At 39.3% G+C, this 1,153,433-nt stretch overlaps 4 protein-coding genes and 1 non-coding gene across 56 annotated transcripts; 1 reads left to right on the top strand and 4 right to left on the bottom strand.

The window, feature by feature from the left end:
- Positions 1-280,742: 280,742 nt before the first annotated feature.
- ARHGEF9 (Cdc42 guanine nucleotide exchange factor 9) lies at positions 280,743-850,894 on the bottom strand. Of its 29 annotated transcripts, XM_070605601.1 has the most exons (14): positions 638,602-638,765; positions 578,692-578,851; positions 559,063-560,676; positions 551,827-551,971; positions 540,763-540,857; positions 394,697-394,876; positions 356,032-356,223; positions 346,525-346,704; positions 339,966-340,198; positions 334,637-334,766; positions 327,770-327,901; positions 317,007-317,250; positions 303,349-303,417; positions 280,743-284,057 (listed from the first exon to the last, which is right to left on the bottom strand). In XM_070605601.1, exons 3-14 carry the CDS (start codon positions 560,614-560,616, stop codon positions 283,876-283,878), a joined length of 3,336 nt encoding a protein of 1,111 aa, XP_070461702.1. In that variant the 5' UTR covers positions 560,617-560,676; positions 578,692-578,851; positions 638,602-638,765; the 3' UTR covers positions 280,743-283,875. The 29 variants fall into 29 exon arrangements, with proteins under 29 accessions (XP_070461702.1, XP_070461703.1, XP_070461701.1 ...); XM_070605602.1 differs by lacking the exons at positions 578,692-578,851; positions 638,602-638,765 and adding an exon at positions 850,710-850,868; XM_070605600.1 differs by lacking the exon at positions 578,692-578,851 and having other exon boundaries at positions 638,602-638,772.
- Positions 423,452-423,810, bottom strand: LOC139081129 (uncharacterized). The gene has a single exon (XM_070605656.1). The coding sequence runs from the start codon at positions 423,808-423,810 to the stop codon at positions 423,631-423,633; it is 180 nt and encodes a 59-aa protein (XP_070461757.1). The 3' UTR covers positions 423,452-423,630.
- Positions 830,368-850,877, bottom strand: AMER1 (APC membrane recruitment protein 1). Its single transcript, XM_070605599.1, has 2 exons — positions 850,710-850,877; positions 830,368-838,540 (listed from the first exon to the last, which is right to left on the bottom strand). Exon 2 carries the CDS (start codon positions 838,439-838,441, stop codon positions 835,061-835,063), a length of 3,381 nt encoding a protein of 1,126 aa, XP_070461700.1. The 5' UTR covers positions 838,442-838,540; positions 850,710-850,877; the 3' UTR covers positions 830,368-835,060.
- Positions 850,895-859,188: 8,294 nt separating the features above from the next.
- Positions 859,189-1,042,766, bottom strand: LOC103543242 (ankyrin repeat and SOCS box protein 12). Of its 24 annotated transcripts, none has more exons than XM_070605632.1 (15): positions 1,042,582-1,042,766; positions 980,741-980,863; positions 977,870-978,032; positions 976,439-976,596; positions 973,296-973,424; positions 971,614-971,748; positions 968,514-968,646; positions 967,079-967,188; positions 960,847-960,972; positions 959,629-959,678; positions 956,645-956,845; positions 953,863-953,991; positions 908,629-908,755; positions 859,892-860,741; positions 859,189-859,464 (listed from the first exon to the last, which is right to left on the bottom strand). In XM_070605632.1, exons 1-15 carry the CDS (start codon positions 1,042,603-1,042,605, stop codon positions 859,331-859,333), a joined length of 2,592 nt encoding a protein of 863 aa, XP_070461733.1. In that variant the 5' UTR covers positions 1,042,606-1,042,766; the 3' UTR covers positions 859,189-859,330. The 24 variants fall into 24 exon arrangements, 18 of the variants coding, with proteins under 18 accessions (XP_070461733.1, XP_070461735.1, XP_070461734.1 ...); XR_011536118.1 differs by lacking the exon at positions 859,189-859,464 and adding an exon at positions 897,686-897,765 and having other exon boundaries at positions 860,603-860,741; XR_011536120.1 differs by lacking the exons at positions 859,189-859,464; positions 859,892-860,741 and adding exons at positions 899,675-905,995; positions 924,300-924,399.
- On the top strand, positions 951,965-952,071 carry LOC139081224 (U6 spliceosomal RNA). The gene has a single exon (XR_011536347.1). It is a non-coding gene; the product is annotated as a U6 spliceosomal RNA (small nuclear RNA).
- Positions 1,042,767-1,153,433: the final 110,667 nt, after the last annotated feature.

A 1,153,433-nucleotide genomic window follows, 5' to 3' on the forward strand; every position in this document is an offset into this window, starting at 1 on the left:
TCATTCAAATACGGAAAGAGCAATCTTTTCAACAAATGATGCTTGGACAACTAGATATCCACATGCAAAAGAATGAAGTTGGATATTTAACTCATACCATATACGAAAATTAATTCAAAATGAATCAATGACCTAAATGTAAGTTCTAAAGCCATAAAATTCTTAGAAGAAAACATAGAGGTAAATCTATAATACCTTGATTTTGGCAATGGATTCTTACATTTGAAACCAACAGCACAAGCAACAAAAGAATAAGTTGATAAATTGGACTTCATCGATATTAAAAATTTCTGTGCATCAAATGACATTATCAAGAAAATTATGACAACGTTGAATGGAGGAAAATAACTTCAAATCGTATATCTGATAAAGGTTTTATATCCAGAAAATATAAAGAATTCCTACCATTTAATCGCAAGCTGATAGTTAACCCAATTAAAAAACAGGCAAAGAACTTGAAAAGACATTTCTCCAAAGAAGGTATAAAAATGGCCAATAAGGACATGAAAAGATCAATATCAGTAGTCATTAGAGAAATTCAAATCAAAATGAAAATGAGATACTAGTGACTCCAACTAGGATGGCTATAATCAAAAAGAGGTTAAAGAAGTAGCATTGGAGAGAATGTGGAGAAATTGGAACCCTCACATATTGCTGGTGGGAATATAAAATGGTGGAAAACAGGTTGATGGTGTCTCCAAAAACTAGCATAGAATTACCACCTGACTCAGGAATTACAATCCTAGGTATTTAAGTAAAATAAAAATAAAATAGAGACTCAAATAGATAGTTATACCAGTGTTCATTGCAGGAGTATTTACAATAGACAAAAGCTGAAAACAACAAGTGCCCACCAACAAATGAACATATAAACAACATATGAAATATACAGACAATGGAATATTCTGCCATAAGAAGGAATGAAGTCCTGATACATGATACCACATAGATAAACCTTGAAAACAGGTACAAGTGAAATAAGCCAGACAGAAAAGGACAAATATTGTATGATTCCACTTATATGAAATATATAGATAAGCAAGTCCAAGAGACAGAAAGTAGATTAGAGATTACCAAGGGATGTAATGGGGAAAATTGGGGGTTATTTTTTAATGATTGCGGAATCTGCTTGGGGTGATGAAAAGTCTTTGATAGATAGTGGTGATGATGGCTGCACAGTGTTCTGAATTTATGCCACTGAATTGTACACTTAAAATGGTTAAAAAGGCTAATTTTGTTAAATGTTTTAACACATTAAAACATTTTTAAAAAAAACTACTTTAAATCTATTGTAGATGTAGGTTACAGTAAGTAATATGGACACTCCCATAAAATCAAACAAGTTCTTAATACATTCTTGGTTGTTTGTAATATTTGGTATTCCTTCTATCATATTTGTTGTAACCTCAAAAGTAACAGAAAAAAGGTATCTTTATGTTTCAAGAAGGTAAATGTAATGGACTAAATCAGAGTTGTAATAATTGTGCATTTTTATTAATTTATGCAATTTTAGGAAAAAATCATACAAATTTAAATCTTTATTCTCTTTATTATATATCAAACAGTACAATTTTCATGGAGAATATTCCTTAAAAACAGGAACTTTGCAGATTTTTTAAACACTTAGGTCACAGTTCATGAGAGTTAACCATCTTAGATACTAAAAAGAAATAAAACTCCATAACACATAGAGTATGCCAATTTTATAAAAACAAATTAACGCACATATGTATATATGCACATAAAAAATACACCAATAAATCAATAAAAAGAGACAAATTCTCCAGTAGAAAAATGTGAAAAAGTAAAGAGAGGACGACTAAAGGCAAATGTCCAACAACCAGAGTAAAACATGCTCAACCTCCCTGATAATCAGGGAAATGCAAACTACAGCCATGAGACTCCATTTTCACCCCTCAAATATGTACTGACATCTAAAAGTGTCTGAAACGTATTAAGTGAAACAACATGATTTCACTTACACATATGTTTTCCCTTAAACACATTAAGTGTAAAAAGCAATTAATAAATTGCTGATTTCAGAATATTCCAATACTGTAATACAGTGCTGTGTTAATCACTAACCCTAGTATAAAGATTTAAAGAGAAAAGCATTAAAAGTAACTACAGGTATAATAACTTAATGGATACACAGTATAAAAACAGATAAATTGTGATATCAAAAGCAGAAACTAGGGAGGCATATTAAAAGGGCAGAGTTTCTGTATGTGATTGAAGTTAAGTTCTTATCAGCATAAAACAGATTTTTACATCTATAAGATGTTTTATGTAAGGCCCATGGTACCCACAAGGCAAAAATCTACAGTAGACACAAAAGGATAAGGAAAATATCATCAAAGCATACCAATATGGAAAAACATCAACCCCCCCAAAAAGACAGCAAAAGAAAAGAAAAATGAAACTGCAAAACAGCCAGAAAACAATTAACAAAATGGCATTAGATTGTTTTTACCTATCAATTACTTGAAATATGAGTGGATTAAATTCTCCAATCAAAAGGCATATAGTGCTGGTGCCAGCCCAGTGGTGTAGCAGTTAAGTTCATGCACTTCTCTTCAGTGGCCTGGGATTCACTGGTTCAGATCCCAGGCACAGACCTGTGCACTACTTATCAAGCCATGCTGTGGTGGGACCCATATATAAAATAGAGGAAGATGGGCACAGATGTTAGCTCTTTCTACTGAGGAGGATTAGCAGTGGATGCTAGTTCCTGGCTAACCTCTCTCTCAAAAAAAAAATATATAGTACTGAGCAAGTTAAAAAAATTATGTCTACTATATGTAGTCTACAAGAGACTCACTTCAGCTAGAAGGACACACATAGGCTCAAAGTGAAAGAATGGAAAAAGATATTCCACACAAATGGAAAACAAAAGAGAGCAGGGGTAGCTATACCTATATCAGACAAAATAGACTCTAAGTCAAAAACTGTAACAAGATACAAAGAAGGTCATTATGTAGCATTAAAGGGGTGCATTCAAAAGAAGGTTAAACAATTGTAAATATATATGCACCCATCACTGGAGAACCTAAATATATTAAGCAAATACTAACAGATCTGAAGGGAAAAGTAGACAATTCAATAATATTAGAGGACTTCAATATCTTACTTTCAACAATAGATAGATCATCCAGACAGAAAATCAATAAGAAAATGCTAGACTTGAACTATTCCTCAGACCAAATGGTACTAACAGATATATACAGAACATTCCCCTCAACAGGAGCAGAATACACATTTTTTTTTCAGATGCACATGGAACATTCTCCAGGATAGATCATGTGTTGTCACTAAACAAATCTTAGCAAATGTAAGAAGTTTGGAATCATGTCTATTATCTTTTCTGATCACAATGGTATGAAATTAGAATTCAATAACAGGAATAAAACTGGAAAATTTAAAAATGTGTGGAAATCAACCACACTCCTGAACAGCTGATGGAGCAAAGAATAATTCAAAAGGGAAATTAAAAAAATCTCAAAGCAAACAAAAATGGAAACACAACATAACAAAATTTATGGGATGCAGCAAAATCAGTTCTGAAGGGGAAGTTTATAGTGATAAACATCTTCTTTAAGAAAGCAGAAAAATCACAAATAAACAACCTAACTTTATACTTGAGGAAATTAGAAAAAGAGCAACAAACTAAGCCCAAATTTAGCAAAAGAAAGGAAATAATGAAGATTAGATTGGAAATAAATGAAATAGAGAACAAGAAAACAATAAAGGAAAGACTAACAAAACTAAGAGTTGGTTCTTTGAAAATGTAAACAAAATAACAAAACTTTAGCTAGACTAACCAAGAAAAAATGAGGACACAGAACAACCAAAATTATAAAAGAAAGAGGAGACAGTACAACTGATACGACAGAAATACAAAGGATCATGAGACTACTATGCACAATGGTGAAGAGCTGGAAGTTTTTCCTCTAAGATCTGTAACATGGTAAGGATGCCCACTCACATCACTTCTTTTTGACACAGTACTGGAAGTCCTACCCAGAGAAATTAGGCAAGAAAGACAAATAAAAGGCATCAAAGTTGGAAAGAAAGAAGAAAATTCTCTCCGTTTGTAGAAGGCATGATTTTATACACAGAAAACTGTAAAGATTCCACTAAAAACCTGTTAGAACTAATAAGCGAATTTAGTATAGCTCAGGATACAAAACCAACATAAGAAAATAATTTACATTTCTATACACTAGCAACACACTATGTAGAAAAGAAATAAAGAAAACAATTCCATTTACAATAGCATCAAAAATTAAAAAATACTTAGGATTAAACATGACCAAGGAGGTGAAAGACATATACACTGAAAACTATGAAATATTGGTGAAAGAAATTAAAGAAGGTACAAATAAATGCAAAGATATACTGTGTTCACAGATTGGAAGAATTAACATCGTTTAAATGCCCATACTACTCAATGTGATCTGCATATTAATTTCAATCCTTTTGAAAATCCCAGTGACATTTTCTGCTGAAAAAGAAAAATCCACTTGAAAATTCATATGGAATCACAAAGGACCCTGAGTAGCCAAAATAATGTTGAGCAAGGTGGAGGCATCATACTTCCCTACATCAAAATATATTACAAAGTTACAGTAATCAAGAGTATGGCACTAGCATAAAGACAGACATGTTGACCAATGGAATAGAATAAAGAGGCAAGAAATAAACTCATGCATATATGGTCAAATGATCAACTGGGTGCGAAGACCCATTCAAAATGAGGAAAGGATAATTATTTCAACAAATGATGTGGGGAACACTGGATATCCACATGCAAAAGAATAAAATTGTACCCTTATTTACACCATACACAAAAATCAAATCAAAATGGATTAAAGACTTAAATCTAAGACCTGAAACTAGAAAACTCCTAGAAGAAAAGGGGAAATTTTTCAAAACATGTGTCTTGGCAATTATTTCATGGATATGACACCAAAGTACAGGAAATAAAAGAAAAATAGACAATTGGATCTACATTAAATTAAAAAGCTTCTACACAGCAAAGAAAATAAGAGTGAAAAGGCAACTGAGAAAATGAGAGAAAATATTTGCTAATCATGTATCTAAGCAGTTGACATCCAAAATATTTAAGAATACCTGTATGTTAATAGTAAGGAAAGAAATAACCTGATGAAAATATAAGCAAAGGGATTAAACAGACATTTCTCAAAAGGAGATATACAAATGGCCAACAGGTATATGAAAATAATGCTCAATGTCACTTATCATCAAGGAAATGCAAATCAAAATAGCAATGAGACATCACCTTGCACCTGTTAGGATTGCCATTATCAAAAACAAAACAGAAAATAGTAAATGTTGATAATAATGTGAAAAAATTGGAATCCTTGTGCACTGTTGGTGGGAATATGAAATGGCATAGTCACTGTGAAAAATAGTGTGGAGACTTCTCAAAAATTTAAAAATAGAGCTTCCATACATCCAACGAACTAATTTATCGGTATTTATCAAAAAAATTAAAAATATATCTCAAAAAAGATGTTTGGACTCCCATGTTCATTGCAACATTATTCACAATAGCCAAGATAGGGAAACAAAATAAACGTCCATTGATAGATGAATGGATAAAGAGAATGTAGTATGTACATACAATGGAATATTATTCAGTCTTTTTTTCTGCAAACACACTCATACACTTTTTAATTTAGCAATAACATACATATAATAAAATTCACAGATAGTAAGTGTTCCATTCAATTAGATCTGAAAATTGTACACATCCAAAATAAAGTATAAAAGATTTCCATCAACCAAGAAAGTTCACTCATCCCCTTTCCCAATCAATCTTTCCCATGATCTGAATGAGGCAAGTATTTTCTTATTTCTGTGACCATAGATTCGTTTTTACATTGTCTTGTCTATCAATGGCATAATTTAGATTGTAGTCTTTTGTTTCGAACTTCTTTAGTGCTTTATACAACTTCTTTTTGAGATTCTTTCATATTTTTATATGTATTGTTTGTTCCTTTGTGTTTCAAAGTAGTTTTCCATTTTATGACTCTATCATACCTTGTTTAACAATTCTCCTACTGAAGAGCATTTGGATTCCTTATAGTTTTGGGGTTTTATGACTAAGATTGCCATAAACATTTTTAAGCAAATCTTTATGTTGGTCATTTTTCATGAGTAAGTACCTAAGAGTGGAATTACTAGTTCATAGAGTAGCTGTATATTTAAGTTTATAAGATACTCCCAAATAATTTTCCAAAGTAGTGTTATCATTTTAAACTTCACAAAAAATATGTGAGTCCCAACATTTCCACATCTTGGCTAACATTTGTATTGTCATTCTTTTAAATTTTAGCCACTCTTTTAGCCATTTTAGTGAATGTGAAATGACATCACATTGGTATTTTAATTTGCATTTCCCTAATAATTGACATTGAGCACCTTCTCATGTGCTTATTGATCATTTTTATATTTTCGTTTGTGAAGTTCTGTTCATACCTTTTGCCCAGTTGTTTTGGATTACTGGTTTTTTGACTACTGATTTGTAGGTGTTCTTTCTGTATTCTGGGGGAAAAATTGTTTGTCAGATATACATATTGCAACTAGTTTGTCCCAGCGTGTGTCTTTCTTATTCATTTACTTTTCTTCTTTCCCACATAGTTATCACAGTTAATTAATTAATTTTTATTTTTTAAATTTTATTTAGGTAATGTTGGTTTATAATATTATATAAATTTCAGGTGTGCATCATTATATTTTGATTAGACTACCATCCATCACTATACACATGTGCCCTGTCACCACTTTCACTCTCCTCCCTCCCTCTTCCCCTCTGGTAACCACCAATCTAATCTCTGTATCCATGTGTTTGTTTGTTGTTGTTGTTTTTATCTTCTACTTATGAGTGAAATCATACGGTATTTGACTTTCTCCCTCTGACTTATTTCACTTAGCATAGTATGATCAAGGTCCATCCATGTTGTCAAAAGTGGCCGATTTCCTCATTTCTTATGGCTGAGTAATATTCTATTGTGTATATGTACTACATGTTATTTATCCATTCATCCATCAATTGGCACTTAGGTTGTTCCCATGTATTGGCTATTGTAAATAATGGCACAATGAACCTAAGGGTTCATACAGCTTTACACTTTCGTGTTTTTGTAGTCTTTGGATAAATACCCAGAAGTGGAATAGCTGGATCATATGGTAGTTCTATTATTAATTTTTTGAAGAATCTGCATACTGTTTTCCATAGTGGCTGCATGAATTTACATTCTCATAACAGTATAGGAGAATTCCCTTCTCTCCACATCCTCTCCAACACATTTTTATTTATCAATTTCTGTGTAGACTGCATCATGCTCACCACCAGCAATCTAATTTTTGTCTGTCACCATACATATGTGCCTGTTGACCATCTGTATATCTTCTTTGGAAAACTGTGTTCATATCCTCTGCTTATTTTTTGATCAGGCTGTTTGTTTTTGTTGTTGTTGAGTTGTATGAGTTCTTTATATATTTTGGAGACTAACTCTTGTCAGATAAATGATTTTCAAATATTTTCTCTCAGTTGGTGGACTGTATTTTCATTTCGATTATGGTTTCCTTTGGTTTGCAGAAGCTTTTTAGTCTGATGTAGTCCCATTTATTAATTTTTTCTTTTGTTTACTTTGCCTGAGGAGACGTGGTATTCAAAAAGCTGCTAAGACTGATGTCAAAGGGCACACTGCCTATGTATTCTTCTAAGTGTTTTATAGTTTCAGGTCTTGAATTAAAGTCTTTAATCCATTTTGAGTTAATTTTTGTGTATGGTACAAAACAGTGGTCTACTTTCACTCATCTGCATGTGGCTGTCCAGGTTTCCCAACACCATTCTTTCCTTTATTGTGTGTTCTTGTCTCCTTTGTTGAAGATTCACTCACCACAGATGCGTGGTTTTATTTCTGGGCTTTCACTTCTGCTCCATTGATCTATGTGTCTGTTTCTGTTCCAGTACCATACTGTTTTCATTACTATGGCATTGTAGTATATTTTGAAGTCAGGGATTGTGATACTTTCAGCTTTGATCTTTTTTCTCAGGATTACTTTGGCTATTCGAGGTTTTTTGTTGTTCCATATAAATTCTAGGATTCTTTATTCTATTTCCATGAAGAATGTCGTTGGGAATATGAACGGGATTGCATTGAATCTATAGATTGCTTCATGTATTATGGACATTTTCACTATGTTTATTCTTCCAATCAATGAGCATGGAATGTCTTTCCATTTCTTTATATCTTCTTTGATTTCTTTCAATAATGTCTTACAGTTTTCAGTTTATACATCTTTCACCTCTTTGGCTAAATTTATTCCTAGATATTTTATTATTTTTGTTGTTATTGTAATTGTGATTGTATTCTTGACTTCTCTTTCTGCCAGTTCATTATTAGCAACGCTTGGTATGTCTTGTTAATTATGGTCGTTCTGATTGGCATGAGGTGATATCTCATTGTAGTTTTGATCTGCATTTCCCAAATCATTAGTCATGTTGAGCATCTTTTAATGTGCCTGTTGGCAATCTGCATACCCTCTTCGGAAAAAATGTCTCTCCAGATCTTTTGTCCATTTTTTAATTGGGTTGTTTGTTTTCTTCTTGAGGTGTATGAATTCTTTATATATTTTGGATATTAATCCCTTATCAGGTATGTAGCATGCAAATATCTTCTCTCAATTGTTAGGTTGTCTTTTCTTTCATTGATGTTTTCCTTTGCAGTGCAGAAGATTTCTAGTTTGATGGAGCCCCATTTGTTCACTTTTTCTTTTGTTTCCCTTGCCTGATGAGACATGATATTTGAAAAGATGCTGCCAGAACTGATGTTAAAGAGCACGCTGCCTATGTTTTCTCCTAAATGTTTTATAGTTTCAGGTCTTACATTCAAGTCTTAAACCATTTTGTGTTAAGTTTTGTGTATGGTGTAGGATAATGGCCTATTTTCATTCTTTTGCATATGGCTGTCCAGTTTTCCCAACACCATTTATTGAAGAGATTCCCCTTTCTCCATTGTATGTTCTTAGCTCGCTTGTCAAAAATTAGCTGTTCATAGATGTGTGGGTTTATTTCTGGCCTCTGAATTCTGTTCCATTGATCTGTGTGTCTCTTTTTTCTGCTAGTGTCATGCTGTTTTGATTACTTCAGCTTTCTAGTATATTTTGAAATCAGACAGTGTGATACCTCCAACTTTGGTCTTTATTCTTAGGATTCTGTAGTCTCTTTGGGATCTTTTGTTGTTGCATATAAATTTTAAGATTCTTTCTTCTGTTTCTATGAAAAACGTTGTTGGAACTTTGATTGCATTGAATCTGTAGATTACTTTAGGCAGTATGGATATTTTACCATGATATTTCTTCCAATCCAAGAGTATGGGATATCTTTCCATTTCTAGGTGCCTTCTTTGATTTCTTTAAACAATGTTTTACAGTTTTCATTGTATGGGTCTTTCATCTCTTTTGTTGAATTTACTCCTAGGTATTTTATTATTTTCATTGTGGTTGTAATTTGCTGGTATTTTGTTCAGAATTTTTCCATCTATGTTCATCAGTGATATCAGCTTATAATTTTCCTTTTTTGTGTTGTCCTTTTCTGGTTTTGGTAACAGAGGAATATAGGCCTCATAAAATGTGTTAGGAAGCATCATATCTCGTTCAATTTTTTGGAATATTTTGAGAAGGATAGCTATTAAGTCTTCTTTGAATTTTTGGTAGAATTCACCAGGTGAGACATGTTGTCCTGGACTCTTGTTTTTGGGAGGTTTTTGATTACTGTTTTGATGTCCTTAATAGTGATCAGTCTATTCAGAGTCTCTATTTCTTCTTGATTTACTTTTGAAAGCTTGTACGATCCTAAGAATTAATTTCTTCTTGTCTTATAGCTTTTTAGTATGCTCTTAGAATCTTTTGTATTTCTGTCGTGTCTATTGTAATTTCTCCTCTTTAATTTCTGGTTTTACTTATTTGAACCTTCACTCTTTTTTTTTTGGTGAGGCTAGCTAAAGGTTTTTCAATTTTGTTTATCTTTTCAAAGAAGTAGCTCTTCATTTTGACTTTTTTCTATTTTATTTTAGTCTCTATTTCATTTATTTCCACTCTGATTTTTATTTCCTTCCTTCTATTGATTTTGGGCTTTGATTGTTCTTTTCCTAGTTCCTTTAGGTGTACTGTTAGATTATTTATTTGAGATTTTTCTTGTTTCTTGAGGTATGCCTGTATTTCTATAAACTTCCCTCTTAGTCCCGTTTTTGTTGTGTCCCATAAATTTTGGCATGTCGTATTTTCATTTTCATTTGTCTCCAGATATTTTTTATTTGTCTTTTGATTTCTTCATTGACACAGTTGTTGTTCAGTAGCTTTTTGTTTAATCCCCATGTACTTGTTTCTTTTCCAGTTTTCTTCTTGTAATTGATTTCTAGTTTCATACCCTTGTGGTCAGAAAAGATGCTTGGTATTATTTCAATCTTCTTGCATTTATTGAGACTTGTTTTGTGGCCTATTATGTGATCAATCCTGGAGAATTTTCCATGTGCATTTGGAAAGAATGTGTATTCTACAGTTTTGGGATGGAATGTTCTGTATATATCTACTAAGTATATACGTTCTAATGTGTCATTTAAGGCCAAAATTTCCTTATTGATCTTTTGTTTGGATGATATATCTTTTGATGTAACTGGAGTGTTAAAGACCTCTATTATTATTGTGTTACTCTCTACTTCTCCTTTTATGTCTGTTAATAATTGCTTTATATATTTCTCTGCCCCTATATTTGGTACATAGATGTTTACAAGTGTTATAGTCTCTTGTTGTGTTGGTCTCTTTATCATTATGCAGTGCCCTTCTTTGTATCTTGTTACAGTTTTTGCTTAAAATCTATTTTGTCTGATATAAGTATTGCTACCCTCATCTTCTTTTCTTTGCCTTTGCATGGAGTGTCTTTTTCCATCTCTTTGAGTTTAAGAGTGTCTTTAGATCTGAGTTTATGATTTTCTTCAGGTCAGATGTGTCTCTTGTTTGCCACATATATATGGGTCTTGTTTTTTAATCCATTCTACTACCTCATGTGTTTTGGTTGTAGCATTTATTCATTGACTCTTAAACTAGTTACTGATAAGTATTTACTTATTGTCATTTTGTTGCTATTTTTCTTGGGGTTTTAGTAGTTCTTCCCTGTTCTTTTCTTCTTCTCTTGCTTTTTTCCATTATGATTTCATGACTTTCTTTAGTGTTATGTTTGAGTTCCTTTCTTGTAATTTTTATATTTATTATATGTTCCTGGTTGTGATTACCATCAGGTTCATATATAATAACCTATTTAAATAGCCATCTATATTGTTGATGGTCTTTTAAGTTTGTTCTCCTACTAAAAGCCCTACACTTTTACTGTCTTCACCCCCTCCATATTTTATGTTTTTGATATAGTATTTGATCTGTGTGTGTGTGTGTGTGTGTATCCTTTAACGTTTTATAATGGAAATAGATAATTATAGTACTTTTGTCTTTTCATCTTCTTATTTGCATTATAGGTGGTTGATCTGCTACCTCTACTGTATATTTGCCTTTACCAGCGATTTATTCTTTGATAATTTTCTTATCGGTATTTGTGTTCTTTTCTTTTCCACTTAAAGAAATTCCTTTAACATTTTGTAAGGTTGGTTTATTTGTGATAAACTTCTTTAGTTTTTATTTGTCTGGAAAACTCTTATCTTTCCTTCTATTCTGAACGGTATCCATACCAGGTAGAGTATTATTGGCTGTAGGTTTTTTCCTTTCAGCAGTTTTAATATATTGTATCACTTCCTTCTATCCTATAAGGTTTCTGCTGAGAAGTCAGTTGATAGACTTATGAGGTTTCTTTTGTATATAAGTTGCCTTTCTCTTACAGCTTTTAGGATTCTCTCTTTCTCTTTAATCCTTGCCACTCTAATTATAATGTATCTTACTCTGGGTCTCTTTGGGTTCTTCTTATTTGGTGCTTTCTGTGCTTCCTTTACCTGGATGTCTGTTTCCTTCCTTAGGTTATGAAAATTTTCAGCTATTATTTCTTCAAATATTTTCTATGCCCGTTTGTCTCCCTCTTCTCCTTCTCAGACACTTATGATATGGATGTTAGTATTATCAATGTTGTTCCAAAGCTCTCTTAGACTACCCTCATCCTTTTTAATTCTTCTTCATTTTTTTCTGTTCAGCTTGATTGATTTCATTTACTCTTTCATTCAGCTCACTTATCCATTCTTCTGTGTCAGCTACTCTGCTATTGATTCCCTCTAGTGAAATTTTCATTTTCAGTATTGTATTCTTCAGTTCGGATTGGTTCTTTTTTGTATTTTTCCAATTGGGGCCAGCTGATTGTAGGGCTCAACTGCTTGTGGCTGCTACAGTCACTTTAGTCACTTTATCATTGTGCACAACCCCATCATAGCTGGCTGCAAGGTCTAGTAACACAAACCTGCTGCTCTTTTGCTTTTAAGTGAGTTGGGTCCCCAATATGACTTGTTACTAGGCTCAGGGGTTCACAATTGCTGTAGACCTCTGGCCTGCAAGGCTGTTTTCAGCTTTCTAGGGAGTGCAGCTGGGTGTGGCTGGCCCCCGGCCTGGCAGCACACAATCATTTTGCGTGTTAAAAGGTGCGGCAGATACATTACATGGTTTTCTTGAGAAGGCCAATAGCATAAGTCTGCTGCAGCTGACAAGCCACACCACCCCTGGACCCACACACCCTGCTGATGCAGTCCTGCCTCACATGCATGTCTTGCCCTACTAAAGTGGGCCCTCTCGCCCCACTTTACAGGTCTCACATACCTTGCCTATGTGGGCCCACAAGTTCTCTGTGGGCTTGCTGGTGCATGGGGCCAATTTCTAGGGTGGGCTGCCTTCCCTGGCTAAGCTGGATTAAATAGGTGTTCTACTGGGCAGGAAAAACTCCTGTGGTAACAGGCCAGAGGAATAAATCAAATGGCTTCTGCCAGTGTCTGTGCCAGCACTCTTGTACTAGGTCACAGTAATTGCCGGTGCCCATGTCTCAGTCCAAAGCAAAGGAAACCATCAACAAAATGGAAAGAGAATCCACCAACTGGGAGAAAATATTTGCAAATCATTTATCAGAAAAGACATTGATATCCAAAGTATATAAAGAACTCACACAACTCCACAACAAAACCCAAACAACCAAATCGAAAACTTGGCAGCAGATATGAACGGACATTTTTTAAGGGAAGATATACAGATGGTCAACAGGGACCTGAAAAGATACTCAACATCACTAATAATTAGGGAAATGCAAATCAAAACTACAATGAGATATCACCTTACACCAGTCAGAATGGCTGTAATTACAAAGACCAAAAACAACAAATGTTGGAGAGGATGTGGAGAAAAGGGAACGCTCATACACTGCTGGTGGGAATGCAAACTGGTGCAGCCACTATGGGAAACAGTATGGAGATTCCTCAAAAAACTAAAAATAGAAATACCATATGACCCAGCTATCTGACTACTGGATATCTACCCAGACAACTTGAAACCAACAATACAAAGTAATATATGCACCCCTATGTTCATTGCAGCACTATTCACAATAGCTAAGACATGGAAACAATCCAAGTGCCCATGGACTGATGATTGGATAAAGATGATGTGGTATATATGTACAATGGAATACCACTCAGCCATAAAAAAGACAAAATCATCCCATTTGCAACAACATGTATGGACCTGGAAGGTATTATGCTAAGCGAAATAAGCCAGATTGAGAAAGACAAACACGGTATGATTTCACTTATGTGCAGAATATAAAAACACACGTGGACAAAGAAAATAGTCCAGTAGTTACCAGGGGAAGCAGGGTGGAGGGTGGGCACAAGGGGTGAAGGAAAGCACTTATGTAGTGACAGACAAGAAATAATGTACAACTGAAATGTCACAATTATGTAAACTATTATGAATCTCAATTAAAAAATATTAAAAATAAAAAATAAAAGAAAGGGGGAAAATGCTAGGTTATTGGGGGAGGCTTTGCTAAGGAGGTGGCATATAATCTGCATGACAAAGATGAGAAAGAATCCACCATATTCCAAAAAGGGTGAAGGACATTACCTAGAAAATGACCAGCATGTGTAAAAGCATGGAGGCAAGAAGAAACCGAATGTGTGCATAGTAGGCACCAAATAAAACCTGAGTGAACAACAACAACAAAAGAGCAGGATTTTCTCTCTCTTATGCTGGATAGCTTTTCCTGGGGTACTCCCAATAGATTTTAATAGCCAGCAAGTCCATGTATTATGACACTCATCTCAGTTGTTCTGAACTCAAGGGCTGCTTCTTGTGGCATAGTTCTCCTGCTCAGATCCCCCTCTCCTCTAGGAAAATCTTCATACCTTAAGATTGCTTCTGGCTGTGAAGCACCATGGCTTTAATGTGATTTTTTCCTTAGCAGAGAGGTATTTCTGCCTCTTCTATCTCTGTCAGTGTTGTATCTTGTTCTAGTGGTTCTTTTTATCCAGTTTCCAATTCTCTCTCAGGTAATTGTTCCACAGGTAGTTGTAAATTTGTTGCGTCCATGGGAGGAGGTGGGTTCAGAGTCCTCTTATGCCACAATCTTCCCATAAATCTGTATTCAGTTTAAAAAAAAAAAGAAATTCTGTCATATTCTTCAATATAATGAAACTTGAGGACATTATGCTTAGTGAAATAAGCCAGTCATGGAAGGACAAATACTGCATTATTTCACTCATATGAGATATCTAAAGTATTGAAACTCAGAACCAGAGAGTAGAATGGTGGTTGCCAAAAGCGGGAGAGACAGAGAAATGGGGATTTGCTGTTCATCAAGCATAATATTTCAATCAAACAAGATGAATAAGCTCTAGAGATCTGCTATGCAACAATGTGCATATTGTTAACACTACTGTACTGAACACTTAAATTGTTGAAGGTAGATTTCATGTTTTGTCTCTAACACAATTTCAAAAATCAACCAAGAAAATGAATTAAAAAAGAGCATAGGCAACTTGTAATTTAGGATTTTTGAGATTTGGCATTGGTTACCAAAGAGCCTGGTCAATGCCTTATTATAAGATATATAATAGAATAGAATTAGGAAATGGATCTGAGAACAGAAAAGCCCATGACTTTTGCAAATAGTGGCAGGAAAAGTAACCCAATTTCATCAGGTCCACTAAGTTCTGGATAACAATAATCTCATAATAGAATAACTCAAATTTTACTAGCTCACTTTGTCCATTCACAGAAGGCAACAGCTCAAACAAATAACCGTGCCCCAAATAGGCACTATGTATACGCAGCATGGACTGCCTCACTCTTTCAAAATATCCTGGCAGAGCTTAATCTATGGTGAACAAGATTTAGACTTAAAAGATATAACTTCTAAGGACATAGGGCCTAGCTAGCCCTTGATTCATCTCTTTCACTCCAAGACAAGTGCCTTTTTGATATCCCCAACCTTAGACACATACAGCAGGGGTGGTTTCAAAGTACTTACCTACATCAGAGATACCCACAAAAGTATAATCACTGCTGGATGCCAGACAATATCTGGTGAAGCTGAATGTTTAAGGCAGTAACATATTCCGAGAAGGGCAGGTCTCACAGGGCTGCAGAGAACATTAGAACACAGACATCACTGAGTAACAGATAATATTTTTGTAGGAAAACTTCCTGCATAACCACTGTCCTTGAACTCACATATTTTGATCTTTTTTTTTCTCTCTTGCAGTTGTATTACCTGACCTTCCTCTCATCTGGTCTGTATGTCAGGCAAATGACCCTTACAGTCTACTTCCAAAGGGGATCAACCAATGGGAGAAAAAAGGAGATAGGAAAGTGAGAGAAAATGTGGATTCCGGGTAGATTAACCCCTCCTTCTCTAACCTTGTTTGACTTTCTGGTAGTGGCTATGTGTCTTTGGTAGCTCCAGCTGTCAACAAACAATTTTAATATGGGCTTATGTAAAGAGTTATCTCCTCCTTTGGCTCTCCTGATGAAGGTTGGAAGTAATTTCCTGTTGTTACTGATATATGGGTTACATACCTCTCCCCTGGTAGATTTCTGAGCATATTCATCACCTGTGTATTAATCCCTGCGTTAATTTACCTCTGTTGTAAATTTTAGTTGAGCCCTAATATGATCTTATCAAGCCCATATTTCATCATTTTCTATACATTTACCATGACCTTTTGCATCAAGCCTTTCCTTTTTTTTAAATTGCTTTATTGAGGTATGATTGTTATTCATTAAGACTTTTCTTATACAAATATTCTACCTGGATTGTCAGGCTTCACCCTCTGATAATCCAAAATCTACCAATTCTTAGGATTCGGTTACAATAGCCATTTGACTCTGAACCCTTTTCTGATTAGTCTTTCTCATATCTCCTATATTAGTTTCCTATTGCTGCTCTAACAAATTGCCACAAAATTTGTGGGTTAAAATCACACTAGTTTATTATCTTATAGTTCTGGAGGTCAGAAGTCAAAAACAGATCTTACAGGGTTAAAATTAAGGTGCTTGGAAGAGCGGCGTTTCTTCTAGAGGCTTTAGAAGAGAATCTGTTTCTTTGTATTTTCCAGATTCTAGAGGCAGCCCACACTCTGTGGATCATGGACTCCATCTTCAAAGTCAACAACATCAGCCAAGTCATGTTCATACTACCATCTTTCTGGTTCTTCCACTTCTGCCATTCTTCTCCAATTTTAAGTAAATTTGTGATTACATTGGGTGAACCTGTATAATACAGAGTAGTCTTTGTGTCTTAAGGTCAGTTTATTAGCAACCCTAATTACATTTGCATCCTTTATTTCAGTTTGCTCTGTGTTATACATTGATATGTTTCCCCACAAAATTTATATGTTGAAGACCTAATATCCAATATGACTGTATTTGGAGATAGGGCCTTTAAGGAGACAATTAAGGTTAAGTGAAGCCATACAGGTAGTATTCTTATAAGATGAGTAAAGAACACAGTGATGCCCATGTACAGAAAAAAGGCAGTGTGAGGACACAGCAAGAAAGTGGCCGTCTTCAAGCCAAGGAGAGAAGCCTCAAGAGACACCAACCCTGCCAGCACATGTATATTGGACTTCCAGCCTCCAAAAGTGTAAGGAAATAAATTTCTGCCATTTAATCCACCCACTCTGTGGAATTATGTTACAGCAACCCTAGTATATTAAAACACCAAGTAACATAATATATTTGCATTCTGAGGATTAAGACATGGACATCTTGGAGGGGGCATTATTCTGTCTACCACAACTATGTGAACCCACTTCTCTGAAGTAATTTCTTCTTTCTTTGACATTCTTTTTCTATCTATACCTGACACCTCACTTTTAATCCCACCCAAGTGGATGGGAAATTTGTAATACTTCCTATGGAGAATCATGGTTTTTTTGTTTATTCTTTTAAATCTTGAAGGCATTGAGCAAGATGTATCAACGTTGAGACCTGGAAAATTCTCCAAGCTCTGAACTTTATTTTTCAATAATTTATTTTTAATATATTCTATATTTTTCCCAGTTCAATTTTTCTGCACCCTTTTCAGAGGGTAGTCAATTATCTTTTATACAATTCCATTTTCTCCCACACTATTTTCCTTGGTTTGCCTATTCCCCCATGCTACAGGCTGAATGTTTGTATTCCTCCAAAATTCGTATATTGAAACCGAATCCCTAATGTGATTGTATTTTGAGGTGGGGTCTTTGGGAGGTGATTCTTTGGTGGAGCCCTCATTAATGAGATTAGTACCTATATAAGCAACCACAGAGAGCTCTGTCATCCTTCTACTATGTGAGGACATGGGGAGAAGACAGCTGTCTATGAACCAGGAAGTGGGACCTCACTAGACAATTTGCTGTCACCTTGATCTTGGCTTCCTAGCCTCTAGAATTTTGAGAAATGTATTTTTTGTTTAAGCTACTCAGTCTATGTTTTTTTTAATAGCATCCCAAATTGAGTGACATCTAGTTTTTATGTTGACATGAATTGTGATATTTTAACATTTCAAATTACTTAATTGTAACTTACAGAAATGTTTTCTTTAGCATTCTCTATGTTTCATAGTATTCTCTGTCATTTTAAATAAATCTTCTATGGTAAAGTTTAACATTAATTGCAATCATTTGTTTATATTTAATGTGTCTGGAGCATTTTTTTCTTCTTTTTTAGCAGTCTTTACCATCTTTATTCATGTGTTTTTAAACACTTCTTGAAAAATAGCTATCACATTTATTCCCTAAAATAACACTCTTCTTGGGGCTGGCTCCGTGGTGTAGCAGTTAAGTCCACGTGGTCTGTTTTGGTGGCCTGGGATTCACCAATTAAGATCTTGGGTGCAGACCTATGCACTGCATATCAGGCCATGTCGTAGCAGGTGTATCACATAAAAAATAAAGGAAGATGGGCGCAGATGTTATCTCAGGACCACTATTCCTCAGCAAAAAGAGGAAGATTGGTGGCAGATGTTAGCTCAGGGACAATCTTCCTCAAAAAAATAAATAACACTCTTCTCAAAGTAGTATGCACATAGAACTCATAACAGTCTTTATTCCATGAGTTTTTTTAACGTTTATTTTTTTTTTTTTTAATTTTAAAATTGTTGACATTTTATTTTTTCAAATAAATTTTATCTAATTTTATCTTCTTCAAATATTTAAGTACATCAAATAATTTTGTTATGCTAGCTTAATTTTACCTTGTTTTCCATTTCATTTTTATTTTATTTTTATTTTTTTATTAATGTTATGATAGATTACAACCTTGTGAGATTTCAGTTGTACATTTTTGTTAGTCATGTTGTGGGTACACCACTTCCCCCTCCGTACCCTCCCCCCACCCCCCCTTTTCCCTGGTAACCACCGATCAGATCTCCTTATCAATATGCTAATTTCCACCTATGAGTGGAGTCATATAGAGTTCGTCTTTCTCTGACTGACTTATTTCGCTTAACATAATGCCCTCGAGGTCCATCCACATTGTTGTGAATGGGCCAATTTCGTCTTTTTTTATGGCTGAGTAGTATTCCATTGTGTATATATACCACATCTTCTTTATCCAATCATCAGTTTCTGGGCATGTAGGCTGGTTCCACGTCTTGGCTATTTTAAATAATGCTGCGATGAACATAGGGGTGCAACGGACTCTTGAGATATCTGATATCAGGTTCTTAGGATAGATACCCAGTAATGGGATGGCTGGGTCATAGGGTATTTCTATTTTTAACTTTTTGAGAAATCTCCATACTGTTTTCCATAGTGGCTGTACCAGTTTGCATTCCCACCAACAGTGTATGAGGGTTCCTCTTTCTCCACAACCTCTCCAACATTTGTCGTTCTTGGTTTTGGATGTTTTTGCCAATCTAACGGGGGTAAGGTGATATCTTAGTGTAGTTTTGATTTGCATTTCCCTGATGATTAGCGATGATGAACATCTTTTCATGTGTCTATTGGCCATATTCATATCTTCTTTTGAGAAATGTCTGTTCATGTCCTCTGCCCATTTTTTGATCGGGTTGTTTGTTTTTTTGTTGTTAAGCAGTGTGAGTTCTTTGTATATTATGGAGATTAACCCTTTGTCGGATAAGTGGCTTGTAAATATTTTTTCCCAATTAGTGAGCTGTTTTTTTGTTTCAATCCTGTTTTCCCTTGCCTTGAAGAAGCTCTTTAGTCTGATGAAGTCCCATTTGTTTATTCTTTCTATTGTTTCCCTCAACTGAGGAGTTACAGTGTCCGAAAAGATTCTTTTGAAACTGATGTCAAAGAGTGTACTGCCTATATTCTCTTCCAAAAGACTTATTGTCTCAGGCCTAATCTTTAGGTCTTTGATCCATTTTGAGTTTATTTTGGTGTGTGGTGAAAAAGAATGGTCAATTTTCAATCTTTTGCATGTGGCTGTCCAGTTTTCCCAGCACCATTTGTTGAAGAGACTTTCTTTTCTCCATTGTAGGCCCTCTGCTCCTTTGTCGAAGATTAGCTGTCCATAGATGTGTGGTTTTATCTCTGGGCTTTCAATTCTGTTCCATTGATCTGTGGACCTGTTTTTGTACCAGTACCATGCTGTTTTGATCACTGTAGCTTTGTAGTATGTTTTGAAATCGGGGATTGTGATTCCGCCGGCTTTGTTTTTCTTGCTCAGGATTGCTTTAGCAATTCGCGGTCTTTTGTTGCCCCATATGAATTTTAGGATTGTTTGTTCAATTTCTGTGAAGAATGTTCTTGGGATTCTGATTGGGATAGCATTGAACCTGTATATTGCTTTAGGTAGTATGGACATTTTAACTATGTTTATTCTTCCAATCCATGTGCAAGGAATGTTTTTCCATCTCTTTATGTCATCGCCTATTTCTTTCAAGAAAGTCTTGTAGTTTTCATTGTATAGATCCTTCACTTCCTTGGTTAAGTTTATCCCAAGGTATTTTATTCTTTTCGTTGCGATTGTGAATGGGATAGAGTTCTTGAGTTCTTTTTCTGTTAGTTTATTGTTAGTGTATAGAAATGCTACTGATTTATGCACGTTAATTTTATACCCTGCTACTTTGCTGTAGTTGTTGATTATTTCTAATAGTTTTTCTGTGGATTCTTTGGGGTGTTCTATGTATAAGATCATGTCGTCTGCAAACAATGAGAGTTTTACTTCTTCGTTACCTATTTGGATTCCTTTTATTTCTTTTTCCTGCCGAATTGCTCTGGCCAGCACCTCCAGAACTATGTTGAATAGGAGTGGTGAAAGTGGGCAACCTTGTCTTGTTCCTGTCCTCAGAGGGATGGCTTTCAGCTTTTGTCCATTGAGTATGATGTTGGCTGTGGGTCTATCATATATGGCCTTTATTATGTTGAGGTACTTTCCTTCTATACCCATTTTACTGAGGGTTTTTATCATAAATGGGTGTTGGATCTTGTCGAATGCTTTCTCTGCATCTATTGAGATGATCATGTGGTTTTTGGTTTTCATTTTGTTGATGTAGTGTATCACGTTGATTGACTTGCGGATGTTGAACCATCCCTGTGTCCCTGGTATAAATCCCACTTGATCATGGTGTATAATCTTTTTGATGTATTGCTGTAATCGGTTAGCCAAAATTTTGTTGAGGATTTTTGCATCTATGTTCATCAGTGATATCGGCCTGTAGTTCTCCTTCTTTGTGTTGTCCTTGTCAGGTTTGGGGATCAGAGTGATGTTGGCTTCATAGAATGTGTTAGGGAGTTCTCCATCTTTCTCAATTTTCTGGAACAGTTTGAGGAGAATAGGTATTAAGTCTTCTTTGAATGTTTGGTAGAATTCTCCAGAGAAGCCGTCTGGTCCTGGACTCTTATTTTTGGGGAGGTTTTTGATTACCGTTTCTATTTCCTTACTTGTGATTGGTCTATTCAGATTCTCCATTTCTTCCTGATTCAGTTTGGGGAGATTGTAGGAGTCTAGGAATTTGTCCATTTCTTCCAGGTTGTTCAATTTGTTGGCATATAGTTTTTCATAGTATTCTCTTATGATCTCTTGTATTTCATTGGTATCTGTTGTGATTTCTCCTCTGTCATTCCTGATTTTATTAATTTGCGATTTCTCTCTTCTTTTCTTGGTGAGTCTGGCTAGGGGTTTGTCAATTTTGTTAATTCTTTCGAAGAACCAACTCTTTGTTTCATTGATCCTTTCTATTGTCTTTTTTGTTTCAATATCGTTTATTTCTGCTCTTATTTTTATTATTTCCCTCCTTCTACTGACTCTGGGCCTTGTTTGTTCTTCTTTTTCTAGTTCTGTTAGGTGTCGTTTGAGGTTGCTTACGTGAGCTTTTTCTTGTTTAGTGAGGTGAGCCTGTATTGCGATGAATTTCCCTCTTAGGACTGCTTTTGCTGCATCCCAAATGATTTGGTATGTCGTGTTCTCATTTTCATTTGTCTCCAGATAATATTTGATTTCTTCTTTAATTTCTTCAATGATCCATTGTTTGTTGAGAAGCGTGTTGTTTAGTCTCCACATTTTTGCACCTTTCTCTGCTTTTTTCTTGTAGTTGATTTCTAGTTTAATAGCGTTATGATCAGAAAAGATGCTTGATATTATTTCAACTCTCTTGTATTTATTGATGTTTGCTTTGGTTCCCAAAATATGGTCAATCCTTGAGAATGTTCCATGTGCACTTGAGAAGAATGTGTAACCTGCTGTTTTGGGATGAAGTGTTCTATATATATCTATTAAGTCCATCTGGTCTAATTTTTCATTTAATTCTATTATTTCCTTGTTGATTTTCTGTCTGGATGTTCTGTCCATTGGTGTTAATGGTGTGTTGAGGTCCCCTACTATTATTGTATTTTTGTTGATGTCTTCTTTTAGTTCTATTAAGAGTTGCTTTACAAATTTTGGTGCTCCTGTGTTGGGTGCGTATATATTTATAAGTGTTATGTCTTCTTGGTGGAGAGTCCCTTTTATCATTATATACTGTCCCTCTTTGTCTTTCTTTATCTGTTTTGCTTTGAAATCTACCTTGTCTGATATTAGTATAGCGACACCTGCTTTCTTTTGTTCATTATTAGCTTGGAGTATTGTTCTCCATCCCTTCACTCTGAGTCTGTGTTTGTCTTTGGGGCTGAGGTGTGTTTCCTGGAGGCAGCATATTGTTGGATCTTGTTCTTTGATCCATCCTGCCACTCTGTGTCTTTTGATTGGGGAGTTCAATCCATTTACATTTAGAGTGATTATTGAGACGTGGGGGCCTACCACTACCATTTTGTGTCTTGTTTTCTGGTTTTCTTCAGTTTCCTTTGTTTCTCGTCCCATGGTTTAATCTGTTCTGATGTAGAGCTGCTACTCTCTGTTGTTGTCCTTCTACTTATCTCCTCTGCTCTTGGTTTTGTAGCCCCTTTCCTTTTTTGGATTTTTCAGGAATGAGGGTTTTCCTGAGGATTTCCTGAAGAGGAGGTTTTGTGGCAATGAACTCCCTAAATTTTTGTTTATCTGGGAAAGTTTTTATTTCTCCATCGTATTTGAAGGATATTTTCGCTGGGTAGAGAATTCTCGGCTGTAGGTTTTTGTCCTTCAGATTTTTGAATATATCATTCCACTCTCTTCTAGCCTGTAAAGTTTCTGCTGAGAAATCTGCTGATAGCCTGATGGGGGTTCCTTTGTAGGTTAGTTTCTTTTGCCTGGCTGTCCTTAATATTTTCTCCTTGTCGTTGACTTTTGCTAGCTTCACTACTATATGCCGTGGAGTTGGTCTTCTTGCATTGATAAAGTTTGGAGATCTATTGGCTTCTGTCACCTGAAGATCCATCTCCCTCACCAGATTTGGGAAGTTCTCAGCCATTATTTCTTTGAATAGGTTTTCTGCCCCTTTCTCCTTCTCTTCTCCCTCTGGTATACCTATAATCCTTACGTTGCATCTCCTAATTGTGTCTGATAATTCTCGGAGAGTTTCTTCATTTCTTTTAAGTCTTGCTTCTCTCTCCTCCTCTGCCTGCAACAATTCTATATTGCCATCTTCCAAATTGCTAATTCTTTCCTCCATATTATCGGCCCTACTGTTCAGAGCATCTAGATTTTTCTTAATCTCCTCTATTGTGTTCTTCATTTCCAATATTTCTGTTTGGTTCTTCTTTATCGTATCAAACTCTTTTGTGACATAGCTCCTGAACTCGTTGAGTTGTCGGTCAGAATTCTCTCTTAACTCAGTGAGTATTTTAATGATGGCTGTTTTGAAGTCATCATCATTTAGGTTATATATCTCATTTTCTTTGGGATTGTTTTCTGTGTATTTGTTACTTTCTTTCTGTTCTGGAGATGTAATGTATTTTTTCATATTGCTTGATGATGTTGATTTGTGCCTCCGCATGGAGATAGAGTTTAGTTGCTCCTTTCACTTGTTTCAGCTGCTGCGGTGGGGGGAGCAGCTGTTTATACTTCACCAACCAGGAACCCTGTCCGTAGTTGCTAACTGGGCCTGGGCCCCTCTTCGTAGCCACAGTGGCCCTTTGGATTCCCTCCTCTGCCGTCGGGGCCGTCACGGGGGGCTTCAGGCTGCAGGGGCCTACTGTTGTTGCCCACCTAGATGCGCTCTCTCCTTGGGGTCTGCAATGGTGTTATGGGCTTTTCCAGCGGCCAGGGGTGGGATCACTTATATTTGTCGCTCCGTTGCTGTCGGCACCCACCAAATCTCACTTGTCCTCTATGGGTCGCAGGAGAGCTATTGGCATCTTCTACAGTCTGTGGTTAGTACACCTAGCTATGCTGCTTTTGCCCTGGGGTCTTCCAGCCTTGTGGCTGGCGGCTGGGTGCCTTCTACTGGTGCTGTGCAGAGGCTTTCCCTAAGGCTTCTGTGAGCCTGTAGGGTTTCCCCCTAGGCTACTAAGCTGGGTCTCTGGAACTCTCTCCAGCCTCAGTCCTCTCCGAGATCTCCGGCAATCCCTAGCCTCACCGGGTGGGCAACGGCAGCTGGGGGTCGCCCCGTCCTCTGGGCTTCTCTCCGGGCCTCTGCCGGGAGCTCTGAATGCTCAGCGTGGCCCCTCTGCTACCGGCAGACAGAGAGTTTTGTCTGCTGCCTGGCGGAGCTCCGGCGCTTCCCCTCCGGGTCGCCGGACCCACCTTTGAAAGTTCCCCTGCCCCGGTCCTCTCCGAGATCTCTGGCAATCCCTAGTCCCACGGGGCAGGCAACAGCAGCTGGGGGACGCCCCACCCTCTGGGCTTCTGTCCGAGCCTCTGCCGGGAGCCCTGAATGCTGGGCGTGGCCCCTCTGCTAATGGCAGACAGAGAGTTTTGTCTGCTGCCTGGGGGAGCTCCGGCGCCTCCCCTCCGGGTCGCCGGACCCGCCTTTGAAAGTTCCCCCGCCCCGGTCCTCTCCGAGATCTCCGGCAATCCCTAGTCCCACGGGGCGGGCAACGGCAGCTGGGGGTCGCCCCGCCCTCTGGGCTTCTCTCCGGGCCTCTGACGGGAGCCCTGAGTGCTCAGCGTGGCCCCTCTGCTACCGGCAGACAGAGAGTTTTGTCTGCTGCCTGGCGGAGCTCCGGCGCTTCCCCTCCGGGTCGCCGGACCCGCCTTTGAAAGTTCCCCCGCCCCGGTCCTCTCCGAGATCTCCGGCAATCCCTAGTCCCACGGGGCAGGCAACAGCAGCTGGGGGACGCCCCGCCCTCTGGGCTTCTGTCCGAGCCTCTGCCGGGAGCCCTGAATGCTGGGCGTGGCCCCTCTGGTAATGGCAGACAGAGAGTTTTGTCTGCTGCCTGGGGGAGCTCCGGCGCTTTCCCTCCGGGTCGCCGGACCCGCCTTTGAAAGTTCCCCCGCCCCGGTCCTCTCCGAGATCTCCGGCAATCCCTAGTCCCACGGGGCGGGCAACGGCAGCTGGGGGTCGCCCCGCCCTCTGGGCTTCTCTCCGGGCCTCTGCCGGGAGCCCTGAGTGCTCAGCGTGGCCCCTCTGCTACTGGCAGACAGAGAGTTTTGTCTGCTGCCTGGCGGAGCTCCGGCGCTTCCCCACCGGGTCGCCGGATCCGCCTTTGAAAGTTCCCCCGCCCCGGTCCTCTCCGAGATCTCCGGCAATCCCTAGTCCCCCGGGGCGGGCGTCTCTCTGGGACCCTCCGGGCGCCCCGAGCACCAGGCTGGGTCTCCCCGCCAATGGCGGGGAGAGACTCTCCCCGCGGGCTCAGGTGTGCAACTCCAAAGTTTCCCTCTGCGTTTAGGAGTAATTGCAGGGGGTTTAAGTAGGGTTCTGGTCACCTGTTTCCACCGTCGCTCCTCTGTTGTGTTCTCGCTCCTGCCCTAGATGTGTGTGGATCCTCTGGGGGCGTCCGTTGGAAGAAAGCCGCTTGCGGGTACTAGGCTGCCCGTCGGGGTCGGAGAGTTTTCACCTATTTCCACATCCTCCCGGAGGAAAGTCCGTCCGCCTTCCGATGTATAGTCGCGTGGGTGTCTCAGACGTCCTGAGATGCTGTCTGGATATCCTTTGTCAAGCGATAAGTGTCCAAATAATTGTAGACTCGAAGGGCGAGAGACAAAGAGGACTACTCACGGCGCCATCTTGGAATCCACTGCATTTTATTTTTTGAGTTATTTGACTTAAGAATTTCTGCTTGGTTATTTTCTGTGATTTCTATCACTTTGGCAAATATCTTATTTTGAACCTGCATTTTTTCATGATTTAATTACATTGTCTTCCTGAGTTTTTTTGTAGCTCATTGAGTTTCTTTAAAAGAGCTATTTTGAATTCTTTATCAGCTACATCATAAAATTCTGAGCTCAGTTATTGGAGAATAATGTTTTCTTTTGCTAATAAAACATTTCCTTAATTTTTCATGTTCATTGTAGTTTTGTGTTGCTGCTTTCACATTTGAAGTAATAGATACCTCCTTCAGTTTTTGCTAGTTGCTTTCAGATGGGTTATTCTGTTTGGTAGTGCCATTATTATCTGGGGTTTTCTCCATCTTTGTTTGGAGACACCCGTCCCACTCTTCTTGCTCTCTCTTGTGGCAGAATTCTTAAACTTTTAAATCTTCTCTGATTCTTGGAAATCAATCAGCTGCCTACTGGAAATCTCACTTTTGTTTTTGGGAAAGTGGCACTATTCCTCAAGTTTTTGGTTTCTCCCTTGCCCACAGATTCTGGTCTGTTTTCAGAGTGTAGTCTCTGTCTACTGGAGCTCACACTTGGTGCTGCACTCAGGAGGGCACAACTAAACCTGGCCACAGAGTGGAGGAAGGTGTGTGTTTGTTACTAAAGGTGTTGAGGTGCTTGCAGTCCCAGTAGGGAGATCTCCATGTGTGGTACTCACAGAGAGTCATGAGTGGACTTCCTGCTGAGATCAGTCAGCAGGGAACATGGTCCTTTAATGCCTTTTGATGTTTTTATCTGATTCTTTCCCTGATCTACTACTTCCTCCCAGTCACAAAGGTCCCACCTCAGTAATCTGGTGTTTCTGGAAAGAAATAGTTTTCACCAACTGAATCCTGCACCACTGGTGTAGCCAGGCAGTCACTGACTGCTCTACATTTTCCCTGTGACAGAGGTTGCCATAGCCTGGTAGATAAGCCCCATGCAGTGTTGCCTTTGAGGGGTGGCAGCTCTGGGAAAGTTATTAGTGTGCCCATTGCATCCAAACTCATTTTTTTGTTTTGATCCAATCATGAGATAGAATCTCCACTTGGGAAGTTTGGACTTTTGCAATTTCTTTCTTATCTGTAGGTATCTGCCCTTGTGAGCACTCTCCAGATTTTTTCTCAACTGCAGTGAGAGGGTTTGGGGCATAATTAGTGCTGGACTGGTTCCACAGCCTGTACTGAGGTCTGTCTGTCTATTATCAAGTGCACATGTGGGAAAGCCTCCTCCTGGATCCCCTGGAATATGGTGCTGGATCCCACAGTTGCATAAAGGTTCTTTTGTTTACAGATGGATGTCTAATTCTTTGTTGGAAAAGGGAGACAAAGAGGAAAAATGTCTTGTGCCACTGTGAGGCTGACACCACTCTCTGGAACCTTTCTAATTATTGTAATTGTATTAACTCATTTAGTTCACAACAGTGTGGTGAGATATGTACCTTTCTTGTCTCCATTGTACAGATGTGCAAATTGACGTAAATAGTAGTTAGGTAAATTATTAAGGCTCATCCATACATTGCCCATTGTCTAATGAAAATTGGTGCAAATCTTTGAATCTCCAGATACTAAGTATTAATACCCTCTTGCTCTCTCTCAGTTACCTAATTGTAAATAGGGAATTCTAAAACCTCCTTTATAAGGGAGGAATAAAATTTTCCATAATATGACTTACCATCTCCTTCTTTGTTTGATGATTTGAACTATGTATTTTTTCAATATCTTCTCTTTATCTTATTACCTCATAATATCTTAATAACTCTATTTCATCTATGTTAAAAGTAAAACATGCTCCAGCCCAAGCAAAACATGAAACTGTGAGCTTTATTTGGAATGAGGGATGAATAACAGTAAGAAAATATGAGAATAGAGCTACTCTGGGAACAAATGTTTATATCATTAATGCAATCTGGACAGTAATTCCTGAGCATGCCAAAATTTAGATAGATAAATTAGAGAGTTCTTCATAGCTAGTGACCCTAGGAAGAAATTAAATTGTCCACTGTATGGTAATGTCTTTGAATTCAGCAAAAATGTGTCACAAATCCTTACTGGTTGAATCACCTCATATTTAGGTCACTAAAATCCTCACAAAATAAGATTAAGAACTGAGCTCACAATCAAAGATTCATCTTAACTCATAAAGAAAAATACTTAGAAAAAAATAGATGTATACACTCAGGTATTTAAGTATTGAATGCAAAATATAAAATGCATCTTATGGAGCATTTAAAGAAATACAAGAGGCAAAATAAAAATTGAAAGCAAGGACAGCCAATACAGTTGTGTGCTATGCACTGCAAATGACTGGATTTTGCTTCTCTATGGGAACTAGAGTACCTGGAAAATCAGGTGGTGTTGGCAATATAATATAAGCAAGTTTCAGAAGTTGTTCTATGTGTGGGCTTATACTTTGCCTCTCTATACAGGAAACAATTGACCAAAGCTCAGTTTTACTTCTAAAACAGATTATAAGAAATACAGACTCCACAGAATTGAATGTTACCTTTCTATGTGAGATATAACTCTTGGCAACTCAGCCTAGCTTCCAATGTTGGAGTTCCCTCAATAAAACAGTAAAGGGAGTTGTGCTGCTTTTAGAAAATGAAACATACTAGATGTCCATTAACTTTTGTTCACAAATCACATTTAATGGCTGCACACTCACAGAAAGGTAAGTTGCTTCTCTAAGGAGGGTACAATTGTGTGTTATGTTTATTTGTGAGATAAAATTGCTTGTGCCCCACACCTTTCATCATCAAGCACATTACCTTAGGTTCAAATTCCATCAAGTGTTCTCTATGTTCATTCTCAATGCAAAACATAACTGTGGGTTACTGAGTCTGACTGTTAAAGTTGATTACACAATATACATTTTCTAAAGACTTGTGTGTTCCATCTCTACATGATATAAACCTATAGTGTGACAAATATTTACTCTTCAAGCAGATTTTCTGAAACAATACTCTTAAGGAATGTGTGCTAATACCTAATGCTTTCTTTAAGAAGTGAATGACATGAAGTACACACCCCACAGAGCCACGCACAGTATGAAATTTCAGGTAAAGCACTCTCTATTGTAAAGTAGATCATTTGAAGTATATGTTACCTGTTAATTCAGTTGTTCATTCGCTTACTTAAATATGCATTGTCTTGCATTGCTTAAGGATGGGGATATGTTCTGCAAAATGCATCATTAGTTGATTTTGTCATTGTGTGAACATCATAAAGTGTACTTACACAAACCTAGATGATATAGCCTACTACACACTTAGGCTACATTGTACTAATCTTAGGGAACCACTGTCATATGTGTGGTCTGTCATTGATTGAAATGTTATGTGCTGCATGACTCTATTAATTCACTACTATTTTTCAGGCAAGGTTCCACCTTCTGGAAATACATAAGTATGAATAAGAAAGAAAAAGTCAACCCCTTTAATTTGCACTGTAATAAGGAAGAGACAAAAAATATGTAAATAAGTTAAAATATGCAAATTAACAAATAATTTTCATATATTAACAAGCACTGAAAAGGCAAAATAACAGGACATTGTGATGGAGAATGGTGGTAGGCTGGGACTCCTGGCTTCTTTAGAGATGGTCCTCATGGAAGAACTCTCTGAGTAGGTGAACTTTGAGTGGATTCCTGAATGACAGATAGGAATCCATGCAAAGACTAGAAGAAAAGCATTCCAAGCAAAGGACACAGACTCTAAGGCAAGAATAAGTTCAGCTTATTTAAGAAATCAGTGTAGCTGAAGCGGATTGAATGAGACATCGTGTGAAAGAATCAGTCAGAGAGGGTAGCAGGGGCCAGATCAGTTAGGATCTTCTAGCCTCGGTTAATGAGTTCAGATTTTTATCTGTGTGCATTGGGAAGTTATTGGAGAGTTTTAAACTGGGAGCAACAAGGTCCAATTTATGTTTTCTTAAAAAAAAATTGCCCCTCTGGCTATGGTTAAAGCAGGGATTATAGTGGGCAGTCATGGAAACAGGGAGTCCAGTAAGGAGGTTCTTGCAGCAGACCAGATTAGAAATTATCATTGCTGTCTAGAACTGCTTGCAATTCCACTTGATACTTAAGCAGATTAAGCCAAGAAGTACACGCTACACATACCTCTGTGTTGTGCTTCTTATTTATTGTGCAACAAAAACTACTTGGTATTTCAATAGAATTCCTGGAGCTGATAATATAAAGTAGACACCGTATAGAGTTACTCAAGTTAATAATCCAAAGATTATAAATCACAGACACAAATGTTAACATATAGTTGTTACTTCACTTTAGTCTCAAAATGAGTCATTATAGTGAGTGCTCTTCAGAGCACAGAACATCTTCCCTTTGTGAGATACAACTACTATTAAACAATAGTGTGATAGGTGGTGCAAGTTAAAAATATGTGTGAGGTCCATACTAAAAGAAACTGTGTGCTCTTTCTATTTGAGAGACAAATATGTTGGTTACTCACTGTTACTCTTCAAGCCAATTCCACATCATAAACATATTGTTTTGGATTCATTCCCTCATTGAAACAAAACTCAAAATTCAACTAAATTCCTCAAGCAAGCTACATGAAATACACATCCCATGGTGTAGTGTGTACTTTTTCTCTGAAAAATACTACTGCAGGTTCATTGAATTTGTTCCTTGGCAGACACTCAACAAAGGTATATCTTACCTCTCTGTGGAAAATGAAAATGCCCCAAACAAAATATTCCTTAAGAATCTTACATGAACTACATACTCAATACATTTTTATGGTGGTTCTTCTGTTTATTTTTTATTTAACAAACACTTCCACAGCACTTAGGATGCTTAAAGCATTCTTTTAAGTTCATAACAAATATTAATTCGTTTATTCTTTGTAACAACTTTAAGAGAGGATGATACATTTAATAGAGGAAAAAATTTGAGACAAGTAAAGATTAAGGAACTTCCTCAATAGCACACAACTACTGAGTTGTGGAGCTAGGGTTCCAACTGGCGGCTGCGCACTGAACCATAACACAATATAACTCTCATGCAAAGAACAACACATTACTCACTTTTAATTTTGAAGCAAATTATACAAAGCACCCATTACCTTGGGCTGAATTCCTTTTCTATTTGCAAGAAACAACTATCAATATCTCACCTTTACTCCTTAAGCAGATTATACTCAATGGAGAAGTATGTTACATCTCAATGAGAGGTACAGTTGATAGTGAATTGGCTTTGCTCCTCAAGCATATTTCTTGAAGTAGGAAATCTGAAGGGCTTTACTTTGATTCAATATGTGAGACAGACTTACTGATACTGAAGTTTTACTTGTTGAGCACAATACACCATGTACACTTTTCAATGTGTTATATCACACATCTACCAGATAAAATTACCAGCAACTCAGCCTCAGAAATATATTCTACAAAAACCATGTTCCATAAGACCGATTGTATCTTCTTTCAGGGAGATAAACTGTTGGATACTTCTCAAGTTATTACATGGCATGTGCATGCCACATGTGTACACCATATCCCTATGGAAAATACACTGAGGTTCTTCAACTTTAAATTTCAAGCAAATTGTAGGACACAAAGATTCCACAGAACTTTAAAGTTCAACTTGCAACCAGTTAGAAATACCAGTTGGAAAATAATTTGAGCTAAATTAAACCAAAAACACAATATAGAAAACTTATAGGATGAAGCTAAAGAAATGTTCAGAGGGAAATTTATAGCTGTAAATGCCTACATTAAAACAATGATGTAATGTTCCAGTTTAAGAATCTATCAGGGGCCAGCCCTGTGGCACAGCGGTTAAGTGTGCACATTCTGCTTTGGCGGCCTGGGGTTCACCCATTTGGATCTAGGGTGCCCACATGGCACTGCTTGTCAAGGCTATGCTGTGGTAGGTGTCCCACATAGAAAGTAGAGGAAGATGGGCACGGATGTTAGCTCAGGGCCAGTCTTCCTCAGAAAAAAGAGGAGGATTGGCAGCAGATGTTAGCTCATGGCTAATCTTCCTCAAAAATAAAAAGAAATTATCAAAAAGCAAACTGAATGCAAAGCAAGCAGAAATAAGAAAAGAACAAAGACCAGAACAAAAATAAAACAGAAAATATAAATCAGAGAAATCAATGAATCAAATTTTGGTTCTTTGACAAGATAAATTGATAAATATTTAGCTTGATGGACCAAGAAAAAATGAGAGAAGATTCAAATTACTAAAACATAGGATGAAAGATGGGACATCACTATCAATTTTACAGAAATAATAGGAAGTATGAAAACTATGAAAAACTCTGTGACAAATTAGATAACCTAGATAAGATCCTAAATTTCTCTAGATAATCTAGACAAATTCCTATAAAGAAACAAACTGCTGAAAGTGACCCAAGAAATTTGAATACCCTTATAACAAGTAAAGGGGTCAAATTAGTATTGTTAAAACTTTTCAAAAAAACCTGGGCCCAGATTGCTTCACTGGTGAATTTTATCACACATTTAAAGAAAAGTTAACACCAATTCTTCAAAACTCTTCTAAAAATGAAAAGACAAAAAAGCACTTCCCAATTCATTCTAAAAGTTCAGTATTATCCTTATATCAAAACCAAAGGCACTATAAGAAAATTAAGGAATAATGTCATATGAACAGTGACAAAAGGTCTTCAGGAAAATCTTAGTAAACTAAGTTAAGCAATACATTAAAAATATTATATAGAAAGACCAAGTAAAATTTATCAAGGGGATGCAAGATTGGTTCAGCATATGAAAAACAATCAATGTGTTATACAATATTAATAGAAAAAGGACAAAAAATACATAATCCCAACAGATATACAAATGAAATTTGACAAAAATCTAATATTCTTCCATGACACAAACACTCAATGAACCATGGAAAGAAAGGAACCACTTTAATATTTTTTTTTAAGATTTTATTTTTTCCTTTTTCTCCCCAAAGTCCCCCGGTACATAGTTGTGTATTCTTCGTTGTGGGTTCTTCTAGTTGTGGCATGTGGGACGCTGCCTCAGCGTCGTCTGATGAGCAGTGCCATGTCCGCGCCCAGGATTCGAACCAACGAAACACTGGGCTGCCTGCAGCGGAGTGCGCGAACTTAACCACTCGGCCACGGGGCCAACCCCACCACTTTAATATTTTAAAGAGTATATATATAAAAAGCAGCTAATATACTACTTAATTGTGAGAGTCTGAAAGCTTTCCCCTTAAGATCAGGAAGAAGACAAAGATGTTCATTCCTGCCGTGTGTGTTCAACATTTTGCTGGAGGTTCCTCCAGGGTGTTTAGGCATAAAAAAGAAAGGGCATCCAGATTAGAAAGAAAGAAGTAAAACTGTTGCTGTTCACAGATGACATGCTCTTGTATACAGAAAATCCTAAGATACGCACACAAACACACAAATAAAACTACTAGAGATAATAAATGAGTTCAGCAATGCTGCAGAATACAAGATGATCTTAGAAAAATCATTTTTTTTCTGTACACTAGCAATGAGCAATTCAAAAATAAATTTAAGAAAGCAATTCCACTTGAAATTTCAAGGAGGAGGTGACATCACTATCGTGGCAGTATGAGTTGCTCCCTTTGTGTCTGTCTTCTAAATTACAGCCAATAGGACATCCATAGACCAACAAAGGATTCTCTTCACAGCACACCAGAGTGCCCAAAAGATCAATACATGTATACATCCAGAACTGGGTGGACTGGACCTTGTGGAGGCAGCAGAACCAGGGGAGCAGGGTTGGTGGGTCCCAAGACTGAAGTCTACAAGAACTGTGCCAACAACTGCAAATGGAAGCTCCAGGAATTGAAGCAGCACACATGACTTGATTTTCCAGGATCTGTGTTGGTGCCCACAAGCCAGCTGCCTTCCCCTCCTCTGACAGCACTCATGGCATCCGTGACTCTGAATCTCCTTGCATTGAAGGCTGCATCCAAGACCCCTAGTATCCTAGCAGTGGTGGTGGTGCCCATGACCTCAGGTTCCAAGAACCACAGTGGCAACCCAGACCAGAGGCTTCAGTAACTGCATCGATCCCCACAACCGGATGTCTAGCATCCCCAGCAGTGATAATGACTCAGTCCCTTGCCGTCCACCAGCAGTGGTGGTAGCAACCTTGAGCTCAGGCTCCAGGAACTGTGGCAATGCTCAAGACTAGAGACTCATGGTACCACAGTGGTGCCTGAAACCAGAGGCTCCAGGAATCACAGTAGTGCCTGTGACCCAGGAATCTCCCTTATGGCAGCGAACGTGGCACTCTTGTCCCTGGCCCACCAGCAGCAGTGTCAATGCCTGGGAACCCAGTGCTCCTAGCAGTGGCAGTGCTGGTACCCCCAGAAAATCTGACAGCAGCATTAGAGGTGTCATGTGTGACTCCAGCACCCAAGCTGTAGTGGTGTCTGAGGTTTCAGAGACCCAGGTTGCAGTGGCAGCAGAGCCCATGACCCAGTCCCCCCAGTTGCTCTGGCATCTGAAACCCTGTCCCTCACATTTGCAGCAGCAGTTCCTGTGGACCCAACAACCCCAGATGTAGCATAGGCACTTGTGACCTTGGCTTCCACCCCATTCTCTTCCTCAGCCCACTGCAGTGGGAGAACTCATGCCCCAGACCACCCCAGAAACAGCAGAAGCACTCACCACCTCAATGACCCCAGTGAGAACAACCATGATCACAGAAACACTGGCAGCAGCAAGGCACCAGCAACCTCAGAGGCACAAGTAGCATAATGAGGAAACTGGTGACATCTCTGGGACAGGCAGTGGGGAGGGGGAAGTGCTGGGTCTTAAATACAATCAGAAGAAGCTCAATGCCAAAGTAAAGAAAGCCTTACCTAAACAAGAAAGATGTTGACTACAAAAAATGCACCAGCAGAGGAACAACACATCAAGCATCATTAAAAATTACATTAACATGATATCACAAAAGGAAGTGAGAAATCTCCAGAAACCAAACTTGAAGTCATGGAAGATTACAATCTAACTGATAGAGAATTGAAAATAGCTGTTGTGAAAAAAAATTAACAAACCACAAAAAAACTCAGAAAGACAGTTCAGTGATCTCAGGAATAAAATTAATCAACAAAAAGAGGACTTCACCATAAAGATTGAAACTCTACAAAAGAACCAAAGAGAAATTCTTGAGTTCAAGAACTCAATAAATGAGATAAAGAATACAGTAAAATGCATTGGAAATAGAGCAGAATGTATGAAAGAGAGCATTAGTGAGCTCAAAGATGGAAATACAGAAATGATTCAGGTGGAAGAGGAGAGAGAACAAAGGTTTTTAAAAAAATAAAGAAATTCTATGAGAAATATCTGACTTCAGTAGAAAAAGCAACATAAGGATAATGGGTATCCCAGAAATAGAAGAGAGAGAGAAGGGAACAGAGAACTTAAAGAAATAATCAATGAAAACTTTCCAACTCTTGGGAAGGAACTGGATACACAAGTTTGTGAAGCTAATAGAACACCTAAGTATCTCAATGAAAAAAGACTCTCCAACACACATTCTATTAAAACTGTCAAAAGTGAACAACAAATAAAGAATTTTAAAACCAGCCAGACATAAAACGAACCCCCATTAGGTGCTCAGCAGATTTTTCAGCAGAAACTCTATAGGCCAGAAGATAGTGGAATGATATATTCAAAATATTGAAAGATAAAAACTGCCAGCCAAGAATACCCTGTCCAGCAAAGTTATACTTCAAATATGAAGGAATAATAAAGGCTTCCCTATACAAACAAAATCTGAAGGAGTTCACCACAACTAGACTTGCCTCACAAGAAATTTTGAAAGGTGCCCTTCTACCAAAAAGAAAAAGGAAAAAGTACACAAAACTTTGAGTAAGATGATAAAGAGACAGAGCCAGAAAATGACAAAACTATTATAGAATAGAGTATAAAGCACTTAATTATAGCATAAAGGTTAAAAGCAGAAAAAAAAATTAAAAATAACTAAAGCTGGGGGCTGCCCCCATGGCATAGGGGCTATGTTTGGAATGCTCCACTTCAGCAGCCTGGGCTCATGGGTTCAGATCCCAGGTGCAGACCTACACCACTCATCAGCCGTTCTTTGGTGGTGACCCACATATAAAATAGAGGAAGATTTGCACAGATGTCAGCTCAGCACTAATATTCCTCAAGCAAAAAAAAAAAGATTGGCAGCAGATGTTAGTTCAGGGTGAATCTTCCTCTGCAATAAATAAATAAATAATTAATTAATTAAAATAAATAAAGCTACTCCGGTATAGTAATTAATTCACAGCATGAAAAGGAATAGTTTGTGACAACAAAAACATAAAAGAGGAGGAAGAAAAGGATAGAACCTGTATAGGCAAATGAACATAAGATGCTATCAGAAGAAAAACGGTTATTTTATCTATGAGGCATCATATACAAACCTCATGGTAACCAAAAAGCAAAAAGCTAGAACTGAGACATGAAACATAAAAAAAGAGATAACAGAGAAAATCATCATAGAAAATCACCAAACTGAAGTGGCAGGCAGAACCACAAGGGAAAAGAAACAATGGAAATATAGAGCAACCAGAAAACAAAACGTAAAATGGCAATATCAAGTCCTCGTATATCAATAGTTATCCTAAATATAAATGACTTTAATTTACCAATAAAAACACACAGAGTGACTAAATGGGTTAAAAAACCAGACCCAACTATATGCTGCTTTCAGGAGACTCATTTAAGTTCCAAAGAGAAACATAATCTCAAAGTGAAGGGGTGGAAGGTGACACTCAAAGCAAATGGCAACCAAATAAAAGGAGGTGTAGCCATACATATATTAGCCAAATTTGACTTCAAGCTATAAAAGATAACAAGAGACAAAGCTGAAAATTATATAATGATAATGAGGATACTCTATCAAGAAGACATACTATTTACTAATGTATATGTACCAAACATAAGAGGACTAAAATATATAAAGCAACTATTAAGAGAGCTAAAAGGAGAAATTGAGAGCAATACAATAATAATAGGTGACTTTAAAGCCCCAGATACCTAAATGGATAGGTCATCCATATAGAAAATCAACAAGGAAATATTCCCCTAAACAACACATTAGATGAGATGGACTTAATAGATATATGTGGAACATTCCATATAAAATCAGCAGAATACACAGTCTTCTCAAGTACATATAGAACATTGTCAAGGAAAGACCATATTTTGGGACACAAAACAAGTCCCAGAAAATTTAGGAAGATTGAAATCATATCAAACATCTTTTCTGACCACAATGATATGAAACCAGAAATCAACTACAAGAACACTGGAAAAATCACAAATATGTGGAGATTAAACAACATGCTACTGAACAATAGTTGAGTCAATGAATAAGTCAAAGAATAAATCCAAAAGTAATGGAGACTAATGGAAATTAAAATATGACATACCAAAATCTACGAGATGCAGCAAAAGTGATACTAAGATGAAAGTCTAAAGCAATACCAGCCTACCTCAAGAAACAAGAAAAATCTCAAACAAACAATTTAACCTTCCACCAAAAGGAAATAGAGAAAAAGAACAAATAAAGCCCAAAGTCAGCAGAAGGAAGGAAACAATAAAAATCAGAGCAGAAGTAAATGAAATAGAGACTAAAATGACAATAGAAAAGAACAATGAAACAGCTGGTTCTTTGAAAAAATAAATAAAATTGATGAACAAAGGAGAAAAATAGAGTGAAGTCTCAAAGAATCAAATCGGAAGTGAAAGAGAAGTTGCAAAATATCATGATACTACTAAAAATAGCTATAGAAATTATTGAAAATCTAAACGGAAGGGATGCATTTTTAGAATCATACAACTTTACAACACTGAACCATGAAGACATAGAAAATCTGAATAGAGCAATCACTAGTATGAAGATTGATACAGTAATAAAAAAACTCCCCCCAAACAAAAGTCTAGGATTAGACGGATTCACTGGTGGACTTTACCAAACACTAAAAAAAATTTAATACTTATTTTTCTCAACATATTCCCAAAAATGAGAGAGGAGGGAATATTTCCTAACTTATATTACAAGGCCAACATTACCCTGATACCAAAATCAGACAAGGACAACATACAAAAGCATTACAGTCCAATATCTCTCATGAACATAGACGCAAAAATCCTCAACAAAATATCAGCAAATTGAATACAACAATACATTAAAAAGATCATACACTATGATCAAGTGGGATGTATTCCAGGGATGCAAGGATGGTTTACCATTCATAAGTGATCAATGTGCCATACCACAATAACAAAATTAAACAATAAAAATCACACGGTCATTTCAATAGATGCAGAGAAAGCATTTGACAAGATTCAACATCCATTTATGGTAAACACTCTCAATAAAATGGATAGAAGGAAAGTACTTCAACATAGTAAAAGTCGCATATGACAAACCCACAGCTAACATCATACTCAGTAGTGAAAAACTGAAAGCTTTTTCTCTATGATCAGGAAAAAGACAAGAACACTCACTCTTGCCATTTTTATTCAATACATTACTGGCAATCCTAGCCACTGCAATTAGATAAGAAAAATAGATAAAAGGCATCCAAATTAGAAAGGAAGAAGTAAAGCTGTCACTATTTGCAAATGACATGATTGTATATATAGAAAACCCTACAGATTACACCAAGACACTATTAGAAATAACAAACAAATACAGGAAAGTTTCAGGGTACAACATCAATAGACAAAAATTGACTGTGTTTCCATATACTAACAAAAAACTATCAGAAAGAGAAATTAAGAAAATCCCATTTATAACCGCAACAAGAAGAATAAAATACCTAGGAATAAATTTACCCAAGTAAGCAAAAGACCTCTACACCAAAAACTATAAGGCATTATTGAAAGAAATTGAAGAAGACACACAAAAAAAATAGGATATTCTGAGCTCATGGATTGGAAGAATTAACATTGCTAAAATGTCCACATGACCTAAAGCAATCTACAGCTCAAATGAAATCCCTATCAAAATCCCAACAGCATTTTTCACAGAAATAGAGCAAACAATCCTTATGTGGAGAAATTTGAATCCTTATGCACTTGTATATTAATTGTCCATATATGTGTGGATTTAATTCTGGGCCCTCAATTCTGTTCCATTGATCTGTGTGTCTGTTTTTCTGCCAATACCATACTGTTTGGTTACTATAGCCTTGTAGTATAGTTTGAAATCAGGGAGTGTGATTCCTCAGGCTTTGTCTTGGTTTTTTCCTTAGTATTGCTTTGGCCATTCGGGGTCTTTTGTGGTTCCAAATAAACTTTGGGATGGATATTTCTTTTTCTGCAAAAAAATCCATCAGAAGTTTGATAGAGATTGTATTAAATCTACAGATTGCTTTGGGTATTATGAATATTTGCACAATATTATGTTTTCCAATCCATGAAGATAGAATGTCTTCCCATTTATTTGTAATTTGTTTAATTTTTTCAGCATTGTTTTGTAGTTGTCAGTGTACCTGTCATTGTGTCCTTGATTAAGTTTATTAACAAGTGTTTTATTCTTTTTGATACTGTTGTAAATGAAACTTTTCTTAATATCATTTTCAGATTGTTTATTGTTAGAGTATACAACCTAATTTTTGTATGTTGACTTTGTATCTGTAACATTGCTGAATTAATGTACTAGTTCTAACAGTTTTTTGTGAAATCTTTAGAATTTTCTACATATAAGGCTGTATCAACTGAAAAACAGATAATTTTACCTCTTCCATTCTAATTTGGATGCTTTTCATTAATTTTTCTTTCCAATTTGCTATAGCAAGTACTTCCAGTACTATGATGAATAGGAGTAGCAAAAGTGTGCATCTTGCCTTGTTCCTGATCTTAGAGGAAAAGTTTTCAGTCTTTCAACATTGAGTATGGCGTTAGCTGTGAGTTACTACTACTTGATCTTTAAGATACTGAAGTAGTCTCCTATGACTACCTTGTCATGGTTTTTTCATGAGAGTGTTGAATTCCTTCAAATACTTTTTCTGCATCAATTGATATGTTGTGTGTTTTTGAATTATTTTGTTAATATGGTGTGTTATGTTGATAAATTTTCATCTATTGAACTTCCCTTGTATTCAAGGAATAAATCCCAATTGGTCGTAGTGTGTAATCCTTTTAATATGCTGTTGAATTAGTTTTGCTGGTATTTTGTTGAGAGTTTTTTCGTCAATATCATCAGGGATATTGCTTTGTGGTTTTATTTTCTTGTATCTTTATCTGGCCTTGATATCAGGGTAATGTTGGCCTCATAAAATATGTTTGGGAGTGTTCCCCCTATTCAATTTTTTGGAAGAGTTTGAAGAGGATTGGTGTTAATTCTTCTTTTAAATGTATGATAGTATACTTCTGTGAAAACATCTGGTCCTGGCCTTTTTGTCAGTGGGAGGTTTTGACTATGGATTCGACTTCCTCCTGATTATCGGTCTCAATGGAATTTTTATTTCTTCATGATTTAGTCTGGTAGATTGCATGTTTCTAAGAGTTTATCCTTTTATTCTAGTTTATCCAACTTGTTGGTGCACAATTGTTCATTGTAGCCGTTTTATTTCTGTGCCATCAGTTGTAATGTCTCCTCTTCCATTTCTGATTTTATTTATTTGAATCTTCTCTCTTTGTTAGTCTAGCTGAAGATTTCTTAATATTGTTGATTTTTTCCAAAACTCGACTCAGATTTGTTAACTTATTCTATACTCTATTTTATTTATTTCAGATATAATTTTTATTATTTTCTTCCTTCTTTAAACTTTGAGTTTAGTTTGTTCTTCACCTAGTTTCTTTTTTCCAGTTTATTGAGATTTAATTGACACATAACATTGTGTACGTTTACAATGTAAAACATGTTGATTTGATGCATCCATATATTGCAAAATAATTACCACAATAAGAATAGGTAATATAGGGCAGGCCCGGTGGCACGGCAGTTAAGTGGGCATGTTCCACTTCAGCAGCCCAGGGCTCGTCGGTGCAGATCCCAGGTGCGGACAAGTCACCACTTGTCATGCAATGCTGTGGTAGGCGTCCCATATATAATGTAGAGGAAGATGGGAATGGATGTTAGCTCAGGGCCAGTCTTCCTGAGAAAAAAGAGGAGGATTGGCAGCAGTTAGCTCAGGGCTAATCTTCCTCAAAAAAAAAAAACAACAGAATAGTTAGTATATAAGTCATCTCATATAATTACCTACTATTTTTTCTGGTGAGATCATTTAAGATTTACTCTCTTAGCAATCTTCAAATATATAATACAGCATTGCTAACTATAGTCACCATGCTGTACATTAGATCCCCAGAACTTATTTATCTTATAACTTGAAGTAAGTACCCCTTGTCCAATATATCCTATTTCCCCTGCCACCAGCCCCCAGCAACCACCATTTTACTCTCTGTTTCTATGAGATTGGCTCTTTTAGATTCCACATATAAGTGAGCTCATACAAGATTTGTCTCTCTCTTTCTGACTTATTTCATTTAGTATAATTTCCTCAAGGTCTATCCATGTTGTCACAAATGTCAGGATTTCCTTTAATCTTGTGGCTGAATAATGTTCCATTGTAAATAGATATCACATCTTAATTAATTCTTCAATGGACACAGGCTTTTTCCATTTCTTGGCTCTTATGAATAGTGCTACAATGAACATGAGGGTGCAGATATCTCTTTAACATAAAGATTTCATTTCTCTTAGATATATACCCAGAAGTGGGAGTGTTGGATAATATAGCACTTCCATTTTTAAATTTTTGAGGAAACTCCATACTGTTTTCCTTAGAGACTGCACCAATTTACATTCCCAAAGTACACAAAGATTCCTTTTTCTCTACATCCTCATCAGCACTTTTTATTTCTTGTCTTTTTAGCAAAAGCATTTCTTTTTTTCCAAGTAATTTTATCAGGATTATAATGGTTTATAACATTGTGTAATTTCGAGTGTACATTACTGTTAGTCAATTTCTGAATGAATTTCACCATGCTCACCCCCAACAGTGTAAATTTTATCCTTGACCATACATGTGTACCCCTTTGTCCTTTTTGCTCACCCTCAAATCCCCTTCCCCTCTGGTAACGACTAATCTGTTCTCTGTATCCATGTATTCGTTATCTTCCTCATATGAGTGAAATCATGCAGTATTTGTCTTTCTCTGTCTGGCTTGTTTCGCTTAACATAATACCATCAAGGTCCATCCACGTTGTTGAAAATAGGACTATTTTGTCTTTTTTTGGCTGAGTAGTATTCCATTGTATATATATATATATATAACACATATTCTTTATTCATTAATTTGTAGAAGGGCACCTGGGTTGCTTCCACATTCTAACTATTGTGAATAATGCTGCAATGAACATAGGCGTGCATAAATCTCAATGGATCAAATATTTCAGGTTCTTTGGATAAATACCCAGTAGTGGGATAACTGGAGTGTATGACATTTCTATTTTTAATTTTTTGAGAAATTTCCATACTGTTTTCCATAGTGGCTGCACCAGTTTGCATTCTGATCAGCAATGTATGAGCTTTCCCTTTTCTCCACAACTTCTCCAACATATGTTGTTTTTTGTCTTGGTAATTATAGCCAATCTGACCAGAGTAAGGCGATATCTCATCATAGTTTTGGTTGGCATTTCCCTAATAATTAGTGATATTGAACATTGTTTCATGTGTCTGTTGGCCATCTGTATATCCTCCTTGGAAAAATATCTATTCTTATCCTCTGCCCATTTTTCAATCGGGTTGTTCCTTTTTTTGTTGACTTGTATGGATTCTTTACGTATTTTGGAGATCAACCTCTTGTCTGATAGATGATTTTCAAATATTTTCTCCCAGTTGGTGGATTGACTTTTCATTTTATTCATGGTTTCCTTTGCTTTGTAGAAGCTTTTTAGTCTGATGTAGTCCCATTTGTTAACTTTTTCTTTTGTTTCTCATGCTTGAGTAGACATTGTATTTGAAAAGATGTTGCTAAGACTAATGTCAATGACTGTACTACCTATATTTTTTTCTAGGAGTTTTATGGTTTCAGGTCTTACATTCAAAACTTTAATCCATTTTGAGTTAATTTTTGTATATGGTAAAAGATAGTGTTCTACTTTCATTCTCTTGCATGTGGCTGTCCAGTTTGCCAAGCAAATTTATCGAAGAGAGTTTCCCTTCTCCATTGTTCTTGGCTCTATGTTGAAGATTGAATCTCCATAGATGTGTGGTTTTATGTCTGGACTTTCAATCCTGGTCCATTGATCTGTTTTTCTGTTTTTGTGTCAGTATGATGCTGTTTTGATTAGTATAGCTTTGTAGAATGTTTTGAAGTCAGGGATTGTGATACCTCCAGCTTTGTTCATTTTTCTCAGGATTTCTTTGGCTATTTAGGGTCTTTTTTTGTTCCATATAAATTTTTGGATTCTTTGTTCTATTTCTGTGAAGAATGTCATTGGGATTCTGATTGGGATTGCACTGAATCTGTAGGTTGCTTTAGGTAGTATGGACATTTTAACAATGTTTAGTCTTCTGACCCATGAACATGGAATATCTTTCCATTTCTTCACATCTTCAATTTCTTTCAATAGTGTCTTATAGTTTCCAGTGTACATGTCTTTCTCTTCTTTGGTTAACTTTATTCCTAGGTATTTTAATCTTTTTGTTGTGATTGTAAATGGGATTGTATTCTTCACTTCTCTTTCTGCTAGTCCACTGTTAGTGTAAAGAAATGCAACTGATTTTTGTAATTTGATTTTGTACCCTGCAACTTTCCTGTAGTTGTTGATTATTTCTAACACTTTTCTGGTGGATTCTATAGAGTTTTCTATATAGAGAGTTTTATAGAGAGAGAATATTCTATATATAGATACATGGCATCTGCAAATAGTGAAAGTTTCACTTAATTCTTTCCAATTTGTATTTCTTTTATTTATTCTGCTTGCCTAATTGCTCTGGCCAATATCTGCAGTACTATGTTGAATAGGAGTGGTGAGAGTGGGCACCTTTGTCTTTTTCCTGTTCTCAGAGGGATGGCTTTCAGTTTTTCACCATTAAGTATGATGTTGGCTATGAGTTTGTCGTCTATGGCCTTTATTATGTTGAATACTTTTCCTCTACCCATTTTATTGAGAGCTTTTATGATAAATGGGTGTTGGATCTTGTGAAATGCTTTCTCTGCATCTAGTGAGATGATTATGTGATTCTTATTCCTCATTTTGTTAATGCAGTGTATCACATTGATTGATTTGTGCATGTTGAACCAAACCTGCATCCCTGGAATAAATCCCACTTTATTGTGGTGTAAGATGCTGTGGTGTAAGATGTATTGCTGTATTAGGTTTGCCAACATTTGTTGAGGATTTTTGCAGCTAAGTTCATCACCAACACTGGCCTGTAGTTTTCCTCCTTTGTGTGGTCCTTGTCTCGTTTTGGTATCAGGGTAATGGCCTCAGAATTTGTTGAGAAACGTTCCACCTTATTCAATTTTTTGTAATAGTTTGAGAAGGATACGTATTAAATCTTCTTTGACTGCTTGGTAGAATTCCCCAGAGAAGCTACCTGGTGCCAGACTTTTGTTTTTTGGGAGGTTTTCAATTACTATTTCAATCTCTGTACTTGTGATTGGTCTGTTCGGATTCTCTATTTCTTCTTGACTTAGTTTTGGGAGGTTGTTTGAGTCTAGGAATTCATCCATTTTTTCTAGGTTGTGAAATTTGTGGGCATACAGTTTTTCATAATATCCTCTTATAATCCTTCATATTTCTGCAGTATCTGTTGTAATTTCTTCTCTTTCATTTCTTATTTTATTTATTTGAGCCTTCTTTCTTTTTTTTTTTGGTGAGTCTGGCTAAGAGTTTGTCAATTTCGATTATCTTCTCAAAGAACCATCTCTTAGTTTCATTAGTCCTTTCTACTGTTTCTTAGTCTCTATTTAGTTTATTTCTGCTCTGATTTTTATAACTTTCCTCCTTCTGCTAATTTGGGGCGTTGTTTTTCCTCTTTTTCTAGCTCTGTAAGGTGCATTTTAAGATTAATTATTTGATATTTTTCTTGATTGTTGAGGTGAGCCTGTTTTGCTACGAATTTTCCACTTATGATCACCTTTGCTGCATCCCAGAGGAGTTGATACTTTTTATTTTCATTTTCATTTGTCTCTAGGTTTTTTTAAATTTTCCCTTTGATTTCTGCAATGATCCAATGGTTATTCAATAACCTGTTGTTTATTCTCCACATATTTTTGACTTTCCAAGTTTTTTGTTTTTGTTTCATTTCTAGCTTCACATCATTGTGGTTGGAAAAGGTGGTTCGGATGATTTCAATCTTCTTAAATTTATTGAGGCTTGCCTTGTTTCCCAAAGTGTGGTCTATCTTTGAGAATGTCATGTGCACTTGAGAAAAATGTATACTTTGTTGTTTTGGGATGGAATGCTATCTACATATCTTTTAAGTCCATTTGATCAAGTGTTTAATTTAAATCTACCATTTCCTTGTTGAGTTTTGGTCTGGATGATCTGTCCATTGATGTTAGTGGGATGTTGAGGTACCCTACTATTATAGTGTTGCTGTTAATTTCTCCCTTGAGGTCTGTTAATAACTGCTTTTTGTATTTTGGTGCCCCTCTGTTAGGTGCATATATATTAATAAGTGTTATGTCCTCTTGGAGGAATATCCCTTTCATCATTATATACTGTCCCTCTTTGCCTCTTATTGTCTTTTTTTTTTAAAGATTTTATTTTTTTTCCTTTTTCTCCCTAAAGCCCCCCGGTACATAGTTGCATATTCTTAGTTGTGGGTCCTTCTAGTTGTGGCATGTGGGACGCTGCCTCAGCGTGGTTTGATGAGCAGTGCCATGTCCGCGCCCAGGATTCGAACTGATGAAACACTGGGCCGCCTGCAGCAGAGCGCGTGAACTTAACCACTCGGCCACGGGGCCAGCCCCTCTTATTGTCTTTTTTAACTTGAATTCTGCTTTGTCTGATAAAAGTATGGCAACATCTGCTTTCTTTTAATTGAGATTAGCTTGGAGTACTGTCTTCCATCCCTTCACTCTAAGCCTATGTTTGTCCTTGGAGCTGAGGTGCATTTCCTGGAGGTAGCTTATTCTTGGGTCTGGTTTTTATAATCCATTCAGCTACTCTGTGTTTTTTGATTGGAGAATTCAATCCATTTACATTTAAAGTGATTATTAGTATATGAGCGTTTCATATTGCCATTGTATCTCTTGTTTTCAGGTTGTCTACGTTTTCATTGTTTCTCTTCCTTTGCTTTTCTGACTGTCATTTCATTTTGGTGGCTTTCTGTGGAGGATTTCTCAGTTTTTACTCTTTTTGCGGATTGTGGCTGCGCTCTGTTTTTTTCTTTACTGGTTAACATGAGAATTGTATGAAAGATATTGGAGATGAGATAGTCTATTTCCTCATATCCTCTTATCTCCATTAACCTAAGCAAGTTCTTTCCCTTTCCTCTCCTACTGAGTAATTGCTATTACAACTGTTCTGTTTTTAATGTTGAGTTTGTGACTAAGTTGAAGAATTTATCATTACTTTTGATGCTTTCTTTCCTTTTCTCTTTTAAGTTGTAATTAAGTCTTTGTTTCTTTATTCTGAGGAGAGCTTCAGATTTCTGAGTATGTCTGTCTATTTATCTCCTTGCTCAGAACTTTGTAGACCTTTGCATTTTTGTTGCCAGTGATAAAGCATCTTTAATTATTTCTTGTAGGGGCAGTTTAGTGGTGATTAACTCCCTCAGATTTTGTTTATCTGGGAAAGCTTTTATTTCTCCATCATATCTGAAGGAAAGTTTCACTGGGTAGACTATTCTTGGCTGAAACTTTCTGTCTTTCAGTATCTGGAAAATGTCTTTCAATTATCTCCTAGTCTGCAGAGTTTCTGCCAGGAAAACTGCTGAATGCTGATAGGAGCTCCTTTGTAGATTATTTTCTTCCGCCTTACTGCCACTAATATTTTTTATTTATCATTGACTTTTGCCCATTTTACTATTATATGCTTGGAGAAGGTCTTTTGGCATTGGTCAAATTAGGCATTCTATTAGGTGCATTTATTTGTAACTCCAGAACCATCCCCAGGTTTGGGAAGTTCTCAGCAATTATTTCTTTGACAATCTCTCTGCTCTCGTCTCCCTCTCTTCTCCTTCTGTAATACCAGGATGTAGATTTGCTGCATTCTCTGCTTGAGCTCTGTGAGACTGTTGTGATTTGAAGGCAGGGCTTCCTCCCTGGGACCAGAGCTAGGGCCACTCCTTGGTGCCATAGGGGCACTATGGGCTACCCCTTTTCCCCAGGAAGCTGATCCTCAGCAGGCTCAAAGCTGCTACCACCTCTTTCCACAACTACCTGGGACATGTTCCCTCTTTCAGGCCTCAGAAGCAGTATGAGCACTCAAGTGGGCCTGGTGTGTGTTTGTCCAAATGCGTGGATCTTCTGTCATCTCTGCCTGAGGTCCATGGGACCATGGTGTTTGGTGGGTGGGGCTTCCTCACAGGGACCCAAGTTAGGGACATTCCTTGGCACCACAGGGGCACTATGGGCTCCCTCTCTCTGCCAGGAAGGTGATCCCAAGCGGACTGAAAACTGCCACTGCCTCTTCCCACAGCCTCCAGGGACATGTTCCCTCTTTGGGGGCTCATCAGCACTATGAGTGCTTGTGTGGGCTTGGGGTGTGTTTTTCCCAGCATGTGTATTTGATGCAGTCTGTGCTTGAGGTCTGCAGGATTGCTGTGCTTAGTGGGCAGGGCTTTCTCTCTAGGACCTGAGCTAAGGCCACTCCTTGTTGCCACAGGGTTCTATGGGCTCCCCCTCACCACTAGGAAGGTGGACCTGAGTGGGATAAAATCTGCTGCCACCTCTTCCGACAGCCACCTGGGACACATTCCCTCTTTCAGGGCTCAGCAGCACTATGAGTGTTTGTGTGGACCTTGAGTGTGCTTCCCTTCATGTGTAGATCTGCTGTGGTTTATGTTTATGGTCCATGGGGGCACTGTGCTTGGTGGGCAAGGCTTCCTTGTCAGACAGAGCTAGGGCCACTCCTTGGCAGCACAGGAACATGGTGGGCTCACCCTCCTCACCAGGATAGTGATCATGAGCATGGGCTAAGGGTTACCACTACGTTCTCCTACCATCGCTGTGGTGTATGTTCCTACTTTGAGGGTGCTTGTGCTAGTCGGGAAAGCATTCGTGTGTGTGCACAGGTCTACCTGGGGAAAGTAGGGCATGCTCACCCATCTCCACCACTTCCTAGGGGCCCATTCCATCCACCCTCAGATGTATAGCTGTATTTGTCTCTCAGGCATCCTGTTGTCCTATGTGGGCTTCCTCTATTGGTCAGTGAATGCCCATTTAGTTGTAGTTCAAAAGGGGGAGAGACAAATGGAACAGCTCACTCTGCCATGTTGCTAACATCACACTGATAATAGCAATTCTAATATGTGTGATATCTCATTGTGATTGTGATTTGCATTTCTCTGATATTTAGTTATGTTGACTTCATTTACATGTACCATTTGGCCTATTGTATGCTGTCTTTCAAAAAATGTCTATTAAGATCCTTTACACATTTTTAATTGGATTTTTTGTATTTTTGCTATTGAGTTATATAAGGTTACTGTATATCTTGGATAGTAACCACTTATAAGACAAACAGTTTGCAAATATGTTTTTGCACTCCATAGTTTGTCTTTTCATTTTGTTAATTATTTATTTTCCTGTACAGATGCTTTATAGTTGATGTAGTGTCACTTGTTGATTAGTGCTTTTCTAGTTTGTGCTTTTGGTGTCATATCCAAAAAAATCGTTGCTAAGAATAAAGTCAAGGAACATTTTTCTGATGTTTTCTTCTAGGGAATTTACAGTTTTAGATCTTAAATTTAGGTATTTAATTTTGAATTAATTTTTGGGAGTCATATTAAATAAAGGTCCAATTTCATTATTTTGCTTATAAATATCCAATTTTCCCAAAACTATTTATTGAAGAGATTATACTTTCCCCATTGAGTATTCTTGGATCCCTTATTAAATATAAGTTGACTGTATATGACTGGGTTTATTTCTGGGAACTTTACGCTGTTCCATTGTTCTGTGTGTCTGTTTTTGTGCTAGTACCATTCTATTTTGAATACCACACTTTGTAATACAGTTTGAGATCAAGAATTATGATGCCTCCAGCTTTATTCTTATTTCTCAGGATTACACTGGCTAATCATAGTCTTTTGTGGTTCCATATGAATTTTAACATTGTTTTTCCCATTTCTGCGAAAATTGTCAATGGAATTTTGATAGGGATTGCACTGAATCTATAAATGGCTGTGGGTAGTGCAAATATTTACCAATGTTAATTCTTCTGATTCATGTACTTATGATATATTTCCATACATTTCCACACTTCCATCTGTGTCATCTTCAATTTCTTTCATCAATTTTATGTTTTTCAGTGTACAGATCTTTCATTTCTTTCCCTAAATTTTTCTAATTATTTTATTGTCTCTGATAATATTGTAAATGTGATTGTTTTATTTCTTATACTGATAGTTTTTATTGGTGTATAGATATACAACTGATTTTCTATGTTGATTATTTATCTTGCAACTTTACTGAATTTGTTGATTAGTACTAACAGTTTTTTGATAAATTGTTTAGATTTTCTATATATAAAATTTTACCATCTCCAAACAGAGATGATTTTACTCTGTTTTTGGATGCCATTTATTTATTTTTCTTGCCTAGGGCTTTCAGATCCCTGTTGAATGGAAGAGGTGACAATGGTTACCCTTGTTTTGTTCCTGATCTTAGAAGGAAAGCTTTCAACATTTCACCTTTGAGTATGAAGTTATCTATGAGCTTTTTATATATGCCCTTTATTATATTGAGGTATGTTCTTTCTCTATCCAATTTATTTAAGGTTTTTTATCATGGAAGGATGCTGTATTTTGAGAAATGCTCTTTTGGCATCCATGGAGATAATCATATGATCTTTACCTTTCATTCTGTTAATGTTGTGTATCACATTTATGTTGATTTTCATATGTTAAACATTACCTGAAACAAAGGAATAAATCCCACTTCATCATGGTGTATACTTTAATGTGCTGTTGAATTCAATGCTAGTACTTTTTTGAGAATTTTTGTATCTATATTCATCAGGGACATTGGCCTGTAGGTTCCTTTGCTTGTAGTGTCCTAGTCATGCTTTTGAATCAGGGTAATTGTTGGCTTCTAAAATAAGTTTTTCAGTGTCCCCTCCTCAAATTTTTGGAAGAGTTTGAGGAGGATTTGCATTATTCCTTCTTTAAATGTTTTGTAGAATTTACCAGTGAAACCATCTGACCCTGGGCTTTTCTTTGTTGGGAAGTTTTTGATTATAGATTCAATTCCCTTACTAGTTATTGTTTTGTTCATATTTTCTATTTCTTCACTACTAGCCTTGGTAGGTTGTACGTTCCTAAGAATTTATCCATGTATTCTGGGTTATCCAATTTGCGGGTGTATAATTGTACATACTAGACTCCAATGATCCTTGCTATTTCTATGGCATTAGTTGTAATACCTCCTTTTTCATTTCTCATTACATTTATCTGATTCTTCTTTTTTTGTAATCTAGTTAAAGTTTTGTCAATTTTCTTTATCCTTTCCAAAAACCAGATCTATTTTTCTTGATTTTTTCTGTCATTTTTCTGCTCTCTATTTCATTTCTTTTTGCTCTGATCTTTGTTATTTCTTCCTTCTGTTAATTTTGGACCAATTTGTTCTTTTTCTAGTTCCTTAAATTACAAAGTAAAATATTTTGAATCCTCTCTCTTGTCTTGATATTGGAATTTATCACTGTCAATGTCCCTCTTAGAACTGTTTTTGCTTCACCCATAAGTTTTGGTGTGTTGTTGTACATTTTAACTTGTTTCAAGATTTTTTTTCATTTTTCTTTTGATTTCTTGTTTGATCCATTGATTGTTTAGGAGAGTGTTGTTTCATTTCAACTTATTTCCAGTTTTCCTCATGTTGTTGAGCACCAATTTAATACCATTGTGATCAAAATAAATACTTGATATGATTTAAAACCTCTTAAATTTGCTAAGTCTTGTTTTGTGATGCAACATATGATCTATCTTGGAGAATACCCCTTGTACACTTGAGAAGAATGTATATTCTGCAGCTGTTGTATGGAATGCTTTGTATATACTTCTGGTCTAAAATACAGTAAAAACCTAATATTTCCTATTGCTTTTCTCTTGGGAAGACCAATGCATTGTTGAAAGTGGAGTATTGATGTTTCCTAGTATTATTGTCTATTTCTTTCTTCAGATCTGTTAATATTTACTTAATACAATTAAGTGCCCTGATATTGAGTCCATATATTTACAATTGTTGTATCCTCTTGATGAATTGACACTTTATCATTATATAATGACCTTCTTTGCCTCTTGTTACAGTTTTTGACTTAATATTTATACTCTCTGATAGAAATGTAGCTACCTCTTCTATCTTTTATTTTCCATTTTCATGGAACATCTTTTTCCATCCATGCTTTGAAACAGTGTGCCTTAAAGCTGAGGCGACTCTGTTGTAGGCAGCATATATAGTTGAGTCTTGTTCTTTTATTCATGCAGCCACTCTATGTCTTTTGACTGGAGAGTTTATCCATTTATATGTAGTGTAATTACAAATGCCAATGTATTCATTTTTTTTCTCGCTGTTTCATAGATCTCTTGTTCCTTTGCTTCTCTCTTACTGTCCTCCTTTTTGAATTGATGATTTTCTGTATAGTATGCTTTAACACTCTTTCCTTTACATTTTGTGTATCTAATGTAGCTTTTTGCTTTTTAGTTACTATGAGGTTTACATAAATCATCTTACAGATATAACAATCTATTTTGAGCTGATAACAACTTAACTTCAATGGCATACAAAAACCATACCAGTTTACTCCCGTATTTTATGTCTTTCATATTACAGTTTACATCTTTTTACTCATGTATCCCTCAAGAAATTATTTTAACCATAGGTATTTTAGTACTTTTCTCTCTTCACTTGTATAGTAATTACTCACCATCATATAACAGTATTAGAATATTCTGTATTGAAATGTATATTTACCTTTACCAGCGTGTTGTATATCTTCATATATTTTTATATTATGAAATAATTTTCTTTTATTTCAGCTTAAAGAGCCTTTTAACTTTTCCTACAATGCAGTTCTTGTGATATACTTCTTTGGCTTTTGTTTGTCTGGAAAAGTCTTTATTTTTCCATTTCTGAAGGACAACTTTGCGAGTTAAAGTATTCTTGGTTGGTAGGGTTATTTCCCCTTTCATCACATTGAATATATCAGCACACTATCTCCTGGCCTGCAAGATTTCTTTGATCAATCTCTTGAAAGCTTTATGGAGGTTCTCCTGTATCTGAGGATGTCTTTTTCTTTTGCTCCCTTTAAAATTCTCTCTCTGTCTTTTTTAATGTGTCTTGGATAAGATTTTGGGGAGTTAAAATTGCTTGGAGATTTGTGAGCTTCACATACTTGAATGTCCAAATCTCTTCTCAGATTTGCAAAGTTCTCAGAAAATATTTCTTTAAATAAGCTTTCTACCTCCTTCTCCCTCTTTTCTCCTTCTAGGATTTTAATAGTGCCTGGATATTTTTCTCAGTGATATCCTGTGGTTCACATAAGCTCTCTTTTTTTTATCCTTTTTGCTTTGTTCTCCTCTGAATGGATAATTTCATTCAAAAATGACCTGTTTTATACCTTACAATTGTTTCTTCTCCTTGACCCATTCTTCTGTTGATGCTCTCTATTGCATTTTTTAAATTACACTCATTGTGTTCTTCAGCTCCAGAATGATTTTTTTATGATCAATATTTCTTTTTTAAACTTCTCATGTTGTTCATATGTTGTTTTACTGACTTCTTTGAATTGTCTTTCTGTGTTTTCTTGTGGCTCACTGAGCTTTCTTTGAACAACTGTTTTGAATTATTTATTGGGCAAATCTCAGATCTTCATTTCTTTGGAATTGGTTACTGGAAAATTATTGTGTTTCTTTAGTTTTGTCATGATTTTCAGATTTTTCTTGAAGTCTTGAGTTTCTATCTTCACATTTGAAAAAGCAGTCACCTCATTTAGTCTCCACTGACTGACTTCAGACAGGAAATAACTTCCATCTTCCCTGTGGGGGATTCTGAGAGTTTCTCAGAATTTTTCTATACATAGTCCTGCTCCATACATTTTTCATGTGCTGACTAACTGTCTTCAAAGTCTTTCTCTTGCTGAGATTGGAGGCTGATGGAGAACCAACTGGTCTTGAGGTGGGGGTTTGTGTTGGTGAGGCATGTGGAGCATGTCTGTAGGCCACTGAAGAGTTCCTCCAGTGAGGAATTCCAAGTAGTTTCTGGGTAGTCTTCCTTATGGAGTCCACAAAGCAGTTAGTAGGATCCATGGTCCTTTGATTCCTTCTAAGAGTTATAGCTTATTTTTCCCAGCCCCTCTCTACCACTCACTCACACAGATCACCTCAATATTATGGATGGAGTGAGAAAGAAGTGGGCCTCTTTGGCAGTGTCCTTCACAGTTAAGAAAGACAGACTCTCACGCATATGCTTTCCCATTCTCCCATGTGAGAAATCATGGTCTGTGAAGGTGCCTCTCGCCTCTCTGATGTGCTGCCTTGGGAAAGGGATGTCATGAGTAAAGGCAAATTGTTCCTCTTACCTTTTCAATGTGTGCAATCTTGGATTTTTTTCTCCAATGGCATGCTGTAACTTCATTGGACTCTGGTCTTTCATAATGGCACTCTCATCCATGGGTGATTATTGCAATCAGTGTTCCTAGGGCAAAGAATGGTTAAAAACTCTTCTTTTTACTCCATGTTGATGTCATCACTCTTTTTCTAGTTTTTGAGATATAAAGCTAAGTTGTTCACTTAAGCTCTTTCTTCTTTTTTAAGTATTTACCACTATAAAATCACCCCCAGTGGTGCAGTGGTTAGTTCACATGTTCCACTTCAGCAGCCCAGGGTTTGCTGGTTCAGATCCTGGGTGCAGACCTACACACCACTTGTCAAGCCATGCTGTGGCATGTGTCCCATACATAAAGTAGAGGAAGATGGGCACAGATGTTAGGTCAGGGCCAGTATTCCTCAGCAAAAAGGAGGATTGGTGGCAGATGTTAGCTCAGCGCTAATCTTCCCCCAAAAATAAATAAATAAATAAAATTACCCCTCAGTTCTGCTTTAACTTCATCTCATTAGTTTTGGTATGATTGTTTTCATTTTCATTTGTCTCCAATATTTTAAAATTTCCTTTGTGATTTCTTCTTTGGATCTTTCATTCTCTCAGTGTTTTTTTAAAATTTCTATATATTTCTGAGTTTTCCACTTTTTCTTCTGCTAGTGATTTCTAGTTTCAGTCCATCTTGTCAGAAAAGATACTTTTATGAATTCATTTCCTTAAATTTGTTGACATATTTTGCGACCTAAATTGTCTATTCTGTAGAAAGTTCCTTTATTCTTGAATAGAATTTGTATTCCTCTGTTTCAGGTGGGATGTTCTTTATATGTCTGTAAGATTAATTTTGAATATAGTGCTGTTCATTATTGATCCTCTGTCCAGTTATTCTATCCATTATTGGAAGTGGATCATTAACTTCTCCAACGACATTTGGGTTCTGTTCCTTCCTTCAATTTTGTCAATTCTTTCTTCATTTATTTGGGAGCACAGATGTTAGGTGCGTGTATATTTATAATTATTAAATTTTCCTGGTAAGTTGCAATTTTTATTATAAAATCCCATTCTTTTTCTCTTGTGACGGTTGTTTTAAAAGTCTCATTTGTATGACATAAGTGTGGATCCTCTGGCTCTTTTTGGTTACCTTTTGAAAGGAATATATCTTTTTATCCTCTCACCTTCAATCTATATTTTTCTTAGATCCAAAGTAAATCTATTGTAGACAGTATATTATTATGTGTTTTTTAAATCCATACAACAAATTATTGTCTTTAATTGGGGAGTTTAATTAATTTACATTTAAAGTAATTACTGACAGGAGCTTTCACAATTTTGTTGTTTTCTTTATGTCTGGTAGCAATTTCCTCCCTCTTCCTCACTTACTGCTTTCCATTTCATTTCATTGATTTTTTTGTGATGGATATGCTTTGATTCCTTTGTCACTTTAGTTTATGTTATATAGGTTTTTCCCTTTGTGGTTATCATGGGGTATACATAAAATATATTTAGGGTATAGCCATATATTTTAAACTGATAACAAATTCAATTGTATACAAAACATCAACTCCTTGACATCTCTGCCCCTCAATTTTGTTACTGATATCATGAATTACATCTGTTTAACTGTGTATACATTATCATAGATTTATAGTTATTTTTTATACTTTTGTGTTTTAAAAATCTATATCAGAATTAAAAGAGATTTATACAACTTTATACTACTACAGGATTCTGTGTTACTCTCTGTATTTAAATTTATATTTTACTATAGTTTTGTGTTGCTGTCTAGCATCTTTTCATTTCAAATTGAAAGACTCCAATTTTCATTTATCGTAGGAAAGTTCTGATGATGATGAACTCTCTCAGCTTCTGTTTAGATGGGAAATTCTTACTTTTTTTTAAATTTTGAAGGACACTTTTGCTGGATATAATATTAATTGTTGGCAGGTTTTTTCAGCACTTTGAGTACATCATCCCATTCCCATCCAGCCTGTGAGATTTATGCTGAGAAATATGCTTATAATATTTATAGAATTTACGTTGCAAGGGCTGAGTCACTTTTCTTCTTTTCTCAAAATTCTCTTTTTGAAGACTATGACTTTTGATTGTTTATAATGTGTTTCAGTTTGGCTCTCCTTTCATTTATCTTAGAGTATTTTTAGCTTATTTAATTTGTATATTTATTATCTTCCACAAATTTGGGAAGATTCCAGCCATTATTTTGTCAAATAGGTTTTCTTCCCTTTTCTCTCAGTTTCTTTAATCAAGCACTACCATATTGCATTTATTGATTTATTTTCTGGTGTCCCCTAAGTGCTTTACACTCTCTTCACTTTACTTCATTCTCATTTTTTCTCCTCTGACTTGGTCATTTCAAATGACGTCATAGTTACTATTTCCAGTTATCAAATGCCTTGATAATGTCAAATTCACTGATCCTTCTGTTTGTTTGAGTCTGCTACTGAAACCCTCTAGTGAATTCTTTCTTCAGTTATTGTATTCTTCGCTATAGAATAACTGTATTTTGTAGTTTATTCTTAGATGATATTCTCGTTTTATTCATGCATCACTTTCCTGATTTAATTTAGTTGGCTATCTGTGTTATCTTTTAGATGACTGAGCCCCTTTAAGATAGTTATTTTGAATTATTCATCAGGTAATTCATACAATTCCATTTTGGGGGATTCAGTTTCTAAAGATTCATTTTTTTTCCATATATTGAGCTATATTTCTCTGTTTCTTTGTATGCTTTGTGATTCTTTTGCTAAGATCTGGGTATTTTAATAAAGAGTCATCTGTCAAAGTCTTTACAGATTGGCTTTGCATAGGCAAAGACCTTTATCAATCAGCAAAGTTAAAGATTCTGGGAGACTCTCAAACCCCTTCTTGGCTTGTATATGTAATTTACCAATTAAGGCAGTTTGCTTCTGTTTATTCTCGACAGCCTGAATTCTCTTGTTCCCCTTGATGTCAGTACGCATTACTGCCATAATCTGCTGCTGTAAAAAGGCAAGGCACTCTCTCATTCTCAGTGGCTCTCAATCTCACTTTCAAAGTATATCACCATTTTCTTCAGTGCTCTGAGTCAAATGAAACAGAAATCTGTCCATCAGGCAGCTACCCAAAAGCCAGAATTGGATGCACATTACATTCTTATCTTTCCCTCCCAAGAGAGAAGTCAGGACTTTTCTCCTGATCACACAACCCAGTGCTGGGTGGCGGGAGGGTCTATTGTGAGCAAATGCAACAAACTTCTTTCCAGCTTTGATGTGGCCCTTGTTTGCTTTGTGCTTGCCTGGGTGCTGCAACTTAATTGGTTTCTAGAGTTCTTATAAAGCCAATTTGGTCTATATATTCCTATTAAGTAGAGTCTATGTGGGGAATGAGGGCCTGGGGCTTCCTATTCCACCATCTTGGTGGCATTACTCTGCCCTTCATCAATTTTAAACAGATTTTTTTAGGGAGAGGTAGTAGTTCTTTTACATTCTGGATATTTACCCCTTATCATATACATGATTTGCAAATATTTTCCTGCATCCTGTGGGTTGCCTTTTCACTCTGTTTAGATAGCGCCATTTGATCTGTAATTTTTTAAAAAAATTTGAAGTCCAATTTATCTACTTTTTGTCTTTGGTGTTGATGTCATATCCACAAAATCATTACCAAATCCAATGTTTTAAACACTTTATTTTGCTTTTTTTGTTAAATGGATATATAAAATTTTAGTTCAATAAAATGTATTGATGTTTGTTATTATTTTTGACATCTATATCCTGATATCTTAGATATTTTTCAATTTTTTCTAAAAAATTTATACAGAAGCATTTATTATTTTCGTAATTTTAAAAAAATTTTGATGGGTTGGCCTTGCATCATAGCGGTTAAGTTCAAGCACTTTGTGTCAGTGGCCCAGGATTTGCAGGTTCACAAACTGTGTACAGATCTACACAATGATCGTGAAGCCATGCTATGGCAGTGTCCCACATACAAAATAGAGGGAGATTGGCACAGATGTTAGCTAAGTGACCACCTTCCTCAAGCAAAAAGAGAAAGATTAGCAATGGATGTTAGCTCAGGGTGAATCTTCTTCAGCAAAAAAAAATTGAAATTACATATTGTATATGATGTGATATAAGGACTTAATTTCATATTTTTCCACATTGGTTTCACATTGTCCCATCTATATCTATTGAACAGCCTATTGTTTCCTACTAATTTATTTTATGATTATCTTATTGATATATAACTTATCTACACTAAATTTCACCCTTTCAAACTGTACAATTCAGTGGTTTTTAGTATTTTCACAGAGTTGTGCAGACTTCACCACTTTCAATTTTAGAACATTTTCATTCCCCCCAAAAGAATTGCTGCTCCATTAACCATCACCCACCAATTCTCTCATTTCCCTGAGCCCTGAAAATCTACTAATTTATTTTCTGTCTCTATAGATTTCTGTATTTTGGAAAAAACATGTAAATGGAATCACACAATATATGGTTCTATGTGATTGGCTTCTTTCATTTAGCATAAATTTTCCATGGTTGATCTATGTTGGAACATGGATTAGTATTTCACTGCATTGTATATGTATATGTATTAATGAAATATCACATTTTATTTACCCATTCATAAATTGATGGATATTTGTATTTAAATTTGGGCTATGAATAATGCTGCTGTGAACATCTGTGTACATATTTACTTTTTGATGTACATTTTCATTTTTTGGGGAAAGATATCTAAGAGTAAAATTGCTGAGTAATAGGGTTACTCCTTATTTTAACTTTTGTAGAAAGTGTCTAACCATTTTTACACAGCAATTGCACTCTTTTTACATTCCTACCAGCTTTGTGTGAGGGTACTAACTACTCCACATCCTTGACAATGCTTGTTAATACTTCTTTTTCATTATAGCCATCTTAGTGGATGTGAAGTGGTATCTCACTGTGGTTTTGGTTTGCATTTCCCTAATGACTAATGATGCTGAACATTTCTGTGCTCACTGGCCATTTGTATTTCTTCTTTGGGGAATTTTCTACAAAAATCCTTTGATAATTTTTTTGCTGTGATAAATATACATAACAAAATTTACCACTTTAACCATTTTTTAAGCATACAAGTCTGTGATATTAAGCACATTCAGATTGTTGTAGATATGTCATCACTGTCCATCTCCAGAACTTTTACATCATCCTAAAATGAAACTCTGTATACATTAATAATAACTCCCCATTTCCTCCTGCCCAGACTCCAAACATTTTTGAGTTATCTGTTATTGAATTATAAGACATTTTATATATTATAAATACAAATCCTTCAGATTCATGACCTGAGAAATGTTTCTATTATTCTGTGGGGTACCTTTCCACTTTATTTATTATGTGCTTTGAAGTACAAGAGTTTTTAATTTAAATGACATCCAGCTTATCTGATTTTTCTTTTCTTGCTTGTGCTTTTCCTGTAATATCTAAGAAAGCATTGCTTAATCCAAGGTTACTAAGATTTATGCCCATGTTGTCTTATGTGTTTACAGTTTTAGCTCTTACAATTAGATCTTTGACTCATTTTGAGTTAATTTTTGTATATGGTGTGAAGTAAGGATCCAATTACCTTCACTTGTAAGTGGATATCCTGTTTTCACTGTACCATTTGTATAAAAGACTATTCTTTCCACATTGCTTGCCTTGGCACTCTTGTCTAAAATTGTATGCATTTCCTAATCACCTTCACACTTTACTCATAGACATCTTAGATTTAGATAGGTACTAAGTTGAATCAGTAAACCAAGTTCATGGGTACTGCCATATTAATAAAATTAAGTCTGCTGATTTATGAACATGAGGCACATTTCTGTTTAAGTTTTCCTATAATCTTTGATAACATTTTGTACCTCTTTGAATAAACATTCCATACTTATTTTGTTAGATTTAATTCCAAGTATTTTTTTGACTTTGATACTGTTGAAAATGGAGTTGTTCTCTTCACTTGATTTTCATTTTACACAAATAGAAATACAATTCATTTTTAATATTGGTCTTATATCCTGCAAACTTGTTGAATTCAATTATTAGTTCTCGTACCTTTCTAATCAATTTCATATGATTTTCTATATACAAAGTCATGCTATTTGCAATAGAGGTAGTTAATCCCTCTCTTGTAATCTAGATAATTTTATTTCATATTGTTGGCTGGTTGCCCTGGCTGAGACTTCTATTACAAGATGAAATAGAAGTGGAGATAGATATCATCCTTGTTTCTGACATTAGGAGGAAAGTTTTCAACTTTTTACTAGTAAGTATAATGAGTTTGTTGTAGATGATCTTTATCAGGTTGAGGAAGTTTCCTTCTATTCTTAGTTTGTTGATTTTGTTATCAGAAGATGTTTATTGAAATGATCATGTTGTTCTAGATCTTTATTCTGTTGATGTGTTGGGCTACATTACTTGATTAATGGATGTTAAAACAACTTTGCAATCCTGGAATAGGTCCTTCTTTTGCAAAGGTTGTTCATTTTATATATTGCTGTACTGATTTCCTAGTATATTGTTCAGGATTTTTGTATCTATAGCAATAAAAAATTGTAGTTTTGATATTTTGTGGTGTCTATCTGATTTTGGTAGGAGATTAATACTGGTCACATAGAGTGAGGAAGTGTTCCCTCCTCTTCTATTTTTTGGAAGAATTTGTGAGAAATTGTTCTTAATTCTTCTTCAAATATTTGGTAGAATTCACCAGTGAAGCCATCTAGTCCTTGACCTTTTTTGTGGGACATGTTTTGATTACTAATTCAACTTCTTGTTACAGGTATACTAAGATTTTATATTTCTCTTTGGACAAGTTTTAGTAGTTTGTGCCCATTATGAATCTGTCTCTTTCATCTAAGTTATATAATTAGCTTACATGCAGTTCTTCACACTATTCCTTTATAATCCTTATTTTTGTAAAGTCTGTAGTAATGTCCCTATTTACATTTCTGATTTTTAAAATTTGAGTTTCTTTTTTGTTCAGTGGACTTAAAATTTTGTCAACATTCTTGATTTTTTTCAAAAAACTAACTTTGGGTTTACTTGATTTTATCTATTATTTTTATATTCTCTAACTCATTATTTTTGTTCGAATCATTATTATTTCTTTCCATCTACTTCCTTTATGTTTACTTTACACTTCTTTTTCAATTTTCGTAAAGTAGGAGTTTGGTTGTTGATTCAAGATATTATTTTTTAAAGTAGTTTTTTACAGCTATATATATATCCCTGTAAGTGCTTTATTAGCTACATCTTATATTTTTTAATTTAAAAATAAATTTTATTTTTAGAGCTATTTTAGATTCATAGCAAAATTGAGTAGAAAGCACAGAGAGTTCCAAAATACTCTCTGCTTCAACATGTGCGCAACCTCCCCCATTATAAACATCCCCCACCAGAGTGGTACATTTGTTACAATTGATGAACCTACATTGATACATCATTAACACCCAAAGTCTATAGCTTACATTACAGTTCACTAATGGTGTCCTACATTCTATGGCTTTTGATAAATGTATAACATGTATCCACCATTATAGTATCACACAGAACAGTTTCACTGCCCTGAAAATCCTCTGATCTGCCTATTCATCCCTGTTTCCCACTAACCCCCAGCAACTGCTGATCTTTTTACTGTCTCCATATTTTTGCCTTTTCCAGGATATCATATGGTTGAAATCATATGGTATGTAGCCTTTTTAGATTGGCTTCTTTTACTTAGTGATATGCATTTAAGTTTACTCCATGTCTTCTCATTATTTGAGAACGTTTTTTACTGCTGAATAATATTTTATTGTCTGGATAAAATTGTATTTGTTTTGGATGACTGAATTTCTTTCCTGAATATCATATCTCAGTCTTCTTTTAATCTTAGAATTTAGTCAGTATATTTATTGACTACCAATTTTTTATTGAAAATAAGCAAATATTTATTGAAAGTCTACAAAGTGCTTTGTCACTCTCCTAGGCTCTGGTGATACAACAGTGATCAAAACAGACATGAGCTATGTCTGTCCTCATGCAACCTGGCATAATTCCTGGAAACCATCAGGTACCTGGTGAATATTTGGGGATGAAATATGTTTGATCATGACCCATCAACCCATTGGGAGATACTTTGTCTTCTTTGAGGAGTCTCTAAATGTGTTTAATATGGATTTATTTTTTCCAGTTTTATTGAGGAATAATTGGCATACATCACTGTATAAGTTTAAGGTGGACAGCACAATGGCTTGATTTACATATATTGTGAAGTGATTACCACAATATGTTTAGTTAACATCCATCATCTCATATAGATACAATAAAAAGAAAACAAAAATCTTTCTCCCTGTGATGAGAACTCTTAGGACCTATTCTCTTATAAGCTTTTCTGTATTTCATACAGCTGTGTTAACTATAGTCATCGTGTTGTACATTACATGCTTAGTACTTATTTTATAACTGGAAATTTGTAATCTTTTGACCATACTCCTCCAATTCCCTCTTCCCCCATCCCTGCCACTGGTAACCACATATCTGATCTCTTTTTCTACAAATTTTTTTTTTTTAGATTCAACATATAAATGAGACCATATAGTATTTGTCTTTCTCTGATTGATTTCACTTAGCATGATGCCTTCAAGGTCCATCCATGTTGTTGCAAATGATAAAATTTCCTCATTTTTATGGCTGAATAAAATTCAATTGTATTTATATATGACAACTTTTTTATCCACTCATCTGTTGATGGACACGTAGGTTGTTTCCATGTCTGGCTATTGTAAATAATGCTGCTATGAACATGGGGGTGTAGTTAGCGCTTTTGTTTCCTTTGGATACTTTCCTGGAAGTGAAATTGCTGGATCATATGGTAGTTATAATTTTAACTTTATGAGGAACCTCCATACTGTTTTCCATAGTGGCTGTATTAATTTAAAATCCCACCAACAGTGAACAAGGGTTCCCTTATCCACATCCACATCAGCATTTATACCTCTTATCTTATTGATAATGGCCATTCTAACAGGTGTGAGGTGGTATCTCATTGTGGTTTTGATTTGCATTTCCTTAATGATTAATGATGTTGAGCATCTTTTAATGTATCTGTTGGCCATTTGTACATCTTCTTTGGAAAAATGTATACTCAGGTCCTTTATCCGTGTTTTAATTGGATTTTTTGTATTTTTGATTTGAGTTGTGCGAGTTTTTTATATTTTAGATATTAACTCATCAGATATATGGTTTGCAAATAATTTTTCCCATTCCATAGGTTGTCTTTTCATTTCGTTGATGCTTCCTTTTCCTGTGATGAAACTATTGAGGTTGATGTAGTCCCACTCGTTTATTTTTTATTTTGTTGCTTGTGCTTCAGGTGTGATTTCCAAAGAACTGTTACAAAGAACCATGTGGACATTTTTCCCTGTTTTCTTCTAGGTGTTTATGGTTTCATGGGTCTTACATTTAAGTCTTTAATCCATTTCAAGTTAATTTTTGTGATTAGTGTAAGATAGGGGTCAAGTTTCATTCTTTTACATGTGAATATTTAATTTTCCCAGACTATTTATTGAAAAGATTGCCTTTCCTCCCTTGATTGTTCTTGGCTCCCTTGTCAAATCTTAGCTGTTCTTATATTCTTGGGTTTGTTTCTGGGATCTTGATTCTGTTCCATTGGGTTTTTTTTTTTATCTGTTTTTATGCCAGTACCATACAATTTCATTATATAGGTTTATAGTATAGCTGGAAATCAGGAAGTCTGATGCCTCCAGCTTTGTTACTCTTTCTCAGGGTTTTTTTTTTTTTTTTGGCTATTATGGATCATTTGTGGATCCATGTAAATTTTGAGTACTTTTTTCTATTTCTGTGAACAATGCCATGGAATCTTGATAAGGATTGCATTAAATCTATAGATGTCCTTTGCAAGTATTGACATTTTAACGGTATTAATTCTTCCAATGCATGGACATGGAATACCTTTGCATTTATTTTTGTCTCTTTTGATTACTTTCATCAATGTCTTATTGTTTTCAGAGTACAGCACTTTGACGTCCTGGTTAAATTTATTCCTAAGTATCTTATCATTTTTTATACTGTTGTAAATTGAATCAATTTATTTTTTCTCAAAAAATTTATTGTTAGTGTATAGAAACACTATGGATTTGGGAATGTTTATTATGTATCCTGCAACTTTATCGAATTTGTTGACTAGTTCTAATAGTTTTTTGGTTGAATCTTTAGAATTTCCTCGTAAAAATCATGTAATCTACAAATAGAGACAATTCTAATTTTGATGCATTTTCTAGAGACAATTCTAATTTTGATGCATTTTCTTTCTTTCTCTTGTCTGATTGCTCTAGCTAGGACTTCCAGTACTATGTTGAATAGGAGTGGTGAGAGTGATCACCCTTGTTATGTTCCTGATTTTAGAGGAAAATATTTCAATCTTTCACCATTGAGTATGATGTTAGCATTTGGCTTCTCATAAATGGCCTTTATTATGTGGAGATGTGTTCCTTTTAAGACTAATTTATTAAGTGTTTTTATCATGAATGAATGTTGAATGTTGTCAAAAACTTCTTCTGAGTCTATTGAGATAATTAGCTTCCCTGCCCTACCAGGGCTGTTGGACAGCACCCAGGGCCTCTACACCTCATTGTTTGGGGACTCAAATCTTGACATATGTATGCACTGAATTCCTTGGTCAGTTGAGGCCACTGGTTTTGCTCTGCAGATGGGGAAAACTGTGAGCTGTGCTCTTTGTTCAAATGTTACTGTAAGCAGGACTGTTGTATGGGCTACACACCTTCTCATTTACTCTGGCTAGTTTCCTCAGTTGAACAGACTGAAGCCTATATTCAGCAAGGCCGAATGAGTAGGGCTATGAATTCGTTTCCCTGCCTTGGCATAGTGGAAGAAGCAGCTCTAAAGCTGATAAAACTCTTTTTTTGTTGTTTTAACTCACACACAAAGTTCCCTGGTTGATCAAGGCCATGGGCTGTGCTTTGCAGACTATTAGCTCTGCCCACCTGTCTCTGGGCTTGAGCATTGCTGGATTACACAGCTTCCAGGTGTTCTTGCCAGCCCACCTGATCAGATGTGGCTAAGAGACACTCTTCACAGTGGGCAGGGCAGTCTTAGTTGCCTTGCCTTGGCAGGATGGAGAAGGGCCATTCCAGGTCTCTCCCAATTTTCCAAAACAGTCTTTCCAATTGGGAGGGGCTAGGAGCTAACCTCACTCTGAGCAATGAATTTATCCTCCCACCTGGGCATAGCAGGGTAACCTTCCATACCTGATGCTGACTTTCTCTGGGGGCAATCTGGTCTTCCTGCCTGCCTCTTGGCTTGAGCATTGTTAATTACACACAGCTTCAGGTGTTCTCACTAGCCCTCTGGGAAGATGGGGCCCAAGAACCACTGTGGGTAGGACTATATTTCAGCTCACTTGCCTGGGTCAGGTGGAGAGGGGCTACTACAGGCAATTCCAAATTTTTTCAAGCAGGTTTTCCAGGTAGGGGCATCAGGAGCTACCCCAAAGAGTGGCTATAAATTAATTCCTCTGCCTGGTCATAGAAAGTTAACCCTCCATGCCCTATACTGGTTTTGCTCTGGGGGCAGGTCTGTCTACCTGACTCTTGGGTCATTCACTGACGTTACACACAGCTTCCAGGTGTTTTTGCCAGCTCTTCTGGTCAGATGGGGCTGGGAGATACTCTCCACAGCAGGTGGGGTTATGTGTCTTTGCCCTTGTCTGGGTGGGACAGGAAGGGGCCATTCCTGGCCTCTCCAAATTTTTCCCAAACAGTCTTTCCAGTCGGGAGTGGCCAGGAACTACCCTCATTGCCAGCAATAAATTAATCCTCTGCCTGGGCATAGCAGGGGAACACTCCATGCCCAGTACTGGCTTTTCTCTGGGGGCAATCAGCTCTGCCAACCTGCCTCTTGACTTGAGTGTTGTTAAGTGCACACAGATTCTAGGTGTTCTGCCAGCACTTTTAAGCAGATGAGGCGCTGGAGCCACAGTGGTTGGGGCTATGTTTAAGCTCACTTGCATGGGCAGTATGGAGAGGGGCCACTCTAGGTAACTCCCAATATGTTTCCTTTTTTTTAAAATCGAGGTAACATTGGTTTATAACATCATATAAATTTCATGTGTACATTGTTATATTCAAATTTCTGTGTAGACTACATCGTGATCACCACCCAAAGACTAATTTCTATCCATCGCCATACATACATACCCAGTCATACTTTTCACCCTCCTCCCTACCCTCTTCCCCTCTGGTAATCACAAATCTAATATCTGTATCTCTGTGTCTCTTTGTTGTTGTTACTGTTGTTTTTATCTTTTATTTATAAGTGAGATCATATAGTAGTTGACTTTCTCCATCTGACTTATTTCACTTATCAGAGTACCATCAAGGCCCATCCATGTTATCACAAATGGCAAGATTTCACTTTTTTATGACTGAGTAGTATCCACTGAGTATATATACCACATATTCTTTACCCATTCATCCCATGAGGGGCACTTAGGTTGTTTCCAAGTCTTGTCTATTGTGAATAATGCTGCAATGAGCATAGGGGGGCCATATATCTTTACACAATCATGTTTTCATGTTCCTTGGATAAATGCTCAGCAGTGGAATAAGATATGGTAGTTCCATTCTTAATTTTTTGAGGCATCTCCATATTGTTATCCATAGTGGCTGCATCACTTTGCATTCCTGACAGCAATTAATGTGGGTTTCCTTTTCCCCACATCCTCTTCAACATTTGGTATTTCTTGTCTTGTTTCTTACAGCCATTCCAATTGGCAAGAGGTGATATCTCATTGTAGTTTTGATTTGCATTTCCCTGATAATTAATGATGTTGAGCATCTTTTCATGTGCCTGGTGGCCACCTATGTATCTTCTTTGGAAAAATGCCTGCTCAGATCTTTCACCCTTTTTAAAATTGCGTTGTTAGTTCTTTTGATGTTTACATCTATATGTTCTTTATATATTTTGGATATTAACTCCTTATTAGATGTATGATTTGAAAATAGCTTCCCCCAATTCTTAGGTTGTTTGTCCATTTAGTTGATGGTTTCCCTTGCTGTGCAGAATCATTTTAGTTTGATGTAGTCCCATTTGTTCATTTTTTAATTTTGTTTCCCTTTTCTTGTAAGACATGGTATTTGAAAATATGCTGTTAAGACCAATGTTGAAGAGTGTACTGTCTATGTTTTGTTTTAGAAGTTATATAGTTTCAGGTCTTACATTCAAGTCTCTAATCCAGTTTGAGTTAATTTTTGTGTAGAGTGTAAGATAACGGTCTACTATCATTCTTGTGCATGTGGCTGTGCAATTTTGCCAACACCATTTATTGACGAGACTCTCCTTTCTCCGTTGTATGTTCTTGACTCCCTTGTCAAAAATTAGCTGCCTACAGATGTGTGGGTTTATTTCTGGGTTCTTGCTTCTGTTCCATTGATCTGTGTGTCTGTTTTTGTGACAGTACCATGCTGTTTTGATTACTACAGATTTGCAGTATATTTTGAAATCAGGGAGTGTGATACCTCCAGCTTTGCTCTTTTTTCTCAGGATTCCTTTGTCTCTTCGGTATCTTTGTTGCTCCATATAAATTTTAGGATTCTTTGCTCTGTTTCAGTGAAAAATATCATTGGAACTTTGGTAGGGATTGAATTGAATCTGTAGATTGCTTTAGGAAGTATGGGGATTTTTACTATGTTAATTCTTGCAATGCAAGAGCATGGAATATCTTTCCATTTCTTTGTGTCTTTGATTTCTTTCAGGAATGTTTTATAGTTTTCAGTGTACAAGTCTTTAACCTCTTTTGTTAAATTTGTCTCTAGGTATTTTATTCTTTTTCTAGCAATAGCAATTGAGATTGTATTGTTAATTTCTCTTTCTGCTATTTGGTTCTTAGTGTACAGAAATTCAACTGATTATTATATGTTAGTTTTCTATCCTGCACCTTCAGTGTATTCATTTGCTATTTCTAATAGTTTTTGGGTGGATTCCTTAGAGTTTGGTTGTATAAAATCATGTCATCAGAAAATAGTGACAGTTTTACTTCTTCCTTTCCAATTTGTATCATTTTAATTTTTTTCTTTCCTGATTTCTCTAGCTAGGACTTCCAATAGTATGTTAAATAAAAGTGGTGAACTTGAGCATCTTGGATTCCTGTTCTTAAAGGGATACTCTTCAGTTTTTCACCATTGAGTACTATATTAGCTGTGAGTCTGTCATATATGTTCTTTATTATGTTGAGCTACTTTCTTTCTATACCCATTTTATTGAGAGTTTATATCATAAATGGATCTTGTACCTTGTCAAATGTTCTCTCTGCATCTATTTGAGATTATCATGTGATTTTATTCCTTATTTTCATAATGTGGTGTATCGCATTCCTTGATTTGCAGATGTTGAACCATCCATGCATCCCTGGAATAAATCCTACTTGATCATAGTGTATGACCTTTTTAATGTATTGCCATATTCGATTTGCTAGTATTTTCTTGAGGATTTTTCCATCTATGCTCATCAGCGATATTAGCCTGTAATTTTCCTTTTTTGTGTGATCCTTGTCTGTTTTTGGTATTAGGGTTATTTTGGCCTCATAAGATGAGTTAGGAATCATCAGATGTCGTTTAATTTTTTGGAAGAGTTTGAGAAAAATAGACATTAATTCTTGTTTGAATGTTTGGTAGAATTCACCAGGGAAGTCATCTGGTCCTGAACTGTTATTTTTGGGAGATTTTTGATGACTGATTTGATCTCCTTACAAGTCATCAGTATTTTCAGATTCTCCATTTCTTCTTGATTCAGTTTGGAAGGTTTTATGATTCTAAGAATTTGTCTATTTCTACTAAGATGTACAATTTGTTGTATAGCTTTCTGTAGTATTCTGTTATAGGCCTTTGTGTTTCTGTTGAGTCTATTGTAATTTCTCCTCTTTCATTGCTGATTTTATTTGAGAAGTCTCTCTTTTTTTCTCGGTGAGGCTAGCTAAAGTTTTGTCAATTTTGGTTTTCTTTTCAAAGCAACAGCTCTTGGTTTCATTGATTTTTTTCTATTGTTCTTTAGTCTCTAGTACATTTATTTCTGCTCTGATTTTTATATTTCCTTCCTTCTATTGATTTGAGGCTATGTTTGTTATTTTTCTAATTCCTTGAGGTGCAGTGTAACATTGAGCTTTTTCTTGTTTCTTGAGGCAAGCATGTATTGCCACAAACTTCCATCTTAGTATCGCTTTTGCAGTATCTCATAAATTTTGGCATGCTGTATATTAATTTTCATTTGTCTCCAGGTATTTTTTTAATTTCTCCTTTGATTTCTTGATTGATCCAATCATTGTTCAGTAGCTGTTTGTTTATTCCCCATATATTTGTGGCTTTACCAGTTTTCTTCATGTAGTTGACTTCTAGTTTCATACTGTTGTGGTCAGAAAAGATGTGTGGTATTATTTCACTCTTCTTAAATTTATTGAGCATTGTTGTATGGCTTATTATCTGATCTATCTTAGGAAATGTTCCATGTGCATTTGAAAAGAATGTGTATACTGATCAACGATTGGGTCAATGAAGAAATCAAAGGAGAAATCAAAAAATTCCTGGAGACAAATGAAAATGAAAATACAACACACCAAAATCTATGGGATACAGCAAAAACAGTTCTAAGAGGAAAGTTTATAGCAATTCAGGCCTACCTCAACAGAGGAAAAATCCCAAATAAGCAATCTTAAAGTGTGTCTAAAGGTACTGGAAAAAGAAGAAAAAACAAAGCCCCAAACCAGCAGAAGGAAAGAAATAATAAAAATTAGAGTGGAAATAAATGAAACAGAGACTAAGAAAACAAGAGAAAAAATTAATGAAACCAAGAGCTGGTTCTTTGAAAAGATAAACAAAATTAACAAACCCTTAGCTAGACTCACTAGGAAAAAAAGAGAGAAGGTTCAAATAAATAAAATCAGAAATGAAAGAGGAGAAATTACAACAGACAGCTCAGAAATACAAAAGATAATAAGAATACTATGAAAAGCTATACACCAACAAATTGGATAATCTAGAAGAAATTGATAAACTCTTAGAAACATACAACCTTCCAAAACTGGACCAAAGAACTAGAGAATATGAATAGACCAATCACCAGTAAGGAGATTGAAACAAATCAATAACTTCCCAAAAAATAAAAGTCCAGGACCAGATGGCTTCCCTGCTGATTTCTTCTGAATATTCAAAGAAGACAATATCTATCCTTCTCAAACTCTTCCAAAAAACTTAAGAGGAGGGGAGGCTTCCTAACTCATTCTATGAAGCCAATACTAACCTGATACCAAAACCAGATAAGGCCAAGACAAAAAAGAAAATTACAGGCCAATATCACTGATGAACATCAATGCAAAAATCCTAAACAAAATATGAGCAAATCGGATACAACAATACATTAAAAAGATCATACATCTTGATCAATTGGGTTTCATTCTAGCGAGGCAGGGATGGTTCAACATCCCCAAATATATCAACATGATACACCACATTAACAAATGAAGAATAAAAATCACATGATAGTCTCAATAGATGCAGAGAAAACATTTGACAAGATACAGGATCCATTTATGATAAAAACTCTAAATAAAATAGGTATGGAAGGAGAATACCTCAACATAATAAAGGCCATATGTGACAAACCCACAGCAAATATCATTCTCAAAGGAGAAAAGCTGAAATCTATCCTTCCAAGAACAGGAACGAGACAAGGATGCCCACTTTCAGCACTCTTATTTAAGATAGTATTGGAAGTCCTAGCCAGAGCAATCAGGCAAGGAAAAGAAATAAAATGGATCCATATTGGAAAATAAGTAGTGAAACTGTCCCTCTTTGCAGATGACATGATTTTATATATAGAAAACCCTGAAGAACTGACTAAAAAAACTCTTAGAAATAATAAATGAGTACAATCAAGTCACAGGATAAAAAATCAACATACAAAAATCGTTTTCATTTCTATACACTAACAACGAAGTAGCAGAAAGAGAAATTAAGAATACAATGCCAGGGCAGTCCTGGTGGCACAGTGGTTAAGTTTACACATTCTGTTTCGGTGACCCCAGTTTCACCATTTCAGATCCCAGGCACAGACATGGCACCGCTTGGCATGCCATGCTGTGGTAGGCATCCCACATATAAAGTAGAGGAAGATGGGCATGGCTGTTAGCTCAGGGCAAGTCTTCCTCAGCAAAAGGAGCAGCATTGGCAGCAGTTATCTCAGGGCTAATCTTCCTCAAAAAAAGAAAAAGAATACAACCCTATTTACAATTGCAACAAAAAGAATAAAATACCTAGGAATAAACTTAACCAAAGAGGTGAAAGATCTCTACACCAAAAACTATAAAACATTATTGAAAGAAATTGAAGAAGACACAAGAAATGGAAAGATATTCTGTGATTTGAATTGGAAGAGTTAGTGTAGTTATAATGTCCATACTTCCTAAAGCAATCTATAGATTCAATGCAATCCTTATCAAAGTTCCAACAACACTCTTCACAGAAATAGAACAAAGAATCCTAAAAATTATATGGAACCACAAAAGATTCCAAATAGCCAAAAGATTTCTGAGAACAAAGAACAAAGCTGGAGGTATCACACTCCCTGATTTCAAAATATACTGCAAAGCCATAGTAACCAAAACAGCATAGTACTAGCATGAAGACAGACACACAGATCAATGGAACAGAATCAAGAGCCCAGAAGTAGACCCACGCATTTATGGACAGCTAATATTCGACAAGCGAGCCAAGAGCATACAGGGGAGGAAGGAGAGTCTCTTCAATAAATGGTGTTGGGAAAACTTGTGAGCCACATGTAAAAGAATGAAAGTAGACCATTATCTTACACCCTGCACAAAAATCAACTCAAAATGGATTAAAGACTTGAATGTAAGACCCGAAACCATGAAACTTCTAGAAGAAAACATAGGCAGCATGCTCTTTGACATCGGTCTTAGCAGCATATTTTCAAGTACCATGTCTGACTGGGCAAGGGAAACAAAAGAAAAAATAAACAAATGGGAATGCATCAAAGGAAAAAGCTTCTGCACAGTAAAGGAAACCATCAACAAAACGAAAAGATGACCTAACAATTGGGAGAGGATATTTTCAAACCATATATCAGATAAGGGTTTAATATCCAAATTATACAAAGAACTCACACATCTTAACAACAACAAAAAAACAATCCAATTAAAAGATGGGCAAAAGATCTGAACAGAGATTTCTCCAAAGAAGATATTCGAATGGTCAACAGTCACATGAAAAGATGTTCAACATCATTAGCTCTCAGGGAAATACAAATCAAAACTACAATGAGATATCACCTCACTCCGGTCAGAATGGCTATAATTAATAAGACAGGAAGCAATAAGTGTTGGAGAAGATGTGGGAGAAGGGAACACTCGTACACTGTTGGTGGGAGTGCAAACTGGTGCAGCCACTATGGAAAGCTGTATGGAGTATCCTCAGAAAATTAAGAATATATCTACCATATTATCCAGCTATTCCACTGGTGGATATTTATCCAGAGAACTTGAACACACAAATGTGTAAAGAGACATGCACCCATATTTTCACTGCAGCATTATTCACAATGGCCAAGACTTGCAAGCAACCTAGGTGCCCATCAAGTGAAGAATAGATAAAGAAGATGTCGTATATATACGCAGTGGAATACTACTCAGCCATAAGAAATGATGAAATCTGGCCATTTGTGACAACATGGACAGAACTTGAGGGTATTATGCTAAGTGAAATAAGTCAGAGGGAGAAAGTTAAATACTGTATGATCTCACTCATATGTAGAAGATAAAAACAACGAGAAACATCACAGCAACAGAGATTGGATTGGTGGTTACCATAGGGGAAGGGGGGAGGGGGGAGGGCAAAAGGGGAGATTAGGCTGACACGAGTGGTGATGGACTCTAATTAGTTTTGTGTGATGAACATGATGTAATCTACACAGAATTCAAAGTATGTTACGATGTACATCTGAAAGCTATATAATGTTATAATCCAATGTTACTGCAATAAAAACGCAAAAGAAAATAAAGTACCCTACTATTATTGTGTTTCTATATATTTCTCCTTTTATGTCTGTTAATAATAGCTTTATATATTTAGGTGCTCCTATGTTGGGTGCATAGATATTTACAAGTGTTATATCCTCTTGTTGGATTGTTCTCTATCATTGTGTAGTTCCCTTCTTTGTCTCTTGTGAGAGTTTTTGTTTCAATGTCTATTTTGTCTGATATAAGTATCACTACCCCAGCTTTTTTTTCACTGCCATTTGCATGGAGTATCTATTTCAATCCTTGCACTTTCACCTTGTAGTGTATTTAGGGCTCAAATGTGTCTCTTATATGTAGCATGTAGATGGATCTTGATTTTTAACCATTGTGCTGCCTAGTGTCTTTTGATTGGAGCTTTCAGTTCATTGACACTTAGACTAGCTATTGATAAATATGTACTTATTGCCATTTTGTTACTTTTTCTGGGTGTTTTTGTAGTTTCTCTCTGTTCTTTTCTTTTCCTCTTCCTCTCTTTCCTTGTGATTGATGGCTTTCTTTAATATTATGTTTTGGTTCCTTTCTCTTATTTTTTTTTTGTGAATTTATTATAGGTTTCTGTTTTGTGATTACCATGAGGTTCCTATACAATAACATATTTATGAAGCAATCTATATTAAGTTGATGGTCTCTTAAGTTTGACCTCTTGCTAAAAGCTTTACTCTTTTACTGACCTCCCTCCACATCTTATGTTTTTGATATCATAATTAATCTCTTTAGTGTGTATGTGTATCCATTAATCTCTTACGGAAATAATTTTGGTACTTTTGTCTTTTGACCTTCATATTAGCTTCATATGTAGTTGATCTGCTATCTTTACTGTATATTTGCCTTTACCAATTATTTTATTTATTTTTTGATAATTTTCATATTCCCATTTATGATCTTTTATTTTCCACTTGAAGAAGTCCTTTTATTATTTCTTGTAAGGCTGGTCGTTTGGTGATAAACTCCTTTAATTTTTGCCTGTCTGGGAAACTTTATCTCTCCTTCCATTCTGAATGATAACCTTGCTTGGTAGAGTATTCTTAGCTGTACGCTTTTTCTTTCAGCACTCTAAATATATGATGCCACTCCCTTCTAACCTGTAAGGTTTTTGCTGAAAAGTCAGTTGTTAGCCTTGGGAGCTTTCCTTTGTTGTAACTTGTTGCTTTTCTCTTTCATCTTTTAAGATTCTCTCTCTTTAATTCTTGACATCTTAATTATAGTGTCTTGGTTTGGGCCTCCTTGGGTTCATCTTGTTTGGTGCTCTCTGTGTTTCCTGTACCTGGATGTCTGTTTCCTTCCTTATGTTAGGAAAGTTTGAGGCTATTATTTATTCACATAGATTCTCTGTCATCTTTCTCCCTCTTCTCTTCTGGGACACTGATAATATGGATGTTAGTATGCTTGATGTCCCAGAGGTCCCTTAGAGTGTTCTCCTCCTTTTTATTTCACTTTTCTTTTTTCTATTCAGCTTGGGCTATTTCCTCTAGTCTATCATCCACCTCTCATCTATTCTTCTGTATCATCTACTCTGCTATTGATTCCCTCTAGTGAATTTTTCATTTCCATCATTTTATTATTCAGTTCTGTTTGATTCTTTTTTATATTTTACAATTCTTCTTGAAATTCTCACTGCCTTCATCTATTCTTTTCCCAAGCATACTTGTGACTATTAGTTTGTACTCATTATCAGGTAGATTGTTTATCTGTTTTGTTCATTCTTTTTCTGAGAATTTGTCCTGTTCCCTTATTTGGAACATAGTCCTTTGTCTCCTCATTTTGCCTCTTTTTCTGTGTGTGGATCCATGTATTAAGTGGATCAGTTATGTCTCCTGATCTCAGAGAAGTGGCCTTATGTAAGAGATGCCTTATGAGGCCCAGCAATGTGCTTCCTTCTCATTACCAGTTCTAAATGCTCTAGCAGTGTCCCCTGTGTGTGCTACGCTTGTCTTTCTGTTGTGGCAGGGTTGTTCTTACTGCAGGTGCATGGGAGGCCAAGCTGCCCTGCTGGCCATCAGGTTGTAAGGTTCAGCTGCCTGTGGCTGCTCTGGTCACTTTATTTGATGGGGATGTCCCAGCATAGTTGGATTCAAGGTCTAATATCACATAGCTGCTGCTGTATGGCTGTTCAGTAGGCCTCCAATGTGGCTGGTTTCTAGGCACAAGGACTCATAATTACTGTAGGCTTCTCATCTGCTTGGCTGTTGTCAGCTCTCTCAAGAGTGCAGCTGTGTGGGACTGGCCTTAGGCATGGCAGCACACAATTGTTTGAGGCATTGGGACATGGGGCAGATCCCCTATGTGGCTATTTGAGAAGCACATGCCTGCTGCAGCTGACAAGTCCCACCACCTGCAGGCCCACAGATCCTGTCATGTCAGTACTGTCCTGTGTGCATGCCCCACCCCACTGAAGGAGACTCACTTGCCCTGCTGCAGAGGTCCCAAGCAGTCTGACAATGGAGGCCTTCCCCTTGCACAGCCCTGCCTCACAGAGGTGTACCCACTCTCCCCACTGCAGAGGTCCACACACCCCACCTAAGCAGGCCCACAAGTTACTGAGGGCATGCTGGTGTGTGGGGCCTGTCCCTAGAGCAGGCTGCCTGCCCTGGCTTAACTGGATTAAATCAGTGCTCTAGTGGGCAGGGCAAACCCCTGTGATAACAGGCCAGAGGAAGAACTCCAATGGTATCTAACAGTGTCTGTGTTAGCACACCTGTGCTATGTCACAGTAATGGGTGATGCCCATGTCTCAGTCCCTGGGGAGGCGGACCCATCCACATCCTGCCTCCCAGAGATGTACCCAGAGTGTATCAATTGAGCCTCTTTCACCAAAGGACTGCACATATTTCTTTCTGGTGATTTTGTGTAGCTTTCCAAAATTGGTGTGTTTGTGTGTGGGCCCTTTAAGAGCAGGCTTTTCTTTCTCTTGTGTTTGATAGCTTCTCTGGGGGTATTCCCTATTGTTTTTAGTAGCCAGCAAAGCCAGCTATTATGACACTCCTCTCTGTTGTGCTGAGTTCAAAAGCTGCTTATTGTGGCAATGCTCTCCCATTCATATCCCCTGTTCCTCCAGGAAAAGCTTCATACCTTAAATTGTTCCTGGCTGTAAAACACCATGGATAGAATGTGGCTTTTTTCTCCCCAGAAAGGTATTTCTGCCTCATCCACCTCAGTCAGCTTTGTTCCTTATTGTGGGGGGACCTTTTATCCAGCTTCCTGTTCTCTCTCAGTGGTGCTTGCACCAGGGGTAGTTGCAAATTTGTTATGTTCATGGGGGGGAGATGAGTTCAGAGTCCTGCTATGCTGCCATAGTCCAAGGAATATCCTCTCAATGTTTTTCAAGCAAGCTTTCTGGTCAGGAGGGTCCAGAAGCTACCCAGCCTTTGGTATGAATTAATTCCCTCCATGGGCATCACAGGATGCTGGCTTTGCTCTGGGGACAATCAGCTCCACCCACTTGCCTCTCAGCTTGTTCACTTGCTACACAGTTTCCAGGTGTTCTTGCAATCCCCTCTGGCCAGATAGGTCCAGGATATACTCTCCTCAGCAGGTGGGGCTATAATTTTGCTCCTTGTCATGACATGGGCAATCCAGGCTCTAGGGCCAGTAAAACTCCTTGTCTGAGGACCTGAATCAGGCACACCTGCACTCCCATGAGTTCCCTGGTCAGAATGCACCACTGAATTTGTTGTGAAAATGAGCAAGGCCTCTGGTTAGAATTACTACTTGGGCACTGCAGGTATAAACTTGGTCTGCCAAGATGGGTGTGATTGTTGCAAGATCCTTTGCCCTTCTCCATCATAGTCAGATTCCCAGTGGTTGAGTCCTGCAGATTCCAGCAAGACCAGATTAGCGGTTCCCATGAAGCAACTCACAATGCTGGGGGGGATGGCTGTCTCCCCAGGCTCTTTTTTCCCACTAGAGGAACTAGAGGCCCAGGGGAGACTTCTGCATGGTGTTTCGCTGGCCTAGGGGTGAGACAATGCCATCAATGTGTACCTGCTTCTCTTACCTTCTATTGCAGTCTATCTTAGACTCTGGGGTGCCGGGGGTGCTTCAGCCTCATCCTCATGTTCTAGGATTCTCTCAGTGGTATCTTGTTGACTAATACTTGTTAGCTATTTTTCTTGTGATGGGGGAAATGTCAGAAACAACCTATGTCATCTTCTTGGTGATGTCATCCTCATACATTTTGGTATAATGTGCCCTCATTTTCATTCATCTCAAAGTATTTTCTAATTCTCTTTAGTATTTCTTCTTTGACTTATTGGTTATTTAGAGAGTGTTTGTTAATTTCCAAATTTTGTTGTTATAAATTTCCAATTTCACCACTTACTAATAGGAGAACATACATTGCACAATTTCAGTGCTTTTTAGTATGTTGAGAATTGTTTTATGGTCTAGCATTTTATCTATCCCAGACAATATTTCAAGTGAGATGAGAAGAATATGAATTCTTCTGTTGTTGGGTAGAGTGTTGTATAGGCGTCTATTAGGTCTACTTTTTGTATGTTTTTGAAGTCTTCTATTTAGTTGTTAATCTTCTGCCTAGTTGTTCCATTTATTGAAAGTGGGACATTGAAGTCTCTTACTATTATTGTTAAATGTGTATTTCTCCCCTCTATTGTGTCATCTTTGCTTCAGATTTTTGGGCCTATTGTTTAGGTGCATGTACATTTACAATTATTACAACTTCTTGATAAGTAATTAATTTATCATTATAAAATGTCTTTCTTTATCCTTAGTAAGATATTTTTGTGTTAATTATGATTTATGTGAATTATGTTAATTTTGATTTTATTTTCTGATATTGATACAGCCACTCCAATTTTCTTCATGTTGGTTTTTCATAGTTATTTCTTTTCCATCATTTTTCATTTATCCTATTGGTATCTCTGAATCTATATTGTGTTTCCTATAGAGCATATAGTTTGATTTATTAATCTCATCTGACAATCTCTGCCTTTTGATCAGATTGTTTAATTCATTCACATATAATGTTATAATTGGACATTTGTATTTACATCTGCCATTTCACTATTTTCTGTATGTCTCATGATATTTTTGGTCCTTTACTCTTGCTTATTTGTTAATTTATATTAAGTAAATATATTTTCATGTAGCATTTTAATTCCTTGATTTTTTTCACTATATTTTTTGAGTAATTTTCTTAGTGGGTACCTTAGGGCTTATAATATACGTTTTAATTTATCAGTGTCTACTTTATATAAACATTTCTATCAACATAGAAGTGTTACTCCCAAAATCATTAGTCTTACTTTCCTTTTTGAACTATTATTGTTATACATACTACATCTACCTATATTACAAACACAACAATACATTATCACAACTAAAATTTTCCATAATTCTATGCTTATCAAAGAAACTGAAAAAAGAAATGAGACCAAAAAGTCATTTACAGAGTTTGTAACACCTATTTTTTTAATTTACTAAATCTCCATCCTGTTCATTTCTTCCTTTTGGTTCAAGGTAGCATCTGGTGTCATTTTCATACTCCAGTACAACTTTGCCCTTACCTACTTTGTCCCATTATTGTCACAAGTTTTATTGCAATTCTATATGTTACAAGTCACAAAATACAATCAAACACATATTCCTTTAACCAATAGCTTTTTAGATAAATTGAGAAAAAATATGCATTTGCACTCTTTTTTCCATAAGTATATAATTCCCTTTAGTAATGCTTTTTGTTTTTCATGTGATTCAGATTTCTATCTGGGTCTGTTGCTTTTTGCCTGAAGAACTTTCTAGTATTTCTCATAAAGCAGGTCTTCTAGCAATGAATTATCTCAGTTTTTGACAGGAAACATTTCTCCTTCATTTCGAAACTTAGTTTTGCTCTATATAAGATGCTTGGTTGATATTTTATTACTTTCAAAACTTTAAATATGTTAACCCACTACCTTCTGGCCTCCCTTGCTTCTGATGAGAAGTCGCCCATTAACACTTCATACTTGATGCTTGCTGCTTTAAGATGTTTTCACTTGCTTCTTTAAGGTTTTTTCATCATTTTTTATTCCACATTTTTACTAAGATGTGTCTGGGTGTGGATCTCTGTATTTACCTTGAAGTTCATTGAGCTTCTTGGGGGTGTAGATTAAGGTTTTGATCAAATCTGGGATGTTTTCAGCCATTATTTTTTGAATATTTTCTGCTGTTTTCTCTTTTTTCTCTCCTTTTTGGTTTTCCCATTACACATATGTTGATTTGCTTAAAGGTGTCCCACATTTCTCTAAGGTTCATTTGTTTTTCTTCATTCTATAATCTGTAGACTTCAGATTGTATATCTGCTGGTGTATCTTCAAGGTCACTATTTTTTTCTGCCATTTCTAAACAATTTTGAGTTCCTCTAATTAATATTTCACTATTTATTATACTTTACAACTATAGAATTTTTGTTTGTTTTTTAAAATAATTTCTCTTTATTGATATGCCCAATTTATGAGACATCTTTTTCCTTTCTTTACGTCTTTGAGAATAATTTCTTTTAATTTTGTGAACATATTTATAATGGATGCATGCTTAGAAGCCTTTGTCCGTTAAAGCTGACATCTAAATCCTCCCTTAGGGAGTTTCTGTTGCCTGCTTTTTCTCCTGCATGGATCACACGTTCATGTTTGTTTGTATGTCTCAATTTTTCCTGGATAATTGGGCATTTTAAGTAATACTATGTAGCAATTCTAAATACACTCCACCCACCTCTCTGCAGATTGTTTGTTGTTTGCTTAATTTTACTTGATTTGTGACTTGCTTAGGCTATTTTAGTTGTCTACTACTGCTTTATTCTATGGCATGGAGTATTTTATCATATGCCTGTATATCTTCTTTGGTGACGTGTCTGTTAAAGTATTTGGCCCATTTTTTAAATCAGGTGTTTTCTTTTACACACTGTTGATTTTTGAGAGTTCTTTGTATGCTTTGAATACCAAGCCCTTATAAGATGTGTCTTTTGCCAATATTTTCTCCAAATTTTTGCTTGTCTTCTAATTCTCTTGATTCCCCCACACAGGGCATAAGTTTTTAATTTTAATTACCTCCAGTATATTATTTCTTTTATGGATTGTTCTTTTATATATCTTTCCCATTGTATCTAAAAGGGCATCACCATACCCAAAGTCACTTAAGTTTTTGCTTATGTCATCTTCTAGGAGTTTTATAGTTTTTCATTTTACATTTAGTTTTATGATCCATTTTGAGTTTATTTTTTGAAGGGTGTGAGGTCTGCATCTAGATTTATTTCTTTGTATGTGGATGTCTAGTTGTTCCAGCATCATTTGTTGAAGAGACTATCTTTGCTCCATTGTATTGCCTTTGGTCTTTTTTCAAAGATCAGTTGACTATACTTAGGTAGGCCTATTTCTGGGCTTACTTTTCTGTTCCATTTATCTATTTGTCTGTCCTTTTGCCAATACCCAACATTCTTGATTACTGTAATTTTATAGTACATAAAGTCAAGTACCATCAGTCATCCAACTTTGTTCTTCCCCTTCAATATTGTGCTGGCTGTTCTGGGTCTTTTGACATTCCATATAAACTTTAGAATCAGTTTTACAATATCGATAAAATAACTTGCTGGAATTTTGATTTGGGTTTAATTGAATCTGTAAATCAAGCTGGAAAGAACTATCTTGAAAATATTGGACCTTCTAATCCATGAACATGGAATAACTCTCCATTTATTTAATTCTTCTCGGATTTAATTCATGATTTTTATAGTTTCCCTTGTATAGATCTTGTACATATTATGTTAGTTTTATACTTAAATATTTCATTTTTTAGATGCAAATATAAATGTTATTGTGGTCTTAATTTCAAATTTCACTTGTTTATTGTTGGAATATAGGAAATCAATGACTTTTGTATATTAACCTTGCACCCTGCAATATTGCTATAATCGCTTATTAGTTCCAGTAGTTTTTTGTTTTTCTTTCAGATTTTCTACATATGCAATCATGTCATCTGTAAACAAAGTTAATTTTACATCTTCCTTCACAATCTGTATAACTATTGCTCTTTCTTGCCTTATTGCATTAGCAAGGGATTTCAGTATAATGTTCAAATGAGTAGTGAAAGGCAAGTACATCTTTGCCTTGTACTTGATAATAGTGGGAAAGCTTCCAGTTTCTCACCATTAAGTATGATGCTAGCTGTATGGCTTTTTGGTAGATAGTCTATATCATGTTGAGAAAGTTACTTCCATTCCTAGTTTACTGAGAGCTTTTATAATCAGTGTTGGATTTTGTCAAATGCTTTTTCTGTATCAATGAAAATAATGAGGTAATTTTTTCTTCTTTAGTTTTTTGATGTGATGGATTACATTAATTTATTTTTGAATGTTGAGCCCGCCTTGCACATCTGGGATAAACACCACTTGGTTGTGGTGTATATTTTACATTGTTGGATTCAATTTGCTGATATTTTTGTTGAAGATTTTTACATTTATATTCATAAGAAATATTGGCCTGTAGGTTTCTTTCTTTGTAACGTATTTGTCTGATTTGATATCATGGTAATTCTGGTCTCATAGAATAAATTAGGAAGCATTCTCTCTGCTTCTAGAGAATTTTTAAAAATTGGTATAATTTCTTCTTTAAGTACTTGGCAGAATCCATCAGTGAACCCATCTGGGCCTGAGAATTTCTGTTTTGGAAGGTCATTTATTATTAATTTAATTTATTTAATACACATAGGTATACTCAATTATTTATTTCATCTTGTGTGAATTTTGAAAGACTGTGTCTTTCAAGGAATTGCTCCATTTCAGCTTGGTTTTAAAACTTCTGGGCATAAAGTTGTTCATAGTATTCTTTTAGTATCCTTTTAATGTCCATGGCAATCTGTAGTGATGTCCCCTCTATCATTTCTGATATTTTTAATTTGTGTGCTTTTCTTTTTTTATTTAGCTAGCATGGCTAGAGCCTTATCAATTTTATTGAACTTTTCAAAGAACTAACTTTTGGTTTCTTTGATTTTCTCTATTGATTTTCTGTTTCCAATTTCATTAATTTCTGCACTAATTCTTATTATTTATTTTCTTTGGTTTACTTTGGATTTAATTTGCTCTTCATTTTCTAGTTTCCTATGTGGAAACTTAGATGATCAATTTTAGATATTTTTCTAACATATACATTCAATGCTATAAATTTCCCTCTAGACACTACTTTCACTGCATCGTACAAAATTTGATGACGTGTTTTTATTTTCATTTTAGTTCAAAATATTTTTAATTTCTTAATTTCAAAATATTCTTTAATTTCTTTTTAGATTTCATTTTTGAATCAAGTGCAATTTAGAACTGTGTTATTTAATCTCCACATATGTTGCGATTTTCCATTTCTTTCTAATATTGACTTCTAGTTTAATTTTGTTATGGTCTGAGAGCACATTTTTATATGAGTTTTATTCTTTTACATTTAAGTGTGTTTCATGGCTCAGAATGTGATCTGTCTTGATGAACGTTCCATGTGAGCTTGATAAGAATGTGTATTCTGATGTTAGATAAAGTAGTCTGATGTCCATTATATCCATTTGTCAATTGTATCCAGTTAAAACGCCCTTGTTGAGTTCAACTATGTCCTTATTGAATTTCTACCTGCTGGATATGTCCATTTATGACAGAGGGCTGTTGAAGTCTCCAATTATGATAATAGATTCATCTATTTCTCCTTTCAGTTCTATAAGATTTTGTCTCATGTAGTTTGACACCCTGTTGTTAGGCACATGCACATTAAGAATTGTTATGTCTTTTGGGAAAATAGAACTCTTTATCATTATTTAATGCCCTCTCTTATCTGAGATCAGTTTCTTTGCTTTGAAGCCTGTTGCATCTAAAATTAATATAGCTATTCCTGCTTTCTTTGGTTAGAGTTAACATGGCATATTTTTCTCCATCCAATTATAGTTAGTCTATATGTCTTTACATATAAAGTGGATTTACTGTAGACAATATATATTTGAGCATTTTTGGATCTACTCTGGCAGTCTTTGTCTTTTAATTGTTGTATTTAGACCATTAATGTTGAAAGTGATTATTGATATATTTGGATTAATATCTATCATATTTATCACTATTCTATTTTTTGCCCTTTTCAACAAATTCTTGGAATTGTTGCTCTTCTAATTTATGGACATTTTTTATTTGTTGACCTTGTTCTTTGCTCCTATATTTCTCTTCTGCTAATTTTATGCCTTTTGGGGTTTTATTTGAGCATTTTATGTGATTTTATTTTTTCTCCTTTCTTTAGGGTATTGGTTATACTCCTTTTTCAAAGCTTAAATTAACAGTTTCTCTAAAATTTGCAATAAACTTTTACAACTAATGCAAGTCCACTTTCAAAAAAACTATACCATTCATGGTAGTGTGAGTATCTTATAATAACCAAATAATCCTAATTTCCCCCATATTTTCCTTGTATCAATATTGTCATGAATTTCACTTATATATAAGCATATATACATAAATATATGATATATAGATATAAACATATATAATGGAATACATTATTATTTTTTACAAATCATTATCTGTTAGATAAATTAAGAATAAGAAAAATAAATATTTTTATTTTACCTTCATTTATTCCTTCTTCAATGCTTTTTATTTTCTTATGTAGATCAGAGTTTCTGAAGGATATTTTGCATAATTCTAGTTTGGTGCTTTGTTTTCTCTCAAAACTTTAAATATTTCACTCCATTCTTTTCATGCTTACATGGTGTCTGAAGGGGAATTGGATGTAATTATTATTATATTTGATCCTCTTTAGACAAGGTAATTTTTCTTCTGGTATCTTTCAAGATGTTTTATCTTTGATGTTTTCATAATTTGAAAATGGTATGCATAAGTGAAGTTTTCCTTTGTCTTTTTGCATTTATCCTGCTTGATATTCTCTGAGCTTCCTGGATTTGTGGTTTAGTGTCTGAACATTAATTTAGAAAAGTTCTCAGGAGTTATTGTTTCCAGTATTCCTTCTGTTACTTTCTTTTCCTTGTGTTATTTTCATTATGTGTATGCTACACCTTTGGAGTTGTCTCACATTCCTTGGATAGTCTGTTACGCTTTTTTCAGCCTTTGTTCTCTTTGCTTTTTTGTTTTCAAGAATTCTACTGATCTGTAGCTCAGAGATTCTTTCCTCAGGCATGCCTAGTCTACTAAAAAGATCTCCAAAGGCATTCTTAATTTCTGCTACACTGTTTTTTATCTCTAACATTTCTTTTTGGTTCTTTCTTAGGATATCCGTCTCTTTGCTTACATTGCCTATCGGTTCTTGCATGCATTCTATCCTTTAGATCCTTTAGCCTATTCATCATAGTTGTTTTAAATTCTTAATCTGATAATTTCAACACCCCTGCCTGTCTCATTCTGATTCTTGCTCTGTCTCTTCAAGTTGTGTTTTTTGCCATTTGGTATGCCTGGTAATTTTTTCTTGATATCTGAACATGATCTATCAGCTCAATGGAACTGTTGTAAATAGGCCATCCATAATGTGGAGGTTTGGTGCAGGAACAGGGGAAGTGTTCTATAGTCCTATGATTCAGTCAGTATTTTAGTGAGCCTATGCCCCTCTATTATGAACTTCACAAGTGTTTCTTAGTTTTTTTCTCTCTTTAGGTGGTACAGGATGGCTAGAGTGGGCTATTGTTGGATATGTGTTTTTATCCCATGTGGAAAGCTAGAGCCAGATGGAGTTGGATATTTCCCTTCTTCAGGTCAATTAGGCTCTGATAAAACTCCAGCAGCTTAAGCTCTGGTTAACTACATCCCTTGAAGTCAGACCTTATTAAGAATAGAATACTCTGGCATATTTCACAAGGGCTCATTTTCCCCTCCTGCTGCTGGAAGCACAAGGAGATTTTACCCCCAATATTTACCATGGGAGTCTGGTTGAACTCCTGGATATAAATTTCACAATATTGTGGGGCCCTCCTATGACTGGGCCCATCCTGAAGTTTTTAATTCTCAGAGTTGTCCACATTGAGACTTTAGCAATTTATCAGTTATGGTTCAGGTTTTCCTACCCATGCACTGATTCCTGTGGTAGTTTAAGCTCATGAATCTCTGCTCTTTTAAGCTGTAACTTCCTGTATTTGTCTGGTTTTACTATTATTTAAGTATATTAAGGCCAACCAATCAGGAGACAACTGCCTTAAAAAGTTAGTTTGTCATACAAAGTGATCCCTAGAGGAGGGGGCTTGCTACACAATGGGAAGGCCACATAGGGAAGCACCAGGATCAATTAGGAGACAGACAGAGAGAGAGAGGGAAATTAAGCAAGAAACTTTATCATGGCTTCCTTGTGAAGGAATGGTGAGGCAGAATAGAGATGCCAAACATTGTGTAATGTACGAAAAAGAGACAATTATTTTCTCAAAATTTAGGTAATGACGCTCTTGAGGTTACCCATGTTTATCATTTTCTATGGTTGTCACTACTTCTTCATATTAGACCTTCCTTTTGAGTTCAATCATCATTTCCTGATTGTTTACCCAATATTCATTCATCCCCCCTGACTTCCTAACAAGATCTCGGTTTACTTTTATTTTTCTTTACATCCACCAATCACCCTATGGGCTTTGAGGGTAATGGAATGCAGCCTTACCCTCCAAGCTCCAGAAGTAAGCCTTTATTCACTTAAGCCAATTGACTCATTCCATTTATCTGGTCAGAGTCATTATTTTAGGGAAGCATGTAAACTAAGTTGGTTCTTTCAGGATACATTTCAGGACTCTTGTTAGGATTTCTTGGACAGAAATATTCTCTCTTCCTAATTGTGGATGAGGAATCATGTTGCTTGAGAGCTCTTGGCAGCCATTTTGGGACCCTGAGGGGGAGCCACTCTAAAGATTGAGCTCACACCTCAAGAAATCAGAAAACTAAACAGAAGAAACTATATCGTCAGCGACATCATTCAAATAAAGATGCACACAAACGCAGACGACCATTCCACCTTTGGACATGTTCTGGAACTATCATGCAATAACTGCACATTATTGCTTTAAGACAGTCTGAGTGTAGATTTGCATTGTTTGCATTACAAGTATTAAAGTTTGGCATCTGGAAGAAGAATCTAGCCACGCCGTGGGATGCATGGATACTGTGCCTGCCAAAGAACTGACTAAAGCACCGCAAGTGTAACTGATGAGATAATCACATATCTAGTGAGAAGCATGTGTTAACAGAAATAGGCTTCTGGGAAAATAGTATATCAGAACTAGAATAAACCTTAGAGTGGCTTGTTGAAATAAAACTCCCATGCCAGGGGATTTAGATAGTATAAATTGTGAAACCAGAATGAAGAAAGGATGTAAGGGAAGATGTGGTACGTGTCACTGGGAGGGGCAAGACAAAATTTCAATCTTTGCCTCCAATTGGCCCCATGTGTCAAGACTTGGAATACTTTCTTCCTTTGGTTGCCAAAATCTGAGTGACATGCTGAGAAACTTTACATTGTCAGTTTTTCCACTATCCCAGCTTCTTTCAAGATGAGATTTTTATTACTTTGAAAATAGTTAGACCAAATATTGAGGCAGCATGATGAGGTATAAAAAGTCCTAGATTATGATCCATAGCTATCTGCTAAGAGTTTTCTTTTGTTGAATCTTTATGGTTTACTACATATAAGATCATGTAATCTAGGAACAGAGATAATTTTACATCTTCCTTTCCAATTTTGATGCCTTTCATTCCTTTTTCTTGCCTAACTTCTCTGGCTAGAACTTCCAGTACTATGTTAAATAGAAATGGCAAAAGTAGGAATCTTTGTCTTCTTCCTTATTCTAGAGCAAAATCTTTTATCTTTCATTGCTGAACATGATGTGAGCTGTGGGCTTTTCATAGATGATCTTTATTATGTTGGGATACTTTCCTTATATTTCTACATTTTGAATGTTTTTATCTTGAAGAGGTGTTGAATTTTGTCACGTGTTTTTCTGCATGAACTGAGATGATCATGTTGTTTTTTTTCTTCATTCTGTGAATGGGGTATATTACATTGATTGATTTCTTGTATGTTGAGGCATCCTTGCATTACAGAAATCAATCCGATTTGGCCGTGGTAAGTAATCCTGCTGCATAGGCTATAGAATTTGTTTTCCTACTATTTTCTTGAGAATTTTTGTATCAATATTTATACGGGATATTTGTTGGTACTTCCCTTTTCTTGTGGTGCCTTTGGTAAAATGGTAATGCTGGCCTCATAGGATAAGTTAGGAAAGGTTCTCCTCTTCAATTTTTCAGAAGAATTCCTTAAATATTTGTAGACTTCTAGGTCATTTTTTATTACTGATTCAATGCTTTTACTAGATATAGGTCTATTAATATTTTCTATTTCTTCTTCATTTAGTTTTGGTAGTTTGTGTGCTCCTAGAAACTTTCATTTCATGTAGCTTATCCAATTTGTCGGCATACAATTTATCATAGTATTCTCCTATAGCCCTTTGTTTTTTTCTATAAAATCAACAGTAATATATGCACTTTGACTTTTGACTTGAGTAATTTGAGTTGACTCTTTTTCTCTTAGTGAATCTAGCTAAATTTTGGCAATTTTATTGATCTTTTTGAAGAACAAGCTTGTTTTTTATTGATTTCTATATTGTTTTCCTATATTGTATTTTATCTATCTCTGAGCTATTTTCTTTGTCTAGCTTTAGGTTTATCTTTCTCTTTTTTTTTCAGTTTCTAAAGCATAAAGTTAGATTGTTTGAGACTTTTAATCTTTTAAAATATAAATGGTTGCAGCTATAAATTTTCCTCTTACGATTATTGCTGCATCATAAGTTTTTGTGTGATGTATTTTCCTTTTTATTTGTCTCATGATGTTTCCTAACAACGCTATTTCTTTTTGACCTATAAGTTATTTTAAAATGTGTTAATTTCCACATCTATGTGAAATTTCCGGTTTTTATTCTATTATTCTGTTATTAATTTCTTATTTCATTCCACTGTGATTGAAAAAGATTTCTTTTATGATTTTCATCTTTTTAAATTCACTAAGAATCATTTTTTGGCTAATAAACAATCAATCCTGAAGCACTTGACAAAAGTATGTATTCTGCTCTTGTTGGGTGGAGTGTTCTGTATATATCTGTCAGTTCCAATTGGTCTGTAGCATTGTTCAAGTCCTCTATTTCCTCATTGATCTTATGACAGGTTGTTTTATTTATTGAAAGTTAGATATTAAATCCCCTTACTATTACTGTAGGGCTGTCCTTCTTCCCTTTAAATCCATCAATATTTGTTTCATATATTTAGAAGCTCTGAAATTTGGTGCATATATGGTTAAATTTGTTATATCTTCTTGGAGATTTGACGGTCCTGTCATTATATAAATGTCTTTCATTGTCTTTTTTAACAGTTTTTAACCTAAAGTCTATTTTGATACTAGTATAGCCTCCCTTAATCTCTTGTCATTACCACTTACATCAGATATCTTTTCCATTCTTTCATTTGTAACCTATGCATAGCCTTAGATCTGTATTGAGTCTCTTGTAGATGCCATATATTTGAACCCTGTTTTTATTTATTTTGTTAATCTATGACTTTTGACTGGGGAATTTAATCTTTAAACTTAAGTAAATACTCATAGCTAGATAAAGTTACTACTGATAGTGAGGACTTACTTTTTTATTTTGTTTTTTCGTATATCTTATAGTTTTTTAGTCTTTAATTTCCTTCATTACTCCCTGGTCTTGTTTTATTTTTTCCTGATGTATTTTGATTTCCTTTTCCTTTTTATTTTGTGAATAGTCTATAAATATTTTCCTCGTAGTTGCCACATAAATTGCATGTAATATCTGAAAGTTATAACTATATTATAAATTGATACCAGCAGCTTCAGTTGCGTACAAAAACTCATATAGATCTGATGCTCTCACTTTGTTATTGGTGACACAAATTACATCTTTATACATTGTGTATAACAACTGAGATTTATAAAATTTTGTATGCATTTGTCTTTTAAATATGGTAGAAAATAAAAAGTGGCATTACAAACCCAAATTGCAAAAATACAATGTTCCTATTTACCTTTGTCTTAATCTTTATTGGATATCTTTATAACTTTATATTGTATAAGACAATGTGTAGCATACTTTAATTGCAATTCTAAAGACTCCCTTTAGAGTGTTTTGTTGTTGTTTTGTTATTAATGGTGTATGACATGTTGATTTGATATACATAATATACATAAAGAAATGGTTACTATTGTCAAGTCAATTAACATATCATCTCTTCACATAGTTACCATATTTTTTTTTGTAATGAGAGTAGTTGAAATCTACTCAGGCAATTTCTAGTATTCAATATGGTATTATTAACTACAGTCATCAGGCTGTATATTAGATGTCTAGACTTATTCTTCCTAGCTAAATGAAACTTTGTATCCTTTGATTAACATCTCCTCATTTCCCCCAGCACCCTGCCCCTGGTAACCACTGTTCTAACTCTGCTTCTATGGTTTCAACATTTTTTCCATTCCACATATAAGTGAGATCATAGTTATTTATTTTCTTTTTATGTCTGGTTTATTTCACTTAGCATAATGTCCTCCAGATTTATCCACGTTATGAAAATATCAGGATTTCCCTTTAAAGGATAATATTCCATTGTATATATGTCCTACAATTTCTTCACACATTCTATTTATGGACATGTAGATTGTTTCCACCTCTTGGCTATTGTGAATAATGCTGCAATAAAAATGGGAATATAGAACTATTGTAGGTACCAATTTCAATTCCTTTGGGTATATACCCAGAAGATGAATTGATGGATTATGACATAGTTATATTTTTAGTTTTTTGAGGAACTTCCATACTTTTGTCCATAATGTCTGTGCCAATTTACATTCCCACCAACATTGAACAAGGATTTCCTTTTCTCCACATCCATGCCAACACATTTTTTTTATAATACTCATTTTAACGGTGTGAAGTGCTATCTCACTGTGGTTTTGATTTGTATTTCACTCAGTGTTAGTGACTTTGAGCACCTTCTCATGTACCTGTTGGCTGTTTGGATGTCTTCTTTGGAAAAATGTCTATTTAGTTTCTCTACCCATTTTTAATTGGATTGACTGTTGTTTTTTTTATTGAGTTGTATGAGTTCTTTATATATTTTGGATATTAACCCCTTATTCAATATATGGTTTGCAAATATTTTCTCCCATTCTGTAGATTGCCTTTTCACTTTTCTTTGATTGCTTATTTTGCTGCACAGAAGCTTTTGAGTTTGATATGGTTCACTTTATTTTTTATTTTATTACTTGTGTTTTAGGTGTCCTATCCAAAAAAACATTGCCCAATTCAATGTGAAGCAATTTCTTTCCTACATTTTCTTCTAGGAGTTTTATGGTATTAGCTCCTACGTTTAAGTCCTTAATTCATTTTGAGTTAAGTTTTGTGAGTGATGTGAGATAGATGTGAATCATGAGATGGGTGTCCAATTTCATTTTTCTGCACACAGTTATCCAGTTTTCCCAATACTATCTGAAGAGATTATCCTTTCCTAACTGAGTATTCTTTGCTCCCTTGTCACATATTAGTTGACTTCGTATGTGGGGGTTTACTTCTGAGCTCTCTATTCAGTTCTACTGACCTCTGTGTTTTTATGCCAGTACCATACCGTTTTAATTACTATAGCTTTGTAGCATAATTTTAAATCAGGAAATGTGATGCCTCCAACTTTGGTCTTCTTTCTTAGGATTTCTTTAGCTATTCAGTGTCTTTTATAGTTTCATACAAATTTTAGGATTTTCTATTTCTATTAAAAATTACATTAGAATTATGATAGGAATTACACTGACTCTATAGATATCTTTGGGTATTATGGACATTATAGCCATAATAATTATTCCAATTCATGAACATAAGATACATTTATCTTTCCTTCATTCCTGAAAGACAACTTCGATGGGTAAAGTATTCTTGGTTAGCAGGGTTTTTTTCTGTTAACACTTTGAATATATCATCCATCCTACTATCTTCTGGCCTGCAAGGTTTCTGCTGAAAAACCCAGTGGTAGTTTTATGGCATTCCCTTGTACATAACAAATCACTTTTCTCTTGCTGCTTTCAAAATTCTCTACTTGTCTTTAACTTTTGACAGTTTCATTATAACGTGTCTTCATATGAATCTCTTTGGATTCATTTCAGATTGGAGTGTTTGGACTTTCTGGACCTGGATGTCTTTTTCTTTTCCCAGTTTTGCAAAGTTTTCAGCCTGCATTTTTTAAAATAAATTTTCTGCCCATTTCTGTCTTCTCCTTTTGAGATTGCCATAAAGTATATGTTGTTCCACTTGCTGGTCCCCTAAGTTCCTGAAGTTATCTTCACTCTTTTTCATTTTTGCTACTCTGATTTGATGACTTCCACTGTCCTGTGTTCAATTTTACTGATGCTTTCTTCACTTGGTCTTATGCACTGTTGAACCCCCCCATTGAATTTTTCAGTTCAATGATTGTATTCTTCAGATGTTTAAATTATGTTTGGTATATTTTTAGGTTACTATCTCTTTATTAAAAGTTTTAATTTGTCCATACATTACTCTTTTAACCTCGATGAGGATCCTATGACAGTTATTTTGATTTCTCTGTTGAGTAATTCACATATCTTCTTTTTATTAGGACTGCTTTTTTAAAACTTATTTTTTAGTTTTTTAATAGAGATTCATAATAGTTTACAGCATTGTGAAATTTCAGTTGTATGTTATTTCTTGTCTGTCACTCCACAAGTGCTCCCCTTCACCCTCTGTTCCCGCCCCTCACCCACCTTCTCCTGGTAACCACTGAACTGTTTGTGTTGTCCATATGTTGTTTTATATTCTGCATATGAGTGAAAGCATATGGTGTTTGTCTTTCTTAGTCTGGTTTATTTCACTTAGCAAAATACCCTCCAGCTCCATCCTTGTTGTTTCAAGTGGGATGATTTTGTTATTTTTATGGCTGAGTAGTATTCCATTCTATATATATACCACATCTTCTTTACCCAATCATTGGTAAATGGGCACTTGGATTGTTTCCATGTCTTGGCTATTGTGAATAGTGCTGCAATGAACATAGAGGTACATATGGTACTTTGGATTGTTGATTTCAAGTTATATGCATAGATACCCAGTAATGTGATGGATGGGTCATATGATATTTCCTTTTTAGTTTTTTGAGCAATCTCCATAGTGTTTTCTATAGTGGCTGCACCAGCTTGCATTCCCACCAGCAGTGTATGAGTGTTCCCTTTTCTCCACATACTTTCCAACATTTGTTGTTTTTCTCTTGGTAATTATAACCATTCTGACTGGTGTAAGGTGATATATACTGATGTTTTGTTTTGCATTTCCCTAATTATTAGTGATGTTGAACGTCTTTTCATGTGTCTGATGGCCATCTGTATATCTTCCTTTGAAAAATGTCTGTTCATATCCTCTGCTTAGTTTTTGATTGGGTTGTTTGTTTTGTTGAGTTGTGTGAGTTCTTCATATACTTTGGATATTAACCCTTTGTCTGATAAATGATTTGCAAATACTTTCTCCCAATTGGTGGGTTGTCCTATTTTTCTGATGGTTTTCTTTGCTTTGCAGAAGCTTTTTAGTCTTATGTAGTTCCATTTGTTAACTTTTTCTTTTGTTTCCCTTACCCAAGTAGACATGGTATTCGAAAAGATGTGGCTAAGAGCAATATCAAAGAGTGTACTGCCTATATTTTCTTCTAGGATATTTATGGTTTCAGTTCTTACATTCAAATATTTAATCCATTTAGAGTCACTTTTTGTGTATGGTGCAAGATAATGATCTACTTTCATTCTTTTGCATGTAGCTGTCCAGTTTTCCCAACATCATTTATTGAAGTGACTTTCCCTTCTCCATTGTATGTACTCGGCTCCCTTGTCAAAGGTTAACTGTCCATAGATGTGTGGTTCTATTTCTCGGCTTTCAATTCTGATCCATTGATCTGATTGTTTTTGTGCCACTATCATGCTGTTTTGATTACTATAGCTTTGTAGTATGTCTTTAAGTCAGGGATTGCGATACTTCCAGCTTTGTTCCTTTCTCAGGATTGCTGTGGCTATTCGGGGAATTTTGTTGTTCCATATAAATTTTTGGATTCTTTGTTCTATTTCTGTGAAGAATATCATTGGGATTTTGACTGTGATTGCATTGAATCTGTATATTGCTTTATGTAGTATGGACATTTTGTGTATTTTTATCCTTCTGATACATGAACATGGAATACCTTTCCATTTCTTTATGTCTTCTTCAATTTCTTTCTATAATTTCTTATAGCTCTCAGTGCACAGGTCTTTCACCTCTTTGGTTAAGTTTATTCATAGCTATTTTATTCTTTTCGTTGTGATTGTAAATGGGATTGTATTCTTGATTTCCTTTTCTGCTAGCTCATTGTTAGTGTATAGGAATGCAACTGATTTTTGCAGGTTGATTTTGTACCCTGCAACTTTGCTTTAGTTGTTGATTATTTCTAATATTTTTCTGGTGGATTCTTAAGGGTCTCTCTATATAAAATCATATCACCTGCAAATAGCAAAAGCTTCAATTCTTCATTGTCTATTTGGATTCATTTTATTTCTTTTTCTTGTGTAATTGCTCTGGCCAATACCTCCAGCATTATGTTGTATAGGAGTGGTGAGTGGGCACCCTTGTCTTGTTCCTGTTCTTAGAGGGATGCTTTTCAGTTTTTCACCGTTAAGTGTGATGTTGGCTGTTGGCCTTTATTATGTTGAGGTACTTTCCTTCAATACCTGTTTTATTGAGAGTTTTTATCATAAATTGATGTTGGATCTTGTCAAATTCTTTCTCTCTATCTGTTGAAATGATCATGTGATTCTTATTCCTCATTTTACTAATGTGGTGTATCACATTGATTCATTTGCACATGTTGAACGATGCCTACATCCCTGGAATAAATCCCACTTGATTGTGGTGAAAGATTCTTTTAATATATTGCTGTATTCTGTTTGCCAATATTTTGGTGAGGAATTTTGCATCTAAGTTCATCAGTGATAGCAGCCTGTGGTTTTACTTTTTCATGTTGTCCTTGTATGGTTTTGGTATCAGGGTAATGTTGGGCTCATAGAATGTGTTAGGAAGTGTTCTATCTTCTTCAATTTTTTCACAATAATTTGAGAAGGATAGGTAATAAATCTTCCTTGAATATTTGGTAGAATTCTTCAGAGAAGCCATCTGGTCCTGGACTTTTGGGTTTTGGGAGGTTTTTGATTACTGTTTCAATTTCTGTACTTGTGATTTGTCTATTCAGATTCTCTGTTTCTTCTTGATTCAGTTATGAGAGGTTGTATGAGTCTAGGAATTCATCCATTTCTTCTAGGTTATTGAATTTGTGGGCCTATAGTTTTTCATAGTATTCTCTTATAATCCTTTGTATTTCTTCAGTATCTGTTGTAATTTGTCATGTTTCATTTCTAATTTTATTTATTTGACCCTTCTCTTTTTCATTGTTTCTTATTTATCTTCTCAAAGGATCATCTCTTAGTTTCACTAATCCTTTCTATTGTTTTTTTAGTCTCTGTTTCATTTATTTCTAGTTTGATTTTTATTATTTCCCTCCTTCTGCTGACTTTGGGCTTTCTCTGTTCTTCTTTTTCTAGCTCTGTTAGGTGCATTGTAAGACTACTTATTTGAGATTTGTCTTGCTTGTTGAGGTGGGCCTGTATTGCTATTAATTTCCCTCTTTTGACCACTTTTGCTGCATCCCACAAGAGTTGGTATGTTGTATTTTCATTTTCGTTTGTCTGCAGGTATTTTTCAATTTCCCCTTTGATTTCTTCAGTGATCCAATGGCTGTTCAATACCATGTTGTTTAGTCTCCACATATTTATGAATTTCCCAATTTTGCTTTCTTGGTTGATTTCTAGCTTCATAGCATTTTGGTCAGAAAAGATGGTGGGATGATTTCAATCTTCTTGAATTTATTGAGGCTTGCTTGTTATCCAACATATAGTCTATCTTTGAGAATGTTCCATGGGCACTTGAGAAGAACGTATATTTTCATTTGTGGATGGAATGCTCTATATATGTCTGTTAACTCCATCTGGTCAAGTGGTTCATTTAAAGCTACTGTTTCCTTGATGACTTTTGGTCTGGATGATCAGACTGTTGAAGTGAGGTGTTGAGGTCCTCTACTATTATTGTGTTTCTGTTAATTTCTCCCTTTCAGTCTGTTAATAATTTCTCTATATACTTTGATGTCCCTAACTTAAGTGCATATATATTAATGTTTTATGTGTTCTTGGTGGAATGTCCCTTTTATCATTATATACTGCCCCTCTTTGACTCTCATTGTCTTTTTTAACTTGAAGTGTGATTTATCTGATAAAAGTATGGCAAATCTGCTTTCTTTTGTTGGCCATTAGCTTGGGATATTCTCTTCCATCCCTTCACTCTAAGCCTATGTTTGTCTTTGGAGCTGAGGTGCATTTCCTGGAGGCAGCATATTGTTGGACCTTGTTTTTAATCCATTCAGCCACTCTGTGTCTTTTTTTGGAGAGTTCAATCCATTTACAGTTAGAGTGATTGTTATAGGAGGGCTTAATGCTGTCAATTTATCTCTTGTTTTCTGCTTGTTCTGTTTTCATTGTTTCTTTTCCCTGGTATTCCTGACTGCATTTTCGTTTTGTTGGTTTTCTGAGGGAGATTTCTCAGTTTTCTCTATTTTTGTGAATTGTGGCTCTGCTTTGATTTTTTGTTGAGTGGTTACTGTGAGGATTGCATGGAAGATATTGGAGATGAGACAGATCATTTACTTATAGCCCCTTATCGGCATTAACCTAAGCAGCTCCCTTCCCTTTCCTCTCCCTTTCTGAGTAATTGCTGTTACAAATTGTTTTGTTTTTAATTTTGTGAGTTTGTGGCTAAGTTGAAGTGTTTATCATTACTTTTGATGCTTTCTTTCCCTTTCTATTTTAAGTTGTAATTAAGCCTTTGCCTCCCTCTTCTTGTAGAGAGCTACAGGTTTCTGATCATGTCTGTCTATTTATCTCCTTCCTCAGAGCTTTGTAGAACTTTGCCTTTTTGTGGTTGGTGTGCAGGCATCTTTAATTATGTCTTATAGGGGAGGTCTATTGGCAATGAACTTCTTCAGCTTTTGTTTATCTAGGAAAGTTTTTATTTCTCCATTGTATCTGAAGGAAAGTTTTGCTGGATAGAGTATTCTTGGATGAAAGTTTTTGTCTTTCAGTATTTGGAATATATCATTCCATTATCTCCTACCCTGTAGGGTTGCTGCCAAGAAATCTGCTGAAAGCCTGAAAGGGTTTCCTTTGTAAGTTATTCTGCATTGCTGTTACTAATATTTTTTCCTTATCACAAACTTTTGCCACTTTTACTATTATATGCCTTGGGGGTGTGTCTTTTATCATTGATGAAGTTGGGCATTCGATTAGATTCATTTGTCTGTAAATTTGAAACCATATGTTTGGGAAGTTCTCAGCAAGCTCTCTGCTCCTTTATCTCTCTCTTCTCCCTTTGGAATACCTATAACCCTTATGTTGCTTTTCCTAATTGAGTCAGATATTTCTCAAAGAACTTCATTTTTAAAAAAATCTTCATTCTGTCTCTTCCTCCAGCTGTAGAATTTCTACACTTTTATTCTCAAGAAGACTAATTCTTTCTACCATAAGATCAGTTCTATTTCTTAATGATTCTAGATTATATTTTGTTTCATTAATTGTGATTTTCAGATCCAGAATGTCTGCTTGATTGTTTTTTATAGTTTCAATCTCTTTGGTGAAGAAATTCATTTTATTGCTGAGCTCTTTGAATTGTCTTTCCATGTTTTCTTGTAAGTTGCACAGTTTCATTATGACAGCTATTTTGAATTTTTTGTCATCTAGAGTGTATATTTCTGTGTCTTCTCTGTTGGTTTCTGGAGAATTGTCATTTTCCTTCTGGTCTGAATTGTTGCTGCAGTTTTTCATGGTGTTTGATGAACTAATCTTTTGTTGGGGCATTTGTGGTATTCTTAGTTCACAGATTTCCCCTGTTACTGCTAGGTGGGAGCAGGAGCTCCTTTTTTGGGCCCACTCCATCTTCAGGAAGCTATGGGCATATTATGGCTGCTTACCCCAGCCTGGGGTTTATTCAAGCACTTGCATGGACTGCCCTTTTCAGCTGTGGCTTCCTCTTTTGGGTACGGCACTCTTTTGCACCTCTGAGGCCCTCTGAGCTCCCCTTTCCAGCCAGAAAATGATCACCAGTGGGCTCAAAGCTACCACACTTATTCCTACAGCTGTGCAGAACTCATTCCCTCTTTGGTGGCTCAGCTGCACTCTGAGCTCTCACACGTGTGCCTGGGAAGCATTTGCCCCAGCACAGAGATATGCTGAGATCTCTGTTTATGTTCTGTAGTCTTCAAGGCTGCTGTGCTTGGTGGACAAGGCTTTCTCGTTGTGACTCAAGCTATTGTTTCTCCTTTGCAGCACAGAGGTGCAGTGGGTTCCCCTCCCTGCCAGGAAAGTGAACCTGAGTGGGATCACAGCTGCTGTGCCTATTCCTGCTGCTGTCCAGGGAAACCTTCCCTCTCTGAGGGCTCAACAGCACTATGAGCACTCGTACAGATGCCTGAAGAGCATTTAACCCAGCACAGAGATCTGCTGAGTTCTCTTTATGGTTTGTGGTCAGTGGGGCCTCTGTGTTTGGAGGGTGGGGCTTCCTCACTGGGAACTGATCTATGGCTGTTCCTTTGTGGCACAGGGGCACAGTGGGCTCACTCTTCCTGCTGGGAGAGCCACCACAGGTCTGGGCTAAGTGTTACTGCCTCCTCTTCTGATGGTCACCCTGGTGCATGCTCCCACTTTCTGAGCACTTGCACCAGATTGGAAAGCTGTCATGTGCATGCACAGGTCTACTGTGGAGAGCAGGGCATGCTCACCTATCTCTACCACTTCCTAGAGGGCCAGTCCATCTACCCTCAGATGTAAACCTGTGTGTATCTCTCAGATGTCCTGTTGTGCTGTGTGGGCTTCCTCCTCCTGTGTGGCTGTGTGGGGTCAGTCAATGTCCATTTAGTTTCAATTCAAAAGGAGAGAAGAAGGGAACAACTCACTCCACCATGCTGCTGATGTCACCTCTCATCTAGGCCTGCTTTTTAAAGATTTAATATTTTTGTTGTTGGAACATATTTTTGTTTCTTCAATTCCCTTGACTCTCTATGTTTGTTTCTCTATATTAGATAAAACGTCACTTTTCCTAGTTTTGACAGACTGCCCTCATGTAGCAGATGAACCTCGCTCATCAGTTTGACCATCAATTCTGGGTGCCTCTCAAACCATTTTACTTGTCCAAATTGCTGTTTTTGTTCTTAGTGGCCTGCAAGAGATTATATATAGTGTGCCATGTCCTATCAGTGCTCTGAAGTTGGGGGGAATGTCTACACATCTGTTCAGGCCCCCAGAGGACTACTAATTACTGCCACATTAGCTCCCAGATGAAAGCTAATTGGAAGCCAATTTTCAAGCAGTAGCTCAAAAATTTGGGACATTACATATGCAGTGTAGCCCCTTTCAGTAATAAATTGGAAGATGGATGTTTTTGCCAATTTGCTCTACACTGAGCCATGGGAATTCACTCTAAGAGTGCTTATGCACCCATTTAAAACTGCCCCATTGTTCTGTGGTCTTAGGGGACTTGAAAATTCTGAGCTCCCAGAGATAGTTGATTTAGGACCCAGTCCTTTGAGGGGCAGCCATAAAAGTTGGAGTTCTAGGGACCAGCCCAGTTGTGCAGCAGTTAAGTTCACGTGTTCCACTTCAGCAGCCCAAGATTCATGGGTTTGGATCCCAGGTATGGCCCTATGCACCGCTTGTCAAGCCATTCTGTGTATAAAGTAGAGGAAGATGGGCATGGATGTTATCTCAGGGCCAGTCTTCCACAGCAAAAAGAGGAGGATTGGAGGTAGATGTTAAGATGTTAGCTCAGGACTAATCTTCCTCAAAAAAAGTTGGGGTGCTAGATGTGTGGACAAGCTCTATCCAGAGAGAAGCTGGAGACCCGGTTTTATCACTGGGGTGAACTGGGAAGAGATGATTCAGGATATGCCCAAATGCCTGTTTAGGATCCCAGAGGACTAATTACCTGCCTTGTCACTTCCCATATGCAAGCTAATTGGAAGCCAGACCCTTGGGCAGCAGCTGGGAAAGCATAAAGTTAAACCTCTTGCATACCTACTTAAAACTCTCTTTGTTTTCTGTGGTCCTGGGGGGCTCATGAATACCAAGCCCTGTTGGTTATCAGAGCTCGGGCCTTTGGGAGCCATTCCCTCAAGTGCCAACCATAAAAGTTGAGGCACTAGATGTGTGGTCTAATCCCTTTGCTCTGCAGGAAGAAGCTGAGAGTTGTGGTTACCTCCTAATTGTAAGGCACTATGCTAGGAGTGGGGTACATGGCACAAGTGTGTTTCAGCTTTTTTTACTTGTTTTGATGTGTGTATTTCCTCAGTCACCCAATGTGTCAGCTAGTTTCCGAATTTCTCTCAAAGGGAAATGACCTGTGCATAGCCGGTTATTGAGTGTGTCCATGGGAGAAGGGAAAATCAAGAGCCTCTTATTCTTACATCTATTGATATCCCAGCAATGGTCAAATGATTTTCATTATGCTAAAACCGTTCAAAGGGGAAAGGACAGTCTCTTCCATAAATGGTGTTTGGGAAACTGGATATCTACATGCAAATTAAAGAAGTCACAACTTTACACTGTATTTAAAACATTAACTCAAAATGGATCAAGACATATAAATAAGGGCTAAAACTATAAAACTTTTGGAAAAAATATTAAAAAATAAAAGAAAAATCTTCATGACATTGAATTTAGCAAAGAACTTTTGCAAATAGCATCAAAAGCACAGGGATCAAAAATAAAAATAGACAAATTAGGATACATAAAAATTTAAGCCATCTGTAAACCTAAGAACATAATCAACAAAGTGAAAAGGCAACCTATGGAATGAGACAGAATATTCACAAATCAAATAACTGATAAGGGGATAATATCCAGAAGATTATAAAAACTTCATTCAACTTATCAATGAAAAAACAAACCTCCTCATTAAAAAATGGGCAAAGGACTTGAACAAACATTTCTCCAAAGATAATATAAAAATGGCCAACAGGATATGAAAAAATGCTCAATTTCACTAATCATTAGGGAAATACAGATCAAAATCACAATGATGTATCACTTCACACTTATTAGCATGGTTACAATTTTTAAAAACCCATAAAAGAGCAAATGTTTTTCAGGATGTATCAAAATTGAAACTCTTGTGTACTATTGGTGGGAACTTAAACTGGTGCAGCCATTGTAAGCTACAGAAGACTGCTATACAGAAGAAGAATGGTGATTCTTCAAAAATTTCACACAGAATTACATTATGATTCAGCATTTCCACTTCTGAGTGTATATCTAAAAGAATTGAAATCAGGACATTGAAGAGATATTTGCACACCAATGTTATTAGTAGCATTATTCACGAAAGCCAAGAAGCAGGAAAACCCAAGTGTCCATTGATGGATAAATGAATAGACAAAATGTGGTATTTACATACAATGAAATATTATTCTGATTTAAATGGGAAATAAATTCTGATTCATGCTACAACATGAATGAACCTTGAGGACATTATACCAAGTAAAATAAGACAGTCAGAAAAAGATTAATACTATATACGATTCCACTTACATGAGTTATCTATAGTAGTCAAACCAGTAGAAGCCACGCCAATAGAAGTCAAATCAATAGAAGCAAAAAGTAGAATAGTGGTTACCAGGGGCTGGGGGAGGAGGGAATAAGTAGTGAGTTGTTGTTTAATGGGTACAGATTTTTAGTTTCGTAAGATGCAAATGTTCTGGAAATTGCTTGCACAATACTGTAAGTATACTTTACTTCAATGTACACTTAGAATTGGTGAAGATGGTAAAGTTTATGTTTTTTCTCACAATAAAATTTTTGAAAAATACACCCCAAAATCAGTTGCCCTTCTATATGCTAACAATGAACAATGCAAAAGGGAAATTAATACTATCTACAATATCATCAAAGGAATAAAATAGCTACAAAGTAACTTACCCAAGGAGGTATAAGTCATACACTGAAAAGTATAAAACTTTGCTGACAGAAATTAAAGAAGCTGTAAAGAAATAGAAAATATCTCATGTTCGTGGGTTGAAAGAGTTAATATCGTTAAGATATCAATACTGCAGAATGAAATCTACAAATTTAATGCAATTCCTATAAAATTTCAAACATGTTTTCAGCAGTAATAAAAACAAAATTTCACTCTAAAATTCATATGAAATCTCAAGAAAAACTGAATTACCAAGAGAATTTTGAAAAAGAACAGAGTTGGAGAACTTCAGCTTCCTGACTTGAAAAACTATTACAAAGCTAGAGCAATCAAAACAGTGTGATACTGGCATAAAAACACACATGAAACAATGGGAGAGAAAACAGAGCCCAGAAACAAGACCCCACATATAAGGCATATAATTTTTGGATATGACACCAAAGGCAATGGTAACAAAAGAGAAAATAGATAAATTTGACTTTAAAATTCAAAACTATCAAGAAAGTGAAAAGGCAACTCACAGAATGAGATAAAATATTGGCAAATCTTATATCTGATAAGGAGCTAATATCCAGAATATAAAAATTCCTAATATTCAAAGGCCAAAATAAACAAACAACACATGTCAAAAATGGGCAAAGCCCTCAAATAGACATTTCTCCAGAATAGATACACCAATGGCCAATAAGCAAAAGAAAGATGCTCAACACTAACATTAGGAAGATGTAAATCAAAACCATAATGAGATAACATTTCACACTCATTAGGATAGCTATCATAATAATTTTAAAAAATAGAAAATAACAAGTGTTAATGAGGATATGGAGGAATTTGAAACCATGTGCATTGCTGCTGGAAATGTGAACTGGTGCAGCCACCGTGAAGTGTGGCAATCCTCAAAATTTAAACATAGAATTACAATATGATCCAGTAATTCCAATTCTGACTATATGCTCAAAATAATTGAAGGCAGAGTCTAGAGCAAATATTTGTATACCCATGTTCACAGAAATATTATAGACAAGAGTCAAAATGTGGAAACAACCCAAGAGTCTATCAGAAGACGAAGGGATAAACAAAATGTGGTATAAACTTACAATGGAATATTATTCAATTTTTAAAAAGAATCTAATTCTGTTATATGTTATGACATAGATGAACCCTGAAGACATTATGCCCAGTGAAATAAGCTTGTTACAAACAGGCAAATTTTGTGTGATTCCACATATTTGAGGTACCTAGAACAGTCAGATTCATAGAGACAGAAAGTAGAATAGTTGTACTTGGGATTGTGGGGTAGTTAATGGGGAGTTACTGTATAATGGGTACAGAGTTTTAGTTTGAGATGATGAAAACAAGTTCTGGAGATACAGATAGTGGCAATGGTTGCACCACAATGTGAATGTACTTAATGACACAGATGTGTACACTTAAAAATGGTGAAATGAGTATTAAATATATTATACCACAATAAAAAGTAAAGGAATACTAACAACTTTACTGTCACAAACTTGAAAATTTAGAAGAAATTGAAAACCCCAAACTCATCCGAAATAAAATACATAACCTGAATAACCCTTTATTAAAGACATTAAATTTCCAATTAAAAATTTCCCTGAAAAGAAGTATTCAGATTCAGATGGTTTTACAGGAGAATGCTACCAAATATTCAAAGTAGAATTAACACTAAGTTTACATAGTATCTTCCAAAAAATAGAAGAGGAGGGAGTAATTCCCAACTATTTTGTGAAGCCAGTATCACTCTAGTATTGAAACTCAAGGACAGTACTAATACATCTCATGAACGTGGACACAAAAGTCTTCAACAATATTTTAACAAATCAAATCCAACAATGTATAAAAGAAATAAACACCATGACTAAGTGGGATGTATTCCAGGTGTGCAAGCCTTGTTCAGTATTTGAAAATCAATCGCTGTCATACACTGTATCAACAGACTAAAGAAGAAAAATCATATAATCATATTAATTGACACAGAAAAAACATTCAGTAAAATTTAGCACCATGATAAAAATTCTCTGAAAACTGGGAATAGAAGCAAGCTTCTACATTCTCATAAAGAGCATCTATTAAAAGAACTACAGCTAACACTACACTTAATCATGAAAAACGGAATGCCATCTCTGTAAGATCAGACACAACACTAAGATGTCAGCTGTCGTCACTCCAACTCAACATAGTACTACAAATTCTAGTCACTGCAACATGGCAAGAAAGAAAAAGGTATAAGGATTGGAAAGAAAAAAATAAAACTGTTTCTATTAGCAGATGACAATAGTTTTACATAGGAAGATATTTTGTAGATACATGGTATCTACAAAATAATTTCTAGAATTAATAAGTGGCTTCTATAAGGTTTGAGGACACAAGATCAAAGCCAAAAGTTCCACAACAAATAAGTGGAAACCATAATTTTAAATGCAATACAATTCACAATTGATCCAAAGCATATGATATAATTAGGCATAACTCTAAAAAAATCAAGTAAAGGGTCAGTATGATAAAAAGCATAAAAATCTGATGACAAATCAAAGAATACCTTAATAAATGGAGAGACAAACCGTGTTTATTGGTTCGAAGACTCAACACACTAAAGATGTCAACTCTATCTAACTTGGTCTATAGGTTTAATGCCATTCCCATAAACACTTTAGCAAGGGTTTTGTATATGTAGACAATCTACCCTAAACTTGATGTGGAGAAAGAAATGCCACAGAATAGCCAAAATAATTTTGAAAAATGAGAATAAAGTGCGAGGAATTACTCTCCCCAATATGAAGGCTTACTCTATAGCTGTGGTAATCAAGAGAAGGTGGTATCTTGATGGTAAATTCAGATCAATGGTACAGAATAAAAGCCCAGGAATAGATCCACACAAATATGCACAAAATTTTCCCAAACTGAGTGCCTTTTATATCTTTTTATTGCTTTATTGCACTATCTGAAACTTCAGCGCAGATTTTCTTAATTTTTTTCAAATTTTCAGAGCTTTTATTTCTTTTCAAGTGGGAAAATTTTATTCAAAACTTTTATGAGTATATACACTTCTAACATTAAAACACTGCAAAAACAATTGAGAAAATAAAATTGAAATAAAAATTAACACCGTCCTTGCCAAATCTAAAAAGGGTATTTTGTGTATATTTTCAAAGTGGATCAAGTTGTTAAGGATAGTTTTTATGTAGATAAATATTCTTAGATAAACCTTACATATGTTCTTAAGATAAACCATTCTTAAATCAATGATTTTTAAAAGTTATTTTATTGAGGTCACATGGCTTATAGCATTGTGTAAATTTCAGGTGTACATAACTATTTTTCAGTGTCTGTATAGACTGCATCATGTGCATCACCAACAGTCCATATGTGTGTGTCCTACCCCCTTCTCCTCTGGTAACCACTAATCTGTTCTTATCTATGTGTTTGTTTATCCTCCACATATGAGTGAAATCATATGGTATTTCACTTTATATGTCTGACCTATTTCACTTATTGTAATATCCTCAAGGTCCATCCATGTTGTTGCAAATGGCACAATTTTGTCTGTTTATGGCTGAGTAATATTCCATTATACATATGGCACATCTTCTTTATCCACTCATCCGTTGACAGGCACTTGGGTTATTTTCACATCTTCGCTAATGTGAATACTGCTGTGATGAACATAGGGGTGCATACATCTTTTTGAATAATTGATTTCACTTTCTTTGGATAAATACCTAGCAGTAAAATAGCTGTACCCTATGGTATTTCTATTTTTAATTTTTTTGAGAAATCTCCATATTGTTTTCCATAGTGACTGCACTAGTTTGCATTCCCACCAGCAGTTTATGAGGGTTGCTTTTTCTCCACGTCCTCTCCAACATTTATTCTTTGTCTTGCTAATTATAGCCATTATGACAGCCGTGATGTGATATGTCATTGTAGTTTTGATTTTGATTTCCCTAATAATTAGTGATGTTGAATACCTTTCTACGTGTCTGTTTGCCATCTGTATATTTTCTTTTGAAAAATGTCTGTTCATATCCCCTGCCTATTTTTTCATTGAGTTGTTCATTTTGTTGCTGTTGAGTTATATGAGTTCTTTATATATTTTGGAAATTAACCCCTTGTCAGATTTATGATTTGCACATGTTGTCTCCCATTTGATGGATTGTCTTTTTGTTTTGTTGATGTTTTCTTTTGCCATGCAGAAGATTTCTAGTCTGATGCAGTGTCATTTGTTTATTTCTTCCTTTGTTTCCCATGCCTCAGTAGACATGGTATTCAAAAAGATACTGTTAAAATCGATGTCAAAGTGTGTACTGTTTATATTTTCTTCTAGGAGTTTTATGTTTTAACGTCTTACGTTCAAGTCTTTAACCCATTTTAAGTTAATTTTTATGTGTGGTGTAAGATAATGGTCTACTTTCATTCTTTTGCATGTGGCTGTTCAGTTTTCCCAACACTATTTATTGAAGAGACTTGCCTTTCTCCATTGTATGTTCTTGGCTCCTCTGTCAAAAATTAGCTGTCCATAAATGTGTTGGTTTACCCTTAGGCTCTCAGTTCTGTTCCATGGATCTGTGTGTCTGTTTCTTGGCGACTACCATGCTGTTTTGTTACTATAGATTTGCAGTATATTTTGAATTCAAGAAGTGTGATAGTTCAAGGTTTATTCTTTCTTCTCAGGATTCTTTTGGCTATTCAGTGTCTTTTCGTTTTTCCATATAAATCTTAGAGTTCCTTGGTCTATTTCTGTGAAGAATATCATTGGGATTCTGATTGGGATTGCATTGAATCTGTAGATTGCTTTAGATAATATGGACATTTTAACTATGTTTATTCTTCCAATCCATAAACATGATAGTCATCTTTCCATTTCTTTATTTGTTGATTCCTTTCAATAATACCTTAAAGTTTTCCGGCTGTAAATCTTTCACATCCTTGTTTAAAATTATTTGTAGGTATTTATTCTTTTTGTTGCGATTATAAATTGGATTGTATTCTTGAGTTCCCTTTCTGTTTAGCTCATTCTTAGTGTATAGAAATGCAACTAATTTTTGCATGTTGAGTTTTTATACTGAAACTTTACTGTATTTGCTGATTATTGCTAATCCTATGTTGGTGGATTCTTTAGTTTTATGTATATAAAATCATGTCATCCATAAATAGTGACAGTTTTAGTCCTTCCTTTCCAATTTGGATCCCTTTTATTTCTTTTTCTTTCCTGAGTGCTTTGGTTAAAATTTCATGTACTATGTTGAAGAAGAGTGGAGAGAATGGGAATTCTTGTATTTTTCCTCTTCTCAGACGAATAGCTTTCAGTTTTTCACCGTTGAGTATGATGCCAGCTGTGGGGTTTTCATATACGCCTTTTATCATGTTGAGGCACTTTCCTTCTATACCCATTTTATTGAGACTTTTTATCATAAATAGATGCTTGATGTTGTCAAGTATTTTCCCTGCTTCTATTGAGATCATCATGTGACTTTTATTATTCGTTTTGTTGATGTGGTGTATCACATTGTTTTGTGGATGTTGAGCCATCTCTGCATCCCTGGATGAAATCTCACTTGATCATGGTGTACAATCCTTTTAATGCATTGTTGTATTCAATTTGCTAATATTTTGTTGAGTAATTTTGCATCTATGTTCATCAGTGATATTGGCCTGTAATTTTCCTTTTTTGTGTTGTCCTTGGCTGGTTCTGATATCAGGGTAATGTTGACCTCATAAAATGTGTTAGGAAGCACCCTATCCTCATCAATGTTTTGGAAGAGTTTGAGAAGAATAGGTATTAAATCTTCTTTGAATGTTTTGTAGAATTCACCAGAGAATCACTCTGGTCAAAGACTTTTGTTTTTCAGGAGGTTTCGATTACTGTTCTAATATCTTTACTTGTGATCAGTCTATTCAGATTCTCTATTTTTTCTTGATTCAGTTTTGGGAGGTTGTATGATTCCAGGAATTTATTCATTTCTTCTAGGTAGTCCACTTTGTTGGCATATGGCTTTTCATAGTATTCTCTTATAAAATTTTGTATTTCTGTGTTGTCTGTTTTAATTTCTCTTCTTCTTTTCTGATTTTATTTCAGTCTGCTCTTTTTTATCCTAGTGAGTTTGGTTAAGGGTTTGTCAATTTTGTTTATCATCTAAAACAATTAGTTTTAGTTTCATTGATCCTTTTGGGGGGGTTTGAGTCTCTATTTCATTTATTTCTGCTCTGAATTTCATTATTATCTTCCTTCTACTGACTTTGGGCTTTTTTCCCTTCTTTTTCTACTTCTTTTAGGTAGAGTGTAAGATTGCTTATCTGAGATTTTTCTTGTTTGTTGAGGTAGGAATGTATTCCTATATATTTCCCTCTTTGCACCACTTTTGCTGCATCTCATAAGAGTTGATATGTTGTATTTTCAATTTCGTTTGTCCACAGGTACTTTTTTGCTCTACTTTGATTTCTTCATTGATCCAATTGTTGTCAGTAGCATGCTGTTTATTCTCCACGTATTTGTGACATTCTCAGCTTTTTTTCATGTAGTTGATTTGTACTTTCATACCATTGTGGATGGGAAAGATTCTTGAAATGATTTTGTTCTTCTTAAATTTATTGAGACTTGCTTTGTTTCCCAACATATGGTCTGTCTTTGAGATTGTTCCATGTGCACTTGAGAAGAATTTGTATTCTGCTTTACTGGAAGGACTTTTCTATATTTATCTATTAAGTCCATCTGGTCTACTGTTTCTTTTAAGACCACTGTTTCCCTGTGGACTTTATGGATAATCTACCCATTGACATAAGTGGGGTGTTAAGATCCCTACTATTACTATGTTGCTGTCAGTTTCTCCCTTAGGGCTGTTAATAGATGCTTTATATCCTTTGTGCTTCTGTTAGGTGTATACATATTAATATGTGTTATATCTTCTTGGTGGAATGTCCCTTTTATCATTATATAATGGCCATCTTTGTCTTTTCTTTTTCTTTTGGCTTGAAGTCTATTTTTTCTGATATAAGAATAGCTATATCTGCTTTATTTTTTGCCATTTGCTTAGAGTATCATCTTCCATCCCTTCACACTGAGCCTATGTTTGTCTTTAGAGCTGAGATGTGTTTCCTGGAGGTAGCATATTGTTGGGTCTTATTTTACAATCCATCCAGACTCTCTGTATCTTTTGATCACTGAATTCAATCCACTTATATTTACAGTGATTATTGACATATGAGGGCTTAATACTGCCATTTTAACTTTTTGTCCCATTCTCCTATATTTCCAGTGTTTATTTTTCCTTGTGATTCTGTCTGCCATTTCAGGTTGGTGGTTTTCTGTGATGTGTTCCCAGTTTCCTCTTTTTTAATATTTTGTAACTCTCTTCTGAATTTCTGTTTTGTGGTTATCATGTGGTTTGCATAAAAGGTCTCATAGACAAGATAGTTGTTTTATGCTGCTACCTCCTATATTCATATGTCTCTGCAGGTTTCATCCTTTTCCTCTTCTCCTTCTACGTTTTTGTTGTCAGAAATTACCCCTTTATGTACTGTGAGTTTGTTGCCAAATTGAAGACGTTATAGTTATTTTTAATACTTCCTTACTCTTTAAACTTTATGTTATAATTAATTGTATACCATCTTATTTTCATATAGATTTGCGATTTTCTGGTTCTACCTATTTATTACCTCGCTCAACACTTTAGCTTTGTATACTTTTGCTTTTTAATTTCATGTTTTGGGGGGCTTCTTTCAACATTTCTTGTCAGGCAGGTCTGGTGGTGGTGAAGTCTCTATGCTTTTGTTTGTCCAGGAAAGCCTCTATTTCCCCTTCATATCTGAAAGTTAACTTTTCTGGATAGAGTATTGGTGGCTGACAATTTTTACCTTTCTGTATTTTGAATAAAACTTTCCACTCTTTCCTGGCCTGTAGGTTTTCTGCTGAGAAATCTGATAGCCTAATGGGGATTCTTTTTTTCTTCTGGCTAATTTTAATATTCTTTCTTTGTTATTGAGTTTTGATAGTTTTATTATCCTGTTTCTTGGAGAAGTTCTTTTTGCACTGAGATAATTTAATGTTCTTTTACCTTCATGGATTTGTATATCCAGTTGCTTCCCCAGGTTTGGGAAGTTCTCAGCTACTATTTCTTTAAATAAGCTCTCTGCTCCCCTATTCTCTCTTTTCCATCTGGGATACTCTTATCTTATCATTCCCCTTTCTAATAGAATTGGATAATTCATGTAGAACTTCATTTTCTTAAGTCTTAGTTCTCTCTCCTCTTCTACCTACATCATCTCTAGGTTTTCATCTTTCTGCTCACTAATTCTGTCTCTGACATAATCTGTTTTATTTCCAGTGCTTCCTAATGTATTCTTCATCTCATTTATTGAGATCTTCAGCTCCAAAATATTTGTTTAGTCCTTTTTTAGAGTTCCAATCTCTTTAGTAAAGTATTTCTTCTGTTTATTGATTTTATTTCTGAGCTCATTGAACTGCCTTTCTGAGTTTTCTTGTAGCCCATTTTCTTTGTAACACCTATTTTGAATTCTTTATCTGTTAGACCACAATCTTCCATGACTTTATGTTTGTTTTCTGGAGAATTATTTTCTTTTTTGTACTGCTATGGTACCATGACTTTTTGTGGTGCTTGCTGAGTTATTCCTCTGCCAGTGCATTTGTTATAGCAAACATGTTATTTGTTTAGGTATAGCTTTATTTTGATTCAAATTTATGAAATGCTTGGAGATTAGAAGTCTTTCTTTTGGTTTTCAGTAGGTCATGGTATAGTGCTAGTTTTTGGTTTCTTTTACTTGAGCTGCCTCTGCTTGTATTTGAGAATCTGCTCATCTCACCCTTCACTGCCTCTATTTGGGGTGTCACTGGTAACGTCATCATTACCCCCTATGCTTCTAGGGGTCACTGATGTCTTGCTGTTTCTGATGTTTCTGCACTTGCTGGCTTTGAAACTGGGGACATAGGGATCTCTGACATCTCAGCTATGTCTAGGACCACTTGGGTCAGAAACACTACCTCACTGATTGGAGTATGGAGAGTGTGGGGAGGGGAGGATTCTTGGAAAACAGGGCACCATTTCAACTGTTTACCATTACTTTGTGGTCACGGCTACCACTGTGGTTTGGATATAGGCATCCAGTGCACACTTCCACCACTCCTACCAGGCTCCAACCCAAGGCCAGGTGTCAGGGATTGTGAAGCTCCACCTTCCCTGCTACTCCACTTCCTGTGGCCACTGGTACATCTCTTGCTGCCTGACTGGACTTGCACACCCTCCTCTACTTCTGCCCACCAAGTTCTTTGGGGCTTAGGGTAGCTGACTCAGCTGCCACAGCCAGGAATCCAGGATACTGGGGTTTGACTCAGCTTTTCCTTCATTTAGCCTCCTCTGTGTGCTCCAACTCCCCACTTTTGCATGTACCAATGTGCTGATCTTTCTAGTTTCCTGTTGCATTGTGCAATATAGTCTTTGTTGAGTTATGGATGTTCTATTTGTCTGAGCATATATTAAACCAACCTTGCAATCCAGGGAAAAATCCCACTGGCTCATTGTGTATAGTCCTTTTTAATGTGACGTTAAATTTGGTTTGTCTAATATTTCTTGAGGATTTTTGCATCCATCTTCATCAGAGATATTGGCTTATGGTTTCCTTTTCTTCTAGAATCTTTCTCTTGGTTTGGTCCTGAAGAAATGCTGGCCTCAAAATGAATTTGGATGTATTCCTTCCTCTTCAAATTTTTGGAAAAATTTGAGAAGAGTTTGTATTATTTGTTCACTAAATGTTTGGTAAAATTCAGTAGTGAAGCCATCTGGACCTGGGCTTTTATTTTTGGGAAGTTGTTGATTGCTAGTTCAATCTACTTTCTCATTATAGGTCTGTTCAGATTTTCTATTTCTTCATTATTGAGTCTTGGTAGGTTGTATGTTGATTCAGCATACAAAAATCAATCAATGTGATACATCATGTTAAAAGAATGAAAGATAAAAATTACATAATCATCTCAACAGATAGAGAAAAATCACTTAACAAACTTCAACACCCTTTCATGATAGAATATTCAACAAACCAGGGATAGAGGAAATGACCTCAATATGATGAATGACATATATGAAAAGCATACAATTAATGTCATAGTCAACAGTGAAAAAGAGAAAGCTTTTTCTCTAAGATCAGATACAATTAAGGCTGGCCCAGTGGTGCAGCAGTTAAGTTCACATGTTCTACTTCTCAGCGGCCTGGGGTTTGCTGGCTCAGATCCTGGGTGTGGACATGGAACCACTTGGCACACCATGCTGTGTTAGGTGTCCCACATATAAAGTAGAGGAAGATGGACACAGATGTTAGCTCATGGCCAGGCTTCCTCAGCAAAAAAGAGGAGGACTGACAGTAGTTAGCTCAGGACTAATCTTCCTCAGAAAAAGAAAGAAAGAAAGAAACTACAAGAATTCCCACTTTAATGACTTGTCTTCAAGATAGTAGTGGACATCATAGGCAGAGAAATTAGGCAAAAAATATAAAAAGGCATTCAAATTAGAAAGGAAGAAAACTATCTCTGTTTATAGATGGCATGATTGTGTACATAGAAAATCCTATAGACTCCACAAAAAATTGTTATAACTAATAAATGAATTAAGTAAAGTTTCAGAATACTACATTAACATACAAAAGCCAGTTATGTTTTATACATTAACAACAAACAATCCAAAAAGGAAATTAATAATACAGTTCCATTTACAATAAAGTAAAAAAGAATAAAATACATGGGAATAAACTTAACCAAAGAGGTAAAAGACTTTTATACTGAAAACTACAAAGCACTGATGAAAGAAAGTATAGAATACATAAATAAATGGAAAGACATCTTGTTTTCATGAATTGGAAGACATAATATTGTTAAAATGTAAATATTACCAAAAGTGTTCAACAGATTCAATGCAATCCCTATCAAAATCCCAAAGGTATTTTCTTGAAAAATTGAAAAAATAATTATAAAATTCATATAGCACCAAAAAGAACCCCTAATAGCCAAAAGAATATTAAGACACAAGAATAAAGCAAGAGTACTGTCACCAAGATAATGACACAGGTTTTTCCTGACTTCATTCCCTCTCACAAGAAGATCAACTAAAAACTATTCATGAAGAAGAAACCATCGTGAAAATCCTAGAACATGGGGGTGGGCCTAAAGCATCCCCATGCACCACAGAGACCAAGATAGACTCCATTAGAAGGATAAAAAGGGTGGCTACAGACATTTATAGAAAAGAAAATCTTGTGAGGAGGCAGAGAAAAATGGCAGGGTGAGCTGACTCGGGACACTCCTCCAAACTACAACAAAGGATTGGAAAAAACTGAATTTCAGCTAATAAACCCAATGCCAGACTGTCAGAGACCTACAGCACCAAAAAGATGGAGGACAGAGAGGCTACAGCTGGCCTTAGAGGAGCTGGAACTGGGTAAGAGAAAACTTCGCTCCCTCCTCTAGAAACTAGGATCCCTGCCCCAGGTGAGGGAAGGAGCAGGGGAGGGGCCATGCGACTGGGGGATCGTCCAGGACTCCTGCCACCAGTACAGTGGAAACCCACTGACAGGGGAAAGCTTCCGTGCACGGGACCCCGTAAAGCCAGGTCCCTGGAAGACCAGAGAACAGAACTCAACTGAATCTAGATCGGGGCATGAGAAAAACAGCCCCTTGGTCCGTGGCAAAACACAATGGGTGCCACCATCTTGCCCGAAGGCAGAGAGCTCAGAACACGCCACTCATGACCCCCATCTAGTGGCGACGGGCTGTAACTGCAAACAAATTCTACCATCATGCAAAAAAACCACTCCTCTACCATCCAGCAATTTATAAAAGCTCCAGACTAGAAGGAAAACAATAAAAACAGAGAATTAAGTCCTGAGGACGTGGAAATAGTGAAAATCTGTTCAGAGTAGCTATAATCAAAAAACTCAATGAGGTAGAGAGAAAGATAGAGAAACAAGCCAATGAGTTCTGGAGTTACTTCACAAAAGAGATTGAAATTGTAAAGAAGAATCAAACAGAATTACTACAGATGAAAAACACAATGGACCAGATAAAACAGAATATGGATTCCCTGAATGTCCATGTAGACACCATAGAGGAGAAAATTAGCATAATCGACGATAGACAGGCTGAATGGCTCCAGACAGAGGAAGAAAGAGAACCAAGATTTTTAAAAAATGAGGAAAATCTCCAAGAGATAGTGGATCCAATGAGGAGAAAGAATTTAAGGATCATAGGAATTCCTGAGAATGTGGAAAAGGAAAATGGAGCAGAAAGTGTGCTTAATGAAATTATACAAGAGAACTTCCCAAATCCAGGGATTGAGGGAGAAATGTGTGTGGAGGAAGCTTTCAGATCTCCTAGATTTGTCAATGTAAAAAGACCTACTGCAAGGCATATAGTAGTAAAAATAGCAAAAATGAATGACAAAGAAAGAATACTCAGGGCAGCAAGACGGAAGAAAATAACCTACAAAGGAACTCCTATCAGACTTTCAGCGGATTTCTCTACAGAAACCTTACAAGCTAGGAGAGAATAGAGTGACATATGCAAAACTTTAAAAGATAAAAATCTTCAGCCAAGAATACTCTATCCAGCAAAAATGATTTTCAGATATGAGGGAGAAATTAAATCTTTTCCAGACAAACAAAAGTTAAGGGAATTTGTAACCAAAAGTCCTCCACTACAAGAAATTCTCAAGAAGGCTCTCATACCTGAAAAAAGAAAAAGAGGGAGAAGGGGTCATAAACCACAGAGTAGGGAGACAGAGAGATAGAACCAGAATAGGATAGCAAATATTCAACTATAGCATTAGGATAAAGGTAAGGAAACTACCAAAGCAAAGACAATCTTATCACTCTAACTACAAACTCATAACACAAGTTGGAATAAGAAATGAAAATAATAATTTAGGAGGGGAAGAGGAAAGAGACTAAATCAGTCTAGGCCAAGTAAGTAAGAGACCACCAGAGACTAGACTATATTATACATGAGATTCTAAATACAAACTTCAGGGTAGCCACTAAACTAAAAAACAGAACAGAGACACAAAACATAAATAAGGAAAAATCTAAGAAACCCAGCATCAGAAATTTCAGAAGTCAATGGGTAGGCTAAAACACACAGGACGAGAAACAAAGTTAATGAGGGAAATCCAGATAATGAGTGACAGATTGTCAGCATTAAGTCCACATGCATCAATAATCACCCTCAATGTAAACGGATTGAACTGTCCAATAAAAAGACACAGAGTGGCAAAATTGATTAAAGAACAATAGACAACAATTTGTGGCCTCCAGGAAACACACCTCAGCCCCAAGGACAAACACAGACTCAGAGAGTGAAGGGGTGCAGGACAATACTTCAAGCTAATAGCAAGCAAAAGAAAGCAGGTGTTGCAATACTTAGACAAAACGGATTTCAAAAAAGGCAGGTAAAGAGAGACACAGAGGGACAATATATAATGGTCAAAGGGACACTTAATCAAGAAGAAATAATGCTTATAAATATATATGCACCCATCATAGGAGCACCAAGGTTCATAAAGCAACTATTAACAGACCTAAGGGAAGATGTTAAAAACAACACAATAATAGTAGGGGAAATCAACACCCCACTCACATCAATGGACTGATCATTCAGACAGAAAATCAACAAGGAAATAGTAGAGCTAAATGAAAAACCAAAGCAATTGGACTTAATAGACATATATAGATCACTTCATCCTTAAAAAGCAGAATACTCATTCTTCTCAAGTGCACATGGAACATTCTCAAGGATAGACCATATGTTTGGAAACAAGGCAAGCCCCTACAGATTTAAAAAAAAAATGAAATAGTAACAAGCATCTTCTCCGATCATAATGCTATAAGGCTACAAATTAATTACAAGAAAAAAGCTGAGAAAGGCACAAGGATGTGGAGACTAAACAACACACTACTGAACAAGCAATGGATCATTGAAGAAATTAAAGAAGAAATAAAAAAATACCTGGAGACAAATGAAAATGATAACATGCCATACCAACTCATATGGGATACAGCAAAAGCTGTATTAAGAGGAAAATTCATCTCAGTACAGACACATCTTAACAAACAAGAAAAATCCCAAATAAGCAATCTTAAACAACACCTAACCGAACTAGAGAAAGAAGAACAAATAAAGCCCAAATTCAGCAGAAGGAGAGAAATAATAAAAATCAGAGCAGAAATAAATACTATTGAAATGAAAAAGTTGGTAGAAAGGATCAACGAAAGAAAGAGCTGGTTCTTTGAGAAGATAAATAAAATCGACAAACCCCTAGCCAGATTTACAAAGAAAAAAAGGGAGAAAGCTCAAATAAACAAAATCAGAAATGAAAGAGAAGAAATAACAACAGACTCTGTAGAAGTACAACGGATTATAAGAGAATACTACAAAAAACTATATGCCAACAAAATGGATAACCTAGAGGAAATGGATAAATTCTTGGACTCCCACAATCTCCCATAGCTATCTCAAGAAGAAGCAGACAATTTGAACAGACCAATCACAAGGAAAGAGATTGAAACAGCAATCAAAAACATCCGAAAGAATAAAACCCCAGGACCAGATGGCTTTCCTGGGGAATTTTACCAAACCTTCAGAGAGTATTTAATACCTATCCTTTTCAAGCTATTCCAAAAAATTAGGGAGGAAGGAACACTTCTTAACATATTCTACAAGGTCAACATCACGCTGATACCAAAGCCTGACAAGGACACCACGATAAAAGAGAACTACAGGCCAATATCACTGATGAACATAGATGCAAAAGTTCTAAACAAAATTTTGGCAACCAGAATTCAGCAATTCATCAAAAGGATCAAACATCATGATCGGGTGGGATTCATACCAGGAACACAGGGATGGTTCAACATCCGCAAATCAATCCACGTGATACACCACATCAACAAACTGAGGAACAAAAACCACATGATCATCTCAATAGATGCAGAGAAAGCATTTGACAAGATCCAACAGCCATTTATGATAAAAACTGTGAACAAAATGGGCATAGAAGGGACTACTTCAATATAATAAAGGCCATATATGACAAACCCACAGCCAACATCATACACAATGGGTGAAAGCTGAGCGCCATCCTCCTGAAAACAAGAACGAGACAAGGATGCCCTCTATCACCACTCTTATTTAACATAGTACTGGAGGTCCTGGCCAGAGCAATCAGGCAAGAAAAAGGAATAAAAGGAATCCAAATTGGGAGGGAAGAAGTGAAACTCTCACTGTTTGCAGATGACACGCTCTTATATATAGAAAACCCCAAAGAATCCATTGGAAAACTCTTACAAGTAATCAACAACTACAGCAAAGTTGCAGGGTATAAAATAAATTTGCATAAATCAGTAGCATTTCTATATTCTAATAACGAATTAACAGAAAAAGAACTCAAGAACACAATACCATTCACAATCGCAACAAAAAGAATAAAATACCTAGGGGTAAATTTAACTAAGGAAGTGAAGGACCTATATAATGAAAATTACAAGGCCTTTCTGAGAGAATTGGATGACGACATAAGGAGATGGAAAGACATTCCATGTACATGGATTGGAAGAATAAACATAGTTAAAATGTCCCTAATACCTAAAGCCATCTACAGATTCAATGCTATCCCAATCAGAATCACAATGACATTCTTTACAGAATTAGAACAAAGAATCCTAAAATACATATGGGGCAACAAAAGACCCCGAATTGCTAAAGCAATCCTGAGAAAAAAGAACAAAACGGGAGGCATCATAATCCCTGACTTCAAAAAAATACTACAAAGCTACAGTAATCAAAACAGCATGGTACTGGCACAAAAACAGGTGCACAGATCAATGGCACAGAATTGAAAGCCCAGAAATAAAACCACACATCTATGGACAGCTTATCTTCGACAAAGGTGCTGAGGGCATATAATGGAGAAAAGAAAGTCTCTTCAACAAATGGTGCTGGGATAACTGGAAAGCCGTATGTAAAACAATGAAAATTGACCATTCTTTTTCACCATTCACCAAAATAAACTCAAAATGTTTCAAATACCTAAAGGTGAGACCTGAAACCATAAGGCTTCTAGAAGAAAACGTAGGCAGTACACTCTTTGACATCAGTGTTAAAAGGATATTTTTGTACACCATGTCTTCTCAGAGAAGGGAAACAATAGAAAGAATAAACAAATGGGACTTCATCAGACTAAAGAACTTCTTCAAGGCAAATGAAAACAGGATTGAAACAAAAAAACAACCCACTAACTGGGAAAAAATATTTGCAAGTGATATATCTGATAAAGGCTTAATATACATAATATACAAAGAATTCTCACAACTCAACAACAAAAAGTCAAACAACCCGATCCAAAATTGGGCAGGAGACATGAACAGACATTTCTCCAAAGAAGATATACAGATGGCCAATAGTCACATGAAAAGATGTTCATCCTCGCTGATCATCAGGGAAATGCAAATCAAAACTACACTAAGATATCACCTTACACACATTAGAATGACAAAAATAACTAAAAGTAATAGTAACAAATTTTGGAGACATTGTGGAGAAAAAGGAACCCTCATACACTGCTGGTGGGAATGCAAACTGATGCTGCCACTATGGAAAACAGTATGGAGATTCCTCAAAAAATTAAAAATAGAGCTACCATACGACCCAGTTACCCCACTACTGGGTATCTATCCAAAGAGCTTGAAGTCAGCAATTCCAAAAGTCCTATGCACCCCAATGTTCATTGCAGCATTATTTACAATAGCCAATACATGGAAGCAACCTAAGTGCCCATCAACAGATGATTGGATAAAGAAGATGTGGTGTATATATATACAATGGAATACTGCTCAGCTGTAAAACAGAACAAAATCGTCCCATTTGCAACAACATGGATGGACCTTGAGGGAATTATTTAAGTGAAATAATCCAGTTAGAGAAGGATAATATCTGTATGACTCCACTCATATGAGGAACTTAAAAATGTAGACAAAGAGAACAGATTAGTGGCTACCAGGGGAAAGGTGGGGTGGGGGTGGGAACAGAGGGTGAAGTGGTGCACCTACAATACGAATGACAAACATTAATGTACACCTGAAATTTCACAAGATTGTAACATACCATTAACTCAATAGAAAAAAATGAAGGGTTCCACTCTGATTACATTGCTGCTCCCCCAGACCAGGGCAGCACCACAATTAGAGGGTCTCCCTAAGCCTACAGTTACTTCAGTGGTAAACAGAGAGCCCAAGGTGGACATCCAGCTTCCCTAGCATTGTGTATTGCTTCTTGGGAGGCCCACTCCAGTCTCACCTCATGGGGATAATAAGGGAATCTGCAGGGCTTACAGCTTGAAATCAAATCATGATGCAGAAGGCGGGTGGCGCTTATAGCAACCAGTGCTTGGATCTTGGCAGACTGAAATCCTGCTCAGGAGCTCCCAGGTAAAAATCCCAAACAGTGGTTTTGCTCATCTAAAGAGCCAAGACACTGGTACAGCCTGACTAGGGAACTCTTGGGGGCACAGGTATGCTTGATTTGGGATCCCAAACAAAAAGCCCTGCTGGGATTTGAGCCTGGTTGCCACTTTTCACAGATAGGGGAGCTAATTCACAACTCTTCCTACTGCTGAGTGTATCTTTTGGCCTCATCAGACCAGGAAGCCTTGTTGGATAACCTGGAAAGCCACTTAACCAAGCAACACTCAAGCATAGAGCCCATGCAGCAGTGCTGCCCATCTGTCCAGGAAACTTGGGGCACATTTCTGCCTAGTCAACCCAAACAAAGAGCTTTCTCATCATCAGAACAAGTTTCCCTTCTCTTCCCAGGTAGGGGAGCTAATTCATAGCCCTATCCACTACTTAGTGTAGCTCCTGGCCCCTCCCAACCAGGAAACCTGGATTGAGACGTGGGAAACTTTTTCACCAAACAGACCTCAAGCAGAGGGTCCAGCTGAATAGAACTACACATCTTCAGATCCAGGACATGGTCCCAGAGAACTTGGGGTGCAATTCTACCTGAGTGAGGACCCCAAACCAAGAGCTTTGTGAGGCTTGTGAGCCTTGGAGCTGGTTCTCCTGCTCTACCCAGGCAGGGAACCTAATTCACAGCCCTGCTCATTACTGAATGTAACTGCTGGACCCTCCTAACAAGGAAGCCTGGCCGGAGCACTTGGGAAGATGTTTGGCTCAACAACACTCTAGTGGAAAGCCTGGCCAGTGGGTTTGCCCATCTGCACATCCAAGCCAGTAACTTCATCTGCCTAAAGAGCTTGGTTTACAGTTATACCTGATTTTCTCCTAAAACAATAGTTTTTCCGGCCTTGGGGCCTATTGTATGGCCTCACTCAGGCATGGAAGCTAATCAATAGGTTTGCCCACTGCTGAATTCAGCCTCCAAATATGCCAACCAAGAAACCTAACCAGAGTTCCCTGGAATCTGGGTAGCACACTTTGCAGCCCCAAATACAATGGCACTTGAGAAGAGACTGACCAATGCCTCTGCATTTGCAGAGATGAGACAGTGTTCCCAACTGGCTAGGGAGATTAGTGTGCCATTCTGACTGATTTAGTCCCCAAACAAAGAGCCTTTCCAGCTGTGGGTCTTGTTCTCCAGTGCCAACTTGGAAGGAAAGCTAACGTATAGCCCCATCCAAAGCTGCATACAGCCTCCAGTCCAGCCTGACTAAGAAACGTAACTAGAGATCCCAGGAATTGGTGTATCCCATCTTGTAATCCTGATTATGGTGGCACTTGAGCAGAGAACCCAGCTGGCTGCATTGACCATCTGAAAATCTAAGATAGTAGCCCATCAATCCAGGTAATTGGTGCATAACTCTGATTAATTTTAACCCCCAAAAAGAGTCTTGCTGGCCTGGGGGCCTGTATGGTGGCCACACTCCAGCAGAGAAATGTATTCATAGCCCTGTTCACTGCTGAATACAAACTTCAGCCCTCCTGACAAAGGAACCTAACCAGAGCACACAGGCAACTGACTTGTCCATCCTACAGTCCCACATATAGTGGCATTTAAGTGGAGAGAACAGACTGTGGCTCTTCCCATCTGCGGAACAAAACTGGTGGCCCCATCTAACCAGGGAATGTAATGCTCAGTCCTGGCTGATTCAGGTCACCAAACAACTGGCTATGCTAGTATTGGATCTGTTTTGCTGCCTTTCCTAGGCAGAGAAGATAACTCATAGCTCCACCTACTGCTGAGTATAGTACCCAGTCTCAACCTTCTAGGGAGCCTGAGCAGAGAAGCCAGGCAATCGTGGAGACCATTATACAGCCTCACTTGGGAATGTAACGAAGCCACAGGCCTATCCAACTGTTTTCAACAAGCAGCACCCAATAACCTCAGATCTCAGGCAGTTGTCTCACCTAAAAATAGACCCTGATAGCAATTCACACCTGGCCAAGGACACTACCACTTGACAGGTCCAGAATTTCAAGTTGAACTGACTGGTGAAGTATTGTTTCTGCCAAAGTGAACCTCTAAAGCCTGAAAGATGAGAGCACTTACTCAAATGCACAGATGTCAATGTAAAGAAACAATGATAATGAACAATTAGGTAAGCATAATGCCACCAAAGGAAACTAATAAAGATTCAATAACTGACTCTAAAGAAATGAAGGTCTTTGAACTCTCAGATAAAAATTCAGAATAATCCTCTTAGAGAAATTAATGAACTGCAAGAACATACAGTCACACAACTACACAAAATTAGGAAAACAATCCATGATAAATGAGACGTTAAAGAAATAGGAACCATCAAAAGAATCAAACGGAAATCCTAAAGGTAAAGAATACAATGACTGAACTGAAGAATTCAACAGAGAGCTTCAACAACAGACCATGAGAAAGAAAGAACCCAGAAGACAGGGCATTTAAAATTATCCAGTCAGAGGAGCAAAGAAAAAAGAAATTTAAAGAGTGTAGAAAGCCTATTGACTTATGTGACACAACCAAAAGAAACAATATTGCACTATGGAAACCCCAGAAGGGGAAGAGAAAGTGCAAGGAACAGAAGTACATTTAAAGCAGTAATGGCTGGAAGCTTCCAAAACCTTGGGGGAGAAATGAACATCTAGATCCATGAGACTGAAGGGACCAAAAATAGATTGAAACCAAGTAGGGCTACAAAAATCACATCATAATTAAGTTGGCAAAGTCAAAAACAGAATTTTGAAAGCAGCAAGCAAAAAGCACCATGTCACATACAACAGAATCCATAAGACTAAGCAGATTTCTCAACAAAAACTTTTCAGACCAGGAAATAATGGGATGGTATATTCAAAGTGTTGAAAGAAAAAAAATCTTTCAACTGAGAGTACTATACCCTGAAAAGCTGTCCTTCAGAAGTGAAAGAGTGAGAGGCAGTTCAAAACGGTGGCATAGAAAGATCCTGTGCTCACCTCCTCCCATGGACATACCAAAAGTACAACTACATAAAGAACAACTCTTTCTAAAAGTGACCTGGAGACTAGCAGAACAGCTTTTCCCCAACTAAGGATAAAAAGAAAAAGCCACATCAAGATAGGTAGCAGGGTGAAAGACGTGGCCTCATAAGGACCCACACCCATGTGTGGCAAGCCACAAACACTGGGGATATCACAAACACAGAACTTTTCCCTTAGCAATGAAGAGTTTGCACACATTAGGCATCCAAGCCTTTGGTGCCTGCACAAGGAAGAGAGGGGGACATAATGTGTGGCTTTGAAAATTATCAAGGGTTATATCTGGGAGAACCAAAGGGCTGTAGGAAACTGAGACTCTGCTATTAAAAGAGTCATGCACAGTGTCACTTGTTCCAAGTCCCAGTGCAAAGGCAGCAGTTTTAAAAGTTCCTGGGTTAGATGTGAAGGAGATTTATTGACTAATCTTGGGGTATGCACCAGAGGGTCAAGGATCTGTAGGAACTTTCTCCAGGAATGGAAGAACTGATGGGTGCCATGTTTTTTACTCTCCTAATACCTTGTTATACAGGTGCTAATGGGGGCCATTTTTGGCATTCCCCATCTATCTTGCCAGCACCTTTCGCACTACCTCAGCATTTTCCTGTGGCCCTACCTCACCCATTATGCCCACCCCAGCCCTATGCTCAACCACTATGACAACTGGACTGGTGCTCCTCCAAAGTGGCCCCTGCCCTGCCAGACTCAGCAATCAGGGTCTGATCAGCCTGGCACCTCTCCACTGTGGCCCTTGCTGGACCACAACAAGCAGGCAGACTCTTATCAGACTGGTACCCCTCCAGTTTGGCTCTTGCCACACCACACATGGCAGGTGGGCCCTGCCTGGACCAGAGCCCCTTCACCAGAGCCCCCACCCTGCCACTCCCAGCAGGCAGGCTGTTCTAAGTGCAGAACTTCTCCACTGTGACCCTTGCCCTGCCAGAACCAGGTATGTGCCCTCCACAGTAGGGTACTCCTTGAATTCTTGGCACAAATGGACAGGAGCTTGTGATTCTGGCTTGCACAGGACTGAAAGAATTGGAGAGACAGTTTATGGTAGGTTACCACCCCCCAGGGCACTGCACAGACAACAGAACAAAATATATCCCCAGTATTCCAGTGACCTCTCCTTCAAGACTAAAAGAGACAGTTGTTTCACCTAGTACATAGAAACAAAGACAGAAAGTCAAGCAAAATGAGGACAAAGAAACATGTCCCAAATGAAAAAAAAGAATAAAACTCTAATGAAATGGAGATAAGTAATCTACCTGACAAAAAGATCAAAGAAATGGTCATAAAAATGCTCAGTGACATCAGGATAAGAGTGTATGAAAACATAGAGAACTTCAACAAATAGATGAAAAGTATAGGAGTACCAAACAGAAATCACAGGGCTGGAGAATATAAGGACTGAACTGAAAAATACACTAGAAGAGTTCAAGAACAGATTAGATGAAGCAGAAGAAAGGATCAGTGACCTGGAAGACAAGGTGGTGGAACTCACCCAAATAGAGCAACAAACTAGAAAATAATTTTATAAAGTGAAGACAGCTTAAGACATTTATGAGACATCAACAAGCAGAACAATATTCACATTATAGGGTCTCAGAAGGAGAATAGAGAGAGAAAGGAACAGAAAACTTATTTGAAGAAACAATGGCTGAAAACTCCCCAACCTGGGAAAGGAAACAGACATCCAGATCCAGGAAGCCCAAAGAACTCCAAATAAGGTGAACCAAAGAGATCAAACGAAGACACATTATAATCATAATGTCAAAATTTAAAGATAAATAGAGAATCTTAAAAGCAGTAAGAGAAAAAAATTTGTTATACACAAGGCAACTGTTTTAAGACTAGCAGCGGATTTTTCAGCAGAGATTCTGAAGGATGAAAAGGAGTTCACCACCACTAAACTAGCCTTACAGAAATCTTAAAAGGACTTATTTTAACTGAAAAGAAGTTACTAATAATTAACAAGCAAGCATAAGAGAGTAAAAATCTCACTGGTGAAGGAGACTATACAGTAAAAGTAGTGGACTTATACATTATAAATCTAATATGGAAGTTAGAATACGAAAGTAGTAAAATATAATCACAACAATTAATAAAGGGAAACAAAAAATATAAAATGTGACATTAAAAACATAAAATGTGGGAGGGGGAAGTAAAGATGTAGAGTTCTAGAATGTGTTCAAACTTAGCTGGTTATCAACTTAAAATAGACTGGAATATATATAGGCTCATATATGTGAGCCTCATGATAACCACAAAGCCAAAACCTACAGTAGATACACGAAAGATGATGAGAAAGGAATATAAACATCTAAGTAAATAAAGTCATTAAACCACAAAGAAAGAGAACAAGAGAAGTGAAAAGAATCAGAGGAATTAGAAAACAATTAACAAAATGGAAATAAGTACATGCCTATCTATGATTACTTTAAATATAAATGAACAAATTCTACAATCAAAAGACATAGAGTGGCTGAATGGATGAAAAACAAGCCCCGTCTACATTCTGCCTAAAAAAGACTTGCTTTACATGTGGTTACAATCAATGGAACAGAATTGAGTGCCAAGAATTAAACTCACACATTTATGGACAGCTAATATTCTACAAGGGAGCCAAGAGCATACGATGGACAAAGGAGAGTCTCTTCAATAAATGGTGTTGGGAAAACTGGGCAGCCACATGCAAAAGAATGAAAGTAGACCATTCCTTTACACCATATGTAAAAATCAACTCAAAATGGATTAAAGACTTGAATGTAGGACTTGAAACCATGAAACTTCTAGAAGAAAACATAGGCAGTATGCTCTTTGACATCGGTCTTAGCAGCATAGTTTCAAGTCCCATGTCTGACTGGGCAAGGGAAACAAAAGAAAAAATCAACAAATGGGACTACATCAAACTAAAAAGCTTCTGTACAGCAAAGGAAACCATCTACATGTAATTACAAACACAGACTCAAAGTGAAGGGATGGAAAAAGATTTTTCATGGAAATAGAAACCAAAAGAAAGCTGGAGTAGCTATACTTATATCAGGCAAAATAGACTTTAAAACAATGAATGTGATAAAAGACAAAGATGGACCTTAGATAAAGACAAAGGGTCAATCCAACCAGAAGATATAACATTTGTAAATAAATATATTTGCACCCGCGATAGGAGCATCTAAATACATAAAGCAAATATTAACAGACCTAAAGGGAAAAATTGACAGCAATACAGTAATAATAGTGAATTTTAATACTTCACTTACATCAATGGATACATCATCCAGACATCAAATCAGCAAGAAAACTTTGGCCTTAAATGACACATTAGACCACGTGGACTTAGTAGATATATATGGAACATTCCATCCAAAATCAGAAGAATACACATTCTTCTCAAGTGCACATGGAAACTTCTCCAGGATAGATAATAAATTAGTTCACAAAAAAAGTCTCTATAAATTTAAGAAGATTGAAATCATGTCAAGTACCTTCTCAGATTACAATGGGTTGAAACTGGAAATCAATCACAGAAAGAAAACAGAAAAAAATCACAAATATGTGGAAATTAAAAAACATTCTACTACATAATCAATGGGTCACTGAAGAAATCAAAAGGGAAATCAAAAAATATCTCAAGAAAAATTAAAATAGTAATACAACATTTCAAAATTTACGGGATGTAGCAAAAGAAATTATAAGAGAGAAGTTCATGGCAATATAGGCCTGCCTCAAGAAACAAGAAGAATCTCAAATAAACAATCTAACATTATGCCTAAAGGAACCAGAAAAAGAAGAATAAATAAAGGCCAAAGTTAGAAGAAGGAAGGAAATAATAAAGATCAGAGTGAAAATGAATGAAGTAGACAATAAAACTCAATAGAAAAGATCAATGAAACTAAGAGCTGCTTTTTTAAAAAGATGAAAAAATTGACAAACCTTTAGCTAGACTTACCATGAATAAAGAGAGAGGACTTAAATAAAATCCAAAATGAAAGAGAAGTTACAACTGATACCACAGAAATACAAAAGATCATGAGAGACTACTATGAACAAATATATGCTAACAAATTGGGCGACCTAGGAGAATTCCTAGAAACATACAGTCTTCCAAGACTGAATCATCAAGAAACAGAAAATCAGAATAGACCTATTACTAGTAAGAAAATTGAATCAGTAATAAAAAACCTCCAAATCCACAAAAGTCCAGGACTAGGTGGCTTCACTGGTGAATTCTGCCAAACAGTCAAAGAAGATTTAACAACCATTCTTCTCAAACTCTTCCAAAATATTGAAGAGAAGGGTGTGCTTCCAAACTCATTTTACAAAGCTAGCACTACCCTGATACCAAAAGAAGGCAAAGAAACTACCAAAAAAAGAAAATATGCCAACATTCCTGATGAACATAGATGCAAAAATATTAAAGAAAATATTAGCAAACTGAATTTAACAATACATTAAAAGGATCATATACCATGACAAGTAGGATTTATTCCAAGGACTCAAGGGTGGCTCAAAATCAACAAATAAATCAGCATGATAAACCACATTAACAAAATGAAGGATAAAAATTATATGATTATCTCAATAGATGCAGAAAAAACGTTTCACAGAATCCAACATCCATTTATGACAAATATTCTTAACAAAGCAGGTACCGAGGGAAAGTATCTCAAAATAACAAAAGCAATATATGACAAACCAACAACTAACATCATATGCAATGGTGAAAACTGAAAACTTTTCCTCTAAGATCAGGAACAAGACAAGGATGCCCACTCTTATTCAACATAGTATTGGAAATCCTAGTCACATTAATTAGGCAAGCAAAGAATTAAAAGGCATCCATATTAAAAAGAAAGAAGTAAAACTGTCACTGTTTGCAGATACATGATACTGTATAGGGAAAAGCTTAAAGACTACACCAAAAAACTTAGAACTAATAAATGAATTCAGTAAAGCTGCAGAATGCAAAATCAACATACAGAATTCTATGGCATTTCCATACAGCAATAACAAACTATCAGAAAGAGAAATTAAGAAAACAATCCCATTTACAATTGCATCAAAAAGAATAAAATACCTAGGAATAAATTGAACCAAGGAAGTAAAAGACCTCTACACTGAAAATTATAAGATATTGAAGAAAGAAATTGAAAGAGACACAAATAAATGGGAAGATAGTCCATATTCATAGATTGGTAAAACTAATATTGTTAAAATGTCCATATTATCCAAAGCAATCTACATATTTAATGCAATCCCTATCAAAGTTCCAATGGCTTTTTTTCACAAAACTAGAAGAATTCTAAAATTTGTATGGAGCCACAAAAGATCTCGAATAGCCAAATCAATTTTGAGACAGAAGAACAAAGCTAAAGGTATCGTCCTCCCTGGTTCAGACTATACTACAAAACTATAGTAATCAAAATAGTATGGTATTGCATAAATACAAACACAGATCAATGGAACAGAATATAGCCCAGAAATAAATCCACACATGTATGTACAATTTACTTATGACAAAGGAGCCAAGAACATACAATAGAAAAAGGAGAATTTCTTCAATAAATGATACTGGGGAAGCTGGACATCACATGCAAAAGACTGAAACTAGACCACTATCTTACACAAACACAAAAATTAACTCAGAATGGATTAAAGGCTTGAATACAAAACCTGAAACCATAACACTCCTAGAAGAAAAGATAAGAAGTGAACTCCTTGACATTGATCTTAGGAATGTGTGTGTTTTTTTAAGATGTGACTCCAAAGGCAATGGAAACAAATGCAAAAATAAATAAGTAGGACTACATCAAACTAAAAAGTTTGTTGACAGTGGAGAAAACCATCAACAAAACAAAAAGGCAACCTACCATATGGAAGAAGATATTTGCACATCATATATCTTATAGGGGATTAGTATGCAAAATATATAAAGTGCTCACACATCTGAAAAAAACAAAAAAACTTGATTAAAAATGGGCAGACGATCTGAATGGACATTTTTCCAAAGAAGACATACACATGGCCAAAAAACACATGAAAAAATTTTGAACATCACTAATCATCAGGGAAATGCAAATCAAAACCACAGTGAAATATCACCTCACACCTGTTGGGATGGCTATTATCAAAAAGACAAGAAATGGCAATTGTTGGAAAAAATGTGGAGAAAAGGGAACACGTGTACACTGTTCATGGGAATGTAAACTGGTGCTGCTATTATGGAGAAAAGTATGGAGATTTCTCAACAAACCAAGAACAGAACTACCATATGATCCTGATACTCCACTTCTGAGCATTTATCTAAAAAATACAAAAACACTAATTTGAAAAGATATATGCACCCCTGTGTTCATGGTAGCATTATTTACAACAACCAAAATATGGAAACAACCTAAGTATGTATCAATAGATAAATGGATAAAGAAGACGTGTGTGTGTGTGTGTGTGTGTGTGTGTGATGAAATATTAGCCATGAAAAGAAGGAAATCTTGCCATTTGTGATAACACGGATGGACTTAGAGGATACTATGCTAAGTGAAATGTCAGGAAAGGAAAGGCAAATACTATATGATTTCACTTATATGTGGAGTCTAAAACAACAAACAAATGAGCAATCAAAACAAAGCAAAAATAAACTCATAGACACAGAGAACAGATTGGTGGTTTCCAGAGGGGAATGGGCTTGGGGAAGGGCAAAGTGGGTAAACAGTAAAGGGGATCAATTGCATCATGATAAATGGTAACCATACTTACAGTGGTGATCACTATGTAGTGTATACAAACATTGAATTACAATGTTGTACACCTGAAATATATATAATGTTGTATACCACTTTTGCCACAATAAAATAAAAAAAAAAAAACAGAAATGACAGAGAGGTTAGACTTTCTTGGACAAACCAAAACTGAGGTAATTCTTCACCACTAGATCTACTTTACAAGAAATGCTAAAAGGAGTTCTTCAGGTGGAAGTGAAAGGATGCTAATTAACATCGTAAAAACATATAAAGGAAATGTAAAACTCACAGGTAATGGTATGTATACAGTCAAAGTCAGATTCTCTAATATGGTAATGGTGGTGCATTATTCATTTCCAATAGCAATCTAAAATTTTCAAAAATGTATTAAAAACAACAATGAGTACAATAATCTGCTTCTGGATACACAATATAAAAATATGTGAATTGTAACATCACTAATCTAAGAAGTGTGGGGGAAGAGAAGAAAAAATATTAAGTCTAGAAAAGCTATTGAAGTTGTTGCTATCAGTTTAAAACCAGTGTTATCATTTTAAGATATTCTAGGTAAGCCTCATGGTAACCACAAAGAAAAAATGTAGTAGTTATACAAAGGAACCTGATAAAAAAAACTCAAAGCATACTGATACAAAAGGTCATAAAATCACAAAAGAGGACAGCAGGATAAAAAGCAAGGAAGAATGGATCTACAGAGGAGTCAGAAAACAAATATAATAATGGCAATATTTAGTCCTTACCTATCAAAAATTACTGTAAATGTAAATCGATTAAATTCTCCAATTGAAAGGCATAAAGTGGTGAATGGATAAGAAAATGAAAAATAAGATCCAATGATATACTGCTTACAAAAGACTAACTGTAATTTTACAGGCACATGTAGACTGAGAGTGAAGGGGTAGAAAAAGATATTTCAAGCAAACGGTAACCAAAAAGAAGTACAGGTAGCTATACTTATATTAGACAAAATAGACTTTGAACTAAAATTGGTGAAAAGAGGCAAAAATGTCATATTACAAGGGTCAATCCATCAAGAAGATCTAACAATTGGAAATATTTATGCATCCAACATGAGAGCACCTAAATAAATAAAGCAAAAAATGACAGTTCTACAAGGAGAAATTAACAGCAATACAATAATAGTTGGGGATTTTATCACCCCACTCTTAACAATGGGCAGATAGATAGATCATCCCTTCAGAGAATCAATAAGGAAGTAGCAGATATACTGTACAACACTATAGACCAAATGGACCTAGCAGACATATACAGAGCATTCTATCTGACAACAGCAACATACACATTCTTCTTAAGTACACGCAGAACATGTTCTAGAACAGATCATATGTGAGGCTAGAAAACAAGATGAAGCACATTAAGAAGACTGAAATCATACCAGGCGTCTTCTCTGACCACAATAGTGTGAAACCAGAAATAAATAACAGGAGGAAAAATGGAAAACTCACAAGTGCACAGAAATTAAACAACACTTTTCTGAACAACCAATGGATCAAAAAAGAAATTAAATGGGGAATGAAGTATCTTGAGACAAATGAAAGTAGAAATCAAACATACAAAAATTTATGAGATACAGCAAAAGCTATTCTAATAGGGAATTTTATAGCTGTAAATAAGCACAAAGAAAATAGAAAGATTTCAAATAAAAAAACTTTACACATCAATGAGAAAGAACAAACTAAGCCCAAATGTAGCATAGGAAGTAAATAATAAAGGTGATATAAAAAATAAATGAAAAGAGAACAAGGAAACAAAATAAAAGTGTAACCAAGCTAAGAGTTGGTTCTTTGAAAAGGTAAGTAAAATTAATAAACCTTAACTAGACTAAACACTGAAAAAAGAGAGAGGACCCAAAACAACAAAATTATAAATGAAAGAAGAGACATTAAATCTGATATTACAAAAATAAAAAGTATCATAATAAATGACTATTATGAACTATACACCACCAAACCAGACAACCTAGAAGAAATGGGGAAACTCTTAGTAACATACAAACTACCAAAACTGAATCAGGAAGAAATAGAAAATCTGAAGAGATCAATTACTAGTAAGGATATTGAATCATAAATCGAAAACCTCCTAACAAAGAAACCCTAGTACCAGATGCTTTCCCTGGTGAATTCTACCAAACATTTAAAGAATTAATGCCAACCCTTCTGAAACACTTCAAAAAGATTTAGGAGGAGAGACCAACCCCAAACTCATTTTACAAGGCCCACATTACCCTGATTCCAAAGCGTGATAAGGACACTACAAGAAAAGTACAGGCCAACATCCCTAATGAATATAGATGCAAAAATTCTCAATAAAATGCTAGCAAATCTAATTCAGCAGCACATTAAAAAAATCATGCACCATGATAAAGTGAGATTCATCCTTGGGGTGCAAGGATGGTTCAACATACACAAATCAATAAATGTGATACATCACATTAATAGAATGAAAGATAAAAATTATATGGTCATCTCAATAGATGCAGAAAAAACATTTGCCAAACTTCAACATCTGTTGATGATAAAAAGCTCTCCGAAATGAGTTATAGAAGGAAGATTCCTCAACATAATAATGGCCATATATGACAAGCCCACAGGTAACATATTCAATGGTGAAAAGTTGAAAGGTTTTTCCCCTAAAGTCAGGCACAAGACAATGGTTCCCCCTTCACCACTCCTATTCAACATAGTACTGGAAGTCCTATCCAGAGCAATCAGGAAGAAAAAGAAATAAAAAGCATCAGATTTGGAAAGAAAGAAGTAAAATTGTTTATATTTGCAGATGTCATGATTTTATAAGGAGAAAATCCTGAAGACTGAACCAAAAAGAATTTAGATCTAATCAACGAATTCAGTAAAGTTTCAGGACACAGAATCAACATACAAAAATCAGTAGCATTTTGATATACTAACAAATTATCTGCAAAAGACATAAAGTGAATGATTCCGTTTACAATAACATCAAAAATAATAAAATACTTAGGAATAGATTTAAACAAAGGTGAAAATCTATACTTCGAAATATACAAGACATTGATGAAAGTAATTAAAGAAGACATACATAAATGGAAAGATATCCCAGGTTCGTGGAATAGATGAAATAATACTGCTAAAATGTCTGTACTACGCAAAACCATGTACAGATTCAATGCAATCACTATCAAGATATCAATGCATTTTTTATAGAAGCAGAAAAAACTATCATACAATTTGTATGGAACCACAAAAGGTCCAAAACAGCCAAAGAAATTCTGAGAAATTAGAGCAAAGCTTGAGTCATTACACTTCTTGATTTCAAACCATATTACATAAAGCTATAGTAATCAAAACAGTATGGTACAGGCATAAAAAAGACACAGAGACCAATGGAACAGAATCGAGAGCCTAAAATAAACCCATGCATATATAATCAACTAATATTTGACAAGGGAGCCAAGAATACCTAATGGAGAAAAGACAGTCACTTCAATAAACGGTGCTGGGAAAATTGGATATTCACATGTAAAAGAATAAAACTAGACTCCTATCCAACTCACAAAAATTTACTAAAAATGGTAAAGATTTAAAGGTAAGACCTGAAGCCACAAAATTCATAGAAGAAAGCATAGGGAAAACTCTCCTTTACGTGGTTCTTGGCAATGAAATTTTTAAAAACTTTTTATTGAGATTATGATAGTTTATACAACCTTGTGAAGTTTCAGTTATACATTATTGCTTGTCAGTCGTGTTGTAGGTGCACCACTTCACCATTTGTGCCCACCTCCACTCCCTCTTTTCCCTGGTAGCCACTAATACGTTCTCTTTCTCTACGTGTTTAACTTCCATATATGAGTGGAGTCATACAGAGATTGTCTTTCTCTATCTGGCTTATTTCACGTAACATAATACTCTCAAGGTCTATCCATGTTGTTGTGAATGAGACGATTTTATCCTTTTTTATGGCTGAGTAGTATTCCATTGTGTGTGCATGTGTATGTGTGTGTATATATATATATATATATATATATATATATATAGCATGTCTTCTTTATCCAATCATCGGTTCATGGGAACTTACATTGCCTCCACATCTTCGTTATTGTAAATAAGGCTGCAATGAACATAGGGTTTCATGGGACTTTGGAATTGCTGATTTCAAGTTCTTTGGATAGATACCCAGTAGTGGGATGGCTGGGTCATATCATATTTCTATTTTTAATCTTTTAAGAAATCTCCATACTGTTTTCCATAGTGGCAGCACCAATTTACATTCCCACCAGCAGTTTATGAGGGGTCCTTTTTCTCCACAACCTCTCCAACAATTGCTACTTTTTGTTTTGGTTATTTTTGCCATTCTAATGGGTGTAAGCTGATATCTTAATGTAGTTTTGATTTTCATTTCCCTGATGATCAGTGATGATGAGCATCTTTTCATGTGCCTATTGGCAATCCATATATCTTCTTTGGAGAAACGTCTGTTCATGTCCCCTGCCCATTTTTTGATCAGCTTGTTTATTTTTTTTGTTGTTGAGTTGTGTGAGTTCTTTATATATTGTGGAGATTAACCCTTTGTAGAATGTATGACTTGCAAATATTTTTTCCCAATTGGTGGGCTGTTTTTATGTTTCAATTTTCTTTTCCCTTGCCTTGAATAACCTCTTTAGTCTGATGAAGTCCCATTTGTTTATTCATTCTATTGTTTCCCTTGTCTGAGAAGACATGGTTTCTGAAAAGATCCTTTGAATACTGATATCAAAGAGTGTACTGCCTATATTTTCTTTTAGAAGTCTTATGGTGTCAGGTCTTACCTTTAGGTCTTTGATCCATTTTGAGTTTATTTTTGTGAATGGTGAAGAAAATGGTCAATTTTCATTGAAAAAGCATGTGGCTTTTTTCATGTAAAAGCATGTCGCTGCCCAGTTGTCCCAGCAACATTTGTTGAAGAGACTTTCTTTTCTCCATTGTATGCCCTCAGCTCCTTTGTCAAAGATTATCTGTCCATAGATGTGTGGTTTTCTTTCTGGGCTTTCGATTCTGTTCCGTTGATCTATGCACCTGTTTTTGTACCAGTACCATGCTGTTTTCATTACTGTAGCTTTGTAGTGTGCTTTGAAGTCAGGGAATGTGATGCCTCCAGCTTTGTTCTTTTTTCTCAGGATTGCTAACAATTCTGGGTCTTTTGTTGCCCCATACGAATTTTAGGATTCTTTGCTCTATTTCTGTAAAGAACATCATTGGGATTCTGGTTGGGATAACGTTGAATCTGTAGATGGCTTTAGGTATTAGGGACATTTTAACTATGTTTATTCTTCCAATCCATGTGCATAGAATGTCTTTCCATCTCTTTATGTCATCATCAATTTCTTTCAGGAAAGTCTTGTAGTTTTCATTGTATAGGTGTTTCACTTCCTTGGTTAAATTTACTCTATGGTATTTTATTCTTTTTGTTGCAATTGTGAATGGGATTTTGTTCTTGAGTTCTTTTTCTCTAAGTTCATTATTAGAGTATAGACATGCTACTGATTTATGTAAGTTGATTTTATACTCTGCAATTTTGCTGTAGTTGTTGATTATTTCTAAAATGTTTCCAATGGATTCTTTGGGGTTTTCTATATATAAGATCATGTAGTCTGCAAACAGCAAGAGTTTCACTTCTTCATTGCCTATTTGGATTCCTTTTATTTCTTTTTCCTGCCGAATTGCTCTGGCCAAAACCTCCAGTATTATGTTGAATAAGAGTGGTTAGAGTGGGCACACCTGTCTTGTTCCTGTTCCCAGAGGGATGGCTTTCAGTTTTTGTCGGTTGAGTATGATGTTGGCTGTAGGTTTGTCATTTATGGCCTTTATTATGTTGAGGTACTTTCCCCATACCCATTTTATTGAGTATTTTTTATCCTAAACGGATATTGGATCTTGTCCAATGCTTTCTCTGTGTCTACTGAGATGATCATGTGGTTTTGTTTCTCATTTTGTTAATGTTGTATACCATGTTGATTGACTTGCAGATGTTGAACCATCCCTGTATCCCTGGTATAAATCCCACTTGATCATGGTGTATGATTTATTAATGTATTGCTGTATTTGGTGTGCCAAAATTTTGATGAGGATTTTTGCATCTATGTTCATCAGTGATATTGGCCTGTAGTTTTCCTTTTTTCTGTTGCGCTTGTTGGGTTTTGGGATCAGGGTGATGTTGGCTTCATAGAATGTGTTAGGAAGTGCTCCATCTTCCTCAATTTTCTGGAATAGTTTGAGAATGATAGGTATTAAATCTTCTTTGAATGTTTGGTAGAATTCTACAGAGAAGCATTCTGGTCCTGGACTTTTATTCTGGGGGAGGTTTTTGATTACTTTTTCAATTTCTTTACTTGTGATTGATCTATTTAGATTCTCTATTTCTTCCTGATTCAGTTTTGGGAGGTTGTAAGAGTCTAAGATTTCTCCATTTCTCTTAGGTTGTCCAATTTGTTGGCATATACTTTTTCATAGTATTCTCTTATAATCTTTTGTATTTTGGTGGTATCTGTTGTGATTTCTCCTCTTTCATTTCTAACTTTATTTATTTGAGTCTTCTCTCTTGTTTCCTCAATGAGCCTGGCTAAGGGTCTTGCAATTTTGTTTATTTTCTCAAGGAACCAACTCTTTGTTTCATTGATCCTTTCTACTGGATTTTTTGTTTCAATCATCTATTTCTGCTCTAATTTTTATTATTTACCTCCTACTACTGACTTTGGGCTTTGTTTATTCTTCTTTTTCTAATTTCATTAGGTGTACTTTGAGATGGCTTATCTGACAATTTTCTTGTTTATTGAGGTAAGCCTGTATTGCAATCAATTTCCCTCTTAGAACTGCTTTTGCTGTATCCCAAATGAGTTGGTACGGCGTGTTTTCCTTTTCCTTTGTATCCAGATAATATTTGATTTCTCCTTTAATTTCTTCAATGATCCACTGGTTGTTCAGTAGCATGTTGTTTAATCTACACATTTTTGCCACTTTCCCAGTTTTATTCTTGTAGTTGATTTCTGGTTTCATAGCATTATGGTCAGAAAAGATGCTTGGTATTATTTCAATCCACTTGAATTTGTTGAGGCTTGCTTTGTTTCCCAGCATATGGTCTATCCTTGAGAATGTTCCATGTACACTAGAGAAGAATGTGTAACATGCTGTTTTGGGATAGAGAGTTCTATATATATCTATTAAGTCCATCTGGTCTAGTTTTTCATTTAATTCTACAATTTCCTTGTTGACTTTCTGTCTGGATGACCTATCCATTGGTGTTAGTGGGTTGTTGAGGTCCCCTACTATTATTGTATTGTTGTTGATATCTCCTTTTAGTTTTCTTAACAGTTGCTTTATGTACTTTGGTGCTCCTGTGTTGGGTGCATATATATTTATCTGTTAGGTCTTCTTGGTGCAGTGCCCCTTTTATCATTATAAACTGCCCCTCTTTGTCTCTCTTTACCTGTTTTGCTTTGAAGTCTACTTTGTCTGATATAAGTATGGCAACACCTGCTTTCTTATGTTCCTTATTAGCTTGGAGTATTGTCTCCCATCCCTTCACTCTGAGTCTGTGTTTGTCTCTGTGGCTGAGGTGTGTTTTCTGGAGGCAACATATTGTTGGATCTTGTTCTTTAACCCATACTGCCACTCTGTGTCTTTTGATTGGAGAGTTCAATCCATTTGAATTAGAGTGATCATTGAAATGTGGGGACATAATACTGCCATTTTATCACTTGTTTTCTGGTTCTCCTGCATTTCCTTTGTTTCTCATCCCATGATTTTTGGAATATCAATTCAGGTAGATAGTTTTCCATATTGGCTTTCTTCTTATTTGTAATTTGTGTCTCTATTCTTGTTATTTGTTTAGTGGTTACCCTGTCGTTTGTATAAAACATCTCATAGATGACAAAGTCCATTTTCTGATGGCCTCTTATTTCCTTAGATTAAGCCACTCCATGCCTTTCCTCTTCCCCTTCTAGGTTGTTATTGTCAGATCTTGTTTCTTCTTCCTTCTTGTGTTGTGAGTTTGTGGTTAAAATGACAAGATTATATTTATTCTTGGTGTTCCCCTTCCTTTTATCTTTAATGTTATACTTAGCATTTGGTAACCTGCTCTGATGGAGAGCTGAAATTTTCTGATTTGGTCGTTCTATTTATCTCCTTTTCTATGGATTTTGTCAGCCCTTTCCTTTTTTTTCAGGTATGAGGATCTTCCTGAGCATTTCTTGTGGGGGGGGGGGCTTCTTGTGGCAATCAACTCCCGTAACTTTTGTTTATCTAGGAAAGTTTTTATTTCTCCATCTTATCTGAAGGATATTTTCACTGGCTAGAGTATTCTTGCCTGCAAGTTTTTGTCCTTCAGAGTTTTGAATATATCATTCCATTCTCTCCCAGCCTGTACGATTACTGCTGAGTAATCTGCTGACAGTCTGATGGGGCTTTCTTTGTAGGTTATTTTCTTCTGCCTTGCTGCCCTCAATATTTTCTCTTTGTTGTTTACTTTTGCAAGGTTAACTACTATAAACCTTGGAGTTTGTCTTTTTACATTGATAAAGTTTGGAGCTCTATTAGCTTCTGTTATGTGGAGTTCCGTCTCTATCCCTAGATTTTGGATGTTCTCAGCCATTACTTCTTTGAACAGGCTTTCCGCCCCCTTCTCCTTCTCTTCTCCTTTTGGATACCTATAACCCTTATGTTGCATTTCCTAATTGAGTTGGATATTTCTCAGAGAATTTCTTCTTTTATTTTTAGTCTTAGTTCTCTCTCCTCCTCTATCTGAAGCATTTCTATATTCCTATCCTCCAAATCGCTAATTCTGTCTTCCATATTATCGACCCTACTGTTCAGAGAGTCCAGATTGTGTTCTTCATCTCCAACACATCTGATTGGTTCTTCTTTATAGTATCAAGCTCTTTTGTGACATAGGTCCTGAACTCGTTGAGTTGTCTATCTGTATTCTCTTTTAACTCATTAAGTTTTTTAATGATAGCTATTTTGAATTCATTGTCATTTAGGTTATAGATTTCAGTATCTTCAGGATTGTTTTCTGGGTACTTGTGATTTTCTTTCTGTTCTGGAGATTTGATATATTTTTTCATACTGCTTGATGGTGTAGATTTGTGCCTCTGCATAGCGACAGAGTTTGGTTACTGCTTCCACTTGCTTCTCCTGTTGGGGAGGGGGCAGCACCTGTGTAATCTGCACTGACCAGGATCCCTGTCAGCTGTTCCTGACAAAGCCTGGGCCCCTCCTCGTGATCACAGTGGCCCTGTGGGGTTTCCCATCAGCTGTGGGGATAATTGCAATTGGGCCTCACACTGCTGGTGCCTACTCTCGAAGACTGCCTAGACACACTCCCTCCTTAGGGTCTGCAGCAGTGTTATGGGCTTTCACAGCAGCCAGGAGGAGGTTCACCTAGACTCACAACTCTGCCACCATCATGTCCCAAAGGATCTCACTTGTTCACTCTGGGCTGTGGCAGAGCTATGGGTATTTAATGCAGCCTGTGGTTAGCTCACCCAGCCAACACACTTCTGCCCCTGGGTCTCCCAGCCTTTGTGTTTGACAAGCAGGGCCTCTGTGCTAAGGCCAAGAAGAGGCTTTTCCTGCAGCTTCTGTGGGCCTGTTGCTTTTCCCCCTGGATGGAGGAGCAGTCATGCTGGGGCTCCGGATTGTCACTGCCTGCTCAAGCAGTCCTGTTGGGTCTCCCTTGGCCACTTGGAGCTGCAGCAGTGCTGTGTGTGTTAAATGTGGCTGGCGGGTTGCTCAGCCAGCTGAGCCCCTTTTGCCCCAGGGCCTCCCAGCCTTGTGATTGCTGGCTGGGGCCTCTCCACCAAGGCCGAGTAGAGGCTTTCCCTGCAGCTGCTGTGGGACTGTGAATTTTACCCCTGGACCTAGAAGCAGTCATGCTGGGGCTCCAAATTGTCACTTCCCACTCATGTGGTCCCACTGGGTCTCCCTTGCCCCCTTCGGGCTGCAGCAGGGCTGTGTGGGCTAAATGCAGCCAGCGAGTTGCTCAGCTGGCTGAGCCTCTTTTGCCCCAGGCCCTCCCAGCCCTGTGATTGCTGGGCAGGGCCTCTCTGCTAAGGCTGAGTACAGGCTTACCCTGCAGCTGCCGCGGGACCGTGGATTTTCCCACTGGGCTAAAGAGCAATCACGGGGGGCTTAGGGCTGTAGTCACTTGTTTCCACAGTTGCACCACTGATGCGTGGACATACCTGCTCTCAGTGCTGTGGAAATGCTATGAGTGTGTCAGCTGGTAGAATGTCACTTGCAGGTACCAGGCTGTCCCAGGGTAGGAGAGTTTTCACCTATCTCCACCTCCTCCTGGGGGAAAGTCCGTCCACCTTCTGATTTATAGCAGCATGGGTCTCTCAGGCATCCTGAGGGGCTGTGTGCATATGCTTTGTTGAACACTGAATGTCCAATTAGTCGTAGTTGAAAGTTGGAGAGACAAAGAAAATTGCTCACTCTACCATGTTGCTGACATCACTCCAGAAGGACAGTTTTTTGAACAAATGATGTCCTAACTACTGAATACTCATAGAGAAAAATATGAAACTCAACCTCTACTTCACATCATACACAAAATGAATTCAAGATGAATCATGAACAAAAGCTATAAGTATAAAACTTGTAGAAGAAAACATAGAATGCCATTGTAACTTGGGCATACATAAAAGTTTCTTAGAACATAGAAGCAATGACCATAAAAGAAGAAAATTGATACATTGGATTTCACCAAACTAAAAACTTCTGCTCATCAAAAGACAAAATAGAAAAATCTCAAAACATTATACTAAGTGAAGGAAATTTAATATACTGTTTGATTCTATTATTATGAATTTCTATAATGGGCAAAACAAATCTTGTGAAAAAATTCAAAGTGTGAACGAAGTTAGAGGTGGAGACTGGCAGCAAATATGCATGAAGGAGCTTTCTGGGGTGATGGTAATGTTCTGTACCTTGATGTGGATTTGGGTTACTCAAGGTGTATGCATGTGTTAAAACTCATCAAATGGTATACTTAAGTTTTATGCATTTAACTATGTAATTTTACTGAAAGAGAGAATCTTAAGTAAATGGAACTCTAGTTAATAACATGATGCTTAAATATTTAAAGATGAAAGATACAGATGTCTGAAACTTACTTTGTAATGCATCAAAAAAAAACAAGATGAATTTATGGATGGCTAGGCATGCGATAAAGCAAATATAGCAAAATGTTAATTGCAGAATCTAAGTAGTAGGTTTGTGGGTGTCGACTTAAAATTCTTTTAATTTTCCTTTAGTTTTAATTTTTTCATAATAAAATATCAAGAAAAAAAGCTTTATGTTCAAAGATGTTCATCACAGTTGTCTATATTAGTAAGAAATTGGGAATGATTTATATGCTCAATTGACTTTGGATCTATTCTGCAGCTATTAACATGATGTTTTCAGTGAGTAAAATAATAAAAGACTGTTATATTGGGGTAATACTGGATAAAAAAATGCAATGATCTCAGTCATTTTCAAAATCCAAAGGAACAAAAAAGGATGGAAATCCAACAAAATTCACTACTGGTTTTCTGTGAATACTGAGATTTGGCTATTTTTATTCATATATTGGAATTTCCAAACTTTTCAAACATTATCATGCATTATTATTACCCATTTATTTAATTGTATAAAACAACAAACAATAACTAGATATATGTTCTCATTCTGGATCTGCTATCAAAAAGTTGATGACGACAGGCAAATCACTTCCCCATTTTGGGCTCTCCAATCCACAAAGTGAGGGAACCAAAGATCACTATTCTTTCAACCAACTCTTGGCCCTCCTTTCCTCCATCTCTCATTATCTTCTCTGGAACTATTATTTCTACTCTGCTCAGCTCCTTCTTCCTACTTCCTCACTCCTGGCATCAATGTCACAGAATTTAGACATTTTACTGTATACTTTCTATTGGGTTTATAAAATACTACTCTAGTAGATTTCCAACATCCTTTCCTGCTTCCCCATTCTCTAGTTTCAAGAACAGCTTGTGCTATTATTCATTCTTCTCTAACTCCTTTGGAAAGTGTGACAGCTGGCTGAGGCTTGAAGCTGATTTCCTTAAGCTCTAGCTGGTGTAAGTTACTGATGTTATTACTAATCTGACAGCCATAGAGAGGAAGTCAACCAAGTGGATCATTTCTCTCTCTCCAAGATGAGTCTAGCTGAACATCACAAAATCTCCAAGTCCCAACCCTACATTCCACAGAGTAAATTGTTCTCTCAATACAGTGAAAATTCAATTTTAGTTAAAGAGTTAGAAAAATGGAATGATAGGACTTTATAATTAGTTGGAAGGGCTTTTAGAAATATTTTAGTCCAGTGCTTTCAAAGTATGGATTATGGTTTATCAGTTGGTTGAAAAATATAGAAATTCACAGTCAGCATTTTAAAAAATTGAATAGAAAATATGAGAGTATCACATGTAGTAGGAGTAAGTAATTTTTAATAAGACTGTTGATTCAGTTATATACTGGATCATGAAATAAAATGTATTTTTCACTGATGGTATCTATAAAAAAAAAGTTTGAAAACACTGCTCCAGTCCAATACTCTCACTTTACAGATGGAGAAACAGAGGTTCAGAGAGGTAAAAGAACTTGCTGGAAAGTCATACACTAAGAAGGAGAGAAGAAATCTGTGCATGCTGGTTATGCATGATTAATAAGGGAGTTGGGGAAGAGTAGGTGACTCCACCTGAAACTTCAGTGTATATACCAGATGGGAGATAACGGCCCTGAGCCACCTTTCTTGTGACCTGGGTGAACATCACCCATCTGGAGTACCCCTGAGATGAAAATGACCAACTTGAGAATAGGATGCAGGCTTCTACTCCCAACCTCTATCTCCAATCTAGGTGCAACTTTATGCCAGGATGTTGACAAAAAAGAAATAGAAGGATATTCTTGGGTGGGGAGATTTATTAAGTTTTACCTTTATTAATAAAGAAGGAAATCAGAAAGACATGCGAAATAAGGGATCCCAGACCAGGGCTAGTATCTAGGAGAACTTTAATAAGATCCAGGAAGTTTTCTCAACCTCCTCTCCCATCTCTGCATTAATTTTTGTCTCTCCTATTTCTTTTTTGTGATAACCTTAAAATCCTTTAAATCAAAAGTTCTGGTTCTTGTGTTCAATTCTAACAAGGAAAGCTAAACCAATAAGGCTCGCCTATTCTGTAGCCAGCCTGGAGGGGAGTCTTTGAAATAGAGTAAGTTAGGTGGAATTATCTGATAAAAGAAATCTGAGTCCCTAGATTCTAAAGGAAGAAAGAAAAGGACCAGTGACAGCTGGTTTGGCCTGGAGCTATTTCCCTAGTGCCTTAACTACGGGGAAACCCTGGAACTCCATGACATCCCTGGAATATCTACCACAACTGTCCATCAGCTTTGCCTAGAAGCCTTCTTGACACATTTCAACAGGGATATCAGGCCTAACCTTCTCTTCCTGCCAATTATTTGCATCAGTGCTCAACAAATAAGGAGACTGTGCCTAAGCTGACACTTTTATTTTTCTCCTAGTAATTTAACTTTCACAAAATGGACTTCTTAACACATCAAAAATGTTTTTAAAAATGAATAGCTTTGAGACCAAAAGTAAATAAAAGCCAATTTATCATTTAATAGGGCTTTAGCTGTGGCAACTATATGTTAATCCATATTCTATGGAAATATATCACATTAGTATATATGACTTTAATTTGTTATAGGTATGAATATTAAACCCCAAGGCAGCTGGTACATTACAAGCCCCTACAAATGATTCTTGACAGCTTTAGATGTACTAACTTAATATTAGATATGGAATCTGAGTAGGTAGATGTGTTTTTCTATCAGTTCCCAGTGTTTTCGGAGGTGTAAAAGTGAAAACTCCATTACATTTTAGTCCCAACACACATATCTCTCTCTCTCTCTCTCTCTCTCACACACACACACACACACACACACTGTTTTCACACTCTTTTGCCTAGATAAGCTCTAACATCTCCCAAGAGATTGATCTGAGACAAAACATATACCAGCTCCAGTCTTAAAATCATTTAAACTGCCCATGAGCCAGCCCAGGCCCCAAAATATCTTTTCTCCCTTATCTTTCAGATTTTGTGAGTGACCAGTGTTAGAAAAAGCCAGAAAAGGGTATTTGCAAGGCCAGCATAAACAAGAATGGTGACTTCAATACTGGATTTCTCTCCAGAGCCTGTAAAGAAGCTGAAGATAGAATTTATTTGAAGAAAAATGTGTTAGTTCACTGCAGAGACTGAAAGGAAGCAAGAGAAATTCACTGCCTTTTAAAAAGTACATTTCATTTTTAAAGGACTAATATCACCAAGTGCCAAATTGTGTGTGTGTGTGTGTGTGAAATTTTAGTGGAGTGTGGTCATTGTCTTCTGAGACTTAGGTAAAAGCATCACTAGACAATTGTACTAGATGACTCAAAAGAATGAGCTGAAAACATTTTGCATATGGATACGTATATACATATATTTACAAGATCTGGAACAGAAAGCCAAAATGACACATTTAAAGTTGTGTTCTGCCCCATTAGCTGGCTCTCAAAGATAAAGCCAAGATAGGTATGCGCTATGGAGTCAGATTGCTTGAGTTCAAATCCTGGCTCTACCGCTTACCAACTGCACGACCTTCGGCAAGTTACTAATGTCTCTGTGTCTCAGTTTCCCTATCTAAAAGTGGGAATAATGAAATACCTACTACATAGAGTTATCAAGAGGATTAAATGAGATAATAAGAAATGATTATCACAGTATCTGGCAGATAATATATTTTAGCTTCTTGTTATTATCAGTTTCTTGTTTCTTATAATGCAGACTCTATGGACTATCTCAGACCACTAGGAATCCATATTGTCAAATTGGCTTATATGGCTTGCCTGATATGTCCTAGAAGAGTATAGTTGAATGAGAAAAATGGCTTTGGGGATGCCAAGATAGTTACTCCAACCAGTAACATTTCTTTGAATACATACAGCTTTGCCCTTAACAGTTAATTCTCTTCATAATAGCATAGGACATTGGAGTCAAAAGATCTTGCCATAATCTTCAGCAAGTATCTTACTCTCTTTGGGCTTCATATTTACAATGAAAGGTGCTCAAAGGTCTAATATTTTATATTTATATTTCCAAACACTACCTAGTATTTTCCAATCAACCAAAGAGGAGTACCCTCATTTGATACTTTATATTTCATAAAGCATTCCCACATCTTTGCCTTCATTTGTATCACCTCTGAAAGATAGACAGGACAGCTGGTGTTATTCTCAATTAAGAAATGAGAAATCTGAGACTCAGAAAGGCTGAACTACTTGTCCAAGATCCCATCAAGTTCAGAACAAGTAGGGGTTCTGAACTCAGGTTTTCCAAATCATACAATTCCACACACCTTCGCATTGAAAGTGGATATATTAAGGACAGTACTTTTGTGTATATTCATGCATGCCTTGCCTTATTTGTCCTTCCACACTGTGTACCACCACCAAATTCTTCTTTTTCCTTTTTTGCGTTCTATTACTGATTATCAATCTAGCTAGAAATTTCCAACTTACATTCCACAGTGGTAAGAGCTGCTGTGCTGACTTCTCCCAACTCATTGGTTGCTTTGCACAGATATAAGCCCTCATCTTCTTTTTTGGCCTGCTCAGTAGGAAGGGGGTTGTTCTCAAAGAAAATTCCTGCATTTACAATGCCTCCTTATTAATATGTGAGGTGATTACCCTGAAACTCAGCCTTAGAATACGTGAAGCCCCCATCTCATTAAGTCAATCTTGGAACAGTTTCAAAGTCAAATAATCTCTAAGAAAGGAGGTGTTGGCCAGTTTTGCTGGCTGCATTTGAGCCTCTATTCTCCCCCCCCCTTCCTTTTTTCTCTTTCTTCCATATGGCTATATGAAGTTCTTGGTTTTAAGCTTTACATTTCAGAGGATGTGCCACTGCTTTCTTTCCTTCACTCCAGCCTAATATAGATGTCTCCAATGACTCATGCAGTAAAATACTTGGTTTCTCATATGGTATGCACCCTAGAATCCATGACTTATTGGGATCAGATGAAAGGATTGAGACTGAAAAATTTGAAGATCTTTGTCTTTGGATCTTTGAAGGTCTGTCACTAGGAAGAGTGAGTAGACATGCTTTGCTGTAATTCCAGTGGGATTAAGAGTGTGGGTGGAAACAAATTTAGTATAAGGAGTAACTTTCTAATTGAGATGCCCCAAGATGGAACATGCTGCCTCAGGAAGTAGAGAACAAGTTCTCTACCATCAGAGACACTCAAGCTGCAGTTGGATGAATCCTTGGTGGAAATGTTGTGGATGTAACTGAAGCAATAGGAGAAAGGAGAGGAAAGTCAGACTAGGTGATCCCTAAGGAGCTTCCGAATCCTGGCAATGTGTGCCTCTAAGACATTGAGTAGAGCCAATTAACAAAAGATTTTCTAAACTCTATACCTTTTGGCCTTTAATTCTCCAGGAATCCCCTCCTATGTATTTTGCTTCTGGAAAAGGCTAAAGCTGTCCAGAAAAAAACCATCAGAGGCATATAGGAAGCACAGAACATCTTGTGAAATCAAAATCTATCTGGAAACCACAATGCCATTGACTTTTGTGACAAATGATAAAGAAATGCAGTCATACACAGCAAAGCCTTTGGAAAATTACCAGAGACAGCGAAGGGGCTTTGGGTGTGAAAATATCAATCCCAGGTTCCCTGAACTTGTTCTAGCATTGCTGCAACTCAGATTTAAACCATGGCAGGGGCCAAAGGGCAATTAAGCCCAAGTTATCAGTTGCAACAGCTCAATCTCTTTAAACTAGCTATTTCTTCCTTAAGAGCATAGGTATCAACCTTGTCTATAATCATTGGCCATAGCAAAATTGCAGACAAACTCAGTGGATGAAAATGCAATATTAGACATGTGCTTTTGATTATAATTACCAAAAACAACAACTATGAAATGTTCAGTGTATGTGCGTCCCTTAGTTGAGTCAGAGGTGTAGACATTCAAAAAGCACTATTTTGCTTGAAAATCAGAAACTTCCTGAGACTTGAGCTATAATTGTGAAAAGTCCCAGTCATGACATTAGGGCTTAGTTTTAGAGAAAAGGAGAGTTTGTAGACTCCACTTTTAGTTCGTATTACACTCTTCTGCTTTTTGGGTGCCCATTTTTGAATACTCAGTTTAATTATATCTGGAAAGATGAGTGGCTCATATGCCACCTCAACTGATAGACTCAGGCAGAGAATCCTTGTGGATTCTCCTTTTTGTATTCTAAACAACACAGACTAGAAGGAGTTCAATTCTACTTCATTCCACTGCTTCTTTTGGACATATGCCCTGACAGAGAGGCTTTGAATGTGACCCCTTACTTTTTTCATGCTATCTGCTCAAGAAGGTCCTATTCTGCTGAGTAGTCCTCCATGCTGAGAAGCAACTTGGCAATAGTAAAGCCCCTTTTCTATTTTGGGGCTCAAGCGCATGAGTTTGGAAGAGTCATTCCTTCTAGAGAAAAAAGAAACTCAGTTTGCAACAAAGTTGTGGTGGTACCAGGCTATACCCACCAATCAGGGAAGAGGGAATAACTGGCAAAAATTCTCTGCCAGGGAGGATCCAAGATGGCGCCATGAGTAGTCCTCTTTGTCTTTCCCCCTTCGAGTCTACAATTATTTGGACACTTATCGCTTAACAAAGGATATCCAGACAGCATCTCAGAACGTCTGAGAGACCCACACAACTATACATCGGAAGGCAGACGGACTTTCCTCCGTGAGGATGTGGAAATAGGTGAAAACTCTCCGACCCTGACCGAACAGCCTAGTACCCGCAAGCGGCTTTCTTCCAACGGATGCCCCCAGAAGATCAACACACATCTAGGGCAGGAGTGAGCACACAACAGAGGAGCGACGGTGGAAACAGGTGACCAGAACCCTACCTAAACCCCCCGCAATTACTCCTAAATGCAGCAGGAAACTCTAGAGTTGCACACCTGAGCCTGCGGGGAGAGTCTCTCCCCACCATTGGTGGGGAGATCCCGCCTGGTGTTCTCGGTGCCCGGAGGGTCCCAGAGAGAGTCGCTGAGGGTACAGAGGTCCCCCGGCTGCCACTGCCTGCACGGCAGGGCTAGGGATTGCCGGAGATCTCCGAGTGGACTGGGGCTGGGGGAAGCTCCAGAGGCCGGCTCTGCGCCCTGGAGGGGAAGCTCCAGAGTTCAGCCCAGGCAGCAGACAAAACTATCTGTCTGCCATTAGTGGAGGGGCCACACCCAGCATTCACAGCTCCAGGAAAGTCCCGGAGAGAATCCCAGAGGGCGAGGTGACCTCCAGCTGCCGTTGCCCGCCCTGTGGGACTGAGGATTGCCGGAGATCTCCGAGCGGACTGGGGCTGGGTGGAGCTCCCGGGGCTGGTGCTGCGCCCCAGAGGGGAAGCTCTGGAGTTCCACCCGGGCAGCAGACAGGGCTCTCTGTCTGCCATTAGCAGAGGGGCCACACCCAGCATTCACAGCTCCGGGAAAGTCCCAGAGAGAATCCCAGAGGGCAGGGCGACATCCAGCTGCTGTTGCCCACCCCGTGGGGCTTGGGATTGCCAGAGATCTTGGAGAGGACTGGGGCTGGGGGAAGCTCCAGAGGCCGGCTCTGCACCCCGGAGGGGAAGCTCCAGAGTTCTGCCTGGGCAGCAGACAAAACTCTCTGTCTGCTATTAGCGGAGGGGCCACGCCCAGCATCCACAATACCGGGAGGGTCCCGGAGAGGAGAATATCAGGCAGGGCAGCAGCTGACCAGCTACCACTGAAATCAGGATCTCCAGCTATCCCCCAAGACAGGGCAAAGGGCTCCCCGAGTTCCTGGGGAACAGGACTGGGGCTGGGGGGAGTTCCAGCTACCCAGCTCCGTAGCCTAGGGGGAAACCCTACAGGCTCACAGCAGCCTCAGGGAAAGCCTCTGCACAGCACTAGTAGAAAGCACCCATCCGGCAGCCACAAGGCTGGAAGACCCCAGGACAAAAGTAGCATAGCTAGGGGAACTAACCACAGACTGTAGAAGATGCCAATAGCTCTCCTGTGACCCACAGTGGACAAGTGAGATTTTGTAGGTGCCGACAGCGACGGAACAACAAATATAAGTGATCCCACCCCTGGCCGCTGGAAAAGCCCATAACACTGTTGCAGACCCCAAGGAGGGAGCACGTCTAGGTGGGCTGCAACAGTAGGCACCAGCAGCCTGAAGCCCCCCTGTGACGGCCCCCATAGCAGAGGAGGGAATCCAAAGGACCACTGTGACTACGAGGAGGGGCCCAGGTCCAGCTAGCAACTGCGGACAGGGTTCCTGGTTGGTGCAGTACAAACAGCGGCTCCCCCACCGCAGCAGCTGAAACAAGTGAAAGGAGCAACTAAACTCTATCTCTATGCGGAGGCACAAATCAACATCAAGCAATATGAAAAAATACATTAAATCTCCAGAACAGAAAGAAAATAACAAATACACAGAAAACAATCCCAAAGAAAATGAGATATATAACCTAAATGATGATGACTTCAAAACAGCCATCGTTAAAATACTCAATGAGTTAAGAGAGAATTCTGACCAACAACTCAACGAGTTCAGGAGCTATGTCACAAAAGAGTTTGATACGATAAAGAAGAACCAAACAGAAATATTGGAAATGAAGAACACAATAGAGGAGATTAAGAAAAATCTAGATGCTCTGAACAGTAGGGCCGATAATATGGAGGAAAGAATTAGCAATTTGGAAGATGGCAATATAGAATTGCTGCAGGCAGAGAAGGAGAGAGAAGTAAGACTAAAAAGAAATGAAGAAACTCTCCGAGAATTATCAGACACAATTAGGAGATGCAACGTAAGGATTATAGGTATACCAGAGGGAGAAGAGAAGGAGAAAGGGGCAGAAAGCCTATTCAAAGAAATAATGGCTGAGAACTTCCCAAATCTGGTGAGAGAGATGGATCTTCAGGTGACAGAAGCCAATAGATCTCCAAACTTTATCAATGCAAGAAGACCAACTCCACGGCATATAGTAGTGAAGCTAGCAAAAGTCAACGACAAGGAGAAAATACTAAGGACAGCCAGGCAAAAGAAACTAACCTACAAAGGAACCCCCATCAGACTATCAGCAGATTTCTCAGCAGAAACTTTACAGGTTAGAAGAGAGTGGAATGATATATTCAAAAATCTGAAGGACAAAAATCTACAGCTGAGAATTCTCTACTCAGCGAAAATATCCTTCAAATACGATGGAGAAATAAAAACCTTCCCAGATAAACAAAAATTAAGGGAGTTCATTGCCACAAAACCTCCTCTTCAGGAAATCCTCAGGAAAACCCTCATTCCTGAAAAATCCAAAAAAGGAAAGGGGCTAGAAAACCAAGAGCAGAGGAGATAAGCAGAAGGACAACAACAGAGAGTAGCAGCTCTTCATCAGAACAGATTAAACCATGGGACAAGAAACAAAGGAAATTGAAGAAAACTGGAAAACAAGACACAAAATGGTAGTGGTAGGCCCCCACATCTCAATAATCACTCTAAATGTAAATGGATTGAACTCCCCAATCAAAAGACACAGAGTGGCAGGATGGATCAAAGAACAAGATCCAACAATATGCTGCCTCCAGGAAACACACCTCAGCCCCAAAGACAAACAGAGACTCAGAGTGAAGGGATGGAGAACAATACTCCAAGCTAATAATGAACAAAAGAAAGCAGGTGTCGCTATACTAATATCAGACAAGGTAGATTTCAAAGCAAAACAGATAAAGAAAGACAAAGAGGGACAGTATATAATGATAAAAGGGACTCTCCACCAAGAAGACATAACACTTATAAATATATACGCACCCAACACAGGAGCACCAAAATTTGTAAAGCAACTCTTAATAGAACTAAAAGAAGACATCAACAACAATATAATAATAGTAGGGGAACTCAACACACCATTAACACCAATGGACAGAACATCCAGACAGAAACTCAACAAGGAAATAATACAATTAAATGAAAAATTAGACCAGATGGACTTAATAGATATATATAGAACACTTCATCCCAAAACAGCAGGGTACACATTCTTCTCAAGTGCACATGGAACATTCTCAAGGATTGACCATATTTTGGGAAACAAAGCAAACATCAATAAATACAAGAGAGTTGAAATAATATCAAGCATCTTTTCTGATCATAATGCTATGAAACTAGAAATCAACTACAAGAAAAAAGCAGAGAAAGGTGCAAAAATGTGGAGACTAAACAACACGCTTCTGAACAAACAATGGATCATTGAAGAAATTAAAGAAGAAATCAAATTTTATCTGGAGCCAAATGAAAATGAGAACACGACATACCAAACCATTTGGGATGCAGTAAAAGCAGTCCTAAGAGGGAAATTCATCGCAATACAGGCCCACCTCACTAAACAAGAAAAAGCTCACAAAAGCAACCTCAAATGACACCTAACAGAACTAGAAAAAGAAGAACAAACAAAGCCCAGAGTCAGTAGAAGGAGGGAAATAATAAAAATAAGAGCAGAAATAAACGATATTGAAACAAAAAAGACAATAGAAAGGATCAATGAAACAAAGAGTTGGTTCTTAGAAAGAATTAACAAAATTGACAAACCCTTAGCCAGACTCACCAAGAAAAGAAGAGAGAAATCGCAAATAAATAAAATTAGGAATGAGAGAGGAGCAATCACAACAGATACCAATGAAATACAAGAGATCATAAGAGAATACTACGAAAAACTATATGCCAACAAATTGAACAACCTGGAAGAAATGGACAAATTCCTAGACTCCTACAATCTCCCCAAACTGAATCAGGAAGAAATGGAGAATCTGAATAGGCCAATCACAAGTAAGGAAATAGAAACGGTAATCAAAAACCTCCCCAAAAATAAGAGTCCAGGACCAGACGGCTTCTCTGGAGAATTCTACCAAACATTCAAAGAAGACTTAACACCTATTCTCCTCAAACTGTTCCAGAAAATTGAGAAAGATGGAGTACTCCCTAACACATTCTATGAAGCCAACATCACTCTGATCCCCAAACCTGACAAGGACAACACAAAGAAGGAGAACTACAGGCTGATATCACTGATGAACATAGATGCAAAAATCCTCAACAAAATTTTGGCAAACCGAATACAGCAATACATCAAAAAGATTATACACCATGATCAAGTGGGATTTATACCAGGGACACAGGGATGGTTCAACATCCACAAGTCAATCAACGTGATACACTACATCAACAAAATGAAAAACAAAAACCACATGATCATCTCAATGGATGCAGAGAAAGCATTCGACAAGATCCAACACCCATTTATGATAAAAACCCTCAATAAAATGGGTATAGAAGGAAAGTACCTCAACATAATAAAGGCCATATATGACAGACCCACAGCCAACATCATACTCAATGGAGAAAAACTGAAAGCCATCCCGCTGAGGACAGGAACAAGACAAGGGTGCCCACTATCACCACTCCTATTCAACATAGTACTGGAGGTGCTGGCCAGAGCAATTCGGCAGGAAAAAGAAATAAAAGGAATCCAAATAGGTAACAAAGAAGTAAAACTCTCGCTGTTTGCAGATGACATGATCTTATATATAGAAAACCCCAAAGAATCCATAGAAAAACTATTAGAAATAATCAACAGCTACAGCAAAGTAGCAGGGTATAAAATTAACGTTCATAAATCAGTAGCATTTCTATACACTAACAATAAACTAACAGAAAAAGAACTCAAGAACTCAATCCCATTCACAATCACAACGAAAAGAATAAAATACCTTGGGATAAACTTAACCAAGGAAGTGAAGGATCTATACAATGAAAACTACAAGACTTTCTTGAAAGAAATTGACGATGACATACAGAGATGGAAAGACATTCCATGCACATGGATTGGAAGAATAAACATAGTTAAAATGTCCATACTACCTAAAGCAATCTACAGATTCAATGCTATCCCAACCAGAATCCCAAGAACATTCTTTACAGAAATTGAACAAACATTCCTAAAATTCATATGGGGCAACAAAAGACCGCGAATTGCTAAAGCAATCCTGAGCAAGAAAAACAAAGCCGGCGGAATCACAATCCCCAATTTCAAAACATACTACGAAGCTACAGTGATCAAAACAGCATGGTACTAGTACAAAAACAGGTCCACAGATCAATGGAACAGAATTGAAAGCCCAGAGATGAAACCACACATCTATGGACAGCTAATCTTCGACAAAGGAGCAGAGGGCCTACAATGGAGAAAAGAAAGTCTCTTCAACAAATGGTGCTGGGAAAACTGGACAGCCACATGCAAAAGATTGAAAATGGACCATTCTTTTTCACCACACACCAAAATAAACTCAAAATGGATCAAAGACCTAAAGATTAGCCCTGAGACAATAAGTCTTTTGGAAGACAATCTAGGCAGTACACTCTCCGACATCAGTTTCAAAAGAATCTTTTCGGACACTATAACTCCTCAGTTGAGGGAAACAATAGAAAGAATAAACAAATGGGACTTCATCAGACTAAAGAGCTTCTTCAAGGCAAGGGAAAACAGGATTGAAACAAAAAAACAGCTCACTAATTGGGAAAAAATATTTACAAGCCACTTATCCGACAAAGGGTTAATCTCCATAATATACAAAGAACTCACACTGCTTAACAACAAAAAAACAAACAACCCGATCAAAAAATGGGCAGAGGACATGAACAGACATTTCTCAAAAGAAGATATGAATATGGCCAATAGACACATGAAAAGATGTTCATCATCGCTAATCATCAGGGAAATGCAAATCAAAACTACACTAAGATATCACCTTACACCTGTTAGATTGGCAAAAACATCCAAAACCAAGAGCGACAAATGTTGGCGAGGTTGTGGAGAAAAATGCACTGTTGGTGGGAATGCAAACTGGTACAGCCACTATGGAAAACAGTATGGAGATTTCTCAAAAAGTTAAAAATAGAAATACCCTATGACCCAGCCATCCCATTACTGGGTATCTATCCTAAGAACCTGATATCAGAAATCTCAAGAGTCCGTTGCACCCCTATGTTCATCGCAGCATTATTTACAATAGCTAAGACGTGGAACCAGCCTACATGCCCAGAAACTGATGATTGGATAAAGAAGATGTGGTATATATACACAATGGAATACTACTCAGCCATAAAAAAAGACAAAATTGGCCCATTCACAACAACGTGGATGGACCTCGAGGGTATTATGTTAAGCGAAATAAGCCAGTCAGAGAAAGACGAAATCTATATGACTCCACTCATAGGTGGAATTTAGTATATTGATAAGGAGATCAGATCGGTGGTTACCAGGGAAAAGGGGGGGTGGGGGGAGGGCACAAAGGGGGCAGTGGTGTACCCACAACATGACTAACAAAAATGGACAACTGAAATCTCACAAGGTTGTAATCTATCATAACATTAATAAAAAAAAAAAAAATTCTCTGCCATTATGTTTGCAAAGCCACATCTTCACAGGTTTTCCCTGCTGAGACTACGTACAGCATCTCCTGTGAGTGGATGTGCTGTTACCACTAGGAAATTATGTTAAGCTGCCCTGTCAACCCTATTTATTTTTTGCACAGGTCTTGAAATAAGAGAAGGAGAGAGAAGCCACGATAGTTTGGACTTAAACTACTGTTTACTCTCCCCACCCATTCTCTAGCTTGGCTGCTGTCCCTGGTTTCTAGGCCCATTGCCTCCTGAAATCATCCTGAATTTTCTCCCTGTTGGCTCAGCTTTGCACTATCTGAAAATGCTTAGTATCATCTGCAGTCATGGAAATTATCACTGTGAGCCTTCTTTTCAGATCCAGAAGATTGGTCACATAACCAATCCCAGGGAACATGCTGCTATTTATATGTCCTCAACCAGATAAGGGATTCTTTTGTTGTATTCCAAGAAATCATTCCTCCAATACCACTGTGACTCCATTTGTTTTATATTGCCTCTAGGATGGAACTTTTGCAAAATTTCCACACAGAGGGGTTTCTGAAAATCCAAATAAATTATGTTCAATGTTTCCATCTTGGCTATATGTATTCTCTCAAATAATTCCCACAGGTTATGCAGGTCTGAGTTCCCACAGCAGAAACTTTCAGGAAATGACTCTCTTTCCATGTGTGTACATTTTCTGTGTGAATATTGTACTGTGGTTTGCTGTAACAAACAATTTTAAGAGGTTCATCTTGATGAGGCCTATATGGCTGAGTTCTTCCCTGAAGGACAGATATAATGTCATTTTCAGGAGTAAATTTTTAATATCCAAAAATTCAACAAAAACAAGAAAACAGAAATAACTACTAGAATAAGCTAGAAAGATGGAGAGTGGGCTCTGCCTCTGGTTTTTGGCATAGGCTTCAATGAGTCTAAGGATCTAGAAGGGTCCTCATGTGGGATAGAAGTATAAAGTGTTATCTGCTGCATGGAAACTGTCTCTGAGTAAGCTAAGAAGGGGCCTCTGTGCTGAATCATGAGTTGAAATTAGCCATATTGTTCAGATTCATGATACCCTTCTTGGAGGTTATATTTTTGAGTTTTTCATAACTTTTAATAAATGTGTTTTGAATATTTCATCTTTTATCTAACCAAGCTACAGAGGATCGAGGACATGATCACTTTTCACCTTTGACCCTAAGTATTAGCAGAGGAACAGAACCCCTCTGAAGCCAGAGTTGTGTCAGCAGTGGTTACCAGGGAGCAAATATCTCAAAGAGATAAGTGGCCCTTTTGTGAAGAAGCTAGCCCAATGGCTCTTTTTCCCTGACCCATCAAGGTACTTTTCTACAGTACCAGTCTGGGAGAAGCTTTTGATAGAAGCCATATGAAATTTATTTACATGATGTGGTTTTGCCTCAGTGTTTTGCTGAGTTCAAAGATTAAGCAAGTCATTAAGAGAATAGACTCTACAGCCATGCCACCTAGTTCCACCTCATTCTAGTTATATTTCATCTGTACTTCAGTTATTTCATCTGTAAAACGATGATAACAGTGTCTGATTAATAGGATTGTGATAAGGATTGGTTGTATTAAACCATTTAAATCATATAGCACAGTGCCTGGCACATATTAAGTCCTCAATGAATGTTAGCTGCTGCTGCTGTTGTTGTTATTATTATTATTATTTATTTTAGACTCCATCAGTCTCCAGAGTATGAAAGGCAAACTCATTTATCTGAAGTTTCAAGAATGCCTTCAGAAGCCCTTGTTTTGGGGGAGCCATGAGCCTCTGGGAACATCTGCAGCAGCAGCTGTTTTTGCCAATAAATTCTTCAGTTCTCCAACTTCCATGCAAAAGCTTTTCAAGTTTTCAGTTGAACAAAACTGCTCAGTTGTGGTAATTCTTCACACCTGACTTATCAATGTTAGTTATCCATGGCACACCCTACTATCTTCTCTGGAGTTTCAATCTTATTTGCCAGGAAAGACAATTTAGGAGTGAGATTGCCTTAAAAATGAAAATTTTTCAATAAAGTTCCAGCCAAAGAAGTTAGTTCTTCTGCACACAATTCCTCATTCCCGAAGTTTCACTTGCTTTTTCTTTTGTTGCTTGAATGATAAACTTAACTGTGATCATCATTATACATTGCTAACTAATGAACAAGAAGTACTAAACCCTCTAAAGTTCATTTCAGAACTCACTCTCCTATTCAACAACCTTACCTCTACCTTGGCTTGATGAAGCATTCTGAACATAAAGGTACCTCATCTACTCCTATTACTTCTTCTTGCCCTCACTCTGTCATCTTTCCCTCTAGTGTCCTTAGTGCTATTAGTCCATAGGAGTAAAATAAGATAGGAAGATGAAACAGACAGGCAAATATGTACTGATTGCCTACTATGACTCTGGGCAAGGTTTCACTGCACAGGCTATATACATTCTCTCATTATTGCTCATGGATGGATAATGTGTGCATAATATTTACCATTTATTGAGGATTTACTATGTATCAGCTACTTCATAGATGTTGTCTCACTTAATCCTCCCACACTAACCCTCTGGGGTAGATATCATTATTCCCAAGGTATAGATGAGGAAACTGAAAGTCAAAGAGTTGAAGTGACTTGCTCAAGGTCATACAATCAATTGGAAAGTAACAGAGGCAAGGTATGAACCCAGGCAGACCTATCTGATTCTAAAGCCTATCCTCACCCCTCCAAAAGAATAGCTAAGTAATTGGCTTAAGCAATTGCTTAACTATGTGCCAAACATTTAAAATGTTTACAGTAAATTATAATGCTTTCAGTTTTAAGAAAACGATTGAAACATCACTGTTTAAGGCATATGGGAATAATCTGACTTAAAAAAATGAGAATAAATTGTTTAAGTTCTACAGCATTTTAGAAATTAACTCCTGAGATTTGATTCTCATCCCCTATCATCTAGATTAATGATTACAACTTAATTTTAACAGCACTGGAAGAAGAAAATTAGATGATGGTATGAGGGAGCTGGGCATACTATAAATTACACTAACATCCAAAGGAAAGTTGTAACAATCAGATTCAGGCTAAGGTACTAATGACTAATAGTGACTTAATGTGTTGCCCCTTCCGGGATATTTGCATTTCAGCAGGATTCTGCCATAACCTCAAATAAAGAACTTTCAATTATAGCTTCTCAGGCAACTTTGCAGGCCTGGAGTTGAGCTGGCTGAGAAAAGGTATGTTTTTTGTGTATCTCTAATCACATCATAGAAGACTTGCCCTCCCCGCTTTATCCTCTCAAGTTCAGAGTTTACCTGAGACATAGAACTAGATGCTTCTCTCATCAATGCCAACCTTCTTTACAGCTATGCAGTAGTATACACCAGAAATGTTGCTGGTCGTTATCATCAGTGTGCTCAGAGTCCAAAGAGAGAGAAGAGATGCATTAATCACAGATACAAGGTATAGTAGTCATTAAAGCTATTCACCAGATATTTCTGATGCTTGTCCCTTTTAGGCACGTGGTAGATTTCCCTCCCTGGCTCCCTTGTGGTTGAGTGAGGCAATGTGATATTTCTGGCCAAGGATTTGAGACTGGAAATGATGTGGGTCACTTCTAAGCTGGAGCACTTAATTGCTATGGTGAAACCCTCCTGAGATCTTTTTTTTCTGGCATAATGATCAGCAATGTTTGAGATGATGGATAATCTACCAGCCTGCATCCTTAAGTGGCTACAATAGAAAGAAGCCCTCCTCCTGATATGCAATGGATATATAGCATGGATAAGATATAAACCTTTATGTTTGGAAGCAATCAGATTTTGAACTTATTTGTTACCATAGCATAACTTACACGATCCTGACTGATACATGAGGCTACCTGGGAAGTGGGACTATATTTATTCATTCATTCATTTAACAAACATTCTTTTGAAGATCCTCTTTGAATGTAGATCTCTTGGAAAAGGACTGAAAATAAGGAATTATCCAACTTTGTGAGGAAACTGAAATAACTATAGAATCATTCGGAAGCCTGCAATATAGGAGTTAACAATTTCCAAAGTCAGCTTAAGTTTCTATGTGCCAGGCACAATGATAAGTATTTTACATATGCTATCTCACTTTATCTCATTAAATCTTCCCCCAAACTCTATAAGGTAAAAACTATTAAAAAACATCCCATTTTATTGATGAGGAAGCTGAGGCTCAAAGAGCTGAAATAACTCACTGAATATCACAGAGCTAAGAACTAATAGACGTGAAATTCAAACCTAGAACTCTAGTCTGACTTGAGTATTTTTCACCTATTTTTCACCGTTGCATTTTACTGCCTTGAAAATTTGGTGTAAATGAAGTCTGTAATAAAGGAATTCAGAAAAGATAATGACCATTCTGGCTGGTGTAATTAAAAAACTATGTGAAGAAAGTGGAAAATTCAAACTTCATTTTTTAACCATTAGAGTTAGCCTTTTTCCCACAAGTTTTTTGCATAGAACACCTCAAAGTCAACTATTTGTCCTTCTCTTCTCCCATCTATTGACAGTCATGAGGATAACCAATAGAAAAATGTTTTGCTTTGTTTTTTAAAAGGTAGATGGAGGAGATGAAAGAGTCCTAGATAAAAACCAAACTGAATCAGTAGACTCTGAAGTACAAAAACTACTTTATTATCTAAAAATGGAGCACAGGTGAAAACTCTAAAGGCAAGAATGAGCTTTTTCTTACTCACCTTCTCTCATCAACCATATTTCCTCCATAACCAGTTTACCAAGAGGCTTATGGGGAAAATTTATGCTCATTGGTATTAACTAGAACAAATTATTCTTTTTCCTAAGTGTCTTGTCTCAAGTTATGGAGTTACAAGATGCACCAAACTAAATAGTTGAGATGCATCAACTTAGGTTCAGGTCAAGCTCATTACCATAGACTCTGACTGCTTAAAAATAATATTTTCCCTTGAGGGTTGTGGCATCTGCAGGATCTCCCATACAGATCATGGAGAAGGTTCAGTGACTACTTCTTCAGCTGAGAAAGCCCTGTTACCCATTATTTCCTTTTCTGGGTATGTATACCTGCACTCCTTTACAGTGCTGGTGTATAGTTTGTGTGCGAACAAGTATTTATTCCCATTATGACTTTTTTGTCATTCATGAGAGAGAGAGAAAGGAATACAGAGAGGGAGGGAGGAAGGAAGGAAGAAAGAAATGAAGGAAGCATTAGAACAAATTCTATCTTTAAAATATACAACTATATTTACCACTTTGAGACATGATCAATTTGATATGACACACTGGACTAGGAGTGAAGAGACCTGGATTCTAGTCCCAGCTCTACCACCAATTGGCTGGAGAATGCTTCCTCTCTCCGGATTTGTTTCTTCATCTGCAATGTGTGAAGAATAAACAAGATAAGCCCTCAGGTCCCTCACAGCTCTTACCTTCTGTGCCATTCCCTCTAAACTAACCAGACCACTCACTGAGGCCTTACACAATTAATACACAACTGGACTGAGCCAGAACAAAAATCACTTTGGGGGAGGGGGTAAATAAAGTCTCCCAAAAAGAATTTGATTTTAATTTTAAATAAAGTAACTCACTCAAAATCTTCTTCTACTTGTTTCTCTTTCTTTCCAAGTTTTGTCTTCAAGCTCACAAATTTTGACGTCACTCAAAAGTGTCCCTTGAGTACTCCATTGGGTTATGTCTTGTGGTAGGATGGATTCTGACCCTCATGACCTGTGCCTCCTGATGTTACATCCTGTCCCATGAATATGTAAACTTACATGGCCAAAGGGATTTTGCAGATGGAATTAAGGATGCTAAGCAGCTGACTTTAAGATAGGGAACTTATCCTGGATATTCAGGTGGGCCCACTGTAATCATGTGGGCTCTTAAAAGTGGGAATGGGATGCAGAACAGTTAGAGTGATGCAGCACAAGAGGGAGGAAGAGAAAGATTCAAGGCATGAGAAGGACTCACCGTGATGTTGCTGGCTTTAAAGTTACAGGAAGGTGGCCATGACTAAGAAATGTCGGCAGTCTCTTGAAGCTAAGAACAATTCATAGCCACCAGCCAGGGAGGAAATAGGGACATCAGTCATACACCTGAAAGAGCTTGGAAGCAGATTTTCCCCTAGTGTCCCCAGAAAGAAACTCAGCCTTGTAAATACCTTGATTTCAGCCTTGTGAGACTGTAAGCAGGCAATCCAGCAGAGCCACACATTACTCAGATTTATGACCTACAGAGCTATATGATAATACATTTGTGTTGTGTTAATTTGCCAAGTTTGTTGTAATTTGTTACAGCAGCAATAGAAAACTAATACATGCCTCATTGCTGTTGATATACTGTAGAAGAATGATCAGAATTGCTATATCCTGGGTACCTGAACTTCACCTTTCTCCCCAACACAAGCAAGTCCTAGGCCTTTCTTTATAGCCTTCCTCCTGTAGTCAAAGCTAGAATTTCCAAGATTTCTCTCATTCAAATAGGACCTCTGAAGAAATAGAATGTCCATTAGGAGTAAAGACTAATTCACACTATTCCAGAGGAAAAATAATTTTATAAAGGATGCTGATGTTTCCATAGATGTTTGGCATCTGTTATTCTAAATGCTTGGTGTCATTGTGTGTGCATATGTGTATATACGTACAAATGTGTGTATTTGCGTTTGTCTCTGTTTTAATCTGAAGATGATGGTATCCAGATTTTGTTCAGTATTTTCAGTCTAGGACACTGAATTAGGTCATTAGGTCAGTTATCAAATTCCATCTGCTCAAGTAAAATTCATTTATCTAACAGCTAAGCATAATGGCCCTCAGGCCTAGTCAATAAAAATTAGCTTTGAACAGAGCTTCTCATTTTCCAAGACTTCAGTAGAGCCCTGGAGGGAATTTACCAACACAAGTCATTGTCTCCATCACCGCATTTGAACTTTTTCTTTACCTTCCTTTCATCTAATAGTTACTAACCCATAAAAGAATTCCAAGAAACCATGTTAAATATGTCCAAATATTTGGAATTTTCTTAGATATCATATTACTATTGATTTCTAATTAAATTATGTTGTAATCAGAGAACATATCCTGTATGATTACATTTATATCAAATTTCTTGGGACTTGTTTTATGGCTTAGCATCTGGGTTATTTTGGTGAATATAGCATGTACATTTGCAAAGAATGTGTATTCTGCTGTTTTGATATAGTGTTCTATAAATGTCAATAAGCTAAGGTGACTGGTTCTGTTGTTCAAATTCTATTCTTTACTGATTTTTGTCTAGTTGTTATACCAATTCTAAGAGAGGAATATTAAAACCTTTTTTATTTGTGGAACTATTTCTTCCTATAATTTTGTCAATTTTTACTACGTCTCTTTTGAGGTTCTGTTATTAGGCACACGTACATTTGTGATCATTATATATTCCTCATGAATTGACCCTTTATAATTATGAGATGACCCTCTTTTCTGCAGTAATACTTTTGGCATGAAGTCAAATTTATCTGATATTAGTATAACGATTCCAACCTTCTTATGATTGCATGATATATATTTTTCATCCATCCTTATTTTCAATCTATCAGTGTCATATTTAAAATGTGTCTCTTGTACACAGCATATAGTTAAGTCTTGCATTTTTACCCATATATCTCTGCTTTTTAATTTCAGTTTGGTCTGTTAACATTTAATGTGATTATCAGTGTGGTCATATTCAGATTTAACATTTTATCAATTGTTTCCTATTTGTCTCCTCTGATTTTGTTCCATTGTTCAACCTTTCCTGCCTTCTTTTGAATTACTTAAACGTTTTTACTATCCCATTTTAATTAATCTATTAGCTTTTTATCTATACCTCTTCAAATTGTATTTTTATTGTTTTACTCTATGGATTACACTGTTCAACCTTAAATTTTCACATTCTACTTAGAGATAATATTTTACCATGTTGTGTAAAATGTAGAAACTTTCCACAAAATAGGTCCATTTATCACCCTTGGATTCCCATCTTTTATGCCATAGTTGACATGTGTTAATTACTATAAGGCAATATAGACTAATTCTAGTCTTCACCTTCTAGGAGTTTTTAATCTACTGGAGGGGGAAGACAGAAATGTGGATTCTATCACTCTTTTATGGGTTTGTCTTAGATGCAAACTATAAAACTCTTCTATAAAACCCTTCCTAACTCCCAATCCCAGTGACAGCTTTCTCCTCTGAGTCTACTAGTATCAGTAATAATAAGCAATAATATTTACCCTTTAATATGCATCTCCTATGTATTAGGCACTGTGCTAAACTACTTGAAATACAACATCTCACACTTAACAAGATCATTCCAAGAAGGTAGTCCTACTTCCATTTTGCAGATGAAGAAGCCTACTTAAGAAAAGGATGACTTGCCAAATTCACAGGACTGGTAAGTGGCAGAATGCAGAGATAAACTTATGTCCAGCTGGCTCTTCCCATTGTTCTTCAATTTGTTTTGGTGATGAGTGCACACTGCCTGCTTTTGTTATTTATCAATGAATGTGTGTCTTATTTTCCCAATTATATTTCAAGATCCTGTTAATATGTTCTTGTTTGTCCATATCAGTCTTAATTCCTTGCTCAGAAAAGAACCCACTGTTTCAACTCTAGACTGGAGACACAGCTGCAAGGTAATATAGCCAGCTATAGTCTGGAAGTGATACTGACCCTGATATCAGTTTCCCTACATTAAATCCAGCATATCTGGGGTTAAAACCAAAACACTCATTCCCTGCTTACTCCCTGGCTTCCTGGCTCCAGAATCTACTATCATACATGGAGACAGACACCAGCCAGGACAAGCACCTGGATTCACTATCTCCTCCCCACAAAGAGATACAGGCTGGTGGGAAAGCTGCTGATCTGCAAGGTCACGGGCTCCCTCCTCTCTGTAAGTGGTCTAAAGGCCAAAGACAGGCTGGTGGGAAAGCTCCAATCATCAAGGCCATATGCTCCCCTTCCCCTACCTAAAACCCCAAATAAAAACCTTTCCTTTTGCCTTTCTGAGGAGTTGGGATTTTAGCGTTAGCTGCCCTCTCTCCTTGCTCAGCACTGTGCAATAATAAAATTTCTATTTTCTTCCACTATACCTGGTGTCAGAGATTGGCTTGCTGCACAAAAGGGTGAGTGAACTCACTTCAGGTTTGGTATCAGAAGTAGGGGAAGTTCTGTTAGTTTCTAGTCAAATTACTGTAGGGAACTTGTTTACTTCAATTTATAGAGATTTGGAAGATTGGAATTCAGAGAAGTAAGCAGTATATCTTCTACATAGCTCAAAGGGGTGTTACAAGGAGCAAATTAGAACAAAAATATAAAAAGTACCTTGAGAATATAAAGTACTTTTGAACAGCAATAAGGTGTTCTTTAAATTATTTCAAAAATATCAATGAGAAAAATATGACTGCAACATGCCTTATCCCTTCTCCTAGTAAAGTTACTGGTGCTACACACATAAGCCTATCTTTATTTCTAAAGAGATGGTTTCTCCAGAGATATCCAATACAGGAGGAACTTATTCTTGGCAGCTAAAGACAGAACTGGGACCAATAAATTGAAGCCATAGAGGTAAATCTGATTCAATATAAAGAAAAACTTTCCAGTAGAAAAAGCTATCCAAGATAGCATAGGGTAATACCCAAAGCTATAAAGAGAATGTGATGCAGCAATACTTTCACATGCTACTGGTAGAAAGAGCCCAGCCAAAGGCAATTTGGTGATGTACATCAAAACCTTGCCTTCTCTTTCCATTATTGCATACTAGATAATTTGAAACCTCCCTATACAAACCATGACAGAAAATGGGAAAAGAGTAAGTGCTTCCCAACTTATTTTACAGGTGCTTTATACAAAATCCAGATAAAGGACAGTACTAGAAAAGAAAATTAAAGGCCAATCACACAAACATGCAGCAAAAATTATAAATAAATGTAAATAAAACAAATTCAGCTACAAATATATATTTAAAACATAACTAAGTAGATTTTACTCTGGAAATTCAAGGATGGTTTAGCTATAGAAAAATCAATTAATGCAATTCACTGCATTCACAGATAAAAGGAAGAAAAACTTATGATATTTCAACAAATGCAGAAAAATAATGGTAAAAAAATCAACACCTGTTCATCATTTACAAAAAGACGAAGTCCTAACAAACTAAATCTGCTATCCTTTAGACCTCCTCATGCCTCTACCCTCTGATCTCTCAGTGGGGGCTCTACGTTAAGCTGAGGCCCAGGGAAGTTGAGCTCTTGCCTTCTAGCCTGCATGAAATCACAAGTGTCATCTTTTCTGCCTGCAGGAGCCCAGGTGGCTACACTGAAAGACTCCACTGGGGCCCCCTGACATATTCACAGTATCTTAGAGCTTCCAGCTCCCCCTTCCATGGGCTCCCCACACTCCACTCCGACTTGAGGCTGAACCATGCTTTATTATACCTTATCTCATTTGACATTGCTGAACACATCAAAGTCAAGTAATATTTATATAATTTAATCCTCATTATACAGAGGAGCAACTAGGCTCAAAGGGGTTAACTTGTTCAAGTTAACTGTAAATTTATGAAGAATGGAACAAGAACCATTGCTTTCTAACTTTAAATTCCCAGTTCATTCCATTTCACCACAACAAAAAGAATGTCCACAGAGCATCTATCCTTTGTGCTTCCATTTTCTCATTTGAAAAATGGCTGAGTGTGCCCAACGCTCAGAAGGACCACTATTCCTCAAAAATCTGATTAGCCCTTTTTATACAGACGTGTCTTTCTTTTTTTTAATTGAAGTATAATTGACATACAATATTATATTAATTTTAAGTGTACAACAAGGTGATTCAGTATTTTTGTACATCAAGAAACACTGTGCAAAGTTATTACAATATTATTGATTATAATCCCTGTGCTGTACATTCAATTCTTTTGACTTATTTATTTTATGATTGGAAGTTTATACCTCTTAATTCCCTTTACCTATTTCAACCATCCACCACCTCCCTCCCCTTGGGCAACAACCAGTTTGTTCTCTGTAGCTATGAGTCTGTTTATGTTGTGTGTGTTTGTTTTGTTTTTTAGATTCCACATAGAAGTGAAATCATATGATATTTAAATGTCATTCGCTGTCTGACTTAATTCACTTAGCATAGTATCCTCTAGGTCCAGCCATGTTGTTGCAAAAGCCAAGATTTCTTTATCTTTTTATGGCTGAGTAATAGTCCACTGTGTGTATATATATATACTGCATCATCCTTATTCATTCATCTATTGATGAACATTTGGGTTGCCTCCATATCTTGACTATTGTAAATAATGCTACAGTGAACATAGGGGTGCATATATCTTTTTGGATTAGTGTTTTCGTTTTCTTCAAATATATACCCAGAAGTGGAATTGCTGGATTGTATGGTACTTCTATTTTTAATTTTTTGAGGAACATACATGCTGTCTTCCATAGTGGTAGCACCAGTTTACATTCCCACCAACAGTGCATGAGGGTTCCCTTTTCTCCATATCCTCACCAAAACTTTCATTTCTTGTCTTTCTGATAATAGCCATCCTGACAGATGTGAGGTGATATCTCATTGTGGTTTTTATTTGCATTTCCCTGATGAGTGATGATGTTGAACATCTATTCATGTACCTGGTGTCTATCTATATATCTTCTTTGGAAAAATGATTATTAATATTCAGATATTCTTCCCATTTTTTAATCAGACTGGATTTTTTTATGTTGAATTGTATGAGGTTTTTATATATTTTGGATATTAGCCCCTTCTTAGATATATCATTTGCAAATATCTTCTCCCCTTCAGTAGGTTGTCTTTTCATTTTATTTATGGATTCCTTCGGTGTGCAATAGTTTTTTTAGTTTGATGTAATCCCATTGGTTTATTTTTGCTTTTGTTGCTCTTACCTGAGGAGGCATATTTAACATATTTTTGGTGGAGTCTTTAGGGTTTCTATGTATAAAATAATGTTACCTGCAAATAGTGACAGTTTTACTTCTTCCTTTCTAATTTGGATGCATTTTATTTCTTTTTCTTGCCTAATGCCCTGGCTAGGAATTCTGATACTATGTTAAACAAGAATGGCAAGAGTGGGCATTCTTGTCTTGTTCATGGTCTTAGTGGGATAGCTTTCAGTTTTTGACTGTTGAGTATGATATCAGCTATGGTTTTGTCATATATGGCCTGTATTATGTTGAAATACGTTCCTCTCATTTTATGGATAGGCTTTTATTTCTTTGAGAAAGATTAGCCCTGAGCTAACATCTGCCGCCAATGTTCCTCTTTTTGCTGAGGAAGACTGGCCCTGAGATAACATCTGTGCCCATCTTCCTCTACTTTATTTGTGGGATGCCTGCCACAGCATGGCTTGATAAGCAGTGCATAGGGCCACGCCCAGGATCCAAACCAGTGAACTCTGGGCTACCAAAGTGGAGAGCACACTATGCCACTGAGCCGTCCCCTATTGAGAGTTTTTATTACAAATGGCTGTTGAATCTTGTCAAATGCTTTTTCTGCATCTATTGACATGACCATATGATTTTTATCCTTTATTTTGTTAAATTGATGTATCACGCTGACTGATTTGTGAATGTTGAACCATCCTTGCATCACTGGAATAAATCCCACTTGATCATGGTGTATGATCCTTTTAATGTAGTGCTGGATTTGTTTGCTAATATTTTGTTGAGGATTTTTCATCTATGTTCTTCAGAGATATTGGCTTGTAATTTTCTTTGTCTGGTAGTATCTTTGGTTTTGGTATCAGGGTAATGCTGGCTTGTAAAGTGAGTTTAGAAGTATTCCTTCCTCTTCAATCTTTTGGAATCATTTGAGAAGGATGGGTATTAACTCTTCTTTAACTGTTCAGTAGAATTCACCTGTGAAGTTGTCTGGTTCTTGACTTTTGTTTCTTGGGAGTTTCTCGATTACTGATTCAATTTAATTGCTAGTAATCAGTCTATGTTGATTTTCTATTTCTTCATGATTCAGTCTTGGAAGATTGTATATTTCTGGGAAGTTATCTATTCCTTCTAGGTTGTCCAATTTGTTTTCATGTAACTGTTCATAGCAGTCTCTTATGATCCTTTGTGTTTATGTGGGATTGGTCGTAATTTTGCCTCTTTCATTTCTGGTTTTATTTAGTTGGGTCCTCTCTACTTTTCTTGATGAATCTGGCTTAAGGTTTATCAATTTTGTTTATCTCGTCAAGGAACCAGCTCTTAGGTTCATTGATCTTTTCTATTGTGTTTTTTTAGTCTCCATTTCATTTATTTTTGCTCTGATCTTCATTTATTCCTTCCCTTTAATAACTTTGGATTTTGTTTGCTTTTTCCCCCCTAGGTCTTTTAGGTGGAAGGTTAGATTATTTATTTGGTATTTTTCTTGTTTCTTCAGGTAGGCCTGTGTTGCTATGAACTTCTCTCTTAGAACTGCTTTTGCTGTGTCCCATAGATTTTAAAACATTGTGTTTTTATTTTCATTTGTATCAAGGTAATTTTTGATTTCTTCTTTGATTTCTTTGCTGACCCATTGATTATTTAATAGTATGTTGTTTAATCGCCACATGTTTGTGTTTTTTATAGTTTTCTTCTTGGAATTGATTTCTAGTTTCATACCATTGTGGTTGGAAAAGATGCTTGATATAATTTCAATCTTAAATTTATTGAGATTTTTTTTTTTGGTCTAACATGTGGTTTATCCTAGAGAATGTCCCATGTGTACTTGAAAAGAATATGTATTCTGCTGTTTTGGGAAGGTGTATTCTGTGTGTATCTATTAAGTCCATCTGGCTTAATATTTCCGTATTGATTTCCTGTCTGGATGATCTATCTATTGCTATAAGTATGGTGTTAAAGTCCCCTACTATTATTGTATTGCTTTCAAATTCTCTCTTTAGGTCTGTTAATATTTTTAATATATATTTTGGTGCTCCTATGATTTTTGTTTGTTTGTTTGTGCTGTCGAGTCCATTCCTGCTCTTAGCAACCCTTGATCTTTTTGCATCCTCCTCCTACCTTCTGACACTATATCAGACAATGTTCTACTGTTATTCATAGGTTTTCATGGCCAATAATTTTAGAATTGGCTGGCCAGGTCCTTCTCCCTAGTCTGCCTTAGTATGGAAGTTCTGCTGAAATCTCTCCAACATAGGAGCCCTTCTGGTATTTGAAATACTGGTGGCATAGCTTTCAGCATCACAGGAATTGCAGGTGCTACAGTATGACAACTGACAGACAGGTGATGTGGTTCCTTGACTGGGAAATGAACCTAAACTTTGGCAGTTAGAGCACTGAATCTTAACCACTAGACCACCAGGGCTGGTTGCTTTCATGTTGGGTGTATATATATTTATAAATGTTATATCTTCTTGCTGGATTAACCTCTTTATCATTATGTAATTTCCTTATCTTTTATTACAGTCTTTGATGTAAAGTCTATTTTGTCTGAGATGAGTATAACTCCAATGGCACTTTTTGTTTTCATTTGCATGGAATATCTTTTTCCGTCCCTTCACATTCAGTCTGTGTATATCCTTAATTCTGAAGTGAGTCTCTTGTAGACAGCATATAGATGGGTCTTATTATTTTTATCCATTCAGCCACTCTGTGTCTTTTGATTGGTGAATTTAGTTCATTTAAATTTAAAGTAACAATTGATAGGTATGTACTTATTGCCACTTTGGTGATTATTTTCAGGCTGTTTTTGAAGCTCCTTTCTGTTCCTTTCTTTTTCTCTTTCTCTCTTCCCTTGTGATTTGATTGCTTTCTTCAGTGTTATGATTAGATCCCTTTCTCACTTTCTTTTGCACATTTACTATAAGCTTTCTCTTTGTGGTTACCATGAGGTTCACATATAACATCCTATGTGTATAACAGTCTTTTTCAAATTGATAGCAACTTGAATTTGAACACATTCCAAAGCTTAACGTTTTTACTACCTCCCCCAACATATTTTTTGTGTGTGAGGAAGATGGGCCCTGAGCTAACATCCGTGCCAATCTTCCTCTATTTTATGTGGTATGCTGCCACAGTGTGGCTTGATGAGTAGTGCCAGGTCCACACCTGGGATCCGAACCTAAGAACTCCAGGCCGCCAAAGTGGAGCACATGAAGCTAACCACTACACCACTGGGCCAGTCCCAGAATTTTGTATTTTGATGACAGATTTTACATCTTTTTATTTTATGCATCCCTTAACTAATTATTGCAATTTTAGTTAATTTTACTACTTTTACCTTTTGACCTTCATACTTGGTTTATAAATGATTGATCCTAATACTATAAATTTACCTTTTCCAATGAGGTTATGACTTTCGTATGTTTTCTTATTATTAATTAGTGTCTCTTCTTTTCAGCTTAGACAAATCCATTTAGCATTTCTTGTAAGGCTGATTTAGTGTTGATGAAATCCTTTAACTTTTGCTTATCTGGGAAAGTCCATTTCTCCTCCAATTCTGAATGATAACCTTGCTGGGTAGAGAATTCTAGGTTTGAATTTTTTTTTTTTTACTGTCAACACTTTGAATGCGTCATGAATACTCACTTATGGACTGTAAAGATTCTGCTGAAAAATCTGCTGATGGCCTTATAGAGTTTCCCTTGTATGTAATAAATTATTTTTCTCTAGCTACTGTTAAGATTCTGTCTTTATCCTCAATTTTTACCATTTTACTTATAATGTGTCTTGATGTGGTTCTCTTTTGATTCATCTCATTTGGAAATCTCTGGTCTTCCTGATCCTGTTTGTCTCTTTCCTTTCCCAGATAAGAAAAGTTTTCAGCCATTATTTCTTCAAATGCTTTTTTCTGGCGCTTTCTCTGTCTCTTCTCTTTCTGGGACCCCTAAAATGCAAATGTTATTCCACTTGATATTGTCCCAGAGGTCCCATAAGGAATATTTTCTTTTTTAAATTCTATTTTTGCTGCTTTATCTGGGTGAGATCCATTGCTTTTTCTTCCAGTTCATGTTTCTTTTTCTTCCAGTTCATGTTTCCAGATTCATGTTTCTACTTCATCCATTCTTCTGTTGAACCTTCTAGCATGTTTTTCAGTTCAGTTATAACTTCTAATATTTTCTATCACTGTGTTGAGGTTCTCACTGTGTTCATCCATTCTTCTTCCCAGGTTAGCGAGCATCTTTATGACCATTACTTTGAAGTCTTTATCAAATAAGTTGCTTATCTCCTTTTCAACAAGGTGTTTTTCTTGGGATTTGTCTTGTTCTTTATTTTGGAACATATTTCTTTGTCTCCTCATTTTGCCTGACTCTTTCTTGTTTGTCTGTATGTATTAGGCAAAATAACTACCTCCCTCATTCTTAAGTAGTGGTCTTGTGGTAGAGATGATCCATGGAACCCAGAAGTGCAATCTTCCCTGGCCTCCACAGCCAGGTGTTCAAGGGATGTCCCTCTGCAAACTTTGTGCCCTTGCAGGCTATGATGGGGCAGCAGCTACTGTGCAGTGAGGGTAGGGCACAATGCATTCACAAGGTGCAGTTGTGGCATGGCTGTGGTTTGGTTTGGGCAAGGCTTAGGTGTTCACCCAACCCAGTTGTGGTACTGCTGCTGCATGGGATATGATGTACATTGGACATTTGCCTGGCCCAGTTGTAGAGCAGCTACAGTGTGAGGTGTGCAGGGCACAGCATTCTCCCTCACCCATGGCATGGCTCCTGTGTAGGAAGGGTGGGGCATGGCTAATGCACAGAGTGGGCAGGGCATAAAGTATTCTACTCAGCTGGCCTGGTTGCAGCGTGGCTGCTGTGTGGGGAGGGAGGAGTGCAGTGTGTCCACCCATCCATGTTGTGGTGGCTGCTGTGAGGGTGGGTGGAGTGCTAGCAGAGTAGAGTGAGGGCACCAAAAATGGTGCCCACCAGCTCCATCACTAGCAGATTAGGATGATATTGTAAGAATGGTGCCTGCCAGTGTTTCTGTCCCTGGAGAAAGTCATTGTAGGCTCCTTCCTGTCTTGTAACTGCTTTAGGGTTAGTAAGTGGGTCACCCTCACTTATGATCTAGGTGTCTTTGGAATTGTTGTTTTTGCACTGGATCTCAGAGTGAGTGGATCTTCTCATGAACCCTTTCAGAGCAGGTTCTTGGCTGCTGTGCAGGGTGTGCAGGGCTCACAGCACACCTACCAGTGCTAGTAGGGTAGAAGGAGGACACCAAAAAATAGTGTCCACCAGCTTCGTCACTAGCAATTTAGAATGAGATTGTGAAAACGGAACCCACCAGTGTTTTCTTCCTTGGATAGATTCACTGCAGGTTCCTACTTTTAGAGCAACCACTTTAGAATTAATAAGTGGGTCTCCCTCACTTATGGTCTAAGTGCTTTTCAAACTGCTGCTTCTGTGCTGGATCTCAAGGCAAGTGGGTCAGTGCATGAGCCTGTTAAGAGTAGATTCTCCATTCCCTAAAGTTGTGTGTTTCTCCTAGACTTAATCCTTGTTGATTTTCAAAACCAGACATTTTGGGGGCTCATCCTTCTGGTGTTCAGACCTAAGGGGCAGAGTGCCTGACGTGTGGCACAGATTCTTTACTCCTTGAGGGAAAGTTCTGTATTTTGGGGATCTCTTCCCAATTGTAGGACACTGTCCCTGTAGTAGAGTCCTGGGTGAGACTGAGTCTTTGCCTCTCTTACCCTTCTGAATGGGTCTCTTTTATCTTTTCTTGTGGAGGCACTGTTCATTCATTTCTCAGGTACATTTAAAAGGCAAATTATTCCATATGTAGCTGTAAATTTGTTGTGTCTATGGGAGAAGGTGAGTTAACGGTCTTCCCATGCCGCCATTATGAATCTCTCTCCAGACATACTTTTCTATAATGGATGTTTCATTCCTAATATACAGTCTCAGATACTATTTGAGCAAAAAGTAGGCAAATTCAGCAATAATCAAATCTTATAAATGAGTGTATTTATTAATATCGTCTCCTTTTTCTGATTTACTGCCACATAAAATGATTATAATTAGTGCTACTTTTCTGGAGATTAATCTCTTCTATTTATCACTTAAGTTAAATATCAAGGGACCCCAAGTGCCTCATAACTCACTCACTGAAAATGCCTAGAACTCCTTTCATAGCCTTGGAATTTGGTCTTCAGAGAAATTAATATTACCATAGTAATTGTCAGAACAAAGAAATTCAGCTCACATAGCAGGTAAAAAATTAGATATTATTGTTGGCTTTTCATATATTTTTTCCTGTGCCTAGAATTCATTCATTCATTCAACAAATGCAGCAGTGTCAGTCACTGCACAGGATTGTCATGGAAAAGGTGCAGATGTAAGACCTTAACAAGTTCCAAATACAGGGTGGGCACATTCAAAGATGTTTCTTCTTGGCAGAAACTAGATCTGATTTACCATTGTATCCTTATAGTACTTAGCACACTATCCATCCAACCGAAGGCTGTTGCCATGTGTGTGAGAGGCAGCATCGTGGAGAGAATATTCAGAATTTTGTATCAGAAGACCTAGAGCCTCAGCTGCACCATCTGTAAGATGAAAACAATAATAGTTTTTGCCCTATCTACATGCCAAGATGATTGTGAGACTCATATAAGGAACACAGATGTGTAGCGTAGCACAGTGGTTTAAAGGAGTAGGCTCTGAGTCTAATTTCCTGAATTTAAACTCTGTCTTTACCACTTGGTCGTTCTTTGATCTTAGGCAAGTTACTTTGCTTTGCTGTTAGTTTCTTTATCTGTCAACATATATACAAGGTTGTTGTCAGAGCTGAAATAAGACCCAAATACTTAGAACAATGCCAGAAGGACTCCAGAATTTGGAAGGTCACTAGATTTCATAAGTGTTAAGATCAATTAATACTACCAAATGATTGAGCTCTCACTGGTTATTGTGAGGATTCCAGAAAGAGGCATATATCTTTCCTTGGAATGAGTCAAGCCACTGGCTGAGATCTGATATGTACCAGGTATGCTTTTATTAATAAGAATAAATTTTAATGACGATACAGGTTTTATGGAAAGTTCTCAGATCTAGGTCTGGCTTGAGTGATCCCAACTTCATAAGAATGAATGACTCTCTGGTTACCAAGTTGGGGCAGAGTGGGGAGAATTTGTAGCAAAGAAAAAGTGGCAATGAAAAAGTCTGTCTTCTGGGCATGCTGGGTGCTGAGTTGAGGTTGAAGTCAAACAAGTTGAAGCTTCATTAGCCCAGCCTAATGGTGCTATTCTTATTGTGTTTCCAAGTCCTTTTTCTAGCATGATTTCCATCTGCCTCTGTCTTTCAACTCTCTCCCACCACCTAAGCCTGTATTCCTATCAGAATTTGCCTCTATCTTTCTACACCTCAGTTTTCTTATTTGTCAAAGGAGGTTAATCTACCCAACCATACAGCTACTGTGAGGCTAGTAAACATTTTTCTGTCTTCATCTTACCTGGACTCTTAATAGCATTCAACAGAGTCGTCCATTCTTTCCTTAAGACATTTCCCCATCTTGGCTTCCTGGACACCACTTTCCTAATTTACCTTCTGACTCATTGACTGTTCCTTCTTTCTGCTTTGCTGGCTTTTCACTCTCAGTTTACTTCTAAGTGATGGAGAGCCCCAGGGAACACACCTGGTATGTCTCTCCATCTTCTCTTTCTAGAAGATCTCATCCAGCCCCATAAGTTTTAAATACCAACAATATGTTATAAACCCAACTTTGTAATTCCAGCCAAACCAACCCTCAGAGCTCCAGATTTGCATATACAATAGCCTTCTTTTTTAAAATTTTTATTGAGTTGACAGGTTACAATCTTGTGAAATTTCAGTTGTACATTATTTTTTGTCAGTCGTGTTGTAGGTGCACCTTTCACCATTTGTGCCCACTCCGCACCCCACCTTTCCCCTGGTAGCCACTAATCTGTTCTCTTTGTCCACATTTTTAAGTTCCTCATATGAGTGGAGTCATACAGAGATTGTCCTTCTCTATCTGGCTTATTTCACTTAAAATAATTCCCTCAAGGTCCATCCATGTTGTTGCAAATGGAACGATTTTGTTCTGTTTTACAGCTGAGTAGTATTCCATTGTATATATATATATATACACCACATCTTCTTTATCCAATCATCTGTTGATGGGCACTTACATTGCTTCCACGTCTTGGCTATTGTAAATAATGCTCCAGTAAACATTGGGGTGCATAGGACTTTTGGAATTGCTGACTTCAAGCTCTTTGGATAGATACCCAGTAGTGGGGTAACCGAGTCATATGGTAGTTCTATTTTTAATTTTTTGAGGAATCTCCATACTGTTTTCCATAGTGGTGGCACCAGTTTGCATTCCCACCAGCAGTGTATGAGGGTTCATTTTTCTCCACAACCTCTCCAACATTTGTTACTATTAGTTTTAGATATTTTTGTCATTCTAATGGGTGTAAGGTGATATCTTAGTGTAGTTTTGATTTGCACTTCCCTGATGATCAACGATGATGAACATCTTTTCATGTGCCTATTGGCCATCTGTGTATCTTCTTTGGACAAATGTTTGTTCATGTCCTCTGCCCATTTTTTGATCAGGTTGTTTGATTTTTTTTTGGTTGAGTTGTGTGAGTTCTTTATATATTATGGATATTAAGCCTTTCTCAGTTATATGACTTGCAAATATTTTTTCCCAGTTAGTGGGTTGTTTTTTTTTTTGTTTCAATCCTGTTTTCATTTGCCTTGAAGAAGCTCTTTAGTCTGATGAAGTCCCATTTGTTTATTGTTTCTATTGTTTCCCTTCTCTGAGAAGACATGGTGTCCAAAAAGATCCTTTTAATACTGATGTCAAAGAGTGTACTGCCTACATTTTCTTCTAGAAGCAATATGGTTTCAGGTCTCACCTTTAGGTCTTTGATCCATTTTGAGTTTATTTTGGTGAATGGTGAAAAAGAATGGTCAATTTTCCTTCTTTTACATGTGGCTTTCCAGTTTTCCCAGCACCATTTGTTGAAGAGACTTTCTTTTCTCCATTGTAAGCCCTCAGCTACTTTGGCGAAGATAAGCTGTCCATAGATGTGTGGTTTTATTTCTGGGCTTTCAATTCTGTTCCGTTGATCTGTGCACTTGTTTTTCCACCAGTACCATGTTGTTTTGATTACTGTAGCTTTGTACTATGCTTTGAAGTCAGGGATTGTGATGCCTCCGGCTTTGATCTTCTTTCTCACGATTGCTTTAGCAATTTGGGGTCCTTTGTTGCCCCATATGAATTTTAGGATTCTTTGCTCTAATTCTGTAAATAATGTCATTGGGATTCTGATTGGGATGGCATTGAATCTGTAGATTGCTTTAGGTAGAATGGACATTTTAACTTTGTTTATTCTTCCAATACCTGTACAGGGAATGTCTTTCCATCTTTTTATGTCATCATGCATTTCTTTCAGGAAGGCCTTGTAATTTTCATTGTATTGGTCTTTCACTTCTTTGGTTAAATTTATCCCAAGGTATTTTATTCTTTTTGCAGCGATTGTGAATGGTATTGTGTTCTTGAGTTCTTATTCTGTTAGTTCATTATTAGAATATAGAAATGCTACTGACTTATGCAAATTTATTTTATACCCTGCAACATTGCTGTAGTTGTTGATTGCTTCTAAAAGTTTTCCAATGGATTCTTTGCAGTTTTCTATATGTAAGATCATGTTGTCTGCAAACAGCGAGAGTTTCATTTCTTCCCTCAATCTTTGGATCCCTTTTATTCCTTTTTCTTGCCTGATTTCTCTGGCCAGGACCTCCAGTACTATGTTAAATAAGAGTGGTGATAGAGGACATCCTCGTCTCATTCCTGTTTGCAGTGGGATGGTGCTCAGCTTTTGCCCATTGAGTATGATGTTGGCTGTAGGTTTGTTATATATGGCCTTTATTATGTTGAGGTTGTTTCCTTCTATGCCCATTTTGTTCAGAGTTTTTATCGTAAATGGCTGTTGGATCTTGTCAAATGCTTTCTCTGCATCTATTGATATGATCATGTGTTTTTTATTCCTCAGTTTGTTGAGGTGGTGTATCACGTTGATTGATTTGTGGATGTTGAACTATCCCTGTGTCCCTGGTATGAAGCCCACTTGATCATGATGTGTGATCCTTTTGATGAATTGCTGAATTCTGGTTGCCAAAATTTTGTTTAGAATTTTTGCATGTATGTTCATCAGTGATATTGGACTGTAGTTCTCTTTTTTCGTGGTGTCCTTGTCAGGCTTTGGTATCAGTGTGATGTTGGCCTCGTAGAATGTGTTAGGAAGTGTTCCATCCTCCCCAATTTTTTGGAATAGCTTGAAAAGGATAGACATTAAATCCTCTCTGAAAGTTTGGTAAAATTCCCCAGGAAAGCCATCTGGTCCTGGGATTTTATTCTTTGGGATGTTTTTGATTGCTGTTTCAATCTCTTTCCTTGTGATTGGTCTGTTCAAATTGTCTGCTTCTTCTTGAGTGAGCTTTGGGAGATTGTAGGAGTCCAAGAATTTAGCCATTTCCTCTAGGTTATCCATTTTGTTGGCATATAGTTTTTCATGGTATTCTCTTATAATCCGTTGTACTTCTGCAGAGTCTGTTGTTATTTCTCCTCTTTCATTTCTGATTTTGTTTATTTGAGCTTTCTCCTTTTTTGTCTTTGTAAGTTTGGCTAGGAGTTTGTCAATTTTATTTATCTTCTCAAAGAACCAGCTCTTTGTTTCATTGATCCTTTCTACTGCCTTTTTCATTTCAATAGCATCTATTTTTGCTCTGAATTTTATTATTTCTCTCCTTCTGCTGAATTTGGGCTTTGTTTGTTCTTCTTTCTCTAATTCAGTTAGGTGTAGTTTAAGATTGCTTATTTGGGATTTTTCTTGTTTGTTAAGGTGTGTCTGTATTGAGATGAATTTTCCTCTTAATACAGCTTTTGCTGTATCCCATATGAGTTGGTATGGCATGTTATCATTTTCATTTGTCTCCAGGTATTTTTTGATTTCTTCTTTAATTTCTTCAATGATCCATTGCTTGTTCAATAGAGTATTGTTTAGTCTCCACATCCTTGTGCCTTTCTCAGCTTTTTTCTTGTAATTAATTTGTAGCCTTATAGCATTATGATCAGAGAAGATGCTTGTTATTATTTCAATTTTTTTAAATCTGTAGGGGCTTGCCTTGTTTCCCAACATATGCTCTATCCTTGAGAATGTTCCATGCGCACTTGAGAAGAACGTGTATTCTGCTGTTTTTGGATGAAGTGTTCTATATATGTCTATTAAGTCCAATTGTTTTAGCTTTTTGTTTAGCTCCCCTATTTCCTTGTTTTTCTGTCTGGATGATCCGTCCATTGATGCGAGTGGGATGATCAGGTCCCCTACTATTATTGTGTTGTTTTTATCATCTTCCTTTGAGTCTGTTAATAGTTGCTTTATGAACTTTGGTGTTCCTGTGTTGCATGCATAGATATTTATAAGCATTATTTCTTCTTGATGAAGTGTCCCTCTGATCATTGTATAGTGTCCCTCTGTGTGTCTCTTTACCTGCCTTATTTTGAAATTCGTTTGTCTGCTATAAGCATTGGGACACCTGCTTTATTTTGTTTGCTATTAGCTTGCAGTGTTGTCTTCCACCCCTTCACTCTGAGCCTGTGTTTGTCCTTGGGGCTGAGGTGTGTTTTCTGGAGGGAACAGATTGTTGGATCTTGTTCTTTAATCCATTTTGCCACTCTGTGTCTTTTTATTGAAGAGTTCAATCCGTTTACATTGAGGGTGAGTATTGATGAATGAGGGCTTAATGCTGTCATTCTGTCACTCATTATCTGGTTTTCCTGTGTTACCTTTGTTTGTCGTCCTGTGTGTTTTAGCCTACCCATTGACTTCGGCAATTTCTTATACTGGGTTTCTTAGATTTTTCCTTATTTATGTTTTGTGTCTCTGTTCTGTTTTTTAGTTTAGTGGCTACCCTGAAGTTTGTATTTAGAATCTCATGTATAATATAGTCCATTTTCTGGTGGTCTCTTACTTACTTGGCCTAGACTGATTTAGTCCCTTTCCTCTTCCCCTCCTAAATTATTATTTTCATTTCTTATTCCAACTTGTGTTATGAGTTTGTGGTTAGAGAGATAAGATCATCTTTGCTTTAGTGGTTTCCTTCCCTTTATCCTAATGCTATAGTTGAATATTTGCTATCCTAGTCTGGTTCTATCTATTTCTCTCCCTACTCTGTGGTTTGTGACCCCTTTCTCCCTTTTTTTCTTTTTTCAGGTATGAGAGCCTTCTTGAGAGTTTCTTGTAGTGGAGGACTTTTGGTTACAAGTTCCATTAACTTTTGTTTGTCTGGAAAAGATTTAATTTCTCCCTCATATCTGAAAATCATTTTTGCTGGATAGAGTATTCTTGGCTGAAGATTTTTATCTTTTAAAGTTTTGCATATGTCACTCTATTCTCTCCTAGCTTGTAAGGTTTCTGTAGAGAAATCCGCTGAAAGTCTGATAGGAGTTCCTTTGTAGGTTATTTTCTTCTGTCTTGCTGCCCTGAGTATTCTTTCTTTGTCATTCATTTTTGCTATTTTTACTACTATATGCCTTGCAGTAGGTCTTTTTACATTGACAAATCTAGGAGATCTGAAAGTTTCCTCCACACACATTTCTCCCTCAATCCCTGGATTTGGGAAGTTCTCTTGTATAATTTCATTAAGCACACTTTCTGCTCCATTTTGCTTTTCCACGCCTTCAGGGATTCCAATAATTCTTAAATTGGTTCTCCTCATTGAATCTGATATTTCTCTGAGATTTTCCTCCTTCTTTTTCATTCTTAGTTCCCTTTCTTCCTCTGTCTGGAGCCATTCAGCCTGTCTATCTTCGATTATGCTAATTTTCTCCATTATGGTGTCTACAAGTGCATTCAGGGAATATGTATTCTGTTTTATCTGATCCATTGTATTTTTCATCTCTAGTATTTCTGATTGATTCGTCTTTATAGTTTCAATCTCTTTTGTGAAGTAACTCCAGAATTCATTGATTTGTTTCTCTATATTTCCCTTTACCTCATTGAGTTTTTTGATGATAGCTACTCTGAACTCATTTTCACTTAGTTTCCCTATTTCCAAGTCCTCAGGACTTAATTCTGTGTTTTTATTGTTTTCATTCTGGTCTGGAGCTTTTATAAATTGCTGAATGGTAGAGGAACGGTTTTTGTGCACAATGGTATTATTCGGTTGCAGTTACAGCCTGTTGCCACTAGAGGGGGGGTCAAGATCCATGTGTTCTGAGCCCTCTGCCTTCAGCTTTGATGGTGGGCACTCAGCGCGGGTTGGGGGAGCAGGGGTACTTTCTCTCGCACGCTGACCTGGACTTGGATCAGCTGTTGCTCTCTGGTTTCCCAGAGCCCTGGCTTGATGGGGTCCCCACACGTGAAAGCTTTCCCCCATTAGCGGGTTTCTGCTGCCTGGGTGGTGAGAGTCCTGGATGATCCTGCAGCTGCTCGGCCCCTCCCCTGCTCCTTCCCTCGCCCAGGGCAGTGATCCCAGTCTCTAGGGGAGGAAGCAAAGTTCTCTATTACCCCTTTCCAGCTCCTCTGACTGTGGCAAAAATATGATTGGACATCTTTCCAAGAAGATTTACAGATGGCCAACAGGCACATGAAAAGATGTTCAGCATCACTAACTATTAGGGAAATGCAAATCAAAACCACAATAAGATATCACCCCATGCCTGTAAGAATGGCTAGTATTAAAAAGACAAGAATTGGGGTTAGCCAGGTGGCTCAGATGTTAATTTTGCACGTTCCACTTTGGCAGCCCAGAGTTTGCAGGTTCCAATCTTGTGTGCTGACCTACATACTGCTTGTCAAACCATGCTGTGGCAGGCGTCCCACAGATAAAATAGTGGAAGATGGGCACAGATGTTAGCTCAGGGCCAGTCATCTTCAGCAAAAAGAGGAGGATTGGTGGCAGATGTTAGCTCAGGGTTAATCTTCCTCAAAAATAAATTTAAGAAAAAGAAAAAGATACGAATTAACAAGTGTTGGAGAGGATGTGGAGAAAAGGAAACCCTCGTATACTGCTGGTGGGAATGCAAACTGATGCAGCCACTATGGAAAACAGTATGGAGATTTCTCAAAAAATTAAAAATAGAACTACCATATGATCCAGTTATTCTACTTCTGGGTATTTATCCAAAGAACATGAAAACACTAATTCAAAAACATATATGTAACCCTATGTTCACTGCAGCATTATTCACAATAGCCAAGACTTGGAAGCAACCTAAGTGCCCATGAATAGATAAAAAAGATGTGGTATTTTATATATATATATATATAATGGGATACTACTCAGCCAAAGAAAAGACAGAATCATGCCATTTGTGACAACATGAATGCACCTTGAGGATATGATGCTAAGTGAAATGTCAGACAGAGAAAGACAAATACCTTGTGATTTCAGTCATATGTGGAAGATAAGTAAACAGGCACATATCAATAAAATAATAAAAAATGAAAATGTGGCATATACGTATAATGGAATATTACCCAGTTAAGCTACAACATGGATGAACCTTGAGGACATTATGCTAAGTGAAATGAACCAGTTGCAGTAAGACAAATATTGCATGATTCTACTTTTATATCTACTATAGTCAAATCCATAGAAACACAAAGTATAATGTGATTACTAGAGGTGAGTGGGAGAGGGATATATGGAGTTATTTCAATTTTGCAAATGAAAAAGTTCTAGAGATCTGTTGCACAAAAATGTGCATATAGTTAAAGCTAACGTACTGTACACTTAAAAGTCACTAAAATGGTAAATTTTGTCATGTGTTTTTTTATCATATTCAAAAAGAACATGTTAGAAAAAAAGAAAGAAAAAGAAAGCCTCCTGAGCAAAAAAAGCCAGCCAAAAAAGAGCACAAACTCTATGATTCCATTTATGTGAAACTCTAGAACAGGGAAAACAAAACTCTAGAGACAGAACACAGAACAGTGCACTAGAGATGAAAGAGGGAACTTACTATAAAAGGCCACAATGGAAATGGGATGATGAAAATCATTTATATCTTGATGGTAGTGGTGGTGGTGGTAGCTATATGGGTGTATACACTTGTTAAAACTTACCAAACTGCATATTTTAAATAGATGTGTTTTATCATATATACATTTTACCTCAGGTAAAATTGAATTTAAGAAGTCAAAAGAGTGAAGCTTTTATTGCCAACTGTTCCATGCTGTGGCCTAGGGAATCAAATAGCTAAACTTCTCTAATCCCCTATGGTGAACTTGCATTTCTGGAGAATAAAGTTGAGCCAGACAGGCCCATCACATTATTATCCTCCATTTCCATCCATTTCAACACCATATTTCTATTCTTTAGGAAAATTAGAATAAATATAACCCCTGCCTCAACTTTAATATGATATTTAGAAAGAATTCCACATACTGTTAGATCCCTTTCTGATAAATGTCTCCACCATTTTTGTACCTGAAAACACTTTTCATTTTCTATGCCTGCTTAAAAATCTTATATCTACTTATATGATACTAAGACTTTTAATTTCTATTATTTTGCATTCTCATAATCTAGCATCATTGATGCCAGTGAGTGATTGTATCTCCTAATAAAATCACAATTCTTTCTGCCTCTAACACATACCAAGTTTGAATACAAAATATAGGCTTTATTACAATTCCTAAATATTTTCTAGTGATTGCATGTAGCCATTCTAAACTCTGCCCAGTAAATGTTTACTATGCTAGATTTAAGACACTGTGGGTAACACACACCTTTTATTGAAATATTGTGTATAAATTATCCCACTTATTTATATGACATCTATGTAATTACACACATGCACACCCAGGGAATAGTCAGAAAACTGCACCTAACAATGCTCATGAAATGTATCTGATTTGCTTTCACTGAATCTGGTTATGGGGATAGATTTCTAAGGAAATACTTAAAATGATGTTGTATAAAATACAACTGTTTGAAATTGCCTCCACCCATGAAGACTGGATAAGTCCTCCATTCTGATTCTAAAGAAGATGGTGCTATCTTATTATAACATTGGAAATTGAGGACAAGGAAAGAGAAGGAGAAAGGGGAATACTAAAACATAAAGATGAGGGAGAATGAGATAGAAGAGAACTCAGTGGTTCAAAGCACCAGGACTTTTCAAAGATGTCCTCTAGTGCAATGCTTCCACTTTTTACAGATGAAGAGACAGAGGCTTAGAGAGGGCAACAGACACTTCCACAGCACACAGTGAGTCCAGAGCAAAGATGGGCCTGGAATCAGGTTATTTGGATCCCAAAACAGTACTCTTTGCACCATCAATGCAGCCTGAATGAAGGGGGCCTGGGAGTTTTCACAGGAAAAGAGAGGAAGAATGGCAGCAGAAGGAAACTATGAAGCACTGGGGATGAGACTAGAAAAGAGAAGAAGAGAAAATTGGCCAGATAGTGCAAGGGTTATACCACCTTGATCCATTTCCCTAAAGGATCTCTGATCGTGGGCAAACATCCTTGTTTACCTCCTTGACAGTGTCTTTCCCATAGTTATGAAAGAACACAGGAAGATCTAAGGAAACCCATCTGAAGAAGCAAAGCTAAAGTGGGTAGGATCTGAAAACAGACTTCACGTCCATAGTTTTCCTTCTTATCCAGAGGTGGCAGCCAGGCTGGGGCCAAATTTTGATCTGTCTGTGGCCAGTGGTTGCCCCAAGTTTGGAAAGAGCCAAGGGAACAACAAAGGGCAACAAATTCACCTCCCAGAGATAAGAATCTTCTCCATCCTGTTCACCCCTCCCTCTGATCACTGCTATGGTGGTCCAGCCACAGCTTTGAAAGTCCTTTTCCTTTGCAAAAGGCATTATTGTTGGGGCCATCCTGGTGGCATAGTGCTTAAGTTTGCGTGCTCTGCTTTGGTGGCCTGGGCTTCACGGGTTTGGATCCCAGGCATGGACCTAAACATCCCTCATCAAACCATGCTGTGGTGTCATCTCACATACAAAATAGAGCAGGATTGGCTCAGTTGTAAGCTCAGGGACAGTCTTCCTCAAGCAAAATGAGTAAGACTGACAACAAATGTTAGCTCAGGGTCAATCTTCCTCACAAAAAATAAAAATGGGGCTTTATTGTTAATTATTGGTGGAGGGGGAAATGGGATCCAATAGAGTTTCACATCTAAGCTCACTTTATTAGGAGAAAGAAAAGAAAGGTGGGGAAGAGTTGTAAGGTGTCCAGGAGGACCAGAAGATATGATCCCAACAATGCAGCCTGATGGTTAGGAGCATGAGTTAGACCAGGGTTAAGAATATGAGCTAGGCTGCTCAGTTCAAATTATGTCTACTACTTACAAGTTGTGTGTCTTTGGCAAGTCACTCGGCTCCTTTGTGTCTAAGTTTCCTAACACGTAATAAGGAAAATAATAATACTTCCCTGAGAATTGTTGTGAGGATTAAATGAGTTAGTAAGGTAAAGTTAGGTTTAAAACAGTATCTGGTATATAGTAGACACAATAAATGTTAACTTCCTTTCACATTCAGGTTTCTGCAGGGATATTGTGAGAAAGTGAAGCCAATTACGTTCTGCACCGCCCAAAGTGTGGGTTTAGATTTAGGACTAGTGGGTGGTAGTCACAAGAAAACCCGATTAAAGTTGAATATAAGGAAGAACCTTTAATAGAGTTTTCCTAAGATAGAACAAGCTATCTCCTAAGCTAGTGATACACAAACAGAAACTGGACAACTACTTGGCAAGAAGGTAATATAGGAGTGAGATAAAGGAAGGACCAAGTTTTAAATGTTTTTCACGTTCTCTTCCCTCTGGTCAGGAGAGTCTATTGTTCCATGAAGCTGATTCAGAGTAGCTCATCTCACAGAAAAGGAGCTGGGATCCACACAGAAGGGAGGAAACGCAGTCTCCATTGGAGAGAGACCTGTATGGTAGCCAGACTCACCAGTGTTGTCAGCATCAATAAATTCTGCCCCTATTTAATCATTTGAGAAATCCTGAAAGTAGAAGACAGAGAGCTCTTTGTCTATGTCTTTGTTCCAGTAATCTTTGGAAAAGTACAGCTAGGGACCAACATATGTTCAGACTGGGCCTGAGGAACATGCAGAGTAGTACTGGAAACTAATCTGGTGAGTGCCTGCTGGGAAATTCTTTAAAACTAATTAACAGAAAATACTTGTTTTACCAAATTTATGTCAAGATACTAAGTATCAGGTGAATGATTCTAGCTAGATTTCCAGAGATGCAATTAAGTTGCTGTGTGACTTTAAGCAAATCTCTTCCCCTCTCTAGCCCTCCAATTTCCTGACTGTAACCCAAGGAGGTGGAACCAGTGGGCTTCAAAGTGGGATGACCATATAATTTAGCATCCAAACTGAGAAATTACTAACGACTCTGTAACAACAGATAACACTGGACTGTCCTGGGCACCTGGAATTATGGTCACTGTAAGGGTGACCATGCAGCTCTGACTGTCTGTGGCCATATGATTCTATCGGTGGAACAAAGAATCCAAGTATTTGGTCCCAGGATTCCAGATCAAATGTTTGACTCTTAGATGGCTGCAAGAACATTGGTGGCACTCTAAATACCAAGTCAGTAAGTTGGAATCTTACTATTTGAAGAGGCTGGGTCCAAGTCCCCCAGATATAATACATTATCCACTTGGGAAAGGGAAAGGTAGGATTAACTTCATAAGATTCCCTGCTCCTTGGAAATTTCAACTTCCCTGGAAGTGATATCTGAGACTCATAGAATCTCAGAAATTGGAAAGCCCTTGAGATCATCTAGTCCAGTGGGTTACTGTTTATTTTCTTTTTAATTTCAGCAGTTGGATCATCATTTCAAATGAACTTCTACTCTAAATTCAATATATAAAATAAATGAGTATAGCTACTCTGGTTGAAGGGGGTGCTGGTAAAGAAATCAAAAGCCGACTCACTTGGCCTCCCCCTCATCACCCTCCTTGAAACCCTAGAGGTCAACAATGCACCGTTCAACATTCTGACCTGATGACAAGAACACCAGGCACAATCCAAGGAGATGAGTTTGCATCCAAGATGTGTTGAAGGCTGATAACTGAGTGCCTCAGGCCAGCTGTATATCTCCATTTTACAGACAAGCAAAGAGGTAGGACAGCAGGAAAGCTGGTAGAAATTGAGGGAACCTCTACAAAGTTGTGGAAAGACTTCAAAACAGAGAGCCTGGGGGGCTGGCCTGGTGGCGCAGCAGTTAGGTTCACACATGGTCCATTTTAGCTGCCTGGAGTTCGCTGATTCGGATCTTGGGTACGGACATGGCACTGCTTGGCAAGCCATGCTGTGGTAGGCATCCCACATATAAAGTAGAGGAAGATGGGCACGGATGTGAGCTCTGGGCCGGTCTTCCTCACCAAAAAGAGGAGGATTGGCAGCAGATGTTAGCTCAGGACTAATCTTCTTCTTCAAAAAAGAAAAAGACAGTGGGGCTGGCCCCGTGGCCGAGTGGTTAAGTTCGCGCGCTCTGCAGCAGGCGGCCCAGTGTTTCGTTGGTTCGAGTCCTGGGCGCCGACATGGCACTTCTCATCAGACCACGCTGGGGCAGCGTCCCACATGCCACAACTAGAAGAACCCACAACGAAGAATACACAACTATGTACCGGGGGGCTTTGGGGAGAAAAAAGGAAAAAATAAAATCTTTAAAAAAAAAAAAAAGACAGAATGCCTGGGACTACCAAACACAAAGATGTAATGGACACTGAACACCTCACCATTCCAATTACCAAGCCTCTGCCCCCACCCCACCTACCCTTCAGAGACTCAGTGTACCGTCCTTTGACAGAAAGGCAGGAAGTCCAAGAACTCAATTTCAGCTGAATGTTGAAGATTCCACCTTCCCCCCACCGCCCCCCGCCACACTGCCTTTTGGTATGAGGCCCATTAGGTTCACTAGAGTAAACCACTTGATTTTTCAAAAGATTCCCAATTAGAGAAAGATGTCTACCACCACAATTAAATGGTTCAGCCTACACCATAAGGATAACACTTACCTTTGAGAACCAGCTAACTTTCATGTTAGCTTTCTGAAGTAGCAGAAAGTCAAGTACACGATGGTATCCTTCCTTGCAGGTGCTACAATGTTTTGCTCTTCAAATCGCTATGATCAGGTTTCAGCTAGTTTTACTTAGCAACTTATATTCTGCCTTAGAGTCTTAGTAAACTCCAACTCTATATATATATGTTGCAAATAATATTTCCTTGGAACACAGAATCCTCGACTAACATATAGGAAATCTACCTGAGACCCCACAGACCTTCTCTCAGATCTCTTTTCCTCCAATTGTTTCCACCATTACTTTTCCACATCAGTGCCAGTGAGCTTAGCATGGACTGAAAATTTCACCAGGTAATAAGGATATGTTTTGCGTTTTTTCTTGGCTGGAGTTTCTTGCTCACTAATTAAGTGAGATATGAATGTATTATGTCCAGAGAAGGATGATTGAGACAGAGAAGGGATCCAGAACTATGTTATGTGAACTAGTTTAGCCCAGAGTAGTGAGATGTCTTCAAATATTCACAGAACTATTACAGGGAAGAGGAGGGAAACTTTATTCTAATTATAACTCTTGTCTGAATATTCCCAGTGACAGAGAACTCTTTTGCCCCCAAGTTAGCCCATTTCATTTGCAGCAGCTGAAATGGTTTGAATGTTCTTGGGGGTGAATATTTCCTTCAGACACTTGTAGACAGCTTTCATACCCACTTCCTACCCCATCTTCAAGAGCCTTTTCTTCTCCCAGCTAAATGTTCCTGCATCCTTTGTTCCTTACCTGACAAAATTTCAAGGACCCTCTCTATCTTATTTAATCTCTTCTGAAAACATTGCAGTTTGGCAAAGTCCCTGCAAAAACGTGAGGCCCAAAGTCAGGCTGCAGTACACCAGGTGTAGTCTAACCAGTGAAGAAGAAAGTAGACTCTTTCTGGGTCTTTATGAGCCTTTCTGGGTCTGGATACTATCTCTAAGAATATCATCTAAAATCATAACATGTGTTTTATTTGCCTACAAGCTCAAAATAAGTCAATAATATAATATAGGTGAAAAACACATATCTCTTGTCTTTTCACAAATATGTGTCTATAAGCCATGTCTACTTCCTTCTCTTCTTAAAGTTTTTAATTACCCTTTCTCTTATTTTGGGGGGAGGGGCACCCAAAGTCAAGAGCTTGCATTTAAAGTATTGCTTATTAAAATTCTTATTGCCCTTTTGGATCCCAGTTCTCTAACTGACTAGATCTCCCTTCCTTTTACTTGAATATTTGCTCATTATGCCATTAGTATCATCCTCCTCCTCAAACACAAAAATATCAAAGAGAATGAAGCCAAAGCCAAGCTTTTTTATCCTCCTTTAGAAATTGTCCTCATGACTCGCATCCATTCTAAAAGTATATTTTCTATGTACCCTCTAACCAGCAGTTCTGAGGTCATTCTAAACATTTACAAATCCTGCTGAGTCTAGTCTTCATATTTATTCATCAGGAAAAGAGACTTTACTCAACACCTTGTGAGGTCTCTATATTCTATGTTTCCAGCATCCCTTTTGTTTCCATTCTTGAAATCCAATTACAAAAAGAAACTGAGTTATTCTGGCAAGTCCTATCTTCAGTGAACCTATACCAGGTCTAATGATTATGGACTCTCCTTCTAAAAGCATCCAAAATCAACTTTTAAATAATTATAGATTCTTGCCAAAATGCAACATCAAGAGTATAGGTTTTGTATCACTTTTCCTTCTTTTTGAAATAAAGACTATAGCTGGCCATCTCTAGATATGTGACATTTGTGTGACTCCTTGGTGACTGTTTGCAGTCTTTTGGCAGTTACATTCACATGTTTTCTCAGTGCCCAGGAAAACCATTCTTCTAGCTGGGAGACTTACACCCAATTCCAGCAGTAAATTGTTCTCTTTCCATCTCTAATCCATTGCAAATGTCATCTCTTTCCTATCAATATTTAATTTACTCTTTCTATCTGGTGCTCTCTTTCTTCTTGACAAAGAAGATGAAAGTCAAATAAGAGTGTACCCCTTTCTTTTACAAGTAAAGAACTGAGGCTCAGAGAGAAGAAGACCACACAATAGATTTGTGATAAAGCCGGGACCAAAGACCAGTTGTTTAGATACCTCTCTTTGCACTCTACCACAGACGTCTTAAGTCGAGTTGTTGAATGACTAACACATGATGTGTTGTCATTCCCATCATGTTGGAATGAATGATCTCAAGGGACCTTTAGACGTCCAAAGAGTTGAAGCAATTTTATCAAAAGATGCACAGTGACAATCCTAGATTCTGACTTGCGATGTAAAGGTTATGTTCAACACAGAGCCTGGAAAGGATGAGTGTTGAAACTCCAAGAACAGAAAACTGGGTGATGAGCGAAAATGCAGGGAGCAACTAAAAGATAAGCTACTCAAATTTTCCAATTGTGTCTAGTGCTCATTGCTTAGTCCACACCATCCTGGGAACTGGCTCGGGAACTTGGGTGGAATGTTTAGCTCTGAGATTTTCTGAATACTCTACAGTCTCAAAATCCCAAGAGTAAGCCACCTCCAGACTCCAGGAAAAGCAGGGACAAGTGCTCCATTACAGTTCTCCTAGTGACTTCAAGCATTTGGCCTTCTGGCAAAAGGTTGAGGACCCTCTAGGGTTTCCAGGGTTGGAAGTCATTCACTAACCAAAGCAACAAGTGTCATCTACCAGAGGGTCACTTCACCTGCCTCTCCTTTACTGGAAAGAATACTAAGGCTGACCTAAAGGGTGACTCCTACATTTAGTTGAGGCTTTTTTTTGGTTTTCATTTTGTTGTTTTTCTTGATTTTTTAAAAGTATAATTTAAAACATGCTGGGGACAGAAAAATCTTCAAAGGTTGTAAAGGGCAGCACATTTGAAATAACTGCATCCCAGAGAAAAAAAAAGCCAAATTGAATCTGCAGCAACTAACTCTCCCTCTTTGCTTTTCTTTTCTCATCGTACCCTCCAAAGGTCAGAGAAAGATTACAAATGTGTCTTTTTCTTCTAATTGCTCAGTTCCTCAAATTTTATGGATTTAATCTTGTGGGTATAGTTTGCATTCTGCCTAGAGGCTCTATAGAAAGGTCAATGCCCGCCTGTGGGTTATGGTGGGACCACAAAGGGGAAAGGCAGTGCTCTGTAGCTTGGAATAAATGAAGATATCACTCTTAGAGGGGAATTTTCTAGATCTTTTGCAGCAAGTGTGTATTCCCTGTAGAGAAAGTCAGTCAACAACGACCAAACATTGTGTAAAGATTCTTTGTCACAAGCTTCGCCACCCTCGCCCTGGAGGCTCCCAGTCCCATGCACTTGCCACTGTTTCTCTTTGCTCACCCACTGCTGACCCCAGTAGGTTATAGCCATTGTTGACTGCGGGGCTGGACTCACAAGTCTGCCAGGCAAGCCATAGGCCTATGAAGAGCCTTCATTCTTACTCTTGCACCCCTGACTTGACCTCTCCCTTGTGAGCTGCAGGGTTGGAACACCAGGACGGTACGCAGTGTTCTGTCAGCTGTGAGATGTCTCATCGATTACCTGGAGACTGGATCAGGGTGAGCAGCAAGCTGGAGGCCAAGGCAGCCAGGGCACCATTGCCATGGTGCAGCAGTGCAGCACGAGCATTGTGGGAAACAGAGGGCAGTGAGACGCTTTCGCTCTCTGGTGTGTTCTCTCACTCTTTGGTCCAATGAAAAAGGCAGGGCACGGAGGTCAAGGGTTCCAGGTAAGGAAACTATACTGTGTCCTCTGACTTCCTAACTCTGAATTCTGCCCCTACCGCCCCTTTCCATCCCCCTCCCTTGGTACTTTCAGCCCAAGGCTGCCTCTTCCTCTGAGACCTCTCCTAAAACTTCAAAGATACCCAGCAATTTTGTGGAACAAGCATGGCATAGGCAGTCTCATAAGGACTCTTGCTTTCTGCCTAACACCTTATCTCCTCCCATGCCCCCAATTCCTTGACAACCTTTGGCAAGGGGTGAGCTGTCTCAGTTCTGGAGAACCCCTACACTGAACCTGTGGCTGGGAGAATCTGTGATGGCACAGGTGCCACTCAACTCCTCTGAGGGGCTCCCAACTTTCTGATACTCTGTTGAGAGGAGGCAGCAAAGTTTGTACCTGGAGAAAGGAAGTTCTGGACATGCCGGCTAAAGGATGGGAAAGAGGAAGGAACCTGAGAAGGCAGACTGGAAGACTGCAGGTGTCTGCGCAGAGTCCAGACAAACCTAGTGCGGCTAGCCAGGAGGACATCCCTAACACTGATGGCCCTAGGACTAAGAGCTGCAGTGTGCTAGAGAGGTAGTGCCTGATGGGGGCACATTTCCTTTTCCTCCTTTCCGGAGCCCAAGGGTCCTCTCTGCCAGACAGGTGTCCCCTAGGTGTGGATATGGGAAGGGATCTGGGGGTTCTTTGAGGAAAGAGGAAACACAGACATCAGTGCCAGGGATCTTTAATGAGGACAGTTTTGGAGCTGGCTTCAGCCTTATGAGGCAGGAGGCTGCATCTTCCCAGAAGGACAAGGTCTGTGGTGGCCAGGCTGGGTAGAAACAGAGAGAACAGCTTTCTGGAGCTGGCAGGGTTATGGAGATACAGATTTCTAGGGAATTAATTGGTAAGCAGAAAGAAGAGTGCATTGGGGGGTGTTGGGGACTACAGTGAGTGGAGAATCCTGGACTTCAGACTGTGAGAGTCAGATGGAGCCCTTACAGATCTCTAGTCCTAACTCTTCATGATCAAAGGAGGAAATTGAAGCATAAAGAGGTCATTTGCCTTTCCCTAGGTAACTCAGCAGGACAGAGAAGGTGCCTGGGCTGGAATGCCTGTCTTTTTAATCTCTACTGCTCTCTCTTCCCCATGAAGGGAGGGGCTTTGGTTATGAAAAGACAAGAGTGAGATACTCCCTGTCCTGAGGACTTGTGGGGGAAGTAGAGAGCCCTGGGCTGACACTTTGTTTCTACTTCCCTCTTCCTATCCTCTATGAAACAGTGGAAATAAAATCCAGGTGGCTACCTGATTCTCTCAATGACACTGGACTTGAAGGGCCAGAGCTTTGCTCCCCACACCATTTTCCTCTCCTGCAGGCTGTTGGCTAAGAGAAATTGAAGCAGAGAAAGAATAAATAACTGACCCCAGATCACACAGCTAGGAAGCGGTAAGACCTAGATTCATACTCAGATTTGCTTGGTTCCAGAGCTCACATTCAAAACTACTGAGACTGTACTTGGGAAAACACTGTACTGATGTAAAGAACTAATAAAACTGGAAGCATTTCCAGGGATTTTCTAATCTAATCCTTTCAATTTATACAAATAACAGAGAAGGGAATGGACATGTCCAAGATCATTCAGGGACTTATTGACCAAGGCAAGACCAGAACCTAGAAACTTTGAACCTCAGTCCAGGGTCCTTCCCATTTTAACATGCTTCAGTTCTCATCTTTGGCTCTCATGGAAGAAATAGTCTCACAGTAATCAGTTCATTGGAAACCATTTTATGAGTTTCCACTTTGGTACTCACACTAGGAAGTGGTGGCCAGAAAGAGTTTATGTCAAAGTGGCTAGATAACCCAGAGGGAAAATTGAAGGGACTCAGTGAGATAGGAGCTGGGTTGAGAAGCAAGAGGTAAAGCCAGGGGAGAGCATGAGAGGGATAATTCACTTTGTCATGGACTCAACTTGGAGAGAGCCTGCTTGGGGGTGGAACCAAAAGACAGTCCTTTCTTTTAGCTCTGAAGGGATGTGTGTGGTGGTACAGGGCCAGCTCAGGCTAAATTAGATGACCCAGCTGTTTCTTCTGCTCCCTAGCTTCCAAGAGGTTTGTCATACTTGTGAAATTATAAGCAATTAAATAAGCAATAATGAAAAATAAATAAAACCGTCTTGGAATAATTTCTAATAGACCATGTTCTGCTTGAGATAAAATAAATGGAAGTGGCCTGAGGAGAAATGGAAGACTGTGACAGTGCCCAAGTTACATTTTAAAGGAAATCTAAATAGCTCTCCCAGGAGCAACAAATAGAATTTCAGCATAACCCTAAGAGATGCTGTGGGCTGTAATTGTATTACTCTTTGGTCAGAGGTAGCAGCACCAAAAATAAAGCATTTCAAACTGGCACTCAAAGCTGGAGACATTTGGGAGATGGATGTCAGAGAGTCATGATGAATCTCACACAATTGACTTATTAGGCTCCTGATAATCAAGAAGGCAAGTGATTAGGTAGTTCTGTAACCATGACAATTTTTGAAATGAAATTGAGGGTCAGTCTTCATATGGCCAATGACCCTTCTAAGGCTAGGTAACAGCCCTTCATTCAACAAATTTTTCCTGAGCAACTACTCGGTCCCAGGTTCTAGACCTAGTCATTACTCTGGGTAGCTAGAGATGAATAAGATAGAGTACTTATCCTGGAGATATTCACCATCTAGTAAAAGGGACAGATATTGTGACAGAAAGTACTAGCTACCTTCCCTTCTTACACAATGATAAAGTTTTTGGAAGGGCACATAGCAACACAGAATAAAGACTACATTTCCCAGCACCTTCTGTAGCTGTGTGATCGTGTTTGTGGCAATAGGATGTGGGCATTCATGTGTGAAATTTTCAGATCATGCCTTAAAAGGAAAAGGTATGTCTTCCTCCTTGTCCCTCTTCCCTCTTTTCTCTGGCTGGCGAGCCATTCAGATGACAGAAAACCCCTAGAGATGGTAGAGCAAAAAGATGGAAGAATGAGCTTGTGAAACAGAGCCATCCTACCAGGCCTGGACTGCTCATGATTAGACAGTTTCTCTATCGACATTTTGGCCAGATAATTCTTTGTTGTGCATTGCAAGGTTTTTTTCAGCATCTTTGGCCTCTTCTCACTAGATGCCAGTATAAGCCCCTGCCCTGAGAACCATCTCCATACAAATATCTCTTAGGAGCCAAAATTTCCCCTGGTGGAGAACCACTGGCCTAAACTATTAAGTAAGAGACAAATCAACTTCTATTTTATTTAAGCCAGTGTTAAATCGGATTCCTGTAACAATAACTGAACTTATGCCTTAACAACTACAGGCTTGTAAACTGATCATGACAAGACAATGTGGTGAGTCTCAAATTCTTCTTGGAAAGAAATAGAGAATAAATTAAATACTACAATGTGATCACCGTTAAAACAGAGGAATCAACAAAGTGCTGCCTGAAGGAGTCAGGGAAAGTTTCAAAGAGGATATAACTTTTTGCTAGGGCTTGAAGACCAAGTAGTAAGAGAAAGTTCATTAATCAGATCAAATAGTAAGTGCAAAACCATAGAGACCTGAAATGTCAAGGCACTTCAGAGAAATAGAAGTTGGGAGATAGAGGAGTGGTTCTCAACTCTGGGTGTACATTAGGACCACACAGGGAGCTTTTAAAATACACTGATTTCCTGGCCCCACCCTAGACTAATTACATGAGCATCTCTGATAGTGGGGCCAGGGTATTGTTTTTTCTTAAAAGTACTCTCCCACCCCCTCCTGATCAACATGAAGCCAGGACTAGAGGACAGGAAGTGTAAATGAGGGGTCAGGTGGGAAAAGAGTGGAGACAAGGCTGACAGACTAGGATGGAGCCAAACTGAGCAAAACAATGGAAATTTTAAAGCAAAGGAATAAAAAATGACTTGTTTTTAAGGCTATCCACTCTGAGGGCAGTGTGGGTGAGGGACTGAGGGTGAGATGAGCCACCTAGAAGGCTGAAGTATCAGTCCAGGTGAAAAGAAGAAGGCAAATCAGAGAACCATTGATGAACAATTTTAAGCATCTAGTGAGGGGTTGAGAGTGGATCAATGGAGAGAAATAGTGAAGAAAGACTCTGAGATCTCTGGCTTGGAAATGACTGAGAGTGATACCATTCACTGAGTACAGTTTCAGGCAAGTTGGATTTGGCTGAGGCAAAGTACAGCCAGCATCACCTAGATAAGGTTCCTGGATTTTGCTACAGTCTTTAATAAGGAACATTAAATAAGGAAAGTCAGGGGGCTTGGTTGTAGTAGTATCTCCATTACCTTTGACTAGTCACATCCTTTTACTAGCTTTCACTTTCCTCATTCAACAATAACATCAACTTTCAAAAAGCACCTACTATGTCAGGCCCCCTGCTAGGCTTTATTGTAGGGGGATACAATGGTGAATGTGACAATTCAGCCTCTGAAGATGTTCACAAGTTGTTATAGGACACATTGTATTAAAAAGATAGAATTTCATTTAGTAATCCACATTTGTCAAACTATTGTTAACACAACCCATAGTAAAAAGAAAAAATTTACATTGTGGCTCAATGCACACACACACTTTATATAGTTGAAAGAGAAGTTTTACAAAATTATACTTACCCGTAACACATGCTATGGATCCTGGTATTTTCCATTCTCTTCTTCCTATTTTTAAAGCTGGGTACAAATCTACTAAGTTGATTCATAACACATTAAATGGAGTCACAAACTACACTTTGAAAAAGACTTTATTAAATAGTATCAGTAAAATAATACAAAAGGCATAATGGAATCTTTCACTGAGGAGGGAAGGCTTAATTCTGCTAAATGGAGGCTCCAGAGGAGAAGTCTCATTTTATTGGAATTTGAAATATGAGTAGATGTTGAGCAGCAGAAGAGTATTCTTGGCAAAGACAAACAAAGGCACAAAAGCACATAGATTTCAAAGCATTATGGGAAAGGGTAAGAAGCATTGCGTTGCTGGAGAGAGGGCAGTGGCAAGAGGTGAACCAGAAATCCCAGCCTTGTGCCAGATTGTAAAACTCCTTGAATGCCAAGCTGGGAAGTTTAGATTTGAACCAGTAGGTCAGGTTTGAGTCATCAGGTAAAAGAATTGATTCTCAGATTTGTTTTCTGTTGTTGCTTGGGGTTTAAATATGTTTGTTATAACTATACAGTGTTCTTTTAAAAGTATGCATTTGAATGACTTTCTAGGGGGCACACATTCTCCAGTTCTTTCCAGTTCCCACAACTTTCTTTTAGCTCATTTCTATCACTTTCATGGTCCCTGTGAACATATAAGTTTCAATCCCCAGTAGGCAATCAGATCCACTGAGGAATTTAATTTAATAAATAATCAGATAGCATCCTAGGAAGGTAAATCCTGGCTGCTATGTGAAGATGAACTAATAAAGGAAGAACTGGGCTCAGAAAAAACAATGGCCAAGTTGTTGTAGATTTTCAACAACAGATAAGGAAGACAGATAAGCAGTGATTCTGATAACTGGAATTAGCAACACCGATGACCAGGACTTTTTGTTTGTTTGCTGTTTTGTTGGAGGTAATTAGTTAATTAGTTCATTTTGGGTCCTTCATTTTCAGTTTGACTTTCAGAAGTCAGTGAGTATAACCACTTTGCAGTTTTGACATTATCTTGCAAATTTGAACAATCACACACACATTCAGCAATACTACCTTAGTTGTACACTCCAAATAAATATACAGTGTTCTTAGCAGTACTGTTTGTAAAATAGCAATAAATAAACAAACAAAAATCTAGAATCAAAAACTAGAAACAATCCAAATTTACATCCTCAGAGGAATGTGAAAATGAAATTATATATTCATATAACAGAATACTAGAGAGCAATGATGAGTAAGCAACAGCTATATGCCACAGCATATTTTCCTATCATTATTATTACTTATGTCTATTAGCCTATCTACAGCTCAAATCTCTCTCTTTAGCTCAAGATCTCTATGTCCACCACCTTCCTTGACATCTCTAAATGGATTCAATCTTACGTTTGTCATTTACTGGGTGTGTGACCATGGGAAAATTATTTATCCTCCTTATGCCTCAGTTTTCTTATCTATGACATTAAGACAAGAAAAACACTTACCTTATAAAGTTGCTGTGAAGACAGGATAAATCAATATATATAAGGTTCTTAGAACAGCACCTAACACGTAACTCAGTAAGTGTAAGTTATCATTGTTACATGGTTTCCTTCTTAGTAAATGGTACCACCATCCACCCAATCTCTCGTCAGAAACCTCAAGTTCATCTTACACCAAAGACTCTTTCTTACCATTCTCATTCAATCCATCAACAAGTCCAAAATATATCTCAAGCTATCTATTTCTCAGGAGTAGCCACAAGATAAGCAAAGGAAAAGCCCGTCAGGTAATGGTCATCCACCAGTTTCTACCAGAGTAACTTCCCTTTGATATGTCTTATATATTGAAGTTCCACATAAGTTTCCACTTGAAGAAAAGGTTCAGCAGGTTAAAAGAAATTTGAAAACAAGTGACATTCAAAATAAACCACAAGCTCCTTTAGCAAAGCATACAAAGCTCTTTATGACTTGGACTTTGCCCAGCCTCATATCTAGGCATGCCCTACCCTCAACCTGCTGCCATGGACCCTGTACTCCCACTTTTATAGAACTTTATGCAAATTTATGGAGGTGTTATGACCTTCCAAGCTTCAGTACATGCTAGTTCCCTTTCTTTGATATCCTCTCACCTCTTCTCGACTTGAACCACTCCTGTAAGTCCTTTTATGCCTTAGCTGAAAAGCACTTCATCTGTGAGAACTTCTCTGTCTCTCTCCTTTCCCAAAGCAGAAATACTCAAGTCTTTCTCATGCTCCCAGAGCATCCTGTCCATATTCTCTCTACCGTTAGAGACACTTTTAAGGGCAGGGATGTGTTTTATTTCTTTATTGCCTAGTACAGGGCCTGGAAAAGAGGGACTTTAGTAAATTATGGATAAAAGAAGAAATAAATGAAGAGAAGGGGGAAAGAAGGAGAAGAAGACCAGGAATAGTCATGTATACAACTTTGGAGTTATCCTGGCACACATAGGCAGCAAAAAAAAAAAAGGTTTGGAAACATCTCGTAGGTCTGGAGATAACTCAGTGACCATAGATGGACTTTTTCCAAGTTATTTCAAGTATCTAAAATCTAAGTAGCCCAAAGTGATTTCTGAAAAGAAAGCCAGGCAAGTAAGTGGCAAAGCTGACATTTTATTATTCACAGAGATTGACTTGTGTTCTTGCTTAGGTGGTAGATGAATTAGTCCCACTACACTTTGTCTAAAGGCCTTAGTAGTGTTGAAAGATAGTTGGAGGAGTTGCCTCCCACACACACTCACATATTGAATCAGTCCCTTTCCCCAGCCAGTGTGCCCCTTTACTGTTCTTATTCTTTTGACAATGAATGCTTACTCAATTTGGTATAAAGTGTGAACATAAGCATCTTTTTAAAATCTTGCTATTTTGATTCTTCTGTAACATGAAATCTAAGGAAAAACAGTGTTCTTGCTATGCAAACAAATCTCCAGGAAAACCTATAGCTCATTCTCCCCCTAACCCTATTGCTGCCCAGGGATCATTTCTCTATAGAAATTCTAGAACTACCAGTAGTTGGAAGAGAGTTGTAAGAGGACCTGTAGATGGGACTAAGCCATACACAGATATTTGAATAACTGAATAAGTCAGGTGTTTAGAGACATTTCCACAAAAAGCTGATATATCAAGCCCTTGATCAAAAAAATTATCACCTATTTCAAAATTTTACTTAAGGAAAACTGAGGGTTTTTTTTTAAGATTATAGTTTTCATTACAAAAGTGATAATAGTTTACACATTTAATGACAGACCATCAAAATAAATGAAGAAAAATTTGACAGACTTGGAGGAAGAAATAGTTCTAAAATGATAGTTGGTTACTTCAATATCCCACTCTCAATAATGGACAGAACAAGCAGATAGAAGATAAGCAAGGAAATATAAGTCTGAAACAACGTAATAAACCAGCTAGATCTAACAGACTATCTGGAACATTCTACTCAACAATAATAGCGTACACATTTTTCTCAAGTGCACATGGAAGATTTTCTAGGATAGATCATCTGTTAGGTGACAAATTAAGTCTTAATAAATTTTAAGAAGTAGATATACAAAATATCTTCTCTGATGACAACAAGATGGAATTAAAAATCAATAACGGAGGTAAAACTGGAAAATGCACAAAAATGTGGAAATTAAAAAACACACTTAAACTACCAATGGATCAAAGAGTAAATCAGAAATCAAATTAAGAAATACTTATAAATGAGTGAAAATGAAAACAAAACATATCAAAACTTATTGGAAAAAGTGAAAGCAGGGCTAAGGGTAAAACTGATGATAGCTATAAACACTTACATTAAAGAAAACAAGGAAGATCTCAAACAAACAACCTAACTTTGCAACTCAAGGAACCAGAAAAAGAACAAACTAACCCCACAGATAGCAGAAGGTAGGAAATAATAAAGGCTAGACCAGAGATAAATGAAATGGAAAATAGAAAAACAATAGGGAAAATCAATGTAACCAAAAGTTGATTCCTTGAAAAGATCAACAAAATTCATAAATCTTTAGCTGGATGGACTAAGAAAAAATTGAGAGAAGACTCAAATTGCTGTAATCAGAAATAAAAGTGGGGACACTACTAAATATTCTATAAGGGGATAAAGGATAATATGAGAGAACTGTGAAAAATCAGATAACCTAGATGAAAAGGACAAATCATGAATAAATAGAAAATATGAATTGACCTATAACTAGTAAGGAGATTAAATCAGTAATTAAAAATCTTCCAACAAAGAAAAGCCCTGGACTTGGTGGCTTCACTGGTGAATTCTACCAAACACTTAAAAAATAAATGATACCAATCCTTCTTAAATCTCTCCAAAAGAAATTGAAGAGTAAGGAATGCTTTCTAACCTATTTTATGAAGTCAGCATTATTCTGATATCAGAGCCAGGCAAAGACATTATAGTAAAAGAAAACTACAGAGAAATATCTCCTACAAACATTGATGCAAAAATGCTCAAGAAAATACTTGCAAATCAATTTCAGTAGCATATTAAAAGAATTAGACACCATGACCAAGTGGTATTTATTCCTGGAATGCAAGGATGGTTCAACATACAAAAATTGATCAATGTAATATATTAACAGAAAGAAGGAGAGAAAAGACACATGATCATTTCAATTGATGAAGAAAAGGCATTTGACAAAATTCAACATGCTTTCATGACAAAAACACTCAACAAACTAGGAATAATAAGAAACTACTTCAACATAATAAACACCATATATGAAACACCCACAGTAAACATCAAACTCAATGGTGAAAGACTGGAAATTTTTCCTCTAAGATCAAGAAGAAGGTAAGGATGCTTGATTTTGCCATTTTCATGCAACATAGTACTGAAAGTTCTAGCGAGAGTAATTAGGCAAGAAAAATAAATAAAAGACATCCAAATCAGAAAGGAAGAAGTAAAATTATCTCTGTTTGCAGATGATATGAGTTCATATGTAGAAAACCTTAAAAATGCCACAAATAAACTGTTAGAACTAATAAATGAATGAGCAAAGTAGCAGAATACAAGATCGACACACAAAATTTTGCTGCATTTCTATACACTAACAATGGGCAATCATAAAAGGAAATTACTAAAAAAATTCCATTTACAATAGCATCTCAAGAAAAAAATACATAAAATTGCTGAAAGAAATTAAAGATGGCATAAATAAATTGAAACATATCTCATGTTCATGGATCAGGAAACTTAATATTGTTAAAATGTCAATGCTACCCAAAGCAATCTACAGATTCAATATAATCACTATAAAAACATCAATGATGTTTTCTTCAGAAATAGAAAAACATCTGAAAATTCACATGGAATCTCAAGAGACCCCAAACAGCCAAAACAATCTTGAAAAAAAAGAACAAGTTAGGAGGACTCACATTTCCTGAATTCAAAACTTATGGCAAACTATACTAATCAAAACAGTATGGTACTGGCATAAGACAGTTATATAGATCAATTAAATAGAGTAAAAAGTCTAGAAATAAAGCCTTGCATACATGGTCAACTGATTTTTGACAAGGATGCCAATTGGAAAATGGGATCTGTTACAAAGGACAATCTTTTCAATGAATGGTGCTGGGAAAACTGGATATCCACATAAAAAAAAATGGACCTTTACACCTAAAACCACATACAAAAATCAACTCAAAATGAATCAAAACTCTAAAGGTAAGGCCAAAAATAATAAACTCATAGAAGAAATAATGGGGCAAATCTTCACAACATTTGGTTTACCAATTATTTCTTTGATATGACAAAAGCACAGGCAATAAAAGAAAAAATAGGAAAATTGGGCTCCATGAAAATTTTAAAAGTTTGTGCATCAAAAGACACTATCTAAAGACTAAAAAAGAAACTCACAGAATGTGAGAAAATATTAGCAAATCATATATCTGATAAGGGATTAATATCTAGAATATATACAGTACTCCTAACACTCAACAACAAAAAAACTTGATTCAAAAATACACAAAGGACTTGAATAGATACTTCTCCAAAGAAGATATACAAATGACGAATAAACACATGAAAGATGCTCAACGTCACTAATCATTTGGAAAATGCAGAGCAAAACTTAGTATGATATCCTCTCACACCCATCAGGATGGCTACTATCAAAGAAATAGAAAAAGGACATTAGAAAAATGAAAGACTGGGAGGTCCCAATGCTCATCTCTTCCACAAAAACATAATAACAATAAATAAACAAATACAAATGAAAGAAAATAGCTCAGTGAAAGCCCTGAACTACAAAAAAGAAGCAACAAAAATAATACAGAGCTCAAGGATTGAAGATGGTTGCATTAAAAAGTACAGGAAGTGTATTACCTACACCACCCAATCACCCAGTCAAGAGTAGCTCAGCACCAGGTGGGATTTTGTCAGAGGAATTTCACCCCATTGTGAGAAGCAGAGCAGGAGAACCAAAGCAAGACTCGCCACTATGGGTGTTTATAGCCTTTGCTACAGAGTTCTCCCAGTCTTCACCAATGCTGATCACAGGTGGAAGAGCTGCCCCAAAGCCCCCCTCACTGCATCTGCTACCTGAGGCTGGAGCTGTCCCTATAGTGACACCTGCATTCAGGGGCCCCAGCTACTGCTGTGCTTCAATCTCCAGGATCTGGACACCACAGTGCCTCACCATATACAACGCCAGAGCTACCACTCTCCTGCACCTCACTCCTGGCCCCTGGAAATGGCTTTGTCCCACCATTGCTGGAACCACTTCCAATGCCCTGAGACCCTGGGGCCCAGGTCCTACTTTGACCACCATTACAGGGACCATGCTGCCATTGCCCTGAGTTACACTCCCTGGGTCCCAAGTCACAACTATGACCCATTACTTCCAGAGCTGGGCTGCCACTTCCCTGAGCCCCACCCACCCATCCCAAGTCATTGTTCTGAACCATCATTGCCTGGGAGCACTGCTGCTGCCCTGAGCCTTGCACACCAGAGTCTATGTCATGACTCTGAACAATCATTACCCAAGAGTGCTGGTACTGCTCTGATCCCAGATTCCTGGGTCCAAATTCATGGCTTTAGTGGACCACCACTGGCATAGTATTGTTGCTGTCTTTTGACTGCCTCTTGAGGCTAGAGTTGAGAACTCGACCCATCATTCCCAAGCTGTGCTGATACTATGCCCTACCCCTTTGGTCCAAGACAGTGATGCACTTCATCATCTCAGGACCCAAGCCACTGCTGCATCCCCCCTGGACAGAGTCACTTCAGCAAGCTTCTGAGACCTAGGTCTCAGTTCCATGGGAGATCTGCACATGGTCACACCTTAGACACCAGTACCACATCTGCAGCAACTGCACCTATGCCCCAGGCCCCAGGTGCTTTGGTAGTTCTGTATGTGCCTGGTCCCAAGACTCCAGCTCCACTACTGCTGTTACTGCCAGCATGCCAGACTAGGCACATACAGGGATCCCCTTAGCTAGAAGTTATTCCTATGGGGAAAAAAGAAGACCCCAGCAGCTTTTGCCTCAGAGAATTCTAAAAGCCCTGCCAACACTGCTGCCTGCAGGACTTCTTCAGTCTTGGACACAGAAGACTTCCACAGTCTGTCTGATGTCAAACTCAATTGAGAGAGCTACACAGGAACTATGCCACTGTGCCTTTTCAGGGAGCAGAGGAGCTGCACCCCAAATAGCTACTGCCCTCGCAACCACCTCCAGGTAAAACCTTTCCCCACCAAAGCCAGTTGAAAAAGTCTGGAAGAGGTGACTTCATCTTCAAATGCACAGACATCACACAAAGCAATCAGAAACATGAAAAAGCAAGGAAACATGACACCACCAAAGGAATACAATAGTTTTACAGTAACTGGTCCCAAAGAAATGGAGATTTGTGAGTTATCTGAAAAATCATTCAAAATAATTATCTTAAGGAAGCTCAATGAGATACAAGAAAATGCAGATAAACAATTCAATGAACCCAGGAAAATAATATATGAACAAAACAAGAAGTTCAACAAAGAGATAGAAATCATAAAAAAGAACCAAACAAAAATTCTGGAGCTGAAGAATACAATAAATAAAATGAAAAATGAAATAGGGAACTTCAACAGCAGACCAATCGATTAGGCAGAAGAAAGAATCTGTGATCTTGAAGTCAATCTCTTGATATTGTCCAGTCATAGGAGAATAAAGAAATTGGAGTGAAAAAGACTGAAGAAAGCTTACTTGAATTATGGAACACAATCAAGTGAAACCATATCCACATTATGGGAGTCCTAGAAGGAAGAGAGAGGAAGAAAGGGATGGAAATCTTTAAAGAAATAATGGTTGGAAGCTCCCCAAATCTGAGGAGAGATATGGCCACATGAAGCTCAAAGATCCCCAAAAAGATTCAATGAAAATAGTTCTTCACGAAGACACATTGTAATCAAGCTCTAAAAAATCAAAGACAAGGAAAGAATTCTGGAAACAGCAAGAGAAAAAAGTCATCACATACAAGGAAATCCTGGTAAGGCTATCAGCAGATTTCTTAACAGAAATCTTGCAGCCTGGAAGAGAGTAGCATTCAAAGTGTATGAAGAAAAAAAGTCAACCAAGAACACTTTATCCAGCAAAGTTGTCATTCAGAAATGAAGTAGAAATAAAGACTTTACCAGCCAAACAAAAGATAGGGGAATTTATCACCACTAGGCCTACCCCCCAGGAAATGGTAAAGAGAGTTCTTCAAGCTGAAACAAAAGGGCACTAATTAGTAACATGAAAGCATATGAAAATATAAAATGTACGGGTAAAGGTAAATATATAGTCAAAGTCAAAATGCTATAATACTCCAATGATGGTGTGTAAATCACTTTGAAATATAACATGTAGGTTAAGAGACAAAAGTGGTAAAAATAACTATAGTTACAATATTATGTTAATAAATACACAATATAAAAATACATATACAACTAGGAGGACCCACAACTAAAATATACAACTGAATACTGGTGGGATTTGGGGAGAAAAAGCAAAAAGAAAAAAAGGAATATTGGGAACAGTTGTTAGCTCAGGTACCAATCTTTAAAAAAAAATAAATGGGAACATCAACATAAATTTGGGGAGGCATTAGATGCATAGAATTTTCTTATGCAAGTGAAATTAAGTTGTTATCAGATTAAAATAGGTATACCTATATGATGTATTATGAAAGCATCATGGTAACAACACAGCAAAAAACTATGGTAAAGACACAAATGATAAAGAGAAAAGAATCAAATCACAAAACTACAAAAATCAATTCACAAAGAAAGGCATTGAGAGACAAAAAAAGAAAACAGAAACCACAAAATAATCAGGAACCAATTAACAAAATGACCATAGTAAATCCTTACTTATCAACAATTACTTTAAATGAAAATTGTTTAAATTCTCCAATTAAAAGACATAGGCCCCGCCCATCTGTGCTCAGTGGACTCGAGGTTCTGGCAAGTCTGGTCTCCCAGCAGCTTCTGCCTCTTCTCTTCTTCAAGTTGAAGATGACTCTTTCTTTTCCTAGCAAGTCTCAAGTACTTGTATTTACATGTGTTTCCTTGTGTGGCAGAAACTTGGCCTAAGTTTGCCTTAAAAAATAGAGGTGAAGAGTGAAGTCAGCATCATGGTGGGGTGAGCTTTCCTGGTAATCTCTCCCCTCCAACAAAAAACAACAAAAAAGGCAGTCATACTCCAGCAGAGGACATCCAAACACAACACATATGATGTCTGAGAGACCAAAGCAGCCATATAATGGAGGGCAGAGAGGCTGGAGCCCCCTTCAGAGAAGTTGGAAGGGTGTAAGAGAAAACTCTGCTCCCTCCCCAAAAGACTATGATCCGAGACTGTGGGTGGCCTCCAAGAGGGAAAGAAGGGGGGAAGGGACATTCATTAGTGGGAACATCAAAGATCTCCAAGGGCAGTCACAGCCTAGAGGGAAGCCCTCTACTGGGGTGAAAGATGTCATGGGGGGTGAACTCATCAAGCCAACATCCCAAAAAGCAGATAGTGATAGCAGAGTGAGAAAACCCAAAAGGCAAGCAGAAGAAAGTGCCCCTCCTCCTCACCTGCTCAGTGCCAGCTCCAGTGCCTGGGATCTCAGTGGATTACAGAGGGCTCATAACATGTGGCTCTTGACCCCCACCCAGCGGAGATAGGTGGTAACTGCGACCAAACAATACCATGATGTGCAAAAACAGAGCCACACCCTTTGGCAGTATCAAAAATTATATTAAATCCCCAGACCAGAGAGAAAATGACTAGTACCCAGAAATCAGTCCTGAGGATGCAGAACTGTGTATTCTAAATGACAGAAAATTCAAAATAGCTATAATCAAAAAGCTAAATGAGTTAAAAGAGAATGTAGAGAAACAATTCAATGAGTGCAGGAGCTACTTCACAAAGGAGATTGAATCTATAAAGAAGAATCAATCAGAAATATTGGAAATGAAAGACACAGCAGAAGAGATAAAACTAAATATGGATTCCCTGAATGCTCAAGAGGACACCATAGAGGAGTGAAAAAGCTTGAGGATAAATATCTTGAAATGCTCCAGATAGAGGAGGAGAGAGAACTAAGACTAAAAAGAAATTAAGAAAGTCTCCCAGAAATATCCAACTCAATTAGGAAATGCAACATAAGAATTATAGTTATTCAAGAGCAAGAAGAGAAAGAGAATGGTGAAGAAAGCTTGTTCAAAGAAATAATACCAGAGAACTTCCCAAACCTAGATAAGGAGATGGAAATCCACGTGGAAGAGGCTATCAGATCTCTTAAATATGTCAATGTAAAAAGACCCACTGCAAGGCATATAGTGTAACTGGCAAAAGTGAATGACAAAGAAAAAATACTAAGGGCAGCAAGGCAGAAGAAAATAACCTACAAAGGAACCCCTATCAGGCTTTCAGTGGATGTCTCTGCAGAAACCTTACAGGTTAGGAGATACTGGAATGACATATTCAAATCTTTGAAGGAAAAAACCTTTCAGCCAAGAATACTCTATCTAGTGAAAATATCCTTCAGATATGATGGAGAAGTCAAAACTTTCCCAGATAAACAAAAGCTGAGGGAGTTTGTATCCACAAGACCTCCCTATAAGAAAGACTCAAGAAGGCCCTCATACATGAAAACAAAAAGGGAGAAAATGGTTACAAAGCAAGGAGTAAGGAGATAAATAGGTAGACAAAAGCATAAAATTGTAGCTAAACATCAGAACAGTTCAGCAAATACAAAGTATAGCATTGAAGATAAATGGAAGGAGATGACATCACCAAGATGGTGGAGTGAGTAGTCTTCTTTGTCTCTCCCCCTTTGAATCTACAACTAATTGGACATTCATCAGTTAACAAAGGATATCCATATAGCATCTCAGGCTGCCTGAGAGACCCATGTTGCTATACATCAGAAGGCAGATGGACTTCCCCCAAGGAGGAGGTGGAGATAGGTGAAAACTCTCGGACCCCCAACCCCCGGACAACCTAGTACCTGCAAGTGCCTTTCTTCCAGCAGACTCCCCCAAAGCATCGCCATGCACCAAGGGTGGGAGTGTGCATGCACTGGTGGAGCAATGGTGGAAACAGGTAACTACAGCCCTACCTAAGCCCCCTACGATTAAATCTAAGCCCAGTGGGAAACTCACAGTCCCACACCGGTGGCAGGGAAAGCCTCTACTCGGCATTAGTGGAGAGGCTCTGCCCAGCATTCAGAACACTGGGAAGCTCCCAAAGTGGAGGACCCTGGGCAGGGCAGCAGCCTGCCAGCCGCCACGGGACTCACGGATTCTGGCTGTGTCCCAGTGGGGGAAAGGGGCACCCAGAGATCCTGTAGGAGTGGTCAGGGGCTGGGTGGAGCTCCAGTGGCCCGGCTCCATGGCCAAGGGGGAAATTCCAAGGTTCTGCACTGGCAGCAGGGAAAACCTCCACTCTGCATTAGCGGAGAGGCACCACCCAGCATTCAGAACACTGGGAGGCTCCAAGAAAGGAAGATCCTGGGCAGGGCAGCAGCTCACCAGCTGCCTCTGACTCACGGACTCCAGCTGTGTCCCAGAGGGGGCAAGGGACACCCGGAGATCCCATGGGAGTGGCCAGGGACTGGGTGGAGCTCCAGCAGCCTGGCTCCATGGCCAAAGGGGAAAATCATGGTCCCACAGCAGCCACAGTGAAAGCCTCCGCACAGCACTAGTGGAGATGCCTTGACTGGCATTCACAAGGCTGGAAGGCCCTGGGGCAAAAGGAGCACAACTAGGTGAGCTAACCACAGACTGCAGACGATACCAATAGCTCTGCTGTGACCTATACTAGACAAGTGAGACCTTGTGGGCTCTGACAGTGACAGAGCTCTGAATATAGGTGATCCTGCCACTGGCCACTGGGAAAGCCCATAACACCACTGCAGACCCTAAGGTGGGGGTGCATCTAGGTGGTCTGCAACAGTAGGCACCAGCAGCCTGAGGCCCCCTTGTGATTGCCCCCACAGTGGATGAGGGACCCCACAAGACCACTGTGCGTACAGGGAGGGGCCCAGGTCCAGTCAGCAATAGCTGAAAGGGTTCCTGGTCGGTGTAGTCTAAACAGATGCTTGCCCCCACACACCAGTTGAAACAAGTGGAAGCAGTAACTAAACTCTATCTCTATGCGGAGGCACAAATCCACGCCATCAAGCAGTATGAAAAAATATATTAAATCTCCAGAAGAGAAGGAAAATGACAAGTTCCCAGAAAACAATTTCAAAGACAATGAAATCTATAACCTAAATGACAATGAATTCAAAACAGCCATCATTAAAAAACTCAACGAGTTAAAAGAGAATACAGATAGACAACTCAGCGAGTTCAGGAGCTATGTCACAAAAGAGCTTGATACTATAAAGAAGAGCCAATCAGAAATACTGGAGATGAAGAACACAATGGAGGAGATTAAGAAAAATCTGGACTCTCTGAACAGTAGGGTCGATAATATGGAGGACAGAATTAGCAATTTGGAGGATAGGAATATAGAAATGCTGCAGACAGAGGAAGAGAGAGAACTAAGACTAAAAAGAAATGAAGAAACTCTCTGAGAATTATGCGACTCAATTAGGAGATGCAACATAAGGATTATAGGTATACCAGAGGGAGAAGAGAAGGAGAAGGGGGCAGAAGGCCTATTCAAAGAAATAATGGCTGAGAACTTTCCAAACTTGGGGAGAGAGATGGAACTTCATGTGACAGAAGCCAATAGATCTCCAAACTTTTTATCAATGTAAGAAGACCAACCACAAGGCATATAGTAGTGAAGCTAGCAAAGGTCAATGACAGAGAAAATACTAAGGGCAGCCAGGCAGAAGAAAATAACCTACAAAGGAACTCCCATAAGGCTATCAGAAGATTTACCAGGAGATACCTTACAGGATAGAAGAGTGTGGAATGAAATATTCAAAACTCTGAAGGACGAAAACATGCAGCCAAGAATTCTCTACCCAGTGAAAATATCCTTCAAATATGAAGAAATAAAATCTTTCCTAGACAAACAAAAGCTGAGGGAGTTCATTGCAACAAGACCTCCTCTTCAAGAAATGTGCAGGAAGACCCTCATACCTGAAAAATCAAAAAAAGGCAGGGGTTACAACACCAAGAGCAAAGGAGATAAGTAGAAGGACAATAACAGAAAGTAGCAGCTCTCCATCAGAACAGGTTAGCAAAAGTTAAATAAAACATTAAAGGTAAAAGCAAGGGAAACACCAAGAATAAATATAATCCTGTCATTTTTAACCACAAACTCACAACACAAGAAGGAAGATGAAAAAAACTCTGACAATAACAACCTAGAAGGGGAAGAGAAAAGAGATGGAACGTTTTAATTCAAGGAAATAAGAGGCTATCATAAATGGACTATGTCATCTATGAGATGTTTTATACAAACCACCTGGTAACAACTAAACAAATAACAAGAATAAAGACACAAATTACAAATAAGAAGAAAGCCACTACAGAAATTTACCTACCTGAATTAGTAGTCCAGAAATAATGGGACGAGAAACAAAGGAAATACAAGAGAACCAGAAAACAAGTGATAAAATGGCAGTGGTAGGCCCCAACGTTTCAATAATCACCCTAAATGTAAATGGATTGAATTCTTCAATCAAAAGACACAGAGTGGCAGGATGGATCAAAGAACAAGACCCAACATTATGCTGCCTCCAGGAAACACACCTCAGCCCAAAAGACAAACAGAGACTCAGAGTGAAGGGTTGGAAGACAATACTCCAAGCTAATAATGAACAAAAGAAAGCAGGTGTCCCCATACTTATATCAGACAAAGTAGACTTCAAAGCAAAACAGATAAAGAAAGACAAAGAGGGGTAGTTTATAATGATAAAAGGGACACTCCACCAAGATTACATAAAACTTATAAATATATACACACCCAACACAGGATGACCAAAATTTGTAAAGCAACTCTTAGCAAAACTAAACAGAGATATAAACAACAATACAATAATAGTAGGGGACCTCAAAACCCCATTAACACCAATGGAGAGATCATCCAGACAGAAAGTCAACAAGGAAATTATAGAATTAAATGAAAAATTAGACAAGATGGACTTAATAGATATATATAGAACACTTCATCCAAAAATGGCAGGTTACACATTCTTCTCAAGTGCATGTGGAGCATTCTCAAGGATAGACCATATCTTGGGAAACAAAGCAAGCATCAATAAATTCAAGAGGGTTAAAATAATATCAAGCATCTTTTCTGATCATAATGCAATGAAACTAGAAATCAACTACAAGAATACAGGTGGGAAAGGGGCAAAAATGTGGAGACTAAACAACATGCTACTGAACAAACAATGGATTATTGAAGAAATTAAAGAAGAAATCAAACATTATCTGGAGACAAATGAAAATGAAAACACGCCTTACCAACTCATTTGGGACACAGCAAAAGCAGTCCTAAGAGGGAAATTCATTGCAATACAGGCTCACCTCAATAAACAAGAAAAATCTCAGATAAGCAATCTCAAACGACACCTAATGGAATTAGAAAAAGAAGAACAAACAAAGCCCAAAGTCAGTAGAAGGAGGGAAATAATAAAAATTAGAACAGAAATAAACAATACTGAAAAAAAAAGACAGTAGAAAGGATCAATGAAACAAAGAGTTGGTTCTTCAAAAAAATTAACAAAATTGACAAACCCTTTGCTAGACTCACTAAGAAAAAAGAGAGAAGGCTCATATAAATAAAATTAGAAATGAGAGAAGAGAAATCACAATGGATAGCAAAGAAATACAAGGGATCATAAGAGAATACTATTAAAAACTATATGCCAACAAATTGCACAACCTAGAAGAAATGGATAAATTCCTGGACTCTTACAACCTCCCAAAACTGAAGCAGGAAGAAATAGAGAATCTGAACAGACAAATCACAAGTAAAGAAATTGAAACAGCAATCAAAAACCTCCCCAAAAATAAAAGTCCAGGACCAGATGGCTTCTCTGGAGAATTCTACCAAACATTCAAAGAAGATTTAATACCTATCCTTCTCAAAGTGTTCCAGAAAATTGAGGGAGATGGAGCACTCCCTAACACATTCTATGACTCCAACATCACCCTGCTCCCCAAACCTGACAAGGACAACACAATGAAGGAAAACTACAGGCCAATATCACTGATGAACATAGATGCAAAAATCCTCAACAAAATTTTGGCAAACCGAATATAGCAATACATCAAAAAGATTATACACCATGATCAAGTGGGATTTATACCAGGGACACAGGGATGGTTCAACATCTGCAAGTCAATCAACGTGATACACTACATTAACAAAATGAGAAACAAAAACCACATGATCATCTCCATAGATGCAGAGAAAGCATTCAACAAGATCCAACATCCATTTATGATAAAAATCCTCAATAAAATGGGTATAGAAGGAAAGTATGTCAACATAATAACGGCTATATATGACAAACCCACAGTCAACATCATACTCATTGGAGAAAAACTGCAAGCCATGCCTCTGAGAACAGGCACAAGACAAGTGTGCCCACTCTCACCACTCTTATTCAACATAGTACTGGCGGTGTTGGCCAGAGCAATTTGGCAGGAGAAAGAAATAAAAGGAATGCAAGTAGGCAATGAAGAAGTTAAACTCTTGCTGTTTGCAGACGACAGGATCTTATATACAGAAAACCCCAAAGAATCCATAGGAAAACTATTAGAAATAATCAACAGCTACAGCAAAGTTGCAGGGTATAAAATCAACATACATAAATCAGTGGCATTTCTATACGCTAACAATGAGCTAAAAGAAAAAGAACTGAAGAACTCAAGCCCATGCATAATCGCAGCAAAAAGAATAAAATAACTTTTGATAAATTTAACCAAGGAAATGAAAGACCTATACAATAAAAATTACAAGGCTTTTCTGAAAGAAATGGATGACGACATAAAGAGATAGAAAGGCATTCCATATACATGGATTGGAAGAATAAGCATAATTAAAATGTCCATTCTACCTAAAGCAAGCTACAGATTCAACGCTATCCCCATCAGAACCCCAGTGACATTCTTTACAGAAATTGAACAAAGAATCCTAAAATTCATATGGGGCAACAAAAGACCCCGAATTGCTAAAGCAATCCTGAGTAAGAAGAACAAAGCCGGAGGCATCACAATCCCTGACTTCAAAGCATACTACAGAGCTATAGTAATCAAAACAGCATGGTACTGGTACAAAAACAGGTGCACAAACCAATGGAGCAGAATTGAAAGCCCAGAAATAAAACCACACATCTATGGACAGCTTATCTTCGACAAAGGAGCTGAGGGCATACAATTGAGAAAAGAAAGTCTCTTCAACAAATGTTGCTGGGAAAAGTGGAAAGCCATATGTAAAAGAATGAAAATTGACCATTCTTTTACACCATTCACTAAAATAAACTCACAATGGATGAAAGACCTAAAGATTAGACCTGAAACAGTAAGTCTTCTAGAAGAGAATATAGGCAGTACACTCTTTGACATCAGTTTCAAAAGAATCTTTTCAGACACCATAACTCCTCAGACGAGGGAAACAAAACCAATAGAAAGAATAAACAAATGGGACTTCATCAGACCAAAAAGCTCCTTGAAGGCAAGGGAAAACAGGATTGAAACAAAAAAACAACCAACTACTTGGGAAAAATATTTACAAGTTATTTATCCAACAAAGGGTTAATCTCCCTAATATATAAAGAACTCACACAGCTCAACAACAAAAAATCAAACAACATGATCAAAAAATGGGCAGGGGACATGAACAGACATTTCTCCAAAGAAGATATAAGGATGGCCAATAGACACATGAAAAGATGCTCATCATCACTGATCATCAGGGAAATGAAAATCAAAACTACACTAAGATATCACCTTACACCTGTTAGAATGGCAAAAATAACCAAAAGAAAAAGTGACAAATGTTGGAGAGGTTGTGGAGAAAAAGGAACCCTCATACACTGCTGGTGGGAATGCAAACTTGTGCAGCCACTATGGAAAACAGTATGGAGGTTTCTCAAAAGTTAAAAATAGAAATACCTTATGACCCAGCTATCCCACTACTATCTATCCAAAGAACTTGAAATCAGCAATTCCAAAAGTCCCATGAACCCCTATGTTCATTGCAGCATTATTTACAATAACCAAGACGTGGAGGCAACCTAAATGCCCATTGACTGATGATTGGATAAAGAAGATATGGTATATATATATACAATGGAATACTTCGCAGACATAAAAAAGGATAGAATCATCCCACTCACAACATGGATGGACCTTGAGTGTATTATGTTAAATGAAATACGCCAAATGGAGAAAGACAATCACTGTATGACTCCATTCATATGTGGAAGTTAACATATAGACAAAGAGAACTGAGTGGTGGTTGCCAGGGGAAAGGGGGTTGGGAGGAGGGCACAAAGGGTGAAGTGGTGTACCTACAACATGACTAACAATAATCTACAACTGAAATTTCACAGGGCTGTAAACTATCATAATCTTAATAAAAAATAAAGATAAAACGAAGGAAAACAGCAAAAACAAAGATAATCTTGTCATTTTAACCAAAAACTCAAAACACAAGATGGAATAAGCTGTGAGCAAAACAACATAGAAGGGGAAGAGGAGAGGGACTGAATCAATTTACTCTAAGGAAATAAGAGGCCATCAGAAAATGGACTATCTTGTCTATGAGATTGTAAATAAAAAACTCATGGTGACCACTAAACAAAAAACCAGAAGAGAAACACAAAGAACAAATAGGGAGAAAAGAAAAAACCCACCATTAAAGCCTACATGACTCAACTATATAACCAAAATACACAGGGAGAAAAAAAGGAAATGCAGGAGAAGCAGAAAACAAGTAATAAAATGGCAGCATTAACCCCTCATGTATCGATACTCACCCTAAATGTAAATGGATTGAATTTTCCAATAAAAAGACACAGAGTGGAGAGATGAATTAAAGAACAAGACCCAACAATAAGCTTCCTTTAGGAAACACATCTCAGCTCCAACAACAAACACAGGTTCAGAGTGAAGGGGTAGAAGACAATACTCCAATCTAATAGCAAACAAAAGAAAGCAGGTATCACAATACTTATATCAGACAAAGTAGACTTCAAGATAAGACAGGTAAAGAGAGACAAAGAGGGTCAGTATGTAATGATCAAAGGGACACTCCACCAAGAAAACATAACACTTATAAATATCTATGCACCCAACACAGGAGCACCTATGTACATAAAGCAACCATTAACAAACCTAAAATGAGATACTAAAAATAACACAATAGTAGGTGAACTCAACACTCCAATCATATCAATGGATAGATCATCCAGACAGAAAGTCAACAAAGAAACAGTGGAATTAAATGAAAAACAAGACCCATTGGACTTAATAGACATATATAGAGCACTCCATCCAAAAACAGCAGAATACACATTCTTCTCAAGTGCACACGGCACATTCTCAAGGATAGATCATCTATTGGGATACAAGGCAAGCCTCAATAAATTTGAGAAGATTTTTCTGATAACAATGCTATGAAGCTAGAAATTAGTTACAAGAAAAAAGCTGAGAAAGGGATAAAGATGTGGAGACCAAACATGCTATTGAACAACCAATGGATCATTGATGAAATTAAAGGAGAACTCAAAAGATGTCTGGAGACAAATGAAAATTAAAACATACCATACCAACTCATATGGAATGCAGCAAAAGGCGTTTTAAAAGAGGGAAATTCATCACCATACAGGCTCACCTTAACAAACAGGAAAAATACCAAATAAGAAATTTCAAACTCCACCTAACTAAATTAGAAAAAGAATAACAAACAAAACCAAAAGCCAGCAGGAGAGAAAAAATAAAAATCAGAGCAGAAATAAATGCTATTGAAACAAAAAAGTCAGCAGAAAGGACCAATGAAATAAAGAGCTGGTTCTTTGAGAAGATAAACAAAATTGAAAAACCCCTAGCCAGACTTAGAAAGAAAAAGAGAAAACTCAGATAAATAAAATTAGATGAAAGAGGAGAAATAACAATGGATACCACAGAAACAACGGATTATCAGAAAATACTATGAAAAGCTATATGCCAACATAATGGACAATCTAGAGGAAATGGATAAATTCTTAGACTCTTATAACCTTTCAAAGCTGAATCAAGAAGAAACAGGTAATTTAAATAGACAAATCACAAGTAAAGAGATTGAAACAGTAATGAAAAGCATCCCCCAAAATAAAAGACCAGGACCGGAAGGCTTCCCTGGGGAATTCTACCAAAGTTTCAGAAAGGACTTAATATCTATCCTTCTCAATCTATTCCAAAAAATTAGGGAGGATGGAAGGCTTCCTAACACATTCTATGAGGCCAACATCACTCTGATACCAAAGTCTGACAAGGACAGCACAAAAAGAGAAAACTACAGGCCAATATCACTGATGCACATAGACGCAAAAATCCTCAACAAAATATTAGCAACTCAAATACAGCAATACAGCAAAAATATCATACATCACGATGAACTGGGATTTATACCAGGGACACAGTAATGGTTCAACATCTGCAAATCAATGTGATCCATCACATTAATAAAATGAGGAATAAAAACCACATGATCAACTCAATAGATGCAGAGAAAGCATTTGACAAAATCCAACAGCCATTTATGATAAAAAACAAACTCTTAAACTTGGGATAGAAGGAAATTACCTCAACATAATAAAGGCTATATATGACAAACCCATAGTCAACATCATATTCAATGTGATAAAACTGAACGCCATCCTTCTGAGAACAAGAACAAGAGAAGGATGCCCGCTAATACCTCTCTTATTCCACATGTTACTGGAGGTTTGGTCCAGAGCAATTAGGCAAGAGAAATGAATAAAAGGAATCCAAATAGGAAATGAAGAAGTGAAACTTCCGCTGTTTGCAGATGACATGATCTTATATATAGAAAACCCTAAAGAATACATCAAAAAACTATTAGAAATAATCAACAACTACAGTAAAGTTGTGGGGTACAAAATCAACTTACAAAAGTCAGTTCCATTTCTGTACTCTAATAATGAACTTACAGAAAGAGAACTCAAGAATACAATTCAATTTACAATTGCAACAAAGAGAATAAAGTAACTAGGAATAAATTTAACCAAGGAAGTGAAGGACTTAAACAATTAAACCTACAAGACATTATTGAAAGAAATGGATGATGACATAAAGAGATGGAAAGACATTCTACGCACCTGGATTGGAAGAGTAAACATAGTTAAAATGTCCCTACAACCCAAAGCAATCTATGGATTCAGTGCAATCCCAATAAGAATCCCAATCACATTCTTCGTGGAAATAGAACAGAGAACCCTAAAATTCATATGGGGCAACCAAAGACCCCGAATAGCCAAAGGATTCCAGAGAAAAAACAACAAAGCTGGAGGCATCACAATCTCTGACTTCAAAATGTACGACAAGGCCACAATAATCAAAACAGCATGGTACTGGTACAAAAACATGTGCACAGATCAGTGGAACAGAATTGAAAGCCCAGAAATAAAACCACACATCTACAGACAAGTAATCTTTCACAAAGGTGCCAAGAACATACAGTGGAGAAAAGATAGTCTCTTCAATAAATTGTGTTGGGAAATACAGGACAGCCACATGCAAAAGAATGAAAGTAGACCATTATCTCAAGCCATACACAAAAATAAACTCAAAATGGATCAAAGACTTGATGATACGTCCTGAAAAGATAAAACTCCTGGAAGTTAATATAGGTAGTACATTCTTTGACATCGAACCTAAAAGGATCTTTTTGAATACCATGTATTTTCAGACAAGGGACACAAAATGAAAAATAAACAAGTGGGACTTCACCAGACTAAAGAACTTCTCCTGGGCAAAAGAAACTAGGACAAAAACAAAAAGACAACCCACCAATTGGGAGAAAATATTTGCAAATCATATATCCAACAAGGCGTTAGTCTTCATAATATATAAGGAACTCACACAACTGAACAACAAGAAAACAAACAGCCTGATCAAAAAATGGGCAGAGGATATGAACAGACATTTTTCTAAAGAAGATACGTAAATGGCTAAGTGACACATGAAAAGTTGCTCAACATCGCCAATAATCAGGGAAATGCAAATCAAAACTGCACTAAGACGTCACCTTACATGTGTTAAAATGGTTATAATCACTAAGACTAAAAATAACAAATGTTGAAGAGGGTGTGGAGAAAAAGGAGCCCTCATACACTGCTGGTGAGAGTGCAAACTGGTGCAGCCACTATGGAAAATAGTATGGAGATTCCTCAAAAAACTAAAAATAGAAATACCATGTGATCCAGCCATCCCACTACTGGGTATCTACCCAAACAGCTTGAAATCAACAATCCAAAGTAACGTATGTACCCCTATGTTCATTGTAGCACTATTCACAATAGCCAAGATATGGAAACAATCCAACTGCCCATCATCCAATGATTGAATAAAGAAGATGTGGTATACATATAAAATTGAATACTATTCAGCCATAAAAAAGACAAAATCATCCAATTTGCAACAACACGGATGGACCTGAAGGGAATTATGCTAAGTGAAGTAAGCCAGACTGAGAAAGACAAACACCATTTGACTTTACCCATATGTGGAATATAAACAAACACATGGACAAAGAAAATAGTTCAGTGTTTATGAGGGGAAGAGGGTGCGGGGTGGGCACTTGGGGTGAAGGGGAACACTTATGTGGTGACCAACAAGAAATAATGTACAACTGAAATTTCACAATGATGTAAACTTTTATGAACTCAATAAAAAAAGCCGTAGAATGATCAAATGGTAAAAAAAAAAAAACCCCAAAACTCAACTATATGCTGCCTACAAGAGACTCAAGCTTTAAGGATGCTCATAGGCTGAAAATAAAGGAATGGAAAAAGATATTCCATGCAAATGGAAGCCAAAAGAGGGCAAGGGTAGCTACACCATATAACATTTAACAACTTATATAGACAAAATAGACTTGAAGTAAAAACTATGACAAGAGACAAAGAAGGTCATCATATAATGATAAAGGAGTCAATTCATCAGGAGGATATAAACAATTGTAAACATATGTGCATTCAATATTTGGGCATCTAAATATATTTAACAATTTTTAAGAGATTTGAATGGAGAAATAGAAAGCAATGCAGTAATTGGAGAATGCAACCTCCACTTTTAACAATGGATAAATCATGAAGACAAAAAATCAATAAGGAAATATTTGATATGAACTATACCCTAGACCAAATGAACATAACAGACTTATACAGAACATTCCATTCAACAACAGCAGAATACGCATTCTTCTCAAGTACACAAGAAACATTCTCCAGAATAGATCACATGATATGTCACAAAAAATTCATAGAAAATTTAAGAAGATTGAAATCATACCAAGTATCTATTTGGACCACAATGATATGAAACTAGAAATCAATAAGAGGAAAGTTGGAAAATTTACAAATATGTGAAGACTTAACAAAACACTTCTGAACAATCAATGAGTCAAAAAAGAAATTAAAAAAATGAGTGGAGAGATGAATTAAAGAACAAGACTCAACAATAAGCTTACATTCAAGTCTTTAATCCATTTTGGGTTGTTTTTTGTGCAAGGTGTAAGGTAATTGTCTACTTTCATTCTGTTACTTGTGGCTGTCGAGTTTTCCCAACATCATTTATTGAAGAGATTCTCCATTCTCCGTTGTATGCTCTTGGCTCCCTTGTCAAATATTAGCTGTCCATAATGAGTGGGTTTATTTCTGGGCTCTCGATTCGGTTCCATTGATCTGTGTGTCTGTTTTTGTGCCAGTACCATGCTGTTTTGGTTATAATGGCTTTTTAGTATATTTTGAAATCAGGGAGTGTGATACCTCCAGCTTTTTTTCTTTTTTCTCAGGAACCCTTTGGCTATTCGATGTGTCTTGTTGTTCCATATAAATTTTAGGACTCTTTGTTCTATTTCTGTGAAAAATATTTCTGTAACTTGATAGGGATTGCGTTGAATGTGTAGATTATCCTAGGAAGTATGGACATTTTAACGATGTTAATTCTTCCAATCCAAGAGCACGGAAGGTCTTTCCATTTCTTTGTGTCTTCTTAAATTTCTTTCAACAATGCTTAATAGTTTTCAGTGTACAGAGCTTTCACCTCTTTGGTTAACTTTATTCCTAGGTATTTTATTCCTTCTGTTGCAATTATGTATGGAATTGTATTCTTAATTTCTCTTTCTGCTACTTCATTGTTAGTGTATAGAAACGCAATCAATTTTTCTATGTTGATTTTGTATCGCACGACTTGACTGTATATATTTATTATTTCTAAAATATTTTTAGTGGATCCTTTAGGGTTTTCTGTATATAAAATCATGTCGTCTGCAAAAAGTGACAGTTTCACTTCTTCTTTTCCAATATATATGACCTTTATTTCTTTTTCTTGCCTTATTGCTCTGGCTAGGACTTCCAATACAACGTTAAATAAGAATGGTGACAGTGGGCATCCTTGTCTGCTTCCTGTTCTCGGAGGGATGCATTTCAGCTTTTCTCCATTGAGAATGATACATGCTGTGGGTTTGTCATATATGGCCTTTATTATGTTGAGGTATTTTCCTTATATACCCATTTTATTTAGAGTTTTTATCATCAATGGATGCTATATCTTGTCAAATGCTTTCTCTGCATCTCTTGAGATGATAATGTGATTCTTATTTTTCATTTTGTTAATGTGGTGTATCACATTGATAGATTTTCAGATGTGAACCATCCCTGTATCCCTCGAATTAAAACCACTTGATCATGCTGTCTGATCTTTTAATGTATTGTTGTATTTGATTCACTAGTATTTTGTTGAGGATTTTTGCATGGATGTTCATCAGTGATATTGGCCTGTAATTTCCTTTTTTTGTTTTGTCCTTGTTTGGGTTTGGTATCAGGATAAAGTTGGCTTTGTAGAAATAGTTAGGAAGCTTGCACTCCTCTTCAATCTTTTGGAAGAGTTTGAGAAGGATAGGTATTAAGTCTTTGAATGTTTGGTAGAATTCACCAGAGAAGTCATCTGGTCCTGAACTTTTATTTTTTGGGAGGCTTTTGATTGCTGTTTCAATCTCTTAACTGGTGATTAGTCTATTCAAATTCTCTACTTCTTCTTTGTCCAGTTTTGGAAGGTTGTATGTTTCTAAGAATTTATCCATTTCTTCTAGATTATCCAATTTGTTGACGCATAGCTTTTCATAGTATTCTCTTATAGTCTTTTGTATTTCTGAGGTTTCCATTGTAATTACTCCTCTTTCGCTTCTGATTTTATTTGAGCCTTCTCTCTTTTTTTCTGGGTGAGTCTAGCTAAGAGTTTGTCAATTTTGCTTATGTTTTCAAAGAACCAGCTCTTGGTTTCATTAATTTTTTCTATTTTTTCATCTCTATTTCATTTACTTCCGCTCTGATTTTTATTATTTCCTTCCTTCTGCTGATTCTGTGCTTTGTTTGTTCTTCTTTTTCCAGTGTCTTTAGATGTGCTGTTAGATTGTTTATTTAGGAGTTTTCTTCTTTGTTGAGGTAGGTCTGAATTGCTATAAACTTCCCTCTTAGAACTGCTTTTGCTGTATCACATAGAATTTGGCATGACTTATTTTCATTCTCATTTGTCTCCAGGAATTTTTTGATTTCTCCTTTGATTTCTTCATTGTTCAGCAACATTTTATTAATCTCCATATTTTTGTGGCTTTTCTGGTTTTCTTCCTGTAATTGATTTCTAGTTTCAGACCTTTGTGGTCAGAAAAGATACATGGTATTATTTTGATCTTCTTAAATTTACTGACACTCGTTTTGTGGCATAATATGTGATCAGTCCTTGAAAATTTTCCATGTGCATTTGAAAAGAATGTGTATTCTGTGGTTTTTGGATGGAATGTTCTATATATATCCACTAAGTCCATCTGGTCAAATGTGTCTTTAAGGCCAGTGTTTCCTTATTCATCTTCCGATTGGATGATCTTTCTATTGGTGTAAGTGGAGTGTTAAAGTCCCCTCCTATTATTGTGCTACTGTCTATTCTCCTTTTACATCTGTTAGTAATGGCTTTATATATCTCGGTGCTCCCATGTGGGTGCATAGATATTTACAAGTGTTAATTCTTCTTGTTGGGTTGGTCCCTTTATCATCATGTAGTGTCCTTCTTTGTCTCTTGTTTCAGATTTGTTTTAAAGTCTATGTTGTCTGACTCAAGTATTGTTACCCCTACTTACTTTTCTTTGCCATTTGCGTGAGATATCGTTTTCCATCCTTTCACTTTCAGTCTGTGAGTGTCTTTAGGTCTGAAGTGTGTCTCTTTTATGCAGCAGGGTCTTGTTTCTTTATCCAATTGGACACCCAAAGCCTTTTGATTGAGCATTTAATCCATTGACATTTCAAGTAGCTATTAATAAAGATGTGTTTATTGCCATTTTGTTACTTTCCTTCTGAGTATTTTAGTAGTTCTTCTCTGTTCCTTTCTTTTTCTCTTGCTGTTGTAGGGGAGGAATACATTTCCTCTTCCCAAATGGGGGTTCATCTGGCTGGAGAACGAATTAAATTCACATGAGACAGAATAGCAAGAGAAAATTAAACAAAGCTTTATGAGGAAACATGGCCCGGGACCTTTCTTCCCAAAGGAAGAAAGGGCACTGAAGAAGTGGGGTGTGATGAGGATTTTTAGGCTGCTTAATTTTAAAACGGTTTATGATGAGGATTTTAGGCTGGTTAATTTTTAAAAACTGCAGATGAGAAGCAAGCTCCGAGGACTGGAATTTGCTTGCTCTTTGAGAGATATTTGCATTTGTGAAGGAAGGGGGGATGACCTTGTAGGGACCTGAAATTGGCCACCCCAAGATATGTCTCTTTGGCATCGGGATTGTTTGGGGCTGATTGATTTCGCTAAACTGGGACAGGGAAGGAGGCTCTGGGGAATGGAACTTGCCCTTGTTGGGACACATTTACATTTGTAAGGTAAATCTCTATCTGTAAAATTTGCCTCCCTCTCTGTACCAGGAAGAAGAGGAGAGATGACCTTGTCCCTAGAAACTCTTAATGGGGAAGGCGAGAACTTAAGTTGGTTGCTGTCTGGCAATCTCATGTAACTGGTTTAGGGTGGTGGCGTCTAACCTTTCTAACCTTTACTTAATCCGATTTGATTCTTGTCTAAAAGTCACGGGATCACCCAATGACCAGACCCCACCTGCACTGATACCATTTTAACTTTTTTTCATGTTCTTTCCTTTGTCTTGTAAAGAGATGAATCATATACCTATGCCTTAAATTTAGCTCTAACCCTCAACTTGGGGCAGCAGAAGCTCTGACTGCCCATGGGTCCTGTCCCCATGCTACACTATTCTCTAAATAAAAGAGCACTACTGCCAGATCTTAAGAGTCTAAGAAATCTTTCTTTCGACTCCTCGGCTCACTGACCCCGCATCAGGGTGCACATAGTGGTTATATACCCCCAAACAGGGTGTTTCACATGTGATTGAAATGTCCCTTTTACAGTAGTCACGAGGCTGCCCTGTCGGCACAGTGCTTGATGGACACAGCAGGTAATGGTCTGCTATCTCGGTGGGCATAGCAGGAGGCAAGTCTATTGTCTGGAGCTGGGCAGTCACAGGTGAGCACAGCAATCAGTTCCTTCCCTAAGGAAAGATGCTCAATCCTTAAAAAATGCTGAAGTTGGGAGGGGGAGGGAAGTCAGTTACAGGAGCTTACCAGACTAGCACAATAAAATGCAGATTTAAGTCCTTGACTTTGGTATTGATTAAGAGTTTCTAGAGAGAAGGTCATCGCCTTTCTTCTTCCTGGTACAGAGAGGGAGGCAAATTTTACAGATAGAGATTTACCTTACAAATGTAAATGTGTCCTAACAAAGGGCAAGTTCCATTCCTCAGAGACTCCTTCCCTGTCCCAGTTTATCAAAAGCAATCAGCCTCAAATAATCCTGATGCCAAAGAGACATATCTTGGGGTGGCCAATTTCAGGTCCCCACATTGTCTTCCCTTGTAGTTTGATGGCTTTCTTTAGTAATATGTTTGATTTCTTTTATCTTATTTACTGACTTATTATAGGTTTCTGATTTGCGATTACCATGAGGATCCTATATAATATTTTATATATGTAACAGTCTCTACCAAGTTGATAGACTCTTTAGCTTGACCTTTTTCTAGAAACTCTTCTTTTTCACTTCTCTCCTCCCACATTTCATGTTTTTGAAATGATTTACAATCTCTTGCTAAGTGTATGTCTATCCATTACCATCTTATCATTGAAATAGGTAATTTTAGTACTTTTGTGTTTTAACCTTCATATTATCTTCACAGGTGGTTGATCTGCTACCGTTACTATATTTTTACCTTTACTAGTGATTTTATTGTCTGTTTACTGGGGAGGGCTGATAATATTTTTATCCCTATTTGTGGTCCTCACTATCCCACTTAAATAAGTCCCTTCAGCATTTCTTGTAGAACTGGTTTCTTGGTGATAAACTCCTTTAATTTTTGCTTGTCTGAGAAGCTCTTTATCTCTCCTCCCATTCTGAATGACAACCTTGATGGATAGAGTATTCTTAGTCGTAGGTTTTGTCCTTTTAGCAGTGTAAATACGTCATGGCAGTCTCTTCTCGCCTGTAGGGTTTCAGCTGAGAAGTCTGCTGATAACCTTATGGGCTTTTCTTTGTATGTCAGTGTTGCCTTTCTCTTGCTACTTTTAGAATTCTCTCTTTATCTTTAATTTTGGACATTTTAATTATAATGTGTCTTGGTGTGGACCTTTTTGGGCTTATCTTGTTTGGAGCTCTCTGTGCATCCTCTACTTGGATATCTGTTTCCTTCCTTATGTTAGGAAAATTTTGTTCGTTTGTTTGTTTTTGTTTTTGTTTTGTTTGTTTTTGTTTTTTGAGGAAGATTAGCCCTGAGCTAACTACTGCCAGTCCTCCTCTTTTTTGCTGAGGAAGCCTGGCCCTGAGCTAACATCATGCCCATCTTCCTCTACTTTATATGTGGGACGCCTACCACAGCATGGTGTGCCAAGTGGTGCCATGTCCACACCCGGGATCTGAACTGGTGAACCCCAGGCTGTCGAGAAGTGGAATGTGCGAACTTAACTGCTGTGCCACTGGGCCGGCCCCAGGAAAATTTTTAGCTATTATTTCTTCAAATGAATTTCCTGCCTCCTTTTCTCTCGCTTCTCCTTCTGAGACACTTATAATACAAATGTTAGTGTGCTTGATATTGTCCTGGAGTTCCCTTAGACTGTTCTCATGCTGCCTAATTTTTTTTCTGGTCAGCTTGGGTGATTCCTCTAGTCTTTCTTCTAGCTCGTTGATCCATTCTTCTGTATCCTCTACTCTGCTACTAAGTCCCTCTAGTGAAGTTTTCATTTCCAGTATTCTATTCTTCATTTCTGATTGGTTCTGTTTTATATTTTCCAGATCTTTGTTGATGAGCTCACTGTGTTCATCCAGTCTTCTCCCAATATCTGTGAGCATCCTTATGAGTTTTTGTCTGAACTCTGTCAGGTAGGTTGCTTATTTCTCTTTCATTTATTCATTTTTCTGGGGTTTTGTCCTGTTCCCTTGCTTGGAATGTATTCCTTTGTCTCCTCATTTTTCCTCTTTCTTTGTGCTTATTTCTATGTGCTAGGTGAGTCAGCTATGTCTCCTGATCTTGGAGAAGCGGCCTTATGGAAGAGATACCATTTGAGGCCCAGCAGTGTGCTTTCCTCTCATCACCAGTCCAAATGATCCAGGAGTGACCCCTTTGTGGGCTTCTTGTGTCCTTCTGGTTTGGCAGGGTTGCTCTTAATGCAGGTACCCAGGTAATCTAGTCTTTCCTTCCCTGGCCAGCTGCTTGTAAATCCTGTTTGGGGAGCCTCAGCACCATTGGCTACAAGGTCTAACAGCACACTCCTGTTGCAGTTTTCCTGGTAATTGGTTAGGTACCCAGTGTAGCTGGTTGCTAGGCTCACGGGCTTACACTTGCTGTAGGCCTCAGTCCTACAAGGCTCTTGTCAGTACTCTTAGGAATGCAGATGAGTGGGGCTGGCCCTAGGCATGGGATCATTCAATTGTTTCAGGTTTTGGAAGATGGGGCTGACCCTTTCATGGCTATTTGTGAAGCACAGGTCCTTGCTGCTGTTAAGCCTCACACACACTGTCAAGACAGTCCTGGTCTGTGCACACTTCCCAACCCCTTGCAGCATATCCTGATGCCTCACTACAGAGGCCTCCACCTCTCCACCAATGTCCTTCACAGTTCACCTGGTCCTCACACAGGCCCTGCCCCACAGAGGCAGACACACTCACCTGCCTGTAAGAGGACCAAGGTACCCAGTCAATGCATGCCAACTAGTAACCTGAGGGATTTCTTATGGATGGGGCCAGTCCCTAGGGCCAGCTGCCTGCCCTGACTGAATTGGATTAAATCTGTGCTCTACCAGATGTGGCAGACCCCTGAGCTAACAGGACAGGGGAAGAATCTCAATGGCATCTGCCAGGGTCTGTGTCAGGACGCCTGAACTTTGTCACAACAGTGCCCCCACCAATGTCTCAGTCTCCATAGAGGTCTCTCCTCTCACCAAGATGCACCCAGATCCCACCGGGTGAGTCTCTTTTCACCAAAGGTCTGTCAGCCTTCAATCTGTTGATTTCAGGTTGCTGAGATGTGTGAGTTTGTGCATGGGCACTTTAAGACCAGTTCTTTTCAGCTACCATCCAATAGCTTTTTTGGTAGTATCCCCACTGCAGTTAATAGCCAGCAAAGCCAAAGAGTAAGATCCTTGTCTCAGTTGTGCTGAGTCTGAAGTATGCTTATAGCAGTATCAGCCCCCACTCTGGACCTCATTCCTCCAGGTAGGGCTGCATACCTTAGGGTCACTCCTGCCTGGCTGACTGAGAAACTCGGCTGCTCCTGAAGGTGGCTTTTTTTCTCTCCAGAAGGAATTTCTGCCTCTTCCACCTTAGTCAGGACTGTCCTCGTTGTGGGGATTCTTTCTATCCAGTTTACAGTTTTCTGTCCAGGGTAATTATTCCAAAAATTGTTGTAACCTGATTTTGCTCGTGGGGGGAGATGAGTTCAGAGCCTGCTTATGCCACCATGTGGACAAGATCCTGAACATTTTAATAATGTTAATTCTTCCTGTGTAAGAGCATGGAATATCTTTCCATTTCTTTGTGTCTTCAATTTCTTTCAACAATGTTTTATAGTTTTCAGTGTACAGATCTTTCACCTCTTTGGTTAAGTTTATTCCTAGGTATTTTATTCTTTTTCTTGCATTTGTAAATGGGATTGTATTCTTAAATTTTATTTCTGCTACTGGTAGTGTGTAGAAATGAAACCATTTTTTGTATGTTGATTTCATATCCTGTGACGTGACTGTATTCATTTATTATTTCTAAAAGTGTTTTAGTGGATTCTTTAGGGTTTTCATGTGGTCTGCAGAGTGAGAGTTTCACTTCTTCTTTTCTGATTTGGATCCCTTTTATTTCTTTCTCTTGCCTGATTTCTCTGGCTAAGACTCCCCATACTATATTAAATAAGAGTGGCGACAGTGGGCATCCTTGTCTGCTTCCTGTTCTTAGAGGGATAACTTTCAGTTTTTCTCCATTGAGAATGATATTTGCTGTGGGGCTGTCATATATGGTCGTTATTATGTTGAGATATTTTCCTTCTATACCCATTTTATTTACGGTTATCATAAATGGATATTGTATCTTGTCAAGTGCTTTCTCTGCACCTATTTTGGTAATCTGGTGATTTTTATTCTGCGTTTTGTTAATGTGGTGTATCCCATTGATTGATTTGAGCATGCTGAACCATCCCTGCTTCCCTGGAATAAAACCCACTTGATCATGAGTTATGATCTTTTTAATGTGTTGTTTTATTCGATTTGCTTGTATTTTGTTGAGGATGTTTGTATTGATGTTCATCAGTGATATTGGCCTCTAATTTTCTTTTTCTGTGTTGTTCTTGTCTGGTTTTGCTATCAGGATAAAGTTGGCTTCATAGGATGAGTTAGGAATCCTCCCTTCCTGTTCAATTTTATGGAAAACTTTGAGAAGAATAGGTGTTAATTCTTCTTTGAATGTGTGGTAGAATTAACCAGGGAAGCGATCTGGTCCTGGACTTTTATATTTTGGGAGGTTTTAGATTACTCTTTTGATCTCTTTATTGATGATTGGTCTAGTCAAATTGTTTACTTCTTCTTGATCCAATTTTGTAAGGTTGTATGATTCTAAAGAATTCATCCATTTCTTCTAGATTATCCAATTTGTTGGCGTATAGCTTTTCATAGTATTCTCTTGTAAACTTTTGTATTTCTGAGGTGTCACTTGTAATTTCTCCTCTTTCATTTCTGATTTTATTTATTTGAGACTTCTCTCTTTTTCTTGGTTAGTCTAGCTAAAAGTTTGTCAATTTTGTTTATCTTTTCAAAGAAGCAGCTCTTGGTTTCATTAATTTTTTCTATTCTTTTTTTTATTCTCTATTTCTGCTCTGATTTTTATTATTTCCTTCCTTCTGCTGATTCTGGGGTTTGGCTGTTCTTCTCTTTCCAGTTCCTTTAGATGCACTGTTACATTGTTTATTTGGGATTCTTCTTGTTTGTTGAGATAGGCCTGAATTGCTATAAACTTCCCTCTTAGAACTGCTTTTGCTGTATCCCATAGATTTTGGCATGTCATATTTTCATTTTCATTTGTCTCCAGGTATTTTTTTATTTCTTCTTTGACCCAATCGTTGTTCAGTAGCATTTTGTTTAATCTCCAAATTTTTGTGCCTCTTCTGACTTTCTTCCTGTAGTTGATTTGTAGTTTCATACCTTTGTGGTCAGAAAAGAAGCTTGGTATTATTTCTATCTTCTTAAATTCATTGAGGCTTGTTTTGTGGGCCAATATGCGATCAATCTTGGAGAATGTTCCATGTGCATTTGAAAAGAATGTGTATTCTGCGGTTTTTGGATGGAATGTTCTACATATATCTACTAAGACCATCTGATCTAATATGTTGCTTAAGGCCAATGTTTCCTTATTGATCTTCTGTTTGGATGTTCTGTCCATTGGTGTAAGTGCAGTATTAAAGTCCCCTGCTATTATTGTGCTACTGTCTATTTCTCCTTTTATTCCTGTGAATAGTAGCTTTATATATTTAGGTTCTCCTATGTGGAGTGCACAGATATTTACAAGTGTTATATCTTCTTGTTGGATTGTTCCCTTTATCTTTATGTAGTGTCCTTCTTTGTCTCTTGTTACAGTTTTTGTTTTAAAGTCTATTCTGTCTGATATAAGTATTGCTACCCCCACTTTCTTTCCTTTGCCATTTGCACAGGATATCTTTTCTCATTCCTTCACTTTCTGTTTGTGAGTGTCTTTAGTTCTGAAGTGTGTCTCTTGTATGTAGCATATATATGGGTCTTGTTTTTTTATCCAATCGGCCACCCTATGTCTTTTGATTGGAGCATATAGTCCATTTACAATTCAAGTAGCTATTGATAAAAATGTACTTATTGCCATTTGGTTACTTTTTTCTGGGTGTTTTAGTAGTTCTTCTCTGTTCCTTTCTTCTTCTCTTGCTCTCTTCCTTTGTGGTTTGATGGCTTCCTTTAGTAACATGCTCGATTTTTTTCCTCTTACTTATCTGTTTACTTATTATAGGTTTCTGGTTTGTGATTAACATGAGGATTCTAAATAACGTTCTATGTATATAGCAATCTATATTGAGTTCAAAGTATCTTTAGCTTGACCTTTTTCTAAAAGCTCTACTCTTTTACTCCCATCCTCCCACATTTTATGTTTTTGAAATCATATCTAATCTCATTTTGTGTGTGTCTATCCATTACCCTCTTATCATTGAAATAGGTAATTTTAGTACTTTTGTCTTTTAACGTATATATTATCTTCATAGGTCATTGCTCTGCTACCTTTACTGTATTTTTGCCTTTACCAGTGATTTTATTGCCTGCTTTTTTTTAATATAACTTTCTTATCCCTGTTTGTGGTCATCGCTTTCCCACTTAAATAAGTCCTGTCAGCATTTCTTGTAGAACTGGTTTCTTCCTGATAAACTCCTTTAATTTTTGCTTGTCTGGGAAGCTCTTTATCTCTCCTTCCATTCTGAATGACAATCTTGGTGGATAGAGTATTCTCGGCTGTAGGTTTTTTCTTCTTTTCAGCACTTTAAATATGTCATGCCACTCTCTTCTAGCCTGCAAGATTTTGGCTAAGAAGTCCACTGATAGCCTTATGGGCTTTCCTTTGTATGTCATTTGTTGCTTTTCTCTTGTCACTTTTAGGGTTCTCTCTTTCTCTTTAATTTTGGACATTTTAATTCTAATGTGTCTTGGTGTGGGCCTCTTGATGTTCATCTTGTATGGTGCTCTCTGTGCTTCCTGTGCTTGGATGTCTGTTTCCTTCATTAGGTTAGGAAAGTTTTCAGCTATTATTTCTTCAAATAGATTCTCTGCCCCGATGTATTTCTCTTTTCCTTCTGGGACACCTATAATACGAATGTTAGTTCACTTGATATTGGCCCAGAGTCCCCTTACACTGTTCTCATTCTGCTTAATTCTTTTTTCTTTTTCTGTTCAGCTTGGGTGATTCCTCTAGTCTTCCATCCAGCTCGCTGATCCATTCTTCTGTATCATCTATTCTGCTATTGAGTCCCTCTAGTGAATTTTTCACTTCCAGTATTGTATTCTTCATTTCTGATTGGTTCTTTTTTATATTTTCACATTCTTTGTTTACATTCTCACTGTGTTCATTCAGTCTTCTCCCAATATCAGTGAGCATCCTTATGAGTTTTTGTTTGAACTCTTTCTCAGGTAAATTGCTTATTTCTGCTTCATTTAGTCCTTTTTCTTGGGTTTTGTCCTGTTCTCTTGCTTGGAATGTATTCCTTTGTCTCCTCATTATGCCTCTTTCTCTGTGCTTACACCTATGTATTAGGTGAGTCACCTATGTCTCCTGAGCTTGGAGAAGTGGCCTTATGTAAGAGATGTCTTTTGAGGTCTAACAGTGTCCTTCCCTCTTGTCACCAGTCCAAATGATCTGGCAGTGATCCCTGTTTGGGCTATTTTTGTCCTTTTGCTGTGCCAGGGTTGTTCCTACTGCACGTACCCAGGGAGTCTAGTCTTTTCCTCCCTGGCAGGCTGTTTGTAAATTTGGTTTGGGGAACCCCAGCACTGTTGGCTACAAGGTCTTATAGCACTTTCCTGTTGCAATTTTCCTGTTAATTGAGTATGTACCCAATGTAGCTGTGTGCTAGGCTCAGGGGCTTACGGTTGCTGTAGGCCTCAGGCCTGCAAGGTTGTTGTCAGCTCTCTTTGGAAGGCAGCTGAGTGGGGCTGGCCCTAGGCATAGGAGCACCCAATTATTTCAGGATTTGGAAGGTTGCATCCATCCTCCTTGTGGCTGATTGTGAAGCACAGGTCTTCTGCTACTGATAAGCCCCACCTCCCACAGGTCCACACACACTGTCAACACAGCCATGGTCTATCTACACTTCCCAACCCCCTGGAGCATACCCAGGTGGCCCACTTCAGACGCCCCCACCTCTCCACCAGTGTCCCCCACAGTTCATCTTGTCGTCACACAGGCCCTGCCCCACAGATGAGGACACACTCACCTGCCTGTAGAGGATCCAGGCTCCAAGTCTATGCAGGCTGACAAGTAGCCTGAGAGCTTGCTCTTGGGTAGGCCCAGTCTCTAGGGTGGGCTGCCTGCCCTGGCCGAACTAGATTAAATCTGGTCTCTAGTGGATGTGGCAGACCCCTGTGCTTTCAGGACAGAGGAAGAACTTCAATGGCGTCTGCCAGTGTCTGTGTCAGCATGCCTGGACTAGATCACAACAACGTCCACCACCAAAGTCTCAGTCTCTGGAGAGGTCTCACCTCTCACTGAGATGCACCCAGAGACTACCTAGGTGAGTCTCTTTTCACCAAAGAAATGTGCAGCTGTCTTTTTGGTGATTTTAGGTTGCTCTCTGAGAGTGGTGAATTTGCATGTGGGCCCTTTAAGAGCCAGGCTATTTGGGCTTTTCTCTGATAGCTTTTCTGGGGGTATCCCTCTGTTGCAGTTAATAGCCAGTGAAGCCAAATAGTAGGACACTCATTTCAGTTATGCTGAGTCTGAATGATGCTTATAGCAGTAATGTGCCCCCACTAAGCTCCCCACTTCTCCTGGGAGGGCTGTGTACCTTATGATGGCTCCCGCCCAGCTGGCTGTGAAGCTCTGCTGGTTGAGTAGGTGGGTTTGTTCCTCTCCAGAGGGAATTTCTGCCTCTTCCACCTTAGTCAGGACTGTCCCTTGTTGTGGGGGCTCTTTTTATCCAGTTTTCAGCTTTCTCTCCAGGGTAATTTTTCCAAGAATAGTTGTAACCTGGTTGTGTTTGCAGGAGGAGGTGAGTTCAGGGTCTGCCTATGCTGCCATCTTGATGAGATCCTCTCTACCACCTATTTTTATAAATCTAATTCAGAGTATTTTTAAATTTCTCTTGATAATTATTTTTGGCTCATCTGTTAGAAGTGTGTGGTTTAACCTTAATTTATTCTGTGAGTTTCCAGTTACCCTTCTGTTACTGACTTCTAGTTTAATTCTATCGTAGTCTGAGAGCAGACATTGTATGATTTCTATTCTTTTAAAATTTAAAGTGTTTTTTCAGCTTCATTGAAATATAATTGCCATGTAACATGTAAGTTTAAGGTGTACAACTTGTTGACTATATACACATATATTGCAAAATGGTTATCACCAGAGAGTTAGCTAACACTTCCATTATGTCACATAATCGCCAATTCATTTTTGTGATGAGAGCACTTAAGATTACTCTCTTAGCAACTTTCAAGTACATAATACAGTATTATTAGCTTTAATCACCATGCTGTACATTAGATCTCCAAACTTACTTGTCCTACAACTGGAATTTTGCACCCTGTGACCAATTGCTCCCCATTTCCCTAACCCCTAGTCTCTGGAAACCACCATTCCACTTTCTGTATCTTTGAGTTTGGCTTTTTTTAGATTCCATATAAGTATTATCATGAAGTATTTGTCCTTCTCTGTCTATTTCACCTAACATAATGCCTTCGGGTTCACCCATTTGCTGCAAATGACAGGATTTTCTTATTTTTTGTTGTTTCATAATATCCCCTTGTAATATATAACACATCTTTATCCATTCATCCACTGAAGGACATTTAGGTTGTTTCCATTTTTTGGCTACTGTAAATACTACTGCAATGAACATGAGTGTGCACATATCTCCTTCAGACACTAATTTCAATTCCTTCATATATATACTCAGAAATGGGAATGCAGGATCATATGATAGTTCTACTTTTAATTTTTTGAGGAACCCACATAATGATTTCCATAATGACTGTACCATTTTACATTCCCACCAAGAATATATAAGAATTTCCTTTTCTCCAGATTCTTGCCAACATTAGTTTTCTCTTGTCTTTTTGATAACATACCTCCTAATGTGTGTGAAGGGATATCTCATTGTGGTTTTGATTTGCATTTTCCTGGTGATTAGTGATTTGAGATTATTTGCTTGTACCTGTTGGCCATTTGAATATCTTCTTTGGAAAATTGTCTACTCAGGTCCTTTGCCCATTTTGTTTTTTTGGTGAGGAAGATTTGCTCTGAGCTAACATCTGTTGCCAATCTCCCTTATTTTTTGTTTTTACTTGAGGAAGATTAGCACTGAGCTAACAACTGTGCCAATCTTCCTCTATTTTGTATGTGGGTCACCACCACAACATGGCTTGATCAGTGGTGTAGGTCTGCACAAGAGATCTGAACCTGCGAACCCAGGCCCCTGAAACAGAGAGCACCAGACTTAACCACTATGCAATAGGACCAGCCTTCTGTTTGCCCATTTTTAAATTGGGTTATTTGATTTTTTTGCTACTGAGTTATATGAGTTTCTCACATATTTTGGATTTTAATCCCTTATCAGATATGAGATTTGCAAATATTTTCTTGCATTCTTTAGGTTTCTTTTTTCAATTTATTGATTGTTTCCTTTGTTGTGCAGAAGATCTGTAGTTTGATGTAGTCTCAACTTCTTTTGTTGCCTGGGTTTTTGGTGTTTTACCCAAGAAATCATCACCAAGACCAACACCAAGAATTTTTTTCCCTGTGTTTTCTTCTAGGAGTTTTATGGTTTCAGATATTGCCTTTAAGTCTTTGATCCATTTTGAGTTCATTTTTGTAAATGTTGTAAGATAGAGGTCTAATATCATCCTTTTGCTTGTGGATATCCAGTATTCCCAATACCGTTTACTGAACAAATTGACTTTTCTCCATTGTGTGTTTTTGGCAGCCTTCTCAAAAATTAGTTGCTTGTATATGGATGAGTTTATGTCTGGGATTTCTGTCCCATTCCATTGGTCTATGGGCCTATTTTTATGCTAGTACCATACTGTTTTGATTACTATAGCTTTGTAATATAGCTTGAAATCAGGAAGTATGCTGCTTTCAGTTTTGCTTTTCTTCCCTCAAGATTGCTTTGACTACTCAGGGTCTTTTGTGGGTCCATGTAAATTTCAAGTTTTATTTTTTTCTATTTCTGTGGCAAATGTCATTGGAATTTTGATAGAGTTTGCATTGAATCTATAGATGGCTTTGGGTCGTATGGACATTTTAATAGTATTAACCCTTCCAATCCATGAATATGGGATATATTTCCTTTTATTTTTATCTTCTTCAATTTCTTTCATCAATATCTTGTTTTCAGACTACAGATTTTTCACCTCTGTAATTAAATGTATTATTAAGTATTTTGTTTTTTGGTTTGATGGTCTTGTGGATCGGATTGTTTTCTTTATTTCTTCATAGGTACTTTGTTGTTAATGCATAGAAATGCAACTGATTTCTGTATCTTGTTTTGTATCCTGCAACTTTACTGAATTTGTTGAATAGTTCTAAAGGGTTTTTTAGTGGAATCTTGTGTTTGGGGGCCTGTTGTTGATGTGTTTTTAAGAATATGCAGAGTATGACCTGCTGACTGAGGAGGCACAAGCCACCTATATAGAGTCTGCAGGTAGCTCTCTCAGCATTTGAGCTCCCACTTTGGGAAAGTGAAAAGCTTGACGCTGTTTTGATTGAAGGCAAAGTTTCAACACACACACAAGAGAAGTAAAATCACACGATTTATTACTTATAGATTCCAGAAAAAGGGAGTGCAATGAGCTGGGGGAGGGCAGTCCTCCCTTCCAGGTCATGAGTAAGGAACAGATAGAGCACCTATTACTTATAAGGCAGTTGGAGTAGCAGTCACTAACTTTTCACAGCCCAATTCTAAGTGGTCACTTTAAAATATGCCCTGGAAAAAGCAAAGTGGGAGCTTGTGGAGGGAATCCTAAGCTCAGGTCCTTATCTAAATTTCCAGACTCTGGGTGTGTGCAGGGTTGTCATTATGTAAAATACTTAGGCAGCAAATAAAAATAGCTGTTTTCTCATCACAATTGACCCCATGATGCCTAGGAATTACACTTTAGGGAAAATCGCAGACACTGTATGGAAGGTGGAGATATTAAAAGTCACTGGCAGGGTTATGGTCACTAAGGGCATGAAGCATTTAAGCAAACAAAAATTTCAATCAACAATATCAATTGACAACCATAGTTTGAAATCCTATTCACAACCATCATCCTATTTGTTGGTGTCCAGCCAAGAAAATAAATCAAAGCCCTTGGAAAAGGTTAAGGTAGGTATTTGATTAAAAGCTTGGGTGATATTATGGAATACTTGCACCTGTTGGAACATCTTTTGTAAGTCTGTCTGACTTTGTCTAAAATTATTAATATACATCCACCAGGTAGTGCCCTTTACAGCACATACACGTTCTTCCTTGGCTAATGAGTAATCAAAGCTAAATGGTTATCCAAAACCATCTGTGCTCAAGAATCATTCTGTTGTTGCATTAAGGCTAGCTTTGGTGTTAACAGCCCAATGTGTTTAGCCAGGGTGGCTGACAGGTTGGTATTTGCCTTAATAATTTGTTGTTGTGTGCCTACTGTGGTGGCACCTAACCTGATTCCTGTGAGGGATTATAGGAGAGCTACTCCCAACATAATAGTGATGACATTGGAGGTCCTATTCAGTGATTTGTAAGGGTAGTCCCAGGGACACTAAATTACATCAGTATGAACAGAGAGGACTCTCCAGGGGCCAGCAAGGAGACAAATGCATTGGAGGTTGTGGGAAGAATAAGTGCACTCAAGAAGAACCGTGAATGTGTGACAGCCCCAGGGCACTGGACCCACAATGGACACTGTTTGATTGGGTAAGCCAAAGTAAACTGGGATTTCCCCAGATAGGCAGGCTGAGAGGCCCAAGACCATGGAGATTGTGCTCCTTGGGACAAGGTGAAGGTTATACTCATCCATGTGGTGCTGGTGCCTGGGTAGATGTGGAAGATTATGAAGGGCATGTGGGGGCTCCTGCCAGGTGCCACATATTGTATTGCAAAGTGTCCTGCATGGGAGCAGTTGAGCGCCATAGAGAGTGGCTGGGTAGGCTGCAGGGATGCGTGGGGTACCTTCTGTTGGGCAAGTGGGGCACAGCCAATAAATCAGCCAGGTAGGCAATTAACTCAGGAAAAAGGCTTTGTTGAGCCCCGCAACATGCCCAGCAATTACAGTGGCCCAAAATACGAGCTCTGGTTTCCGATTATTGTATAAAAATATTGACTATTAGAGGGTTTGAACGAGAAGATTGTGGAGCCGTGAGTGGTGACAGTGGGAAATTGTCCCCTCAGGGTGGTGTAGGGAGGTGACCCTGTGGCTGCCACGGTTCTGGAGGCTGTGGGGGGATGCTGTGGTGGTGGTAACATCTGCAGCTGGAGAGTGGTCCTCCCAACAGAAATTAAATTCACTAACCCCCAATAAGATATGTAATGTGGACCAATCTATTGGATGTGAAAGCAAGCAGTTAACTGAAATGTTTGAAGGGACCCCTATAAGATTATGAGACTAGAAACGTAACTTGGCCTTCCAAAGCTCAAATGTGCAGAAGAGAATAGTTTGGCAGTCATAGTACCACCACACACTCGAGCAACAAGCACTGTAGTAAGCAAGGGGGCCCTGGGTAAACACATAGTTAATTCTGCAAAATGCCACTCAAGGGAGTCATCAACAGGCAATTTAGATAAACAAGTGTTCAGTCTTGGGGAGTACGCACCATCATTAGCCGCCATGTCATTCTGGGTATCATCACTGCTATAGTGGAAGGTTGTGGAGGCAACATTTGGGATGAAGTTGTGTCCCGCAGCATTGTTGGCTGGGATGTTGTCATCTCTCTGATTGTCATTTCATGCACTGTCATGGGCTGGGGTGCTGTAATCTCCAGTGTTGTTACAGGTTGAGGAAGCCAACCTGGAGTTAAGTGGCTCTCCTAGGTAGCCACCCATGAGGGTAACTAAGGGGCTAAGAGATCTAACGGGGTTAAATAGATTTGGGGCTCCCTGATTAAAGTTTTCTTGCACCATCAGGAGCATCTACTGGTATCACAAATTATCAGTAAATTTTAGGGGTCCTCAGGAATACACCTCAAAAATGATTGGGTGCTGCTCTCCTCTGAGGCATAAGACAACTCCATCCATAAATAGTAAAAGTTGGAGGCACATGTGTAGCCTTGGTCTAGAGAAAATTTGGTTATATGCTCCCAACAATTTAATGTTTGCCTCTTTATTACCAGAGATGGGTCTGAACTACATAAACTTATCAGCTAATTGTGATTGAAATTAGGTCGATGTAATGGCCAGTGCCTGCAGGTCAGAATGTCAGTGACAATTTGGGCAGGGCTGGCAGCCTTTAAGCATTTGTGCCATTGGTCCTATTTAAGATAGAAAGCTTGAATCACCCAGCTAGTATCCACATCTGGTGGCATTTTGGTCATATCTTTTCTAGGGCTGACTTCCAACACATGCCATCCCCTGATCCTGGGGCGCAATTGCAGCAAGTGCTGTGTGGTTCAAGAAACTTTCTAGTGTTGCCTCTCTGGGGTCAAGGGCCCCATGAACCAGATGGCACAAAAGGCACAGAGTAAGGCTAATATAGAGAGCGTCTGTGTTTCATAGTTCTGAGCCTGCTCACTGACTGCCCCATGTGAACGCTTATTACAGGGCTTTGTGGATCATCAGCTCATTGGGTCAAGGGTTGTAATTGTATTGGCATGAAGTAATCTTCTAATATTGCTAGTGTCAACCAACCTGAGTGTCTCTTCATCCCTATTAGAGATCCATACCATTTTTTCAGTGGGTCTGAGTGCAATCATTTCTACTTCCTCTGGGGAGGTGTTGTTAAGAGAAATAAGCCATCCACGGAAGCCACTATACATTTTAATTTCAGCTGGAATTTGCATAGCAAGTGGGTAAGTTGTGGTCCAGCAGCAGTATTGTTGTTTTGTGTTCTTCTAATGCGCCAGGACAATCTATGACCAGGGAGTCAGAGCTAACCAGCTGTCCCCAATTGTGCCACTAATGAATATTGGAAGGGAAGATGATTGATATTTTAAATTTGTAAGGGGACTCAAAATTGTTGGGAAAAAATCTAAATAATATTGTCCTGTAAGATGAAGGCATTAAATTCCATAATATTAGTCATAGGCAGCATGGCCTAGAGTTTAAAGTGGTAAGTGCCCCTGGTAGCAAGGAAGCCCATTTACAGCCCTGCAACTTAAGGAGCAAAGATTTTAGAAGAGCATTGTGATGTTCAGTAATGCCTGAGGCCTGTAGCTAGTATGGGAAATGAAAGTTCCATTGGATGTCCTGTTGGAGAGCTCAATGCTGTGTTATGTGGACAGTAAAATGAGATCCTTGATCTGAGTCAATGATGTCAGGAGGGCCAAATGGGGTCAGGATACACTTAGAAAAGCAGGAGATTTCCTGCTCTGAAGAGGTGTTGCTGGTGGGTATAGCAAGCAGTAGGCTGGTAAAAGTATCCACACATGTAATGGCGAAGTGGCTAGTGCCTGCAGATGGAGGAAGCATTCCTGTGAAATAAACCTGCCAGCAGCTAAAAAGGCAGTTTCCCTGCAAAACCAAAGCATAGCAGGGCAATGTGCAGTGTTGAATTTGGGAGAATAATTTGTGATTCAAAACAACGCATTTTGCAAGGGCTGACGTAAACAGAAACCCCCTGCCACAGGCCCAGGCCAGTGTGGCAGCAGCTTCCTCATGGCCCAAAGAGATGTGAGACAATTCAGCCAGGGAATAAGGAGCATGGAAGTTGTAACTAAGAAAGGCTGAAATGGTGGAGTCGAGGATTGTTTGACGGGCAAGGGGGGCAGCTGTGGTTTTGTGGTAGTGGGTGGAGCTAATAGAATTTTTGGTAAAGAGTCCACGGTTGAGAGCCCTGAATGGGTGGTGACCTGGATTCAGGCAAGGGCATCTGCCTTGCAGTTGAAGACAGCCTCTGGTGTGGTAGCATTTGTATGTGCTAAAACATGGATAACCTTAGTTGTGACTGGTGCCTGGGCAATGTCCCTCCAAACTGGAGTACCCTACATGGGACAGGCCTGAATGTGAAAATTGTCCCTCTGCCATTGGCCTGACCAAATTAGCAACCACCCATGAGTTAACAAAAATATGCAAAAGTTGTCAGGGGCAATGGTGCTCTGCACAGCCATTTGTACTGCCACTAGGTCAGCAAGATGAGTGGACCCTGACTTGCCATTTTGATAAGAGTGACACCACTGGCAGTATGGTATACCGCCTCTCTCCCCAACAGGCTTCACCATACACGGTGGTGGTGCTGCCATCTGTGAAGTACTAAGACTCCCTTTCTTATTCTGTCAGCTCTCCCCAGGGGCTACCTCAGTTCACCAGAGGCTTAAGCAATGGAGACGCCATCACCAGTTCCTCAACGTCTGTGGGCTGAGGAGAGGGGAAGCCACATCCTTGTGTAATTTGGAAAAGCTTGCCACATTCCTGAAGGTTCAGCCCATTCCTGAAGGTACCATTTCCATTTTAACAAGGAGGTGGTCATGTCTGTGCCAAGCTGTTGTTGGGAGGCATATCTTCTCCATGACATAATATAAATGTGGGTACGCAGGAGAACAGACTTTGGTCCGTGAGGGCCTCTCTTTCTAACAAAGCCCAATAAGCAGCCAGAATTTCACATTCTAAGCTGGTGTAATGGGCAGCTTTGTGGGGCAGCCATCTGGTCCAGAAGCCCATAGGCAGCCAAGAGAAATTGTTTTTACTCCATAGGCCAGGATGCATAATCCATGGTAGCCAGTGCTTTCATCCCAGAAGAAGGAGCCAGGGGAACCATGTGGAGGGCTTGATTAATTGACCTTTAGCCAACCATAAAGCTTGTTGTTGAGCTTCTCCCCAATAGAGTGTGGAGGATTTGCATGTGACTGAGTAAATGGGTCTAAGGATGTTGGATAAGTGTTGTATGTGTTGCCACCAAAATGTAGAGACCTAAAATGTGTTGGGCTTGCAATAGAGTGGTAGGAGTTTGAGTAGTTCGCAATTGTTATTTAACCACAAGCAGAATTTCCTGGCCTTTAGAGGACGAATTAATACCAAGAAATTTAACAGTAGTGGCTAGCCTTTGAATTTTATGTGGGGTGATAGCCCAAACTTTATGTTGTAGATGAGTCACCATTTTAGGGCATTACACACTGCCTCCTCCAAGGAGTCTCAGTTTAGAATGTCATTAATATAGTGCCAGAGAGTGCAAGGGGACATGGTAGGGTGTTCAAGTCCTGGCAGCAAAGATTGTAGGCAATAGTTATCTGTTAAGATATCTGTTATGATCTGTTATCTGTTAAGATAGCCCATAAGCAGCTTGGTAAATGTACATTGGCTGCCTTTGAATGTGAAAGCAAACTGTGGCTGAGACTCCTCAGTGATCAATACTGAAAAGAATGTTAGCTAGATTGATCACAGCAAATTATTCCACTGAGCCTTTTGGATATCCTCAATTAACTGGACAATTTTTGGATTGTGCACCTTAATAAGGAGCACCTGAGCATTTAAATTTTGGTAGTCAACTGTAAGTGATGCTGGCCCTGATATCAGTTCCCCTACATTAAACCCAACATATATGAGGTTAAAACCAAAAGCACTTATCCCCTTTCCCTACTTCTCTAAGTTACAGTCATATGTAAATATCGTTTTTTAAAAATCTTTGTATCCCTGAACTTCACAAGGTGAATAGAAGTTACAAATTGTTAAAAGCCCAGGTGGCCTCACGCTGGGTTCACCCTGAAGTTTTGGCTAATTATGGGTTCTTAAGCTTTGTTAAAGGGTAAGTGATATCCAGAGTATATCAAGAAACTGAAGATTCCCAGACCCCAACTGTTCACCTTCCTGGTATCAGAATCTACCATCCATCACAAGGGGCAGACAACCAAGGCTATAAGCCTGCAGATTCCCTTATTTCACCATCCCCTTCTCTGCAAGCAGCCTTACAAGGCCAAATACAAGCTGAAGATGAAAACTAACCAGAAAAGTCCAGACACTCAAGGGAAGAGAAATTCAATCTTTAAGGCCAAACGCAGGCTGGTAGAAAGGCTCCAACCAGGAAGGCCGCATGCTCCTCCTCCCCTACCTAAAACCCCAGCACATGCACACTCTCCCTCCCCAACCTAAAACCTCAGATAAAAAACCCTACCTTTTTCCATTCGAGGAGGTGGATTTGAGTTCTAACTCCAATCTCCTCATCTGGCTGCCTTTCAATAAAACTCTTTCCTTGCCATAAGCCTGGCATTCCAGTCTTTATTTTGGTCTCTCTTTTGTGCAGCAGGTAAAAGAACCTATGATTGTATCTGGTAACATAAGGTGAAAGTCATTAGTAGTGGGTTTAATACCAGCCAAATGGGAGAACTGACAGGAGAAATGATCTGTTTAATGATTTCTTCATTTAATATATCTTTAATTATGGGGCTTAGTCCCTCAGCCCCCTGTTGGAAACCATATTGGGGGTTATGCACTCTCTTAATGAAGGGTGGCAGTCTTTCAGGTTCCCAATGTGCAACCCCCACCAGGAAGGCCAGCAACTAGGTTTGCTCCAAATGGTGTGGCAGTGCATCAAGGCATACATACCTATAATTGGAAAGGGTAGGGCCAAAGGGGCCACCACTACTAAAAGATTTTTATTTTTTAAATTTTTTTTAATTTTTTAAAATTTTTATTGAGTTAGATAGGTTACAATCTTGTGAAATTTCAGTCGTACATTATTGCTTTTCAGTCGTGTTGTAGGTGCACCACTTCACCCTTTGTATCCACCCCCACCCCATCTTTCCCCTGGTAGCCACTAATCTGTTCTCTTTGTCTACATTTTTAAATCCCTCATATGAGTGGAATCATACAGAGATTGTCCTTCTCTATCTGGCTTATTTCACTTAACATAATTCCCTCAAGGTCCATCCATGTTGTTGTAAATGGGACGATTTTGTTCTGTTTTACAGCTGTGTAGTATTTCATTGTATATATATACCACATCTTCTTTATCCAATCATCTGTTGATGGGCACTTAGGTTGCTTCCATGTCTTGGCTATTGTAAATAATGCTGCAATAAACATTGGGGTGCATAGGACTTTTGGAATTGCTGACTTCAAGCTCTTTGGATAGATACCCAGTAGTGGGATAGCTGGGTTGTATGGTAGTTCTATTTTTAATTTTTTGAGGAATCTCCATACTGTTTTATATATTATGGATATTAACCCTTCTTCAGAAATATGACTTGCATTATGATCATAGAAGATGCTTGTTATTATTTCCATTTTTTTAAATTTGTAGAAGCTTGCCTTGTTTCCCAACATATGGTCAATCCTTGAGAATGTTCCATGTGCACTTGAGAAGAATGTGTATTCTGCTGTTTTGGGATGAAGTGTTCTATATATGTCTATTAAGTCCAATTGTTTTAGCTTTTCATTTAGCTCCCCTATTTCCTTGTTATTCTGTCTGGATGATCCGTCCATTGATGTGAGTGGGATGATCAGGTCCCCTACTATTATTGTGTTGTTTTTAACATCTTCCTTTGAGTCTGTTAATAGTTGCTTTATGAACTTTGGTGCTCCTGTGTTGGGTGTATAGATATGTATAAGCATTATTTCTTCTTGATGAAGTGTCCCTTTGATCATTATATATTGTCCCTCTGTGTGTCTCTTTACCTGACTTATTTTGAATTCTGTTTTGTATGATATAAGCATTGCAACACCTGCTTTCTTTTGCTTGCTATTAGCTTGAAGTATTGTCTTCCACCCCTTCACTCTGAGCCTGTGTTTGTCCTTGGGGCTGAGGTGTGTTTCCTGGAGGCAACAGATTGCTGGATCTTGTTCTTTAATCCACTTTGCCACTCTGTGTCTTTTTATTGGAGAGTTCAATCCATTTACATTGAGGGTGATTATTGATGCATGAGGGCATAATGCTGTCATTCTGTCACTCGTTATCTGGTTTTCCTGCATTACCTTTGTTTCTCATCCTGTGTGTTTTAGCCTACCCATTGACTTCGGCAATTTCTTATGCTGGGTTTCTTAGATTTTTCTTTATGTTTTGTGTCTCTGTTCTGTTTTTTAGTTTAGTGGCTACCCTGAAGTTTGTATTTAGAATCTCATGTATAATATAGGCCATTTTCTGGTGGTCTCTTACTTACTTGGCCTAGACTGATTTAGTCCCTTTCCTCTTCCCCTCCAAAATTATTATTTTCAACTCTTCTTCCAACTCGAGTTATGTTTGTGATAAGATGGTTTTTGCTTTTATGGTTTCCTTCCCTTTATCCTAATGCTATAGTTGAATATTTGCTATCCTAGTCTGGTTCTATCTATTTCTCTCCCTACTCTGTGGTTTGTGACCCCTTTCTCCCTTTTTTTCTTTTTTCAGGTATGAGAGCCTTCTTGAGGATTTCTTGTAGTGGAGGGCTTTTGGTTACAAATTCCCTTAACTTTTGTTTGTCTGGAAAAGATTTAATTTCTCCCTCATATCTGAAGGATATTTTTGCTGGATATAGTATTCTTGGCTGAAGATTTTTATCTTTTAAAGTTTTGCATATGTCATTCCATTCTCTCCTAGCTTGTAAGGTTTCTGTAGAGAAATCTGCTGAAAGTCTGATAGGAGTTCCTTTGTAGGTTATTTTCTTCTGTCTTGCTGCCCTGAGTATTCTTTCTTTGTCATTCATTTTTGCTATTTTTACTACTATATGCCTTGCAGTAGGACTTTTTACATTGACAAATCTAGGAGATCTGAAAGCTTCCTCCACACACATTTCTCCCTCAATCCCTGGATTTGGGAAGTTCTCTTGTATAATTTCATTAAGCGCACTTTCTGCTCCATTTTCCTTTTCCACTCCCTCAGGGATTCTGATGATTCTTAAATTGGTTCTCCTCATTGAATCTGATATTTCTCTGAGATTTTCCTCCTTCTTTTTCATTCTTAGTTCCCTTTCTTCCTCTGTCTGGAGCCATTCAGCCTGTCTATCTTCGATTATGCTGATTTGCTCCTCTATGGTGTCTACACAGGCATTCAGGGAATCCGTATTCTGTTTTATCTGAACCATTGTATTTTTCACCTCTAGTATTTCTGATTGATTCTTCTTTATAGTTTCAATCTCTTTTGTGAAGTAACTCCAGAACTCATTGACTTATTTCTCTATATTTCCCTTTACCTCATTGAGTTTTTTTTTACCTTTTCATACTTCAAAATTTTATTTTTTTCATTTCTCTATGGTTTATTTCTTTTTTGATTTTTTTAATTTAATTTTTTTGTTAAGGTTATAAAAGTTAACATCCTTGTGAAATTACAATTGTACATTATTATTAGTCATGTTGTAGTTACACCACTTCACCCCTAGTGCCCTCCCCCACCCTTTCCCCTGGCAACCACCGATCAGTTCTCTTTGTCCATACGTTAACTACCACCTATAACTGGAGTCATACCAAGTTCGTCTTTGTCTGGCTTATTTCACTCAACATAATACTCTCAAGGTCTATCCATGTTGTTGTGAATGGGACAACTTTGTCCTTTTTTATGGTTGAGTAGTATTCCATTATATATATACCACAACTTCTTTATCCAATCATCAGTTGCTGGGCACTTAGGTTGGTTCCATGACTTGGCTATTGTGAATAATGCTGCAATGAAGATAGGGGTGCATGGAGCTTCTGAAATTGCTGATTTCAGGTTCTTAGGATATATACCCAGTAGTGGGATGGCTGGGTCATAAGGTATTTCTATTCTTAACTTTTTGAGGAATCTCCATACTGTTTTCCATAGTGGCTGCACCAGTTTGCCTTCCCACCAACAGTGTATGAGGGTTCCCTTTTCTCCACAGCCTCTCCAACATTTGTCACTCTTGGTTTTGGATATTTTTGCCATTCTAACAGGTGTAAGGTGATATCTTAGTGTAGTTTTGATTTGCATTTCCCTGATGATTAGTGATGATGAGCACCTTTTCATGTGTCTATTGGCCATCCGTATATCTTCTTTGGAGAAATGTCTGTCCATGTCCCCTGCCCATTTTGTAATTGGGTTATTTGATTTTTTTTTTTGTTGAGCTGTGTGAGTTCTTTATATATTATGGAGATTAACCCTTTGTCGGATAAATAACTTGTGAATATTTTTTCCCAATTAGTGGGCTGTTTTTTTGTTTCAATCCTGTTTTCCCTTGCCTTGAAGAAGCTCTTTAGCCTGATGAAGTCCTATTTGTTTATTCTTTCTATTGTTTGCCTCATGTGAGGGGTTATGGTGTCCGAAAAAATTCTTTTGAAGCTGATGTCAAAGAGTGTGCTGCCGATATTCTCTTCTAGAAGACTTACTGTTTCAGGGCTAACCTTTAGGTCTTTGATCCATTTTGAGTTTATTTTAGTAAATGGTGAAAAAGAATGGTTGATTTTCATTCTTTTACATGTGGCTGTCCACTTTTCCCAGCACCATTTGTTGAAGAGACTTTCTTTCCTCCATTGTAGGCCCTCAGCTCCTTTGTCAAAGATTAGCTGTCCATAGATGTGTGGTTTTATTTCTGGGCTTTCAATTCTGTTCCATTGATCTGTGCATCTGTTTTTGTACCAGTACCATGCTGTTTTGATTACTGTGGCTTTGTAGTATGTTTTGAAGTCAGGGATTGTGATGCCTCCAGCTTTGTTCTTCTTTCTCAGGATTGCTTTAGCAATTCGAGGTCTTTTGTTGCCCCATATGAATTTTTGCATTCTTTGTTCGATTTCTGTAAAGAATGACATTGGAATCCTGATTGGAATAGCGTTGAATCTGTAGCTTGCTTTAGGTAGTATGGACATTTTAACTATGTTTATTCTTCCAATCCATGTGCATGGAATGTCTTGCCATCTCTTTATGTCGTCATCGATTTATTTCAAGAAGGTCTTGTAGTTTTCCTTGTATAGATCTTTCACTTCCTTGGTTAAATTTATCCCAAGGTATTTTATTCTTTTTGTTGCAATCGTGAATGGGATTGAGCTCTTGAGATCTTTTTCTGTTAGTTCATTGTTAGCATATAGAAATGCTACTGATCTATGTATGTTGATTTTATACCCTGCGACTTTGCTGTAGTTGTTGATTGTTTCTAATACTTTTTGTATGGATTCTTTGGGGTTTTCTATATATAAGTTCATGTCGTCTGCAAACAGCAAGAGTTTTACTTCTTCGTTGCCTATTTGGATTCCTTTTATTTCTTTTTCCTGCCGAATTGCTCTGGCCAACACCTCCAGTACTATGTTGAATAGGAGTGGTGAAAGTGGGCACCCTTGTCTTGTTCCTGTTCTGAGAGGGATGGGTTTCAGTTTTTCTCCATTGAGTATGATGTTGGCTGTGGGTTTGTCATATATGGCCTTTATTATGTTGAGGTACTTTCCTTCTATACCCATTTTATTGAGGGTTTTTATCATAAATGGATGTTGGATCTTGTCGAATGCTTTCTCTGCATCTATTGAGATGATCATGTGGTTTTTCTTTCTCATATTGTTAATGTAGTGAATCATGTTGATTGACTTGCTGATGTTGAACCATCCCTGTGTCCCTGGTATAAATCCCACTTGATCATGGTGTATAATCTTTTTGATATATTGCTATATTCGGTTTGCCAAAATTTTGTTGAGGATTTTTGCGTCTATATTCATCAGTGATATTGGCCTGTAGTTTTCCTTCATTGTGTTGTCATTGTCAGGTTTGGGGATCAGGGTGATGTTGGCTTCATAGAATGTATTAGGGAGTGCTCCATCTTCCTCTATTTTCTGGAACAGTTTGTGAAGCATAGGTCTTAAATCTTCTTTGAATGTTTGGTAGAATTCTCCAGAGAAGCTGTCTGGTCCAGGACTCTTATTTTGGGGGAGGTTTTTGATTATTGTTTCTATTTCTTTACTTGTGATTGGTCTATTCAGATTCTCTATTTCTTCCTGATTCAGTTTGTGTAGGTTGTATGAGTCTATGAATTTATCCATTTCTTCTAGGTTGTTCAATTTGTTGGCATATAGTTTTTCATAGTATTCTCTTATGATCCTTTGTATTTCTTCGGTATCTGTTGTGATTTCTCCTCTCTTGTTTCTAATTTTATTTATTTGAGACTTCTCTCTTTTTTTTTTAGTGAGTCTGGCTAAGGGTTTGTCGATTTTGTTAATTTTTTCGAAGAACCAACTCTTTGTTTCATTGATCCTTTCTACTGTCTTTTTTGTTTCAATATCATTTATTTCTGCTCTAATTCTTATTATTTCCCTCCTTCTACTGACTTTGGGCTTTGTTTGTTCTTCTTTTTCTAATTCCGTTAGGTGTCGTTTGAGGTTGTTTATGTAATATTTTTCTTGCTTATTGAGGTGAGCCTGTATTGCAATGAATTTTCCTCTTGGGACTGCTTTTGCTGCGTCCCAAATAATTTGGTATGGCGTGTTTTCATTTTCATTTGTCTCCCAATAATATTTGATTTCTTCTTTAATTTCTTCAATAATCCATTGTTTGTTCAGTACCATGTTGTTTAGTCTCCGCATTTTTGGCCCTTTCTCAGCTTTATTCTTGTAGTTGATTTCTAGTTTCATAGCATTGTGATCAGAAAAGATGCTTGATATTATTTCAGCCCTCTTGAACTTATTGATGCTTGCTTTGTTTCCCAAGATATGGTCTATCCTTGCGAATGTTCCATGCGTGCTTGAGAAGAATGTGTAACCTGCTGTTTTTGGATGAAGTGTCCTATATATATCTATTAGGTCCATCTGATCTAATTTTTCATTTAATTCTATAATTTCCTTTTTGATTTTCTGGCTGGATGATCTGTCCATTGGTGTTAATGGGGTGTTGAGGTCCCCTACTATTATTGTATTACTGTTGATGTCTCCTTTTAGTTTTGTTAAGACTTTCTTCACGAATTTTGGTGCTCCTGTGTTAGGTGCATATATATTTATGACTGTTATGTCATCTTGGTGGAGTGTCCCTTTTATCATTATATACTGCCCCTCTTTGTCTTTCATTACCTGTTTTGCTTTGAAGTCTACTTTGTCTGATATAAGTATGGCAACACCTGCTTTCTTTTGTTCATTATTGGCTTGGAGTATTGTCTTCCACCCCTTCACTCTGAGTCTGTGTTTGTCTTTGGGGCTGAGGTGTGTTTCCTGGAGGCAGCATATTGTCGGATCTTGTTGTTTGATCCATCATGCCACTCTGTGCCTTTTGATTGGAGAGTTCAATCCATTCACATTTAGTGTGATTTTGAAATGTGGGGGCCTACTGTTGCAATTTTATCACTTGCTTTCCAGTTCTTTTGCATTTTGTCCTGATGGAGAGCCGTTACTTTGTAATATTCCTTCTGCTTCTCTCCTTTGTTCTGGATTTTGTAGCCCCTTTCCTTTTTTTGATTTTTCAGAAATGAGTTTCTTCCTGAGCAATTCTTGAAGAGGAGGTTTTGTGGTGATGAACTCCCTTAACTTTTGTTTATCTGGGAAAGTTTTTATTTCTCCATCGTATTTGAAGGATATTTTTGCTGGGTAGAGTATTCTTGGCTGCAAGTTTTTATCCTTCAGAGTTTTGAATATTTCATTCCAATCTCTTCTAGCCTGTAAGGTCTCTCCTGAGAAATCTGCTGATAGCCTTATGGGGTTTCCTTTGTAAGTTATTTTCTTCTGCCTGGCTGCCCTTAGTATTTTCTCTTTGTCATTGACTTTTGCTAGTTTCACTACTATATGTCTTGGGGTTGGTCTTCTTGTGTTAGTAAAGCTTGGAGATCTATTGTCTTCTGTGACATGAAGTTCCATCTCTCTTCCTAAGTTTGGAAAGTTCTCAGCTATTATGTCTTTGAACAGGCCTTCTGCCCACTTCTCCTCTTCTCCCTCTGGTATACCTATAATCCTTATGTTGCATCTCCTAATTGAGTCAGATAATTCTCGGAGAGTTTCTTCATTTCTTTTTAGTCTTAATTCTCTCTCCTCCTCTGCCTGCAGCATTTCTATGTTCCTATCCTCCAAATTGCTAATTCTGTCCTCCATATTATCGACCCTACTGTTCAGAGAGTCCAGATTTTTCTTAATCTCCTCCATTGTGTTCTTCATCTCCAGTATTTCTAATTGGTTCTTCTTTATGGTGTCAAGCTCTTTTGTGACATAGCTCCTGAACTCGTTGAGTTGTCTATCTGAATTCTCTTTTATGTCGTTGAGTGTTTTCATAATGGCAGTTTTGAAATCATCATCATTTAGGTTGTAGATTTCATTGTCTTTGGGATTGTTTTCTGGATGCTTATCATTTTCCTTCTGTTCTGGAGATTTAATATATTTTTTCATACTGCTTGATGGTGTGGGTTTGTGCCTCCACATAGAGATAGAGTTTAGTTGCTGCTTCCACTTGTTGCGACTGGTGTGTGTGGGGGGGCAGCTGTTTAGACTGCCCCAACCAGGAACCCTGTCAGCTGTTACTGACTGGGTGTGGACCCCTCCTCGTAGTCACAGTGGTCCTGTGGGGTCCCTTGTTGGTTGTGGGGGCAATTGCAAGGGGGCCTCAGGCTGCTGGTGCCTACTGCTTCAGCCCACCTAGATGTGCTCCCTCCTTGTGGTCTGCAGCAGTGTTGTGGGCTTTCCCATCAGCAAGGAGCAGGATCACCTATAATCTCCCATTTGTCCCTAACAGAGCCCACCAGATAGCACTTGTCCACTATAAGTCCCAGGAGAGCTATGGGTATCTTCTGCAGTCTGTCATTAGCTCACTTAGCTGTGCTGCTTTCGCCCCAGGGCCTTCCCGCCTTGTGATTGCCAGTCAGGACCTTTCCACTAGTGCTGTGCAGAGGCTTTCACTGAGGCTGCTGTAAGAACCTGGAGTTCCCCCGTGGGCTACATAGTCGTTTCACCGGAGCTCTACTCTGCCCCACTTTACTCTCATGGGATCTCTGGGAGTCCCTTGCCTCATCTGGGACACGGCCAGAGTCCGTAGGCCTGGCAGTGGCTTGTAAGCTGCTGCCTTGTGGGGAATTCTGCTCTAGGGAGCTTCCTGGTGTTCTGAATGCTGTGCAGGGCCTCCCTGCCAATGGCGAGCAGAGGCCCTCCCTTCTGGGGGGGGGTGTGGGATCCTGGAGCAACCCCCCGGGCCACAGAGCCAGGTGTTGGAGCTCCACCCAGTCCCCAGGCGCATCCACGGGAAGTCTGGGCACCCCCTGTACTGACCCGTGTGCAGGAGACTGTGAGCCCAGCAGCAGCTTGCAGCCTGGAGCCACCCCGGGGTATCCGCCCACCGGGAGCTTTCCTTTTTCCTGGATTCTGGGCGTGGCCTCCCTGTTAATGGCGAGCAGAGGCTTTCCCTGCCAGGGAGATGCAGGACTCTGGAGCCTTCCCCACGCCACAGAGCCAGGCACTGGAGCTCCAACCGTGTCCCCAAGCACATCTACGGGAAGTCCAGGCACCCCCTGCACCGAGCCCTGCACCGAGCCCTGCACCGGAGACTGTGTTACCTCATTGAGTTTTTTGATGATAGCTACTCTGAACTCATTTTCACTGTTTCCCTATTTCCAATTCCTCAGGACTTAATTCTGTGTTTTTATTGTTTTCCTTCTGGTCTGGAGCTTTTATAAATTGCTGAATGGTAGAGGAGCAGTTTTTGCACATGATGGTAGTATTCGGTTGCAGTTACAGCCTGTTGCCAGTAGATGGGGGTTGAGAGCCCCCGTTCTGAGCCCTCTGCCTTCAGCTGTGATGGCGGGCATGCAGCATTGGTTGGGGGACAAGGGGCACTTTCTCTCGCGTGCCAACCTGGATTCCAATCAGCTCTTGCTCTCTGGTCTCCTGGGGCCCTGGCTTGATGGGGTCCCCACAAGCAGAAGCCTTCCCCCATTAGTGGGTTTCCACTGCATCAGCGGTGGGAGTCCTGGACGATACCCTGGTCACGCAGCCCCTCCCCCGCTCCTTCCCTGACCCGCGGCAGTGATCCCAGTCTCTAGGGGAGGGAGTGAAGTTCTCTCTTACCCCATTCCAGCTCCTCCGAGGCTGGCTGCAACCTCTCCATCCTCCATCGTCTTGCTGCTGTGGGTCTCTGACGATCTCTGTATTAGAGTTATTGGTTGAAATTCAGTTGTTCTGTTTTTTTTTTGGTTGTAGTTTGGAGGGGAGAGAGTCCCAGGTCAGCTCACCCCACCATTTTGCTAACGTCACCCTCCCTAAAAGATTTTTAATAAAGTTTGTTGCAATAGTGACATCCAATGGAAGTTTAACACCTTCTACTACCCTATACATTATGCTTGGTAATTTAAAGAGTGCCTCTCATTTATGTTTGGAGACTGTCTTGGGAAGTAATTTTGGCTCTGGGGTAAATGAGAGACATACAATGTTGTTTATTATGTGTGTCTTAATGGATAATTAAAGAAGGGTATGGGCAATTGTTCCCTGGAGGAAAGACAAGCTCGGGGGAACTTCCAAGTCCCTAGTGCAGGAGCCTTGGTGGCTGCCACTCACATAATTCAGGGTACAAGATCTTTGATCCCACTGTTGGGGCTTGGGTGTTCTGAGAGGTGACAGGATTCACCCACAGAGTGGGGCCAGCCATCTGTTGAAGAGCCTACAGCACTTTAGCAAAGTGTTCAGACTGTCCTGAGATTAGGGACCTCAGATCTCCAGAGCTGCCAATACAGGGAAGCCTGCTGGTTATCTCTTGGGGGAATGAGCTGTGATGAGGTGCCACCCCTCAGTGGGGACCAATAAGGGACCTGAGAGCCCCCATATCTTGATGGCTCCTCCATTGTGTTCCTGGCTGTGGGGGCAGTGGGTCCCATTCAATTTTACTGGAAAATAAGATTTGGTCTTCAGGAAAATTTTCTTTTTCACTTCTAACTACAGCATCAATGCAGTCTAACACCTATTCTACTGTATCTGACCTTTCTATGAATTGTAACAACATGGCCTTACAATTAGGGGGAGCACCCTTTAAGAAGAACTCCTTAGGTTCTGGCTCTAAGGTCACCTCCCCTGGGCTGTAAGTGGTCAGGGCATCTGTGGAAGCATGATGCTCAGCAAAATGATATACCCATTGATCCATCCCAATTTTGTGTAAGAGGAGGCACACTTCATCTTGGGATTTCCACTCACATTGAGCTTTAGCTATAATAACATCAATGGACAGATGGGCCCAGTGCCAAGCCATAAAAATCCAAGTCAGGAGAGGCAGAGCTTTTTCCTCCTTAGCCTTGTGGACTCCAGAGGTTTAGGGGGTGTCTTCCTCAGAGTCCATCCCTTTTTTGATTTTGTCTGCGTCTCTTGCCCTTGTGGGTCAATGCGTTTTAGAATGCCCTCACTATGGCAACAAATCCTGGGGCTCCTCTATGATGTCTCTAGTAAAATGGGCCCTCAATACCTCAGGCTTTTTTTTTTTTTAACAAATTATGAATTTTGGAGTCTTTGGCCAATCCAGCCAGCTGGCACATCTTAGCTGCTGTACGCACCATCTCAGAGCTAGTTCCAAAAACCTGTAAAAGCCAATCAGTGCCCTTCTCTCTCCCTTTGGACAAATTTTTCCAAAAAATTTTGCATTTCCATTATGGTATAGTTGTGTGTCTCTGTTTCCCGTTCACGTTGGCTGTCATTGGACGTTTCGGTACTATGGCTAGTGAGGGGGAACACCTAGGAAACAGGTTTCCTCTTCCCCAAATCGTATTCTGCCACCTCGCATTCTAGGGTGTCCCAATCAACCTCTGAGGGGTCAGGGTCCACCTCCATAAGTATAATGTTAGCTGATGTATTTGAAAAACCCCTAAGCCCCAAGAATGTATCACCAGCAGTTTGGCATGTTGATATGCACCATGCTCAGCAGAGCCCAAGACATTTGAGCAGGGGTCTTACAAATGTCTTTCAGTTTCTCAACCTCCTCTGGGGACTTAGGAGAAGCTGGTACCATCTTCTCAGGAGCCCCACGTTTAGTGAGAATTCACATTGCTGTACCACATCAGGAGTGGTACTCCTGATATCACATGGGATCAGGGGATGATTTGCAAGAGTAAGAAGGAATGGAATACAGCAACACAGGAGGTGTTTGCCTTGGCAGTGTTTGTGTGTCTGGGGTGCTATGATACCCTGTCATGGTTGTGACAGAGTTGCCTCTGTCACAGGTTAGAGCCAGCTCTCCAAGCTCAAGACCCCAGTCTTGAACACCAACAGAGGGAGCCAAGCAGCCAGTCTCCCCTTCTGGCACTCATCTAGGGTAATTGTCCTTGGTTCCCAAATAGCCCCTGCCTTGGGAAAAGAGGCAGAGCCCTATCATCTCAGCTAGCTCATCTTGGCTCAATGCTGAGACTCTCACATACAATTACAGCCAACCACCTCCAGACTCAACAACCAGTGAGGTCTTCTTTAGAGACTAATGGGAAATATGCTCACCTCAGACTGGAGCCTTCTGGTTGGTCTCTGCAGGAAAGTCTGACCTTTTACAGCACTGACAACTTAGGGTGAAGATCCAAGGCAACACCCAGCAGCAGCAATACAGAGCAGAACAAAGCAATACTAAAGACCACCAGCAAGCAGGGGTTCCTTCCCAGAGAGACTGAGTGGTCTGGCAGAGAAAGTTGTGAGCCAGTCACAGCAAAAAGGCATTGCATGAAGTTGCAAACTGCACCCACAAACCATCCTTATCACCACAGGGTGGCCTGTAGCTGGTGTGTTAAGTCAGAATATAAATATTATGACCCGCTGAATGACGAGGCACAAGCCACCCACATAGGGTCAGCAGGGAGCTCCCTGAGCATGCAAACTCCTACTTTGAGGGAGTGAAAACCCCAGGGATGTTTTTATTGAAGGCACAGTTTCAATACACACACAAAGGAAGTAAAATCCCAAGATTTATTACTTAATAGATCTTAGAAATGGGGGGTGCAATGAGCTGGGAGAAGGGCAGTCCTCTGTCCCAAGTCTTGATCAAGCAGTAGATAGAGAGCATGGTAGCAAGCACCTATTACTTAAAAGGTGGTAGGGGTAGCAGTCACTAACTTTCTGCAGGCTCAACTCTAAGTGGTCATTATTAAGTCAGAGGGTGAAAGTCAAATACCATATGATCTCACTCATATGTAGAAGATAAAAACAATGACAAACAAACACATAGCAACAGAGATTGGATTGGTGGTTACCATGGGGGAAGAGGGGAGGGTGGAGAGGGCAAAATGGGGGATTAGACTCACATGTGAGGTGATGGACTATAATTAGTCTTTGGGTGGTGAACATGATGTCATCTACACAGAATTCGAAATATATTACGATGTACATCTTAAAGCTATATAATGTTATAATCTAATGTTACTGCAATAAAAAAATAAAAATAAAATAATAAGTGGTTATTATTAAAGCTCCCTGGGGAAAAGCAAAGTGGGAACTTGTGGTGGGAATCCTCAGCTCAAGTCTTTATCCACCTCTGCATGTGAGCACGGTTGTCATATTGTGAAATGCCTAGGCAGCAACTCAAAATAGCTTTTTTCTCATCACAAGTCTTTAGGATTTTATATGTATATATATGATCATATCATCTGGAAACAAAAACAGTTTTACTTTTTACTTTCAGATTTGAATGACTTTTATTTCTTTTTCTTGCCTGATTTCTCTGGTTAGGAATACCAGTACTATGTTTAATGATAGTAGGCACCCTTATTTTGTTCCTGATATTAAAGGAAAGCTTTCAACCTTTCACCATTGAGCATGGTGTTAATTGTGGGCCTCTCATATATGGTCTTTACTATGTTGAGGTATGTTCCATGTATACCGAATTTGTTGAGAGCTTTTGAAATGAATGCATGGTGTATGTTGTGAAATGATTTTTCTGCATTTATTGAGATGATCATACAAATTTTATCTTGTTTTATTAATGTGGTGTATCACAACTATTGATTTTCCTTTGTTGAACCATCCTGGCATCCCAGAAATAAATTCCATTTGATCATGGTGTATGATCCTTTTAATATGTCGTGGAATTTGATTTGATGAGATTTTCCTGAGAATATTAAATTTATCCTCATCTGGTACATTGGCCTGTAGGCTTTTTTCTTATATTGTCCTTATCTGGCTTTGGTATCAGGGTAATGTTGGCCTTGTAAAATCAATTTTGGAGTGTTCCCTCCTCTTCAGTTTTTTGGAAGAGTTTGAGAAGGACTGGCATTAATTCTTTAAACATTTGGTATAATTCACCAGTGAAACCATCTGGTCCTAGGCTCTTTTCTATTGGGAGTTTTTTCATTGCTGATTCAATCTTCTTTGTCATTATTGGCCTATTCAAATTTTCTATTTCTTTGCAATTCAGTCATGGTAAGTTGCATGTTTCTAGGAATTTATTCATTTCTTCTAGGATATCCAATTCATTGGCATATGATTGTTCATATTAGTCTCATGTTCTTTTGTATTTCTGTGTTATTGGTTCTACTGACTCTGTTTTCATTTCAGATTTTATTTGTTTGAGTTTTCTGGGTTTTTTTCTTAGTTTGTCCAGCTAAAAGTTTGTCAATTTTGTTCATCTCTTCATAAAAACAGCTATTTTCCTTGATCATTTATATAGTTTTCCTGGTCTCTATTTCATTTATTTCTGCTCTGATGTTTGTTATGTCCTTTCTTTTACTAAATTTGGGCTCAGTTTTTTCTTCTTTTTCTAGGTCCTTAAGATGTAAAATTAGGTTTCTTTTTTTTTTTGTTTTTTGAGGAAGATTAGCCCTGAGCTAACATCTGCCACCAATCCTCCACTTTTTGCTGAGGAAGACTGCCCCAGAGCTAACATCCATGCCCATCTTCCTCTAGTTCATATGTGGGATGCCTGCCACAGCAGGGCTTGCCAAGCGGTGCGTAGGTCTGCACCTGGGATCCAAACCAGTGAACCCCAGGCCGCCAAAGCAGAATGTGTGAACTTAACTGCTGTGCCACCAGGCCAGCTCCATAAAATTAAGTTTCTTATTTGAGATTTTTCTTTTTTCTTAATGTAGCCATTTGTCACTATAAACTTCCTGCTTAGAACTACAATTACAGCACATCATAGATTTTCGCATGTTGTGTTTTCATTTTTGTTTGTTTCAAGATATTTTTTCATTTCCCTTTTGATTTCTTCTTTGACCCATTGGTTGTTCAAGAGTGTGTTGTTTAATGTCCACATATTTGTGAATTTTCCAGCTTCCCTCCTCTTATTGACGTCTACTTTTTACCATTGTGGTCAGAGAAAACACTTGGTATGATTTCAGGCTTAAGTTTTCTAGGACTTGTTTTGTCACTTATAATATTATCTATCTTGGAGAATGTTCTGTATGTGTTTGAGAAGAATGTGTATTCTACTTCAGTTGAATGGAATGTCCTGTATATATCAGTTAGGTCCATTTGGTCTAAAGAGGTAGTTCATGTACATTTCTTTGTTGATTTTCTGGATGGATGATCTATCTCATTGCTGAGAGTGGGGTATTGAAGTCCCCTACTATTATTGAATTGTTGTTTATTTCTTCTTTCAGATTTGTTAGTATTTGCTTAAGATATTCAGGTGCTCCATTTTTGGGTGCATATATATATTACCATTGTTATATCTTCTTGATGAATCCCCCATGCCATTATACAATGCCTTCTGTTATCTCTTACCTTTTTTGGCTTAATGTCTCTTTTGTCTGATGTAAGTATGCCTACCCCTGCTCTCTTTTGCTTTTCACTTACATGGAACATCTTTTTCGACCCTTTCACTTTGAAGATATGTGTGTCCTTAAAGCTGAAGTGAGTCTCTGATAGGGAGCGTATAGTTGGGTCTTGTTTGTTTGTTTGTTTTTCAAATCCATCCAGCCACTCTATGTATTTTCATTGGAGAATTCAAACCATTTATAATTAATTATTAATATGTAAGGACTTACTATTGCCATCTTATTAATTGTTTTCTGTCTGTTGTGTAGATCCTTTGTTGCTTTCTTACTCTGCTGTCGCCTTTCTTTGTGAATCGATTATTTTCTGTAGTGGTATTCTTTGATTCTCTTCTCTTTATCTTTGTGAATCTACTGTAGGATTTTGTTCTGTGGTTGTCATGAGGCTAATCAAAATATCTTATAGAAGAGTCTATTTTACGCTAATAACAACTTAAATTGCATACAAAACTCTACTCTTTTGCTCCCCCTTTTTATGTTTTTTATGTCAAAATTTACCTCTTTTTATACCATGTATTCATTACGAAATTATTGTGGCTATAGTTATTTTTAATGCTCTTTTATACTGAAATGATGTTTTATACTTTTATACTGAAGTTAAGTGGTTAACATTCCACAATATTACAGTAATATTATGGATTTCAGTACATACTTAACTTTATCAGTGTGATTTATATTTTCACGTGCTTTTTGTTTGTTTCAGGTAGGAGGACTCCTTTCAACATTTCTTGTAAGACAGGTCTAGTAGTCATAAACTCCCTCAGCTTTTGTCTGTGAAAGCCTTTATTTCTCCTTTATATCTGAAGGGTAACTTTGCTGGATAGAGTATTCTCAGCTGATAGTTTTTGTCTTTCAAAATTTGAATATATCATTCCACTCTCTCCTAGCCTGTAGAGTTTCTGCTGATAAATCCAATGATAGTCTGACGGGGGTTCCTTTGAAAGTTATATTATTCTCTCTGGCCACTCTTAATATTCTTTCTTTGTCATTGACTTTTGACAGTTTTATTATAATGTGCCTTAGAAAAGGTCTTTTTGTGTTGAAATAATTAGGAGTTCTATTAGCTTTGTTTACTTGTATATCCATTTCCTTCCCCAGGTTTGGCACGTTCTTAGCTATTATCTCTTTAAATAAATTCTCTGCTCCTTTCTCCCTCTCTTCTCCTTCTGGGATACCATTATTTTTATGTTGCTTTTCTTAATTGAATTGGATATTTCTCATAAATGTATTCATTTTTTTAAAATCTTAATTCTCTCTCCTCTTCCACCTAAATCATTTCTTGATTTCTATCTTGAGCTTGCTAATTCTCTTTTCCATATGGTGTGCTCTATTTCCAATGCTCTCTGCTTTACTTTTCATCTCGCTAATTGTGTTCTTCATCACCAGAATTTCTTTTTTTTTTTTTAGAGTTTCAATCTCTTTGGTGAATACTCCTTCTGTTCATTAGTTTTATTCCTGGGCTCATTGAACTGTCTTTCTGAGTTTTCCTGTAACTTTTGAGTTTCTTAATGACAGCTATTTTGAATTCTCTGTTAGTTAGATCACAATCTTCTGTGATTTCAATTTTAGTTTCTGGATAGTTGTCATTTTCTTTCTGTTCTACTGTATTACTGCAGTCCTTCGTGTTGCTTGATGAGCTGATCCTCTGCCAGTGCATTTGTAGTAGCAAAAATCTTTTATTTGGGTAAGGTTTTTGTTACTTTGATTCTGAGCTGCTTCTGGTTGTATTTGAGAGTCTGCACTTTCCTGCCTTTGCCACTGCCTTTGCCAGAGGTATCATCAGTGCTCTCCTTGTGCTGCTTGTGCCTTTGAGCTTGATGGTGCCTTGCTGCTTATGATGTCACTGCTGTTGTGGGTGTCACTGCCAGGGTCACCAGGCTGTGAGCACCTCACAGGGTCACCTGGGTCTTTTGTTCCCCCATTGGCTCTGTATGGGCTCTCAACAGGCTCGAGTGCTGCTGCCACATGTACCACCTGCACTGCTGTTCCAAGGTTATCTGGGGGTGCTAGCAGTAGTGCTGCTTGGGGTGCTGGGTTCACAAGTGCTGCTGCTGTGAGGAGCATGGGGTTGGGGATGCTGCCACTGGGAGCTGGGTTATGGGTACTGCTGTGGCTCCTGAAGCCTCAGGTCACAGGTGCCACCTGATACTGGTGGGGGAGAGGTATGGGCTGAGTTTTGTGAGTGCCACTGCTGCCTCTGCAGCCTCTAGTCTCTGGCACTGGTGTGCTTTTAGAAACCTCAGGTCATGGCACCACCACACCTGCTAGGGGTATTCACATTTTGGATGCTGCCCTTCCTACTGGAAAGACTGGCTTCAGAGTAGCCACTGCTGGGGGAGGTGGAGGGGAATGACACTGCTGTGTTTCCTGAAGCCTCAGATCATGGGTGCCACCCAACACCACTGGGGGAGAGGCAGGGGCTAAACTGGGAGTGGTGTTTCTGCTCTTGAAGCCCCTGGTCTCTGGCGTTAGTGGGAAATCTCAGGTCAGTGCACCACTGCCACTGCTGGAGGTATCCATATTTTGGATCCCTGCTGCCACAGGAGGGGGAGTGAGCTGCTCTCCCCACTTCCACTGCCTTCAGAACTCCAGTCCACCCACCTTCAGATGTATAGATGTATGGATTTCTCAGGTGTTCTGGTGTGCTGTGCAGGGAGTTCTTTGTTGGTCAGTGGATGGCCTACTGGTTGTAACTTAGAGGGAAGAGACAAATGGGACAAATCACTCTGCTGTGATGTTGACATCACTCTCTTTTTTCGTTTCTAATTAGTGTCCTTCATTTCAGCTTGAAGCACTCCTTTTAGCGTTTCTTCTAAGGCAGGTCTAGTGACGATGAACTCCCTCAGCTCTTTTTTTCCCTATGGAAAAGTCTTTATCTGTCTTTCATTTCTACAGGACAGCTTTGTCAGGTAAGTGTCCTTTGTTGGCAGTTTTTTCTCTTTCAGTACTTTGAATATGTCATCGAACTCTCTCCTGGTGTTCAGGTTTCTGCTGAGAAATCCACTGATAGCCTTATGGCATTCCCCCCGTCCCTTTAAGATTCTCTCTTTTCTTTGATCTTTGATAGCTTTATTATAAATTTTCTTGGAGAGGATATCCTTAAGTTGATTTTGTCTGGAGACCTATGAGTCTCATGATAATATGCCTAGTGTAGTCACTTGGCATTTATCCTGGTTGGTATTCTCTTATCTTCCTGGATCTGTGCTTTGGTGTCTGACATTAATTTGAGGAATTTTTCAGTCATTATTGTTTCAAATATTTCTTGTTTCTTTCTCTCTCTCTGGTATTCCCATTACACAAACGTGACTCCTTTTTTAGTTGCCCCACAGTCATTAAACATTCTATTCTTTTTTACTTTCAGTCTTTGCTGTCTTTGCTTTACAGTTCTTGAGGATTCTGTTGAATTATCCTCTAGCGCAGAGATTCTTTCCTCAGCTGTGTCCAGTCTACTAATGAGCCCGTTCAAAGCCATTCTTCATTTCTGTTACAGTGTGTTTTTTTATCTATAGCATGTCGTTTTTGTTCTGTCTTAGGATTTTTGTCTCTCTGCTTACATTTACCGTCTGTTCTTGCATGTGGTTTACTTTACCCACTAGAGCACTTAGCATATTCATTATAGTTGTTTTAATCCTGGACTGATAATTCCAACATGTCTGTGATGTCTGGTCCTGACATTTGTTCTAATTCTTAAAATTGTGTTTTTTCTTCTTTTTGCCTTTGCTATGCCTTGTAATTTTTTCTTAACAGCTTGAGATGATGTACTGGGTGAAAGGAACCTGGTAAAATGTAAATAGGCCTTTAGTAAAGTGGTGGTAAGGAGTAGGAGTTGAGGAAATGTTCACTAGTCCTAAAGTTAGGTGTCAGTCTTTTAGTGAGCCTGTGCCTCTAGACTATGAAATTCACAAATGTTTCCATGATTTTTTACTCTCCCTTTAGTTGGGACAGGAAGGCTAAAGTGGGCTGGAATTGGGCATTTTCCTTCTCTCATGTGGAAGGCTACAGCCAGCTGTAGTTGGGTCAGTTAGGCTCTGATAATACCCCAGCAGGTTAGGCTCTGGTTAACTAGTTTCCTCTGGGGGCAGGTCTTTTATATAAGAACAGATTGCTCTGGAATATTTCAAACTGGTTCCTTTTCTCCATTCCCTGCCAGAAGCAAGATTAGATTTTTCTCCAATATTTACTGTTGGAACCTTGTTGAGCTCCTGGAGTTAAACCTTACAGTATTGTGGAGGCCCTTATATGACTAGGTCCCAACTGAGTTTTTAACTCTCAAAGTTCTCCACACTGAGCCAGAAATTCCTCAATTATAATTCAGATTTTCTTACCCTGGCACTGGTTTCCATGGTGGATTCTGCTTGTGAGTCTCTTCTTGGGTAAGCCATGACTTCCTTTATTCGCCTGTCTGTCTCTCCAATCTTGGATGCAGCAGTTTGCTCTGTTTCCTCCCTACTCCTATGGATTGAAGAAGGGCTGTTGATTTTTCAGTCTGCTTAGCTTTTTACTTGTTAGGATGGAGTAGTGACCTCCAAGCTACTTACATGAGGAACTGGAAACCAGAAGTTTGATATCGTTTTTCCCCCCAGCTTTCTTGAAGTATAATTGACAAATAAAATGTGCATAGATCAAGATGGTGACATAGTCGCCCTCACAAGAAGACCAATTAACAAGTTCCCATAGAAAAGACACAAGAGTGAAAATTCTAGAACTTGAGGGTGAAGCAGAAGCAACCTCTGGACCACAGATACTGAGAAAGACTGAATTAGAAGAGGAAGAGGAATGGATACACACTGACCACATCACCTTCTTCCAGACTGGCACAGAGTCACACCGAGAAGGCTCCTATCCCCAGCCTATGGTTTCTCCAGTGGGAAAAAAGAGAACCCAAAGTGGATATCCAGCTCTCCCAGCATTGTGGATTGCTTCCTTGAAGGTCCACTCAAGCCTTGCCTCATGGAGGTGGTGGGGGAATCTTCAGGGCTTGATCACAGATCAGACTGTGACAGAGAGTGGGGGTGGGGCTTACAACAATGAGTACTTGGATCTTGGCAGACTGAGTTCCTCTTTGGAGAAGTACCCAAGTAGAAATCTCAACTAGCAACTTCATCCATCTGCAGAGCCAAAACAGTGGCCTCATCTGGCCATAGAACTTGGTTAAACGGTTCTGCCTGACTTGGGACCTCAATCAATGAGCCCTGCCAGCCTTGGAGCCTGTTTTGCTTCCCTATCTGAACAGGGAAGAAAATTCATAGCCATGCCATCCAACCAGGAAATCTGGCCAGAGCACATGTGCATGGCCCAGCAGCACTCCAGTGGAGAGCCCAGCCAGAAGCTCCGCCCATCTCCAGAGCCAGGACAGTGGCCCTGTCAGGCCAGGGAACTCAGTGCAGTAGCATTTCTATACACTAACAATGAATTATCTGCAAAAAAAAGAAAGAAAGATAATGATCCCACTTACAATAGCATCAAAAACAGTAGAATACTTAGGAATAAATTTAACCAAAGAGATGAAAGATCTCTACACTAGAAGCAACAAAACATTGATGAAAGAAATTGAAGAAGACACAAATAAATGGAAAGATATCCCACGTTATGGATTTGAAGAATTAATATTGTTAAAATGTCCATACTACCCAAAGCCATCTATACATTCAATGCAATCCCTATCAAGGTTCCAATGGCATTTTTACAGAAGCAGAAAAAAGAATCCTAAAATTCACATGGAACCACAAAAGACCCCAAATAGTCAAAGCAATCCTGAGAAAGAAGAACAAAGTCATTACACTTCTTGATTTCAAACTATATTATAATGGTATAGTAATATAAGCAGTATGGTACAGGCATAAAAACAGACACATAGACAAATAAACAGACTTGAGAGCCCAGAAATAAACCCACACATATATGGTCAACTAATAATGGACGAGGGAAGCAAGAATAGTCAATGGAGAAAAGATAGTCTCTTCAATAAACAGTGCTGGAAAAATTGGATAGTCACATGTAAAAGAACAAAATCGCTCTATCTTAGGCCACCCACAAAAATTAACCAGAAGTTGATTGAAGACTTAAACATAAGACCTGAAACCATAAAACTGCTAGAAGAGAACATAGGGACAAAGCTTCTTGACATGAGTCTTGGCAATGAATTTTTAGATATGACACCTAAACCACAAGGAACAAAAGCAAAAATTTGAAGTGGGACTATATCAAACAAAAAGGCTTCTGTATAGCCACAGACATAATCAACGAAATTAGAAGGCAACATATTTATTCGGAGAAAATATTTTCGAACCACACATCTGATAAGCGATTAATACCCAAAATATGTGAGGACCTCATACAACTCAATAGCTGAAAAACAAATAACACAATTTAAAAATGGGCAAAGGACTTGAATAGACATTTCCAAAGAAGATATTCAAATCGCCAACAAGTACATGAAAAGGTGCTCAACATCACTAATCATCATAAAAATGCAAATCGAAACCACAAGATATTACCTCACACCTGTTAGAATGGCTGTTATCAAAAAGACAAGAGAGAATGAGTGTAGGTGACGATGTGGAGAAAAGAGAACCCTTGTACACTGTTAGTGGGAATGGAAATTGGTATAGCCACTATGGAAAACAGTATGGAGGTTCCTCAAAAAATTAAAAATAGAACTACCATATGACCCATCAACTTCACTTCTGGATATGTATCGGAAGGAAGTGAAATTAGGATTTTGAAGAGAGATCTGCACCCACACGTTCATTGCAGCATTATTCATAATAGCCAAGGCATGGAAACAACTTAAGTGTCCATCAATGGATAAGTAAATAAAGAAATGTAATACACATACACACACACACATATGTATTTACTCTTAGTAAATTTCATTGTATATATACAGTGAAATACTGTTTAGCCATAAGAAGAAGGAAATCCTGCCATTTACAACAACATAGTTGGACCTTGAGGGCATTATGCTAAGTGAAATAAGTAAGAGGAAGTCAACTACAGTATGACCCCACTTATATGATGAATCTAAAATAATCAAACTCATATAGACAGAGATTAGATTTGTGGTTGCCAGATTCAGGGTGAAGGTGGTTAAAAAAATACAAACTTCCAGTTATAAGATAAATAAGTTTAGTGATGTAATGTACAATGTGATGACTATAGTTAACCTTACTTTATTCTATATTTAAAAGTTACAAAGAGAGTAGATCTTAAAGTTATCACAGGAAACAAAATTTTCAACTGAGATGATAGATGTCAACTAAACATATTGTGGTAATCAGTTTGCAGTATATACATATATCAAAGAATTATGCTTTACAACTTAAAGTTGCAAAATGTTATGTCAATTATATCTCAATGAAACAAAAAGTTGTATTTCAAGTGTAAAATGTGATGTTTTCAATTCGTATACATTATGAAGTGATTACCTCAATAAAGCTAATTAACATATCCATCATCTCGCATAGTTATCTTTGTTTGTAGTGAGGACACAAGACAAACTCTTAGCAAATTTCAAGCATGAAATACGGTATAATTAACTATAGTCACCATGCTGTGCATTAGATCTCCAGAACTTATTCATCTTATATAACTGAATTTTTGTACCCTTTGACTAACATTTCCTCCACCCACCCCCAGGCAACCACCATTCTACTCTCTTGAGTTTGACATTTTTAGATTCCACAATTAACTAAGATCATGCAGTATTTGTATTTTCGAGTCTGGCTTATTTCATTTAGCATAATGTCCTCAAAATTCATTCGTGTTGGTCATATGGCAGGATTTGGCCATATAATGATGGCATGGACATGGAAGTGCAGATATCTCTTCGAGATAATGATTTCTTTCCCTTTGGATATATACCCAGAAGTGGGATTGCTGGATTGTATGGTAGTTATATTTTCAATTTTTTGAGGAACGTTTATACTGTTTTCCATACCAGCTGCACCATTTTTCATTTCCACCAACAGCGTACTAAGGTTCCAATTTCTCCACATCCTCTCCAAAACTTATCTTTTGTTTCCTTGATAATAGCTATCCAAACAGGAGTAATGTGATATCTCATTGTGCTTTTGCTTTGTATTTCCCTGATGACTAGTGATGTTGAGCATCTTTCCATAAACCAGTTGGTCATTTGCGTGTATTCTTTTGAGAATTGTCTATTCAGGTCCTTTGCCCAATTTTTAATCAAGTTATTTGGTATCTCTGCTTTTGACTTATTTACATATTTTCAATGGTAACCCTCTATCAAATATATGGTTTGCAAATATTCCCCCCCTTCTGTAAGTTGTCTCCTTACTCTGTTGATTATTTCCTTTTTTCTGCAGAAGGTTTTAGTTTGATGCAATCTCACTGTCTATTTTTGCTTTTGTTGCCTTGCTCTTGGTGTCATATCCAAGAAATCACTGCCAAGACCCAAGTCTTGAAGATTTTTCCTTATGTTTTCTTCTAGAAATTTTATAGATTCAGGTCTTATGTTCAAGTCTTTAATCCATTTTTGAATTGCTGTTTGTGTATGGTGTAAGATAAGGGTTCATTTTCATTCTGCAGGTGGGTATCCGGTTTTCCCAATACAATTTATTGAAGAGATTATCCTTTCCCCATTCTGTTTTATTTGCACAATTTTTGAAGATCATTTGAACTAAATTGGTGAATTTATTTCTGAGATCTCTATTTTATTCCTTTGGTCTATGTGTCTGTTTTCATGACATTATCACTCTGTTTGATTACTCTAACTTTGTAATATATTTTGAAATCAGGATATGTAATCCCTCAAATCAGTATGTGATCTCAAGATTGCTTTGGCTATTCAGGGTCTTTTGTTGTTCCTTATGAATTTTAGGATTTTTTTCTATTTCTGTGGAAAATGTCATTAAATTTTTATTACGATTGAACTGAATTTGTTAAATGTGGACAATTGCACAATATTTAATCTTCCAATCCAAAAATATAGGATATCTTTCCATTTATTTGTGCCTTGTTCAATTGCTTTCATCAATGTTTTGTAGATTTCAGTGTACAAGTCTCTCACCTCCTTGGTTAAATTTATTCATAAGTATTTTATTCTTTTTGATGTAATTATACATAGAATTGTTTTCTTAATTTCCTTTTCAGATAGTTCTTTGGCAGTTTGTAAAAACACAAGTGATTTTTGTGTATTGAATTTGTATCCTACAACTTTACTGAATTCATTTTTTAGCTCTAATCCTTTTTGGTGGTGTCTTTAGAGTTTTCTGTATATAAGATTACATCACCTACAGACTGAGAAAGGTGTATTTCTCAATAGGGATGTCATTGTTATTTCTTATCTAAATCGTCCGGTTATTATTTCCAGTATAATGTTTAATAAAAGTGGCAAAAGTGGAAATCCTTGTATTGTTTCTGATGTTAGAGAAAAAGTCTTTCAGCTTTTCGCTGCTGAGTATATTAGCTGTTGGTTTGTCATGTATGGCCTTTATTATGTCGAAATACATTCTTTCTATGGCTAATTTGTTGAGAATTTCTATCATGAAAGGGTGTTGAATTTTATCAGGTGCTTTTGATGCATCTATTGAGATGATCATATGATTTTTATGTTTCATTTTAATGTGGTATAGCATATTTATGGATTTTTGTTATGTTGAACCATCCTTGCATCCTAGGGATAAATCTCACGTGATCATGATGTAGATGCTTTTAATATAATGTTGAATTCGGTTTGCTAGTATTTTGTTGAGAATGTCTGCATCTACATTCATCAGGGATATTAGCCTGTAATCTTCTTTTCCCGTAGTTTCCATTTCTGGCTTTCTTATCAGGGGGATGCTAGCCTTGTAAAATTAGTTTGGAAGGGTCCTTCCTCTTCAGTTTTTTTGAAGAGTTTGAAAAGGATCAGCATTAATTCTTCTTTAAATGTGAGGTATAATTAACCAGTAAAACATTCTGTTAGTGGGCTTTTCTTTGTTGGTATGTTTTCAATGACTGATTCAATCTCCTTACTCATAATTGGTATATTCAGATTTTCTATTTCTTCAGGATTCTGTCTTGGTAGGGTGTATGTTTCTAGGAATCGACTTCTTCTTTGTTGTCCAACTTTTTGGTGTATAATTGTTCATAGTATTCTCCCATGATCCCTTGTATTTCTTAAGTATATTGTATTTTTGTGGGATCACATATGTTTACAATTGTTCTACCTTCTTGATGAATTGACCTCTTTGTCATTATATAATTACCTCTTTGTGAAAAATTTTTACTTAAAGGCTATTTTGTCTGATATAAACATATTGTCCTTGCTCTCTTTTTGGTTATTATTTTTGTGGAAAATCTTTTTCCATCCCTTGATTTTCAACCTATGTGTTTCCTTAAAGATAAAATGAGCCCCTTGTAGACAGCACATAGTTAGATTTTATTTTTTGTTTGTTTTTGTTTTTCGTGGGTTTTTTGAAGAAGATTAGGCCTGAGCTAACACATCTGCTGCCAATCCTCCTCTTTTTGCTGAGGAAGACTGGCCCTGAGCTAACACCCGTGCCCATCTTCTTCTACTTTATAAGTGGGACACCTGCCACAGTATGGCTTGCCAACTGGTGCCATGTCTGCACCCGGGATCTGAACCAGCAATCCCCAGGCCACCAAAGCAGAATGTGCACAATTAACCACTGTGCCACCAGGCTGGCCTCTAGATTTTGCTTTTTTATCCATTCAGCCTCTCTCTATATTTTGATGGGAAATAATACATTTAAAGTAGTTATTGATAAGTAAGGACTTACTATTGCCATATTATTTTTTTTTCTGTTTTGTAATTCCTTTATTCTTTTCTTCTTCTCTAGCTGTCTTCTTTGTGATCTGTTGATTTTCTGTAGTGGTATGCTTTGATTCCTTTCTCTTTATTTGTGTATCTACTATAGGTTTTTGCTTTGTGGTTACCATGAGGCTTACATAAAAGATATTATAGTTATAATAGTCTATTGAAGCTGATAGCAATTTAACTTTAATCACATAGAAAAATTCTACACTTTACTCCCCCCCAATACTTTATGTAATTAACGTCACAATTTACATCTTTTTATGTAATGTATCCATTAACAAGTTATGGAGCTATAGTTATTTTTAATAATTTTAACTTTTATACTTTAGTTGAAAGTGATTTATGTACTTACCTTTCCTAGCGAGTTTTATTCTTTCATATATTTCACATTTCTAATTAGTGTCTGTTTCATTTTAACTTGGAAAACTGCCTTTAGCATTTCTTATAAGCCAGGTCTAGTGGTGATGAACTCCCTTAGCTTTTCTTTGTTTGGGAAAGTTTTTATCTCTCCTTCATTTCTGAAAAGCAGCTTTGCTGGGTATAGTATTCTTGATTGGCAATTTTTTCCTTTCAAGCACTTTTAATATATCTTCCCACTCCCCCTGGCCTGTAAGGTTTCTGCTGAGAATTCCCCTTATAGTTTCATGACTGTTCCTTTTATGGGACAAGTCACTTTTCTCTTGCTGCTTTACAAATTTCTCTCTTTGTTTTGACATTTAACAATTTTAATATAATGTTTCTTGGTGAAGACATCTTAATATTCAATCTATTTGGGGTTCTTTGGGCAACATGGATCTGTTTTCCATTATTTCTTTAAATAAGCTTTCTGCCCATTTCTTTTTCTCTGCTCTTTCTGGGACTCTCATAATGCCTATATTGATTCCCTTGCTGGTGTCTCATAAATCAAGTAGGCTTTCTTCACTGTTTCTCATTCTTCTTTCTATTTGTTCTTATTTCTATTTCTTCTGAGTGTATAATATCAAATAATCTGTCTTAGAGTTCAGTGATTCTTTCTTCAGCATGATCATGTCTACTGTTTAAGCTCTCTGATGCATTTGTCACTTCAGTCACTGTATTCTTCAGCTCCAGGATTTCTGTTTGATTCTATTTTATGGTTTCTATTTATTTATTGAACTTCTCATTTTGCTCAAGTATTTCCCTGATTTTGCTTAGTCATCAATCCATGTTGTCTTGTAGCTCACTGAACTTCTTTAAGATAATTATTTTGAACTCTTCGTCAAGAAGATCATGGATCTCCATTTCCTTATGGTCAGTTACTGGAGCTTTCTTAGTGTCCTTTGGTGGTGTCATGATTACCTTATTCTTTATGATTCATGTAGCCTTGCATTGATGTCTGTTCATTTAAAGGAGCAGACACCTCTTCCACCAGGTTTTGGCAGGTAAAGACCTTCTCCTGGCTAGTGGGACTGCTTCCAGGATCATGGTCATATGGGGCTGTAGCCACATCCTGTGGATGCTGCTGGCTCAACAGTTGGGACTGCAGTTGGTAGGCCCATGAGTGTTTATGGTGTGGCTTCTGCTGTCTCTAGGTGAGCAGGAGTGCCTCAGGACTACAGTAGAACAGGGCTAGGGTTGGGTCACAAGACCACTTTAGGAACTATAGTCAGTCCAAGGTCAATAGGTCGTGTTACCAGGGGCACAGAAGGGCATGACTCTTCATGGGTCCCATGGCAGAAGGAGCCAGTGGCAGACCCATGGACAAATAGGCTGAAGCTAAGTTTAAAGGAAGACAAGGCTGCTTCTGGTCTGCAGTTGGAGCCATGCTCAGCAGGCCAGTCAGTGGTGCTTGGGCCTGCCCTCTCAAAGCAGGTTTCTTCAGTCTTGGGCTTCACTGGTCTTTCTCAGTCTCCTACTTGGATCCCAAAGCACCCAAAAAGGCATTTTTGTCTGTAGATGGCTGCCAAATATTTGCTTTTGTGGGGGTACATGGGCTAGGAAACTCCTATTCACTATATTGCTGAAATTTCTATATGTCAATATGTTTTTGCACCCATTGCAGTTCAGTAGTTATTGGGTAGTTACATTTTTAATCTTTTTATGAGTCAATTCTAGCAATTTATATTTTCTTAGAAAATTATCCATTTCATCCAGATTTCCAAATCTAAAGGTATAATGTTATAGTTTGTTATGGTTTGTATTAGGGTTTTCTAGAAAAACAAAAAGTGAGAGAGAGAGAGAGAGAGAAAGTAATTATGAGGAATGTTCTAATGTGATTATTGAGGCTGAGAAGTTCCACAGTCTGCAGTCTGCAAGCTGGAGACCAAGGAAAGCCAGTGGTGTAGCTGTAAGAATTGAAGAGCCAATGGTGTAAGTGTCAGTCTGAGATCAAGAGAAGACTGATGTTCTAGCTCAAGTAGTCAGGCAGAGAGCAAATTCCCCCATCTTCCACCTTTTTGTTCTATTCAAGCCCTTAATGGATTGGATGATGCCCATCTACACTGTGGAGGGCAATTTACTTTACTCATTCCACAATTCAAATGCCAATCTCATCCAGAAACACCCTCACAGACACAGTCAGATATAGTGTTTGATCTGGGTACCCTGTTTCCCCAGCAATTTTGACACATAAAATTAATATTCTGTTGTTGGGGCTGGCCCCGTGGCCGAGTGGTTAAGTCCGCGTGCTCCGCTGCAGGCGGCCCAGTGTTTCGTTAGTTCGAATCCTGGGCGCGGACATGGCACTGCTCATCAGACCACGCTGAGGCAGCGTCCCACATGCCACAACTAGAAGAACCCACAACGAAGAATACACAACTATGTACCGGGGGTCTTTGGGGAGAAAAAGGAAAAAATAAAATCTTTAAAAAAAATTAATATTCTGTTGTATTTTTAAGGGTCTCTGGCATATCTCTCGTATAGCCCCTTTTTTATTGCTAGGATTGTGTATTTGTCCCTTTTTTGTCTCTGTTTTTTGTGTGTGTGCTCAGACTTACCACATGTATTATTATTTCACTGATATTTTCAAAAAACAATTTCTTGGCTTTCTCTCTCAATTTTACTGTTTTGTTTTTGTTTTTTTTTGTGTATGTGTGTGAGGAAGATTGTCACTGAGCTAAGATCTGTGCCAATCTTCCTCTATTTTATGTGGGATGCTGCCATGGCATGGCTTGACAAGTGGTGCTAGGTCTGTGCCCAGGATTCGAATCTATGAACCCCAGTCCACTGAAGTGGAGCATGTGAACTTAACTACATCACCAGGCTGGCCCCTAATGTTTTGTTTTTAATTTATTAATTCATGCTATTTCTTTAGAATTGTTTTCTTCTTACTTTTCCTAGATTTATTCTAATATTCTCACTTTAGCTTCTAGAATTGACTGCTTATTTCACTTTTCAATCTTTCTCACTTTTAAGTAAAAGTACATGAGATTATGATTTTGATTATGTTGATATTACTTATGCTTTGACATGTAGTGTTGGTATTAATGATTAAATAATCTGTAATTTCAGTTTTGAGTATGATTTTAATGCAACAGTTATATGGAAGTTTTACTTTTTCATTTGTAAGTGCTTTTGTCCCCTTCCCTCCCTTTCTTTTGTTGACCTTTTATAGTTTTACTGCATTGTGATTAAAGAATGTGATGTGTGAGATTTCTCTTTTTTAGAATCTATTGAAAATTTACTTTGTGGCTTAGTATAGGATCTACTTTTGTAAATGTTACATGCACATTTAAAAAGTATATGCATGGTTTTAAAATATCTATATTTATATTTAACCAAGCTTTACAGGTATGTCATTGAAATCATGTATGTCCTTACTCATTTTTTCTGATTACTCTGCCAAATTATGAAAGGAACATGTCAACATTTCTACTATAATTTTGGCTTTGTCAGCTTGCTTTTGGAAAAACATTTTTGCTTTATATACTATAGTACTGTGATGTTTAGTACATAAATTTCATGACTATTATTTCTTTTCAATGGGCTTTATCTTTTGTCAACATAAGATAGCCCTTTATAGCCCATGTATTTATTACTTTGTGACTTGAATTCTTCTTTGCTGAACCAAAATTGCCATTCCTGCTTTCTCTTTGTTGTTTGTGATGGCTATGGTGGATTGGTGCTAAACATCCATACCACGCTCCTTCAACCATTCCTTCCTCTACCACAGACCCCATTGCAAACAGTGGTCTGGGTGTGACTTGGGTTCTACCAATCAGATAGACTCACATGAAATCGGATGGTGAAAGTGAGGTAGAGCCACAGTGAGTGTAGATGCTGGACACTGGCATTTTTCAAAAGTATACCAAATGATTCTAATAGATAGGGTTGAGAAACACTGGAATAAACGGTAGCTGTGAGGCTTTATGAATGGGTGTGACGGGTGGATAGGAACAAGCCCATAAGATAGGCTTATCTTCACAGGAGGCAGGAGGAAAAATAGAGAATTTTATATTTGTAATGAGCCATTGTTTTTCCACCTCTGCCCTTTTGAGGGGACCAAAGTTACCTAGAGCAGTGCTCAAGTTTAACATGGACATTAATCACCTGAGTATCTTGTTAATATGCAAGTTTTGGTTCAGTAGGTGTGAGATGAGACTTGAGATTCTATGTTTCTAGCAAGCTCCCAGATAATATTGATGCTACTGGCCCACAGACCACTCTTTCATTAGCAAGACTCTAGGACACTGGTCTTCTTTACTTTGGGGCCCTGACTCTGATATTTGGAGACTTCTTCATTAAATGTCTTAAAGAGGTCCTCACTAGCTACAACGTGGAGGTGGCTGCAGAAGCTATGCATTATTCACCCAACAGGGCATTGGCATGGTTCATGAAGCCCTGACATTCCTCCAACAGCCTCACAGCCCCCTATTGTGCCTACCTACTGCTGGAATTTGAGGGAGAGGTAAGCTCTGTAGGGCAGACCAGGGTAACCACTTTCCAAGAAGGTCCCACTTCTACTGAACTGCATTTCCCATATCTCAGCTTTGTTTGGTGTTTCCATCAGTCCAATCCCATGGGCCTATTATCTTCCTAAAATTCCCCAAACTTTCTGGTTTGTTCTCTGTATCCTTCCTGGTTGTCTAGCATTGCTATAGACTTTTTTTTCTTTCCTTTCATACTGCTTTTGTCATTTCACTGAGCTTTGCAAAGTGTAGGAGAGAAAAATGTTTGAGCTCAGTTTGTCATCTTGGAACAGAAGTCTTACTTTTGACTTCATAGTAATTGAAATCTCTCCCCCCAACTGTTGTTTGAGGCCTGAAGTTATATCATTAGAATTTCATTTGTTTTCTAAAATGTGGGCAAGTTCTTGTTTTGAGCTATTTTAAGAAAAAAAATAAACTGAAAGCAGACACAAATGAGGAAGGTTATAAGGGAAAGCCACCTCCCTTCATAAAAATCTAACCAGAATCTATAATTACAGGCCTTGGCAGGGAAGCAGTTGCTGTACCAAGGGGCCCAAATCTATCCCCTCTATTTCACTTTCCTTCCAGGGCATGTTTACTTCAATTCCCACTGTCATCACCACACCTGACCCCAGGGGGGCATTCATTCTCCTTGGACACTGTGGTCCAAGTGTGCACAAAATCCCATCCCCTGGTTTCCTCAATAAGTAGTAGTATCAATAGCAGTAACAGTAATGATAACAACAGTTGCCCTTCTTTACTCTTCCCATGTGCCAGGCACTGTGCTATGGACTTGGCAAGAATTATCTAATTAATTCTTCGTAGTTATCCTGGAAGATGGCTAAGATTTTTATTCCGATTTTGATGAAACTAGGTAGCAAGTGATTAAATGACTTACCCAGGTAGCAGTTGGCAGAACCAGAGTTAGAACACAGATCTCACTGACCCCAGAGGTACAAACTTAACCATTTTACTAAACTAAATATTAATATATCTCAGTTCAACTGTCTATGAATGCCCTATCATTCACTCCTGGATTCCCATCTGAGCGACTGACATCCTTCCCAGTGACTGAGGCAAGCCAAGGTCTCTACCTGCAGGAATAGAGGATCTGTGGTTCTGAGGCAAAGAAACAGTAGCAGGATCCAATTTGCCAAATGATTTCAACACAAATACTAGATATACCTGATAAAAATGTTATCAGCCTAAAAAGTATAGACATAATATGAGAGTTTATGGATGGTAATCCTCTATTTTACATTTAAATCAGCAGTTTTATACTCTTTTTTATTCTTAAAAGCCCATCTTTTGCTTCCAGACAAGAAAACAGCATATTAAAGAAACAGTTCTGAGTTAGTTCAAGGTTTACTAACTCAGCACTCAATCTGTTGTGTTCACTGGTTTCAACCATGACACTAAAATCTCTTTATGCCCTGGCACTGAAACTGAATATTGAATCATTTTTAACTAAAATGAAAGTAGCAGGTTCTTTTCAGAAAAAAATATTTCCACTTATCAAAATGTGGTGTTTTTTCAAAGGAAGTAAACATCATGTTCAAAGTGTCCATTTTCCTATAAAAAGCATGTGGAGGGAGCTCTTTTTCCCATAGTGACAACATGAAGATTTGAATAACTTCATCAAAGCAGGACTTCTGATCAGCTAACCTCAAACCACTCAGAGAAGGCCCGAATGAGTTTTTCAAAAGGGACCCATTTTTTCAGATATTTGAGTTTGTATGACCAACCAGTGCTTCTGAGGTAAATATATTGATCATATGACCAGTAAACAGACTTTGCAAAGTGAATATAATTCCCACACCGAAAAACATCAATTTGGTTTTTTATTGAGGAATTTTGGAAGTCAATGAAATGCAGTAAATGAAACAGAAAAAAATTCATGATATATAGCTGCCATATATATATATATATTTTTTTTTTTTTTTGAGGAAGATTAGCCCTGAGCTAATATATGCCACCAATCCTCCACTTTTTTGCCGAGGAAGACTGGCCCTGAGCTAACATCCATGCCCATCTTCCTCTACTTTGTATGTGGGATGCCTGCCACAGCATGGCTTGACAAGTGGTGCGTAGGTCCGCATCCAGGATCCAAACCAGCGAACCCCCGAGCTGCCAAAGTGGAATGTGTGTACTCAACTGCTGCACCACCAGGTTAGTCCCTGCCATATTTTTTGACAGAAAGCTGCCAAATATTCTTTACCTTAAAAGAAGACTATAAGATGCCATAATCTTTTTTTTAATTGACTTAATTAGAAAGGTCCAAATGTATATCTGAAGGATAATGCGTGAGTGTATATATAGATCAATCAATTTGTTTTCTGAACAGAAAGCTGGGCTTGTGCAGCCCCTCTTCTACCCTCACATCTCTCCAAGGGACAAACCTAGTGGGGTGGGGCCATAGGTTCCTGCTGGCAGGGAGGACAACAGAGAATTGATGGGGAGAAGGTTGGGAGCCAAGCAGAAGGAAAGGGGAAGTCATTCTTATGTAGTTGAGAATTTTTTTTTCATCTAAGCATGGGGGTCGGGCAGTGGCACAGGGGTTTCTCCTTGAGGCAAATTTGGAGAGCTATGTTGGGGAATTCTTCAAGAGCATGGGAGCAGGAAAGTGTTGCATTAAGGCCCTCTTCCTTTTATTTGTAACAGCTTTATTGTGATATAATTCACATAACATAAAAGTCAACCTTTAAAAAATATACAATTCAGTGCTTTTTAGTATATTTACAGAACTGTGCAACCACTAGCAATCAATTTTAGATCATTTTCACCACCCTAAAAAGAAACCCTGGATCTATTAGCAGTCACTCTCTGTCTACTCCCCAGCCCCTGGCAACCAGTAATTTACTTTTTGTCTCTGTGGATTTGCCTATTCTGAACATTTAATATAACTGCAATCATACAAAAGCCTTTTGAGTCTGGCTTCTTTCAATAGCATAATATTTTCAAGGTTCATCTGTGCTATAGCATATATCAGTATTTTCATTTCTTTTTATGGTTGAATAATATTCCATTGTAGGAAGATACTACATTTTGTTTATCCATTTATCAGCTGATGGATATTTCAGTTGTTTCCACCTTTGGCAATTATCAGTAAACCCGCTATGAACATTTATGTACAAGTTTTTGTGTAGACATATTTTCATTTCTTTTGGGTATATATCTAGGGGTGGAATTGCTACTGGGTCATATGGTAACTCTATGTCAAACTTTTTGAGGAACTGTGAGGGTCCACTTTTAACAATTTGAGTGTTACTACGTCCTAGACATTGTAGTGTTTTCTGTGTTAGCAGTAAACTGACTTACTCCTTACAACTATTCTGTGAGGTAATTACTATCTACTCTTATTCTCATTTGACAGATGAAGAAACTGAGGCTCAGGGAGGGAATGCCATCTGCCTATGGTCCCATGATTAGGAAATGGGTGATGGAGCTGGGATTTGAACCCAGGCAGTCTGGCTCCAGAGTTCTTGGAGGAAGAGATGGCCAGGCAGAAATAAAACAATTCTTTCTCAAAAAATGATAACTTCAGATTAGCACATCCATTTTATAGCAGAAATTTGGATTTTGGCTTTCATTGACTAATCTTTCTAGTTTAACCAAGTGGTTAAAAGTGCAAACCCTATAGCCAGATGGCTTGGGCTTGAGTCCAAGCTCTGTTATTCACTACTTGTATGACCTTGGACAATTTGCTTAATCTATATGTGCCTTAGTTACCACATACACAAAAAAGGTTAAATAATGGAATTTTTCTCATAGGGCTTTTGTGAGGATTAAATTGAGTTAATACATGTAATGTGATTAGAATAGGGCTTGTATATATGGTAAGTGCTCAATAAATCTTAAAGAAATATGGACTAGTGCTCTGCCAACTTTTTGGATCACACACTCCATCAGTAAAACATTTCTGAGCACACCTTCCCAATATAGGTGTATTTATTATAAATTACAATCATGTACCACTGACAATCCATATTTAATATTGAGACAGCTTAAATAAGTTACTTCTTATTTTTTAGATAATAGAGAAGTTCTAATACTTTCTTCTGTACTCCCCATGGATGATCTTGTGTGCTTCACTCTGATCACTGGCCTAGTCCCAGATGGGGCACCCAGGCCTGGAGTGGGAGCAGAAGTGTCTTATCCCAGGTTGTCCAGTACTTCTATGAAATAGAGGGCCTGGACCTGTGTCTCTCATGTGGGTAGGGAAAAGGATAGGAGCAGGCAAGATGAAGAAGGGACTTCTAGGGTTTATGAGCATGAGCTCTTTCTATTAGGGTTTTCCTCAGGGGAAGGGAAGTGCCTGGTTACGTATAAAATAATGAGTGGTTTCCATTTTATAGACATATCCATCCTAACAGGTAAAGGGAATGGTATCAGTCTCTCTGGGCAGGTATAAAGACCAGGTGAGAGACAGATGTGATGGGCGTCTTTTATTCCACAGAACTGAGAACAGCAGAAGAGGCCAGGAAAGACCCCATGTCTCAGCTGTGTTGGGCTTCTGGCCTCAGTGAGCACAGAGGACATGCTGAGCCCAAAAAAGACAAAGCAAAACTTTCAAGATTCCTCTGGACCATTCTGCCTTTGCTTTCAGGGCACAGGGAACTGGACAGGGCTTTAGAAGCCTTTAAGTCACCTCCCTACAGTTTATAGAAGAGGGAACTGTGATCTGGGATAATCTCCTTCCCTCTTTCCCTTCTCTGAACCTTACAGTGATTTAGTGTAATGACAATAATAGCCTTCATTTTATTGAGTTATCACTGCTGTAGGTACTCGACATGCATTAATTTATTTTATCATCATAACACATCCCTATGAGGGTCAAAAATTCTTTTGGCCTCAAGTAAAACTCATCTGACTGTGACTACTTAAATTGGAATTTCTTTTCTTCACACAACAATCCAGAGATAGGTAGTTGCTGATTATTTCTGTAGTTTACTGATGTCATCAGGGACCCAGTCTCTTCCCATCTTTCCTTGCTACCATCCTTAGTATGTAGACCTTTAGCTTCATGCTTGTTACTTCATGGTTACAGATGGCTGCCCTAGCTCCAGGCATCACATCTGCACTCAAAATAGGAAGAAGATAAAACATGTTGGTGCCAGCGATATTTCTTCCCTTTATCAAGAGAGCAAAAGATTTATTCAAAATCAGCCCCCTCCCAGCAGACTTTCTCTTGCTGCAGAACAGGCTGGAAAAACGAGCACATTGTTGGCTCAAACAAAATTGAGGCTCAAGTTGCAAGTAAGAAGGGAGAAACGGATACTAGAAAGGCAATCAACAGTTTTTCAGTCACAGATAACTACTATTATAATCCTTATTTTACAGACAGGGAAACTGAGGCATGGAGTAGTTGAGTAACTTACCCAAGGTCACATAGGTGAAAAACAATAAAGCTAGGATTTGAACCCAGGAAGTCTGGCTCTATACCAGTGTTTCTGGAACATTCTTTGTGACAACCTACAGTAAGAAATACCTTTAATATTGCACCCCAGTACATATACCTTTCAAACTCAAAACACTAAATATGTTTTCTACCTGCAATACTCTATTCTTTTCTATTCCATTCCATTGCATTCTATTATTTTTTAAAATGCTGGTCATGCTCAACTAAATTGATATTGTGACCCTACAATTTGAAAATAATTTTACTGCACTGCTCTGCCTCAAAACAACCACTTCCCTAATGAGATTTCTGGGGCACCAAGAAAGACCTCCTGGTGCTATGTCACTCTCTCAGCTGCTGCTCGAAATACCATTATTTGTTTCTTCCCTTTTGTCTAAATATTTGTCTCTTATTGAGTCTGATCCAGGAAGGGGGATGCCTTATTTGTGGCTTCCTGTTTTATACAGCCAGACAGAATCCCTAACTGACAAAAGTACCAATGTTACAGTGAGAATGTATAAAACTTCACATAACACATAGTGAGCACTAATTCTTGTGTCTCACCTGAATCTCCCCAAGAAGCACAGCCTCTGATATGAGGGGTGTAGGGAAGTGATACAGGGAAGTGAAAGTAGCCAATAAGGGGTGTGTTATTAAACCAGCTACTACAGTGGGTAACTGAAGCTTAATCTCTGGGGAAGCTCTGGGGAAACTTTCAATTTTCAAGTCAAACACTTTCAATTCAAACTTTCAATTTTCAAGTCAAACACTTTCGAATTTATCACACCTGAGGGGCAAGGGAAGCAGGATATTTATGCCACTCTCCCATCAGTCATTGGTTAAGGGTTACTCCCAGGGAAGGCCATAATTCCTAGGCACTTCTGGCCTGCTATATTCTGGACAAAGTGGGTTCTGGCAGCCCGAAGGCAACCTTCCAACAAAGTTGCAGGTGCTGGATATTGAAAGTCAGGTTGTTGTGCACAGAAATGGTAAGAGGAGATGGATGAAACAAAAACAGTCTCTGCTACAACATGTTAGCTTTCATCCTCCTCAATATTATCATTAGCTCTAATATATTCAACGGTTCCTGGGTGTCTGATCTAGTGCCATATTGCTACAGGAATGGATGGCAGTCCCGTAAGAACCTCAGATGGGGCAGATCTGAGTTTTAAGCCCAGCTCATGCATTAACTCTGTGACCCTGATCCTCTCCTTTCTCATCAGTAAAACGGGGAAAATACACATACCTATCCCTTAGGGTTATGGTGAGAACCTATCACAGAGCTTGGCACATTAGCAAGTGCTCCATAGATGCTAGCTAGTATTTATTAATAATCAAAAGGATTTTGAGTTGGTCCTGTGGTTTAATCTATGAAATGGGGAAAGTATATACATCTACAAGTATGGGGCTGGAAATGAGTGTGGGCTGGCTTAGCTAAGGCTGAACAGGAGACAGAGGGCATGGAATCCATTGACCAGGAGACATTTATGAGGGGTCTGGCGGAAGCTCTACTTGTGGTTGGTTTGCTACCAGAGCTTGGAAGCTCCCATCTCTTATCCCAAGAACACACACTTGCAGAGGAATTTGTACTTGAAGGTGATTTACCACTCCATAAGCACCATGTAGGTAGAAGGGGTATCTAATTTGTTCACCTCTATATCCTAGAGCCTGGAAGTGTTAGGTATGAAAGTATTTGTTGGATTAATAAATAAATGACTATGAAGTGGTATACAGAGCCTTTTACTCAATTTGACCTAATCTACCAGGATTTTAGTCACGTTATTCTCTCCATTTGGAATACTCTTTATTCATCTTCCCACCCTCTGCCTCATGCCTTTTCCACATGTGTGTAGAAAGAATTTATCCTTGCCCAAAGAGAGGTATGGCCTTTTCCCACAGCTTCTGGGAGGCAATCTCTAAACCCGTGGAATATCACATATGATAGGAGTGTTTTTGTTTGTCTGGGAGTCTTGGGTCACCTGATAGTCTAACAATGTGATTTAGGGTGAGGGCTCTTGGTTACCTAGCATCAGCTCACCTCCTGAGGTGACTGGAGACTGAGATTAGTCACAGGGGCAGAGATGGAGCCCCAATAAAATCTCTAGAAGCTTGGGTGAGCTTCCCTGATTGGCAATACTCCACGCATATTGTCGCATATTGATGCAGAAAAAGTAACACTGTCCTGACTCCACAGGGAGAGGACAACTGAAGCTCCCCATTTGGTACTTTCTTGGACTCTGCCCTGTGCTTCTTTCCTTGGCTGATTTTAGCCTATATCCTTTAGGTTTCATAAACTGTAATTGTGAGTATAACAGTAAATTCTGCGAGTCTTTCCAGTGAATTATCAAACCTAAGGGTGGCCTTGGGGAGCCCTGGACTTGAAATTGGTTTCAGAAGAGAGGGTGGTCTTGTGTGGACTACTCCTTCTAACTTCTCAGTTACTCTAACCTGCACAACATGGTAGAATTTTCTCTGCCTTCTAAGTTCAAACCTTTCCTTTTTTGGTAGAGATTTCTAATGTTCACTCATATCTACTTCTCCCGCCCTTCTGAGCTTATAGAACTTTTACAGTTTTCTATTCCCTTGAAGTTGGTGAAACTATGTGCCTCAAAGCAGGGTTAGAGAATTTAACTGTAAGAAAGAAACACTTCAGGGCTCTCTCTCCAGTTGTGATGATTATAGAAGTATATGTTGAGACAGAGATGTAGTAATGCAGAAACAGCCCAGATTGTGCATTATCACATGGAGGATAACTGTCCTGGAGAGTCACCTGACCCCACAGCAGAATTTGCATGAGCAAGAAATAAACTCTTGTATGTTAAACCATTCAGATTTTGGGAATATCTGTTGCTGCAGCATAAGCAAACTTATCCTGATTACAGAGATCTCCCTCAATCAGATTTAATTACGCCATTCTCTGAGTGCCTCTAGGCCCCTATCCATTCCTGTTATGGCCCATGCTTATATGTTCTCACTAAAATCTGAGTGACTATGGATAGAGATTTTATTTTTGTCATCTTGGTATTCCTAGTGTACCTACCACAAGGCCTGGCCCAGATTACATACTCAGGATATCTGGGCTAAATCTAATTCAGCTAGTTGGCAGCAGGACTGTGGAGAGGCATGGCTACTGTGGAGATGGCCATAGCCTCACCTAGGAAGCTGCGTTAAATGACTTATTGGTGAACTAAGTAAAATAGAGGCTTCTGAAGAACACTGTATGCCCATGTACCATCCCTCTTTTACTCTTCCCCAACTATATGAGAAAACAGTGTCTATGTGATACTCATAGCCTACTACAGAAGGATGTCATAGCCCAAGACAGAAATGGGAGAGATGGAACCAAAAGAGTGTGCTTCCAGGGGACATGTATCTTACCTCCAAACATCCCTCTTCAACTGTGTTGCAAACCTAGCTGGTCTAATCTACCTATGGCCAGGCTGACCTGTTGTCCTGCAGGTGGTGGGACTTGGGGGAATGCTGGGAAGTCTCATTTTGTTATCTTGGGCCTGGCAGGTAAAGGCCTGGGCAAGCAAGATCTACCTCATTGGGCCCATATCCTGGTCAGGACAGAAGTTTCTGGGACCCAGGGGTGAGCAGGTCGACATGAATAAGGATATTCCAAAGGGTCCAAAAGCTAAGTGGGCCAAGCAGCACAGTGCTGGGCTCAGTGACTGAAACACTGAAGTAAGCCAAAGTCCACAGCAGAGACCTTGGTCCTCCTCCCACTTGCTTTTGGTACTAGAGACAAAAGGACCTATAGCTGTAGTCACCTGTTGGATGCCTAGATTAGAGAATTTAAGAGATAGGGCTCTCAAGGAGAGTACAGGGAGTGATACTCATTCACATGTTAGTATCAGCTTATTCCACATTCTTGCTTCCAACCCCCCCAACCCACACCACCCCACATTCTGAGAGTGAGCGGCTCTGCGATCAGTTCGAATGGGGTTGGGGGATAGGTGAAGAATACTCACAAGCTGGATAACCTTGGCTAATCACTTTAAATGAGCCGCTGGCTTCTCCTGTGTGAAATGGGGTTAATAATCCCATTGCCAAATGGTTGTCATAAGGATTAAATGACACCCTATATATGATAAGGCAATTGAAAACAAGAGAAATTATTGTATTTAGACAAGCCATAAGTCTCTTCCATTAGGCCTGGTGGAAGCCTTCCCAGGATAGAGATAGGTCAGAGATGACTTGTTCTACCAAGAGGCCATTTTGGCCATCCTGGAAACCGGGATGATTTTTCTCTCCCCATTCTAGTTCTGGCCATTGGGGCACACCACAAAGACATCTCTCCCCACCCGAGTCCCCCAAAAGATCCTGAGGAAAGTAGAGCAAGAAGCCATCATCCTTGACACAATGATCTTGGGATGGGCTAAGGCTCTGTGGCAAACATCTTTGAAGGCCTCCTGAAAATGATAATTAACATCCACTGCCTCTTCTGCCTCTAGTCAAGGGGAGAAACTTAGTAATTAGAGAAGACAAATTGAAAACTTAGTAATTAGAGAGGCAAGTGGCACTTTCATTAATGAATATAGTGGCCCTTATCAGTGAATATAAGGTGCTTTGTAATAAAACTGAGGGCAGGAAGTGTGTAAATTCTCTTAGCAAATAAGTTTATAAGTAGTAGAGCCATTCTCTATGGTAATAAAGAATATGGATTTATCATATGGACCATATGGGGCTTTTAGAAACAATTCTTTTGGTGATGAGACACGTTTGATTTTAGGTTCCTTAGGAGAGAACCAGCTACATCCCAGAGTATAAGACACCCACCATTTGTTTTCTCTCTCCACTCAAGGATCTTCAGAATGTAATTATGGAGCACTGACACCAGATGCAGCCCTCTTGCTCTGCAGGAGGTAATTGAGATTCACCTCTGGAAGTTGAAGAGGCTGAGAATTGGCAAGATGCAGAAGGGACTGCTGAGAAGTGAGCCTTCTAAGTTTGGTGGAGAGAGATGGTAGACCCCATAGAAAAAGGAAAAGGTGGGGACAGTAGAAAACAGAGGTTAAATGAGGAGAGAGCCAAGAAATCGAGAAATGGTAAAGGTTATTGAAGGGGAGGGTTAGATCATCACTTTCTCCAAATCTTGGTGGAAGGCATCCTCAAGACCTAGAACAAAAAGAGCTCATACCCTAACCCAGAGGCACAACACCTGCTCTTCCTCTCAACTCTATAGCTTGGAACAATTATTTAGACCCTTTTAGTAAATAATCACTTTATTAGAGTCAGCGCTTAGTTTCTCTGGAGAAAAGCAGATGAAACAGTAGCAGAACAGATCCACTATTGTATCTCTGATGTGCAGCATAAGACATCACATGGGGGCCTTGTGAGCAGCAAGGAGCATCTATTTGCAGGCTATATCATGATGAAAAAACCAGTAAGGTCATTCTAGCCACTTTGGGAGATGGATAAAGAATGTGTCTATCTCTGAGGAGATAAGACTGGAAGTATTAGGAAAGAACTAGAGGTGTGGGATTCCTAAGTGACATGGCCTCTGGCTGGGTCCAAAAGCAGCTTTTAAGCTCCCATGAGTGCCAAGGGCAGGTACTGAACTTGCAGCTGCAAGGAAAAGGAGCAAAGTCAGGAAAGGGCGTTCAAGTCTTCTCAAAGGGCCTGGTGACAGGAAGGACAGCCTCATTCATAAAGACACTTGAAGTGCCCCTGGTTATAGGATCAAACTTGCTTCTTGCCGTCCAGTATTCCAGAAAGGGCATGGAAGGACAGTCCATGGGATACTTGGCAATGGAACAACAGGGCTGGCAGGTCAAGACTAGGTTGGGGTAAGCTGCTTCCCACCAGGAAAATCCCCTTTATTTTGCAATTGATAAAACAGACACACATACACATACACACACACATACACAAAATGGCACAAGAGTTATGCCTGGACGTGTCTTTTTACTTCTTTTATTGAACTCCATAAATATTTTCATAAGGCTTTCTGTCATTACAACATCATATTTTTGTTGTTAAACATTTTTTTAAACACACAACTTTGACACTTGTTTGACAGGGTCAAACAGTCAGATAAAAGAAACGAAATAATAAACTGGCAAATGCAGAGCAGCAGGGGTAATCAAAATCACTGTTGCCCTTCCATCTACCCCAGCCCACCCCATCCCCAAAGCACTAAAAGATCACTATTTGGCTTCACACTAGAATTGTTACAACTGTCTTGTTGCTGTCCTTATAAATCCAGTAGAGATATACATATATAGAGAGAAGGGGAGAGAGGGAGAGAGAAAGAGGAGTTGGATTTCTGTGTTAGGACCATCCCACAGCAGGGTCCATAGAACACACTAGCAAAGCCTTTTGGAGAGCAAATCCAGGCCTCATTGAGTTGAGGAAAGGGGAGCTCTGGCCATGCAGAAACAGAGAAGATTTACAAAGTTCTTGGGGATATTACTGCTGTGGGGACACAGAAGAGGCTTGGATCTTGAGCCCAGGCAATGGGGTTCCCCTCGGTGCTGCTGGCCACTGGTCTTCTTTGCTGCCATAGGCTGGGGGAACACTCCAACTAATGGCAAACTGCTTTATTGTTGTTTTTACAAGTTGTTGGTATTGATGAGGCCAGTGGGTTGGGTGGATGAGAAGTGGGTGGTGAGAGGTGATATCCCTGATCCTGGAGCTCTGGGCAAAGGCCTAGAGGAGCAGGTAGGACGAGGGAACTTGGCCAAGAGATGTTGTAGGTCCAGGGACTTGTCCAAGCATCCCCTCTTGCTGTGTCCCCATCCCCTGGAGAAACATGTTAAAGCCAAGCCTAGTGGGGAGGAATGGAAAGTAGGAAAATAATGTATACCCAAGGGAGGCCTACATAGCCACTGAAGCACATTCTGTTTGCCAAGGAGGACATTTTAGTGTAGGCACTGGGTACCAGGTTCCTTGTGAAGGGGGCTTAAGCAGCTGAGTCATGTGCTGAGCAGTGGTGGCCAGTCCCAAGCTCCAGCCCTCTGTTCAGTTCAGGGTTATCCTTGGCTTACTTCACAAGTCTGATTTTGGTGTAGTGGAATGGAAGGTTAAACAGCTTGTATTTTGATTGCTACCGAGGAAAAATTCCAAGGTTGGGCAGGACATGATTTACGTAAGGAGGTATAGAGCAGCAATCAAGCCAGCTATGCTGAGAGCCCCATGCAGCCATGGCTGCTGCTCAGTAAGCTGAGGTCTTTCCATGATGAAGTCTTCTCCTGTGGGGTCCAGGACAGACTCAATCTCCAGATTCTTTGCTAGAGTGGCTCTCCATAGCAGGGCCCATCCTTACTCCTTTGTATTCCATTTTCCTTGCTATTCAAGGTCTATCCACCCCAGGGACCACGTAGGGAGGAGGAACAGGTACTCCTACACCCATAGGGAGCCTGCCTCTTTGTGGGACAGGTTAGTTTTGCCTAAGTGTAAAGCCTGCTAAAAATGAGTCTGACGGTAGCATCTTTGCCTCAGACCCTTTCTCCACAGGAAAAAGTCCCCCCTGGGTTTCTCACTTACTTGCTTCAAATGTCCTGGGATGGGAGAATGTTGGAAACAGGGCCTTATTTGAGTGCCAGAAGTACTTTAACTATGCTGATATCAGCAATTCTCCTGTGCCAGGAGAGCAGGAAAAAGAAGGAAGAGAGGGAGGGGGGAAGGAAGAAGCCATAGAAGATTGTCCATTCAAACTGCTAACAATGGGGGATGTCTCATGTAACTTGAGTGGTAGGAACTCCAGGTACATATCTTGGGCCAAGGCTGTCTCTTTCCATGCCCATCCCTGTTCTTTGCCATAAAAGGTTACTATCAGCCTTGAATCCTGCCCAGGTCAATAATTTCAAGGCAGCTGATGATCTTGGTCAGGTGGGCTCTGTCTTGACCCCTCCACTGACTCCTATAAATGCTGCCTAAACAATCTGCAGATTGAAGCTGGGACGACCAGGCTCCTGAACCGATTGTGGTGTGGAGCCCTGCGTTAACCCTACTTGGTGCTAGAGGCAGTTGAATCCCCCCCCCAGGAGGCAGAATCTCAGCTTCTTTGCTTCCAGTTGAGATCTTTTAGGTTAGGGGAGGGACAGGCCTAGAAGGAACACCATAACCAAAGAGGCCTGAAGAAGAGAATAATTGGCCCAAACTAAACCTGAGATACAAAACTGTCATGACCCAACAGTGCTGCAACATGGGACCTCCCAGTGCTAGGGGAGAAAAAAAAGCCCAAATGCAGAACTTTCCCTGAAGGTCCTCTCCAGCATCATTATACTCTGACACTCCCTTGCTTCTGTTTGGTTTTGACCCCTCTACAACACCTGAAATACAGTGAAAGCAATAGAAATATCGAGCAGTTATGTCACAGGGCACAACAGATCATGTCCAGACTGGCACGACTGAGGACAGAAGATGCAGGAAAAAGGCTGGTTTGGGCAACTGCAGGGCTGCAAAAATACTCACAGATGTTCAGCTAAGGTAGAGGAGAAAGGGGATTCTCCCTTTACCCAGTGAAAAGGAAAAGGAAGAAAAGAAATTCCAAACTCCCAAACTCCAAAACTCCACTACATCAAATTAAATTCAAAAGTCACCAGGATCAGTATCATCAGGAAAGAAAAAAACAATACAAACACATCTATGGTAATAATAAGTCAATGAATCACTCACAGGGGAGCAAAGAGATTATCTCAACAAGAAAAGGAACAAATAGAAATGTCAATTTCTGAAAGTAAAGGGGAGGGGGACAAGGTAAGAACGGAAAGCTTTTAAGAAGGGGTCCACCTTTTTGGAAGTCATTGGTACCTCCTCCTACCAACTACAGATTTTACTTCCCCAAAACAACAGAAAACATTTTTGGTCCGTGTGTGTGTGTGTGTGTGTGTGTGTGTGTGTGTGTACACTCAAGGGTATGTGTGTGTATGTCCACATATATATACACACACACACACATATATGTATATGTGTGTGTGTGTGTGTGTGTGTATATATAAATTTCAACAGTGCTTCTCCGAAAAAAGGTCCATCTATAAATATAATTTTATTTGCTTTATTTTAAAATTATCTGCCTCCCTATAGGTATTATTTTTTGAAGGGGGTTAACCTGCTGAAGTTTTGCCAGAATGGTGACTGGCTGCGCTTGGGTTCGGTGAACTCAAAGACTTGCGACTGAGCGATGCCATCGGGGACCAGGTACTGGCCCTGGTTTAACGGGTCCTGCGGTGGTGGGTAGGAAGGAGGAACTGAGCGGGCAGAGTTGACACCTAGAGTAGATGGGAGATCAAAGGGAAAGGGTATAAGTTAAGTAGCAAGGGGCTTCTCAAATCACCCAGTGACCACTTTGGGCAGACAATTCAATGAAGCCTATTTTAGAGAGTGTGAACTGGAACTGAAAATCATTCAAAAGAATTCCATTCCTTAACAGATTTTGGAATGGTGCAATAACACACGCTTTCCCATCTACTCAGGTATCACTGAGAAACTTGGGGTGTTGCCATCAGCCATTTTACATATGAAGACACCGAAACCTGAAGGGAAATGTCATACCCAAGGTTACAAGGCAAGGGCTATAACCCACATTCTTTGACTTCTCAGTTCAGAGCTCTTTCCAAGAGACCATACTCCATTATGCAGGGCTTGGTCCTGCAAATAACCAAACAATCTCCATTTAACTTCAAACAACTTTGGTTTTCTTCCTCCTCAACTCCCCATGGAAGTGTGAAAAGAGCCTGGTCAAGAACTACCAAATTCAGGGCAGGTCTCTGGGGGGAAATGGTTTTCTTAAAGCTAACATACAAGTGATCCAGTGTTCTACGCCAGGTTGAGAGTGATGAAACCGTATTTAATAGGGAAGCGACATTGGTAGTTGAGGGAGAAAGCAAATTCACCACTGGAAGATATGATCCGTGGAACACAAGGAAGACTTGGAATATATTTATGATCTTTCAAAAAGAATGCTTCAATGTCTTCTCAACTTTCATAGGAGGGTTTGCACCTATTAAAGCAAAATTTGCATGAATAGAGGATTCCAGGACCCAGGGGCCCTAAACTTAAAGTTTAATCCTAATCTATTTTCAGAACAAAATAGGCTGAGGCATATAGCATATGATTCAGAATTCAAGGAAGACCTCTCTCTTGCTCCCAAATACCTTCCTCATCTTTCGGCCAGTGCCTGAAATTTCAACATTACAGCTTCTTTGTTTGCCTTTGTTTGATGACTTGATTCCATTACCCTGGAAGTAGTATCATATTAAGTCATCATCAGCCGTCAGCACTTCAGTGGAAAAGAACTGGTTCTCTTCTAAAAGCCAGTACTTTGTTTTGCTTTTGTTCTTATTTTTGTTTTCCTGCTTTATTGAGATATAGCTGACATATAACATTGTGTAAGTTTAAGGTGTGCAATATGATGATTTGATACACGCATATACTGCAAAATGATTACCACAATAAGGTTAGTTAGAATATCCATCACCTCACATAATTACCTTTTTTTGTGGTAAGAGCATTTAAGAACTACTCTCTTAGCAACTCTCAAGTATACAATAAAGTATAATTAACTATTATCACCACACTGTACATTATATACCCAGAACTTCTTCATCTTATAGCTGGAAGTTTGTGCCCTTTGACCAACATCTCCCTACTTCCCCCAACCTCAGCCCCTGGCAACCACCAACATAGTTTCTGTTTCTGTAAGTTTGCCTTTTTTAGATTCTACATAAAAGTAAAATCACATAGTATTTGTATTTTTCTGTCTGACATTTCACATAGCATAATGCCCTCAAAGTGCATCCATGTTTCCATTAACGGCAAGATTTCCTTCTTTTTATGGTTGAATGACATTCCACTGTATATGTATACACCATGTTTATTTTATCCATTCATCCACCAAAGGACATGTAGGTTGTTTCCATGTCTCTCCTACTGTGAATAATGCTGCAATGAACATGGAGGTGCAGGTATCTCTTTGAGATGCTGATTTCATTTCCTTCTCATGCATACTCAGCAGTGGGATTGCTGGATCAGATGGCAATTCTATTTTTAATTTTTTGAGGACTCTCCATACTGTTTTCATAGTGGCTTATCCATTTACATTCACACCATCAGTGCACAAGGGTTCCCTCTTCTCTCCACATCCTTGCCAGCACTTATCTCTTGTCTTTTGGAGAAAGCTACTCTAACAGATATGAAATGGTATCTCATTGTGGTTTTGATTTGCATTTCTCTGATGATTAGTGATGTTGAACACCTTTTCTTGTACTTATACATCATTTATATATCCATTTGTATGTCTTATTTGGAAAAATGTCTGTTCAGATCCTTTGTCCATTTTTTAAATGGACTATTTGTTTATTTGCTACTGAGTTGTAAGAGTTGCTTATATATTTTGAATATTAACCCTTTATCAGATACATGGTTTGCAAATATTTTCACCCATTCGATATGTTGCCTTTTCATTCTGTTGACTCTTTCTTTTGCTATGCTGAAGCTTTTTAGTTTGATGTGGTCCTACTTGTTTATTTTTGTTTCTGTTGTTTGTGCTTTTGGTGTCAGATTCAAAAACTCATTGCCAAGACCAATTTCAAGAAGTATCTTCCCTATGTTTTCTTCTAGGAGTTTTATGTCTTACACTTAAGTCTTCAATCCATTTCAAGTTAATTTTTGTGAGTGATGTAAGACAGGGATCCAATACATTCTTTTGCATCTGAATATCCAATTTTCCCAATACCAGTTATAGAAGAGACTATCCTTTCCTCACTGAATATTCTTGGCCTCCTGACAAATACTAGTTGACTGTAAAGGCAGGTTTATAATTTGGCTCTCAATTTTGTTCCATTGGTCTGTAAGTTGTTTTTTGTGCCCATATCATACTGTTTGATTACTATAGGTTTGTAATAAAGTTTGAAATCAGGAAGTGTGATACAGCTTTGCTCTTCTTTCTCAGGATTCCTTTGGCTATTTGGGGTCTTCTGTGGTTCCATATGACTTTTAAGATTGTTTTATCTACTTTCATGAAAAATGCTATGGAATTTGAGATAGGGACTGCACTGAATCTAGAGATGGCTTTGGGTGTTACGGACATTTTCACCATGTTAATTCCTTCAATTCATAAACACAAAATACATTTCCATTTATTTGTATCTACTTTCATTTCTTTCATAAACGTCTAATAGGTTTCAGTGTACAGATCTTTAATTTCCTTGGTTAAATTTATTCCTAAGTATTTAATTCTACTTTGTGCTATTACAAACGGGATTGTTTCCTTAATTTCTCTTTTGGATGTTCATCATTAGTGAAACACAACTGATTTTTGTATATTGATTTTATATCCTGAAACACTACTGAATTCCTCTATTATTTTAATATTTCTTGGGAGAGTCTTTAAGGTTTTCTATATATAAAATCATGTCATCTGCAAACAGAAACAATTGTACTGCTTCCTTTTTGACTTTTATTTCTTTTTCTTTCCTGATTGCTCTGGCTAGAACTTCCAGCACTATGTTGAATAGGAGTGATGGGGGTTGGCACCCTTGTCTTGTTCCTGAACTTAGAGGAAAAGCTTTCAATCTTTCACCATTGAGTATAACGTTATTAGTGATGGGCCTGTCATACAACATTATGATTATATTGAAGTACATTCCTTGTATACCCAATTTATTGAGAGTTTTTATCATGAAAGAATGATGAATTTTGTCAAACGCTTTTTCTGCATTTCTTGAGATGATCACTGATTTTTATCTTTCATTCTCTTAATGTGGTGTATCACATTTATTGATTTGCATACATTGAATGATCCTTGTGTTCCAGAGATGAATCCCACTTGATGATAGTGTACGATTCTTTTAATGTGCTGCTGAATTCTGTTTGCTAGTATTTTGTTGAGGAGGTTTGCATCTATATTCATCAGGGATACTGGCCTGTATTGTCTTATAGTCTTTATCTGGCTTTGGTGTCAGGGCATACTGGCCTCTTAAAATGAGTTTGGGAGTGTTCCTTTCTCTTCAATTTTTTGGAAGAGTTTGAGAAGGATTATTGTTAATTCTTCTGTAAATGTTTCATAGAATTCACCAATGAAACCATCTGTTCTTGGGCTTTCCTTTGTTGGGAGGTTTTTGATTACTGTTTCAATCTTCTTACTTTTATCAGTCTGTTCAGATTTTGTATTTCTTTTTTTCCCCCAGTTTTATTGAGATATAATAGACATATTACATTATATAAGTTTTAAGGTGTACCACATGAGTTAATATATGTATATACTGTGAAATGATAACCACAATAAGGTTACTTAACATCTATCACCTCACATAGTTACACATATTTTTCTTTTGATGAGAACTTTTAAGATCTACTCTCTTAGCAACTTTCAAATGTACAATACAGTATTGTTAACTTGAGTCACCATGCTGTACATTACCTCCTCAAAACATTTATTTTATAAGTGGAATTTTTCACTTTTTGACAACTTTCACCAATTTCCTCCACCACACACTCCCTGCATCTGGCAACCACCAATCTGTTCTCTGTTTCTATGAGTTCAGTTTTATTATCCCACATATAAGGGAGAACATACATTATTTGTCTTTCTATGTTTGAATTATTTCACTTAGTGTAATAGCTTCCAGGTTTATCCATGATATGGCAAAAGGCAGGATTTCCTTTTTTATGGCTCAATAATATTCCTCTGTGTGTGTGTGTGTGTGTGTGTGTGTGTGTGTGTGTATCACTTTTATTTTATCCATTCATCTGTCAAAGGACACTTAGGTTGTTTCCATATTCTGGCTATTATGAATACTGCTGCAATGGAACATGGGACTGAAGATACGTCTTCAAGATCCTAATTTCATTTCCTTTGGATATATACCCAGAAGTGAAGTTGCTGGATCATATAGTAGTTCTTTTTTCTATTTTCTGAGGAACCTTCATACTGTTTTTCATAGCATGTGTATCAACTTACATTCCCACTAACAGTGTACAACTTATCACTTATCTTTTGATAAGAGCCATTCTAACAGGTGTGAGCTGATATCTTACTGTGGTTTTGATTTGCATTTCCTGGTGATTAGTAATATTGAGCACCTTTCCATGTACTTCTTGGCCATTTGAATATTCTCTTTGGAAAAATGTCCATTTAGGGCCTTTGTCCATTTTTAAATTGGATTATTTGTGGGGTTTATTTTTAGCTGTTGAGTAGTATGAATTCCTTATATATTAACCCCTTAACATATATGTGGTTTGTAAATATTTTCTCCCATTCCATAGGCTGCCTTTTCATTTTTTTGACTTTTGCCTTTTAGTTTGATGTAGTTCCATTTGTCTATTTTTTGCTTTTGTTGCATTACTTTATGCATCGTATCACAAAATTCACTGCCAAGATCAATGTCAAGAAGCTTTTTCCCCATGTTTTCTTACAGTGATTTGATTGTTTCCAGTCTTATATTTAAGACTTTAACCCATTTCAAGTTAATTTTTGTGTGTAAGTAAGATAGAGGTCTAGTTTCATTCTTTTGCATGTGAATATCCAGTTTTCCCAGAACCATTTATTAAAGAGATTGTCCTTCTCCATGGAGTATTTTTGGCTCCCTTGTCATATATTAGTTGACCATATACGCATGGGTTTATTTCTGAGCTCTAGATTCTCTTCCTCTGGTCTATGTATCTGCATTTTTTCCCAGTACTATACTGCTTGGACTATTATAGTATTGTAGTATATTTTGAAGTCAGAAAGTGTGCGGCTTCCAGCTTTGTTCTTTCTTGGGATCGCTTTGGCTATTCAGGGTCTTTTATGGTTCCATACAAATCTCAGGATTGTTTTTCCTATTTCTGTAAAAAATGCCATTGGAATCTTGGTAGAGAATGCATTGAATCTATAGATGGCTTTGGGTAGTACAGACACATAAACAACATTAATTCTTCCAATCCAGGAACACAGGATATCTTCCATTATTTTGTCTTCTTCAATTTCTTTTATAAATGTCTTAAAGTTTTCAGCATACACATCTTTCACCTCCTAGTTAAATTTATTCCTAAGTATTTTATTGTTTTTGATAATACTATAAATGGATTGTGTTCTCTGTTTTTCAAATAATTTATTTTTGGTTTATAGAAATATTACTGAGTCTTGTACATTGATTTTGCATCCTGCCACCTTACTGAACTCACTGATTAGATATAACAGTTTTTTGGTGGAGTCTTTAGGATTTTCTATATTTAAAAATCTGTCAAAGGCCAACAGAGTCAATTTTACTTCCTCCTTTCTGATTTGGACACTTTTGCCTTTTTCCTGCCTTGATAGCTTTGGCTAGGATTTCCAGTACTGTATTGAATAGGAGTGGTGAGAGTGAGCACCATTGTGTTGTTCCTGATATAAGACGAATAGCTTTCAACCTTTCATCATTGAGTACAAAGTTAGCTGTGGGCTTGTCATATATGGCTTTTATTATGCTGTGGTACTTTCCTTCTATACTTAATTGGTTGAGAGTTTTTATCGTGAAAAGATGTTGAATTTTGTGAAAAGCTTTTTCAGCATCTATTGAGAGTATCATATGATTTTTATCTTTCTACTAATGTAGTGTATCACATTTGTTGATCTGCATATGTTGAACCATCCTTGCAAGCCAGGGATGAATCCCACTTGATGATGGTGTATGATCTTTTCATGTACTGTTGAACCTGGTTTGCTAGCATTTTGTTGAGGAATTCTGAATCTACATTCATCAAGGATATTGGCCTGTAGTTTTCTTTTCTTGTAGTGTCCTTATCTGGCTTTGGTATCAGTGTAATGCTGACCTCATAAAATAAGTTTGGGAGTGTTGCCCCTTCTTCAATTTTTTGCAAGAGTTTGGGAAAAATTGGTGTTAATTCTTCTTTAAATATTTAGTAAAATTCACCTGTGGAGCCATCTGCTCTTGGACTTTTCTTTGTTGGGAGGTTTTTGATTACTGATTCAATCTTCTTACTATTAGTAAGTTGAGATTTTCTATATCTACATAATTCAGTCTTTGTACATTGTATGTTTCTTGGAATTTATCCATTTCTTCTAGGTTATCCAATTTCTGGGTGGATAACTGTTTACAGTATTCTGATTCTATTTCTGTGGTATCATTTGTAATATCTCCTTTTAATTTCTGATTTTATATATTTGAGTTTTCTCTTTCTTAGTCTAGCTAAAGATTTGTCAATTTTATCTTTTCAAAAACAGTTCTTAATTTCATTGATCTTTTCTACTGTTTTTCTGGTCTCTATTTCATTTATTTTTGCTCCAATCTTTGTTATTTCCTTTTGGTCTGTTAACTTTCGGCTTAATTTTTTCTTCTTGTTCTTCTTCCTCGAAGTGTAAAATTAGATCATTTATTTAAAATCTTTCTTTTTACTTAGTGTAGGCATTTATCACTATAAACTTCCTTCCTAGAACTGCTTTTGCTGCATCCCATAACTTTTGGTATGTTGTGTTTCCACTTTCATTTATCTCAAGATAGTTTTTGTTTTCCATTTTGTTTTTTCTTGACCCATTGGTTGTTCAGGAGTGTCTTGTTTAATTTCCATATATTGTGAATCTTCCATTTTTCCTTTTATTGATTTCTAGTTTCATACCATTGTGGTTGAAAAAGATATTTGATATGATTTCAGTCTTAAGTTTGTTAAGTCTTGTTTTGTGACCTAATACATGATATTCTGGAGAATGTTCCACGTGTGACTGAGAAAAATGTGAATACTGCTGCTGTTGTATGGAATGTTCCTCATATGTGTTTTAGGTTCATTTGGTTTAAATATATTTCCAGTCTAATGCTTTCTTAATCATTTTTCTTTGCCTAGGTGATCTATTCATTCTTGAAAGTGAGGTATTAAAATCTCTCACTATTATTATAGTGTTGTCTGTTCCTTCCTTCAGATTTGTTAGTTTTGCTTAATATATTTAGGTGCTCTGATCTTGGGTGCATATATATTTACAGTTGTTATATTCTCTTAATGGATTACCTTTTTATTATTATATAATGACCTTTGTCTCTTGTGACAGTTTTTGACATATAGTTTATTTCTCTGATATTAGTATAGCTACCCTTGCTCTCTTTTGGTTTCCACTTGCATGGAATATATTTTTCCATTTCTTCACTTTGAGGTTATTAGAGTTCTTAAAAGTGAATTGAGTCTTTTGTAGGCAGTATATAGTTGTGCCTTTTTAAATCCATTCAGTCACTCGGATCCATGTTGATAGGAGAATTTAAAGTAATTATTGATAGGCAAAAATTTACTACTGCTATCTTACTAGTTAAATTTCTAGCTGTTCTGCAGTTCCTTTATTCCTTTCTTACTCTCGTGCTATTTTGCTTTTTGAATTGATGATTTTCCATAGCGGTATGCTTTGATTCACCTCTCTTTTTCTTTTGTGTATCTACTGTAGGTTTTTGCTTTGTGGTTACAATGAAGCTTACATAAAACATCTTATAGTCACAGCAATTTTATGCTGATAACAAATTAACTTTGACCACATACAAAAACTTTACCCTTTTACTCCCCCTCATCACATTTTATGTTTTTGGTGTCACAATTTATATCTTTTTATTATCTATTAACAAATCACTCTACTGAGTTATTTTTAATCTTTCTGTACTTCATCCTGTATAGTAATTGAAGTGATTAACACAACAACATATTAGAGTATTCTGAACTAGACTATATACTTATTTTTACAGTGTTTATATTTTAATACATTTTCATGTTACTAATTAGCTTCCTTTTATTTTATCTTGAAGAATTCCATTTAGTATTTCTTCTAAGACAAGTTTATTGGTAATGAACTCTCTCAGCAGCTTTTTTTTTTTTTTTGGTCTGGGAAAGTCTTTCTCCTTCATTTCTGAAGGAAAATTTTCCTGGGTACAGTATTCTTGGCTGGCCGTTTTTTTCTTTCAGCACATTGAACATATCATCCAACTCTCTACTGCCTTGCTAAGTTTCCACTGAGAAATCTGCTGTTTGCCATATGGGGGTTCCCTTGTACATGAGGATTTTTTTTCTCTTAATGTTTTTACTCTTCTTTGTCTTTGATTTTAGACAGTTTCATTATAATAGTCATTACATTATAATGTGAAGATCATTTTGGGTTCATATTGTTTGGAAACCAATGAGCCTCATGAATTTGGAGGTCCAAATATCTTCCCAGAATTGGGAAGTTCTTAGATATTATATTTTTATGGTGAACATTAAAGCTAACTTTATTTTATTTATTATTTTATTGAGGTCACATTGGTTTATAACATTGTCTAAATTTCAGGTGCACACCATTATATTTTGCCTTCTGTATGGCCTTGATTGTGTTCACGACTAAAAGTCTAGTTTCCATCCATCACCATACATATATGTCCCTTTACCCATTTCTCCCTCCCTCCATTCCCTTCCACTCTGGTAACCACCAGTTTGTTCTCCTTATCTATATGCGTGTTTGTTTGTTTGTTTATCTTTCACATATGAGTGAAATCATATGGTAATTTTCTTTCTCTGTCTGACTTACTTCACCTAGCATAATACCCTCAAGGTCTGCCCATGTTGTCACAAATGGCATGATTTCTTCTTTTTCATGGCTGAGTAGTATTCCATTGTATACAAATATACCACATAGTCTTTATCCATTCACCCATTGATGGGCACTTGGGTTGCTTTCAAGTCTTGGCTACTGTGAATAATGTTGCAATTAACATAGGGGTGCATATATCTTTTAAAGTTAATGTTTTCATGTTCTTTGGATAAATACTCATAAGTGGAATAGCTGGATCACACAGTATTTCTATTTTCAAATTTTTGAGAAATCTCTTTTCTGTTTTCCATAGTGGCTGTAGCAGTTTGCATTTCCACCAGCAGTATAGAGGGCTCCCTTTTCTCCACATCCTCTCCAACACTTGTTATTTCTTGTCTTATTAATAATAGCCATTTTGATGGGTATAAGGTGATATCTCGTAGTTTTGATTTGCATTTCTCTAATAATTAGTGATAATGAACATCTTTTCATGTGCCTGTTGGTCATCTGTATATCTTCTTTGGAAAAATGTCTGTTCATATCCTCTGCCCATTTTTTCATTGGGTTGTTTGCTTTTTTGTCTGTTGACTTGCCTGAGATTTTTATATATGTTGGAAATTAACCACTTATAGGATATATGATTTGCAAATGTTTTCTCCCAGGTGATGGGTTGACTTTTCTTTTTTTCTTTTTGAGGAAGATTAGCCCTGAGATAACATCTGTTGCCAATCCTGCTTTTTTGCTGAGGAAGAGTGGCCCTGAACTAACATCTGTGCCCATCTTCTTCCACTTTATATGTGGGATGCCTGTCACAGCACAGCTTGATAAGCAGTGTATATGTCCAAGCCTGGGAGCTGAACTGGCAAATCCTGGGCTGCTGAAGCAGAGCACACAAACTTAACCTCTATACCACTGGGCCAGACCTGGTTGACTTTTCTTTTTGCCGATGGTTTCTGTTGTCATGTAGAAGCTTTTTGGTATGACGTAGCCCCATTTGTTTCTTTTTGTTTTGTTGCCCTTGCCGGAGGAGACGTGGGATTCAAAAAGACAGTGCTAAGACTGATGTCAAAGAGCATACTGCCTATTTTTCTTTTAGGAGTTTTACGGTTTCAGGTCTTCAAGTCATTAATCCATTTTGAGTTAATTTTTGTGTATGGTGTACTTTCATTCTTTTGCATGTAGCTGTCCAGTTTTCTCAACACCACTTACTGAAGAGACTTTCCTTTCTCCATTGTATGTTCGTGGCTCATTTGTTGAAGATTAGCCATCCATAAATGTGTAGTTTTATTTCTGGGCTCTCAATTCTGTTCCATTAATCTTTGTGTCTTTTTTCCTGTCAGAACCACGTTGTTTGGAATACTATATCTTTGTAATATGTTTTGAAATTAGGGAGTGTGATGCCTCCAGCTTTCTTCTTTTTTTTCAGGATTCCTTTGGCTATTTGAGGTCTTTTGTTGCTCCATATAAATTTTAGGATTCTGTGTTCTATTTCTGTGAACAGTGTCATTGGGATTCTTACAGAGACTGCATTGAATCTGTAGATTGCTTTAGGTAATATGGACAATTCTGTTCTTCCAATCCATCAGCATAGAATAGCTTTCTATTTCTTTTTTCTTTCTTTTTTTTTTTTTTGCTGAGGAAGATTCATCCTGGGCTAACATCTATTGACACTATTCCTCTTTTTGCTGAGGAATATTCACCTTGAGCTAACATTGGTTGCCAATCTTCCTCTTTTTGTAGGTGAGCCACCATGACAGGCAAGTGGTGTAGGTTTGTGCCTGGGAACCAAACCCGGGCCACCAAAGTGGAGCATGCCAAAGTTAACCACTATGCCACTCAGGCTGGGTCTCTTTCTATTTATTTATGTTCTTCAATTTCTTTCAATAATGTCTTACAGTTTTCAGTGTATAGGTCTTTCAATTACTTGGTTAAATTTATTCCTAGGTATTTTATTCTTTTTGTTGTGACTGTAAATGGGATTGTATTCTTGGTTTCTCTTTCTGCTAGTTTGGTGTTAGTGTATACAAATGCAATTAATTTTTGTATGTTGATTTTGTATCCTGCAGCTTTACTGTATTTGTTAATTATTTCTAAGTTTTTTGGTGGGTTCTTTAGGGTTGTCTATGTATGGAATCATGTTACCTGCAAATAGTGACAGTTTTACTTCTTACTTTCCAATTTCTAATGCTTTTATTTCTTTTTCTTGCCTAATTGCTCTGGTTAGAAATTCCAATACTATGTTGAATAAGAGTGGTGAGAATGAGCATCTTTGTCTTGTTCCTGTTCTAAAAGAGGATAGGTTTCAGTTTTTCATCATTGAGTATGATGCCGGCTCTGGGTTTGTGATACATGGCCTTTATTATGTTGAGGTATTGTCCTTCTATGCCCATTTTATTGAGTTTCTATCACAAATGGATGTTTAATCTCATCAAATACTTTCTCTGCATCTATTGAGATGACTATGTGATTTTTACTCTTCATTTTGTTAATGTGGTGTATCACATTGATTTGTGGATTTTGAATCATCACTGCATCCCTGGAATAAATCTCACATGATTGTGGTGTATGATCCTTTTAACATATCATTGTAGTCAATTTGCTAATATCTTGTTGACTTTTGCATCTATGTTCATCAGGGGTACTGGCCTCTAATTTTCCTTTTTTGGGTTGTCCTTCTCTGGTTTTGGTATCAGGGTAATGTTGGCCTCTTAAAATGAGCTAGGAAGTGTCTCCTCCTCTTCAACATTTCTGGAAGAGTTTGAGAAAGATAGGTATTAAATCTTCTTTGAATGTTTGGTAGAATTCACCAGAGAAGCCGTCTGGTCCTGGACTTTTGTTTTTTGGGAGGTTTTTGATTACTGTTTCAATCTCTTTAATTGTGACTGGTCTATTCAGATTCTCTACTTCTTCTTGATTCAGTTGTGGGAGATTGTATGATTCTAAGAATTTATCCATTTCTTCTAGGTTATCCAATTTGTTGGTGCATAGATTTTCATAGTATTTTCTTATAATCTACTATATTTCTGTCATATCCATTGTAATTTATCCTCTTAAATGTCTGATTGTATATAATTTGAGCCTTCTGTCTTTTTTTCCTTAGTGAGTCTGGCTAAAGATTTGTCGATTTTTTTTTTTTTATCTTTTCAAAGAACCAACTCTTAGTTTGATCCTTTCTGTTGTTGTTTTAGTCTGTTTTATTTATTACTGACCTGATTTTAATTATTTCCTTCCTTCTACTGACTTTGGGCTTTGTTCTCCTTTTTCTAGTTCTTTTAGATAAAGTAATTAGATTCCCTATTTGAGACCTTATTCTTTTCTTGAGGTAGACCTGTATTGCTATAAACTTCCCTCTTACTATAACTTTGGCTGTATCCAATAAGTTTTGACATGTTGTCCTTTCATTTTCACTTCTTTCCAGGTATTTCTTTGAGTTTTTCATTGATTTATTCATTGATTCAATAGTTGTTCAGTAGTATGTTGTCTATTCTCCACATATTTTTTACTTTCCCAGCTTTCTTCTTGTAGTTAATTTCTAGTTTTATACCATTGTGTTGGGAAAAGACACTGATATTATTTCAACCTTCCTAAATTTATTGATGCTTGCCTTGTTTCCCAACACATGGTCTAGCTTTGAGAATGTTCCATGTACGCTTGTGAAAAATGTGTATTCTACTGATTTTAGATGGAATGTTCTATATATACCTATTAAGTCCACCTGGTCTAGTGTTTCATTTAAGGTTGCTGTTTCCTTGTTGACTTTCTATCTGGATGATCTATCCATTGATGTAAGTGGGGTGTTAAAGTACCCTACTATTATTGTGCTGCTCTCAATTTCTCCCTTTAGGTCTGTAAGTGGTTGCTTTATATACTTCCATGCTCTTGTTAAGTGCATATATATTAATAAGTGTTATGCTCTCTTGGTGGATTGGAATGTTCCTTTTATCATTACATAATGTCTTTGTTTCTTTTGTTTTTAGCTTGAAGTCAATTTTGTCTGATATAAATATGGCTACATTCACTTTCTTTTGGTTGCCATTTTCTTGTAGTATAACCTTTTATCCATTCATTCTGACCTATGTTTGTCTTTAGAGCTGAGATGGGTCTCCTGGGGGCAGCATATTTTTGGGTCTTTTTTTTTTCAATCCATCCAGCCATTCTGTCTCTTTTGATTAGTGAACTCAACCCATTTACATTTAGAGTGATTATTTTTACATGAGGGCTTAATACTGCCATTTTATCTTTTGTTTTCTTGTTGTTCTATATTTCCATTGTTTCTTTTTCCTTGTATTTCTGCCTGCCATTTTAGTTTGGTGGTTTTCTGTGATGTTTTTCTCTGTTTCCTGCTTATTTATGATTTGTGACTCTGCTCTGATATTTTTTATTTTGTTTTGTGGTTACCATGAGGTTTGTATAAAGATCTCATAGATGAGATAGTCCTATTTCTGCTGACAGCATTATATCTCCATCAGCTTATAAAGGTTCCACTCCCCGCCTCTTCCCCTTTCATATTTTTATTGTCTCAAATTATCCTTTTTTGTGTTGTGAGTTTGTTACCAAATTGAAGTTGTTATAGTTATTTTGATGCTTTCTTTCTCTTTAGCCTTTATGTTATAATGAAATGTTTACAAACCTATTCTGATGTAGAGTTGTGATTTTCTCATTCTGTCTATCACCTTGCTGAAATGTTTGTAAACTTTTGCCTTTTTATTTCAGGTAGGGATGTCTCCTTTCATCACTTCTTGTAAGGCAGGTCTAGTGGCAATGAACTGTGAGCCCTACTGCTGCCTGCAGTTCTGCTGCCTCATCTGGGTTTCGTGTTCCCCCAGTAGCTCTCCATGGGCTGGGGTGCTGCTGCTCCCAGGTTATCTGGAGGTGCTGGCAGCACTGCCACCAGGAGCGCTGGGTTCATGGCTGTTACTGTCACTGCTGGGGGCCAAGGTCTTATATACAGCCCCCATGGGTGGAAGAGATGGTGTTGGGGGTGCCACCACTGGGGACTGCGTCATGGGTTCCGTTGTGGCTCCTGAAGCCTCAGGACATGTGAACCACCCACCACCACTTGGGCAGTAGGGGCTAAGCCATGAGTAAATGCCATTGCTGCTTGTGCAGCCTCTGGTTGCTGGTGTGCTTTTTGAGACCTCAGGTCAGGGCACCCTGACCCTGCCAGGGAAATCTAGATTTTGGCTGCTATCCCCACTGCTGGAAAGACCAGTGCCACTGCTGGGGGAAAGGGAGTGGGGCTGGTTCACCAGTTCTGCTTTGAGACATCATTTCTTTAAATAAGCTTTATGCTCCTTTCCCCTCTATTCCCCTTCTGAGATTCCAATATTTTGTAGATTGATTCTCTTAATTTCACCCCATAACTCACATCATCTTTCTTCACTCTTTTCCATTCTTTCTTTTTTCTGCTCTGACTTCACAATTTCAAATGTCCTGTCTTTAACTTCCCAGTTTCTTTCTCCTGATTGATCAAGTCTGTTGATGCTCTCTATAGCATTTTTTCATTTCATTCATCATATTCCTCAGTTGGTTCTTTTTTATGATTTCTACTCTGTTTTCTTCCTGTATTGTTTTTCTGATTCTGTTGACCTGTCCTTCTGTTTACTTGTAGCTCACTGAGCTTCCGTAAAACAACTATTTTGAATTTTTTATTGTTTATCAGGCAAGTTGTAGATCTCCATGTCTTTTGGGGTCATTTTCTGGAAAATTATTGTGTTCCTTTGGTGATGTCATGTTTCCTTGACTTTTCACATTTTTTGTAGTCTTCCACTGCTGTCTTCACATCTGAAGAAGCAGTCACCTCCTCTAACCTTTAGTAACTGGCCTCTTCTATGTGTGAAATCATGGATTATATTTTTATCCAGGGGTGGTCTGGAACTTCTCTACTAGACTCCTGGACTTTCACAAAAGCACACTCATCTGTGGGTGATTTTTAAAACCAGTGTTCTTTAGGGGGAGAACAGTAGAAAACTATTCTGCCATTTTGATGGCATCCTGTAACAACCGGTTTTCAAAGGTGGCAAGTGTTAGAAGTATGAGGTTACTGGATGGCAACAAACAATATGGAGATATCAGGGAGGGAGTTTTGGGGAATGCTAATTTTAATTTTTTAATTAAGCTTTTTATTTTGAGATCATTGTAGATTCACAGGCAGTTGTAAGAGAAAATACAGAGATATGCTTTGTACCCTTTATTCAGTTTCTCAAGTAATAAGATTTTGCAAAACCATAGTACAATATTATGGCTAGGATATTAACATTGCTACAGGACAGTCAAGAGTCAGAACATTTCTATTATCACAAAGATCACTCTATTACACTTTTATAACCATACTCACTTATCTCCTGTCCCTACCCCCTCCTTAACTCCTTGCAACCACTAATCTGTTCCCCATTTCTGAGTTACATCATTTTAATAAAGTTTATAAATGAGTCATACCATTTGTAGCCTTTGGGGTTGGATTTTCTCAAGCAACATAATTCCTTGTAGATTCACCCAAATGTTTGCATGTACCAATAGTTGGCTCCTTTTTATTTATGAGTCATATTCTATGGCATAGATGTATAAAAGTCTGCTTAATTACTCACCCATTGAAAAACATCAGTTGTTTCCAGTTTAGGATATTATGATCAAAGCTGCTATGAACATTTGTTTAGAGGTTTTTATGTAAAAATACATTTTCATCTCTCTGGGATAAACGCCCAAGAGTGTAACTGCTGGGTCATATGGTAGTTGTATGCTTCATTTCTTAAGAAACTGTCAAACTATTTTCCAGAGTGGCTGTACTGTTTTACATTTTCACCACAAAGTATGAATGAGTCAGTTTCTCTGCATCCTTGCCTGCATTTGTTGTCACTGTTTTTTATTTTAGCCTTTCTAATAGGTATGTAATGATATCTCATTGTGTTTTTAATTTGCATTCTCCAATGATTAACGATGTTAAACATCTTTTCATGTATTTAACTGCCATCCATATATCCTCTTCAGTGAAATATCTGTTTGTCTTTTGCACATTTTCTAATTAGAGTTTTTACTGTTGAGTTTTGAGAGTTCCTTATATATTCTAGGTTCTAGCATTTTGTCAGCTATGTGGTTTTCAAATATGTTTTCCTAGTCTGTAGCTTGTCTTTTCATCTTCTTCACATGGTCTTTCACAGAGAAAAATTTTCTATTTTGATGAGATCAATTTTATCATTTTTTTCATTCTGTGGTTCAGGCTTTTGGTGTCAAATCTTATCTACTTCTTTGCCTAGCCCTACATCCTGAAGATTTTATCCTATTTTTTTGCCTAAAAGTTTTATAGCTTTACATTCAAGTCCATTATTCATTTTGAGTTGATTTTTATAGGATGTGAGTTTAGGTTGAGGTCCTTTATTTTTGGCCTATGGAGTCCAATTGCTTCAGTGCCATTTGCTGAAAAGGCTATACTTCCTCCACTGAATTGCTTTTGCACCTTTGTCAAAAATCAGTTGGGCATACTTGTGCAGTCTATTTCTGGGTTCTCTATTCTGTTCCACTGATTTAATATGTCTGTCCTTCTGCCAACACCACACTGTAGCTATATAATTAGTGTTGAAATCAGACTAGACTGATTACTCCAACTTTCTTCTTCTTCTTCAAGATTATTTTAGTTATTCTAGGGTACTCATTTGATTTTGAGTTGGCCCTAAAGCCTCTAGATATGGGGGCTGTTCTCATGGCCCTAGGCATCTCCATGATGACAGCCTGAAATGGGTTGATGGACCAGGAATTAGCATCCAACTCCCAAGAAGTTATATATCAATTTTTAAAACGAAGGCAAATGTAAAGTGAAAAGGCCTTCCTTGGAGCTAGGTTCTATCCTCTTTGCTTTTCTTCCAGTCAGGCTTCCCCTTCTCCAGAGCAGTAGACCAAGTTGATAAGGTCCCATGGTATTACAGATGGAGTTGGAGGGGGACACTAGAATAATTACCTATCCAATTATATCTGTATTGGAGAAATGTTAACAATAATGTTTCCCATCATTTCCAGGAAGTGGTCATTGGAAGTGTCAAGGAAGCTGGCTTTCATGGATATTTGAAAGAATGCCCTTCCTGTTCTTTGCATGTACATGATATAACTATTGAATTTCTAAGTTTGACAACCACTTCCAATTGTATAGTGCCCTTGTATCTCAAAATATATCAGTCACCACAGCCCTGGACTAGGAGAGTCTTGCAGATAAGAAATAAAGGAGGACATTTGTAGGAATTCTGGGAGGTTTGAAATTAGATGAGTTTCTTTGAAGACTAGGATTACTGTTAAGGGTGGAAAGCTCTTCAGGCGAACCAGTGTTTAGATACTGGGAGACAAGAAAGGACCTGAAAAAGATAGCCTTGAGACTATACAGAGTAAGGAAGGAATCTGACACAAAGGCTGGTATAAGTGAGCAGGTGGATTGTTTTAAGGGTTCTAAGTAAAAAGACCAGCCAGTTTCATATAAGCTTGAGGAAACCTGGGCTGAGGTAAAGGGGCACCATCCCATCATGAAGGTCAGCATGGTAGGGACAGTGGAGGAAATCAGAGTGAGAGAAGCTCAGGAGGTGAGTGCCTCCAGGAGACAAAGGCAGGTGGCTAGGACAGTAGCCCCTTTGTAGCTTGAAGACTCTCCAGCTGGCCAAGGCACTTCTCTGCTCATATCTCTAAGTAAGGGACACATTCTCTTACAGGGTTCTCCTATTCATACAGATCATATCCTTACTGATCTTAACTCCAGATTGCTTTATAACACTGTCTTTAATGTTTTCACCCCCCAAGAGGTTAGGGGTGCTTGCCTTTAATTCCCTATCTAAAGAGAATCACATTTCCATGATGAGGGAAAGAGCCAATGAGAGACTCTCAGGAGCAAGAAGCAATAGGTAGCTAATAGGAAGGCCATGTCTAGCCAGAGAGGCCCCAGCTAGGTGCAGTGTTTAAACGGAAATCAGGTATTCACGGTCACTAGGTCTCCTCAATAAAAAGGAGATTCATTGTGTCTGCTGGAGTTTCAGGCAACTTGAATCTGATCATTCTGTATGGTGACTCATTCTGAACCAGAGAGCCACTGAGAAAGCAGAAGGAAGGGCCTGGGGAAAGTGAGGTCTTATTATGATCATCCACCCCTGGGGACAATGACAGTAGCTGTCAGTAATAGAAGCAGCTGTCAGTAATGAGAGGCAAGACAAAAAAATTAGCTCTTCATTCCTAGCATAGAGAATTAGCAGAACTCTAAGATGGAGAGGAGAGAGGAGTGGACGTGGAGTCAAGCTGACTAAGGTTCAGAGTCACTCCACTTTGAAGATCCTCAGTTTCTTCATCTGAAAAATGGGGCTAACAATGCTTCCTTTTCAGGGGCACCATAAAGATGAAATGAAAGAACTTATATAAAATGACTGGTACTGAATAGGCTCTCGAATAAACAGAGGGTAGTTCTTTCCCTTCATTCAACTAAGCATTTTAATTTTGTCTAGTTCATGAAACAAGAAAATAAAGCTTATTTCATATTCAAATTGATTCTCAAGATATTTTCCTTTTTTCAGTACTTTAGTTTATGGTTCAGAGAAAGATAGAGATTGGCTATCTGAATCTTCTGTCTTGGTTCAATTTGAAGTTCTCCATTCTGATTTGGGACTCCTGATTTAGCAAATGTCCCCGAACCAATGAAAGAAAGTTCAGCAGATATCCCTAATATGTTTATACTTATTAATAAATTCTAGATGTTTACTACTGTCTATCTGTCTCTATATTATTAGTAAAGTTTAGGTTTCTTTTATTTAAGCATTAATAAAAAGAAACAAAGGTTCTAGTATTTTCCTGTACCCACTGAGCTATGTTTAGATATGACTACCTTATACTATTCACTCCTAAGCCTTTAAGACCATTTGCCACCTGAAATCAAGACACCTGGGAAGCTGGACACTTTCAACCACACCACGTGAACTTCAGCATGGAAACAAGCCTAGGAATATGCAAGCACATAGACTATGGCTTTCCAGTCTCACAAAGAGAGTGAGTGGAGCCAGGGAAACAGTGATTAAAGGCATTTTTACCTTTTTGTTTAGGGACTTTTCTCACAGTCATTGCAGCTTGCCTCTTCTGGTTTTCAGAAATTTCAAAACCTGTAATATAAAAATACATGATTTTTTAAAATAAGAAACATAGACCTTTCTTAAATGTATAAATTAGTACAACTTTTCTGGAAGAGTCATTTTGGCAAGATGTATTAAAAGTCTTGAAAAGTCAAAAAGGAAAGTAGTCAGAAACTTGGACAAAGATTTAGCTACAAAGATGCATTTCACAATATAGAGGGGCAAAAAAAAGTGAGAACATGAGTTAAAAGGCTGTTAAATGCGACATGGTGAAATACAGTATGGTGTAAATTAGATAAATATTTCAAAACCAAAAGCAAAAATACAAAGAAAAGGAAATAATGAGTCAAAAAATAAGATATTACAACAGAAAATGTACAGAGCTAACAAAAGTTTCAGAAGGAGGAAAAAAATCAAATGGCAAAAAAACAATGAAATAACAGAAATGTCTGTGTAAGTCATTTGCCCATTTTCTAACTGAGTTATTTTTTTTGCTAGTGAGTTGTATGAGTTCCTTATATATTTTGGAAATTAACCTCTTATCAGATATATGGTTTGCAAATATTTTCTCCCACTCCATAGGTTGCCTTTCATACTGTTGATTGTTTCCTTTGCTGTGCAGAATCATTTTAGTTTGATGTAGTCCCACTTGTCTATTTTTGCTTTGTTGCCTATGCTTTCAGTGTCACATCCAAGAAATCACTGCCAAGACCAATGTCATGACTTATTCTTTCCTTCTAGGAGTTTTATAATTTCAGGTCATATGTTTAAGTCCTCAACCCATTTTGAGTTGATTTTCATGCATGCTGTAAGGTAGGAGTCCAATTTCACTCTTTTGCATGTGAATATCCAGTTTTCCCAGCACCATCTGTTGAAGAAACTATCCTTTCCTCATTGCGTATTCTTGGCAACCTCATCAAAGATATGTTGACTGTATATGTGTGGGTTTATTTCTGGGCTCTCTATCTTATTTCATTGGTCTTTATGCCCATACCATACTTTTAAATTACTGTAGCTTTGTAATATATTTTGAATCAGGAAATGTGATGCCTCCAGTTTTGTTCTTTTCTCTCAAGATTGCTTTGGCTATTGTGGGTTTCTTGTGGTTCCACATGAATTTTAGGATTGTTTCTTTTTATTTCTGTAAAAATTGCCATTGCAATTTTGATAGGATCACACTGAACCTGTAGATGGCTTTGGGTAGAAAGGACATTTTAACAATATTAAGTCTTCTAATCTATGAACACAGGATGTCTATTTATTTGTGTCTTCTTTAATGTCTTTCAGTAATGTTTTGTAGTTTTCAGTGTACAAGTATTACACCTGCTTGGTTAAGTTTATTCCTAAGTATTGTATTATTTTGATGAAATTGTGAATGGGATTATTTGCTCAATTTCCTTTTCAGACAGTTTGTTGATAGCAAAACACAATTGACTTTTATATACTGACTTTGTATCCTGCAACTTTACTAAATTCATTCATTAGTTGTAAGAGATTTTTTGTGGAATCTTTATGATTTTCTATGTATAAGACAATGTCATTTGTCAAAAGAAGTAATTCTACTTCTTCCTTTCTGAATTGGACGCCTTTTATTTATTTTTCTTGCTTAATCACTCTGGCTATGACTTCCACTACTGTGTTGAATAAAAATGGTGAAAGTGGACATCCTTATCTTGCTCCTGATCTTAGATACAAAGCTTTCAGTATTTCCCCCTTGAGTATGTTAGCTGTAGGCCTTTCATATACGGCTTTATTATGTTGAGGTAAATTCCTTCTAAATCTAGTTTGTTGAAAGTCTTTACCATAAAAGGGTATTTAATTTTGTCAAATGCTTTCTCTGCATCTATAGAGATTATCATGTGATTTTTATCCCTCATTTTGTTAGTGTGGTGTATCACATAAATGGATTTGCATATATTGAACCATTCTTGCATACCAAGATAAATCCCACGTGGCTATGGTGTATGATCGCCTTATTGTGCTGTGAATTCTGCTGGCTAGTGTTTTATGGAAGATTTTTCCAGGTATGCTCATCAGGGATATTGGCCTGTAATTTTCTTTTCTTGTAGTAGAAGACTTAATATTGTTAAAATGTCCATTCTATGCAAATCCATCTGTAGATTCACTGCAATCCTATCAAAAGTCTAATGACTTTCTTTACAAAAATAGAGAAAATACTCCTAAAATTCATGTGGAACTACAAAAGGCCCATAATAGCCACAGCAATCTTGAGAGAGAAGAACAAACCTGGAGGTATCACACTTCCTGATTCAAAATATACTACAAAGCTACAGTAATTAAAACAGTATGGTACTGGCTTAAAGACAAACATATAGACCAATAGAACAGGACAGACAGTCTAGAAATAAACCCATACATATACAATCAACATATCTTTGACAAGCATGCCAAGAATACACAATGGGGGTGCCGGCTCAGTGGTATAGCAGTTAAGCGTGCACGTTCCGCTTTGGCGGCCCAGGGTTCACCGGTTTGGATCCCAGGTGCAGACATGGCACTGGTTGGCAAGCCATGCTATGGTAGGTGCCCCACATATAAAATAGAGGAAGATGGGCACAGATGTTAGCTCAGGGCCAGTCTTCCTCAGCAAAATGAGGATTGGCAGCAGATGTTAGCTCAGGGCTAATCTTTTTCAAAAAAAAAAAACGAAAAAAGAATACACAACAGGGAAAGGATAGCTTCCTCAACAAATGGTGCTAGGAAAACTGGATATTCACATGCAAAAGAATGAAAATGGACTCCTACCTTATACCATATTTGAAAATCAATTCAAAGTGGACTGAAGACTTAAAACTTATGACCTGACACTGTAAAACTCCTAGAAGAAAGTACAGGGAAAAAGTTTCTTGACATTGGTCTTGGAAATTATTTCTTAGACATGACACCAAATGCATAGGCAACAAAACAAAAATAGACAAGTGAGACTACATCACACTAAAATACTTCTTTTCAGCAAAAGAAAGAAACAACAGAGTGAATAGGTAACCTACAAAATGGGAGAAAATATATTTGCAAACCATGTATGCGATAAGGGGTTAATTTCCAAAATATGTACAAAACTTCAACAATCAATAGTGAAAAACAAAATAACTCAATTAAAAACAATGCACAAAGAGAGTGACATCAGTATCATGGCAGAGCGAGCTGTTCTCTTAGTCTCTTCCCCCTAAGCTACAGCCAAATGAACATTCATTAACCAAGAGGATGCCCTACAAAGCACAAAAGTATGTCTGAGAGATCCATGCAGCCATACATCTGAAGGTGGGGGAACTGGATCCCTGGGAAGCAGTGGAAGGAGGTGAGCGGATCCCCTCCTGCTCTCCAGCAGCAGTGATCTAGGACCCAGGCCCTCATGTAGCAGCTGGCACACAACTGTAAGAGAAGGCGGGGGAGCAGGTAGGCCTCTGTGTGAATGTTTTCACTTTTGGAGTTACAGTTCAGCCCATGGGAACCCTCCACACTGAGTGGCATGGCTCAGCCACCGTGTGGGCACCCCCACAAAGTGCAGCAGCCCAGGAGAACCACCTGTGAACACAGCACAGGCCCATGCATGTGAAAGAAAGCACCCCTCTCTACCCACTTAGCTCATGAATTCAGCCTTTTCCAGGCCAAGGCAGTGGATCTGCACAAGAGCACATACATGTGTCATTTCAAGTGGCTGTGGCCAGCGGGAAAATGCAGAGGAGCTCTATCAGCACAACTTCCAGCAGATGCAGTGGGTTCATAAAACAGCTCCTGCCAACCCCCTACAGTGGTGGCAGGCGGAATTTGTAACCTGGTACTACCACTATGCACTGGCAAAGGGTCACTTCATGGAACACCATGAAGAACTATATTAATGCTCCAGAGCAGAAGGAAAATGACAAGTCTCCAGAAATCAATCCTAAAGTCACAGAAATTTACAATCTAAATGGCAGAGAATTCAAAATAGTTGTCATAAAGAAACTCAATGAGTTATAAGAAAACTCAGACAGTTCAGTGAATTCAGGAATAAAATTAATGAACAGAAGGAATTCTTCACAAAAGAGATTGAAACTAAAAAAAAGCCACAGAGAAGTTCTGGAGAGACAGCCCTGATGGCCTAGAGGTTAAAGTTCTGTGCACTCTGCTTTGGTGGCCCAGGTTCAGCTCCCTGGGCACAGAAGCACACCATTCATCTGTCATAGCCATGCAGTGGCAGTGGCTCTCAGAGAAGAACTAGAAGGACTGACAACTAGAATATACAACTATGTACTGGGGCTTTGGGGATGGGAAAAAAATAAATTCTGGAGATGAAGAACATAATGAATGTGAAAATAAAACAATCTAGAAACCTTAAAAACAGAGCTGATGTTGTGGAGGACAGAATTAGCAATTTAGAGAACAAAAATGTAAAAACACTTCAGGTAGAGAAGGAGAGAGAACTGAGACTTAAAAAAAAATTCTTTGAGAAATATCTGACAATTAGGAAATACAACATATGGATTATTCCAGAGGGAGGCAAGAGGGAGAAAGGAGCAGAGAGCTTGTTCAAAGAAATAATAGTTGAGAACTTTCAAAACCTGGGGAAGTAACTGGACTTAAAAGTAGCTGAAGTCAATAGACCTCCTAATTACAACAATGCAAAAAGATCTACTCCAAGGCATATAACAATAAAAGTGGAAAAAGTCAATGACAAAGAAAAAATATTAAGGGCAGCAAGGTAGAAGAGAATAATCTACAAAGGTTCCCCTATCAGGATTTCAGCAGATTTTTCAGCAGAAACCTTACAGGCTAGGAGAGAGAATGTAAGGATATATTCCAAATACTGAAAGACAAAACTTTCAACCAAGCAGTTACTCTATGCAGCAAAACTACCCTTTAGAGATGATGGAGAGATAAAAACTTTCCCAGACAAACAAAAGCTGAGGGAGTTCACTGCCACTAGACCTCACCTGTAAGAAATGATCAAGGATGCCCTCATATCTGAAACAAAAAGGCAAAGGACTACAAAGCCTTGAGCAAGGAGATAAACAGACAGACAAAATCAGAAAATGGCAGCTCTCTATAACAGGATAGCAAATAATTATAACATAAAAGGCAAAGGGAAGGAAAGCATCAAAAGTAACTATGGACACTTCATTTTAATCACAAACTCACAACACAAAACAGAATAATTTGTGACAACAATAACTTAGGGAAGAGGAAAGAGATGGAACATGCTTAGGCTAATGGAGACAAGAGGCTATCAGAAAGCGGACTATCTCATCTACAAGATCTTTTATACAAACCTCATGGTAACCACTAAACAAAAAATCAGAGCAGAGACACAAATCATAAATAAAGACAAAACTGAGAAAACCATCACAGAAAACCACCAAACTGAAATAGCAGTCAGAAATACAATGGAAGAGAAACAAGGGAAATATAGAACAACTGGAAAACAAGAGATAAAATGTCAGTATTAAGCCCTCATATATCAATAATCACTCAAAATGTAAATGTATGGAATTCTCCAATCAAAAGACACAGAGTGGCTGGATGAATTAAAAAACAAGACTCAACAATATCCTGCCTTGAGGAAACACATCTCAGCTCTGAAGACAAACACAGGCTCAGAGTGAAGAGATGGAAGACAATACTGCAAGCTAAAGGCAAGCAAAAGAAAGCAGGTGTTGCCATACTTATATCAGACAAAGCAGAATTCAAGATAAAAAAGGCAGTGAGAGACAAAGAGGGACACTATATAATTATAAAAGGGACATTCAACCAAGAGACATAACACAGTATCATTTACACACCTAACACAGGAGCACAAAAGTATATAAAGCAACTATTAACAGACCTAAAGGGAGAAAGTGACAGCAACACAGTAATAGTAGGGGACCTCAACACCCCACTTACATCAATGGATATATCATCCAGACAGAAAGTCAACAAGGAAATAGACTTAAATGAAAAATAATGACTTAACAGACAATATAGAACATTCCATCCAAAAACAGGAGAATACACATTCTTCTCAAGTGCTAATGGATCATTCTCAAAGATAGACCATAAGTTGGGAAACAAGGCAAGCCTCAATAAATTTGACAAGACTGAAGTCATAGCAAGCATCATTTCCAACCGAAATGTTATGAATCTAGAAATCAATGACAAGAAAAAAGCTGGGAAAGTCACAAATATGTGGAGACTAAACAACATGCTATTGAACAACCATTGGATCCAAGGAGAAATCAAAAAGTATATGGAGACAAAGGAAAATGAAAATACATCATACCAACTCTTATGGGATGGAGCAAAAGTGGTTCTAAGAGAGAAATTCATAGCGATACAGGCCAATCTCAACAAACAAGAAAAATCTTAAATAAGTAATCTCAAATGACACTCAATAGAACTAGAAAAAGAAGAACAAAGCCCAAAGTCAGCAAAAGGGGTGAAATAATAAAAATTGGAGCAGAAATAAATGAAATAGAGTCTAAAAAAAAGAATAAAGGATCAATGAAACTAAGAGCTGGTTCTTTGAGAAGACAAACAAAATTGACAAACTCTTAGCCAGACTAACTAAGAAAAAAAGACAGAAGGCTCAAATAAAATTAGAAATGAAAGAGGAGAAATTACAATGAATATCACAGAAATACGAAGAATTATAAGAGAATACTATGAATAACTATGTGCCAACAAATTGGAAAACCTAGAAGAAATGGATAAATTCTTAGACTCATATAGCCTCCCAAAACTGAATCAAGAAAAACAGGGAATTTGATAGACAAATCACAAGTAAAGAGCTTGAAACAGTAAACAAAAACCTCCCAAAAAACAAAAAGTCCAGGACCACATAGCCCCTCTGGAGAATTCTACCAAACATTCAAATAAGTTTTAATATCTATCTTTCTCAAACTATCTCGAAAAAGTGAAGACAACAGAACACTTCCCAACTCATTGTATGAGGCCAACATCACTCTGATACCAAAACCAGACAAGGACAACACAAAGAAGGAAAATTACATGGCAATATCACTGATGAACATAGATGCAAAAATCATCAACAAAATATTGGCAAATCGAATACAGCAATACATTAAAAGGATCATACACCATGATCAAGTGGGATTTATACCAGGGATGCATGGATGGTTCAACATCCACAAATCAATCAATATGATACACCACATTAACAAAATGAGGAACAAAATCACATGATCATTGCAACAGGTGCAGAGAAAGCATCTGACAAGATACAACGTCCAATTATGAAAAAAAAACCTCTCAATAAAATGGGTATAGAAGGAAAGTACCTCCACAGTAATAAAGGCCAAATATGACAAATCCACAGCAAAATCATACTCAATGGTGAAAAACTGAAAGCCATCCCTCTAAGAACAGGAGCAAGACAAGTGTGCTCACTTTCATCACTCTTATTCAACATAGTACTGGAGGTTTTGGCCAGAGCAATTAGGCAAGACAAAGAAATAAAAGGTCTCCAAATTGGAAAGAAAGAAGTGAAACTTTGCTGTATGCAGATGACATGATCCTATATACGGAAAACCCTAAAGAATTCACCAGAACTATTAGAAATAATCAACGACAGGAAAGTTGCAGGGTACAAACTCAACTTTCAAAAATCAGTTGCATTCTTATACGCTAATAACAAACTAGCAGAAGAGAGAGGAATACAATCCCATTTACAATTGCAACAAAAAGAATAAAATATCTGGGAATAAATTTAGCCAAGGAGGTGAAAAACCTATACTTTGAAAACTAAAAGATATTATTGAAAGAATTCGAAGATGACATAAAGAAATGGAAAAATATTCCATGCATTTGGATTGGAAGAATGAACATAGTTAAAATGTCCATATTGCCTAAAGCAATCTACATATTTAATGTAATTCCAATCAGATCCCCAATGACGTTCTTCGCGGAATTAGAACAAAGAATCCTAAAATTTATATGGAACAACCAAAGACCCAAAATAACTAAAGCAATCCTGAGAAAAAAGAACAAATCTGGAGACATTACAACCCCTGACTTCAAAATATACTCCAGAGATACAGTGATCAAAACAACATGGTACTGGCAGAAAAACAGATACACAGATCAATGGAACAGAAGTGAAAGCCCAGAAATAAAACCACACATCTATGGACAGCTAATCTTTGACAAAGGAGCCAAGAAGAACAGTGGAGAAAGGAAAGTCTCTTTAATAAACAATGTTGGGAAAACTGGACAGCCACATGCAAAAGAATGAAAGTAGACCATTATCTTACATCATATACAAAAATTAACTCAAAATGGATTAAAGACTTGAATCTAAGACCTGAAACCATAAAACTTCTAGAAGAAAATATAGGCAGTACACTCTTTGACATCGCTCTTAGCAGCATCTTTTTAAATACCATGGCTACTCAGGCATGGGAAACAAAAGAATAAACAAACAAATGAGACTACATCAGACTAAAGAGCTTCTGCAAGGCAAAGAAAATCATAAACAAAATGAAAAGACAACCCACCAAGTGGGAGAAAATATTTGCAAATCATATATACAACAAGAGGTTAGTTCCCAAAATATTTCAAGAACTCATAAAACTCAACAACAAAAAAAGGAACAACTCGATCAAAAAATGGGCAGAGGATAGGAAGAGACATTTTTCCAAGGAAGATACAGAGATGACCAACAGGCACATGAAAAGATGTTCAACATCCTTAATTATTAGGAAAATGCAAATCAAAACTACAATTAGACATCACCTTACACCTGTCAGAATGGCTATAATTACCAAGATAAAAAATAACAAATGCTGGAGAGGATGTAGAGAAAAGGGAACCCTCATACACTGCTGGTGCAAACTGGTGTAGCCACTAGAGAAAACAGTATGGAGATTTCCCAAAAAATCTAAAAATAGAAATTTTGAGACATCTCCACCTATAAAATGCAGCTATCCCACTACTGGGTCTTTATCCAAAGAACTTGAAATCAACAATTCAAAGAGCCTTATGCACTCCTATGCCCTATGTTCATTGCAGCATTATTCACAATAGCCAAGATGTGGAAGCAACACAAGTGCCCATCGACTGATGATTAGATAAAGAGATGTATACATATACAATGGAATACTACTCAGCCATAAAAAAAGACAAAATAGTCCCATTTGCAACAACATGGATGGATCTTGAGCATACTATGCTAAGCAAAATAAGCCAGACAGAGAAATACAAATGCCACATGATTTCACTCATATGTGGAAGATAAACAAACATATGAATAGGGAAAACAGATTAGTGGTTGTCAGAGGGTAAGGGGGTCAGTGGGTGGGCAAAAGGGGTAACAGGGTACATATATATGGTGATGCATAAAATTTAGAATATTAGTGGTGAACACGATGTAGTCTATACAGAAACTGAGTAATAATGTACACCTGAAATTACACAATGTTATAAATCATTATGACCTCAATAAAATAATTGAAAGAAAACGTTATATTTATATTAACATTATGATTTATTAGTTTTAAATTAATAAATATTTTAAAGCTCAAAAAAAGAGAAGGGGCAAAGGACTTGCATAGACGTGTCTTGAAAGACATAGAAATGGCCAACAAGTATATAAAAATATGCTCAACATCACTACCATCAGGGAAATGCAATTCTAACCACAATAATATATCACCTCACTCCTGTTTGGATAGCTATTATCAAAGAAACAAAAGATAATAAGTATTGACAAGGATGTGGAGAAACTAGAACCATAGTACTCTGTTGGGAATTAAAATGGTGCAGCCACTATAAAAAACAGTACGGAGGTTACTCATAAACTTAAAAGTAGAACTGCTGTATGATCCAGCAATCACACTTCTGGGTATATATACAAAATAACTGAAATCAGGATCTTGAAGAGATATTTTTACTCTCATGTTTATTGCAGCATTATTCCCAACAGTCAAGATATGGAAACAACTTAAATGTGTCTGTCAATGAATGAATGGATAAAGAAAACGTGGTATAGATATATAATGGAATACTATTCAGTCCTAAAAAGGAAGGAAATTCTGCCATATGAGACAACATAGATGAATCTGGAGAACGTTATGCTGAGTGAAATAAGTCAGTCACAGAAGGATAATATTGCATGATTCTGCTTATGTGAAGTATCTAAACTAGTCAAACTCAGATATAGAGAGTAGAATGGTGATTCCCAGAGGCTGGAGGGAGGGAGAAATGGGGAGTTGCTGTTCAATAGGCATAAAGTTCCATTTATACAAGACATGAATAAATTCTAGAGATCTGCTGTACAACATTGAGCCTACAGTCAACATTACTATATTGTGCACTTAATTTGTCAAGAGCATAGCTCATGGTGAGTGGTTTTATCACTTACAAAAAAAACAGGGCTGACGCCTTCCCCTGAGAGTGAAGCAATTCCACCTCAGTTTCCACCCATGTATGTGAGGTTCCATCCTTCTCCTTATCTTCCTGCCTATATATGACAACTTTGGTTTATGCCCGTGTGTTCAAGCCTACCTGTGATCTTCCATTCCTGATTGCCTGCCCTACGAATTTTGGAGTTGCTTTGCCAGGCTTCATAATCACAGAAGCCAATTCCTTGTAATAAATCTCTTAATAATAATACATCTCCTATTGGTTATGCTTCTCTGGTTGAACTCTGACTGATATAAGAAGTTATAGTTAGATTTTTTTTTTCCTTTTTCTCCCCAAAGCCCCCCGGTACATAGTTGTGTATTCTTCGTTGTGGGTTCTTCTAGTTGTGGCATGTGGGACGCTGCCTCAACGTGGTCTGATGAGCAGTGCCATGTCCGCGCCCAGGATTCGAACCAACGAAACACTGGGCCGCCTGCAGCGGAGTGCGCGAACTTAACCACTCGGCCACGGGGCCAGCCCCAAGAAGTTATAGTTAGATTTTATATTATTCACCTGGAGAGTTACTTACAATAAATTAAGTTTTAAAAAAGCAAGTTACGGAGTAATATGTATAGCATAATAAAATTTTTGTAAATAAAAATAAAAAAGTCTAGAGGCCAGTCCTGTGGCCAAGTGGTTAAGTTCACATGCCCTGCTTTGGCGGCCCAGGGTTTCACCAGTTCGGATCCTGGGCACAGACAAGGCACCGCTCATCAAGCCGTGCTGAGGCGGCGTCCCACACAGCACATCTAGAAGGACCTACAACTAGAATATACAACTAGGTACTGGGGGGCTTTTGGGAGAAGAAGAAAAAAAAAAGACTGGCAACAGATGTTACCTCAGGGCCAATCTTTAAAAAAATTAAAAAGTCTTATGTGTATATATGTTTATATGAGCATAAGATAAGTACAAAAAGAGGCACACCAAATTAATACTGATTATCTCACACAGCATAGGAGTGACAGAGAAGGGAAAAGAATGCTAAACTTCCTTTATTACATCTCCATATGTGTTTAAACAGCTATTATGGCCAGGTACTTACTTTACTTTAAAAGTACTTACTTTTAAAGTACTTTAAAAGGTTCTTACTTTACTTAAAACGTAAAGATAAAAACCATAAAAATTATGGTAAGTCCATGACAGCATAAAAAATAATTAAAAATATTAAATGTTTTAGGGAAATGCTAATGATATAATTTTAAGTGAAAAATGAGGATATAAAATTATGTCTATCCATCATGGGGAGGCATGAGTAGAGGGGGAGACAGAAAGAAAGATTCAGCCACCCTAGGTTTTTTTACTTAGATAGGAAAAAAAGATGGGAAGGAAATATTCCAAAATGTTTAGAAAACTTATCTCTGGATAGTGTGTTCATACGTGATTTTTATTTTTTTCTTGTATTTTTCTGGGGTTTTTTCCTCCAAAATTGCCTACAATGAAAGTGACTTACTGTTATAATCAGGCCAAAAAAATCTTAATATTTTTAAAAAGATGAACACAGGCCTATCAGGAAGCAATTTATGGCAGCTTTTCTATTAGAAGCAGATTCTTAACACTTACAGGTTATTAGGGCATTGTATACGAGACATCATGTTGGAACCAGAGGAAATGGTGGGATTTTTTAGTTGATCTAGGGTCTGCAGAAAGCACACTAAGATAATTCCTGTAATACTTCTAACAACCTAGGCAGTGTCAGAGGCTGCTGCTGCCTATCACTGGAAGAAGCAGCCAGCAGCATTTCTGTACCACTCCACATCATGTCCCAATGCAGTGTTCATATGTTAGAAGCAGTCTGACTCCAATGGGACTCAAAGCGAATTATCAATGTGCACTCTACCCAAAACCTGAGGAGAAGACTAGGATTAGACTAAGCAGTGTCTTTCTGATTATCCTTCCTTGCCTCTGGACCATTAATCAATCCTCAACACTGAACAATAGGAGAATTCATTTGCACCAGGACTCAATGGGTAGACCCATTTTTCTAGAGGTAGTTTCTACCAACTTGAACATACAGGTGTTTTAAGGTACAATTCCACTCCCATTCAGTGTGGGGCAAAAAACAGGAACTGTGTGCCTTCTCAGGGAATTACAAAACCTGGCTGTTTTGGTATTTTTATGCCAGAAAGGCAGAACGATGAGCAAGAGACTAGAGAGTACTTTGTAAACCACTAACCTACAGCCAATGGCCCCTAAATCCCACAGTTGGGAAGTAGCATGAAAAATATCTCTATGAGCCAACTCTTCTGGAAAAGATGAACAATCTGTTTCAAGCCAAAGAGTAGAGTTTAGTGTGATTCTAAATCATGGAAGTGGTCATGGTTTTACACCCTGTTGTATTTTCTATAATTTACTTTAAAATACTTTCATACAGAGTGTGAGATATATACATGCACATTAATTTTAATCTATACTCTGTAGGCATTTAGTTAACATCTGAAGTGCCCTAATCAGGAATACACATTCAAGAGGAAATTTGTTAACATATTAGATACTCAGCAGTCTTTGCTGGAAAGACCATTACTACCAGCAGTTCAGTCACCTTAATGTAGGAGGACTAATTAACTTAACACTTGTTAAAAATGAATTTTCATTCGTAAAATGGATGTTATTCAAGATGTACACTGGCTACAAATGTCTTACAGGCACTTTAGCCCTCACAAAATCTAAGTATAAGAATCCAGTGAGCCCTTTGGCCTATACCCTTCAGAAGGAAGCTTGAAGCTTAAGATTGAAAATAGGTGCTACATCTTGGCCCTCATCAGAGGATTCTGTCACCAGACTCTGACTAGAAAGTTAGCTGAATCCTGTTGCTATAATACTACCAAATCTGTCTTGACTAACATTTTCACAGAAGATGCTGTCACGTATCTAAGAACAGAGCTGGAATTTCGTAGAGATTACAAAACAGGTTGTATGACTGCTTTTGTATTTGTTTGCTAATAAATGTTTGCATGTTTGGGAGAATCGAGCCTGAGGTTTGCTTTCAGTGTAATAATCTTATCCAGTAATGAGACTGTAGTGGAGGTTAAATAGTCATTTAACCCTGACTATTGGAAACTGCTGGTATCTACCAAAAAGAATCTAATAATATGGAACCATCAATGTGGATTAGGTCAGTTTGCAACAGAAATCTTCCCTCTGCCTCCAGAAAAATGAAAACTAATTCAAATCCTTTATGTTCTTCATAGCCATATTCTTCTTTCTCCTCTCAGGTCACTTACCGATTTTTTCATCTTCCTGTACCATTTTCCTCTCTTCTCTGAAAGCCCTGAGCCAGCGTATCTTTTCCTCCAGCTTCTTGGCAAAGAATAGATGTATCTCCTCAGTCTCCTTGTTGTGAAGCTTGAAGGCATTCTTCATGCTGACATTAAAGTCATCATCTCTGCCATCTTCAATGTCAACTACCTCATATTTATCCATGTCAATGCGGCCTTTGTAGTACAGGATGTCTCTCCGGATCAGGTCCTAGGTGGGAAGGAAGAGAAGCCTTTTTGTTGGAGTTATGTGGAGAGTGGGTACCAGGAGAGTTGGCAAATGGGAATGGAGCAGGACTATAACACTGCCATTGTTTTGGAGTACTAAAGGGGGTTGGTTTGTTCTAAATTTGGGCAGGTTAGCTTAGCAGTATGACATTGACAGGTTGGTTAACTAGATGCTCTTAGAGAAAGCTTCTGTCCTACATCCAAAGACTCTGTCTCAGACCTCAGCATCAATCAATGTGTTTACAAGACTGTCGATGGGAAGTAGGAAGCAGTAAGCCACACAAGCACTGCTAGCAAGGGCTTTTCCTCTTCCAAAATACTTACAAGCCTTCCAGAAGTATGAAATTAGCTGGCTGGTTGCCTGGAGTGTACTCAGGAATCCAAGCAGGCCAGTGAGACCTGCATATCAGAGGGGGAATAAGTGGTAAGAGTAGCTAGGTAGCCACAGGATGCTGGCCAGGAAGGATTACCTGGGGAGGGTTGAACACAGCACTCTGGGGATTTTTGGAGAAGGCCTAGTCTGGAAGGATAAATGGGGGTAAAAGTGGATAAAGAGCTTCATTATTGGCCCGGATTAATTTCACAAATCTTATTGTGCGAGAAAAATAAAAGTTGTAGATGGATATAAAGAGTCTATTGCCTATCTGTTGTTATCATTGTTTTGCTCTCAGGTACACAGAATTGAATTAATCCTAACCCTCCGTCCATGAGACACTCATGATGAGTCCATTCATGGTGCTCTTATTTCTCTATTTACTTACTTACTTTTAATAATGTATTGTTTTGGTGAACCTGCCACCCAATCCAAAAGCTACAACACCAAGGCAACCTCCATCTTAAACTCATGCTCATCATTCCCCTAGTTTCCGTTCTATATAGTTTTATCTCATCCATATCTATTCCACTCATATAAGGTTTAAAAACATACAAAACAATGCCACATACGTTTAGGGATACATACATACTTAAAAAATTTATTAAAAAAATATACGAACATGATACATGCCAAATTCAAGAGAGTAGAGAGAGGAGAATAGGGAGAGGTGAGGAAGGAAGGGAAAGGAAGGGAAGGAGCTGAGACAGAGAGAAGGAAGACGTATGTGTAATGAATTATTTCTTAAGTTGGATACTAAGTGCATGAGTGCTCATTATATTATTTTTGTATCTGTTTTGAATATCAAATATTTTGTAAGTTATACAAAGAAGAACAGAGAGGTGGATGAAATGACCTGTGCGATGTAAGGTCTGATATGTAACTGTCTCTTGGAGTAGTCTTTTAGCATCTCCTCCTCTCAGCATTGCCCTCAGCTTCCCCAGAGAGCACACCTACTTCTGGGACATGTAGTATGGCTGAGTCTGGCAAAGAAGGGCCCCAGCGAGCCCTGTCCTGACAGATGTCCACTACCAGTAGCAGGGGTCCTTTCTGGCCAACTCTCCTTCCTCTCTGCTTGTATTTGGACTTTCAGACAATCTGACAGAGTCAGAAATGCTCATTAACTTTTATTAACATTATATGGTTTAAACTATTCCCATTCTACTGAATTGCCTCACATGCCTCACTTCTTAGCTGCAGGCTACCTGCCAAGGATTTGCCTTTGGCCATCCACATTCCCAATCCTAACTCCACACTGCATGGTAAACTGGGCTTTTCAGTAGGTCTAGGAAAGGCTATCTTTAAGAATTCCCAATATCGCTCTGTCAATTTCAAAGCCCCAGGCAAGGAAATACAGGTGTTGTTGAATTACTTTGCAAAAAATATCCATCACTGTGTTCTTTTTCCTCCCACAATGATTGTGCATACAAATAAGCTGTGAGTACAGATGGGTTCTGATCTGTTGGGTGCTCCTGGAATCAAGTTCACAAGAGAGGAAGAGGTCAGCTGTACAGAGTGGGCCCATGACGCTCCAAGCCTATTTCAGAGCCTGGGTTCCTTTCACCATGCTCAAAGTGGACAAGCTCAGTCCTGGCCAAAAGGATGGGGTGGCTCCAATGCACTGACTTCCATAAGCCTCAGGAACACTTTGAGAGACACATGCATAGAAAGTGGGCCCTGTCCTTGTCAGCCTAATCTCACTACAAAAGCAGGACAAGCTGAGGAGAATGGATCAATGTAATCTAATTTGATCTCATAAAGGCTGGAAATCTGCCTAACAATACATAGTACAAATACACATAGACCTGGGAAGCCAGGTCTGGACCACACAGCTAATAGGTGGTTGCCCACTTAGCTAGAACAAAGTCAACCTCAATCTCCTATTCCTAACTTCAGCCTACAGCATCTTTTCCCTCTAAGTTGGTGTGTCACAATCACTGCCAGCTTTCAAAACCTAGTAAACTAGTGAGTTTCCAAAAATGGGAAGGATGTGTGAGATCTTGGAGCAAAACTAAAAGCATCAACTGAATCTCCTATTGTTTCTTTAGGTATTTAAGGATAACAAGGAACTAGAGAGAATTCTGCCTCTGTGGCAGGGGAACAGGGCTAGAAAGATGTGGCATTAAAATTCTCCCTTTGCCTGTTCTTTCTGGCTCCCCAGAGGGTTGAATGTGAGTTTTCAAGCATCAGATTAGTCATAAAGCCAAGTGTAGGGATGTGATAGGAATGATTAAGAATGACCTGCCATTTAGAAAATCCAATTGGAAAGGGTAGCTAAGGCCACGAAGCAGCATAGAACGGTGGAAAGAGTATGAGTTAGAGTCCAAAGCCCTGAGTTTGAGTGATAGCTGCTTAACCTACTAGCTGTGTGGTCTTAGGCAAGTCACCTAGGCAAGTGAGCCTCAATTTCCTCAACTATGAAACTAGGGAAAGTCATCATTACCTTGTAAAATGGTTGTAAAATTCAAATCTAAACACATGGTTTCCAGGTCATGAGGCCAGCCTTGTCTGATAAATATTGTCCTGAGCTTTCTTGCTCCTAGACCAGTGTTTCGTAGCCCTTTAAAAGTCCTTTTGAAAAACATAAAAATCTCACCGCCTCCTTTAGTTGATTTAAACTTTCAAAATAAGTTAAATATTGTAACTAAAAATAAATCAAAGCAAAGGTCACTCTGAATATTTTAAAATTTATATAGCTACCCCACTGTCCCTGGAAATTCCACACACACTTTCAGTGGTGCCACCCACTCTCCAAAATCACAGATTTGTACTTGGGCTCACACTAGTATCTCCTCCCTGCCCCAATGACACCTCCTATTCCAATCCTTCCAGCCTTCAAGGTCAAATTCACACATTCTTCCTCCCCAAAGAAGCCTTCTCTTGCTGCAGCCTCCGGCTTAAGTCACGGTGGTTTCCCTTTTCTGAATGCTAGCACCGACCACGAAGACCCTTACACAATTGGCACTCAGCTACCACACTGCTGAGTTGTTTAGTTTTGTTTCACAGCTTTTAGTTTCGTTTGCCCATTTAGGCTGTGCCCAGCACTGCACCTTCCTTGGTCTTGCCTTACTCGGGGATTGTCCAGGGAAGGACAGCTGACAAAGCCTCAGAGGTTTCTCTGCTCAGCTTCTGCACATGGCAAGGGGACTCAGCCCTCCTGAACCATTGTTGCCTACATGCTACTTGTTAATGGTGGTCTGAGTACTTTCACAGGGACATCATGAATCAGTGTTCACCACAGATGCTATTTGGGTCATCACAAGTTCCCTGCCTAAGTGGCGTTGTTTCTAACAGGATGTTAGCCTTCCTCTTTTTCCCTTCCACTCATCCGAGTTGAATGATATTAAGGGAGCTAGTGCTTCTCCAGGAGGGCCCTGGAAGTCTGCAGACAAGCACCCAGGCCCTAGTCCTAGCCATGGCTCCAGCAAGGAGCCTACTGCCGTCCCTAACATTACATAACTGAAACAGCTGAGAGCTGTTTGGGATTTGGCTTCCCTGGGTATTCATGGGGTTTAGTAAGACACTGCAGTACATTTTGTACAAATAACAGATGCTGCAATCTGGGGAATGCAGCCTGCCTCACTTGCTTGTCAGTAAGGTCCTCCCTACTTCTTTAGAATGGGTCCTGGTTGCTCCCCGCTAACCTGGACCGCCCTAGTTTTCTCTTCAGATCCTCAGGAAGGCACATGGGGCTGGGCTGGATTTATCTTTTTCATTATTGTATTCCAGAATTAGAGTATATACTTAATAACAAAATAATAACAACAACAATTGCAACAGTGAACACTTAAACAGCACATATTAGGCACCAGACACTATTCTAGATGCTTTGCCTTTTTCCCCAGCTTTACTGAGGTAAAATTGACAAAAAAAGATTGTATATATATTTAAGATATACAATGTGATGTTTTGGTATATGTATACCTTGTAAAATGATCACCACAATAAGCTAATTAACATATCCATCACCTCACATAGTTACCTTTTTTTGGGGTTTAGTACACTTAAGATCTACTTTCTTAGAAAATTCCAAGTATACAATATAGTGTTGCTAACTATAGTCACCATGCTGTGCATTAGCTCTCCAGAACTTATTCATCCTGCATAACTGAAAGTTTTTACCCTTCGATTAACACCTCCTCATTTACCCAACTCCCACCAGCCCCTGGCAACCACCATTCTGCTCTGTATCTTTAGGAGTTCAACTGTTTTAGATTCCACATATAAGTGAGATCATATGGTATTTGTCTTTCTTTGTCTATTTTATTTTACTTAGCAAATGTCCTCCAGGTTCATCCATGTTGTTGCAAATGGTGGGATTTCCTTCTTTTTTAAGGCTGAATAATAGTCCTGTGTGTGTGTGTGTGTGTGTGTGTGTGTGTATACATATATCACGTTTTTTAATGCATTCATCCCTTGACAGCTAAATACTTGGTATTTACTAACTTAAATAATCCTCACAACAATACTACAAGGTAGGTACTGTTATAACCCAATTTTATGAGGAACTGTAGACATAAAGCAGTTAAGAAACTTGCCCAGAAATAAAAGCTACTAACTGACAGAGCTGGGCTTTGAGTCCAGGCTATCTGGCTCTAAAATCTGTGCTTATTTAAACACTGTGTATACTGACTCCCAATAAAAATTTGCTGAATGAATAATTAGTAACATTGCATGTACAGTAAGAATATCAATAGCTAACATTTACTAAGTACTCACTACCTGCCAGGCACTGCAACTGTATTGTCTCATTTAACCCTTGCAACCTCCCTTCCATGTGGATACCATTATGATTCTCATTTTGCAAATGAGGGTATAATAACAGGCACAGAGAATTTGCCCAAGGTCACACAGCTCATGGCAAAAAGGAAATCTGTGCCTTCTTGTGTGGCCCTAGAATATAACCCAGGGTGTTAACACTATATTTTATTGCTTCCCAATACCTCTGGTGGTTCTTCTCAAAGCCTCGTGAGATAAAGTCTATCATCAGCCTGATTTGACACTGAGGAGAATAAGGACTTAAAGAACTTGCCCAAGGTTAAACAAATTAGTAAGAGAGAGTAGAGTCTAAGATCCATGTGTTCTGGTTTCAAATCCCCATTTTCTTTCTGCACTATCCCCATCTCTGTTGCTATTGTTGCATTTCCAAGTTGTCCCAAATGGCTCATCCTCCAAGTCTGGCCCTTCAGTGCAAGAAGAAATGGCCCAAATGCAGAACATTCCTTGAACAGAAGAAGTCCTCTCTCCAGCATCATCATCCCAGAATATGGTGAAAGCAACCTACATATCGAGTACTTATGACACAGGGGACAACAGATCATGTAAAGACTGGCACAATTGAGGACAGAGGATAGAGGGAAAAGGCTGCTTAGGGCAACTACAGGGCTGTAGGAACATTAGTGGATGATTGACTGAGGAGAGGGGAAAGGGGCTCTCCTCCTTTCACCAGTAAAAAGTGAAAGGGAAAAAATGAAAAAAAAAGGGAAAAATCCCCCAAACAGCCAAATTATTCCCAATATAATCATCTCAGGAAGAAAATAACAAAACATATGCATAACTAAAATTAACAGAGCAATGAGATGTAGAGGAGCAGAGACAGCCAGTGTAGAAGACAAGAAAGAGAACAAAAAGTCTTATCTAGATTTTTCAAAAGAGACAAGGGCAGCGAAAGAGGGAGGATAGCAAAAGATAAAGAAGGGATCACATAATTAGAGCTAGTGGTATCTTTTCCCACCTACTCTAATGGCCATTTAAAAAGTACCTTCATAGATATATTCACATACACATATATGCACACTCTGAAACTACAAGTTGTTCAAACTATTCTAAGTAGCTCATGCAATACCAACTTCCAATGTACGAAATGGGGAAGTTTTTGTACAACTGACTAGGAACTAAGAGTTATCTTAAGAGCTGGATGGGAACTTAGTAACTGGGCCAAATGATCTTAGAAATCAGATAGTTGTTTCAGTCTCTCCTATACTATCTAGCAGGTAATCATCTAGCTCATTTTTGGATACATCTAATGATGGGGACCTGACTACCTTACAGGGATGCCTACCTCTGAGTCTTGGGTGAGGGAGGCCAAGATTAATGAGCACCTACTAAGTGCCAGGACCTCTATTGGGCATTTTACATGCATTGATTTCATTTAATCTTTATAACGACCCTTTAGAGTAGTTATTATATCCATTTTACAGATGATAAAGTGGAGGTACAGGAAGTGAAAAGTCAATTGCTTGAAATTATATAGTTAAAGTGTGCTGGAACTAATGAGCCCAGAACTGTCTGACCACAAAGTTTATGCTTTATCTACCACTCCACACTGTTTCTGTCTGCAAGGAAACTGTGGGGAAATCTGAAGTGCCAGGCTGAAGTCCAGATATTCTCTATCCAGTACAATCCTCCCATCAAATAGTCTAGTTACTGGCAGAATAAAAACTGAGTTTTATGTGACATGACTTACTCTTAGGAAACCAATGCTGAGCCCCTGTGGTCATTGCATCTCTTTCTAAATGTTTACAGACCATTTAATAATCTATTATAGAATTCTGAGAAGCTCAATGGCAATAATGACGTAAAGGTTACCAGTGTAGAATGTGGAGCCAGTTTGCCTAGATTCAACTCCTGGCTCCATTGCTCACTAGCTATATATCACCTTGGGCAAATTATACAACTTCTCTTTATCTCACTTTATGTATCTTTAAAATGGGAATAATAATAGTACCCACCTCATAGGTTTGTCATGAGGATTAAATTGGGTTAACGAATGTGAACAGAATCATAGAGGCACTCAGTAAATGTTAGTTCATTATTATTTTATTGTTAATCTATAACTTCTAGAATCTTTTACGCTTTGAAAACTGGCACATTTTCTCATCTATAGTGTTCTTATAGGATCTCCTGGGACTCAGGATTCTGCTGAGTTTATCTACAGCAATTCCACTGGGGACATCTGAGAATTATTTCAGTGTCCAGTCATGTGTAGATTTTTAAATTATATTGCACCTAAATTCCATTAGACTATAAGCCCTGTGAAGGTGGAGCTGACTGGCACAGAGCAGGGGCTCAATAAATATGGCATGAAAGAAAAAATTCGGAGCAGTGAGGTGCTTTCTTACAACCTCAAATACTTTGGACTTAAAATCTCCCTCAAGAGGTTTATGCTCTTTTTCCCTTGACAGAGAAGTTCTGCGTTCCTCTGTTAACACTAAACTATCTGCCTCAAGCAGGGGGTTGTCAGACTATCACTCCTTTTCTTTCTTTGAATATATCTTTAAAAATTATTGATATTATCTTAGCATTTTTTGAAACTAACATTGACTCATTCTAGAATTCATGAAACTACTCTGTCACTCTTATTAAATATCCTATCACCTGCAAAATGTTACATATTATCTAGCCACTTGCTAGGGTCCCATGTTTCCTCCTTTTTAAATATGAGCTCATCATAAAGCTTAATGTAGCCACATTTGATTATTTAGCTTGCTTGCTCCCTTTCTTCCCTGTCAAAAGGATTACTGAACTTTGGGGTGCCCTTTTAAATTGTGTCCCTGAGCTGAGTGCCTTACTCGTCCAGCCCTCATCCTGGCCCTTCCCCTTACTTTCCTTTGTAGATTTCCTTTCTTCCAAGGAATCTTCACCTCAGAAAGCCTTGTCCATTCTTTCCAGCTGTATCTCAAGAGGGGAGTCTTTCATAGTAACAGCAAGAAGTCCCTCAACAACCCAGCAGGCAAAAGCCCTTGTCTCTTTCTATACCTTCTTTGGGTCCCATGGTCATTTCTCAAAAGTTTACGCCCTATTTGCTGAATAGAAAGCCCTATTGTAGTTAGCAAATAGAAATCCTCAACCATGGCCTCAACACAAACATAAGACACACTTTTAATAGCTTTTGAAAAATCAGGCTGTAACTGCTCATGCTCTGGGAAACCAGAGTCAAGAATGTCCAGGTATGTGGAGTTGGGTGGCCTTTATGCCCCAGACTCTGGGCCAGCTTTGCTCTGGAATAAAAGCCCATGGTTCTTGCTAGAACAAGGTGGCTCCTATCTGAAGGAAGCTATGCCTGCTTCAAGGTTTCTCTTATTTATTTATTTATTAAGGAAGATTAGCCCTGAGCTAACATCTGTCACCAATCCTCCTCTTTTTGCTGAGGAAGACTGGCCCTGAGCTAACTTCCATGCCCATCTTCCTCTACTTTATATGTAGGATGCCTGCCACAGGATAGCTTTCACAAGTGGTGTGTATGTCTGCACCCGGGATCCGAACTGGAGAACCCTGGGCCGCCGAAGTGGAATGTGCAAACCCAACCGCTGCGTCCTCAGGCTGGCCCCAAGGTTTCTCTTATTTTTATCATCCCTGTTGCCTGCTTCCCCCATCATGCCACCTTGGCTGGCTTAAACCCCTAGCCCTGCCTTGACTTCCAGTTTCACCTTAATCATTAGCTCCTACTAGCTGGCCTAGAGTTGACACATCATCTGATTTCAGTCTTCTGCTGCCCCTTGGCTCTTAAACTAAGCCCACTGTTCATCTTGTTTCTTTATTCCTAGCCTTTGTCTCACTATTTTGTGCCCTGGCTCCTATAGCCACTGCTTTCCAGAGCTGAGTTACACATTTTAAAGTAATCCCAGCCTAGGCTGATAGATGCCAAAATTAATAGGATCTGAGTGGTGGGGTGACTCCAAAATAAACCAGCTTCCTAATTGTTTTGCTGTGTCTATTTATAACTGGTTGTTCTGAGTGTAAACATGCCTCAGTGGGAAGAATTGGCACATGCCTATTGGTGACATGGCTGATATATTAAGAATTTCCTTGGCTGCTTAAATTAACCCTCAAAATTCCTGCCTCCTGATTTGATAGAAGTCCTAGGAAGAGTTAGGGAGAGCTAAGAAGAGACTTGGGTGTTTGGCCAAATTCCAGATTCATAAAAGTTCTCTCTTCCAGGGTCAGCTCCAGATCAAAGAAGTTATTACACCCATTAACTAGCCAGTTATTGGTTCCAGAGCTGGCATCCAAAGCTTATCCCCAAACACTGAGGCAGTTAGACTCAAAGCTCAACATGTTCCTTCAATCCACTGTCAAAGGCAAATGGACAAAGATTTAATGGAAGGTGTGGCACACACAGGGCTTAAAAACAAATGTGTGGTTCGTGTTCCAGGCTTGAAAAAATGACAGTGTTTAACCTGGTGTTTCATGACTCAGCATTCTTCTTCAGAGGCATTTGCTACTAGGTGAAGAAGAGAACAAAGGGACTGGATGATGGAGAAAGAGCCAAAGGTAGGACGGTGAATTTGGAAAGTCACTCTAAGCATTCTTTGGTTTTTCCCTTCTCTTTTACTCTCCCTGGCCCCAAATTCTTCTCAGCCAGTCCCTGAAGCCAAAAGCAGTCTGAACTTCCTATCCTGAGTGAGGAGATGGGGAGAATAGTATCCTATCAGGAGGGATCAGGCTGACAACATATACCAACCTCCTATCTGCTAAGGGGAAGAGACCAAGAAACCAACACTCATACTGATTCAGCCAGGGGTCAATGGCAAGAGCAAAACCTCCCCTCGAATGGATTACAGAGAAGGGAGCGTGGAGAAGAGCACAGTTGGGAAGTGACACACCTTGTGTAGAAAATGGGTAGGTGCACAGGAGAAATTCCTGTACCACAAAGGTACCTACCTATCAGGGCAAAAGTAAGAAGCCCCTTGTTGATTCCTAGGCTAGTGAGGTGCCAGGTGGCCAGAGCCATTAGAGTAAAAATAGGGGGAGGTGCTTAGGGAAGCCAATGTTCACCAACTGGGATAGAAATATTTCAATATTTTTAACAACTGGTGCAAACTAGCAGGCCATCAGCTGTGGATAGAAGGGACTGAGAAGGATCACTATGAAGGTCAGGAGAATAAAGAGTAAAAAAGACACCAAGACAAAATGTACTAACTTTACAGTTTCACTGCCCATAAGCCAGCCCTGTCTGTGATATTCATGCTGTACCAGTGATCCTGATATGGAACTGCTTCCAATCTCCTGTCTGTTTTTCACCCAGCAGTTCTAGCCTACTTCACTGGGATCTGGGGATGATGCAGAGGGTAGGGCCGGTGCCCCCTGAGGTGCCCATCTCCCTCAGGGAAGAAGGGGGTAGGGTTACCTTCTTGCAGAGGACCATCTGGTGGTCAAACAGGAAGAAGACCCGCTGCTGGTTGCGGCCATAGGGCTGGTAGATCCAGGCCATCTCCCCAGTGTAGATTAGCTCCGAGCTCCTGTCTAAGATGTCTTCACCCTGGGGAGGACATGTGACAGTGAGAGGCAGCCAGGCGGGAGAGATGGCCTTGTCATCTGCCTGGAGGCACCTAGGACTGGGCATACACTGGGGTAGGAGGAGGACAGAAAGGGCCTGATAGAGGGAGGGAATTTTGGGAATCTTTAAAAGGCTCCAGGAGCTGTAGAAACCCATACTCTTGTCTACCCTGAGGCCAAAGGGGCCCCACCACCCAGGACTGTTATAGTCCCTCTATGCAAGTTGCCCTCTGGCCCCAGAGGCACCAGCTGCCATGAGGTTCATTGGTTCTCTCTGTCTTTCATTTTCCTTTTCTCTTTTTCTCTATGAGTCTCTCTTTCTGACTCAGTCTTTCATCCCAGCTCTAGTCTCTTAGTCTTATACCTAAAGAGTAATCTGAGCAGGTGGTAGAAGTCTCTCGGCTTCCCAGACAAGTAAAAGGGGACAGGGGAGGCAAGAAGCAGATGATAATAAAGAGAGAGAAAGAGAATCCACTCATCCTCTTAAAAATGTTTTTTTTTTCTCCTCTCAGTTAGTTAAAATCTGTTGATTAAATAGGAAACTTTATGACCGCATGCTTCCTTGGACTGTTACCTAGAGAGCCTGAAGCCACTTCTCCTCCTTGCTATATAGAGTAAGACACAAAAAAGGCTCCAAGACACCACCCGACTTTCAGCTAATTCAATTATACAGTTTCCAAGGACCCTTTATTTATGGTAACTCTGCCAGGTCAGAGGTATGGTGGGGTATATGTCAGATGCTGAACCCAACTTGGCCTCTGTTCTCAAGTGGATTACAACTCAGTGGAAGAAATGAATACATGTGTGCTCAGAATTCATGGAACACAAGGCAAACCACACCAAAGGCCATGGGCACAGGAGTGTGCCATAGGCCCAATCCAGGACCTATGTGAAGATGGAGATGAAGAACAGTGCCCCAGGACTCAGGAGGGTTAATATTTACTACGCACCTATATTGGTCAGACATTGTGCTACATACTTTCACTCTATCTCTCTATCTCTTCTGAGCCTCACCATAGCCCTGGGAAGTGGATATTCTTGCTCTCATTTTATAGTCTGAGGTATATAGAGGTAAAGTGATCAGACAAGGTCACCTAGCTAGTTAGCTAGACATTCATGACCCAAACCCAATTCTGCAGCTCCAGAGGGTATACTCACTCTTGCTACTACATTATGCTGTCTCTAGGCCAGAAAGTCACTGGAGAATCAGCCCCTTCCTCTCTCTGGGTCTCAGTTTTTCCAGATGTTAAATGAGGTATACGAGGATGATCTCTAAGGTCCTAGCCCTAATACTCTGATGCTAAGATCTCAGCCTTGCAACTAAAAGCTTCAAGTCAAAGTTAGAGATGGGGGCCACTGCATACCCCTAGAAATAATCACAGGCAAAAAGCCTAGGTAGGGCAGTGGGTCAAAAAGAGGGGTGGCTAGAAATGGTATTCTTGAGCATACCACGTTTTTCCAGTCTAAATGATGAGAAGGAAAATGGGAGCTCAGTGTAAATATATTCTAGTAATACAACCTCAGAAAGAAAGCTCAGAGATACTACTGTGATTCCAGACTGCACCTCAGGGATACCTTAGAACTCAGGTAAACACTCCTCCTTGAGGGGCCTACATACTAGCACAGAACCTCCAGAGGTCCAGGGCTGGGAGAGGAAGGCCTCAGAGTGAGGTAGGCATGCAGGGCTTCCCTGTTAGAGGGATGGGAAGCTGAGAGTTGTACCAGTCTGCTATGCTCCACCCTGAGGCAGGCCAGGAAGATGACTCACAGTCCATTTTGAATATGTATGAAGTGAAAGAAAGCTATAAAAAGGGGCCAATGCCCTACAAAGATGGCCAGGTTGACTTTTAAAGGCACCTCTTGCTAAACTGAGGATGATCAGATCAGAAGGACTACTCGGTGTCATGTGGTCCACCCACTGTACCAGCCAGGAGATGCTAATTCTATATTAAGTACTTGCCACATGTAACTCCACCAAGAGAAAAAAAAAAACACTTGAAAAAATACACCCCCTGTGCCCTCCAAGCTGACTGATGTTGGGCAACTCATATATCCTCTCTCTGCCTCAGTTTTCTCATCTTTAAAATAAGGATAATAACAGTACCAATCTCATCTGGCTATTGTGAGGATTATATAAGTTAACATATATAAAGTGTTTAGGAAAGTACACATCACACTGTAAGCTCTACATAAGTGATAGTCATTATCTTGACTATTACTGTGTGCCATATATCTTGTGCCACATATTCGTATTAATACTCACAACAAGCCAATAAGGAATGCACTGTTATTATCTCTAAAACTAAGGTCAGAGATATTGGAAGTAATTTGCCCAAAGTGAAAGAATCTAGGCCAGACTCCCTCTAAAGTTCACGCTCTAAACCACCAAACCACAGCAGAATGATGATCCCTTAGTGGAGCAACCAGCTGCCTTGGAAGATTTCTGAGTCAAGAATCTCAGAAGACTTGGGTTCTAGGCCCAGTGCCGCCATCAATTCACTATGTGCTCTTGAGAAGTAGCTTAACCACTCTCAATATGTTTCCTCATTTGGACAATGGTGATAATACAAAGGTTCCTGTTTGTCTCACATCACATGGCTGCTTGAGAGCATCAAATCAGTTCATGTAAGGGAAACAGCCCTCTCAGAGTTCAGGGCTCTCACCCTTTTCTTCCTCTGCCCAAACTGCACCACACATTTCTTTGTCTTGCCCCAAAAAGTACAATTCCTTACCACTTCCCCCTTCCCCACAGGTCTTCTATTCTCTTCCATTCCTCCAGGATTTTGCTCACACTGTTCCCTCTGCCTGGAACTTATCTGCCCCGACTGGATAGCCAAGGCCACATCTCATTCATCTCAATATCCCAATGCCCAGCACTCCATTCTAATTACAGGTTGATTGTCTGATGTAGGTTTGTGGCCTGAGCAGATCCAGGAACAGAAAGACAAGGGAAGCGTCATCCTTTTCATACAATTCATTTTCAATGCTGCCTACTGACAGGAGGGCAGGGAAAGAACAAATCCATCCAGCTCCACGTTTGATGTCCTCGTCCCAGAAGTATGCCTCATCAAACCACGTTACCTTTTAAATAGATGCTTTTTCTGCCTCCATCACGTTGGGTTTTTGCGTTTTCTCCAATTTCTTTGAATTCAATCATGCAATGGTAAACTGTAACAGGTTCTTGGGTATTACATAACCAGCAGTGAGGGGCAGAGTGTCATGAGGAGGAAATCACAACCATATACAATTAAGTTCCCAAACATGAGTTACAAACTTGGGGTCCTGGTAAAAGTCTCCAGAAGAAAAATCTATTAAAAAGAAGTTGTCAGACATATGTTCCTTCTCCCCTCGTCTCAAGTGGATCTAATGAGTGTGAAGGGTGGCAAAGTGACAGCTCAACGAAACCTCAGGTCAGAGAAATTAGAAATGGAAATTACCCAGAAACTGCAGTCCTTGGGAATAGCTTCTTCTCCCTGCTGCTCCATTAAGCTGCTCTAAGGCACTGATTATTACTTAGAGGTATGGGTGACACTTCCACTCATCCATTTATTTTTCAGGAGTTCTGGGGGGTGGGACAGAGCAGGAGTTGCTTCATGAACTCTAGTCCCCATAGGCTGGCAGGGGCCAGGGGTGGTAAACGAAGTTGGGCAAAAAGACCCAGAATGTTCACGGAATAAATTGGGGGTGGGTCAGACCTGGCTATAATGCAAGACCTTCTGCTTTCTCACCAGATGCTCTGATTTATTGAGCAGGCATCAACTGCCTATATGCCACCAACCCTCCACCCTCTTTCCCAATCCCTCTTCAAGGCAGATTAATCTCTGAAGGTTTCCCCTATAACTCCTCTTTCTCATTTGACAAATTAAGCTAAAATTATCATGCGCTGCTTCTGACAGCCACCCTGTTTGCTCAAACATCTGGGGGAGGCAAGAGAGTGGCAGAAACAGTAAAGCACTGCTTCATTTTCTTCATTTGCAAGGCTTGCCCAAAGCAGCCCTCAGCAAGCTGGCATGATCTTTCTCTGCAAGTTTAACTGCTTGGGCAGGTGGAACTTACAAAGAACCTATACCAAGACACCGGTGAGGTTGCCAAGAGTCAGCAAGTCATGGAATGGAAACGTCCTATGGTTTTCTGAGGGAGATCCCTCAGCACTCATCCACCTTTAACCTTACTGGGATTTGGATTTTCCCCCAAAGGCAGTCTTATTGTCTTGTTAAGATATGGACCCTTTACTGCAAAAACAAGTCCCTGTAGTATCACAAAGGGAAGCAATTTGGCTGTGGGAAGTAGAAGGTTAGAAGAGTATGCTGTGCAGTAGTGAAAAGAACACTACACAGGGAATCTCCAGATTAGATTCAAGTTTTAGCTTTGTGTGGCCTTGGTCAGAAATAAGCATCTCAGACTTCCACCATCATTACAAGGTGTGTGTGTGTGTGTGTGTGTGTGTGTGTGTGTGCACGTCTATCTGCAGGTGTGCATGTGCACAAGCATAGCCAGAGTTGTTCTAGGGGAGTCCCCAAAGAGCCCTGGCTACTCTGACATTCTAGAAGTCTTTAAGACCAGATATGGCAAACGTGACAGATACTTTAGACCTGGCTTCTGAAATATACCCATCAGGACTTGCTGGAGAAAAGGCTTCCTAGAAGGCAACCCCTCTGGAGCTGGTAAGTTCCACAGTGACCCCAGAGTCTGAAAAGGGAACCATAAGGAATTTTTCTTCTTACCAATTTAGATGAAGAAGAGCTTTGTCAAGAAGGAGGGTGCCGGGGTTGTGCAGGCTGGGATGAGATCAGAGGACCAATCAATCATGTTAACAAAGGAGGCAGAAGAGCAATTTTTCTCCTATCAATCCTCGTTCAGAACTGCCTTTTTGTTTCCCACCCTCACTCCCAGACAAAAACACATGAAATTCCTTCTGAGATGCCAAGTCTTTAAATGATAGTTCAGTGCTTTCAAGTTTGGTATTAATGAAGCTCCATGGACAGGCCAAGGAATTTCAAGCTATTCTTGGTTCCCCATGGCCCCAGCTGCAGGGACTGGAGGCCCAGAGCACATGGAGGAATTAGATCTTCCAGGTATTGGGAGGAGGGAAGATGTTCCAGAGAACAGGAAGACAACCGCTGCTGGGAACATCCTCTTACAGAGAACACTGCCAAGTGTAGGAAAAAAGAGGCCTGCTAACTAGCCACAATTTCAGAGTGCCTTAGAGTTGATGGGCTTGCTAGACGTCATTTGATCCAGCCCCCTGCCTCTGATCAGGCAACTAGCCAAAGCAAACCAAACACAAGGGAAGGAGAACTTATGATTTCCTAATAAGTCTGGGCCAGTGCTGGCTTCCTCTTATGAGCAAGAGGGTCTGTTTATACAGAATCATCATTTTCTCTGCATCTCAAAGAATCACTGTTGTTTTCTACACTGTATGGGGACATTATCCTTCAAATAAGACTCAAAAATATGCCAGCTGCTCAGAATTGTAGTCTTTTCTAGCCAGCTACATTAAGGAGGAACAGAGGTAGCAGGATAAAGGAAAGATGATTTTTCCTGGACCTTGGTTAAGTAGCTGTCTGTAAGGCCAATGCCTAATCCCCTTGAAATGTGCTAAACTGCTTGAAATGTTAGAGAGATATTTCCTCTCAATCACAGCAAATGATACCTGAGTTGAGGCCAGTGGAATGGGGAGCTGGCTCAACATCTATGTTGTAACCATGAGGCTTAAGTTTGCCACTTCCTCCCTGGTAGCATGTCCAGCCTCTCCCATCTTGGTTATATTAGCCTGTGGACTGTCAGATTTCACAACTTGGGCCTGAGAGATAAATGCGAAATGTCATTACTCCGGGTTCGCTTGGCGGGGATAAGAGACAAACACTACATAGCATACTCAACACACAGGTACCTGCAAGGCCTTATAATTCACAGCTCTGTTTCTGCTGAATAGAAACCTCAGGAACCTCAACAGAGCAGTGGCATTACAGAGGCAAAATTTCAATCTATTCGTTAGGCTGTGTACATCCTCTGCAAGGGAGCATCTAGGAAGGGAAGTCTTTAGTGACTTCAGCCACTGAAGGCTTTCTGAGTTCAGAGAAGTTGTGGCTGTTTTCAATGGAATGAAAGGCTGTCAGGGATTATTTTTATAAGCAGATGACAAAAAACAGAATTTGGTCTGTCAGTTGGCAGGGATGATGGTTGTGGCCTCAAGTGTGCAGGCTTCAGTAGACCCAGTAGATGTGTCAGAGTGAGGTGAACCCACCAACAGGAAAAGAAGTATGTTGGACGGCCCGCATCAGAGAACCAACCTTGTATTCCATGTCTGGGAGTGAATTAGTACATACACCTCCTTATCTAGGTATTCACCTGGTGATGATAAAATGCAAGGACTTCAAAAAGCTTTGAAAGGCTACTGAGTCAACCCAACTGTTTTCTGGCAACACCCAAAGAGATGAACATTTCCTTTCTTAATGAAGTATTGCTACAAAGATTTCTCTTTCTTAGAAATCCTACTAGAATTAGAAATCCTCCTCTTAGAAATCCTTCTCAACTTTCTTAGAAAGCTATTCAAGTACATAACACCTCTCATTAACAGGATGTTTTGCCTTGGCTCTAATCTAAGTCCTTCCTGCTGCTCTTCAAATCTAATATCTCTTTGTTCATCCGTGGCTATGATGGGAAGTTCTGGCTAAGCGATTCAGACTCCCCATTACCCCTATGGTAAGGATCCTACCTCCCAGTCTAGGACAGAGGCCTGCCACTGGGCAATCTTGTCGATATTCTCCAAACGCCGCTTGCGCTCATTGATTTGCTGAGTCACATTTCTCATGACAGCCAGAGCAGCTGCCACATACCTGTAGTCACTGTGAAGACACAAAAGTACAAGTTGGATGAATCAATGTACCAGAGAACCATTGTGCTCAGTGGCAACCCTGACATCCATTCTCCTCTTCTTATTTAGTAACACAGCCCTGATTTTCAAATGGAACCTATGCTACATGGAGTAAAAGGCTACATTTTATATACTTTACAGTAAGGGGTGAATATGTAACTAAGTTCTGTCCCATGATATGTAAATAGAAGTGTTGGGCAGAACTCTTCAGAAACCTCCTTTAATGAAGATAACATGCCCTTCTTTGGTCCTTACCTAAACCTGATACTGCAATGTAGATGTGATGGATGAAGTTCTAGGAACCATCTTGGACCATAAGAACAAAGTCCATACTCCTAAAGATAAGATAACAGAAAGTTGGAAGGAGCCCAAGTCTGTGATGACCATGGAGCCACACAGCAGCCACAGACTACCTACCTGCAGACTTCTTTTATAGAAAAGAGAAATAGACTCCTATCTTTTTTTAGCCCATTATTTTTGTGTCCTATCAGATATAACCAGCCAAGGATCAAGAAAGAAGCTTCACACATGGAATGGTCCGGACCACTTTATCATCTCTTCTATCACCTATTTGTAAGAAACTCTGCCCAAAGTCAGTGTGAAATACCATCCACACCTTTCCTCCTGTACAATATAGAGATAGGATGTAGCATAGTGGTTAAGAACAGAATCTGGAGCCAGACTCCTTGGGCTCTAACCCTAGTTTTGTCACTGACTAGTGGTATGACCTTTGGAAAATCTCATTCATCTTTTCAATGACTCAGCTTCATCATCTGTAAAATGGGAAAAATTACAGTAGGATTTCTTCAGGGTTTAATCATCCATGTAAACTCTTTTACTCTTGGCTCATAGTAAATGTTAGCAGTATTATTAATAGAGACCAAACATTTTTCTAGTATAGACATCACATGGGTTGTCTCTCAAAACCTCCAGTCCCAGAAGTGCAACCCTAGGCCCAGCTTCCCAGGACTTTGGATGGCCCACTTGTTGAAGGTTATATCACCCTGCCCAGTTTTCTCTACTTATCTGACCTGATTTCCAATCAAATGGCTCCTGTGGGAAGCAGATTGAAAGTGAGATCCCAGACATTTGGTAAAGCTACAATAAACTGAGAAGACAGGAGGATGAATTATGGTACAGTCTTAACTATCTTTTCCTTAGAGAAGCTGAACATGCCTTGTGGTCACTAACCTGCTCACTGTCCCAGCACCAGTCAGAAAGAAGAGAGGAGGAAAAAAAAAAGATGCAGCAACTGTCTTTTTCTTTCCTACTACATTGAAATGTGGGGTAGTGGACCAAATAGGTACAGAGAAGGCAGTTCTAAATCTCAGGGCAGATACCATATAGCACCTCCTCTTAGCTGGCCTCCCTGGTTCTAGTCTGCTCTCTGCACACCTGCAAGACTATAGTCTTCAAATGCTACTGCATTTTATCACCTCCAGTGACAGGATGCTCACTATATCTCCTAACCAGTCTATTCTGTCTCAAGACAAGTCGTAAAAAAAAAAAACCCTCTTCTTTATTCTGAGCCTTAATGAATGTTAGCTATTATCAGTTTTTCTTCTGGATCCCACTGCTGACTCATATTGAGGTTAATACTAATACTAATTAGTCGACTAATACTTCCTAAGTCTCTTTAAAACATGCTGTTTATAAGCCGCATCTCTCTCAGTCTGTCCGTGAACTGTTGATTTCTTAGACCCAACTGCAAAAGTTTACACTTGTTCCTGTTCCATTTCACCCTTTCACAGTTTCTTGCTCTAGCCTATGGGGGATTTGTTGGTCTTTGTAACATTGTCAAAGCGTCCCCCTGGAAAGACTATCTGAATCTGCCACTTAGAAGCAGGGTAATAGGGTGATGATAGAACAGGTAGCTGCAGTGTAAAAGCTGCTGACATAAATAAGTATCTCTGTTCTTTGGGCCCATTTTCTCTCTCCCACGCCATTCCTCTCTCTGATTTGAGGGCATCAGGAAAATGCCTTAAGACATTTTCTGGGAGGTAAAGCATACAGCTATACTGTCCAATACGGCAGCCACTAGCCACATTTAAATAAAATTAAATAAAATTAAAAATTTAGTTTCTCAGTTACTCCAGCTACATTTCTCAGTACTCAATAGCCATATGTGGCCAGTGGCTACTATATTAGATAGCACAGACATAGAACATTTACATCATTGTAGAAAGTTCTATTGGACAGTGCTGGCATGAGAATTCTTATTACTTCTGCCTGACCCCATGTACTACTCAGCCATGGAGTCATCACTGCCACTGTGCCATACTGCGAGTCAACCTTAGTCATTTTTAGCTGGCTGCTTTCCTCACAATGGTTAGAGGTGGAATGTCCCCATCTCTAACAAACCCCACTCGCTTTAGGACAAGTCACCCTTCTGTAAGTAAAGGTAGTATTATTCTACATTTATCACTCTCCATCCATCTAATCTTCTCCTTAAGAGGCCACTCTGACTGCCTGCATTTCAGACCTACCTATCTGAACACCTATCTGACTAAGCCTTCAGGCTGGCAGCATCCCCTAATTCCCTTCTGATCCAAGCTACCCTGACATGTATCACAGGAGCTGCTATCTTGATACAGCTTTCTAAGGCCTGTCAAAAGGGGTGGCCCATGGCCTGGGGGTAGTGCTGGGCCCAACAGGTCACCCGAAGGAGGACAGGAATTGATGTAGTCATGCACTGCTTGAACTACTCTCTCAGTACTCTGGAGCCCAGGGAGTAGAAGGAGAGGGGACCAGGGACCCAGAGGGCAAGAAGGCCTTGAAGTAGGGTTCCAGTCACAAGGTGAAAGAGCACAATAATGGCAAATCTCAGGCAGATGTTTTATCTTACTGGCTACCACTAATCCCAATAAAGCCCTGGAGTTGCTTTGGCCTAAGAAACTAACATAACTTTTGGCTGTGCTTGGAAAATGGTCTTTCTGGGGCTCTTAAAAGCAGTTATGCAATATATAATTTACCTAATTAATATCATCAGTCCACAAGTATGATTTTTAGAGCCTCTTGTTAGGTTCCATGGAATGGATACTCAGGAGTAGGTGGAAGATGAGCTGTGATATAAAAACATTTGAGGGGCCGGCCCAGTGGCATAGTGGTTAAGTTTGTGTGCTCTGCTTTGGTAACCCCAGCTTTGGAGGTTTAGATCCCAGGTACAGACCTATCACTGCTTGTCAAGCCATGCTGTGGCAGCATCCCACATAAAATAGAGGAAGATTGGCACAGATGTTAGCTCAGTGACAATCTTCCTCAAGCAAAAAGAGGAAGATTGGCAACAGATGTTAGTCTAGGGCCAATCTTCTTCACACACAAAAAAAAACCCCAAACATTTGAGAACTACTCTTTGAATATCCCAGCTTTAAAACCATTAGTCTGAAGCCTGTTCCATTGAGATTTACATATAATAGCAGCAAGAGTGGCTGCTTCTGGTCACTTAGCACCATGAAGTATAACTGTGGAGGGCATTTAGGCTCATGACATCATGGGCTGGCAGAACCAAAAGAGGCCCTCCAGACTGGCTAGTACAATGGCTCACAAACCTTCCTTGGCATGAAAACCACCTGGAGGGCTTTTTAGAAAGCTAGGTTCCAAGACCACAGTCCACACTTTGTGTCCCTGCTTTGCTCTTTGTTGTTTTTTCTTTCTGGGCCTCTCAGTCTTTCCAACCACAGAATGAGGAAATCTGACTAAAAGATTTTCCTTTAAGGGTTTTTCCATTTTAGGTACCATAAATATTTTTCACGTTTATTTTTAAAATATCTTAATTTTAGTAGAAGTTCTTCAGTGTCCTATTAGCTTTCACAAGAAAATGCATCCTTAGAAAACTTGGGACTCAGTTCTGGAAATGAGCTATATTAAATTTTTTCAAGTGAGATTTAGTCACCTCCAAATTTCATGTCTAATGAGTACCTCCACCATCCCCAAGCTAGTAAACAGACTCAGGGAGGAGGAAGCAGAGTCTTCATTTGCAGGGTCCTTCTCTACCTGCCTCCCTCACAATAAACAGAGCATGGAAGGCAGAGTTACCTTCTCTGTTGTTGTTCACACAAAGGGAGAGTCCAGTGCCACCACATTTGGATTCAAATCTGATATCTGTCCAGGGCTCCAGACAACTGAAGCACATGACCCATGATTTGCTAAAGGAACAATATCAAGTTAAAAATGAACCCAGAGATTAGCCTAGAAGCTTGACATAAACAAAACCAACTGGCCCATACCCAGAGCCTTATGTAACTAGGTCTGGAAGTCAGCTCCAAGGAAAGCAGGCAATGGAGCCAAATGAAAGTAGAAAACAGGCCTAATGACAATCAGGCAGAAAGCTAAGGGAAATTGAGCAAAGGCCTTCTTTCTTCTTGGAGTGCTTAATCAGGAAGAGAGTTAAAATCTAGGCCAACAAGTCTAAGGTTAGTGATTTAACACCAATTAAAGACAGGGTGGAAATAGGCTGGGGCTTTAGGTCACGAAGTAAAGCATGTGAAAGAGTGGGAGATGGTTCACTGTAGACCATTCCCATTGCTGGAGATGACTCCCATCATATAACTTACTGGTTAGTGGTATCATTTCCATTCAGAGAGAGATAAGCACCTTGGTCCATGCTGGGTTGGTTTTCTTCAAAATACTAAAAAACTTCAGGGGAAGTCTCAAGTGTATTCTCCCTCAGTCATGCTCTGGGCCTAAGTGAAATGTACAGTTGGGACGAGGCGGAGGGGGGTGGAAAAGACTGAAAAAGACCAGGGAAGCAGCCTTGCGAAAGAAATCTAAGGTCAGTACAAATTGGGAAGGCTGTTACCAGGATATCTGAATCTGGAATTTGAAGTAGAGCAAAATAAATAGTTAAACAATTACTCCATCTGGGTGATTCACTTGGCTGAACTCAGGACTAAAAACCAGGCCTATAAGATCCCTCAAGGCAAGGTCTAAGTTGTACAATAATGATGATGCATACTGATTTTGTGTGCATACTGATTTACAACTTTATAAGCAACTCTCGCAAGCATTCTCTCAGTTTATACACACACCAGCCTTGTGAGCTAAGCAAGAATATATCATCATCCCATTGTGCAGATAAGCTACCAGAAACTCAGAAAAGGCAAAAGGACATATATTCTCCAACGTGTAGAGGAGGCCCTCTCCCTCACTCCTGTCTCCTTCAATCCCTTACCTGTGGTCCTGGGCAGTATACTTAAGGAGCTCAGCCAACTGTAAGGGATACTTGCAGATCTTCTGCACTGGAGTCAAAAGGAAACCATCAATAGCAATGTCGATCATCTGCTGCAAGAGGCGACAGGCTTCAAAGAAGTGCTGGTAGCGGCTATCCTTCATCAGTTTGGAGAGCTCCATGCAGGCGTCCAGGTGGTTGTTACAGTACTCAGAGTATATCCAGAATCCATCTTGCTATGAGCAGAGGAAAAAACAGAGAGAAATGGAAATGCTACTGAAGACTCCAAAAGAAGTTTTGGAGAAAGGGAAAAACAGACCCTGTTCTTATGTAGGAATATTAAAATGGTAACAATGTCAATTTTTCCTAAACTAATTCATAATTTAATAATAAAAATAAAGGAATTATTTGGGAACTAACAAACTAATTATACAAAATTCAAATAGAAAAAATAAATAAGTTGGAATAGTAAGGAAATTCTATAACAGAAGGGTAATGAGGAGAGACTGGCCCTGACAATAGTAAAGCAGATTATGGCAACAAAACTCTGGCACTGGATCATAAAAAGATATAGGTCAGAGGTTCTATTTCCAGCAATGGCAGACTAAATTGTTTTTGATAAATCCTACCACTGAGAAAAGCTATTAAAGGCTGGAAAAATATAATAAATTTGTTCGAAGGAATCATATCGTCTAGAGCCTCAAATTATCTCCATAGAATATCCCTTAGGAAATATGCCTTGGAGTATTTAGGGGTAAACAGGCCATGATGTATGCAAGTTAAACACAAAGGACTGAGGAAAAAAATACATGAGTGTATGTAATGTGTATGTACATATATATAAATATACATATAGAGAGAGGGGAGGAGAAGAGAGTAAGGAGAGAGGGAGAGAACCTTCAAATGATAAAGCAAAAGCAGTGAAATGATAACAATAGGTGAATCTGGGTAAATGATGCTTTGGTATCCTTGTATTGCTCTTATTTTTCAACTTTTCTGTAAGTCTGAAATTATTTTCAAGTTTTAAAAAAGCTCTACAATTTTTCTTCTACATTGTTCAGTACTCTTTCAAAAATAGCCTGATGTATGAGAATATAAGACATGAACAAAACCTCAGAGAAATAAAAGGCAATAGAAACTGATAGACAAAAAAATCAAGAGGAAGTTATTACACACGTACTTAAAAAACTATTATTTAAAGAAAACTAAACAGGCAAGCTATACAGATCAAAAGAAATTAGAAAAAACATATAACAAAGGACTTATATCCAATATATAAAAAGAAATCTTAGAGCTTAATAATAAAAAGACAAGCAACCTAATTAAAAAAAAATACACAGGCAAAATAGTACATTAGAAGGATGATACATCATGATTAGGAGGGATTTATCCCAATTCAATTCACCACCTTAACATATTAAAAGATAAAAATCACATGATTGTTTCATTAGACACATAATAAGCACTTGAGAAAACACATTTATGATAAACGTCACCAGCAAGCAAAGAATAAAAAGAAACTTCTCCAAATGTGATAAAGGGTAAACATGAAAAACCTAAAGCTAATATCATTCTCAATGGTGAAATACTGAAAGCATGCCCCTAAGATCAGGTACAAAACAAAATATGCCTGTTCTCACCATTTCTAGTTAACACTGTACTGGAGGTCCTGGTCAGTGCAATACGACAAGGAAAGGAAACAGAAAGCATATAGATTGAAAAATAAGAAATAAAACTGTCTTTATTCAGAAATGACATGATTGTGTAAAATCCCAAGGAATCTATAAAAAAAACAACTAGAACCAATTAGTGAATTCAGTAACGTGTGAGAATTCAAAGTCAATATACAAAAATTAATTGCATTTCTATATCATAGCAACAAACTATAGGAAATTGAAATAAAATATCATTTATAATAGTAGAAAAAATTAAATACTTATAAATCAATTTTTAAAAATAAAGCCAAGATCTATACAATGAAAACTAGAAACAATGCGAGGAGAAATTACAGAAAACCTAAATAGATAAACAGGTAGATGTTCATGGAACACAAAATGTGTCAATTTTCCCAAAATTGATTTACAGATTTAATGCAATACTAATCAAAATGCTGGCAGAGATTTTTTTGTTTGTTTTCGCTTCTTGATAAAACTTGGCAAGCTGATTCTTTTTTTCCCCAGTTTTATTAAGAAATAATTGACATCACTGTATAAGTTAAAGGTGTACAGCATGATGGTTTGATTTACCTATATTGTGAAACGATGACTACAATAGGTTTAGTTAACATCCTTCATCTCACACAGATACAATTCAAAGAAGAGAAAAAAAATTTCTCCTTGTGATGAGATAAATTTATATAGAAGTACAAATCATAGCCAAAATTGTTTTGAAAAAGAAGGAATTTGGAGGACTTACGCTACCTGCTTTCAAGAATTGTTATGAAGCTACATTAATCAAGACAGCACGAGGGAAAAAATATTTGTAACTATGCATGGTGATAGATGTTAAGTAGACTTCTTGTGGTGATCATTTCACAATACATACATAAATCAAATCATTATGTTGTACACCTGAAACTAATATTATACTTCAATTATATCAATAAAAAACAGCAACAATAACAACAAAAAAAGACAGTGTAGTATTAGTATATGAATAGTTACATTAATCACTGGAACAGAATAGTATCCCTAAAAATGGACCCATATATATACTTGATCAATTGATTTTTGACAAACGTCTCCAGGCAATTCAGTGGGGGAGTCAGTTTTGTCAACAAATGGTGTTGGAACAACTGGATATCCATATGGAAACAAATTAACCTTGACCCTTGTTTTGCACTATATATAAAAATTACCTCAAAAAAGGATCACAGACCTAAATATAAGGAATAAAACTACACAATTTTTATAAGAAAACAGGAAAAAAATCTTTGTGACCTTGGGTTAGGCAAAGATTTCTTACAGAAGACTCCAAAAAACATGAGCCATAAAAGAATAAAAAATGATACACTGAATTTCAACAAAATCTTTGAATTTAAAAATAAACTTTTACTTATGCTTTTCAAAGACACAAGAAAATGAAAGGCTAAGCCACAGACTGGGAGAAAATCTTTGCAAATCACATTTCTGAGTAAGGATATGTAAACAGAATACAAAAAGAACTCTTGAAACTAAACAATAAGAAACCACCCACTTAAAAATGAGCAAAAGACATGAACAGACACTTCACCAAAGATTTGTATATAGATTGCAAATAAGTACATGAAAAAATGTTCAACATTGGGGGTCAGCCCAGTGGCGCAGTGGTTAAGTTTGCACCTTCCGCTTTGGTGGCCCGGGGTTTGCCAGTTCAGATCGTGGGTGTGGACCTAAGCACCACTTGGCAAGCCATGCTGTGGCAGGCATCCCACATATAAAGTAGAGGAAGATGGGTATGGATGTTAGCTCAGGGCCAGTCTTCCCCAGCAAAAAGAGGAGGATTGGCAGCAGATGTTAGCTTGGGGCTAATCTTCCACAAAAAATATAAATAAATAATGTTCAACATCATTAGCCATTATGGAAATACAAACTAAAACCACAATAAAACACCCAATACACACCTATTAGAATGGCTAAAATAAAAAATACTGATAATACCAAGTGCTGACAACCATGTGGAGTGACTAGAACTCTCATAATATATTACAAGTGAGGAAGCAAAATGGTACAGCAACTTTGGAAAACACTTTGGCAGTATCTTACTGTTAAACAAACATCTACCATGCAACCTAGTAATTCCACAGATATAAACAACCTAGTATACAACTCAGATGTCCTGGAATGAACTGGTGAATGGGTGGTATATCCAGACAATGGATTACTAAGAAATAAAAAAGAACTAACTACTGATATGTGCACCAGCATGGATGGATATCAAAGGCACTATGTTAAGAATCTAAACTCAAAAGATTACTACTGTATGATTCCATTTATTCTAGAAAAAGTAAAATTACAATAACAGAAAGCAGATTAGTGTTAGCCAAGGGCCTGGGGTTGGAGTAGAGACTGACTACAAAGGGAGAAAGAGAGAACATGATGAAGTGATATAAATGTTCTATATCTTGGTTATGATGACAGTTACACAACTATATACATTTGTTAAAACTCATGAAATTACACACTTAAAATTGGTGAATCTTATTATATGTAAATTATACCTAAACAAAGCTGATAAAAAACGAAATCATAGAGGGGCCAGCTCCATGGCATAGTGGTTAAGTTCAGCATACTCTGCTTCAGCAGCCCAGGCTTCCGTGGTCTGACCCTGGGTTCAGACCTACACTGCTTGTCAGCCATGCTGTGGTGGCGACACACATATAAAGTAGTGGAAGACTGGCACAGATGTTAGCTCTAGGATAATCTTCCTCAAGCAAAAAAAGAGGAAGATTGGCAACAGATGTTAGCTAGGGGCTAACCTTCCTCAGCAAAAACAAACAAACAAACAAGAAATCATAGAACTGCCTAATAAAAGGGTAAACAATCCAATTTTTTTAAAAGGGCAAACTAATACATAAAAAAGGATAATACACTATGATTAGGTAGGGTTTATCCTAGGAATACAACGTTCATTTAACATATGAAAATTGCTCAATCCAAATTCACCACATTAACAGATTAAAGGGTAAAAGCATATGATTATTTCAACAGATCAATGGTTCTTTTTGTCCCCCAGGGGACATGTGACAATGTCTGGAGAGATTTCTGGTTGTCACAACTGGGTGGTGGGTACTACTGGCATCCAGTCGATAGAGAACAGGAATGGGAATGCTGTTAAACACCCTACAATGCACAGGGCAGGCTCCAATTAAGAACCACCATTCTATATTCTACTTTCCCCACTCAACACTATGTTTACGATTTCTACACGCATTGCTATAAGGTACATACATCTAGTCTGTTGTTTCTTACTATATAATACCCCACAGTAAGCATCCCCCATGTTTCTCATCCATCCCTCAGTGATAAATCCCTAAGTTGCTTCTAACTGCATTCTACCACACACAACTCTGCCAGGCAATCAACAGCCTTGTAAGTGCTGCCTCATGGATCTCTGTGAGAATTTCCCTGGGATATTCAGGAATGGAACCACTAGGTCATATACATACTTAACTTTGATAAATAGTGTCCAAGTGCTTTCCAGAATGGCTGAACCAGTTTAAACAGTGTGCAGAAAAGAGTTAACATATTAGGCCTGATACTGTTATCCTTAGGAAGGCCTGCGTGAAAGGTTGGCCCTTGGCTGGCATCTTGGAAATTGACTCTTAAGAGGGTTCTCACCATTCCCTGACAAGAGTGGCTCATCATGCCTAAACTGTATATATAAACAATGTGGCTTATAACTGAATACCTGATTTCCTTCTGGGAGTCTGGAATTTTGATACAGGCGAGGCAGAAGATGCCTACATGACCAGCCCCTCATAAAAATCTTAGGCACTGAGTTCCTAATGAGTTTCCCTGGTAGACAACATTTCATATGTGTTGTCACAACTCATTGCAAGGGGAATTAAGTCCATCCTGTGTGACTCCACTAGGAGAAGACTCTTGGAAGCTTGCAACTGGTTTCCTTTAGATTCTGCCCCATGTGCCTTTTCTTTTGGCTCATTTTGCTTTGTATCCTTTAGCTGTAATAAATCATAGCCATGAGTATGACTATATGCTGAGGTCTGTGAGTCCTTCTAGCAAATCACCACACATAGGGGTGGTCTTAGGGATATTCCCCCAACACACATTCCAATAAGCAAAGCAAGAGAATCTACAAGAAGACCTACTTTTAGCTGCACACATTTATGTGCCATTTGGATTTTTGTATCATGTGCACATATTACCTCTTTAGAAATAAACACTTTATAAAAAGGGTAAGAAGAGTTGTCAAAACAATTAGATCACTTGTGAATGAGACCCAAAAGATGTTAGAGAACCACAGAAGTTTACAGTGAAATCATATACTCCAGATGAGGAAGCCCAAAGAAAGTAAGAGACTTAACCAAAGTTATCCAGAAGTGATTACAGACACAGGACTCAAATCCTCACTCTCCTGTTTCCTAGTACTCCTTCCTCTAAGTCACATGACCCCTTTTCCCACACTTGTCACTTCCCCTACCCTAGTGCTCCCCGTAAATGCCTTGCTACTTTGTCTAATTTCATGCTGACCATGGTCTTTCCTATTTCTTAGATTCCTGGGTTCTTCATTCAGTGAATAGGTACAGAGTCTCTCCCAAAACACTGGGTCCCATGGAAACTGAATCCAACAGGAACAGAAAAGAGAAGCTGAAGAAAAATCCTACTGGTAACTGTCTGGAAGAAGAAAGAAAAGGGAGGGGAAAGGTAAAGAGAGTCCTAGGGCAAATCACAGTACCTTCCTAAGTTCCTCATACACTGGCAAGGGGGTCAACATCAGGGTCAGAGAGGAATCCAACCCCCATCACAGGACAAAGCAGCTGAGCAGGACCTGACAGCTCAGACACTCCTTCTATCACTTCCTAACCCCTCTCAAAACCCTCCCCAAAGCGGAAGATGCTTACGTGCTCCAGAAAGCAGGGTCCTATCTCGCTGAGGTGGGGGTCATCATTGTTGTACTGTTTCTCCAGGTCTCTCACGAAGCCCATCTGAAACCTGTAGATGTCTTCAATGTTCCCAAAGATCACCTTCAGTTGCTCATCGCTGAACATGTCCCTTCTCTTCCGACATTGCTTCAGGTAGCCCTGCAGACAAAGAAAAAGCCCAGGCTGAGAATGTCTCCAAGTTCTCAAGGGCTTTACCACTTCCTAAGTACTTGGGAGCCTCATTTCAGTTCCATTAAATAGATAGGGAATAATCATTTCTATTTTTCATATGAGGAAATTGAGGTTTAGAGAAGGAAGTCACTCCACTAGTGAATAATTAAGAAAGCTGGATCTCAAGCAAAGGTCTTCAGAGTGCAAAGACTCCAGAGGATAGAGCTTTGCCCACCATGCTCTATGACAAGGACCCTAAAAGTCATAGGGCCCTTTCTCAGAAGCAGATTAAGCACAAACATTTTCACTCGTTTTAATACTTATTGGTTTAGCTGGATCCATTCACATCTCTCAAGTTCTATTTCTTATAGGATCAATCCAAAAGTTCTTAATAACATTGCTAATACTTTGGCAACAGAGGCCCAGGCAGGAAATCTTCTCAAAAGGGAACAGGATTTGACAAAACCAAACCATTCCTTAAAGAGAATGCCTTAGCCATTTAAGGTAGCTGGCCAGGAGAGACTGTTTAAATGAGCTTAGCCAACATGCTTACAAGTGCCCAGGCATGGTGTTTTTAACAGGGTAAGTGTTTACGATACATTTGTGAATAAATGGATGAATTACTACAGCTAGCCATCGAAGAAAAGGAAGAATCAATGAAAGAGATTTTTAGTCTGATAAGAGAGCACTGAGATAACAACCAGTCTCAAGGCACATTATAAGTCAGGGCGAAAAAAAACAGTCATCGTCTTCCATTCTGAACCTACTTGTATAAATAATTAACTAATGGCCACTGTCCTCATTAAAAATCATTAGCACGTGAAAATGTTCTTGGTGAGAATGAATTATGGTCATCTGCTTTCGTCTAAAAGCTAAATGCAATTTTCATAATACCTTTCTTAAGTGTTGAGCCCCTAATGCGGTGCATTGCAGTGACTGACTTACCACTTCTGGCCCTGTCTCTACCTCCATTTTCTCTCCCATAACATAGCTTCCAATGAGGTCATCTAGGCATACTCCAGAAAGATACTCATACCTGGCTTCAATGCCCTTTACCACCTCCTACCAAAATCAGTTCATTTCCCTTATCTCTCCTTACCCTCCAATTCAGCCATTAATTAGTAAGTGTCTTTCAACAGTTTGCAAATTAATAGTCTGTGCCTGTGTTGATATTTACTTAACTAATGGCTGCTGCCTTCATTGACTGACATGCTCAAGATGTCCCGCATTCATTCATATCCAATTCCTGACCAGGAAGACACCCTCTATTCCCAGAATACCCTTGTAGTTCTGCTCCTTTTACTGAAGTAGCTCCCAAAATTGTGCCTTCCTAGAAAGATTTCCTTGACTAATCGGGAGAGAGGCAATCAACTGCTGTAGGTCCCTCCATGCCTAATATATTCCAGGATTTGCTTTTCTGTCTCTCTCCCTTCACTTCCTCCTTCTTGCTTTCTCTTTCTCACCCTATCACCTTTGGAAGTGTCTTAGCTACAGTGGAGCAGGGAAAGCAGTGAGCATATCATCTGGCAGGAACTTTTCATCTTGACATTAGACAAGGGGGTAGAGACTTCCTCACTCCTGCTCCCACTTTTTATCCCCTAAGGTAGGCCTGTGAGCACAGCTGGAAAAAATTGGCAACAATGTCACATTAGCATGTCATTTCAGGGTAAGTAATAGGTATTGGTGAATGACCACACTGGGAGACAGAAGAAGCCAGCCTGGACAGCTCATTCATGCCCTGAGAAGCCAGTTCAGGAAACACTTAATAGTTTCGTTCACTGCTCCCATTTGAAAGGTCTCAGGGAAGGAACAAATTACCATCAAATCCCCAAAGTGCAGCAAGGATGCTAGATCTCAACATCAGTACGGAATATGATAAAATGAAAAAGAAGAAAAAAGTGGGCTCGGGAAAAGAAAGAACAGATAGAGATGTCAGTGCAGCTTCCTAACTTCTCAAAAATGCTATTCATTGCTATTGTCAAGGACATCATTTTCTTTTTATTGCATTATGTGTGTTGTAGCAAGGGAACATTAAGCTATATATTATGAGAAATGTAACTGCCCACAGGATGGTGGAACCCTAGAGTGTTTTGTCAACTATTTTTCTTTAAAGCTAATGCCAGATTATAAACATATTCTGGCACATTTAGCTTGATGTAATATTACATAGCCATTAAAAATAATGATTAAGAAGACGTTCTAGAAACATAGACAAGTATTCATTATACAACATTAAAAAGCAGAACACAAAATGGTATGTCACTATGATTATGACTCTATAAATAAACATACATATGGACAGAGTTGATGGAATTATGCAAAAGTGAAAACAGTTCTGTTATATTTGGTGGATTCTGGCTGATTTTTTTTCTATTTTCAAACTTCCTCTAATGCTGTTTTATAATTGTCTTTATGATAAAAAATGTGAAAAAGGTCTTTGCCAGACAGTGTAAAGAAAATATAGCCTCAAGAAGGCTGCCTTGAGCACAATATTATCAAGAAAAGGGGGAGAATCCAATGTCTTCTCAAAATCTTCAGTCCTAGTGTTTAAGACACATGACTTGCTGAAGGGATTACAAATAATAGATAGAAACTGCCCTTATCAAGGAAATAAGAGATAGGACATAAGAATATGGGAGTAGTCAGAGAACCCCAAGATATCACCATTAGCCCCCACACCACACAACAGCCTAGGCTTCTGAGGGAAGAAAGGCCAGGTGAGATGACTAGTTCCCTGGAGACTTGCTTTTATTTTTCATCCCCTTCCTTTGGCTGACCTGGTAATTATACCAAATTTTCCACAGTAACGATTAAAAGAGTCTTGGCTTAGGGGTCAATCAATATTTGTTTCTTCTCATTCACTCATTTTTGAGGGTACATAAGTTTAAGATGAGGTGGCAGTGGAATGAATGCTAAAAAACCTAATGCCATTTTAAGTTAGGGAAGAAGAAGGAACAGATTGAGAGGGTGCAATGAAAGAAGTAATACGAAGGTAGTCACATCACTGCAGGAGAGCAGCACTCAATTCTGAACCCTGTTTTCAGAGGAACATGGAAGAAAAAATACAAAGCCAGAGGAGAGAATGCAGGATAGAGAGGGGCCTGAAAAGCAACACAATGAAGAATGGTGGAAGGAGCCAGCACTGTTTGTCCTGGAGAAGAGAAGATTCAGGGGGCCTCTGAAGGCCTGTCACCGAGCAGAGGGAGCAGAAGGTGTCTGTGGTTCTTACTGTCAAGCATGCTTCAAACACCTTCTAACCCAATCTGAATGGTAAGAGAGAATGGGGTGATAAGGCAGTAGGTGTAAACTGATTTAAAAGAGGCAGTTTCTGAGAGCCTCACCTCCGCCTCCTAGGAGTTAAGTGGGCACGGGTGGAAAGGGAGGCAACAATTCTTAACAGTAGTAAGAAGTAACAGTAGTAAGTAGTAAGAAGTAGTTAAAAATACTGTGGGACTTATCAAATCAATCACCATTGCCACCAATTAGCCTTGGAATTGCCATGGTAACAGTCAAGAAAGGTTGTCTATCTATTTCACTGTGTTCTTAAATCCACATGGTTGATCTAGAAGTCTAGATATAGTTCATTAGGCTAGAATTGGTGCCTTGATATGGGATACAAACCATAAGCCATGTTCTCCAGGGAAGATCTCCAAAGAGCACAGGGAAATAAGATGGATCAAAGCACCTCTGGATCACTGAGGTTTTGAGTAACCCTTTAGGGAAAGGCCCTCATATGGGCCTCAGTGTCTCCACCTCTAAAATTCATATATCGTAAAAGATTTCCAGGGCCCCTTTCAGCTCTGACTTTCTAGAGATTTCATATATTGTTTTTCCTGGAAGCCTGAGGCCTGATAGGAGACCTGATAAACATCTTGAAAATAATTTTAAGAAAATCAGGTAATGATGACCATAGTTGTCCTGTGCACAGCTGTACCTCCAGAGTTTAATACAGTACCTGGCATATAGTTGCTGTTCAATAAATATATGTTGAAGAAATGCAAAATGACTAGCTCTTTTCATGATAATGATGAAAAAAGGTAAGTTAGAAGCAGAATGTTTAACTTGGTGGTTTTCTTTTCTTTTCTTCTTTCCCTTTTTGGGCCAGGAAATTCTTTTTTCAAATGAAATAAAATCATTAAAAAAACAAGAGAATGACAGAAAGAAGATATTTGCAAAATAGAAAACTGACAAGGGATTAATATTTGGAATATATAAGGAACTCCTGTAAACCAGCCAAAATAATATGAGAAACTCCAGGAAAATGGACAAACGATAGGAACAGAGCCTGGAGTGTCCACGTGGTATGGATGGGTAGGGCCTAGGGCAGCCAGAAACCCCTGGGCTTGTCACTTCAGGCTGATGAGCTGTCTCATCCCTTTAGCTTAGTATGCTATACAAAATTACTGTTTTATAAAATGTGTTATTTTCTATGTATATGCCAAGATTTAAAGACAATTGGGAAACATCAGTATAGTCAATTTACAGAAAGGAAAACCCAAATGGCTAATAAGTTTGAAGACCCCAGGCTTAAACATATCAAATGGAAATGACTTGAAGCTATAGCATAATAGACTCAATTAGGCCCTAGCAAGAATTTCTTGGTGGTGAAGGGTATGAGACACTAATACAAATGACTGAGGAAAGCTAGTCCATCTTCTCTGGAGGCAGTGGAAGACAGAATTTATTTCAAAGGTATGGGATGACAGATTATCTTCCTCAAGAGAGTCTGACAAAGCAACTTTATAAGACATCTTTAGCTTTGCTTGTCCTGTGTTTCAGTTTCCCTGAGTATAATATGAGTTCTAAGGTTACAAGAGGTAATACCACCAACCATTTGTCAAGGTGACCTAGAACTGAGCTAAGGCTCTTTTATTCTACTGTCTGGATTTGGAAAGAAGAATGTCATCTTTTGCAGAAAACTCATTTAAAAAGATCTTTTATCAGGGCCGGCCCCATGGCCGAGTGGTTAAGTTTTCATGCTCCACTTCAGTGGCCCAGGGTTTCACCAGTTCGAATCCTGCACGTGGACATGGCACTGCTCATCAGGCCACGCTGAGGTGGTGTCTCACATGCCACAACTAGAAGGACCTACAACTAGAATATACAACTATGTACTGGGGGGCTTTGGGGAGAAGAAGAAGAAGAAACAAAGAAGATTGGCAACAGATGTTAGTTCAGGTGCCAATCTTTAAAAAAAAATGATCTTTTCTCTTACTGGCCTCAATGATTTTGATAATAATCACTTTATTTCTATTTCTTCGTTTTTAAAATGAGGGTATAGTAACTTAAATGTTTGTAAAGCACTTTCTGCTCCTAGGAGTAAAAAATTATATATATTCTCTAACAGACAGTGACTTTTTTCTATACTGAATGCAGTGTCCCCCATTTATCCTTCAACAGCACAAGAGTGGGAAGTATTCAGAGATCTTCCTTAACCTATAGAAAGAGTAGATTATGCCATGTTAACACATTCATGCCTAAGATGTGCCTCCATGAGTACCAAGGACGAAACGGCAGAAAATGCAGATGTATCCTGGATCTCTACCACAGTTTTCTCTAGTGAGAGCATATCTAGATAGTACAGAATCAGAAAAAGTAAGATCCAGACAGCCCTTCAAGATCAACTCTTTAGAGTTGAGGAACAAGGCCCAAAATGGAAAAGACTCACCTGGGGTTTCTCAGTCAGTCAGTAACCAAGGTGGGACCTGAACCTGGGACTCACGATTTTGAGTCTGGTGTTCTTTCTAATAAACCATATTGCTCCTTACAGCTTTTGGTTTAGAAGTGATACAACCCTGGGCTAAAATACTGTCTTCTGGCTCAGCTTCCTCCACTTCTCTTTTGCTCTAGCTAAACCTTCCTTTGACACCTGTGGTTTCAGGGTGGGACAAAGAGACATTTCCCATTTAAACCCTTAACTTCAACACCAAGAATAATTGAGACATACAGAACCAGCAGATTGCCAGCAAGAGCTTTGCTTGGGTTGGCTGGATTGGATAAGTCCTCAAAGCAGGGACATAGCACTTCCTCTTCTGGAAAGATAAATACTTCCATTGCTGTCTTGAGCCTGTGCCCTGCAGGAAGAGGCCAACATATTTGGGAGCTGGGAACAGAAGAGTCCTTCTAAGACTAAAGAACTCCCACTGGGCCAGTGCCTGAGAACAACAGGAAAGTAATTTTGCCTCTTAGAGACTCAGTCTATTGATCTAGAAAATAGGAATAACAATCATAACTTTTGAACTGTCTGAAAATCAAATGGCATAAGATGTGAATGTATTTTGCTGAAGTAGTACCTGCATGTGAGAACTTATATTTAATTCTGTCAACAATATTTATTGAGCATCAACCATGTGCCAGGCACTGTGCTAGGTGTTTTGGATGTATCAGTAAATCAACAGGTGAAAACACATATCCCTCGTGGAATTTACTTTCTAGTAGGGGAGATGGACAATAAACAAAAGATATGAGGGAAATATATAATACGTCAGATAGCAATAAGTGCAATAGAGGAAAATAAAGCAGGAAAGGGGGAGAGATAGCACAAAGTTACAATTTTAAATAGAATGGTCAGGAAAGGTCTCAAGTCAAAGGTGATATTTGGGTAAAGACTTGAAGGAGGTGATGAAGGGAGCCATGTAGACATCTGGGGGAGGAGAGTTCTAGGCAGAGGGAAAAGTCAATGCAAAGGCTGGGAGCGGGGAGCATGCCAAGCATTTTTAAGGAATAGAAATAGGCCAGTGTGGCTGGAGTAGTGACAGCATGTGGGAAAGGAGCAAGAGATGAAGTCACTGGGGTAAGGAAGGGTTGATCACACAAGGCTTTGTAAGTAATAATGACAACTTTGGCTTTTACTCAAGGAGAAATGGTGAGCCATTGGAGGGTTTCAAGCAGAGGAGTGATATGACCTGACTTAGGTCTTGACAGCATCCCTCAGCTGTCAGGTAAAGAACAGACTGTACTTACTAGCATTACAGATCCTATGACATTGTAAGACAGCTATCATTTTATTTATTTATTTATTTACTTATTTTTTGAGGAAGATTAGCCCTGAGCTAACTACTGCCAGTCCTCCTCTTTTTGCTGAGGAAGCCTGGCCCTGAGCTAACATCCGTGCCCATCTTCCTCTACTTTTTTATATGTGGGACGCCTACCACAGCATGGCTTGCGAAGCAGTGCCATGTCTGCACCCGGGATCCTAACTGGTGAACCCTGGGCCACCGAGCAGCGGAATGTGTGAACTTAACCACTGTGCCACCGGGCCGGCCCTGACAGCTATCATTTTACAGCAGTGCTCCTCAAACTTTAATATGTATTGTAAGTCAAATGGCAACATTGTTAAAATGCAGATTTGAAGTCAGTAGGTCTGGAGTGAAGCTAAAGATTCTTCATGTCTAACAAGCTCCCTGGTGATTCAGATGTTGCTGATCCAGGACAGAATACTTTGAGGGTAGGAACTATGTCCAGGGACTGGCATGGAACAGAACTCCACTAAATGTTTGCTGAATGAATGACATAGCAGTGGTTTGATACCCAATGCCACATAGCACATTCCAGAAGGTAATTTTTTTTAAGTATCAGCCATTTGTGTGAAGATAGAGGGAAGAGAAAAAAAGAGAGACATAGATGGATGGGTGAACAGAAGAAAGGGGAGGGGAAAGAAAGGAAAACTACCTTTTTCAAAATACTTGCAATATTATGTTTAATTTCCTCAATAAACTTAAGAGGTTAGTACAATGAAGCCGACTAGACAAATCAAAAAAATCGAAGGTCAGAGAAGTTAAGGGGCAACTTCAAGGCCACAGGGTTAATTAGTGACTAAGTTAGGATGTGAAAGTGAGCACCCCATGTCCCCAGAGCCCTTGTTCTTTCCACTCTACCTTACTGCCTCACACAAAGGGGAGACAACCTTCAATCTTCCTGGGAGGGGTGAGAAAATGAGTTGAGGTGAAGAAAGTTAAGGCCCACAGTCTTTGGCTATGACATTTCCATAGCTGCGCTATCCAGTGTGGTTGCCATTAGTCACATGTGGCTATTTAAACTAAAAGTAAATAAAATTTAAAATTCCATTTCTCAGTCACACTAGCCATGTCTCAAGTGCTCAATAGCCACATATGGCTGGCTAGTGGCTACTGTATTGTGGAGAGCAGATACAGAACATTTTTATTACTGCAGGAAGTTCCATTGGGCAGCACTGTTCTAAAGAAACAAGAAGTTTAAAAAATATTAGAGCTCTACTATTAACTCCAGAGTAGGCCCTGGCCCCACAGAAAAGGGCTGGGGGACAGAAAGTAGGACCTCATCCCTCAGCTGGAAGGAAAGGGATAAAATATTCAAAGTTGAGTTTTCCCTGGGTCAAGGAGAATGCTATAGTGTGTGTGTGTGTGTGTGTGTGTGTGTGTGTGTGTAGAGAGAGAGAGAGAGAGAGAGAGAAACAGAGAGAGAGAGAGAGACAGAGAGAGAAATCCTTTAAAAGCATTCTTTTCTCCATTTCCCATTGGTTCTCCCAAACCGTTTAGTAAAATGTCCTTTGAAAATGCCAACTTGTCTCTGCTGAGCTCAAGGGAGTATGAGGAAAAGAGTTCTCATCCTCACTCAGGTCAAAAAGATGGAAAGGATGGAGTTAATGAATGTGGAATCACAGCCTCTGGATGCCAAAGTCACATAGTGAAGGAGCTGAGACTTGTCCACCCAGCCTTTATCTCCTACAGATACCTCTCCCTAAACTATTTTCTGCTCAAAGCCAAAACCAGTATTCTTCAAGTGAGGGAGAAAGACCAGCAGCATCAGTATCACCAGGGATGCTTGTTATACATAGCGATGCTTGTGCTTTACCCCAGACTGAGAATTCACAACTTTGGGGATGGTAGAAGGGGGCTGGAATCTGCATGTTTAGCAAGCTCCCCCAGGGACTCTGGTGCATATTCAAGTTTGTGAACCACTAGCTTGGAGGGAGATGTGTTTTTGCTTTAATGAATGAGGTCAGGTCCTTACACTGGGTGGCAACAACTGGGTCAGAAGCCAAGAGGATAGGCGTAGATATTCAGGGGAGGGAGAGATGCAGAGAGAGAGAGAGACAGACAGAATATAAAAGTTATACAGGCCAGTAGACAGAGAAAAGGAGAGAGACAGAGAGACTGAGAAGCCCCAAGGGAGCAGTTTCAACCACTGAAAAGCATAAAGGAGACCAGTCCAGCTGCTCTTTCCAACATCTTGGGACTATTACAATTAGGGCCCAGGGGAGTTGTCAGGTCTTCATGGAAGTGCCCTCTACTCCACCCTGAGTATCCCCACATGCATTATCATAGCTGGGCCTACCTCACAAATGTCCTTGAGGTGCTTGATGTAATGACGTTCGGTGCTCATGATCTCATTGATGACATTGGCCCGCATCTGGTCCCGGTTCTGTAGTGGCCGGCCCAGACAAAGGCAGTCTGAGTTGGGGTCCAGGTGCCCATTCTGCACATCACTGGGCCCTTCCTCCACTCCATCCTCCTGGTTCACCCAGAGCTGTGGAAGTAGACAGAAGAATAATAATGAATTATCTTTCTTCTCTGAAAAGTTTCCAGCCAAGTAGAAAAAGAATAAGCTAAACTCTTCAGGTATTCAGAGAGCCTTCAACCAGAGGCCCCTGGAAACTGAATCTCAGGCCTAGCTTTAGCGACTTGCTGGTCCTATGCATGAGTATAATCCTCTCTAGGCCTCTGGTGACCTATCTGTAAAATGGAGGATGGGGAAAGGTAGGACTAAATCATCTCTAAGAGACTTAGCTAAAAAGGTTTCAGATGAGAGAAGAGTTACAGCAAGCAGAAGTCATTCATGCTGGTGCCTATCTAGGCAGCACAGCTGGATCAAAAAAAATGATTAAGCTATATATCTTGGGTGCCACAGCTGGATTATGGGATTACCAATACCTACGAGCATGGAGACCAAAGTTGGATACTGGAGTGAGCATCTCAAAACCAGGGCCTTCAGTGTTGATTTCCATCAAAGGATATACAATTAATCATTAAAATTTGACTGCAAAATTCCTTAGATATGCAAAGATCTCTAATTCCTCAAATTTGGAGTGAAGATGGCAGAATGTTCCCATACCACATAATAGCAACAGCTGTTGATTGGGCACTTACTATACACTAGCCACTATGATAAGAGCTGTCAATGAACTGTATTATTCAGTCTTGCTAGACAGGTGCCATTTTTACCACAATTTCATAGAAGAGGAGACTGAGGCTCAGAAAAGTTAAGAAACTTGTCCAAGTCACACAGTTAGGAAGCAGAGGAACTGGGATAGGAGCCAGTCTGATTCCAGAGCCTGTGATTTTAACCACTGTGCTAGCACATTTGTGCCTCTGGTTCTAAGGGAAACAGGAAAACAGTATGGAAGCGCTTGGGCTTATGTAAGCTGAGAATTATCAGAATCATCAAAAATGGGCACAGTTAGTAGAGGTTGAAACTATCCATTCCAAACCATGAAGGCAAAGGGATGTAGAAAAAAATCTCCTTTAGGGAGGCTGGGTGAGATGTTTCTGGATCTGGGATGACATAGCTTAAATCAGGGAGACGGCTCATTTCACCCCAGTCCTAGGAGGGAGGAAAACCAGAGGGAGGGGAGAAAAAGAAGCGTGGGACCTTAAGAAGAGTGGTAAAATCTGCCAGGAGAATTAGCTAAAGAGCTTGCCAGTTGTCTCAACAGCTTTAAGCAACAATCCATCTTTTTCCTTCCATAACACCTAGTTTTTTCCATATTCCTGCCTCAAGAAGCTGAGATCAAGCAATTTAAGTACATCCTGATTTCTGCCACCAGATAAGTCTGATGGTGGGTGGCCTTAGGGGGACAGAGGCTTCAGGATGGAGCTAGAAGGAACAATAGTTACTTCACAACTCTGTGTGTTCTACTCTCTACCTTTGCCTCAGAGAAGGTGGGGAGCATGGTTACCACCCAGTGAACCTAGAGATGTAACCAGTATATATTCTACTTATTTGCCACAGGCCAAAGCAAGTAGGGCTCACTCTATTTTAATGCATTTTGCATACAAGCCAAATGTGAAAACCTCTGCAAATGCTCTATTGAAAATTTCTTTCCAGCTTCCAAAGGTCAGTGTTGTGTTTTCAATATGCTAATAGCTGCCCTTTACTACAATCAACAGGCAATGATGAGGGATGATTATTCAAGGAACAGATATTTTCAAAAAGGTGATTCTAGGAGGTGAGGTCAGCATCATGGCAGAGTAAGTTGTCCCCTTTGTCTCTCCCCTCTAAGTTACAACTAAATGGACAATCATTAATCAACAGAGAATTTCCTACATAGCATGATAGGACACCTGAGAGATCCATGCAGCCATACATTTGAAGGTGGATGGACTGCATCCCTGGGAAACAGTGGAACTAGGTGAGCGGATCCATCTCCTTCCCTGGTGGCAATGACCCAGGACACCTGACCTCACATAGTGGCCTACATGACTGTAAGAGGAGGCAGAGGCAGCCCAGCCTACACACAAATGCTTTCAGAGTGGTACCTGGCTTGCAGGAGAGCCCACCATGCTGCAGCAGCACTACTCATGGGAATGCTCCCCACCAAGTGGTGGCAGGTCAGCCCCCACAAAGGAGCCCTGCCCACAAAGTGCAGCAGCTCAGCCAAACAGCCTGTAAGAACATAACTGGCCTGTATGTGAAAGAAAGCATCCCTCCCACCTAATGTGGAGAAAAGGGAACCCTCACATACTGCTGGTGGGAATGCAAACTGGTGCAGCCACTATGGAAAACAGTATGGAGATTTCTCAAAAGTTTAAAAATAGAAATACCATATGATCCAGCTATCCCACTACTGGGTCTTTAGCCAAAGAACTTGAAATCAACAATTCAAAGAGACTTATGCACCCCTATGTTCATGCAGCATTATCCACAATAGCCAAGATGTGGAAGCAACCCAAGTCTCCATCGACTGATGAATGGATAAAGATGTGGTATGTAAATAAAATGGAATACTACTCACCCATAAAAAAGACAAAATTGTCTCATATGAAACAACATGGATGGACCTTGTGGGTATTGTATTAAGCAAAATAAGCTAGACAAAGAGAAACACCACATGATTTCACTCATACGTGTAAGATAAACAGACACATGGATAAAGAGAACAGATTAATAATTACCAGAGGGGAAGGAGTTGGGGGTGGGTAAAAGGGGTAAAGAAGCACATATCTATGGTGATGGATAAAATTATACTATTGGTGGTGAGCATGATGCAGTCTATACAGAAACTGATAAATAATAATGTACACCTGAAATTAGACAATGTTATAAACCATTATGACCTCAATAAAATAACTGAAAAAAATAAAGAAGATAATATGATATTTAATCCAGTGCTTGAGCACACAAACAAAAGAAAAACAACAAAAAAGAAAGTGTCCTTCCTGCCTAGTGCACAGCTCAGCTGGTCCCATGCTGAGTGCAGTGGCCCTGCCTGCACAAGAGCAACCTACTGGCAGAGCACAGAGGCCCCACATGTGTGTGTGTGTGTGTGTGTGTGCGTGCACGCACGCACGCGTGACCTTCCGAGCAGCTGTGGCCAGCCCATGCAAACACAGAGCAGCCCTACGGGCACAACTTCCAGCAGATGGGGCGGGATTAGAAAACATGATTCCTGTAACCCACTAGCAGTGGCAGGTGGAAACTGACCTGACACTACCACAAATGTGCCTGCAAAGGACCAATTCATCAAACACCATGAAGAACTACAGTAAAACTTCAGAGCAGATGGAAAATGACAAGGGTCTGGAAACCAATCCTGAAGTCACAGAAATTTACAATCCAAATGACAGAGAATTCAAAATAGTTGCCATAAAGAAACTCAACAAGTTACAAGCAAACTCAGAAAGATAGTTCAATGAGCTCAGGAATAACATTAATGAGCAGAAGGACTACTTTACCAAAGAGATTGAAGCTCAAAAAGAAAAACCAAACAGAAATTCTGGATATGAAGAACACAATTAATGAGTTAAAAATAATCTAGGGGCTGGCCCCATAGCCGAGTTGTTCAAGTTCCACATGCTCCATTTTGCTGGCCCAGGCTTCATGGGTTTCGATTGCAGGTGCAAACCTACTCCATTCATCAGCCATGCCATACAAGCATCCACATACAAAGTACAGGGACATTGGCACAGATGTTAGCTCAGGGCTAGTCCTCTTCAAGCATAAAAAGAAGAGGATTAGCAATGGATGTTAGCGCAGGGCAAATCTTCCTCACACACACAAATAATAATAATAATAATAATAATAATGTAGAAACCATAAAAAATAGAGCTGACGTTATGATGGATAGAGTTGGTGATTTAGAGGATAAAATTACAGAAATGCTTCAGGTGGTGAAGAGAGAATTAAAACTTAAAAAAAGAAGAAGAGGTTCCTTGAGAAATATCAGACTCAATGAGGAAAAGCAACACAAGGATTATAGGTATTCCAGAGGGAGAAGGGGGGCAGAAAGGAGCAGAGAGTTTGTTCAAAGAAATAATAGCTGAGAACTTCCCAAACCTTGGGAAGGAACTGGGCATACAAGTACATGAAGCTAAAAGAACTCTTAATTACATCAATGCAAAAAGCCATTTTCTAAGGCATATAATGTTAAAACTGGCCAAAGTCAATGACAAAGAAAAAATATTAAGGGCAGCAAGGTGGAAGAAAATAACCTACAAAGGAACTCCTATCAGGCTTTTAGCAGATTTCTCAGCAGCAACCTTACAGGCGAGGAGAGAATGGAATGATATATTCAAAATACTGAAATACAAAAACTTTTAGCCAAGCATACTCTATCCAGTGAAACTATCCTTCAGATACGATGGAGAAATAAAAACTTTCCCAGATGAACAAAAGTTGAGGGAGTTCAACACCACCAAGCCTGTCTTACAAGAAATGTTGAAAGCTGACCTCCCATATGAAAATAAAAAGCAAAGATTTAAAAAATACTGAGGGGCCAGCTCAGTGGTATAGTAGTTAAGTTTGGCATGCTCCATTTCAGTGGCCTGGGTTCATGGATTTGGATCCCAAGCATAGACATACACCACTCATCAGCCATGCTGTGGTGGTGACCCACATATAAAGTGGAGGAAGATTGGTACAGATGATAGCTCAGGGCTAATCTTCCTCAAGCAAAAGAAAAAAAAAAAGGAAGATTGGCAACAGATGTTAGTTCAGGGCTAATCTTCCTCAGTAAAACAACAACAACAATAAAAACATTGAGCAAGGAGATAGACAGACAGATACAATCAGAAAATTGGAGCTCTACATAAAAATAGGTTAGTAAACACTTAATTATAATATAAAAGATAAAGGGAAAGAAAGCATCAGAAATAACCATAAACACCTCAATTTATTCACAAACTCACAACACAACAAAGAACAATTTGTGATAACAATAACATAGAAGGGGAAGAGGAAATAGATGGAACCTGCTTAAGCTAATGGAGATAAGAGGCTATCAGAAAATGGACTATCTCACCTAAAAGATCTTTTATACAAACCTCATGGTAACCACTAGACAAAAAATCAGAGCAGAGATACAAATCATAAATAAAGAGAAGACCATCACAGAAAATCACCAAACTGAAATAGCAGTCAGAAATACAAGGGAAAAGAAATAATGGAAATATAGGACAACCAGAAAACAAGAGATAAAACGGCAGTATTAAGCCCTCAAATATCTATAATCACTCAAAATGTAAGTGGATTGAATTCTCCAATCAAAACACACAAAGTGGCTGGATGGATTAAAAAACAAGACCCAACAATCTGCTGCCTCCAAGAAAGACACCTCAGCTCTAAAGATAAACAAGGCTCAGAGTGAAGGGATGGAATATGATACTCTAAGCTAATGGAAAGCAAAAAAAAGCAAGAGTTGCCATATTTATCTCAGACAAAGTAGACTTCAGGAAAAGAAGACAATGAGAGACAAAGAGGGGCAGTATATAATGATAAATGGGACATTCCACCAAGAGGACATAACAGATGTGAATATATATGTGCCTAACACAGGAGCACCAAAGTATATAAAGCAACTATTAACAGACCTAAAGGGAGAAATTGACAGCAACACACTAATAGGGGATCTCAACATCCCACTTTCATCAACAGATAGATCATCTAGACAGAAGTTCAACAAGGAAACATTGCCCCTAAATGAAATACTAACCAGATGGACTTAACGTATATAGAGAGAACTTTCCATCCAAAAACAGCAGAATAAACATTCTTCTCAAATGGACATGGAACATTGTCAAAGATAGATATGTTGGGAAACAAGGCAAGCCTCAATAAAATTAAGAAGATTGAAATCATATCAAGCATCTTTTTTTTTTTTTGCTTTTTCTCCCTAAATACCCCCAGTACTTAGCTGCACTGCACATTTTAGTTGTGGGTCTTTCTAGTTGTGTCATGTGGGATGCCACCTCAACAAGGCCTGATGAGCGGTGCCATGTCCACACCCAGGATCTGAACTGGTGAAACCCTGGGCTGCTGAAGGGTAGCGCATGAACTTAACCACTCGGCCATGGGGCTGGCCCCTCAAGCATCTTTTCTGACTGCAATGCTATGAAACTGGAAGTTGACAACAAGCAAAAACCTGGGACAATCACAAATATATGGAGACTAAACAACATGCTACTTAACACTCATTGGATCAATGAAGAAATCAAAGGAGAAATCAAAAAATATCTGGAGACAAATGTAAATGAAAACATAACATACCAACTCTTACTCGATGCAGCAAAAGCAGTACTAAGAGGGAAATTTATAGCAATATAGGCCCATCTCAACAAATAAGAAAAGCCTCAAATAAGTAAACTTAAACTCCATCTAACACAACTAGAAAAAGAAGAGCAATAAAAGCCCAAAGTCAGAAAAAGGAGGGAAATAATAAAAATTAGAGCAGAAATTAATAAAATAGAGACTAAAAAAAACAGTAGAAAGGATCAATGACACTAAAGCCTGGTTCTTTGAGAAGATAAACAAAACTGACAAACTCCTAGCCAAATTCGCTAAGAAATAAAGAGAGAAGGCTCAAATAAATAAAACCAGAAATGAAAGAGAAGAAATTACAATGGATACCACAGAAATACAAAGGATTATAAGAGAATACTATGAAAAACGATATGCCAACAAATTGGATAACCTCGAAGAAATGGATAAATTCTTAGACTCATACAACCTCCAAAAAGTGAACTGGGAAGATTTAGAGAATCTGAAGAGAGCAATCAAAAGTAAAGAGACTGTTATGGTAATCTCATCGTCCCAGAAAACAAAACTTCAGGACCAGATGACTTCTCTGGAGAATTCTACCAAACATTCAAAGAAGATTTAATACCTATCTTTCTCAAACAATTCCAAAAATTTAAAAAGACAGAACACTTCTTAACTCATTCTATGAGGCCAACATTACCCTGGTACACAAACCAGACAAGGACAACACAAAGAAGGAAAATTACATGCCAATATCACTGATGAACATAGATGTAAAACTCTTCAACAAAATATTGGCAAATCGAATACAGCAATACATTGAAAGGATCATACATCACAATCAAGTGGCATTTATACTAGGGATGCAGGGATAGTTCAACATCCGCAAATCAATCAATGTGATACACCACATTAACAAAATGAGGAATAAAATTGACATGATCATCTAAATAGATACAGAGAAAGCATTTGACAAGATCCAACATACATTTATAATAAAATGTCTCAATAAAATTGGTATAGAAGGAAAGTACCTCAAAATAATAAAGACCATATATGACAAACCCACAACCAACATCATACACAATAGTGAAAAACTGAGGGCCATCCCTTTGAGAACAGGAACAACACAAGGTTGCCTAGTCTCACCACTCCTATTTGACACAGTACTGGAGGTTTTGGCCAGAAGAACTAGGCAAGAAAAAGAAATAAATGGTATCCAAATTGGAAAAGAAGAAGTAAAACTCTCACTGTTTGTGGATGACATGATTCTACGTACAGAAAATCCTAAAGAACTAACCAGAAAACTATTAGAAATAATCAACAACTTCAGCAAAGTTTCAGGGTACAAAATCAACTTACAAAAGTCAGTTGCATTTCTATAGACTAATAACAAACAAGGAGAAATTAAGTCAAGAATGTAATCTCATTTAGAATTGCAAGAAAAAGAATAAAATGTCAAGGAATAAATTTAACCAAGGAGGTTAAAGACTTATATACTGAAAACTACAAGACATTATTGAAAGAAATTGAGGAAGACATAAAGAATGGAAAGATATCCCATGCTCATGGATTGGAAGAATAAACAAAGGTAAGATGTCTATATCACCTAAAGCTATTTACAGATTCAGTGCTATGCCAATCAGAATCCCAATGACATTCTTCACAGAAGTAGAACAAAGAGTCCTAAAATTTTTATGGAACAACAAAATGTTCTGAATAGCTAAAGCAATCCCGAGAAAAATGAACAAAGCTGGAGACATCATAATCCCTGATGTCAAAATATATTACAAAGCTATGGTAACCAAAACAGCATGGTACTGGCACAAAAGCAGACAAACAGATCAATGCAACAGAACTGAAAGCCTAGAAATAAAACTACACATCTATGGACAGCTAATCTTTGACAAAGGAGAAAAGAACATACATGTAGAAAGGAAAGTTTCATCAGCAAATGGTGTTGGAAAAATTGATAGCCAGATGCAAAAGAATGAAAGCAGACCATTATCTTACATCATACACAAAAGCTAACTCAAAATAGACTAAACACTTGAATCTAACACCTGAAACCATAAAACTCCTAGAATATAGGCAGTACACTCTTGACATTGGTCTTAGCAGCATCTTTTCAAATACCATGTCTACTCAGGCAAGGGAAACAAAAGAAAAAATAAACAAGTGGGACTACATCAGACTAAAAAGTTTCTATATGGCAAAGGAAACCATCAACAAAACGAAAAGACAACACACCACTTGGGAGAAAATATTTGCAAATCACATATCCAACAAATGGTTAATTTCCAAAATATATATAAAGAACTCATACAACTCAACAATAAAAAAACAAACAACCCAATCAAAAAATGGGCAGAGGATATGAATAGACATTTTTCCAAAGAAGATACATAGATGACCAACAGGCACATGAAAAGATGTTCAACATCACTAATTAATAGGGAAATCCAAATCAAAACTACAATGAGATATCACCTTATACCTATCAGAAGGCTATAATTAACAGGAAATAAAATAACAAAAGTTGGAGAGGATGTGGAGAAAAGGGAACTCTCACACACTGCTGGTAGGAAAAAAAAAAAACTGGTGTAGCCACTATGGAAAACAGTATGGAGATTTCTCAAAAAATAGAAATACCATACCATCCTGCTGTCCCACTCCTGGGTATCTATCCAAAGCACATGAAATGAACAAAGAGATTTATCCACCTTTATGTTCATCGCAGCATTATTCACTACAGGCAAGATATGGAAACAACCCAAGTGCTCATCAACTGATGAATGCATAAAGAAGATGCAGTGTGTGTGTGTATATATATATATATATATACACACATACACACACACAATGGAATACTACTCAGCCATAAAAAAGACAAAATAGTTTCATTTGCAGCAACATGGATGGACTTTGAAGGTATTATGTTAAGGAAAATAAGTCAGACACAGAAAGATAAACACCATGTGATTTCACTCATATCTGGAAGATAAACAGATGGATAAAGACAACAGATTAGTGGTTACCAGAGGGGAAGTGGGTGGAGGGGTGGGCAAAAGGCATAAAGGGGCACATATGTATGCTGACGGATAAAAACTAGCCTGTTGTGGCCAGACCCATGGCCAAATAGTTAAGTTCACATGCTCTGCTTCAGTGGCCCAGGGTTTTGCAGGTTTGGATCCTGGGCGTGGACATGGCACTGCTCATCAAGCCATGCTCAGGTGGCATCCCACATAGCACAACTAGAAGGATGTACAACTAGAATATACAACTATGTACCTGTGGGCTTCAGGGAGAGGAAGAAAAAAAGATGGGCAACAGACGTTAGCTCAGGAGCCAATCTTTAAAAAAAAAAATTAGACTATTGGTGGTGAGCATGATGCAGTCTATACAGAAACTGAATAATAATAATGTACACCTGAAATTTCACAATGTTATAAACCAATATGACCTCAATAAAATAGTTTGAAAAAAAAAGAATTTCTATTCCTATATGACAAAAAAAATCCCCAAAAATAAAAAAAATACTTCAAAGAAGAAAAATAAAAAGGTGAGTCTAAGGCATTCAAGCAAACACATCATATGCACACATCTGTTTGTAAAAATAAAAACCTCATTCCCTAATAATCCCTTAGCTTTACCCAGCTTCCCACAAAACAAGCTAAGCTCTACTGCATAAAGGGTACCATAGGCAGGCCTTTAAAGAGGTAAGAATCAATTCTTTTCTTCTCAGGAATTTAAGACAAGTCAAATCAAAATGTTGGTTTTTTGATGGCTGATACGATGACTCTTGGAATAGTTCCAAAGGGAAGGAGCACAGTATATTGGCAGGGGGCATGGGAGAAGGAAAAGCCAGGGCATACAGAACCAGATTTAAGTTCAAGCCATACTCCAAATAACAATGAGAAGGAAGGAAGGCAACTCCAACCAAGTGGATACAAATTCCTTACACAGAATTTGGTGGAGGAGCCCCTTCTGGCTAGAACTAAAGGATTGGGTGGTAGGACCCTTCATAAGGAGGTTCTGAGAAGACACCTTTATCTACTACACTGCAACAACCCAGAACCCCACTACTTGGTATAAAAAAGATGTTTCCTTAATCCAAAAGAATGACTGGCAGATTCATTCATTCAGTAAATCTAACGTTAAGTGCTTACTATATACCAGATACTGGAGGCACAGCAGCAACAAAACAGACAAAAATCTCTGCCCTTTGTGGAGCTGATATTCGAGGGAAGATGTTTCTTAGCCTGGCAAAAGGTGCCATTTAATGCCCAGTTATTGCACCCCGCCTAGGTCGATGGTCCCACAAAAGAACCCCTGGGCCCAAGACTATGACTTTCTGGTCTAACCTTGAAGTCCTCTACTCTTGAGAGCTTCCCTCTTCTGTGCAGATGAAGGCCTTTGTCTAGGTGCATGTCACAGTGCATTGACACAGGTCAGCCCATTACCTCATCATCTTCCCTGGGTGTAACGTCAGCCCAGAGTACCATATCAACCCCCTGCCCAGCAACCTCCGCAGGCTAATGTACACCTGTTCACAAGTGTTTTTCATTGACACTGCAGTAAACATGCATGGGCTCCTGGGTGACAAGTAAGAAGACAGACAATGTCCAGAGTCTGGCAAGTTGGAAGGCTTTCCTGGAAGCCCTCTCAGAGTACTTGAAGACTGATTTCTTCAGCCTTGATTGAACTCTAAGCAAAGCTGGGTCAAGGCAATTCAATCTAACAAATACCTGTTTTGGACCTATCCTGTGCCTAACCAGTAAGTATGACAGAAACACAGGTGAGCAAGACAACTGACTCCTCCCTCCTCCCTCAGTTCCAGGGAGTATTTTCAAAATCAGGGATCTCTGGTTCTCAACTCTTCCTTTTCCATTCTCACTGTCATAACCTCCAATCCCTGGGTAATTTTCCTGCATGATCTTCCAGCTTCAATCCATTACACACATCACTATCAGACCAATTTCCTTGACTATCACTTTGATTGGCTACTCCACATGCCAAAATCCACAATAGTTCCCCATTACCAAGCCTAAATCTCTCACACTAGAGTTCAAACATTACCATAATCTGCCTTCAATCTGCATTTCCATCCTTATCTCCTACTATGCCCTTTAGGAATACTGGGCTTCTCCCAAACTATTTTCTGTTCACAAATATTCCCAACTATGGTCTTTAATCTCATGTTTGAAAAGGGAAATAATATAGTCCAAAGGTTTTCAATCACCTTAGCAACAATGAACCAACATCTCAACTTCCTGATGAAAAAACTGAGGCCCATAGAAGAGAAATGACTGCCAGGGAATTAGCAACATACCCAGATCCCCATTTTCATAGGCCTTTTTATTTTATATGCTTCTTCCCTTGTTTTTCTGTTTTTCAAACTACACAACTGATTCAGGAATATATTTGTTTTATAAAAAGTTAAAATTTTAAAAAGGGAGAAGACAAATTACTAAAATCAGGAATAAAAGAGGCAATATTACTGCCAATCTAACATAAATTTAAAAAAATAAATGAAATACTATAAACAATTGTATGCCAACAAATTAAGTAATCCAATGAAATGCACAAATCTGTAGAAAGACAGAAACTACAGAAATAACTTAAGAAATAGAAAATCTCAATAGAACTATGATAAGTGAAGAGATTGGATTAGTAATCAAAAGCCTCCCACATGAGAAAAAACCCAGAACCAAACAGCATCACTAGTGAATCCTAAAAAACATTTAAAGAAGAATTAACATCAATCTTTCACAAACTCTTCCAAAAAATAGAAAGGCAGAAATTCTCAGAAAAATATTTGTAAACCAAATCCAGGAACTTATTTAAAAAACTCACCTTACCAAATGCAATTAATCTCAGGAATGCAAGACTGGTTCAAGATACGAAAATCAATCAATGTGATACACCATATTAATGGAATAAAGGTTCAAAAAATGACATGATCATCTCAACAGACACAGAAAAAGCATTTGATAAAATCCAACACCCTTTCATAATTTAAAAAAAAAAAACACTCAACAAGTATAAAAAGGAATTTTCTCAAATTGATGATGGAAATTTATGAAAAACCCATAGTTAGTATCATACTTAATGGTAAAAGACTAAATGCTTTCATTCTATGACCAAGAACAAACATCATTTCCATGTAACATTTGTACTGAAGGTTCTGGCCAGAGCAATTGGGAAAAGAAAGAAAGAAAGAAAAGGCATTCAGATTAGAAAGACAGAGTAAAACTATTCACATATGACAGGATCATATATACAAAATTCTAAGGAATCCACACAAAAAAAACCCTGTTATAACGAAAAATAAGTTTAGCAATGTTGCAGGATATAAGATTAATATAAAAAATCAATTATATTTCTATACACTAGTAATGAACAATCTGAAAATGAAACTAACAAAACAATCCCATTTAAGTAGCATCAAAAAGAATAGGGGCCGGCTCCATGGCCGAGTGGTTAAGTTTGAGCACTCCGCTGCAGCAGCCCAGGGTTCGGATCCTGGGCGCGGACATGGCACCACTCGTCAGGCCACGTTGAGGTGATGTCCCACATCCCACAACTAAAAGGACCTGCAGCTAAGATATACAACTGTGTACAGGGCGGGTTTGGGGAGATAAAGCAGAAAAAAAAAAAAAGATCCGCAACAGTTGTTAGCCCAGGTGCCAATCTTTAAAAGAAAAAAAAAAGAATAAAATACTTAGGATACATTTAACTAAAGAAGTGCAAAACTTGTACACTGAAAACTGCAAAACACTGTTGAAAAAAAGTAAAGAAGATCTGACAAATTAATAAAAGGAAACTTCATTAAATGGCAGTTGGGAGGGCAAAAGGGGGAGCTCTCATACCCTATGTCGATAGCAGAGCCTAAGAGGACGAAGAAAGACTTCCTCTAGGGAGACTTCCTGTTCTTGACCAGCAGGAAGCTCAGCCAATGAGAGACTGTCATGACTCAGTCCATTAAAAGCCACCACACTTCGAACTCTTTGTTTACAATGGCCCTCCCAAGTTCCTCCTCCTCTTTACAAAAGAGTTTCTCCTCCCTTACTGCTGGGGGACTTTGCACGTGGCTCACAATGGTTGCAGACCTCAAATTGTAATTCTTTGCTGATCCCCAATTAACCCATTTTTGCTGGAGAAATACCCGGCTGTCTATTTGTTTAAGGTCAACAGACTTAAGTAAATAGAATGATATCTCATGTTCATGGATTGGAAGATTTAATATTATTAAGATGGTAATTTCTACAAGTCAATTCAGATTCAACACAATCCTTATCAAAACTCTCAGCTTGCTTCTTTGCAGAAATTGACAAGCTCATTCTAAATTTCATATGGAAATTCAAGACTCAGAATAACCAAAACAATTTTGAAAAGCAAGAACAATGTTGGAGGACTCACACTTCCTGATTTCAAAATTTATTACAAACCTTTAGTAACCAAGAATGTAGTACTAATCCAAGAATAAAGATCAATGGAATAGATGAGAGTCCAGAAATATATCCTACGCTTATGCTGAATTGATATTTTTCAAAGGTGTCAAGACAATTCAAGGAGGAGAGTATAGTCTTTTCAACAAATCGTGTTGGGACAACTGGATATCCACATGCAAAAGAATGGACTTGGATCCATACCTCACACTATATATAAAAATTAACTCAAAATGGATTAAAGACCTGAATGTAAGCATTAAAATTATAAAACACTTCAAAGAAAACACCTTGGTTTAGGAAACAGTTTCTTAAATATGACACCTAAAGCACAAGCAACCAAAGGAAAAAAGTAAATAGACTTCATCAAAATTAAAAACTTTTGCATTGCAAATGATACTATCAAGAAAGTGAAAAGACCCAGAGAATGGGAGAAAATATTTGCATATTATGTATCTGATAAGTATCTAGTATCCAGATACAGAACTCAACAATAAAAAGGCAAATAATACACTTAAAAATGGGAAAAGCATGTGAATAGACATTTCTCCAAGGAAGATACATAAATAGCCAACAAACATATGAAAAGATGCTCAACATCATTAGCCATCAGGCTAATACAATCAAATACAAATCAAAATCACAATGAGATACCACTTCACACCCACTATGATGGCTATAATAAAAAGAAAGGACAATAATATGTGTTCATGAGGATGTTGAGAAATTGGAACTCTCATACACTGCTGGTAGGAATGCAAAATAGTGCAGCCACTGTGGAAAGTATTTTGGCAGTTCCTCAAAAAGTTAAACATATAGTTACCATATAACCCAGCAATTCCACTCCTAGGTATATACTCAAGAGAACTGAAGACGTGTTCACACAAAAACTTGCTTAGAAATGTTCACAGTAGCGTTATTCATAATAGCGAAAAGATGAAAAGAATCCAAATGTTCATCAACTGATAAATGGATAAACCAAAATGTGGTATATATACATACAATAGAATGCTATTTAGCAACACAAAGGAATAAAATACTAATACGTGTTACAACATGAACCTCAAAAACAATATGCTAAGTAAAAGAAGACAGACACACAAAAGACCACACATACTGTATACCATTTATATGAAATGTCCAAAACATACAAATCCTTAAACACAGAAAGCAGATTAGTGGTTTCCAGGGTCTGGGGGAAAGGGGGAATGGGGAATGACTGCTAATGGCTGCAGGGTTATCTTTGGGGAGTGATAAAAATGTCCCGAAATTAGATAGTGGTGATGGTTGCACAATGAATATACTAAAAACCACTAAATGGTACACTTTAAAATAGTGAATTTTTGGCATATGCATTATTATATCTCTATAAAAAATAAAGAGTTAAAACAGTCTAGACAAGGTGAAATTTCCCCTTTGACTACTCACTATCCTAGTTATTTTCCACCTTTCATGAGGAAACCATGGTTATGGATTTTGTGTATAATCCTTGCTGATCTTTTTCCATACATTTATATATGTATATACATACTCCAATGGACTTAACATTATTCCATATGTTAAACTGACATCCTTGCATGATGCCTTAGCACCTGTGAAGAGTTCAATAAAGGCTCGAGCAGTGTCATAGAAATCCAGCCTACCAGTGGGTCCAGCAGTGTGATGTTTCTGAGAAGAGAATGGATAAGCAATATTGTCTAAATGTCACCTCAATATTTTCAAAGGCCAAATCTAGCCAGCCAGAAGGAATGAAAAGTGAGCCATCCTCTGACTGAGAAAGTGATGGGCTACTGCCAGTCACATTAATAGAATCTCAGAGCTGTCAAATCAGAATTAGAAAGGAAATGGAAGATCAGCCAGTCCATACCACCCTCTGCCTCCTAATCAATATATAAACTCCCTTGACAACATCCGCTGCCAGCAATTGCCCAGCCCACCTGCTTGAACACAACCAGTGATGAGATCACTATCTCCCAAGGTAGCCCTTTCCTTTTTCAGATAACTCTAATCATGAGCAGAGCCCTCTAATCTGCCTCTGTTTTATGAAGGCACCAGCTAAAACCCTCAGCAAATACTGCAAAAGGGCAAAACACAGACAAGGGAGTGGCATTGTAGGAAATGAACTCTCCTATAACAAAGGTCACCAAAACGCCCTTCTCTGCCACTACACTTAAGCAATGGCAAAATGTGGCTCCAAAGGTGGATATGGGGAACTGAAATGAACCTGATATGCTGCAGGCACAGCTCCTACTTCTTGCACACACAACTCACCTCTGTTTTGGAGCCTCAGTTCCACCTTCCAGGAGAATCGTGTATACTTAGAGATTCCTGAGCATGCATGCCAGGAAGCATTTAGTATTCTTATCTGGCACAAAGCCAATGAAAATGGCACGTAAGTCAGGCACAGAAACTATTTCTTTGACCTTCAAGGGAAAGGGATTTAATAACTGTCACTAATTACATGAAAGATTAGTATAAAAATGCTACTAACAAATTGTTTTCCTTTTCCAGCATAGACACAATGAGTAATAGTGAGCTTCAACCAGAGCAAAGAAAATTTGTTTACATATCAGACAAAAAAAAATAGGAAGGAAAGTAAAGGACAGGACAGAAAGGAAAAGATAAAAGAAAAGAGAAGAGAAGACCTGTATAAATACTGTCTTGGCATTCATGTCTGTCTATCAACATGTTAGAATGTCCTGGCCCATTGAGTTCCATTCCTCCCCAACAAAGACCCCTGATATCAGCCAGGTCACTCTTTCCAGTCATCCCAACACATTCTACTTATTCTTATCTCTACCACTATACCCTTCCAATGGCTTCCCTCCACCCTCTGTCCAAGAAGGCCTTCCATATTCTTTTCTATCATTCTTCTGTTGTCCATGGCCTCCCCGAAAGTCTAGTTCGAGAACAGTGCCTTTCCACAAACTCTCTTGCTTAGGCTTCAAAACAACACTGCAAGGCAGACAAAATAACCTATTTTCTCCTAGATGAGAAATCCAAAGTCATAGAAGGGGATGCCTCACAGTGAACAAGTGGCAGTCAGGATTGAAGCAAGGTCTCAAGACTCTTAGGCCACATTTAGGACAGACAATCAACAGTGTTGAAGGGTAAAGACTTAAGAAACTAGGTTCAAATCCCAGCTCTACAACTGCCTTGCTGAGTAATGTACAATAAGTTACTTAATCTCTCTGATACTCATTTCCTCATCTATAAAATACAGAGAATAATATCAATCTAGCTCATGGGGCTGTTGTGAATATTAAATAAGGTAATGTATGTAAAACTCTTAGAACAAGTCCTGATGCAGAGTCAAGCATTAGCTATTATTATTGTTATCGTCTAAGTTGGCACCACCTGCCCCTAGAACCATGAAGCAACATGGCATCTAAGAAAACCTGCTCTCTCTAGCTGGAAAATGGATTTTGGAGGTAATTTTGTAATTTCCCTCATAATTTGCACAAATCTCTCACATTCCAAATGCCACTTCCTTGACAGGCAAATTCTAAAAAGCCCCCACAAAAGGAAGACTCAGTCTGGGTTGAAGATGTTGATGTCCTTTGCCTATGACTTCCTAAGGTGAGAGCTGAAGCCACAATGGGGGTGGGATGTGGTACAGGGAAATCCTTCATAGATGACGTAGTTTCTTTCCCAGTCAAAAAAACTAGATGCCTTTGGCAAAGTTGACTGATGCCAAATCAACAAAAAGAAAAAGTCAACTGCATCTCTGTAAATTAGGAAATATCATCTAGGAAAAACAGATGATTTTGCAAAGATATTATTTATAATAAAACAATATATAAATTTTGAAAGTAAATCTGAAAAAATGCATAAGCCCTTTATGAAGAAAATAAGTTTTTTTGAAAGATATTATGAATGAAATAAATAGAGAGTGAAACCACATCTTTGGATAGTCTCAATATTGTAAAAATGTCAATTCCCCTTAACTTGATCTAGTGACTAAATCTAGTGACTAACCAAAATCTCAAGAGAAATTCTGGAACACTTGATAAACTCACTATAAAATGTATATAAATAAAGGGACAAGAATAGACATGACATGCTTGAAGAAAAAAATCAAGATGAGGTGACTTACAAAGATATAATAAAACTATAGTAATGAAGGTAAGCTAATGGAACCAACTAGAAAGTACTAGACTAAAAAAAATATATATATGTATATATATACCTTCATGAAAGATATAGCATTGAAAATTATTGAGAAAGTAAGGGGTGTTTAATAAATGGAAGAAAATAAAACCAGATCCCTTCCTCACACCATATATAATAAATTCCCAAGGGATTAAATACTTATAATTAAAAGTAGAACTATAAAAACTTTCAGAAAATAATTCATAAGAATGACTTTATGGTCTCAAAGTAGAGAAGATTTCTTAAACAATAAACAAAAAACGCATAAACCAGAAAGAAAATAAATTTGACCACTTTAAGAGCTTCTCTCAAAAGAAAGATATCATAAATAAAGTAAAAAGACAAGCCATAAACTGAGAGATGCTTGCACAAATGATTAGTCTTCAAAATGTGTGAATAAGGTCTTTAAAAATAAGGAAAGACCAACAACCCATTAGAAAAAAAAGGGAAAAACTTGAGACACATTTCACTGATGAGGAATTATGAATGGCTAATAAACATATATAATATGCTTAATCTGTTTAGAAATATGAAAAGTGTAAAGTAATACCACAATGAGATAATATTTAATAGCCACCAGATTGGCATATGTTAAAAATTTGACAATAAAATGTCCAAGCTGTAGGGAAAAAAAGGGAAAACTAGATGCCTCTGACAGAAAGCTTATTTAAAGAATAATGGCTGACAACTTCCCAAATTTGGACAAAGATATGGACATCCAGGTACATGAAGCTCAGAAGTCCCAAATCAGGTTCAACCCAAAGAAGACTTCACTGAGACACATCATAATAAAAATGTCCAAAAAATCAAGTACAAAGAGAGAATCTTGAAAGTAGCAAAAGAAAAGAAGCTCATCACATACAAGGGAACCCCCATAAGGGCATCAGTGGATTTCTCGGCAGAAATCTTGCAGACCAGGAGAGTGGGATGATATATTCAAATTACTGACAGAAAAATACCACCAACCAAGAATACTTCACCTGGCAAAACTATCCAAAACAATTGAAGGGAGAGATAAAAACATTCCCAGACAAACAAAACTTGAAGGAGTCCATCACCACTAGACCTATCTTACAAAACTGCCAAAGGGAGTTCTTTTAGCTGAAAAGAAAGCACGTTGACTAGCAACATGAAATCATACGAAAGTATAAAATTTGCAGGTAGAGGTAAATACATAGCCAAATTAAGAATACTCTAATACTGTAATATGGTGGTATGTAAATGACTTAACTCTAGTGTAAAGGCTAAATGACAAAAGAATTGTAAATAACTATGGATACAATATGTTGTTAATGGATATACAATATAAAAATACCTAAAGCATGACATCAAAAACACAAAATGAGGGGGTTAAGAGTGTTGGCCTTCCATATGTGGACAAACTTAAGTTGTTATCAGCCTAAAATAGATATTTTATGTAACCACATTTTTTATGGTAACCACAAAGCAAAAACCTATAGTAGATACACAAAAGATAAAGAGAAAGGATTAAAAGCACACCATTACAGAAAATCAAATTATGAATGAAGAGAGGAAGAAAGGAACAAGGGATCTATAAAACACCCAGAAAACAATTAACAAAATGGCAATAATAAGTACTTACCTATCAATAATTACTTTAGGTGGAAATGGACTAAAATCTCCAATCAAAAGACACAGAGAGGCTGAATAATAAAATACAAGACGTGACTATGCTGCCTACAAGAGAGTCACTTCAGCTTTAAGGATACACATAGGCTAAAAGTGAAAATATGGAAAAGATATTCCATGCAAATAGAAACCAAAAGAAAGAAGGGGTATCTATACCTATATCAGACAAAATTGATTTTAAGTCAAAAACTAATAAGAGGCAAAGAAGGTCATTATGTAATCATAAAGGGGTCAATTTCATCAAGAGGAATAACAATAGAAAATATATATGCACCCAACATCAGAGCACTTAAATATATGAAGCAAGTACTAACAATTCTGAAGGGAGAAACAGCAATAGAATAATAGTAGAGGACTTGAATATCCCACTTTCAACAATTTATAGATCATCCAGACAGAAAATCAAAAACGTAATATTGGACCTGAACTACACTTTAGACCAATGTATATAGTAGACATTCCATCCAACAGCAGCAGAATACACATTCCTCTCAAGTGCTCATGGAATATTCTTTAGGATACATCATATGTTAAGCCACAAAACAAGTCTTAAACAATTTAAGAAGACTGAGATCATAACAAGTTTCTTTTCCAACCACAATTGTATGAAACAAAATCAATAACAGGAGGAAACCTGGAAAATTCACAAATATGTGGAGATTGAACATCATACTTCTGAATAACTGATGGGGCAAGAAGAAATCAAAAGAGAAATCAAAATATATCTTAAAATAAAAATTGATAAACAAGATACCAAAACTTATGAGATGCAGCCAAAATCAGTTCTAAGAGGGAAGTTTATAGACAGAAATGCCTACGTTAAGAAAGATCTTAAATAAACAATCTAACTTTACACCAAAAGGAACTAGAAAAAGAAGAACGATCTTAGCCCAAAGTTAGTAAAATGAAGGAAACAGCAAATATCAGAGCAGAAACAAATGAAATAAGAGACTAGAAAGAAAATAAAAAAGATCAATGAAAGTAAAAGTTGGTTTTCAGAAAAGATAAACAAAATTGACAAACCTTTAGGTAGGCTAAGAAAAAAAAGAGAAGGCACAGATAAAATCAGAAATGAAACAGGAGGCATTACAACAGATACCACAGAAATACAAAAGATCATTAAGAGTACTGTGAACAATTATAAATCAACAACTTTGACAACCTAGAGAAAATGCATAAATTCCTAGAAACATAAAACCTACCAAGATTGAATCATGAAGAAAGAATATTTGAACAAACCAATAATGACTAAGAAAACTGAATCAGTAACAGAAAAATCTCCCAACAAAGGAAAGTCAAGGACCAGATGGCTTCACTGGTGAATTCTACCAAACATTTAAAGAAGAATTACTACCAATCCTTCTGAAAATCTTCCAAAAAAGTTAAGAGGAGGGAAAACTTCCAAACACATTTTACAAAGCCAGAATTATTCTGATACCAAAACCAGACAAGGACACTATAACAAATGAAAATTACAGGCCAATATCCCTAATGAAAAGAGATGCAAAAATCTCAACAAAATACTAAAAAGTCGAATTCAACAGCACATTAAATGGATTATACATTATGAACAAGTCATATTTATCTCCGGGATGTAAGAATGGTTCAACATACCCAAATCAATAAATGTGATACATCACATTAACAAAATGAAGGATAAAAATCATATGATTATTTTAATAGATGCAGCAAAAGGATTTGATAAATAAAAGTCATATTCGACAAGTCCACAGCTAACATCACACTCAATGGTGAAAAGCTGAAAGCTTTTATTCTGAGATCAGGAACAAGAGAAGGGTGCCCACTCTAACCTCTTTTATTCAATATTGTACCGGAAGCCCTGGCCAGAGCAACTGGGCAAGAAAAAGAAATAAAAGAATCAGAAAGGAAGAAGTAAGACTGTAACTGTTTGCAGATAACATGATCTTATATATAAAAAACCCTAAAGACATTATCAAAAAAACTGTTAAAACTAATAAATGAATTCAGTAAAGTTGCAGGATACAAAACCAACAGACAAAAATCAGTTGCATTTCTATACACTAACAGCAAACTAGCTGAGAAAGACATTTATAGAACAATCCCATTTACAATAGCAAAAAAAAGATAAAACACTCAGGAATAAATTTAACCAAAGAAGTGAAAGATTTATACACTGAAAACTATAAAACATTGATTACAGAAATCAAAGACGACACAAATAAATGGAAAGGTATTTCATGCTCATGGATTGCAAGAATTAACATTGTTAAAATGTTCTTTCTACTCAAAGATATCTGCAGGTTCAATGCAACCCCTACAAAAATTCCAACGGCATTTTTTACAAAAATAGAAAAAACAACGCTAAAATTTGTATGTAACCACAAAAGACCCCAAATAGCTAAAGTAATCTTGAGTAGGAAGAACAAAGCTGGAGGCATCACATTCCCTGACTTCAAACTATATTACAAAGCTATAGTAATCAAAACAATATGGTACTGGCATAAAGAGATACACAGACCAATAGAACAGAATATACAGTCCCAAAATAAATCCACGTATATACAGTTAACTAATTTCAACAAAGGCAGCAAGAATATACAATGGTGAAAAGACAGTCTCTTCAATAAATAGTCCTGGGAAAACTGGGTATCCAATGTAAAAAACTGAAATCTTACACCATACACAAAAATCAACTCAAAATAGATTATGGACTTAAACATGAGACCTAAACTGTAAAACTCCTAGATGAAAACATAGGGGAAAATCTCCTTGACATTGGTCTTGGCAATGATATTTGGAATTGACACCAAAACCACAGGCAACAAAAGCAAACATAAACAAGTGAGACTATATCAAACTAAAACGTTTCTGTACAGCAAAGGGAACAACCAATAAAATCAAAAGAATGGGAGAAAATATGTTCAAATTGCATATCTGAGAAGGGGTCAGTACCCAAAATATATAAGGAATTCATACAACGCAAAAGAACAAATAATCTGATTAAAAAATGGGCACAGGACCTGAATAAACATTTTTCCAAAGAAGACATATAAATGGCTAACAGTTAGAAGAAAAGATGCTCAACATCACTAATCATTAGGAAAATGAAAACAAATCATAATGAGATATCACCTCACATATATTAGGATGGATATTACAAAAAAGTCAAAAGAGAACAAGTGTTGGCAAGGATGTGGAGAAAAGGAAGCCCTTATGCACTGCTGGTGGGAATGTAAATTGGTACTGTTATGGAAGATAGTTGGAAGTAGCTCAAAAAATTAAAAACAGAATTACTCTACGATCCAGCAATCCTACTTCTGGGTATATATCCAAAGAATACAAAATCACTATCTCAAAGAGAAATCTGCACTCCCATGTTCATTATAGCTTTATTCACAGTAACCAAGATATAGAAACAATATAAATGTCAGTTGATAGATGAATGGATAAATAAAATGTGATTATAATCACATTTTATCTCACACACACATACACACACACACACACACACACACACACACACACACAGACAATGGAATATTATTCAGCCTTAACAGAAAGGAAATACTACCTTTTGGAACAACATGGATGAACCTGGAGGAGATTAAGCTAAGTGAAAAAGGCAGACACAGAAGATAATTATCACATGATCTCATTTACACTCATAGTAACACAAAGTAGAATGATGACTACCAGGGAAAAGGAGAGATAAGATATTGATCAAAGGGTATAAAATTCCAGTTATAAGATGAATAAATTTTGGAGATATAGTGTACAACATGGTGACTATAGGTAATAATGTATACTTGAAATTTGCTGAGAGTAGATTTCAAGTATTCTCATCAAAAAAAAATGTTTACTATAAGAGGTGATGGATATATTAATTAGTTTGATTGTGATAATCATTTTACAATGTATACATATATCAAAACATCATGTCGTACACCTTAAATATATACAATTTTTATTTGTCAAAAAATAAATAATTTTTAAAAAATGTTGAAAAGTATTTCAAGTCAAATTAAGTAGATACTCTTAAATGTTTCAAATACTTTAAATAGTATACATATTCAATATGTATAAAATCTATATTTAATAGTATAAATATTACAAAAAAACATTAGATGCCTCTGAGACCAACTATAGCTTACTCTACCCCTAAGTCTCCTCCTTTTATTAGTTTTCATGGGCCTATCACCTGCTTGGAACCTTGAGAGAGTTTAGGTTTATATTAGTCAAATAGCCACAATAGGAATATTTGGATCAAATTAAAACACATTACCCAGGATTCGCTTCATAAGTATTGTGTGCAGGGCACTGTGCTCTTGGGTGGGTGTGGGGGGGTGACATACAAATAACATGTGTACAGATATTGACTCTGCTATGACCTTTCAAAGTTCATTTTTTCTGCATTTCCTTTGATTTGCTTTCTGTTTGGGCTAAAAGAAAAGAGAAGGCTTCTGTTAAGCTATCCAGATATGGATGTAAAAAGCTCTGCCCTCTCTGATTTCATGATAAAAGCCACACTAACGGAGGATGCTGAAATCAGGCTGACCTGAGTTACTTATCTCCCAGAAAGCTCTCAATACTTGATAGACATTCAGAAAAACAACTTCAGGGTGGTGACCTGTTATCTTGCCTAGGCTGTGCCATTTATTAATATACTGGCAGGGTCTCACTACCTGACCCTGCAGAACTCTACCAGTGCCCCAAATCTGGCCTGTTCCTTGTTTGGGGTTCTCCTGCAACATCTGACTTGCAGTTCTAACCCCTTCTAGTCCCTATCCAGGCTGAGGTATTCTCCTGTGGATACTCAAGACATATGCCTCTTCTTAACCTCAGCTCCTACTGAACCACATCCCTTCCCTAATTATCCTCTGACTTCCACCTGCTGACCTGTGTACAAAATGTTATGGAGTCCGGGGACGGAGGTGAGGGAGAAGTGGGGAATGACTACTAATGGGTATATATTTCTTTTGGGGTGATGAAAAAGTTCTGGACCTAGATAGTGGTGATGGTTGTACAACATCGTAAATGCACTGAGTTGTACACTTTAAAATAGCTGAAATGGTAAGATGTATCTTATGTGAATTTTACCTCAATTAAAAAAAAATATAGAGTATGGGCTAGAAAGGTGCTTGTCATTTATCTGGTCCAACCTCTCCATCTTCTAGGGAAGAAAACTGAGACATGGCAAAGAGAAAGGTTCTGACTATGGTCACAGAGCTTAGGCAAGTCATTTCCCTTCTGTATAAGTTTTCATATCTACTACCAGACTCTTGTAGAATGGGCTACAGGTCTAAAATACTTCTGTACCTCCTCAGTAGCCCGTTGATGATCATCTCTTAGATGAATGAATTTATAACTACGCCCTTCAATTCTACAGATGAGGAAACCATTATTGGCTCACTGCACACTGCCTGCCTCTGTATTCCTGATCATCTGCTTACTGGAGCACAGCCAATAACTTTATGCTGGACCCACTATTAACAACTACTTGCCATGGCATCAAAGCCACCCTCTGTCTGCTGCCTACTGACACTGCACTCTCCCTACTATTCTGGACTTTCCCCCAACATGTACAGTTGGAAGGTTCCTCACTTGTCTCACACCCCCAGCCTATCCCAACCCACATGGGAAAGTAAACTTCTAGGACCTGGCCTCAATTCAAGTTTATCTGACCATACTGTAATTTCAGAGCTACTGCTGGCCCTGTGTTATATGTAACACCATTAATAAATGTGCCCTTAATAGCATGCTATGCTTACCTAATATGTAACTGAATGTGGGCATGAGTCCACCCTACATGTGGCCCTCAGGCCCAAACCCCACTGAGTGGCAATGTCAAAAACCTCACTACCTTAATAAACTTATCAAAACAACTAAAGAGCTGGACCAATGGGCAGAATTTACAGGCCTATTATTATGGCTTTTTCCCCCAATATATCTTACAGAAGATGTTTTTCAATTCATTCTTGGGCTCCTATGTGTAACACAGTGTCCCACCATTTTTTCGCTTATAAATGAGGGCTAACTGCTGATGTACAGCTCCAATAATGTTAGTACGTCAGTTGGTAGAAGACAGTGCAGCCAAGAAAGTATATTGTCCCATTACATATCCAGCAGGCTCATTAGTTGCAACACCATTCCTATTAATTGAGACCCTGGCAGTAGCAATATATCCAGGCTTCCATGTAGCCCATGTCCTCATAGAAGTGGGTGAATGGGATGGAACAGAAGCTTTTAGTCCCCATATGACCTCAGTCTAGCCATATACATGTAGAAGCATCAGAAAGCTGATACAGAGGGACAAGATAAAGGCCCAGAGGTCTGAAGAATGGGAGAGGCTTAGCAGACCTTGTATCAGGCTTTAGACCACTGAAGGGATACAGATGGAGTAGAGGGTCAGTGCATTCCTGGGGGGGAAAGGGAGGATAAGGATACTACTTCTACTATTGACATTGAAAGTTTGCTGCTAGTATCATCATTATTACTGAGTGCTTCCTATGTGTCAGAACCTACTATCAGTACTTTTCTTGCATAATTCTGTTTAGTTCTCACAACAACTTAATGAGGTAGACACTATTATATCATCAAATTACAGATGAGGTCACTGAAGCACAGAAAGTACAAGTGACCTGCCTATGTCTACATTGCTAATAAATGGGAAGGCTGTAATTCTAATCCAGAAAGATTACCTGCAGAAATAGTGCTCTTAGCCACTTACAGCATTCTCATGAGTAGAAGCTTCAGAAAGACAGATTTCAGTTCAACATAAAGACAAACTCTCTCAGAGCTGTTCTTAGGTACAACTAGTGGTCCTATGAAGTAGGGAGCCACCTGTTAGTGGAGGTGTAAAATACTACTTGGGAGGCAGGAATATTTTAGAGGGGTTCAAACATGAGCAAGGAAGCTGAACTAAATGACTTGTAAAATCTCCCCAAGCCCTAAAATTCTCTGGCTGTGTGAGTCAACAACCATTGCTCACAGACCATTTTAGAAGGATCAACAAATCCAGGCCTTCTGGCTGGGTCCAATTCAACCAACTCCAATCAAACATAAACTTAGGCCAGAATGTCCTTCCTTAAGCAGGGCCCATGGGCACACAGAGAATGACTCTTAAAACATTAATACAAACAACATACTAACAACATACCAGTGCTGAAGGATTCTCTTTGATGATCTGTGTGGGCTAGTAAAAGGTTCACAAGACATATTATTAGTACCAGTGAGATTACAGGGAGGACATTTATGCTATTTTAAAAGAAAATCCTGTTTCCAAGGATCTTCAAACAGAGCAAAAACTCTTAGTAGGCAATGTGGTGTCTCAGAAATAACACTGAGCTAACAACCAGAAGGGCTAATTAGAGATTTGGTTCTGCTCTGCAATTCTAACTTGCTACAGAACCCACCACAGGTCATGTCCCATCTTGGGGCCTCGTTCCCTCATCCTCTATCTGCAATGGGGATGAGAAGGGCTAATGATGAGAGGCTTTTGTGAGAAAGGACATGTCAAGTGATCCATAAAAGTTTAAAGACAGTCTCTGAGTAATGAGAGGAATTATCATAACAAAACAGGTTTCTCCATTATGACATCTGTTTAGCTAGTAAAAGTAATGAGAAGATAGGATTCCAGGCTGGGGAAATACTCCTTTTAATTGAGCTTGCTAGAACCATGGAGGGTCTGGTGGTAAAAAAAAAAAAAGGGGGGCTCGATAAACACTTGGTAGTGATGGTAGTAATGGTGAGAGTGATGAAAATCTTTCCAGGCTTTCTCTCCCCTTCCCTTCCCAACCTGTCTCATCCCTTTCCTCCCCTTCCTTCTCTTGGGCTCACTGTGCTCCCTTATCTCCCACCCTCTGCCCCGTCATCTGTTTAGTTTCTATCCTGTATTTAGCAAGGCCAAGAAAGCCGATGAAATTATTGTACTCTGTTTAGGGGCAATTTCACCTTCTAGGTCTTCTGCTGCTGGACGGGGGGCAGTGGGTGAGTGGTGGGGTGGGTGGTTGAGAAGTGGGGGGGTCAAGGAGAAGCAGGAAAGTTAGATCCCCCAAATGGATTCTTCAACTACTTTTTAACAAAGAACTCCAGGTCCCAACCACCTCAAATGGATTTCTCCTTGTATAGCTGCCTATTCTCCCAGTAGAGAGGGGAAAAAGCAAAGTGAAATAGAGAAATGGCCATTTATGACGTAGGAAAGGCCTTCCTTCCCCCTTTAAGGAAACTACCTGCACTTTCGGTAGCCTTTTGTTTTGCCTTTTACAGCACCATCCCTATAGAAGGATGAAGGGGAAAGCTCCTGGGCCTGGTGCCACTTCAGATGTTCAGTTATATAAAACCCTATCCCCAACTTCCCTCTCACTGCCTTGATACATCATCCAAAGAAAGCCATGTCAATCTAATGTCTTAGATAAGAAATCAGAAATTAAGCTGAGTAAATCTACCTGTCAGCTGTATTTGTTTCTGTTCCACAGCTGAAGAGTCGTATTTTGTGATGGAGGGTGGGGGCAGGTAAGAAATAGTCCCCAATCTGCCCAAATCAAGAAAGAGAAATGAAGCAAGCATAGACTAGAAGTAAAGCTCTTGGAAAAGTAATAAAGGCTAAAGGGAAGAGGATGGTTTGCTCAGGTGTCCCTTTATTATATACCTCCTTTGGATGGCATCTCATGACTATTGAGTGTTCTGGGGTCAGTCAGGCAATGCAAGGACGTCAGGGAGGCACCCCACGTTGAATCAGTAAGTGCTGTCCAGGAATAAGAATTCTAGCTCTTCGAGAGTCACAGAGACTCAGTGCTTACCCTTAGTTCTGGCATATTGTGGTCCAAACTCAGCCCACACCAGAGTTTGGTACCCACTTGAGACAGTAGCTCACTTGACCAGATCCACTGCTCTGGGGACCAAGTTATCTTAATGTCTAGGGAGTGGTAAGACCAAGGATGGGAAGGGAGGATAAGAGAAAAGTAGGTACACTCTAAAGCCAAACTTGGTAGACCTGGAGATTTCACAGCCTGAATCTACTCTAAGGTGTGACTAGATCCCTCTGAGGGAATCAAGAAAGGGAGAGGCCAGCCCTTGCCGTCATGAAGAGGCCTGGGGATTAGTAGCCTAGGCAATGTTACTGACAAGCCTGGCTCTTGTATAGCTTTGCCAGGGCTACCTCTGGCCTCAGGCCAGGCCCAAAACATGCTATCAGTAAGCGAGAGCTAAGAATCCTGTCATCTTGGAACTGGAACTGGAGGACAAGGAGGAGCCAAAAGAGAACTGCCAGGGGCAAGCTATCATGAGCTGGTGGCCCTGACGGTACCAAGGGCACTCCTTTGCTGGGTGGCTGCCTTCTGCACTGACCTGATACCCTGCTTTACCTGAGTTCTCTCCCCTTCAAGAAAGCCAATCCAATCTTCAAGCTTCCCTCTCAGAGGAAGAGGAAGTCTAATATCATGGGGGCATAGACTTCAGAGTTGCTAACCTCCTTTCACACCATGAGCTCTTTTGAGCCCCACAATGGTCACGGAATGGGGAAGGCACTGGATTATAAGCCCCAAGAAGCTCAGGCTTCAGGTACTATTCTAAGTGACCTGGGTCTCTGGAGAAGCTAATCTTTCTATGCTCTGGTTTTCAGCTTTAAACAGAAAATCTCTGCCTTGCTCTGCTAGCCTTAGAATTCTCTATATGAGAGGGCAAATTGTGACCATGTCTTGGAAGGCCATATCAAACGGTAGCATTCTAGTCAAATGTCAAGGTCCAATATTCGAGAAAAAAACAGGGCTCGTTGCCCCCATTTTACAGACAAGAAATATAAAAGGTTGAAAGATGTGAAGAAATATGTTAAAGATCACACCACTCACAAGCACTGGATATAAGATATTAAGTCAGTTCTATTGGACTCTCAGGCCAGTCCCCTATAATTCAAAGTAATTCCTAAGGGGCATGGACCTTAGGAGACAGTCCCTGTGGAGAGCCAGCTGGCCCCAAGGAAATGGGACTGCTATAAAAGTGTGCTTGCAGCCCTTCCTTCCCATGGTGTTTCTAGCCACCTTTGTTTCTATCCACCTTTTTTTCTTTTTTCTTTCCTTACTTCCTTTACTTTCTTCCCTCATGGTCCCTTCTGCCCTCCAAATCACTCTCAGGCAAAGGTTTGATATCAATAACTTACACTTCAGTATGAATACACTAAAGTTAATATTCCCTTCTTTTCTCTCAAAGGGTCTGGATCCTAAAGCAAAGTTGTAAATGCAAAATGAAAGGCTCTGACTCCTAATATAGAGCACCCTGGCTTCAGAGAGACAGTGAGAGAGGCACATATAAGAACGTGAGCCTGGGGCCTAGATACTTATGCTTCTGGAAGCTTCCTACTCAATGGATATGAGTAGCTTTGGCAGAAATCAAGAGCGAAATATCTCTTAACGTAGAGTCTGGCTGCTCAAAGGACAGGAGGGAACAGCTTCTGAGCTGAACTGCTTCTTCACACCACCTTGTGTCATCTTCCCTGATAGTACTCACTGGCTGGTGCCTCACAGAACGAGCCTCACCACCTGGGGATGAGGTGTTACCTGTTAGTGTGTCAATGGTCCTGCCACCCCCTATCAACACCTGTAGTGCCAAGCTAAATCCTTCCCACTCCACTGGGCAGCTCCATCAACCCAATTTGATGTACTATGGTGAGTGGATGCAGGCTGGCAAACACAGGTGATCCTGGTTCTAGAATGATGGAAGAACCTCAGACTGGTACAGATAGGGCCTTTAGAAACCACCTGGTCTAACCCCCTTGAATTGTCAGTCAAGACACTGAGGCCCAGAAAAGGGAAGGTCCCTGCCTGACGGCCCCCCAGAGAATCAGCAGCACAGCTGGCCCTTCAACTCAGGTCTCTGACTTCTAAGCCCAATGCTCCTGCTACTTTCATGATGCTCTTCCTGAGTGATAATCTGTGAGATATTTCATCTCTCCATCTCCAGGAGCCCCACCATTCCCTATTCCTCCACAGAGAATGCCCCCTGCTCAACACACACAAACCTGATCTTTGATATGCCTACATGCAACGTTTCCAGTAGAGAAGGCTAGAAAAATTTCAATTCAACCTCAAAAGGCTGGAAAAATTTCTGCCAAAAGCACCCTATTCAAATGTATCTTCTGCCCTCTTAGCATCATCAACCTGCCCCTCGGTTCCTTTAAGGCAAAAGACTCAGCAAAATCCAGCTTGTAACTCAGATCTCACTAGATATGAGTTCCCATCCTAGTCAAGGAAAGGGGAGGATAGTTAGGTCCTCTAAGTACTCGCATGCTCAACTGATCAGTTCAGCCCATCATGCTCAGGGAGTACCACCCTCAGTGGTTAGGTCTGGTTTCTTGCTTAAGGCCCTGGCCTACTTTGCTTTATTCGTATCTTTTGGTAGGCCTCTACCCTCAGCCCTTGTCTACCTAGCTTAAGGAGGTAGCTGTTGCCAAGTGCTCGACACTTTTGTTCAGGGCTTAGCAAACACTGGCAAGGATATATAAATAGCACTAGTAATAAGAATCACTGAGGAAAAAAGAGGTTTACCCTGACTATATCTAAACTGACGGTAAAAGAAAAAATATATATACAATTATTATGATTTTCCAAAATTTCATACTTCTAAGAGCCTCAGAAACAGACCTCATCTCCAAGCACTCAATCAGTCATGGTCTTCCTCTCCTTAAGTCATCAAGATTACCAAGGCATTGTAGACATGATACTAGGGAGGCCCAAGCTGATCCCCAAATGAATCCAGGGGTTGGCTACACAAAGAAAACAGGCCCCCAGCGCCAGATCATAGCCTTCAACCCAGGCAGCAAATCAAATCACCAATTCACACTACGGATAAACAACAGGGCCTTGGAAGGAAAGTTCCACCATCAAGAGAACAATTCAGTGTGTCTTCTACTGATGCCAGCTCTTAAATATCATCTGCCTAGTGCAAAAAGCAACATTTCAATAAATTGGCTTAGACTACAGCATAAGGGCTAGCAGCTTTAAACAAGGAAGTAGTCCAGGCTTTGCTAACAGATGCTGGCCAGATTCTCAGAAGTCCAGGGTGATTTAGTTACAGTCTTGCTTGGAGGCTGGGAAAAAACTATATGACGCTCAAGATTGCTTTCACTTTGGGGATTCTAAGAAACACCTATAGGGTGACCTACTTGAATTTGGAGGAAACTGCCTGGGTCAGGCAACAGCCAGACTTAGGGTTCTCTCTGAGCTGGAGATGGCTCCATATTAAAAAAAAAATCCAATTAGCCAAAGGATGAACTCAATAATGTCATCCAAAGCATGTTCACAGGGAGAAGCCATTAAGATGGCTCATGTGAATGCAAATGAGTGCTAATAATGCCATTTGAAATTCTAGTATGGAGGAGAGAAATCTCTGTAGTCCAGGGAGAAGGCCCTCCCTGTTAATGTCAGCCTCAACACATCAACACACAGATCCTGTAATGAGTCACCTCTAGGGCCACAAACAAGACCTTCTACATAGATAGTTAAGGCTGGAAGCCTATGTCCACTCAAAGCTTGAGCGGATAAACAAGGGCTGGCATACCTGAACTCATCCCAAGAAAGCAAAACAATTCAATCTTGCCTAGAATGAAAGGAAGGTCCTCAAGTGTTAACAGTTTTGTTCACAGTCCAAGCATACCCTTTCCTGATTGTTCTATAGCCCACAAAGCACAGGATTAAGATTCAGGAGAGGGTAACATCACTAAAAGTGGCAGATTAGGATGTACAAAGCATCAGTCTCTCCACTGAAACAACCCTTATCTGGCAAAGACTGACAGAACCAACTTTTTCACAATTCTGGAATCAAATCCAAAACTTAGAGCAACCAGGGGACTGCTTGATGCAGAAAAGGGTGGCTAAAATTTGGCAAGAGAACACTGAGGTATTGTCGTTCATTTGCCTACCCTTCCCTATACCCCAGTAGCTGAGAAGAGGGTGGCCCACATTCCTCATGTAGCTTGCTGGTGCCAGGGGGCTAATGACCTCATTCTTAAAATACTGTGGCTGTGTGTTTTGACCTGTTTGGCCCTGAGGGACAGGCACAGAGGCTGACCTTTGTTTTGAACTCACCCCTTGGGCTGAAGTGATTTTCCAGGCTGTGACTGATTCTGTTGAAAGATTTAAAGACATACACTGCCCATGCCCACACAGGGCAAGGGATGACACAAGAGGAAAGCAGCAAACAGATCCAATAGCACAGGAAGGAAGAGACTGAGGAAGAAATTTCTTGGGAGAATAAGAACTTGGAAGGGCCACCATGAATAGAGAGGAAGTTGGAATGCCACACACATATCCTGGACCAGATGCACACTCAGAAAAAGCCTGAGAGGATTCTAGGCTTGCACTTCTGGATGATCTGTGGGTTCCATGCAAGCCAGGAGAGTAGGAAAATAAGACTAAGACAGAGTTCTGGGCAGCAGGGAATAGTGTCGATGGAGTGCCCCTGCTCAGAGCCAAGCTGCAAAGACGGGGGAGTAGGTTTTTTTTTTTTTTGGCTCCAGGTATCTAAAGAAATCTCTGTCAGGTCACTGGCTGATCAATGAGATAACAGAAAATTCAGTGACCACACATGACAAGGAATACAGACTTTGCAAAACTAGTTTAGAAAAGTCACTAAAGAAATGGACAACTGCAATCAACAACAACAAACCCTCCAGAAGGGGGAGAATTTGATTTCCAGGGTAACCACACTATAATATTCAAAATGCCCGGTTTTCAACAAAAAATTACAAGGCATACAAAAACAAAGGAAATTATGGCTCATTCACAGGAAAAAAAAGAAATTGACAGAAACCATACCTCAGGACAAAGACTTACTAGACAAAGACTTTAAATCAACTGTCTTAAGTAAGATTCAGGAGGTCTGGGTTCAAGTCCTGGCTTTGTCACTAATTCCCTACATGAGTAAGCAAGTTGCTTCCATTCTCTGGACCTATGTTTCCTCAGGATATATACAAAGAGGAGGTCAGGCTAATCAGTGGTTACAAGCTGGGACCTGGAGGGACAATTTAGTCCACAGATGTGTTCTATTTGTCCCTTACAGTGTTTCTTTTAAAAATGTGAATTACTGGTCAATATTTATGGAGATGTAACATAAAATCCAAATCCTGGCTTTTCTTGAAAAAACTGGAAGATCTTAGCTCACTGGACTTCCCTCCTTCCTACACCCTACTCCACCAATGAGAACCATCCAAGTCACTTTTGCTCCCTTTAGATAGGGCATAGATTTCCCAACTGGACACAGGCCCCCACTTACCCCAGTCTCAGGCTGCTTTACTCATCTAAGTTACCTGCCTGGCCCCTGTAAACATCTAAGTTGGCCACTCCTAGCCAAGATGGGTCTTTCCACCTCTAAATCTACTGTGAGTTTAGGGTTTCATACAGGTGAAAAGTTTTCCCCAAGTTCAGTCAAAAAGAGATCCTATATAATCAAAAGCCAAGCAAAACTATGGAATAGTTGGCTACCCTATGAACAGAAGAGGTTTAGCTTCTGTGACATCTGATATACACAACTGCAGGGAATGACAGCAATGACCTGATTAGCTCATCCTTTCATACCCTGCCTCCAGGCAGGTGAGAAATCAGAGAAATCTAGAATTGGAAGAAACAAGGAAAATATATACGATGACACTTGAGCAGGCTCTCTGTTTTCTGACCAATCCCATGGCTTGTCATGCAGGCCTCACCTACCACCAACAATAACAGGTTGTTATGTGTCCAGTACACAGCCTGCCCTCAAGTGGGCAGCAACCTCTTCCCAGGCCGTGGCCCAAAGTCAGAAAAAGACCCCTTTTTACAAAGGAAAAGAGTCTGAATGATTTGGAGTTAGGGCCCAGCATGCAAAAGGAGGCCCTACCACAGGAGTGGGATTTGCCACTAAGAGACACAAACATATCCCAGCAGTCTGCTGTCAGCAACCTGGGGGAAATCAGCGCAGGAAAGCAGCTAAAGATGTCAACAGCTAGATATGGGGAATGATGTTCAGTAAGCTGTAATACACTTAACCTGACCAATTGCTGGGAAGGTACATCAACTCCTGCATTTCTCTTGTAAAGCCATGTCCCCAGTACAGAGGGAGAGAACCTGAGAACACACACACATACATGTACACACATACAGAATGAAATTCTGAATAACAGAGGACGCAGATATTTGACTGGGTAGAAGATACATACACCCAGCAATTTTTTGTACAGCAGCCAAAATGGAATCACACTTTCTAATTACAGGTATCCAACATACCACAGGTTACAAAATATTTTCATGAGACTAAATCATCCCCATTTAACAAGGAGGAAAACTAAGCTTCAAAGATGCACAGGAAGCTGCTCAAGATGCACATCTAATAGCAGAACTGAGGCAAGAATCTGAGTTTCTCAGACCCTATGTTGGGTTTTAATTTGATTAACAACAGGTAGGGCTAGCTTGGATAGAACCACACTAAGAACCCTTGATTATCCATCCTAGGGCTGGGACATTCACACATCAATGAGACTTCCAGGTAGGGAATGAAGATACCCCACTATGTCAGTGACCAGTTTGGTCCAATGATCTACAAAGGTGTCCGGTTAGTATGGAGTTAGGGAGAAAGTCTTTTGTTTGCTATTATACGTTCATGTTATATGCCAAACAACCTACAGATGATGTTTCAAGGAACTACTCAATCTCAGCTCAGGGTGAGTCTGAATAAACCAGGCAACTCTCATACAACGTGGAGATACAGCATCCGAAGAAATCGTCCATCCACCTACTGACTACATCAGCACTAATGAAGATTCAATAGTTCACGTAACCCATCTCTATGTCCTACCTAGACATGTCAGAGCTTGAATACATCCTAGCGCGTGCTTCAGAGATGTAGGAGAAAATAACAGCCTATGATCCTATACCAAATGGCTGGGAGAGCTATGACTAGAATTCAGGTCTCTCATTTCCTGATAGAGTCAGCACTGTTTCCAAAATACCATTCTACCCTCAACCAAAATCAATGTAGAAGAATGGAGACAGCAGTTTTACTTTTAAATGTCTACTAGAAAAGAGCCTCCATAACCTCCATCATTCAGTCTTACCAGAAATGTAAACCTACACATAAATACACATTCATGAGAATTGAAAGGTCTACTTGGAGCCAATATTCACGTCATTCAGGCAACAACCTAACGCCATTTCCTTTTACTGGTGATACCACAATAGCTGGCCCCTAAGATTCCATGGTACTCCCCTTTAGAGATCTGAAGACCATCTGGCCATTATTAAAACAAATAAACAAAAAGGTTCACAATGATCAAATGCTCATTCTGAATGCAATCTGAGACAACATGAAATGCTATCTCAGTTTCTCAAAGAATAAACATTGGTAGACAGAATACTGGAGCTCTAAGTTATGATTTAGGCTCTGCCATTAATGCTCCTGGTCTATTATCATGGTCCCTAGTCCAGACTTGTGTTACCTGATATAGTAGCAACTAGCCACATGTGGCTAGTAAACACTTGAAATGTGACTAGCGTGAACAGAAATATGCTGTGAGTATACAATACACACCAGATTTCAAAGACTCAACAAAACACATCATTAATAATTTTTATAGTGATAATATATATGATAATATTTTAGATATGTCAGGTTACGTAAAATATATTAAAATTAATTCACCTGTATCTTTTTAATGTTTTTTAGTGTGGTTACTAGAAAAATTTAAATTATTTTTGTGGCTTGCATTTATGGCTCACATTATCCTTCTATTGGACTGTGTTGGTCTAGGCCAATGGTTCTCAACATCAAAGATTCTGATTTAACTAGCCTGGAGCCTGGGTTTTAGGTTTGGGTTTTTTTTTAAGCTACCTTAGTGATTTATTTCATTGTGCAGCCAGTGCAGTCCAGTGCAGCTAGGACTGAGAACCACTAGATTAGACTCTATATCACGCATGCCTGGGTCAGCCAGTAGTCTTCTCAAAGGTCAGCTTCAGCCCACCCAAGTGGCTGCTGGGGCAGTATGCTTGAAGGAACACTCATACTGGCCTTGGACATAGGAGCATCAATGCCAGTTCACTGATATTCTAAAGCCTGGCTCTGCCATCTGCCTCCCCAAGCCATTCCCCCTTGCTAAATCATTTTGCCCCATCCCTTGATTTACCGTTTATTATAAAAATGACATTTCACTGAAAGAGAAATATATTGGGTTTAGGTGACATTGTCACTGGGTGCAGTTTAATCTTTCTTTTAAAGAGGGGGTCTGTCGGCACAAGAGGCACAAGCTGTCTGTGTACAGGGCCTCACGCTAGTCCCAAAGGCCCATGGTTATTGATGTGCTCTTTCTGACTACCCCTGGGACCCATTCATCAACCTGCAAAGCTGAGCTGAGACACAGATGGCATTTGGAGACTCTGAAAGATGATGCCACATACGTAGAGGAAAAAAGATTGGAAATTTCATTAGGAGATTCTCAGGATAGAAGCGGGTGAGAGGTCATTTTGTCCACCTGCTTGCTTCTGAGAAGTGCCATCACCCAAATCACTACAACCAGGTAATAGTGCTTCCTGGGTTGGTAGCCCTCCAAGGAAGGAGACCTCTTTCAACCACTATGGCCAGCCTTGATAAACAGACCTTCTTGGAGCTAATGAGTTGGTGGTGATAATGAGGATAATGGTGATGATAAAGCAAGTTATCATTTGCCAAATACCCACTAAGTGCCAAGCACTGTGATAGATACTTTACTTGCATACGTGATCTCATTTAATCCTCATAAAAAGTCTGCTATCCTTACTTTTCATATGAGGAAATCGAGGCTCAGGGAAGTGAAAAATCTTGACAAAATTCATAAAGCTGGGAAGTAGTAAAGCTGAGACTGCATCTCAGGTTGTCTGATTCCAAATGCCCTGTTCCTTCTCTCATGTCACACTGCCATCATTCTAATCCTGAGGCTCTTCATCCTCTAAGGGCTCAAGGCACTCTGATCTTTTGTTTGGGGTCAGGACTTCAGCCTTATCTTACAGAAGAAACTAACAAAAGGTGATAGGCTGTGGTGAGGATGATCATAAGACACCTTGATGTGGCTCTGGTACTTGTATTGCCACAAAACTGTTTTCACATATATCATCTCATTCACTGTGACATCCCCTGGCATGAAAGAATTGCCAATACCATTTTGAAGATGGGGAAAATCAGAGCTCACAATTGCCAAAGAGCTAATTCCTGCTTATAACTCTAAGGAAGGCCAAGAGCTGGGACACCAGGCCAATGCTCTTTCCCCATAGCATCCTGCTAGTTCGTGACCCAGAGGAAGCAGAAACTGCCAAGGAGCCCCCTCTGAAGCGCCTCTTCTGTTAAGGGCCAGGTTCTTCATAGTACAATGGCAAAAGCGCCAAGGCCTTGCAAGCCCTATCAAGCTGCCTGCTTCTCACCCTCAGAACATCTTAGATCCCAGCCACCTGACACTCTGACAAAAAGTAAGATTTTCAATTAGTAAACTCTAGCCCCTGAGAGGGTAGGGAGCCCACACTCTTACGTTAATAGCTGAAGACAATCCTGAGACAACACACAGGAGTGTTCAAAGCTCCGTAAATGAGAGGAAAGTGACAAAGGAAGCAAAAAGGATAAGGGAGGGGAGGGATTTATAAAAAACGAAAGGATAAAAAAGAGGAGACGCGAGGAAAACAAAGGCGGCAGAAAAGAAAGAAGGTAAGAAAGGTAAAAGTTCACAGCAATATAGAGTTAAAAGAGTCTTCAAAAACCACCAAAGCCAAAAGGGAAGTCATTTGTACAAAGTCACAGCAGGTAGGAGAGCGAGGAATTTTTAAAATAAACAAGAGAAAAAGAAAATAATGTCTCAAAATTAGAAGGGCAAAGATTAAAAGGAGCCTGTGTCCTGGGTAGGAGACCAAAAAAACGGGAAAAAGGTGAGAGGAGTCTCCAGGAGAGGAATGAGCAGGAGAACAGTGGCTGGTGAGAGAGAAGCCAGGGACAGGCAGCCAAGGAGACAGGAGAGGAGAGTGAAGGCTGACACTCACCCTCACAAAGCTGGCAGGAAACCATCCCTCCTCATCGTCGATCTGGCCCCACCACCAATCCTTGTTGGAAGCATCCAAGACTTTGATGACGTCGCCAGCCTTAAATGCCAACTCCCGGTTGGCCATGGTGACGTGATCCCATACTGCCTCAGCACTAACGATGGAATCTCCAGTGATCAGCTTAGGAGACAAAATGAGAATGTGTTCAGTCCACATAGCTAGCTATCTTGCCCCATCGCGCCCACCCACAGAGCTCTACTCCTTATGGAAAAACTCACACACTAGTGGTGAATGGTGAGGGTGAGGGAGATGGCACTGGGAGCGCATGCTCCACCAGACCACAAAACAAACAATATTGTCAACTCTCCATTAGCCAGTGGGTGGAATGATCCAGAATGTGAATATGGACTACGTAGGCCTCATGCTTTTATCCCTACTCATGAGCCCCTCCTCGAGAGAAGAAAGCTCCAGTCCATCTCTCATTGGTGCTTCAAGGCAGCCCTCCATCTGAAATGGGTGGAGAGGCTGAAATCAATGGTTAAAATGAGACTCGAGCATATTTGCTTTAAATTCTCTGTGCTCCTCTCCCTTTCCTCATCCTCCTTGGAACTGACCAATTGAGAGTTGGTGGTACATTATTTAATCCCACCTCCAGGGGTCACAGACCATGGCATTCCTCACACACAATGGACCCCAGTCCTGCAGCCTCCTGTTCTCACCCACACATGATGCCAATCCAGAGAGGTCATGAGTATGAAAGAATATAGCTTTCTGTGATGGCTTGCTCCCAAGAAAATCAACCTTGGCACAGATTCACTCAGTGATTTGTACAACCACTCTGTGAGATACACAGTGGGTCTAAGTTGAATTCTGCATTTGACAGATGGTAAAACTGAGCCACAAGGAAGCTAAAGGGTGAGCTCAGGATTACCTAGCAAGGCAGGGGCTATGTATAGACCCTGTCCCTGGTTATTAGATATCATAGAGAGCAGGACTGGGCTCCACACAGCAGCAGAAAGACATGTATCTCACTGCCACATGAACACATACACACATGTTCACAACACTCATTTAAGCACAGTGATGAGGATGGTGGTGGGGGAATAGTCTGCCTCTCTCTGGCTACCATCCTGACCACTGTCTTATTTCTTATTTTTCTTCTTTTTTCCCTAACTGGTACCAGCCTGTATGAGCCATGAATCTTCCTGATATTTGGAGAAAGATTCCATAATAGAGAACATATAGCCTGTCAGGCAAAGGACTTAACCACTCTCTCTCTAGCACTGAATTGCTGAATATGTCCTCTAGAAATTAGTTTTTCACTCAGCCTGCTTTAAGGAAGGATTGATTCCCCAAGGCAATTAAGGATCAACAAGACCAAAGACAACAGAGACAGAATATGGAACATGCATTGTCTCACACAGGTCTGTCTTCCAACATATCAGCTGCAGAATAACCCTATGATCATGAAATTAATGCATAAGACATCACATACATATGAAAACACACACATACACACTGATCTTTTGACTTAGTTAAGGCATTCTGTTGGTCAGTCCCCTGCCTGAGGCATCCTCCGTTACTCAGTGTTCTCGCCATCGTGCCTTTCACAGAAGGTAAGGTATAGGTGGAACTCCTCAGCATAGATGCAAAAGAGATTTCCAAAAGGATCTTTTATAATACCACCTTTCAAGTACCTCATGGTATACTGTTTACAAAGTGTTTTCACATCTACTGTATCATTTCCTCCTTACTGAATGAGCTGGGTCTATTACCCATATATTTTTTCTTTTTATTTGCTGAGGAAGATTAGCCCTGTGCTAACATCTGTTGCCAATCTTCCTCTTATTTTGCTTGAGGAAGATTAGCCCTGAGCTAACATCTGTGCCAATTTTCCTCTATTTTATACGTTAGTCGGCACCACAGTATGGTTGAAGAGTGGTCCACGCCCAGGAGCCAGACCCACAAACCCAGGCCACCAAAGCAGAGCGTGCTAACTTCACCACTAGTCCACAGGGACAGCCCTTTACCCATATTTTAAAAATGAGGAAACTGAGGCTCATAGAGGTGACCTGGTCCTTTGGCCAATCACAGAAGTAATAAATTATGGAGCCTGGTCTTCTGACTATATATGCTCTAATACCCATGATATGATACTACCAATGTCTACTCATTAGCTATACTGAACTCATAGATTCCCATCCATAATATGATAAACCAGGTGGCTCTTATTCTTAAAGAACCCAAAAGAAGGAGATTTGGACAGCCACTTTAGTCACTGGTGCCCCTGCCTAGGAGATTCATTTTCATGTTTAACTTGCTTTCTTCCAATTGCACTAAAAGTCCATTTCTTCTTGTTCTGGCTTCAGTGGAGAAGAATTGCTGGTCACTGGCCTCAATATAATAAATCTTTTTAGAGAGGTCTCCTTTCTCCTGCTAAAGATGGGTCCCAACTGGGTTTTGCTAGAGCTCAATAAGCACATCACAGCCCCAACTCAGAGCACTATGAGTGCTTGTGGTTTAAAGCTATACCCTTGGCGCTTTTTTTTTTATTGGTGAGGAAGATTCGCCCTGAGCTAACATCCATTGCCAATCTTCCTCTTTTTTTTCTTTTTTTTATGTGAGCTGCTGCCACAGCATGGCCATTGACAGATGAGTGGTATGGTTCCATGCCAGGGAACTAAATCTGGGCCACCAAAGCAAAGCATGCTGAACTTTAACCACTAGGCCATTGGGGCTGTCCAGTCTTGGTTTTTAACAAGGGTCAAAATAGTATCTTGGCATCAATTACCAACCCTCTGCTGAGGATGCTATCTTTGATGCTGTTTTAGGACCCCTAGGCCCAGATCTGGCTGATTCCACTGCCTGCACTCTTTCTACAGTGCAGTCTTCTTTTTATGGCCTCCATGCTTGGCTTCTCCCAGCAGCAACTGGCTCACTCTTGTCCCCATTTAGTCCATTTGATGTGCCTGGACCCTCAGGTTACAGAGCCCAGCTATAACCTGGACAAGCCAATCCAAGATCCAGTGGCCACAAACCAACTGGCAAGCCTGTTGTCAGGGCCTACTTGGAATCAATGACAGTCAGAACTGGACAGCACTTCAAAAGATCATCACAATTAAGCCCCACTTTATAGATCAGGTATAATATAGCAGGAGTGACTTGCCTACGGTCACCAGACGGCCAACCTGGACCATTTTCCCCCCCGACATAACACCATAGATATAGAAGGTAGCAGAAAGAGAATACCTGGATTTAAGACTTTGCTCTACTACTTGCTAACGGTGTCATGATAACGATGATGACATTAGCTAATATAAAGTACTTCCTATATGGCAGGCACTATTCTAAGCACTTTACACACATTAACTCATTTAAGCTTCACAACATCCTTTTGAGGAGACACTATTATTCCTATATTACAGATGAGGAAACTGAAGCTCAGAGAGGTTAAATAATTAGCCCAAATTCACACAGCCAATAAGTATTGAAGTCATAATTCAAATGCAGGCACAGTCCAGCTCTAGACTCTGCTCTTATAAACTATGCTGCCTCTGGGTCCAAGTTTCTTCACCTGCTAAATGGGGATAATTCTACACTCCAACCTGCTTCATGAGCTATAATACATTGAAGCAAGAGCTGACAGATGTGTGTGTAAATATGAGAGGAAGGGTATTCAAGAAGGGGCTGGCAGCTGTAAGGGGCTCCTGTGTTCTCTAGTCACAAATACAAGCAGGAATAAGAGGACGTTCCTCACCTATCTTCTGAGTTGTTTTAAAAGTAAACCAACTTTGGGCTGGAAATTGGTTTCAAATCTCCCCTTTGTGTACAGAATTGACTTTTAAATTGCCACAGTTTTTTAATAAATATGAGCTTTTCTCTGCTCATCTATTTTCCATCTAACACTAAGTGAGTTGCCACTGTGTGCAAAGATCTGTTCACTGTCATTCAGCCATAGTCCTTACCTGAAGATCAAAGCCCCTTTGGGTACCAACAGTGAATGCCCTCCAAGCAGTATGCAAAGGTGGTTAAGGGCAGGCAAACTTAGCTTCAATTCTTGGCTTTGCTACTTTAGAAAGTAGCAGTGACAATGGGAGGTGAGGAATAGAAGAGGAGTCAGAGAAAAGAAACAAAATGGAACTGCCAGCTTACATGCTGGATACCAAGGAGTGCAGTATCACAAAAGCCAAGGGCAAGAGTTGTAAGCTATACAATCTTGGGCCTCAATTTCTTCATATGCAAAATGGAGATAATAACACCTGCCTCAGAGGCAGGGTTGTAGAGTGGGTGAACTGAGCACTGGATCTACACTGCCTAGTACAGTGCCTGGTATATGCTGGCCTAGTACAAGACTTCAGAGGAAGGAAGGATCATATGTGGCTATTTGGCTCTAGAACAGTTTTGTGGGGCACTTAAAGATAGACCTTAAAGAATGGGTAGGATTGGTAACAGATAGAGAAGGGAATGGGAAAGGCATTTGAAGCAGAAGAATGAGATTAAATAAAGTCTCAGAGGTGAAGACTATGGGGAATTTGATGGCAAACTGGTAGTGGAATTTGGAAAAGGCTGTGGAAGGGGAGTAGTGGGGAGGACAGCTGGAAAGGTGGGCTGGTGTCCTGTTTAAAGGTTCTCAAAACTAGTTTGAGGAAAAGGAGGAGATCAAAGTTAATTTGGTGGAGAGGGGAGTTCAAGCCTAAGTGTGATCCTTAAAGCATGGGGATAAGTTACAAGGAAATGCTAGTTTTGGAGAAGAAGAGATGACAAATTTTCTCTTTAATATGTTGAATGTGGAGGGCCAGAGGAACATGTAGGTAGATGTGAAGCTCAAGAGAGGTCAGGGGAGATAGTTAGACAGGTTTGGGAGTCAATGGCCCAGAAGAAATTGTGGAAACCAAGGAAGAGTGCCCTGGAAGAAAGCGCTAAGAACAGAAGGTCAGAAACCTATGGAAACAGCAACAATGGGAGGTGAGGAAGAGGAGTCAGAGAAACAAACCAAAATGGAGCTGTCAGCACATAATTAGGATACCAAGAAGTATAATCTCGCAAAAGTCAAGAACAAGAGTTTCAAGCAGCAGGAACTGATCAAATTATCAAATGGTACAGAGTTAGAAGAGGAAGGAAGCCAAGAAAAGGCCATTTGGGAATGGCTATATCAGAGTTAAATTCTTTATTTCTTAAACTGCTTTATACCCCTCCCCCCCAAAAATCCCTAATTTCCCAGCTGTTCCCACCTCTTCATCCTGAAAGCCCAACATAAAACCAGGAGGTGGTACTGGGTTACTCCAGCAAGGTACCCAAATAGCTCTTGGTCTTGGAACAGCACTAATGGGACTTCTAACAAAATAATTCCCAATCCCCAGGACATTTCAGGTACAGTACCAAGTACAGTATAGGTTGGCTCTTGCTCAGACTTGCCAGTGAGTGGAACACAAAGGGTTCTGCACTCCCACATCAAAGACACTTTTGGATATGAATAAGAGGATAGGGAAGGGGAAGAGTCACAATATCATTCTTAAAGAAGGAACGAGATCCCATTCCTTTTTATCTAGATTTCCCAAGACAATCATAATTTCAAATATTCTATCCCATTGATCCTACAAATAGATTCATCTGTTATCAGACCTATGTGCCCTGACTTTTAACCTGGAAATATAATCACCATAGTCTGGAGGCATTGAGAGTTTGACCTCTAAGTCTGGTCTCTGACCAACAATGAAAAGTGTCTACAGCTGACTCGGAGTGGCCAGTGGGCCCTTTCAGGGTGAAGGAAAGAAGAGAGGGAAGAAGGTAGGAATAAAGTAAAACAGGGAGGAAGAAAAAGGAGGGAGGAAGAGAAACTTGTATTTGTTGAAAACATATGCCAGGCATTGGGTAAGGGGCTTTCTTTTGTGATCTCAATCTCTCTAACTCTCCAAGGTTAAGCATTAACATCTCCATTTTCACTGAAGATAACCTGTGAGGTTAACCAAGTAGCCCACAGTCACCCAGTGGTAGAGCAGATTTGAATCTCTAGTAGGCCTTACTCGATGGCTTTGCTTGTGCCAATCCCCTACACTACCTGTCACGAAGGCAGAAGAGGCTCCCAGCTGGTTCTCTCTCCAGGGAGACCAGCCCACCCTGTGAATGACCTTAAAGCAGTAGTTCTCAATGCCCTGGAGGGCTTGTTAAAAGGCAGATTGCTAGGCCCCTGGAGTCTCTGATTTAGTAGGTCTGAAGTGGGGCTTGAGAACTTACATTTCAAAAAAGTTCTCAGATGATGCCTACATTGCGGGTTCGCACTGGGTGAACCACTACCCTAGAGGAGGTCCTTCCTAGTCTAGGCTTTACCCTTACCTCTCCTGATGCCTCATTCTTCCCAGGACTCTCCATGCCACCCCATAGGTTGGGCTCTCTGCCTGTCTACGAGGCCTTCCTCTATGGTTAGTACGTCTGAGAAAGGGTATTTTGGGTCATGTAAGGAGCAGTCTCAATTCCAGGCCTTGCCAACACAGGAAAAAACTCTGGCATCACAACCTTCCCCCAGTTTTCCAGAGTCACACCATTTGTCTTCCTCTTCTTGCTCTTGACTTCTAGCTGAACAGTACCACTCCCCAAATTAGCTTGGGTGGCTGCCAGAAATATTAGAGTTTTAATGGCAAGAAGCAGAAGGGGAAAAGGTTAAAAAAAAAAAAGAGAGAGACAGCAAATTTGCCAATTGCCATGAAGGTAGCTGAGCTGGGCCTGCCTTCTGAGAAGTTTCACAGGAGGACAAGGAGGGACATGAAGGGGTTTTTGCCTCTCTATAAGGTTTTCTCAGTTGGTGCCTGCCCCATCCTCTCAGAAGTTCTCCTTCTTCAATAGCTAGGCATGGGCAAGAGCAAAATCCCTTCCTTTGTTCCCTTTAAGCACATCTAAATTATGCTTTCTCCAGATAAACCATATGTCTTTTTAACAAAGCCTTGTAAACAGACTCTGGCTATCTTGCCCAAAGTGTTCAAGGACAACAATCCTCCACATTTCTGGAAAGTTGTGACTTAGGCTGTTTCAATGACACCTAGGAGGCACTATGGTGTACAACAAAGACTAGCTATTGGCAGAAGCTCTGCCAGTAACTCACTGAATAATCTTAGACAGGTCCCTTTAGCTGTCTTAGTTTCTTTAACAGTCAAGTTATAGACTTGAACCAGACAGATGATCTTTCAAGTCCCTTCTAGCTCTAGCTTTCTATTGAGGCTAACACTACAGCTTCGCAAAGGACAGGAATTTCATTATTGCAGCTTATTTCTTCTCACCCTCCTTTGGGCTTAATAGGATGGTTTTACTGCTCTCTGCTCAGAAAAATGAGAACTTGGAGCTGACTAGCCCCTTCCTGAATATAACTCACTCAGGCATTGCTGGTGACACATTAAAGTACAGGCCAGTCAGACTGGCTGGGAAAACTGAGGAACAAGTTTTCCACTTTAGACCCTAACTGCCCCATTCAAAAGTCAATGGGGACCTCTGCTCTTTGTTCTTTCCATGTAGCTCCTCAAAGAAATTACCTTTCTCGTGACATCAGCTCTCACTCACCTCCAGTCCCAAATTTTCAACTGCCTGGTCCACATTTCATTGAATAACCTACTATCACCGCCAATAAAACATATGTAAAACTCATCATATGCCCCATTCCCCTCCTTCCTAATTTTTCCCATTTCTGCCTCTCTCCTCCTCAAGCTACTCCTTAATGATATATTTCTCAAAACTTTTTTGCTGGTGTCACTATCCATGCTCAAGAAATTTCAATAGCTCCCTACTGTCAACCTCTCAAAGCTCTCCTTAATCTAGCCCCACCTATGGACCCAACCCTTGTCTCAAATCTGGCAGGGACCTTCCACTCTGACCAAACTGAGTTTCTTGCAGGCAGATGCACTTCTACCTCTGTGACTCTGATTCAGCCATACCTTTAGCCTTGGTTAAGTGTAGGGACACTGGAGCTCAGCTGCCTCTTTCTAGCTGCGTGATCTTGGCCTGCCTGCTCCTTAATCCCTTCCCTGATGACTGTAGCCTGTATCCTCTATACTTTTACCTCTTTCACTAATTTCTACCTAGGATAAAAAGAAAACAAGACAACTCAGAGTTATTCAAGTTGTCAATCAGAGTGTTATTCTCTAAACAACCAGAGTGTACACTTGTGAACAGTAGATTTAACATATATGCTTAATCCATAATAAACAGCATTGTTTTTATCCTCCATCTAAAGTTCTAGGACCCAAAGCCCTAAAAACAGGCAAGCTCTGAGGCAGATCACAGCAACAGAGGTAGCACCTCTGTCAGGCTGCAGAACATCCTATGGGGCCAAGGAAATTATTTACATGATCTATACCAGGTGGCCTACAGGCCAATCCATTGTTGGTAGGATTTATGGCAAGGTGGCTTCTGGGGTGAGCTTGTTTTTGCTGAAGATCTGCACAAGTGCTCGATGGTCATCATGGAAAGGAGAAGAGATGCCAGGTAAGAAAAACCCCACTATGAATATTAAAAACAAAATCACAAGAATTGCCTTTTCTTTTCTCTATGACTTAATAGTTCACATCCAGATGGTTTCAGCTTTAATCTGAGTTTTCTATCACCCATAACTAAATAATTTCATTTCTGAGCAGAATAATTGATGCATTCAAGTGATGATGGCTCTAAATGTACTGAAAGGAAGTATGCAAACATCATCTCTTTTCATGACATGATCATCTTTTTCCTAGTTTGGGTGTGTGATTTGTGAGTCATTAGGCATTGGCTTCCTTCAATGTCCCATCATATCATCCATTTTTCACTTTAATAAAATGAAAAGATCTACTGTTGGCTTCAGCCAGACCTGGCAGTCACGAAACCCAGCTGGGCTGGGCTTGATCTGGAAAGGTGAGCCTAAACGTGGGTAGGCTCAGCAAGAGCAAGCCAGATCACCTGATCCAGAGGCCAATATGTACTTTGGTCACAAGCCAACTCACACCTGCTAAGACCTAAAAGCATGGAAAAACAAGACAAACCTCTTAAGGTATGAAGCCATCCAGGACATTTTCTCATTTGTTACAGACTAATAATCAAGCATGGCACCTCTTTCTGTGCCTCTTCCGAAGGAAGTCACAAGGTGATCTCAGCTATAACAGTGACCAAACACACGAAGGAAGGGGAGTTGCTTGCTTAGCCTGGACCTTAGCAGTGGACTCTTCCGGTATGAAACTTCAGCTACTAGCTCAACTTAATAAGCCCAGGAGTTTCTGAAGTGAGACTCAGCTGCTGCCCAAAAGTTCACGAGTTAAGTTTGGTCTTGTTGAAGCAATAAGTCCTTTAGAGAAAATGCAGCCAAATGAGCCAAGGATTGCAAAGATAAGAGAGAAGACATGTTTCTGGACCACCAACCATGATGCTGTTGGCCGAAGTCTCCCACATGAGAGCAGCTACCAATATGATAAACATCAGCTTGCATCTCCAATATATCTTGGAAATAGGAGTTACTGTCAACTTCTTCTGGAATGTTTTGGCACCACCCAGGTGCTTCTGATCCATTATGCCAGCTTCTCAATGTGTGGTCCACAAACTCTGCTCAGAATCACCCCAGCATTTTTAACAAGCAGCCCAAGTGATTATGAATCATAAATCATACTGAGACCAAGTGTCTTAAACTTTATAAAGCCAGAGTTTGAAGTATAAGAATTTGCTCTTACTGCACTGGACCATTCGGAAGAAATCAGAATCTCTAAAACTCTGTCTCCTGGCTTCTCGTTCTTGTGTCATGTTCCTGGAAGGCTGAGGAATTACAGTAGCTTGTCCAGGAGGATGTTCCCAGTCTGCCTTGAGAGGCTGTCTGCACCTGCTCTGTTGCTCCCCCACTCCTGCCCCTGCCCTGACCTTCAGCACTGAGGACCCCAATGACCCTAAGGAAAAATCCTTGCAGCATCTTTCTATGCCACAATCTAGAAACAATTTCCTAGAGCTGTGTTCACTCTACGCACGTCAGCCTCCAATACTCTAAGAGACAAATTATTAGTAAAACAATAACAACAAAAATTCACTCAGCAATGCTCTCTCCATGAGTTGAGTGAGAAGCATGCCATCCCAAGCTGGAGGTAACCTGTCTCTTGAGCCAGCTTGGGCCCTATCTCCAAAATATTCCTGCCTTCTACATTGTGCCCTTCTTCTTGGACTTGCTGTGGGTACTAAGTTCCAGCCACCCATTGGCATCTCTTGTTGCCTTCATACCTTGAGAGATGGCCAGGCCAAGGCTAGGGGAGAGGCAGAGGGCTCAAAGAGTCCCAAATCCTAAGGTGGCCTAGACCGATCTTGGGCCTTGAACCTGAGTTCTTGAATTTCTTCTTGTAGTTCCACTGGGACCAGCCCTGAGAGCTTAACTTTTCCTGGACTAAGACTTAAAGGCCTGCCTTGGAGTTTCCTGGGAAGGGGTGGGAGTGGGGCTCCTCTAGGTTTACAGAAGGGTAGGAGGAATGGGCTAGAACTACATGAAGAATCTGTCCTCTGTGCCTCCCACATGCATAGTTCTATACTCATCAACACCACAGCCAGAGGGTGGGTGGGCAAAGCAGAGAGAAGGGAAAGTCATTTTATCCACTTGACAGATGTCGTGTTAAAATCTTGGGGAAGGAGGGCTGTAGGTGGGGGGAGGAGCAGAAGAGGAGATAGTTTGGAACTAATGGTTCTAACTTCGTCTTTAAATGTGACCATCTGGTCTAAGGTGGTGAGAATAGGAACAGCATTTAGTCAGGAGCACTGTGACCTGCTCCTATATCTGGAGAAGATACTGGAGAAAAAAATAAATATATTTCAATCAACTTAAACCACCTTGAAGTCTACTGAGCTTGCCCACCCAGGGAACAGGCTTACAAAGGCTGGGAGCCTTAGCATGCATTTCCAAAGAGAATGTAATTGTCTCTTGGGGAGTTCTTACAGCTCAAAGAGGAAATCTGCATTTAAACAGCCCATCAAAAAGTAGAAGATGGTTTCTAGTGGCTTACTGATTTCCCTCTGCCTGTTGCCTCACTGTGAGAGACAAGATGGTTGGCCAAGGCATTTAGCAGTGCCTCTGGTCCCTGTCAGCAGCATTTCCTGTTTAGGGGTGGGCCACGTTTCTCCTGACAAAGTCTAGCACAATCCAGGGTTCCTGGAAGACACGGTAAATGGTGAATGAGCAGATGGCAAGGGTGTTCAGTGAGCAGCCACTGGATCATGTCCTAGGGGACTCAAACTGGCTGAGCTGGCTTCCCTTCAGATTGTGTCATTAAAGACTTCAGACAGAGGGATGCAATACCTAGACCTAGGCTGCCAGAGGGGACACAAGAGAAGCCAAATTAGACCCACCCTCAGGGCCAGGAGGGACAGCATCAAGTCTGTGACTGCAGGAAAAGTGGCTGTGCTTGTAACAAAAGAACTTCAAGTAGGTCAGCCAGCCTTACATAAAAGCATGTTCTGCCTATCTGGGCTAGGTAGAGGAGGTGGGGGCACAGAGAAGGGAAGAGACCCAGGGCAGCTGACTGAGGGACAAAGCATCCAGTAAAGTGCTAGGGATTGAACCTACTCTTCTTGACACTGTCTCAGGTTCTAGAGCCTGAAAGACAGTGGGTTCTTACACTCAGAGAAGGTCGGGATTAGAAACTCCCAAGAGCTAGCACACCTAGTCCAGTCCAACATTTTAAAGATTAGAAAACAGTCCGGTGAGGAGAAGTTGCCTAATGTGTCAAGCTAGTTAGCAGCAGAGCAAAGTTTAGAAACCAAGCCTACAGTCTTTTAGACAGAGAGTTCTCAACTGTTTCTGGTTAAAAATTGTCAATTGGTTAAAAAATATGAACACCTACCCCAGTATCTAAAGACTACTAATAATTATGTCTTAGAAAAATCTCCACAAAAATAGCAACTAAACAATGATGAGATTAACAATTTAATATATAAAGAACTTCTAACATTTTCTCCCTGAGCTTCATTCCAGAGATCATTGTTTTAGACATTTTCTTGTGCTCTTTCCTCCCTCTGCCGTACAGACATCATCCCTTTAGCGCTACAACCAGCACCTGCTTCTCTCCTTCCCTTCAGGATCCCAAACAAGCGTGACCTTGGAAATGAAGAGGTAAGAACACCTCCATATGAGAGCTAATTAGAGACACTTCCAGAATCTCCCTCACTACCAAATCTCTCTAAGGAATCTCAAATACTAGTTCACACTAAAATGCAAATACTAGTGAAAAAAAACAATGGGATGGGAAGAATGGACTCCAGGCCTGGCTTGGTTGCTGACTTGCAGTATGAACTTGAGCTGATCTAGCCTCCTCTCTGAGCTAGTTGGACTAGGTTATCTCAAATGGAAAGCTGGGGTCACCTTTGACAGATGCTTCTAAAAGCAGGTTTTGATAAGAGATAGAGGGTAGGCAAAGGCAACAAAAGGGAGTCAAAGAAGACATGGAAACAAGGAAGTCAGGAGAGGGATGTGGTGGGATAAGAAAGGTCAGAAGACAAAACTTGACTATTTCAAATTTTTGCGATGGGCTACCTCCACCCAGAAAAGAACTCTAGTACAGGGATGGCCTTTGGGTTCCACTGCCAGAAGAAAAGGCACTGCCTTCACCCTGGTCACGCCATTGGGTTCAAGCCATCCAAAGTAGCTTCTATGAAAAGATTAAGCAGTACCAATTCCATGTGCTTCGCACATTATAGTTTCTAAGTTGCTTTCACATTCATGAGCTCACCGGATCCTCCCAGTAACTCTGGGAGATAAGCAGAGTAGGAATAAGACATTACATTTTAAAGATAAGGAAACAGGCTTGGAAAAAGAAAGTCACTAAGCTATCTAGGAGTGGAGGCCGGAATACAACTCTGACCTTCTGACTCAAAGTCCAACGTTTTTCTCCTAAGAAAAGATGGCTAACATTTGCTGAATGCTTATTATGTGTCAGAGACAAATCTAACTTTTTACACATACTATCTTATTAGATCCTCATTTTAAAAATGGGAAAACCAAGGTTCAGAGAGATGAAGTGATTGCTGAAGGCCACACAAGGCCAGAACCAAAACCCAGGTAGTTTGCTCTAAAACCAGTGCTCTTAACCTCTACTGTCCACAGCACATCCTCACGCCCCTATGTGGTCAAAGAACCTCCAAGGAATACAAGGTATACAACAGCGTGATAGTGTATTACCATAAAAAAGAGAAAAAGAAATATATTAATATATATGCTTATATAGCCATAGAAGATTTCTCTGGAAGGACTCACTGGTGGGCTCTGCAGAGGAAGCCAAGTGGCTGAAGAGCAGGGGCGAGAGGAAGACTTTTCACTGTGCACCCTACTGTACCTTTTGAATTTTTAACAATGTGAATGTATTTCCTATTCAAAAATAAAATAATAAAAAAATGAGGTGTCTAGGATCAACAGAACTGAGGAAACTGGCTGCTTCTTGGCAGGGCTTTGTCAGCTAACCCTTCCCTATCCACCTCTCTGGGCTCTCAAACGTGAAGAACGGAAGGCGTCTCTCTCCTTTTTACCTCCAGTCTCCCTACCCCCCCCCCCAATATTGCTGGTCCAATGCCCCAGAAAGGCCAGTACTACAGTCATTCTACAGATTTTAGCAGCACAAATGAAAATAGCCACATATTGGGTTAGACTTCCACAGCCAATCAGTGGGTTATAGGAAAATAATGTATTAGAGGCAGGACAAATGAAACAAGACACAAAAACCCTTCCCCAATGCTTAGCACCCAAGGCCTGAGCTCCACAGATTCTTCCATCTCTTCACTCCGTCTCAATGTGCCTAGTCACCCTCTTCTGGGTTCAAAAAGGTAAAAGCTAGAAAGGTTCTAGGAAACCTGCCCTAGCTCGAGAGTCTGTGGTCCACAAGGAACAGCACACTAAGGGAGAAAAAGTCATGGAGGTTAGGTGAGAATCAGCCCAGATGGTTTCAAAGGACTCTCTCAGTTTTGGTTCTTGGTTTTCCACTATCTTGTCCCTCAAGAGTTGGCAAAATACTCCACAGATCAAAGCCCTCAAACATTATCTTCTTAGATACCTTTTAGCCTAACCCCTTAGACAGGTCAGCTACACAGACCTTCTGTACCCAGGAAACTGTGAGGAGATGGGGGGGCAAGTTGAATCAAGTGCCTTTAGGGATCTTCTTGAAGTGGCTTCAACAGGCAGCACAATTCCCCTCACAACAGCTTAGCATCTTCTCCAATGCTTCACTGCTTCCAACATGCAGGAGACGAGTGGGACGTGAGTTGCCGTGGAAGGGATGAAGGGTCAGCCAGTGTGCCTCTCATGGGCAAGCAGGGCACTGCTGGGGAAGGCAGGGCCCCTGAGAGCCCTCTTTCCTTGCTATGTGTCAGAGACACACACAAATTTTTAACATATATTAACTTAAGCTGTCACCAGCAGCTTCCTTTAGCGCTGGAATTCATTAGTTGATAGCTTGGGGCCATGGAAAGAACACTTAACAGTCTGAAGGCATAGCTTCTAGCCTTGAATCCCCTACTACCTAATCCTGTATCCTCAGGCTGGTCCCTCCCTTCGCTGAGCCTCAGTATCTCATCTGTAAAACAGAGACAATATTGGCTCAAAAGAAGGTACAGGGAAGGAGTGGAGTAATAAAGTGAGGACAAGCTCCTGGATTACCTCCAAACAACCTGTAATCATGACCTGGATGGACTCAACAATCCAAACAGCAACAAAACATGTTCAACATTTTACAAGGCACTTTTTCACATTCTTTGTCACAATAAATTCTTATACCCAACAATCCTGAGACTTTACAGTTAAGCTAATTTCACAGACCAGAAAACTGAGGCTCAGAAGAACTTTGCTCACAATTATGGGGTGAAGAAAAATCTGAACTTAGGTTCCATAGTCGAGTTCCTCACCTACCCCTCAACAAAGCAGATGAAATGGCCCTGAGCACAAAACTTAGAAAAAGGCACTCTCTCAGAGTCAGAACTGGTACTCTAGGCTGCTTCCTCTGGCAGTTGGCAGGTACAGATAGCCCGACCTTGCTTTTCTTAGTTTAAGAAGTCTTTGCTCCTGATGCCCCCTACTTTCCCTCACTACATAGGATTCCTGAGGAGTTGAAGCTATATGATTACCGAAATGTTGCAAACCTGTTTTCTGGGAAGGGATTGACCTCGTATTGAGAAGCATCTGTATGAGTGTGGGTGACCCCAGCGTGACTCTGATCAACCTGACCCCATGAGGTTACCTTCCCTTGGCCCCCTCTTTGGTCTTTTCTTTCTATGGCTACTCTGATACGAGTCAGGCCCAGTTCTTGGCAGGCATTGAGATCAGCTTAGGGATAGGAGAGGTACAGCTTTGTGAGTGAAGAATAAGACAACTGCAAAGTATTTTCTCAACTCTTAGCCTATCTGAGCCTTGCCAGCTTCTGAGGGCAATACTGGATATTTTACCTATAGACCAAATAAGACCCAGACAGAGGAGGGCAACCTGACTGAGGCACACCCTAAGTGTCTGAGTAGTGACTGGAATTCATGTTTCTTGATCTCAAGTCCAAAGATGAGAAATGGGCATGAGGCTGTCACAGTCAACAGTAACTCACTGGGACTCGGAGGCTGCTGCTCCAGGACAAACCTGACACACTCTAGCTACCTGTCTCACTGCTTCCCACCCTTCATCCAGACCCAGTCTACAGAGCCCTCCTTCCACCTCCAGCCTTTGGTACCAAGGGCCTGAAAGGCCTCCCCACGACACCCCGACCTGGTTTCCAGCTTGAGAAAATCTAAAAATAGCAGGCCCTCATTAGTGAGGCCAGATGGCCCAAGCTGCTGTGCCCAGGGGCAGGGTTGTGGTCATCAAGGATGTGGCAACTCCTTCCAACCACCACTGACCCATGAGAGGCTAGGCCTCTGCCCCTCTTTACGCATTCTACTACTTCCCCTCACATCCTCCCACCCACAATTTAGATATACCTGCTCTGGTCCCAGTTGTTACTTTATTCCCAAGAAAAACAAACTTTAATATTCAGTTACTTTAGGTTGTATAGAACATGACTTCACAATCATATCATTCCATTATGGTTCTTAAGTGGACTGGAGGATGGAGAAAGAGGCTTAAGTTTTCTGCATTGATCAATGTCAATTTATCTTCTCCATCTGCTTCTTAACTCAACATTTGTGGCTCAGTTTTTTTTTTTTTTTTTTGCCTTGTGGAGCCTGCTATAACTAACAGGCAACCTTGAGTATCCATTTTATTCCTGAGCTCACTGCCCTCTGAAGCCCACTTTCAGGGATAAAGAAGGGGGAGCCAGAGGAAACTGATAGAGGCCCACCATTTGGGGTCAGTGCCCTGTCATGCCCACTTGGAAGACAGAAAGAACTGACTGGTCTTAGGGGTAGGACGTGCTCTGCATTAGAGTGTATCCCACAGGGGTATGTGAGGCATGTGAGTGTGTCAAATAGGTGTGTTCAAATGTGTATCATGGGTGAAAGGTTGTTTGTCCAAGTAAGTCCTTAGGAGTATGTACCTCAGGGATAGGCATGTGTGTCCTGGGGATAGGAGCATATCTGAGCGTGCATCTCAGGGTGCCCTATGTGGGTGTGCAAGTGTATTTTATATGCTTCCATGTGTCCACACACATAAATCTGCATAACCATGCCTCATGTACGTCTGTGTGTGTGTACCCTACCTGTGCTGAGTATGTGCAAGCGTGAGTGTGCCCCATGGTTAACCAAAAGTGTGTGCTCCAAGTGTGTCAATTTGAAAGTGTACCCCACACGTTTGTCCTGTGTGTATCCCAAATATACCAATGTGTCTGAGTGTAAGCGTGCATCACATGTGACCTATAGTGTGTGTGTATGTGTGGGTATGGGCAGAGACAGCAAGGCTTAACCAATTTTCCCCTCCCACAATTTGTTTCTAATAGCTTTCCTCTAAGACACCTGGGTCAATCTGCTCCTAAGCAAGTCAAAGGACCTAGGTTCAAATTTCATCTCTGTCACTTCTTGAATGTGGTGGCCATAGGTGGTTTTCCCAAGAGGCTTAGCCACCACTCCATTTATCCAAGGGGCCTCACATCTATGAGGTCTAGCAGCCAAGAGCCGAACAGAGAAACAGGACAAGGGTCAAGGACCAATCTCAGACTTTGGGCAAGTCCTTGCCTCTCCCCAGGCCTCAGTTTCCCCAGTAGTACTCTGAGGGTGTGGGCTCAATGCTTATTGGTTCTCATTTTCATCCACTGACTTTCTCAGTTTAAGCACCATGAACTAACTCTGGTCCTTCCCACCACCACCATCACAACAAAAAGACAGTGCGCATACATGTGCATGTGGATTAGCACCTACAGATTTCTCATCCTAGCTAGTCCCTCTCTAGCCTTGGGCAAGCTACTGGTTGTCTCCCTATATCTGTTATTCCACACTCTTTTTCCCAGTAGTCTGAGCCACTTGGAGTAAAAGGGATAAAGTTCCAGAGGCATACAATCTTTACCACAGTTCAGGCAAAATGAGAAGAGGTTTATCCAAAGCATTCTTCTTCATCCTTTGGGATGACTGTGAGAACTAGGCTCAAGGCCTAGTCTTAAATATGACCAGATAAATCTACAAAAAGAAAACCTCCAAATATGGCATGAAGGGCCATAGAATCTAGGGCCACTCTTCTGCATTTGGCAAGACCTCTCACACATCCCTGGATGATATGCTATCCGGGTGGACTTACTGTAGGTCAAATAGATGTATCTGAATTGCCAATTAGTGGTTCAGTGCCAATCTAGCCAGAGTTATCTAGTGACATCTGCCTAGTTGTCTCTGCTATCTTGACTAATTTTTATAACCAGACCTAGATAGAAGCAAAGAGCAGAAGGCATCTTTAGAACGAACTGCTTGCCCAAGGCCACTTGGTAAGGGTGAGCTTAAAACAGCTAACTCTATATGTTATGCACTTCCTAGCACATCACTTTTAAGAGGTAGCACTGATCTAAGTCAATCAAAGCAATCCTCTGAGTTTCAATTTCCTTAGCCATAAAATGAGGAGACTAATCCTAGCCTTGCTCACCTCATAGAATTGTGGGGAAAAGACCAATGTGGCAGGAACAGAAGACTATACAATAGTCCTTATTTTCTTGCCTTGCCCCTGGAGCAATGAGAATTTTCCAAACAAAATGATGCAGATAAAGATGAAGAGTGTAGATTTGTTCTAAGTAGGTCATTTGTCAAGAAGCTGTAATTTCTAATGCAACATAGTCATATCATAAAAACCCAGTAATGCTCCTCATAAACCCTAGCCATGGACCTGGGGGCCAAGAATTGGTTTTCAATTGCCAAGGACCTAGGGGGTTCTGGCTTGATGGACTTGAGAAGACACTAAACAAAAACACAATTAAGTCTGGCTTTCTTCCAAGCTCTTCTTTTAGCTTTGCAGGAGATAGGGAGAATGCTAATCTGCTATTCATAGTAACATGTATGTGGCTGGGTGGGAAGGATGGAGCTGGGGGCAAATAAAAGAAAGCTTCTTATAAACAAGTCTCAGCTTCCCACCAAGGACCCAAGAAACAGGCCAGTTCACGGGGCCTCCCTTCTTCCAAAGGAGGAAAGTAAAAGAGAGTCCTCCATGCTGAGAGAAATGAGGCACAAAGACAATAGGATTTGTTTAAGGTACTCAGCAACTGAGTTCATATTTTCAGCCCCTCTTTATTCATGTGTATGTTTTTCACTAACAAAACCTTTAGAGGGCCTACAGAATGCCAGGCCTCTCCATTGTAGCAGTCACCTAGAGATTTCTGCCTCAGAGAGTTCTCAGGGATTATACACCCCAAATAACAGAAAAGAAAACCGACTCAGAAAGGCTAAGTGACTTGCCCAAGGTCACAGAGCTAAAAAATGACAAACTACTAGTTCAGTGACCATTCGCTTTCCATCACACCATACAGGTTTCCCTCACCACCCCTGAAAGACAAGCATAGCTTGCAAGTCTCACAGGTCCAGGAACTTACATCCTTACAAGACAATGTTCTATCTCTAGTACTACTACAAACATACTGTCTCTCCTTGGGGGAGTCTTTCTGGGCCTAGTTCCCTAGCTCCCACAATGAGGAAATTAGACTGAGGACAGCTTGTAACAGTCCTTTTCTAGAAGATATAGCTGTCGTGAATAACTTTAAATGGCACTATAAGTTCCACAGCTTGAGCCCAGATCAGGCGTTGTATGACAATAAGTCTTTGAGTCTCATTTTTCTCATCTGTAAAATAAAGGTAATCTCTGCCCTACCTACTTCATAGGGCTACAGAGAAGATCAAGTGAGACAATGTGCAAAACCCACTGAAAAGTGTAAGACAAGGTTGAAGAGGGAGAGTCAAGAATCAAGCAAGCATCCACTAGCCCCAGTTGCTTTTCTCTAAATCCAAGTAGAGAAAGTATCTATGCATGTTCTGTCCAATAAATCTTCCTGAACTCTCCTGTGCAGTTTAATCTGGATTCTCAAGACAAGCACGTCAGCTGACTGCAAACTCCAAAGGAAATTAATAAATCCCTCCACTCTTTTGGGCCTAGCACAAAGCAGTCTCATCATTTTGCCTTTGTTATGAGCCCTCCCACCATTCCAGGCCTACCAGAGCCTCTCCCAGGGATGCCTGGCTCCCCCATGCCTCTTTCCCAATGCCAAAGCACCCACTGCCCGGCCCTCCTGCCAACCAGCAGGGTTCAGAGAGAGAGGAAGAGAGTGGGTGGAGGAGAGGCTGTGGGAGGTAGAGCTAAAAGTAGCTACTGCCTTTAGGCACCACACTCTGAGGGGGTGGGGGATGGGCTCTTAGTACATCCTTCCTGCAGCTAGCTGGACACGGAGGTGCATGGATTCCCCTCCTCTAATGAAAGCAAGCAGGCAGCGAGATCAGATCTGCTGGAACCATTCCCAGAGCTGGCTATGGAATGAGGTGCTGGCCTCCACTGGACTCTGAGGGTGGATGGCCAGGCAGGAAAGGGCTGCATCCAGGGCTCCCTTGCCTCAGGAGAACTAATGTAGTTTGCGGAAGATTCTAAGCTCCCCCTATCCCCATCTCACTGCCTGACACCCCAAGGGCTGCTGACAGGACTGCTCCCCTCCAGGAGGTTACATAATACTCTTATTATCCCAGCCTGTCAGCTCACTTTCTCCAACCAAATCTCAGAGAGCATTCAGGTCTCTGATCCAGCCAAAGGAGCACAGGGCCAGAACTCTATAGCAGACGCAGCATGTTACAGGGGGCAAGGGCCTGATTTGAGGAGTCAGGATCCCAAGCCCATCACTGCAACCTTGGACAAGTCCCTTTCCCCTTCAGTGCCTTAGTTTTCTCACTTGTAAAGGGATGGGGAGAGGCCTGCTGAAGATCTCCAAGGTACTCAATCTCTGCCCCTATGTGATTCTCAGTGAATCCTGGCCACTTAAATGAAAGACCGACCCCTCCTCCATCCAAGGCTGTCCTATCTTTGAAGCAGCCTGGCTGAGCTGGGAAGAGCCATCCCCACTCTTACTTACTTACTTAACTTACTTACTTCTTTCTTTATTTAGAGGAAGATTAGCCCTGAGCTAACTGCTGACAATCCTCCACTTTTTGCTGAGGAAGACTGGCCCTGAGCTAACATCCGTCCCATCTTCCTCTATTTTATACATGGGACACCTACCACAGCATGGCTTGCCAAGCGGTGTCATGTCCGCACCGGGAATCCGAACCAGCGAACCCCAGACCACCGAAGCAGAACGTGCACGCTTAACTGCTGCATCGAGCCACCCTCACTCTTAATTCCAATTCCTCCAATGACTACGGTCTGCATTGACAAGATGGTTGCCTAGATATCTAGACACTGTCCTCCACCTCTGTCCCAGGCCCATTTCAACCAGACTAGTTCTACTTTTTCCTGTTTTATATAGAAGGTTCTGGCTCAAATTTCATTTGAGAACATGGTTCTTCTATTGAATCCACTCCTCACTTCAGTGACGTGGAAACTTAAGACCTAGTGGGGAAGAGCCTTGATCAAGTTCTGACAGCAAGGTAGGTACAGAGCCACGGCTTGCTCCCAAGGATCCCAAGGCCATTTCCAGTGTTTTTTTTCTCCTGAAGGTCTGCTTTCCCTATGCTGTCCCTCTGCCATGCATACACAGCTTTCCCTCTTCTCTGCTACCAACTCACAACCTTGATGTTCAAAGACTAAATACCCAATTACTGTCAGGGGCCTGAAACTAGTCCAGAAGGGTGATAAGGACAACACAGAAGTGATCTCAGATACATCCCTCCCTTAACCTTTCATTTTCCTCCAGGTTGCCCTTTTGTTCCTCTCTCCAGTTTCCTCCTGAGTTTTGCTCTATGTCAAAGGAACCCCTTCTCAAAGAATCCTGACAGCATTCTGACCACAGAGTCCACTATGCAGGCTACACTGGAAGAAGTGCAGGATGTGGTGTCAAGAGGACTGAGTTCTAGGCCAGGAACTACCACTTCCTGACTGTGTGATCTTGAGTAAGTCACTGAATCTCTCTGTTCCTCAGTTTCCTCAACTACTTCCATGTTTGGGGGAGGAGGCAATGAAAGAATTAGGGAACTTTATTTGCTGAAATTCTTATTAGCAGTAGTAGTAATAGTAGTAGTAGTAACTAAATGAATGGCTACTTAAAATTCTACAGGAAGGGGCACTGGGCTGTGTAAAAGCAGCCAGCCCCCTTGCCTCCTAGGCCTTCCTAGACCTAAGAGGCTGGTATTTTATCTATAAGAGGCAGTTCTCAACTATCCATGCAACATTTCTCTTTAACAAATGCTAAATTCCAAACTGGCATCCGCCTGCCACTCAGCTCACTGCAGGGCTCCCTTCTCTGCTGGCAGCCAGTGTGCGCTCAATGGATACAACTTGTAGTTCAATTGTTCTAGAAGAAGCTAAATATAATTAGGAAGGCAAGTCTATTATCCCTAAAATCACCCTATGTATTCCAAACCTGCTAAAAGCGGTCTTTGTATTACCTGCTGGTTTTGAATAATAATACTCAATCATTTTGATTATTAGTATTAATCACAAAGTAAACACAGACCATTAGAGCTGAAAGAAATCTTTGAAGATATCTAATCCATCTAACCTTATTTTGCAGATGAGGAAACTGGATTTCAGAGGAGAAAAGTAATTTATCCAAGGTCACCCAGTAAATGAACAGACTTTCCCCCACTATTATAGCAAATGTGTAGCAAGTGACTTTTTTCCTGAAGGATTCAAATCATCTCACAGCTGATAATTTTAAATCCGAATAGGTCCCCACACTACTCACTCACTAGAGTTGAGTCCTCCTTTTTAGAGTGTGCCCAAGCCCCTAAAATTCATCAAGGCCCCCACAATCCTAGAATAAAATCTCACCATCTGCAAAGCCTGCCTATTCACATATGCAATAAGCTGGATTCAGGCTGAGCTGGCATTCCCTTTGAACACAGCAGTCATTATCATCCCTGGCTAAACATTCCTGTCACCTCAGGGAGCTTTTAAAAAATATTGATGCCAGGGCCTCACCATGACCAACTCAATCAGATCTCTCCCAGAGATTCTAGGAATTGTTGTTAGTCTTGTTAACTCTCCAGGTGATTCCAATGTGCAGCCAGGGCTGAGAATCACCAGGTTAACGGAAACAATTCTGCCAACCAAGGGAAACAGCACAGTTTCGTGAACTCATTGAAAGCCAAACATGTTCTGTTTGAAGGCTACATCTATGATGCCCTGCTTTTCCAAGAGGGGAAAAGAAAGTGGTACACAGAATTTACAGTTGTGGCACTGACCCTCAGGCAAATTCTGGACCCAGTTAGGAAAATACGGTTTGTAGGTATTGAAAGAAAACAGGGAACCCTGGAGTCTGCAACAATATTTACCAGGAGTAAGATACCATGTGACTCGTACTCCTCTTTCTGATGGGGTCATTGACTTAGTAGATGATTGTTCTGAGCCTAGTGTACATCTTGACGTCTACATTGCATACAACAAATCTATCATGCTGTGTTATCCTCATTAAACCGTTGGTGGGAGAGATGATGGTAGAGCCTAATAGATTCTGCACTGGTTGACCAGACACATACAAAAATTAATGGGTTCCAATTCCAAGAGAGGGTTCAAGTGAAATGCCAGAGGAACTAGCATTAACCCCATTATATTGAACATTTCTTTGAATCAACAACTTGAATGATACTTATTCAGTTTTCAAATGATGCAATACTAGAAGAGACCACTAATCCGTTTCATGACATGAAAGAAAAAACCCTAAAAACCCAAAAAGGCTAGAACAGATTAACCAAAGAAAATAAAGATTAACTGATGCAGTGCTGGAAGGGACCGCTAATTTGTTTCATGGTATGAAGAAAAATTTTAAAAACCCATAAAAAGCTAGAATAATAGACTAACCAAACAAAACAAAATTATTGAGTTTGCTTCAAAAAGGCTTCAAGTTTGGTTCGAAAAGTCAATTTTACAAAAGAGTAGAGGACTGGACTAGACAGTAGAGCATTTGAGCCTATAGCCCAAAAGGCTAATACAGTGGCTCTTAACCCTTGCTGCACATTTGAATCACTTTGGGGAGCCTTAAATGTTTTTTAAAAAGCTGGTGGGCGCTATCCCATGCCAATTAAATCAGAATCTCTCAGAGTGGGGACCTGGCAGGTGTATGTTCAGTGAGAGTTGAGAACCAGTAGAAGACTGCATTATTAGATATTTCACAGACAAATCAAAGTCCCTTTGTACTGGATCCTGATCAGATGACACCTGGAGTAACATGATCAGCTCTGGGCAGCACATTTTTAAAGAAATATAAAAAAAATTAAGAGTGCTTCAAAAGGAAGGACAATTGTACGAAAACTGCAGTTCCTTCAAAACATTCTATATTTTAGGCTTCAGCAATTCACACTGCCTTTCTCCTTGAAGGCCCCAAATAGTGACTTTTCATAAGACTAAAGGTAATTTTTTTATGCATATTCAAGATAAAAGGCAGCATTTTATTGAATAAACAATTCTGTGCAAAATTGCTATACAAATGAAAGGTATGAAAAAGCACTAAAAATGCAAATGAGTAGCTGAGGAAGCTAGTATGACTTCAGGGGTGACTCACACACCTGCCTCTCTACCTGACTCCTTTAAGCTTCACACTAGCTGGGAATGATCAACTCTGACTCTCCTCACTCTCTGTTTGAAAGGCAGAACCATTCCCATCCCACCAATTTCTCTGACCTTTACTTTCCTCATCTGTAAAACCAGGAATAACAATCACCCCCACCCACTGATGTGATGCTCAAAATTAGAAAGGATGTGAAATTGCTTTATAAACTTTATAGGCCCATGCACATGATTATTAGTATTGTCATTACTGGATGTTTCCTGAGTCTTCTCTCCTCTCTAAGTTGTCTCTCCTTCAAGTTTTTCCACTTTGTGCTTTAGCGCCAAGGCAAAGCACACTGAACTAAATACTTTTGAGAGCTAGACTCACCTAATGATAGGAGACGCTCTGAGCAGCTATCAGAAGAGCTAAGCTTTGATCAAGGATTCTTGGAAAGCTAAAGACTCAGCTGGTCTAGAACAAGTTGCAGAGCTAGAAATAAGAGCTAGAGAGTCTAAGATTCCCCACCTGCATCTCACTTCTTGGGGCAAAGTCACTGGGGCTGGATCCAGATGCTTTGTGGGAGGTCGTCTGAGGAAGGAGTTATTTTGAGAAAATAGGCTCAATTCCCACTCATGTCCCTGTCCAGAGCAAGCAATCCACAGGCCAAGCCAAAGAGAGCAGAGGCCAAGATGGTAAACAAGGGTTAGAAGGAAGAGATACTTTGGCACCATCCCTGCAATTGGCAGAGCCTGCTCTCTGGTCATAGTCAAGCTCTCTGAATCTGAGCCTCATCACAAGGCAGAAGAGCACCTCACCCACAGGCTCACTGGGATCTCTTAGTTCCTTAGCAACTTAATCACACACACAAGTGGATGAGAGAATCTGAGCCAGGGCCCAAGCCCTGTTCACCAGCCCCGCAATCAAACTGGCCTTCCCAATTTGCCCAGCCTTCCCAGCCAGAAACTACTCAAGAGAACAAGGATCTATAAACAAAAAACCCAAAATTCCACACTGCAGCTGGGCTGGACAGGGTTCCCTAAGCCACAAACAAAATCAGGGCACACCATACAAGCAGATGTTACAGGTTCTGAGAGAGAGGCTGTCTCAATGGGAGAAAAGCACTGCTCAGTTTGTTCCCACCACAACATCCCTACACCTCCTCCCTGCCTCAGCGACAAGTCAGGATGAAAAAAATATATAGCTTACAGGGCCTGCAGACCTCCTTGCACTAAAGCTGGACTATGAAATGGATTAATTAACCTTAAGGAGATGGCAGTGACTGAAGAGGGATTTGAACCCAGGAGCCTTTCAATAAACAGTCTCCATGGCTGGGATGAAGCTAGGCTCTCTCTGTCCTCTGTGGATGTGTTTTCTAGGCATTTGCAGGCAATCAGGACCTTGCTCTTTGTCCTCTCCCCAAAAGCATCTCTCCAAGTACAGCTTGGCTGTAGACTCCTTTCTCCAGAGGCCTTGGTGTCTGGACCTTTAAAGGCTGGGCTCTGGAGCTCAGGAGCTGAGTGATTCATAAGTTGCTAGGATACCTGTTGAGGGCATTTTCTTGAATACCCTGGTGAGAAGCTGGGAGCCAAAATTCCTAAGCTGGAATTTTGCCTTCCCAGTAGCAAAACCTTATCCTTTACCCAAAAGGGTCAAAGAAGAAGAAAGGGAATGAGGAACTCTGTTGGGAAAAGTTGGGATAAATCAGAGAGGAAAATCCCTCTTCTCTTCCTTCTTACCCACTTACAGCAAGGGGCAGGGAGGAGGAAAGGGAGAAGAAGATGAAGAGGAGAGGCAGGAGAGGGAAGAAAAAAAGAAAAACAAAATAAAAATACAGAGAGTTCCACTCCTCTGGGCTGCATTTTTCATTTTCTCCCACTCTTCCCACTTTCCTTTTTGCCTACCCTCACAAGTCTGAAGGAGAAATGCCAAACCTTTAGGATTCACACAAGTAAAAAGTCACATTGCCAACTTTGGTTCTCTACTTCCAAACTCCCTTTTAGCTGCTCTAGGGTGGCCTGCCATCTGGCTAGCAACATCTCTTTATTTGCCTAGAGATAAGTTAATGTGGAAAATGCTTACCCATTCTGCCAGCTAAATTACTGATGGAAGGTCTCATTCAAGCTACCCCTTCAGCCTGATGGGTTGTGGGGGTTGGGGGGGGTGCGGTCTGGTAGGGGGAACACCCACCCATCCTGGCACCAGTTAAATCCTTACAGTCACAAGGAGGCTATTCAGAACTGTGGAACTCAATGCATGCCCTGCTGTTTTTCCTCATTCCTAGCACAACCAACTCCCATCCACATTCAGAAGTGTGCACCCACAGACACACACACACAGAAGGGCATGCACACACACCCACGAACATACTGTCACACACGCTACACACATACATTTCCAAAGGCTTTCTGCCAAGGGTCTTAGACACCAAGAGGTGAAGGCTGTGGCAAAAGCTGTGGCATTCTGTGACACTACTTTGTCATAAACCTGGCTCAAAGACTAGGCTAAGAGAACCCTTCATCCCTTAGAGAAAAAAAAAAATTACAAAGCATTCCACTATTGTAGTCCAGTTTCCTTCCCACATAGCTTGGTAAAAAATCTCTTAAGTAACATTTAAGTTTCTCCAGATAACCAGAAACCAGATATTTCCCACTCCCATCACCTCTTGATTAACATTTGATTTTCATTTTCACTTGTCTTTCCAGTTCGCCCCCCTCTGATTTTAAGTGTCTGTGGGCACCCAAAATCACAGAATGCAAGAACTTGGAGGTCACCTAGTCCAACCATCCCCAAATGCCAATGTTAGAGGGAATCCCAAACACACTCGGGAGGAAAAAAAATGCCCAAGGTCAAACAGCCACTGAACAGAGAGAATCCAGGGCTGTAGTTGCCCAGTCTGGAGCCTTTCCTCACTCTCCAACACAGTATAAAAACAAAGTTCCCAGCCAAAATATAAGCTTACTTTAGACAATACTCTTGGAGCTAAGGGAGGGGGAGGAACTCACTAGATTCTCTTTGCAAATAAACAAGCTCTCAGTTTAACCCAGGTGGCCCCCACAAAGGGACCAAAGAGTAAATAAGAAGAAGGAATGCCAGCAAAATTCCCAGATCATGCTTACACCACAGTATCAACCAAATAAAAAATCAGCTTCTCACCCACACTCAACCAAGGAGAGCACACCTCGAGGCTCAAAACTCCTTCTGACGCCATTAAATAATACTCACTGGGTCCTGAGGTCAGGAAAATTTGAAAAGCCCTCTTCACAGCCCCTCTCCTTTCATAATCATTTCCAAAGTGAACGAACAGGACATGGAACTCGACAGCACAATGTCAGCAGATTTGCACATCACACATGAACAGCTGCCCACATGGGTGTAGGGGAAACGTGTGTATGCGCCCTAATTCCTGGCTACATGAGCCAGAAATGGCAGTATTTCAAGTCAGGTAAGCAGTGGAATGAGGAAGACCTGCCTACATCAGCTGGTGGGGGAAGGGGGCAAGTATTAGGCACAGTGGCATCAGAGACAATGTTTTTCCTGGCTTTGCCAAGAGCTTTCTCAGAGGAAACAGAAACGTTAAAATAATAATAGCAGCAATAATAACAGCAACCACCACCACCACCATCTGATACAGACATGCAAATATATGTCAAATTGGAATGCTGCTTCTAGCTCTTGCTTTCCCTAGCTCTCATCCCATCCAGACTTTTATTTTTTGGGGGGAGGTGTTCAAAACTCTCAACTTAGCACGATACATAATTTCGTTTTGCCATGGAAACCTTTCAATTAGAGACCTCTGGTCTTAAAGAACAAACAAGGAAGCAAACAAAAACCACTTTCTCATTAGCACTAGCAAGTTCTATTTAAAATGTAGTTCAAGAACATTACTGCAAATGAGATTACCCCAAAGAGGTACATCCAAATACTATTATTCCCAAGGCGGGTAAAGAGCTGCCTTTTGTTTTTTTGGAGGACACAAAGAGAAAATCCCCAATCTCAAATCCAGGGGTACAATCTTTGGGAAAAGAAACCCTAACAGCTCTTGTCAATGTCTTTTCTTGCCAATTTATAAAGATCAGAGAACGCTTTTATGTCTCATTCCATGATTTCAAAGAAATTGACATTTAATGCTTTAAGAAATGTTTTAAAGGTGGCTTCTTTCCAAATTGGAAACTGAACCCTGGATAGCAAATTGAGATTCAAAGAACACAGTCATCAACTGCCAGCTCAACACACCTCATCACAGCACTTCTCAAATTCTCGCTTCTCATTAGATACCAAAGAAACGTTTGCTCGAAATTCATGCCTTGTATCAATTTTTTCCTTCTAAACATCCAGTCCAAGACAGTCTTTCCTAAGATGCCAAAAATTAATCATGCTCTTCCCACAAGCCCCCCTGCGCCCAAACAAACACAAATGCACTCCTGATAGCAAGAGAGAAATTTTGACTAAAATTCCCTTATGAAATTTAAAAGTAGTTTTCAAAAAAATGAGTTGACAAAACACCACAAACAGCAAAGCCACTGTTTAAGGACGCAGAGCTTGTCCGTGAACGTCACATAAATGGAGAATGTGCGCACACACACACACAGACACACACACGCTTACGTAAATAGAAAGCATTTCTTTATCAACAATTTTACTCAAGCAATAAGCAACTACACTCACAGGCATTCTTAAAAGACAAGACATGACAAAAGATTTAGGGAGAGATAATATACCAACGTCATACATATCACAGCGAGGCCATGTTGAAGCTCAAAACGTTTTCCCCCCTGAGTAAGAAAGCTTGCTCTTTCTCTCCCTCTCTTTCCCTGTCTCTGTCTCTCTTGATTGTTTTTTTTCTCGGTGGTTCTCGGGATGAAATCAAAGCGAGAGTTCGCAACAGCTCAGATGGCTGAACTCCATTCAGCGCGTTCCCAGGAAAAACATGAGTATGACATTGACAAGCAGGAGGACTACAATCACGGCAAAAACGACTACAGTTTGCACATCCAGGGTCATGGTGCAATGCAGAACACTGTAGTGTTCCAGGTGGGGGGCCGGCAGATTGGGAGATGTCAGTCTCTGCTCTGTCAGACTGTCCATACAGCCACCATGCTAGAAAGAAGAGGAGGAAGTCGGGTGGTTAGGGAAGGGCTGGGTTTGGCGCCCGAGTTTGGTATGGGGGGAGGGGATGGGGACAGAGGAGCTTGCTTCCCCCCTTCTCAGGATTGAGCTGATCTTTCTTCCCTAGCTGAGAAATCTTAGCTTGCGCTGCAGTCTGCAGAGTCCAGCATTCTCTCTCGGGCGCCACGGAAAAGGCAAAATCCTGGCTTTCAAAGGGAAAGGCGGGAGGAACCAGTGCGAGGTTCTCCGGCGCCTGCTCAGTCTGTCTGTCCCGGAGTGCGTCCGTCCGCTTGCCTGGCTACCGGTCAGTCTCGGTCTCCCCTACTCCCGCTAGTTCGCTCGCTTTCCTCCGCTGGCTCTCTCGCTCTTTCCACGGGGGGCTCCCGGCTGGCAACCACTCGTTAGAGCCCTACTCGCTGGCTCTCAGCCTCTCCTCTCCCCACCCCCAAGCCCGGAGGCTGCGTTTTTAATCAACCAGCCACTGCAGACGCCTGCGTGAGGCGCAGCCCGAGCTGCTGACAGGCCCGCCAGCCAATAGCAGGTGCCGCAGCGGCGCGTTAACTCGCAGAGGGGCGGGACTTGAGCTGGCGTCTAGCCGCGGCAGCCAATCGGAGACCCCGAGACTCCCTGAGCAGGCTAGCTCTATCCTGTCTAGTGGGAGTCACAGGCCTCCAAATCTGGCGTGGGGGTGGGGAACTAGTTGGGGGCGGATTAAGGGTCTGTGAGGAGGGGGGGAGGAGAGGTGGGAAATGACTGGGAAAGAAGGAGGAAGCAGACAGAAGGCGGCGGAGAGGCGTGGCAGGAAGGCAGGGAGGGAGGACGGAACAAGGGGAAGACCACGGGAAGCAGGGGAAAAAGAGAAGGGATGATAGGAGGGAGAAAGGATAGGGAATAAGATAAAGAAAGAGAAGAGTGGGGGAAAGGAAGGAAAAAAAGATGGGGAGGAGGGAAAAGGAATGGAAAAAAAGGGATAGGTAGGTGGGGAGGAAGCATGCCCTTGGCAGCCACTTTGTTTGGAGCCTGGGCCAAGGAGGAAGCAAAGGTGCCTTTGGTCACTGCCTAAGTATTTATAGGCAACTTACAATTAGCTGTACAAAATCAACAAACCAGTGCTGTGGACAGAACCACAAGGACACACTACAAATTATCCAAAATCCAATTCTATGTCCCTCCAATGGCAAATCAGGTTTTCTTTCATACTGGTTTCTCTATAACAGCTTGCACTCTTCCAGCATGCTGAGCACTACGAAGAGAAGCCAGCTTTGCAGTGGAAATGCCTCTACAAAAATTGTAATCACTGCCCCTGTGTTTGTGATGCTGTATCTAGAATTAGGAAAAAAGCCCTGGACTAGAGACCAGAAGGTTTCAGATTTACTCCCAGCCCCACCTCAAGCTTGCTGTATTACTTTTGGACAATTTATTTCCCCTCTCTGGGCCTCCATCTCCCTTCTGTCACATGAGGACTTAGACCTGAGAATTCAGTGAAACCTCTGAACGCTTATCTCAGAAAAATACATACAATTTCAGCAAGCTCCTGGGCCATCAAAAACCCAGGACTCCCTTAAACAGAAGATCTCCAAGGGCCATTCTTACTCTTACATTCTAGGACTGGAAAAGTGAACAGAGAGATATTGATGGAGAGGAGCAAGAAACTAGCTTAGCTTGGTATAGAACAAATTAAGTTCTGGGACTCCTAGCATACTAGAGACTTTAAGAGGAATGAGAATTGCTTTCTATTGTCTAGAAATCTTTGAGGCTAGGACAGTCACCCATCTTAACTAGACTGGAAATTCTGAATGAATGCAGGTCATAAACAAAATGGCCCCTGGCCCTACAAGATAGAATAAAACCCCAAAGAAGTCCCCATTTCAAAAGTTTAGGCTCAAAACACCACCTATGAATGATCATGCCAAAACAAACAACACAAAACCCTGAATCAGATCAAGCTTCTAGATCCAACTCTCAATGTATAGAACACACAGAGGACAGACAAACATGTTAAACTGGCAATAGAGACTGTGAAAAACTACAAGATCAACAACCCAGTTCTTTAATAAATAAATAGGAAAAAAAAGAAAGATTGATTCAGGCAGAACTTGTGCAGGCGCACGCACACACACACATTTGTGACATTTATGAAACAACTGGGAATTTGAACAGACAATATTTGATGATGTTAAGCAATCACTATTAGTTGTTTAGATGTGATAATCATATTGTGGCTAAGTTTAACAAAATGGGGGAAAAGGGGTAAATTGTTGTGACCTTGGATTTGGCAATGGTTTCTTAGATATGACATAAAAAGCACAAGCACCAAAAGAAAAAAAAATAGATAAAGTGGACTTTATCAACATTAAAAAACCTTTGTGCTTCAAAGGACACTATCAAGAGTATAAAAAGAGAACCCACAATGGAACAAAATAGTTGCAAATACATATCTGACAAGGGACTTGTATTTAAAATATTATAAAGAGTTCTTACACCTCAATTATAAAAAGAAAAATTACCCAATTAAAAATTGGCAAAGGATCTGAATAACTTTTCTTCAAAGAAATGGTCAATAAGCACATGAAAAGATGCTCAACATATTAGCCATCAGGAAAATGCAAATCAAATGCAAGAAATGCAAATGAAAGATATTTACTGCAGCATTATTTGTTATGAGATACCACTTTACACCCACTAGCATGGCTATAATAAAAAAGCTAGATAATAACAAGTGTTGGGGAGGATGTGGAAAAATTGGAACCTTCATTAACACTGCTGGTGGAAATGTAAAATGATGACAACAGCCTGGCAGTTCCTGAAAAAGTTAAACATAGGGTTACCACTTGACCCAACACTTCCACTCCTAGGTATATACCTAAGAGAAATGAAAACATGTCCACACAAAAACTTGTATACAAACATTCATAACAACATTGTTCACAATAGCCAAAAAATGGAAACATCTCAAAAGTCTATCAACTGGTGAATGCATAAACACAATGTGCTATATCCATACAATAGAATATTATTCAGCCATAAAAAGGAATGAAGTACTGTTACATGCTACAACATAAATGAACTTTGAAAATATTATGCTAAATGAAAGAAGGCAGACACAAAAGGCTTTTGTATAATTCCATTTATATGAGCTGTCCATATAGTTAGAGAAAATGCTCTTTAATGAATTTTTTGTTTGAGTTATACATAAATATAATGTAAAATGTGTTTCTTATAACAGATAGTGATTCAAAATAGTTTTAAAGCCCCTCTTCTAGATTATATTGAGACAGATACTGGTGATCAGGACAGTATCATAATGTAAGCAACTAGAATCTTTCTCCTTGCAATTGAAAGTACAATCTTATCCTGTCTCTACTTCACTGTCTATTGACCCTTCAACCTACTGCAGCCTGGCTTTCACCTCATTATCCCATAGAAAACTGAAACTTCTTGTAAATATAAACAAATGACCGACTTGTTGCTAAATGTCATGGCCAATTTTCCATTTTTATTTTCCCTGACTTCTCTCCCACTTGACTCCATTGATGCCTTCTTCCTTCCTAAAATGCTTCCTTTGCCTTGAGGACAGCATCCACATGACCTGTCTAGTTATACTGTCTTTACTTCCTGCCTGGGTTCTTCTTCACCCAATTATTAAGGCCATGATTTCTCAGGGTTCTTCTAATTTCAGTCCCCTTTTCTACTCATTCCACAGCTGCAATGAATGGTGGATCCATTCATTCCCAAGGTTTGAACTACCACCTACATTACACACTGATGCACCTCCTTTCAACAAAGTTACTGGACACCAGTGTGGAACAAAACAGACATAGGCCCTTGCCTGCATGGAGCTTACAACTCTCTGCTGATGACCCCCGAGTAGTTTTCCTGAACTCTAGAGGTGTATCTCCAAATGCCTTCTGGATATCTCTTCCTGACTATCACACAAGAACCTCAAACTTAGTAAGTCCCAAACTGAAGTCATCTTCTCCCTCCCCTGCCAGCTTCCTGCTTCCCTTGAGTTCTCTGTCACTTAGGAGTGTCACACACAGAACTAGCCAAAAACTACGGAGGTATCCATAAGTCTTGCCTCTCCCTCATCTTGCTGCTAGCCAACGAGTCTCCAAGTGCTGGTGATTCTCTTCTTCCTTAATTTCTCTCTCATATGTCCCTGCTCTCTCTCCCTGCTGTCAGTACCTTTAATCAGTTCCTCTTCATCTCTGATCTATTACCATTCATTACTAGGTCTCTTCTGCTGCTCTCTCTCCCCAATTCAGCCTCTACTCTCCTGCCCAAATTCTCTCTCTCAAAAGCGGTTCTGCTCTTATCAGTCCTATGGTGGATACTATAGATTGGTTCCTCAGGAACCATGCCACCCTCCTTCTAGCCTGCCTTCCTATATTGCTGAAAACCTAAAAACCAAAACAACTACAACAACCACCTGTCATTTCTCAGACTCCTTTGCATCCAGTGTTCTAGGCATGATTTATTTCTGCCAATCATATGCACATGCAAAAATATTTGGAAGGAAGTGATAATGCAGAAGCCGTATTCCTGCAGCTTCTGCTGGCAAGCACAATGGTGGAGGTTTTAGGGTTTTCTGCAGCCATGTTACTTTTCCCTAGGCCCCAGTGTGTGGTCACTGGCTTTGTGCACTTGGGGAAGCAGAGAATGGGACTTTTTTTTTGCCACTGAGGATCTGGAAGGCATGATGATACTCTAGTCAATAGTTAAGGCAGTGGTAGATTACTGATTTCTAGATCACAGATAAGGTGGACTGTTCCCAAAGCCCCGATGCCTCACCTTCCTGCTTATAGCAGAGAAAATAGCTCCCTTGTTATTGTTCTGGGAGTCATTCCTGGAGGCTCAGCCTAAGGCTTACCTCTCCAGCCCTTCTACCAATTTTGGAAGCACCTGATATTCTGTATTAAAACTCTTTCTGCTGAAAATGACTAGAGTGATTTAATTTCTGCAGCTGAACTCTGACTTACATAACTCCTCTGCTCAAAGGCCTTCCATGGCTCTTCACTGCTTTTAAATCACATTCTGTGGCATGGCATACAATGCCTTGCCAATCTGGTATCCTTTGGCCTTTCTAACCTCAGCTCTCACCAATGCCCTCTCATTCTCTACCTAAACAGAACCTACTGTAGTTCTCATAACCCACTAGATTCTCTTGCCTCAGGCCCTATGTACTATTGTTATCCTTCCCCAGCCCCCACCTCAAAGCTCAGCTCAGGTGCCACCTCCTCCAGAAGGCTTTCCCTGATGCTCTCCCCTCAAAAACATGCTGGACCATAAACATAGGACCCTGTGTTTACCCCCTTGGAGCACTTATTAAACTGTATTACAATACAGTTTACAATACTTTTCTTTTCTTGTTTGTATCCTGCACTAGACTATAGAGCTAAGAGGGTAGAAATCATGCCTGTCTTGTTCACTGCTTTATCCCCCATGCCCAGAACAGTGCCTGACACTTAGCAGGTGCTTCATAAACATCTGTTGAATACATGAGTGTCTGCTTCATCTACTTGTTTCCACTCAGAGAATCATATCTTCCAGCCACAGAAGGCAAGACTTGATAAGACCTCAAAGAAAATCTAGTCTAAACCCTCATGTTCCAAGTTAGGAAACTGAGACCCAGGTAATGTAAGCAATCTGCCCAAGATTACACAGCTAATTGCTGGCAGAGCGGAAATCAAAATTCTTGTCTCTTGTCTAAAAAGTACTTCTGAGAAATTTCAGACTTTGGAACATGACATTTGATCCCAGCCCCGTCCATATGTGGTCAGCCTTCTGACTGAGATGACCATTCAACTCTGCTCACAATTAAATTCAAAAATATTAGATGAGTCCCCCACATTTAACAGCAGTATCCCCACCCCAGACCCAGCCCTTCTGCTGACAAATATCAAGGAATCAGAGAATCTCTTGGTATAGCCCAATTCCATCCTTCAATCTCTTCTGCAACATCCCCACCAAGTAGTTATGGAGTCTCAGCTCCAACACCCACAATGATCGGGAGGTTCCTCTCTCTTGAGACAGCCTATTCATCTTTGGGACAATCTCAGCTGGTAGAAAGTTATTCCATCTATTTGAGCCAGATGTTATCACCACTTCTATCACAGCCACTGCTGAGGAGCTAATCACTCCATGAGATGGTCTGGGATATAACTGCTCCTAAATTCACACTGAAATTACTATAAGCACCCAGTATATTTCTCAGGACCCAAAGGACACTCATTAGATAATAATAATAGTAGTTAACACTTACAAAATGCTTACTCTTTGCCAGGTATTGTTTTAAGCCCTTTACATGCATTAACTCTTTTACTCCTCACAAGAACCCTGTGAGGTAGATACTATTACCCTTATTTTACAGATGAGGAAACTGAGGCACAGTGGTTAAATAACTTTCCCAAGGTCATATGGCTAGTCAGTGGTAGAGTCCAGATGCACACTCAAACAGTCTGGCTCCAGAGCATACGCTCTTAAACACTGTGCTATATAAATGCCACTAGGTGACACATGTCCCATCTTCCAATAGCATCTGACATGATGTCTCCTGGGTCGCAGGAATAAACTATTTCAATGTCCTGACCTGAGTCCCAGTGGCCTACCTCCAAGGTGCAAGATGCCTAAGTCTTAAATCTTTGCCTTCTCTCAGGGAAAAGCCAATGCCTCGTTGTCCTTTGCCTTTGATGGTTCAAACAACTCCCAAAGTCCTACTTCTGCCAGGAAACACACCCATGGGAAGTTCCGCATTTTTTCCTGACCCTCACTGCTACTCACTTATTTGTCATCCAATCCCCACCCCAGTCACCTGATAATCCCTGTTGCTTGCCACAGGCAGTCTAAAGATATTGAAACCTGTCTGTTCATTGTCTTGGCTACCGATGTGACTAGATGCTCTTGCACATGCATGCATATCAGCTCTATTTAAGAGAGTCAGTTCCCTGAGGACAAGACCTCCTGGTTAGTTCAATTATTCAGCACAGAGATCATTACTCCTCCAAAATCAGTTAAATTCAGTAAGCACTTACTCTGACAGCTAAGGGGCACAGAGAGGCTCTCAGGAAGCTTACAGTCTAGTGGAGGAGATAGTAACAAAAACACATAATTTCAATGTCATGCAGTAAAGTGTCCCGAGTACAATCAGATAATGAATAAAGTTGTTGATGATTATAGAACAAATCATAGAATTTCATATTCAAAATGGGGAAAAAAATGTCATTTCCTCCCCACCTTCCTACGAAGAAATCCTTTCTACATTATATGTGATGGGTAGGGGGAGTAGGAGGGGGAGGAGGAAACACCTACTTTGGGTATGCATGATGCTAGGCCTTTCAACATATCATTTTATTTAATCCTCCCCACAAGGCTGAAAATAAGGAATTGCTATTGCTATTTTAAAGAGTAAGAAATTAAGGTTCAGAATGTATACATCATTTGCCCATAGCCATACAGGTAGGATGTAGCAGTAGCAGGATTTAAACCGAGATCTGTTTCCAAAGCTTACCATTTTTCTCTACTATCCTTGATGAGTTTTGTCCAGCAGCTGCTGGAATATTTTCAGTAACAGGAAGCTCACTCTGAAGCTTCCAAAGCCATTATTCATTTTGAGCTGAAATTCACTACTCTATGGTTTCTGCCCATCTGTTAAGAGTGCTATTCTCTGGGAAATGCAAAAAAAGCCAAGTCCTTCTAAGCAATTTGTATTCTTAAGTATTTGAAGACATTTATCATGGGTTCAAACTCTGTTTCCTTCTGAACACTCTCTCTCTTTCTCTACACACACTTATACAAACACACACACACACACTTGTTTTCCAAGATAAATATGACCAAGTTCTTCCATTTGTGACGTGGTTTGCAGTCCCCTCCCCAGGCTGGTTACTCGTCAGTTTGTCCATATCCCTCAGAACACATACCCAGGTAGGAGTGACAATAGGGAGTAGAGTGGGATTGTCCCCTCCCTTATTCTGAACAGTGAACCTTATGCTGAACTACCTCTGAGCTCACATTCACCTAAAATGGCTGATGCTCCCATGTGCTCCTCTTTCCCCACAATGCCTTGAGAAGCTCATGGCAAAGTGAAAGAGCAGTGGATGAGAAGTTAAAACTTTCAGATATAAGCCCAGCCTCTGTTTCTTGGTAGCTGTGTGACCTCAAGCAAGTCTCTTAACTTCCTTAAAACTCAAAAAGCTATGACTTGTTTTTAGCTGTAGCTTAAAATAAAGCATGGATTGTTTTAAATCTTCAACAGCCTTGCCAAAGGTGTTGACAAGGCATAGAGTTGGTCTCAAGTGGGGTACCCTTAGGAAAGGGTGATGGATGATTAACTTAAGTTAAAGAATAAAGTTGCATATAATTGTGTGGTTGCAGGGGATGGAATTTTATGAGGAAAATCAGACATAAGGTTAAAAATTTGGTTCTGCCTGAAGACTTTTCTCCTAGTTATCTACAAGTTTAGCTCTTTCATCTCTTCAAAAAGAGTCCTTCCTTGACCACTTTCTCTAAAACTGCACCACCCCATCACTATCTATCCCATTATTCTGCTTTTCCTTCTAGCCCTTATCACTACCTGAAATATTATATGATTATTTGTTTGTTGGTTTATTGTCTCCTTTTATAAACTATAAACGCCATGAAGGCAGAGACTGTTTTGTTTGCTGCTGTATCTCCAGCACCTAGAACAGTGCGTGGCATTCAATAAACATTATTTTGCCAGGCCTTTTTTCTTTCTTTCTTTTTTTTTTTTTTGAGGAAGATTAGCCCTGAGCTAACTACTGCCAATCCTCCTTTTGCTGAGGAAGTCTGGCCCTGAGCTAACATCCATGCCCACCCTCCTCTACTCTATATGTGGGACGCCTGCCACAGCATGGCTTGCCAAGCAGTGCATAGGTCCACACCCGGGATCCGAACTCGTGAACCCTGGGCTGCCGAAGTGGAACATGTGAACTTAACCATTGCAACACTGGACCAGTCCCCAATAAATATTTTTTAATGACTGAATAACTAAATGAATAAATGAATGAATGAATGAATGATGAGTGAATGTAGACCAAGGCCTAGCCCTGCTGACTCACAATATAGGATGTAGAGGAAATGTGTCATGGAAAATATTCTCTGATGCAGCCTATGAATACCAACCTTTGCCCCCGCCCCCCCCCCCCCATTAGTCAGAACTCTTCCAAAAGGAACTAAAAGTTCCAGATAACAGGTTGAGAATTTCGGGCCCTTTTTGGTTTTTTTTGTTTCCCATTGGCACAGACACCACTCTTAAACCACCACCCAGCACTTTCCTCAAGAAACACTGCCTACACCGCCCTCCTGTGGCCAAAGACTGAATACATATCTGAATAAATATCTAGGAACAGCAGTTTCCTTCTGTTCCTTTGCATGGATCAATTTCAGGCCTATTTCTTTTTTGGGGGGGGAGGGGGAAGCAGCTTATTTCAGTTCTATTTCAAGCAATCTGGTGGGCCAGACAACCTGCCTCTCCTCAGGGTAGAAAGGATTGGTTGTAAAAGAACAGCAGGGGTCTAAAAGCCCCTTCAGAGGAAATACAATGATTTCCTATCAGGCTCAGAATCAAATTTCTGGGGCAGTCAAACTCAATCGTGCATAAATTCAAGTCTAGGATGGGCAGTGAACACTTCCTTCAGTATCAGGCCCAGTGTTCAGTTTTGGAGCCTAATCTCCTGAATAATTCCATTCTTGGGCCTCATGAATCATTCAACCAGCTACCCCCTCTAACTCCTGGGTCCAGGTTTATTGATTTGCAGGCTTCATTTAAACTGTACACAACTGGGAAGTCAGGATATTAAGCACTCATCATCAAATTAAGCACGGAGTTTTGCTCATAATAGGTGCTTGCCAAGAATTACATAGATAAGCTGGTAGATTGGTAGGTAGGTAGGCAGATGATAGGAATAAGTTGAGATGGCTATAGGAGAGAAGAAGGTTGGTTCAGCTGGGAGTTTGTAAGATGCTGGATTACGTGTAAGAGGGAGACTAAGGAATTGACTTAGGAATTGTATTTTCTAGAGAAGTCCAAGGTAGTCTAGCAACTAGCAATGAGGCTCTGAGTGAAGATGTAAAGAGAGGGTTGAATACCACCAAAGACTGGTAAAGAACAGATGTGTACAGGACAGAGGCTTGTACAGATTTGTGAGGGCCCAGCTGAAGCTCTCTGTGGACTGATAGGGAGATATCTCAAAGATACATTATGTACAAAAAATAAAGATGAAGATTAGTATGTAAAGTGTGTGGTAAAAAAGAAGGGAAATAAGAAAATATTTTTGTATCTCCTAATATCTGCATAAGGAAAGTCTGGAAGGATACACTAAAAGCTAATAAAGCTGGTGACCTCTAATGGGAGAACCTGGGTAGATAGAGAACACTAACTATATACATTTTTATACTTTGATTTTTTTTAAGCATGTGAATATATTATCCATTGAAAAATTAAATTTAAAAAAGTTAAATATGTTGCATGATCTTAGTAAGTCAGTCTTCCTCTCCCTCCTTCTCTCTCTCTCTCTATCCTTCAATTAACTAATGTAGGAAAAGCCCTAGACTTAGAAGCAGTATACCTTGGGAGTTGAGAACTGAGACACTACAACCAGCTTGCTGAGGTTCAACCTTGGTTCTGCCAATTGCTGCTTGTGTGACCTTGAGCAAGTTACTTAATGTCTTTGAGCCTCACGTTTCTCATCTTTAAAATGGGAGAATGGTATAATGCCCTCTTTCTCATTCTGCCCTTCACTTTGAGCAAGCCCCAGACTCTCAGTACCCTAGTTTCCTCATCTACAAAACAGGGAGATTCATATGGTTGCTGGTGAGAGTTTGATGAGTGAATACACATAAAGCACTTAGAAAAACACCTGGCACATTGTAATGCTCAGTAAATGCTAACAATTACTATTATTTGAGGGTTTGAATACTATCTCTGTATTTTAGGGAAATCATATACTCAGCCTCAGTTTCCTCATCTATAAATAGAAAAAACAAACAATAACTACCCAAGAGATGATGAGATAATGTATTCAAAGGTGCTCTATAGAGTGAAAAATTTGATTAGGATGTGAAGAATTGTTAAAATATGAAAAGGTGGAGGGATACTAAATGAAAATTCCATCTGTTCAAGGCTCCGCACTTTCATCTCCAGCATTCCAAATGAGGCCATATATAAGGGGCAAGTGGAAATGTTTAAAGGTCATGAGTCATTTGAGTATTAAATGTCAGGAGATGAGTCCTGCTTCCCACCTCTCTAAAATAGAGTGTCCAAAAGGGGCTGCACACCACTGGTTGCCACTCCATCCTGAGGTGCCAAGCGTTTCCATGTAACTGTTCCTATTTCTAGAAGGTGCTGAGGCTTAGTGATGCCCCTACTATCCTTAGCAGCTTCTCAGAAAGGAAAGCAAGTGGCGTCCAGCATCGAAGTCTCACTCCCCTGGCTCCACGCAACCAGTTTATAAAGTACAAAACAATTCACTTAAGCAGAAGTACCAATTCTCCAAATCCCAGCAACTAGCCCTTACAGGTTCATTTTATGACATATAAAGCCCTTTCATCCCCATTACCTGGCTTGCATCTCCAACAGCCCAAAAAGGCTGGCAATGGGTGAGGAGTAATCATTCCCATTTTACAGAAAAGGAACACTTTGCTTCTCAGAAGGAAAGTGATGTACCCAAGCTCTCACCACTTCATTGGAGAACGGAAAGAAGAAAGGATTAAGAGCCAGAAGACCCAGTTCTGGGAAATGTACTTGAGAATCTATAAAGTCCTATACATTCGGGATTTTAACAAACTGTCATGCCAGGGCCAGGCCTAGAACCTGAGTCTCTTGTCCTTAAGACAAGAACTCTTGCTGCACTGATGATGGAGAAGAGAACAGCAAATAAGGGCCAAGAGAAAATTAGCCCCCCAAGAATAACTGCAGCTTATATTTAAATAGAACTTCACAGATTCCTAAATACTGTGACCTTTTATTTCATTTCAACCTCATGGCAACCTTGTGAGGAAAGTGCTGCAGGAAATAGGAATCTAAAACTTGAACCACCCACACACATACTTCTTATTCCTCTTCCCTGCTGTATTTTTTCTCCTTAGAACTCAGAACTAACATACTATATGTTTTATTTAATCATTTGCTTAGCATGCATGTTCTCTACTAGAAAATTTGTTCCACGAGGACAGGATTTTTGTCTGTTTTGTTCACTGTCCAGTGCCTAGAACAGTGCCTGGTACATAGCAGATACTTAATAAATATTATTGAATAAGCGAACGAATGAATGAGTGTGTGTGTGTGTGGAGAGAGAGAGAGAGAATGAGCTTCCCATTTCAGCATATCCCCCACACCTCACTGCCTGGATAGTTCAGGGGCATCTTACCTGGGGCAAAGGGAACATTTACTGCAAATGTTTCTGCCCTTTCTGGGGCCAGCTCCAGGCATGGTGGCTATAGCTAGCCTGGGGTTCACCTCCTTCATCAGCTCACTCATCCACTCCACAAATATTCACAGAGTGCCTGCTGTGTGCACAAATGGCACTCTGCCAGGCCTCATTGCCCTTTACATACCCAAATACATGTGTCTCGCACCCAAAGAGCTTCCCTGAGTTTTCACCTCTGGAATGTATAGTGGTGAAGGAAGAAGAAGCAAAGTCATTTGAGTTCTCAGCACGTGACCTGAGTGTCCCTCCCTCTTCCACAACTTACCTGGCAGTTTCCTCCACTGAAGAACTGTGCCTACCTCATAGGATTATTGGGATGATTAAATTAGACACACACGCAAAACACTTTTAACAGTTCCTGGCACAAAATAAATGCTGGCTTTGTAAATGTTAGCTGTTATTCTTAAGCCTTACTGCATTCGTGATCTTATTACTGGTGCCCCTCACCTCTGGAATGAAGGAGGCCAGGCAAACATCCACTCCTGGCAAGCGGAGAGATTAATGCTCCAGGAGCTACTATGAAGTTACAGACCTATTTCTCATCCTGGCTCTGTTTGGAGATAGGTGTGTGGAGAAGATATTTCATCTCTCCTAGCCTTAGTTTCCCCAACCTTAAAGTACAAAAGTGTTGTGAGGCTTACATGAATTCATGTTTGTGAAGGTGCATTGAAAATGCAAAATAACAAATGTGAGGGATTATTATTATACTAAGATAATAAAGGCTATAATTAATTGAGCCCTTGCTATGTGAAAGACACTGTACCAAGTGCTTTACATAGATTAAATTATTTCATCTTCACAATAGTACTAATTATTCTAGTTACTCCAGACCTGGTACTACTATTATTCCAGTTTCATAGATAAGGTGCGATGGTTAATTTTATGTATCAACCTGTCTGGGGCCACAGTGCCCAGATATTTGCCCAAACATTATTCTGTATATTTCTGTGAAGGTATTTTTTTGAATGAGATTAACATTTAAATCAGTGGACTTTGAGTATAGCACATGATACTCCATAATGTCAGTGAGCCTCATCTAATTGGCTGAACGTCTTAATAGAACAAAGGCTGATCTCCCCTGAGCAAGAAGGAATTCTGCCAGCAGACTGCCTTTGGACTCGGACTGAAACTTGTCCAAGCTTGTTGGCCTACCCTGCAGATTTTGGACTTGCACTTCCACAATCATGTGAGCCAATTCCTTAAAATCTCTCTCTCTCTCCCACACACACACACACACACACACAGACATACCCTGTTGATACTGTTTCTCTGGAGAACCCTGACTAATACATAAGGAAACTGAAGCATAGAATGGCTAAATCCCTTGCCCCAAATCACACAGCTAGTCAGTGGCAGAGCCAGAAACCTAGGAGTCATCTTCTTTGTTTACTACCTGATGTACACCTCTCTCAATCAATCCAGCAGCAATTCCCATTGATCCTATCTTCAAAATCAATGTTAAATCTGCCCTCCTCTTCCCAAGTCCACTGACTTTATTTTTGTAGCAGCATCTCAACTGGGCTTGCCATCTCCACTTTCACCCTCCTCAATTTATTCTTTATAGAGTCTGCAAAAGCCAACTTCTCAGCTCAAAAAGCAGACCCCATCATTCCACTGCTTCAAATGCTTCCTATTATACTTAAAATAAATAGCACTTGCCAATGCTCAGCACTGTAATGCACACTGTGAGCATGTTAACTCACTTCATCCTCACAATAATACTAGGGATAGTGCCATTATTATCCCTGTTTTTCAGAGGGCATAACTGAGGCACAGAAAAGTTAGGTAACATGCTCAAGGTCACAAAACTAAGAAGTGGCGGAGTCAGAATTTGAATGTAGGCAGTCTTGTTCCAGAGTCTGTGCCATTAACCACTAAACCATACTGCCTTTGAGCTGATACACAACCTCCCTGGGCCTACAAGCTCCCTAGGCCTTTAAGGTCTTGTGTGAGCTGGTTCCTGCCTGACTCTGCCTTCCTATCATGCCACTTGCTTCTTCTCTCCCTGTGCTCCAATCATACTGGCCTTCTTTCTATCCCTCAAGCATACCAAACTATTTCAACCTCAAGGCCTTTGCACATGCTATTACTGCTGCCTCCTCCAAACTCCCCACAAACCTCACTGTCTCTTCATTTTTTGTTGTAATCCAAATGAGTTAGGATCTTTCCCCAAATTTCTACACAGCACTCAAATGTCACTTCCCTGGTATGCCAGGCAGGCCCTTTGACAAAATTTCTTCTCATGGCAATAGGACTTCTTAGAGCTAGTTGAATGCATTTATTTTCCCCTACTGCCTGGTTTCCATTACTGAACAGCTTAATCACTTGCAGAACTAGTCATGTTCTAACACACACATGCCAAAAACAGCACCACAAGAAAACCTCTCAAAGCAATGGGATCCTAAGAGGAAGCTCCTCTCATAATGTCGTGGGGCTCTTTGGGGGCCTTTCTCAGTCTCTTCTCAAGAAGAGAATTCAGGAAGCCTTAGGCTAGGGTGGGAGGGATTGTTCTTTGTGAATGAAATTCCTATTGGATCTCATAGCACTCACAGAAGAGGAAAGTTAGGTCTGGTCTTCTGAGGTCTAAATTAAGGGGAGTAGAATAGAGCATATTCTGCTGCCCAAGTGTGTATCCTGTCTGTCCTGATGTACACCTGAAATTTATATAATGTTATAAACCAATGTTACTGCAATAAAAAAATTATTTTTTTTAATTTTTAAAAAAGAATCCTATGTAGCCATACAAAAGGAGGCATTTCTGCATATACTGATATAGAATAATCTTCAAAGGATATCGTTAGTTGAAAAAAAAGCAAGTGCAGAACTGTGGAATATGCTACTATCTGTATGAAGAAAAGAAAATATGTGTGTAAGTGCGTGTGCATACATAAGTAAATGCTTGTAAAGGCATAGAATATCTCCATACAAACACCTAAGAAACTGATTACAGTGGGTGCCTCTGGACCACGTGACTGAAGACCAAGGGAAGGAGGGAGATGTATGAAGACAATTTTTAACACATTCCCTTTCCTACTTTTTCAATTTTGTTCCATGTGCACGTATTATCTATTCAGGATAAGTAAACAGTTTTCTTATGCATCTATTACATGGGGAATGGAAATGTCGAGTTGCTATTAAATATTGACAGAAATTTATTTTTCAGATTAGCTAGAAAGGACTCTGAGAAATATAACATGATTAGTCAGTGATCATACACAAAGGAAGCTGTGGTTCTGAGCCAAGTGGGATGGGCTCTGGCTCTGAAGGAAATATAAATATAAGAACAATAAATTTTTATATAGCTTTTACTCTGTGCCAGGCACTGTTCAAGGTACTTTACACATATTCACTCATTTAATCCTCACAACAACACTATGAAATTGCTATGTACTACTATCTTCCCAACTTTAAAAATGAGGCTCCTGAAGGGTTAAGAGGGCTGCACAAGACCACACAGTTAATAAGTGGCCAGAGCAAGTATCTGAACACAGGGTATCTGGGCCCAGGGTCTGTGCTCCCAACCATTATACTGTGTTGCTGATACCAAGGCAGAGTGAAAAAAAGCTAGGGGATTCTGCCTGCTGTATCACTAGCACTTAGCAGTTTATAAGTAATCAATAAATACATTGGATAAATGGTAAAATGGATGAATGGATAAATGAATGTATGGATGGCTGACTAGATCGGTGAGTAGATGGGGGCGTGGATAGAGAGATTGAGAATGAATGGATGGATCATAGGTGGGTGGGTAGGTTGTGGAAAGAGTAAGGCTTTTGTAATCAGATAGATCTGAATTTGAAGTCTGATGCTGCCATTTATTTAACCCTGTGCAAGACCCTTAAACTCTCTATCCCTGTTTCCAAGCTGGACTATGAACTCTGGGAAGGAAGAGATATTTTTCTGTTTCATTCCCTGCTGTATCCCCAGTGGCTAGAAGAGTACATGGCACATAGTAGGTACTCAGCGAATATTTGTTGCATGAACTTATAAACTAACAAATCTTGATATTAAAACCTATTTTGTAGGGGCTAATGTGAGGACCGATTGAGATAACATTTAGCATAACTGGCACATAACAGGCAAGCTTCCCTTCCCTTGGCCCCTACTAAATTTACTTCATGAAGGTTGCAGAAGGCACATGTAACTGGGAATTGGGATGTGTGGATTCTTTTCTCAGTTACTGAGTAGCTGTGTGGTCTTGGGTCAAGCACTCACTCTCTCTGAGACTCAGTTTTCACAACCTATAAAGTGAGTGGTATTCAAACATTTTGTGTGGGAGGTAGGGGAAATGCAGGGCAAATAAAACCCTTTTCCAAAATCTTAAGCAACAACCCAACAGATAAAGCAAAACTCCAGGTGCTCTGGATGAATCAAAGGTGGGAGAACTCAAACTCTTGCCTGACCTTGCCCATACCCTCCCCTTGAGGCACTGCCAGAGTAACCCTAGGGCTCTGAGGCAGGGGTCTGCAAACCTTTTCTGTGAAGGGCCAAATAGTAAATATTTTAGGCTTTGCAGGCCATATGTTCTCCATCACAACTACTCAACTCTGCCTTCGTATCAGCAAGGCAGAATGGGCATGGCTATGTTCCAATAGAACTCTATTTATGGGCACTGAAATTTGAATTTCATATAAATTTTCATTTAATTTCATATATGTATCACAAAATATTATTCTTTCAATTTTTTTCCAACCACTTAAAAGCGTAAAAACTATTCTTAGCTAGTGGGTTGGATTTTCAGGCTGTAGTTTTGTGATCCCTGATCTAAGGAGTTGGGCTAAATTATCCCCAAGGTCATCCAGCTTGGACATTACAGCTGAGGCAGCCTGGAAGCAACATGAGCATTGTAGAGAGTAAAGCCTGAAGCTATACTGTTGCCATGGAAATTCTAGGAAGTAGATAGAGTGGCCTGGGTCTGCTCTAGGTTAGGAGACTACCTCAAAAAGGAGAGCTCTACTCCCACCCCTCACTTCCCCAGGCTGAACTACATTTTAAAATACTTGGTAGTTCATCTACTGTCAGAACTTTAACTGTCACCAATACTTCTCAATCCTCCTCTGAGCTCTGTAGGTCACCAACTGCCTATTGGATATCTCCCATATGAGGATGTCTAAGCATCTCAAACTCAACACTTATGCTGTACTTGTAGCTGTCCTCTTCACCCCGTCCCTAAATGCTGCTCCTCATTTTGCATTCCCTATCTCTGTGAAGGATATCACCATCCACACGATCTCACAAGAAGACTCTGTCACTGGGAGGAAGCAAAGGAGGACTAGGGTATGTCAATTCTTGACTGATCCTTCACCAGATTGATGGCAACATTTTAATCACTGGCCACATCCATCAGGCTGTGGCTCACAGTCCAAAGCTGAGTTTAAGCCCTTAGATTCTGTGTTTCTACACTGGCAGACATACATGGGGATTAACTGTGACAATGACTGCAAGTTGTCTCCCAACAGCCCATTCTCACCTTCTTCCTTTGTATCAGAAACCTTGCCCCTGATTACTAGCTGTGCACATTGCCACTAAGTTTCCAAGTTTCCCTTGCAGCTGGGAACATCCATGTGACTCAGTTCTGACCAATATAAGTAGAAGTATTAAATAGGACTTCTAGGAAGGCTTCCTTAAAAAGAAAGGTCAAGTCCTTTTCTTCCTCTTTTGCCCTTCCTGCTGCCTAGAATGTGGATGTTAATAGATGTTCTAGAGCTTCAACATCCAACGTGGACCATGAAGCAACCTCAAGAATGAAAGCCAAATGTTAGAGATGGTAGGACAGAGAAGTCTCTAAAGACTTCCTGAAGCTGCAATACTGGCCCAGGTATGCCTATCTCCTGACTTCTTTTATGTGAAAGAATAAAACCTATGTGTTTTAAGCCAGTGTAAATAGATCTCTGTTATTCATAGGAGAATCAAATCAACTGTTAAACTAACCAGTTGGCCATTCCACCTTGCCTATGCAGAGATTTCCACCAACTCAAATGTGGTTTTTATAAAGGTCACACGAAATTTGGCATAGGATTTAGTCCATGGTTCCATATTCTTCTCCAAAGCAGTAGCACACCAAGAGTGGGGTAATAGGAATGGACAACCCATAGTGCAGGCAATGAAAGAGTATGCTATCTACAGAGAATTTTTTTAAAAGACTAATAGTATTGTTTATTATCACCATGCACCAGCAATTTTAAATAATGTTAGTAATAAAATACTCCCTGAAAAAATCTTTTGTTGGTCAAAGTTCTAAACAATTGTTGTTACTACTGAGTTTTAGTAATATATATAAAGTCTCAAATTAGCATATTTTATTATTTATCCTCTAATAACATTGTATTATACATGAAAGTTGTTTAAATCACTAATCATCAGGGAAATGCAAATCAAAACTACACTTAGATGTTATCTTACACCTGTTAGAATGGCTATAATCACCAAGACAAAACCCAACAAATGTTAGAAAGGTTGTGGAGGAAAGGGAACCCTCATCCACTGCTGGTGGGAATGGAAACTGGTACAGCCACTGTGGAAAATAGTATGGAGATTTCTCAAAAAACTAAAAATATAAATACCATATGACCCAGCTATCCCACTACTGGGTATTTACCCAAAGAACTTGAAATCAACAATTCAAAGAGACTTATGCACCCCTTTGTTCATTGCAGCATTATTCACAATAGCCAAGATGTGTAAGTGACCCAAGTGCCCTTCTACGGATGAATGCCTAAAGAAGACATGGTATACATATATGTACATAATGGAATATTACTCAGCCATAAAAAAGACAAAATCGTCCCATTCACAACCACATAGATGGAACTTGAGGGCATTATATTAAGCGAAATAAGCCAGACATGGAAAGACAAACACCATATGATTTCGCTCATATGTGGAATATAAACAAACTTATGGACAAAGAGAACAAATTAGTGGCTACTGGGGGAAGGGGAGTAGAGGGTGGACACAAGGGCTGAAGGGGAATACTTATATGGTATATGACAAATAATGTACAATTGAAATTTCACTACATTATAAGCTATTACGACCACAATAAAAAAAAAAAGTTGTTTCAGAGAACTTCCAGTTATACAGTTGCCCCCCCCGACACACACATACAGACTTTACATGTTTCTTAGGTTCATTTCACTTTAAATGTTTAGAATCATTCAAGGTAGCTTTGGATGCATTTCATGTCTGCAGTCCCTCTTGTACTATATGTTCCAGCATTTAAGTAGTAGGTTCAAAGTAAACAGTGATAGCACAATGATTGTGAAGTCAAAGAAACAGAATATAAGTTACTTCAATTCTATAATTCTGTGTGACCAATTGGAGTTTCTATTTGTGCTTCAAATCTAAACCAGTGAAAACAATACAAACTGCAAGGTGTACTATTTTTGTTGAGTAAATGCACATTTTAGATCCTATATGAGATGTCACTGAATTAGAATATTTTTAAAATTGAAGTTTATTCTTTTTCATTGTTAATTATTTGGAAATTAAAAAACAAATCAAGAAAACAATTATCAGTAATTATTACTGAAAATAATTTTTTCATATAAAGGAGAGAGTATTAAATATGATACATTCCAGATATCACATAGTCTAAGTATACAACATGTCCAAAGTTCTAATAATACACTTAATCATCTCCAGAATCCCAGAAAGCAAGGGACTGGTTCACTGGTAATCCACATAGAACCAACCCTCAATTAGCCACACTAGAGGGTAGGAGCCCAAAGCAGATGATTTGATCATTGACTTAGATGTGAAATGCCCTTGCATGCATCCACCCACTGGGTGTTCATTCTAGCCTCACACTCAGCCATCTGAGAATCAGACGGGTGGTCAGAAAGGAGAAAGACAGACCATCCTCAAATGATGCTAAGTACAGCCCTTTCATACAGATTATTGTCACCCTGGTTCAAGCCACCATCACCTCTTACCTGGACTATTACAAGAGCCTCCTCACAGCTCTTTCCTTTGCCCCAATACAATCTATTCTCCTGTTAAAATTTAAGTCAGATTATATCCCTTATCTGTTCAAAACATTCCGAAAGCTACCCATCTCACTCAGATTAAATGTCCCCAGGACACTGGCCTCCTTGCTGTTCCTTAAACAAACCAATTGTGTTCTCTCTCTCTGGCTGTTTCTGCCTAGAACCCTCTTCTAAACAGCCACATAGAGCTTGTTCCTTCATTTCCTTCACATCTCTGCTCAAATGTCTTTTAATAAGGGAAGGACTGACTGATCTGTCTAATATATCATCCAACCTCCTATCTCTCTATATTCTCTTACCAGGTTTTATTTTTCTCCTTAGCTCTTAGCACTTCCTGACATATGCTATATTCATTTGTGTAACTGTTCAGTAACTCCCAGAAGGTAAGATCCATGAAAGTAGGGAATTTGTTTTTGTCCACTGCTATCTCCCCAGCACCTAGATCAGTGCCAACTCACAGTAATACTCTATATTTTTGTTGAATGAATTAAGGACCTCAATAGCGCCTAAGAGACAAGGTATTTTATCCCCATTTTATGGAGGAGAATACTGAGGATGAAAGGGGTTTGACAATTGGCAAGTGTTTTGGAGCTGAGAAGTGTAAAAGCCAGGCGGTTGAGGTCAGAATTGTGACTCTGAGGCCAGCGTTCTTCCCACTCTAGATACACTGCCTAACCCTAGCACAAATAGGCATTGCAGGCAGAAGCTATGAATAAATATACTGAACAATTTACCATTGAAAGTGAAGTCACAATTTTTCAACACTCTCTATCTACTGTGATTTTTTTTTCTTTTGAGAAAGATCTGAGCTAACATCTGCCGCCAACCCTCCTCTTTTTGCTGAGGAAGACTGGTCCTGAGCTAACATCCGTGCCTGTCTTCCTCTACTTTATATGTGGGACGCCTGCCACAGCATGGCTTGACAAGCAGTGCTAGGTCTGCACCCAGGATCCGAACTGGCGAACCCCAGGCCCCCAAAGCAGAACGTGCGAACTTAACCACTGCGCCACTGGGCCAGCACCTGACAGGCTCTATCTACTGAGATTTTATTCTGTAAAATCCTGACTGATGTTTTATGTTCAAGGACCTTCACTTACATGTGACATTTGCAGTCAGTTACAATAGTCAAATTCTCTGCAAAGAAAGCTCACTGTTATAAAAAGCTCAATCTGAATTTCAAGTGTTTGGCAAATGAAAGAACAAGGAGCAAAGACCTTTTGACTAGGGGCAATATAAAATGGTGGCTAGATATACACTCCCTATTTTTTCATAATGAGCCACTAATTAAATTTTATCCAACATTTACTTCTAGCAATCTGAGAATCTCAGACCTGGAAGGAATTTTGGTCATCATTAAAAGCCCCATTTAACAGGTGAGAAAACTAAGCCCCACAGCACTCCTATCAAACAGTAGCGGGGCCAAGACTAGAAGTTTTCTGCCTCCCAGGCTAGAATAAAGTTTACTATTCCTATCTCTTGAATTCTGGCAAATGGTTAAAGAAATGCTTTCATTTCATCCCATAATATTCACCATTTCGGCCCCCTAAAAAATTATGAGGTTGCCCCATCAATCAATCTTTAATTACACAGTCTCCACAAAGTGTCTGTTACTCTCTTTTCTCTCTCACATGCAATTGGCAAACTTCAAATTTCTCCATTAATTAAATCTATTGTCAACGCATGGCTCTGGACCCCTAACTACAATATATTTAGAAGGGAGGGAGGTCTTACCCAGACCCAGCTGCCAGAAATACCAGGACTGCATGGATTTTTTTCAGGCAAGTTTTATGGCATTAGTTCATCCTGAAGGAAGTCCTTTCCCAAAATCATAACTCTATGTTCCTTTCTGCCTCTCTCAGCACCACTTGAACTGAAGATTACGTGGAGCAGGGGAGAGGGACAGTGAGAGAGAGTCGGGAGACTCCCATGCTAAACTCAGCTTTGCCTTCACGGAACTATATGGCCCTGGGCAAGTCTACCTCACTCTCTGGGTCTCAGCTTTAGGATGGACAACAAGAACTTGAAGGTCTTTTCCTGCTCTAACCTTTTTCCTGGTTCTACAAACGTTTGAAATAGTGTTGATGGGACCCCAGGGAAAGAGGGAGGTTTGGGAAGAAGAGTGTCTTGAAACCTTGGCATATAGGAATATAAACTGGATACCTTCAAGAACCACTAAAACAGACGTCTAAGGAAACCCTGAGGACGGAAAGAGGAAGCTTCTCTGAATATAGTCCTAGCCCATGCCAGATTCCCTCCTCTCTTACAGAATAGGAGCAAAAAAGGAGGTAAATATCAATTTTTGCCCAATCGCTTCAGCCACCTTTCCTTCAGCTATGAGTTGTGGGTGGCAGTGAAGCAGCGTGGGCTGGCACTACCATCAGTGCCTGCTGACACAACCTAACTGCCCTCCAAGACCCTCCTGCCCATTCTTCCCAGCTGAGGACAATGGCATGGTGGCCTCCCACCCCACAGAGTCCCTGACCAGACTTGAGCTACCTCTGGCTGAGTCAGAGAGGAATCAGGATGCAACCACCACTTCCTCCCAGCAAAGGAAGTCATTCCAAGGTCTCCAGGTGGAGAAGGGAGCACTATGGCATAAAATGAACTGTTGGAGGATAATACTAAACACACACACCAGCACACACTCCTTGGGTGGGGGCTGGGGTTAAGGAAGAGCTCTCCTAACTGAATGGGGCCCAGACCCATTTCCAGGATGGGGGTTTCTGGAGTGCTCTCTCCTTGACAAGGCTCCAAATGCAGGCAGGATGACCCCAGACCAGGCAAGGAAGGGCTCCAGGGCTCCCCCAGGCAGCTTCCCTGAGAATGGCTCTCTGGTCCCCAAGTCCTAAGACTGGCCAGGGTGAGGGGCTACATCTAGCCTGTCTGGGGGACCATGCAGCTGTCCTAAACTGCTGCCTCCACAATCCCAGGCTTTGTGACTGCTCCCTCCCCGCAACCCTGTGCCGGCTTTGCCCCCCTCCTGTGAGCCTTACCCGCTCCCAGGGAGCCCCTCTGGCAGCCTCCTTGCCTCTCTGGCCTTCCAAGCGACCCCCACTTCCATCCCACGCCAATCTAGGGGTGGGGGTAGGAATGCAGAGGGGGATGGGAGGGGGCTTTCTTCCGCAGGCGGCAAGCAAGAGCTCCTAAAATGGCCACAGCAAGCTCGCTGGTGTCTCAAGGACGGCGGGGAGGGCGGTGGGCAGAGGCTAGGGGCTCACTGCATGGCGGCTGGTGGAGGAGCTGGGGGTGGGGCTAGGGGACTGAGGATCAAGCAGGGGAAGCCAGGGTTATGTGCACTCACCATTCCAGCGCCGCCCCTTATCCACTGCATGGTGCTCGCGAAGTCCTGTTTCTCCGAGGCCCGGTGGCTAGTGAGGATTGTCTCTCGGGCTGGCTGAGCTAGCTAGGCTGGCAGGGCTGGAGCTAGCTAAAGCCCCAGCGCCCCCTCCGCCTCCCCTCCTCCACAGCCCTACAGCCCAATCCCCTCCGCCCAGGACCTCGCCTTCAGTCAGGTTTTTTCATCCCAGCCTGCAGCCTTTGCCTTTCCACCCTGCAGCTCCAGGGGTGCTTGGCCCAGAGAGAGGCGTGGGAGGGGTGTCCCAACTGACTGCCTTTGTCCCCCGCCAAGGCTTGAGAACTGGGAGGTGGGGTGCCGGGAGAAGATGGGGGTGAATAACCTCCGCCCAGGAGAAGGCAGCTGCCACCTCTGCCTGCCTCCCTCTGCACTGGAGTTAGATGCTGTTTACTGTGGGGCTCCCGAATTGTGGCGAGTCAGCGAAAAGTCCTCTCCAAAGTTGCTGGAGGTGTTGGGCCAACCTCCGGAATAATAAGATCCTGCCCCATTGGAGCCATGCCAGCACTCTCAGGCCTCCCTCCCCCCAGCCCCCTCTCTACATACTTTCCTGGGGTCTTCTCTCCTAGTGTGTACTCTCTTGGGGCTTTCATCCTCATTATTACTTTCACTTTTCAGAACAACCCTGCGGAGGCAGGCATTAGTATTTCCATTTTACAGATAAATGGAGGTTTAGAAGACAGAAAGGAATTATCTAAGGTCACATAGAAAAGATAAAACCTCCACTTTACCCTCTGCAGCTTTCCAACCTTCTTTTTGCCATCACTCTCACACACACACACCCTCATTTCAGGATTCTCCCGCACACTCTTAAGTTTATTAAAGGTAGCTTGTTGATGGATGAATTTTCCATTTGCTTATTTTGCTGAGAATGAATCAAAAGAACATCAGCAAAACAGGCAAACGGAGAAACCACCCACCTTTTCATGATGCCCCTAGTTCTGGGTAATGCAACCCAGGCTAGCACATTTGCATCTGCTGAGAGTTGAGGTTGTTGGTGACATTCACACCCATTATTATTCTATATAATCCTTGCAATAACCCTGTGAGGTAGACATGACAGAGTGTTAATTAGCCCCATTACAGACATGAACACTGAAGCCCAGAGATTGAAAGACAACTGCCCAAGGTAGCACGGGTAAACAAGACAAGAATCCAATGTTCCTGACCCACAGGGCAGATCAGGCAAGAATGAGATTACAAAAACAGAGGCTGCAGCTTCAGCAAGAAGGAATTAAAATATGACCTCAGAAAGAAGTGCCTCAAGGTGACTGGTATGAAGACATCACTGGCATGCTACACACACAACTTTATTTTCCTCTACTTCCTAGCAAACTCTCCCTACTTCATCCAAGCCATTGTTTTGGCCAGACAGAGCTAGCCAAAGATCTAAGCAGCTGCCTTGATGAGCACCCAGTTCTGGGAGGTGTACAAACAGAAACTGAATGATCCTTTCGTAAGATATTCCTGAATCAAATGTGAGCTAAGCTGGGTGACTTTTCAACTCCCTCAAGTCTGAGAGTCCAATAATCAGAGATTCTACCATGGTTTCCTCACTTTCTCACCTCTGAGCCATCATTTACACTGAGGCTTTTGGATGCACCTCCCCTCTGCCAACCAGCCCATTCAGGCTGTCATGACTCTTTAATATCTCTTTAAGATCTGGCATTAGGCACACCGCCTCTAGGAAGCTTTCCCAGAATACTCCAGGCCCTGGTTTTATCATCTTTCACCTAATTCCTTTAGCACTACTATTTAGCCTTCTCAACTGAAAAGGAACTTTTACTTACTGGTTGTTACAAGCTGAATTGTGTGCCCCAAATATTCGTATGTTGAAATCCAAACCCCCAATGCCTTAGAATGTCACTGTATTTGGAGATAGGGTATTTAAAGAGGTAATTAAGTTAAATTAAGGTCATTAAGGTAGACTCTAATCCAATATGTCTGGTGTCCCTACAAGAAGAGGAAATTTGGACACAGATGGGTATAGAGGGAAGACCATGTGAAAACAAAGGGAGAAAGCAGTCATCTACAAGCCAAAGAAACAGGCTTCAGAACAAATCATTTTGGTCTTGGACTTCTAGCCTTCAGAAATGTGAGAAAATAAATTTCTGTTGTTTAAGCCATTCGGTCTGTGGTACTTTGTTATGGCAGCCCTGGCAAACTTATACACTAGTCACATGTACATTTTTCTATTTCTTGTTACTCAAATGGAATTATAAGTTCTTTTTTAAAGCAGGGACAATGGTATCTCCTACAACAGTGACTGGTACATAGAAGAGATTCAAGAAAAACTTGGATTTTTAAAAAATGATTTTATTGAGGTCATGTTGGCTTATAACATTGTGTAAATTTCAGGTGTACATTATTATATATCAGTTTCTGTATAGACTGGACTGTGTATACCACCTATAGTCTAATTTTTATCTGTCACCATACATGTGATCCCCTTTACACCTTTCAACTTCCCCTTACCCCCTTGCCTTCTGGGAACCACTAATCTGTTCTCCTTATCTGTGTGTGTGTTGGCTTATCTTCCACATATGAGTGAAATCATATGGTATTTGTGTTTCTCTGTCTGACTTATTTCAATTAGCATAATAACCTCAAGCTCCGTCCATGTTGTTGCAAATGGCACAATTCTGCCTGTTTTGTGGCTGAGTAGTATTCCATTGTATATATATACCACATCTTCTTTATCCATTCATCCATCGATGGGCATTTGGGTTGCTTCCACGTCTTGGCTATTGTGAATAATGCTGCAATGAACATAGGGGTGCATAAATCTTTTTGAATTATTGATTTTATGTTCTTCAGATAAATACCCAGTAGTGGAAAAGCTGGATCATGTGGTATTTCTATTTTTAATTTTTTGAGAAATCTCCATACTGTTTCCCATGGTGGCTGCACCAGTTTTCATTCCCACCAGCAGTGGATGAGTGTTCCCTTCTCTCCACATCCTCTCAACACTTGTTATTTCTTGTCTCATTAATTGTAGCCATTCTGATGGGTGGGAGGTCATATCTCATTGTAGTTTTGATTAGCATTTCCCTAATAATTAGTGATGTTGAACATATTTTCATGTGCCTGTTGGCCACCTGTAGATCTTCTTTGGAAAAGTGTCTGTTCATATCCTCTGCCCATTTTTTATTGGGTTGTTCATTTTTGTTTCTATTGAGTTGTATGAGTTCTTTATATATGTTGGAAATTAACCCCTTGTCAGATATGTGATTTGAAAATATTTTCTCCTAGTTGGTGGGTTGTCTTGTCTTGTTTTTTCATGGTTTCCTTTGCCATATAGAAGCTTTTTAGTCTGATGTAGTCCCATTTGTTTACTTTTTCTTTTGTTTCCCTTACCTGAGTAGGCATGGTGTTCAAAAACATATTGCTAAGATGGATGTCAAAGAGCATACAGCCTATGTTTTCTTCTAGGAGTTTTATGGTTTCAGGTCTTACATTCAAGTCTTTAATCCATTTTGAGTTAATTTTTGTGTATGGTGTGAGATGTGAGGTTTTTTTTTTTTTGATGGATGCAGTAATTCAACAATATTATTGAGCCCCTATGTACTAGGCATCGTGATAGATGCTCAGGATGCAGGACAAAGTTCTTCATGAACCTTACAATCTACTTGGAGTTGAGGAGAGATAGATAATAAATAATAAGCAAACAAGATAATTAAGGTTGTGATATATGCTCTGAAGAATATAAACCACTTTATGTGATAGTGAGTAGCCCTGGGATTACAAAAGTCGTCTATAGCAATCATGATCCAGTCAGGAAAATACAAACCACCCTCGACCTTTTACAGGGAGAGCATTTAATACAGGGAAAACATTACACTGACAAAACTAAGAAGCCAAACAGAGGATGGTGAGGCAAGTCAGCATTTAGCAACCAAATAAAACTGCTAACTACTCCTAAGGCAAATGAGTAATGGGAAAAAGTAATGTTACCAGAACCCAGAAACTGTTGCTAAACTGAAGCTAAAAGCATGGGATAGGTGGCTTGATGGTGCAGTTGCCATGAATGAAGGAGTTGTCAACAGAAGCTGAAGTCATAGAGAAGATACAGTCACTTCCAGAATACATCTCTGTGAAGCAGGGGCTGAAGGAAATACCCTGGCTTCTTCCTTGCTCCTGCCAACCAATCTCCCACAGGTGTCTCTCACTGGACAAAAGAAGTGAGACAGCAAGAGAGCCTAAAAAATTTAGTTTGCAGGAAAAGAGTGGAGAACGGATCTGAGACAAAACAGTGCAGTGTTAATGTATGTGCCTAGAGATTATTTCAAAAGAACAAATGTTGAACCCAGAGGCATACAGCCTAATGAATCTAGTATGTCGTGAGTGCCCATTTGCCTAGAACCATGTGAGCAGTTAGAGGCACTATATCGTAGAAGGCAAGAGTACAAGCTCTGGGGCCAGAACTGCTTAGATTCAATTACTGGCTTTGCTACTTATTCAGGCAGGTTATTTAATGTTCTACATCTGGATAGTTTCCTTATCTGTGAATTAGGGCTAATCATAGTGCCTACTTCATAAAGTTATTATGAAGATTTGATGAATTCGTCCATGGAAAGAAAGCACTTAGCACAGGGCCTGGCCACCAGTAAGTATTCAGGACAGGATAATAAAAATCTGGAAAAGGGGTTTCCACAATCTCTGTGCCCCAGACCTCTCCTTTGAAGCCCTGTGATCTCCCAGAAGTCTATTTGGTACTTACTTCAGCACCAGCTCTCAGTGGATAAGTACCAAATGCTGCCCTCTTTCAGCCATGAGCAACATGAGGAGAAAGATGGTCTTAGGTATGTCTCCAATCTAGCATATTCTCTATTTGAGTCCATAGTGATTCAAGGAGCCCAGAGGCTGGCTCGTGGAGGCAGAGACACCAGCCCAAGCTTGTCCCTACTGCTGTGGCTGTAGCTTTGTGCAGCGCTGATAAAGAGGTGAATTCACTACTGGTGGGTAACCTGGGGTAAGTACTCAGCTTCTTTGTGTCTCAGGTTCCCCAATCATACAATGAACACACTAATTGTTATTTACCTAATAGTGTTAAGCAATCAATTATCCATAGATATCAGAGTTGGCAAAGATCTTTAAGACTATCTCCTCCAACATTCTCATTTTACAGCTGAGAAAACATAGGCCCCAGGAATGAAAATGACTCCAAAAGTCACAAAGTGAGTAAGTTAGTAGCTGAGCTGGAACGAGAACTCAGACCCTTGATTCTCAACAGTGAGTGGAATGCAGTAGTGAAAAAGGATAAAAATTAAAAGTACATAACTACTATAATGCTAATATTGAGAGACTAAGGCTAACATCTACATTATAACCTGTGTTGTCTTGACAAAATGACATCTGGTACATATATCACTACCTATTCTTATTCATTCATTTATAAATTGAATAAACATGTGTGCCTACTGTGTGCCAGGCACAGTGTGTTAAGCACTGATTATATAGCAATGAACAAGACAGACACCATTCACATCCTCATTTCTATCCAATAAACAAGTAAATAAGGCAAATAAATATGCTAATACAGATGGCAATAAGTGTTATGAAAAAAAGAGTGAAAGGACAGAGAGTAAGTGTAGGGGAGGGAAGAGGGAATTTCATTAAAGAAGTCTTCTCCAAGGAGATAACGTTTAAGTTGAGGACTACATGCTTAAGATGAGCCAGACATGTATAGTGTTGGGGGAAAGTATTCTAGGCATAGAAAGTTAAAAAGTCTAAAGGATTGAACAGCCTTTGTTCCAGGAATTGGAACTACAATGAGACTGAAACCTAGAGAGAAGGAGGAAGAGTTGGAGGAGACAAATTTGGCAGACACCAGGTCATGTAAAGCCTTGAAAGTCATAGCAGAGAATATGTGTTTTATTCTGAGAACAACAGGGAGAAAGGGGAGGGAATTGAAGAGTTTTAAGCAGGAGAATGAGTTGATCTGATTTACATTTGTAAAAGATCACTCAGGTTGCTATGTGGTAAATAGACTGAAAGAAGAACAAAAGGTTGAAGCTGTTGCAGTCATCCAGGAAAGAGATGATGTAACTTGGACTGGAAAAGTAATGAAGATGATAGACAGAGGTAAAACTATTCAAGATATATTTTAGAGGTAGAAATGCAGAACTTGGTGATGGATTGGATGTGGAGCATGAAGGAAAGGAAGAAGGAATTATGAATGACTCTAGGTTTTTGGCTTGAACAACCGGGTAGGTGGTGGCACCATTTACTAATGTGGGAAGACTAGAATAAGCACAGATTTGATGGGGGGAGGAAATCAAGACTGCCATTTTGGATGTATTAAGTGTGAGCTGTCCATTAGTCATATTATTAGAGGAGATATCAGAAAGACGATTGGACACACAAGCCTGGAGCTCAGGAGAGAAGATCTGCCTGAAGATATACATTTTAGAGTCATCCTCATATAGATAGTATTGAAAATCACAAGACAGGATGAGATCATCTAAGGAGTGTAGATAGAAAAGGGCCTTGGACTGAGGCTTGAGGCTTTCCAATGATTAGACTAAAGTTGAGTAGAGAAGGAGGGGTCAAAAAATGGAGACTGAGAAGTAGTGGTTAGTAAGGTAGACAGAAAAATGAGAAATTGCATTCAGGTGAAAAAAGTTTTGAAGAATGACGTTGCCAAGTTGAATGGATGATGACAGAGACATGTCAATTTCATTGGCAACATGGTCATCATCGTTGGTATTAATAAGAATAGCTTCATTGGCATGAGGGTAACAGAAGTCATACTGGGGTGAGTTGAGGAGTGAAAGAGGGGGAAAAAGAGTGAATGAAGGTAAGGAAGTGGAGACGAGTATAGATGACTCTTTGAGAAGTTTTGCTGTGAAGGGAATAAGAGATATAGGGTAATATTTGGACAGGTCAAGAATATGAGGGCAAGAAAGTCTTTTTTTTCTTTTAACATGAGGTTAAGAGCATGCTTATATGATGATGGGAATGAGAAGGAAAGGCTGATGATATAGGACCTTGCTACTTGAAGCACGGTCCATTGGACCAACAACATCATCATCACCTGGGCACTTGTTATAAATGCAGAAACTCAGGCTCCATCTCAGACCTACAGAATCATAATCTGCATTTTAATTATCTTCAGATGATTTGCATGTATATTAAAGTCTGAGAAGTACTAGTGTAGCAAAGGGGATATTTGCAGGAGCAAAGTCTTTGAGAAGGTGAGAGAGGATGGGGTGCAGAGCACAAGAGCAGATATTAACTCTTGATAGGAAAAGGTCCACTTCCTGGACTCTAGCAGGAAAGAAGACAGAGAAAATGGGTGAGGGTACAAGTTCTGGTGGGCCTGTAGATTTGGTGAACGAAAGAGAAAGGAACGCCCGTAAAATGTTTTCTATTTTCTCAATAAAATGGTGAAGCTGAAAGAGGAGTATGGAAGGAGGAGTCTTTGAAAGTTATAGGAGGGAGGAGCAAGTATGAAATAGTTTTCTCAGAGCGGTAGTTCCCGACCTTGGCTGCACATTGGAATCACTAGTGGAGCTTTAAAAAACACTACTATCTAAATCTCACCTTCAGGGATTATGATTTAACTGGAATGAGGTATAGCCTGGACATCAGGGTTTTTATAAGATCCCTAGATGAGTCCAATGTGCAACTCATGTTGAGAGCCACTGTCTTAGAGACAGTGGAAAAGCAAACACATTAGGGACATGTAGTAGGGTTTGCAGGAAGTGTTGCATGCCCAATTGAGGCTTGTGGTAAAGCAAAATCAATCAGCCCAGCTGTGGGACTTTTATCCAGTCTGTTTTGCTTCTCAAGCACAGGTATAGAGAAGATACATGGTTGAGTGGAATCTGGGGGAGATTTGCCAGGAAAATACAACAGGAAAAGAAATGGGCAATAGAGTTGCAAGCATTTTCAAGAGGGTGATTATAATAATGGACCAGGGAATCTAAACTGGACAGAAGGGAAAAGAGGACATGAGAAGGGGTGATGAGTAGTGGGGTAAGATTAATGGAATGGTAGGTCAATGAATTGGAGATCTTGATGATGTGGAAGAATTGTTGGAGTAGAGGTACCAGAGTAAGTTAACTGGAAGAACAGTCAGTGATCAGAGAGGAGATGCCTGAAATCGAGATTCTGGAGGCAATTTGGTTAGTTACTTGCTATAATAAGATCCAGGGTCTTGCCACAGGAGTTTTCTGGCTGAGGTAGGGTGAAGAAACCAGGAGTTAAAGTCTTCAATGAGTGAGAAGAATGTCCAGAAAGACAATCTGTCAGCCCAGAAATATGTATAAAGCACCTACTACATGCCAAGTTCTGTTCTAGGTACTGGGGATACAGCAGGGAATAAGACAGACTAGGTTTCTATCCTCAAGGAACTTATATTATAATGGAGGGATTTAGACATTGAACTCAAAAACCAATAAATAAAGTAAACTTAGCTACTGAATAGTTATTATGAAAATAATAAATAGGATGATATAACAGAAGGTAATTGAGGGAGGAGGACACTGTTTTACCTAGATGGCCAAGGAAGGCCTCTCTGAGGAGGTGACATCTGATTTGATACCAGAATAATGAGAAGAAACCAGCCACAATTTGGGGGAAGAGCATTCCAAATAGGAAGGAATAACAAAAGCAAAGGTCCAAAGATGGAAACAAGACTACTATGTGCAAGGGGAAGAAGAAGGCCAACATGGCAGAATGTAGTAAATACAAGAGAGTGGTGGGAGATGTCAGAGAAGCAGGCAGGGCTAGAACATAAGGTGATGAAAGCAAAAAGAAGGGACAGTGGGTGGCAGAGGCAGATGGCATGTACTTCCAAGGAGCTGGGAGTTGTGAAGGCAGGAGAAGAAGAAATAGGCAATATGATAGATGTCATTCCAAATAAGCAACCATAGGAAAGAATTTAAAGCAATATGTTAGTGCAATAGGAAAAGTATGCATAGCTACATATCTAAATATAATCTAGCTTAGACTTTGAGAAGGAAAATCCAGCTGGATGAATTCTCAAGGTCATCTAACCTCTTGCTACTACTCAAAGTATGGGCCTCAGATCAGCAGCATCAGCATCACCTGGGAGCTTATTAGAAATGCAGAATCTCAGGCTCACCCTAGGCCTACTGACTATCAGCATTTTCACAAAATCCCCAGTGATTCACATGCACATTAAAGCGTGAGATGCCCAGCTCCAGCCCAAACTCCTATCACTATGTTGGAGTTGTTGAGATAACTTTCTTTGACCAAAAATGAATAGGAACCATCTTCATTTGTATTTGGAAGCATAATAGTCAGAGATGTTGAAGACAGCCAGGGTTCCTCATTTGGGGAGGAAGGTTTGCTTGGCACATGGGCTCCCATTTCCTCTGTGAGAACATCAGCTAGGATGGTCATTTACCTAGGAATGCAATTCTTCATCCCTAAGTTTACCAAGCACCTTGCAGACTCGGGCCGGAAAAGAGACCCAGTAGACCCTAGAGGGTCTTGAAGCAAGCTCTTGAAGCAGCTTCAAGCAGCTCAGGAAAGAGCAAGGAGGAAGTGGCCATACTTGTCCTTCTTCAGGCCTCAGCAGGCAGAGCCTGGATTCAGGGTAAGATGCTGCTCAATGGGCTGCTTACAAAAGGCACCATCCTGGAATGTAGGGGCACTTGGCCCAACAGCCTCCCCCTAAGGCCACTTCAGCTTGACCATAGAAATGAGCCAGATGAAAAGTCTGTTTCTTCCTCTGTGGTAGGGAACCATTAGTTACTCTCTTGTTCTAAGCTCTCCATGGGCTCTTTACTCTAAAGTTTATATAAATGAAGTGACTTCAAGCTCACCTCATCCACCTCCTTTTCCTAGCACTTACCCCTTTCCTCTTTACCTCTCTCTTCTCTTTCTCTCATGCCACGCATTCAGCCTGATCCATCATTTAAAAAGCACAACATTGCACAGGAAAATCTGGATTTTCAAATTCCATTGAACAAAATCAGAAGATCTGGCAAAATAGGTCCACTTTCCCAAATGGCCAGGATCCAGCAGAGCTGAGTAGTGGTTGGCTGCATGCTTTGGAAAGGGTACGTGCTCTCCAGTTTGCCATGCTCCCCACCACTCTCAAATGCAGTCAAACTGCAATATCTCTCACATATCTTACCAACCAAGCCCCTATAGGCATTTGCAGTTGACCTCCCCCACCCTAAACCTTACTGCCTTCTCCCAAACAAGAGAGAGGAGCTTCCTTCCCAGGGTTCCCAGGAGGAACATGGGCTGAGAAAGCAGAGCCATGAACTATGGTTAGAGGCTTGTTTCTTACACTTAACAGTTGTGGTAGAGAGACTACTAGATACCTACCAAAAGCCCATTTTCCCTTCTTCTTGAGTATGAATGTGCTTAGTCTCCGTTGCTGCTAAGACTGGCAAATAGACGTCAGTGGAAGCTCTTAAGTGGAGCATCCAGGAAAGCTCCTTAAAATGGTGGTAGTCAGGTAGCATGTGCTATTTTTGCTCTTCCCACTGTTTGTAATACGGATGTGACAGAATTCCAGTAGCCAGCTTGTGACCTTGAGGATGAAAACCATGTGCTAAGGATGATGGAGTCATCATATCAGCCCTGAATTTAACAGCCTAACTCTAGATCTGTTTTACATGACAGAGAAATAAATGTCTGCCTTATTTAAGTGACTGTTATATCTTGTTTCTGTTTCTAGCAGCCAAATGTAATTCCTAACAAATAAAAAAAGCATAAAAGTTCTTGATCCTGAGGTGATAAAGATAAATGCTGGAGGGAACCATATAATTAGGTCTAACCCTAATAACTACCCTGTACGTGTAATATACCTTAAAAAGATAAATGTCTTTCTCTTGGTCCCTCTTCCTGCCCCAGTCATTTTATTTCTTTTTCATAAAGAATACTCTTTACCTTTCTGCCTCTAATCAAGTATACATACCTGCTCTCCCTTAAGTAAACCCCTACTTACTCAATTCAGTTCAATAGACATGTGAGCCTGGCACTGTGCTAGGCACTGGGTATATACCATTGAATGAGACTCCATTCCAATCTGGTTGGGACATGTACAGCATAGTTGGGTGGGTAAGAGTGTAAATTCTGGAGTTAGATCACCTGGGTTCAAATTCTAATTCCACCACTTCTTAGCTGTGGTACCTTGTGCAACCTATTTAGCTTCTGCATGCTTTAGTCTCCTTGTCTGTAAAATGGAAATATAATACTCTCTACCTCAGAAGGGTCATTGTGAGAATTAAGTGAGGTTAATACATGTAAAGCACTTAGAATGGTGCCTGGCACATGAAGTAGTATGCAGAATAAAGGTCCTCAAAATATGTCTATGTCTTAATCCCTAGAACCTGTGAATATGTTAGGTTACATGATAAAGGAGAATGAAGGCAGGAGGTGGAATTAAAATTGCTAATCAGTGACTTTACAATAGGGAGATTACCTTGGATTATCTAGAGGACTCAATGTCATCACAAAGGTGCTTAAACGAGGAAGAGGGAGGCAGATGAGTTGGTGTCAGAGTGATGTCATGTGAGAAAGACTTGACCAGCCATAGCTGGCTTTGAAGATGGAAGGGAGCCATGAGCTAAGGAATGCTGGCAGCCTCCGGAAGCTGGAAAAAAACAGGAGACTGACTCTTCCCCAAAGCCTTCATAAAGGAATGCAGTGTTGCTGGTACCTTAATTTTAGCCAATGAGACCTAATTCAGACTTTTGACTTCCATAACTTTTAAGATAATAGTTTGTTGTGTTAAGCCATCAAGTTTGTTGTAATTTGTTCAGCAGCAATAGGAAACAAACACACATGGTATGTGCTCTATAAGTGATAAATACAAAACTAAATAACTATTTTTTGAGGTAACATTGGTTTATAACATTATATAAATTTCAGGTGTACATTATTATAATTCAATTTCTGTGTAGATTACATCATGTTTACCATCCAAAGACTACCATCCATCATCGTACACATGTGCCTAATCAACCCTTTCACCCTCCTCCCTCCCCCCTTCCCCGTCCGGTAACCACCAGTCCAATCTCTGTCTCTATGTGTTTAGTTGTTGTTGTTTTTATCTTCTACTTATGAGTGAAATCATACGGTATTTGACTTTCTCCCTCTAATTTATTTCACTTAGCATAATACTCTCAAGGTCCATCCTTGTTGTCGCAAATGGCAAGATTTCATCTTTTTTATAGCTGAATGGTATTCCATTGTGTATATATACCACAATTTCTTTATACCTTCGTCCCTTGGTAGGCACCTAGGTTGCTTCCAAGTCTTGGCCATTGTGACTAATACTGCAATGAACATAGGGGTGCATATATCTTTACACATTCATGTTTTCATGGTCTTTGGATAAATACCCAGCAGTGGAATAGCTAGATCATATGGTAGTTCTATTCTTAATTTTTGAAGACTCTCCATACTGTCTTCCATAGTGGCTGAACCAGTTTGCACTCTCACCAGCAGTGTATGAGGGTTCCCTCTTCTCCACATCCTCTCCAACACTTATTTCTTGTCTTGTCAATCATAGCCATTTGAAGGGGCATGAGGTGATATCTCATTGTAGTTTTGATTTACATTTCCCTAATAATTACTGATGTTGAACATCTTTTCATGTGCCTGTTGACTATCTGCGTCTCTTCGCAAAATTGTTTGTTTAGATCTTTTTCCCATTTTTAAATTGGGTTTTTAGCTTTTTGTTGTTGAGATGTATGAGTTCTTCATATATTTTGGATATTAACCCCTTATCAGATATTTGGTTTGCAAGTATGTTCTCCCTATTGTTAAGTTGTCTTTTTGTTTTGTTAATGGTTTCCTTTGCTGTGCAGAAGCTTTATTAGTTTGATGTAGTCCCATTTGTTTATTTTTTCTATCGTTTCCCTTGCCTGGTCAGACATGTTATTTGAAAATACATTGCTGAGAGCTATGTCGAAGAGTGTACTGCCTGTGTTTTCTTCTAGAAGTTCTATTAAAGTTCCAATGACATTTTCCACAGAAACAGAAATTTTAGGGTTCTTTGTTCTAAGGAAAAACAAAATACCTTGAATAGCCAAAGCAATCCTGAGAAAAAAGAACAAAGCTGGAGGCATCACACTCCCTAATTTCAAAATATACTACAAAGCTATAGTAATCAAAATAGCATGGTACTGGCACAAAAGCAGACACACAGATCAATGGAACAGAATCAAGAGCCCAGAAATAAACCCACACATCTATGGACAGCTAATTTTTGACAAGGAAGCCAAGAACATACAATGGAGAAAGGAGAGTCTCTTCAAGAAATAGTTTTGGGAAACCAAGATGGCCATATGCAAAAGAATGAAAGGAGACCATTATCTTATGCTATACACAAAAATTAACTCAAAATGGATTAAAGATTTGAATGTAAGACCTCAAACCATAAAACTTCTAAGCAACTCTTAATCCAAGTTTGTATTTGCTGAAAAAATGAAGACACTTTTCATTTGATCCATGTAAACTATCCGTATTTTACAGTTGGGGAAACTGAGGTCCAGAAACAAGTAAGTGACTTGCCTAAGCTCATTCAGTGAGCTAGTGGCAGAGTGCTTTCCCTTACTTGCTACTTGCAGCTGGCTGAGTGGCTAGTTTATGACTTGTTTTCCCAGCCCCAACAGTGTCAGTTTTGCAGACTCCCACATCTGCTGTAGCTAAAGTTGTGGAAATTGGTTGCTAAGCCATGCAATCAGTTGCTAGGCTTCCTGCCCCCATTCAGGCCCCAACACATTTTAGCAACTGGAATTTAATAATCTGCCAGCAAATTAAATTTGGTGAAAAGATCAGACAGCATGTTAATCAGGAACCAGGTGATCCAAGCTCATCTCGAAGGACTGAGTGACCTTCTACAGAGTACACCCCCAGTGGGTTGCTGCTTCCTCACCAGATGTATGAACTCCTGGACCTCTGTGTATCTAAAGGGGGCTACAGGCATTTCTTTGAGCATCTTCATGCCTTTGCCTGAGTGCTTCCCTCTGCCTCAAATGCCCTGAGCTCGTGTTTCCCAGATGTTGTGGTTAAGGGGTGATTATAGGCCATGGAGGCCTTATTGCACAGGGTAGATGTTCTCCCTGCTGATATATATGAGAATTGCCCAGGAGCTTTTCAAAGGCACAGATGATGAAGCCTCACTCCACAGATTCTAATTTAATTGTCCTGGGTGGGGAACAGACATGAGTATTAAAAAAAAAAAAAAACCTACCCAGGTGATTCTCATATGCAACCAAGGGCGAGCACAGATGGAGTAGTGTTCAGAATATGGACCTGGAGTTCAAAGCCCAGGTCTGCTACTCACTATTTGTGCAACTCTGGGGAAGTTGCCTAAACCCTCTGGGCTATGGCTTCCTCCTCTTTAAGACAGGGAAGATAATACCCCTATACCATAACATTGTCACAAGGATTAAATGAGTTAGTACATGTAAAGCGCTTAGGATTTTTAAGCAATTAGTGTCAGAGTAACATGAAATTATCAACTTGAAGCACTTAGAACTGCTCCTAGAATGTACTTAACAAATGCTAAATATTATTACAGAAACAAAATCTTTAAGAGATGTTTATTTTAAATTTGTATTTAGGAAGAGATAACTAAAATTGATTTATAACACCAGTATAAAAACTCTTTTCTTTAAAATTGCCAAACTTTTCAAAAGCAAGTCACTTTAAGGGAAAATAGTAAGTAAAATGGTGCCTGTAAAAGGTAAAAATTCCAAAGTTTGAGAAACACTGCCCTAACTTCTTTCCATGCCCTCTGCCTCCACTAACTCCATATGCCCAATTCTACCTCTTCTTCCAAACCCAGCATAGTGTAGATGCCACTTGGAAAATCTCCTCTGATAGCCTCATCTGAAACTGTTTTCCTTCTCCTCTGAATTCTCACAGTTTATTTCTCTTATAGGCATCTCACAAGTGGCCAGCACAAAACTCTCAATTTTCACTGATTCCCCTCCCCCACCCCATTTTCTCTATTTCTTTAACCAGCAGTTCTACCATTCACTGAATTGATGGGGCCAAAACCCAGCTGTAATCCTTGGTTTCTCACTTTCCCTCACACCCCTATCCAGTCAGTCAGCATAAGCCTGTTAGTTCTACCTTCTAAATATGTCCAGACTCTGACCACTTGTTCTAAACCAACACCCTCTCCTACCTGGAGACTATTCTCCTCCCAGACACCAGAGAGCCATTTAAATCATGTTGCTATGCAGCTCAAACCCCTTCAGTGGCTTCTCATCACAGAACAAAATCCAAACTCCCTACCATGGCCTCCAAGGCCCTGCATGATCTGCCGCCTGCCAACCTCTCTGAAGTCATTTACTTGCCGCTCCTCCCTCACCACAGCTGTAGTCACTTGGGCCTCCTTGAGGGGCTTTATCCAAAAACCAAAAGGGAGCCATTAAAGAAGTTTGTTTAGATTTATATTTCAAAAAGATCACTCTGGCTGAAGTATGGAAAGCAGATCTAGAGAGACTATGAAGGTAAAAACATTAAGAAAGTGGTGTTGCTACAGGCGTGGGTGGGAAAAAACATGAGTTCAAATGCCAATTCCAACACTTACTAGCTTTATGACTTTGGGTCTTGACACTTGTTATGTGCCAGGCACAGTTCTAGGTGTTTTGTTGTAGTAGTAACTCATATAACCCTTTCTAGTTCTGTTTCCTTTTGTTAAATGGGGATTTTAAAAAATAGTCCCTAATTCTCAGGATTATTATGAAGATGAAACACATTACTTTTAGTGAGTCTTGTAATAGTGGTTAACACACAATCAGCACTCAATAATCTTAATTATTATACTTATCAACACAGGCTTTAGCCTCAGAAAAGAATATAAGCGAATGTGCTTAGGTAGTATTGGATGAGGGATGAGCACAGTGTACTCTGAAGCCACACTACCTGGGGTGTAAATCCTCACCCTACCATTTACTAGCCTGAGGACCTTGGACATAATATGTAACTTCCTTATGCCTCATTTACCTCATGTATAAAATGAGGATGATAATAATTGTATCTACCTCAAAGAGTAATTGTGAGGATTAAATGAGCTAATACGTGTAAATTATTTAGAGCAGTGCTTGGCCCATAGTAAATGGGCTAATAAACTCAATAAGCATTTAACTCAATAAATGTGAGCTATTATCACTATTGTTGCTGTCTGAGGCATATCTGCCTAATTCTACTGCGTCAGTGATTTTATTTGCTCTTTCTTAGTATGCTCATAGATTCAAAACTCTTGTGTACTCAACTCATTTCTCTTAGCTGTCATCCTTTGTTTTTGTTTTGCTTTTTTTTTCACTTGTCACTACTTGGCCAGTGGGAAGGCTTTTCAGGCTGGATTAACTGTCATTTAACAACAACATTACCCCACACAATTCTGAAAAGACTCTTTCTGAAAGCATGTAGTAAAGTGGTTACAAGCATGCATTCCACAATCAAACTACCTGGGTTCAAGTCCCAGATCTGCCACTTACTGACTCTGTGGACTAGGGTAAGAGATTTCATCTCTTTGTACATCAGTGTCATCTCTATACTTACACCCTACAGCCGTTTAAAAAATTAATTCACGTAAAGTTTGTAGAATAGCATCTGGCATGAGTAACACACTACAATTAGTGTTGGCTATCATTTTTAAAAGCACTTAGCCCAAAGTAGATACTCAATACATGATCATTATAGTTAGTATTACTGTTATTGTAACTCACATGTGTATATTACTTTACAGTTTCTTACTCACTTTAACATTCACTATCACATCAAACTTATACCACGGTCCTGCCAAACAACCAGGGAAGGGATAATCAGTTCCAGTTTACAGGTGGGAAATTGAGACCAGAATGCACTTTCTTTTTCTTTTAAAGATTGGCACCTGAGCTAACATCAGGTGCCAATCTTCTTCTGTTTTCTTCTTCTTCTTCTCCCCAAAGCCCCCCAGTACACAGTTGTATATTCTAGTTGTAGGTCCTTCTGGTTCTGCTATATGGGATGCTGCCTCAGCATGGCCTGATGAGCAGTGCCATGTCCGCGTCCAGGATCTGAACCGGCGAAACCCTGGGCCACTGAAGCAGAGCACGTGAACTTAACCAGTCAGCCACGGGACCAGGCCCCAGAATGCACACTTTACTCACATTTCTGAAGTTGTTTTTATTTTCCTGAGGAAGATTAGCCCTGAGCTAACATCTGCCAATCCTCCTCTTTTTGCTGAGGAAGACTGGCCCTGAGCTAACATCTGTGCTCATCTTCCTCTACTTTATACGTGGGACACCTACCACAGCATGGCTTGCCAAGCAGTGCCATGTCTGCACCCAGGATCCGAACCTGCGAACCCAGGGCTGCCGAAGCAGAACGTGCACACTTAACTGCTGTGCTACTGGGCTGGCCCCTGAAGTTTTATATGGCAATTTTAAAACTTTGCATGGAGATTCTGAAACTTCGACATAAGATTAAAGGTTATTTACCACAATGTTATCATTTTTTAGAAGGTTTTTAAATCAATAAATTATCTATAATTCTTTTATGAAGACTGACTGAATAAAATTAGCTCTGACTTTATTAAGTATCAGTCATAACCTAACTACATGTAAGTGTTAAGCTGTAATAGGCAAAAATAACATGGAACTGTGAAATACTTCACTGTGTGGGAAGTTAAAGGTGTGTGTGAGAGAGAGGCTCCCAAATGTCAACCAGATTACAGGTTGGTGCCACACTCCACAGATAATCTCAGCTATCTAAGTCACTATGTGAAGGTCACCAATCATATCAAACCTTAATTTCCACAATTTGCATTACAGCTACAGCCAAAACCCCATTAAAACATGCCGCAGATATTATACCACCCCATGACTACACTGCATCTTGTATGATTTCTCTTAGTAAAATGCTTTCTCATCCTTTTGGTGACTTCAGGAGCTACACAGGGTATGCATTATTGTATTGCACACATGACAAAACAGGGACCCCCAAAAGGGGCAGTGACTAGGCCAAGATCTTAACTTATAACATAAAGCACTTCCTATGAGTCAGGCACAATTCTAGTAGCTTTATCTGGAGGAAGTTACTGAATCTTCACAACAATCCAGTAAGCTAGGTATTACTGTCATCTCCAATTTAAAGACAAGAATGCTGAGGCCTAGAGAGATTAACTATGTTGCCCAGAATCACATTGTTTGGAAGTAACAGAGGCAGGTTTCAAATACAAGCAGTTTGTTTCCAGAACCCACACACTCTTTACTGCTGTTTCACAGCAAGCAAGAGATAGGGAGAAAACCAGCGATCTTGCCATAGGAAGGAAAAAAGGCAGTCTTGTATGGGGGCCCTATTCGTAGTACAGCAATAGATGATAAGTCCAGGCTGGAGGTCCCAAGGGAACTTTCCTTTAACTACCCTCCATAGAGGGAGAAAAAGTCTGGAAACCATGCCTGACACACTGTCCCACTGGAACAAGGGCTAGGATACTTGGTGCAGTCAGGGCTCTTGCTGGCTTTCAGTGGGGAAACAGGTGCTGTGGAGCCAAAGGGAAAGGAATTGGGGGATAATGGACTTGAACTCAAGCTACTAAATCATCTTGCTCAGCATTTGTTGCTCTTCCAGTTGCCTGGACCTACCCTTTCTCTGTATTTTGTTGGCTTGACGGCAGCCTCCGCAGGTCTGTTTGAAAAATCCAGCTCAGAAAAAGACTTTCATATAATTTTCCAAGGATTAACACTGAATTTCTCCCCTCAGAGGGACTTGCTGAAATTCTGGTTAATTTGTACACACACACACAATCACATCAAATCACAGAACTGAAGCTGTCACCCACCTTGTCTCAAAGAACTGAAGATAAAGACCTTCTCTTACCCTTCACACAGTCAAATCTTCCCCAGTCTGTGGTCCTTTTCACTCCCAAACTGTCAGTGTCTCCACACTTTGTACCAAAGTCCAAAGACCCTGGCCTGGCCTGTTATGGCCTTTCCAGCTCTTTTTTCTCCCACTCAATTTTAAGATCAAGCTTAAATGCCACATCTTCTACCTTCCTCTGATCTTGGATGTTTGTCAGGACAATATCTATCCCATTCTGAATAGGGCTGAAGCTAAATGGAAGAGCAGGCACCATTTTCACTGCTCTGACACACCTAATCTCCCCCTTTTGCCAAGCCGTAGTGGAACCCGAAACATTCATCAGGTACTAGCTCTGTGACAAGCCCTTTTCATGCATTCTCTCATTTAGCCCTCTCCACAACTGTAGGAGGTGAGGACTACTGTTTGTAACTATTCCCCTTACTAGAATGTCAACTCCACAAGGTCAGGGATTTCTGTCTCTTGTGTTCATTCTTGTATCTCAAGCACCTAGAACAGTGCCTGGCTAGTACATGTTCATTAATGGATGCCAATTTCTGGGTGAGGAAACTAAGGAAACTAAAGCTTAAGTTTTCTGGCTTGGAGAACTTCAATGATTTGTCCAAGGTCACAGGGTTAATATGGGGTAGAATCAAGATTTGAACCCAGGCAGATTGGTCTGGGGCCCATACCTTTAGCCACTACCAGAAGTGAAGAACCACTGCAGCCCTTATAATCACATTATCCATTCAGTTGACAAACTACTTCCCTCTCTGTGGCCCTAAGACTACTTAGCAACATGCATTTGGTCATTTGTTTACCTGCCTGTCAGACTCTGGGGCCCATGCTCTTAAGCTGCAGATAATTCCTTTCCCTTGGCATTTGCTGCAGTGGTGTTCTTAGGTTTTCTAGGCCTCAGCTTCTGCCTGAGAGCATTGCACTACCTGCCCCCTCTAGTCCTTTGGAGACCCCATTCCCAGAGGTGTATCGCCCCATTGTTGGACTCCTGCAAGGAGAAAAGATGGCAAAGGCAGCTTCTGATTTCCAGTCTGGGTCCCTCTTTGACATGTGACCTTGCATAAGTCAGTTCTCCTTTCTGATGTCTTTAGCTCTACTGCTGGGAAGCAGGCAGAAGAAATGGCTTTGTGTCTAGATTTAGCAATATAGGATATAAAAATGATTACTTTTGTATACTAAGTGACGGCTTAAGAGCAAAGAAAAAAATAGACTTAATTTCAAAGGAAAATCAAAGGAAGATTCAAATGAAATTTAGAATGGGGGTAGGCTTGAACAGTGTCCCCCACTGAATGCCTCTGGGCTGTCTGCTACTGTAGGTTTCAGATGATAAGCCTTCTTCCCATTAAGGTCACCACACATTTTTTTCCCTGATAAATCGGGGTTTAACCTGTATATTTGGCCTTGTTGCTCTCTGAGCCTCCCCCATCCTACTGCTGAGCAGCAGCTGCTGGGTGGGAGGAGCTCATTCAATCCCTCTTTGCCCTGGCTTCCCTATCAGCTCACTGGAAGGTGCTTGCTGAGGAGGTTAGTGAGCACTAAGCAGCTGATATGCCTAGTCTATAAACTGACCCAATTTAGAAGATTTCTTTAAAACCCAAGGGGGCTGCTTTTTATGCTGCAATATACAGCAGTGCACAAAGAGACCAGGACAGCAAGCTTTAAGGTTTTTCAAACCACTCCACCAATATTTATTGGGCACCTGCTGTGAGCTAAACATGTAGAATACCATGAAGAAGAAGATTCAGATCTTGCCTTAACACAGTTACATTGTATTGTGTAACTGGGAAGGTGATAATGAAGATAACACGTAACTACACAGCTCTGAGACAGGAGTCCTTTTCCATGCATTATGTACAGATGGACTTTGTTATTGCCGGTATGCTCACTTTACTTCTGGGAAGACTAGATACAGGAAATTGGTACTTAATATTCCATGCTTTCAGAACATCTCATGGGTGGACACACTCACCTACACATACTCATGGCACACAACCTAAAATTGCTTTTCAAGTAGAGAACCATCACCTCCCCTCTCTCCTCATTACATGAAGGCCTGATGGAGCTGACTCAAAGAATCACCATCTAAAAAACAGGCTAATTGTTGAAAAATTCACATACGAAAAATGAAAGGATGGCCACGCATGCATGCATGTGTATATGAGCGCATGCGTGTGTGTGTGATTCCGGTGTTCAAATCAGTCGGGCCTTGGGAACTCAATGGAATTAGGCTAGAACCAGAAATAGACAAATTGATAACCACCATCCTGTATTCAATCAGAGTTGACCATGTGCAAAGTTGGAGCCAAGGGCCCTCTATAAGAAGTGATATATGGGACCCATTCCTCTAAATTTCAACCATACCACCACCAGCAGCTGTTAGGGTGCCCCAAATTCCACTATTAGAATTAGAGTTACTGTCTGTAAATGACCCCAGGGAATGAAAGTATATGTCTGGGTGTAGAAAACCCTGATGCCTGGATATGGCTCCTTAGAAAAATTGTGAAAAATGTTTGTCACTGGCATTCTCCCCATTCTGCTGATACACTTAAGTGGTGATCCCTCTGAGGGAGCATTTACATTTTCTTAGGGTAGTAAAGACCTAAAAAGTACCTTTAAGGCTGTCCAAAGGAAGCTCTAATGGTTTATTTTAAGACCAAATGAAACGCAGGGAGTTGGAAGGCTCTTTGAGCCCAGTAGTTTAGCAAAAGACAAACAGGACTGAGCAGCAGGAAATGGAAGTTCTAGTTCTGGCTGAGCAACAAACTTAGCTTGTGACTTCAGAGAGGTCACTTACCTCCACAGTACTTGTAAAGAGGCTAATACCCATCCTGCCCATCTCACTGAGGCTTCTTGGTGAACTTGGAAAAAATGAATTTGGATGGTGGTAAAAACTATCTTCATCAAGCTTTGGCAGGTTTGATAAGTTTCTATTCATAATGTGAGAAGAATTAAGCATTCCAAAATGGCTGTTATCAACCCCTCTCCCAGGGCTGTTTTTGCCTTTTGCCCCTATCTCCCTCCCCTCCTCGCTTCTCCCCTCCTCTCCTCACTTCTCTCTTTCTTATATGCATTTGCCCTGCTAACCTGGGATGGTACCATAAATACTCTTTGCTCTTCACTGAGAGTATATGCTCCTCGTATGCCCTGACTACCACTTTCTCCCCAGTTCCAGCATCCCTTGACAATTTTCCTCTTTCCCCATCTATAGTTTCAGTCTTTTGTGGATATAGGCAAGTTATTGTAACTTGCAATGACTTCCTAGATCATACCCACAATATTCTCCAGGTACCCCAGGCTGGCCCACAGGCCCTCCAGTCTAGATCTCCTTCAGTGAAGATTCTGCAGAAGCAAGGCCTGGCTGGCTTGCTAACAGCAATCTCCACTGTTAGGGATGTTGCCAAATATCCTTGTTTTCTTTAGCAATCTATTATGGTGCTTTCATTTAAGCATTTAGCTCAAACTTCCTTCTTTCCTTTCTTTCTTTCTTTCGACCTTCCTTCCTCCTTCCCTCCCTTCACTGTTTCTTTCCCTCCTTCCTCTTCTTTCTTAGACAGGTGGAGAGATGTAGTAGAAAGAGCGCTGGATTAGGAGTCAGAAGACTATGCTAATCCATACCTCTCTGCCTTTCTTCAAAATGTCTGCCCCAGCATCCCTTACCTATGACAACCTACCCCACCTCCTCTCTTCTTCCTTGTCTCATGAGTGATTGGTAACTTCATTCTTCTCCTCTCCCCACTCAGAGTAAGGCTCCATACCACATGCTTAGAGTACTGAGGAGAATACAACACAAACTCTAACCTGAGGATATGTTTCGGTCCTTGAAGAAACATTCCTGACCTTGAAGAGCAACGAATGTAGTAAAAGAGGCTAGCGATCTGTGTTCTGAAGGACACAGCACTGGACTTGGAGTTAGAAACCCCATCTGCACTTCTCCACTCTGTCATTTGAGGTATGTATCACCTTGGACTAGCCATTTAAAGCTCTTTGAGCCTCAGTTTATTTATTTATAAAACATTATTAGCAAACGTCTACAGTACAAACTACCAATGTTATTGTGAGGCTTACATAAGATCAATTATGTTACTAAATCTTTTAAACTAGGGATTCTCAAGCCTAGGCTATGCATCCGAATCACCTGGAAAGATTTTAAAAATACAAAGGCCCAGGTCCCACCCCAGACCTATGAGATCAGAATTTCTAGGTGTGGGACACAGGCATCAGTAGTTTTTAAAGATCCTTAGGCGATTCCAGTGTTCAGCCAGGATTGAGCAGCAAAGCATATAGGAATAATACCACCCTCACTGGTTGAGCACCAGACTAAGTGGCAGGTGCGTGGCAGGCAATTTCTCTTAAGGGAGTACCATTAAGATGTCACATGTTAACAATGACAGCACATGACAATATGTGGAGATGTCATAAGAGCTGTACAAACAAAAGTCCTCTGGAAACATAAAGAAGAAAGAGGTTGCTTCCAACTGAGGAGATCAGGAAAGACTCTAGGGAGAAGGTAGATTTGAGCTGAGTTTAAAAGCGTGGTAGGATTTCAAGAAACAGAAATGCGGGCCAATAGGGAATGGTTAGTTCAGGCAGAAGAAATGTTATGAACCAAAGCCTAAACTCTGTGTCAGACATTGTTCTAAGTGCCTGATATGTACCAACTCATTAATCCTCACAACAATATATCATCTTACATATGAAGAAACTGAAGCCCAGAGAAGTTAAGGTCACACAGTTAGAAAATAGATGAACCAGAATGGTTGCTTAAGCAGGGAGTAACGCTTTCAGAGCCCACACTCTGACCATAATGTTCTACAGCTTCTCTAACATGAGCAGTACTGTGCCTTGTGAAGATTAATCTGTTCAAGGACTTGATGATGATGGGAGGGGTGAGAGATGAGGCAGGGAGATAATGCCTCATCAGCCTGGGACATAATGAAAGTCTAAACTAGGGGACTAAGCCCTTGAATTATTTGTTATAGCTAGAAGCTGTTCTTCCTCTCCACAAAGGAAAGAAAAAGAGGAAATGAATTTATACTTTATCAGGAAGGTTACGTGTTAACACTGAGAAAAGACTGCCCAGTCGTGAAGGTTATTAAAAAGGGAAACAACTGGAGGGGAAGGAAATTGGGGTATCTCTTAGGAAGGCTGAGGGATGGAGATGACCTCCTAGGATCTGTCCAAGGCTTACAACTTTCCAGGTCACCTGCGCTCAATTAGCAGCCCACTTTGGTCCATGAAACATGATGGAAATCCAAAACAGACAAAAATAAGTAGATGGACCTATTTTTGCATTAAGAGTTTGAACTTGCCCATTAGTCATCAGACAATCTCTAGGCAGAAAGGGTCTTTGTTTGCAAGGCTGGGAACGCCCTGCTTTCCTTCCACAAAGAGCAACAGCACCAGAGGCCAACCTCTTCCTTCATGGTGACTTCCCAGAATTCTCTGCTCCATACTTTCTACTGTCTCCTCCCTTCTCCTCCCCAAATCCATTGGCAGCAAGCCAAGGATGCTTCTCCCAGAAGGTTGGATACTCCCCTTGCCCTTACAGTTCCACCAGTTTGTACTCACACCCCACCCTGCTGTTCTGAACCAAATAATCTCTTGCCCTCTCCCATCTTGAAGGGACCACCTTGCCCCACCGTATTTGGGATTTGCCAAAACAAGTGAGGAAACCCAATTCTGACTTTTTCCCCCAAGATGAAGCCTTTCTAAACTCTGTTGTAGGAATAGTGGGCTGTAGCTGAAGCCAGAGACCCCTAGGGAACTAAGGAGAAGTTCTGCTTGAAACAGAAAATGTAGGCAATTCTTCCCAGTGGTCTTCCTGACCTGTTCATTAAACACCTCCTCTAAGGGCCTAGTGGGATATGGTATAGGGCAAAGAGTACTGGATAGGGAGTCAGAAGATCTGAGCTTGATAGACTTCCCAGCTCTGGTTAGCTTCACCGTTGATTGAATCTGTTTCCCTCATCTGTAAAGAAAAGAAATTATAACATCGAAAAAGAGAGCCACTGACCATTATGTGCCTCTGGATGGGGTGACACAGCATTGCCTGTGAAGCAGTCTTGCCAAAAAAATGAATCTGAATCTGATCAAGCCTCTAGATCTTTCCAATGTACAGGAAATAGAACAGAGGGGGACATTAAAGTCTACCACAGGGGAGTAGCCACTAAAATGCAGATCAGACTGTGGGAAGCACTACAGGACAAATCAACCAGTTCAGTTTCTTCAACAAATACATTGAGAGAGAATGATAGAGAACCTGAACTTAACAGAAACTTAATACACATGTCAGTCAATTTTAGTGTATGGACTTTATTAGGATACTTATAGGAATACAACTGTCCAAAAATAACATTTGTAAGACAATCAGTGAAATCCAAACACTGACTGAATACTGATGATATTAAGGAATTATTCCTAGTATATTTTTAGGTTTGATAGTGGTATTGTAGTTATAACATTTAGAATCCTTGTAATTTAGAGATACATACTATTTCTGGACAAAATGATATGATGTCAGGGATTTGCTTCAAAATAATCCAAAGAAGTGTGGTGATGAAGTGGATGGAAGAATAGATAAATTTCTTTTAATTGTTGAAGCCAGATAATGGGTATGTGGGGGTTCATTATATTGTTTTCTCTACTTTTGTATATGTTTCAAAGTCCTCATAATAAACAAAATGTTTAAAAAGGGGATATGTAGACTGGTCCAGTGATTTTAGGGAGCCCCAGAATTCTGAGGGCACACCTTGGAGACTACTATGAGGTGTAAGAGTACATGTATGGGGGTGGCATTTAAAGACCATTTGTGCTTCCATCTCAGCAATACCATTTTAATGTTTTCTGCATATCTTGAACATTCTATCTTTGGCAAGCCTGGACTACTTGAGTTTGGCTTGAGGATAGACCAAGCCACTTACACTTTAGACTGAGGAAGATCTACTTTCAAACTTTTGAACACTTACAAAAGCAGAGAAAACAGTATAAACAATGGATTTCCCAGCCCCCATTCCTGGTCTGCTCCATGGCTTGGGGGCCCTCTGAAGTTATTGTCTTCTGAATCACTGGCCTCTAGAACCTCTGCCCTGATTCTAGGCACAGGCTACGAGTGTGAGAAATATCATTTCCATTTTGCTTTAGAGAGCCCTCCCTCCTTGCTAGGCCTCCCTCTATCCCATTAAATAAGGCACACCATACCTCCAACCCAGATGACTCATCCCTCAGAAGCCTACCTGCCCCCACACCCCACTCCTAGTAGTTTTCCAGACTCATCATCACAGTAGTGTTGAAAAGATCTTTCACATACAGTGAAATAAAAGGTCATAATTTCCAGGAATAGGAGAGCTGGAAAGACTTTGGGGGAAGGTCAGGGGTCACAATTTTATATGAGGCATGCCTGACTGCGGATAAAGGACTGGGAGACTTGGAGTATGCTCTGATGTGAACCTCATCAAATGAACATGCCACAAGCAGGCATACTGTTGAGTATGGGCCTGTTGAGCTAAAGGGTGCAGCTATGGATGCTAACCTGGGAGAACAAGGTTGCTCTAGGAGATTGGGTAGGGCAGAAAGTGGTCCTCAGTTGGAGATAGAGACCCCGTTAGACTGCCCCTCTCATTCTCCAACTCCATAGTCCTTTCTCATCCTATGACAGCCCTAAAACAGAAATGGAAACAGCTCTGAGAGACAATTCTAGAACCCCTAAAGGGGAAGCTTCAGCGATTTTCCAGTTTCTGAGAGTCAGACAGTCAGAAGGGAGACAGGATGCTGGGTGAGGCCTGTCCACCAGCCGCTGTCTCTGAACTACACTCCAACCTTCTGAGAGACAAATCCTTGCCTGTTCAGTGAGATATGTGACCCTCATCCCTACTCCCAGCCCTAGCCCTTGGCTTAAAGCCATCAGCCCTCTGCAAAATCCAGTAAGCACAGTATCATCTTTAGAACTAATATGAAAGAACAGCTTTCACCTTCTCTCCAAATTTACTTTGGCTGAATGTCGAGTTGGAGGGTATATTTGTCTACCCATCCCCTTCCCAGCATCTCTTTACTCCCAGGAATAGACACTTTCCGAACAGCTTGGGTTGGGAGAGCCTGACAGGGCAATCTCTCAGTGTGTCAGGATCTAATGAGATGAGAGGCTCTGCTTTTCAGGGCTTGCAGCTCCTCTTCAAGCCTTCTCCTATCACATCCAGTGGAGGCAAAGGAGTGCTATTATGCAAATCCAGCCCTGCTCCAAGTGCCAGATACTCAGGCTCCTAGAGAGAGGGAACTTCTTTTGCTAGGGTTGGAACTCAAGCTTTCCTCCTGCCTGGGCTCCATGCAGCTGCTGGGCCTTTCCGCATACAGGGCCCACTTCATGGGTAAGTGAAATCCTCAAGTAATCCAAAAACTTCACCTCAACTACTACCATATTATCAGAACCTCCTCCCCAACTATACTTTTTTTTTTACTGTTGATTATGGAAATTTTCAAACAGACACACAAATAGAGAGAATCATATAGTGAATCCCCATGTACCCATCACCCAGCTTCAACAGTTAGCAAATCATGGCCATTCTTACTTTATTCAAATTCCTTTCCACAGACAAACTTTCTTTCCAGAATATTGTAAAGCCAATCCCAAACATACCATCATATCATTTCACCCGTAAATACTTCGGACTATAGCTTTTATACTCTTTTTGTAACCAGAGATGAATGAAAGATACAAAAGGCCCCTTTAGAGGTTCAGCAGTTCTGCTCTCAGCCCCACCACTAAGACATGCTCTAATTTTGGAAAAGTCCCTTTCCCTTTCTAGACCTCAATTTTCTCATCTACTAATAGCGTAGGAGAGATACGAGAGGTGGAGCTGTGTGTGTGTTTGGGTGGTGGTGCACTAAACTGGTACTTCTCAAGCTTGAAGGCACGCAGGAGTTCCCTGTTAAAACAGAGATTCTAATTCAGTAGATATTAAGTGAGGTCTGGGGTTCTGCATTTCTAACAGGTTCCCAAGTCTGCACACCATGCACTGAGTAACAAGGTTAAATTATCTCAGGGGCCTTTTCAATTCTGTGATTCCACAAGTCCAAAATTCCCGATAATTTTGTCCATCTCTCTATCTCCAAGTGGGAGGCACACTTTAAATCATCCCAGACAAAGTGTCCCAGTTTTAAAATCCTCAAGCGAAGGTTTGCGTTCACTCTCAATCATTGATTCCAGTCAGTGGTATGCTGAAGTCAGCTGATATCAGCTTTTAAGAGCTGATTATCAAATTTTCAGGAACTTGGCGAGCTGATAAACACATCCAGCATTAAAAATTAAATTAACACCTATGTTCATATCAGCATTATTCACAGTAGTGGAGAGGTGAAAGTAACTCAAATGTCCACTGACGGATAAATGGATAAACAAAATGTGGTATAGACATATAATGGAATATTATTCAGCCTTTACAAAAGGAAGGAAATTCTGACACATGCTACAACATGTCCTTGAGGACATTATGCTAAGTGAAATAAACCAATCACAAAAAGATAAATACTGCATGATTTCACTTATGTGAGGTATCTGAAGTAGCCAAATTCATAGAAACAAGAAATTGAATGGTGATTACCAGGAACTAGGGGAGGGGGAAATAGGGAGTTGTTTAATTGGTATAAAGTTTCAGTTTTGCAAGATGAAAAAGTTCTTGAGATGTTTCACAACAATGTGAATATACTTAGCACTAATGTGTTTTTTATCATGATTAAACATGAAAAATAAATGTTTAAATTATATAAACTTACAATTAAATAAATGATATTAAAAACAAAGGTAATAAATACACAAAACTACCTGTAATATTATTACTATATTATGCATACATATTATATATATAATATATAATTAATATCTGTACTATAGTGCCTGCACGGTGGAAATACCATGTAATAGTATGCTACTGTGCATCTCTTCCCAACTCTTCATTTAGTAACACGGAGTTGGTAATTTGAAATTGGCAAATACTGCAAATTAGGTCTCTTTCCCCAACCCCCTATCCCACGGGAGGGCTGGTTATTAAACATCTACCAGCACACCACTGGTTTCAGGGCTGAGCAAACTTTCACTGCCAGTAAGTGTTTCCACTAGAACTACCCTAAATTCTTCCTGTTGCATTTCAACATTTCTTTTCCAGTATAGAGGTGGAAATCAAGTCTTAGTTAAAGCATGGCATTAAATTGGCCTCCCAGCTACTGTATAGTAAGGAAATAGGGAAGAAGCTTAGAACATCTCATTATTCAATGGATATTAATTGAGTGCCTCTATGTGCTAAACTCTGAAATACTTGATAAGAATTGAGATAATACACACATGACATAATTCACCTCTGACCAATAATCTAGAATTGGCCAAAACTGGTTGTGAGATTTCTGTGAAATCATTTTCTGCATGGGTAGTTTCATCTTGGATTAGAAGAAAGGGCACTGGGTCAAGAGACCTGGGCTCAAATCTTGGGTTTAATACTAGCTGTGGGACCTTAAGCAAATGATTTCACCTCTCTGTGCCTCAGTTTCCTCATTTGTAACATGGAGGTGGCAGGATAATCATCATCATCATCATGATAGCTGACACTTACATAGGCTCACTGTGTGCCAGGCACTGTTCTAAGTGCTTTACATAGTATTCACTCATTTAATCCTCACAACAACCTTAGGAAGTAGCTTATATTCATTTTATCTCCACTGTACTGATGAGGAAACTGAGGCACAGAGAGATGAAGTAGCTTGCCCAAGGTTACAACAGCTAGTAAGTGAGAGGGGGTTTACTAGATGACCTCCTAGCTCAAAGAGTCATTCAATTCAATTCTGGAGAAACTATTTCCAACCTGGAGCTGGGAACTCTGATTAAGCCTCATGACCATATACTGTTGATTAAAGCTGAGTCAGAGGACAGGGCTTCAGAGATCTGAGAAGCAGTGGGGATAGATTTGATTCTCCAAAGACCTGGGAAATGGAGCCAGGACTCCTCTGTCCAAGTTAGAGCAGGAAATCCAGAGGGCACAACAGTTGGTAGTAAGTCCCTTCTCTAGCTCCAGTCTAGGGACAGAACAAACACATTTTATAGGCAACCTAGGTTCTAGCAGCCTCTACCAAATGTTTTATGTGAGATGTTCCCAAGGCCCATGTTTGGAACTGGGCGGTTGGTAGGACTGGTTCTATATTGTTTCTTGATGGAATTTATTTGTTCTCTGGGTTTGAGTTATTTGTGTGTATTTCTTTTGGCCTTTAGAGGCCCTGAGGGAGAAAGTGATAGGTTTGCCTAATTAGAATCTGCAGTAGATTCACTCTTTTACTGAAGGACAAAAAAAGATACAAAGTTACATACCAGGAACTTGGGTATCATTTGGCTAAAGCCTCTCATGAGCCATTCCTTAGACTTGTCTCTTTTTTAAAGAATTTTATTTTTTCTTTTTCTCCCCAAAGCCCCCCGGTACACAGTTGTGTATTTTAGTTGTGGGTCTTTCTAGTTGTGGCATGTGGGATGCCGCCTCAGCATAGCTTGACGAGCAGTGCCATGTCCGTGCCCAGGATCTGAACCAGCAAAACCCTGGGCTGTTGAAGCGGAGTGTGCAAACTTAATCACTTGGCCCCAGGGCCGGCCCCTAGACTTCTCTCTTGAGGACAGCATCTTCACCTGATCTCTTCCTTTTTGCCTCTGATCTGAAAGCTATTTCCAAGTACTACAATAACCTAGAGACCCTTTGTAACGCTCATAAAAAGCCTTTTCTCATTAGTTCTGCCAATATAATCCAGGGAAAGGTATTAGGCCCATACGTAATAGCAACAAAAATATCAAAATGCAAAAGGTTAAAAATAGGCTTGTTCCTACAGGCAACAGTGCCATTTCACCTAAGTGAAACTATGTCAGAGGCCAAAATACTAGCCACCAATAGTAACCCCAATATCTTACAGTCCAAAAGACAGGAAGCTAGCAAGGACCTTGAAGGGTCATCTTGTTAAGTCCCCTATTTCTAGGTTAGTGAATATACTAGCTGTCAGCTCACTTAGAGGGGTGGCTTCTGGTAGTATTGAAGACCAATCTGTTTTGACTACAAATTGACATCTGCCATCTTCCTAAAGCATGCCATGGGTTAGGCTCGTTCTACTTACTAGCAAGACTCTTTCATGTTTCAGATCTCCCTTGGTTCCCTGGTCTATTGTGATTATCATTTCAGCTCTCAGATCACTACTGTTGTTTGGAAAATGACTACCTTGTGGAGAGCATCAAGGAGAGGCTGGTCCATATGGTATCAGAGAGCACTGAGATCTATTATTCTCCTGCATTTTAATTTTTCATTGACACCAAAGACAAAACTGGAAACCTGATACTTGCCCTTGGAAGCTCATAATTCTTCCTTTTATTATTTTGAACTCAAATCTAATTAAGAACCCTCACAAGCCATGCAGAAACACATGCCTGAACTCAGTGAGAGGCAGTGTGATGGACTTGAATAAGCACAGGCTTTGGAATTAGGCTTTTGGAGCCTCATTTTCCTCATCAATAAAATGAAAGTAGTATATATAAAGGGCCTGGCATGGAATAGGCATTTGACAAACGTACCCGTTCTTCTCAACAAATGATGATGCAGTACAGAAGTGATAATTTCCCTCTTTCCTTTACAGAGCTCCCCAACCTAATCCCACCCCACAGGCTAGGAGGATATTGGAACCATTCTAGCCTGATCTCCCCATCTCTTGTTCTTTCTCTTTTTTCTTTTTCTATTCCTCCCCAACCCTTCCTTCTTCTTTCATTTCCCACCATCCCCTTCTTACTTTTCTTTCCTCCTCTAACTAGCACAGTGAGTTCTGTTTACACACAGCAGGTGAGAAAATGCAATTCAGCTGGATGGCAAATGACTTGCCAAGTGGATCTAATGGGTTGCAGGCCTCCTTCTTGCTGTGGTGTGTGATTATTATTTTGATTAAGCCTCTGGAGAAAACAGTGAGAGCTAAGACAGAGCTACCATCATATGCCCATCCCAACAGCCTTCACTGTAGGCCTAGCAGTTGGCCTGACCTTCTCTAGCACTCAGGCTACTCCCCAGCCCCCAACTCAGACAGCCACAAAAATTAGCTCCTGATCTTATAGCACTCCGTCTTTGAGGGGAAGAAGAGGGAGGAGGGCAGAATAGAGTCCAGCTAAAAGGGTTATGGAAATTGCCTAGCTAGGGGTCATCTCTAGGGAGAAAATGATGATAAAAATAGTCACTTGTAACTGAAATGAGGCTACACCCTGGTGGCTTCAAGTCATCTGGTTCCTTCTTTCTGTTTCTGACACAGACAAGTTTCTGCTACAGTTAGCACCACGCAGGCAATTAGACAAAGATAGGGCAATGCCAAGCCAGATCCTAGTACATCTGCAAAAGGACTATCAGCAGAATGCCAGCAGCAGCAGCTGCTACTGTATTTCTGGGACTGATGGCAGAAACCGAGGAAGCAGCTGAATTCCCAGGAGACAGTGAGGATACGTGGGCTCAGGTGGAATTTGTTGGACTGCGTATTAGTTTGCTAGGGCTCTCATAAACTGAGTCGCTTAAAGAACAGAAACTTATTGTCTCACAGTTATGGAGGCTAGGTATCTGAAATCAAGTTGTCAGCAGAGTTGGTTCCTTCTGAGAGCTACAAGAGAGAATCTGTTCCATGCCTCTCTCCTAACTTCTGGTGGTCTGCTGGCAATCTGATGTCCCTTGGTTTGTAGTTTGCTGTCTTCATCTTTACACGGTGTTCTTCCTATGTGCATATCTGTGTCCAAATTTCTCCTTCTTATGAGGACTTCAGTCATATTGGATTAGGGGCCCACTCTACTACAGTATGACTTCATCTTAACTAATTATATCTGCAATGGCCTTATTTCAAAAAAAGGTCACATTCTGAGGTACTGTTGGTTGGAACTTTAACATATGAATTTAAGGGGGACATAACTTAGGCTAGAAAGTTCAAGGGGCAGGAGTCATAATGCCTGGCCTAGGAGGCATAAAAAGAACCCCTTGTTGTTACTATTACTAAGAATAGACACTATCATCTATTGAGTTATGTGCTAGGTACTGGGCTGGGTTATTTATATGCACTGCATTATTTCATTAATTCCAACCACAAATCTATGAGGTAGGTACTTAACTCTTATTATCCCCATGTTTCAGTGGACAAAACTGAGTCCTCAGAAAGGGAAATGACTTACTCCAGAGGAAAATTGACTTGAGGCAGGTCACGTGTCCAGTAAGTAGCAGAGTGAGATTTGAACTCAGGTCCATATGACACCAAAGAATCTCCCAATTGCTCTTCCCATCATACACTCTTGCTAATTGGGAGGCCCTCACTTTCCCCATTTCAGGACATGAAACACTAGAGCCTGCAGAGAAGTTCTGCTTTCAGGACTGTTAAGAACAGTTTAGGGCTCCCAGAGTAGCTGCTGCATTTTCCCTGGAGACGTTTAAGACTAAGGGAGCTCTCTGCCAGAGGTGTATATGATGGGAGCTTGTCTAAAGGTGGGGGTATGGGTGAGACGATCTCTAGAGTGTCCTGTCAGGAGTGATGGGGGTGGGCTTGGGAGGAGGAGAGGTTAGAAGGAAAGGAAGTAGAGAGGAGAGAGTTCTAAGAAACCAGTCCAATCAGTGAAACATATAGCTCACACTCACACTTACCACATGCCAGGCACTGTTCTAAGCACTTAATATACATTTACTCATTTAATCATCAAAACAAATCTATGAGGTAGGGTCCATCTTTATCCTCGGTTTACAAAAAACAAAGGAAATTGAGGCACAGAAAGCTTAATTTGTCTAAGGTTTCACAACTAAAACATTTTAAGACTATGATTTGAACATAAGCAGTTTGGCTCCAGCCAGCCCCAAGAAATTTGCTTTTCTCTGATTGAAAAATCAAACCAATGCACTGCCATACTGTGACCTGCATGTTACCCAGTGCAACCCAGATGTATTAAATTGTCCTCTTTAATCTTCACAACAGCCACATGTGTTATCACATCTGCTGCCACATCAGTGCGATGTAATAGCAGAGGAAATCAAGGCTCAGAGAGGAGGGGAGAAATGTCTCAAGTTACATGGTCACATGGCAAAGCTGAGACTCAAACCCAGGTCTGGCTTACCCCAACACTAAGCAGCTCTGTGTCTCACTGCCTCAAGGTTTGCTGGCTGATTGATAAACCAACTCCTGCTAAGATGAGAAAGTTGATAGGCGTGATTGTCCACAAGCTGTGTGTGTATTTTAACAGGGATTCCTGGAAACACAAACCCTTTCCCAGAGTAAAGATTCTTTTAGTTAGAAATTTTATCTCTTGGGGCAAGTCATATTGCTTAATGGCACACACATTTTATGTGCAAACACTAAGAACCCTCTGGATTCAGTATGCACTGGTGTGCGGGGTGGAGATTTCTATATATATTGACATTAGTTCAAGAGATATTATAAGTGAATTAAATGAATGTGCAAATTATATGCAAACACATTTAACGCATTCTCTCAGGAGAGGGATGCCAGCAAGCCAAAAAAGTGGATGCTGGTAGTACAGCAAAGACAGTATTTTTGTCCCATGGATGAGCTAGGAGGCTGTGGAGGCCAGAGCTGGCCAAAACACACTATATGAACAAATGGAGATGGGTTTGTCATCTTGGCTCCCAGGAATCTGTACAAATCACCCTAGAATTCTAATGCCTAATGTTTTCCCTGCATGGTCACCTGCCCCATGGATCACTGATTCTCTCCCACACTCAAGGACACCATAGGTTAGTGTAAAGAACTTTCTATATGGGGAGTCAGAAGACCTATGTTCTAGTTGAGCTCCTGATTTGGACTACACGTGTGTCCTTTAGCAAGTCACTTGACTTCTGTGAGTATCACTTACTCCTGTCTATAAGAAGGGATCAGATGTGATTATCTCTGAGTTCCCTTCCATTTAGAGATTCTGTGGTTCAATGATTAAAATACTTCCACATTTTTAGCCTTTGATTCACTAATAGGTTGGGCCAGAGAGGCATAATCTCCTAAAGGCCTGTTAAAATGCACTTGTAGGAAACAACTACTGGAGAGCATTTGTAAACAGACAATCAGCAGTGGTGTACTTTGAACTGACCTCTGGCTTATGGGTACAAGTACCAATGCCTGCCTTGTAGATTCATATCAAACTTTCACAGCCAGGACCCTATCTCCCAAAATGGATTTTGCTCCTCAGTTCTCTAGGTTTTCCAACACTTCTCTGGGTAACTCAGGTTCAGGGCCTAAGAAGGCCTAGGAGGATTTCTATGAGGAAGGCTTTGAGTGGTGCATTTGGACATATGGTTGGAGGCATTAATTTCAAAGTCAGTTCTGTATCCCGGGACCTTGGGCTAGGACTACTCTGACATCTGGCAATGTATCCATCTATTCGTCCATCCATCCAAACTGTTTATCAAGCAGCTATTACGTACCAGACACTGTTTTAGGGGCTAGGGATTCAGCAAGGTCTATGAATAAAGGTAGCTTGGTACAGTGAAAGACAGCTGAACTAGGAGCTAGTGTACCTGAGCTCAAGGTCTGGCGCTACAATTTACTATCTGTGCAACACTGGACAATTCACCGAATCTGAACCTCAGGTTTATCAACTGTAAAATGAGCTAGAAGAATTTTTTTCATTGAAGTGTAGTTGACATACAATATGTTAGTTTCAGGTATACAACATAGTGATTTGACATTTATGTACATTACAAAATGATCACCACGAAAAGTCTGGTAACCATCTGTCACCATACAATTATAGTTTTATTGCCTATATTCTCTATGCTGTATATTACATTCCCATGACTTATTTTTATTTTATAAATGTACCTCTTAATCTCCTTCACCTATTTCACCCAATCCCCCATTCCCTCCCCTCTGGTAACCACCAGTTTGTTTTCTGTATCTATGAGTCTGTTTATGTTTTGTTTTATTTGTTCATTTGTTTTGTTTTTTAGATTCCACATATAAGTGAAATCATATGGTATTTTATTTTTCTCTGTCTGACTTATTTCACTTAGCATAATACCCTCTAGGTCCATCCATTTTGTCACAAATGGCAAGATTTCATTCGTTTTTATGGCTGAGTAATATTCCATTACATATATACCACATCTTCTTTGTTCATTCATCTATTGATGGACACTTAGGTTGCTCCCATATCTTGGCTATTGTAAATAATGCTGCAATCAACATAAGAGTGCACATATCTTTTTGAATCAGTGTTTTTGTTTTCTTTGGGTAAATACCCACAAGTGTATGATAGTCCTATTTTTAATTTTTTGAGGAACATCAATACTGTTTTCCATAGTGTCTACAACAATTTACATTCCCATCAACAGTATATGAGAGTTCCCTTTTCTCCACATCTTCTCCAACACTTATTTCTTGTCTTTTTGATAATAGCTATTCTGACATGTGCGAGGTGATATCTCAATGTGGTTTTCATTTGCATTTCACTGATGATTAGTGATATTGAGCATCTTTTCATGTGTCTGTTGGCCATCTGTGTGTCTTTTTTGGAAAAATGTCTATTCAGGTCCTCTGCCCATTTTTTAATCAGACTGTTTGTTTTTGACATTGAGTTGTATGAGTTCTTCATATATTTTGGATATTAACCTTTTATCAGATATATAATTTGAAAATATATTTTCCCATTTAGTAAGTTGCCTTTTCATTTTGTTAATGGTTTCCTCCACTGTGCAAAAGCTTTTTAGGCTGATGTAGTCCCATTTGTTTATTTTTGCATTTGTTGCCATTGCCTAAGGAGACCAATCCAAAAAAATATATTGCTAAGACTGATATCAAACAGTTTACTGCCTACGGTTTATTCTAGGAGTTTTATGGTTTCAGGTATTTATAAAGTAAGTAAGTAAGTAAGTCTTTAATCCATTTTGAGCTTATTTTTGTATATGGTATAAGATAGTAGTCAAGTTTCATTCTTTTGCACGTAGCTTCCCCAAAACCATTTTCTGAAAAGATTGTCTTTTCCTTATTATATATGATTGCCTCCTTTATCATAGATTTATTGACCATATAAGGATGGGTTTATTTCTGGGCTCTCTATTATGTTCTATTGATTGTTCTATATTGATCTATGTGTCTGTTTTTGTGTCAGTACCATATTGTTTTGAGTACTATAGCTTTGTACTATAGTATGAAATCAAGGAGTGTGATACTTCCAGCTTTGTTCTTTCTCAAGATTGCTTCGGCTATTCAGAGTCTTTTGTGGTTCCATATAAATTTTAGGATTATTTGTTGTAGTTTTGTGAAAAATGCCATTGGTATTTTGATAGGGATTGCATTGAATCTGTAGATTGCTATGGGTAATATGACATTTTAACAATATTAATTCTTCCAATTCATGAGCATGGTACATCCTTCTGTTTATTTGTAACATCTCCAATCTCTTTCACCAGTGTCTTATAGTTTTCAGAGTATAGGTCTTTCAACTCCTTGGTTAAATTTATTCCTAGGTATTTTATTCTTTTTGATGTAATTGTAAATGGCATTATTATATTAATTTCTTTTCTGATAGATCATTATTAGTGTATAGAAATGCAACAGATTTCTGTATATTAATTTTGTATCCTGCAACTTTACTGAATTCATTTATTAGTTCTAATAGTTTTTTGGTGGAGTCTTTAAGTTTTCTATATATAGTATCGTGTCATTTGTAAACAGTGACAGTTTTACTTCTTCCTTACCGATTTTGATGTCTTTTACTTATTTTGCTTGTCTGATTACTGTGACTAAGACTTTCAATACTATGTTGAATGAAAGTGGCAGGAATGGGCATCCTTGTCTTGTTCCTGATCTTAGAGGAAAAGCTTTCATCCTTTCACTGTTGAGTAATGATGTTGGCTGTGGGCTTGTCATATATGGCCTTTATTATGTTGAAGTACTTTCCCTCTATACCCACTTTGTTGAGAGTTTAGAAGGGATTTAATATACAGTCATGCACCACAAAACATTTTTGTCAATGACGGACCACATATATGATGGTGGTCCCATAAGATTAGTACCATATAGCCTAGGCATATAGTAGGCTATACCACCTAGGTTTGTGTAAATATACTCTATGATGTTCACACAATGACAAAATTGCCTAATGATGCATTTCTCAGAAGGTATCCAGTCTTTAAGTGATGCATAACTGTAGATGATCACTAAGGAAGATTCCTTCCAGCTCTAACTCCCTATTAACAATATAAATAGAGAGATAGTAGGGTGACATGACAAAAAACATGGATTCTGGAGTCAGACTGCTGGGCCCAAATTCTTGCTGTGTAACTTATTAGCTACATGACCCAGGGCAAATTGCTTAACCTCTGTATGCCTGTTCTATGTATGGGATATTGATAATATTACCTACCTCAAAAGGACATCGACAGATTAATGATTTTATATATGTGAAGTGCTTGCAACAGTATCTGGAGTGTAGTAAGTGCTCTGTTAGCTATTTTTAAGAGCCTGACAGTGCTTTTGGCTACCTGAGCTTGAAACACTAGCCTTATGTGCTTGGGGGAAAATAGACAAAATCTCTAAGACTTAGCAATGCAGGAGAAGCTTACCTTTCCAAATGGTTAATGCTGCTTGATAATGAAGAGGCCTGAAGCTTCCACCTCAAAGAGACCCCTCCTTACCTCCCCAAGTCCTACAATATGCCAATTGACTTTAGGTAATTATCACCCTGCCAGTAAGGGTCAAAGCCAATTTTGGAGGTGTATGTGGGTAGTAACTGAGCCTTAGTCTTCTTCCAGAAGGCTCTTGGGAAGCTGGGCTTAAAATCTAGGACCTTTGATTTTCCTCACAGCTGGAAGCACTTCTCAGGGTCTCCACCTTAGCTTCTGTGACTACTTACTCCTTCCACCTCTCCATACAAACATACTTCTCAGAATTAACAGAGAGAAGGGAACTACACTTATTGAGGGCTTCCTCTATGCTTTGTGCTTTGCGTTCATTAATTCTTTTAATCTTCACAACAACGCAGCAAGGTAATTACCTCCATTTTGATAGCTGAAGAAACTTGAGGATCAAAGAGTTTAAGTAAATTTCCCAGGCTACACAGCTCATAAGTAGCAGAGCTGGAAGTTGAACACACGTCTGTCACGCAACTAAATCCCTGGTCTTTAGACTACACTACACTGCTTTCCATGGACTTTGATGAATCACTAAAGAAGAGACGTCCAGTTTCCACTAAGTATATGAGCAAATTGGGAGTTAATGTCTAGGATAAGAGTGTAGAGTGCCATTTTATCAGAATTGGTCTGATAAAAGACAAGCCTTAAGATTCCAATGTGTTTGGGAGCCCAGGTTCAAGAAAGGCACAACATTCTCCAGCACATCAGAGAACTCCTGCCTGTTCCCTACTCCAAGGAGGCCACCAGTGCAGGGTCTACTGGTATTTCTCAATGGAGCATAGGGGAGAATGTTTAGAAATGGGGGAAGGATATTTTTCATCATCACAAAGTCTGGTGAGCCCTATTGGAATTTAGTGGGAGGGGCCAGGGATGCAAAATTTCCTGAGATGTAGAGGACCAACCAAAAAGTAAAAAATTATCCCAGTCTTGATGTCAGCATCATGGCAGAGTGAGCTATTCCCTTTGTCTCTCCCCTCTAAGATACAACCAATTGGACCTCCATTGACCAACAAAGGATTCCCTACACAGCACAACAGGATGCCTAGAAAATTCATGCATCTATACATCTGAAGGTTGGTGGACTGGACACCCTGGAAGCAGTGGAACTAGGGAAAGTAGCCCCCCCTCAGCAACAGCAATCCTGGGCATGGATCCTCACACCGGCATGTGCCCCTGCAAGCAGTTGTTGTGGTAGCAGAAACAGCAGGTGCCACAGTTTGCACAATTATGAGTAGACACTGTGGTAGTAAAAACAATAGTTGTCCCTGCCCATCCCTCAGCAGATCCCACCCACATGCCTGCAAGCAGACAGTGCGGGGGCAGGAAAAACAGGTGCAGCTTTCTCCTTGCCAGTCCCCAAGTGGATCCAGCATGTGAACCCCCTCCCACTCCCCTGGTAGTGACCAGGTCTTCCCAACAGTGAGGACAGTATACAAAACTCTATCTTCCCAGCTGGAGTGGGAGCCTGGACCTGAGTTTCCAAAACACACCAGCTAGCACCAGAGATCAGAGGCTGCACAAGCAAGTAGCAACAACAATCTCTCTCTGCCTAGTCCCTACTCCACCCCACTGGTGGCAGGTGGAACCTGTGACCAGAGGCTTCAAGAACCACAGCAGAAGCAGTGACCCAACCTCCAGTGGCCGCATCCACGACACCAGCTCTACCAGCAGTGGGGGCTATATACAAGTCCCTGGGCCACAAGCAGCAACAGCAACACCTGTGAACCCAGCACCCCTGGCAGCAGTAAAACCAGCACCCGAAAACAACCCAGGAGCAGCAGCACGGGTGGTACATGGGGCAGCAGCATCTGATCCTGTGGAGAGCCAGTGGAGGAACAAGAGACCCAGGCAACCCCAGAAGCAGCAGAAGTACTCACAGCCTGGTGACCCCAGTGGCAACACCTGAGAGTGTAGCAACATCATAAGCAGCAAGGAGCTGGCAACCTCAAAGGCACAAGAAGTACAAAGAGGGCACTGACGATGCTTTAAGCAGAGGCAATGGAAGGTGGAAAATGCAGGCTCTCAAATACAACCAGAAGAGGCTTGGAACCAAAGTAACCAAAGCCATACTCAAATAAGAAAGGTGGTTACTGCCACAAATGCACCAGCAGAGGATCAATTCATCAAATACCATGAAGAACTATAGTAATACAGCAGAACAGAAAGGGAATGACAACTCTCCACAAACCAAACTTGAAGTCACAGAAGATTGCAATCCAACTGACAAAGAATTTAAAAATGTCATAAATAAACTCAATGAGTTATAAGAAAACTCAGAAAGACTATTCAATGAGCTCAGGAATAAAACTAATGAACAGAAGGAGTACTTCACCAAAAATATTGAAACTCTATTAAAAAGCCCAAACAGAAATTCTGGAGATAAATAAAATAATTAAGGGGATGAAAAATAATCTAGGAAGCATAAAAAATAGAGCAGACCACATAAAGGGGATAAGTAGTGACCTCAAAGATAGAAATCTAAAAATTATTCAGGCAGAGGAGGAGAGAAGTAAGATTAAAAAGAAGAAGAAGAAGAAGAAATTCTTTGAGAAATATCCAACTCAGTTAGGAAAAGTAACATAAGGATAATAGGTATCTCAAAAGGAGAAGAGAAAGGAGAAAGGAGCAGACAGCTTTTCCAAAGAAATAATAGCTGAGAACTTCCCAAATCTGGGAAAGAAAGTGGACATGCAAGTATATGAAGCTAATAGAACTGCTAATTACCTCAATGCAAAAAGACCTTCTCCAAGCCATATATTAAAACTGTCAAAAGTCAACGACAAAGAAAAAATACTAAGGGCAGCAAGAGAGAAGAAATTAACCTACAAAGGAACCCCATCAGGTTTTCAGTGGATTTCTCAGCAGAAACCTTACAGGCTATGAAAAAGTGGAACAATATATTCAAAATATTGAAAGACAAAAACTATCAGCCAAGAACACTGTATCCAGGAAAATTAACCTCACATATGACACAGAAATAAAAGCTTTCCCAAACAAACAAAAGCAGAGGGAGTTCATCTCTACTAGAGCTGCCTTAGAAGAAATGTTGAAAGAAGCCCTACTACCTGAAAAAAAAGGGAAAGGCTTACAAAGCTTTCAGCAAAGAGATAAATAGGCAGACAGAATCAGAAAATTGCAGCTCTATATCAGAATAGGTTAGTAAACAATTAAAACATAAATGATAAAGGGAAAGTATCAAAAATAATTATAACCACTTCAGTTGGTCACAAACTCACAACACACACACAAAATAATTTGTGACAACAAAAACATGGAAGGGGAATAGGAAAAGGATGGAACCTGCATAGTCTACTGGAAATAAGAGGTTATCAGAAAAAAGAACTATCTCATCTCTCAGATCTTTTGTACAAACCTCATGGTAACCACAAACCAAAAAATCAGAGCATAGTAACATCATAAATAAAGACAAAACTGAGCAAAACATCACAGAAAACCACAAAACTGAAATGGCAGTCAGAAATACAAGGAAAAAGAAACAATGGAAATATAGAACAACCAGAAAACAAAAGATAAAATGGCAGTACTAAACTCACATATATCAATAATCACTCTAAATGTAAATGGAAGGAATTCACCAATCAAAAGACACAGAATGGCTGGATGGATTAAAAAACAAGATCCAGGGGATTGCCCCATGGCCAAGTGGTTAAATTCAAGCTTCCTTTAGGGGGCCCAGGGTTTCGCCAGTTCGTATCCTGGGCACGGACCTAGTACTGCTCATCAGGCCATGCTGAGGTGGCATCCCACATAGCAGAGCCAGAAGGACCTAGAACCAGAATATACAACTATGTACTGGGGGGCTTTGGGGAGAAGAAAAAAAATAATTTTAAAAAATTATAAAAAAAGATCCAACAACATGCTGTCTCCAGAAAACACATGTCAACTCTAAAACAAATGTAGGTTCAGAAAGAAGGGATGGAAGATGATACTCCAAGCAAGTGGAAAGCAAAAGAAAGTGGGCGTAGCTACACTTATATCACACAAAATATACTTCAAGACAAAAAAGATGACAACAGGAAAAGATTGGCATTATATAATGACAAAAGGGACATTCCAGGGGCCGGCCCTGTATCCAACTGGCTGGGTTCACACACTTCGCTTTGGTGGCCCAGGGATTCACTGGTTCAGATTCTGGGCGCAGACATGGTGCTGCTCATGAAGCCATGCTGAGGAGGCATCCCACATAGCACAACCAGAGACACTCATATCTAGAGTATACAATTATGTACTGGGGGGCTTTGGGGAGAAAAAGAAGAAGAAGGAAAAGGAAATTGGCAAGAGATGTTATCTCAAGTGTCAATCTACTTTCTAAAAAGGGGACATTTCATCAAGAAGACATAACACTTATGAATATATATGCACCTAACATAGGAGCACCAAACTGTATAAAGCAACTGTTAACAGACCTAAAGGGAAAAATTGACAGCAACACAACAATGCTAGGGGACATTAACACCCCTCTTACATTAAGGGATATATCATCCATATAGAAAGACAAGAAGGAAACAGTGGTCTTAAATGAAACACTAGAACAGATGGACTAATATATATATAGAACATTACAACCAAAAACAGCAGAACACACATTCTTCTCAAGTGCACACGGAATATTCTCAAAGATAGACCATATGTTGGGGAACAAAGCAAGCCTCAATAAATTTAACAAGATTGAAATCATATCAAGCATCTTTTCTGACCACAATGCTATGAATTCAACTACAAGAAAAAAGCTGCAAAAGTCACAAATATGTGGAGACTGAACAACTAGTGGATCAATGAAGAAATTGAAAGAGAAATCAAAAAGTACCGGGAGACAAAAGAAAATGAAAACACAACATACCAATACTAGTGGGATGCAGCAAAAGTGGTACTAAGAGGGAAGATCATAGCAACACAGATGTACCTCAAGAAACAAGAAAATCTCAATTAAACAACATGGATGGGCATTGAGGGTAATATGCTAATGGAAATAAGTCACACAGAGAAAGGCAAATACCGTATGATTTCACTCATATGTGGAAGATAAACAAACACGTAGATGAGGAGAACCAATTTGTGGTTACCAGAGGGGAAGGGGGTAGGGGTTGGATGACAGCAGTAAAGGGGCATATGTATATGGTGGCAGATAAAAACTAGACTATTTGTGGTGAACACAATGCAGTCTATACAGAAACTAAAATATAACAATGTACACCTGAAATTTACACAATGTTATAAGCCAATATGACCTCAATAAAATAATTTTAAAAAATTGTCCCACCCAGCATACTAATGGTGCCTCCATTGAAAAACTATTAATGACTGCTAGAGATGAATCTTAAAAGGTGAAAGAAGACTTTTAAGTGTGACCAACCACTAAATTCCCCCAAAGTTCCACTTCCTACAATAGTACGAAGAATGACCTGAGAGTGATGCTGGCTGGTACTAAATTGATGCCGGAGTTTTGGGTAGCTGGGGAGATACTGGAGGAGGGGCACGATAGAGAGGCTGCTGCAAGAGTGAACCTAAGGCTCAATGGGAACATGAACTATGGAGAAATTTTCAATCCACTTGGATGCTAGGATTAGCAATAATGTCAAGCACAAAGTCAGAAAACATGAATTCCATTCCCAGGCCCCAGCCTGAGTTGCTGTATAATCTTGAGAGTTATTTCCCTTCTTTGCATCTTTGATTGTCCAGCTGTCCAAAGAAGAAAGTAAGCCCTGTTTCCCTCCCTCCCTGGACTAGAGAGGATTTATGACATAGCGGAAGCATACATGTAAACCTAAGTGCTGTGAAAATGAAGGCTTATTGATGTTCCTTGGGAAGAAAGAAACAGCCAGTACCTCTTGCTATCCAAAACCTGTGGTAACGTTCTGAGATGCAGGAAGATCCACCCAGCCTGGGCCAGCTAGTCTGAGGTCAATATCCTATACAGTACCTCACCAAAACCCTCCATTTCACAAATTCCAATATGAAATCACCAGTATGACCTCCATATACTCTCAAATTAGATGAGAGTACTTCAATTTTCTCTAATGGATACTCTTTCCTTTTTTCTGTGGGCAATTAGCAGGTAGCAGGAAACTGAAGAGTAGAGGACAACATTTTTCATTAACCAGAAAGTTATTTTGTAAAAGTCGGAGCTGCAGAAATTATTCCTCTCCCAACAGTATTCCAGAAAGATGTTCTTTGGTCATGTCTACTTGAATATTTCCCTACTTGTGGATGATTAAATGGCACTATTTCTATTCTTTCCTGAAGTTAAACTTTCAATTCAATGCATTGCACACAGTAGGCTCTCAGCAAATGTTTGCTTATGGATTAACTCATGCTACTAGAACCAGAACTTCTAGCAGCAAAGTAAAAGTGTGGCCAGGGAGCTACCAAGAGAATGAACTCCAAGAACTTGGCTTCATACACAAAGTAACTTGACACGACATGGATAATATACTTTTTAATTTTAAGACATTGTATATTAGATCATGTCTTCTTATTGAGGAAGGGGGCTTTCATCTCTTGCTGCAAGAGGAACCACTGTCAGAGAAACCATCTTTCAGATCCCAATACTAGCTCAAGGATGGGACTAAAATTATTCTGATAATTTTTAGCTGAGACCCAAGTAACCTTTAAGCTTGGCCAAACGCTACTAGCCCATGGTGACTCTCATGCTGTGCGAAGAGAAGAATTTCCCATTGGGGAAAAACCCAATGATGCTATTCACAGTGTAATCCGTGAAGTGATTAAAAGCTATAGACGTTAGAGCTGGCTGGTAGTTTGGGGGAAATTTAGTGACAAAATCCACCTTCTTCTCAAAAGTGTAAATGAAATATTCACTTCTGAAAACAGGTCCACCTTCCTAGTAGGCTGTCAGGCCAACTGCTGTCAATTTGACTCTTTGAGCTGGCACTGGGCATCTTGGGGCTTGTGTCCTTGCCACTTGCAGTCATTCTCTACTGGGAAGATGCTGGAGCAGGCTGTTGGGCCTTTGAATTGGCCAATCTATCTTTTTGGCTGGCTTCTTACTGAGAACAGAGCTTGGCCAGCCTTCTCTGCCTAAACTTGACCAGTTGGGGCATGTACCTCATTCTGTTCACTGCCCACTGCTATCCTGAAGTAAGACTTGCCTACTGGTCAATCAAAGGAGAAAAATTAAAGGAGTTGTGATTAGCTGGCTGGAGAAGACTAGGGGAAGGAAGAGAACACTTAATACTTTACTTAATTGAAAGCCATTTTTATTTATTACAGAAAACTGTTCTCTGTGAGAACCAAAAAGGGTAAACTAAACTAGGATTACAACTTCAAATATTTATGTTATATTTAAAGAATCATCTCAGAAACTAAACAGGACGATGAGCAAGAGAGGAACATTTCCCATGGACTTGGTAGGGAGAGAAGGGACCTTAAAGAGTCACCTCAGCAACTGTGTAATCTCAGGTGCATTCTTACATTGTCTCAGATAGGCAGAAATCTAGCCCATGTAAAAGAGTTCCAGAGAAGAAATTCGAAGTCCTCTCTCTCATTTGTCTTAAAGTTTAACAGCTCTCTTTAATGTCAAGAAATGTTGCTTTATATTTATCCCAAATCCTTCATATGAAAGATAATCCATTTTCTATTCTTCCAGCCTTTGGAGACAAAGGACAATTGGTCACACATTTGAAGAGCATTTTTCAATCTCCCCATAGTCTCCTCTTCTCCAAGTTAAACAATCTCAGCTTCTTTAACCTTTCTTTGAAGATCTTATTTTCCAATGCTCTTCAAGGTTATTTATCCAAAGGCTCTTCTCAGGCACTCCGAGCCAGTGGAGGACTTAGGCAGTGTTTGAGTCATCTCTGTTGCACCAGCACTAGGTGTGGGTGCTGGCCAAGAGTAAGTACTCAGAAGTGTTTGTTAAATGAATGGATAAAATTGGAGCCATATAAAAATATCTAAGCATGGGAGCAACAGCTTAGACATAATAGAGGAAATAAAAATGATTGTGCTATAATGGTGAAATTACAGGGGTTTTATACTTCTCAAATTTTCTTTCACCTATCGTTCTTACCTTGAAAAAAACGGGAGGGGGTGAAAATCAGGATTAAAGTATTTACTCCTGGTCAGCTTATAAGTGACAGGTCCCTCAATATCTTATTTTCTATCCACATAGCTTGTTTTGTTGTTACTGGGCTGTTCTGTCTTAGTTCTTGAGCAGGTCCTTTGGCTTATCTTTACCAAGAATCCTCTGTAATTCCTAGCTTACTTCCAGAGGCACTGCTACTCAACATCCACCTTCCCTCCAACCTGGTCTTCCCATCTCTAAAACCACACCTGGATGTAACCATAATAAGCATGTTCCAGGGACATCCCCTCATCCGAACTTCCTAACAATCCTGGAAGGTAATGAAGGTAGGGACAAATCTTTGTTTGAAAAATGAGGAAACAAAGGTTTAACGAGGCCAGTGATGACAGAGATAGCAAAAGGCAGATTAGGTCTAGAACACAGGCCGATTTCAAACCCCATGAATATTCCAGCACATCACCCATTGCTGGGCTGAATGACCTCAGATATAATGACCTCAAGATTCCCTATGCCCTCAAGCATGTCCCTACTTTCAGTTGCTAGGTGAAAAGGCAGGTTGGAGTGGAAATGAAAAGTTAACATTTACTGCATGCCTACTATGTGTCAACCAACCTACCTATGATGAATACAATTATTATCCATACTTTTTAGAGAGGAGGTAACAGGTTCAGAAAGGTAAGGTGATTTCACAAGGTTACACAGCCGGTAAAGTGGCAGGGCTGATATTCAAACCCGGTCTGTCTGACCCCAAAATCTGGGCCCTTGGCACTATATTAGAAAGGGTAGGAGCTTTCCGTTAAGTTAGAAATCTGGCCCAGGCTCTAAGATCAACTACTGACCAGCTCTTCCTTGAGCCTCACTTAGACATATCTCCTCAAAGGGAGGAGGCAGGCTCAGAATAGAAAGCCAAGATGGGCAGGTGGCAGCTGTGTCTTGACTTGCTGTTGGATGACAATGACTACAGTCAACTATACGTTGCTCTCTAGCCTATAGGAAACACTTTGAAAGTGTCTGACCTCTATTCCAGGCCCAGAATTTGTGCTATTTCAACTCTAACTCTATATCAAATGACATCTTTCCTCTGATCATCTTCTTTATTAACTTATGTTAATCTGGGTAGAACAGTGAACGGAATATAAACCACTGCATTCTTAAAATACTGCTTTGGATATTAACAACTAACACTTATATAGCCCCTACACTGTGCCAAGCATGTTCTAAGTGCCTAACACATTTAATCTTCACCACAACCTTATGAAGTAGACACTGTTATATTATAGATTTAACTAATGGGCAAATTGAGGTACAGAAAGGTTAAATACTTGCCTAAGTTCACACAGCTAGTGAGTGGCAGAGCTGAGCTTTTAAGTTAGGCAAATCCACAAGAGTTCATGTTCTTAACCACAACACTACTGCCACTCCAGGTGTGATGTGAAAACTCAATAACAAAGAAGGATGGAAAGGCCTGAATTGATGCTAAGGCTGACAGTTACAACAATATATTTTCCATCTAGACAATACTTTACAGTTTACATAGCAATTTCCACATCTGTGGACTCAGTCGCTCCTCACAAGAATGATGTGAGGGAAGCAGCACTGATATTATTATCCTCAGTTTTCAAGAAAGCAGTATAGAATACAGGTGTTCTGGAATTTGACTTGGGTTCAAATACTGACTCTGTTCTTTCTCAGCTATGTAACATTGAATATAACTTCACTGGGCCTCAAGATCTTCATATGTAAAAATACCTTCACAGTGTTATGGGGAGGAATGAATGCAGTGACGTACATAACAGTGTTTCACACAGTTCCAGACCCAAAGGAAACCATCAGTAAATGTTGGCTATTATTATAAGATGAGGGAACTAAGGCCTTGTGAAGAGAAGGGTACATATATAGTACTCAAGGAGGCACAAGCAGAGAGAGGCTTAGATTCCAGGCCCCTGGCCCCAGTCCAGTGTTCTTCTAGGGCCCCTCACCCTGAGGCTGTATTTTGTATTTTGACAGGTAGGCCTGCTGCAAGACCACTGAGGATATGCATGGTATCAGAATGTTCATTTTGTCTGTCATCCCTACCCCCGACCACTGACAATGGAAATTAAGCACCAAGCACAAGGTTGGCAGATAGCAGGCCCTCAGTAAGTATCTGCTTAATAAATGTAATACCTAAGCCATCAAAGTGATCACAATGCACCCTGGGAGAGTGAGACTAATAAGACCACAGTCTTTGCCTTCAAGAAACTCATAGTTCTAAAAGAGATATTGATTTTCAAATAAATGACTGACCATCAGTGTGATAAGTAATGTCCTAGAAGGTTAAACAAAGAGTTATACCTTGGAGAGGAAAAAGCCCCTTCCCACCCATTTGTTATTAATCCCACCATGCCTTGGAAGCAAAGAGAAGATGATGACAAAATTCTTTTAAAGAAAATGGAAACTCAGTGGTGAAATGACTTGCCTGGGGTCACACACAGGCAGAACTCAAATCCTAACTTCAAATACCAAGGGTTTTCAGCAATACACTCTGCATTTCTAGATGGGAACCAGCTTTCTTTTCCCTCAAAAGAAGACAAGCATGATATCAGCAACATGGTGGAGCAAGCAGCTTTCTTTGTCTCTCCCCATTTGAACTACAACTAAATGGACATTCATTGATCAACGGAGGATACTCACATAGCACCTCAGGACACCTGAGAGACCTGTGCTGCTATACATCAGAAGGTGGATGGACTACCCCCAAGGAGGACGCAGAGATAGGGGAGAACTTTCAAGCCCCCGATACCCCTAGTACCTGCAAGCAACTCTCTCCCAGTTGATGTGCTCATAGCACCACTGCAGCACATTAGTGGGCATGCACATTGGTGTCACTGTGGAAACAGGTGACTACAGCCCTCAGCCTCCCATGATTGCTCTGTGGACCAGTGAGAAAATCCACAGTCTGACTGTGGCTCTAGGGAGTGACTTGAGCTCAGAGTTGGTAGGGAGGCACAACCCACCATGCACAAAAGCTGGATGACCTTGGAGCAGACGTGGTGCAGCTGGGCAAGCTACCCATTGGCTGCATTAAACACCCATAGCTCTGCTGTGGCCCCGAGGGGACAAGTGAGATCCAGTGGGACCACATGAGTGGGTGGTGACATTCTGGAGCCCCAGTGTGATTGCTCCTTGGTCCAGTGGGAAAATCCATGGTCCCACAGTGGCCCCAGGGAGTTTCTGCTCAGCCCTAGTGGAGAGGCCCTGCCAACCAAGCACAAAGGCTAGGCGACCTAGGAGCAGAAATGGTGTGCCTGGGCGAGCGACCTGCCAACTGCAGTAAACACCCATAGCTCAGCTGCAGCCCTGAGGGGACTATTGAGATCCAGTGGGACCATGTAAGTAGGCAATGACAATCCAGAGCCCTGGCGTTATCGCTCCTTGGTCCAGTGGGAAAATCCATGGTCCCACAGAAGCCCCAGGGAGAGTCAAGGCTCAGCCCTAGTGGAGAGGCCCCTGCCCACCTAACACAAAGGCTGGGTGACCTAGGAACAGATGCAGCATGGCTGGGTGAACTAACCACTGGCTGCATTAGATGCCCATATTTCTGATGCAGCCCTGAGGGGAGAAGTGAGATCCAGCGGGACGACATAGTGGCAGAGCTTGAGTCTGGGTGAACAACCTCTTGGCTGAGGCAAAGGCCCATAACACTGCTGCAGTCCCTAAGGAGGGAGCGTGTCTAGGCAAATCTGTGGGAACAGGCAGCAGCAACATGAAGCACACATGTGACTGTTCCCACAGTTGACAGGAGACCCCACAGGGCCACTGTGATCCCAAGGAGTGGCCCAGGCTCGGTCAGGAACAGCTGATAGGGATCCTGATGGGTGCAGATTACACAGCTCCTGTCTTCTCCCCACAGTGGCGGCAAGTGGAAGCAGTAACCAAACTCTATTTCTATGCAGAGGCACAAATCCATGCCATAAGGCAGTATGAAAAAAACCTATCAAACTCCAGAACAGAAGGAAAATGACAAGAACGCAGAAAGCAATCCATAAGACACAGAAATCTATAATGTAAATAACAAAAAATTCAAAATAGCTATCATTAAAAAACTCAATGAGTTAAAAGAGAATACAGATAGACAACTCAACGAGTTCAGGACTTATGTCACAAAAGAGCTTGATGCTATAAAGAAGAATCAATCAGAAATGTTGGAGATGAAAAACACAATGGAGGAGATTGAGAAAAATCTGGACTCCCTAAACAGGGCTGAGAATATGGAGGACAGAACTAGCAGTCCAGAGGATAGGAATATAAAAACGCTTTAGATAGAGGAGGAGAGAGAAATAAGACTAAAAAGAAATGAAGAAACTCTCTGAGAAATATCCAACTCAATTAGGAAATGCAACATAAGGATTATAGGTATCCAAGAGGGAGAAGAGGAGAATGGAGCAGAAAGCTTGTTCAAATAAATAATAGCTGAGAACTTCCCAAACCTGGGGAGGAGGCTGGAAATCCATGTGACAGAAGCCAATAGATCTTCGAACTTTATCAATGTCTAAAGACCAATCCCAAGACGTATAGTAGTGAAGCAGGCAAATGTTAACAACAAAGGGAAAATATTAAGGGCAGCAAGGCAGAAGAAAATAACATACAAAGGAACCCTTATCAGGCTGCCAGCAGATTTTTCAGTAGAAACCTTAAAGGCTAGGAGAGAGTGGAATGATACATTCAAAATTCTGAAAGACAACATCTTTCAGCCAAGAATACTCTATCCAGCAAAAATATCCTTCAAATATGATGGAGAAATAAAAACTTTCCCAGATAAACAAAAGTTAAGGGAGTTCACTGCCACAAGACCAACCCCCTACAAAAAATCCTCAGGAAGGCCCTAATACCTGAAAAAAAAAAAAAAGGGGGAAAGGGGTTACAAAACCCTGAGCAAGGAGATAAGTAGAAACACAAAATCAGAAAATTGCAGCTGTGCATCAGAACAGGTGAGCAAATGCTTAAGTATAACATTAAAGATAAAGGGAAGGGGAATACCAAGAATAAATATAATCTTGTCATTTTAACCACAAATTCACAGCAAAAAAAGAAAACAAAATGTGGCAATAACAACTTAGAAGTAGAAGAGGTAAGGGATGGAACTGGCTTAGTCTAAGAAAACAAGAAGCTATCAGAAAATGGACTATCTCATCCATGAGATGTTTTATAAAACATGTTGTATACAAAACACATGCTAACCACTAAACAAATAATTAGAACTGAGTCCCAACTTACAAATAAGGACAGAACTAAGAAAACCAACATAGAAAACTACCTAACTGAATTGGTAGTCTGCAACACATGGGACAAGAAACAAAGGAAATGCAGGAGAACAGGAAAACGAGTGATAAAATGGCAGCATTAGCCTCTCACATTTCAATAATCACTCTAAGTGTAAATGGATTGAATTCTACAATCAAAGGACACAGAGTGGCAGGATGGATTAAAAAACAAGACACAACGATATGCTGCTTCCAAGAAATACGCCTCAGTCCCAAAGACAAACACAGATTCAGAAAGAAGGGATGGAAGACGATACTCCAAGTGAATAGCAAACATAAGAAAGCAGGTGTTACCATACTTATATAAGACAAAGTAGACTTCAAGGCCAAAAAGGTAAAAAGAGACAAAGAGGGGCAGTATATAATGATAAAAGGGACACTACACCAAGATGACATAACACTTATAAATATATATGCACCTGACACAGGAGCACCAAAGTACATAAAGCAAGTAGTAACAAAACTAAAAGGAGATAACAACAACAATACAATAATAGTAGGGGACCTAGACACCCCACAAACACCAATGGATAGATCATCCAGACAGAAAGTCAACAAGGAAATTATAGAAATAAATAAAAAACTAGACCAGAGGGACTTAATAGATATATAGAGAACACTTTATCCAAAAACAGCAGGTTACACATTCTTCTCAAGTACACATGGAACTTTCTCAAGGATAGACCATATACTGGGAAACAAAGCAAGCGTGAATAAATTTAAGAGGATTGAAATAATATCAAGCATCTTTTCCAACTATAATGCTATGAAACTAGAAATCAATTACAAGAATAAATCTGGGAAAGGGGCAAATATGTGGAGATTAAACAACATGGTACTGAATGACCAACGGATCACTGAAGAAATCAAAGGAGAAATCAAATATCTGGAGACAGATGAAAATGAAAACACACCATACCAACTCATTTTGGATGCAGCAAAAGCGGTCCTAAGAGGGAAATTCAGTGCAATCCAGGCTCACCTCAATAAAAAAAAAAAACCTCAAACAAGCAATCACAAACTACACCTAACAGAATTAGAAAAAGAATAGCAAACAAAGCCCAAAGTCAATAGAAGGAGGGAAACAATAAAAATTAGAGCAGAAACAAATGAAATAGAAAGAAAAACAGACAGCAGAAAGGATCAATAAAACAAAGGGGTGTTTCTTCAAGAAAATTAAAAAAATGGACAAACTCTTTGCCAGGCTCACTAGGAACAAAACAGAGAAGACTCAAATAAATAGAATCACAAATGAAAGAGGAGAAATTGCAATGGATACCACAGAAACACAAAAGATTATAAGAGAATACTATGAAAAACTATATGCCAACAAATTGGACAACATAAAAGAAATAGATAAATTCTTAGACTCTTACAACCTCCAAAAACTGAATCAAGAAGAAATAGAGAATCTGAATAGACCAATCACAAGTAAAGAGATTGAACCAGTAATCAAAATCATCCCCAAAAGTAAAAGTCCAGGACCAGATAGCTTCTTGGGAGAATTCTAGCAAACATTCAAAGAGGATGTAATAACTATCCTTCTTAAACTATTCCAGAAAGTTGAGGAAGATGGAACACTTCCTACCACATTCTATGAGGCCAACATCACCCTGATGCCAAAACTAGACAAGGACAACACAAGGAAGGAGAACTACAGGCCAATATCACTGATGAATACAGATGCAAAAATCTTCAACAAAATGTTGGCAAACTGAATACGGCAATACAGTAAAAAGACCATACACCATAATAAAGTGGGATTTATGCCAGGGACATAGGGATAGTTCAACATCTGCAAGTCAATCAATGTGATATACCACATTAACAAAATGAAGAATAAAAACCACATGATCATCTCAATAGATGCAGAGAAAGCATTTGACTAGATTCAACATCCATTTCTGATAAAAACTCTCAATAAAATGGGTATAGAAGGAAAGCACCTCAACATAATAAAGGCCATATATGACAAACCCACAGCCAACATCATACTCAATGGGGAAAAAAATGGATGCCATCCCTCTGAGAACAGGAACAAGACAAGGGTGCCCAATCTCACCAATCTTATTCAACATAGTACTGGAGGTTTGGGCCAGAGCAATTAGACAAGAAAAAGAAATAAAAGGAATCCAAATAAGCACTGCAGAAGTAAAAATCGGGCTGCTGCAGACCACATGATCTTACATATAGAAACCTCTAAAAAACCCATTGGAAAGCTACCAGAACAGCAAAGTTGCAGGGTATAAAATCAATTTATATAAATCAATGTCATTTCTATACTCTAATAATGAACTAAGAGAAAATGAACTCAAGAACACAATCCAATTCACAATTGCAACAAAAAGAATAAAATATCTTGCAATAAATTTAAACAAAGAAGTGAAAGACCTATACAATGAAAACTACAAGGCTTTCGTGAAAGAAATTGATGACGACATAAAGGGATGGAAAGACATTCCATGCACATGGATTGAAAGAATAAACATAGTTAAAATGTCCATAATACCTAAAGCAATCTACAGATTCAATGCAATCCCAATCAGAATCCCAATGACATTCTTCATAGAAATAGAAGAAAGAATCCTAAAATTCATATGGGTAACTAAAGATCCCAAATTGCTAAAGGAATCCTGAGAAAAAAGAACAAAGCTGGAGGCATCACAATCCCTGACTTCAACACATACTACAAAGCTATCATAATCGAAACAGCATGGTACGGGTACAAAAAGGTGCACAGATCAATGGAACAGAATTGAAAGCCCAGAAATAAAACCACACATCTATGGACGGCTAATCTTTGACAAAAGAGCTGAGAACACATAATGAAGAAAGAAAGGTCTTTTCAACAAATTGAGTTGGGAAAACTGGACACCCACATGTAAAAGAATAAAAATAGACCATTCTTTTATGCTATCCACAAAAACAAGGTCAAAATGGATCAAAGACTTAAAGGTAAGACCTGAAACCATAAGACTTCTAGAAGAAAATATAGGCAGTACACTCTTTGACATCAGCCTTAAAGGGATCTTTTCAGACACCATGTCTTCTCAGACAAGGGAAACAATAGAAAGAATAAACAAGTGGGACTTCATCAGACTAAAGAGGTTCTAAAAGGCAAGGGGAAACAAGATTGAAACAAAAACACAACCCAACAACTAGGAAAACATATTTGCAAATCATATATCTGACAAAGGGTTAATCTCCATAATATATAAAGAACACACACAACTCAACAACAGAAAATCAAATAACCCGATCTAAAAATGGGCAGGGGATATGAACAGACATTTCTCCAAAGAAGATATACTGATGACCAATAGGCACATGGAAAGATGCTCATCATTGCTGATCAGCAGGGAAATGCAAATCAAAACCACACTAAGATATCACCTTAAGGGAGATTTCATCAAGATGGCAGCATAAGCAGACCTTGAACTCATCTCTTCCCAGGAACACAATCAGGTTACAAGTATTTTTGGAAAAATTACCCCGGATTGAAAACTGAAAACTGGATAAAAAGAACCCCCACAACAAGGGACAGTCCTGACTAAGGTAGAAGAGGCAGAAATTCCCGCTAGAGAGGAAAAAAGCCACCTTTGGGAGCAGCAGAGCTACTCAGCTGGCCAGGCGGGAGCCACCTTAAGGTACGCAGCCCTTCCTGGAGGAGTGAGGTCTGAAGCAGGGGCCGATACTGCTATAAGCATCCTTCAGACTCAGCCCAACTGAGATGGGGGTTCTACTGTCTGGCTTTGCTGGCTATTAACTGCAGCGAAGATACCACCAGAAAAGCTATCAGATGAAAGCCGAAAAGACCCATGTCTTAAAGGGCCCACACACAAACTCACTCATTGCAGCAACCTAAAATCACCAGAGAGAAGGCTGACAGTCCTTTGGTGAAACGAGAGCTCTGGGGGCATCTGGTGAGAGAAGGGACCTCTCTGGAGACTGAGACATTGGTAGGGGCCATTGTTCTGAGCTGGTCCAGGCAAGCTGACATGGAGCCCAGTGGGTGCCATTGAGGTTCATCCCTTGGCCTGTTAGCCCAGGGGTCTGCTACACCCACTAGAGCACAGATCTAGTCCAGTTCAGCCAGGGCAGGCAACACACCCTAGGGACTGGCCCCACCTAACAGCAAGCCCTCAGGCTACTTTTCAGCCTGCATTGACTTGGTGCCTTGATCCTCTACAGGCAGGCAAGAATATCTGCCTCTGTGGGGCAGGGCCTGTGTGAGGACCAGGTGGACTGTGGGGGGCATTGGTGGAGAGGTGGGAGCCTCTGCAGTGCCGCATTGGGGTATGCTCCAGGCAGCTGGGAAGTGTGCATGGACCAGGACTGTGTTGATGGTGTGTGTGGTCCTGTGGGGGGTGAGGCTTAGCAGCAGCAGAAGACCTGTGCTTCACAAATAGCCATAAAAAGGATCAGCCACACCTTCCAAAGCCTGAAACAATTGAGTGCTCCCTGCCTAGGGCCAGCCCCACTCAGCTGTACTCCTAAGAGAACTGACAACCTCCTTGTAGGCCTGCGGCCTATCACAACTGTAAACCCCTGAGCCTAGCAACCAGCTACAGTGGGTAACAACCTGACTAAGAGGAAAACTGCAATAGGAGTGTGCTGATAGACTTTGTAGCCAACAGGGGTGAAACTCCCCAAACCGGATTTACAAACAGCTGGCCAGAGAAGGAAAGACTAGACTCACTGGGAACCTGCAGTGGGAGCAACCCTGCCACAGCAGAAGGGCACAAATAGCCCACAAAAGGGTCACTCCTGGTTCATATGGACTGGTGATGAGAGGGAAATAGGCTGCTGGACCTCATAAGGCATCTCATACATAAGGCCACTTCTCCAAGATCAGGAGACATAGCCGACTCACCTAATACATAGAAATAAGCACAGAGAAAGAGGCATAATAAGGAGGCAAAGGAATACTTTCCAAGCAAGGGAACAGGAAAAAAAACCCAGAAAAAGGACTAAATAGAACAGAAACAAGTGACCTACTCAACATAGAGTTCAAACAAAATATCATGAGGATGCTCACAGATATTGGGAGAAGACTGGATGAACACAGTGAGCTCATCAACAAAGAACTGGAAGATATAAAAAAAACAATCAGAAATGAAGAATACAATACTGGAAATGAAAAATTCACTAGAGGGACTCAATAGCAGAGTAGAGGATGCAGAATGGATCAGTGAGCTAGATGAAAGACTAGAGGAAATCACCCAGGCAGAACAGTAAAAAGAAAAAAGAATTAGATAGAATGAGAACAGACTAAGGGAACTATGGGACAATATCAAGTGTGGTAACATTTGGATATAGGTGGCCCAGAAGGAGAAGAGAGAGACAAAGGGGCAGAAAATTTATTTGAAGAAATAATAGAGGAAAATTTTCTTAATCTGAGGAAGGAAACAGACATCCAAGTTCAGGAAGCACAGAGAGCTGCAAACAAGATAAGCTCAAAGAGGCCCACACCAAGACATATTATAATTAAAATGTCCAAAATTAAAGACAAAGAGAGAATGCTAAAAGCAGCAAGAGAAAGGCCACAAGTGACATACAAAGGGAAGCCCATCAGGTTATTAGTGGACTTCTCAGCCAAGACCCTACAGACAAGAAGAGAATGGCACAGTGTATTTAAAGTGGTAAAAGGAAAAAACCTACAGCCAAGATACTCTACCCATCAAGGTTGTCATTCAGAATGGAAGGAGAGATAAAGAGCTTCCCAGACAAGCAAAAAATAAGGAGTTTATCACCAAGAAACCAGATCTACAAGAAATGCTGAAGGGACTTATTTAAGTGGGAAAGCAATGACCACAAATACAGATAAAAAAAATTATCAAAAGCACAAAACAAAAATAAAAACAAAAGGCAATAAAATCACTTGTAAAGGTAAAAGTATAGTAAAGGCAGCAGATCAACTACCTGTGAAGATAATATGAAGGTTAAAAGACAAATGTACTAATATCACCTATTTCAAATGATAAGAGGGTAACGGATAGACACACACTAAACACGAGACTATATATGATTTGAAAAATATAAAATGTGGGAGAAGGGGAGTGAAAAAGTAGAGCTTTTAGAAAGAGGTCAAGCTAAAGAGTCTATCAACTCAATATAGACTGTTCTATGCATAGAATATTAAATAGGATCCTCATGGTAACCACAAATCAGAAACCTATAATAAGCAAGAAAAAAAGTAAGACAAAATAAATCAAACATATTACTAAAGATAGCCATCAAACCACAAGGGAAGAGAGCAAGAGAAAAAGAAAGGAACAGAGAAGAGCTTCTAAAACACCCAGAAAAAAAAGTAACAAAATGGCAACAAATACATATTTATCAATAGCTACTTTAAACGTCAATGGACTGAATGCTCCAATCAAATGCCACAGGGTGGCCAATTAACAAGACCCATGTATATGCTGCATACAAGAGACACACTTCAGACCTAAAGACATTCACAAACTGAAAGTGAAAGGATGGAAAAATATATTGCATGGAAATGGCAAAAAAAAGAAAGCAGGGGTAGCAATACGTATATCAGACAAAATAGACTTTAAAACGAAAACTGTAACAGGAGACAAAGATGAGCACTACATAATGATAAAGGGAACAATCCAACAAGAAAAGATAACACTTGTAAATATCTATGCACCCAACATAGGAGCATGTAAATATATAAAGCAATTACTAACAGACATAAAAGAAGAAATAGACAGTAACACAATAATAGTAGGGGACTTTAACACTCCACTTACACCAATGGGTAGATCATCCAAAGAGGAGATCAATAAGGAAACACTAGCCTTAAAAGACACATTAGAACAGATGGGCTTAATAGGTATATACACAACATTCCATCCAAAAACCAGGGAATACACATTCATTTCAAATGCACATGGAACATTCTCCAGGATTGATCACATATTAGGACACAAAACAAGTCTCAATAAATGTAAGAAGATCAAAATAATACCATGCATCTTTTCTGATTACAAAAGTATGAAACTAGAAATCAACTACAGGAGAAAAACAGAAAAGCCACAAAAATGTGGAGATTAAACAAAATGCTACTGAACAACGATTGGGTCAATGAAGAAATCAAAGAAGAAATAAAAAAAGTTCCTGGAGACAAATGAAAATGAAAATATGACATGCCCAAATCTGTGAGATACAGCAAAAGCAGTTCTGAGAGGGAAGTTTATAGCAATTCAGGCCTACCTCAACAAACAAGAAAAATCCCAAATAGACAATCTAAAAGTGCATCTAAAGGTATGGGAAAAAGAACAACAAACAAAGCCGAAAATCAGCAGAAGGAAGGAAATAATAAAAATCAGAGCAGAAATAAACGATATAGAGACTAAAAAAACAATAGAAAAAATTAATGAAACCAAGAGCTTGTTCTTTGAAAAGATAAACAAAATTGACAAGCCCTTATCTAGACTCACCAAGAAAAAAAGAGAAAAGGCTCAAATAAATAAAATCAGAAATGAAAGAGGAGTGATTACAGCAGACACCTCAGAAATACAAAAGATAATAAGAGAATACTATGAAAAGCTATAGACCAAGAAATTGGACAATCTAGAAGAAATGGATAAATTCTTAGAAACATGCAACCTTCCAAAACTGGACCAAGAAGAAGTCAAAAATTTGAATAGACTGATCACCAGTAAGGACATTGAAACAGCAATCAAAAACCTCCCAAAAGATAAAAGTCCAGGACCAGATGGCTTCCCTGGTGACTTCTACCAAACATTCAAAGGAGACTTAATAGCTATCCTCAAACTCTTCCAAAAAATTGAAGAGGCGGGGAGGTTTCCTAACTCATTCTATGAAGTTAACATTATCCTGATACTGAAACCAGACGAAGACAACACAAAAAGAGAAAATTACAGGCCAATATCACTGATGAACATCGATGCAAAAATCCTCCACAAAATACTAGCACATTGAATAAAACAATACATTAAAAAGATCATACATTATGGTCAAGTGGGTTTCATTCCAGGGATGCAGGGATAGTTCAACATCCACAAATCTATCAATGTGATACAAACTGTTAACAAAATGAAGAATAAGAATCACATGATCATCTCAATAGATGCAGAGAAAGCATTCGACTAGATTCAACGTCCATTTCTGATAAAAACTCTCAATAAAATGGGTATAGAAGGAAAATACCTCAACATAATAAAAGCCATATATGACAAACCCACAGCAAATATCATCCTCAACAGAGAAAAACTGAAAGCTATCCCTGTAAGAACAGGAACCAGACAAGGATGCCCACTGTCACCACTCTTATTTAATATAGTATTGGAAGTCCTAGCCAGAGCAATAAGGCAAGAAAAAGAAATAAAAGGGATCCACATTGGAAAAGAAGAAGTGAAACTGTCACTCTTTGCAGATGACATGATTTTATATCTAGAAAACCCTAAAGAATCCACTAAAAACCTTTTAGAAGCAATAAAGGAATACAGTCAATTCCCAGGATACAAAATCAATGTACAAAAATCAGTTGCGTTTCTATACACTAATAATGAAGTAGCAGAAAGAGAAGTTAAGAATACAATCCCATTTATAATTGCAACAAAAAGAATAAAATACCTAGGAATAAACTTAACCAAAGAGGTGAAAGATCTGTATACCAAAAACTATAAAACATTGTTGAAAGAAATCGAAGAAGACACAAAGAAATGGAAAGATATTCTGTGCTCTTGGATTGGAAGAATTAACATCATCAAAATGTCCATAATTCCCAAAGCAATCTATAGATTCAATGCAATCCCTATGAAAGTTCCAAGAACATTTTTCACAGAAATAGAACAAAGAATCCTAAAATTTATGTGGAACAACTAAAGACCCCGAATAGCCAAAGGATTCCTGAGAGAAAAGAACAAAGCTGGAGGTATCACACTCCCTGATTTCAAAATATACTACAAACCCATAGTAACCAAAACAGCATGGTACTGGCACAAAAACAGACACCCAGATCAATGGAACAGAATCAAGAGTCCAGAAGTGAACCCACACGTTTATAGACAGCTAATATTCCACAAGAGAGCCAAGAGCATACGATGGAGAAAGGAGAGTCTCTTCAATAAATGGTGTTGGGAAAACTTGTGAGCCACATGCAAAAGAATGAAAGTAGACCATTCCCTTACACCATGCACAAAAATCAACCCAAAATGGATTACACCCCAGAATGTAAGACCAGAAACCATGAAACTTCTAGAAGAAAACATAGGCAGTACGCTCTTTGACATTTGTCTTAGCAGTATATTTTCAAGTACCGTGTCTGACCAGGCAAGGGAAACAAAAGAAAAAAATGAACAAATGGGACTACATCAAACTAAAAAGCTTCTGCACAGCAAAGGAAACCATCAACAAAACGAAAAGACAACCTAACAATTGGGAGAAGATATTTGCAAACCATATATCAGACAAGGGGTTAATATCCAAAATATACAAAGAACTCATACAGTTCAACAACAAAAAAACCCAACAATCCAATTAAAAAATGGTCACAGGATCTGAACAGAGATTTCTCCAAAGAAGATATACGGATGGCCAACAGGCATATGAAAAGATGCTCAACAGCATTAGCTATCAAGGAAATGCAAATCAAAACTACAATGAGGTATCACCTCACTCCAGTCAGAATGGCTATAATTAACAAGACAGGAAATGACAAATGTTGGAGAGGATGTGGAGAGAAGGGAACCCTTGTACACTGCTTGTGGGAGTGCAAACTGGTGCAGCCACTATGGAAAGCAGTATGGAGTATCCTCAGAAAATTAAGAATAGATCTACCATATGATCCAGCTATTCCACTGCTGGTATCTATCCAAAGAACTTGAAAACACAAAGGCATAAAGATACTTGCACCCCTCTGTTCATTGCAGCATTATACACAATAGCCAAGACTTGGAAGCAACCTAGGTGCCCATCAAGGGACGAATGGATAAAGAAGATGTGCTATATATACATAATAGAATGCTACTCAGCTTTAAGAAATGATGAAATTCGGCCATTTTTGCTAACATGGATGGACCTTGAAGGTATTATGCTGAGTGAAATAAATCAGAGGGAGAAAGTCAAATACCATATGATCTCACTCAAAAGTAGAAGATAAAAACAACGACAAACACCTAGCATTGGAGTCTGGATTGGTGGTTACCATAGGGGAAGCGGGGAGGGCAAAGGGGGTGATTAGGCTCACATGTCAGGGGATGGACTATAATTAGTTTTTGGGTGGTGAACATGACATAATCTACACAGCATTCAAAATATATTATGATGTACATCCAAAAGCTATATAATGTATATTGAATGTTACTGCAATTAAATAAATAAATAAAATTAATTTAAGAAAAGATATCTTCTTACACCCATTAGAATGGTTAAAATAACCAAGACAAAAAATAACAAATGTTGGAGAGGTTGTGGAGAAAAAGGAACCCTCATACACTGCTAGTGGGAATGCAGACTGGTACAACCACTATTGAAAAAGAGTATGGAGATTTCTCAAAAAACTAAAAATATAAATACCATATGACCCAGCCATCCCACTACTGGGTATCTATCCAAAGAACTTGAAATCAGCAATTCAAAGAGACCCATGCACCCCTATGTTCATTGCAGCATTATTCACAATAGCTAAGACGTGGAAGCAACCTAAGTGCCCATCAACTGTTGACTGGATAAAGAAGATATGGTATATATTTACAGTGGAATACTACTCAGCCATAAAAAAGGATAAAATCATCCCATTCACAACAACATAGATGGACCTTGAGGGTATTATGTTAAGCAAAATAAGCCAGATAGAGAAAGATAAACTCTGTATGATTCCACTCACATGTGGAAGACAAACACACACATGGACAAAGAGCATAGATTAGTGGTTACCAGGGGGAAGAGGGGTGGGGGTGGGCACAAAGGGTGAAGTCATGCACCTATAATATGACTGACAAATAACAATGTACAACTGAAATTTCACAAGGTTGTAAACTATCATAACCTCAATTTAAAAAAAAATGAAAGGAAAAAGACAAGCAAGAAGGGACTTGTACTGATTCATGCAAATAGACTAAGTTTAGCTTTCTTATTAAGAAATTCTTCAGCTAAGGAGTTAGGAGACACTGGATGGCAGCAATCCCAGGCAGGTTTTGAAACTTCCTGATCTCAAGATGGCTGTGTCAAAGGCTAGAAGATGGTCTGTCCAAGATGACTGGGGTGTGATCTGGAGGCAAGGAGAAATCTTTCATGCCTTTGATAGGGGCCCTGCTCCAATAATGACTTGGAGTGTCAAAATGGATTTTAGCTCTGCCAACTAAATTGACTTATCAAATGAAGGGTATATATAAGGGTGCCTAAGCCCACTGAGCACTGAGCATGGTGAGCTACTGCTCACTGGGAGTTTATGGTCAGGGGTGACAAGGAATTTGGCAACTCTACTTCATGGTTATTTGGCATCACTGCACAGCTTTATGAACCCGTCAACCTGCTTCAGGAAGGAAATATGAAAATGATTATTGTGATGATTAATTAGTAGCAGTATCTCATTCAGTTCTTCTACAGAAATCACCACACAGTATCAAACCCTAAGCAAGAGAACTGCATTTTGTGCCCCTTCTAGTGACGCAAAGGGGGTTTTGGCATCTCTGTCTCCACCCTCAGATTGAGCACAGTCTCTCTCTGTTTCTTGTCTCTCTGTCTGTTGGTATCTCTCTCTCTCTCTCTCTCTGTATCTCTGCCTCTTTTTCTGTCTGTCTGTCTCTCTCTCTCACACACACACACACTCACAGCTATTTCCTTCATCTCAGGTTATCTATGCCAATTCAAGGAATATTAGCTCAACCATTTACTAGCTGTGTGACCTTGAGCAAGTTACTAAAGCCCTCGGAGTTTTGTTTTTTTTCATCTGTAAAATGCAGATGCCAATAACTACCTCCTAGAGAGTGCCTGGCATATAGCAGGTACTCATTAACTGGAAGCTGAGTAAGAGGTGGTGGTACCTGCCAGATGGTGGGGAAGGAGTGACCCAGGATGGATGAATGTGTGTTGGAAAGTGGTGATTTTTCTAGGAGTCTGGGAGACTGAGATGAGCTGGCTCCTTAGGCATTCTTCTTGCATCAGGCAGCACCAGCAATCTTGATGCAGACTATTATATAAGTTACAAGACAAAGCAACTCTCCTCTGGTATTAGAACTTACTCGGGGACACCAAGAATGCTGCAAAAGCATGATTTCCAATCCTCATCTCCTTTCTGCCTACCACCAACCCTCATCAATTCCAAAGCCTTTTGCTGACTGTCCCACGGCCACTACCCCCTGTAAAACCCTGGACCCATTTTGTCACTTGCTTCCCATTCTCTCTCTCCCAATTAAAACAACACATGTTTTTCCTCAATTCTCCTCCTCCTGTCAACAGATGACAAGTGTGGGGTGTTGTAATAATGGATTCCCCAGGCAGTACTTCAAAAGAAACCAGGGGAATGAAGATGACATATACAGACTATTAGAATATTTTAATTAAATAGAAATGAACTGTTGTGCTCCAGACACAGCAGTGCTACTAATGTATCTTGTCATTTATCTTCTGGCCATTTGATGAGAAGACTTGTGCTACCCTCTGACAGGTCAATAAGTCTCTGCTGCACTTGCTTTCCCCTGGGGCCAGTGTGTGGGCAGAATTTTCACCAGGGTCAGCCCTTTGAGCAGACTGCAGTAAGAACAGCCTGGCAGAGCATGAGAAGCAGCAATGCAAAGGCCCCTCAGAAAGCTACTGCTCCACAACCTCAACTGGCCACTGCAGACAGAAGAGAGACAGAGACAGAACAGACTCCAGGGGTGGAAGCAGAGACTCAGAGAAAGACTCAGAAGATCTTTGAGCTAGAGAAGGAGTGGAAGAAAAAAAAATAAAGCAAGGAGGGAAAAGTCAAGTAGGAGACAGAGACAGATAGACAGACACAGTAAACAAGTGAGCATGATGAAGAAGGACAAAAGAAAGACTAGGTATGAGAATGAGAGAACAAGAAAAAGAATAGAACAAGATAAAGGAAAAGGAGAAAAAGATAAAAGCAGCAAAAAGGGCTTTGAAGAGAGAGAAAATAAGAACCAAAGAAAGGAGAGAGAAAAATGAGGCAGTTAAACAGGCTAGGGGCAGGGGCAGAAATTACCAGGGCCCTAAATAACATGTTTCTTGCTTCACATTAGACAATCCTTTCCACCTTCATAATAGGATTGCACTTAACACCTGTCAAGGCTATCAACTTGACAAGCAAATGTGGAAGATATTTGTTTCGATATTCACCACATACCTGTTGACACTTAACAGCTGCAGTAACTAGGAAAAATTGGGGGGGGGGGGATAAAAAAAGAAAAGCCAAGAAGAGGCTTAGAAAGCCCAGAACATTTTGTCAAAGTAGGGAGGGATCCAGAAGGAGGAGGAGGTGCTGGAGGAAGGGAGGAAAGGATGGAAAGAAGGAGGGAGAGAGATTGACATAGAAAAATACAAATATGTATACTTTGAAACTAATTTTTGTTTGGGGATTAATAGCCCTACCATACACTCTTCCAGCAAATAAGGTGGTTACTTTTTCTGTACCTCCATCTCCCAAGCCTGAATCCTTCTCCTCATCCCTAAAACCCCAGCCTCTCTCCAGGCCCTCCTAAATCACCACTTGGGAGGTTAGAATTCCATCTTTCCTAGACTATCTGCCTCCCACTGTGCCTGACCCTCTAAACTCTTACTCCCAATCTCTTCCTGGGCCATACCTGCACTCTGGGATATTTATCCTAGTATGCTGGAGTTGGGGTTGCCAGACTAGAGACTGGAGGCTGTCTTTCTGTCCAGCTACCATAGCAACAGGGTGGGATTCTGCCCTGAGTTGGACAATGGTGCCTGGGCTATGGTCTGAAGAGGCTGATTTCCTCTAGGTGAAGTTTCCTGTAAAAAAAAGAGTGGCGGAGGGACTGTGAGGGAGAGGGAGGGAGAGTGAGAGAGAGAGGGAGAGAAAATTTTGCCCATTTCCTACCCAATTAATGTTCTATCAAGCTAATTTATCATTATTGTTCTATTAAGAATATAACTCATTATTAAATTAGTTCAGCCCAAATAGTTTCCAGTTACATATTTCTTTTTAAAAATCAGACAATTAGCATGTTCAATAGTTATCTAAGTACAGCTATTATCTAACTAAAAAAAAGCAAAACTTAGGATCAGGCAGACTCCAAAATCTTCTCTCTCCTTGTGCTCCGAAATGTCCTGTTCCTATCTTGCCTGTGGCATGCATAACACCCATAATTAGAAGTTGACTTTCCTGCCTCCTTAGCTAGACTCTGAGTTTCTTTTTTTTCCTGCTTTTTCTCCCCAAATCCCCCTAGTACATAGTTGAATATTTCTTTTTAGTTGTGGGTCCTTCTAGTTGTAGCATGTGGGACGCCACTTCAGTGTGGCGTGATGAGCAGAGGTCTGTGCCCAGGATCTGAACCAGTGAAACCCTGGACCGCTGAAGCGGAGTGCGCGAACTTAACCACTCAGCCATGGGGCTGGCCCCTGGACTCTGAGTTTCTTAAAGGTAACCATGCCTTCTTCATCTCTGGGTTGCACAAGAGTTGGTCTTATATATATTTGTCTCAGAATTAGAGCTCTTTCCTCCTAGTTTAAATCTTGTGGGTCCAATGACTATTTAAATGAGCAGTAAAACTCATCTCTTGGTTGGGGGGTAGGGAAAGGAGACAAACAGAGAAGTTAATATTTATTGAGCACCTATATATCAGGCACTGTGCTAATCCTTTTCACATGCACTGTTTCCTCCAATTCTCAAAATAATCCTAGGCGCTAGATATTATTATCTTTATTTGGCTTATAGAAGAGTGAGGTCCTGAGGTTGAGTGACTTGCCCATTGGCACACAGCTCATCACTACCAGGTCTAGATTTGGATGCAGGTCTGTTCAATTGCACAGCTCATGCTCTAATCTCTAGACTACCTTAGTTCCTAAGGTTAGTAAAGACTCTTAATGTCCAAAACTAACTGTCTGGTTTTTTTTTTTGGACTCAACCTATTCAACTCCTTTAAACACTGATGTCAGGAAGCACGCTCTACTTCTTGAAACTTTCTCTTCCTTTGGCTTCTGTGGCACTATTCTGCCCTAGTTTTGTTCCTATGCTTCTGAATATTTCTCAGTCTCCTCTGCCTGTTGGTCTTAGACTCTTTGTTCTAGATCTTCACACTCTCCTTGGGTAATATTGAGTCTCAAAGTTTTCCCAAGTATCTGAATGTGGTAGGCTCCGAAGATTGTATTTTTAACTCTATCCTCTTTCCCAAAGCTTAGACCCAAATCACTGCTGCCTCCTGAGCCTCTCCACATGGACACGGCCATCTCAAACCCAACAGGTCCAAAATTCAACTCATCGGCCTCACTTCCACACCCTCAACTTCTCCCAACCTTGCTGCTACTCCCATCTCCATCATGACAAGATTTCAGTTTCACTAGTAATCAGTGCAAATTTAAACAACCATAAAATACCATTTTAGCTCCATAGAGTGGCAGAAATGAAAACGTCTGATGATATCAAATGTTGGTGAGAGTACAGGAATACTTTGTACACTGCTGCAGAGTGGGAGCAGGGAGGATCAGAATAGCATTTTCCAAGGTTATTTGGCAGTGTCTATTCAAGATTTAAATGTGACTGACCTAAAAACAATCAATTCTATTTATCAGTATTCACTCTAGAAAAATATTGGCACAATGTACATAAAAAAGAATATATTACTAGAAACCATTAAATTGTACACTTTAAATGGGTGAATTGTGTGGTATGTGAATTATATCTCGATAAATCCCTTATCTAAACAACAACAAAAAAGGATATATAAGGATTTTCACTGCAGCACTGTCTTTTTTATTGTGGTAAAATGTACATAACATAAAATTTACCATTTTAACCAATTTAAGTGTACAATTCAGGGCATTAAGTACATTCACAATGTTGTACAACCATCACCCATTATCCATTTTCAGAACTTTTTCATCTCCCCAAACAGAAACAGAAACTCTGTACCCATTAAATAATAACTCCCTATTCTCCACTCCATTCAGCCCCTGGACCTTTATTTTACTTTCTGTCTCTATGAATTTGCCTATTCTAGGTACCTCATGTAAGTGGAATCATACAACCTTTGTCCCTATGTGTCTGGCTCATTTCACTTAGCATATTTTCAAAGTTCATCCATGTTAGAACATATATCAGAATTTCATTCTTTTGACGTCTGAATAAAACTTCACTGTATGTATATTCCACATTTTTTATCCAATAATCTGTTGATGGACACTTGGGTTTTTTCTACTTTTTGGCTATTGTGACTAGTGCTGCAATAAACATTGGTGTACAAGTATCTGTTTGTGTCCCTGCTTTTAATACTTTTGTGTATATACCTAAGAGTGGAATTGTTGAATTATATGGTAATTCTCTATTTAACTTTTTGAGGGGTCCCCAAACTGTTTTCCACAGTAGCTGCACCATTTTAAATTTCTGCCAACAGTGCAAGAGGGTTCCAATATCTCCATATCCTGGCCAACATTTGTTATTTTCAGTTTTTTTAATAATAGCAATCCTAATTGGTGTGAAGTGGTATGTCATTGTGGATTTGATTTGCATTTCTCTAATGACTAACAATGTTGAATATCTTATTGGACATTTGTATACACTCTTAAAGAAATATCTATTCAAGTCCTTTGCTCATTTTTGAATTGGGTTGTTTGTTTTTTTGTTGTTGAGTTGCAGGAGTTCTTTACGTATTCTGGATATTAATCCCTTATAAGATACATGAGTTGCAAATATTATCTCCAATTCTGCGGGTTATCTTTTTACTCTCTTGATGGTGTTCTTTGATGCACAAAATGTTTTAAATTTGATGAAGTCCAATTTATCTATTTTTTTTCTTTTGTTGTCTGTGCTTTTGGTGTTCTACCCAAGAAATCATTGCCAAATCCAAAGCCATGAAAATTTTACCAAATGTTTTCTTCTAAGAGTTTTATAGCTTTAGCCAAAGCATTATCTTTAATAGGGAAAAAAAGTAAAAGCTAAAATGGCCATCAACTGAGTCTGGGAAAATAAACAATACATCCATATTATAGGATTTCATATGATAGTTAAAAACAAGAAGGTAGGTCTATACATACTGACATGGAAAGATGATCATGACAAATTGTTAAGTGAAAACATGCAAGTTGTACCCTATTCATACAAAACCATGTTTTAAAGAAACCCATAAAAACAAACTATGTATTTTTGGTTTGTCTGTAAGGATGTGTACACATGTACACATGCACACGCACATACACACACACCTATGGCATTCAATGGCTCAGAGACTAGGTTAATGTGCTTATATGTGCCCTCATCCCAGTGCTCTCCCTGATTTCTCCATAAAAATCAATATGAACCAAGACTCCTTAAAATGCAAAGAAAATTAACTATAATATTTGTTCCCAGCTACAAAATAAAAATAAAATCTAACCTGATATCCAATCCCCAATGTATGGTTCATACAAGGTCTCCCCCACTCCTGAGTTCTTAGAGATAAAGAGATAGAGCAAGATTTGTAGAGAAAATGCAAAGGCCACTATATTTTTCTGTATTTCTCCTTACACAATTATTCTCCAATAAGTGTATGAGGGCTCTGCTTGTGATATCATGTGCCCTACTACTTCACACTTCCTGATGTTGCCTTGAGGAAAGGTTGAGAATTCTTCTTCTATTCAAGCAGCAAGTGCTTTCCTCAAATAATGCTGAGCAAGAAGAATATCTAATATGGTACACTTGGAGCCAATTCCAGTAGGCATGGTCCAAAGATCAAAAAATAAATGGATGCCGGTCTTATGAAACAAAACAAACAAAAACCAATAAAGAAAGACGACACAATTTCTGAATCTTTAGGCAATATTGCATTTTAGACACATGGTTTTGTATGACAATTATAGTAGTACCCATCAAAGATGCTTCTATGCTATTAAAAAGGAAAGAGCTAAATAGGTCAAAAAGTAATAGAACATTAGAGAGAGGTAAGAATGAATGTAAGGAAGTTAGAGTAATTTAACGTCAATATAAGCTCATGATTTTGAAAGGTTTCTGCCATACATTTCAGAAGCTGGCCACACTGGTTAGGTCTAAGCAGGAGAACTGGACTGCAAGACTGTCAGGGGAGGGGAGGGGGGAGACCTACATTTCCATATACAGTCATGTGCTGCATAATGACGTTTCGGTCAACAATAGACTGTTTATACGATGGTAGTCCCATAAGATTAGTACCATATAACCTAGGTGTGTAGTAGGCTATACCATCTAGGTTTGTGTAAGTACACTCTATGATGTTCAAACAATAACAAAATCACCTAACAACGCATTTCTCAGAACATATCCTTGTCATTAGGTGACGCATGACTGTACACATTTCTGTACCTTTTTGCAACATGTACATGTTTTACCTATTAAAAGTGAATCAGCAACACTAATGTTAAAGGCCCGAGCTATGTCACAGAAATGGCTTGAGTAGCCTCTAGTGACCTCCCAACTGCTACCAACTCTCATGCAAAATAATCTAATGTGTATCTCTAGCTAAAACCAAGACTCTGAACCATCACCCTGTTCTCAATTAAATAATATCAAGAATTCTCAGAGGGTAACACACACCAAATTTTGAGGGGGAAAAAAATCAAGATGTGCCTGAGACATCACGCTTTTTCAAAAAGCAAGCAAGAGTAACATTAATAATCACCCTGTCATTAAATACTTACTATGGTCTAAGACAATGTTCTAAGTGTTTTACATGAATTAATTGATTTAGTTCTCATAGCAACCCTAAAAGTAGGTACTATTATTACCAACCCTGTTTTACAGAAAAGGAAACTAAAGCAAAGAGAGGTTAAAGCCACTTGCCCAAGGTCAGAACCCTTATAGAGACGTCTGGGATAGGGTTTTTAATGACAATTAAGTCAAGTAGTGACAAGTACAACAGATAACAGCCAAATAAAGCAAAATAAGTCTATACGAAGAGTTTTCTATCCACAAGAATATTTAAAAGTGGTGAATAATATGAAGTGTTTGGTAACATTTTGAATTTTTTATTGGTAAAAATGATTACTGGCTTAGTAGAACTAGATAGACATCCTCAGACAACAACATTGATAATAACTACAATAAAAATAGTTAAATATTACTAAATGTTTACATGTGCCAAGAACTATTCTAAGCGCTTTACACTGTCTCATTTAATCCTCAAATGACCCTATGAGAGGGACAGTATTATTATCCCCATTTTACAGGGGAAAAAACTGAGGCATATTCAGATTCAATAGCAGGTCAAATATCAAGCTATTCACAGCTAGGAGGTGTTAGGTCAAGGTGAGAACAAACCTGGTTTCTGGCCTTAGCTCTATCACTGACTGGGCAAGTTTCCTCCTCTCTCTGGACCTCAGTTTCACAAGTTGTGCAATGAAGCTGTTGGATCAGGTGGTCTGTCTCGACCCTATCAGCTCTGACACTCAGAGTTCTCTTTTCCCTCCCTTCCTGAATGCCCCTCTGACCTTGGATAATTCTAAAGTCTCAAAAACCAAGGTGGGATCTGCTGACCAAAAGACAGAAAGGATGTACTCTCTACAACAGGAAGTGGCTACCTCTAAAAGTGGAGCAGTATGGCCCTGGCCCTTGACCTTCTGAGGCATGGTATGTGTTCCTGCATATGCATGTTCAGGGTGATGGGGCAGGGGGTATCACCTCCTAAGTGGTGAGGGTAGACAGAGAGAAACAAAGGAAAGAGGCTCTCCCAAGGGTGCTGATAGCTTTGGCAGTCACCATGCCACCAAAAGGTAGCCAGGCTTGGCCCAAGACTTTGGCCTATCTAACTCACTCCCCATTGGCCCATGAAAGAAAAGGAGAAGCCAAGGGAGACATGGATTCTGGCCTCCAGAATTGCAGCTAGCCTCTGTTTCCATCTGACATCCAGAGGCCAATTGTTGAGAAGGACCGTCTCATCCACTCCCAAAGGTTCAGGAGAAAACCTCAGGTACTGTGGGCTGTAAGAAACTTGTCAAAGGAGGGGATGGAACTAGCATTTGTTAACTACTTTGCTGCCTTAAGATAAACACATGGTAACCCTGGAGCAACCCAAGAAAAGCAGGGTGGAAAATGACTCCTTGGCTGTAAAAATGCAGAGGGGATTTGTTTCAGGAACTATGGATATCTTATTGACTCAAGAGAGCACTGTCAAGAAAATAAGTATATAAATGAGACTCCTTTCCTAGCAGAAACAGGGACTAAGTGTCTAGATAGAGTGAAATGACAAGGATGGACTAACAGTGGATCCAGCTAAGGGGCAGGAATGGGAGATAAGTGGCCATGACGTAGGCCAGTGAAAGAAAAGAGGGAGAAGCTATTCTTCAGAAGTAAAGTGGCAGAGAGGGAGAAGATGGGGGCATATAAGGTATATGAGGGATTAGAGAGAAAATGGGAGAGCCTGAAGAAGGAAGGAGGCCTCAGATAAAAGACAGGAACTGGCAGGGGGCCAGGGGCTAAATGAGGAAAGAGCTGGGGGTTACAAAAGAGGGCAAGATGGAGGTAACTGAGGCCAGAGGAAAAGGAGGGTTTTACCCACAAAACTGATGGTTCAGCAATGGGAAAGAAAAGAAAATGCAATGTGGGGCAGAATGGACAGTGGCTTTGAAGGTAGTTAAAAATACATGAGGGGTTGAAGATTAAAGGAATGGATGGGGGTGAGGAAGAGTGGCTTGCTACATGAGGTAACTACGGCTACATGAGAGGTAAGAAGCACTGTGGGGGCTCAGTCATGAGATGCTGTTAATTGAGAAAGAAGGCTAAGGTAAGCCTGGAAGGCATGGGAGTGGATGGGATGGAAGGGAAAGGGAAGATTTTAGTGAGCAAATGTGGGCAACCCAGGGGATTAGTGTAAGTGATGGAATGATAGATCAGTATGCAAAGGGGGGCTAAGAGAAAGAACAGAACCTCAGGGAACTGATGTAATTAACAGTAGATAAGGGGGCTCAATGAAGAAAAGGGAGTTCAATGATAAGGGGAATTCACTGGGGGAACAGGAGCTCTGTAAATGATTAGGTTTCAGTGAGAAGGGGCCTCAAGAAGGGGACAGAGTTCAATAATGATCTGAGAGGAAAAGAAAATTCACTGGGGGAGAGGCTCAGTGACAAAGGTGTGAAATATTTGGGATTTGAAAATATATATGAGACAGACTTCCAGTCTGGACTGGATAATGTAGACACACTTCTCCATGATCCTCCCTGCTGAGTACAACTATAAACTCTGGAAATAATGCAGAAGTCAACCAGAGAAGAATTTAGAAAGGTGGTAAAAGGCAGGTAATCTGGTTAGGGACTCCAGGATTATACAACAACACAGTGGCAGGGAATCTTAAGATCCTCCCACCCAATAGAAGAAGGTGGCCCAAACCCAGCATTTCACGACCTGGCAACAGAAGGCAGCCCAGGTAGATTCATTCTTCTGCTGGACTGAAGCGGAGGCCTGCCAAATACACCAGGTGACCCCAATAGAACCAGAAAGTAGGATATAGATTGGGATCCACATTGACAATAAACAGCCAGGTGAAGCTTTCTTCTTCATTGAGCCTGATGCTACCTACCACCCCAAGAGATACCAGGGCAGACAAGCAGGCAGAATCACAGAACCAACAAGAGAGACTCAACTACAGCAAGCAGCCTATTCACAAAGCCTCTGCCTTTCCACAAACCTGAAAGTACCCTTCCCTTTCCAGAGAAACCAGAGTGGCTGGGGGTCATCAGTAGGGAGATCCAACTATGAGCACTGGGCTAGAGAAGCTTCTGTGTCACTGTGGGCCTCAGAATCCAGTCTCCCACCGGATATACTGGGCTGCCAGGAGGCACCAGCAAGGAGGGTTCACCAGAATAAGAAACCCAGCCAGGGAAGCCTCTTTGGCCCAAAACCACTAGATAAACCAAGCAGACCATTACAGCACCACAAAGGCTATGAAAATTAAACTGTCATTGGAACCGCAGCTTGCAAACCTAGGCCAGGACCTGTGTGCTAAACCTAAACACAGCGACCTCTTGTTTAAAGAAAATATTTAAATAATACCCAGAATTGCCAAGCATAATAGGCAAATATGTCCAGGATACACTGAAAACAACCCATCATACCAAGAACCAGGAAAATCACAACCTAAATGAGAAATGACAATCAACAGATGCCAACATAAAGATGAATCAGTTGTTGCAATGATCTTACAAGGATTTTAAAGCAACTGTCATAAAAGTGCTTCCACAAGCAATTGCAAAATCTCTTAAAACAAATGAAAATATACAAAATCTCAGAAAAGAAATAGAGGTTATAAATAAACCAAATGAAAATTATAGAACTAAAAAATACATTAACTGAAATTAAAAACTGCTGGATGGACTCAATAATAGAGCAGAGATGATGGAGGATAGAATCAGTGAAAATTACAAAATGCTGATAAAAAAAAATCAAAGAAGACCTAAATTAACAGAAAACCATACCACGTTCAGGGACTGGAAAATTTATCACAGTAAAGATGTGATTCTCCCCAAACTGATATATAGGCTTAATGCAGTTCCAAGCAAAATCCCAGCAAGGATTTTTGAAGACGTGGACAAGCTTATTCTAAAACATGTATGGAAAGACACAGGCCCTAGGAATAGCTAAAACAATCTTGGGGAAGAAAAAGCAAGAAGAAAGAAGGAGAAATCAGTTTACCTAATATTACTATATAGCTACAGTAATCAAGATGGTTTAGTATTGGTGGAGGGATAGACATATAGATCAATAAAACAGAATAGAGAACCCAGAAATAGATCTACACAAATATGTCCAAATGACTCTTTTTACAAAGGTACAAAAGCAATCCAATGCAAGAAAGATAGCCTTTTCAACAAATAGTGCTTAAATAACTGAATATCCATAGGCAAAAAGATGAACTTAAATCTTGCATCCTATAAAGAAATTAACTTAAAATGGATCGTGGACTTAAAATTGTAAAACTGTAAACATTTTTGAAAAACAAATAGGAGAAAATCTTGGGGGTCTAGAGGTTGGCAAAGAGTTCTTAGACTTGACACTAAAAGCATGAATCATAAAAGAAAAAAATCAACAAATTGGACCTCATAAAAGTCTAAAACTTTTGCTCTGTGAAAGCCTGTGTGAAGTGGATGAAAAGACAAGCTACGTACTGGGAGAAAAAAATTGCAAACATCATATCTGATGAAGGACTAGCATATACAATATGTAAACAGTACTCAAAACCCAACAGTGAAATGCAAACAATCTGATAAGAAAATGGACAAAAGATATAAACAGACATCTCACCAAAAAGGCTATATAGATGGCCAATAAGTACATGAAAAGATATTCAACATAATCAGGCATTAGGGAAATTCAAATTAAAACCATGATGCGATATCACTATACGCGTATCAGAATGGCTAGAATGAAAAATAGTGACAACGTCCAATATTGGCGAGGATGCTTAGGAACTGATCACTCACACACTGAAACTGGACTCTCATATATTGCTGATGGGGAAATAAACGGCACAGCTGGTCTGGGAAACAGTTCGGCAGTTTCTTACCAAATTAAATATGCAATTATCACTGTACTCAACAATTGCATTCTTGGACATTTACTGCCCCAAAATGAAAACTTACATTCACACAAAAACCTGTAATATGAATGTGTATAACAGCTTTATTCATAATAGCCCAAAATTGGAAATATTCCTGATATCCTTAAACAGGTGAATGCTTAACTGTGGTACATCTATACCACGGAATATTACTAAGCAAGAAAAAGGAATGAACTACTAACACATGCAACGACTTGGATGGATCTCAAAGGAATTATGCTGAGTGAAGAAATGCTAATCCAAAAGATCACAAATTGTATGATTCCATTTATATAACATTCTTGAAATGACAAAATTTTAGAAATGAAGAACAGATTAATGGTTGCCAAGGGTTAGGGGTAATGGTGAAAGGGAGGTGGGTGTGGTTATAAACAGGCAACAGAAGGGATCCTTATGATTATCATAAGGTGAGGTATTACACAACTGATCAGTATCTTGACTGTGATAGAGGATACATGAACCTATGAGTGTGATAAAATTGTATAGAACTAATTACACACACCCACACAAATGAGTATTAGTACAACTGGGGAAATCTGAATAAGATTGGTGGATTGTATCAGTGATAATATCCTGGTTGTGATATTATACTACAGTTTTGAAAATGTTATCACTGGGAAAACTGGGTAAATGGTACACAGGATCTCTCTATACTATTTCGTACAACTACATGTGAATCTATAATTATCTGAGTTAAAAATTTCAACTAAAAGAAAAAGGAAAAGAAAGAAAGAAAATATAAGTAATAACATGGGCCAAGTAGCAGTGGAGGAAGATAAGCCTGAATAGCCAAGAGAGACACTCAGGGAGGACTAGGAATTGCTGGGAGTGGGAAGCAGAACTAGGGGAATCCAAGAACTAGGAATGAGTCATTTCAGACCAGGGTGGGGGCAAGAAGTTTGTAATGCAAGGCATTAAGTGGGGCTTGTCTCAGTGTCCTTACCCTCAGTGCCCACAGTCCTTGGGCCTGGCACTCGGGCCACACAGGCTACTGTAGAATCAACCTCAATAAGGCCTCTGGGGTAGCCACAACCAGGAACTGTGACAACATCCCTGTGATAAAACTAATAGATGTGACACTGGGCACACCAGTTAACAACAGTCATGCACGACAGCTGAGATGTCCCGCATATATAACAATGGCTTGTTTGTTCCAGATTTCTGAAATAGCTTCTCTTCCTGCATGCTGGCTGGAACCTGAAAGCCAAACTTCAGGGCCTTGTGCCTTTTCTCACACTCTGAGGAAGGTTTTGGCTCAAAGGGAAATGCCGAGATGGATGTATTCATTTCCTATTGCTGCTGTAACAAATTAACACAAACTTAGTGGTTTAAAGCAACACAACACAAATTTATTACCTTACAGTTCTGAAAGTGAGAAGTCCAAAATGGGACTTCTGAGCTAAAACCAAGGTGTTGCTCCTTCTGGAACACAAGGTTAGATCTCTTCCGGAGGCTCTAGGGGAGAATCTTTCCCCTTGCCTTTTCCAGCTTCCAAAAGCCAGACGAATTTGTCTCAAGGTACCTTCTTTCATCTTGCCAGCATCTTACATTCTATCTCTCTGACTCTGACCCTTCTGCCTCCATCATCACATCTCTTTCTTCCTTTCCTACCTCTGTCTTTCCTTTATAAGGATCCTTGTGATTATGTTGGGCCCAAACTAGATAATACAGGATTAGCTCCCCATCTCAAAAGGCATAAAGTAATCACATCTACGCAGTCCCTTTTGCCATATAAAATAACATATTCACAGGTTCTGGAGATTAGGACAGGAACATCTTTGGGTGGCCATTATTTTGCACACCACGGTAGGGAAAGGAGGATCAATGATGAGATTTTCCCCAAAGGACACCTTGATAGATGGAGAGAAGAGAGAGTGCAGGATACCAGGTCCTGGCAGGAGAAGAGGTTGAGTTCCACCTTCTCAGATTTCCCAGTTTAAGCATGGGCTTTAAGTACCTTGGTTAGGGCAGAGCATACAGCAGTTGCTCAAGCAATGGCCTTGCATCCTTCCTTGGAGGCTCCTTCACAGCCTCTCTGGTTTAAGTCAGCACTGGGCTTCCTGAGGTTCCTTCAAGGCCCAGCTCAAAAGTGAGCTCTCCATGAAATTTCACATAATCCTCTTCTGACCCCTCCCCCACCAGTCAGATGTAACTCATCATCTGGGAGTTCACAGCACACATTTAGGACTTCTACTTAGGGTCTCTAAATTTTGCCTCTAAATCAGCAGATGAAGGAAGTTACTGTGCTGGCTGGGGTGACTGATCCTGACTATCAAGGAGAAATTGGACTGTTATTTCACAATGGAGGTAAAGAAGAGTATGTCTGGAGTACAGGAGATCCTTTAGGGCATCTCTTACTATTACCATGCCCTGTGATTAAAGGTAGGACTACTAATGGCCCAGACCCTTCAGAAATGAAGGTTTGGGTCATCCCATCAGGTAAAGAACCACAACCAGCTGAGGTGCTTGCTGAAGGCAGAGGCGATACTGAATGGATTATGGAAGAAGGTAGTTATGAATACCGCCTACAACCATGTCACCAGTTACAGAAATGAGGACTATAATCGTCATAAGTATTTCCTTCTTATTTTGTTATAAACATGTTTGTGCGGGTGTTTCTTCGAGGGTAGTTTTTGACAAGATTAACACTTTAATTAGTAGAGGAAAGTAGATTGCCTTCCATAATGTGGGTGGGCCTCATCCAATCAGTTAAAGGCCTGAATAGAACCAAAAGGCTGATTCTTCCCCAAGTAAGAGAGAATTCTCCAGCAGACTGCCTTTAGACTTTATCTGGAACTTTGGCCGTTCTTCATTGGTGGCCTTCTAACTGGAACATTGGCTCTCCCTGTGTCTCCAGCCCACTGGCCCACTCTGCTGGTTAGACTTTTGAACTTGCCAGCCTCCACAATCACATGAACCAATTGCTTATAGTAAATCACACACAGACACACACATACACACATATATGTATTGGCTCTGTTTCTTAGGACAACCCTGACTAATACAGAATGGGAAGAGGAAACTAATTTCAAGTTAGGGTAGACCATGTCTCTTCCCCTTACTAGAGTAGGAGCCTACTGAGGGCAGGGACTGAGTCTGACTCCTCCCTGTATCCTGAGGTGTCAACACAGGACCTTGAACAAAGTAGGTAGACAAGTAATACTTATCAAGCAGATGAGAATAAATTAATTAACTAATCAATCAATCCTAAGCATAGTCGTTGGCTTCAGAGTTCTGCAATTGAACAATACCTCATATACCTTTATAACCTCTCTAAGGAGGTAGTGGAGCATGGGACCATTCTAGAATCTCAAGGAAATTCTACTTGCTACACTGCATAGAGTGGCCCTGAAGCCACAGTGTAGGAAATAGTTCATCAAAAACTGTTCAACATCTCCTACATAGTGTGGATAGATTAACGAAAAATAGTGGCTCTCAACCCAAATTTAAAAGCTATTTTTGGGGGCCAGCCCCATGGCCAAGTGGTTAAGTTTTCACACTCTGCTTTGGCGATCTGGGGTTTCACCAGTTTGGATCCTGGGCACAGACCTAGCACTGCTCATCAAACCATGCTGAGGCGGCGTCCCACATAGCACAGCCAGAAGGATCTACAACTAGAATATATACAACTATGTACTGGGGGGCTTTGGGGAGAAGAAGGAAAGAAAACAAAGATTGGCAACAGATGTTAGCTCAGGTGCCAACCTTAAAAAAAAAGGATCCAATTATTAAATAAATAAATAAAAATAAAAGCCATTTTGTCACAGTCATCATAATAAAGGGAAACAACTTTCAGAAATCGTGTACTTAATCCCTCTGCCTCAAGTAACACTGTACTCAAGTCCTTTCAGAAGCTTTTATAGAGCAGCAGGAAGGATGACCCAACAATTGGCCTCAGTCATCTATTGCAGTATCACTACTAATCTTCGAGATGTTCTAAACTAAATTCTTCCTAAGTATAACAAGAACAAAGGTTCACTGGGAACATACCACATGCAAGATTCCTTGCTTAGATATTCACATATATTAATTAACTTAACCCTCAAAACAGCCCTAAACAGTAAGTACTATTATTATTCCTATTTTATAGGAGAAGAAACTGAGACAGAGAAAGGTTAAGTAATTTGTCCAAGGTCACACAGGTATAAGTAGAACCTAACATTCAAATGGAGGCTGTCTAGTTCCAGAGGCCATGCTCTTAACCATTAAGCTGTTATTACATACTAGTCACTTTTCTTAGAGAACAGGACCCAAACCCAACAGCCACATCGTGAAATTCAGCTCCATGCTGGATACCTAAGTGAGGTATATTTGTCTACTGGGAGTGACCAGTCCTGTGCCAAGCCATATTGGAGCCCAAGGAAAAAGGAAAAATCAGTAATACTGATCCTGTCTTTATTTAAAATTTTGATATTTTGTGGATTTTTGCATTAATTTTAATTTTAAAAAACATTGTATTAAAATATTATTTATCCTGAATACTGAGTTTTTTTGGCACCCCTTTAAATTTTGTGCCCAAGGCAAGTGCCTCACTTACCTCACACTAGTTTCAGCCCTGCCACTAAGTGGGGCAGAAGGAAAAGAGCACCTCTGATCACTTTACTCTGTCCAGTGCTGCTCTCACTATAGACCTAGCACACCCATTTGCTGAGCAACCCAGACAATGGTGGGGCCTGGCTTTATGAGGACAGACATGGGGACCCCTTTGGCCACCAGAATATGCTTTTGGTAAGGCTGAAAGGACCTCCGAGGGCATCCAGTTCAACTTTCTTATGTTCAGATGTAGAAACTAAGGCCTAGGAATGGGAGAGAAAAGAAGGGCCCCCAAGTTACCCAAGGCCAGGGTAAGAATCCAGGGCTCTGGACTCTTCATTTAATACTCTTTCTATGGCTTGCCATCAGAAGGGGTCTTTGGGTCTTGTGGTACAACAAAAAATAGATATTTGGTCTTCACCTCTGGTTCCTGGTATGCAAACTCCTAAAACCCTTTGAATCTCCAGAGTCTCAAGAGTATCTTTTATATCCTAATGAGATAACTGGTAGATGGGGGCCCCTAGGTAGCTTCAGCATGGGGGTAGTCACCAAAAAGACAAAACTATGTGATCAGAGAGTTAGAACTTTCAGACCCATCCACAGACATCCCAGGAGGCGTGAGGGACCTGAGACTGAGTTCAATCACCAAAGGCCAGGGGGATTCCTGGGAACATGGTTGCATAGGAGGTCTCTGATCTCACCTCCTCCCATGGACACAACAAATTTACAATTACCTTTGGAACGATTACCTCTGAGAGAGAACTGGAAACTGGATCAAAAGAACCCCCACCACAAGGGACAACACTGCGAGAGGTGGAAGAGACAGAAATGCCTTTGTGCTCAGGAAGAAGCTACATTCTAGTCATGGCGCTTCATGGCCAGGAGCAATCTTAAGGTAGGAAGCTTTTCATGAAGAAGTGGAGGATCTGAGCAGAAAACCTATGCCACAATAGGCAGCATTTGAAATCAGCACAACCAAGATGAATACCATAATGCCTCACTTTGCTGGCTATTAAAACCAATGCGGGGGCTGGCCCTGTGGCTGCGTGGTTAAGTTCACACGCTCTGCTTTGGTGGCCTGGGGTTTCACTGGTTTGGATCCCAGGCACGGACATGGCACTGCTCATTAGGCCACATTGAGGCAGTGTCCCACATGCCACAGATAGAAGGACCCACAACCAAAATATACAACTACATACTGGGGGGACTTGGGGAGAAAAAAGCAGGAAAAAAATGGGGTATATCCCCAGAAAAGCTGAAGAAAAGCCTGCTCTTAAAGGGCCCACACAGAGATCCACCCATCCCGGAAAACAACATAAAATCACCAGAGAGAAAGGTGTGTGGTTCTCTGGTGAAAGAGACTCAACTGATAGGATCAGGGCACATTTCAGGGAGGCAGGAGGTGGCTGGGCCCACCTCCTCAGGGACAGAGACACTGACAGCAGCCATTATTGTGACCTAGTACAGGTTTGCAAACACATACACTGGCAGATGCCATTGGATTTCTTCCCCTGGCCAGTTAGTGCAGAAGTTTGCCCCACTCACTAGACCTCCAATTTAGTCCAGCTCAGCCAGGGCAGGCAGCCTGCACTAGGGACTGGCCTCACCAACCAGTAAGCCCTCAGGGAACTTGTGGGCCACAGGCAGGGTGTGTGGGACCAGTGCAGTTCGGCAAATGGGTCTGCCTCCATGGAGTGCTGCATGCATGCTAGGCAGGTCTGCATTGAATGGGGGTGTGGGGCTGTGGGTGGTGGGGCTTCTCGGCTGCAGCAAACTTGTACCACTGGCCTTCTCAAACAGCCACACAGCGGATCTGCTCCACCTTCCAAGGCCTGAAATGATTGTGCTGCCAAGCCTGAGGCTGGTTCTACTCAGGTGAGCTCCTGAGAGAGCTGACAACAGCCTAGAAGGTCAGAGGCCTACAGCAATGTTACCCCTGAGCTTAGCAGCCAGCACACTGGGGGCCTGACTCACTTAACAGCAAAACAGGAGCAGGTATGTGCTATTAGACCATGCAGTCAGCTGTGCTAGGACTCACTCATCCCAATAAAGTGACTAAAGTGACTGTAGCAGCTGCACAAACCTGAGCTTTACAACCAGACAGCCAAGGAATCAGCCTAGCCTATACCTGCACCTGCAGAAACACCAACCCTGCCACTATAGAAAGGAACATGTAGCCCACACAGGGGATACTCCTGGAACATTTGAAACTGGTGATGAGAGTAAAGAACATTGAGGGGTCCCATGAGGCATCTCCTACATAAGGCCACATCTCCGAGATCAGGAGACATAGCTAATCTATCTAATACATAGATATAAGCACAGAGAAGTAAGCAAATAAAAGAGACAAAGAAATATGTTGCAAATAATGGAACAGGACAAATCCTCAGAAGACGAACTACAAAAATAAAAAACAGAGATAATCTATCTGATAAAAGTACAAACTAATAGCCATAAAGATGCTCACAGATCTTGGGAGAAGAATAGATGAACACAGGGAGAACTTCAACAAAGAATTTGGAAAATATAGGGGCTTGCCCCATGGCCGAGTGGTTAAGTTCACATGCTGCGCTATGGCAGCCCAGGTTTTCGCTGGTTTGGATCCTGGGCATGGACATGGCACCACTCATCAGGCCATGCTGAGGTGGCGTCCCACGTGCCACAACCAGAAGGACCCACAACTACAATATACAACTATGTACTGGGAGGATTTGGGGAGAGAGAGCAGGAAAAAAAAAAGAAGATTGGCAAGAGTTGTTAGCTCAGGTGCCAATCTTTATAAAAAAAAAGAATTTGGAAAATATAAAAAAGAACCAATCAGAAATAAAGACTACAATAAAAGAAATGAAAAATTCACCAGAGGGAATCAATAGCAGCGTAGATGACACAGAATGGATCAGTGATTTGGATGAAAGAGTAGAGGAAATCACCTAAACTGAACAGGAAAAAGAAAAAAACAATTAAGAAGAATGAGGACAGTCTAAGGGACCTCTGCAACAACAGCGAGCATACTAACATCGTATTATAGGAGTCCCAGATGGAAAAGAGAGAGACAAAGGGGCAGAGAACCTATTTCACAAAATAATAGCTGAAAACTTTCCCATCCTAAGGAAGGAAGCAGATATCCAGGTACAGGAAGCAGAGAGCACCAAACTAGATGAACCCAAAGAGGCCCACTCCAAGACACATTACCATTAAACTGTCAAGACTTCAGATAAAGAGAGAATCCTAAAAGCTGCAAGAGAAGGCAACTGGTTACATACAAAGGAAATGCTGTAAGGCTATCAGTTGACTTCTTGGAAGAAATTTTACAGGTTAGAAGGGAGTGACACAACAGACTCAAAGTACTGAAAGGAAAAAATCTACAGGCAAGAATACTCTACCCCACAGGGTTATCACTCAGAATGGAAGGAAGGATAAAGAGTTTTCCAGACAAGCAAAAACTAAAGGAGTTTATCACCCATAAACAAGCCTAACAAGAAATGTTAAGGGACTTATTTAAGAAGAAAAGAAAAGACAAAAAATAGGAATAAGAAAATTATTGAATTAAAAGAATCACCAAGAAAGGCAAATATGCAGTAAAGGTAGCTTATACAAGTAATATGAAAGTCAAGAGACAAAAGTACTAAAATTAGCTATTTCCATGATAAGAGGTTAAGGGATACACATGCACACAAAAACAGATTAAATATGATATCAAAAACATAAAATGTGGTGGGGGGAGTAAAAGTGGAAGGGCTTTTAGTAAGAAGTCAAACTTAAGTGAACATCACCTTAATATAGATTGCTATTTACATAGGTTATTATATATGAACCTCATGGTAATCGGAAACCAGAAACATAATAAATACACAAAAAATTAAAATGAAAGAACCCAAAATAACACTAAAGAAAGCCATCAAATCACAAGGGAAGAGAGCAAGAGAAGAAGAAAGGAATGGAGAAGAACTACTAAAACACCCAGAAAAATGTAACAAAATGCCAATAAGTACTTACTTATCAATAACTACTTTAAAAGTCAATGGACTAAATGCACCAATCAAAAGACATACAGTGGATGAATGGATTAAAAAGCAAGACTCATATATATGCTGCATATAAGAGACACAATTCAGACCTAAAGACACTCACAAACTGAAAGTGAAGGTATGGAAAAAGATACTCCATGCAAATGACAATGAAAAGAAATCTGGGGTCACAATACATATACCAGACAAAATAGACTTTAAAACAAAAATTGCAACAAGAGACAAAGATGGGCACTACATAATGATAAAGGGAACAATACAACAAGAGGACATAACAATTGTAAATATCTATGCACTCAACATAGGAGTACCTAAATATATAAAGCAATTATTAACAGAAATAAAGGAGAAATAGACAGTAACATAATAATAATAGGGGACTATCATCCAAACAGAAGATCAATAAGGAAACACTGGCCATAAATGACACATTAGACCAGATGGACTTAGTAGATATATACAGAACATTCCATCCAAAAACTACAGAATACACATTCCTTTCAAATGCATATGTGACATTCTCCAAGACAGATTCATATTAGGCCATAAAACAAGTTTCAATAAATTTAAGACGATTGAAATAATACCAAGCATCTTTTTCTGACCACAACAGTATAAAACTAGAAATCAACTACAAGAAAATTGGAAAAGCCACAAATATGCGGAAATTCTTTTAAAAAATGCTGCTGAACAACTATTGGGCCAATGAAGAAACCAAAGGAGAAATAAAAAAATACCTGGAGACAAATGAAAATGAAAATATGACATGCCAAAATTTGTGGGATGTGGTAAAAGCAGTACTAAAAGGGAAGTTTATAGCAATAAAGGCCTACCTCAAGTAACAAGAAAAATCTTAAATAAACAATCTAACTGTGCACCTAAAGGAACTAGAACAAAAAAGAACAAACAAAGCCCAAAATCGGTAGAAGGCAGGAACTAACAAAAATCAGAGTGGAAATAAATGAAATAGAGACTAAAAAAATAATAAAAAACTAAATCAAACTAAGAGCTGGTTATTTGAAAAGATAAACAAAATGGACAAACCTTTAGCTAGACTCACCAAGAAAAAAAAAGAAGACTCAAATGAATAAAATCAGAAACAAAAGAGGAGAAATTACAACAGACACTTCAGAAATACAAAGGATTACAAGAAAATACTACAAAAAGCTATATGCCAAAAAACTGGATAATCTAGAAGAAATGGATAAATTCTTGGAATGATACAACCTTCCAAAATTGAATCAAGAAGAAATAGAGAATTTGAATAGACAACTCATCAGTAAGGAGATCAAAACTGCAATCAAAAACCTCCCCAAAAACAAAAGTCCAGGACCAGACAGCTTCCCCAGGGAATTTTACCAAACATTCTAGGAAGATTTAATACCTATCCTTCTCAAACTCTTCCAAAAATTTGAAGAATAATGGAAGCTTCCTAACTCCTTTTACAAGGCCAACATTACCCTGATACCAACACCAGACAAGGACAACACAAAAAAACAGAATATTACAGGCCAGCATCCCTGATGAACATAGATGCAAAAATACTCAACAAAATATGAGCAAATTGAATACAACAATACATTAAAAAGATCACACACCATGATGACGTGAGATTTATTCCAGGGATATAGGGATGGTTCAACATCTGTAAATCAATCAACGTGATACATCATCTTAACAAAATGTAAAATAAAAGTCACATGATCATCTCAATAGATGCAGCGAAAGCAGTCAACAAGATACAGCATCCATTTATAATAGAAACTCTGAATAAAATGGGTATAGAAGGAAAGTACATCATCAAGAACATATATGACAAACCCACAGCTAATATACTCAACATTGAAAAACTGAAAGCTATTCCTCTGAGAACAGGAACAAGAAAAGGATGTCCACTTTCACCACTCTTATTTAACATAGTATTTGAAGTCCTAGCCAGAGCAATCAGGCAAGAAAAACAACTAAAAGGGATCCAAAATGGAAAGGAAGAAGTAAAACTGTCACTATTTGCAGATGGCCTGATTTTATATACAGAAAACCCTAATGAATTCACCAAAAAACTATTATAAATAATAAATGAATACAGTAAAGTTGCAGGTTACAAAATCAACATACAAAAATCAGTTGTGTTTCTATACACTAACAATAAAATAGCAGAAAGAGAAATTAAGAATATAATCCTATTTACAACTGCAACAAAAAGTATAAATACCTAGGAATAAATTTAACTACAGAGATGAAAGACTTGTACACTGAAAACTATAAAATATTGTTGAAAGAAATTGAAGAAGATACAAAGAAGTAGAAGGATATTCCATGCTCACGGATTGGAAGAATAAACATAGTCAAAATGTCCATACTTACTAAAGCAATCTACAGATTCAATGCAATCTCTATGAACATCTCAATGACGTTTTTCACAGAAATAGAACAAAGAATTCTAAAATTTATATGGAACAAAAGACCTCAAATAGCAGAGGAATCCTGAGAAAAAGAACAAAACTAGAGATATCACACTCCCTGATTTCAAAATATACTACAAAGCTATAGTAATCAAAACAGCAGAAAAAGATATACAGATCAATAGAACAGTATTGAAAGCCCAAAAATAAATGCACACATCTGTGGACAGCTAATTTTCAACAAGGGAGCCAAGAACACACAATGGAGAAAGGAGAGTCTCTTCAATAAGTGGTGTTGGGAAAACTGGGCAGCCAAATGCAAAAGAATGAAAGTAGACCATTACCTTACACCATATACAAAAATTAACTCAACATGGATTAAAGACTTAAACGTAAGACCTGAAGCCATAAACCTTCTAGAAGAAAACATAAGCAGTATGCTCTTTGACATCAGTCTTAGCAGCATCTTTTCAAATACCATGTCTCACCAGCATTATTCACAATAGTGAAGACTTGGAAACAATCTAAGAGTCCATCAGTGGATGAACGGATAAAGAAGACGTGGTATATATATACACAATGGAATACTGTTCAGCTGTTAAAAAGATGAGATCTTGCCATTTCCAACAACACGGATGGACCTTGAGGGTATTATGCTAAGCAAAATAAGTCAGAGGGAGAAAGTCAAATACTGTATGATTTCACTCATAAATAGAAGATAAAAACAACAACAACAAACAAACAAACATATAGATACAGAGATTATATTGGTGAGTACCAGAGGGGAAGAAGGGAGGGAGGAGGGCAAAAGAGGTGATAGGGCACATGTTTCCAGGGATGGATGGGAATTAGTCTTTGGGTGTTGAACATGATGTAGTCTACAAAGAAATCAAAATATAATGATGCACCCAAATTTTATATAACATCATAAACCAATGTTACCTCAATTAAAAAAAAAAAACAATCACCAAAGCCCCAAAATTTAATCAATCATGCCAACACAATGAAATTTTCATAAAACCCCCCAAACAACAGGGTTGGAGAGCTTCTTGGTTGGTGAACACATTGAGGTGCATGAAAGCTCTGCACATCCTTCCCCCCATATCTTGCCCTTTGCACCTTTTCTGTTTGCTTGTTCCAGAGTTGTATTCTTTATAATGTCAGTAGTAGTAAATAAAGCACTGAGTTCCTGAGCTCTGTGGGGTGTTCTACTGAATTATTTACCCCTGGGAGGATAGTGGGAACCCCCAAATTTGTGGCCAAGTAGGTCAGAAGTGTGAGTAACCTGAGGACCAAATACTTAGGGCTGTTGTCTAAAGTGAGGGCAGTCTTTTGGGACTGAGCTGTTAAGCCTGTGTAGTCTGACGCTAATTGTGTGTAGTTAGTGTCAGAATTGAATTGAATTGTAGGACACTCATTTGGTGTCAGAGAATTGGTTTGTATCAAGAGGGAATAAAAAACCTCTCAGGTCCCTTCTCCAGCCGGGTTGGAGATGGAAATCCCTATCTGTCTGACTCCAGAACCCAATTTCTGAGCCTTATGCCAAGTGGTTTGGTGAGGAAAGTTTCTCACTCAGGGAAGGCTTTGGCTTCTAGGAGAGTGAGGTTCATCTTGTTCTAAAGTTCATAGTGAGCTACAGTAATACTGGCAACATAACAATTTCATGACATATACATCGCTCCTAGCTCTGAGTCTCCCACAATCTGAAGCCTCCATAATATGTGGCCAAGGGTAGGGCTGAGAACAGCCTCTACTGATTCTGTCCTCCTGGGAAAATGCAAATGGCACAAGATCCTTCAGGTCCCTGGGATAACCTATCTCTGCCATCTGAGCAAGGAAATTAAAGCTTCTCTCAATGTTGAACTTTTATCCAACTCTAAACACTCTTGGAAAGCCCCAAGACCTCACGGCTCCAGAAGATGGTTATCACTCTGGCACTCCCTGCAACTTCCCAACTTGATATCAGGGTTTGACCTTCCCTAGTAGAGAACACAATCATAGAAGCCATCCAGTCTTTCTTTTTTCTTTCTTTCTTCTTCTTCCCAAAGCCCCCCAGTACCTAGCTGTATATTCTAGTTGTAGGTCTTTCTGGTTGTGGCATGTGGGACACCACCTCAGCATGGCCCAATGAGCAGTGCCATGTCCACGCTCAGGATCCGAACCAGCAAAACCCTGGGCCACTGAAACAGAGTACGAGAACTTAACCACTTGGCCACGGGACTGGCCTTGATGTCAGGGTTCTTATCAAGCCCACTAGCACCTCTGCCCTTTAGGGCTCTTTTGAACTTTTGCCAGGATGTCCATCATCTCATCTATCCATCTTGTAGTTCCCTAAGTGTGCTGATTCTTGTCTTCACATCTTTGCCCTCTCTTGGCCTGGAAAGAGGTATCCAATCCTATCCCTGTCACCTCTGTACCTGTTTCACAACTCCTGATCATTTTTTTTTTTTGAGGAAGATTAGCCCTGAGCTAACATCTGCTGCCAACCTTCCTCTTTTTTCTGAGGAAGACTGGTCCTGACCTAACATCCATGCCAATCTTCCTCTACTTTATACGTGGGAAGCCTACCACAGCATGGCTTTTACCAAGCAGTGCCATGTCGGCACCTGGGATCCAAACCGGCGAAACCGGAGCCGCTGAAGTGGAATATGCGAACCTAACCACTGCGCCACCGGGCCAGCCCCTCCTGATCATTTTTCAAAGAACATTTCCTCTGGAATTCAGGATTTAATCTGTTTCCTTGATTGCTTCAAACAGAATTAAGTACTTCTACAGACTCAGGTTGAAGCCTCTTTCTTAGGACATATCACGTTGCTCTGATTCCTCATTGGCTTATAGTTCTCTGATTAGATTGTGAGCTCCTTGAGAACAGATGTCTTTTAAAATTCTGTATCCTAGCACCCAGCTCAGTTCCTGGAACACAGTCTCTGTTTTCTGAGTGAATAAATAAATGAATGAACAAACAAACTTTTGGGATGACTTAGAAAAAATAATTACACTTCCCTGTAAGTTTGCAAGATTCAGAAAGGGATCATTACTGTCCTCACAAGTTTTTGAAGATAAACTAATTATTACCAGTTTTAAAATTTTGGCAAAATTATAGAGATAGAAAGCAGATCAGTGATTTCCAGGGGAGTGGGGAGACAGGACAAATGACAGAGGGACATGAGGGTACTTTTTGGGGTGATGAAAATGTTCTATATCATGACTGTGTCAGTGGTTACATAACTATACATATTTGTCAAAACGCATCAAACTGTACACTTAATCTTGGTGAGTTTTATTATATTTAAATTATATATTAATAAAGCTGACCAAAAATGTTCTGGGTTCTCAGAAAGAAAGGAGCTTTAAAATCAAAGGCCACGAAGGTAATCCAGGTAGATGAAGTCAGAAGAACACAGACCTGATAATTAAGACATCTAGGTTCCAATTCTGGTTCTGCCAACAGTTAGCTAGGTGATCTTAAATTGTTAAACTTCTCTGAGACTCATTCCCTACCTCTATTAAATAGAGACAATAATACCTGCCTTGCCCTCCCAGGGTATGAAGCTCCAATGAGATAATGGTTATGGCTGCACTTTAAAAAGCTCAACACTAATATTATTGTTATCAGAATCTCTGCAGAAAAATTTAACCAGCCCCAGATAAGACTTTGCCTAGAACCCAGAGTAAAGGGAAATAGATTAGACCCTGAAACTCAAGGCTCATCCTCCCAAACTCCTCTAAAGCAATTTGTCCCTATCAGTTTACTAATAAATTTCCTTTGGAAAATGTTTTCTTAGCCAAGCCTTGGGGAGAAGAAGAGATTGGCTAATTTTAACTTCTGGGAGAAAGTTTGGTTGGCTTTTTAACAGGTAACACATAAGGGTTGCAGAAGAGAAAAGAAACCACTGAGGGGGAGCCAACAACATTTTTCCCTCAGAGTGCTGGGGGCCTGGGTACTGGTCTTGCCTCCAGCATATCCCCACCAGAGCTTCCTGACTTGGTGAGATGTGGCCACCGGCATAGCATGTTTTCCTGGCTGAGATCATCAGCTGATCCTCAGCCTACCAAGGTCAAGGCCAGTCAAACTGAGCCCTAGAGAAGGCAGCAGATGGTGGGGGTGGTGGAGGCAAAATATGGCTAGGTCTATATGCTATAAGACCTACAGCAGACATCTTGCCATCTTACTCAAGCAGGAATATGGAATAGGTATCAGGTCACTGGGCTTGGAGCCATAAGAAGGCCCACCTTTACTCTGATATCTACTTGCTTTTTGACCTTGGTAAAGCTGTTTCTTTTCTCTCAGATTCATTTTTTCATCTGCAAAATGGATAACACAGTCTTCCCAAGCTATCTGTGAGAATCAAATGTTATTATATGTTTAAAAGTGCTCTCTTAGCTATAAGGTACGCACACATGTAAAGAGTGGCTCTCTTTGACTCCTGGCATTGTTAATAGGCAGCCAGCTTGAACTGAGTGTTCTTGGGGGAAGAGGGAAAGTGGTTCTCTCCTGGTCACAGCACCTACCATCTGACGAGGCCACCTCCCTGCTGTGCTTATTTCATCCCTTCCCATCCTTCAGGGCCCAGCTCAAATTCCACTCTCTCTAAGTCTTGAATATTTCAGCCTACCACTAGACTCTTCTTTTTAACTTATCTTGGATTAGTTCCTTGAAAAAGTGTTGTGCTCCCAACTCTGGATTCTCCAGGGTTATGAAAGACAGAGCAGAGATCTAGGACCTGCATCCTGATTTGGAGTCATACAGAGGGTTTGGGTCCTGGCTCTACCACTTACCAGCAGGATGACTTTAGGCAAGCCATATGCCCTCTTTGACCCTCAGAGTTTTCATGTACAAAAGGGAGATGATATTTATTGACAGGGCTGCCATGAGGTCAAATGAAACACTGGATTTGAAAGCATTTTGTAAAATGTTACAGAGATCCAAGCTGTTATTAATATTATTATCATTACTATCATAGGAGAACCAAGGGCTGAGCAGGGCCACAAAAACTGTTGCTTAAGCATTTCAAGTCCTGTGGATGCCATAGAATCCTCGAAGGTTTTCCTGGTGACCTCCATCACTCCCCTAAACTATTGAGTCTGAATAGTTTATCCTGCTGGAACCACCTCCCTGGATTTAACCTCTTGGGGCCTTACAAAGGCTGGCTTCCCAAAGGACAGGATCTTATCACAAATGACTAATTGCTGTCTTTGAGCACATAAAAATTACTGATTAAGAGGATGCTGATCATTTGTTCTCTGAATAAACAGAGGCCCAGCATGGAGACCTGGCTGAAATGAAAATAGGTGTTCAGACTGCCTATTGGTGCCCTTTGTATTAGGAGAAATGGACCAGCTTGAGTCTGGGCCAGGGAAGTCAAGTGAGAGAAGGCTGATAAGAGGGCAACTGAGCAGGGGCAGGAAACAGAAGAAGGTAAGCCCAATGTCATAGAACTTTTCCTCTGGGCCTTACTTTGCAACCCCCAAACTAAAACAAAACAAAACAAATCCTCACATTTATGACACATATCCCTGGCCAAGAATCTCTAGGTGGTGGTTGTCATGAAACATGCCTAAACTGCTGTGACTAGAAGCTTATTTCTGAGCAGAAATATTCAACTGGGAGGGTGGTGGTAGTGAAAGCTAAGCCACTAGGCCAGATATCTCTGGGGGTTGCATTCTCATTTGTCATTGCTCACCAGGATTTAGCCACAGAGCTGTAGCCTTATATGTTCAAACATGCTTGCTCCTAGATAGACTGACTCATGCAGACACACAGACACACTTGAAAGAAGGCACCTATATACACCCTCAAGCAAAAAGATGCAAATAGACAGGCCTATAGATCCAAACACATACAGGAAAACACCAGATGTCGAAACACCCAAAGATACACTCAGACAAAATGCTTATCTATCTATCTATCTATCTATCTATCTATCTATCTATCCACACAAACAGAGACACACACAAGCAGAGAGTTAAATTAAAAAATACACTGTAGTCATGCTCAGGGACACCCATACGTGAACCAAAGAAGAACTTTAACAGGCACATAGATGGGCAAAGATGCATATATAGGCACATGTGGAGAGGCATGCACATGCACAGAGATATAGTAATAAAGCTACATTTACAAAGGTTCACACAAATACTCAACAGACATGGATGTAAAGACATGGAAGTAAAGAAGTCTGCTAACACTGAACTCCTAAGAACCAGCTATTATATCTGTATTTAGGAAACATCTTCTCTAAGAAAATCCCCATAAATATGCCACTAGTTAGCAGTGAAGAGATGGTCATGAACCCAAAGGATGTAATAAAAGCAAACCAAAGTACCCGGGTTTAAAATCTCACAGCTCCTCCATCTGCTGCAGGAAAGGCAGCCAAAGACAATGGCAGCAACAGGCTGCATAGAAGCCATAAAATGTCCTTGGTTTATTTCATAAAAAAAATTAACCTCAGGGAAAAAAGGTTAATGCTCCCAACTTTTATGAGCTATAAAATAGCTCAGAAACCCATTTTAAAATTGCTTCCATTCCACATGCTGGAAGCTCCAATACTTGGAATATGTCTAAGAAAAGGAAAGCTTAGAAGAAATAAATGGTCCTGGAGGCTTAACAAGATCCAAAGGAACTAAGAAAGAGGTCTTACCTTATTAACTTGCTTGTTTCCTGGTTCCTGGTGCTTCCAGTATCCACCAGCATTCTTACAGGTTTCCAGTGTCTTGGAGCCCTGGTCCAAGTTACCTGCGGCAAGAGAATAGCCTTTAGGCTGAGTTCATATCTCAGCTCCTTTTAGAGAGGCCTGGCTGCTAGTCACCCTGATCTACCTTTCAGAACCACCAGGATTGAGGTGGATAGGGATGGAATGGAAGGTTATGCTCACATGAGGCCAGTAAAGGGGAGAAGGGGAGCTGAAATTAGTCAAGAAGAAATCCAAAGCCAGTATCTGAAATACCCTGGACCTTCTTGTATCGCTCAAGGGATATCTTGGGAAAGGAGGAACCTCAGGCTCTTGTCTAGAATTACATAAGAATTCCAGGTCTGGACAATTCTCTAGTACTTGAAGTCTTAAGTGGTATGGAAAGCTGCGTTAAAATAAACAAATATTGTCAAAACCTTGTTTCCACCATTAGGCCTAATTTGTTGCCCCTCTCAACACACTTCCCCAAAGCAATATAATTTCTGAATTATATCCTGAATTATATTTCTGAATTATATTCAGTTCTGAATAGAACTGAAAATTCAGTTCTAAATTTTCATCTCTTTCTGTAACCCACATGTTCAAAGGAAATGTGAGTAGTGGTTGTATCCTAAAACCAGCGAGTAGGAGGAGAAACCAAGGACATATCTAATCAGACCCAATTAATAAGTGAAATCTGTGTTCTCAGAACAGCTAAACAGCACTGTCTCCATTTCCAAGATGACGATACTGAAGCTCACAAAAAAGGAATGATTGGAACTGACCACACACAAACACACACAGAAACCCAGCAACAAAACTCAGGTCTTCTGACACCTGGCTCAGTTATCAAATGCAGCTAAATGATACTATAACCAAAGAAATACACAAATAACAAGTAAAGATACATCAGTTTCTTCTTACCTGCTCAGAAGCCAGTGTCTTCCTTAAGATTGCTTCCAACTGCCCCATGGCCTTTTAGTTAAGTGGTGTTAGGTTCTTCTAGCTGTTCCCTACAGCCCTCTAGATCAACACCAACCCAGAGCCACCCCTACTAGGAGGGACAGGGCCTCAGTGGGAAATTATTTGAATGTTATTGTCAAAACAAGCCTCTGAGTCAGCCAAGCTTCAAGTGGTTTGAGCAGAGCTCAGCCAATATGTGGGGTGAAATGTGTGTGGATACACCTACAGTGGAGTTGTTTCTGGGATTCTGATCCTTTCAAGTAGAAGAACACCCATACTTCATTTGGAAAGTAAGTCTTGAATTCTAATATTGGCGTCAACAGATATTTATGGACTATCAAATATGTAAGGGGCCTGGATAGGTATAGACACAACTCCTATCTCTAACTAGTTTATTGTTATTGTCATTATTATCATTTCTATCTAGTTGCATAGCACTTCAGAGTTTATAAAATATTTTTATGTTTCTTAGCCTTACAGCATTGCCTATGAGGTTCAAATTATTACCTTAATATTACAGATAACAGAACTGAGTCTCAAAGTGGTAAAGTGATTTATTCCAGGTCACGCAGCTAGTAAGTGATAGAGCCAAAATTCAAATCCAGGTATACCTGAATTCAAAACTTTTGCCCTTCCAGCACATCAGGCTATCAGAAAGCAAACTCCACTGACCTTCTAACTTTGCTCAATAAATGTTTGTTGAGTCAGTGAGTGAGTGAATAAATGAATAATGAGAGGAAGTAGCTCAATTACTAGGGTAGATTCAGGTTGAGTCCCACAGTAGAGTATGTGTGTGTGCATGTGGGGAAACTCCTTGGCCATATGGAGTTGGTGGAAGGCAGTGGAAAGAAGGAACCTACCATCAGTTATCACTATGCCAGGAACTGTGGCAGGAACATTCCTAGATTTTACTTCACTCAGTCCTCACAATGATCCTGTGCGTCAGATGTTATCCAGCATCTCATTCCTTAGATGGGGAAACTGAGGTTCAGAGATATAACGCAACTTTTCCAGGTGGCAGAACAGAAATTTGAACCTGGGTCTATCCAAATCCAAAGTTGATCTTCTTTCCACTATACTGGTCTGACCTGGGAATCTCCAAATTAGAAGCTGAGAGGGAGTGGCTTGTAGGAATGTATGTGGAGGAAGATGGAAGGGCAGAGATTGAGCACTAGAAAACAAACTGAAATCCTTCAGGCCCTGAACAAGATGAGGTAAATCAGGTACTAAATATAATGGGACTGGAATCCTTGGATCCTATTTCCAGCAGGGTCAGGGATATAAGAGGAGCTGAATGACAACTAGCTTCCCAAATGGGATCCTGACATCATCCTCCTTCCTAAGGATATTTTTAGTCCAAGCATCTGTTTGTGACCTTGAGAAGCAGAGCTACAACGTGGGAGCCACTTATATCCCAGAGGTGAGAGTAGCTGCTGAGGTGATAGCAGGACCTGTGCCAGTCTCAGGAGTACATTTTCCCACCCATGGCCTATAAATAAGCCCAGAGCAGTCCCTAAGGTAGGTATTAACCCTGGTTTTGTTAGGCTTCTCCCAAAGAGGCTGTTATCTGCTCCTGACAACCAGGAGGCTGGTGTGGGGCACTCTGATGCACTTGGTAGTGGAGTGGTGGCAGCAGCCAAAAAGTCTCTGAACTGCTGGGGTTTGGGCTCACTCCCTAAGAGAGAGGAAGGAGGGGAACAGCTGTGACCAGATCCCCTGCATTAGACCCCCTGGCGTGACCTCCCAGGGGATTGTGAGAGAATGTCTTCTTCCCAGGCAGCGGACTTAGAAAATACGGCAGACATCTGCTGCTACCTTGATGACTTGGCTTGCACCTACCACCTGCAGTCTCCGTAGGGGTAAAGGAGACAGTTGGCAATCCCAGTACAGGTGAGCTTGAATGGAAACAGGCTTGGCATTCCAACATTTAGAACGTTGCTCTATAACTGGAGTAAATTTGCACTCAGGCATGGTGGAAAGTCAGAAGGTTGAAGCCCTGAGTCATAACTGTGTTACGAACTGACTTATTACCTTGGACAGGTCCCTTCCCCTGTCTGAGCACATTTCCCCAATCATAAAACAAGAGGACTGAGCAAACTCTATGGACCCTCTTAGTTCTAACAGTGAAGGATTATCTCCCTATCTTCAGAAGTCTTTACTCTTTCCTTTTACCACCTTCCTAGCTTCTGGGGATTTCTGAGGGAGATGATACTACAAAAGACCCAAACCTGTGATTTCTTTGGCTCCCACCTTCCTGGAATGCTGGCAAAGAATTGCAGGGTTGGAAGTAAGTTTCAAGTCAAAGCATCCCACATGTCTTCCACACATGGAATAAGGAGAATAAAAGAGAAAAGAAGAAGAGAAGTAGCAGGTTCAGAGCCTTTGGGGTTGAGGGAAACTTTGGGTTATGAGGAAGTGGGACCAGGGCTCCCAGAGCTTGTAGAGACTATAGGAAACTTTGGAAAGGAATGCCGTGAGGTCCCGTGTGTCCTCAGCATTTATGCAAATTATGTTGCTGTAAAAAGGTCTAGGGAGAAATATGGCAGAGTGAGCAGTTTTCTTTGTCTCTCCCCCTTCGAACTACAACTAATTGGACATTCATCAGTCAACAAAGGATAGCCACACAGCATCTCAGCATGCCTGAGAGACCCGTGCTGCTATACATTGAGGGTGGATGGATTTCCTCCGGGAGGAGGTGGAGATAGGTGAAAACTCTCCAACCCCCAGACAGCCTCGTACCTGCAAGTGACTTTCTACCAGTGGACATGCTCATAGCATCACCACGGCATCAAGGGCAGACTTGTGCACACATTGGCAGAGTGATGGTGAAAACAGGTGACTACAGCCCTACCTAAGCCCCCTGCGATTGCCCCTTAGCCCAGTGGAAAAATCCATGGTCCCACAGCAGCCACAGGGAAAGCCTCTACTCGGCATTAGTGGAGAGGCCCTTCCCAGCGTTCAGAACACTGGGAGGCTCCAAGAGAGGAGGATCCCGGGCAGTGCAGCAACCCGCCAGCCATCTCTGACTCACAAACTCCTGCTGGGGCCCACAGGGGGCAAGGGAGACCCAGTGAGTCTGTGTGAGTGGGTGGTGGCAAGTTGGAGCCGCAGCGAGCCTGCTCCACGTTCCAGGGGGAAAATCCACAGTCCCATAGCAGCCACAGAGAAAGCCTCTACTTGGCATTAGTGGAGAGGACCCGTCCAGCATTCAGAATGCTGGGAGGCCACGGGGTAGGAGGATCCCAGGTGGCACAGCAACCTGCCAGCCACCTCTGGAACACAAACTACTGCTGTGGCCCTTGGGGGCAAGGGAGACCCAGAGAGACCATGTGACTGGGCGGTGGCAAGTTGGAGCCCCAGCAAGTCTGCTCCATGTTCCAGGGGGAAAATCCACAGTCCCACAGCAGCCACAAGGAAAGCTTCTGCACAGCATTAGTGGAGAGGCGCTGCCCAGAAATCACAAGGCTGGAAGGCCCTGAGGCAGAAGTAGTACAGCTGGGTGAGCTAACCACAGACTGCAGTAGATACCCATAGCGCTGCTGTGGCCCATAGTGGACAAGTGAGATCTTGTGGGTCCTGACGGTGGCAAAGCTGTGAGCCTAGGTGAACCTGCTCCCAGCCTCTGTGAAAGCCCATAACACTGCTGCAGACACTAAGAAGAGAGCACATCTAGGTGGTCTGTGACAGTAGGCACCAGAAACCTGCAGCCCCCTTGTGATTGTCCCCACAGCTGATAAGAGACCCCACAGGGCCACTGTGACCACAAGGAGGGGCCCAGGTCTGGTCAGCAACAGCTGACAGGGATCCTGGTTGGTGCAGATTACATAGCTACTCCCCCCCAACTCCAGTAGAAGCAAGTGGAAGCAGTAACTAAACTCTATCTCTATCCAGAGGCACAAATCCATGCCAACAAGCAGTATGAAAAAATATATTAAAACTCCAGAACAGAAGGAAAATGACAAGTACCCAGGAAACAATCCCAAAGACACTGAAATCTATAACCTAAATGACAATGAATTCAAAATAGCCATCATTAAAAAAACTCATTGAGTTTAAAGAGAATACAGATAGACAACTCAACGAGTTTAGGAGCTATGTCACAAAAAAGCTCAATACTATAAAGAAGAACCAATCAGAAATGTTGGAAATGAAGAACACAATGGAGGAGATTAAGAAAAATCTGGACTCTCTGAACAGTAGGGTCAATAATATGGAAGACAGAATTAGCAATTTGGAGGATAGGAATATAGAAATGCTGCACATAGAGGAGGAAAGAGAACTAAGACTAAAAAGAAATGAAGGAACTCTCCGTGAAATATCTGACCCAATTAAGAAATACAACATAGGTATTATAAGTACCCAGAGGGAGAAGAGAAGGAGAAGGGGGCAGAAAGCCTGTTCAAAGAAATAATGGCTGAGAACTGCCCAAACCTGGGGAGAGAGATGGAACTCCATGTGACAAAAGCTAATAGAGCTCCAAACTTTATCAATGTAAAAAGACCAACCCCAAGGCATATACTAGTGAAGCTTGCAAAAGTCAATGACAAAGAGAAAATACAAAGGGCAGCAAGGCAGAAGAAAATAACCTACAAAGGAACCCCCATCAGGCTGTCATCAGATTTCTCAGCAGATACCTTACAGGCTAGAAGAGAGTGGAATGATATATTCAAAACTCTGAAGGACAAAAACGTGCAGCTAAGAATACTCTATCCAGCAAAAATATTCTTCAAATATGATGGAGAAATAAAAACTTTCCCAGATAAACAAAAGTTAAGGGAGTTCATTGCCACAAGACCTCCCTTAGAAGAAATGCTCAGGAAGACCCTCATACTTGAAAAATCAAAAAAAAAAAAAAGGAGAGGGGTTACAAATCCCAGGGCTAAGGAGATAAGTAGAAAGACAAAATCAGAAAGTTGCAGCTCTCCATCAGGACAGGTTAGCAAAGGCTAAGTATAACATTAAAGATAAAAGGAAGGGAAACACCAAGAATAAATATAATCTTGTCATTTTAACGACAATCTCACAACACAAGAAGGAAGAAAAAAAATCTGACAATAACAACCTAGAAGGGGAAGAGGTAAGGGATGGAATAGCTTAATCTAAGGAAATAAGAGGCTATCAGAAAATGAAATATCTCATCTATGAGATGTTTTATACAAACCACATGGTAACCACTAAACAAATAACAAGAATAAAGACACAAATTACAAATAAGGAGAAAGCCAATATAGAAATCTAGCTACCTGAATTGGTAGTCCAAAAATCATGTGACAAGAAACAAAGGAAATGCAACTGAACCAGAAAACAAAGGATAAAATGGCAGCATTAGGCCCCCACATTTCAATACTCACTCTAAATGTAAATGGATTGAACTCTCCAATCAAAAGACACAGAGTGGCAGGATGGATTAAAAACAAGAGCGAACAATATGCTTCCTCCAGGAAACACACCTCAGCGCCAAAGACAAACACAGACTCAGAGTGAAGGGAGGGAAGATGATACTCCAAGCTAATAATGAACATAGGAAAGCAGGTGTCGCCATACTTATATCAGACAAAGTAGACTTCAAAGCAAAACAGAAAAAGATAGACAAAGGGGGCAGTTTATAATGATAAAAGGAACACTCCACCAAGAAGACACAACACATATAAATATATACAGACCCAAGACAGCAGCACCAAAATATGCAAAGCAACTATTAACAAAATTAAAAGGAGACATCAACAACAGTACAATACTAGCAGGGGACCTCAACACCCCATTAACACCACTGGATAGATCATCCAGACAGAAACTCAACAAGGAAATTATAGAATTAAATGAAAAATTAGACCAGATGAACTTGATAGATGTATACAGAACACTCAATCCAAAAACAGCAGGTTATACATTCCTCTCAGTGTGCATGGAACATTCTCAAGGATAGACCACATCTTGGGAAACAAAGCAAGCCTCAACAAATTCAAGAGGGTTGAAATAATAGCAAGCATCTTTTCCGATCATAATGCTATGAAACTAGAAATCAACTACAAGAATAAAGCTGGGAAAGGGGCAAAAATGTGGAGACTAAACAACATGCTACCGAACAAACAATGGATTATTGAAGAAAGTAAAGAAGAAATCAAATATTATCTGGAGACAAGTGAAAATGAAAACCCGCCATACCAACTCATTTGGGATGCAGCAAAAGCGGTCCTAAGAGGGAAATTCATTGGAAGACAGGCTCACCTCAACAAACAAGAAAAATCTGATAAGCAATCTCAAACGACATCTAACAGAATTAGAAAAAGAAGGACAAACAAAGCCCAAAGTCAGTATAAGGAGGGAAATAATAAAAATGAGAGCATAAATAAATGAAATTGAAACAAAAAAGATGGTAGAAAGGATCAATGAAACAAAGAGTTGGTTCTTTGAAAAAATGAACAAAATTGATGGACCCTTAGCCAGACTCACTAAGAAAAAAAGAGAGAAGGCTCAAATAAATAAAATTAGAAATGAGACAAGAGAAATCACAACAGATACCACAGAAATAAAAAAGGTCATAAGAAAATACTAAGAAAAACTATATGCCAACAAATTGGATAATCTAGAAGAAATGGATAAATTCTCAGACTCTTACAACCTCCAAAAACTTGAAGCAGGAAGAAATAGAGAATCTGAATAGACCAATCACAAGTAAAGAAATTGAAACAGTAATCAAAAACCTTCCCCCCAAAAAAGTCCAGGACCAGACAGCTTCTCTGGAGAATTCTACCAAACATTCAAAAAAGATCTAATACCTATCCTTCTCAAACTATTCCAGAAAGTTGAGAAAGATGGAGCACTCCTTAACACATTCTATGAAGCCAACATCACCCTGATCCCAAAACCTGACAAGGACAACAAAAAGAAGGAAAACTACAGGCCAGTATCACTGATGAACATAGATGCAAAAATCCTCAACAAAATTTTGCCAAACCCAATACAGAAACACATTAAAAAGATTATACACCATGATCAAGTGGGATTTATACCAGGGACACAAGGATGGTTCAACATCTGCAAGTCAATCAATGTGATACACTACATTAACAAAATGAGAAACAAAAACCACATGATCATCTCAATAGATGCAGAGAAAGCATTCGACAAGATCCAACATCCATTTATGATAAAAAACTCTCGATAAAATGGGTATAGAAGGAAAGTACCTCAACATATTAAAGGCCATATATGACAAGCCCACAGCCAACATCATGCTCAATGGGCAAAAACTGAAAGCCATCCCTCTGAGAACAGGAACAAGACAAGGGTGTCCACTCTCACCACTCTTATTCAACATAGTACTGGAGGTTTTGGCCAGAGCAATTCGGCAGGAAAAAGAAATAAAAGGAATCCAAACAGGCAATGAAGAAGTGGAAATCTCACTCTTTGCAGACGACATGATCTTATATATTGAAAACCCCAAAGAATCCATTGGAAAACTATTAGAAATAATCAACAGCTACAGCAAAGTTGCAGGGTATAAAATCAACATACGTAAATCAGTAGCATTTCTATATTCTAACAACGAACTAACAGAAAAAGAACTCAAGAACTCAATCCCATTCACAATTGCAACAAAAAGAATAAAATACCTTGGGGTAAATTTAACCAAGGAAGTGAAACACCTATACAACAAAAACTACAAGACCTTCCTGGAAGAAATTGATGACGACGTAAAGAGATGGAAAGACATCCCATGCACATGGATTGAAAGAATAAACATAGTTAAAATGTCCATACTACCTAAAGCAATCTACAAATTCAACACTATCCCAATCAGAATCCCAGTGACATTCTTTACAGAAATAGAACAAAGAATCTTAAAATTCATATGGGGCAACAAAAGACCCCAAATTGCTAAAGCAATCCTGAGTAAGAAGAACAAAGCCGGAGGCATCACAATCCCTGACTTCAAAACATACTACAAAACTACAGTAATCAAAACAGCATGGTACTGGTACAAAAACAGGTGCACAGACCAATGGAACAGAATTGAAAGCCCAGAAATAAAACCACACATGTATGGATAGCTAATCTTCCACAAAGGAGCTGAGGGCATACAATGGAGAAAAGAAAATCTCTTCAACAAATGGTGTGGGGAAAACTGGACAGCCACATGTAAAAGAATGAAAATTGACTATTCTTTCTCACCATTCATCAAAATAAACTCAAAATGGATCAAAGACATAAAGGTGAGACCTGAAACCATAAGGCTTCTAGAAGAAAATGTAGGCAGAACACTCTTTGACATCAGTGTTAAAAGGATCTTTTCAGACACCATGTCTTCTCAGAGAAGGGAAACAATAGAAAGAGTAAACAAATGGGATTTCATCAGACTAAAGAGCTTTTTCAAGGCAAGGGAAAACAGGATTGAAACAAAAAAACACCCCACTAGTTGGGAAAAAATATTTACAAGTTATATATCTGACAAATGGTTAATCTCCATAATATATAAAGAACTCACACAGCTCAACAACAAAAAAATCAAACAACCCGATCAAAAGATGGGCAGGGGACATGAACACACATTTCTCCAAAGAAGATATATGGATGGCCAATAGACACATTAGAAGATGCTCATCATCACTAATCATCAGGGAAATGCAAATCAAATCTACACTAAGATATCACCTTACACCTGTCAGAATGGCAAAAATAACCAAAACAAAAAGTGGCAAATGTTGGAGAGGTTGTGGAGAAAAAGAAACCCTCATACACCGTTGGCAGGAATGCAAACTTGTGCAGCCACTATGGAAAACAGTATGGAGATTCCTCAAAAAATTAAAAATAGAAATACCAAATGACCCAGTCATCCCACTACTGGGTATCTATCCAAAGAACTTGAAAACAGTAATTCCAAAAGTCCCATGCACCCCTATGTTCATCGCAGCATTATTTACAATAGCTGAGACATGGAAGCAACCTAAGTGCCCATCAACTGATGATTGGATAAAGAAGATATGGTGCGCATATATATATATATACAATGGAATACTACTCAGCCATAAAAAAGGATAAAATCGTCTCATTCACAACAACATGGATGGACCTTGAGGGTATTATGTGAAATAAGCCAGATAGAGAAAGACGTACTCTGTATGACTCCACTCATAGGTGGAAGTTAAACATATAGACAAAGAGAACTGATTGGTGGTTACCGGGGTGGGGGGGGTGGTGGGAGGAGGGCACAAAGGGTGAAGGGGTGCACTTACAACATGACTAACAATAATGAACAACTGAAATTTCACAATGTTGTAAACTATCATAATCTTAATAAAAAGTTAAAAAAATAAAAGGACTAGGGGGTTGGGACTGGGGTCTGTTAGGGTGTGGTATAAAGCCCACAGGTAAGAGAGCATGGACTCTCCCAATTGTGGCAGAAGATGGAGCTTTGTTTGTGAGTGACAAGAGTCTGGCAGGCAGGGCCAGTGGACTGAGTCTGAAAGGGTGTACTCTAAAGCTCTGGGAGGTAACTGAGGTGTTGGTGGAGGGAAGCCTCTGGGTTTTGAGTGGGTTAAATGAAGCTGCCTTGAGCCTTGAGGGGCTTTCTATGGTCAGTGGTCAATGAAGGAGAGGAAGGACCTGGGACCCACAGAGAGTAAGTCTAGGCAAGATGCAAGAAAGGCAGGGCTAGGATGACCCCATTGGGGGTGGGGACTATGGGACTGGTCCCTTTGAGGCCAGCAGGGTGTATATAAGAGCATTATGAAGAGCATGGACACAAAGAACTGGGGCTTATAAGACCTTGAAAGTATTACGTACAGAGGGCCTTGGAAAAAAATGAGGTTTGGGAAGATGGGTTATTTGAGTGCTTTGAGTTAAAGGGCCTCAAAAATGAGGATATTTGCATTTTAAAAGAAGAGCATGGAGAGGGAAAAATCTCTATCAAGGCATTGCTAACAGTGGATTTTCAGGTACCAATGAGAAAGAGTACTGGGGAACTAGGGGGGAGTAAGAGGAAAGGAGAGGAAATGTCAACAAAGTCTGTCTATGCATGAGGCCTGCCTGGCATGTGCTGCTGCAAAAACCAGGGCATAAAAGGAATACCTGTGCAAAGCTTCCTGGGCCTCCTCCAGCCTACTTGATCCAGCTCCATGGGGATGTTCTGTGAGATGGGCAGAGAATGGCATTTTTCCAGGAGAATTTTGAGGGGTGGAATCCTTGGCGATGGTTCAGCTGAGGGAAAGAAAAACTGCAAAGAAACCTAATCAGCATTAGTTACTCAATGGAGGTGGGGAGTGGGCCAACACTTGGCTTAAACAACAGATCTTCCAGGTTGAAATATTATCTGGTCCAGCCCCCAAATCTAGGCAGGGTTACCATGTGTCATCAATAAATACAAAGATCTGACTACTAAGAGCCTAAAAGATATGAGGCAGCGGAGAAAATGAAAATCAGGCAACTGATTTAAAGAAAATAGTACCTAACTGTTTCTCCTTTCTTGGGCATTTTTTGTGTTTGGTTTGTATTGGGATGGGGAGAGTGAGGATTCTGCATTTGCTATAGACTTTAACCTTTACTTAATGTGAGACCTAGAGCAAATGGATTAATCTCTCTGAGTCTCAGTTTCCTCATCTGCACAAAAAGGATAGTGATAATCCCTACCTTGCAGAGTTTCTAGCATGAGGAAATGAGACAATGCATACAAAGCACATAATAAAGTATTAAAAAAGTGTGTATGTATGTGTGAAAGAGACACAGAGAGAGAGAGATTGAAAGAGAGAGAGATTGGGGCCGGCCCCGTGGCCGAATCGTTGGGTTTGCGTGCTACACTTCGGCGGCCCAGGGTTCCGCTGGTTGGGATCCTGGGTGCAGACACGGCACCACTCATCACGCCACGCTGAGGCAGCATCCCACATGCCACAACTAGAAGGACCCACAACTAAAATGTGCAACTATGTAATGGGGGGCTTTGGGGAGAAGAAAAAACAGATTGGCAACAGTTGTTAGCTCAGGTGCCAATCTTTAAAAAAAAAAAAAAGAAAAGCAAAGAAAGAGAGCGATTGAGAAAGAGAAACCCTCTCTTGCCAGAAGCGCCTCTTAAGCTAAGACCAAGTCCAAGTCTTCTCCTTTGACATCAACATAGCCAGGTGTCTTTATCCCAAATCCTTCTTTCCTTCCTGACCTCCAAGTGGAAAAGGGGGAAAGGAATTAACATCTCTGAAAATCTGTAGAGCACCTGGTATGTGTCAGATATCCTGCTGGGTATATTTATACATGCTATTTCATTCAGTCTTCACAACTACTACATATGCTAGGTAGTAGCCCATTTTACAGTAAGGCAACCAAGGCTCAGAAAGGATAAATGAGTTGCCTAAGATCACTCAACCAGTAAATGGTAGGTCTATCTGACTACAGACCTGCCATGCTGCCTTTCTAGAAAAGATAAAAATAGTTCCTAAGCCCCTACATCCTTCAAGTTCCTCCTCAACACCCCTAAGTCACTACGAACACAGTACAGGTATCTACCTGTATCATCTATCCCTAAGGGGATTGAATGTGGGGAGCAGCTAACAGTTTGGATGACCCAGGGAACGGTCTCTACCCAATTGCTAACCTGATTTCCAAGGGCAGAGACCAGCTGCCAAAGTCGGCTCATCCTCAGGCACAGCAAAAATCACTGAGTAGTACTGAAAATAGAGCTGCAGACGTACAAGAGACCATACTGAATCTGTTCAAATACTAAGACATGGTCTCAAGATTGTTTTTTAGGGGCTGGCTCTGTGGCCGAGTGGGTAAGTTCGCGCGCTCCGCTGTGGCGGCCCAGGGTTCGGATCCTGGGCGCGGACATGGCACTGCTCGTCAGGCCACGTTGAGGCAGCGTCCCACATCCCACAACTAGAAGGACGTGCAACTAAGATATACAACTGTGTACGGGGACGGGGGCGGGGGCGGGGGCGGGGGGGGGGTGGCGGCGAGATAAAGCAGAAAAAAAAAAAAAGATTGGCAACAGTTGTTAGCCCAGGTGCCAATCTTTAAAAAAAAATTTTTAAAAAGATTGTTTTTTAATCACTCCCCTTAGTCCTAACTTATTTACTTTGTCTCATAGCCCCATAAACTGTTAGAGCTGAAAGCCTTCTTATAGGTCATACAATCTAACCACCTCATTGAACAGATGGAAAAAAAAACTGAGGCCCAGCAATGGAAGAGCCTGGAGTATTGAATTATTTTGATTCTGGATAGGAGGGGGAGCTTCCTACAGAGAATGCAGTCAAGCTCCATAGTAAGATTTTTGGGATACCTTCCCCCAAATCCTCTTTCCTCTATATGACCTGAACATCTCAATGGTCAAAATGGTTGACATTCCACCAATTTCAGCAACATTGTGGAGGTAGGGGTTCACCCTTCTTTATGAGGATAAATACCTCCATATGAATTAGCCTAATCAAATTGCTTTTCAGACTGTACTTGGGGACAGAACTCTGATTTGAGAGACAGAAGGTGTATTAGTTTCCTAGGACTGCTGTAACAAGTTAACACAAACTGAGTGGCTTAAAACAACCAGAATTTATTCTCTCACAGTTCTAGAGCCAAGAAGTCTGAAATCAAGGTGTCAGCAGGGCCATGTTATCTCTGAAATCCCCAGAGAAGGATATTTCCTTGCCTCCTACCTCCTAGTGGCTCCCAGCAATCCTCAGCATTCCTTGACTTGCAGCTGCATCACTCCTCTGTCTCCACCATCACATGGCCTTCTTCCCTGTGTCTTTGTCTGCATCTATGTCCAAATTTCCTTCTTATTATAAAGACATCAGTCACTGGATTAGGGTCTACCCTAATGAGGTATGACCTCATCATAATTAGATTACATCTGCAAAGATCCTATTTCCAAATAAGGTAACATTCACTGGTACTGAGGGTTAGGACTTGGAGATATATTTTGGGGGGCACAATTCTACCCAATACAGAAGGACACAGCTTTTTGGAAACAGCAGCTTCGGGAAGGACCAGAACTAAGCAGTTTGAAGCTTAGAGGACAGAGGCCCCTAGAGCTGGAAGAGGTAAGAAAACAAAGGTGGAATACAGCCATTTGTACTTTTGCTAAGGCCTATCCTGAATTAAGGTTAAAACCTCTGTAGCTGCTAATGTCTTTAAAGAAAATCTACTATCTGGCTGCCCAAATTGGGGCTCCTGTAGCAATGACTTCACAATTTGGTGTGTCCATAAACACCTTGATGTGGTACCCATTCTGGACTTTCCTCTTCTTTGTTGAGTGTCCTTGATGGTCTGGACAGCAGAACCCACACCAAGGGGGCAGCTTTGTTCACTCAGGGAGTGCCCTGCCCATCCCTCCCTTGCATTCTGCCAAGGGGCCACTAAGAAGGAGGAGCTGAACCCATAGAGTTCCTCCCACAGGGAGAGGAAGGCCAGATGTGACTTGTTGGCAATATTGTTGGCAAAAGCTGACTGTAGTTTCCTTCTCAAGGTGTGCTACCAACTTTGAAATGTCCAGCAGTTAAGAGGCTTGGAAAATTGGACTCAATAATTCTCAAGAGATCCCAGAATGGAGTGAGAGGCAGTGTAGATCCAGCATTGACTTGATCGCTGTGTCCCTGTGTCCTAATCCCACATCTACTGCTGACTCTTCAGGTGTGAAATGGGGACAACAGCCACCGCCCTAGCTGTTTCTGAGTATGGTTATGAATATCATTTGTAGGCAGAAGCATAATAAAATAGGATAGTGGTAATGAGCTCAATAGAGCAGGGACACTGGGGGGATGAGTGTCATAGAAGTAAAAGCACTTAGTATGTTTTCCTGCTTCTTAGGTAGGAAAGAGGGGAGACTTCTTATTTCCAGCTGACAAATGAAGGAAACCAAGAATTAAAGTGGTTAAATGACTTATCAAAAGTCACATATACAATAAAGTACAAGAGCCAGGACTTTGAAACTAGGCATTTTGACTCCAACTTCAATGTTTTGTTCCTTATATACTATACCTCAAGTTCCTCATCCGTCATATGGGAATAATGATAATAATAATGACAATTATAATTAGAATAGTTTTGCAAATCAATTTATATACAGAAAAACACTCTGCAAAGTATAAAGTCCTGTACAAATCTAAAGAATGCTTATCATTCTTCTCCTTATTCCCCTAACTTGTAGTCTAGTAATTCCCACTAAGGTGTTAGCTAATGACAGGCTTGAGGTATGGTCCCTTCCTGTGACATTTGCTTTTAATAACTAATGCATATAGCCAACATTTATTGTACAATGACTCTTGGCCACACACTGTTATAAGGACTTATGTGTGTTTACTCATTTCATCTTTACAACAACCCTATAAGGTAGTTATTATTATCATCCTTATTTTAAAGATTGTCCCAGACTCATAGGGTAGTTGTATGATGAAATGAGTTCATACATGTGAAATGCTGAGAACAGTGCCTGGGAACATAATAAGCACTGTGTAAATGTGAGCTGTAATTATTAGTATTATTCTTTTTGTTTTCTTAGTGCAAGGCGTGAGGCCCAGAGAAGTATCAGTCCCTATTGACCCTTGATAAACTCCCCAAATGAAGGGCTCTGAAGAGATCCCACCCCTGCCTTCAGACATCATCTTCTTGAAGCTGCACCCCCGACCTGGGCTACAAGAGCAGCCCCAGGCTTGGTCACAGTCAAATCTAGGCCAAAGCAGCTACAGTTTCAGGAACCACTTAGCTCTGGAGGGTTGAGTGAATAGACCTCAAAAATAAAACTCCCTGGACAAAGCCCAGTTTCCCTGAGAAACACAAAATAACCTGAGCCATTCTTCTCGCCAAGTTTTTCACTTTTATTTGCCTATAATGATCCATTGTAATCATGTGGCCTTTACTACTTACCAATGTATTGCTTTCACATTGATTATCTCAATTTAGCCTCATAATAGACCTGCAAGGTGCCTGAGAGAAGGAGGAGGATCTCCAGGTAACAAAGAAGGCTGCTAAAATCCAGAGGGAGAAGGGAGTTTGTCAGTAGGATTTGTGGCAGAGCCAAGACTAGAACTTTGGGGTTCTATCTGCCTTTCATTTTCTGTGTGTCAAGGAAATCTTTCCCTTTTCTGGTACTCAGTGTCCCCATCATCTGTAAAATGAAGTGATTGGACCAGATGGTCAACAGGACCCCTGACCTACATCAATGTTCCCTGACATTCATCTTTTCAACTCCACTTTGCTTCTTTCCTGGACCCCAATCCCTGTCTGGGCTGGTGTATAACTCCCCAGGGAAAGACAGCCAGCATCTCCAAGCAACCGGCAGAGGGCACAGGAAGCCTGCCAAGGAGAGCTATTCTGAAACAAGCCACTGAGGGGCAAGGAGTCTCTCACCAGACTCAGAAAAAATTATAGGCATTGCTGGGAGGAAAGAACTAGAGAAGAGCAAGGAGGAAAGATCCTCAGGAATTATCTGGTGCAAGTTCTCTGGTTCAGATGGAGAAACTGAGGCCAAGAGAGGGGAAGGATCTGTTTCAAGGTCACAAAGCAAGTCAGGAGTAGAAATGAGACTAGAAGCCAATTTCCTAACCTCAGACACTGCTCCTTCAAATACATTAACCAGCTGCTGCTATAGTACTGTCTTCAATTGTTTCTCAGACTGTACATTGTTTACGCTTATTAATTTACTAAATTTCAATGACAACAGCTACCACTTTGTGGATGCCCATGACATGTCATGAATGGTACTAGTCTGAGAACCTTACATACTCTGGCTCCTTCGATTCCCCACAACAACCCTCTTAGGTAAGGAGTGTTTTGTCCCACTTCACAGATGAGAGGGCAAGTCACACTCAAGCCTTTGTGACTCCAAAGCCTGTGCTTTTAAAGAACCCACAAAGCAACCCCATGCCCACTCCACACAGCCCCCTCGTAGGGTGATATACTCATCTATGACCCTCTTCCTAGTGACTGGTAACCTTGGACATGCAATAGCCAATGGCAATTATCAGTTAATGGAGTCACTAGATATGTTTATTTGTTGGCTTTTTTGATTGTTGGTTTTAAAACCACTGCAATAAAATTTACTCCCAATAATATTATGCCAATTTTTTGTCCTTAAAGCCTATCAAAAATGACAAATATAGAAAGAGAATGCCTGTAAACATATTAATGCCCTTCCGGGAAAAAGCGAGCTTATTGCTTCTGTCCTGATCAGACCCGAGTTCTCTAAAAGTGGAATGTGAGAGACGACAGGACAGGTCAAGAGCTATCAAGCTAGACCACCCTCCACCACCACCACCAAGGAGAAGAATTTTAATTAACTACCCTTAAAAAATACTTTGCCCTAAAATCATCTGGAGAAACTATAGCATACCCCCTTATGAAGACATTCTTAAGTCTCAAAGCCAGATAGTCCCTTCTAGTGTTTATTCAACATTCTTTCTACTACATTTGTCCATGAATGGCGGCGTGGTGAGCACCTTCTTGTCAGCACTCAAATCAAATCCCCTGAAAACTATAGATAGCTAGACAAAAGCACTAGACTTGGAGTCAAAAGTGAGATTTGAATCCAAATTCTGTCATAATCTCTTAAGACTTTGGATAAGTCACTCAACCTCTCTGAGCTTGTTTGCTCACTGGCAAAATGAGGGTAATCTCTCCCACCTCACGAGGTTACTTTAAGAATTAAATGAAAGTAATGTATGTGACAGCACCCTGCAAGATGCTGGATAAAAAGCTACCACTCAATGAATGCTGAGAGAAGCACATTATTGAGCTGTCCTCTGCCTACATTCTCCAGGTCAAATAACACAGAGTTTTGTCACCAGAAGGTGCCTAGAGATTTCCAAGACAGCCCTCTCCCCTTCATAGGAAAACTGAGATCCAGTGTGATGAAAGGACTTGTCTCAAAGTCATACAGACAACAGGGCACAGAGCTGGGACAAAACTCCAGGTCTCCTGACATTCAGCCCAGAGGCTTTCCTTGACACTAGTCTCTGGATTCAGCTTTTGTTGGTGGAGGAGGGGAAGTTGGCAAAGCCGGTAAAATGTCCCACAGTCTAAGGAAAACAGGACACTATGGCTGTCTTGGGCATCATTAAATGATCCTGGTCACTCTGCTGCCATTCCCAAAGATTCGGTTTTGGTTCAAGGCTGAATTGAGGTGTGACTACAGGAATTCAGCCCAAGGAAGGGGCAAAAATTTCCCAGTTTTAGGATCAGTCTAGTCCCCGGCACCTGACTGTTGGGAGCATTCCTTTCAAGACATTCCTGGCAGAAGGTGGGGTTCTTGGGAGGGCACTAGAGTTTGGCTGGCTTCTGGAGTCCTAAATGTTTCAAACAGTGATTTGAAAAAGCCAGCTCCCACCTTACCTTAGTGTCCAGGACTCCAGTGCATGCCTTGCTAGCGTCTCTCTCTGCATCCACTGCACCCATACCCAAATGAGACTCCTGGGGCTGCCCTGCCTGGCTGGACCCCTCAGGCCCACTGCCAGCCTTCTGCTCCTCCATCTCACTTGGCTTCTCCTCTAGCTTCTCCATGACAGCTTTGTTGGTGACCCTCCTGGCACAGATGCCCAACTCAGAGGACTCTCTAGCATTGTCATCTTCATTGAGGAAGCTGACCACAGTCTCAGTGTCTTCGTTGAGCTTCTTGGAGGCGGAGTGACCCCTGGTGAAGGCACGGAGATAGTGGTGGCTGCTGCAGTTCTGGGGTGTCTGGTTGCCCTGGAACTCGAAGACTGCTGAGGTTGAGGCCAAGGCTGAGGCCAAGACAGCAGTGGTGCATGGACCTGCGAGAGCCTGGCCGGGTGTCTCCTCACCCTCAATGTTCATTTCAAAGGTGCATGAGGCCTGGGAGGTCTTGCGGTGGCAGCGCTGGCACCTCCTAATGGTGCTGCCCCACAGTGCAGCCTCTGGGGGGCAGGACAGGTTGAGGGGGAATGAGGCCCTGGAGGTGGCACTTTCCAGGATGAAACCTTCGCTGCCACCCACAAAGTAGGCCTCCTGCTGGCAGCCCATTTGCAGCTCTTCCCGGGATAATGCCCGCCACTTGCGGGCAACCTCGGCCATGTTGCTGAAGAACTTGACAACACCACTGAAAGGTGTGGTCTTGTCTCTGCACAGGCGCCCAGGGCTCTCCTCGTAGCCCCCTTCTACGTTCCCTTCCAAGGTGGAGCCCTCAATGATGGCCTCCAGCTCCTGGATTCTGGAGTCTCCGGCCGATTTGTGCAAGACCTCACAGTTCCCAGAGAACATGCTTTTCAGGTAGCTCCTGGCCCACTCACCAGTACCAGGCTGCTCAAGGGTCTCTTCCTCCAAGGGGTCTTCCTCTACTTGAATGTCAAAGCCATCGAAGGCCAGAACTTTATGGTTCACCCTCTTGGGGGTGTGCACCAATCTCTGTACATCTGCAAGGAAGGTCTCCAGGCCCTCAAGGTGGCTCGCGTAGGAATGGCGGAAGGGCTTCCGGGCCTTCTCTGCCTTCCTCATCCGGCAGATACCTGGTGCCTCCTGAGGTTCCTGGGCCTGGCTGTTCCTAGGGGTAGTACTCTTGGAGTCCCTAGTTGAAGGCTTCAACCTCTTGAATGACTTCATTCGATCCATTAATGTGAATTTGAGTTTCAACTCTGATGGCCGGGAGATGCCTCCCAGTAAAATCATGGACTGGGGTCGCTTCCCCTGACTGGAGGCCCCTTTTCTGCGGCTCACAAAATTCCAGATCTTGTTCATTCTGGTTTTCTTCTTGTTCTGACCACTCTTTTCTCTGGGATTCAATTCACCCTGATCACACTGCTCAGACTCCTTCAGCCCCACCTTCCCAGCCAGGCCTTCTACCTCAGAGCAGCCTGGGAAGACCTGAGCCACGTAACCATTGGGCACCAGCTCAGAGAGGGAGGCAGCACGGCAGCTGCTGAGAGTCTCCATGGTCACAGCAGACTACGGGGCCACCAAGGCACAGAGGGAGGGGTGGCCGGTTATTTGCAGCTGAAGGGAAGAGAGAGAGGGGAGCTAGATTAGATAAAGCCACAAACAGTGTTCTTTAAAGACTTGTCACGATCAAATACATAGAATATGCTTTGTCACCACTGTGCCAGCAAATCTTTAGGACCTTTACAAAGAAAAAATTCATTAATTTGAACCCCATTAGTTTAGGATCTGGATTGGAGGAGATCACAGCTTATCCTGTGTACCAAGGAAAGCTTTGATTCCTATTTAAACTCAAACATGCTTCAGTGGGACATAACTTAAAGCTATTATTATTATTATATCTTGACAACTGAGCAAATACATTTTAAAAAAGGCAAAAAAGAAAAAGCTGAAAGGTACCTCAGCAGTCCATCTCTTTGATCCTCTCATTTTACTGGGAGGTACTGGTGATCCAGAGAAGACATCTGTATTGCCTAACCTACAAGGCCAAGGGAGCAGCAGGTAGGGATCCAGTCCATACTTCTCTCTCTCATTTGCTCCTACATTCACTCAGGAAACCAGCAGGTAGTGAATTCGCCTGCCAAATCACCTGCTCAGCACTGACCCCTCAGCTAGGTGCTGGACACCACTGAGATGAAACAGACACATACAGCTAGCCACCCCAACTCATAGGCTACTGGGAGAGACTGCTGGACATAAACAATTACAATACAGCCTGATAAGTGCTCTAACAGAGGTACAGATAAAGGCAGAGGAAGCTTAGAGGGAAGGCAGGAGGAAACAGTAGACTGAGAGGAGGATGAGGGCTGGGGAGAGGTGGATAGACAGAAGATTAGGGGCCCCTAAGAATGCTTCTCAGAACAGCTAGGACTAGAACTAGGAGCTCAATCATGATGGAGTCTCTCTCCAACCAGTGCTCTTTGTCTCACTTCCTTGCACAGCCTGAGAACAGAGTTTGCTGAGAGGGAGAGAGGCCAGAAGCCAGGTTGATGTTCAGAGGCTGAAGGGAAAGAAAGGGAAGAGAGGGGAAAGCAGTCAGAGCCCAGAGCCCCAAAGACAGTTTCTGCCTTCTTGGTGGTTTTGCCAGGGGTCACCTTACTAGCTCAGAGTCTGTTCATTCTTCCTTCTCTGGTCTAGACTTCAAGGTTAACTTCACCAGACCTGGATGATGCCTTTACTCTGTGTCCTTCCTGTACTTATGTGTATAGCCTGCACAAAATCTATTTGACTCAGAAAATGTTCAAGTTGGAAGCGACCATCTAAAGATTATCTAGTTTGGAAAAATGGGACCAAAAGGGAGCAGAGACTTGACCTAGGTCACACATCAAGCCAGTGGCAGGCCAACAGAAGCTTAGTCCTCCCGCATCCCAGGCCAAGAAGAGCCCTTACTTCTGTCCCACACTGCCACTCTCATCCTTGAGTTCTGTTTCTCCAAGTAGGCTGTCAAACTCAGGATGATAATAATAACAGCTAACATTTATAAGTATGAGGCACTACACTAAGTTCTTCTTTTTTAGTTCTCACAGCATCCCTGTCAGGTAAGAACTATTGTCATCCCCATTTTAAAGATGGTGTAACTGAAGTGGAGAAAGGTTAAATGATTTACCTAGGTTTTCCACAGCCACTATTAATAGATTTGGGATTTGAATCTAGGCAGTGTGACACTGGAAGCCATGCCCTTAACCATTATACATACTTCCTTTCTAGAACAGGGCTTTACGCACAGAGGATGGTCCATATACAAGTCTGCCTGCCTGCCTGCCTCCTATCTCCTGAGTTTGTTTGGCAATACCAGAGCAGAATGTGCTTCCAAAAAAGGCATCTGGACACATTTTTGGTGCCAGGGCCCAGAGTGGGTCATGGTGAGGGAGAGTTGTTGGTGGGAGATTACCAATGTACCTGACAATGCTCCTACACAAAGCATTCCCAAATTAGGCAGATAAACTCAGGACTCTCACTTTCACTTTCTCCAGTTTTCCACCTGGCCATAGCCCTTCCCTCTTGGGATTTGCTCCGAGTACATCCCCAAAAATAATGTCCTGAAAAGAGCCAGTCTTAGCCTCCAAGTACAACTAAAATCAAAGATAACTTTGAGCTTCCCTAGTCTGCTCCACCCACCATTTCACAGGATGAAACTGAGGCACAGAAAATTCAACTGAAAAACATGACAGGGGCACATTGTGTATTTATGCACCATCCACAGTGAAGAGCTGGAAGGGACGTTGGAAACCACCTAGCTGGGCCCCTCCAGCTGCAGCAGGGTAACTGAAGACAATGAAGGTCAAGGGACCTGCCCTCAGCACACAATTAGTGAATGAAAGTGTAGGGCCAGCATTCCCAGTATGTAGGCCAGGCCACTGTGGCCCTCTGGTTCTAGTGTTTAGAGGAAATTCACCAACAAAAGGGGAGACTACAAAGCTGAATTTCCCTATGGGAGTACTTAAGAATGGACACAAGAGAAACCTATTTTTAAAAAATCCCATTTGTTTTGAGCATTGTTTTATAAGAGTCTCAGGATATAGTTAAGAGTAATAAAAGGGATATATGAGGTGAAACTTTTATCAATGGATTTGAAAAGATTCATTGAACCAAAAAGACTCTTTCTTAGACAGAAGTAGAGCCATCATCACACCACACAACAACAGGGGCCTCCTTTGTCAAAAGCAAACACACTCCATTCATGCCATAATTGAGCACTTATAATCCTGCATTTTGATTACCTGTTTGTGTGCCTGACTCCCCCACAAGACTGGGAGCTTTTCCAGGATAAACACTAGGTCTTGTTTACCTTGTAGCCTCAGTGCTTACCAGGTGCTTGGCATAAAGCTGGTGCCCAATAATGAGGATCTAAATCAGGAGTCTGCAAACCAAGGCCTGCCAACTGGTTTGGAAATAAAGTTTTATTGGAACACAGCTACACTCATTCATTTACGCATTCTCTATGGCTGCTTTTGTGCTACAAAAGCAGAATGAATAGTTTCAATTGAGACTGCATGGCCATCAAAAGTCTAAAATATTTACTATCTGGCCCTTTACAAAGAAAGTTTTCTGACCCCTGCTCTAACTAGTATTTCATATGTACAGTCTTCTATAGTTTACCATTTTTACATTCCTCTAGAGTGGGTACCTATGGCTCCATTTTACAAACAGTCACAATGGGACTCAGGAGAGTGAACTGATTTGTATCACTCAGAAATATCCCACACACATAGGTAAGATTTAGCAATGGAAAAATTTTTCATTTGTCATAATCCAAGGCTCCTGGTCCCATAGGCAATGTGTGGCAGAGCTAAGACAAGAACACTGGGCATCTGATACCAAGTCCAATGCCCACTGTCCTGCACCTGACTCCTTCCTTAGGAGCCTTAAGTAGAATAATGAAAGAAGATTTATTGATAATTTCTACCTAGGTGCCACTGCATGATACAAGAATTGCTTAGGTGAATGATACAAGAATTGCTGTGAGTATTAAAGGAGATAATTCCTAACACAATAAAGGTGATAATGACTAATAGGTCTCTGGCACTTACTCTGAACCAAGCACCCGGCTAAGCACTCTTTATATGTATCATCTCACTAATCCTCATTACACAACTAGCAAGTATTATAATCCCCACTTTAAATTCAGAAAAGAAGGCTGGTTGTGTGACTTTTGTCAAGTTCCTTAGTCTTTTTGCACCTCAGCTTTCTCAACTGCAAAATGGAAATAATAATAGTTCTAACCTCATAGTGTGGGTGTGAAAGTTCAACTAGTTTATACTTAAGAAAGCACATAGCACAATGCCTGCTACATAGCAATGTCGACGAAAATAATCCATATCCAATCTATAAATGAAAATTTGGGTGAGTTTATTCTGAGCTTAAATCTGAGGATTATAACCCGGGAGAGTCTTTCCACAAAGGAACAGAGCACTCCAAAGAAGTGGGGGTATAAGGGTGGTTATATACCCTCAAAGAGGATGTTTCACATAGGATTGAAATGTCCCTTTTACAATAGTCGCGAGACTGCTCTGTCGGCACAGCGATTGATGGAAATAGCAGGTAGGTCTGCTGTCTCTGTGAACACAGCAGGGTGGCAGTCTGTTGTCTCCAGCTGGGTGGTCACAGGTGAGCTGGGAGGTGAGTGCAGCAATCAATTCCTAGCCTAAGGAAAAATGCTTATCCCTAAGGAAATGCTAATGTGGGGGAAAGTTGCACCTTTATCTCAAGGGCCTTTGTTCTGGCCATAGGAAATGTCTAAGCAGATATGCAATGCGTGCTCAATAGTCAGTCAGGCCCTTTAGGAGGAAAAAAAAAGAACTCAGGCCGAATTAGGTTTATACCAAATGGCTTCCTCATATACTCCAATATATCCTATTGCTTGCCATTTTTATTTGTCATTTCCCCCTTTTGATCTCTAATCTTTCGATAGAAAGCATTGATGATCAAAATATTGGCCCTCGGCGCCAGGGTGGTTGCTGCCTGCCCTGGGTCCATCATGTCCCTTGGTGCTAGGCTTTTATTTCATTTATTTGCCTAGTTGTCCACGTTGGGGGGAAATAGTGGACAAGCATGGAAGTATATTTATTAACAGAGGAAGCATTTCGTATGTTATGTAATTAATTTAGATTGTTGCACAAACATTGCATATGCGCTTTTCTATGACACCTTGCATTTACATTGTATATGATTATAGAACAAGTACAGTAACGATAATAACAGCATTTTTGAAAGGATTAGTCTGAAATGCATCCTTAGTCATAGTCTCTAGCAGAAAAGGAAATTTGTCCAGGATTATAAGACAGATCAACCATCTCAAGCCGTCGAGCAATCATTACTCTAGTTTGTATGCTACTCTTACAACACTGAGTAAAGAAAACAACAATTAGTTTGAATATTATGCTAGTACAAGAATTCCAAGAAGTAGTAGAAATAGGAATTCCAATCTGGATTGGAAAAGGGAACTGATACCGGAAGGGAGCTAACCAAACAACTCAAGACTGGGTGTCGGATCGCATAAGGCATCCACTTGCTTCTTCAGAGATGACACATTGGAAGATTCATGACGTATAAAGGCACAGCATTCAGTCTGAATGATTGTCTATGTACCACCTTGCGATGCAGTAAGAATATCTAAAGCCATTCTGTTTTGAATGACAGCCCTTCTCATTAAAGGCATTTCAGTATTTAATGAGACTATTCCTGCTTGACTATCGTTAAGGGCTTCTTGAGTAAATTTAGTCAGATCTTCCATATGTAATAATGACATCTTTTAGCTCCAAAGGAGCAAATATGGCTGCAAATATAGCCATACCAGTGGAGCACTGAACAAGCCCATCCGGCCTTAAAGAGAGGGAGATTGGTGACAGGTTTTAACTCAGCCTGACTCCTTCCCTGCTTTTAAAGGAAACTCGGGGTGCAATGTTTTAGCCATCCAGGCAGTAGCCAAGGCCAAAGATTTGTTCCACATAACCATTGAGTTCCATTAGGAGTCACTCGATAAATTCCTGGCCTTCAAGACCAGTCTGTTCCAAATTAATCACTTTAAGTATGATAGGATTCCAAACAATTATAAAATAGGTATACAGTTTAAGCATAACAAAGGTTTAAATGAGGAGATATAAGGTTGGGAATATAGGCCTGGTCCGGAGTCTTGGGACAGCTGTCTACAACAGATGTCTTCTTCTTCTCCTCCTGGTATTGTCCTTTTCAACAGGGCTGCAAAGAGTCTTATTTGATGTCTCTTTCAATAAATAAATTCTTCAGGTTACAGTCCATGATCCTTAAGTTCTGGGACTTCTCTGTGAAAGAATCAGCTACAAATCTTTCATTTCTTTTAAGCACCACAATAAGACCATGAAAACAATGTAATACATCCCTTAAGCAAATCTGGTTTATATATTTCTTCATTTAATTGCATAGGCTGTTGTATTATTTAAAAAGGAGACAGCCGATGTTTACAAAAAGTATAGATCTAAGATTAAAGAGCACTAGCATAAGAGCTTTTGGCCGTGAGAGAGTAAATGTTTCTGAAAGCTTGCCAATTAACTTTTGGTTGTGCCATTAGTTCCTTTTACCAATACTGAGGATTGAGGATGGTAGGCACAGTAGAAATGCTGCAATATTGGCCAAACGTTACAAATAGATTTGAGTTTCCCCAGTCACTGCGTAACTCGTGAGGAATTCCTCAAACAGGAATTATTCTAATAGTAATTTACCTACTGTTAAAGCTGTTGCTCTTCTGCAAGGAAAGGCCTCAAAACAATGTGAGAACATACAGATCATTACAAGATATGTTTATCCTTGAGATGGTGGCATTTGGACAAAGTCCAATTGTCATACCTCAAAGGGTCCCTTAGGAAGGGAAAGTGGCCTTGTGACCCATGGAGTGGGTTTCTTATTGGGCCCGAACCACATCTGCGAGGGGGTGTCAAAAATTCCCCCTTTTGACTGCCACATCTGTTTCTCTTGCTCTGTGGTAATTTCTTGAGCCTGTAGAAGGAAATCTTTTACTGGGTTAGCAGAGTTAACAGAAAGTAGCAGGCATTCTTGAGGCTAGACAGTGTAACATCCTCACCTACACTTAAGTAAGACTCATTTGTAAACCAAATTAAACAATAGAATGCAGTCGTGGTCTTCTCTCCCTTGTGATGTTGGAAGGTAACAAGGTTAATGGTTGGAGCAAATTATAAATTAGTTCCTGCGTCCAGGGGGCAGGCAGTCAAGAAAACTTGTAGATGTCAGAGTCAAAGCATCTTTTTGCAGCTTGAAAGGTCTCTGATGATGTCATCGGGCATTCAGGTATCTTTCTGAGTGGCTTACAGCTTACACAGCAACAGACAGAAATCTCTCTTAAGTTTCTATCAAGTTGTTCAGCTTCAGTTTGCAAGGTTTCAGGAAAAAGAGCATGATCAATTCTCAATGATTCCAGATGAAAATGAGGTAAAAATTGAAAACATTAGTTTGGAAGTTTGTAACCAGATATTACAGTAGAATTCAGGACGCAGTTCAGTTCACAGGTAGAAAAAGCCTCAAAGACAATTAACAGAACTAGGATCTAATATCCACAAATGCGTATTATAATTTTTCACTGAAACAATTCTTCTCTCTAAAATCACCCTCATTTTTACCAAAGATAGTCAAGTTAAGACTAATTGGTTTGCCAAAATAAGTTTAATTTCAAGAAACTTGGCCCAATTATTTACATAAGTGCAGCAGGAATAGCAATTGATCATATAGGTTCTTAAATCTGCTTTGCTGGAATTTTTCATGAGGAATCTCAGATTGAACTTTAAAGACTTCTTGAGGCCAGAAAAGTCAAGCCAAGGATTTGCGCCATGAGGCCTTGCCTGCAATACCTTAGATTTGGGTGACTTCTCTCCTTTCTTGAGATTCCCCAGAATATTTCGAGGTTCATTGCACCTGCCAGATAAGCAAGCTTCCTTACTTACCAGGTAAGATTGCTGGAATCTCTCTCTGTAAAGCAAGGTACCAGGCCCATATCTCCCCAAGTGGCTTTATTTCCAGAAAGTCAACCTTATTCCTCAAAGGCAGTATTGTCATATCTGAGTCTGTATCTTTCTCTCAAACATGACATTCCAGTCAAAGTTTTGGTAAGATAACAAATGTGTCCTGTTACAAGGAGAACAGATTCTTATTGAACTTATGCAAATAACTATATTGCCAAGAAATAGCCATACTCTTTCACAAAGAGTTTCCAAATTCTGGAGGGATCAGGTAGGGAGAAAAAGACAAATGTTTCAGTTTTGCTCACAAAGGTATAATTTCACTGATTGCTATAAGACATGGTTAGCATAAGAGAAAAGATTTCCTTAAATCTGAGAAAACAAAACAACACATCAAAAACAATATTTCAAACAAAAGTCGTAAAAATTATAATCATCCTCAGTTCATTCAGTCCTGTATAACTGGTTCTTGATCTTAATCTGTTAGCAGTTTTGTTTTTTAACATTAAAACTTATTTGCTTAATTGGATTTACTTTAATCTCAGTCTATGTGACCAGGCATAAAACTCCTTTCAGAATTTCTCCTTCACAAACCTTCTACAACTTTCTTTTTGCCTTCAGAATTTGTCCCATGCTTTCTTTCTTCCCTTCTAGTACATTAGGACAAATTTGTCTTTCTTCACCAACCAAACAAAAATATTTCCGTTCTTTATACCCTTTTTACTGAAAACTTACATTTTAACTTTCCTTGAATGCAGAGCTGTTTTCCTTATTAATTTCCAATGGCTTTAATTACATATGTTAATTAGAACTTTTAACCATTAACAGACAAAAGGTAAGCAATTATGAATTGTCTTTTATATCAGCATTCTAAACACTTCATAATTTCTAGGAACACATCACTTTACAGTAAAAGACCCATAGACTTTAGCATCTCTGCAATAAAAACCAAAAGCAGATAAACTTAGATGTTTAGCAACGTTTGTTCTATCCAATCCAAAAATTACCCAGATACTCAGATTTTTATCATTTAACTTGACTTGGCAAAACCAAAAAGAATTTCAAAGGTGTTTTTTTTTCCAAGTATACAGACCATAAAGCAGTTATTGTACCCACTTTTATCTATTTAAACCGTTTGTTTCCGTTTGAAAACCTCATGAGACATGAGACAAAACCGGTCCTCATTTAAAGCTATTATTTTGCTGACGAATTTCTAACAGACAACATGAACTTATTTGACTAGTAAACCCAGGCTGCATACCTGCATCGTTATGCAAATACCGACAACTCTGACAACAAGACTATTTTCAATCAAACCAACAAACTTAAACAAGCTTTCATTTACCAAAGGTTAATTCACAAGACGTTAACTTTGAAAGATACTGGGTTAATTTCTACTACATTTAGAATTTATGTAAGCACTTACTTTATGCCAAAACTCTTGATTTCTCAGAAACTGGGTTTTAACTCAAATTACATTCCAGGTTGATCTACCTGTCCAACTGCATCACAAAGGCACAGACAAACCCAAGTTTTCGATTTACAGGAGGTCCAGGTTCTGGTCAGGTCCAGCCTGAACTTAACCTCGACTTGGTGACAACAGAAGAGATGATGAGCAAAACAGACAAAGAAAAGAAGAGATGAGATCAAACCTCGCCCTCATGGCCTCTTCCAGAGGGTTATCAAGATAAGAGTCACACAACAGTTCCCATGCTGGGCACACAACCCCAGCAGGACAGTTCACAGAATAAATCACAGGTCTCCTACCCTTATAACTGACTCAGTAGTGATGTGGATTAAGGCTGCCCCAGCTAGAGAAGCCCAAGGTGACCTGGCCTACATGCCAAACTATATGACCCAGTGGACTTTTTTTATGGTATGAATTAGGACTGCCCCAGGGAGAGAAGCCCGGGGCATCCTCACCTGCATGCCGATCTATATGGCCAGATTCGTATCTAAAGTTATATGACCGCACAATAACCAGACCCCATCTGCACTGAAATCATTTAATGACTTTTTACATCATCTTTTCTTTTTTTTCCAGTAAAAATAAGTCACGTACGCATGCCTTATAAAATTAGCCCTAACCCTCAACTCAGGGCAGCAGCAGGAGCTCTGACTGCCCATGGGTCCTGTCCCCATGCGGCAGCAGCAGGAGCTCTGACTGCCCATGGGTCCTGTCCACATGCAGAGGCAGCAGCAGGAGCTCTGACTGCCCGTGGGTCTGGTCCCCACACACCAGCTCTGCCTGCCCATGGGTCCTGTCCCCATGCTATTCCACACTATTCTCTAAATAAAAGAGCACTACTGCCAGATCTTGAGAGTCTAAGAAATCTTTCTTTCGACTCCTCGGCTCACCGATCCCGCATCATTTCTGGTGGCCCGTACGGGGACTTGCTTCATAGGCTTGTGAGCTCGAGTTCTGGTAAGTGCCCTTTTCTTCCTTATGCCTTTCTCTTTTTCAAGGATGGATCTAGATTCACTGCTCCATCGGGAACTTTCTCGGACAGCTGTATGAATCCACGTTTGCTGCCCATGGCTACTCTATGGGGCAAATTGTGGCATTCAGCTTGAAGAGATTCAGTACCTTAAGCCTCAGGGTGATGGAGAATGAATTAATCCATTCCTTCCTGACTCTATCTCTAATAGACAAATTTTACGTGGGCGCGGGTCGGCCACTTAAGTCATTAGGACGGCCGCCAATCTCCAAGACTCCCGTGGAAGGTTTCTTTTCCTAAGGCTGGATTGGGATCCCTCCCTCTGGCACCTGACCACGCTCTGAACTGCGAGGAAAGTCCCACTCGGGACTCCAGTTCAAGGGAAGTACCAAACTCTAACCTTTGGTGGAGTATGGGAACCCCTTCTTGGGAGAATGGCTCCAGGATGCAATTGGGTAGAATGTCCCCCAGACTGGCAGAAAATTCCTCACTGTCTTTCTCTTTCTCACTGTCTTTGTCCTTTTCTCTCCTGGGGACCATACGCCAGGCACCTATTACTGTCAGGCAGAATAGGGAAGATGTTCAAGGGATGCCCCCATCATCCCTTGCTACAGGAACTCCATTGGGGGGATTTTCAAGGTAATGGCTCCCTTTCTCTGGGACCATACGCCAGGCACCTATTCCTGCCAGGCAGAATAGGGAAGATGTTCAAGGGATGCCCCCATCATCCCTTGCTACAGGAACCCCAATGGGGGGATTTTCAAGGTAATGGCCCCTTTTCTTTCTCCTTTTCTCTCGGGAACCATTCACCAGGCCTATGCTGTCAGGCAGAATAGGCACCAGGCACCTGTTACTGCCAGGCATAACAGGGAAGGTATACAAGGGATGCAATGCCGGGGGACGCCCCCATCACCCCTTGCTATAGGAACCCCACAGTAGGAACAACGGGTAGGACGCTGCCCTAGGTTCAGGGGGGATTTTTCATGGTAATGGACCCGTTTCTTTTGTCTGTCTTGGAGTTACAATGGCCATTTTCGTCTCCGTTTGAGCTTTGCAACCGGGAAACAAAGAAATCTTTAAAGAGTAAAAGGCTCCACCCCTGGGAGCCCCAACTTTGGGTTTCTGGGCCTGATCACCCCAGCAACCCTAAGTGGGGGTGCCCTCTCTTGACAGTTGACTCATTGAGTATTTTAGTCACCTACTGAGTCGGTTATGAGGGTAGGAGACCTGTGATTTATTCTGTGAACTGTCGTGCTAGCGTAGTGTGCCCCAGCACGGGAACTGTTGTGTGACTCTTATCTTGATAACCCTCTGGAAGAGGCCATGAGGGTGAGGTCTGATCTCTTCTTTTCCTTTCTTTGTCTGTTTTGCTCATCATCTCTTCTGTTGTCACCAAGTCGAGGTTAAGTTCAGGCTAGACCTGAGCAGAACCTTGACCTTCTGTAAAATTGGAAAAATAAGCCTTTTGCCCGGGACTTAACTCTCAAACCTGGCTCTGGGAGCCCCAGCCTCCAGCCAGTTCCAGGCCTTTGCCTCCTGCTTCCCTACCTCAACTTTGCTGGCTCAGAGACAAAGTGCCCAGGCTGAGCGGGACTTGACTAAATCTTATAACTATGTCAACACCCGCAATCGGCCTCTGCACCCTTTCTCCAGCTGCTGTCAGTCAGACACTGGCTTTACCGCCACGGGGAAGGCTCCTAAGCATCCCCAGAGACCCACTCTGTGGATGCGTTCTAACTCCATCTGGGAGAAAATTTGAGGGGTTTCTCTGTGCCTTTGTGATGCAGTTGGACAGGTAGATCAACCTGGAATGTAATTTGAGTTACAATCCAGTTTCTGGGAAATCAAGTTCAACTGTCCTTAGAAAATCCTTGCAAGACTGGAAATACAGCTCTAGAGGCAGTTCAGATTCCACCTAGTTCCTTTATCACAGAAAGGATTATCATCTCCCCTCTCCAGGAACTACTATCTAGCCCATCACTAATTCCTAAGACTGAAGAAAAAAAAAAAAAAGAAAGAAAGAAAGAGGAGGGGAGAGGCAAAACGGCCATAAGCGTGCCCTTGCAAAAAATCTAGCATCTTGAGTATCTTCTCCACAAATATTGGTAAAAAACAATAGCTGTAACAATAGCTGTGCAGTCTCTGTGTACGTGTGTCTATGTGTACGTTATATGTGTGATATTTTACCTCCGGATGGTGTTACCAAAATTAAGAGCTCTGTTTAATTGGCTTCAAGTAAGCGCTTACATAAATTCTAAATGTAGTAGAAATTAATCCAATGTCTTTCAAGTTAACTTGATGTGAATTAACTTTTGGTAAATGAAAGCTTGTTTAAGTTTGTTGGTTTGATTGAAAATAGTCTTCTTGTCAGAGTTGTCAGTATTTGCATATGATGCAGGCATGCAGCCTGGGTTTACTAGTCAAATAAGTTCACATTGTCTGTTAAATTCGTCAGCAAAATAATAGCTTTAAAGGATGACCAGTTTTGTCTAATGTCTCATGAAGTTTTTGTGGGTACAATAACTGTTTTATGGTCTGTATACTTGAAAAAAAAAAAACAGCTTCCAAATTGTTTTGATAACAATCTTGAGTTTTGCCAAGTTAAGTTAAATGATAAAAATCTGAGCATCTGGGTCATTTTTGGATTGGATAGCACACAAGCATTACAGCTAAACTTATCTAAGTTATCTACTTTTGGCTTCTTATTGCAGAGAGGCTAAAAGTCTTTGGGTCTGTTATTGTAAAGCAGCGTGTTTCTAGAAATTATGAAGTGTTTAGAATGCTGGTATAAAAGACAATTCGTAATTGCTTACCTTTTTAGTGTTTACTATGGTCTGTTAAGGGTTAAAAGTTCTTATTAACCTATATAATTAAAGCTACTGGAAATTAATAAGGAAAACTCTGTATCTAAGGAAAGTTAAAATGTATGTTTTCAGTAAAGAGGGTATAAAGAATGGAAGTATTTTTGTTTGATGGGTTAAGAAAGATAAGTTTGTCCTAAAGTACTAGAAAGGAAAAAAGACAGACTTTGGGACAAGTTCTGAAGGCAGAAAGAAAGTTGTAGAAGATTTGTGAAGGAGAAATTCTGAAAGGAGTTTTATGCCTGGTCAAGTAGACTAAAATTAGAGTAAATCCAATTAAGTGAATGAGTTTTAATGTTAAAAATAAGCTGGTACAGAAATTAAAATTTGGTTTTCTCTCAAAGCATAATTTTCTTGAACTTTTGGCCTGCTCTAACTCTACCTAAAAGACAGAAAATCTATGTTTTGTTAAAATAATTTCCTATATTCAGAAAGAAAGAGGTCTCTTCTAAAATTTTTTGACGATGTTGTTTGCTCTTGACTGTCTCTGTTGTCACTTTGAATGGATGCCTGAGCATTGTTTAACAGTGATCGTTGTTTCCTATTTGAACAAGTATTTTAAAAACTTTTGATATTTTTGACAAGCTTCTCCCTCAAAAAAAATATTCAAATCCTGAATGAAGGCTTTCTTTTGACCTGGTAGATGGAAGAAGAATTTCTCTGAGGATTTTCAGAGGGCCCCTGAGACTTCTCAAAGAAATTTGCTCTCTTCCTATAAGGAGGAAAATACTAAATTAATTAGGTTTATTTGGTTTATTAAATTACATGGGAAGCATTGTCAAATAAGCGATGATAAACTTTCTTATGTGGTATTACATGGGTGAATATTATTAATATACATGTCTTAACATTATATAGCATTCCTAAAATTCTAATCTGTTCTGGTTATCAGTCATAATTCCAGTTATTATCTTAAAGTGTTATATGTCACAGAAATAGCCAAGTTTCTTTGTCAATTGCCCTTTTGAGTCTTTTGTCCATTTGCAGATAGTTGCTGTTTTACTGTGATGCTTTTTGCTTTTGCAAATATGTTTCATCTCCAGAGAAATTCCTGGAAAGGATTATGACAAAGGTTCTAAACTATAGGTTTCTGATAAACTTTCAGAGTGTAAAACTGAATTGGGTAAGAAATTACAAAATTCTAACAGAGAAACTGTGCTCATAGATCTGCTAACAGAAGATTAAACTCAATAATCAATTATACAGGACTGTGTGAACTGATGAGAATGATTATAATTTTTTATGACTTCTGTTTGAAATATTGCTGAGTTTTGATGTTTTGTTTTGTTTTCTCATATTTAAGGAAATCTTTTTCTCTTTTCTCTTATGCTAACTATGACTTACAGCGATTTAGTGAAGTTATACTGTTATGAGTGAAACTGAAACATTTATCTTTTTCTCCCTACCTGATCCCTCCAGAATTAAGAAACTCTGTGAGCGAGCATGGTTATTTCGTGGCAATATAGTTATTTGCATAAGTTCAATAAGAATATATTCTCCTTATAACAGGATACATTGGTTATATTACCAAGGCTTTGACTGGAATGTCATATTTGAAACATACAGGCTCAGATATGACAACACAGCTTTTCAGGAACAAAGATTGGACATTCTGGAATACAGCCACTTGGAAACATGGGCCTGGTACCTTGTTTACAGAGATTCTGGCAATCTTACCCAGTAAGTAAGGAAGCTTGCTTATCTGGCGGGTGCAAGGAACCTCAGAATATTTTGGGGGACCTCGAGAAGAGAGGAGTCCACCCAAACCTGTAGGTACTGCAGGCAAAATCTGATGGCAAGTCCTTGGCTTGGCTTTTCTGGCCTCAAGAGGCCTTCACAGTTCAATCTGAGATTCCTCAAAAAAAAAAAAAAAATTCCAGCAAAGCAGATTTAAAAAAGCCTGTATAATCAATTGGTATTCTTGCTGCACTTATGTAAATAATTGGCAGACCAGTTAATCTTAATTTGGCTATCTTTTATAAAAATTAGGGTGATTTTAGAGAGAAAAAATTATGTTTCAGTAGAAGGTATAGTACACATTCATGGATATTAGATTCTAGCTCTTCTCTTCTGCAAGATTCATCTGTTACTAATCATAATGTTTCCTTGTGGCCATCCATCTCTGATACCTGGGAGTTCCCTGGCCACAAGCAAACCTTTTCCTTCAACACTACTGCCCAAATACTAACTAGATTTGCCTTGTCACAGGTGGATCATGAACGGCAAGTTCCAAAGGTAAAGTCCCCAACTTATTGATACACACAGGATGGACTATATCAGATTTGGGACGAATATATTTGGCTCACTCCTACTAGTGGTCAACTCAGTCAAAAGGCCACTATATGTTGGGAACAAACCAATCACACCTGTGATACGTGGCCTAATAGCACCCGACCTATGGGACAGATTCCCCGTCATATGTGTTCTCATATCATAAGCTTAAAAAATACTGATTGGTTTGGGACTGACTGGGATAGACGACCAAGCACACGTTGGTTAGCCCCTAATGGCACTCAGTGGCTATGTGGCTCCAACTTATGGCCTTGGCTGCCACCTGGATGGATTGGACGATGCACCCTAGGCTTTGTCTGGATGCAAGGTAGAACTACATTTACTATATCTCCTCCTGCTAACCTACCCAACCTGCAACAGCGCTGGACCCGCTCTGTCTTCCACTGGTATGACCATCTTTCCTCAATTTTCCTTCCCCAATTAGGAATTGAAAGTGTCATCTGGCCCATGGAAGCTCTAAACAAATTTACTATGAAAGCATAAAAATGATACACAACATAGCCTTTTGCTGCTTGATTTAGAAGTGTCCCAAATGCATAAGGCAGTCCGCCAAAACCTAATGGCACTGGATGTCTTGACAGCAGCACAGGGGGGCACCTGTGCCATTATAAAAACTAAATGTTGTGTCTATATTCCTGACTACCATCAAAATATCTCCGGCTTCCTGTCTGATATGAGCCACCAAATTAAGTCCATGTCTGACCCTCCCCTATCTCTAAACGACTGGTTGAACTCTTGGTCAGGTCCAGGTCTCTGGACTGCTATCAAAACCTTATTCATTGGGTTAATCATACTGCTTGTATTTCTTATTATAATTTGTTGTCTGTTTCATTGTTTGTCTTCCGCATGTCAACAAAGTTTCACCTCCTGGACCACCACTCGTCAAATGATTCTCTTGTCCCCAGAGGCTCTGGATGCCTTGTCAGCCTTGGACTCCACGGGTGCAGTCTTCCGGTCCGCTGAACCCCCTACCTATACCTATGGCCCCATTTAGGGACAGCTCTACGACCTTGTACAGCCGGAAGTAGTTACAGAAGACTGACCGTCGTCCATATCCCCAAAAGATTTCGGGGCCAAATGGGTTCAGGGGGGGTTTATGATGTGGATTAAGGCTGCCCCAGCTAGAGAAGCCCAAGGTGACCTGGCCTACATGCCAAACTATATGACCCAGTGGACTTTTTTTATGGTATGAATTAGGACTGCCCCAGGGAGAGAAGCCCGGGGCATCCTCACCTGCATGCCGATCTATATGGCCAGATTCGTATCTAAAGTTATATGACCGCACAATAACCAGACCCCATCTGCACTGAAATCATTTAATGACTTTTTACATCATCTTTTCTTTTTTTTCCAGTAAAAATAAGTCACGTATGCATGCCTTATAAAATTAGCCCTAACCCTCAACTCAGGGCAGCAGCAGGAGCTCTGACTGCCCATGGGTCCTGTCCCCATGCGGCAGCAGCAGGAGCTCTGACTGCCCATGGGTCCTGTCCACATGCAGAGGCAGCAGCAGGAGTTCTGCCTGCCCGTGGGTCTGGTCCCCACACACCAGCTCTGCCTGCCCATGGGTCCTGTCCCCATGCTATTCCACACTATTCTCTAAATAAAAGAGCACTACTGCCAGATCTTGAGAGTCTAAGAAATCTTTCTTTCGACTCCTCGGCTCACCGATCCCGCATCATTTCGGTGACTAAAATACTCAATGAGTCAACTGTCAAGAGAGGGCACCCCACTTAGGGTTGCTGGGGTGATCAGGCCCAGAAACCCAAAGTTGGGGCTCCCAAGGGTGGAGCCTTTTACTCCTTAAAGATTTCTTTGTTTCCCGGTTGCAAAGCTAAAAAGGAGGCGAAAATGGCCATTGTAACTCTAAGAGAGATGAAGATATTTGGGTTGGTTCTATTCAGAAAAACTTTTTGTAAGCGCTTACTTTAATAGAAGGAATAGAGCTCTTTAGAAAAGAAGGAGATGAGATCTGAGATTCCAAAGGCAGCTGCAGAGGAGATGGAAGGGATAAACGGGGTGGGATGGTTTCTGAATTCTTATCCTTTTTAAATTCAGATACAGTCTCTGCCAATTTATGGTTAGTCTCCTGTAAAGAATTCACTTTATCATTATTACGTTTTGAAGCCTCTAAATGCCAATCATAATAAGCTTCCCATTCTTTTGCTTTAGTTTTAGAGCCGGCTCTTTCTACTTGTGCGCGCAAATACAGTAGCTTTGAGATATCGAACGTTCCCCACTTTGGCCACTTAAGTCATTCTTAGTTAATCCTTCCCATTTTGTTAGATACTTGCAAGCATTGTTTCCACACAGCAAACCAGCTGGAGTTCCATTGGGAGGTCGTCCATCCGGGAGCTGGCCGGCTTTAAAAAGCACGGTTTTCCCATTTTCTTTTTGCTTGTCTGTTTTTTTTTTTGATAAAGTCTGAACAACTTCTAAGGACAGTGTAGTGGGTCAGAAGTGTGCTGCTTGTGAGTGTTACTCCCCATAGAAAGGTCGTAAACACTCTCTTACGTGCCTCGGTTTTTCCCTCCGGCCGCCTAATACTGCCGTGGGAGCTCGGAGCGCAGGTGACCAGCCCTTATGTGCGCGTCCCCGGACGAGCCTGTAATTAATTACCGTGAATGAGTGGAGTTCCCTATGGGACCGCTGCACATCGCGAGGATTGATCCTCTGACACTCCCGTTGAGGTCCTTAGTCACCTAAGGGCACCTTTTGGTAAAGGCCGGGAGGAGCAAGTGTCCCTTTTCTTCGGAGCTGAAGACATTCAGTCTCTCATTTCTCTATCAAGCAGTTTGTTCAGACTTTATAAATACAATTCTTTCCAATTCAAAGCCAAATTAAAAGGACAACCAACCCAGCTCACTCCAAGCTCCTCTAAGCCCCTGAGGCTTAGGAATTCTCTCTAGGTTTTTCTCCACCTAGGAACTGTACCAGTACCCCTCAAAACCTCTAGTCTTAAGACCTTACCCAGCTCATATAAACTCTTGGACCATCGACTTAAAATAAGGAGGTCCGGGTTTCAGGAGAACTCACCAAGGTCACCTGAAGAATGCAGTGATCCGGGGGGCTCAATGGGCCCTTATTGGTACCGAATGCCGGTTCAGTGTAGATTCCAGGTGGCCTCCGGTGGGTGTTTCTGAAATCCTGCCGCGACTACGCCAAGAACTGTCGACGAAAATAATCCATATCCAATCTATAAATGAAAATTTGGGTGAGTTTATTCTGAGCTTAAATCTGAGGATTATAACCCGGGAGAGTCTTTCCACAAAGGAACAGAGCACTCCAAAGAAGTGGGGATATAAGGGTGGTTATATACCCTCAAAGAGGATGTTTCACATAGGATTGAAATGTCCCTTTTACAATAGTCGCGAGACTGCTCTGTCGGCACAGCGATTGATGGAAATAGCAGGTAGGTCTGCTGTCTCTGTGAACACAGCAGGGTGGCAGTCTGTTGTCTCCAGCTGGGTGGTCACAGGTGAGCTGGGAGGTGAGTGCAGCAATCAATTCCTAGCCTAAGGAAAAATGCTTATCCCTAAGGAAATGCTAATGTGGGGGAAAGTTGCACCTTTATCTCAAGGGCCTTTGTTCTGGCCATAGGAAATGTCTAAGCAGATATGCAATGCGTGCTCAATAGTCAGTCAGGCCCTTTAGGAGGAAAAAAAAAGAACTCAGGCCGAATTAGGTTTATACCAAATGGCTTCCTCATATACTCCAATATATCCTATTGCTTGCCATTTTTATTTGTCAGCAAGCATTCAATAAATGGTAGCTGCTGATAAAGAAAGTAAAACATAATCCAAGGAATTGCTAATTGAGTGGTATGATGTGCCAGACACTGCCATACTTAGAGGAGCAGTGTGGATTGTGATTAAAGAACACAGGTTCTGGCATCAAACAGATCTAGTTCAAATCCTGGCTCTAAGTATGACCTTGGGCAAGCTAACTCTCTCACTTCTGATATTGGTAATTTCTGTCTTGTTTCTTTTCTCCTGGCCATTATGGCTAGAGGCTAATTAATGTTATTGATTGCGATATTGTGATTAATAACAATAAGTATATATTTGGTCTTCTTCCCATTTCTGGCTCAGAGCTCCTAAAACCCTTGAAATTTCCTAAGTGATGAGAGCAAGTAAAGTGTCTTTTGTTATGTTAATGACGTGACTTTTGGTTGCCAAGAGAACCAACCCTGTAATTAGAGAGTTGGAACTTGGGGAGAGGAGAGGAGATGGAGGTTGAATCAAGCACCAATGGCCAATGATTTAATCAATCATGTCTATGTAATTTAGCCTCTATAAAAACACAAGAGAATGGGGTTCAGAGAGTTTATGGGTTGGTGAACATGCGGAGATTTAGGGAGTGGTGCACTTGGAGAGGCATGGGGGCTTCCATGCTCTTTCCCCATACCTTGCTCTATGTATCTCTTCCATCTGGCTGTTCCTGAGTTATGTCATTTTAAAGTAAATCAGTAATCTATTAAGTAAAATGTTTCTTTGAGTTCTGTGAGCCACCCTAGCAACTTGATAGAACCTAAGGAGGTGGCATCTTTGGGACTTCCAATCTATAGGTGGTTGGTAAGAAGCACAGGTGATAACCTGAGCTTGTGACTGGTGTCCGAAGTGGAGGTGGAGAGAAGTCTTGCAGGCCTGAGCCCTTAGCCTGTTGGATGTGATGCTATCTCCAGGTAGATATTGTCAGAATTGGATTGAACTGTAGGACACCCAGCTATTGTTGCAGAATAGCTTGGATGTGTGGGGAAACCCACACTGAAATTGGGTAATCAGAATATTACTCATCTTCTAGTGAAAAACAGCTTTCGTTTTCATTGATTTTTCTCTAGTGTTTTTTTATTTTCTATTTTATTGATCTCTACTCTCATCTTTATTATTTCCTTTCTTCTGCTTACTTTGGGTTTAATTTGCTCTTCTTTTTCTAGTTTCTTAACATGGAAGGTAAGGTCATTAACATGAGACCTTTCTTCTTTTATATAATATAGGCATTTAGTACTATAAATCTCCCTGCTAGTACTGCTTTAGCCGAACCCTGAAAAATTTGATATTCTAGCCATTCTTCAATTCACTAAAAACATCTTTGTTGGATATTTCCTAGGTGTTAGGCATTATGCTAGTTGCTGGAGATAAAGCAGTGAACATGACAAAGTCCCTAGCCTGATGGAGCTGATATTCCAGTAGAAAGAGACAGATGTTAAACATGGAAGTAAGTAACAAGATAATTTCAGCTAGAGTTGAGTGTCTCTGTCAGCCACTAGGGATGAGAGGGGTGCTAGAGGGTCATGAAAGGCCTCTCTGAGGAGGTGACATTTGAGCTGACAGTTCCTTGACAAGAAGGAGCCAGCTGGGTCAGCATGTGGCCTCCAAGCATACTTCCTAAGTGAGTCTACTGGCAAGTCAAGCTGGATGGTTTGGTGAATTCAAGGAATTTCAGAGTTGATCAAGGCAATACACTAAAAAAGCCATCTGGTCCTGGACTTTTGTTTTGGGGGAGGTTTTTGATTACTGTTTCAATCTCCTTACTAGTGAGCAGTCTTTTCAAATTCTCTACTTCTTCTTGATTTAGTTTTTGAATGTTGTATGATTCTAAGAAATTATTCATTTCTTCTAGATTATCCAATTCTTTGACATATAGTTTTTCATATTGTTCTCTTAGAATCCTTTGCATTTCTGTGTTATCTGCTGGACTTTCTCCTCTTTAGTTTCTGATTTTGTTTATTTGAGTCTTCTCTCTGTTTTTCTTAGTGAGTCTACCTGAGGGTTTGTCAATTTTATCTTTTCAAAGAACCAGCTCTTAGTTTCATTGATTTTTTTCTGTTGTCTTTTAGTCTCTATTTCATCGATCTCCACGTTGATTTTTATTATTTCCTTTCTTCTACTGATTTTGCACTTTGTTTTTCTTCTTCCAGTTCCTTTAGGTTCACTGTTAGATTTGTTTATTTGATATTTTTCTTGTTTGTTGAGGTAGGCCTGTACTGCTATAAATTTCTCTCTTAGTATGGCTTTTGAAGTATCCCATAGATTTTGGTATGTCATATTTTCATTTTCACTTGTCTCCAAGTATTTTTAAATTTCTCCTTTGATTTCTTCACTGACCCAATAGTTGTTCATTAGCATTTTGTTTAATCTCCGCATGTTTGCAGCTTTTCTAGCTTTCTTCTTGTAGTTGATTTCTAGTTTCATACTGCTACGGTCAGAAAAGATGCTTGATATTATTCCAATCTTCTTAAATTTATTTAGACTTATATTGTAGCGTAATATGTGATCTATCCTAGAGAATGTTCCATGTGCATTAGAAGAGAATGTGTATTCTACTGTTTTTGGATGGAATGTTCTGTATATATCTATTAAGTCCATCTTGTGTGATGTGTCATTTAAGGCCAACGTTTCCTTAATTGAATTTTGTCTGGATGAACTATCCATTGATGTAAGTGAGATGTTAAAGCCCCCTACTATTATTGTGTTGCCGTCTATTTCACCTTTTATGTCTGTTAATATTTGCATTATGTATTTAGGTGCTCCTATGTTGGGCAGATAGATATTTGCAAGTGTTATATTCTCTTGTTCGCCTGTTCATTTTATCATTATGTAGTGCCATTTTCTGTGTCTTGTTACAGTTTTTGTTTTACGTCTATTTTGTCTGATATGTGTTGCTACTCCAGCTTTCTCTTCATTGCCATTTGCATGGAATATCTTTTTCATCCCTTCACTTTCAGTCTGTGAGTGTACTTAGATATGAAATTTGTTCTCTTCTATGCAGTATATAGGGGTCTTGTTTTTTTTATCCATCCATCCACCCTATGTCTTTTGATCGGAGCATTTAGTCCATTTACACTTAAAGTAAGTATTGATAAATATGTACTTATTGCCATTTTGTTACTTTTTTTCCAGATGCTTTTGTAGTTCTTCCCTATTCCTTTCTTCTTCTCTTGTTTTCTTTCCTCGTGACTTGATGACTTTCTTTAATGTTGTGTTTGGGTTCCTTTCTCTTTATTTTTTGGGTATTTACTATAGGTTTTCAGTTTGTAGTTACCATGAGGTTCATATATAACAACATATGTATATATCTATTTATATTAAGTTGATGCTCTCTAAAGTTCGACCTCATACTAAAACCCATACATTTTTACTCCCCCTCCCCACATTTAATGTTTTGACATATTTTACCTCTGTTAATCATGTGTATCCTTTAACCTTTTATTGTTGATATAGATGATTTTAGAACTTTTGTCTTTTGAACCTCATGCTAGCTTTATAAAAGTAGTTGATCCACTACCTTTATTATACATTTGCCTTTACCAGTGATATTTTCTCTTTATAATTTTCTTATTTCTATTTGCGTCCTTTTCTTTTCCACTTAAAGAAGTCCCTCTAACATTTCTTGTAAGGTCAGTTAAGCGGTTAAGTGGTTATTTTTTCCTTGTCTGGAAAACTCTTTTTATCTCCTTCCAGTATGAATAACAACCTTGCTCGATAAAATATTCTTGTTCGTAGGTTTTTTCCTTTCAGCACTTTGAATGTATCATGCCAGTCCCTTCCAGCCTGTAAATTAGTGTCTGCTGAAAAGTCAGCGGATAGCCTTATGGGGTTTCCCTTGTATGTAACTTGTTGCTTTTCTGTTGCAGCTTTTAATATTTTATCTTTAATTCTTGACATTTTAATTATAATGTGTCTTGGTGCAGGCCTTTTTGTGTTCATCTTGTTTGGTACACTCTGTATTTCCTATACCTGGATGTCTGTTTCCTTACCCAGGTTAAGGAAGTTTTCAGCTGTTATATCTTCAAATAAGTTCTCTGCCCCTTTGTCTCTCTCTTCTCCTTCTGGGACATCTATAATATGAATGTTAGTATGTTTGATGTTGTCCCAGATGTCCTTTAAACTGTCCTATTCTTTTAAATTCTTTTTTCTTTTTTCTGTTCAGCTTGGGCAATTTCCTCTACTCTTTCATCTAGATTGCTGATACATTCTTCTGCGTCATCTACTCCGCTGTTGATTCCCTCTAGTGAATTTTTTTCATTTAAATTGTTGTATTCTTCATTTCTGATTGGTTCTCTTCTATATTTTCTAACTCTTTGCTAAGTTCTCACTGTGTTCATCTATATTTCTCCTGAGTTCTGTGAGCATTCTTATGATCATTACTTTGTAGTGTTTATCAGGTAGATATTGTTTATCTCTGTTTTATTTAGTTCTTCTTCTGACGATTGGTCCTATTGTTGTATGTGGAAAATATTCCTCTGTCTCCCCATTTTGCCTAGTTCTCTGTGCTTATTTCTATGTATTAAGTAGTTCAGCTACATGTTCCAATCTTGGAAAAGTGGTCTTATGTAGGAAATGTCTTATGGGGCCCAGCAGTGTGCTCTCCTCTCATCACCCTTGCCAAATACACAAGGGGTATCCCCTGTGTGGGCTGCATGTGCCCTTCAGTTGTTACAGGGCTGCAATTGCTGCAGGCATGCAGGTAGGTTGGGCCGGTCCCTAGACCAGCTGATTGTGAGGCCAGCCTTGTGAGACTGCTATGAGTGAGCTATTGGGTGGGGCAGGCATTGGCTGGCTGCATGGCCCTGTAGTACTTGACTGCCTCAGGTGCATTGGTGGGTGAGGCAGGACCCTGTGTAGCTTACTGCAAGACCCAGCAGTATGTGACTGTTGCTACCTCACTGGTGGGCAGGGCAGACCCTGCTACCCTGGTACAGCTGGTTGTCTGGCTGTCAACTGCTGCTGGTTGACTGGTGGGTGGGGCACCCCCCAGTACAGCTGAGTGTATGGCCTGGTTGAGCAGCTGTTGCTAGCTCATTCTCAGAGGCAAGCCTCTGGTGCAGGCTGGCTGTGTGGCCCGATGGTTCACAACTGCCTCAGGCACAATGGTGGGCAGCCAGTCCCCTGGCATGGCAGCATGCAACTATTTCGTGTGCATTGGTGGGTGGGACAGATCCCCTGTCTGGGTAGTTGTGAGGCCCAGTGGCCCAAGTCTGCTGCAGGCTTGCTGGTGGATGAGGCAGGTCCCTGGCATGGGCTGCCTGTACTGCCTGGCTGTGCACAGTTTGCCTCAAGTGCTACAGGCCCTCATGCTAACAAGCTGGAGGAAGGATTCCAATATGGTTCCTGACAGAGTCTACATCAGCACAGTTGAGCTACATCACAAAAATAGCTGCTGCCAGTGTCTCAGTCCCTTGTGGAGGGGTTGCCCAGCCACATCACTTTTCTGGGAGGTGCTCTAAGCTTAGTAATTGAGTCTCTTTTACCAGTAGACTATGCACTTTTCTATCTGGTGTTTTTGTGCTGATTTTTAGGTCAAGTGAGTCTGTGCTTGGGCCCTTGAAGAGCAGGTTTTCCCTTCCCTGAAGTTCTATAGCTTTCCTGGGCATATATCCCATTGGTTTTCAAAGCCAGGTGTGATGGGGGTCTCATCTCTCTTGTGCTGGGTCTAGGGGCAGGGGTACCTAATGTAGAGTTCAAATCCCTCACTCCTCCAGGAAAAGCTCTGTACCGTTGAGATCACTGCAAAACGTGAAGTGCCACAGCTAGGGTGTGATTTTTTTCCTCAGCAGAACTGTATCTGCCTCCTCCATCCCTCTCTGTGTTGTCCCATATTGTGAAGGTTCTTTTCGCCTAGTTTCCAGATCTCTCTCAGAGAAAAATTATCCCACATGTGGTTGTAGGTTTGTTGTATCCATGGGAGGAGGTGAGCTCAGGATCTTCCTACACTGCCATCTTCCATAAACACTCCAAACTCCTCTTTTAATTCTGATTCTAGTAATTTGAGACTTCCCGCTTTTTATCTTGGTCACTCTAGCTAAAGTCTTGTCACTTTTGTTGATCTTTTCAAAGTACCAGGTTTTGGCTTCATTGATTTTCCGTATTGGTTTTCTATCGTCTATTTCATTAATTTCCACTCTAACTTTTATTGCCTCCATATCCCTTGCTTGAGGTTCAGTTTGTTCTTTTTAGTGTTTTAAAGTAGAAGGTTAGGTTATTTATTTGACATCTTTCTTCTTTCTTAATATAGGAATTTTGCAACTATAAATTTCCATCTAAGGACTGCATCCCATAAGTTTTGATATGTTATGTCTTCATTTTCTTCCATCTCAAAATATTTTCTAATTTCTCTTTTGATTTTTTCTTTGGCCAATTGTTTATTTAGGTGTGTAGTTTAATTGCCACATATTTGTGAATTGCCCACATGTTTAACAGCTGACTGATTGCTGAATTGTTTTTAACAATGTCCTGGGGCAGAAATTGTTCTACAAACTAATCCAGTGAAATTGTGGCTCCTTTGAAGAAATGGTTTCTGAGGTCAGTGTTTGATACCTGTTCTGACTCCAGAGGACTTCTCCTAGCTGTTTTTTTTTTTTTTTATTAATGTTATGATAGATTACAACCTTGTGAGATTTCAGTTGTACATTTTTGTTAGTCATGTTGTGGGTACACCACTTCCCCCTCTGTGCCCTCCCCCCACCCCCCCTTTTCCCTGGTAACCACCGATCAGATCTCCATATCAATATACTAAATTCCACCTATGAGTGGAGTCATATAGAGTTCGTCTTTGTCTGACTGGCTTATTTCGCTTAACATAATACCCTCGAGGTCCATCCACGTTGTTGTGAATGGGCCAATTTTGTCTTTTTTTATGGCTGAGTAGTATTCCATTGTGTATATATACCACATCTTCTTTATCCAATCATCAGTTTCTGGGCATGTAGGCTGGTTCCACATCTTGGCTATTGTAAATAATGCTGCGATGAACATAGGGGTGCAACGGACTCTTGAGATTTCTGATATCAGGTTCTTAGGATAGATACCCAGTAATGGGATGGCTGGGTCATAGGGTATTTCTATTTTTAACTTTTTGAGAAATCTCCATACTGTTTTCCATAGTGGTTGTACCAGTTTGCATTCCCACCAACAGTGTATGAGGGTTCCTTTTTCTCCACAACCTCTTCTCCTAGCTGTTTTTTGTAAACTAGATGGCTTACTGTTTAGCTTATATCTTGAATCTCCTACAAATGCTTTTTACCACAACCTCCACTGTTCTTGAGAGTGCCCTCAGTTTTGAACTTCTCCATGCTTTCTTGTAAATGACAATAGTTCCTTTGGGAAGAAATTAGGAGCTCTCTACTTAGGGCATTCTTCTCTTACTGGCACAATTTCTGAGTCAGGGCTCTGGAGCTGGAGGAGGGGACAATGGCAAGCTTCTGCCTAAGTGACACCTCCACCCTACGAGATAAGTACTTGGTCAGGGGAGGGCAGCAGTCTATGGTTCACTCAACTTGCCTCTGCTGGTGTGGAATCACAGCCTCAAGAGCTGGGACCAGGTGACCCATGAGTGCCCCAGTCTTCTCCACAAGTAGACACTGGATGGCAAGAGGAAGCCCCACCTCTCAACCACACTTGACCTGGGACTTAGCTTCAGCAACAGATAGCTGGGGGCAGGATGACAAATGCTGACATCCTCTTGAGAAGAAAGCCTTCCAACTAGGAGCTGGGAAAAGAGGGAGCCCACTATTCTTGGCTGTAGGAACAGAGTGGAGTCTCTGCCTCTCTGAGCTGAGAGGGAGAAGGGAGTGAACAGTCTTGGTTCACATACCACAGACTCTCACCTTTCTTACTGAATTTTCATTTTTTTCTTGAATAGATGTGTCTTCTTTTGCTCTTAGAACCGCTTGTATCCTAGACCTGTTAATAACACTGGTACTGTTTTTTGTTGTGCTACATTTATTAACTTCTGCTCCTCCCTGTAGCCAGGAGGTTGTTAAGGGCAGCAGCAGTGTCCAAAGGATGACACACACTCCACTGAGGTATGACCAGCACCCAATAGATAATTTTCAAAGGTACATAGGTATGTGGATATGGCAAAAATTTTGAAGATGTTCAAAAATGACTGAAGTTTGGGAAACATCACTATAGGGAAAATCGTGTGGACTTTAAAAAAAAAAAACATACCTTTAATTCATTCATTCAACAAATACATATTGAGCCCCTACTATAAGTCAAGTACTAGCCAAGGCTATGGAGCCATAAAAGTGGAAAAAAAACCCAGAAAAACATTTCTGGCCTCATGGAGTTTACTTTCTATTAGGTTGAACCATACAAAATTGCCAATATTAGACCATTGTTGACCATCAAAGACAGCAATTTCATATGGTTCAACCTAACAGCAGGGGGAAAAATTTCCAGTTCTATCACTGGCTAGCTATGTGACCCCAGGTAAATCTCTCTGCCTCTCTGAGCCTCAGTTTCAGCATGTAGAAAATCAAGATAATAATGATTTTTTGTGATGATTCTATAAGTTGATAAGTGGAGAGGTGTCTAGTACAGTGCTTAATACATAGTAGACACTTAACACATATGAGTTTACTTACTTTTGAACAACCTCCCCCAAAAATCAGTGGAGTTTGTATCTTTATTTCAAAAGACAAAAAGGTGGGGAACACAGAGGAAAAGGATGCTGTTCTTCTCTGACAGCCTTGGTGGTAAGAAATTAACCGATAAAGGAGAGAAGCCTGAAAACAAAGAATGTCATGGAAAGATCCTGGGGACCTAACAGCAAGGAGGCTTAGAGTTCAGTCGGGGAAACCATCTCATTGCCATCCACAGGTTCAGAGCCTAACGGAACTCAAGGAACAGACTGAACAAAACTTAGACTATGTGACTCCCAAGATTCACTCTCCAGTTCACTTTCTAATCCCTTATAGTTCGGTTTTCTCAGAAATTGTTTTGTAGGTGGAGGGGAGAGGGAAAAGTGAGGAAGGAATCAAGGTATGTTGCTTTGGGGGGTGGGGAAGGAAGGTAGTACAAAATTCTGGGAAACGGGCAAGAGCAGAAGGGGATGAGCACTTTGGGAAACAACAACAACAGCAAACTTTTTACAGAAAATTTTTACCAAAGGTAAATGGCCTTAAACTACACCAAGAGGGACAAGAGTTAGATGCTGAGGAGAATTTCTTGACAATGAAGGTTGTTGAATGCTAGACTGGCAGAATCCTCTACAGCAGATGTCAGCAAATTACCAACTTTAGTCCAAATCCAGCCAGGGACCTATTTTTGAGAAGCCTACAAGCTAAGAATGATTTTTTACTTTTTAAAGGGTTGTAAAATAAAAAAGAAGAATATATGATAGAGACCACAGTGGCCCTCAAAGCCTAAAATATTTGCAATCCAGCCCTTTATGGAAAAAGTTTGCCAACTTGCATTCTGAGGAACTGGCTCATCTTAGCTCCTTGGGGCCTCAGTTTTCCCATGTAAAATTTTAGAGTTCTTACCTAATCACCTCAGGTGGATAATGTGAGGATACTAGGGGAGCCTGAAAGTCAGAGTGGAAGGGTGGGAGAAGGGTGGGAATGTGCTGAAGAGGAAATTACTATTTGGGAAAACCTGAGGCCATGTTGTAGTGGTCCAGGCTGGTTTGGGGAAGGGGTAGAGAGAATTGGAGCTAGAAGTGGGGAGGTAGTGCCATAGTAAAGGGAGCAAAGAGGAAACAACAGGAGGAGATGAGAATAATACTTTATACCAGCTCCATTCCACAGGCAAAGTCTCAATGGGAATGAGCAGAATAAAGGGAAACAAAAAGGTGTCAGACAAGGGCTGTGGAGCCAAGGGTGTTGCTCTTAGAAGAGAGACTGAGTAGAAACACATGTTTCAGTTTAGAGAACAAGGCATAGAAAACCACTCACTCATTTGTGAAGTTAACTGGCTGAACTGAATTCAGGGAAACAAAGAGAAATTTAGCCTCTGTCTCTGGGAGACTTGAAGTGCTCAGCAGCTATTGTAGAGCCAGGCTTGCTGGGAAAAGGGCAATTACAGGAACAGCTGGGTGACTCAGAAGGCCTGTCAATGGCAGCTTCCGAAGGCTTCTATCCTCAGCTCCCTTCCAGATTTGGATTCTCTCTTCAACATTCCCAGCAAGCGATCTTCCAGTCTTTAATCCCTGCTGTTGGGGAGCCCACTCATTCTCGAAGCAGCCCTCTATGGCCAATCCCCTTGGCTAGGACCTTCTTTTTGTTTGTAAGTTGACATCTGTCTTCCTATAATTTCTGTCTCCTAGTCCTGATTATTTGGAACAACACTAAGTTAGTTAACTCCTTCACTTATAGTAGGAGAAATGGGTGATATGTGTAAGGAAAAGAGTACTAGATTTGGAATCAGAAACCCTGGTTTGGAATCCTGGCTCTTGGGCAGTATCCAATCCTGCTGAACCTCATTTACTTCATCTGGAAAATGGTCAAAATGATACCTTCTCTATGTACCTCCAAACTTCATTTGTGCAGATCAAGTAACTTATAATAAGAATGACCCCTAATGATTTTGATAGAACAATTTGTAAACTTGCAAGAAGTACACAATTGTGAGCTATCTTGACCATTGCTACTCCGTGAACATGGACAAAGCAGAGGCTCTAGAGACTGTTGGACTCAGGCTCTGTTCTCATGGCTAGCCCCAATCTGTTGACTACAGATGGATGTTTCCCGTCTGCCCTGACAGGGGCTGAGGTGACCTCAGGGAGTTGGAGGTACAGAAGTCATGGGGGGGAGGGGGAGAAGGGAATGAAATCTGCAGAAAACCAAGGGCAAAAGGACTTCGGGGTCCTCCACTAACCGCCATCATACAAGTATCACCACTACAAATCCCACTCATATTCTACTGGAGCCCTTTTAGAAACAGGGAACACATGTCTCTTAAAGAGTTCCTTTTGTGATCACCCCTAAGCCTTTCACAAGTTCATTATTCTTTTGAATAATCATTAGCCTGCCTATAATTTCTACCCTTTGGCCCTGGTTCTGGCCTCAGAGAAAATTCAATAGATTTGATTCACATTTATGCAGGGAGAATAAGCACACAGCCCCATTCCTTAAAGATGTACTGTCCCTTGTAGACACTAAGACAAGGACATGAATTATAATACAAGGTTGGATGAGACAAGAGGAAGAACTTTCCAACCAAAGTTATTAATATTTCTCTCTGCAGAGCTTTAAAAACAGAAGATTTTCATTTGTCTGGGAGAAGTTAAGTTAGGCCTGTCTGGAGGCAGGGGAGTTACTAAATAGCCTCAAAGAAGTCCTCCAAGCCCTGGGATTCTAAAACTTGAGAAATCTCCTAAGCAACGTTGCACACTTATACATATCTAAGCCAAAGAGGAAAACCTGGCCTGGTCTTGCTACTCTTGGTCCCAAGGAGAATGACATAGAGAGGTCGAATTTGTCCCTCCTCACAACCCTCAGACCACTACCGCCACTCTAGGCTCACGCTCACCATGGAGTCCTGGCTCAAGCTAGTTGCCATCCTCTACTGGCATACCCCTGCCCCTGCCCCTGCCTCTCCTCCACCATTAGTCAGACTTTGCCATTCAAAAGGATCAGCCCAAGTTCTCTTTCCTCCAGCACACCCACTTGCTCCCTAGGGCCTTCCCACTTGTCAAAGTTGTCATGGCACTTCCAACTGGAAATATATCACTAAGTACCCAGGCATCTTAGACTTCTCCTATTCCCAATACTAGGTGCAATAAAGGTAATCTAGTTCCATCCCTTAGCCCAGTGACTTTCAAACTTCCTTATTGAAAATCATAAAAATTAATATACTGTAGATGCCGATTTATTAGGCTGAATCATATGAAATTGCTATTTTTTCGGGCAAGTCAGAAAAAATCAGATGCTGGTGATCTTATTATGGTTCAACCTAATAGAAGAAAACCCAAATAAAAGTTTCTTTCTGAGACCAGTATTTGGCCTTGGCCTTACCACATATGAGGAACTCTGATATTTTCTATTCTATTCAGTCACTTTCACTTTTTGAAGTGCTAGTTGCAACCATTAAAATGATTTCATTAGCCACTAATGGGTTGCAAACTACAGTTTGAAAATGACTGCCTTGACTTTTAACTGCATCCCTTCTGTGATGTTGGCATGGAAGCCATCTGTCACTTTTGGCCAACCAAAATCTGAACTTCCTTCTTATGTTTGTAGAATTTTTCTCTTGATGAAGCTTAGCAGGAAGCAGAGCCAATTTTCCACCAGAGAAACCAAAAATAGCAGATAATGGCTTTCCTATCTTCCCTTCTGGCCAGAATGATCTAGGCTCAGTCATTCAGACACACCCACCAGACTTTAACTCTGGAACTCTGGAGGCGAGGAAGCAGTAACCATGAGTAGTAGTGGTGGTATAGTACCAAAAATGAGTTCATGAGTCAAAATGGCACCTAGAGGGGTATCAGTGTCCAGTGCTAGTAGTGTTGTTGATACAGATAATAGCATTTAGTGCCTAGTTGCGGCAGATGTCATAGTTTCCTTAACAGACAAATCATGTGGCATGATTTTAGGACACTGTTCTTGGCTGTATAACCCTAAGTCAAGTTCTCTAGCTTTCCCAGGAATTCTATAAGCTCCCCAATATCCTTTGATTTATTTTTTGATTGGCTAAATCTGAGTTGATTTCTGTTGCTTGCAGCTCAGAACCTTCCCTGCTACCCTGAGCTGTCCCTTTAGAGTCAGACTCCCGTGGAGGGAGTGCCCTGGAGGTCAGGAGTGAGACTTTTTTCTTATTAATCTATCACACCCAGAAAAGGACCGAGTACATGCTAGCTGATCCGTGGCATTAAGTGTGTGAAACTATTCTCATGCTACCCACTTATTCCTACTCCCAGACCTAAGATGCATCAGCAACATGACCACGTATTCCAAGGCTCAATTAATACTGCTGCCACTGCTCTTTTCATTTCTGATGCCCTGGGCGTACCCAATGGCACCAGAGGTCAGCCTATTAACACCCAAAGATAGTGACAGGAGTCCATATTTGTTAGGTAGGCTCAGAAGATGGTAGGGAGGGGTTCTATATCATATCTTCCAAATTCAGGCCCTTTGGGGTAAGCCCTAAAGATGCGTTTAAAACTGCTTTCTACCTCATTCCTCCCTTCTTTCCCTCATCCTGTTGGTAGGGGTGGTAGGGAAAACAACACAATCAGATAGCCCTTAATAGCTGGCAACTTGAGCCTACACTATGATTGCCATAGACATTTGGTGACTCAATGTGGCAGCATGCTTCTGGGCTAAGGCTGGAATCCATGTGTCAGTCAAAAAGTTTGCAACCTTTGGGAGTGTGTCAGACCTGGTACATGAGTCAGTCAATGCCCTATAGACCAGTTCCAGCTGTCACACCTCCCCTTGCTACAGCCTAGCAGTCAGCAAAGGTATAGCTCTGTAGTGGTTGAAAGCTGGCAACACAGCCTACTTCTCCTCACCCTGCCCCCCAGCCCACTGAACTTGGGAGAATCCCCTTTACCCTCACCTCCAAGAAGAACGCAAGCTCCATCTTTTGCTCCTTATCCCAGCTCCAGTCATTGGTTCACAGCTACCCACCCCCCTGCACACAAGAACCACAAGAAATGGGAGGAGAACCTTCTCCTGCCCCTTTTGAAAGGCTGCCAATCTCATATCTACCCTAAAATGACTTTCCCTGATCCTATTGAACAGCCTACTGAAGTCTGAGGGTACTTAACAGATTCACAGCCATTCTTTCTTTTGATGTCCACAGCAAGTCTTTGATGTCCATATTATTTGCTATTGTTTTAACAGATGAGAAACTGAAGCATAGAGTAATCAAATAATGTGTCATGACACCTGGACAGGGAATGAGCTCCTTGTTCTAAGGCAAGCACCAAGGATCCGAACCAGCAAACCCCGGGCTGCCAAAGCAGAATGTACACACTTAACCACTTCACCACTGGGCCAGCCCCCTGTCTCATGTGAATTTAATTTGTTGTCTGGCCAGAAGGACCCAGAATGGGTAGAGGAAATGTCTTCCTCCCCTACAACATCTGTGCTATTGTGTTGTTATTCATTCTCTCTCTCTCTTTTACACACACACAGAACAATGATGTTCTAAAATTATTCACCCTGGGCTGGCCCGGTGGTGCAGTGGTTAAGTGTGCAGGTTCTGCTTCGGCGGCCCAGGGTTCACTGATTCAGATCCCGGGTGCGGACATGGCACTACTTGGCAAGCCATGCTGTGGTAGGCGTCCAATGAATAAAGTAGAGGAAGATGGGCATGGATGTTAGCTCAGGGCCAGCCTTCCTCAGCAAAAAGAGGAGGATTGGCAGCAGTTAGCTCAGGGCTAATCTTCCTCAGAAAAAATAAATAAATAAAATTATTCATCCTTTTGCATGCCAGAAAACATAGAGTTGGAAATCCTCAGACAGAACACTGGTGATTGTTTAGGATTTCTTAGATTTTTCTGAAGTCAGAGGGGTCCAAAACCTGGGGCAAGATAATACCAATAGATATATAAGACCACAGGCTCCCAGGCTCTACACAGATGCTCTCTGCTCTCAGGAACCACCTCACATGTAGGAATAGTGTGAACAGCAGCCACTGCATGAAGGCTTAAGGCCACTCACTCTCAAGTGGCTGATGCCTGAAATTCTATCACTAGGTTCTTATGTTGTACTTCTTTCAAAATGCCAATACCTCTGGACAAGGAAGGGGCTTTCCCAGGTCCCTGAAGCCTCACTGTATGTCCCTAACAGGCAAGGCAGGTAGTATAGGGGATGTTGGGCTGAGAAGGCACTGAAAAGTGAAGCAGGCTGGCCAAAAGCTAACTTCACTGGCTCTTAGTGTTTTGCCAAGGAATCTTAAAAGCCATCTGATCTGACCCTCTCCTCCCCCTACTCCTCAACCACCATTGCCAGCATCACTATCTAATGTTTAAATCTTCCCTATGGCATTCCCAGAAAGCAAAGATTTCATTGGAATGCACCCCTTCCAGTGATGGAGAGCCTATTAACCCTATGACAGCCCATTGCATCATTAGAAATTTTGTCCTTCTGTGGAGCTGAAATCTGTCACCCTGTAGCTTTCAGGTAAGTATATAAAGTAGTCAGTAAGTACTAATTTCCTCCCACTTTCCCTTCTATCCATGGGTAGAGCCACACAGACCCTCTCTGCTCATTCTTCCCCGTATTAACTCTCCAAAAGCCAAAGACCACGTCTCCCTGAGATTTCTCTTTTGAAGCTACAAAGTCCCAGCTCCTTCAATCCATTTCCAGTATGCTCACCCGACCACACTGGTGGTTTTTTTGGGGCCTCTTTCACACGTGGACTCAGACATTTTTATTCACTTCCATTCCCCTGCTTCCTTCTTCATCGAACACACTCTAATTTGTATATACACATCTATAGGTTCATGGAATTGGAAAAAACCATGGGAAACATATGGTTCAGCCAACCCAAAACGGTAAGTACTGATAGAAACACTGAAGCCCAGAGAAGGTAAAAAATATTGTTTATTAAAAATCTTTCTCTCATTTGGCCAGCATCTTTCCCCTAAAACATTTCTCAAAGTGTGATATGGACCACCTGACGCAGAAGCACCTGATACAGAATCTCTGGGAGTTGGAACCAAGGAATCTGCATGTTTAACAAGCACCCTCGGAGATTCTGAGGCAGACTAGAGTTTGGGAACGAGGGCCTAAGAATAAGGTAGCATTTTACCGGGGTTGTCTTTCATTCTGTGAACATTTGTTGCTAATTAGGAACTGAGGCTTCCTCTCCGAGCCTCACTAATGAACACCTTAGGAATCCTGATGCACATCCCTGGCCTGAGCCCAGATAGCCCTGATACACCAGATGATCTTACAGCAGTTCAAGATTCTTTACTTGAGAAAAAGTTCTAGGGGGACATTATCCATATATCCAGATCTATTTTGAGAAGCCATTCTTTCATGCATGTAACCAACCAGTGAGCTCTCTGCATTGTCAGTCCAAATGCACACCCACCTCAATCAGAGATCTCCCTTTCTCGAAATCAAATTTCAAAACTGCAGCACAAAAGCATACATATCAATGTAAATGCACCTGCCTTGCCTTGTCAGCTTCTCTGGCCCTGTTTTTCCGCCCACTTCTTCACCTTCTTGTTTTCCTTAATAGGCTTAATTCCATACTTCAACGCTGCTTACAATTCTTTTCTGCTATCACTCTCCAGACTAAAGCAGCTGCCTCACAACGCTTTAATCTTTCAAGCACAGGTACATGGCTCCCCTTGGTATGTGAGCAAGTCTTCAGTTAGCACATGGGTGAATCTGTCATCATTCAGGTTATATGAATTGTATGCTTAAAGTCTTATCTTACCAACCTATAAAGGGGACACTATCAGGTCACACCACCATGGGGGTGATTAGTGATGAGGATTTTTAGGCTGCTTAATTTTAAAATGGCTTATGATGAGGATTTTTAGGCTGGTTAGTTTTAAAACTACAGATGAGATTCAGGCTCCAAGGAGTGGAATTTGTTTGCCCCTTTGTTGGGAAACATTTACATTTCTAAGGGAAACCTCTATCTGTGAAGATGCCTCCCTCTCTGTGCCAGGAAGAAGGGGGGATGGTCTTATCTCTAGAAGCTCTTAATCAATGCCAGAGGCAAGAACTTAAGTTGGTTGCTGTCTGGCAATCTCATGTAACTGGTTTAGGGTGGTGGCGTCTAACCTTTCTAACCTTTACTTAATCCAATTTGATTCTTATCTAAAAGTCATGGGATCACCCACTGACCAGACCCCACCTGCACTGATACCATTTTAACTTTTTTTCATGTTCTTTCCTTTGTCTTGTAAAGAGATGAATCATATACCTATGCCTTAAATTTAGCCCTAACCCTCAACTCGGGGCAGCAGCAGGAGCTCTGACTGCCCGTGGGTCCTGTCCCCACGCACCAGCTCTGCCTGCCCATGGGTCCTGTCCCCATGCCAGCGGGGGCAGCAGCAGAAGCTCTGCCTGCCCATGGGCTCTGTCCCCATGCCAGAGGGGGCAGCGGAAGCAGCGGCAGCAGAAGCTCTGACTGCCCATGGGTCCTGTCCCCATGCTATTCTATACTATTCTCTAAATAAAAGAGCACTACTGCCAGATCTTAAGAGTCTAAAGAAATCTTTCTTTCGACTCCTCGGCTCACCGACCCCGCATCAATTAGGAGGAAGAAAAGGGGGACTCTTCCCTCTATGAATCATCCCAGAAAGCTCCAAAGGTTGGGGATCCTCTCACAGTGAGATGAACAGGAAGTGACCAGGCCCTGTGCCAGGCATTGTCCAAAGCTTCTGTTGTTTAAACCTTCTGACTACTTGGTCCTCTTGGGGTTCGATAAATACTCATTTCTCTACCTGTAAGTCTATTCTGAACTAGAATTGAAAGATAAGAACCTTGGGTCATTTGGGAAGTTTGAAAAGTGAAGTAGAGTTTGTGGGGGATTGGAATTAGCCACGGCAAGATATGTCTCTTTGGCATGAGGATTATTTTGGGCTGGTTACTTTTAAAAATTGCAGACATGAGAGAAGCTCTGAAAAGTAGAATTTAACTCTTTTTAAAGAGACATTTACATTTGTAAAGGAAATCTCCATCTGTAAAAGTGTCTCCCTCTCTGTACCAGGAACAAGGGAGGATGACCTTATCTCTAGAAACTCTTATCAATGCAGAAAGCAAGGACTTAAGTCTGCATAATAACCTTACTCTTGTTTACTGTGCTTTTCTGGTAATCTCGTATAACTGACTCCTCCCCCTCCCAACATCCTCCTTTGTCTTGAGCTAAGCATGGTATTTAGGTAAGAGCTTCCACTATCTTAGTTAGTTACTCAGTTTTTCTAGGCCTTCCCCATGTATACATGTTATAAAGCCTTGTTTAATTTTCTCCTGTTATTCTGTCTCATGTGAATTTAATTCATTGTCCGGCCAGAAGGACTCAGAGTGGGTAAATGTCTTCCTCCCCTACAAGGTCCTTTGTGTCTCTTCTTGCTCATGACAAGCCACTGCCATGTAGCAGGAGATAAGGCAGTGTCTGCCCCTTGTTGCTAAGAGGGACCTGGGAGGGGGAGGAAACCCAAGCAAAGTGACTAAAAGAGCAAAGCCAGCCCATCTGAAGCAAGAGAGGAATCAGTTAGCTTGAGAGAAGGGCAGCTGAGGTTTAGGGAAACCTTTCCTTTGCTGTGCTTACTACATTTGTAGAATCAGAAATATGTGCTTCATATTCTCCCAAGAGGCTGTTGTGTTGGTGATTCCTCAGGGAGAAAAATTTACCATTGTTATATGATAAAAAGGTGCACTTTCAAAACCTAACTGTTACTACATATGCTCTTTGTAATTTCTTCATTGACTAGCTTTATTCTGTTTTCTTTTACCTTCCTTTCCTATTGATAAATGTCAATGGAGAACCCAACGGTCTGTCTGTGTCTAGACTTGTGCCGTATTCTAGGGGAGACCATGGGAACAACACTAGGGCACAAGTGAGAGTATTCCTAGAAGGCAATGAGGGTGGGAGGAACCAAACTGGGACACCACACTACCTGCCCACAGGCATCTTTGCTACTCCAGACGTTTCTAGCTTCTGGATATATAAGTTGTGGTATACTCAGACAATGAAACACTATATAGCAATGGGAATAAAAGAACTATAACTATGAACAACTCTAGCTTCTCACACTTGAATGTCTACATGAATAACGTGAGGATCTTGTTAATGATCATGATTCAGTAGATTTGGAGTGGGGCCTAAGACTCTGCATTTCTAACAAGTTACCAGATGCTGCTGATGCTGCTGATCTGGAGACAGTACTTTAAATAGCAAGTGGCTAGAGCACCTCTCAGCAAAGGATGGGAGGAGGGTTATCATCCCTTTCTTATATCAACACGCTCTTTAGCTCTCCTAAGCCCTCTAGGTCTCTGGGATATCTTTCACAAGTTGGTCCTCAGATCTTCACAAAGAATTACCACAAGATTCAGAGAACTCCCTTTCAGGCCAGTAAGCTACAGTCAGTCTTCTCCTCTACAAAATTCATTAGTAAGTCCCTGAAAAGAAAAATGAATCACTGATAGTAGAATTTCAAGTCTGTGGTAAAGAAATTTGGTGGCAGGGAACCTTCCTGGAACCTATTAAACCACACCACAGAAACAGCCACCAAACTCCCCTGCCTATACTTGCCTGCCTCTTCCATGTCTTCTTCCCACTGCCTCCTCTCCTTAATGAGGAGAAACATAAGCTCTTCTCTGCTACACAAGTTCCTCAAGGCATCAGTTTTGCCTGTTTTCTACTGGGCCCTGTTCTGTTTTCCCTCTTACCCAAGGCCACATCCCTTCCAAGCCTAGTCTGAAATCTGTCTTTGAGATTATGAAGAAAAGAGCAGGGCTTCTGTGGAGTAGGAAAAAGAACACCATATTTGAGTTCCATAGACTTGAGTTAGAATGCTGACTTCACCAGTCACTAGCCATGAAACATTGGGCAAATGACTTTGACTTTTTGGTTCAACCCATCTTTAGTGAGCACCCACTAGGTTTGAAGCCTGTTCAGAGGCTAAGATACAGGGGCAAATAAGTCAGACAAGGACCCTGCCCTCATGGAGCCCTCATAGAGCTCACATTCTATCAGGAGAAGACAGACAATAAACAAATATGTAACACATCAGGTGGTGGCAAGTACTCTGAAAATCAAGTGGAATAAGAGGACAGAATGATACGGGTTGTATATCAGGGAAAATGCTTCTGCCATGTGACATTGGAGAAGACACTTGAATGAAATGAGGGAATGAACCATGAAGCTAAAGGAAGAGGGTTCTAAGCTGAAGAAACCACAAGGGCAAAGGCCTTGAAGTAGAAGCAAGCTCAGTGTGTTTGAGAGATGAGAGTGGTTTGGGTCAAGTAGATTGGTAGTAGAGGTGGTGAGAAGTGGACATACTCTGGATATATTTTGACTTTACCTCTTTGAGTCTCTTCTGTTGTGAAATGAGAATTATATCTATCTCTCAGGATCATAGTAAGGCTTAAACAAGATCAGGAAAAAGAGTGTTGACAAACAGGGTTTAAATATTGTCAGTGCATTTACCTCCCAACCCCACTTCCTTCAGTGACTCCAGTTAGAGGTCAAAGATCAAGGAGGGTGTTTATTCTAATTTGCCTGTGACCCACACTGACCATTCAGAGACCTCCCCTATCTGCTATCTAGTCTTCCTCAGGCCCAGCTGAGTGGGTGGGGTGACAGAAGGGTGTTCCTACCCTCCAGAAGTTTATAATCTGTATGAGAAAAAGAATGAGCATCATCAAGGAGAATATAATAAAAGGGTATATGATTATATAAAGAGATCCTATAAATAAATAAGAAAAAAGGCAAACAACCCAATAGAAAAAAATGGGAGAAATACATGAATAGGCATTTCACAAAACAGAAAATATTAATGCATCATAAACGTGAAAAATATGCTCAGTCTAATTAGTAATCAGGGAAACGCAAATTAAACCTACAAAGAGACACCTTTTTACACCTAACAGATTGACAAAAATTACAAAGGCTGACAATATAAAGTGTGGATGAAGATAAGCTGTGAAAGGAACTTTCATTGTGATACTGTAAATTGGCACAATCACACTGGGAAACTATTTAGCCTTGTCTAGTAAATTTGTACATGTGCTTATCTCACAACCCAATAATTCCACTCTTGGGGATATATACTGAAGAAGCTTCTGCACATGTGCCCCAGAAGACAGGCACAAGAATGTTTATAGCAGCACTGTTTGCCATAGCTCCAAACTAGAAACAACCCAAGTGTCTCTCAAGAGGAGAATGGATAAATAAAGTCTTGTAAATTCAACGGAATACTGCACAGCAATGGAAAAGAACAAACTATAGCTACATACGTGAATGTGATTCTCAAAAACATAAAATATGATTTATATAAAGTTCAAAACTGAGCAGAACTATGGGGCCAGCCTGGTGGTATAGTGGTTAAGTTCACTCACTCCGCTTCAGTGGCCCGTGGCTCACAGGTTTGGATCCCAGGCACGGACATACACACCGCTCATCAAACCATGCAGTGGTGGCATCCCACATACAAAACAGAGGAAGACTGGCACAGATGTGTGCTCAGTGACAATCTTCCTCAAGCAAAAAGAGTAAGATTGGCAATAGATGTTAGCTCAGGGCCAATCTTCCTCACCAAAAAAAAGGGGGGTACAGAAGTAAACAATATAGTGTTAAATATAGTGTTTAAGACAATATGCCTAGGTGGTAAAAAAAAAAAAAGAAAGAAAGAAAAGCAAAGATAATTAACATAAAATTCAGGGTACTGGCTACTTCTAGGGGAAATAGAAAAGAAGGATGTGATCAGGGAGAGGCACATGGGGGACCTCTATAGTCCTCTTCAGTAACATTCTATTTCTTAAGCAGGATGGTGGGTATGTGGGTATTCCTTTAATTATAATTCTTTAAGCTGCACATAAATGTTTTATAGACTTTTGTATGTATAATATTTCACAATATTTTTAAGAGTGTATGATAAAGTGGTAAAATCTGTGCTTCAAGCCAAGCGTCCTGAGAATTTAGAGATTGGAGAGATCAAAGCAGACAAAAATCTTCAGAAAAGGCATAGGTCACAGGATCTAAAGTTGGGAGCTAGTCCAAACCACCATCTAATAGTTGAATCTCATCTACAATATATTAGATTATGCATATGAATATCCCAGTTAAATCTCCTAACAATCATGTAAGGAAATTATTACCTGTTTACCTAGATAACAAAACTGAGATGCAGAGAAATGAACTAAATGTCTCAAAGTCACACAGCTAGTAAGTGGGAAAACAAGGATTTGAACTCACAGCTGTGAGGTTCCAAAGCCATCTGGCCATACTCAGCAGCTTTGCTCTAACTGTGAGAAAGTTCTATCAGGAGTGAGGCTGAGGGGGGCTAGGCAGTAGGGAGAAGGAGAATGGAGACTATTTAGGAACACCGAACTGACATCTCTGAGGAAGTGGAGCAGAGTTGGGGTGGATGGAAGCAGGAGACAAAAGAACTGAATGCAAGTCTTACTTCCTTGCTGTCTGACCATGTGCACATCCTGTCACATCTCAGCCAGTTTCCCACCCATAAAATAGGAAAAATGATAGTAGTGACTTCCAGTTTCTAGTCTGGCATGTAAGGAACTTGGAAGGAATCACTCCTGTCCACACAACAGAAAAACCTGAACAAACTGCAAATCAACACTCTTCTTAGATCCGTCAGAGAATTGAGGTCACAGGGCAAACTGCTGCCCTGAAAACTGAAGAGATACACAGGTAGATATAGAGAGTCATAACTTACACATGAACAGACACCCAAGAGCAGAAAACCCCATATTTAAAATAGGTTTCTTATAGAAAATATATAGCTGGGTTTTGGGGTTTTTTTAATCTACTCGATAATCTCCATCTTTTAATTGGTGCGTTTAAACCACTGATGTTCAAAATGATTATTGATACAGTTGGATTAAGATCTACCATATTTTTTATGGTTTTCTATTTTTGCCTTTGTTCTCTGTTCCTATTTTTGTCTTCCACCCTTTTTCTGCTTTTTGTGGTTTTAATTGAACATTTTATATGATTCCATTTTCTCTTCTTTCTTAGTACATCAGTTATATTTCTTTTCTTGCTTTTTTAAGTGGCTGCCCTATGGTTTACAATATACATTTACTATCAATCTAGGTCCACTTTCAAATGTGAATAATAGTAGTGAGTAGTACGGATACCTCATAATACTCATGGCAGTTTCTTACAAAACTAAGCATACTTTTAGCACATGATTCAGCAATTGCATTCTATGGTATTTACCCAAATGAGTTGGGAAGTTACACCCACACAAAATCCTGTACACAGATGTTATCACAGCTTTATTCATAACTGCCAAAACTTGGAAGCAGCCAAGATGTCCTTCAGCAGGTGAATGGATAAGCTACCTGTGGCATATCCATACAATGGAATATTATTCAGCTATAAAAAGAAATGAGGGAGGCTGGCCCCGTGTCCAAGTGGTTAAGTTTGTGTGCTCTGCTTGGGCAGCCCAGGGTTTCACCAGCTCAGATCCAGGTTGCAGACCTAGCACTGTTCATCAAGCCATGCTGAGGTGGCATCCGACATAGCAGAACTAGAATGACCTATGACTAGAAGATACAACTATGTACTGGGGGCTTTGGGGAGAAGAAGGAAAAAAAAGATTGGCAACAGATATTTAGCTCAGGGCGAATCTTTAAAAAAAAAAAAGAAATCAGGTATCAAACCACAAAAAGACATGGAGTAATCTTAAATATATATTGCTAAGTGAATGAAGCCAGTTTGAAAAAGCTACATAAAATATGATTCCAACTACATGACATTCTGGAAAAGGCAAAGCCATGGAGAAAGTAAAAAGATCAGTGGTTGCCATGGCTTCAGGAGGAAGAAAGGAGGGATGAATAGGTGGAGCACTGGTGATTTTTAGGGCAGTGAAACTATTTTGTATCACACTGTAATGGCGGATACATGTCACTATATATTTGTCCAAACCTATTGAATGCACACCAAGAATGAAGCCTAATGTAAACTATAGACTTTAGCTAATAACAATGTATCAATAATGGCCCCTTAAATAACAAGAAAAATATTACGTTAAAATATTATTTATCTTGGGAAAAATGATAGTACTACCCCTACTTATCTGTTAGTGTTTTGGGAAAGCATAATGAGAGTGTAGAGGATGTGGCAGTCTTGAGTTCGAATTCTGTCTCCACTATTTATTAGTGGTGTGATCTTGGGTAAGTTATTTAACTTCTCTCAACTGTAGTTTTGTTTTCAGAAAAAGGGAGATAATAGTGGATACCTTGTAAGATTATTGTGAGGATTATAAACAGAAATTAATTAAGAGTTCCTTGGCATGAGGCCTGGCACAGAGTAAATGCTCAGTATCTGATAGCCTTTGAAGCAAAATAATGGTAGCAATTGAAACATCCATCAGTAGGCAACTGGGCAAATGAATCCTATTGGATGATCTACCCATACAACAGAATACTTTGTAGCTATTAAAACGAAGGGCAAGACTTTTTGGAAAAGACAAAACTATAGAGACAGAAAACAGATCAGTTGCTACCAGGGACTGGAGGAGGATTCACTACAAAGTTGTACCATGGGGAAATTTCTGGGAGGATGGAATTCTTCATAATCATGGTTATGGTAGTGATTATACCACTGTGTGCATTTATCAAGACTTACAGAACTATACAACAAAAAGTGATTTTTACGCTATATAAAACTTAAAAGTGAATACAGAAAGTATGAGACTTTTTAAAAGTTCTTTATATTCTGATAATGGATGAGCTCCAAGATATATTAAGAATAACATAAAATAAAGTGAAATCATATGTATAGTATGCAATCTTTGTTAGTGGAAAAGAATGTGTGCGTGTATACATGTTTGTTTGCTCGTATATACAGAAATAAACTAGAAGGTTACAAAACAATTAAAATTGATCACCTTCCATGAAGGAAACTAGGGGTTGAGGAAGAGGGAGACTTTTTATCTATACATATTTTTGCTGAAACTTGAATCATGTGAATGTACTACCTATTAAAAATAAAGTATTTAAATTTAAAAATATGATGTTATTAATGACTACCTCAAAATAGCAGGTTAAATACCACACCCCAGTTTTCCCCTCCCATCCCAAATCCCTAAAAATGACCAAAAAAAAAGTTGTTTAAAAAAAGTTCACAATGGCACTGGAAAGCAAGTGAAATCTCAGCGTACCAGAAGTCATCAAAGGACTCTCTGAGAAACAGACAACACAGGCGACCATCTTGAAGGTAGAATTCACACCCTCAAAGCCAAGCTTGCGGGTCTGCTGCCAAAGGTTAAAGTAACTCTTAGGGATCTGCCTGATGAGCAAACACAAAGGGGACAAAGCTCAAGATGTTTCTTGACTTTAGGGAATGTGTTGGCTCAGAAGAAGATCTCCTGTCATTTCTTGGCACAAGTCTGAGTCTGGTGTGCTTCACTGCAACCAAAGGCAGCAGGCTGGGTGGCGCTTGGGTCTAGAACCAGATTTTCCCACTGGAAGAGGGCTGGTGAAGGGGCTGGTATGATGGGTGGTAGAGGGAGGGTTTGGAGAATGTCTACATGAGGTAATGTGGCAGCACAGAAATGGAAAATTCAGCATTAGGCCTTACTTTGAAATCCAGGAAGACACTAGCCCCAGAGAACTCACACAGCAGGGAACAGGTCCCAGACTCTAGCATAGATTTCTGAGGTTGGACTGGAGTCTGAGAGGATGGAGCAGTGAAAGGGCTCTAGAAATGGGACCGGGAGTGGAGGGAGGAGTAGGGTGTGAGGGATAAGAATTGGCCACCCCAAAATGTGTCTTTTTGGCATGAGGATTATTTTGGGCTGGGTACTCTTAAGAAACTGCAGACAGGGGAGAAGCTCTGAAAAGCAGAAGTTACCCTTTGTAAGAGACATTTATATTTGTAAGGGAAATCTTCATCTATAAAGGTATCCCCTCTCCATACCAGGAAGAAGGGGGATGACCTTATCTCTAAAAACTCTTATCAGTGCTGAAGGCAAGGACTGAAATCTGCATAATGACCTTACTCTTGTTTACTGTCCTTTTCTGGTAATCTCCCATGACTAACTCCTCCTACCCCCAACATCCTCCTTTGTCTTTAGCTGAAGATAGTATTTAAGGTAACAGCCCCTGCCATTTTGGCAAGTTACCCAGTTTCCTGTGTTTCTCCAATGTATATATATATTATAAAGTTTTGTTTGATTTTCTCCTGTTATTCTGTCTCATGTCAATTTAATTCATATCCCAGCCAAAAGGACCTAGGATGGGTAGAGGATTTGTCTTCCTCCCCTGCAGGGGAGATGGCCAGTTTTAAAGGAAGGCCTCAGGTCCTGGGGACCAAGATCAGGGTGGAATAATAACAAAGAGAGGAGTGGCTAAGCTTGAAATTCAGGAAATGGGGCTGCTTAAATTCTACTTCCTCAGGTCAGGATTGGGCCTAGATTTTGGCAGAGCAGAGCTAACAGTTGAGGGTCAAGGGCCTCACTGTGAGGTGGGCCGGGTGGTCCTAGTTTGTAATCAATTTTTTATCTAGCCTCTCTCACTGCCCTCAAAAAGCCTATCTGTCAAATGGGATTTGCAGTTCTTGTGTCTATGTCTCATAGTTTGTGTCCATGAAGCCTAGATGTTTCCTCAATGAATAGGGTTTACTTTTCCCTCCCTACTGATACTTCTGAAGGAAAGAGAGAGTGCCAATGGCCAGGAATGAAGGCTTGGTCAGCACTGATTCATTTCTTTTACTGCCATTGGGGCATGGCCACACATCTTAAAATGGTGACTTTTAAACATTTCTTATCACAACCATAGAGTAAGAAATACACTTAATATCATGACCAAGTACACACACACACATACATACTGTATATGTATGAAATAAATTTTATTAACAATATTTAACTTTGTGTCATGAACTATTTTATATTTTTAAAAACTACTAGTCATTACCTACTAAATTGATTTTGATGGTCTGTGTGGCTCTTAATCCATACTTTGAAAGCCACTGCCTCAACTGGATAGTAGATGACATTAACAAATTATTCCAAAGACAAGCAACAAAATAAAACAGATAAATTGGACTTCATCAAAATTAAAAACTTTTGTGCCTCAAAGGACACTGTCAGGAGAGTGAAAAGGCAACCAACAAAATGGGAGAAAATATTTGCAAATCATATATCTGATATGTATATATTCATACCAATAAATACATATCTGATAATCTCTCCAGAGTATCCAGAATATATAAAGAACTCTCACAACTCAACAATAAGAAGAAAAATAACTCAATAAAAAAATGGGCAAAGGATTTGAATAGATATTTCTCCAAATAAAAAGATATACAAATGGCAGATACATGAATACTCAACATCATTAGACATCAGGGAAATGCAAATCAAAACCACAATGAGATATCACTTCACAGCCTCTAGGATCCCTGCAACCAAAAAGACAGGAAATACCAAGTATTGGCAAGCATGTGGAGAAGTTGGAGCCTTCATACATTGTTGGTAGGAATGTAAAAAGGTGCAGCCACTGTGGAAAACAGTCTGATAATTTTTCAAAAAGTTAAACAGAGTCACTTTGTAACTCAGCAATTGCAATCCTACTTATACAGTAGTCCTCTCTTATCCATGGGGGAAATATTCCAAGACCCCCAATGGATGCCTGAAACCACGGATAGTACTGAGCCCTATATATACTATGCTTTTTCCTATACATACATACCTATGATAAAGTTTAATTTATAAATTAGGCACAATAAAAGATTAACAACAGTAACTAATAATAAAATAGAACAATTATAACAATACACTGTAATAAAAGTTACCATAGATCTTAGCAACCTCAGCATACAATTTTTTTCTTTCCTTATTAAGCCAAGAACTTTCACCTTTTTACTTAAAAGAAGCACTTTACAGCTTCTCTTTGGCATATCCAAGTTGGCAGCATCACTACTCTCGCACTTTGGGGCCTTTATTAAGTAAAACAAGGGTTACTTGAACACAAACACTGTGATACCCAGACTGTAGATCTGATAACCAAGAGGGCTACTAAGTGACTAACAGGCAGGTAGCTTACACAGATAAGCTGGATAAAGGGAAGATTCACATCCCAGGTGGGACAGAGGGGGACAGCATGAAATTAGCATCATGCTACTCAGAATGGCATGCAATTTAAAACTTACGAATTGTTCATTTCTGGAATTTTCCATGTAATATTTTCAGACTGCGGTTGACCGAGGGTAACTAGAACCACAGAAAGCAAAACGATGGCTAAGGGGAGACTACTGTATAGCCAAGAGAAATGAAAGCAGATGTTGGCACAAAAACTTGTACACAATTGTTCACAGCAGCATTATTCATAACAGCTGAAAAGTGGAAACAAATCAAATGTACATCAACTGATGAATAGATAAATAAAATGTGGTATATCCATACAATGGAATAATTTTCAGCCATAAGAAGGAGTGAAGTACATGCTACAACACGGATGAAACATGAAAATGTTATGCTAAGTGAAAGAAGCCAATCACAAAAGGCCACATATTATATGATAGCATTTACATGAAGTGTCCAGAATAGGCACATCCAAAGAGACGGAAAGTGGATTAGCTGTTTCCAGAAGCTAAGGGTAGGGGAGAATGGGGAGTGACTACTAATAGGTATGGGATTTCTTTTGGGGGTGATGAAAATATTTTAGAATCAATTGTACTGATAGTTACACAACTTTGTGAATATAATAAAAACCACTGAACTGTACACTTTAGTGAATTCTATGATATGTAAATTATATCTCAATAAAAATAAATAAATAAAATAAAGTGTTCATAAGGATAGGTAATACTTAAGATTTAAGATAGGTAAGTTTGTTGCTAGTGCCATTGAATCAATTCCAGCTCCTAGCAACCCTGTGTACAGCACAGCAGAACCCTGCTTGGTCTTTTTGCTCCAACTTCTCATCTTCAAGGGCTGTATCAGACAATGCTCTGCTACTAATCATAGAGTTTTCATGGCCAGTTTTTTCAGAAGCGGGTGGCCAAGTCCTTCTTCCTAGTCTGTCTTAGTCTGGAAGCTCTGCTGAAACCTGCCTACCATGGGTGACCATGTTGCTATTTGAAATACAAATGGCATAGCTTTCAGCATCACAGCAATACACAGCTGCCACAGTATGACAACCAAAAGATGCACGGTGTGGTTCCCTGACCTGGAAACAAACCCAGACCATGGCAGTGACAGTACCAAATCTTAACCACTACGCTACCAAGATAGGTAAGTATTTAGGGTGAAATGCCAAAATATCTGTAATTTACTTTAAAATGTGTCAGCAAAAATTGACAAAATAACTATGGCAAATGTTAGCAATTGTTAAATCTACGTGATGAGTACATGGTGTTCCTTATACTATTCTCTCCACTTTCTGGTACTCAAAAACTATTTGATGGATGAATGAATGAATGAACCAAATGACAAACATCAGCATGATAGGCCAGCAACCCCAAGTGTCTTTTTAATTTTTTTCCTTATTTCTACCTAGTTAATATAATTTTGGAAAAGGAATTTTATTAACATATTTCAAAAATTAAATATATTAAAAGATGTATAGTTAAAAATCTACCTCCCACTTCCTCCCATAGGTAACCACTGTTATTAGTTTCTTCAGTAGCTTTCCAGAGGGTTTTTCTTAATGCATATACAAATATCAATATATACATTTCTTTCCTAACCATTTATACAAATACTAAAATGTTACACATAATACCCAATACTTTGCTTTTTTCACTTAATTAAATATTTCCAAGTGTCTCTTGGTAATCAAGATTTTCCCTTTTTTTTTTTCTTGAGGAAGATTAGACCTGAGCTAACTGCTGCCAATCCTCCTCTTTTTGCTGAAGAAGCCTGGCCCTGAGCTAACATCCATGCCCATCTTCCTCTACTTTATACGTGGGACACCTACCACAGCATGGCTTTACCAAGCAGTGCCATGTCTGTACGTGGGATGTGAAGTGGCAAACCCCTGGCCATCGAAGTGGAACGTGGAACTTAACTGCTGTGCCACCTGGCTGGCCCCCCTCTTTTGTTAAACCTACCTGAACTCTTCTTGAACTTATTTTTCCATTTGTCAGGTTGATTTCTGTGATAAACTTCTTGAGTTTTTTTTTTTTTTAAAGATTGACACCTAGGCTAACAACTGTTGCCAATCTTTTTTTTTTTTTCTTTTTTTAAGGATTGACACCTGGGCTAACAACTGTTGCCAATCTTTTTTTTTTTCTCTGCTTTGTCTCCCCAAACCCCGCCTGTACACAGTTGTATATCTTAGTTGCAGGTCCTTCTAGTTGTGGGATGTGGGACGCTGCCTCAACGTGGCCTGACGATCAGTGCCATGTCTGCCCCCAGGATCCGAACCCTGGGCCACCACAGTGGAGCGCGCGAACTTAACCACTCGGCCATGGAGACTGCCCCAAACTTCTTGAGTTTTATCAATGGATTCAGTGGACCTTGGGACAATGTGGGTCCCAGGGGGTCCCAAAAGAAATTCAAAATGAGTCTAATGACTAAAAACACTGCCTCAGGGAAGGGGGACTGGGTTACTGGGCACTGGCATGAGAGGGGAATTTTTCATTGTACCCTTTTGTGTCTTTTGAATTTTGAACCACATAAATTTATTTATTTTTTTCAAAAAAAGTTAAACTAAATTAAAATCAGAAAGTAGGACACTTGTAGAATATCAGAACACCAGGCCTAGTCTCTTCAACAGTAACAGCAAAAATGTTATGTGTATTGGGGCAGGGGGTCATTTTAAATTAAAAGAGACTTAATAGACTTAACAGCTAAATGCAATATATGGTGCTTGATTGAATCCCAGTTTGAATAAACCAGCTGTCAGAGATACTTTGTGATGAAGTGGGGACATTTGAATATGGATTGGTTTTAGATATTAAGGAAGTGTTCATTTTTGTAAGTGTGATTAATGGTACTATAGGTATATAGGATAATGTGTTTTGTTAAGAGACGCATTCTGCAGTATTTAGAGGTAAAATGTCATAATGTCTAGAATTTACTTTAAAATACTGCAGAAAAATATAGATGAAGCAAATATGGCCAAGCATTCATTGTGTTAAGTCTAGGTGATGGTCATATGGGTGTTCAGTCTTCTATTTTTTTCCACTCTTCTGTAGGTTCAAAAAATTTATAATAAAAAAGTAGAATAATTAAATTTTTAAAGATAACATGAGTCTGATGGAAATCTGGCTGTGAGTCTAGTAAAAGAATTCCTGATGTCATTTTTTTCTCCAGCCCTTTTAGCTTGGTTTTTGTAAAAATCTACAACTGGAAAGGGATCCTGGACCTATTTCTTCAGATAGCTCGGGCCTGTGGTTAAAGTCACTCAGCCTGAGCCTAGTGGGACCTCACAACCTACCCCTTCACCTGCATCAGCACCAGCCACCAAGAAGCCAGGGACTGACGCCCTCACTCGTAACCAAGCAATGAACTCTGAGGGTAGAAAATTTCATTTATTTTGTTTACTGTGTGGGGGATTGGCCTCCCCAAGATCTGCCTCTTTGGCATGAGGATTATTTTGGGCTGGTTACTTTTAATAACTGCAGACATGAGAGAAACTGAAAAGTAGAAGTTACCCTTTGTTAAAAGACACTTAAATTTGTAAAGGAAATCTCCATCTGTAAAGGTGTCTCCTTCTCTGTACCAGAAAGAAGGGTGATGAGCTTATCCCTAGAAACTCTTATCAATGCAGAAGGCAAGGTCTTGAATCTACATAATAAACTTACTCTTGTTTACTGTGCTTTTTTGGTAATCTCCCATAACTGGCTCCCCCACCCCCAACATCCTCCATTGTGTTTAGCTGAGGATGGTATTTAAGGTGAGAGCTTCCGCCATTTTGGAGAGTTGCTCAGTTTGTCTGAATTTCTCCCATGTATACATGTTATAAAGCCATGTTTAATTTTCTCCTGTTATTCTGTCTCATGTGAATTTAATTTGTAGCCTGGCCAGCAGAAGGACCTAGAGTGGGTAGAGGAAATGTCTTCCTTCCCTACAAGTGCTAGCCCCAGTCCCTAGAACAGCACTGCATAGTAAGCAATCAATATTCGGTGAGTTAATGAAAGAAAGGAGAGAGGCCTTCCAACGTACATACAGCCAGGACTTCAGGGAGCATAGCATGCGGTCAAGGAAGGACAGGTACATCCCAGATAGACTGAACCCAGGGCAGTCCCTTTCAACCAAGCACCCCTGAAATACAACTCATTTAAGGGGTTAAAGCCAAAACAGTTTTCAATGTGTTGTTTCTCATCTAGGAAACTATTGCCATCTGCCCATTTCTTGTCAGCTAATGGCTGGCAACATCAGCCCCAGGACTTCCTCTCATGAATCTAGAGACACTTCTACCTCAGCTTATTGATTTATTGAGTCCCCAGGGATGGAGAGAGCTGAATCACAGAGACATTTTGGCATCTAGAGGCATTGAAAATGCTTGGCTGACCAGAAGTTGAGAGACTTGAGGCCTAATCTCAAATCTGCCCCCCAGTTTTCTGTTGGACTCCTTAGCTGGACACTCGACTACTCCAGGTTTCTGTTTCCTCAGAAGTTGAAGAGAAGGAAAACAATTGGCCCTCCCTACCTCACAAGGGAGTTACAAAGACAAAAGTCAATAAATATCCGTGGTGTTTTAGGAGAATAGGCCTAAAATTATTATTCCATTATCATTATGAAATGATTTGCTCAAGGTCCTCCAGTGAGAATTGAGAACTTCCTTTCCCTTTCCCCAAGTCATCAGGGTTACTGTGATAAAAACAAAGATGGGATCACATCACTTCTCCCTTCAAAAACCTTTAATAGCTGCCCATTGCCTTTCTAACTGGCAATACAAGAGTGGAGTTTTCAGTCTCCATGAGATAAAATGTCAAGTGTCAAGTCCTAGGAATTACTCTCCTCAATCCTCCACACCAAAAATCCTTTCCTCACCTGTTTGATGAGACCTCAAATGCCTTTTGTTGCATGAGATTTGACTTTTCTCTCAACAGTGAAATGGCAACCTTAGAATAGCTCAGATAGAGGTCTCCCACCTGGCTTTCACCCTGAGAAGAAAATGGTGAATTCTGAATTATGATTCTTTCCTCAGGATAGACTAAGGGAAGAGAGAAAGGATATATATAAAAAGAAAGGATATATATATATATAAAGAGAAAGGATATATATAAATTTCCTGGGGGGGAGGGAAGAAGTGTCAAGGAGTACCAGGGTAGGCGCACCTTTGCATCTTCCACAAAAAGGAACTAATGCGTGGACTCTGATGCTTGTTTAGTAAGGGTCAGGAAGTGACTGATGGTTCTTGAGGGTCAGAGGGGCACCGAGTAGGCAGAGGAACATGAAATGGGGAGCCTAGGGCATGTCATTACCACCGCTACAGAACCAACACAGGAACCATCATACTTGGCTAGGATTTTTCCAATATACGAAGTGATTTCATATTGTAAAGAAGTGAGAGTATAGATAGTAAGAGTATAGATAGGCATAGGTTTTAGGCCCATCTCTGTTCTTAATTTGCCATGTACCCTTGAATAAGTCTTGGATTGAAACAGGTTTCCTTTTCCCTATTGTATAATAAGGGGAGTGTAATGAGAGCAAATTCATTTTTATCAGTGCCATTAGCATTGTCCTGAAGCTAAAAATTCCATTGGTTATTTACTGCCCCTTCTTTCTCACTCTCCACATCACCAAATCTTGCATATTATACATGAGAAGTAGGTCTTGAAGCCATCTCCTGCTCTTCATCCCTGCTGCCATTGTCCTACTTGAGACCTTCATCATCTCTCATTTATATTGCTATTATCACTACAAAATGCTTCCAACTATTCTTCCTGTTGCATGTCTGAGCCCCACCCCCACCTCCCCAATAATAATCATTAACAATACCATCAGGATTACTTTTATAAAAGTGGGATCATATTACCTCCTTCTTTAAAAACTTTCAATAGCTCCCTAGACATAAAAATCTAAATCCCCTAAATTTTCAGTCAAAGCCCTGTATAATCTGGCCAAAATTATAATAAAAACAATAAGAATTAACATATTTTGAGTTTATACTATGAAACAAACACTGTTCCAATTCCTTTACACACATTAATTCATCTAATCATCAAAAATAATAAAAACCCTATAAAGTAGGTGATTCAGGTCCACACGCCCTTAATGTAAATCGTGGAAACCAGATATGTTTTAGAATTCAAAGTTTTTCAGATATTTGGAAGGTGAAATGCCAAATATTATAAAACACCTTCAGTAAGATCTAGGGAAATACTCCATAATCAAATACATTAATATTTCTGTCTCAATATGTATTGTATAAACTGATGGGGTTCAGGGCATGCCACCCCAAGATGTGCCACTCTGGCATGAGGATTATTTCTAGCTAAAGACAATAAAGGCTCAGAAGACTCAGGAAGAGTATCCAGCCTCCCCATCACCCACAAACTGCCCAAAAGAATTTAACATAGAAGGTCTGTTCCAGGAGGGAGCTCATACAATATGATAGCTATAGTATGATGTAAAGTAGGTGTGATAAAAGGACACCAACAAATCCATTTTTTTGGCCCAAAAAAACCTGTTTAACAAACATTTGCATCCCTCTCTATGTAAAATGTCTTCCTCCTCTTTGAAACCCCAGATCACTATCCTCAAGGTCCTCCTTGTCTGTAGCTGAAGATATTTAAACAGGCATTCTTGGCCAGATGGCTGAGTTACTCAGTTACTCCTGGGTTTCTCCCACGTATACCTGCTATTAAACTTTGTTTGATTTTCTCCTGCTAACCTGCGTCTTTAATTATTTGACCAGCCATAAAAACCTTAAGGAAAAGCTGGAGGGATGGGGAATTCTCCCACTTCCCCAACAAAATATTCAAGTTAAATGGGATATAGACTCTAAATAGACTCATGTCAGTTCAAATATTAACATCAAATTAATCTGGAGGCTCAAAATCAAATTAATGTATTGCTTTCAGAGCTTTTTGGATCTTTTGAACTGTGGATAAGAAATTTTGGAGTTTTGCCCATTTTACAAGTGAGGCACAGAAAGGCTCATGAAATTGCTAACAGGTGTCAGAGCTAGGATCAAACCCATGCAGTCTGGTTCCACAGTTGGTACTGTTAACCAATGTTGCCAGAGGCTCCCCAGCCTCACTCCCTCCACTAATCCCCCGACTCGCAAACCAGGACCTGATGTCCCTGTTCCCTTCACTGCTTAGCTTTTCACCCTCCTCTTCCACATTTGTTCAAATCTACCCCTTCTTCAATGTATATTTCCAATTCTGATCTCCCCAGTCAATGTTAATTAACCCTTGGGGCCCCTACACGTGCTTTATTCATACCACTCTCCTATTTTCCCTTCTACTGTATGGGGCTTGTGTATATATCTACTTCCACACTCCTCTATACCTCGAGGTCCTTGTGAAGGCATTAACCATTTTGTACTTAGCAAACTTGGCCTGCAAGTAGGCCCTCAAGGAAAGATTCTGGAATGAATATATGTGCTCATCTTCTACATAGAGGTAAGAGGTGACTCCATTAATTGGAAACCCATAGCCTGAGCATTGTGAGAGAGGAGATAAAGAGATCTAAGTAATGAGAAAGGGGGTGAGAGATGGATATAATTAGTGATAGTAGCATGATAAACGAGCAGGTTCACAGATAGCTGGACACAAAATGTTAAAGAATAGGAGTGAAGGACCATACAGGAAAAAAATGGCAGATCAGAATAACTTGGAACTTTTTATAGGAGGGAAAATTGGAGTGAACTTTGAGGAGACTGGGTTGAAGAGGGGGCTCTTTGAACTCAAAATGAAGAATCTACTTGAGAACTAAGGCAGGGTTGAACCATCAGCTCCACCCCACTAGCCCTCTTCTCCAAGCCCCTTGACTACCAGCATTTCAGAATAACACGGCATTGCCATCTGATGGATATGTCTGGAACTACAGGCTGCTGGCTTACACAGTCATAGAGCCAGACACTCCAGCCAGACATAGGCTCCAGACACTCTAGAAGCGAAAATGTCAGGTGACTGAGCTCTCATGCCAGCCCTCAGATTGACTCTTGGAAAGTCATTCACCTTTCCTTCCTGTTAGACTTTCAAGAACAAAAAGGTTGGCACAGTCTGATCCTGTTCCTTGATACAGACCTTTCATTCCAGCCAGCCCCTCCAATATGCCCTCCTTGATTTTCTAGCTCCACAACTTTGGTTCAGGTTGGCCAGGCTCCTCAGCCTAGCGTACTCTCCTTCCTCTATCACCTCTATCCAAATCCCACCCATCCTTCAGGACCCTTGGTTGCTTCTAACTGTCAAAGGCACAAGGCTGAGAGACAGATTGTACTAGATTCTACTCAAGGCTTGGTGATTTATTAGCTGTGTGACCTTGAGCTAATCACTTTCCTTCTGAGATGACAGGCTATTGATCTTTCCAGTACATCAGAGTGTTACCTTTAGTGGGGAGCCTGAGCTGTGATGCACTAGAAAGATAAATAGCCTGGCAGCCTAGAGACCCTGACTCCCACTGGGATATTCAGCACATCCTTCCCCTCTCTAGGCTCACTTTCCTCATCTGCACAATGAGGAGTAGAATTCTCAGTATGTAAGGGCTCTTTCAGAGCTGATATTCTCAGGGTCTAATGAAAACATCGCCCCCCCACCCCACTGACAGCTCCTTTTTTGGTCCTTAGTGTCATTTGTTTTTTCTGCATCTTAGCTTTCAACTCCTTGCTCCTCTGACCCAGCAGCCAGTTGAAGCACAAAGCTGACTCTACAGACCTGGAACTCTCTCCCTTTTATGCAGTGCTTTATGCCTATTTCTTCATAATCTTTTTAAAATCTTCCATCATAACATGCTATAGAGGGATACAAGAGAGAAAGTAGTAAGTCCAAGATACAGATAAGAAAACAGAGGCCCAGAAAAATAAAGCCATTTGCTCAAGGACACATAAATGAGAAGTCACAGAGTTAGGATAAAACTCTTACTCTGATGTGCTTTTTTTTTTTCATAACAGTCCAATTCCTGCCCTGCTGAGCATCACCATGACCTGTCTGTTGGAAGTATGTGTGTGATGCCAAAGGCCCAGAGAAAGACCACCAAGATACCCAGTACTGTGGAGAGGGAAAGCACAACCACAGGAAGTAAGATCCACTTGACATTTGTTCCTATATCTGCCTCCCACATTTACTTTCTGGTTTCATTTATCTCTGGGCTTACAACAGTGCAGAAATAATCTTCAAACTCCGCGAAGTCAAAGCTCAAAGGCTTTTAGAGACTCCCAATTCTATAGCCCCATATCTGTTTTACAGATATGGAAATTGAGGCTACGCTCCAGAGTAGGCCCCCCTCAATGCCTTGCTTGAGGATCCATAGAAAGTTATACTTAGGAGAACAAGAGGTATTTTTGACTGACTTCTTTTAAATGAATATAAACACCACCATTCTCAGTAGGCTTCCAGAGGCAGTGTATCCAAAGTTTTAAAAAAAGATTAATAAAGGCCCAACAAAATGGGTTTCTTTCACACAGCAAACATATAGCCAAGTCATTTAAGAATAAAATGTTCTGTTGTTCCTACCTTATTCCTAACTTCAGCTCCACCTCTCTACTCCCAAACTGGAAAGGCTGTGAGATACCACTGGGCTAATCTTGTCATGCCTAGAGGCCTCCCAGCCTAGCCTGAGGGTTAGAATGGAACCTCAAGATTGGCTGGGATAGGGTCACAGAGCTGGGGTAAGAGAATCACAGGAATAGACACCTTCAAAACTGAAAAGGCCCTTTAACACCACCTCACCAAGATCTTCCACTTCTCCATCATCTGTTTTTACACATGAGAAGAATGAGGCCCAGAGAACAGATGTGCCCAAGACAACAGAATTTCTTCAAATTTTACCTGTCTTCTCAAGAGATCAACTGAACAGAGGTTACAAAAAGTTCAGAAGTTAGGGCACACTGCCAACTGTACTTGCAATAAAAGTATGTTGAATGGAGAGGTGAGAACAACAAATGGTGAGTAAAGAAGCTCCAAGCTCTCATTCATCCAAGGAAATATTGAGGAAACAAAGAATTGCCTGAACCAATTTTGCTGGAGCTCAGGAAAACAGTCAAAGATTTACAGCAACCAAGCAACTCCCGATCAAGAAAAAGTCATCTTCAAAATGGTGAGAAAGTTTTGTGACAATTTTACTCACCCATGTCCCACCCCATCTTCCACAAAGTATCGCCTATAGTCTTGAGCAGGTTGCAGCCCAATTCCCAGTTCTTTCCCTTGAACTGGAATGAGCAGAGCCAATCTTACTTGCAAATTATTATGTATATCTGCTCTGATCTGTCCAGGGGGATACCTGAAGACTAATGCAAGGCACATGTCCCTGTTTTGCATAACTCAGAATGCACACAGCAAAATCAGCAGGCACTGATTGCAAAGTGTACAAGGCAATGACAAACCCACAGACATTTGGGGCAATAGATTATGAGTGTAGACATACAAAAGACCTTTTAGGGCCCAGATAAGAAGCTAGGATGATAAATACTCCGTGGGAAACTAGGACTTTGAAAAGCAGCCATGTATATTGGGGAATTTAGAAAGCCATGCACATTCCCAGGCAAGATGAATGCTCAGAAAAGTCCTAAGAAGACCCTAAGCTTTCACCTTTCACTTTGGGCTGATCCCTAGGCTCAGAGCAAGCCTAGCTAAGCATGCAGGAGTGCCCCAGCAGAGAGCCAATCTGCAAAAACTGGGAGATGTGATTGTTCTCGTTTTTTTCTTTCAGCGGGAGGGGGTTATTTTCTTCAGCTCCTGGTGCTGAGGTAAATCTCTGTCAAAACATTAGCCGAACACGACCTATAGAAACAGAGATCTCGTTAATCACACATAACAAGGAATAATCTTTGCAAAAATAATGTGGAAAAGTCTCAAAATAAATGGACTACTATAACTTTCAAGAAGCAAAAACAAAAAAGGAAACACTGGGAAAAGAGGAGAATCTGATTTCCAGATTTACCACATTATAATAGTCCTAATAGACCAAATTTCCAACAAAAAATTCACAAGGCATACAAAGAAACAGGAAAACATAGTTCAATCAGAGGAACAAAGTAATTTGAGAGAAACCATCCCTGAGGAAGCCCAGACATCAGACTTGATAGACAAAGACTTTAAACAACTGTCTTAAACATGCTCAAACAGCTAACAGAAAACATGGACAAAGAACTGACGGAAATCAGGAACATAATATATGAACAAAATAATATCAACAAATAGATAAAAATTATAAAAAGAAATCAAATAGAATTTCTGAAGCTGAAAAGTACAATAACTGAAATTAAAAGTTCACTAAAGGGATTCAATGACAAGTTTGCACAGAAAGAATCAGCAAACATGAAGATACGATAATAGAAATAATCAAATCTGCGGGGCAGAAAGAAAATCAAATGAAGAAAAGCAAACACAGACTAAAGGACTTGTGGGACACCATAAAGCAAGCCAACATATGCATTACTTGAATCTAAGAAGGAGAAGAGAGAAAGGAGCAGAAAGAATATTTGAAGAACTAATGGATAAAGGCATCCAAAATTTCATGAAAAACATGAATCCACAAAACCAAGAAGCTCAACAATGCCACATAGGATAAACCCAGAGACCCACAAAGAGACTGTTGAAAGCCAAGACAAAGAGAGAATCTTGAAAGTAGCAAAAGAGAAGCAATTTTCCTTTAACAAGTGATCCTCAATACAATTATCAACCAATTTCTCAGCAAAAACCTTGGAGGCCAGAATGTAATGGGTTGATATATTCAAAGTGCTGAAAGAAAAAAACCGTCAAACAAGAATTCTATTTCCAGAAAAATGCCCTTCAAAAATGAGGAAGAAATTAAGGCATTCTCAGATAAACAAAAGCTGAAGGAGTACATTACCACTAGACTTACCCTACAAGAAATTCTAAAGGGAATCCTTTAGGTTGACATGAAAGGACACTAAACAGTAGTAACTCAAAGCCGTATGAAGGTATAAAGATCTCTGATAAAGGTAAATATATGGGCAAATATAAAAGCCAATATTGTTGTAACTTTGGATTTTAACTCTATCTTATATGTTATATAGGATTTAAAACAAAATAGCATAAAAGTAGTTTTAAATCTATGTTATTAGGCACATACTTATAAAGATACAATTTGTAACATCAATAGCATAAAGGGGACAGAGCTGTATAGAAGTAGAGTTTTTGCATGTGATTGAAGATAAGTTAGTATCAATTCATATTAGACTGTTATAACTTTAGGATGTTATATGTAATCCTCATAGTAATCACAAAGAAAATATTTATAGAATACACAAAAGGAAATGAAAAGGGAATCAAAACATGTCACTATAAAAATCAATTAAACACAAAAGAAGACAGTAATGGAGACAACGATGGGCAAAAAAGCTATAAGAAAATCAGAAAACAAACAGCAAATGGCAGAAGTAAATCCTTCCTTTTCAGTAATTACATTAAATATAAATGGATTAAATTATCTAATCAAATGCAGAGATTGGCAGAATGGATTAAAAAACATGGCACAACTCTATGCTGTCTAAAAGAAAATCACTTTAGATTTAAAGACGAATAGGTTGAAAGTAAAAGAATGGTGAAAAATATTCCATACAGATAGTTACCAAAACAGAGATGGTGTGGCTACACTAATATGAGACAAAATCTACTTTCTTATGGACTGAATTGTGCCCTCCCCAAATTCATGTGTAGAAACTCTAATCCCCAATATTTAGAAATAAGGCCTGTAACAAAATAATAAAGGTTAAGTGAGGTCTTAGGGTGAAACCTTAAGCCAGCAAGACTAGTGTCCTTATGAGACCTCTCTCTTCACATGAACACAGAGGAAAGACCATGGAGAACACTCTGCAAAAGTAGCCATCTACAAGCCAGGAAGAGAGTTCTTGCCAGAAACCAACACTGATGGCATCTTGACTTTGGACTTTTAGCTTCCAGAACTGTGAGAAAATTAATTTTTCTTCTTTAAGTCACCAGTCTGTGGTATTTTGTTATGTTGTACAAGCTGTCTAATAGAGACTTTAAGTGAAGAGCTGTTACAAGAGACTAAGAAGAACATTACATATTGATAAAGTGGTCAATTCCCCAAGATGATATAATAATTATAAATATATATGTGCCAAACATTACAGCCCCAAAAATATATGAAGCAATCATTAACAGAATTGAAAGAAAAAAAATAATAGTTTTACATTAATAGTTGGAGACTTCAATACTTCACTTTTAATAATGGATAGAACAACCAGACAGAAGATCAATAAGGAAATAGAGGACTTCAACAACAGTATGAATCAACTTGACATAATAGACATATAGACAATACTCCACCAATGAGAGCAGAATACATATTTTTCTCAAGTGCACATGGGACATTCTCCAGGATAGACATAACATTAGGGCACAAAACAAATCTTAAAATGGTTTAAAAAGATTGAAACCATACAAATCATCTTTTCTGACCACAATAGAATGAAACTAGAAAACAATAACAGAAGGAAAACAGGAAAATTCACAAAGATGTGGAAATTAAACAACGAACTCTTAAACAACCAATGGGTCAAAGGGGAAACTAGGAAATACCTTGAGACAAATGAAAATGAAAATTTATGAGATGCAATAAAAGTACTAATAGGGAAATTTATAGTTGTAAATGTATATGTTAAAAAAGAAGAAAGATCTCAAATCAATAATCTAACTTTACACCTAAAAGAACTAGAAAAAAAGAACAAAATAAACCCAAAGCTAGCAAGAGAAAGGAAATAACGAAGACTAGAACAGAGATAAAAGAGAGACTAGAGCAACAAAGAAAATCAATGAAACCAAAGTTGTTCCTTTGAAAACATTAACAAAATTGACAAATCTTTAGCTAGATTGACTAAGAAAAATAGGAGAGAAATTTGTTACAAAAATCAGAAATGAAATTGGGAACATTATTACCAATTTTACAGACCTCATGGATTACCAGAGAATACTATGAAAACTGGTACACCAACAGATTGGATAAACTAGGTGAAATAGACAAATTCCTAGAAAAGCACAAATTACCTAAACTGACTCAAAAAGAAATAGAAAATCTCAACAGACCTATAACTAATAAGGAGATTGAATCAATAATCAAAAACCTCCCCTACCCAAAAAAGCCTTAAATTAAATGGCTTCACTTATGAATTCACTGGCGAATTCTACTAAACATTTAAAGAATTAATACCAATTTTTCTCAAATTCTTGCAAAAAATTGAAGAAGGAACACTTCCTAATTCATTTTATAGGCCAGCATTACCCTAATACCAAAGCCAGACAAAGAAACTTCAAGAAAACTGCAGAGAAAAATATCCCTTATGAACATTGACGCAAAAACTCTCAACAAAATACTAGCACATCAAATTAGCAGCATGTTAAAAGGATTATAGTTCATGACCAAGTGCAATTTATTTTGGAAATGCAATAATGTTTCAACATTTGAAAATCACTCAGTGTAATACCACATTAATAGAATGAAGAGGAAAAAACACATAATCATCTGAATTGGTGTCAAAAAAACATCTGACAAACTTCAGCATTCTTTCATGATAAAAAATACTTAATACACTAGTAATAGAAGGAAACTTTCTCTACCTGATAAAGGCCATATACGAACAACCCAGAGTTAACAACATACATAATGGTGAAAGACTGAAAACTTTTCTTCTAAGATGCGGAACAAAACAAGGATAATCACTTTCATCACTTCTATTCAACACAGTTTTAGAAGTTCCAGCCAAAGCAATTAGGCAGGAAAAAGAAATAAAAAGCATCCAAATCAGAAATAAAGTAAAATTATCTTTGTTTGAAGATGACATGATCTTATATGTATAAAACCCTAAAGATGCCACAAAAAAACTTCCAGAGATAATAAAAGAATTCAGCAAAGTTGAAGGATACAAAAGCAACACACAAACATCAGTTGCATTTTGGGGCTGGCCCCGTGGCCGAGTGGTTAAGTTTGCGCGCTCCGCTGCAGGTGGCCCAGTGTTTCATTGGTTCGAATCCTGGGCATGGACATGGCACTGCTCATCAGACCATGCTGAGGCGGCGTCCCACATGCCACAACTAGAAGGACCCACAACGAAGAATATACAACTATGTACTGGGGGGCTTTGGGGAGAAAAAGGAAAAAAATAAAATCTTTAAAAAAAAAATCAGTTGCATTTCTATCCACTTACAATGAGCCATCCAAAAAGGAAATTAAGAAAAAAATTCCATTTACAATAGCATCAAAAAGAATAAAATACTTAGAAATAAATTTAATCAGGGAAGTAAATGACTTGACCACTGAAAACTATGAAACATTGCTAAAAGAAATTAAAGAAGACATAAATAAATTGGGAAATCATGTGTTCATGGATTGGAAGACTTATTATCATTGAGATGATAAGACTACCCAGCCGAAACTACAGATTCAATGTAACCCTATGAAAATCTCAATGGAATTTTTTGGAAGAAAGAGAAATAGCTATCCTAAACTTCATGTGGAATTTTAAGGGACTCTGAATAGCCAAAACAATCTTGAAAAAGAACAAAGTGGGAAAACTCTAACTTCCTGATTTCAAAACTTATTACAAAGCTACAGTAATCAAAACAATGTGGTATCGGCATAAAGACAGACAATAGAATAGAATAGAGAGCCCAGAAACAAACCCTTGCATATATAGTCAATTGATTTTCATCAAAGGTACCAAGACTATTAATTGGCAGAAAGAACAGTTTTTTCAACCAATGGTGCTGGGAAAACTGGATGTCCACAAGCAAAAGAATGAAGTTAGACCCTTACCTTACACCATATACAAAGTTTGTTGAAACAGGTCAAAGACCTAAAAGTAAAAGCCAAAATTACAAAAGTCTTAGAAAAAAGACATCGGGAAAGTCTTCAAGACATTGGATTTGGCAAGTATTTCTTGGATATGACACCAAAAGCACAGGGAACAAAAGAAAAAGAATAGGTTAATTGGAGTTCATCAAAATGAAAACCTTTTGTGCATAAAAGTACATTAATAAGAGAGTGACAAGATAATGCACAGAATGGGAGGAAATATTTGCAAATCGTATATCTGATAAGGAATTAATATCCAGAATATATATCCAGAGCTCCTACAACTCAACAACCACCACCACCAATTTGAAAATGATTGAAGGACTTGAATAGACATTTTTCCAAAAAATATATATAAATGGTCACCAAGCACATGAAGATGCTTAACATCACTAGTTATTAGGGAAATAAAAATCAAAACCACAATGAGATAACACTTCTCACCCAATAGGATAGCTAAAATTAAAAAGAAAAAAACAAAAAAATAATAACTGTTGGTGAGGATGTTGAGAAAGTAGAACCCTCATGCATTGCTGGTGGAAATGTAACATGATACAGCTGCTGTGGCAAACAGTTTGGTGGTTCCTCAAAAAGTTAAACATAGAACTGCCATATGATGTAAGTATTTACTCAAAAGAATTGAAAGCAGGGACTCAAACAGATACTTGTACATGAATGTGTATAGCAGGATTGTTCATAATAGCCAAAAGGTGGAAAAACAATCTAAATGTCCATCAAGAGATGAATGGATAAATAAAGGTAGTATATCCACACAATGGAATATTATTCAGTCTTAAAAAGAAATGAAATTCGGCTACATGGTACAACATGGATGAACCTTGAAAACATTACATTAAGTAAAATAAATCAGACACAGGACACATATCATACGATTCTACTTATGTGAGGTACCTCAAATAGGCAAATTTGTAAAGACAGAAGGTAGACTAGAGGTTTCCAGGGGATGGGGGGAGGACAGGAAGGAGGAGTTATTGTTTAACTGGTACAGAGATCATGTTGAAGATGATTAAATAGTTTTGGAAGTAGATGTTAGTGACAGTTGCACAACACTGTGAACATACTTAATGCCTCTGAATTACATACACTTAAAAATTGTTAACTTGTCAATTTCATGTTATGGATATTTTAACACAATAAAAAAATCTATGTCATAAAATATGTAGTGAATGCAACTGAGTTCTATAAAAGGATTCAAATTAGCAAGAAGAAGGCCCCTGCAGTTGGGATCAGTCCTTCTATGTTACTTCCTACAGCTCATAGGTGATTCCTCACAGAAGTTAAAAAGTAGATCCAAGACTAGGAAAGACTAGGGGCACAAAGTCAGTCTGGCATGTCCATGAAGAAGTTTTACCTTTTTAAAGAGTCTACTTCAAACCAGCTATAAACCTGGGGCTGAGCTAGAAATGGTACTAGGTTTACATAGATTCAGGGGCCCAGGGGCCAGAAATTACTCCTTGCCTGTTCACTAATGCCAGAAATCTTTCTGAGGAGACAAAATCTTTCATTCATAGGCTAGCAGAGCCACAGGAGGCCATCAAATTCAGTGAGTCCCACTCACTAACACTCCTTTGTAGATGAGGAAACTGAAGTCCAGAGATGGAAAGGAACTTTCTTAAAGTCTCACAGCCAGGGAATTGGTAGAGCCAGAACTCAAACGCAGATTGGACTTCTGCTCGGGACAGAAGTTTCTGGGCCTCTGACTAGGGTCCCTTTTCCTATATGGTAGATCAGCTTCACATTACAAAGAAGAGAAGGCCTTATTTTTTCTTCCACAGAGCTTTGGGAGGCTTTTTCCATGCTTAATGTCTTATCTGATCCCAGCTGACTTCTAATTTCCAAAAAAACTTGGGGTGCTCGTTCCCCCTCCCTCCATTTGACAGAAGTTATGAGAAACTATGCAATAAAATGTTTTGCACCTTAAATCTGTTCCATCATTGACTGCCTGCAGTAGGGCTCCAGGTTTCAGACTTCAGGTTCAAGGTTTCTTTCAATACTTTCATGCCCTTCTTCTGGGCCTTTATCAATAGTATCCTGACAGCTGTGGAGGAGAGTTTAGGACAGAGCACTTCAGAGTCCTCTGGCTGTACAAGAGTTAAATTTTTCATAGGACCTAAGTAAAGAATCCTTTGTGCCATAAAATTCACTGTCTATCTGCACCCATGTGATAGGGTAACAGTTGAAGGACATTCAGAAGCAGAAATACCATTTCTGAGATGAGAAAATAATAATAATAATAATAAATAACCATCATTTATAGAGCCTCTCCTAAATTACAGGCAATTTCCTGTACATTGCCTTATTTAATTCTCATGTCAACCCTGTGAAATTGGTACCATTAGTACCCAAGTTTTCCAGATGAAGAAATTGAGGCTCAGGGAAGTTAGCCTACTGAGCTGGTAAAGTGCAGAGCTGGGATTCGAGCTGAGCTTCTTTCTGATCCCAGAGGCAGTGTTTTTGTTTGCTTTTGTTTTGTTTTGTTTTGTTTTGTTTTTTTGACCTTGGGATGGAGGGATGTTACTCTTGTCATTCCAGCAAGGCAGAGATAAAATCATGGAGAAGTCCAATCATTAGCTTCTAAGATGGGTCATTATAGCCCAGGGGATGTGTTATCACCTTCCTGGTCCTATTCTTGTATAACAAAAGAACCTTAGGTAGCCCTGTCTCTGCTCTGAGCCTCTGAAAATCTGCAGGTATGGGAACTGCCACTGATGAAAATGGGGAAGAGGCAACAGGAAAACAGGAAAAGCCAGCAGTCCCTGGGCTAGATAGTAGACAAACACTTCTCAAACTTGAGTGGACATCAGAAGCCCCAGGGAGTTGATGCACATGCAGATTTCTGGGGCCCATCCCTGAGATTTTGATCCAGGGGTTTGAGCATGAGAGTGGAATCTGCATGCGTAATATGCTCCCCAAGTGATTCTGATGCAGGCTGTCCCTGGATTGCACTTTTTTCTTTACCTTTTATTGTAAAAAAAAAACCTCTCAAATATATAAAAAGTAGAGAGAGTAGTATAATAAACACTCACATACCTATCACCTAGATTTAATAATTATTAACATTCTACTGTATTTCCTTCACCAATTTTTCTGAAGTATTTTAAATTACAAATATCATGAAGTTTTACCTTATATGTTTAGTATGCATCTATTGAAATAAGAACTTTCTCCCTACATAGCCACAATACCATTATCAAAACTAACATAATTAACAGCAATTCCTTAATATCCAGACTGTGCTACTGAGAAATCTGTTCTAGACTTTCTTTCTTGGCTATGGAAATTATGTCTTTCCTCTGCCTTCACAGGAAGCAAAAGAAGAAGAAGGTGGGACACCAATTCTCAAAAACTAATGATTCATCATGCTTTCTAAATATATCTTCCATGCATCCCTGTCTCTGCAGTCCCACTGCTGCTGCCCTGGTTCAGACCCAGAACCTTGCTTACCTGGATTGTTGTAATAGCTTCCTACTGGTTTCCCTGACTCCTGATTCTTCCTCTTCCAATCTTCTCTTCATACAGTTGCCTTATGAATCAAATAAAGTTCCTCACTGAGCATTCATGGCCTTCCCTAATCTGCCTCCACCCTACTGATCTAACTTCATCTCCCACTTTTCTCCCACTCAGGCCCAATTTACCCACTTTGGAATATCGCCTCCTTCATGAAGCCTTCCCTGATTAAGCTCTCCCTCCTTTACTTCACCAGAGCACTGGGTCTATAGCTTTTTCCCCCTATAGGTTTTTAATAGTTATTTCCATACTTGTCTTATTCTCCTACTTGCCAGACTGAGGCAAAGGTGCCCTGCCTCATTGGTATTTGCACCTCCCACTTGGGGGGCCTAGTCCAGCACTGCACTCCCAGCAGCAACCTCTAAAATTGCCCTATCAAATGGTCTGGAGTAGTGGAATATCTTGACCAAGGGATAAATGGACCATTTCACAAAGGTGCAGGGCTGCCCAACCCCAAGAGAGGCATCTCCAAGTGCTGGAAGCATCTGTGTTAATCAAGGGACAAGGAGGGAGGGTAGGAGGTGTGAGGAGAGAAAGGAAGTAACTGCTCCAGATTGGGAGTAGGAAGGAGAGGATAATTATTTGTTCAGAATTCAGCTATAAATCACCCAAACTCTGACTGGAATGTCATCTCAGCTCCTCTCCATACAGCCTACAAGGGTCAGCACTGGCCCACCTTAGTGAGAAGTGGCTTCCCCTTTCTCTGAGATTCTGGATATTGAGACCATACAGGTTAGAACTTAATTATTGTTTGCTGTTCCAGGAGTGCAGTGAGCAGGTCTTGAAGGCAAAGACCTCAGGGTTGGGGTCCTTGCCCCTCTGACCTCCTCTACAGCCTCTCTCTACCAATTCATAGCTGCTCTTCCCCTCTACAGCATGGCCTGGTCCAACGCTAAGCACATAGTTGGCCCTCAATAGATGCTGACTGACTGAAAGTCATTCCGAGTATTTCTCACTCTGTTCTTCTCTTCACTCGACACTCTCCCCCAAATCAACCTCAACTTTTAACCTCCATAGCCCCATCTCTGGGTAAGGGAAGGGGGCTAGATAGCTCATTCCCACTGCTGCACGGTCATTTGGATTTGCAGGACTCTGTCATGCGAGCGGCATGGGCTCAGGCTGAGCAGCCCCTTCTCCACCACAGAGACTTCAGACTGGCCAAACCTGCCTGCCAGCTCCCTCATAAGGAGATTGAACTAAGCTGTTGTGAGGATTGAATGAGTTATATATATATATCAAGAAGAAAAATATCTGGCACAAATTACATATTATATAACTATTATTAGTTTTAAATATACTACTTTGATGCATATGATTTTAGGAAGTTTTCTTTAAAGACAATAGTGGGAAAATTTTTTTTCTATGATTCTAAGCTGAGTTATCTCATGAACCCAGACTGTAACCATTCATCCAGCCATTCTTGGCTCAGCCAAGAGGCAGCTGGCACCCCAAGTTCTAGCCACAAGCAAGGAAAGATTAGAGGAGAAAATTCTGGTTCATTCATTCCCAAAGGGCACGACCAAAGCTCAACAAAACTCTCCGCTTCCTCTTAGTCTCATTACTAGTTTAGGGATCTCTCTCACCTCCCAAGCCTAGGAAGGCAAAAAGCCCCCCAGAGTCTTGGGAAGGAGAATGTAATGAGAGGTGAGAAGTAGATCCAAACCCAGGGAAAAATCACTCTGTGTTTCACATACATGACCCAATGTGTCTCCATGGGGAACAGTGAATAGCCAGGCCTACTTTGTCCAGAATGAGGAGACAGGTGATCATAGGACAGGCAGGAGGAATGAAGACTGAAGGAAGAGAGCAGAACTACATTCTGGACACTAGCTCCCATACACTCTTAGTATAGGAGAAGATGAGAAGTCTTGTGAATTTTCCTATATCTGAGGATTTTTAAACCTTTGTATAACTAAACACAGAGGACTTCCAGAGCTACTGCAGGACTTTGGCCTGTAGCCAGAACTCTTACTGGCTTACACCTCAAGTTATAATAGCCTAGGGCCAGCTCTAATGTCAGCACTCAGCATAAACACTTACCCTGGGGAATGCTTGCCATCCAGACATATATTCTTTTACACATCCTGTTCTTATCCCACTCTTTTGATCCAGTATCTGCTGTCCTTGGGAGATTAGAATTCTATAACTAGGAATGACAGAGCTTTTAGCGCCCTTAGAGATCACTTGGTCCCATCCTCATGGCACAGAGAGGGAAACCAAAGCCCAGAGAATTCAGGGGCCTGTCTATGGAGACAGAGCAAGACAGTGGAATAGCCAGTACTAGAACACAACACTTTTGACTCCTAGTCCAATGTTCCTTTCACACTACCACACTGCCTCTTCCCTGACAGAATTAATAATAGTTAATATTTATTGTGGGCTTACTATGTGTGAGGCCTTGTTTCAAGTGCTTTACTGCATTAACTCGTTTAATCCTCATAATAAGCTGATGAGGTAGTTGCTATTATCCTGGTTTACAGATGAATAACCTGAGGATGAGAAAGACCTGCTCTATTTATTCCCTATCTGTGAAGTGAGAATGGAGGCCAGAAGCCACAAAAGTCCACCAATGAGAGCCAAACTTTGCTGTTGGAGGGGAAGAACTGTGCTGCTAGAACCTGAGGGGCTGGGGGGTGGGGGGTGGTATACCTTAGTGTGAATCAATCACAGAACTTTCCCTAAAATCTAACTCAGATCAGACGGAATGCAAAAAGGGAGCTTTAATTGAGGGGAGGGGCAGAAGGTAAGAGAAGAGAGTAAAGATAGGGAACTGTGGAACTGGGGCACTTGGGATTAGAGGGCAGAGGGATGGAACAAAGGCAGTGGGCAGTTAGAAGACCCTAGAGCTGGGCACTATGCCCCACACTCACCCATCTCCACCACCTATTTCCTGGAGTCAGACTCTCAGGACTCAGATGAGGCCTGTTGCCTTCCAAACCAGTAAAAACAAGAAGAATAAAAGACCAGGCCATCAGGGCTGAGTAGTAGGAGGAGCAGAGACCCAAGGCCACAGAACCCAATGCTTTCCCATCAGTCCTTTGCCTTCTCTTGCAGGCTGAGAGCGTGCCAGACACCTGTCTTACTGGCCTGGAGAATCATATGAGAACAGCCTCTTTTCCCGTTCAGGATTCTGCCAGAAGCCAAGACAGATGGGCAGGTAGCTTCTGCGCACCAGCCCCTGTTCTGCTCCAGAAACTCTTTTATTCCCTTTGTTCTGGCTGGCCAACTCTCCTCTGAAACCCCAGCTGGCTCTTTCTTCACCTCACCCCAGTCTCAAGCCTTGGCCTCCTGGCTCTTCCTCAGTCGGCTCCACAGGAGTAAAAATGGGAAAAGCAGGAAAGGCAAATGTGCTTTTGCCACTGGTTTGGGACTGGGAAAAAAATGACAGAGACTCTTGGCTAAAACTCGTCTTCAGGATTATCTGACTTTGACAATTATCATGACCCAGGCTCTGTAGCCTACATTCTCTTGTCCTCCAACCCGCAACTCCCAAAAACCTCCCATCCCCAGGCCCATGAAGAGCAAAGGACTGACTATACAAGCTCTCCTACCTCTGGCTTCAAGGTTCTCAGCCTGAGAGTCTAACCTTCCCTATCCCTCTTCATTTTCCAACAGCCCAGTCAGTCCCCGACCCCGTGAACCCCAGTCTAGCTTGCAGAATGGTAGTTATGAAAGAACTGAGACAGCAACAAGCAGGTTGGAGAATTAGGGAAGCAAGGAGGAAGGGAACAAATGGCTTGTTGGAGGGGACTTACTTCTGGGAGACCAGAGACAGTCTGGGATAATGGTGCTCTGATCACTGCCTCTGATGAGCTATTATAAATAATTTCCTTCACATTCAGAGGGGAGTTCTAAAAGCTCAAGGATAAAGAGCAATTTAAAAACTTCATAATTTTTCCTTTCGTGAGTGCCTGTGTCACTCATCGATTTTCATCCTACCTCCCCTCACCCCATCTCTCTCTTTCTGCCTTTCCTCCCCTCTGTTTCTTTCCTCAGCCTTTAATTGGCCATCACGTGGACTGACGTATACCTGGGGAGAATTTCAATCTGTTGAATACATTTTCCCCTCCCTGTTCTTTTTTAAACCAGGGAAAATTCTTTCTGAAATGGACTAAACTGTGTTATTTTATTTTCATATGATCCTTAATAAGGCTTTCTTGAGCTCAGTTACATTTTACTTGAGTGTGGTCTTTAATTAGGTTTTCTATGATTCAGTTGCCCTAATAAAGGTATGAAGAAATGGGAGAGAGAGGCTAATTTATAAGGATGCTTTGAAGGCTAGCTTCAGGTACTAGGCAAGGACTGGCACCATCTGCTCATGGGTCCAAAAAGCCAGGAGTGACTTCAGATAGCAACTGTAACCTAGCTGTAAGCCCTGACAATCGAACTCAAGGAATGTGTAGTGAACCCCTATGATCCACTTGAGCCACTGACACTGCTCTTCCCACTCAAAACCCAGAAAGCCACGGCCCAGGGGGGCTTCCATAAAGGACTGTGGGAACTCGGGCTGTGCCTTCCTGCCTTCCTTCCTTCCTTCCTTCCCCCATTGGTCCCTGCCCCCACAGCCCTCAACTGGGATTGCTAAGGGAGAGAGGTTAGATTGTGTGCATTAACAATGGCCTTGGTGTCTGAGAACAAGCTCCAAAAATAGCCAGTCTGGAGAGGCAGGTCACAGAACCTGGCTGAAAAGTGCAAAGAGCACAAGTGTTGGGAGAGAAGTATGACAGAATGCCTAAGAATAGGTGAGAAGGAAGTAAAAGCCATGTTTTGTGCATCTATCCTGCTTTTTGCCTAGAAAAGAGTGGTGGTGGTAGGGCTACCTGGAGAGACAGACTCATAAGAATGTCAGAACTAGAAAGACCTTTGGAGATTATTTAGCTAGTCTAGACCATCTCTTGGGTACCAGCCCAGAAGATGATCTCAGAGCCTAAGAAGTTTCACCAGGAGCATACTGGGCTTCCATGGAAGATGTGCTTTTGAAAATCACAAATCTAGTCCAATCCAGTGTTACAGACGGCAAATCAAGGCCAAGAGAGAACAAGCTACTTTTCCAAAGTCATGCCTGGAACTCAGGTCTCCTGACTTATCAGAAAGCATTATTATAATCAGAAATACTTCATGCTTATGCAGCATTTTAGTTCTTTTTAAACTGTGTGTTCCCACAGATCATCTAATTTGCTCCTTCCTGTGGCAAGATCAGTATTATTTTCCCATTGTTTGACCAATGAGAACTTGAAGCTCAAAGTGCAGGAGCAAATTGTCCAAGGTGACATAACAATGTGGGTTCACTCACATTACACTCAGAATGACTGGCAAATCAGCAGCACCCAAAGCACCAATAGCACAGCAATAGCTCTGTAGGTTCCACCCATAGCCCCCTTCCATGCCTACCTCACTAAGTGATGCTCTTTACATCACGTATCTCAGAAAAATCATGTCTGTCGGCACTAAACACATCCTAGGTTGTTCCACCCTTCCCTCTGCCTCTATTGCACTGTACCCTGAGATCTTCAGATAAACCAGGGATTTCAAGGCAGATATGGAAAATCCATTCTTTAGGTACATGGGTCTGTGCTAATTTTCAGGCTAAATTCATCTATTTCTTCATTTTCTGAGTACCTAATGCTTAAGGCCCTTAGAGGGATGAAAAACAGAAACATAATACACATATGCATGTAACTAAGTAGACAGTGATAACTAGTTCACCTGTGTGAGAGCAAGAAACCAAGAGGGAGGAGGAAAGGAAAGGGCGAGAGAGAGAGAGAGAGAGACAGAGAGAGAGAGGGAGGGAGGGTAGAAATTTCAGAGAAGAGTGTACACCTGCTCTAAAGTATACCCGTTTGGAAGGAGCAGATTCTGGGACGTCCGTGTAGATGGGGCATTTGATCTAGGCCTTAAAGGATGATCAAAATTTGGCCATGTGGAAATGGAAGGAGGGAAGAACATTTTAGATAGAAAGCCTGAGGAAAAATTTGGTGTGTGTATAAAGAAAAGAAAGTTGCCAAATTTGGCTGGCATTCAGGAGTTTTAAACTAGAGTAGAAGGAATAGTAACAGAAAGGCATTTTGTTGTCAGATAGAGTTAGACTTAAGACTAAAGAGTTTGGACTATATTCTGTAAGTTGGACTGTTGACACCCCCAGATTTGTTTTAAGTGAGGAAGTGAGATCATCAGATTGTTTTTTTAAAGATCATTGGTCACTGTCCAGGAGAAATAATGAGAGCCTGAGGTAGATGAGGTGAGGGGTTGAAAGGGAGCAATTTTCAGTTAGCAATAATAATGTTTTGGAAAAAATATTACGAGCTCTGCAATATCACCACTGCATAAAGATATATTAAAAAATGAAGAGCTCTCACAGATTCGTAGGCCAAATGCAAATAAGCCACAAATGGGCAAAGAATATGAAGAGATAATTTTACAGATAAAGAAATATATTTATATGCAGTATGTATGGAAAATGTAAATGACTCAAAATGTCATACTTCATTCATAAGATATGCACAAAATAAAAGATGGCTTGTTGAATATATAGAGAGATGGACAGATGGATATGTGATAAAGCAAATATAGTTAAATGTTAATGGTAGAATCTAGGTAGAGGAAATATGGGTGTTCACTATACAATTTTTTCAATTTTTCTATATGTTTGAAAATGTCTATTATAAAATGTTGTTGGGGGCAGAATTTTAAAGCATAACCCTTTTGGCACAACAATTCCACTTCTAGGAATCCACCTTCCAGAAATAGGTGCTCGCATGCACATAGGTAACAAACAGCCAAGGAGATACCCTACTGTAGCCTTGTGTGTTATAGGAAAGAATTGAAAACCACTTAACTGTCCATCAAGAAAGAAGGTTTAGGGGGCCAGCCCCATGACCCATGCTCCACTTCAGTGCTCCAGGGTTCACTGGTTCAGATCCTAGGCGCGGACCTACACACTGCTCATCAAGCCATGGTGTGGCAGCATCCCACGTAGAAGAACTAGAATGACCTACAATTAGGATATACAACTATGTACTGGGTCTTTGGGGAGATAAAAAAAAGAAAATTGGCAACAGATGCTAGCTCAGGGCCAATCTCCTAAAAAAAAAAAAGGAGGAAAGTTTAAATATATTATGGTGCACCCATACTATGAAATATTATACAGTTGTTTTAAAAAAATGAGGTAGATCTATATAATGACATGAAGAGATTTCAAAAATATATTGTGAAGTGAAAAAATGCAAATTGCAGAATTAAATGCAGAGCATGATCCATTTAAATTTAAAAAGAAAACTATTTGTATATGTATGTATATACTTTTGGACACACAAAAAAAGGACTAGAAGAACACACAGAAAATTGAACTGTATTTACTTCTGGGGAGGACAACTTGGAATGGGGAGAAGGATGAAAGGAACTTTCCCTTTTTTATTCTGTGTACTTCTATATAGTTTGAATTGTTTACAATATCATTGTATGTTACTTATTCCCCCAAGATTTTATCTGTTTGCCGTTCATTCATCTATTCATTTATTTGTCACTCATCTAAGTATTATCATTCTTTTATCTATTCATCAATCCATCTATCTAGCCATCTTATTTTTGGATGCATTTTCTTTCTTTTTTCTTTTTTTTTTAAGGAAGATTAGCCCTGAGCTAACATCTGCTGCCAATCTGCCTCTTTTTGCTGAGGAAGACTGGCCTTGAGCCAACATCCATGCCCATCTTCCTCTACTTTATATGCGGGACGCCTACCATAGCATGGCTTGCCAAGCGGTGCCATGTCGGCACCCGGGATCTGAACTGGCGAGCCCCGGGCTGCTGAAGCGGAACGTGTGCACTTAACCGCTGCGCCATCGGGCTGGCCCCCTGGATGCATTTTAAAGTAAGCTGCGGTATTACTCTTATCTTTAAAAAGACAATAAAAGACATCACCATTGATTATACAGACTTAGTAGCTAAGTAAATCGGGGATGGCGTGGTGTACGTTGGATGCTAGGAAAAGGAAGATAAAAATGGTTCTGGGGTTCACTGAGAAGGCAAAGAGCCCGGGAGCTGCCCTCTGCATGGAGAAAGTGAAAAAGAGCCCCAATGTGCCAGGTGTTAAGGGGAGAGCAATGGTCACCGGAAATCTGAGAAGGAAGTGTTGGTGGAGGATGGAAAAGAAGGGAAGAGAGATAAGGGGTTTGAGAAAGGAAATATCAAAAGAATTCAGCTCCATGACACTCCTACTGACCCTCTGCTACCAAGGACAGGGGTCCTGGGATGGAAATCACTTTCCAAAGGCAACATGCAGCAACACAAGGCCACTGTTCAGAAACCACTAAGTCGGGAGAGCTGTACACACTGCCTCTGGTCTCTTCCCCCTCCACAGAGTTTCATTCCCCGATACAAAGGTTTTTGTTTTGTTTTGTTTTTTTTAAGCCCTCAGTTCAAAATAGACCCGGCTCTTGGTCTAAAATAGATGTATTCATCCATAGAGGATCCAAGTCATATATCTTTCATAGATCTTTAGAGCTAGAAAGGACCTGAAGAATTATTGAGGCCAACCTCTCCTACTCTCATACTACAGGTGGAAAAACTGAGGCTCAGAGAGGGAAAGGGACTTGATAGAACCAAAGTCTTTTGACTCCCAGGTCAAGGTTCTTTCCCTCTCTGCAGTAGGATTGGCTGGGCTTCTCCAATATCACCAGCTGTAGTTCAGAAACCTGGATCCACACTTGATCCCACTGGTGGTCTCCAAACCCTTTTTCTGAATGGAGTAAATCATTAAGTCAAGTCACATGATCTGGAAGACTTTGCCCTCCCCTGCCCTTCCCCAACCCCTCACTAAGTCCTCTGTCCATCAGCCACAGACAGTCAAATGAGGATTACACTCAATCCACTGGCCACCTCCTCTACCATCTCTCAGCAGCCACCAAGGCCAGCCACACTGGCTCCTAGCAAAGGGCCAGACCCATGCACAGTTCATCGGTAGCTATCTCAAGGACGGGCCACTCCAGCCCTATAGTGCTTCTTCTCCATTGGCATCAGGAGGCACTCTCTGCAACCAGCAGGCCATTTGCTCAAGTTCCCCGAGAGCAGTACTTCCACCCCTCGAATGTCTGAGTAGAGTGGAGATTGGGTAAGTCATAGCTCATTACAACAGGCTCTGCTAAGTGTCGTGACTATTTGCTCACCAGCACTGCTCAGATCACAAACCAGGCATGGCTGCTCTTGCCTTACCAGGAGCAGATACAGAATGCCTGGGTCTGGTGTTCAAGGGCTCCCTTTGCAACCTCAATTTCTATTTCCTTTTTTTGGCACAGCAGTTACACGAGCCACTAGCTGTCCCCTGCATATCCAGCACCCCCTTACCTTCATGAGAGCATACATGTTATTCACTTGCACAGGAAAGCTCTGTCCTAGCCTCTGCTGTCCTGCTCTGTTAGTGTAAACCCTACCGACGGCCCTTCAGGATCCACCACAAATGCCTCTTGAGGACTCACCCAAACCAGAAATACTCATCTAATAAGAAGAGGCCTTAAAGTTGCATGGCTCAGGAGGCAGGCTACGTGAACAGCTGAGATTAGAACCCAGGGCTCCTGAACTTCTAGTCCAGTGTATTTTCCCCTGCTCCACATGGCTTCTGCATTTTATGCATCAAGCCCCCACCCACCAAGAAAGCACCTTTCTGCCTTGTAATATGGTCTATGGTCCTTGTGGCCACCTTTCCCACAACAGACTTGAAGCTCCCTAATGGCAGGAGCCTATTTTATCCAGTCCTTTCTGCCTTCATCTCCAGTTGCTCAGCACAATGCACCAAACCAGCAGAGGCTCCATACTTTTGTACAACAGGCCAGGGCAATTGCCCTGATGGTGACCAGAAAGCAATGCAGCTGCCATAAGAAAATCCAAGCCACATCAAAGCGGGCCCTGAGTTTTTACGCTTCAGAGACCTTGGCTGTTCAGAAACACTGCAGCCATTAAAAACCTATCTTAATTGAATGGACATTAGAGTCACACCTTAGCCAATGAAACAAAGGAGTGGCATCTTAGTTCCCCTGCAGGGGCCCATCTTCAAGATGTTATGGAGCTCTGATTCTACAACTCCCATAAATATGAGTGTGCAAGACACCAAAGCCTAGTTTCTTTGTTTTAATTTTTATTTTTGCTGGTCAAAGGAATCTTTTGATTCCCAGTGAAGTCCAACTCCCTGGCTTTACAGATGGGGGACTTGAGGTTCAGAGAGATGCTGGGACTTCTCTAAAGTCACAACATGAGTAGGTGACAGAATCTCTTAATTCCTTGTGCAAGACTCTTTCAACTCCACCAAATCAACAGGTGCTTGTCACCAACCTCATCTTAACCTGGATTCAGAAAGAGCTGTCGCCTAGATGAGCACAGTGTCTCCTTCCCAAGGGGGTCTCATTTTTCTGTTTCAAACATCTTGTCCTTGACTACCAGGCTACCACACACACACACACACAGGTCCCTTTCTTGTCAAAGGAAGGTGTCTCTAGTTGCCCACACTGAACCAGTGTAGGCTTTCAAAAGCTCAACCTTCCCTCTAGGTATCCACCTGGAACGATTATCCTGGAGTTAAATGTGCATTTCTGCCAACCTAGTAGTTATCCAGAGAAGCTGCTTTTGCAAGCTGCCTAAGTGTAACCCTTTCTTACCAAGCCTGAGTCTTCAACCTAGGGAATCACAGCATGGATACAGTGAGGAACCTGGACCAGGAGATCCCAGGGTCTCAGGTTCTTTCTGCTCTTAAAAAAAATCCCTGATCCCTTAATTTAGGATTCTGAATGCTCAGGGTCTGAAAAGGCCTATTAATTACATAGTACAAATCCCCACATGAGGCCTGAGTATCTTCCACAATATAGCAGTCACGTGGTTCTTCCACCTCTTTTCTGCTTAAGGGTCTCCAGTGACCCTACTACCTTCCGGTCATTCCATTTCATCATTCAACAGATCTCAGCCTTGCCCAGCGTTAAGTGGGATAATTTATGTAAAGTACTTAGTAAAATGCCTGATATACTGTAAAAGCATTCCTCCTTCCCACTTAGAAACTGCTTCCTTACAATAAGCTTAATTTCTGCCCCTTGGTGGCTTCCATCCTGTTGAATTCAGACCCATCCTGGGTTTTCCCTTTCTGGGGTCACAAAGGGCAAATGCAATCCTTTTCCACAAGACAGCTTTGCAGACATTTGACGAGAGTACTCCTGCCCTGCTTCCCTTCCCTCACAATGATTCATTGCAAGACTACTCTCCACCCATCCAGATTCATCTTCTTGCAGATAGGCAGCTATGGTTGGCCTCACTTTCTACAAAATAGTGACATTTGTCACCGGAGATTGTCACTCGGGTCTCTGCCTGGAGAGTTGGGCCTACAGAAGTGTACTTACACTGTGACCTGAAGCCCCTTACAGGGCAAGCAAAGAGTGAGCTGAGCTCTACACCTCCAGGCTGCCAAGTGTCAAGTGTCCTAAAGCCTGAGGTCAGGCCCTCAGGGGAGTTAACAGCTTTCTGCTGCCATTGGTAGCTTCTCTGCTCCCTGCCCTTGGCTCTTCACCTCCCCCACCTCCTCTCTTCCCGACTCTTCAGGAGTGGGTAAGGTTTTACCCCACGTCCTTAAATCCTAAGCTTGCTTGTGACCCATGCAAACTGGCTGTTGGGCTATGAGTCGAACCAGGCAGGTGCCCCCACTCAACTCCCTACCCTGTTGTGCCACAGTGGTCCCTGTTAGGCTCCCTGAATAGGTCCCTTTTCTGCAACTTTCCCCAAGCTGGCGGCAAAATTGGGCCTTTCTCCTGGTACCACAGGCACTAGTTCAGCAGGGAGCGGAGTTACCCTGCGAGCAGCAGCGCTCCGTAGGACCACTAGACTGGTGAGTGGGAGGGTCTGCATCTAAGCTGAGCTCACTTGGCCACGCTGTGCCACAAAGCGGTCAGGGCCGCCGGTGACACGCTGGATGGAGTCCCGCGTCCTGCGAAGCCTTGAGCGGCATGAACCCACTGACGGGCGGCCAGGCTAGCGAGGGCAGGCGGTGGCTAGCGCAGCGGCGCCTTCGGAAGAAGTGCCACTTGGGCGGAGCGCCGCTGGCCGCCGCCTCGCCAGCCCAAGCAAGAGAGCCGCCGCGTTTCTGGCCCCCAAACTCACCTTGCAGGCCAGTGGCCGCCCTCAATAGTTTACCGGAGCTCCTGGGGGCGCTGGCGGAGTTGCACGCGGCGCCAGCTAGGGGCCAAAGAGGCCTTCACTGAACTGAGACGCTCCCTGGCTGCTGCCCCTCGCCAGCGACTTGCCGTCAGGGCGGCGAGTTATTTGGGTCACAATTGGCGGAAGATGAAGCTGAAGAGACGAGCGAAGGGGGTGGGAGCTGATGGAGGAGGGGCCCCAACTCTGAAGTTCAGATCGGAACTCTGCTGCAAGGCCCAGAGGAGGCTGGACCAAGGCCAATGCACACTCGCTCCCGGACTCCCCAGAGGCGGATTTGGGCGACCTCGCTAAGCCGGAGCTGGGGGAGGCAAAGGGGGTGGCGAGCGAGTGTGCACGCCAAAGCAAGGGCGCCTAGAACCTGTTGCGCGCTAATGCCCACCCCACTTACCCCCGCCCGCTCGGGTCTCGCAGCCTAGCTTGCTGGGGTCAAGCTCCGACTTGTAACCCAAACATTTCATCAGCCTAACTGCTGAGCTCTGGGGAGCAAACAGCCAGGACGCCAGGCTAAGGGGTCTTCCCTTTTGCAGGCCTCGCCTAGGGGGCACCTTTACCGGCCACTGGAGAGGCTCGCTGAGTGCCACACCCTAGCCTCGGGCCCCCGCCTCGCGTCTGGGAGAGGCCTGGCCGACTTGGCGTTGAAACGGGAGGCTGTGTGAGGAGGGCGGGACCGACTGTTCACAACCCTTTTCCCGGATCCATTCAATCCACTCCTTGCAGTTTCCTGGCTATTGCGACACCCCCAGGAGAGCAGATTCCCCGCATGTTAATCACAGTGTGCGTTTTTTTAACCCCCCTCCCTCTTTTTAATTAGCTCCGTAATCACACGCTTCTGACCAACAACCCTAGGGTGGTTGAGAAAGGACAGCTTGGTTAGCTGGGAACTCGAATGGTGCTTTCCCTCAGCTCTTGCCAGGTGTGTACTAAGATGAAGGAGCATTGCCTCCTGGAGATCAGGCCTCCTGGCTAGGGAATCCGAGTCCTTGCTTGCTAGATGGGAGGGATTGACTTTAGAATTTTACAGGAGGGTTCAATGAACATGCCTCTGTTTTTAAATAGAGAAATTAGGTCGATCAGCCTGGCAATTATACTAATAAATCTGTATAACGTGTGAACAATGACATGAGGGGAGCCATAAAAAAATAGAGCTGGAGCAGCCATTTCAGAGGAATTGCCTTGCACATCTTGTTTTCTTTATCTTCCAACTGGACCAAACCACCAACATTCTGAGAAGTCAGTAAGGACAAGAATATCTCGTTTGGAAGTACTGAGGAAATTGGATTTTCCTGATGACTTAATCTTTAACCAATCAATGAATAACAAGTCTAGCCTTTTGCCTGATGATCAAATCTCAAGCCAATCTATGAAGTACAAACCCAGCCTTACCTCATCTAGCACCAATGAACTCTTCTTTAATACAACTTACCTCATCTTCCTCCTTTTTTCTCATAAAAACCCTAAACCCCTCTTCCGTAATCAGGATGCTATTTGGATTTCCACCTGATTCTGTGCTCCCCTAACTGCAATTCTTTGATCCCAAATAAAGTCTTTGCCTCTTAAACTAGTTTCTGGTTTTGTAGGTTGACATATGATGTCAGAAAGTGGGACCTGAAGCGGTATTACCTTTACGAACCAGTGTCCCTTGGAAACCAGTTTGGTACCAACAGGAGTCCCCTTGTGTGCTCACTACCTCCACAGACTTCCAATCATGAGTTCTCTCAGGTTCTGACCTCCCTCTCTTCTGGTTGAGGTCTGTGCCTTTCTCTGAGATTCTGGGGGCAATATCCCAATCTGGGGTCAACTGACTAGAGACAATTGTCTCCAAGCCTACTCACAAATTTTGCCGACTGGAAGAGTATCCCTGTTTGGGCTACTTTACAGCAGCTCACAGCTATTGCCGCCTGGAAGGGTTTCTCTGTTTGAGCTGGCTATGGCTGCTGCTGAGGGTTTATTCTCTATCTGGTGGGTGCTCAAACTCTGTCTTTTGTGTTATTTGTCCAAATAGCTGTAGCCAGCAGATCAGAAGCACAGGTAATAACCTAAGGCTTACAACTGGTGTCTCTTTGTCTCTTTGTCCCACTGTGCTTTAACATGGGAATTTCATCTTCTAAAAGCTCCTGAGAAGGTCTTCCCTCAGGAACTCCAGCTGGGTTTATATTTAAGAACTATGGTCCTTCCTCGTAAATTTTTGTCCCAGTGGACCGGTAATACTAAAGATTATTTAAAATTATAGTTGCCACTTGGGGGCTCCTTTCAGCTTCCAAAACTTGTCTTTTTGTGCCCTGAGAATTGTGGACCAGACAAATTGAATATAATCTTTAATTTCTAAAGATCAAGTGTGCCACTTTCCAGCACAAATGCTTAAAAACTATAGTTGTTGAAGGTGTAAAATTTGCAAAAAGCAGGAAAATCTTACTAAGCTTTTTTCATATTCTGAGAGCTTGGCTTGGTAACCAACAGATTGGGGCCCCAAAATATCGTCGGACAGAAATACGGGTTACACCCCATTTGTGGCCACCAGATATGGCCGGACATAAATGTGGATTGATCTCCATTTGCAGCTAGAGTTCTACCAAATTGCTGCAAGCCCTCAGGGGAATTACATTAACCATTAGAAACAACCTTCCAATGAGGTAAGATCATTTAAGAAGCGCACTTAAAAGCAAAGGTTTCAAAATTCCAAAATAGCCTTATTGAAAGTTCTGTTGCAAAAAGCTAATGAAAAATTAAGATATGAGAGGTACTTAAAAGAAAAGACTATAAAAAAGTCTGTTAAGTTAATGCCTTTACAGACACCCCCATATCTACCTTCGAAGGAGAACCCCATATGGGCCCTTCCCAGAGTTAATGAAACTGAGAGATTCATTATCAACAACTGCTATGTTGTTCCTGTAAACAGCCAGGGGGAAATCAAAATTGAAAATTAATGGAATTGCCAGAAATATTAACTGTTTGTCCCAGCTGAAACCTAACAAAACATTTGAAAGGATTTAGTAACTTAAGATCAGAACTTTGGCCAAATTAGAAGCTGATATTCAGATCCTGATAGGAATTTTTTAAGGCCTTCTTCCATAAGTTAAAATAAAACTACGTACCCAGGGGGAAAAAACAAATTAAGGATAATGTAATTGGATGGGTATGTCACTCCTTTGATAAGCAACTAACCTCCCCTGTTTATCTCAAAAAGCTTGTAACCTTTCCAGGAACTGGTATCTGGAACATCCCCAATTCCTAAGACTGAAGAAACAAAACAGGAAAAAAAGAGGCAAATGGCTGTAAAAGCACCTTTGCCCAAAATCTAGCATCTTAAGTGTCTTCTCCACAAATATTAGTAGAAAAAACACCTTAGCTATTTAAGCAGATAACCTTAATTTATTCCATCTGCCAGAAACAAAATTTGGATCCAACTATTCTTTCATAACTGGTGAGCTTTGTATTACTGTACCTGATTCATGGCAGTAATTTTAAAACAATAGCTATGGGGTCTCTATGTATGCATGTCTCTATATTTGTATGTTATATATGTGTGTTATTTTTCTATCTCCAGATGGCATAATTCCTAAAAGAGGTCTATTTAATTGGGTAATGTAAGCACTTATATAAATTATTTCTAAATATAATAGAAACTAACCCAAATGTTTTTCAAGTTATCTTGATATAAAACTTTTGTTCTACCTAGGTTTACTCAATTCAAACAAATTCATGTTATCTCTGTTACAAAATTTGTCAGCAAGAAAAAAATAAGATGATAGCTAATTGCTTTAATGATTCATGAAATTTTCATGAATAATCTAAGTATGAATGTTAAGAACAAATAAGTTATATAGATGTTAATGAAATAAGAATTTTTAGGTGCAGTGATTATATTTATAGTATGACTTAAAAATACCTTCCAAAACCTTTTGGTAACTTGAAACCTAGAGTTCTGCTAAGTTAAGTTAAATAATATAAATTTATTATCTAGATTACTTCCGTAAGATAAAATATTAGACATTAATTGCTAAAAAAGTGTAAGTTTAACTACTCTTGGCTTCTTATTACAGAAAAACTAAAAGATGTTTGGATCTATTGGTAAAAATGTCTTGTGCCATGTTAAAAAAAATTATGCTGTGAGAAAATGTATGTTTTCTGTAAAAGAAAGTGTAAAGAATGGAAATGTTTTTGCTAAGAAAGTAGATTTTGCACTAAAGTAAAATGGGTTATAGGAAAAAGGAAAGGACAAATTCTGGATGTAAAAAAAGTAGAAGGTTTGTGGAAGAGGAACCCTGAGAAAAAGTTTTGTGCATGGTCAAGCTGGCTAAGGTTGGAATGACTTTAATTAAGTAAGTGAATTTTAATATCAAAAGTAAGCTAGTGCATGGGGCATGGCCCCATGGCCAAGTGGTTAAGTTCACATGCTTTGCTTTTGTGGCCCAGGGTTTCACCCGTTCAAATCCTGTGCATGGACATGGCACCACTCATCAGGCCATGCTGAGGTGGCGTACAACATGCGACAACTAGAAGAACCCACAACTGAAAAATATACAACTGGCTGGCCCAGTGGTGCAGCAGTTAAGTGTGCATGTTCCGCTTCAGTGGCCCAGGGTTTGCCGCTTCGGATCCCAGGTACGGGCATGGCACCACTTGGCAAGTCATGCTGTGGTAGACATTCCACATATAAGGTAGAGGAAGATGGGCATGGATGTGAGCTTGGGGCCAGTCTTCCTCTGCAAAAACAGGAGGATTGGCAGCAGTTATCTCAGGGCTAATCTTCCTCAAAAAAAAAAAAATATATATATATATATATACACAACTACGTCCTGGGGGGATTTGGGGAGAAAAAGCAGGAAAAAACAGGAAAACTGGCAACAGTTGTTAGCTCAGGTGCCAATCTTGAAAAAAAGCAGGAAGCTATAGGTGACGTCAGCAACATGGCAGAGTGAGCTCACCCAGGACTCTCTCCCCTCCAAACTACACCCAAGAGGAACAATTGAATTTAAACCAAAAATTCTAACAACAAAGAGATCATCAGAGACCCACAGCAGCCAAACGATGCAGGGTGGAGAGGCTGGAGCCATCCTCAGAGGAGCCGGAACCAGGTAAGAGAGAACTTCGCTCCCTCCCCTAGAGACTGAGATCACTGCCGTGGGTGAGGGAAGCAGCAGGAGAAGGGTCATGCATCCACAGCATCATCCAGGACTCCTACCACCTGTGCGGCAGCAACCCTCTAACGGGGGAAAGCTTTTGCCTAGGGGGACCCCATCAAGCCAGGGCCCCAGGAAACCAGAGAGTGAGAGCTGATCGGAATCCAGGTCTGTGCGTGAGAGAAAGTGCCCCTCCTCCCCCAACCCATGTTGCATGCCGCCATCGCAACTGAAAGCGGAGGGCTGAAAACGCACGGCTCTCAACCCCCATCTAGTGGCAACAAGATGTAACTGCAACAGAATAATAGCGTCATGCGCAAAAACTGCTCCTCTACCATCCAGCAATTTATAAAAGTCCAGACCAGAAGGAAAACAATAAAAACAGAATTAAGTCCTGAGGGCTTGGAAATAGGTAAACTAAGTGGAAATGAGTTCAGAGTGGCTATCATCAAAAAATTCAATGAGGTAAAGGGAAATATAGAGAAACAAGTCAATGAGTTCTGGAGTTACTTCACAAAAGAGATTGAAACTATAAAGAAGAATCAATCAGAAATACTAGAGATGAAAAATACAATGGATCAGATAAAACAGAATATGGGTTCCCTGAATGCATGTGTAGACACCATAGAGGAGAAAATTAGCATAATCGAAGATAGACAGGCTGAATGGCTCCAGACAGAGGAAGAAAGAGAAATAAGAATTTAAAAAATGAAGTAAACATCTGAGAAATAGCGGACTCAATGAGGAAATCCAATTTAAGAATTATCAGAATCACTGAGGGTGTGGAAAAGGAAAATGGAAAAGAAAGGGTGCTCAAAGAAATAATAGAAGAAAATTTCCCAAATCTAGGAATTGAGGGAGAAATGTGTGTGGACGAAGCTTTCAGATCTCCTAGATTTGTCAATGTAAAAAGACCTACTGCAAGGCATATAATAGTAAAAATGACAGAGATGAATGAAAAAGAATCAATACTCAGGGCAGCAAGGCAGAAGAAAATAACCTACAAAGGAACTATCAGACTTTCAGCGGATTTCTCCACAGAAACCTTACAAGCTAGGAGAGAACAGAATGACATATTCGAAATTTTAAAGGATAAAAATCTTCAGCCAAGAATACGCTATCCAGCAAAAATATCCTTCAGATTTGAGGGAGAAAGTAAACCTTTTCCAGAAAAACAAAGGCTAAGAGACATTGTGGCCAAAAGACCTCCACTACAAGAAATCCTCAAGAAGGCTTTCATACCTGAAAAAAAAAAAAAAAAAAGGAGAAAGGGGTCACAAAACACAGAGTAGGGAGACAAATAGATAGAATCAGAATAGGATAGCAAATATTCAACTATAGCATTAGGATAAAGGGAAGGAAACTGCCAGAGCAAAGACGATCTTATCAATCTAACCACAAACTCACAACACGAGTTGGGATAAGAGATGAAAATAATAATTTAGTTGGGGAAGAGGAAAGGGACTAAATCAGTCTAGGCCAAGGAAGTAAGAGACCACCAGAAAATGGACTATATTATATACGAGATTCTGAATACAAGCTTCAGGGTAGCCACTAAACTAAGAAACAGAACAGAGACAGAAAACATAAATAAGGAAAAAACTAAGAAACCCAGCATAAGAAATTGCAGAAGTCAATGGGTATGCTAAAACACACAGCACGAGAAACAAAGGCAATGCAGGAAAGCCAGAAAATGAGTGACAGAATCACAGCATTAAGCCCTCATACATCAATAATCCCCCTCAAGGTAAACAGAGTGAACTCTCCAATAAAAAGACACAGAGTGGCAAAAAGGATTAAAGAACAAGATCCAACAATTTGTTGCCTCCAGGAAACACATCTCAGCTCCAAGGACAAACACAGGCTCAGAGTGAAGGGGTAGAAGACAATACTCCAAGCTAATGGCAAACAAAAGAAAGCAGGTGTTGCAATACTTACATCAGACAAACTAGACTTCAAGCTAAGGCAGGTAAAGAGAGACAAAGAGGTGCAATATATAATGATCAAATGGACACTCCATCAAGAAGAAATAATGCTTATAAATGTCTATGCACCCAACACAGGAGCACCAAAGTTCATAAAGAACTATTAACAAACCTCAAAGAAGATATTAAAAATAACACAATAATAGTAGGGGACCTCAACACGCCACTCACATAATTGGACAGATCATCCAGACAGAAAATCAAGAAGGAAACAGCGGAATTAAAGGAAAAGCTAAACCAGTTGGACTTAATAGACATATATAGAACACTCCATCCAAAAACAGCAGAATACACATTCTTCTCAAGTGCGCATGGAACATTCTCAAGGATAGACCATACGTTGGGAAGCAAGGCAAACCTCTACAAATTTAAAAAAATTGAAATAATAACAAGCATCTTATCTGATCATAATGCTATAAAGCTAGAAATTAATTACCAAAAAAAGCTGAGAAAGGCACATGGATGTGGAGACTAAACAATATGCTATTGAACAAGCAATGGATCATTGAAGAAATTAAAGAAGGAATCAAAAAATATCTAGAGACAAATGAAAATGATAACATGCCATATCAACTCATATGGTATACAGCAAAAACTGCATTAAGAGGAAAATTCATTGCAATACAGACACATCTTAACAAACAAGAAAAATCCCAAATAAGCAATCTTACACTACACCTAACTGAATTAGAGAAAGAAGAACAAACAAAGCCCAAAGTCAGCAGAAGGAGAGAAATAACAAAAATCAGAGCAAAAATAAATGCTATTGAAACAAAAAAGGCAGTAGAAAGGATCAATGAAAGAAAGAGCTGGTTCTTTGAGAAGATAAATAAAATTGACAAACCCCTAGCCAGACTTGCAAAGAAAAACACGGAGAAAGCTCAAATAAACAAAATCAGAAATGAAAGAGGAGAAATAACAGACTCCACAGAAATACAATGGATTATAAGAGAATACTATGAAAAACTATATGCCAACAAAATGGATAACCTAGAGGAAATGGATAAATTCGTGGACTCCTACACTCTCCCAAAGCTCACTCAAGAAGAAGCAGACAATTTGAACAGACCAATCACAAGGAAAGAGATTGAAACAGCATTCAAAAGCATCCCAAAGAATAAAACCCCAGGACCAGATGGCTTTCCTGAGGAATTCTACCAAACCTTCAGAGAGGATTTAATACCTATCCTTTTCAAGCTATTCCAAAAAATTAGGGAGGATGGAACACTTCCTAAGAGATTCTACTAGGCCAACATCATGCTGATACCAAAGCCTGACAAGGACACCACGAAAAAAGAGAACTACAGTCCAATATCACTGATGAACATAGGTGCAAAAATTATCAACAAAATTTTGGCAACCTGAATTCAGCAATTCATCAAAAGGATCATACATCACGATCAAGTGGGATTCATACTAGGGACACAGGGATGGTTCAACATCTGCAAATCAATCAATGTGATACACACATCAACAAACTGAGGAATAAAAATCACATGATCATCTCAATAGATGCAGAGAAAGCATTTGACAAGATCCAACAGCCATTTATGATAAAAACTCTGAACAAAATGGGCATAGAAGGGAAATACCTCAACATAATAAAGGCCATATATGACAAACTCACAGCCAACATCATACTCAATGGGCAAAAACTGAGCGCCATCCCCCTGAAAACAGGGACGAGGCAAGGATGCCCTCTATCACCACTCTTATTCAACATAGTATTGGAGGTCTTGGCCAGAGCAATTAGGTAAGAAAGAGTAATAATAGGAATCCAAATAGGGAGGGAATAAGTGAAACTCTCGCTGTTTGCAGACAACATGATCTTATATACAGGAAACCCCAAAGAATCCATTGAAAAACTGTTAGAAGTAATCAACAACCACAGCAAAGTTTCAGGGTATAAAATCAATTTACATAAATCAGTAGCATTTCCATACTCTAATAACGAACTAACAGAAAAAGAACTCAAGAACACAATACCATTCACAATCACAACAAAAAGAATAAAATACCTCGGGGTGAATTTAACCAAGGAAATGAAAGACCTATACAATAAAAATTACAAGGCTTTCCTGAAAGAAATGGATGATGACATAAAGAGATAGAAAGGCATTCCATATACATGGATTGGAAGAATAAGCATAATTAAAATGTCCATTCTACCTAAAGCAAGCTACAGATTCAATGCTATCCCAATCAGAATCCCAATGACATTCTTTACAGAATTAGAACAAAGAATCCCAAAATTCATATGGGGCAAAAAAAGACCCCGAATTGCTAAAGCAATCCTGAGAAAAAAGAACAAAACTGGAGGCATCACAATCCCTGACTTAAAAACATACTACAAAGCTACAGTAATCAAAACAGCATGGTATGGTACAAAAACAGATGCACAGATCAATGGAACAGAATTGAAATGCCAGAAATAAAACCACACATCTATGGACAGCTTATCTTTGACAAAGGAGCTGAGGGCATACAATGGAGAAAAGAAAGTCTTTTCAACAAATGGTGCTGGGAAAACTGGAAAGCCACATGTAAAAGAATGACAATTGACAATTCTTTCTCACCATTCCCAAATATAAACTCAAAATGGATCAAAGACCTAAAAGTGAGATCTGAAACCATAAGGCTTCCAGAAGAAAATGTAGGTAGTACACTCTTTGACATGAGTATTAAAAGGATCTTTTCAGACACCATGTCTTCTCAGAAAAGGGAAACAATAGAAAGAATAAACAAATGGGACTTAATCAGACTAAACAGCTCCTTCAAGGCAAATGAAAACAGGATTGAAACAAATAAACAACCCACTAACTGGGAAAAAATATTTGCAAGTCATACATCCGACAAAGGCTTAATATCCATAATATATAAAGAACTCACACAATTCAACAACAAAAAATCAAACAACCCGATCCAAAAATGGGCAGGAGACATGAACTGACATTTCTTCAAAGAAGATATACAGATGGCCAATAGGCACATGAAAAGATGTTCATCATTGCTGGTCATCAGGGAGATGCAAATCAAAACTACACTAAAATATCACCTTACACCCATTAGAATGACAAAAATAGCTAAAACTGATAGTAACAAATGTTGGAGAGGTTGTGGAAAAAAAGGAACCCCCATACACTGCTGGTGGGAATGCAAACTGGCTCAGCCACTATGGAAAACATTATGGAGATTCCTCAAAAAATTAAAAATAGAACTACCATATGACCCAGTTATCCCACTACTGGGTATCTATCCAAAGAGCTTGAAGTCAGCAATTCCAAAAGTCCCATGCACCCCAATGTTCATTGCAGCATTATTTATGATAGCCATGATGTGGAAGAAACCTAAGTGCCCATCAACAGATGATTGGATGAAGAAGATGTGGTATATATACACAACGGAATACTACTCAGCCATAAAAAAGAACAAAATTGCCCCATTTGCAACAACATGGATGGACCTTGAGGGAATTATGTTAAGTGAAATAAGCCAGATAAAGAAGGACAATCTCTGTATGACTGCACTTATATGAGGAATTTAAAAATGTAGACAAAGAGAACAGATTAGTGGCTACCAGGATAAAAGGTGGGGTGGGTGGTGGGCACAAAGAGTGAAGGGGTGCACCTACAACACGACTGACACAATAATGTACAAATGAAATTTCACAAGATTGTAACCTATGATTAACTCATTAAAAATTAAAAGAAAAAAGTAAGCTACTGCAAAATTACAATTTGGTTTTCTCTCTATTATAAAGACAAGGTTTTCTTGGCTTTTAGTCTGCTCTTAATAAAGAGATTATGAAAGGTTTTTTCTTTACCTTTGAGTAGTCTACCAAAAAGGCAGGGGTTTTCTGTTTTATCAAAATAATTTCTTGTATTGTTTTAACAGTTATTTAATCACAAGAGCTGAGGTTTTTCTTATAAGTATTTAACTTTCTGTATTTGTCTGAAAATCTTTAATTGTCACCATTGGTTAATTGTCTAAAAATTATATAAAATTCCTGAAATTTCTGATATGTCTTGGTATAATGTTATCAGTCATAGATCTAGTCACTATCTTAAAATGTAATATGTCATAAAAATAACCAAGTTTATTTGTCAATTACATTATAATGTTAAATGTTTGTAAGTTATAGATATTTCTTGTTTTACTCTGACACTCTAGAATACAGGTTTCTTATAAACTTGCAGATCATAAAACTGGACTGGGAAAGAAATTACAGAACTCTAACAGAGAAACTGATGGCTCCATAAAACTTTCAACAAAAGATCAAGAATGAATATTAATTACATGGGAATGCATGAACTGAGGAGACTGTTCTAATCTTTTGTTTTTCCATATTTAAATCCTTTTCTCTTAAACTAGCAACAATTTGGTAAGATATACCTTTGTGAAGAAAGATTTACTTTTTCTCTCTACCTGGTTCCTGCAGAATTCAGAAACCCTCAATCAGTATTCTTATTTTCACTTATACAAATAATCAGATCAATTTTTTAATATAAACAAATTAGTTTTACTCTGATTATCTTTGATTAAAAAATGAGGGTAATTGTGAAGATAAAACTTATGTTTGCACCTTTGTAGATGTTGGATTCTGGTCCTGTTAATTTGAGGTTGTTATATACCTGTGGACCAGACTCCCCTGGACTAGGATATTACTTTCAGCTTTGCCAAATGTTCACAGTGCCCTCTTTAGAAAACATGAACTGATTCCACATGAGATTGTTGCCAGCAGGTCAGTGTCTGTTGGTATACAACCTTCTGCTGATCCCTTGTTGTCTTACGCTAGTATGACCAGCTACTATAAGTCTCTAGTGTCCTATACTCAAGCTTGTCATCAACAGGTTAAAGAAGTTCTCTCGATTCCAATTTAAAGGATCCTGTTGGGGACTGAGATATTGGTGGCAGCCATTATTGTGACCCAGTACAGGCATGCTGACACAGACTGGAAGATGCTAATGGAGTTCTTCCCCTGGGCTGTTAGCCTAGGGGTCTGCCCAACCCACTAGAGCACTGCTTTAACCCAGCTCAGGCAAGGCAGGCATCCTGCCATAGGGGCTGGCCCCACCCCACAGCAAGCCCTCAAGCACCTTGTGGGCCAGCATAGGCTGGATGCCTGGATCCTCTGAAACCAACTGGATCTGCCTCTGCAGGGCAGGGCATGCACAAGGAGCAGGCAGAGTGGGGCCTCTGCAGGGGGGTGACTGGGTCCACCTTCAGGGGGTCATGACATGCATGGGGCAGGAGTATGTCAATGGTGTGTGTGGTCCTGGGGGTGGTGGGACTTGTCAGCTGAAGAAGACTTGAGCTTCTGAAACAAAAACAGAGAATCAACCCCACCTTCCAAAGCCTGAAACAACTGGGTCCTCCCGTCTGGGCCAACTCCTCAGCTGAAATCCTGAAAGAGCTGACAACAAACTTGCAGGCTGGAGGCCTACAGCAATTGTAAGCTCCTGAGCCTATCAACCAGCCATGCTGGGGGCCTACTCACTTAGAAAAACTGCAACAGGAATGTGCTATTATACCTTGCAGCCAACTGTACTAGGGGTCCCAACACCCAAAAAGTGACTAAAGGGTCCATAGCAACCACATGTAGCTGAGAACTACAACCAGTGGGACAGGAGACAGCCTAGCCTCCCTGGGCACCTGCAGCAAGAGCAACCCTGCCACAACAAAAGGACACATGAATCCCACACAGGGGTCAGTCCTGGAACATTTGGAACTGGTGATGAGAGTGAAGCACACTGCTGAGCCTCATAAGGCATCTCTTACGTAAGGCCACCTCTCCAAGATCAGAAGATGTAGCTGACACATCTAATACATAAATAGAAGCACAGAGAAAGAAGCAAAATGAGGAGGCAAAGGAATATGTTCCAAGTAAGGGAACAGGAAAAAAAAAAACAGAAAAAGAACTAAATAAAACAGAAATGAACAATCTACCTGACAAAGAGTTCAAACAAAAAGTCATAAGGATGCTCACTGATCCTGAGAGAAGATGGATGAACTCAGTGAGAACCTCAAAAAAGACTTGGAAAAAGAACCAATCAGAAATGAAGAATACAATACTGGAGATGAAAAAAGTCACTAGAAGGACTTAATAGCTGGACGGAAGACTAGAGGAAATCACTCAAGCTGAACAGACAAAAGAAAAAAGAATTAAAAAGAATGAGAACAGTCTAAGAGACATCTGGCACAACATCAAGCACACTGACATTCATATTATAGGTGTCCCAGAAGGAGAAGAGAGTGACAAAGGGACAGAGAATCTATTTGAAGTGATAATGGCTGAAAGATTTCCTACACTAAAGAAGAAAACAGACATCCAGGTTCAGGAAGCACAGAGAGCAGTAAGCAAGATAAACCCAAAGAGGCCCACATGAAGACATATTATAATTAAAATGTCAAAAATTAAAGATAAAGGGAGAATCCTAAAAGCTGTGAGAGAAAGGTAACAAGTGACGTACAAAGGAAACCCCATAAGGCTATTGGCTGACTTCTCAGGAGAAACTTTACAGGCTAGAAGAGAGTGGCATGACATATTTAAAGTGCTGAAAGGAAAAAACCTACAGCCAAGAATATTCTATCTGGCAAGCTTATCATTCAGAATGGAAGGAGAGACAAATGGTTTCCCAGACAAGCAAAAATTAAAGGAGTTTATCACAAAGAAACAAGTTGTACAAGAAATACTAAAAGGACTTATTTAAGTGGGAAAGAGAAGACCACAAATAGATCTAAGAAAATAATCTTTAAAAAAGGGAGTAAAATCACTTGTAAAGGCAAAACTACAGTAAATGTATCAGATCAAACACCTACTAATATTAAGGTGAAAACACAAAAGTACTAAAATTATCTATTTCAATAATAAGAAGGTAACAGATACACACACACACATACACAAAAAGAGGTTAGATATGATATCAAAAACATAAAATGTGTTGCAAATGGGTGATTTGGTCTTTTTTATGGCTGACTTTTGTTACGTTGTATACATATATAACACATCTTCTTTATTCATTCGTCCGTAGAAGAGAACATGGGTTGCTTCCACATCTTGGCTATTGTGAATACTTCTTCAATGAACATAGGGGTGCATAAATCTCTTGAGATCATTGATTTAAAGTTCTTTGGATAAATACCCAGTAGTGAGATAGCTGGATCATATAGTATTTCTATTTTTAGTTTTTTGAGAAATCTCATACTGTTTTCCATGGTGGCTGCACCAGTTTGCATTCCCACCAGCAGTGCGTGAGGGTTCCCTTAACTCCACATGCTCTCCAACACTTGTTTTTTGTCTTGCTAATTACAGGCATTCTGACCAGTGTAAGGTGATATCTCATTGTAGTTTTGATTTGCTTTTTCCTAATAATTAGTGATGTTGAGCATCATTTCATGTGTCTGATGGCCATCTGTATATCTTCTTCAGAAAAATGTCTGAAACATGGATGGACCATGAGTGTATGATGTTAAATGAAATAAGCCAGACAGAGAAAGACAAATACAGCATGATTTCACTCACATGTGGAAGATAACAAATACATCAATAAAGAGAACAGATTAGCAGTTGCCAGAGGGGAAGGAGATGGGGGGTAGCGAAAGGGATAAAGAAGCACATATGTATGGTGATGGATAAAAATTAAACTACTGGGGGTGGGCATGATGAAATGTATTCAGAAATTGATAAATAATAATGTACACCTGAAACTACACTGTTATAAACTATTATGATTTCAATAAAATTACTTGAAAAAACAAACATAAAATGTGGGAGGAGGGGAGTAAAAGAGAAGAGCTTTTAGAAAGAGGTCAAACTAAAGAGACCATCAACTTAATATAGATTGCTATATATGTAGGTTGTTATATATGAACCTCATGGTAATTACAAGTCAGAAACCTATACTAAATATACAAAAAATTAAAAGAAAGGAACCAAACATAATACTACAGAAAGCCATCAAATCACAAGGGAAGAGAGCAAGAGAAGAAGAAAGGAACAGAGAAGAACTACTAAAACACCCAGAAAAATGTAACAAAATGGCAAAAAGTACATACTTATCAATAGTTACTTTAAATGTCAATTGATAAAATGGCACAATCAAAAAGCATAGGGTAGCCAATTTGGTAAAAAAAAAAAAACAAGACCCATATATGTATGCTGCATATAAGAGAGACAATTCAGACCTAAAGACACACAAACTGAAAGTGAAAGGATGGAAAAAGAGGCTCCATGCAAATGGCAATAAAAAGAAAGCTTGGGTAGCAATACTTATATCAGACAACATAGACTTTAAAACAAAAACTGTAATAAGAGACAAAGAAAGGCATTACATAATGGTAAAGGGAACAATACAACAAGAAGACATAACAACTGTAAATATCAATGAACCCAACATAGGAGCATCTAAATATACAAAGCAATTATTAACAGACATAAAAGGAGAAATAGACAGTAGCACAATAGTACTAGGGGATTTTAGCACTCCACTTACACCAATGTATAGATCATCCAAACAGGAGATCAATAAGGAAACATTGGCCTTTGAAGACACAATAGACCAGATGGACTTAGTAGATATATACAGAGCATTCCATCCCAAAATGGCAGAATACACATTCTTTTCAAATACACATGGAACATTCTCCAAAATTGGTCACATATTAGGCCACAAAACAAGTCTCAATATGTTTAAGAAGATGGAAATAATATCAAGCATCTTTTCTGATAACAACATTATGAAACTAGACAACTACAAGAAGAAAGCTGGAAAAGTCACAAATATGTGGAGATCAAACAAAATGCTACTGAACAAAGATTAAGTCAATGAAGAAAGCAAAGGAGAAATCAAAAAAATACCTGGAGACAAATGAAAATGTAAATACACATGCCAAAATTTATGGGATACAGCAAAAGCAATTCTAAGAGGGAAGTTTATAGCAATACAGACCTACTTCAGCAAACAAGAAAAATCTCAAATAAACAATCTAACAGTGCATCTAAAGGAACTGGAAAAGGAAGAAAAAACAAACCACAAAATCAGTAGAAGGAAGGAAATAATAAAAATCAGAGCAGATTTTTAAATGAAATAGAGACTAAGAAAGAAAATAGAAAAAATCAATGAAACCAAGACCTGGTTCTTTGAAAAGATAAACAAAATTGACAAACCTTTTGCTAGACTAGACAAGAAAAAAAAGAGAAGGCTCAAATAAATAAAATCAGAAACAAAAGAGGAGAAATTACAACACTTCAAAAATACAAAAGATTATAAGAGAATACTATGAAAAGCTATAACAAATTGGATAATCTGTATAAAATGGACAAATTCTTAGAATCACACAACCTTCCCAAACTAAATCAATAAGAAATAGGGAATTTGAATAGACCAATCACCAGTAAGGAGATAGAAACAGCGATCAAAAACCTCCCAAAAGGGGCTGGCCCTGTGGCCCAGTGGTTGGGTTCGTGTGCTCTGTTTCAGCAGCCCAGGGTTTCACTGGTTCGAATCGTTGGCGCAGACACGGCACCGCTTATCAAGCCATGCTGAGGCAGCATCCCACATGCCACAACTAGAAGGACCCACAACTAAAAATATACAACAGTGTACTGGGGGCTTTGGGGAGAAAAAGGAAAAATAAAATCTTAATAAAATGATTAAAAAAATAAAAAATAAAAAAAATTCCAAAAAATAAGAGTCATGGACCAGATGGCTTCCCTCGGGAATTCTACCAAACATTCAAAGAAGTCTTAATACCTATCCTTCCCAAGTTCTTCCAAAACATTGAAGAGTAAGGCAAGCTTCCTAACGCATTCTACAAAGTCAAAACCAGAAAAGGACATCACAAAAAAATAAAATTACAGGCCAATATCACTGGTGTCATCAATGCAAAATCCTCAACAAAATACTAGCAAATCGAATGCAACAATACATTAAAAAACTCACACACAATGATCACTTGGGATTTATTCCAGGGATGTGGGGATGGTTAAACATCTGCAAATCAATCAGTGTGATACACCACATTAACAAAATGATCATCTCAATAGTTGCAGAGAAAGTATTTGGCAAGATACAGCATCCATTTATGATAAAAACTCGCAATAAAATGGGTATAGAAGGAGAGTACTTCAACATAATAAAGGCCATATATGACAAACCAACAGCTAATGTCATTCTCAATGGGGAAAAAGGAAAAGCTATCCCTATAAGAACAGGAACCAGACAAGGATGCCCACTTCCACCACTCTTATTTAAAATAGTAATGGAGGGGCTGACCCTGTGGTTGACTGGTTAAGTTCACGCACTCCGGTTCCACATCCCAGGGTTTTGTCAGTTCAGATCTTGGGTGTGGATATGGCACTGCTCATGAGGCCTTGCTGAGGCAGCATCCCACACAGCACAACCAGAAGTATCTACAACTAGAATATACAACTATGTACTGGGGAGCTTTGGGGAGAAAAAGAAGGAGAAGGGGAAGGGGGAGGAGGAGGAGGAGAAGGAGAAGGAGATTGGCAACAGATTGTAGCTCAGGTGCCAATCTTTAAAAAAGAAGCGAAGAAGAAAATAGTATTGGAAATCCTAGCCAGAGCAATCAGACAAGAAAAATAAATAAAAGGGATCCATATTGTAAAGGAAGAAGTGAAACTGCCACTATTGGCAGATGACTTTATTTTATATATAGAAAACCCTAAAGAATCCACCAAAAAACTTTTAGAAATAATAAATGAATATGGTAAGTCACAGGATACAAAATCAACATACAAAAATCAGTTGCATTTCTGTACACTAACAACAAAGTAACAGAAAGAGAAATTAAGAATACAATCCCATTTACAATTGCAACAAAAAAAAAATTAAAATACCTAGGAATAAAAATAACCAAAGAGGTGAAAGATCTGTACACTGAAAACTGTCAAAGGTTGTTGAAAGAAATTTCAGAAGACACAAAAAAATGGAAAGAAATTCTGTATTCTTGGATTGGAAGAATTAACATAGTTAAAATCTCCATCCTTCCCACAGTGATTTACAGATTCAATGCAATCCCTATCAAAGTTCCAATGACATTTTCCACAGAAGTAGAACAAAGAAACTTAAAATTTATATGGAACAACAAAAGACACTGAATAGCCAAAGGAATCCTGAGAAAAAAGAGCAAAGCTGGAGGTATTACACTCCCTGATTCCAAAACATACTACAAAGCTATGGTAACCAAAACAACATGATACTGGCACAAAAACAGACACACAAATAAATGGAACAGAATCAATAGGCCATAAACCCACACATTTATGGACAGCTAATTTTCAACAAGGGAGCCAAGAACATACAATGGAGAAAGAAAAGTCTCTTCAATAAATAGTGTTGGGAAACTGGACAGTCACATGCAAAAGAACAAATGTAGACGGTTATCTTACACCATACACAAAAATTAACTCAAAATGGATTACAGACTTGAATGTAAGACTTGAAACTTCTAGAAGAAAACATAGGCTGTTAGACATCGGTCTTAGCAGCATATTTTCAAGTACCATGTCTGACAGGGCAAAGGAAACCATAAAAAAAACATGGGCTTCATCAAACCAAAAAGCTTCTGTACAGCAAAGGAAACCATCAAAAAAACAACAAGACAACCTATCTATTGGGAGAATATATTTGCAAACCATATATCTGAAAAGGGGTTAATATCCAAAATATATGAAGAATTCATATATCTCAACAACAAAAAAACTAACAACCCATTTAAAACATGGGCAAAAGATCTGAACAGACATTTCTCCAAAGAAGACATTCAGACGGCCAACAGGCACATGAAAGGACATTCAACATCATTAGCTATCAGGGAAATGCAAATCAAAACTACAATGAGATATCACCTCACTCCCATCAGAATGGCCATAATTAACAAGACAGGAAATAACAAGTGTTGGAAAGGATGTGGAAAGGAAGGAGCTCTCATACACTGCTGGTGGGAGTGCAAACTGATGTAGCCACTATGGAAAACAGTAGGCTGATTCTTCAAAAAATTACGAAAAAAACTACCATAGGATCCAGCTATTCCACTGCTGGGAATTTATCCAAAGAACATGAAAACGTAAATGTGTAAAGATGCATGCATCCCTATGTTCATTGCAGCATTATTCACAATAGTCAAGACTTGGAGGCAACCTAGGTGTCCATCAAGGGACGAATGGATAAAGAAGATGTGGTACATATACACAATGGAATATTACTCAACCATAAGAAATGATGAAATCCAGCCATTTGTGACAACATGGATGGAGCTTGAGGGTGTTATGCTAAGTGAAATAAGTTAGAGGGACAAAGTCAAATACCATATGACCTCACTCATAAGTAGAAGATGAAAACAACAATAAGCAATCTCATAGAGACAGAGATTGGATTGGTGGTTACCAGAGGGGAAGGGGGTATTGAGGATGGTGAAAGGGATGATTAAGCACATGTGTGTGGTGATGGATTGTAATAGTATTTGGGTGGTGAACGTGATGTAATCTACACAGGAATCAAAATATAAAGATGTACACCTGAAATTTATATAATGTTATAAACCAATGTTACTGCAATAAAAATTTAAAAAAGGATCCCATTGGTCACAGTCTATAGTCTGCTGACTGGTTATTCTGGAAGCATCATCAGAATAAGGCAGCCCTCAAGTCTCCTTGGAAAGGACTTAACCAAGTGCTCCTAACCACTGAAACTGCTGCAGAACCAGAAGGCATCGAAACTTGGAGATACATCCCACAGCTGAAGAAGGTTCCACCTGACATTTGGTCTGTGAAAATGCTGGAGACCTCCAAAACAAATTAACTAGGAAGAGAAGTTGCTGACATCTGAGGCAGACAGCCTTCCCAAGATGGCTGGACCAGGCCTGTATACCTTTTACTCACTGTTGTTTATTACCTTATTTTCTCCCTCTATTTATTGGAAAGACAATACTCATCCACATCTCCCAATCTGTTACAAAAGGGGGAAATCTTTCTGACTGAATTTGTCATCAGATGCCTCATTCTGTACATGAATCTAGAGAATTTAGTACATTTAATTACCAATCTCTCTGCCATTCCTCCCCTAATTCCTTGTGCTAAATGTCTAGACCTTCTTGCCTAACAAATCAAACCTCCAGAGATTTTAGAAGTAACATTTAAAACTGTTGTAAATACCTCTTGTTTTATTTGAGTAAACACCTCTGGCAAGGCAGAGACAGAACTAGACAGAAATCAGGCACAAGCTGAATGGTTAAATGCAGTGCCCACTGACATCCAGTGGTTCTATGATCTCTTTAGCTGGCTGCCCTCAGGCATTGCCTCCTGGTTCAGGTCTATTCTCCAATTTGTACTTAGAATTTTGTTTTTTATTATAGGAATTCTTGTAAAACATTGTCTCTCATGCATGCCTTAATGTTATAAAAACACCACTCACATAATGGTCACCTAGCACTTCAAAATGATTACTAAGACTTATGAAACTTCACAGGAGAAACTGCCATAGTGGCTACACCAGTTTGTACTCCAACCAGCAATGTATGAGAACGCCCTCCTTTCCACATCCTCTCCAAACTGCAGAAGATGTTTAACCTTAAAAGAACTTCATGGTAGAGCCTTGCTCTGCTCTGGTACTCTTGGTGCTCAAATGTGACCTAAACACTCCTAAGGAAACTACTTTCCCTCCTATGTGGTACATAACATACTGGGAATGAGCCTTCCTGGTGACAAGCGACCAAGCATGCTTTGATGGCTGATCAGCAATGCTTTCCAGTAGTTGATCAGCAATGATTTCCAGTGTTTGATCAATGATGCTTTTGGAGAAAGATCTTGATAAAAATGGGAAATGTGAAAGATGACATGAATGGAGCCATATTAAAATAGAGCTGGAGCAGTCATTTCAGAACAATTGCCTTTCATGTCTTGTTTTCTTTATCTTCCAAACTGGAATCACCAATAGTTAACCGTACTCTGAGGAAAAGGTCCTGACCTCCTAATTTAGAAGCAGGTCCCTTTACTTTTTACATAGGGCCTATCTTGATGAGCTCACACTGAATGCTTTCAAAACAAGGACCAGCTCTTCCTACATGCTATATGTAGTGGCAGGCACACTTTTGACAATATAAAAAAGAATACATATTTTTATTGCCATAATTATTCCTCTTCATCATACTCACCATGATAATAACAATAACAATAATAATAATGTCTGTAGTGGGTATCAGCCTCTGCATTGGGGAAGGAGACAGAAACAGATGCATGGAGATTAAATTTTTCTGAGATAGGCCTTTCTAGATTCTGCCCATGTGGAAACATAATCCCAGAAACTGATCACAAGGGACAGCTCAAGAGGTTATCTCATCCAGTTGCTTCCCTCCCAACAGGCCCTCACCATAAGAATTACTCCTATCTTTCAAGTTTCCCAGGGAAAGACAGCCATTCAAGAAGTAAACAAAAATTCACTGGACACCCATGCCAAGAAACAACCTACTTAAGTCAAATGGGTGACACAGAGATAGACAAGGCCCAGATCCTGCTCTCAAGGAACCCTTGTCAATTCAGAAGATAAGGTAAATAAGCCAACAACAGTTCCACACCTAACGTCTTCTGCTTCTCATTGTCCCAGAGGCTACAGAAAATTGGACTAACATTTTGTAAGCAAGTTGCCACTACACACTTTTCATGTTGAAAGTCAAGCAGTGCATGCATCCTATATCCCCAAGCCTTTCACTGCAGCCTGGTTAATATTTGACAGGGGTCTCTGGATATGGACTTCTCTGGCTATATTCAATAGAGTGGGCTAGTGTTTCTAATGAGCTGTTGAGTACAATGTTGAACAACCCTTTGTCTTATTTCCGAACTGTATATGGGTCAGTTGGTGTAATCAAGAGAAAAACCCTAGCCCCAATCCTCACTTTTCCTTCTGCCAGTTTCCTCCTATGCCCATATCTGTATCTTATGCCTTCCATCGGCCTTAAAATTTATACCTTTTGTGGTAGCCTGAAGAGTGACCTCACAAAGATGTCCACATCTTAATCCCTAGAACTTTTAAATCTTACCTTACATGAAAAGGGACTTTGCAGATGTAATTAAGGATCTTTAGATGGGGAGATTATCCTGGATTATCCAGGCAGGTCCTAAATGCAATACATGTATCCTTATAATAGGGAGACAGAGGGAGACTTTACACAAACAGAGAAGAAAGCAACGTGAAGATGAAGCAGAGAGAGATTTGAAGGTGCTGTCTTTGAAGATTTGACTGCTGAGGTCACAAGCCAAGGAATGTCAACTGCCACCAGAAGCTGGAAGAGGCAAAGAACAGATTCTCTCCCAGAGCCTTCAGCAGGAACAGCTCTGCTAACACCTTGACTTTTGCCCCATAAAACTAATTTTGGACTTCTGACCTCTAGGACTGTAAGAGAATAAATTTGTGTTAAGTCACTAACTTTGTGGCAATTCATTATAGCAGGCATAGAAAACAAACACATTTTTATTGTAGTCATATTTACTTTTATCTCATTTAGTTTGTTGTCTGTGCCCTTGCTACAACTCCCTACCAGAGTGTGAGCCGCAATGCCCACAAAGGGCCTTGAATAAATGCCTACTTACTGGACAACTAACTGAAGGAATGAATGAATGAATTGACGCCACTCATCAGCAAAGTGGTCAAAGGGATGGTGTGGGGAGAGAGTGCCTAGCTCATTGTAACCCATATCTATTGCTGCATACCTCAACAGAATGATGTATTCAGTTGGTATATTTCTATACAAACAACATTATGCATTTTCTAAACATCCTAAGGGTTGTTAATTAGGCTGTATGGTGTGGGGACCTAAAATGGCCACCCCAAGATATGTCTCTTTGGCATCAGGATTATTTGAGGCTGATTGCTTTTGATAAACTGGGACAGGGAAGGAGGCTCTGAGGAAAGGAACTTGCCCTTTGTTAGGACAAATTTACATTTGTAAGGTAAATCTCTATCTGTAAAAGGTGCCTCCCTCTCTGTACCAGGGAGAAGAAAGGAGATGACCTTCTCTCTGGAAACTCTTAATCAATGCCAAAGGCAAGGACTTGAATCTGCATTTTATTGTTCCTGTTTCTGGTAACCTCCTATAGCTGACTTCCCTCCCCCTCCCAAATTTGGCATTTCTTTAAGGATTAAGCATCTTTCCTTAGGCTAGGAACTGATTGCTGGGCTCACCTGTGACCACCCAGCTCAAGACAATAGACTTGCCTCCTGCTGTGTCCATCAAGCACTGTACCAGCAGGGCAATCTTGTGACTATTGTGGGAGGGACATTTCAATCACATGTGAAACACCCTGTTTGGGGGTATATAACCACTCTGTGCACCCCACTTCTTCCGTGCCCTTTCTTCCTTCGGGAAGAAAGGCCCCGGGCCATGGTTCCTCATAAAGCTTTGTTTAATTTTCTCTTGCTATTCTGTCTCATGTGAATTTAATTCGTTCTCCAGCCAGACGAACGCACATTTGGGAAGAGGAAATGTCTTCCTTGATGAGGATTTTAGGCTGGTTAATTTTAAAACTGCAGATGAGAAGCAGACTCCAAGGACTGGAGTTTGATTACCCTTTGCTGAGAAACATTTACATTTGTAAGGGGAACCTCCATCTGTAAAGATGTCTCCCTCTCTCTGCCAGGAAGAAGGGGGATGGCCTTATCTCTAGAAACTCTTAATGGGGAAGGCAAGAACTTAAGTTGGTTACTGTCTGGCAACCTCATGTAACTTTAGGGTGGTGGCTTCTGGCCTTTACTTAATCCGATTTGATTCTTATCTAAAAGTTGTGGGACCACCCAATGGCCAGACCCCACATGCACTGATACCATTTTAACTTTTTTCCATGTTCTTTCCTTTGTCTTGTAAAGAGATGGCTCACATACTTATGCCTTAAATTTAGCCTTACTCTCCAGCCATGTTTGCAGCAGAAGCAGCAGCAGCAGCGGCTCCTCCTGCCCATGGGTCCTGTCCCCACGCACCAGCTCTGCCAGCCCATGGGTCCTGTCCCCATGCCTGCGGCAGCGGCAGCTCCCCATGCCAGCAGCAGCTCTGGCTGCCCATGGGTCCTGTCCCCATGGCAGCAGCAGCAGTAATGGGGGCAACAGCAGCGGCTCCTCCTGCCCATGGGCCCTGTCCCCACGCAGCAGCCTGACTGCCCATGGGTCCTGTCCCCATGCTATTCCACACTATTCTCTAAATAAAAGAGCACTACTGCCAGACGTTGAGAGTCCAAGAAATCTTTCTTTCGACTCCTTGGCTCACCGACCCCGCATCATTCCTCCCCTACAATGTGACAAATAAAAATGGCAAGTAATAGGATATATTGGATTATATGAGGAAGCCATTTGGTGTAAACCTAATTCGGCCTGACCTTGTCTTTCCAAAAGGGCCTGACCTAGGCCGTTGAGCATGCATTGTATATCTGCTTTAGAGATTCCCTATGGCAAGAGCAAAAGGCCCTTGAGATAAAGGTGCAACTTCCTTCCCCCTCCCAAAGTTGGCGTCTCCTTAAGGATTAAGTATCTTTCCTTAGGCTAGAAACTGATTGCTGTGCTCACCTGTGACCACCCAGCTCAAGACAATAGACTTGCCTCCTGCTATGCCCACCAAGATAGCAGACCCACTACCTGCTGTGTCCATCAAGTGCTGTGCCGACAGGGCAATCTTGTGACTATTGTGGGAGGGACATTTCAATCATATGTGAAACGCCCTCTTTGAGGGTATATAACCACCCTCTGTACCCCCACTTCTTTGGAGTGCTCTGTTCCTTTGTGGAAAGACTCTCCCGGGTTACAATCCTAAGATTTAAGCTCAGAATAAACTCACCCAAATTTTCATTTATAGATTGGTTATGGATTATTTTCATCGACAAATGGAATGCTGAAGTAGTTACCTAGAGATTTGGGTTTTAAATTCCAGCTCTGCTATCAGTTCACTGGTGACCTTGGGTAGGTTATACTCCAACTCAGAGCCTCAGTATCCCCATCTGTAACAAGAGGAGATTTCTAGACCATCTGGAAGATCCCTTCCAACAATGTTCCCCAATGGTTCTTAGAATTACACCACCTGCTCTGACATTGTCCCCATCTCCTTTACTTTTCGTTTTGGTGAGGGGGTCCTGAATCAGTGATGGTGAGTGTGCAAGCAGTAAGAGAAAAAGGAAAATCAAGAAATGATGGCACTAAGAGTAAACCATCAAAACTTTCTAATCTTCTTGAAAAGAGATGACATATGCCTATGCACATGCAGACATCTGTATTTCTGTCCCTCTGCTCTGGCCTTGGCTACTTCAATCATCTTACTTAGAGCATCTCACAGGATATGTTCTCACATCACTAACGTTCTCTGGTTTCATTTTGTAGCCAATATCACAGTAATCTCAAGGAAAGGAAAACAGTGCACCAGTGTCGGGTTTCCTAAAACACCTACCTTAAAATGTCACTTGTATCAGAAAAATCTACAGTGGCTTCCCATTGTTTTAGGAATAAAGTTTCAAATTCTTTTCACGGCATTTGAGGATTTCTATGATCTAGCCCTGCCTTCGTTTACTAATCCATCGTCCCCTGAAATTTTATCTTTGGTTGACATTGTCATATCCTTTCCAAACCTGCTGCTATTGCAATACTGTTCCTGCTACTTGGAAGACACTCTCCACCCCCATTCTACTCTCTTTCACCTGCTAAAGAATTCTTATTCATCCTTTAAGGCTTTATTCAAATGCTACTTCCTCCCTGAAGCCTTTCCTGACTCCAACAGTAAGAATGAAGCACCTCTTTCCTTCCACCTTATTTTTACCTTATTTGTTTGATATATTTTCATCTCCATACACATAGAGTAGAATATTGGTAGATACTCACTAAATCAACCCACAAAATGAACCCCAAACTTCCCATACTAAAAATGTCCCACATACAGGGGCTGGCCCCATGGCACAGTGGTTAGGTTCATGAGCTCGGCTTCGGCAGCCCAGGGTTTTGCCAGTTCAAATCCTGGACGTGGACATGTCACCACTCATCAAACCATGCTGAGGCGACATCCCACATGCCACAACTAGAAGGACCCACAACTAAAAAATACACAACTATGTACCAGGGGGCTTTGGGAGAAAAAGGAAAAAAAATAAAATCTTAAAAAAAAAAAGTCCTACATACAGTCTGCTAGTGCCTCACAATGTTAAATATAGAGTCACCATATGACCTGCAATTCCTCTCCTAGGTTCATAGGAACACTATTAATAATAGCTGTAAAGTGGAAACAAACCAAATCTTCATCTATTGATGAATGGATAAACAAGATGTGGTGTATCTATTCAAATTAAATATTATTCAGCCATAAAAATGAATGAAGTACTGATACATGCTTACAACATGGGTGAATCTCAAAAATATCATGCTAAGGAAGGAAGCTAGCCACAAAAGGCCACATATTCTATGACTACATTTATATGAAATATCCAGAAAAGGCAAATCCATAGGGACAGAAAGTTGATTGGTGGTTGGGTGGGGCTGAGGAGAGAAGGGAATGGGGAGTGACTGCTAATGGGTATGATGTTTCCTTCTGGAGTGCTGAAAAGGTTTTGGAAATAGATAATAGTGATGGTTGCACAACGCTGAATACACTAAAGCCCACTGAATTGTACAATTTACAAGGGTGAATCTTATTGTCTGAATTATGCTCAGTCAGGATTTGTTTTCAGAAGAGTGTCTTATGTAAACATAGGATGAGACCAGCATTCCAGGATGGGCCTCCATTTTACTAATAATTCTTACTCACAGTCTGACTTCTTTTTGGCCCAGCCCCATTTCTTCTTGGCCTGGGCCTAAACTGCTTATGACCAGCTGTATATCAGAATCCTTATAACTCACTGAAATGTTTCTCCACAAGCTTCCAGCTCCTGGTTTTCTTGGAAGCAGACTGGAGGGTATTAATGGTGTAAAAGGAACACAGGGCTTCTTTTGACCTTACGTCCCCACAAAGACAGCAGGCTTATAACTCAGGCCTTTACTAGATGAAATCCTGTGTCCAATAGCCAAACTCGTATCCAGGAGCCCCTGAGTATCCCCAAATAGCTGTCTGCTCTGCCTGACAGAAGCCCAAGATATTTGTATTCATTCACTCATCACTTACTTCATGCAGGGCTATGTTTGAGAGACATGCTGTCCTATGCCAAGACAATGCAGAGAAGGGCCTTGCTGCAGTCTGTCTGGGGTAGGGAAATTGGGATTATGGCTGACAGGTGGGAAAGCTCCACAGAAGAGGTGAGGAGAAATCCTTGTCAGTCTAAGCCAATTAGTCTGAGAGGGAGAGAGGGAGGAAGTGAAGGAGGAGTCAAACATGCCATGTCTCCCTTTGTTGGTCAGAAGGGAGCCATGAGGACTAGAGATCCTAGGGCTGGGTCCAATACATCAGCCAAACTCACGCATCAAATATAAATGCCACTGATAATATTGGAATGACTCCATGAGCCATTGCCCTCTCCTTGGGGCCAAGAAGACTATGGAATTGGCCCCTGGGGAATAGGTAATGTACTAGTTACCAGAGGGATAATCTTCTACCTCTACTATTCCTCCCAGGCTGACACTTTGTATTCTGGGCTCCTTGGCTAACCACAATTGGATAACAACCCCTACTCTCTGTCACTCCCATTCCCACCTTCTGTGCTTAGACGCATGTACCTATGCATCAGGCCAAGCATTGCTCCTAGGAAGCTAGCTTGGTTCAAACTCTAAAAGGACATTTTTTCATGGTAAGGACCTTGGCCTAGGAGTTTGAGGAATTGAGTTCAAGTCTTGGCTATGCTACTGAATGGTAATATGAGTTTGGAAACATCATTTTCTTCATCTGGGTCTTGGTTTTCTTACCTACTGTAAAATACGAAAGCAGAGCAAGTCAATCTCAAAGGTTTCTTCCAAGTATAAAGTTCTTTGCATCTAAGGAAAAAAATTCAATAGGAAAGATGAACATGAGATGTTAAGAACTATTTTCCAAAAGCCAGCTGTGAGTGTCCATCAAGGAAGGTGTTTTGGAAATGGAGAGTCAAACATTTTTTATGTCTGTTTCCATGGGAATGGAATCAGTGACTGCTTGGGGTAACTTACAAATTTGTCACTAAACAGATAACTCGATTGCATAAGGAACACCGTTGGTTATCATAATTGGGGTCAAAAGGGCTTGTATGAAGGTAGTTGGGTAGATCAGGGGTGGAGGAGGAGGAGATGATTCTGTATTCCAACCCCCCAAAGTCCATTGAGAGCCTATCACCTCTTTTTCTAAAGGCTCATTCCAATAAGGAGGATGACAATCGAGGGTTCAGGGCCTACCAGATGTTGACAGGGCCACATTAAGGGTGGCAATAGCACAGAAGTATGGCCAATGACACACTTTATCAATTTCACATTTGGGCCCCAAGCTGGCCTTGAGAGAGACCTTGGTAGTTTCAAAGCCTTGGCAGTGGGTCTCTTTTTTTCCCCGTTCTTTTTTTAATGGCAAGTAGAAGTTAACCTCGCCCTCTCTGTTCCCTAAACCAACTGTCCAGCATTGGAGAGTAAACACAAAGAAAACCAAGCCTCATGGCCTGCTCCATCTCATTAATAGTAAGACTGTGGCAATCTGTGAAAAATTGCTGCCTTGTCAGACCAGCCCCTCTTTATCTGGTGTCCTTTTCTGCTGTTTTCCCATCTCTGGTCTGACCGGTATTTCTTCAAACGGCTCAAGTCACACATCCCTAGCAGACTATTGGCCATATAGCTGTGACCTGGCTTGGGGGGTGGTGGATGGGGAAAGAACTTTCCCTTCTGTTCTTGAGGCAGTAGGTCCCTGGTGCCTGATTTCCAAGCAGCCTGGTTGCCTGGGATCATTTAAGCCTTCTAGGATGAAATCCTCAGACCCTGCGTACCCAGGAAATGCTGTAAGAGAGATTTTCACCTGCCCAGTTCCATGGGAACCACGATGTCCTGAGGCCTTGCCTGAGGCTTCTGTCCCTAAAACTCACCAGATCACGTGTCTTCAGAGACTTGGGGATGGGTTCAGAGCCTAGATCACTTTATTCTTCCCTTCGTACTCTCATTCACAGCCCAGACACTCCAGATTTAATAGTTATTCAACTGGCGACTTGGTCATCAGCTGCCACATAGGTCTCAGGCACTCTCCTGCCTGGGCTATCATTTTTGTCTCCCTGCCTCTTTCAGCCCTGCCTGCTGTTTCAGTCTAATCTCCACACAGCAGCCAAAGGGATGGTTTTAAGACACAAGTCACATCTTGTTACTCCTCTCTGTCACTCAGAGCAAAGCCTTGCAAAGGCCTGCAAGGCCTTTCCTCAGGGCTTCTTAACTGAGCTGCACATTAAATCACCTGAGGAGTTCATAGAAAAAAGTCAAATCACCTTCCTTCTCTATACCCTAGGGAGAATCACTCTCTCTTCCATGGGATCTGGACCTAGGGATTGTTTTTAAATATTCCCAGGTAATTCTAACATGCTGCCAAGATGGAAGCCACTGCCCTAGTGGATTTGGTCTTGGATATTCCTCAGACCTCTTCTCTTATCACTCTCCCCCTTGTTCACTCTGCTGTAGCCACACTGGCCTCCTTCCTGTGCCTCAAGGAACCAAGTGCATTCTCACTTCAGGGCCTTTGCACTGACTATTCTTTCTCTGTTTGGAACTCTCTTCCCCCAGGTCTCCACTTGTATCACTTCTCCCCCTTCCTTCAAATCTTTGCTCAAATGTCACCAACTCAGAGAGGCTACATCTGACTGCCTTGCAGTCTGTACAGAGGCTGAAGATGCCTAGAACCAAGTTTGAAAATTAGAGAAGTGTTCTAATATCTCTACTAGTTCTATTACCCTATTATCATAGGAACCTCCACAAACGGTTCCCCGGTCTCAAGCTTTTCTCTTTCTATCTTCTTTTAATCACTATTGCTTCTGCTCCTTTCTCCCAACAGCTCCTTTTTCTTCTCTGTGCCTGAAATCACCACCTGGCAATTACAGTAGCATATCAAAGGTCCACAATACACTTGAATGCCTCTCATTTAGACAGAAGTGGTTAGGGAGGGGAGTGGGACAGTGGTGATTACAGCTATGAAAGGGTTGCATGAGGGATACTTTCTATGGAACAGTTCTATAGATTACTTGTGGTGGCAATTACACAAATCTACATATGCGATAAAATTGAATAGAATTTAATTACCACCCACACATGCTCACATACACATTTGAGTGCATGTAAAACTGATGAAATCTGAATAAGTTCAGTGGATTATATCAGTATCAATATCCTGGTTGTGATATTTTACTATACTTATGCAAGGTGTTACCACTGGGGAAACTGCATAAAGAGTATACAGGATCTCTCTGCATTATTTCTTTTTTTTTTTTTTTTTTAGTATTTTTTATTTTTAAAGATTTTATTTTTTCCTTTTTCTCCCCAAAGCCCCCCGGTACATAGTTGTATATTCTTTGTTGTGGGTCCTTCTAGTTGTGGCATGTGGGACGCTGCCTCAGCGTGGTTCGACGAGCAGTGTCATGTCCGCGCCCAGGATTCGAACCATGAAACACTGGGCTGCCTGCAGCGGAGCGTGCGAACTTAACCGCTCGGCCATGGGGCCAGCCCCTCTCTGCATTATTTCTTAATACTGCACATGAATCTACAATTATTACAAAATAGAGTCTTTTTTTAATAAAAAGAATAAATCATGGCCAAATGTAACACATATCCTTTGTCAAGAGCTTAATTGGCAGGAATCAAATCAATTATAAAAGAATTAGATATTCAAGGAATAATTTTCTGAAGGAGCATTTACCTTGTAACACCACTGTACATCCAACTAAAAAAAGGAAGATAAATTTGATAAAGATTTGTACAAGATCTTATAGAAGTAAATAAATTAGCAATTCCTTTTTATAAAAAATATGAAGCCATGGTTTTATTCCCTTTTGACCACAGAGAAGGTAACTGCGGTCACCATTGACTGTCCAAGGTCTTTTACTCTTTATTGTAAGTGCCTCTTTAAAAGTATCCTTTGTCTTAAGGGCTGTAAGCTCCACCTCTCCACCCAAGACTGCTTAGAAGCAAACCAATTTGAATCAACCCCACCCTATCACCCCACCCCACCCCACCAAACACAAATCTGTAGAAAAGACCTAGCCATCTCTGGTTGTGTGTCCCCAGTCAAGCCAGCGATGATGTGAATGATGATGTGCCTCTTGCTATCCCTTATCTAAGCCAAGTTCCCCATTAGTAGACTCCTGTGCTCAACTGAACCTGTGTACACTTGCAGTTGTTTGTGTGTGCGTGTTGCCAGGGAGTGGACTGGGAAGGGCTGCTATATTTTTCTGCCTCCCAGTTTTCCTGTCTACAGAGCTCTTGAATAACATTTTAACAAGTTCATCTATTGCAATGAAACTCAGGACTAAAGGTGCAGACTACCCTGCCAAGTACCCCAACTGAGGGGAACTACTGAATCTAAAATAGTGGGAAAGGTAAAGAAAATATTGCTTTCTGAATCACCCAGTAGGTAGATAGAGGAGGTAAAGAAGAGGAAGGAGAGTAGTTAACAGGCTCCTGGACAGAGAAAAATGATCTTATAGGTCTTTCTCATCTTGGATTCTTCTGATGCACCAACAGTAGCTGAGCACCATGTCTCGGCATGAGACCCAGGCTCCGTGACTCTGGGTTGTTCCCACACCATTGCTGAGGCAGTTCCTTTTCTCACAACTCTGGAGGTGAGTCACATACCAAAACAACCATTTCCTCATATGAAGTAAGCCTGTAGACTGGTGCTAGGACCCCAGTAAGCATGCTTTCACCTGCAGGATTTGTTGCAAGGTAGTCAACTCCCTTCTGAAGCAAGCATAGAAGCTAGATCTTCAATAGGCCTGACATTAGCCAATTGGTGGCTTGATATTTGATTACCCACAGTGAGGGATTTATTCATGGCTCTCCCCTCCCGTCCATTTCAGAATCCTGATTGGCTAAGAAGTACCCAGAGAGTTCCTCTGATAGCAGGTCCTCCTCTGATTGGCTAAAAGTTCATTGTTACAATTCACAATCACATCTTTCGATTCCAGAAGTATATCCCAAATTAGCACAACTGACCATCTCGGTGGGCAAGCTTCTTAGAGGTGTAGAAAGTAAAAACTGCTATTTACCATGAAATGTTAAAAGGTAGACTTTGAAGGAATTAAAATGTTAGTGGATGGAGCTAGGATTTTACATTGTTGAATACTTGTTTTATCCACAACCAAAAAGTCAGCCAGGAAAATGTTCTCTCTCTTGCTTCCAGAAGAGCCATGTCTTGTGCAGAGAAATTCTAAAGATGTTTGGCAGAGGCATTACCTTTATTAAGAAATAAAAATGGGGGCCAGCCTAGTGGCACAGCAGTTAAGTTTGCATGTTCCACTTCAACGTCCCAGCGTTCGCTGGTTCAAATCCCCAGTGCAGACCTATGCACTGCTTATCAAACCATGCTGTAGCAGGCGTCCCACATATAAAATAGAGGAATATGGGCATGGATGTTAGCTCAGGGTTAATCTTCCTAAAAAAATGAAAAATAAGAAATAAAAATGTATAGACTCAAAAGAGTTAAAGAAGAAGAAAGAAATCTTCCCTCTCTTGAGCTCTGTTTAGTCTTATGTGGGGACTGCTAGTGAAGGCTGAGGCTGCAAAAGGAAAGAAAAGTTGAGGTATATCCATTACTACTGTTGATCTTGGATGAAGGGGATATGAGGGTCGTCTCACTTCCTCCCCATCTGGTTTCAGCATAGTAGAAGTGCATTAGAAGAATGCAGAGACTTCACTTGCTATAGAAACCAGTTGCGTTCCCTTGGAGAATTTCTGGCTCATAGTGCTCTCAGAGGGCCAATAAGTTGCTCGACTCCAAGGGTTAACATTCACATTGACTTCTAGGTGACTGGCACTCCCTGGAGTTGTGCAGAGCACAGTCCGAAAAACCCTATACAGCAGCTCTAACTCTGTTAGGGAACCCTTAATGACAAATGAGGGAATGGGAGGAAGATGGGATGATCATGAACTGCTGATTACAAGTTTCCCAACAACCAGGCAAGACAGAAATAATGCTGAGATCAACAGTTGGACTTCTAGTTAGACCTCGATAAACACTTCCTGACTCTGAGGCACAAGGAGATGTGATCAAGAAATGTTGCAAAATAGTCTTTTCAGGAAAGCAAAGGATGGGAAATTCTCCTGTTGAATTAAGTATAATCTTGCCTGTAGGCAAGAGGTGGACATGAGGCCCCTGGAAAGCCTGGCTACTTAAAGGGCTTGCAAATTTTTTGATGAGAAAAACACCTATATAATAAACCAAGCCCCATGGAAAAAGAAAGAAAGTCTAAATGCCAACAGCCAGATCAAAACATCTAAGGCTGGCAAAGAGAATCAAGGCAATAACCAAACCAGACTGGGGACAAATGTATGGAATTAGCGAAGAAATTATCTTTCTGATTCTCCAGCCCTATTACTGATGAGACTGCTTTAGAGAAACAAACTACTTAACATTAAACATACGCATCATAAACTTTTATCTCAAAGCAAGCAGACACACACACACACACACACACACACACACACACACACTTCAAAGAAACATGGGCCCAAAAAACATTTAGTGAAACCTTGATTTCTTCTCATTTTTCTCACCATGGCAAAAACCTGTTTTATATTGACTGTGGACATATTTTCTTACAATTAAGACAACTGGGGATCCTGAGGCTTGATTCTACTGAATAATAATGGTAAAAGAGGCACTGGGCTGGAGTGGAAAAGAGAATGATGACAAAGATAATAAAATAACAGTCTAGTTGGAAAGATCACATCTATATTATATATGATACACACATATACATATATACGTATATATAAAAATCTAATCAAGTATAAAAGTTAGGTTATTGTTATTAGGAAGAGTATACAGAAGGATTCTAATTTTGCTGTCTGGCCTTGAACAAGTCCCTTCTCTTTTTTGTGACTTGGCTTCTTCCCTTCTAAAATGAAGGGATTGGACTCCCCAGTTTCAGAGAGCCCTGCCAGTTCCTCTGTTCTTTGGCATTGTGATTGAGGCTGTTTTGCATTGTGCTAGTGTTGCTACTGACCCCTGAGATCTTGCTCAGAGTATGCACAGGCAGCTCAGTACTCTCTGATAAAGGTAAATAGGGAAAAAGGAACAAGAATTGGTTCTAGATAACTCAAAACTGGTGGTTTAAGGGGATCAATGCTCTGGAACCCTGCATCGCCTCTCCTCCCTACCCCCGCCCCCCTACACACACAGAGCAAGGCAGATGTTCCCCTGCCATTGGATTACTGAGCTATTTAGACCAACATCTCCCAGAGCCAGTCAGGGAAATTAAAAAGCAGCATCCACTCTGGGCCATACATGTTGTCTCAGGGTATTTATTTGGCTACGGAGCTGGCAGGGAATGGCAGCAAAGCAAAATTCACTTGTTGAATTTCAATCATTCATATATTTGGAGAAATTGATGTGTGAGGATCTCAGTGATCCCAGTTTTAGGTGAAATTGATGACTGAGGATTTCTATGATCTGGTTTTTAGATTAAATTGATGGGCAGGATTTCAATGACCTGGGTTTCAAGTAAAAGTGATGAGTGGGGATTTTCCAGGTATCAAGTAAAATTGGTGTATGGAGATTTCTATGATAGAGATTTGCCTTTTTCCATGGGCACAAGTGAATAAAACTACATTGAACAGGATTAAATGTGTGCTTTATGTGTTAGCCAGACATTGGCTCAGGTCACATCAAGGCTGAGCCATTGCTTTGTGCTAACTTTTCTTGTTTTCAGTAAAGTCAACAAGCATTCAGCAGGGCCCTACTATGTTCAGGCCCTGCTAATTTTTTATTAGGGTAATATTTGTTTATAACATTCTATAAATTTCAAGTGTACATAATTATATTTTGATTTCTGTGTAGACTACATAGTGTTCACCACCTAAAGACTAATTACCGTCCATCACTCTACACACATGGCCACTTGTTCCTTTCACCCTCCTTCCTCCCCGCTTCCTCTCTGGTAACCACCAATCTAATCTCTGTCTCTATGTGTTGGTGGTGGTTGTTGTCCATGTTGTCATAGATGGCAAGATTTGATATTTTTTATAGCTGAGTAGTATTCCATTGTGTGTATATACTACATCTTCTTTATCCATTCATCCATTGTTGGGTACTGAGATTGTTTCCAAGTCTTGGCTATTGTGAATAATGCTGCAATGAACATAGGGGTGCGTATACCTTTGTGCATTCATGTTTTTGTGTCCTTGGGATAAATACCCAGCAGTGGAATAGCTGGATTACATAGTAGTTCTATTCTTAATTTTTTGAGAAATCTCCATACTCTTTTCCATATTGGCTGCACCAGTTTACATTCCCACCAGCAGTGTATGAGTGTTCCCTATTCTCCACATCCTCTCCAACACATTGTTTCTTGTCTTGTTAATTATATCCATTTTGACAGGTGTGAGGTGCTATCTCATTGCAGTTTTGATTCGCATTTCCCTAATAATTAGCGATGTTCAGCATCTTTTCATGTGCCTTTTGGCCATCTGTATATCTCCTTTGTAAAATTGCCTGTTCAGATCCTTTGCCATTTTTTAATTGGGTTATTTGGAGGTTTTTTCATTTTTTTGATCATTTCCTTTGCTGTGCAGAATCTTTTTAGTTTGATGTAGTCTCATTTGTTTATATTTTTATTGTTTCCTTTGCCCTGTCAGACATGGTACTTGAATATATGCTGCTAAGACCGATGTCGAAGAGCCTATGCTTTCTTCTAGAAGTTTCAGGTCTTACGTTCAAGTCTATAATCCATTTTGAGTTAATTTTTATGTATGGTGTAAGATAATGGTCTACTTTCATGTATCTTCATGTGGCTGGCCAGTTTCTCAATACCGTTTATTGAAGAGACTTTCCTTTCTCCGTTGTATGTTCTTGGCTCCCTTGTTGAAAATTAGCTGTCCATAGATGTGTGGGTTTATTTCTGGTCTCTTGATTCTTTTCCATTGATCTGTGTGTCCGTTTTTGTGCCAGTACCATGCTGTTTTGGTTATCATAGCTTTGTAGTATATTTTGGAATCAGGGAGTGTGATACCTCCAGTTTTGGTCTTTTTTCTCAGGATTCCTTTGGCTATTCAGGGTCTTTCGTTGTTCCATATAAATTTTAGGATTCTTTATTCTATTTCTGTGGAAAACGTCATTGGAACTTTTATAGAGATTGCATTGAAGCTGTAGATTGCTTTAGGAAGTATGAACATTCTAACTATGTTCATTATTCCAATCCAAGAGCACGGAATATCTTTCCATTTCTTTGTGTCCTCTTTGGTTACTTCCAACAATTTTTTCCATATGTTTCATACATTTCAGTGTACAGGTTTTTCATCCCTTTGATTAAATTTGTTCCTAGTTTTTAAATTCTTTTTGTTGTGATAGTAAATGGGATTGTAGTCTTAATTTCTCTTTCTGCTCTTTTGTTGTTAGTATATAGAAACACAACTGATTTTTGTATATTGATTTTGTATCCTGCAACTTTATTGTTTGCATTTATTATTTCTAATACTTTTTTTGTGGATTTAGGGGTTTCTCTCATGTCATCTGCAAATAGTGACAATTTTACTTCTTCCTTTCCAATTTCAATTCCTTATATTTGTTTTTCTTTTCTGACTGCTCTGGCTATGACTTCCAATAATATATTAAATCAGTGTGGAGAAAGTGGGCATCCTTGTCTGATTCCTGTTCTTAAAGGGATAGCTTTCAGTTTTTCACCATTGAGTATGGTAACTGTGGGTTTGTCATATACGGCCTTTATTATATTGAGGTACATTCCTTCTATACAGATTTTATTCAGGGATTTTATCATAAATGGATGTTGAACCTTGTCAAATGCTTTCTCTCATCTATTGAGATGATCATATGATTTTTGTTCTTCATATTGTTAATATGGTGTATCCAGTTGATTGATTTGCAGAACATCAACCATCCCTGCATCCCTGGAATACATCTCACATGATCATGGTGTATGATCTTTTTAATATATTCTTGTACTCAACTTGCTAGTACTGTTGAGGATTTTTGCATCTATGTTCATCAGTGATATTGGCCTGTAATTTTATTTTTTTTGTGTTGTACTAGTCTAGTTTTGTTATCAGGGTAGTGTTGGCCTCATAGAACAAGTTAGGGAGCTTGGCCTCCTCTTTAATTTTTTGGAACAGTTTGAGAAAAATAGGTGTTAAGTCTTCTTTGAATGCTGGAGAGAATTCACCATAAAAGCCATCTGGTCCTGACTTTTGTTTTTTGGGAGGTTTTTGATTACAGTTTTGATCTCCTTACTGGTTATTGGTCTATTTGAATTCTCTATTTCTTCTTGATTCAGTTTTGAAAGGCTTTATGATTCTAAGAATTTATCCATTTCTTCTAGATTGCAATTTGTTGGTGTATAGCTTTCCATAGTATTCTCTTACAATCCTTTGTATTTCTGAAGTGTCCAGTGCAATTTCTCCTCTTTCGTTTCTGCTTTTGTTTATTTGAGACTTCTCTCTTTCTTTCTTGGTGAGTTTAGATAAAGGTTTGTCCTTTTTTTTATCTTTTAAAAGAACTAGCTCTTGGTTTCATTGCTTTTTTCTATTTTTTAAGCCTCTATTTCATGTATTTCCACTCTGATTTTTATTATTTCCTTCCTAACCAATTTTGGGCTTCATTTGTTCTTTTTCAAGTTCATTTAGGTGTACTGTTAGATTGTTTATTTGTCATTTTTCTTGTTACTTGAGGTAGGCCTGTGTTGCTGTAAACTTCCCTCTTAGAACCTCTTTTGCTGTATCCTATAAAATTTGGCATGTCATATTTTCATCTTCATCTGTCTCCACAAAACATTTCATTTCTCCTTTGGTTTCTTTGTTGACCCAATCATTGTTCAGTAGCATTTTGTTTAATCTCCACATCTTTGTGGCTTTTCCAGTTTTCTTCTTGTAATTGGTTTGTAGTTTCATACCATTGTGGTCAGAAAAGATCCTTGGTATTATTTCAATTTTCTAAAATTGTTGAGACTTGTTTTGTGGCCTAATATGTGATCCTTCCTGGAGAATGTTCTATAGGCATTTGAAAAGAATGTGTATTCTGCCATTTGGGGATGAAATACTCTGTATATATCTACTAAGTTCATCTGGTCTAATGTGCCATTTATGGCCAATGTTTCCTTATTGATCTTCTGTTTGGATGATCTATCCATTGGTGTAAGTGGAGTGTTAAAGTTCCTACTATTGTGTTACTGTCTATTTCTCCTTTTATATCTGTTAATAATTGCTTTATATATTTAGGTGATCTTATGTTGGGTGCAAAGATATCTACAATTGTTATGTCTTGTTATATTGTATTGTTTACTTTATTATTATGTAATGCCCTTCTTTGTCTCTTGTTATAGTTTTTGTTTTAAAGTCTATGTTGTCTGATATAAGTATTGCTTCCCCAGCTTTCTTTTCATTGTCATTTGCATGAAGTATGTTTTTCCATCCCTTCACTTTCAGTTTGTTAGTGTCTTTAGGTCTGAAGTGTGTCTTTCATATGCAATGTATATATGGGTCTTGTTTTTTAATCCATTCTTCCACCCCATGTCTTTTGAGTGGAGCATTTATTCCATTGACATTTAAAGTAGCTATTGATAAGGATGTACTTATTGCTATTTTGTTACTTTTTTTCTCAGTGTTTTTGTAGTTCTTCTCTATCTGTTTTTTCTTCTCTTGCTCTAGTCCCTTGTGATTTGACACTTTTCTTTAGTATTATGTTTAGACTCCTTTCTCTTAATTTTTTCTGTATTGATTAGAGGTTTCTGGTTTGTGATTACCATGAGGTTCATATATTATAACTTACATAAATAGCAATCTATATTAGCTTGATCATCTCTTAAATTTGACCTCTTTCTAAAAGCCCTACATTTTTATTTTCCTCCCCCCACATTTTATGTTTTTGATATCAAATTTAACCTCTTTTGTGTGTATGTATATCCCTTAGCCTCTTATCATGGAATTGAATAATTTTAGTACTTTTGTCTTTTGATCTTCATATTAGCTTTATAGGTGGTTGATCTTCTAAATTTACTTTATATTCGTCTTTACAAATGACTTTTTTCTTTTCTACTTAAATAAGTCCCTTCAACATTTCTTGTAACGCTGGTTCAGTGGTGGTAAACTCCTTTAGTTTTCACTTGTCTGTAAAACTGTTTATTTCTCCTTTCCTTCTGAATGATAACCTTGCTGGGTAGAGTATTCTTGGCAGTAGATTCTTTCCTTTCAGCACTTTGAATGTGTCATGCCACTCCCTTCTAGCCTGTAAAGTTTCTGCTGAGAAGTCAGTTGATAGCCTTATGGCGTTTCCTTTTTATGTAACTTGTTGTCTTTCTCTTGCAGCTTTTAGGATTCTCTCTTTATCTGCAATTCTTGGCATTTTGATTTTAATGTGTGTTGGTGTGGACCTCTTTGGGTTCATCTTGTTTGGTATTCTTGGTGCTTCCTGTACTTGGATGTCTGTTTCCTTCCTTATGTTAGAAAAGCTTTCAGCTATTATTTCTCAAATAGGTTCTCTGCTCCCTTGTCTCTCTCCTCCTTCTGTGACAACTGTAGTATGGATGTTAGTACACTTGATGCTGTCCCAGAGGTCCCTTAGACTGTCCTTGTTCTTCTCAATTCTTTTTTCTTTTTTCTGTTTAGCTTGGAAAATTTCCTTCTGTTTCATCCAGCTCATTGATCCATTCTTCTGTGTCATCTATTTTGCTGTTGAATCCCTCTAGTGAATTTTTCATTTCTATCATTGTATGCCTCAGTTCTCATTGCTTCTATTTTATATTCTCCAATTCTTTGTTGAAGTTCTCACTGTGTTCATGTATTCTTCTCTCAAGATCAGTGAGCATTCTTATTATTATTGGTTTGTACTCTTTATCTCTGTTTCATTTAGTTGTTTCTCTGAGGGTTTGTCCTGTTCCATCATTTGAAACATAGTCTTTTGTCTCCTCATTTTGTCTAATTCTCTGTGCTTATGTATTATGTATTAGGTAGGTCAGCTATATCTCCCGATCTTGGAGATCTGGCCTGATGTAAGAAATGCCTTATGGGGCCCATCAATCTACTTCCCTCTTGTCACCAATTCCAAATGTTCTAGGAGTGTCATCTGTGTGGGCTATGTGTGCCCTTCTATTGTGCTGTGGTTCCTCTTGCTGTGGGTTCACAGGTAGGCTAGGCTGACTCATTGTAAGTCGCAGCTAAGTGTGGCTGCTACAGTCACTTTAGTAACTTTATTGTGTTGGACTACCCACAGCACAGCTGGCTGTGAAGTCTAATAGCATATATCTGCTCATCTTTTGCTGTTAAATGAATCAGGCCCCCAGTGTGGCTGGCTGCTGGGCTCCAAGGCTGACAATTACTGTAGGCCTCTGGCCCTCTAAGTTGTTGTGATCTGTCTCAGGAGTGAAGCTGAGTGGGGTCAGCCCCAGGCATGGCAGCACACAATGGTCTCAGGAGTTGGAAGGTGCGGCAGACCCCTTATATGACTGTTTGAGAAGGCCAGTGGCACAAGTCTACTGCAGCCAACAAGTCCCACTGCCTGTGGGCCCACACACCCTGCCAATGCAGACCTGCCCCTCATGTACACCCTGCCCCACCAAAGTGGACCCATTTGCCCAGCTGCAGAGGTCCCACACACCCAGCCTGTGTCCCAAAAGTTCCGCAAGAGCTTGCTGGTGGGTGGGGTCAGTCCCTAGCATGGGCTGCTTGTCCTAAATGAGCTGGATTAAATTGGTGGTCTAGTGGGCAGGGCAAACCTCTATGCTAACTGGCCAGAGGAAGAAATCCAATGGCGTCTGCCAGTGTCTGTGTCAGCACACCTGTACTGGGTCACAATTATGGTTGCTGCCAGTGTCTCTGTCCCTGGCGAGGTGGGCCCAGCCACCTCCTGCCTCTCTAAGATGCTCCCAGAACCTATCGATTAAGCTTCTTTCACCAGAAGACTGTGTGCCCTTCTTTCTGGTGATTTTATCTTGGTTTTCGGAATAGGCAAATCTCTGTGTGGGCCCTTTAAGAGTAGGATTTCCTTTCTCTTTTATTCAACAGCTTTTCTGAGGATACTCCACATTGGTTTTAATAGCTAGCAAAGCCAGGCGTTATGGTACTTATCTTGGTTGAGCTGAATTCAAAGGCTGAATAGTATGGCATGGCTCTCCCACTCAGATCCTCTGCTCCTCCAAGGAAAGTTTCATGCCTTAAGATTGCTCCTGGCCATGAAACACTGTGGCTAGAATGTGGTTTTTACCTTAGCAGAAAGGTATTTCTTTTTTTTTTTTTTTTATTAATGTTATGATAGATTACAACCTTGTGAGATTTCAGTTGTACATTTTTGTTAGTCATGTTGTGGGTACACCACTTCCCCCTCCGTACCTTCCCCCCACCCCCCCTTTTCCCTGGTAACCACCGATCAGATCTCCTTCTCAATATACTAATTTCCACCTATGAGTGGAGTCATATAGAGTTCGTCTTTCTCTGACTGACTTAAGCAGAAAGGTATTTCTGTCTCTTACCTCTCTGTTAGTGTTGTCTCTTGTTGTGGGAGTTCTTTTTATCCAGTTTCCAGTTCTTTCTCAGAGGTAATTTTTCCACAGGTAGTTGTAAATTTGTTGTGTCCATGGGAGGAGGTGAGTTCAGAGTCCTCCTATGCTACCATCTTTCCAGCAATCCTCTCACATCTAAATTTATATTATACAGACTAAAGTGTTATAGGAATTCAGAAATAAAGGAGTTGGATCTTGAAGGAGAAGAGATCAGAATAGGTTTACTGGGGGAAAGGGTATAGAGCATCCATTTTTACTTATTTTGTATATTTGGTTTCTGGACCAGATTTCCTTTGAACATAGGATGCTATTATTATAAAAAAATGCAAACCACTGATATGGTCTAATCCTTTCATTTTACAGATAGAAAAGCTAAGGCCTAATGCTGGGCCACAGAAAGGAATTGATATTTCTTGAATTGTTAAGCCTTACTGGAGTGTTCCAGTCCAATATGCAGTGGCTTTCCTCTTCCTGTCACAGTGCCCACTTCTAAGAGTCAGTACTAGAACCAAGGCCATCGTTCTGACAGTTCCCTTTGCTTTTGATGACAGGTTGCTTCTCACAAGAGAGAGGGTGTGGACTCTGGAGACCTGAAATGCTTGTTATTAGGAAGATTTAATTTCACAGCATGGGCTGGAAAGACTGGAGACAGAAAAAATAGATGGAGTATTATTTCAGGAACCCAAACTAAATAGCCAAGGTGAGGAAAATGGAAAGGAAAAAAGAATCTGACAGAGAAAAAGAAGACTTGATAAGACACACTGATTGATCCTAGAAGACAGAAGGAGAAAGAAATGGAAAGGTTTGGATCCAGGATAGCATGGGGAATAAACAAGGATACCCTAAAAAAAGGTGTGGTGGAGCTGGCTTCTGCAGAAGGAGGCAAGGAAAGGTAGAGGTACCTCATTTTAAATAGGTTGTATTTGAGATGATGGCAGGATGTGCAAGTAGACATGTGCTCCAGGCAGTCATGGACAGGAGTTTGAAGTGCAGATTGAGGAGACAGATGAGTATATACAAGACAACGAATTCCCTGAATGAGTCCAAGGGCCAAAGACTTGAGCATTGCAAGGATAAAGGATCATGTAAATAAAAGAGGGTCCAGGGCCGGCTCCATGGCCAAGTGGTTAAGTTTGCATGCTCCACTCTGGCAGCCGAGGGTCCACCAGTTCAGACCCTGAGCACGGACCTAACACCCCTCATGAAGCCATGCTGTGGCAGTGTCCCACATAGAAGAACTAGAATGACCTAAAACTATAATATACAACTATTTAATGGGGGTTTGGGGAGAAAAAAAAAAGAGGATGATTGGCAAGAGGTGTTAACTCAGGGCCAATCTTCCTCACCAAAAAAGCTTTACTTTATAAAAAATAAATAAATAAAAAAGAATCCAATGCAGGAAGCAAAAAAGAAAAAAAAAAAAAAAGAAAAAGTAGCAGTCCATACATTACTGTTTGCAAACCACAGTCATGTATATTATCTCACTGAAATCTCACAATACCTCTTGGAAATTTCATTCATTCCGACATTTATATGCTCATTCAATACAGATTTATTGAGCACTTGTTATGTGCCAGTTACCATGGAAGTAACAGGAAAAAATATATACTCTGTTTGGGAGAAACAGACAATAAACAAATGAGAAAAGATTTGTTAGGTGAGGATAAATGCTGTGAAACAAAATAAGCCAGGGTAAGGGGATTGAGAGAAACAGGTCAGAGAGGGCTTTTTTGATAAGAGTGACATTTAAGTAACAGCCTGAAGGAAGTGAAGGAATAAGTCATTCAATATCTGAGAGCAGAGCACTCCAAGCAAAGGAGACAGTAGGTTCAAAGGCCACAAAGCAGGAGAGGACCTGTGTGTTCAAAGAAGCAAAAAAGCCAATATGGGGGCCAGCCTGGTGGTACAGTAGTTAAATTTGCATGTTCTGCTTCAGCGGCCTGGGGTTCGCCAGTTCAGACCCCAGGTGTGGACCTATGCACCGCTTGTCAAGCCATGCTGCGGCAGGCGTCCACATATAAAGTAGAGGAAGATGGACACAGATGTTAGCTCAGGACCAGTCTTGCTCAACAAAAAAAGAGGAGGATTGGTGGCAGATGTTAACTCAGGGCTAAATTTCCTCAAAAAAAAAAAAAGAAAAGAAAAAGAAAAGAAAAAGCCAATGTGCCTAGAGTGAAGTAAGCAAGAGGGAAAGAGTAAGAGATGGAGCCAGAGACAATCAGATCACGTAGGGTTTCTGTAGGCCATTTTCAGGACTTCTGAAATTATTCTGTGTGGGTTGGAAAGCCATTGGAGTGTTTGAAATGGAAGAATGGTAAAGCCACTTATCTAAAGCTACTGAACTAATAAGTAACAGTGCTAGGATCCCAAACCAGGGTATCCTGACTCTAGGTCCAAGGAACAGAGAGGTTGGAGGAGAATCAGAGGAAGAGAAAATTAGTGACTACTTTGGTCACCAAGGACCCCTCTTCACTCCACTGAAAGAAAATGGCTTCAGCCTCACAATCCTGGCAGTCATTAGTCACACAGTCTCCCAAAAATGAACCTCCTTTACCCAACATTTGTCTCTCTCCTCTTACAGGTCAAAAAAAGAGACATATGCCAGAATATTCAAGAGGAAATGTACCAAAAAGCCAAAATAGAACCTGTCCTTTCGGGCCAGTAAGCATGAATGTTATTAATATTTGCATACAGGATTGAAGGATCCAAAGGGCAGAGGACATCCGTGTGCCTGCCAGCCCGGAAAGAGTTTGGCATTTGGCATAATTTTCCCAGAGACGGAGTCAGGAAGTGGCCAGATTCCTGGGGATATCACTAGAGAGGTTTACCTGTTGACCTGGGTATCTTCCGATCATTCACCCACAAAATGAACCTCAAGTAACCGGAGAGTGTTTCATTCTCCACATGACAATTTATATAAGGTTGGCATCATCTCCCACCAGTAGTGTCCTCCCATTCCACATTAAAATCACTAGAAGTCCTTAGAATTTGGGCAAAACAATTTCCCAGAAAAGGCACACCTAGGCAAACAAATGTGTAAGCCGAATCTATTGTTCCCATAAAAGCAATGTCATAACTGGGACTTGCAAACTTGTCCAGAAGCTTGGTATCTAATTTTTTATAGTATTCACCCTAAGCACCAACTGTAAACAAGATGTGGTGGAAATAACACCACATGGGAGTCAGGTTTCTTGGCTTTAGTCCTGATGCTGTCACGAATCTCTTGTATGACCTTAGACAAATCATCTACTCTTTATGGGTCTCATTTATATAATGGGTTTTCATTTGTATAATGAAGATGCTGGAATAGATAATCTCTAAGGGCTCTTTCAAGCAGTAAAATTCTATTAATTCCACAAATCAATACAATTATGCATTACTTAAAAATGGGGATATATTCTGAGAAATGCATCTTTAGGCTATTTCGTTTTTTGTGGATATTATAGAGTGTACTTAGACAAACCTAGATGGTATAGCCTATTACACACCTGGGTTATATGGTACTAACTTTATGGGACCACTATCATATATGTGGTCCAACATTGACTAAAATATCATTATGCAGCACATGACTGTATTTCTATTCCATGTACAGTATAAAGAATGCTAAAGCATCAATATCTGAGTCAATTAAATAGGGCAATAATTTAATAATTTTATTTATTTAAGAACTGTTTCCCTCTTCCCCTCACCCCAGTCAGTAAAACACCCCAGGGAGATAAGAGGTCATCTGTAATCTGGATCCAAAAGAAGAGGTGCTTATTTTTGTTAATCAGAAAGCAGATTGCCTGAGTGACACAGGGCAAAAACTACTTGGTCTAAGTTCCATGTATATGATCATGGGTGCAATTGAGGAATAAAATAAGTGATGACTTCTGTGGTGGAGCCTCAGTGAGTTGACAGACGCCTATAAATCACAAAAAGCATTGAGTTCAACTCCTACCTACTTCTTGGGGTTACACTTACAGGAAATCCACATGTCAGGCCCTCTTAAGTGATTTCCGGTGCCAGGGTCCCTGAAACAAGCCGTAGTCCACTCACCATTGACCTTGGAAAGGAGGTCTATGTTTAGATGTGCATCCTGAACTAGAATTTCTGAGAGGAAGGAGCAGAAAAGCCAACTGACCTTCTTGATAGGTATCTTGAGGTGACCTCCCTATCATAGACTCCTTCATTTAAGTAGTGATAGAGTTGTCAGACCAAGAGGGCAAGTGTCAGCAATGAGGCAGGGGACATGAATAGGCCTTGGCAAAAAGAGGTAGTTCTTTCTGGGTTATGTCAAGTTCCCCTTCACATGCTTCATATCTCCCTAAATGTCAGGCTTCCCAGCCCTGCTATGTATCCATCTCCTGATTAAAAGACCTGTCATACGGCTTTTGGAGGACCATCTGGATGTAAATAACAAGAATGGAAAGGAATAGATTGAGAGGCTGTAATAAGGAGAAACTAGAAGAAAGAGCTAGGGCACTAACATCCTGATTACCTATCATCCTGCAGGTGCTTCTTAGGAAAGGCATGCCACAATGGGGGAGATTCCCCTAACTTTCAATAAAAAATAAGTGTGAAGAATCTGTTCCTGTATGTATTTACCAAATAATGATAAATGGAAAATAGAACACAAAGTTCTCCATGCACACAGACCACAGCTAGGCATATAAAGATAGGGAGAGAGTTTAAAGGAAAGTGTTTCTTGCAGTAGTGTGCTGGAACTGGCCTGCACCAGCTGATGAGAGAGGTGATTGTAGCCCATCTCTTCCCATATTCAGTCATGTGGCAGCTTGAAACTAGCCATAGTTAGAATATTTTCACCATGGGAATTGGAAAAGAATACAAATCATGTTGTTGGTTTTTCTTTTCCTGGAGAGTTAGTTGTTAAACATTTACCAGCATGCTATCGAACAGAGCCTGCCTCAATTCTCAAAAGATTTGAGGGTAGGGGCCAGCCCCGTGGTGCAGCAGTTAAGTCTGCATGTTCTGCTTTGATGGCCCAGAGTTCGCCGGTTCGGATCTCGGGTCTGGACCTGCTCACCGCTTGTCAAGCCATGCTGTGGCAGGCGTCCCACATATAAAGTAGAGGAAGATGGGCACAGATGTTGGCTCAGGGCCGCTCTTCCTCAGCAAAAAAGAGGAGGCTTGGCAGCAGATGTTAGCTCAGGGCTAATCATGCTCAAAATAAAAAAAAGAGATTTGAGGGACCTCTGGAAGGTAAGGTTGATGTTTTATGTCCAAGCATCTTGATTCTCCTCCACTAGGCTATAGGCTACTTGGGGACAGAACTAGGCATTGCTCTTACGTGTTTTACAAGCTCCAAGTACAATATCTGACTCATTGTAGGTGCTCAATAAATATATTTATATATAAATATTTATAATTTTAATTCAACAGTTGACTTTTGAAATTCGTAAGTAGTTTTCCCACTCAAGTGAAGAGTAAATCAATTTTTTCAAAGTTTGTGTCTCTTTGATTATGATCATCTCCTTTATTAATGCTATGCATACATGACAGTGTGAAATATAGCACAGCTGTGCATCGGCAAAGAAGCATTCTAGTGCAGGGCTGCCATGCTGCGCAGCTCTGGATAAATACAATGAGCATTGTACCCTCCAGAGTTGTGTAGCAGGACCTCCCTGAGTCCCGACTCTCCCATTGGTTGACTGTATGACATCACTGTAGCCACTTGTTCTCAGCTTCCATTTCAGGCCCTGTAAAATGGCAGAGTTTGATGTAAACGGCTGTTTTCCAAGTATTTTACTATTTTATTTGCAGTGGAACCGTTTCTTATAACGAAATCTAATGCAGAAGCCCAGTAGTGCTACTCTAGTTGAAGCTAGGGAGGTGGCTCAGAGCCACTTACTCGACTTCCAGCTATAGTCTCCAGCCAATCTACTACCAAGGCACCTTTGAAGAATTCCTGGAGACCATGGGCTCAAAACAAGTGGCCTTACTAGCTTGTCCTTAAGGGACCTTTTAGCTTGGTGGTCTCTGATTCAGTGGTGGGCTCCATGAACAGGTATTGAATTATTATAGTTCTGGAAAGTTGATTTACTTAGAAAAAGGGATACCTGGAACTTGATGTCATCCTCCTCACCAAAGTGGTCCTCAGATCTTGAAGGCATCACATAAGCCAGTGGGGCTGCTAGCCTACAACAGGCCCACATTCTTTCTCCTTATTCTTCATGGGGTATAGGTCAGTAAGACCTCTCAATCTCCTTTGTCCACACCCTATACCTGCAAGGTCAATCTCTAAAGAAGTTTTGCTCCACGGTTAAGCTTTGAGACTTGGGTCAAGGAATGACCTAGTGGTTTGGGTTTCCTGTCTTTGACATTTTTTATTATGAAAGAAGCACTTAGTTTTATCTTTTCCACTAGAAGAAGAATGTCTTAAAATCCACAACTTTGTTTCATTTACTTTTTTATGTCCTTCCCACCCTATATTTGGCATATTCTATTCTAGGTACTCAATAAATGTTGGAATTAACAACATATTTCTATAGGAGTTAATTTTTTCCAGCCTTATTGATGTATAACTGACAGTTAAAAATAATATATATTTAAGTTCTACAACTTGATGATTTGATGGGCTTATCATTTCACATTGTGAAATATTCACCACAATCAAGCTAATTAACATGTTCATCACTCACATGGCTACCATTTTCTTTCTTTGTGATGATACCACTTACAATTTCCCCTCTTAGCAAATAGCATGTATAGAATACAATATTGTTTACTACAGTCACATTGTTGTGCAATAGATCTCCCAGAATCTATTCATCTGGCATAACTGAAACTTTGTACACCTTGACAAACATCTCCCCATTTTTTCTTCTTCCCAGCCTCTGGTAACTAACCACCATTTTACTGTTTCTATAACTTTAACTATTTTAGATTCCACATATAAGTGAGATCATGCAGTATTTATCTTTCTGTGTCTGGCTTATTTCATTTATCATAAAGTCCTTCAGGTTTATCCATGCTGTCACAAATGGCATGACTTTCCTTCTTTTTTTAAGGCAGAATAATATTCTGTTGTATATTTTCTCTATCCACTTATCTGTTGATGGACATTTAGGTTGTTTCCATATTTTTTGTGAATAATGCTGAAATAAACATAGGGGTGCAGATATCTCTTCAAGATCCTGATTTCATTTCCTTTGGGTATATACCCAGAAGTGGGATTGCTGAATCAAATGGTAATCCATACTGTTCTCCATAGTGGCTGTACCAATATACATTCCCACCAACAGTGTAGAGGGTGCCCTTTTCTCCACATCCTCACCAACACATGTTATCTTTTCTTTCCACTAATAGCCATTCCAACAGGTGATATCTCACTGTGGTTTCAATTTGCATTTCCTTAATGACTAGAGAAGTTGAGCACCTTTTCATATGCCATTAAACATTTGTATATCTTCTTTTGAGAAATGTCTATTCAGGTCCTTTGCCCATTTTTAAACTGGGTTATTTGGTGTTTTGGGGTTTTTTTTTTTGCTATGAGTTCCCTATGTATTTTGGATATTAGCCACTTATCAGATATATGGTTGGCAGATATTTTTCCCATTTCATAGGTTGCCTTTTCATTCTGTGCTGTGTGGAAGCCTTTTGGTTTGATGCAATCTCATTTGTCTATTCTTGCTTTTGTTGCCTGTGATTTTAGTGTCACGTGCAAAAAATCACTGCCCAGACCAATGTCAAGAAGATTTTCCTTTGTTTTATTGTAGTAGTTTTATGATTTCAGGTCTTATATTTAAGTCTTTAATCCATTTTGAGTTGATTTTTGTATATAGTGTAAGATAAGGACTCAATTTCTTCCTTCACATGTGAATATCGATGTAAAATTTACTGATGAGACTATCCTTTCTTCATTGTGTGCTCTTGGCACCCTTTTCAGAGATCAGTTGACCATAGATGCATGGATTTATTTCTGGGCTCTCTATTATGTTCTATTGGTCTATTTGTCTACTTTTATGCCAGTACCATACTGTTTTGATTATTATAGTTCTGTAATATAATTTGAAATCAGCAAGTGTGATGCTTTATTCTTTTTGTTCAAGATTGCTAGGCTATTCGGAGTCTTTTGTGGATGTGAATTTTTGGATTGCTTTTCTATTTCTATAAAGAATGCCACTGGGCTTTTGATAGGGATTGCAATGAATCTGTAGATCACTTCAGGTAATATAGACATTTTCATAATATTAATTCTTCCAATTCATGAACACAGGATGTCTTTCCATTTATCTGTGTCTTGTTTAATTTCTTTCATCAATGTTTTATATTCTTCAGTGTACAAGTCTTTCACCTCCTTAGTTAAGTTTATTCCTAAATATTTTATTCTTGTTGTTGCTATTTCGAATGGGGTTGTTTTCTAAATTTCCTTTTTGGGTATTTGTGTACAGAAAGATACTTAATTTTCTTATGTCCATTTTGTATCCCGTAACCTAATTAAATTCATTTATCAGTTCTAAGACTTTTTTTGTTGCATTTTAAGGGTTTTCTACATATATGATCATGTCATCTGCAAACAGATAATTTTACTTCTTCCTTTCCAGTTTGGATGCCTTTAATCTATTTTTCTTGTCTAATTATTCTGGCTAAGACTTTAAGTACTAGAAAAAAGACGACAAGAGTAGGCATTCTTGTCTTGTACTGACTCTTGGAGGGAAAGATTTCAGTTTTTCCTCATTGATTAAGATGTTCCCTGTGGGCTTTTCACATATGACCTTTATTGTATTGAGGTAAATTTCTTCTAAACCTATTTTGTTGACAGTTTTTCTCATGAATGGATCTTAACTTTGTCAAATGCTTTTTCTGTATCTACTGAGATGATCATGTAGTTTTTTCTTTCATTTTGTTCATGTATTGGCATATCATTGATTAATCTGTGTATGTTGAACCATCTTTGCATATCAGGGAGGAATCCCACTTGGTCATGGTATATGATCATTTTAATGTGCTGTTGAATTCCATTTGCTAATATTTTATTGAGAATTTTTGTATCTATGTTTATTAGGCAAGTAGTTTTCTTTTCTTTAGTGTCTTCATCTGGTTTTGGTATCAGGATAATGCTGGCCTCATAAAATGATTTTGAAAGTTTTCCCCTTTCTTATATTTTTTGGAAGTTTAAGAAAGATTGATATTAATTCCTCTTTGAATGTTTGGTAGCATTCACCAGTGAAGTCATCTGGTCCTGGACTTTTCTTTGTTGGGAGATTTTTGACTATTGATTTAATCTCTTTATTATTGGTCTGTTCAGGCTTTCTATTTCTTCTTGATTCAGTTTGGTAAGTTGTGTTTTTCTAGGAATTTATCCATTTTCATAAGTTTATTGGAATATAATTGTTCATAATAGCCCCTTATGATCCTTTTTATTTCTGAGGCATATGTTGTAATGTCATTTCTTATTTAATTTATTTATGTGTTCTCTCCTTGTTTTTTAATCTAGCTAAGGGTTTGTCAATGTTGTTTGTCTTTTCAAAAAACAACTCTTAGTTTTGTTGATTTTTTCCATTTTTAAATTATCTATTTGCCTTATTTCTATTCTAATCATTATTTTTTCCTTCTTTCTGCTCACCTTCGGCTTAATTTTTTTCTAGTTCTTTTAGGTGTAAAATTACCTTACTTATCTGAGATCTTTTTTCTTCTCAAGTGTAGATTACACTTCTCAATTCATCATTATAAACTTGTCTCTTAGTACTGCTTTTGCTGCATCCCATATGTCTTTGTATGTCGTGTTTTTATTTTCATTTGTCTTGAAAAACTTTTTAAATTCCCTTTTGATCTCCTCTTTGATCTAACGTTTGTTCAAGAGTGTGCTGTTTAGTTTCCACTTATTTGTAAAATCTCCAGCTTTCTGGATGTTATTGATTTCTAGTTTCATTTGATTGTGGTTGAAAAAGATACTTAGAATGACTTTGAACTTCTTAAATTTATTAAGATATGTTTTGTAGCCTAGCATATGATCTATTCTGGAGAATGTTCCATGTGCACTTGAGAAGAATGTGTATTCTTCTGCTGTTGGAAAGTTCTATATATGTCTGTTAGGCCTATTTGGTCTATAATGTTCAAGTCAGCTGTTTCTTTATTGTTTTTCTGTCTGGATGTACTACCCATTATTACAAGTGGGGTATTTAAGTCCCCTACTGTTATCGTATTACTGTCACTTCTTGCCTTCAAATCTCTGAACATTTGCTTTATATATTTAGGTTCTCTGATGTTGGGTCCATATATATTTATAACTGCTAGATATTCCTTTAGAATTGACCCCTTTATCATTATATAATGACCTTCTTTTTTTCTAGAGACCGTTTTAGATATAAAGTTAATTTTGTCTGATATAAGTATAATCTCCCTGCTTTCTTTGGCTACAATTTGCATATCTTTTTCATTGCCTTCACTTTCAGCCTATGTGTGGAATAGGCTTAAATTTTAAGTAAGCATCTTGTAGACAGCATAAAGCTGGATCTAGTTTTTTTATCTGTTGAGCCATTGTCTGTCTTTTGATTGGTGAGTTTAATCTATTTAAATTTAAGGCAATTACTGATAAGGAGACTTACTATTGACATTTTATTGTTTTCTTTTTGTTTTGCAGAGGTTTTTTGTCCCTCTCTTCCTCTCTTTCTGTCTTCCCTTGTTTTTTGATTATTTTATGTAGAGTTTTGCTTTTGTTCTTTTCTTTTTGTCTTTTGTGTATCTATTAGAGGATTTTTTGTGGTTTGTTTGAGGCTTGCATAAAATGTCTTGTAGCTATAATCTTCTATTTTAAGTTTATAATGACTTAACGTTGACCACATACAAAAATCCGCTTTTATCCCTCCCCCTACACTTTGTGTTCTTGTGTCAGTTTGCTTCTTTTTATATTGTTTATTCATTAAAAATTTTGTCTTTTAACTTTTAATTAGGACTAAAAGCAATTTACACATCATGGTTATAGTGTTACATTAATCTGTGTATTTCTATATATTTACCTTCATCGATGAGATTTATACTTTCATATGTTTTCACATAGGTGCTTAGTTTGTTTTCATTTCAATTTGAATAACTCTGTTAAACATTTCTGGTAAGGCAGTTCTAGTGATGACAAACTCCCTGTTTTTGCTTGTTTGGGAAGGATTTGATTTATCCTTCATTTTTAATGGATAATTTTTTCAGATATAGTTTTTTTTTAAAAGATTAGCACCTGAGCTAACAACTGTTGCCAATCTTTTTTCTTCTTCTTCTTCTCCCCAAAGCCCCACAGTACATAGTTGTATATTCCAGTTGTGAGTGCCTCTGGTTGTGCTATGTGGGACACTGTCTCAGCATGGTCTGATGATTGTTGCCATGTCCATGCTCGGGATCTGAACTGGTGAAACCCCAGGCTGCCAAAGCGGAGCACGTGAACTTAACCATTTGGCCATGGGGCTGGCCCCCAGGTATAGTATTCTTGATTGGCAGTTTTTGTCTTTCAGGACATTTATGTACCACATAAAGACATTTCAGCCAGTGAGAGACAGAATATATGATGGTGGTCTCATAAGATCAGTATCATATAGCCTAGGTGGTTAGTAGGCTATACCATCTAGATTTGCATAAGTACTGTAGGGGAGGAAGAATTTTTCTCTACCCTTCTAGGTTCTTCTGGCTGGGCTACAAATTAAATTCACATGAGACAGATTAACAGGAGAAAAACAAACAAAATTAAAATTACATATATGGGAGAAATCCATGAAAACTGAGTAATTCAGCAAAATGGCTGAAGCTCTTACCTTAAATATCATCCTCAGCTAAAGACAAAAGAAGATGTTGAGGGTGGGGAGAATTATGGACTTTAGAGGGAAGAAAGGCAATTCACAGGTATGTGAACACGAGTAAATATTTGGGAAACAAGTGTTTCTGTGGCTGCACAGAAATAGAAGAGCACAGTGGGGAACCAGACAAATAGGCCTTTTTAGATTCCTCCCCATCTACTACTTAGTTCATGTTATGCTAAGATGATAGCTTGCTTTCTAAGACCAGTTTTTTAAATCTCATTTTTCTTTTTGAAGCAGTTAAGGGAGAGACAACAAGAAGAACATTCTGAGTCTTTTGTTTCTTAAAAACAATGAGCCTAAATAATCCTCATGCTAAAGAGACACATTTTGGGGTGACAAATTTTATTCCCCTTCAGTACACTCTATGATGTTCGCACTATGACAAAATTGCTTTATGATACATTTCTCAGAACACATCCCTGTTGTTAAGTGATATATGATTGTACTTTGAATATATCACACCATTCTCTCATGGCCTGCATGGTTCCTGTTTAGAAATCTCATAGGCTCATGATGGGGGGGGGCAATTTTATGTGATGAGTTGATTTTCTCTTGCTGCTTTCAAATTTCTCTTTGTTCTTGACTTTTGACAATTTGATTATGTCTCATGTAGTCTTCATTAGGTTGATTCTATTTGGGAATTTTTGAGTTTTGTGAATCTGGATATCCGTTTCTTTCCCAAGATTTGGGAAGTTTTCAGCCATTATTTATTTAAATAAGCTTTCTGTCCCTTTCTCTCTCTCTTCTCCTTCTGGGACTCCCATAATGCGCATATTAATCCTCTTATGATTTGCCATAAATCCCATAGGCTTTCTTCACTCCTTTTCATTCTTTTTTCTCCTTTATCTGGATAATTTCAAATGGCCTGTCTTCAAGTTTACAGATTCTTCCTTCTTCTTAATCAAATATACTCTATTGTAGCTCTCTATATTAAAGTTTTCATTGCATTCATTGTATTCTTCAGCTCCAGAATTTCTGTTTGGTTCCTTTTTATAATTTCTATCTCATTGTTGAACTTCTCATTTTGTTCATGTATTGTTATCCTGATTCTGTTGAGTTGTCTGTGTTCCTTTGTAGATCATTGAGCTACTTTAAAACAATTATTTTGAATTATTTGTCAGGAAATTCATAGATTTCCATTTCATTGAGGTCAGTTTTTGGAAAATCATTGCATTCCTTTGGTGATGTCATGTTTCCTTGATTTTTTGTGTTTCTTCTAACCTTGCATTCATGTCTGCACATTTGAGGCAGCAGTCACCTCTTCCAGACTTTATAGACTGTCTTCAGTGGGGAAAGACATTTACCTATGGGTGAGTGTGAAGGCACCAGCTAGGTTGGATGCAGCAACTCCAGCTCTATCAGGGTGCAGCACAGGCTTCAGTTCTGGGGAGAGTGCAGTAGCATATTCTCCATGCAGCTCTGTCAGCTGAGGTCAGCATTAGGCATGACTGTGGGAGTCCTCAACAGCCAAGGCTTTGGGTGTCTACATCAGTGGTAAAGGCTGCTGGGGTCCTCTTGTTCTCTTTTTAGCTACCACAGGAAGTGATAGCAAGGGCTTCTGGGGAGCCAGAATCTAGGGAATGGGCATGCATGGAGTAATTGTGGTGCTGGTGTCAGGGGAATGAGGCAGTGGTGCTGATATCCAGGGTGTGGGCACACTTGTTGCAGCAATGGTGCTGATGTTTTGGGCATTGTTATGCAAAGACCTACCACAGATCTGGGACTGGGGCATGGGTGCAGATGGAATAATTGCAGCTCCAGTGTCCAGAGCATGTGTGTGCTTCCTGCAGCAGTGACTCTAGTGTCCAGAGTGTGGCCATGCTTGCTGTGGCAGTGGTGCCGATGTCTAGGGAATGGGCATGCACATACCTGCTGTAAAGCTGGGGTCCAGAGTGTGAGTGTATGTGGAATGATCATAGTGCCATGGTTTGGGGTACAAACATGCTTACCACAGCACTGTCACCAGTATCTGGAGTGTAGGCACACATGAAGTGGTCCCAGAGCCAGGGTCTTGGAGTGTGCACATGGTTGCACTGGGGCAGGAAGATGAGGCAGAGATTCTATCTCCAGGGCATGCAGTGGCAGCTCCTTCTCCTGAGAGAGGTGCAGCAGGGGAGGTTGTTATCTGGGAGGGCTCAGTGGAAGCTCCTTCTCCAGGAGGATGTGGAGCAGCATGGACCCCAGGCAGCTTCATCAGCTGGGATCAGCATCAGTGAAGACTGAAGAGGTCCTCAGTGGTGAAAGTTGTGAGTGTCTGTGGTGGTGGCAAAGGCTGCTGGGTCCTCCTGTTCTCCTTTTCCTCCATTGGCAGAGGTCACACCAAGGGAATCTCTCTTGGTTACAAGGTATGCCAGATTGAGAAATTAGGTGACACAAGTAAGATACTTCCTTACACTTTTCTATGTGGCCATAGGTGATTTCATATTAGGTGATTTCATATTAAACTCTAGATTTTTACGATCTCATGCATTTTCTCATGACCGTAATCAGCTGGAGCTGAGGATCAGTTGCTTTCTTTAGTTAGAACATGCATTCTTCAGTTCACCAAAATCTACACTACTTCCTGTTGTATTGCATTAAGCACGTTCCATTTATTTCCCAGTGTTCATGTTTTAGACATCATCTGAGTTTGCATCTCTGGATTAGTCTGATCCTCATCCTTTTAAAAATTAATAAATGGAAGGTTAAGGAGGGAAAATAACTTGCCCAAGGTCAATGAAAGAATCTATGGCTGTGAAAGGTCAAGGGCCCAGGTCTTTGTTGTTCAGTCTAGTGCACTCCATTCTGCCCTATGTGGCCTTATCTGTAAATGGCTGCCATCTTGTGGATGTGCTTTGGCAAGCTAAGCATCAAATTTGGTCCTTCATTCAGTGAAGGCTACAGTGCCTAGAGCCTTGTCAGACTGTACCTATGTGAAGGAAGATACATGCAGCACAGGTTATGGCATGTTCCCTAATTCCACAGTCTGGCCTAGTGAAAGAGAAGAGAGAGAAGGGTGTGAGGGGTGGGGATGGTGCTGCTCCAGAGATATCAAAGAGAAGGAGGTTCTGGCTATTGGTGAGTAGGGTAACTGGACTCAGTAGTGGATAAGGGCCTTGGAGGACTTGCCATGGGAGTGAGGGCTGGGCCTCAGTTTTCTGGAACCAGAAATGTAATTTTACTGCCCCTCTCAGAGATGCTCAGACTCAGGAACACAAATCCTCATGAATCAAATTCTTCAAAGCTTGATGCAAGAAAGAGCAGCTGTCAACTTACTAGTTTCCCCTGAGGGACAGAGCTTATCAGGTCACTCACAACCACCATTCATTCAAGGGCCTTCTTTCCTGGTAGGTCAGCATATGTTGGAGGCTGAACGCATACTCAGGAGGCTTCTTGATTATCAGAGAATTAGGACAAAGGAGTGATAAATAAATGACAAGAAATAGGATACGTTGGAGTATATGAGGAAGCCATTTCTGTTAAAACCAATTCAGCCTGGCCTTGTTTTACCAAAAGGGCCTGATGTGGTTGTTGTACATACATTGTATACCTTCTTTAAATATTTGCTATGTCCCAAACACAAGGATGATGCCCTTAAAGATAGGGATGTAACTTCCCCCTTATCGGCATTTCTTTAAGGATAAACATCTCTTCCTGGGAACTAAAGATTAATTACCAATCTGCTGTGCCCACCTTGTGACCACTGACCTGCTGACCACTGATCTGCTGTGCCAGCAAAGTATCTTGTGACAATTGTAAAAGGGAGATTCCTGTAATACGTAATGTATGCTCTTTGTTCCAAGACAGTATATAACCACTCTGTATACACCATTTCTGTGGTGCCCTTCCTTCCTTGGGAAAAGAAAGCCCCAGTCCTCAGATCTGCCTCATAATAAAATCACTCCAATTTTGATTTATAGATTGGTTATGAATTATTTGCATCAACAGGAGGTTCAACATTCTTGAAAGATGTTCCTCTTGATTCTTTTGATTGACCGTGATCTCCATAGCTCAAGTTTTCCTCTGAGTATCAGAGCCATACTCACACCTTCTTAGAAACTGTAAGACTACACTGCTCTCCTTTTCCCAGCCTATACACCCCCCCCCAAACAAACTCTGTTATGACAACACAAAAATTACCTCAAACAAGTTATAACACATTCAAGTGGGATCATCACACTTTTTAACTAGGAGGTACTTAGAGATCCCCTGGTCCTGTTCCTTCATTTTAAAGAAATGAAATTTCCACCCAAGGAGCAGGACTTACTCAAGGTCATGTGGCAAATTAAGAGCAAAACTGACACCCAAACTCTAGGACTCTCGACCCCTATGGCAAATCACTTCCCTCTTCAATAGTGAGTGAGTGATATCTTTTTGAGGATCAACTTATCTATCTAACTGAGTTGAGAAACACATGGGCCCTGTAAACACCCATTTGCACATAGCCTCTTTGGTTTTAGGCTGGGTCAATTCTGTAGGCAGCTTGTTTCATCTAGTATGGGTTGATTTTTTTCTAGCCTTTATCTCAGAGATCTTTCCCTGCTTTCATACCCCTATCCAGAGATAGTACCATCTTTGGGTACTGTAGGTCCCAACACACTGCCCATGGTGGGTCGTGGTCCTTATTCCTGCCAGAGAAGCCTCCTTCATATCTGGAAAAGGACAGACTCTGGAGTGGGGTAGCAATCTTCCTGAGAACTTCTCACATGTCAATTTTCTCTCCTAGAAAACAAAGATAAGATTCATAAACCACTCCCCAGGAGACTCATTGGCAGAGTTAGGAAGCCTTCAGCATCCATGAATCCACATGCATTGAGGAAGGTTCCTCTACCCACTGAGATCTGACCTGCCTGTGAAAGATTCCTACATGCCCAGACATCTTCCCCCATTGGCATTTCCTGGGCAACCATTCCTGTTTGGAATTGCTAATATAGCCTGTATATTGGCTCTGGCCTTAGCAGCTCTTTCTCTTTTGGTATCATTTTCTCAACCTTGTCTATATCCAGAGTGAAAACCCCAGGTAAAGAAAACCACCATCCGACCTCAGCATCATTGGTACAGGAGGGCATATGTACATGCACACACATAGAAACACACACACACACACACACATACACACATGCCTGGGGCCTGGGGCCAGCTGTGTTTCACATCAGAGAGATTTGGGAGAGTGAGACAAACAGTGAACTTCAGCCCTTCCAGAATAGAATAAAGGCATGCTGGAGTTGTGTCCTAATGCTAACTGTATAAAATAGTCTCAGATATAGCTTTAGTCTCAGGTCTGGCCAGGTAGCTTTAGCACTTGGTCTCTTTGCTGGAGTTTAGAGATGACTCTGTTCATCTCGAAGCTTAGAAGAGAATCATGAAATGATTCAGACTCATTCTGAAAGGCAATTGGAAATGTCCTCCACACTCTCCTTTTGTCCTCTTTTCAGCTCTGTCTTTCAGATTTTATCTTTATCCTCCTCCTAAGGCCAAGTGCCTCCTGCTAGAGTCTGGAATGTTCTTTCCATCAAGGGTCACCAGATACTCTGAGGAAACACTGTTACAAAGTTGCTGTTGTTATCTTCAAAGCATGCTTCAAATGTCCATAAAGGGAAAGTGATTTAGTCTTTTAAGCAAGGAAAAGTTCTAAGAAAGAGCGGCTTTAAAATTTATCCTGGAACCAGGTAGAAATGATAATATTCAGAATTTTGTCAACTGAACTCAAGGAAGAGATCAGATGACCTGATCCATATGGTTTAATGTGGTAGGTAGGAGAGGCTGGAGGCTTATGGAATTTTATATACTTCTTCCATGAATTCCACAGACTGAGCTTCTGGAAATAAAGAAAACTGAACCACAATGGAATGATATCTGCATGAGCTCAGTCAGAGTGGCATGAATTCCTAAGACAAAGAGACAGGGATTTTGATACATGTTAGGAAAAGTAAAGTAAATTATCATTTATAGAACACCTACCATAAGTCAGACTCTGAGCTAGACACTTTACATATATTATCTCATTCAATCCTCTTAACAATCCTGTGTAGTGGACAAGATTATTCCAATCCTCCAGATGTGAAAACAGGGACACAGAGAGGTTGATATTGTTGTAATTTGGCTGCCAAGCATGCATTTCTCCTCCTTTTGATAAAATATCTCTCATTTTATTTTAAGGACCCAAGCTTTCTCCAGGTATTAGTACATGTACTTTAGGTGGGGTTCCAAGGGTGAGGCATGTGACCCAACCAAGACCAATCAGCACAATGATTTCTAGCCACAGTGATTGGTTCAGGGAATTGCACATGACCCAAAGTGCTCTAATCAGGGTAAATCTTGGACTTGCATGGGAATTCCCAGGAAGTATCCCTTCTCCAACACACACACACTCAAGCCTGGAATGATGTAGCATGGAACTACTGGCACCTGTCTTGCCATCTTGAAGGGAGGGACTGTCTGAGTGTGGAGCCAAGTGTAGGAGACAGGGCTGAGAGAGAGAGAGACAGAGGCTAGATCCCAGTGACAGCCTTGGAGTCCCTGGATCAAGCTGCATCTACCCTTGAACTTTTCATTTACATAAGCACATACATTCCCCTTTTTGCTTAAACCAATTTAAATTGGGGTTTCTGCCACTTTCAATGAAAATAATTCTGACTAATACAGTGAGTGACTTATTCAAATTCACCAATCTGATACGTAGAGGAACTGCAATTGAAACCTATGTAACTAAATCTTTCCTAAATTATATTGCTTCCTAGAGGATCTTTGAATCCACCCTTCTTGAATCTACCTAGGGTTTTTTTACACCCAGGACACTCTCTTCTAGCCATGCTTCAGGTAATTAAGTGCTTTCTTAAAGAGTGGGGCTAGCATTAAATGTAGTCCTCCAGATGTGGCCTGGCCAGCCCAGGAAAGAACAGGATGACTGCTTCCTTTGGTATAGATCATATACTTCTGTTAGTGCAGCCACAGTTCAAATTAGATTTTTCTAAAGCCATACCACACTGTTTACTCACCATGAACTTAACTGTCAACTACAACCCCTGAATTCTTCCATATCTACTGTTGCTGTACCGTGTCTAACTCAGCCTGAACTCGTCTTATCAAGTATTTTTAAATAATTATTACAATTCAGCAGCTTTTAGTATATTCACAAAGTTGTGCAACCACTATCACTATAATTCTTGAATATTTTCCTCACTCCCAAAAGAAATCCAATACCCATTAGCAGCCACTCCACATTTCTCTCCTCCAGCAGCTCCTGTAAACTGCTAATCTACTTCCTGTCTCTATGCATTTTTCCATTCTGGAAATTTCATATTAGTGGAATCATACAGTATATAGTCTTTTGTGTTGGGCTTCTTTCACTTAGAAATTTTCAGGTTTCATCCATGTTATGGAATGAATCAGTACTTCATTGCTTTAAAATTTTTTTATTGTGTTAAAATATAAAAATAATATGTATCATTTTAATCATTTCTAAGTGTACAATTCAGTGGCATTCATTATAATCACAATGTTGTGTAACCATCATCACTCTCTATACTCAAAACTTTTTCATCACATCCAACATAAACTCTGTACCCTTTAAACAATAACTCCCATTTCCTGGCCCCACATCCATTGGTAACCTCTATTCTACTTTCTGTCTCTATGAATTGGTCTATTTGAGATATTTCACATAGGTAGACTCATAAAATACGTGTCCTATTCTGTCTGGTTTATTTCATTTAGCATAATGTTTTCAAAGTTCACCCATGTTGTACCATGTAGCAGAATTTCATTTCTTTTTAAGGGTGAAAAATGTTTCATTGTATTGATACATGACCTTTTTTATCCATTCATCTGTTGTTTGACATTTGGGCTTTCCCCCCACTTTTTGGCTATTGTGAACAATGGTGTGCAAGTATCTGTTTGAGTCCTTGCTTTCAATTTTTAAATGTATATACCTAGAAGTGAAATTGCTGGAGCATATGGCAGTTCTACGTTTAGCTTTTTGAGGACCCACCAAACTGTTTTCCGTAGAAGCTACATCACTTTATATTCCCACCAGCAATTCATGAGGGTCCCAATTTCTCCACATCCTCACCAACACTTATTATTTTCATTTTTTTATTTTAGCCATCCTAATGGGTATGAAGTGTTACCTCGTTGTGGTTTTGATGTGCATTTCCCTAATGACTATTGATGTTGAGCATTTTTTTCATATGCTTAGTGGCCATTTGTACATTTTTTTGGGAGAAACTTCTATTGTCTTCCACCCATTTTTGAATTGTGCTATTTATTATTTTGTTGTGGAGTATTTTTTTATGTATTCTGGATATTAATCCCTGGTCAAATATATGATTTATAATTATTTTCTCACATTCTGCATGTTGCCTTTTCATTTTCTTGATGCACAAAAGTTCTTAATTTTGTGTATGTGTGTGTGTGAGGAATATTTTCCCTAAGCTAACATCCATTGCCAATCCTCCTCTTGTTTTTTTTTTTGCTTGAGGAATGTTAGCCCTGAGCTAACATCTGTTCTGTGCCAATCTTCCTCTACTTTGTATGTGGGACATCTCCACAGCATGGATGATGAGTGGAGTAGGTCTTCACCCGAGATCTGAACATGTGAACCTGGGCCACTGAAGAAGAGTGTGTGGAACTTTAACCACTTGGCCACAAGGCTGGCCCCCAAGAGTTCTTAATTTTGATGATTCCCAATTTATCTATTTTTTCTTTTTTTCCTTGTGCTTTTTGTGCCATATCTATGAAATCGTTGCCGAATCCAATGTCATGAAGATTTCCTCCCATGTTTTCTTCTAAGAATTTTATAGTTTTAGCTTTGATGTTTAGAATTTTGATCCATTTTGAGTTAATTTTGTATATAGAGTAAGGTAAGGGTTCAACTTTATTCTTTTGCATGTGGTTACCCAATTTTCTCAGCATCATTTGTTAAAATAGTGTTTTTTCATTGAATGATCTTAGCATCCTTGTCAAAAATAAATTGACCATATATGTGAGGGTTTGTTTCTGGACCCTCTATTCTAGGCCATTGGTCTATGTCTGTTTGTACTCCAGAAATCATATTGTTTAATTAGTGTAGCTTAGTAGTAAGTTTTGAAGTCTAGAAGTGTGAGTCTCCAACTTTGTTTTTTTCCAAGATTGTTTGGCTATTTGAGCCCTTTGAACTTCTATATGAATGTGATAATTGGCTTTTTCATTTCTTTGAAAAAAAGTTATTGCAATTTTGATGAGGATTGTGGTGAATCTGTAGGTTATTTTTGGTACTATCTTTAAAAATGTGGTCTTCCTATCCCTCAACACAGGAAGTCATCATACTTATTTAGATTTTCTTTTAAATTTTGTCAGCAATGTTTAGTAGTTTTTGGCATACAGGTCTTTCATCTCCTTCATTAAATTTATTTCTAACTGTTTTATTTGTTTTGATGCTGTTTTAAATGGTTATGGTGAACAGTCTTTTCAATATGCTTTTGGATTTGATTAACCAATATTTTATGGGGGATTGTTACATCTATATTCATAAGGGATATTTGTCAGTAATTTTCTTTTCTTGTGATGTCTTTATCTGGCTTTAGTATCAGGGTAACATTGGCCTCATAGAATGAGTTAGGAAGTGTTCCCTCTTCCTCAATTCTTTGGAAGAGTTTGAGAAGGATTGGTGTTAATTCTTCTGTAAATGTTTAGTAGAATTCATGATGAAGTCATCTGGTCTAGGACTGTTATTCATTGGGAAGTTTTTGATTACTGTTTCAATCGCTTTACTTATGATAGGTCTGTTGAAATTTTCTAATTCTTCTTGTTAGTCTAGGTAATTTTTGTGTTTCAAGGAATTTGTTCATTTCTTTTATGTTATCGATTGTGTTGGCACACAGTTGTTCATAGTATTCTCTTATAATCTTTTGTATTTCTGAGGTTCCATTGTAATTTCTCCTCTTTCACTTCTGATTTTATTTATTTGAGCCTTCTCTCTTTTATTCTTGGGCAGTCTAGCTAAAGGTTTGTCAATTTTGGTTGTCTTTTCAAAGAAGCCACTCTTGGTTTCATTAATTTTTTCTATTGTTTTTTTAGTCCCTATTTTGTTTATTTCTGCTCTGATTTTTATTCTTTCTTTCCTTCTGCTGATTTTGGGCTTTGTTTGTTGTTCTTTTCCCAGTTTCTTTAGGTGCACTGTTAGATTGTTTTTTTGGGGATTTTTCTTGTTTGTTGAGGTAGGCCTGAATTGCTATAAACCTCCCTCTTCAAACCAGTTTTGCCATATCCTATAGATTTTAGTCATGCTGTATTTTCATTTTCATTTGTCTCCAGGTATTTTTTGCTTTCTCCTCTGATTTCTCCATTGAGCCAATCATTGTTCAGCAGCATTTTGTCAATCTCCACATTTTTCTGACTTTTCTGCTTCTCTTCCTGTAGTTGATTTCTAGTTTCATACCTTTGTGGTCAGAAAAGATGCTTGGTAGTATTTTAATCTTCTTAAATTTATTGAGACTTGTTTTGTGGCCTAATATGTGATCAGTCCTGGAGAATGTTCCATGTGCATTTGAAAAGAATGTGTATTCTGTGGTTTTTGGATGGAATGTTCTGTATGTATCTATTAAGTCCATCTGGTCTATTGTGTCATTTAAGGCCAATGTTTCCTTATTGATCTTCTATTTGGATGATCTATCCATAGGTTTAAGTGGAGTGTTAAAGACCTCTACTACTATTATGTTACTGTATATTTCTCCTTTTATGTTTGTTAATAATTGCTTTATATATTTAGGTGCTCCTATATTGGGTGCATAAATATTTACAAGTTTTATATCCTCTTGTTGGATTGTTCCCTTTACCATTATGTAGTGCCTTTCTTTGTCTGTTGTTACAGTTTTGTTTTAAAGTCTATTTTGTCTGATATAAGTATTGCTACCCCAGATTTCTTTTTTTGCCATTTGCCTGGAGTATCTTTTTCCATCCTTTCACTTTCAGTTTGTGAGTGTCTTTAGTTCTGAAGTGTGTCTCTTGTATGCAGCATATATATGGGTCTTGTTTCTTTATCCAATCAGCCACCCTATGCCTTTTGATAGGAGCATTTAGTCCGTTGACATTTAAAGTAGCTATTGATAAATATGTATTTATTCCCATTTTGTTACTTTTTTTCCTAGGTGTTTTAGTAGTTCTTCTCTGTTCCTTTCTTTTTCTCTTGCTCTCTTCCTTGTGGTTTGATGGTTTTCTTTAGTAATATGTTAGATTTCTTTCTTCTAACTTATTTGTTTATTTATTATAGGTTTCTGATTTGTGATTAACATGAGGTTCCTATATAACATTCTAAGTATATAGTAATCTGTATTGAGTTGATAGTCTCTTCAGCTTTATCTCTTTCTAAAAGCTCTACTCCTTTACTTGCCTCCTCCCACATTTTATATTTTTAAAATCATATCATATCTCTTATTTTGTGTGTGTCTATCCATTACCCTCATCATTGAAATAGGTAATTTTAGTACTTTTGTCTTTTAACCTTCATATTATCTTCATAGGTGGTTGATCTGATACATTTACTGTATTTTTGCCTTTACTAGTGATTTTATTCCCTGTTTTTTCTTTTTGATAATCTTCTTATCCTATTTGTGGTATTCTCTTCCCTGCTTAAATAAGCCCCTTAAACATTTCTTGTAGAACTGGTTTCTTGGTGATAATCTCCTTTAATTTTTGCTTATCTGGGAAACTCTTTATCTCTCCCTCTATTCTGAGTGACAAACTTGGTAGATAGAGTATTCTTGGCTGTAAGTTTTTTCCTTTCAGCACTTTAAAGTCATGCCACTCTCTTCTAGCCTGTAGGGTTTAGGCTGAGAAGTCTGCTGATAGCCTTATGGGCTTTCCTTTGTATGTCACTTGTTGCCTTTCTCTGGCAGCTTTTAGAATTCTCTCTTTATCTATAATTTTGGGCATTTTAATTGTAATGTGTCTTGGTGTGGGCCTCTTTGGGTTTATCTTGTTTGGTGCTCTCTGTGCTTCCTGTATTGGATGTCTTTTTCTTTCTTTAGATTAGGAAAATTTCCAGCTATTATTTCTTCAAATAGATTCTCTGCCACTTTGTCTCTCTCTTCTCCTGCTGGGACACCTATAATATGAATGTTAGTGCACTTGATATTGTCCCAGAGTTCCCTTAGACTGTTCTCATTCTTTTATTTCTTTTTTCTTTTATCTGTTCAGCTTGGGTGATTTCCTCTAGTCTTTCATCCAGGTTGCTGATATGTTCTGTGTCATCTACTCTGCTATTGTGTCCTTCTAGTGAATTTTTCATTTCCACTATTTTATTCTTCATTTCTGATTTTTTTTTTTATTTTCCAGTTCTTTGTTGATGTTCTCATTGTGTTCATCCAGTTTTCTCCCAGTATCAGTGAGCATCCTTATGAGTTTTTGTCTGAACTCTTTCTCAGGTAGATTGTTCATTTCTGTTTCCTTTATTTCTTTTTCTGGGGTTTTGTCCTGTTCCCTTGCTTGGAATGTATTCTTCTGACTCCTCATTGTGCCTCTTTCTCTGTGCTTATATCTATTAGCATCATTATAACTATTATTACACCTATTAGCATTAGGTGAGTCAGCTATGTCTCCTGATCTTGGAGAAGTGACATTATGTAAGAGATGCCTTTTGAGGCCCAGCAGTGTCCTTCTTTCTTGTCACCAGTCCAAATTTTCCTAGAGTGACCCCTGGGTGGGCTACTTGTGTTCTTCTGCTGTGGCAGGGTTGCTCTTACTGCAGGTACCCAGGGAGTCTAGGCTTTCCCTCCCTGGTTGGCTGTTTGTAAATTGGGCTTGGGGAGCCCCAGTACTGTTGGCTACAAAGTCTAATAGTACACTCCTATTGCAGTTTTCCTGTTAAATGAGTAGGTACCCCTTGTAGCTGGTTGTTAGGCTCAGGGGCTTACAGTTCCTGTAGGCCTCAGGCCTGCAAGGATTTTGTCAGCTCTTAGGATTGCAGCTGAGTGGGGATGACCCCAGGCACGGGAGCACCCAATTGTTTCAGGCTTTGGAATTTGGGGCTGATCCCCTTTGTGGCTGTTTGTGAAGCACAGGTCTTCTGCCACTGATAAGCCCCACCCCTCACAGGTCCACACACACCATCAACACTGTCCTGACCTGTGCACATTTCCCAACCTCCTGGACCATACCATCTCCCCACTGTAGAGGCCCCCACATCTCCACCAATGCCCCCCACAGTTCACCTGGTCTTCACACAGGCCCTGCCCCACCATGGTAGACAAACTTTTCTGCCTATAGAGGATCCAGGCACTCAGTCTATGCAGGCTGACAAGTAGCCTGAGGGCTTGCTGTTGGGTGGGGCTGGTTCCTAGTGGTGCTGCCTTCCCTGGCTGAACTGGATTAAATGTGGGCTCTAGTTGTGTGGCAGACCCCTGGGCTAACAGGCCAGGGGAAGAACGCCAATGGTGTCTGCCATCATCTCTGCCAGCATGCCTGTACTAGGTGACAACAATGGCTGCCACCAATGTCTCAGTCTCTGGAGAGGTCTCACCTCTCACCAAGATGCACTCAGAGCCTACCAGGTGAATCTCTTTTCATCAAAGGATCATGAACCTTTCTATCTGGTGTTTTTAGGTTTCTCTCTGAGATGGGTGGTTTTGTGCATGGGCCCTTTAAGAGCTGGCTTTATTCCACTTATGTCAATAGCTTTTCTGGGAGTATTCCCCATTGCAGTTAATAGCCAGTGAAGCCGGATAGTATGACACTCGTCTCAGTTGTGCTGAGTCTGAAGGATGCTTATAGTGGTAACGTGCCCCTGCTAAGGTCCCCACTCCTCCAGGGAGGGCTGAGTACCTTAGGATGGTTCCTGCCTAGCCGGCTGTGAAGCTCCATGTCTTGCGAAGGTGTCCTTTTTCTCTACAGAAGCAATTTCTGCCTCTTACACTTTGGTCAGGACTGTCCCTTGTTGTGGAGGTTCTTTTTATCCAGTTTTCTATCCTTTCTCTGGGGTAATTTTTCCAAGAATAGTTGTAACCTGATTGTGTTCTTGGGAGGAGGCAAATTCAGAGTCCACCTATGCCACCATCTTGATGACATCTCCTCTTTTGTTTATCTTTGCTCTGATCTATATTATTTCCTCCTGTTCAGTTTTGGGCTTATTTTGCTCTTCTTTTTCAAATTCCTTCACAGGTAAAGTTAGATTATTGATTTGATATCTTTCTTCTTTTTTAATATGTGCATTTATAGCTATAAATTTCCCTCTGAGCACTGCTTTCCCTGCATACTGTAAGTTTCTGTATGTTGTGTTTTTGTTTTTATTTGTCTCTAAGTATTTTCAATTTCCCTTATGATTTCTTCTTTGATCCATTGGTTGTTCAAAAATGTGTTGTTTAACTTTTGCATTTTTGTGGATTTTCCTGTTTTCCTTCTGTTATTTCTAACTTCATTGCATCACAGAAGATACTTGGAATGATTTCTATCTTTTAAAATCTATTGAGACTTGTTTTGTGGCCTAATATGTGGTCTATCCTGAAAAATGTCCCACGTGCACTTGAGAAGATTGTGTATTCTGTTGTTATTGGGTAGAGGGCTCTGCATATATCTGTTAAGTCTAATTGATTTATTGTGTTGTTCAAGTCTTCTTTTTCCTTACTTTGCTTCTGTCTGGTTGTTCTACCCATTATTGAAAATAGGGTATTGAAGTCCCCAACTACTATTGTAGAACCATCTATCACTCCCTTCAATTCCATCAAGGTTTGCTTCCTAGAATTTGAAAGTCTGTTATTAGGTACATGAATGTTTATAATTATTGTATCTTCTTGCTATACTAAACCTTTCATTAATATATAATGTCCTTCTTTGTCTCTTGTATTATTTTTGGATTTAAAGTCTATTTTGTCTCAGTATAGCCACTCCAGCTCTCTTTTGGTTACTATTTGTATGGAATATCTTTTCCCATCCTTTCACTTTCAACCTATTTGTGTCTTCGGATCAAAAATGAATCTCTTGTAGACAGCATATAGTTGGATCATGGTTTGTCAAAATCTATTCTGCCAATCTCTACCTTTTAAGTGAAGTGTTTAATCCATTTACTTTTTAAATAATGATAAGAACGGACTTATTTCTGCCATTTCTCTATTTGTTTTTTTCTATGTCTTCTATGTTTGTGTCAACTTCTCCCTTTTATTTTCTCCATTATTGGCTTCTGCATTTAGTTAATTTTTCGTATTAAATCATTTTGATTCCCTTCTCACCTTCTTTTGTGTATATTCTAGAGATATATTATTTGTGGCTACACAGGGGTTACATTTAACATGCTAAAGTAATAAAAGTCTAATCAGAATTGATATCAACTTAAGTTCAATAGCATACAAAAACCCTTCTCCTCTACAGCTCTGACAATCCCTCTTTGTTATTGGTGTTAAAATTATATCTTTAAACATTGTATGCCCAACAACATAGATAAATAATAATTTTTTATGCATGTGTCTTTGAAATAATGTAGAAAATAAAAAGTGGAGTTATACACCACAATTACAATAACACTAGATTTTATAATTGTCCATGTATTTACCTTTACCAGAGATCTTTATGTTTTCATTCAGCCTCAAGTTACTGTCTAGTGTCCTTTTATTTCAATCTGATGGGCTCCCCATAGTGTTTCTTGTAGGGCAGACCTAGGGGTAATGAGACCCTTTGGCTTTTGTTTATCTGAAAATATATTGGTTTCTCGATCATTTTTGAAGAATGTTTTTGCTGGATATAGAATTCTCAGTGACAGGTTTTTTTCTTTCAGCTCTTTGAATATATCATCCCACTGCTTTCTGGCCTCCAAGGTTTCTGATGAGAAATGAGTTGATAAAATTACTGAAGATCCCTTATATATGATGAGTTGCTTCTCTCTTTTTCCATCCAAGGATTCTCTCTTTGTCCTGGTTTCTGACAGTTTGATTACAATATGTCTCAGCGTGTCTCATTCAGTTTATCCTATTTGGAGTTTGTTTAGACTCTTGGATTTATAGATTCATGTCTTCCATAAAGTTTAGGAAGCTTTTAGCCATTATTTCTTCAAATATTTTTTTTTTTACCCCTTTCCCTCTCTCTTCTCTTTCTGGAAATCCCACAATGCATATGTTGGTCTACTTGATGGTATTCCCTGAGTCTCTTAGATTCTTTTTGCATCTTTTTTCCTTTTTCTTCATCAGACTTGATCATTTTAATTGTCCTTCTTCAGGTTTATTGATTCTTTTTCTGCCTGTTTAAACCTACTTTTGAATGCCTCTGGTTGATTTTTCATTTCCATTATTGTATTTTGCAGCTCCAGCACTTCTTTTCATTTCCTTTTTGTATTTTCTCTTTATTGTATTCTAATTTTGTCCATACATTGTTTTCCTGTCTTTGTCTATGTCTTCCTTTAGATCTTTGAGCATTTTAACATAGTTGTTTTAAAGTCTTTGTTTAGTAATTCCATCATCCGGGCTTCCTTAGGGGAGATTTCTCTTGATTTATTTTATTCATTTAAAATGGGCTATAGTTTCATGTTCCTTTCTTTGCCTTGGGATTTTTTGTTGAAACCTGGAAATTTGAATCATAATGTGGTAAATATGAAAGTCAGATTTTCCTCCTTTGTGAAAGTTTGCTATATTTCAGATTGTTGTTGGGTATCTCTGTGCCAGATATCAGGCTAAGTTGAAAGTTTAAGGTCTTCTCAGATCTTTTCTGAGCCTGTGTCTTTCCTTGGTGTTTTTAAATTCACCGATATATACAGTTACTTTTAAGTGTTCCAATCCTTAAAAGTCTGTCTCCCAAAAGGATAAAAGGGAAGAAAAAAACAAAAAAGGAGGTGTCCCTTTAAATATCCTGGAAGTTGCTTCAATCTGAAGAAGAAACAATGGATGTGAGGGATAAAACAGTGACAGCCTGCCTCTTTATCTGAACCTCTGTTATTAGAAGCAACAATCAATGATCAGAACACAGATCCCTAAAATTTGGAGGATAAGGCCCTTATTGCCAACCCTGGCTCTCACAAACCCTTTCCAGAATGCAGACATGGCTGCCTGTTTTGGTGGGGGGGGTCACACTGATGGCTGAAACTAATCACAATTTATCAGCCAGTTTTCCCCTGGAAACTTAAAGTGTTTGAATATAATCCACAGCTCCAAAATAGATACTTCATCAGTTTCTGACAATACAATTTTTTTCTGGTGTGGAGAGATAGATTCCTAATGCTTCCTACTCTGCCATCTTCCCTGATATCACTTCTTCTTTATTGCTTTCTATGACTAAATAATATTTCATTGTATGGATATACTACATTTTGTTTCTGTTCATCAGTTGACGGACATTTGGGTTGTTTTCAATTTTTTGGCTACTATGAATAATGCTGCTATAAACATTTGGGTACAAGTTTTTGTATGGACATAAGTTTCCATTTCTCTTGGCTATATACCTACGAGTCAAATTGCAGAGTCATATGGTAGCTCTGTTTAAATTTTTGAGAAACTGCCAGACTGTTTTCCACAGTGGGTGCACCATTTTACATCTCTACCAGCAATATATGAAGGTTCCGATTTCTTCCCACCCTCACCAACAGTTGGTATTTTTTATTATTATAGTCATCATAGAAGGTGTAAAGTGGCATCTTATTGTGATTTTAATTTACCTTTCCCTAATGACTAATTTTGTTCAGCATTTTTTTTTTCTGAGGAAGATCCATCCTGAGCTAACATCTGCTCCCAATCTTCCTCTATGTTGTCTGTGGGTCACTGCTATGGCATGATCACTGGAAAGTGGTGCAGATCCATGCCTGGAACCGAACCTGGGCCACTGAAGCAGAGTGTGCTGAACTCAAGCACCAGGCCATGGGGCTGGCCCTATGTTGAGCATTTTTTCATGTTCTTTTTGGACATTTGTATATCTTTTTTTGGAGAAATGTCTATTCATATCTTTGCACATTTTTAGTTGTATTATTTGCCTTTTATTATTGAGCTGTGATATATTCAGTTTTTTATATATTCTGTATACTAGACACTTAACCAGCATATGACATAAAAGTTTTCTCCCATTTTGTTGGTTGTCTTTTCACTTTATTGATAGCATCCTTTGAAGTGCAAAGTTTTAAATTTTGATGAACTCAAATTTATCTGTTTTTTCTTTCATTGCTTATATTTTTGGTGTCATATATAAAAACCCATTGCCAAATACAAGGTCATTAAAATGTGTATCTATATTTTCTTGTACAAGTTTTATTGTTTAAGCAGCTACATTTAAGTCTTCGATCCATTTTGAGTTAATTTTTGTATAAGTTTGAGGTAGAAGTTCAAATTCATCATTTTTGCATGTGGATATCTAGTTGTTCTAGTGAAATTTCTTGAAAAGACTATTTTTCCCCATTAAATGGTTTTGGCATCACTGTCAAAAGTTTGTTTACCACAAATGTATTTTCCTATTCATTTACAAAAACCAAAATAGATTTTTATTTAATTTTATGGGCCTTTATGCTATTAATATTAATAATATAGCAGCAGTACCTACAATGATAGTAGTAATAATAGCAGTAACCATGTATTGCGTATGCTGATTTATTCAGTTATAAATCCACTAAATTGATCTGTCAGTCAATCTATATTTATCTATTTTGACCAAGAAACAATCAGAAAAGATGTGGTAGGTGCCCTATCATAGTCCAGATAATGATATATCCCCTTTTCCCCAATTCATAAGGCTAGTTGCATTGCATAAACACAATGCAGTTGATTCATCTAACATGTTGTTTCTGTTCCACGTAAGCCTATGATGGTTTTCCTGATTACTGCTTTCTTTTCTAAGTTCCAATAAACCATTGTTTCCATGGTCTATTCCAGAAGCTTGCATAGTGTCAAAGTCAAGCTGTTTGGTCCCTGTTTTATTTTTAATATCAGTTTATTTTCCTTTTTGGAAAAATGAGACACTTTTCTATAGCCTACCCTTCACAATTTCTTCCACTCTCCAGGATCGTTGGTTAATGGTTTTACTTGTAATGAAACCCAGCATGGCAACAAGGGTTTTGAAAATATCAGTGAGGTGTTCTGAGGCATGCTTAGTTTGGTTTTCCTGGGGACAGAAAATCCTCTTATTTCAGGATCCCCCTGCTTCTCTGCATTGCCATGAGTAAAATTTCTAGATCATGACAGATTTAGGGGCCCCAGAGAATGGAATGCTACTCAGGGAAGCTGAACCACTTAATTCTCTAGAGAAATCTAAAGACTCAAAAAAGAAATAATACACTGGGTGACCTTGGGTAAATATTTTCTGCCTCTCTAGACTTTGATTTACCCACTTGTAAAATGAGGGAATGGCCTAAGGAGACCGTGAAGATCTCTTTCAGCTCTGTGACTGGATGTGCCTATATAGTAGTTCTAGGACTCCAGAAGAGCTGAGCTTGAGGTTGGAGAGATACTTAAAAAGAAGTAAGTAAAAGGTACCAACCATTTCCCTAGAAAAAAATCTGGCTCCTTTCCCCACACTTATCACCAATGAATTCTTGACCCCAAAATAAATATACACAAACAGGCTTAGAGGAAGGCAGGCCAGAAGGAGCCTGCAAGCCTATAACCACTGTGTTGTTTCCCTTGCTTGGCTCCCAGGAGCCTAGAATAGGAAGTCTCTCAGGAGAGGATACAGACAGGGCTGTACAGCCCAGCACCATTTTCACCTCCCTTTCAAGGTGAGAGGATGGAGCCCCCACAGGCAGGGTGGAGGTTGGGGGCATGGATGCAGCAGATATAAAATCCTTTATAGAATCCTTCTTTATAGAATTCTGTAAAAATCCTTTACAGACTATTAAAACAACTCCTAGAAAAGCAATTATAAAGCAAAAGCTATTGGCTCCAGGGTGGTCAAGCACTAACAAGAAAAGGGCCCTGAGTCATTCTGATGATCCATGATAACAGCACTTCTGCAGGGGATGGAACAGCAACCCCAAGCCAGATGACTGTGCTGTGGAGAGGACTCAGATTCCCAGGAGCTGATAGGGTGGAGACTAAGGCATTTTGCGAATTGGCAGAAGACAGTATAAAGCGGCAGTTGGTGGAGATGAGAGAATAAGAAGGTGTTTGGGAACAAATAAGGGTGACAAGTCAACAGCAGTGGGAAGAGGAAGAAAACTCATGTTGATTATCTTCCATGCACCTGATTCTATGCTAGGCATTTTGTGTGCTGTTTCCCTTATTACTCACAATAGGTCCAGAAATCATTATTAGACTCATGCTATTGACACAGCAACTGAGACACAAGCTCTGAAATAATTAGTCCAAGATCACAAAAATATTAATGCTGAAGCTAAGATTCAAAGCAAAGTCTACCTGCCTCTAAAAGGCTCCTTCCACCACATCAACCTGCTCCTTATCTGTTCAAAACTAAAGCCACTTGCTTCTATCCTGACTCTCCATCCCTCTTCAACTCATTGATTCTTCCATTATTCATCCATCTTTTCAGCAAGCCTTCCTTGAGCCCTTATTACATAGTGGGCATATTCCATATACTGGGAACATAATGAATACTTGCATCTAGTCCTGGCCCATGAGGAGTTCCCAGCCAGTGGAGAATTCCAAAAATAAGCAAACTAACTCCAATGTTATATAGTCTGTGCTACAGTAAGAGGATGTAGGAGAGAGAAAGTGTGTTGGTATGGGCTTTCCCAGAGAAGTTGATGGGTGTGCACAGCCTTCTGGGGTTGAGAGGAGTTTGCCAGTTTAGAAAGGGGCAAGAGCACCAGAAAAGGTACAGTAGTGTGAAAGAACATGGTGTATTCAAGAGCAATGCAATAGTGTGATAGGATTAGAGTCTAGAGTGCAAGAGGATGGGAAAGTAGGGAGTGAGGCTGGAGAAATAGACCATGGTCAGATTATAGGAGGTTTAAATACAATTCTTTCGCGTAGTCAGTAAATATTCATTGAATACCTACTATGTGCTAGGTACTGTTCCAAGAGCTGAGCATATGTTAGTGAACAAGACAGGCAAAGTTCCAGGCCCCCTTAGAGCTTATATTCTAGCGCAAGTAGATGTGGTATAAATAACAAAACATAGTATATACCTATGACCTTGATACTTTCATTATTTTCATGTTATAGGTGAGGAACTGAGGCACAGAGAGAAGTCACCACCCACACAGCTAGAAGTAGGAGGGCCAAAATTTCAACCCAAGTAGTCTGGCTCTGAGGCTGTGAGATTAGTGACTCAAATGTCTCGTGACACGAGAAAACAGTGAAAGAATTGCTATGGAGTCAATTTATATTAAACACTGGGCCTAGAAAGCTGACTCTGAAAGACTAGAATTATAAACCAAGAGGGCCCTTAGAGACTACCTAATCCAGTCTGCCTTAAACTCGATTCATCCATGAACCACCTTCAAAGTTTTTGCTATTCTAACATTGACTCATTTTTTTTCAGTTAACACACTTTTATTTTTATAGAGCAGTTTTATGTTTATAAAGAGCTTGAGCGGAAAGTACAAATAGTTCCCACATATTCCCTAACATAGCCCCTCGAATGTCCTCTATTATTAAAATCTTGCATTGGTGTGGTACATTTGCTACAATTGATGAGCCAATACTGATTTGTTATTATTAAGTAAAGTCCATAGTTTACATTAGGGTGTCGTACACTTCTGGTGTTGTGCATTCCATGGGTTTTGAAAAATTTATAATGACATGTATTCATCATTACAGTATCATACAGAATAGTTTCATTGCCATAAATATTCCCTATGCTCCACCTATTTATCCTTCCCTCACTCCCCTGGAAGAACCCCTGGCAGCAACTGATCATTTTACTGTCTCCACAGTTTTGCCTTTTCCAGAATGTCATATAGTTGAAATAATACAGTATGTTACCTTTTCAAATTGGCTTAACTTGGCAATGTGTATTTGTTTCCTTATTATACTTTTGTGGTTTTATCAAGCCATTTCTTTTAATTACTAAATAATATTCCATTTTATAGATGTAGCACAGGTTGTTTATACATTCACCTATTGAAAGACATCTTGGTTATTTCCAAGTTTTGGCAATTATGAATAAAGTTGCTGTAAACATTAGCGTGCAGGTCTTTGTGTAGACATAAGTTTTCAAATCATTTGGGTAAATACCAAAAGAGTGCAATTTCTGGATTTTAATGGTAGGAGTATGTTTAGTTTTCTAAGAAACTGCTAAACTGCCTTCCAAAGTGGCTGTACCATATTGCATTGTTCACCAGCAGTGAATGAGAGTTCCTGTTGCTCTACATTCTCACCAGCCTATAGTGTTGCGAGTGTTTGGGATTTTAGCTGCTCTAATAGACATATGGTGATATCACATAAGTGTTGCAATTTGCAATTCCCTGATGACATATGATGCTGAGTATCTTTTCATATGCTTATTTGCAATGTGTACATCTTCTTTGGTGAGGTATCTGTTCAGATTTTTCCCTGATTTTTTAATTGGGTTGTTTTCATATTGTTGAGTTTCAAGTGTTCTTTGTATATTTCGGATACCAGTCCCTTACCAGATACGTGTTTTGCAAAGATTTTCTCCCATTCTGTGGCTTGTCTTTATATTCTCTTAATAATATTTTTCACCAGCAGAAGTTTTTCATTTTAATGAAGTCCAACTTATCAAGTTTTTTCTTTCTTGGATAGTGTTTTTGTTCCTGTATCTAAAAGTCATCATGAAACCCAAATCTAAGGTCACCTAGATTTTCTTCTGTGTTATCTTCTAGGAGCTTTATAGGTTTGCATTCTACATTAAGTCTGTGATTCTTTCTTTTCCAGTTTTATTGAGAAATCATTGGCATATATCACTGTATAAGTTTAACGTGTACACCATGATGGTTTGATTTACAGATATTGTGAAATGATTACCACAATAGGTTTAGTTAACATCCATCATCCCATATAGATACAATAAAAGGAAAAAAATTCTCCTTGTGATGAGAACTCTTAGGATCTACTCTGTTAACAACTGTTCTGTATATCATACAGCAGTGTCAACTATAGTCATCATGTTGTACATTACATTTCTAGTATTTATTTATCCTATAATGGAAGTTTGTACTTTTTTACCACCTTCCTCAAATTCCCCCCCCCAGCCTCATATTATTCATTTTGTGAGAGGTGGAAGATCTGTCTAGATTCATTTTTTGCATGTGGATATTGTTGCTCCAGCACCAGTTTTTGAAAAGACTATGCTTTCTCCATTGAATTGCCTTTGTTCCTTTGTCAAAGATCAGTAGGCTATATTTGTGTGGGTCTATTTCTGTGTTCTTTATTCTGTTCTATTGATGTTTTTGTTCTCTTCTTTTGCCGACACCACACTCTCTTGGTTATTGTAGCTTTATAGTAAATCTTGAGGTCAGGTAGTGTCAGTCTTCTGATGTTCTTCTCCTTAAATGTTGTGATGGCTATTCTGAATCTTTCATCTTTCCATATAAACGTTAGAATCAGCTTCTCAATATCCACAAAGTAACTTGCCAGGATTTTAATTGGGATTGTGTTGAATCTATAGATCAAGTTAGGAAGAACTGATGCCTTGACGATATTGAGTCTTTCCAGCCATGTAAATGGACTATCTCCCCATTTATTTAGGTCTTCTTTGATTTCTTTGATTGGAATTTTGTAGTTTTCCTCATATCTCCTGTATATTTTGTTAGATTTATACCTTCATATTTTTTTATGCTGGCATAAATGATATTGTGTTTTAAATTTCAAATTCCAATTGTTTATTGCTATCATATAAGAAAGCAATTGACTTTTGTATTAACCTTGTATCTTGTAACCTTTCTATAATCACTTCTTAGTCCCTAGAGTTTTTTTGTTGCTGTTGTTGTCTTTGGAATTTTCTAAATAGACAATCATGTTATCTGCAAACAGAGAGAGTTTTATTTCTTCGTTCCAAATCTGTATACATTTTGCTTCCTTTTCTTGTCTTATTGAATTAGCTAGGACTTTTAGTATGATGCTGAATTGGAGTGGTGACAGTGGACATCCTTAACTTGTGTCTGATCTTAAGGGGAAAGCATCCACTTTCTCATTGTTAAGTATTATATTAGCTGTAGATTTTATTGTAGATTTTTTAAATCAAGTTTAGGAAGTTCCCTCCCTATTCCTACTTTGCTGAGAGTTTTTATCATAAATGGACATAGGATTTTGTTAAATGCTTTTTCTTCATCTGTCTATTGATATGATAATATATTTTAGTTTCTATAGCCTGTTGATGTGATGGCTTACATTTATTGATTTTTGAATGTTGAACCAGCCTTGCAGACTTGAAATAAATTCCACTTGGTTGTGGTGTTTAATTTTGTTTAAATAAATTGTTGGATTTGATTTTATAATATTTTGGTAAGGATTTTTGTATCTATGTCCATGAGAGATATTGGTCTTCTGTTTTCCTTTTCTTTTAATGTTTTTTTCTGGTTTTGGTACCAGGATAATACTGATCTCATAGAGTGAGTAGTCACAATGCTTTTATTTTCTGAAAGAGATCATGGAAAATTAGTATAATTTCTTCCTTAAAGGTTGTGTAGAATTCATCAGTGAACCCATCTTGGCCTGTTGCTTTCTGTTTTGGAAAGATATTAATTATTGGTTCAATTACTTTAGTAGATATAAGTCTATTCAGATTGTCAATTTCTCCTCATGTGAGTTTTGATAAACTGTCTTTTAAGAAATTTGTCCATTTCATTTAGGTTATCAAATTTCTGATCAGAGAGTTGTTTATAATATTCCATTACTATCTTTTTAATGTCCATGGGATCAATAGTGATGACTCAGTTTCATTATTGATATTAGCATTTCATGTCTTTTCTCTTTTTATCATTGTTAACATAGCTAGAGGACTGACAATTTTATTGGTCTTTTCAAAGAATCAGCTGTTTTGTTTTATTGATGTTTTTCTATTGATTTTCTGTTTTCCATTTTATTGATTTCTGCTCTAGTTTTCATGTCTTTTCTTCTACTTACTTTGTATTTCATTTTCTCTTCATCTTCCAGTTCCCTAAAGTAGAAGCTCAAGTGATCAACTTTGGATTTTTTCTTTTTTTCTAACATAGGCATTCAATGCTATGAATTTCTTTCTAAGCAGCACTTTTGATTGATAGATTTACAGATTTTGAAAAGTTGTATTTTTATTTTTGTTGGTTTAAAATAGTTCTAAATTTTTCTTGAGACTTCTTTTTTGGCCCATGTATATATAGAAGTATGTTGTTTAATCTAGTATTTTGTGGTTTTTGATCTTTATGTTATTGACTTTTTCTTTTCTTTCTTTTTTTGAGGAAGATTAGCCCTGAGCTAACTGCTGCCAATCCTCCTCTTTTCACTGAGGAAGACTGGCCCTGAGCTAACATCCATGCCCATCTTCCTCTACTTTATATGTAGGATGCCTCCCACGGCATGGCTTTTTGCCAAGTGGCACCATGTCCGCACCCGGAATCCGAACCAGTAAACCCTGGGCTGCTGAAGCAGAATGTGCACACTTAACCGCTGCGCCACTGGGCCGGCCCCTGTTATTGATTTCTAATTTAACTTCATTGTAGTCCAAGAGCATACTTTGTATGATTTTTATTCTTTTAAAGTTGATATGGTGTGTTTTATAACCCAGAATGCGGTCTATCTTGATGAATATTCTGTGTGAGTTGAGAAGAATGTGTATTTTGCTGTTGTTGGATGAAGTATTCTATAAATGTGAATTAGATTTAGTTGACTGATGGTGCTGTTCAGTTCAACTACATCCTTACTGATTTTCTCCCTGTTGAATCTGTCAATTACTGATAGAGGGGTGTGGAAGTCTTCAACTATAATAATGGATTAATTTTTCTCATCTTGCAGTTTTATCATTATTTACTTCATCTATTTTGTTGCTCTGTTGTTAAGCACATACACATTAAGCATTGTTACATCTTCTTGGGGCATTTACCTCTTTATCATTATGCAATGCTCCTCTTTCCCTTACAATTTTCCTTGCTCTGAAGTTGACTTTGAAATTAATATAGCTACTCCAGCTTTCTTTCGATTAGGGTCAACATAAGATATGTTTCTCCATCTCTTTACTTTTAATCTCTGTCTTTATATTTAAAATGGTTTTCTTACGGATAATACATTGTTGAGTCTCATTTGCTCTCAATTTTTTAAATCCAGTCTCTATATTTTAATTGGTGTATTTAGAACATTGATGGTTAAAGTCATTATTGATATAGGTGGATTAGTATCTATCATATTTGTTAATGTTTTCTGTTTGTTGATCTTGTTCTTTGTTTCTCTTTTGTCTTCTAAACTTTTTCTTTCTTCTCTGGTTTTAATTGATAATAAAATTAAAATAATTTAATTTTGTAGAATTTTATTTTCTCTCCTTTCTTAGTATGTCTTTCATACTCCTTTTTTTTTAACTTTCTTAAGTGGTTGCCATTGAGTTTGAAATATATATTTACAGCTAATCCTCTTTCAAATAGCATTATATCACTTCCTATGTAGTGCAGATATTTTATAACAGAGTACTCCCAATTCCTCCCTCCAATTCACTATAATATAGCTGCTATACTTTTCACTTATATATAAGCTATAATTACTAAATATGTTCTTGCTGATATTATTTTGAACGAACTGTTAACTGTTAGATCAGTTAAAAATAAGAAAAATAAAAGATTCTATTTTACTTTCATTTATTCCTTCCCTAATGCTTTTCCTTTCTTTATGTAGATCTGAGTTTCTGACCTATATTATTTTCCTTCTTTCTGAAGAACTTTTTTTTTTAATTTTGTATAGATACATAATTCTTTTTTTTTATATTTTTTTATTAATGTTATGATAGATTACAAGCTTGTGAGATTTCAGTTGTACATTTTTGTTAGTCATGTTGTGGGTACACCACTTCCCCCTTCGTACCCTCCCCCCACCCCCCCCTTTCCCTGGTAACCACCGATCAGATCTCCTTCTCAATATACTAATTTCCACCTATGAGTGGAGTCATATGGAGATCGTCTTTCTCTGACTGACTTATTTCGCTTAACATAATGCCCTCGAGGTCCATCCACGTTGTTGTGAATGGGCCAATTTCGTCTTTTTTATGGCTGAGTAGTATTCCATTGTGTATATATACCACATCTTCTTTATCCAGTCATCAGTTTCTGGGCATGTAGGTTGGTTCCACGTCTTGGCTATTGTAAATAATGCTGCGATGAACATAGGGGTGCAACGGACTCTTGAGATATCTGTTATCAGGTTCTTAGGATAGACACCCAGTAATGGGATGGCTGGGTCATAGGGTATTTCTATTTTTAACTTTTTGAGAAATCTCCATACTGTTTTCCATAGTGGCTGTACCAGTTTGCATTCCCACCAACAGTGTATGAGGGTTCCTCTTTCTCCACAACCTCTCCAACATTTGTCGTTCTTGGTTTTGGATGTTTTTGCCAATCTAACGGGGGTAAGGTGATATCTTAGTGTAGTTTTGATTTGCATTTCTGAAGAACTTTTTAAAACATTACTTGCAAAATGGGCCTATCGGCAACAAAATATCTAAACTTTTGTTTGTCTTTATTCCTTCTTCATTTTTGAAGGATAATTTGGCTGGATACAGAATTCTGGGTTGGTGGATTTTTTCCTTTCTACAGGTTAAATATTTCAATCCACTATCTTCTTGCATGCATGATTTCCAAAAAGAAGTCTAATCTAATTATTACCCTCATTCTTTTATAGGTAAGATTCCTCTCCTGCCCCCTGGCTCCTTTTAAGATTTCCTCTTTGTCTTTGATTTTTCCAGATTGAATATAATATGCCTTGATGTAGATTTTTTTTTTTTTTTTGGTATTTATCTTGTTTGGTGTTCTCTAAGCTTCCTGAATTTGTGGTTGTATCTATCATTAATTTTGTGAAATTCTCTGTCATTATTGCTTTAAATATTTTTTTCTGTTTCTTTCTCTCTTCTCCTTTTGATATTCCCATTATGTGTATGTTATACCTTTTGCAAATGTCCCACAACTATTAGTTATTCTGTTTTGTCTTTTATTTCTTTTTTCTCTTTGCATTTCAATTTTAGAATTTTCTAATGGCATTTCTTCAAGCTCACTGATGCTTCCTTGGTCATTTTCAATCTATCAATAAGCCCGTTAAAAGCACTCTTTATTTCTGTTACATTATGTTTGATTTCTAGCATTTGCTTTTCATTCTTTCTCATAGTTATTATCTCATTCTCTTATTACCTATTTTTGAATGCTTTATACTTTTTCTATTAGATCCCTTAGCATAACAATCGTGATTGTTTGAAATTCTTGGTGTAATAATTCCAACATTCTTGCTATATCTGAGTCTGGCTCTGATGTTTTCTCTGTCTCTTGAAACTCTTTTTTGGTCTTACAGTATGCCTTGTAATTTTTGTTGAAAGCCAGAAATGATGTATTGACTAAAAGGAACTGAGGTAAACAGGCCTTTAGTGTTTATCTGACTAAGAGTTCATCTGTGTTTATGGTTTGTTGAAGCTGTAAATGTCAGAGGCTAAAATTCCCTCTGGTGCCCTTGTTATTGTCTGCCTGTTGTCTTTGGATTTCCCTAGACATTCTTTTTAAAATATCTTCTGAGATATACAGTTCTTTTGTTATATTTCCCTTTACTATACAAGATCCCTGTGGATGTGGTGGGAAGATGTTGGGGGAGGGGGAATATTCTATAATACTGTGATTATCTTTTAGTGAGCCTGTGTTCCTGGACTGGGACCTTTACAATTGCTTCTCAGTTTTTGTTCCTTTTTCAGGTGAGACAGAAAGGCTAGACGGGGCCAGAGTTGATTATTTTCCTTCCCACAGGTAGCTTAGGCTCTGGTGAAACCCCAGTCAGGATCTGGTAAAATAGTTTCCCTTGAGGGAAGACCTTGTTAAGAACAGAATGCTCTGTGTGTATTTAAATATGTCTATCTTCCCCCTTCTTCTGCCAGAAGTGGAAGGAAATTTTTCTCAGATTTTCCCTGTGATAATCTGGTATGGCTCCTGGAGGTAAAACTCACAAAAGCGTGTGGGCACCCCCTTCGGCCACAATAAGGATCCAGCAATTCACCTCTTAGAGTTTATCTTTTCCTACCTCTTGTACTGGTTCCATTAGTGGTTTTCGTTCCTGAGCTTCTGCTCCAGTACACTGTGATTCTCTGTATCTGCCTGTATATCTCTCCAATGTTGGGGGAAGCAGTTTGCCCTGTGACCTCAATTCTTGGATGGATCTAAAAAAGAGTTGTTTTTCATTTTTTTCAGCGTTTTCCTTATTGTGAGCATGACAGTGACAACTTCCAAACTTCTTACATGCCAGCCCGGAACCTAGAAGTCCATTCATTCTTTTTAAATTAATTCAACAACATTTACTGAACACCTACTACATGCCAAGAATTGTTCCAGGAATCAAAAATACAGTAGTGAGTAAAATAGAGAAAAGTCCTACTCCTGAGAAGTTTACATTCTGGTTGGAAGAGACAAGCAATAAAGAAATAACCATTCAGGGGCCAACCCCATGTCCAAGTGGTTAAGTTCGTGTGCTCCACTTTGGCAGTCCAGGGTTTTGCCAGTTTGGATCCTGGGCACAGACCTAGCACAGCTCATCAAGCCATGCTGAAAACCATTTGCAACAAATAAGCCAAGGAGTTCAAAAATCTTAAAATATGAACAATTCCTGAGAATGAACAAGACACTTCGTGGATACAGAGTCAAAAGATATGAACAGACAAATCACTAAAGAAATATAAATGGATAATAAACAGATTGAAAAATACCCGACTTCATATGTAATCAAAGAAATGCAAATGAAATCAAGCCAGTATTTTTCTCCTATCAAACTAGCAAAGACCTTTTAAAATTTGCATATCAGCAGCTGGAGAGGGTGTGGTATAGCCAAGATTTGCTGACACTGCTGGAGAAAATGAAAATTGGGATATCTGTTCTGGAAAGAATCTCAGCTACATATATCATGAGCCTTCTAACAACCAGTCCCTGAGCCCAATAATCCCACTTCCGGATATCGGTCCTCAGGAAATTACTTGAAATACAGATACACTTTATACACAAAAATGTTCACCACAGCTTTATTCAAAATAGTAAAAATTCAGTATCAACCTCAACTTACATTCATTTAGAATAGTAAATTATAAAGCATTCACAAATTGATTATGCATATTTACAAAATATACAGCATATTGACAAAGAATTCTCAAATGACTTGGAGAGGAGAAATGCTTATGTGGTTATGTTCAATAAATAAAGGAAGAACCAAAATTACATATGTAGCACAATAGAAACTCTACAAAAATATACATTGCATAAATTCTGGAAGATAAAATATTCATTAACAATGTTTTTAGGGGTGGAATCATGAGACATTTTTAATTTTCTTTGTTAAATTTTCTGTATTTTACAGAGTTTCTGCAGTGAGCATTTATTTAGTAGGTTTATAATCAGAAAAAGAAATTTTTAAGGGTCTTTTTTCACTTAATATCATACCCACAGGCCCATCCATGTTGTTGCAAATGGGACGACTTTGTCTTTTTTATGGCTGAGTAGTATTCTGTTGAGTATATACATACCGCATCTTCTTTATTCATTCATCTGTAGAAGGGCACTTGGGTTGCTTCCACTTCTTGTCTCCTGTGAATAAAGCTGCAATGAACATAGGGGTGCATAAATTGCTTTCGATCATTGATTTCAACTTCTTTGGATAAATACTCAGTAGTAGGATACCTGGATTGTATGTTATTTCTGTTCTTAATATTTTGAGAAATCTCCATATTGTTTTCCATAGTGGCTGCACCAGTTTGCATTCCCACAAGCAAGGTATGAGGGTTCCCTTTTCTCTACAACTTCTCCAGCATTTGTTGTTTTTCATCTTGGTAACTATAGCCATTCTGACTGGTGTAAGGTGATATCTCAATGTAGTTTTGATTTGCATTTCCCTAATAATTAGTGATGTTGAACATCTTTTCATATGTCTGTTGGCCATCTGTATATCTTCTTTGGAAAAATGTCTGTTCCTATCCTCTCCCCATTTTTTGATTGGGTTGTTTGGTTTTTTTTTGTGGAGTTGTATGAGTTCTTTGTATATTTTGGAGATCAACCATTTGTCAGATAAATTATTTGCAAATATTTTGTCCCAGTTGGTGGATTGTCTTTTCATTTTGTTCACAGTTTCTTTTGCTTTGCAGAAGATTTTTAGTCTGATATAGCCTCATTTTTTAACTTTTTCTTTTGTTTCCCTTGCCCAAGTAGATATGGTATTCAAAAAGATGTTGGCACTGGCCTGAGGCCACTTCTAAGGGCAGTGGATATATGGGAGGCTCCAAAATTGAACACAATTTTGCTTACAGAGTTACCTAACTGCCCTGTGCCTCAGCTCTTCATCTGCAAAATGGAAGTAGTATCTCATTTGATCCATCTCATAGGGTATTTGTGGGGATTACATGGGATAGCACAGAATATACATAAAGCACTTAGCACAGTGCTGGCATGTATAAATCTCTCAATAAATGCTAACTATTATGATGATGATGATCACATTATCCATTCATTCTCCTGCTTAAAACTTTTTCTCTTCTTTAAGTGCCCATAAACTAAATTTTAAAAATCTTGAAATTAGCATTATTCACAATAACCAAGATGTGGAAGCAACCCAAATGCCCTTCTACAGATGAATTGATAAAGAAGATGTGGTATACATATACAATGAAATACTACTCAGCCATAAAAAAGATAAAATTGTCCAATTTGCAGCAATATAGATGGACCTTGAGGGTATGATGTTAAGCGAAATAAGCCAGAGAAAGACAAATACTACATTATATCTCTCATATGTGGAAGATAACAGATATATGGATAAAGAGAACAGGTTAGTGGTTACCAGAGGGGAAGGGGGTTGGCAGATGGGCAAAAGAGATAAAGTGGTACATATGCATGGTGATGCATGAAAATTAGATTACTGGGGATAAGCACAATGAAGTGTATTCAGAAATTGATAAGCGATAATGTACATCCGAAATTACACAATGTGATAAACTATTATGACCCCAATAAAATTACTTGGAAAATAAACAAGAAATAAAAATCTTGAAATTAAAAATATCTTCCTCCAAGGACCTTTGTAATCTCGCCCTTTTCTACCTTTGCAGTCCCATCTCATTTCATTCTTTTGCCTATACTTTCATCACATATTCTAGCTAATCTACATAACTTTATTCTTCAAACACATTGTGTGTCTTCATGCCTTGAGGGTTTGGCCTATGCTCTTTCCACCAATACCTTCCTTGTCTGCCCCCATCCCCACTTTTCTTCCTGTTACAATACTACTCATCTTTTAAGATTTCTTTCAAGTGATCGCTCCTCTGAAAAGCCATCTATTACTACATGGACTTTCAGAATTAGTCTCTATTTCTTCTGGGCTGCCAGAGAACTTTGCTCCCCTTTTGTTAAACTACTTATCATAGTGTTTCATTATTTTACTGTTGAGGTGTAAGCTAAGTTCTTGAAGGGCAACAACTGTGTTATCTACATCCCTGAAGTCCAAAGCTTGCCACACAGCAGATGCTTAGAAAACATCTATTTTTTAATGAATAGAATTAGTGAATAGTTCGTGTCCCCCAGAAATTCATATGTTGACTCCTAATCCCTAATATGACGGTATTTGGAGGTGGGCCTTTGGGAGGTCATTGGGTCTTAAGGGTGGAGTCCTTATGAACAGGATTAGTGCCCTTATAAAATATGAGACCCCAGAGAGCTCCCTTGCCCCTTCCACTATATGAAAATACAGAGAAAAAATGGCCATCTATGAACCAGGAAGTGGGCTCTCACCAGACACCAAATCTACTGGTACCTTGATCTTAGACTTCTCAGATTCCAGGACTGTGAGAAATAAATTTGTATTATTCATAAGCCATCTAGTCTATGGTATTCTGTTATAGCAGCCTGAACAGACTAAACTGGCCCCATCTATAGGGGTGAATACAGATATGTCCTACAGTAGCATTAATACACTCAGCTTTCAGAAGTTCTCCAGCCTGGGAAAGAGACAAAAGTAGAGAGATTGCCATACTCAGATCTTACAGCTTGCTGAAGCTATCACTCGAGGCACTACTCTTCCCCAAGCACCTTCTGCCTTTGCTGGGTTTGATGCCACCCTGGAGAGTAAAGCAAGCAAAACTGAGGCTCAGCTCAGTATATCGGAAATGGCCCCTGGGGGGAGTAAACACCAATATCTGCATGTCCCTCTTTCCCTGGCCTTGTGTTCCCAGACCTTCATGATTCTAATCTCTAGCTCCTCTGCTCTAAGGAAAGACCATTAGGTACTGTAATACATGACAGCAACTACCTTTTATCATACAACCCCCTTCTCCTTATATCCTCTGTGGCTTACTGGATAGAGAAGAAAGTTGACTGCTCTACTCTTGGGCTGTCAGGGTCTGAGGTAGATCAAAGCATACTGACCAAAGAGAGAGAGAGAGAGAAAATGAGAATGAGAGAGAGACTGAGACTAAACAAAGTGTATGAAAGATGGAGGCAGAGACTCTCCCTGGACCTTCCTTTTATGGGCCTGCAATACAATTATTATGTTAGGATATCCTCCTCTCATTAGCTATATCACCTTGATTATTTAACTTCTTTGTGCCTTAGTTTTCCCATCTGTAAAACGGCGATAATAATAATATCTACTTCATAGGATAGAATCCTTACTACTAATCCTGCTAATACTAAGTAAAGATTCAATGAATGGATATATATCTAAAGCATTTATAACAGTACCTAGCACATAATAAGTGCCCTATATATTAGTTATTCTTGTTGTTTTTTTTGTGTGTGATTTACTTTACCCAGGGAATGCAAGGCACAGAATATGAGAGCAGAATAAGCTCTTAGATACCATCTAGACCCATCCTCTTAGGTTTCATATGGGGAAACTGAAGCCTGAACAGACTAAACTGGCCCCATCTATAGGAGAAAGGAGAAAGGATGTACCCAAATTCTCACAGCTCAGTAGTGGGAAAACTGGGAATGATTCCCAGTCCTTCTACCTTCCAGCACTGTGTTCCTTCCTCAGAGGCCCTGGTTAAACTTCCCTTGGTGAGAATAGAAGGAAACGTCAGTCTTCATGTTCTCTCACCCAGGAGGCTGAGCATCCTAAGCCTGATTCTTTTTTGTGGAAAGAAGACCTAGCCCCCTGTAGGCCTCAGTGAACAAGGGAATGAATAAAAAATGTTGGGAAGAGTGGTATGAATCCAGTCCAGTGGGGAAAGGTGGTAGATAAGGGAGATTGACCTTTAAGACCATAGGAAGGCAAGAAGTCAAGAGTTCTGCCAGGTTTGGGGAAGGGAGATGTGGAGGACCAAGGCTCTGGGTACTCAAGTATGGGGGACACTGGGTATAAGGAATCTCCAGGGTATCCTGAGATCAAAAGCTTGCTGAGAGGCTCAAAGGAGTGCCCATTGGCTTTAGTCCCCACCACAGGATGTCAGTTCACTTTCCTGACCAGGCTAGGAAAACATTGCCTGGTAGGGCTCTGACTCACTTCCCTCAAACAACAATGTGTATTCACAGAGGCCCAGACAGCACTTCACTCCCTCTACAGCCCCATACCCTCCTAAGAGTTCCAAGAGACACAGGGACCTGGAAAAACTTCACAGTCTGCCACTGGCCCTCATTCACTGTTTCTTTCCAGACCACTCACCCCACCCCTGTATGCAGGTCCTAGATCCTGGATCCTGAGGGCCTTTCCCCTCACTCTTAGAAAGCCTGGCATGTCCAGCTGAGAGAATAACCTGTTTCTCTTCCCATGAGGGGAATTACTTTGAATAAGGTAACTTTAGTGACTGAAAACCTTCCAATTTCTGGCACCGTGACAAGTAGATAAGGGAGATGTTCTGAACAAATTGATGCATGAGATTTGGAGTCAGAAAATTATCAATTTGATTCCTAGCAACTTTGCTGGCTGTGTGATCTTGGGCGAGTTACTTAAGTTTTCTGTGCCTCATTTATAAAATAAGAGCAGTACTACTTAGCTTATAGTGATTAAATGAGAGACTATGTAGAAAGCCGCGAACACAGTGCCAGGCAAATGGTAGGTGATTAAATGAAAGATGGTGTAATGATTCAAGAACTTTGGCGCCAGACCACCTAGGACAGAATCCTGGTTCTGCCACTCACTAGCTGTGTATCCTTGGGTAAGTCACTGCCTATTTCCCCACAAAAGGGCTTCACTTTTCTGTGCCTCAGTTTCCTCCTATATAAAATGGGGCTGATTACAATAGACATACCTCACAGGGTTGTTCTCAGGATTAAATGTGTTAGTCTTTGTAATGTGTTTAGAAAAGTTTCTGACATGTGTAAACTACTATTAAATGTTAGCTGCTATTATTATTATTGTTATTATTGTGATTGTTATTCTCTGACCAAAAGTAGGCAGAGCTGCAGAAAGTTAGAAGCAGGCCCTACCCTCTTGCTACTCAAAGTGTGATCCACGATTCAGCAGATGGGCATCCTTAGGAGGTTCATAAAAATCAGAATCTCAGGCTCCTCCACAGATCTGCTGAAACAAAATTTGCATTTTAGCAAGATTCACCAGGGATTCATGTGCAAATAACAGTTTGAGAAACACCAGACTCTAGATAACAGAGAAGAAGTTCACTGGAGAAAAGTAAACCATGGGAAGGTTTAGAGAGAAGACAAACAGCAAGGCTGGGCAGTCTGAGGTAAGAACTCGGGGCTGAGGATGGGATGTGGCCCAGCCAGGCAGATCAAAGCAAGACCTTTGATAGAATGTGACACAGAAATCTGAGTGATATTTGGCCCAAATATCTCAGATGGTACCCCAATAAAAATTAGAAAAAAGAACACATCCATTGGAAGAATGCAACCCTGCAAGTGTAAGACTTGGTGAGTGGAGCTCAGGCTGTATTTAAGCACCTTCTTTCTCATTTGGACAGGAGCCCTAGTTCAGCGCCCAACTTCTACAACTATGTATTGTGACCATAGATTAAAGAGCAGGAGGACAGACACCAAGAAGACACAAATATTCAAAAACCCAATTAGGTATGTGTGTAGCCAGCATCCAAGACAGCTCCCAATAATTCTTATTACCTGGAATTTGTACTCTTCTGTAGTACCCATCCTTAGTAGGACTGACCTGCTTAACAAGTAGGATATTGTGGAAGCTATAACCTCTGATATTAGGTCATAAAAGACATTGAAATTTCCACCATGGCTATATCTTGGATCACTTGCTCTGTGAAAATCCACGTGCTATGTCATGAGGACATTCAAATAGCCCTACAGAGAGGACTGCATAGTGAATAACCAAGACCTCCAACTAGCAACTAACATTAATTTGCTAGTTGCCTGAGAGAACCATCTTGGGATCAGATCCTCCACCTCTAGTCAGGCTTCAGAGGACTTGGGCTCTGGCGAACATTTTGACTACAACCTCACGACAGACCTCAAAACAGAACCACCCAGCTAAATCATTCCTGAATTCTTGAACCACAGAAATTGTGTGAGATAATAAATGTTTATCTTATTTTTGTGTTATTTTGTAGCACAGCAATTTTTGAAGTGTTGATGAAAATAATCCATAACCAAACTATAAATGAATATTTGGGTGAGTTTGTTCTGAGCTAAAATGTGAGGACCATGGCCCAGGGCCTTTCTTCCCGAAGGAAGAAAGGGCACCAAAGAAGTGGGGTGTACAGAGTGGTTATATACCCCCAAAGAGGATGTTTCACATATGATTGAAATGTCCCTTTTACAATAGTCGCGAGACTGCTCTGTCAGCACAGCAACTGATGGACACAGCAGATAGGTCTGCTGTCTCAGTGGACACAGCAGAGTGGCAGGTCTGCTGTCTCGAGCTGGGTGGTCACCTGTGAGCTGGGTGGTCAAAGGTGAGCACAGCAATCAGTTCCTAGCCTAGGGAGAGATGCTTATCCTTAAGGAAATGCCAATGTGGGGGGAAGTTGCACCTTTATCTTAAGAGCCTTTGTTCTTGCCATAGTAAATGTTTAAAGCAGATCTACAATGCATGCTCGATGGCCATGTCAGGCCCTTTTGGAAAAACAAATCAGGCCGAATTAGGTTTACACCAAACGTCTTCCTCATACACTCCAATATGTCATATTGCTTGCCATTTCTATTTGTCATTTTCACCTTTTGATCTATAATCTTTCGATAGAAAGCATTGATGATCAAAATATTGTCCCTCAGTGCCAGGGTAGTTGCTGCCTACCCTGGATGTATCATGTCCCTTGGTGCTAGGCTTTTATCTCATTTATTTGCCCAGTTGTCCATGTTGGGGGGAATAGTGGACAAGCAGATAGGTATATGTATTAACAGAGGAAGCATCTCATAACTTATCTAATTTTCAATTAATTTTAGATTGTTGCACAAACATTGTATATGTGCTTTTCTATGACTCTTCATATTTACATTGTATATGATAATAGAACAAGTACAGTAACGATAATAATTCAACACTTTTGAAAATATTAGTTTAAAATGAGTTCTTAGGCATAGTCCTTATCAGAAAAGGAAATTTGTCCAGGATTATAAGATAGATCGACCATTTTAAGCCATCGAGCAAACATTACTTTAGTTTGTATGCTATTTTTACCACACTGATTAAAGAAAACAACAATTAGTTTGAATATTATGACTAGTACAAGAATTCCAATAAGTAATAGAAATAGGAATTGCAATCCAGATCAAAAAAGGGAACCGATACTGAAAGGGAGCCAACCAAACAAATCAAACTGGGTGTAGGATCGCTTAAGGCATTCACATGTTCTTTCATGTGCTTTTGCAGAGATGACACATTGGAAGACTCATCAGGTATAAAAGCACAGCATTCAGTCTGAATGATTGTATATGTTCCACCTTGGGATGCAGTAAGAATATCTAAAGCCATTCTGTTTTGAAGGACAGCCCTTCTCATTAAAGATATTTCTCTATATAAATAAGCCTATTCCTCCTTGACTATCGTTAAGGGCTTCTTGAGTAAACTTAGTCGGAGCTTCCATATGTAATAATGACATCTTTTAGACCCAAAGAAGGGGCAAATATAGCTGCAAATATAGCCATACCAGTGGAACACTGAAGAAGCCCATCTGGCCTTAAAGAGAGGGAGATTGGCAACAGGTTTTAACTCAGCCTGACTCCTTCCCTGCTTTCAAAGGAAACTCAGGGTGCAGTGCTTTAGCCATCCAGGCAGTAGCCAAGGCCAAAGATTTGTTTAACATAACCATTGAGTTCCATTAGGAGTCACTCGATAAATGCCTGGCCTTCAAGACCAGTCTGTTCCAAATTAATCATTTTCTTTAAGTACGATAGTATTCCAAACAAATTGTAAAATAGGTATACGGTTTAAGCATAAGAAAAATTTAAATGAGGAGATAGAAGGTTGGGAATACAGGCCTGGTCCGGAGTCTTGGGACAGCTGTCTACAACAGATGTCGTCTTCTTGTCCTCCTGGTATGATCCTTTTCAACTGGGCTGTATAGAGTCTTTTATTTGATGGTTCTTTCAATAAATAAATTCTCCAGGTTATAGTCCAAGATCCTTACGTTCTGGGAGCTCTGTGTGAAAGAATCAGCTACCAATCTTTCATTTTTTTAAAGCAGCTCAATAAGACCATGACAACAATGTAATATATCCCTTAAGCAAAGTTCGTTCATATATTTCTTCATCTAATTGCATAGGCTGTTTTATTATTATTTCAAAAGGAGGAAAAAAATAAACCTTTCAAGAACTAGAAAAAAAAAAGGAGACAGCCGATGTTTACAAAAAGTATAGATCTAAGATTAAGGAGTGGTAGCACAAGAGCTTTTGGCTGTGAGAGAGTAAATGCTTCTGAAAGCTTGCCAGTTAAGTTTTGGTTGTGCCATTAGTTCTTTTTACCAATCCTGAGGATCGAGGATGGTAAGCACAGTGGAAATGCTGCAATATTTGCCAAACATTACAAATAGATTTGAGTTCCCCAGTTACTGTGTAACTTGGGAGGAATTCCTCAAACAGGAATTATCCTTTTCAATAATAATTTACCTAAAGCCATCTCTCTTCTGCAAGGAAAAGCCTCAAAACAATGTGAGAACATACAGATCATTACAAGACATATTTATCCTTGAGATGGTGGCATTTGGACAAAGTCCAATTGTCATACCTCAAAGGGTCCCTTAGGAAGGGAAAGTGGCCTTGTGACTCATGAAGTGGCTTCTCTGGATTATACTTTGGGCACATAGCACGAGTAGAGGCTATATGAGCCACTGGGAGAAAGTTTCCAAAAGTATTGTTTTCCCCTTTTGTTGCAACCTTTATGTATATACGTTTTTTCTTCTGTGGCGATTTCTTAAGCCTGTAGAAGGAAATCTTTTTACTGGATTAGCAGAGTTAACAGAAAGTAGCAGGCATTCTTGAAGCTGGACAGCATATCCGGCTTGCTAACATCCTTGCTTATCATTTAAGTAAGACCCATTTGTAAACCAAATTAAACAATAGAATGCAATCGTGGTCTTCTCCCCTTGTGATGTTGGAAGCAAGGTAGCATGGTTAAAATAGTGAATAATATTTACCTACACAATATAACCTAAGGTTTATCATCATTTACTTGACAATGCTTCTCATTGCAATTTAGCATACCGAACAAGCCTAATTAGTATTCCTCCTTTATAGGAAGAGAGAACAAATTTCTTTGAGAAGTCCCAGGGGCCCTCTGAAAATCCCCAGAGAATTTCTCTTCCTTCATCCAGGTCAAAAGAAAGTCGTTATTCAGGACTTGAATTTTCTTTTTTGAGGGAGAAGCTTGTCTAAAATATCAAAAGGTTTCAAAATACTTATTTAAACAAGATGAAGAGATTGCTGATCTTGTCATTGTGAAATAAGGGTCACTGAAACAATGCTTATAATAATATTTAACCAAAGTGACAACAGAAAAAAAAACACCTTAATAGAGAGACCTCTGTCTTTTCACATATAAGAAATTATCTTAACAAACATAGATCTTCTGTAAACTTACTCAGAAGAAAAATCCTTTTGTAACCTCTTTATCAAGAGCAGACTAAGAGTTTAAGAAAATTAGACTTTTAAGAGAGAAAGCCAAATTCTAATTTTTGTACCAGTTTACTTTTTCATATTAAAACCCATTTATTTAATTAGATTCATTTCAATCTTAGCCAGCTTGACCAGGTACAAAACTTTCTTCAGAATTTCTTTCATAAAACTTCTACAAGTTTCTTTTCCATTCAGAATTTGTCCAAAGTCTTCCTTTTTTCTTTCTCCTAGTACTTTAGGACAAATTTATCTTTCTTAACCAATCAAACAAAATTTTTCCATTCTTTTTATACCTTCTTTACTGAAAACTTACACCTTACTTTCCTTGAATACAAATACATTTTCCTTATTAACTTCTAGTAGCTTTAATTACATATATTAGAACTCTTTAACCTTTAACAGACCCTAGTAAACACTAAAAAGGTAAGCAATTATGAATTGTCTTTTATATCAGCATTATAAACACTTTTCATGATTTCTAGAAACGTGCTGCTTTACAGTAAAAGACCCAAACACTTTTAGCCTCTCTGAAATAAGAAGCAAAAAGTAGATAAACTTAGATTTAATAATTAATAAATAAATAATTAATAATTAATAAAATTAATAATTTAATTTTATAATAATTAAATTAATATTTGGAAATGATCTAGATACTCAATGGATTTTATCATTCATTTAAATTAACCTAGCAAAACTTCAAAGTTTCAAGTTACCAAAAAGATTTTGGAAGTTATTTTAAATACACATGCCGTAAACTATAATTATTGCTAAAAGTTTATCTATAAACTCTTATTTCATTTATATCTAACCATTTGTTCCCAAGAGTGATGTTAAAATTACCTGGAAAACTTCATGAGACATTAGGCAAAATTAATTATCATTTAAATCTATTATTTTGCTGAGAAATTTCTACCAGACAACGTAAGCTTATTTGACTAGTAAACCCAGGCTGCATATCCGCATCATATTCAAATACCAACAACTCTTGAGGACGTGCCTTTTCAATCAAACCAACAAACTTAAACTTTCATTAACCAAAGATTAACCTATATCATGTTAACTTGAAAGACATTTGGCTTAGTTCTATTTAGAAAAGACTCTTTGTAAGTGCTTACTTTCAATGACTGGAATAGAGCTCTTTAGAAATTGTACCATCTGGAGGTAAAATACCACACATTTGTAACACACATAGATACACACAAACAACAGACAGATACAACAAAGATTTTCCTTAGATTTCTGAGTTAGGTGTTCTCATAGCAGACCGCAGTGGAAAGGCTTGTTTTCCAAGTTTTTCCTCTTTATATCTTTCTTTCTTTTGGCTTTAGCAATCTGGCTTGGGATCTCCCTTTGTTAAGCAATTGCAGTCACAGCATGAAGCCAACCAGAGTCCTAAGGAGAGGCTGCCCATTTGGAAACTGATCAGGCTGTTTTAGAAGCTCGATTTCTGGCTTCTCTTTTAAGTTTTTTTTTTTTTGTTATAATGTCCAAACAACTTCTAAGGACAGTGTAATGGGTCAGAAAATGTGCTGCTTGTGAGTGTTACTCCCTATAGAAAGGTCATAAATACTCTCTTATGTGCCTCAGTTTCTCCTGCCGGCAGTCTAAAACCACTGTGGGGGCTCAGAGCTCCAGGTGACCAGCCCTTATGTATGCATCCCTAGATGAGCCATAATTATTTACCATGAATGAGAGTGGAGTTGCTAATGGGACCCCTACATGTCAAGAGGATTGATCCTCTGACACTCCCACTGAGGTACTTAGTCACCAAAGGATGCCTTTTGGTAAAGGCCAGGAGGAGCTAGTGCCCTTTGCTTCAGAGCTAAACATGTTCAGTCTCTCATTTCTCTATCAAGCAGTTTGATCAAACTTTATGAACACAATTATTTCCAATTTTAAAACCAAATTATAAAGGTCAGCCTTCCCCATTCACTCCAAGGTTCCTCCAGGCTCCACTGGCATAGGAAATTCCCTCTAGGCTCCTCTGGCTTAGGAAATGCCTCCTAGATTCCTCTTACCTAGAGTATGTACCGGTACCCCTTAAGACACCTAGTCTTAAGATCTTAATCAGCTCATGTAAACTCTTGGACCATCAACTTAAAATAAGGAGGTCCAGGTTTCAGGAGAACTCACCAGGGTCACCTGAAGAAAGCAGTGATCTGGGGGCTCAATGGGCCCCTACTGGTACTGAATGCTGGTTCAGTGTATATTCCAGGTGGTCTCTGGTGGGTTTCTCTGAAATCCTGCTGTGACTATGCCAAGAAATGTCAACAAAAATAATCCACAACCAATCTATAAATGAATATTTGGGTGAGTTTATTCTGAACTAAAATGTGAGGACCATGGCCCAGGGCCTTTCTTCCCGAAGGAAGAAAGGGCACCAAAGAAGTGGGGTGTACAGAGTGGTTATATACCCCCAAAGAGGATGTTTCACATATGATTGAAATGTCCCTTTTACAATAGTCACGAGACTGCTCTGTCAGCACAGCAACTGATGGACACAGCAGATAGGTCTGCTGTCTCAGTGGACACAGCAGAGTGGCAGGTCTGCTGTCTCGAGCTGGGTGGTCACCTGTGAGCTGGGTGGTCAAAGGTGAGCACAGCAATCAGTTCCTAGCCTAGGGAGAGATGCTTATCCTTAAGGAAATGCCAATGTGGGAAGAAGTTGCACCTTTATCTTAAGGGCCTTTGTTCTTGCCATAGTAAATGTTTAAAGCAGATCTACAATGCATGCTCAATGGCCATGTCAGGCCCTTTTGGAAAAACAAAGTCAGGCCAAATTAGGTTTACACCAAATGTCTTCCTCATATACTTCAATATATCCTATTGCTTGCCATTTCTATTTGTCAGAAGTATTTTGTAACCACAATAGATAAAGAATACTGAAGATTTTCAAAAGCCCAAAGTCACCAGGGAAACTTCATGAATGCAAGGCAAATAACAACCACAACAGTGATAGCTACTTCCATTCACAGGACAAAACCTCAGCTGAATGAGTCCTCAGAGGGCATGTACTCCAAGCTCCTCAGGGTAAACATAGGGAAACTGAGGCCCAAGGGCGCACAGGCAGATGGTAGCCAAATGTGCCTGTCTCTCCATGTCTTTTTGCTATTGCACATTATAATTGGCATTCACATACCTCTTAGCCTACAAAATTGGCAGCAGGAGGTAGTCAAGACAGAAGTCTCTTAAAGCACTTTGCTACAGTGTCTGGTGGAAGGGCAAACAATAGATGAGGGCTATATGTCCTTTGTTTCTTCTCTCTCTCTCTCTCACATTGCCTTTAATCCCTCAAGTCACCACATGAGATGCTGATTTCCGTAGTAGCCACTAGGCCCTCACCTGATTACCTAAGTGGCTATATCCCTTTGCTGCCAAAGTTCCTTTCCTTGGGCAAGAAAGAAATGTCAGGCCCAGAGACAAAAGTAAAATTCTGGGGGTATGTTCCATAAGCTCAAAGCTGAGGGATACATATCAAAGATTTTCATTTTCTAAGAGAAAAACTGAAAAATTTACAAGTAAATGAAAATTAAACGACTCTTTGCTGAACCAATGGATCAAAGAGAAAATTAAAAAGAAAACAAAAATATCTTGAGATAAATGAAAATGGAAAGACAACATACCAAAACTTACAGGATGAAGCAAAAGTAGTGTTAAGAGGGAAGTTCATAGCGATTTACATTAGGAAGCAAGAAATATTTCAAATAAACAACTTTATACCTTAAGTAACTAGAAAAAGAACAAAATGAGCCCAATGTTAGCATAAGAAAGGAAATAATAAAGATTAGAGCAGAAATAAATGAAATAGAGAACAGGAAAGCAATAGAAAATATTAACCAAAGTAAGAGCTGGTTCCTCGAAAAGATAAATAAAAATTGACAAACCTTTAGCTAGAATAACCAAGGACAAAAGAGGACCCAAATCAACAAAATTATAAGTGAAAAAGGAGACATTACAACTGATACCACAGAAATTCAAAGGATCATAAAAAGCTTCTATGAACAACTACATGCCAAAAAACTGGACAACCTAGAAGAAATAGGAAAATTCTTAGAAACATACAAACTATCAAGATTGAATCTGGAAGAAATAGAAAGTCTCAATAGACCAATTACTAATAAGGAGATTGAATCAGTAATAAAACAATCTCCCAATGAAGAAAAACCCAAGACCAGATGTCTTCATTGGTGAATTTTACCAAACATTGAAAGAAGAATTAAAGCCAATGATTTTAACCTCTTCCAAAAAAGTAGAAGAGGAAGGAACATGCCAAAACTCATTTTACAGGGCTACCATCAGCCTGATACCAAAACCAAACAATGACACTACTGGAAAAGACTAACTGTAGATCAATATCGCTGATGAATATAGATGCAGAAATTCTCAATAAAATACTAGCAAATAAAATTCAGCAGCACATTGAAAGGATCATTCACCATGATCAAGTGGAATTTATACCTGGTATGCAAGGATGTTTCAACACATGCAAATCAAACAATGTGATACATCACATTAGTAGAATGAAAGAAAAAAATCATATCATCTCAATAGATGCAGAAAAAGCATTTGACAGAATTCAACATCTATTCATGATAAAAAACTTTTAACAAATTAAGTATAGAAGGAAAATACCTCAACATAATAAAAGCCATATATGATAAGCCCACAGCTAATATCATACTCAATGGTAAAATTTTGAAAGCTTTTCCCCTGAGATCAGGAAAAAGACCTGGGTGCCCACTCTCACCACTCTTATTCAATATAGTATGGGAAGTCTTAGCCAGGGAAATAAGGCAAGAAAAAGAAATAAAAGGAATCAGAATTGAAAAGAAAGAGGTAAATTTGTCTTTATTTGAGGATGACATGATTTTATATGAGAAAACTCTAAAGACTCTACCAAAAAGCTGTTAGATCTAATTAACAAATCCAGTAAATTGCAGAACACAGAATTAACATGAAAAAATTGGTAGCATTTATATACACTAATAATAGATTTTCTAACAAAAGAAAAAAAGAAAATGATCCCATTTACAATACCATCAAAAACAATAAAGTACTTAGGAATAAACTTAACCTAGGAGGTGAAAGATATGTGCTCTGAAAACTATAAGATACTGATGAAAGAAATTGAAGATATAAATAAATGGAGAGGTATCCCATGGTCATGGATTGGAAGAATTAATATTATTAAAGTGTCCATACTACCAAAAGTCATCTATAGATTCAGTGCAATCTCTATCAAGATTTCAATGATGCTTTTTACAGAAGTAGAAAAAAAATCCTAAAATTTGTATGGAACCACAAAAGAGCACAAATAGTGAAAGAAATTCTGAGAAAGAACAAAGCAGGAGGCATCACACTTCCTGATTTCAAACTATATTATGAAGGTATAGTAGTCTAAACAGTATGTCATTGGCATAAAAACTGACAAATAGATCAATGAAACAGAATTGAGAGCCCAGAAATAAACCCAAACATATACAGTCAATTAATATTTGACAAGGGAGGCAAGAATATTCAATGGAGAAAAGATAGCCCCTTCAATAAATGATGCTGGGAAAATTTGATATTCACATGTAAAAAAATTAAACTTGACCCCTATCTTATACCATTCACAAAATGTAACTCAAAATGGGTTAATAACTAAAATGTAAGACTGAAATCATGAAACTTCTGGAAGAAAACAGGATAAAAGCTCCTTGACATGGTTTTGGCAATGATTTTTTGGATATGGTGCCTAAAGCACAAGCTACAAAATAAAAATTAAACAAGTGGGACTATACCAAATTTAAAAGTTTCTTCAGAGCAAAATAAACAATCAAAAAAGTGAAAAAACAACTTATGGAATGAGCAAAAATATTTGCAAACTACATATCTGATAAATGGTTAATATAAAAATATATATAGAACTCATACACAGAGATTTTGCAAGATGGCAGCATAGGAGGACTCTGAACTCACCTCTTCTCACAGACAGAACAAATATACAACTACCTGTGGAACAATTTCCTCTACGAGAGATCTGGAAAGTGAATAAAAAGAATGCCCACAACAAGGGACAACACTGGCAGGGGTGGCAAAGGCAGAAATGCAGCTCTACTGAGGCGAAAACCACATCCTAGCCACAGCACTTCATGACCAGGAGTGATCTCAAAAATGTACAGAACTTTTCCTGGAGTAGTGGGGGATCTGAGCTCCACAATAGGCATCCCAGCCCTTAGATTTAGCATAACTGAGATGAGATCCCATAGTACCTGGCTTTGCTGGCTTTGAAAACCAAAGGAGAATATGCCCAGAAAAACTAAAGAACTTCAAAGAAAGAAAAATCTGCTCTTAAAGGGCCCATGTACAGATTCACCTGATACATAAACCAACACAAAAACATCAGAAGGAAAAGTGCATAGCCCATTGGTAAAATAGACTCACTTACTAATGTTGGAGTGCATCTTGGAGAGGCAGAAGGCAGCTGGGCCCAACCTCCCAGGGACTGAGACACTGGTGGCAGCCATTATTTGGATCTGCTTCAGTTGTGCTGACACAGATACTGGCAACTTCCATTAGATTTCTTCCTCTAGCCTGTTAGTGCAAGGGGCTTACCCCACCTAATAGAGGATCTGAGACAATTAAGCACAGCCAGGTAACAGGTAGCCTGCACCCAAGGACTAGATCCACTCACCAGCAAGCCCATGGTGATGGGGTGTGTGGGCTCATGGGCAGTGGGGAATGTTGGGCCCACAGAAGACTTGTGCTACTGGCCATCACAAACAGCAACACAGGGACTCTGCCCCATCTTCCAATGTATGAGACAATTTTGCACTGATGTTCCTGGGACCAGCTCTACTCAGGCAGCTGTATACCACAGGGCAGCATAGCCAGATCTAGTCAGAGGCCTATGTATGCAAAAGAGAACCAACAACAGCCACACATGACAGGGAGCTGCACCAGAGTCCTGCAACAATTATGAGCCCCTGAGCCTAGCAACAACCACACTGGGTGCCTGACTCACTTAACAGCAAAACAAGTGTTGTATGATATTAGACTTCACAGCCAGCCATGCTGGCTTGTAATGCCCAATAAAAGTGACAATAGCAGCTGCACATGGCTAAAGTTTACAACTAGCTGGCCAGGGGCCAGCCTAGCCTATTGGGGCACCTGTTCAATAGCAATGCAACAGAAGGGCACATACATCCCAGACAGGGGACACTCTTGGAGCATTTGGTACAAGTGAAGATAGGGGAGAATGTTGCTGGGAATCATAAGTCATCTCTTACATAACATCACATCTCCAAGACTGGGAGACATAGCTGATCTGTCTAATACATAGATGTAAGCTCAGACAAGTAGACAAAATGAGGAGACAAAGGAATGTTTCAAATAAAGGAACAAGACAAATCCTCAGAAAAAGAACCAAATGAAACAGAGATAAACAATCTATGTGATAAAGAGTACAAACTAATAGTCTTAAGGATCCTCACTGATTTTAGGAGAATAGATGAACATAGTGAGAACTTCAACAAAGAATTGGAAAATATAGAAAACAATCAGAACTGAAGACTATAACAATGGAAATGAAAAATTCACTAGAGGGAATCAACAGTACAGTAGATGACACAGAAGAATGAATCAGTGATCTGAATGAAAGAGTAGAGGGAATCACCTAAACTGAAGAGAAAAAAGAAAAAAGAATGAAAAAGAAAGAAGGTAGTCTAAGGGAAAACATCAAGCATACTAACAGCTGTAGTATAGGTGTACCAGACAGAGAAAAGAGGGACAAAGGGGCAGATGATCTATCTGATAGCAGAAAACTTCCTAACCTGAGGAAGGAAACAGACATCCAGGTACAGGAAGCACAGAGAGTACAAAAGAAGATGAACTCAAAGAGGCTTACACCAAGACACATTATCAAAATGTCATGAATTAAAGATAAAGAGAGAATCCTAAAAGCTGAAAGAGAAAGGCAACATGTTACATGAAAAGGAAACCATAAGGCAATAAGCTGACTTCTCAGCAGAAACCTCACAGTCTAGAAGGGAGTGGCACAACATATTCAAAGCACTGAAAAGAAAAAACCTACAGCCAAGAATACTCTACCTAGCAAGATTATCATTCAGAATGGAAGGAGGGATAAATAGTTTTCTAGACAAGTAAAACCTTAAGCATTCCGCCACCACTAAAACAGCCTTACAAGAAATGTTAAAGGGACTTCTTTAAGTGGAAAAGAAAAGACTACAAATAGGAATAAGAAAGTTATCAAAGGAAAATTACCACTAGTAAAGGCAAACATACAGTAATTGTAGTGGATCAACGCCTATAAAGTTAGTATAAAGGTCAAAAAATAAAAGTACTACCAATATCTATTCCATGATAAGAGGTTAAGGATATACAAAGATAAATGAGATAAAATATGGTATCAAAAATAGAAAATGTAGGGGGGAGTAAAACTGTAGGGCTTTTAGTAAGACGTCAAACTTAAGAGACCATCAACAAAAAAGAGATTGCTATTTACATAGGTTATTATATATGAACCTCATGGTAATCACAAAGCAAAAAGCTATAATGAATACACAAATAATGAAGAGAAAAGAACCCAAACAAAGCACTAAAGAAAGCAATCAAATCACAAGGGAAGAGAGCAAGACAAGAAAGGAACAGAGAAAAAGTACAAAAACACCCTGAAAAAAGGAACAAAATGGCAATAAGTACATACTTATCAATAGCTACTTTAAATGTTAATGGAATAAATGCTGCAATCAAAAGATATAGGGTCGCTGAATGGATGGAAAAAGAAGACACATATATATGCTGCATATGAGAGATACATGTCAGGCCTAAAGACACTCACAAACTGAAAGTGAAGGGATGGAAAAAGATACTCCATGCAAATGGCAATGAAAAGAAAGCTGGGGTAGCAATACTTATATTAGACCAAATTGACTTTAGAACAAAAACTGTAACAAGAGACAAAGAAGGGCACTACATAATGATAAAGGGAACAGTACAACAAGAAGACATAACATTTGTAAATATGTGGCCAGCATAGGAGCACTTTAATACACAAAGCAATTATTAACAGACATAAAAGGAGAAATAGTAACACAATAATAATAGGGGACTTCAGCACTCCAATTACATCAAGTGTTAGATCATCCAAACAGAAGATTAATAAGAAAACATGGGCCTTAAAAGACAGATTAGGCCAGATGGACTTAGTAGATATATACAGAACATTCCATCCAAAAACTGCAGAATGCACACTCTTTTCAAATGCACATGGAACATTTTCCAGGATTGATCACATATTAGGCCAAAAAAAACAAGTCTCAATAAATTTAAGAAGACTGAAATAATACCAAGCATCTTTTCTGACCACAACATTATGAAACTAGAAATCAACTAAAGAAAAGTGGAAAGCCACAAATATGTGGAGATGAAACAAAATGCTACTAAACAACTATTGTGTCAGTGAAGAAATCAAAGGAGAAATCAAAAAATACCTGGAGACAAATGAAAATGAAAATACAACATGCCAAAATATATGGGATACAGCAAAAGCAGTACTAAGAGGGAAGTTTATAGCAATACAGGCCTACCTCAAGACACAAGAAAAATCTCAAATAAACAGTCTAACAGTGTATCCAAACGAACCAGAAAAAATGGAAGAAACAAAGCCACAAATCAGTAGAAGGAAGGAAATAATAAAAATCAGAGTGGAAATAAATGAAATAGAGACTAAAAAAACTAGAAAAAAATCACTGTAACTAAGAACTGGTTCTTTGAAAAAATAAACAAAATTGACAAACCATTAGCTAGACTCACTAAGAAAAAAAGACAGAAGGTTCAAATAAATAAAATCAGAACTGAACAGGAGAAATTACAATGAACGCCACAGAAACACACAGGATTATAAAATAATGCTACAAAAAGCTATATGCCAACAAATTGGATGATCTAAAAGAAATGGATAAACTCTTATGATCATAAAACCTTCCAAAACTGAAACAAGAAGAAATAGAGGATCTGAATAGATTGGTCACTAGTAAGGAGATTGAAACACTAATCAAAACTTCCCAAAAAACAAAATGTCCATTACCAGATGGCTTCCATGGTGAATTATACCAAAATTAAAAGATTTAATACCTATCCTTCTCAACCTCTTTCAAAAATTGAAGAAGAGAGAATGCTTCCTAACTCATTCTATGAGGTCAACATTACCCTGATATCAAAACCAGACAAGGATAACACAAAAAAATAAAATTACAGGCCAATATCAGTGAAGAACATAGATGCAAAAAAATAAATATGCTAGCAAAATACTAGCAAATTGAATACAAAAAGACCTTGTAAGGATCATATGCCATGATCAAGTGGGATTTATTCCAGGGATACAAGGATGGTTCAACATCTGCAAATCAATCAACCTGATACACTCCACCGACAAAATGAAGACTAAAAATCACATGATCATCTCAATAGATGCAGAGAAAGCATTAAACATGATACAACATCCATTTATGATAAAAACTCTGAATAAAGTGGGTATAGAAGGAAAGCACATTAACATAATAAAGGCCATATATGACAAACCTACAGCTAACATCAGAGTCAATGGTGAAAAACTGAAAGTTATCCCTCTAAGAACAGGAACAAGACAAGGCTGCCCACTTTCACCACTCTGATTTGAGGCAGTATTGGAAGTACTAGCCAGACAAATCAGAAAGAAAAAAAAGAAATAACAGGGATTCAAACTGGAAAAAAAGAAGTAAAACTGTCATTATTTGAAGATGATGTGATTTTATATATAGAAAACACCAAAGAACACACCAAAGAGCTATTAGAAATAATCAGTACATACAGTAAAGTTGCAGGGTACAAAATCAACATACAAAAATCAGTTGCAATTCTATACACTAGCAGAAAGAGAAGTTAAGAATACAATCCCACTTATAATTACAACAAAAAGAATTAAACACCTAAGAATAAATTTACCTAAAGATCTGAAAGATCTTTACACTGAAAACCATAAGACATTGTTGAAAGAAATTGATGAATATATAAAGAAATGGACAGACATTCTGTGCTTGCAGACTTGAAGACTTAACATACTTAAAATGACCATACTACCTAAGGCAATCTACAGACTCAATACAATACTTATCAAAGTCCCAATGACATTTGTCATGAAAATAGAATGAAGAATTCTAAAATTTATATGGAACAAGAAACAACCCTGAATAGCCAAAAGAATCCTGAGAAAAATGAGCAAAGCTCGAGGTATCACACTCCCTGATTTCAGTGTATACTACAAAGCTATAGTAACCAAAACAGCATGATACTGGCACAAAAACAGACACACAGATAAATGGAACAGAATCTAGAGCCCAGAAATAAAGCCACACATCTACGGACAGCTGATTTTTGACAAGCGAGCTGCAAACATATAATTGGAGAAAGGAAAGTCTCTTCAATAAATGGTGTTAGAAAAACTAGATGGCCAAGTGCAAAACAATGAAAGTAGACAATTATCTCAAACCATACACAAAAATTAACTCAAAATGGATTAAAGACTTGGGGCCGGCCCCATGGCTGAGTGGTTGGTTTGGCACTCTCCACTTTGGTGGTGTGGAGTTTTGCTGTTTTGGATCCTGGGCGCTGACATGGCACTGCCCATAAAGCTATGTTGAGGTGGCATCCCACATAGCACAACCAGAGGGACCTACAATCCAGAATATACAAGTATGTACAGGGGTGCTTTGGAGAGAAGAAAGAAAAAATAAAAGAATGGCAACAGATGTTAGCTCAGGTGCCAATCTTTAAAACAAAAATGGATTAAAGTCTTGAATGTAAGACCTGAAACTGTAAACCTTCTAGAAATCATAGGCAGTATTCTCTTTGATATCAGTCTTAGCAACATCTTTTAAAGAATGTGTCACCAGGCATGGGAAACAAAAGAAAAAATAGACAAATGGGACTACATCAAACTAAAAAATCTTCTGCACAGCAAAAGAAACCATCAACAAAATGAAAGGACAACCTAACATTTGGGAGAAGATATTTACAAACCATATGTCTGATAAGGGATGAATATCCATAATATATAAAGAACCCATACATCTCACAGAAAAACAAACAACCCAATTAAAAAATGGGCAAAAGATCTGAACAGATGATTTTCCAAAGGAGATATACAGATGGCAACAGGCACATAAAAAGATGCTCAACATCACTAATTATTAGGGAAATGCAAATCAAAATTACAATGAGATATCACCTCATACCTGTCAGAATGGCTATAATTAACAAGACAAGAAATAACAAGTGTTGGAGAGGATGTGGAGGGAAAGGAACTCTCATACACTACTGATGGGAATGAAAACTGGTATATCCACTATGGAAAACATTATGAAGATTCCTCAAAAACTTAAGGATAGAACTAGCATATAATCCAGCTATTCCCCTTCTGGGTATTTATCCAAAGAATACTAAAACACTAATTCAAAAAGATATTTGCACTTCTACGTTCATTGCAGCATTATTCACAATAGCCAAAACTTGGAACTAACCTAAGTGGCCATCAATGGATGAATGGCTACAGAAAACGTGGTATATATATATATACACACGCACACACAGTGGAATACTACTCAGCCATAAAAAAAGATGAAATCTTGCCATCTGTGACAACATGGATGGACCTTGAGGGTATCATGCTAAGCCAAATAAGTCAGATAGAGAAAGCCAAATACCATATGATTTCACTTGTAAGTGGAAGATATAACAACAGCAACCAACAAAAACATATATTTAGAGATTAGATTGGTGGTTACCAGAGGGGAAGAAGAAGTGGGGGGGGCAAAAGGATTAAAAGGGCACATGTGTACAGTGATGGATGGTAATTAGTCTTTTGGTGGTGAACACAATGTAATCTACACAGAAATCAAAATGTAATTATGTACACCTTAAAAAAATAGAACTCATACAACTCAATAGCAAAAAACAAATAATCCAACTACAAATGGGCAAAAGACCTGAACATATATTTCTCCAAAGAAGATATGTGAAAGGCCAACAGGTACATGGAAAGGTGCACAAAATGATAACTAGTCATTGGGGAAATATAAATCAAAATCACAATGAGATCTCACCTCACACCTGTTAGACTATCATTAAAAAGATGAGAGATAACAAATGCTGGTGTGGAGGTGGAGAAAATGGAACCCTTGTACACTGTTGGTGGGATTGTAACTTGGTACAGCCACTATGGAAAACAGTATGGAGGATCCTCAGAATATCAAAAATAGAACGACCATATGATCCAGCCATTCCACTTCTGGATATTTATCCAAATGAAGAAAAAAACACTAACTTGAAAAGGTACATTCACACCCATGTTCACTGCAACCTTATTTACAATAGCTAAGATCTGGAAACAACCTAAGTGTCCATTGACAGATAAATGGATATGGAAAATATTGTGTGTGTATATATATATGGCATATCTATGTGGTATATCTATATATGTGGTATATCTATAAATGTGGTGTATCTATAAATGTGGTATATATATTTGTATATGTGTATATATATGTATATATAGAGAGAAATATTCTGCCATAAAAAAGAAGGAAATCTTGCCATTTGTAACAACTTAGATGGACCTTGAGAGCATTATGCTAAGTGAAATAAGGCAGACAAAGACAAATACTGTATAATCTCAGTTATATGTGGAATCTAAAAAAAACCCCTCATAGACATAGATAATAGATTGATGGTTGCCAGAGGTGCAATGTGGGGCATGGGCAAAATGGGTGAGGGAAGTCAAAAGGTAGAAGCCTCTACTTATAAAATAAATAAGTCCTGGGATATAATGTGGATCATGGAGGTTATAGTTAATAATACTGTTTTGCATATTTGAAAGTTGCTAAAAGAGTAGATCTTAAAAGTTCTCATCACAAGAAAAAAAATTCTGTGACTATGTATGGTGACAGATGTTAACTAGACATTGTGGTGATCATTTCAAATAATTTGTATAAATATCAAGTCATTATGTTGTACACCTTGAACTAATATAATGTTGTATGTCAATTATACGTCAATAAAAAAGGAAGCAAGTCACAACTTCATAGGGAAAAAGTACTTTTATAAAGGAAAGTTCTGGTGGTCACTATCTTAACCAAATTTAACATCTAATTAGGGACAAATCTGTGTATGTCTGTGTGTGTCTGTATGTCTCCTGGTGTTGTATACAATATTAAATCCCAGTATCACATGTGAACTGTTCTTGCCAAAAATGTTTAATCTGAATCTATACATTTCTTTAGAACTAACTTACAGTTTTACAGAAAATGCAGAGGATAGAGGATAAAATTAAATGTCATCCTGAAGAAGCAATCAAATGAACCCAGAATGTGGGACATTCTGTAAGACAATTGGCCTGTTATGGGAGGAAAAAAGTAAGGGGACTATTCTAGATTACAGAGACATAATGAAATATAACTTGAGAACTTTCATTGGAATCTGGCTCAAAAATTCTATTTTGGGGACCTATTGGGGAAAATTTGAATGTAGACTGTATATTAGATGATGTTATGAAATTGTTAATGTTCTATGCTGTGATAATAATATTAATAATAATATAGTTATGTAGGAGAATGTCTTCACTTTTAAAAACTGCATGCTAAATTATTTAGGAGTGAAGAGTCATGATGTCCACTACTTACTTTCAAACGGTTCAGCCAAAATTAAAGTAATTGAAGTACACAAAGTAAAATCTCTCAGAAAATATTTGCGGACTATTTGGAAAACACTGGACAATACTACAGTTTGGTGGATTTAGCTAGTCAACACATCTAAAGGTAGTTCAACAGTAGACTAACATAAATGGAAATCAATAATATGAAATCTAGAAAGCATAAGATGAAATCCAAAAAGGATAAAGTGAAATCCTTAATTTGGGTTTAAAAAGAAATCAATTGTACAAATACAGAATGAGGAACAGCTGGTTTAAAAGAACTCAAGTAAAAAAAATAAACAGTAAAAATCTACGCTCTTTACAGAAATAAGCCCATGCACATATAGTCAACTAACTTTTGACAAAGGTGCCAAGAATATACAATGGAGAAAGGATAGTCTCTTCAATAAATGGTATTGGGAAAACTGAATATCTACACACAAAAGAATGAAATTAGATCTTTGTCTTACACAATAAACAAAATCAACTCAAAATGGAGTAAAGACTGAAATGTAAAACATAAAACTCATAGAAGACGACATGGGGGGAAGCTCCTTAACATTGGTTTTGATAGTGACATTTTGGAATTGACACCAAAAGCACAGGCAACAAAATCAAAAATAAACAAGTGAGACTAAATCAAACTAAAAAGCTTTTGAAGAGCAAACTAAACCATCAACAAAATGAAAAGGTACCCTACCGAATGGGGGAAATATTTGCAAATCATCTATCTAATAAAGGGTTAACATCCAAAATATGTAAAGAATTCATACAACTCAATATCAAATAATCCTATAACTCAATTAAAAAGTGGGCAAAGGAAGTAAACAGACCTTTTTCTAAAGAAGATATTCAAATGGCCAACAGGTAAATGAAAAGGTGCTTAACATCACTAATCATCAGGAAAATGTAAATCAAATCCATGATGAGATATCACTTCACATCTGTCAGTATGGCTATTATCAAAAAGTCAAAAAATAGTAAGTGCTTCCCAAGAAGTGGACAAAAGGGAAGCCTTGTGCATTGTTGATGTGAATATAAATTGGTATAGCTATTAAGGAAAACAGTATGGAGGTTCCTCAAGAAGTTAAAAATAGAGCTACCATATGATCCAGCAATCCCACTTCTGGGTATATATCCAAAGAAAATAAAATCACTATCTCAAAGAGATAGCTATGCTCCCATGTTCATTGCAGCATTATTCACAGTAGGCAAGATATGGAAACAGCCTGTGTCCAATGGATAAATATAAATATATATATATCATATATATATCTCGCACATATATATTTGTAGGATATATTTGAACTTATTTACTTATCACACATTTTATATATATATATATATATATATATATATCTCACACAGTCTCTCTCTCTACACATGCACACAAAAACACACACAGAATATTATTCAGCCATAAAAAATAAATAAACCTGGAAGACATTATGCTAAATGAAATATGCCAAACACAGAAAGGAAAATATCTCATGATCTCATTTATATGTGAAATCTTAAAAAACCCAAAAGTCAAACATAGTATAGAGAGTAGAATGGTGATTACCAAACGTTGTGACACGAAAAGGGGAGATATTGATGAGGTACAAACTTGCAGTTATAAGATGCATAAGTTCTGGAGACCTAACGTACAACATGATGACTATAGTTAATAATAATGCATTGTACACTTGAATTTGCTAAGAATAGACCTCAAATATCCTCACTACAAAAAAGGCAACTATCGGAAGTGAAGGTTATGTTAATTAGTTTGATTTTGGTAATTATTTCAAAATGTATACATATATCAATACATCATGTTATATACTTTAAATATATACATTTTTTATTTGCCCCAAATAACTGAATAAAAATTTTAAAAATCTAGGCTGTGTAGCTGACTCAGGGGGGAATCTTAAGCAACATCCCAGCATGATCTAAATACACATCAGGAAGAATTTGATGGGAGTTCCAGTTCAAGGCAGGATCTTGAACTCATCTCTTCCCAGAGACACACCAAATCTACAGCTACATATAGAACAATTACCCCTGGAAAAAACCCCGAAAACTAGCTGAGTGACTCCTACACATTGGGCAAATGAGAAAAAATCCACATTGAAGCAGATAGGAGAAGCTGAGACACAGTCTTGCCATAATCCGACCCTTGGCACAGTGACCTACATTGGGAGGGAACTCACAAACCTGAGGAATGAAGGGTTCATACCCCACATCTGACACTCCAGCTTTTAATACTTGAACCTGAGACATGAGCCCCCAAAATATCCAGCTTTGAAAGCCAATGGGCCTTGCATCAATGAGACCCACAAGGCTATAGCAAACTGAGAAACAGTTTTTAAAGTTCTCACGTGGACTCACTTGCCCTAGGGCCCAGTGCAGAGGCAGCCGACTGAACAGTATCCAGACTTTCTGTGAAAGATGTTTATTTGCTTATCTTAAAGCTTTGGCCTGAGGGGCATACATCTAACTTAACACACACCTAGGGACCTACTGAAATTCTCTCCAAAGATGGTGGTTGGCTGGTGCCACCTATGCACTTTCCTTCTGGTTTGCCCTAACTCACTGGTATCTCCTGGAAAGGAGTTTATACTCTTGTCTGGTTCCCTGATGTTTGTGGCTGCTACCCAGGGGATACCTCCAGATTACCTGGCTCTGGTGGCCAGTGAGGCTTATGCTTGCAGGTCCCCAGGGCTATAACAAATGAAGAAAGATTTCTTAACCAGTTGCAACTCCTAGGGCACAGCAGAGAGGCAACAGACTGAGGCATCCAGTCTTTCTGTGACAGACGCCTATTAGCTTATTTTCATAGCTGCAGCCTAAGGCACAGGCTTCTAGTTAAACACACATCTAAGGGCTGAATGTAATCCTCTTCAGAGACCTGGAGAATGGGCAATATCTCTGTGTGTTCCATCTCACATGCTCCAGAGTGCCTGTACATGCATCTGGTGCCCTGGTTTTTGGGTCTAGTGCCCCAGATTTTGTGGCTGCCTCCCACAAAATTTCCCTTGATTACCTAGCACTTGTGGACAGCAGGACTTGCATTCATGGGTCCCATGAGAATGTAACAAATGGAGAGACAATTCTTGGCTGGCTACCACCCCCAGAGCACAGCACAGAGACAGCTATCTGAAATACATCTCCAGTCTTTCTGTGACAGAGGCCTATTTGCTTGTCTTGGAGCTTTGGCCTGAGGGGCATGCTTCTGGTTTGGCATACATATAGGGGCCTACTGAAATGCTCTCTGGGGACAGAGGCTGGTGGGGGCCATCTTTGCACTCTCCCTCTGCCTTGCTCTAGGTTGCTGGTATCTCTCAAGGGGGAGCTCATACACTCACCTGGCACTGAAATTTTTGTGGCTGTCACTCAGGGGATGTTTCTTAATCAGCTGGCTCTGGTGGCCACTGGGGCTTATGTGCATTAGTACTTCAGGACTATTAAAAAAAGAGAAACAGTTCTTAACAAGCTATCCCCCCACCCAGGACACAGTGCAGGGACAGCAGACTTAAATGAAACCCTAGTCTTTATGTGAAAGAGGCCTATTAGCTTATCTTCATAGCTATGGTCTGAGAGGAGGCTTCAAATTAAACATACATCTAGAAGAAGACTACAGTTTTCTCCAGAGACCAGGGAGGCAAGCAGGCACCATTTTGTGCCCTCCATCTACCCTGCCCCAGGTTGTTGGTATCTCCCTGAATGGAGCTTGTGGATACATCTGGTACCCTGGTTTTTGTGACTGTCACACAGAGGATGCACCACTTAATAGTCTGGCTTGGTGGCTAGTAGGACTTGCATTCACAGGTTCAACAGTACTGTGGCAAACCAAGAAACAGTTTTTAATCAGATATCCTCCCAGGGCGCAGTGAAGAGAAACACTCAGCTCCCAGTCTGTCTCTTGAAGAGGTCAACCTGCATACTTTAAAAGCTGATGTCTGAAGTTCTGGCTTCCAATCAGCTTGTATCTAGGTGCTGACTGGGATCTTCCCCTTTAGGACACTGGCAGGTCTGGGCATATGCTCAACTACTAGGAGCTACTAAGAACAAAGACAGTGGCTTGGACAATCATAACCGTTTGAGAAATGATCAAGAAATAGGGTCAGGCTGAATTATAAGTTTCATCTTCTACAAAAGCCCACTCCTTCAGGACTGGAAGAGGTGACTGTTTTATCTAATGTATAGAAACTAAAACAGAGAGTCAAGGAAAATGAAGAAACAAAGAAACGTATTCCAAAAGAAAGAAACAGATAAAACCTCAGAAGAGGACCTTAATGAAACAGAGATAAGTGACTTACCTGATAAAGAGTTCAAAGTAATGCTCATAAAGATGCTCCCTGAGCTCAAGAGAAGAATGAACAAGCTGATAATTTCAACAAAAAATAGAAAATATAAGAAAGTAACAAATAGAAGTCACAGACCTGAAGAACACAATAACTGAAATGAAAAATACAATAGAGGAGTTCAACAACAAACTTGATGAAGTATAAGAAAGGATCAGTGAACGAAAAGATAGGACAGTGGAATTCACCCATCAGAGTACCAAAATGAAAAAATAATGAAAAAAAGTGATGATAGCTTAAGGGACTTGTGAGACAACTTCAAGTCTAACATTCCCATTATAGGGGTCCAAGAAGGAAAACAGAGAAAGAGAGGAGCAGGAAATTAATCTGAAAAAATAACTTAAAGCTTCCCAACTTGGGGAAATAAAAAGATAACCAGATCCAGGAACCCAGAGAATTCCAAATCAAGACCCAAGGAGACCTAATCAAGACACATGATAATTAAAGTGTCAAAAATTAAGACAAGGAGAGAATATTAAAAGTAGCAAGAGAAAAACAACTTGCTATGTACAAGGGAAGCCCCATAAGACTATGAGCAGATTTTTCAGCAGAGACATTGTAGGCCAGAAGAGAGTGATATGATATGGTCAAAGTGCTGAATGAAAAAAATTACCAGAGAAGAATACTCTACCTGGAAAAGTTGTCCTTCAGAATTAAAGGAGAGATCAAGAGTTTTCCAGGCAAGCAAAAACTAAAGGAGTTCAGCAAAAGCCTAAAGAAGATCACTAGACCAGCCTTGCAAGAAATGTTAGAGACTTCTTTAAGCTGAAACAAAAGGCCCCAAATTAATAAGAGGAAAACATATAAAAGAATAAATACCACTAGCAAAGACAAATGTATAATAAAACACAGAATAATCTAATGTTGTAAAGATGGTGGGTTAATCACTTACAAAGCTAGTATGAAGACTAAAAGACAAAAGTAGTAAAAATAACTATAATTACAATAATTTGCTAATGGATACACAAGATAAAAAGATGTAAATTGTGGATCAAAAACATAAAACGTGAGTGGAATAAAAATGTAAAGCTTGAGAACACATTTGAACTTAACCTGTTATTAACTTCAAATAGACTGTTACAAACATAAGTTGTTTTATGCAAGCCTTATGGTAACCATATAACAAAACTTTATTTGTACAAAGGAGATAAAGAAAAAGGAATCTAAGCATCTAATAAAGAAATCATCAAATAACAAAGGGAGAGAGCAAGAAAAGAAGCAAGGAACAAAAGACTTATAAAACAGACAGAAAATAATTAAGAAAATGAAAATAAGTACGTACCTATCAATAATCACTTTAAATGTGAATGGGTTAAGTTCTCCAATCAAAAGACATGGAATGAATGAATAAAAAAAAACAATACCCATCTATATACTGCCTACAAGAATCCACTGCAGATGTAAGGATATACAAAGACAAAAAGTGAAGGGATGGAAAAATATATTCCATGCAAATGGAAAGTAAAAGAAAGCTGGGGTAGCTATACTTATATCACACAAAACAGACTTTAAAACAAAGATGGTAATAAGAGAAAAAGAAGATCATTATGTGATGATAAAGGTGTCAATCCAAGAAGAGGATATAACATTTGTAAATAATTATGCACTCAACATAACAACACATAAATATATAAAGTAAATATTAACAGATCTAAAGGGAAAAATAGACAGCAATACAAAAATATTAGGGGACTATAGTACTACACTTACATCAATGGATAGATCATCCAGCCAGAAAATCAATAAGGAAACATTGGTCTTAGATGACACATTAGACCAGATGATGTTCTTAACAGATATATTAGGAACATTCCATCCAAAAGCAACAGAATACACATTCTTTGCAAGTGCACATGGAATATTCTCTAGGATCGATCATGTGTTAGGCCACAAACCAAGTCTTAGTAAACTTAAGAATGTTGGAATCAAATCAAACATATTTTTCAGACTATGATAGTATGAAACCAGAAATTAATTACAAAAAGAAAATTGGAAAATTCACAAAAATGTGGAGATTAAACAACATGCTACTAAACAAACAATGGGTCAAAGAAGAAACAAAAACATCTTGATACAAATGAAAATGGAAATACAACATACCAAAACTTATGGCAAGCAGCACAAGCAGTTCTAAGAGGGAAGTTTATGGGAATAAATGTCTATATTAAGACACAAGAAAGATCTCAGATAAACAACCTAACTTTACCCTTCAAGGAACTAGAAAAAGAAGAACAAACGAAGCCCAAAGTTAGTAGAAGGAAGGAAATAACTAAGATCAGAGTGGAAATAAATGGAATAGAGATTTAAAAGGCAATAGAAAAGATCAATGAAACTAAGTTACTTTTTTGAAAAGATAAAAAAAATTATCAGACCTTTAGCTAGATTCACCAGGAAAAAAAGAGATAGGACTCAAATAAATGAAATCATAAATAAATGGGGAGACATTACAACTGGTACCACAGAAATACAAAGGATCATAAAAGATTACTATAAGCAATTGTACACAAAAATACTAGAGAACCTGAAAGAATAAATTCCTAGAAACATACAACCTACCAAGACTGAATCATGATGACATAGAAAATCTGAATAGTCTGATTACTAGAGAGGAGACTGAATCAGTAATCAAAAACCTTCCAAGAAACAAATGTCCAGGGCCAGATTACTTCACTGGTAAATTCTACTAAACATGTAAAGGAGAATTAATACCAATCCTCCTCAAACTCTTTCAAAAAATAGAAGAGGAGAGAGGAGGAGGATCCAAGATGGCGCCGTGAGTAGTCCTCTTTGTCTCTCCCCCTTCGAGTCTACAATTATCTGGACACTCATCGCTTAACAAAGGATATCCAAACAGCATCTCTGGACGTCTGAGAGACCCACGCGACTATACATCAGAAGGCAGACAGACTTCCCTCTGGGAGGTTGTGCAGATCGGTGAAAACTCTCCGACCCCGACCAAACAGCCTAGTGCCTGCAAGCGGCTTTCTTCCAACGGACGCCCCCAGAAGATCAACACACACCTAGGGCAGGAGCGAGCACACAACAGAGGAGCGACGGTGGAAACAGGTGACCAGAACCCTGCCTAAACCTCCCGCAATTACTCCTAAACGCAGAGGGAAACTCTAGAGTTACACACCTGAGCCTGAGGGGAGAGTCTCTCCCCGCCATTGGCGGGGAGATCCCGCCTGGTGTTCGCGGTGCCCGGAGGGTCCCAGAGAGAATCACTGAGGGTACAGAGGTCCCCTGGCTGCCACTGCCTGCACGGTGGGGAAAGGGATTGCCGGAGATCTCAGAGAGGATGGGGGCTGGATGAAGCTGCAGAGGCCGGCTCCGCACCCCGGAGGGGAAGCTCCAGAGTTCCGCCCGGGCAGCAGACAAAACTCTCTGTCTGCCATTGGCAGAGGGGCCACTCCCAGCATTCACAACTCTGGGAAAGTCCCGGAGAGAATCCCAGAGGGCGAGGCAACCCCCAGCTGCCGTTGCCCGCCCCGTGGGGCTAGGGATTGCTGGAGATCTCGGAGAGGACTGGGGCTGGGTGAAGCTGCAGAGGCTGGCTCCGTGCCCCGGAGGGGAAGCTCCAGAGTTCCGCCTGGGCAGCAGACAAAACTCTCTGTCTGCCATTGGCGGAGGGGCTATGCCCAGCATTCACAACTCCGGGAAAGACCCGGAGAGAATCCCAGAGGGCAGGGTGACCCCCAGCTGCCGTTGCCCGCCTCGTGGGGCTAGGGATTGCTGGAGATCTCGGAGAGGACTGGGGCTGGGTGAAGCTGCAGAGGCCAGCTCTGCGCCCCTGAGGGGAAGCTCCAGAGTTCCGCCTGGGCAGCAGACAAAACTCTCTGTCTGCCATTGGCGGAGGGGCTATGCCCAGCATTCACAACTCCGGGAAAGTCCCAGAGAGAGTCCCAGAGGGCAAGGTGACCCCTGGCTGCCGTTTCCTGCCTCGTGGGGTAAGGGATTGCCGGAGATCTCGGAGAGGACTGGGGCTGGTGGGAGCTCCAGAGGCTGCCCCTGCGGCCTGGAGGGGAAGCTCCAGAGTTCTGCCCCAGCAGCAGACAAAACTCTCTGTCGGCTATTAGCGGAGGGGCTATGCCCAGCATCCACAACACCAGGAGGGTCCCAGAGAGGAGAATATCAGGCAGGGCAGCAGCTGACCAGCTACCACTGAAATCGGGATCTCCAGCAATCCCCCAGACAGGGCAAAGGGCTCCCCGAGTTCCTGGGGAACAGGACTGGGGCTGGGGGGAGTTCCAGCGACCCAGCTCCGTAGCCTAGGGGGAAATCCTACAGGCTTACAGCAGCCTCAGGGAAAGCCTCTGCACAGCACTAGTAGAGAGCACCCATCCAGCAGCCACAAGGCTGGAAGACCCCAGGACAAAAGTAGCATAGCTAGGTGAGCTAACCACAGACTATAGAAGATGCCAATATCTCTGCTGCGACCCATAGTGGACAAGTGAGATTTTGTGGGTGCCGACAGTGATGGAGTGGCAAATATAAGTGATCCTACCCCTGGCTGCTGGAAAAGCCCATAACACCGTTGCAGACCCCAAGGAGGGAGCATGTCTAGGTGGGCTGCAACAGTAGGCACCAGCAGCCTGAAGCCCCCCCGTGATGGCCCTGATGGCAGAAGAGGGAATCCAGAAGACCACTGTGACTACAAGGAGGGGCCCAGGCCCAGTTAGCAACTGCGGATAGAGTTCCTGGTTGGTGCAGTATAAACAGCTGCTCCCCCACCACAGCAGCAGAAACAAGTGGAAGGAGCAACTAAACTCTATCTCTATGAGGAGGCACAAATCTACAACATCAAGCAATATGAAAAAATACATTAAATCTCCAGAACAGAAGGAAAATAACAAATACACAGAAAACAATCCCAAAGAAAATGAGATATATAACCTAAATGATGATGACTTCAAAACAGCCATCATTAAAATACTCAATGAGTTAAGAAAGAATTCAGATAGACAACTCAACGAGTTCAGGAGCTATTTCACAAAAGAGTTTGATACAATAAAGAAGAACCAAACAGAAATACTGGAAATGAAGAACACAATAGAGGAGATTAAGAAAAATCTAGATGCACTGAACAGTAGGGCTGATAATATGGAAGAAAGAATTAGCAATTTCGAAGATGGCAATATAGAAATGCTGCAGGCAGAGAAGGAGAGAGAAGTAAGACTAAAAAGAAATGAAGAAACTCTCCGAGAATTATCAGACACAATTCTGAGATGCAACGTAAGGATTATAGGTATACCAGAGGGAGAAGAGAAGGAGAAAGGGGCAGAAAGCCTATTCAAAGAAATAATGGCTGAGAACTTCCCAAATCTGGTGAGGGAGATGGATCTTCAGGTGACAGAAGCCAATAGATCTCCAAACTTTATCAATGCAAGAAGACCAACCCCACGGCATATAGTAGTGAAGCTAGCAAAAGTCAACGACAAGGAGAAAATACTAAGGACAGCCAGGCAAAAGAAACTAACCTACAAAGGAACCCCCATCAGGCTATCAGTAGATTTCTCAGCAGAAACTTTACAGGCTAGAAGAGAGTGGAATGATATATTCAATAATGTGAAGGACAAAAATCTACAGCCGAGAATTTTCTACCCAGCGAAAATATCCTTCAAATACGATGGAGAAATAAAAACTTTCCCAGATAAACAAAAGTTAAGGGAGTTCATTGCCACAAAACCTCCTCTTCAGGAAATCCTCAGGAAAACCCTCATTCCTGAAAAATCAAAAAAAAGAAAGGGGCTACAAGACCAAGAGCAGAGGAGATAAGTAGAAGGACAACAACAGAGAGTAGAAGCTCTTTATCAGAACAGATTAAACCATGGGACGAGAAATAAAGGAAATTGAAGAAAACCGGAAAACAAGACATAAAATGGTAGTGGTAGGCCCCCACATCTCAATAATCACTCTAAATGTAAATGGATTGAACTCCCCAATCAAAAGGCACAGAGTGGCAGGATGGATCAAAGAACAAGACCCAACAGTATGCTGCCTCCAGGAAACACACCTCAGCCCCAAAGACAAACACAGACTCAGAGTGAAGGGATGGAGAACAATACTCCAAGCTAATAATGAACAAAAGAAAGCAGGTGTCGCTATACTAATATCAGACAAGGTAGACTTCAAAGCAAAACAGATAAAGAAAGACAAAGAGGGACAGTATATAATGATAAAAGGGACTCTCCACCAAGAAGACATAACACTTATAAATATATACGCACCCAACACAGGAGCACCAAAATTTGTAAAGCAACTCTTAATAGAACTAAAAGAAGACATCAACAACAATACAATAATAGTAGGGGACCTCAACACACCATTAACACCAATGGACAGAACATGCAGACAGAAAATCAACAAGGAAATAATAGAATTAAATGAAAAATTAGACCAGATGGACTTAATAGATATATATAGAACACTTCATCCCAAAACAGCAGGTTACACATTCTTCTCAACTCCACATGGAACATTCTCAAGGATTGACCATATTTTGGGAAACAAAGCAAACATCAATAAATACAAGAGAGTTGAAATAATATCAAGCATCTTTTCTGATCATAATGCTATGAAACTAGAAATCAACTACAAGAAAAAAGCAGAGAAAGGTGCAAAAATGTGGAGACTAAACAACACGCTTCTCAACAAACAATGGATCATTGAAGAAATTAAAGAAGAAATCAAATATTATCTGGAGACAAATGAAAATGAGAACACGACATACCAAATCATTTGGGATGCAGCAAAAGCAGTCCTAAGAGGGAAATTCATCGCAATACAGGCTCACCTCACTAAACCAGAAAAAGCTCACATAAGCAACCTCAAACGACACCTAACAGAACTAGAAAAAGAAGAACAAACAAAGCCCAGAGTCACTAGAAGGAGGGAAATAATAAAAATAATAGCAGAAATAAACGATATTGAAACAAAAAGGACAATAGAAAGGATCAATGAAACAAAGAGTTGGTGCTTCGAAAAAATTAACAAAATCGACAAACCTTTAGCCAGACTCACCAAGAAAAGAAGAGAGAAATCACAAATAAATAAAATTAGGAATGAGAGAGGAGAAATCACAACAGATACCAATGAAAAACAAGGGATCATAAGAGAATACTATGAAAAACTATATGCCAACAAATTGAACAACCTGGAAGAAATGGACAAATTCCTAGACTCCTACAATCTCCCCAAATTGAATCAGGAAGAAATAGAGAATCTGAATAGGCCAATCACAAGTAAGGAAATAGAAACAGTAATCAAAAACCTCCCCAAAATTAAGAGTCCAGGACCAGACGGCTTCTCTGGAGAATTCTACCAAACATTCAAAGAAGACTTAATACCTATTCTTCTCAAACTGTTCCAGAAAATTGAGAAAGATGGAGTACTCCCTAACACATTCTATGAAGCCAACATCACTCTGATCCCCAAACCTGACAAGGACAACACAAAGAAGGAGAACTACAGGCCAATATCACTGATGAACATAGATGCAAAAATCCTCAACAAAATTTTGGCAAACCGAATACAGCAATACATCAAAAAGATTATACACCATGATCAAGTGGGATTTATACCAGGGACACAGGGATGGTTCAATATCCGCAAGTCAATCAACGTGATACACTACATCAACAAAATGAAAAACAAAAACCACATGATCATCTCAATAGATGCAGAGAAAGCATCCGACAAGATCCAACACCCATTTATGATAAAAAAAAACCCTCAATAAAATGGATATAGAAGGAAAGTACCTCAACATAATAAAGGCCATATATGACAGACCCACAGCCAACATCATACTCAATGGACGAAAATTGAAAGCCATCCCTCTGAGGATAGGAACAAGACAAGGGTGCCCACTTTCACCACTCCTATTCAACATAGTACTGGAGGTGTTGGCCAGAGCAATTCGGCAGGAAAAAGAAATAAAAGGAATCCAAATAGGTAACGAAGAAGTAAAACTCTCGCTGTTTGCAGACGACATGATCTTATATATAGAAAACCCCAAAGAATCCACAGAAAAACTATTAGAAATAATCAACAACTACAGCAAAGTAGCAGGGTATAAAATCAACATACATAAATCAGTAGCATTTCTATACACTAACAATGAACTAACAGAAAAAGAACTCAAGAACTCAATCCCATTCACAATCGCAACGAAAAGAATAAAATACCTTGGGATAAACTTAACCAAGGAAGTGAAGGATCTATACAATGAAAACTACAAGACTTTCTTGAAAGAAATTGAAGATGACATACAGAGATGGAAAGACATTCCATGCACATGGAGTGGAAGAATAAACATAGTTAAAATGTCCTACCTAAAGCAATCTACAGATTCAATGCTATCCCAATCAGAATCCCAAGAACAGTCTTCACAGAAATTGAGCAAACAATCCTAAAATTCATATGGGGCAACAAAAGACCGCATAAAGCAATCCTGAGCAAGAAAAACAAAGCCGGCGGAATCACAATCCCCGATCTCAAAACATACTACAAAGCTACAGTGATCAAAACAGCATGGTACTGGTACAAAGACAGGTCCACAGATCAATGGAACAGAATTGAAAGCCCAGAGATAAAACCACACATCTATGGACAGCTAATCTTTGACAAAGGAGCAGAGGGCCTACAACGGAGAAAAGAAAGTCTCTTCAACAAATGGTGCTGGGAAAACTGGACAGCCACATGTAAAAGATTGAAAATTGACCATTCTTTTTCACCACACACCAAAATAAACTCAAAATGGATCAAAGACCTAAAGATTAGGCCTGAAACAATAAGTCTTCTGGAAGAGAATATAGGCAGTACACTCTTTGACATCAGTTTCAAAAGAATCTTTTCAGACACTATAACTCCTCAGTTGAGGGAAACAATAGAAAGAATAAACAAATGGGACTTCATCAGACTAAAGAGCTTCTTTAAGGCAAGGGAAAACAGGATTGAAACAAAAAAACAGCTCACTAATTGAGAAAAATATTTACAAGCCACTTATCCGACAAAGGGTTAATCTCCATAATATACAAAGAACTCACAATGCTTAAAAACAAAAAAACAAACAACTCGATCAAAAAATGGGCAGAGGACATGAACAGACATTTCTCAAAAGAAGATATGAATATGGCCAATAGACACATGAAAAGATGTTCATCATCGCTAATCAGGGAAATGCAAATCAAAACTACACTAAGATATCACCTTACACCCGTTAGATTGGCAAAAACATCCCAAACCAAGAGCGACAAATGTTGGAGAGGTTGTGGAGAAAAAGGAACCCTCATACACTGTTGGTGGGAATGCAAACTGGTACAGCCACTATGGAAAACAGTATGGAGATTTCTCAAAAAGTTAAAAATAGAAATACCCTATGACCCAGCCATCCCATTACTAGGTATCTATCCTAAGAACCTGAAATCAGAAATCCCAAGAGTCCCTTGCACCCCTATGTTCATCGCAGCATTATTTACAATAGCCAAGACGTGGAACCAACCTACATGCCCAGAAACTGATGACTGGATAAAGAAGATGTGGTATATATTCACAATGGAATACTACTCAGCCATAAAAAAAGACAAAATTGGCCCATTCGCAGCAACATGGATGGACCTCGAGGGTATTATGTTAAGCGAAATAAGCCAGTCAGAGAAAGAGGAACTCTATATGACTCCACTCATAGGTGGAAGTTAGTGTATTGACAAGGAGATCTGATCGGTGGTTACCAGGGAAAAGGAGGGGTGGGGGGAGGGCACAAAGGGGGAAGTGTGGTAACCACAACATGACTAACAAAAATGTACAACTGAAATCTCACAAGGTTGTAATCTATCATAACATTAATAAAAAAAAATAGAAGAGGAGAGAATACTTTCAAACTCATTTTAGGAGGTAAGCACCACCCTGGTGCCAAAACAAGACAAAGGCATCACAAGAAAAGAAAATTGCAGGCCAATATCCTTGATGAACATGAATGAAAGATCCTGAACAAAATATTAGAAAAACCGAATTCAACAAATAATTAAAAAGATCATACACCATGTTCAACTGGGATTTATTCTAGGGGTGCAAGGATGGCTCAACATCCACAAATAAATCAAACAAAATGAAGAGTAAAACTCATAATTATCTCAATAGATGCAGAGGAAACATTTGAAAAATTCAACATTCACTTATGATAAAAACTCTCAACAAAGTGAGTATAGAGGGAACATACCTCAATGTAATAAATCCGATATATGATAACCCCATAGATAATATTACACTCAATGGTGAAAAGCTGAAAGCTGTTCCTCTAAGATCAGGAAGAAGACAAGAATTCCTACTCTCACCATTTTTATTCAACATAGTATTGTAAGTCCTAGCCAGCCAATTAGGCAAGAAAAAATAATAAAATTATCCAATTGTAAAGGTAGAAGTAAAACTATCACTCTTTGCACATGACATGATATTACATATAGAAAACCCTAAGGACTCCACCAAAAATCTCTTAGAACTAATCAATGAATTTAATAAAGTTGTAGTATGCAAAATCAAAACACAAAGTCTGTTGTATTTCCATACACCAATAATGAACTATCAGAAAGAGAAATTAAGAAAACAATGCCATTTATAACTGCATCAAAAAGAATAAAATATATATCAATAAATTTAGCCAATGAGCTGAAAGACCTGTATACTGAAAACAATAAGAAATTAATGAAAGAAATTGAAGAAAACACAAATAAATGGAAAGATATTCTGTACTCATGATTACAAGAGCTAATATTGATAAATGTATATACTACACAAAGAAATCTACAGATTCAATGCAACTCCTATAAAAGTTCCAATGGGATTTTCATATAAATAGAACAAACAATCCTCTAATTTTTATGGAACCACAAAAGATCCAAAATAGCTAAAGCAATCTTGAGAAAGAAGAACAAATCTGGAGGCATCACGCCTTCTGATTTTATACTATATTTCAAAGCTACAGCAATCAAAACACTGTGATTTTGGTATAAAAACAGACACATAGATCAATGGAACAGAATCAAGAAATAAAGCCATGCATATATGGTCAATTAATTTATGACAAAGGAGCCAAGAGTATACGATGGTCTCTTCACTAAATGGTGTTGGAAAAAGTTGACAGCCACATGTAAAAGAATGAAACTGGACCACTATCTTACACCATACGCAAAAATTAACTCAAAATAGATTAAAGACTTGAATGTAATACCTGAAGCTATAAAATTCCTAGAACAAAACATAGATGGTAAGCTCCTTGACATTGGTCTTTGTGTGAATTTTGGGGTTTGATACCAAAATAAAGGCGACAAAGGCAAAGATAAATAAGTGGGACTACATCAAACTAAAAAGCTTCTGCACAGCAAATGAAACCATCAACAAACTGAAAAGGTAACCTACCAAATGGAAGAAAATATTTGCACTTCATATTTCTGATAAGTGGTTAATATCCAAAATATGTAAAGAACTCATAAAACTCAAGAGCAAAAAAGAAAATCTGACTTCAAAAAGTGCAGAGAATCTGAAAAGACATTTTTCCAAAGAAGACATACAGATGGCCAACAGACACGAGAAGACTTTCAACATCACTAATCATCAAGGAAATGCAAATCAAATCCACAGTGAGATATCACCTCACACTTGTTAAGATGGCTATTATCAAAAAGACAATAAATAAGTGTTGGCAAGGATGTGTAAAAAAGGGAACACTTGTGTACTGCTGGTGGGAATACAAATCAGTGTAGCCAGTATGGAAAACAGTATGGAGGTTTCTCAGAAAATTAAAAATAGAACTACCACATGATCCAGCAATTCCACTTCTGGGTGTTTATTCAAAGGACATGAAAATACTATGGTGAAAAGATATATGCACCTCCATGTTCATTGCAGCATTATTTACAACATCCAATACATGGAAGCAACCTAAATGTTAATCTGTGGATGAATGGATAAAGAAAATGCGATGTATATACATATACATATATATATATAATGGAATATTATTTAACTATAAAAAAGAAGGAAATCTTGCTATTTGTGACAACATGGATGGACCTTAAGGGCATTATGCTATGTGAAATGTCAGAAAAAGAAAGAGATATACCATATGATCCCATTTACATGTGGAACTTTTTAAAAAATACCCCAAAACACCCCCAACTGAACTCATAGATACAGAGAACAGATTGGTGGGCACCAGAGGTGGGGGGTGGGGAGTGGGTGAAATGGGTGAAGCAGGTCAAAATGTACACATTTTCAGTTATAAAATAAATAAGTCCTGCAATGGTAAGTCGTCAGATGTAATGTACAGCATGGTGATTATAGTTAATAATACTGTATTGCATATTTGAAAGTTGCTAAGAGAGTAGATCTTAATAGTTAGCATAAGAAAAATATTGTAACTGTGTATTTTGATGGATATTAACTAGACTTATTGTGATCATTTCACAATATATACAAATATCATATCATTATGTTGTACACTGAAACTAATATAATGTTATATGTCAATTATAGCTCAATTAAAAAGAAGGATTCGATGAACTTAGTGACTGATCAGCTGTAGGATGGATGATGTGGAAAAGGGGAAGAGACAGAAGGGCTCAAGAGTCAGAGTGTCTTATTTCTGACTCTGCCACTTATTAGCTATTCAAACATGGGCAAGTCATTTAACCTCTCTGTGCCTCAGTTCCCTCATCTGTAAAATGGGGATGATAGTAGTACCTACCTCAGAGGATTGCTGTGAGGATTAAATAAAATGCTACGGGTAGATAACAGTACCAAATGCATGGGAGGCACTCAGATATGTGAGCTATTATTTCTCTTTTTACTGAGAAAAAGCATTGTTCCCACTTTCTGTACTGCTGGCTCTGCTCACTGCTTAGACAACTGACTACAGTGAAAAGCACACCTGACCAGGATTGGTAGGGCCTGATTCAGTGACTATCTGTCTGGGCCTATCTGTAAAATAGGAAAGCACTAGGTGATCTCCAAGGACCTATAAAGTTCCATCTTTATATGCTCCTGAGATTCTGTACGTACTTCTTTGAGGCTGGGGGAGAGATTAGTTAAAATACCTGGGGAAAGACATGCCAGCTTGGAAGAACTATCAATTTGCTATAAAGCCCTAGACTGGGTGGGCCTGCATTGGTGAAACGTGGCCTCTAGAGGGCGCTCACAACACACATAGTAAGCCATTAGAGGGTCTCAGAAAGAGCAGTGAGAGTAAGAATAAGCAGAAGGGGAAGCTGTTGTCAAAGAGAAGGTCTAATTGGGGACTGCGGGTCTACATAGACTGGCTCTCTCCCAGAGTAGAGTTGGGGATGAGGAGAGTCCTCATTTATCAGCCTGTGTCCCACAGCTTAGCTGTGATCATACTCCCAATGTAGACATGAGCTGGTACTGAGGTTCTGACATCTCGTTTCCCCATAGCTTCCCTGTTGGGTCCCAGGGTCATGTGGTAGGATCTCAGGGACCCTGGGTAGGGGTGATCTTGACTAAAGTTACAGACAAAGACTTTCACTCACTAATGAGATTTGGAGGTGGGGGAGGGGAGGGGAATGTGAATAGCCTAAGAGGGAAGACTTACACATATTCAAAAGATCACTAGTTGGGGTTGGCCAGTGGCGCAGTGGTTAAGTTCACATGTTCCACTTCTCGGTGGCCCAGGGTTCACCGGTTCAAATCCCAGGTGCATGGCACTGCTTGGCAAAAGCCATGCTGTGGTAGGCATCCCATGTATAAAGTAGACAAAGATGGGTGTGGATGTTAGCTCAGGGCCAGTCTTCCTCAGCAAAAAATGAAGAAGATTGGCAGTAGTTAGCACATGGATAATCTTCCTCAAAAAAATAAAGAAAGAAAAGATCACTAGTTCCTGGACAGGGCTAAGTGACCATGGAACCCTCTGACTTCAAAATATACTACAAAGCTATAGTATCAAAACAGCACGGTACTGGCACAAAAGCAGACAGATCAAGGGATCAGAATTGAAAGCTGAGAAATAAAACCATGTGTTGATGGACAGCTAATCTTTGACAAAGGAGCCAAGAACATACAATGGAGAAAGGAATGTCTCTTCAATAAATGGTGTTGGGAAAACTGGACAGCCACATGCAAAAGAATGAAAGTAGAACATTATCTTACACTACACATGAAAATGAACTCAAAATGGATTAAATACTCGCATGTAAGACCTGAAGGCATAAAATTCCTAGAAGAAAATATAGGTACTACACTCTTTGACATTGGCCTTAGCAGCATGTTTTTGAATACCTTGTCTACTCAGGTAACAGCAACAAAAGAAAACATAAACATGAGACTACATCAGACTAAAGGGCTTCTGCAGAGCAAAGGAAACCAGGAACAAATCAAGAAGTCAACCCACCAACTGGAAGAAAATATTTGCAAATCATATATCCAACAAGGGGTTAATTTCCAAAATATACGAAGAATTCATATAAGTCAACAACAGAAAAAGAAACAACCTTATCACAAAAATGGGCAGAGGATATGAACAAACATTTTTCCAAAGAAGATATACAGGTGGCCAACAGGCACATGAAAAGATGTTCAACATCACTAATTATTAGGGAAATGCAAATCAAAACTACACTGAGATATCACCTTACACCAGTCAGAAATGCCATAATTACCAAAACAAAAAATAATAAATTCTGGACAGGATGTGGGGAAAAGGAACAGCCATACACTGCTAGTGGGAATGAAAACTGGTGCAGCCACCATGGAAAACAGTATGGATATTTCTCAAAAAATTAAAAATAGAAATACCACATGATCCAGCTATCCCACTGCTGGGTATTTATGCAAAGAACATGAAATCAATAATTCAAAGAGATTTATGCACCCCTATGTTCATTGCAGCATTATTCGCAATAGCCAAGGCATGGAAGGAACTCAAGTGTCCATCAACTGATGAATGGATAAAGCAGATATGGTACACATACATACAGTGGAATACTACTCAGCCATTAAAAAGACAAAATTGTCCCATTTGTAACAACATGGATGCACTTTGAGGGTATATGGTTTCAAGCAAAATAAGCCAGACAGAGAAAGACAAACACCACATGATTTCACTCATATGTGGAAGATAAACAAAGACATGGGTAAACAGAACAGATTAGTGGTTATCAGAAGGGGAGAGGGTTGAGGGTGGGGTAAAGGGGTTCATAGGTATGGTGAGGGATAAAAATTAGGCTGTGGGTTGTGAGCACAATACAGTCTGTAGAGAAACTGATAAACAATGATGTACACCTGAAATTACACAATATTATAAACCATTATGATCTCAATAAAATAATTGAAAAAAGTTATTTAGAGATGGTACCAGGGTGGCAGGGTGGTGAGTACAGGCTTGATTATGATTGAGATATAAAGGATGATTAGATGTCAACTAGGTGAATGAGGCAGAGGGAACTGCATATGCAAAGTCCCAGTGGCTTGGATGAAATAGCATGCATATTCTAGGAATTATAGAAGGCCACAATGGCTCGAGTTTGGAGAATAAGTGTAAACCAATGACCAGCAATGGAAAGTCAACAAATGTCTCTGGGGTTAGGGTGGGGAGGAGAAGCAAGTGAGATGTATTTGTATTTCAACAAATTAACCCTGGGTTTAGTATTGAGAACTAATTGCAGGAGGCACAAGTTGACATGAAACAACTAGGTCAGGGGCTTTTGCTGGAGCCCAGAAGAGATAACTGTTGTATGACCTAGCTGGGAGTGGTATAGATATGAAAAAGTGGACAGAGGCAAGAGGAGGTAAAAGCAATAGGATTAAAGAATAGGTTGGGTACAAAGGAGGTGAAGGAGAGGGACGTGTTAAGGATGGATCCTACATTCCTAGCTGAGATAGGGAACAATGGAAGCATACTGGATTTGAACAGGACAAATTCTGCATATCTTACTTTCTGTTTCTGCAAAATAAGAGGCAATTTTCTTTAAAGTCCTATCCAGTTCTAAAATTGTGTAATATAATTAAATCATTTTTGAAAATAAAAAAAAACAGAGTGAAGGAAAAAACACATGATTTTCTCAATAGGTTCAGAAAAATCTTTTGACAAAATTTGATACTGTTTCATGATAAAAACATTTAATACATAGGAATAGAAGGAAACTTCCTCAACATGATAAAGTCCATATATGAAGAACCCACAGCTAACATTATTCTCAATGGTGAAACACTAAAATCTTTTTCCCTAAGATCAGAAACAAGACAAGGACGTCAGCTTTTTCCACGTCTATCCGACATAGTTTTGGAAGTTTTAGTCAGAGGAATTAAGCAAGAAAAATAAATAAAAGACATCCAACTTGGAAAGGAAGAAGTAAACTTATCTTGTCCACAGACAACATGATCTTCTATGTAGAAAATGTTAAAGATCCCACACAAAAAATGTTACAGCTCATAAACCAATTCAGGAAAGTCGCAGGATACAAAATCAACACAGAAACATCAGTTGCATTTCTATACACTAACAAAGAACCATTTGCAAAGAAAATTAAGAAAATGATTCCATTTATAATAGCTTCTAAAAGAATAAAATACTTAGGAATAAATTGAATCAAGGAAGTGAAAGTCTTATACCCTGAAAACTACAAAACTTTGCTGAAATAAATTAAAGACATAAATAAATGGAAACTAATTCTGTGTTCATGGACAGGAATTCTCAATATTTTTAAGATGACAATATTCTCCAATCCCTATCAGAATGCAAACAGCCGTTTTTTAAAAACTGAAAAATCTGTCCCTGAAATTTATATAGAATCTCAAGGGACCCTAAAAAGTCAATTTCTTTTTTTAAAGATTGGCACCTGAGCTAACATCTGTTGCCAATCTTTTTTTTTCTCTTCTTCTTCTTCTTCTCCCCACAGTCCCCCAGTGCATAGTTGTATATTCTATTTGTAGCTATTTCTGGTTGTGGTATGTGGGATGCTGCCTCAGCGTGGCCTCATGAGTGGTGCCATGTCTGCACCCAGGATCTGACCCAGCAAAACCCTGGGCCGCCAAAGTGGAGAGCACAAACTTAACCACTTGGCCAAGGGGCCAGCCCCAGAACAATCTTGAAAAAGAACAAAGTTGGAAGATTCACATTTCCTGATTTCAAAACCTATTACAAAGTTACAATCATCAGAACAATGTGGTACTGGCATAAGGACAGATATATAGACTTTGGAACTGAATAGAAAGTCCAGGGGCTGGCCCGGTGGCGCAGTGGTTAAGTTAGCACGTTCTGCTTTTTGGTGGCCTGGGGTTTGCCCGTTTGGATCTTGGGTGCGGACGTGGCACCACTTGGCAAAAGCCATGCTGTGGTAGGCCTCCCATGTATAAAATAGAGGAAGATGGGGATGGATGTTAGCTCAGGGCCAGTCTTCCTCAGCAAAAAGAGCAAGATTGGCAGTAGTTAGCTCAGGGCTTATCTTTCTCAAAAAAAAAAAAAAAAGTCCAGAATTAAATCCTTGCATGAATGATCACTTGATTTTTGACGAGTATTCCAAGATCATTAAATTGGGAAAGGGCAGTCTTCTCAATAAATGATGCTGAGGAAACTTAACATTTACTTCCAAAAGAACGACGTTGGACCCTCACCTTATACCATATGTGAAAATTAACTCAAAATGGATCAAAGGTCTGAATATAAGAGCTAAAACTATAAAAAAATCTTTGTAAAGAACAAAGGGGAAACTCTTCAAAACATTGGATTTGGCAATGGTTTCTCTGATATGACACCAAAAGCATAGACAACAAAATAAAAAATAGAGAAATTGGAGTTCATCAAAATTAAAAACATTTGTGCATCTAAGGACCCTATCAAAGGAATGAAAAGATAATCCACAGAATGGGAGAAAATATTTGCAAATTACAGATCTGATAAGGAATTAACATCCAGAATATATAAATGACTATAACTCAATAACAACAGCAACAAAAACAGTTTTAAAAATTGGCAAAAGACTCAAATAGACATTTCTCCAAAGGAGATATACAAACGGTTAATAAGCATATGAAAAAATATTCAATATCACTAGTCATTAGGGAAATGCAAATTGAACACACAGTAAGATACCACTTCCATCCACTAGGATGGTTATTTAAAAAACTGGAAAATATCAAGTGCTGGCACGGATGTGGAGAAATTGGAATCCTTGTGCATTGCTGGTGGGAATATAAAATGGTGTGGTAACTGTGGAAAACAATCTGGCAGTCCCCCAAAAAACTAAACAAAGAATTACCACCCGAGCAAGCAATTCTATTTCTAGGTGTATACACAAAAGAATTGAAAGCAGGGACTCAGATACTTGTACACTAATGTTCATAGCAGCATTATTCACAATAACCAAATGGTAAAAACAACTCATATGTCCATCAAATGACGAATGGATAAACAAAACGTGATATATCCATGCAATGGAATAGTTTTCAGTCTTCAAAAGGAATGCAATTCTGATACATGCAACAACATGGATGAACCTTGAAAATATTATGCTAAGGGAAATGAGCCAGACACATAAGGACAAATATTGTATGATTCCACTAGTGTGAGGTCACAGAATAGGGAAATTCACAGAGACAGAAAGTAGAACAAAGGCTACCAGGGTCTGCAAGGAGGGAAAAATGAGGAATTATTACTTAATAGGTACTGACTTTCTATTGGGGATGACGACAATGTTCTGGAAATGAAAAGTGGTGATAGTTGCACAACATTGTGAATGTACTTAATGCCACTCAATTGTACACTTAAAAATGTGTAAAATGGCAAAAAAAAAAATAATCCAATTAAAAAATGGGCACAGGATCTGAATAGACATTTTTCTAAAGAAGACATACAGATGGCCAACAGGTACATGGAAAGGTGCTCAACATTACTAATCAGGGAAATGTAAATCAAAACCACAATGAGATGTCAACTCACACTTGTTAGAATGGCTATTAAAAAGACAAAAAGTAACAAGTATTGGTGAGGATGTGGAGAAAAGAGAGCCCTTGTGCACTGTTGGTGAGAATGTAAATCGGTGCAGCCACTACGGAAAAAGCATGAAGTTTTCACAAAGAATTAAAAATAGAACTACCGTATGATCCAGCAATTCCACTTCTGGGTATTTATCTGAAGAAAATGACAATACTAACTTGAAAAGATGTATGCACTCTCATGTTCATTGCAGCATTTTTTACAATAACCAAGACATGAAAGCAACTTAAGTGTCCATTGATGGATGAATGAATAAAGAAAACATGTTGTGTGTGTATATACATATGTATACCACATTTCATTATTTATGAAATATTGTCATAAAAAAGAAGGAAATTTTCCCATTTGTGACAACATGAATGGACCTTGAGGGCATTATACTAAGTAAAATAAGTCAGACAGAGAAAGACAAATACCATATGATCTCACTTAAATGTGGAATTTAAAAATGAAAAAACAAAACTAAGCTCATTGGTACAGAGAACAGATTGGTAGTTGCCAGAGGCAGGAGTTAGGGGGTGGGAAAAATGGGTCAAAAGGTACAAACTTCAAATTATAAAATAAGTAAGTCATGGGGATGTAATGTACAGCATGGTGACTATAGTAAATAATAATGTATTGCATATTTGAAAGTTGCTAAGAGAGTAGATCTTAAGAGTTCTCATCACAAGAAAAAATTCATAACTATGTGTTGTGATGGATATTAACTAGACTTATTGTGGTAATCATTTTGCAATATATACAAATATTGAATCATTAAGCTGTACACACGAAACTAATATAATGTTATATATCAATTATACCTCAAAAGAATTCTGGTTCAAGATGGAAACGTAGAAAGATCCTGAACTTACCTCCTCCCATGTCAACACCAAATCTACAGTTATATATGGAACAACTTCTCTAATAAAACCTAAAAACTGGTAGAGCAACCCCTTCACATTGGGCAAACAAGAGGAAAACAAAATCAAAGCAGGTAGGAAAGGCCGAGACACAATCTCACCATAAATCCCACCTCCAGCATAGCGACCCACAATCAGGAGGAAACTCAGAATCTGGAGCTTTTCCTTGAGGAGTGAAGGATGCCACATTGGGCACCTCAACTTTTAAGACCAATACTTGAGAGACAAGCCACCAAACATCTTGCTTTGAAAACCATGGGCTCATGCCCATGAGACCAAGGGGCTGTGATGAACTGATGAACAGTTCTTAAAGGGCTAGCATGCAGATTCACCCACCCCAGGCCATAGCACAGAAGCAGCCCTTTTCAAAGTGTCCAGAATTTGTGTGAAAGAGACTCATTTGTTGATTTTAATGCATTGGTCTGAGGGGAAAGGGCCTGCCAGGGCACTCTCCAGGGATGAAGGCTGGTAGGCACCATCTTACTGTTATCCCTCTGCCTTGCTAAAGCTAGTGGATGCCATCTTTTTTTCCTTCTTTCTTCTTTTTTTGTCTCAACTTTTTTTCTTTTTTCAGCAGGTGCCATCTTTACACTTTCCCCTGCCATGCTCCAGAGCACCAGTATCTTCTGGAGGGAAACTTCTATACACATCTGGTGCCCTGGTTTTTATGATTGCTGCTCAGGAGATACTCCTTGATCTCTTGGCTCTGAAGATCAGCAGGTCTTGATATCCTAGGTCCCATGGGTCTGTAATAAACAGAGAGACAGTTCTTGGAAGACTACCACTGCCAGGGCACTGCAAAATGGTGGACTGAAATACACCCCCAGTCTTTCTGAGGAAGAGTTCTATTTGCTTATCCAGGAGCTTTGGCCTGAGGGGCAGTCTTCTCATTTGGCCCACTTATAGGGGCCTATAGAAGTGCTCTTGGGGAACCGATGCTGGTGGATGCAATCTCTGCACTCTCCCTCTGTTTTGCTTCCGCTCACTGGTATCTTCCAGAAAGGAGGTTAAATCCTTGTCTCATTCCCTAACTTTTTCAGCTGCTTCCTAGGAGACACCTCCAGATCACTTTGTTCTGGTGGCCAATGGGGCTTATGCTTGCAGTCCCACAGAACTGTATATATTTACATTCTTTAAAAGCTTCTGCCTGAGAGTCTGGCTTCTATTCAGCCTGACTCTAGGTGCTGACTGAGATCCTCCACTTTGAAACAGTGACTGTTCTTGGCACACCTTTGAATACTGGGAGCTATTAAAATTAAAATAGGCTGCTTAGAAACTCACAAAGGTTTGAGAGACAACCAAGAGCTAAGGCAAGTTAGAACAATAGGTTCATCTCCTACACAAGACCAAATTTTCAAGACTAGGAGAGGTGGCTGGTTCAACTAATATAGAGAAACAAATACAGAGAGTTAAGCAAAACTGAGAAAAAAAGGAATATGTTCTGAATGAAAGAACAAGACAAAATCTTAGAAAATACAACTTTAATGAAATGGAGATAAGTAACTTCTCTGATAAAGAGTTCAAAGTAATAGTCATAAAGATGCTCACCAAAATCTGGAGCAGAATGGATGAACAAAGTGAGAACTTCAACAAAGATAGGATAAAAGAAAGTATCAAACAGAAGTCACAGAGCCAAAGAATACAATAACTGAAGTGAACAGACTAAAGGGGTTTGGCAGTGGACTATATGAAACAAAAGAGAGGACCAGTGAACTTGAAGACAGGGCAGAATAACTCACCCAAACAGCAGCAAAATGTTTCAAAAATAATTTTCAAACATTATTTGGAAAAATAATGACAATAAAATTCCTAACCTAGGAAAGGAAACAGACATCCAGGTGCAGGAAGCCTAGAGAATTCTAAATAAGATAACTCCAAAGAGACCCATACAAAGGTATGTTATAATTAAAATGTCAAAAGTTAAAGACAAGAATAGAATCCTAAAAGCAGCAAGAGAAAAGCAACTTGCTATATGCAAGAGAAGCCCCATAAGACTATCAGCAGATTTTTCAGCAGAAATGTTGCAGGCCAGAAGGGAGTGGCACGATGTATTCAAAATGCTGAAAGAAAAAAAAAACTTGCAAACATGAATACTCTACTCAGCAAAGTTATCATTCAGAATTGAAGAGGAGACAAAGAGTTTTTCAGACAAGCAAAAGCTAAAGACGTTCATCACTACCAAACCAGCCTTACAAGAAATGTTAAAGAGACTTCTTTAAACTTAAAAGAAAGGATGCTAATTAGTAACAATAAAACATATGAAAGCAGAAATTTCATTGTAAAGATAAACATCTAGTAAAGACTGGGTTAATCACTTATAAAGCTAGTATAAAAGGAAAAAGTATTAAAATTAACTGTAACTACAATAATTAGTTAAGGGATACAAAAGAGAAAAAGATATAAAATGTGACATGAAAAACAAAATGTAAGCGGTAGAGTAAATAATATGGAGCTTTAGAATGCATTCAACATTAGTAGTTATCAACTTAAAATAGACTGTTATAAATATATGTTGTTATATGTAAGCCTAATGGTAACAGCAAAGAAAAATCCTAGAGTAGACACAAAAAAGGTAAAGAAAAAAGAATCTAAGCATACCACTAAAGAAAATCATCAAACCACAAAGGAAGAGAGCAAGAGAAGGAGGAATAGAGGAACTACAAAACATCCAGAAAACAATTAACTAAATGACAATAAGTACATACCCATCAATAATTACTTTAAATGTAAATGGACTAAATTTTACAATCAAAAGATATGGAGTGACTGAACAGATAAAAAACAAGAACCATCTATGTGCTTCCTACAAGACACTCACTTCAAACATAAGCACACTCACAGATGAAAAGTGAAGGGCTGGCAAAAGATATTTCATGCCAAATGAAACTGAAAGAAAGCTTTGGTAGATTTATATCAGACAAAATAGGCTTTAAAACAAAGACTGTAGTAAAAGACAAAGAAAGGTATTTACATAATAATAAAGGGGTCAATACAACAAGAGGATATAACATTTTTAAATACATATGTACCCAACATAGGATCACTCAAATACATAAAGCAAATATTAATAGACCTAAAGGAAGAAATAGAGAACAATACAATAATAGTAGGAGACTTTAACACCATGCTTACATCAATGGATGGATCATAAAGACAGAATATCAATATGGAAACATTGGATTTAAATGATATGTTAAACCAGATGGATTTGACATATATACACTGAACATTTCATCCAAAATCAACAGAATACATATTCTTCTCATGTGCAATGGTAACATTCTCCAGGACAGATCATAGGCTAGGACACAGAACAAGTCATAACAAATTTTAAAAGATTGAAATCATATCAAGCATCTTTTCAGACCACAATGGTATGAAACTAGAAATCAATTACAAGAAGAAAACTGGAAAATTCACAAATATCTGGAGACTAAACAACATGCTACTGAAAAACCAATGGGTCAACGAAGAAATCAAAAGAGAAATTAAAAAATACCTTAAGAAAAATGAAAATGGAAATATAACATACCAAAACATATGGGATGCAAGAAAAGCATTTCTTTAGGGAAGTCATAGTGATAAATGCCTACCTCAATAAAGAAGAAAAGTCTCAAACGTAAAACCTATCTTTACTCCTCAAGGAAGTAGAAAAAAGGGACAAATGAAGCCCATAGTTAGTATAAGGAAGGAAATACAGATCAGAGCAGAAATACAAGAAATAGAAGGGGCTGGCCCTGTGGCCAAGTGGTTAAGTTCGTGCACTCCACTACAGGCAGCCCACTGTTTCATTGGTTCAAATCCTGAGCACGGACATGGCACTGCTCATCTAAACCACACTGAGGCAGCGTCCCACATGCCACAACAAGAAGGACCCACAACGAAGAATATACACCTATGTACCGAGGGCTTTGGGGAGAAAAAGGAAAAAATAAAATCTTAAAAAAAAAAAAGAAATAGAAACTAAAAGGACAATAGAACAGATGAATGAAACTAGTTCTTTGAAAAGATAAATAAAATTGGAAAATATTTATCTAGGGTCACCAAGAAAAAAAGAGAGAGAGGAGTCAAATAAATACATCAGAAATGAGTGGGATCTTGTCAAGATGGCAGTGTGAGCAGATGTGAACTCGCCTCCTCCCAAGAACACAACCAAGATACAACATTTTTTGGAAAAATTACCCCGTATTGAAAACTGAAAACTGGATTAAAAGAACCCCCACAACAAGGGACACTCCTGACGATGGCAGAAGAGGCAGTAATTCCTGCTAGGAGAGGAAAAAAGCCAACTTTGGGAGAAGCAGAGCTTCTCAGCTGGCCAGGGAGGAGCCACCCTAAGGTACACAGCCCTCCCTGGAAGAGTGAGGTCTGGAGCGGGGGCGATACTGTGATAAGCATCCTTCAGACTCAGACCAACTGAGACGGGGGTCTTACTGTCTGGCTTCACTGGCTATTGACTGCAGCAGGGACACCCCCAGAAAAGCTATCGGCTGAAAGGCAGAAAGACCTGGGTCTTAAAGGGTACACACACAAACTTATTCATTGCAGCAACCTAAAATCACCAGAGAGAAGGCTGACAGCCCTTTGGTGAAACAAGACTCACCTGGTGGGCTCTGGGGTCATCTTGGTGAGAGGAGGGACTTCTCTGGAGACTGAGACATTCTGGGGGCCATTGTTCTGAGCTGGCCCAGGTGTCCTGACACAGACGCTGGTGGGTGCCATTGAGGTTCATCCCTTTGCCTGTTAGCCCAGGGGTCTGCCAAACCCACTAGAGCACAGATTTAATCCAGTTCAGCCAGGACAGGCATCCCACCCTAGGGACTGGCCCCACCTAACCGCAAGCCCTCAGGCTACTTTTCAGCCTGCATTGACTTGGTGCCTTGATCCTCTACAGGCAGGCAAGGGTGTCTGTCTCTGTGGGGCAGGGCCTGTGTGAGGACCAGGTGAACTGTGGGGAGCATTGGTGGAGAAGTGGGGGCCCCTGCAGTGCGGTGTCAAGGTACACTCCAGGGGGTTGAGAAGTGTGCATGACCAGGACTGTGTTAAAGGTGTATGTGGTCCTGTGGGGGGTGAGGCTTATCAGTGGCAGAAGACCTGTGTTTCACAAATAGCCATAAAAAGGATCAGCCCTGCCTTCCAAAACCTGAAACAATTGAGCGCCCCCATGCCTAGGGGCCAGCCCCACTCAGCTGCACTCCTAAGAGAACTGACAACAGCCTTGTAGGCCTGAGGCCTATCACAACTTTATGCCCCTGAGCCTAGCAACCAACTACACTGGGTACCAAACCAATTAACAGGAAAACTGCAATAGGAGTGTGCTGATAGACTTTGTAGCAAACTGTGCTGAGGCTCCCCAAACTGGACTTACAAACAGCTGGCCAGGAAAGGAAAGATTAGACTTCCTGGGTACCTGCAGTGGCAGCAAGCCTGTCACAACAGAAGGACACAAATAGGTCACAAAGGGGTCACTCCTGGTTCTTATGGACTGGTGACAAAAGGAAGCCACACTGCTGGGCCCCATAAGGCATCTCATACATAAGGCCACTTGTCCAAGATCAGGAGACATAGCTGACTCACCTAATACATAGAAATAAGCACAGAGAAAGAGGCATAGTGAGGCAAAGGAATACTTTCCAAGCAAGGGAACAGTACAAAACTCCAGAGAAAGGACTAAATGAAACAGAAACTAGCGACCTACTCGACAAAGAGTTCAAACAAAATATCATGAGGATGCTCACAGATACGGGGAGAAGAATGGATGAACGCAGTGAGCACATCAGCAAAGAACTGGAAGATATTAAAAAACAGTCAGAAATGAAGAATACAATACTGAAAATGAGAAATTCACTACAGGGACTCACTAGCAGAGTACAGGAAGCAGAAGGAAGGATCAGTAAGTTAGACAAAAGACTAGAGGAAATCACACAAACAGAACAGAAAAGAGAAAAAAGAAATAGGCAGAATGGGAACAGTCTAAGGGAACTCTGGGACAATATCAAGTGTACTAAGATTCGGATTATAGGTGTTCAAGAAGGAGAAGAGAGGGACAAAGGGGCAGAAAATTTATTTGTAAAAATAATAGGTGAAAATTTTCCTAACCCTGAGGAAGGAAACAGACATCCAAGTTCAGGAAGCACAGAGAGCTCCAAACAAGATAAGCCCAAAGAGGCCCACGCCAAGACATATTAGAATTAAAACGTCAAAAATTAAAGACAAAGAGAGAATCCCAAAAGCAGCAAGAGAAAGGCCACAAGTGACATATAAAGGAAGCCCATAAGGCTATCAGTGGACTTCTCAGCCGAGACCCTACAGGTGAGAAGAGAATGGCACGATGTATTTAAAGTGCTAAAAGGAAAAAACCTACAGCCAAGAATACTCTATCCATCAAGGCTGTCATTCAGAATGGAAGGAGAGATAAAGGGCTTTCCAGACAAGCAAAAATTAAAGGAGTTGATCACCAAGGAACCAGTTCTGGAAGAAATGCTGAAGGGACTTATTTAAGTGGGAAAGCAATGACCACAAATAGAGATAAAAAAATTATCAAAAAAACCAAAACAAGAAAAATGAAAAACCAGGCAATAAAATCACTTGTAAGGTAAAAATATAGTAAAGGCAGCAGATCAACTACCTGTGAAGACAATATGAAGGTTAAAAGACAAAGGTACTTAAATCACCTGTTTCAATGATAAGAGGGTAGGGATAGACACACACTAAACAAGAGACTATATATGATTTGAAAAACATATAATGTGGGAGGAGGGGAGCTTTTAGAAAGAGGTCAAGCTAAAGAGAGTACCAACTCAATATAGAGTGTTCTATGCATAGCATATTAAATAGAATCCCCATGGTAATCACAAATCAGAAACCTGTAACAAGCAAGAAAAAAAGTAAGACAAAAGAAATCAAACATATTACTAAAGATAGCCATCAAACCACAAGGGAAGAGAGTAAAAGAAAGGAACAGAGAAGAACTATTAAAACACCCAGAACAAAAAGTGAGAAAATGGCAATAAATACATATTTATCAATAGCTACATTAAATGTCAATGGACTAAATGCTCCAATCAAATGCCATAGTGTGGCCAATTGGATAAAAAAACAAGACCCATGTATATTCTGCATAAAAGAGACACACTTAAGACCTAAAGACACTCACAAACTGAAAGTGAGAGGAGGGAAAAAGATACTCCAGGCAAATGGCAAAGAAAAGAAAGCAGGGGTAGCTTATATCAGACAAAATAGACTTTAAAACAACAACTGTAATAGAGACAAAGACGGGCACTACATAATGATAAAGGGAACAATCCAACAAGAGGATATAACACTTGTCAATATCTATGCACCCAACATAGGCACACCTAAACATATAAAGCAATGATTAACAGACATAAAAGGAGAAATAGACAGTAACACAATAATAGTAGGGGACTTTAACACTCCACTTACACCAATGGATAGATCATCCAATCAGAAGATCAATAAGGAAACACTGGCCTTAAAGGACACATTAGGCCAGATGGACTTAGTAGATATATACAGAACACTCCATCCAAAAACCAAAGAATACACATTCTTTCTAAATGCCCATGGAACATCCTCCAGGATTGATCACATATTAGGCCACAAAACAAGTCTCAACAAATTTAAGAAGATTGAAATAATACCATGCATCATTTCTGAGCACAAAGGTATGAAACTAGAAATCAACTACAGGAAGAAAACCGGAAAAGCCACAAAGATGTGGAGATTAAACAAAATGCTACTGAACAATGATTGGGTTAATGAAGAAATCAAAGAAGAAATAAAAAAAGTTCCTGGAGACAAATGAAAATGAAAACACAACATCCTCAAATCTGTGGGATACAGCAAAAGCAGTTCTAAGAGGGAAGTTCATAGCAAGTCATGCCTACCTCAGCAAAGAAGAAAAATCCCAAATAGACAATCTAAAAGTGCATCTAAAGGTACTGGAAAAGAACAAGAAACAATGCCCAAAATCAGCAGAAGGAAGGAAATAATAAAAATCAGAGCAGAAATAAAGACAAAAATATAGAAAAAATTAATGAAACCAAGAGGCGGTTCTTTGAATAGATAAAGAAAATTGACAAACACTTAGCTAGACTCACCAAGAAAAAAAAGTGAAAGCTCAAATAAATAAAATCAGAAATGAAAGAGGAGACATAACAACGGACACCTCAGAAATACAAAAGATAATAAGAGAATACTATGAAAAGCTATATGCCAAGAAATTGGACAATCTAGAAGGAATGGATAGATTCTTAGAAACATACAACCTTCCAAAACTGGACCAAGAAGAAATAGAAAATTTGAATAGGCTGATCACCAGTAAGGAGATTGAAACAGCAATCAAAAACACTCCAAAAAATAAAAGTCCAGGACCAGATGGCTTCCCTGGTGAATTCTACCAAACATTCAAAGAAGAACTAATACTTATCCTTCTCAAACTCTTCCAAAAAATTGAAGAGGAGGGGAGGCTTCCTAACGCATTCTACAAAGCAAACATTATCCTGATACCAAAAGCAGACAAGGACAACACAAAAAAAAATTACAGACCAATATCACTGATGAACATCGAGGCAAAAATCCTCAACAAAATACTAGCAAATCAAATACAACAATACATTAAAAAGATTATACATCATGTTCAAGTGGCTTTCATTCCAGGGATGCAGGGATGGTTCAACATCCACAAATCTATCAATGTGAGACACCACATTAACAAAATGAAGAATAAAAATCACATGATCTTCTCAATAGATGCAGAGAAAGCATTTGACAAGATACAGCATCCACTTATGATAAAAAAAACTCTAAATAAAATGGGTATAGAAGGAAAATACCTCAACATAATGAAGGCCATCTATGAAAAACCCACAGCAAATACCATTCTCAATGGAGAAAAACTGAAAGCTCTTCCTCTAAGAACAGGAACCAGACAAGGATGCCCACTGTCACCACTCTTATTTAATATAGTATTGGAAGTCCTAACCAGAGCAATCAGGCAAGAAAAAAAAAATAAAAGGGATCCACATTGCAAAAGAAGTGAAACTGTCACTCTTTGCAGATGACATGATTTTTTATCTAGAAAACCCTAAAGATTCCACTAAAAACTTTTAGAAACAATAAAGGAATACAGTCAAGTCGTGGGATACAAAATCAACATGCAAAAATCAGTTGTGTTTCTATACACTAACAACGAAGTAGCAGAAAGAGAAATTAAGAATACAATCTCATTTACAATTGCAACAAGAAGAATAAAATACCTAGGAATAAACTTAACCAAAGAGGTGAAAGATCTGTACACTGAAAACTATAAAACATTGTTGAAAGAAATTGAAGAAGTCACAAAGAAATGGAAAGATATTCCATGCTCTTGGATTGGAAGAATTAACATCATTAAAATGTCCATACTTCCCAAAGCAATCTATAAATTCAACACAATCGCTATCAAACTTCCAACAACATTTTCCACAGAAATAGAATAAAGAAACCTAAAATTCATATGGCACAACAAAAGACCCCAAATAGCGAAAGGACGCTTGAGAAAAAAGAACATAGCTGGAGGTATCACACTCCCTGATTTCAAACTATACTACAAAGCCATAGTAACAAAAACAGCATGGTACTGGCACAAAAACATACACACAGATCAATGGAACAGAATTGAGAGCCCAGAAGCAAACCCACACATTTATGGACAGCTAATATTTGACAAGGGAGCCAAGAGCATACGATGGAGAAAGGAGAGTCTCTTCAATGGCGTTGGGAAAACAGGACAGCCACAAGCAAAAGAATGAAAGTAGACCATTCATTTACACCATGCACAAAAATCAACCCAAAATGGATTAAAGACTTGAGTATAAGACCTGAAACCATGAAACATCTAGAAGAAAACATAGGCAGTATGCTCTTTGACATTGGTCTGAGCAGCATATTTTCAAGTCCCATGTCTGACCGGGCAAGGGAAACAAAAGAAAAAAATGAACAAATGGGACTACATCAAACTAAAAAGCTTCTGCACAGCAAAGGAAACCATCAACAAAATGAAAAGACAACCTAACAATTGGGAGAAGATATTTGCAAACCACATATCAGATAAAGGGTTAATATCCAATATATACAAAGAACTCATACAGCTCAACAACAAAAAAAACAACAATGCAATTAGAAAATGGGCAAAAGATCTGAACAGAGATTTCTCCAAAGAAGATATACAGATGACCAACAGGCATATGAAAAGATGCTCAACATCATTAGCTATCAGGGAAATGCAAATCAAAACTACAATGAGGTATCACCTCACTCCGGTCAGAATGGCTATAATTAACAAGACAGGAAACAACAAATGTTGGAGAGGGTGTGGAGAGAAGGGAACCCTTGTTCACTGCTGGTGGCAGTGCAAACTGGTGGAACCACTATGGAAAGCAGTATGGAGTATCCTCAGAAAATTAAGGATAGATCTACTATATGATCCAGCTATCCCACTGCTGGGTATTTATCCAAAGAGTTTGAAAACACAAACGCATAAAGATACTTGCACTCCTGTGTTCATTGCAGCATTATACACAATAGTCAAGACTTGGAAGTAACCTAGGTGCCCATCAAGGGACAAATGGATAAAGAAAATGTGGTATTTATACATGATGTACTACTACTCAGCCATAAGAAATGATGAAATTCAGCCATTTGTGACAACATGGATGGACCTTGAGGGTATTATGCTGAGTGAAATAAGTCAGAGGGAGAAAGTCAAATACCATATGATCTCACTCATAAGTAGAAGATGAAAACAATGACAAACAAACACATAGCACTGGAGACTGGATTGGTGATTACCATAGGGGAAGGCGGGATGAGGGAGGGCAAAGGGAGTGATTAGGCTCACATGTGAGGGGATGGACTATAATTAGTTTTCGGGTTGTGAACATGATGTAATCTACACAGAATTCTTAATATATTATGATGTACATCCGAAAATAAACAAAGAAATGAAAAAAAAATCAGAAATGAAACTCATACCGCAGAAATACAAAGTATCGTAGGAGACTACTATTGCAAGAGACTACTATGAACAATTATACACAAACTGGACGACCTAGAATAAATGCATAAATTCCTGGAAAATACAATCTTCCAAGGCTGAATCATGAAGAAACAGAAAATCTGAACAGACTGATTATTAGTAAGGAGACTGAATCTGTAACAAAAACTTCAGCAAACAAATGTCCAGGACCAGAAGTTTTCACTGGTGAATTCTACCAAATATTCAAAAGACAATTAGTACCAATCCTTTTCCAATTGGAGGGAACACTTCCAAAGCATTTTACAAAGCCAGCCTTTCCCTTATACCAAAAACAGACAAGAACACCACAAAAAGAGAAAATCACAGGCCAATATCCCAAATGAACATAGATACAAATATCCTCAACAAAATTTTAGCAAACCAAATTCAACAATACATTAAAAGGATCATACATCATGATCAAGTGGGATTTATTCCAAAATGAAAAGATGGTACAACATCTGCAAATCAATCAAAATGAAGGATAAAAATCATATAATCATCTCAATAGATGCAGAAAAGCATTTGACAAAATTCAACATCCATTTCTAATAAAAATTCTCAACAAAGTGAGTATAGAGGGAACATGCCTCAACATAATAAAGGTCATATATGACAAGCCCACAGCTAACATCATACTCAACAATGAAAAACTGAAAGCCTTTCCTCTAAGATCAGGAGAAAGACAAGGATGCTCATTCTCACCATTTTTATTCATTATAGTATTGGAAGTCCTAGCAAGGCAATTAGGCAAGAAAAAGAAATAAAAGTCAACCAAATTAGAAAAGAAGAAGTAAAACTATCACTACTTACAGATGACATGATATTATATATAGAAAACCCTAAAGACTCCACCAAAAATCTCTTACAACTAATAAATGAATTCAGTAAAGTTGCAGGATACAAAGTCAATATACAGATATCTGTTCTACTAATAATAAACTATCAGAAATGGTAATTAATAAAACAATCCCATTACCATTGCATCAAAAATAATAAATTACATAGGAATAAATTTAACCGAGGAGAAAGATCTGTACACTGAAAACTATGAGACATCAATGAAAGAAATTGAAGAGACATAAATAAATGGAAAGACATTTTGTACTTCATGGATTGGAAGAATTAATAATGTTAAAATGTACAGACTACCCAAAGCAATCTACATACTCAATGCAATATCTACCAAAATTCCAATGGCATTTTTTCACAGAAATAGAAAAATCTTAAAATATGTATGGGGCCACAAAGACCTCAAATAACCAAAGCAACCTCAAGAAAAAAGAAGAAAGCTAGAGGCATCACCCTCCCATATTTTGAAATATATTACGTAGTTGTAGCAATCAAAACCATATGGTATCAGCATAAAAACAGACACAGAGATCGATGTAATAAAATAAAGATCCCAGAAATAAACCCATGCAGATATGGTCAATTAATTTAGGACAAAGCAGCCAAGAATATACAGTGGGGAAAGGATAGTTTCTTCAATAAATGGTATTGGGAAACTTGGACAGCCACATACAAAAGAAGGAAACTATCTTATACACACAAAAAAAGACTTGAATGTAAGACCTAAAACCATAAAAGTCCTAGATGAAAACATAGGCAGTAAGCTCCATGACATCTGTCTTGGAGATGATTTTTTAGATTTCTTGTGAAGGCAACAAAAGCAAGAATAAACAAATGGGACTACATCAAACTAAAAAGCTTTTGCACAGCAAAGTTAACCATCCACAAAATGAAAAGGCAACCTACTGAATGGCGGGAAATATTTGCAAACCATATACATGACAAGGGGTTAATATCCAAAATATATAAAGAATTCATACAACTCAATAGCAAAACCCCCCAAATAATCCAACTAAAAAATGGGCAGAGGATCTGAGTAAACATTTTTCTAAAGAAGACATACAGATGGTTAACAGGTATATGAAAAGATGCTCAACACTACTAATCATCAGGAAAATGCAAATCAAAACCACAATGAGCTACTGCCTCACACTTGTTAGAATGGTTATCAAAAGACAAGAAATAACAAGTATTGGTGAGGACGTGCAGAAAAGGGAACACTTGTGCTCTGTTGGTGGTAACGTAAATTGGTGCTGCCACTACGGAAGCAGTGTAGAGGTCCCTCAAAAAAATGGAAAATAGAACTTTGCTATGATACAGCAATTCTACTTCTGGGTTTTATGCAAAGAAAACAAAAACTATAATTTGAAATGATACATGCACCTTCATGTTTATTGCAGCATTATTTACAATAGCCTAGATATGGAAACAACCTAAGTGTTCATTGATGGATGAATGGATAAAGACACACACACACACTGGAATATTATTCAGCCATAAAAAAGAAGGAAATCTTGCCATTTGTGACAACATGGATGGACCTCAAGGGTGTTATGCTCAGTGAAATGAGTCAGAGACAGACAAATACTGTAGATCTCACTTATCTGTGGAATCTTAAAAAAAAAAAAAACTCATAGATGCAGAGAGCAGATTTGTGCTTGCCAAACATGGGGGTTGGAGAGTGGGTCAAATGGATGAAGGGAGTCTAAAGGTACAAATTTCCAGTTATAAAATAAATAAGTCCTAAGGATGTAATGTACAGCATGGCAACTATAGCTAATAATACTGTATTGCATATTTAAACGTTGCTAAGAAAGTTGATCTTAAAATTTCTCATCACAAGAAAAATGAATTTATGTAATCACGTATGATGATGGGTGTTAACTAGACTTATTGTGATTATGAGTTTGCAACATATACAAATATGGAATCATCATGTGGTACATCTGAAACTAATATAATGTTGTATGTCAATTATACCTTAATGAAAAAATTAGGGGCCAGCCTGGTGGTACATCACTTAAGTTTGCACGTTCCACTTTGGCAGCCTGGGCTTTGCTGGTTTGGATCCCGGGTGTGGACATGGCAGCGCTTGGCAAGCCATGCTGTGGTAGGCATCCCACATATAAAGCGAAAGAAGAAAGGGAACGTATGTTTGCTCAGGGCCAGTCTTCCTCACCAAAAAGAGGAAGATTGGCAGCAGATGTTAGCTCAGGGCTAATCTTCCTCAAAAAAAAAAAAGAGAAAAGAGAAAAATAAAAATACATACCTCATTAAAAAATGGTAAATTTTATGTTACATATTTTTTTTTTGCAATAAAACAAATAGACCCTCATGTGTACCCAGAAAATCTGCAAACTGTTTCATAATTAAAGACATTTCTATTCCCTAAAAGGAAAAGAAAGGAAAGATGCTGAGCTCGGTTGAGGTGCCATGGGACATCCACTGAAGATGTCCAGGAAGAAGTTGGCTATATAAATCTCGTCTCAGGACAGTGGTCTGGATTGGAGATATGTGGGAATAATTGGCAAATACAGGGTTTTAGAAACCATGGAATGGATAAAATGACCCAGGGAAAGAAGGCAGAATTTAAAAAATAGCAGAACCCTGGCAACAGCAGCACTTAAAGAGGAACTCAAGAGGGAGGCTAGGATAGATCAGCCATGAAGGAGGAGAATAAGTCCACTTTCCTCTTGAATCCTGAAGTCCTTTCTTGGAGAGAACAAAGGCTTTATTGCTTTTTGTTAGTGAAGGATTCAACCCAGAATTTACAGACATTTCCTCCCAGCCTTTCCATTCACCCAGGGCAAGAAGACCAGAAACCAACCATCATACATAAAAGTAAAGAATTGAGAAGGAGTGATGTCAGCATCATGGCAGAGTGAACTTGCCCGAAACTCTCTCCCCTTCAACATACAACAAAAAGGAGCAACCAGATTCCAACAGAAAATACTCTAACAACACAAAAATTCTTGGAGAGACATGCAGCCACATGACAGAGGGAAGAGAGGCTTGAGCCACCCTCAAAGGAGCTGGAACAGGGTAAGAGAGAACTTCACTTCCTCCCCTAAAGACTGCGGTGGCAGTCATGGGTGGCTCCATGAGGGAAGGAGTTGGGGAGGGGTCATGCATCCTCAGGATCACCCAGGACTCCCTAGGGCACTTGCAGCCTAGAGCGAAGCCCTCTAAAAGGGTGAAAGTTTTCCTGTGGGGTGACCTCATCAAGCCAAGACCCCAGGAAACCAGAGAGCAAGAACTGATTGGGAACCCCGGGACTGCATGCAAGAGGAAGTGCCCCTCCTCTGACCCACACCGCGCCATCTCAGCTGAAGGCAGAGGGCTCAGAATACACAGCTCTTGACCCCCACCCAGTGGCGATAGGCTGTCACTGCAACTGAATAATATCACAATGGGAAAGATCCAACCTTCCAACATCAGGCAATACATTAAATCTCCAGCCCAGAGAGAAAACAACAAGCACCCAGAATTCAGTCCTGAGAACACAGAAATATGTAAACTAAACAACAATGAATTCAAAATAGCTGTCATCAAAAAACTCAAAGAGGTAAAAGAGAATACAGAGAAACAATTCAATGAGTCCAGGAGCTACTCCACAAAACAGATCGAAACTATAAAGAAGAATCAGTCAGAAATATTAGAGATGAAAGACACAATGGAAGAGGTAAAACAAAATACAGATTCCCTGAATGCTTGTGTGGACACCAGAGAGGAGCAAATCAGCATAATCAAAGATAGACATGTTGAAATGCTCCAGATAGAGGAGAGAGAACTAAGACTAAAAAGAAATGAAGAAAGTCTCTGAGAAATATCCAACTCAATGAAGAAATGCAACATAAGAATTATAAGGTATTCAAGAAGGTGAAGAGAAGGAGAATGGAACAGAAAGCATGTTCAAAGAATTAACAGCAGAGAACTTCCAAAATCTAGGGATTGACAGGGAAATATGTGTGGAGGAAGCTTCCAGATCTCCTAGATTTGTCAACGTAAAAAGACCTGATGCAAGGCATATAGCAGTAAAACATGAAAAAAGTGAATGACAAAGAAAGAATACTTAGGGCAGCAAGGCAGAAGAAAATAACCTACAAAGGAACCCCTACCAGACTCTGCAGATTTCTCTGCAGACACCTTGCAAGCTAGGAGACAATGGAATGACGTATTCAAAACTTTAAAAGATAAAAATCTCCAGCCAAGAATACTCTATCCAGCAAAAATATCCTTCAGACATGAGGAAGAAATTAAATTTTTCCCAGACAAACAAAAGCTAAGGGACTTTGTAGCCATGAGATCTCCACTACAGGAAATCCTCAAGAAGGCCCTCATACCTGGAAAAAGAAAAAAAATGGAGAAAGGGGTCACAAAACACAGAGTAAGGAGACAAATAGGCAGATAGAATCAGAATAGGATAGCAAATATTCAACTATAGCATTAGGAAAAAGGGAAGGAAAACAACAAAAACAAAGACAGTCTTGTCAGTTTATCCACAAACTCACAACACAAGTTGGAATAGATATGAGAAAAATAACTTAGGAGGGGAAGAGGAAAGGGACTAAATCAGTCTAGAGTAAGGAATTAAGAGGCCATCAGAAAATGGACTATGTTATAAAAACTTCAGGGTAGCCACTAAACTGAAAAGTGGAACAGAGACACAAAATATAAATAAGGATAAAACAAAGAAACACATCATAAAAAACTGCATAATTCAATGGGAGGACCAAAACACAAAGAATGAGAAACAAAGAAAATGCAGGAAAGCCGGAAAATGAGTTACAGAATGACAGCATTAAGCCCTCATACACCAATAATTACCCTCAATGTAAAGGGATCGAATTCTCCAATAAAAAGACACAGAGTGGCAAGATGGATTAAAGAATAAAATCCAACAATTTATTGCCTCCATGAAACACACCTCAGCCCCAAGGACAAACACAGGCTCAGAGTGAAGGGGTGGAAGATGACACTCCAAGCTAATGGCAAACAAAAGAAAGCAGGTGTTGCAATACTTACATCAGACAAAGTAGATTTCAAGCTAAGGCAGGTAAAGAGAGACAAAGAGGGGGAATATATAATGATCAAAGGGACACTCCATCAAGAAGAAATAATGCTTATAAATATCTATGCACCCAACACAGGAGCACCAAAGTTCATAAAGCAACTATTAACAAACCTAAAAGAAGATGTTAAAAATAACACAATAATAGTAGGGGACCTCAACACCCCACTCACATAATTGGACAGATCATCCAGACAGAAAATCAACAAGGAAACAGTGGAATTAAATGAAAAGCTAAACCAGTTGGACTTAATAGACATATATAGAACACTCCATCCAAAAACAGCAGAATACACCTTCTTCTCAAGTGTGCATGGAACATTCTCAAGGATAGACCATATGTTGGGAAACAAGGCAAGCCTCTGTAAATTAAAAAAAATTAAAATAATAACAAGCATCTTCTCCAATCATAATGCTATAAAGCTAGAAATTAATTACAAGAAAAAAGCTGAGAAAAGGACAAAGATGTGGAGACTAAAGAACATGCTATTGAACAAGCAATGGATCATTGAATAAATTAAAGGAGAAATCAAAAAATATCTGGAGACAAATGAAAACAACAACATGCCATACCAACTCATATGGGATGCAGCAAAAGCTGTATTAAGAGGGAAATTTATTGCAATACAGGCTTACCTTAACCAACAAGAAAAATCCCAAATAAGCAGTCTGAAATTACACCTAACTGAATTAGAAAAAGAAGAACAAACAAAGCCCAAAATGAGCAGAAGGAGAGAAATAATAAAAATCAGAGCAGAGATAAATGCTATTGAAACAAAAAAGGCCGTAGAAAGGATCAGTGAAACAAAGAGCTGGTTCTTTGAGAAGATAAATAAAATTGACAAATCTCTAGTCAGACTTACAAAGAAAAAAAGGGAGAAAGCTAAAATAAAATCAGAAATGAAAGAGGAGAAATAACAACAGAGTCCATAGAAATATGATGGACTATAAGACACTACTATGGAAAACTGTATGCCAAAAAAATGGATAACCCGGCAGAAATGGATAAATTCTTAGACTCTTACAACCTCCCAAAGCTGAGTCAATAAGAAACAGACAATCTGAATAGACCAATCACAAGGAAAGAGATTGAAATGGCAATCAAAAACATGTCAAAGATGGTCCCCCAGGACAAGACAGTTTTCCTGGGGAATTCTATCAAACGTTCAGACAGGATTTAATACCTATCCTTTTCAAGCTATTCCAAAAAATTAGGGAAGATGGAACACTTCCTAACACATTCTAAGGCCAAGATCACTCTGATACCAAAGCCTGACAAGGAGAGCACAAAAAAGAACTACAGGCCAATATCGCTGATCAACATAGATGCAAAAATTCTCAACAAAATTTTGGCAACCCGAATTCAGCAATTCATCAAAAGGATCATACATCACGATCAAGTAGGATTCATTCCAGGGACACAGGGATTGTTCAACATCTGCAAATCAATCAACGTGATACACTACATCAACAAATTGAGGAATAAAAATCATATGATCATCGCAATAGATGCAAAGAAAGCATTTGACAAGATCCAACAGCCATTTATGATAAAAACTTAACAAAATGGGGATAGAAGGAAATTACCTCAACATAATAAAGGCCATATATGACAAACCCACAGCAAATATCATACTCAATGGGCAAAAAGTGAATGCCATCCCCCTGAGAACAGGAAGAAGACAAGGCTGCCCACTATCACCACTCTTATTCAACATAGTACTGGAGGTTTTGGCCAGAGCAATTAGGCAAGATAAAGGAATAAAAGGAATCCAAACAGGGAGTGATGAAGTGAAACTCTTGCTGTTTGCAGACAACATGATCTTATATATAGAAAACCCAAAAAAATCCATTGGAAAACTAATAGAAATAATTAACAACTACAGTAAAGTTGGTGGGTACAAATGAACTTACAAAAATCAGTTGCTTTTCTACGGTCTAATAACGAACTTACAGAAAGAGAACTCAAGAATATAATTCCATTTGCAATTGCAACTAAAAAAGTAAAATACCTAGGAAAAAGTGTAACCAAGGAGGTGAAGGACTCATACAATGAAAACTATAATACATTACCAAGAAAAATCCATACTGACCTAAAGAGATGGAAAGAGATTCCTTGCTCATGGATGGGAAGAATAAACATAGTTAAAATGTCCATACTACCCAAAGCAATCTACAGGTTCAGTGCAATCCCTATCAGAATCCCAATGACATTCTTCATGGAAATAGAGCAAAGAATACTAAAATTCATATGGGGCAATCAAAGACCCCGAATTGCTAAGGCAATCCTGAGAAAAAAGAACAAAGCAGGAGGTATCACAATCCCTGAATTCAAAATGTACTACAAAGCCATAGTGACCAAAACAGCATGGTACTGGTACAAAAACAAGCACACAGATGAATGAACAGAACTGAAAGCCCAGAAATAAAACCACACATTTATGGACAGCTAATTGTCAACAAAGGTGCCAGGAACGTGTGATGGAGAAAAGACAGTCTCTTCAATAAATGGTGTTGGGAAAACTGGACAGCCACATGCAAAAGAATGAAGATAGACCACTATCTCACACCATACACAAAATAAACTCAAAATGGATCAAAGACTTGAAGATACGTCCTGAAACTATAAAACTCCTGGAAGATAATAGAGGTAGTATACTCTTTGAGATAAAAATAAAAAGGATCTTTTCGAATACCATGTCCTCTCAGACAAGGGAAACAAAAGAAAAAAATAAACAAGTGGGAATTCATAAGACTAAAGAGCTTCTGCAAGGCAAAAGAAACTAGGATCAAAACAGAGACAACCCACTAATTGGGAGAAAATATTTGCAAATCATATATCTGACAAGGGGTTAATCTCCATAACGTATAAGGAACTCACACAGTTGAACAATAAGAAAGCAAACAACCCAATCAAAAAGTGGGCAGAGGAGATGAACAGACATTTTTCCAAAGACGATATACAGATGGCCAATAAACACATGAAAAGATGTTCAGCATCACTAATCATCAGGGAAATGCAAATCAAAACTACACTAAGATACTGCCTTATGCCTGTTAAAATGGCTATAATCACTAAAACTAAAAATAAATGTTGGAGAGGGTGTAGAGAGAAGGGAACCCTCATACACTGCTGGGGGGAATGCAAACTGGTGCAACCACTATGGAAAACAGTATGGAGATTCCTCAAAAAATTAAAAATAGAACTACCATATGACCCTGCTATCCAACTACTGGGTATCTACCGAAAAAACTTGAAATCAACAATCCAAAGTAACTTATGCACCCCTGTGTTCATCACAGCACTATTCAGAATAGACAAGACATGGAAACAACCCAAGTACCCATTGACCAATGATTGGATAAAGAATATGTGGTGTACATATACAATGGAATACTACTCAGCCAGAAAAAAGACAAATTCATCCCATTTTCAATAACATGGAAGGTCTTAAAGGGAATTATGCTAAGCGAAATAAGCCAGTTTGAGAAAGACAAACACCAGATGATTTCACTCATATGTGGAATATAAACAAGTACTTGGACAAAGAAAACAGTTCAGTGGTTACCAGGGGAAGGGGGTTGGGGGGGCACAAGGGGTGAAGGGGAACACTTATCTGGTGACGGTCAAGAAATAATGTACAACTGATATCTCACATTGATGTAAACTATTATGAACTCAATTAAAAAAAGTAAACAATTGAAAAGATGTCCTTTTCAAGAGGGAGAAGAAAGAGAATGTTAGGGTGGTAAGCACCAACGTTGAAAAGGAATACTTAAGGAAGGAGTGGAGGACAAAGAGAGAACAATTTGTGTCATTTAGCATTTTGCCACGAGGCATAATGAGATTCTTTCCTGTGTATTTATTTTGACAGAATTTGAGAAGGAAATGTGAAATTTGATTTTTCCACTTTGTTGGCTTCTTGGCTTGTGGTGAAAGTAGGGACCCCTTTGAAGCCCTAGTTGGGTACTCCCTCTGTGTGCTGAACACTTCCCCCTGGGCAATCCTCCCACACTCAAATTCAGTCTGCCCGAAATGAAACCTGAGAGCCAGAGAGGGGGTTCAAATCCAACTCTACAATATACTAAACTTGTATCCTTAGAAATTCAACATCACTTATCTCACTCTTCCCATTTGGATAATGGGATGACAATACCTACCTTGTGAGGTTGTGGCAAGGATTAAATGCAAATAAATATATGTAACTTGTCCAAAGGGATCCAGATTTTGTGGGGACTAGAGTTTATATAATTGTGGAATGAGTTAAAAAAAAAGAATAGAAAATTACAAATTAGACCAAAACAAATGACCACATGAATACATTACTAGATCCTCTCCCAGGTCTTTGGAAGGGCCTGGGCAGGAGAAGGTCCCTGAGGGGTTAAGCGCTACTAGCTCCAGTGTAAATATACCTCGGTATATCTTAATATCTGATGGGCAAGCCCCCACCTCCTCCTAACTGCACACACACAGACACACACACAAACACACATACACTTTGCTCTTCCTTTTCAAAGTTGAATTCTCTATAAATTTTAGAATAAGTTTTTAAAGTTTCATAAAAACTGCAACTGAAATTTTGATTGGTATTTTATTAAATTTAAAGATTAATTCTGGGAGAATTGACAAGTTCTTAATATTAAGTCCTCTTATTCAAGAGCATGGAATGGCTCTTCATTTATTTAGATCATCGTGGAATTTTAAAATTTTATCCAAAACATCTTGAATATGCTTAGTTAATTCCTAGATACTTTATACTTTGGTTGTTATTGTGAGCGGTATCTTATATATCTTATTTTTTATTATATTGCTGAGGTAGAGAAATGTTATTGATTTTTGTAAGATGGTCTTTTATTTGGCATGCTGAACTCTGTTTTAATAGTCTTTTTTTTTTAGTATTTCATATGTGCAAATAATGGAAACTTTATCTCGTCTCTCTCATACTCATGCCTCTTTTTTATTCTATACTGAGTTGAGCAGAACCTCCAAAACATACTATGAAACAGTGTGGGCGGTAGTAGGCATAGTCGTGATCCTAATATTAAAATGGCTTGCATTTAAAGTTCCCCCATTAAATATAATGTTTGCTGGTTTTTTGGTACATAACTTTTATAAGGTTAATAATATTCACTTTCATTTCTAATTTTACAAGAAGTGTTATTGCTGTTATCATCAATAAGACTTGAAATTTATCAAATATTTTTCTTATATCAAGAGATATTTTTCCTGAAAAAATAGAGATAACCATATAATTAGTCTCCTTTAGCCTATAAATGTGGCAAACGCAAATACATGTAATAAACCTAGCATGGTTCCCAGGACACAACAATGTTAGTTTCCTTTACCCCCTGCCAAGGCACAAATCAACTTTTCTTTCACAGGTATCTGGCTCTTTCAGAAGAACCACTTTTCTTTACTCAAGTCACTCCAAAAACTCAGAGTAAACTTTGACTTCTCCTTTACCCCTCAGACACAAAGTTCAGCCTATTCTTCCATTAAATGTCTTTCAGAGTTATACGTGTCTCTCTTTTCTAACAGCTATCACTGGAATCTGGCCTAAACACCTAAGGTGATTAGCACTGTGGCAAGAAGTTCCTAGCTGGCCTCCTGGCCACTAGCCTTTCTCCACTCTATCCTAGGCCTGCCAGATCTTATCCTTAGAAAATATTAATATCATCACATCATGGGTAACTCAGAATCTGACCATGTTTTTCTATCACCTGTGCCATCAAACTTAACCATATTCGTCTAGCTGATGGAACTCTGGCTGCTCTATCTGCTCCCTTTCCTCACTGGCCTATTAATGCCAGGCAAACCTCTCCTTATTGCCCTCAATGTAAACATGGTCATTCCCATCTCTATGTTTGTTTTTCCTGTTACCACACTTAAAATCCCTTCTGTTTGCCCATTGAAATCCTGCCCATCCTTCGAGCTCCAGTCCAAGAGAAATTATTTTGTTGGATACTCTCATCACAACTTGGGCATCCCACTGCCTGGGTACTCAGTGTGCTTGGAATAGCTTGTCCAATGTCTGCTTCCCTTAATAGATTGTGAACATCATGAGTGCAGTCTTCAGTGCTGTCTTGTTCACCGTTGTATTCCCAAGGTCAAGCACTATATCTGGCACATAGGGGTCACATAATAAATATTCTTTGAAATTAATGGACTCAAACATTTGAGTGCCTTTATGTGTACAAAGGCCGTCAATGCTGGACTTCAGCTCACCATATTCTTTTCAGTAAAGACGATTTGTTAATGGTATAACTTAGTTGACACTGAGCATCTCACCAGTTTGTGGGCTCACTTGAATGCCAAAGTACCATCTTATTTATCTTTATACCTCTACCCAAGCCTGTAGCACCTAACCCAATCCTGGCACCTAGCCAGTGTTCAATATATAGTTCATGAATGGATTTTGTTGTTGAATTTTTTATTTTGTAAGACTTTTCATTTGAATTCACAAATTGGGAAAACATAGTTTGTTTTGTCAGGCCACATATTCAGATTTTCTATTTGGAATATATGGATTACATACCGGTATGCCTGTTGCTGGGATAGCCACATCACCAACACCACCGCCCCCCGGCCCTTCCTGAATTCCTACTCATTGTCTAGGCCACAAAGCCCAACACTCGACCTTTGTCAATATTAGCAGAGTATTTGCTATTTCCTCTGTGCCAGGCACTGTCAAAACACTTTGGTATTTATTCTTACATTCACAACAATTCCATGAGAGAAATATTATTACTAGCCTATTCTACAGTTGAGGAAACAGAATCACAAGAAGTCACACAGATGGTAAGTGATGGATCAGGAATTCAAATTCAAATCCAGGTGTGTCTAACTCCAAAGCCATATGCTCTCAACCACTATGCCAATGGCTTTCAAACTATTTGACCAAAACCCACAGTAAGAAATTCACTTTACATAGCAAACCTCTATGTACTATTATACTTATATGTGTATGTACATAGCATATATACATACATACCAGAAAGTCTCACAAAATAATACCTGCAATGGGTGCTATTTTCTATCTGATTCTATTCTATTCCAGTCTAGTCTAGTCTAATTCTTTCAACTGCTGATCTCTATACCCTGTACTGATTTCACAACCCACTAGTGAATTGTGACTCCCAGTTTGGAAAACACTGCACTACACTGTGCTAAAAACTCAATTTCATTCATCTTTCACTATCTGCACTGTCACCACCTTAGTCCAGACCACCACCATCTCATGCCTGGATTATGGAAAGAGCCTCTTCACTGGGCTCCTTGCTTCTGCTTTTGCTCCATTCTCCACAGAGCAGCCAGAGGAATCTTTTGAAAGCCTAAATCATGTCAATCCTCTATTCAAAACCCTCCAAAGAATTCCCATCACATTCATAATAAAATCTGAACTCCCATCATGGTTTACAAAGTCCTGCATAATCTGGACCCTGCCTACCTCTCTGACCTCATGTAATACTCCTCTCTCCCTTTCTCAGTATGCTCCAACCACATGGCCCTTATTTTTGTTCCTCAAACACCCCAGCTTATTCCTGGTGAAGGTTTTTGCACTTGCTTTCCTTCTACCTCTGTGCTACAATTTTCTGATTACTGGTTCCTCCTTCAGATCTCAGCACCAATGTCACCTCCTTAGAGAGTTCTTTCCTGACTACCAATTCTAAAGTCCCCCAAACACACCTGATTTCCTTTTTCATAACACTGTAAGGTATTTTCCACACAGTATTTATCACTATCCACAATTATACAGTTAATCTGCGTACTATATTTTTATTGTCTGTCTTATTAACTGTTGTATCCCTAGCAAATAAAACAGTGCCTGAAACATAGTACGTGCTCAATGAATATTTGACAAATGAATGAATCAATGCTTTCTGAGCATCTTCTCTCCCCTCCTGGGACTGACAACTCCTTGAGTATAAGTAATGTGTCCACCTTTTCGGACTCCTCCAGGGCCCAGCCTGGCCCAGTGCTTACTCTTGTGACATGATTTGAGTTGGCCCATTGGTTGTTTAAGCTGTTCTTATCAAGCTGGGTGAGAATAATGTGCTGGCTTATCCACCCATGTCACCCCTCACCGTTCCTTTTTTATGGTAAAAATCCACTGAGCAGCCAGGGAAGGCGGTCTGAGAACAGTTCAAACTGCCTGCATCCAACCAGTCATCTGTAAGCTTTGGGGCAGATGGAACTTTGGGGCAGCTGGTAGAATCAAATGGTCCTCCCTACCAACACCAAGAAACTCACTCTAAATGGAATTAAGACTACAGCATAATAGCAAGTATTCTGAGTTGTCAAACCCAGTTCTTTTCAGAGTCTGATCACCTCCAAGCTTTCTCTTTGTCCTCATTGTTCCTCTGAGAAAGAGAGAAAGAGAAAGACTGCCATCCCACTTCCTGCTTGAAGGTCAGGAACAAGGGCCAGAGAGAGACCCAAGGAGCCTACAGCCAGTCAGTAGCTAGAATCCAGGCATTCTAGGAATTCAGATTCCCTGCATCTAAATCTCAAGACTTTAAGAGGATGAGGCTTGTCCTAGTCAATGCACAACTCTGGAACCCGATAAGGCATCAGAGTCAAGGTGTTTCTTTGTTTAAAGACAGAGCACAGGGAAGAGAAGAGGAACCCTTTAGCCATAGGTAGCAGCCCTCTCAGGCAAGGAGCCTTGGTGTCCCCTACTCACAAAAGTTAAGCCAATGAGGGGATGTGTCCCTCAGTCTCAGGTGGCCCAGCCAGAACAGATTCAGGGGTATGCAGTCTCTGGTTTCTGGACCTCTGAAGGGTTGTCAATAGCAAAAGAAGCAGACTACTTTGTGTGGCCCCAGGGTGCTTAACTAAGACCTGTGTGTGGGAGTCTCAGGGAGACAGATGTCATTAAGTATAAACACAATATCTTTATCTTCTGTTCTGACAGAATGCCTGCCTTGTGAAGTAATGAGCTCCCTGTTACTAGAATTGTTCATGTGAAATTGTGTGACCATTTTAGAGCCATTTCCCTAGCAATTTCTTCTTCCTTAAAGGTCCTTCTCTATAATGCTTGCATAGCTGACTTCTTGGTCTTCATATCTCAGCCTTCATGTCACCTCCCCAGAGAGGCCTTCCTGACCATCCAATCTAAAGTAGCAACCCAGACACTATTTTAATTTTCTGCTCAGCACTGATCATTATCTAATATTTTTTCATGGTTGTTTGTTGTCCTCCCACCCTCACCCCCTAAAATGTAAGCTTCATGAGAACAGGGACCTTGTGTTGTCTGTCTTGTTTAATACTATGTCCCCAGAGGGCAGAGCAGTGTGTATCAAAGAGTATGTTCCCAATAGACACTTTTTTTTTGCTGAGGAAGATTAGCTATGAACTAACATCTGTGCCAATATTCCTCTATTATTTTGTATGCAGGACACCCCCACAGCTTGGTTGGTGTGTGGACTAGGCCTGCACCCAGGATCGGAACCTGCAAACCTGGGCCACCAAAGGGAGCACATGGAACTTTAACCACTCAGTCATGGGTCTGGGGCTATCAATAAACACTTTCTGAATGAATTAGTGAAGAGGCTGACTGATATAGGTAAGGAATATTGCAGAGGAGACTTCTCCAATGGGAGGTTAGTTTGACTAGATGACTTCTAAGGTCCTTGCAGCTGTAAACACCAAGGGATCAGAGCTTGTGACATTTGCAAGGCTGCCATATGGGTCCAGAGTTGCTCTAGAGAAATGATTCTCAAAGTGCAGTCCCCAGACCAGGAGCATCAGCACCACCTGGGGACTTGTTAGAAATGTAAATTTTCAAGCCCTGTCTAGATCTACTGAATCAGAAACTCTGGAGGAGAGGCCTGGCAATCTGTTTTAACATGCCCTCCAGATGTTTCTGATGCATGCTCAAGATTGAGAACCACTGGTCTAGGGGAAAACACAACACACAGCAACAGGCTGGGCACATCCAAGAACTCATTCCTACTCCCATGCCTTCAAGAGCCACCTCTCAATCTCCTGCCAGGACTCTCTCCCAGGCTCTTCGTATCACCTTACACCAAATAGTGCAAATTAGAACTTATATCATTCTCCCTAAACCTGACTCTTTTCCCCTGAACCAAATTTTTTCCTTTACACAAAATCCCCCACACTCAAAATTCTCGAGTCCTTTTGGCCTTTTCTCTTCTAGGCAGTCCCCAAATCCTATTGATTCTTTCGGACAGCATCTTCTGCATTTTTCATATCCACTTCTTACCCCCTCTTCTCCTCTGCCTAGGTTGGGCCTTCATGGTCTCATCCTAGCTGGACTAGCTCCAAGCTGGTCTTTCTGCCTCCAGCTCCCCCTGGGAATGTGCAGGCAAAGCTGGCCTCTGGAACTTCACTAACAGGAGCTCTCCTTTGCCCTCCTCATCATGCAATGTGGCAGTGTAGTAGAGTCAAAGGGCATGGATTCTTATAAATAGGATGCCTGGATCTAGATACTGACCTCATCTCTTCCTAGCTGTGTGATCTTGGGCATGTTACCTGAACTCTCTGTGACTCTGATTTTCAATTTGTAAAATGGGGGTCATAGTCAGAATTCCTACTTCATGGAGTTTTGGTGAGAATTAAGTGGGTTACTGTATGTAAAGTAGTTAGAATGATGCCTAGTTCATGGAAAGTACTATATATGTGTTTGTTGTTATTGTTAGTAGTAGTACTTAATTTCAAACCCAGCTCAATCCCTATCTTCTCTTCAAATCCTGTTTTGACACCTAGAAGAAATTGCTCTCTTTAATATTCTCCTATAACATCTAGGCTCAGAGTGACAGAGTTAGACAGGCCCAGAGAGGGTCTGGGACTTGTCCAATGTCATCCTGAAGCACTGGTAGAGTTAAAACTACACTTAGTGTCCCTATATCCTCACATGTCCTGATTCCTTCCTTGCAATCTTGCAGAAAAATAAAAATATCATGGGGCTCAGAGTAGTTGGGAAACAAATGTTTCAAAATAGCCTTTAAGGTAGCCTCAGTATTCTGGGTCAGAAGGATGTAGAAGGGGAAGGGGTTGGGAAAAAAGACAATGTGTGAGGAATGTGAGCACTAAATGTCTGAGGGTGGCTCAGGAATCCAGCTCTGGATCACATTCAGGCTCAGGCACACCCACTCTCTCCATCCAAAAATCCCAGCCTTGGCCAATTGAGTGACAGGGAATCAGCCATTGCTCAAGGAGGCTGAGACTCTATGATCAGTGTAGGAGTACAGGAGGAAGGGAAAGAAAGGTAGGGGAACTAAAATGGGGGGGTGCTATGCCTATATAATATAAAGGGTTTCAGCATGGTTTGAGAGCCCTGAGGCATTGAGTAGGCACTGGAAGAGAAAGTCATAAAGATGACCAACCATTTTCTGGGCTCTGTGATATGGCAGGCTCCTTCTGGCTTCCTTGACAGGTCCAAGAAGCTATTAAATTGTAGGCAGGGCTGGTTCTGACAAGCTGTGGAAGGACCAAAAAATAGATTTGGAGAGATTATGGCTTCCCAGACAGCAGACTTCCTGGCAAGCAAGACTCAATCCAGGTTGTTAGACATTAGGATACCTCAGATTTTGGCATCCATTGGCTCAGCTGCTGAGAAAGGCAAGCTTCCTCCAAGAACCAAATATGTTGGGGAAACTGAGGACAAGTTAGTCAAGAAGATTTACTCAGGGACCAAAAAAAAGGCCAAGAGGATGAGATGGAGTCACAGAATTTTATACTAGAAAGGCTTTTCCCTCCTTCATTACTCAGACAAGAAACAGAGGTCCCAAAAAGGGAAGAGATGTACCCAAAGTCACACAGTGAGATGGACAGAAGTCAGACTGAGGCCTGGGGACCCTAATTTCCAATGAAGTCATTGGCTTTTACCAAACTTATGAGACATATAATTGATATAAATCTGCATATTCAGCTTTAATCTGCCCCCTTGAAATAAAATGCATGTTGAAGAAAATCTTTTCAGTTGGGCATACCTTCTGTTTTTTAAAATAATCCAATGAAATCTGCCACACAGTTTGAGGCTTATAGAGACCTGATGTACAGAACACTGATGGTATTAATGTTGCCAGTCTGACTGAGTCTTTCTCTCTTTCTCTCATTCCTTCTCCATCCCGGAACTACTACGGCAATCAAATAAAGTATTGTTAGTGAAAAGATCCCCTCCTCCAACACTCACAGACCCCTATTCTCTTGTCTCTGTAAAATGAATAACATTTATTATTTCTGATTTATTTATTATTAATGATTTATTATTCATTCTGTAAATGAATAAATGTTTATTGAATACTTAGTCTGTGAAAGACATTGTTCTAAGTTTTTTACATGTATTAATCCATTTCTCTTTACAGCAATCCTTTAAAGCAGGTGCTATTGTTATCATGCCAGTTTTAAGGCAGGACTATTATTTCATCTCAACTTTAAAGATAAGGAAACTCAAGCACCATTTTGTGACTTGTGCAATATCACACATCCAGTAAGTAGCAGAGTCAGGATTTGAACCTCTTAAGGCTGGGTATGGAGTTTGCACTTGAAAAGCGCCAGTCTGTAAGGGCAACAGTTGCACAATTCTCCACATTAGTACCAAGTCCATGGACAGGAGGTAGCCTGAAACACATCAGAGGGCATGTGAGCAAAAAAGGGGAAGAAGGATGTGTGCCTACCAGGCTGTGCATTTTCTGAGGCTGGGCTTCAGCCCTGGGTCTCTTCTGTATGTAAAACCAGCACTGTCTTCCTGCCCTGAACTGAAGCTAGTCCTGGCCCAGCTCTGTCACTGGAACAATAATCATCCCAGCTGACATATATTAAGCACTTGCTGAGTGATAGACACAAAGTTAACTACTCTCCGTGCATTAGTTCATTTAATCCCTATGAGGAAGGTATGATCATTAGCTTTAGTTTGCACAATAGGAAACTGAAGCAACCTGTTCAAGGACATAAGTGGCAGAGATAGCCTGTGACCCCAGTCAAGTTGCCTTCAGAGTTTATGAGAATAAGCCTAGAACCATATTGCCTAAGTAGGAACCCTAGGTACCTAGAGCCAGTGACTTCCTCTCTTGGTGCCTTACTCTCCTCCTCTACACAATGGGGCTAATGATAATACCTGCCCCTTAGGCTGTTGTGAAGATTACATGAATGAGTGCAGCTAAAATGCCAAGCACACAGACAGCTCTCACAAAGTGAGTGGTTTTAATATTATATAGCCTTCAGGCACTAGCCATGTGGCCTTCAGTTAATTTGGCAGTAAACACCAGTGGGGTTTTCTTGAATGAAGATCAGCATGTGCCATCACACTGACCTTCAATTAGGGATCTGTAGCTGAGGAGAAGGTAAAAATGGAGGGAGTCCCTAACATATAGTGTTCATTTGCCTTCTGCTACTCTCTTCCAGCATTGCCAGTGGGCCATGTTGTCTACCAGAAGCAGACATACTCTCTATCCACACAGAATCAGCTGAGTGCGACCTTTTGCTTCAATCTAGACACTCCTTCCACCCGAGCTGATAGCAAGAAGCTTTGATTTGCCTGTTCCTGCCAGTCTACTACCTGTGATCCCCTTCTTATTTCTCCAGCTACTCATAAATGCCACAAGTTGTATTTATTATCATTGGGAAAAGTAGGCTTTTGGTGAGCCTTAGATTCTCCAATAGCATGATTGGCAAGATGGAGAAGATGAAAGATGGAAAATGATAACAGTTTTTTGAGTGTTATGTGATGAAGGTCACTATTAAAAGTAAGAAGAACACTAAAAGGGGAGTCAAGAGGCCTAGGCTGCATTCCAGTATCTGGTGGAAGAGCACGTACATAACAACTGCCTGTTATTTATTGAGGATTTGCCGTGAGTCTACCACTGCAATAGCAGATTTCCCTAAATTACATCATTCAGTTCTCAAAACCACCTTGTAAATCATGTATTAATAATGTGACACCCCACCACCATTTTACAGAAGAGGAAACTGAAGCTCCAAAAGGGATATAAATTGTCCAAGTCCACACAGCTAGGAAGTGGGCAGAATTGGGATTCAAACCCAAACAGTATGATTACAGAGCTTATTGAGCTAAACCACCTCCACTCCACATTGCAGTTCTGGGCCTCACATTCCTTACTTGTAAAATGGAAGTTCTCTCTAGTTCTGAAATGTTGTAACTTTATTTAAACCCTAGAATGGGTGGCTGAGGGAGCAGTCTTGAAAGCTGGGAGTGATCTTCCATCTCCTTGGGCAAGGTTGAATGGGAAGCCAGTGGAAGGCAGGGGGAGAGCCTGGCAATATTTCCTCTTTGCACTCATTCCCACCTGAGGAGCTTTGGATTTATTAGACACCAGAATGTTTGTGCCAAAGGTCCCCTTTCTCTGCCCCTCCTCCCACAACAGGACCACTCAGAAAGCAAGCTAAGCAAAGCCACTTGGTAAGTTTAGCTGGCCCCAAGACAAAAGTCAACATTGTCTAGCCAAGTGAGTCCCCCAACCTGGCTGAGTGCACAAGAGGATTTTGTTTCTTCTCTCCTGTTGAGTCATGGTGGGAGCAGGACAGAGTAGTCTAAACTAATTTTAAGAGGAAACTTTTTTTTTTATTTTTTGGTGAGGAAGATTGGCCCTGAGCTAACATCTGTTGCCAATCTTCCTCCTTTTGCTTGAGGAAGATTGTCACTGAGCTAACATCCATGCCAATATTCCTCTATTTTGTATGTGGGATGCTGCCACAGCACAGCTTGATGAGCAGTGTGTAGGTCCACACCTAGGATCCTAACCCAGGAACCCCAGTCTGCCAAAGAGGAGCATGCAAACTTAACCACTATGCCACTGGGCCAGCCCTCAGAGGGAAGGTTTTTAAGAATAAAATTGAGGTCAGATGGAGTTGTTTGGTTTCCACATTATAGCTCGTAGCATTTTCCAAATATTTCCAAACATATCATATTTTCTAAGTGATTCTCCACACATTCTTTCTTTCTTCCTCACAATAAACCTAGGAACTAAGGAGGGAGAGAAGAATATATCACATCCAATTCATTGGTGCCTACTGCTGATTAAGTAGGCCTTGCTGATAGGATTGTAATGATTTCAGCAGAAGCATTTTGTAGACATGAGATCAAGTTCCAATTTTTGCAAGACTGAAGGTTGGCATTGATGAGATCAGGGAAACTCAAGTATTAGAAGGGGCCCATTCAAGGGAATTGGCCTTCTGAAATATTTTTAAACCAGCTATTAAATTTTTGTCAGCAGGGACAGGTAAACGGTGGTAGATCCAGCAATCGATTAGATTCAGAGTTCTCTTTGGTAAAGGAAAAACATATAAAAGAGTTTTGCTTTTCCTAAAGTGCTAGAAGGAGATCATAGTGAGTGAGAAATCATAGGATGAAGATAAGAGAAGATTATTTTAGTGTTTTAGAGGGTGTCCAAAAGGAATAATAGGCAAGATTAGTAGAAGAGTAAAGAAACAGGAAAGGATGTTGAAGAATCAGAAAATTAAACTTGATCTGACATCTTAGACAGAAGCTGTCCACCTCTGAAATCAGCTGCTTCTGGAGGATTCCTAAGAATCCCAAGATTTCCAGATGAAATGGATATCCAGTAGTCAGGAGAAAGTGATGCGTAACTTTAGAATTGAAAAACACGAATCTAAGGATAAATATTTTGCAGTTTTGTACATGTGTCGGATTTTACATATAGCTATCTGAGTCTGGGCTTTTCTTTATGGGACTGTTTTTGATTACTAATTCAATCTTTTTGCTTGTAATAGATCTATTCAGATTTTCTACTTCTTCTTGAGTAAGTTTCAGTAGTTTGTCTTTCTGGGAATTTTTGTCCATTTCATTTAAATTACTTATTGGCATATACATTTTTATAGTATTCTTTTATAATTTTCTTAATTTTTGTATGGTAAATGGTGATGTTCCCTGATTTTAGTAAGTTGAGTCTTCTCTGCTTTCTTGGTCATTTTGTCAATTTTATCAAACTTTTGAAACAACCAACTTTTGGTTTTGTTGATTTTCTCTGTTGTTTCTATTCTCTATTTCATTCATTTTAGCAATAATATTTATTATTTCTTTCCTTATGCTTACTTTGGGTTTACTTTGCTCTTATTTTTCTGGCTTCTTAGGGTAAAAGGTTAGGTTATTAATATGAAATCTTTCTGTTTTTGTAATATAGTCATTTATAGCTATAAATTTTCCTCTAAGAACTACTTTAGCTGCATCTTATAACTTTTGGTATGTTATATAATTGTTTTCAGTCATCTCAAATTATTTTATAATTTCCTGTGTGATTTCTTCTTTGAACCAATGGTTATTTCAAAGTATGTTGTTTAAATTGTGCATATTTGGGAATTTCACAAATTTTCTTCTGCTGTTGATTTCTAATTTAGTTGCATTGTGGTTAGAGAACAAAATGTGTATGACTTCAATCTAAAATGACCATCTCTATGTATACTAACAGTTTTTGTCTTAGTGTCTATTTTGTCTCATGTTAATAAAGACACGCATGCTCTCATGATTACTTTTTATACAGTATATCTTTTCCCATCCTTTTACTTTCAATCTACTTGTATCTTTGAATCTAACGTATGTCTCTTGTAGAAAGCATATAGTTGGATCATATCTGATGATCACTGCCTTTGGATTGGATTGCTAAACCCATTCACAGTGAATGTTACCATTGATATGGCTGGACTTATGTTTGCCATTTTCTTTTTGTTTTCTCTGTGTCTCATGAATATATTTTTCTTTCTCCTTTACTATCTTCTTTTATAGTAAGCAGATATTTTGTAGTATAAAAATCTTAATTTTGTTAATGAGTTTTAACTATAATATTTGAGTTATTTTCTGAGCGGTTGCTCCAGGACTTGTAAATGTGCATCATAATGCATCAGAATTTACTGAAAATTTATATTAAATTATTTATAGTAAGATTTAAAAACTTACTCTTATATAGCTTCCTTCCCCCTTTTTATGCTATTACTGTTAGACATATTATGCCTATATATGTTCCAAACCAACAATTTTATAATTATTGTTTCATATAATCTTATGTCTTTTTAAAGAAGCTAAGAGAATAAAGAAGAGCACAAATACATTTATAGTTTTTTTTTCAAATTAACCTTCTTATTTCCCATTTCTTGTTATCTTTATTTCTTCCTGTGGATTTCAGTTACTCTCTGCTTCATTACTCCAATATAGCTTAATTGTTATTATCAAATATATTACATTAGCATATGTTCTAGACCCCCAAATACAATTTAATACATATTTTTAAACAACTGCTTTTTTATTGTAATGTAATTTACATACCATAAGACTCACCATTTACAGAGTACAATTCAGTGATTTTTTGTATATTCACAGAGATGTGCAACCATCACCACTAAGTCCATAACATTTTCATAATCACCAAAAAAACTACCTACCCACTACCAGTCACTGTCCATTCTCTCCTACCCCCAACTCCTGGCAACCACTAATCTGTTTTCTGTCTCTATAGATTTGCCTATTCTGGACATTTTATATAAACAGAATCATATAATATGTGGTTTTTTGTGACTGGGTTCTTTCACTTAACACCATGTTCTCAAGGTTTACCCTTTTTGCAGCATGTATCAGCATTTCGTTCTTTTTTTTTGCCTGCATAAAATTCCATTGCATAAATATACCACCTATTATTTATCCATTCTTTAGTATATGCACATTCAGTTGTTTCTACCTTTTGGCTATTATGAATAATATTGCTGTAAGTATTTGTGTAAAAGTCTCTGTATGGACATATGTTTTCAATTTTTTATGGGTAAATACCTAGGAGTGGAAACGCTGATTCATATGGTAACTCTATTAGACATAGTATTCTGGAAACTATTTGAGAAACAGCCAAAGCATTGTTGACAGTCGCTGTACTATTTTACTTTCCCATCAGTAATATGTGAAGGTTCTAATTTCTCTACATCCTTGGCAACATTTATTATTTACTGTTTTTTTAAAAATTATAGCCATAATTGTGAGTGTGAAGTGGTACCTCTTTGCAGTTTAGATTTTCATTTCCCTAATGATGTTGAATGTATTTTCTTATTGCTTATTGGTCATTTATGTATCTTCTTTGGAAGAATGTCTATTTAAATCCTCTGCTAACTTTTTAATTCTTTCTTTTTATGCATTTTATTGAGGTAACATTGATTTATAACATTGTATAAATTTCAGATGTATGTCATTATATTTCACCTTCTGTAGAGACTACATTATGTTCACAAAAATTCTAGTTGCCATCATCACTATACAAATGTTCCCCTTTATCGCTTACACCCTCACCCCCACCTGAGTAACCACCAATCTGTTTTCTGTATCTATGTGTTTGTTTGTTTATCTTCTACATATGAGTTAAATCATATGTCATTTGTCTTTCTCTGTCTGACTTATTTTGCTTAGCACAATAACCTCAAGGTCCATCCATGTTGTCACAAGTGGCACACTTTCATCTTTTTTATGGCTGAGTAGTATTCCATTGTAATATATCGACCACATCTTCCTTATCCATTCATCCATTGATGGGCACTTAGGTTGCTTCCAAGTCTTGGCTATTGTGAATAATGCTGCAACGAACATAAGGGTGCATATATCTTTTTGAATTAGTGTTTTTGTGTTCTTTGGGTAAATACTCAGAAGTGGAATAGTTGGATCATGTGGTATTTCTATTTTTAATTTTTTGAGGAATCTCCAACTGTTTTCCACAGTAGCTGCACCAAGGCTCATTTTTTAATTTGGTTATTTGTTTTTTTATTGATGGGTTGTAAGAGTTCTTTACATATTCTGGATACCAGACCTTTATCAGATATATGATTTACAAGTATCTTCTGCTATTTGTGCATTGTCTTTCTCTTTCTTAATAGTGCCAAGAAATGACACAAACATTTTTAATTTTGATGAAGTCCAATTATCGATGTTTTCTTTTGTTGCTTGTTGGGTTTTTTTTTTCTTGGTGTCCTGTGTAAGAAATCATTGACTAATATACGGTCTTGAAGATTTACTCCTATATTTTCTTGTAAGAATTTTATATTTTTAGCTTTTATGTTTATGTTTTGGATGCATTTTGAGTTAATTTTTGCATACAGTATAAGTATCCAAATTCATTTTTTTTGCATGCAGATATCCAGTTGTTCCAGTACCATTTGTTGAAAAGATTATTCTTGTCCCCATTGAAATATCTTAGCACCTTTGTCAAAAATCAATTGACCAATAATGTCAGGGTTTCTTTTTGGACTCCCAGTTATATTTCATTTATCTATATGTATATTTTATGCAAATACCACACAATCTTGATTACTGTTGCTTTGTAATAAGATTTGAAATTCAGAATATGAATCTTCCAAATTTGTTATTCTCCTTCAAGATTATTTTGGCTATTCTGGGTCCCTTGCATTTCCATATGAATTTTACGACCAGCTTGTCTATTTCTACAAATAATACACCTGGGATTTAAATAGAGGCTGAGTTCAATCTGTAGATAATTTGAAGGAGTCTATTTTCTCTGATATTAGTATACTCACTCCATTTCCATTTTGATTATTGTTTGCATGATATACCTTTTTCCATCCATTTACTTTAAATCCATTTGTGTCTTTTTTCTGTGAGGAAGATTGGCTCTGAGCTAACATCATTTATGCCAGTCTTTCTCTACTTTGTATGTGGGACACTGCCACAGCATGTCTTGATGAGGAGACTGTAGGTCTGCACCCGGGATCTGAAACCACAAACCCTGGGCCACTGAAGTAGAGCATGCAAAGTTAATCACTATGCTATCAGGTCGGCCCATCAGTATCTTACTTTTAATTGGAGAGTTTAACTCATTGACATTTAGTGTAATTATGGATATGTAGGATTTATGCCTGCCGTTTTTCTATTTGGTTTCATATGTCTCATGGTTTTTTGTTCTTCCATTACTGAATTTTTTTTAGTTAAATAGATACTTTCTTGTGTACCATTTTAATTCCCTTGTCATTTCTTTTACTACATATTTTTGTTTTATTTTCTTAGTGGTTTTCCTGAGGATTATTAATAACATCTTCATATATAATAATATAATTTGGATTAACACCAGCTTTATTTCAATAGTATACAAACATTTGGCATCTATATCACTCCATTCTCTCTCCATTATCCTGTTACTTTCACAAATTTCATCTTTATACATCATGTGCCCATCAACATAGACTTATAATTATTGCCTTATGCAGTCATATTTTAAATCAGATAGGAGTCAAAATGAGTTACAAACAAAAATACCTTTACACGGTGTTTAATGTTTACCTATGTAAATACAAAACTCCTGAATTTCTATTGGTTCCTTTTTATAATTTCCATCTGTTGTTGATATTTGGTGAAAAATTATTCTCATACTTTCTTTTATGAGAAAAGAATCATATTTAGTCCTTTAGACATGGTTTCCTTTAGCTCTTTGAATATGTTTTAAATAATGGGTTTAAACTATTTGTCTAGTAAGTTCCATGTCTGGGTTTCATCAGGGACAGTTTCTACTGATTGCTTTTTCCCTTGCGTGTGGGCTAGACATTTTTTTGTCTTTACATGTCTTGTAATTTTTCAGTTAAAACTCAACGTTTTAAATAATATAATGGCTATTCTAGAAATCAGATTCTCCATGCTTCTCAGAGTTTACTATTGTTGCTGCTTATTGTAATTGTTGTTTTTTGTTTCTTTTGTAAATTTTATGAGCTATTTTTGCAAAGTTCATATTCTTTGTTTGTAGCCACTGAAGTTTCCACTCCGTGTGCTTAGTGATTATTTAATGATTGGGCAGTAATTTCCTTAAATGCCTGAAACCAATAAATGTCCCAGCCTTTGCTGAGTGGCACTGAGTGTGTGTTGGGGTATGCCTTCAACTCTCAGCAAAGCACTTTACAACTCTACCTTAGCTTTCGGTTCCTACTTGTACAGAACTTCAAAGTCAGCCAGAGGTGAGAGCTGAGGGCCTTCTCAAGACTTACCTGAGCATGCACACAGCCCTAGACATGTGTATGGCCTTCTAGATTCCTAGGAATGCTGTAGCTTTTCAAAGTAGCCCTTATGTGCATCTCATTCCTCAGCTTTTCCTTTTAATATTTTGCTTAGTCTACTGTTTGCCACAAACAGTATCCATTACCTCAGTGAGCTGAAAATTTAAAACACTTGTCTATGATAGTTTTAAACAAACAGCTGCACCCTCACAGAGAGAAGCCTTTTATCATTGGGTGAGATCTGAGTCAGTCTTGTAAGGGGAATCTTCCAGGAAACCACCAGACTGGTAAGGCAATGATAATTCTTTGATAATACAGCTTTAAGAGAGCTGTAGCTCCATTCTGCTCCCTCCAGTGGCTGCCAAGATGCTCGGGAATGTGGGCTGTTATTTTTTAAGGTTATTGTATAATTGGTGAGTGGAAGCTGGAACTAGAGCAAACTAAAATACCATGAAGCTCACTATTCTTACTGAGATTCAATTGTATTTATTGAATAAGCATTACTTAGGTTTCTGCAAGCCTTTGGTTAACTGCCAGTGTTCTGAAAAAGTTGATTCTGACAAATTTTGTGAGGTTTTACATTGCTTTTATGGAGGGGAAAATTTTTGGAGATCCTTACCATGCACCCTTTTCATTGACATCGTCCTATGCAATTACTTTCCAAATTGATTGAGAAGAGAGAATAAACAAATATGTAATTGTGCCATTATCATTAACTACATAATTACATTTATTGGAGCTGTTAATTTTTCACATAGATTCAAATTAGTTTCTGGTGTCACTTCCTTTCAGCCTGAAGAACTTCCTTCAGTATTTCTTGTAAGGCATATCTTTAAGCAATGAATTCTCTTAGTTTTTGTTTACTTGGGAATATCTTAATTTCTCCTTTTTTTTGAGGGAAAACTTTGCCATATATACAATTCTTGTTTGACAGTCTATTTCTTTTCTTTCTGCACTTTGACTATGCCATCCCACTGCCTCATTTCTGATGAGAAGTCAGCTGTTAATCTTGCTGTGATTTTCTTGTATGTGATGAGTCATTTTTCATTTGTTCTTTTCAAGAGTCTTTCTTTGTCTTAGTTTTTGGCAGTTTGATTATAATATGTTTAGGTGTGGATTTTTAAAAATTTATCCTACATGAAGTTCATTGAGCTTTTTAGATGTGTAGATTAATGATTTTCATCATAATTGGGATAATTTAGCTAGTATTTCTTCAAACATTCTTTCTTTCCCTTTCTCTCTTTGCCTTCTGGGACTCCCATTATGTATGCAGTTTATGGTGTCCTACAGCCCTCTTTATTCTTATTCATTCTTTTTTCTTCCTGTTTCTCAGATTGGACAATCCCAATTGATCTATCTTCAAGTTCATTGATTCTTTCTTCTGCCAGTTCAAATCTTCCATTGAGCTACCTCTAATGAATTTTCATTACAATTATTTAACTTTTCAACTCCAAAATTTTTATTTAGTTGATTAGATTTTCATTCTCTTAATAGTCTTTATTTAGTGAGACATTGCTCTAATACTTTTCTCTAGTTCTTTAGAAATGTTTTCTTTAGTTCTTTCAACATATTCAAAATAGCTGATTTTAACTCTTCTTCTCATAAGTTCAAGGTTTTTCCTCAGGGACAGTTTCTGTTGAATCCACTTTTTTCTGTGTATAGGTTATACTGGTTTCTTTACATGTGCCATATTTTTTTTTGGAAAAGTTGGCCTTTTAACTAATATAATGTGGCAACTCTGGAAATCAGATTCTCTCTCTTCCTGAGGCTTTGTTTTTGTTTCTTTTTCTGTTGTGGTGGTTTGTTTGCTTAGTGGATTTCCTCAATTAACTCTGTAAAGTCTGTATTCCTTGACATATGTGTCCACTAAAGTCTCTGCTTGGTTATCCTACTGGTCAGCTAATAATTGTATCGATATTTCCTTAAATGCCTGCAACCAATACATTTCCCAGCTATTGCCGAGGAGCTCAGTGAGCATGTTGGAGCAAGCCTTCAACACTCAGGCAGGTAGTTTTTGACTCTGCCTTAGCTCTTATGTTAAGCTTGTGAAGAGTCTCAAAGTCAGCTAAAAGTGAGGGATCAAGGCCTTTTTATGTCTTTCCACTCAAATAAAGACTAGAGGATAAATAAATGAAATAGAGAATAGAAAAACAATAGCAAAAATCAACAAAACAAAAAAATTTGTTCTTGGAAAAGTCAAGAAAACTGGCAAAACTTTACCTCAAGTGATCAAGAAAAAAGAGAGAAAACTTGAATTACTAAAATCAGGAATAAGAGAAGGGACATTAATACCAACAATACTAACAAGTAGACCCCAAAATCCATGGAAAAGCAGGACACCCAGAAAAGCCAAAACAATCTTGAAAGCAAAGAACAAATTTGGAAGACTCATATTCTCAATTTCAAATCTTACTGGAAAACTACAATAATTAAGATCGTGTAGTACTGGCATGAGGATAGACACCTAGACCAATGGAATAGAATTGAGAGTCCAGAAACAAACCAATACATATCATCAATAAAATACATCAATTGATTTTTGATAAGGGTGCCAAGACACTTCAATGGGGGAAAGAATGGTTTTTTCAACAAATGGTGCTAGGAGAACTGGATAGTCACATGCAAAAGAATGAATTTGGATGCTTACCTCATGCCATACACAAAAATTAACTCAAAATCGAAAGGAGACCTAACTGTAAGAGCTAAAACTATTCAAAAACGATAAAATTTTTACATAAAAACTCATGGGTTAACTTGCATACCCCCAAAAATATATGTTGCATTCCTAAACCCCAGTGACTCAGTATGTGACCATATTAGAAGATAGGATCTTTACAGATGTAATCAAGTTAAAATGAGGTCATTAGAGTGGGCCCTAATCCAATATGACTGGTTTCCCTATGGGAAGGGAAAATTTGGACACAGACACACACAGAGATAATGCCACATGAAGATAAAGACTGAGATGGGAGGATGCTTCTATAAGCCAAGGAATACCAAAGATTGCCAGCAAACCACCAGAAGCTAGGTAAGGGGAATGGAACAGATTCTTTCTCACAGACCTCAGAAAGAACCAATCCTAGGGACACCTTGATCATGGACTTCTAGCCTTCAGAACTGTGAGACAATGCATTTCTGTTGTTTAAGCCACCCATGTTGTGGTACTTTATTAAAACAGCTTTAGCATACTAATACAAAAACATAGCAGTAAATCTTCATGACTTTAGGTTAGGCAATGGTTTTTTATATATGACAACAAAAGAACAAATGACAAAAGGAAAAAAATCAGATAAATTGGACTTCATCAAAATGTAAAATTTTTGTGCATCAAAGTGAAAAAATAACCCACCAAATGGGAGAAAATATTTGGAAATCATATATCTGATAAGGGCCTAGTATTCAGAATATATAAATCACTTACAACTCACCCAGAAAAAGGCAAATAACCTAACTAAAAATGGGCAGAGGATTTGAGTAGACATTTCTCCAGAGAAGATATACAATGGGAAATAAGCACAAGAAAAGATGCTCAACACCATTATCAGGAAAATGGAATTCAAAACTGCAATGAGATACCACTTCACACCTGAAATTACAACAATAATAAAAGATATTTTCTCCCTTTATGTAACTTATCTTTTCATCCTCTTAGAGTCTTTAGCAGAGCCAAACATTTTAATTTTGAGGAGCTCCAATTTATCAGTTTTTCTTTTTATAGATCATACTTTTGTAATCAAGTCTAAGAACTAGATCTCTCCAAATTTTCTCATTTTTTTAAGTGTTAGAGTTGTACATCTTACATATAAGTCCCTGAACTGTTTTGAGTTGTAAAGAATATTGAATTTTGAATTCTTGTTTTACACATGCTCATTGTTATTATATAGAGTTTGAATTGATTTTTGTCTATTGATCTTGTATCCTCAACTTTGTTTAGTCTTGTTTTTCTGGCAATGCTTTTACATTTCTCCCGAATTCACAACTGACTCACCTTTTCCTTCAGCATTTGAAAAATTCTTTGCCACTTCCTTTTGGTCTCCATGGCTTTTGATAAGAAATCTGCTGCCATTCAAATTATTGTTCCACTATAGGTAATATTTCTTTGCTTACAAGGCTCTTTTCTTTTTTTTAGTTTCCAAAATTTATTTATGATTTATTTGGGTTTATCCTATTTGGGGTTCACTCAGTTTCTTGAATATGTAGGTTTATGTCTTTCACCAAATTTTGGAAGTTTTCAGCCATCGTTTCCTCATATACTCTTTCACTTCCACTCTTTCTCTCTCCTTCTGGGACAGTAATGATATGAATGTTAAATCTTTTGTTTTTGTCCCACAGGTCCCTGTGGCTTTGTTCATTTTTTTCAATCTATATTCTCCCTATTGTTCAGATTGCATAAATTCTACTAATCTGCCCTCAAGTTCACTGATTCCATCCTCTATTATCTCCATTCTACTATTGAGCCTATCCAGCTTTTTAAAATTTCTGTTACTGTCTTTTTTAGTTTTATAATTTCCATTTGTTTCTTGTTTTTATAACTTATTATTTTCTGAGATTTTCTAATTATTCATTTACTTCAAAGGAACTTGCAGTTGCTTGTTAAAGCATTTTTATGATGCCTGCTTTAAATACTTGTCAGATAATTCTTAACATCTGATTTATCTTGGTGTTGGCATCTGTTGACTTTCTTTAACTTTTTTTTCCTTTTTATTATTTATTTATTTATTTTTTTTGAGGAAGATTAGCCCTGTGCTAACATCTGCCAATCCTCTTCTTTTTGCTGAGGAAGGCTGGCCCTGAGCTAACATCCATGCCCATCTTCCTCTACCTTATATGTGGGACGCCTACCACAGCCTGGCTTGACAAGCGGTGCCGTGTCCACACCCGGGATCCGAACGGTGAACCCTGGGCCACCAAAGCAGAACATGCACACTTAACCTCTGCACAACCAGGCTGACCCCTGTTGATTGTTTTCCTCATTAAAGTTTGACTTTCCTGTTCTTATTATGATGGGTGATTTTTTTTATTGTATCCTGGGCATTTTGTTTAGTATGTTAGGAGACTCTCAGTCCTATATAAATCTTTTATTTTAGCAGGCAGTTGCCCTGTTTAGGTTTAGCATGCAGGTCCTGGTCTACTTTTGTGGGCTGTGGTTTCAATGACAATTTAATTTTCTTTATGGTATTTATGGTACTATTTTAGTTTGTTTGGTCTATCTGATGCTGATGGAGTTCCCACTCATTTCTGCTGATGCTGCCTGAGGGGTTGATAGAATCCCCCAGACTAGGCTACTTGGTAAACCTAAGTTAGGGAAAACTAGTCACTGTCCAGCAGGGAGGACAAGCACATCCCAGATCGAGCCATTTGCTTTGGTAGGATACCCATTGCTGGTGCCACCCAGTAACCTAGTGTCTCAATGGGAGAGAGGAGTGTCAGGCCTGACAGAGAAGAAGAGTGATTCCTCTGGCTACTTATTGTCAGCAGAGCTTCAAATCAATCCTCTTTTCTGGTGCTGCTAGGATCACATGGTGTTGCCAAAGGGACACCTGTTCTATGTGAGGGAAAGTTGAATGTTCATTGGCTGCCTTCTGTTGCTAGGTTGGCAGTCAGGAAATGCAAGGTCTGGGTCACCTTCTTCTCATGAGTTTGAGGACACATGATGTCCTGCTGTTGTGCTATTCCAATCCTATGGTCTGTAATCAGCTCATCTTCTTTTTACCACTTTTCAAGTTCTCCTCTGGTTGTGTCTTGCGTTAGTTACAGAGTTTACAGTTGTAGTTTTGGACAATATCTGGACCAGAAGACTCTGTTTTTTAAAAATCATAACTAACTCTCTGCCCTGAAGGAACTACTGTTTAGTTGGAGAGATGAAACAAGAATATAGATACAATAGCAGAATCTACTATTCATTATGTTTCAGTTTATAGTTAAACATTCAGTTTAAGTTAATAAATGTTTAATGTTTTATAACAACCTCTGAGGGAGGTACTAATATGTTGCCCAATTTAAAGATGCACAAGAGAACTTAAGCAACTTGCTCAATGTCACACAGCTAGTAGATAGCAATGTCAGGTTGAGACCTAAGCAGTCTGGTTTAAAAGCTGCTATTCTTACCACTATGCTAAGTTGGGTGCCAATAGAAAGAGGCAAGTGAATGTCCATAGGGTTCAGAAGAGCAAAGATCCCGTCATGATTTGGAAACCAGGAGGAGGTGGCATATAAGAGGTGTCATGAGGGATAAGTAGTTTTTCAATGGGTGAAAGTGGTGGAAATCTAGTTAGAGGGGAGAGCATGTATAAAGGCCCTATGGTGGTAACAGTGCTGGCCTACTGAGGAAACAGCTAAAGCATCTAGTATATAGAGTGATGAGGGTTGAGACTACAAAGAAGGCTGGAGCCATAAGACAGAAGGCTTTGAATGCCAGGTTGAGGAAGTCAGTCTTGACTTTATAGGCAATAATGACTTCACAAGAGGTTTGGCCTGAGCAGTTGGGTGATTTCTAAAGAACATTCTGGTGGTCATCAGACTGGAGGCATGCAGCTCAGTGGAGGCTATGGATGAAGGCCTGACCTATGATCATAGCAGCTGAGATGGAGAGGAGGGGATGGATTCAAGAGATATTTTAGAGGTAGAATCAACAAAATTTGGTGACTGACTAGATGTTGAGACCTGGAAAGAGAAAGGAGTCAATGATGACTCCATTTAGGAGCCTAGCTGACTGGTAATACCATTAAATGAAATGCTGAATTCTTATGGCTTCAGGAAATGGAAGAAGGCAGTATAGTATCATCTGTATATCAGTCTTTTGAGACATGAAGACTATTATTCTGTTGACAGGCAAATCTTTTTCCCAGGGAAAAATTCCTTTTAACTTGCCTCATAGGTCTTATTTCCAACTGTTATAATCATTTTCCTTTGCTCTCCTCTGGACACGCTCTAATTTCTGGCACTCAGAATGTGAGACACAGGCAGAATGGTGAGGGTGGGATGGAGAGAAAGAGACGGAGAGAGGAAGAGTGTGCTGGGACAATGGGGCTATGGCATATGGATGTGGCCTGAATTCTAACCTTTAACTTAGAGTAGACAATGAAACAAAAGACAGGTGGTTATCTTGCCTCCTCAGTACTGTGTTTCTCATGTCAGAGCCTTGTCCATTTTGACAAGGAATCAGAGGACAATCAAGCAGTAATGGAGCCTTCAGGGTTAAGACAAAAGACTAGGAGTTCTGGGGCCTAACTCAAGCTCTGCCTCAGATCCTCTGAGGGGCCTTGGGAAATCATCTTCAATTCCAGGTACTCTCCTGTGATATAGATGACATTCTATTAGGCTGAACCATACGAAATTTCCAATACTTGGCTAGATTTGACTGGCACAAACAGCAATATCACATGGTTCAACTTAGTACTTTAACCTATTGTAATCATGTGCCTGCTTACCTTACCTCTTTCCCACAGCATGTATGTATGTGCATTCACAAATACACACATGCACACACACCACTACCAGATTGGCAGCTCCTTTGTGTCTGAAACAGTTCCAGATCTCTGAAAAAAAGTCACAGATTTGCAGTGTTTGCCAATTTCCATGGTGGAAATTACTCTCACCGTTGCCAATTGCATCTAACAGTGTGATGTCACTGAATGTGGAGTTGGGAAAATATGCGCACAATTGGCTCTTGAGAGCTGGTATAAGCTGGCTGTAGTACACCACTGCTTATCTCTACATCCCCTTACAGCACTTAGCACAGGGACTCAGACTTAGCATGAGGGTAGTGACTGTTTGTCAATTTGAAGATATAGCCTCCTCCTAAAGAATCTAAGCTGCACAGATAATAACAGTAAAAATGATAACCATTTTGGCACCTAGCTTTACAGTTTTCCAAATACTTTTTATATCCATTTCAGAAGAGGGAGACAGGGCAGAAATTCATATTCTTACTTGATGAATGAGGAAGCTGAGGCTAAGAAAGGTGAGGGGAGTGGCCAAGGTCACACAATCATGAGCAGGCCAGGACCAGAAAGGCAAGTCTGATATAACTCCCAGAAGGACAGGCAGACATTCTCACTGCTGGTGGAATCCACTCACTGGAGCTGAGCTCCATCTTGGGCTATGGAGAAAATACTCCCTGGTTCATGAGATAGAAGACTGCAGACTGTTTCTACCAGCTGCCCACAATTACTCTGAAGAGTGGCTACTAGGAAAACAACCATCTAAGGAGGAGGCCACATGAAGTCATCTGTACTCTATGGTCCTCTGCCCAAGCTAGGAACATGCTCAGCCTTGGTATTGAGAATGAGAGAGGAAGAAAGAGAGAGAAAGACAGGGAGAGAGACAGAGAGAGATAAAAAAAAATTGAGAGAACTGTGAGAGAGAGAAACTGAGATCAAGGAGTTGGGAGCATCCAGAAAGTGAATTCCTTTAAGTATGGCAATTTTTCAAAATCCTAAAAACACACATACAAAAGTCAAAAATAAAACTCAGCAGTCACTGTGCCTAATGACTAAGCTATTACAATTGTAGGATCTGACTGCCAGCAGGTGCAAATGGCTTTTCACGGGGCCCTGGCCTTATGAGAGTGATGAACTCATACAGTTCAGACAACCACAGCCAAAGCATTTGAGTAATACTACCACCTTGTGTTTCTATAGCCTTTTACAATTTTTAAAAAGTACTTTCACATCTTGCATCTACTGCATTTTCCAGTAGGAAAAATAAAGATGGCCTCCACTGGAACACAAGATTGGTGGGAAGGAGGCTGAGTAGGCTTTACTGGCCCCACGTAGCAGGTGAGAAAACATGCTTAAGGCTGGAGACAGACCTATCCAGGTTCTCAAGGACTTGCCTGTTACATTCTCCGGCTTGCCCCAAGCCATTATTTAAAATTTTTTATTGTAATATAAATAGTTTATAACACTGTGAAGTTTCAGTTGTACATTAATATTTGTTAAACACCATATAAATGTGTCCCTGCAGCCCTTGTGCCTACCCGCCCCCCTACCCCCGAGTAACCCTAAATTGTTCTCTTTGTCCCTAAGTTTGTTAATATTCCACATATGAGTGAAATCATATAGTGTTTGTCTTTGTCTGGCTTATTTTGCTTAACATGATGCCCTCAAGGACCATCTATGTGGTTGTGAATGGGAAGATTATATCTTGTATATCGCTGAGTAGTATTCCATTGTATATATATGTATATATATGTACATCTTCTTTATACAATCATCAGTCATCGGGCACTTGGGTTGCTTCCATGTCTATTGTGAATAATGCTGCAATGAACATAGGGGTGCTTAAGTCTCTTTGAATTATTGATTTCAAGTTCTTTGGATAAATATCCAGTAGTGGGATAGCTGGGTCATATGGTAATTCTATTTTAAGTGTTTTGAGAAATCTCCATACTGTTTTCCAAAGTGGCTGCACCAGTTTGCATTTGTACCAGCAGTGGGTGAGGGTTCCTTTTTCTCTACAACCTCTCCAACATTTATTATTTTTTCTCTTGGTGATTTTAGCCATTCTAAAGAGCATAAGATGATATCTAAGAATAGTTTTGATTTTCATCTCCATGATGATTAGTGATGTCGAGCGTCTTTTCACGGACCTATTGGCCATCTGTATATCTTCTTTGGAAAAATGTCTGTTCATATCCTCTGCCCACTTTTTGATTGGGTTGTTTATTTTTTTGTAGTTCAGTTGTGTGTGCTCTTTATATATTATGGAGATTAACCCTTATCAGATATATGATTTGCAAATATTTTCTCCCAGTTGGTGGGTTGTGTTTTCATTTTGATCTTGGTTTCCATTGCCTTCCAGAAGATCTTTAGTCTGATGAAGTCCCACTTGTTTATTTTTTCTTTTGTTTCCTTTGTCTGTGTGGACATTGTATTTGTAAAGATCCTTTTAAGGCTGATGTCAAAGAGTGTACTGTCTATATTTTCTTCCAGAAGTTTGATGGTTTCCGGTCTTACCTTCAAGTATTTGATCCATTTTGGGTCTATTTTTTTGTATGGAGAAAGATACTGATCTACTTTCATTCTTTTGCATGTGGCTGTGCAGTTTCCCCAGCAACATTTATTGAAGAGACTTTCCTTTGTCCACTGTATTTTCTTGGCTCTTTTGTCAGAGATTAGTTGTCCGCATATGTGTAGTTTTATTTCTGGACTTTCAGTTCTGTTCCATTGATCTCCGTGCCTGTTTTTGTACCAGTACCATGCTGTTTTCATTACTACAGATTTGTAATATGTTTTGAAGTCAGGGATTGCAATGCCACCAGCTTTGTTCTTGTTTCTCAGGATTGCTTTGGCTATTTGGGGTCTTTTCTTGCTCCATATGAATTTTAAGATTCCTTTTTACTATTTCTGTGGAGAAGGTCATTGGGATTCTGATTGAGATTGCATTGAATCTGTAGACTGGTTTAGGTAGTATGGCCATTTTGACTATGTTTATTTTTCCAATGCATGGACATGGAATAAATTTCCATTTCTTTATGTCATTGTTGATTTCTTTCAGTAATGTCCTATAGTTTTCCTTGTATAGGTCTTTCACCTCCTTGGTTAAATTTATTCCTACATATTTTATTCTTTTTGTTGCAATTGTAAATGGGGTTGTATTCTTGAGTTCTTGTTCTGTTAGTTCGTTATTAGAGTATAGAAATGCCACTGATTTTTGTACGTTGACTTTGTATCCTGCAACTTTGCTGTAGTTGTTCATTATTTCTAATAGTTTTCTGATGGGTTCTTTAGGGTTTTCTATATAGAAAATCATGTCATCTGCAAAGAGTGAGAGTTTCACTTCTTCAGTGCCTATTTGGATTCCTTTTATTTCTTTTTCCTGCCTAATTGCTCTGGCCAACACCTCTAGTACTATGTTGAATAAGAGAGGTGATAGTAGGCACCCTTGTCTTGTTTCTGTTTTCAGTGGGACGGCTTTCAGTTTCTCCCCATTGAGTATGATGTTGGCAGTGGTTTTGTCATATATGGCCTTTATTCTGTTGAGGTATTTTCCTTCTATACCCATTTTATTCAGAGTTTTTATCATGAGCAGATGTTGGATCTTGTCAAATGCTTTCTCTGCATCTATGCAGATGATCATGTGGTTTTTGTTCCTTCTTTTGTTAATATGGTGTATTACATTGGCTGATTTGCAGATGTTGTACCATCCCTGTGTCCCTGGTATGAATGCCACTTGATCATGGTGTATGATCTTTTTAATGTATTGCTGTATTCAGTTTGCTAATATTTTGTTGAGGGTTTTTGCATCTATGTTCATCAGCGATGTAATTTTCCTTCTTTGTGTTATCCTTGTCTGATTTTGGAATCAGGGTGATGTTGGCCTCGTAGAATATGTGAGGAATATTTTAGTCTTCCTCAATTTTTCGGAATAGTTTGAGAAGGATAGGTAATAATTGTCTTTGAATGTTTGGTAGAATTCCCCCAAGAAGCTGTCTGGTCCTGGACTTTTATTTTGTGGGAGGTTTTGATTACTGTTTCAATCTCTTTACTTGTAATTAGTCTATTCAGATTCTCTATTCAGTTTTGGGAGGTTGTAAGAGTCTAAGAATTTATCCATTCTTCTAGATTTTCCAGTTTGTTGGCATATAGTTTTTCATAATATTCTCTTATAATCTTTTGTATTTCTGTGGTATCCATTGTAATTCCTCCTCTTTCATTTCTAATTTTATTTGTTTGAGTCTTCTCTCTTTTTTTTTTAGTGAGTCTGGCGGAGGGTTTGTTCATTTTGTTTATCCTCTCAAAGAACCAGTTCCTTGTTTCACTGATCCTTTTTACAGTCTTTTTTGTTTCAATTTCATTTATTTCTGCTCTAATTTTTATTATTTCCCTCCTTCTGCTGAGTTTGGGCTTTGTTTGTTCTTCTAATTCTGTTAGGTGTAGTTTAAGATTGTTTATTTGAGCTTTTTCTTGTTTGTTAACATGGGCCTGTATTGCTATAAATTTCCCTCTTAGGACCACTTGTGCTGCATCCCATAAGAGTTGGTATGGTGTGTTTTCATTCTCGTTTGTCTCCAAATATTTTTTGATTTCTCCCTTTATTTCTTCAATGACCCATTGGTTGTTCAGTAGCATGTTGTTTAGTCTCCACAGTTTGTTCCTTTTCCAGCTTTTGTCTTGTAATTGCTTTCTAGTTTCATGGCATTATGGTCAGAAAAGAGAGGAGATATGATTTCAATCTTCTTAAATTTATTGAGGTTTTCTTTGTTTCCCAATATATGGTCTATCCTTGAGAATGTTCCATGTGCACCTGAGAAGAATGTATATTCTGTTGTTTTTGGATGGAGTGCTCTATATATGTCTATTAAGTTAATCTCATCTAGGTTTTCATTTAAGTCCCACTCTCTCATTGTTGACTTTTTGTCTGGATGATCTATCCATTGAGGTAAGCAGGGTATTGAGGTCCCCTACTATTACTGTGTTTTCATTGATATCTCCTTTTAGGTTGTTAACAGTTGCTTCAGTGCTTCTGTGTTGGACGCATATATGTTTATAACTGTTATGTCTTCTTGTTGGAGAGTCCCTTTTATCATTATATAATGCCCCTCTATGTCTCTCTTTACCAGTTTTATCTTGAAGTCTGCTTTGTCTGATATGAGTATGGCAACACCTGCTTTCTTTTGTTTGCCATTAGCTTGGAGTATTGTTTTCCATCTCTTCACTCTGAGCCTATATTTGTCTCTAGAGTTGAGATGTGTTTCCTGGAGGCAGCATATTGTTGGGTCTTGTTCTTTAATCCATCCTGCCACTGTGTGTCTTTCGATTGGAGAATTCAATCCATTTAAATTGAGAGTGATTATTGATATATGAGAGCTTAATACTGCCATATTCTTGCACATTTCCTGGTTCTTCTGCATTTCCTTTGTTTCTCGTCCTGTGTATTTCAGACTACCAATTTGAGTCGGTAGTTTTCTCTGTTGGTTTTCTTCTTTCTCTCCTTGTTTATCATAAATGTCTCTGTTCCAATTATTTGTTTAGTGGTTATCTTAGGTTCATATAAAAAATCTCGTAGTTGAGATAGTCCATTTTCTGGTAGTCTCTTAATTCCTTAGACTATACTGATTCCATCCCTTTCCTCTTCACCTTCTAAGTTATTTTTGTTGTATCTTTTTCCAACTTGTGTTGTGAGTTTGTGATTAAAAAGATGAGATCACTTTTGCTTTGGTGTTTTCTTTTTCTTTATCCTTGATGTTAAAGTGTTTACTAACCTGATCTGATAGAGAGGTGCCATTTTCTGATTATTGCCTACCTATTCATCTCCTTGCTCAGGGCTTTGTAGCCCCTTTTGTATTTTTTTTTTTTCAGGTATGAGGGCCTTCTTGATGATTTCTTGTAGAGGGGTCTTGTGGCAATGAACTCCCTTAGCTTTCGTGTATCTGGGAATGTTTTTATTTCTCTGTCATATCTGAATGATATTTTTGCTGGATATTCTTGGCTGAAAGATTTGTCTTTCAGGATTTTGAGTATATCATTCCACTCTCTCCTAGCCTGTAAGGTTTCTGCTGAGAAATCCACTGAAAGCCTGATAGGGGTTCCCATGTAAGTTATTTTCTTCTGCCTTGCTGCCTTTAGTATATTTTCTTTGTCCCTGACTTCTGCCAACTTCACTACTATATGCCTTGGAGAAAGCCTTTGTACATTGACAAAGTTATGAGATCTGGAGGCTTCTTTCACATGGATTTCCAGCTCCCTCCACAGATTTTGTAAGTTATCAGCTATTATTTCTTTGAACAAGCTTTCTGCTCCATTCTCCTCCTCTTCCCCCTCTGTAATACCTATAATCCTAATGTTCCATTTCCTGATTGGGGCAGATATTTCTCTGAAATCTACTTCATTTCTTTTTAGTCTTAGTTCTCTCTTCTCCTTCTGAAGCATTTCTATAGTATTATCCTCTAACCGGCTGATTCTCTCCTCCATATTGTCAGCTTTTTTGTTTAGGGAATCCAGATTTTTCTTTATTTCATCCATTGTGGTTTTCATCTCTAACAATTCTGATTGGTTCTTTATGGTTTCAATCTCCTTTGTGAAGAAGCTCCTGAATTTGTTAATTTGTCTTTCTGTGTTTTCTTGTAACTCAAGTTTTTTTGTGATAGCTGTTTTGAATTCTTTGTCTTTTAGGTTATGGATTTCTGTTCCTTCAAAGTTGGTTTCTGGGTACTTGTGACTCTCCTTATGGTTTGGAGCTTTAATATACCTACTCATACTGCTTGATAGGGTAGATTTTTGCTTCCTCATGTTGTTCTTATCAGGTTGCAGCTGCCACATACTGCCACAGGATGGGGATCAGGTGATGTGTATTCTGGGCATGGCAGGAGCAGGGGCTCCAGCCACTGACCACTTTTCTCTCTGAGCAACTGATTGATGGCAGATCTGGAGCACCAGGCAGGAGGAGGGGCACTCTCCTTCCCCAGCACTTCCCCCAGGTCCTGCTTGTCTCTCTGAACAGAGCTCTGGATGATTCCAAGACTGTGCACTTTCCCTTTCTCTGCTGCTGCTGCCACACTCTTCATGCTATGCTCCAGATGATTCTGGGATGGGAATACTGGGTGTGGGTGGGCTGCCTCTCTTATCTGCACTCTTTCCCCTCCATGGCTGCCACACTCTCCATACCGAGCTCTGGATGATTCTGGGGTTGGAGGACCAGATGGGGGCTGGGTTCCACTCTCAACTGCACCCTTTCCCCTCCACAGCTGGCACTCTCTCCACACAGAGTTCCAGATGATTCTGAGGCTGGAGTATGGGTGGGGACGGGACACCCTTCTCACCCGTGCCCTTCCCCCAACCATTTCCCATCTATCTCCATGGAGCTCCTGTGAATCAGCTTCCTCTTCTTCTGGATCATTCAGCCCCACCACCACCTTCACTTGTATGGCTGCATGGGTCTCCCAAACGTCTTTTGTGATATGTATATGTCCTCTGTTGGTGTATGAAAGTCCTTTTGGTTGTATCTTAGAGGGGAGAGTCCAAGAGAAGAGCTCACTCTGCCATGATGCTGACGTCACTACCCAAGCCATTTTTTCAACTTCCAGGTGAGTAGGATCTCTCTTCAGACTGGCCTACCACTAAGCCCAGCTCCAGAGGTAGCATTATAAATACCCTACAGATACTTGGCTTTAAGACTGGGCTACCCTGAGAGTAGCCCTCAAGGTGGCTGAGGCCTTACCCTGAGTAAAGCATTTTGAGTCCTCTGTTTGCATGGTGTTTGCAGATACAGCTCACCTGCCTGAACAGAAAGCTCTTGGGAACTCATAAAATCCTAGCCTTGGTACCAAGCACCAGCCACTGTCATCTCCTTCCCACTCACCTGTTTGGTCTCACTTTTCCTCACTTTCCTTGTCCCTTTGCTCAGTTTAGGCTCCTTATTTGGATGATGGTTTTCATCCTAATCATGCAACTCAGACCTTAGCCTGCTCTTCCAGGTACAGCCTGCGCCTCCTGGCTCCATGCACTTCCAACTTCTGGAAAAATAAACACTTGCCACCCATTCTCTTTGAAGTCTCCATTCCCACCTTTGCTTGGGGCAGGTTATTGGAACTTGAGCCTGGATGCTGACAGCACTGGCTCTTCTGGGACTCTCAGGTCCAGCCACCAATAGGCATTCACATGGAAGAAGCACAAGGGGCCCATACTCTTACTTCCCCAGCTCCTGAAGCCTCCACAGAGGGTTACCAGGTTGACTGGATTCTCTCTCATTACAGGGTCCACGCCTACCAAGGATCCAAAGTAAGGCTGCCTATGTGTCAAGGACAAGGACAATGACAGCTAAGACTGGCCACCATCTGGACAGGGCCTACCTGGGCCAGGCACTGGACATAGAAGCTTTATACACACCATTGCTAACCCCCACAATGTACAGATTACTTCTCTAATTTTACAGATGAAGATGCTGAGGCTTAGAGAAGGTCTAACTTATCCAGGTGAGTAAAGTCCCTCTTCAGACTGGCCTATCACTAAACACAGCCCCAGAGGTGGCATTATAAATACTCTACAAATACTTGGCTTTAAGGCTGTGCTACCCTGAAAGTAGCCCTCATGTGACCTAGTATCCATGGTCACATAGTTGGTAGGTCACAGAACCAAAAATAGGACCCAGGTCTGTTAGACTCCAAAACTCATAATACCACTTAGCCTCTTACAGGTTTCCTGGAGTAATGACAAAGGGCCTGGGTGAATTTTTTCCAAAGTGTTTACACTTAGCATATTAAAATGAATAGAATAACCTGTTCTGTGGTAATGACTTTTTAAACTTTGACATTCTTTTAGGAACAAAAGCCCCACACACACCCTTCTGCCTAGGTTAGGTCATCCTTGTGAGATCATGTCTTGTTCTGGGACCCACACTTGAAGAGGGCCACCAACACTGGAGTGTGTTCAGGAGGGAGTAGGAAGGCAGAGAAGGGGACTGAGACACAGGACACATGAGGAAAGATTGGAAGGACTTGGAGCTGCTTTGCCTGAAAAAGAGTTGACTCTAGGTGACTTGAGTCAGGTGTCATTCTCTGCTCCCATATAACGCAGGGCAAAAGTCAAAGTCTTTACAATGGTCTACATGGCCCTTTTCCATCTTCCCCACCCCAACATTACCTCTGTGACCTCATGTCCTATTACTGTTCCCCTCACTCATTCCACTTCAGCCACACTGGACTCCAGCTTGTTCCTGGTATACATTATCTGCTCTTGCCTCAGGGCTTTAGCTCCTCTCTCAAATGTAATCTTCTCAGTGAGTCCTCTCTTGACCCTTCTATTTTAAATTGCAACCTGCTGTCTCTTCTCCTCTACATTTTACCTGTCACCATCTGATATATCTTTTATTTATTTATTTTGTTTATTGTCTGTCCTCTTGCAAAAAACAAAGGAAGCCCCTTGAGGGAAGGTGTTTTTATCTCTCTTGTTGACTGCTGTACCCTGAGCACCTAGAACAGAACTTGGCATAAATAGGTACTCAATATTTGTTGAACCAAAGAACACCATCTCTGCCTTCAGATTTAGAAGGGCTCTTACAGGGCAAAGAGAGTAGATAGCAGACAGGATCTGTGTGGCTCCCAGGGACTAAGCTAGGCCGATTCCAGCTCAATATAAGAAGGGCCACCTTAGGCATTAAAACTGCACCAGGAATCTATGCCAGTGGAGAGGAGCAGGAACAGATGGTATAGCATGAATTTAAGCATCAAATGGGGAAGGGTAAGGAAAGGATTGCAGCCTGAGATTCTAGGTTCTCCCACTCTCTCATTTACAGATGAAGAAACTGAGACTGAGAAATCACCCAAGTTTCCATCAGTTGCAGGCAGAGCAGGGACCAAAATCTTGGTGTCCTGAATTCTAGGACAGTAAAATCATTTTTTTCTTCAATAAAGAGGTACTTTTGTGGCAGGGTAATTTTTGGAAATATTCATGTGTGTTTGTGTCTGTTGTCCCTGTCTCTGTCCCTCCTTAGCCCTCATTCCCCTGCTCCATGGACCTCTTGCAAGAGGGATTTCACAGTGTAGAAAGCAGAAGCAGGGTGAAGCACTGAATATATCATTCTTTTATAAAAGCCTAAAAACCACATTGAGGACATAATGTCATAAAGGAGAAGGAAGAGGCTTTGGAAAGCCCAGAGAGAATAAAAGAAGAGAGATTCCTACCACTCCCAGCCCTACCTAGAAAGAGAGAGCTCTTGAGTCTGGGGCAGTAGGAATTCAAGCACTGCTTAGGATTTCACAGTGTAGAAAGCAGAAGCAGGGTGAAGCACTGAATATATCATTCTTTTATAAAAGCCTAAAAACCACATTGAGGACATAATGTCATAAAGGAGAAGGAAGAGGCTTTGGAAAGCCCAGAGAGAATAAAAGAAGAGAGATTCCTACCACTCCCAGCCCTACCTAGAAATAGAGAGCTCTTGAGTCTGGGGCAGTAGGAATTCAAGCACTGCTTAGGGCAGTGCCTCAAGGATGGGGAGAAGATGGCCCTAAGGTACCCAGGAGGAGGCAGAACTGAAGTCCCTATGGCTCTCAGCTTCTCCTTCCCCATTGTTGGCATGGAAAATGAGGGTGTCAGTGGAGATTAGCTCCCCTTGCCCTAATTTCTGGGTACCACAACCACCCCTGGATTCCAGTGCCACTCTGAGGGGGCCCCCAGTTATGACTGACATGAAATTTTATGCTTCCCTGTTAGGATGGGGAGTTTGGAGTCAGAATTCAGTTACTTTAAAGAAAAAAGACAAGGACTATTTCTTGTCCTATCACATCTGAGTTTGTGGACAAAGATGGATCCCCATTTCATTTTTGGTGTCTTGACGGACATAACAATACTTTTAATCACAGTATTTGTGGCCAGGCAAAGCATCCACTTTCTGTTGATGATCGGTGCTGCACAGGAGCCCCTGGGAAGTCTCACGAGATGCTCCATGGACTGAGAGGACCAAATAGAAAATGTGCTTAGGTATCCAGAGGGAGGGAGTGAAAAAGCAGGAGAGAAACTGAAGGAGCAGAGGAGAGCAGCCTTCAAGAACCCATCAGACAGCAATTATTCTTCCAGAGAATGAGACTGTTTCCCACTGTGGCTATTAAGTGATTTACAATTAAGTAACTTGTCATGAGGCAGTGCTCCAATTGATGGTGAAGGTCTGAGTGGTGGGAGGCGTGTTCTCTAGGCATCTAAGTGCTCACATCTGTTGACTCACTTTGCTATTCATCATCTTTCCCAGGACACTTATTAGCAGATTTAAGCGGGAGAAAGTATGGGCCCACCTGGCTGGGAACAATTCCCAGAGACCCAAGGCTGGCCATGGGAATAGGGGAAGGAAGTCCCTCCCCTCCCAGGGCTCACAAGGGCTTGTGACCCAGGTTTGGAGGTGGGAGTCTGGGCTGGGCCCAGTGGGATAAGGAGCCAACTTGAGATGCTTTTTAGCTTTAGAATGCTCTGACTTTGGGCCGGCTGCTGGAGGCATTGCTGGGATTCACCCCTTGCACCCCTAATGCATTGCTAACAAGCAGCTTCACTACAAGTACAATGGAGAAAGCAGATTTGAAGGCCAGTGATCTTACTGTGTGAACCTTGGCAAGGGTCTTAACCCTTCTGTGGTTCAGTTTTCTCATCTAAAAATGCAGATAACAATGTCAACCTCACAGAGTTAAGGTAAGGATTACACAAGATAATGTAGTTAAAGTGTCTAGTGCCTGGCACATATCAATTCATCCTGTGTTTAGAGAATTCTTAGCAGTAATCTTTCTCTTCCACTACATCTTCCACTCCAGCCTACTCACCCTCTTTCCCATCTTGACTTGCAATCAATGTTCTATATTACCATGAGCAAGTCATTTCACTTCTCCATGAATCCATATCCTCCTCTGTAAAGTGGGGATGAAATCATCTGCTCTGGCCATCTGCGTCAGCGGCCTTTTAGAAGAAAATGGAGATGGAAGGAGCTAGCAGTCTAGAAAGTACTACCCTCAAGTCACTTGCTCTTATTGGCTACGTCTGGCTACCAAAAGCCATGCAGTCCAGCCAAAGCTTAGGAATTATCCAGAGAGAAGAACATGGTCGGTAGAGTCCAGAGCCCACTCAGGGTGTGGGCAGTGGGAAGTTAGCAGCTTGCCAACAGCATTCTCCAAAAGGTTTGCAGAAAAGTCTCTTATATGTTGGGTTTACATTTGCTCTAAACAGAAACTGGGAACAAAGGCAGCCCTTTCACTAGGCACAACCCCAACCCTCAAACGGACCAGAGAAAAGCACTGGAGCTAATCGAGGCGGTTTTCTTGATAATCTAAGAAAGGTCTTAGAAGGTTTTCTCTACCAATGCCTACCTCCAGTATTTCAAAGGAATCCCTAGGTGGTCACAGTGAAGGCAGCCATCAGTCACAGCAGAACAGGAGGAACCCTTACCACTCATCTTGTCCAGCAGGTCTAATGCACCAGTCATGTGGGGTACCACAAAAAAGAACTTCACTCCAGGCCAACTAAGTTATAACCAGGGTAAGGAGTGCTGGACTTAGATAGTTGAAAAAGTTCCCTGGGTCACTCTGAGTAGCCCCAATTTGCTGAGCTGCATATGGAAACTAGTCTAGTCAAGTCTATGCTCATCTTACTTGCATATTATTGTTAAGGAAACTGAGACTCAGACGGAGAAGGGATTTGCCCAAGTCCCAACTCATTAATGAGGGGTAAAAACTAGGGCAGAAACCCAGGCCTCCCTGACCCCATGACCCCTGTGAATTTCCAATGGATATAAGAAGACCTTCCCAAAAGTCCTTGCTCCAAAAGCTCCCTGAGCAACGGTGATCCTCTTCTTCCTTCCATGAGCAGCCAAGGACAAATAATCCAATTTCTCCAAATTATCAACTCCCCTCCCCTCTTTTCTCTCTTGCTAATTTGCTCTTATTTTGGCTTTACTTGCTTCATGAGATCCTGGGGGCCACTGAGCTTCTTTGCTAGTCTGGGAAGGGACTCCAGGGAGCCCTCCAATTATGTCTGTGGCAGCACTGTCCACAAACTTTCAAGCAGCTGCTATTTCAGGCCTTCTGGCTTGGACATGGCAATTGGGTAGAACTCAAGGAAGCCCACCACCAGGGGCCAGCTTCCCTTGCTTGCCTGGGGCCAAGGGTAAGAATCTGGATTAGAGAAACCAAAGCCGTTAGCACAATCACCTTCTCCTGGTGGATGGCACAGGTAGGCCTTTGTGTTGGTAATAGAAAGGGGCAGGTGAGTCCTTCCTAGGCTAGGACAGGCCTGGAAATCAGGACATGATCCCAAGGTGACTGGATTGTGCCTGTGGTACATCTCTGGTGCCTACCAGATGAGATGCCCTGCAATAAGGGACAAAAACCACATGCTCCCCACCCAGCCCAACAGCTAAATAGGTGGGGCAGGCAGCTGCCCGGCTAGCATCTCTACCCATAGGCCTGGGTGAAGGATGCCAGTCCTGAAAGCCCCAGTATTAGACACATCCTTTTGATGGAGCCATCAGTAGGAGATCCACACCTCTGCCTTCTGGCTGGTGGGAAGGCCAGCACACTTACATTAATGAAGGCTAATTTCAGAAGTGCTATCCAGCCCCTGGCAGGTCTCAGGGTGTGGAAGGTGTGATGGAGAGTTTACGAACATAGCATCAGACTGAGATGCATGGCATGGCTTGGATGAAGAACTGAAGTTCCCTCTACCTTCAGTTTCAACTCTGGCTTCTGTTTCCCCCATTGGATGCTCTAACCCCACCTCCCTGTTTTCTCTATTTCCCTTCAAGGGCAAACCCAACAACCATGGATCACAGGTTTGCTGCTGCAGAACAAACCACAAGAATGCACTTTAGTGACTGGGGGGTCCCTCCTGAACCCAGTTTTATTAGCATTCCGCAGAAGAAATATGTTACAAACAGGCAGTGCATCAAGATATCCAGATGTCAGGAACAGCTAGGATTGGAGAGGCCACAATCCAGGCAACTCTGTGATGTCTCAGGGATAGGGAAGAGGAAGCTAGCACACATCCTGGGGCCGTGCTCCCCTTTCTGCACTGGGAGAAAAAGAACTCTTACACCTGGAGTGGGATTCACTGCAGTTCCCAATTTCTTCCCTCTGTCCCCCAGCCATTTAATTTAACGTCACCTAAATATACATTCCTCTCTTCTTCCCCACCCCCCACTCCCATATACAGCAGGGAAAATAAGCACCAATAGTAACAAGAATAATAAAGCCCCGCCTCTGAGTAGGCCCAACCCTCACACATATACATGCCATGTGGATTTTCTTCTTTGGAGTGACTACAGGATGGAAAAGTGGGGATCAGGCCAGCAAGCCATCACCCTGACAGTCACTGTTCCCCAAACTACCATCCACATGTGAGCCAAAGCAGGGCAGAGGAGGGGGAATAGTGGTAGGGGAAGAGACTCCCCCAAAGCAGCAAGAGGGCTCAAGGAGTTCCCCAATGTCTCTTCTGGGCAAATGTCACAATCAATTGAGGTCCTGGAAAGTCCCATGCAAGGGTTTCCTCAATGAGATGGCCAATTCCTGATGGTCCAAGCATCATGCCATCTGTCTGCTCCAGCTTCTTGGGGAGAGGAAGCATGATTGATACCCCCTGCCCTCCCCACTGCATGGAGAATGTCCCCAAAATGCTCCTTTGGAGAAACTCAACATGACAAATAGCACAACATGGGCACTCTGGTTTCAAAATAAAAGCACGAAACATAAAGAGGGAAAAAGAGAAAGAGATATGAGTACTTCCAGAAGGTCTACACATAGGGAAGGGGGAGCGTTCAAAAGAAAAAAATAAAGCCATAAAACAAGCTGTCTACCAGGTTCCACATGCCTGAGTCACCTGGCATTTGTCTTAGTATCTGGGCATCTTCTGCCGTCCCTATCTTGGAGGGAGGGGATTGACAGTGCGATACATCAGGGGTAGGGAGAGGGGAAAGAGGGTGGGCCCTGGGCAGTTGAGATGCCAGCCCTCTGCATAAGCAGCAGCAATTTTTATGTCATCTTTGTTTTGTTTAAAATTGTAAACAGCACCGCTTAAAAATAAAGTATATCAGAAAAGAACAATTGATAAACATTGTTTTCCATGAATACAAAATGCAAACAATACAAAAATAGATAATTGACTTTTGATATATATATATTAAAAACAACTTGGATGCAACATACACATGGGTAAACTTGAAGTCTCCCTGCTAAATCCCCCATGCCTCCCTCTTAGCAATTGGGCCCAGGGGCCGAGGGAAGGTGGGGTGGTGGCACTGGCAAGGGTGGGAAAGTCGCTGGCAGCAGAATGAGGGGAATGCACCCTGGGTGAGGGAAGCTACTTCCCTCCTTGGTACAGCACTGAGAAGAGAGGGAGACTGGTGTTGACCGAAGCCTTTGGCCCAGGATGCTCCTGGACTGGTGCCCAAGCTGAGACCAAATGGGCAGGACAGGCCCTAACTGGGCCCCAAAGCAGGGCTTCCTTGAAGGCGCTAAAGCACCGAGAAACTAGCAGCCCTGGTAGAGGCCTGCTAGGTGGCCTTCTCTATCCACAGTCACTGGTCCCCAAAGGACCGGTCTCATCTGGGAATTCTCAGGATCAGAGCTGTCTGGCACTAGTTAAGCCTGCTGGGTAGCAAAATGAGGGCAGCCACCTCCTCTCAAGTCGTATCTTCCCTTGAAGTCAAATCCAAAAGCATTATCCTAGGACCTTGCAATGTAGACATGGTGTTCAACTGGTCACAGTCTAGCAGTTGTGGACTTGACATTGATACCTTTAGTAGTCTGGGGCATATTTGGTACTTGCCAAGCAAGCACTGGCCTATGTTTGAGGAGAGTCCTAGAGCTTAGCTAGCTCTCCCAGTGTCACCCTGAGCTGCCATCACCACGTGTCCCCAGCCAGGTCTTCCTTCTTCTAGGCTGTGGCTGGGATTTGGCCATGAACTGCTTAGATCTAGAGTAAGACTCAAAGGATCCTGCTTCTGCAGCCATGTACACTGACTGTCCCACTTCTGGTGGTGAGGATCCCATCCCTGGGCTGGCCAGGACAGTGAAAGGACTTGCAGGCAGCAATGTGGTCCAAACCATGATCTGCCACTAAGTCCTAGGCCCTACTCTGTGGTATGTGACCTTCTAAAGCCCAGCAAAGTATGTCAGGGCTACAACTGCTCCCCTCTGAGGCAGCACCTCTTTCTGCCCTCTTGTCACTGAGGATAGCTCTCAGCCCTTGGCCAAAGGCTGACTACCTACTTTTTCTCTTCCCAGATAGGCTGGTGGTCCAGCGACCTCTGGAGGCTGGTGATGGCTCTACTACCTGCTGTGGCTGGCACAGTCCACATACAGATAGGAGCCTGAGCTGCCTTCAAGGAGAAGCAGAGACAGAGGAGGCAAGTGGTGGATTTTCCCCTGTTGTAAAGGCATTTGGTGAGTGTTTACTTCCTGCCAAACAGCCAGGCCAATATCAGGCCCACCTTCCCAGGGCAGCTTTGGTGAGAGGCCAGACAGTTGAAATTTGGGCATTTCTTTCCTGGAATGCTGTGCTTGAGGTGGGGAGGGCCTTCCTCACTCTCTTTCATTCTCCAGCTCCATGACTCATGCATTTCTTCATGATGCAGACAAAGTCAGCCTGGAGAGTTGGTCTGGGTCCCTTGAGTAGTTGGTGTTAGTGCCATGCAAACTCATGTGGTGCTGCCAGGGGTGTTTCTACCAGACAGGTATGTGGAGGGGCACTGGGCCAATCCCAATCTGAGAAATGGTGACAAAGACCAGCATGGACACATCCCCTGGCCAGCAGCAGTTTGCCCATAAAGTCACCTTGACTCGGGGAGCCAAAAGCACTCTGTTCCCAAGATAAGTTGCCATATCTCAGGAATGGCAAGAGCCCTATTAACCTCTTCTCTTAACAGGAATGGAGATGGGTGGGGGGTGGGGGCAAGGATGGGGCAGGAGGGGCTAGAATAATTTGGTTGAGCATATCCAGGCAAAACATGTTATGCTATTTCCGTATGTTCCAAAACATGCATATGCTATTTCCAATTAAGAAATTTAAAAGGAACCCATTCATACTGGTGATCAATGAGAGGTTGAGCCTGTTAAGATTAGCCTGTTACAATGTCTTCCTGACAGTAACTTTTCCCCACTAGTCTTTCCAAGCTGGTTTAACATGAAAACTGTGTGGATGCAGGAGAAGGGAGGGTGCCATTCATTCCATAAAGGGCTGCAACTGCCATGCAAATCAGAAGCTTGGCAGAGTGAGGGCAGGTCACAGTCTTTCCTCTCAAGAAGCCAGGTCCTTTGATGATGCTAAGGACTTGGCTAATTGGAAGATGAAAGCTCTTTAGAGAGCCCAGAACAGCAGCCTAGATGCCTTTGGTATCCTGTCTTTTGAGAGTACTAGCATGGATGCCTCTTTACATTATACAAATGGATGGGCAACGCTTAAGGAACTTTTCGTTTTTGAGGGGAAAGCAATTTTCCCTTCTAAGAAGCTGGGTTGCCTTGAGTTCTGCAATGTCTGAAATCCTCTCTCCTGCTGGCTGGGACAAATGGTCTTCCTTTTCCTATCCTTCCCCAGCAACCTTCAAAAACCTGAACCCCTATGTTCAAGCCTAATTTAGGCCAGTTCTCTTCCTGTATCTCCATTAAAAGAATGTGTTCCTTATGATGAGATTATGGAAATTTCCTTTGGATGAAAAAAGAACCAAAATTCAAAAGCATCTGCAACTCAGGCAGTCACAAGCTTAAGAAAGGAAGAAGGAAAAAATCCTATCATTCCAGAGCTCAGATTTATGGTAGTGTCTATGATAGAATTCTATTTTGTCTTCTGTGTGCAACTTGATGAATTTGATCACTCCATTAAGGGGATTAGCATTTTGTCTTCAACCTGAGCTATAGCAGGCCAGGTTAAAAGGCCTCCATCTGGTTATGATGCTAAAGTCCACAGCAATAGGCAGTGAGACACATGCTACTTGATCCTCTCTAAGGACAGCTAGCTGGGGTGAATAGATTATAGTCATCTGATATAATGGTGGCAGTTATTCCAAGACTGAAGGGATTAGGGGTGGGGAGGATCTGTACCATAATTTCACATTGCTAACAGCAAACAAGCCCCCTGCCCCCAGTTAGGAGGGAGTGCAGACCTGGCTGCTCATCAGTGGTTCATCACTCACTGGCTTGGGGTCAGGGGCCCTAAGGGTTCAGCCTGTGTTGAGGATACATGCTATATATATCATCACTAACTCGGCAACTGGAATAGGCACAAAATTACAGCATCCCAAAGCCTGTGTGGGTCACAAGAAGAAACTCCGAAAGCAAAAGCCAGAGCACAGCAGCAGCCTCCCGGGGCAGATGTACTCAAGCTGAATCTGGCCACAGATGGCAGAAGAGGGAAGTGGAAAGACAAAGGTGAAAACTCATAGGAGTTTCCCCTGGCCAAAAGGATTTTCAAGTTAAACAGCAACCCCTACCCCCCACCCCTCTGCCCAACCCCTGATCCCCATTCACATGCTCAGGCCCCATGCCCCCACTCCAGAATTGATGATGACTACTCAGCTAGGTTTCCATTTATGACAGTGGAGGAGTAGCTGATGGGGAGAGAGGCACCTTGCTCGGCTGTCTCCTTGGACAGGTCAAGGCTAGAAGCCCCGTAGTGAATGGGCCGAGGCTGCTGGGGCTCAGACCGAACCCTGGGCAGCTGAGGGATGCCATGGGTGATGCCCACAGGCTTGGCCTGGGGCAGAGGGCTGGGGCTGAAGCCTCCAGAACTGGAGGAACAACTAGGCTCATCAACAGGCAGCAGCACGTCTTGGGGCCTGGCCCTCACACTCAGGGAAGCCTGTGGCTTGTTATAACAAGGGCCCACCGGCAGGGGTAGGTGCGAAGGCCGAGCTAGCTGAGGCCTGGATTCCCCAGGTGCCCTTGGCTCTTGCCCCGGTATAGACAACATTGACATGGCCACAGGAGATATGCAACAGGCTGCCTGCCCATATGGAGACTTGCTGGAAGGCCCTTCCAACTGGCTATGACTTATCCAGGCAGGGACTGGCCCCACTGGGAGAGAACAGGGAGCCCAGGCAGGCCAGTTGTAGGTCCCTGGAGGTTCAGTATAGAGGGACAGGGGACTGTCTCCACCCCATTCTTCTTCCTCTTCTTCATCTGAATCTTCCTGCTGAGCCTGAAGCTCATCAGACTCCATGTAGCCCTGGGCCAGGTGGGAGTTAGAGAGCTCAAGCTCAAGGGTCTCTGCAGTGTCAAGGGAGCGGCTCCTTCTGTTGAGGGCCATAGCAGCAGGTGGAGGTCGAGGGTGCATGCCAGGCAGTCCCAAGTATCGAGGGAGACTGCTCACACCCCAGGGCAGCCCTTGGTAGAACCGGCTGCGGTAGTTGTTAAAGGCATGTTTCTGGTAGTAGCCGAGCTCAAAAGCTTCCAAGGAGGCTGCAAGGTCATCATCATTGTGGAACTCAGGATTCTCTTCACACTTGCCTTCCCCATCCCGTTCCACATCAGCGATGTCAAAGGTCACCATGGGGGGCAGCTCAGGGAGATTTTGAGTGAAGGATGAGTCAGAGTCAGAGCTGCAGGATATGCTGGAGAAGAGGTTCCCATTGCTGGTGAACTCCACTAGGGCCTGTGAGAAACTCACAGTGGCATTCCCTTCCTTTTCAACCTCCTCATCCTCTGGCTCCTCAGGGGGTGAATAAGTAGGGTAGGCCCTCCTGGGAGATCCTCCAAAATTTGCTTCTTGCATGTCTGGCTCAAACATAGCATCACTCTGGAAGACATGCATCAGGAAGGTACTTTGATCTTTCTTGGAGCAGGTTCCCTCAAAACGCTTCTCCAGAGGACGGAAGTCCCTCCAATCTGGCTCACTGTTTGCAGTGGCAGGGAAAGCTGAGGTGGTTCCCCGGTGGGAAGTCTGAGAGGCTCCTGATGCCCCTGCCACCAGGCCCATCACTGATGGGCCTAAGGGCCTTATCTGATACTCCATGATGGGCTTCTCCTGCCAGGCCTGGAGCTCTTGGACTTGAGCCTCTAGGGCCCAGGCCTCCCTGGCATAAGCCTCTGGGGCTTGGGCCTCTCTGACATGAATGTCCTGGGTGTGGGCCTCTCGGGCATGGGCCTCCCTGGCATGAGCTTCTTGGGTATAGGCCTCCCTAGTGTGAGCCTCTCGGGCTTGTGTCTCCCGGGCCTCTTGGGCTTCAAGCTGCTCCCGCCGAAGCTCCCAATATAACAACTGTTTCTGGATGGTCACTAGCCGTTCTTCCTCTGTTTCCATTGCCCCAGGTGGCCGAGAGGAAGAAAAAGTCTCAAAGTTCAAGAAGGGGTCAAATATCTCAGAGCTGTGACCATGGAGGTCATAAAGGCAGTCATCCCCAGGTGGGGAGTTTTCAAGACTGTCATCCGGCTCATAGAACTCATAGAGGGCATCTCCACTGTAGCTGTCTCGGGGCAGGCAATCCCTGCGGACAAGCCCCAGGGCCTCACCTGAATCATCCTCAAATCCAGGGGTGTTAGAGTCATAATAACCCTCATCACTATTGGGGGCAGACTCTTGCTGGTCACTCTGAGGAGTCAAAAGGTCCCCAGGGGCTAGGCCAGGATAAGACCGAACTGGGTCAAGGAGTATGTAGCTATGGTAGCCTGGGGATGTGGTCGGATAGTAGCCTAGATTCAGATTGGGTCTTGGGTACATTTGGGTACTTGCCCACAGATATTCTAAGTCATAATCTTCTTCCTCCTTGACTTCCTCTTCTTCCTCTAATTCCACATCCTCTTCCTCCTCTTCTTCCTCATCATCATCATCTGGCAAGGCCATCTCCTCTCCACCTCCTTGGTAGGTCACAAGACAGGAACTTCTCTTGGTCCCATCTCGGTTGGCCCTCTGGCCTCCCGAGGCCATGCTATCTGTCATACTGTCCATGTCCTGCTCTGCTATGATGTCACCACAACCTGTCAGTGAGTCAAAACTCTTCAGGGATGTGACATCCCCAAACAGGAGGCTCAGCTGGTCTCCCGCAGGGCCATTAGGTGGATTTACTTCTCCTGCTTCCACCTTCTCCCCTGTTTCTGGGCTGTGGGGCTCCTCTGGGTCAGTGGCTTCAGGGGCAGGCTTAGGCTGTAGAAGTACTGAGGCACAGGCCTCACAGGCCCTGGGTTCTTCTGGATCTTTACAGGCTGTCTTATCAGTGGCTGTTGGAGAAGACTCTGGTGATGAAGAAACTTTTGGCCCAGGGGTATCTTGGGTTTTGGCATTTTGCTTCCTTGGGGCTTGGAGGGTCTCCTCAGCAGGGAGCAGAAGGGCTGGGCTCACATGCTCATGAGGCCTAGTTCTGGCCCCCTCAGGCCCATTGGCCCCTGGCTCATGTTGCTCAGACCTAGAGACTTTGCTCTTCCGGTGACGACGGATACTGCTGAAAAAACCCTTTAGTCCTTTCTTTGGCTTGGGCACAGAGTGAGCCTTCTCAGCCCCAGCTTTCTCTGTGGCTCCAGCTGTAGATGTCTTGCATCTGGAGCCTGTCTCCAAAGCCCTATGGGCACTCCGGGAGCTAGGAAGTTCGCAGGGTGACTCAGGCAAAGGTAGGGAAAGGCTGGTTCTTTCACTGACAATGTCTTCAGGGCCACAAGCTGCTTCATTCAAACTATCGTGGGTCTTGCTCTTGCTAAGACTCTTCTTGGAGCTGCCTTTCCCAGAGCCTTTGCTTCGTCCTCCTCCAAAAAAACTAGGCAAGGTACAGATGCCCCTCTTACCACCAAAGAGTTTCATGGCAGTTTTCTTCAGCCTACCTGGGCCAGATGAGGGTGGCTCTGATGCTTTCATCATTTCAGCTTCTTTGTTCTTGGCTCCCTTCTCTTTCCCTTGGTCCTTGGTGTCCACAGAGGCTGCTGCTCCCTTGGCATGAGCAGCTTCATCCTTTTGGGTCTCCATGGTGATGGGGACAACTCAGGTATGTTCAACTGAAAATGTAGCCTCCTGGCTTCCAGGCACTGTTATAACATCATCAGTCAGGAAGCATCACAGTTGGGTCTGGAGGAGATGAAAGAGACAAAGACAGAGAGACAGTACTGGTGAGCAAGCATCCAGACTGGGTTTGTTTTCACAGGTGTCTGTGGTTTCAGGCTTGAGTAGAGCCAGAAAGAAAGAGAAAATGTAGAGAAAACCTTAATGCGTTCCATATGCTTGGCTTACTGGGCCAGCCTCCTCTGGGCCCCAAGGCAGTGAAACCCTACACTGATCAACAGGCAGCCATCACACCTACCTCCTTACTGGGTCTGCTCCCTTCATGCCACTCTAAGCTCAGGGGAGCATTGGGCAGGAGGAACTGCAGATGTGAGAAACGCAGTGGTGCTATTGACTGCGAGAGGGAATTTCAAAGGGTGTAAGGTAGGGAGAGGCAGGAAAGGCAGGAAGGAGGTCGGCTCTGACAACACAGAATTCTTGAAAGGCATCTGGCAAAACAGTCCATTGAGTCCTCACTGGGCTCTGCAGGGTCCAGGCCTCAATTACACATTAGCCTGGGCTCTCATTGACATTTTTCCTGGGGCTGGGAAGAAAAGTAGACCTGAAGTTTCACCTACTCCCCATAGGCTCCCTAAATTGCCTCCAGGACGAGGCTCAGACCTTCAGAAGTCCAGAGTAGGAGCCTTGCAGACCCACACTCCACAGCTGCAATTCAGGATCTGCTAAAACATCATGGTGGCCTGGGGGCAAGGCATTCTCTGGGCTTTAGTATCCTTAGCCCAAGAGGCCTAGCAATACCTCCCCTCCATAGTGGTTATGTGAGGGGTAGGTCTAGGTCAGATTCTGTATTCACTGTTCAGCTGGGAAGAGATTCTTTTTTTATTGAGTTCGTAATAGTTTATAAGATTGCGAAATTTCACTTGTACGTTACTATTTGTCAGTCACCACATAAATGTGCCCCTTCACTCCTAACCCCCTTCCCCAAGGTAACCACTAAACTGTTTTCTTTGTCCATGTGTTTGTTTATCTTCCACATATGAGTGAAATCATACAGTTTTTGTCTTTCTCTCTCTGGCTTATTTCATTTAACATAATACCCTCGAGGTCCATCCATGTTGTTGCAAATGGGACGATTTTGTCTTTTTTTATGGTGGAGTAGTATTCCATTGTGCATATATACCACATCTTCTTTATCCAATCATCAGTTGATGGGCACTTGGGGTGCTTCCACATCTTGGCTATTGTGAATAGTGCTGCAATGAACACAGGGGTGCATAAGTCTCTTTGTATTGTTGATTTCAAGTTCTTTGGATAAGGGAAGAGATTTTAATTTGGCCCTTGGCAACTAGAACTCCAAAGTTCCGCTTTAGAACCATGAGGCAGACTGTTTCTTCTCTACTCCCTTCATTATTTTGGCTCCCATCTAGCTCCCTATCTAGAAAGGGAACTCCTTGAAGGCACCACTCTACATGATTCATGTTCCAGGCCTGGAAGTTAGCCTCTTAACAGCTATTTAAATAAATAAACCTGTACACCCTTCTGCTCTAGGCTCCCAACCCTCCAAACATCCAAATGCCGCAGAGATAAATAAAAAGAAGGGCTAGCCATCACACACCCCAGAACATGCTCCCCTCCGGGTCTGATGTATTCATTCTAGTGACTGCAGCTGGTCGACAGCTAGATCAGTGACCAGCCTGCTAAAAACCAATGACCCCTCCCTGGAAAGTCCCTCACCACTGTGTCCCCTCTCTGTAGGGTAGCCACCAGCAGATGGGGAGCTAGGGTAGGGAAGGGAGGCAGAACAGCTGCTGCGAGCCAGAGAGAGAGAGGCAAGCACCACTGTTGTCCTGGGAGCATCTGGCCAGCAGCACATTAGCCATGTGATTTGTTGCCATGGTAATAAGACTCACACATTCACCTGAAGTGGGAGACTATGGACTGTCACTGGGGGTGGAGAGGCTGGCAGCTACACTCTAGCCTCTGACCTCATTTGAGGAACCCTCCTGGAGTCCTTGATCCTGTCTTGCAAACACTAGTTTTGTGCCTTGTGCCTTTCTTGACTTGACACTTGTATCATCAGTGTGATTCAGGATTCCATCAGAAGCACTCTGCAGAACTAAATATTAAACTTGGAGGAAGATGATGGCTGGTTATCCAGAAAATAAAAGAAAAAAAATAAAAACTCATCTGATCCTCTCTCTGCAGAGATCTGTATTGCCATTTGCTCAGGTTAGGGTTTTTTGTGTGTGTGACATATTTTTTCGTGACATTGTTCCAGTTCAGCCTTGCAACCGATAGCCCCACAAACACACAGAGCCACGCCCCAAATACACAATCATATACACACAACTACTAAGCGTCCTTTGCCTGGGAGTCTGATGGGAATAGGGGCCCTATCATCTATCTGAATCCCCCACTTTCCAAAGCTCAGATGTTTTTATCTCAGCCCAGACATTACTGACAGTGTTGTCAATAAGGTGCTGGGCATGAAGGAGATGGGATGGCAGTAGCGGAGTTATTTGTGAAATTATATTTCCCTCTTTGGAATTATGACAAACCTCTCCTGAACATTCAGTAAGTGATAGACGTTGAGCTCAGTGCTACAAGGCAGGCCAGGAAGGGAGAACCCCAGCCTCTGCTTTGGGGGAGCTCCTAGGCTAACAGGGAGAGAGTCCTACATGTAAAAGTCTGAAGGCACAGCATGATGCAGGCCTTAAAGAAGAGCCCCCATTATTGCTTAAGCTGAGTGGTTGGGTATTATTCTTCATACTTTGTTATCAAATCCCATGATGAATTTTAAAGGCAGAAAGATACCCCCTGGGCCCAGAAAAGCTGCCTTGAAGAGAAGGCATTCAATCTGGGCTTTGTCAGACAGGAGTGAGTGGAAATGGCAATGATTTAGGGGAAGGGATGGGCAAGAATAGTAAGTGTGGCTGGGCATCAAGGAAAACCAAAGGCAAAGTGAAAAACCTTATGGGCCTAGACATCATGAATCAAGGACTGAAGGGTCCTGCAGAGTTTGGGCCTGGAGTTCCTGTGAACAGACCGATTAGGCAAATTGAATCTCAAAGAGGGCTGCTTTCCAGAACCTTGATGCCCTGGCTGGAGAGCAGTCCCTTTGGGTCTTCTCTTACCCTTGCTCTTGTGCTCCATTGGCGTAGAGGCCAGCCCACTGTTCTCTACATTGTTCCCTTCCCTGCCACAGGCATCTGCAGTGTATTGTGGAAGGAGCCATGGGCCACAGGGCTGGGGTACTGGCTATGACAGGGGGCCCTGAACAGGCCAAGGCACCCCTCCGAGCCTCAGGCACTTGTGAAACTGAGAGCAAAATAACTCCTCTATCTATCCCCCACTCCCTACCCCCCACCGTCTACCCAGTCCACTGCAGTGTGGCGAGGATTAGATGGGATAATGGACACCAAAAGCACTTTGTAAACTGTAAAGTGAAGTACAAATGAGAAAGATTGGCATTACTGTTATTATTACTACCTTCAAGGTCGGATGGTAGTTTCTTAGGAAGTAGCAGACCATGTGTAAAAGGCTGCTCCTCTGGGAAAGCCATTCACTGCGGGGAGCCTGAGGGACCAGCTGCTTTGGCCCATGCTGAGGAGGAGCCAACTGTGAGGGGTTTTAAAGATGTCTTTGGATTTATACAAAGTCCTCTGCTTAGGGCAGTTTAAAAAGCCCTCTGTGTGTGTGTAGCGGCAGTGGGTGAACTAGGCAAGGTTGTATCCCTGGAACCGAGATTCTCTGCCCCTAGCTTCAAGCTCTCTTTCTAAGTAGGCCCAGGGTCATCTAACTAGGTCAGGGCAAGAACCAGCCATGAAACTGTGCTATCTTCCACCTCCATGCCTTGTCCGTCCCAGGGCCATGTACCCCCAACAGCCACTCATAGTGTCTCTACCTGTGTGCCCCCCACCCAAGACAGTAGGACAGGAGGTAGTTGGGATCATCCATAGCTGGTAGCCCCCTAGCCCAGCCCCACCTAGCCACCTCTGGTCCAGGCCCCTTCTCCACACTCCTTGTTACCGCACCAGGTCCCAATGCTATCCTTCACCCATGGGCTATGCTACCTTTACTTGGGACCACAGAGTTCATTGGCCGGGAGAGTGAGGTGGTGTAGAAGGCAAAGAAGACAGTGAGGGACAGACTCTGTAGCTCCCCCAGGCTGGAGCTGCCTCCCCTTATGGTTCCTGCCAAGAAAGTGGTCTTGCCAAATGCAGGGCCCCTCAACCCTTAGGTTTCTCAACCTGTATGGCTATCTAAGTTTCAGGTCCCTGGCAGGGACCACATGATAGCTACTGCTATCATGGCAGGGAGTGAGCTGTGGCCATCTCTGCTCCCAGGGCCAGTCTCAGGCCATTCTAGGACCAGTAGAAGCCTGGCTACTAGAGCAGTTTCTTCCTTCTCCCCTCCTTTAAAAACACAGGCAGGAGACCAGCCACAAACCTTCCCCAGGGACCCTTCTCAGTGAGAAGGAAACAGCTGCAGACTGAGCCTTGCACATTTTGCTCCCGGCCCAGCTTCCTGGGGCCAGCTCAGCCAACTCAGAGAAGGCTGAGTCCAGGGAAAAAGTGTGTGAATTTATGGAGTACCTTCAGAGGCATGGTCTCAACCAGTCGCAGTTCCCCAGACCTCCTCCAAGCAGTTTTTCTGAGAGTATGCCCACTCTGGACCCATTCTGCCCTTGTGTATGGGTGGGGGAGTTGGCCTAAGGAAAGAGTGGTAAGGACAGGGAGCGCCACCGGCCCAGAGAGTCAGCCAGTTCTGCACTGTGATCAGCTGTGCCCACCTGGGAGAAATCCAGAAAGTTCTTTCAGTTTCCTCAACTGGAAATTGAGGCTATTGAGAGTGCTTATCTCTTAAAGCTATTGTAAGGAACAAAACCAATGTATATAAAGTACTAAATAAAATGCACTATATAGCAGAGGCTCAAAAACATAGCAACTAATTTTTTAAATATTTTATTCAGACTATACTTGGACAATTTCTGGCAGCAAAACTACCTCAGTCAGGGTTGAGGAGGGTATTCCCCTTGGTTCAATGGGTGAGTCACCAAACCTTCTCGGGCCTCAGTTTCCCCAAATGGGAAATGAGGATGATTGTGTAGTTATCTCACAAGAGGCTTTAGTTGCTCTTTTAGCTAACCTTTGATATTCAGGTACTCAAAATATTGCCTTGACTCAGCTACTGGCTAACAGCTCTGGACTATCTGGGAATTTCAACTAGCTAGGTTCTCTAGCCCAGGCCAGAAAGGTCAACAATTCAAACTCAGCTAAAAGTACCAACATAAAAGGAAATGCACATCAACAGACATCATTCATCCACTCAGAGTATTTACTAGTTTACAAAGCATTCCCCACTCTCTCACTCCCCATTTGCCCTTCCCAGGAATCCATTTATCAGGCCTAGTGGGGGATAGCAACTCATTGTCACAGAGAAGGAAACTGTCTAGGCTTGGGAAAAGACTTGCCTAAGGTCACACAGTGGTATGGTGACAGAGCCACAGCAGCTTCTAGGCCTCTTGAGTCCCAATTCCATGCCATTCTACTTCACTGTGCTGGCCCCTAATCAAAGGAGGAAGACTGAGAGCAAGAACTGTGCAGATTCCCTTCACACCTGCAAGAGCCATCATCTCCACATCCCATCGCACTCCTGTCCCAGCCCAGCTGAGCCTTCTCTGCAGCACTTCCAGTTCTCACTGGCTGCCACTATTTTGGCCCCACCTAGCACATTCCAGAAAGCCTGCTGACTTTAGAATCCAAGGGCTGCCAACCCAGCCTGTGGCTGCTCTCCTCACCAGCAACCCCACCACCACCACTCTCAAACCATGAAACATGTTCCTCTACTCTCCTTTTCATTAGGAGATAAGTTTGAGGGGCCAAAAAAAGGTTCAAACAGAAACCTTCCAATGGGGACAAAGATGCAGAATTTGAGCTATTGTTCAAAGAAAATGACCTATGAGATGATCTGGAACTTGACTCACCCATTTCTAAATCCCACAGCCAAGCCCACTCTCAAAACGATTTGTTCACAGCCCAAAGGAAGGGTTGCCTGGCTTGGTACCCTTTGGCGGAGCTGTAGAGGCTAATGGCAGAGCCCCACCCAAGCTATCCCTGCAACCACCCCTCCCCTAATTTGCAGGCTTCCTGTTGAGGGGCACCTTCTCTCAAGGGGGTATTCCACTAACTCTGGATGCAGCACAGACCCCAAACTGGACCCTCTCACCCCAGCTCCTATTCCCCTACCACCAGCCCCTCAACTGAGTTGTTAACATACTCAGCTTTGGGTAATTCATTCTGGCAGGCCTTAGTCTGTTCATCTCTCTCAAATGGACTCTCCTTGATCTTATGATCACTATATCTAGCACAGAGCAAGAGCTCAAACAACATTGATTCAACTGAATTCTAATTTAGCTGGAGTTTGTCAGCCCAGAACTAAAATGCTGACTTCACCCCTTACAGGCTGTGGGGATTGAGAAAGTGGCCTAACCTCTCTGAGACTAAAATGCCTTATCTGCAAAATGAAGAAAATGCTGCCTACCAGGCAGGATCATGGTAAGGATTAGAGATGATAAATGTAAGGGGCAAACTGCTCACTAGGTACTGAGTAGATGTTCAATAACGGGCCCTTGTGATGGAGCCTCTTGCAGCCACCTTTGGCACTCCCGCTCCTTACCTGCAACCCCATGTCTTCTGAAGATGACACAACCCTCTTAGCTGAGCTCCCTCTGGTCCCCCCCTGCTGCAACACTGAAATCAAGCCCCCTTCCATCTCATCCATCCTGCACATCCTTGCCAAATTAATTTTCTTACAACCCTGATTTCAGTGTATCACTCCTCCACTTACCAAATTATTCCACATTGCTTACAGGATCCGGGCCAAACCCTTTTACCTGACCTTCTCCCTGCATGCCCCTTGGCAGGTTTCCTAGCATCACTTCTGCCCCTTAGCCCAGCCCCAAATACACAGGGGCTTCTCCAGTCTGGGAGATGTGGTCACCCAGACAATGCCTCTCCCTAGAAATGGGTTTTCCTGGTGAGTCTTCTTGATGCCCAGCCTTCTCCTCAGGCTGCTGAGGTTACCCTCCCTAGCTCTCCTAGAATGACAGGGGCTCTAGGAGCCACCTACTTGCCAATCTCCTCTTAAGCTCCCAAACTTCCTTACAGAGGAAGGTATCTGAGGTGGGTGCCATGCCTGGACAGTAAGGCTTCCACTGCGTCAGTACTAACCCAGCAAGAGTGAAATCAGAGACAGGTGCCGCCCCCCCCCCCACCTTAGTTCAGATGAAGAACAAGAGAGGAGCTAACCCCAGGGAAACAGATGTGACAAAGCAGCTGAGGAAAGCCTGCAGAGGAGCAGGTGGGCCAAGTGAACAAAGGAGACCCTTGACTTTCCTATGTATCTACTCCCTTATACACAGCACACACTATGTGAGAGGCCAGGTAAGAAAATTGAGCTTGAGAGGGGATCAAGATCACTGCACTTAGAGGAAGAAGCCTTGAATTGGGGGTCAGGAGCTTTTTGCTCCTGTGCTCCTTGGGCAAACTCCTTCCCTGTTCTGGGCCTCAGTTTCCCCATCTAGAAATGGGAGATTGGACCAGAGAGTCTGCTTGCCCAGGTTGCTTGAGAGGCTAGGAGAAGGGTGGTTCTGTGCCCAGTTTTCTAGTGGCTGCTGAGTCAGGAGACATGATGGGGGCATGTGATTTTGGGGTTCCTAGGCTTTGCTGGGAAGCTTGGGTATCTAGCTGGTTAAGCCTAGTCCACCACTGCAGGACAGAGGTGCACTGCAGCCCAGCCTCACTCCTCATGTTTCCCCCACAACCCTGTCGAACATTTTACTCTTTCAAAATGCACTAGGCCTGGCCTGTGAATATTCCTATATGTCCAGAAAGATGGGAAAGCAGAACTGGCCCAGCCCAGCCTTCTCTCCCCTGAGATGAGCTGCAGCCCCCAGCAGGGAGTCCTGAGGAGTGCTGGATGGAGAAGGAGGGATAGCATCTGCTTGGAAGCCCAGTAGGAAATCAAAAAAACCTGGAGGAAATGAAAGCAATGAAGGCTCTGCAACAAGAAATGCAGATTAAAGGGTCACAGAGGCCCCTGCAGCACCAGTAAGCTTGCCTCTGACTCCACCAAGCTCCCTTGGGCAATTTTCTCCACTGTCCATATTATCCCCTAATCCCAAAAGAGGAGGTGCAGGGGAGCAATGCACCCTTACTCAGCTAGCACATGCACCTCTGCAGTGGTTCTGGTTTCCCTGGCTGCCTTCTCAGAGAAACACTTACACATGCACAGGTTTGAAAAAATAAGACCAAGGAGAGGAGATGAAAGGCTCTGTGATTATTTAATTCAGAGAACAGAAGTTGGGGGTAGGAGAGAGGGTTTAATGCCTGTGAAATCTCCAATGGATTGTTAAGCAGAAGACCAATGGTGGCCAGCTGTTCTCAACCCCACCTCCCAACACACACACATACACATGCACATGTGCACACACATAAGTATAGCAAAAGACTCAGATTAGCTCTGAGAAAGAACTTCCTGGCAGTGAGATGGGTGACCCAGGAAGGCTATGAAATGCCTCCTCTGGGGGCTTTACCTTTATCACCTAGTTTGTCTGCCTGGACGTGATTTGAGGCAGGGGAACTGATGGAATAACGCTGGGCATGCCCTCTTCTAGCCTCAAGCAGCCTATTTGTAAGTAAAGGGGCTGGAAGCCCCTTCTCCCTCTTTGGTTCTACAAGCAAGCTTTCTGGTATTTCTCTCATTCCCTTATTCTCCTGGACCAGTGGAGCAGGGCTGTTCCCCTACACACATACATACACGCACACGTTTCCTGAGAGTGTAAACGTAACAATTCTTGAGGAATTTTTAACACCTCCGTGATACTAGAAGAGAATCATTAGACTGCCAATTTCTTCCAATTATCTCCCCTCCTGAAACTTACAGCCCCAGACAGGTTGCAGACCAAGACCAAGAAGCAAAAGAGACATGAAAGGGAAGGAGGAGTTCCCCAGGTGGGGCCCCCAAGCTAACTCAGCACCCCTTCACTCTTGAGGAATGGGTGAGGTGAGATGAGGGGTTGGTTAATGAGATTTGTGCAGAATGGAGGCTGCTTGAGACAGGGGAATATAGTGGAAACAGCCACTGCACAGGAGGCAGCAGCCTATCCCTAAATGCTCTGTGACCTTAAGCAAGTCCCTATTGCTTTCCAGGGCTCAAGATTCCCATCTATAAGCGCAGGAGTCAAAACTGGTGCTCTCTGAAGTCCTGCCCAGCTGGGAGAAAAGGGGTCAGCAGAGGCTTGAGGGACATTTAGCCTCCACCACATTGGTCTGTAGGCTGCAGGCTCCCTCCTTTCCCCTCGACCCCCTGCAAGACCAAAGAGAGGCTGATATGATACAACTTCCCTCCAGAGATAGCCTGCCCCCCAGTTTGACTTCCAGATACAAAGGTGGCCTTTTACCTGTCTGACTTACGACATGCTTCCAATCTCTTTCTAAGACCCCATTCTAAAACTCTTTCTAAAACCCAGTTTTTATTGTGGCATATTTGCACACAAAAATTATCAAAACCTCCCAATTCCCCATTCTTTGATGGCCCCTTCACCCATTCCTCCAAGACCAGATCCCCATTCCACAGCCTGGCATTTGGGAACCCCCATAACTGGGTACCAACCTCCTCTCTACCTTACAGACATACAATCTCAACCAGAAAAGACTCAGTCACCTCACTCAGCCTGCCTGACAGCCACCCCACTCCCATTCCTAATTTTGCTTATACCTCTACCCTTTGCCTAACCAAACCCCTCTACTTTCTGGAAGCTTCCCAGGATGATCCTCCTGCATACATAGATCTCACAGCTCTCTCCACAGTAGTTTGCCTCTAGGCTCATGAATCAGCACAGAAAGGTATGGGTAGTCTGGGGTCTGGGCAGTCCAGATCCCGAGCTTGTTGTTGAAGAGAGACATCACGATTTAATTTTTTCTTGTAGTTGCAACCCATTCCCCTTCTCCATCCTCATCAGGCATACTCAAATATCTGAGCCTTGAGTATCATTTCTCTAATCACTTTTATGTGGATCAGGACAAGCGCAAGTTGGAGAGGTAAAGGTCTTCTTGAAAACTACTAAGACAGCAAGTCCTTCCGGAGCATTCACTAACTGCTATACATTGCTAGGCTTTGAGGGGGTTGTGGCTGAGTTCCAGGTTTCATTTACCCCTTCCTTTGAGGGATTCTGAGAGAACCCAGATAGCCATGATATCAGGGAGACAAAGTAGAGACAGGGAAAGTTAATTATAGTTCACCTCCTATTATAATTTAAGCCCAAAAATGCCCAAGGGATGCAGGCAGCCTGGAGGAGTTCTGAGAAAGAAGAGGTCATCAGGGGTTGCAAGAAACAGGCAGGAAAGGCACCAAGGAGAAGGTGGGCCCAGAGCTGGGGACTGAAAGGGAAGAGAATTTGGACAGGGCAGGGTGAGTGGGTTTGGGTGTTGGGGTGGGGAGTTATATATGGCAGATATGTTAGGTGGCTATGGGTTTGAGGCAAGGCAGAGGGCTGGAGATGCCCAGCTGCAAGTAGGGGGCTTGTGTTGGGGCCTGGTCAAGGTGGGAGGAGGTGACTGTAGTGTGGAATCTGCAGTCCTGGCTGAAGTTACAAAGGTCCCCAACTAGTCTTGCCCCAAGTGAGTGATTTACTGGTTCTCATTGTCTCCTCTCAAATGTGCCCAGTCTTTGCCTGGGCCCTGCAGTTCACAGGGTTCTCCACCCTCAGGGGTTGGTCAAAGGTCTAAGAACAGCCAGCCAAAGCCCCTCAGTGGCCCCTTCTTTCCTCTTCCTCAGAAAGGCCTAGAGTCCTTTGCCAGAGGCACATTGTCTTGCAGTGGCTGAGCAGAGGGTGGGGTAGAATGAGGGGAGCCGCGCTGGGGGAGAGGGCTCTGCTGGAATCCCCTGGGGTGAGGCAGTGAGTCTAACAGCACAGGTCCATCCATCGGGCCCATATCCACTGTTAGAATGCAGCAGGTGGGCAGAGCCTCCTCTAGAGGGAGGTGTTTGTGTGAGGGACAGGGCTCACCTTGACCCCAGGGCCCACGCTAAGGCAACCTGGCCAAACAGAGGCCAGCTCTGCAGGGCCAGTCCAGCAGCTGCCCAGGCGCCTGGCAGGCCCAGCCCCTCACCGCCGGTGAGCCTAGGTAAAGTCCCGCGGTCCAGGGGTCACCAGTGTCAGAGGTGTCTGCAGCAGACAATGACAGCGGTCCCGGGGGCTGGGTATTTTAAGTAACTACGAAGTTGGAGGGTTTGGCTGCCTCTCTAGCTCTCACACACACCCAGCCGGTGCGTTCCCCATTACAATAATTGCTCCCTCAGCCTCTGGCACAGAGATCCCCCCCTCAACACCTTGCTTATCGCTATTTTTAAACAGGAGGCTGGAGAGAAAAATGCAGCTAGTGCTCTCCAAGAGGAGAGGAGGCAAGGCAAGTGGGAGAGACAAAGCGGCCTTGCAGCTTCAAGCCCAGGTCCAGGGAGAGCACTGATGCCAGCCCTCCTGTCCGCGGGGGTGGACGCCAGATGCGCCTGGAGGCCCAGGAGCAGGGGGCGCGGCTTGTTGAGGCAGCAAGGCCGAGGTTCCAAAGGGAAGTGGGCAGCCTACAGGCCCAACTGAGCTCCCTGGGAAGGAGGCAGACAATGTAGATGCCCCAATCCACGCCAAAGCCAATGTCCCTCGCGACCAGGCCAGCGCGCTGGCTTCGTCCGCAGAGAGAAGGGAGAAGCATGAGATGCGGAGGGAAGGGGAGGGGCGCAGGAGGGCCGCTGGGGGGTGAAAGGTACCCGCGTAACACAGCTGTTCCAGCTAATGTGCTACAACAAAGCTGCGGAGCTCTCGGCCTACAAATGAACCGCTGGGGGTGCTGCCTGGCGGGTCCCCTTCTGGGACAGCGCGGTAGCACGTGCGGGCCCCATCTCTGCCTCCCCCGAGAGGCAAAAGGCATGGCCCAGGCTAGCCCGCCTGCCTGCCCGCCCTCTTCCCCTCCTTTAGCCGCAGTCGCCCGCGCTCAGAGGACTCTATTTTGCCCCTCGCCAGACAGTACTCAAAGCGGGTTCCAAGAGGGAGCAGAGAGCGGCCCGGACGCCGACCGGCCCAGCCCTTAGAGCCCCTCTCCAGGAGGCTAGAGCTGAGCACGCGGGACTGCACCGGATGGCGGGCAGGCGGAGGCTACTGGCTGCGCGCAACGCTTACCCGGCTCAGTCTGGTTTCCAGCACAGTTATTGTCTGCTGCGCCACCCTGGCTGGGGCTGCTGCGGCTGAGAGCGCCGCCACTGTCGCTCCTGCCACCGCTACGGCGGCTCCAGTCACCTCCTGCACTGGCTTCCCTTCTCCAGGCTCCAGGCAGCTCCCTTATACCCCCTCCCCCCCCGGACTCCACAACCACAGGGTGGGGAGTCAGCGCCCTGATTGGCAGGCATGTGGCCCAATCGCCACGGCGGGAAGGCGTGCCCCCCGCCCGGCCACTGTTTTCCTTGGTGCATTTCTCTTTAAATGCAAATAAGTGCGGGCGTGGTGTTGGCAGGGGGCGGAGAGGGTGCAGAACCCCTTGCCCTAACTCTCCAGTCCCTCCCCCAAGCCGGGCGGGTCGCTGCCGGGTGAAACCGTGAGCTCGCGGGGCCAGTCCCACCTGGGTGGGGCTCGCTGGAGCCATGGAGCTAGGTTTCGATTTTGCATGTGTTCCCATTTCCGTGGCCATAGTGCAATCACGCTGCAGCGCCCTGGCTGCCACAGGGCAGTTTATTCCAGAACGAGAGGAGGGCGGGGAGAGACGGGGCGGAGAGGATGGGGAACATAGGGGGCTGTAGAGCCTCTTGGCACCTTGCCCGCCCAACCTTAGGCATAGAGACAGGGTCCCGTGGCGGGCGCCCCGAGGCCGCGCAGAGGAGGGACTCACCTGCCAGCAAAGCCGATCGCAGCGCCTGCGCCCCACCTTCGTCTGTGTCTCCCTCTCTGGCGAACTAGGGACCTTAGGAACCATCGAGGTCAACTTCCACCTCTTACACAAGGGCCTGCTGCAGCCCAGGGTAGGGAAGGGAAGCTTCCCCATGTCACTCAGATTTGAAATTCAGAAACCCTGGCTCCTTGTCCAGGGCTGCTTTCACCTTTCTTCTCTGGAGAGAACTGTTTCAGTAGTTTGATCCCAACTCAAATTTCCCAGCTTTCATGGAACTTGAGGGGATCCTCAAGGTCTCTAGAGGCCCCATCAAGCTTTTAATGATGAGCCAGGCTTTGCACAGTTCTCTTTCCCTTAAAAGTCTAGATATTGAGAGAAAAGTCTTGTCTGAGCCCAGACAGAGGTCAAGGCTGAAGGCGGAGTGAGGAGCCCTGTACCAGCCTTGCCTGCTGCAGTGTTTGTGTGGCAGGATGTGGCAGGGGGCCAGCCTGAGCTTGAGTCTCTAACTAGCTGGAGGGCATCAAGTGTCATAAGTGGCTGCCAGGGCCAGGGGAGCTGAGGCAACAAAGAATCCAGTTCTACCACTAGTTCAAGAATATCCAGAAGGCCCAGACCAAAAACTCTGTGAATGTCTAAAAAAGGGGAGGGGGATTAAAGTTGAGGAGAAGGGAGGAATTAGAGAACAATGCCTGCCATTTTTGCATTGCAGGAGGAGTGTTGTCTGCTGCTTTACTGGGTCCTGTCTGCATTGAAAAGATCCAGCTGCTAAACTTGTAAGAGGAGGACTGTTAGCTCTGCATGTTTGGAGCACAGGAACTGACATAGCTGCTAGGACTGGGATCTGGCTCCAGCTCTGCCTCAGACTTGCTGTATGACCTTGACCAGTCCGTTTTCCTCTCTGGACCACTCTATCACCCCATCTCCACAAGGAGGTGGTAAGATTAGTCAAGCTCCTTCATCTCTTCTAGCTCTGACAGTTCAACTCAATACTTTTTGTAATATTCTGTGATGTTCCATGCCCTTCCATGACATTTTATACATCTACTACAAAAATCAGCAATTTGAACAACAGATCTCCTATTCTAGTCCGAGGTCTAAATAAATGGCAGGGAGGAGGGAGCTGCTGCTGGCTCATAGTGCAACTTTGTTGGGTAAGTCCCTTCTCCTCCCTAGCCTCAGTTTCCCCATCTGGATGGCTGGACTGTATTTCCCTGGAGATATGCTTTCCTGCTTTGCAAAGTCTCAATTCTCATTTGTTGGAGCTGCTGTGGAGGTGTCTTTTTTTCACCACCTCCTTCATAGGCTCCCCCACTGCCTCATGCTTCTGGTTACCTGCCACCTGTTCACATTTCACCCAGAACTTTGATTCTCTGAAGTAGGCCAAAGATTACAATTTGGAAAAGACAGCTTCCAAATCTGGAGCCCAGGGAAACACAGGGTCACGGTAGTCTCAGCTGTGGGAACAGGGAGAGAGGAAGTGTGCAACTAGTCAAGTGATGGGCTTGAAATAACTCTGAGGTAAGGGGGAACTGTTGTGCTGCTCCTGTACCAGGAGCTAGTCCTCCTTGTCCTCTGCCCAGCTGCCAGACATTCTTCCACACCAGTCAGATTTAAGACTGATAGATGTTGGTCATTGAGCTGGGCTCAAAAGAAATAGGGCTCCAGGAAAATGAAAGTAGTCTTTGACATGCTAAAGAGGTCTCCTGGTTGGGTGCCCTTCTTCTCGGTCCTGATATCTTTAAGTCTCAGGAGGAGATTGTTTATGTGCACATTAAGGAAGAAGGGATGTGTAGGGAGGTGACACAGCTCCTAGTTTGTATGGCCCACCTCTCCCCAGGGACGATGTATGGGGAGACCAAATATGGGCATACATTTGTCCCCAAAATGCCTTCTCAAAGAGGGAGCTCTCCGGGCCCCCGTTCCACATGCTGATTGACACATGATCAACTTGTTTGGTCACTACAGGGGCTGGTGGTGGGGAGCAAGAATACTTTCTTGTCTTAAGTTTCTTCACCTATAAAACAGAGATAATCCCTCTGCTGCCCAGCATCTTGAGGCTGCAGTGAAAAACCCATGAGAACAGATGTGTAGGCTAGGTGGAAGTAACTCCATAAACTAAGGTAGACAGACTGGTCCACATGACTACAATGCTCATTTCTTTCTTCACCAAATGTCCCATGGGAACCTTCTCTATACCAGGCCTTGTGATAACCGTTGGGAGGAGAGGGTACAGTGGTAACTTCCTGGTAAAAGGGGAGCTCTAGGGATGGAGTTCTGAGAGGAGCTGAAAGCTAGACTAGAGGTCTGGCAAAGGGGATCTGGAGCATTGTGGATGAAGAGATTCCTTCTCTCCAGGGTGGGGAGGGACATCAGAGAAAAGTTCCATGGAGGATTGCCTTGATGATTAAGCCAAGTCAGAAAAGTAGGGGAAGGATTCCTGCCCAAGTCAGAGCCCATCTGTGTGAGAAAGTATGGTGGGTTGGGCAAGAGCTAAGATTCTGGACACCTGGGGTGAGTATTTGTAAATGGGGAGAGGAAGAGCTGGAAATTAGGCTAGAAAGATAGGTCTAGGGACAAAGTATAAAAGACCATCACTGTCCAGCTAAATTGAGCATCAGCTAGCCAAGTCTGTGCTTCCCAGTGAAGCAAGCAATACAGTGTAGCGGCTCTGCTACCAGACTACCTGGGCTGGGTTGCTGGCTCTACCACTTGGGAGCAGTGTGACCTGTGCAGGTTATTTCACCTCTCTCTCAATTTCCTCTTCTGCAAAATGGGAATAATAATAGTACCCATGTGACAGAGTTGTAGTAAGAGTTAAGTGATTATTCCATGTTAGTGCTTAGCACAGAGTCTGATACATACAAAGCTCTCAATAAATGTTAGCTGCTACTGCTGTTATTATTATTGTTAGTCTCCTTAAGACCCAATGTACAGATCTTCAAAGTTATACAACTCATAATATGACTTTGAAACCACTTTTTGATATAAACACACGTAAACCTATGATTCCTTGTACACAGATTACTTTTGATTGTGCAGAGCCAGACCAAGTTTCCCGGGGTAGAGGGTCTCTTTGTTCATCTTTGTTCATCACTTCAACACCGAACAGAGTTTAGCACAAACTTAGTGCTAAGCACATGTTTGTTGAATATTGTCAAACAAGGTGCTTTCAGGTCTAATATCAAGCTTAGTTGCCAGCATCTGCCAGTGAAGTGTGATATTGCCATTCTCTGAGCACATCCTCTGTTTCAGGCCCTGTGTTTGGTGCTACATCCATAATAGTGAACTAGACACAGCTTCTGGCCTCAGGACAGCCAGTGTAGTGCAAGCAGCACACAACCCATCAGACCAATGCCCTGCAGTTCTGACTTAGGCAAGGCACTGGATGGTGTTGCCATCAACTGAAGTAAGGAATATAGGATTAGGAAAATGTAATGATTCTGTTTAGGACATTCTGAGTTTGACTTGCCTGAAATCCCACCTTCATGCCTTTGCACTTGCTGTTCCCTCTGCCTACAGTGTTTATCCTCTGAATACTGACATGTAGACCATTATCTTGCACCATACACAAAAATCAACTCAAAATGGATTGAAGACTTGAATGCAAGACCTGAAACCATAAAACTTGTGGAAGGAAACATAAGCAGTAAATTCCTTGACATTGGTCTTGGCAGTGATTTTTTGGATCTGACACCAAACGCAAAGGCAACAAAAGAAAAAAATAAACAAATGGTACTACATCAAACTAAAAAGCTTCTGAACAGCAAAGGAAACCATCAACAAAATGAAAATGGGACCTACTGAATAGGAAAAAATATTTGCAAATTGTATCTCTAATAATGGATTAATATCCAAATATATTAAAATCTCATACAACTCAATAACAAAAAAAATTCGATTAAGAGATGGGCAAATATGTGAAGATAGTTTTTCAAAGAAAACATACAGATGGCCAACAGGTACATGAAAACATGCTCAACATCACTAATTATAATGGAAATGCAAATCAAAACCACAATGACATATTACTGCATGCTTGTCAGAATGGCTACTATCAAAAAGACAAGAAATAAGTCTTGGCGAGGATGTAGAGAAAAGGGAACCCTTGTGCACTGTTGGTGGGAATGTAAATTGTTGCCGCCACTATTCAAAGCAGTATGGAGGTTCCTCAAAAAATTAAAAATAGAACTACCCTATGATCCAGAAATTTCACTTTTGGTAGTCATCCAAAGAAAACAAAAACATTAGCTTGAAAAGATATTTGCACCCCCGTGTTCACTGCAACAGAATTTACAATAGCCAAGAAATGGAAGCAACATAAATGCCCATCGATGGATGAATGGATAAAGAAATTGTGAGATATATATATATGTGGAATCTAAAATTTTTTAAAAATGAGCTTATAGGTACAGAGAACAGATTGGTAGTTGTCCGATGCAGAGGTTGGGAGCTGGGCAAAATGGGTGAAAGAGATAAAAATGTACAAACTTCCAGTTATAAAATAAATAAGTCCTCGGGATGTAATGTACAGCATGGTGACTATAGTTAATAATATTGTATTGTATATTTGAAAGTTGCTGAGAGAGAAGATATTAAAAGTTCTCATCACAAGAAAAAATATTTCTGTAACTATGTATGGTGATGGACATTAACTAGACTTATTGTGGTGATCATTTTGCAATATATACAAATATTGAATCATTTTGCTGTACACCTAAAACTAATATGCCAGATTTGCCCTGGGGAATCAGGAAACCTGTTCTCCATACATTCATCAAGTCATTCCTATGACTGTGTATGCCTCGTTCTAAGAACTGAAATCTTCAAGTCCAAAAGACTGAAGTATTCCGGGCCCTCTCTAGTCTAGTCCCAAGCCCAGCTCTTGTTCAAATACGTTGAACTTGAAACAAAGTAAACTGGTTACCCAAACTGCCCTGCTTTTTTCCGCTTCCATGTCTTTGCTCTCTGAGTTCCCTCCACTAATACCTCTTCTTTCCTCACTACTGATTAAAGCCCTTTCCACCGTTAGGCCAAGATCAAATACGACCTCTTTCCTCAGACCTTCCTTCAAGTTAGCAGCTGAAGGGGATCTGTGTGGTTTCTGAAGTCTAGTATGCTGTTTTGTACTTTGGCTCTAGTATTTGAGGGCCACCTTTCTGAATAAAGCAAAAGAATTTTTCCATTGCAAGAGAGAACACAGACTGATCAGTGGCATGTGCAGAGCAGAGCCAACCCAGGCTCATAGCAATACTAGGAAGGAAGGGAGGGAAGCAGGGGGAAGAAGGAAGGAAAGAAAGGGAGATCAGGATAAGATAGGGAGAGAGGGAGAGAAGGAGGGAGGTAAGGGGCCTAGATCACCTGAAAGGGTTAAGATTCGGTGTTCCTGGAAGCTGGTGGTGGTAGTGAGGGGTAGGAGAGGGAGGTTGGGTTATCATCTGGGGCCAGTGCCAGCAAGAGCCTAAAGGCCAAGGGGGAGATTTCACTCCAGGAACAGTGACATCACCTCTGCCTCTTCCTCATGCCTCCTAGGGAAAGTTGCCTCAGAAGATTCATCATCAGAATTTGAGATGGTCCATTCCAAGCTCTGGCCTGTTCTCGTGGATGAGAATGGTTAGGCCTGGGGAGGGGAAGAAACGAAGGCACCAGGCCTTGAAGTTGTCTTTGCCCACTAGCAGCAGAGGCAACTAGAAAAATAATAGCTGGGAGTAGTATGGAGAACTGGGCCACCAGTAACATGGTTACTTAACTTTGTCAGGTTCTTAGTCCACTCATCTGGGAAATGGGGCTAAGGATTTCAGCCCTTCTTCTCTGACTAGAATTCGGTATGCTCCTACATTATCCTCAAATGCAAGTCCTTTGAAATGCCCAGAGTATACATGTTCTTTCACGGGCCAACTAGAGAATCTCTGTCCCATATGCTGCAGGGCAGCCTGCCCTGGCCAGGCCCCATTTGAAGAGTGTACTTTCCCAGGAGCCTATAGCAGATGGGGCTGCTGAGGTTGACTCCTAATTCCTAAGGGCCCTGAATAAGGGGATGGGGGCCAGAGCCAGGGGTGGGGTCCTGGACAACTCACCCCTCAGGTGCCCAGATTGAAAGAAAGGTAGAAGAGAGCTGGAGTGTTGCCTGCCCTTAAGCTCTCTGTGCTTCCAGCCTTAGTCCTTCAGTTCTCTTGCTCATTGGAAATAAACAGTTGCACTGCTCTCCAAAATGCATAAGAATGAAAGTCTGGAAGCTGAGTGGGGCAGGACCAAGGGACTTGGTGATAGATGTCCAGTTTTCTTGCCTTCCTTCCTAAAGTCTCTCAGGCACTAGGAACTAGGAAGAGTTGGGGATGTATAAGGGGGGAGTTGCAAGTCAGTTCAAGACCTCATTCCCTGCCTCCCTTTCCCCATGATAGGAGATCATAATGTAGAGGGGCTGTCAAGGAAGCTCCCAGAAAGAGCTCTAAACATCTACAGTGTTTCCCAGGTACAGATTAGCTATGTTTTCCTTCTCTACCCCTTCATCTTGTGTCTCTTTTACTGCTCATCCACATCCCCACCCACAGTTGTGAAGGAGAAATAAAAGAAGGTACTGTGAAAGGATATAGATTTAGCAAAATAAAGGTGCCTGGATCTGAGTGGTTATCTGTCCTGGTCTAGGGCCTGTTTGCCTTCTTCCACTGTTCTTCTCCACATCACAGGGGGACTGATCACTGCAGGCTACATTTCCCAGGCTCCCTCGTCAATCATATTCTGCCTGGGTTCAACCAATAAAGAGGCACTGGTGGAAGGGCAGGAAAAGTGGAGAAGCCAGAGTACTTAACCTCTACATTTTGTGCTTCTGGTGGTGTCTCTACTGTGTCTTTTCTATGGCTCCCACTGTCAAGGTGATCCCAGCTCCTGGCTCAGGTCATACCACCTCCTCCCACTCTCCCTCCATTCTTCACCTTCCCCTGCTCTGCCCTATATTGCAAGGGGGCTGACACCCATAGGCTGTATTTCCCAGACTCTCCTATTAGTTGACTTTCAGTTTCCCCCAATGAGAGAGACTTTGGAGGCAGATTGAAGGGCAAGAACAGGGTAAAGGAGAGGGCATTTCTTCCTTTCCTCTGTTTTGGGCAGCATCAATCTTCTATGGTTCAAGCACCCATGTGCTTGTGATTCTACTTTCCACCAGGTGACCCCTGCCCCTGGACTCTAGACATACCTCCTCCCTTACCCCTCCAGCCTAGGGGTGGTGTTGGCTTCCTGCTGTCACTAATCTGTGGGTTACCTGCCTGTCCTTCTGGGATTTTCAGCATATCACCTATGTAACCAATTTCTTTTCTTCACTGAATTCTCTGTCATAAATATTTGGTAGTTTTTTTCCCACTTAGATCTTGACTATAATCTGGACTAGTGGGAATGCAGCCTATGATTCAAGGTGAGTGAATGGGAGGCTCCTTGGTCACTTGACTCACAGTAATAGGGGGTTGGGTGACAGACCTCAAAGGTGCCTTGTAGCAGCCAGAGAAGTGAAGAGAGGTACAAGGCTGAGCAAGCTTGAATTCTTTCACTCACTTGAATTCTTCAGGACCTTGCTTCTAAGACAACAGAGCTCCAAATTCTCTCAAGGGTCTTGGTGGGGAAGTGTGGGCCATTGGGTTAGTTTTCTCTTTTTGTCTTTTAGTGGTCAGGCCTTCTATCCTGTCAAATGCCAGACGATTATCATCCTTCTTCATGGCCAATCAGACACCTTCCCCCAGTGAACGCCCCTACCAACCCAACACACATCAGACACAGCAGCCACCAGGATTTATTTTGTTGAGGATTTTATTGTGGAGGATAATACAGGAGAGCAGCTCCAGGTGAGGAGGTAGAGCTGTGGTACCCACCAGTTATCTGAGTCCCCAGGTAGTTTTTGAAGGCATCATGGGTTTCTGGGCAGGTTGCAAGATTACAGTTGGTGTTTGAGGTAGCTGATCAACATGGGGGGAATATCCAGCTGGTTTATGGCTTGTGGCAGGCTGGCCTGGCGTAGAGCTCTGCGGATAACTAAACGGGCCTGTGATAGTAGCGACCGTGGAGTGGCTATAGCAAGGAGAAACAGGTCATGAGAAGCAATACTCAGTGTAATTCTCCCACCCAAGCCTATATCCACTCTGCCTTGGCTACTGCAGCTCTAATTGCTCTCTCTTTTCTAAGAAATGTCCCCCACCCTGCCCTCAATGCATGGTACCACTGGGGACACACTGAAGCCTAGATAGAGTATGCTCAAGGCCACAAAACAGTCATTTCAGAGCCAGAACCAGAAATTGGGCTAGTGCTATTACCGACCGCATCTTACTAATCCTTTCCCCAATAAGGACTCCATAACCTCTTCTCCCCTGGGGCCCCAGGAAAGGGAGAAACATGGTATTTTCTCCAATTTATCCCAGAATGATTGGCTTGGGGGCTCATTTGGGGCTCTGGGACATCCAAGCCAGGAGGCCTATTGGCTGGTCTGCTTGACACTTACCTCGGGCCTGTAGCAGCAATGCAGTGCCTTTATCATCTTGTGAATTCAGGTCCAGGGAGAGAGGTGGAAGGTAGACATTAGCACCAAAATCAATTAACAACTGGATGTATTCTGGCTCACAATTGTGGTGGAGGCAGATTTCAAGAAGGGTGCGGGGCCGTGGGACACGAGCCAATAGGTGCTGGTCAATGCAGTTGTAGTCGGGGTCTGCCCCATAAAGCAAAAGTAGGCGGAAACAGTCAAGGTGTCCATAGACGGCGGCCAAGTAGAGGGGACCAGAACATGAAGCTATGTTTGATGCCCAGACTGGTAGTTTAGCCTTGACATTGGCCTCTGCACCATGGCTCAGGAGCTCCTTCAGGATGGCAACAGCTCCGTCACGGGCGGCTGTGAGCACAGGAGAGCAGTTGTTGTAGATGCTACCACCAGGACAGGCACCAGCTTCCAAAAGCACACGCACACAGTCCAGATGGCCATGACTGACAGCAGTAAAAAGTGGTGTCTGTGCCTTGATGTCCAAGCTGTCAACGTCAGCACCATGTGCCAGGAGGACTCGCAAACAGCTAACGTGGCCATAAGAAGCAGCCAAGCGCAAGGGTGTCCCAGGAACACCCCAGCCACTCCTACTGTTGATGAAACATTTGTAACGCTCCTGGCGCAAAAGCTGGTCCAAGGTATAGCAGTCGTTGTCGTACACTGCTTGACTGAGAGCCTGCTTCTCCCTCGTGTCGGTGTCCTCCTCCTCCTTGTCGGGCTGCAGGAGGGAGAAGATCTTGGTGATGTCCATGAGGTTCATCTTGGCTAATTGGAGCAGAACTATTCTCATTATGAGCAGAAAGATATGCCAGATCTGTGGGTGGCAAAAACGGGAGAGAGACTAAGGGCCCTCATCAAAAGCCTGGATGCCAGCCGTTGCCCCTCACCCTTCACCATCAGGCCATGCATGGGTCCTGCTTCTAGTCCTACTTCAGCTTCTTTCAGCCTCCAGAGATGGTCACAAAAACAGATGAGGCCTTTTCACAGCTTGGTGCCTTTGCACATGCTGTTCTGCTGGCCCTTCAAACTTCTACTTCTGGGAAGCCTTCCCTAATCTCCTCCTCGCCACTGCTCAGGGATACCAAAGGATCACAACTAGACTTTAACTATAAACTTTCACAGCACATTTCCACTTATCTGTGCTTCATTAGCATGTAAACACCGGGGTGAGGTCCCTTGAATCCATCTTGTATTCTTCTACTCCCAGTAGGGTATACGTTATGGCTGAAGATTTGGTACATGCATCTTCCTTATTTCAGAATGTGTGGACTAATGAGGTGGCTCTGGTCTTGCAGTTGCTAGACTAACAGAATAGTGCTTTGTGTTGTCAAGCTGTCATCCCTGAGCATTCTGACATCAGTTTCACAGGGCAGGCCCTCAGCTCCAACCTCTCAGCTTTTTAGATGGAATTCAACCTCTTCACAGCCCCTCATACGTGACCTCCCCTCAGACTCAGGCCCCATGCTTTGGGCAATAGAGTTGCTCAGGAAATGGATGTTGCATGACACTTACTGATTAAATAAAGAGGTGGCATTACAAAGAACACACTTCAAGTAAAATGAAGTCAAAGAAATGGCAGGAAATATTTGAGGTTTCCAGGGCAAGACCTCCTCTCTGGTGACAACTGGTTTCTCCCCCAGGACCACTTCATTCCCAGAGTCCCTTTGATTGCCAGCACCTCCTTGGAACCCATAACTTACCCATTTCTCTGGGTCAAGCCTTTTCCCATCCTCTGTGCCTTAACCAGCCTGGAGCCTTGCCTCAAACCACAACTCTTCTCTTTCCATCATCCCCAGGCCCTACAAAATTACCCATGGCCCAATGACTGACTCAAACCAACCCTTCAACATTACCAGTCCTGTTCCTAGTGCTCCAAAGTCAAAGTCACCCACCTCAGTTTGTAATGTTATCAGGGTAAGCTGATAGGTTTTTTAGAGCTTGAGTTTCCCTACTCTCCCATACCCTGCAGCCATGGTCTCAAGGCCACACACCTCCTTTTATTCACTATCCACCTCTACTCCTCTTTGTTAGCCTGGGACCTCAGGTACATACCTCATAGAAAAAATTGTGAGGTGGGTGGGTGGGATCTCTCTCAACTTTAGGCCCCTCCCCACTACCAGCATCAGCTCCATATACGGTCTTATTATCTATTCATTTTTTGGGTACAATTATAAGAAGAGGATTTTAGAAATCAGGCAGACCTCTTGTCAACTCAACACCTCCATTTTCTAGCTGCGTAAACTTGAGCAAGTCTCTTCCCTTCTTTGGGACTCAGTTTCCTCATCTATAAGACAAAATGATAGTCCCTGCCTCAAGGGACTGTTAAGAGGAAAAGAGCTATCATATATTAGATCTTCAAAGGTGAGATTCCTCTCTCTGGATCTTCTCACTGGTTCCTGTCCCTCAACCATCCTAGGAAGCAAAACAAAACACTTCTATGGTCCTTTGTTCCACTCTAGTTACTTTTATCTTTATCTCTCTCTTCTTCACCAAACATAACCAAAGTATTGTCTACCATCTAATCTAAGAGCTGGAATGCACTGAATAAATCACTTAATTTAATTTACTTAATTTAGAAATGGGAAAACCAAGACTCAGAGGAGAGCAGGGACTTTTTCCTAAGGTCACATGGCTATTATTGTCAGTTGTCTCATTATTAACACCTATAATCTTGTGCTTTTCAAAGCTATTTCATGTAGTGGAATAGGTAATATTATCCCCATTTTGTGGATGGAGGAAACTGAGGCCCAAGAGGGTAAGGGATTTAGTACATGCCTTACATCAAGGCAATAGCAAAGCCAGAAATAGAATCCAGGTTTTCCTATTCCTCATCCTGTTCTTTCTATTGCAACCTGAAAAATAAACACGTGCCCCTCCCCCATGACTCAAGCAGTCACATTGCAGCTTCCAGAATCCTCAGCTTTGAGGGTCATGCTGAATTCCAGGGTCATGGAAGGTTTCCTTACAAATCATTTCTTCTGACAGCCAGTAGGGATTCCCTTCTTATTATTTTATTTTGGAGAGTGGTGATCCAGGGAGATGAGGAGGGCAGGAATTGTGGAGGGAAATGCTGAAGCCCTCACCAGGGTCATACCACTAGAGCGGACAGCAGGGCCCATCTAATGAGTTTCCAGAGGGAGATCAAACCATGGGCCCCAGCTGGCTTGAGCACTTGAGTGAATTGTACCTATTAGATAGGGTAAGAAATGTAACTAGTCTATTGTCTAACCTCACCTTGCTGTGGTTTATTAATCAAAGAGTTATTATATGAGCATTCTGTGCAAGGATCCCCTTCCTGATCTGCAAAGCGCAGGAATTTTAACCTTTTCTTTGTGACGTTGGTACCTGTAGCAATCTAGTTAAATCTCTGCTCTCCTCTCAAAATGGTTTTTAATACGTAAAATAAAATACATTGGATTAAAGGAAACCAATTATACTGAAATACAGCTATCAAAATATTTTTAAAACTGCATGATATAGTAATAGATGTTCTTTATTAACACATTAAATGATGAGATCTATTAATAATTTCTAAGTGGTGATGATCATAAATGACATTTCCAGATCTCTGCTACAACTGTAATGTGATATGAAATTTCTGTGATTTCTTTTGGTGACCAAGTTACAGGAACTGGTAATACTACTGCCATTTGCTACCTGCTTTCATCTTTGAAGGAAATGGTAAATTTCAGTTAGAGATTAGGGAGAAAAAAGGTAATTGTCTGCCCCATCCATGTTATTGGACCCTTTGAATTCTATCTAAGGCCCTCTCAGGGGTCAGTGAATCCAGGTTAGAACTCTCACGGGAGAGTGGTTGGTTTCTGTGGGCCCTAGAACAGTCCTCCAGGCATTAGTAGACTATTTTTAAGCCTCACCTTCCCCCCACAATCCTGAGGAGATCTTCCCATCTGTCCTTGAGCCTACCCCACTGCACCTCCACACACACACTCACAAATACGACACAGGGACACAAAGACAAACCTTCACCCTCCCTGTATTGTATAACCACAATTGCCCTCAAAAAGTAAGTCCATTTGACCCCCAGAGCCTAGACAGACATACCCATTTATGACAGACATGGCACAAAGCTGTCATCATATCCCTCTTTTACTCTGCAGGCAGGTTTCCCTACCAACCTCCCAAGCACCCCCAGAAACCAGACCCAGTGGGAACAACCTAGGAAGGGTGGTGGACACAGGTCCATGGGCCCGCAGCCCTAAACATTCACTCCTCCCTGTCACCATCGGGTCCTAGGCTCCAGGTACTTACCAGGCTTTGGCCTGAGGCTGTGCTGCCCAGAGTCACTGCCCCTGACCCTCTGCGAAGCACTGGGCCCTGGAGGCCCCTCTACAGGGAGCCCCTACTGCCCAGCAGCCAGAGCAGATAGGGCCCTTGGTTCCCACTGTTAACAACACTGCCTAAAGGCTAGGCATCAGCTCTTGGGCTAGGTCCAGGGGGCTAATTTTAGGTTACCCTTCACCCTCTCCCCCAGGGCCGTGTTATCTTACTAGTGGCATTCTGGAAGCAATCCCAGGAAGAGGAGGGGGGCTGCCCATGGGGAAGTCCTGGAAGGTGCCTGCCATGCCAGTGCTCAAGCTCCTAGTATGTCTCAGCATACTCCTCCTCACCATTCAGGTGGGCTACACGGCCAAGCCCCTGCACTGTGGGTGTTCCCATCCTTCCACCAAGGGGCCTGAGAAGGCCCAGTCTCGCCTAGCATAACTTTCCTCTGGGTCTGGGGCTCTTTTTTTCCTCTCTCTAACTTAACCTCTCTGGACGTCCTTTTTCCTTTATTGAATGTCCAGCAACTCATCACCCTCCCCTCCCCCCATCCACCCCTGCAACTCCAAAGAGTGAGGAGGAGAGTGGGAGGCAGAGACCTCCGTACTGAAATGTCTATCCGTAAGGTTTTCTAAAGTTTAAGAAGGCCCTGATAATTTGTAAAGGCCTCCTCAGTCCACTAACCCACCAGGCTCAGCCTGAAGAAAATGTCAACAGCCTCCCAACTCTTCTCACACATAAGGCATCAAACCAGATTAATGTGCAGAGCACTGGGAACTTTGTCAAAAGCTCAGCTCTTAAGAGTATCATTTTACTTCCTTGGTTGCCTTAAAAGAAGGAAGTGGTAGGGAGATACCTTTGGAAATTGTCACATTATCTATTTTAAGTGTCATCCAAGAGAAACTGTGAGCCAGCTCACTCTTCCCTCTAGGAGGAAATGCCAGTTTAGCATTTGGTATATAAACTATACCACAAACAATCTGATCATGTCTGAGAAACTCTTTATGAAGAAACTATCAAGCAGCCACTATGTGTAAGGTTTTAAACGCAGGAAGAACACAAAGGAAAGTAAGACAAGGTGTTCCTGAAAGAGCTCACAGTTTATTAGGAAAACAGACATAGAAACAATTATATTTCACATAATGTGAAAATACCAGAACTAAAAGCTGCCTATGGTTATCCTGTGTCCATATCAATCTCCCAAATTAAGTCCAGGTGGTTACTGTGGGGTTCTGTGTTCCTAATGCCACTAAAAACAATAATAACTTGAATTTTCCTGCAAAGAGATTCCAATCTATACAGAATGCTGATCCCAAGACCACAAAATCTTTCTGTTTCTCTTCCAATCACCAAAGAAGAGAAGGATCCAATCAGGAAAAGCAAAAAGCCAGTGAGGAGACCAGAAATGTATTGGGATAAAGCACTAGCAGCCCTGTTTCACATGATTACTTTGGTGTTAGAATCTGCACATTGAAAGGGTTTTTTTTTACATTTCTGAGAGATGTTCAATGACTTCTGCTTAAATGCTTTCAATAATAGGGCACTCTCTACATCCAGAAGCAGCACATCTCATTATTAGGCAGCTCCGTTAGTCCTTCTTTCGCTAAGCCAAATCTGAATCTATAAAGCACCCCTCAGGTTAACTGCTGATCCTATCTTCACGTACCCTTAGGACCTCAGAACACAATCGCTTTCTTGCCCCAAAACAACCCTTTAGGGGTCCGAAGCCAGGTCATATCCTTCATGTTATCTTGTCCTTTATGTCACCTTGTCTCAGAGAAAATAGCCCCAGCTCCTTCAACTATTTCTTTGAAGCTAGTATCTGTCCAGTTTCTTCCCCAGTCTTGCCTACCACACTCATGAAGAGGTCATTCAGTCTGCTTACACACTGGCAGAACCAGGGAATTGGCAGGTGGTCCGATGACTCCTTAGGAAAGTGTCAGAGTATCCCAGTGTGATCAATGACTCTGAAGATCAGAAACATCGAAAAGCCTATGTGCTTCAGCTTAATTTGAGCCAGTGGCCTGTAGCTGTTCATTATCTGAAGCCTCATACAAGCCTGATTAGCAGTCAATAAATAAGCTATTTTGATGCTGAAGATGACAGAGTAGGGTATTATTCTTAAAAAAAAAGATTAGTAGGATTTTTAATAGAAATTTTTATTCAGATAATTATGGATTCACATGCAGTTGTAAAAGAAATACAGGGATCCCCTGTACACTGTACCTTTTCCCCCAATGGTAACATTTTTCAAGACTATAGTACAATATCACAAGTAGGATATTGACATTGATATACTCCACCTATCTAATTCAGATTTCCCAAGGTTTACTTTTAGTCATTTGTGTGTGTGTGTGTGTATTTACTTCTATACAATTTTATCACATATGTAGGTTCTTATGTATACTACTACAAACAACATACAGAACAGTTCTATCACAAAAAGGATACCTCATGTTGCTTTTTTATAGCCATATCCACTTCCTTCCCACTCCTCCCACCTTGGTCCCTAACCCCTGGCAACCTCTAATCTGGTTCTCCATTTCTGTAATTTTGTCATTTCAAAATTCTATAAATGAAACAATACCTTTTGGAATTAGCTTGTTTCATCAAGAATGCCCTTGAGATTCATCTGAGTTGTTCTGTGTATCAAGTTTGTTTTTGTTACTGAATGGGATTCTGTGGTATATATGTACCATAATTCGTTTAACCATTGATCTGGTGAAGGACATCTGAGTTGTATGTTGCATTGGCTATTAAGAATAAAGCTTCTAGGAACATCTGTGTACAGGTCTTTATCCCTGTGGTTATATTGTATGTCTTATTATTGGGTATAGTGATTACTCCCTCTTTCCTCTTCCATGTCAAGATTGTATATAAAAAGGGCCTGTGCCTTTTTATATACATTTTAGAATAAGCTTGTATATGTCTACAAAAAACTTGCTGAGATTTTGGTAGGAACTGTGTTAAATCTATATATCAATTTGGAGAGAATTGACTGCTTTACCGTGTTGAGCATTCCAACCCATGCACATGTTATGTTTTTACATTTATTTAAGTCCTTAATTCTTTCATCAGCATTTCTTAGTTTTCAGCATATTTTGTATATTTTGTTAAGCGTATGCCTAAGTATTTCAATTTCTTTGGAGCAATTGTAAGTGGTATTGGGTTTTGATTTCAGTTTCCATGCATTCATTGTCAGTATGTAGAAATGTGATTCTTTTTGTGTGTTGATCTTATATCCTGCCACAGTGCTGAACTCACTAGATCCAGTTTTTTTGATTTTTATAGATTCCTTTGGATTTTCTATGTAGTCAATCAAGCCATCTGCAAATAAAGACAGCTGTATTTTTTCCTTTCCAATCTGTATGACTTATTTCCTTTCCTTGCCTTATTGCAGTGGCTATAAGTGTAACTTCCAGAACTATGTTGAATAAGAATTGTAAGAATGGACGTCTTAGCCTTTTCCCAGTCTTGGGGGAAAGCATTTAGCTTTTCACCATTAGGTATTATGTTAACTATAGGTTTTTCATAGATGCCTTTTGTCTAGGTTCACTAAGTTCCCTTCTATTCATAGTTTGCTGAGAGTTTATACTAAGAATGGATGTTGGATTTTGTTAAATGATTTTTATGCATCAATTGATGTGATCATATGATTTTTCTTCTTTAACCTGTTCATGTGGTAGAGTATGTTGATTGATTTTCAAATGTTGAACTGGCCTTTCACTCTTGGAATAAATTCCACGTGGTAATGGTGTATAATTCTTTTTATGCATTGTGGATTAGGTTGGCTACTATTTTGGTGGGGGATTTTGCATTTAAGTTGATGAGAAATATTGGTTCGTAGATTTCTTGTTTTCTTTTATCTTTGATTTTGGTGTTGGGGTAATATTGGTCTTATAAAATGAGTTAGGAAATATTAACTCCTCTTCTATTGCTGGAAGAGATTGTGTAAATTCATAAGATTGGTGTTAATTTTTTAAATATTTGGTAGAATTCTCCAATGAAACCATCTGGGCCTGGAGATTTCTCTTTTGGAAGATTTTACATAATGAACTGTGTTTTTTAATGGTTATGGAACTATTCATATCATCTATTTTCTCTTATTAAAGTTTTAGTAGTTTATGGCTTTTGAAGAATTGGTCAAATTCTTTTAAATTGTCATATTTATGAGTGTAAAGTTGTTCCTGGAATTCTCTTTTGTAATTAACCAGTTATTTTATTGTGGTAAAAATATATATAACATAATATTTACTATTTTAACCATTTTTAAAAACAACTTTTGTTTTTTTTTAGACAAGTTTTAGGTTCACAGCAAAATTGAGAGGAAAGTACATAGATTTCCCATATACCCCCTATTGCTATGCATCAATAGCCTTCCCCATTATCAACATTCCCCACCAGAGGGGGACATTTATAACAATTGATGAACCTACATTGACACAGCATAATCACCCTAAGTCCATACTTTGCATTGGGTTCACTCTCAGTACATTCTATGGGTTTGAACAAATGTATAATGATATGTATCCATCATTATAGTATCATATGGAGTATTTTCATTGATCAAAACTTCTCTGTGCTCTGACTGTCCATCCCACCCCCACCTCAAGCCCAGGCAATGACTGATCTTTTTACTGTCTTCATAGTTTTGCCTTTTCTAGGATGTCATATAGTTAGAATCATATAGGATGTAGCCTTTTCATATTGGCTTCTTTCGCTTAGTAACATGCATTTAGGTTTCCTCCATACAGATTGATATCTCATTTCTTTTCAGCGCTGAAGAATATTCCATTGTCTGGATGTACCACAGTTTATTTATACATTCACCTGTTGAAAGACATCTTGGTTGCTTCTGAGTTTTGACAACTATGACGAAGGCTGCTGTAAACATCTGCATGCAGGTTTTTGTGTGGACTTAAGTTTTCAACTCCTTTGAATAAATACCAGGAGCACAATTGCTGGAATGTAAGGTAAAAGTATGTTTAGTTTTGTAAGAAACCGCCAAACTGTCTTCCAAAGTAGCTGTACCATTTTGCATTCCCACAAGCAATGAAGGAGAGTTTCTATTGCTTCACATATTTATCAGCATTTGGTGTTGTCAAGGTTCAGAATTTTCGCCATTCTAATAGGTGTATAGTGATATCTCGTTATTTTGCTTTACATTTCCGTGATGACATATGATGTGGAGTATCTTTTCATATGCTTATTTGCCTTCTATATACCTTCATTGGTGAGGTGTCTGTTAACAATCTTTGACCCATTTTTTAATCAGGTTGTTCTCTTATTGTTGAGTTTTAAGAGACTTTTGCATAATTTGGATAACACTCCTTCATTAGATGTGTCTCTTGCAAAAATTTTCTCTGTCTTTGGCTTCTCATTCTCTTAACAGTGTCTTTTGCAGAGCAGAAGTTTTTAATTTGAATGAAGTCCAGCTTATCAATTATTTCTTTATGGATTGTGCCTTTGGTGTTGTATCTAAAAAGTCATTGCCATGACCAAGGTCATCTAGGTTTTCTCCTAGGTTATCTTCTAGGAGATTTATAGTTTTTTATAGCTTTCCCTGTAGGTCTGTGATTCACTTTTAGTTAATTTTTGTGAAAGGTATAAGGTCTGTGTCTAGATTCCTTTTTTTTCTTTTGCATGTGGATATGCAGTTGTTCCAGCACCATTTGTTGAAAAGATTTCTTTGCTACGTTGTATTGCTTTTGTTAATTTGTCAAGGATCAGTTGACTATATTTATGTGGCTCTATTTCTGGGCTCTCTGTTCTGTTCCATTGATCTATTTGCCTATTCTTTTACCAATAAAACACTGTCTTAGTTACTGTAGCTTTATAGTAAGTCTTGAAGTTGAATAGTGTCAACCCTGCAACATTGTTCTTCTCCTTCAATATTGTGTTGGTTATTATGGATCTTTTGCTTCTTTATATATACTTTATAATCAGTTTGTTGATATCCATAAAATAACACTCTGGGATTTTGATTGGGATTGCATTGAATCTATAGATCAATTTGGGAAGAATTGATATCTTGACAATATTGAGTCTTCTTACCCAGAACAAAGAATATCTTTTCATTTATTTAGTTCTTCTTTGATTTCATTCATCAGAATTTTATAGTTTTCCTCATGTAGGTCTTGTACATATTTTTTTAAATTTATACCCAAGTATTCCATTTTTGGGTGTGCTAACATAAATGGTATTGGTTTTAATTTCAAATTCTACTTGTTCATTGCTGGTCTATAGGAAAGTGATTGACTTTTGTGTAATAATCTTGTATCCTGCAACCTTAATATAATTGCCCATTAGTTCCAAGAGTTGTTATGTCCATTCTTTCAGATTTTGTACATATAATTGTGTCATCTTCAAACAAAAACAATTTTATGTCTTCCTTCACAATCTGAACACTTTTATTTCTTTTTCTTGTATGTTACATTAGCTAGGACTTCCAGTACAATGTTTAAAAGGAGTAGTGAGAGGGGATATCTTTACCTTGTTTCTCATCTTAGTGGGGAAGTTTCAAGGTTTTTACCATTTACCATTCAGGTAGGATGCTAGCTGCAGGTTTTTCATAGATATTCTTTATCAATTTGAGGAAGTTCCCCCTGTATTCCTAGTTTACTGGGAGTTTTAGCCATGAATGAGTGTTGGACACTGTGAAATGCTTTTTGTGCATCTATTGATATGGTGACATGATTTTTCTTTTTTAGTGTGTTGCTGTGATGGATTACATTAATTGATTTGCAAATATTGAACCAGCCTTGCATGCCTGGAATAAATCCCACTTGGTCATGGTGTATAATTCTTTTTATACATTATTTGGTTTGATATGTTAATATTTGTTGAGGATTTTTGCATCTATATTCATGATAGATATTGGTTTGTAGTTTTCGTTTCTTGTAATGTCTTTGTCTGGTTTTGGTATTAAGGTAATGTTGGCCTAAGAATAAGGTAGGGAGCATTCCCTCTGCTTCAGTTTCTAGAAGAAATTGAAGAGAATTGGTATCATTTCATCCTTAAGTGTTTGGTAGAATCCACCAGTGACCCATCTGGGACTGGTGATTTCTGCTTTGGAAGGTTATAAATTCTCAGTTCAATTTCTTTAATAGATATAGGCCTATTCAGATTGTGTATTTCTTCTTGTGTGAATTTTGGCAGATTTTGTCTTTCAAGAAATTGGTTCATTTCACCTAGGTTATCAAATTTGTGGGCATAAAGTTGTTCATAATATTTCTTTACCATCCATTTAATGTCCAATTTGTAATTTGTGTCTTCTCTTTTTTGCATAGTCAACCTGGCTTTTCAATTTTAGCTATCTTGTCAAAGAACCAGCTCTTGGTTTTGTTGATGTTTTAAATTGATTTTCTGTTTTTGATTTCATCAATTTCTGCTCTAATTTTTATTTCTTTTCTTCTCCTTTCTTTGGTTTTAATTTTCTCTTCTTTTTCTAGTTTCCTAAGGTGGAATCTTAGGTTATTTATTTTAGATCTTTCTTCTTTTCTATTTCAGTACTATAAAATTCTCTCTACACATTACTTTCACTGCATCCCATAAATTTTGATAAGTTGTGTTTTAATTTTCATTTAGTTAAAAATATTTTTAAATTTTTCTTGAGACTTCTTCTTTGATCCATGTGTTATTTAGAAGAGTATTGTTAAATTTCCTAGTGTATTGGGCTTTTCCAGCTACCTTTTGGTTATCTATTTCTAGTTTAGTTCTATTGTGGTCTGAGAGTATACTTAGTTTGATTTCTATTTTTTAATTTATTTTTCCAAGTTTATTGAGATATAATTGAAATATAGCATTATGTAAGATTAAAGTGTACAATGTAATGATTTGATACATGTATATATCACAAAATGTTTACCAAAATAAGGTTAGTTAAAACATCTTTCATCTCACATAATTACCATTTTGTTATTGTTTTTATGGTAAGACTATTAAAGCTCTACTCTCACAGCAACTTTCAAGTATAAAATATAGTATTGTTAACTGTATTTACCATGCTATATCTTAGATCCCCTGAACTTATTCATCTTATAAATGAAACTTTGTAAACTTTGACCACTATCTCTCCATCTCCCCCATCCCTCAGCCCCTGGGAACCAACATTCTACTCCCTGTTTCTATGAGTTTAATGTTTTCCGATTCCACATACTAGCGAGACATTCAGTATTTGTCTTTGTCTGCCTGGCTTATTTCATTTAGGATAATGCCCTCAAGGTCCATCCATGTTGTCACAATTAGAAGGATTTCTTTTTTTATGGCTGAATAATATTATATCAAATCGTATCATATTATATTTATATATATGTCTTGGCTATTGTGAATAACGCTGCTATGAACATGGGAATACAGATATCTTTTCAAGATGGTTGAATATATACCTAGATGTGAGATTACTGAATAATATGGTAGTTCTACTTTTAATCTTTTTAATAACCTCTATACTGTTTTCCATAGTGGCTCTACCCATTTGAATTCCCGTCAACTATGCATCAGGATTCCCTTTCTCCACATCCTTATCAGAATTTGTTGTCTCTTGTCTTTTTGATAATAGTCCTTCTGACAGGTGTGAGGTGATATTTCATTGTGGTTTTGATTTGTGTTTCCCTGATGATTAGTGATGTCAAACACCTTTCATGTGCTTTTGGCCATTCTTATGTCTTTGGAGAAATGTCTATTCAACTCCTATGTCTATTTTTTATAGGATTGCTTTTTTGCTATTGAGTTGTATGAGTTTCTTATATATTTTGGATATTATCCCCTTATCAGATATACAGTTTTCATTTATTGTCTCCCAATTCATAGATTGCCTTTTCATTTTGTTGTGTGCAAGCCTTTTAGTTTGATGTAATCCCACTTGTTGATTTTTGCTTTCCTTGCTTATTCTTTTGGTTTCACATCCAAAAAAATCATTGCCAAGACGAATGTCAAGGAGCGTCTTCCTTGTTTACTTCTAGGAGTTTTCCAGGTTCAGGTCTTACATTTAAGTCCTTAATCCATCTCAAATTCATTTTTGTGAATGGTCTAAGATAGGAATCCAATTTCGTTCTTTTGCATGTTAATATCCAGTTTTCCCAATGCCATTTATTGAAGAGACAATCTTTTCCCCATTGTTTATTCTTTGCACCTTTGTCAAATTTAGTTCATTGTATATGCCTGGGTTTATTTCTGGGCTGTCTACTTTGTACCATTGGTCTGTGTGTCTGTTTTTATGCCAGTACCATGTGATTTTTAATACTATAGCTTTGTAGTGTAGTTTGAAATTAAGAAGTGTCATATCTCCATCTTTGTTGTTTTTCCTCAGGATTGCTAGGCAATTTGGGTTTTTTTGTGGTTCTATACAAATTTTAGGTTTGTTCCTTTTCTGTGAAAAATGCCATGGTATTTTGATGGGGATAGCATTGAATCTATATACGACTCTGGGTAGTATGGACATTTTAACAATGTTAATTCGTCTGATCCATGAACTTGGGATGTCTTTCATTTGTTTGTGTCTTCTTCAATTTCTTTCATCAGTGTCTTATAGTTTTCAGTGTATAGATCTTTTACTTCCTTCGTCAAATTCATTCCTAAGTATTTTATTGTTTTTGATGCTATTGTAAAGGAGATTGCTTTCTTTATTTCTTTTTCACATAATTCATTGTTAGTGTATAGAAATGCAATTGATTTTTGTATGTTGATTTTGTATCCTGAAACTTTCCTGAATTTATTTATTAGTTCTAACAAGTTTTTGTGGAGTTTTTAGGATTTTGTATATATAAAACCATGTCATCAGCAAACGAAGATAACTTTATTCCTTCTTTTCAGATTTGGATGCCTTTTTTTCCCTTGCTTAATTCCTCTGGCTATGACGTCCAGTACTATGTTAAATAGGAGTGGTGAGAAGACAGCACCCTTTCTTGTTCCTGACCTTAGAGGGGATATTTTCAAGCTTTCACCATTGAGTGTGATGTTACCTGTGGGCCTTTATTATGTTAAGATATGTTCCTTCTAGACTCAATTTATTGAAAGTTTTTATCATGAATGAATGTTGAATTTTGTCAAATGCATTTTTTGCATCTATTGAAGTGATCATAGGATTTTTGTCTTTCATTCTATTAATGTGGTATATCAAATTTATTGATTTGTGTATGTGGAACCATCCTTGTATCCAAGGGATAAATCCCACTTGATCATTCTGTATGATCCTTTTAAAGTGCTGTTGAATTCGGTTTGCTAGTATTTTGTTGACAATCTTTACATCTGTATGCATCAGGGATGTTGGCCCATAGTTTTCTTTTCTTTTAATATCTTTATCTGGCTTTGGTATCAGGATATTATAAAATGTATTTGGGGGTGCTCGCTACTCTTCAACTTTTTTGGGAGAGATTGAGAAGGATTTGAGTTAATTATTCCTTAATAGTTTGGTGGAAATCACCTGGGAAGCCATCTGGTCCTGTGCTTTTCTTAGTTGGGAGATTTCTGATTACTGATCCAATTTTTTTTACCTGTTATTTGTCTGTTCACATTTTCTCTTTCTTCATTATTCAGACTTTGTAGGTTGTATGTTTCTAGGCATTTATCCATTTCTTCTAGCTTGTTCAATTTGTTGTTTAATTGTTCATAGGTGTCTCTTATGAACCTTTGTATTTCTGTGGTATAAGTTGCGATGATGCCTCTTTCACTTATAATTTTATTTATACGACTCCTCTTTCCTTTTTCCTTGGTAAGTGTAGCTAAAGCTTTGTCAGTTTTGTTTATTTTTTCAAAAACCAACTCTTGGAGTGACATCAGCAACCTGGTGGAGTGAGGTGTTCCCTTCATCTCTCCCCCTTTTGAACTAAAACTAAATGAAAACTCACTGACCAATGGAGGAAGCCCACACAGCACAACAGGATGTCTGAGAGACGCATGCAGCTATACATCTGAGGGTGGATGGACTGGCCCCCTGGGAAGTGTTGGAGATAGGTGAGCACACCGTGCTCTCTCCTGGAGCCCTGTGCATGCACACAAATGTTTCTCAACCTGGTGCAAGCACCCGGAAAGTGGGAACACACAGCGGGGAGACCATAAGAGGTAGAGGTGGTAACCCTTAACCCCTGCTCATGGTCACTCTCCCATGGAGAGAGGGAGCCAACCATGCCCCTGTGCCATCAAAAAGCAGCCATAGCCTGGATCCCAGCAAGGAAGCCCCTCCAGCCAAGCTTAGTGGCCCCATGGACTGCGGATCGTAAACAGGGACCTCAGCAGGTTTTATGCTGGGGCAAACACTTCCCAGGCACATGGAAGCACTCACAGTACAGCTGCTCTCCCAAAGAGGGAACGTGTCCTAGGTGGCTGCAGGAATAGGCACAGTAGCTTTGAGCCCACTGGTGATCAATTTCTGGCGGGGAGGGGGAGCTCAGAGCACCCCTGAGGTGCCAAAGAGTAGCCATAGCATATCAAGGAAGCCCTGCCCAACAAGGACAGTCCACACAAGTGCCTGAATGCATCCCAGGCTGGAGCAAGCACCTGTAATACTTCCACAGCTTCCAGCAGATGGGTTGGGGCCAGAAACACTGCTCCTGCTCCCCACTAGCAGGAACAGAGGGAATCTGCATCCTAAGAGTACCACAAATGCCCTGACAAAAGATTAGTTCATCAAACACAATGAGAAACTGCAGCAACAATTCATACCAGAAGGAAAATGACAAGTCTCCAGAAACCAACACTGAAGACACAGAAATATACAACCTAAATGACAGAGAATTCAAAATAGCCATCGTAAGGAAGCACAACAACTTACAAGAAAACACAGAAAGACAATTCAAGGAGCTCAGCAATAAAATGAATCTCTTCACCAAGGAGATTAAAACTATATTAAAAAATCAAGCAGAAATTCTGGATATGGAAAACACAATTAATGAAATAAAAAATAATCTAGAATCATTAAGAAATAGAATTGATCTTATGCAGGAAAGAATTAGTCTTCTTGAGGATAAAAATGTAGAAATTCTACAGGTGGAGGAAGAGACAGAAGTAAGATTTTTAAAAAATGAAGGAATTCTTCAAGAAATATCTAACTCAATTAGGAAAAACAACATAAGGATTATAGGTTTCCCAGAGGGAGAAGAGAGGGAGAAAGGAGCAGAGAGCTTGTTCAAAGAAATAATTGCTGAGAACTTCCCAAACATGTTGATGGATTCAGATTTACAGATAAATGAAATTAATCAAATGCCCAACTTTATCAATGCTAAAAGGCCCTCTACACGGCATATAATAGTAAAAATGGCAAAAGTTTGGGATAAAGAAAGAGTATTAGGAGCAGCAAAGCAGAAGAAAATAAACTACAACAGAAACCCTATCAGGCTTTCAGTGGATTTCTCAGCAGAAACCATTCAGGCTAGGAGAGAATGGAATGATATATTTAAAATACTGAAAGACAAAAACTTTTAGCCAAGAATAATCTATCAAGCAAAACTTTCCTTCAGATACAATGGAAAATAAAAGCTTTCTCAGATAAACAAAACCTGAGGGAGTTCATTGTCACTAGACCTCCCCTAGAAGAAATAATTAAAGATGTCCTCACACTGGCAACAAAAAGGCAAAGGTCCACTAAGCTCTGACCAAGGAGATAAATAGACAGACATGATCTGAAACCTGCAGCTCTCTACTAGAACAGGGAGGCAAAGGCTCAATTACAACTTAAAATACAAAGGGAAAGAAAATATCAAAAGTAATGATAAAACTTAGCCACAAAATCACAGAATTAAAAAGAGAACAATATGTAACAGGAATTACTCAGAAGGGGAGAGGAAAGGGAAGTAACCTGTTTAGGTTAATGGAGATAAGAGGCTAAAAGAAAATGACTATCTCATCTCCAATATCTCTCATACAATCCCCACGGCAACCACTAAATCAAAAATCAGAGCAGAGCCATAATACGCAAAAAGAGACCGAACTGAGAAATCGCTCTCAGAAAACCAACAAAATGAAATGGCAGTCAGAAATACAAAGGAAGAGAAATAGTGGAAACATAGAACAACCAGCAAACAAGAGATGAAATGGCAGCATTAAACCCTCATATAACAATAATATCTCTAAATGTAAATAGACTGAACTGTCCAATCAAGAGACACAGGGTAGCTGGATGGATTAAAGACAAAGACCCGAAAGATATGCTGCCTCCAGGAAACGCACCTCAGCTATAAAAATAAACATAGGCTTAGAGAAAAGGGATGGAAGACAACACTCCAAACTAATGGCCAAAAAAAGAAAACAGGTTTGTCATCCTTTTATCAAACAAAGCAGACTTCAAGTTAAAAAAGACAATGAGAGACAAAGAGGGGTATTATTTAATGATAAAAGGATACATTCCACCAAGAGAATATAACACTTAATTTGTATGCACCTAACATAAGGGCACCAAAGTACATAAAGCAATTATTAAAACACCAAAAGGGAGAAATTAACAGTAACACAGTAATAGTAGGGGACCTCAACACCGCACTTACTTCAATGGACAGATCATCCAGACAAAATGTCAACAAGTAAATAGTAGATTTAAATGAAACACTCGACCAGATGGACTTAATAGACATATACAGAGCATTATATCCCAAAACAGCAGAATATACATTCTTCTCAAGTGCCCATGGAACATTCTCAAAGATAGACCATATTTTGGGTAACAAGGAAAGCCTCAATAAATTCAAGAAGATTGAAATCATCCCAACCATCTTTTCTGACCACAATGCTATGAAGCTAGAAATCAAACACAAGAACAAAACTGGGAAAGTCAGAAACATGTGGAGACTAAACAACATGCTATTGAACAACAATTGGATCATTGAAGAAATCAAAGAGGAAATTAAAAATACCTGGAGACAAACAAAAATTAAAACACAACATACCAACTCCTATGGGATGCAGCAAAAGCAGTCATAAAAGGGAAATTCATAGCAATACAGGCCCACTTCAACAACAAGAAAAATATCAAATAAGTAAGCGTAAAATGCACCTAAAAGCTAGAAAAAGAAAAAAAGACAAACCCAAAGTCAGCAGAAGGAGGCAAATAATAAAAATCAGAGCAGAAATAAATGAAATAAAGACTAAAAAACAGTGAAAAGGATCAATGAAACTAAGAGCTGGTTCTTTGAGGTGATAAACAAAATGGACAAACCTTTAGTCAGACTCACCAAGAAAAGAAGAGAGAAGGCTCAAATAAATAATATTAGAAGTGAAAGAGGAGAAATTACAACAGATACAGTAGAAATCCATAGGATTATAAGAGAATACAATGAAAAACTATATGCCCACAAATTTGATAACCTATAAGAAATGGATGAATTCCTAGACTCATATAACCTCCCAAAACTGAATGAAGAAGAAACAGAGAATCTGAACAGACCAATCACAAGTACAGAGATTGAAACAGTAATCAAAAACCCCAAAAGTCCAGGACCAGATGGCTTCTCTAGAGAATTCTACCAAACATTCAAAGAAGATTTAGTACCAATGCTTCTCAAACTATTCTGAAAAATTGAAGAAGATGGGACACTTCCTAACACATTCTATGAGGCCAACATTCTATGAGGCCTTGTCTGATATCAAAATCAGACAAGGACAACATGAAGAAGGAAAACTACAGGCCAATATCACTAATGAACTTGGATGCAAAAATCCTCAAAAAAATATTGGCAAACCGAATACAGCAAAACGTTAAAAGAATCGTACAGCACGATCAAGTGGGATTCATTCCAGGGACACAGGGATGGTTCAACATCTGCAAATCAATCAATGAGATACACCACATTAACAAAATGAGGAATAAAAATCACATGATCATCTCAATAGATTCAGAGAAAGCATTTGACAACATCCAACATCCATTTATGATAAAAACTCTCAAAAAAGTGAGTATTGAAGGAAAGTACCGTAAAATTATAAAGGCCATATATGACAAACCCACAGACAACATCACACTTAATGGTGAAAACTGAAAGCCATCCCTCTGAGAACACAAACAAGACAAGGTTTCCCACTCTCTCTGCTGGTATTCAACATAGTACTGGAAGTACTGGCCAGAGCAATTAGGCAAGAAAAAGAAATAAAAGGAATCCAAATTGGAAAGGAGAAGTGAAAGTTTTGCTCTTGGCAGGTGATGTGATTCTATATATAGAAAACCCTAAAGAATCCACCAGAAAACTACTAGAAATAATCAACAACTACAGCAAAGTTTCAGGTTACAAAATCAATTTTAAAAAATCAGTTGCATTCCTATACATTAACAATGAAGTAGCAGAAAAATAAATCAAGAATACAATCCCATTTACCACTGCAACAAAAATAATAAAATACCTAGGAATAGGCTTAACCAAAGAGGTTAAAGACCTGTACACTGAAAACTGTAAGTCATTACTGAAAGAAATTGAGGAAGACACAAAAAAATGGAAAGCTATTCCATGTTCATGGGTCAGAAGAATAAACATAGTTAAAATGTCCATACTACCTAAAGCAATCTACAGATTCAATGCTATCCCAATGAGAATCCCAATGACATTCTTCACAGAAATAGAACAAATAATCCAAAAATTTATATGGGAAAACAGAAGACCCCGAATAGCCAAAGCAGTCCTGAGAAAAAAGAACAAAGCTGGAGGCATCACAATCCCTGACTTCAAAACATATTAAAAAGCTATAGCAATCAAAACAGCATGGTACTGGCACAAAAACAGACAGATCAATGGATCGGAATTGAAATCCCAGAAATAAAACCACACATCTATGGACAGTCAATCTTTGACAAAGGAGCCAATAATACACAATACAGAAAGGAAAGTCTCTTCAATAAATAGTATATGGAAAACTGGACAGCTATATGCAAAAGAATGAAAGTAGACCATTATCTTGCACCATACACAAAAATTAACTCCAAATGGATGAAAGATTTGAATGTAAAAACGGAAACCATGAAAATCCTAGAGGAAAATATAGGGAGTACACTCTTCAACATTGGTCTTAGCCACATCTTTTTTTTAAAAAAATTTTTTATTGAGTTAATGATAGGTTACAATCTTGTGAAATTTCAGTTGTATATTATTGTCTGTCAGTCGTGTTGTAGGTGCACCACTTCACCCTTTGTGCCCACCCCCCACCCCACCTTTTCCCTGGTATCCACTAAACTGTTCTTAGTCCATAATTTTAAATTCCTCATATGAGTGGAGTCATACACAGATTATCCTTCTCTCGCTGGCTTATTTCACTTAACATAATTCCCTCAAGGTCCATCCATGTTATTACAAATGGAATGATTTTGTTCTTTTTTACAGCTGAGTAGTATTCCATTGTATATATGTACCGCATCTTCTTTATCCATTTGTCTGTTGCTGGGCACTTAGGTTGCTTCCATGTCTTGGCTATTGTAAATAATGCTGCAATAAACATTGGGGTGCATAGGACTTCAAGCTCTTTGGGTAGATACCCAGTAGTGGGATGGCTGGATCGTATGGTAGTTCTATTTTTAATTTTTTGAGGAATCTCCATACTGTTTTCCATAGTGGCTGCACCAGTTTGCATTCCCACCAGCAGTGTATGAGGGTTCCTTTTTCTCCGCAACCTCTCCAACATTTGTTACTATTAGTTTTAGATATTTTTGTCATTCTAACGGGTGTAAGGTGATATCTTAGTATAGTTTTGATTTGCATTTCCCTGATGATCAGCGATGATGAGCATCTTTTCATGTGCCTATTGGCCATCAGTATATCTTCTTTGGAGAAATGTCCGTTCACGTCTCCAGCCCATTTTTTGATTGGGTTGTTTGATGTTTTGTTGTTGAGTTGTGAGAGTTCTTTATATATTATGGATATTAAGCCTTTGTCAGATATATGACTTGAAAATATTTTTTCCCAGTTAGTGGTTTGTTTTTTTGTTTCAGTACTGTTTTCATTTGCCTTGAAGAAGCTCTTTAGTCTGATGAAGTCCCATTTGTTTATTCTTTCTATTGTTTCCCTTCTCTGAGAAGGCATGGTGTCCGAAAAGATCCTTTTAATACTGATGTCAAAGAGTGTACTGCCTACGTTTTCTTCCAGAAGGCTTATGGTTTCAGGTCTCACCTTTAGGTCTTTGATCCATTTTGAGTTTATTTTGGTGAATGGTGAAAAAGAATGGTCAATTTTCATTCTTTTAAATGTGGCTTTCCAGTTTTCCCAGCACCATTTGTTGAAAAGACTTTCTTTTCTCCATTGTATGCCCTCAGCTCCTTTGTCAAAGATAAGCTGTCCATAGATGTGTGGTTTTATTTCTGGGCTTTCAATTCTGTTCCATTGATCTGTGCACCTGTTTTTGTACCACTACCATGCTGTTTTGATTACCGTAGCTTTGTAGTATGTTTTGAAGTAGGGATTGTGATGCCTCCCGTTTTGTTCTTTTTTCTCAGGATTGCTTTAGAAATTCGGGGTCTTTTGTTGCCCCACATGAATTTTAGGATTCTTTGTTCTAATTCTGTAAGGAATGTCATTGGGATTCTGATTTGGATGGCGTTGAATCTGTAGATTGCTTTAGGTAGAACGGACAGTTTAACTATGTTTATTCTTCCAATCCATGTACATGGAATGTCTTTCCATCTCCTTATGTCGTTATCCAATTCTCTCAGAAAGGCCTTGTAATTTTCATTATATAGGTCCTTCACTTCCTTAAATTTACCCCAAGGTATTTTATTCTTCTTGTTGCGATTGTGAATGTTATTGTGTTCTTGAGTTCTTTTTCTGTTGGTTCATTACTGGAGTATAGAAATGCTACTGATTTATGCAAATTGCTTTTATACCCTGCAACTTTGCTGTAGTTGTTGATTACTTCTAACAGTTTTCCAATGGATTCTTTGGGGGTTTCTATATATAAGATCATGTCATCTGCAAACAGCGAGAGTTTCACTTCTTCCCTCCATATTTGGATTCCTTTTATTCCTTTTTCTTGCCTGATTGCTCTGGCCAGGACCTCCAGCACTATGTTAAATAAGAGTGGTGATAGAGGGCATCCTTGTCTCGTTCCTGTTTTCAGGGGGAGGGCGTTCAGTTTTTGCCCATTGAGTATGATGTTGGCTATGGGTTTGTCATATATGGCCTTTATTATGTTGAGGTAGTTTCCTTCTATGCCCATTTTGTTCAGAGTTTTTAGTATAAATGGCTGTTGGATCTTGTCAAATGCCTTCTCTGCATCTATTGAGATGATCGTGTGGTTTTTATTCCTCAGTTTGTTGATGTGGTGCATCACGTTGATTGATTTGCGGATGTTGAACCATCCCTGTGTCCCTGGTATGAATCCCACCTGATCATGATGTATGAGCCTTTTGATGAATTGCTGAATTCTGGTTGCCAAAATTTTGTTTAGAACTTTTGCATCTATGTTCATCAGTGATATTGGCCTGTGGTTCTCTTTTTTTCGTGGTGTCCTTGTCAGCTTTTGGTATCAGCATGATGTTGGCCTCATAGAATGTGTTAGGAAGTGTTCCATCTTCCCTAATTTTTTGGAATAGCTTGAAAAGGATAGGTATTAAATCCTCTCTGAAAGTTTGGTAGAATTCCCCTGGAAAGCCATCTGCTCCTGGGTTTTATTCTTTGGTATGCTTTTGATTGCTGTTTCAATCTCTTTCCTTGTGATTGGTCTGTTCAAATTGTCTGCTTCTTCTTGAGTGAGCTTTGGGAGATTGTAGAAGTCCAAGACTTTATCCATTTCCTCTATGTTATCCATTCTGTTGGCATATAGTTTTTTGTAGTATTCTCTTATAACCTGTTGTATTTCTGCAGAGTCTGTTGTTATTTCTCCTTGCTCATTTCTGATTTTGTTTATTTGAGCTTTCTCCCTTTTTTTCTTTGTAAGTCTGGCTAGTGGTTTGTCAATTTTATTTATCTTCTCAAAAAACCAGCTCTTTGTCTCATTGATCCTTTCTACTGCCTTTTTCGTTTCAATAGTATTTATTTCTACTCTGACTTTTATTATTTCTCTCCTTCTGCTGACTTTGGGCTTCATTTGTTCGTTTTCCTCTAGTTCAGTTAGGTGTGCTTTAAGCTTGCGTATTTGGGATTTTTCTTGTTTGTTAAGATGTGCCTGTATTGCAATGAATTTTCCTCTTAATACAGCTTTTGCTGTATCCCATATGCGTTGGTATGGCATGCTATCGTTTTCATTTGTTTCCAGGTATTTTTTTATTTCTTCTTTAATTTCTTCAATAATCCATTGCTTGTTCAGTAGTGTGTTGTTTAGTCTCCACATCTTTGTGCCTTTCTCAGTTTTTTTCTTGTAATTAATTTCTAGCCTTATAGCACTATGATCGGAGAAGATGCTTGTTATTATTTCAATTTTTTTAAATTTGTAGAGGCTTGCCTTGTTTCCCAACATATGGTCTATCCTTGAGAATGTTCCATGTGCACTTGAGAAGAACATGTATTCAGCTCTTTCAGGGTGAAGTGATCTATATATGTCTATTAAGTCCAATTGTTTTAGTTTTTCATTTAGCTCCAATATTTCCTTGTTGATTTTCTGTCTGGATGATCTGTCAATTGATGTGAGTGGGGTGTTGAGGTCCCCTACTATTATTGTGTGGTTTTTAACATCTTCCTTTAGGTCTGTTAATAGTTGCTTTATGAATATTGGTGCTCCTGTGTTGGGTGCATAGATATTTATAAGCGTTATTTCTTCTTGATGAAATGTCCCTTTGATCATTATATATTGTCCCTCTGTGTCTCTCTTTACCTGTCTTATTTTGAAATCCACTTGGCCCGATATAAGAATTGCAACACCTGCCGTTTTTTCCTTGCTATTTGCTTGAAGTATTGTCCTCCACCCCTTCACCCTGAGTCTGTGTTTGTCCTTGGGGCTGAGGTGTGTTTCCTGGAGGCAACAAATTGTTGGATCGTGTTCTTTAATCCATTTTGCCACTCTGTGTCTTTTTATTGGAGAATTCAATCCGTTCACATTGAGAGTGATTATTGATGCATGTGGACTTAATGCTGTTAATCTGTCGCTCATTATCTTGTTTTCCTGTGTTTCTTTTCCTGTTTGCTTTAAACTACCAATTTAATACTGCAATTTCTTATGCTGGGTTTCTTAGATTTTTCCTTATTTATGATTTGTGACTCTGTTCTGTACTTTATTTTAGTGTCTACCTTGAAGTTTGTATTTAGAATCTCGTGTATAATGTAGTCTATTCTCTCGTAGTCTCTTACTTACTTGACCAATACTGATTTAGACCCTTTGCTCTTCCCCTCCTAAATAATTATTTTCATTTTATATTCCAACTCGTCTTATTAATTTGTAGTTAGAGTGATAAGATCGTCCTTGCTTTGGTAGTTTCCTTACCTTTACCCTAATGCTATAATTGCATAATTGCTATCCTGTTCTGGTTCTATCCATCAGTCTCCCTAGTCTGTGGATCGTGTCCCCTTTCTCCCTTTTTTCTTTTTTCTGGTATGAGAGCCTTCTTGAGGATTTCTTGTAATGGAGGGCTTTTGGTTACAAATTCCCTTAACTTTTGTTTTTCTGGAAAAGATTTAATTTCTCCCTCATATCTGAAGGAAAGTCTTGCTGGATAGAGTATTCTTGGCTGAAGATTTTTATCCTTTAAAGCTTTGAATATGTCATTCCATTCTCTCCTAGCTTGTAGGGTTTCTGTAGAGAAATCCACTGACAGTCTGATAGGGGCTCCTTTATAGGTTATTCTCTTTTTTTTCTTACTTCCCTGAGTATTTTTTCCTTATCTTTCCTTTTTGCCAATTTTACTACTATGTGCCTTGGGGTAGCTCTTTTTACATTGACAAATCTAGGAGATCTAAAACCCTCCTCTACACACATTTCTCCGTCGATCCCTAGATTTTGGAAGTTCTCTTCAATAATTTCGTTAAACACACTTTCTGCTCCATTTTCCTTTTCCATATTCTTGGGAATTCCTATGATCCTTATGTTCTTACTCCTCATTGAATCCATTATCTCTCGGTGATTTTCCTCATTTTTTTAAAATTCTTAGTTCTCTTTCTTCCTCTGTCTGGAGCCATTCAGCCTGTCTATCTTCAGTTATGTTAATTTGCTCTTCTATGGTGTCTACATGGGCATTCAGGGAATCCGTATTCTGTTTTATCTGGTCTATTGTGTTTTTCATCTCAAGTAATTCTGTTTAATTCTTCTTCATGATTTCAAACTCTTTTGTGAAGTAACTCCAGAACTCGGCTTGTTTCTCTTTCTCTCTACCTCATTGAGTTTTTTGATTATAGCTGCTCTGAACTCATTATCACTTAGTTTACCTAATTCCAAGTACTCAGGACTTAATTCTATGTTTTTATTGTTTTCCTTCTGGTCTGGGGCTTTTATAAATTGCTGGATGGTAGAGGAGCAGTTTTTTCACATGGTGGTAGAATTCGGTTGCAGTTACAGCCTGTTGCCACTAGATGGGGGTTGAGAGCCGCATGTTATGAGCTCTCCGCCTTGGGACAAGATGGCTGCGCCCACTGGCTTTGCTGGGGGGAGGGGCTGTTACTCACATGCGCTGGTCTGGGTTCAGATCAGTTCTGTTCTCTGGTCTCCCAAGGCCCTTGGTTTATGGGGCCCCCGCGGACAGAAGCTTTCCCCCCATCAGCGGGTTTCCACTCAACCAGGGCAGGAGTCCTGGATGATCCCCGGGTCACGTGACCCCTCCCCTGCTCTTTCCCGACCCGCGCCACAGCGATCGCAGACTCTAGGGGAGGGAGCGATGTTCTCTCCTACCGTTCCAGCGCCTCCGAGGCTGTAAGTAGGGTTTATGATCTCCGCTTTCTTGGTATTGTAGGTCTCTGACGAGCTGACATTATGTTTATTCTCTGAAATTCAGTTCTTCCAATCTTTTGTTGTATTTTGGAGGGGAGAGAATCCCGGGTCAGCTCACCCCACCATTTTGCTCTGCCCCTTCCTCCTTCTCTCTTTTTTCTATTTTTAAAAAAAGATTGGCACCTGAGATAACATCTGTTGCCAATGTTTTTTCCTTCTTATTCTTCCTGAAGCCCCCCAGTACATAGCTGTGTATTGTAGTTGTGGTCCTTCTGGTTCTGCTATGTGGGACACCACCTCAACATGGTCTGATGAGTGGTACCATGTCTGTACCCAGGATCCAAACCAGTGAAACTCTGGGCTGCCAAAGTGGAGCACATGAACTTAACCACTTGGCATGGGGCTGGCCCTCTATTGAATTCTTTAGTGCAGTCATTGTATATCAGCTCCAAATTTTTTTTTATGTTGTCTATTTCTTTGTTGAATTTCTTATTTTCTCTTTGTATTGTTTTCCTGATATAGTTAAATCATTAATCTGTGTTCTCTTGTAGCTCTCTGAATGTCTTCAGAAACATTATTTTGAATTCGTTGTCAGGAAATTCCTACATCTCTATTTTTTTTCTTGGCCAGTTAGTGGTGGTTTACTGTGTTTCTTTGGTGAATTCATGTTTCTCTAATTCTTTATGATCCTTGTAGCCTTGTGTATGTATCTATACATTTGAAGAACCAGTCATCTCTTTCAGACTTTATGGACTGACTTTGATAAAGAATACCCTTTACCTGTGGGTAAGGGCATGCTGGAGCCTTCTATGACCTTGGGTCTACTGGTGCAGGATGCCAAGTACAGAGTCATGTGGCAGCTTCAGATGGGGGGTATGATATCTCATTGGTTCTGGCTGCTGGTGTCCACAGCATTGACAAATGCATGGTACTTCTAATGCACTGTGGGGGTCTGCAGTGACTGTAAGGGCTTTTGGGATCCTTAGAGGCACCTCCAGTTTCACCAGCTACAGACCTGGGCAGGCATTGTTGGTGGCTGCAGCCAGTGGTGTGCACACACTCAGCTGCAAGCGTCTGATGGAGATTCCTGTGTATTGGCAGGGGATTGTTGTAGACACACATATAGAGGTGGGCGTCATGACCAGCAGCAAGAACCTGGGCCAGTTGTAGATGCACTGGGAGCTGCAGTGGCCCTGGCTGTTGGCATGCACTCCTGTGGCTGCAGAGTCTCCCACATGCATGTGCACAGCAGTAGAGGCTGGTGTAAGGAGTCGGGCTGGGGGCATGCAAGTGCATAGCTGGAGGGGCTAGCTGCAGGTGAGCCCAATGGTTCCCTGACAGAAGTTAGGGCCAAATCTAGACTTACAAGCAGCTTCAGGGGCTGCCTGTCAACATGCACTCCTGGGGCTGCAGGGTTTCCTGACTGGCATATGTATGGCAGTGGAGGCTAGCAATGAGGGCCTTGCCAGGAGCATTCACATGCAGAGCTCAGGAGTGGGGGGCTAGCTGCGGGTGAACCCAGTGGTGCAGGCCAGTGAATGGACATAGGGCCGAACTCAGGCCGCAGGAAGCTGTGGGAGCCTTAGCTGTTGACCTGCACTTCTGTGGCTGCAGGATCTCCCCACAAGCATGCACACAGCAGTAGAGGCCAGAGATAAGAGTCAGGCCAGCAGCATGCAAGTGCACAGCTGGAAGGGCTAGCCCCAAATGTGTGAATGGCAGTGGGGGTCATCCATGTGACTCTAGGCTGGTGTCATGCACTTGTACAGCTGGAGAGGCCTGGAGTGGCTGTCAGAGTAGATCTTGGTTTCTGGCAGGTGTGTGGGGAGCATGACAAGTGGAGGGACTCAGGAGGTTGGCAACTACAAATGTGAATACTTGTGGGCTGAAAACTGGTAAAATCTGCAGGTAGTCCACAGTGACTGTGCTGGTTATTGGTTTCTTCAGTGGTGAAAGCTGTTTGGGTCCTCTGCAAAGCAGTTCACTGCGAACTGCAGTCACTTACTGCATGGCTGATATTGGTATCCCCTGCTCTTCTTCTTTGTTCCTTGCTGTCCCTATATGTCTCAGCTTTGCTGGTCTCTGGGTAGGGTGAAGCTGAAGTGGGTCCTTCATTTGGTGCTCCAAAAGGCTGGGGAAGCTGCTTGCACATTATGCCCTACCTTTCCAGGTGAGGGGAACTCTTTCTAGCTGGGGAGTTCTCTATTGGCTCTGAACTGTGCCAGTCTGGGGGATGTGATGATGCAGGCAAAATGAAGCTGTTCTTCCTTCCCTTTTTATGTGGTTATTATTAGTTTTTGTTGTTGTTGTTGTTGTTCCAATCTGCTGCTGAAGTTAATCTGAAGTGGACTCCTGAGCTCTCTCAGCTGCTTTTGCTTGTGGATAGCTGTTTAATTGCTGATCTTTGTTGAGTGATGGACGCTGGGGTCTCCTACTTCACCATCTTGGTGATCTTACTCTCCTGATTTCTATTCTTTTGAATTAGTTATGTCTTATGGCCCAGAATGTGGTTTGTGTTATTGAATGCTCCATATCAGCTTGATAATATGTATTTATTTTTGTTGAATGAAGTATGTCAATTAGATCCAATTGTTTGATGGTGCTATTCAGTTCAACTATGTCCTTCCTGATTTTCTGCCTGCTGGATTTGTCAAGTACTGATAGAGGGGAGTTGAAGTCTCCAGCTGTAAGAGGGGATTTATCTATTTCTCTTTGTACTTCTCTTAGTCTTTTCTTCATGTATTTGTCACTTTGTTGTTAGGCACATACACATTAAGGATTATGTCTTTGAGAATTGACCATTTCATCATTATGTACTTCTCCTCTTTATCCTTAATAATATTCCTGGCTGTGAAGTATGCTCTTTCTTATATTAATATAGCTTCTCCAGCTTTCTTTTGATTAGAATTAGTTTGAAGTGACATTCATTGTGGTTTTGATTTGCATTTCCCTAATGACTAGTGATTTTAGCATCTTTTCATGTATTCATTGCCATTTGTATATCTTCTTTAGAGAAATGTCTATTCAAGTCCTTTGCCTGTTTTTAATCAGGTTGTTTTTGTTGTTGAGTTGTAGGATTTCTTTATATATTTTAAGCACTAATCCCTTATCAGATATATGATTTTCAGATATTTTCTTCTATTCCTTGTGTTGCCTTTTCATTCTGTTGCTAATGCTTTTTGATGGACAAAAATTTTTAATTTTGGTGAAGTCTAACTTATCTATTTTTTCTTTTGTTGCCTCTGCTTTTAGTGTCATATACAAGCAAGAATTGCCAAATCCAATATCATGAAACTTTCACCTTATATTTTCCAATTTGATTCTTTTGCATGTGAATATTGTTTTCCTAGCACCACCTATTGAAAAGACTATCCTATTTCTATTGAATGATCTTAGCACTACTGTGAGAATCATTTGACTATATATATGAGAGTTTGTTTCTGGACACTCCAGTCTATTCCATTGCTATATATGTCTATCTTTATGCAAGTATCACATTGTTTTGATTACTGTAGCTTTCTGTAAGTTATGAAATCAGGAAGTGTGAGATCTCCAGCTTTGTTTTTAAGTTGATTTTGTCTCTTTGGGGATCCTTGATTCAATATGAATTTTTGGATGGATTTTTCCCTTTATGCAAAAATGCTTCTGGAATTTTGATAGGGATTGCATTGAATCTGTAGATTACTTTGGGTAGCATTAACATTTAAAAAAATTAATTCTTCCAGTCCATGAATATGAATGTCTTTCAATTTGCGCTTTATTTAATTTTTTTCAGCAATCTTTTGTAGTTTTCAGGGTACATGTCTTTGACCTCCTTGGCTAAATTTATTCCTAGGTATTTTATTATTATACATGCTCTCATAAATGGAATTGCTTTCTTATTTTCCTTTTCGAATTTTTCATTGGTAGCATATAGAAATGCAACTGATTTTTGCATGTTGATTTTGTATCCTGCAACTTTGCTAAGTTCACTTATTAATTCTAACATTACACTTTATAGTTTATCTATTTTATATCTTTATGTCTTCAAACATAGATAGACATAATTTTACCACTTCCTTTCCAATTTGAATCCTTTTTATTTATTTTTCTTGCCTAGTTGCTCTGACTAGGACTTCCAGTACTATGCTGAGTAGAAATGGTGTGAGCAAGCATCGTCTTGTTTCTGACTTTAGATTAAAAGTTTTAACTATTGAGTATGATGTTATCTATGGATTTTTCATATATGGTCTTTGTTGTGTTGAGATAGTTCCTTCTAGTCCTAGTTTGTTGAGGTTTCTTTTTTTTTTGTCATGAAATAGTATTGAATTTTGTTTTCTTCATGAATTGAAATGATCATGTGATTTTTTTTCCCTTCATTCTGTAAATGTGCTATATTACATTGATTTTAGTATGTTGAACCATTCTTGCATTCCAGGAATATATCCTATCTGGCCATGGTGTATAATCCTTTTAATGTGCTGTTCAATTCTGTTTACTAGTATTTTGTTGAGAACATTTGCCTCAATATTCAAAAGGGATATTGGTCTGTACTTTTCATGTAGTGTCTTTGTCTGGCTTTGGTATCAGGCTAATGCTGGCCTCAGAGAATAAAGTAGTAAGTATCCCATTCTCTTCAAGTTTTTGGATAGTTTAAGAAGAATTGGATTAAGTCCTCTTTAAATGTTTGTTAAAGTCTACTAGTGATGCTATCTGGTACTGGATTTTCTTCATTGGGAAGTTTTTGATTACTGATTCAATATCCTTACTAGGTATATGTTTATTCAAATTTTTATTTCTTCATGGTTTATTCTTGGTAGGTTTTATGTTTCTAGGAATTTGTTCATTTCATCTAGGTTGTCCAAGTTTTTGGCATGTATTATTCATAGTACGCTCTTATAATCCTTTTTAACTCTATAAACTTAGTAGTAATGTCCACTCTTTTGTTTCTAATTTCTGACATTTGAGCCTTTTCTCTTTTTTTCTTAGTAAATCTAACTAGAGGTGTGTGAACTTTGTTGATCTTTTTGAAGAACCGACTCATGGTTTTGATTTCCCTCATTATTTTTGTATTTTCTGTTTATCGAACCTCCAATCTTTATTATTTCCTTATTTCTACTAGCTTTATGTTGTTATATCTCTTTGTGAATTGACTCTTTTGTCATTATATAATGTTCTTCTTTGCCTCTTGTAACAGTTTTTCACTTTGAGTCTATTTTGTCTGAAATTACTGTAGCCACCCCTCTTCTTTTGGTTACTATTTCTATGAAATATCTTTTCCCATCCTTTTCCAACCTATACATGTCCTTAAATCTAGGCCAAGTCTCTTGTTGGCAGCAACAGTTAGATTCTATTTTTTTTTTAAATTCACTTTGCCAATATGTCTTTTTATTGGGGAGTTTAATTCATTTACATTTAAAGTAATTACTGTTGATGAAAAACTTACTATTGAAATTTTTAATTATTTCCTGTATCTTATAACCTTGTTGTCCTTCATTTTCTCCATTACTGCCTTCCTATGTGTTCTGTTGATGATTTTTAGTGACATATATTGACCCCCTTCTCATTGACTTTTGCATATCTTCTATACATTTTCTTTGTGGTTACCACAGGGATTCCAAAAACATCTTAAAGTTACAATAATCAATTTTAAATTGATATCAACTTAACTTCAATTACATACAGAAACTACCCTTTACAGCTCTGCCTCCCTTATTTTATGTTAGTGATGTCACAAATTACATCTGTATACAGTGTGTACTCATTGACATTGATTTGTAAATACTTTTTAGGCATCTGTCTTTTAAATCATGTAGAAAATGAAAAGTTTAAATGAAAACAAACTGAAATTATAATAATACTGGTTTTCATGTTTATCACTATGTTTACCTTTCATGGAGAGTTTTATTTTTTGTATGACTTTGAGTTCCTCTCTAGTATCCTTTCATTTCAACTTGAAGGATTCTATTTAATATTTCTTGTAGGGCAGGTGTTGTGATAATAAGTGGCTACTTATAAATTTCATAATTTCCCTGAGTCTCATCATAGCTTCTCAGGGCCTTAGCACTTATATTGTATTCCTCTACCAGTATTTTCTTGGCCCCATTGTCTGTGGCTTTGTAGTCCCCTGCAAATTTCATGAGCTATGTTCACTGCTTCCTATGGCTTTTCCTAGCCTGAGATCTGAGTTCCATTTTAAACAACACAGAGACCAATCCTTCAAGGAGCCCCCAGATAAGTCAGAACATTGCAAATTAGGTCCATTCTTCTCCCTCTGGTTTGAGGGAGTAACTGGGGACTGGGCCCCCACTTCCCTCATACCACCCCATGACAGGGAGGGAGTGGGCCAAGGGTGAGTAAAAATGCCACAAAATTTCCTAGCTTTTGGAATGTGGCTTTTTCTTGATTGGGCATTTGCTTGGTTGCTATACATATTTGTCTGATTTCCAGAACTCTTATAAAGTCACTTCATTCAGTCCTCTAGTTGTTTTTTAAAATGTTTCTATGAGGAAATGAGGGCTTGGATCTTCCTAGTCCACCATGCTGCTTTAAGCTTTTATCTCCTTCATTTTTAAAGGATAATTTCACCAATACAGAATTTTAGATTGGTGGTTTTCTTCTTTCAACGCTTTAAATATTTTACTCAACTCTGTTTGTACTTGCATGATTTTGAAGAGAATTTGATGTAATTCTTATCGTTGCTACATTATAGGTATGGTGGTTTTTTCCCCTCTGGCTCCTTTCAAGACTTGTTCTTGGTCTTTGATTTTCTGCATTTTACATATGATATGCAGAGGTATAGATTTTTATAGTATTTATTCTTCTTGAATTCTCTGAGCTTCTTGGATCTGTGGTTTGGTGTCTATCATTAATTTTGGGAAATTCTCAGTCATTCTTGTTTCAAATATTGCTTCTGTTTCTTTCTTTCTTCTCCTTCTGGTATTCTCACTACACCCATGTCATACCTTTTATAATTGTACCACAGTTCTTGGTTATTCTGTTATGTACTTTTCATTTTTTTGTTTCTTTGCATTTCAGTTTTGGAGGCTTTTATTGATATTTCTTCAAGCTCACTGACTTTTTCCTTGGCTGTGTCCAGTCTACTGATGAGCCCATCAAAGGCATTATTCATTCATTCTATTACATATGTTTCATTTCTAGTATTTCTTTTTCATTCTTCCTTAGAGTTTCCATCTCTCAGCTTACACTACCCATCTGTTCTTGTATGTTGTCCATTTTTCATTAACATTCTTAGTGCATTAATAATAGTTATTTTAATTTTTGAGTCTGATAATTCCAACATCTCTGCCATATCTGAGTCTGGTTCTGATGCTTGCTTTGTCTTTTCAAACTGTGTTTCTTGCTTTTAGTATGCATAGTAATTTTTTGTTGAAAGACACATGTGATGTGCTGGGTAAAAGGAACTAAGGAAAATAGTCCTGTAGTGTGAGGTTTTATATTTATCTGGCTAAGAGTTAAGCCATATTACTATTTCCTGTAGCTGTAGGTGTCAGTGGGTAAAATTTCCTCTGATCTCATTTTTGTCTTTTCTGTTGTCTTTGGGTTTTTCTAGAAACTTCTTAAATAAGGTCTGTCATGTACAATTCTTTCAATTGTATTCCTGTTACTACACAGGAGTCTGATTGATGTGGTGGTCAGACATGGGGTGGGGGCAGTGGGGAGTGTTCTATTGTCCTATGATTAGGTCTCAGTGTTTTAGTGAGCTTGTGCCCCAGGGCTGTGACTTAGTAGTGCCTCTCATTTTCCTCCCCAACCTCCATTAGTTGAGACAGGAAGGCTAGAGAGGACTGGAATTGGGTGTTTCCCTTCTCCCAGTTCATTTAGGCTCTGGCAAAACACCAGTCAGTAGGTTCTGGTGAAAAGTTTTTTTTGAGAGCAGGCTTTCTTAAGAATGACAGAATGCTCTAGGTCTATTTCAAAATGGCTACTTTCCCCTCTCTCTGCTAGAAGCATGGGAGGATTTTTCTCTATTCTGCATTGTGAGAAGCTGGCAGGACTCCTGGTGGTAAAACTTATAAAAATGTGGTGGTACATTAGAGGTTTTTTTTTTAACTCTTAAACTTGTCCACACTAAGTCTCCAACAATTCTTCAATTAATTTTTAAATTTTCCTACCTGATACTGGTTCCCATGGAAGTTTCTGCTCTGGTAAATTGTCATTCTTCTGTAAATGACTCTCTCTCCAATTTTGGGGGCAGTTGTTTTCCCTGTGAACTCAATTCTTTGATGGATCTAAAAAAAAAGTTGTTAATTTTCAGTTTGTTCAGCTCTTTTCTTGTAATTTGGATGGAGTGATGAATTCCAAGCTCCTCACATGCTGGGCCAGAAACAAAAAGCCCTTCAATATGTTTTAAAATTTCCTTTGAAACTACCTCTTTGTCCCACAGATTATTTAGAATGTGTAATTTAATATCAAATGTTTAGAGATTTTTAACATTTCTATTATTGATTTCTAGTTTACTTACACTGTGATCAGAGCACACAGACTGTATGATTACAATTCCTTGAAAACAATATGTATTCTGCTGTTGTGGGTGGAGTGCTGAATATATGTCAATTAGATCTTGTTGGTTAAATGTATTTTTAAGTCCAATATCCTTACTAATTTTCTGTCTAGTAGTTTTATCTGTTGCTGAGAGGTGGAGTTGAAGCCCCCAACTATAATTTTGGGTTTGTCTATCTCTCCTTTCACATCTATCAGTTTTTATTTTATGTATTTTGGGGTTCTGTTGTTTGGTTTGTACACATTGAGGATTATTATGTCTTTCTGATAGATTGATCCTATAATCATTATGTTATATCCCACATTATAGTAATTTTGTTATAAAATATACTAGGTGTAAATACAGCCAATATTTTTCTGTCCTTTTACTTTCAATCTACTTATCTTGTTGAATTTGAAGTTTCTGATATAAAGTAGATAATATGGTTGTGTTTTTTAATCTACTCTGCCAATCTCTGTCTTTTGATTGGTGTATTTAGACCATTTACATTTCAGGTAATTGTTGACATGTTAGGGCTTAAGTTTGCCATTTTATTATTTTTGTTTGTTTCCTTTCGTTCTTAGTCTTGCTTTCCTGTGGGTTACTTGAACATTTTTAGGATTCCATATTGATTTCTGTATAGTGCTTCTGAGTGTATTTCTTTGTACAGTTTTGTAGTGGTCACTCTGGGCATTAAAATATATGTATGTGACTTATCAAAGCCTATGAGTATTAACATTTCACCACTTCTGTGAAGTGTGGAAGCTTAACTTGCATTTAGGTTCCTCTACCCTCCCACTTTTAAAATGGCATTGTCATAAGTATCAGATGGTGTTATAATTTTTGTTCAATTGTCAAATATAATTTATAAAACTCATTGTATGTACCCATATTTCTCTTTTCTATTGTTCTTTCTTCCTTCCTAATATTCCAATATTTCTTCCTTTATAATTTCTTTTCTGTTGAAGAACTTCATTTAGCCCGTCTTTAAGAGTAGGTCTGCAAGCAACAAATTATTTTAGTTTTCATTCATCTGAGGATGTTCATCTGATTCTTATTCATTCCTGAAGGATAGTTTCACTGACTACAGAATTTGCAGTTGGTAGCTTTTGTCTTTTAGCAGTTGAAAAATGTCCCACTTTTTTCTGGCTTCTCTAGTTTCATATGAAAAATTCATTCTCATTTGAATTTGTATTCCCCTATAAAATCCTATAGATAATGTGTCATTTACCTATGGCTGTTTTCAATATTTTTTCTTTGTCTTTAGTTTTCAGAAATTTAATTATGATGTGTCCTGGCATGGATTTCTTTGGGTTTATTCTCTTTAGGGTTTGCTCAGCTTTTTAAATCTGTAGGTTTGCATCTTTCACCAAATTTGGGAAGTTGTCAGCCATTATTTCTTCAAATACTCTTTCATCCCTGCTCTCTTTCTTCTTTCCTTCTCTGATTCCAAAGATATGAATGGTTGGCTTTTTTTTAAAAAAACTATACAGGTCCCTGAGGCTCTGTTCATTTTCTTTTTTAGTCAGTTTGATCTTGTTTTTCAGGTTGAGTAAATTCTATTGATCTCTCCTTAAGCTCATGGATTCTATCCTCTGTTATCTCCACTGTTCCATCCAGTGAGGCTTTAAAATAAAAATTGTTGTATTTTTCAGTTTGATAATTTGTTTGGTTCTTTTTATTATATCTTCTATTTCTTTCCTCAGAATTTCTACTTTTTCATTTGTCTTAAAATAATTTTGTATTTTTGAATAGATTTTATGATGGCAGCTTTAAAATCCTTGTCAAGTAATTTCAACATCTGATTCATCTCAGTGCCAATGTCAGTTGTCTTTTCTTATTCAAATTGTTATTCTCCTGGCTGTTGGTATTACAGGTGAATTTCTATTGCATCCTGAACATTTTGTTTAGTATGTTAGGAGATTCTGGGTTTTCTCTAAATCTTCTATTAACAGTCACCTTAATTTTAGTGTGCAGATCCTGGCCTACTTTTGTCAGCTGTGTTTCCAATGGAAGTTTAGGTTTGAGTCTTTGTGGTAATATTTTGTTCTGCTTGATTTATCTGATGCCACTGGAGTTCCCACTGGTTTCTGCTTGTGCTGCCTCAGAGGGTGGAAGGGCTTTCCCCAGGCCTGTTGCCCAGTGTTTCTCAGTAGGGGACAGTAGTCTCAAGCCTGAAAGGACAGAGGCTTCCCTGGCTGGTCCCTACTTTTGAGAGGGTCGCCCCTGCCAGTGGTCTTCCTGGGATGAGCCCTTGTTGTGGCAGGGCCTCTCTTGTTGAAGTCTCCTAGCTGCCCCAGTGTCTCTGGGTAGGAAAGGTCAGGGATGAAGAATGCTTCACTTAGCTGATTATTATTAGTGGAGGGTAGTGTCTTGATCAACCCCCCTTGCTGATACTGCCAGGCTCACCTCTTGTCAGAGGCCCTTGTTTGATCTGGGGAAGAAATGAGCCTACCTGGGCTGCCTTCTGTTGTTAGGTTGGGGGTTAGGAAATACCCAACCTGGACTGCCTTTTTCTCTTGTTACTTAAGTCCTGGGGTCCCAAACCTTTGGTTGCCTCTTGCATTATTTCCAGGCTTTATCATTGTACTTAGTTGGAAGGAGCAGTGAGGAATGAGTCTGCATCTTGTCTGGACCAGAAGCGCAATCAATAAGATTTTATACTACAAATTCTAAAGGGAGACAATATTTTAGAGTAAGTCTTGGGTTCTGATAGCCTACATACTAGCTTGGTAACATAGACACAGGACTATTTAATATTACAGATACAGGATTATTTAAGCCACATAAAATAAATTTAAAGCTCCAAGTTCAAGGCCTGGCACAGATGAGCCACTCATTAGGTATTCAATCTTTCCCTAGAAATCACCTAGTTCAAACCACCTGTTTTAAACATAAGGTAACAAAGTCCTTGAGAAATGAGGGAGCCTTTCAGATGTGCTGTGACTTACATATACTCAAGTGACATTTTTTTCCCCAATGCCCAAAAGCATACTCTGTCAATTCTTGATTATTTGGTTCCGTGCTTCTATAAAGTAGTTCTGGTTCAGTTGGACAGGATTTGAAGATTTAAACTAATAATACCAATTTATATTTGCAAAGCACCTCCAAATTTACAAAATGCTTTTGCAGTGACAATTTCCATTTGTTGCCACAATCACAGTGTGAGACTAGCAAGGTAGAGATTATTATTGTTTTGCAAACCAGGAAACACAGTAAGTGGGGGGTCTGATACTCACCCAGAAGTGATTTCTCATTCACGGCGTTCCCTTGACACTTTTTCCTCTGTGAAACCAGACCTTTACTGGGTAACAGGAGGCTGTGGAAATAGGGCACCCAGCTTGCCATGTGCTTGGTTATAGCTAACACAGAGGGTTCTTGGGGCTATAGAGTAGATGGATTCCAAGTTCAGGCTTATGTCCCATACACAGTAAAGTACACTGAGAACTGGAGCTCAAATTACCCTTAGACAGTTTGTTGGTATAAAAAAATCTTCCCAGATAGATAGAATTATCCATCTGCATAGGTCACTTCAGGGAAGGGCATATCTTAAATCAGAAAGGAGGTTGCTGAATTCCAATAAAGGGAAATAGGGTATAGTCCAGGAAGACAACATTGAAATTTATCGTAGGAAAAGAGCTGTAGCCTGGATAAACAATAGGGAGTTGGTTGAATAAACAATAGCTTATATAGTGAGATACTATGTAGCTACTAAAAATGATATTGATGTATATTTATGGACATGGAAACGTTTAAATTAAGCAAGAAACTTATATAAGAGTGTGAAGTATGATCCTATTTTTGTTATCTATGCATGGATATAAATTTATCTTTTCATAGAGGAATTATGATGCTTATTTTTTTGGTTCTCTGTATTTTAAAAATATTATATAATGAACAATGATTTCTTGGTTAATTATAAAAGAGAGACATAGCCTAATCCACTTGTTATTAACTGAATGTTTGTGTCCCCCCAAAACTCATATATTGAAATTCTACCCCCCATACAAATAGGAGATGGGGCCTTTGGGAGGTGATTAGGATTAGATGAGGTCATGAAGGTGGAACCCTCATGAATGGGATTAGTGCCATTTCAGGAGTCATAAGAGAGCATGTTTCTCTTTCTGCTCTCTACCATCTGAGGTTACAGCAAAAAGATAGTTTCCTAGAACGCGAACTCTCACCAGACACCAAATCTGCTGGCAACATGATCTTGGGACTTCCCAGTCTCCAGACTGTAAGAAATAAATATTTGTTGTTTATAAGCCACTCAGTCTCTGGTACTTTGTAACAGTAGCCTGAATGACTAAGAAATTGTATTGTAATCTTATTGTATTGTAATCTGATTGTCTAAAGACAATGTGTCAAGAGTAGGAAGGGGCCTGAATGGAGCTGAGGAAAAAAGAAGCCTAAGAGTAAGAATTGGTCAGTTTAATCAGCAGCAACAGGATTGAAAGTAGGAGGAGGATGACTAATGTATTTTCATTGCTTTTTTTGTGTGTCGGGCACTTTACCAGGTAATACTTTACATGTTAGCTCAGTTAATCTGCAAAACCACCTTGTGTAGTAGTACAATTATTACACAATTTTTCAGAAGAGGCCTCTGAGGCTCAGGGAGGGGAAGTGACTTACCCAAGACCATATAGGTAGTTAGCTAACGTTAGCTAGTAAACGGCAAAGCCAGAACTAGAACCTAAGTCTCTCTGTGTTCTACTCACTGGAGGCCCTGGGCATGTGAGTTCCCAGAAGGGGAGGCTCTGCTATGGGGCAAGGAGAGATCACTGGCTTATTTTGCAGCCTGGAGGAAATAACTCCTGAGTTCATGAGGCTACATGTGTGAGGATTCTTGCTGGGCAGGGGGGAGAAGGGACCCTGGAGGAGGGGATGAAGAGCCTGATCCCTGGACAGGTCTATCTCCCAATGTGAATGAACAAACTGGCATTCAGTCAGACAGCACACTTTTCTGAGTTAAGTTAGAGTCAGTCTTGTCCTCACAACTGATCAGATCCATGGCAGCTAGACCCTGTACTCCATAGTGCTGTCCAGAGCCAGGCATCCTCTCTGATACCTGTGTTGTTTTATTTTAACATCAACAGGGCATACTTTAACCTACTTTTTAATAAGATGGTTCAGCCATTCAGGCTCAGACAGGGCACCTTTTTTTGTTTTTGAAGATATGCCACTTTTCCTTTTATTTGTAGCTATTACACAGCAACATCACACACATAAAAGATTGAAGGTTTTTAATTTTAGACCAAAAAACTGTATCAACCAAACATCTTCAAACTGGAACACAACTGTAGAAGGGGGCCAGTGAGCAATTTGGCCCTGGACTAAACAAATGGCAGTGAACATCCTGATGGGGTCACACACCCATACCCCAGTGGTATGACAGGTTCAAGATAACACACAACAGGAAGTTTAAGGTTAATCATACATACTGTTGTACCTTGGCAAGTTCAGACTTGAACTGCTGTGGCAGTGTCATTCTATAAACCTGGGGCTAATGAAAAGTCAGGTTCTCAAAGAACCTACGCAGCTTGTATTCTGATTTATACATCAGGTGCATGATGTCCAAAGCAGACGTGTGGCTAACATTAACACACTACAGACAACATTGGTCATATAAATGAATCCTACTTCTAAAGCTGCCTGATCAATACATCCCAGGGAAAAGGCCAATTGTTTCACCATCACTTTGGTTTGTTATCTCTGGCTTAACATACCTTAAAGTCCTCATGGCACTTAGCTGGACAATATCAAAGTTAGAGGTCTAGCACTAAAAGAGATTTTTATTCTTAGATAAATTCTCTTCATCTGAATGCCCAAATGACTTGTGAGACTACATGCTACTAAAGTTAGAGTAAACACATATACATACATAAATACTCTTACTATAAGCTACATTCCAAAAAGACTGAACATGTTAGCTGTTCCTAAGCCTGAGGCACTGTTAACTAGAATACAGAACATGCTCTGTTTCAGAGCTAGAATATGTTCTCTGCATGCCTATTGGCATTCACAAATTACAGAAACAATGGTGTCTGCAAATGTGAGTGAGGCGGAGATGGTGGAGATACTTTATGTGAACCAGTGTGTCCAATTGCATGTGAGGTGGGATCAGTGACATTGGTATTTGAACAGTGAACACCTAGTGACTTTGGTGTACATATTCTCACCTTACTGGTGAGGGGTCCAATGATGTTTCAGCTACAAAGAGGCAAAGAAGGGGCTCAAGACTCATCTGCCTTAGGGACTTATTAAGGGAAGAGAATACCACCCACCATCCTTAACCCTTTAAAAGAAAAAAAGATCCAGGACCACATACCCTATCAGAGAAAAGTCTTGACAAAGAAAATACGCAACTCAGAGAATTCTTAATGAAAGAGTTTCTGCTAATGTAAAAGATAGCCTTAAAAGAAAATACATCAGCCACAGTACTACCTGGAAAAGAGGACATTTTCTGGACCACATGAAATCTTAAATAACTAGAATGCTGGTCATCCTGGACTGGCATATGCTCCTTTGCTTAACTTGCCAGGTATATTTCTGTTTTACCTTCTCTTCCCTCCTGCCCTCCCCGACTCACCTTTTCCACAACTGATCTTCTGTCAGGGCTGGTGTAGGGCCCTCTAAAGAGTCAGAGTACAAAGCTACACAAATGGTTGAAAGGCAATAAAGCTTTGGAAGAGAAAGAGGCTTTCAGTCCCCTCCCCCCAAAGCTTTAGAAAACACCAAGGGACAGAGCACTGGACTTTGGTTTCACACTGGCCAAATTCTGAACATGTTTTTGTTTAGCCCCAGCAAGACACACGGGCCTAAAGCAGACACTTGCTTTTAAAGCACACTTGCCTTTTGTGAAGACAAGTCACAAATGAGAGCATGTAACACGCTTTTACTTGCACTGACATCTAAAGGAGACATGGGCTGCCATGATTGGTAACAAAACCAATACTTCCTATTTAAGGGGAAGGCACAGACTGTTGGTCTCACAGCCAGGGTATCAGAGAAGACATGTTCAGTATGGCTTGAACATTACTTTTTTTGCTTTTCTTTTTTGCCTTGGAAAAGCTTCCAGGCTGCCATCAAATGCTTTGAAAACAGAACTGCCTTTAAAACGATAACAAACTAATAGTCCTTTATAACCCCAAATCTTTTCTGTTGTCTTTTGTCTGTTTGGTGTCACCTAATAGCCAAACGAATTTTTTTTCACGTTATATAAGAAAAATAAGCCCAAAGGGAAAAGTTTAAGGCTTAATCCATGTCTACTTTTTGTTTTATTTTAGATGACTATATCAAAAGTCAGGTCTCGATTTGGCACTTAGAAGAAAGTAAACATATTTGGTTGGAATCCTATCTGCCTGTACTATACATAGAATTCTGGGAGGGAGTGGCCTGAGGGTGGAGGAAAGATTTGGTACAACAGCTATCACTAAATCATACACACTGGGAATTAAGAGGGAAAGTGAGAACAATCTTTCTAGGTACAAACCAATCTAAAGTATAGTATACCCATTTTGAGAGAAGTATTTTTCTTAAAGGTAATTTACATTTCCCTGTGCAACTGTTTGAAAAAAAGCCATTTTATGAAATGCTATCCTAGAAAGATTTCCTGGTGGTATATCAGAGTTTAATAGCATCAGGAAAAGATGTTATGTGTTTAATAAAAGCCAGTATGTAACAAAGATCTGACATAGTTATTAAACTTCTCCTTCTGCTAAATTGGGTCAAGCTTAAATATTTAGCAATTTGGTTTGAAAAGCGCCCCTTAAAAAGATTTGGATTCTTTTGGGTCAGAAGGGTTCAGGGAAAGATCTTACTTTCAGTGAAGTATGAGGTGTGTCTCAGACAAAATGTGTCCATACATGTTGACAGGAAATGACAACTGACTTGGTAGTAACTGAACACAATTTCTAGGGTGACTTTCCAAAGATAACTGTGCCCAGTACATGCACCATAAGCTTTACATTCTTGCCCTCTTAGCTCTAAATAGAGTTTCAGGTTTTCTTTCATATAGCAAACCATATCCCTGAATCTATTCTTTAAAAAGTCAGACCACTAGCTGTTAACTGAGGTTGGTTATTTGGTTATTTTATTTATTAACAGGAGGAATCTGTCATTCTATAAACTAAGAAATAACTAATGAATTTAAAAAAAAAAAAAAAAGGTGTGCAGAATCTGAGCATGGCCACAACACAGGCACAGGGCCTGCCTCATGCTTAGAAAAGAGAAGTAGTGACCCCAGGTCCATGAAACTTGTGTAGAAAACAGGCAGAGGTCAGGTTAGTGGATGAGACAGTGGCAAGAGGTTAATTGCTTTCCTATTTAAGTGGGGCAGTCACATGAGAATGGAATTTCTGCTCAGGGAACTGGAAGGGTAGGACAGTAACATTTCTTTTACAGCATAGGTGCTATATGAAGGTATGAAATGAAAGCCATTAATAGATCATCTTTTCTAGTACACCTAGCAACTTTCCTTCAGGAGTCTATTCTCTATTGCTAGGCTCCTGACTATTGATAGCCACTGGATTTCTACCAGTACATAAATATTTGGATTCCACTGAACTTTTTTCTTCTCTCAGAATTTCAAACCCAACTGTGAAACAGGGAAGTGTTTGGTGTTAAGAGTAACTAGGGGATCTTCATAAGGCTTTCCTTAGCTCCATGTATGTTATATACAAGCAACAATGGAACATGTTGGAGAATAAAAATAATAAAAGACCAAACAAATTGACCTCACAGATCTTTAGGCTGAAATTGATTCCATGGACTTAGATCATTAACAAAATAAGACACCCTTTTTGAAAATTTTGTTTTTGCTTTTGGAAATACCAGTGTGGCTCTTTACCACTTCTCAGGTTATAACTGTATTGAAAAGACCTTTTCACTGTTGATTAATTTTGTTTTGGATTTAAGAAATAAGGTTTGGTACTATGTGCTGCCCTTGTACAGGTCTGTAGAAATAAACCTTTGATAGTAATTTTATTTGCAAAGATTACTATGTCTTGCCATTTGTCTTTTTCCTTTCCCCAAAACAACCTTAACACACTATATCTGGAATATCATGCTAGTTAATAGATTGTAAAATTCAGATTGAGATATGGGAGAAAGCCCTGGGTTTAATAAAGCAAGACCCAGAATAGATTCAACTGTGGCAGATGATTAGTACTGTCATTCTCTTTGACAACTTCCTTCACAAAACCAGGGTTAGATGAAGCCTCCAAATCAAAATTATTTGCACAAATCCCAATTTTTTCCAGAAGTAAGAGTCAAACAACAACTGGCAACATCTGATGATTTAGGTTGTATAAGCCAAGGACCAAATTGTGGGAAGAGGGGGAACAAAGAAGATACAATAGGAAATCACCTTAGTCCATTAAAATTACAGAAACAAGGCAGCTATCAAGAAAAGGTAAGTAGAAAAATGGCCCATATTTATAAATGTAAAAGACTCAAATGAATTAGTTCTTTAAAAACACAATTAAATCAGCTACCAAGAGGAGGTAAGTAGAAAAATGGCTCCAATTTACATATGAAAAAAAGACAACCAAAATGATTTAGAGTTCTTCCTCTAAAGAGGAAGGTTCTTTCTGGTCCACAGTTTAGCTAGGGGTAAGAAATAAAGGAACTATCCTGGTTCTTCTCTCCCACTTCTAACACTTAAATTAAAAGGCACTTCTTTTCTTACAAAGAAAAGTAACTAATAAGGTGATCCTTTAGAGACGTTTGTGTTTACAACTGGATGTGGCAGTAACAGAGATGGCTCTTTCACTAACGCATATCATTTTTGAGCTTAAACCAGGCACGGAGTATTTGGAATACACATCTTAGGTGAGGATCTGGATTCTGTTGGCAACGGAAATGTTGACAATATATTGCATGACCCAAACTTCCTGAATCCTACCTGACTCCAGCATGTGGAAGTGGGTAAATCATAACTGAATATCTAATAGGAAAGTGTACAGCAAGTGTATCAACCCCAAGGGGAAAATCTAGTGTTTAAACAACAAGGAACACATATCTTCTCCCAGGGGTATTTGGGCCTGCTATAAGAATGAACTGTTTTCCCAAAGTGTACATTAGCACAAGGTGATAAACCTACTAGATTTTAAAAGTAGTGCCAATTGTATCTAAAAATCTACAAACCTGATGTCATGCCTAGAGAAGCAAAACCACTGGTCTTCATAAAAATACCTAAGAAGGAAAACTCAGATGGGCAAATAGGCCACGTGTAAGCCTGGGTCTAAAGCACTGAGATTTTCAGTTGTCTTCTGATGTTGAGAAACTATTAATCAATGTTATTAATTCAGACCCTACTAATTTGGAATTGATCATTTTAGAATGTAGCAGATGCAAGTTTACCTATGGGCTATCTGTGAAAAAAGGAGTTGACTAAGTGAGTATTACAAGACCTAGCTGGGCTGTGGGTTGAGGAGAACAAGTGTTGTAATTTAATAAAACTATTTCCTTATATGTTCTAAACCACCAAGCACCCATGCGCCCATGCTAAGAGTTAAAGATCATTTTCATTTATTTCTCAGGCAAATGTTGGGGTCTCTATTGGCAATAATGTTAGCTTACATCCTATGACTAAACATAACTGGAAGTAAAACTTTCTTTTAAACCCTTCTGCAATTCAGTTATCTGCCACACACTGTCTCTCCATCCCCTCAACAGCATCTTAGTTCTCCACTGTGACAATATTTCCACTTTGTTCTCAAGCTAAAGCAATGAGGGTGGAAAAGTAGAGGAGGCTGATTATTTAAAAAAAAATGGAATAATGGAACCAGCCTAATATCTCAGCTGAAAGGCAACATTTCTAAAGTTAAATCCCATTCTAGAACAATAACATGTTCTTTCTTTTGCCTATGTTCTGGGCTGCTTGGCTTGCATATACTGGTCACTTAATCAGTAAAGGCCCTAAATCCCATTCCAGACTTTTAATGGGAAGAGAGGTGCCCTGGTCTCACCCATTTAAACCAACTGGAAAAGCATAACCTTCTTTGGAACAAGGATCATTGTGGGTGCTGCAAGCGCACCTAGTATGGAAGCAGATGAGTAGCTTACTGTTGCTTGGAATAGTCTGCCTCCTTGATGGTGGCCTTGGAGATGCCTATGTCCGCAGAGATGTCCATGTGCCCAGAGAAGCCCATGGCCCCAGAGATGCTGATGTCCCCAGAGAAGCCCATAGCCTCAGAAATACCTGAGTTGCCAGAGATGCCCATGGCCCCAGAGATGCCCTTGGCCTTGGAGTTGCCTGTGTCTCCAGAGAAGCCCACATCCCCAGAAATGTTTATGGCCCTAAGGCTGCCCATGATTCCACAATAGTCACAGTAGAGATCTGCACACTGGCTTTTTACTTGATCCATCTGAGCTCGGAGGCCTCCTTCCCTGGACAGGGTACCATTCTCCATCAAGGTATTCAGGTCTCCATCGATACCCATAAAGCCAAGAGGATTGGTCAAAGGACTTCCCAGATGCTGAGATAATAAATTCCCTAACTGAGAACAGGTACAGACTTCTGGTGGCTCATCATGACCTTTCAGTTTCTGTCACAGGAGTAAGAAATGGTTGAAAAGAATTAGAAACAGGAAAAAAACTAGGCAAATACCACATTGACCTGCAGGAATCTTACCTGCTGTCACTTACAGGATAGCAAATGACCTTTTGTCCCCTCCTTACCCCCAAATGTCTTTTCTTTATCATTTGACATAGTGCTTTAAAAGCCCTACCATTAAAGATCCTCAAGGGTCTTGTATGTATAAAAGTCCTCTTTTCTGATGAACGCAATTTTATTACTGGGAGCAGGGAAGGCAATGGAGAATATCACTAACATTTATTGAATACCTCTATGTGCCAGTCTCTTTTCCTATAGTATTTTCTTTTATACTTACAAGAATTCTATTAGTTAGGTATTAGATGTAGTTTACAGATGAGAAAACTGAGGCTCAGAGAATTTAAGTAAGTCACCCAAATTCATACATTTAGGAAGTGGTAGAGCTGGCATCTGATCCTGCCTCTTCTTAATGCCAAAAGTCTATGCACTGTCTACCACCTCATGCTACCTCCAATGGATATTTTCGCTTTCAAGGATAACACAATGATTCACTGATACTTTACAACAATGATTCTTAAGTTTTTGGGGATCATAGACACCTTTGACAATATGAAGAAAATGATGGATCTTCTTCTCAGAAAATTGTATGCATGCACATGTGTGTACATGAGACAGCACACACACTGTTTTAAGGTAAAATTTCAGGGGCTTCACAGATCCCCCAATGGGCATCTGTGGACAACTATGGGTTTATGGACTCCAGTTAAGAGCTCCTGCCTTAGGGTATAGGCATATCATTTTTATTTTCCTGGAAATCGCACATATAAAAAAAAAACAGTGACAGCACTTGGAGAGAGGAACTGAATGGGTAGGTATCTGGGGGAACCTTTAAACTTTTCACTTTGTACATTTTTGTATTCTCTATATTCTAACTTTACACTTGTACTGCCTTTTTATAAGTATCAGCAGGGTTATCTGGGTAATAATATTATGGACCAGTTTTGTTTTTATTCTCTGTATTATGAAAAGAATTTTAATAATTGTTATGTACATATTTTAAAATGAAGCCTTACATACTCATTTACTTTAGAATCAGAGAGTGATATGATTCTATGTAGAATGAAGCTGATTCCCTCTCAAGAATTAGGCAAGAATAAGTGAGAAGGCTGGATCTAGAGTAGGGACCTGCTCTGGGGGACTGGAGAAGGCTGCTAATAACTAAAGGAAGAGGCAGGAGACCCTAGGAAAAAGTTACCTTACTTCTCAGTTCTGCTTAGGGCTTGATCCTCCTGGGGCTGCTTGTTTCCCTTATTTCCTTTGATTTTAAGTCACCCTTCAGTTTTGCCTCTTCTTCTTCTTCTTCTTTTTTCTTTTAAATGGAACGAAGTAACTGACTATTGCCTCCCAAGAGGACATTCACAAGTTTGGGATCTGATATAATCACAACACATTTATTTTCATAGTAAAAGGACATTTGTTTACTTACCTTATCTGGCCTAAAGTAGGTCCACGCCCAGTTCCTAAACAGCATACCCTTTCCAAGAATTATTTTCTAAGAGGTACCCCTCCCTCTCCTTCAAACACACCCTTAGGGATCCATAGATTCCAGAAGCAGCTCAGCATTTTCCATATTTTGAAAGGAAATCCTTGTTGACTTGTTTAACATGTAGTTAACAACAAGTGTCTGACTTTGGTTTTGCTAGTATCATAATGCAAAATCATCACATGTAGCATGACCAGTCAATGAACAAAGTTTGAAATCTACATGGGAAGGAAATGAGAATTTTTATAAGGTTTTCCTAATTGGAAATATAAACAATTTCATCATTCTTATCAGTACACTGACAAGAGATTTTCATGTATTGAGGTATATGGGGTAACTATTCGGGTTCAAAACTGATTCAAATTGAACTAAAGAAGCCTGGCTTATGGCCTATTGAACATACATTGTACATCTGCTTTAACTATTAAAGAATGCACTTAAGATAAGAATGCATACTTCCCTTCCTAAGCTCTATTGGTAACGTCCTAGTGGTAATGCCTGTATTAGTCTATTTCTCAACATCAGGGTCATGTTGACCTGCTAACAACTGAATACCTCTTTAAAACTTTGAAAGTGTATCCTGGGTGTGTTTAATGCATGTTTGTTGTTCTAAAAAGCTCCAAGATTGTACTGAAAACCACGCTTCTCCAGAAAACTTTCTAAGGCCATCCCAGGTCATAATCCTCACTCTGGCTCAAGTAAAACTCACCTTATTTCTCTTATCTATAGAACAGTTATTGGTTATTTTGCATCAACAACACCCAAGATATTATTCTTATTCTCTTGATGGATAACAATTGCCAGTATAATTTCCCTGTCATCCCCTCTTCTTCCTCCTAATAATTCCAACCAGATCAAAAAAGGAACCGACCTATTTGTTTAACTAGCTGAGTGTGATATTTACTACTTTCTATGGGAAGTAAGAAAGAGTTGTGCCTTAGAGCTTTGTAGACACAGGACACCTGGAAGCCATAGAGTATAACAAGCCTGCCAGGAAGCTTCTCACAAGTACCAATTCAACTCCAAATGGGCTGGGCCTACCCAGAAGGGGCAAGAGGATCTCCTAAGACTTTTCTCCTCACCTTTTCCAGTTTGTGCACATCCGCCTCCAGCATTGCTCTCTGCTTCTTAATTTCCAGGAGGCTCTCTAACATACTCTGCTTGGGCTGCAGCCCTCTGTCAAAGCGGTTATACATCCCACACCAGAACCTTGAATAAACAAAAGGAAAAAAACAGTGCGTTAGTTTAGCTGGAGGAATAGATTACTCATGTTTTCCTTGTGCCAAAAAAATATTAGCCTGAAAGGGGGGCAGATCTCAAAAGTAAGGTAATTTTGATGACATTAAAAAGACTGGACACAAAGTTCCTAGCAGAAATATCTCTGCTGAAAGAGATACTTTGGACTTAAGCAAATTTGAGCTTCTTTTTAAAAATTAAATTAAACTTTTTATTTTGAGATAATTACAGATTCACAAGCAGTTTTAACAAATAATAGGGAGTGACATCAAGATGGCAAACTAGGAAGCTCCAGGCCCTTGTTCCCCCTGGAAACACTAAACAAACCATAGATGGACTGGAGTAGCTTTGTGGGAACTCTAGAAATCAGCTAAGAAGCTGCAGCGACCAAGTGAATGCCTATGTGAAGAAAAAGCTATACCCAAGAAACTAAGAAAAAGCTATACCCAAAATGGTACAAATATTCACAATGCTTTTGCTCATCTTTGCCCCACCCCCCTCCTCAGTACAGCATGGTACGATTGAGAGGAAGGTGCCCAATTCCCAGTTCCTCCTTCAGGATAGAAGGAAAAGAATGGAAGTTTCTTGCAATGCTCTGGCTTGTCTACAGGCACCCTGAGGGATTCATTTTTGTCTCACCCAACTTGGAGCACTGACTGGAATGGTGGCATAGTTTGCATATCAAGTTGGAGGTTACTCAAAGCAGTGGCAGTGAGAGCTGCAGGAGGTCGGCAGACCCACGAGTGCTGAGTGCCTGGAGGCAAGTGATTATGGGCAAATAAATAGAAAAGAACTTCCAAGCCTTCTAAGAAGCAGGGCTAATAATCTTAAGGAAATTTAATATATTTAAAAGCAACCAAGTATATTGGGAATGGGAATAAAAGCACATGCACAGGCCTAGGGAAGACACATCTTCAGAAAAGGTTTGAGTTGACCCTGATCCTTTAAACTGGGCAAATTAGTGTAGGCCTTCCCCTGCAATGGAGCAATTCCTCAAAGACTGGGAGAAGTAGCTGGCTTTTAAATGCCAAAATTTCAAGAAAAAAAATGACAAGGCATAAAAAGAAACAGGGAAACATAATCTATTCAAAGAAACAAGATAAATATCCAGAAACTGACCCTAAAAAAACTCAGGTCTCTAGCTTACTTGACAAAAATTTAAAACAACTACTTTAAATATGCTCAGTAAGCTCAAAGACGACAACATGGACAGACAAATAAACAAAATAGGGAAACTGATTTAGGAATAAAATGAGAATATCATCAAAAAGATAGAAATGATTTTTTAAGAATAGAACGAAATAAGAATTCTAGAGTTGAAAAACACAAAAAATGAATGGAAAAATTTACTAGAGGGGTTTAACACAAATTTAATCAGGCAGAAGAAAGAATCAGCAAACCTGAAGACAAGTCTCTTGAAATTATTGAGCATGAGGAACAGCAACAACAAAAAAAATAAAGAAGAAAAGTGAGCAGAGCCTAACGGACTTATGACATACCACTAAGTGAACCAATATAGGTATTCTGGGAGTCCTTGAAGAAGAAAGAGAGATAGGAATGAAGAAATAGCCAAAAACTCCGCAAATTTGAGAACAGACATACAATATAAGAAGCTCAATGATTTCCAAGTAAGATAAATTAAAGATCCACAATGTGACATGTTAAAATCAAACAACCAAAGACAGTTTGTCAAAGACAAAGAGAGAATCTTGACAGTAGCAAGAGAAAAGTGATGTTACATACAAGAGAGCCACTAAAGGATTATTAGTGGATTTATCAGCAGTAACCTTGCAGGCCAGAATGCACTGGGATGATATATTTAAAGTGCTAAAAGAAAAACAGTCAGTTGTGAATATCTTATCCAGAAAAACCGTCCTTCAAAAATGAGCAAGAAATTATGACATTCAAAGATAAAGAAAAGTTGAAGGAGTTAATTACCACTAGATCTGCCCTAGGAGAAATGCTAAAGGGAGTCCTTTAAGTTGAAACAAAAGGACACTAGACAGTAACTCAAAGCTATACAAAAATATAAAGTTCTCTGGTAAAAGTAAACACACAGGCAAATATAAAATCTTGCACAATTGTAGTTTTGATTCTTAACTCTACTTTCAATTATTTTATAGGGTTTAAAAGACAAAAGTATAAAGAATAACTATCAATCTATGTTAATGGGTATACAATATATAAAGATGAACTTTGTGGGATCAATAATGTAAAGTGTTGGGGGTCAGAGGTACAAAGGAGTAGAGTTTTTGTATGTGACTGTAGTTAAGATGTAGTAGTTTTCTAGGGCTGACAAAACAAAGTACCACAGACTGGGTGTCTTAAACAACAAAAATTTATTTTGTCATTGTCCAAGATCAAGGTGTCAGCAGTGTTGATTTCTTCTGAGACCTCTCTCCTTGGCTTGTAGATGGCCATCTTCTCACTCTTTCTTCATATAGTCTTTTTTTCTGTGTGTTTCTGCATCCTGATCACTTCTTCTCATAAGGACACCAGTCATAATGGATTAAAGACCATCTATATGAATCTCCCTTTATCTTAATTATTTCTTTAAAGGCACTATATCCAAATACAGTAACATTTGAGGTACAGGAGGTTAAGACACTAACATGAATTTTTTGGGAGGGCACAATACAGCCCATAACACGTTATCAGTTTAAAATAGACTGTTATACCTTTATGATGTTTCATGTAATCACCATAGTAATCACAAAGGAAATATCTATAGAGTGTACACAAAAGGAAATGAAAAAAGAATCACAATATGTCATTGAAAAAATCAACTAAACACAAATAAAAGTAGTAATGAAGGAAATGAAGGACCCTTTGTCCTTCATTTAGCTAAGGCATATAGAAAACAAATGACAATAAGTCCTTCCTTATCAGTAATTACTTTAAGTGGCAAATTAAACTCCCCAATCAAAAAGCATATATTGGCCCAATGAATGAAAACAAAACACCCAGGATTCAATTATATGCTATCTATAAGAGACTCACTTTAGATTTAAGGAGATGCATAGGTTGAAAGTAGAAGGATTGAAAATAATATTCATCCAAGAAGTAACCAAAAAAGAGCAGGGACAGCAATACTAATATTAAAAAAATACATTAAGTCAAAAACAGTTAAAGAGACCAAGAAGGACATTATATAATGATGAAATGGTCAATTCACCAGGAAGACATAACAATTATAAATACACATGCACCAAACATCAGAGCTCCAAAATACATGAAGCAAAGAGTAAGAAAACTGAAGTGAGAAATGGCTCTACAATAATAGCAGGAGACTTCAATACCTTACTTTCAGTAATGGATAGAACAGACAGAAGATCAACAAGGAAATAGAGGAGCTGAACAAAAATATAACCCAACTGGACCTAACAGATATAAACAAAACATTCCACCTAAAAACAGAAGAATACATATTTATTTTAAGTTCACATGGAAGATTCTCCAGGATAGACTATATGTTAGGCCACAAAACAGGTCTTAACTGACAATGGAATGAAATTAGAAATCAATAGCAGAAGGAAAACTGGAAAATCCACAAATATGTAGAAAGTAAACAACATATTTTTAAAGAGCCAATGGGTCAAAGAAGAAATCACAAGGGAAATTAGAAAATATTCAGATACAATTGAAAACAAAAACACAACATATCAAAACTTAGAAAATGCAGTAAATGCAGTGCTTAGAAGTAAATTTTTAGATGTAAGTGCTTACATTAAAAAAGAAGAAAGATCTCAAATCAACAACTTAGCTTTATGCATTAAGGAAGTAGAAAAAGCAGAATATACTATGACCACAGCTAGCAGATGAAAAGAATAATAAAGATTAGAGCAGATTTGAACAAAATAGAGAATAGAAAAACAACAGGAAAAAAATCAATGACACCAAGAAGATTCTTTGAAAAGATCAACAAAAATCAACAAATGTTAGCTAGATTAACTAAAACAAAAAAGAGAGAGAAACCTCAAAAAATTAAAATTAAAAATAAAAGAGGGGACATTACAACCAATTTTTTAGAAATAAAAAGAATTATAAGAGGATACTATGAACAATTGTATGCCAACAACATGAATAGCCTAGATGAAATGGATAAATTCTGAAAAAGATACAAGCTACCAAGACTGAATCATGAAGAAATAGAAAATCTGAACAAACTATACCTAGTAAGGATACTGAATGAATAATCAAAAACCTCCCAACAAAGAAAAGCCCAGGACCAGTAGGCTCAATGGTGAATTCTAACACACATTTAAAGAAGAATTAACACTAATCATCTTCAAACTCTTCCAAAAAATTTAAGAGGAGGAAACCTTTCCTATCTCATTCTATGAGGCCGGTATTACCCTAATATCAAAGCCAGAAAAAGATATTACAAGAAAAGAAAACTACAGACCAATGTCTCTTATAAATATTGATGCCAATTCTTCAAGAAAGTACTAGCAAACAGCATTCAACAGCATAATAAAAGGATTATACACCATAACCAGGTAGAATTTACTCCTAGTATGCAAGAATGGTTCAACATATATAAAATCAATCCATGTAATATACCACATTAACCAAATGATGGGGAAAAAATACATGATCATCAGAAAAAGCATTTGACAAATTTCAACAACCTTTCATGATAAAAAACACTCAAGAGGCCAGCCCAGTGGCATAGTCGTTAAGTCTGTGCACTCCACTTTGGCGGCACAGGATGTGAGGGTTCGGATCCTGGGCATGAACTTACACACTGCTTATCAAGCCATACTGTGGTGGTATCCCACATAAAAAAATAGAGAAAGATTGTCACAGATGTTAGTTCAGGGCCAATATTCCTCAAGCAAAAAGAGAAAGATTGGCAACAGATGTTAGCTCAGGGCCAATCTTCCTCACCAAAAAAACCAAACCAACAAAAAAAAAAAACACTCAACATACTAGGAATAGAAGGACAGCACCTCAACACAATAAAGGTCATACATAAATGGTAAAAGACTGAAAGCATTTCCTCTAAAATCAGGAACAAGACACGGATGCCTACTCTTGCTACTTTGGTTTAAAGTAGTCTACATCAAAATTAAAAACTTTTGTACATCAAAGGACACAATCAATAGACTGAAAAGGCAACCTACAGAATAGGAGAGAATATTTGCAAATCATATATCAGGTAAGGAGTTAATATCTAGAATATATAAAGAACTCATACAAATCAAAAACAACAAAATATACAACTTGATTAAAAAATCAGCAAAGGACTTGAATAGACATTTTTCCAAAGGAAGAGATACAAATGGGCAGTAAGTACATGAAAAGATGATCAACATCACTAATCATTATGGAAATGCAAATTAAAACCACACTGAGATATCACCTCATACCCATTAGGATGGCAACTATTTGGAAAACAAAACAGAAAATAACCTGTGTTGACAAAAACGTGGAACAATTGGAACTCTTTTCCATCATTGGTGAGAATGTAAAATGGTACAGCCGCTATGGATACCATTACGGTGGTTCTTCAAAAAATTAAAAATAGACTTACCATATGATCCATCAATTCCACTTCTCAGTATATATCCACAAAATTTGAAAGTAGGGCCTCAAAAATATACTTTTACAACAATGTTCATAGCAGCATTATTCAAAAGAGCCAAAAGGTGAAAGTTGCCCAAGTGTCCATGGGCAGAGGAATGGATAAACAAAATGTGGTATATACAATCAATGAAATACTTTTCAGCCTTAAAAAGGAAGGAAATTCTGACACATGCTACCACATGGGTGAACCATGAGGACATTATACTAAGTGAAATAAGCCAGACACAAAAAGACAGATAATCTATGGTTCTACTTAGACGAGTTATCTAGAGTAGTCAAATTAAAAAAGACAGAAAGTAGAATGGTGGTTGTCAGGGGATGGGGTGAAGGGGAAATAGAGAGTTGTTTAATGGGTATAGAGTTTCAAGTTTGTAAAATGAAAAATTTCTGGAGATTGATTGCACAACAATGCAAATATACTTAACACTGTACACATAAAATGGTTAAGATGGTAAATTTTATGTTATGTGTATTTTACCACAATTAAAAAAAAGAAATAATAGGGAGTGATCCCATGAACCCTTTACCCAGTTTCCCCAATAGATAGTGTTATACAATATCACAACCAGGATAATGATACTGATACAGTCAAGATAGTAACAATTCTCTCACTATAAGGAGTACTGCTGTTGTCCTTTTATAGCCACACCTACCTCCCTTCCCTCTATCCCTCTACCCTGTTCTTAACCCCTTGTAACCATTAACCATTAATTTTCTCTTCTCAAGAAATTTATATAAATGGAAGCACACAGTATGTAACATTTTGAGATTAGCTTTTAAAATTCAGCATAATTCTCTGCAAGGCGTTGCATGTATCAATAGTTCATTCTTTATTGCTGAATAATATTCCATGGTTTGTTTAATTGTGAACAATTTACATGCTGAAGGACATTTGGGTTTTTTCAGTTTTTGGCTATTATGAATAAAATTGCTATGAACATCAGTGTACAGGTTTTTGTGCGAACAAAAGTTTTCATTTTTCTGGGATATATGCCCAGGAGTGCAACTGTTGGATCATATGGTAGTTGCATGTTTAGGTTTTTAATAACCGAAAAACTTTTCCAGAGTGGCTGTACTATCTTACATTACTGTTATATAAATGAGCCAAAGGTGGCCTGTGCATATTGGCCCTATGTTGTTCTTCATAGCAGGCTTGGAGCTGTTAGTTGAAAGGCCCACCAGTGCCAAACTCAAATCTTTACCCATCCAATTGTTTTAATCATAGCCCAAATAAGCAGTTTTTACCCAATTAAAGCCTACTTGCTTTGGATACCCTGTGAAACTGCACCCAGTATCTGTTAGCCATAGATAAGATAAATCTTGGGGCAATAACTGAACAGGTGCTCCAAACGACCAGGCATGTATTGGGTCCTGCTAGAGGGTACTTCTCACCAGGACACTGCCTGAAGACTAGGTAGAAACTTAAACTCCTGGGGGAGATGAGATGGAGGGGAGGACCCTATGGAAGAGGACAGGTGCCCATTAGAGGGAAAGGCGCACAATACCATCATGATACTGAGGACAATAATTTATCCTGTTTTCCTGGTAACCACTTGCAAAGTAAAAAAGATAGAAAAGGCATAAGGGGAGGGCCAAGAAGGAGGGGCTGGTTCTCAGTTGGAGGAGGAGACATGTTCTCTCTCTTGTCCTGAGAGCCAGTCTCTTCTTAAAGATCTAACCCTGGAACCAAGTATAAAAGGGGCTGCCTGGCTATATAGAACAAATCTGGTGAGGAACAAGCTTCACCTAACAGAGGCTGAAATTAAACAATTGGTCGCCATAGTTCAGAATGGAAAAATGGTCTGAAAGATGGGAATGACCCACAGAGAAGGCTTTGGACCCCATTCCACATATTCCTTGTTGATGTAAACTTTTATGGCTTGGAGGGCTTCCCATTCTATGTTAGGCCTCATAAAGACCTGGACTATCAATGGAAAATATCAGCTGGGGATGTTGGAGTGGGCTTATCAGGCAATAGATGGATGCAGTATGGCATGCAGTATGATGATTTGGCAAGTCCAGAGGTGACTGAATTGAGTCCTGAGTTTATCCAGTTATTTCTCAAGAGGGCTCCTGATAAGTATAAGTCCTTATTATGGGCCATGATAGTTAATGCTAAAATAATTCAAGAAGTCATAACTGCCCTATATTTAATAGAAATTCATGAATGATAAACTCAGAGTCAAGTATTGCTTGTTAATTCTACAAACAATACCCTATCTTGCCTAAATAAAAATTGCTATCAACAGTGATGCCTCTCTTCTCGAGGCCAAAGAAACCACCTATAACCAGGTACCAGATTAAGCATGAACTGTGAGATGAACAAGAGTGGTTATATTGGATCCTAAGGGACAAGGGGGATCCAAATTGGATGATTTCTGGGAAATTGGTGAAGCAATTACATTATTTACTAGGGGTAGACTACAATCCTTGGTAGGCATCATCTCCAAAGACAGACTGCCCTTTGAAGCCTACCCCTGATCTCCTCCAGTGACAGGCACCTGCCCTCACATATGGATCTGGAAGTCACAGAAAGGGCTGTTGCAGAAGCTGGCCCCTTCTAGCAGACAATCATCCTTTTACCATATTAACTATAGTTTGGGCTCCAAAAACTAAACACCACTGGCTAGCTCTGTTTGACACAGTTGCCCAAATCTCCCTAATCCAAGGAATCACTCACGCTTTATAGGGACCCCCATACCCCTTACCCCAAGCAAGAGGTGATCAGCTTGGCCCAGTTCAACAAAAAGATGCTTCCATCCTGGTTGTATCCCCTAACCCCCACCAAGACCATCCCTTTTTCCATTATTGGAATGGATCTCTTCAGTCCGCAAGTACCTCATGGAACAAGCCTAAGGTTTTTCACACTATTGGTGGGCACAGCATGGTGGAAATCAGTTAGCCTTCCCTCACCAGTGCAGGTGGTAAATATGACACAGTGCTGGCTAAGGCAAGGCACTGAAGGATTACAGCCTATCAAAGCTGACTTAGTTGGGGCTGGCCCAGTAGCACAGTGGTTAAGTTTGTGCACTCCACTTTGGTGGCCCAGGGTTAGCAGGTTAGGACCCCAGGCACGGACCTAGCACCACTTGTCAAGCCATGCTGTGGTGGCATCCCACATAAAGTAGAGGAAGATTGGCACAGATGTTAGCTCAGCGATAATCTTCCTCAAGCAAAAAGAGGAAGATTGGCAACAGATGTTAGCTCAGGGCCAATCTTCCTCACAAAAAAAAGGAAAAAGCTGACTGACTTAAAGAAGGGATAGTAATTCCTATTATCTCATCTTTCAATTCACTGTTATGGCCTGTGCTATAAAGCCACTACTAATAAGTGAAGGCTAACTATAAATTATAGAGAGCTGAACAAGGCTGTTCCCTTTATTTTTTTATTTTTTAAAGATTTTATATTTTCCTTTTTCTCCCCAAAGCCCCCCGGTACATAGTTGTGTATTCTTCGTTGTGGGTTCTTCTAGTTGTGACATGTGGGATGCTGCCTCAGCGTGGTCTGATGAGCAGTGCCATGTCCGCGCCTAGGATTCGAACTAACGAAACACTGGGCCGCCTGCAGCGGAGCGCGCGAACTTAACCACTCAGCCACGGGGCCAGCCCCAAGGCTGTTCCCTTTATTAGAGCAACACTACCAGATATCTTCACCTTAACCTTCAAAGCACCGTAGATAAATGGTTTGGAATTATAGACTTGACTAACAAGTTCTATTCACCAAAAGTTTTTCAGGAGAGTCAACCACAATTTACTTTCAACTTTGAGGGTCAAAGTATATCTTTTCTTGGTTGCCTATAGGATATGTAAATAACCCTCTGATCATACATGTGCTTTGCAGACAGGACTTAGATGCCTGCTCCACATCCCACTAGAAATTTGGCTATGCCATTTCGTTGATGACACCATCCTCACTGGACCTGACCAAGACTCTGTCTCACAGGACATTGCAACTTCAAGCAAACACCTCACTGACAGGGGATGGGCAAATGCCCTGCATAAGGTACAAGATCTCTTCAAATCTGTTTAATTTTGAGGCTACATTTTAAATTCAGAAGGGTGAACTATTTCCAATCTGGTAAAGGACAAGCTCCTAGTGCTTCAACCTCCCATATTGGTAAAGAAGGTCGAACATTCGATAGGAATTTTGGATTCTGGCTACAACATATTCCTTATCTCCACTATTGGCTGGTCCCCATCTATCAAGTCACCTGTAAGTCTTCTACTTTTCAGTGAGGATCTGGGCAATAACTGGTACTAGATAAACTAAATTGCTTACAGTTATTACAAAATCTGCTGGGCCTACAATGGTCACTGTTAATAAAGACTTGGGAAACACTGGAGGGAAACTGACACCCAAAGTTACCCTTCTGAGGGGTCCTAAAAACCATACATACCCCACCTTATGGAAGACGGGAATGATAATAAGGAGCCTAGTAGAAAAGCTAACCTGGGAGGAAATTTATTGGTTTGGTCACACTACTACCTCCCAAGGGGCCATCATGAGGCTATTAAAGCTATACAAATGGCTATCCTAGAAGTTTCCCCAAGAACAGAGGTAATGGCGCAGGAGGTCCCCCACTGAAACACAGCAATGTTGTGATAAACAGTGAAAAAAATAGGCTAAATGTACAATACAATTGATGTCTACTTTTGAAATAATGTCGGCCACCTGTGAGGATCCCATATGTGAATGCCCCATAGTTCAGGATCTAATTTGGTGTGTGGCTAAATTAACAACTTAAAAAAAAAACTCTGAGAGTACCTGTGAAGCTTATCCCACAGTCATGGAAACACAGTGATTTTATCCACCATTGGCAACTGGCAAGAAATTCAAACACCAATGTATACCAATCTGAAAAAGGAGGAACATACAATTGTCCACCAAATCAAACCTGCATATAGACTTATCCACAGAAATACATAAGATGGCAAATTTATCCACATGCTTGGCTTGCTTCCACCAAGCTGATTTTCTACATATAGCATCATAACTTTCTCCTAGCCTAGCTCTCCCATAAACCTCACTTATCAAGATGAGTGTATTCTCCTCAATACCCAACAACATCAACACCCAACAACAAAATCCAAAGGCTTATCTCATATAAATATGTGGGCGATGGTGAACTGAAACCATAACTAATTTAGATGACCCAGGTGCTCAATACAAAGTGGATAATACACATGCTTAATTGACTATAACATTATAAGCATCTAAGTCGAACTAGAAAACTGAGGCAGGTTCATAGCCCATCCTACAGCCATACTTGTAGCAGTGCCCAAGCAGGGAGCTCATGCAGCCCACCTGCAGAGCTGAGCCAGTGGCCCTAACTGGCCAGGGAGCTCAGTGGGAAAATCTTCCTGGTTTGGGGCACTAGCCCCAGCAAGCCAAGATGGCCAAGGCTCCTTCTGCAGCCACACCTACGTAGGGATCCAAATTCAAAGGCTTCTCTGATGCTGAATATAGCCCCCAATCCTGCCTGACCAGGAAGCCTAACCAGAGAACTCAGGTAGCTATAGACTCCATCCTAAAGCCATGCTTGCACAGGGAACCAAGCCAGCAGACCCACCAAATTGTGAGGTATAGCCTCTGGCCCTGAATAGCCAAGGAGACTTAACAGTGACCATGGACAGCCTCAGAACCCACCCTATGGTACCTGCAGGCCACTGAGCCCATCCTACAGCCCTGCCCTAAAGCAGAGCCCAGCCTACAGCCTTGCCCAATTGCTGAACATAGCCTGCAGCCTCGCCCAAGCAGGGAGCCCAGCCAGTGAATCCACCCAATCCTAGAGCATAGCCTGCAGCTCCACCTGATGAGTTCAGCCCTAACAGTGATCCTGCCCAACTGCAGAACACAGTCTCTAGTCCATTCCACCTGTGGGATACAGTTGTTGGCCCCACTTGATCAAAGAGCCCAGGCAGAAAACTTGCTAAACAGTGGAGCACAGCCAGCAGCATACCTGATTGCCAAGCCCAGCCTATGGCCTGCCTAACTTTGGGGCACAGTCTGCATCCCAGCCTACTTGCAGAGCACAGCCTGAGTCCCTGTCCAACAACAAAGCGCCCTGCCTGCAGCCCCACCTAAACACAGAATCTATCCAGCAGCACCATCAGGTTGGGGATCACAGCCTAAGACTCTACACCAACCAGGACTGATTGTGGAGCCAAGCCCATAGCCCTGCCCAACTGAAGAATTCAACTAGTGAAATCACACTAACAGGGAACACAGTCAGTGACATTGGTCAACCAGAGGTGATTTCAGAACCCACCTAATGTCCCCACCTGACCAAGGAGCCCAACCAGCAATGCCCACTGAACGGGGAGAAAAACCAGTGGTCATGCTTCAACATGGAGCTCAGCCAGAAAGCTCACCCAACCATGGAGCTAAGCCAGCAGCACCACCCCTGCTCTCCAGACTGAAAGCACAGGCAGTGGCCTTGCCCAAATAGAGACCCAAGCAGGAAGCCCCACCTGCCAAAAGATGCTATCAGCTGACCCATCCAGAACCCCAAGATGTGCTGACTCGTGAAGAAATGCCTGTGCTGAAGCAAATATGTGAAGTCTGGAAGAGGAGACTGTGTACTCAAATGTGCAGATGCCAATGAAAGGAATCAAGGATCATTAAGAATCAGGCAAACATGACACCACCAAAGGAAATTAATAATACTCCAATAACTGACCCTAAAGAAATGAAGATCTCTGAGCTGTCTCACAAAAAGTTCAGAATAATCCTTTTTAAAAAATTCAGTGAACAGCAAGAACACACAGACAACTAAACAAAAATAGGAAAACAATTCATGAAACAAAAGAAATTCAACAAAGAAATCGAAATCATAAGAAAAACAGAAATCATAGGGCTAAAAAATACAATACCTAAACTGAAGCATTCAACAGAGCTTCAACAGCAGAGTTGACTAAGAATAAGAAAAAAATCAATGAATACAAAGATAAGTCAAATGAAATCATCCAGTCAGATGAGCAAAAAGAAAAAAGAATGAGAAAGAGTGAAGAAAATACATGGGACTTATGGGACACAACCAAAAGAAACAATAAATGTGGAGGCCGGCCCCGTGGCCGAGTGGTTAAGTTCACGCACTCCGCTTGGGCGGCCCAGGGTTTGGCCGGTTCAGATCCTGGGAGCGGACATGGCACCGTTCATCGGGCCATGCTGAGGCAGTGTCCCACGTGCCACAACTAGGAGGACCCACAACTAAAAATATACAGCTTGGTACTGGGGGGCTTTGGGGAGAAAAAGGAAAAATAAAATCTTAAAAAAAAAGAAACAATAAATGCATTATGGGAATCCCAGAAGGATAAGAGAAAGAGAAAGGGACAGAAAGTATATTTAAAGGGATAAAGGGAGAAACTTCCCAAATATAGCAAGAGAAATGGACATACAGATTCATGAGGTCCAAAGGCCCCTAAAACGCTTGAATCCTTTTGACAACAAAAGCAAAGGCAACAAAAGCTAAAATAGACAAGTGGGACTACATCAGACTAAAAAGCTTCTGTACAGCAAAGGAAACCATCAACAAAATGAAAAGGGAACCTAAAGAATGAAGGAAATATTTGCAAACCACCTATCTGATAAGGAGTTAATATCCAAAATACATAAGGAACTCACACAACTCAACAGCAAAAGCCAAATGATCCAATTAAAAAATGGGCAGAGGATTTGAATAGAAATTTTTCCAAAGAAGATATACAAGTAGCCAATAGGTACATGAAAAGGTGCTCAACATCACTAATCATCAGGAAAATGCAATTCACAACCACAATGAGCTATTACCTCACACGTGTTACAATGGCTATCATTAAGAAGATAACAAGTGCTGGCAAGGATGTGGGAAAAAGAGAATCCTTGTACACTGTTAGGGAGAATGTAAATTGGTATAGGCACTATGGAAAACAGTATGGAAGTTCCTCAAAAAATTAAAAATAGAACAATCATGTTATCCAGCAATTCCACTTCTGGGTATATATCTGAGAGAAATTAAATCACTATTTCAAAGAAATATCTACACCCCTATGTTTACTGCAGCATTATTTAAAATAGCCAAGGTACAGAAACAACCTAAGTGCCCATCAGTGGATGAAGGTATAAAGAATTGTGGTAAATATATATATATATATAATGGACTATTATTCAGTGATACAAAAGAAGGAAATCCTGACAATTGAAACAACATTGATGGACTTTGAGAGTATTCTGCTAAGTGATCTAAGTCAGACAACGAAAGACAAATACTGTATCATCTCACTAAAATGTGGAATCTTAAAAAAAGTCAAACTTACACCTAAAACTAATATACTATGTCAATTATATCTCAAGTTAAAAAAAAAGAAATGGGAAAACAACTTGAATAGACATTTCTTCAAAGAAAATATACAAATGGCTAATAATTACATGAAAAGAGGCTCAATATCAGTAATCATTAGGTAAATGCAAATCAAAACAACGAGATATCACTTCACTCCAATTTGGATGGCTATTAGTAAACAAACAAAAACGAGAAAATAACAAGCATTGATGAGGATGTTGAGAAATTGTACACTGCAGGTAGGAATGTAAAATAGTGCAGCCACTATGGAAAACAGTATGGCAGTTCCTCAAAAAAAAAAAAATAGAATTACCATATGATCCAGCAATTTCACTTGTGGGTATATGCAGAAAGGAATTGAAAGTAAGGACTCAAAAACTTATTTGTACAACCATGTCCATAGCAGCATCCTTCACAACAAGTGAAAGCAACCCTTGTGTCCATCAAGAGATAAACTGATAAACAAAATGTCATATATATATATTCATATATACACACACACCCATATATATATATATACACAATGGAATATTATTCATCCTTAAAAGGTAGAAAATTCTGATCCATGCTACAGTATGGATGAACCCTGAAGACATTACACTGAGTAAAATAAGCCAGTCACAACAGGGCAAATACTGTATGATTCCACTTATATAAAGTACCCAGAGTAATCAAATTCATAGACACAGAAAGTAGAATGGTGATTGCCAGAGACTCTCTAGAGGAAGGGGAGAATGGCAAATTACTGTTTAATGGGTACAGAGTTTCAGTTTTACAACATGAAAAAAGTCTTGCTCATGGATGGTGGTGGATGGTTGCACCAGAATGTGAATGTAAATGTCTCTGAAATGTACACTTAAAAATGGTCAAAATGATAAATTTTATGTTAAGCATTTTTTACCACAATATTTTAAATGGGAAAAAAGAAAATACTACAGGGTCTCACAGAATAAATCTGAGGATTCAAATTTGAGAAAAACTTCTTGAAGGGGGCCCCCCACAAATCATTCCTTTTCTTTCTCCTCCCCCTCCCATCCTTTCCATTTCCATGGGATTGTTCACCATTCTCAGTGTTAATTAAGTCCATCTTTTATGTGACTCAAGGCTGTACTCCAGGACACAGCAGAGATTCTTTCAGTGAGATGAAAGCCCACATGGAAACCTAGCCTTTTAAATCCTGCGGTTGTGCTGTGGCAAAAATTGCAATAGAATTAGTCTGAAGGGCTTTGAAAGAAATTTTACCTGCTGTGACTAGAAATGAGTTTTACAAAATTATTTTAGGGAAAATAAACAAACAAAAAACAAACTCATAGAAACAGAGAGCAGGAGTGGCGAGTGGGGAAAATGGGTGAAGATGGTCACAGGGTACAAATACACAGTTATAAAATGAATAGGTTCCAGGGACGTAATATACAACATTGTGACTATAGTTAATAATATTGTATTATATATTTGAAAGTCACAAAAAAGTTGATTTTAAAAGTTCTCACCACACAAGAAAATATTTTAACTATGTGAGGTGATGGATGTGTTAACTAACATTATTATGGTAATCATTTGGAAATATATACATATATAAAATCACTATGTTATACACCTTAAACGTACACAATGTTAGGATCTCATCAAGATGGCGCTGTGAGCAGACGTTGAACTCGCCTCCTCCCATGAAGACAACCAGGTTACAACAATTTTGGGAAGAACCACCCTGGAATGAAAATTGAAAACTGGATAAAAAGAACCCCCACGACAAGGGACAGTCCTGATGAAAGCAGAAGAGGCAGTAACTCCAGCCAGAGAGGAAAAAAGCCACCTTTGGGAGCAGAGGAGCTTTTCAGCTGGCCAGGCGGGAACCACCCTAAGGTACACAGCCCTCCCTGGAGGAGTGAGGTCTGGAGCAGGGGCAATACGGCTATAACCATCCTTCGGACTCAGCCCAACTGAGATGGGGGTCTTACTGTCTGGCTTTGCTGGCTATTAACTGCAGTGAGGACACCCCCAGAAAAGCTAGTGGCTGAAAGACGAAAAGATGCGCGTCTTAAAGGGCCCACGCACAAACTCACTCATTGCAGCAACCTAAAATCACCAGAGAGAAGGCTGACTGTCCTTTGGTGAAACAAGACTCACCTGGTGGGCTCTGGGGTCATCTTGGTGAGAGGAGGGTCCTCTCCGGAGACTGAGACATTGGTGGGGGCCATTGTTCTGAGCTGGTCCAGGCGTGCTGACACAGACCCTGGTGGGGGCCATTGAGGTGCATCCCTTGGGCTGTTAGCCCAGGGGTCTGCCACACCCACTAGAGCACAGATTTAATCCAGTTCAGCCAGGGCAGGCAACCCGCCCTAGGGACTGGCCCCACCTAACAGCAAGCCCTCAGGCTACTTTTCAGCCTGCATTGACTGAGTGCCTTGATCCTCTACAGGCAGGCAAGGGTGTCTGGCTCTGTGGGGCAGGGCTTGTGTGAGGACCAGGTGAACTGTGGGGGGCATTGGGGCAGAGGTGGGGGCCTCTGCAGTGTGGCGTTGGGTTATGCTCCAGGGGTTTGAGAAGTGTGCATGGACCAGGACTGTGTTGACAGTGTATGTGGTCCAGTGGGGGGTGAGGCTTATCAGTGGCAGAAGACTTGTGATTCACAAATAGCCATAAAAAAGATCAGCCCCACCTTCCAAAGCCTGAAACAATTGAGTGCCCCCATGCCAAGGGCTAGCCCTACTCAGCTGCACTCCTAAGAGAACTGACAACAGCCTTGTTGGCTTTAGGCCTATCACAACTTTATGCCCCTGAGCCTAGCAACCAGCTACACTGGGTACCAACCCAATTAAGAGGACAATGGCAATAAGAGTGTTCTGATAGACTTTGTAGCCAACAGTGCTGAGGCCCCTCCAAACTGGATTTACAAACAGCTGGCCAGGGAAGGAAAGATCAGACTCCCTGGGTACCTGAAGTGGGAACAACCCTGCCACAGCAGAAGAACACAAGTAGCCCACAAAGGGGTCACTCCTGGTTCTTAGTGTCTGGTGACGAGAGGGAAGCACACTGCTGGGCCTCATAAGGCATCTCATACGTAAGGCCACTTCTCCAAGATCAGGAGACATAGCCGACTCACCTAGTACAAAGAAAATAGCACAGAGAAAGAGGCATAATGAGGAGGCAAAGGAATACTTTCCAAGCAAGGGAACACTACAAAACACCAGAAAAAGAACTAAGTGAAACAGAAACTAGCGACCTCCTCGACAAAAAATTCAAACAAAATATAATGGAGATGCTCACAGATATGCGGAGAAGAATGGATGAACACAGTGAGCACATCAGCAAAGAACTGGAAGATATTAAAAAAAACCAATCAGAAATGAAGAATACAATACTCGAAATGAGAAATTCACTAGAGGGACTCAATAGCAGAGTAGAGGAAGCAGAAGAATGGATCAGCGAGCTAGATGAAAGACTAGAGGAAATCACCCAAGCAGAACAGAAAAGAGAAAAAAGAATTAGACAGAATGAGAACAGTGTAAGGGAACTCTGGGACAATATCAAGCGTGCTAACATTCGGAATATAGGGGTCCCAGAAGGAGAAGAGAGAGACAAAGGGGCAGAAAATTTACTTGTTGAAATAATAGAGGAAAATTTTCCTAAGCTGAGGAAGGAAACAGACATCCAAGTTCAGGAAGCACAGAAAGCTCCAAACAAGAGAAGCCCAAAGAGGCCCACACCAAGACATATCGTAATCAAAATGTCTAAAATTAAAGACAAAGAGAGAATCCTAAAAGCAGCAAGAGAAAGGCCACAAGTGACATATAAAGGGAAGCCCATCAGCCTGTCAGTGGACTTTCCAGTCGAGACCCTACAGGCAAGAAGAGAATGGCATGACATATTTAAAGTGCTAAAAGGAAAAAACCTACAACCAAGAATACTCTATCCATCAAGGCTGTCATTCAGAATGGAAGGAGAGATAAAGAGCTTCCCAGACAAGCAAAAGTTAAAGGAGTTTATCACCAAGAAACCAGTTCTTCAAGAAATGCTGAAGGGACCTATATAAGTGGGAAAGAATGACCATGAATAGAGATTAAAAAAATTATCAAAAAACCCAAAACAACAACAACAAAAAACAGGCAATAAAATCACTTGTAAGGTAAAAGTATAGTAAAGGCAGCAGATCAACTACTTGTGAAGATAATATGAAGGTTAAAAGACAAATGTACTAGAATCACCTATTTCAATGATAAGAGGGTAATGGATAGACACACACTAAACAAAGGACTATATATGATGTGAAAAACATATAATGTGGGAGGAGGGGAGTGAAAAAGTAGAGCTTTTAGAAAGAGGTCAAGCTAAAGAGTCTATCTACTCAATATAGACTGTTATATGCATAGTATATTAAATAGGATCCTCATGGTAACCACAAACCAGAAACCTATAACAAGCAGGAAAAAAAGTAAAAGAAATCAAACATATTACTAAAGATAGCCATCAAACCTCAAGGGAAGAGAGCAAGAGAAAAAGAAAGGAACTGAGAAGAACTACTAAAATACCCAAAAAGAAGAAAAAGTGAGAAAATGGCAATAAATACATATTTATCAATAGCTACTTTAAATGTCAATGGACTAAATGCTCCAATCAAGTGCCATAGGGTGGCCAACTGGATAAAAAAAACAAGATACTTGTATATGCTGCATACAAGAGACACACTTCAGAACTAGAGACACTCACAAATTGAAAGTGAAAGGATGGAAAAAGATATTCCATGCAAATGGCAAAGAAAATAAAGCAGGGGTAGCAATACTTATATCAGACAAAATAGACTTTAAATCAAAAACTGTAATAAGAGACAAAGATGGGCACTACATAATGATAAAGGGAACAATCCAACAAGAAGATATAACACTTGTAAATATCTACACACCCAACATAGGAGCACCTAAATATATAAAGCAATTATTAACAGACATAAGAGGAGAAATAGACAGTAACACAATAATAGTAGGGGACTTTAACACTCCACTTACACCAATGGATAGATCATCCAAACAGAAGATCAAGAAGGAAACACTTGCCTTAAAGGATACATTAGACCAGGTGGACTTAGTAGAGATGTACAGAACATTCCATCCAAAACCCACAGAATACACATTCTTTTCAAATGCACATGGAACATTCTCCAGGACTGATCACATATTAGGCCACAAAACAAGTCTCAATAAATTTAAGAAGTTCGAAATAATACCATGCATCTTTTCTGACCATAAAGGTATGAAACTGGAAATCAAGTACAGTAAGAAAACCAGAAAAGCCACAAAATGTGGAGATTGAACAAAATGCTACTGAACAATGACTGGGTCAATGAAGAAATCAAAGAAGAAATAAAAAAAGTTCCTGGAGACAAATGAAAATGAAAACATGACATGCCAAAATCTGTGGGATACAGCAAAAGCAGTTCTACAAGGGAAGTTTATAGCAAGTCATGCTTACCTCAGCAAAGAAGAAAAATCCCAAATAGACAATCTAAAAGTGCACCTAAAAGTACTGGAAAAAGAACAACAAACAAAGCCGAAAATCAGCAGAAAGAAGGAAATAATAAAAATCAGAGCAGAAATAAACGAAATAGAGACTAAAAACACAATAGAAAAAATTAGTCAAACCAAGAGCTGGTTCTTCGAAAAGATAAACAAAATTGAAAAGCCCTTAGCTAGACTCACCAAGAAAAAAAAGAGAGAAGACTCAAATTAATAAAATCAGAAATGAAAGAGGAGAGATTACAACAGACACCTCAGAAATACAAAAGATAAGAGAATACTACGAAAAGCTACATGCCCACAAATTGGATAATCTAGAAGAAATTGACAAAGTCTTAGAAACATACAACCTTCCAAAACTGGACCAAGAAGATGTAGAAAATTTGAATAGACTGATCACCAGTAAGGAGATTGAAACAGCAATCAAAAACCTCCCAAAAAATAAAAGCCCAGGACCAGATGGCTTCCCTGGTGAATTCTACCAAACATTCAAAGAAGACTTAATACCTGTCCTTCTCAAACTCTTCCAGAAAATGGAAGAGGAGGGGAGGCTTCCTAACTCCTTCTACGAAGCAAACATTATCCTGATACCAAAACCAGACAAGGATAACACAAAAAAAGAAAATTACAGGCCAATATCACTGATGAACATCGATGCAAAAATCCTCAACAAAATACTAGCAAATCGAATACAACAATACATTAGAAAGATCATACAACATGATCAAGTGGGTTTCATTCCAGGGATGCAGGGATGGTTCAACATCCACAAATCTGTCAACATGATACACCACATTAACAAAATGAAGAATAAAAATCACATGATCATCTCAATAGATGCAGAGAAAACATTTGACAAGATACAGGATCCATTTATGATAAAAACTCTAAATAAAATGGGTATAGAAGGAAAATACCTCACCATAATAATGGGCATATATGACAAACCCACAGCAAATATCATTCTCAATGGAGAAAAACTGAAAGCTATCTCTCTAAGAACAGGAACCAAACAAGGATGCCTACTGTCACCACTCTAATTTAATATAGTATTGGAAGTCCTAGCCAGAGCAATCAGGCAAGAAAAAGAAATAAAAGGGATCCACATTGGAAAAGAAGAAGTGAAACTGTTACTCTTTGCAGACGACATGATTTTATATGTAGAAAACCCTAAAGAGTCAACTAAAAAACTTTTAGAAATAATAAAGGAATACAGTCAGGTTGCGCAATGCAAAATCAATGTACAAAACTCAGTTGCGTTTCTATACAGTAACAACGAAGTAGCAGAAAGAGAAATTAAGAATACAGTCCCATTTACAATTGCAACAAAAAGAATAAGATACCTAGGAATAAACTTAAAGAAAGAGGTGAAAGATCTGTACAATGAAAACTATAAAACATTGTTGAAAGAAATCGAAGAAGACACAAAGAAATGGAAAGATATTCCGTGCTCTTGGATTGGAAGAATTAACATTGTTAAAATGTCCATACTTCCTAAAGCAATCTATAGATTCAACACAATCCCTATCAAAGTTCCAACAACATTTTAACAGAAATAGAACAAAAAATCCTAAAATTTATATGGAACAACAAAAGGCCCTGAATAGCCGAAGGATTCCTGAGAAAAAAGAACAAAGCTGGAGGTATCACACTCCCTGACTTCAAACTGTACTACAAAGCCATAATAACCAAAATAGCCTAGTACTGGCACAAAAAGAGACACACAGATCAATGGAACAAAATTGAGAGCCCAGAAGTAAACCCACACATATATAGACAGCTAATATTCGACAAGGGAGCCAAGAGCATACGATGGAGAAAGGAGAGTCTCTTCAATAAATGGTGTTGGGAAAACTGGACAGCCACATGCAAAAGAATGAAAGTAGACCATTCCCTTACACCACGCACAAAAATCAACTCAAAATGGATTAAAGATTTGAATGTAAGACCCGAAACCATGAGACTTCTAGAAGAAAACATAGGAAGTACGCTCTGACATTGGTCTGAGCAGCATATTTTCAAGTCCCATGTCTGACAGGGCAAGGGAAACAAAAGGAAAAACGAACAAATGGGACTACATCAAACTAAAAAGCTTCTGCACAGCAAAGGAAACCATCAACAAAATGAAAAGACAACCTAACAATTGGGAGAAGATATCTGCAAACCACATATCAGATAAGGGGTTAATATCCAAAATACACAAAGAACTCATACAGCTCAACAACAACAAAAAAAACCCAACAATCCAATTAGAAAATGGGCAAAAGATCTGAACAGAGATTCCTCCAAAGAAGATATACAGATGGCCAATAGGCATATGAAAAGATGCTCAACATCATTAGCTATCAGGGAAACGCAAATCAAAACTACAATGAGGTATCACCTCACTCCGGTCAGAATGGCTATAATTAACAAGACAGGAAACAACAAATGTTGGAGAGGGTGTGGAGAGAAGGGAACCCTTGTTCACTGCTGGTGGCAGTGCAAACTGGTGCAGCCACTATGGAAAGCAGTATGGAGTATCCTCAGAAAATTAAGGATAGATCTACTATATGATCCAGCTATTCCACTGCTGGGTATTCATCCAAAGAACTTGAAAACACAAAGGCATAAAGATACTTGCACTTCTATGTTCATTGCGGCATTATACACAATAGCCAAGACTTGGAAGCAACCTAGTTGCCCATCAAGCAATGAATGGATAAAGAAGATGTGGTATTTATACACGATGGACTACTACTCAGCCATAAGAAATGACGAAATCCAGCCATTTGTGACAACATGGATGGACCTTGAGGGTATTATGCTGAGTGAAATAAGTCAGAGGGAGAAAGCCAAGCACCATATTATCTCCCTCATATGTAGAAGATAAAAATGACAAGAAAAAATCACATAGCATTGGAGATTGGACTGGTGGTTACCATTGGGGAAGGGGGGAAGGGGGAGGGCAAAAGGGGTGATTAGGCTCACATGTGAGGGGATGCACTATAATTAGTGTTCGGTTGGTGAACATGATGTAATATATACAGAATTCGAAATATGATGTACATCCGAAAAAAATAAAAATTCAAAGAAAAAAACAAAAAAAACATACACAATGTTATATGTCAATTATATTTCAATAAATCTGGAAAAAATATGAAAAATACACATTATGCTCCCTAATACCATCTAGAATTGTGAACTGCACTAAGTCATACAAACTTACCTTCAAATAAACTCAAAGAATACAGGCAGAAGAAGGAGCCTGCTTGCCAGGTAAGGGAATAAAATGGCTTTCCTTATCACAACCTCTGCCTTGTTCAACCCTGGACAATATTTCTTCAATTTGGATTTGTCTCAGAATTCCAGTAGATTTTACTCAGATGAGGAATTCCAAGTACTTGTCCCCACAAACCATGCTCCAACTCTCCAATGATGAAAATGAGGTTACCCACTTATACTCCTGGTACTGAGCACTACGGCATCACTAATTTTGGGAGCAATAGAAGCAGCATAAGTATGGAATACAACACAGTAATTAAAAGAAACACAGATAGCCACTTCCAAGGAATTATCCACATGAATTTAACAAATGGACCAGAGAACTGGAACTCCTGGCTGAATCTTTTGGAGTCACAGCGATAGATAACTGCATGGCCCTATATTACTTATTACCCACTTGTAGGAGTGGTCAGCACACTTGTTAATATATTTTGTTGCATATGAGTAGATAACACTCACCTAAGTTTTACAGATGGCCAGGGACATGCATCAAAGGATGATAATATCACTATGCTAACTAAACAGATGGCACAAATAAAAGCATTTACTTTTTCTGATCTATTCTCCTGGATTTCCTCCAGTAAATAGGCAAACTGGCTGTGAATGAGCTTTGAACTTTTCGTGTGTTCCCTTATAGGATTCTGGGTCTTTAAGATGCTTTATGACTGGCTCCAAATTTAGACATGATGAAATAACATACAAATTAAGATTATAAAACTATATATGGCCAATATTCAATAATGGGTATAATGACCAGAGAGTATATCAACACGAAAATAGAGGACTTGAAAAATCCTAGGAACCAATTGGACCTAATTGACATATACAGAAAATTCCAACCAAAAACAGCAGAATACACATTTTTCTCAAGTGCACATAGAACATTTTATAGACCATATGTTAGGGTACAAAACAAGTCTTTTTAAACATAAAAAAAGATTGAAATCATTCAAAGTACCTTTTTTGATGACAGTAGAATGAAACCAGAAATCACTAAGCAAAGAAAAACTGGAAAATTAACAAATATGTGGAAATTAAACAACATACTTTTAAACAGCCAATGGGTGAAATAAAAAAACACAAGTGAAATTAGAAAACACCTTGAGATAAATGAAACAAAAGCACAACATGCCCAAACATTAGGGATGCTGTGAAAGCAGTGATAGAAGAGAAATTTATAGTTGTAAATTCATACTTTAAAAAAAGATGATCTCAAATCAAGAGCCTAATTTTACACCTATGGAAGAAGAAAAATGACAGCTAACTAAACCCAAAGCTAGCAGAAGGAAGGAAATAATAAAGAAGAGTGGAGATAAATAAAATAGAGAATATAAAAACACTATAGAAAATCAACAAAACCAAAATTTGGTTATTTGATGAGATTAACAAAATTGACAAACTTTTAGCTAGATAGACTAAGAAAAAAAGAAAAAAGACTCAAACTACTAAAACCAGAAATGAAAATGGAGACAATACTACCATTTTGGAGAAATAAAAAGGATTATAAGAGAATACTATGAACAATTGTATATCAATAAATTCAATAACCCAGATGAAACAGATTCCCAGAAACACAAATCTACTAAAACTGACCCATGAAACAACAGAAAACCTGAATAGACCTATAACTAAGAGATGGAATCAGTAATCAAAAACCTCCTAGCAAAAAAATCCTAGGCCAAGATGGCTTCACTAGTGATTTCTACTAAACATTTTAAAATAATTAAAATCAATCCTTTTTAAACTCTTCCAAAAGACAGAAGAGAATACTTCCTAACTCATTGAATGAGGCCAGCATTACCCTGATACCAAAGTTAGACAACAACACAACAAGAAGAGAAAACTACAGACCAATATCTCATATGAACACTGATGCAATGATCCTCAAGAAAATACAAGTAAACCAAATTCAGCAGCATACATAATGAATATAACCCAAGTGGGATATACACCCAGAATGAAAGGATGGTCCAACATACAAAAATTAATCAGTGTAATATACCACATTAAAAGAACTAAGGAAAAAAAATATGACCATCTTGATTGATGCATAAGAAAGGATTTGACAAAATTCAACACACTTTCATGAAAAAAGAAAACAACTAATACAATAGAAATAGAAGCAAAATTCCTCAACATGACAAAGGTCATAATACGAAAAACCCACAGCCACCAAAGTACCCAATGTTGACAAACTGAAAGCTGTGCCCTACGATCAGGAAGAAGACAAGGATGCCCACTCTCACCACTTCTATTCAACACAGTACTAGAAGTCCTAGCCAAAGCAATTAGGCAAGTAAAAGAAATAAAAGTCATCCACATTAGAAAGGAAGGAGTAAAATTAGTTTATAGATGATATGATCTTATAAGTAGAAAACTGAAAATCACATCCACACACAAAACTGTCAAAGTTAATAAACAAATTTAGCAAAGTTGCAGGATACAAAATCAGCATGAAAAAATCAGTTCCATTTAGGGGCTGGCCCCATGGCCGAGTGGTTAAGTTTGTGCGCTCTGCTGCAGGTGGCCCAGTGTTTCATTGGTTCAAATCCTGGGCGCAGACATGGCACTGCTCATCAAACCACGCTGAGGCAGCATCCCACATGTCACAATTAGAAGGACCCACAACGAAGAATATACAACTATGTACCAGGGGGCTTTGGGGAGAAAAAGGAAAAAAATTAAATCTTTTTAAAAAAATCAGTTCCATTTTCATTTCTGTACACTAGCAATAAAAAATATGAACAGGATGATTAAGAAAACAATTTTGTCTAAAATAGCACCTAAAAGAATAAAATACTTAGGAATAAATTTAATCAAGGAAGTCACAGATTTGTACACTGAAAACTAAAAATCATTGGTGAAAGAAATTAAAGAAGACAAACAAATGGAAAGACCTTCCATGTTCATGGATTAGAAGACTTAACATTGTTCAGATGTCAATACTACCCAAAGTTATCTACAGATTCAATGTAATCGCTATCAAAATCGTAATAGCATTTTCAGCAGAAATAAAAACGTCAATCCTACAATTCATATGGAATCTGAAGGGACCCCAAATAGCTAAAACAATTTTGAAGTACAAGAATAAAGTTGGAGGACACATGCCTTCTGATTTCAAAAGTTACTACAAGCCTGTAACAATTAAAATAGTGTTGTACTCACAAAGGAACAAACATATAGACCAATGGAACAGAATAAAGAGTCCAGAAATAAACCCTCAAATATATGGTCAATTGATTTTCGGCAAAGGTATCAAGACCATTCAATGGGGAAAGGACAGTCTTTTCAATAAATGTTGCTGGAAAAACTAGATATCCCCACACAGAAGAATGAAGTTGGACCCTTACCTTACGCCATATACAAAAATTAACTCAAAATGGATTAAAGACCTAAATGTAAGACTAAACCATAAAATTCTTAGAAGAGAACATAGGAAAAATCTTCATGACATTGGATTTGACAATGATTTCTTAGATATGACAACAAAAGCACATGCAACAAAGAAAAAAATAGGTAAAATGGACTTGATCACAATTAAAAACTTTTGTGCATAAAAGGGCACTATCAAGAGAGCAAAAAGACAAACTAGAGAATGAGAGGAAATATTTGCAAGTTATACATATGGTAAGGGATTAATAACCAGAATACATAAAAAACTGCTAAAACCCAAGAACAAAAAAACAATTCTATTCAAAAATTGACAAAAAATTAAATAGATACTTCTCAAAAGAAGATATACAGATGGTCAACAAGCACAAGAAAAGATGCTCAACTCACTGATCATTAGGGAAATGCAAATCAAAACCATAATGAGATACCACTCCATGCCCCTTAGTATCACTACTGTCAAAAAATTGGATAATATAAGAATCAGCAAGGATGTGGGGAAACTGGAACGCTTGTGCTTTGCTGGGGGGAATATAAAATGGTGCAGCCACTGTTGAAAACAGTTTGGTAGTCCCCGCAAAAAGTTAAACATAGAATTGCCATGTGATCCAGCAATTCTACTTCTAGGTATATATCCAAAAAAACGGAAAGCAAGGACTCAAAACAAATATTTGTACACAAATGTTCGTAGTAGCATTACTCACAATAGCCAAAAGGTGGAAACAACCAAATGGCTATCAGTAGATGAATGGTTAAACAATATATGGTAATATATGCAATGGAATATTACTAGCTCTTAAAAAGGAATGAAGTTCTGATCCATGGTACAACATGGATGGTCTTTGAAAATATCATGCTATGTGAAATAAGTGAGACACAAACAGAAAAATATTGAATAATTCCACTTAGAGGTACTTAGAATAGGCAAATTCAGAGAGACAGAAAGTAAAATGGAGGTTGTTGGAGCTACAAGTAGGGGCAAATGGGGAGTTATTGTGAAATGGGTATGGAGTTTCTGTTTGGGATGATGAAATAGTTCTGGAAATGGCCAGTGGTGGTACAGTGCTACTGAACTGTACATTTAAAATCATTAAAATGGTAAATTTAATGTATATTTTATCAAAAATAAGCAACAAACAAAAAATCATGGAGTCAGGAGATAGATTGTAGCCAAAGATGGCCTCTATATATTGGCCTTATGTTGTTTACTTCTTCACTGCAGGCTAGGACCCATTAGTTCAAAAGCCTGTCAGAAGCAAACAAAATTTTACACCACCAGTTCTAAATAGAGCCTATATAAGCAGATTTTTAGCCATTAAAACCTGCATGCTTACATACCCTGCATAACTGCACCCAATACCTGCTAGTCTTAGATAAGATAAAACCCCAGGGCAATAAAGACCCCAACCTGGTGCAAGCATTCAGAGTTCTCTGACCCAGAGACTACCCACCATGCTGCTGAGTGACATCATTTATATCTTTACGCCCATTCTTCAATCCTCTTCTCCTCACTTCTCATTCTCTTAACAGTGTCTTTTGCAGAGCAGAAGTTTTTAATTTTAATAAAGTCCAGCTTGCCAATTATTTCTTTCATGGATTGTGCCTTTGGTGTTGTATCTAAAAAGTCATTGCCATACCCAAAGTCATCTAGGTTTTCTCCCAGGTTATTATCTAGGAGATTTACAGATTTTTATAGTTTTACCTGTAGGTCTGTGGTTCAGTTTTAGTTAAATTTCGTGAAGGGTATAAGGTCTGTGTCTAGATTCTTTTTTGTTTTTGTTTTTGTTTTTGCATATGGATGTCCAGATGTTCCAGCACCACTTATTGAAAAGACTATCTTTGCTCCATTGTATTGCCTTTGTTAATTTGTAAAAGATCAGGTGACTATATTTATTTGGCTGTATTTCTGGGCTCTCTATTCTGTTCCATTGATCTATTTGACTATTCTTCTGCCAATAACACACTGTCTTGGTTACTGTAGCTTTATAATAGTCTTGAAGTCAAGAAGTGTCAGTCCTCCAACACTGTTCTTTTCCTTCAATACTGTGTTGGTTATTATGGGTTATTTGCCTCTCTATAAAAACATTATAATGAGTTTGTCAACATCCACAAAACAATGTGCTTGGATTTTGATTGGGATTGCTTTGAATCTATAGATCAAGTTGGGAAGAACAGACATCTTGACAATATTGAGTCTTCCTACCCATAAACAGAGAACATCTCATTTATTTAGTTCTTCTTTGATTTCATTCATCAGAATTTTGTAGTTTTCCTCATATAGATCTTACACGTTTTGTTAAATTTATACCTACATATTTCATTGTTTGAGTGCTAATATAAATGGTATTGTTTTTAATTTCCAATTCTACTTGTTCATTGCTGGCATATAGGAAAGTGATTGTCTTTTGTATAATAAGCTTGTATCCTGCAACCTTGATATACCTGCTAATTAATTCCAAGAATTGTTCTGTCCATTCTTTCAGATTTTCTACATATAATTGTGTCATCTGAGAACAGAGACAATTTTATGTCTTCCTTCTCAATCTGTATACTTTTATTTCCTTTTCTTGTCTTATTACATTCACTAGGACTTCCAGGATGACCTTGAAAAGGAGTGGTGAAAGAGGAGATCCTTGCCTTGTTCCTCATCTTAGGCTTCAAGGTCCTCACCATTAATTATGATGTAATCTGGAGGCTTTTTGTAGATATTCTTTATTAATTTGAGGAAGTTCCCCTCTATTCCTAGCTTACTGAAAGATTTTACCATGAGTGACTGTTGGATATTGTCGAATGCTCTTTCTGTATCTTTTGATATGATTTTTGTTTGTAGTGTGTTCCTGTGATGGATTGCATTGCTTTTCAAATGTTGAAGCAGCCTTGCACACTTGGAATAAATCCCACTTGGTCATAGTGTATAATTATTTTTACAAATTTTTGGATTTGATTTGATAATATTTTGTTGAGAATTTTTGCATCTATGTTCATGAGAAATATTATAAATCTATAATTCTTCTTAAAAATTGTACACCAGTCCTTTGCCTTTCCACATAAATTTTAGAATATTGACTGTACCTCTAAAAATTCTTTCTGGAATTTTTGTTTTCACCCTGGACAAGAACCTCCTGCCCCCACCTCTGATAGTAACAGTTATTTTTCCCCCATTATTTAAATTGAGATCATAAGAGTTTACAATATTGAGAAATTTCAGTTGTACATTACTTGTCTGTCACCATATAAGTGCCTGCCCCCAGCCTGCTTCTCCCAGTAACCACTGAACTGTTCCCTTTGTCCTTGTGTTTATCTTTCACATATGAGTGAAATTCCATATGAGTGAAATCATATGGTGTTTGGCTTTTTCTGTCTGGCTTATTTCGTGTAACTTAATACCCACCAGGTCCATCCATGTTGGTGTGAATGGGACAATTTTGCCTTTTTAATGGCCAAGCAGTATTCCATTGTATGTGCCTTTGCCTTGCAGAAGCTTTTTAGTCTGATGTAGTCCCATTTGTTTCTTTCTTTCTTTTGTTTACCTTGCCTGAGTAGACATGGTATTTGAAAAGATACTGCTAACACTGATGTTAGAGTGTACAGCTTATATATTCTTCCAGGAGTTTTAGGTTTCAGGTGTTACTTTCAAGTCTTTAATCCATTTTGGGTTAATTTTTGTGTATGGTGTAAGATAACAGTCTACTTTCATTCTTTTCACATGGCTGTCCAGTTTTCCGAACACCATTTATTGAAGAGATTTTCTTTTCTCTATTGTATGTTCTTGGCTCTTTTGTCAAAGATTAGCTATCTGTAGATGTGTGGCTTTATTTCTGGACATTCAATTCTGTTCCATCGATCTGTGTGTCTGTTTTTGTATCACTACCCTGCTGTTTTGATTACTATAGCTTTGTAGTTCATATTGAAGTTAGGGATTGTGATGACTCCAGCTTAGTTCTTTTTTTCTCAGGATTGCTTTAGCTGTTCAGGGTTTTTTTGTGTCCCCATGTGAATTTTAGGATTCTCTGTTATATTTCCATGAAGAATGTCATTGGGATTCTGAAGGAATTGCATTGAATCTGTAGATTGCTTTAGGTAGTATGGGCATTTTTACTATGTTTATTCTTCTGATCCAACTACATGGAATATCTTTGCATTTCTTTATGTCATCATTGATTTCTTTCAATAATGTCTTACAATTTTCATTGTGTAGGTCTTTCCTCTCCTTGGTTAAATTTATTCCTAGATATTTTACTCTCACTGTTGCAATTGTAAATGGGATTGTATTCTTCAGTTCTCTGTTAGTTTGTTATTACAGTATAGAAATGCAACTGATTTTGTAAGTTGACTTTTGTACGATGCAATATTACTGCAGTTGATTATTTTAATAGTTTTTTGATGGATTATTTAGGGTTTCGTATATACAAGATCATGTCAGCAAACAGCGAGATTTTCACTTCTTCATTTACTATTTGGATTCCTTTTATTCCTTTCACTTGCCTAATTGCTCTGGCCAAACCCTCCAGTACAATGTTGAATAAAAGTGGTGAGAGTGGACACCCTTGTCTTCTTGTTGTTTTCAGAGGAATGGCGTTCAGTTTTTCCTCATTGAGTATGATGTTTGCTGTTGGTTTGTCATATATGGCCTTCATTATGTTGAGGTAATTTCTTTCTACTCACACTTTGTTAAGAGTTCTTATCATAACTTGCTGTTGCATTTTGTCAAATACTTTCTCTGTGTATATTGACTTGATCATGTGGTTTTTATTCTTGATTTGGTTAATGTGGTGTATCACACTGATTTATCTGCAGGTGTTGACCCATCCCTGTGTCCCTGATATAGATCCCAATTGATTGTGGTGTATGATCTTTTTGATGTATTGCTGTATTTGGGTTGCTGATATTTTGTTGAGGATTTTTGCACCTATGTTCATCAGTCACATTGGCCTGCAGTTTCCCTTTTTGTGTTGTCTATCTAAGGTTTTGGTATCGGGGTGAGGTTGGCCTCATAGAATGTGTTAGGAAGTATTCCATCTTCCCTAATTTTTTGAATAGTTTGAGAAGGATACATATTAAATCCTCTTTGAATGTTTGGTAGAATTCACCTGGGAAGCTGTCTTGTCCTGGACTTTTATTTTTTGGGATGTTTTTGATTACTGTTTCAATCTCTTTACTTGTGATTGGTGTATTCAGATTGCCTATTTCTTCTTGATTCAGCTTTGAGAGGTTGTAAGGGTCTAAGACTTTATCCATTTCTTCTAGATTGTCCAATTTTTTGGCATATAGCTTTTCATAGTATTCTCTTATAATCATTTTTATTTCTGTGGTATCTGTTGTAATTTCTCTGCTTTCATTTCTAATTGTACTTATCTGAGCTTTCTCTCTTTTTTTCTTTGTAAGTCTGGCTAGGGGTTTGTCAGTTTTGTTTATCTTCTCAAAGAACTAGCTCTTTGTTCCATTGCTTCTTACTACTGTCTTTTTTGTTTCAGTTGCATTTATTTCTGCACTGAGTTTTATAATTTCCCTCCTGCTGACTTTGGGCTTTGTTTGTTCTTCTTTTTCTAATTCAGTGAGGTGTAGTTAGAGATTGCTTATTTGGGAGTTTTCTTGTTTGTTGAGGTGAGCCTGTACTGCAATGAATTTCCATCTTAGTACTGTTTTTGCTGCATCCCATATGAGTTGGTATAGTATATTTTCATTTTGTCTCCAAATACTTTTTATTCCTCCTTTACTTTCTTCAATGATCCATTGGTAGTTCACTAGGATGTTGTTTAGTGTCCACATCTTTGTCCCTTTCTCAGCTTTCTTCTTGTAGTTAATTTATAGTTTCATAGCATTGTGGTTGGAAAAGATGCTTATTATTTCAATCTTCTTAAATTTATTGAGGCTTGCCTTGTTTCCCAACATATGGTCTATCTTTGAGAATGTTCCATATGCACGAGAAAAAGGTGTATTCTGCTGTTTTTGGGTGGAGTGTTGTATATATATATAACTATTAAGTCCATCTCATCTAGTTTGTCATTTAATTCCACTGTTTCCTTGTTGACTTTCTGTCTGGATGATCTATCCGTTGATGTGAGTGGAGTGTTGAGGTCCCCTACTATTATTGTGCTGTTGTTAATGCCTCCTTTTATGTTTGCTAATAGTTCCTTTATGTACTTTAGTCCTCCTATATTGGATGCACAGATATTTATAAGTGTTATGTCTTGTTGGTGGAGTGTCCTTTTGATCATTATATACTGCCCCTCTTTGTCTCTCTTTATGTGTTTTATCTTGAAGTCTACTTTGTCTGATATAAGCATTGCAACATCTGCTTTCTTTTGTTTGCAATTAGCTTGGAGTATTGTCTTCTGTCCCTTCACTCTGAGCCTGTGTTTGTTTGTGGAGCTGAGATGTACTTCCTGGAGGCAGCATACTGTTGGGTCTTGTTCTTTAATCCATCTCACTACTCTGTGTCTTTTTATTGGATAATTCAATACATTTACATTTAGAGTGATTATTGATACATGAGGTCTTAATGCTGCCATTTTATCACTCTTTTTTCCAGTTCTCCTGCATTTCCTTTGTTTCTCATCCCATGTATTTAGGATTATCAATTTGGTCAGGTAGTTTTTTATGCTGGATTTCTTAGTTTTCTCCTTATTATTTGCTTCTCTGTTCTACTTTTTTTTTTTAGTGGTTACCATGGCTTGTATGCAAAATCTCATGGATGAGACAGTCCATTTTCTCATGACCTCTTATTTCCTTAGACTAGGCCAATTCAGTCCCTTTCCTATTCCCCCTCCTAAGTTGTTTTTGTAACATCTTATTCTATCTTGTCTTATTAGTTTGTGGTTAAAACAACAATATTATCTTTGTTTCAGGTGTTTTCCTTCCTTTTATTTTTAATGTTTTACCTGACTATTTGCTAACCTATTCTGATGGACAGCTACAATTTTCTGAATTTGTCTACCTATTTATCTCCTTACTCAGGGCTTTGTAACCCCTTTCTTCTTTTTCCTCAGGTATGAAGGCCTCATTGAGAATTCCTTGTGTGGGAGGGGTGGTCCTTGTGGTGATTAACTCCCTTAGCTTCTGTTTATCTGGGGGTTTTTATTTCTCCATCATATCTGAAGTATGTTTTCACTGGATAGAGTATTTTTGGCTGAAAGTTATTGTCTTTCAAAGATTTGAATATATCATTCCACTTTCTCCTAGCCTGTAAGGTTTCTGCTAGGAAATCCACTGAAAGCTTGATAGGGGTTCCTTTGTAGGTTATTTTCTTCTGCCTTGCTGACCTTAAGAATTTTTCTTTGTCATTGATTTTTGTCAGTTTTACTAATATATGCCTTGGAGAAGGTCTTTTTACCTTGATGTAACTAGGAGTTCTATTAGCTTCGTTTACATGTACTTCTAGCTCCTTCCCGAGGTTTGGGAATTTCTCAGCTACTCAGCTATTATTTCTTTGAACAAGCTCTCTGCTCTTTTCTCCCTCCCTTTTTCCCTCTTTAATACCTATAATCCTTATGTTGCATTTCCTAATCGAGTCAGAAATTTCTCAGAGACTTTCTTCACTTCTTTTTAGTCTTAGTTCTCTCCCTCCTCCATCTGAACTATTTCTATATTTCTGTCCTCAGTGTTGCTGATTTGCTCCTCCATGTTATCAGCTCTACCATTCAGGGAATCCATATTCTGCTTTATCTCTGCCATTGTATTTTTCCTGTCTAATATTTCTGATTAGTTCCTCTTTATAGTTTCAATCTCTTTTGTGAAGTATCTCCTGAACTTGTTGAATTGTCTATCTGCATTATCTTTTAACATGTTGAGTTATTTAATGATAGCTATTTTGAATTCTCTGTCCCTTAGGCTACAGATTTGTGTCTTGAGGATTCATTTCTGGGTACTTGTCATTTTCCTTCTGATCTGGAGATTTAATATATGTTTTCATACTGCTATATGGTGTGGATCTGTGCTTCCACATTGTGGTAGTATTTGATTGCTGCATCCACTTGTCACCACTGGATGTGGGGCACGAGCTGAGTATTCTGAGCCCACTGTGATCCACAGGGACAGCTGGGCTGGGGTGCCAGGCAGGGGAGAGGGTCACTTTCTATCTCCTGTGTGATCTCGGGTGCTTCTTGCTCTGCCCTCACTATCTGCTCTCCTGGAGTGTTGGTTTGTTGAAGACACCCCCAAAAAAGGTAGTCACCTATGTGAGGGACTTTCCTCTGAGCTGTGAGGGACCTTGGAGATCTAGGGTGTTCCCACAGAGGGCCACCACTCCCTCTTTGCTTTCCTCCAAGTGTCCCTGCACAATCCCTGGCTCGCTGTCCTTCAGGGAGGAAGAGAAGCATGCTTTTACCTCATTCCACTTCCCTGGGGAAGGGCTCCAGTACTTCTACCTTCGAACATATGGCTGTGTTGGTCTCTCAGATGTCTTTTGTGTTACGTGGATGTCCTCTGTTGGAATATGAATGTCCTTTTTGTTGTATCTTTGAGGTGAGAGTTTACGGGGAGAGCTCACTCCATCGTTATGCTCATGTGACTCTGTGTATATCAATTTGAAGAGAATGGATATCTGTACAACATTAAGTCTTCCAATCTGTGAATATCCTATGCCTGCCCATTTATTTAGATGTTGTTTTCTTTCTTTCCTCAGCATTTTTCAGTTTTCATCACATACGACCTACACTTTAGTATTTTTTAAAAGTTGGTTGGATGGATTGTTTCCTGGTTATGTATTTTTTTATTGTGGTAAAAAACACATAACAGTAGAATTACCATCTCAATCATTTTTAAGTCTACAGTTCAGTAGTGGTAATTATCTTGACATCATTGTGCTGGAGATCTCCAAAATTTTTTTATCTTGTAACACTGAAACTCTACACTTACTAAACACTAATTCCCTCATCATCTGCTCCCAGACCTTGGTGACAACTTTTCTACATTTTGTTTCTATCATTTTCTCTACTTTAGATACTTCATATGGTGGAATGATACATTATTTGTCCTTTTGTGACTGGCTTAGTTGTAGGGCTATTCACATTTATTTTATAGTGGGTGAGTGGTAGTAGTTTGAGCTTTATAAAGAATTGGTCCATTTCATCTATGTTTTCAAATTCATGTGGCTTAGAGTTGTTTGTAGTATTCCCTTATTATCTTTTTGATGTTTGCATGGTTTGTCGTGATATCCGTTGCTTCATTTCAGGCATAACTTGTATCTTATCTCTTTTTTCTTTGTCAGTCTTTCTGTTTTTATCATTATTATTTCTTTCCTTCTTGCTTTGATTTTATTTTTCTGTTCTTTTTATAGGTTCTTGATGTGCGAGCTTAAAATATTGAGTTTTTTTCTCTTTGCAAATGTAAGCATTCAGTGCTATAAATTTCCCTCTCAGTACTATACATTTCCCTCTCAGCATTGTTTTAGCTGAGCTCCACAAATTTTGATTGCATTTGATTGTATTCTCATTTATTTCAGTGCATATTTTATTTCCCTTGTGACTTACTTTGATGCATGGATTATTCAGAATTGTGTTGTTTGGTTTCTAAGTAGTAGGAAATCTGTTTCATATTTTCCTATTATCTTTCCATTATTGATTTCTAGCTTGATTCTATTGTGGTCAAAGAAAACATTTTGTATGATTTCAACTTTTAAAAAATTTTTTGAGCTTTTCCTCAATGGCCTAGGACATGGTCTATCTTGGCACTTGAAAACAATGTATATTCTTTTGTTGTTGGGTAGAGTATTATATAAATGTGTACTACATGGTGCTGATTGATTCTGTTGTTGAGTTATATGTCCTTGCTGATTCTAATTGTTCTATCAGCTATTGAGAAATGGGTATTGATATTTACAACTCTGTATGCAGATTTGTTCATTTCTTTCAGTTCTATCAATTTTTGTGTTACATATTTTATGTCTTTTGCTTGGTGCATATAAATTTAAGGTTGTGATTTATTCTTGTTGGATTAACCCTTTTATCATTATGTAACGTCCCTATTCATCTATGGTAATTTTCTTTCTTCTGAAGTCGACCTCATCTAATACTAATACAGCCACACCTAGTTTCATTTATGTTTTCTTGATTTATCTCTTTCCATTTTTTTTACTTCCAACCTATATATATCATTATATTTGAAGTGAGATTCTTGTACACAGCATACAGTGGGATACTTTTTATCCATTGTTAATCTCTGTGTTTCAATTGGTGTAGTTAGATCATTTACATTTAATATAATTATGATATGTCTAGAACTTAATACTCCCATATTGCTATTTTTGCTTGTTCTTTTGGTGGTTTATGTTTTCTTGTCCTGCCTTCCTGTGGGTTACTTGAACATTTTTGAATTTTATTTGAATTAACTTAGAGTGTTTTTGAGTGTATATCTTTGGATAGATATTTTAGTGGTTTTTCTAGGCAGTATATTGTGTATGTACCTGTATCTATTATCTGTATCTATATATCTTATCACAGTCTACTGGTGTCAGCATTTTACCAGTTTGTGTGAAGTGCACAAACCCTATTTCCCTTTTACATCCCTTTTCCCTCCTCCATTTATAATATAATTGGCTTAAATATTTCCTCTACATACACTTAGAACAGTGTTATAATTTTTGCTTCCACTGTCAAATGTAATTTAGACAGCTCAAGAACAGGAGTCTTTTTTGTTTATTCATATTTTTATTATTTCTGTTGTGTTTTCTTCCTTTCTGAATTTCCAAAGTTCCTTCTTTATAATTTCCTTTCTTTTTAGAGAACTTCCTTTGGCCTTTCTTCTAAGTTAGGTCTGATGGTGACACATTCTCTTAATTTTCATTCATTTGAGAATGCCTTATTTTTCCTTCATTCCTGAAGGATATTTTCACCAGATATAGAATCCTGAGTTAACAGTACTTTTTTTTTTCAACACTTGAAAATGTGGTGCCATTTCCTCCTGGTTTCCATGATTTCTGATGAGAAATTAGCTACCATTCAAATTGTTTTCCCCCATAAGTAAGGTGTTACTTCTTTCCTGGTGTTTTCAATTTTTTTCCCTTTAGTTTCCATAAGTTTAACTATGATGAGTCTTGGTTTGGATTTCTTTTGGGTATCCTGTTTAATGTTTACTCAGCCTCTTAAATCTATACGTTTATGTCTTTTGCTTTATTTGGAATGTTTTCAGCCATTATTTCTTTGAGTAGTTTTTCAGCCCCTCCCCCTTTCTCTTTTGCTTCTGATTTTTCAGTGATACAAATAGTAGATCTTTTGTTATTATCCCACAGGTCACTGAAGGTCTGTTTATCTTTTTCTCAGTCAGCTTTCTTTTATATTGAGTAACTTCTATTTTTCTATCTCAAGTTCACTGATTCTTTCCTCTCTTCCTTCCATTTTGCTGTTGAGCTCATCCATTCAGTTTTTTTTTTCTTTTATCACATTTTTCAGTTGTATAATTTCCATTTGGTTCTTCTTTATGTCTTCAATTTCTTTTCTAAGACTTATTTTTTCATTTGTAATCATTTGTTGAAGCATTTTAATGATGGCTTTTAAAATCTTTGTCAAATAATTCTAACATCAGTGTTAGCTTTGTGTTGGTGTCAACTGATTACTTTTTTCATTCAAGTTGACATTTTCCTTGTTCTTGAAATCATGAGTAATTTTTAGCTGAAAACTAGATATTTTGGAAATTTTGTTATGAGACTCTGGGACTTATTTAAATCTTCTGTTTTAGCAAGCCTACTATGACACTGTTCTGGCAGAGGAACTGTGGGTCCTTCCTCATTACTGCCATGTGGGAGGTTGAGGTTCCCCAGTTGGCTTCTGCTGACACTCACATTGGCGAGGACTTCCACAGTACTGTTGGGTGGGAGTGGGGATTCAAGCACCCAATTAGTGCTATGCTGATAGCACCCTAATTGGAGTAGGCAGAAGAACTTCATTACTTCTCCCTATGTGACCTCCAGTGATACCACAATGTGTGGTCTCATTAACACTGGGTGGTTGTAAAAGTCCTGACTCCCCACTAGGACTCCTCTCATACTATCCAAGTGGGCAGGAGAGGTACCTTATCATCACTGAGTAGAGGTGGAAGTCTAGGTTCCCCATGTGATCTTTACTGACACTGCCAGGAGGAGAGTATCTGGTTGGGATATAAATACCAGCTCCACATTTGACCTTCTCTGACACCATCCTGGGTGAGAAGATGTAGGGGTGTTTGGGTGCTTTGCTACAGCTTGGTGAGGGTAGAAATCTAGGCTTCCTACTTGGCCTTTGCTGGCTGTGTGGGGCCACAGTTTACTTCTGTAGTGTATGACTGTAGGAGAGCAGTTATTGTCTAAAACGTTTCTGTCTCATTAGGCTGCCCCTTTCCTGGTCCTTTGGCTAGAGAAAGCAGGCTTCTCTTATGGCTTTTTTTTTCTGTCTCCTTGATGTTTCTGGGTTGCCAGCCTCTTCAACTCCAAGTCTGGGATGTACAAAGCAACAAGAAAACCCATGGAAATCACCATCATGTTATTCCTTTAGTCCTGTGTACCTTAGTCAGTCTTCCTTTTTCTTTCCAACTGTCATAGTGGTTTAATGTTAGTTTCATAATGCCCAGGGGTGTAAGTTGTACTTAGTGGGAGGAGTATGGACAAATATGTCTACTACATCCTGCCCTTGATCTGGTTTTTACTTCTTAAAGAAACACAGGAGAAATTCTGGCACTATAGTTATCAAGAAGCACTTATAAACTAGCATCACTTCACTGAGAAATTGTCATTTGGAATATACAAAGCTAAGAATAATTGTGGCAACAAAAAATACCAATCATTGGTGACATCACTGCAAATGGTGGAGTGGGAGTCTCCAAAACTCTGTCCCTTCACTAAAGCAATGATTAAGCAGGCAAAAACTGTAATAATCAACTTTTTTGAAACTTCAGAATCTAATGAAAAACTTACAGCAACAAGTGGAATATTTAAGGAAAAAAGAAGCTGCTAAATTTTGGTAGGAAACTTTTACAACATTTTGACTTACATGCTTGCCATCCTTCACTCCCCAGCTTAGCAGAACCTTTGGGGATGGCAATTCACATTACTAACGTGGCTGTCCAGTGCTAGAGGGAGAAATACAGACCTTGTTCCCAAAATACAATGATTGTATATTTTGACCTCTCTGGTAGCTACGTGAGTGATGGGCTCAGGGGCTTGTTTTCCTGACCTCAGGACTTTCTCAGCACTGGAGTAGCCTTCCAGACAATGTCAAAAGTATGCACAGGCAAATGTACTACCAACAGCCACCTGAGGTAAGGGATAATAGATGGGGCAAGCAACAGACAGATTGAAAAGTCTGGGAAGGAAGAGGCTTGGGAAGAAAGAGGCTTGGGAAAGAGATACATGGGAAAATAAGGATACTGAAAATCTGTATATACCAGAGAAGGTAGGCCAGGTACATACCCAGGGCTGGACACATGATCAGAGTAGACCAGAGAAGACCCTAAGGTTTCATCTGTGGCTGACTTTTAGGCTCTGCGGAAGCAGAAAGTAAAGGCTAAGTGAGAATTATAAATGACTAAGCATTGATGGTATATACCAACACAAAGCCAATCTGTAAAGAAAGGAGAATACTGTTATTTTTTGGAATTTAAGGAGATCTCTGTGAAATCACAAGCTGATCACTAAGCAAATCGAAAGAGAATTCAGTCACCACACATGACAAAGAGTACAATCTTGACAAAAATAGTTTAGAAAAAGTCACTAATCAAACTACTACAACCCACAACAAGTAGTAACAACAAACCCTAAAGAGGGGGGAGAATCTGGTTTCCAGAATTATCATATTATAATATTCAAACTGTCCAGTTTTCAACCAAAACTTATGAGGCATGGGAAGAAACAAGAAAGTATAGCCCATTCATAGGAATAAGAAATTAATAGAAGCTGTTCATGAGAAAGCCAAGACACTGGTCTTACTAGGCAGACTTTAAATCAACTGTCTTAAATAGCTCAAAGAAATAAAGGGAACCAGGGGAATGAAATATCATCAAAAAACAAATATCAATAAAGAGACAAAAATTATAAAAAGGAACCAAATAGAAATTTTGGAGAGGAAAAGTGCAATAAGTAGAATGAAAAATTAACTAGGGGCATTCAACAGATTTGAGCAGGCAGAAGAATGAATTAATTAACTTGAAGATAGGTCCATCGAGATCATCCACTCTCAGGGGCAGAAAGAAAAAAACAATGATGAAAAGTGAACAGAGTCTAAGGGACCTGTGAGAGAACATCAAGCATACCAATACACACACAATGGCAGTCTCAGGATAGAAGAGATAGAAAGGAGAAGAAAGAATATTTGAAGACATAAAGGCCAAAAACATCCTAAATTAGATGAAAGATATGAATCCATACCTCAATAAACTCCAAGTAGGCTGAATTCAAAGAGATCCACAATGAGACATATTATAATCAAACATCAAAAGACAGAGAATCATTTTTAACTTTTTTTAAGATTGTCCCTGAGCTAACATCTATTGCCCATCTTCCTCTTTTTTTTCTTCTCCTCAAAGCTCCCCAGTACATAGTTGTATATTCTAGTTGTAGGTCCTTCTAGTTGAGCTATGTGAGACACTGCTCAGCATGGCTTGATGACCATGTCCAAGATCCAAACTGGTCAACCTCTGGGCCACCGAAAGGGAAGGCGTGAACTTAATCACTCGGCCATGGGGCCAGCCCCAAAAGACGGAGAATCTTGAAAGCAACAAGACAGAAGCTACTCACCACATACAATGGATCCTCAATAAGATTAACAGATGATTTCCCACTGGAAACCACAGAGGCTAGAAGGCAGGGGGATAGCATATTTAACGTGCTAAAAGAAAAAATTCTCAACCAAGAATTAGACATCTGGCAGAATTATCCTCCAAAAATGAGGGAGAAATTCAGATATTCCCAGATAAACAAGAGCTGAAGGAGTTAATCATTAAAGACTTGCCCTAAGAAAGAACTACAAGGTGACCTTCAGGCTGAAATGAAAAGACACTATATATTAAGTGTAAGCCATAAAAGAAATAAAGAATACCAGTAAAGGTAACTAATTAGGTAAATATAAAGCCAGAATTATTGTATTTTTGGTTTGTAATTCTTCTTTTCTTCCTTAAAAAAAATCTCAAAAACAATAATTATAGGTCTTGCTAATGGGCACACAATGTGCAAGAATGTAATTTGTGATAACAATAACATAAAGAGGGGAATGGAGCTGTATAAGAGCAGAGGTTTTGTATATTATTGATGCAAAGTTGGTATTAATTGAAACTAGAGTGTTATGAATTTAAGATGATAATTGTAACCCTCAGGGTAATCACTAAGAAAATAACTAAAAAATATACAGAAAAGGAAAAAAGAAGGGAATCAACATAATACACTTAAAAATCATTTTAAAGAAGTACATGTTTAAACTGAAAAGGAACAATGTAAAATATAGGAATATTAAAGATGACCTCGTTCTTCAAATTTTTTAATGGATGATGTGACTTTGGAAGGGATGGATATGTTTATGGCATGGATTGTAGTGATGGTTTCACTGGTGTGTACTTATCTCCAAACTCACTAAGTTGTATACAATAAATATGTACAGCCTTTTCTATGTCAATTATACTGCAGTAAAGTGGTTTTAAGAGGAAACAAAATCAATTTAACACAAAAGTAAGTAGTAATGGAGAATTAAGGGACAAAAAAGATATAAGATATAAAGAAAATAAATAGCAAAGTGGCAGAAGTCGCTCCTTATCAGTAATTATTTTAAATGCAAATAGACTAAATCGTCCAATTGAAAGGCAGAAGTTGGCAAAATGGATGGAAAACATGATCTAACTATATGCTGTGTTCAAGAGACTCACTTTATACTCAAAGTGAAAAAAGTTGAATGGATAGAAAAAGATATTCCATGCAAATAGCAACCAAAAGAGAGCTGGTGTGGCTATACTCATAAAGACAAAATAGACTTTAAGTTAAAAATTGTTACAAGAGGGGCCAGCTCAGTGGCGCAGCAGTTAAGTTTGCACATTCCACTTTGGTGGCCCAGGGTTCACCAGTTCAGATCCCAGGTGTGGACCTCTGCACCACTTGTCAAGCCATGCTGTGGGAGGCATCCCACATATAAAGTAGAGGAAGATGGGCAGGGATGTTCATTCAGGGCCAATCTTCCTCAGCACAAAAGAGTAGGGTTGGCAGTGGATGTTAGCTCAGGGCTAATCTTCCTCACACACACACACACACACACACAAAATTGTTACAAGAGACAAAGAAGGACATTATGCATTCATAAAAGAGTCAATCCATTAAGAATATATAATAATTATAAACACATATGCACCTACCAATAAAGCCCAAAATATATGAAGCAAAAATTGATGGACTTGAAGGGAGAAATAGAAAATTTTACAGTAGCACCTGGAGACTTCAATCTCACTTTCTATAATGAATAGAACAAGAGGCAGAAGATCAATAAGAAAATAGAGGGCTTAACAACATTATATAACAAGGAGAACCAACAGACATATATAGAACAGTACACCTAACAACACAATACACATTCTCCTCAAATGATATACATCATTTGCAAAATAAACCTCATTCTCCAGGACAGAACATATGTTATGCCATAAAACTAGTCTTAATAATTTTAAAAAGACTGAAATCATACAATGTATATTCTTTGACCTTAATGGGATGAAATTAGAAATCAATTACAATAACAGAAGGAAAATTAGAGAATTCACAAATACGTGGAAATTAAACAACACACTCTTAAAGAACTAATGGATCAAAGAAGAAGTCACAATGGAATTAAAAGAATACTTTGGGATGAATAAAGACAAAATCACAACACACCAAAACTTATGGGATACAGAGAAAGCAGTGGTGAGAGGGAAATTTACAGCTGTAAATGCACACATTAAAAAAGAAGAAAGATCTCAAATCAATAACCTAACTTTATAACTTATGGAACCAAAACAGAGCAAATTAAACCCAAAGTTAGCAGAAGGTAGGAAATGATAATGATTAAAACAGAGCTAAATGAAATAAAGGTCAGAAAAAAAAGAGAAAATCAACAAAACTAAAGTTGGTTCTTTGTAAAAATCAACATATTCAACAAACCTTAAAGTTCAACTGATTCAGAAAAAAGAGTGTTCACTTCAGCAGCACATATTCTAAAATTCAAATGATACAGAGAAGATTAGCATGGCCCCTGTGAAACGATAACACACAAATTTGTGAATCGTTCCATATGTTTGCTACGAGACTAGAGCTTTAATGTTCTTAACATAACAGCAGCAACAACAAAATGCTAATTACGTGAGGTAAAGGATGTGTTAATTCATCTTATGGCAAACATTTTACAATGTATACATGTATTAAATCGTCACATTGTACACCTTAAATTTATACAACACATTATATGTCAATTATATTTCAATAAAGCTGGAAAAAATGCCAAAAATCTCTAAAAGCCATAGAAATGTATCATTTAAAGTGCATTCTCCACTTTATGTACAGCATGTTTCTGATATTAAAGGAAAGTATTCTGGCCTCAAAAAAAAGGAAAAAGGAAAAAGAATAGTCTCAAATTACTAAAATCATAAATGAAAGTGGGGACATATTACTGGCCTTATAGAAATAAAGGAGACTGTGAGAGAATCTCATGAACAATTGCATGCCAACAAGTTAGACAGATGAAACAGACAAATTTCTAGAAACACACAAACTACCAAAACTGACACAAGAAGAAATAAAAAATTTGAAGACCTATAATAAGTAAAGATATTGATTCAGTAATGAAAAACTTCCCAACAAAGAAAAGTCTGGAACCAGATGGCTTCACTGGTGAATTCTATTAAACATTTAAAGGAGAATTAACAACAATCCTCCTCAAACTCTTTCAAAAAATAAAAGAGGAAGGAAGACTTCCTAAGTCATTCAATATGGTCACCATTACCCTGATGCCAAAGCCAGACAAGGGCATCATAAGAAAACAAAACTACAGATAAATATTCTTTATAAATACAGATGCAGATGTCCTCAACAATATACTAGTCAGTGGAATGCAGCAGCATATTAAGAGGATTATACACCATGACCAAGTGAAAGCACCTAGGAAAGCATAGGTGGTTCAACATATAAAAATCAATCTATGTAATACAACACATTAACAGAATTAAGGAAAAAAATAACACACAATTATCTGCATCCCAACATGATGAAGAAAAAACATTTGACATTATCTTATACCCTTTCATTATAAGAACACTCAACAAACTAGGAACAGAAGGGAATGTCCTAAACATGATAGAGGTCATTTGTAGAAAACAAACAAACAAACAAACAAAAACAATAACTAACATTATACTCAGTGGAGAAAGACAGAAATCTTTGCCCCTAAGATCAGGAACAGGACAAGGATGCTTGTTTTCACTACTTCTATTCAACACTGGAAGTTCTTGACAGGGCAATTAGGCAAGAAAATAACAGTCATCCAAATTGGAAAGGAAGAAATAAAACAACCTCTATTCAGAGATGGCATGATCTGACATGTACAAAATCCTAAGGAATACACAAAATAAACTATCAGAGTTAATAAATGTATTCAGCTCTGTCTTGCACTCATTCAGTTGTGGTCAGTGAGCACAGCAGCCTGTACTTTACACTTTTTAAGAAAAGTATAGCAAACAATACCAGCACTTTCTATTTTTCTGTTTATCCTTCTCTTTTTTGGGGAAAAGAATGGGAAAGAAGAGGAAAATACAGAGAAAAACTAAAAGTAATGAAACAACCTACATCCTGACCATTTGTATCAGTACAAATCAACTATTATTTCTTGTTTATTTCCCTAAGCGACTAACAGCAAAGCCCTGAAAACCAAAAGGAGCATGGTCTTGTTTTCAGAGGCAACAGGGAATGGGTGATCTGGGGAAAGAGTGTCCTACTCCATAGCCAGGCTTGTGGAGATGATGGCAGCTAAATAAGGAGAGGCAAAGCAGCTGAGGCCCTGGGGGACAGAAAAGAGAGGGATAGTTTAGGAACTTACTGAATGTTGTAGGGCACAGTGCTAGGATTGAGTACCCCATACATAGTGAAGCCTTTATAGAGAGGGTTCCTGAAGTCTGGTTTCCTCTGAACCAAGAAAGGCCACACAGAATGGGTTTTCTCATAGACTCTGTCAGAAAAGAAAAACAAGCCAAAAATTAAAAGCAGCAAGCAAGTAATCTCAACAGTCCTGTTGAACTTGATAATCAGCTAAATTTTACTAATAAGTAATCTGACTGAAGAGAGAAGAATAGGATATGATAGAAAGAAGGAAAATGGAAATAAGTAGCTAATGAGCATTGATAGAGTAAAAAATTATCTGGGCTTCAATTTATCCATTTTTTAAATGACTACAAGGTTAGAAAGAGTTCCACATTGGACAGCAGGAGATGCTAAGTCCAGTACCTGCTGTGGAGTAGCTATTTGATTTAGGAATGTCCCTAGCTCTTTCTGAGCCTGTCTCCTCATTAATATAATTTGTCTTCTCAGGTCTCTTCCACATCTGGGATTCTATGAACTGATGATCTGCCAAGTTTTAAAAAATCTGGAATTGTTTTTAAAAATCTGTTAAGAGACAGCCTAGAGTGTGAATTTCTGGCTCTTCTATGTTTAATATTTCAAGCCTACTTCTCCTCCTCTCAGAAAGTATAAGACAGTGAAAGACAATTGGCAATTTATATTAGCAAATATTTGTGAGTTATCTTAGGTGAACAGCTAAAGACTATAATATTTATATTGCAAGACTAATTCTTATACCTTAGTTGAGACCATAGGGAATCTGCTCACCCAGTAAGGAAGAACCTTAGTTAACACCTCAAAAAGCATGGGATCCACTGGTCCCCAATGAGAGCTGCTGTGTAACTATGCATGGGAAGGTCATTTGCACAAACTCAGACCAAGAAAGCTTAAGGAGGAGAACAAAGAGGAGTGTATAGGTGGTAGGACCTAAAACTGTAGTCTTGTAACTTTTACAATCCTGAGACCATTTCAGTGAGGCCAAAGGCTGTATATTATCTTTCTAATTTGTTCTTGTTTAAAAACAGAAAAAAAGTCTTGTAGAGGTATGGTAGCTAATATTTATTGAGTACTTACTATGTGTCAAGCACTGTTTCAGACTATACCTAAAATACCTCATTAAATTTTCACAATAAAACTCTGTGGGGTATTTTATCTTAAAATTCTAATGAGAAAATGACACAAAAATTAATTTACTAAGGGTCACATAGCTAATAGGTAAAAGAGCCAAAATTTGAACCCAGGTGTGTCTGATTCTAGAGCCCATGATTTTCCTTTCATAAATGAATGATACTTCTTGTTTTAAGTAATCATGATTTGAATATGTTCACCTTTTGTACTTTTGCAATGGAGCTTCAGATTTGTGCGGGGAATGGGTCTTGGATATATTAGCCTCATTTTAAGAGGGTGGAAAAAAGAATATGGAAAATATCTTCGGTTTTAAGGCCTAGAGAAGCAAGTCAGAGACAGAATGAATGTGTCTCAAATAATTTGGGGAGAGAGTAAGGAAGGTCTAGTTGCAAAAAGAAAGAGAAATGTCCATAGAAGCCACCAAGAAAGTCCAAATGTTAAAGCAGCAAGATTCATCACTGTTCTCTGTCTTGACAAGAAAATGGAATCATGGAGAGGTGATATCATCCAGGATATGTCATAGGGTGGCCTGAGAACTTGAGCTAACTGCTACACAACCAACAGCTGTGAAACAAAAAGTGGGTTGTGAGATAGCTACTTTCCTGTCTTTTTGTTCTTTTCTGTCTCTAAAACAAGGAGAATACTGCTCACAGCAACTCTATCTTGTCAACCTCATAAAGTATTTACGTTTTGTATATTGTGGGGATGTTACAGTGTAACTTGAGTACAAATTCAACTGCCTACAGAAGCTATGAAAATAACATTAGAAGTGGGCTGAGAATAAACTATAGGGAGTGGTAAACAAGAATTAGTTTGCTTCATCCAAATGGAGCAGCCACAATTCAGCTCTGGCTGATTAATGCCTTGTGAAATGCAGGTCCAGTGTTGCCACAGCTCCTGACTTTTCAGGAGAATATCTTTCTTTTTTTCCTCCCCAAAGCCCCAGTGCATGGTTGTATATCATAGTTGTAAGTCCTTCCAGTTCTCTGTGAGCTGCCACGACAGCATGGCAACTGACAAATGAGTAGTGTGGTTCTGCCACTGGTAACCAAACCCAGGCTGATGAAGAAGTGACAGCACTAAACTTTAACCACTAGGCCATCAGGGCTGGCTCTCAGGAGAGTATCTTGGAAGAACAGCTTTTCTATTTAGGAAAAAAATCCTAAAATAACTGGATTTTTATGTGAAATGTCCTGATATTTAAATGTTGAAAACTAATTTACAGTTTAAAAAAATACTCCACAGACTAAATAAAACGTGCCTTTTGAGCCAGATTTGGCCTATGAGCTGCCATTTTGTGATCTCTGATACAAGTGATAAAGGACTATAGATAATGACTACTCACACCTGCACAGTAATTGATTCTTTACAAAGTCCTTGCATACCCATTGTTTTATCGATTCCTCATGACTACTCTGAAAAGTAGGTATTATTATCCCTATTTTACATATGAGGAATCTCAGGTTCTGAGAAATCCCCATGCAAACATTGAGTACTTTAGGCTTCAACACTTCTCTTTATCACTGTTATCTCCTCCCCTTTCCTGAACTGCTGTCTCAAATTCAGGGTGGTGGTTACATTCCTTTTGCACTGATCCCCCTCTCCCTTTTCATTGTTTTCTCACAAACTGAATTCACCTCAGATCTTCCCGATCCTTCTGGCAGTTTCCAAGAAAGTTCCCAAATTGGCAGGAGAAAATATGGTCATGGATCTCCAGCAGGAAGTTTTCATTAAACTCAAAGGCACAAGGAAATTGTTCCATTAATTGCCAGATACAGTCTAGGAACTGGGTGAAGATAGGGGATACCTCTTTAGCGTCCCCATCCAGGTGGCCACACCTGAGACATGCAAATAAAGGTAAAGAAAGACACTAGTTAACATCAGAGATTACATTGTTTGGAATAGGCTATAACAAGGTCACCTTTTGATTCTGTTGGCATGGCAAGGAAATACCTCATTCCAAAATGCCACCCAGAATCTCAAAGCTTGTAAATCCCAACAGACCTCTTAGTCACTGGCATCCTTCATTATCATCCATAATGTAAGCCATTTGGTCATCTATTCTCTTTCCTCCTACACCCTCTTTAAGATAGCATTTTCTGCAATGATGGAAATGTTCATATCTGTGCTTCCAATACAGTAGTTACTAACTATTAAGTACTTGAGATGTGGCTGTGACTAAGGAACTGAATTTTTAATTGTATTTAATTTTAATTAATTTAAATTTAAACAGCCACATTTAGCTTTATGTGAGCAAGGACCATATCTATGTTATTTACTGTATAGTACCTGGCATGAAATAGGTATTTAATAAATATTTATTAAATGAATAAACAAACATCATCCCAGAACTGTTTACTGTTTCCTCCTCCATGATGCCCTCTTTACCAACTCTACCATCTACTGGAAACCCTATCCCACTGGAAGCAAACACAGCATCCTCAGCTTCTATACTGACTGGTCTACTCTTTCATTTAACTGAAATCTGCCACACCAAGGACACCACGTCTTCTTGAGGTCCAAATCAAATGGAGAATACTCATCATTCCACTCTCCACATATCATAATCCTAAAACAGGGCAGAGGTGGGATCAGCTTTGTTTTTGCTCTTACCACTGATCTCTGCTACTACTTTCACTTTCTTAAAAATAATTCCATTATGAGTCATGCTGTTTAGCTTAAACTATCTTCCCCTTCCTCACTGTTGTCTTCTACCAATCTCTGAATCACTTCCCCACATTTTCTGAAGAATCTGGATCCTGTCTTAAGTACTTATCTTTGAGGTCAACACAGATGACCTACTGGCTTAGCAGGTTCCTTAACTAACTCAAATTCAATTATCTTCACCAATTTTCACCTCTACTCCACATCAGCCTCCCGTATCCGTGGCCATAGGCTGGTTCTTGAAGTTACCTAGAGGTTCTTACTCCACTTTGAAATCTTAATCTCAATATTCTACTTGTACCACCATATATTTCCAAAGGCTGCTCATCTTATCTCCTCCAGCCTTCATCTTTGTACCTCTCAACCTGTCAGATTCCTACTGGCTTTCTTTTCTTCCTTATCCAGCCTATACTCTATGTTATGCCCCATCAACTATTCTCTCTTCATTTTCTTCAACTTTCTGGTCTTTCTTCAAAATCCAACCACAGACGAGCCTCAAAAGCTATGTTCTCTGCTCCCACATCCTGGCTGATGAATGCTGCTTGAGAAAATTATAAAACCATGTAAACTGACACCATTTAAAATTAAGTCTCCACACCTAGCTAGAACTTAACTTCTCCAAAATAATCTTCATATAAGTCCTTAACACTGTTTTCCCATTAACCTTACAGCTCTTGCAAATTTTAAGCTATCTTCTCAAATTCCTAACCCATTCCATGCTGGTGTCCACAGTGTCACTGAAAAAGCTCAAGGCCATCAAGTGAAAATATCTAACTTCTGTGTCTGACACTCACACACTTAATTCCTTCTCTGCCTGTCCTTCCATCCAGTCTCCATAGAAGAGGTATTCTTTGTTATAGCTCAAGCTAATCTTTTCATTTGGACCATAGCTTTCACCTCCTCTTATCTCTTCAGGAGACTTATTCTACCAAACACTCACTGTCTCTTTCACATCTGCAACCTCATCTTCTTTAATCTTCTAAAATGCCACCAATTTCAGGAAGCCTTCTTTGCCCCAGAATGGATAAGGTTCCTCTGTTTATATTTACTCTTGTCTTCACACTTATCATACTATACTGTCATCGCCAACTTTCTCTTCTGTGAAAGAAGAGACAGAGACCATATCTGATTCAACACAGTTTCTTTAATATCTGACATATTGCTTGGCCCAATGTTTGCTGATGAAGCAAGAATGACTACATGGACCAAAATGGCTAGAGAGTGCCAACCAAATGAAATTAAATGGATACACAGCAACGGGGAAAAATAAGACCTGAAGTATAACATCCTTGAGGGTAAAACTCACTTTTTATGTGCCTTTGGTACCAGCTAGTCACTGTCTGATATACTATGCAGCACGTTGTTAGGTATTTGGTAATATTTTTTGATTGTTCTGATAACATAGGTAAAGTGTCAGTGAGGCTGTTTGGCTTATAGTAGACACTAGATAAATGTCAGCCCTTGCACTCACCTCTTACTAAAGAACAGAAATCTGTACCTGTCTTTTTTCTTATGAAAGTTTACAAGGTGCATTGTCTTAGATATTATTCTCTCTGCCTGAATGCCCTCCTCATCCCACTGTTCTGCCTAGCAAACTCCTATTCATCTCCAAAAATTCATCATTCAAAAAGTGCTACTTATACCTGAAAACCTATTCTGATTTCTTCAAGCAGAGTTAAGCACTTTTTCCTCTGTGGCTTGTGATGCCTTGTTCTTCCCTAAAATATTTAACAATTTGATATATTTGCACACTTTGAAGGAAGAGATGATATTCTACTCACCTTTGTAGCCTTAGTCCCCCAGCACAGTGTCTGGAATACTTGTTTCTTGATGAAAAGAGATTTATGTCATGTTCAACTTACTGTTCCTTCCTACACAAGAACATACTGGGGTTTTGATAAACCTCACCCTAATGAACTCTCTTTAGCCTCCTCCTTTAAAATGAGGATATTTTTACCTTTGAGAGAACTTGTGGCCCATGGATATCCATTCCTTCTCTATCAGGATCTTCATTTTTATACAAAAAGAAAATTTTCCATTAGGAAAACCATAAAATGAATTAACCATACATATAAAAATATCAAAATACTTTGCTCAAATGGACTTTGTACAAGTTTGGGTTGAACTCATCATAAATAGAGTTAATTTCCAAAATGATAACTAAGCACTTAACTTGGATTTAATTTAAAGGACTATATAGGCTACCTTCAAATTCCAAATGCTCTCAGGAAAAATTATTCTGAATTTTATCCAGTGTCTCATTTCTTTTGGCTTTTATATGATGTGTGACAAGCCATTTGAGCCATAGCTAAATGCAATCCTGATAAACATGATATTGAATTAAATCTATGAAAAAACAAGAATCCAAAGGCAGTATTTGGGTTTGTACCAAGATTTGTTCTACAAACCTATTTCTAATCATTTAAAAAAAAATCACTTCCAAAAAAATGAGGATACACTCCTATTGTGAGTTCTGTTTCTTTAAAGATCAACTAAGAAGACTTGGATTCAGCACCAGAAAACAATCACAAGTCTGACATACAAACAGCTGACAAGTTGAAGATGATGAACCCGTCAGACAGCCTATTTAATAGTTCTCCACTCAGCTTTGCAAACTTTTAGAGTCTTTCCTACCCCTTATAGCAGCCTATTACATACAACTTACCTTCTGATAGATAAGAAACTATGTTGAATGTGCAACAGAAAGTATATAGACCGCAAATGCCTAGTTTAGTGGAAAGAAGCTAAATTGAAAAACAACTATTTTTTTTTTAATTTCTAACATGTATTTTATTCTTAACACTCATAATTGCATACAAAAACCCCAGCAATTTGTAGTCTCAAAAATTTCATGCAAGGGATCAAAAGAAAACATTTTTTTAATTTTTTTTTATTGAGTTATTGATAGGTTACAATCTTGTGAAATTTCAATTGTACATTAATGTTTGTCAGTCATGTTGTAGGTGCACCACTTCACACTTTGTGCCCACGCCCCACCCCACCTTTCCCCTGGTATCCACTAAACTGTCCTTGAGAGAATTATGTTAAGTGAAAAACAACTATTTTTTATATTTGGAGCTCCTTCCTATAGAAAACAAGTTGGTTGAGAGTTATTTTTGATTTATTCACAATCTGTCACTCATGCAAAGTAAAATACAATCACTTGTCCTCTTACCATGAGTCCCTTGAATGTCCTATAGAATGGATCTAGGAGGATGCTGGCCACAGAGCAGACTTGTGCTGTGCGGTCCCACCCATCAGAACAATGGACTAAGACATTGGCCTTTTCTACCTTCACTGCCTGTGAAGACAAGAGGCAAAAAGTTGCATAAACAACTTTTGCATAGTATGCTGGGTTAACAAATAGGGTTGCCAAATACCATCCCTGTAGCACAGAGAACTTGGTCTTACTGGGTTACATTAGTTTCTTCTCATAATATTGACATCTTCTATGGGGAATGAAAAATAAAATAAAGGAATGTAATAGAAGAAGAAGAGCTTAACTAATAGGAAAACCAACATATGATGCAGGGTAAAAAGAAAAACAAAGAGAGTTCTAAATTGATAAAACTTCTGAAGAAGACAACGATCAATTCTCAGAGAGAGAAGTGGGAAAGAGGAAGAATTCATGCTCAAAAACACAGATAGGACAGTTCTGCATTCTAGTCCCATATCTGACAAAGATTTCTTCTGGAGTCCTTAGCCATTTAATCTGATTAACATAAATTCTTTCAACTTAAGATGGAAAGATTTACCTGTCTTAGGTCAGTTTCTATACAATTAAAATAATGTAAGAATCTGGGCAGTTATTTAACCTGGGCAGTTTTGACAATGGTAAACATTGAACATTCACTTATTCATTATAACACTTAATTATGTATCCCTCTGTACCAGGTATGTGATAGGTATTAGAGATTCAAAAATGAGACTCAGTTTCTGCCTTCAAGGAGCTCACAACCTAGTCAGGGTGACCAAAGGTAAATAAATCAATACAATACAGTGGAAAGACTGCTGCTACAGTGTAATGTTTAGTAACTATATCCTTTTGTAGGAGTCAGGGAAGCTTGAGCCTTGAAGAAAAGAGTAGGATTTCCTTAGGTGAGGAAGGAGAAGAAAATTAATTTATTCATTCATTCATTTATCCACCTACCTAGTCAATAATTACTGAGTGACTATACAAGAAGTGCTATGGTGTGCACTGGGGATACAAAGGAGACAAACACTTAAATGAATGACTACAAACCAATGATAACTAAAACAATAAAAGTCCATACCAGGTACAACAAAGGCACAAAATAACCAAAGAGAAGGAAATAACTAAAATGGGTCTTATTGGATGAGTAAGCATTTGTCAGATGGACCAGGAGGAAAGGACATTCCAGGAAGGGGGCACGACATTACAGCATGTACAAAGGCAAGGAGGCATGACATAGGTAAGAAACTCTAAAGTAGCTTGGTTATGGTTAAGGCTAGGTTGGGAGAGAGGGAGTGAGGAGAGACAGGCCTGGCAAGTAGGCATTTTATCTGGTGGCAATAGGGAACCACTGAGGTGTTAAGAGCAGAGACATGCCATGATCAAATGTGCTTACTGTGGTGGCAGTAAAGAGAATGGATTGGGAGGACATGAGTTTGGATTTAGAAAGACCAGTCAGAGAACTACTAAAATTGTGAAAGGCAATGAGGGCTTGAACCAAGGTCTCAGCAGTGGGAAAAGAAGAAAATGGATCAAGAATGAAAATTTAACAGGGCATAGTGAGAGAATGGATATGGGATAAAGGAGAAGGAAGAGTCAAGCATGATTCTGAAATGTGTGCCTTAGTAACTAGGTAGATAACAGTACCATTAGTCTGAACAGTGAACATAGAAGAAACAAGTTTTAATTGGTGTTGGGAGCAGGCAAGAAGATTTCAGTTTGGGCCATGGTGAGTCTGAGGTAGTTGAAGGATATCCAGTGGCAAGTCCAGTGGACAAGTGGATATGTGGGTCTGGAGTTCAGGAGAGGGAGGAAACTGGGTCAGAGTGTAGATTTGACTGCTATATAAATAGAGGTACTAGTGGAAACTGTGTGCGTGGCTGTTGCTGTCTAGGAAGAGACCAAAGTGAGAAAAGGAAAGACCTTAAAAAGCAGTGACTTTTGGGGCTGGCCCAGTGGCACAGTGGTTAAGTTTGCATGTTCCGCTTTGGCAGCCTGGGGTTCGCCGGTTCGGATCCCGGGTGCCGACATGGCACTGCTTGACAAGCCATGCTGTGGTAGGCATCCCACATATAAAGTAGAGGAAGATGGGCACGGATGTTAGCTCAGGGCCAGTCTTCCTCAGCAAAAAGAGGAGGATTGGCAGCGGATGTTAGCTCAGGGCTAATCTTCCTCAAAAACAATACAAAACAAAACAGTGACTTTTAAGGGGAAAGTGGGGGGTGGGGGGGCTATTACAGGAGTCAGCCTGTGCAAAAGCAGCCTGAAAAGTAGAAAGAGAACCAGGAAAGAGTAGTTGGACTAAAGCCAAGACTACAAAAATGGTTCAAAGAGAAAGGGGTTAACAGTACTAAATGCAGCAAAGAAGTCAAAACAGAATGAAGACTAGAGTGATCCTTATATTTGAGAAGTCAGGGGTCATTAGTAAGCAACAACAGTAGTAATGGTATGGAAATCATATCTCAGTGAACTAAAGAGTAAAGGGACATGAGGAAGTGCTAATGGGGAAGGCCAACTACTTTCAAGAAAGCTCTAACCAAGAGGAAAAAGGACAATAGCTAGAAGAGGATAAGAAAAGTTCTTTTTCTTTAGGAATGAGAAATTATTTCAGCACATTTATGAGGGATAAAGCCAGTCAAAAGCAGTATGTTGGAAATGTGGGAGAAAGAGGTTCCTTGAAGAAAGGGGATGGAATTTAGAATAGAGGTAGATGGAATTAGTCTTACACAGAAGATGGAGCACCATTTCCTCTGAGATAGCAAGGAAAAAGAGCCACCCCCAAAAGTGGCAAGGATTACTAGTGGGAAGATAAGAGATAAACTTAATTTTTCCATGAAGAAGGAGACAATTTTTCCATGAAGAAGGAGACATGTTTGAATATGTGCTTAGAGAGGGGAGTAACAGTGGTGTAGCCAGCTTAAAAGCAAGGTACAAATTAGGAATATCTGTTTGGTGGACCAGGACTGGGACCAATTAATATGGCTATGGGATTTACTTCCTTGCAGCAATGTTTAGTAGTCAGGATATAAAAGCAGAGAAAGTAGAAAATGATGGGATTAGCAGGGCAGGTAGAGGGGAAGGATAACGGGCAAGGTAGAATGGATGCAGTGCTACACCACCAGGTCTTGGCTAGATAGGGAAGAAGGTGGGAGAAGGAGGAAAAAGAGGAGTTAAAAGTATAGAAGTCTCTATAGGATAGAAGAACCAAGCTAGTTAGAGTGAGAGTGTGAGAACTGGAGTATAAAAGTTCAAAGAACTATTAGTGCAGAGTGTTTGATAGGTTGTACATGCACGTTCAAATCTTCTGGAATGAGAGAAAGAATCAGGATGGAGAAGAAGGTGCTAAGGCCATTCCCAAAGTCTTTAATGGAGAAGGGAGAGTAACTAGGAGAGGTACAGAGTGGTATAGCTAAATGAAACAGACCTGAAAGGAGGAAGGAGTTTTGTAAGGAGCATGGGTAATACTGAACCTGCTGTGGGCCCTGCAGTTCATGGGGTGTGGGAAAATGAGTACCTTTGTAGTAGAAGGTACAAAAGAAATGATATTCCTAGAAGAATAGTTAGGTTACAGGTGAGACAAGATTTAGAGAGATATGGAAAAAAGTTTCTCAACCTTTGTAACTTCTCAGTTAACCAGACACCTCAGGTAGTGTCAGAGGTCTGACAGTAGCAACTACACTCTTTCCTAGGACTCCAAATGGAGTGAAAAGTCACTGGTGGACAGGAAAAGATGCTCGATTTCACTAATGATTAAAGAAATGCAAATTAAAATGTGACATAAAATGCATCGCCAATCATATTGGAAAAGATTAAAAAGACTGATGATAACCACTGCTAGCAATGTGAAGAAATAGGCATTGTCGGTGGTAATGGAAACTGGTGGACATTTGGAGGACAATTTGGCCACATCTAGTAAAGTCTGAAATATTTATACTTTCTGACTCAGAAAAACCATTTCTAAGAATGTCCACACATATAAAGATAAATATCCAAAGGTATTTGGTGCAACAATGTCTTGCAATTGTGAAAAACTAGGAATAACTGAACTGCCCATTAACATGGGACTATGATAAATTCACATAATGGAATATTATACAGTCACTGAAAAGAATGAAGTAGTACTGACTGAACTGACCTGGAAAACGTTCATTATATAATAAGTGTAAAAAGTCAGTTGCAGAACAATATTCACAGTATAATCCCAATTTTACAAAGTGGTAATAATATATGTAAGTATATATGTTAAAAAAAACTCTACAGCTGTACTGTCCAATATGGTATTCACTAGCCATAAGTCACTATTTAAATTTAAATTCATTAAAATTAAATAAAACTAAAAATTCAGTTGCTCAGTCTCACTAGCCACAATTCAAGTGTCCAACTGCCACATGTGGCTAGTGGCTATTGTATTAGTACACATCTAGAACATTTCCATCCTCATAGAAAGTTCAAGTAGACAGTGATGATCTAGAGGCATACACATTAAACTATTAAAAGTGATGTGTGTGTTGTGGGACAAACTACAGTGGACGCTTACATTTTATGTTATACATTTCTGAAATGTTTACTTCCTTGATAATGAACATGGATAACTTTGATAATGAGAAAAAATAAAATAAAGATAATGAGAAAGAAAGAGAGAGAGGGAGGGGTACTATAGTGTTTTTGAGAACAAGAAGTTCACTTTTGCCAGGGTCTTATAGACAACAGGGAGCCAATGGAGGATTTTGAGCTTAAAGTAACATTATCACATGTGCTCAAGAAAGGAGTTTAGAAGCAATTTGGTGGCCAAACTGGGGAGAACTACTAGAGATAAGTAAGCCAGTTAGGAAGTTACTATAGTACTTTAGGCAAGGGATGATGAATATCTTAACTAGGGAAGTAGCAGTAGAGGCTGGAAAGAAAGGACAGATTGGAGAAACACTTTTGAGGTAGAACTGGTAGGACTGGGCAATCGCCAGATGGAGAGAAAGAGAAAGAATTCAAGGCTGACTGAGTTTTCAAGCTTGGAATACTGGATAGGTGGTGATGGAGATGGGGAGCACAGGGTAACTGTACAATCCCAAGCCTATCTTTTCCATTCATTCATTTTAATTCAACTGATATTTATGAAGTTGTACTGAGGGATAAAATATACCCCTCTTCTAGATCCTCACTCTCTTTGGGCTAATGACGTTAGTTTCATAAAGGGAATATAGATGTATGGGTGTAGGAGATGTAAAAAAGGAACAGTATGAAGGATGGTTAGAACAGTGGGCTTGAAACAACCAAGTGGATCATATAGTAAACATTAATAAACATATTACAATGAAAAATGTAGGCACTAGGACTAGGAAAGTGAAAAGCACTAGGGCTGGATATTTAAGTCAGTTAATTATACACACTGTTCAAATCTTTTAAGCTAGAGGCTATATAATTTATTACCTTCAACCGAGAAAATGACAGCAGAGGAGTGAAAAGTCATTGTCTCCTTTTCTCTACTTTTAATGGGGGTGGGGTGAAAAGGGAGAGTTGTCATGTAGGAATATTGATATCAACAAAACTTCAAAATGGGAAAATGTGCATTCTAAATTTCTTTATTTTTTACATCACCTAGCAAATGATACAGAGGACAGTGTTCTAGCAGTCAGAAAATAAGTGAGTCAGCATAAATGAAGCCTGCTTAGGCTGCATTCAGAGGCAGACCTATACAAAGAAGTCAAAAAGTTCTGCTTTATACTCAGAGCTTTGAAAACCCATAGATACACAAGCTCTTCATTTATTTTACACCCACTTTTACTTCCTCTTGATACCTCGGAATCAACACAAAAATACATCAGAGAGTATTTGAGCTGGAAGGACCATTAGAGATCATCTAAAAGTTTTTAACCTGAAGTCCAGAGGTCTGTGGGCCCCCTGAAATTAAGGTCCATTTTTTGTATGTATAGCCTTATGTACAGTTTTCCAGGGGGAGAGAGTCCGTCATATTCTCAGAGATCTCTGGGTCCCCCAAAAGTTATACCATTAGATTCTAGTCCAACCACCTTGTTTTACGTATAGAGAAACTAAGATCCAGAGAAGGGAAGAGATTTATCAAGGCAGAGAGTGAATTAGTGGCAGAGATGAATCTAGAAACTAGGTTTCTTTACAACAATATTTCCACCATGATACACTGCTACTTCAAGAGATCCCATAATTAAAGTCAGTGCAAGTTCTTAAAAGTCCTGATTATTACCTTTGCAATGAAAATTCCAGCATCCATAATAGCTTTAATGTGTCTCAACCACCCTGAGCTCTCCAGGCCGCTAAGAAATTCACTCATTGTTGGAGTTTTCAATTCACAAACTAAGGTAGAAAAGGAAGCAAAGATTGAAATTTACAATTACCTCAGTTTATTCACCAAGAAAGGAGACAAAGTGGATCCCCATTTCGTAAATGAGGAAGCTGAGGCACAGAAAGGACAAATGATTAGTTGGAAACCACACAGTGAGTCAGGGACAGGACTAGGGCTAGAGCCTACCATATCTCCCAGCTTGGGTCTCTGCTTTCTTGAGTTGTAGAACCCACCCCCACACCCACAGAAATCTCTGAAGAAGAGAGTCAGAAGACTGAGTCAGCATCCACAGGAAAACACTCACATTTCCTTTGATTGGAAAACACATTTGATTCCCATCCTAATTCCACCCAGACCATCAACATCTGTCTCTACTCCCACACCCCCACCACTTCCCTACAGCCCTGTGCTGTCTCAACAGGTTGAAAAAAACATTCCAGTTAATTTAATACACTTTGTACTGGTTATCCAGCAGAGGGCAATCTTTTGTTTCAAAAATCTGTAAAAAGTCCCCTTCTTCCATAGTACTATAGAATAATCTGGGACAAAAAGAAAGGCGGAAGAAACCCAAGGAAGAGGAACACTAATATCCTAAAAGGGATGCAAGACTGAGGAGACAGGATCTGATAAGGGTCATGTCAGGGAGAGGTCCTAGCAGACAGCATAATTACAAAACTGAAGAATAGAGGAATAACAGGGAGTTCACTAAAGAAGGCAGGTTTTCACTATTTCCTCCTGAGTTGACATACCACTTCATGGAATCCTGGGTAGTGGCTTTCGAAGAAATGTTCTAGACTCAAGAGTCTTATAAGGCCCCAATCTCATTTTTATCCCATTCTGACTCCAATTATCTTGCAGTGATGACAAATGACCCAACTTATCTGATATCAGCTTTATTCCTTTAAAGTCTAAATTCACCCCTTTTACCAGTACAGTGATGAAATCAGACTGACTCCTTATAGCACATTAAATGAGGTGACTTCTTACCTTGAGGATGATGAAATGAATCCCAAATTCATTTATACTTATGTTGATCTACTCACCCCTGAACAACAGCCTCTGTAATTCTATAGAGAGAAATGATTTCAACAGCAACTAAACCCAGATGGACTCCACTGAGTTATGAAGCTGAACATCTTGGTTCCTCTGCCAGACCACCACTGCTATAATTCAGTACTGTGTAAGTTGGGTTCATACTATATAGTAAAAACCTTATCACCTATTGACTCTGCTCACCTGGTTGCTTTTATGGTCTACCCCCAATCAGGCATGCTTTTTGCGTATATAATAATGCAAAGCTATGGCCTCTGGCCTAGCCAAGGTGAAATCCCTGTACCTTCCAAGAGTTTCTGCAGGCTGCTCCGCATCACGTGGATGTTCTCAATGCCCATGAACCTGAAGCGAATGTTGGCATAGTTGTCTTCGTTTTCATACCCCTTCCCAGCTGCTCGGTTGGCTATGGCATTCAACTGCAATAGTTGAGAACATAGTAGAGCAGATAGAGCAGATGATGAAAGAACAGCGTTCAGCAATCTCAATGCCTCATTCTAAACAGTTTTAAATCTTACCCATTTAAAAAGAAGGTAAATCAGACAGGGCACATTCTGGAATGGAGAGAATTTCACTGATTTTTAGATCAGGTATCTTAAATAGCACAGTAGTATAGGGAAAGAGAGAGATTTAGTGTTTTTGTTTTATTACTAAAACCCTGATTAAGAGATTGAAAGATATGGTAGCTGTAAAGATATCTGATCTGAAGAACTGAAATAATTTTGAGCTTCCTATCACAAACAAATGTTTTCTCAGCTAAAAAGGCATTATACTGAGAAACATGTGAAAGTTCAAAAATCTTTAGAACTGAGAGGCTCTAGAAAGAAGTCTAAGATCTTCAGGGCCAATTAATTTAAATAGCTATTCTAGAAAAATGTCTAAAACATAATTGCATGAGATAAATGACTTTTACTCACTGATAAAATTGAAATGGAACTACCAAGAGCTGTTTTTAATGCTATGGTCAGCTTGTGGTAATCAGAGTATTTCTAGGTCATATGAAGAATGCTGGGAGGGATGGAAAGTAAATGAGACTTGCAGAAAGGAGATATTAATACAATAACTAGAAAGTAGCCAAGATACCTTCTAGGATGATAACCCTGTTACTAATTAAATGATTTTCTGTTGTCTGGGCCTGTTTTCTCATCTTCCAGTATTGTACATTTCAGAAGGCAGGAGGAGCATGTATGTGGACAGGGTGTGGTTTTTGTATTAATAGAAAAGAACGCCATTAAAACCTCAAAAGCACAAACTATTCACGTTTACATATGCATAGGAAAGAAGTCTAAGTGTCAACATATTCTGTTTAGAATGTAAGTACTTGTTAAAGGGAGAAACGTGATGGTAATTTTGATATCTTACCACACAATGTCACTGAGCTTTCATTAAATTAATGACACACGTCAAAGGAACATCTGTGGAGGTATAAGCAACAGCCACCTAGTAGCAAGGAAGTTTGCTGTGATTGATGGATGCTTCAGAAAACAAAACAGTAATTACAGTAGTCCCTACCCAGGTCTGGGCAGCACTAGAAAAGCCAGCTACTGCAGACAGTTGGTTATATCATACTAGTACACACTCTTTGAGAATATGTTTGGCAGATCTGAGGAACAGCTACATAGTAGCAGCCCAGTGTTCAAGTAGGGAAGACATATAATATTTATTGAGCCCCTAGTATATGCCAGACACTGTGATAGATCCTTTATATACACTATCTCATTTAAATCCTCACTACAGTCCCTCCAGATAGGTACTATGATTATTCCTATAAGAACACAGGCTCAGAGAGATAAACTAATTTCAACCAGGATCATATGGATAAGGGCTAAAGGAAGGATCTGACCTCAGGTTTGTCTGGCTTCCAAGATTGTAATTTTTTCACTACAGTACAGTTTCTACTAAAAGTATAGATCTAAGCATCCAGAAGAGGGAAGTTGCTAGATATTTCTAGGCCTTCTGAGAAAGGAAAAAGGGACCTGTTAAAGAGGGCTTTTGGTCTTGGGTTTGGACAAAAGCACCAATCCTTTCGGTTGTTCAAAAGCTTGGTTTCTTTCTCTTTACCATTTTAAGATTATTTAATCTTGATGAAAGATACAGATTTGATTACTCTTTCCAATCCCAGAATGTGAGATATAGGTACAGTTGAAGCAAGTCAGTAAACTTCTGAGAAACTGAAGGATGGTGCCTGAGCAGAAAGGGAAGTTATTTTCTCTCTTGAGCCCAGTCAGTCCTAGGTAGCTCTGAAGAACAGCCAGTGCAAGATCCCCAAAATGGGGCAGAGAGTTGTCTAAGGCCACTATCTGGTTTTGTGTGCATCCAATTACTCAACTCTGAAGCCACAACAACCTGGCTTAGGCTTAGATCTAAATCACCAATTTAGCAATCACTAGTCAGCAATGAAACTTCCTAGTCTGCCATACTCCACACATCAAAGTAGAAGCAAAATTATTTCTTTTTGGGGCTCTTTGTGAAAAGGACAACCTTCAAGAAAAGGTAATCTGTCCTTTACTTGCTCTCATGGGGCACAATTAATTCTTCTACAATCCCTTATAGAGCTAAACAAAATGTTGAAGGTCAAGGAATTAATGCAGTGTGTTTAGGCTGATACTTAGGTTGATCTGAGGACCCTCCTTTCTGTGACATTCACCTTTGAAAGGGTCAGCCTGGCAAAACACATTGTAACAAATCACGCAGCTTTTGGCTTTTGGAAAGATCAAAGGATTTCACTAGGCCCATGTCCACTGCCAAAATCCATGGCAAAATTACTTTCCTGGTCTTTTCTTTTCTAGGACCAAGATTTACACTGCACTTCATTGAACTATGAAAAAATTAATCAGCAAATAGTGCTGTGTGCTAAAAAATTAGTGCCATATAAGCCAAAGAATTTTTGTTAATCATATAGCAGTCACATTTGTGAGCCCTGCTCCTTTAGGACACACGAAAGTATTATTAACCCACTGTGGTTTAATACATTATGTACAGAAAGATATGTTCATATTAATAAGTTTCCAGTGTTAAGTTGAAGTGCTCTCTCTGATAGTAGATTTAGACCACAGAAGAGGAATACTGAAAATTCTGATTAAGGAACAGATTTAGCGAAAAAGATGAGGGAATGTCAAAGAGCCTCCAGGTCATTCAATTCAGATATCACAAATTCAGGAGGCGGCAAAGGTAGGTTGTTCAAAGTACCTGCTCACAGTCTTGCTTTACAGTGACAGTCTACAATAAAATGAGCTCCAAATGGCTTGCTCAAATGATTTTACACTATAAGCCCATATAACACAAACCTAACTTTCCCAATAACACTGTAAAGCTCAACATGTGGGGAGGGGGATTGCAAGATGAGTGAAGTAGGAACATCAAAGAGGTCATTGAAGAATAGATACCTTTGGTCTTGTGTCTACAACATACATAAACTGGCCCCCTGGGTTTGTTTGGCTAATGGCCTCTAGCAAGAGCTCATCATCTATGCAGCGAGTGTTAAATCCAGACAGAGGCTGGCTACAGCGGCAAATGGCAGCCTGTAAGGAAAAAACGTGTCAGTTGAGTGATCATAAGCAAAGATGGTCACAATTCCTCATTGATCCCAGGTTCAATGAGCAGAGGAAGAGGATACACCAATTCAGGACAGTGCATCAAAGAGAGATGTGGCTCTGAAGCCCAGCCATTCCACTGACATTGGGGCACCCTCCTGCCTCCCTCCGGCATGTTGGCTGTATTACCACAAACTGCTGCTCAGAATACTCTTTTTTTATTTTCTACCTGGCTAAGATTCCCAACCCAGTCTTGGCAAATACAGACTACCAGAAAATCATATCTTGAATGTTTCCTTAATAAAATTCTATTCTCAATAAGTATTAGGCTAGTATTTTTCTGAAACTGCTCTGCTTTTTTCTTTCAAGTAATTTTATTGGGATTATAATGGTTTATAACACTGTGTAATTTCAGGTGTACATTATTGTTTATCAATTCCTGAATACACTTCATCATGCGCACCCCCAGTAGTCTAATTTTTATCCATCACCATATGTATGTGTTCCTTTATCCCTTTTGCCCACCTCCCAACTCCATTCCCCTCTGGCAACCACTAATCTGTTCTCTTTATCCACGTATTTGTTATTTTCCACATATGAGTGAAATAATGCAGTATTTGTCTTTCTCTGTCTGGCTTATTTCACTTAACATCATACCCTCAAGGTCTATCCGTGTTGTTGCAAATGGGACTACTCAGCCATAAAAACTGCCCCACTTTTTATAGTCCCAGTAATATCTCCCATATAAACCAGAGGCTTGCAGTGGCAGGAGAATTCAAGACAGAGCAAAGATCTAGAGTGTCTAAAGAGAACAGGGTTCACCCATTTCCAGAGTTAATAGCAAATTGGAGGGCTGGTTTGTTTCAAGCCATTTCAATATAAAAACAACATAGCTATTTAGCAGGTATGTCTGGTAATGATTAGTTAATGGACTGCATTACACTTTGCTGTGGTTTTTAAGGAGTCTGCTTACTTTGATAGTTTGACACAAGGACACCCACTACTCTTTAGCACTTGAATAGTTTCCTTGAGAACTTGACTGTTTGTCTAACTCCAGATCTCAGAGTGACCACAACAGGCAAGAACTATCCTATGGAAGTTATCCTTTCCTATGGAAGGGGACTCAAATAGAAGAGCTAAGTGCTTTTCACTACTTCCTTAAATTATATGAAAAGTAGTGAGAAAGAATCAAGGACATCTGTGTTCTAGTGGGAAGCTACAGTCCTCAAATATCTTCTCATACAACTAGTTCCCTTTCATTCAACAACTTCCCATCAAGCTGGAGCCTGCAGAGAAGGAAAGAAACAAATGAGCACACTAAAAATGTCACTTCGCATCTGCACAATACTTCCCAATTTACAAAGTCCACATATATTTTTCCGTCACATGACCCAGTTAAAAACCCTCAGAAGTACTACAGTTCAGAGAAGTAACTTGCTTGAGGTCACACAGCTAGGAAGTGGCAGTGGTGGGACTTAAACCCAGGTCTTCTAGAGCCAGGTTTAGTTCTCATAAGAGAAGTCTGCTCAACTCACATTGTTCTCTTTGTAGAGGTAGGAGAGCACAGGTACACGTTCTTTACTTCTGAACTTCGAACTTCCAACCACCGTTCCCAAGGTAACAGATTTAGGAACCACTATTTCAGGAGGGTAGGTACTGCATATCTAAAAGAAAATAAACTCACTTTTTAAACTCATTTTTTTTTACATTTTTCACTTGCCAGCAACAGGTTAGAATAGCAATCACTCAAACATTAGCTGTCTGGTATTTATCATTTAGAATCATCCATTCCTCAGAAACAGGAACAAAATATCCTTGATGCATAAAAGATTTTCTAAGCATGGTACTATTTCCTAGAAAGGAAAATAGTGAGACATACAAGAACAAAATATACCTTTAGAATAACTAACATTATAAGTAGAAACATATGTCTATCCTTACTCTGAAATTCCTACACTTGCCTATCAGAATTAACAATGTATATTGCAAACAAGTAAATTAAAACAAATAGACTCAAACGTAAGGCAGAGGTGGAGAAGGAGGAAACATGATTAATCTTTCTTAAAATGCATACTGGGTTTCAAGTATGCACATCCTGAGGATATTTAAAATACTAGTCTAGAGGTGGAGGTATTGACATTTTAGTTGTTACTTACTCTATAAAAAGACTGATACAGTTTCTTAAATTTATCAGCTTTTAGTGGTTATCAAAATCTATCTTTCCAAAGAGATAATGACAAAATATTATAACAGTATGGACTTAACATTGCCAAAATATTTCTAATCACTCCAATAAGTAAAGAACACTCTTAAACATTTGATGATGGATCAAATAAAAAAGTGAATAGGCAAAAAATATTAGAGGTGGATCAGATCAAGAATGCTCTACATAACTCACTAAAGTCAATGTCCTCAGAGGCCAGCTCTGGTGGCCTAGTGGTTAAGTTCAGCGCGCTTTGCTTTGGCAGCCCAGATTCAGTTCCCTGGGGCAAACCTACACCACTCCTCTGTGGCCATGCTGTGGCAGTGGCTCACGTACAAAAAGAGGAAAATTGGCAACAGATGTTAGCTCAGGGCAAATCTTCCTCAGCAAAAAAAAAAAAAAAAAGAAAAAAGAAAAGAAAAAAGTGTCAATGTCCTAAGAACACCAAACATTTGAAAAAGATAACGTTCTCTACCCATCCCCTTACTTGGCTTAGACTTTGGCCAAGCTGGTCATACAAAGAGAAATACATGGAGCTTCCTTTTAAACTCAGAAGGCTATGTGCATCCAAGATGCCAACAGAGATATATCAGACCTCACTTGGGGGACTTAGACACATATTTGAACTGGAAAGAATTCACCTTGTCTCTACTCATTCCTGTCAAGTCTGATGCTAACAAGCTACCTCACAGTTGGTCCTGCTAAATGACAGCTCATCAACCCTCATATCTAGTGGCTATTCAAACTGTGTTACCAGAAAGCCATTACAATGGCTGTCTTTTGATGACAGTAAAACCTGGAAATAAAGATCCAATAATTCAGAGATACCACTTAAACACCAATGACTCCCTATGCAGAAAAGTTATCATAGCAGGCCTGACTGCCATCCTTAGAAAGGTCTGCTTGCAAAGTTGGCCCTTGGCTGGTGTTTTGGATCTTGGATTTTTGAGGGTTCCCACCATTCCCTAACTGGTAAGAGTAACTCATTGTGCCTCAACTTTTTGTGCAAATAATGTGATTTATTCTGAACACCTGCTTTCCTTCTGGTCATCTGGAACTTTGGTACACACTAGGCAGAGTGCCTATGTGACCAGCCCCCAATAAAAATCCTGGGCACTGATTCTCCAATGAGCTTCCCTAGTAGACAACATTTTCCACATGTTGTCACAACTTGTTGCTAGAGGAATTAAGCACGTCCTATGTTACTCCACTGGCAGAGGGCTCTGAAGCTTGCGTCCGGTTTTCTCCGGACTTTGCCCCTTTTCCCTTTGCTGATTTTGCTTTGTATCTTTTCACTGTAATAAATCACAGCCACAAGTACAACTTTATGCCAAGTCCTGTGAGTTCTCCTAGTGAATCACTGAACCTGAGAGATGGTCTTGGGGACCCCCAACACATTCCCAGAGCTCTTTCTTGAGATCCAGACTCAAACGCTTGATATCAAATATTTGGTATCTTTTTAATCAACTTGAACTCAAGTCTAAAACTGAAGACACTGACATTCCCTCTTCCTGTGCCCCTTACATCTTGGCTAACATATCCATTACCCACTTGGGCAGCTAAGCCAGAAACCAGGAAACCTGGGATGCATACTAAACTTCCCTTTTTCTCCTAGCCACATTAATCTGTCACCAGGTTTTGGCAATTCTACCACCTAAATATCTCTTAAAACCATCTCCTCCCCATCCATAGTCATTGCGTTGGTTCAGGTTCTCATCATTTCTCAAATCATTCTCCTGCATTCTTAGCTACAGCAAACCAATTCTCCACACCAATACCAAAGTTATTTTCTACAATACAAATATACCCACATTCCTTTCCAGCTTAAAATACTCTAGTGGCTCCTAACTGTCTTCAGGATAATGTTCAAATTCCTTAATTTTGCCAAGAAGCCCTTCATGATCTGGCTTTACTTCCTAACCTACTTCCTTCTCTCTCTATATAAATTAGGACAGATTTCCTTCTTCATGCTATTCACCAAAGCATCAAGCTGTTTCTGGCTTTCCAGTCTGAATTCCACATACTCATCTATGCTCCCATAGCACCCTATGATTTAGACTATGAGAACTCTGACTCAGCATCTTGAGTGCAGTGGGTACTTCATAAATGCTCATTGAATGGCTGAATGTTGAATGAAAAGGAGAGATTATGAGAGATTTCTTCTTTTTTCAAAACCTTGTTTTCTGATATTCTTCTGTTTTAAAGATTTTTTTTTTTTTCCTTTTTCTCCCCAAAGCCCCCCAGTACATAGTTGTCTATTCTTCGTTGTGGGTCCTTCTGGTTGTGGCATGTGGGACGCTGCCTCAGCGTGGTCTGACGAGCAGTGCCATGTCCGCACCCAGGATTCGAACCAACGAAACACTGGGCCGCCTGCAGCGGAGCGCGCGAACTTAACCACTCGGCCACAGGGCCAGCCCCGATATTCTTCTGTTTTAATTAAATGAACCAAAAGGAAAACAACAATGACAAAATTACCTCATAGTTTTTGTTGGCATCTGTTATGGTCCAGTATCTATTGGGTATTCCCATACGCCCAAAGTCTGATATTGGGTCAATCATTTTCCATCCATTTTCCCTCATCTCTTTTGAGGATTTGGGATTATAAGAAAAAGCATATAGATCTTCGGGTAATGCTGGAGAAGAGAGATAGGCATGAAAATAAAGTAATAATGAGTAAAACTTAAAGAACAAGAGATAATACAAAAAAATAGGCTAGATTTCCTTCTCCCGAAGGGAATGTTTCTCAAACAGCCCCAGAAAAGGACAATGATTTGTGTACCAAGTTGACTTTATGTAAGGAATAAGAACTGGTATATTGCTTCAGTCTTCTTTTAAAAATGTTTTTAATTTTTTGTGATACCAATACAAAGCAGGAACATTCTGCCTGGCTTCCTGTGAATTGCTGGATCACGGACTGAACTGAAGCTTCAGGGTTTCACATGTGGGAAAGTAGTCCTTACCAAAAGTTTTTAACTGAGCTTCAATGTGATAATTGCACTGTTTGTTGTAACACACTGCAAAACATTAACAGTGTTTTTTGCATTGTACTTGTCAGGCCAATACCTGCTTCTGGCTGATAAATGGCCATTTCTTCTCTTCTTCCTGTCAACCCCATTTTCTCTCTTCACAAGATGCAACATGCAAGCAATAACTCATTTGACCAAATTATGTGGCAACAACTTTTCCAGAGATGAATAGAGTCTGCCAGAGACTTATAAAGTATCAGGCTGGCTGACAAGTAACCTCTGTCAATAAAATAACAGCAAATTCTAAGGAATTCTTCTGAGGAAAGGATGGAAGAAAATGGGAGGGAAAACATAAGAGCATGGAAATTCCACAGACTTAAATCAGAGGAAGCTGACAGGTTAGTCACTTAGAGGTAGGGTTGGAGGATGAGAGGGTGAGGCTGGAGGAGGCATGGATAAGTGCATTATTAAGGAGTCTGATGAGCTGCCCTAAGTCTTCTAGTTAGAACTGAAGGTAGGGGTTGGAACAGTGGGCCAAACATAATGATTTCAGGACAACAGGAAACAAATTTTGCTCCAAAGTAGCGGTCCTTCCTGGACTGATAAAAAATTTACAAGTTGATGCATAAAAGGAGGGAAGGAGAGAGAAGGAAAAAACATCTATTAAACATCTACTATAAACCAAGTACAAAGTAAAATTCACAAATGCATTTAAGCCTCAAAACAACCCCTGTGGGGAGCTTGTACTATCACTACTTTTACAGGTGAATAAGCTGAGCTCAGAGGTTTATATAATTTGCCTAAATACCATGCAGCTGGTAAGTGGCAGAGCCCAGATTCAAACTCTGCTGTTTAACTTCATAGTCCATGATCTTTCCATTATGCGATTCTGGGAAAAAACAATTAAAATGGTTTTAGATAAAAATACTATCATAACTACCTGGCTGAGAAAGCTTGAGCAGTGAAATATAAACCTCATGGCACACAACGTCGGAGTCTAAGACAAAGTGGGCCACCCGGAAGTTCTTGCAGTGGAGAATCAGGGGACAGCCCAGGCTAGTGATAGGCAACTTCTCCACAGTGTCAATGTGATGCAGTGCAATCTACAAAACAGAGAAGAACCAAAATAAATTCATAGACATGCACTAGTTCTGTCACTATCAGTGTGCCTGAGTCTCAGTAATGATAACAGCATAGACAGAGATGTGATTACATCTATGGCGTACAGCCATCTTTTGTAAGGTATAACTAGGTTTCTCTTAAACAGAAGTAAATAGTCGTAAAGCAATGAGAAGCAAACTGCACTGTTAAAAAACTTCTCTCTTCTTAAGGATATAAGATTAACAGGTTTGTGGTGAACCAGCTCACAACAGATGACTTCTAGCATGCTGTGTTGGAGTTTACAATCATAGCAGAATAATTGTCACAGAGGAAAATAGAACTTCCTTTCATTCTACCAAATTACTAGTTAGAATTATTATTAATTGGTATTGTGCTTTATTGTTTGCAAGATGGTCTATGATCCCTGTAATAACCCTTTTGAGGTATAATCATCCCATTTCAGGAATAAAGAAACCAAAGTTCTGAGAAGTGCATTCCTCATCAGGGGTCATACAGCCAAGAAGTGGCACAAACAGGATTGGAACCATAGCAGTCTAACTTCAAGTCCAGAGTTCATTCTCAAGAATTCTAAAAACTCTAGTCCTGGAATTAGGACTTAATTAGAAATCTTAGAGGGAAAATTTCTCCCCCACATTTTATACTCCAGTGACAGTAAAGCAAAGAATGAAGGATGATTAAATCTTTAGTCTCACCACTCCTGTCCATGCTGATGCCAGCAAAAAAGAAATGCATGGAAAGGAACTGGCAAAATAAACTGTATCCAAATAAAACAATTCTCTCTTTATAGAGTCAAAGAGCCATGGAATCATGGTTTTACATTTTAGTCTTTGATATTCTCCTACCATCTGTGTCTCTGATGTTTCCTGCAACTAGAGCCTGGATATTCTCTTTTCATTCTCTGGACTCCCTGTCCTGTGCCTGGAATGGCCTTCCAATCACCATTGTCTTTTCTTTTCCTCCACTCCACATACTCCATGCTCCAGCCCCACTATATTTAGAAAAAACATTGCTTCCAGGAAGCCTTTCAATCATATCCACCATCTAAGAACAGGGCAGGTGTGGAAACCATTTATACATTCCTAGCAGGGATTGTCCATCTTAATTTCTGTCTTAATTGTTTTGCCAAACTCAATTCCTGCCATGGCAGCTTTGGAAGGACCACAAATGATAATGTAATAAGAATCAATATATCAAATTTCAAGAGAATCAAAGCCCTGTTGATCAACATGGGAGATCTGTGTTTATGTAGTAAAACACTGATCATCAAGATCAGATGCCAGGCAAAAAATTGGTGAATTGGGATGAGGGGGCAAGTGAAGCAGACTAAGTTTATGAAGAACTTCATTAATAGCACTAATTGGGTAAATAAGCCTCCTTTGACATGTCAATATAATTAAAATAAGTTTTCTCTTGCAGATCTAATCTGCTGGGTTTGAAATAACACCCAGTAGGAACAAATCTGGGGATATGTGTGCTGTCTATGAACACAAGTAGAAATGAGAAAGGTTCATGACATAGTACTAAAGAACTGGTTCCTAAACTGTGAGAAATGGAAGAGTCCTTACAAATTATATAATCTAAACACCTCGTTTTACAGATGAGGAAATTGAAGCGCAGAGAGCAAGAGTCACTTGCTCGAGGTCATAAAGCCAGTTAGTGCACAGCTGAGTCTAGCTAGCACTAGGTCTCCTGAATCCTCTTTTGGCATTCCTTTCGTCGCACCAAAGGGAGTAAGATACAATCTCATATGGGGAAAGCTCATGTTATTTTAAAAAGGATGTATTAAAATACTTCTTCCATATGTATATTGTTTAACTTATTTTATACTTATATAATAGTATTTATCATGTGCCAGGCACTGTTTTAAATACTTAACATTAACTTTTAATTCTCATAACAAGGTGTTATTATTATCCCTATTTTACAGATGAGGGAATTGAGATACACAGAAGTCAAATGAGTTGCCCAAGCTTACAAAGGCAGTAAATGTTGAAGCTGGGACTTTGCCCTGAACAGGCTGGCTCTAGAGCCTGTGACCTTAATCACTATGCTATGCTGTATACCAGAAGCATAAATCTGAGTAATAATTAAGGTACGATTGAATGATGCTACTTTAGGACAGGGAAGGCATAAAGTAACATTAGGGGTGCTAACCTAATTAGAAAACATTGTTTAAAGGGGTAACAAGAAACACACACACACAAAACACACCCTGTCTTAGAGATAGTCTAAATCATCAATACACAAGGTGTAGTCCATGGGCTATCAGCACCACCTGAGAGCTTTACAGAAATTTAAAATCTTAGGCCTGAGATTCTGCATTTTTAACAAGCTCCCAGGTGATACAGATGCTGCTAGTTATTTGGACAACATTTCATGGGTAGCAAGGTTTTAAATTACTTTAGGATGCTTAAAAACTAGGCTCAGAAAATGAACAGAGACTACTCTACCCAAGAATATTGAGGAAAAGTCCCATGTAGTTTAAAATGACTAAGATGCCTATAGTCGATAACTTGAGGGACAAGGAGTAATATGAACGAATCTATAAAAAGACTCTTAGAATAGGTTCTTTGAAGAAAAGGTTTTATAGAAATTTAATTGTTACTTGAAATCGCAAGAAACCACCATATTAGAAAGCATGTATACACAACCCTTCAAGACCATTTGATATTTCTTCTCTTGAACATACCCATGTTTCTTTCCGGGCTGCACCAGAAGCCTCCACATAGATCAGGTGGGTTGCAGTAAGATACAGAATCCCATTAGCTGGTTTCTTACCCACATAACGATCCAGCAATTTCACGTTTTCTACCTGTTATTTAGGGAAAAAATACTGATTAAGTTATCAACTCCCCACCTGTGATTAAAGTCGGATAAGTCAAAGCAATATAAATGCTGTTAATTTGCTACAAAATTTCTTGGAGGCTTTCCACTTCCTGCCAAGCTTGCAAACTAGTACGATCTGTGTTCCCTTTTCCTAAATCAGCCCTGGAGAAACTACAAAAGTGAGAAGGAAACACGGATTCTAGGAAGGATTAAAATTCTGGATGATATTACCATGATGGGGTAGGTGTGGGTGGAAGATAAACAGGACATAAGACCCTGCTGAAGTACTTATCTTGTTGGAGGAAGCTGCAGTCATTGTATGTGTAAAAAATCAATAGGAGTAAACAAAATGAGTTTAGATCTTAAAGGGAAAGAAAATAGAATATATAACTTGCTATTAAGCAGGAGAAAACTTGATCTATCCAGTGGAAAGTAGAAAAGGAAAAAACCCCAAAAAACAAAAAGAGAGTACCATAAATGGAAAGTATAAAATGAAATGCCAGATGTAAGTTCCAATGTAAGAATAATTACAACAAATGTAGATGAATTAAGCTTACCAATTAAACAAGAGACTTACATACTGGATTAAAACAAAAGACTCTTATAGTTTTCAGTGTACAGATCTTTCACCTCTTTCTTTAAGTTTATTCCTGGGTATCTTATTCTTTTTGTTGCAATTGTAAATGGGATTGTATTCTTAATTTCTCTTTCTGCTACTTCGTTGTTAGTGTATAGAAACGCAACTGATTTTTGTACATTGATTTTGTGTCCCGCAACTTGACTGTATTCCTTTATTATTTCTAAAAGTTTTTTAGTGTATTGTTTAGGGTTTTCTAAATATAAAATCATGTTGTCTGCAAAGAGTGATAGTTTCACTTCTTCTTTTCCAATGTGGATCCCTTTTATTTCTTTTTCTTGCCTGATTGCTCTGGTTAGGACTTCCAATACTATGTTAAATAAGAGTGGTGACAGTGGGCATCCTTGTCTGGTTCCTGTTCTTAGAGGGATAGCTTTCAGTGTTTCTCCATTGAGAATGATATTTGCTGTGGGTTTGTCATATATGGCCTTTATTATGTTGAGGTATTTTCCTTCTATACCCATTTTATTTAGAGTTTTTATCATAAATGGATGCTGTATCTTGTCAAATGCTTTCTCTGCATCTATTGAGATGATCATGTGATTTTTATTCTTCATTTTGTTAATGTGGTGTATCACGTTGATAGATTTGCAGGTGTTGAACCATCCCTGCATCCCCGGAATGAAACCCACTTGATCATGATGTATGATCTTTTTAATGTATTGTTGTATTCGATTTGCTACTATTTTGTTGTGTATTTTTGCATGGATGTTCATCAGTGATATTGGCCTGTAATTTTCTTTTTTTGTGTTGTCCTTGTCTGGTTTTGGTATGAGGATAATGTTTGCTTCGTAGAAGGAGTTAGGAAGCCTCCCCTCCTCTTCAATTTTTTGGAAGAGTTTGAGGAGGATAGGTATTAGGTCTTCTTTGAATGTTTGGTAGAATTCACCAGGGAAGCCATCTGGTCCTGGGCTTTTATTTTTTGGGAGGTTTTTAATCGCTGTTTTGACCTCCTTACTGGTGATCAGTCTATTCAAATTTTCTACATCTTCTTGGTCCAGTTTTGGAAGGTTGTATGTTTCTAAGAATTTATAAGACATTGTCGAAAGAAATCAAAGAAGACAGAAAGAAATGGAAAGATATTCCATGGTCTTGGATTGGAAGAATTAACATTGTTAAAATGTCCATACTTCCTAAAGCAATCTATAGATTCAACGCAATCCCTATCAAAGTTCAAACAACATTTTTACAGAAATAGAACACAGAATCCTAAAATTTATATGGAACAACAAAAGACCCCGAATAGCCAAAGGATTCCTGAGAAAAAAGAACAAAGCTGGAGGTATCACACTCCCCGATTTCAAATTATACTACAAAGCCATAGTAACCAAAACAGCATGGTACTGGCACAAAAACAGACACACAGATCAATGGAACAAAATTGAGAGCACAGAAGTAAACCTACACGTTTATGGACAGCTAATATTTGACAAGGGAGCCAAGAGCATACGATGGAGAAAGGAGAGTCTCTTCAATAAATGGTGTTGGGAAAACTGGACAGCCACATGCAAAAGGATGAAATTAGACCATTCCCTTACACTATGCACAAAAATTAACTCAATAAGGATTAAAGACTTGAATATAAGACCCGAAACCATGAGACTTCTAGAAGAAAACATAGGCAGTAGACTCTATGACATTGGTCTGAGCAGCATATTTTCAAGTCCCATGTCTGACTGGGCAAGGAAACAAAAGAAAAAATGAACAAATGGGACTACATCAAACCAAAAAGCTTCTGCACAGCAAAGGAAACCATCAACAAAATGAAAAGACAACCTAACAATTGGGAGATAGGCATATGAAAAGATGCTCAACATCATTAGCTATCAGGGAAACGCAAATCAAAACTACAATGAGGTATCACCTCACTCCGGTCAGAATGGCTATAATTAACAAGACAGGAAACAACAAATGTTGGAGAGGGTGTGGAGAGAAGAGAACCCTTGTTCACTGCCGGTGGCAGTGCAAACTGGTGCAGCCACTATGGAAAGCAGTATGGAGTATCCTCAGAAAATTAAGGATAGATCTACCATATGATCCAGCTATTCCACTGCTGGGTATTCATCCAAAGAACTTGAAAACACAAAGGCATAAAGATACTTGCACTTCTATGTTCATTGCGGCATTATACACAATAGCCAAGACTTGGAAGCAACCTAGGTGCCCATCAAGGGACGAATGGATAAAGAAGATGTGGTATTTATACACGATGGACTACTACTCAGCCATAAGAAAGGACGAAATCCAGCCATTTGTGACAACATGGATGGACCTTGAGGGTATTATGCTGAGTGAAATAAGTCAGAGGGAGAAAGTCAAATACCATATGATCTCACTCATATGTAGATGATAAAAATGACAAAAAAAAAAACCACATAGCATTGGAGATTGGACTAGTGGTTACCACTGGGGAAGGGGGGAGGGCAAAAGGGGTGATTAGGGTCACATGTGAGGGGATGCACTATAATTAGTGTTCGAGTGGTGAACATGATGTAATGTATACAGAATTTGAAATATGATGTACATCCAAAAAAAATAAAAATAAAAAATAAATAAAATGAAAGACTCAACAATATTTAGTCTAGAAGAAATACATGTAAAATAAACAGACATAAAGAAGTTGAAAATAAAAGGATAGAAAACATATACTAGGCAAATATGAACCCAAACAAACCTGGGGTAGCATTCTCAATATCTGACAAAATAGAATTAAGTGGCAAAGAACAATAAGATGAGAAGATATACACATCATAGACATATAGGAATTTTACAATTCAGTATCAAAATATATCCTGCTTGATGTGCTCGCTTGTAGCAAAACTGCAGCAAGAAAAAGAACACATGGATATTTTAACACTCTAGTTAGAAATTGATAGATCAAGCAGACAAAAAGAACAAAAAACAAAAACAAGTAGAGATACAGAACACTTGCACAGTACAACTAAAAAGCTCAAGCTAGGGGCCGGCCCAGTGACGCAGCGGTTAAGTTCGCACATCCTGCTCTGGTCAACTGGGGTTTGTTGGTTTGGATCCCGGGTGTGGACCTACATACCACTTGTCAAGCCATGCTGTGGCAGGCATCCCACATATAAAAGTAGAGGAAGATGGGCATGGATGTTAGCTGAGGGCCAGTCTTCCTCAGTAAAAAGAGGAGGATTGGCAGAAGTTAGCTCAGGGCGAATCTTCCTCAAAAAAAAAAAATTAAAATAAATTTTAAATATTTTAAAAAAGCTCAAGGTATTAGAAATACAGAGTAGAACTCTATATCGAACAAATAGAGAACATAGAACTGTTCAAGAAACCAAAAAGAACACTTCCAAAGAGAAACCATGAGAATGGCTGTAAAGGAAGCCTTAATAAATTCAAACGGCTCAATATCACACAGTCTACATTCCTCAAACATAATACGATGAAATTAGAAGTTAATAACAAAATAATAGCCAAAATTAGCACACATTCAGAAACCAAATAGCATATTATTAAGTTAATCTTGGGTTAAAAGGAAATCATAAATAAAATTGAGAAATATTTAAAAGTGAATGATAAAAACAGCATGAATGAAAATCTGTGGGACACAGCTCAAGCAGAACTAAGAAGTAAATGTATCGCTTTAAGTAATTTATCATGAAATGATAAAGGGCAAAAATAAACTAAAAATTCAATGAAATGAAAAAAGCAGAAGAATAAAGAAACAAGGAAGACAAAAAACAGAAATTAATAAGCAGAGAATCTTCCCCCACACATACACACACCAAAAACCCCAACAGAAAAGACGAACAAAACTAGAATTTGATTCTTTACAAAGGTAATAGATATATCTTTGACGAGACTGATCAGAAAAAAAGGGAAAATAAACAAAATGCAGAATTAAAAAGGGAAGATAAGGTAACCAAAAAATTTTTTAAGTGAGAGTGTTATGAACAATATGCTAATAAATAGGAAAATTTACATGAAGTGAAAAAAATTCCAAGGATATATAAAATTGCTATGGTATCCAAAGATTTTCCCTACCAAAAATCCTCAGGCCTCAATAATTTTATAGGTGAATTCTACGAAACTTCCAAGAAACAGTTAATAACTACCTTATCGAATTGTTTCCAGTCATTGGAAAAAGAATGATGTTTACTCAGTCTATTTTATGAGCCTAGTGTAATCCTGATTCTAAAACCAAGTAGATGAGTATAAGAAAAGAAAATTTAGACTCATTTCATTTATGAAATGTAGATGAAAAAAATTTCCAAATAAAATATTAGCTAATGGGTCAACAGAATATTTTAAAAGACACATTTGATCAAGTACAATTTATCTCAAGAATGGGAGTGATGTCACCAGCGTGGCAGAGTGAGATGTTCCCTTTGTCTCTCCCTTCTAATTTACAACTAAATGAACACCCATTAACCAAAAGAGGATTCTCTACACAGCACAACAGGATGCCTGAGAGATTCATGCAGCTATACTATGAAGGTAGGTAGACAAGATCCCTGGGAAGCAGTGGATAGTGATCCCCTCTCTCTCCCTCTCCCCAGTGGCAGCAATCCAGGTCACAGATCCTTACCCAGCACTGAATGCAACCGTGAGTGGAGGCAGAGGCAGCTGAGCTCACACATGAATATTTGTGAAATGGCAGTAGCCCAGCCTGCGGAGGCGCCCACCATGCCACGATGATCCTGTCCACATGAATGCTCCCCACCAAGTGGTGGCAACTCAGGCCACGCAAAGGTGCCATGCCTAGGTGGCAGCCCCGCCCGCATGAACACGAATAGCCCACTGAGCATGGTGGCCTGGCCCCTGCAAAGGTGCCCCATCAGGTGGTAGCCATGCTTACAGGAGTGTGACCTGCCCACCGTGTGGCTGTTGCCTGGCATGTGTAAATGCAGAGCAGCCAAATGGCAAAACTATGAGCAGATGGGCCAAGAACAAAAAAAATATCCCCTGCTTCCCCCAACATTGGCAGGTGGAATCTGAGACCAGAAGCATCAGGAACCACCAGAGAACCAGTGTCCCAGACCCCAGTGGTGGCAACCCCTGACACCAGATCCATCAGCAGTGGGGGCAGTACACAAATCTCTGTGTTCCCAAGTCACTGCCAGTGACAGTGACACCCATGAATCCAGAATGGCTGACAGTGGTGCAACTAGCACCTCAAGACAACCCAGGAACAGCAGTGCAGGTGGTGCATGGGACAGCAGCATCGAAGGCCACAGACTGCTAGTAGAGGAACATGAGATGCAGGTGACCAGAACAAAAGTAACCAAAGCCACACCCAAATAAGAAAAGGTGATTACTACCAAAAATGCATCAGCAGAGGATCAATAAATGAAACACTAACAAGTACTACAGTAACACTGCAGAACAGAAAGAAAATGGCAACTGTGAGAAGCTGAACTTGAGTCACAGAAGACTACAATCTAACTGACAGAGAATTCAAAATAGCTCTCACAAAGAAACTCAATGAGTTACAAGAAAACTCAGAAGGATGGTTCAACGAGCTCAAGAATGAAATTAATGAACAGAAGGAACACTTCACCAAATAAATTGAAGCCCCCCCAAAAAACGAAACAGAAATTCTGGAAATGAAAAACACAATTAACGAGATAGAAAAATGTAGGAAGTATTAAAAATAGAGTAGACTTTATGGAGGAGAGAATTAGTGACCTCGAAGATAGAAATCTTGAAATGCTTTAGGTGAAGCAGAGAATTAAGATTAAAATAAATGAGGAAATTTTTGGAGAAACATCTGACTAAATTAGGAAAAGTAACACAAGAAGTGTAGGAATCCCAGACAGAGAAGAGGGGGAGAAAGGAGCACAGGGCTTGTTCAAAGAAATAATACCTGAGAACTTACCAAACCTGGGGAGGAAACTAGACATACAGGTACATGAAGCTAATCGAACTCCTAATTATACCAATGCAAAAACACCTTCTCAAGGCACATAAAACTGTCAAAAGTCAATGACAAGTAAAAAATATTAAAGGTGGCAAGAGAGAAGAAAATAACCTTCAAAAGAACCCCCATCAGGTTTTCAGTGGATTTCTCAGCAGAAACCTTAAGGGTAGGAGAAAATGAAATGATATATTGAAAATAGTGAAATACAAAAACTATCAGCCAAGAATACTCTATCCAAAAAAATTATCCTTCAGATATAACAGAGAAATAAAGCCTTTCACAGATACACAAAAGCTGAGGGAGTTCATTGCCACTAGACCTGACTTACAAGACATGATGAAGAGAGCCCTCCTATGTGAAATGAAAAAGAAAAGGTTTACAAAGCTTGAGCAAGGAGATAAAGACACACAAAATCACAAAATTGCAGCTATCAGAATACATCAGCAAACATTTAATTATAACATAAAAGATAAAGGGAAAGAAAGCATCAAAAAGAAACACTTCAGTTTAGTCACAACACAAAAAAAGAATAATTTTTGACAACAAAACATAAAAGCAGAAGAGAAAAGGGATGGAACCAGCTTAGGCTAATGGACACAGAGGATATCAGAAAATAGATAATGTCATCTATGAGATCTTTTATACAAACCTCAGGGTAACCACAATACAAAAAATCAGAGCAGAGTCACAAACCATTAATAGAGAAAAAATTGTGAAAAATATCACAGAAAACCACCAAACTGAAATGGCACTCAGAAATACAAGGGAAAAAAAAACAATGGAAATATAGAACAACCGGAAAACAAGAGATAAAATGGCAATATTAAGCCCTCATGTATCAGTAATCACTCTAAATGTAAATGGATTGAATTCACAAATAAAAAGAAACAATGTGGCTAAATGGATTAAAAAACAAGACTCAAAAATATACTGCCTCCAGGAAACACATCTCTAAAGACAAAGACTCAGAGTAAAGTGACAGAAGATAGTCTAAGCAAAGGGCATGCAAGAAAAGTAGGTGTAGACATACTTATATCAAACAAAGCAGACTTCAAGATAAAAAAGATAATGAGAGACAAAGATGGGCAATATATACTGATAAAAGGGACATTCCACCAAGAAGACATGGCACTTATTAACATATATGCACCTAACACAGGAACATCAAAGTATATAAAGCACCTATTAACAGACCCAAAGGGAGAAATTGAGAGCAACACAATAATAGTAGAGGACATCAACACCCCACTTATGTCAATGGATATATCATCCAGACAGAAAGGAAAGGAGGAGAGAGCAGCTTTAAATGAAACACTAGATCAGATGGACTTAATATATGTATATAGAGAGAGAGAAGCTTTCATCCAAAAACAGCAGAATACACGTTCTTCTCAAGTGCACATGGATCATTCTCAAACATAGACAATATTTTGGGAAACAAGGCAAGCCTCAATAAATTTAGTAAGATTTAAATCATATCAAGCATCTTTTCCAACCACAATGCTATGAAACTAGAAATCAAATACAAGAAAAAAGCTGGGAAAGTCACAAATATGTGGAGACTAAACAATAGGCTACTGAACACCCAGTGCATCAATGAAGAAATCAAAGGAGAAACCATAAAATACCTGGAGGCAAATGAAAATGAAAACAATATACCAACTCATTGGATGCACCAAAAGTGGAACTAAGAGGGAAATTTATAGCAATACAGACCTACCTCAACAAAGAAGAAAAATCTCAAATAAGTAATCCTAAAATACACCTAAAAGAACTAGAAAACAAAGAAGAAACAAAGCTCAAAGTCAGTAGAAAGAGAGAAATCATGAAAATTAGAGTAAAAATAAATGAAATAGAGACAAGAACAACAATTAAAAGGATCAATGAAACTAAGAGCTGGTTCTTTGAGAAGATAAACAAAACTGCAAACCCTTAGCCAGACTCACTAATAAAAAAAGAGAGGAGAAATAAATAACAAACAAATAAACAAAATCAGAAATGAAAGAAGAGAAATTACAACAGACTCCACAGAAATACAAAGGATTATAAAAGAATACTACAAAAAGCTCTATGTCAACAAATTAGATAATCTAGAAGAAACTGATAAATTCTTAGAATCATACAACCTCCCAAAACAGAATGAAGAAATGGAGAATCTGAATAGAGCGATCACAAGTGAAGACATTGAAACACTTATCAAGAACCTCCCAAATACAAAAATGCAGGACCAGAAGGCTTCTCCAGTGAATTCTACCAAACATTCAAAAGTGATTTAATACCTATCCTTCTCAAACTATGCTGAGATATTGAAGAGGACAGGATGCTTCCTAACTCTTTCTACAATGCCAACATACCCTGAGACCAAAAGCAGACAAGGACAACACAAAAAAGGAAAATTACAAGCCAATATCACTGATGAACACAGATGCAAACATTCTCAACAAAATATTAGCAAATCGAATACAATACATTAAAAGGATCATATACCATAATCAAGCCTGATTTATTCCAGGAATGCAGGGATGGTTCAATATTCACAAATCAATCAGTGTGATACACCACATTAACAAAATTAGGAATAAAAGTGACATGATCATCTCAATAGATGCATAAAAAGCATTTGACAAGATCCAACATCCATTTATAACAAAAACTCTCAAGAGAATGGGTATAGATGGAAAGTATTTCAACATAACAAAGGGCATATATGACAAACCCATAGCCAACATCATACTCAATGGTGAAAAACTGAAAAGCATTCCTCTGAGAAGAGGAACAAGACAAGGGTGCCCACTCTGACTACTTTTATTCAACACAGTACTGGAAGTTTTGGCCAGAGTAATAGGCAAGGAAATGAAATAAAAGGGATCCAGATTGGAAAGGAAGAAATAAGAGTCTCACTGTTTGTAGTCACATGACTCTATAATACAGAAAACCTTAAAGAATCAACCAAAAAAGTATTACAAATAATCAACAACTACAAGAAAGTTGCAGGGTGCAAAATCAACGTACAAAAAGCAGTTGCATTTCTATACACTAATAACTAACTAGCAGAAAGAGAAGCAATGAATACAGTTCCATTTACGATCACAACAAAAATAATAAAACACCTAAGGAATAAATTTACCCAAGGAGGTGAAAGAACTATACAATGAAAAATATGAGAAATTATTGAAAGAAATTGAAGAACATAAGGAAATGAAAAGATATTCCATGCTCACGGATTGGAAAAACAACATAAAATGTCCATATTACCTAAAGAAATCTATAAATTCAATGCAATCCCAAACGGAATTCCAATGACATTCTTCACAGAAATGGAGCAAAGAATCCTAAAATTTATACAGAACAACAAAAGACCCCAAATAGCCAAAGCAATCTTGAGAAAAAAGAATAAGGCAGGAGGTATCACAATCCCTGACTTCAAAATACAATACACAGCTACAGTAAGCTAAACAGCCTGGTACTGGCAGAAAAACAGACACAGATCAATGGAACAGAACTGAAAGCCCAGAAATAAAACCACACATCTATGGACAGATAATCTTTGACAAAGGAGCCAAGAACATACAATCGAGAAAGGAAAGTCTCTTCAATAAACGGTATTTGGGGGCCAGCCTGGTGGTGCAGCAGTTAAGTTTTCACATTCTGCTTTGGCAGCTGGGGTTCCCCAGTTCAGATCCCAGGTGCAGACCTATGCACTGCTTGTCAAGCCATGCTGTGGCAGGCGTCCCACATAAAATAGAGGAAGATGGGCACAGATGTTAGCTCAGGGCCAGTCTTCCTCAAAAATAAAATAAAATTAAGTTCAAATTTAAAAAAATGGTGTTGGGAAAACTGGACAGGCATGCACAAAAGATGAAAGCTGACCATTATCTTACACCATACACAAAAATTAACTCAAAATGGATTAAAGACTTGAAGGCATCACCTGTAAGAATAAAACTCCTAGAAGAAAATATAGGCACTACACTCTCACATCAGTGTTAGTAGTATCTTTTCAAATACCACGTCTACTCAGGCAAGGGAAACAAAAGAAAAAATAAACAAATAGGACTACATCAGATGAGAAAGCTTCTGCAAGGCAAAGGAAACCATCAACAAAAGGAAAAAACAACCCACCAACTGGCAGAAAGTATTTGGAAGTCATATATCTAACAGGGGTTAGTTTCCAAAATATACAAAGAACTCATACAACTCAACAACAAAAAAACAACTCGATCAAAAATGGGCAGAGGATATGAACAGAGATTTTTCCAGAAGAAATACAGATGGCCACAGGCACATGAAAAGATGTTCAACATCACTAATTATTAGGGAAATGCACAAAAAAACTACAATGAGATTGCACCTTAGACCTGTGAGAATGGCTATAACTAACAAGACAAGAAATAACAAATGTTGGAGAGGATGTAGAGAAAAGGGAGCTATTATATAGCATTGGTGGGAATGAATCTGGTGCAGCTACTATGGAAAACAGTATGGAGATTTCTCAAAAAATTAAAAATAGAAATATCATATGACCCAGCTATCCTCCTACTGGGTATTTGTCCAAAGAACATGAAATCAACAATTCAAAGAGATTTATGCATCCCTATGTTCACTGCAGCATTATTCACAATAACCAAGACATGGAAACAACCCTAGTGCCCATCAATGGATGAATGGATAAAGAAGATGTGGCATATATATACAGTGGAGTACTAGTCAGCCATAAAAAAGACAAAATTGTTCCATTTGTGACAACATGGATGGACCCTGAGACGATTATGCTAAGTGAAATAAGCCAGACGAAGAAAGACAAACACTGTATGATTTCATTCATATGTGGAAGATAAACACTATAAGGAGAATAGATTACTGGTTACCAGAGGGCGAGGGGGTAGGGAGAGTGCCAAAGGAGTAAAAGGGCACATATGTACAATGACAGATAAAAACTAGACTATTGATGGTGAACATGATGCTGTTTATACAGAAACTGATATATAATATTGTAACCTGAAATTTACACAGTGTTATATGTCCATAACACCTCAATAAAATAATTTGTTTGAAAAAAGAAAGCCAAGACAGTTCTACAACAGAAAAGTTCAATGTAATACATCACATGAATAGATTAAAAGAGAAAAATCAAATGCTTTATCTCGATTGATACAGGAATAATATTTAATTGAGCTCACTTCTATTTATGGTGATAACTCTTAGTGAACTAGGAACAGAAGTAAACATCCTTACCTTGCTGAAGATTATACAACAAAAACCTACAAAGAATGTTATGTGTAATGGAGAAACTAAATGCATTAATTTAAAATCACAAACAAATCAAAGTGAACCTCAAGTATCACAGCTACTATTTTAGATATCCTAGCCAATACAATGAAGAAAAAGAGGGGAAATTAAGAAATGAAAGGATTGGAAGTGAAGTGCTATGTCTGTCACAATTTACAGGGAAGATAATCATCTACCAAGAAAAAAAAAGAATAGACAAACTACCAGAATATGAGAGAAATTCAGCAAGTTTGCCAGATAAAATATCAGCCTACAAAAATCAACAGTATTTCTCCATACGAGCAACAACCACTAATAAAATACCATTCACAATGGTGACAAATCTATATAGAATCTAGGAATTAGCTTAATCAAATATATACAAGACCTTTACAGAGAAAACTTTAAAACTCTATGAAGGAAATAGAAGATAACTTAAAGAAATGAAGAGACATCCATGCTCTTGAATGGGGCAACTTAATATTAGAAGATGGCAATTATACCCCCTAATTAATCTATAAATTCAATATAATATCAATCAAATTTCAAAGTGGATTTTCCACAGATTTATTCTAAATTTAAATAGAAAAATGTAGACCCACAAATAGCTAAGTTAACTGTGAAAAAAAGTAAAGAACAGAAGATTTGCTCTACTAGATATTAAGACATACTCAGAGCCATGGGGAATAAAAAACACAGTACTAGTGCAAGAACAGACAAATAGAGCATTGGAAAAGGACCAGAGCTCAAATGCAGGCTGACGTATAAATGGAAGCCTGATATAGCATAAACATGGCACTACAAATTGATGGACAAAAGATAAGTGTATTTACCAAATGTGTTGGGGAAACTATCAGTACACAGAGAAAAATAAAACCAGATCCTTACCGAACACCACATACAAAAGTGGACTCTAGATGTATCTATATGTAAAAGGTAAAACTATAAAGCTACTAAAAGAAATGCAGAATACCTTGGATCTAGAGACAGGGAGATTTAAAAAGTTAATCAATAACAGAATGAAAGAAAATAATGCCTAAGACTAACAAGGGATTATTATCTAGACTATATAAGGACTACTACAACTCAATAAGAAAAAGACAGAGGCCCCAATAGAAAATAGGCAAAACATAACAAGCAAGTTACAGAAGAAACCCTACAAGCATACAACCATGAAGAGATGCTCAAAACATTAGTAATCACAGAAATGAAAATTAAAATGACATGATGTCACTTTAAGTCTGTAAGACTGGCAAAGACTGGAAGGCTAGAAAATACCGTGTGTTGGTAGGGTTGTGGGGATATAAGAATACTCCTCTACTACAACTGGGAGGTATAGACAAGTGGGACCATTCAGGAATGCAATCTGGTGCTAAAAATTCAAATTAAAAATTGTATACTCTATGACTCAGAACTTCTACTCCTGAAAATGAGCCCAAAGAAATTTTCATATAGGTCCATAAGAGGACATATACAAGGATGGACATGTCTATCACTTGCAGAATAGATAGGTCAGATATGGTAGAATATTAAGCAGCTATTAAAAGAAACGAGTTATAGGTACACACAGCAAGAGGAATGGATCTACAAAAGGAAAAAAAATATGGCTTAGTGAAAAAATAAGAAACAGAATGATATACTGAAGACATCACTAGTTATATAAATTAAAAATTTGTGCATACAAGACAACCATCACGTTTTAAAGGAGATATTTAAATATAAGTATCACATTAATCACATTAGAATGTTGCTCTATGATAGGGGAAATAAAAACATGAAAAGTTCAATTTCACTAGTAATGACAGAAATTCTAATTTAAAATGACATGGAGCCACTATTTTACACTAATTAAATTTCCAAAATATTGAATTCTGGCAAGATGGTGGTAAAACTAGTATGCTTATACACTACTGATTGCAATGCTATATCCCTTTTAGAAAGCAATATAGAAATATTATCAAAACCATGTAAGTATAACCCAGTACTCCTTTGATCCAGGATTCTCACTCTTAGTGAGGTCCCATGGACCTTTCACCTAGTCTCTGCCAACTTAACATCTTGCAATAACCATAATTCATCATCAAATCCAGGAAATTGACATTGGTACAATCCACAGACCGTATTCTGATTATACCAGTTATACATGTAGCTATAGATGTACACCATGTACTGGTTCTACAGTTATATATTGTATATATAGCTGTATGCAGTTTTATCACATGTATAGCTTTGTATAACCACCACTACAATCAAGATACATACATACGTAACACAAGACTCCCCCGTGCTATTCCATTATAGCCACACCCACCCTTCTCCATCTATCTATCCCTAACTCCTGGCAACTAATAATCTAATCTCGTCTCCATATCCACAACTTTATTTTTAAAGAATTTTAGGTAAATAGAATCATTCAGGATGCAACATTTTAAGATTAGCCTTATTCACCCAGGATAATTCCCTTAAGATCCACCCAAGTTTTTGTACATATCAATATTTTGTTTCTTTTTATTGACGAGTATTATTCCAAATGCATGGATATACCACAATTTGTTTAACCATTCACTCACTGAAGAACACGTAGGTAGTTACTAGTTTGGGGCTATTACAAATAAAGTTTCTATGAACATTTGTGTACAAGTTTCTGCATGAAAATAAGTTTTCATTTCTCTGGGATAAATGGCCAAGAGTTCAACTGCTCTAATATTGTTTTCTAGCACATATTAAAATACATACATATACACCTAAAGAAAAAGCATATTTCGTTGACAGACATAATAATTGTCAGAGGCTTGGTCAATCAATCCACAGACCCTAATAACAGCTATCTAGGGCATGTGTTCCAGGCTACCAGAAAGAACAAAGAAAGAAGAGATGCTAAGTACTGTGCTATAGTCTACATGTGTTATCTTATTTAATCCTCATAATAACTCCATAAGATAGGTGTTATTGTTAGTTCCATTTCATATATGTGGAAACCTGGGCTCAGAGAGGTTAATTAACTTGTCTAAGACCACACACATGGTTAAATGGCAAGGTAAAGGCAGGCAAGGAAGAACTCAAACTCAATCATTACACTATACTGCCACAGACTTATTAACTGAGTGTGGCTGGGGAGAGGAAGGTAACTATCTTAATCCATTTGGGCTGCTATAACAAAATACCAAAAGACTGGGTAGCTTATAAACAACAGAAATTTATTTCTCACAGTTCTGGAGGCTGGGAAGTCCAAGATCAAAGTGTCAGCATGGTTACTGGTGAAAGCCCTCTTCCAGGTCACAGACTTCTTGTTATAGCTTCAAATGGCAGAAGGGGTGAGGACTCTATCTAGGGCTTCTTTTATAAGGGCACTAATTCCATTCAAGAAGACTCTGCCCTCATGACGTAATCATCTTCCAAAGAGCCCACCTCCCAACACCATCACCTTGGAGGGTCAGGATCCCAACATATGAACTTTGGGGTGGACACACTCAGACCATAGCACTGAGTGTGGCTGCGGAGAAGAGTACTGAACACCTATTCCTATGTCTTTTCCTCTAAAACAGAAAAGCGAGGGTAATGAAACTGTGGTGAAGGCATGGAGGCTAAGAGAAGATGCCAAGATACCCAAACCAAAGTGTAGTCTACTCTTTTTTGCAGGGAAAGATTAGAACAGACAAGGCAAGTGACACTGGGAACTTCCAGCCAATGTAACTAAGTTTGAAGACCACTGATCTAGTGGGAAGATAGTACAGCCATGGGCCTAGGGAAACGAGCTAAATGGCCTCAGGAAGTTTTCGTCCAGCTAGTTATCTTGATGCTCACTGAATCTGAGAGTCAGATACCAGATAAAATACAAACAACTGAAGCTAGATTTAATTCAATAATCCTTTATTGAATACTACGTACCAGATTGTGCATTAAGCCATGCTATGGGGAAGTAAAAGAAGAGTGTATGAGACATGGTCCCTGAACACCCAGGAGTTTACAATTTTTCAAGAATGCACAAACATGGACCCAACTTAATGCAATGCAAGACACGCTGTGATAAATGCCAAAACCGAGGCAATGAATAGAGTACTGGGGCAATCAGAGGTCCAGGTTTCAGAAAGATACATCAAGAGACACCTAGAACCAAGTATTCAAAGGTTCCTTTACTCAACATTTCTTGAGAACCCATTATTTTCAAAGCATGGAGTTAGGTGCTTCAGGGAAAATTGAAATAAACATGGCATAACTCCTGCCTACATTTAACAAATATTTTTTGAGCATCTACTATATGCTAGGCACCATGCCAAATGTTATGGAATTACAAGCATGCTCTTTACCCTCAAGGAGTGTTCAATCTTAATGGAAAAAGAAACATTTAAAACAGGAAATAAAAAGCTGGGGTGCCTCACTCAGTACACTAAAATTCTGAAAGATGAGAGGGGATTCAGCAAGTAAAAAGGTAGAGAAAGAAAAAACATTCTAAGCACTGAGAGCACTATGAAACAAGGAGCCAGAGTCAAAAGTGGGAGTGGAGGAGGAGTCAGAAAGTGAGGCTCCAGAGGCATGCAGGGATCAGATTATAAAAAATCCTGAATGCCAGGTAAAGCAGTTTGGTAACTCCTAAAGGCAACTGGAAGGTACAGAAGGCTTTTAAGCTGAAGAGTAATATGGTCATATTTGTGTTTTTGAAAGCTCATTCTGGCAGGAACGTAGAAATCAGATCGGAAGCAAGGGTCTTGGGGCCGACCTGGTGGCGCAGCAGTTAAGTGCACACGTTCCACTTCTCGGCGGCCCGGGGTTCGCCGGTTCAGATCCCGGGTGCGGACATGACACTGCTTGGCAAGCCCTGCTGTAGTAGGTGTCCCACATATAAAGTGGAGGAAGATGGGCACGGATGTTAGCTCAGGGCCAGGCTTCATCAGCAAAAAAAAGAGGAGGACTGGCAGTAGTTAGCTCAGGGCTAATCTTCCCCCTCCCCTGACAAAAAAAAGAAGCAAGGGTCTTGTAGCTAGTAATCCAGGTAAGAAAAGATGAGTCTCAGAACACAAGGGTGGCAGCAGTTACATGCAGGAGAGGATGGATCGGAAGGATATTTAGAAGGAAAAACAGACATTGACAGGGCTTGATGACTGAACATGGGGCATGGAAGAAAAGGAAGACTCTAATATGATCCTCAGGCTACTGGCTTGGGTGACAGGGTAGATGGTACATGGCAGTGTCATCACTTTAACTGCAACCATTCAAGAGAAAATGGAATAGAAAATAATACTGAGTTTACTTTGAGAAATGTTGAGTTTGATATACCTGTGGGATATTCAGGTGGAGATGGCCACTTACTGGATGCATGTTCATATCTGGAAATCAAGAGAGTTATTTGGCCTGGAGAAAATCATTTGGAGTTGTTAGTTCATAGTAATTTAAAATAATGGGAGAAGATGGGATTACCAAGGGAATATGTACAGAATGACATGAAAGACAGCCAAAGATGGAACTCCACAGAGGCCACAACATTTATAGGGCAAACAAAGAAGAGGGTCCAGCAAAAGAAACAGAAAAGTAGTGGTCAGAAGTAGAAGGCAAAACCAAGATAATGGTGTCTTAGAAGCCAAAGGAATGGAGAGTTTGATGCAGGCTCTGAAAACTGGGAATTAAATAAGTCTATATGATATGGCAGTGAGTGAGGTCGTTGTTGATGTTACGAATTTTCACTGAAGGTGTCAAAATGAAAACTTGACTGGAAAGTTTCTGAGAGATAAAGCTATCTCCAGACAGTGAACATAAACTGCTATTTTGATAAGTTTTGTTGGGAAAGAATGTATAGAGAAAGGGTAGTGGATATAGAGGGATCTTACTGATAAAGGAGGGTCTTTTAGAATGGAGTCATGAGCATGATTCCAGGGCAGAGAGAAGAATCCAGAAGAGAAGGGTATAGACATGGAAGAGAATATTAATGATGGATCAAGATCCCAGAGGCGACTGGTGATCCTGATGAACAGTTTTGGTGGAGTAACTGGGGTGAAACCCTGATTGGAGAAGGTTAAAAAAAGAATGGAAACTTCATGAATTCCAGTTTCTAGACCAGCATGTAAAGAACTCAGAAGTTATCACTCTTGTCCTCACATAAAGAAAAAACTAAACAAACTAAAAATCAACAACTCCTATTGATTTCATCAGAAAACCGAGATCACAGGACAAACTACTGTCCCCCAAATTGAAGAGACAAAGAGGTATATACAGAAAATCAGAACTTACTCAAACAGAAGTCCAGAAGTAGAAACCTCCATAGGAACCATTACTGGGTTCCTTTTATCCATTATATCATGCCTGGCTTCCAACAATACATTATAAGGCATACTAAAAGAAAATAAGAAGGAAAAAACCATTTTGAAAAGACAGTAAGCATCAGAACAAGACTCAGGGCAGAAAGGTTGGAATTATCAGGAGAAGAATTTATAACAGCTATGATTAACATACTAAGGGCTCTCAAGTATTAGTGGACAACATGCAAGAACAGATTGGGTAATGTAAGCAAAGAGATAGAAACTCGAATGAAGAGTCAAGAAGAAATGCCAAAAATCCAAAACACTGTAAAGGAAATGAATTATGCCTTTGATGGGCTCATCAACAGACTAAAAACAGCCAAGGAAAGAATCAGTAAGCTTGAAGAAATGTCAAGAGAAACTTCCAAAACTGAAATGCAAAGAGTTAAAAGAATGAAAAAAGAATATTCAGGAACTGTACAACCACCACAAAAGGTGTAACATATATAAAATGGGAATGCCAGAAGGAGAAGAAAGAGAAAGAAACAAATGAAATATCTGAAACAATAATCACTAACATTTTCCATAGAATTAAGGATAGAATCTAAACCACAGATTCAGGAAGCTCAGAAAACACCAAGCAGGATAAACAACAAAAAATCCTGAAAGAAGTCAGAGGGAGAAATAAAACACACCTTACATATAGAAGAAAGAGAACAGGGGATTTCTCTTCAGAAACCATGCAAGAAGAAAGTGGAGTGAAATATTTAAAGTGTTGAAAGAAAAAGCCACCAATCTAGAAGTCTGTACCGAAGGAAATTATTCTTCAAATGTGAAGGAGAAATAAAGACTTTTTCAGACAAACAGAAATTGAGAGAATTTGCTACTATTAGACTTTGCACACAAGAAATATTAAAAGTTCATCAGAGAGAATGATACGTCAGAAACTTGAATCTACATAAAGGAAGAATGATAGAGAAAGAATAAATGAAAGTTAAAAAAATATTTTATTTTCTTATTCTTAATTGATCTAAGAGTTTGTTTAAAATAATAGAAACAATGTTTTTGTGATTATAACTTACGGATATGTGAAATGAATGACAACGATGTTAGAAGGTACAGGAGGGAGGAATTGGCAATACTCTGTTATAAGGTGCTTACACTACCCATAAAGCAGTATAATGTTATTTAAAAGAGGACTTAGGTTACTTATAAATTTATATTGCAAACTCAAAGACAACCACTAAAAGATGAAAAAATATATAATTGTTATGCTAAGAGAGAAAAAGAGTCATAAAAAATGCTCAATTGAAACAAAAGGCAAAAAAGTAAAAGACAAAGAGCAATAAATAGAAAACATTAATAAATATGATAGATGTTATCTATCTAGATAAATAATCACTTCAAATGTTATTGGTCTAAATATATCAATGAAAAGAGAGAAAATGTCAGAGTAGATCAAAAAAACAAGACCCAACTAGATGCTGTCTATAAGAAGCCCACTTTAACATCAAGCCACATACATATTAAAAATGAAGGATGGAGAAAGATAAGCCATACTAACACTAATCAAAAGAAAGTTGGAATAGCTATATTACTAGCAGACAAAGCAGACTTCAGAGCAAGGAAAATTATCAGGGAGTAAAAGAGGCATTACATAAAGATAGAGGGGTCATTTCTCCAAGGAAACACAACAGTCCTTAATGTTATACACTTAACAACAGAGCATCAAAACAGATGAGGTGAAAACAAATAGAACTGTAAGGAGAAATAAATGAATTCCCTATTATAGTTGGAGACTTCAACACCTGTCTATTGACAGATCCAGCAGGCAGAAAATCAGTAAGGATATAGTTGAACTGAACAGTACCATCAACCCACTGGATCTAATTTACATCTATGGAATACTTTATCCAACAACAGATGAATAAATTTTCTCAAGTTCACATGGAACATTCACCAAGACAGACCACATTCTGTGCCATAAAATACACCTTAACAAATCTCAAAGAATAGAATCATACAAAGTATGCTCTCAAAACATAATAGAACTAAACTAGAAATCAACTATGGAAAGATAGCTGGAAAACCTCAAAATACATAGAGATTAAATAACACACTTTGAAATAACATATGGGTCAAAATAAATTTCAAGAGAAATTTTAAAAAAATGTTTCTAAATGAAAATAAAAATACAACTTATCAAAATGTGTGGAATGCAACAAAAGCAATGCTTAGAGGGAAATTTAAAGCATTGAATGCATAAAAAAGTCTAAAATCTATAATCTAAGCTTAGGAAACTAGAAAAAGAAGACAAAACTAAATCCAAAGTAAACAGAAAAAAGAAATAAACATTTATGGTGTCTCTACATAAGGCCAAATTTCCAACATTGGGAGACCTAGCTGATCTACCTAATACATACATACAAACACAGAGAAGAAGGCAAAATGAGGAGACAAAGGAATATGTTCCAAATAAGGGAAGAGGACAAATTCTCAGAAAAAGAACTAAATGAAATAGAGATAAACAATCTATCTTATAAATAGTACAAACTGATAGTCATTAGGATGGTTACTGATCTTGGGAGAAGAGTAGATGAATACAGTAAGAACTTAAAGAATTAGAAAATATAAAAAAGAACCAATCAGAACTGAAGAAACAATAAGGGAAATGAAAAATTCACTAGAGGGAATCAACAGCAGAGTATATGACACAGAAAAATGGATCAGTGAGCTGGACAAAAGAATAGAGGAAATCACCCAAACTGAAGAGAAAAAAAGAACTCAAATTAAGAAGAACAAAGACAATCTTAGGGACCTCTAGGACAACATCAAGCACACTAACATTTTTATTATAGGTGTACCAGACAGAGAAGAGAGGGCCAAAGGGGCAGAGGACCTATTTGAAGAAATAATAGCTAAAAACTTCCATAAACTGAGGAAGGAAACAGACATCCAGGTACATAAGGTGCAGAGAGCACCAAATAAGATGAACCAGAGGTCTACACCAAGACACATTCTAGTCAAAATGTCAAGAATTAAAGATAAAGAGAGAATCCTAAAAGCTGCAAGAAAAAGGCAACAAGTTACACACAAAAGAAACCCTATAAGGTTATAAGCTGACTTCACAGCAGAAATCTTACAGGCCAGAAGGGAGTGGCACAATATATTCAAAGCACTGAAAGGAAACAAATCTATAGCTACGAACACTCTACCCAGCAAAATTATCATTCAGAATGGAAGAAGAGATAGAGTTTTCCAGACAAGAAAATACTATAGGAGGTTATCATCACTAAACCCGTTAAAGGGACTTCTTGATTTGGAAAAGAAAAGGCCACAAATAGACATAAGAGAATTATCAAAGAAACAAATATCACTGGTAAAGGCAAATATATAGAAAAGATAGTGGATCAACCACCTATAAAGCTAGTATGAAGGTCAAATTACAAAAGAACTAAAAATATCTCCATGATAAGAGGTTAATGGATACACACACACAAAAAGAGGTAAAATACGATATCAAAAACATAAAATGTGAGGGGAGTAAAAGAGTAACTCCTAGTAAGAAGTCAAACTTAAGAGACCATCAACTTAACAAAGACTGCTATTTAATCTTTGCTGACCACAATGCTATGAAACTAGAAATCAACTCTAAGAAGAAAACTGAAAAGGCCACAGTTATGTGCAGATTTAACAAAATGCTACTGAAGAATGATTGGGTCAACAAAAAAATAAAAAGAGAAATTTAAAAATACCTAGAGACAAATGAAAGTGAAAGTACAAAACACCAAAATTTATGGGATACAACAAAAGTGGTATTAAGAGAGAAGTTTATAGCAATGCAGGCCTACCTCAAGAAACAAGAAAAGTCTCAAATAAACACTAACAATACGCCCAAAGAAAGTAGAAAAAGAAAAACAAACTAAGCCCATAATAAGTGGAAAGAAGGTACTAATAAAAATCATAGTGGAAATAAATGAAATAGAGACTAAAATATCAACAGAAGAAAATTAATGAAACTAAGAGTTGGTTCTTTGAAAAAATAAACACAATTGGCAGATCTTTAGTTACACTCATCAAGACAGAGAGAAGGCTCAAATAAATAAAATCAGAAACAAAAGAAAAAAATTATAATGGACAACAGAAATACAAAGGGTTATAAGAGAATACTATGAGAAGCTGTATGCCAACAAATTGGGTAATCTGGAAAAAATAGATAAAGTCTTAGAATCACACAACCTTCCAGAATAGAATCAAGAAGAAACAGAGAATCTGAAGAGACTTGGCATTAGTAAGGAGATCAAAATAATAATTAAATACCTCCCCAAAATCAAAAGTCCAGGACCAGATGGCTTCTCTGGTGAATACTACCAAACATTCAAAGAAGACTTAATATTTATCCTTCCAAACTCTTCAATAAAACTGAAGAGGAGAGGAAGCTTCCTACTTCATTCTATGAGGCAACATTACCCTAATACCAAAACCAGACATGAACAACATAAAAAAGCAAATTACAGGCCAATATCACCCATGAAGATAGATGCAAAACTCTCAAAATCTACTAGAAAGTCGAATATAACAATAAATTTAAAAGATCATACACCATGATGAAGTGGGATTTATTCCAAGGATGCAACGATGGTTCAACATCCACAAATTAATCAACGTGATATGACACATTAACAAAATGAAGAATAAAAATCACATGATCATCTCAATGGATACAGAGAAAGCATTTGAAAGATACAGCATCCATTTATGATAAAAAGAAAAACTGAATAAAACGGGCATAGAAGGAAAGTATCTGAACATCATAAAGGCCATATGTGATAAACTCATAGCTAACATCATTCTTAATGGTGAAAAAATGAAAGCTATCCTCTAAGAAGAGGATGCCCACTTCCACCACTGTTATTTAACATAGTACTGCAAGTCCTAGCCAGAGCAATCAGGCAAGAACAAGAAGTAACAGGGATCTAAATTAGGAAGGAAGAAGTAAAACTGTCACTATTCACTGATGACATTATTTTATATATACAAAACCCCAAAGAATTCACCAAGGAAGTAGTAGAAATATTAAGTAAATACAGTAAAGTTGCAGTGTACAAAGTCAACATGAAAAAAGCAGTTGCATTTCTAGATACTAAGAAGGAAACAGCAGAAAAAGAGATTGAAAATACAATCCCATTTACAAACACAGCAAAAAGAATAAAATATCTAGGAATAAACTTATCCAAAGAGGTGACAGACCCGTATACTTAAAACCATAAAACATTCTTGAAAGAAATCAAAAATGACATAAAGAAATAGAAAGATATTCCATGCTATGGACTGGAAGAATAAAAAGTCAAAATGTCCATACTTCGTAAAGCAATCTACAGATTCAACGCAATGCCTATCAAAGTCTCAATGACATTTTTCACGGAAATAGAACAAAGAATCTTAAAATTTCTAGGAAACAATGAAAGATCCAGAAAACTAAGGCAATCCTGAGAAAAAGAATAAAGCTGGAGGTATCACACTCTCTGATTTTAAGATATACTACAAAGCTACTATAATCTAAACACCATAGCACTGCTACAAAAAGAGACATGGATCAATGGAACAAAACTGAGTACCCAGAAATAAACCCACACATCTATGGACAGCTAATTTTTGACAAGGGAGCCAAGAACATACAATGGAGAAAGGAAAGTCTCTGAAATAAATTATGCTGGGAAAACTGGAGAACTGCATGCAAAAGAATGAAAGTACACCATTATCTTACAACATACACAATATTAACCCAAAATGGATTAAAGACTTGAATGTAAGACCTGAAACCATAAACCTTCTAGAAGAAAACATAGGCAGTATGCTCTTCAACATTGGTCTTAGCATTATCTTTTTGAATACCGTGTCTCACCAGGCAAGGCAAACAAAAGAAAAAATAAACAAATGTGATTACATCAAACTAAAAAATTTCTGCTCAGCAAAGGAAACCATCAACAAAATGAAAAGAAAATTCACCAACTGGGAAGAGATTTTTGCAAATCACATATCTGATAAGGAGTTAATATCTAAAATATATAAAGAACCCATAGAACTCAACAAGAAAAAAATGAACAACCCAATAAAAAAATGGGCAAAGGATCTGAAGAGACATTTTTCCAATGACGATATACAGATGGCCAACAGGCATCTGAAAAGATGTTCAACAATACTAATTATTTGGAAAATGCAAATCAAAACTAGACTGAGATGTCACCTCATGCTGGTCAAAATGGCTATAATTAACAAGATAAGAAATAAGTTTTGGAGAGGATGTGGAGAAAAGGAAATCCTCATAAACTGCTGGTAGGAATGTAAACTAGTGCAGCCACTATGGAAAACAGAATGGAGATTCCTTAAAAAGTTAAGAATAGAACTACCATATGATCCAGCTATTGCACTACTGGGTATTTATACAAAGAACCATTAATTCAAGAAAAAATTTGCACCTCTATGTTCATTGCAGCATTATTCACCATAACCAAGCCTTGAATACAATCTAAATGTTGATCAACAGAACAATGGATAAAGAAGATGTGGTATATATTATATACACGATGGAAGACTATTCAGCCATAGAAAAGATGTAATCTTGCCATTTGTGTCAACATGGATGAACATTGAGGATATTACGCTAAGCGAAATAAGTCAGAAGGAGAAAGTCAAATACTATATGATTTCACTCATAAGTAGAAGATAAAAACAACAACAACAACAGAGACATAGATACAGAGATTAGATTGGTGTCTACCATAGGGGAAGCAGGGAGGGAAGTGGGCAAAAGAGGAAATAAGGCACATGTGTATGGTGACGGATGGTAATTAGTCTTTCGGTATCGAACATGATGTGGTCTACACAGAAATCAAAATATTATGAAATGCACCTGAAATTTACAAAATGTTATAAATAAGTGTTACTTCAGTAATAAAAATAGTTTTACATAGTAAAACATTAAAAATGATATCATCAAAAAAAAGAAGAAATAGATACAGGAATACCTCAGAGATATTTTGGTTCCAGACCACCGCACTACAGCAAATATCACAATAAAGAGAGTCACACAAATGTTTTGGTTTCCAAGTGCATATAAAAGATATGTTAACAGGGGGCTGGCCCAGTGGCATAGTGGTTAAGTTTGTGGGCTCCACTTTGGCGGCCCAGGGTTTGCCAGTTTGGGTCCAGGTCATGGACCTAGGCACTGCATATCAAGGCAGGTAAAAAACCAACATTAATCTCCTTGTACATCTCCATCAAAGCTCCTGGCTGACCACGTGCATTGTCAATGAGCAGTAATATTTTGAAAGGAATGTTTTTTATTTTTTTCCGAGGCAGTAGTTCTCAACAGTAGGCTTAAAATGTTCAGTAAACCATGTTGTAAGTATATGCTCTCTCATACAGGCTTTGTTGTTGCATTTATACAGCATATGCAGAGTTGATTAAGCATAATTCTTAAGGGCCTGAATATTTTTGGAATGGTAAGTGAGCAGTGGCTTCAACTTAAAGTCATTATAATACAGCACCAGCTGCATTAGCCCCTAACAAGAGAGTTAGCCTGTCCTTTGAAGCTTTGAAGCCAGGCATTCACTTCTGTCTAGTTATGAAAAGCCTAGATGGCATTTTCTTCCAAAATAAGGCTGTTTTGTCTCCATTGAAGATCTGTTGTTTAGTGTGGCCACCTTTATTTATTATGTTAGGCAGATCTTCTGGATAACTTGCTGCAGCTTCAACATCAGCACTTGCTGCTTCACCTACACTTTTATGTTATGGAGACAGCTTCTTTCCTTAAACCTCACAAACCAACCGCTGCTAGCTTCAAACTTTTCTTCTGTGACTTCCTCACCTCTCTCACCCTTCAAAGAATTGAAGAGAGTTAGGGCCTTGTTATGGATTAGGTTTTCACTTAAAGGAATGTTGTGGCTGGTTTGATCCTTTATCCAGACCACTAAAATTTCTCCATAACAGCAATAAGGCTGTTTTATTTTCTTATCATTTGTGTGTTTCCTGGGGTAGCACTTTTAATTTCCCTCAAGAAATTTGCATTCACAACTTGGCTAACTGGCACAGATCTAGCATTCAGCCTATCTTGGTTTTCAATGTACCTTCCTCACTAACCTTAATCATTCCTAGCTTTTGATCTAGAGTGAGACTGGCCTGGTAGCCCAGGGTCTGCCTTACCCACTAGAGCACTGCTTTAACCCAGCTCAGACAGGGCCAGCAGCCTGACCTAAGGAATGGCTCCAACCAACAGCAAGCCCTCGCACAACTTGTGGGACTGCATAGGTGGAGTGCCTAGATCATCTACAGTCAGGCAAGTGGGTCTGCCTTTGCAGGGTAGGGCAAGCACAAGAAGCAGGTGGATTGTGTTTGGAATTTGTGGAGTGTGTGGTGCTTCTGTTGTGGGGTGACTGGGTCTGCTTCAGGAGGTCGAGGCACAGGAACAGGAGAGGACTGTGTTGATGGTGTGTGTGGCCCTGTGGGTGGTGGGGCTTGCTAGCTGAAGACTTGTGCTTCTCAAACAGCCATATATGAGATCAGACCCACCTTCTAAAGCCTGAAACAACTGGGTGCTCTCATGCCTGGGGCCAGCCCCACTCAGCAACAACCATGAGAGAGCTGACAAGAGCCTTGCAGGCTGGAGGCCTACAGCAATTGAATGCCCCTGAGCCTAGCAACCAGCCACACTTGGGGCCAACTCACTTAACAGAAAAACTGCAACAGGAATGTGCTATTAAACCTTTTGGCCAACTGTGCTGGGGCTCCCTATGCCCAATAAAGTGACTGAAGGGTCCATGGGAGCCACACAGAGCTGAGCATTGCAACCAGCCAGCCAGGGTGACAACCTAGCCTTCCTGGGCACCTGCAGCAAGAGCAACTCTACCACAACAGAAGGACACATGGAGCCTACACAGGGGACATTCCTGGAACATTTGGAACTGCTGATGACGGGAAAGGGCTTCATAAAGTGCTCTCTTACATAAGCACTTTTTACATAAGGAACTGCTGGGCTTCATAAACTGTCTCTTAGATAAGCACTTCTCCAAGATCAGGATATGTACCTGACCCACTTAATACACAGATATAAGCACAGAGAAAGAGGCAAAATGAGGAAGCAAAGGAATGTATTCCTTTGTAAGGGAACACCTCAAATCCCCCAGGTAAAGAACTAAATGAAACAATCTACCTGACAAGGAGTTCAAACAAAAAGTCATAAGGAAGGTCACTGATCTTGGGAGAAAAATGGATGAACTCAGTGAGGAACTTCAACAAAGAATTGGAAAATGTAAAAGAGACCCAATCTGAAATGAAGAATACAATACTGGAAATGAAAAGCTCACTAGAGGAACTCAGTAGCAGAGTACATGATACAAAATAACAGATCAGCAAGCTGGATGAAAGACTAGAGGAAATCACCCAAGCTAAACAGATAAAGGAAAAAAGAATTTAAAAGAACGAGACAGTCTAAGGGACTTGTGGGACAATAAGTGACCTAACATCTGTATTACAGGTATCCCAAAAGGAGAAGAAAGAGAGAAAGGGGCACATAATCTATTTGAAGAAACAATAGCTGAAAAATTTGCTAACCGAAGGAAGGAAACAGACATCCAGGTACAGGGAGCACAGAGAGCACCAAACATGATAACCCCAAACAGGGCCACAATAAGACACATGATAATTAAAATATCAAGAATTAAAGATAAAGACAGAATCCTAAAACTGCAAGGAAAGACAACAAATTAAATACAAAGGCAACCTGATAAGGGTATCAGCTGACTGCTCAGCAGAAACAGAGAGTAGCTCAATATATTTAAAGTGCTGAGAGGAAAAGACCTACAGCCAAGAATACTCTGCCCACCAAGGTTATCATTCTGAATGTAAGGAGAGATAAAGAGTTTCCCAAGCAAGTAAAAAAGGAGTTTATCACCAAGAAAGCAGCCCTACAAGAAGTTCTAAAGTGACTTATTTAAATGAGAAAGAGAAGACCAAAAATAGGAATAAGAAAATTATCCAAAAAAGGGGGAACAAAAACTGGTAAAGCCAAAAGTACAGTAAAGGTGATCAACCACCTATGAACATAATATGAAGGTCAAAAGACAAAAGTACTAAAATTACCAATATTCATAAGAGGGTAATACACAGAAGAGGTTAGATGTGAGATCAAGAACATAAAATGTGGGCGGAGGGAAGTAAAAGAGGAGAGCTTTTAGCAAAAGGTCAAACTAAAGGGACCATCAACTTAATATAGATTGCCGAGTACGTAGGTTATTCTAAATGAACCTCATGGTAATCACAAGCCAGAAATCTATAATTAATACAAAATAAGTAGGAGAAAGGAACTCAAATATAATACTAAAGAAAGCCATAAAACCACAAGTGAAGAGAGCAAGAGAAGAAAGTAAAAGAGAAGAAATACTAAACATCCAGAGAAAAAGTAACAAAATGGCAATAAGTACATACTTATCAATAGCTACCTTAACTGTCAATGGGCTAAATGCTCCAATCAGAATACATAGGGTGTCTAACTGGATAAAAGAACAAGACCCATATATATGCTGCATACAAAAGACACACTTCAGACCTAAAGACATTCACAAACTCAAAGTGAAGGGCTGGAAAATAATACTCCATGCAAATGGCAATGAAATGAAAGCCACAGCAGCAATACTTATATCTGACAAAATAGACTTTAAAACAAAATTGTAACAAGAGACAAAGAAGGGCAGTACATAACAATAAAGGGAACAATCCAAAAAGAGGATATAACACATGTAAATATCAATGTGCCTGACATGGAAACACCTAAATATATAAAGAAATTATTAACATACGTAAAAGAAGAAATAGTAACACAGTAATAGTAGAGAATATTAATACTCCACTTACACCAATGGATAGATCATCAAAACAGAAAATGAACAAGGACACACTGGCCTTAAATGACGCATTAGACCAGATGGACTTAGTAGATATACAGAGAATATTGCATCCAAAAACTGCAGAATACACATTCTTTTCAAATTCACATGGAACATTCTCCAAGATTGCTCACATATTATGGCACAAAAAAAAGTCTCAATGAATTTAAGAAGACTGAAATAATACAAAGCATCTTTTCTGACCACAAAGGTATGAAACTAGAAATCAACTAAAGGAAGGAAATTGGAAAGCCAGAAATATGTGGAGATTAAACAAAACGCTATTGAACAATGATTGGGTCAATGAAGAAATTAAAGGAGAAATCAAAATATATCTGGAGACAAGTAAAAATGAAAATATGACATGCCAAAATTTATGAGATACAGCAATAGCAGTTCTAAGAGGGAAGTTTATAGCAATACAGGCCTACCTCAACAAACAAGAAAAATCTCAAATAGATAACCTAAAACTGGACCAAAAGGAACTGGAAAAAGAAGAAAAAAGCCAAAAATGAGTAGAAGAAAGGAAATAATGAAAATCAGGATGGAAATAAAGGAAATAGAAACTAAAAAAAAAAGAAAAAATCAATGAAACAAACAGCTGGATCTTTGAAAAGATAAACAAAATTGACAAACCTTTAGCAAGACTCAACAAGAAAAAAGAGAGAGGGCACAAGTAAAATTAGAAATGAAAGAGGAGAAATTACAATGGACACTTCAGAAATACAAAAGATTGTAAGAGAATACTATGAAAAGCTATATGTCAACAAATCGGATAATCTAGAAGAAATGGATAAATTCTTAGAAACATACAATCTTCCAAAACTGACTCAGGAAGAAAGAGAAAATTTGAATAGACCAATCCCCAGTAAGGAGGTCAAAACAGTAATCAAAAACCTCCCAAAAAATAAAAGCCCAGGACCAGATGGTTTCCCTGGTGAATTCTACCAAACATTCAAAGAAGACTTAATGCCTATCCTTCTCAAACTCTTCCAACAAAGTGAAGAGGAGGGGAAGCTTCCTAACTTACTCAATGAAGCCAACTACCAAAACCAGACAAAGACAAAACAAAAAAGGAAAATTACAGGCCAATATCACTGATGAATATCGATGCAAAAATACACAACAAAGTACTAGCAAATTGAATACAACAATCCATTAAAAAGATCATACACCATGATCAAGTGTGATTTATTCCAGGGATGCAAGGATGGATCATCATCCACAAATCAATCAACGTGATACACATTATCAAAATGAAGAATAAAAATCACATGACCATCTCAACAGATGCAAAGAAAGCATTTGACAACATACAGCATCCATTTATGTTAAAACTCTAAATAAAATGGGTATGGAAGGAAATTACCTCAACATAATAAAGGCCATATATGACAAACCCACAGCAAATATCATTCTCAATGGAGAAAAACTGAAAGCTATCCCTGTAAGAACAGGAACCAGACAAGGATGCCCACTTTCACCACTCTTATTTAATACAGTATTGGAAGTCTTATCCAGAGATATCAGGCAAGAAAAAGAAATAAAGGGGATCCAAATTGGAAGGGAAGAAGTGAAACCATCACTATTGGCAGACGACATGATTTTATGTATACAACCCCCCCAATAAATACACTAAAAAGCTTTCGAAATAATAAGTGAATGTGGTAAAGTTGCAGAATACAAAATCAACATACAAAAATCTGTTGCATTTCTATACACTAACAACAAAATAGCGGAAAAAAAATAAGAATACAATCCCATTTGCAATTGTAACAAAAAGAATAAAATACCTAGGAATAAAATTAACCAAAGAGACGAAAGACCTGTACACTGAAAACTATAATACACTGTTGAAATTGAAGAAGGCAACAAAGAAATGGAAAGATATTCTGTGCACTTGGATTGTAAGAATTAACATAGCTAAAATTTCCATAATTCCTAAAGCAATCTACAAATTCAATGGAATCCCTATCAAACTTCCAACAACATTTCTCAGAGAAATAGAACAAAGAATCCTAAAATTTATATGGAACAACAAAAGACCCCGAATAGCCAACGAATTTCTGAGGAAAATAAACAGAGCTTGAGGCATCACACTAACTGATTTCAAATTATACTACAAAGCTATAGCTACCAAAACAGCATGGTCCTGGCATAAAAATAGACATACGGATAAATGGAACAGAACTGAGAGCCCAGAAATAAACCCAAAACATGCACGGACAGTTAATTCTCGACAAGGTAGTGATGAGCATACAATGGAGAACGGAAAGTCTCTGAAATAAATTGTGCTGGGAAAACTGGGCAGCCACATGCAAAAGAAAGAAAGCAGACCATTATCTTACACCATACACAAAAATTAACTCAAAATGGATTAAAGACTTGAATGTATGACCTGAAGCCATGAAAGTTCTAGAAGAAATCATAGGCAGTGCACTCTTCAACATTGGTCTTAGTAGCATATTTTCCAGTTGCATGTCTGGCTGGGTAAAGGTAACAATAGAAAACATAAACAAATGGACTACATCAAACTAAAAAGCTTCTGCACAGCAAAGAAAACCATCAACAAAACTAAAAGAGACCCTACCAACTAAGGGAATATGTTTGCAAACCACATATCTGATAAGGGGGAAATATCCAAAATATATAAAGAACTCATACATCTCAAAGACAAAAAAAACTAACCACCAAATTCAAAAATAGGCAAAAGATCTTAAGAGACATTTTTCCAAAGAAGATATACAGATGGCCAACAGGCACATGAAAAGATGTTGAATATCATTAAATATCAGGGAAACGCAAATCAAAACTACAATGAGAAATCACCTCACTCTAGTCAGAATGGCTATAATTAACAAGACAGGAAACAAGTGTTGGAGAGGATGTGGCGAGAAGGGAACTCTCATACACTTCTGGTGGGAGTGCAAACTGGTGCAGCCACTATGAAAAACAGTATGGAGATTCCTCAAAAAAGTAAGAATAGAGCTACCAAGTGATCCAGCTATTCCACTGCTGAGTTTTTATCCAATGAACATGAAAACACGAACACATAAAGATATATGCACCCCTATGATCATCACAGCATTATCCATAATAGCCAAGACTTGGAAGCAACCTAGGTGCCCAAGAAAGGACAAATGGATAAAGAGAATGTGGCATGTATACACAATGGAATACTACTCAGCCATAAGAAATGAAGAAATCTGGTCATCTGTGACAACACCGATGGATCTTGAGGGTATTATGCTAAGTGAAATAATTCAGAGATAGAAAGTCAAATATCATATGATCTCATTCATAAGTAGGAGATAACAACAACAAACAAACACATAGAAACAGAGATTGGATTGGTGGTTACCAGAGGGCAAGGGGGGAGGGAGGAGAGCAAAAGGGTGTGTGGCACATTTGTGTGGTGATGGATTGTAATTAGTCTTTGGTTGGTGAACATAATGTAATCTACACAGAAATCTAAATGTAATGATATACACCTGAAATTCATATGATGTCATAAACCAATGTTACTGCAAGAGAAAAATAAGTTAAACAAATCAATAAAACTGTGCTTGAAAACTTTCATGTTGAAAGGCAAAAAAATAAAGTGAGAGACGTGATTCTTCCTTTCACTTGAACACTTATAGGCCATTGTAGGGTTATCAATTGGCCTAATTTCAGTATTTGGGTGTCTCAGGGCACAAGGAGGCACAAAGAGAGAAAGAGAGATGGGGTAATGTCCAGTCAGTGGAGCAATCAGAACACACATAACATGTATCAATTTCATCATCTTATATGGGCAGGGTTCATGCTGCCTGAAAACAATTATAATAGTAACATCAAAATCACTGACTGGGATGTCATCATCAGGATACTGTGACAGGATACTTTTGTCTCTCTCTTTCAACCTACACTGAATAAACATCCATAATCCAACAAAGGCAATATTACACAATACAAGAAGATACTGGAAAGGTCCATACATTGGTACATACAAAGGTGAGAGAAATGGAGCACACAGAGGAGGCTAAACGGGTGAACAGCAGAGGCTAAGACGAGGATCCTCAATCCCTGGCTGCTGCAGATAAGCCAGGTGCCCCCAGGCCCAGAAAACTCGGTGGGCAGTAGCAAAGCTGTGGATGCAATTCCTGTCAGCCAGCCACAGAACCACCTGCAGCCATGGGGAGCAGAACAGCAGTGGCAGCAGAACCCTGTGATTCGGGGCCCCCCTGGCCATAGGTTGGAGGCTGATAGCAGCATTGAAGGTGTGCACAGGACTCCTAGATCACAACCACAGTGGTGCCTTGTTATAACAAGCAATAGCTGACACAGTGCCCCAGGTACCAGGCTCCCTCCCCCCATGGCAACAGAGTTTCTGACCAAGGTGATCCCAGATGAAACTGAGGTGTCAGCCATCCTTGTGACCCCAGCAGTACAGCAAGCAGCCACAGCAACACCAGCAACAGCAGGGCATCAGTTTCTTCCAGAGGAGCAGGTGGCAGTGACGAGAGTACTAGTGACAGCTCAAATAGAGGCAGTGGAGAGAGAACTAAGACTGAAAAAACTGTAGAAATTCTACAAACATTATCAGACTCCATTAGAATGGGAAACATAAGGGTAATGAGTATCCCAGAAGGAGAAGAGAGAGAGAAGGGAGCAGAGAGCTTATGTAAAGAAATAATAGCTGAAAATTTCCCATATCTGGGGAAGGAAGTTGACATATAAATCCATGAAGCTATTAGGACACCCAATTATTTCAATGCAAAAAGGTCTTCAAGACAAATAGTAAAAATGTCAAAAGTCAATGACAGAGAAAGAATATTAAAAGCAGCCAGGGAGAAAAAGAAAACCTACAAGGGATTCGCCTTAGGCCACCAGCAGATTTCTCAGCAGAAACCCTACACACCAGGAGAGAGTGGAAAGAGTAACACTGTCAGCCAAGAATACTCTATCTAGCAAAGTTATCTTTCAGGTATGAAGGACAAATAAAGGCTTTCCCAGACAAACAAATGCTCAGGAAGTTAACTGCCACTAGATCTGCCTTACAAGAAATGTTGAAAGGAGCTCTCCTACCTGAAAGAAAAAGGCAAAGGTATACAAAGCTTTGAGAAAGGTGATAAATAGTTATAATCATAAAATTGTAAACCTGTATCAGACTAGGATAGCATACACTTAATTATAACAAAACATTAAAAGCAAAAAAAGCATTAAAAATAACTACAACCATGTCAATTTGGTAAAGAACTCATAATACTAAAAGGGATAGTTCTTGACAACAAAAGTATAGAAGGGGAAGAGGAAAAGAAGAAAACTTGCATAGGTAAATGAAGATAAGAGGCTATCAGCAGAAAAAGAAATATCCATGAGACCTTTTACATAAACCACAAGGTAACTACAAAACAAAAATTCAGAGCAGAGTAACAAAACATAAAAAAAAGGGAAAATAAGAAACACATCATAGAAAACCAAACTGAAATGGCAGACAGAAACACAAGGAAGAAAAACAACGGAAATATAGAAAACCAGAAAATGATAAAAGTGCAGTATTGAGTCCTCATATATCAATAGTCACCCTAAATGTAAATGTATTGAATTCACCAATCAAAAGGCACAGAGTGGTAGAATGGACTGAAAAACGAGACCCAGATGCTGCCCCCAGGAGACTCAGCTCTAAAGACAAACACAGGCTCAAAGTGAAGGGATAGAAGATGATACTCCAAGCAAAGGGCAACCAAAAGAGAGTAGGTGTAGCTATACTTATATGAGACAAAATGGACTTCAAGCCAAAAAAAGATAGGAGATAAACATGGACATTAGATAATGATAAAGGAAACAACTCACCAAGAAGACATAACATTTATTAACATATATGGACCTAACATAGCAACACCAAAGTACATAAAGCACTTATTAACAGACCTAAAGGGAGAAAATGACAGCAACACAATAATAGTAGGGGACATTAATACCACACTTACATCAATGGATAGATCATCCAGACAGAAAATCAAGAAGGAAACATTGGCCTTAAATGAAATGTTAGACCAGATGGACTTGATAGATATATATAGAACATTCTATCCAAAATCAGCAAAATACACATTCTTCTCAGGTTCACATGGAACATTCCCAAAGAGACTATATGTTGGAAATGAAACAAATCTCAATAAATTTAAGAAGACTGAAATAATAGCAAACATTTTTCAAACACAATGGTATGAAACTAGAAGTCAACTACAAGGAGAAAGCTGAAAAGTCACAAATATCTGAAGACTAAATAACATGCTACTGAACAACTGTTGGATCAACGAAGAAATCAAAGGAGAAATTTTTTAAAAACCGAGAGACAAATGAAAATGAAAACACAACATACCACAATCTATGGGATGCAGCAAAAGTGGTACTAAGAGGGAAGTTGATAGTAATACAGGGCTACTTTCAAAAAACAAGAAAAATCTCAAATCAACAATCTAACATTACACTAAAGAAACTAAAAAAAGAGGAACAAAGCCCCAAATCAGTAGAAGAAAGAAAATAATAAAAATAAGGGTGGAAATAAATGAAATAGAGACTAAAAAAAAAAATGAAAGGATTAATGAAACTAAGAGCTGGTTGTTTGAATAAACAAAATTGACAGACTTTTACCTAGTCTTATGAAGAAAAAATGAGAGAAGACTCAAATAAAATCAGAAATGAAACAGGAGAAATTATGACAGATACCATGGAAATACAAGACTGTAAGAGAACACTACAAAAAACTATACACCAAAAAATTGGATAGCCTAGAAGAAATGCATACATCCTTAGACTCACACAACCTTCCAAAACTGAATCAAGAAGAAATAGAGAATCTGAATAGACTGATCATAAGTAAAGAGATTGAAAGAGTAATCAAAAACTTCCCCAAAAAAACAGAAGTCCAGGACTAGACAGCTTCTCTGATTAAGTCTACCAAACATTCAAAGAAGATTTAACAGCTATCCTCTTAAACTCTTCCAAAAAGTTGAAGAGTATGGGATAGTTGTTAACTCATTTAAAAGGCCAACATTACACTGATACCAAAACCAGACAAAGATGACATACAAAAAACACTACAGACCAATATCATTGTTGAATATAAATGCAAAAATTCTCAATAAAATATTAGCAAGTTAAATACAACAATACATTAAAAGGATCATACACCACAATCAAGGGAAATTTATTCCAAGGATACAAGGATGGTTCAGCATTTGCAAATCAATCAATGTGATATACCACATTAACAAAATTAAGAATAAAAATCACATGATCATCTCACTAGATGCAGAGAAATTATTTAAGAGTCAGCATCCATTTATGATAAAAACTCTAAATAAAATGGGTATCCAAAGAAAATACGCCAATATAATAAAGGCCATATTTGACAAACCAACAACTAACATAATACTCAAGGGTGAAAAAATGAAAGCTATCCCCCTAAGAACAGGAATAGGACAAGGACGCCCACTCTTGCCATTCTTATGCAACATAGTATTGGAAGTCCTAGCCAGAGCAATTAGACAAAACAATAAATAAATAAAAGGTAGCCAAATTAGAAAGGAACAACTACAACTACCAGTATCTGCAGATGATATGATTTTATATATAGAAAACACTGAAGAATCCACCAAAAAACTATTATGAACAATAAACGAATAGAGTAAGATTGCAAGATATAAAATCAACATACAAAAATCAGTTGCTTTTCTACACACCAACAAACTAACACAAACAGAAATCAAGGAGACAATCAAGAATAAAATATTTAAGAATAAATCTAGCCAATGAAATGAAAGATCTGAACACTGAAAATTATGTCATTGATGAAAGAAACTGACGAGTCACAAAGAAATGGAAAGATATTCCATGCTTATGGATTGCAAGAATTAACATAGTTAAAAGGTCCATATTACCCAAAGCAATCTACAGATTCAATGCAATCCCATTCAGAATCCCAATGATATTCTTCACAAAAATAGAACAAAGAATCCTAAAATTTATATGGAACAACAAAAGACTCTGAATAACCTAAGCAAGCCTGAGGAAAAAGAACAAAGCTGGAGATATCACACTTCCTGAATTCAAAATATACTACAAAGCTATAGTAATCAAAACAGCATGATATTGGCACAAAAATAGACACACAGATCAATGGAACATAATTCAGAGCCCAGACATAAACCCAAACATATATGGACAGTTAATTTTTGACAAAGGAGCCAAGAACATATAATGGAGAATGGAAATTCTCTCCAATAAATGGTTCTGGGAAAACCAGACAACCACATGGAAAAGAATGAAACTAGACTATCTTACACTACACACAAAAATTAACTCAAAATGGATTAAAGACTTGAATGTAATACTTGAAACCATAAAACTCTTAGAAGAAAACATAGGCAGTACACACTTTGACAGTGGTCTTAGCAGTATCTTTTTGAATATGTCTCCTCAAGCAAGGGAAACAAAAGAAAAAAATTAACAAATGGGACTACATCAAACTAAAAAGCTTATGCACAGCAAAGGAAACCATCAACAAAACAAAAAGAAAACCTACCAACTAAAAGACTATATTTGGAAATATATGTCCAAGGAGGAGTTAACAGCCAATATATATGAAGAACTCATATAATTCAACAACAAAAAAACAAACAGCTTGTTTAATGGGCAGAGGACCTAAATTGACATTTTTTCCAAAGATATACAGATGGTCAACAAGCATATGAAAAGATGTTCAACATCACTAATTATTAGGGAAATGCAAATCAAAACTACAATGACATATCACCTCATGCCCGTCAGAATGGGTATATTTAAAAAGACAACACATAATAAGTGTTGGAAAGAATATGGAGAAAAGGGAACCCTGGTATACTGTTGGTGGGAATGTAAACTGGTACAGCCACTATGGAAAACAGTATAGAGAATCTTCAAAAAATTAAATATAGAACTAACATATCATCCAGCTATTCCACTGCTAAGTATTTATCCAATGAACACAAAAACACTAGTTCAAAAAGATATATGTACCCCTATGTTCACTGAAGCATTATTGACAGTAGCCAAAACTTGGAACAAACTCAAGTACCCATCAGCAGATGAATGGATAAAGAAGATGAGGTATATATATACAACAGAATACTACTCACGCATAAAAAAAGATGCAATCCTGCCATTTGTGACAACACAGATGGACCTTGAGGGTACTATGCCAAGCAAAACAAGTCAGACAAAGACAAATACCATATGATTTCATTCATACATGGGAGATACACAAACACATATATACAAAGAACAGATTGGTGGTTATCAGGAGAGAAAGGGGAGTGGGGGAGGGCAAAAGGCGTAAAGGGGCACATGTGTATGGTGATGGATGACAAGCGGACTTTTGGTGGGGTACACATTCTAGTCTATATAGAAGATGAAATACAATGATGTACACCTGAAATTTATATAATGTTACAAATCACTTTTACCTCAAAAATAATAATTTGGACATATAAAAAAATCACAGATCACCAGAACAAATAATAACGAAAAAGTTTGAAATATTGTGAGAATTATCAAAACACGATACAGAGGCATGAAGTGAGCAAATGCTGTTGGAAAAATAGCGTCAAGAGACCTGCTTGTTGTAGGGTTGCCACAAACCTTCAACTTGTAAAAACTGCAATATCTGCAAAGCACAATACAGGAAAGTGAAACAATACAAGATATGCATGTAATGTGAGTAGGCCTACATCTATTAAAGATATTGAATCAATAATTAATAACCTTCTAAAACAGAAAACATCAGGTCCAGATGGTTTCACTAGTGAAGTCTACTAAACATTTAAAGAAGAAACTATACCTATTCTCTACAATCTCTTCCAGAAAATAGAAGCAGAGGAATGCTTTCTGACTCATTCTATGAGGCTAGATTTACCCTTATAACAAAACCAGAAAAGACATTACAAGAAACAAAAAAATTCTTCTGTACAACATTGTGCCCATAAGTAACAATACTGTTATGTACTTAAAAATTTGTTAAGAGGAAGATCTCATGTTAAGTATTCTTAACATAATAACAAAAAAGAAACAAAAAGTATAGACCAATATCTCTCATGAACACAGATGCAACATCCTCACAAGAAATTAGCATATTTTTGGATTAGCGTATTCCACATGTCAGTCCTAGAACTCTCTATAATAGAGGGTATTCCCTCAACAGCCTGTGCCTCTGGTCTACCTTTGGCCACCAGTGGTCACTTACATATTTATTACAGTGAACTTAGAAGATGGCCACTGACCTAAAATGGTCTCAGGGTAGCACCACTGCTCTGAACAAGTGGCTATGGTCAGAGGGACTCAGAGCACATGCTGAAGGCTGGAGAGTAACTGAACAGCGGGACCACATCCCCTCCCTTTACATCCCCATCCACACAGGACAGCCCCTTGGTTGAGAGGTAGAATGGTAGATACTAGAATGGGGAAATTGTCACAGGTTACTTAATTTCTTCAAATAAACTTTGTCCCAAAGTCTAAAGAAACAAAAAGAAATAGCATATTAGTTTGCTAGGGCTGCCATAATGAAGTAGCACAAACTGAGTGACCTAAACAACAGAAATTTATTGCCTTACAGTTCTGGAGGATAAAAGTTCAAAATCAAAGTGTCAACAGGGGTAGTTCATTCTGGGGGCTGTGAGAGAAGGATTTGTTCCAGGCTCTCTTCTTTGCTCATAGATGGCCATCTTCTCTCTATGTCTTCATACTTTCTTTTCTCTACTGCACGCATGTGTCCAAATTTCCCCTTCTTATAAGGATACCAATTTTATTGGTTTAATGCCTACCCTAATGACCACATTTTAAATGGACTACCTCTGTGAGGACCCTATTTCCAAATAAGGTCACATTCTGATGAACTGGGGTTTAGGACTCCAACAACATATTAACTTTTGGGGGATACAATTCAATTCATAAGAATTAGCAAATTAAATCCAACAATGTATAAAAAGAATTACATACCACATGAGATTTATTCCAGGTATACAAGACAGGTTCAACATTAGAAAATCAATTAATGTAAAGTATCACAATGACGGACTAAAGAAAAAAATATAGGATCGTATCACTAGATGCAGAGAAAAAGCATTTAACAAAATCCAGCATATATTCATGACAAAACTTTCAGCAAACTAGGAATAGAGGGGAATTTTCTCAAATTGATAAAGAACATCAGCAGGGCTGGCCCCGTGGCCAAGCGGTTAAAGTTCCACACACTCTGCTTTGGCAGCTTGGGTTCGTGGGTTCAGATCCTGGGCACAGACATACTCTACTCATCAGCCATGCTGTGGAGGTATCTCACATGCAAAAAATAGAGGAGGGGAGGCGGGACCAAGATGGCGGAGTGAGTAGTCTTCATTGTCTCTCCCCCTTCGAATCTACAACTAATTGGACAATCACTGGTTAACAAAGGATATCCAGATAGCATCTGAAGACGCCTGAGAGACCCGTGCTGCTATACATCGGAAAGTGGATGGACTTTCCGGGAGGAGGTGGAGATAGGTGAAAACTCTCCAACCTCCGACCCCCGGACAGCCTAGTACCTGCAAGAGGCTCTCTTCCAGCGGACTCCCCCATAGGATTGCCATGCACCAAGAGCGGGAGTGTGCACTCACTGGCAGAGCAACAGTGGAAACAGGTGACAACAGCCCTACATAAGCCCCCCGCGATTACACCTAAGCCCAGGGGGAAACTCCAGGGTCCCGCACCTGCCGGCAGGGAAAGCCTCTGCTCACCATTAGCAGGGAGGCCCCACCCAGCATTCAGAACACCAGGAAGCTCCCAGGGAGCAGATTACCTGGCAGGGCACCAGCCCGCCAGCTGCTGCCAGGCCCATGGACTCCAACTGTGCACAGGACAGTGAAAGAGGCGCCCAGACTTCCCGTGGACATGCTTGGGGGCTGGGTGGAGCTCCAGTGGAATGGCTACGTGGCCCGGGGGGAATTCCAGGTTCGCATAGCAGCCTCAGCAAAAGCCTCTGCACTGCACTAGTGGAGAGGTCCTGACCAGCAATCACAAGGCTTGAAGGCCCTGGGGCAAAAGTAGCACAGCTAGGTGAGCTAACCACAGACTGCAGAAGATACCAATAGCTCTGCTGTGACCTATAGTAGACAAGTGTGACGTTGTGGGCTCTGATAGTGACAGAGCTGCGATTATAGGTGATCCTGCTCCCAGCTGCTGGGAAAGCCCATAACACTGCTGCAGACCCCAAGGATGGAGTGCGTCTAGGTGGTCTGCAACAGTAGGCACCAGCAGCCTGAGGCCCCCTTGCGACTGCCCCCCAGAACTGACAAGGGACCCCACAGGACCACTGTGACTACGAGGAGGGGCCCAGGTCCAGTCAGTAACAGCTGACAGGGGTCCTGGTTGGTGAAGTCTAAACAGCTGCTCCCCCTCACACCAGTTGCAACAAGTGGAAGCAGCGAATACACTCTATCTCTATGCGGAGGCATAAATCCACACCATCAAGCAGTATGAAAAAATATATTAAATCTACAGAACAGAAGGAAAATAAGTACCCAGAAAATAATCCCAAAGATAATGAAATCTATAATCTAAATGACGATGTTTTCAAAACAGCCATTATTAAAAAATTCAATGAGTTAAAAGAGAATTCAGAGAGACAACTCAATGAGTTGAGGAGCTATGTCACAAAAGACATTGATACTATAAAGAAGAACCAAGTAGAAATACTGGAGATTAAGAACACAATAGAGGAGATTAAGAAAAATCTGGACTCTCTGAACAGTAGGGTCGATAATATGGAGGACAGAATTAGTAATTTGGAGGATAGGAATATGGAAATGCCGCAGACAGAGGAGTAGAGAGAACTAAGACTAAAAAGAAATGAACAAACTCTCTGAGAATTATCCGACTCAATTAGGACATGCAACATAAGGGTTACAGGTATACCAGAGGGAGAAGAGAAGGAGAAGGGGGCAGAAGGCCTGTTCAAAGAAATAACGGCTGAGAACTTTCCAAACTTGGGAAGAGAGATGAAACTTCATGTGACAGAGCCGATAGATCTCCAAACTTTACCAATGTAAGAAGACCAACCCCAAGGCATATAGTAGTGAAGCTAGCAAGTCAACGGAAAGAGAAAATACTAAGGGCAGCCAGGCAGAAGAAAATAAACTACAAAGGAACCCCCATAAGGATATTAGCAGATTTGTCAGGAGATACCTTACAGGCTAGAAGAGATGGGAATGAAATATTCAAAACTCTGAAGGACAAAAACCTGGAGCCAAGAATACTCTACCGAGCGAAAATATCCTTCAAATACGATGGAGAAATAAAAACTTCTCAGATAAACAAAAGTTAAGGGAGTTCATTGCCACAAGACTTCCTCTTCAAGAAATGCTCAAGAAGAACCTCATACTTGAAAAATCAAAAAAAGGAAAAGGGTTACAAAATCCAGAACAAAAGAGATAAGCAGAAGGACAATAACAGAAAGTAGCAGCTCTCCATCAGAACAGGTTAGCAAAAGTTAAATAAAACACTAAAGATAAACGAAACAGAAAGACCAAGAATAAATATAACCTAGTCAGTTTAACCACAAACTGACAACACAAAAAGGAAGAGGAAAAAAGAAATCTGACAATAACAACCTAGAAGGGGAAGAGAAAAGGGATGGAACGTTTTAATTTAAGGAAATAAGAGGCTATCAGAAAAAGGACTATCTCATCTACGAGATGTGTTATACAAACCACCTGGTAACCACTAAACAAATAACAAGAATAAAGACACAAATTACAAATAAGAAGAAAGCCAAGACAGAAATTTACCTACTTGAATTAGGAATCCAAAAATCATGGGACGAGAAACAAAGGAAATGCAAAAGAATCGGAAAACAAGTGATAAAATGGCAGGAGTAGGCCCCCACGTTTCAATAATCACTCTAAATGTAAATGGATTGAACTCTCCAATCAAAAGACACAGAGTGGCAGGATGGATCAAAGAACAAGATTCAACAATAAGCTGCCTCCAGGAAACAGACCTCAGCCCCAAAGACAAACACAGACTCAGAGTAAAGGGATGGAAGACAATACTCCAAGCTAATAATGAACAAAAGAAAGCAGGTGTTGCCATACTCATATCAGACAAAGTAGATTTCAAAGCACAAAAGATAAAAAAGACAAAGAGGGGAAGTATATAATGATAAAAGGGACACTCCACCAAGATGACATAACACTTATAAATATGCACGCACCCAACATAGGAGCACCAAAGTTTGTAAAGAAACTATTAACAAAACTAAAAGGAGACATCAACAACAATACGATAATAGGAGGGGACCTCAACATCCCATTAACACCAACGGATAGATCATCCAGACAGAAAATCAACCAGGAAATTATAGAATTAAGTGAAAAATTAGACCAGATGGACTTAATAGAACATCCAAAACAGCAGGTTACACATTCTTCTCAAGCACGCATGGAACATTCTCAAGGATAGACCATATCTTGGGAAACAAAGCAAGCACCCATAAATTCAAGAGGGTTGAAATACTATTAAGCATCTTTTTGGATCATAATGCTATGAAACCAGAAATCAACTACAAGAATAAAGCTCGGAAAGGGGCAAAAATGTGGAGACTAAACAACATGCTACTGAACAAACAACGGATTATTGAAGAAATCAAATATTATCTGGAGACAAATTAAAATGAAAACACACCATACCAACTCAGTTGGGATGCAGGAAAGGCAGTCCTAAGAGGGAAATTAATTGCAATACAGGCTTACCTCAATAAGCAAGAAAAATCTTACATAAACAACTTCAAATGACACCTAACAGAATTAGAAAAAGAAGAACAAAGCCCAAAATCAGTAGGAGGGAAATAATAAAAATTAGAGCAGAAATAAGTGATATTGAATCAAAAAAGACAGTAGAAAGGATCAATGAAACAAAAAGTTGGTTCTTCGAAAAAATTAACAAGATCAATAAACCCTTAGTCAGACTCACTAAGAAAAAAAGAGAGAAGTCTCAAATAAAGAAAATTAGAAATGAAAGAGGAGAAATCACAACAGATACTGAAAAAATACAAAGGATCATAAGAGAAGACTACGAAAAACTATATGCCAACAAATTGAATAACCTAGAACAAATGGATAAATTCCTAGACTCATACAAGCTCAACAAACTGAATCAGGAAGAAATAGAAAATCTGAATAGACCAATCACAAGTAAAGAAAAAGAAAGAGTAATCAAAAACCTCCCCCAAAATAAGAGTGCAGGACCAGACGTCTTCTCTGGAGAGTTCTACCAAACATTCAAAGAAGATTTAACACCTATCCTTCTCAAACTATTCCAGAAAATTGAGGAAGATGGAACACTCCTTAACACATTCTATGAAGTCAACATCATCCTGATCCCCAAACCTGACAAGGACAACACAAAGAAGGAAAACTACAGATCAATATCACTGATGAACATAGATGCACAAGTCCTCAACAAAATTTTGGCAAACCAAATACAGCAATACATCAAAAAGATTATACACCATGATCAAGTGGGATTTATACCAGGGACACAGGGATGGTTCAACATCTGCAAGTCAATCAACGTGATTCACTACATTAACAAATTGAGAAAGAAAAACCACATGATCATCTCAATAGATGCAGAGAAAGCATTCGAAAGATTCAACATCCATTTATGATAAAAATCCTCAATAAAATAGGTATAGAAGTAAAGTACCTCAACATAATAAAGGCCATATATGACAAACCCACAGCCAATATCATGCTCAACGGACAAAAACTGAAACCCATCCCTCTCAGAACAGGAACAAGACAACGGTGCCCACTTTCACCACTCTTATTTAACATAGTACTGGAGGTGTTGGCCAGAGCAATTCGGCATGAAAAAGAAACAAAAGGAATCCAAATAGGCAACGAAGAAGTAAAACTCTTGCTGTTTGCAGACGACATGATCTTATATATAGAAAACCCCAAAGAATCCATAGGAAAACTATTAGAAACAATCAACAGCTACAGCAAAGTTGCAGGATATAAAATCAACATACATAAATCAGTAGCATTTCTATACACTAACAATGTGCTAACAGACAAAGATCTCAAGAACTCAATCCCATTCACGATCGCAACAAAAAGAATAAAATACCTTGGGATAAATTTAACCAAGGAAGTGAAAGATCTATACAACGAAAACTACAAGACTTTCTTGAAAGAAACCGATGACAACATAAAGAGATGGAAAGACATTCCATGCACATGGATTGGAAGAATACACATAGTTAAAATGTCCATACTACCTAAAGAAATCTACAGATTCAATGCTACCCCAATCAGAATACCAATGACATTCTTTACAGTAATTGAACAAAGAATCCTAAAATTCATATGGGGCAACAAAAGACCCCGAATTGTTAAAGCAATCCAGAGAAAGAAGAACAAAGCTGGAGGCATCATAATCCCTGACTTCAAAGCATACTACAAAGCTACAGTAATCAAAACAGCATGGTACTGGTACAAAAAGAGCTGCACAGATCAATGGAACAGAATTGAAAGCCCAGAAATAAAACCACACATCTATGGACAGCTAATCTTTGACAAAAGAGCTGAGGGCCTACAATGGAGAAAAGAAAGTCTCTTCAACAAATGGTGCTGGGAAAGCTGGACAGCCACATGTAAAAGAATGAAAATTGACTATTCTTTTTCACGATTCACTAAAATAAATTCACAATGGATCAAAGACCTAAAGATTAGGCCTGAAACAGTAAGTCTTCTAGAAGAGAATATAGGCAGTACACTCTTTGACATCAGTTTCAAAAGAATCTTTTTGGACACCATAACTCCTCAGACGAGGGAAACAATAGAAAGAATAAACAAATGGGACTTCATCAGACTAAAGAGCTTCTTCAAGGCAAGGGAAAACAGGATTGAAACAAAAAAACAGCCCACTAATTGGGAAAAAACATTTGCAAGTTATTTATCCAACAAAGGGTTAATCTCCGTATATATAAAGAACTCATACAGCTCAACAACAAAAAATCAAACAACCCGATCAAGAAATGGGCAGGGTACATGAACAGACATTTCTCCAAAGAAGATATACAGATGTCCAAAAGACACATGAAAAGATGCTCATCATCACTAATCATCAGGGAAATGCAAATCAAAACTACACTAAGATATCACCTTACACCTGTTAGAATGGCAGAAATATCCAAAACCAAGAGTGACAAATGTTGGAGAGGCTATGAAGAAAAAAGAACCCTCATACACTGTTGGTGGGAATGCAAACTGGTGCAGCCACTATGGAAAACAGTATGGAGATTTCTGAAAAAGTTAAAAATAGAAATACCTTATGACCCAGCCATCCCACTACTGCGTATCTATCCTAAGAACCTGAAATCAGCAATTCCAAAAGTCCCATGCACCCCTTGTTCATCGCAGCATTATTCACAATAGCCAAGTCATGGAACCAACCTAAGTGCCCAGCAACTGATGACTGGATAAAGAAGATATGGTATATATATACAATGGAATACTACTCAGCCATAAAAAAGGAAAAAATCGTCCCATTCACAACAACATGGATAGACCTTGAGGGTATTATCTTGAGTGAAATAAGCCAGACAGAGAAAGATAAACTCTGTATGACTCCACACATAGGTGGTAGTTAACATATAGACAAAGAGAACTGATCGGTGGTTACCAGGGGAAAGTGGGGGAGAGGGGGAGGGCACTAAGGGTGAGGTGGTGTACCTACAACATGACTAATAATAATGTAGAACTGTAATTTCACAAGATTGTTAACTATCATAATCTTAATAAAAAAAATAGAGGAGGGTTGGCACATATGTTAGTTCAGGGCTAATCTTCCTTACCAAAAAAAAAAAAAAAAGAACATTGGCAAAAAACATCACACTTAATGGTGAAAAACTAGATGTTTTCCTGCTGAGACTGGGAACAACACAGGGATGTCTGCTCTCACCAGTCCCATTCAACATTGTACTGGAAGTCCTAGCTAATGAAATAAGACAAGAGAAGAAAGAAAGAAAAGGTATACAAATTTGGAAGGAAGAAATAAAACTGTCTTTGTTCTCAGAACACATGATAGTCTACATAGAAAATACCAAAGGATCAACAACAAGAAAACAAAATTCCAGGAACCAACAAGCCATTTCAGCAAGGTTTCAGGATACAAGGCTCATATGCAAAAATAAACTGCTTTCTTATATACCAGCAATGAACAATTGGAATTTGAAATTCAAAAACACAATATAATTTAAAGTAACACCAAAACAATATTTAGGTATAAACCTAACAAAATATTTATAAGATATGAGGAAAACTACAGAATTTTGATGGAAAAATTCAAAGATCTAAACAAACTGAGTGATATTCCATGTACACGGATAGGAAGACAATATTGTCAAGATGTCAGTCCTTCCTAACTTGATCTATAGATTCAATACAATCCCAATCAAAATCCCAGCAAGTTGTTTCACAGATTTTGACAAACCAATTCTAAAGATTATATGTAAAGTCAAAAGACCAGACCAATCAAAATAATATTGAAAGAGAAGAACAAAGTCAAAGGACTTATTATAAAGCTACAGTAATCAAAACAGTGTAGTATTGGGAAAAGAACAGAATAGAGAAAACAAAATAGAGAGCCCAGAAATAGACCCACACAAATAGAGTTAACTGGTCTTTGAGAAAGGAGCAAAGTCTTTTCAACAAATGGTGCTGGAACAACTGGACATCAACATGTAGAAGTATAAATCAAGACAGAGACCTTAAACCTTTCACAAAAATTACCTCAAAATGGATCACAGACTTAAATGTAAAACACAAAACTATAACTCCTAGAATATAACATCAGAGAAAACCTAGGTAACCTTGGGTTTCGTGGTGACTTTCAAGATACAATACTAAAAGTAGGATCCATGAAAGAATAAAAATCGATATACTGGACTTCATTAAATTTCCAAACTTCTGCTCTGCAAAAGATACTGCTAAGAGAATATAAAACCAAGTCACAGACTGGGAGAAAATACTTTCAAAATATATCTGAAGAAAGACTGGTATCCATATATACAAAGAACTGGTAGAACTCAACAAGACATCAAACAGCCCAATAAGCAAATGGGCAAAGATCTGAATAGAGATCTCTCTAAAGAAGATATACAGATGGCAAATAAACATATGAAAAGATGCTCCACATCATAAGTCATCAGGGAAACAAAAATTAAAACAATAAGATAACCACTATACACTTATTAGAATGGCCAAAATCCTAAACACTGACAACTCCAAATGCTGATGAGGATTTGAAGCAATAGGAAATCTCAGTCATTGCTGGAGGAAAAGTAAAATGGTGCAGTTACTTTGGAAGACATTTTGGCGGCTTCATACAAAAGTAAATATACTCTTACTATACAATCAAGCAATTGCACTTCTTGGTATTTTCCCAAGTCAACTGAAAATTTGTGGCCACACAAAACCCTGCACATAAATGGTTATTGTAGTTTTATAGATAATTACCAAAACTTAGAAGCAACCAAGATGTCCTTCAATAGGTGAATGGATCAATAAAATGTGGTACATCAGACAATGAAATATTATTCAATGATTAAATGAAATGAGCTATCAAGCCATGAAAAGACATGGAAGAATCTTCAATGCATATTGCTAAATGAAAGAAGCCAGGCTGAAAAGGCCACATACTGTATGATTCCAACTATATATGGCATTCTGGAAAAGGCAAAACTATCAAGACAGTAAAAAGGTGAGTGAATGCCAGGAGTTGGGGTTGGGAGGAGAGATAAATGGGTGAAGCACAGAGGCTTTTTACGGCCATGAAAATACTCTGCATAATACTATAATGTTGAAAACATGTCATTACACATTTGTCCAAACCCATAGAATGTACAACACCAAGACTGAATCCTAATGTAAACTATGGATTTTAGCTAATAATGCATCAGTTTTGGCTCATCAATTTTAAGAAATGTATCACACTAAGGCAAGATGTTAATAATAGTAGAAACTGGAGAGGGGGATGAGGGTGTATATGGGAACTCTACTTTCTGCTCAATTTTTCTGTAAATCTAAAACTGCTCAAAAATATAAAGTCTATTAATTTAAAAAAGAGTGGATTGAATTCTCAGCCATTATCTCACTTGAACTACAGGCAGCATTTCACATAGTTATCAATTATTCCTCCTTGAAACATATAGTTAATGGCATGACTGCGTTTAAAACCCGTTTTTCCATGTTCTAAGCCTCGGAGGAGACTGATTGCCAATGGGGGTTGAAACTGAATGGAGGTACTATAACAGGGTTGGATCCAAAAACATTCTACTCAAATTGGGTGATTACTTATTCTGGTTGAAAGACTGAAAGAGAGTATGTACTCATACTGGAAGGAGGATTTATTTTTCACAAGGTTGGGTGCATGGCATATTACAGCACAACACTATGCAACAGGAGTCCTGGGTGCAAACCCAGCTCTGTCAATGGGTTTCCCTTAGGGAACTTACTTCATCTCTCTGTGCCAGTTTCCTCATCTATAAAATGGGGAAATCATATCTGCCATGTGAGTTTATTACAAACATCAAATGATACGTATCTGACAGCACTTTATAAACCACAAGAGGTGATTATTACAGGATAGTGTGACCCAGAAGAGCTGACACATTTAGATTTTCACTTAAGAAATATGTTATGGTTGTAGCAATTAAAACTCTGCAGTGCCTTAGCCTCACAAACACAAAACCCCTTTCAGGTAAACCTGTAGTCCTCAACTTGGGCTATATACCAGAGGAGCTTTAAAACAAACAAAAAAAAGGAATATGCAGGCCCCACCCCAAGAACTGATTTAATTAGTCTGTGGTAAGGCACTGGAATTTTTTAAAGCTCTACAGGTGATTCTAATGTGTAGCAATCATTGAAAACCATTGAATTATTCTAAACAGCATATCTAAATAAAATTTGTGGTTGAGGAAAGCAGACATGGAAAATCCACAGAATCTGAAATTGTTAAAAAAAATATTTTAGGGCAGAGGTTCTCATGCTTAGCTGAATATTGGAATCAACTAGGGAACTTTAAAAAACACTGATGTCTTGATCCCACCTCTAGAGATCATAATGTAATCAGTCTTAGTTTAAAAAATTCCTCAGGTGATCCTAGTATGCAGCCAAGGTTGACAACCACATCTTCAGGGAATTACAACCTCATCCTCTTATTTCCCAGGGCTAGGTTCCAAGGTTCACCCCAAACACAGAAACAACTCTAATAACAAAATAGAGAAGTTACTATGCACCAAGTATTGTGCTTTACATGCTGTATTTCACTTTAATCTTTACTACAATCTAATGCAGTTATGCTTAAGAGAAAAAAAGATCTCTTTTGTTCATCTGCCCCTATGACTCTATCCTGCAAAGTCATTTTTAAAACTGTTGTCCAGTGCTGGAAGTCCTAGCCAGAGCAATTAGGCAAGAAAAAAGAAATAAAAGGCATCCAAATTGGAAAAGAAGTAAAATTATCTCTGTTCACAGATGACATGATTTTATGTATAGAAAACTCCAAAGATTCCACCAAAAAACTGTTACAATAAACAATTTCAGTAAAGTTTCAAGATACAAAATCAACATACAAAAATCAAGCGCATTTCTATACATTAATAATGACCAACCTGAAAAGAAAATTAAGACAACAATCCCATTTACTATAGCACCCAGAAGGATAAAATACTTAGGAATAGACTTAACCAAAGAGGTGAAAGAAATCTACCCTGAAAACTAGAAAACATTGCTAAAAGAAGTCAAATACACAAATAAATGGAAAGATACTCTATGCTTGTGGAATGGAAGACTTAATATTGTTAAAGTGTCCACACTATCCAAAGTGATCTACAAAGTCAATGCAATTCCAATCAAAATCCCAATGGAATTTTTTTGCAGAAACAGAAAAAAAGATCCTAAAATTCATCTGGAATTCATTTGGAATATCAAAACATCCCAAATAGCCAAATCAATCTTAAAAAAATAGAAAGTTGGAGGTATCACACGTCTCTATTTCAAAACATACTACAAAGCAACAGTAATCAAAACGATGTGGCACTGGCATAAAAACAGATATGCAGAAAAATGGAACAGAACGGAGAGTCCAGAAATAAACTCTTGCATATATGGCCAAATGATTTTTGGTAAAGGTGCCAATGCTACATGATGGGAAAAGGACAGTCTCTTCAACAAATGGTGTTGGGAAAACTGGATATTCACATGCAAAAGAATGAAGTTGGACCCTTACTTTATATCATATACAATAGTCTCCCCTTTATCCACAGTTTTGATTTCCTCAGTTTCAGTTACCTGTGATCAACCACAGTCCAAAAATATTAAATTGAAAATTCCGGAAATAAACAATTCATAAGTTTTAAATTGCATGCTGTTCTGAGTAGCATGATAAAATCTCATGCCATCCTGCCCTGTCCTGCCTGGGACGTGAATCATGCCTTTGTCCAGCTTACTCATGCTGTATACACTACCTGCCAGTTAGTCAATTTGTAGCCATCTCAGTTATAAGATGGACTGTCATAGTATCACAGAGCTTGTATCCAAGTAACCCTTATTTTACATAATAGTGGCCCCAAAGTATAAGATCAGTGATGCTAGCAATTCACATATGCCAAAGAGAAGCCATAAAGGGCTTCCTTTAAGTGAAAAGGTGAAAGTTCTCAATTTAAGGAAAGAAAAAATTGTATGCCAAGGTTGCTATGATCTATGGTAAATTTTGTTACATTATATTGTTATAATTGTTCTATTTTACTATTAATTGTTGCTGTTAATCTCTTACTGTGCCTAATTTATAAATTAAACTTTACCATAGGTATGTATGTATAGGAAAAAACACAGTATGTATAGGGCTCAGTACTATCTGCAGTTTCAGGCATCTACTAGGGGTCTTAGAATGTATCCTCCACAAATAAGGGGGCACTGCTGTACAAAAATTAACTCAAATTAGATTAAAGACCTAAACAGAAGGGCAAAAACTTCTAGAATAAAACATAGGGGAATACCTTCAGGACATTGGATCTGGCAATTATTTCTTGGATATGACAGCAAAAGCACATACAATGAAAGTAAAAATAGACAAATGGAACTACATCAAACTTAAAAACTCTGTGCATCAAAGGAAACAATCAACAGGGTGAAAAGGCAACCTAAAGAATAGAAGAGAATATTTTCAAATCATATATCTGAAAAGGGGTTAATATCCAGAATATATAAAGGACTTCTACAACTGAACCACAAAAAAATAAATAATCTGATTAAAATATTGGCAAAGGACTTGAATAGATAATTCTCCAAAGAAGATATACAAATGACCAACAAGCACATGAAATAAAGCTCAACATCACTAATCATAAGAGAAATTCAAATCAAAACCATAAGATATCACCTCACACCCATTAGGATGGCCACTATAAAAAGAACAGAAAATAACAAGTGTTGTTGAGGATATGGAGAAGTTGGAACCCTTGTATACTGTTGGTGGGAATGTAAAATGGTGCATCCATTATGAAAAACAGTATAGAAGTTGTTCAAAGAAAATTAAAAATAGAATTATCATATGATCCAGCAATCCCACATCAGGATTTATATCCAAAATAATTCAAAGCAGGATCTTGAAGAGATAGCTGCACACCCATGTTTATTGAAGCAATATTCACAACAGCCAAGAGACGGATGCAACCCAAATATCCACGGATAAATGAATGAATAAAGAAAATGTGGTATTACACACAATGGAATATTATGCAGCCTTAAAAAAGGACATCCTGCCACATACTACCACATGAATGACATTGTTAAAGTCTGTCATAAAAGGACAAATATTGTATCATTCCACTCATATGAAGTATCTAAAGTAGTCAAAATTATAGAAGTAGAAAGTCAAAAGGTGGTTGCCAAGGGCTAGTGGGAGGGGGGAGGGGAAATCAGTATTTAGTAAGTATAGAGTTTCAGTGTTGCAAGAGGAAAAAGTTCTAGAGATCTATTGCACAATAATGTGAATATACTTAACACCACTGAACTGAATACTTAAAAATGGTTAAGATGATAAATTTAATGTTATTTATTACCAAACTTAAAAAAAAATTATTTTCCAATTGCAAGAAAAACTAGTCTTATTTTCCTGGACAGGCTAGGAAGGCATTCATTTCTAGCACTGAGTCACCCTTGTTAAAGGTAAGATATAAAAGGTGGCTGGAGAAAAAGGAGGAAGGGAAAGACAGCAAGAAGTGTCCAATTACAGAAGGAAGGGCAGAAGGACAAGGCCAGAGAAGTAGTAAAGAGTTAAGTGAAAAGCCAGACACCGAAGGGTCAAGTATAAGATAAAGGAAAACAAACTATTAGAACCCAGGAGACATTTTAAGGTCAAAAACCCAAGTGGAGAAGAAGGTGCTATGGTCTGAATGTTTGAGAACCCCCAAAATTCATATGTTGAAATCCTAATGCCCAGTGTGATGGCATTTGGAGGTGGGGCCTTGGGAAGGTGATTAAGTTATAAGGACTGAGCCCTCATAAATAGGATTAGTGCCTTATAAAAGAAGTTCCAGAGAAATTCCTTGCCCCCTTCTGCCACGTGAGGACACAGTGAGAAGTCCACAGTCTGCATCCCAGAAGAAGGGCTTTACCAGAACCCAACCATGCTAGCACCCTAATCTTGGACTTCCAGCCTCTGGAACTGTGAGAAATAAATTTCTGTTGTTTATAAGCCACTCAATCTGTGGTATTTTGTTATAGCAGCCCAAATGAACTAAGAAGAGAGAGAGAGAGAAAAAAAAAAAAGAACCCATGGTAATCTTCAGGCACAGAACAAGTAGAAGGGTAGGCACAGCAGCAGGGCCTAGAAAATTCTATGGGAAAAGCTACAAAGTAACCATTCCTTTCCTGATGGGGAAGCTGCAGGTAGGCATTTGCCAATCTAAATGCAGAAGGCTATGTAAACTTGACGAGAAGAGTTTGGTAAAAGTATGTAATTGCTTCAGCCAATTCAAAGTTAAAATGAAAGTAGGCTTGAAGTTGCTAGAGGAACTGTATTGTGATTAGGTTAACAGAAGAAATCAGTGCCAGTTGGAATAGGTGCTCACTCTCTCACACTCAGGGAAAAAAGCCACACTTCAGGAAAAGAATAGGCAAGGAATAGAGTAGAAATTGAAACTATAAGGCATATTAGCTCTCTCTTGCCTGTCCTAGGAAAGGCAGCCTTGAACAGTAGGAGATCTCAAAAAGGGGAAAAACTGTCCACTCAGGAGTTCCTGCTAAGGCCCAGAGCACTACCTACCAAAAGGCTACAATGTCCCTGTATGAAGGGTGCTATGTGCCTCTTGGAGGGTAGTCGCTGAGGAAGCCTCAGAGGAGGGGAAATCCATTGATAACAGAAATTGCTGATAGGCACTTCCTACATAGGGCTCCAAACTGCAGGGAACCTGTGTCTATTAGCACGCAGGCCTTTCTAGGAGACCTGCAATTACTCAGACCCACCCCTTTTTCTACTCATGGGCACCACGAGTCCCCTCTAGTTCTGAGACAGTGTGGTAAGAGGGTTCCTCTGCCCGACATGCGTGTATTCCACAGAAACCTGAGTCCCATAGTGTGTGTGGGGTGGAGAGAGAAAGATGCGGAGGAGAGACATAAGAGACATGAGGGGAGGGGAGAAAGAAAGGAAAGAGGAGGCAAGAGAGAGGGAAGCAGAGTGAAGAGAGAAAAAGGGAGGAGGAGAGAGAAAGAATAAAAGAGAGGAGGGAGGAGAAAAGAGAAAGAGGGATGAGGGAGAGAGAAAGAAAGAAAGGGGGAGAAAAGAGACTGATCACCACTAGATACTAAACAGACTCTAATTCCCAGGTCACGCAATTGCTTTGTTAGTTTTGCACTACTGGGCGGCAGACAGAGTGCTCTGACATTTACAAGATCCTTCCTCTTGGAGAAGCTGTGGACCATAAACCATGTTGGGTTTTTTTTTCATGTTCCTTCCAGAAGAGAGGAAAGGAGGAAATCAGGTGCCCTTCAGAGGTCTCTGAATCCATTTACTATCGTGATTTGCCACAATTATTGGTAATAACTTGGACACCCTACAAAAATAAATAAAAGACGAGACATCTGGCTCCAGGAGGACAAACAGTGTGATGATATCCACCAGCCATATACGTCCCACATAAGCCCTGCCCTGTGTGGCGTCACCTCGGACAGCAGAAAGCATTCATCATGAAAGCAACTGCTGCACCCTGCACACAACAAGTGTCTCTGATTTAGGTCTCTTCTTTAAAGTGATAAGTGAGAAAATATGTAACCGGGCAGGAAGGAGGAAAGGAAAAGATGGAGGGCAAATGAAGTCTTTTGTATCAAGATGTACAAGGTCATTTGAAACAAGTGTTAAAAATGCAATCCATACTAGCCTTGAATTTATGCCCTCTCACACTGTATTTTTCAGCACTCCTCCAATTAAAACAAATTTGAGACTCTAAAAGGAATGCTGCATTTCATAGTCCACCCATCTATCATTATTAAGTGCTGGAAGCACTTAAAAGTTAGAATGGACCTTTCAGATTGACACCAGCATTTCTCAAAGCACGTTCAATGTACCCTAGTTCCATAGGATGTTAACAGGTGTACACACACACAGTTCTGTGATCAGGTTAGGGAAACACTAGGTTAAATAAATATAAGCAGGTTTCTTTATTGCAGGGTTTCTCAGAGACCTTAATAGGTGAAAAGTCACTATGAATCTCCACAATGTTGTGGTATAAACATATTTTACCTTAGAATCCTTTTTGTTTTTTTAAAAAACTTATCTTGTGGGTCTAGTGGTCATCAGGAACAAGATTTAAGAAATGCTGGTATAATCCAACATGCTCATTTTATTGAAGCAGTATACTGCAGGGCTTAAGAGCACAGACTTTTGAGTCACAGACTGCTTCATATTCTGGCTCTCAGCAAGTTGCTTAACCTTTCTGGGTCTTGATTTCCTTATCCTTAAAATGAGGATAATAGTATTGTTGTGAGTGTTAAATGAGTAAATATGTAATATTTATGTAAAGCACTTAAAATAATGCCTGGCACATATTAATTGCTTAATAAAGCTTAGGTATTATTATTTTACCCACAAGTAAAATGAAACTTAAGGTCACACACCATGTCAGTATCAGCTGGGACCAGAACCCAGGTCTCCTGGGTCCCTATCCAGCACGGCTTTCTCAAATAATGAAAATGTCTTTAGACCTTATCAAAAACTCTTTCTAAAGCATTTAAGTATTGCACCACAAAACCACAAAATGATATATAAAAAGATTCAACCCTAAAACAAATCCTAGTAGTTTCTAGGAGTAATGGCTTAGTTGAGGTTTCCCAAGTACAAAGTGATGTCAAAGGAGGAAGTTTTGGTGGTGAGTAAAACTATTCCAATGCCTATAAAATAGAGGCCAAAATGCCAGACCACTGCCACCAAGACTTCCTGGGTAGCCTCACTATTCGCACTGTAGTACCAAGAGCCTTTCTGGATGCTCAGGAAAATCTTCCTCTTTGAGACAGGCTGATCTTTGAGACCTTCCAGGACTAGTATACACTAAATGTATATCTACTAAAGCCTCTACCATTGTTTGGCTCTGATGGAAGGATAAAGGAATACAGAGTTATAGAACACTTAAAATGTGCCAGGCCCTTATCACACCCTATCTTAATCTTTATCATAGTCCCAAGAGGTAGATATTATCCCCATTTTGCAAATGAGTAAACTGGGACTCAGAGCATTTGAGTGATTTGCCTAAGAACTCAGAGCTAAGAAATAATACATCTGGAATTCAAACTCAACTCTTTCTGTCCATGTTTTTTCCACTACATTACACTACATCCTAGACTGAAAGAATCAAAGTGAAGCCAAATGGATTTGGACTTTTGAAAAGTGGAAAGGGAGTACAATCCTCACCCCTAGAAATCACATTTCTCTGATAATGAAAAACACTTTATCCAATTTTATCTTAATTTATTTTGACCCTGCCTCTTTCCTAAATGAATTTGAGGTGGTTTATAATAAAAGACAGATCTACAATTAGGTTATTAGAATGGAAAATCAAAGTCATGAAAAGGAAGAGGAAGCAATTATGCTCAGTACAAGGACTAATGTAGTTAATATGACTGAACACTAAATTTGGTTCTCAGTTTCCTAGAAGTCAAGCCAAAAGTTATCTACTTTCAGGAAACCTCCATATATATTGTAATCTTGAGAGCAGGCAGGGTGGCTGGAAGAGCACTGTGTAAACAGTAAACTACTATAAAGCATTATTACTTATTATTATTATTGCCCAGAATAGCATTCTATATCCATCCAGCACTTCCAATTATTTTGGCTGTTGTTTCAATGAGAATTCCATACAATTTAGCATAATCTGAACCAGTCATGCATAGGAAACAACAAAAAGACAATGCTAACTCTGCCACTTACTAGATGTCTGACCTTGGACAAGAAACTTCACACCTCAACTTTCACATTTGTGAAATGAGAGGCTTGGACTAACACTAGATGATCTTATTTATTTATTTGTTCAACCATTAGTAGCTTTATTGAGCTTATAGCATAAAATTCACTTGTTTTAAGTGTAAATTCACTGAGATTTTTAGCAAATTTATAGAGTTGTACTACCATCACCACAATATAATTTTAGAAGATTTCCATCACGCCAAAAAGAAACTTCATTCCCACTCCTCATTTAGATAATCTTTTAAAAGGTCCCTTCTAACTTTTATATTCTACATTTCTAGACTTACAAAGCTTTAGCAGCTCTTTGCTATCTATAGAACCAAGTTCAAATTCCTCAGTGTAACATTCAAGGTCCTCTACAATCTACAAAACCTATTTCTCCATCTTAATTCCTTGCTATGTTCCTCTCACTCCCTTGCCCTAATGAGTTACCTGTCTCTGAACTTATGTTCTTGCAGTTCCTTTGGTAGGGAGTTCCTCCCACCACCCCAATCTCTAAAGAGCATAATCCCATCCAGTATTCAAACTCAGCTTAAATGCCATTCCTTCCATAAAGCTTTCTTCATTTCATACATCTCACACTTATCTAGAACTGGACCTTATTTGCCTTTAAACTTCAAAAGTATTTTGTTTGTCCCTTTCATGAAAGATCTCACTTTCATTCTTGGATCTTATGCTTGGCATCTCATGACCTTACTTGAATAAGAGATCCTAGAGGTCAGTTGCCATATCTAAGAAAGCTATGTATCCTTAACAACTTTCAGCGTGGGATTCTGCAAATAATAACAATAATGATAATGATGATAATAACTGGTAGCTAAAAGTAAGCATCTATGATATGTCAGGCACTGTTCTAAGAACTTTTAAAAATATTAACTCATTTAATCCTGATAACAACCCTGTGAGATGGGAGCTATTATTATCATCGCCATTTTACAGATGAAGAAACTGAGGCACAGAGAAGTTACTTACTTGCCAAGATCACAAAGCTAGGTAAGTAGCAGAGTTGAGATTTGAATTCAGACAGTTTGGTTCCAAAGCATAAACTCTTAAGCACTACAGTAAATTTCCAAGCCAGTTGACACTCAAGAAATATGAACTGAAAAAATCTTAATTAATAAGGTTCCATTCTGGGAAGGAAAGGAAATTAAGAATTCTAGGTGCTAAGTGACACAGAAGTGATGGGAGTAGGGAAAAGTACAAAGAACAAATTCTGATTCATACAGGAGACTCACTGAACTATTGGATAGGCTTGAGGTGCTACAAAAATTATTGTTGAACCCTTAGGTTGCAACTTAAAACGACAGTTCCTCTTTCATGCATGTGTGATGGGAGTGCAAAATTGGTAGTACATACTCTAGCTGAACGCATGCATCTCCAATGATCCAGAAATTCCATTCCTATGCATATCCCGACAAAAATGCATGTGTATATCCATCAAAAGAATATTCTATTTGCAATAGCCAGAGCTAGAAACTCCCCATCACTCAAAGAATGGATAAATCTGAGGAATGCTAACAAAATGAAATACTATATAGCAATGAGAATGATCTCTAACAAAGAATATGGATGAGTCTTTCAAACATAATATTGAGCAAAAGAAGCCAGACACAAAAGAGTATATACTATATGAATCCATTTATATTAAGTAAAAAAAGGGCCAAACTAATCTATTCTGTTAGAAGTCATGATACTGGTTATCCTTTGAATGGGTATTGACTAGAAGGGGAATGAGGGGACTCCTGGTAATGTTTTGTTTCTTGATCTGGGTGCTGGTTACACGGGTGTGTGCAATTTACGAACATTCATGGAGTATAAATTTATAATCTATGAACTTTTCTATATGCATGTTACATTTCAATACAGTTTTTTAAAAAGTCTCCCCAAGAAGAGAAAAAGACTCAAGCAAGAACCAAAAATAAAAGTCACTTTTGCAGTTGACATGCAGAACAAATGACTGACAAGTTCATAGTTATTATCTCTTTGTCCTGAGATGGACAAGACAGATGTCTTTCCCTTTTGTGATAACAGTGAGTTAACAAGAGGGAGGCCATTTTAATCCCTAGCCATTAGTGCAAGCTAATCCTTCCCAGAGACTTATGATAAATAAAAGAAAAAAAATAGACTTGTGGCAGCATACCACCTGTGGGCACTCACAGCCTTGCCAGGCACCAAAAGAAATGCCAATTTTATTTAAAGAACTAAGTCTTTGTTTGGAGCTTTTATTTTTATTCTAAGACTCATAACACCATTCATGCAGTACAAATGGAATCTGGCCATGATGGCAGTTAAAGTTTTCTTGAGCACTAACCCAATCTCCACACCAGTCTGAAACTAAGCACTCTTATCTTTATTAGGCAAGTCCTTTCACCTCTATGGATCTCAGTTTCCTCATCTGTAACATGGGAATAATAATATTACCTCCCTTGTAGGTTGCTGCAAGGATTGAAAACTTATTTCATGTAAAGCATTTAGCACAGTGCTTGCCACATAAATACTTGATGTCTGAGCTGCTATTATTATTTTGATATGGACGGGATAATGGTATCTTCTCCTGTACCATACAGCTAGCCCAGTTTATAGCTGTAATCCCCCAACAAGGGGATTTTCATATTTTAAATATTTTAACACTCAAGCACAAGGGCAGTTCTGCCTCCCCCTCTCTCCCAGGTGGAAAGAGAAAAAAGAGAGAATTCAGACGAGCTAATTTTGAACTAGACAAGTAAAGTTGCTCAGGGTTAGATGGGTTGGGAGAAGAGGGAGTCTGGATAGCAGAAGCCCCTTTGCTTTGATGGTGTCACCTTCCTATACCATGCCAGAGAACCTGGTGCAAATGACATGACCTGGAAAGGAAGGGATTCAGAAAAATGGATTAAGGCTGGATTGTACAAGGGATGTTGTTATCTTCAACAGAGAAGGGGCCTGAAGAAGGAGTCAGGAAAGAAGAGGTTTGAAGATTGGAGTTCCTGCTTTGCCCATCAGGCAGCGTCATAATCTTAAATTAAAAAGTGGGAAGAACACTTTCCTAGTTACAAAAAAGCTTTCACATACATTCTTTAATTTAGTCCTCACAACCACCCTGTGAAGTGAGCATAGCAAATTTCCTTACCCCCATTTGGTAGAGGAGGAAAGAAAGGTTCAGAGAGGCTAAATAATTTGTCAAAGTCATCAGCTAGTAGTTGGGGAGACCAGTGTTCTAACTCAAGTCTTCTTGCTTCAAAATCCATGCTCTTTCAATTACAAATACTGGGCTTTTATGTGAACTTCAGTTAGCCTGGGCCACATCTGTTACGGTCGATAAAAAAAAATTAAGCAGAGACTAGTTAACTCTTCCCTGGTCCTGAGCCTCAGATGGTAGAAAGAAAACTGAGAGGAGGGAGGTGGATTTGGAATACAAAGAGGCTGGCGTTTTGGAGGGAAAATGTAGGGTCTGGAAAGAAGAGGAGAGAAGTAGGACCGGCACTAACTGGGGGCCGGCCGTAATCAGGCGCCAACTGGCCTAACAATCCACCACTTGGATTTTTCTTCCCGGCTGAGCAGAGCCAGGTCCACTCTGCTACCCCTCCTTCCTTTCCCATAGCGCAGCTTAGGCTGGAGAGATGCTGTTGCCCCCCAAACCCACACAACATGCCGGAGAGCTGGGCTAGGGACAGTGGTGGTGGTCTGGACAGCCATCGGGGTAGGTTAGGGGCAGAGGAGCCAAAAGAGCGGTAGGGAAATGCTGGATAAAGGAAGTAACTCTCCAGGAGGCGCTGCCATTCGGGTATTCGAGAAAGGCGGTTACAAGAGCGGCGAGTGTGTGTAAGAGGCTGGAGTAAAGTGAGTGTGTGAGGTAACGGCTGGGTTGCTAGGAGCTGGGGTCAGAGGAACAGAGCAGGGAGGGATTCTGCAGGCCTGCACCCAGAGCAGGGGAGGCGTCGCGTGAGGGGACGGTTGACGCAGACCATCTCTCCTCCAAGCCGCCACTGCCTGCAGGCTGGTCCTGAGGAGAAGAGTTCAGTTTAGTTGAAAAGGAGTGTGAACTGAGAAAGAGAACGCCGGTTCTAGCGCGGGAAGCGGGTATAAAACAGCACCCGAGAAAGGCTTGAGGGGATGTGCCTGGACTACCAACTGAACATGAGAGGGAGCTCGCGGCTTCCAGCCTCGCCTAACTCGTCTCCTTACCTTGGGCACCGTGATATGGTCCATGACTCGGGTTCCCGCTACCGGAAGTCCTCAGTGCTATTCCGGCTGCCACTGCCACCGCCACCACTGCTCTTGCTGTCTCGGAGTTTGCCCAACCCGGGCTCCTACCCTCCTCCCTCCCTGTCCTGGCTCAAACTCCCGTCCCCAGATCCTCGCGGAGGTTCTTATCGCGACACTTCGCCCGTGGCCACTTCCGCCATCTTGCTTCCTGGCAAATGCCCTTTTCTCTGGGGAACTGACTTTTGCTTCAGGCTCCAGGTTTAACCCAGGAGTTCTTAAGTCCTAGACTCTAGTATTGCCGCCCTTCTCACGCTCCATGATCCTGTAAGGATTCTGAGCATGATATCATTCCATTACTCTCTCATGTTAACAGTGATGGCACCCTATAGAGTTAGCGCGGACTGTACCCTGCTGACAACTGTATTTCTGAAGAGCTTCCTAGCTTTGATACCTTGGGTAAGTCACTGTAGGTTATTTTTTGAAATAGTTTATAAACATAGCCTCGTCTCACTCCTCTCCTTTGCAAGTCTACTGCCATCAATCTAGTTAAAGCCTGGACCATTGCTCATCACAAATGTAGGAAAAGGACCAAAGGCCCACTGGACCACCTCTCAGATGAGGGGCAGATAGGTGCCTTCACTTTGTGGTGTTCTGTGAATCAGACTTGTGATGGAAAAAAGAAGAGTCCGGAAGTTGGAAAAACTGGGTTTTACTCTCAGGTCTGCCACTAACTTGCTGTGTGATCTTGGGCAAATCATGTCACTTCTCTGAGCATTAAATTGACCAAGGTTACAATGAGGACACTGGACACTATCTCTGGGGTCATTTCTAGCTCTACTGTTGTGATGTTATGGTTTGCAATCACACTTCCCCTACAAAGTGATTTCTTTCTTCTTTGAGAGTCCATGATACTTTCTAGTTAAACTACTCATTCATCCTATTCCACCTTCTTCCCTGCCCTAAAAGCCCTTCCCTCAACCCATGGCCTAATTATTCTTTGAGCTGTCATTACATGATTTTCACTTCTTTTACTACCAAACCTCTCAAAAGAATAGTATACACTTAGCATCACCTCTACTTCTTCATAACACACTTATTCCTCCCTAAACATTCCCCTCAATTGGCTCTTTTATATCATCCCGAACTCCAATTTCTGCACCCAATAGCTGTCCTTAGTGCTCAATCTCATTTGTTCTGCAGCATTTAACACTGTTGATTCATATTCCTTTTTGACACTCTTTCTTCCCTTGGCCTTTGTTACAAAGCAGACTCATTGACTGCCATCCCTAACTGTTGCTTCTCCGCCTCCCTCCCAGCTCCTATTTGTCCTTCTTTAGCCATTTCCCGGGCTTCTGTCCTAATTCCTCTTCTATTTTCTCCCCCTTGGTAATTTGATCTCTTCCTCAGGTTCAATTCTTACTCCTTGGTAGGGGACTCCTTAATACATCTTAAGTTCTGTGACCTTTCTCCTGAGCTCTAATTTGGAGATTCCAACTGTCACATGAGAGTTCCATTCGGGTGTTCCTGCTAGCACAGTAAAGGCATCATGGCCAAAAACAAACTCCTCATCTTTCACACCCTCCTCCTGCCCCCTGCACTCTCCCACCTCTGCCACCTGCTCTTTTTCAAGTTTTCCCCATTCCCTATTAATACCACTACCACACGCCCATTTGCTCAGACTCAAAACCTAATTTCCATGCTATTTGGGATAGTGAAGAGGAGCATGGACTCCAGGTTCAAATTTTGGCTCTGCTGTTTGCTAATGGTACATGACCTTGGGCAAGTTACACAACCTTTCTGGGTCTCAGTTTTCTCATCTGTAAACCCATCCTAATAAGGTGCTTGTGAGGATTCAAAGAGGAAATGTATATCAGGTCCAGGGAACATTATAAGCTCACAGTGAATACTGGTGGTTACCTTCCTTTCCTCAGCTCAATTATTAAACATGTCTGTTCTTCTCCTCTCTCTCAAATGATTACCTTGCTCCCTAGTTCACTGATAAGATAGAAGCCATGAGAAAGGAACTTCCACATCCTCCCACAACGAAATCTGCTTGCTGCCCTGCAGGTGAACCCATATAATCTTCCTTCAGTGAATCAGCTGTTTCTCAGCCTTCCTAAGGCAACCTCTCCACTTATCTACTCAATGTCATCCTCCCTCACCTACTCAGTTGTCCCTTCTTTTCTTTATCATGAAACATTCCCACTTTACCAGATTTACCACTTTACTCTCACTCCTACTTCTCTTTCCCAATCTCCTTTGCTGTTTCTTCCTTGTCTTACCTATCTCTACATGTTGGAATGCTGCCAGGGCTCAGACTTTGGTCGTCGTCTCTATTTAAACTTATTACCTGGGTGCTGTCATCCAGCTCCATGCCTTCCAAAATTTTGTCTCTACTCCTGATTTGTCCTCTGAACTCTTAAAGTTACATAATATCCAACAACCTGCTGGACACGTCTACTTGGATATCTTGTTAGCATCTCAAACTTACCATATCCGACACAAAACATATGATTTCTATTTGCATCCTCAAGTCTATTCTTCCCATAGTATTTCTCATCTCAGGAAATGGCAACTCCATTCTTCCAGTTGTTCAGGCCAAAAGCCTTGGAAGCATCCTCTTTCTCTCATATCCCTCACATGATTCATCATCAAATCCTATCAGCTCTTCCTTCAAAATATTCTCCAAATCTAATCACTTCTCACTCCTATACCTTGACCCAAGCATCTATTTCTCTTGCCTGGATTGTCAAAGTCTGGTCTCCATATTTTGGCCATGGTACCCCTAGAATCTATTCTCTACATAGAATATTTTAGACTCTAGGATCTATAGTGATGTCACTCCTTTGCTTAAAACCTTCCAGTGCCTCCCCATATCAGAGTAAACAACGTCTCTGTGTCAAACCCTTAATCATGGCCTAGGAAAGCATACATATGATCTAAGCCAAGTACCTTTCTGACTACATCTTCTATCACCCTTTTCTCTCTCTGCTCAAGTCGTATTGATCTCCCTGCTATTTCTCAAGTATGCCAGATATGCCCCTGCCTCAGGGCCTTTACGCTTGCTGTTCCCTCTGCCTAGAATGCTCTTCCCCCAGACATCCACGTGTTCACTCCCTCATCTGTCAGTTCTCTGATTGAATGTCACCATACCAGAGAATCCCTACCTGAGTACTTTATATAAAGTAAAACCACCACCACTTCTTCCTCAGCATTCTCTACCCTCCTAATCCTTCATCTTCATAGTTATCAACATGACCTGATATATTATAAATGTCTTCATTATTTATTATTTGTCTCCCCCTCTAAAATGTCAACTTCATGAGGGCAAGGACTTTTTGTTCACTGCTAGACCTCCAAAGTCTAGAACGACCTGAGACACATTAAGTACTCAATAAATATTTGTTGAATGAGGGGCTGGCCCCGTGGCCGAGTGGTTAAGTTCTCGTGCTCCACTGCAGGCAGCCCAGTGTTTCATTGGTTCGAATCCTGGGCGTGGACATGGCGCTGCTCATCAAACCGTGCTGAGGCAGCGTCCCACATGCCACAACTAGAAAGACCCACCATGAAGAATATACAACTATGTACTGGGGGGCTTTGGGGAGAAAAGGGAAAAAAATAAAATCTTTAAAAAAGAAATTTGTTGAATGAATGATGAATTTTCAAACCTATCCCAGATTTTTTCCACCATTAACTTTAGCCATTCCTCCTAACATTTTCTCCTTAAGGCAAGTTGATATCATTTCAGAGGAAATTAAGGCATAGATGGTGACTTGCTAAAGGTTGCAGAAGTCAGAAGTCAGATTGGACTCCCACAGGAGTAGAGAAAGCCTTGGCGTAAGAAGGAAAATTGGGAATAAGAAAGTATTAGACTCATAAAGTATTTTCAGTGAAAGGGATACTATTATGATCTATTTATTATTTGTTTGTCTCCTCCCATTATGTTGTCAGCTCCATGAGGTTTTTCTCTGTTCACTACTGTACCCCATGACTAGAAAAGTACTTGGCATTACATCTAGTAGCATATTCAACAATAAAATATTGAAGTCTTTCTTTTGAAGAGCAAGGCAAGATTGAGTGCAAAAGAACATAAGAAATCTTTCTGGAGTGATGGAGATGTTCTATATCTTGGTTAGGTGGTGTTTACTTTGGTATATATACATCAAAACTCATTGATCTGTACTCTTTAAATGTGTCCACTTAATGGCTTGTAAATTTTACCTTAATAAAGTTGTTTCAAAAATTGGGAAAAAAATAAAGCCTGTTCATATCCTCTGCCCATTTCTTGATCAGGTTGTTCATTTTGCTGTTGTTGAGTTGTATGAGTTCTTTACATATTTCTGAAATTAACCCCTTGTCAAGTATATGATTCAAAAATATTTTCTCCCAGTTGGTGGATTGTCTTTTCATTTTATTGATGGTTTCTTTTGCCGCCTTCTTTTGCAGAAGGTTTTTAGTCTGATTTAGTCCCATTTGTTTATTTTTCTTTTGTTTCCATTGCCTGAGTAGACATGGTATTTGAAAAGATATCGTTAAGACGGATGTCAAAGAGCATACCGCCTATGCTTTCTTCTAGGAGTTTTATGGTTTCTAGTCTTACATTCACATCTTTAATCTATTTTGAGTTGATTTTTGTGCATGGTGACGTCACAGTATTATTCACAATAGCCAAGACATGGAAGCCACCTAAGTGCCCACCAACAGATGAATGGATAAAGAAGATATAATGTATGTATATATACATACAATGGAATACTATGCAACCATAAAAAAGACAAAACCATGCCATTTGTGACAACATGGATGGACCTTGTGGGTATTTTGCTAAGTGAAACAATTCAGAGAAAGACAAATAACATATGATTTCATGCATATGTGGAAGATAAGCAAACAAACAAACACATAAATAAGGAGAACAGATTGGTGGTTACCAGAAGGGAAGTGGGTGGGGGAAGGCCAAAATGCGTAAAGGGGCACATATGTATGGTGATGGATAAAAACTAGACTATTGGTGGTGAACACTCTGCAGTCTATACAGAAGCTGAGATATAATGATGTACACCTGAAATTTACGCAATGTTAGAAGCCAATGTGACCTCAATAAAATATTTTTTTAAAAATTGGGAAAAAAGAAAAGTAATTGACACATAGCGAATGCTTGGTAAGTACTTGCTGAATAACTGGATGATGATAAATGACTCTAGACTCACAGCTGGTGTGGGCCAGAAGATAAACTAGAGGAAAGAGTCTGGAGGCAGGGAAGCCATTAGGAGGCTACTGTGGTGGTCCCAAAAGAAGTTGTGAACCGATAAGCCCGTGGGCTTTTTGACTTTGTACCTAAAGTTCAAGTCTCAGCAAGATTAGCCAACATCTGAGATACTAGTTGCTGCAGTAAATCTCACCTGTCCTGCTCTATATCCAAACCTCCAACTCAGTTATCGCTCACTTATGTTCTACTTTGAGGGCTTTTCCACTACTGCAGGTTGGTGTTCTTCCCAAGATATCCTAAAGAAGTAAGTACGTGTACTTTGCCCCATTATCTCACTAGCTAGAGATACAGCCTCAGAAAGCTACTGCCAAAGGTCACCCATGATGTGGTGGATGATGACTGTTTAAAATGTCACAGAGCCTTTGTGACATCACTCTTGTTCTAGAGGTAGCTTGATAAATCATAGAGAGCAGCTGGGGCATAACTTCACCCAAGTCACCAAGAACTCCTCCACCTTGCTGCTGGGGAGAGGCCACCAGAAACAGACTGTATTTTTAGCTTATTTCAGTCTCAGTTTACCAGTTATCTTGAGCCAACTACCAACAAACTTCTTTTGAAGACCAACTTGCTAGAAAGGGCTTTATTCATCTTTCAGAGACAGCTTACTTGAATCATGCAGTGCATAGAGGATATCAGCGAAGAGGTCTGGCAAGACTGCATCACCCTTTTCCTACAGACTGGGATGTGCTGTGATGCAGCGATTATCACCAATTCCCCACCCTGGTTGTTAGCTTCTTATCCTGAAGGTAACTTCTTCCAGTTGACCCAGGAAGAAATTCAGATCTTGCTGGCAAGAGAAGAAAGAGAGAAGTTATTTCTGCAGGGAATTACCCTTGCAGGAACAAAATGCTTGTTGATTCGGGACAACCTGTTCACTGAAGGCAACAACACCATGGACCTCCGCACCAAAGGCCAGAGTCGGGGCAGCCAGGCAGTGACAGTAGTTCAGATTGAGTCTGTATACCTTGTGGTGATGGGACAAAAAGGAACAGAAGGAGGGCCTCTCAACCTCAAGGCTTTTCAGATGGGAGGTTACATTAGAGAGGCCATTCATCAACATATGGCCCGTTTCTAACTAAATAAATAGGACATGGTGTTTGACCTGGAATTTGCATTCAGTGTTATCTGTTTTACCTACTAAGCTAACATAGTCTTGAGGAAAAAAGAACGGGAGATCCCAGATCAGGTTTTAAGATGTGTGTGTGTGTATGTGTTTGAGTGTGTATGTGTGTTCCAGGGGTTGGGGGCACGTTGGAGAGTGAATATTCAGGCATTTGGGTTTCTGGGCCTTTTTTAAATCTAGAACACCATCCCCCTCTTCTCAGCACCTGGAGTTGAGAGTAGTGGACTGGGAACTAGAAAATCTTGATTCTAATCCCAACTTTTTCCTGACTTGCTGTGAGATCATTCTCTCTCTGGACCTATTTTCTTATCTGTACAATGAAGAGTATACTCTGTCTCTAAGGGCCCTTCAAACTCTGAAAATCTATGATTTTGTAACATCACACACATCTTTCAAGGACTACCTCCTTGAGGAAGCTTTCTCTGCTTGCGTCAACTCTCAGGGCTGACCTTGATTTGAACTCCTAGATCACTAACATTCTGACTCATTTGTTTGGTCCTTAATCATACTCTGCCCGACGTTTCTTGGATATCTGTTCTGTGTTCTTGTTTAACTTTTCACCCACACATTAGTTTTGTTTCACAACTTGATTATAGTCTCTTAAAGATCAGATAGTGTGTTTTCTACTTATCTTATTTTCCTCCCAGGATAACCCAGCTTGGTACTCTGCCAGGGCAGTTGGTTACATATATAAAGTCACTTATTAAGAAGTAAGGATTCTTCTGGGTGTGGATAATCCAGGGTGCTTCTGGCTACATTTTCCTTTTTCAATTCGTAGCTCACCTTTGGACTATTCATCTTTCCGTTGTTGTTACTGTCAGGAAAAGTATGGGTGGGCAGGAGCTAAGAGATGAGGTGAAAAATTCTGACCAATCAATCTGGCTTGTTGCTAGCAGATCTGGGCAAGCTTGGGTGAGAAAAGGCAGTAATGAGAAATATTAAGTTGAGTAATATAGTGCTTATTTGACCCTGCTGTTACCAGTCCCCAAGGGCAATGACTAAGAAGAACCCTCTTCTGTGTTAATTACAAGGAACCACCTCTACCCGCCCCCTACATACACACCTTTACAGGCTTGTAAAGGTCAGGGTGTAAACATGGGGGTTGTCAAAATCTCTAGAGCAGTGCCATTCAATACAAATATAATGCTAGTCACATATGTAATTTAAAATTTTCTAGTAGCCACATTAAAAGAAAAAATGAAACCGGCAAACTTAATTTTAGGAATATATTTTATTTAACCCAGTACATCCAAAATATTATTTAAACATGGAATCAGCAAAAATATTATTGACTAGGGGCCAGCCCAGTGGCATAGTGGTTGGGTATGCATGCTCTGCTTTGGCAGCTCGGGGTTCAAAGTTTCAGATCCCAGATGTGGACCTACACACCACTCATCAAGCCATGCTGTGGAGGTGTCCCACCTGCAAAGTGGAGGAAGATTGGCACAGATGTTAGCTCAAGGCCAGTCTTCCTCATATTTATGGGATATTTTACATGTTTTTATGCCAAGGCTTTAAAATCTTGTGTGTATTTCACATTTGTAACTCATCTCAATTCAAACAAGCCTCATTTCAATTACTGAATATTCACACGTATCTAGTGGCTACCATATTGGGCAACGTGAGTCTAGGCCAACTCCATCAAATATTTGAAACCCCTCTGCAACATCTTTGTTAATACATTCATCCATCCAACCAACATGCTTCATGCCAGGCCATGGCTAAGTAATTAATGAAAATGTCAAAAAGGAAAAATGTTTCCTAGATAAAATTCTAGTGGAGGCAAGACAAGTGGAAAAAATAAACTACAATACAATGAAGTAAATGCTATAAAAAATTTTGTTTATTCAATTTTTTGTTTATTCAATTTTGTTTATGTATTGACCTCTCACTATGTGCCATGCACTGTTCTAGACAGAGCAGTGAAAAAATACACAAAAATCCTATGCTCATGCAGCTTACATTCTAATGAGAGAAACAGATAATATGTGTCAGGAACTGATAAGTGTCATAAAGACAAACAAAACAGTATAAAGGGAGATAAAAAGTTATGGGAGGGGCTATTTTAGATAGAGAGGTCAACAGTAGTCTCTCTGGAGAGAGGATATCTGTGCAGAGACCTAATGAAGTGAAGGAGTGAGTCATGTCAAGAACTGGGGGAAGTGTTTCAGGCAGACAGAAGAGCTGTTCAAAGGCCAATGTGGTTGCAGCCTCCCAGGACAGTGCTTCTTTCCCTCCCTACCTGCAGCATCCTCAAGCATGGTGGTGAGGCAGTGGATGCTGCCTCCCAGGATGGAGCAGCAAAGCAGAGCAAATGCTCTTATTGCCCTCCTTCTGGGCCTACTCTTTCTAATGAAGTGCCTTAAAGTTTTTTTGGCAGCCACATCATACTGTTGACTCAACTGAGCTCCTAGTAAGGCTTTTTCACACTGGCTGCTGTTAAGAAAAGAGCTTGAAATACTGGTGGGGCAGTAAGCCAGGAAAAAAATTAATTGTGAAAGTGGCTTCACTTGAGCCTTTTTCTTGGACAAAGTCTCAAAGTGGCATGATATGTATCCATGAAGGGAAAGAGACCAAGGTGAGGTGGAGGGTGAGGAAGGTGAATCCTTAAGATAATTGAGCCTTATACATTATTCTTTCCAGCCTGGATCTCCCAAACAGACATATTCAGGAAATAGAGCCACTGAAGAAAAATGGCCTTGTCAGTTAGAAGGGCCCAGACAAATCCTTCAATACAGGACAAGTTAATGAGCCCAGATGCCCCACTGAATAAGAAACTTAATTGGGCCTATGGCTGACTGAGGCCCAGGGTGGTAACCTGGGAAGGGGAAAGCAGCCCAGGTATTGGCCACCCAGCAGAGATCTCGCTCTTTCCAGCCAGAGAGAACTTCTGGACCAGGCCATGGTCCTAGTCTGTTGCTATGGTGAAGTCTTTCCCTAGAGACTGAATGTGCCTCTCATAAATAAGCTGGAACTGAATGTGGAGAGAGACTCATTCGGGCTGTCTTATTCTCAGAAGGAATCAGGGGAGGCCATCACGAGAGGGCTCAGGGTCATAACAGGGAAGCTTGAGCCTTGCTGGGAGAACCCATCTCCTCTCTCCATCCACCCTGTGTGCCCCTGCCATTTTGGCTGCTCACTTAACCTTCCTCTGACGGCTTGGTGACCACTTTTCCTCTCTTATACCCTGCAGTCCAGCAACACTTGACAACTCATTGTTTTCCAAACATGATTCACAATTTTCCCCATGGTGTTTTCATAATTCACCACCACCTGCCTGCCCTCTCCCATTCCCTAAGAATTTCAAGCACATATCTTACTCATTTTTTTAGACCCAGCCACCAGACCCATTCCTCTAAGGATATCCCTTATTCTCCAAGTTTGGAGGTGTTCCCTCATGCCTTGGAATACCCATCCTATTCTTTACATCTTTCCCATGACACTTAACTCTTTCAACTTTCAGTCCTTACTATACATGTACGTATTTTCTCTCCTTTATTTGCCTGCAAGTTCCCCTAGAGATTACTATTTTGCTGTAACCCATATTAGCAGGCTTTTGCACTAGGAAGTTCTCAATGAATACACAACTTGCTGGGTGATTAAATGAATGATAGACATAACAAATGAATGCATAAAAGAATGACTTTCGAGCCAAGCCCCTTCCTTTGTTTCCCACAGTTTAAATGAGTGGAGAATGGAAGGATGCTGCTGACTATTCCTCTTCTTCCCTCCTTTGCCCCACTCTTCAGCACCAGTCACTAATTCCCTTGTATATAGGCAGAGGGATGTCTCACTCTGGGAAATCTTTAGCTCTGGTTTTGAGGCTTTATGTGATTATTATGTTCCTTGCATAGGGTGAGATCCATGCCAAGTGGATGCTAGACACATGTAGTGGTATAGGAATTGAGTGGAAAAACTCCCTTTGAGTGCTGCCCTTGCTCATTACTGCATGGGATGTGCATACTCTCTGATAATTAAGAGTTCTACTATTCGTTTATTCATATGTTTATCTATTTTATTGTTGGATTGTTTATAAAGGCATTTACAATGGAGTGAAAAGGCTTGAATTCTGAGAATCTGAACCCTGGCCCTGAGCTATCTCTTATGAAGTATATAACCCTGAGCAAATCACTTACCTCTATGTGCCTCTGGTTTTTCACCTGGAAACTGGAAATGTTAATACTTGCAGGATTGGTGTGGATATCAAATGAAAAAATGGGCACAAAGTGCTTTGGAAAATGTAAAGTGCTTTAGATATCAGGTCAGCCATGGGGATGTTTGTGGGAGTTAAGCTACAGCCATCTGTCTTCAAGCGGGTACTTGGAAGTGGAGGTGCAGACTGAGCTCCTAAGTGGTTGACAACAGAGTCTGGAAACTTTGGATTTAAAGTGCCAGTTACAGCAGAGGCATTTACTGATTTTGAGGTGGCCACAGGTGGGGGTGGCAGGGTAAGAATAAAGTGCTACTTCTTGTGGAAAGGTGGAGGCAGCTTTTAGTAACAGCAGCAAACAGCCTCATCCTTGTGGCCCAGAGAGGAATAGGGTCACCATTTCCTAATGATAGAACACTGAGTGCTTTACAGTTTATAAAAGGCTTTTGTCATTCATTCATTCATCAAATATTTATTGAGTGCCTACAATGTACTTACTGTGAACAAAGAAATGGTAATACAATGTAATAAGTGGTATTAGAGAGTGTATTCATTCATTTAAATATTTACTGAGTGTCCACTATGTTTCAAGCACTGTTCTAGGCACTGACGACACAACAGTGCACAAAATAAAGAAAACTCCTTGCTCTTATGGAACCTGCGTTCTAGTCTGGGAGACAAATAATACAGAAAATTGAGTAAAATACATAATGTATCAGATGATAATAAGTTCCAAGGGAAAAAAACACATAAAGAAGGCAGAGAAGGGAAACAGGAAATGCTGGAGCAGAGTGGAGATTTACAATTTTAAATAAGGTAGTTAAGAACTGTTGTCTTAGTCCTGTTCAGGCTGCTATAACAAAATACCACAAACTAGGTGGCTTACAAACAACAGAAATTTATTTCTTACAGTTCTGGAGTCTTGGAAGTCCAAGATCAAGGCATCAGCATGGTTCTGTTTTGGTAAGTACCCTTTTTCTGGTTCAGAGCCAGCACCTTCTCACTCTGTCCTCACATGGTAGAAGGGCCTAGGTAGCTTTGTGGAATCTCTTTTATAAGACCACTAGTCCCATTCATCAGAGTTCCACTCTTATGACCTAATCACCTCCCAAAGGCCTCACCTCCTAATACCATAACCTTTGGGAGTTAGGATTTCAACATATGAAGTTTAGGGGGACACAAACATTCAGATCACAGCAAGTACCTTACCCATAGGCAACATTAAAGAAAAGACCTGCAGGAAGTAAGGAAGCAATTCATGTATTTATTTAGGGGAAGAGCATTCCAGGCAAAGGCAAAGGCTATGAGAGTTGGTATGTTTGAAGCTGGAGTGAAATCTGGAATGAAATGAGCAAGGAAGGGGGTAGTAGTAGGAGAGGAGATCAGAAAAGTTAATGGGGCTAAATCTTAGAAGGCCTTATAGGAATTTAGCTTTTATGCCAAATTAGTGGGAGCTTTTGGAGAATTTTCAGCAGATGGGTATTATGATCTGACTCGTGTTTTAATGAGATCACTCTAGCTACTATGTTGAGACTAGACTGCAGGAGGACAAAGAAGGAAGCAGGGGGACCAGTCAGAGGGCTACTGCAATGATCCAGGTAAGAGATGGTGGTGGCACAGAGTAAGGTGGTAGCAGGTGATTTTGGAATAAGAAGTCAGATTCTGGATGTGTTTTAAAAGGAAAGCAAACAGAATTTGATGACATATTGGATATGAGATGTGAGACAAAGAGAACATTCAATGATAACACCAAGGTTTTGGGCCTGAGCAACAGGAAGGATTTGCCATTTGAAGAAATGAACAAAACAGCAGGAGAAAGTTAATGCTGAGGAGGATGCAGGGGTTCTAGATGAGGAGTTCAGTTTTGGTCATGTTAAGTTTGAGATACCTGTTAGCTATCCAAGTGGAAATGTTAAATTTTAAATAAGCAGTTGGGAGAGGTGATGAGGGCAGATGGTGGCTGCCTACCAAAGATCTGAGGTGAAGCAGTGGCCAGGGGTGCCCCACAGCTACATAATGGGGTGTGGGCAGATCTTTCCCACTGGTGCAGGGCCTCAGCTAGCCAACCACAGAACTTAGAAGGCCAGAAGGAAGCTTTTTCCTCCACTACAGTGTAAATGAAATTTTTCTTATATTCTATCTGCTCTGCTTAAATTTATCCATAATTTTCCACTAAGTGGAAGAATAACAAGAACAACTATACCAACCCAAACTGATAAAATAATAAATCAAAATCAGTTTGAGAGGAGTGAAATCAGCATCATGGTGGAGTGAGAGCTCCCCTTAGACTCTCCTTTCTAAGATACAATGAAAAGGACATTCATATACCAACAAAGGACATCCACACAACACAAAAGACATCTGGGAGTTCCATGTAGCCATGCATCTGAGAGTAAAGGGTCTAGACCCCCTGAAGGAAGTGGAAGGAGGTAAGAGGAATCTCCTCTCCTGTGCGAACAGCAGCGACCCTGGGACTACGCATGGCTCTGAGAGGTGGCAGGAGGGGTGGCCCTATGCAGGAACACCTTTACTCTCCAAATTCCCTTACAGCCCATGGAAAAGCCCCCACACAGAGGTAACTAAGCTATTACTGGGGTGTTTTCATCAAGCTAGCACCCAAGGAGAGAAGATAGTGAGAGCAGAGTGAGAACACCCCAAGGATTGCACAAGTGAAAGAAAGCACCACCACCCCCCCCCCGTGAAAAACTATATGCCAACAAATTGGAGAATCTAGAAGAAATTCATAAATTCTTAGACTCATACAACCTCCCAAAACTGAGTCAAGAAGAAATAGAGAATCTGAATAGACCAACCACAAGTAAAGTGATTGAATCAGCAATCAAAACCTCCCAAAAAATAAAAGTCCAGGACCAGATGGCTTCTCTGGAGAAGTCTACCAAACATTCAAAGAAGATCTATTACTTAGCCTTCTCAAACTATTCCAAAAAATTGAGGAAGGCAGAACTCTTCTGAACACGTTCTATGAGGACAACATCACCCTGATCCCAAAGCCAGACAAAGACAACACAAAGAGGGAAAATTACAGGCCAATATTGCTGGTGACCATACATGCAAAAATTCTCAACAAAATAGTGGCAACCGAAATACAGCAATACACTAAAAAGATCCTATACCATGATCAAGTGGGATTTATACCAGGGACACAAGGATGGTTCAACATCAACAACCAATGTGATACACCACATTAACAAAATGAAGAATAAAAACCACATGACCATCTCAAAAGATGCAGAGAAAGCATTTTACAAGTTCCAACATAGATTTATAACATAAATTCTCAATAAAATCAGTATAGAAGGAAAGTACCTCAACATAATAAAGGCCAAATATGACACACCCACAATTAACATCATACTCAGTGAGGAAAAACTGAAAGCCATCACTCTGACAACAGGAATAAGACAAGGTTGCCCACTCTCACCACTGTTATTCAATATAGTACTGGAAGTTTTTGCCAGAGCAATTAGGCAAGAAAAAGAAATAAATGGAATCCAAATAGGCAATGAAGAAGTGAAACTCTCACTGTTTGCAGATGACATGATTTTATATACAGAAAACCCTAAAGAATCCATTGGAAAACTATTAGAAATAACAGCTATAATAAAGTTGCAGGGAACAAAATCAACTTACAAAAGTCAGTTGTATTTCTATACTCTAATAACAAACTAACAGAAAGAGGACTAAAGGGGGTCTCATCAAGTTGGCAGCATAAGCAGACTCTGAACTCATCTCCTCCCGTTAACACAACCAGGTTACAACTAATTTTGGAAGAATTACCCTGGATAGAAAAATGAAAACTGGATAAAAAGAACCCCCACAACAAGGGACAGTCCTGACTAAGGCGGAAGAGGCAGAAATTCCTTCTGGAGAGAAAAAAAGCCACCTTCAGGAGTAGTGGAGTTTCTCACCTGGCCAGGCGGGAGCCACCCTAAGGTATGCAGCCCTCCCTGGAGGAGTGAGGTCCAGAACAAGGGTTGATACTGCTATAAGCATCTTTCAGAATCAACACAACAGAGATGAGGGTCTTACTATCTGGCTTCACTGGCTATTAACTGCAGCGGGGAGTATCCCCAGAAAAGCTATCAGACAAAAGCCAAAAAGACCTGGGTCTTAAAGGGCCCACACACAAACTCACCTATCTCAGCAACCTAAAATCACCAGAGAGAAGGCTGACAGTCCTTTGGTGAAAAGAGACTCACCTGGTGGGCTTGGGTGCATCTCAGTGAGAGGAGAGACCTCTCTGGAGATTGAGACATTGGTAGGCCATTACTGTGACCTAGGCCAGGCGTGCTGACACAGAGCTTGGCAGACGCCATTGAAATTCTTCCCCTGGTCTGTTAGTCCAGGGGTCTGACAGACCCACTAGAGAACAGATTTAATCCAGTTCAGCAAGGCAGGCAGCCAGCCATAGGGGCCAGCTCCACCCAACAACAAGCCCTCAGGCTACTTGTCAGCCTGCATTGGCTGGGTGCCTTGATCCTCTACAGGCTGGCAAGTATGTCCACCTCTGTGGGGCAGGGCCTGTATGAGGACAAGGTGAACTGTGGGGGGCACTGGTGGAGAGGTGGGGGCCTCTGCAGTGGGGCATCAGGGTATGCTCCAGGGGGTTTGGAAGTATTCATGGACCAGGACTGTATTGATGGTGTGTGTGGACCTGTGGGGGGTGAGGCTTATCAGTGGCAGAAGATCCGTGCTTCACAAATAGCCGTAAAAAGGATCATACCCACCTTCCAAAACCTGAATCAATTGAATGCTCCTGTGCCTACGGCCAGCCCCACTCAGCTGCAATCCTTAGACAACTGACAACAGCCCTGTAGGCCTGAGGCCTATAGCAACTATAAGCCCCTGAGCATAGCAACCAGCTACACTGGGTACTGATCCAATTAACAGGAAAACTGCAACAGGAGTGTGTTGTTAGATCTTGTAGCCAATGTGTTGATGCTCCCCAAACCAGATGTACAAACAGCTGTCCAGGGAATGAAAGACTAGACTCCCTGGGTATCTGCATTAAGAGCAACCCAGCCACAGCAGAAGGACACAAGTAGCCCACAAAGGGGTCACTCCTGGATCATTTGGACTGGTGATGAGAGGGAAGCACACTGCTGGGCATCAAAGGCATTTCTTACCTAAGGCCACTTCTCCAAGATTAGGAGACATAGCTGACTCACCTAATAGATAGATATAAACACCAAGAAAGAGGCATAATGAGGAGACAAAGGAATACATTCCAAGCAAGAGAACAGGACAAAACCCCAGAAAAAGGACTAAATGAAACAGAAATAAGCAACCTACCCAACAAAGAGTTCAAACAAAAACTCATAGGGATGCTCACAGATATTGGGAGAAGACTGGATAAACACAGTGAGCTCATCAACAAAGAACTGGAAAATATAAAAAGGAACCAATCAGAAATGAAGAATACAATACTGGGAATGAAAAGTTCACTAGAGGGACTCAATAGCAGAATAGAGGATACAGAAGAACAGATCAGTGAGCTAGAAAAAAGACTAGAGGAAATCACCCAAGCTGAACAGAAAAAAGAAAATGAATGAGACAGAATGAGAACAGTCTAAGGGAACTTGGGGCAATATCCAGTGCACTAACATTCACATTATAGGTGTCCCAGAAGATGAAGAGAGAGACAAAGGGGCAAAAAATTTATTTGAAGAAATAATAGCTGAAAATTTTCCTAACCTAAGGAAGGAAACAGACATCCAAGTACAGGAAGCAAAGAGAGCTTCAAACAAGATAAGCCCAAAGAGGCCCACACCAAGACACATTATAATTAAAATGCCCAAAATTAAAGACAAAGAGAGAATCCTAAAAGCGGCAAGAGAAAGGCCACAAGTGACATATAAAGAAAAGCCCATAAGGCTATCAGCAGACGTCTCACCTGAAACCCTACAGGAGAGAAGAGAATGGCATGATATATTTAAAGTCCTATAAGGAAAAAACCCACAGCCAAGAATACTCTATCCAGCAAAGTTGTCATTCAGAATGGAAGGAGAGATAAAGAGCTTCCCAGACGAGCAAAAATTAAAGGAGTTTATCACCAAGTAACCAGTTCAACAAGAAATGCTGAAGGGACTTATTTAAGTGTGAAAGCGAGGACCACAAATATGGATAAAAAATTATCACCCCCGCCCCAAAACCAAGCAATAAAATCACTGGAAAGGGAAAAATACAATAAAGGTATCAGATCAACCACCTGTGAAGATAATACGAAGGTTAAAAGACAAAAGTACTAAAATTAGCTATTTCAGTGATAAGAGTGTAATGGATAGAGACACACAAAACAAGAGATTAGATATGATTTCAAAAACATAAAATGTAGGAGGTCGGGAGTGAAAAAGTAGAGCTTTTATAAAGAGGTCTAGCTAAAGAGTCTATCAACTCAATATAGACTGTTATATACATGGAATATTATATAGGATCCTCATGGAAATCACAAATCAGAAACCTATAATAATTAAGCAAATAAGTAACATAAAAGAAATCAAACATATTAATAGAGAAAGCCATCAAACCAGAAGGGAAGAGAGCAATAGAAAAAGAAAGGAACAAAGAAGGACTACTAGAACACCCAGAAAAAAAAAGTGACAAAATGGCAATGAATGCATATTTATCAATAGCTACTTTAAATGTCAATGGACTAAATGCTTCAACCAAAATGCATAGGTTAGCCAATTGGAAAAGAAAACAGGACCTATATACATGCTGCATACAAGAGATGCACTTCAGACCTAAAGACACCCACAAACTGAAAGTGAAAGGATGGAAAATGATATCCCATGCAAATGTCAAAGAAAACAAAGCGGGGGTACCAATACTTATATCAGACAAAATAGACTTTAAAACAAAAACTGTAACAAGAGACAAAGAAGGGCACTACATAATTGTAAAGGGAACAATCCAACAAGAAGATATAACACTTGTAAATATCTATGTACCCAACATAGGAGCAGCTAAATATATAAAGCAATTATTAACAACATAAAAGAAGAAAGAGACAGTAACACAATAATAGTAGGGGATCTTAACACCTCTTACACCAATGGATAGATCATCCAAACAGAAGATCAATAAGGAAACACTGGCTTTAAACAAGACATTTGACCAGATGTATTTAGTAGATATATATAGAACATTCCATCCCAAAACCACAGAATACACAATCTTTTCAAATGCACGTGGAACATTCTCCAGGATTGATCACATATTAGGACACAAAACAAGTCTTCATAAATTTAAGAAGATTGAAATAATACCATGCATCTTTTGTGACCACAAAGGTATGAAACTAGAACTCAACTACAGGAAGAAAACTGGAAAAGCCACAAAAATGTGAAGATTAAACAAAATGCTACTGAACAACGATTGGGTCAATGAAGAAATCATAGGAGAAATAAAAAATTCCTGGAGACAAATGAAAATGAAAATGCAAGGTTGTGGAGAAAGAGGAACCCTCATACACTGTTGGTGGGAATGCAAACTGGTACAGCCACTATGGAAAACAGTATGGAGATTTCTCAAAAAGTTAAAAATAGAAATACCCTATGACCCAGCCATCCCATTACTAGGTATCTATCCTAAGAACCTGAAATCAGAAATCCCAAGAGTCCCTTGCACCCCTATGTTCATCGCAGCATTATTTACAATAGCCAAGACGTGGAACCAGCCTACATGCCCAGAAACTGATGACTGGATAAAGAAGATGTGGTATATATACACAATGGAATACTACTCAGCCATAAAAAAAGACGAAATTGGCCCATTCACAACAACGTGGATGGACCTCGAGGGCATTATGTTAAGCGAAATAAGTCAGTCAGAGAAAGATGATCTCTATATGACTCCACTCATAGGTGGAAATTAGTATATTGAGAAGGAGATCTGATCGGTGGTTACCAGGGAAAAGGGGGGGTGGGGGGAGGGTACGAAGGGGGAAGTGGTGTACCCACAACATGACTAACAAAAATGTACAACTGAAATCTCACAAGCTTGTAATCTATCATAACATTAATAAAAAAATATATATAAATAAATTAAAAAAAAGAAAATGAAAATGCAACATGCCAAAATCCATGGGATACAGCAAAAACCATTCTAAGAGGGAAGATTATAGCAATTCAGGCCAACCTCAACAAAGAAGAAAAATCCCAAATAAATAACCAAACAGTGCATCTAAAGGAACTGGGAAAAGAAGAACAAACAAAGCCCAAAATCAGCAGAACGAAAGAAATAATAAAAATTAGACCAAAAATAAATGAAATAGAGACTGAGAAAAAAAAATAGAAAAAATCAATGAAACCAAGAGCTGGTTCTTTGAAAAGATAAACACAATTGTCAAACCTTTAGCTACACTCACCACAAAAAAAAAGAGAGAAGGCTCAAATAAATAAAATCAGAAATGAAAGAGGAGAAATTACAATGGACACTGCAGAAATACAAAAGATAATAAGCGAATACTATGAAAAGCTATATGCCAACAAATTGGATAATCTAGAAGAAACAGATAAATTCTTAGAATCATACAACCTTCCAAAACTGGACCAAGAAGAAGTAGAGAATTTGAATAGACAAATCACCAGTAAGAAGATCAGAACAGTGATCAAAAACCTCCCAAAAAATAAAAGTGAAGCACGAGATGGCTCCTCAGGTGAATTCTACCAAATATTCAAAGAAGACTTAATACATATCCTTCTCAAACTCTTCCAAAAATTTGAAGAGGTAGGGGAGGCTTCCTAAGTCATTCTATCATGCCAACATTATCCTGATACCAAAACCAGACAAGGACAACATGTAAAAAGAAAATTACAGGACAATATCACTGATGAACATCGATGAAAAATCCTCAAAAAAATACTAGCAAATCGAATACAACAATACATTAAAAGATCATATATCATGATCAAGTGCATTTCATTCCAGGGATGCAGGGATGGTCCAACATCCTCAAATCTATCAACGTGATACACAACATTAACAAAATGAAGAATAAAAATCACATGATCTTCTCAATAGATGCAGAGAAAGCATTTGACAAGATAAAGCATCCATTTGTGATAAAAACTCCAAATAAAATGGGTATAGAAGGAAAATACCTCAACATAATAAAGGCCATGTATTACAAACCCACAGCAAATATCATTCTCAATGGAGAAAAACTGAAACCTATCCCTCTAAGAACAGAAACCAGACAAGGATGGCTACTTTCACCACTTTTATTTAACGTAGTATTGGAAGTCCTAGCCAGAGCAATCAGGCAAGAAAAAGAAATAAAAGGCATCCATATTGGAAAAGAAGAAGTGAAACTGTCACTCTTTGCAGGTGACATGATTTTATGTACAGAAAACCCTAAAGAATCCACTAAAAATCTTTTAGAAATAATAAATGAGTACAGTCAAGTCACAGTATAAAAATCAACATACTAAAATCGATTGGGTTTTGTATACACTAACAACGAAGTAGCATAAAGAGACATTAAGAATACAATCCCATTTACAATTGCAACAAAAAGAGTAAAATACCTAGGAATAAATTTAACGACAGAGGTGAAAGATCTGTGCTCTGAAAACTATAAAACATTGTTGAAAGAAATCGAAGAAGACACAAAGAAATGGAAAGATATTCCATGCTCTTGGATTGGAAGAATTAACATAGTTAAAATGTGCCTACTTCCTAAAGCAATCTATAGATTCAATCAATCCCCATCAAAATTCCAACATTTTTCACAGAAATAGAACAAAGAAACCTAAAATTTATATGGAATAACAAAAGACCATGAAAAGGCAAAGGATTCCTGAGAAAAAAGAGCAAAGCTGGTGGTATCACACGCTCTGATTTCAAAATATACTACAAAGCCATAGTAACCAAAACAGCATGGTACTGGCACAAAAAGACACACAGATCAATGGAACAGAATTGACAGCCCAGAAATAAACCCACAGATTTATGGGCAGCTAATATTCGACAAGGGAGCCAAGAGCATACAATGGAGAAAGGAGAGTCTCTTCAATAAACTGTGTTGGGAAAACTGGACAGCCACATGCAAAAAAGTGAAAGTAGACCGTTACCTTACACCATGCACAAAAGCAACTCAAAATGGATTAAAGACTTGAATGTAAGACCCGGAACAATGAACCTTCTGGAAGAAAACATAGGCAGTATGCTCTTTGACATTGGTCTGAGCAGCATATTTCCAAGTACCGTGTCTGACAGGGCAACGGAAACAAAAGAAAAAAATGAACAAGTTGAACTACATCAAACTAAAAAGCTTCTGAATGGCAAAGGAAACCAACAACAAAACGAAAAGACAACCTAATAATTGGGAGAAGATATTTGCAAACCATATATCAGATAAGGGATTAATATCCAAAATATATAAAGAACTCATACAGCTCAACAACAAAAAAGCCAACAACCCAATTAAAGAATAGACAAAAGATCTGAACAGAGATTTCTCCAAAGAAGATATACGGATGGCCACCAGGCATATGAAAAGATGTTCAACATCATTAGCTACCAGGGAAATGCAAATCAAAACTACAATGAGGTATCACCTCACTCCGGTCAGAATGGCTATAATTAACAAGACAGGAAACAACAAATGTTGGAGAGGCTGTGGAGAAAAGGGAACCCTTGTACGCTGCTGGTGGGAGTGCAAACTGGTGCAGCCACTATGGAAAGCATTATAGAGTATCCTCAGAAAATTAAGAATAGATCTCCCATGTGATCCAGCTATTCCACTGCTGGGTATTTATCCAAAGAACTTGAAAACACAAAGGCATAAAGATACTTGCACCCCTATGTTCTTTGCAGCATTATACACCATAGCCAAGACTTGGAAGCAACCTAGGTGCCCATCGAGGGACGACTGGATAAAGCAGATGTGGTATATATACACGATGGACTACTACTCAGCCATAAGAAATTATGAAATCCGGCCATTTGTGACAACATGGATTGACCTTGAGGGTATTATGCTAACTGAAATAAGTCAGAGGGAGAAAGTTAAATACCATATGATCTCAGTCATAAGTGGCAGATAAAAACAACGACAAACACATAGCATTGGAGATTTTCATTTCTTTTTAATGTTTGTTCTCTCTCCTCCTCTGTCTGGAGCATTTCAACATGTCTATCTATCTTTGGTTATGCGGATATGCTCCTCTATGATGTCCACTGGAGTATTCAGGAAATCTGTATTTTGTTTTCTCTCTTCCATTGTGTCTTTCATCTCTAACATTTCTGATTGATTCTTATTTATAGTTTCAATCTCTTTTGTGAAGTAGCTCCTGAACTCATTGAGTTGTTTCTCTGCATTCTCTTCTACGTCGTTGAGTTTTTTGATGATAGTTATTTTGAATTCATTGTCATTTAGTTTATGTATTTCTGTGTTCTCAGGACTGAGTTCTGGATGCTTGTCATTTTCTCTCTAGTCTGGAGATTTGATGTAGTGTCTGATATTGGAACGTCGGGTATTTCTCATTTTCATATTATTTTGTTGCACTTACCACCTTTCACCACTGGATGGGAATCAAGAGCCGCATATTCTGTGCCCTCTGCATTCAGCCAATACCCCTGGCAGTGGAGCAGCGCCACACTGGGCAGGTCAGGGGAGAGGTGCTTTTTCTGTGTGCACTCCTGGCTTTCTTGGTCAGCTCTCACTATCTCGTCTCCTGGGGTCTTGGCTTGATAAGGTCACCCCCATATAAGCTTTTGCCCCACTGGATGGCTTCTTTCTAAGCTGCAAGGGCCCTAGGGAGTCTTTGGTGATCCCGCAAATGAGCCACCGCTACCCCGTTCCTTCCCTCATGGATCCTCCTATGGTCCCAATTGCAGTCTCTAGGGCAAGGAGTGAAGATCTCTTTTACACCGTTCCATCTCCTCTGAGGGGGGCTCCGGCCTCTCCACCCTCTGTTGTGAGTCTGTGTGTCTCTCTGAGGTTTTTGTATTATGTTAGAGTGTCCTCTGTTGGACTTTGGATGCCTCTTTTTGTTGTATCTTGGAGGGGAGATAGTCCTGGGCAAGTTCACTCTGCCATGATGCTGACATCACCGAAGATGCCTCTCATTTTTCTCCCTGCTTCAATAACTAAAATTTGGCATCCATCCATGAAGAGAAGTGCCTTTTTGAGAGTTGTGGGATCCAGCACTATATGTCAAGGGACCTGGGAGAAGTCTTGCCCACCTGTGCATCAGGTAATAGGCAGACAGACATTGGTATGGGCTGGGGAATCAGCAGGAGCCTGTGAACTGGCTTCAGTTCCTCTCAACCATTTTCTGGGAGCACCTGGAGAACAGGGACCTGGGCAGAAACCCAGGTATGAGAGAGCCTTTGTAGAAGTCCGGGTTTCCAGAGGAAAAGTTTCAGCACTCTGTTGAAGCAAAAAAAAAAAAAAAAATGAAAGAAGACAAAACAAAAAGAATGAATTTGGATGCACTGGAGTGAATAAGAGGAATTTTGCCAGCGTCACCCTCCCCCCAAGGCAGCACAGCTTAGAGCTAGAGAAGGCTGGTGTTCTCTCCCAGGAGGAAAAGGGAGAGCAATTAGTGAGTGCCCTGTTTCCTGAGCTGTGTGGGAGACTCAGTTTATTTAAACTAATTTCTCTCCTGTATCACCCAGAGTATAAAAGTGGGACTACCATGACTAGGAGGAGAAAAGAGATTGGGAAAGAGGCAGATAAGAATGTCAGAGGGCATTAAAGAGACATGACTACTGTTGACTGTGTTATGGACTCCATCAGGGATCCTATCAATGAGCTGCTGGGAAAATCTCACCTGAAGACTTTTTCAACAGGCCTGTTGGCGCACCCAGTGGTCTAATGCCAAATCTACACCTCCACTCAATCTGAAGCTGACTCACTATGTACATTCCTGAGGGCAGCAGTGAGAATGAGCTTGCGTATACAGGAAGCACAGCAGAAAGCAGGCCAGAGTTGGCTGGCAAGGGAGAAACCCCAATCTTGAGCTGTAGTGTCACCTTCAGGAAAACGAAAGATTTCCAGCAGCATCCCTGTTGCATTTTAAGATCAAGAGAAGACATACAAGCTAAGGAATGCTCCCACAAGAGGGAGCAAGAAGCATGGAGCAGTGTATTCACACACGATCAGAGAAAGCCTTAGAATATCAAGCAGGAACAACAAAAATTATCTCACTTATGAAGGAAGCTACTAAAGATAGAAGGTGACTGCTGCTTCAAATGCAAAAACAGCAATGCAAAGCTCCAAGGAACACGAAAAATCAAGGACACACAACATCTCCAAAATATCACAATAATCCTTCGCTAACCAAACACAATGACATGGAAATATGTGAATTACCCACTAAAGAATTCAAAATAGCTGTTTTAAGGAAACTCAATGACCTATAAGAAAGCACAGAAAGACAATTCAACAAAATCAGGAAGACAATACATGAACAAAATAAGAAATTTAACCATGAAGTAGAAATACTAAAAAACACCAGAAATTCTGGAGCTGAGGAATTCAGTAAATGAAATGAAGACTGCAATAGAGAATATCAACATCAGAACAGATCAGGCAGAAGAAAGAATCTGTGAGCTAGAGGATAGGAACTTTGAAATAATCCAGTTAGAGGAGATCAAAGAAAAAAGAAGGAAAAAATAGTGAAGAAAACCTATATGATGTATGGGATTTCATCAAAAGAAAAATATTAGAATAATCACAATTGCAGAAGGAGAAGAAAGGGAGAAGGGGGCAGAAAATTTATTGACAGAAATACTCATTAAGGAATAATAGTCTATTCAATAAATGGTGTAGGGAAAACTGATAACCACATGGAAGAGAATGAAATGGAACCCTAACTTTTACTACTCACAAAAACTAACTTGAAACCTATTAAATTTTTAAATGTAAAACCTTACAAAACTCCCAGAAGAAAACATAAGGAAAAATCTCCTTGACAATGGTCTTGGCAATAATTTTTGGGCTATGACACCAAAAGCACAAGCAACAATAGCAAAAATTAATAAGTGGGACTACACCAAACTAAAAAGCTTGCACACAGCAAAGGAAACCATCAACAAAATGAAAAGGCAACCCACAAAATGGGAGAAAATATTTTGAAATCATATATCTGACAAGGGGTTAATATCCAAAGTATATAAAGAATTCATATAACTCAATAACAAAACACCCTGAACAACCCAATTAAAAAACGGGTAAAGGAACTGAATAAACATTTTCCCAAAGAAGATATGCAAATGCACAACAGGTACACGAAAATATGCTCATTATCAATAGTCAGCAGGGAAATGCAAATCAAAAGCATCATCAGCTGTCATCTCACATCTGTTAGAATAGCTATCATCAAAAAGACAAGATATAGGGGGCCGGCCCCGTGGCCTAGTGTTTAAGTTCACGTGCTCCACTATGGCAGCCCAAGATTTCGCTGGTTTGGATCCTGGGCACGGACACAGCACCACTCGTCAGGCCACGTTGAGGCGGTGTTGCACGTGCCACAAGTAGAATGACCCACAACTAACCTATACAACTATGTAGTGGGGGGGGTTTGGGGAGAAAAAGTAGAAAGAAAAAGAAGATTGGCAACAGTTGTTAGCTCAGGTGCCAATCGTTATAAGAAAAAAAAAAAGACAAGAGATAACAATTATCAAGAATGTGGCGAAAAAGGAACCCTGTGCACTGTTGGTGGGAATGTAAATTGCTTCAACCACAATGGAAAACAGTATAGAGGTCCCTCAAAAAACTAAAAATAGAACTACCATATGATTCAGCAATCCCACTTCTGGGTATATATTCAAAGAAAATGAAAAAAAGATGTCAAAGAGATATCTGCACACTCATGTTTTTTGCAGCATTAGTCACAATAGCCAAAATATGGAAACAGCCTAAGTGTCCATCACCAGATGAACACATAAAGAAAATGTGGTCTATCTATACTATGGAATATTATTCATCCGTGAGAAAGTTGTTGCCATTTGCCACAACATGGATGGACCTTGAGGACATTATGCTAAGCGAGATAAGTCAGACAAAGACAAATATTGTATGATCTCACGTAGATGTTGAATCTTAACAAGTCTAACTCATAGAAACAGAGAATTGAATAGCGGTTACCAGGGACTTGGGAGTGAGGGAATTGGGGAAATGTTGGTCAAAGTGTACAAACTTGCTGTGAGAAGATGAATAAGTTCTAGGGAATCTAATGCAGAGCACTATTGTTACAGTTAACAATACTGTATCATATACTTGAAGGTTGCTAAGAGACTGAATTTTAAATGTACTCACAACAAAAAAGAAATGATAATTATGTGACCTGTTGAAAACATTAGCTAAAGCTACCATGGTAATTATATTGCAATTTATAAGTGTATCAAATCAACATATGTACACCTTAAACTTACAAAATATGTCAATTATACATAAAAAATGTGTGATTAGAGAAAACCAGCAGCATTGGCATCAACTGTGATTGTGTAATGAATATAGAATTCTTGATATCACCTCATATCTACTGAATCAGATGCTAAATTTTAACAAGATCTCTAGGTGATTCATATCCACATTAAAGTTTGAGAAACACTGTCTGCAGGAACTCAGGAAGGGCCAAGAGAGGAACAACATTAGAAGGTAAGAACCTTAAAGAATAGTCAGGCCTAGATAGAAAGTGTCACTTTTCTCTCTAAGTTTCTATTTCTCTAACTGTAAAATAAAGGGATCAGACAACATATCTATGATCCTCTAACTTGCTTGACTGTGTCAACAGAGACCTTAAAGGTCATACAGCCCAGTGTTTCCTAACTCAAAATAAACTTCAAACTAGTAAACTCTCTAATATGACTCCCAGGAGTGAGGAACATGAATTGAAGAGCAAAAGAATTGAGATGCAATTTCTATTACGTGGAACAGAGTGAGAGAGGGAGTAGGCTTCAAGAAGTCAAAATATGCCTCAGTCAGCTAAGGGCCAGTGGTTGAGAAATAATGCTCTGGCTAACCCCTTCCCATCTGAAGTTTTAATTCATCTATGGCATCACATCTAGCTGGCTGTCCAGCTCCTCGTTGCATACTTCTAATGATCAGGTGCCCCCTCACTCATTAACTAGGCTACTCATTCTAGCCATGGTCAGAACTAATTGTTAGAAAGTTCTTCCTTCTGTTAAGCAGAACTCTATTTCTGTATGCCTTCCACTTATGGGTTCTAGCTCTGGTCCCTCGAGTGACACAGACTGCACCCTCTGACTTGTGACAGCACTTCAAAGGTTCAAAGACCATGTCTCCCTGAGTCTTCTCTGGGCCAAAGAATCCTAATTCCTTCAACCTAATTCCTTGGGTTACAGCCTCCTTTCCAACCTTCTTGCTCCTTTCTTGACATGCCTCAGGTTGTCTGCTTCCTTCTTAAAGTGCAAGGCCTAGTACTGAAAAAATACTCTAGGAGGTGTCTGATGAGCGCAGGATCAATTATTTAATGAAGACCTACAGCAGGGAAGGCACACATATCAGCAAGTTAGAAGCCAAGGCATTGCCCAATCCAAGACTCTCCTCCTTAAGCTGTGAAGCATCCAGCTGTGTTATGATCTTATGACATCTTCCCCATGGGCCAGAACAAAAATTCATGCTTTCCTGTGCTAATGAAGACAAGAAACCATACAAAACCAATGATCTAATTTCACGTAGGTACATTTGTATTCCCTTGTAGAAACCACTATGGATTTACATTAAGACATTAATTTAATTAATGCAATTACTTGATGGCTCTTTTAGGGGATAACTGTGTCTTCTGGCAGATTTTCAGGAAGGGAAAGTGCAGGAGGAAAACTATCAGCCAACTCATCCCAGGAAGCAACTGCACTCACTGCCAACAAAACAAAGTTTGGTGAATTTACTAGTTTTTTCAGAAGCCATGATTCGTTGCTGCAGATGGAGTGCCATCTAAGAGTCAGAATTCTTAATGGAAGTTACAAGACTTGTCCTCCTAGCCTCTGAGTCCAACTGTTATTCACCTAGAGGTCAAGGAATTCTCAATACTTTTGAAAGCCTTGACTGCATTTACTGAACACCAACTATGTGCCAAATACTGTGCTAAGCACCTTATGTATACAAGAACATCTAATACTTCCCATCGTTGGAAGGTAGCTATTATTATATCCACTTTTCATATGAAGAAACTAAGATCTATAGAGGTTATGATTTGTTGAAGGTTACCCAGCCAGTGTGGTGGAGCTAGAGCTCAAACACAGGACCATCTGACAAGATTATATTTTTTCTGTGCCACAGTTGTCCCCTTCATAATGGGCTAGTACTCCTCAAAGGTCAGTCAATGAGCCTATCCAACATCAGTCATGACAGTTTGGTTATTAAGCTGAAGGTTGGCATTCTCATCAGCACTATGTTTTAGGTGGGCCAGTAGGCCTGAGATAGCAGAGGATCTGAGCTGGAACAAGTTTGTTTATTTATTTACTGATTTCTTGTTAGATTGGAAGTTCCCTGTATCTTCAAGTGTGAATTGAACAGAACCGGAGTCAGGCAAGCTGCCAGAATTTGAAAAAGTCTGGATTTAGACAAAAGGGTCACTGGAGAGGTAGAAGAATTGATGAAAGATGTGACTATAGCTAACCATGAGGGCATGGTTGACCAAAACAAATTCCAGGTAGACAGGTAAGTTGGAGAGTTGGGGCTAAGGATTCAGAAGGGAGAGCTGAGAAGCAAGGCATTACATATACATTTACCCTTTGGCTCAGCAATCCCACTTCTCGGAATTTATCCTACAGATACATTTGTACAAGTATCAAATGTTTATTTGCAGTTGCCCATGTAATAGATATACAATTTGCTAATAAAAGCAAAAGACTGAAAACAACACTCATCCATCAATAGGAACTTGGTTAAATACATGATAGTCTATCTGTACAATGGAATATTATGAAACTATAAAAAAGAATGAGGATACTCTTTGTAATGACCTAAAAGACTACCAAGATATATTACTAAGGGAAAACGGAAGACAGAACAATATGTATAACGTGCTATCTTTGTTTGTGAAAGAGGGGAAATAAGAACATATACTTGTACTTGCTTATGTTTTCATAAATAAAAGCACTATGGAAGGCTATGAAAAGAAGTTAATAAAAAAGCCTAATTATGCACATAGGGTGGGGGAAGGAAAGGAGCAGATTAGACTTTTCACTTTATTCCTTTTTATATCTTTTGGTTTTTGAATCATGTAGGGGTTTGTTTGCATAGATTTTTATTGCAAGAAAGTACAAAGAGTAGGAGAGAGGGACAGAAGGAGAGCAAGAGAGAAGAGGGAGAGGTGAGGGAAGAGTGAGAGCAAGAGTGAAAGAGAGAGAGAGTATAAAGTAAGACAGCCTGAGGGCCAGGAATCTGGGGCAAGTGGCAGGAAGATTTTAAGGAAAGATATTACAAATGTGCAGAAAAGTCCATGCAGCAATCCAGTCCCAGGATCAGCTGGAAGCCTGAGTCTACTCAGCTTCAAATCCAGGGCTCATCAAAGTAAGCTCAACTCTTAACAAAATGAATTAGTATTAATAAAATACTGTGTCCTTATCTTTTCAAGTCCTTGAGTGTCCCTGTGAGTGTGTAATACTCTAGGTAGATTTAGGCCATCCTGAATTAGGAAGTTGTTCCCTAAGGACCCTCAGGTTTCTTTTCTTCTGAGCTGCTTTCTTTTGGGATCCTCTACCACTGAGCGTGGCATCCAGGTTCTGATGTGAAGCTTCTGACTCAGCCCTGCACAATTAAGGGCTATTGGCACATCAAAACTGACTCTGTTCAGACTGGCAGTGATCCATTGTGCATCTGTTTGTGTTTATGTGGGTTTTTGGGTAAATAACAGCTCTATTGAGATAGAATTTATCTATCTCAATCTCATAAAAGTGCTCACCCTTTTAAAGTGTACCATTAAATGATTTTTACTATATTCACAGAGCAGTGTAGTCATTACTACAATCAATTTAAGACCATTTTCGTCACCCTAAAAAGAAACACTATACTTAGTAGTCACCATTCTTCCCAGAGACCATCCCCTACTTCAGTCTTAGGCAAGCACTAATTTACTTTCTGTCTCTATAGATTTGCTTATTCTGGTCATTTCATATAAATGGAATCATACAATATATCACCTTTTGTGACTAGCTTTTTAAAAATTGAGATATAATTTACATACCATAAATTCACTCTCTTAAAATATAAGATTCAGTGGTTTTTAATATATTCACAAAGTTGTGTGACAATGACCACTTTCTAATTCCAGAAATTTTCATCACTCCCCAAAGAAACCTCATTAATAGTTATTAGCTATTCTCTCCTGGATTCCATGTCTTCCTTGTTCTTATTTTATAGAGCAAGGCTTCAAGTAACTTCCTGAGAATGGGTATGTGGGAGGGAAATTTCTTGAATATCTACCTTAAAATATCTTTTTTTCTACTTTTGTATTAGTCAGTTTGGGCTGCTATAACAAAATACCATAGACTTGGTAGCTTAAACAACAGAAATTTTTCTCTCACAGTTCTTGAAGCTGGGAAGTCCGAGGTCAAGGTGCAGGCTGACTCTGTTCCCGGATAGAGCTCTTTCCTGGCTAGCAAATGGCTGACTTCTTGCTGTGTCTTCACGTGGCAGAGAGAGAGAGAGCTCTTGTGTCTCTCCTTATAAGGGCACTAATCCCATCATAAGGGCTCCGTCCTCATGACCTAATTGCCTCCCAAAGGCCCAGTCTCCAAATACCATCATGTTGGGGCTTAGTACCTCAACATATGAATTTCGGGTGGACACAATTCAGTCCATATCAAGTTTTATATTTGATTGATAGGCTGGATATACATTCTAGATTGAACTTAATTTCCCTTAGCATTTGAAGGCATTGCTAAATGCATCCAGTGTTAAGAATTCTGACACCATTCTGGAAGAAAAAGGAAGACATTCTCGTCCTGATCCTTTGTCGATGACCTATATTTTCTCTCTGGGATCTTTTCATGTGTTTTTGTAATCTCTGATGTTCTGAAATTTCACAATAATGTGCCTAGGTGTGAGTCTTTCATTTATTGCCCTGGGCCCCTTGTGGGCTCTTTCAATCTACAGACTTGTATCTTTTACCTCTAGAAAACTTTCTTGTTATTCCTTTAATAATGTCCTCCCTTGCATTTTCTCTGTTGTCTCTTCCTAGAACTTCCATTAGTTGGATATTGGATCTCTTGGATTGATTGTCTGATTTTCTTATCTTTTCTCTCACTTTACTTCTCTTTGTGCTCATGTTTTACTTTCTAAATTTTCTCCTCTTGCTTTTACAACCCTTATCTTGAAATTGTTTATTGTAGTAATTACTTTTAAATTTACTTGAGTATTTTTAATCTTATTGTTTTCTTTTTCATATCAATCTGTTCTAATTTTATCAATAGCATATCTTCTCAAATCTCCCTGAAGAGTCTGATTAAAGTTTTAAAAGTTCTCTTTTGTTTTTTTTTATTATCTCTTTTCCTCCTGAGTGTTTTGTTTTTCTGTTTGTCTTGGTCATGTTCCTTACTGTTGGAGACTTTTATCAAATGTCTGATGATCTTTGGTTGTGCTTTTTTTATTGATTTGTGATTGACCTATAAGATTATATTAGTTTCAGGTATAGAACATAATGATTTGTTTTCAAGAATGAGGCCCAGTAAATCTGATTGGGAGCTCTATGTGAGTGTACAAAGTTAGCTCTGAAGGTGGGCTTCACTTTTGGGTTTTTGGGTGGGGCATTGTGGGACTCTTCAATGTCAACAATTATTTTCTCTGAGGATTTTCAATTTCCTTTGATAAAAACCCTGAAGGTCAATGGCAGACTGCTCAGGAGTCTGCACATCAAGGAGTGCAGTTAACTCTTTATATGCTGATTTCCAGTTCTTTAACCCAGCATACACTGATCTTCTGTTGTTCATGGCCTAAATCCCGATCATATCTTGGATTCTTTTTGTCTGTTTATGTATTCTAGGTTATGGCTTCCTCTGCCCTCTGTCATTGTGCCTCCAAGCTGCTTTCCAGCTTCAAGAGACTTACTGAAATCTTTTATCAACTAATAACCACTCAATCATTCTCTTTTTATTAGAAGTTTATACTTTCCTCATTTCTTTACTATCCTTTTAAAGGGTCTCAAGAAGGAGAGGAGAAAAACATGTATGGTCATTCTTCCACCTTTAATGGAAAATTACTTGGCCATTGATGTAAAAACTCTAGAGCAAGACTGACTGGATTCAAGCCCTTTCTCTCCAACTCGTACCTGTGTGCCCTGGCTAAGTCATTTAACCTCTCTATTTAATCATCTCTAAATCAGAGATAAAATAATAGTACAGTTATCCTATAGGATTGATGGAAAGATCAAATGAGTCAATACTGAAAGCACTTAGAACAGGTCTCGCACATAGTAAGGGCCCTATAATTATTTGCTATTATTGTTGCTGTTGTTATTACTCCTATATTTCTTATAAAATCAGAGCTTTTATTAGTGTTTTTTCTAGCTTTATTGAGGTATGATTAACAAATAAAAATTGCATATATGTAAGGTATACAACGTGATGTTTTCATATATGTTTACATTGTGAAAGTATGTGTTTACTGTTTTTATTACACAAGAAATTTGTGCTCATTAGAGAAAAATTAGATAACACAGGAAAAGAGAATAAAATAAAAACCATTGGTAATCTTAGTAACCAGAGATGACTCCTGTTGGTATTTTGGTACTTTCCTTCAAGTCGTTTTACTAACTCTAACCTGATTCTAGTCTGCTTTGACCAGCCTGGCTACTGACAACTGTTCATTCTCATGTTGTAGAGTATGTCTCACTCTTCAGACCCAACACTTGGCACCTTTGTGCAGACTGATCTTGGCTCTTCTTGAAAAGCTTTCTGATTTTCTACCCTGTCTTGCCTCAGTCTGCCTTTGGTAAACACCCAAGAAGGCCTTTTCCTAATCTGATACTGTCCCCTTGTGTGTTACTGCCATGGTGTCATTCTAGTCCTGAGTATCAAGTGGTGAAGGCGCTCCAGAACTTCTGGAAGCTTTTAGGGTCCTTTTGAATTTGCTAGGACAAACTCAACATGGTACTGAGGATGAGGCTGTCATGTAAGGGCTAGAATTCATTAACTAGCTACCAAAGTTCAGGGCAGAGTTTCTGGTCTCATGCACAGGCTCTGAAGCCATGCCTGCCCTTGAGGCTCTTAAAGGAGTACTTTGCTGGCAAAGCAGCAAGTTTTTCCAGTCTTCCTCATGCATGGGAGCACCTTCTTGAACACTCAGGCCCAATGTTTTTCAAATGAGGCAGAGAAGATAATATTTCTGGTTTCTTGACTGATAGAGGAGGCAGAGTTTAGCCATTTTTGGTAATAGTAGAAATCTCCTTTATGAAGTCTTTATGAAGTTCCCAATTGCTTAGTAATTTTATATTTTATCTTCTCCACCAGAGGAGAAGGTAAGTCAGTCAATAGGTGACACTTCTGGCTGCTAATCCTAGCCCTATCCTCAAAAGATGCACACAATTCCAGGTAGGGCTTGCCAACCTTGTCCTCAATGAATCAGTCCAACAGCTGAAGTTGGCAGTCTGGCAAAACTAGTGATTAGTACATAACTAGGCAGCCAGATGCCTTCCTAGCTATGCCTACTGGATAGCCTGCCATGGTCATAAAGTGGGACACCCTCAAGACTCAGCGTGAGCCCATGTGGATAGGGGGAGAATGTCCCCTGCCAATTATACCTCATGCCAGCAAGAATAACTACATTATTATTCACATGCTGAGGCACAGTGCCTTAGGACATTAGGAATAGGAGGACTGGCCTGGCTCATACTTACTCCTTCACTTTTCTCTACTCCAGCCCCGGGGGTTCTCTACCAACCTTTTGGGCTGCAGAAGGAATTTTGTCAACTGGGCTTTGTCCAAACAAGCTTATTACTATTGCTATTATTATTACTATTACTACTACTACAACTACTATTACTATTGCTACTACCACCACTATTTATTGAGCAATTTCCTAGAAAATGTGCTAAGTGCTTTACATATTTTATCTCATTTTATTGTCACAATAATTTTATGAAAAATGTACCTCTATTATCCCTCTTTCACAAATGAGGTAACTGAGGTCCAAGACCATACAAATGATAATGATAGAACTAGGATTTGGATCCAGTTTGTCTAATTTCAAACTATGGCTGTTTCCACTATCCTGCCTCCCAACTTGCCACAAGCTCAGACTGGTCTGGGCGGACACTGTGAGCATGTGTTCATAGCTGGAAAGGCTCATTATCAGCCATAAGCCCCTACTCTTCAAGGTCAAGTTAGGTAGCCACATGGACCTTCTGGTCCTATTAATTTTCCCTAGGCTATTTGTGCTGGACCTTATTTGACTTGAGATATACTATCCAACAATAGCTTGTACCAGCTGGGTCATAGCCTTCATTTTGGCCTTTGGCTGCTAGCACTTTCAATAGGGAACAAAAGCAATTATCAACTTGCCTCACTGGTATCTAGAGTGGCAGACCAGTAATTGGCCTGCCAAGCAGTCTTCTTGGAACAAGAGAGAGAGAGTAAAGAACTGCAATTGGGCCATTGACTTCATGACTAGGTCCTGAATTCTGGTGAAACGTGTATATGCTTTCCCAGAATCAGAGCCTTGAAACCTTAGGAAGTGCATTGTCAAATACCTGTATTCAGGGTACATCTGACCTTCAACACCCCTTACTGACAATCCTACACTGATGATCAAAAAGACAAATTGGGGCTGGGTCAGCCCTGTGGCATAATGGTTAAGTCAAGCACACTCTGCTTTGGTGGCCCGGGTTTTCAGGTTTGGATCCCAGGCGTGGACCTACATCACTGCTGAAGCCATGTTGTGGTGGTGAGCCACATACAAAATAGAGGAAAATTGGCACAGATGTTAGCTCAGAGCAAATCTTCCTCACCAAAAAACAAACTGACAAATTGGGTAACTCGGGCAATGTTAGGCTAAGGGATACCCAAATTTGATGATGATTCAGAAGTATTTCCAATTTCATACCTGCTGGACCAGCATTGGGGAAATTCAACTTCAGAAATCATATAGGAGGAATGATATTACCAAATTGGAAATGTAGGAGACCCTAGCTTCCATCTCCCTCAAAAGTCAACAATTACTTGGCTATTCATGAACAAAAACAGCTCTGGAGAACTCTGGAGTCCACTTAAGAATCTTCAGCAACACAGTGGAACAAAAAACCTGAAAAGAATGCACAAGAATAAAAGAAATAAAGTTTCATTTTGCCCACATCATCACATTCCCCAAGCCAGCATTCTTCAGCACCATGAGGAAATTTCTCAGCTAGAAAGAATTCCCCTTTCCAGGAAACGTAGAGCAGGGCAAGTGAGCAGCTTCTTCAACTTTTTGGGACACTGTACAAAGGTTCTAACTTAGTTTCACCCCACCCAGGCCAGCAAAGCCAAGATGTGTAGAGACACCTAGGAACAAGGACTAAAAGCAAGACTAACCAGTAGCAGCTAAGCACCTGGAACAATTGTAGTTCACAGTTACCTGCTCTGCCAACAAAAGCAGATTTTGCCACTTAAGAAACTGATGGCCAGCATAGCCACTATGGACCACCTGCAGATATTATCAGCTTTCTCTCTACAGTTATTCACATTTGCTGATTCCAGCTGCCTGAGTCACTCCCCACTTCTTTCCCCCCTGCCCTTACTGGAACATAGTAACTGCACTGGAGCCAGCCCAGGCCACTGCAACTACATGAGTGTGATATGGCAGCCTAGATGTTCATGGCCAGCATCCATCACTGGCCTCCACTGATGGGCACCTGTGCACCTAGCTCACTGATTCATGTTTCTCCTTGGTCAGATCTATTGTTGAAGATTTCTCTTGAATTCTTCAGTTCAATCATAGTAATTTTCAGCTAAAAAAATTCTGTTTGATTCTTATTTATGTTTTCTATCACTTTGTTGAAATTCTCATTTTGTAGTGCACATGAACAGCCACAGTAGTACACACCAACAGCCAGGGCCTCCACACCTGCCAGTAAGCCTGTACTTGGCTCCAGTACTTTCTGCCTGGCCTGACCCACCACTACATGTATGTCTCAAACTGGCCCCTGCCTCTACATAGGCACCTTTAGCTGGCACTCTCAATAGAGTGTGTGCACAACACTGGCTCTGACAACCATGGCTGGCCGCATTTGTCCCTAGCTGCTGAACCTGGAGGTGACAATGAGGACCCCAACAGCACTTGAAGTCACAGCAGATCCCCCATAGTGCTCACCACTAACCACACAGTTGTCAATGCTATGAACTGCAGTCGCCTGAGCCACACAGACATCAACCCCTCTGGACCTGGTACCATGACCTGTCCCTGAACTTGGTGCTCTGCACTAAACCTCACGTCACTGCATGCTCCAGCATGCCCCAACCACAGGTGAAAGCTTTCCCTTATTAAAGTCAATCCATAAAGTCTCGAAGAAATGACTACTTCTTCAAGTACACAGATACCTAGTCAAGGCTGCAAGGGTTATGATAGAATCAGGGAAATATGACTAAGCCAAAGAAATAGAGTGAACCCTTAGTAACTGGCCCCAAAGAAATGGAGATCCAAAAATTGCCTGACAAAGAGCTCAATCGTCCTAAGGATTCCCATAGAGCTGCAAGAGAACACAGATAAATAATTTAACAATATGGAGAAAACAACACAAGAACAAACTGAGAAGTTTAAGAAAGAGGTATAAAACATAATAAGAACCAAACAGAAATTTTGTAGCTGAAAAATACTATGATTGAACTGAAGAATTAAAGAGAGAGCTTAAACAATAGATTTGACCAAGGGGAAACATGAATCAATGAGCTAGAAGACAGATCAATTGAAATTATACAATTAAAGGAGCAACCTGGAAAAAAAAAGAATTAAAAGTAATGAAGAAAGCCAACAGAAAGGAGGGGAAACCATTAATAGAAAAAAATCTATGCAACATTGGAGGGGCAGAAAGAGAAGAGAGGGAGAAAGGGATAGAAAGTACATTTAAATAAATAATGGCTGAAAACTTGCCAAACCAGGAGAGATTTAGACATCCAAGTTCATGAAGCTAATGGATTACCCCATAATTTCAAACCAAAATAATATTTTCCAAGACACATTATAATAAAGTTGTTTAAAATCCAAGACAAAAAGAATTTTGAAAGCATCAAGAGAAAAAAAATTCTCCCATAAGTCTATTGACAGATTTCTCAGTATAGACTTTGCAGGCCATGAGAGAAGGGGATGATATATTCAAAGTACTAAAAGAAAGAAACAGCCAACCAAGAATACCTTACTCAACAAGTTGTCTGTCAGAAATGAATGATAGATAAAGACTATCCTGAAAAACAAAAGCTGAGGGAGTTCATCATCACTAGAACTGCCTTACAAGAAATGCTGAAAGGAGTCCTTCAAGCTGAAATGAAATGACACTAATTAATAATATAAAAACATGCAACACACTGGTAAAGGTAAGCATATAGTCAGATTCAGAATACTCTAATACTGTACTATGGTGATGTGTTAACCACTTAACTTCAGTATAAAGGACAAAAGTATTAAAAAAATAGTTATAGCCACAAAAATTTGTTAATGGATACATAATATAAACAGATGTAAATTGTGACATCAAAAGCATAAAAGAGGGACTACTGTGTGATCATTTTTGTATGCAATTAAAGTTAAATTGTTAATGGTGTAAAATAGATTGTTATATTTATTATATATTTTATGTAAGCCTCATGATAAGCAGAAAACAAAAAACTAGAGTTGATTTACAAAAGATAAACAGAAGGGAATCAGAGCATACCACCACAGAAAATCACCAATCCACAAAGGTAGGGAGCAAGAAAGGAAAAAATGAACAATGGAACTACAAACCAGCCAAAAAGCAAGTAAGAAGATGGCATTAGTAAGTCTTTACATATCAATAATTACTCTAAATGTAAACAGATTGAGTTTTCCATCAAAAGGCACAGAATGGCTGCAGGAATGAAAAAAAAACAAGACCTAACTATGTGCTACCTACAAGACATTCACTTCAGCTTTAAGGAAACACATTGGCTCAAAGTAAGGGGATGGAAAAAAGATATTCCATGCAAGTAGAAACCAAAAGAGAGTGAAGGTAGCTATACTTATATCAAAGAAAATAGACTTCAAGAAGATATACCAATCATAAATATTCATGCACCCAATATTCAAACACTTAAATATATTAAGCAATACTAACAGACCTGGATGGAGCAATGGACAATAGCACAATAATAGCAGGAGACTTCAATACTCCACTTTAACAATAGATAGGTCATTGAGACAGAAGGTCAACGAGGGAACATTGGACTTGAACTATACTCTAGACCAAATGGACTTAACAGATGTATATAGAACATTCTATTCAATATCAGCAGAATACGCATTCTTCTCGAGTGCACAAGGAACATTCTCCAAGATAGATCATATGATAGTTACAAAACAACTCTTAGCAAATTAATGAAGACTGAAATTATATCAAGTGTCTTTTCCAACCACGATGGTATGAAACTAGAATCAATAACAAGAGGAAAACTTGAAAATTCACAAATACATGGAAATTAAACAACACACTCCTGAAGAAACAATTGGCCAAAGAAGAAATCAAACGGAAATCAAAAAATATCTTGAAACAAATGAAAATGGAAACACACCATACCAAAAGGGATGCTTCAAAGCAATTCTAAGAGGGAAGTTCATAGTAATAAATGCTCACATTAAGAAAAACGAAAATTCTCAAAACAAGCTAACTTTATACCTCAAAGAACTAAAAAAGAACAAATTTAGCCCAAAGTTAGCAGAAGGAAGGAATCAACAAAGATCAGAGCAGAAATAAATGAAATAGAGACCAGAAAAAATTAGAAAAGATTAGCAAAACTAAGAGCTGGAGTTTTTTGAAAAATGGACAAAATTTTAAAAAAATAAAAAGAGAGACTTCTCAACTAAAATCAGAACTGAAACAGGAGAGATTACAACTGATACCACACAAATATAAAGGATCATAGAGACTACTGTGAACAATTATATGCCGACAAATAGGATAACCTAGAAGAAATGGATAAATTCCTAAAAATATGCAAACTCCCAAGACTGAATCATGAAGAAACAGAAAATCTGAACAGACCAATAACAGGAAGGGAGATTGAATCAATAATCAAAAATCATCCAACAAAGAAAAGCCCAGGACCAGATGGCTTCACTGGTAACTTCTATCAAACATTAAAGAAGAATTAATGCCAATTCTTCTCAATTTCTTCCAAAAAATTGAAGGGGAGGGAACACTCCTAAACTCATTTTAATAGGCCAGCTTTACCCTGATATCAAAGCCAGATAAGGACACTACAGGAAAAGAAAACTACAAACCAATATCTCTGGTGAATATAGATGGAAAAATTCTCAACAAAATATTAGCAAAAACAAATTCAACACCACATTAAAAGGATCATACACCACGATCAAGTGGAATTTATCCCTGGAATGCAGGTATCATTCAACATATGCAAATCAACAAATGTGATGTACCACATTAATAGAAGGAAAGATTAAAATTATATAATCATCTCAATAGATGCAGAAAAAGCACTGATGAAATACAACATCCTTTCATGATAAAAATGCTCAACAAATTGGGTATAAAAGGATGATACCTCAAAATGATAAAAGCCATATATGATAGATCCACAGCTAACATCATACTCAATGGTGAAAGGTTGAAAACTTTTCTTGCGAGATCGGAGAAGTGACAAGGGTGCCCACTCTCACCACTTCTATTCAACATAGTAGTAAAAGTCCTAGCCAGAGTAATCAGGCAAGGTAAAGAAATAAAATGTGGGGCTGGCCCAGTGGCTTAGTGGTTAAGTTCATGCACTCCACTTCAGTGGCCTGGGGTTCACAGGTTTGGATCCCAGGTGCAGACATACACACCACTGATTAAGCCATAATCTGGCAGCATCCCACATAAAAAATAGAGGAAGATCAGCACAGATATTAGCTCAGGGCCAATCTTCTTCACCAAAAAAAAAGAAGAAGTAGTAGTAAAAGACATCCGAATTGGATAGAAAGAAGTAAAATTGACTCTGTTTGAAGATGGCATGGTCTTATATATAGAAAATCTTAAAGATTCCACCAAAAAGAGCTATTGGAACTAATAAGCAAATTCAGTAAAGTTTCGAGATGCAAAATCGACATACAAAAATCAGCTGCATTTCTATACACTAACAATGAAACATATGAAAAAGAAATAAAGAAAGCAATCCTATTCATAATAGCACCAAAAACAATAAAATGCTTAGGAATAAATTTAACCAAGGAGGTGAAAGATCTGTACACTGAAAGTTACGAGACTTTGATGAAAGAAATTGAAGAAGACACAAACAAGTGGAAAAATATCCTGTGTTCATGGATCAGAAGACTTAATATTGTTAAAATAGCCATACTACTCAAAGCCATCTATAGCTTCAATGAAATCCCTACCAAAATTCCAATGGCTTTTTTCATATAAATAGAAAAAAATCCTAAAATTTGTATGGAACCCCAAAAGACCCTAAGCAGCCAAAGCAACCCTGAGAAAGAAGAACAAATTTGGAGGCATCACACTTACCAATTTCAAACTACAATACAAAACTATCGTAATCACAACAGTATGGTATTGGCACAAAAATGGACATATTGATCAAGGGAACAGAATAGAGAGCCCAGATATAAACCCACGCATATAAAATTAGCTAATATTTGACAAGGGACTCAAGAATACTCAATGGGAGATGAACAGTCTCTTCAATAAATGATGCTAGAAAAACTGGATAACCACATGCAGAACAATGAAATTGGACCCTTATCTAACGCCAGTCACAAAAATTAACTCAAAGTGGATTAAAGATTTAAAGACCTGAAACTATAAAACTCCTAGAAGAAAACATGAGGAAAATCTCCTTGACATTGGTCTTGGCAACACTCTTTTGGAAAATCCACCAAAAGCACAAGAAACAATAGAAAATATTAATAAGTGGGACTGCATTAAACTAAATAGCTTTTGCACAGCAAGAGAAACAATCAAGAAAATGAAAATACAACCTAATGAATAGGAGAAAATATTTGTAAATTATATATCTGATAAGGGATTAATATCCAAAATATATAAGAAACTCATGCAAATCAATAGCAGAAAAACAATCTGATTAAAAAATGAGTAAAAGAACTGAATAGACATATTTTCCAAATAAGACAAACAAATGGCCAACAGGTACATGAACAGGTTCTTGATATCACTAACCATCAGAGAGATGCAAATCAAAACCACAATGAAATATCACTTCACACCAGATAGAATGGCTTTTATTAAAAAGACAGGAGCTAACAAGTGTTGGCAAGCATGTAGAGGAAAGGGAACCCTGTGCACTGTTGGTAGAAATGTAAATTAGTACAGCCACTCTTAAAAACTGTATGGAGTTTCCTCAAAAACTTAAAAATAGAAATACCATATGATCCAGCAATCCCACTTCTGGGTATATATCCAAAGGAAATGAAAACAGGATCTCGAAGACATATCTGCCCTCCCATATTTATTGCAGCATTATTTACAGTAGCCAGATATGGAAACAACCTATGTGTCCACCAATGGATGAATGGATAAAGAAGATATGAGATATGTATATATATATCTCATATATATCTCATATATGGATTATATATGGATAAAGAAGAATTGATAAAGAAGATATATACACACACACACAACATATGTATGTATGTATGTGTATATACAACATATGGATATACATATATACAACAAAAAATTATTCAGCCATGGGAAAGAAGGAAATCCTGCTATTTGCAACAACATAGATGAAACTTGAGGATATTATGCTAAAAATATCCTGAAATAAGTCAGGCAAAGACAAATACTGTATGATTTCTCTTATATGTGGATTATTAAAAAAGCTGAACTCAGAAACAGAGAGTAGGGTTGGGGGATGGGAAAAATGGGAAGATGGGTACAACCTTCCAGTTATAATATGAATAAGTTCTGGGGATATAATGCACAGCATGGTGATTATAATTAATACTGTGTTGTATACTTGAAATTTACTGAGTGTGGATCTTAAATGTTCTCACCACAAAAAAAGATAATTATGTGACATGATATAGGTGTTAACAAATGCTACGGTGGTAATTATTTTGCAATATATAAGTGTATCAAATCATCACGTTGAGCAACTTAAACTTACACAATGTTATCTGTCAATTATATCTCAGTAAAGCTTGGGAAAAAAGAAATTATATAGAAGTTACATCTGAGAGAAAAATTAGTGGACGATATCACTTCAAACCAGACTCCAACAACTCAAATACTAGATAAAGCTCTACTTTGCCCTATGTAACATGACTTCAGGATTCCAGTGCCCTAAAATGATAGCTTTTGGAGGATACCATCTTCCAAACTTACAAGTCTCTTCTTAAAACCTTGTACCTTGGACCTGGCTTCATATGAATCCCTGACCTGGGTAGTCTTGAAGTAGCTATAGTTACTTCTGGGCCACTGGGAAAATATGTTCTTTTTGTTTTTTTGAGGAAGATTAGCCCTGAGCTAACTACTGCCGGTCCTCCTCTTTTTGCTGAGGAAGCCTGGCCCTGAGCTAACATCCGTGCCCATCTTCCTCTACTTTACATGTGGGACGCCTACCACAGCATGGTGTGCCAAGCGGTGCCATATCTGCACCCGGTATCTGAACCGGCAAACCCCGGGCCGCCGAGAAGTGGAACGTGCGAACTTAACTGCTGCACCACCAGGCTGGCCCCGGAAAATATGTTCTTGAGAGCCTGGAGTTTAAATTCTTTGCCACTACTCACTCCATGCAAAGAGTCCAGTTGGTGTGGCAAAGAGTCCAAGGTGGCTGTGACCTAGAGTAGCAGACCCCTGAGACCATCAAGAGTCCATAGAAATTCCTCAGATTTGAAGAGTATCAAGTTTATCCTCAATTTCTCCAACTTAATCAGGCCCCTGTTCAAACTCTTAAAAAGAAAAAAGGTTTACTTGTTACATTAGGTTTGCTCTGTTGTAACAGAGATTTTAAAAATTTATGAACAAAGACTTAAACAAGATTTATGGGGTTTTTTGTTTTTATTTTTCATGTAGGACTTTGAGCTGGTAAGGGGCTAATTCTCTTTCCAGCTTGATATTTTGTCATCCTTGACCCAGAGATCTTATCTTGCAATTCAATATGGCTACTCCAGCTTTCACCATCATGTCTACATTCCAGCAGAGAAAGAGAAAGGAGAGAGTACACCCCTTTGTTTTAAGAGTATGAATGCGTGTTTGAACATATGTTTCTCCTTGTATACCACTGGTAGAAATCTGGTGAGAAAGCTGCAACTGGCTGACAAATTGGGAAATATGATCTTTAGTTGGATGATCATGTGCTTAGATAAAAATTCTACCATTATGGAAGAAGGAGAGTATAGTCTATAGAAGGGAGCCAGCTTTGGGGCTATACTTAGATGGCTTTTTAGCATCTTTTCTCCCCTTCTTACTTAATGAAACCTGATTTTATTCAGGTAACCACCCTTACCCCAAAATCTCATGCATATCAGTAATAAGCACAAGACTGCCAATTTGGGCAAATGATACTCAAGAAGAGATTTGTTGGAGGCTTCTAAGGAAAATTCTTACCCATTCCTCTGGAATAAATTTTAGAACCAACTTTCTCTTTATTTTCCTCTGAGCACTGTGATATGTGGATGTGAGGCCCAGAATTGCTGCAATAATTTTTCCTAAAGATAAAGCAAAAACATGGAATAGGATAAAGATGACAGAACCACACAGAAGTGAAACTAGAGATACTGGATTAAGTAAAGTAGGGAAAAGGCTCTCTCTACTTCTGGACTCCATTATGTGAAATATTTTCGTTATTGTTTAAAATAACTTAAAGTTTTATTTTCTTTTGTTTACAGCCAAAAACATCTTAATTGATAAAATGGTCAATGTCCTCATGAGGATTAAAGTTCCCTTTATCTGTGCCTATATTTTGGCCTAGTCCAGATTGCTCCTCCAAAAGGGATATGTCTTCTGATATGCTATGCTATGATGTGGCTGAACCTATTATATGAAGACCCCCAAAATGGGTGAACCATACCATGTACATACTTCTTGTACAAGTTCTCATGAGATAATCAACTACACATTTAGGAACAGAGGCTGCTTGTGATAAAAGCTTTGAGCCACTATCCGTTGAGACAGTACCTCAATTACCATTGTAGAGGTTATGCTTTTAAGGTCAAATTGTGATTATTTGCCTTTTGCTGTTGGGATGAAAATATAAAGCAGGTGTAAAGCTGTCTTTTGGGAATTTTCCTCACAAAAGTTTTTCTGTCCTTAAGAAATAGAGGCAAAGGACATACCAATGTTTAGAAAGTGTTTTCATTTTTTTCTCCATATAGAACGTGACTGAAATGATAACTTTGTACTGGGCCAGTACAGCTTGACCCGATGTTCATTTATTGAGCTAGACTTCTTTGCTCAGAAAAAGTAGGCAAGCCAACACTGAGTCAATGATAATTAGTTCCTCTTCTTTTTTTCCTGGGTGTTAATAAGGTGATCCTTTTGGAACTTGAATATATAAGGGAACAAAAACTATGAAAATGCAGGGAAAGCAAGTCAGTAGAGATAAGTCCCTACTCTGATGTTTCTACTTTGTGGAAGATTAGGGAGGGGCTAGTTTTGCTTTGAACAAGATCTGGGGTGGAGTTAAGGCACTTTAAAAGGTCTGTGTCCTGGAAACAGATTGTTAGTGATGCCTTGAGACTCACTTTCATTTGCCTGGCTTTCTCTAGGATAGGAAATATGAAGGTCTGTAGCTGAGCTGTGGTCCAAGAGGAGCTGTTAACACTGGATCTGACACAGAACATTTTTCCTGAGTTGAAGGACACTCAGATCCCTGGACAATTTGAACCATTTCTGTCTTTTTCCTTTTTTCCACATACTTAGTAAGTGAACATCTTCTCCCTCTTGCTTTCTTGTTTATTTTAAGCACATGAAATTAAATAGGGCTTAATTGGGATGAAGTATGTGGATGGGCAAGGAAGAAATTAAACAGACTGTAAATTACTGAAGTTAGCCCATCTGAGTTAATTCTATAGTAAGCATATAATCTGATTACCAAAGTCTGAAAACTCAGCCAGTGTCAGATGGAGTGCTTCCTAGGATTCTACATACAAAATTTGCATAGCACCAAGCTGCTAGGCAAACAAGAGCAAGGCAAAACTCTATACTATCAAGAATCCTGGTAGTCTCACATCTGGCAAAAATGTTCAAAACTATATGAAATGGGTGGGGTATTTCTAACAAGTTCCCAGTGATGTTGATACTGTTGGTCCAGGGACAACAGCTTGTCTGGGTAGCTTTTAACACCTTTCCATTTTCCCTAGGCCTACAGTGGAAATGGCCTAAGCCTTCTTTTCTGTGGACCCCACTGATCCTACTAGGTCTACTAAGGAGTCAGTTTTCCATTGGTCTCACCACATTAGCTATATGGAAGTGAAAAGAGAGAGATCTAAAAGAAAGAAAGCAAACCATGAAGAAGCACACCATTAGGAAGCAAACATCTATTAACCTCTCCAACCCCTACTAATTATACATCCTTTCTCTTCCCAGTACAACCCCTAGCAACTCTTCCACAGTGGTGGTGGTGGTGGTGGAAACCATGACCTCCTCCTACAGATTAGCATGTGTTAAAGACAGTCCTATACATTTTATTGTCCCTTTGATTAAACAAAATGGGTCTACCAGTACGACCCATGGTCAATCAGGATTGTTTTTGTCCTCTTTGTGGGAAGCAATCAGCAGAGTACCAAAAAAGTCCTGCTTGTACCACCACTAAAGCTGCCTCTCCAGCTGTTGGCCCTATAACTAGGACCAGTGAAGTGGTTAGATGGTTACTTAGATCAGTCCCTCAAGGCCTTTAATGATGTTTCTCTGAAATTGTCCCTAGACAATTTCAAAGTGGTCCCAAGAGACCATTTAAATGCATCAAGACATTGCTTCAGTTAAGCTAAATCCAAAGCTACACTATAAACAATGACAAGAAGTCATCTTTATTCTATTTCTCATCTCAAATTGTGCTCAAATTTATTGTACCAAATAATAGCATCAGTATAATCTAAATAATTAAATTCTAGCAATATAAAATGTACTTCCCAACAACTTTTTTAATTTAGCTCTATAAATAACTTTCTATTACTACATTATTTCTTTATTTCCAAGAAAGATTTTTGAGTTCCTACATATACAGCAGTAACTTTCCTTCCTACTTTGTTTTCATTATGCTTAATCTCAGATCTAATGAATCAGAAACTCTGGCTCCAAATCCTTGTTACCCAAAATGTCTGCAGAGCAGCAACATTGACAGCACCTGAGAACTTGTTAGAAAAGTAGAATCTGAGGCTCTGTCACAGATTTATAGAAGCATAATCTTCATTTTAACAAAATTCCTGGGAATTCTTATGCATATTAAGATTTAAGGAGCGCTGGTTCCCAACCTTGGATTACCAACATTACGATTACCTAGGAAGCTTTTAAAACTTTCATTGCCAAGACCACACTCCAGAGCTATTGTAAGAGACTCTCTGGGGGTGGGATCCAGGCATCAGCATTTAAAAAAATCTTCCAAGTGTAAGTCCAATGTGAAGTCACTGTTGAAAACTCTTGCTCTAGAAGATAAACTAAGGGGGCAAAATGAGGACCCTGGGCTTATCCTTGGTCCCATTCCATTTATTGTTGTAGGAAACCACACAAGTGTTTGAGGACAAAGCCCTTAGCATACAGCATGCATTTGCTAGGAGTAACCCTCTGCATATGACCCACAAGGATGTGCAGGAACCTATCAGCTGTTGAGGGATTTGAGAGATTCTACCCAAATATCTCACTCTTCCTCTGAAGGCAACCTGGTATATGGTGTCAAAGACTCAAATTTCTAAGACCTATTCTGGGAATAGGTCATCACGTTTACCATGGTAGCAGGTGGTGTGGATGTGGTACTAGCAAAGCAAGAGCAGGTTCACCACTTGGATGGTCTTCCCTGCTGCATGGCGCTTGCTGGCAAAGGCTTGGTAATCGTATTTTTCCTGCCAGTCTTTGCAGCTAGCCTAAAGCTCCTCTAGACTGACTAGTTTCCAGAGTTAAGTTAGCACAGTGTGCTGCAGAAAAAAACAGAGTATACACCAACATTACTGTGGAAGAGGCTGATCTGTGTGGGGGAACAGACAGGATTAAAGAATTAATGTGACAGGGACAAAAAAATGTAAATATTCATGTTTTTTCCTTTTTGTTGATGCTGTATGCATCAAAGGTTGACAAAATGTCCCTTGGGACAAATATGGCCCATCTTCTGTTTGTGTCTGGCCCTCGAGCTGTGAATAATTTTATTTTTAAATGGTTGAAAAAAGTCAAAAGAAGAAAAATATTTCATGATTTGCAAAAATTATATGTCTCATAGTTGTTTTTGCATTACAGCAGCAGAGTTGAGTAGTTGTGGCAGAGACTGTATGAATTACAAAGCCAAAAGCATTGACTATCCGGCCCTTTACAGAAAAAGTTTACCAACCTTCTCAAACTTTAATGTGGACTCAAATTGAATCATCTGGGGACATTGTTAAAATAAGTTCCCCATTTAGTTAGGTCTGGGATGGGGCCTGAGATTCTTCATGTTTAATAAGCTCCCAGCTGATGGTTCTGTGGGCCACACTTAGAGTATCAAGGGACTAGGAGAGTTGTTTGTGTTGCTCAGCTCCCAAACTTTTGTTGTGCTGATTAAGGTAATGGGTGCTTATCCCAGAGGTAGCAAATGGGATGTTAGAAAACTAAACACAGCCCATAAATGTATTTTTTTTGGCTCACACAATAATTTTTTAGGTTTGTTGTCATCATTTTTAAATTAGAGAATTTCACTAGAAATAGAGATTTCTGGCTTCTCTGGAAAAACTGGAAAATCTGGCAACATTGGGCCTGATTTTCATATGGCAACAATTGGCTCAGCTGAGTTTAGGTTGCTCCCTTTATACAGGGCTCTCCAGTTTTCTACAGTCTTCACTACTCCTTTTACTGTTACACCTGACCTATTTCAGTGATTTATGTTTTCTTCCTGGCCCCTGTAGTCATTTGAGTTTGTGACCTATGCAAGAGACTGCTATGTGCACCCCCCTTATTTATTATCCCCTTTTATCATTATTAATAGAACCCTTTAGTTTTAGCTGGCACATAGCTGACCCAGACACTCCCAGCCTCTCTTAAGCTAAATGTGGCCACATGACAAAATTCTAGCCAATGGGATGTAGGTGAAAGTGATGAGTACAACTTCTATGAGGCATCCTTAAAAGGAAAGGACACACCTACCCCTCACCCTTTCCCCTTTCCTGATGGCTGGAAAGAAGATGTGTAAGCAGGAGCTGGAGCAGCCATTTAACACTGTAACATAGATGAGCATGTTGAAGGTGCTACAATAACAAGATAGAAGGATCCTGGGTCCCTAACACCATGGAGCCACCATATCATCCCTGGACTGCATTTTCTCAGATATTTACATGAGAGATGAACTTTGACTCTTAAGCCACTATAATTTTTGAGTTTTTTACAGCAAGTCAACTCGTACCCTAATTTGTAACTCCCAGACTACTCCAACATGAAATCTCTGATGTGTCCTGTATTCAAGGGTTTCAGATTGCTATCAGGCCACATAAACATATCAAAACAGAACAAAAAAACCTTCCAGGACCAAACGTGTCTACTAAAGCTGTTCACAATTTTATCTTAGCCCCCAAATATACACTGCTATTTTCAGTTGTAGAGTATGGCAAATACTTAATATTATCTGGCAGATGGGGCAAAGAGGTAAAGAGAAAAAAAGAAAATCACTAAGGCTTCATGATTTCTGCTTCTCCAAGTTATCAGGCCATCCAAGGGAGCTGTCCAGAGGATGTACCTGTGATCTTCAAACTCGGTTGGAAGAATTCTCTCAACAAAAGGTTAATTGTGGTACTAATATTTCCATGACCTTGAGGGGTGGGAGCCTCCCATCCACGAAGACTTCTTCCTTTCTTGAAAAATGATTTCTGAAACACTTCTATTGTCTAACAAAATTTAGAAATCTATGCTGGTCCTTCTATCTGAGTCTTCCCCAAAGCACTCTTCTTTCTTTCATAACACCTTTAAAAACTCTTATTTTCCTAGTTTACATATTTTTCAGATATTCTCTATCCATTCTCTCCCCCTCCCGTGTTCTGTATCCCTCTACTGAATTGAATGTGGACTGTCTAGGAACATGACTTCCACATTCCCTTGTGAACAGAAATTCCCATATTTATAATAGGCAACTCTCTAAGCAAAGTTTGTGGCTTAAACATGTTGAACTTTCAGCCATACATTCTTTTCTATTTCACATATCCCAGCAGGATTGGAAGCTCTTTGAAGTTAATGCTGCCTCTGCCTCTTGCTCTGGAATTCTTGTGATTATAACTTCTGGCTTCCAAGTGCTTTCCTTCCCTTGTCTTGCAATATGTCCCAACTGGAGAATCTCTCTCAAAAGAGTTCTGAATTAAAGATGTTGCTATGAATTATATTAACTAGAGAAGACTAAGCAGCCATAACAAATAGACTCCAAATCACACTGCATAAACACTTAGAAGTTTATTTCCCTCTTACAGAATCGCTCAGTGTGGGTATTTTATTTTGGTGTGTGTATGGGGGAGGAGATGTCTATGCATTTGTTCAAGGCCCCATGCTGATGAACTCTGTTATCTTCAACCTGTGGATTCCACAGCTGCTCTGGTCATTGCCATCTCTACCCTTGGTAAAAGGGAAAGAACATGGATGATTGTGTTGTAGTTTTCATGGGCCAGGCCTGGAAGTTGCATTCAAATTCTCCACTCTCAATCCACTGGAGAAAATGTAGTCACATTGCCATACCTACAGCAGAAAATCTAGTGAGGCTGAGCAGTTATATGCATGTAAACCTGTTATGGAAGAAGGAGAGACAAGATTTTGATGGATAAATTATGGTCTCTGTCCTATACATGTATCTCAAAATTGTGTTAGCTGACACCATTTGCCCTCCCTAAAGACCTGCCTTTCCTCCCAGGTAAAAGATTATCATTACTATGCCTGTAGTGGCAAAAACAGCTATCTTCAATGCTTCTGCTCTTTCACTGCCTCTGTTCATGTTTTATTTTCCTCAGGACTTGTATAACCCCTTTACGTGCAAATCCAGTTGAATTTTTCATATATTAACTTGCCTCCTAAGCTAACAATATTTGCTCTGTCTCATTATAGCTTCTGTGACCTCCCAACTCCTTTCACTCATTCAGCCATCCCCTTCCAAACACATGCTTCACAATTGGAGAATCCTTGAGGTCTAAGAATCAAGGTAAGTCTTAACCTTACAATATAAAGAAACAGCATTGGTCTCACTTGCATAATGGAACCAGGGAATTTTACTTCTGAAACAGTTCAAATTTGTATATATTGCTCAAGAAGAAGAAGAAAAAAACAGATCTCTTATTGCAACATCCCAATTTCACAATCCCCTTCTAGATAAGCACCTTAACAATGTATATCCCATGACAAACAGCAGAAAAATTATGAGGAGTGAAGGAAGTGTGTAGGCATACCTTGGAGATACGGCGGGTTTGGTTCCAGACCACTGCAATAAAGTGAATATTGTGATAAAGAGAGTCGCAAGAAGTTTTTGGTTTCCCAGTGCATATAAAAGTTACATTTACACTATACTGTAGTCTATTAAATGTGCAATAGCATTATTTCTAAAAAAAAAACAATGTACATACCTTAATTAAAAATTACCTTATTCGTAAAAATTTGCTAACCATTATTTGAGCTTTTAGTGAGTTGTAATTTTTTGCCGGTGGAGAGTCTTGTCTTGATGTTTATGACTGCTGACTGATCAGGTGGCGGTTGCTTAAGGTTGGGGTCGCTGTGATAATTTCTTAAAATGAGACAACAATGAAGTTTGCCATATTGATTGACTTTTTCTTTCACGAACGATTTCTCTGTAGCACGTGATGCTGTTTGATAGTATTTTACTGACAGTAGAAATTTAAAAATTGGAATCTGTCCTCTCAAATCCTACCACTGCTTTATCAACTAAGTTTATGTAGTATTCTAAGTCTTTTGTTGTCATTTCAACAACCTTCACAGCATCTTTACCAAGAGTAGATTCCATCTCAAGAAACCACTTTCTTTGCTCATGCATAAGAAGCACCTCCTCATCCATTAAAGTTTTATCATGAGATTGAGCAATTAAGTCACATCTTCAGACTCCATTTCTAATTCTAGTTCTCTTGGTATCTCTACCACATTTGCAGTTACCTCCTCCACTGAAATATTGAACCCTTCAAAGTCATCCATGAAGATTGGAATCAACTTCTTCCAAACTCCTGTTAGTGTTGATATTTTGACCTCTTCCTATGAATCACAAATGTTCTTAATGGCATCTAGAATGGTGAATCCTTTCCATGAGCTTTTCAATTTACTTTGTCCAGATCCATCAGAGGAATCACTATCTATGACAGCTATAGCCTTATAAAATGTATTTCTCAAGTAATAAGACTTGAAGGCCTAAATTACTCTTTGATTCATGAGCTTCACAATGGATGTTGTGTTAGCAGGCATAGAAACAACAGTAATCTCATTGTACATCTCCATCAGAGCTCTTGGGTGACCAGGTTCATTGTCATTGAGTAGTAATATTTTGAAAGGAATGTTTATTTTTCTGAGCAGTAGGTCACAACGGTGAGCTTAAAATGTCCAGTAAAATATTGTAAGCAGATGTGCTGCCTTCCAGGCTTTGTTGTTCCAGGTATAGAGCACAAGCAGTGTAGATTTAGCATAATTATTAAGGGCTCTAATATTTTTGGAACAGTAAGTGAGTATTGGCTTCAACTTAAGGTCACCAGCTGCATTAGCCCCTAACAAGAGAGTCAGCCTGTCCTTTGAAGCTTTGAAGCCAGGCATTCACTTCTCCTGTCTAGTTATGAAAAGCCTAGATGACATCTTCTTCCAAAATAAGGATATTTTGTCTCCATTGGAAATCTGTTGTTTAGTGTAGCCACCTTTATTTATTATCTTAGCTAGATCTTATGGATAACTTACTGCAGCTTCTACATCAACACTTGCTGCTTCACCTTGCACTTTTATGTCATGGGGATGGCTTCTTTCCTTAAATATGATGAACCAACTAGCTTCAAACTTTTATTCTGCAACTTCCTTACCTCTCTCAGCATTTATAGAACTGAAGAGAGTTAAGACTTTGTTATGCATTAGGTTTTGGCTTAGGGGAATGTTGTGCTTGTTTGATCTTTTATCCAGACCACTAAAACTTTCTCCATAACAGCAATAAGACTGTTTTGCTTTCTTATCATTAGTGTATTTACTAGAGTAGAACTTTTAATTTCCTTCAAGAAATTTTCCTTTGCATTCACAACTTGGCTAACTGTTTGGCACAAAAGGCCTAGCATTCAGCCTATCTTAGTTTTCAACATGCCTTCCTAACTAAGTTTAATCATTTCTAGCTTTTGATTTAAAGTGAGAAGTGTGCAACTCTTCCTTTAAACCTGGACATTTGTAGGGTTATTAATTGCCCTAAATTCAATATTGTTGTGTCTCTGGGAATAGGGAGGCCCAAGGAGAGGAAGAGAGATGTGGGAATAACTGTTTGGTGGAACAGTCAGAACACACAAAGTGTTTATCAATTAAGTTCGCCATCTTACATGGGCTCAGTTCATGCTGCCCCAAAACAATTGCAATAGTAACATCAAAGATCACTGATCACAGATCATCATAACAAATATAATAATAATGAAAAAGTTTGAAATATTGTGAGAATTCCCAAAATGTGACACCAAGTGAGCAAATACTGTTGGAAAAATGGTGCCGATAGACTTGCTAAATGCAGGGTTGCCACAAACCTTCAATTTGTAAAAAGAACATAATATCTGTGAAGCACAGTAAAGCAAAGCACAAAAAAATGAGGCATGCCTGTAGTCATGTGCTAATGGATTTTTGTTTGTTTGTTTGTTTTTGGAGGAAGATTAGCCCTCAGCTAACTACTGCCAGTCCTCCTCTTTTTGCTGAGGAAGCCTGGCTCTGAGCTAACATCCGTGCCCATCTTCCTCTAGTTTATACGTGGGACGCCTACCACAGCATGGCTGCCAAGCAGTGCCATGTCCGCACCCGGAATCCGAACCAGCGAACCCCGGGCCGCCGAGAAGCGGAACGTGCGAACTTAACCGCTGCGCCACCGGGCCTGCCCCCCTAATGGATTTTTGGTCATCAATCCAGAGATATTTGTCACAAATATATCAACTAATAATCTGTCTTTGTTTTGGGGACATTTGGTTTGTTGCGTCATTATCAGCACCTGTCCATGCAAGATGTGCAATTCCCAGATGGGCTCTCGCAAAAGTGTGGCACTAAGCAAACTGTTCGGACCAACCAACAAGGGTGCTATTTTTTCAAAGGTGTTATTTCTTCAAAAGTGGAACCAACCCGCCAGCACCAGAATCATCTACTGAAGCGGAACATTTGGGAAATTGATATGGGGAATCTGTATGTTTAACAAGCTCCCTCTGTTTCCTTGTTTAAAAATAATTTTTACCACACAAAAGTACATAGATATTAATATAATAGACACCCATATACTCACCATTCGTTTTAAAGGATAGCTTCTGGGATATTTTTACATACATCATAGTCTGAGAACTGTCACATTAAGGGAAAGGTAAAGGCGAAGAGTTTTGAATCAAGAGTGAGTGCAGGTAACAGTGTAATCGCCTGAATCCACAGGTAAGGAAATGAAGGATGTTATTAAGCCTGAAAACCAAAAAGGGGAAGAAAGACCAGCCAAAGCATATCTGTCTCCAAACCCTAGCTCCTTAGGTGAGATTCTTCATCAATTATCTTTGATTTTTAAGCCTCCCTCACTAGGTATAAATGTCTGCCCTCTTTAACCTCTCTTTGCCACAATTCATGTTTTGAGGGTCAGGTGAAAATGTGCATTTGTGTAAGGTGGTCCTATCCCTTCTGGATATATTTTTTTTCTCCCTCTCTCCAAAACCTGAACAAGATTTATCATCCCGTGACCCATCCTAAAATCTCAAGATCCTTCCCCTATTTCTGCACAAATGTAATTTCCAGAGCTGAGACACAACAGGTGCAGGCAGTTAAAAATAATTCTGTGGCCATTGGATTTATAATCAGTTTAATTTCCACTCTACTTCTGCCCATGCAGATGTCTCATCACCTATAGAGCTGAGGCTCTGCTCCCTTTTTGTTGTGTGTGTGTGTTGGCATTGAAGAACCCATCCATCCCTCCCAGGCTACTGACATCCATGATCAAGGGCAGCTAACTCCTCTGTCCCCCACAAGTTCAGAGTAAACAGGCAGAAAGAAGGCAGAGCAGCAGGCATGGGGCCACAGATACTTTTAGAAGTCTACATAGAGGAATGAAGCCAATTTTAATGTGAGCCAGCCTGGCCTAAGAAATAAATTCCTGGCCCTGCCAATATCAGATTCCTGCCTTCTACTAGAAGTTTTGAAGACTTCATTTTGTTCTTTCCCGTCTGACTTTATTTTCCTTTGATGTGGGACTTCATAGAGAAGAGCCCTGAGCCTCTCTGTTTGAAAGTAATAATTATAGTGGTAAGTAGTTCATGGCTTTACTCAAATGCTACTTCCTCTAAGAAGCAGTTCATCATTTCTCACTTGGAAGTGAGCCTGGCTTGTTCTTTCTCCTGCAGCACTGTACTCTTGTCTTATTACATGTGCTTCCATCTCCTCTGAATTAAAGTTATCATGTATCTGTTAACTGTCATTTGATTCTATGCTTTTGGTGACCAAGGGTCATGTCTTTTCATGCTTTTACTACCTACAGTGTCTATCAGCATTCTGCAAATGGTTGGCACATAACAATTTGCCTTCCATATTGCCTGTGGGGTTTTTAGCCCACCCCACCAGTGCCTAGGTTGCCTGAAAATTATACAGCGTGCTCAATCAGAGATCAGCTCCTCCAGATACTGTGCTATACCATGGATCTCAGCCTGTGGTTCTACTCCACAAGAAACAGGAATGGAAATACGTCCTTTCGAATCCAAAGGCCCTGTGGAAGTACATCAACAAAAACCTACAGTAAGTCCTAAAATTCCTCTTCACTGGGGCTTTGGTAATATTCACTGAGGGGAAAAAAGAGGAATATGTTACAAATTTGTTGAGACTATAGTGGTTTGAAGAGAGTAATGGTGTAGGAACTGATATTTTTCTTTATTTTTCTTCCTGTACCAGCTCTAAGAGTCTTCTTTGTGCTCCTACCTTGGTCTCGCTGTCCTCTTTTTCTTCCCCTACCTCACCAGTTCACATATGAGGTTGAACTTCTGAAATCTCAGGTATCTCCAGGCCTCTCAGAAATTAAACTAGAAAAAGGTACACATTCCAGGTAGTAAAAACTATTGTATTAATGTTCCATCCCACTAGGTGTGCTGAAAGTGGCCCTTCTTTGTAAAATTCCCTACTTAGAACATACTGTAGTTTCATGATTGTTACCTAAGGACTGTAGCTGGGCCATATGCATTGTTGAATTTTCAAGATTACTGGGTCCTGGTCCCAGTAAAAGTGCAAAGATTCCTCCTAAACTCACATCCACCTAAAAGTCTTAAAGACAAGTCCAAACCCAGTTAAGCACATTGCTCTTATACTGAGCGTGGGTTAGGCAGCACTCTCCAAACTTGTGTTAGTCAAGAAAACCGAATATATATAACTTATAAGTTAAAATGGAGGAGTTGCTCTGGTTGAAGCCAAGGTAGGGTCTCTCCCCGTTTGTCCCCACAGTGGCCTTCAGAGCACCTCCACTGAATCCAAGGGTAAAGTCCAGACTGCAGAAATCTGGGCTTTGGCATCTGCTTCCAGATCCCAGAGGCCACTGAGGAAGAGTGATCATGGACATTTGCTTCTCTGTCTACACTTACTCTCTAGGTCATGGTTTTAAATGCCACCTGTTTACTGACAACTGGAAAATTTGTATATCAAGCTCAGAAAATTTCCTTAAAATATAGAATCATATGTCCAATAGCCTACTTGATATTTCCACTTAGATACATAATAATTATCCCAAACTTAACATATCCAAAACTGATCTTCTCTTTTTCTCCTAATTCTTTGCTCCTACTTTATTTCAGTAAATGGCAACTTTATTTTTCCAGTTTCTCAGGTAAAATACCTTGGAGTTATCTTTAATTTCTCTTTTTTACACCCCACATCTAATCTATCAACAAATTGTGTAGCCTCCACCTTAAAAACATACCTCAAGAGATACAGAAAAAGTATTTGAAAAAATCCAACTCCCTTTCATGATAAAAACACTTAATACACTAGGAATAGAAGAGAACTTCCTTTACCTGATAAAAGATGTTTACAATAAACCAACAGCTAACATCATCATACTTAGTGGTGAAAGACTAGATGCTTCTCCTATAAAATCAGAAAAAAGACAGAGATGTATGCTTCCACTATTGCTATTCCATTGTATTTGAGGTTCTAGTCAGGGAAATTGGCAAGAAAATTAAATGAAGTCCTCCCGATTAGAAAGGAAGAAGTGAAACTATTTCTGTTCACAGATGACATGATCTTGTGTATAGAAAATCCTAAGGAGTCCACTAAAAAATTATTAGAACCAATAAACAAGTTTGACAAATTTGCAGGATATGAGATCAACATACGAAATTCAATTGTATTTGTAAACACTTGCAATGAACAATTCCAAAATGAAATTAACAAAACAATTCCATTTACTATAGTATCAAAACGAATAAAAAATTTTGAAATAGTTTTAAGAAAAGAAGTTCAAGACTTGTACACTAAAAACTAGAACACATGGTTGAAAGAAATTAAAAAGAGTCACAGTCCCACCCTCTGAAGTGGCATCCTGTCACCTGGGACAGTATAAAATCTTTAATAGAGAGTTTAGTCACCATGGCCACATAGGTGGACTCTGAATTTACCTCCTCCCACAGAACACGACAAATTTACAACTACTCTTGGAAAAATTATTCCTGAGAGAGAATTGAGAACTGGATAAAAAGAACCCCTGCAACAAAGTAAAGTGATGGCCAAGGTGGAAGAGGCAGAAATTCCTCTCTGGAGAGAAAAAAGCCATCTTCATGAGCCACAGCATTTCACAGCTGGCTGGGAGCAATCCAAAGGTACACAGCCTTCCCTGGAGGAGCAAGGAAGCTGAGCAGGGGTGTTACCACTAGATGAAGCTTTTGGATTAAGCACAACCAAGATGAGTGTCATAATATCTGGCTTTTCTGGCTATTAACTGCAACTAGGGATACTCCCAGAAAAGCTATCGGACATAAGGGGATAAAGTCTGCTCTTAAAGTGTGCACACACAAATTCACCAATTTCAGAGAGCAAACTAGAATCACAAGAAAGAAAGGTGCACAGTCCTTTCGTGAAAAGAGACTCACCTGATAAGCTCTGCATGCATGTCAGTGAGAGGTGAGACCTCTCAAGGCGCTGAGTCATTGGTGGCAGCCATCGTGATCTAGTACATGCATGCTGACACAGACATTGGCAGATGCCATTGGAGTTCTTCCCCTGGCCCCATAGCCTAGAGGTCTGCATCACGCACTAGAGCACCAATTTAATCCAGCTCAGCCAGGGCAGGCAGCCCATACTAGGGACTGGCCCCACCCAACAGCAAGCGCTCAGGAAACTTGTGGGCCCACATAGTCAGGGTGCCTGGAACCTCTGAAGCCAGGCAAGTGGGTCCTCCTCTGTGGGGCAGGGAATGTGTGAAGAGTGGGTGGGGTGTGTTATGCATTGGTGGAGTGTGTGGGGCCTCTACAGTGAGGCTTATCAGCTGCAGCAGACCTGTGCTTCTCAAACAGCCACACAGGGGATTGACTTACCTCTCAAAGCCTGAAACAGTTGGGTGCTCCAATTTCTTGGGCCAGCTGCACTCAGCTGCAATCCTGAGAGAACTGACAGCAGCCTTGCAGGCTGGAGGCCTACAGCAATTGTAAAGCCATGAGCCTAGGAACCATGCATGCTGGAGGCCTACTCACTTAACAGAAAAACTGTAACAGGAATGTGATATTAGACCTTGCAGCCAAGTGTGCTGGGGCTCCCCATGCCCAATAAAGTGACTGAAGGGTTGGTAGCAGCCACATGCAGCTGAGCATTGCAACCAGTCAGCCAAGGAGATGGCCTAGCCTCTCTGGACACCTGCAGCAAGAGCAACCCTGCAACAACAGAAGGACAGATGTAGCCCACACAAGGGTCACTCCTGGAACATTTGGAACTGGTGAAGAGAAGGAAGCACACTGCTTGACCTCATGAAGGCATCTCTTGCATAAAGCAAATTCTCCAAGATTGGGAGATGTAGTCTACCTACCTAATACATAGATATAAGCAAAGAGAAAGAGGCAAAATGAGGAGATAAAGGAATACATTCCAAGCAAGAGAACAGGACAAAACCCCAGAAATAAAACTAAACAAATCAGAAATGAACAATCTACCTGACAAAAAGTTCAAACAAATGTCATAAGGATGCTCACGGTCTTAGGAGAAGAATAGATGAACTCAGTGAGAACTTTAACAAAGAATTGGAAAATATAAAAAAGAACCAAACAGAAATGAAGAATACAGTACTGGAAATGAAAAATTCACTAAAGGGACTCAATAGCAGAGCAGATGACACAGAGGGATGGATCAGCTAGCTCCACAAAAGACTAGGGGAAATCAACCAAGGTGATCAGATAAAAGAAAAGAGAATTAAAAAGAATAAGGACAGTCTAAGGGACCTCTGGGACAACATCAAGCACACTGACATCCACATTATAGGTGTTCCAGAAGGAGAAGAGAGAGACAAAGGGGTAGAGAATCTGTTTGAAGAAATAATATCTGAAAACTTTCCCAACCTAAATAAGGAAACAGACATCCAGGTACAGGAAGCACAGAGAGCACCAAACAAGATAAACCCAAAGAGGCCCACACCAAGACACATTATAATTAAAATGTCAACAATTAAAGATAGAGAATTCTAAAAGCCACAAGAGAAAGGCAACAAGTTACATACAAAGGAAACCCCATAAGTCTATCAGGTGATTTCCAGCAGCAAGTTTACAGGCTAGAAGGGAGTGTCATGATATATTTAAAGTGCTGAAAGGAAAAACTTAAAGCCAAGAATACTCTACCTGGCAAGGTTATCCTTCAGAATGGAAGAAGATAGAGCCAGCCCCATGGCCAAGTGGTTAAGTTTGTGCACTCTGCTGCAGCAGATCAGGGTTTTGCTGGTTTCGATCCTGGGCATGGACATGGCACCACTCGTCAGGCCACATTGAGGCAGCGTCCCACGTGCCACACCTAGAAGGACCCGCAACTAAAATATACAACTATGTACTGGGGGGATTTGGGGAGAAAAAGCAGAAAGAAAGAAAAAAAGGTTGGCAACAGTTGTTAGCTCAGGTGCCAATCTTAGGGAAAAAAAAAGAACAGAAGGAGAGATAAAGAGTTTCCCAAACAAGCAAAAACGAAAGGAGTTTGTCATGAAGAAACAAGCCCTACAAGAAATGCTAAAGGAAATTATTTAAGTGGGGAAGAGAAGACCACAAATAGGAATAAGAAAACTATTAAAAAATACAATAAAATCACTGGTAAAGGCAAATATACAGTAAAGTTAGCAGATCAACCACCTATGAAGATAATACAGTCAAAAGACAAAATGCTAAAATTATCTATTCCCAAGACAAGAGTGTAAAGGATACACACACACATAAAGGGGTTAGATATAATATCAAGAACATAAAATGTGGGAGGAGGGAAGTAAAAGAGGAGAGCTTTTAGCAAGAGGTCAGACTAAAGAGACTATTAACATAGATTGCTATACATGTAAGTTATTATATATTGACCTCATGGTAATCACAAACCAGAAATCTATACTGACTCACAAAAAAATTAAGAGAATGGAAACCCAAACACAATACTAAAGAAAGCAATCATACCCCAAGGGAATAGAGCAAGATAAAAAGAAAAAACAGAGAAGACTACTAAAACACCCACAGAAAAAGGAACAAACTGACAATGAGTACACACTTATCAATAGCTACTTTAAATGTAAATAGAATAGGTGCTCTAGTCAAAAGGCACAGGGTGGCCAATTGGATAAAAAAACAAGACACATATATATGCTGCATACAAGAGAAACTTCAGACCTAAGGACACTCACAAACTGAAAGTGAAGGGATGGAAAATGATACTCCATGCAAATGGCAATGAAAAGAAAGCTGAGGTAGCAATACTTAGACAAAGTAGACTTTAAAACAAAAACTCTAACAAGAGACAAAGAAGGGCACTACATAATGATAAAGGGAACAATCCAACAAGAGGATATAACAATATGACTATCTATGCACCCAACATAGGAGGACCTCAATACACAATGCAATTATTAACAGACATAAAAGGAGAAATAGACAGTAACAACAATAGTAGGGGATTTTACCACTCCACTTACACCAATGGATAGGTCAACCAAACAGAAGATCAATAATGAAACATTGGCTTTAAATGAGACATTTGACCAGATGTACTTAGTAGATATATATAGAACATTCCATCTAAAAACTACAGAATACATATTCTTTTCAAATGCACATGGAACATTCTCCAGGATTGATCACATATTAGGCCACACAACAAGTCTCAATAAGTTTAAGAAGATTGAAATAATACCAAGTATCTTTTCTGACCACAATGGTATGAAACTAGAAATCAACTATAGGAAGAAAATTGGAAAAGCCAGAAATATGTGGCGATTAAAAGAAATGCTACTGAACAAAGAATGGGTCAATGAAGAAGTGAAAGGAGAAATCAAAAAATTCCTAGAGACAAATGAAAATGAAAATATGGCAACCAGCTCCTCGTTAATATCAGCCCTGATATTGGTTCCCCTACAGTGAACCCAGCATATGTGGGTTAAAACTAAAAGCACACATTTCCAGTTCCTTGATTCTTTAGTTACACTCATATGTAAATGCTTGTTTCTTTAACCTCTGACCCCCTGAGCTTTACAAGCAAATAGAAATTACAAATTTTTAAAGCCCAGATAGCCTCAAACTGGGCTCCCACTAAAGTTGTAGCTAATCCCAGGACCTTGAAGTTCTTTTACAGAGAAACTAATGTCCAGAGAATATCAAGAAACTGAAGCTTCCTAGGTCCAACTCTTTGGCTTCCTCATGTCAGAGTCTACCTTCCACCATGGAGATAAACAGCCAAGGATACTCATCTCACAAATCATTTGTCTCCTCTGCTGGAAGCATTCCCAGACACAGGCCAATGGGAAAATGCAGACCAAGAAATCCACAGCCGCCCGCCCCTAACTAAAACCCCAAATAAAAACCCCTACCCATTTCTTAATGGGGAGCAAGCAAATTTGGGGGCACTAGCCCTTGCTTTGCTCCCTCTGCATGGCAAGGTAAAGCTTTCCTTTTTCTCCCAAGACTCTATTCTCTTTATTCGGATTGGCATCGGGATCAGAGACCAAACTTTTGGTAACAACTTGGCGACCTAGATGGGACCTGTGGGTGGTCCCCACTGAGACTCCTTGGCTTGGATTGGAGGCTCCCAAGTCATACTCCCTTCCTGCCTCAGTTGGGGAAGTGGAGGGTTGGAGAGTGACTTTGGGGGGGCCAGATTGCCAGGGAGTGCTGTCCTCAGTTGGCTGGACTTGTCGAATCCAAGTCAGCTTCCTTGGCCATACTCTGCAGAGCACCCAGGACAGCTGGAGGAGCAACTCCAGCAGCTGCCAAAACCCATTTTGCTTTGGGAGCCTTCTCCCCTGCTTCCTCCCCTGGGGCAGCTGTTCAGACTTCTTGTTACCAAGGAAACTACCTTGGGGTAAAAAGGAAAGTGCATTAGTTTGGAGTCACAATGCCAGGCCCAGCAAGGTAAGTCCCTCGGTGTACACAAGTGAGGTCCCTTGTCTTTGCTCTTTTGGGAAGATTTGTAGGCCAGATCTTCATCTGTCTGTGGGCGCCCCCAAGTGTAGGACATGGACTAAGCTGGGACTGGAAGCGCTTTAGTTTTCGGTTTTGATTTCTTTGTATAGGCTTCCATTGGTGGCCAAGGGCTTTTTGGAAAGTCGTGCTTGTTTTGTCTGGTTTGGTTTGGTGTCTTTGGTTGTTGTTTATCTGTTTGTCCTCTTCTGTGTTTATATGAGAGGCACCACATGTATTTCACTTAAGACTCCCTTGGGAAAGATTTTGGCTGATTGGTCAACTTATAGTTATAAGCCCGTGGGGGAAAAAAAAAAACAAATGGTATTTTATTGTAACACCACCTGGCCAATGTATGTCTTTGAAAGTGAGGAAAGATGGCCATTGAATGGAACTTTGAGTTATTACACTACCCTACAGTTGGAGATGTCTGTGAGAAGTCTGAAAAATGGGATGAGATGTTATACATGCAGGCAATTATGAAATTGCATAATCAGGAAGGTGACCAGCCAGGAACTAAGCTGATGGCCCAAAGAAAAACCAAGCCTCTGGTAGTTAAAGATACTCAGACACTGGAAGAAAAACTTGATGAGGACATGGTTACCCTGAGTGTGTTAAATCCTTTTAATCCTAGTTTCAATGTGACATAGTCACTGATGGCAAACGCCCCAAACATTAAAAGGAAGCTCAATAAGATTGAAGGGGCCATAGCCACGAGTTCTGTTCAAATGGTGGAAGTTGCTTTCAGAGTTTACAACACTCAGGAGGAGCATAAAGCCAATCAAGTCAAGGTGTTTTACACAGCTCCCACAAATGAAAGAGACAGAAAAAGGGATCCAGTCCCAGAGAAGAAGGGGCACTGGAAAAATGAGTGCCCTAAACTAGAGGAAAGCTTGAGAGAGAAAAAGCGGGGTCCGCCAAAGAAGCTCATGACCTCTTGAGTCCAAAACTCAGAGGAAGAAGACGATTGACAGGGCCAAGGATTCTTTGCCATGCTGATGGCCCCCATTCCAATAGTCCCCCTTGATCCCTGGGTGCAAGTGACAGTGGGGACACAGCTGGCTGATTTCTGGTGGATACTGGCGCCACCTATTCAGTGTTAAACTGCAAATTTACATCATTATGTAATTCCCCACTTGCCATTGTTGGAGTCACTGGCAAAATTTGACAAAGACCCAGGCTGCAACCACTGGAATGCAACTTGGAAAAATATATATGTATTTATAAGTTCTAAATGTAATAAAAACTAGCCCAAAGATGTTTCAAGTTGCTCAACATGATATAAAATGATCTTTGGTAAATAAAAGCCTGTTTGAGTTCACTGGTTTGATTTAAAGTAGGCATGTCCACAAAGTTATCAGCATTGGATATAATGCAGATGTACAGCCTGGGTTTACTAGTCAAATGAGCTCGTGTCATCTCTGTTACAAAATTTATCAGCAAAAAATAACTTGGTATAATAACTAATTTTGTTAGATGCCTCATGAGGTTTTTGTAGATGACCTAAATATAATTGTTAAAAACAGGTAAACTAAATAAATGTAAAAGGATAAAAGTCTTTGGAAAACTTGACAATAATTATATGTATTATGGTGTATATACTTAAAACAACTTAAGATGATGGCTAACTGCTTTAATGTGGTGTGAAGTTATTAAGAGTAATTTAAACATAATTGTTGAAACTGGGTTAGAGTTTTTAAGTACAATAAGTATATTTTATAGTCTGCATACTCAAAAAAACAGCTTCCACAATCTTTTTGGAAAAAACTTTAGAATTTTACTAAGTTAAATTAAATAATAAAAGTTTATTGGATATCTAGGTCATTTCCACATAAGATAAAATATTAAACGATGATTACTAAGCATAGATTCGTCTGCCTTTGGGTTCTGATCTCAAAGAAACTAAAAGTTGCTTGGGCTTATTGATAAATTTGTTTTATGTAGGCTGAGGAATTTTCTATGAGAAAACACACATTTCTAAAAGGTCTGTATACAAGAAAAGCAAAATGTATGTTTTCAGTAAAAAAGATAAAAAGAATAGAGATACTTCTGTTAGTTTTGTTAAAAAATAAATTTGTCCTAAAAAAAAAACTAGAAAAAAAATGGTACAAATTTTGAATGTAAAAGTAAGTGACAGAACGTTTGTGAAAGTAAAACTCTGAGGAATTTTGTGTGTGGCCAAGTTGACTAAGATTAAAATAAATTTATTAAGTAAATAAGTTTCAATATCAAAAATAAACTGGTGCAAAATTGAAAGTTAGTTTTTTCCTTCTCTCCTAAAAGGATAGTTTTCTTAAACTTTTTATCTGCTCTTTATAAAAAAAAATATAAAATTGTGTTTAAAACTGTTTTAACTCTGTTTCCCCTTGACTGTTCCTGTTGTTACTTTGAATAGATGCTGGAGCATAGATTTGCGTTGAGAATTGTTCCCTATCTAAACACATGTTTTAACCCTTTTAATATTTTTGACAAGCTACCCCCCCCCAAAAATATTCAAGTCCTAAATAAAGGCTTTCCTTTAACCTGAAAGAGAAGGGAAAGTTTTCTGGGACACTTCAGAGGGCCCCTGACACTTCTGAGAGAAATTTACTGTATTCTTATGGGAAAAACTACTAAACAAGTTAGGCTTATTTGGTACATTAAATTACACGGGAAGCGTTGTCAAATAAGTACTAATAAACTTTCTTAAGTGATATTATGTGAACGTTAATATAAATGTTTCAAAAATTATAGCATTCCTAAAATTCTGATCTGTCTTGATTGTCAGCCACGATTCTGGTTATTATCTCAAAGTATTGTACATCAAAAAAATAGTTAAATGTCTTTGTCAATTGCCATTTTAAAATATTTTATTTACAGACAGTTGTTTTACAGTGATATTTTTGCAAATATGTTTCATTTTCAGAAAAATTCATGGAAAGGACTCTGCCGAATACTCTAGAATACAAGTTTCTGATAAACTTTCAGATTGTAAACCTAAACTAGGTAAGAAATTGCAAAACTCTAACAGAAAAACTAATGACTTCATAGGACGGCTAACAAGATCAAGAACCAATTACACAGGACTGAATAAACTAATAAAGATGATTATAACTTTTATGGCTTTTTGACTTGAGATATTGCTGAGTTTTAATTTGTTTTTTCAGATTTAAGATAACATTTTTCTCTTTTCTCTTAAGGAACTATGACATAACAATTTATAAACAAAATTGAAACATTTATCTATTTCTCCCTACCTTATCCCTCCAAAATTTGAAAACACTTAGTAAGTGAGTAAGTATTCTCATCTTCAATGGCAATGTAGTTGTTTGCATAAGTTCAATAAGAATTTGTTCTTCCTATAACAGGACACAATTGGAAACACTGGTTATATTACCAAGTCTTTGACTGGAATATCATATTTAGGAAAAACATACAGAATCGGATATGAGCAGACAACTTTTGAGGAATGAAGGTTGACTTTATGGAATGAAGCCACTTGGAAATATTGGCCTGGTACATTGCTTATGGATTCAGTAACCTGGTAAGGTTAAGTAAAGAATATCACTCCATCTGGCAGGTGCTAAGGACCCCAGGATATTTTGAGAAACCTCTTGAGGAGAGGAAGTCACCCAAATCTATAGGTATTGCAGGTGGATCTGATGACAAGTCCTTGACTTAACTTTCCTGGCCTTGGGAGGCCTTTAAAGTCCTATCTGAGATTCCTTGTAAAAGTTCCAGTAAAGTAGATTTAAAAGAGCTTATATGATCACTTGCCGTTCTTGCTGCACTTATGTAAATAATTGGGCCAAATTTATTAAAATTAGACTTACTTTACAAACCAGTTAGTCTTAGTTTGGCTATGTTTAGTAAAAATGAGGGTAATTTTAGAGAAAAATTTATGTTTCAGTAGAAACCATGATACACTTTGGTGGATACTAGATCCTAGTTCTGATAATGGTCTTTGAGATTCTTGTTATATCTGTTAACTAAACTGGATCCTGAATTCTAGTCTCCTAAAATATCTGACTACAGATCTCTAACCTAACATTTTCAGGGGTTTTTCCATTATTTTCATTCAAAATCTTTGAGAACTGAAGCTGCCCTTTTTCCTGAAGCCTTGCAAACTGAAACTGGAGGACTTGATATGAACCTAAGAGAGATTCACGTCTGCTACTATATAAGCCACTCAAAAAATTACCTGAATGCCAGATGACACCGTCAGAGACACCCCAAACTGCAAAAGATGCTCTACTTTCTCATCTAAAAATCTTTTAACTGGTTGCTGTCCGGGCTCAAAAACTGGTCTATTGGGGCAGGAGTGTCTCAGCTGGCTGCATTAAACAACCAAAGCTCTGCTGCAGCCCTGAGGGGGCAACTGAGATCCAGCGGGGTTGTGTGAGTGGGTGATGACAATCCAATGCCCCAGCATGATTGCTTCTCTGTACACTGGGAAAATCCACAGTCCCATGGTGGTCCCAAGGAGAGTCTCTCCTTAGCCCTAGTGGAGAGGCCCTGCCCACCAAGCACAGAGGCTAGGTGGCCAAGGAGCATAAGTGGTGTGGCTGGGGAAGCTATCTGCTGGCTTCATTAAACACTCATGTCTCTGCTGTGGCCCTGAGGGGGCAAGTGAGATCCAGCAGGACCACACAAGTGGATGAGGACAATCTGGAGCCCCAGTGTGACTTCTCCTTGGTCCATGGAGACAATCCACAGTCCCACACTGGCCCCAGCAAGACTGTCTATTTGGACCTAGTGGAGAGGCCCCACCCACCAAGCACAAAGGCTGGGCGACCTAACAGCAGAAGTGATGTGGCTGGGCAAGATGAGTGCTGGCTGCATTAGATGCCCATAGCTCTCCTGCAGCCCAGAGATGGCAAGTGAGATCCAGCAGGACCAGACGGTGGCAGAGCTGTGAGTCTGGGAAAACTAGCTGTCAGCTGCTGTGAAAACCCCTAATACCACTGCAGACTCTAAGAAGGGATCATGTCTAGGCAGGTCTGTGGGAGCAGGTACCAGCAACCCGAAGCCCCATGTGATTGTTCCCACAGCTGACAGGAGACCCCACAGGGACACTGTGATCCCAAGCAGGGGCCCAGTCTCAATCAAAACAGGTGACAGTGATCTTGGTTGGCACAGATTACAGAGCTGCTGCCCCTTCCCCCCCAGTGGCAGCAAGTGGAAGCAGTAGCTACACTCTATCTCTATGAAGAGGCACAAATACATGCCATCGAGCAGTATAAAATATATTAAATCTCTAGAACAGAAGGAAAATGGCAAGTAATGACAAACAATCCTGAAGACACAGAAATCTACGACCTAAATTGCAAGGAATTCAAAATAGTTATCATTAAAAAAGTCAGTGAATTAAAACAGAATACAGACAGACAACTCAACGAGTTCAGGAGCCACATCACAAAAGAGCTGATACTATAAAGAAGAAAGAATCAGAAATGTTGGAGATGAAAAACACAGTGGAGGAGATTAAGAAAAATCTGGACTCCCTGAACAGTAGGACTGATAATATGAAGGACAGAATTAGCAGTTTGCAGGATAGGAATATAGAAATACTTCAGATAGAGGAGGAGAGAGAACTAAGACTAAAAAGAAATGAAGAAAGTCTCTGAGAAATATCTGACTCAATTAGGAAATGCAGCATAAGGATTATAGGTATCTCAGCAGGAGAAGAGAAGGAGAATGGAGCAGAAAGTTTGTTCAAAGAAATAATGGCTGAGAACTTCCCAAACCTGTGGAGAGAGCTGGAAATCCATGTGACAGAAGCTAATAGCTCTCCAAACTTTATCAATGTAGAAAGACCAAGCCTGAGGCATATAGTAGTGAAACTTGCAAAAGCCAATGATAAAGAGAAAATATTGAGGGCAGCAAGACAAAAGAAAATAACCTACAAAGGAACCTTATCAAGCTGTCAGCAGATATCTCAGCAGCTACCTTACAGGCTAGGAGAGAGTGGAATGATATATTCAAAATTCTGAAAGACAAAAACTTTCCATCAAGAATACTCTATCCAGTGAAAATATCCTTCAAATATGATGGAGAAATGAAACCTTTCCCAAATAAACAGTTAAGGGAGTTCATTGCCACAAGACCTCCCCTAAAAGAAATGCTCAGGAAGGCCTTCATACCTGAAAAAACAGGAAAGGGGTTACAAAGCTCTGAGCAAAGGAGATAAGTAGAAAGACAAAAATCAGAAAACTGCAGCTCTCCATCAGAACAGGTTAGCAAATGCTTAAGTATAATATTAAAGATAAATGGAAGGGAAACACCAAGAATAAATATTATCTTATTTTAACCACAAAGTCACAACACAAGAAGATAAAAAGATGTGACAATAACAACCTAGAAGGGGAATAGGAAGGGGATGGAACTGGCTTAGTCTAAGGAAAAGAGAGGCTATCAGAAAATGGACTATCTCATCCATGAGATATTTCATATCAATCATACAGTAACCACTAAAGAAATAATTACAAAAAAGACATAAATTACAAATAAGAAAACCAACATAGAAAACTACCTGACTGAATTGTAGTCTGAAATTCATGGGACAAGAAACAAAGGAAATGCAGAATTGGAAAACGAGCAATAAAATGGCAGCATTAGGCCCCTACATTCCAATAATCACTCTAAATGTAAATGGATCAAACTCTCCAATCAAAAGACAGAGTGGCAGGAGGGATTAAAGAACAAGACTCAACAATATGCTGCCTCCAGGAAACACATCTCAGCCCCAAAGACAAGCAGAGAATCAGAGGGAAGGGATGGAAGATGAAACTCCAAACTAATAGTGAACATAAGAAAGCAGATGTCACCATACTTACATCAGACAAAGTAGATTTCAAGGGAAAACAGGTAAGGAGAGACAAAGAGTGGCAGTTTAGAATGATAAAAGGGACACTCCACCAAGAAGACATAACACTTATAAATGTATATGGACCCAAAACAGGGGCACCAAAGTATTTAAAGCAACTATTAACAAAAGTAAAAGGAGATATCAACAACAAATGATAATAGTAGGGTGGTCAACACCCCACTAACACCAATGAATAGATCATCCAGACAGAAAGTCAACAAGGAAATTGTAGAATTAAATGAAAAACGAGACCAGATGGACTTAATAGATATATGGAGAACACTCCATCTAAAAACAGGAGGTTATACATGCTTCTCAAATGCACATGGAACATTCTCAAGGATAGACCATATATTGGGAAATAAAGCAAGCTTCAACAAATTTAAGGGGATTGAAATAATACCAAGCACCTTTTCCAATCATAATGCTTTAAACTAGAAATAAATTACAAGAATAAAGCTGGGAAAGGGGCAAAAACGTGGAGATTAAACAACATGCTACTGAAAAACCAATGGATCATTGAAGAAATCAAAGGAGGAATCAAATATTATCTGGAGACAAATGAAAATGAAAACACACTACAGCAACTCATTTGGTATGCAGCAAAAGCAGTCATAAGAGGGAAATTCATCACAGTACAGGCTCACCTTAATAAACAAGAAAAATCTCAAATAAGCAATCTCAAACTACACCTAAAAGAATTAGAAAAAGAAGAACAAATAAAGCCCAACGTCAGTAGAAGGAGGGACATAATAAAAATTAGAGCAGAAATAAATGAAACTGAAATGAAAAAGACAGGAGAAATGATCAATGAAACAAAGAACTGGTTCTTCACAAAAATAAACAAAATTGGCAAACCTTTAGCCAGGCTCACTATGAAAAAAAGAAATAAGACTCAAATAAATAAAATCAGAAGTGAAAGAGGAGAAATCACAATGGATACCACAGAAGTAGAAAAGATAATAAGAAAATACTATGAAAAACTATATGTCAACAAATTGGACAACCTAGAAGAAATGGATAAATTCTTAGACTCTTACAACCCCTCAAAGCTGAATCAGTAGAAATAGAGAATCAGAATAGACCAATCACAAGTAAATGGATTGAATAAGTAATCAAAAACCTCCCCCAAAGTAAAAGTCCAGGACCAGGTGGCTTCTCTGGAGAATTCTACTAAATGCTCAAAGAAGATTTAATACCTATCTTCTCAAACTATTCCAGAAAATTGAGGAAGATAGAGTGCTTCCTAACATATTCTACAAGGCCCACTTCACCCTAATCCAAAAACACAAAGAAGGAAAACTACAAGCCATTATCACTGATGAACATAGACGCAAAATCATCAACAAAATAGTGGCAAACCAAATACAGCAATACATTAGAAGGATCATACACCATGATCAAGCGAGATTTATACCAAGGACAGAGGGATGGTTCAGCATCCGCAAGTCAATCAACGTGATACACCACATTAACAAAATGAGGAAGAAAAACCACATGATCATCACATAGACACAGAGAAAGCATTCAACAAGATACAACACCCATTTATGATAACAACTCTCAATAAAATGGGTAAGGAAGGAAAGTACCTCAACATAATTAAGGCCATATATGACAAATCCTCAGCCAACATCATATTCAATGTGGAAAAACTGAAAGCTATCCCTCTGAGAACAGAAAGAAGATAAGGGTGCCCACTTTCAGCACTTTTATTCAACACAGCACTGGAGGTTTTGGCCAGAGAAATTGGGCAGGAAAAAGAAATAAAAGGAATTCAAATAGGGGATGAAGTGAAATTCTCACTCTTTGCAGACAACATGATCTTACGTATAGAAAACCCTAAAAAAACCATTGGAAAGCTACTAGAAGTAATCAACAATTACAGCAAAATTGCAGGGTACAAAATCAACTTACATGAATCAGTAGAACATCTATACTCTAATAGCGAACTAACAGAAAGAGAACTCAAGAACACAATCCCATTCACAATCACAACAAAAAGAATAAAATATCTTGGAAAAAGTTTAATCAAGGAAATGAAAGACCTATACAATGAAAACTACAAGACTTTCCTGAAAGAAATTGATGATGACATAAAGAGATGGAAGACATTCCATGCAAATGGATTGGAATAATAAGCATAGTTAAAATGTCCATAATACCTAAAGCAATCTAGAGATTCAATGTAATCCCAATCAGAATCCCAATGACATTCTTCACACAAATGGAACAAAGAATCCTAAAATTCACATGGGGCAACAAAAGATCCCAAATTACTAGAGCAATAGTGATAAAAAAAGAACAAAACTGGAGGCATCAGAATCCCTGACTTCAAAATATACTACAAAGCTATAGTAGTCAAAACAGCAGAGTACTGCTACAAAAACAGGCACACAGATCAATGGAACAGAATTGAAAGCCCAGAAATAAAACCACTCATATATTGAAAGCTAATCTTCAACAAAGGAGCTGAGAACATACAATGGAGAAAAGAAAGTCTCTTCAACAAACAGTGTTGGGAAAACTTGACAGCCACAAGTAAAAGAATAAAAATAGACCATTCTTTTATGCCATTTACAAAAATAAACTCAAAATTTTTCACAATTAAAGGTAAGACGTGAAGCCATAAGCCTTCTGGAAGAAAATATAGGAATTACACTCTTTGGCGTCAGTCTTAAAAGGATCTTTTCAGACACGGTCTTCTCAGACAAGGGAAAGAATATAAAGGATAAATAAGTGGGACTTCATCAGACTAAAGAGGCTCTACAAGGCAAGGGAAAACAAGATTGAAACAAAAACCCAACTCACCAACCAGGAAAAAATATTTTGAAATCATATGTCTGAAAAAGGGTTAGTCTCCATAATATGTAAAGAACTCACACAACTCAACAACAAAAAATCAAACTACCTGATCAAAAAATAGGCAGGGGACATGAGCAGACATTTCTCCAAAGAAGATATACGAATGGCCAATAGGCACATGAAAAGATGCTCATCCTCACTGACCGTCAGGGAAATGAAAATCAAAACTACACTAAGATATCACCTTACACCCATTAGAATGGCTAAAATAACCAAAACAAAAAATGACAAATGTTGGAGAGGTTGTGGAGAAAAAGGAACCCATACACTGCTGGTAGGAATGCAAAATGGTACAGCCACTATGGAAAACAGTACGGAGATTTCTCAAAAAATTAAAAATAGAAATACCTTATGACCCAGCCATCCCACTACTGGGTATCTATGCAAAGAACTTGAAATCAGCACTTCAAAGAGATCCATGAACGCCTATGTTCATTGCAGCATTACTCACAATAGCGAAGACATGGAAGCAACTTAAGTGCCCATCAACTGATTGGATGAAGAAGATATGGTATATATATATATATACACAATGGAATACTACTCAGCCATAAAAAAGATAAAATCATTCACAACAGCATGGATGGACCTTGAGGGTATTATGTTAATCAAAATAAGCCAGATAGAGAAAGACAATCTCTGTATGAATCCACTCATATGTGGAAGATAAACAAACACGTGGACAAAGAGAACAGTTTACTGGTTACTAGGGGAAAGGAGGAGTGGGGGATGGGCACAAAGTGTGAAGTCACCTATCATGTGACTGACAAATAACAACGTACAACTGAAATTTCACAAGGTTGTAAATTATCATAACCTCATTAAAAAATGAAATAGAAAAAAAAACTGGTCTATAATTTGTCCAACTATTAACCTTGTTTTCCTTTTGTCTCTCTAGACATTCTTCCTATTAAATACCTGGTTACAACAAAACGTCAGATCATCATACTTCCATCCTGGATATTATAAAAACAGGTATTGGTGACTGTTTTTCAAGATTATTTTCTAGGATACCAAATGGAGTCCGATCCACATTGTTAGGCATCTTACATTTCAGTTTATCTATGCTCCTATTGGTGGGAGGGATGTATATATTATGGTTAAATACATCCTCTGCTGTTTTCCTTGTATTTGTAAAATTGCAACTGAGGCTATCACCACCCCACAGGGAAAACTGGCAAAAACATGTTCAAGCCTTCCACAACAAAACCCCCCAGTTTTGCCCCAATTCATCAGGAAGCAGCCAGACGACTGTGACTGCCCTTTTCCATAGAAATGGAAAGCAGGAAATGACAGTGGGGAATATGTTACTGGCTCTTAGTTAATATCAGCCCTGATATTGGTTCCCCTACAGTGAACCCAGCATATATGGGTTAAAATTAAAAGCAGACATTTCCAGTTCCTTGGTTCTTTAGTTATACTAATATGTAAATGCTTGGTTCTTTAACCTCTGACTTCCTAAGCTTTACAACCAAATAGAAATTATAAATTGTTAAAGCCCAGATGGCCTCAAACTGGGCTCCCACTAAAGTTGTAGCTAATCCCAGGACCTTGAAGTTCTTTTACAGAGAAACTAATGTCCAGAAAACATCAAGAAATTGAAGCTTCCCAAGGCCAACTCCTCAGTTTCCTGACGTCAGAGTCTACCTTCCACCATGGAGATAAACAGCCAAGGACACTCATCTGAGACATCCTTTGTCTCCTCTGCTAGAAGCGGCCCCAGACACAGGCTGATGGGAAAAGGCTGACCCAGAAATCCACGCCCCCCACCCCTACCTAAAACCCCAAATAAAAAGCCCTACCCATTTCTTTCTTTTTTTTTTCTTTTTATTAAGATTATGATAGTTTACAACCTTGTGAAATTTCAGTTGTTCGTTATTGTTAGTCATGTTGTAGGTACACCACTTCACCCTTTGTGCCCTACCCCCACCCCCCCTTTCCCCTGGTAACCACCAATTAGTTCTCTTTGTCTATGTGTTAACTTCCACCTATAAGTGGAGTCATACAGAGTTCGTCTTTCTCTATCTAGCTTATATCACTTAACATAATACCCTCAAGGTCCATCCATGTTGTTCTGAATGGGACGATTTTTTCCTTTTGTATGGCTGAGTAGTATTCCATTGTGTATACATATACCATATCTTCTTTATCCAATCATCAGTCAATGGGCACTTAGGTTGTTTCCATGTCTTGGCTATTATAAATAATGCTGCGATGAACATATGGGTGCATGGGACTTTTGGAATTGCTGATTTCAAGTTCTTTGCATAGATACCCAGTAATGGTATGGCTGGGTCATAAGGTATTTCTATTTTTAATTTTTTGAGAAATCTCCATACTGTTTTCCATAGTGGCTGCACCAGTTTGCATTCCCACCAACAGTGTATAAGGGTTCCTTCTTCTCCACAGCCTCTCCAACATTCGTCACTATTTGTTTTGGATATTTTTGCCATTCTGACAGGTGTAAGGTGATAACTTAGTGTAGATTTTATTCCCATTTCCCTGATGATTAGTGATGATGAGCATCTTTTCATGTGTCTGTGTCTATTGGGCATCTGTATATCTTCTTTGGAGAAATGCCTGTTCCTGTCCCCTGCCCATTTTTTGATCTGGTTGTTTGATTTTTTGTTGTGGAGCTGTGTGAGTTCTTTACATATTATGGAGATTAACCCTTTGTCGGATAAATAACTTGTGAATATTTTTTCCCAAGCAGTGGGTTGTTTTCTTGTTTCAATCCTGTTTTCCCTTGCCTTGAAGAAGCTCTTTAGTCTGATGAAGTCCCATTTGTTTATTCTTTCTATTGTTTCCCTCGTCTGAGGAGTTATGGTGCCCAAAAAGATTCTTTTGAAACTGATGTCAAAGAGTGTACTGCCTATATTCTCTTCTAGAAGACTTATTGTTTCAGGCCTAATCTTTAGGTCTTTGATCCATTTTGAGTTTATGTTTGTGAATGGTGAAAAAGAATAGTCAATTTTCATTCTTTTACATGTGGCTGTCCAGTTTTCCCAGAACCATTTGTTGAAGAGACTTTCTTTTCTCCATTGTAGGCCCTCAGCTCTTTTGTCAAAGATTAGCTGTCCATAGATGTGTGGTTTTATTTCTGGGCTTTCAATTCTGTTCCATTGATCTGTGCACCTCTTTTTAAGTACCAGTACCATGCTGTTTTGATTACTGTAGCTTTGTAGTGTGCTTTGAAGTCAGGGATTGTGATGCCTCTGGCTTTGTTCTTCTTTCTCAGGATTTCTTTAACAATTCGGGGTCTTTTGTTGCCCCATATGAATTTTAGGATTCTTTGTTCAATTACTGTAAAGAATGTCATTGGGATTCTGTTGGGATAGCGTTGAATTTGTGGATTTCTTTAGGTAGTATGGATATTTTAACTATGTGTATTCTTCCAATCCATGTGCATGGAATGTCTTTCCATCTCTTTATGTTGTCATCGATTTCTTTCAGGAAAGTCTTGTAGTTTTCATTGTATAGATCTTTCACTTCCTTGGTTAAATTTATCCCAAGGTATTTTATTCTTTTTGTTGCGATTGTGATTGGGATTGAGTTCTTGAGTTCTTTGTCTGTTAGTTCATTGTTAGTGTGTGGAAAGGCTACTGATTTATGTATGTTGATTTTATACCCTGCAACTTTGCTGTAGCTGTTGATTATTTCTAATAGTTTTCCTATGGATTCTTTGGAGTTCTCTAGATATTAGATCATGTCATCTGCAAACAGTGAGAGTTTTACTTTTTCTTTGCCTATTTGGATTCCTTTCATTTCTTTTTCCTGCCGAATTGCTCTGGCCAAAACCTCCAGTACTATGTTGAATAAGAGTGGTGAAACTGGACACCCCTGTCTTGTTCCTGTTCTCAGAGGGGTGGCTTTCAGTTTTTGTCCGTTGTGTATGATGTTGGCTGTAGGTTTTTCATATATGGCCTTAATTATGTTGAGGTACTTTCCTTCCATACCCTTTTTATTGAGGGTTTTTATCATAAATGGATGTTGGATCTTGTCGAATGCTTTCTCTGCATATATTGAGATGATCATGTGGTTTTTGTTTCTCATTTTGTCAATGTAGTGTATCACGTTGATTGACTTGCAGATGTTGAACCATCCCTGTGTCCCTGGTATAAATCCCACTTGATCGTGGTGTATAATCTTTTTGATGTATTGCTGTATTCGGTTTGCCAAAATTTTGTTGAGGATTTTTGCATCGATGTTCATCAGTGATATTGGCCTGTAGTTTTCCTTCTTTGTATTGTCCTTGTCAAGTTTGGGGATCAGCATGATGTTGGCTTCATAGAATGTGTTAGGCAGTGCTCCATCTTCCTCAATTTTCTGGAATAGTTTGAGAAGGATAGGTATTAAATCTTCTTTGAATGTTTGGTAGAATTCTCCTGAGAAGCCATCTGGTCCTAGACTTCTATTTTTGGGGAGGTTTTTGATTACTGTTTCAATTTCTTTACTTGTGATTGGTCTATTCAGATTCTCTATTTCTTCCTGCTTCAGTTTTGGGAGGTTGTAAGAGTCTAGGAATTTACCCAATTCTTCTAGGTTGTCCAATTTTTGGCATATAGTTTTTCATAGCATTCTTTTATGATCTTTTGTATATCTTTGGTATCCATTGTGATTTCTCCTCTCTCATTTCTAATTTTATTTATTTGAGTTTTCTCTCTTTTTTATAGTTAGTCTGGCTAAGGGTTTGTCAATTTTGTTAATTTTTTCAAAGAACCAACTCGTTTTTTCATTGATCTTTTCTACTGTATTTTTTGTTTCAATATCATTTATTTCTGCTCTAATTTTTATTATTTCCCTCCTTCTACTGACTTTGGGCTTTGTTTCTTCTTCTTTTTCTAATTCTGTTATGTGTCATTTGAGGTTCCTTATTTGAGATTTTTCTTGTTTTTTGAGATGAGCCTGTATTGCAATGAATTTCTCTCTTAGGACTGCTTTTGCTCCATCCCAAATGAGTTGGTATGGCATGTTTTCATTTTCCTTTGTCTACAGATAATATTTGATTTCTTCTTTAATTTCTTCAATAATCCATTGTTTGTTCAGTAGCATGTTGTTTAGTCTCCACATTTTTAGCCATTTTCCAGCTTTATTCTTGTAGTTGATTTCTAGTTTCATAGCGTTATGATCAGAAAAGATGCTCAATAATATTTCAACCCTCAGAATTTATTGATGCTTGCTTTGTTTCCCAAGATATGGTCTATCCTTCAGAATGTTCCAAGCACACTTGAGAAGAATGTGTAACCTGGTTTTTTTTGGATGAAGTGTTCTGTATATATCTGTTAAGTCCATCTTGTCTAATTTTTCATTTAATTCTATAATTTCCTTGTTGATTTTCTGCATGGATGATCTATCCATTGGTGTTAATGGGGTATTGAGCTCCCCCACTATTATTGTTTTGTTGATGTCTCCTTTTAGTTTGGTTAACAGTTTCTTTACAAATTTTGGTGCTCCTCTTTTGGGTGCGTCTATATTTATAAGTGTTATGTCATCTTGGTGGAGTGTCCCTTTTATCATTATAAACTCCCCTTCTTTGTCTTTCTTTATCTGTTTTGCTTTGAAGTCTACTTTGTCTGATATAAGTATGGGGACACCTGCTTTCTTTTGTTCATTATTAGCTTGGAGCATTGTCTTCCATCCCTTCACTCTGAGTCTGTGCTTGTCTTTGGGCCTGAGGTGTGTTTCCTGGAGGCAGCATATTATTGGGTCTTGGTCTTTAATCCATCCTGCCACTCTGTGTCTTTTGATTAGAGAGTTCAATCCATTTACATTTAGAGTGATTATTGAAATGTAAGGGCCTACCGCTGCCATTTTATCACTTGTTTTCTAGTTCTCTTGCATTTCTTTTTTTCTCATCCCATGATTTTTGGACTACTAATTCAGGTAGGTAAATTTCTATATTGCCTTTCTTCTTATTTGTAATTTGTGTCTTCATTCTTGTTATTTGTTTAGTGGTTACCAGGTGGTTTGTATAAAACATCTCATAGATGAGATATTTCATTTTCTGATAGCCTCTTATTTCCTTAAATTAAAATGTTCCATTCCTTTTCTCTTCCCCTTCTAGGTTGTTATTTTCATATTTTTTTTATCTTCCTTCTTGTGTTGTGAGTTTGTGGTTAAAATGACAGGATTATATTTATTCTTTGTTTTTCCCTTCCTTTTATCTTTAATGTTTTATTTAACTGCTGCTAACCTGTTCTGATGGAGAGCTGCTACTTTTTGTTACTGTCCTTCTACTTACCTCCTTTGCTCTGGGTTTTATAACTCCTTTCCTTTTTTTGATTTTTCAGGTATGAGGGTCTTCCTGAGCATTTCTTGAAGAGGAGGTCTTGTGGCAATGAACTCCCTTAACTTTTGTTTATCTGGGAAAGTTTGTATTTCTCCATCGTATTTGAAGGATATTTTCACTGGGTAGAGTATTCTTGGATGCATGTTTTTGTCTTTCAGAGTTTTGAATATATCATTCCACTCTCTTCTAGCCTGTAAGGTATCTGCTGAGAAATCTGCTGACAGCCTTGTGGGTGGTCCTTTGTAGGTTATTTTCTTCTGCCTGGATGTCCTTAGTATTTTCTCTTTGTCATTGACTTTTGCCAGCTTCAATACTATATGCCTTGAGGTTGGTCTTTTTACATTGATAAAATTTGGAGATCTATTGGCTTCTGTCACATGGAGTTCCATCTCTCTCCCCAGGTTTGGAAAGTTCTCAGCCATTATTTCTTTGAACAGGCTTTCTGCCCCCTTCTCCTTCTCTTCTCACTGAGGGATACCTATAATTCTTATGTTGCATTTCCTAATTGAGTTGGGTAATTCTCGGAGAGTTTCTTCATTTCTTTTTAGTCTTAGTTCTCTCTCCTCCTCTGTCTGCAGCATTTCTATATTCCTATCCTCCAAATTGCTAATTCTGTCCTCCATATTATTGACCCTACTGTTCAGAGAGTCCAGATTTTTCTTAATCTTCTCCAGTGTGTTCTTCATCTCCAGTATTTCTACTTGGTTCTTCTTTATAGTATCAAGGTCTTTTGTGACATAGCTCCTGAACTTGTTGAGTTGTATATCTGTGTTCTCTTTTAACTCATTGAGTTTTTAAATAATGGCTGTTTTGAATTCATTGTCATTTAGGTTATAGATTTCATTGTCCTTGGGATTGTTTTCTGGTTACTTATCACTTTCCTTCTGTTCTGGAGATTTAATATATTTTTCCATACTGCTTGATGGCATGGATTTGTGCCTCTGCATAGAGATAGAGTTTAGTTACTGCTTCCACTTGCTTCTACTTGTGTAGGGGGAGAACAGCTGTTTAGTCTGCACTGACCAGGAACCCTGTTAGATGTTGCTGACCAGACCTGGGCCCCTCCTTGTAGTTATAGTGGTCCTGTGGGGTCTCTCGTCAGCTGTAGGGACAATCACAAGGGGGCCTCAGGCTGCTGGTGCCTACTGTTGCAGACCACCTAGACACCTTCCCTCCTTAGGGTCTGCAGCGGTGTTATGGGCTTTCCCAGAGGCCAGGAGCAGGATCACCTATATTCACATCTCTGTCACTGTCAGGGCCCACAGGATCTCACTTGTCCACTATAGGCCACAGCAGAGCTATGGGTATCTACTGCAACTCTGTTTATCTCACCCAGCTGTGCTACTTCTTCCCCAGGGCCTTCCAGACTTGCGATTGCCAGTCGGGGCCTCTATACTAGTGCTGTGCAGAGGCTTTCACTGTGGCTGCTGTGGGACCGTGGATTTTTCCCCTGGACCACGGAGCAGGCTTGCTGGGACTCCAATCTTCCACTGCCCACTCAGACGGGCTCACTGGGTGTCCCTTGCCCCCTCTGGGCCCCAGAAGGAGACTGTGAATCAGAGGCAGCTGGTGGACTGCCACCCTACCTGGGATCCTCCTGTCCCAGAGCCTCCCAGCATTCTGAATGCTGGGTGGGGCCTCTCTGCTAACACAAGTGGAGGCTTTGCCAGTGGCTGCTGTGGGACTGTGTATTTCCACCCTGGGCTGTGAAGCCAGGCTGCTGGAGCTCCACCCAGCCCCCAGCCTCTCCCATGGGATCACTGGGTGTCCCTTGCCCCTCTGGGACACAGCTGGAGTCCATGAGTCAGAGGCAGCTGGTGGGCTGCTGCCCTGCCCAGGATCCTCCTCTACTGGAGCCTCCTGGAATTCTGAATGCTGGGCTGGGCCTCTCCACTAACACCAAGTAGAGGCTTTCCCTGCTGCTGGTGTGGGACTGTGGATTTTACCCCTGGGCTTAGGGGTAATTGCAGGGGGCTTAGGTAGGGCTGTAGTCACCTGTGTCCACTGTCACTCTGCTGGTGAGCACACACACCTGCTCTTGGCATGTGGCGATGCTATGGGCATGTCCACTGGAAGAAAGCCACTTGCAGGTACTAGGCTGTCTGGGTGTTGGAGATCAGAGAGTTTTCACCTATCTCCACCTCCTCCCAGGGGGAAGTCCGTCTACCTTCAGATGTATAGCAGCACAGGTCTCTCAGGTGTCCTGATATGCTATATGGATATCCTTTGTTAACTGATGAATGTCCAATTAGTTGTAGATTCGAAGCGGGAGAGACAAAGAAGATACTCACTCCGTCATGTTGGTGACATCCCCCTACCCATTTCTTAATGGGGAGCAAGCAAATTTTGGGGCACTAGCGCTTGCTTAGCTCCCTCTGCCTGGCAAAGTAAATCTTTCCTTTTGCTCCCAAGACTGTTCTCTTTATTGGGATTGGCATCAGGATCAGGGACCAATCTTTTGGTAACGATATGACAAACCAAAATCTATAGGATATAGAAAATGTGTTTCTAAGAGGAAAGTTTATAGCAATACAGGCCTACCTCGACAAACAAGAAAAATCTCAAACAACCCAACAGTGCACCTAAAGGAACTGGAAAAGAAGAACAAAGCCCCAAATCAGTAGAAGGAAGGAAACAGTAAAAATCAGAGCAGAAATAAAAGAAATAGAAACTAGAAAAACAGTAGAAAAATTGAATGAAACGAAGAGCTGGTTCTTTGAAAAGATAAAAAAAGATAAAAAATTTTTATCTAGAGTCAAAAAGAACAAAAGAGAGAAGGCTCAATAAAAAATCAGAAATGAAAGAGGAGAAATTACAACAGACATCTCAGAAATGCAAAAGATAACAGAATACTATGAAAAGCTGTACACCAACAAATTGCATAATCTAGAACAAATGGATAAATTCTTAGAATCATACAATCTTCCAAAAATTAATCAAGAAGAAATAGAGAATTTGAATAGACAAATCACCAGTAAGGAGATTGAAACAGTAATGAGAACCTCCCAAAAATTAAAAGTCCAAGACCAGATGGTTTCCCTGGTGAATTCTACCAAACTGTCAAAGATGACAATATCTATCCTTCTCAAACTTTTCCAAAAAAGTGAAGAGGAGTGGAAGCTTCCTAACCCATTTTATGAAGCCATTATGCTGATACCAAAACCAGACAAGAACAACACAAAAAAAGAAAATTACAGGCCAAGTGTGACATTGATTCAAAAACCCTCAATAAAATGCTAGTAAATCAAATGCACCAATACAATAAAAAGATCATACACCATAATTAAGTGGGATTTATTCCAGGGACACAAGGATAGTTCAACACCCTCAAATAAATCAATCTGATACACCACATTAAAAAAATGAAGAGTAAAAATCAAATGATCATCTCAATAGACACAGAGATAGTATTTGACAAGATACAACATCCATTTATGATAAAAACTCTTAATAAAATTGATATATAAGGAAAGTACCTCAACATAATAAAGGCCATATATGACAAACCAACAGAAAATATCATTCTCAATGGAGAAAAACTGAAAGCTAGCCCTCTAAGAACAGGAACCAGGCAAGGATGCCCACTTTCACCACTCATTCAACATAATATTGGAAGTCCTAGCCAGAGCAATCAGGCAAGAAAAAGAAATAAAAGAGATCCATATTGGAAAGGACGAAGTGAAACTGTCACTATTTGCAGATGACATGCTTTAATGTATAGAAAACCCTAAAGAATCCACCAAAAAACTTAGAAATAATAAATGAATACAGTAAAGTTGCAGGATACAAAATCAGCATACAAAAATCAGTTGCATTTCTATACTCTAAAAACTAAGTAGCAGAAAGAGAAATTAAGAATACAATCCCATTTACAATTGCAACAAAAAGAATAAAATACCTAGGAATAAACTTAATCAAAGACATGAAAGATCTGTACAGTGAAAACTATAAAAGATTGTTGCAAGAACTTGAGGAAGACATAAAGAAGAAGAAAGATATTCCCTACACTTGGATTGAAAGAATTAACATAGTTAAAATGTCCATACTTCCTAAAGCTATCTACAGATTCAATGAAATCTCTAACAAAGTTCTGATAACATTTTTCACAGAAATAGAATAAAGAATCCTAAAATTTGCATGGAACAACTAAAGACCCTGAATAGATAAGGGAATCCTGAGAAAAAAGAAAACCTTAAGGTATCAGGCACCCTGATTTCAAAACATACTACAAAGCTATAGTAACCAAAACAGCGTGGTACTGGCACAAAAACAGACACATGGATGAAAGGAACAGAATCAAGAGCCCAGAAATACACCCACACATCTATGGACATGTAATTTTCGACAAATGAGCCAAGAATATGCAATGGAGAAAGGAAAGTCTCTTCAATAAATGGTGTTGGGAAAACTGGACAGCCACATACAAAAGAATGAAAGTAGACTGTTATCTTTCACCATACACGAAAATTAACTCAAAATGGATTAAAGACTTGAATGTAAGACCTGAAACCACAAAAATTAACGAAGCAAACCTAGGCAGTATGGTTTTGATCTTGGTCTTAGCAGCATATTTTGAAGTACCATGTCTGACCAGGCAAGGGAAACAATAGAAAAAATATAAAAGTGGGGCTACATCAAACTAAGAGCTTCTGCAGAGCAAAGGAAACCATCAACAAAATGAAAAGACAACTTAACAATTGGGAGAAGATATTTGCAAACCATATATCTGATGAGGGGTTAATATCAAAAATATATAAAGAACATATATCTCAACAACAAAAAAACTAACAACTCAATTAAAAAGTGGGAAAAAGATCTGAACAGACACTTTCCCCAAGAAGATATACAGTTGGCCAACAGGCACATGAAAAGATGTTTGACATCACTATCAGGGAAATGTAAATCAAATTACAATGAGATCTCAACTCACTCCCATCAGAATGGCTGTAATTAAGAACTCAGGAAATAACAAGTGTTGAAGAAGATGTGGAGAGAAGGGAACGCTTGTACACTGCTTGTGGGAATGTAAACTGGTGTAGCCAATATGGAAAACAGTATGGAGATTACTCAAAAAGTTAAGAAGAGAACTATCATATGATCCAGCTATTCCACTGCTGAGTATTTATCCAAACAACATGAAAACACGAACACCTAAACATACCTGCACCCCTATAATCATTGCTGCATTATTCACAATAGTCATGACTTGGAAGCAACCTAAGTGCCCATCAAGGGAAGAATGGATAAAGAAGATGTGGTATATATACACAATGGAATACTACACAACCATAAAAAGGATGAAATCTGGCCATCTGTGACAACATGGACGGACTTTGAGGGTATTATGCTAAGTGAAATAAGTCAGAGGGAGAACATCAAATACCGTATGATCTCACTCATAAATAGAAGGTAAATATGACCATACATAATTGCATAGACACAGATTGGATTTGTGGTTACCAGAGGGAATGGGGGAGGGAGAAGTGTGCAAGGGGCAATTAGGCACATGTGTATGGTGATGGATTATAATTAGTCCCTGGGTGGTGAACATAATATAATCTACACAGACATTGAAATAGAATTATGTATACTTGAAATTTATATAATGGTATAAACCAATGTTACCACAATAAGAAAAATAAAATCTTCAATGAGATCCATAATGCCATTCAAACAAACAAAAGGAGAAATTAAAGAAGACCTAAAAAACACTAAAGACATCTTATGTTCATGGATCAGATGGCTTAATCTTTTTAAGATGGCAGGACTCCCCTAACTGATTTATAGATTTATAGATATCAAAGTCTTATCTGGCTTTTTTTCAGAAATAGATAAAATGATCCTGAAATTTATATGAAAATACAAAGGTCTCAGAGTAGGAAAAACAATCTTGAAAAATAAGAACAAAGTTGCAGAACTTATACTTCCTGATTTCATGAATTACTACAAAACTACAGTAATCAAGACAGTGTGGTATGTCATAAGTATAGATGTACAGATAAATGAAACAGAATTAAGAGTCCAGAGATAAATCCACATATATATGACCAACTGATTTTTAATGACGATATAAAAGCAATTTAGTGGTGAAAGGATGGTTTTTTCAATAAATGTTGCTGGGACAACTGGATATCCACATGCAAAATGATGAATTTAGATCTTTATCTTACATCACATACAAAAATTAAGTCAAAATGGATCATAGACCTACATTTAAGAGGTAAAATTGGAAAAATTTTTAGAAGAAAATTTTTGAGATTTTGTTAGGCCAGTGGTCTCAACCAGGAAAGATTTTGTTCCCCACGGGATATTCGGCATATCTGGGACATTTTTGATTGTCACAACCAGTGAGGTGCAGTGGTGCATCTGACATCTTAGTGAGTGGAGATAAGAGATACTGTTAAACATGCTACGAGACACAGGACAGCCTCACACAACAAAAAATTATCAAGCCCGAGGGACAGTAACGTCGAGGCTGAGAAGCCCTAACCTGTGCAGAGTTCTTAGATACAACACCAAAATCATGATCCACAGAACAAAAAAATGATAAAGCGGACTTCATTGAAATTATAAACTTTTGTACTTTAAACGATATGGTTAAGAAAATGAAGACAAGCTATAGACTGAGAGAAAATGATTAAAAATCACATATCTGATAAAAACTTGTACATAGAATATAAAAAGAACTCTTACAACCAAACAATAAAAAGACATGTAACCCGGTTAAAAAATAGGCAAAGGATATGAATAGATACTTAACCAAAGAATATACACAAATGCTAAGAAGCATATGAAAAGATACTCAACATCATTAGTCATGAGGGAAATGTGAATTAAGATATTCATTCACAATGAGATACCACTTCACATCTACTAGGATGGTTACAATGAAAAAGAGAGATAGTAACAAGTGTTGGTGAGGATATGGCAAAATTGGAATCCTCATATGTTGCTAGTAGGATTATAAAATGGTGCAGCTCTTTTGGAAAATATTTTCGCTATTCCTCAAAAAGTTAAACATAGAATTACCATTTGACTCATCAATTCCACTCCTAGGCACATAACAAATAGAAATGAAACATATGTCCACACAAAACTTGCACATGAATGCTCATAGCAGCATTATTCATAATAGCCCAAAGGAAAAAGCCCAACCCAAATGTTCATCAGCTGGTGAATGGAAAAAATCAAAATGGTATATCCATGTAATTAATAGTATTTGGCAGTAAAAGAAGTGCTAATACATGCTGCAATATGAATGAATCTTGAGTGCCAAATGAAAGAAGCTAATTACAAATTCTACATATTGTATGATTTATTTATATGAAATATCCAGAAAAGAAAAATCTATGAGACAGAACATAGATTAGTGGTTTCCTTGGGCTGGGGGAGAGGAGAAAGGGGATTAACAGTAAATGGGGATAAGCAATCTTTTTGACCTGGATCGTGGTGATATTTGCACAAGTGAAAGTATACTGAAAATCATTGAATTATACACTTAAAACAGGTGAATTTTGTTGATTATAAATTATACCTCATTAAAGCTATTTAAAAATAAAGTAAAAGTGGCTTTTAAAGAATTTATTAAAATCATCCAGAATCTGACCACTTCTCAACCTTCACTGTTATCACTCTGATTTAAACCAACATAATCTCTTAGCTAGATGACTCCCTAATTCCATTTCCCCCCATAGTTTATGTATCTACAAAGATCTTGTTAAAACAAATCAAATCACGCAATATCTTGCTCATAATTCTCCACTGGTTCCCATCTCATTTAAAGTAACTGCCAGTCTTTATATGGCCTATATGATTTTTCCCATACTCCTATCTCTCTGACCCCATCCTCTACCATTTTTCCTTAGGGAACTCACTCCACTCCAGTCACATCTCCAGGCCCCCCGATTACTTTTTGAACAAGCCAAACATACTTGTTCCCATCTCAAGGCTTTGAACTTGTTCTATCTAGAAAGCTATTCCCCCAGATATATGCATGGCTCCTCCCTCACTTCCTTTAGATCTGTTCAAATCCTGCCTTATTAGAGAGGTCTTCCCTTCCCAACCTACCTAAAATATTATCTCTCTATACTCCCTATATCCCTTACTGATTCCATTCTTTTTCTCTATAGCATGTATAACCATCCGCCATACTATATACTTTACTTAATTGTTTATGGGATGCTGACTGTAAGATCCATTAGGGAAGATATTTCTCTCTGTTTTGTTCACTGCTCTATGTCCAGCCAGTAGAACAAGGCCTAACATATAAGTAGATGCTTAGTTAATATTTGTTAAGTAAATAGATGGATGAATGGCAACCAAGATCCCAAGAACACAGAGTACACGTTAAAGTTCATATGGGTGTTCTATTTCTACAACTTGACCTGCCATATCATTTTAGACTGAAGTTTCCAAGTTTATGTGGATATTAATTCACCAACTCATGTGTGTAAGAAAAGTCATATTTATCTATTTTCTTTCAATTTAAATCCAATTCTGAAGCACTATCCCACAAGGCTGTCAGTAAATTCAATCATTTTGGGGATCTTTCCATGTCCCCTCACAGTCTCCTCTAGAATTGCACAAGTTCCCAAAGTAATGCAATGCCAAAGCATAGAGTAGGCCCTTCTGGTCCATGCTGGACCAAGATACCTACCATCCCAGCCCACATGATCCCTTCAGGTTTAGCCACCTCACAGTGTTTGGGACATGGATATTTCTGGTGTAGCTAGAGGTCTGGGAACAAAGATCAGCTTCTGTATATGCTCCTTCTGAGGCTATGCTATCTCCCAAAGGTGCCACCTCAAAGTACAGGTCTCTGTTATGCGTGAGTGCCTCCAACCTCTTTCCTCCTCCCAGTCTGGAAAAATCTCTCTTTTCTTTAGTTGCTCCTGAGTTGGCAGGACACACTCCTTCTGTGTTTCTCCTTTACTCTCACACTACTGTCACACTCACAATACTTCTGACACCAGGTATATGTTTTTTTCTACACCAATTTTCTGTTAGTCCAGCTGTGTCCTACAATTAAATTTGATTCTGGCACTAACAAGAGATAGCACAAACTCCACATGTTGAGGGCTCAGTTCCAAGAGACGGCTCCCCACTTCAGACACCAATTGCAATTAGTAGCCTGAGTCCCCTGGTTACACACAACTTCTGCACAACTTGGCTAGAAACCAGAAGTTGCCATGACCCCCTCCTTGGATTTGATCATTTGGTGGACTCTGAGGCTGTTTTATCTACCAGCAGGTCCAAAGGAGCAACAATCTCTCTATGCCTGACTTGGACTATGAAAATTCTTTCCTCAAAGAACACTCCAGTTCATATTTCCCACCATTCAGTACTGTATTAGTCAGGATTCTCCTGAGAAACATAACCACTCAGATATATATATATATATATATATATATATATACACACATACATACACACATATATACACACACACACATGTATAAGAGGAGATTTATTATGGGAATTGGTTCATATGATGATGGAAGCTGAGATATGTCATAGTATGCCATGTGCAAGCTGGAGAACTTGAAAAGCCTGTGGTATAATTCAATCTGAATCTGAAGGCTTGATAGTCAGGAGAACTGCTAGTGTAAATCCCAGCACCCAAAGGCCCAAGAACCCGGAGCTCTGGTGTCCGAGGGCAGGTGAAGATGGACGTCCTAGCTCAAAGAGAGAGAGAGAGAGAGAGAGAGAGAGAATTCCTCCTTCCTCAGTCTTTTTGTTCTGTTTATGCCCTCGGTGGATTGGATGAGGCTCGCCCACATTCATGAGGGTGGATCTTCTTTACTCAGTCTGTTGATGCAAATGCTAATCTCTTCTTGAAACACTCACACAGACATACCCAGAAATAACATTCTACCAGCTGTCTGGGCCTCCCTTAGCCCAGTTGACATATAAAATTAACCATCACAAGTACCAACAGCCCCATAATTTTTGAGGAACTCCACCTTGTGAAGAAATGACTGAGACACCCTCAGGCTAGAAAGTCCACAATCAGAAACATACTTTTCAGGAGGAGATCATCCAACTTCAATGAAATGGCAAAAATAGTGTTCCCCAAATATATATGTAATGCCCTATATTTCCCAGCATCCCGTTGTTTAGGTTGGGGTCATATGGGGCCATAGTTCTGGCCAATGAAATGTGACCAAAGTGATGTGTGTGTCACTTATGGGCAGACATAATTAAGAGCCAATGAGACTATTCTTTCTCTCCTTTGTTCTGTTGTATTGACTGTGGAGGCTCGGTTCCAAATGGCAGAGCTACAGGATGGAAGAGGGCTGCCTGACCTCCATCAAGCATTGTGAGAGTGAAAAATAAAAATATATTGTGTTAAGCCAGTGAGATTTCAGGGTTTGCTACCACAACATAGTCTATCCTATCTCAACTAATACAGGGAGTTAAGTGTTGCTCTCCTCTGGTCACATACCTGCCACCCAGTTCTGCCACAAATTTATTCTGTGTAGCTGACATACTCCACCAAATAGCTTATGCACATTTAGATCCTTCTTGGACCCTCATATTGCAGTGATTCACCTGAGCTGGATGGAAGTAAGTGAAGTAGATCTCTTCTGTATAGTGTATGAAGCAAGAGGCAAGGAGTTAAGAACTTAAGCTCTGGAGCCACACATACCTTGGTTTAAATCCTGCCTTGACCACTTTCTAGCTGTGTAACCTTGAAAAAGTTACTTAAATTCTCTATGCTACGATTTTCTCCTCTGCAAAATGGTCCCAATAATAGTAGCTATCTCATAGGTTTATTGTTGAGATAATACGTGTAAAGTGCTTAGTACAATGCATGGTGCATAGGAAGTGATCAGTAAATATTATCATAGTGCTACAATAGCTAAACTTTTATGGAACTTATGTCAGGTATCATCCCAAATGTTTTACACATTTCTGTTGGTCCTGGGCCTGTTTGTCCTCAGGTACTTTTACCATAAGGAGATATTCTGCTCTGGATTACAGAGGTGGTAGAGCTTAGAAGTCACATCTCCTATTTCCTCTGACATTGGCTTCTAGTTGGATTTGGTGCATTGGACACATTCTACTCAATGGCTTCAGCTACTGCCAGACAGACCTATTATAATTCCAGATTTTTCCAAATTACCATGGCTCCTGGTCTTCGGTAACCCAGCCTCCTCCCTCTATCCTAATTCAGGGATGGTAGTGGCTTTCTGCTGTTGCTAATGTTTTAGTTGCCTTACCATCCCATCTTTGGCCTCTCAGGTCTTCCATGACCTGTGTAACCTATCCTCTGGGTTAAATTCCCTTTTTTTCTAGTTTAACACTGACTGAATGAATACATATTAACTTATTATGTGGGTGCTCTTATTCTCATTCCCATTTTACACATGAGAAAATCAAGGAAAGGAGCAGTTAAATGATTTATCCAAGATGATTTGTATTTCTTAATCTGGCTCCAGAGTCTACACTCTTAATTACTGTACTATGCCACCATGAGAGGTCTGAAGACAAGATCAACGTGGATGGAAGATCACGTTACACACTGGACACACCCCTGTACATGCCCCAGTTGCCTACGAGGCAAACTACAAAAACTCTGGCTCCTCCCACCAGAGTAGCATCTACAGGGAGCTACCTTTACCTTTCCAGCATGTGTACTCCAACGTTCCTAGTATCAGAGGCATCATCTTCAAAGATGTTGGGCAGTGGTTTTCAAACTGTGTTCCATGGAGCCTACGGACTTGTTGGAGCATGCTTATGAAGTGCCTGTTGTTGGAAAGGAGGTTACAGAGGTGCATAGGATACAGAGGAGCTTTTAGTGGGGCAGCTCTAGGCACTAACTCCACCTCAACTAGAATACCTCTGCTTTAATCTCGTATATATAGTTGAGGCTTTTGTGCAAGATTTAACTTCAAGTAAGATTCTCATGGTCAGAAATACTTTAATATTCTCTGATTTCACTACTTTCACCCCCACCATCTTGGTCTGAGGCACCATCATCCCTTGCTTGTATGATCGTGATAGTCTTCTAACTGGTCTCCCGGCCAGGCTATGGTCTGTTCTCCATGCAGAAGCCAGAAGGATACTCTCAAAACGTAAGTCAGATCATGTCATTCCTCTGCTCAAAACTCTTCAATGGTTTCCCGTCTGGCTCAGAATAAAATCCAAAGTCTTTATGTGACCTACACAACCTTACATAATCTGGCCTTCAGTTACCCCTCTGTTTTCATTTTATACAACTTTCGCCCTTGTGTAAATCATTCTAGCCACATTGACTTGTTGGCCTTTACATTTACTTTTCACTTTCTTTGAAACATTGGTATTCCAGATAGCCACATAGCTCAGTCTCTCACCTTCTTTGAATCTTTGATAAAATGTCACCTTTTAGTGACACTTTCCCTGACCACCATATACGACATTGGAACCTCCTCCAAACCCAGCATTCCCTCTCTCCTTTCATGCTTTATTTTTCTAGCACTTACCACCATGCGACGTACTTTGTATTTAATTTATTTATTAGTTTTTCCATCTCCCCATGCTAGAATGCATGTTCCATGAGAGTGGGAATTTGTGTCTTTCTTGTTTAGTGCTGATTCACAATGCCTAGAACAGTGCCTGACACATAGTAGGTACTCAGAAAATATTTGTTAACTTAATAAACAAAAGAAAGAAAGAAAAACATGTGTAGGACAAATATGCCAAGACTGGAGCAGAGGTGAGCAAGCCTTCCAGTTACTGGAATGTTACAGTCCCTTCTTTCCCTGCAACCTTGATGTGGAAACCCAGGGGGTGCATGGCCAGGAGAATGCAATCAAAACCCAGGAACCATTGGTTGTCCCTAAACCTTGTATGGAATCAATATGTGTGTCCTGGATGGACTGAACTGACCAAGGAACTCCATTTCTGGGCTGATGAAAGTGCATTTCTCTGGGTTTCCTTGTAGTACACTTCTGGGTACTGCTTTAGTTGGTAAACAGTTGCTCTGGTCAGGTTCTCTAGCAAGACTTTGTTAGAAAACATATGCCACTTGTATACATTTAAATACTTGGACCCCCGAGGTGGATGGATGTTTGTTGCTCAGTGGTGGGGATATTGCACAGATGAAGATGCCACCAGGCATGTATGCTGCCTGAAGCATATCTGGAAGTCTGCTTTCTACTGGTCCTGCTCTAGAATCAGAGCAAAGTTGTAATGGCACAGCTCATGAAGACGTGGTGTGCTCAAAGCTGTCACAGGGACCTGGAAATTTATAATGGTAGGAACTAGTCTTGCCACTGAGGCTAGGACTAGTCAGGTGGAACACCAGGCCTCTTGTAGGGGCAGTGTGGTGGTGGAGGGGCCTAGGTTGATAGAACCTCTTTTGGGCACGTTCCTGAAGATGCTGCTGCCAGTACCTTGGCCATTGCCAAGCACACATACAGCTGTACTGCTAGTATGAGCATGCTCTTCTGATTCCTGAATGGAGAGTCAACTCCTTCTGGATGGTAGTGAGTATTGCCAGTCTGGATGCCAGAAGCAAAGAGGTGGAGGAGAAGACAACAGGATACCATGTGCTAATGCTCCAAGGGATGGCATAATTGTAAATTTTCAACCAGAAAAGACCAGTAGGGTGGGGACTGAATTTAAATGGAGTATTGGCAGCTGAGTATGGTCTCAGGGGAGAAAATTCTATGACAAATTGGTTTCTCACAGGCTGCCTCCCCCAACCCTCTGACTCAGGTAACCCGAGCTAAGGCAGACATCTGCCCATCCAGAACCAGTTGGGGCTAGCTGGGTAGCTTAGACTTAAGCTGTCCCCAAATTTCTCCCTATGGCACCTATGGTATGGATTGGAGCTGGTAGGGGCCTGCTGCTTTCTGATTCCTGGGATCCAGAGAAACCCACCACTGAGAGGGCCACTAGCGTGCTATGGGAATTTTGAACCAGGACTGCTACACACTCCCCCACACACTTTTATCACCCATTATTGACAGTCTGGACACTTTCTGAGTAGCAGGTATGATGTTACTGGGCTGGGCACTCATGCGTAAAGCAGCCTTTCATGAACAACATAGCCGCAGGCTCTGCCAGGCACTGTTCAGTAGATGTGCCAGTGTGAAAAAAAGCATAGGTCATTTTCCAGAGGTCCTTGAGGACCTTGAGTTTGTACTCTATTTTGTACACTATTTTTCAAGCTTTGAGGAGCCAATTAATGTTTATAAACAGGGTAGTGGCATGACTATAGTTAACACTTCTGTATGACCTGTAGGAAAGTTCTTAAGAGAATAGATCCTCTGAGTTCCCATCACAAGGAGAAATTTCTTCCTTTTCTTTTTATTGTATCTACATGAGATGATTGATATTAACTAAACCTATTATGGTAATCATTTCACAATATATGTAAATCAAACCATCATGCTGTACGTCTTAAACTTAGAGTAATGTATGTCAATTATTTCTCCACAAAACTGGAAAAAAAGCACTACAGGCACATTGTAAAAAATTTAAATGTAAAATTTTAAAGTGAAAAGTAAAATTCATTCTGTGAAACTCCAACTCTCATTCCATTCTCCAGAAATAATAACTGTAAACAATTTGGTGTTCCAGACCTTTCTATGTGCATATATATAAACTTGAGCAATTTGTTTAGCCTCTCTAAACTCTGAAGATGTGTTTACTGTAGGTATTAATTCATTCAACAAATATTGAGTGCTACTTTGTGCCAGGTACCCTTCTAAATGCTAGAGATATAGCTGTTAGAAAAGCAGACAAAAATCCTAGTTCTAAAACAGGTTATAGAATGATGTCAGCATCGTGGCAGCATGAGTCATTCCCTTTGTCTCTCTATTTTAAATTGCAACCAGTAGGACATCCACAGCCCAACAAAGGATCCTCTGCACAACATGCTGGGATGCCTGAGAGATCCATACATTGGTTCATGTGAAGGTGGGTGGATTGGACCACTTGGAGGCTGGGGAACTGGAGAAGTAGGGGTGGTGGCACCCGTGACTGGTGGCTATAGGAGCAGCATTGGCACTCACAACCCAGGCCCCCTGAGCAACAGTGCCCACAATCCCAGTGATCCCAGCAGTAGGGACTATGCCCAAGACCCTGGACTCTCTGGCAGGGGCAGCAGTGCCCAGGACCCCAGACCCCCAGCAGTGATGCTCACAATTACAGTAACACTGGTGATGATGCTCATGACCCTGACTCCCCTTCCCAGCAGCAGCAGTGATGCTTGCAACCCAGCCTTCCTGGCAATGCTGATGGCGCCTGTAACCTCAGTACCCCTGACAGAAGGGGCTGAGCTTGAGACCCCAGCACCCCTGGCAATGGAGTCAGTGTCCACAACCACAGAAATTGTGGTGGTACCCGTGACCCTGGTCCCTGGCAGCAGTGGCTTCACCTAGAACCCAAAGACCCCTGGTAGCATTAGTAACACCTGCAACCCCAGAAACCTGAGCAGCAGTGGCAGCACTCATGACCCTAGTGAGCCTGGCACTGGTGGCCTTGGCTGCACAAACAGGAAAGTCAGTGCCAGAGACTCCTCTGGCAGAGGGAATGGAGAGTGGAAAGTGTCACACTCCCAAATATAGCCCTGAGGCAGCTCAGGTAAAAGAAATGACAAACTTGTGTTATATTGCCACCTGCTGGAAAACAAGAGAAATGCCTCTAATTGCCAATCTGTTGAACCATTAAAATCGAAGTAAATAAAGCTTTATGTAAATAAGAAAGGTGTTTGCTACTTCAAATGCATTGGCAGAGGCACATCTCACCAAACACCAAGAAAATCATGGTAACATGGTATCACAAAAGCAAAATGAGAATTCTCCAGCAACCAAACACAAAGTCATTGAAGATTGGGATCTAACTGATGAAGAATTCAAAATAGCTGTTATGAAAAATTCAGCAATCTACAAGAAAAATCATAAAGGCAAGTCAATAGACTGAGGAACAAAATTAATGAGCAGAAGGAGTACTTTACCAAGGAAATTGAAATTCAAAAAAGAACCAGAATGAAATTCTGGAACTGAAGAACTCAATAAATGAGATGAAGAATGCATTAGAAAGCATTGGTAATAGAGTAGATCAGATAAAAGAGAGAATAAGTGATCTGGAAGATAGGAATTTAGGGAATAATTTTGGTGTAAGAAGAGAACTATGATTTTTAAAAAGTGAAAAAACCCTAGGAGAGCTATCAGACTCCATTAGGAGAGTCAACATAAGAATATGGTCGTGTGTCACTTAACAATGGGGATATGCTCTGAGAAATGTGTCATGTGATTTCCTCATTCTGCAAACATCATTGAATGTACTCAGAAAATCTCAGACCATATAGAACACTACATATCTAGGCTGTATGGTATTAGTCTTATGGGACCACTGTCATACATGTGGTCCATCATTAACCAAAACATCCTTATGTGACACATGACTGTAATGGATATATCAGAAGAAGAAGAGAAAGAGAAGGGGGAGAGGGGTTATTTAAAGAAATAATAGCTGAGAACCTACCCAACCTAGGGGAAAAACCAAACATACAAGTCCTTGAAGGTAATAGATAACCTTAATATCTCAATGCAAAAAGACCCTCTCCAAGACACATTATAATGAAGTGTCAAAAGTCAATGATAAAGAGAGACTCTTATAGGCAGCCAGGGAAAAAAAGAAAGTAACCTACAAAGGAACCCCCATTAGACTATCAGCAGATTTCTCAGGAGAAATTCTACAGGCCAGGAGAGAGTGTAACGATATATTCAAAGTATTGAAAGATAAAAATTTCCAAACAAGAATACTTTATTCATCAAATTTATTCTTCAGACATGAAGGAGAAATAAAGGCTTTCCCAGACAAACAAAAGATTAGGGACTTTACCACCACTAGACCTGCCTTACAAAAAAATGTTGAAAAAAGTTCTTCTACCTGAAATAAAAAGACAGAAGTACACAAAACTTTTAGTAAGATGATAAACACAAAGAAAGAATCATAAAATTGTAACTCTATTTTAGAATAGGGTATCAAACACAATTCTAGCATAAAAATTAAATGAAAAAGCATTAAAAATAACTATAGTTACTACAATTTGGTAATGAACTCATAGTATAAAAAGGGACAATTTATGGCAACAAAAATATAAAAGGGGAGGAGGAAAATGATGAAACCTGCATAGGAAAATGAAAATAAATTGCTATCAAAAGAAAAAGGACTATTATCTATGAGACACTTTATACAAACCTCATGGTAACCGCATGACAAAAATCTGGAGCAAAGACGCAAAGCATAATAACAGGGAAACTGAGAAAATCATCGAAGAAAACCACCAACTTTAAAAGGTAGACTGAAACACAGGAAAAATGGAGATACAAAACAACCAGAAAATAAAAGATAAACTGGCAGTAGTAAGTCCTCATATCAATAATCATCCTAAATGCAAATAGACTGAACTCACCAATGAAAGGTAGCAGAGTGGCAGGATGGATTAGAAAACAAGACCTAACTATATGCTACCTCCAGGAGATTCATTTGAACTCCAAAGACAAACATAGGCTCAAAGTGAAGGGATGGAAGATGATACTCCAATCAAATAGTAATCAAAAAAAGGAGGGTAGCCCCATTATATCAGACAAAATAGACTTCAACCCCAAAAATGGTAACAAAAGACAAAAAGGTCATAATATAAAGAAAAGTAGTCAATATATCAAGAAGATGTAACAATCATAAATATATACACTCCCAATATACAAGCACTGAAATATATTAAACAAATACTGACAGATATTAATGGAGAAACAGACAAAAATACAATAATAGTAGGAGACTTCAATATCCCACTATCAGTAATGAATAGATCATTCAGACAGAAAATAAACAAGGAAACTTTGGATTTGAACCACACTTTAGAACAAATGGACTTAACAGACATATATAAAACATTCTATCCAACAACGGCAGAATACACATTCTTCTCAAGTTTACATGAAACACTTTTCAAGGTAGATCATATGATAGGCCACAAAACTAATCTTAGCAAATGTAAGAATATTCAAATCATACCACTAACTTGTCTGATGACAATGTCACAGAATTATAAATCAACAAGAGGAAAATGAGTAGATCTTCAAATATGTGGAAACTAAGCAACAAACTTCTCAACAACCAATGAGTCAAAGATAAAATCAAAAGAGAAATGGAAAAACTATTTCAAAACAAATGAAAACTAAAATATAACACATAGCATTTTGTACGATGCAGCAAAAGATGTTCTGAGAAGTAAGTTTATAGCAATAAACACATATATTAAGAAATTAGAAAGCTCTCAAATAAACAATTTAACTTTACACTTCAAGGAACTAGAAAAAAAGAGAAAGAAATTAAGCCTAGAGTTAGCTGAAGGAAGAAAACAATAAAAATAAGAGCAGAAATAAATGAAATGGAGACCAGAAAAATAATAGAAAGGATCAACAAAACTAAAAGTTCTTTGAAAAGATAAGCAAAATTGACAAATCTTTAGCTAAGAAAAACTAAGAAAATAAAGAGAGACAACTCAAATAAATAAAATTATAAATGAAAGGAGACATTACAACTGATACTACAGAAACACAGAGAATTATGAGACTACTACGAACAATTCTATGTCAACAAATTGTATAGCCTAGAAAAAATAGATACATTTCTGGAAACACACAATCTACCAAGATTGAATCAGGAAGAAATAGAAAATCTGAACAGATTAACAAGTCAAGAGATTGTCAGTATTCAAAAAACTCTCAACACAGAAAACTCCAGGGCCAAAGGGCTTCACTGGTGAATTCCACCAAACACTTAAAGAAGAATTAATACTAATCCTCCTCAAACTCTTGCAAAATATCAAGTAAGAAGGAATGCTTCCAAACTCATTCTACAAAGCCAGAATTACCTTGATACCAAAACGGGATAAGGGTATCACAAGAAAAGAAAACTACAGACCAATGTCCCTAGTGAGTACAGATGCAAAAATGCTCAGCAAAATATTAGCAAACCAAATTCAAGAACATGTTAAAAGGATTATACACCATGACCAAGTGGGATTTATGCCCTGGATGCAAGGATGGTTCAGCATATACAAATCAATCAATGTAATTCATCATATCAATAAAATGAAATTCACACTGTCATCTCAATAGACACAGAAAAGTATTTGACAAAATACAACATCCTTTCATGATAAAAACTCTTAACAGATTAGGTATGAAAGGAACATACCTCAACATAATAAAGGTCATATATGATAAACTCACTGTTAGCACAATAATAAACGGAAAAATTTGAATGGGTTTCCTCTCATATCGGGTACATCACCAACTCGCACCACTCTTATGCAATGTAGCACTGAAAGTCTTCACTGGAGCATTAGGCAAGGCAAAGAAATAAAAGGCATCCAAATCAGGAAAGAAGTAAAATTGTCACTATTTTATGATAATATGACCTTATATACAGAAAATTTGAGTCAATCAAAAAACTGTTGAAATGAATCAGTGATTTCAGTAAAGTGACAAGATACAAAATCAACTTACAGAAATCAGGAGCCTTCCTTTGCAGTAATGATGAAGCATTAGAAAAAGAAATAAATAAAGCTATATCATTTACAATAGCATCAAAAACAATAAAATACTTAGAAGTAAATTTAACCAAGAAATTGAAAGATCTGCAGAATGAAAACTTGAAGATTTTGCTGAAAGAAATCAAAGAAGACACAAACAATTGGAAACACATCCCATGTTCATGGATTGGAAGAATAAATATTGTTAAAATGGCCATACTACCCAAAGCCATGTACAGATTCAATACCATCGTCATCAAAATACCAAAGACATTCCTCATAGAAATAGAAGAAACAATCTTAAAATTTGTATGGAACTACAAAAGACCCCAAACAGTCAAAGCAATCCTGAGAAAAAAGAGCAAAGCTGGAGATAATACTCTTCCTGATTTCAGACTATACTACAAAGCCATAGTAATAAAAACAGTCTGGTATTGGGAAAAAAAATAGACACATATACCAATGGAACAGAACAGAGAGCCCAGAATTAAATCCCAGAATTTACAGTTGGCTAATATTAGACAAGGGTGCCAGGAACATCCAATGGGAGAAGGATAGTCTCTTCAACAAGTGGTGCTGGGAAAACTGGAGAAACAGACGTGGAAGAATGAAATTGGAACTCTATCTCACACCACTTACAAAAAATTAACTCAAAATAGATCAGACTTAAACATAAGACCATATACCACAAAACTCCTAGAAGAAAACATAGGGAAGAAACTCATCAATATTGGTCTTGGCAATGATTGTTTTGGATATGATCTCAAAAGCACAGACAACAAAATCAAAAGTCAACAAGTGGGACTACATCAAACAAAATATTCTGCACAGCAAAAGAAACAATGAGGAAAATGAAATGGCAGCCTACAGAATGGGAAAAACTTTTTGCAAACTGTATATCAGATCGGGGTTAATATCCAAAATATATTTAAAAACTAACACAACTTAACAAAATCTGAACAATCCAATTAAAAATTGGCAGAAGAACTAAATAGACATTTTTCCAAAGAGGACATCAAAATGACCAGCAGGCACATGAAAAGATGTTCAACATCGTTAATCATCAGGGAGTTGCAAATCAAAGCAACAATGAAATATCACCTCACACCTGTTAGAGTGGCTATCATAAGGAAGACAAGAGACAACACGTGCTAGTGAAGATGTGGTGAAAAAGGAACCTTTATACACTGTTGGTGGGAATGTAAATTAGTTCAATCGCTATGGAAAACAATACGGAGGCTCCTCAAAAATTGAAAGTAGATCTATCATATGATCCAGCAATTCCATTTCTGAGTATATACTCAAAAATGCCCATCAATGGATAAATGGATAAAAAAAATGTGGTAAGTATACACAATGGAATATTATTTAGCCATGAGAAATGAAGATGTCCTGCTATTTGTGACAACATGGATGGACCTTGACCTATGCTAAGCAAGATAAGTCAGACAGAGAACAAGTTCTGTATGATATCACTTATATGTGGAATCTGAAAAAAAAAGTCAAATCTGTAAAAAAATCAAAAACAAAAAACCACAGAGTAAAATGTTGGTTACCAGAGGATGAGGGTGGAGGGATAAGGTTGGATGGTGTTTAAGGGTACAAAATTGTAATGAGTAGTAAACAATCCACAGAGATCTAATGCACAATATAATGAATATAGTCAATAATACTGTACTATAATGATGTAATGTGATAAATATTGCTTCCTTGACAATCATATTACAATAGATAAATGTATCAAAGTAACATGCTTTACACATTAAATTTTGCAAATTGTAACATGTCAAATTTATCAAATTAAAATAATTTATTAAATAAGCATAAAAAAGAATAAAACAATAAAAAATAAAACAGCTTATAGGAAGAACTTTCAGAATTGCAGTATAAGGAGCTTTGTAGACTTTCCCAGCAAAACAACCATAACTGGTAAAAATAATATATAAATAAGAACCATTTAGTCTCTGGAAATTGTCCTAATGGAATACAGCCAAGGAAAGCATTGATTCAAGAAAATACATAAATCTTGGTAAGAAAAGTGAGAGTCTGAAACATTTGAGCCACAATCGGCTCCCTACAGCAGTAGCATAATATGTATTCTTCTCAAGTGCATGTGAAACATTTCCCAGGACAGACCATATGCTGGGCTGTAGGATAAGCCTCAACAGATTTAGAAGGATTGAAAGGGTATAAAGTATGCCCTTTGAACACAGTGGAATGCAACTTGAAATCAATAAGAGGAGGAAATTAGGGAGACTCACAAATATGTGGATATTAACACATTCAAATAACCAATAGATCAAAAAAGAAATCACAAGGGAAAACAGAAAACACTTTGAAATGAATGAAAATGAAAAACATGGCAAAAGTTACTGGATTCAGTGATTAGAGAGAAATTTATATCTATGAACAGTTATATTAAAAAATAAGAAAGATCTCACATAGATAGCATAAACTTCTAATTTAAAAACACTGATAAAAGAGAGTGGGGCAAAAATTAATGAAATAAAGAATAGAAAAATAATAGAGACAATCAACAAAACCAAAAGTTTGTTCTTGAAAAGATAAACAAAATTGACAATCCTTTACTTAGACTCACCAAAAGATAAACAGAAAGATGAAGACAGAGATAAACAGAGGGAAGGAGAAAGAGAGAGAGAGAGAGAAAGGAACTCAAATTGCTAAAATCAGAATTGAAAGAAGTACCACTACTACCAGTACTTCATTCCTTTTCATGGCCAAATAATATTCCATTTTATGGATGTAGCACATTATGACATTTTGTTCATCTGTTTATTAGTTGGTGGACATTGAGTTGTTTACAACTTTTGGGTATTGTGAATAAAGATGCTATGAATATTTGTGTACAAATTTTTGTGTGGACATGTTTTCCTTTCTCTTTGGTATTTACCTAGGACTCAAATTACTGGGTCAAATGGTAACACTTTGTTTCACCTTTTGGGGAATTGTCAAGACTGTTTTCCAAAGTGATTGTATCATTTTACGTTTCCACCAGCAAAGGATAAGAATTCCAATTTCTCCATATCCTCTCCAATACTTGCTATTGTCTGACTTTTCCATTAGAGCCAGCCTAATGGGTGTGAAGGGGCATCACATTGCAATTTTCATTTGCGTTTCCTAATGACTGATGATGCTGAGCATCCCTTCTTGTGCTTATTGATCATTTGGCTGTTTCCTTGGGAGAAACGTCTATTCAAATCCTCTGCCCATTTTAAAATTAAGTTTTTTGACTTTTTGTTGTTGAGTTACAAATATCTTTTGTATATTTTGGAAACAAGCCTCTTATCAGATATGTGATTTGCAAAATTTATCTCTCATTCTGTGGGTTATTTTTATCTTTCTTGATAATGTCCTCTGATGCATGAAAGAGTATAATTTTGGTGAACTTATATTTATCTTTTTTTCTTTTGTTGCTTGTGTTTATAGTGTAATATCTAAGAAATTATTTCCTAATCTAAGATCTCAAACATTTATTTCTGTGTTTTTTTCAATGAGTTTTACAATTTTGGCTGTTAAATTTAGATTTATGATTCATTTTGAGTTAAATTTTTCTATGGTATGAGATATGTGTTCAACTTAATTCTTTTACATATGGGCACCAATTTTCTCAACAGTATTTGTTGAAAAAATTATTTTCTCTATATTAAATTATCTTAATACCCTGTCAAAAATTGAATGTTATTGTTTAGATTTAATTCTGGACTCTCTATTCTTTTGGATTGATCTATATTTACTTATGCCAGTACAACACTGTCTTTATTACTACAGCTGTATAGTAATTTTTGAACTCATGAAGTATGAGTCCTTAAATTTTGGTCTTTCTCAAGACTGTTTTGTCTATTGTGGGTCTCTCGAATTTCCAGATGAATTTTAGGATAAGCACATCAATTCCACAATAAAGGTTTTAGGTGTTATTCTTAGCCCTCTTCTCTTTTGACTTCATACCTCTGTATTAGGGTTCACTAGAGAAACAGAACCAATAGAATACACACACACACCTAATAGAACCAATAGGATATTAGAAACAAAAGTAATAGGATATATGGTATCTATTTTTCTTCCTTCCTTCCTTCTTTTCTTTCTATATGTATATATGTGCATATTGCCACACAAATAACAAATAATCATTCCATAGATAAGAGAAATAAGGTGAGTTTTATTTGAGCCAGAGTGAGGATTATAACTTGGGAAGGCCTTAGAAAGAATTCCAGAGAAGCATGGTTTTCAATATACTCATATCTTTTTAGGACAAAGAACATGCATTAAATGCACTCAGGATACATTTTCAAAGTTTAAAAGAGGTATTTAGTTGCAAATTAGTAGGTCAACATGACCCTGATGTTGGGAAAGGGATTAATGTGGACATTATCAATAGGGTGTTACCAATAGGGTGTAGGAGGGGAAGTATGCATTCTTATCTTAAGAGAGTGTATTCTTTACTTTAATGGTTAAAGCAATGCATGCTTGATAGGCAATAAGTTAAGCTTCTTTAGTTCAAGCCAGATCAGTTTAAACCCAAATAGTTACCCCATATACCTCAATATGTGAAAACCTCTTGACAATATATATATATACAGATTTATTAAAAGGAATTGGCATATCTGTATGGCTATATATGTATATGTAGATATGCATACATCCTATATGTAACACCAGATATATAGGATATTGGAAACAGAACCAATAGAATATGTGTTTACATATATACATACACACACACATATATATATATATATATATATGGCCAATATGCACATATGCATACACATACACACATAACCTATTGGCTCTTTCTACAATATCCTATACATGGCATATATGTATATGCATACCTATATAGAGAGAGCCAATTACATATACCCACATATAAAAACCAATTCCTTATAATAAATCTTTACATATATATATGTAAAATGTATTTATAGGAGTAATTTCGGCATCATGGCAGAATGAGTTGTTCCCTTTGTCTCTCCTCTCTAAATTACAACCAAATAGACATCTGCTAACAGAGGATTCCCTATACAGAACAACATGATGTCTAAGACATCCATGCAGCTATTCATCTGAAGGTGGATGGACTGGACCCCAAAAATCAGTGGAACTAGAGAAGAAGCTCCCTTACTCTCCTCCAGTGACAGCAATTCAGGGCACAGATCTTCATGCAGCAGCCCACATCACTGTGAGTGGAGGTGAGGGAATCCCGGCCCCACATGTATGAATGCCTGCAGAATGTACATACAAAAGACTGCAGAGAGGCAGTGGAAGTTTTGAACACCAAACTATATAAAGTAACTATTAACAGACCTAAATGGAGAAATGGACAGCAACACAATAACAGCAAGGGACCTCAACACCCTATTTATGTCAACGGATAGATCATCCAGACAGAAAGTCAACAAGGAAGCAGTGGCCTTAAATGAAACACTAGACCAGATGGACTTAATAGATATACATAGAATATTCCATCCAAACACAGCAGAATACACATTCTACTCTAGTGCACATGGAACATTCTCAAAGATAGAGCATATGTTGGGAAACAAGGCAAGCTTCAATAAATTTAAGAAGATTGAAATCATATCAAGCATCTTTTCTGACCATAATGCTATGATACTAGAAATCAACTACAAGAAGAAAGCTGGGAATGTCACACATATGTGCAGATTAAAAAACATGGTACTGAAAAACTGTTGGATCAATGAAGAAATCAAAGGAGAAATTTAAAAATACCTAAAGACAAATGAAAATGAAAACAAAACATACTAACTTATGGGATGCAGCAAAAGTGGTACCAAGAGGAAAATTTATAGCAATACAAGCCTACCTCAACAAACAAGAAAAATCAAATAAACAAGCTTACACTATACCTAAAAGAACTAGGAAAAGAAGAACGAAAAAAGCCCAAAGTCAGTAGAAGGAAAGAAATAAGAAAAATCAGAACAAAACTAAATGAAATAAGGACCAAGAGAACAACAGAAAAGATCAATGAAACTAAGAGCTGGTTCTTAGAGAGGATTAAAAAAATCAACAAATTCTTAGCCAGACACACTAAGGAAAAAGAGAGAAGGCTCAACTACATAAAATCAGAAATGAAGAGGAGAAATTACAACAGACACCACAAAAATACAAAGGGCTATAAGAGAATACTATGAAAAGCTATACACCAACAAACTTGGTAACCTAGAAGAAATGGATAAATTCTTGAATCATACAACCTGTCAAAACAGAATCAAGAACAAATAGAGAATTTGAATAGACCAATCACAAGTAAAGAGATTGAAACAGTAATCAGAAACCTCCCAAAAAATAAAAGTCCAGGACAAGATGGCTTCTCTGGTGAATTCTACCAAACATTCAAGGAAGATTTAATTCCTGTCCTTTTCAAACTATCCTGAAATACTGAAGAGGATGGGACACTTCCTAACTCATCCTATGAGGTCAAAATTGCCCTGATACCTAAATCAGACAAGGACAACACAAAAAAGAAAAATTACAGTCCAATATCACTCATGAACATAGATGCAAAAATCCTCAACAAATATTAGTAAATCAAATGCAACCATACATTAAAAGGGCCATACACCACGATCAAGTGGTATTTATTCCAGAGATGCAGGGATTGTTCAGCAACTCCAAATTAATCAATGTGATACACCACATTAACCAAATGAAGAATAAAAATCACAGGACCACCTCAATAGTTTCAGGGAAAGCATTTAACAAGATTCCATATCCATTTATGATAATGGGTATACAAGGAAAGTACCTCAACATCATAAAGGCCATATATGACAAAACCACAGCCAGCATCATACTTAATGGTGGAAAACTGAAAGCTCTTTCTCTTAGAACAAGAGAAGGATTCCCATTCTCAGCACTCTTATTTAACACTGTACTGGAAGTTTTGGCCAGGGCAAGAAAAAGAAGTGAAAGGGATCCAAGTGGGAAAGGAAGAAGTAAAACTCTTGCTATTTCTGGATGACATGATTCTATACTATAGAAAACCCTTAAAAATCCCCCCAAAACTATTAGAAATAATCAGCAAATACAGCAAAGTTGTAGGGTAAAGAATCAACATAAAAAAATCAGTTGTGTTTCTATACACTAACAACAAAATAACAAAATGAAATCAAGAATACAATCCTATTTACAATCATAAAAAAAGGAATAAAATCTCTAGGAACAAATTTAGCCAAGGAGGCAAAAGACTTATAGACTGAAAACTATAAGACACTGAAACAAATCGAAGGAGACATAAAGAAATGGAAAGCTATTCCATGCTCATGGATTGGAAGAATAAACATAGTTAAAATGTCCATATTACCTAAAGCAATCTACAGACACCATCAACTGGGAGAAAATATTCTAAAATCACATATCCAACAGGGGGTTAATTTCCAAAATATATAAAGAACTCATACAATTCCACAACAACAAAAATAAATAACTTGATCAAAAAATAGGTAGGGGATATGAACAGATATTTTTCCAAAGAAGATATACAGACGGTCAACAGGCACATGAAAAGATGTTCAACATCACTAATCACCAGGGAAATTCAAATCAAAACTACAATGAGATATCACCTCACACCTGTCAGAATGGCTATAATTAACAAGATAAGAAATGAGAAACGTTGGAGAGGATGTGGAGAAAAAGGAACCCTAATACTCTGCTGGTGCAAATGCAAACTGGTGCAGCCACTATGGAAAGTAGTATGAAGATTTCTCAAAATATTAAAAACAGAAATACCATATATTCCAGCTATTCCACTACTGGGTATGTATCCAAAGAAGATGAAATAAACAATTCCAATAGATTTATGCACCCCTATGTTCATTGTAGCATTATTCACAATAGCCAAGATGTGGAAGCAACCCAAGTGCCCATGAATGGATGAATGCGTAAATAAGATGTGGTTTATATATACGATGAACATTAAAAACGACAAAAGTGTGGGGCCAGCCCGGTGGCACAGCAGTTAAGTGCACATGTTTCACTTCAGTAGCCCGGGGTTTGCTGGTTTGGATCCTGGGTGCAGACATGGCGCCACTTGGCAAGCCATACTGTGGTAGGCATCCCACATATAAAGTAGAGGAAGATGGGCACGGATGTTAGCTCAGGGCCAGTCTTCTTCAGCAAATAGAGGAGGATTAGCAGCAGATGTTAGCTCAGTGCTAATATTCCTAAAACAAAAAAGACAACAGTGTGCCATTTGCAACAACATGGATGGATCTTGAGGGCATTATGCTAAGTGAAGTGTCAGAGAAAGACAAACACTGTATGATTTCACTCATATGTGAAAGATAAACAAACACATGGATAAAGAGAACAGATTAGTGGTTACCATAGAGGAAGAGGATGGAGAAGGGTGAAAGGGGTAAAGGGTCACATAGGTACGGTGACATAAAAACTAGACTATTGCTGGTGAATATGATGCATTCTATATAGAAACTGAAATATAATAATGTACGACTGAAATTTACACCATGTTATAATCCAATATGACGTCAATAAAATAGAAAAGTATTTACATATATGTATGTGCATATATATAGAAACATAATATATATACAGTCAGCCCCCATAACCATGGGTTCCACATTCATGGATTCAAAAAAACCACAAATTGAAATTGAACTATGATAGCTGCATCTGTATCGACCATGTACAGTTTCTCTTGTTATTATCCCCTAAAAATGCAATATAACAACTATTTACATAGCATTACATTGTATTATATAAGTAATCTAGAAATGATCTAATGTATACAGGAGGATTTGTGTAGGTTATATGCAAGTACTATGTCATTTTATGTAAGAGACTTGAACATCCATTTATTTTGCTATCTGTGAGGAGTCTTGCAATCAATCCCACATGGATATCAAGGGATGACTGTATATATATATATATATACATATATACATATATACGTATAAATATATATGTGTGTATATATATGATTCATTATAAGGAATTGGCTCACAAAATTGTGGAGGCTGGCAAGTCCAAAGTCTTCATTGTGGGCCAGCATGCTCAAGACCCAGGAGAGCCAATGGCGCAGATGAAGTCTGAAGGCAGTCTGCTGAAGAATTTCCTCTTGCTCGAGGAGGCTGGTCTTTTTGTTCTATCCGTGCCTTCAACTTATTGGATGAGGACCACCCACATTACAGAAGATAATCTGATTTACTCCAGGTTCACTAATTTGAATGTTAATCTCATCCAAATACATCCTCCAAATTGATACATGAAATTAACCATCAACCTCCTCTCCATCAAAACTTTCATAGTAAACTACCTAACATTCACAAGTCTCTATCTTCAGCCAGATATCTCTCCTGAGTTTCAGCCATATATCCACCTACTTACTTTACATAATCATTTGAATATCCATGAAGCCTCTCATACTGAATTTAGTTCAAATCTAAATTGATCCTCTCCCCCTCTCCCACCATGCGAGTAAACAAACCTGCTATTCATCCTCACCATTTATCTGCTCACCCAAGCCAGAAACTTGGGAGTTACCCCAGGTGCCTAGCTCCCTCTCATCCTCACCACCTGCCATCCAACCTTCTCAGATCCTATCCATTCCTCCCCTATAATATCTCATTCCTCTAAGTGCACTATCTCATCATCATCCCCACTGCCTGCCCTGTTCCAACCCCTTATCCTCTCTTACCTGAGCAAGAGCCTCTTAACTGTCTCCCTTATTCTAGTCTCACTTCCCAAGTACCCATCTTACATGTGGATTCCAGAGTCATCTCTTTAAAATTCACATCTGTTCATATCTCTGCTTGCTTAAAACATTTTTATGGCTACATAATACCTAAGATACATCCAAACTCCCTGATGTGGCCAACAAGTTATTTCATGATATGAGCCCAGTCTCCCTCTCCAACCTCATTTCTGCTGAGAGTGCCTTACCACCCTGTCACGTTATGCTCAGCAATACCAAATTGAATATGATTCCCAGAAGACATCATTTCATGCCTTTGCACACAGTACTAGTTCTGTCTAAACTTCTTTCTCCCACTCCATTACTTCTCTGGAAAAGTTGACCACTTTAATCAATATCCAGCTGTCATGATTTCTCCACAATAATCCTCAAAGTTATAGGCAATCATCCCTCCCTCCGTGTTACTCCTATATCTTTTACCTACTTACATTTTGCCTTTTTCATAATGTATTGTCATTAGATTTGTTATACATCTCACTTATTAAGCATGAAAGATGAGACTGTCTTCTTCAGCACTGATATCCACTGCCATTCTCAGAGCCTGGCTCATATAGGGCTCAAGAAGTATTTGAGGAGCTATTGTTGAATGAAATTCTGAGCAGCTGATTGGAATAAAAGGGGCTTCATCTGTTACTTATATGCTGATGGCTCCCAAACTTTTGTTGCCAGGCCTTTCCTGAACTCTAGGCCTATATCTAATATGACCTAAACATTTATACTTGGATGCAATGACTCCAGCTTAATCTGTACAAACTGATCTCTTCAAACCTGTTGCTCCAACTTATGTAGGTGAATGGGATCACCAATCATGCACCAAAGAATGCAGGCCAAGAATCTGGAATTTACCCTTGGGTTACCCCATTCTTATCCTTCAGTTTCTGTCACCTCTCCTCCAGTGAGCAACAAGGTCCTACTGATCCTAATTTCATAATTTCTCTCATATTGGCACTCTCATACCTTGCCTAACCTAGTGGGCACATTGAATGTGAGGGTCTACACTGGAGTATGGGGTTCCAGGAGCTGAACTGAGCTGGAGAAGTTGTGAAGCCCCAATAAGACAGTAGGCGATAAACGTCAATGAACACTCTAACTTGTTTCTCATTCCTTTTCTAATATAACTGTGAGCCCCTCTTCCTCCTTTCATTACTTCACAGAAGGCATCACTTTTGCCAGTGTCACATATCAGCCAGAGAGAATAACTGGATCCCTTCTGCACTGGCTAGGGCACACCGACCAGGAATGGCAACCTCATGATCTGACACCAGGATATGGCCTTGAGGGTTAAAGTTAAATCAGAGAGCATTTTTCACAAAACAAAAATGTATTGGGTGCCTACTGTGCTTCCACTTAGAAATACAGGATAGAGCAATGGTTAAGAATAGACTTCCTGGGTTTGACTTACACTACCTAAGTGTGTGATCTTGGGCAAAGAGCTTAATCTCTTTCCCTCATATATAAAATGAGAATAATTATAGCACCTACACGTCATAAGGTTGTTGTGAAGATGTAAAGAATAATTACATAGAAGATTCTTAGAACTATGCTTGGCACATAGTAAACACAATAAAAGTATCTGTTATATACCATCATTGCTTTATGTGCCAGGCCCTGCGTTCAGTGCTGGGCTGTTGCTCGTAATGGATTGAGTCAAATAAATGCAAAAAGTGAAAACACAATCTATGAGGAGGATACAAGGCCTGTGCTTGAGGTAGTAGTATCAAGTGTCAAGTCCAAGGATCTAGGGGGAAGCCAAATACCAGAGAGAGAGAGAGAGGTTGAGAAGACTAGAGTCAAAGACAGAGGTGGTAAACAAGGCAAAGAGAGATGACATGGGTAAGTAGATAGGGCAGAAGGCACTAACTGGCAGCAGGTGGGAGCCTAGAAGTTGAGTCAGACCAGATGAATTGTTTAACTGGAGCAGCAGAAAGTGGTGTAATCAGAGGGGCAGGGAGGCCAGAGGGTGAAATGTGAAAAGAATTCTCAAGTGTCAAGGATGAAGGGAGATGAAGAGCTTTCTACAGGTGTCAAAATCTGTGAAAATCCAGAGACAAGCAGTAAGATGGAGGCATTTGTGTTGTTGGTGGTTGGAAAAGGCTTTCCAGGGTCTCAGAACCGTGTAGGATGGGGAATGCAGGCTGGAGTACAATCAGAATGGCTCTGATAAATAGCAGAAACAGCTATCATGGTAGTATTAACCAAAAACTAAACCCACTGAGCACTTAGTATGGGCCCAGGAAAGTGAACAGGGTGGGTGAGCCAGGTTGGAAGAGAGCATACTGGAAGATAACAAGATTGAGCCATGAGCTTTGGGACATTTATTGGACCCAGGAGTAATTTCTTGACATTGGGCTGGGGTAAGGCACATAGCTAGGGCAGGAAAAGATCCAGAAAGTAGCACCTAACTGCACTAATTGTCCAGGGACCCATGCCCTTTTGCAAAAGTGATATCATATACTAAGTCAATCAGAAAGGGCCTGCTGGTTCCCATGGGTAGGCAGGCACTCCTTCAGAGGGAAACCAGATGCCGAGGTTGTGGTGGTGTTGTCATAGAAGGACTGACTATAAATGAGAAGTACGAAGGGAGGGTTCTGCATGGACAAATGCAGAGAGCAGTATACACACATAGACAGTACACTGGAGAAGAAAAGAACACTTGGCCTGGGATATGGCATACCTGGGGTGGAATCTAGGTTTCTCCATTCCTACCTGGGTGACCTGGGGCAAGTTGCTTAGCCTCTCTGGACCTCTGTTTAGTTCTTATCATACAGGGGTAAAGAGCCATGCTTCCTTCATATGGATCTTATGATAATGAAACAAGATGATGCCTGTGAAGCACTTTGTACAGCATCTGGCATTGCAATTATTATTATCAGTGAGTGCTATTATTATTATCAGTGTTATTACTACATCTTCAAAGAGAGGGGCTTAGGACTCTTATCTCCGAAGTTCTACATCAGAGGAAAATAAAGTCAGACTTTGGCAAGAACAAAACAGAGTCTCCAAAGCTTCCAGGAGAAGACAGGAATCAGCTCCCGGAAGGGCCAGGGATTTATGTCTCAGGTCAGGGCTGGCTCACATTAAAATTGGCCTCATTCCTCCATGTAGACTTCTAAAAGTGTCTGCAATCCCATGGCTGCTGCTCTGCCTTCTTTCTGCCTCTTTACCCTGACCTTGTGGGGACAGAGGAGTTAGCTGTCCCTGATCATGGATGTCAATAACCTGGGAGGGATGGATGGAGTTCTTCAATGCCAACACACAGACACACACACACACACAAAGAAGGAGCAGGGCCTGAGCTCTATGGAGGATGAGTCATCTTTATGGGCAGAAGTAGAGTGGAAATTAAACAGATTATAAATCCAGTGGCCATAGAATTATTTTTAACTGCCTGCACCTGTTGTATCTTGGCTCTGGAAATTATATCTGTGCAGAAATAGGGGAAGGATCTTAAGCATTTAGGATGAGTCAGAGGATGAAAAATATTGCTCAGGCTTTGGAGAGAGAGAGAGAGAGAAACAAAAATATCCAGAAGGGATAGGATCACCTTACACAAATGCAGATTTTTACCTGGCTGTCAAAAGGTGAACTGTGGAAAAGAGAGGTTAAAGAGGGCAGACATTTATACCTAGTGAGGGAGGCTTAAAAATCAGTAATAATTAAAAAATAATCTATGAGGCATCTCTACTTAGAGGGCTGGAGTTTGAACCCAAATATGTCTTGGATTGTCTCCCCCTTTCCCTCCTGGCTTTTTTCTTTATGGGATATATATATTCATGAATTTTTTAGAAATAAAATTTAATTGCAATTAAAAAGAAAATTTAATGGACATAGAAATAAAAGTAGTGAACTGACAGACAGACTTGAAGAAACAACCTAGGA

This window comes from Equus przewalskii, chromosome X (genome assembly GCF_037783145.1).
Source record: "Equus przewalskii isolate Varuska chromosome X, EquPr2, whole genome shotgun sequence".
Classification (NCBI taxonomy): Eukaryota; Metazoa; Chordata; class Mammalia; order Perissodactyla; family Equidae; genus Equus; species Equus przewalskii.

Bases quoted from the DNA above. Each gene is read 5' to 3' on its own strand.
- LOC139081129 (XM_070605656.1), bottom strand. From the start codon at position 423,810: ATGGACAGTCTGACAGAGCAGAGACTGACATCTCCCAATCTGCCGGCC.
- ARHGEF9 (XM_070605602.1), bottom strand. From the start codon at position 560,616: ATGGAGACTCTCAGCAGCTGCCGTGCTGCCTCCCTCTCTGAGCTGGTG. The intron at 540,858-551,826 runs GTATTCCTTTTA...CTCTTGCCGCAG, and splicing joins GCCCAGGAAGCTTTGCACAG to GTAACTTGGACCAGGGCTCC. The intron at 284,058-303,348 runs GTAAAAATGCCT...CATCTACTCTAG, and splicing joins AAAAGTCCCTAAACAAAAAG to GTGTCAACTCTGCCCGCTCA.
- AMER1 (XM_070605599.1), bottom strand. From the start codon at position 838,441: ATGGAGACCCAAAAGGATGAAGCTGCTCATGCCAAGGGAGCAGCAGCC.
- LOC103543242 (XM_070605632.1), bottom strand. From the start codon at position 1,042,605: ATGGACCATATCACGGTGCCCAAG. The intron at 978,033-980,740 runs GTATGTTCAAGA...TCTGTTTTGTAG, and splicing joins CAGCCCGGAAAGAAACATGG to ATTGCACTGCATCACATTGA. The intron at 968,647-971,613 runs GTATCTATTCTT...CAACTATTGCAG, and splicing joins TTGTAGACACAAGACCAAAG to TTGAATGCCATAGCCAACCG.